Here is a 1,053,584-nt window from a genome sequence, read left to right on the forward strand (position 1 = left end):
GACTACGTTTAAACTGCTTTTTTAGGTCAGAATTGGATACAATTTATTCATGCCACATTGATTTAATCAAGTCTGTTCAGCGCAAGTTTGCTTAAAAGTACTTAGCCTTTAGACTTGATGGTAAATATCCTGTAAAGGGTTTTGACCACCGCCAACTATTATGCCGAGAAGAAGAATCTTTTTTGTTAATTTTTTATGTAGGTTAACTAATGATTCAATGCACGATCATATTTTTCTCTCTCGTAATTTTTTCTTGATACCTAAGCTTAATTCTAAATACCCACAAACCTTTTTCTTACCTCATTTATATGTAATGTGCGATATATCCAATACAGTTTCTCAGTTGTTCGACCTAAATGTTTCTCTAACAAATGTGATTGTTTCTCTCCTTGATATACAGGGTGTTTCAAAAGTCATGGTCGAAACTGAAAGGAGGGGTAGGGAAGGTTATTTGGAATCACAATAACCCCCTATGTTGTTATCCGATTTTTGATGGTTTAGAAGTTATAGCTGTTTTTCAGTTTTTCAATTTACTTCTGGCTTAAAAAATTATTTTTTTCTATGTCTGGGGCTTTATTTTTTAAATATATTTTTTTGTTTTTATTCCAACAAATGTCGAGTCTTTTTAATAAAAGTGTAGTGTATTTTTTTTTTGTTTCGCTGCAGAAAATCTTGTTTAATTTGTTTTTGGATTCTTCAAAAATGAATTTTAACAATTTAATGAAGCACTACACAGTACACAAAGACCTACAGGAATTTAAACCAATGTTTAAAAACTTCCTACTATTTCTAGTCTTTCAATAAAAATATTTACCTTATAGTGTTTATTACTTAGATCAATGTATGTTAAGAAAATTTTTAGAAAAATGAAACGTAAAAGAAATAAAATCATACCACATTTTTTGCTTGCATACCACAAATTTGGTACTATTTAAGTGCGCTTGACCTTCAAATTGGAATTCAGAATGCTATCAAGAGCCACAAACAAAAATGGTATTCTCACATGGACCATTTTAAATAGCCAAACCGACTATTGTTGGTATTTTCTGTATTGTTTTCTGTTTGTCTTTAGCTAACGTGTTAATCGATTTTTTTTCTGTTTTCTGACCTATTATACCATTAAAGTAATAATTAATCTGCATCGAGATGCCGGATCGGTATACCCCACGGGAATATGCTGAAATGCATTACATTTATGGATTGTGCGGTGGGAACGCTCGTCTTGCTGCAAGAGGGTATCGTGATCGTTATCCGGATCGTGAACGCTTTCCCGATCACAGAGTGTTCATACGAGTACATAACTCATATTTGCGGGGAGAAATACCTGGTGATGTACAACAAATAGACAGACCGCGGTTGGATGATGAAGAGGTGCTTGCTTTGATAGAGGCAGACCCTTCTACAAGTACGATACATCGCATGTTGCGGAGGAACAACCAGCATCCATACCACGTGCAACGAGTTCAAGCCCTCTTACCCCGTGACTACGCGCCTAGAGTAGCATTTTGCATAGAAATGCTTCGACGCTGTCTGCAAGACCCGGACTTTTTTGACTGCATTTTGTGGTCCGATGAGTCTTCATTTTAAAGATTTGGTATATTTAATATTCACAATCTTCACTATTGGGCTGTAGAAAATCCGAGAATAATAAGGCAAGATCGCTTCCAGTACCAATTTGATGTAAATTTGTGGGCAGGAATTCTCGGTGGTAGCCTGATTGGCCCTTTCGAGTTACCGGTTAGATTAAATGGAGAGAGCTACCTAGATTATTTAGAACACCAACTTTATGACCTTTTGGAAGATGTGCCTCTGGAATTACGGGCAAGAATGTGGCTGCAACACGACGGAGCGCCAGCGCAGCAAGTTGCCTGTTGGAAATAAAACCTTAAATAAACAGATAGTCGTGTAAAACTGAACTATTTAATAGATAGCATTTAGACTGCATATTGTATTCTCATATCGGAGAGATTAGATAAAAGTGTATATACATAGAGCGGTCTTACTTTGTGGTTTATTTGCTTATTTTGTTTGGCACTGTACGAATTGTTTTTAAACACGACATATCATCATGCAAACTTTATTTACTTCTATTAGTTATCACCATCACTAATTAAAATTACCAGAACTGTTGTGGTAATGACGCCCGTATTAAAACTACAGTTAGTGTGTAACTGTTTACCATACGAATACAAATACATATGTTGTGACAGAAATTGCTAAGAGGCTGTTATATTTGCCTCGATAAATACTAAAATTAAAAGTCTTTGCTTAAGATGAATTTCGTAGGTTTATCTGGTTGTATATACTTAAATACGAGACCAGTTAGGATGTGTGATTTTTTTAGTGAAACGAACCAAGAAACATTTTCCCGTTGAAAAATTCTAATAATAAAAAAGTGAATATAAATGCCCCTAAAGTCTCAAAAAAAATTACAAAATAGTTTCACTCTATAGTCTGACTTTTATTATAAGAAAAAAATAAAGAGTTTTGTGTCATATGCCTATATTCTAAAGAGGATTAAGTATTTGGTTGCTTATTACGATAATTATCATCCCAGAGGTCCTGATACCTCTCAACAGATCCGAAATTCTTTTTTCTCGTTTAATTGAGAATTTATGGAGTTAACTGCAAGCCAACTGAAATTACAACATTTTAAATGAAGATCAACTTCAAGCTGTGTAATAAACCATGATATTAAAGATATATGAAGAATATTTGCGAAAAAATTAATAATTAAATGCCAAACCGTCTTAAAGTGGTTTGAGAAACAAAGTACTCATTAGTATGGCGTAAGATTTATTATAAAAATACGAATTTCATTTTTCTGTCAATGATAGTGAAATATTGTACCACATTATTATTGTACCTACTTTATCATTGTGTTTATTATAAAATAAATTTAAACTACTTTACCTTTTTGATTTTTGTATATGTTTTGGAAAAAAAAATATATAGAAGGTGTACAAGTTTAATTTTCTCTTTCAGGTATATACTTCATTTAAAACACAACTTATATACAACAATAGAAGTAAAAATATACAAAAAACTTAACATAATTTTGTAGTATGCAATTTTCTAAAATTTATTCTTACAGAACAAAGGCTTATTGAGTGTTCCTGAAGAAGATAATTTGAATTGTGAGCATTGGGCAGCCAAGAGGGTTGTCATGCTCGTAAGTCTTTTGGTGAACCCTGTGAACAAATTTTAGAATGGCCAGTCTCACGAGCCCATAGTTCATCAACGACATGAAGCCTGTATTTAGTCCTCATAGTCCTCAAACTGCATCATACAATCCAGGGGCTGAAGGTTCCATAAGTGATGTTAAAAATACCAGGTGTTGATCTACATCTAGTTTCGCTTGAACTTTTGCATTCTTCGCGCAATATTAAGAAGAGATTTCACGATAGATGAGTGGATCCAGTGAAGGATCTTTGATCTTGATTAACGTTAGACCAAAAGACTTTAGGAATGACCAGTAAAACTTCTGAAGAAGTGAAATAATTTTTCCTCCTTTTTTAATGCTAGTTGAAAAAATGAACTTTCTAGTAAGAGCCGAAAAAGTAAATGAAGATGAAGCTATCGTCTGGGGCTGGATTCTCCCCACTTGAGATTCAAGTACGGAAACTTTTAATTATCGTCCTCATTAATTTCTTTATCATTGCGATTGATTGTTAGTTCCTTTTATAAAAATAATACTAATAAATCGTCTTTTGTTAATCATGCATATATGTTATGACAAGTCCCATGTGCTTCGCATTGGAGAAAATCCCAAATTTGTAACACCGAGTTTCAAGTGCACCCTTCTGCGCAAAATATATTTTAATACGATTTATCTTTAGGTTGTGTTCACTTGAGTAATCATTTGTAGATTTAAGATCCTTATTAAGAGATGCTTCAGCTTCTGCTGATTCATTGGGGTCAAAATAATGCAAAACCTGTTTATCGCATCTGCATAGGACTGTCAATGTGAATTTGTGATTACCTGAAATATGTCAAAAATATATATAAGAAACAAAACTGGTCCAATTATAGACCCTTATGGTATACCAGATATTACAGTCTCAGTAGAAGAAAAATTGTTAAGTACCTATATGCTAGGCAGACAACAGCGTGTTTAGTTTAAGCACACAGTAGCTACATTTACAATGCGCGGATCTGTTAGGTCCATGGATCAAATGATAGACTATTTTTATTCGGTACAGCCCTGTTTACAAGGATTGATTTTGAGGGTTCAATTAGTGCAGGATTATCTCTAGGATCAAAATGTCAGTTGAAAGGAGTTGGCTTGGCTTGCTGTATTAGTGGCTTTGCTGCTAGGTAATCGCCAGCTGGAAAAGAGTTTATCGGTTTAGACGCAGAATTATAGGACATAACCTCTAAATCTTTAAAAGTGTTATTGTTGTTTAAAAATAATGAAAATAAACTAATATTTTTTTAAGGCTTACGCTTGTCCTTCGCTTTTTCTTGTTCTTAATTTTTGTGTACAGAAATAAAAACTTCCTAAGCTAACATCCAATTAAATGTCAAACTTGTCATTTTGGTACTTCAAAATAGGTCCTAGGTGTTTATACCGCAAAAACATAAATTTAATCTACCCTGTTTAGGAAGCATCAAATTCAGTATCAAATTTCAGTGCGCTGCCATTTACACCGAAAAAATAGTCCTCATGACGTTATTTGGTCCAAGTATTAAATATTTGGTACACGCGTTGTAAACGTAGCTAGTAAATCATGGTCTATCAGATCAAAAGCCCTACAGTAGTCCAGGGAGACTAGTATAATCGCAATGTCTTTGTCTAATGCCCTTATTATGTTGCCAGTTCAAAAGAGCAGTAGTAGTACTATGACCAGACCTAAAGCCTGACTAATGAACTGGAAGTAAATTATTAAGATTTAGATAATTTCAAACTTGTGTGTGCACAGTTCTTTCGAGAATTTTAGATAGGACAGGCAAGCGTCTTATAGGATGAACTTCATTGATAGCAGTTACTTTCCTGGCCTTTGGAACAGGAAGAATAATGGAGTTTTTCTAGTCTTTAGTAAAATACCCGGCTTCAAAGTCAGAATTAACTATATGTGTCAAGTGAGGTAGGATAGCAGGAAGGCTAAGTTTTATCATAAAAAAGTGTTAAATTATCATGACCAGAAGCATTAGATTTAACGGAATAAATATTTTTTTGTACTGAACTGGAATCTATCATATTAAACTTAAAGTGTAAATTATCCTTAAGTTTATTTATATTATACAAAGCTATTATTTTTGCTAAATTATTGATGTTTCAAATACCTTCAAAAAGTAGTCATTTGCATGATTAGGACTAGTAGAATCAAGTGGAAATTCACTATTAGAAGTTTTTGAACTTTAATTTACATTCATATTCTTAAGTTTTCGTCAAAGCAACTGATTGTTTTGATGCTGTTCCAAAAAGTTTTAATAGCCCTTTTTTTCCTTCGAATAGAAGCAAGAGCAAAGTTTCGAGCCTGCTTATAAGCTTCGAGATGAGCTAATGATTTTGATTTTCTATGTTTTAAGTTTGCCTTGTCATATTTTTAATATGGCTTCTAGAGCTTGTGTGATCCAAGGTGCTCGTGGTTTATTTACGTGGACAGTTTTTATCGGTACACGTTTGTCAGATAATTTTGTTCGTTCTGTGACAGAAATTGTACTTTGTCATCTATATTTGGCATGTAGTATATAATATCCCAAAGTATTTGTAAAAGCTCCGTATTAAAAAAGTTTTCATTAAAATTTTTTTACCTGCGAGATATATAATTCTTTGGACACTTTTTAAATTTGGTACGCGTATATTACAAAATGCCAACTTATAGTAGCAGCAATTCTGCCAACATCCACAATAGCATCTGCATCACTAAAAAATATAGGATCTAGCAATGTTGATCCTCTGTCAGTGACCGTTATAGCCTCATCAATAGTTTAAGTGAAACCAAAAATATAAAAATCGGATATTGGATTACTGGTGTTAAAAAAAAATAATTTGTAAATCTCCCAGAACCGTAAAATAGTCGGAGGTTGATATTATTTCTGCTTAAATATTGTCAAGTGAATTTGCACAAACCCCAACATTATTCATATGATATATGACCCCAGCAATAATAGACACTGTTAATAATAATTTTCAGCCACATATTTTTAAAACCATCTATATCTGTAGCATTATTAAGATTTAAAATGTCCTTTAAATGAGATTTAATTAAAAATCCTGTCCCTCCATCTCAGCCTGTAGACCTACCTTTTTGAAAAAAATTGTAACTAGATATAAAAATCATATTTGACGAGACTTTTCCAGTCAGCCAAGTTTCAGTTGCACCGACAATATCATAATTATTCTCTATTATCAAATCTACAAATTTCTGAAATCCCGTAAATATTGACCTTAAGTTTAAAAGTGCTATTTTAAGTATGACATTTTTATTTCTATTATTATTATTCATATTGAGAGATATCTATATACAGTCAAATAAGTATTAAACCTTTTTATTACATAAGCTAATATTCTGAGTAAGAAAAGACATGCAAGACTTAGGCCTCTATGCCTAACATCTTAGTTTTTATACAATTTACAATTTTTTTTTCATTACACCTACATTTTTTATAAGAGTAATTTCCAGAACACTTTTTAGCAAATTTGTATTGTTATTACAATGTAAGGATTGTACTTACCATAGTGATTAAGGCCCTATACAATTAAAACATTGTAGGACGCTTATAATTTGTTATGTTCTGTTATACTTAAAGAAATATTGCTCTTATTTTTTTTTTCATCATCGTCAAACAAATAATTATGAAATTATAATCATGAGTCATGAGTCTTTGCTTATTGCTTTTTTCGGGGTAAGGCAATAAGAAAAAGGATCCTACCCAATACAAGGATACACGTATTATGACAGGTTGTATCAGAGTCGCTGGTATGCTAGGCGATTATGGAAAACATTGCATTTTCTTGAATGATCTAACTACCTTAAATTTTTCTATGGGCGCAGGATTGGCGCTTATACCAAAACTGACTCTCTAATTTTGTATTAGTTTTGTTTTGAGAAATTCGAAGGTTTTATTTACTAGGATATATTTTAAATCTTATAGATACGATAATGCTAACAATAATTTTTTAGTACCCTGTATTTAATTCAAAAGACAAAAATTGTTCTAAGATTGGTAATATTTGTCACAACTTACTACAATTTTTATCAATAACCTTATTGAATAAGCGTTTTCTTTAGCTATTGCAATGAAATAATACAACAGCGGTTTTTAGTAAATAAAATTTGATTTTACCACCTTACTTTGACTTCTTTCGCCATTTTAATTGGTCAAATTAGCCACGTCAAACAGTCAAATTAGTTACAACAGTTTCTGTTACTAAGCCAGAGGACGCTAGCGGATCTGTCAGAAGAATTTGTATCAAGATGCATGCAAATACCATTTCCATGTTCAGTTTTTATCAGCAATACAAGGTCGGCGCGAAAATTACTTTTATCACTACATGCATGTGTAGACACGTTAAATCTAGAACTTCACATATACGTAGATCCTAAAATCTAAAATCGTCTTTAAAATTGTATTTATAATTGGTCAGACGGTTGCCGGTTGCTAAACAGGGTATCCATTTAAAATTATGTACATGGGAATATTGGAAACGGTTAAAGAAATAAGGTGGACCCAACGAGAAAAAAGTTGCGCATTTAAGTGCCTATAAATAATCAATAATCTATTCATTTTGAAACTCACAATAAATGACACACATTTGACACTGACAATAAACTCTACTTTGATAGTTGTAACTAAAACAGCCAGAGGATTACCTACTACCATGAAATCTTAAATTTGTTTATTATTTATCTTGACTAACTATGAACATATTATATATATATATATGGCTGAAGAGTATTTCTAAAGTTACTTGATTGGGAAACTTTTTCCTCATTGGGATCACCTTGTATCTTTAACCCTTGTATATTTAATCATTGTAAACTGGACATCTTGTATACCATAATATTCTATGTATCTTCTGCTAAAATTCATATGCGGCATCTTGGTACCATATTTATGTGAACTTCTAAACTTAAAATCTGTCCAGGTAATGCAGTCTGTCTTCATATTAGGATATGCTATTAAATAACGCTTGAAAATAGAAATAAAATGTGAAACAAATCTTAGACCTTCACTTACACAGTTCACATTATATACAATCAAGAACAAAACAAAAAAGCTACTAGCTAGGTAAGGGTTTTTATTATTTTCCCCTTCTTATTAGCTTTCTCTAAAGCAGGCTACAGACGTTCATGTAGACTTGAGAAGTCTGCTTGTTCAAGTGCACTTGCACAAATCTTCTGCGACTCCACACCATACAAGCGTACTTAGACAGTTTTAGAAGTAAAAATGGACGAAACGACGCGCTAGAAAAGAATGAAAGATTAACAGCAACCCTAAGGTTTCTTGAGACGGGAAGATCCTATAAAGATATGAAATTTTCGACTATTATTTCTCCTCAGTCATTAAGTAAGATTATTCCTGAAACATGTCAAGCAATATTTGATGTCCTAAAGAAAGATTATTTAAAGATAAGAAAAATAATTATATTTTATGTAAACATAAGTTTTATTTCCTTTTAGATTTAAGTAGTAAACTTCTTAACAAATAAACTAGAATTCTAATAATAATACTTATCAACACCAAAGTACATTTTTTAAATTAAAGTAAATTTAAGCAGAAAAATTAGTTACATAAGACGCCAATGAAAGATTTGAGTCATCATTTCGATATTCATTGTCACAAACCGTTTCTGTGGGGTTAAGAAATGGAGTCGAAACTATCGTGCTTTCGTATCTCTTCTGTGGTAAAGAATATGAAGATTTTTGCTGTTGCAAGATCGGTATAGTCTGTGATACTACCGTGACAGCGTGTCCAGAAGTGAGCTGGCTTGTTTCAGCTAAAAATACAGCATCATTAATAAGTTTTTCGGCTAATAAACGTTGATTGTTATCTGGAATATCCCGCAATTTTAAAGATATATTTTTTCCAAACACATCATAACGGTCTTTTTTCGAAATTCGTTGATGGGATGATGGGTTGGTCTAGTTGTGATTGATTATTATCCACATTCTCTATATATTCCTGAGAATCAACATTTGGAGGATTTTCAGTAATTTCCTAAAAAACATTTTTTTATTATGCTGTAATTTTATTAATTTTTTTTTAGTTTCCTCAAACCGAAAGTGACTGGAAGAATATAGCCAACGACTTTGAAAAAACGTGGAATTTTCCGCACTGGCTTGGTGCCATAGATGGTAAGCATGTGGAGAATGTGCCACTAGCTGGTAGCGGTTCGTATTTTTACAATTACAAGAAAAAACACAGTATGGTCTTACTTGCTATTGCTGATGCTCAATATCGTCTAATAATGTTTGATTTTGGCACAAACGGAAGAATTTCTGATGAAGGGCTTCTCCAAAATAGCCAATTTTTTAGAAAATTATAGAATAATCTTTTAAATATTTCTAAAGAATCTTCAGTAGGAAATGAAAGATATCTTCCATACGTTTTTGTAGCAGATGATGCTTTTCCATTAAAAACTGACATGATGAAACCATTCAGACAAAGTGAGTTAACTAGCATTCAAAAAAAAATTTACAATTATCGGTTATCTAGAGCTCGGCGTATCATTGAAAATGTATTTGGAATATTAGCATCACGTTTTAGAATTGTTCATACAGCTATTAATTTAGCATGTGCACTGCATAACTTTTTGATATCAAATGTTGGTCCATCTTATGTGCGTGACGAAACTTTGGAATTTGGAAATTTAGCACCACTGGAAATAACGCGACAAGGACTTAGTTTAAATGCCAAAGAAATGAGAGAAAACTTCATGAATTATTTTGTAAATGAAGGGCATGTCCCCTGGCAAAGTAATTTTGTGAATTAAATGACTTTTAATATTAAATTATCATTTTGCTATATTAAAATACCTATCTGTTTTTTTTATTATAGTTCAACAACTAACTATTATGTTTTCAAAATAATTGTAACTTTTTGAAGATAATATGTAGCTTACTTTAAATAATAAAAAAAACAGATGAAAATACTTACATCTGTGTCATTATTTACATTTGAATATGATTTTCTAGGAGTGACTTGATCATCCAGGAAATCAAATAAAGAAAAATACCATAAGGTTGGAGTATAAAGTTCATCTGTCCCTGAATCTGAACGCTGCGAATCCTCAATTTTCTTTTTCTCCTTCCGAATATTTGAATTTCTGAGGTCCTTAATTTTTTTTACAACCGAATCACGGTTTGCTTCTTCATCAATTTCCATCAATTTGTTTATTAAGCTTTTATATGCAGCTTGCCTTTTGATTTTATTATGGTAGTCCTTTGATTTAATTTGCCAGAAACATGGAGATTCTCGATAAATAGAGATGAACTCCTCCAATACTTGACGCGTTCTTTTATTACTGGCCATTTTAATATAACTTCTTAACAAACAGCAAGCAAAACATAAACATAACAAAAACAAAAAACTTAACCCAACTTGAGCATGAAGGACATTTGTTCAAGTCCATGCCACTGGTCTGCTGCAAGTCTAAAAACTTGAGCAAGTCTATTCCTACATAGTACGTTCATGCAGACTTGTGCAAGTACACTTGCGCAAGCAGACTTGTCCAGTCTACATGAACGTCTGTAGCCCGTATAAGAATATTTTATAAATATCTCTCGATCTTACCGATCACGCTTAGTATATATAGATATACTGTCCATTCCTACTATCGTTACCAGGGCAACCCTAAAATTTGTTAAATCTATGACACTTATCAAACGAGTAACCTCAAACTAAAGATAAAATGACAACGTTAGATGATTTGCAAAGAATTAATGAATACGAACATTATTCGTATTTAAATCAGGCGTCAGGAGAATCCCTATTAAAGAAATATCGAATTCCCATTCAACATTTCGATTTTGGATATGTGGCTAATGCAAGAGATCCAAATGAATTGGAAAAAATGATTGAGGTTCTACGGTCTGGACAAGAAGGGTATTATCCAGATTTATTAAGGTTAGTTATTAATATTTTGTCAAGTGATTTTCTTATGTTTTTACTTTATCTTTGATATTAAAGCAAAAAATTTCTTGGACAACTTTTTAACAAAGAAAAATGAAAAATGTTCTGCCAGCGGCTGCTTTGATAATAAAAGAAGGTGAAAAAGAAAAGAATAAAGGTGGTGAATAGAAGTATACAGGTTGGAGAATCGATCTTTACGTATAGAGAGGTGCTTAAAGGCGAAATTCTCTGCAACGCCTACTCGCTGCTCGCTTACTAATGTCATACTGAAAAGTACAATGTTAGTAAGCTTCTGACTTTTATTAGGGTAACTGCAATAAAATTTGGCAAAATATTAGACAAAAGTTCACGTATTTCTAAAATATTTTTCTGATACATGCTTTACATAATTATATCAGTGTATAACCCACATAAGTCAACAATTTTCTCTCGCAACTCCTCTAAATTTGTTATCTTAAGATAACCCCAAAAGTAAAAGTCAATTGGGGACAAATCTGGGGATCTAGGAGGCCATTTAACATCGCCACAAATAAGACTGTTAGGAAAAGTACTTGTTAAAAATTCTTTTACCATAACTGCATTATAGACAGGAGAGCGGGCTTGTTGGAAATACACCGAAATGGCCCTATGGTTGCACAAAATACCAGGTCAAACATTAAATTTTTCAGGATGTACAGAATACAACTTCTGTGCTCATTTTCCCGGGACCAATATCAAACACCGTAAGGATTGTATTTCCTATATAACGGGAAAGAAGATCCATCTAAAAATAAAATATTTTGTGACAAAATTTAATTTTTATTTGCTTTTTTTATCATGCATTCACAAAATTCCATTCCTCGTCACTGATCTTTGAGAAATATCTCTTGAGCGTTGAATTTTTTAGAACATTTGTACCCCTATTTTTTCCAAATAATGGTAATACCATAAATCCACTTCTAGGGGACTACAAATCATTTCTTTTAGTCGTTCCTCCTCCTGGACCCTTTCAATAGAAGGTTCTTTGGTGTTGCATTGTTGGAATTGCCTCCATACCTTCAAAAAACCATTTAATAGTTTGAACTCTTTAGCAAGGAGTATAAACATTTACTGAGATAATAGCGAAAGTTAATAGCGCTTTAAAGTTGAACAGTTCAGCATGCACAACAATAATAATAATATCACATATATTAGTGTTATTCTGTAAAAAATTAAAAACATAAATATTTATCAAATCGAGGATGCCGCTCATCGACGAAAGGAAGCGGTGTTGCTATTATTTTGGACAATGCGTGATCTTCAACTCCCCAACCTGTATACGCTTTTTTATTATCAGACTAATAATTTCTATAACAGATATAGCAACCCAAAAATTTGTCTTAATTTTAAACATGGACGTTTTTAATTGACAATCGAATTTCTAACAGAACGTTTTCAGAAGAGTTCTGCTAATGATCGCAATTTTCTAAATTTTAAAGCTATTATTACAAGTTTAATTTCTTTGTCAAATCAGTGGCGTAACATTATAAATTTTAAAATTATCTTACGTTTCCTCAGGCGTAACTTCACCTCAAGATTGTTAGTACATAGGTGCACATAGGTGAAAATGACAAGGGCTCTCGTTGGCAATGGCAATCGGCCATACTAGACCATACGTTTTTATTCTTGTCTTTGTTACCCTTGTTATCTATTTTATGTCAGGTGATCGAACGTTTGTCATTCTGAAGATATATGTCAACTTTTTAAAGAGGCAAACAAACTTTATAAGTAAACGTGACGCCGAAGGGGATTGGAGGTAAGGAGACTGATTTCCGCGCTTCCCAAATGAGGTGATGCGCACGGAAAATTAAGCGATAACTGGGTTCGCAAAGTAGAAGAAGATCTTAGTAAGAAATGTACGGCCTGCATTTTTGGGTTTTTGAGTGTGATCCTATATGGCAGAAACCGGTATTGTATTTTCTCTTGTTTGTCTAAAATTACATGTTAAATAGCATTGGAAAGATAATAGTATTCCAGGTAAGTAGTGTCGTCGGCAAACAGTATAAGATTTAAATTCTGTGAAAAATTTGGCAAATAAGTGATATAAACCAAAAATAAGAAATAGCCTAGAATCAAACCCTGAGGTACACCATACTAGATAAGTTGCATATCTAAGAAGTTATTTTGGAAATTAACATATTGATGGTAATCATTTAATAGGAATTAATAAGGTCATTGCTCTTGGGATGAAACTTATAGTATGAGAGCTTGTTCAACACTATTTCAAAAGAAATACAATCTAAAGTCTTTATTAGATCTAAGAAGGTGTAATAAACTCTGTAAGACTATTTACTGCCAGTGAAGTAGATTACTTGTTTCTAAATCTAAACTGGTTATTACAAAACAAGCTGTCAGTTTTAAAGAAGATCTTTTAACAACGACACGTAATGTTTTTACATAAAGGAACTACTTTGGACACGTTTAAGGCAATATTTACTTCAGCACATCGAATAATTTTGGATAGTTGGTCTTCTACTGAATTAATAAAAAAATAGTTAAAAAATCTTTTAAAAATACGACGACTTGCATACACCCTATTTTCTAACCTTATAAAATCTTAACCTCATAAAGTTTTAACAGCAATATTTTATTTTTAGAGCAACTGAGGAACAACTTAAACGATTAAGACCAAATAGTAAATGTTTAAGAAAGGCTTGCAGAGTGCTAAAAAGGAATGAGCTTCAGAGAGATGAAGTGGAGCAACTGTCAAATGATCTACAAAAATGGACCGCCGATATATCGCGGACGAGTCGAGAGCTGGACGAAAGAAAAACGAATAAAATAAAGTAGGTTTTAGAGTATTTTCGCAAGTTTGCCTAACATAAAGAAAACCGCCTGTTTTATCACTGTATTTTTTTTTAAATTTATTGGTCAATGGACATTAGCTAAGTTTGCATTAAGCAAGGACGTGTATTATTAGTATTAACAAAATGGATAGACCTTGAATTGACAAAATGGATATAACCTTACAGAAAAGCTCAAACTGCGCGTAATGACTTTTCGGCATTTTTATTGAATCATAGCATTCACGTGGTTACAATAGTTCTGTAATTCTATTAGAAATCGCTATAATCGCTCTCTAATCTCAGTATTAGTATAGATATCAATGTTATAGTAACCAAAAAAAACATTACGATATATAAAATGATACTAATGTAACGTTTTCAGTGCTGTTTCAATGTAGGGTGCAGTAAATTCTCACATGACAAGTTAATTGATTTCTTATTCCTTCAAACATTATTCTGTTCTCGAACTCAAAGCTTTCCAGAGGATAATAGTTTAAATGAATTCCAGAATTGACAATCCAAAGACATCTTTTTTTTTCTTCACTCTTTCTTTTATTTAGGTACCTTGAATGTTAAAAGGAAGGAAAAACTTCTGTAGAAAATCTACTGGATATGATTTCATGGGTTAACTATTATGTTGTATCTGCGTTTACCTGAATTTGGCTTGACCCTAAAATACCCAAAAAGTTGGAGATTGACAAGGATTTTTAATAAATTATGTGGGTAACTGTTTTACCTGTTCTGTTCCTTGTAATGCTGAAGCTAGTATTTACATCTTATCTAGATTTATCGTGTTTTTATTGCAGTCATCCAGCATTATACAGTGTATGTCAGCCAAATGGAATAAATTAGCTAATAAATAGATGGGATAGAAAAAACGCTCGAACACGTCAATTGGTTTTTATAGTTGCGCATTGTTTTTCATACAAACTTTTTATACAGGGTCTATCAGATAACGGTGGTCAATACCAACTTGCTTAGTTTAAACATAGCACCCTGTATGTTAATTAATTTTTAGATTCCTCAGGTCATTTTAGACATATTTTGTATACAATGTCCTATACCTATCTTTGACAGTTTCGGAAATATTAAGTAAAATTCAAAAAATAACATTTAGAAAAAAAAATTATTTATGATTCTTCTTGCCCATTTAGGTCTTGGTAATAATAAAGCAAGCAAAAAATATTTCAGCATTCCTTTTTATTGATATAAGAAAAAAAAAACTAAAAATTGTTGTTTATTTTGGTTTAAAATGCCAGACTTAATGTTGACTCATGTTGCATGACAGAAGTAGTCGTCAGTGCTATAGTCGTTTAAATTTTATTAACTACAAGCCAGAAAAATGGTACATTTAACAGAAATGCATAAAATTACAATTCTACAGATGATTGGCTATGGAGATAATACACCGACGCAAATGGAAGTAGCTCGCTTATTTCACGAAAAATTTCTAAATTTGCCGCCTGCAAATTTGGGTTAAAACTCAAGGGAGAATTAGTAAAATAGAAAAGCAATTTCAGGAGCTGGGTCATGTTAGGCAGGTAAAAAAAGCAGCTGCCAATGCAATAAGTAAGAATACCAAATTGGCTGTTATACTTGAGTTTGAGGAACACCCACATACATCTACTCGGAAAACAGCCCCAGTACTCGATATTAGCTATTCATCAGTTATTAGAATATTAAAAGAAAACAAAATGCATCCCTATAAAATTATACCCACCCAGGAGCTCACGGAAGACGATTTTGACAGGAGAATGTATTTTTGTGAACAAATGATAGCAATGTTAGACAGCAATGTGATCCAATTAGAACATGTTATGTTTTCTGATGAGTGCAGCTTTACTCTTCACGGTCATGCCAATCGTCAAAATTGCCGCTATTGGTCCAGGGAAAATCCTCACTGGACGAGAGAAGACAATACTCAATACCCGGAAAAGGTTAACGCGTGGGCAGGAATTATTGAAGATCAGATAATAGGTCCATTTTTTATTGAGGGCAATTTGAATGGCGATAATTATTTAGAATTGCTTCAAAATAATGTAGTGCCAATGTTGGCCAACTTGTATCCTGATCCAGGAAACCCACAAGTTCCAGCGAATATGATATAGGTTCAACAAAATGGAGCACCACCCCACTACCAAATAAATGTACGGCAGTACCTCAACCAAATATTTCCAGATCGGTGGATAGGGAGGCGAGGATCGATGGAATGGCCAGCACGGTCTCCCGATCTGACGCCATTAGACTTTTTCTTATGGAGATATGTGAAAACTATTATATACAAAACTAAACCCACCGACTTAGCTGACTTACGAAGACGAATAACCCTGGCAATTAGATCGATCACACCTGAGATGTTGAGTAACGTTAGAAGAAATTTCTATTTACGGGTAGGGTGTTGCCAAGACGTTCGTGGCGAGCATTTTGAACATCTCCTACATTGACATTATTGTTTAGATTTGTATTAGTAGTGTATAAGTTAGTGTATAAGTTTTTGAATATATTCTAACAATTTTCGACAAATAAATAATTTTCTTTTCTAAATGTTATTTGTTGAATTTTACTTAATATTTCCGAAACAGTCAAAGATAGGTATAGGACATTGTATACACAATATGTCTAAAATGATCTGAGGAATCTAAAAATTAATTAACATACAGGGTATTATGTTTAAACTAAGCAAGTTGGTATTGACCACCATTATCTGATACTCTCTGTATAAAAAATTTTTATGAAAAAACATGCGCAACTATAAAAACTAATCGACGTGTTCGAGCGTTTTTTCCAACACGCTCCCGTCCATTTATTAGCTAATTTATTCCATTTGGCTGACACACACTGTATGATTGGAGTGTGTAAGACTTGGTTTAAAATGTCCAAAGTCTTCAGTCAAAATTTAGTTCGGCTTGCAGTTTTAGAATTGTTAGCTTTAATTTTCTACTATTACCCTAGAAACCTAACCATGAATCTTAGGAGCTCGATCACTTGATTTTGCGACATTTTTGTATATTTATTTATTCCTACAATAGATAAGATTTAATGCATCCTATTTATCACTATATTATTAAATAGTCTTCTTAGGGTACCTCTCTGCATATTCTAAATTATAATTAAGATGAGCGAACACACCTTCTAGTTTCAGCTATCTTTATTGATTTCCTTGCAGCATATGCATCTTGGTCTAAATGTACGATATTAAGGATCATTTCAGAATTTTAATTATTTTTTTCTAGTGCTCTTGTTAACCTATAAGGCATTAGTAAGGACTTTTATTTAATTTTCAGGAAGTTTAAGTCAGTTCAAGTTTCGAACCCCTGAATCAATTTCTTTTATGTTTTAGTATGTCGAATTAGTATGTTAATGGTGTTTCCTTACTTCAAAAAATTTTGCTACATCTATTGTTTCTTCTAGTCACATAATTTCTTCTTTGTGTTTTTTGTTTTTACTACTTAAAATATTTTTATATTTTAAGTATTAAATTTTGATAGAATATTTTTCATAAGTATTCAACACTATTTCTCTTGAGGCTAATTTAGGCCGAGCAAGTGAATAGGTTCAATAGAGTGGTTACTCTTTAATTAGACTGCTACTTGCCTTTTTAATAATAAAATTTACAAATTATTAATTTTGTAAAATATAGTGTACATTTTTGAAATATAATAATAATTAATATTAAAATACATTGTGTCGTAAAGCTGGTGCATCTGTTTGCATGGTACAGCCTATCGATTAATTACTCTTAACTGTGCAGACTTGTCCCCTGTAGCAGAAGGTTCTCACCGTGCACTTCATATGGCCACGATACACGTCACAGCTCATTTTCTCACCACATCTAATTACATCAAGAACGTTTACTGCGGACATTGAGAGTTCATTAGTTAGTTATTCGAGAGTTAAATTAGGTTTTCCTTTGAAAACCATTATGAATTACCTAAGATAATATTCTCTTAAGACTTATTAGGCTCTGTAGTTGCTTTAGATTACTTTGACTTTTAATTGGCTCCAATGCGAAATATTTTACACACCCTTCAAATGTGCTAATAAATATAATTTTTTCTGTTTCTCATTTTTATTAAATCATACGTATTAAAAATTGAGTTTTCGTTACGTTTCGAGAGAAAAATTATGAACTTTTATCTTCCTTTATGGACCAAAAAATGGAACGTCAATAAAGTTTCAAGCTGGGTAACTTAGTTTAAACATCACTCCTGGCATTCTCTGTTAGATTGGATTGTCATCTACAGTCAAAGTTCGAGTAACAAAACCCATTTAATTTTAGCATTACACGAATATCACTTCCGGCCTCCAGGTGATTTTTATTCAAGTGATGAAAATCGGCAATTTTTTAATTTCTCAAGCTGTAGCGACTTGGAATTTCGATGCAATTGCTCTGCAAGATGTGGTTGTAATCTTTATGAAATTTATATGGATGGATGGAGTTTTGTTATTTATTATTTAAATTATCATATCTTTAAAACGGTAAAAAAAGACAGATTTTATTGTTTGTAAATATACCTTCTTTATCACTGCATTCTACGAAAAAAATCTATTAGAATGTTATTTTACCTTTTTGATAAGTTAAAGGATAACAGGAGATACGAGGAGGGTTCTAGGGTTGCAAAATGGAATATTCATTAAAGGTATTAAAAAACAAATTTACATGAATTTCATCAACTGTTTTATCTTAGATGTGATGTCCAAATAAGGCAATGCGAACCCCAACCTGAACCCTTAAACCTGGTGAAAAACAAGGAAGAAAAACGAATTGCTTCGACTGATTACACCGCCTGGGATAAATACGATCCAGATACCGAACTATTAAAGGAAGAGTTGGAAGCAGAACGACTTAGAAAAGAAGCTGAAAAAGCCAGACAAGCTGCAAAAAAGATTAAGCAAGAAGCGGCTCGATATGCTTATGCTTGTACCAGCCAACAGCAGAATCAATTCGTTATGGGTGGGCTTAGTGGTGCCAACAAACGAAAACTTTCTAAATCGGTAATAGCGCAATTATTGCATTTCTTAGTGAAGTAAAGTAAACAAATTTCCTAGGTGTCTTTTAACGCTTATTCCACTGATGCCGAAGCGATGTTTATGTCTAACAGAGAACTTGATAAAGGCAGGGAGTTTTTCAGAAGCGGAGATTATGAGTTGGCCTTAAAACACTTCTCCCAAAGTATCTTGTGTAAAGCTAATGTTACCAACTTAAATAACCGAAGTTTAACATATTTGAAATTAAATAAATATGAAGAGGCTATACAAGATTGTGATCGAGTTTTAGCCATTGATAGGAAAAATTTGAAAGCGTTGCTAAGAAAAGGCCAAGCGCTAGAAGGTATATGTCTTTTGTTAAACTATTGTTAATTTAAAATATTTTAAATCACGTTGTAGGTCTTAAAATGTATGAAGACGCCCTGTGTTGCGCCGAAGAACTAATAGAAAAGGACCCGAACAATATTATGGGTCAAGAACTGGCCGAAAGAGTGCGCAAATTTTGCAGAAACATTTTGAAAAATACAAGAATGAAAATTATAGAAATAGAATAAAATAATATAGTCATGCGTGTGTAATGCAATAAAAATAGTTTTTAATCATTTGTTCGTGGCAAACACGACGCTTCTTTGTCTCGATTAAAAATAAATAAACAAGACCCCTTTTTTGAATTCTTTGTGTCTTATTTACTCCAGTCGACTTTGTCTCGTATAGTCATTTAAAAGAGTCACCACCCTGATTATTGCCTTATCAAAAGGACATAAATTCTTCTTGTGGTATAACATACGAGGGGAAAAAAGCTTGATAAGGCCTATCGAGTGTTATATGTCGAAACGCCCATATATTAAGCTCGGCGCACTTTTGAAATATCCATCCATTGTTTTGTCTGAAAGAGAAGTCACTGTTTTGAGAAGTGATCACTGACCCTTTTTGTTTGTAAATACCGTATAAGTGTATGCAACTAATTCCAGGGTTGTATGACAAATTTGTAATTTTCCTTTTTTTTTTGTAACTTTTAAGGATTTGTTAATTTTTTGTTATTCTGTTTTTATTGATTGTTGTTTATTGAATAAAGAGTTCATTTTTTCAGGTAGTTTAATTAGTTGATTTGTCATTTTAAGATTGTCAATAATAAAATAGTGGCTTAGTTAAGATATTTCGTGAATCCAGAGGCAAAAAACATAAGGAGAGTATTTGTTGACACGTGTTTCTGCTGAGCTGGCATTATATGGACCAACATACCATACTGTTGAAGTCGTCGATAACAACCACAAAAATGCCAATTTTTAGCACATCTATTTGACAGATACCAAGCAGTAATATTATTGATTATGATGGGTGTTTTGTCCTCACTATTACAAATAAATTTAATATTTAGCATATAGTAAATTAGAACGTTAGGTTCATATTTTATTGCCCTCATAATTTACATATATTAATTTAACTTAAATATTTCTTGCACTTAACGTTTCTTTATTGCTACATTTTCTGATACTTTTACTTGATACTTAAATTGAACTACCTACATTTTCTTCTCGACCTGCCTTTGTATTCCATTACCTATTTTTACTTCCTTCTTATCAGTCCTCTCCCGCATTGATTCTTATTCGAAAATATGCAAACAATATACTTTACATGTGCGAGAGAGATGCAAAGGCAGATTAAGAAAAAAACTCCGCCAAAAAACGTGTGCGTACAGTACGACTACGGACAAGAAGCGAATTAGCAGTGAAACTAAACGCACGTGTATATCACAAAGCTGCAAAACCTCTCTTACCTTCCCTTTGTGCCTTACTGGGTAAGTCGAGTATACATTTACATATATATATTCATTTACAAATTATTAATTTGATATACTTTCTATATTTACGATTAAAAATAATTTAACTATTACAATTTCACGTAATCTTGCTACAGGATGTTTCAGAACTATGGGATCAAACTTCTAGGGGTTGTTCAGTGCAACAGTAGAATCCATTTGAGTATAGGAACCCATGTCCGGAAATGTGTCACTATGCCACTACGGCCCTAAGACGCGTTTAAATTTAGAAGAAATATTAATTACCTAAATAGGATCTGATGCATTTATTTTTACCTTTTGTATATGATACCATCACAATAATTGTTCAAAATGTCTTCCTCCAACCTCAATACACCGATTTAAACGCCGCACATGATTTCGGCGGACTACACTAAAAATTTGATCCTCGTTTTGAATGATTTCAAATGCTGCTGTTATTCGTCCAATTAAGTCTCGTAAGCTCTAATTCTACTGGAGTTTCGTAGACTAAAGACTTTACATGTCCCCACAAGAAAAAATCGAGCGACATTAAATCGAGTGACCTAGGAGGCCAAGAAACTGCTCCACCTCTGGCAATCCAACGGTGCCCAAACCACTGAGCCAAATACTCGCGTACTTGTACAGCAAAGTGGACCGGCGCTCCATCATGCTGAAACCACATTTGCTGTCTAACGTTTAGTGGAACATTTTCAAGGAGTTCTGGGAGAACTTCCTCCAAGAAACGCAGATAAATAGGTCCTGTTAACCGTTCCGGTAGAAGGTATGGCCCAATTAAATAATCATCAACAATGCCTGCCCATACGTTGACAGACCAACGATTCTGATGTTTTCTTGGAAAAATTGCATAAGGATATTCTTCGTCCCAAACATGGCTATTCCTACTATTAAAAATACCGTATCTTGTGAAAGAGGCTTCATCGGTTTACAAATATCGTAAAAAATTTGGTTGTGCATTGATGTGATCCAGAAGCCATCGACAAAATTGAACTCTAGGATGATAATCGGCTGCAGTTATACCTTGAACCTTCTGGAAGTGGTAAAGCTGGAGTTGTGCTGGAGAGTGCTCGTGTAGTACCCGCCAGACAGAAGCGTTACTCGTATTCATATTCTTAGCGACGTCACGTGTGCTATTTGATGGTTCATCGGCAACTCGCTGAAGCACCCTGTATAGACGAAAGGATTCGGATCAGGGGATGACGGGGTGAGCGGGCTTAGCCTATAAAATTACATCCATCACGAAACAATGGGTAACCTAATAATGGTAAAGTGGGTCAGGATGTTTGTCAGAGATCTATTCTGGGACCACTTTTCTTCATATTGTATTGTATAGATGGCTCTCGAAGGATCTGTCAGAAAGTCATCTAAAGCTGCGTTCCATCGACGTTTTCGACTTGGTGTGTACGTGGCAATCAACTGTGTCGATCGACATGTCGGTTTGCTTTTGCTTGTCGGTAAACATGAAAGAGAAGTCGATCGAATATAGTGTGTCTGGACGTGTTTTTCGACGTTAGAAATTTGCCAAACTGAAACTGTAGTACTTAGTGACGTCTTGTCTTGTTGACATTGTAGCTCGTAGCTGTTTGTTTTCGTTGGACAAATGGAATGGGAACAAGATAAACTCATAACCTTTTATTGAGGCATACAAACTAAAAGGAAATCTATGATATTCTAAAATAAAAACTATAAGAACAGAAACTTGAGGCACGATTCTCTTATAAAAATTGCTAAAGAATTTAACATCGTGAAGCCAGCGGTAGAGCAAAAAATTAGAAATCTTCAGGCTCAATTTTCAAGAGAATTAAAAAAAAAAGGACAGCAAGAAGTCTGGCTCTTATATGGAAAATGAAAGTAAAAGATTTGCTCTTGAAAGAATGTAATTATTAATTATTACAAGACACAATACGCCCAGAGGGATGTTGGATACGTATACTTTAAGAACTAGGTATGTTTTTAGGTTTGAAAACGAATCTTTGCACACAAGCGAGACATATTGATAAACTGAGCCGAAGGTGAGGTCCACAAGTCGAGCAAGTGTGCAAAGAGATTTTCTAACGAGTTTTTATTTATTTTATTTATCGTGTACTACATATAAATAACAAAAAGGTGTATAGCATTTAGAAGAGTTTGGCGTGCACTGCACTTCTTCTGGGTATTTTCGGCAAATCTGCTAAGCCAGGATGATTACCATTTTCATTTCCTCAAGCTCCTGGAATAACGTCTCTTGAAACAGAGCAAAGAACATCCTGCTAATGTTATCTTACAGGCGGTTTGGGCTTCCAATAGCAATGATTTGCGGAGTATTCTATATACGTTAGATATTAAGCCAAACACATTTTCTGATATTCTTCGAGTGGGCATCGCATACCTCCACAACAATTTTGGAAATTGCCTTACATTAGTGGTATGAATCTCCAGTTGATAAAAATCATAACGTTACAGCAAGACGCTCCGTTATGGAAATGGCAGGTCTATAAATGCTGTCTTTTTTAACAATTTGTTGCCCTATTTTTTGTAATAAATATTCAAATTTACGTTCTGACACCCGAAAAAAAATCTAAAATCACCGTTACACCTGTATTCAAGGCTCAATATATTGACGTCATGTTTTTTTAAATCGTGTATCAAGTTTCTAGCGTTATATCTAATTTTACTTTGAAGACTTGGTCAAACCCAAAATCTTTTTTGGCGTGCAATTTTTCTTTTTCTATAATAATATATACCGAACAAGCAATTATATCGTCGTCTTTAACAGACATGTTGATATCGACTGATCGAAAAACATTTCTATCAAATCTAGTGTGGACAGATGTAATTTTGTCCTTTGTCGATCAACATTTCATTTGATCCACCGTATCATATGACTGCAGGTATAATGCAGCAGTTCTTGTTTTCTTAATTCCAAGCATCTGTTCTGAAATAAGGTGGATTTAAAATTGCGTCCTTGTTCTGAATGTAGCTCCAAAGATATACCAAATCTTTTATTAAGGCAACGGCGATAGTAGAAGCTTTCTGGTTTGGTCGAGGGTATGCGTCGAGAGTATGCGGCTACGATGTACTTATTCCCTTTTTCTGATTTTAATTAAATAGAACTTCTTTCAAAGGGACTTCCCACATTATACTGACATATCAAAATCTTCTGCTTTCTCTGTCGCCAATTACTTTCGGTATATACAACTCATTTCTTGCATCAATCCTTTACATCTGATTTGCTATTGACCACCCAGTAAAATCTTTTCCTTACTTTGGCCAAGGTCTTCGCTACTTCAAAATGTCCTCCTGACATTTAGGCAGAACAATTTGCCTTCTTTCATCTTTGCCCTCATGCTGAACTACGTTCCGCCGCAAAAGTCCATCTTCCAAAATTAGGGAGTTCCATTATGTTCAATATGTCTTGGCACTGGAAGAAAGTCTTCTTTCCTTCCCTTATTTAAGTAAGGATTATCTGGATATTGAAATCTTCTTAGTATCATCGATATTGGTGGGTCTTAAGATCTTAGCATCTTTCTCCTCTGGCGGCTCACAATGCTTGAAGTCTTCCGGACATGATCATCTTGCTACGGCTTGCTGAATACAGATTGATGATTTCCTCTTCGCATATTTTGCCACATTTTTGGCACTCCGGTCATAGCGGCTACATCCTCCAATCGCCTCCCCAATTATTCGCTTAAATTCGATTCTTCAAAGACACACTCTGATCCTTGTTCGTGTTCTTGGCAACTTCGAATTTAAGGGTGTTAGGGCATCTACTAGCTTATGTGGATACGCTAGAGGTAAGTAATGCCTCAATTCACCCTCGATGAGTCCATCCAGAAATTCTTTGGAGAATGGTAGCAGCATCTCCTTTCAGGGCCGACGTAAAGATAGTCGCCTTCTTTCTGGGTGACCAACCGTTTGCTTTTACAGTTGCTTCAAACTGATGCGGATGAATATTCCATGATGTAGTACCGTCAAGTTAAGGCGGTTTGAGACGCATCAGCCCAACAGATTCCGTATTTCCATAAACTTTATTCTGTTGGTGACAAAGTTGTGATTCAATTTTAACTTCCTCGATTCTGTCCTCCACCAATTAGAGCTTTTTAGTAACGAAGATTTTTCCAGAATATATTCTTTTAATTCCTTTTTAAAATTATATCAAAGTATTGTGTCAAAGTAACAGAAATCGATTAGCGTTTTTGTCAAACTTTCGTATCTGAGTTAAAGTATTACATAAAGTATTGTGCAAGTAGCAACATTGGAAGAAAAGAAGATTCTTGTAAAAAACGTACATCATAGAAAATCAGGGAATTTTCAGCCAGGCCAGTGTTGATTTTCCTAATGTCTAGAGATCTTTACCATTAGCACACTGCGTCGTACACCTCTACACACATCTCTGGTATAAAAACCTGTAGAATAGTGATTGTTGTTAGTTTATATTTGATAACGGTTGGAGATACTTCCCAATCAAAACGTCATGTGAAACGAATTTTTTGAAGAGAGATGTTAGACTATCTAAATTTTTCTTGTGTTTTTTAAGCATAGTTAAAAATCTGGCAGAATTGTCTCTTTTGTTTTCCCTAAGCTCAAAATTTAAATTGGCATTGTTTTCTAAAGTATTTTCTTCCAACCTGGCATAATCCTTTCTTAGTGTGGCAACATTTCTTAGCAATTCTCTTTTCCAGCTTTCTTCCATCTTTGCAGTATTTTCCAGCAATTTAGCTTTCATTTGACCAATATCGCTTGCACCAGTAAAAACGAAGTTGTCTGAGTCATTGCCTTCTTCAAGTAATGCGTTGTAAAGTCGCTCTTGCAAGTCCAATTTATTTCCCGTAACATCGCAGTCCGTTTCCTCCAGTTCTCTTTTCAGCTCAGTAACTTTTAAACCCATCTGCTTTGGCATTTTTACACACTTTAGTCCGATTTATTTCAGTTCACTATTATTTATTCTTCTCCAATGTCCACTTGACTGCTGTCCATTCCTACCTCACACAATGATGTAGCATTTTTACCCGTTCGTTTGGTTTGAATTAAAACACTCGATGCACAAAAATAGTCTACTGATTTTACACGCACACACCAAAACGATCACTTAAGACTGCTAGAAGTATTTATTTATACTGTAGTTTATTTACTACTATTTATGTCAGATTTAAAAGTCGCGCCAATATTCCGACTTGAACTTGCACTGGCCCTCTGGTGGTGCAGGCTCCTTATATACTCGGCAAACCACTATTCTGGAAGATTCGCTAACCTTCCACGCGTCTTTAGAGATGTCGTGCAGTGTACCCCAAATGATGAAGAACAGTTGCCAATATCATTACATTAATGATAAAGCCGGTTCAATACAATTTAGGAAAAACTGAGAGCTATCAATTCATATGTCAACGGAGGAACCAGAATCATATTAATAGGAGATCGATTATTTCCAGACTTTCCACAAACTATGCGTTGATCCAAAGACTTAGATATAGCTTGTTCACGTAGACAATTAAGCTGTATTATATATTATTACACAGTCAATGACAAATTATTGTTGTATTTTGTTTTGGTCATCTAACGAAACTTTGGCTGTCTTTAGGGCGCAAAAGGGCATAATTTGCTGCATTGGATTTTCACCCTCAACTAGTTATAGATTTATTTTTCTTAAAATTGTGGGTTTTGACTGCTCCATCAACGTCGCTCCAGCAAACACGTTTCCATTCATGCTTTGTCAAGTGTACATGCTGACGGGTAAATTCCAATCGGGCTAAGCGATTCTTTTTTGAAAGCAATGGTTTTTTTGCTAGCCTACGTGCAAATAGATTCTCTTCTACCAACCTTCGTCTCACAGTCGGAGTGTTGAGGACACATTACAAATCCCTAGAGCCTGTAATTCTATCTGAATTTGACGAGAAGTCATGAAAGGGTTATTCTGGCTAATTTGTTTTAATTTGCGTACAGCTCTAATGTCCATTTTTTTTTGGTCGACCAGATTTATTTTTTAGCTCTAATGATCCTGTCCTTTCATATCTTTTGATAATTGCCCAAACAGCTTTTCTTTTAACATCAAATCTACGAGCAATATCAATTTGACGATCACCCGCGCGATATGCATTAATAATGCGTTGTCTTAAATCAAGAGAGAGTCTAATTCCGCGTGGCATGTTGCACCTTGAGTTAAAGAGAAGCAATACTATACTAATTTTATTTTATAAATATCTAGACAAAAAAATAATTCCAAAATTGTTTTTGTCTATCTACTTTTGACTAGCTATATTTATATTGTTGCTTTATCTGATAGCAAGCAAATCATTTAACTGAACTTAAAGATACCAATAAATATTGGTATCTTTTTATAGACCGCCTTACAAATAACAATAATTTAAAATCTAGGGGACCTGTGGGTAAATCTTTAAACAATTATATGAAAATAATACTTTGTCTATCTACTTTTGGCCACTACTGTAAGTACCACCCTCTGGGTTTCCTAAATCCTAGTACATGCATAGGTATCACCAGAATAATCCTATTTATCCAATATTAAATAAAAAAAATTAATCCCAAACATCTGTGCAGAACAGGAACAACGAAACTTGACGAGAGATAAAAAAATGAGAAGACATCTGCGTCCCCTAAACTTGAACAACCGCCATCTCCACGTCGACATGTGAAGGGTGGTTGGGTGGGTGGTGGCCGAAAACCCATCAGGCTGCACCGGCATCCCAAAACGCAGATGCAACACCATCTAAGTATAAAGTGATTTTTACCTGACTATGGAACCAGGTGCGAATGTTCAAATGTATCAGGATAATAGAACGATGAAACTGAGTGCCATAATAAACATACAGAATGTTATACTTTTTTTAAGCCGTGCTACTTTTAGAAAATAAATAGTTTTATTTTATTCATTGTAGTGATTATTTTGCAATTTTCAACTTACATTAGTTAAAATTGTTCTGAAGTGTGTTATTGCAGATGTTATCAATATAATTAGAAAAATAAGTATATTTTGTTACGAGTTATTTTTGTAGTACTAAAGAAACTTTGTCTTATTGAGCTATCGAAATCCTTTGTGTTGTTTATTTTCTAAAAGCGTTATCTTCAATGTAACTTCAATAGGATACCAATTCATTACTTTTCAAGTTATTACTATTATCATACATACCATTACTTTCCTATATAATCTGGTTCCTTTTTGCAAAAACAGCAAGTCAGGTCTCCGTTGTACACACCAATTCAATCATTTAATGCCCTATAATTGTTCTCCTTTTTCCCTTTTTAACGTTTGAAGATCACTTTAGAGGTTTTTTTTGTTTATGGAAAATTACATAAAAACGTTGTCCCTGTTCAATTATCGCATTTTGGTTCAGTTACTTTGGTGCGCTATCTAGTATTTCCGGTACATATTTCTCTGCATGTTTATACTCTTTGATACCTCGAGTTCTGGTCCAATAAATCGAATAAAGATCCTCTTCTAGTAAGTCCATCCCCTTTTGTATTTCCTGTACACCGCTGTATCTTGGTACCCTCACAAGTTTTACATTGTTACGATTTTCCAGTTTCTTTAGCTCCAGTTGGCAGACCATGCCAGTTTTAAGGTAACCCTGGAGTTACCAAGTGCTGTCAGAACTCACTGGCTGTCAAATATTATTAGAATTTGCTTGTTATTGTACGCTCTCCTATTATTTTTAATCCCATAATTAAGTACTGCAAAAATTTCTGCTTGAAAAACCAATGCAAGATTCCCTAATGAATAAAATAATTCTTGTCTTAATTTTCCTCTAAAAATACCAACTCCCGGGCTGTTGAACCGGTCGGCGAACTACATGAGATCAGATTGGTCCTAGATTGGTGACATCCTACTCTCCTCTACTTCGTTACACACCTTCTAAATGTGAATCGAAGTTTTCTAATATTTTATCCTCATAGATTGTCCGGATTTTTTAATCTCCTGTCGAGGTGAATTGACTCTTAATCTATCGCACCCGCTCTAGTCCCAGTCTGAAAATAAAGTTGCGATTGGACCAGTAGGACCTCCATGGATGCTGTGGACGTAATTTTCATGGCCCCCGTTATAGCTGGACAAACAAATCTGTATTTTACTCAGTTTTTGTCTTGCTATAATTTGCAATATGTTTGACGACCACACCAAAGCTGCATACGTAATCGTAGGTAGTTATTACTCTAGTATATATCCATAATACCATAGTCGAGTAGGGTTTCTGGGTATTGTTAGTGGAATAATTCCTTCAGAGCCAGTAGATTTGTAAGGTGTAAATGTCCATTTCAGCTTGTGAAAGCCGAAATAATTCGGTCAGAAGATCTCTCCCAGTAAATGTACTCAGTGGGTGCCTTACCATTTGAGTTTATGGTGAATTCTGCAAAGTTCCTCTTAGTTTCCTTTAATATAACGTCGATTTAAATTAAGCTTTAAATTGGCAGAATGTTCTTCAAGAATTTTTGCAAAACAAATAAAATATTTATTTGAAGTGAGCGAGGAATTTCAGATGTTCGTCATATGCTTTCAAGTTTATTATTCGAACGAAAGCAATTTTTCTGAGTATAGATAATATTTTTGCTGGAAAACTCCTCAACCACATACTGGTTAGCAAAGTTAATACACGACAGGTTATGATTTTTCTTTATTATTTTTTTAAATGGCTACTGTATTGCTAATAAAAAATGTGTACACGCTGCTTTTTATCAAAATCTTTATATTGCATATTTGGCCATAAAGGTCAGTTCACATATTTTCTTAAAATTTTTGGCGACTGCGCTATATACTTTTGTTATGGATTATTGTATTTGAAATTTAAAACAAGCTGCAACTGAAGTTTTGCTTAGGAAAGAATCGATTTATCGAAGAATAGGTTAAAGGCTTAGCTTATCACATGATTAAGGAAACTTTGATAATTTGAGGATACCTAGAGAAGGTAGAAATCAATACCCAAGCTCTGTCAAGGCAAGTCCATGTCTTAATAATGGCTGCGATAAGACAAAAGCTCATAACAGCTCAGTTACAGCAAGCAGTTCGAATCTACATTTAATTGGATACGATTCGTTCAAGCCTTGCTAAAGATGACCTGAGTCCTCCAATTTTTGTCCGAGGACCCTCGTAGACTCCAAAACATCGTAGAACATCGTTCATATATACTAGAGAAAATATTAATTGGATCGATGAAGATTGAGAATGAGTTTTTTGAATTCAAGAGAGTCGCTTTTGGCTATAAAATTCAAATAAGATCCGTTATAATTAAGAAAAGAACTACTGACATAGACCTGATTATTATTGAGAATAAAAGATTAACTAGAAGAAATTTTTGAACAATATGTAATACTTCCTACATTGTCTAAAAATTTTAATAGGAGGATAATGTTCGAATATGTTGCTTGTATTAATTAAGATTATCTTCAATAATTGGACTAGAGACTATGGATTGATTAGCGAATAGTCGGGATCTCAGTCGAAGTGATTATAGATTATTTGCAAAAGCCGTCGTTTAAATATTCTAATTAATAAAATTATTTGTATGATTAGGTTTTAAATACATATAGCGGATAGCCAAGGATAAAGGTAACACTTCTTTGATTTTAAAACAAACCAAATGAAATTTGGTATGTGTACGTAAATTACACGTACGTATTCAAAGAGTGCGCTCTTCAATTATAATTTGTGGTTAAGTGAAAAATTGTCTTGATTTTCTATTTTTTTAAAACAACGCAAATTTTTTACTTCTTCATATACATAATGTAAAAAAATTTTGAGATGGACTTTTATGAATAAGCTAAAAATATTAAATTTGCAATAAGTAACCATGGAAAAGGGCGCATTTTATAAATAGCAGGCTAAAAGTCATGACATGTTTAAATTGACAAAACGTAAAAGTATGTAATTTCCCAATTAAAATTAAAAAATTAAAGCACCTAACTGAAAAACAAAAAATATCAGAAAGTAATTAAATAAATTCTTCCACTTCCGTTTTGAAAACATTACAGTTACTTAGGCCGGCGACATACTTGCGGCAAAGTCGCGCGGCGTGGTTGCGACGGTAAAGCCGCTAAATATGTAACACGTATATTGTTATGAGTAAAGTCATACTTGCGACTATGCCGCGGCTCGTCGCCAGTTGGTCGCAGTATGATGCGTCGATGCCGCGAGAAGCGACGTCGCCGCAAGTATAGAGTGCATACTTTTATACCGACGTGTTCATACTTGCGGCACTGCCGCGAAATTAAGACACAGACGGTTGGAAATTCAGTAGTAAGCAATGTTCGACACAGAGAGGTTCATTTCTTTAGTGGAAGCGAGACCATGATTGTGGAAGATATCGGATGCAAAATATCATACCAGAGATGAGAAAAAAAATGTTGGCAGAAGATTTGCATCGAAATGTTTCCTAACTGGGATTCTTTGGATGCAGCAGAAAAAACAGAGAAAGGTAAGTGAAAACATTTCAGTATTGAAGTGTCATGTTTTATTGGTAAAAATGTTATACAATAACTTAATATTAAATCATATGTTGCTGCCACTAAACAGCTCCTTCAGGTGTGATAAAATAATTCGCAAAGAAATCTCTAACAGCGTTAGCAGTTTGCCTATTTCCACCAGTACCCCTTACAGCAATATCATCTAAATTGCACGATAAAGAGTCTTCAAACTGATAACCATCGCGTCTTCTGACAAAATTATGAAGTACACATGCTGCTTTTATAATTTGTACAGCAAAATCTGGGTGAACAAAATAACATTGTGAAATACTCTCCATTTATTCGCCAGAATGCCAAAAGTACATTCAACGAATCTTCTAGCTCTGGTAAGTCTATAGTTGAAAATTCGTATTCTGTCATCTAAATTTCGTCTACAGTATGGTCGCAATAAATTTGTATGTAAACCAAAAGCTTCATCAGCAACAAAAACGAATGGTTGTGCGGGACCGTTGGAATTAGGTAATGACCGAGATTCTGGAATATCAAGTTCATTGCCATAGAGCCTTTTCCCCAATGTAGATCTTTTAAAAATATTACTATCTCCTTCTTTGCCATATGCACCAATATCTACAGCAACGAAGCAATAGTTTGCATCAGCAATGGCCATTAATACCACAGAGAAGAACTTTTTGTAGTTAAAATACTGGGAGCCACTGTGCTGCGGGGCCATTCAACGGATGTGTTTTCCATCCACGGCTCCAAGACAGTTCGGGAAGTTTGATCGGATATAAAAATCTTCTGCTATTGCTATCCATTTTTCCTTATTTGGCGCCTCCATTTCAATCGTCTGCAGTATATTCCACAATAATGTGCAAGTTTCTTTCACAATGGATGCTATGGTACTTCTGCCCATCCGAAAAGTAGTGTGTGAAAAAAGTGTAATCCAGTTGCCAAATACTTAAAAATTATGTGATTTAGTTAGGTGACATATTTAAAATATTGTTGTTGCAGGTAAGGAGTTACAAAAGAAGTGGAAAAACTTAAAATACCGATTTATCAAGGACATCAAGGTGCAAAAAGACGTTGCCAGTGGTTCAGCAGCATCAAAGAAAAGAAAATATATTTTCGCTGATATTATGCAGTCTCTCCTACCAGAACTAAAGGATCGAAGATAATATTTATTAACCATGGCTTGAATGTGTGGTTTTAAGATTGAGTTAGTCGTATTTTTATATTACAGCACCGACACTAACATCCCACAACATGTCATTCAGCAGAAAACTACTACGTATACCCCAAAATCACGCCATAAACAAACTTTTGAACAGCAACTCATAGGATTGTTGGAGCGTAATCAAGCACCAAGTACCCCACAAGAAGAAGATGAAGATTTGGCTTTTTTTAAATCCCTTTTACCAGCTGTTAGAAAATTTACTGACTATCAGAAAACTGAATTCCGTTTAGAAGTTCTTAACTCCATGCGAAAAATTCAATCAATAAGTTTACCTGTACCCCAAAATATTCACTTATATCCCCCTTCCTACTCCCAACCATTGCAACAGTAAACACAAATATCACCCAATCCTTCAATTGCTTCTTGGGTTTCCCAATCGTTGAATCTACCACGCTACACAAGTCAAGTCCCAATTCAGCCACCACAGCCCTCACTTGCTACATCCGTGTCAGCTTTATCTCCTACTGAATCACAGATGTCTCAATATAGTGACCTCCTAGATATATAACAACCTTCATGCACTTTTTTTAATTACCTTTTTTTGAAATAATAAAAAAATAAATGTTTCTTACCGTAAAGTTATTGTAAGTCTTTCTTCTACACTTATATGTTCACAGAACTTTGTTTTTGATTTTTGCAGGCTAACTCTTAGCAATTCATTTAATTCATCGAACGACTTCATCGATATTCTATAATAATTGAAAAATTTTTCTGAGTACTTCCTCAGTTCTCCATATAGACAATGAAATTGCCCTAAATTTATTCGCATCATATTTAATGGATACCCGAGTACCTTCGCGACTTTCTTCTTTTTTTTAATGCGTTTGGAATACACACTAACTCGACAGCAGTCAGCTTGTACGCCATTCTGAAAAATACTGAGAACAAAATGTTCCAATTATGGCAGCGTCTTTGCCGCTACATCGCCGCCGGAGAAAAAAGGTGTGAGGCGCCGCCGCTGCGTCCACGCCGCGCGACTTTGCCGCAAGTATGTCGCCGGCCTTAGTTTCAGTTTTCACAAGAGTGGTACTTAGCTTATCAAAACACAAGCATAATATGTTATTACTCCAAAACAAGAAAATGTATATTGGTGCGTTTTTTGAGTCCTATTTCCAATTTTCTATTTATGATGAAAACCACGACCTCTGAACTAGTTATATGATAATATCTTTAAGTACCTTTTGCATTGCCATTGTTTTTACGAAAATAGTGCATGAGAAACAGATAACTCTCGAACTTCCTTAACAAATGCCCAAGACATGAAGTGCTCGAAGTTTGAACTTTGTTTTGAAGGAGACTTTTGATATAGTTGGTAGTAACTATCCAGCGCATAATTTAATAGAGTTAAAGCAATATTTCCACAAAACGTAACTAGCGAATACGCAGTTAAACTTGACTTTACTTTGTATGCTCTAGTTTAACCCTGTCATTGTCTAAAATTGAACCAATTAGATTTTTTTAATCAGAAGGCATTCTCCAATCGATACGGAAATTATATCGCAAAATTTTATTAATTTCAAAACATTTCAACATAATCAAAACGATCTATTCACTCTAATTGTCCTATAAGTAACTAATTAATTTCAAGCCTTATTACATTAAACGAGTTAAGTTAAATGAGTTAAGATAAAAGTAATTTTTATTTATTGCGCAATCTTACTCATGAACATTTTTTTTTTAAATTGTGCAATAACTATAAAATTGTTTTTGATCTGCTCAACATATTGCAAAATGTGTCATAATAAACTTTTATTTAATAAACACTAGAAGAATTGCATGTGATGATGATAATCTATGGAGCTGGCAGATAAAACAATTTAAAAATTTCCCATGTCATTTCACTGATATTGTCTTATAATAATATGACTATTTTTACCATCATTCTTGCAAATGTTACTTTACCTATAATTTTTTATTATCTCCAAAATTATTAAATTTATCTTCAATTTATTTTCAAATTTTTGTGAAAAGGCGTCAGTTAGTAAATATTGTATTAAAGCTATATACAGGCCCGCGCAATAAATTCGCATCTCTCCATGGTCACCTTTATAATCACTTTTAAAATTTTAAAAATCCAAAAAGTTTCACAGGTAATCGCAAAACCAATTTTAAGAAAGTTAAATATTTATTTATTTTATTTTGAAGATTACTTATATTTATTTAAAAAGAACCAAATAAATTACTTAAAAACTTGCCAAATATGCCAAAATTCCGTCATTCATCGAAGAGTAGATCAAATATCTGCAGGCTGTCCATGACGTAATCGGTATACCCATCTCGTATCCCGTATTCATCAGTTCATTTGAACTGTGGAAAATTTAACACAATGTATATATAACATAATGAATGTTTCACGCAAAAAAATATATCTTATTTATTAAGTGGTTATCGGACAAGGTGCATAGCTCAGGGATATTTTATTTTCACTAGAATATCACTATTCCTTTGTCTTGACTTCTCAGGCATCATCCATGTAGTAAAGTGCTTTACAGAAAGCGCATTCTTTTAATGTTATCTTATCAAAGAGCTCATGATATAAAATTATTTAGCACAGCTCAAAATCTTGATTTACTGCATGTAGTAAGAAGAGATCTCTCAAATGAAGAAAAGCAAAGCAAGCTTGGCTCAACTTTTAGGGGAAAGGTGTACAAAACGACATAGTGGGGTAAAATGACATACTTATTATATGTAACTTGCTAACGTCGTAAGAATATACGCATGCGCTAAATTAGATCATAAATTATTTACCCAACAGGTTCCAACCACTTCAGTTTGTCTCGGCTCACTAACGGAGGTGTACGCTCGATATTTCTAAATTTGTGGTGCAAAAATATTTTTCGCGCTTTGTTTAATTTGGTTATAATACTAGACAACATTGCGCTAGGTAAGTTGTTTTATTTTAACTGATTATTTAAACTATTTTTTAACATTTAGTAATAAGAGATTTACAAGAGGAATAAGGCAAATATTAGAAAAAATATTTTTTTTTGTTTTCTCTAGTCGTGTAAAAAGACATAGTGCGTTGTCGGCTAAGTATGTCATTTTGCCCGACTTATAGAAATAATTTTTTTATTTGTTATTGCAGATTGTCATGCCCCGATTGTACGAAAGAAAGACAAATAGGTAGTCATGGAATACAGATTCGATGTTAAAAGCCATAGAAGCGGTCAATAATGGTGAAATGGGCTGGTTAAAGGCATCTAAGACTTACAGGGTACCACAAACAACCCTACGAAGACATGCTTTAAAAACAAATAAAACAATAAAGACAGGGGAAAAACGCCTCGGTAGATTTAAGCCTACTTTTCCACCAGAAGTAGAACGGCAGTTAGTTGAACATCTAAAACTTCTAGAGTCAAGATTTTTTGGACTCACAAGGAATGATGTGTTAAGCTTGGCCTACCAGTTAGCTTTTAAAAATGGCTTTCAACACAACTTTAACCGATAGCATTACGTAAGCCAGAGGCGACATCTGCTGCTAGAGCCCAGGCTTTCAACAAACCACAAGTTGCTCGTTTTTTTGAGATTCTGGGAAAGGTGATTAAAAAAGAAAATATCAACCCACTTAACATATATAACGTCGATGAATCAGCACTCTCTACTGTGCAAAAGCCTCAAAAAATATTTGCAACCGTAAGCAAGTAGGAGCCATAACCAGTGCCGAAAGGGGATCCCATGTAACCGTTGTTTGCTGCATGAGTTCCAATGATAATTTTATCCCACCAGCCTTAATATTTCCCAGAAGAAACATGAAGAACGAACTTACTGATAATGCTCCCCCAGGGACTCTGGCATTGCTCAGGAGTCTGGTTGGATGACTGGACCAGTATTTTTGCAATGGTTAAAACATTTTCAAAAGTTTACGAAGGCCTCATCAGACGAAAAGGTGCTTTTAATTGTTGATGGCCATTCCAGTCTGATTTTCTCCAAAGAACATGGTATTATTCTGCTCTGCTTGCCTCCTCACTGCACCCACCGACTGCAGCCCCTTGATGTTTCATTCTTCGGTCCCTTAAAAACCTATTTCGATCAAGCTATAACCAAGTGGCTTAAGGCACACCCAGGCAGAGTTGTAACGCAATTTCAAATAAGTGCCTTACTTACTGAAGCATATGGAAAAGCTGCCACTATTCAAAATGCAACGAACGGCTTTTCTAAAACCGGAATATGCCCACTAAATCCTGATGTATTTCCAGAATACATGTTTCAAGCAGCAGAGACAACAAATATTCCAGAATCTGAAGGTAATATAAATATAAAAAACACTCTAGCTGAAGAACCTTCCGCAGCACTATCGCTACAAGCTTCAAGCGGGATGGGCAATTTAAAGGACGTAACCAATCTTCAAAAAGTAATCCCCAGTACATCAGATCAACAAAATAAAAGTTTATTCTCCGTTACTGTTTCCGATCTGAGTCCCATCATCCTCAAGTACCCACAATGAAGACGAATGCGGAATTTGTGCTGCTTATTGGTCTGGTTATACTGGACCAGACTGGATTCTATGCAATGGTTGTTTTAAATGGATCTGTGGTATTTGTAACGAGGGATCCAAAGAAAAATATTATACCTGTGAGGCATGTGAAGATGATTAGTATTTATGTTATTTTGATTTAGTTCCTTTCTTTTACTGTGCCAAATATTAGAAAAATATTTTTTTGTTAGTTTTTAAGTGTTTTGTTTATTTTGTTTAGGAATATAGAAATTTTATTAAAAATATTGAAGGTTTTATTTAAAAACTAAAAAAAACAACCTAATTTGGTGCCAATGTAACCCCAAACACGGGGCTACTTTGGCACCCATCTTTTTAATTTTTTTTTCGAAAACGGTTTATTGTAAAAACCCTATTTTAAGGCAGGTTATAAGCGTTGATTGAATATTTGGGAAGATACGCAATCCTGTGTTAAAAAGTGTACCCGGTCGACTATCGGATTGCCGTTCAGTTTCGTGCACTGTGTGGTGCTGCCGCGAAGCGTCAAATCTAGGAACGATTTATTTTAGCTGCGTGGACTTGGCTTTTGGCTTCTTTGAATCAGGTTTTCAACGACGCTGGAATCTCCGGTTACGCGGAAAATTAATACAAAAATATATATAAAAAGCTATTTTTACAAAATTACCAACAAAGTTTAATACAAGTTATAATTCCAACAAACATTATGTTTCCTCCATTTTGTGTTCAAGAGGGTCAAGTTTTTAAATAAAAAGCCCGTTGCACTTAATTAACTAAAAACTAATATACAAAAAATATGTGGAACAAATTTTAAGATATAAGTAGGTTTCACGTAATTATTATAAAGCATAATTGACATAATTCATAAGACTTAATACCGATGGTAATGTAACTTCTTGATCAATAATTTTTGTAAAAAGTAACCCATTTTGTCATGTGATTCAATATCTGAAAAATTGTGCAGCGTAGTGAGATCTGTAAAGTAAGGGGTTGTGAGTGAGGATGTCAATAGAAATAGAAAATATGCCACATTTTAGTTTTAAGCGACACAGGAAAATTCTCAATTACCAGTTGTTACAACTATACTTAAAACTATAAAAAGATACCTAGTAACAAAAAAAAAAACATTTTGTTTAAAGACCCCGCATCACGGTTATACAGGACGTCAATAGAGGTGGTATAATTAGAGGAAAGTTGAGCAATATAGTGTCCTTTTATAATAAAATCTAAATACTTCCTAAATTTTGCAAAAAACTGAAATTTGGCAAAATCATTTTATTTTTTTACTGGTGTTATTTCAAAATATATGACAAAAGTATTTATTAAATGAATAAATTATTGTGACCACTTTTTCTCGCCTATACGATGACACCTTTAAATTTAAAATACGACGTTCTGTATTTAAAAAGCCATCATCAACTTTGTTTTTCTTTGTCGGCGCTATATTGACCAGCAGTTTAACGATGCGGGAATCTTTGGGCGCCCGGCCGTTTTGTTATTTTTTTAAGACAAGGGCGATGATGATAACAGCGCTTTTATTTATTTTGTTATTGCCGATATTTAAATGCGCTGTGATCTCGCATAAATAACTAGATAAATGTGGTGGTCAAGTAATGTATTGGAAGGTGCTAATCTCTTACAACTTAAATTTTATTAACAAATAATAAATTACTAACCAAAATCCTTTTTTGAGACAAAAATAAATAAATAAAAACAAAACAAAAATTCAATAAGCTTTTATTTATTAATTAGAAAATTAACAAAAATATTAAATAAAGGTGATGATATAGGTAGGGGTTTCACGTAAATATAAAGAGTAAATTAAATAATTAAAGATTTAATGTCTATATACGGTACTATAGTTTTTTAGAGTCAATAATTTTTTGCAAAAAGTAGCCCGTAATGTAATTTTTGACAATATGGGTTTGTGAAACCAGCCAATATCTCAAAAACTGTGTAGGGTAGTGAGATCTGTGAAGTACACTTTTTTTTGGACAAAAATATTGAAAAATATTTAGGTTTATGTGGATATCTGTAATTTTCGGTAATGCTCTTGTGGTTTTGCTTTCTTTATCTAATAAGTACGTTTTAACAACGTCTTGCCAAGATACAGAAATACCATTTATTCGAAATTCTAACTTTGGATTCATAAAATTATTTCTTAAGCTTTTTAGTAAGTGAAGAACATCAAATAAGGTAAACACATTAGAATTGTTAATGGTAATAATGGGATTTCTTCTGTTGCGCCTAAAATTTTAAACGCACTCCTATTGTTGGTGCCCTGATCACAAACTAGAGCGACTGGGAAAAGTTGTACATTTTGTATACCCCGAATAACATATGGTATTATTTGTGCCAGCATATTCTGTTTTATTGGCCCATTTGAAGTAAAATAGAAAAGCGGAACTTTCCAATTCTCAAACACCCCTCTAACAAAAAAAACTAACGCGGAATTGGCAACCTCGTTTTTTCGCCCAATAAATCCCAAATTCTCGTATCCTTCAATAAAATCATAATATTTATTATATTGTAACTTAGGCTCTAAATGAATTTCATCAAAAAGGACTACACATGCTCGTTCTCTTCTAGACATGGTTTCGACCTTTATTTTCAATTTTTTTGTCAAAACATTTTCCAGACCAGTTTTTAAATTTATAACTAGAAGCCATGACTGAATCGTACGAACCGATGGCAAAAAAAACAACAATTTTTCTCTTAAAAACTTGTAACATCCAGGCGACTTATAATAAAGAGAAAGTGCCAAATGTCGCTCATTGGTCGTCCAAACTTTTTTCCTCGTTGGAGATAACTGCATGTTAATTAGTGTTTTTACAGCTGTACTTTTTCCTTTAAGTAAATTTGCCAAAAAGTTTTTAGACACTAGATTTGCTTTCTTTTTAAGGCGTAAATAGTTATTTTTTTTAACTTTAAACTTTTTTTTTAATGAAGTTAACACTTAAAACTCTTGATTTTTTTTTAATATTAGATTTTGTGGAAGATGGGGTATCTGGATAATCTACAGTGAACTTTGGAACTGTCTGTGTGCTTTGAGGACTGGGACTGTGACGTACAAGTTTAACTTTTTCATGTTGGTCACCGACAATCTTCGTGAAGCCTCTTACGAGAATAAGTTTTTAATTGTTTATCTGAAATATAAAACAATTTATCCATCTTCTAAAACATTAAGGAGTTATTCAAAAAAATTAGCTATACAGTGCTTTCATTTCAAAACGAACCATCCTTAATAACTTCTCAGAAAAAAAACTTCCTAAAAAAACACGTGAATTTAGATATACAGGAGGACGTTTAATTTTATATTTTAACTAGGAATAAATTTCTTAAATGGAAGAAAGTTTATTAAGTTGTATCATTATATTACAACCAGCCAGTTAAAGCTAAATTTGTTCTATATCACTAAAAATAACAGGTGTAGAATTATTTTTGGACAATTTCTAAAGAATATTCAAATTCTTAAAAAAACACTAAAGTTTAAAAGAAAATTTTAACTTCCTTTATTTAGAAACATATGGTTTATGGTTGATCGTTCTCACATATGCTTACTCGTTGACATATGCTTGATCTATTCGAAGACTAGAATAGATCAAGTGTTACCAATTTTACCAATTTTTAAAGAAAATATATCTCCTTAAAATTCAAGTAATTCATTTCTTATTTAGATTTTATTGCAAACAAAAGCAAATTTGGAAAAATTTACCAAACACTTACCATTTTTTGGACTATGCTGCAAAATATCAACTTGAATATGCGTGCCAGGCAATACATTTATATCAATTGTATCTACAAATAAAAACTTTCTAGAGACTTGTATTATCCTATCTGGTATATTTAGAGACATTTAAGTACAAGTGCTCAAAATTGACCAGTGCATTCAGTTTTTTGTTTATTAAATATTAGGATTATTATAAATATATATATAATAATATTACGATTTTCGAAATACCGTCAAAAGCTGGTATCTAACAGAAAATTGAAAAGTAATCACCCAAAAGTAGTTTTCACTGTATTTTATTACTTAGATCTGTTATAAGTTACTTATTTTATTGGGTATTACGTCACTTATAGCAAAAATCAATTTAGAAAATACCATTAAAAATACATTACTTGTAATAATCAATATTTAACAACTGAAAAAGATTTTATTAAAGATATCTTAATATAAAATAATTATTTTAGTTTGTTAGTTTAATTAGAGTTTGATTATGCACGTATAAAATTGAATCAACCAATTTTTACGACAAATCTTATTTTACTATTTATTCCAGGTTTTTCTTATAAGATAAAAAGCATTGCTAAAAAATTTAACATAAGAATTAATGAACATAAATCTTACATAAATAAATATATACCTATAGATATAAATATAGACCCTATAAATAAAAAGTAATATCCTATAAAAAGCTTCTTTATCCCGCCCAAAAATGTTTGTGATACGTCTTTAACATCTTCTAGTTAGCAAATTAAGTGGCTTGTTAAATTTAAAATATTTGTTTGCTGTAGCACTTTTTTTGAAAAGCGAAGCTTTCTTAAACTTTTTATCCTAAAATGATGAGATCTATCGTCTCTTTACATTTGTGCATTAAAAGAATTATCCTGTCTATATGTAAGTAATATATAATAATAATTATAGTTATAATAATTGCAATACGGCAAAGTGCAAACACGAACCTGTGCAAAAACTCTCCCACACGACTCAGGGATGATCGGCTGATTACTAATGAGAAGCGACGGACGAAATTATTTTCGCGCATACTGGAGAGAATCGCCATCTATTTTTCACGCATATTTGTGGTCACGCTTTAGCCCATAAGGTTGCGTATCTTCCCAAATATTCAATCAACGTTATAAGTATGACCCGTATTATTACTCTTGATTTTTTCAAGTTGATTCGATTATAAATGCAGCGCCTAGAATCAAAAATGCCTCAAAACCTGCACAAAGTAGCCCCGTTTTACGGTACTTTTCATTGAATTGACAATCCAGGTATATTTATTAGGTTTTCGTGACTAGGTCTGATGTAGTAAGATTTCTTTCACACGTGTCAATGGCAGGAATTTCCACCTGTAAATATTGTGTTATATTTATAAAGGACGTCATTTTATTTAGGTTCACAGATGTATTCAATACCTTTGTCTGTTTTGAATGGATCGGTATATCATATGTATGAAGGCATAACTACAACGGTCTAATTTTTTACTAGTCATCCTAGTCCAGTATTTTTGTGCTTTGAAGCTGTTTCCGATTCCATCATTCTGATTGCAGTTGTAGTGATACTTTTTGCAGATTCTGTATGACTCTAAAGATACCACTGCTGACGGTACATGATGCTGAAGATTCTTTTTTAGTGTAGACTGGTCTGCCTGGTCAAACAACCTTTCTCCTTTGGATCTATTTGGATCCTTTGAAAATTCAAGTATTTTTACCAATAGAATCAAAGGGGATTAAAAGAGCGATTAATAAAGTTCAAAGAAATATTCAAAACTTTAGTAAAACCTATCAGAAGAATTTGATTAAACTTCTAAGAAACTTAAATTTAATCACCGGATAATAAATAAATAGAAAATCGGTATCGAGTATGCACTTGTAAAGTTTAATTAAAAAATTACTGAAGTGAGTCAAGTAGATGAAACAGAATCTCGAATAATATCGACGTGTAACTTTAATCTCAGATAAACCATATTTTTCTAAACCACTTCTTAAAAATGATAAAATAACGTTTAACGTTAATGATTAAATAATAATTGCATAAATAAAGATATGGATTAGCTTTAAGACCTTCTTTATTAGATTTTGATGAACCTTTTACTTTTGAGTCTCCGTTTTAATAATTCATAAATTAGACGTCTACTTTCATTATGGTGACGCCACATAAAGATGGGCTTGACTAAAACAGAATTACTGAGCATTTATTTAGCAGTGCATAGAAAATTATTATCTCTTTGTTATTAAAAAACTTTAAGAATTTGTATAATGACCAGTTTTTAAATAATTTTAACTATTTATTTATTTATTTTACGAAATAATGTCTACTTAAATACTTTAATGACTAATTTCTTAACCTAAAAATAAATGAAAATTTAATGAAAGATACCCGATTATTACACCATGTAACATAGTAATTAGGAAGATAATAAAGATGGAGTAATAAGGAAAAAAAAGTATAAATCTTCTACATACAAAAATAAAATATACAAAGATAAACAATGTTAAGTACATAATAATAGTCGGACAACCTTGTGTTTGCCTTTATGTCTTTGCTTAAGTACATTTTCAGATACATGAAAAAGATCGATCCTACTAGAGATTTTATTAGTATCCTTAATAACTCTAATGACCATCTGTCTTATTCGGTCTATATTCAGTCCTGTGTTGTTGAAGTTCAAAACACTTAATGACTTTTAAGTTTCTTGGAGGTTTCTAATTGATAAACGTAGAAAGAAGTTCAGAGTAGCCAATCGAGTCATTAAGAAATCTGTTAATCAAATGGACTTTCTCCTCAAAACCAAGAGATATAGTAATATTCAAATGACATTGAAGAACTTATTTCTTTAATTAATTCTATGAAATATTAAGTTTAAAGTATATACAGGGTGGTCCGATTTCGATGGTGGAAAATTAAATGGCCGACGGAGAACGAAAAAATAATAAGTTTGTTATTATAAAAAATATTCGAAAAATTATTCGTTAAAAAATTACAGGGTGTCAAAATTCTAATTAAAAAAACTTGTTTTTTAAAATTTTTCTTAAACCACTTTAGATATTTTAATGAAATTTGGCACGTTTAGACAGTTAATCAAGACGCATCTTTTTGTGCAAAAATTATTAATTTTATTTACCAGTGGCGTGTGTGCGGAACGATCTTAATACAATTTTAATTAATTTTAACTAAAAAAATGATGCGCCACTGTTTTTTTTTTTAATTACTTTTTTTTATGAAATCCTTGTTTAATTTAAAATAAAAAACTTCTCTTTACTTTTTGTCGCACGACACACCGTTTGCGAGTAAAAATGCTAATTTATAAAAACACATAAGAAGATAACACATTTAATTCGTTTAAAAACAATAACAAAATAAAAACAATTAATAATTAAAGAAGTTGTTCAAAATGCACCCCACCGACCTCAATACATTTTCTACACCGAGTTATTAAGCAGTTTATTGCAGCCAGTACCACAAAATTTTGATTTTACATGTCATTATATGTTTTCTGAATTCTCTGTTAAATACGGGATTAGCGTAAACTTTATCCTTAATGTTTCCCCAAACGTAAAAATCTAGTGGATTAAGATCCGGTGAACTGGGTGGCCAGGGTATTGCTCCAATACCATTTTGATCATTAAATATCATTCCTCCCTAGCCGGCCAATCCACCTTCGAGGGTAATTATTATTAAGCCAGTTTCTTACACCTATTCCAAAATGTGGGGGGACTCCATCCAATTGTATCCAACTTTCATGTCTCAAATTAATGGGTAAATCCTCAATGTAGTCCGGCAGACTATTATTTAAACACTCCAGAAATAGTTGTGAGTTTAGCCTTGGAGGTAGGAAATGCGGACCACAAACATTATCACGAATAACGCCCAACCAAACATTAACGGAAAATTCATTTTGAAACGATCTTGACCGAATTGCATGAGGCTTCTGTTGTGCCCAAACATGAATGTTATGAAAATTTATCACTCCGCGTCTTGTAAAACAAGACTCATCCGTCCAAAGTATCTTGTGTAAAAAGTCGGGATTTTTCTCTGTTGAATTTAAAAGCCACTGACAAAATCTTACTCTCTTTTCAGCATGACCAGGGTGTAAACCCTGAGTAGGTGATATGCATGCCTGTGGTCAGCATGTAAGGTTCGCAATATTTGAGATTTAGGAATTTGTAGTTGTTGAGCTGCCTTGCGAGAGCTCAGCCTTGGATTATTATCAAAAGTGCGCAGTACACGATTTTCATTGTTATTTCTCGGGTTTCGGCATATCTGGTTCATTATTACCACGTAGACCAAAGTTCCTAAAAGTTCCTTGATGTGTTCTAATGAACACGCGAGCATCTGGAATTCTTCTATTTGGATACCGTCTTCGATATTCACGAACTGCCACTTCCGCATTTCCATCACAAAATCCATAACAAAAATGAATATCAGCGTATTCATTACTTGAAAAACGCATTTTTCACAATACTTTTAACAACACTATTAACAATAGCAAAATTAATAAGTTAACCAACGCAATAATTTGACTTACTTAAATAATTAACTATCATAATAAAATACAAACAAACTTGCCGGCATTATTATATTCATTATTTATTTGAATTTCGGAATCCAGATTCTTGTTTTTTTTTTTAGAACCCAACAGAATAATTTGGCTTTTAATTAAATTTAGTATTTTCATATTTTTTGTTAATAAAAAAAAATCAGCATTTATAAAAATTTATTTTTTTACTCGCAAACAGTGTGTCGTACGACAAAAAGTAAAGAGATGTTTTTTATTTTAAATTAAACAAGGATTTCATAAAAAAAAGAAATTTAAAAAAAAACAGTGACGCATCATTTTTTTAATTAAAATTTATTAAATTTGTATGAAGATCGGCCCGCACACACGCCACTGATGAATAAAATTAATAATTTTTGCACAAAAAGATGCGTCTTGATTAACTGTCTAAACGTGCCAAATTTCATTAAAATATCTAAAGTGGTTTAAGAAATATAAAAAAAAATTTTAATAAATATAATTTTTTTAATTAGAATTTTGACACTCTGTAATTTTTTAACGAATCATTTTTCGAATATTATTTATAATAGCAAACTTAATATTTTTTCGTTCTCCGTCGGCCATTTAATTTTCCGCCATCGAAACCGGACCACCCTGTATAATATATAACTTATATTAGAGAAATCTTATTTGAACTGATTCAATTTTATTGATGTGAGTTGTCTACTAGAGAAACCAAACGATGGTGGAGATTCAAGATGTGTGCGGACCAAACAGGCATTTAATAACTTAGGGAGCACCTGGAGTTTTATTGATGTTCACCAAGATGCCATAGTGCATTATAAAAAGGAAATTATGTGGTTCTCTATTTTGCACAATTTAAGTACATTAATAACCCATTTATGTGGAACTGCATCAAAAGCTTATTGGTAGTCAATGATTGCAAACTACGGAGTCGATGATACGCTGTTCTTTACACCCCATGACATCTCGGGTACATCCTGTCTGTTGAACTGCTATGATGCTATTCTGCTCACAATGTCTGTAAATACGTTCTGTAATTTAAGATGTATAGTAGTTTATAGAGTATAGGTAAGCAATTAAGCATGTTATTGGCCGATATTTAGCCGGATCTTGAAAGTTTTAAAAGTCGTTGGACAAAAGGTGCCTTCTGTTAAAAATTGGGCATATTCTGAGGATTTATAAGCACGTCGTTTAGACGATGTTGATGTGTTGACCACAATTTCTTAATCCAGTAATTTTGGACGTGCTCTGGGCTTGGATATTTCCAGTTATGCAGCTTTTTTATGACGTTAGCCAGTTCTTCAACTGAAAATTGAATTATTATTATTAATATTATTACTATTATTATGATTAATTTTAATAATCTTCTTTTACAATTTAATAATATAGTATGACGCTAATATGACCACGTGATTATATCAGAAGCCTAAACATAAAAAATAACACTTGATATGAATCATCGTGACCAACGAACATTTTGTTGCCCAAAGGGTCACTTAATTCATTTTAAAAATGTCGATTAGTCATTCTCGAAAACGGGCATTCCACTGGTGACCATCTCGCAAATATTTAGAATCGTTTTATGAATGAGGTAGTAGACAAATATAACGATTAAAATCAGACTGCAGGGTTTCTTGATCCATTGTTGTTACATCGTCTGCTCTTGAATATTTTTAAATAATCCTATTAAGTGAAAGGGAATTTTATGATAATTTCTACCTGATCGTTCTTAATGACCGCAGCTAAGATTTTATTAGGTAGAAATTTAGTTTATACAAAACAATATTGTAAAATTTTCTCTTTGTGTCAATAAGAATCAGTCCCTTTTACAGATTGTCTTTTTATTGGTATCAATTGATATAAATAAAAAGGTCGTTTAGTTAGAAATTAGTTTATTGTATCTATTGTACTTCAGATAGATTTAAATAAATTTGCTTTATTTCCTTTCATTTGATCTGTTATCCCATGTTTTATTACTGAAGGTCTTAAAATAAAGGTGGCATTTCGTAGTAGTAACTAGTATAATTCTCATCTCATTTTGACCATTTAAATACCATTTGACCGATCGACCGACCGAATCGATTTTATTTTGAACTGGAAGTTTTTGAAAATGGTTAAGGATAAAAATCTATTTTTTTTTAAATATTTTCTGGGCAACTATATATGGTATTGACTACTATATAGAATCAACAAAACCGTTATTAATTTAATACAATAAATCTACAAAAAATATTCTAGATACCTCCTATGCTTGATGGACGATTATTTTGAATTTTATTTAAAAAAATATGTTTATAGAAAAAACACGCCTGGCCATTGCATGCAGAAAACATTACATATATACAAAAATACGTCAATAATGTCAATAATATTGAGCATTTATTATGGATTATATAACAATATATAAACCAATATATGTCATAAATTAAATTAAAAAATACGTGCGAACTACAGTGACACTTTATAACTGTATGACAATGTCGTCAATAAGCAGAATAATGGAGAAAGATTTTGTATCTATTAATAACAAATGCGCAGAAATACAACCTGATTTAAACCTTCCTGGTTTAAATAAAATAAAAGATTTTGTATTCCTGAAAATCTTGTTGATGTTGAAAGGGTAAATAAAAGCCTTTTAAATTCCATTTCTCAACTTTTTATTAAATAAGAAAGTTTGTTAGATCTATTTTAGGTTTCGTACTTAAGTCAACATACATTTTTTGAAATAATTAAATCATAACAGCTACTACATCTTATATTTTGCTGACAATTATTATTTATGTTAGCCTTGCAGTTTTGCATTCCTAGACTAACTCTAGATAATAATTTAATAAAGAGACCTAGAACGGTAAGATATCAATATTTAATAAAAAATTAAACAAAGTGAAAAAATTGTAATGTTGGGATTGCCTTTATTAAAAGGTTGTTCAACGTCCTATCTTCATCCTGTTGACCTATTTATCCCACTGATAAAAAATCTCCAAGAAATTGCTATAATAATATTAATCATTAAACTTTATTAATAATATTAACCTTATACCTTTAATAATGTGCCTAAAAATTAAAAAGTGATTTAATTATTAATTTTTGTGTTAATTTTTAAAGACCAAAAAAAATTTGCTCATAATAATTATCTACAAATCAAGAAATGAACTGCTGCTGAAATTCAAAACAAAATAGCGAAAGTAGTTCGTATATTTAAGGCAAGGGACCTCAAATTACCGCCCAATGTCTCTAGACTCACACAATATTTCACAGAAGGATGGGAATTGGGTATGGAGTCATATCATGCTTCTTTTTATAACCTTACTAAAGCATTTCATTATGTCTGTCATGGGATCATTATCCCGAAATTAAAACTATACCATCTGAATGTTAATGGTGTGAGACTAATTGAGTCATAGCTTCAGGATCGCAGTCAATATATTGGTTTTATGAACAAAAAACACCGAAAGATAAATTATGTTGTGACATAAGGTTCTGTCGTTCTGTCCATAGTCCTCTATTGTGCCTTATAGACATTAATGATCTTCCAAATGTTCAACATTTAATATATAATGATTTATATATTAAAAAATAAATGGTTTTGATATACAGCGTGATTCAAAATTGAGTGCAAAGATTGCAAGGACGCATTTACCAGCCGAAAATAAGAACTTTTTTTCATATAAACGTATGTTCTAACTTGCTTCGTTTTCTAAATACAGAGTGTAAAAGTGTTTTAATAAATCGATTTTTTTATCAATTATTCAAAATCCTTTCAGCCGATTTAAATAAAATTTGGTAGGCTCATTTGTCGTCATAAAGGCCCTCCTTTGGTGGGAATAAAATAAATGTATTAATTCCAGTGGCGTTTCAGGGGGCTACCTACTTCTAGAAAACGAAACAAGTTAGAACATACGTTTTTATGAAAAAAACTTCTTATTTTTGGCTGGTAAATACGCTCTTGAAATCTTTGCACTCAATTTTGGTTCATCCTGTATAATGATTTACTTTTCTATACTATGTTATAGATATCTCTAGCCATTGGACTTACATTTTGACCTGTATAAACATTTACTGTGTAATGCATTAACAAAGAACTATGTCGTACCAACAATCCTGAAAAGCACAAAGAATATTAGAAACCAAAACCAAGGTCACAAAAACTGTAATTCTGTCCTTGGATGAATTTTAGTATTTAAAAAAAATGGTAAAAGAGATGATCTTCATCTACTTAATGGCTCATTTGTGATGCTATGTAGATGGAATCTCATCTTCGAGCATCTAGTATGACACAACCTAAACCAGGACAATATAATTTTAAAAAAATATTGTGAAGCACGGAAAGTTAAATAATAAAAGCATAGGTTACTCGGGAATTCTAAAATTTAGGATTGTCTCAAACTAAACTTTTATTTTCCCCTGTTTTTATTTACTTTTCAGAGCAAGCTTTTTTTAAGTTTTTTTTTAAATTACCTACTATGGCTTGTCAGATCACATTTGTCATTGGTATTCACACTACTCCTACTCGAGAATCAAGGTAGAGTAGTTTAAGCAAGCAATGTTTCATAGTGGGTTCCTCAAAGCACTACTATTAAGCCCTTATTATATTTATTAAATGCCTCTTATTTCAGATCTTTTTAACGCGTAAGATGTTGCTTCACCCACCTTTATGCAGATGAAACCCAACTTATGTTTATCTTGAGAGATTATTTGTTAAAAAACTGCTAAATATGAACAACATTACAACTCAGATATATTTGTAATTTAATTTAGTTATATGCATTTCTCTGTATTTGAAATTTAAATGACCGAACTATTGCTTTAATCATTTTCGGTCTAGACAAGATTTACATAACTCCAAATTTACATAACAAAGTTCTATCTAAATTTTAAAGTATCGAAGAGTTGATTTCTTTCGAATTCTAAATAATCAATAACTAAGTATTGTTCCTGGTCATTTAATCCAAAGAAATTACCATAAAAAGATCATGTGTCACTAATTTATGTTGTCAAGCCCTAAACAACAGAAGTCAAGTGGATGTTCTGTACATGGATGTTCAGAAGGCTTTCGATCAAGTAGATATCACTATTTTATCGATAAAACTTTATTATCTGGGTTGCTCCGAAAATGTATTAAAATTATTTTCTTCGTACCTTCTAGCCCGAATGCAGTTTGTCGAAATCGACGGTTTTCGCTCCAAATTGTTTATCAATGACCTTGCACTGACTATTTTATGTCTTAAACTGCTTTTTGCAGACGGTTTAAAAATTTATAGAAAAATAGAAACCATATCTGATTGCCAACTGCTTCAATCTGAACTAAATAATATATGTGACTGGTGTCGGAATAACAGACTTTTTCTTAATGTGTCAAAGTGTTTTCAGGTAACTTTTTGTAGAAACAAAAATTTTATTCAGCACAATTATGAAATACAAAATTTTCCTTTGACTAGGTGTCTTGAAATTAAAGATTTGGGTGTTACTTTTGACCAAAATTTCAACATAAAAATCATATCCATAATACAGTTATAGCAGCATCCAGATCTCTGGGTTTTATAATTAGAAATTGTCGCAATTTTGATGAAGTTAGGATGGTGCAGTTCTTATATTGCTCATTAGTTCGCTTCAAGCTTGAGTACGCTTCAATTATATGGCATCCAGTATATCAGGTGGAGATTGATAAAATTGAGTCAATTCAGCGTAGATTTTTAAAATATTTAATGTACAAGACCGATGGTGTTTATCCAGCAAGCGGAATATGTAAAGATATAATGCTTGCACGTTTTAACATGAAAGCCTTAGCCGATCGCCGTGTGGTAGCGGCCGTGGTCTTTTTATATAAGTTAGTTAATTATAAAATCGACTCTAGCTCATTGTTAAATCAAATTTACTTTGTTGTTCCCAGATTTAACTCTAGAAACCCTCGAACATTTCAGTGTAATAGAGCAATAAATAACATTTTTAGAAGGTCGCCGATTTATTATATGCGTAACTTATTTAATACTCTTTGTCACTACAACTTGGACCTCTTTGTTGCTTCAATGTCTTTCTTGGTAAGATTTTTTAATCAATAATCTTAAATCTTTAATTTCTCTTAGAGATTTTGTAGGTAGGTAATGCTAATGTTTTCTAAAATTTTTATTAGCCTATAAGCCTCTTCCATAACTTTTCCTTTAGCTTAATATTATATTGTATTATTCCATTTTAAACCTTAAACCTGTTGTACAAAATTCTTTCTGTATTTCCTGTAAGTCGGTGACTGTTGGAAATAAAAGCCTTATTATTATTATTATTATTATAGATTTTTGCCTTGCGGCAATCACACTCCCGTTTTACGGGGAACATTCACTTATCCCAGATATCTAAGATTTCAAAAGGATTAAGCTCTGAGGGGACCCTTTCCAGGTTGTCGGGCCCTGGATGGTGTTCGGTCTTCTGTACCCATGAACTTTCTGACGACTCGTGCTGTCCCCAGAAGCACCGCTTTTTGCATGTTTTTGTAGTGGTGCTCACTTAGTCCCAGTTTGAGGTTCTCTACAAGGGTTTTTGGTATAAGTCCAGTTGACGAGATTATTATCGGAATTGTTTGAACATGCTCCATCTCCCATTGCTGTCTGATTTGCCCTTCAAGATCTCAATATTTGATGATCTTTTCGTTGTATTTTCCTTGGAGGTTATTGTTATTAGGTATAGCAACGTCAATCAGCGTGGTTCTCCTTAGTCGCTTATCCACCAGGATAAGATCTGGTTTATTGTTGACAGTTCGTTGGTCGGTGAGATCAGTTCGGTCCCAGTACAATTTATACTCGCCATTTTCAAGAACTGGCTCTGGAGTATAATTGTAATATGGAACTTTGTCCGTCCTCAAGAGGTTTAGTTTAACTGCAAGTTCTTGGTGCAGTATTTTTCCCACGCAGTCAAGTCGTGCCTTATACTCAGTTTGGGCAAACGTTTGACATCCTCCCGTTATGTGTTGGATGGATTCTGTCACTTGGCATCCATATCGACATTTGTCACTTTGCACTGAAGGATCCGAAATAATGCACTTCAAGTAGTTTCTAGTTGGAATAACTTGGTCTTGTATGGCCAAGAGGAAACCTTCCGTTTCGGGAAACAGTTGTCCTGAAGTTAACCAGTAGTTCGACGCGTTGGTGTCGACATGTCCCTGGCTATCCTCGTTGACGTGTCTCCCGTGCAGTGGTTTTTGTGCCCATGATCGATGTTTTTCTTCATCAGTGACGTGGTGACTTTCGATTTTGCGATTCTTCAGTTTCAGAGGTGTAGAGTCATCGACCTCGCATATAGCACGGTGCAGGGCGGACGATCTAGCCTTTTCATGAAAGAAATTTCTCAGAACTGAAATGTGTCGGTCTAACTGTTTGCCAATGTCTGCCAATCCTCTACCTCCCTGATGTCTTGGTAGCGTAGTTCTTTCTGTGGCACTTCAAGGGTAGTGTTTTTGAGCCTTAGTCAATAATGTTCGTGCCTTCCGTTGCAAGTTCTGGATGTCCGTCTTCCTCCATCCCACAATTCCAAAGGAATATGTTAGTGCTGTACAGGCATATGTATTCAACGCCTTAAATAGATTTTTACTGTTGAGGCTCGTTTTCACTATGTGCTTTACTCTTGTTATTATTATTATTATTATTATTATTATTATTATTATTATTATTATTATTATTATTAAATCTATTTTGTGTTTCTACATTATTTTACATTCTGTTACTAATCAAAAAACTTAGGAAAGAACGTATGCTAATTCATATTTTGTCTTACACGAGCACTTCCTAGAATAATAAACTTCTGCACAAAACCAACTCTTATTAGCAGGTACTTGCGAAATTCCAAAATAAACTATATCTCTCAAAATAAGTCATTAAAAAAAAACAGTTTAATCTAAATGTTCTAAATGAGAAAAAAATGTGATTGTTTAATTTTACGCCATGATTAGTAAGTCTCTTCAAACAGCGCGATGTTTTTAAAAATTTTGCAATATTCGTTATCTTACAGTTTTATAACACGTTATCTAACTGGGACTGCAGCACTCTTGCTATAAAACTTTTTAAAGTTTTTAATATCAATCATTATTTCATCACGTCTCATTAAGCAATATATTTCAATGTACTAATATTATTTCGACATTTTCCGAATATATTGTGATTTTGAACTTTGCATTTTAGCGGCGAGATAAAGCAAAAATGTATGGGTTGCTTTCGTGGAAACTGTTGCAATAGGTTGTTAATGCTTGCGTCAAAAATAGGAGGTATTTCGAAAAAGACATTGCAAATAAATCTTTCGCATTCAGTTGGATTCAATGAATTTGGAATAGCTTGTCAGTTGTTCGTATTCAAATAATATCTCAAATTGTTTGAAACAATGCGTTGCCATTAATCAAGCGAATTTGCGCAAGAAATCAATACACATACATATAGATTAGATAGATATCGAAACATAAGATAGGGACATTTCATAACATGTACACTGTAAAATTGTTTCCCTATTGCAACTCTTGCAACGCCTAAATAATAACCACGTAACGCAAAATCAAAAATTTGAAAAAATTCGAAACCGGTAAATTTCTAATGCGCGACCCGTTCCAATTTTGCAATTCGCCAGTATATGAGGACCATTGAAAAAAATTCACTGCTTGACAGAAAGTACCAGAGAACGGCGCGAGATTTTCGTGCTGGTGTATTATAATGGGTGCTGCTTTCTCCGGGGTTCAGTCACCGAAGAAATTGCATTATTTGTGACCTATTGCAAGTATGCCAGTCTAGAAAATATTGAATATAAATCATGGGTATTTCATTAAATGTTATTCGTATAGTGGAGTAACAAACTAGTGTATATTGTGGAGTAATAAACTATTGTTTCATTAAAATTCGGATAAACTTCTGCCTCTTTCACATTTACTACTTTGGGATGCACTATTCTTGACTCTTGACCTAGTGACAAACTTCCTTCCTGCTTAAAGGATAATCCACAGGGTGCAGACTTGGATCATGCTTTCCTTCCTTACACCACTTTTATCATGTCAAACTTTAAGGTACTAGAGAAGCTTGTAAACGTGAGAATTGCCGCACTTTTATGTCACAATCGGTTAAGTGTTGACCAATTTAGTTTTCATAACATTTTAGGTTTTTAGTGAATGTGTATCTATCTAGTCAGAAATGGCAAGAAAGCGGCAGATATTTCTCGAAACTTGGCCCTCAATGCTTCTTAAACTTTGAACTCCTATATTGTTAGGGTTGCAAAAGGATAAATTGTCCGCTCAGTTTATTTTACATTATAAAACCAAATAAATATCAAAAAAACAATGATCCCACTTAAGCAGTAGTAATTTCCAATCCCCAATAAGTTTTCTCGAACCAATGCACCATTCTTAAGCACCACTGCTTTTCAATTTGGCTTCATTCCCATTCTATTATGTGTAAAGGATCTAAACTTCCTTCAACTGCCTGATAATTCATTTATCGAATGATACAACGATTTTTTGGCTTCATAAATACCAAGGTCTATTATTTGTATTTAGGCAAAAGTAAGAGGTAGTCAAGATGATCATGAATTAGGAAGCAGAAAAAATAAGGATATTATTTTTCGACACGTATTTCTACTTACTGGCTTTCTCAATTTATTGAAAAAATAAATTCGATGAATTGAAGAAGCCAATATACAAAAACACGTACCGGCAAGTACTATCTTTATTTTTGCTTCCTGACTCACGGAATATCTTGACTAGACTATTATTCTTTTGCTACTATTAACTTTCAATAAATAGGAGTGAAATAAAAAGTTTTGGTTAGTGGTAAAACTGTCTCCCCTTCTGATGATTCTCTTAATTAATCTTTCCTTCTACATCTACAACTGTAAAAGGTGGTGCAATCAACATTGCAATTATACCTCAGTAGACCCATTCTGCACTTCTGTTGAAGGAGTAAAGGACTTCTTTCACAGTTCGTCATTCAACCCAGGGAATCAACAAGAACGATAACGTCGCTAAGGGACCTTCTGATCTTCTTCTAAGGTATAGATGGGATACGCCTAGAAAGCTGCTACTTATTACCAGTTACGACCAGTTACGATGCCTATTCTAAAACATAGTTTCCCTTTAGTCATTGTCTTCAGTTTGTTCGGGTCCTTGGACAATTTGCAGCCTCGAGTATCATCCTGCTGCTTTTTGAAAACTATCTGAGTGATATCTAAGAGTGATATTGGTATCCTTATTGGTGATACAAACTTTGATATTTCTAATGATCGTAACAATCAAGTTAATTTGTATTTATCAACATTGAACAAATATGGATTTCTGCCCTATATTAATTGTCTTACGAGAGTGACATCTTTGTCTGCTAGTTGTATTGATCATTTATTTGTGCGAAGGAAATTAAAAACAAATAAGTTAAATTTTAACTCATTTGTATTAAATTCTGACTTAACTGATCACTATCCAATCATACTAAATATAACAAACCAGACTAATGATACCATTAATAAAATAAATGAAATAAAACAAATAAAAATAGAGCAAATTGATGACATTAAATTCAGTGAGAAATTACAAATAGAAAATTGGCAATCAGTTCTAAATTCTAATGATTCACAAGAAGCCACTGACAGATTCTATAATATATTTATGAAATTTTACAGTGAATCATTATCCTCAAAAATAATCACTATACGAAGCTATAATAAGATAAAACCGTGGATTACAAATGGCATCATAGAGTCAATAAAAAAGAGGCAAACTTAAAAAAAAATGGTTAAAAAATAAAATAAATAATGTAATGGAAGATCAGTACTATCGTAAGACTTATCGTAACACCTGGAGTAAAATACTTATAAAATACAAGTATGACTATTACAATAACAAAATAAATGAAAACAAAAATAATAAAAAAATGTATAAGTTAGTATCTAAAGCTACAAATGAACAAACAAATAAAAAAAAAAGACAAGGTTTTGAAGGTAGACTTCTTGCTTTTTTTGGGGAAAACTGCATTATTTCAAAAAATCAGTTGTGATTTGTTGAAAAACTTAGTACTACAGATACAATATATAAGTTAGTATCAGAAATAACAACTAATACTAACATGGGTAAGAAAAGCATTACAATTTTCTTAGATTTAGCTAAGGCATTCGACACAGTGCTCCATACAAAACTACTCAACGAGTTAAAGAATTATGGAATTAGAGGCAACGTGTTTCAACTATTTGAATCATATCGTAATGACCGCAAACAAATGGTGAAAATTAGAGACACTTTCAGTGAGAAATGAGCATAAAAATTGGTGTTTCCCAAGGAACAGTTCTTGGTCCCATATTATTTATCTCCTATCTAAATTCCTTGGCAGATCTGGATGTTGATGCTGTTACAATATCCTATGCTGATGATACTGTTGTGCTTTTCTCGGGAAAGACTTGGGAGAATGTTAAAAAAAAGGCACAGAAGGGATTAATAAAAATAAAACACCATCATAAATTAACAATTAATTTAAACAAATCTAATTACATAGCTTTCTCTGCCTCTGCAGCAAATCGGCCTAGATATTCGTGTTTCTCGGTCCCAAATTTTGAAAGTGATATTAAGGAAGTAAATAATACAAAATATTTGGGTATAATAATTGACAAAAACTTGAAGTGGGAAAGTCATATAATCAAACTAAAAAATAATATCAAGAAATGAATATATAAATTTATACATTTTAAGAGAAATATTATCTTAAAAGTTATTGATACAATTAATTCCTATGTATAACTTAGTGGGGTGCCTGATAGTTTAGGTGCTAGAAAGGATGCTATTTTCCTCTTTTTTTCGTGAAATGCACCATCTCAAGTATTTTTGGATGGATATAGAATATTCCGCACATCATTTGATCATCGTTGATAATTTGAAGAGCGGCCTGCATTCGTTCGCAGGCCGTTTGTACAAAAAGTGCAAGGCTTATTTTTTAAGTAAACCTCACTCTAATGCCTTCTATAGAATTTGTGCATCAAAATCACTTAGAATAGGTGTAATTGATTCTTCCTTCTTCATATATCTACACTACTTGTGGTGTCTTAATCTGGCGTTACCAGAATACACTCTCATTAGGGCTATAAATTTATCTTGCTCAATCTCTAAATGAACGCTTTCGCATGGCTAAAACTTGTAATCTGTCTTAGGATTGTTCATTTTTTTTATACCGCTCTAAATGTTCATGTTTAGAAATCTAATTGCTGGTTACCTTTAGATCTGCCAACCACTTTACATGATTTTTAATGGCGTAAATATGCCATAATTATTAAAGAATATTTCCCAAGTTTCCAAGCTTCTTTGCTTTTTTACTCCGACATCTTCTCTGTAGGTAGAGATGCAGGGAATTAAACATCTCTCGGTGTGTTTATGAAGATACCCGTATTTATTATATAAACCTATCAGAAAACTTTTTTGTTCTAGCAACTTCGATAACCATAAGTTATCATAGACCTATGTGTATAAAGCCAGAGTATCTGTTTCGAATTTATTCTCCGGGGTTTACCACATATTCCAGTTTAGCATTTTATCCAGGTTGACCTTAAGTTATTTCGCTTCATTTAAGTTCACCTTAGAGTAGGGCCGGCCATGCCTTATTTTTCTTCTTCTGATGAACGATACAATTACTATTCAACATATGCTTGAACTTTTACGTCCAGTTGAATAATGGCAAGTAAGGTGATCTCCTAAGATCGCATTGATCCAGTCACAGATGTTTCGGTTGATCGCTCTTATTAGTGCAAATTCATAGAGAGAGTTTGATAGAGTATTGTCTCTCTTTTATACAGAGTAGTCGGTAATAAATGCACCAAAAAGATATTGTAGGCAAAACTCGTGAAAATATCGAGTTGAGCCAAATATGCCTTAGTAAAATGTTGCTCATAAGTAAGATACAGGGTGTTAAAATTCAATTTTGGAATCTGTTTTTTCTCTATAGCTCAAGATTTTTTTTGAGATATTGACATAAAAACTGGAGATCGGGGGTTTTTGGAGAGGAGAAATATGATTTTATTAAAATTTTTGACTCAAAATATAGAGGGCGCTAGTTACATCATATTCACATGCCATAACTTTCTGAATAGTACCGTTTTATTATTTTTTATTAAAATAGCTGAAGGAATCTTGATTTTTAAGAAAAAAAAAGGTGTTCTATATTTATTTCGGTTAACCAAAGCGTTTTCGAAATATTTGCATTTAAACATGGACATTGTTGAACACTTAAAAAATAATTTAATAGTCTTCTGTATAAACTAAATAGTTATCATAACCCTAAAAAAAAATCCAAAGGATTAAGGTCCGGGCTACGTGGAACGTGGAGGCCATGGAAATTTACTGCCACGACTAAACCATCTGTAAGGCAACTATTCATCTAAAAAATTGCGAACTGCAACTGAATAATGTGAGAATAGATCTCCATCGTGCATATAGATATACATGTCTTGTCGTTAATTTAAAGAAACATCGTCAAGTAGATTCGGCAAATCCTTTTCTAAAAACTGTAAATACTAGTTACTATTGCCAGTGCCTGCCCGACTGTTGAAATTTATTTGTATATAGATGCAAATCGTATCTCTTATTTCACTATTGGAATATGCATTATGCCTAGGCATTATCAATTACCTAAATTTATTCTATTTTTAGTTATCGTTTTAAGACCTATTTTTCAAATTAATAAGGGTTAAAACTAATGTCAATATGCCTGACATTAGTTTAATGATTTTTCAGTATCCATGACTATGTTAATCATTATCTGTAGTATCTGTGTTTAGTGTTTATGACTGGGCAATAGATCGTTTACATGCAAATATTTCAGAAAATTGATTGTTTTACCAAATTAAATGTAGTATATCGTTTTTCTTAAAAAAAACGTTATTTGACGAGTCTATCAATAAGAAATAATAAAACTGTACTAGTAAGAAAGTTATGGCATGAAACAGCGTGTGAATATGGTGAAACTGGCGCGCTCTTGACTTTATGTCAAAAAATATAATAATATATTTTTTGCTATACTCAGCCCTAAAAATCCCTGATTTCCCGTTTTTCTGTTAATATCTCAAAAACAACTTCAGGTATAAAGAAAAAAACAGATACGAAAATTAAGTTTTAACACCCTGTAATTATGAGCGTAATTTTACTAAGACATATTTGGTTCAACAACGATATTTTCACGAGTTTAACCTTGAATTGCTTTTTGGTGGATTCATTACCGACCACTCTGTATATTTACTAAGTGGTACAATGATTTATATGGAATAAGACCATTTTTTGTTCTTACTTATGACAATTTTTTCATTCAAATATATACCTTAACTTTTATATGCATCTACTTTTCTATTTGATTGACCGGTATGTAAAACATGATCAGATACACTTTTTACCGTACCATATTTGACATCCACCATATGTTCCTTAACCCTGATATTACTTGATCTTCTGGTTTGCCCTACGTATCACTTGCTTATCACAAAAGTTTAATTAAACACTTGATTATTAATCAATTCAGCTTTAAGCTTTGAACATTTGATTACTACAACGGTTTCTTGTTATTGTTGTTTTTCTACTTTATTTTGTTATTGATTTTTTTTAATCCAATTATTTTTCTTATTTGCTTTTTTTCAATAGGTATATACTAAATGTGTACTCGACAAGAATAAAGACCCTATATAACATTAACTGATAAAACCTATCATTAAACATTTACACATTAATTCTGATGGTTGGTGCCATTATTACCAAGATGAAGTTATACGCGTTTTACAATAATAACCATCCGACACGATGGCTGCCCTTGTATCCTTAAATACCCAACTTTATTTGGTGTGGTGCCCTTGCTCATACTCCGCATAATAAATCACAAGCAATTACTCTTATTAACTATCTTAAAAGCATAATTATACCATTACTTTCCGTACCCAACCGTATCTAATGGTAGTTAAAGGTGCCCACTGCCTTTTTGGTTCAATTTTTTTTTAACCAGCCGATGATTCAGTCAAGCAAAGTTTAAAATTAAATTAGTTTGGTCAATATAAGAAAATGTCGTAAGCAGTAAATTTAGAAAGAAAAGGCGGTTATGGCCGGTTAAAGATTTGATTTTTTTTCGGATGTCAGGAGTGGGTTATAAGCTCGATTTGGAAGATTTTATTTTTGTTTGTTCAAAGGAAATTGAAGTGGTTTGCTTTAAAAGATATCAGTATTGCTATCTACATAATGGTAGGCGTTATGAGGTAAATTAGAGAGAATTGGCAGATTTTTATGGGTTTTTATAAGGTAGTTGAGTTGTTAAGGTCGCTGTTGATTTTCTTATTTAGTTTACATTTTAAAGTTTAATTGTTTTAATAAAGACTTATACAAACGTTCATTTTTCTGCAAATATGACAGTAATCTATAAAACAACAGTCCTATATATAAGACTACGGACAGTTTTAATTTTTTGGGATATTAATATCTTAACACGAGCCTAGTTCTTTTTTTACAAGCCTGTACTAGGTGGATCTGTCAATCTCTCGAAATATTTTCTATTGAGCCAAATCCTTAGCGGCGCCATAGCTACGCGTTTTGTTATGCCTATTGTGGGTTTAGGACCCAATGAAAGTTCTCAGTCTAGCAATAGCGTCTGTCTTCTTCTTTTACCTGAACAAGCTATATATTACAGCCATCGTTTTTCAGTTCATCTAGGACCTTTGTATATTATAATACTATCTTAAGGTTCACCTTATCGTTAGTGACTCTACTAAGTTTTCTATATTTAACTGCTGTTAATAAAACCCAAGTAATATATAGTTTTATTTATCACAAAAAGTAATATGTAATAAATCAATATTCTTCTTAAAACATTGAAAGGCTAGAATTAACATTGCCGTGGAACTATGGGCAGTTTGTTTTCTTGCATCATATCTGATCCAATGATGTAAAATGTTTATGCAGTAATGGCAAAAAACACTTTATAATGTCATAAAAAATTGTCACTTATCATATAGGTAGATGCGATAAAGCTTTAGACAACAGTATTTTATCATGAAAACACAGAGCATATATTTTGATTTTGGAATCCATAGGTAGTCACTTCAATTCAGGTTATTTATGTGAAACATGTTCATATTTCCTGATTCAATAAAAAAATCTGATACAAGAATTTTGTACTCTTTGAATTCTGTTTTTAGTCTCTGCATCAAGGCAACAGGTGCACAATAACTAAATAGAGACAGGATCAAAGTGTCACATAACATTTTTTTTAATAGCAACAGGTAAGAAAGTCCGATGAGGATACAACATTTTTAATGCTCCATAGGTTCTCTGCATCTTAGGGTTCTCGAAATTGCATCTTCTGATCTAAAACTAAACCTAAATTCCTTGCATTGCTAGTAATTTTGATTTGTGCATCGTTAATAGTTCGTTATTAGCTGAATATTCCCTTCCATCAGCTCGCAATTTTTTTATTACCAAAGTACATTGCTACAGATTTTTTAAAGTTTAATGCTAAAAAATGCTCAGCAGATAAATTTGCAATAAAGTTAAGATCCTTATTAATAATTACTTCAACTGCACTTTCAGATTATCAAACAGAAAAAAGAAAAGTAAAACTGGGAGTCATCGGCATAAAAATGAGTAACACAGTAATGCACAAATGTTCATAACTGGCTAGTATAAACAGTAAATAATAGCAACCTCTAGTACCCCTGGTGAAACACGTCCAGGAAAAGACATGGTATTTCCAAGCTATAAACTTTGTGATCGTTCGGTTATATAATATTTAAAAAGTTTCAGAGATTTTGGAGATACACCACAAGATTTCAAAGTTGCTATTAAAGTTAAATGATCAAAAGTATCAAACGCTTTACAGAAGTCTAATAATACCAATATAGTGCAATTTCCATCATCAGTAGCTCGAAAAATGACATCAGTTTTATGTGCAAGCGCTGTAGTACTATATCCAGTTCGAAATTCTGACTGATTAGGTGGCAAAATATGATTGCCATTTAAATGTATATTCAGTTGTTCAGTCAGTTTTGAAATCCCACAAAGAATACTAATAGGTCTTAGATCAGAAAGTTCTTTTGGGTTTTTTTTTAGAGTTTGGTGTGACTTGAGCGTGTTTTTAAATTTTTGGAAATTGTGATGAAAGCAAAATAGTGTCGATAATATTTACAAGATGAGGAAGTATATAGGGTCAGCACATTTTAATGGGTGAGATACTTAAGTCATCAGAACAAGGAGATGTATTTTTTATCATCACAAGGGTTTCTTGTACCGAAAATAATTCCGTGACTGACTGCATGAAAGACTCTCATATTATAAATGAATATTTAAATATTCTTAGTGAATATGGCTATCTCTCGCTTATTAATAAGCTTACGCGAGTTCAAAGTCACCACAAAAGATAACATAAATAATATAGTTCCTGCGATAATAATCATTCAAAGAAATATTACTGATCACTATGATTTGTTAGTAAGCATTATAACTAATAAAAATATATCAATGAAGTTTGAACCCGAAGAGCAAATATTAAGAAAAGTGGATATTGAAAAAATAAATGGAAGAATGAACCTGGCACAATATTTATACTGGAACAAGTGTCGATGGATGCTTTGATATGTTTATATGGAAAATTCAGCAAATTGTGGCTGCATTTACGGAGATGAAATAAGTGAGGTGTCAAAAACTTAAAAATTGGACGACAGCAGATCTAATGAAATCAATTACAGAACAAGACTAAATGCATCAAAGCATACTTAAAAAGACAAACATTCATGGATTTCGATAAAAATATAATACTTAAATAAATTAAAGTGAATTAATAAAAGCGATTTCTCCCTATATATTAGAACCGATTAAGTTTATAACAAATAAAACTTTTGAAACTAGTAAAATACCTTCAAAGTTTAAAATTTCAAGAGTGAAACCGATATTTAAAAGTGGTGATAAAAGTAAAATGACAAACTATACACCCATAAGCTTAGTATCAATTTTTTCAGAAATATGACAGGCCTAATATATTTGTATTTTTTTTTTATATTTTTTTTATATTATTTTTGTTGAAATGGGGGGGGGTGTAAGTGTGACAAATGTCTTAACAAAACTTTTTCAAAAATTGTTAAAATTCAGTCCACGTTAAAAAATAAAGTTCCCAAGGCAAGAAGATACACTGAAGAATATAAAAAAATTGCACTTACTCTATATTTTTTGGGTCCAAAAAGTTATAGATTTTTAGAAAAAGTTTTTATTTTACCATCTAAATCTACTTTGGAGTTAATGAATAAACATTTTATTTGTAGGCCTGGATTGGAAAATAACCACATATTTCATTCTTTAAAACTGAAAGTAAAAACAATGTCTGAATTGGATAAATATTGTAATATTTGTATTGATGAGACATCTCTTAAATCCAATTTATGCTTTGATATTGGTAGGGATAAAATTATTGAATTAGAAGATACAGGAAGATGACTCCCAAGTAGCTCAAAATGTCGCTGTCATTATGGCTAGAGGTTTGTTTCATAACTGGAAACAACCAATAGCTTATTTTTTATAAATATGCAACTTAAGGCTCCGGATATTAAAATAATTCTAAATAAGTGTGTACATAAACTATCGGAAATTGGATTATATGTGAAAGGACTTGTTACAGATATGGGCTCAAATTTTATCCAGCTTGCTAATTTACTAAATGTTACACCAGAAAATCCAAACTTTACCACAGGTTATTTTAATCTTATATATTTTTTTGATACTCCTCATTTACAAAAAGCAACAAGAAATAATTTAATGCAAAATACATTTTTTTTTTAAAACAAACGAACATCCTGGGACCATATTGAAAAATTCTATATAGAAGATAAAAAGCAATCCTACAGATACGCGCCCAAGTTTAGTGATGCTCATATTTTTCCATCCCATTTTCAAAAAATGAAGGTCAAGCTAGCGGCTCAAGTGCTTAGTCGAACGGTAGCTTTTGGCATGTGAACTCAGATGACTTTGGGCATGTTGCCAGCTGAAGCTGCACCTACCATTGAAGTATTGGAAAAATTCGATAAATTATTTGATTTATTAAATTCAGTTAATGTTACTCATCCCAACCAGTACAAAATTACATTTAAAGGATTAGATTTTCAAATATCATATTTAAATGATGTGGATATTTTTAGAAAACTTGAAAATTTTTAACAAAGATGTAAGTATGTGAAACAAGATGTAACTTTAAAATGTAAATTTCGTACTTATCATATGATAACAATAAAGGCTGTACTAGCACTTTGGCAGCAACTTTCTAGTTTGGGCTTTAGCTATATTAAATCGAGAAGAATCAACCAGGATTGTTTAGAAAATTTTTTTGGCTGTACTAGACAACAACAAGGTAATTCCATAAATCCAACTCCAATAGAATTTGAAAGGGCTTTCAGAAAACTTTTTTGTCAGACTTTTTTGCATTCAAATCACATGAATTGTGCTGACGACTTAGGCATTCTCTTAGAGCATTTAAATAATAATAAACGTGCGACTTTGCAAAAAAAAATTACTCCAGAGCAAAAAATTAAAGCAATTACCCTGCAAGATTATGATTACAAAAAGGAAAACTTGCCAACGCAAAATGCATTTATTTACGTCTGTGGGTACTTAATTAATAAAACTCTAAAAATTCATAAAGGTGATATTTGTTTAAAATTTTCCAGTGATGCTAATGTTTTAGACAACAACTTATTTACTAGACTTAAACAGTACCAGAATGACAGTGACAGTGTTATCGAAAACATTGAAAGGGGTCTGAAGTCGCCAAATGAACAATTTATATGCCTAATATATAAATTGGAAAATGTTTTTGTTAAATTATTTCAAACAAATTGCAATAAAGAAGGCATTTCACAAAAATATTTCGAGATAATGAAAAGCATTAATTTTACTCACCCATGTGATAACTTTCCTTTCCAGTATTTAATAAAATTATTTATACGGCTTAAAATATTTTATACTTTAAAATTCGCCAACAGAGATTTATCATCTGCCAAAAAATCAGATAAAACTGAAAAAAAAGAAAATTAAAAATTTTGTTTCATCTTTAATGTTTTATTAAATACGATCATTAAATCTGTTAAATGAAATAAAAATGTACTCAAGAACCCTTACATTCTGTTTTATTTAAGCCTATTTCTATTTTGACATTATAAATGCATTATAATATCCCAGCGAAATTATAGTGCAGAACATCTATCCCTACAAAAAAAAAACTTAAAAATGCATTGGTGCGGCCAGTCCAAACCATCCTTTTCAAGGGCATCGAATATCGGGAGCTTATATCCGCGATCTTTCGCATATGGTATTTTGTAAATCTGTGTCAAAACTCTATGACAATCTTGACAATAAATCGCCAACAATATGTGTATTTATTGACATAGCTAAAGCGTTTAATATAGTAAACCTTTTATTGCAAAAACTATTTAACATAGGCATGCGTGGAACAGCCTTTAGGATTTTTCAAAATTTCTTATTGAAAAAAAAAACAGCAGGTGAAAATAAACGAAGAGAAGTAATCACTTGTGGAGTACCTCAAGGTACGTTGTTGGGGCCAATATTATTCTCAATCTACATCAACGATTTACGAAAAATGCCTTCAGAGGGATCGATTGTGGCTTTTGCGGATGACATAGTTGTACGGATACAATTTTTATCTTAAGTTAGAATTATGCTAAAAGCAAATCTATGCCATTTTCATTTACCGGAATTTAATCTAATTTAAGTACTTTTTAATAAAGTCTGTATAAACGTATATACTACTAATCATTTCAAGTACTTAATTATTTTAGATTGCCACTTAAAATGGGATTATCAGATTGATTGTTTAGTGTAAAAAATAAGGGGTTTAATGTATAAATTTAAGAGACTTAAGAAAATACTAAATCTCCGCAATTAGGGTGCTATATTGTGGTCTTGTTAAATCACAAATTAGTTATGGGAATATTGGTTGAGGTCGCTGCTCTAAAAGTAAACTAGTGAAATTAGAAATTATCCAACAGAGAAATTTAAAAAGTATACATAACAAATCATTTCAAGATTCAACTAGACTTCTTTACAAAGTGTTTAATATTCCCGATCCTCGTTCGGTATATAAATATATGTATATTTGTCTTTAAAAATATAAATCAGTATGAGGTAGTAAATCATTCTCACAATACAAGAATTAAACGAAACAATTTATTAAAACAAGTCCATAGACCAGAAACATTTCCAACAAAGCAGGCCCAAACTTTTCAAAGACCAATTGTTTAAGAAGTTTTACGAAAAAAAATTGGTACATGGGCTTTAGAAAATCAAAATATTTTTCACTCTAAGTTAAATAAAATTTAATTTAAAAAAATTGTATTGATGGCTACTTCGTTTTACCTATGCTTTTGGTTTTTTAGTTGTCGCTTTATGTATTTTAAATTTAGTTAGGATTTTTGCAAATGGTCATTGTTAAAAAAAAAATTTCTTACCTACTCCTGATCAGGAGAAATGTAGTATACGTAATAAATATTCAAAGTTTTTAGTTTAAAAAAATGCACTATAATTTTATTACTTAATATATTTGATTGATCTAGTGTTCTTCTGTTATGATCTATATAAGAATTTAAACTCACTTTTTATATTCCATGCATTTAAAGTCATTTATTTTTTTTTATTTCAGGCGTTTGAAATAATATTTTATGGGGACTAGACATATAGCATTTTTTTAAGTAAAAAAATGTTTTATTTATTTGTCTAGCATTTTTTTAAGTAAAAAAACAACAAATTAAACAAATTCTGACATTTAATGCGAGTTCATAAAAAAACCTACATTTTGCAATTGTTTCTGTACTCTAATATTTCTTTCTACAAATCAAAACCAAATAATAATTTACACGAAAAACAAAAAAAAATATTGTTACAATGTTATGCAACATTGTGATTATTTTTTCTAGGAAGTAACAAACTAAGGTTAGAAATGTATGTTAAACGGTATTCAAAGTATATGATATGTAAGAAGTCTAATATTGAACCTCATTGAGGGTCAACAAAAACCAAGTCATAAATTAAAAATTTTCCAATAATCGCATCACATGAGAGTTGCACTTGGGTGTAAACATTACTGAATTTAATACAGATGTAATGAAGTGAAAAAACTAAATTATAGAGAGTATAGGGATTTTTGCATTCCAAAAAGTTCTTATGTGCAAATTCTTATTTGATTCAGTCGGTAGGTATAAAAGATATAAGAACATATGATATCTAAGCAAACAGCGGCCCTTGTTTGCTTTCTTATCAGGGATGTCAGAGATAATAAGTGAAAATCTTTAATTATTACGTAGAGATGTACTGTTATTGTCTGGAAATGAAATGTTTAATTGGAAAATTTTAATTACTTTTGATAGTCATTTTAAGGTCTCTAGTAATGCTTTAAACATTTTTATTATTTCATATTTTATGGAAGATAAGTTTGGAATTTTTGTATATATATTAATAAATTTATTTCTTTTAAGAATAGTCCGATGTGACTGATTTGGATTGTTATATAGCTTTTTTCTTATGTATTTGTTAAACTAAAATGTAATTTCTCTAATTGAATTTTTCGAATATAAATGGTTGTTAAAAAATTACAAAATTGTATTAACATTTAATTTTTAAAAAATTCAGAGTCAAATTTTTTTTGAAACGCTCTATATAGTCGTAAAACATATAGCTGGATATCTTCCAATTTATTCATACCAGCAAAAGTATTTTCTCATTAGTACATAACACTATTTGGAACTACTTGTACATATTCTTTGTAGAGAATTTCAGCGATCTGTGAGGAAAAACTCTAGAAATAATGTCAGATTTCATGATTTTCAAATATTTCTTTCGTATATTCTTTAAAGTTAAATGTCCAGACCAAAAAGAAAGCAAAGTCAGTAGCAATAGACTGTATGATCACAAATGCATCGAAATAAATATAGAATTGGCATATTTGGAAGAGAATCAAAAAACGAAACCTTGGTAGAACAAACTGAACTAAGTTTTCTTACCGCCCAAATTCCCACAATTACCTAAAGTGAAGTTTTTACAGAATCTTATTTTATTTTAACAATGATTTTTAAGAAAAAATAGTATTATGTTGTCTCGTTACACACCAAGATGTGTTTTCCCTATAACTATAACTAACTAACCTATAACTACGTTTAAATCAGTATTAAAAAATCAATAAGACAACGATCCGAAAGACCAAGTTCATCTCATCCAAGGAGAATTGGCCAACCAGGGAGAAATTACGTTTCCAACTACATGGACTGAAAAGTAGTATTAGGATATCTTTAACTATATTAGTGAAATAAAATATGCCTTATTTGTCTTTACTTGTACTCTCTACCCCTAAATGATTTCTTCCTAGGTGATTTGAGGCTCGATTTGGAGATTGCATACTGGCAAATAAAATTATTGGGAAAAATACTGGATTGAAGCATTAACTGATAAAATTGATAAGAACATCAATTGACATGAGAAAAAGTGTGGCAACTTACGATTATGATTCAGACTCTTAAAAATGGTTTTTGGAATACCTTTAAAGAACAATATTTTCTTTTAGAAGTTACCACTCGTATGCTTCAGTAACCTGAGAGTGATTGAGACTTATTGGTAATAGTACTCAAAGTATTTTTACAATTCAAGTCAATTTAAAAGGGGCGAGTACCCAAATCCCACAAATTTTATAGTATGGAATGAAAGTCCTCGAACTAGAATTGCATGAGACATATTAGCTCCATGATAAATCAACATCAACGTCTCCCTAGATACGATTATTGCTAAGTTTCGGATCATATATGTTATCCTAAACAATTTTGAAGACAGTTTACATGGGCAACATGTAATGTCAATGAAATAATCATCTCAATTTTGGGCCAAGAACGTGACTAACTCTGCAAAAAGAAGATTTGGATTTATAAGAATTTATAAGAAGATTTGGTGTAATGTATAATGTTATTTATCTTGAAGTAGAGCTCAGGCTCTGTATCTTACATTATTTAGATTAAATTTATTAGAAAGAAACCAGTGCCATCTGCTGATTTAAAACAACATTTTGAATAGGGTCCGATGGATGATATTCAACTAAGTTAGTTGTATCATCGGCAAACGCAATGAAATTTGAACCCTGACTCTGTATGTTAGGTCATTTGTGTACAAGATTTGACAGTTTGAAGAAGGCATTGTAGAGACTTAAATGCTTTGCAGAAATCACAGAAGACCGCTATGGCTAGATTCAACCTTAAACCACGGACTTCCAGAAAGACAAACATTGCATTATCCGTGCCTAAACCCTCCCAAAAGCTAAACTGACATTAGATTAAGATGCTGTGCTTAGTGATAAAGCTCATCATTCTGTGCTTGACCAACATTTCTATGCTCTTAGACAGACATAGTAAAATTGAGATGGGTCTATAACTAGCAGAGTCGTTTGAATAGACGTTTTACAATAGATAGTTTGAGGTTATTCGGAAATGTAGCTGTTTCAAAAGAAATATTAATTACAAATGCAAGAGAGAAGAGAGCTTGATCTGGCAGACTTTGAAGAATCTTAGCAGACAATTCATCAATCCCATAAGTATGTTTATGCTTAACGAAATGAAGAATACTTTTAACCTCATATACATCTGTCTAAGTAAAGTAAAAGGAATCCTTAATAGAAATATGTTAAGTATAAGCTTAGGGGTCTAGGTTGGGAGTTTAGTTTATCTGGCAGTTTTTCTGCTGTTAAATACACAGAACTGAACTTGCATCAATTGGATATTGTTTAGTTTCCAATGAGTTATTTTGGAAAATTGTACCACATTTAAATATTGGCCCATAGAGGCTTAAAACATTTTGCAGTTGGCTTAAAATTCACGAAAGAATTTCTTGAATTTATTTAAATCAAAGTTTTGGTTTAAATGAAGACAATTAGAGCAGTTCAAAGTGTATTTCCAGAGAATTTCGAGTACTGATATGTCTGGAAAAGTACATAAACGATATATTTCGAATAAGATATCAGTAGAAGATTCAAGATCAATGAATCATCATTCATCGATGAATGAATCAACCAGAGTAACAATTAAATTAAAAAATAAGAAAACAAAGCAAAGAAAAATATTAAATTAATGAGGAAATTTCATTCGTTATTTTTTCTATTTTTTATTATTTTGATATTACTGCCAATAATTGCTTGATATATTTTTCAGTGTGCCTTAAATTCTCTGATTTGTTTGAATTAAACTATTGGTTCAAACGAAGTCAATCAGAGCACTCCAAATGGCATTTCCAGAGAATTTAGAATTCCAAATTATCTGGAAATCAACAAAAATGATTTTCATTCCAATGAAACAGATGCTGAATAGAGTTCATTAAAAATAATCCCATTTTCCTTGGGTTGATTGTGTACCATCTGGAATTTAAGCCCGTAGTAATCTTTCTTCGCCTCTCTTATAACTCAGCTATACATTTTTCTTATACACGTTATAGTAATTGTGGAAACATTTATTGAAAGACAATTTAGATTTATTGATGATGTTTTTAGGCCAACAGTAATCCATGTTTCTTTTGTTTTACCTTTAATTTTCTGAAGTGGGAAACTCTTATTAAAAATATTAAGACAAGATCAATGAAAAGATCGATAGAAACGAGAGAATTTTATCATTGTCTAATCTGTATTATTGACCAAGTTACAGAAATAATTAAAATTCGACTTACTATAAAATCTTCCAACTTATCACAAACCTGTTTTGAGTTTAATTTTATACAAATATAATATATTAGTTTTTGTGAGTAAGACGTAATTTTTATGGGTTGTGTAACAAGCATATGTAAGTTAAATGAGGCCAGGACGTTTTTTAAAAAACTCACTTTATGGGATCTATTAAATAATTAACATTAAAATCACCAGAAGCAATAATTAATCTACTACTAACTGGAAAGGAACCTAAAACTATTATTGGGTGGACGATAAATACATTTAATATAAATATGTAGAACACTTACAAAAATTACAGAAAACTTAAATCTACCCTCAATAATACGCATATAAAACTTTTTAATGTCAATTATGTTTTTACATAGTAGAATAATATTTTTTACCAAAATCATTGTACCACCGTGACTCCACTCCCTTCTGCAAGAAGAAGAAACGGGATTCCCTCCTTTAGTCTCTCAAAAAGACTTATGGAAAAAATATATTGAAAGACCTATATAACCTACTAATCCATACAAATCACTATAAGTGATCGGAGCTTTATCCTTGTTGATTTTTGAATATTGCTAAACTTTCGTATGCATCTAATTTTCTATTGTTATTAACTGGTTTAAGCAATTTTAAGTTGTGTAAGGGCAAAGGGACCAATCTTCTCCCGAAGATGCCAACATCGTTAGCGAAACAATGTGTCTAAAGTAAAATAAAGAGTTTTGGTTAATCATAAAACCTGCTCGTCATTGGAGTGTCACATCAGAGGTGCCAGCCATAGGACGACTTATATCACTCACTAGATATGATTTCATTAAAAGAGTAGGGTTGGGCTTCATTGACGAAAGATCTATGCTACTGCAACCTGTGGACATTTAACAACATATTGTAAAACCTACATACTGTGTTTCTTATCTAGGTCCGTGGCTTTAATTATGCTCCAAAGGTGTCATACTGGCTCCTGGATGTATCTGGCTTGTATGTGGTCTTTCAACCCTAAGTCTGCATAATTATTCGGTTAAGTGATGTATACATTCAGAGGTTTCTTCCTCTTAACAAAGACCTTGGCAGTCAGGTTAGTAAGTGTGACTTTAAAGGTTGTCAGGTGTTTATTTAGTTTGCAGTAGCCTGCAAGCAAACCGACCGTCTTTCTTACTATTCTGGTTTAAAAGGTCTGTGGTAAAATTGGGCGTGTAGGTTTTTATGTATGTGGAGCCTGCCTTTATCGTGATCTTTAAATCCACTAAGGTGTCCAACCTCAATGGCACAAAACAGGTCGGAGCCTATTTATTTTTGACTTGAACCTTTCCTTGATAGCTTGTTTGTCTCTTCATTTTCGTGGTGGCCTTGGACCCTGACTAGCCAGATAGAGTAGAAATATTCGAATGACTTCAACGTCTTTTTGAAAATCAATCAGTGTATTTCTTACAAGGTATTTAAATGCAGAAATTGGGTAAAAGACTAGGAGTGTGTTACTGGAAGCATCGCAACCTCCTTCGTGTCTGATACACCTTCCGGTATACATTAATCCCTAGGCATCTTGCGTGAGGATATTTACCTGAAAATGATGTTGCTGTCAAAGAAAAAATTATCGATTTTTCATTTAAATTTAACTGTGGTTGCGGTACATCCTGATTACTTTCAATTTCATATTAAATTATTACGAAGAAAACAACTTGTTTACTAATATTTCCGTGAATTCAACATCATTCCCACGAATGTTTACGCCAACTTACGATATATTCTAATATACTGAAACGTTACGTGCGGCTTGGCTGCTGATTCGATTTCTGATATAAACCTAATTGTTTCAATTTATAAACGCTCCTCATAGCGATGAGTTCAACAACATTCATGCAGCGCTGACAACTCGAAAATCAAAAATCCCATTCATTACTGAAAAAATATACAATAGAACAAAGAACGGACGCTTTCTTAAAAAAAAAAGCGTCGCGGCGCCCCCTAAGCGCCATCCTAATGAAGATGACGAGGAAGGTAGACGACGATAATATGCGATGTTGTCAGGTTTATTTGTATGGATTCCTTGTGTAAATACTATATTATTATACAAATTTATAAACTGTGTATGCGTTTGGTTTACACTATATTTCACAATATTGAACTCATCAAAAGATTTTTTGTACTTACTAGTAGATAATTATTTTACACCTTTATGTGAAATATAATCAAATTTAAACCAATAAAGTTTAAAAAACAATAACAGGGCTTAAGTAAAATTTGTTTTGAAAAGCTTTGTTACGTCTCCATACAAATGTAATTCTTTTTTTTGGCTTTGCACATAGTGCATTTAGACACCCTCTTATCTTTTGAATGCGTTTATATACAATTTTGAAATTTGGCACACATCATTAGCAATACCTAAATACTACTTTTTGGGCACTAGCTCATTCTGCAAAACTTCAAAATGGCGCCCTTGCAAACCTTCAAAATAGAAAGGGGAGTCATGCTATACATCGTTTGAAAGTTCCCACAGAATGTTTTATGCTTCTAGAATACCAAGTCATTACTTCTACCCATATAGCAGAGTAAAGTATTGGGATTGGGCATACAGTTAATCTTCGCCAAGAGTGAGGAAAATAACCTATTTCCAAGCATGCATTTACGAAATTTATATTCAATAGTTTTCATAGGTAAATAGCATAAGATATTGCTTTTACGAGATTTTAATTTATCATCTTTACAGCTAGGGCTATGTGATAATATGCAGCAATTTTTAAATTGATGATCTGAAGCTAGTTACTTAGAATCTTAATATTGAAATAATAAACTCAAATAATCCCCTCTTGAATGAGGACAGATATCCCCTTGCATTAAATGTTTCTTTGCCACGTCACAAAGGACATATGCCTACTAAATTCAGGGTACGGGACTTTAAGCCCATTAGAGGTTTTGTCCTCCTTGGTTCATTACTAGTCTTATTCATAAGATTAAGAGAAGAAAATACCTACATTCTCTTAAGACTAAAGGCAGGGCAAGTTTAGTCATTCTTAAGGAATTTAAAATATTACGACGATAAATTAAATGTCAAGCTAAAATAGATTCGGTACTTAAATTACAAAAAAAAATATAGAAAATAATATAAATATAAATAAGGCTTCTACCAATTTCCTGATTGTTCCTCTAAAGTTTCTATTTAATCTCTCTTTCAGATTAGAATGTTTTCCAGAGGCTAAAACTAGGTGTGGTGGTAGAAGAAATAATATAATTGACTATCGACCTATTAGTATATTAAATAGTGTGGGCAAGATTTTTGAAAGACATCTACATATAAGTCAATATTATTACACCTGTGTGAGAAGAGCTCAGAATTTCAGTATGATTTTCTTCCTGGCAGATACCCTGTTATAAATCTCTGCACTTTTTCTAAACACCTGTCACATCGGATTTTGAATAAGCAACAGCTTTTTATAATCTATAGTGATTATTCAACAAGGTTAACCCTGGCATTTTGGTGCAACAACTGGAGATATTAGTGCTTTACTTGTAGGTCATTAGTGCTAATGGCTTCATACTTATCAAATCAAAACCAAAGAGTTGTTTTTGAAAGTTGGTAATGCCTTGTCTGATGTATATTGCTACATCAGGAGTAACCCAGGGTAGTAACTTGCGGTACTTCCCCTTTTTCTGATTTTGTGTTCGGACAGTGATGTGGCATTACTTGAGGATGATGTGAGCTTGACTGGACTTTGGTCCTGGTTGTTAATTATGGAAAGAGTGTCGTTTCTTTTTCTCGAAATATCAATGTAATTGTTAGGGAAAAACTGGAAATAACTAAGGCCAAGAAAAGTCCAATCCTAGACTGTGTGAACTATATCTGTAATGTTGAACCACTGTTTACTCCCTTACTTCTACTAATAAGTTCTGAATGCCCGGATAGCACAGCAGTTTACATCTTATTTTATTACAATTTATTTTATTCAGTGGGTGTGTTAAATGCGACCTGAAACCATACGTTATATCTCTAATATTTTTTAAGGTACCATTTTTTAATAACATTAAGGTATTTTATTGTAATTAGTTTATTTGTTTTTAATTTTTATTTCTGATGATGCTTTTAGGAGCGAAATACTTCTAACCAACTTTTTGAATAAAACATTATTTTTTTGGACCGAGACTTTATGTAGTTTAGATTTTAGAATCTAGGTCTCTTTGAGAAAATGAACGACTTCTTTCAATTTAATTTACAGGAGTTACCATTTTTCCATTTGCCTTTGAAAATTTCATAGACTCCAAGATTTGTACAAATCTCTCCAAAATCGCTCATGCATTAAAACTGCTTTTGTTTCAGGTTTTGCGTCAGCTTTAGAGTATAAGTTTAACGTTGAGATTGGCAAAAAGCCTATCCAGAAATAAGATGAGTTCTGCTGTATATTGACCTTCTGGGTAATTTATTTTGGTCTCTGATGTCCAGAAATAACAATAATAAGAAATAAAATAATAATAATAATTTGCTACATTGTCCATGTAGGATCCTACTAATACTCACTAATTATTAACCTGGGTGCAGTTTTTAACCTTTACTTATGACATTATACTTAATCAAGACAGCAGTATATAGGGTGAATTTGCCTAACTCCGTTCACACCAATTTGTTAGCAACCAACATTGTTGGTTGCTAACAAAATCGGGTACAAAAAATAGCTAAGGATTACCTCTAAATCGTGTAATTAATTGTAATTAATTATTATATATATAAATAGACTTTATTTCACTAATTACTACCTGAAACTCTTACAGAATTTTACATTTTATTGCATTTTCGCCCCGGCTGGACATTTTTAAAATATTCTGAATTTCTATTAATAGGAGAGAAGGATTTAAGTATACGAGCAGCAAGTATGGCTTTAATGGTACCAACAGCAACTCTACAAGACAGAAACAGACAAAACAAAAGATGAAGAATCAAAAATAATTAAATGGTTGATAGATTTGTGTAAATGTAGCTTTCCTCAGAAGAATTTAGATCTTTTAGATACTGTACAAAACATTGTTACTGCTGACAAGACGCAAACTCCCTTCACAAATAATCGTCCAGGGGAAAAGTGGTATAAATATTTTTTAAAAGGACATCCAGAATAATCACTTCGCGAACCTTAAGGACGATCCAAAAGGAGAGCTGTAAGAACAGAACAATACATAAGAAATTTGCGGATTTAAGAGCATATTTGGAAGAAACAGATAACTTAGCTATATTATGTCTGATCCAGAGAGAATACTCAATGGTGACGAAAGTACCTTCAATTTATGCCCTAAAACAGGAAAATTTGTAGGTCCTAAAGGAGCCACACATATTCTGGAGATTAAGAGAGTATATTAAGCAAGCAAAATATGAAGTTTCTAGTATTTTTTTTCCATAAGTCGCATTTGACCATAAAATTCTGTGAGAGAAATGGTATTGTACAGTTTGCCCCCCCAATACTCTCCATATGATGTAGCTAGCAGAAGTAGCTGTCTTTAAGGCCTTAAAAAGTGAATGGAAAAAAGTTATTCGTCAATAGCTAAGTAAACCTGAAAACCATTCACTCGGTGGTTACCAAAACAACATTTTGCCCACTTCTTAAGACTGTGCTAGAAAAGCCTTCGTTGCCTTAATAAATCACAAAATGCTTTAAGAAATGTGTCCCATTTGACACTGACGCAGTGCACGAAATGTGTTTAAAATTATTTGGGATCACTGATAAATAATAAGTTTAAATAGGATCCAGTACAGAGGAAGAAATTAATGTGACCAAAAAAGAATTGTCGACCAAGTTCAAGATAGATTGGAAGAAAATTGTACCAATCAATAATATGGTGCTGTAACTGGAGTGTTTTAAAACTGTTCGAGGTTTTCGAGAAGAGATAGAGGAAAACGTAATCATGAACCGCCTGAGACTGATCCTGGAGTAAATAATGAAAATCTTGTCCATCATGATGTAGCAGTTTCCAATATAAAGAGTGAGAAAACTGTTAAATTTTTTTCAGCTACAAAAAGGGGTTTACAAGAGACTCTCAGGCCAACATAGATACCTTAATGCTTTTCTTTGAATAGTAAAAATGATGTTAAGCAGTCCCTTGGAGCACAAACCCCAAAATGGCAACCCATACCGGAAATGAGTGTCTAATAAGGCGAAATAAACTGAACGAGCAAACAACATTACACTTAAGGCCCAGAATAAAAGATTGTTCTTTTCAGCATTGAATACAAGCTGATTGCAGATGCACCACTCTTTTATTTTGTGAAGGTCCTCTACTATAAGAGATCTAACTATTTTTTAATATTTGTTATTCCACAGAATTGTAGTATCATCACAGTAAGGTGTGCTATCCCTGAAGAAAATCCAGAAGCAACCACCCTCTGGGTACGACCAGACAGGTATAACTTCAACCACCTCCATATTGACCCAAGGTTTAGGGTAATGTTGTATAAGAGTACGCAGGCTTATTTTTAATACATATCGCCATCTATTAAATTATCGATGCAGTGCTATTTGGAACATGACTGTTCCAAATAGCATACGACACTGGATACAAAAATAGAAATATACATTATCGACACACCTGTTTTAAAAATGGCCGAGAAGTGTTTGCATGGGTTGGCGATCTAATTATTGGTCCTTGATAATTAGTATTTTGTGAGGTACCTGCGAACGTTACAGGTTAGTACACGTTATTGTATGTTTTTTTTTAGAATATTTTTGTTGTTTGTGTAGCTAAAATTTAGCAAGAAGTAGCTTAATAATGAAGATATTAACCAAAATCTAAAATTTACAACATATGCACAAGAGTACGCAGTAAGCAATGTAAATGTATAGGAGTACGCAGTGCGTCCTCTTAGACTTTGCAGTGCGTACTCTTATAAGTAATAAAGTTCTAGTGAATATAACATATAAATCAACGTTTTTTTTTTCAGATTAACAAATTTGAAATATGAGCCGTTACAAAAAAAAAGTGAGTGCAAGCTAGTGTTCACCGAAGTCAATATGGAAGAGATTAGGCAAAAAATTGCAAATGGTTTTAGTAAAAGAAGTAGGTATAGGCAGGGAAATGAGAATAAATGAAGCAACACTAAAAAAACGGTTAAAAGCAGGAACGATCCCCACCTCCTTAAGATGATTCAAAAGTGATATACCTTTAGATATGGAGGCTGATTAAGCCCAACAAGTAAGGGACCTGGATTTTAGATTTTATGGGATTACCAAGAATGATTTTTAAATAGCGGCTTATAAGTTTGTTGAAGCTAACAAACTTCAGCACAGGTTCAGCAATATTAAAAAAATGGCAAGTGAATCGTAGGTAAAAGGGTAAGGTAAAAGGTATCCACAGTACCTAATAAATTACCCAAGGTTTTATCCAGCAAAGGCAAAAAACTGGTTGGAAAAGTAGGTAGTGCAGATCGAGAACAGCTCGTTACAGCGGTATGTTGTTTTAGTTTTACAGGGACATATATTCCTTCGGCTATGATATTTCTCAGAAAAAGGATGAAAGATGAGCTCTTTTTAAATGCACCTACTGGTACCTGCAAAATGATATCGGACTCTCGGTTTATAAACAAAAAATTATTTTGTCAGTGGTTGCGGCATGTCAAGAGCTACAGCAAACCTAGTGCCGAAAATCAAGTATTGTTGATCCTTGACATCCATTCCTTTTATGGTGATCTAGATGCAATAAACTTCTGCAAGGATAACTATATTGATTTACTCTCCCTACCATCTCATGCAAGCCACAGGATGCAACCACTGGATGTTGGTTTCTTTGGCCCATTAAAATCTGCTTACAGTAGAGAGTGTGATAAGTGGATGGTAAGTAACCCTGGAAAGGTAATAACGCAGTTGCCAGACTATTTAATCAAGCTTACATCAGCGTCGCCAATATTGAAAAATCAGAAAACTCATTCAGAGCTTCCGGAATATATCCCTTTAATCCGGATCACTGATCACCGATCATGATTTTGCCCCTTCCTGGGTGACAGATGCGCCCAATTATACAGAGAATGGCCAGCTCTATGATGAAGTTGTGGTGGAAATAGATGATCCCGAACCTTCCACGAGTATTCCGATACATGCAACACCTCCACCGTTGGATATTGCCAGCCTTAATATAGTCTGTAAAGACGGGGTATTTATATCAAAGAATTCGTCTACTTTTGAGGAAGAGGCTTTAAATCGGTCGATCCCAGCTTCAGAAATTTTACCTTTGCCGCAAATAAAAGGAAAACCAAATCGCTCTAGATCAAGATCACAGAAATACACTCTAGTACTCCATTCAAGGATGCACTTCAAAAACTTGCCGGAGTTAAGAAAGGAAAAGAAGAAAAACAAATTGAGGCAGCAGAGAGAAAACTAGTTGTTACTGGCTCAAAATCTCAGAAAACAAAAAAGGTAAAAAAGAATAAAGGTGTCGAAAAGAAAGAACGTTGCCCAGGATGTGGAATATTATACTCAGAATCTTTTGAAGATGATGACTGGATTATGTGTTCTTGGTGTAACAGTTAGTGGCATGAATCTTTGACCACATATGTAATGGGAGACTTTGTTTGTTTTAATTGTTCAGAGTGACGACTTTAAGCAGATACTACGTTTTTCATTTTCCTTTAAGGAAGATTTTTTAATTTTGTATTACTTTCAATAAACTTACCTTTTCTATATGAAATCTTTTCATTTTTTTAGTAAACAATCAAATATAACATGACGTGCAACCATATTTTAGAGCAAAATATAGAGCGTACTCTTACAAATGTTTGTGCATAAAAGCACGCATCTGAAGACTTCAAAAAATTTGAATATTTCCTTTTTGTCTTACAATGTATAGCATAACATGTTTAAAACATGTTGGACTGTGATTGCTATATATTATAAAATTTACACTTCGCCTAAAACTGAGAAATTATTTTAGAGTTTTCACTAAGTGCGTACTCTTATACAACATTACCCTACTAGGCAGAAGGTTACAATCTTCTAATAGTTTGGGAATACTATCACTCCTCAATAAAATATTAGTATCATCTGCTCATAAATCAAGAAATAAGAATCCAACCCCACTACCGGTTAATTATTATTTTCTTTACTACCTGACAAATTGGAACTTAGGTAGTCAAATACCTTATGTAGTCGAAATTACGGCAACATTGCCGGCGTCCCCAACCAAGTTTATCCGTCTACTACAGTAAACAGTTCGTCGACGATCTATCGGTGTTCAGAAGGACCATGCGACTCGCGGAGTGTGGCCGTTCTTTTTATTTATAGTCATCATCGTAAACATCTTTCAGTGTCCATGGCTGTGCTTTGTTGTTAGTTTTAAACATTTTGAAATCGCGCGCTCTTACAGTTCTACAGACTGCCGATTATTGTGATTTTAGTGGTAAATTGTGTTGCTCGGGAGACTCTTGCAACTTATAGGATAACTATTTTGGATTATTTTCGCGCCAGCGGCTCCGACCAAATAAGATTTCAAGGTGAGTGTGTTGTACGCAATGTCACCAATAATGAGTTCTTTTTTTGACCTTTTCAATAACGCAAAAATGCAATAATGTTGCAACTTTTTCGAAGGTTTTTTTTTCGACTTGTTGCCAAGGTGGTAGGTGTAAGTTTTCGGGTAATGGTAGGTAGCAGGTTTTTTTTTTGAAGGTTGACTTCTCCCTTTTTAATCTTACAAAAGGACGCTTTTATATGTATACAGGTATTGAGTATTATTCATACTATTAAGCCTGTAAAGCTACCTGTAATAATACTTAAAATTACTTTTTTATAATCTGTTTGAATAAGGGTTTACAGTACTTAGCTAGGGTTTGATTTATACCAATTTGATTGTCTAGGTACATTCTGTTTTTTGTCTACACCTATAATTCAAAGAGTCTTAAAATCATAAATGTTTCTCTAATTAGACATTCCTGTAATGATTTATAAAATATATTCCCAGAATCTAAAATCCTGGCTGAGATGGGTTGAGTTTGATGGAATTTAGGACACCTAACTCAAGATATTATGCACAGTGTTAAAAAAATATTGCATACATACATATACCAAAGTTTACAGAATAGATTTGCATATACCTAATAAGAGTGATATCATTCTGTGACATCACTGTGACATATGTGACATCACTTTTATACAAGGTTAATTGAAATGTAAAATAAGAATTATTCTTGTATACCAGGAATATTTGGAAAATACTTTTTTCAGACTATTACAAACTTACAATCTATAAATCTATATATACACATCATACCTACTATCCCAAACAAAATAAAAATATACAAATTATTATTACAAAATTAAAAAATACATTTATACCTAGTTCACTCAAAGATATACCCTTGACTCCATAAAACAATAATTAGACCCTTAAGCCCCATTGTGTAAGGTCCAAGGTTTTTAAGAGGTGATAAAGGGAACAGGGTCCACTTGAAAATGATTGTAAATGAAGCTTAATAATTAAATAAAGAATAGTTTTTTATTTGAGAAGTAGGTACCAAATAATAAATAAGGTAGTACCAAAATGCACACATCTATATTATTTTGCTCTCCAAGGTAAGGCAAAACTAGTGAAGAGAGATAGTTAAATAATATTGATTTATAAAAGTATATAAAATTAATAATAAAATAAAAGCATAATATAGAATACAAAATACAACTATTTCTTATAAACTCAAACACTGTTTAATACCTCTAAATTTAATTCTATTTCACTGTCACTATCATTGTCTAAATTTATTATTGAGGGCTGAACATTGTTATTTATAGACACATAACAATTTTCTAGGCTTAAAACATATTGTAGGTATGGGGTTTTCTCAATTGTGGATATATTATTTACCACACTTTTTATTAATTAATTCCACAACAGATGTATTTAATTTTGGGGAAGTATTATTTCTTTGAATATTTGATTTTACTTAATGCCATATATGTTCAATGGGATTAAAAACACAATAATATACGTAATACTCAATAATTTATTTTTATGTTATCACATATATAGTTTACATACATCAAAAAAGATAAAATAATAATAATTGAATAGAAACTACTTAAAAGGGTTCGTTAAAACAATTACAAACAATATTTTTCATGTAAGATACATACTAAAACAAAAGCACTAAAAACAAAAGGAACAAAATGATTAAGAATAATGGCACTTACAACATGTTAACAATCTGAATTAAGATACTCATCAAAAAAATAGATTGCATTGTTTATTAGATAATGCTACACCCTTTGCTTAAAATCTTTATTTGGTAAAACCCTAGTCATATTTGGTAATACATTAAAAAACTTAATAGCCCAGTACCCTGGACAAGGTAGACATAACACTGTACCATTGAGACTTGTTCACACACATCCTATATTTATTTTAAAAGCTGTTACTACTTCTTGAAGTTTTTCTTTTGTCTTTTTGAAATGTATGTTATTGTCCACCATGTAATTTAAAATTTTTGCTTTAGTACTATTAGAACAAGGTAGCTTGACTGCTTGACCACTATGGTAACTAGCCTTATCGTTAACAATCTAATAATACAGTTTGTTTATTTAAATTTGATTTAATTATATATATAAATATTTAGTACAAAAACAGCGATTGGATAATATGGATAAAAAACAGTGATTTTTCACAAGAATTTCGTCAAATTAATATTTGAGGTGTACTAATCAAGTTTGATACCTATGTAAAGACTTCCCTTTTCTCCACAAAGAAAATGCTAATCCTCTAATTTCAGGAGTTATGCATTTCGGCCAGTGTTCTTGCCATCATCAGACTCTAAAATATATTACAAACAGTTCAAAAACATATACGAAAATTTTTTTCTTGCAGGTGACATAAAAAATACAGATAAAATTATGAATTTGCTTTAGTACTATTAGAACAAGGTAACTTGACAACTTGACGACTGTAGTACCTAACTAGCCCTATCCATAACAATAACACTATTTTTCTGAATTTATTTAAGAAGCCGATATTCAAACCAACTTTCTAAAAGTTGTGAGTCAATGTCTTGGTGGTAATCCAGGGAAGAATCTGCTATATTTTTAGCTGAAAGTAGTACACAGTTTAAAACAAAGTCACTTTCTGAGCATGCATGTATTATTTTTATCCTTTTCCCTTTATTTGAGGGTGCATTGGTGTTATATTTTTTGAGTCACTCCATTTTTTTTGTGCTGTATCGTGATTGTCAAAACAATATAAATTATTGATTGATTATTATAAATTATTGAGAACCTTTCTGCTAGGCAATTCCCTTTAAATTAGTTTGCCTATCTCACAAAAAGATATTTTTAAGTATCACTGATACAGTAGCACATTGTTACCACAATACATTAACATTTTACCAAAGCTTCTATTTTAATTCCAATTTCGATAAAGATTGATTCATAGTAATCTGTGTGAAGCGAAGATGATGGCGAGCGCTCAGGTGTATTACAGTCCATTCAATGGCATGACGAATCCAGGGTTGTTATAAAATTCTCAATTACATTTTGCCATACTATTACATTTGGTGCTTGGATGATTGAAGATCGACAATGACTTTTGCTCTTTTATATTTGTAGGGTTTTCATGGTAAAATAGAATATAATTAAAATATGATAAGGACTAAAATAAGCTGAAAACTTTGCAGAATCATGAAAACCCTTAGCAGGTTTTTGATTACCTTATTGGTTTTAGGATTAGATTAAGTAGGTTGGATACATATTCTCTACTACATGTTCATGAACTGTATGGAAATTAACCTAAACTTGGATTGAGGGTAAACAGTTTAGTAGTACCAAAATTGATTAGTAGATGGAATGCCAAAAGTACAAAAAACAATAACAAGATAAAAACAGATTTTAATTGACTCTTTGTTGTTTATTAATCATTTACAAGTAAAATTCCATAAATATTGTCTGCAAATAATTACTCATAATTGTTATATATTGCGCAAAAATAAATAATATATTAGGAAAATTTAAGCAAAATATAACATTCCGAACAAAAGGTGACTCATCATTTCCTCTTTCTGTTTCAGGAACTCCATAACCCAAGTTGACTATTACCCATTATTTCCCGTCAGATTACCGTTCCATCACAGTAATCCCACGGATCAACATATCCGATAATAAACATATCACAGCCGCGTGTACCCTTATCACAATGTCGAATGTGCAGGACGCATCGGTATCAAGACTGCAGGACGTCGAGAAGTCAACGGGTAGTGATTCTGCGTCAGTTATCACGGCGGGACGCGGTGATATCGCGTCCTCACCGCTCGCCGACACTGTGATAAGGAGAATCCGAATCCCTAATAACTGTGATATGCGCGCCCCGCCGCGTACGCCAATTAATGACGTTAATAAAAACGGCGGTGGAGGTGGTCCACAACACGCGTCGTCTGTGATAACCGGGCAACACTGTGATAACGAGAACGTAGACAGTGCACTGATAGCGGATAAGTATCAGCTGTTTGAACAAGTCGTCGGTAGCTCTTTGTATCGTTGTGTCGATGTTAAAAGCAAGCAGGAGCTAGTTTGTAAGGTAAGTACCTACACGCTGAGTTGTAAGAATATTATTTATGCATAATTTGTTACTTATTACATTAATACTACAATTGTCAGTCTTGAGCCATGTGGTGAATGGGATGTCTGGCTAGTTCATTCTCATATCAAATTTTAAAAAATTAATAAAATTGACTGCTAGTTTTCATTTCTAAAGGAAAAAATTCAGTGTGGTAGAAGTGCAGAAACTGAAACAATTTTTGTGATATTTGGAACCTAAAGATTTGATCGACAATGGTGATAATAATCATCTTTTTAAAGATAAGATCCATTATTAATTGAATCCTATAAAGAGATTCTAAACTAACAATCAATATTTGAAAGAAAATACGGTTTGACCTTGCATTAGTGTTATTAGATAGGAAGTGACGTTCGGAGGCAATACGCGTATCCTCTCTGACGTATAATATTTGTATAGTACACAGTTCAATTTTCATCCTACTTGAATGACTATATTCTGTTGAATGAAACAAAAAACATTTAATATTGCATCATTTTTAATCATTATGTGTAAATAGTTTAAATGTTTCATCATACATAGAATAAAAAAGGATTTTTTTCTAGATATGACCTGACAAATTGCCATTAGGCTGTATATTGAATAATAAGGTTTATGGGGCCATTTGTCTGTCACACTATATTGATTCCATTGTTCATTGATATAAATTATCTCATAAAATTGTGGCGTCAATGGAATATTTTAAGTGAAAAATATTTAGACATTGTTTTATATTTTGTAATAATTGTAACTAAGGAAAACCCAAGTACACTTTTATTTCGAATAGATAACGGAATTCTCAGAGATTAAGATTACCATACAATCCAGTTTATCTCCCTTACATTCCCACATAATTTTAAAAATAATCAGCGTCACCTCTTTAAAAACACCCTTATGACCAGCCAATATTCCCAGAATATTTAATGACAAGCCTCAGATGATCGTGTGCTTATATTCTTCAAGACCGGACAGTCATGTTGTTTTTTAAATTTCTTATTGTTTCCTCCCTTGTGACATCACCTCTCTATATGTTGATTATCTCACAAGGAATGAACCTGTCTTTATTTTTTACGTGTCGCTACACACTTCATATTTCCATACCTGTATGTTGTCCCTTTAGTACAATACCTGTTTTCATCCCCTCTGCATTTAAGGGTGTAAATTGGGTGAATTCCTAAAGCCCCTATGATTAAGTTTTGAAGTCTGATTAATGCGGAGCGATTTATTCCTTTCTCAAGTGAATATATACCATTAATATAGGTGCCAAAATAAGTGAGAAAGTAATGGGCTAACTAACTCACGTTCACGTGTACACAATGCGCTTTTTCAAAGTACCCAACATAATATTAGACTAATAACCTTGATATTTTTAGATCGAGCGGGCCCCGCTATAGTATATTTGGCCTGCCCACAAAAAAATCGAACATTTCGCAATCACCGATTTAAATAAAACCCTAACCTTGATCCAAGGTTCTTTGACGTTCAAAATTCATGCAAATGTTAAAAATATTCGATTTTGTGGTCGAGCAGGAAAACCATGGTTGAATTTTTAAGTTTCTTTCTGGTATCCTAGTTCTAATATACGCAATCAGTGAAATTAAACCTTTAATTTGTATTTAAACGGACAACTTTGTACCTGTACATTCAACCATACTTTTTAGACCAAATTTCTGAAACTTTAGCATTACTGAATGAAGTCATCATCACATCACTGAGAGAGTTGTCATGTTTTTTTTCTTGATGATACTCTGGGTTTTATTTATTGATTTTGTTCCAGTTTTGTTACTAGTATTTTTTACATTAACGTCAAAACAATTAATTCATTACTGAGCTAATTACTTATTTCTTCCAGACACTTTAGGCCTTTGGCATTTCTTTCAAGCTTGTCAAGATTGTTTTTATTTCAGCTAATTGAAGTCGCCTACTAGGTGTACATTAACGTCGTTTAAATCTGAAACGTTAATTGCATTTTCATTCTAATCTCCCATGTTTAAGTATATGCAAAGCTTAGAAATAGTTTGAGCGCATGTACAAGATTCGAATTTGATGTTGATTTTCATTTGAATACGCTCCATAGACAAATTGTAGTATAGTTTTTTTCTAGCATTTGCAACAAAAACATAAACGATCACGTTTTTAATTTTTATATGTCAAACTTCAAAAGTTTATATGGTTGAAGTTTACAGATGTGGCTTTGCTCAAGTTTAGTTTCGACATTATAAGTTTTCGCTTCAAGTAATCTAACTTTAAGTGGTATGGGATGGAAGGCATTGCATTAAAGTTGTATTAGGTTATTTATTCGAGGCATTTAAAGTTTTTTTTTAAATTGTTATTTTAGTAAGTCTTTTCCAGAAAATTGAATTTATTTGCATATTGCATCAGAGAAAAATAAGACTTATTTAACCCTTAAGAAAAATGGTCTCTCATATCAAAAATGAACTTCTTATAAAAAGTTTGAAGTTTCGAACGAAAACTTCTACTGTCTGAGGAAAAGTATGAAATGACTTCACGTTGAAAGACTGAATAACTACTTGAAGATTAAATAAAATATTTTATGATGACCAGATGAATGTTTTTTTGGATTCTACAGATTTGGCTCAATTATAATTTGAGAAAGGATGTCTTAGAATGGCCGCTCTGATTGAGAAGCTCTGTGACCAAGAGTGTTGATAGTATAGAAATTCATAATTTGCAGTTTTTTGAACTACATTTGTTGAAAATATATTTCTGAATCGGGACTCTTGTATAGTATACCTGATTTAAATCTTATCAAATACATTTGGAGAGTCACTATAAAACTTGCCATGTCTGTATTTTATAATCTGAAATTTAGGGCCTGGCCAAGGCAAATAGTTGTGAACTTCAATGATTTTTACTATTACTAGGTTGTTTTGGGAGAACCAATCAGAATCAAATTGGTATGAATAATTTTTTCCAAACTGTACCCTGGGGCTAGTACATCAATGAATGAATGAGTTGTTTATAGACTATAATTTATAATTTAAATGAGTGCAAATCCTAAACTAATATATTTATAATTCCTTGATATTTATGCCAAAGTTTACAGAATATGCTATATGTATATATTCTGTAAACTTTGGTTATGCTGTGAGATTATTATGACTAAGTTGATTAAGATTTGTAAAGAATAGCTCAGAAGTCCATATTGACACTCTTTAATAAATATCTTTTTCATCATTTGGAAACGGACAGTTGAAGAGTGGAAACTACAAGAAAAATTTAATAAATTATTATTAATATTATGATGTGGCTTTTTTGCAATTTTCTTCCGTGTATATAGAATACACAGAGTCAATCATTATACATGCCCAGGTTGCTTCTTGAAGTAATTTTAAGACAAAAAGGTAAAATACATAGAGTGTCCCAACTCTATTTACACTCGATTTGTTCGCCCCTGTATATGATTTAAAAAAAAAAGATAAGTGTTGGTTTGAAAATACTAAAATTATTGACAGTATTGGTAAATGTACAGTGTGTCTCAAAAACAAAGTTTTCATTGTCAAGTAAGTTTTTTTTAAATGGAACGCCCTGCTGCATATTTTACCCAATTTTTATTCATTTAATTCTACATAAAGAATGTATAATACATTATACGTCAAATATTGATGGTTTTTGAGATAATTGCTTATTATGATGATATTATTTAATTCGTAATCAATCTACTATTAAAACAATTATAAAACTAGAATAGGTAATTTAAAAAAACTTATCGTAGATGTTCAAACTGCTGACCGTTATCGGTTTGACAGAGTTCCTACCTTTTTATTAACTTAGTGGTACAGGCGCTTCTTATTACTTCTTCCGAAATTGCTCTACAAGGACCTGTTTTTTAAATCCTCCAAATTTCTTAGGTCTTCAGTGTAAACTTGTCCCTTAAAATATCCCACAAGAAAAAATCTAGCGGTGTTAAGTCAGGTGGCCAGCCCGGTCACCCGCCATTTCCGATCCAGCACCTTCCAAATCTATTGTGAAGGAGAGGGACATTTTGATATAATAACATTTCATTAATTACCTTTTAAGGTAAGAAGTGCAATAACTACTTCAATAGGTAGGTGAGTTATTTTATTTACATAGATACTTATTTATTAACTATTTCAAAAACCATCAATATTTGACGTATAGCGTATTATAAATTTTTTATGTAGAATTAAATAAAGAGTAAAAATTAATTAAATAGAACATTAGTCAGACTCAGAATTAAGCTTAAAATGTACGGATTTTTTTTGTTCATGAATTCAAGTTCTCTATATATAAATTAATATTCCTGGTCTATAGAAAACATAACTACTTAAGAAAATCAACATTTTAAGATAATCCAGTATGTGAGTTAATAATCCCAAAAAATTAATATTTTGCCATCTTTTTCGCTTCATTCATAATAGAAATCGCGATTGATCATAATAAATTCATATTCCTTTTTGATAAGTAATATAACTGCATTAAAATAATTATTATTAGAAAATGTCTCACAAGTAGGCACCATTTAATTTTTTCATTTTTTATTTACAACGAAACCTGGATTGGTCATGCTGGTTCACAGTTATGGCCACCTGGGACACCGAATTTAAATCCTTTACACGTTTTTCTTTGAGGATATTTAAAGTACCTTGTTTATAAAACACAAAAGAATGAATCCAACGGATACAGGATTCATGTAATTAAATAAAATTTACACCGGAAATATTGATGTTAAGATGAGCTACTGCTTCCACTGAAGTCGATATTATAAAGCACTTTTGTTTCTAGTTCATTTTAAATCTGCATATTAATGCTTGCCTTATTACACTTTTACAGTTGTCACACATTGACTTGTAATCGGTTTTAAATATGCATACATTAAATCTCAGTAGAAGTAAATGGTTTTGTGAAAATTGGAATCTACCTAACTAACACCCTGTATAAAGTCGCAGTCTAGTGCAACTCATTCACATCTAATAAATACGATAATTGACAGATAATTACAGTGGGCTTTTAAAACGTACAACTTGTAAAACGTCGGTTGCATAATTATAATAGAAGCATTCAATTTTCCACTTATCAAGCATTTATATAAACAAAAGTTCCCATCGTGCAAAAGATTTAATAATAATTAACAAAGGTTTAGTCCCTGACATAGAATTGTTATAAATTGATATTTTATTTTTATTGAAACAAAATTGCCCAACGTTTAAATCGTGATGTAACGGCGTCAATTGTCAAGGTAACAACGTTTTTACACACCGGCTTAATACAAAAGAATTATTTGTTAAACAGTTATTGTAATTTGTAGGTAGGTATAACGTATAGTAGTGGCGTATGGGTACGTTATATTAAGGTTATCATTATGTATTTAATTTAGTAAAATGCCAGCGAAAATTCATTGCTATTATGCATGTAGGTTGAACCGTTTTTTAAGGTGATCAGATCGTGATCCTATAATATTATTTTAACATTATGCAATAAGATGCGTTGCAGTATCTCCCTAATGGGTCATATTTACGATTAGAACAGAAAGACTGCAATATCTTATTAATACACCTTAAAAGGCACGCTCAATTATAATTATAACGAGAGCTGAAAGACCAATCCTTATTCTTGATTTCGAAATGGAATCTTTCACAAACAGGTTGCAAAAAAATATAACCATACGATGCCGATTTCTTAACCACAGTTAAGCAAAGAATGACTTCATTTGTGAATAGGTGTCGTCGAGATTTTGAAGATTGGCTAGAACAGATTATGGATATAGATTGGCTGCATATTAATTCCGCCCAGCCTATGCAAAGTACTGATCTCGAGAATGTCAAGAATTATTTAAAACGTCTGAATAATTACGAATTATCAAGGTAGCAATGCATTATAGATCGTGCGCCCCGTTACATACGTTTTGTAATCCTAATTTACATCACGAAACATTTGCCATTTTGTACGCCCACGATTACGTCAGTAATTTGAGAGAAAAAACTAGAAATAAGAATGCTAAGTATCCGTTAAGTAAAGTGTTACTCAAGGTGCATTTTAGATTTGTTAACACAACCAAACAATTCGATTAAATTTATTTGTTCGCTTAAGGGAATTTTTCAGATCAGTTACTTGCTTGACCACAAATTTAGTGATTCTTTCTTTATTTAAAAAAAAATATATCAATTAGCCAGCAGCGTATTCTCAAAGTCGGCCAGTAATTGCATCAACCAAAAGCAAAATCGTCGAGTGTCATCGGCCTGGTGGCTGGGCACATTAATAATGTATAAAGATAAAATAAACCGAAAGATAAAATTTCTTCATTACTTTTATTGAGGAATAACAGTAACTTCTTAATCTCTTAAATTATATTTATATGTTTTAATCATATAAATTGGTAAAATGGCTATTATTAATGTATAATTCCAATTTGGCTAGATGACACATATATTGTGTTGTACTTTGCGATTGAAGAAACTGTTAAATGTCAAGAATTTGTTGAAGTGTATTGGATGTGATTAGAATATGGTGATTAATTCCCAGAGATTCTTCATCTTTACCCTCCAGATCCTTATCTGCTGATTCATTCAAATGTCACAAGTTCTTGGTCAATAATTTATTATTCAAATTGATTAAATTAATTTTCAGTAAAAGGAAGATCCTCGAACATGATCTCATCATCACTTATGATCACATCTGGTTAATTTTTTAGTCGCGGCTTATGGGAGTACATCTAAATTACAATTATTGCCGTTTTTTTCTGCGAAAGTAGAAGGCGTCAAAAATGAACTCATTTAAATGAGTGATTTTTCTTCCTTTCGAAGTCTCGCCATTCTAACGCGAATAGTTGCAATTTTCGTAAAGGAATTATGTAGTTGTTATTGTTAATTCGTGATGGTTAGTTTTCTTCTAATGAATTTTCCTTCAAATTACTCTTATTCGTTAAAAATCTTGTTACTATCTGTGTGGCTGGATGCTAACAAACAAATGAAAAATTTTTAGTTAACGTACGAGATCTTGGAACTGATAGATAGAAGGAGATTGTTTTAAAATAAAACAAGAGAATACATGAACATACTGAGAGAAATGAGAGCCAAAATCAGAACAGGCAGTGAAAACGAGAAACTGGAAAAGCATATGGAAATCGACGGATGTCACGTCAAACTAATCTGCACAAGAAGGTAAAGGAAATTGTGGAAACAGTTAATATAAGAATAACCTTTGCCGAGTTATAGTAAAGAAGTCGGAAATTAAGCATACTTGGGAAAAGCATCTTAAACAACTGTTTGATGACGTGAGAACGGTGTCGCTCAATAGTGATAAAACAGATGGTGCCCAAATCTTAGAGGTATGGGTATTAAATGCTAAAGATCTAAAGGCCTTGAGGCCCGATGGAACTCTTGCTGAAATTTTAAAGTTAGTCGAATCTAAATTGGCTTGCCAAAGTGTTCAATGCGATCTATGATACAGGTATCATACCTACAAAATGGGGCTGAAATCTGAATGTTACCCTTCCCAAAAAGCCTAATGCTAGGAAATGTAGAGAGATTCCAGAAGATAATTCACAGTATCTGAGATCCAATTTGGCTTTAGAATTCCTGTAGGGGCTAGAGAGGCCCTATTTTCGATCCAGGTTTTGTTCCAGCGATGCAGGGATGTCAATACATTGCAATGTATATGCATGTTTTGTAGATTATGAGAAAGCTTCTGATCAAGTACGGCACACGAAAATGATGGAAGTTCTCCAAAAAGCTGATCTGAACGGGAAGGACCTCAAAATCTTCAGAAATCTCTACTGGAATCAGATGGTTTGTGTCAGGGTAGACAGACAGACAACAAAAGACATATAAATGTTATGTGGTGTAAGGCAGGGATGCATACTATCTCCTGAATATTTCAATCTGTACCCGGAATATATCTTCAGAGAAGCCCTGCAAGATATTGAAGCTGGAATCCTGCTAAATGGAGAAATATTGAATAACATAAGGTATGCAGATAAGACCGTTATTTTTGCAGACAACCTAGCTTCCTTGCAACTTCTAATGGCCAGTATTACGTCATTCAGTCAAAAATATGGTTTGGAAATAAACACCAAAAAAACAAAGTTCATCAATCAGTAAAAACCAAAACATTGCGGTATTTTATTGATTGAACTCCTTTAGAAAAAGTCAACAAATACACATATTTAAGCAAGAACATAAATAACTAGGACCATTTGGTGGAGATCAGAGCACGTATTGAAAAAGCCCGAACAGCATTTGTCAGGCTAAAAAAAGTCTTTACCAGCTGTGGACTTACAGCTGTCAACGAAAATTCACCTATAGCGATGCTTTTCGATTCTTTTTTATGAGGTTGAATCGTAGACGCTTTCGAAGGCCTCCTTCAAAAAACTTAAGTCATTTGAAATGTCGCTATATACCGAAGAATCCAACGAATACCTTGGATACTGTCCCGAATACAGTTAAGACCCGAAAGCTAGAATCTCTTGGATATGTAATGCTTAATGAGAGCCGCTGTGTCCTTTTGCAAAGGATCCTCCAAAGCAAGAGTGGGTAGAAGGTTAGAAACGTAGTTCAACCAATCAATCACTCAACTATTCTGCGCTGCTGTTACCAAAATTCGAATAGCCAACATCTGGAACAGATAGGCATTCTAAGAACAAGATCGGTGTGTCTCTAAGACATCAAGTTTCCAGACTTTGTACCTTTGTACACATTGTTCTTAAGTCTCGGTATACCAAAGGTTCCTGCCAATAGGGAAAATTAACTGCTAATTCACCTGACTACACTTTTATTATATGTTGGTATATTTGCGTTTTAGCCCTACATTTAGAATCAATGTTTCTGTTACTGCTGTATTTCTCTTGTCAAAATCAGGTTTATATACTCAAGTGGATGTCAATGAAAGAAGACCGTAACCGGTCAGGGTCATTGATGTGTAGGCACTGCCATCAAAACCAACACTTATTTATTCGCATTTAACCCACACTGATAATATTAACTGATTGATTCAACATTCAGAATAGGATATGCTACAATAACGAAAATCTGCGTTAACAGTATAATAAATAAAATGTAAAAGTTCTTAGCTGTTATAATTATAATGATTTGCTGAAAATACGCATAAAAGTTAACAATCAAGTCGTAAATCTTCTGACCCCGTTTCAATTATTTATTCTCTTCCAGATCGTAAGCCGAGACAACTACTCCCTATTGTCTGCTCATTATCGGCTCGACTCGCAGCCCCTGGTTCAATCGCTGCACGAGGTGGTCGTGGGTCAAAGGTATTTGTACCTTGTTTTTCCCAATGCCCATGGTGACTTGCACTCGTACGTGAGGCAACGGAAGAGACTGCGCGAGTCCGAGGCAAAGAAGCTCTTCAGACAAATCTGCGAAACCGTTCAACTCTGCCACCAAAATGGGATCGTCCTTAGAGATCTGAAGCTTAGAAAGTTTGTTTTTGCCAACCAAGAACAGTAAGTACATGTTAAAGTTTGATCTGGGAATCAATTGAAATTAAGGTTCTACATAGATGCAGATGTTGCTTGAATAAAGGGAGACTGTTGCTGAGCCATTTTTTTCAGTGGTAATAATTAGCAAGTATTAAAGAAGTGAAAGAATCAAACCCAAGCAACACACGATAGTTGCATAAACGTTTGTTTTTGGTTTAGACCAGGTGTGCATTTTTGGTTGAACTTCAACTATAAATATCGGAAGTCTGTGTGATATACGTTGTGCAATGTAATATTATTTATGTTTGTTATTCACCATTAACAAAAAGATTTACTACATGTTAATAATATACAATTATTATTTCATAAAAAGTTAAAGGTGGTATATTGTTTATTAATAAAAGACGTTCACAAAATGCGTTTAATAATCAAATATTCTCACCATCAACAAAACGTTGAATATTTAGTTATAGAAAACCAATATAAAGTCTTTATTTCCATCATCAAATAATTGTTTATATGGAATTTATAATGAAGGTATCTATTTAAGCTTAAATTGTGGTATATTATACTGGGTATCCAGGAACTCTACCGACAAACTTTACAGGGTGATTCTTCAACAAAAAGAAAATTTTTTTTTTATATAAATGTATGTTCTAAAGGTCTTACTTAGATTATTATTACTAAAAAACAAAGTTTTTTTTAAATAAATTTACTATACCAATGTATTGTAAAAATACAAGAAAAAAATTAATTTTATTATTAACCAGTGGCTTCCATAAGGGGTTTATCGTAAATATTTTTTATTAAAAAAAAGTACACTACTGCATTTTTCTAAACTAAATTTTGTTTTTTAAATCTTTGTTTAATTTTGAGCAAATTTGTATTTTTCAGTTTTTTTTATTTGGTTAATTATAGTGTTTCAAACAAGTAAATGCATTTCCTACTTTTTTCTAGGTTTTCCTGTGTATGATATTCCATTACTACACTATAAGATATATATGTATGTGTATGAAGAGTATATCGTATGTGTGACATCGGGATCATTTCGTCAAATATTTGAGATGTAGTGATTGGGTTTAAAAATTAGATATGTGGATCCCGTATCAATTTTTTTAATGCTGAAATTTTCTCCCTTTTGTAAACAGAATTGTATATGATATACGTATATTCTACAGTTTAATAAATATACCTTGACCATATACGGTTGATTTAAAAAAAAAACATTGTTTGACAAAATAACACGCATAAATATCAGCTGGTTTCGTCGTTAATATCCAATATAATAACACAGTTTGTTTAGTATAATTTCTTATAATTATATACGTGTATATTAAAAATATTTAATACAAAACCAGTGCTATAAGATTAGATATTATGGACGAAAAACAGTGATTTTTCAAAAGAATTTCTTACTGGACAAATGTTTGGGGTGGGTGGGGGGATAAGGGTTGTTTTGATTAAAAACAGTGTTTTTGCAGTAAATATATATGCAATATTCAATTTAATAACAGTTTATTTAAATTTGATATAATTTTATATATAAATATCTAGTATAAAAACTGCGTTATTAAATTGGATAATATGGAGGAAAACAGTAATTTTTCAGAAGAATTTCATCAAAGTTTAAGGTGTAGTAATCGAGTTTAAAAACTAGATATGTCTAGATCCCGTGTCAATGTTTTTAAATACCGAAATTTTCTCCCTTTTGCTAACAGAATAGTATATGATTTACGTATATCCCACAGTTTAATAAATATACCTTGACCATATACGGTTGATAAATACCAAAACCCAAAATTTACTAAAAAATTGTTTAAAAAATATGTATTTAACGATAATAATATATGATGTGTTGCTTGGGAATGATGATGTTAACTAGACATTGTACAATCATGCTATTTATTTTTTTTCCGAAAAATTATTGGAAATATTATTAAAACGAGAGACATTTTATTGGAAGCCCTGTCAGCTGTTTCCACGCTGGTACTTTTGCAATCTTAATGAGCATAAAAATGTGAGGCAAACGTTTTCCGAAAATAAACTTTGGCCATTTCAAAATATCACGCGTATTTAGTAACAGATACACGCATTACAGAGATATATTACAAACGGTATTTAACCAATCTAGATCACAATTCGTCTGTAAATAAAACTGACTGTCTCTCTCTCTTACCCGCATGTACCTTTGCGTCATAGAAATTTCATTGGGGATGGCGAAATTATTCGGTTATTAAGCAAGTGCACTTCAGATTTAGGCTCATCTATCAGGTTTGAGAAATGCCGATTGCGTTTGACCGTATAACATCTTAAAGGTCTTGCAATTGGATTATTTAAATTTAGATTCTTGAACGTTTATCCTTTTAGCTTCGGTATGTAATTGCAGCTGGATTAAATAATATCTGATTAACTTAGTATCATATATGCTCATACGTAAAAATCACAAAATGAAATATATTACAGTAGGCTGGGTTGCTTCGAGCAATATTTATGCAAGACCCAAAACAAAGTAGAGAATTAAATAATTTGTGCAACTGTTTGATGCAACACTATATATATTTCAACACTACTACTGTCGAGAGGAATATTACCGTATGTTTACTTTACGTCACGCCATAAAGGTTTGAACGGCAATATGAATTACAAATTGATTTAAGAAATACATACAAATCATTCGTGATGAGTGAAATTATTTGATAAACAATTTTATATTGAAAGCAAGGTCTGCCTTAATGTGCTTTGGCTTTTATATACCGAGAGTGACAGACACAATTACACAAGACAAAACAGTGCAATAAAACTGAAATGTTAAATTAATAATAAGTGTTGACCTTTCAACCGATCGCCGAGTGGTTCGCGCAATCGAGAAAATCAATTGGGACCTATAAGAAGTGAATGATTACTATAGAAACAAATGGCGTTGCCTAATCTGAGTAATGCGGGAAAAGGGGCCTCGGACCGCGCCCTTCTTCGCGTGCCTTTTCTTTTAACACTTTATGGGTTCGTCTTATCACTTTGAACGATATTTGTTTGATTTAGTTCTATATTGTCGCAGTGTTTCAGTCTGTTTGACCTTTGGTCGGGCTATTTTTAGTAGATGATTTTAATAATGAAACTGCTAAGGCGGAAATTTGAGCTTCTATATCCATCGCATTGATTAAGAAATTTTCTTCCTGGTTAGTCACGTTATTTTAATGAAGACATTCGTAATTTGGCCAAAACTTTTATTTTTATGTCTTGGGACATGGAGGTGCCTTACACATTTTTTAATAAAACTTGGACCATTTATAATAATTTTTAACTATCATTTTATAATATCTGTATTTTGTTTTTAATTATTCAATTCGGTTATTTCTGAAAGGAAAAATTCCTCTGGTATGGGCAGAAATTTGAAACAGTATTTAGTATAACCATACCAGCATTTATATTAAGAGATATGATTAGATTATTGAAGAATATGATTGCACATTGTTGAAATTCTGTGTAAGGGATTCGTTTCGTATCACTTGTTAATCATTTGTCATCCAACACTGAATAAGACAAAATTTAGAAATTTCACTACAACTATAATATATATCTATTATTACAAATATATATCAATAATATATCTATTATTACAATTTTTTAAAATTATGAATCATAGTTTTATAGTTTGAATCGGCTTTGGAGAAAGATTATCGGCCAACAAAAAGCAATTTTATTATGTTAGTGTGGTTATTGTAATTTAAGTGTCTAAATTTGGTGTGTCTAATGTAATAACTTTGATTTTAAATATTATCCGGAAACTTTTGGAAAAACTCTTGCATTCTAAACAGATTTTTTCAGATACATGAAAAATATTTTCGTAATATTTCACATACTTCTAGTTTAACACTGGGTTTCGCAAATAATGTAAAATATAAAATGATAAGTATTTTAATAAAATTCCGAATTAAAGGTTAACTGATTGTTAACCGTTGATTTTAATATTTAATTCAAAAGTATAAAATAATAGGTATGCATAAAATTTCGTACGACTAACATAGTAAATAAAAATATGTATAACAAATATTTTACTTTGTTGGTTAAAAGTTATCTTTACTGGTTACTGACTGTTTTACTTTTACTTATTACTATACTTTATTAACTTAATGTGATTACTGATTACTATTAACCCTAGCATTCCACTACATTCATTAGCCAATTTATCAATGTTTAGGTGAAAAGGATAATAGGAACAGGACAACTAAGTCCTTTATGTGTAAGACCCTTTTTAATATTGTATAGATAAATTTATACTTTGACGACTCTATATCTACATAAATGTAGTCAAAGCCTAAATACAGTTTTCTCTTAATACAAAACTGAATTAAATTGTTGCTGCTGAAATAGTTTTTGAGAAATGTTTTTAGATTATGAGTATATCAAAGAAAAAAAGAAGATTTAAAAGATTTTGTGATATTATTAATATGCTAATAATGTGCTTTAGGAGATTTAGTCAGTACAGGCTCGAGAGCGTTATGGTTTAAATGCTTTATAACTTTTTTATTTTTGAATACAGTTTAAAATCATTCTGTTAAAATAGAGTATATACTTAGAGAACATTGTTAACCTAAACGTGAAAAATTACTTCTCGCAGGTGTCCCCCATTTTCTCCTTCACAAGTCGTGCTCTTTCCAACACATGCTGCATGATTTTTCTGCATGAATTTTATTGCGGATAATGTTTTTCAACTCAAGGATGCTCTCTGGCCTATTGGCGTATACTCTCTCTTTCAAATAGCCCCAAAGAAAAAAGTCTGGAGCAGTCAAATCCGGCGAACGCGGCGGCCAATTAAAAAATGGGTTCGCCAAAGATCTCCCGTAATAGAACCATTATGTCCCGTGCAGTATGGGGTGTGGCACCATCTTCTTAAAACCACATTTGAAGGTGGTTTCCTACAGCTGTACTCAAAAAATTGTTCAACATGTTATGGCAGTAAACAGTATTGATTGTTACAATGGTCAATGCTGCACCACACTTCAGATGCAGCATTGATGAGCTAGAAATATGGTCCAATGATCTTTTCGGTTTTTTTTTAAATGATTTTTTTGTTGTTGTTCTATTGTGTACTGTTCCATTTTCAAATCTCAAGCCTTTTTAGACAATTCTAAAATAAAAATAGAATTTTAAATCAAAAAATGTTATAAAGCACTTAAACCTTAACGCTTATTAGGCGCAACACTAAAATGGTTTGTCTTTTTCAGGGATTTTCTAACAGGTTATTAATACCCTCGAATAGTTTGGGATTTTGAGTTGGCCTTCCCAATTGCCCGATTTGAATCCAATATAGAAAGCCCCAAAAAAAACCAAATCAGGAAAAGAAACCAATCAAAAACCGAGAAAATGTTTTTAATAAAATTCTTAACATTTAATATCTATGTCTTTTATGTTTTTTTTTTACTTTTGTGGAAATATGCGTTTTCTATCTATTTTTCGTAAAATAATGAAAGTAAAGGTGTCAAAGTATTACTACTCAGAATTTAAAATGAGTAATCGCAGGCAATTATGGTGCAAAACTAAAATATGCCAAGTAGATGTCATTAAAACCAGTAGGAGCGAACTATACTTTTTGAATTATTAAATATTTTAAAGTTTGTTCTTGATACAATATGAAATATAAATATAAGAGAACCAATTTCTTTTCCTCAAGCATCCTCCATATATTAATTTAAATCTAGAAACCTCGTTTTCTAGATTTAAATTAATATATAGGCAAAACTACGTGAGAGAACATTTTCTTTGATTTGCATTCAAATTATATTTCTTTATTTGCCTACACCTACAGAAGATTCTTCTAAGAACCTTATCTTCCATTATATACATATATATAAGCCTACAATACAAGTAGTAGTAAACTTACAATGTTATGTAGTACATTGACAAAGAAACTCTTAAACACCCGGTACAGTCCGAACAAAATAATCCTCTTAAATGTGTACAAATCCTCCTAAAAAGCAGCTCCGACGGTAATTATTGCTATTCAGCGTTACCAAAGAGGATTTGGTAACCTGCTGGTGTCATTGTATTACCTTGTAAGTATGTAGCAAAATATCAATTTGTGCAACACACGAACATTTGCCAATGATTTTGATATTATTAATATAAATCAGGAATAATACTTACCAAAACTATTTGATTCCAACTAACTGTCAAATATTGTAAAAGTAATCTGATGATGTGGCGATCAAGTTCAAGCTCGTTAATCATAATGGGTGCTCAAATCTATTTTGACATACTGGGAATAATTTAAGATTTTGGATTGGCCTTCCCAATAGCCCGATTTAAATCCCATAGAGAACCAAATTAGAAAAAAAAAACATCAAAACCGTGAAGATGTATGGGTAGTTTTATACGAACAATGTATAGATTAAAATATAAGACCTAAAAATGTTTTCCTTCAAGGATCCTGTTTTGCAAAGTACTTAACCCACTCCCTTATTGGAAATTATTTTCTTATTTGATTTGCATTCAAATTATATTTCTTTATCCTGTCTACACCTTACATTATATATATAAGGCCACGATGCAAGTAGTAGAAAACTTTTCTTAAAACTTACAATGTTGTGTAATACATTGACAAAGAAATTCTTAAACACCCGGTACGGTCCGAACAAAATAATCCTCTTAAATGTGTACAAATCCTCCTGAAAAGCAGCTCGACGGTAATTATTGCTATTCAGCATTGCCAAAGAGGATTTGGTAACCTGCTGGTGTCATTGTATTACCTCGTATGTATGTAGCAAAATATCGATTTGAGCAACACACGGACGAAAATATGCTTTTGTTCGAAAGCGTTTTGTAACGCGAGTTGTGTTGTTTCACTTTTCGATTATTATAAAATATACACGAGCCCAGGTTTCGTTGTGAAACGAATGGAGATTTAATAGTTGTACCAGTGGCACCTTCCGCTCAGATTTTGTTGTTGCAATACAGTTCAGCTTAAAATACCTGTATTCAAAATCTACCTACGACCATATCAAATATAATATATCTTTAAAGTTCCGTTCATAATGGCATCATAGATAAAAGGTAGAAGCTAAAAGCCGGAACTCGAACTTATAGCGGAAGTTGCCAAAACAAAATCGATACCCCAGCTGTGCAAGGAGAACCGGGCAGTGAATGTAAAGTTGCCGTTGCGACGGAAGTTCGTACATCCTTTTTGTTATGTTAGATTTAATGGCCCCTAAAAATTGTTATTATTCGATTCGATTGTATCATCCGCTTCTTTTTTTTTGTTACACCGTTACACCGTGTTATAGAAAAGATTTTAGATTCCATTACAGACGCTTACACAAAAGAAGAACATTGGATACAAGTAAAATTAGGACACAAGAATGAACTTTTAAAGAGAATGTGATTTAAAGAAACGCAGTTTTCCACTTCTGCAAGAGATTTGAGAATTTTTTAAAATGTTCACGTAAGTCGACGAAAATATTCTCATAAATGTTTCATTTTGTAGAATATGGCATACACATATGTAAATTAAAATAAAAATCGGTCAAATTCTTTAAAGTATCATTTTCAAGCTTTTTAGTGTGTGTAAAATTTTTGTTCTGTGGAAATTATGGATTTCATTATTATGCACAGAAAATAAAATGTCACTCAACATCAAGAAGTGTAAGCTTATTCTCTGCTTATTCATCTACAGTGTACTAATTATGTTACAGATGATACTATAGAAAAAGAGAAAATCATTAAAGACCTGAAAGTGCCTGTTAACTCCAAACTGACCTTTACTTCCCATATTTCGGCTTGGGGTGGTAAGGTCTTGACTTCTTAAAGAGAAATAACTTTTCCAACATTAATTTTATTAAGCTGTTGAGTCTTAAAATATTTTACTAATTATTTATATAGCATTTAATCTCTATATTTATTTGGAATATTTATACCATGAGATGCAATTCTATGTCAATTAAATCTAGACTCCTCCTACAATTAACCTAAAGTCTTTATTTTGTATCCTTGTTGGCTAACCAACCCAAGGTAGCTGTATTACAAGTCGTTATGTTTAACGAGGTCTTAAAACAGGAACCATTATTAACTCGATTTTGGCAATGGGTGAGTTTTTAATATTGCACGAAAATTTAAGGGCGTATTCTTTGAGTCAAAATATTGGAAAAACTTCCAATAAGCCTATGTCCAAAATTGCTTATAAAATGCCAAAAATAATAAACAAACAGTTCACTTGGGAACTTTCATGTTGAACTTTTTGTTGTCGCAGAAAAACACATCTATGCATCGCTTCTACGTCACAAAGAATGCAAGAAAAAAGTAGATCATTGGTCAAAATTTAAATACACTCTACTTTCAAGTTTTTGTTATTAATATTGTTTCATTTTTGTAATCGTTTCCAGTATATAAAAGATTAGTTTTTTAAATGCTAATAGGCGACCCATACCTGTATTGAAGTTTACAGTAAGAGAGAAATCTGTGATATGCATTTTGTGTACGGTATTGTGAACGGTAATGCCTACGAAGCAAGGCGTATTTACGAAGAAAGATTCCTGACTCGTGCTATTTCACATAGACAAATGTGTATTGGCCTCCATATGCGACTTGGTGAAAATGGAAGTTTCAAAAAATAGACCGCTTACAATGAACGACTGCGTACAGTTGCAACTGTAATGGCGGAAGAGACAGTGTTAAACCAAATTGAGGAGGATCCTACAACAAGTACAACAAGGATTTCTACAACACTAAATATTAGTCAATCGGCAGTCTTCAGAATAGTGAACTCTTATATCCGTACCATTTACAGCGAGTGCAAGCACTTTTACCAGGTGATTTTCCTCAAAGACTCGCATTTAGTCATTGGCTACAACAAAAAATAGGAGAAAATCCTCAGTTTGTGGTAAGAATACTATTCACAGATGAAGCAAATTTCTGCAAAACGCAATTATGAATTTTCACAATAACCACATATGGGCATACGAATATCCGCATGGAATTATTGACCAGCAAGTCGCCACCAGCAACAATTTCCGGGTAATGTAACGATGGGAATTATTGAAGATAAGTTGATTGGTCCATTTTTTTGCCAGAACGATTAACTGGAGATGTTTATCGGCATTATTAGAAGAAATCCCTCTTGAGCCAAGATATCAAATGTATTTTATGCACGATGGTGCGCAGACAAAATTTAGGTTAATTGCTCGAGAACATTTAGATAGAGAATAACTATAATAATAAGGCTAGGCCGCGGAGGTCCAAAACCGTGACCTCCGTGATCTCCTAAACTCATTAGACTTTTTCCTCTGGGGTTGTCTAAGACAATTAGTTTATACTACTCCTATTGAAAATGTTGAGGAGTTAAGAAATAGAGCAGTGGCAAGTTGCGCAACAATTCGAAACACAGCAGGCATCTTTGAACGAGTGTAGCAATCAACGGTTGAAGTTGTAGGACAATACTTTCAACAACTTTTATAACCTTCACTTCTAGTTTGTGTTTTCGTCATTTTAGTCACTTTCCCATTTTATAAAAACCTTTGATTTTATAATTAATTGTATAAATAAAATGGTTGTTTTCATTGTTTTATTGAAAAACTCAAAATGTAATACGTGGCGCCCTCTATTGGTGACATCAAAAAGTTTAGCGATAACTAATTTTATATATTTATTCTCGTTTACTTTCAAATTATTTAAAAAAAAATGAAAATGAAATTAAAATTTCAACCCCCGGTATCTCCATAGGGAAGCATTTTTGGATAAGTTTTTTTCAATATTTTGACCCAAGGAATACGCCCTTAAATTTTTATGCAATATTAATTACTCACCCTGTATATGCAATATCCTTCGCCCATACATCCGCGCTTACCTAAATAAACTAAATATATTAAGAAAAAGGCGTTTAATGGAACAACTTTCCTAGCTTAAAATATATTAATCAGGTCCAATTTTCGAGACAATAATGAACAAGTTAACTTTTAACGATTTTTGTGACATTTGGCATATTAAAATTTACATAATGAAACGAGTATCCTGTTTTAAAAAATAATTAAATCTGTTTATATAATTCCATTCAAAAAATCACATTTCACAATACCGTCAGGTTTTGACCTTGTTAATGAAACAGTACGAGAAAACGCGTAATATCATAACCTTGTCTTTGTCGTAAACCATCCAGTACGTTATAATCAGTCAATATTTTGCTTTCTGGGAGGTAAACGGAGCAAAAAATTTAATTGGAAATCGTGTGTCAGCACTTGTTTTTATATACGAGTAACACTATCATACGCTTTGACCCCTGGTTTAACTTAAAAACGATAAGTTCTCTTCCAGACATCTAATTTTTTCAAGCAAGATTTACCATTACAAGAGCTGTAAATAGTCTCCTTTATGCATATTATTTTATTATCCCACTGATTTGATTGCATCATGTTTTGAAATATGAGAACAACAAACAAAGAGCAATGTAATTGATTATTATTATTTATATGTACATATGAAATACGACACTTTCGAGTTTAAAAAAATGCGAAAACCCCGCTGTAATAAAATAACCTCTGCTGACTAATTTTGGCACATGCCCATGGTATGAGTTAAAAAAAACGGAAGTTATCACTCGATCTATAAAAGGAAACCGAACGAGAACGCGTGCGGTTATAGAAAAAAAGCTTATTCAAAGCATGGGGTATAATATCCTATTTCTGAAGTGGACGACCTAAAAAAAATCCTTTATTTTTATAAAGGTTAAGTCGGAAAGGTATCCTGGCTTTTATCTTGCCAATCAGAATACCATTCAAAGAAAGGACTTTTGTTTGTTGATTTAATAGGGTCAACTTTTTTCATCGGAGGAGGGTCTCTCTGTCTGTAAAAATTGTGAAACGTTAAATAACAAGAAATGCTTTCAGTCAATATCGCGTAATGTATATACGGTATAATTAAAATCAGAAAAAAATCCACATTATCATATAGTCATATAGTATACAGACGTCTGGCGTGGCGCGCGAATGCCAAGGAATTACGCACATCCGCTCTGATGATGTATTATTATCGAATTACCATTACATTTTTAGCAGAAGTGTTTATCTTTAGTTGTTAACACGAGTCGAAGCTTATTTTTAGGTTGCGGTAAGGTCATAGGATTTTTTTTATGACTAATTTATGTTTTTCAATCAGCCAAAAAAACCAAATTTTGACAAAGTGAGCAGCCTGTTCTAAATGGACATTTCAGAATGGTCGAGAGGGCATATATAGGTCAGTTTTAGTAAAATTAAGTTTTGTTATCAATCTAAAAGAGGCAAAACTCGAAAATGTTTGATCCCTGTTGTAATTGTTTAACCTACTTTATTTTTAAATTTTGTGATACTTGTGGCAGCTTTCAGATTTTGAACAATATAGTTGGTCGTGAGTCTGGCATGAATTGTTTATATGAGATGCTTATCTTGTGGGAGCCATCCATTTTTGTCGGAGTGTATTCAAGTTTATTAAAAACTTATACTGGCAAAAGTTCGCTGTGAATAAAGGATTGAAAAAAATAAAACACTCAGTTAAACATAAAATAAACTTCGATCAGCTTCATTCATCACCAATAAACTCTTTCAAAAAAAAAAAAAAAAAACAAATAGTTTTACCATTCTGCTTCCACTTATTATGCGATAAATTTAAATATATAATATTACAACTCTCAAAGTATTTACTTATAGTACTCCTATGGGAATTCCACACCCAGGCCAGATCACACAAGTAGTCGGTAACAACAGGAATTATTCCCCACAACAGGCATTTGATTAACTGGTTTTATCAAGAGACTTAACTATAGTTAGTCTAAGCATTAGTTAGTGTCCACGTCGTAGAGACGTCTTAAAGAACGACGAAAGGAAACTTCATGTTACCTCAAAATATGGCCGACTTTCAGCTTTTTAGGAAGGGGTTTCACTCATCAGTCCTTCAGAAAAAAAACCAAGATGGTAGGTAATCGACCTTGCTAGGTTATAATTTCAGGAAAGGATTCCCACTCGTCATTAAAAATGATGCCAAACATAACCAAAATAAAACACTACCAAAGGATTTTATTCCCAAGTAAGGTAAAACAACGGCAACTAGACTGAGTCACTATAAATTGAAAAAAAAAACATACGTCGTTAACCCACTAAACGCAAAAAAGAAGATAGCACTGTCACTGTCTGGGAATATGACTTCAGTGTCAGATGATCAACTCGGTCTAGAGCCATCTCGTGACAAGAGTGGTATCTATTACCAAAACCCACAAGTCACGGAGAACACCTCTTCAGCTTTGTTGTGCTGTATGCTGGCAACCAGTAATACAGTAAGCATATAGAGAAGGATTTGTAGATTTGTGTTATTTGGCTATAATTTGTTTTGTAAACGCTACAATTGTTTGGTAGTTTGTAGACGGTCATCACATATGTAAACTTTTTTCAAGCCATACGAGTACAATCAATCGATTTTCTGACCCAAATACTTAGCAAAAATTCTTATGTTGAATGATTATGATTTAATCTTTGTCCTACAACCGTGTTATATTATAATCTTTAACCGTCCTCTGTAACCCTCCCCAGGTGACCTGCCCTAATGAAAGAAAACAGGGCTGCTCAGTTCAGGTTGTCAATTTCCTCTTATGGCAAGTAATTTATAAGGAGATCCCCTAGTTTCACTCAGCAGCCTCCTCGACCATACTGCAGCTGGGACACAGCAGGCTGGAAATCACATCTAAGAGATGTAGGTTCCTGTTAAGCTTACAGTGAACTGTTCACTGATTCCAAATCCCCTATCATGTGCCGATAATGCAGCCAGACTGCCTTTGCTTTCGTATGGGGTTGACAGCAGTTCCTTAGCTTGTCAGCATTGGCTGTTTCTGCTGTCGATGATTCCTGCCTCGCGAACTCTAGCGCTCACTCCTTTCCCTCTAATTCACTGTGTTCCAAAACCCAACTTAGCTGAAGTGCCTTGAATTTACCTAACCAAGATGTTCAGAGAATCCTTGCTCTCTTGCTCCAGTTCGGAACTGGTTCTGTATGCTTGGATGGTTTTGAAAGCTAACTGTATGAGAAAATTATACTGTCATTTTCTGTTCCTCTTTAACTTGTTTCTCTCTTTTGAGTAACTCTAGAATGGCGGACACTTCAGCGCTGTGTGAGCCATTCTGGAGCCAACTGTGTACCATATTCGCAAGTTCCTGCGAGGCTTAGCCAAAATGTTCGACTATTCTTTCCTTTTTAGTATATCAACATCCTATCCATAAATAACCTAGCCATAGTTGTTTGGTTTTGTATTCAGAGATGGGAATATGGGCAGTTTTCCACTAATTTAGCGATGGACGTATACCTTGTTTCTTTTGGCCAATGTTGCCATACTGATCTCTTTATTCTTACGTAGCAAACGCTCTCTTCAAAGAGATTTTCTAGGCAGTTCTAGGTAAAGTTACCTGCGGCTCCTGGAATTATCCTCATTGCATCTGTTATACCAAAACAGACCATCCTTTGCAGTCTAATCAGTTTTTTTTCATTATGCACCTTCTTAATCTTTCTCACCAACGATCCATATATTACTCTAGGTCTCATGATATGATGATAGGCCTTATACCCTGCCTACTATCCTTTGGAGTTCCCACAGAAGGGCAATTGCCATATTTACTACCTAATGAAGGTGCTTGATCCACGTCAGCTTGCTGTTCAGATAGACCCCCAAGTACTTGACCTTTTGCTTTAGTTTCAGGGGTTTCTGGTCCTTCAGAGAAATTACGTTCGAGATGTTATTTTTTCTGATGAGGCTACCTTTACGTTACACGGAACCGCTCTATCAAACTGATTTGCAGATATTGCGGAACCAATAATCCTCAGAGGACCCAAGAATACTACACACAGGGCCCTCAAAAAATTAATGTGTGTACAGGTACTGTGAAAAGTTGAGTCCTTGGACACTTTTTTTTCGAAGAAATATTAAACGGAGATCCCTACTTGGACTTTCTACAGTTTGAACTTATCCCTGCGTTGTTTTATTTCCTGATCCACAAGAGGTTGACATACCTAGTAACGAGATATAGTTTCAACAAGACAGGGTCACTTAGCAATCGCCGTTCGACAATTTCTTGATGCAACTTTCCCTACCAGATGGATTGGACGGAAGAGGACCGATTGGGTGGCCACCAAGATCACCGGATATAACCCCATTAGATTTTTTCTTATGGGGCTATTTCAAAATTTTCCAAAGTTTATGTGAATAGATCAAATAATGTTGATGATTTAAAGTAAATAATTCGACAAGAAATTAAACTAATCGATCCGCAATGTAAAATGTCATGATATACAGAGTGTTCCATTTAAAAAAATTATTGTTGACGCTATAGTTTCTACTTGAGGTACCCTGTATAGAACATTTTCATCCCAGAAAACCCGCAAGTGTCAATACTAATCGACGTGTTTGAAAAATAATTGAAGAATAAAACACCTGAATTTTAAATGAATTTGTTCCTTTTATCGTGAATGCGCTGTATAAGTCTATTAAAGAACTAGTTATCTAAGTTTCTTCGTATACCGCATGAGAGTTCATTATCTAGTAAAAAACCTACACTGAGTTAAGATTTGTAGCACACTTATTGCACCTGCTAGCACACTTTATGATTTTTTGTCTAATTGAGAAATTATTGTGTTGTGTATGGGTTTTATTTATAGCACTCGTTATAAGTGGGGTATTATGGTCTAAAATAGACCGTAAATGACCAGAACGGTTGTGCACTTGATGTTCGTTTTTCTACTGTTAGAAATAGGATCTAATTTTTTAGTGGTTTTGTTTATTTTGCTCAATTATCTCCTCTCATAAACAAAATCTGATTCATTACCGCCTTGGCGTTTTATTTATCGTATTTTTCTATTTGTATTATTGTTTGAACACAAATTTAGTTTTTGACGGTTTGTCACACCTTCAAATTCAGTTTTAAAGCTGTGTACCGTTCCTGCGTCACTGTAACTATATAATCCTATGGGGGAATAAAATGCACAGTCTTATGAACTCTCAATACAGATTCTATAACACGCTATATATGGCGTGTTAAATTTTATAACATTTAACAGACCTTCGTAAAAAAAACATATAAATTCGATAAATTATTTTAACCTCAAGTATTATTCTTTATGTAATTTTCCAAACATTGCCGCATCATGTAACCAAATTAGGTTAGGACGCCGCGTGTACCATATACGCGTCATGATTTTTTTATATATTAGAGTTTTCTTTTAGTAGGAAGTTTTATTAATTATAGGTGAAAAAAAAACTAAAACCAAAAAATGACTCGGACTACATGCCCTATAAAAACGTGCTAACGAGAGTTTAGCTCTTCTTTTCTACCTGTATTCTTATTTACATCAATAGGAAGTAAGAATTATACCGACCAAGGAAAAAGTTACTCCTAAACTCAACCAGAAAACCGCTTTGTACCTCGACGTAACCTTTTATTCAAATACACCAAGTGAAAACACCCCACTTCTAAAAACTATTACTATAAATTAAATGTTGACATTTATTAAGCAAATAAACAACCAAAACCGACTCAATGTCCTAACCTAAGGTCTATTTAATACCGCACACATTTGATTTTTAACGAATAATATATCACTATATCAAAATGTAACGGATATCATAAATATATCAAATTACTTGAGACCTTACTTATGTATACCCCTGGGTTCTAGAGCGTGCCATTTAGGTTTAAATATCATCTCGGTCCACCATGAAAAAAAAAAACGAACCACCGCCTAACCTTATAAGCCAACACTTTAATATAAAACACAAAAAAAAAACAAGGCCAAGAGTAACTAAATGCAACTTAAGTACGCAAGTGGGTTAAGGTTTCCGCAAGGTTCTATGAAAGCAATTACTCATTCACGTATCGAAGTGAGCTACGTGGATAGTCCGCAATATAAGAAGAAATAAGATGGAGATAGGTGATCTTGAAGTATTTTTTGACGTTCTATAACATTGTGCTTAATTTGGGTTCACAATATTTAGGGAATATGATGATATTAATAATAATGGCACCTAATAATTTTAATATTCATATTAATCTCGTATACAATAATAATAATAATAATAATAATCAATGTAACTGGACTCCTTACTGCCTTCGGTACATATAATTTAGAACGCATGATTTCCCAACCGGTGCGCCGCAAATACTCATATTTTCAAGTAAAAAAGCAATAAAGACGCGTGTTGCCAATATACGCCACACCTGTGTGCCCTACTTAAACCCAAGATTAATTAAATGCACCTTAACTATTTTCAACATCAAAAAACTTCCAACGTCGTATTTCAACCTGCCGCCGTAACAATTCGAACAAACGATCTTTATTTAATGCAACTCTTTCAGCGACCAGCACCGAAGCTCGTTATTATCTAGTTTATTATATGATATACTGGGTCCCGTTTGAAAGGTTTTGTATATAAGAAGTCGAATGGGTGAATAAATATTGCAGAGATCCAATTAAGTGCGAAAAAATTGTTTGTGTTTAAGGAGAGCTTCCTACTCACTTCAACTCCTTTGTGGTCTTATGACAATGATAGTCTTTTCGTAATTGAGCAATAAAACACTGTGTGTAACGCCTTTAGCAAAGAGTGTGGACTGATATTGTTACAGATCCATGACTTGGAGAACGTTCAGTACTCAAGGGTGACACCTGTGAAGCACAGTTGGCAGCATTTGAACGACATGTAACGCAGTAAAGTCGATCAATATTCATAGTTTGGACAACTGGATGTTATGAGTCTCGCACACTGATTGTCCTGTATTAGCCTTAGCCTAGCTGGTTTTGATTAAAGATTGTTGTTTTTACAGGCAAATTTATTGAGTAATGTACACCATCCTCAAAAGCTAAAAGTTGTTTATGTTGTCTCTCTACAAACGGCGTGGATCCAATTGAACTTCAAAAACCTAATCCTTTGTGATATGACAATGATGGTCTTTTTGTAATTGAGCAATAATTAAAAAACTATTTTGCCTTTTCAGCACTTAAGTGTGTAACCTCTTCAGCAAAGAGTGTGGACTGATGTCGTCAAAGCTTCAGAACATTTGGACACTATCCATAGCCAACTCAAGAGTAGAGTTTAGATCTCAACGTATTAGTCACCGTCTCTTACCATTTTTCTGAGAGCTAACAATTACACTTTGAAAACCATTTAAGGGAATTGAGTGTAAATCAAAAGTATCAAGTTCACTGTCTAAACATTTGATAATTTTAAGAAAAAAGATCAAAATGTGTTTCTCTAATAAATTGTTAATAATTGGAAATTATCTTTAAAGAACTTCTTCTGAGAAGAAGATCTAGAAATCACATCAAATGTATTTAGCTATTCTTTTTTGAATGCAAGCATTGACATTTGATGCTTGTACCTTGGAACAGAACGCCTCATCTCCAAGGCTAGTGAAACAGGACCTACGTGTGGTCAAATTTCTTCAGATATGCTGCTGTCTTCGAACTTAAATAAAATCCTTAAAGGGACGTTGAAATAATTAATGAGTTGTCCAAGATACTGAGTTATCCACATCTATTCCTCCACTGTACAAAAGTATCGGGTATCTTCTCACTCAATCATCAAGTCACTTCTTTCTAATTTCTGATGTTTCTTCTTCCACTGGATTGAGTGGTGTATAGGCATTGTCTTCCTGAGAAACTTCCTTGATCAATACATCATCAGATGGCAGAAACCTTTTCCGCATCTTCTTCTCTTGCCTAAGGCACAATCTCTTGATGTTAATATGTCCTCTTCTACATTCTTTGTGTGAAGCATATAATCTTCCTACTGACTAATTAGGGTGCAGTTTCCTAAATTTTGTAAAGATTTTTTAGATTAGCCTATCCAGCTCTTATAAATCCGTGACAGACCAGTCAACACTACCTAAAGAATGCATAAGTACTGGTATCGCCCATGCGTTCGCCGAAGCAATAGGGTTTCCTCCTGAGAGATTAGTGTTCGTCAATTTATTTATGTGCTTGTGATATTTGTCCTGGAATTCTCTGTTCAGCATTGCATGGTCTATCTTTTAATTTTGTGGTATCCCCAGGTGACGGTAAGTTTCTTCTGGTGGTAGTTGGCTTATATCAAGATGATGCGAAGGTGACGCCTCCACAACTCCCTTCCTGATAGTTATCCTTGCTCACTTGTCCAACCGAATTTCATTCCGATGTCCTGGCTGTAGTCCTTAAGGATTTCATCAGTTCAAAAATCTTGGCCCCTGTCTCACTTCCATATTAAGTAAATGAGATTTTTTTTTCTGTCGCTTGGTGTTTAATTCAAAGCCGTAATCTGTTCGGTTGAGGCAAGGCAACATCGAGTCCCTTTGAAAAATTTCCCTCTGTATGCTGATATTTCCAACAGCCTGGCCCTCCATCCACATACTGATTTTCCACGACGCCATAGGATGCTTAATGATTTCTCTTATTTTTGGGTCGATCTTGTATATTTCCAAAATTTTTATGAGGCAACCATGAGGTACTGAATCATAGGCCTTCGCATAATGTATGTAGCAAACGTTTAGACTTCGTTTTCTCCCTTGGACTTGCTTTAAAACCACTGCATCGATGGTAGGCTGTTGTTTACAAAAAAGAGAACCTCGTTCACATCATTTTTGTGGATACAATGGCTGTAGATCGTCGACAATTAGGTCTACAGTTTTTAGTGTCTGCTCTGTCATCCTTTTTGAAAAGCAGGTTTCCTTCGGAGAGATATTCTGGAATTGTCGTAGGATCTTCTAAACTCCTAGTGAAACAGTCAGCGAGATATTTGTGGGTGGATGGCAAATTCTTAATGGGACGGATTCCTAGTCTGGACCTAGCGTCTTACATTTCTGTGTTCTCTTTGTACACCCAGATACTGCTGTATCTCCCATCTCTTCAATTATTATCCAAACTTGTTGCAGTCTTGTTGAGTTCTCCTGATGTTCGTCTTTTATTCCTAGTCTGCGGATAAACCTTCACCTGCTAGATTTGAACTCGCTGTTTTGCTCTTTCCTTTTGGTAAGTTCGTTAAATTTTCTGATGCTCACTTACCTTTAATTTTTTGTGTGAGTTGATCCTTGTGGTCTTTCAGGTCTTCAAGGGTCAACTCTATCTAGCGTTCCTTGCTATAGGCTTAATGTTTTCTTTGAAGGATTTCCTTTTAGGTATATTATTATTATGATTTCTTTTTTCAGCTCACACTGATGTGGCGATCTTCTTTTTTGAATTCGATTCATTATTGTATGTTATACTATCGATTTATATAATTAAGCTTCAACAAAAGCATTGCATGATTCAAGGATATCCATAAAAATAGCGAATTTCTGCCTTATTACCAGTTTCTGCTTCATAAATTTTAGCAGTTTTATGACAAATTATTTTCTACTATTCCTATATTTATTACTTAACGGTTCTCCTTCCATAGAACTGGCAACAATTTATGTCTTTTCATATAACAAATCTATCAATCTCAGTTACTTAATCCATAGTTTTTCTTGATTAGTAAATACCTCTTCAACTGATTTACAGTTTACTAAAACCATTTTAAAAATACACTTTGCAACGCACTACTAAAGCACCCGAAGACAGTTGTAGGTAATTTATTTAAAGGTGCAGAATGGTGTCATAGGCGCGATTATTAGCAATTTTAATAAAACGATTTAAATCGGCTCAAGGGAACAACTCGAGACAATAATGCGAGGGTATTGATGACTAGCCGGTCTATTTTCTATAAATACCTCGAGGTGAGGTAGATCTGATATATGTCCACCCTTGGTAATTACATGTAATGTGTGTAAAGTGGAGGTGGTAAAGTAATTGGACCTGTAATAAGGGGCGATCATTTACGGGTAAAGGTGAAAGACTCTTCAAGCTTAAAATAGTTTCTGAAGTAATTCTCATCATAAAAGTCACGTTTAAGTATTAGCTATTATGATAATGATTATAAGGTGTCAAATTTAACGAGGATTGCTCGTATGTTTGCTTATTATAAATCATATTAAAATAAATAATTAGGGCTGTTTCGTGAGATGTGCTTGAGAAAATTTTCACTGTAAGCTCTTCATGATTTTTCGAGTTTTAAATATGGTTTTAAGTTCATGTCATTAAAATTGGTCAAAGTAATGCTCCTGAAAGTATATGCATAGCTCAAGGTGGAGGAACGTGAGACATGAAAGTAATTGAGAATACTTTTTGTGCTTGTACTAATTGATAGTGACTTCAAATAAAAATATAAGTATTTTAGTACCTGATTATGCGAATTATTCTATGGGCTTTTTGTGCTAGGGCTGTAGAATAAAAACGAGGTTATTAAACATTTACGACGAGTAATAAAGCGACGAGTTCGAGTTTTTTTGCTACAAAAAGGCTGTATTTTTAATGAATATATGCAGGCATTTACGCTCTTGCCTTATTTTTGATTAACATTTATTTATGACGTTCCGATAAATATTTAAATACTGTCGTAATATACGAGTAAGAAAGCTTAAAAGTAGTTTTTGATAAAGAAATGGCATTAGTTCGGAATAATTACCTGTGGCGCCATCTAACAGTCATGCCTTAAAACATGAATTAAGGTATTCTTTTGAGAAAGGTAGTAAGTAATTAGTCAAACAAAGTTAAGTAAAAAAAAATTACACTTAACTTTTTAAAAAAATTAGTAGTACAAGTATTGTATATAATATATGTGGATTCTAAAATTCTATCTTCTCTTAGCTGAAACCTTTACTCATGTAGACCTTTGCTTCTTTAACACTTGCATAATAATAGAATATAACATTTTACTACATTTCTTGTACAGTACCTTGTGAGTTGTTCCGATTCATAACACGTACTTGTGCATGTACATCACGTGCTGAATAATGCCCTTGGCTGCCCTCTTGAATTTATTATAAGAGTGGTATAATGAATTCAAGAGGAGATTAAAAGTTATAGACAATAGTCTCTAAATGACAAAATAAAACATCATTAAGAAGCTTTTCACTTTCTTGTACTCCCGATTATGTGAGTTTTTTTAAGATATTTAAAATCCCTCCAAAGCCTTGGACAATAATTATCTTATGCAAGGCTAAGGGCAAATTTATTAAGGACGTAATATAGTCAATGACCACAGGTCTGATAGAAGAAACAACTTTTTGTTTATAATAGTCTACTTATACAGGATGTCCCCTTTCAAAAGTCAAAAATGTTAGATTATATACAGGAGCCATAATAAAAGTAGTTTGAGATGGGACACCGATGGTTGGAAGAGCGCCAAAATACAAGGTGGTGAGGCAACTTTTTGAGAAATAGCAGAGGATTTGACCTGTCCAGGGACGGAGTGGCAGCACATGTATGTTAATTTTTTTATAAAAAAAAGATACGCCACTGTTTTTTGATAAAAAAAATGTTTTTCGAAATATTTTGTTCATTTTTAATAAAACAAATCCCTTGCATGTTTGCGTTCTGACACACCGTTTTCGTGCAAAAAAATAAAATCCATACAAGGATCTTTCAAAACTTTTTTGTCACAATGAAAATTTTAATATTAATACAATAAAAAATAAATAATTTAAATAAAAAAACAACTTAAAAAGAACGATTTATACAATGAAAAATAATTTAAACAATTTAACCTGTTGATCCAAGATGTACGCGAGCAAAGACCCCAAGATCGTTTTTAGAAAGTCTAGAGCCACCAGAACTGTAGGAACTAGGTCTTCTCTGTTGGTTACAGGTGTTGCTTAGATAAGCTGTTCCAAGGCGCCCTAGACAAAAAAGTCTAGAGGTGTCAGATCAGGTGACCTTGCTGGCCAAGGGACTGGACCACCAATCCACCTGTTGTAGTTCTGATCTAAGAAAGCCCTTACAGTACGAGCAAAATGCGAATCGTGCTGGAACCGTGAGTTCTCTCTAATCTCTATTATTCTGTTTGACAACATTATTTGCAATTGGGTATGGTATCTCGATCTTCTGCAAAAATTGACTTCCGATCTGATCTAAAAAAAGTGACTCCCATAGCGTAAAAATACGATAGTGTATGCACCGACACAAAACATAACAAAAACATGTACACACTTTATTATTATTATTATTATTATTATTTATTTTATGGAGATTATCATGAAAAACTGCCTAAAATTGTTGGGAAATTAAAAAAAAACTAATAAAATAAAGAACTCTGATATGGATTTTATTTTTTAGCACCAAAACGGTATGTCGGACCGCAAAAATGCAAGGGCTGTGTTTTGTTAGAAATAAACAAAATATTCGGAAAATGAATTTTTTTCACAAAAACAGTGGCGTACCTACCTGTTTTTTTTAATAAAAAAATTTACGTGCATATGCTGCTAGTCCGTCCCTGGACAAGTCAAATTACTTGCAAGTCCTCAAACAGTTGCCTTACCACCTATCATTTAAAACCTAAAAATTCATTAAATCGCTTAAAGCCTTTTTGATACAGTGACAAAAAAACAATTTTTTTGAAAAATTCCAACACCCTGTATTTTGGAAACGAGACACTTAGATACTGTAGCATTGTTGACTATTTGAAAGGGGACACCCTGTACACTCAGTTATATACGAAGCAGAAGAAAGAAAATATCGCTGGAGACGTATTTTTTTATAGCGAACTACACACTTAACATAAAAGGAACTACGTAAAATGCCTTACAAAGGATCGAGCGAATAAAAGGTTACACCCATAAATTGTACCTATAGATTCGCCCTCGGCCGTCTCCATAATGAAAACTTAGCTGGGCTACTGTAAGATTTATTTTGTGTCACATCTGCCATAAATTTCGTGTTGGTGTAAAAGGAAGCGTGACAGTTTCGGAATAAAGCAGGTAAAGACGCTTTCCGTGCGCTCGATATATGCCAGATTTAGGACGTAATAGATCGTTTCGTCAGTGGAGTAGTACGGAGAGAAATCCAAGTGTTTATTATTCGTTTTCCTTTGTTTATAAACTACTTATTACATGAACGGCACCTGCAGCTTTTTCAAAATAATTTCACCAGCAGGAAATCGTGATTTTATTGAGACATCAAATCTCTTCTATCGGAGAAAGTGAGAGTATAACGATAGAAAGAAGAAACGCTTAAATAATCGGTTTTGCGTAAAGCTAAAAAATAGCGACCAGGTGCATTGTACTGAGGCGGAAGGAAAGTGCGAAAAATGCACTTTACGGAATGTTACAGAAAACCTAAGAAACATATAATTAGTCAGGTGTTGTTCAGATCTGTAACCGGTTATCTAATTTTCGAATCATGATTCGACTTCTAGTCCATGATATTTATTATTTAGCAAATGATGGGAGTCTGAGTTATGCAAGCTATATGTACCAGCCTTCCAATGATATAATATAAAACTTAGTTTCCTTAGTATCTTTATGGTGCGCCACTGGTTAAATAGATACAATAATTTGACCGATATTTCAATAACATTATGCACCGCGCTCTTCCGTAATAGTGCAACGTACTTGGCAAACCTTCCGTCTTTCTCCAATGTGCAACAAAGATTGCATACACCGCATTCTGTAACTATTTATATTATGGGGATTATGCGCAACTATCTTAAGGAAGTTCAGAAATGTAGCCGCGGGGATTTCTATGTAGCTTTAGAAGAAATTCCGGTTTAAGGATCTTTTCAACGGCGAATTAAAACTTATTGAGAACAAGTTTCTTAGGTAACGGACTTGCTGAAACTTGTTCAAGAAAGTTTATTATATATATTGATTTTTAAAAGAAGCTTTTATCACAACAAACTGAGATATCTCATATCTTGATTATACTTCTCCAGGGGGTGTAGTATATAGAAATATATAATACAGATAAATCTAAACAGTATTTCCCAAGCAGTTTTCACCATCACCGCACAACGTTTAGCAAGTGACTTAGCAAGGCTAATAATGGTGCTTTTTAAACTTTATTATCTAAGTTCATTATCTATGATTAAAACGAGAATTTTCTGCCGGCGTGCTGGATAATTTTAATCGATAGTTAAAGTGATTTTAATCAATCGATTCTCCGTGCGTTGTTTTGAAACCAGTTCTTTGCCAGTTACTTGAAAAACAATTTACAGAGTGGAGTTCAGAGACCTGCTACTTAAACCGTGGAAGAGAATAATCGTGTCACTATGAAACACGTTAAATTGATCTTTAATGATTTGTCAAATCAGATACTTGATGCAGCTGAGAAACTCCACCATATTAGATCACACCAACACATCCCTATGAACATTCTTTGAAGAAAAGGAAAACCTGGATAAAGGAATACCCTCTCGAAGAAACAGTACAGATTGTAAATTTTGTTTGTAATTATATAAGACGTTTGGATCTTCGAAATTCAATCCGAAAACAAGCTTCAAATGACCTTCACGGGTAGCGTGTTATGCACACGGTTGAATGTCAAACACATATAGGTTGCACGAGCGCAAGTCTCGATCAATAAAATAAACTATGGAAATACGACACCGGGGAGTGACATAAATCTTGCTACTGAATGATAATTTACTGTCGACCATAAAACTTCATTTTCTAAATTAGTTTTAAGCAAACGCCGTCTACGTTACATTGCAATTACGGTAAACGATGCAATATCTTGAAAATTCTCGTCGATTTTACAATAAAAATTTACAAAACGCCCGATTGCATATAATTCAGGCGCTGTATTATTAAAGTAATTAGTCTCTGAACCTAACTGTTGCATATTTGGTATTTTATGCAATTCGCACTGTTTGATATAATAATCCGTTACCAAATAGAAATTGCATTGTTGTTATCGTCGCTATTTCATACATGATTTTCATCGTTAGTTTTAGATCATTCTTCCTGTTTTGGAAATTTACAGATTGCAAAAGAAAAGTATAATATTTTACATTTTCGCATATTATATGTAATAAATTCAGATTTTGAAACCTAAACGAGTTTGCTGCTGCGTTTCAAAATTTTCAGAGGCTTGCCGCTCGGTTTTGCAAAAATTTGTCTTGCAGGTGCAACATAATGTTATTGCGTGAGTCTGATGTTTATGTATAGTGACTTGTCGCGATGTCAGCGTTACGTTTTTCATAACACTCCTTATTTTATTGTATCTTTTAGATTCTTAGAAATTAACAATAAACATCCCTAGTAAATTCCTTAGTGTCCATTTATCAAGTTGGGTCGGGCCATATCACGAGGCTCAGAGGAGATGATAGAAGTTGATTAATAAAGAAGGTGAATAAGAAAAAGAATTAATGAAAAATTTATATGGTTTTGATAAAAAATTTAATAAAACCAGCACCCATTTAACAATTTTGAATTTTAATCAGTCTAAGGGTAATTTAGAAGTGATATCATACGTTTGTTAACAATAATTTCAACTTGAAGAACAGATCTTGGTCAGAACTTAGACTTGTAATATTATGAGGGCACATAACAGCCCGAGTTCTATTAATGGGATGAACTACAACAACCACAAGTACAATCCTAATAATTCTTAGGTATGTTCTTAAGAATCTGAAGTAGAACGACATTAGTATCTCTACAGGTTGAAATTTTGAAAAAGATCATAATATCCTCATAATATAAGCATTCTGTATCCGAAAATAAAGAGACGGAAAAAGGGAAATTTTCATCGCCAGCTTTGAAAAGTAAAGGAAAGTGTTTTGAAGGAGGAAAAGCTTCTTTTTCGAAAGAAGTATTGAGTAAAACGGTTTCTATTTCTTGTCCTTACTCTCGAAAGAGTATTGTATCATCATGTCTCATTTGCTTGGATCGTGGTTCTCCATCCTTCTCTGTCTTGCAAGAGAAGCTTCCTGCAGACCGTGACCAAAGATTTCTTTAATTTGATCGACCCAGCGCGTCCTCTTGGTCTTTCACCATTGATTTTTCCCTTCACAATAAGTTTTTTCAGTCCATTCGTTCTTCTTGGAATGTGTCCAAAATATGGTAGGTATGATTGGCTTATCCTGATTTATAGCCTTGTGGTGATTCTTAGTTTCTTAAGAATTGGCACGTTAGTACCGTGTTCTGTTTATGATATTCGCAGCATTCTTCTGTAGGCTCATATTTCAAAAGCATTTATTGTTCTTCGATTGGCCATTTTCAAAATCCAATTCTCAGAGGCATACGTGGCAATATGAAAGATCAAGGAATTTATTAATTTCAGTTTGTTGCGTTGAGATAGTGCAGAGTCTTTTCATATTTGAGTTAGTTTTATTGTTAGGTTACGTGCTATGGCCAGTATGCGCATTTCTCCATCACAGCCGCCTTTGTGATAAGTGATCGTAAACAGTTACATTTCTCAATCACTTCAGAACCATCTGTCTAACATTGTCAGGGGGTACGTTTAACGTAAAACCATGTTCACTGCTGATCCTAACGAACTTTCTCATGATTTCTGTAAGTTCTTCTTCCGAACGAGTTGTTAGTATTAAGGTGTCATCTGCATATCTGAGGTTAGTCATTCTTCTTCCTCCTATGGTTAATCCCTCTCGCCAACCTTGCAGAACTTTTCTCATTATATACTCACCGTATATATTCAAGAGTGTCGGTGACACAATACAGCCCTATATTACATCGCACTTTGGACTAGAAGACTTAAATAGGTTGACTTTCAACTTCCCGCAACTGTAAATTATCCACAAATTCTTGCATTCAATTCATATGCTTTTTTGATTATTTGTCTTACATTCAGGATTTGTTCCCTCTCCTGGCATTAATCCTGTCTGTTCATCGGGAATCTGTGGAAGTAGACAAGATTTTAAGCGGTTGTTTATGAAATGAAGTAGAATTTTACTTGCATTTGATATAAGCGCTATTGTTCTGCAGTCTGTAGGAGAGCCTTTCTTGTGTAGCTCCATGTACACTGATTCACACCATTCTTTTGGCCATGCCCCAGTTTGCCAGATTTTAACTCAAAGTTTGTAGATTGCCTCAACACTTGCCCATAGCATTTATTACTTCGGATTTGTAGCATTTTAGAAGACTTATTGCTTTTAAGATTGGGGGCTCTTTTTCTACCTCATTAATTTTTTGGTAAACCATGGTCTTTGGCTTTATTAGTAGAAATTGTAATTGTCTCTCCGTTGTCATTTTTTATTATTTGTGCCTGCGGCTTAAAGTCACCGAACAGATATTTGACTGTATCATCTAATTCGTGGCATCTGTTTGTATTTTACATGTTCTTTCAGTTCTTGGCATGCTCTTGAGAAGTGCTGGTTTTTGTTGTTTTTACAGCATTTTTGAATTTCTTTGCCAAGAGCCTTCTTATTCTCCGGGGTAATAGTTGTGTTAGTCGGTTCGTCTCCTCCAGCCATCTATTAAGGCTAGACTTTAAATGTTTGTAACCGCATGTCGCACCAAGTCGAGCGCAAGTATTCGTGACTAATGTTCGCCAACATGTTTTTATGAGAGTATCTGGTTTTTAAATGAAAGGTGGCCTGAAGGTGATGTCCATGTTAGTAGATCCCGAGGATGATTTTTGAATATTGTGTCTGACAACACCTGCAACATCCCAAATTTCGGGCACGCTTGTTCCCTGGAAGGATGAGGTAAAGTACCTAGGTGGATATTTTGACAAAAAGAACAACTTTTAGAAGCAGTAAAAACTTTCTTTGAGTATTAAATTATTGGACTAAAACCTGTTTTGCGTCTGAAGCTGCCTTACGCCTCAAAGATTTTCTGAAATACCACGAAGGCAAACATTAAAAAGCTTCAGGGGTGTTTCAGAATAAGTGTTTGAGGATGTTTACTAATGCACTCTTCTTTGTAAGGAATGTTGATGTGCACTCTGACTACAAACTTGATACTATTCAAGAGCATATAGTTCAAAAACATTCAAAGTTCAAGGAAAAAGTCTGAAGTGTGGACAACACCCTAATAGGAGAATTTCTCCTGAGACTAAGAGAAAACCGGCCATGAAAAGGCGTAATGTGATAGTAGCTACCGAATTCAATCAGAATAATTCAACTTATTTAGGTTGAATGGTCGACTTATTCAAGCTTTGTTTTCTTTGCGAGTAGTGGGTTTCGAGCTCAAGCTCTTAAATAACTGGGAACATTTCCCCGAAGCCTAATTACACTTTCTTATCACGAAATCAGTTAGAAATCCAGATGCTACAAAAAAAGAGTAGGAGCCAAATGACCGTAGCACAACGTTGCAACTGAAAAGACCCGCAAGAGCAATAATAGCTAATCTGGAAGAAACCAGTGTAACAAAGGAGATGGTCGTATTAATATCTGTGCAGAACTGGATAAGTCGTTCACCGCGTTGATTTTCGTCCTTTTTTGCCTTGAAATAGCCCGTTACAATTAGGATGTCCTTTGGTGATACCTTCGAAATTACTTCCTAGTTTTTTCTATTTTGCTTCCACTTCGTCTTCTGAGTGATCAGGTGATGACAGATATACCTGGACAATATGAAGTTTAACTGGTTTGGAGTTAAATGATCTCCTAATTCCTGAGGACCTTCTAACTGTATATATTTGGTGACTCTTGTTATCCAACCATACGACTCCATTTCTTCCAGTATCATTCGCTCTCATGCAGATAGTGTGATCAGCTGTGTTGAATGACCATTTCCATAATAAGCTTAGAACATTAAAAAAATAGAATCAGTAAACAACAACTTTGTTCGGCAACACCGCAAGCAAAAGCTCAGTGATGCGCGAAATGTCATCTTGTCAAACGGTTGTGTTTATATTCGGCATTTGTGAAGTTTGTGTTTTTTTCTTTAGTTTTTGGTTGAAAAAAGTTTTATATTTTTAAATGCAAATGTTTCTATTCATGGGCTATAAAGAATAAAAAACTTGAGTTTTGGCCATGGTTTTATTAACAGGACTGATTATTTTTTTGTTGTTTTGACAAAAAATGGCATATTAAAATGTTAAAAAATGTATTATTAAGAAATCTGTAATAATTATGAAATATTTAATTTCCATAAAATATTGTTTACATTTAAAGTTTATTCTATTTTTAATAAATATTTTTTGACGACGTCACTGGTAACGATTCTCTGTGTCGGTCAAATGCGATCCAGCGGCGTTGCGATGTTGTTGCCTTTTTCTCTACTATACGCTATTTACATTTATGTTAAATGAATGAAATTGAATATTGAGTATACTTCTTTATAGAGTATCTTATCATATTTTATTAAAGCGGAACAGTATTTGTCTGTCAGATTAAGTGACAATTTTTTATGTTTTTATAAAGTGTTTTTTTGTTATTTCTACCTAATTGCATCAGAGATGTTGCAAGCAAAGAAACTGCCTAAGTTTTCTCTACAGATCTCTATTTCCAGAACTTTCCGGTTTGGAGGTCTCGAACGTTCCAGTTCCTAGATGAATTTGATTTCTGAGATTACAGTGACTTCTTCTAGTACTGGATTGCTTGGTTGCTCACATCGTCAGGCAGTTTATCAATCGACAAATTTGGTAAACTAAGAAATACCTCCTCTCATTTACTCTTTGCCTATTAGTGCTGAATTTATTCGGCCATTGTCGTATACACTTACCTGCTTTAATAGTCTTACAGTAGATTGATCGACATCTGTTAAAGAAGTAATTGCCATTCAAAATTTCTCTGATACTGATGAATCATAATCACGCCCTACACACGCTCTAAACGTATCATATTGATTTATGGGTCATTTCAGCCCATTAACAAATACTCACCCAAACTACCGAATCGGATATTACGTAATCCAAATGAAAACTGAGATGATATATTCATATGCCATTCAAAAAAAAATTTTTTTCATAATCCGTTGACTCTGGGAGCCACAATAGTTTCACAAAAACCGATTTCAACACGATAACTGTATTTTACGAGACTACGCAAGAATCACAACGGGGCTGGGCATGTGTGAGTTCATTTTATTGCGTCACGATGGTTTTTTTCTTCTTTTGAATAATCGTTCTTTCGGCTACTTTCTTCGGCGCGGTGGCCGATGACCCAAGAAACCACCGGCAAAATGTAGACCATCTTTTTAAATCAATCAATACGGTTTAGATCCGGCCGGTTCGGTGTCAATTCATCGGTTTGGGTCAACGGGCTTTGCGCTGCAATTAGCGGAGAAATGGACACTCTTAAGTGCGTTCGAGTGAAACCAATTACTAAACGGATTAGCGACGGATTCACGAGCTGTTGGGTGCCGCCTAATGGTGCTTAATAAATGCAATTATTTTTAAATAGTAAACAATTTTAGAGAAAAGATCGGTGATTAAAAATGGGGTATTGCGAATCATATCTGATGGAAAAGGTACGTTTTCTTATGCTATAAAGCTGAATATATTTTACTACTAATTAATAGGTATGCAGTAGATATTTCCTAATAATTAAGCATGAGTAAAAATGCGGAATTCAACTTGCCGCAGAAAATGTTGTTTAATCAACAGCAATTGCCTATATTATGTACTAAGATAATTAAGAAATTTATTGAATAACAGTGCAATAGCCTTCGTAGTTGTGTATACTAAGGAAATATGCTATTACACATTGATTTTTAACTTAGAGGAGGCTATTTAATGTATCATAAAGGTATCATAAAATTTCCTAAAAGCCATCAAATTAGAAAACTCGTTTCAACTTCGCAAACTATCATAATTATTTTAACATGGCATTCTCGGTACGACATGGAAAAATTTGCATTTCTGATTGTTCGAACGCTGACGCGAAATTTCAAAACCGCCTTATAAATTATTAATTATTATATTATGGCCTGTTACGAATTATCTTAAATGGTTGTTGCGCTAAAAAATCGATTATTGCGTACACATTTCGTTTTGCGGATCATGTACGAGGTGCACGTCATTTAAAATAAAACAGTTTTGCAGCGCTTGAAATGTTTTTTAATAAAGTAGCTAATTTCCTTTAAAGACATCAAAAAGATCCTCGTAAGAGACTCTTATTATCATTGGTCATGGCAGGTGATGCTCCTAGTGGTCAGGTTGGACATCATAAATCAACGCGAACAAGATTAGCTTCCAACTCGTTAATTTTGAAGTGGTTTGTTAGCATAAACGAGTGACTTTACGGCTTTACGAAACATAATCAAAACGTAATAAATTAAACAAGCTTAGAGGCCCCGTTTGTAATTTGGTTGGTTCCCAAAATTGTTTTAGTGGACATCAATTTAGACTAATGTACAAGTTTCAGATATGATATATTATTTTCGTATATAAAGAAATTTCATTTAAGGTGGCTTTGGCTCTTGTGCTTGTGACGATAACATGTGTATTGATGTTGTTATTTGAGGCAGTCAAACAAGAAACATCATACGATCTAGCAAAACCTCTTTGTTATATAATGTTTTTATGTACTGATATGTGCTACTATTGCAATATAGGGAGTAGAAAAATGAAAAACAACGTATCGTATCTTTATTTGATATTTTTAATTAAATACGTGAATAAGTATGGATGATGTATATTGTATATTCAACGGATTGAGCAGGTTCAATCAGATTCTCTTTTCATCTTGGTCAACAATAGAATATAAATAAAAAAATAAATAAATAAAAGATTTTTTGACATATACTCAAACTGGTGGGAGTAACTTGTACCAATTTTTATCAGTGTGCTTCAGATTAATGTTAAGTCTTTTCTGTGTCTTTTTATTTCTTGTTTCTTTGTTCAAGCCTATTTCCCTTCAGTATCTCCTGATGATTAAATATCCCCTGTGTCAGAAACATGTCGGTATTTATAAATCAGAATTATGTTTAATAAACGAGTGGGAGACTGTAGATTTTCATTTTACCCTAATCTACGATTCGACTGCAAGTATGGCCTATTTCTTCAGAATTTACACAATGAGTTTGATCTGAAACTTACTACATTGGAAGTTCGTAGGAGTTATCATGAGAATTCACTCTTTTATGATATTCTACATTTCCAGAGTTCTTGTCCTGAACTTCTTGGCAATATTGGGTTACACACATCGTTTTTGCATTCCCTTCCTTAGTAAGTAAACTTGCAAACAGTTCAGTTGGAGTGCTTTACTGATTAAAATGTCTTAGAGTTAGAAAGTTAGGAAATGGTAGACTATGGGCTTCTGTGTGACGTATATTATATTTGTCTGACAAAGACATCATATTCCTATTAGCAAATCTACTTCCTATAGAACGCATGAACAAGTATCCAGTTGATGACTTAGATGTTAAAGCAGAATTCGGTTGTTTTGGAAATTAAGGTATGGAAAAATTAGTGATCTTTTTACTTTCATACATTTTGACATACGATTTGATTCCTTAGTGACAGCTGTCAAAAGTTTGACCCCAATCAATAATATGGTTGTAGTATATCATTTGAAAATTCATTGTAAGCAGTAGATGATTCTTGTAGGCAAATAGATTTTTTAGATAATTTTTTCTTTGTTTTTTTTTTAATACATTTTTCAATTTTCAGCGATCTAAAATTCGTTGATAGAATTAAGCCAAATTGCATTATTTATGTGTTTTTTTATACTTTGCATATGTATCTACTTACATGTTTTGACGAAAAATTGGTAATTACTTATTACTACTTAAAAACTATTGTTAAAACCATAAACGATATATGATAAATTCAGATCAATGAATTAAATTTTACGGTTAAAAAAAGTGGACACGCAAGAACCGTTTCGATTTTAAAACAAAAGGTGGGCCGAACTGTGACCATGTCACATCTTTAATTCATCAGCATACAAAGAAATATTGCAAATCCTTAAGTGATGCTGCCAATGACAACGCGAAGATGATAAATTAAAACAAAAAAAAAACTATGAAGCTTTCGGATTTTTTGGTTCATTTCTTGATCATTGTTGGCTCATCAGGTTTAGATGATAGCAATGGGAAATAAGTTCGATAAATTTCTTAATAAGTTTTTTTGTGTTATAATGAAACTCTAATTTTAGACTCAATACTTTTGATATTCACTGTATTTGTACATTTGTTCTTAACATTTCCTTCCTGAAACGCATCCCAAAAAGGGTAACAAAAAGGTAATATATTCCAAACATTACAGGTCAGTTAATTCTCATATAATATAAATACTCTTCTTAATCTATTCTAATCTATGGATAGATCATCAATCCCTTGTGAATCCTAACGTATTTTACACCCTTTTTGCTGATGACCACTATTTCTGTTACTCGCAGTACCCTTCAAGTTTCTCCGTTACGGTCCTTGGAGGCACAGGAGATGGCTGAAAGATGGTCTTTATCGAACAGGCTTACGATAAACAGGAAGAGAACAGAGAATGGTTTTTGCTCTTAGAAATGTTGATAGCTTTAAGGATCAAGTCCAAGATACCAAATTTCCTGGTGTGATCATTGATCATTGACCCCATAACATAATGAAATTTACACATTGAATTAGTAGCCTCAAAATTAAATAAAAACCTGTAACTTCTTCGCTGCCTTGCAGACAGTGTGTCCCAAAAAGTCCGTCTTATACACCAGAAACTAGGTGAATTGCAGTCATCCTCACTGCTCGGTAATGGTGATCTACGCCTGTAAAGCCGAACGAATCCACTGTTCCTTCCACTTCAATCTTCATTATTTTCCATTATATGTTTTCAATGGGAGTTATATCCGGTGAAGCTGCTGACCGTGGAATTGTTGTCAGTTGGTGTTCTTGGCATTCAAGCTTGAGTATAGGCAAAAGTATAGCATCTTGCATTATCTTGGTGAAAACTCAACCTCTCTGAATATAAAGCATTTTGAAGAAGAAAACCATTTAAAATATCAAAATGCTTTACACTATTAACAGTGCCATCAACTATACAGAGAGACGTAGCACCACGTTGAGATACCTATTGCTCAACAAACCATTATTTTAGTGGGAAATTTGGATCTTTGAACGGTAATAGTAATTTTCCCTTGAGAGGATTTTGAGATGGCTTGCACTAATCTGGAAACAATTCGCGTCAGTTATAAAAATATTGCTGAATACAAAAATCTCATCCATTATTCTCCAAGAGACCAACATACAAAATTTACGAAAACAAAGAAAAACACAAAGTCACGGTCTCACAACATATAATCACAGGCTACACGTGTTTCGCTCTAGTTAGAGCCTCATCAGGCCTAAAATTTAAAATATTACTTAAACAAAACTAAAAACTTACATAAATAAACAATAATTTTTAGGTTATAATTGTACAAAACAAAAAATTAAAAAGTGGAACGCAACAACATAGACTCAAGAATCGAACCTGGTACCACAAGGTTAGAACTATGCTAAACAACTTAAAATGTTAACCAATGTAAGCTGAAGAAAATGACTAAAAGAACAATGTTAAAAAATACTTAGCTAAATTAAATTAGGTTCAAAAGTAAACACGTCATTCACACACACGAGAACAGGACTCTTTGTAGCTTTTGTAATTTCCATTTTATCCAGAAAGTCAAGCTTCTTGCCTTTAGTTAGGGCATTCATGAAGCAGTTTCTGAAGTTATCTCCTTGAAAACGTTGTCAAAACTCCATTCTTTGTTGCTTTTGTAGAGGTGTTATTGCAGGGATCTTTTTTTATTGTTTCTTTAATATGTAGCCTTTTCAGTGCCATACGGACAATTTCTTAATACACATTTATTTTTCGTTGATATCCAAATCTGCTGGCCAATTTTCAAAAGGCAAGGCTCGGATTTTGTCGTCCTAAAGTCACTAAAGCGTCTAAATTGTTTACGCGGTCTTCCCGAAACTGGTCTATGTCTTACATCTGTACCAGTTTATCCTCTTAATTGTCTAATACACTGCACTTTTTCCGAGTTCAGTCAATTGCACTAGTTTTTTTATCGTTCCAAACACCTCTTCTATATAAATATTTTTCTTTTTTCTAATTGCGACATTATTTTAGAAAAGTCACGCCTGTTTACAATCAACAATATTTTATAGATACTGTTGTCATGCGATTTTATTCCTAGCCTATTGGCAAAAATCTACTTGACGCATTAATTAAAAAACGTAAAATGGAAATTAAAAGACGCAAAAATTTAAAAAATTCGGATACTTTCTAGACGGACTATATTAAAAAATATCTACTTTACAGTTTTCATACCCAACTTCCACATGCTGTATATCTAGGATTGACGTTTTTTTTTTTTTTTTTTTTTTAAGGAAATTAAGGAAAAAAAGGCGGTTCGTTTTGAAACGAAAGCACTGTATGTGGCTGTATCTGTGCCCGTAATTAGGTACTTTAGCTTATTTTATTATGTTTTTTTTTTGCTTTTTATTGTTCAATTTTTTTATTTTAGATATTGGGCAGTAAAACTAGGGTGATTTTGATTATTGTGACGTATGTACATTACTTCTGTGGTTTTGACATGAATACTTTTTTGAGAAAATATCAGTATCTTTCTATTTAAGATTCTACCTGTGGTAATGTGATTCCTTGGCAAATCCGGTTGATTTCTATTTCCAGGTGATTCCCTTGGATTTTGAAATATTCCCATAATATTATGACGTAGGTGATTCTTTGAAAAATATTTAATGACTAGTCATAGTAGGTGAATCCACTGTTCATTAAAACTTGAAGCATCAAAATTTCAAATGTTAACTTCTTCAATTGGACAACGTGTTCAATTGACCCTCATGATAACTGTGTGAAATATTTTAATATAGAAAAGCTACTTAATGTTCCTTTGTCATGCTCTAATACAGTATGCCTTTCCAAATTAGTAAAACAACTTATCTTGCCAGACAAGCAAAAAGATTATTATCTGCTTTCCTTTCCTGTCCCGATTTAGATTTCTTTTTTTTTCAGATTGCATCTGACGCTAATAATCGTTCTACCTTTCTTCCGATTTTATATAGACACGCTATACGCCCAACATCTGCTCCCAGTCAGATTTTTACCTGGGCCACACATAAAAGAAGTAAATATATATAGAATCCAAACCCCCGCACAACGATTTTCTTTTATTATATATTCTTTTGTACGTTCTTACCCGTACTACCACCGATCCTTAGTCCGTCCTTTTTGCACCTACATACGTACCAAACTGACATTTATACCCGAAAAAAAGTACCTATAATTTTCGATTCCCATCTCTTTCTTTTTCTTTTTGTTTTGAAGAAACGACGACCAGTCTTTTATGCCTTCAAGCTCTTCGTATGTTTTTTTTGCTCCTTTTGGCCAAGTGTTCAAAACATCTGCCACGCGACCTGGCCACATTATACCTGGTCCTACCAATAAGATTTTTTTTTAATTTTGATTTCTCTTTATTAGGAAAATTCTCTTTATTATAATAATTTATATTTATATTATATTATAATAATTTATATATAGTGATATTAATATAGTTTTTCTCAGAAAAATATGATCGTATTTCCTGTATTTGAGCTGCAAGACGTGATAGTTCTTTGTTGTTATAAAATTCTTTGTATACTGACTGATGAAGTGATTAAACTAAATTCCCTTGTTGATGACAAATGTTATTGGTGAAGTGTATATTTAACTAAATGAGTATTTAATAGTCACGCACGCAACAAAGTGTTTGTTTATAATATCTTAAGTATTATTAAATGTTTTTTAAGTCCCTTTGTTTGGTCAATATTTTATCTAGAACAATAGTTGGCAAAGAAAGTGCATTTTTTAATTTATAAAATTGCATTGTTTTGCGCCATGATTTGTTATTTTTTTCTAGGAGAAAGCATAACGCTTTTGTCGGAGAACGTTGAACTTGACAAATGAAAGTTTCTTCTATTTGCAGTATACTTTTTCTTTAGCAATTATTGCGCTTTTTAATATTGGGCTTTAATTAAGGTTATAATTAGATATTTAAATCCGACCCACTTGAAGACCAGATTTTTTATTCATGCGAGTTGTTTGCCTAGTGTTTCCATTAGCGCCAAGTATTTAATTGATAATTGCTGATTAAATGAGATAAATATACAACATAGTAATTAAAATTGTTCTCATTTTAACATGACACTTTTCTCAGGAATCAGGTATATATTATGAAAGTGAACCTGCAAAGGGTTATTTTCACTTTATGGTAATGACATAAAAATACTTCGTATCTGGAAACTATAAGTATATTGGCAACGTCGCATGTTTTACTTTAAAAGTATCCCGCTCTACTTCCGCTCACGTGCAGCATTCGTTTATGAAACGTATCGATGTTGCCGATGTGCCATTTACAGAATGATGGATTTTTAGACGTTTATTGTGATTTTTACATTTCAATACTTTTATCGTATACTAAAGTAAATTTGCAATTACATATGATGATAATGGTTTTATTATGTGCAGCTTTTTAAAATTTGCAATTTGTTCTTCGACTCTGAATCAAAATTTCTCACTCACATAACTGAAATATTTCTTTAAACAATTCGTCAGTGTAAACATATTTTACCGGAAATTTTTCAGTAAACATCAAAAAGGTTTTCTTCCGGACACTAAGTCCTTGTTGAATACTACTGTTGTGTCCTGTTTCGTAACTCTAAATGAATAAACCCACTTTAAAACACATTAAAACTAAATGAAAAAATATCAAGTATGCGTGACCGTATAGTATTTAAAGGTCACAGATCCGAAGCATGCATCATGTTGTTTATCAAAAAAGACAGTTCAACGTAACCTAGATCCGAAAGTAGTATCGCGAATCAACGCAGTCAACGAACTTTCGCACATTTCACCATTTCTTTTTTTTTCACGCGATATGGGAGGTTAAATTGTCATGTAGTATCACCTGCTCTGTTTACCTTAAAAACGGCACATCGTGCGCTTATAAGAATTTCGGAGAACATTTAGTTGAGCCGGAAAGTAAATAATGCATGTCGTTCATGAGATTTCGAATCGTTGTCAGTTTACACAGAATATAATACAAATAACTCAAGGAAGAAAATTCTATAGCTCATATATAGAAATATAGGATAGTTCCTTTCTTTAAGCGTTATCTCAAAAGAAATATCCGAAAAGTTGTTTGGTTCTCTTTTATTAGGTTTTTTTTTTCGTTAAATCAACACAAGTTCAAAAAGACCGCTCTTAATTTACTTCAAGTTGAAGGCAAGTTAAAGACAAAAAAGTAAAACGTAGCACCGAATATTGATTTGTACGCTTTTTCCAATTTTTGTAGTAGTACACAATTGGGTATATTTAACATTGGCAACATATCAGTTGTTTCATGTTTTAGGTTCCAAAAATGTTCCAGTTTTGGCCTATATCCGGGAAAAATATAAATATTTACAGGAGTGGCCATAATTATAGCAACTTTTTAAAAAATGCTAAGCTATATTACTTAAACTCGTTATTGAGTTTATAATATATGTTATGTATGCCCATCGGGCAATTTAAACGATCGTTTCTCATTAGTTTTTTTTGTCCAAGCGTTTATAATTAATTTTTATTAATGGGTCGTAGTAGTGCTATTTCCTTGGCTGTAAAATTGTTATTCGATGTTAAAAAGAAGGATATAAGCAAGTGTTTAAAGCAAATAGTTTAGTTTTATATATATCAATGGTTTCAGCATTTAAATTATAGCAAAAAATTTACTTCGATGATTAATCGATTAATATAGTTTTTTTTTTTGGTATGGTTAGTAAACGAGCTCCCTATGCCCGTATTTATGAAGTTCTTAACCAAATTGTCTTGTTTAATTTTGAATGTTGACGGCTTTAATTAACTGTCAAATTATTGATATAACCTATTCAAAAGAATCAAACTAATAACTATAGCGTTGCCAGATCTTAAACCAATTTCTTAGGTTTCATTCATCATCAAGTTTAAAAAGTTTTAAATTTAAATGACGAAACCTCAATGCCAGAATGATTTTGATTTTTCTTGCTATGCAATGCAGCTACTTCTAATTAGAAATTTACTCATTATTATAGCCATGCACGGAATAAAAAAATATACGTCTCATTAAAAAAGGTACGTTAAATCGATAAACACTAAACATTAAATGATATAACATATAATGAGCAGTCGTGCATAATGAAGGTTGCAGGTCAGAGAATCTATTGAGTTCCAAGTAATATTTCGTAGTAATACTTTATAGTAACCTGTGTCACCATCTCATAGTACTTTTATTAGGAAATTTGTTATAAATAGGATCTTAAAATTTTGTTTTCGGCTCTTATTAACCTGGTAGGTCGGCTTGGTTGGGTCAGATTGGAGACCTACCAGCCATTACACTTTTGAATTTTATATATCAAATATGAGATTGTTTCCGTTTTTAATTTACCAAAATATATAAACAGTTCGTGGGTGTTAAAATTCATTAATGATTTCAATATTTTTATATTAGTAATACGAACAGCAAATAAGCAACAAGCACCATATAGACTGTTTGATAGTAACCACCAACAAGCAAGAGACATATCAAAGGAATTACATTGACTTACGAGACGTGCCATCTACTAGCAATAATAACGAAGGTCCTACCATAATTAAATGTGAATTTTAACGTGCTATTAACTAACTGAAGAACTATATCCAAATATATAACTCTGTTATAATTCCAACAGGATGGCTAGAGTCTACGTCCATGCCCAATTCCAAAAAGCCGAATCCTCGTCAAAACAATGACTTTAGGTTTATTAGTCTAATGAGCAACGCTCTAAAGATCGTTCTTCGAATTGTCCACAATCGTAGAGATGTAATAGTTTGGATTCACTCGTGAAGCACTTTTAAGCCTACAAATTCTGGTTCAGAAATGCATGGACCTACAGAAGAACTTATACATAGGCTTTCTTGACTTCGAAAACTTCCTTGTCAACATGGGAGGAACAGAGATTCATATTGTCACATTAATAAATGCTTCTCAATGTTTTCTCAGAGGAGCTGTTTAAATATACACTAGAAAATATTTCAGATGGAATCAAAGTAAATGGAGAAACCGTCAACAGCATAAGATATGCTGATGATACGGTATTAATGGCCGACACAGACGTTGAGCTTCGGAATATTATTGGTAGCGTTTAAAGAGCATGCTCATACTATGGAATGAAGATTAAGAAGTCGAAGACCCGATCCATTGCAAATAGACAGCGAAGTCCTAGAAATGGTAAATTATTCTAAATTTTGGGGTTCCTGCGGGTTGAAAGAAACACAAACCCCAAAAACGAAATAAGGACTAGAATTGAACAAGCACCTCAAGGATTTATGCGATATAAGCGATCCTCTCTGATTCATACTTGGACCTGAGATAGGTGAGGTCTGGTCAATCCTGTTGTACACCGTTAAATCTTGGATATTGCACGCGGATATGCAGAATAGACTGGAGGTGTTTAAATTCTGGTGCAACAGACGAATGCTGAGGACACCTTGGCAGGGAGAATTGAAAACGATGAAGTACTTCAGAGAATAGGTAATAAGCGAGAGCTACTAAATATCAGAATATAAGGTCCCCAACTAATAATAATTAAAAGTTAGGAGGAAAAAAAGGGGTTTGGGAGGAAAGCAACTGTCCTGGATGCAAAAAATCAGAAATTGGACGGGCCTGAACTTCGAGCAAGTGATTAGAACGGCACAAGATAGACACGCATTTGCCAATGTGAAAGCAGAAGGATACAAACACTAAATACGAAATTCACTTATAAGTGAAAACCAGACTTTGACTTCGTTAATAACTTTTGACTTTAACTTAACCTTATGGGAATTTGGTCAAGTATGGCAACACTGCCAAATATCCTTATAACGGATTAACATATAAGAGAGTTTTCGCATTGCAGTGTTTTATAAATCTTGTCATCTAGTAGAGGGTGTTTTATTTTTTAATTTTTTTGGATAAAATATGATTTATCGTTCTATAGACCTTCTACTAACAAAATTTTCTTTTTGGAAAATCGTTGGGTCTTAAATTGCTCAAGCACTTCCGGGATGTATTAGAAAATTAGAAAAAAAGCAAAAAGAATAATTCCTTTTTGACAAATTAAAGCTAACCTGAAAAAAAATGGATCTTGCTACAACAATAAGTTCAAAAAGAAGATTAGTGGAATAATCAGCAAAAAAAAACCACTTCTATAGAAAAAGAATGAGACGGCGCGAATACATTTTGCTGAAGACCACGTCCAATGGACTGCAGATCATGGTCGTTTTTAGGGACGAATCGAAGTTTAATTTACTTCGAAGCGATGGGTCTTCTTATGTTCGACTTCTTGTGAATTTTAACAAAAAATAAATCAGTCTATACTGTGAAACATGATGGAGGTTCCATCTAATTAAAATTGTTGCAGCCAAATTATTTAATATTTTTAAAATTTGCTATATTTGATGTACCTACTACCCTGTATTCACGTTTTAATCAAAAGCCTGATGGAGAGAAACAGGAGGGGAGTAAATAATACATTTTTGACATCAGCGCGTGCTAAATTTGATAAAAGCAACAGGTGTAGGATGTAGGTTTATTTGGACTTTGTATCTTTACATCACCTAAGATTTAATATCTTATTCTAAAACACCCTGTATACTGAAGCAATGTATTGCATTGGGCAAATACACATGACATGTGTTAGGAATAATATAACCAAATCCAATACTCTTGTCCAACGGGAGATGTGTTTAAAGCAACCGCTTTTTTTTCAAGATTCTGCCATAGGCACAATTTCGTAGTATGTAATTAAAATTTCTCTTGCTTTAAGAGATCTAGGCACTTATATAGTGCCTATAGAAAATAGAACGAAGGTTTTTTTTTTATTTTAGTCACAAATATGAAGTTTCAAATTTCTGATGCATGAAATGCTGCAACCTAAAATGCTAATTAAAATTAGTAGGATTGTAGTAATTATGCATAAGATCCTGATATAATACCTAAAACCAATCATAAATATGATGCTGCAAAATAACCAAAGCAACTGTATTCTCAGTACATCACTTCAGTAAATTTAAAACACTCATTATTTATCAGTGCCTACAATCTGCCGTGACCACGCGAATTACGCATGTTTTTTTTTGGGGTCAATATATCTCGCACGCCCGGCCAAAAAGACTTTGTTTTGCCCAAGAACCTGTTCGACCAGATTTTTTTTACGTCTCTGATTTGGTTCCTCCATATAGTAATTTTAAAGTTGGGAAGCTCCTAATGGGCCCTGACCTTGTTTATGTAATTATTATCGTCTCGGTTCTTGTAATTTTAATATTATGGATATTCAATCCGTGAATATGATCCACATCCTCGTCAGCATTATGATTCGACTAAAGAAAAGTTAAAGTTTTGGAGTCTAAACCTGGATAACGTAAAAATCAGGTCTAAAGGTGCATGAACTTAATTTTAAATTATGATGGTCAAATGTGCACGTACGCATCAAGTGTTGCATAATATTTCTTAAACTTTATGGAGATATTTAAGGATTGCACAACATTTGTTAAGTATAACAATAATGATTAGGATTATACAGTAAAAATAATCATGATGCTGATAATTCAAAGATTTGATGGAATTTCATAAATCTGGGAAATACTCATTAATAGAGTGTGATAATACTAAATATCTTATCATTGTTAAAAAAACACCTACGTGAATAGTCAATCATTTAAATAATATAAAATAAATTTAATAGTGTAATTTAAATTGATCGATAATGCTTCTTCGTCATTTTCCACTGATGGTCACCAAGTGAACGACCTGTATACATTACACTGTAATGACTATCTATACTACTACAATCGGTATAAAGGATTACTAGAGTTTACCGTTACAGAAACAAAACGGGATGTTTTACCAGTGAAATTGTTGACGGCTCATTATAGAATACAGCAGAAAAAGTTGCAATATTCTTCAGTTGGCTTTTAATGCTCTAACCACCAGTTTTTCCAAACCGTCTTTATAATAACTTTTAAACATTCCATCCGTTTTATTCTTACTTGCATCCTGCAGATGTTCGAGAAATAAACGAAAAAATTGTTTACGTCAAAATTAACCAAGAATAAGTATGTATGTGTAAAGCGCAATTTCATAAACGTTTCCGTTATTAGGCGACCTCGCTTGACCCCGTGCGAATCCAAAATTTCTTCATACACCATAAAGGAGGTCAAGAGAGAAAGATTTAAGTATATTGAGTTCGTAAACAACTGCCAGAAAATTCCTGCATATTTACATTGAATTATATTTTTATATAATGTAATACATCAAGAACTATATCGATGATTCTTGGGAAGTTAGTGGTCACTAACCGGAAGTAGTTCCCACTTTCGCAAATACCGGATGAGTGGTGATTGATAGTGACAGTTGGTACCTAAGTATCTCCTATGGTTATCAAGTATAAACTAAAAACATCATTTTATAGCAATCTGCTTTATTTTTTTCATATGGTGCTATTAAAGTAATTCATGGCGTTCAGTTAAAACGCACACTTTTGTCCGTTGTTAAATTAAATTAAACTCATGATTAAGATCAATTGGGATTTTGGTTTTGCGGATGATGCCAATATAGTATACAGAAGTCTCCCTATCATCGTTCAAAGTTTTGTGCGTGGCTTACCAACTGTCATATAATTTCAAAATGATAGTCATCGAAGCGCCATATTTTTTCCACCACCATTTTGAAAGATGCAACTATGAAAAGTAACCAGAAATTCAATGATAAAATTAAGTGTTTCATAGCATTCGGTTGAAATTGTAATTTTTCTATTTTTAAATTAAATGAACTATGATTAATTAAAATTTAGATTATGCGGACGATTCCAATAGTTTGCAGAAGTCTTAGAAGAATGGTTGCCAAATGTTGGGTATATCTATACATGGTTGGCTGAAGATTGTTGGATTGTTTATTGACGATTTTATCTCAGTTTATGCGAGATGTAAGGTTCTTGGATATTCTTTCTTTTTTAGTGCTGCAGAGAATCTTGGCTTTGACCAATGATCATTGGATCCACTTGATTATACATATTCAGACCTGCCTTGAAATCCTCTATTTCCGATCCTCACCATTATCACCTATATAGAAATCTCTACAATGTTGCACAACTGTGCCTCTGATTGTGTTCTTAGATTTAAAAGTAGTGCTGATCTTCGATGTTTCTTTCATATATGTGATGGTAAATCCTAAACATTCTTGCGGTGTTTGTGGGTTTTTCACATTTCTCTTAACCCTCGCCTTTACGGTCGTTCACTCTTTATAGTAAATCACTGTTAATGCATTTTCATGTTAAGCATAAATGTGCTTCGTCATATTTTAAAGAAACCTGCTAGTAATGGTTACCATATGTTGGGAATATACTTGTTTGGCTAAAGACTCTTGGATTATGCAAGATGTAGGATCTTTCTAGGATTTTTCTCCTCTAAATTTGTTTTCTGCAGAGAATCTTGGCTTTCATGCTCCTTCGTGCTCACCAATATTACCTATATAGAACTCCACAATCGCAAGGAATCTGATGAGATGCAGTTTTTATTGCCTATCAGACATAGAAGCTATGCTGATCTTCTCCGATGTTCTCTTTATATATGGGAGTCCTGTAGATTCTTCAGGTATTTGTGGATTACACACATTTCTCTTAACAATCGCTCTTTGGTAGATGGTTCGACTCATAGTGAAGATACTGTCCAGTACAAGTAGCCTTTCTGTAGGCCGATATTCTTATCAGATAATGATTAATCATTGTCAATTCAATTGTGTCTAATAATAAAAAAAAATCAGACAGGTATGGTCAATTTTTATTAATTCCTTGCAGTTGGGATTTTTTTTTTAAACTGTTGAATGAACATGCTATATATATACAGGAAACTAGAAGTATTTTACATTGTTTTCATGTTGTTTTAAGGGAATTACAATGAATTGTTTTTTATTAAATCTATCATAAAACTCAAGCGAATTTCTTGCAAATCATTACTAAAGTAATTTGATAAATCTGTTCTACTTAATGATAATTAGAGTCTTCTTAAGATCCTAATTTAACCATTTGCTAACTTTCAGTTACACTCGAACGAACTATATATTACCGAAAAATGTTTGCATATTATTCTCGTCAAGTGAGACATTGAGCAAAGAACGTTTACGTGTTAATTCAACTTGATCAAGATGTATGTACTTTTGTGCCATAACAATTTAAGAAAATTATAATTTTAACCCAAATTTCCTGTTATCCGCAAAACCATCCAGTCAATGAACTTGCCTTTTCTAGGTCTTCATTTTCTCGCGTTTCTATTTTTCTGCTTAATATTAGTTTAAATAAAAATCGAAATTTTGGCCCAATTAATTGTACTTTCTATTTTGAATCAATATTTGCACGGAATGTAATGTGGTTATTAGGCTGTTTTGCAATAAACTTAAACGTTAGAAATTTACAATGTTTACTGTTACTCTTGGTGTCATTGGCCTTACACTACTTTCATTCTGTAACGGAATTTAATTTACTGTATTTCATTACTTTGGTAATAATAACTGAGATAATTTTTAAAGTTTATTATTTAGAACCTACCGTTAACTAAGTACTTGACTGCTTCGGCAACAAATTGTTAGAAACAATCATTACTCAATTACCAATAATTCAATATTAGTTCTATTATGTACCATATTACCAAAATGTACATAAGGACCATATCAAGTGCCTTATAAACGATTACAAAACGATAAACGATAAAACGCGGTGGCGTAACTGAACAATCTCGAGCGCTAGTTTCGTAGAAGTCGGAGAAAATTCAGGCGAAAAAATCGAAGGATTAGCAAATTGTGTGCTGTAAGGTTTTTTAAACAAATAAATGAACAAATATGTTATAAATAAATTGAGATAATTTAAATAGTTAGTCGCGATTAAGACATTTTGTTTGCTTACCACTGTTTCAGTCATTTCGTTTTTTTGTATCGGGATGTTATGTAATTATCTAAGTTATCACATTAGGATCGTCTTTTTAATACACGACCCAAATGCGACACTTTTTTTTAGAAATAAAATTAGAATATAAATGATAGAACTTACAGTTCTTTCAACTAATTAAGTTCTTATGGCTATAATTATAATGATTTTTTTTTGGTTAATTAGGCATACATCGACTAGGTTCACTGTTCTCACGAAAGCACCTAAAGCTCACTTAAATCTATTTCCACTCTGTCTGTGGATAAATAAGGAAGATTGGGAAGAAAAGAGGAACCATACCTAAATATATCTTATAACGTCTACTGATTACACATTTATGTAATTATTGGTGAGGACATGGTGGATTATGGATGGTGGATTATTAGTGAGGACAGAGATGGACACCGTTTGGTATTACACTAAAATCTGTGATTATAGCTTTTAAATGCAATAATTAAAAAAACTATAAGAAGTTGGCGCTTTACTCTATCAAAGGTCTTGGAGAAATCCATGCGGAGAGTACCAGCCTGATATCCATCCTCCAAAGCGTTCAATAGAGCAGTCTCATAAACCACCAGATTCGTGGACGTAGACCTCCCTTGAAAAAGCTATGTTGGTGAGATAATGTTGGAGATAATGTTAAAGTTTTATGTCATCAGCAAACAGCAGTATAAAGGAGGATAGTGAATCTATTAGGTCATTTATGAATAAACAAAGTAAAAGAGGTCCTAGAGGTGATCTCTGAGGGATATCAGAAGTTACTTTAGATAAAACACCATTTAACTCATGATTTATCTGCTGTTTTCTGTTAGATAAATAAGACTTCAAGAAAGCAAAGGTTCAGATATGCCATAGTGGGCAAGTTATTTAGTAGTATTTCATGACTGAGCCTTACTGAAGTCTGTGTAAATTGCATGTACCTTCGTGTCATTTATTAAACATGATAAAATTGACAAATACAAATAAATTAGTGTTTACGACCAGAAATTATTTTGTTAAAAAGCTTGGTCAAAATTTTTTCAATACAGTGTTCAAACAGTTTAGGTATATAGCTGATAAAATAGTAATTGGTCTGTAGTTTGTTGTTAGAAGTTAACCAAATCGGCAGATACTGGAAAAGAAGAAATAATAATAACGTTTATAAGTCACTCGAAAAGCAAAAAAAGTTCAAACAGAAGTACACAGACAGTGAATAACACTTATGTTATTTCAATGTAAATAAGGAAAATAAGAATATTATTCGTTACCCTTTAACAATATAATTTTGTACATAAAAATAAGTTTATATCTGCTAATCTAGTAATAATTGAAATGAGAAACCAATAGGCTATTAGGGGAGATTTTCAAAGGGTTTCTCCAAATTCTATTAGAATTAAAAATCGTATGCAAAAAAATAAACAGGAACATATACATACTAGGAATAAGATAGGAATGGGAAAAGGGAAGGCTCAACTGTAATATCTATTTTAAATTCTATCTTTGTATATAATATAAAACATTTAATTTTTTTAAATTTTATTATAAATTATTAATTTGCACATTAATATTCATAGTTATTTTTACATAGTGTTCGAAAGAGAAAATGTATTCGTTAAACAAATGCCGCTTAAATTTTTCTTTCGATGCTTTTATTGCTGGTTGAAAGATCATTTTTCTAACTAGATGTGGTGGAGTTTCCCATTTAAGCACCTTATAAAAAAAACAAACAGAATACAGCAATTGTTGACTTTCCATATTTAACCATTCTGTGTGCTTCAGTTACGAGATGTATGCCCTCTTCTTCTTATGCCAAATATAAGCCTAAGGCAAGAATTTGGAAGTTTCTGTATTCTATATGAATCATAATAATGAAGACAGGGCCCATGTTGGTAACACAGAAGTTTAGTGATAAATAGAAAGGGGGATCAGGCGATACATCGTTTGAACCCTCCCACTGAATGCAGCAAAATGGCATACTTTCAAAATCTTATTTTTCGCATTTATATTTATTTTTATTTTCAGGTGTAGTAAAGATCAAATTTTGATAGGGGGCCTTTACTTAAAACTTTGATCACTGATCTTTGAGATTATTGAAGACAATCCTCATGATTTTGAGTTGGAAACAGTTTTTCAACAAGATGGGGTATTGCCTCAGTTTAGCATAAATGTTAGAGAATATTTGACTAATACTGGTGGATTGGTCGTTGAGAGCCTACCGAATGGCCAGCCAGGTCGCGCGATCTTACACCTCTGGACTTTTTTATGCCAGCCAGAATCTATATTCGATCTACGGTAACGAATAATTCATGATTGTCGCAATATTGATGTTCCGATAAATTATTTTACTGTCTTGACGTTAATGGTGCACACTTTTAACATTTTTTGTAGTGAAATAGTTTTCTTTTCATTTCTGTGTTACCTAAAGTTTAATTATTTTAAATGGAATTAAAAATGCGAAAAATGGGATTTTGAAAGACTCATTTTAATACGAGTAGAAGTAACGACTTAATATTGTAGGACCATAAAACATTCAGTGGGAGCTTTCAAACGATGTATCGCATGATCCTTTTTTCCATTTAATTTTATATAGAAGTTTTGCAAAATGAGGTAGGGACCAAAAAGTAGTATTTAGTGTATTTGCTAAGGATGTGTGCCAAATTTCAAATTTTTATATAAACACATTTAAAAGATGCATTTATATAAAAATTATATAAATTTATTGCGTTTATATAAAAATTAAAGAGAGGGGGGACAATTAAGAGTTGCACTGTATAGCAAAATAGCTGTTCTTAAGATCTTGAACTGAGTTAGATATAACCAGATTAGAACCTCTTCTTCCAACGAGATAGAACCTCACCTTTTACTTCCTATTTCTATTTATCATTTCAATCCTTATCAAGGATTATCAAACCTTGTCTTTAGAAAGTGAATTTTAATACTTTTACCAGTTGTCGAGATTTTTTTCCCGTCTGAACTAGAAATAGATTCAGTCTAATAATATAAAAACGACTTTTGCAAACTACTTTCTTAGAATAAGTGCTAGACTTTCCTAAACTTCAGCAGTACAGTCCTGCTCTAGATCTCAAGTTGAAAGTCATGATATGACAATTCTTTACAAATCATGAAGTTGATTTCATCAAATACGAATCAATTCGAAGTGACTATATAATATATTATTCGAACAAGTATATTTTGAAATCACACTAGGCGATAATAATAAGCAACTAATAGAAAAAATGGGTGATCCGATGCAAAACCACAGGCAAAAAAAGCAATTTAATCCTCATCGTTATAGGAACAAAAGAACATACACCCAAAGACCACACAAAGAAATACATAGTAGACCATCCTAATAGTATCTCCTCATGCTCGCCCAGACCATTATCATTAGATTCGCGAACCCATAAACACGCGGAAGTGCCCCAGATCGCGAGCGCTCACACACACACCGAAGTCATCGACTGGCAGTGGAGCTTAGGTCTGGTCGGTTCGGCGGCCAAGGCTACCGCCGAAGACTTCCGCACTCGATGCCATACTACCACGACATCGTTTTCTTGTGCTTTACGCCCCGGGACCTTAACTAGCGAACCTTGGAGATGTCGGATTCACTATACCAGTATTATAGTATTTATCATGCGGCATACGTTCCTCCCATATACAATATCAGTTTAAGGCCGTGATGTTGTTTATGTATTCATTAGATGTTCGAGTCTCAACGACAATTTTTTTTTTATTAGTAGAGACGCTTTGACGATCGATAAACTGACCTTTTAGTTTGCCGACGTAATTGAATCATATTTCGATTTCATACATTGTTGACCCAGTTCGATACAACCTTGCCTTGAGACGAGAAAAATCTTCGATTTTAGACTGTGCAATTAAGTCTGAAATAAATATTGAGGACATCTTTATCAATGTTACGAGACGATCTTGTTTTTGTTTTCATGTTTTTGCTGCGCTTAATTGATAATGCATTAATTAAACTTAATGTTCTAGATGTGGCATGAGATTGCATTCCTTAAATCGAGCAGTATTTAAGATAATTGAAATAATAGACGGCTTGTTTTCTTTCTACGGAAGTAATATTCTGTGATTCGAAACAACATCATGTCTCCGTGGCACTCACGCTATCATAATCTATTACAACCCTCTTCTTTTTTATTACAGAAGCCATATTGAATTCTCCTCAATTTAATTCAATCAAAAAAGATCCTCTTTTGAGTTTTTATATGAAGTTTGCTCTACCTAGCTTCAACTTATTTTCTATTTTAGTATGATGGCTTTAGTAACACTATTGTACCTGCATGAGTAGACTTTAGTCTTATCGACTGAATGCTACAGTATTTGCCGTTACATTGAATGTTAATATCCGCTTCATTCTCCATTATAACGAGTGATTCTTGATTATTAGTTAATTTTTTTAAAAACCTTGATGTGGAGACGGTCTAAAGCTATCATTTTCTGTTATTTACTGGATGTTCTAAATTCAGATCTTCTATGTGCAATAGACCCACAAAGAGTTGCACAAATTTTTTTCATAAATCCATATTGATTATGATCTTAGTTAAGGCTGCTTCTTCACTTGCCTACACTATTGCAATTTTTGGTGTCCCAAGAATTAATTTTTCCGCTTTAAAGAAATCTAATAATGATTAATACTTAGAAGCATTTTTTCTCTATTACATATGATGATAGAGATGATGATAAATATGATATGAATTAAATGCTTTCCTATTTAATAGCATAGTGTCTACAGTATCAGCCAGTTGCAATTTTTAATAAAGTACCTTTATTTGTATGTCTTCTATCCTTAGCATTTGTTTAGAAGAATGATGGGACGTAAGTAAACTTATAGACAAAGAATATTCAATTTCAGCTTTTTTGATTGGCTAAGTTTTGTTTGCACAGTGGCAGCTTACAATTCTCCACTTGGTGCAGTTATATTAATTCCAGTTATATGATCAAACACTTGTTTTTAGCTTAGAACATTGAAAGGCTACAATTACTAAACAACCACTTTGTTTGAGTTCAACATGTGCACAGGGGCAAGGTTGGTGCCTGAATCTTCATAGGATTACATCTATATGCTCAGTTTAATAATGATGCCTTCATCGTATTTGTCATATTTTCACCGTGGATAATAAATTACTGAGACTGTATACTAGTTGTGCTAGTAGTCGCAGGTGTACTATGTCCCCAGAAGAAAAGCTAACCATACAAACAAATATTTATCCTCTTTTTCGTTTTTCTAACAAAAACTTTTTTATTTTATTTTTATCCTGGTGTAATAAATTCTGCGTGTCTACGCATTTAACATCAGGATCTTTCCCAATAGGCTTATGATAATAAAAAATTGCAACACTCATGTACTTAATACACATTCCGGTTATCGCCAGCCTATTTCGCAAAATTTTCGAAAAAAGCAACCTTGAAAAATATATAGATAATCGTCTAACTCAATTTACCTTAACTGAGACGTATGTATTAATTTTAATAACCTAGACATTGAAGGCGCTTCCTTGTTCGTACTTAATATTTTACCATTAAAGTGTTTATTTTAAAAGCATGATCAAAAGGTTCACGGAACGTTAAACATTGTTAAAAATGTCAGTGCTTTGATTGTGTTTAGCATATATACATCGTTAATTTTCTGGTGTAACGAATCGATTGCAAAAGCACGTGTATGTGTTTCAAAACGAAATTCTAAATATGGACCAGTCTGTTGAAAATCACATTAAAATCTGGCACCTACTTGAAATTGGCAAATCTCGATGCGTGGTACTGCGAATGAAAGAAATATGCAACATGTAGGCACTGAAAATGTATCGAACACCGTACAAATTATTATTGTATAATGACCTAGAAAATGCGTAGGTATATAAAGAGGGTAAAGAACACATAAAACAGAAAAGAGAGTTTTACAGCGTAACTATCAATCTGTAGAATTTATTTTGTTGACTTTTTAACAGATTTGCCTCACCTTATACGAGATAACAGTGTCAACAAGTTATTACATAAATACCAATACTTTTTAAACACAGCACCAAAAAAAAAATGGTGCAATGTTTATCGTAGTTATCTCGTGTTTGAATGTGGCAATAGCACCACATTTTATGTACTAATTTTTCCTAATTTTATTTCAGAACTCAGCTAAAATTAGAATCTTTCGAGGACGCCGTGGTGTTAGAGGAACCGGAATCCGACTGGCTTCATGACAAACGGGGATGCCCGGCATACGTTAGTCCGGAAATCCTTAAAACCGGACATTATTCCGGAAAGGGCGCTGATATGTGGTCGTTGGGTGTTATTTTGTATACCATGCTAGTTGGAAGGTAAGTTTTATTTTTTATTAAGCTAGCAAAGTTAGTTGAATCCAGAGTTGCAGGTGGTTGCATTAATATGAAGGTTTCGGGAATACATCTTTGCTCTTGATAGAATTATCCCATATAGCACAAAATAATCGAATTTATTTTGCCATCGAAGCTCTTTCACTTCATGACATAACCTCTATGACATCTATTTTCTTCTACGTTAAAATTGGTTGGAGTGCATGTACGAGGTCTGGCTATTAAATAACGAGACTGCGCCCCTAGAGTAGTGCGTTGGGTAGCTAGAAATATTCTCTATGCATGTACCAAAACACGTTTTCTTCACTATTGTATTATTTCTGTAGTAGCGGTTTGAAACAAACATATTTTTTTCTCGTGGCGAAAATCATGTGACGAAAAACACGAGCAACGTATCAATCTCAAATTACACTCGTTAAATTAAAAAAAGACTCTGACCGAGTGCTACAAATTGTTGTAAGAAGCCTATGGGGACAATTCTCCATCTTGTGCGCGTGTTTTTGAGTGGTGTAAGCACTTCATTGAGGACTGAGAAAGCACAGAAGATGACCAGCGACCATTCAAAAAATATTGCGGTTCTTGTCGAGTAAGCAAAAGAAAGAACTGGTTTCATTTATGGCAGAGCACCCGGAATTAAAGTCGGGCAAATTCATCCAAGACTTTTCAGCTAAAACTGCACCAGCCTTGTGGATAAAAGTAGCGGACAGATTACACAATCTCCTTAGAGAACAATAGCCTTGCTTAATCTATATAATTCAGTAAATTGAGCATCTGAATACATTTCAAATGTGTCAAGAAATAAAGAGTACATCCTATTCCTTCTATCTGCCAGAGGTTCAGTCTCTTCCAGTGCATCGACGACGTTTCTTTGCACAAGATTGTTTAATCTTGCAATAAAATACTTAACGAACTCGCACAAATTAAAAAAAAACAATGCTCGTTTAAAATCAAAACAAGACAAATGGCAAAATCAAATTGAAAATCGCACACGAACTTTGAAATTCGAATGGTATATACCCATTCGAGACACCGCATGCAAAAAAATTCGCATACGATGCGGTCGAAAATACTAATATCGATTTTTCGTGCGAAATCTTCTAATTTCGTATGCGAATCAAATTCGAATGGTTTCAAAAATACGGCCCCATAGATCGTCGAATGAGCATCCGGATGATTGCCGAGACTGTAAACGCCGTTAAAGAAACGGTTAAGCCATTTTACACGATGAATTACACATGACAAAAGTCTGCGAAGTTGGTGCAGAAAACCTGACCAAAAGCCCATGCGGCAACAGGTCTGCTCAGGTTTTCTTAAAAGGTTAGAAAAAGATCCCGAAATGAAAAACCATTCAGACTTGCGACGAAACGTGGATTTTTAAACACGATGTTCAAACAAAGCGGCAATCGATGCATTGGAAGACGTTCTGATTCGCCCAGAATCAAAAATGCAAGCATGTACAAATCAAAATTCAAAGCAATTTTGATCGTTTTTATCGATATTAACGATATCGTGATGACTAAATCTAGTAGAGTTCGTAAGAAACCGCCCGAATTGTGGATTTTGCACCAGGACAACGCACCTGCCGATAACCGCACTCCAGTGCTCGAACACGCACCGTACTCGCTAGATTTGGCACCGTGCGACTTTTTTTGTTTCCGAAGATAAAATCTGCTTTGAAAGGGACCCGATTTGAGTCAATGGAAGTAAAGCAAAAAACGGAAGATCTCCTAAAGGCCCTCACCAAACAAGATTTCCAGCACTGCTGCGATCAATGGAAAAAACGTATGGAAAGATGTGTGGTAAGGGGAGGGGAGTATATTAAAGGGAATCATTTGAATGTAAAATAATTTTTAAAATAAAACCATTTTTCATAACCAGTCTCGTTAATTAATAGCCTGACCTCGTATCACTTACTCAACTCTCTTCCTTTTAAATTACTATATTAAGTCTCTTTTGACATACTAGAAGATCAAATATAGCAGTCCAAAAAATCATCTGTTTATGCAAATGAATAAGACTAGGGTTCGTAATACAGGTCATTATCATTAAAAGAAATTTTAAATTTCTTAGTGGGCTATTGTAACAATTTCATGCCGAGAAAACTATTAACTAGAAGTAAATGGAACTGCCACACCTAAAAACTCCAAATGTGGCCTTAAACACTAAAACTTTCATAAAAGGTTAATGAAAGAGATCTTATATATCCAACGAGCCAAAGTAGCACTCATAATCCCACTAATATTCCAGAGTAATTCAAAATTACAGACACCACAATACTGTCATATCCATCTGCTCAGACAGCAGGGCTTCCTTTAAGGTCGAAAAACTGAGCTCCAAGCTCGTACTGGAGTGCATAAAGTTCTTGGAGGAATTGGAAAACGTGGGTTGCATGGTTCATCTTGCCTGGGTTCCTTTCCACTTGCTCCGCTGACTTCCTTGCTCGACTGAGATCTGCGAAATGGCCACAGGGTCCTGAACCTATAATCGGCATAGTCAAATGTGTAGCTGTCGCATCAATGAAGTGCCTGCTGGACAAGTGAATCTTCTAGAGATAGATGAAAGAACCTGCGATGAGACAGGCTAAGAGGCACATAGATGGGCTTTCTGCCTGTCTCACCAAACAACTACTGTCTTTAAAGGGATGCAAAAAAAGTGACAAGTCTTTTAACTGGACACTGACATTTAACACGCCTTCTCCACACCATAAGTATCGCGGACAAGCCGGAATGAATACGGTGTTGGAACGATGATGAAACTGCAGACGACGTTATCGGAGAGTGCCTAGCACTTACACGCGCTTGGTTCAAATATCTGGGTAATAATATAGCTCACCCAGCGACATTAAGGCTTTCAAACCAGAGTGACTTATTGGTTTGAAGTTGAACTCTTACAACAAATAAACAATGAACAAATAAATATTAGTGCGATCCCCATAAAAGTGGTAAAAGACCTTTAAGACAAAAGCACGACACAGGTCGAAAATGGGAATGTAAATCTCAAAAGAACCACTAAAACAGGGAGCATCACTGCTTTGCCTGTCACCCACCTTATTCAAGATGTACTTAGATCATGGAAAAGAAAATGCCGTATGGCCATTTGCGACTTACGCAACGCCTTGGGCATCCAATTAAACAATACCGCACTATATACCATATGCTTCGCAGATCTGGGAATCTAATATAGTAATATGGAAAGTGAGGCTTGGAAGTCAACATGACTAAAACAGAGAGTACATCTGTATTGACGGCCTACAGCAAGACCTGATAGTAGAGGATGGTCAGTGATAAAAAAAAATGGAAAAGTTATTCAAACCTGCGAAAGAAAATCACGAATGACTGAATACTGTACAGGGCAATCGAGGATGGAAAGCCACGGCTATGACAAATGGAATACTCTGGTACCAACATGTATCAACAACAAATAAGCAGAGAATATTTAACACGATAATAAAAAACTTACGGTAGTGAGGTTTGGCAGATTAAGGAAAGAAATGAAGGACAACTAAGAGCCACGGGAATGGACTACTGGAGGCGAGCAAATTAAGAATGTATAGAGTTACCAACGAAAGGATAAATCAAATTATGGGGGTTTCACATGCCATAGTAGACGATATAAAGAGTAAACAATTCAAGTGGTATGGCCACCTACAGAGGATGTCCGAAAAAAGGCTTGTCTAGCAGAGATTAGAGTGGACATCCCAGGGCTGATGAAAGCGTGGAAGACCAAGGAAAAGCTGAAAACAGTGAGATCAGGTTAAGGAAGCTGGGGACCAATATCAGTTGAGACTGGATGTCGGAAGACGTAGAAGAACCTAGTAAACCGAGGTTTGTATGTGTGTTAGCCTCTGGTAACCCTCGAACCATTAAAAGACTTATGTGCAAAACAGCCCCATTCGCTGCTTATTGCCTTACAATACAATTTCAGAGTAGGCCCAAGAGATATAAGAAAATCAGTAAATTTAGTCCAAACTGCAACAAACTGATGTTGAGTTTTCCTCTGTGATACATTACAAATCAACAGAAACCAGAACAGAAGAGTGAATGCTATTTTGGGGTTAAGGAGAGACAGGCTCTTAAATAATTTGTTACTTGCTTAATGAATCAATACCTTATCTTTCCTAGTTCCAAAACATTCAAATTATTAAGATTAATTAGGCACACTAATGAAGATATTAGGTCTACTACTCCTCTATAACATACATAGCTGCATTCACTCATGAAAGAATTTTAAATACCATTTACTTAATCTAAGGTTAGGTTTGTGATGTTTCTGTCAAATTTATTGAAAAATCTTAGACATTTCGCTCACAAACCTTGGATAGGGTCGTTTCATTTATCTCGTATCATTATCATTTTTATCGTAGTTTTAAGTTTCTTATTGCATCAAAATACATGAGGCGTTCATAATAGTCTTTCGATAACCAATCGTTTGGTCATATTCTATTCGCGTCAACTACGTTATACGTGCATACGTACGTACCACTGAACGCCGTTTGCATTTAAATGCGCTAAAACCGAACAAACAAAATTATTCCGATATTCATTAGCACTTCTTGTAAGCCTTGAACTTCTTTTTTCATTTAATAATGATAAATAACATATTTGTTTACAATTAATCGGCATTCTCTTAAGGCGTTATCGACGTCTGGTTCGCATTTACGTTGTTTATTTCATAGACTAAAACAATTTAAAAGAAAAAAAACAAGTTGTTTATGTCTTAGTTCAGACGTGCATCAATTACTTTTCAGCACCTGCCATGATCCAAAAGGTAAAGTCGAAAAACAAAAGGGAAAAAAACTCTTTTAAGGCAGCCCTCATGCCACGCTGGAGGCTACCGTCATTATATGAGGGCCAGGGCAGGTGCTGTTAAAATTAATGTGTATAAATATGTGTCGTGTAGCGATCTTGATTGAAACAGGGTTGTGTTTTGGTGCGGTGTTTATAAATGCGCTGCTCGAGATGGAGAGAGGAAAAAATTGCAATGTAGCAGGTGAATGATGAGGGCAGATGTATTTTGATCATTTCATAATTGTACTACTCACTATATTAAAAAGGAATACAATAAGCTTTTGTGATTACGAAAAAGCTTTCAATACAGTGGAACATTGCAGAATTACTCCAAGGCCTCGCGGATTGTAGAATCGTTGCACCAAACTTATCGAGCATATTTGCAAGGACGCTGTTATTAGACTACATGAAGATACTAGTGACTTCGAAATGAGGAGAGGTGCGCGGCAAGTTGATGTATGTTTAAGCGTACTAAGATCGAAAACTTTAGTATTAACATCAATGGCAAGAAGCTGAGCCATCTTGGTATCAATTGCAGGCAAATTCAATGAAGCAAAACAAGAACTAGCGTCCAAACAAGTTGGGCTCATGACAAATCTAGTAACCAGTGAAAATCTAAAAGTAAACGGCTTGAATATTGGAGCAAGTATGGTCCTACTGAGACTGAGGTGTAAAACTGAGCTATATCCTAAGATGTAATATTCCCATATGTCAAAAGAGAAGGGGCTATAACCAGTGTGTTCTGCCAGTGTTAACATTTGGAGCCGAAACACTGAGTCTAAAAAAGCAAATGGCAAACAATACAAGAGAAACATGAAAAGCACTATGTTGGGTCTCTCTCTCTGAGAGATAGGGTTCAGGATGCGGAGGTGACAAGAAGACGTGCAGTAACGGATGCTATATCGTAAAAATATCGAATCTCAAATAGAACTGGGTAGGCCACGTGGCTAGAACAAACGATGACAGATGGTCGGATGATCTAAGGCGCATTCAGACGAACTGGATACATGCAGCATGTGATAGAGGGAGATCGAAATATTTACGGCAGGCTTATGTCCAGCAGTGGACGACATACTATATATATCTGTTTCATGACGACTATATTAAAAGCTTGACAAAAATTTAAAGACATTCAAGGGGTCTAAAACAATTATGCTTAAGTTTGCATAAATGTAGCAGCTCTTCACCAGGTTCTTGTTGTACAGAGAGACTTTAATAACCTTTCAGTGTCACAATCATACTCACATTTTGATTTCTCTGTATAATAAAGGCCTGAAAGGAAACTTTAATATTATACTGCTTCAAATTATTTATTCATTCGCCTAAAAGGAAAAAACCTGAAATAAAATGAAAATAATTTTATCGAGCAGTGTATTTCAGCGACAGGTGCATATTGGGTTTGTGCCCTTATGGCCCGTCCATTCTGAATACTCCAAAAAGGGCAGAACGCACCACAAAATATTAATCTATTTAGCTTCTTAAAATTTTATGACGTTCGTTTTGAGTTGAATATTTAGAACGAAAACACATTTTCCTTTGTTTTCTATTTAACTTCCTTCATTCGATAAAAGTGATGTTTAACAACCCTAAACGAAACTTCTTAAATTCCATGCCTCTAACTCTCCGAAATCGATGTCCATCGAGAAATTGAACTTTTACAAGGGCAGGTGTTCGCCACGACTTTTCAAGGGTTTATCGAGTTTCTAAGAGGGTTGTATTTTTCACCGTTTCTAATCGGGCACTGGCTATCTGTAACATGTAAAGAAAAACAGGTGCAGGTTGAGCATTCCTTTGTTCAGGTATTTGACTTTAAAATTATGTATGAAGAATTTAAAGGGCCTTATTATTTAACTTTTATTGCCTGTGTAATATTGGTGATTTTATGGTAAATTTATTAGTTATGGTGCACCTGTGATTTTTCAACTACAAAAAATAATGATGAAAAAAACTTTTTGTATACGTATGCGCAGAGGTATAAAATTATGCAAATTAAATAATATTTAATGATTTATTACTTATATTCACACGGTCGTATTCCAAGGTAGAGATCCTACCGACTATAATAATAAAAAAAACAATATTCATATACATTTCTAATTCACACTTGATTCATGACCATAATTTATTGTCTATAGTCTCCTTGAATAGTTATAGTATAATTTCCTCTTCTTTATTTGCTTAATTTAATTCTTGACATATTAAGTTTGGATTCAGTCGAGTTTCTTTGTTTAAAATGTCTACGTGACCAAATTGGTGCTCATCTAAATTTGACAACCGCCGAGTCTCGCTGGCGCCTGACGTCAAATTATTTCCAAATCCGAAAAATATTTTGTAATTAGCAACCGGTATGTTATCTGAATAAACAAAAGATTTTATCTTTATACCCGGTTTATCATTTGATTCCCAAAATTCACGTTTTTGCGAAATCATCTTAAACGTTTCCTCTTAAATTTGCAATCAGTAATCTAATGGTATTTACTTTTTAATAGCATGTACACTTGAAAAACCCCAGTGAACCGTTAAAGATTAAGGAACCACATGACAACAACAACCCTCCAACCAACAGGTCACTTAAATAGCCGAGCAGGTGAACCGTGGTGAGATCCCACAAAAATAATATAAACACGCAACCGAAGTCGTTAAATAATTTAAAGGGGTTGCTTTGTGTAACATCTTCCACTTGCCATATGTTTCCGGTTTGGGTACTTCTTCGGCACCATCGAAAATTCCCTTTAAAAGTTCTGTTTCCATGCCCCATGGGTATTGTTTGTATGAAAACCATATGACTTCATGGTAGAGTACATTCAAATTATTTTTAGGGGGAATCACAGAGTAGAATAACTGCATTATTTTATGATTTGATAGGGGTAGTTTATTATTAACTTGTTGCGCATCTGTTGGGTTGTGTATAAAAACCATTGAATTGAGGGGTTTAGAACTTCATAATTGATAAATTATGGACTCATGTAATAATAAAGTTTATTTATGTATTAGAATAAAGGCAAGAGGACAGCAAATAGGTATATATGCGTTTAAAAGAGAAATATTAAGAAAAATCCTTGAAACTATAACACACTTAATATAAAACAATTAATCTATACAGGTTGGGGAATCGATCATTACGCATAGAGAGGTGCTTAAAGACGAAATTCGGCAATGCAACGCACGCATGCATTTCTTGCGCTCTGCTACTCGCCTGCTACGTTTCTATTTTTCAGTACGATATTAGTAAGGATTTGACTTTGATTGGGGTAACTGCAATTTAAACAGTTCAGGCATTTCTAAAAAAATTTCTGATGCATCAGTGTACAACCGACATAGAATGGTAATGCGTGATCTTCAATTCCCCAACCTGTATATCATTAGCAAGCTTGTCTGTGGGCAAAAAATTTTATTATTAGTTGAATACCGTTTAAAACAATAAGGTTTGGCAAGGCTGAGACGCTAGAAGGTTAGAAAAAGCCGAAATAGAGTAAATTTGAAGGAAAGAGGGTAAACTATTAAAGACTTTACTTAGGTCATATGTAAAAGATCTATTGAGTACTGTGGATTTACATCGAGGATTAATGATGCCATTGAATCGTAATACCATGGCGTAAATAAATCTCATGTATTTTTTTTATTAAGGATATAGTATTGTATAAAGCACATAGACTACCTACATATTTTGAAATGGACATAGAAATGTGTTGTCTTGTTTTTTTTTTTTTTTATTTTAATTCTTTGTTATAAGTCCTACATTTTTTTATTATATTTAAAAAAAAATCGCCATCGCCAACTTGTACAAGGCCTCTTTCAGTCCAATGTTTTACATCCATATGGCTCAAATCATCATTGGCTAGATTAAATAGTTTAATATTAGTATCACTCAAAAAAACTGAAAAAAATGTTATAGGAACAAAGGTCCAATTCCTTATAGATAATTAGACACTCCAGTCCAACCCCAGGATTAGATTCATAAGAGTTACATCGATTTCGGGAATAAACCATACTATAAATGAAGTTTCCTAAACTCGATAAAATGAGCTGTTAAAGAAATAATTTATATTTTTCCTAATATAGTGCACCATTAAACCCTAAAAAAAAAGTTATGTTTTAATACATAAAATGCCTAATGAAAAATCTCTTTTGTTACAGATACCCTTTCAACGACGCAGGCCACGCACACCTTTTTGCTCGAATTTCGAGTGGTTCCTATACGATTCCCGAATGCGTGTCGCCCAGGGCCCGTTGTCTGATCCGATCCTTACTCAGAAGAGAACCTTCTGAGCGGATCAGCTCGGAAGACATCCTGTATCACCCGTGGTTAGCGAAAGAAGACAAAGAATGGGTGTCGAGGCCCTGTGATCAAATGGTACCGGTCTCCAGTTTGTTCGATGACTAGATAAACTATTTATTTATATTGTGAAAATGGTATCAAATTAAGTCATTTTTTAAAGAATGCATTAGCTTTGGTTTAAAATTTTATCAACAAAGAGGCTATGGACATTTAAGAATTTTCTTGTCACTGACCAATGTTAATGCATTTCAAGAAAATGTACCGACATTCCTTTTTACGTTGGACAATACTGTGTCGAAAACTCTAAAAACGTTGATCGTTAATTAAATATAAAAACAAATCATTTTTAAGCAATTGATAGAGCTTTATAGAATTTATATTTCCAATAAAAATACACGTGCAATTTTTGACAGAGGATTGACAACTTTGATTGGAATAATGTGCAAAGTTTCGTGCTGTGCTGTAGATTGTAAGAGTTAAATTAAGATGCAAATACTAGGCCATATTAAGTTTGATATGCGTGATGTATATATTTTATAAATATGTAGCGGTAACTTTGTTAAAACTTCAGTTTTTACGACCTTTGTACCCCGAGCGTACCTAAATTTTTTTTAACCTGTCAAGTAGTTAGTTCCTGCCTTGTTTATTTATAAATCGATATGTATTGTACATAAAAGTTGATTATTACGATATAGCACTATGATGCCTTCTGATCTTTTTATAATGTAATGTATTTGTATTGAAATTATTTTTTAGGTAATATTGACTTAATGAAAATCATGGGAAGCATCACAGTGTAAAAGACTGATGTAAATTTTTTCTTTATTTATTATACTTCTTTTTTCTCTTTTAAATGTTAATGCTTGATTGTACATAAGATATATTAATTGAATTTTCCTTAGGCTTAGGTTGTTCTTTATTAATTTCTTTTTGTCGCAACTTTTTTGAGATTTTAGCTTTTAAGAGTTACAGATTTAACTAATTCTGTATTCATCAGTTTGTATGCAATGTATTTTATCAAATTTAATATAACTATAAAAAAAAGTCAAGTTCAAATTAAAAACCACTTGCAAAACAAGTGGTTTGTACTAAAACGTAATATATCAGGCAATTTAGACAGACCTTTATATAAGTACGTACAGGCTAACAAAAAATATTTCAATTTTTTCCCTTCCTATTGACTATTATTTAGTAATACATGGAAGAATGGGGAACTATCTTGTCATAATATAATTGTAAATATAGCTTACAGGGAATTTTTTTGTTAGAATCATTGGTACATTGCTCCAAAATCTTCTTTGCAATAAACTTTATTTAAATAAAAATTTATTGTTTTATTTATAGACTAGATCAACCCATCTTGCCGCGAAAGGATAGTAAAACCGATAATAGATTAACCAAAGGAAGAGAAAGTATAGTCAAAGTCTCACAGGATTAGGACTGATGATGCCCTTATGCGGCGAAACGCGTAACCCTTTAAATAGACGCTTGATTTGTGAGACTTTGAGTATACTTTCTCTTCCTTTGGTCATAGATCTAAGTCTCTTTGAGAATAATGGATGATTATTTTAGATAATAGATTGTTAAAATATGTAAATTCTTAAATCAAAAGTAGAGTACGCCTTAAAAATTTCGAAAAACCGAAAAGCGGTTGGACCTGATAACGATATACTTTTTAAAGGTCCTTGGCGATCGAATTTGACTAGCCTCACAAAAGTAATCAACAAAATCTATGAAAGAGGAGAAATCCCAAATAATTGGCTTAAATCAGCTTTATTCCCTTACCAAAAAAGAACAACCTTTTTAGTCTTAGAAATAGGTAGTCGGACTGACATTGTCTTTGTTTTACTTACAACACGACGTGTCGGTCGGTAAGTATCTCCGAGTGTAGTGTACTTATCAAGTGTAAACTAAAGCAATTTCCTATTCTACAGGCTTATATATGATTGATGGGATCAATGAGGCGTGAATTCTGATGATGCATGAAGAGAGTCTGCTAGAAGAGGTCTCCATATGTTGGGAGCATCCACACTGGGTTGGCTGAAGACGCCCTAGTTTTGCGTTATGTAGGCAGCTTCCAGAAATTTCCTTTTTCATCAGTGTGATTCCTTCCTTAGGATTTTTGTTTCACACCAGTGAATGTTAAGGCCATTTGTCCAAGCATGTTTAGCAATGCCTGATCTGGCTACTTCTCCAGTGGTCGTCCATTTGCGATGTTCCTTGGTCCTAGCTGCCAAAGGTCTTTTGGTTTCGCCAACATATATGAGTCCCCACACTCACAAGGGATCTGGTAGATTCAGTTTTTGGTGTCTGCTGTAGATTGTGGCTTTGTTTTGGAAACATAACTTCTTATTGTATTGCCAGAACTAAAGGCGGTTTTTAAATTAAACTTCTTAGCAATTCGTCGGATTTTCTCGGATGTACCTTTTATATAGGGGATTGCGAGAAGCCCAGTTGATTCATCCTCTTGCTTGGTTCTGGTTTCCTTCGCCATCGACCTTTGAATAGTTTTCTGGATAAGTTTTTTGAATTCTGCTGCAGATCTTTAGTAAGAAGAAGTGCTACTTCCGCCTTGAAGTCTGCGTCGTTATTGCAGATGGTTACAGCTCGGTTGTACAGAGACCTGATGTCAAAAAAGTATTGAGCCGAAGACTATAATTTGAACCCCAGCTTCTGGATGTAATTTCTTCAATCGAGTCCGTTCAGCTATCCAGCGCGGTCGCTCATGAACTAAGATATGAGGTTAGAAGCACTCTGGACTAGCTGAACAGGCAGAAAATTAATAAAAATATTGGAGAGAGCGCTGAAAGGTCTGAGGAAGGACAAAACAATTAAAATTCCACCAGCGGATAAGGGTACTGCGACAGTTAAAATGGACGTGAGACCAAAATCGAAGAGGTTCTACAGATAGGAAAATACAGGTTGTTATCAAAAGATCCGACGGCGACCATTGAAGGAAGAGTGCACAGAACACTAAAGAACTATTCCTTTTTCTTAACGGACGCCGTACGTACAAGACTTACCCCACATCACAGTAAGCCTCCACATCTTTATGGACTACCGAAGGTTCACAAGGAATTGATGCCACTGCGACCCATTACTAGCTCAAGGGATTCAGCAACGTCAGAACTTTCTAGGTTCCTTTTAGAAATAATCAAACCACTCCAAGGGAATACTGATTCATACGTTAAAAACTCCAGTCATTTTGAGGATCTACTTCGACCTATCAACATTGGACCAGAGGATAGAATGGTTAGCTTTGACGTGGAAAGTCTTTACACCAATGTCCCGATTGAAGATTTCCAGGCTAAACTGAGCAATGACACGTCACTTCCGTCTCGAACCAAGCTTCCGCTCGGAGGAGTGATGGAACTTTTGGAGGTCTGCCTACGTAATTCCTATTTTCAAGTGAAAGATAGGTTTTACGCTCAGGATGAGGGTCTGCCTATGGGATCATCGCTGTCTCCGGTGGTAGCCAACATATATATGGAATGGTTTTAGGAGCAGGCTATCAGCACCTCACGACAAAAGCCAAAGATGTGACTGCGATACGTTGATGATACATTTATCATCTGGGATAAAGGGAAAGACAAACTTCAGGGCTTCTTACACCACCTGAACAACATGGTGCCAAGTATCAAATTCTGCTGCTTCTTAGATGTTCTTGTCAGGAATACAAATGGCATTATAAGAACGTCTGTGTATCGAAAACCCACACATCTGGACAATACTTACACTTTGATTCCAATCACTCTGGTTCGACTAAAGTTGGAATCATCAGGTTTCTGTACAACCGAGCTGTAACCATCTGCAATAACAACACAGACTTCAAGGCGGAAGTAGCACTTCTTACTAAAGATGTGCAGCAGAATTCAAAAAACTCATGCAGAAAACTATCCAGAGGTCGATGCCGAAGGAAACCAGAACCAAGCAAGAGAATGAATCAACTGGGCTTCTCGCAATCCCCTATATAAAAGGTACATCATACGATTAATTAAAAATATATACTTCAACCAAACGGCAGTAGTATTGTTGAGGAAATCGAGATTCAAAAGAGAGTTCGCCAAACTGTCTTCTCACCTTAAACAGAAAACACATAGAAAGGGTACACAAATATAAATATCTCGGTGCAGTCCAGACGAAAAAATTAATATCAGAACCGAAATGGCTCGAAAGGGAATTTGTCAAATACTCCTCAATGTTAGCAAGACATATGTGGTCTGTGTTGTTCTATAAAGTGGAAACTTGGACCTTGAAAGTTCAAACGACCAAAAAACTTGAGGCGTTTAAGATTTTATAGACAGATGACCCTATAGACGCATCCTGAAAATACCTAGGACTGACAGAATCACCAACGCCGAAGTAGAAAGACGCATCGGAGACAAAAGAAAGCTGCTGACACTCATCAAAATAAGAAAAACGTCGTATATAGGATACATCTTGCGCAACGATAAATACTTACGGCTACAAAATATAATGCAGGTTAGAGTAGAGGGCAAGAAAGGTATCAGCACAAAGAAAAAATCATGGCAAGGGAATGGACAAGTCCCAGCGTGGAAGAACTGTTTATGATGCAAGAAACAGAGACGCATTTACAAACGCGGTCGCCTACCTTCAATAAGAAGACGGCATAAAAAGAAGATAAATATTTTCCTCTGTAGGTCGACCGGTTATTTTATAGGGAAATTGGTACTAACTATAGTAATTGATGTTAGACTTAGAGTTATGCCGCTTAAATAAGACTTACTTATGGGCTCTGATAGGTCAAAGAATCTCCGGTTCTCTGTAAAAGTTGGTCTCCCTTGTCATATCCGATAGCTTGGAAGTAAGATACAAGTCTAATGTTCGACTAAGGTGTATATTAAAGGTATTTTTGAGGAATGGCAAACAATTTGGAAATATTAAGATGAAACAAGCGCCGACTTACTAAAAATTATACAATACATGTTCTCAAACAATATTCGCAAGCCAATATTGGGAATCTTGGTAATTCATGACTCTAAACAAAAATTAAATGGAATTATCCTGTTGTTAGATTCATTGTCTTAAACAAATAATTAAATAACAAATTCATACGAAAAATGCTCGTCTCATCTGGCAGATGGCTCGAAAACTACTACTAACCAAGAGTGGGGAGGCTGATGGCATCGTTGATAGTATGGCCAAGGAAGGCGTCATAAAATCATCGAGCAGTTGGTTGCAATGGTCTTCACCGGTGGTACTGGTAAAGAAGAAAGATCCCTCGACCAAATACTGCCTAGATTACCGACAGCTTAATAACGTGACTAAAAAGGGAAGCTATCCTCTTCCTCGTAATGATGACATTTTGGATTCCTTGACGTTCTTTTCTACGCTAGACCTGAAAACTGGCAAGTTGAGTTTTCCCTGAAGAAAAGATTTTAGAAATACTGTCCTGGAAGACTTGATGACATTATTGTGGTAGGCGTAGGAGAGTCGTTTGAGGATCACATGAAAAACTTAGAAGTATTCCTAAGGCTACGAAGTTCTGGATTAAAGGTAAGGCCAAAGAAATGTCATCTTTTTCAAAGAGCTGTGCAGTATCTTGCTCACAGCTCTTTCTACTCACGTCGTTTCCAATTAAAGAGTAGCGGTTGACAAGGCAAAGGTCCAGATTGTCAAAGATTGGTCAGTTACCAAAGACCAGCATGAGCTACGCAGCTTCTTGAGATTATGCACTTACTACCGCGCACCCAATCCTGAGCTATTCTCTAACTGATGGAAAATTTATACTGGATACTGACACGCAAGATGAATAGAGAGAACACTGAGCACCGAGCTGTTAGAATCCATGGTAATGCAGATGCCCTATCAAGAAGATCCTGTCCAGAGGGTAAGTTTAGATTCCCCTGCTCAGTTGCTAAGAATAATCATCGTTGATGATACTTGGCAAAATGGAGACCTTATAAGAGACCAAGAGGAAGATCCCGATATTCAGATAGTCTGGTGTGTCAGGAGGAAATCTTGGAGTAACAAAGCCCTAGAAAAAGTAAGGGAAAAGTTTTACTGGGTCAATAGCAAGGCAGACGTAAGGGACTGGTGCAGGAAATGCATTGTATGTACGGTAGGTAACAGGCTGCAGAAAAATCAAAAGGCTTTATTGTGTCAGTACAACGTGGGAAGTCTCTTTGAAAGGATTGCTATTGAGGCTGCTGGTCCGTTTCCCGAATCAGTAGCAGGGCATAATTACATCATAGTCGTTATGCACTTCTTCAGCAAATGGGTTGACCCGTACTCTCTAGCAAACCAGGAGGCCTCCACTATCACCAAAGACTTAATTAAAGAATGAATCTGCTGATTGAGTGTACCTCTGGAGTTACGTTCAGATGAAAGATGAAATTTGAATCCAGCTTGTTCCAGAACATCTGTGAGATGCTTGAAATCAAGAAAACTAGGATTACTGCAATTTACAGCCGCAGTCAGATGGTAACGAATGAATATACCCATTAATCGTTATCTGGCCATAATAGTCTCTACCAAATAGACTGATATAGGTTTCTTTATTTATTCCTGCTCGCTTATCGGAAGAGAACTTTGTCTACCATGATTCGTCGATCGATTTGAAATTGAAACGATTTCCTCATTGATTTTTTCTTTACGCTATATATATTACTTTTTTCGTTTTACTTATTTCGTCGACAAAGTTTTGTTGCCCGCGAGGAAATGATGCTGCCGGGGAGGACTACGTCAGTGAGCTGCTTAGAAGAATGGATTCATTCAATAACATTCGCAATGTAAGCATACTAGCAACGCCGCGTCATTTCGGAATGACGCAAGTAGGCAAACCGCACGACATCTTTGGGGAGGTATGGAAGGTTAGCGAATCTTCCCGAATAGTGGTCTGCCGAGTATATAATGAGCCGGCATCACCGGGAGACCAGTTCAGTTTGGAACATTGGCGCGATATTTAAATCGGACACAAATAGTAGTAAATCAATATACTGTAAGTAAATAATTCTACTAGTCTTAAAAGATGGCTGAAACTTCTTTGGAATAAAAGAATAGTGGCGCATTACACGACCATGTATTTTATTTTGCTTTGCAACGTCAACCGCTCCAAATCATAAAATAATGGAGTAACATCATCAAATATTTTTTGTTACAAATATGTTGGGGATTTAAAAGTTGATAGTCAAAAAGTAAATAAACCTAATTACTTTTACAAATGAATAACTACAGTCAACGACTAATGAACATTAAAGTTGTAATTATATGCTTTTCAGGATCCATAAAGTAATAATATTGATTTATCTACTTCCGCTAAGGGCGAGCTTATGAAAATGGGACATATAGCTAATGGCTTTTATGGTGGCACCTATTCACTTTATTATTTATGTCCCTTTATCTTACTAATAGGAAAATAGTAGTAAAGTTAGTTGAGTTAGGAAATCATTTGCATACTAAGGCGATCTACAAGTGTTCAAGAATTCACCAAGTCGCAGGTGTAAATTGAAAACAGGAGTGGTCCCAATATACTACCTTGTGGCACTGTTTGATTAACAGACCGTTATTCTAAATAGGTTAAACCCAGATGCACTTCTTGGCGTATGTTACGTAATTAAGTAAACATGTAGAAAGCTTATAGCTGACATTACTATTATCAAAAGCTTGAAATGATGACAACGATGATGCTGATACATGTCATAATACTTTAATGGTTCCATGCTGGGTTTAAAATCTTGACAATAGTGCCAGCAATTAATTCATTAGGAATTGAAAATGATTAACTTTTCAAGTATTTGGAACAAATAAGCAATATGTTGATCATTCAATAACGGGGAAATGGGAATTTACGTCATAATGAAGCTTTATTCGTGATAAAGTAATATATAGCGTAAAGAAGAAATCCAACGATCCAAACGATCGTTTTAATTTCAAATGTCGTACCATACGCAAGATTAGATGAGTCCCGATGGGTTTAATTCCTCTACAAAATTTCCAACATTGCGGCATTGGTGGCTTCCGGTCAACCAAACTCAGATCGCATGGAAAAGCAATTTCTCTTCCTTTTACTACAACGAGGCATAGGACAGTATAGAGTAAAATCTTTCCTTCACTTTTCCCAGGGTCTTTGTTAATCCAAGGTGTTCTCCAAGTACATGGATTTCCTCTAGTAACTTCGAAATCCGATATTTAGGCACAACGATTGGCCTCTTTCCTCTTTGCCGTCGTGTCAACCATTTTCCGCTGCAAGAGTCATCTTCCAAAATTAGGGAGTTCCATTATGCCCAATATGACTTAAAATTGGCAGATACTTGGCAACTTCTTCCCTAGTTTGCTTTTTCCGTTCCTTTATCCAGGTTAAGATAAAGGAAAAATAAAGGGATTAGGTTGGTCTCTTATGAGATCTCCGTTTTTGCCAGGTATTTTTACTTTTTTTTCTTGGGCATCTTGGATTCAAGACTTCTATGCCCGTATTGCTAGGGTCAGTACCCAGTAGAAATTTTCCTTCAGGTAAGGGATAGTCCAGGTTACGTGCATTTGTCAAAGCTCTTTAATATGATCGAAAGTTTCTTGACAGTCTTGGGACCATTGGAATTTTCGTTCTCCTTCTGTCAGCCTGATCTTTGACCTTGTCTTTGACGGTCTGGAACTGGTTAATCCTTGACAGTTTTTACCTTTGCTTTGTCAACTGATTCAGTTCCTTGGTTGGAAACGATGTCACCCAGATATATACGGCACGGCCCTTCGAAACAGATGACATTTATTTGAGCTCAAACCAAAACCTCAAAGCTTCAGGAACACTTCTACATTCTTCTAGTGGTCCTCAAACGATTTTCCTACCACAATAATGCCATCAAGGTAAGCCAGACAAGTCTTCCAGAACAGTCCTCTTAAAATCTTTTTTATAAGACATTCAAAAGTGGCAAGAGCATTGCACAGTCCAAATGGCATCACGTTAAATTGTGATAATCCAGTACCCACCATGAACGCTGTCTTTTCCTGATCTCCAGAGGCTAATTCAACTTACCAGTATCCACTTGTCAGATCTAGCGTGGAAATGTCTTTGATTCAGCAAGGATATCCAAATTCACATCAATCCGAGGAAAAGTATACGTATAGGTGTTCGTTTTAGTAACATTAATTCGCTGCCGGTAATCTACGCAGAGTCACCAGGTCTTTTTTACCACAATCTGGTCTTCTTTACCAGTACCACCGGCGAAGACCATGGACTAAGGTTGGAGATAGAACCGTCTCCAATACCTTCCTTGGTTATTCTCTCAACAGTGTTATCAGGCCTCCTCTCTCTTGGCTAGTGGCAGTCTTCGAGCTGTCTGCCAGATGGGAAGAGCAGTTCCTGTATTGATTTTGACTGGACTATGTTGGTCCTCTCTTTCTTCTCAGAACATCAAAAACAAATCATCAAAACATCAAAAACATCTCGATATCTGTAGACCAAATGCTTTATCATCGGCTTTCTTTGGTCTGGTCTTAGACTCGAGTCTGACGACGATACCAGCTCTTCTAATTCTTTTGGAATGACTTCCCAGCTGGTTTCCACAGCCGCAACTTATCGAAGTATTGCTGAAACCTTAGAGGAGTGTCCTTATTCCGTGTCCTTTAATATCACAGGTTAATGATTGGCATTCATTACCTTCATAGGAATACTCCTTTCAGCGCGTACACGGGTCTTTCGGAGTGCCTCCAACCAACAGCCTCGTCATGTATTGCAGGTTCGAAGATGACATAGCATGGTCCCTTTCACCATCTGTGGTCTTGCTGTCAACGCAGCTCCAAAACGGTCTCGCTTTATTCCGGTATCAAAGTTTTTTCCGGAAGTAGGACTCGAACACTGTAATTCCTCTCCTGATGTAAATCAAATTCCTCATCGTCTATCTTCAGAGACCTGCTTTGCCCTATTTTTAACACTTCAATTTCCGGTTCTGGCGACTACGTTCTCCAATAGCTTCCCTAATCATCTACTTGACTGATTCCTTAAAGTCGTCACCCTTTGGAATCGTTTCTTCGTGTACTTGGTAGCCTCGAATTTAAGAGCCCGTGTTAGTGCATCTACTAGCTTAGGTGGATGTGCTAGTAGAAAGGGCTGCCTCATTTCACCGTCGCGAAATCCATCTAGGAATACATGAACTTCCATAATCCTTTCCTGAACTTCCGGATATGTCAGTCGAACCAAACGTGCAATATCAGCTTCACATTCTCGCAAGACTGCCATGACTTTTGCCACCAATTTTTCATCTGCGTATGGTAAACATATTCCAGGTGACTGGCCATAACGCATTTCCAAATGCCTTCTATTCTTTCTAGGATAGTGGAAGCATCTCTCTTCAAGGCCTACTTTAAGGCAGTCTCCTTCTTCCTGGATGACCAACAGTTTGCTTTCGCAGCCGCTTCACACGGGCGCTGATAAATATTGATGTAGTATCATCAAATTAAGGCGGTTTGAGGTGCATCAGCTCAACAGATTCCGTATTGCAACAAACGTCGTTCTTGTCATCCCCTGCTGAAGGTCTACAGGGCAGCTCATCAAAAGATTTGTGTTGCGATTCTGTTTTGATCTTCCTGGATCCCGTCCTCCATCAATGAAAGAATTCCTTCCGACTTTCTAAGATCTTTTCTTCCAACCTGGCATATATTTCTTAGTGTGGCACAGTTTTCTTCCAGTTTTGCAAAATTTTTTTGCACTTTTGCAGTAATTTCCAGCAAATCACCTATAACAGTGTGATCATTTAACTTCTTCTTTAAGTCTTAAAAGTACATTTATTTTTTATAATATTATAAAATACATTATTTATTATTGGTGGCCGCTCCACATCACTAGTTTTCCGTTGAAAAGCCATAATTAATTTAATTGAGGGTATACGAAACTCAAATTCTCTTCTCGGGATTCTTAGGTCTTTGTATTGCTTCTCCATATATCAAAAATCCACAGGCCAATTATCTAAGAAGCGAACTTTAATACTTTCGACTTCTGGTTTAGGATACCTCTTTATTTTCATTATAGCGTTGCATAATGTATTTAGCTTGAACTCGTTACCTACAATTTTACCATTATCTTATAAGAAAATCATGCAAATAATCACAGTAAGAAGAAAATTTGTGTAGTTCGAACGACGAGGCGCTTGGTCAACTTACTGCTAGAAATAATTATTTATCAGAGGAAACAAGAAGGAAAAAACGTAACAGGTTTTTACTATGTAGTATAAAAACCTGTTAGGGAAAAGAAAAACGTACTCCCGTAATAACTTATTGAATTAAAGATGATAATGAGTAAATTGCACGTGATTGGCATGTTTACCTGTGAATGAACGAAAAAACTCCTTTAAGGTTTTTTGTCACTTGTTGCACCCTTATTTAAAAAATATGTTAGTAAGATTATTATGAGTATAATACCAGATGAAAGATTTATAAAAGAAATGTTACTGACTGGATTATTAACTTGTACAAGTTTGCACATTTATTCATACTGCTTGTTTAATATAAATGTACACAGGTTGAAGCAGGTTTACACAAAATTAATAATCAAGCTTATTAATTGCCAAGTAGAGATTTTTTGAGCAAAACTCCAGATATCAGTATAAAAGACATCACGATCTCTAAATTAAATAAGACATTTATCTGAGAGAATTATCTTTGGTGGGTACGAAGCTTTTTACATTAACTAACATTTTTTTAGCTAGAACAAGCGTCATAGTTTTTCTTGCTCGACTATTAAGTCAAAACAAACCTTAGACTTCTTTAACGCAGCGTAAACCTATCGCTTATCATTATTATTCAACCATGGAGGATATTAACTTAAAAGGGCTGCCAGCTTGCTCAACCGGTTCGATACGGTGCCTTCGCCAATTACTTGTTTACATAAGCGTAGTAGCCATAGCCGGAGGTCTATTTTATACTACACGTTTTCTCATTAAAATATAAAGTATGAAATTATGTTAATGTACTATTGAAAAAACAATATTCCAGAGAAAGATTAATTAACACACTAAAAATTTGCGGGTAGATACTTCAATACGATCCCGGTAGAGAACAAACCTACTTCAACGTATGTGACCTTGCCCACGCGATCTTTGTTCTCCACCTCCCTTCCTGGGGTCAAAGCATGTCCATCATCTCCTGGATACTACCTCACCAAAATCCCTTCATTCCCGGAATAAAAGACAAAAGGCAATGAATACATAGAAAATGAGAACAAGTTATCACTGCAGAGTTAGAAAAAGAAATTGAAAATATTAAATGGGATATGCTGGGTCTTTGTAAGCCCCGACTGCAAAGTGAAACATGGACAATCTTGAAAACATATTATATACGAGAAGAACTCAGATATTTACTTTGCACATGGAGACGCAGACGTGGCGATCATGAATCATAAAGGGCTTAAACACATGATTACAACCTGGTGCCACAGTATAACAATAAACTTTTATTATTTATAACAATAAACGTTTATTGTTATACTGTGCTGGTGCAGTGACAGATCGAGTGTGACTTTTATTATTTATAACAATAAACGTTTATTGTTATACTGTGCTGGTGCAGTGACAGATCGAGTGTCACCGTCAAAATTAATAAGCGATGAAATGTGCAAACAATTCAAACCTACGCTGCAACAAACACAGTAGACGACCTTGAGGTAGAACAATTATACGAAGACATATCACTTGCAGGAAAACAGGAAACCAAAACTTGCAGTAATGGAAAACCTGAACGCGAAGATTGGGAAGAGCACACATCAGGAAGAGAAACACATTGGAAATTTTGAATTGCAATTTAGAAATAATAGAGGGTATATGTCAATTTTTGGACATGTCGCCGTTCACAATCAATTTGATACTGGTTGCGATCACAGGGCAGGAAGAGCAATTTAGGAAATTAGAGATTGGAGAGAAAGAAACTATTCAAAAAACCAAGATTTCCAATAGTAATAGAGATAACAAATATCATAAACATTAACAAGAGTTAGAAAACTGAACATGCTCCCCCGAAGATCTAAACAAACAACCGGGAGTATAATCCAAGTTTCAGTCAAAAAAAATCTGCTCGCGCAAGAGAAGATCAAGATAAAGAAAAAAGTTTATTAACCCTTGACTGACGTGGTGACATTTCGGGACACAAACCACAGTATAACAATAAATAATAAATTTTATTGTTATACTGTATAATAAATAAAGTTTATTGTTATACTGTGCACAAACCACGTTGTAGGGTCCCTGGGATTCTCAACAAGTTCTCCCTGGGGCAATTTTTTGACAACAGATTATGACAGTTAGCAACACTCTTTTATATTTTTTGTTATTTTAGGGTAAAAAGGGCTTTCCATAAAAAAACTTTAGAAGAAAATTAACTTTATTTTAGCATAAAACAAAAAGGGTATTCTATTTAATAAAAAACAATTTTTTTTTCTAAATGCGTAGGCAACCTTACGCCATGAAAATATTCGGTAACCAACTACTGTAGCTTTTCCTTTGTAGTATTACCTGCAAAATAAAAATACTTGGTTATTCAAAAGATATTTATACAAAAATCTGCAAGGATTATTTACCGTGATTTTTTTTTCATTTATCCACTTCCATCGACATCAACGAGGCAGTTTTGGCATATTTTCCCACAACATTGCAGGCAGATTGGCTTTTTGCATTTTGTGCATAAATAAAAAGTCTTCCTCGGTAATCTTGGGTTGCAACGTGAGCAGTATTTTCTTGCGTTTCAAGGTGAAACTTTTGGCTCTTCGTCGTTCAGTGGTTCAGCTGCAATTCCTAGTACTTTTTTGATACTTTCTCTCAAATGGCTTAGTAGACGAGGGTTGGCGGCTCTTTGATAAAGAAGAGGAACATATAGTTGTTTAGCCAGCAGTTTTATAAATTCAAGTCTTGATAACACCTACCTGTTTTTATGAGATTGATAAATTATATATGCATTCAATCCACTCATATCTACAACTCTATAGAATATCGCCATTGGCCATCGTCTTGTACGTCTGCTACATGAATACTTGGAACATTTTTCGTCCACGGCATCCACACCTGATTTCGTGTTGTTGTATTCATTTTTCTCCTGCAATCCTGTATCTGGGTCAACATTTTTAATGTGGTGCATGGATGAAAGGAGGACAATAGCTTTGCCCTTCTTCGGTACGATCGATAATAAAGTTATTGATTTGGTAAAGCCATAGAGACATGACCCTACTTTTCTTGTTCTGGAAGGAAGGAATTCTGGAGGTACTTTACGCTTATTTTTTTTTAGTGTACCAACGTACGTGAGTTTGGTTTTTAATAAAATATCCACTAGTTCAATTGAACTGTACCAGTTGTCGCCTGACATTCCTGTTGGTCCCAAAGATTGGTTTGCAAAGGCAAACAACAGCTCCTCTGAAGTGTCGCTACCTTTGCCACAATATATTTAGGTCTTGTACACATAATGACTTCTGGCATCAGCTAAGCATTGCACCTTCACTCCATATTTTTCAAGTTTACTGGATATGTCCATTTTAACGACAGTGACCTCTAAAACCCACAAGCATTTCATCTACCGTAACATTTCCACCCAAAATATAAGCAGCCTGTGAATTTTTGTTGAGTTTTTTCAACATTTCTGATATTGCAGCCGCTGAATCAACTTTCATTCGCTTCTTTCTTTCGTTGCGTGTATTAAATCAAATACATGGCAGAAGCACTTGAAACCTACGGGCTAAAAAAACCAGTCGAAATATTTCCCTTCCAGTTCTATCTGTGGCGAACATAGCTTCTATACTTTCGTTATTTGATTTAAATATAGATGTCAAGTGCAAGAGACCAAGGAATCAATTAATCTCAATTTCGTTGGTGTCTCTAAATTCAGTGCGATTCTCATTGGAAGCCTTCTGTCTGTACTCCTGTAATTTTAGGTTAGTGTAATGTACCATAACTTCTAACATGTCTTGGCTAAAAATTTTTTTCCAGGCGTCAATTAACTCTATGTTATTATCAGCGTCAAATATGCCACGCATAGAAGGGAGGTTTAGAATGTTGTGGCTGGGAGTGCGACGTTTCGTGTAAGTTCAACCGATGACTACTTAAAACGATTTTTCCCATAATCATTTTTTTTACATGTTCATCCCTTTCCTGATCTAAGTTCTCCTCTTCTATTTCGTCCACAACATTCTCGACTTCTGCAGATATATCGATTTCTTCCTCGGACATTTCACTTTCGGATTCATGTGCACTGAAAATATGTTCACCATCTTCGATACTATCTCCTTCCAGATCAGAAGAATCACTGCCCAATTCATCATACTACGCCTGAACAGTCTCTTCAAACTCGGGATCACCCGATTGCTCCGTTTCTAAAAAAAACCCACGAAAACTACGTTGTGAGGTCTCAAGGACTACCACGCGCTTGGTTCAAGAGTGACTGACAATTTTGTCGGGCTAACATGATTTTACTGAGACCATAGTGGGAAAGTACTAAAGAGCGCCCCGCGCTGGGATAAAAGACTAAAGATGAATACGTGTTAATATAGTTCTGGGAGTCCCTGGGACACCACAACGTCTGTTAAAGCAGCACTAATTATCTTTCATAATGGTGTGCAGCATAGCTGAAGGTATAGTCACTATTTTTATTTATGATTCCCAGGATAAATGTTTCTTAAAGACAGCTCAACGTTTGAACAAAAGGCATTCTGGTCAAACTCTCCAAACTCGCAACTCCAGCATAGAATTGTTTAATGCTGTGCTGTATCCAGAGAAGCATTTGGAAATGTACGTGAAGAATTTGAAAGTACCTAGGCTCGATTATTGTCTTCAAAATAGTGTTTTTATTACTTGTTTGCCTTGATAGAAAATAATTTTTTGAAATGTGGCTTTCTATGGTATCATTGGAAAGCATTTTTCAAGATGATGTATATCACTCGACCCCCCCTTTCTATCTAAGGTTTTAGGGATGTATCTCACCCTGTTTAATGTGTTGTAGATAATGGTGAGATAGATTCAGTTTTTCTTTTCTAATATATGGCAATTTAAAGTTTTTAAATTGTCACCCTGTATACTGCCATCAAAATGTGGAACGCTTTACCGCGAAAAGTAAAAAAGTTAAAATTTAACATTTAAAAAATTTCTATCGGGCTGGCAGTTTGAGCGGTAAAATGATTACAGAATGGCTATTAATATAAAATATGCTATAAAAGAAAATTACTTTTATATCCCTCGATGTTGGGATGTTGTTTATTCTGTCGGCTCTATTAGGTTTTTCCTGAGATGCTTTACAGTCACTTTTATAGTGGAGGGATTGTATTATTTATTAAATAGTTAAATACAGATAAATATAGGTGTTAGGTTAATTAGGGTCTTTTCGCATTTGGCCAGCATTTCTGTTAGCGGTTGTATAATCGAGAAAAGATCCTTTTTTGTCAATTTAAAATTTTGTTTTACTTATATTATTTGAGCCATTATCAAACTAGGGGCATATTCTCGAAATTTTTTTTTTTATATTTTAAATTAAAAACTTTTTAGGTTTATGAATAGCCAAGATGGTACTTGTCTTTTTTTATATGAAAGTCATGCTTAATTTTTTTATACATATATTGAAATTTTGGAAAAAAGAAAAAATAGGTGGTAAAGGAGTGAACAATCAAGCAATTTATTTAGAAAAAGGTACAAAACCGATTATGAGAAATAAACTGAAACTTCTATCAAACTTTGGAGATAATATTGATGAAAGCGTTTTAGTAAACCTGTACCTTTTTACCTCTTATGTCACATCTCGTGAATCTTTCAAAAGTTTATTGACTTCTGTATTTGGACTATAATTTGTTTTACATGTATTTACTTTTCTTGTGCCCTATTGTATCGTTGTTTATATTTTTCTACTTTTTTTGTTAGCTCGTTCACTTTTTCTTGCAATTCTCTGTTTTCTATTTTAAGCTTCTTTCGATTTTTTCGGGCTGTAGTTTTACCAGTTATATTTTGTCTACTTGGAGTAACCTGTTGACCAGCTACATTATGAACCAATTCTAACGGTCTTGGTTTTAATGAAGGAGTTGCGGGTGGAGTATTAACTGCTAATTCTTTTTGAAAATTTGCATTTTCCCTTTTTCTTAATCTTGTTCTTCTAACCCAGTCTTTCCAATCTTTGCGAGCGGTTTTTTTTCTCTATTACTTAATTGGGAAGTCGTTCTAATTTTTCCACATTCTTTTCTTTTTTGATATCATTCCTTTCTAACTTTTTGTTTATATTCTTCATACTTGCCCGCATCTGCTTTTATTCTTTTCTTCATTCGCTGCATGTTCACTCGAACTTGCTCTTTTCGCGTTTCAGCGGCTGCATCCACTGAAGGTCGCTTTGCTTTTGGCATACTAGTCTAAATTAAAGAAAAAAAAAGGGTTGCTATCTGTAAGTTAAGCATCTTTTTATCTAATCAAATTTTAACCTTGGTAGGCTTAAACTATAAACATTTAGTTAGTAAATACAAAATATGGTAACCTCCATGATCTCCTGTCACCACCGTTATCACCAGTTGATAACGGAGGTGACAAAAATCACAGTTCTTATAAAATAAAAGGATAATACATCAACAAATCAATTATTTCATTACTTACTTCAAAATAACTTCCTAAATGATTAAACAGAAAAAAAACGAATTGTATATTTAAAACTGACCAAAAATTTTTGATAATGCAAAATACACCAAAACCACGTGTTTGGTAGCGACTGCGCGATACAACCGCCTCAAACAATGACTTAAGCGGGCTTTACACGTGTAAAGTAGCCAAAACAGGTTACTAAATCAAGCAGCTAAATTTAGCTACTTGCAGCATGTAAACCACTGGATTTAGTACTTGCGCAAGTAGGCCATTTAGTAAAGTGAATAGAACACCGCTCTATTTACTTGCGCAAGTAAGCTCCCCCACTCTTTTTTTACAGCAACTAAATTTCAAATAAGCACGTGTACTGTGTAGACAGACTAGTTTAGCGAAGTGTATTACGAGTAGGTCGACCTGTTCGTAGGAGTTTACTGGGATTGTTTTGTGTGATTTTTTTTTTGGAACACGATGATGTCTCGTTGGAGTGAAGAGACAACATTAAAATTCGTACACGAGTATCGTGATAGACCATGTTTATGGGACACAAGGTCTGCGAATTATAAAAATAAACAAGCCCGTGATGCAGCATACAAAGAGATTGAGGAAACTATGGGAATCGAAGGGTTTGGAGCAGGAGAAATCGAAAATAAAATAAGGGCCTTAAGATCAACTTATTCACAAGAGAAAAGAAAGATAAAAGATTCTATGAAATCAGGAGCAGGATTTGCAGATATTTATGTCTCCAGTATAAAGTGGTTCAAGGAAATTGATGCGTTTCTACGTGTTTTGGAAGAAAATAAGAAACCTACCCAAAATAATTTTGGTAACGTAAGTATATTCACATTAAATACATATTGAAATAATTTTAAAAATCATTCTCTCCTGCCATGGTACAGCACCTTCACCCATAAAATACTGACACAGTTGATCTCTCATATTCCTTGCAGATTTTGCAGATGCTGATTGCTGTGTACTTTCTCCATTGGGGAAAATCTGACATCAAGATCTCTCCAAGAACCAAACCGCATTTGACCTCTGTCTAGGTCTTCATCTTAAGATCCACTCGGAGTGTAATTATTGCTTGAAGTAATCCTCAAATAGTTGTGTAATGCGCAACAAGTTTTGATAATTTTGTCAACAGTTTCTGGTAAACATGCTATGGGCTTTTCAAAAATGCGAAACCTACTAACCATAATCCCAAAACCATTCTCAACGATTCTTCTTGCACGTGAGAGGCGATAATTGAACACTTTTTGCTCTTTTGAAAGCACCACTTTTAAAAAAGGTTTCATCAAATATTCCTTCAGCGGGAATGCATCATCACCTACGATGAATTCGCCCACTGGTAATAAACCATTCTCTAGCGCTTGAGACAAAGAAGATTGTTGGAACACTCCCCGGTCTGACTGCCTTCCAGAGCATATAACGGAAACAATAATTATCGTCTACTGCAGCTAGCAACACAATGCTGTTAGTGCCTTTATAATTAAAAAATTCACAGTGTGCTGGTGCATGGATGGCAAAATGTTTTCGTCAATTGCACCGTAACAATTTGGAAAATTCCATCTTTGTCGAAATTCATTTTCAATTACTTTCCATTCTTCTGCAGACGCAGGAACCTAAAATGTACAGAATAAAAATATTACAATCGATAATAATAATAATAATAATAATAATAATAATAATAATAATAATAATAATAATAATAAATACATATTTTTTTTTATTTCAGGAATCAGAATGTGAGCAAGAAGTTGGTGAACACAGAAATAAAGAACAGGAAACATTGACCTTCAACGAAACGACTAACCCTGCAAAAAAACCTAGGTCATTATCAAAATTGAAGCAAGTGTCTTTAGTTGTTAAGGACCTTAAAAAAATTAGCGAAACAGTAACACAGGTGCCTGCCACAAATGTAAATGAATATGTAATTTTTGGTCAGAGTGTGGCTGCACAGCTGATGGCGCTGCAACCAATTTCAGCAATACAAGCACAAGAACAAATCCAGTCTATTCTTACCAAGTTTAAACTTCATGACTACTGTTCCATCTTACACCACTCCACCTCCACAATCTCCGAATGAATATGACAACACCACGAGTGATGGCTCAATACATTATGAATATAATGCCGCCGAAAATTATTCTCAAGCAGATATCATAATCCAAGCATTCACCAACATATAAGTTGCTCATATATTGTATGTACGTAAAAATATAACCATATTTAAGAATTTTAAAGAATGATTGTTTCCTTTTTTTAAGTCCACTTACCTTCATATATTCCTGAAGAGCTTCATAAATGGCATCGCATACCTCAGGTATAAAGTTGGGAATTGCAGGCCTTGACACACAAAATAATCTCTGCAAAGTTCTGTAACTGTTTCCTGTTGCTAAATAAGCCAATGTGATCTCTAATTTTATCCTGGGTGGAATAGCAGCCCTCATTATGGTATCACTTTTAGTAATTTTAGAGGAAATTTTATTTAGCAAATTGTCAAATCGTTCTTTGGTCATCCTCATACAATGTCTATATTCCAAAAGATCTTCATTAGCAAGTTCTCTCAGCAAAGTAGAAGCACCATGAGTTTCTCTTCGACCCAGCCAATTTCGTACCCAACAACGCTTTTCATGATTTTCGTTAATTTCGTCACTAATTATATCTGATATTTTACCACATATATCCAAAATACATTTCTTCACAAAACGAGAACTAAACCAAATTACTAAAATGTGTGTAAATAGAAATACATAATTTTTTAGTTACTTGCTTAAGCTACTTGATACGTGTAAATTCGGCTTTAGGCTACACTAAACAGAACTTGGTTTTACTTTCCATGTGTAAACGCCGACGGTAGCGGCATCTAGCAGATTTATTAAGAGGTTTTTCTGTTGATAATGGAGGTGACGGTTAAAGTAGGTACAAACATTTAAACAGTAAAATCGTGAAAATGTTTAAACATTTTAATTATTGATTGATATAAACATGAGTAGAAGTATATGATAATTGTGGTATATTTATTTTTTAATTGTTTTTTTTTCTGGATTTAGTGATTTATTACCATTAATTCTTAATTATAATTGAACTTTAAAAAAAAAATTATATTTAGTTCGCGAGAAATCGTTGGGGATAGCAAAGTTGCCCTTTTTTTGATAATGGCCTATTTACTGTATGATTTATATTGTAATATTTTGTTTTTTGGGAAAATAAGAATATTTAAATTTGAACTTGTGCTCTTAAAACTTCCCCGATTTCTGGCCCTTTCCATTTGTCGCTTACTGAAAATCGTTTGGAAATTAAGGAAAATCGAATACTGAATTTTTTTGCCACATTTTCGCCTTAATGTCGGTGATCTAAAATTGATAATACGATAAAAAAAGTGATGTTAATCCAATTTTTCGAAATTAAAAATTTGCGGCTCTTGTTCCGGTATCAGTTTCATGATGAAATTTGGAAGCCAAAAACAAGTGGCAGCATTCAAAATAGTGCAAATATCAAACAGCGTGGCCAAATTAGAGTTCTATAGCTCTAAAAAAAACGCCATTTATATTCTTAATTCTTAAATCAAAAATAAATATCGTCTTGTAGTCTTTATTGCATTTAAACATCATAACAATGTTATACTCTTATAGGGTCGATTGAATATTATCCGTTTCACATTCCTTTTTTATTCGCAGTGCGGGAATTATTTATTGTCAAAATATGATGACCGTTAACGAATTAACAAAACAAAAAAAAGTCGGTTTACGAAAACAAAAAAAAAACATAACAAACAATTAAACTGTTATAATTTGTACACAAAAAAAACAAATTTCTTAAATAGACTAAAGACCAACCAAAGAAAAATGTGGATCTATAAAAATATATTACTTTAGAACCTTTAATGGATACTTATTTTAATTACATAAACATAAAAAATATGTACACGATCACATCTAAATATTACTAGTGAAAACTTAGGGTTTGCTTGCTTTTTTCTGGTGTGTTGGTACGTACCCTCAATTTTAGGCCAGACAGCTCGTTTAAAAATAAAACACATTTTCCAAAATGACATATAAAACTTACCATTTAAATTGTCAAACTGACTTTAAAACAACCTCGTTTTTGTTGAAATGAGTCTACCCTTAACACACGCATACCGACAAAAATAACAATCTAGCCAATATGCATAAATAATTGCCTAAAATAACCACTACATGTATCACCATCTGATAAGGTCTCTATATTCATCGTTTACGGACACCCTCTTGATTGTTTCATACCCTAAAATTATACTAAAACTAAAGGTGGCCGATTGTACTAATCTGGCACTGAGGCCTTTGGTGAACATCCTAAAGCGTTCCTCGCGCCACAAGTCCCAGAATACGAGCCGCATCGACTCTATCCGTTGAACCTGTAGACGGGCTCTCACTATATCGAGAGGGTTCGTGATTATTGTTGTGGTAAAACCGCCCATCGTTCCGGCAATCGTTTGGATGAATAAGTGGGAAACCCAGGATGGGATTATTTTAAAGAGTTCATCTGTAAAAGAATATTAATTTATTTATTTCTTCATGATTAAAACCCATTTATTTTCTATTAAAAGAACACCCTAATATACAATATAAAGAAGTTAGCCGCTGTTGGGTACTAGGTCTGGAGCAAGTTATCTGGACTTCTAGAGGACCTTGTAAATTGAAAAATTATTTTTGCGAAAGCTTCCATCGAAAGGATATAATAAATATGAAGCCTGCAGTAACAAATGTTTTGGGTAAAAATTGCGATATTATTGAGACAAAAATGAGAAACCCACAAATTCAAATACATGGTTGTAAGAAAGGCTGCAGTGAAAAAGATATGGAGTCCACGATGAAAAAAACAAAATCCCTTTATATGAGATGAATATTTTAAAGTGACATACATTAGAGCCTTACAAACTAAAAGAGAAAAAATGGTGTATGCCAAATGTTTGCCTAGACTGATTCATATATTTATGGAAAAATAGTAAAATCCATATGGATTGGAAAAGATTACTGGTATTAAGAATAAAAGCTTACTAAAATATTAGAAGTGCCATTAATACAATCACAAATATGACTGTCCCAACAAGCTGGTCTGTTGTAACTGTTCTGGAGAACATGCCACTAAAGACTACAGATCTGAGTCAAGGACCTCAGTGTAATAGATGTATATGACTTTGTCTAGCTAAGGAAAGGTACAGCACGTGTTGTTCGGCTTGGTTGCGCAGTAAATTTGTTTACGCCGCTGCCAAAGCAACGGTATCGATCGCCCCGATTTGCATATAATCAGTGCCGTTGCGTTAATTCTTATATTTGTGTTCTGTGCCCTTAAATTCAATTAAATAAAATTAAAAAAGGCGCGCTACTGTCGCTAATCGAGCGTTATTAGGGGACAAAACGTGGCGCAGCTTTGAAACAGATGTACCTTTCCTTAGCTAGACAAACACTATATCCAACAAAAAATTGATGAAGAATGCCCTATATTCAAGTATCATTTGAACAGTGCAAAATCAAGAATTAACTATCGCTGTTCCTGCAAGTGACTTACTTGAGACTCTTCCTCAGTCAATGAATTCTTGCCTTAAAATTAGCCCAGATGTATTAATAAATAGGGTAAATATAGATAACATCGCCAATTCTTTGAAAGATATAAAAAAAGAGAAACGGTCATAGGTACTTGGTCATAGGTCTTGGACCTCCAGAAGGCATTCGTCACATTCGGCACACCCAATTCTCCTATCACGCTTAGAGGAAGAAAACAATGGTTAAGCATTTCAGGAGAAAACAGTAAACATCAAACGGTTGAAATCGGGGTGTCACAAGGAACCGTCCTCTCTACACTACTATTTAATGTGTATATAAACGGTATAATGTCAGTGGTGAAGGAAGCTGAAGTTTACTGCTTTGCTAATGATACGGTAATAATAGTCAGTGGTAAAATCTGGAAAGAAGCAACTTGATGTGCTGAGATTGCAATACAATAAAAGAATGCTTGGACTATAGCTTGCTTACACTAAATATTGATAAAACTAAATTTCTAACATTTTCTTTGTTGAATAAGAGCACACCGAATATACCGACACTTAAAATACACCAAGCAAATTGTAATTTTGGCCTCTTATGTAAATATAATGATAAAATTAAAAAGACAGAATGTATCAAATACCTAGGAGTTTACTTAGATGAAACTTTTTCTTGGAAAACACAAATATGTAACAGATAAAGTAAGAAAGCTTATTTTTAAATTTTATGAAGTGAGAAATATTTTATCATTGCAAACATTAAAATCAGTTTATTTTGCCTTAATTGAATCAATTTTAATATGGTTTGGTTGTCTTGGGAAGTGCCGGTAGCACTGTTTTATCTAAATTTAAAATAACACAGAAAGGGATAATTAAAATTATGATTTTTAAAAACAGAAGATACCTTACAGAACTTGTCTTCAAGGAAAGCGACATGCTTTCACTTGAACAACTTCATATTAAGGCAACTATAAGGTTAATGCTTAAATCATCATTTTATAAAAAACAAATTGATGATGGGCTAAATACCAGAATGGCTGCACAAAATCTTATAATCTTACAAAATCCTAAACATACCCTATGTCAGAAACACATATACTATGTAGGACCTAAGCTCTATAATAAGTCCATACTATAAGGTAAAAAAAGACATAAATAGGTGGATAATAGAAAATAAAATAGAAATTTCCTATCTCATTTAATTTACAATGATTTAGATTTTAGAATAATACTTAATATAAGTATAATTTTTTTTTGCCGGGAACATTGGTAATAAATAATAATATTGTTAAATGAGGAATGGATATATATACAAGGTGGTCCAGTTTAAATGTCATTAATTTTAATACGTGATAGAGAATTTAAAAAGAAATAGACTTTCATTATAAAATTTTTCTCAGAAATTACGAATAACAAAGATACAGGGTGTTAAAGTTAAGAATAATTATTTGTTTACTTATCATTAATATATATTATGTTTAAATATATTATGTAATAAGTAATGTTAGCCTGTAAGAGATTACTACACATAATTGTATTGTAATTTTCATAGTATAACAGCCAAGTTGTTAGTGATTATGTCAAAATAGGGTTTTGCGCCTAAATCAGGAATAAATCACCTTTTTATATTCATATATTTTTGTTTTTAAAAAACTTACTTAAATTTTAAATTGCATTTATGTTAGTGTCAAATGCATAGACTTCATCATTTCTTGTAAATCCCTGCCTGTAAGAAAATGTATGTCTAAATTATTACACTATAAGATATATACGTGTTTTCTTGACCATCATGCTATATTTATAGCATTTCTCTTTCTCTCTCTCTCTGTCTGTAGCTTTTACAACCCCGGGTAGGTCTTCACTGACTTTACGATTTGCCTCCATTAGTTGCAGTCCATCATATGCTGTTTTGCATATTAAAGGATATTTAAGGTTCATAAGTCTGCCGAAAGGTTATCCCTCCAGCTCAATTTGGGTCTTCTTTTAATGTGTCCGACTCGTCTTAGCTTTAACCGTTTTGACGAATATCTAGTTGAGTTTTGGTCTTTCACTGGCCCATATACAGGGTGTTTCACTTTTTTATAGCAGGACTTTTAACAGTATTTAGAAAAATTAATTTTAAGGTAGGTTTCTCATATAAATATTGATCGTCAAACTTTTTGTTTCTGAGATACAGGGCGTCAAAGTTTCCCAAAAAAAAAAGTTTTTATTTTTTAATATCCGAACTATCAAAGATATTGAAATCAAAATTGGTATAAACAATTCTAGGATGAAGGGTCATAATCGTAAATAATGTCATGTTTCTACGTTGGCCAGTGGCGGAGATATGACTAATTAATAATGTTAATGTGACTAAAAAAGTAGCACGCCACTGGATTAAGTCGATTAAACGATCATTTCTAAATAGTGCATTTAATTGTAAACAAAAATGCCCTCTTGATATTTTTTCGTATCTGACTCCGTTTTCTCCTCAAATTGGGTTGTAAAAATCACTTAAGATTTGAAGATAAATTTATTTCAACCGTCTAATAAATCGCAACATAGAACAATACCACAAATACTTATAACTTATTTATAACAAACAACAGATTACAAGAACACAACAAACAATTAACAAATTCAAAGAAGGTGTTCGAAATGTGAACCATTTTCTGCAATACATAATTCACATCGACGAATAACCGAACGTGAAATGTTATTTAAAAATGGTACTATTTCATTACAAGCAATCCTAATTCTATTTATAAGGTCATCCCTTGTTGGAACAGGTGTCGCATACACTCTTTCTTTTAAAAATCCCCATACTGAAAAGTCTAAGGGGTTTAAGTCTGGGGATCGTGGAGGCCACGCTACTGGCCCTCCACGACCCATCCACCTTTCTGGATAATGGGTATCCAACCAGTTTCGCACAATTCTCCCATAATGCGCAGGACAACCGTCAAGCTGGAACCAACTCCGTCTCCTTAAATTTAAAGGAATATCTTCCCACATATTCGCTCACAAAAAGACTGTATTTCATACGCAGATAGTATAGCTAAATATCTTAAAATAAAAAAGTTTCTCGCTTACTGAAAATAGCTATGCCGAAAATGTTGATATTAAATATTTTTCTAGTTTTACAAAAAAACTAAGTTTTTCACACTAACAAAAATACCGCAATTATTTTCGCTAACATTTTTTTTATTGAGGAAAAAAAAAGTAAGTTGATATCTTAATTAGTTCCCGAGATATCGCGAAGTATGTTTAAAAAAGTATTAAAAATCTTTTTGACAGATTTTTGACAAATTTCGCCATAAAAAATGTTGTCCCTGCTAAAAAATGTTGTAATTGCCGATTCCAGGTAGCCAGGGACTTACTCTATCATTTTGTAAAGACCACATGTGGTTGTACCTCCAAAAATTTTTTTTAAACATTTTTGCACCTTTTTCAGTGCACTAATTATTTTCTGTAGTGTAAAGTAACAGCGATTCCAGTGTATTCTCATGTTACTTTCCTCTGTCATGTTATTATTTGCTGTTATTATTCTCCCAAATATTGCTCCACTCGCTCGAAATAATGTGTATCTATGAATAGATTTTGCCCAATTTGATCTCGCCGACTGGTTCTCATCGTTGCCATATATTTAGTTTTAACTTACTAATTTTTAAACCGACTTCTTTTTTAACATTTTCTAGTTTAAAGAAATCTTCTTTTATGTCTATGGTTGTCTTTCCTATTATTTCTATATCGTCCGCAAAGGCTAGAATAAGTCGGAGCCTAGATCCCTGAATAGAACTGTACCAGTGTTTACTGTTCTGATGACTGTTTCCAATACTACGTTAAAGAGCAAGCGCGACAAGGCATCACCCTGTTTATGCGAAAAGACGTTGAATATGGAGATATTTGATATCATCGGATGTTAAAAACTTATTTCCAAGCATTCTACGAGATGATTGCTTTTAGTTAAAATATGCTCTTGGGGTAACCTGCCCGTTGTAGTTGAAAACTTACTTTAATTACTTTCTATTGTTTTGAACAAAACTTCTGTCAATTCTAACTAATTTTTTAAACTAAAAAGATGGCTAGTCATAAAGTCTTGTTTACCACCTTCTTTAAGTGAACTTTTTATGGACAAATTAACCTCAAAATTAAAATCTTTAATTTAATTTTAACAACGATAGATACGTCGATGACATTTGTATATTGTGCGCTGGAAATTATTTGAATTTGGATGAATTTTTTAACTTTGATAATGTCCTTCACCAAAAAAATCAATTTACTTTGGAAAACCTTTTTCTTGGCCCTTGGCAATATCTTAATCTTACAAACAATTGAAAAAGCAGAAGCCCTGAACAATTGTTTGTAGCCTCCCTAAATTTAAACAAAACAAAAGTAAAAAACTCCAAGTCAGGGTCTCATTAAACATAATATGTATATATAATTTCTTAAAAAGCTACACGTGTTTCACTCCTATCGGAGCATCATCAGGCCTAGACATACACCTACACAGATGACATTACAACAGTTGAGCTTACACAGCTAACTTATCAGGCAATGAGCAGGAAATTGGACAGCGCGAGTATGTAAATATGACTCTCGCGTAACCATTGCTGCTGCTACTGCCGGTGCCAAACATTCCCTTCGGTGGAGGTCTTTAGGATGAAAATTATTAGAATTTAAAAACTTTTTAACTTTGCTTGACTATAAAAACTTTCCAATACCCAAAACGCGAAGCGCTCGGTCCGCGACTATTTACGCATCTTCCTATTATTGCTCATGACAGCATGTAAATGTCGGCCTTTTAACATTCAGCGACTGCTACTCTCGCTGCCTTATCTAGATAATTGAAAGATGCCCTGGCAAATTTTCCACGGCTTTTATTTGCAATGGCAGCACGATTAATACATTTACATACTCCTATAGGCTACCTGGAAGTGGGTAGAAATATCAAAAATGGTACAGCTCTTGGACACGAAAGCTTATAGCACAGGGAAATATAAAAGATCTGGTTCAGTTGAGAATTATCTGATTTATTCAAATTTGCGCAGAGAATCAAAATATCATATTGACCTGTCTTATGCTAAATTCATCTCCAACAGAACACAAATCCAACTAATATCAAACAATTTTGGATACACATAAACTGTCTCAAGGTACTGACGCTGGTATTCCCGCCGTAATGTATCATGTTCAAGCATGCTGCTCAGATCATTCTGCAAGTACTATGGATGAGGTCATTAACATATGCCTATGCTATGCCAGCAGGCTCTTCGCTCATCACTTTACAGAGAAAGAGATTCAAGAACACTAGGAATTGTAAGTAAGAATCGACGAAATTCTACCTGTATTCTTAAAGGGCTGCCTAAAATCAGTTTCTCTACCAGTATGTAAGATATTCCAGGCAATAGTTAATGACACCGTTCTCCTTCTTGGTGGAAAAAATCTACACTCTTGCCAGTTTTTGGCAAAAATTGAGAAGGGCTGTCAGGTAAACTCTCTCTACAAAAGACTTCAATAATGTCAAGCAAGGTCTCCTCTTGAGAAAGCTATCCGCAACTGGCGTTGGTGGTTCTTTTTACCGCTGGATATATTTATGCGACCGCACTCAATTTATTTTTATTGGAGGAACGGTCTCTAGTGTGGTGAGAGTCAGTTCTGGTGTTCTCCAGGATTCGCACATTGGGCCTATACTGTTTTTACTCTTAATTAATGATGCTGTTGGTTGTTTTAAGCACAGTTGTTGCTTGCTGTGCGCATTTGACCTGAAATTCTTCAGTGCAGCTACTACAGACACAAACTTGCAGAGAGACTTTGGACTGTTTTATCACTTGGTGTGACAAGAACTACCTTACATTGAATGTCTCCAAGTGTAAGCACATGAGATTCTTTAAGTGTAATGATCATCTAAGTAACACTTACTTCATAAAAAACTCACTTGTGAAACTTGTGTGGATCAAATTAATGACTAGGGAGTCATCATTGACAAAGATCTCAACTTTAACCTGCACTTGGATAATATTAGATGCAACCACCTAGAATGCTGGGATTCATAAAAAGGTTTAAGTCTAATACAAGATCTTTAACATGCCTTCATAATGCCTTAGTAAGAAGCATTCTTGAATATTGTAGCGTTATTTGGTTAGGCCCAGTGTATGCCTGTAATATAGAAAGGATTGAGACAGTGGAGAGGAAAATTTACCATAATATCTGCTTTTCAAATATTCTTTCCCAGTCCAAGATATTGCATATGGGACTGTTATTATGTGGAATGCAGTCTTTGGAACAGTCTTTAACAACTCGTCAATAATCTAATATTTGCTATAATTGTCCGAAATACCATTACATTAAACCTTGTTGTTGCAGTAGTTGTGCTTTGATTAGGGATTTGTATTTGGTTGATTTAATTTGTAGTTTAGTGATTAGGAAAGGTTGGTTGGGCAATTAATTTTATGTTACAAAATATATTTGCATTTTCCACTATCTAGAAAATTCAGCAGTCTTTAATTTTATTGAACAAGTCCATTTTAGAAGTGAAGTGAATACTTAATAAGGAAAATACACTCTTAGAAGAAAGTCTTTTCTCCACAAAATAACATGCCAATCTCATTTTAACAGTGACTTATTTTAATGGGATAATTCATCATCATGGTAACACTTAAAAATATTTCGCTTATTAGAACATGATGAATCTAAAGGCCTTAATTTAAAATGTTTCTGCCACAATGTGTAACTACTAAGTTTTAAATTAAACTTTCTTTACTACTTTAATATACTTATGATAAAATGATTTCAGTACCATACATTTTTTTACTAAGTTAAAGGTGCCAATTTTGTGATTTTATTAAATCTTTTCACAAGTATTTACCTTGATAGAAATGGTAAAATCCCCACCATAGAGCTGAATTAGGAACATAAGCTGCCAAACTGGCCCAGTAGCCTCTATAAAAGCCACTGATACCATCCATCTTAAAAATTTGTCTGGTTAACTCCGCAGTTATAGCCACTTTACTTCTACCAGGAGATAAGTTTATTCCTAGAGGGTTAAATGCTACCTATAAATGCGAATTGTATTGACAGAATTCAACATGATGTGTACCACTTATACATTTTGTTTACTCTTTGTGACAGTTCCTATCATCATGAGGTGCTGACTTAAAACGTCAAAAGGTACAATAATAGTCTGCCCGACAAGAGATGCACAACCACCAGCAACCAGCGCTCTGAGCCTTGAATCTACATGTTTTTGTGCTAAGAGATGCCTAACGCCTTCATATGTTGAGATATAAAATACACCTGTAAAAATGTATAGTAATGTAGGATAGTATTTTTTTTTATAATTAAAATAACATAATCGGTTAGTGTAGGCTTTTCTTTATCTTTATATTCTAAAAGTATTTTTTCTTTCAAAATGATGATGTGATATATAATTTGCGCTCGTTAAAACAATATTTAAGGTTCTCAGAAAATTGATACTGCCGAACCGAATCTGTGGAAACTGGACTCAAAAACCCGTTTGATTTCTGTTAACGGTACGACGGCGATTAAAGGGGAATAATAAAAAAGCTGACTCAGTACTTAATACGTATTAAAAAATGAGGGCACAAAAAAAAGGCAGTCAGTCGAAGTCTTTGAAGAGTAAAAGTCGATCTAATCTGCCGGTTTAAGACGTAAAGTCGCGGGATCACCAAAAAAGACGGTTTTGGTGCCGTGCAAGAGCTTTATAATTATAACGGGAGAAGACGGCTCCCGGTTTTATAATTTTTAGTATTTTAAAGACGAATTAAGACGTAACTAAGACGGATTTTTAAATAAATCGAAGACGTAAATATAATAAGACGCTGTCGTGTAGTGTGAAGTTAATTAAGCGGGTTTTATGTAAAACAAGTTTTATCATCACACTTTATTATTCATGTTATTAACTCTACTTGATTCACTTATTTATTAAACTTTTTCTTTTGTTGTTCTGCCATCCAGACTTTTATTTCCTAAAAGAACCCAATAATATCTCTAGCGATAAAGAAAAAACCTACAGTAATCAATTAGAATTTATAATTAAATCAAAAATAATTACCACTAACTATTTGGACAGAGGATATCCAAAAACCTCTATAGAGCCCCGAAACACCCTCATGCCTATATATCTTTGCATAGGCATCTAGCATACCTAAAAAATTATTACAGTTGAAATTACATCATACAATAGCTTTTACACACAAGGCTTAGCAGTCATATGGTGATGGCACAATTGTTGTTTAAGTAAAAGAGTAAAAGAGTAATTTAAAATCAGCTCCTCAAACTGAAGTATTGCTTTAATTCTTCAGTCTGAGTTCAATTGAATTCAAGTCACAATATTTATAAATATAATTTCATTATGTTTCTCAGGAAGTCGATTTTAAGAAGTGAGTCTTTGGTATTGAGAATTGCTTTGGTATATAAAAGTTACCATAGGGTAACATATTAGTGGTCGTGTTAAGGAATTGTTTCTATGTACTGCCGAACAAAGACCTTCATTTATGTTGGCTAATACACAAATTGATATTAACTAAACAACCCCATTAAGGGTGATAAATTCTTGGACCTAGCCAAGGCTTTTGATACAGTGCAACATCAAAAATTGCTTGATGTGCTTGAACTGAATGGTATCAGAGGTCTTGCCTATGAAATATTTAAAGATTACTTCACAGGAAGAAAACAAAGACTACGGATGAACAATATATTTGTTGACACACTTATTATGAACTTATTATGACATTGCTTGAATCAATAATTAGAAGATTAGACAATAATTAGAATCAAAAATTACATATTGAGGATCATAGGAAGGATAGATTTTTTCCACTAAACTTATATTTTCACAACTCAATTTTAAATGTGCATCTACTTTATATTCATGCTACTGTCATGTTTTAGTATAAAAATCCTCAATTTAAAATACAAAAAAGACAAAAAAGAAATCTAAATGTATCACTTCAACATATAAACAGCAAGTCAAAGATTTCCAACTTATATAGGATCAAAAGTAATGAATATCCTTGTAACTTTAATTAGAAATATCAAAAACCATAAAATATTTTCAATTAAGATTAAACAGTTTTTAAAAATGTAGAATATTATTGTCACTGTTGTAGATGCAGCTATCATATCATATAGTTTGTATATAAATAATTTTGTTTTTTGTATAAGCAGCATATAAGTGATTTCTATTAATTAATAAGTTATATTTGTATAAATAGATATATAGAATAATTTTCTTGTACACCTGTCTTAGTACTAAATTGTAGTGACACATACAGGATGTAATTTTCCTAGATGCATGCTACTTTCCCTGTGTGTAATGTAACTTTATTTGACTACAATTATGTATGTACATTTGTAATGACAGAATTCTACGTAAATAAATAAAATTAATTTGCAGGGAGAAATACTATTTCATCTCTTCAATAAACAACATCATGCAGAACCAAATGATGTATGTAAATTTAATACAAGTATGATGCACACCTATACTAAACATTTATTAATAACACTATTTTTACAATTCAAACATAGAAATTATTTGCAAAGAGAAATAATATTTCATCTCTTTATTAAACCAGATCAAACATCGAATTGCATATGCAAATTTAATTTTCGCATGATATTTCAATGACTTAATATTAATCTAAAATCTAAGGCCTCTTTCTCGTATTATTTATTGTTTAAGTATATTGGAATAGGTGGTAGGTATTTAGTAGTTGCTCAGAGGTTTGCAATAAAATGTTATTGCAAATAAAAACCAGCTGTTCTGTAATTGTGATCAGGTAGTATGAAAATATAGTAATAACTAAAAAGTGGGAAAGAGATACACAGGTTGATAAAAAGGACTATGCAACTTTTTATTACTCTGTGCATTGCAAAAAGGTGGGTACATATCATCTAAAAGTTTTTTTTTTATATAAGCTTTAGTGTGCTATTCAAGATGATGGCATATCTTTTGTAAGTAATGCATGTAGATTTTAAGAAATAAGGCAAAAATACCCAATTCAAAATATATAGGGTGTATCACAATTAAGGATCCCCTTTTTCAATATTGTTGAATCCAGTTCTAAAAATTTGTTACTTCTTATATGTGAAAAAGTTATAAGGTATATTTATGTGCAAAATTTAAGAAGAATTAAAGATGTCAAAGAAAAGTGTGAAAAAAATTTAAATATCTTAAATTTTAAAAAATTTAATCATCTTACTATCAATGCATTTATCAGAGGAGTTTGACAGCCACAATATTACCTATTTCATACCCTTATTAAACTAATGAAGAGTAAAACCAATGCTTTGTGTAAAACCCATTCCCTGTTTTAGTAAAATATACTAATAAATATTGTACTCTGATAATAATTAGGATATTCTGGTCAATAGCGTAAATAATTACTTAAAAAAATACAGTCACAAAAATCTCAACTGAAACATGCATATTTTAATTATACAAAAAACAAAATAATACCTTTTGTTAGAGCATTTTGTCAATGTACACACTTTTTAAACTATACAGCTAAATACAAAATATATAATGCTTATATACTTTTAATTTTAAGATATAGATTTTATTTCAGTGATGTACATGATCATTACATAGGAAATAATAATATTTGCTTACTTAGTTCTAGAACAACCATTGAGTTGAGAAATCTTAGGATGCGGCATCACAGATATATCGTCGCCTTGCATACAAAGGGGCGTAACTCATAATTTGAATTTCGTCCGGAGGTTGACAAATTTGGTGTTTTCTAGCTGCTCTCAAAAGGGCGTAACTCAATATAATTTATTGCCTGCGTTATGCACGCAAACTGTTTAGGCGTATCTCATCAAGTCATTTTAAAACAGCAGACAAAAAGGCGCAAATTTTTTGAGCCCTTTCATGGTCAAAGTGAAGGGGACTCAGTCCATAGTACCATACGTACTGCCATTTTGTGTTCAGGAAATATATTTGCTCCATCTCAGTTGATTCCGATTTTTAGACTAGCTAGGGCTAAAAATCCCTATAATATAATTCCAATGAATTATTCCGATTTCATAGATTTTAAAGGCTTGTTGAAAGATTTAAGAGTTTTAAGCATACGCCAAGATGATGACAGAAACCAAATCAAGTGGACAGAAATCTTTGAAATTAAAGTTGAAAAGGAAAGTCCAGATAATATTTTTTTTAAAGTGTCTCACTGTGATGAACATTATAGAAGCCTCACATTGAAGAGAACAAACATAGATCATTTTTCCCTCGGAGAACTTAACAATGAACGACCAAAGATAACATGTCTAAAATATCAGAACCTAATTTCTTTGTGCAGTGGAGAAACTCCTGTAATTCGTGTAATTCGATCTCAGGAGCATGTGTCATTTTACAGATCTCTTCCACATGAATAAGTCCCTATTTTTATCTTTTTATGTTATAAACAGTTTAGTTTTTTTGTTAGAGTTTTTTACTTTTGGTTTATTATGATATATTTTTTAAGTTAAAAAATTAACAAAAATGTTTACTTATTCTTATAAAGCTGATAGTGTTAAGGGCGTTAAGGAACCTATGTTTATTTTCTTGCAATAAGAATTTTTTTTTAAGGCCAGGCCAGGATTTCCACTTTTCATTTCTTTGAAGTACTAGGTTAATTTGAAACTTAATAAATGTTTAATTTTTCGAATAAAAATTTGATTACCATGGGTTGTTGTTATTTTGCAAAGGGCATAACTTTTTTAAAACAATTCGATTACAGCACACAAAAAGGCGTATCTCAATCTTTTTTTGATTTTTGGAAAAACTGGAAAACTTATCTAAAATTGTTCTAATCATAGATGCCCACATGAGCACAAAATTTAAGCCGCAAATTCCAAACCGTTTTCTCACAGCTAGAGTTTCTCTTGAGCCAACATCTTAAAATGCTTTTCCTGTAAAATACAAATATTTCAGATACACCCCTATGTGTGCAAGGCAACGATATAATAATTCACCAAATGAAATAAAATAAGAAATTAACTATAATACATTCATCAAAAAACTAAAGCTTAAGCTTGCAAACAGAGCAGAATTGTATTAGAGTGCTACACAGAATGTAAATTAGGTTTAAAAACTGTGGTTGTTGTGAGTTATTATTGTTTTTACATAATTTTGTAATTTGTTTATTGACTAAAAATATTGGTTCAAATGAAAGGCTGGATATATACATATTATTACTTAATAAATAAAGTGTTTTCAAACAAATAATATCCACATTATTTATAAGAATGATTTGTTTCATTTTTAAACTAATTCAACATTATCATCATAACAAAAATGATCCATTTTGTCCATTTCAGAAAATGACAATAACTTTTTTGCAAATTTATTACATGATTAGGCTACACTAAATAAACATTGACCCTAAATAAAACAGCTAGTCAGTTAAAGTCAGATAAAGTTTAGCTACACTTTAAAGTGCTAAGATAAGATTTATTATACTTTCAAGGATTTAATCCTATGCAATGATGAAACACCATATGACTATTAAAATTTAGGAAGAGCAGAGGGGCTTACCACTATACATGTCATTGTGTTTTTGCACCTGTAACCGGGTCTTAATCAAAGTCAAAGGATACAAAGCACACCGAACACTAAACGAGCTAAGCATAGATAGGGGAAAGAATTTCGTCTTATCCATCATGTGCCATTCTATGGTCTTAATGAATTCCTGTCCATCTTGCACTTCCACTGGGATAAAATCCATTTTTGTTGTATGTTTGGGAGAAATTCTAATGGATAATGGGTCGACTTTTCATGATAAGTGTGAACCATAAAGTAGGGTTATGATTATTCCTTTTCTATTTAACCATCTTTAATATGAAATAACAAGTGAGAATTCTGGAAGAATATTAGTTTTTAGTTAAGTTAGAATAGCAATTAAGAGAGATCAAACCTGTTAGTGAGATTAAAATAACATAAAATTGAACTATAAACTTAACATTTTTTATATGTGCATATCCGAATAATTTGACAATGGCAGTTGAAGTAGTCATTGTTAAGATCAGCTGACTTCTGCTTCTTGCTGTAATTGTGGTGTTTGCTACTATAATTTATAATATTGTCCGGATGAGATTTACAAAAACAATCCATCAAGAGATGGCGCTTCATAGTGAAAACTGAATCTTGCAAGTACGAATAAAAAAATAAGCTAATAATGCCCGGTTCAGACGCAGCTAGAATTCCAGGGTCGAGTAATTTAGTACTTAGTATATTCTAGTTTTGTGGCGTAGTGTTTCAAGAAAAATATTTATAATGTAATAATGGCAAGGTAGTCAGAAGATTCCACTATTAGATTCAGTTATTCAAAATGTAACTCGTACACCTATGGTTTCTTATACATGCTGTACAAATACCTCGCCAAATATTTTTACGTATGGATATCTTTTTTTTTTTTTTTATGGTAAACACAAACACAAGAGGAAAGTCCTATGTCACTCTTGGAGTGGTGCTTGCGCGAAGATATTTGTAGGCGTTTATCTTGAAACGCTGTAGGTTGTATGCGTCGGGAAATATGTGAAGTGGAAGCCCGTTCCACAAAGAAGATGTTCTCCAGATAAATGAGTCCGATACAGCGACGTCCTTGGGGTAGGCAGGTGGACTCGATGTTGATGAGCCGCAACTGCTAGACGCGTCCTTCTTGCCGGAACAGCCTTGGGTGGAATCAGGCCTGCCAGCTCAGAGGAGCACTTACCGTGATAATAACGGTAGAATAAACAGAGATCAGCAACCTTTCTCCTGTGCTCCAGACTATCCAGACTCTTTGTCACTTCTGGTTTGTCAATAAGACGAATAGCTCTCTTCTGTATAGAATCCAGCAGGTTTAAACTATGCTTGGGTGCAGAGCTCCAGACATGCGAGCAATACTCAAGGGAAGGGGGCGCATTTGAGCCTTATAAAGAGTCAGCAGCTGTTCTGGTGTAAACAGTTTTTTCGTTTTGAAAAGCACTTCGAGTTTTTTGGAAGCCGCCCTAGCGACCTCGGCAACGTGGTCATGCCAAGACACACTGTTGGTGACCTCGACTCCTAGAAGATGTAAAGACGATTTCATTGGCAATGTTTTTCCTGCCATAACCAGCTCCGGGCCACCAAGGTTAGTCTTCATCGTAAATACTGCAGCCTGCGTTTTTTTAGCGTTAAAATTGACCAAATTGTTATCGCCCCACTCCAAGATTGCTCTAATATCGTTGTTGGTTGAAGCTACTTGTTGCTGCCTAAGATTCTGAGAACTTGCGGCTGTCGTTGGTTTGGCGGACTTAAATGTGGAAATAAGTGTGCTATCGTCCGCAAAGCTGTAGATTGGATTGACAGCGGTTCCTAGCAAATCGTTGATATATACCAAGAAAAGGGTGGGGGATAGAATGCATCCTTGAGGGACTCCAGCGTTAATGTTAAATTTGTCGGAGAGCTATACATCGACGGCTACTTGGATTGTTCGTTGTTCTGGAAAGAAAACTGTTGATCCAATTCAGTAATGAGTTTTCTATGCCGATTGAGGAGAGTTTGGTTAGTAGTCCCACATGCCACACTCCGCCAAATGCCTTGGAAATGTCAAGAGCGACTGAGCGGGACTCGCCGTGCTTCTCCATGGCCTCCGTCCACAAGTGCGTGACGTAGGCCAGAAGATCGCCGGTGGATCTAAGCTTTCGGAAGCCGTATTGATGATCGCTGATTAGTCCAGATGATTCCAGATGTCTTAACAGTTGTTGGTTGACTGCTTTCTCTATAATCTTCGATATTACTGAAACTAGTGCAATCGGGCGATAATTGGAGGGCATCGTCTTCTTACCCTTTTTGGGTACAGCTTGCACTCGAGCAGTTTTCCAGCTTGTTGAAAATTGGCCCTGCTTATACGAGCAATATGTATCTGCAATATGTATATTATATTAAATTTTTTAAGCCATAAGTTTGCCAAGAATGCATATAAGAAATATAAAAAAATATGTAATAAAAATATTTTTATGGTCAAAATGAAAGCGGTACACCAGATTTACTTTACCATAATATCTTCATCTATAGTGTTGAGTTCTTCATATTGAGTACAGCCAGGGCTTTAAAATCTCCTTTGTTATTTTTATTTGAGTTTAAATAATTTTTGTGATTCTTTTACCATATGGGGCATCATCGTGGACAAACAAGTGTTTCTGAGCGCAAATTAATTATAGAGCATTGGAACGATGGAAAATCAGTACGACAAATTTCTAAAATGGTTCATAAAAGACACTTTGCAGTACAAGAAGTTGTAGATCGTTATAAGAAAAAGCCCTCGAAAAATTTTCAATTTATACGACGAACGTTGGATTCTCACGCAAGTTGAGAAAATTCCCAAAATATCCGCACCCAAACTGGCAAAACAGATCGAAATGTATTTACACAAGACAGTTAACCCTCAAACAGTTAACACCTAAAAAAAAACAATATTCATAGCAGAGTGGCTCGAAGAAAACCTTGGATTAACAAAATAAATAAAGTCAAGAGGTTAAAGTTTGCTGAAGAACACAGAGAGAAAGATTTTTTATTTTGGAAAGACGTAATTTTTACAGATGAGAGTATGTTTTGTATTATTGCATCGGACAACAACGAGTGTGGAGAAAACCCAATAAATCTCTCAAAGAAAAAAATCTGCGTGCTACCGTAAAACATGGCAGTGGTTCCGTCATGGTCTCAGGATGTGTGTCTGCTGCAGGCCCAGAAAATCTAAATTTTATGGAATTTATTTAGACTTACCTAAGAAGAATTTAAAGACAAGTGCGCAAAAATTTGGTGTTGAAAACACTTTCAAATTCTAGCAAGACAACGAATCTAAGCATAAGGCACAAAAAGTTAAGATCTGGCTACTCTATGACTGTCCCAAAGTGCATTAAACTCCACCCCAAAGTCCAGATATTAATGTCATCGAAAAATTATGGTCGCATTTAAAAGTTGCTGTACGAAATAACGAAATCTCATACAAAGAAGGACTAAAAGCAGTGGTCAGGAGGAAACAGGAATGGTCTAAAATATCACCTGAATATTGTGAAAAATTAGTGCGGTCAATGCCAAATCATAAAGCCATAAAAAATAAGGGACTATAATGACTAATCATTTCTTTTATTTTCTTCTTAGAATATCATCACATAAAATGTATATATGTATTTATTTCTCTTTTCTGTAATCAACACACATATAAAAATACAAAATTTGAAAATTAAACGAGTTTACGAATTTTGTATAATGTATGTTTATTCATATACCACGAAACCGCATATTTTTTGTAACGGCTTTGTAGTTGTACAAATACAGTACAAATACAAGAAAATCGCTCGAAAAATCCCTCTAACTTGATGAAAACAAAGAGTTTTTCAGTTGGTTCCAAAATTGATTTCTCGAATAAACAAAGTAACAACATTATCGCTATTTACAACCAAAATAAACAAATACCAGGGACTGATAAGGCGACTCCGAGTGCAAGCGATAAGAAAGTTCAGCATATAGCGCGGCCTGCCAAAAACACGTAGGAAAATTATATTTTCATATGATATATGAAATGATGAGAGAATCAGGAAAATAGAGACGACCCACACAGTTTTTTTAAGTTCAAGAAATTGGTTTTGTGAATTTAACCTCCAAGTCGACGAAAAAAAAACAAAACGAGAAAGAAGAATCTAAATATGGAAAAAGGGACAGGTTCCTCGAAAACTCTTTGCTCGAATTAAAGCAGTTGAAAAGGCCTTGTTATAGAACTACCCCAGTGGACCAAGAGCAGCAACATAATAACATAACTGACCTTACCATGAAGATAATTATTTTAGAAACATTTTCAGCACTAGAGAAAATCTCTGAGGTGGCAAACAAAGATCCCAAATTTAAAGTTGAACAGCACTGTCTAAATACCGCAAGTTTTAACTTATATAAGCCACTTACTGTAATAATACACAAAAGGGGGGTATTAAAAAAAGAAAACTTGTCGCTAAAAATCTAATTTAAAAGCACTTTGGTGAAAATCCGGAAAATGACAAAAGGGTTCCAAATGTAAATAGCGAAAAATATGTAAATAAAAAAACATATGCTCATATTAGTACCTTTAGTAAAGTTACCAGTTATTCAGAAAACAGTCAGGGTGAAGAAGACAAGCAAAAATGGACGACACCAAAAAAACAGAATAAACATGATACTGTCAAAGAATCATGAACAACAGAATAGATAGTTTGTAACACCGGTACTTAACTTTTCATTAACAATTATAGACAGCCAATTTTATGTAGAAAAGTAGTTATTTATAGATATAAAATCGGTTTGATCAAAGTTATAAGAATATGTAACTGATGGTCTTACTATTTGGTATTTGCACCTCAAAAGCAGGATGATAAGGATCAGCCTAAACAGACCATTAAATTTGGTTGAATGAAAAGTTGTAAGCAAAAGTCAAAAATTATTCGGTGACCATTAGCCGTTGCGTCGAGCTGCATTAAACCTAAAAAAGTAAATATGTCACATAAAAGGTTTCTTTTATTGAACATTACTAGGAAACCATGTTATATTGGAAATTTTAAAGTCACCAACAACAAGAATACTACTAAAGTACTCGCACCCTTTGATAACAGAGTCAACATTTTTCGCATACACAGATAGAGTCACGGATGCACTGAGATTCCTTTAGTTTCGTTTTTAAACCTGTGAAATTCTGATTAAAGAACTGTAGACACTAAGATAAAGTTGGATCTAAGTGAAAATTCGTCACTCTACCCTGAGTGCACCTGAAACGAAATTCCTTAACGGCTATAACTGCGGTCCAGAGGTTCGGGTCGAGATTTTTTACCCCTATTCTAAAGGATACAAGATATTCATTCTTTTCCAATGTGACACATTTTACATCTGAGATGTGTAGTTGCTTCTCGACGTAATTATTTATTAGTATCTGCTGGTCAGTAGTGATGATTTTAGACAGGTCAAATGAAAAGAAAATACAAAAATATAAACAATAATTAGGTTGTACAAATATTCTTAAAACCTATACAAAGTTTTCAAAATAAGATACTTTTTATATCTAAGCCAAAAGATTATGGTAATTGGAATGAATTTCATGTGGAGAGGCAATTCATACATATAAAACATAAGCCTGTTGAAAGATGTTGCATTTTTATTTGGTTTTTACAATAAAAATCGTAAATTATCTATGAAATATTCATTCTGAATTATAATTGATACCCCGAGTCCTTGATCTGGCCCTAGGTGCGACCAACTGTAAACCAGCACTTCTACAATTCCTTACCTCATTCCTCTTGTCATTTTTATGTAATTATCAAGAAAGCTGTCAACCCAATAAAAATGTAAACAAAGTTTGTGAATTGAACTACACTGACCACACTTCCGCGTCATCCTTCACCCAGTCAACACGTGGTTATTCGTCCTTCCTATCCTTTAAATCCCTTTCCCAGACCCTTCCCTACCCCTTGCCGGTGGTAGCTGATCCTATTCACGCCGGTAACCAGGCCAGGCTGTATGATGCTGGATGCATCGTGGGGGGGGCAACATCGTGCATTGAAAAGTTCGATTGTGATTGATAATTTAATATAGTGATAGTGTCGATTCAGGGAACAGGATACATAGTACATACCTGACGGTTTTCCCAAATCTTCAAATCGTGCTGTCAAATTGCCTCGTAGCAGAGCCATCAATTGAACAAAGCAAGAACAACTACACTGACAATAATTATAAAATCGAGGCTGTTTGAAGTAGCTGCAAGTAAAGGATACATACTGAAGTCGAATGATCTTGAACGCTTAGTATTCAATGCAGAAATCCGAATCAGTTCAAGACGATACTTGTATTTAAAAAATATATTTTATTATTGAAAAAGTACAGGTTTAGAAATGAAAATTTAAAAACGAAAAGTATTTACCTGAACCGAAAATTTGGTAATTTTGCAATTATATTTGATTGAATAATTCAAGATTCGCTTATTAAAATTTTTTGAAACTTTGCACGAGGGTTTGCCAGATTGGTCTCTTCAAAAAGTTATCTTACATTTTTTCTGTAAAATGTACAGGGAAGCAAATAATTGACCCCCTTAAAATTTACATGGGATTTCCTATGTTTCACTCGGCGACGCACCACCCGATAAAAGGCAATGGGATACATCGGCGCAATGGGATAAATGACATATGTAAGATAGCTTTACTCATATTTATACGTAAGTATCAAACAAACAAACTCTTTTATTGGTGTTTTATACTGGTCAAATTAAATGAAAATACACAAAATATATTGTATAATATTAGTAGTAGATCTTGAAGTATCCTTATATCCTTTTATTAAAGTAAAAAAACACGGCGTTCAGCAACATGTCTCCAAATTAATATTACTTATGAACAACTGCTGAGAAACATTTAGAGTTAAGTTTCAAGTTTTTTTCTTAAGACTAGGTAATTAATTAGGATACTGCAGATCTATATGTTTTGGAATGAGAAATTATTGGCTTTTAGAGGTATTAATACTCAGTTGATTTGCAGTAAATCATCAAATGCCTTTCAAGAACAGCGGTATCTTCTAGAAAAAGTAATAAACTAAAAGATCGTTAATACAGATTAGGAGCAAGCAACGGTCCCAACACTGGTCCCTAGTAAATTTCAATTATTTTATGGAATGCCATATATGAATGCTTGAAAAAGTAAATTCGTAGTGTTTTAATTTTTTTTTGCAAGAATAGCAAAGGACGCACAATCGAATGCTTTACTCAGATCCGAAAAGGTGAAAGCTGTATATTTTCCTCTCATTAACCAACTTAATACATTTATTACTAGCCATTCTTGTATACACTTCTTAAACAAAATTGTTTACTGGTAAAAAGATTGTTATATTTGTAGATAGATTATATTTATAACCAGTAATCCTGGATGTTGAAGCTTTTACAAGTATTTTTGAGAAAAAAGGAACTATGAATACCGGCCGATATGTCACCACGATATGATATGTAAAATTTTGAACGTTTTAACAACGAACATTCGAACAAATTTAGACGTAAATTTATAATTTTTTCGAGATATATAATTTAAAACAAGTTGAATAGCTGCAAAAATCCCTAGTGTTTTTATTTTTAAATAAACTTAATATATCACTCAATTCAATGTATGTAATATCAGTGGAAGTAAATTCATGATCTGAAAAGCTGGTTTTTAGATGTAAACTTTATAAGCCAAGATTAAAGTGATTAGTGCAGTTTTCAGATGAAAATTAAGAGTGCAGCAATGTGTTTATTATTTATTTGAGATGAGTAAATGGGTTTTCCCTTTGACGGAATTTGAACCTTGGGTTAAAATCTTAATAATAGTTTAACACTATTCGCTAAATTTTAAAATGAAGTTAATTATTTTGCTTCCAAGGCTTCAAATTTTGCAATTCGGCCAAAAATATTGAGAATATCTTATAATAATAATAATAATAAGCCTTTATTTCCAACAGGCAACTTGCCCAATAACAGGAAACAGTTGCAAAACAATGAAAATTAATATCTTAAAATCTAAGTAATATCTTACCGCCTTTACAATTTCAAATTTAACTATAAGGAAAATTATCCGCAATTCATGAGTTTCTGAAGTGAGCTTAAGGCCCGGTTGTACAAGCAGTGGTTTAACTTAAGTTCTACTAAACTGCAGTTCTTCGTTGAACGTAGTTCAGAGGTTCGTGTGTTGTTCCAGTACAAGTTTAGTTAAACTAGGTTTTATTTAAAGTCTGGAATGGCCACATAAAAAAGAAGAAAAAGAAAAGAAGAACCTAACCTATTCATTAAAATTATTATTCATTTAAAATTATTTATTAATTTACTTTTTATTTATTTATTTACTTTGTTTTTTGTCTGTTGCCTATATAAGTATTTTTTGAACACAAAAAATACCGTAAATTTCGAAGTGTTGGTTGTTTAAAAGTGTTTTGTGCCGCCTTGCTGCTTGCCAAACCGTTTAGGTCTGCTTATTTGACATGGAAAAATTAGGGCAAGCAATTTCTCTGTGAGAGAAGAAAATGTTCTGATTAATTTAGTAAAGAAATACAAGGAAAGCATAGAATGTAAGAAAATGGATCACAACAATAATGAAATTAAAGCAGAGGCCTTGGAGAAAATTTGTCAGGAATTTAACAGTGTTCTCGGAGAGCCCCTTAAAACTGTTTGTATTTCTGAACTTAAACTTGTATTTCTAAAAAATAAGTATGAGAATATAAAAAAAGGGTTAGGCAAAAATTTATAGCAATCAACAAACAACTGAAAGCGAGAGTGATATCCATGAAATATTAGGGAGCCAACTTACAGGACTAATATCAAAATATGACATTGATAATACTGCAGGTATTTTTAACTTGTTTTAAATAATTTTCAATCTTAAATATTGTAAAATTTTTAGAATCAATTGTTATTCAGAGAGAAAGTAAAAATGCTGACGATATTCTGTCTAAAATCTAAAAGTATTTTTAAAGACTATAAATAGTGTAATTGAATTAATACAAATCATCATACTTGTCCGTAACCGATGAAATTTGTTCGGAAATTCTATCTACTATGAATCTTACAGCTTGCTTTTCCAACCTAAATCTAGCCTTAAATTCTTTATCATCCTAAATGTTCAAATGATCCAGTCTATCCCTGTACACCTGTGATGATCTAGGGTGTACAATTTTATTTACTAATTTCAGAAAATTTTCGTCATCCGTAATATCTTCCCAAATAGGATCCATTTTTATATTTATGGTTTGTAAACTAAATCTAGGGTACCTAGTAACTAATAAATTAGCACCTTACCAAACAGAATAATTATTTAAAGGTGGCTGTATTTACATAAATAAAAAATATCAAAATGATATACTAAATATTAATTTAATCTCAAAAATTTGCTCCAAATTGGACGTTCAAGATGAACCGCAGGTTATCGTTTGAACCAACATTGTACAACGAATTAATTCCGGTAAACCGAAGATCTTTATGAACTGTTGTTGAGCGTCCATTGTACAACCGGGCCTAAGACGTAAGAATTCTTTACGCCGCTAATAGTGTTTATCTCAATCGTTATAGATCCGTCATGTAAACGCAGCATTAAAATATATTGGAAGAAAGATGACGTTTCTGTCAAATTGGAATTTTTGTTGGAAGGATAGTGAAGTGAAAGCTGTCATGGGATGGGAATTTGATTCTGAACCACATCACAATATTTAATTTTTTTTTGCTAATTTGTTACCATAATTGTTCTGATTTTAAACATATTTAACTATTACTCTTTAATTTAAAACCTAAAGACATTGTTTGCCATTGTTGCTTTGCTTATGTACTGTGTCCAAGCTAAAAAAGGTATTGCCCTTGCCAAATGCTTTATATGTTTTCATTTTATAATCAAGTAAAAGCCTAGATTTCCCAACGATTTCTCTTATCCAGTGTCGTCAGCTTTATCCCTGATGTTGTTCAACTAGAAGAAAGCCCATAGCAGCCATACCTTATCAAAATGACGAGAAAAAAATGAATGATGCAGATAGCTTGGTCAGTAAACAACTTTACCTTATTTGGGAAAGGTTTAACTAACCCTGGTGGTGGATACTGGATGTCATGGCTTGTAGCATTAGTTGTGACCATATCCTAGGTACAATGTTAGCACTTTTAGTATTAACTAATTGAAAATATTCTGTAAATTAAAGTTTTTTCATCCTATTGTATCAGCTGATACATGATTCTGGGGAATCTCAACATATGGCTACTTACATAAATGAAAAAACAATTATTCTATTTAAGTATTTATTAAATTACACCCTTTTGTATTAATAAATTAATGGTATTAATTTAGCCAAGACATGATGAGTAAAATGTAAGCAATATAAATACTGTTAAACCATAGACTTTTATCTTCGTTTAAGTTAAGGTATGTCAATCAAAATCAAAAATACTTTATTTTTTTGTCAATTCAAAATTTACAATATAAATAGGATACAAAACCTGATTTAAATAATTTAGTTTTGTTATGTGCTAAATATGATCTGAGATATCCACATTTTTAATGATCTAGAAACAATTTATGAATTTTATGGGAAATTTCACAAAATGTTTCAAAAATTTTTTAGCAAGACTCAAGATTATTAGGAAACAATATCACAGTTTTCAGTCGTGATCATAGTTCACCTTGTTGCTAAAAAACTGTACAGTGATTGTCGTGGTATACTTAATAGTGAGCAACATGGTTTCATTCTACCAATACAAATCTTTTAATGTACATAAATTTTATTTTAAGCAATATGGAGCAAGGGTGCCAAGTTGACTCTGTTTATACTCACTTTTTCAAGGCCTTTAATAGAGTGGACCATAATTTCTTGGTTGCAAAGTTAAGGGCCTTGGGAATTAGCGGTAGGGTAGCTGATTGGTTAAATAGTTTTCTAACTGATAGAATGCAGAGTCAAATATGGTAGTTCGGTGTCTAGACCTATAATTGTTTCATCAGGGGTACCTCAAGGATCACACTGCGGTCCCCTTCTGTTCAATTTGTTCCTATTAGATTTACCTTAAAATATAAAAAACAGCTTGATACTAATGCTTGCAGATGATGTAAAGATATTTCAGCCTATTAGAACAATGACTGATGTTAAGCTTCTTCAGGAAAACATTGATAATTTTTATGGCTGGTGTCAAGCAAATCATATGGACCTTAACGTAAAAAAATGCCATCAAATATCATTTTCAAGAGTAAAAACTCCTATTTCCTACAATTATTCCATCAACCATACTAACTTAAAGGTTACCGATGAAATGAAGGATCTTGGTGTTGTATTGGACAGCAAATTATCATTTGATATTCATATATCGGGTATTATCTCTCGGGCTCATAGAATGTTAGGTTTCATCATACAGTTTAGTAAGGACTTTTCAATTTTTACGATAAAGAAACTATATTGCTCGCTAGTTAGAAGTGTTTTGGAGTATTGCTCACCTATCTGGAACCCTTGTTATGTAACACATGTAACTGCAATTGAGCAAGTGCAGAATAAGTTTCTTCATTATATTGGTGACAGGTGTGGTTATATCAGAGATGATTATAGTGAATTAAAATCTCTACATAATATTGATACTTTGGAAGGGAGGAGACTAAATCTTGAAATTCGTTTACTTCACAAGATTATTAATGGTGTAATTGATTGTCCAGATCTTTTAAATCTAGTATGTCTGAATGTACCTATAAGAAAGAATCGGCATACTAATGTTTTTTATGTTCCTTACCATTCTACAAATTATGGCAAAAATAACCCTATTACAAGAATGTTAAATAATGCAAACTCTATGCAACAATCTGTAGATTTGTTTGGAACCTCAGAGGCAAGATTTAGAGGATTTTTTTGTAAAATGGCAAGTCCGTAAATAAATAAATAAACCTGAAAACTATTGGATTAATGGATATTTTAATAGATACATTTGTTTTTGTTGATAATTCACTAATAAAGTGGAAGGCAATGTATAACAATATTAAGTGTTTATTATGGTATTCTTAACCATAAATACACATTAAAAACTATCAAATTTTGCTTTATTGCCATTATTATAAGCAAATTGTTGACAAAGCTAAGTAAAATAAAAATTTTAATGTAGATATAAAATGTAAACAATAATACTTATACTAGGAACAAAATAAAAAAAATTGAGAAAATATGAAACATTAATAACAGTCATGCATTAAAATAACTTAATGTAACCTAGTAACTAAACTAGTAACCTAGATGTAATAAAAATGTACATTTCAGATAAAAACAGAAACATTAAAAGAAGCATCTGCATAAAATGCCTCTAAGTTATAAAATCCCTTATTTACCAACAGGTCTTTGCTGCCTTCCCAAATTTTTTGTGCTCTTAAGTTGTCTTATATTAAATGGTTAAAAAGTTTTCTACCTTCAAATACAAATGAATTCTTAACAAGCCTAGAGTGCAGAATAGGCAACCTAAGTAAACAGACTTGGCAAGTCATATAGTGTCCCTCCAGCTCAATCTCCCTCCTTAAATATTCTATAAATAAGTGTTACTGTTTCCAAAATAAAGACACAGCACAAAGCTAAAATTTTACCTTAAACAAATAAAGCTCAACACCACTCACTAGCAGACCTTACCCAGCACAATTAGAGAACTGCTCTCTTCTGAAAAACAAACAAGATATTAAAAAGATACTGAGAGGATGGGGTACCATACCAACGGAGTGGCCCAATTAGGGCATAATAATATGTATTTTTAGCTATAGCAAAATCCAAATTATTTTCTATCACTCTAAGAGCCTAACAGCCAGACGAGACCTTACTGTATGCATGGGAAATGTGTTCCACAAATTTTAGTTTAGTTAAGTATTATCAATGGAAAAACCCAAAAATTTATTAAACTGTTGGATTGCAAGAAGAACAAAGTTATAAAATTTTTATTAATAGAATATTTAAATCTAATAATTTTAGTCTTGGAAACATTAAAACTTAACAATTTTTTTAAAACTTTATCTTAAATCTTATAATTTAAATATCTTAAATAATTGAAGGGTTGCTATGATCATTTGTTGAAGCCGCTAGGATATCTTTTCAATATTATTTTCCAAACTTCAATTTATCCAGATAGGTGGAAAGTTACCAAAATAATTCGTCTATACAAATCTGGGCTCTAGAGATGAAATTAAGCTAATTATTGCCCAATTACTATTATGAGCTCTATTTCTAAAGTCTTGGAACTGATTATCTTTGAGCACCTATTTAGTGAAATAACTGGTCGCATTACCTCAAGTCAATATGGGTTCTTCCCAAAAAATCAACTTCCACTAATCTTACCCATTCTGTCAATATGTCCATGAAGCTATTAATGGAAAATCCCAGGTTGACGTTATCTATACAGATATGGAGAAAGCATTTGATAGAGTCAGACAGTGTATAATCCTGAAACGTTTGTCAGACTTAGATGTATCTCCTATTACTTACATAATTCAGTCATATCTCACTCTCAGTTTGAATGAGCATGCTGAAATTAAAGGTTCCAAGTCATGTATCTTTAAAAGTACTTCTGGTGTTCCACAGGGGTCCAATCTTGGACCACTCTTATTTTTGGCTGCTGTCAATGGTCTGACTTGCAATATTAAAAATGCAAAGGGATTATTATTTGCCAAAGAGTTTAAGTGTTTCCGTCAGATTCAGTCACAGAATGATTGTCAGGCGTTGCAAGATTAATTTTGCGATATTGCGAGCTGGTGCGAATTAAATAGCTTTAGATTAAATGTCAGTAAGTGTGCTTGTATCTCATTCACCCTAAATAGTAATCTCCCAGACAGGTAGGACTGGTCTCCGAATGAATACTCCTGAAACTGTATTTGCTTAGCTTTCCCAGCAGTACTTCATGATTCACGCAGTCGACAAATCACAAAACACCAGTGCAGCAACATCACCGGATTTAACCTCATATCATAGAGCAGTCAAAGAAATGCGAAATTAGCTATTATTCATCTTGCCGAAATCCAAACTGCTCAATACTCTTAAAGACACATAATAAACAGTCAAATACATAATATGTAATTTAGAGTGTGATAATACACACACTAAATTGAATTGACATAAATAAAAAAAGGAAATAGAATATATTTTGAAATAAATGAAATAAATAAATATACAGGTTTTAGAGAAAATAGGGAAAATTCTATTATTTATAGTGTAGAGTTCAGCCCAAATCGTATTATAAGTGTAAACAGGAAAGTGGCATGCTTATGGAGGTAAAGTCTAGCTTCAGAAGGTATTCACACTTAGCTACCCAAGAGTACTATAATAAACTTAAATTGCATATTAAATTTAATTTATAAACAAGAAGTAAAAACAAAATCTATTTGTATTTGAATTATTTTTCATAAAATATAAGTAATAGGATATTTAGCCCCAATAAAATACAAGAACAAAAAAACAAAAGTAAAAACAAAAAACTAACTAAAATAAAAACAATGTATACAAAATAAAATTGTCTACAATAAACTAAAATAAATCAAATTTGCAAAACAACATTACTGGCTGATATTGTGACAAACGGTGTTATTAACCCAAAAAACCAATAATGTTAATCCTGTTAATGTATAAACATCCTATGTGGAATAACCCTTAACAAACAAAACTAAATTATGACAAGGCAATAGGAGGAAAACAACGAAAGCCATGGAAGAAAGAACTGTAAAAAAATACAAATAAACTGAACAATTATGGCAAGGCAATGGCAGGGAAAGAATAAAAGCCGTGAAGAAAAAAACTGCAAAAAATACTTTTAAATATTAAGTACTAACTTCCGAGCTGTCAAGTTAGCATGAACACCTCGCAAATTAAGTATTAACAATATAAATTAGAGACAATGCTAAAACTAATTCTCTCAAACAGGCAGTGTGTTGCTTTGTATATAAATACCTACTTCCATTTAAAAATATTTTCATATGTATAGTTTTTATATATTGGAATATTTACCAAAAACAAGCTGGTAATATTGGATCAAAAATTGTAGTTGCTCCAAAAGTAAGAAAGAAGCTGAGTATCAAAATTTACATTTATTATCACATTCTTGATGAAAATTTATTATTCTTTGATAATATTTAAGGATAAGTATGAATAAGCATGTACTAATAAATTTCCTAATATAAAAAAAGTGTTCATCATTGTTTGATAGGTATCATTTTCATTGAATTTTTATTAATCTATAAGAAAAATATGTTCTAGGGAATGTACTATTGTTGTTGTGTATATAAGAAACTCAATAGTAATGTGATAAATATGATAATTTGAGAGACAATATACTTATGTATTATTTATATCTTTGAAAATTCATATATAACATTCTTAACATTTAAGTGCTTTTAGACAGAAATCTTACCTATATTGATTGGCCTAGGATAACAGGAACACTCTATAACTTCGTTGCTTTTTTGAACAAAACTTTATATATTAAAATTGATTTAAAATTTGGTGTAAACTAACTTTAAATGGGATAGTCTGTATATTTTTACATATTTCAATAGACACTGATATTCTGAAAAATAATGATACCTCACTTATCTTCTTAGCACATAAAGTCAAACAAATCTGAATAAAAAGGTTAAAAATGTTAAATTTGGGTCAAACAACCACGGAAACATAATTTTAATTTTTTTTATATGATCTACACGAGTTTTCAAAATAAGTAGGTAAACATGAATTTTTGGGGTTTAATTTTTTTTTCCAAACGACCACTATGAGAAAAATCACTTTTTAGTCATATTTTTTTTTCTAAATATTTTGGTGTAACCTATCGCCAATAAATAATTTCAATGAAGGAAAATAACTAAATCAAGTATGAATAGTGAAATGTTGAAATGAGACATCTAATTTTATTATTTTTTCTAGTCTGTTATAAGAACAATTAATTTTAATATGCACTATCAATTCAATTTTATATGTTACAATTAAGTTAATGTACTATACCTATATATACCTTTTATGTACCGTATATCAATTACGAAGTATCAGGGTTCAAAAGCAACATAAACAAGTCACATGTCGATCTAAAAAATATATATTGTATTTTTTAGTGCTTGAACTCCTAACTTATAAAAGCACCAATAGGTCAAAATGTTTGTGACTAAAAACAGTACCTTATTATCTGTTTCTCTGCCAATTAAACGACCTTTCCACCGACTACTTGTTTATATGCAAATTCCCAGTTTTGATAACGAATTGAAAAACTCCTTCCTATCGGATGTTCGGGTTCTACGTAGTGCCACGCACCATGCGCCTCTTCCTCCCACTTTCTACGATAAATGAATTACGCATGAAAAAAATTGATATCTGGGTTTACTGGAGCCATTCAAGTAAACGATACTTTAACATTTAATGTCAAGGGAGTAAGTTTATATTTTAGAAAAAAATTTGGGAACCAATTTTTCAGTATAAGCGTTGCAAACTAATTATACATGAAGTATTTGCAAGCAACCAGAAGCAAGTTTCAGTGATAATTGCTCTAAATGCTTATCGCACTTTGTCATATATTATTTGTGTTTAAGATAAGTCTTGTGTTCAAAAGCACATTTTCAAGTTTACACTTAAAATTTGAAAAACATTTGTTTTAGTTACATTAAAGGACAAATATTTACAGTCACACCAAGTCTTGATTCTGCATATGAGTAAATGAGAACTCATGAAAATGTGCATCTGCATCATGCCATAGCAAAAGGGTATCATCATCAAAAGAGGTACACTGCCCATATCTTAAAATCGAGGGTAGGTCATTGATATAAAGAAGAAAAAGAAGTAAACCTAGAACAGATCCTTGTGATACCCATGCTAAAATTGTCAACTGATCAGATATGGAATCCTGAAATATAACTGAATGCCATGATCCTTACATATAACTGACACTTGATAGCCAACCTGAGAAGTACTAAGAACTTTATTAGCCTACAAATACTCTACTATCCTTTTCTTCATAAGTTTCCACAATTTTAGTTAAAGTAGGCAGTAAGGCGATAGGCCTATAGTTTGATAGAGTGTCTTCACCTTGCTTATGTACGGGAACCACAATGGCTCTCTTTAGAAGACTTAGAAAGTTACCGCTCAAGAAAGAATAATTATTAGAATTGGTACAGTAATACAGTGCCGAGATTGGAAGATTTAAAAACACTTATATAGAGATACCATAATAGAAATACCATCCCAGCCAGAAGAGTTTTTATTTTTTATTAAGTCAAATTATGCATAATTTCTTCAGCAGTAACGGTGATAAAAAAAATGTATTAGGCACAGACATATCTTGTAAATAAATTAAAGAGTTTATTGTAGTAGCTGGAGTAGTCTTAGCAAGATCAGCTGCAATTGAACAATAAAAAGAATTAATTATATTTGCATTTAATGCGAGTTGTTTGCTTTAGGATTTTTTTGACCTCTTAGGAAATTAACAATTTTCCAAGATTCTTTTTGCTTATTGGGAGCATTTTGTATCCTACTTTCATAATAATTAAATTTCGCCTGCCGGATTAATCTGCGGTAGGTGCTTCGGTAACTATTAAATAAATTCACAAAATGATTGTTATAAACTTGCGAATTGAGTGCAAACATCTCATATTTCTACCAGGTATCCGTATTCCTTTGGTGATCCAAGGATTTTTTTGAGTAGATCTTGAAGTTACAATAGGAAATACTCTTTCAAAGACGCTCATAAGAAGAGTATGAATGTTGGTCAATCTCCTAAGCAGATACTTAAATCAAGATCCTGGCATGCATTGGAAAGTGTAGTAAAATTATGCCTAGAGTACCTACAGTCGACCACGTCTTTTGCGTTTCTTGCATATTTCCTGCTTGAGGTAAAATTCAGAATGAATTGCCTGATGATCTGATAACTCAGCATCTATTACAGAACAAATGTTAATGGTTAAACCTATATTTCTTCTGTTAAGAGCAAAGTTTGTTGTATTACCCCTTAACGTCTCTGGTGAAACTTTATTACTCTTTTTAGATAATAATCCTTCAAATACACCCGTTCACTTAGAAAATGTAAAGAAATGTTATAATCATTTGCATGTATAAACCACTTCCCGAATTGTCAAACCCTTTAATCCGATTGAGGTCTAGGTCTTGAGGAGAAAATTAGCAAAAACTACTGTAGTATTTGTATAAGGGGCGTGTGAATAAAGGAAACTATTTGTGTCTTGGCAAAATTTCGAATTGTATATTTGGTTCATCTTCAGGGCTCTATAATAGAGAAAACAAAAAAAAAACGTTTAAAAACGCCTAATACAATTCTGAATTATGCATAGTCTATATATTCGCTCGTAATTAGAGTCAATGCACGTTTCAAGATCATGCACATAACAAAAATTATCGAAATTATTAAATAAATAAGGTTTACAGAATTGGGTTGGGTTACACCTTAATATGGACACATTAGCTACGTTTACAACGCCCGGATCTATTAGGTCCATGGATCAAATGATAGACTATTTTCATTTAGTACAGACCTGTTTACAAGGATTGATTTTGAGAGTTAAATTAGTCCAAGATTACCTCTAGGATCAAAATGTCAGTTAAAGTGAGTTTAGACGAAGAATTATAGGACATCACAAGGCTTAAGCTTGTCCTGTATTTTCTTGTTTATTTTTGTGTGCAAAAATAAAAACCTCGTAAGCTAACAATAAAATGTCAAACTTGTCATTTTGATACTTCAAAATAGATCCTAGGTGTTTACACCGAAAAAAAATAGTCCTCGTGACGTTATTTCATCCAAGCATTAAATATTTGGTACCCACGTTGTAAACGTAGCTAGTATAAAAACAAATACGAAAATACAAATATAAAATAAAGTTATTTTATAAATGATATTTTTAGTATTGATAACTTAACGCTTGTTTTCCCTATTATAGGAGGTATTGGATGAAGTCATTAGCTACGTTTACAACGCGTGTACCAAATAATTAATACTTGATTCAAATGACGTCACAAGGACTATTTTTTCGGTGTAGGGTAGAGTGCTCTAAGAGTGCGCGGTCAATAAGAGTACACACTCGTCGATTTTTAGAGCACGTCGTCGACAACAACAAGGTGTTAGTTCGTACTGATTAAGAGGAGTGTCTGCATGTTTCTTGTGCATTTTAAGCAAATAAACAGCGATAATAACGTTATTAGGTAAGTTTAAGGAATTTTATCTGTTTTGTTATTATATTTTGACGTTTTGGATATTGTACACAACTGTAGTTTTCAGGAATTTCGCGGTCAAATTTTGTCATGCTTACAATAAACCTTGAAGAATCGTATAAATCATACCGTTGTTTACAATTTCGAACCAAGATGGAGGCAGCACTGGCGCTTTTTAAAACATGCTCGTTTTGTAAGAGTGCGCAATCATTAATGTTGTAAGAGTACGCGCGCACTCTTACAAACCAGGTTTTTTGTTCTAACGGACTAAACGTATTTTTTCTTGTGTTTCAGCATGTCTGGCAGAAAACGAAGTTCTCAACGTGCTTTATGCTCACCGGCGGTTATGGAGGCAGCAAGACAAGGCAGCAAGATTGAAAATGGAGAAAGTAAAAGAAGCGTGGCAAACTCCTTAGGAATGGCGGAAAGCACGTTAAGAAAAAGGCTAAAAAGGACAACTGTAGCTACAAAACTGGGAAGATTCGACATTACCTTAACAGCAGAAATAGAAGAAGAGTTGTGTAATTATAAAAAAATTAAAACAATAGACAACATGTTTTACGGGTTAACTTCTAGAGCTCTAAGAAGTCTAGCATTTGAGTTCGCTGAAAAAAACAAATTAAAACATCGTTTTAATATAACTTCAAAAATGGCAGGCAAGGGCTGGCTGCGTGGATTTTTAAAACGGCACAAAGATGTTACATTAAGGCAACCCACCGCTACAAGCGTCTCCAGGGCTGTTGGGTTTAATAAACCACAGTGTGAGCGGTTTTATAAAAACCTCTCGGAGTTAATGAACAAATATACATTTCCGCCACATGCAATTTACAATATGGACAAATCGGGATTTTCAACTGTCCCAAACAAGCCTCCTAAAGTTTTCTCTACAAAAGGAAAAAGGTGTGTCAATAAAATATCAAGCGCAGAACGGGGAACCAATGTTACTGTTGTATGTGCAATGAGTGCTAGTGGACAATTTATTCCTCCCGCATTTATATATCCACGTAAAAGAATGAAGGCAGAACTTTTGGACGGAGCTCCGCCATCTTCAATTGGAATGGTATCTGATTAGTAGTTTCATCAATCAGGATTTGTTTGTTGATTATGCCACACATTTTCGAGATCATGCTAAGCCAACAAAGGAACAACCAGTACTAATGATAATGGATAACCACACTTCCCATTGTTCTATTGCAGCAGTTGATTTTTTTCGACAATATAACATTATCGCATTAACACTTCCTTCATAGTAGCCACCGTATGCAGCCACTTGACACGTTTTATTCCAACGAGTGTGAAAAATGGTTGACGAACCATCCAGGGTCTACCAAATTGCTTCAATATTTGCACCTGCATATTTTAAAGCTGCTACTTTAACGAATGCGATTGAAGGTTTTAAAGTGACAGGGATATGTCCCTTTAATGATGATATATTTACCGAAGCTGACTTCATGGCCACTTTAGTCACAGAACGAGAAAATTCTGCTACAGCTACAGTAGCTACGCAAGTAGAAGCGCCAAACATTCAGTTAGAAGTCGCTAATAACTCAACGTCTAAAATCAATATTCAACCTCGTCAAATCTCTGAATTAGCCTCTGAAAATGCTTCCAAAGTTCTTGACAGTCCAACTGTTGTTCTTGAGAGTTCCACTACTAAGAAAAATTCACCTCAGCCTACAGAGCTGGTTTCAAACACATCTGCAATCATTTCAACTTTGGAACAAACAGTTGCTGTAGCGCCAGAAACCAAAACATTTGATTTATCGAACACTCCTGGAACATCATCAACTCCCCATATAAGGACCAACTAATTGAAGAAAAAGAGCAAAAAAAACCGTAACCCATAGTCAAACTAGATATGGGCGATAACCTACCACCACCACAAGAGCTTTCGGAAGAGAGTTTAAAAAGAAAATGCGCTGTGAACCTCAGACAGGCAAAGAAGACACCGAAAAATGGAAAAGCTGTTTTGAAGAAGCCAAAATCACCGCCTCATAAGAAAATGTGGAGCTGTCCAGGGTGCAGCGAAACATTTAAAGAACCTGTTACAGAAGACTGGATTGAGTGCATATTGTGTGCTGAATGGTGGCATGAAAAATGCAGTGCCTACGAGGGTTCTAGATCTTATACATGTGACCTATGTTCATAAAATTGCGTGCGTACTCTTACAATACTAAATGCGTACTCTTAAAAAGCGGGTTTATAAGAGTGCGCAAAATCACTTTTTTTTTAAGTTTAATTTTTTCTGTTGAAGTACTGATGTTTAGTTTGCGAATTATAGCTTATTTTGTTGTTTAAGTATCAACAGTCATAAATAAAAAAATATATATTTTCAACGCAATTCGTTTGGATTTTTTACCTGATTAAACCTTAAGTGCGCACTCTTGAAGCACTCTACCCTAAATGGCAGCACACTAAAATTTGATACGCGAATTTGATGCTTTCCAGACAGGATAGATTAAAAATTTTTTTCTGTGTAAACACTAGGACCTATTAAGTACCAAAATGACAAGTTTGACATTTTATTGAATTTTAGCTCACCAGATTTTTATTTTTGTACGCAAAAATAAAGAAGGAGAGGAAGACAAGGACAAGCCTAAGCCTTAAAAAGAATTATTAGTTTATTTTTATTATTTTTAAACACAATAACACTTTTAAAGATTAAGAGGTTATGTCTATAATTTCTCGTCTAAACTGATAAATTCCCTTCAACTGAGATTTTGATCCTAGAGATAATCCTGCACCCTCAAAATGAATACTTGTAAACAGGGCGGTACTAAATAAAAATAACATTTGATCCATGTACCTAATAGATCCGCGAGTTGTAAACGTAGCTATTGGGAACAATGAGTACTGGATAAAATATTGATTTTTGTAGTTCTGTATACAGTTTAATTAAAAAAAAAATATTAAGTTGCTCCAATTTTGTTGTGATGAAAAATCTTTATTTTAGTTATATTTTACCTGTGTTTTAAACATATAAACCATAAAGTTGCTCTAATTTTGTCTGAAACTGTTTATATCTTCTACTTTATTACTGAAAAGGATTTTTAATTACAATGAAGTATTGAAATATTTTAATATTAAAAAAACAAATTCTGACCCACCTAACACAGTAAAAAAAAAATGTATTCAGCGGATTTGAACCCGGGACCTTTTTACATGCAAATCGGATACCAAAATACGTCAAGGATACTGACAAGCAATTTTAGAGCAGTTAATTGTATCATATTAATACAACTTGTTTTTTAATCGTTTTTTTTTAAACACGGATACAAACCCGCGTGAGTTGTTGAATATGACTGCTATATTAAGTATTTCGTTCAAAATATAATGAAAGTAGTCAAGTTTGATGTCAAATTCACTTTTTCACGTACAAATAATTGTAAGAGGTGCGATTAATTTTTTTTTTAAAATCAGTGTCTGATTTTAAATACATTTGTTCCATATTGTAGGCACTCAGTGTACTGCAGGCTATCCTAAAACAAAGAAGCCGTTTGTTTGTGTTGTTAGTAAACGCCTGACTTTCCTACGGTAAATAAGTGCGTACCTTTAAATTTTAAAGTGTAACCGGCAGTAATTTATTTACGGTCAATTTATAATTCCCCCATCTCCTACACCACGCGTTCGGCTACTACAGTAAACCAACCATGAACCAACAGAGAGCCAGTGTACATCCGCGCGAGAAACGCATCGTACGCGCGCCTTATTTTAAAATATTCCACTCGATTTAAGTTAAACCGAAAACGGACTTACGATCGCCTTTAGGAGCAACAAGGGACCCTTTTCGACCAACCCTGCGCTCCAACCGATTCAAATCGATCGTGGGGGATGATGTTTCCCTGTGGAGGAGATCCCCATGATTCACTGTTCTCGCGTCGCTTTTCAAAGCAGGACGTTTTTTGCATTGATTTTTCTTTTGAAAACGGCACTCGGAAGTGGTTTTTCTGAATTAAAGTGGTGAAACTGATAATAGACGAATAATATTTAAGAGTTTTTTCATCGTTTTATATCGTTGTTTTGAAAAAGAACATGCTTTTGCCAACGTCGAACGCGAACTGCCCAATAGGGTTTCAGAACGATATTTATAACGATGTAGTGGAAAAAAGTAAATTTTTAACGTTGAAATGCACTGGGAAGAAGAGCGTTAATCACCCGCCTAGGAGTAAAAGTGCTGATAGGAACAGGTTTAGGTTTTGCGCTTGTACTGGTCCTAGGAAAAGTAATAAAAAAAGTGCTAAGTGGTATGTCAAGGTAGGTTATCATATAAGAAAAGTGCATTCAATTATTGACACAAATATTTACACACTTTTTTTTGTTGACATTTTTACCTAAAGATGAGTTTCATGAATCAAATATTAAACTTTCTTTATCTCGAATTAAATCAGAAAAGATGTGAGATAAGTTCTTTAGTTTTTTATTGAAACAGATATACTTACCTACATTTTATAGATTCGACGTTTTATGAATTATAAGATCAAATTTGGGAATGCTTAAAAGACTTCAGCGAGTTTTTTTCATTTGATCATATTAAAATCAAAATTGTAGTAGGGTTTAATAGCTAGTTTTCGCCACTTTTATATGCCTCAAATTGAAAAAGTAGTACTAGTAATTTCTTTAAATAAAATTTTATTACGCATTTATTATATGAAAGATTATCTTAGAAATTGCATCTTATTATCCGTTTTCATATTTTTAAACATACTATTAGGAATTTCTAAGCTTACTTATGAAGGAATTTAATAGGACATTCTTAGATAAAAATATATATAAAAAAAATTATAATGTTTAGTTTCTCTTAACTAGAAAATAAGTGCAACAACGCATAACATTTCTTTTAAATGAAATCATTGACTATTTATATTTGAAAATAGAGATACCACGTCCAAAAATTTCAATATAAAAAATACTAATTTTGCCAATGCCCCTAAACTAATTTACGATAAAACGACACATACATTAAAAATCGATAATAGTCTAGAATCCCTTTTTATAAACACAACTTACTTATTAAACATAAAATACATATAAACTCAAAGTGATCTAAATTGCACAATGGATACAATAAAAAGTAAAACAAAATAATCATATTTTTGAAGGTAACGATTTATAAATAAATAAATCAAATAAATCAACAAATAATTATTAAATTAATAAATCACAAAAATATGCTGGGTTTTAAAATTCAATACGAAAAAAATATTGGTGTGAGAGGTAGAGCACTATTGATATTATTAATTGATTCGTATTCAATGTATTCGTTCAATCAAAAATTTTAAAAAAATGAAGGTGTTTTGAAAAAAAAGTTACGGGTGGTTTCTCGGGGATGAATTAGTTAGGGGTAGTTCGGAAAATATTTTTGAAATGAGCATCTTTAAAAATAAGGAAGTTCTATGCTGTTAAAAGCATTTTGGGACACCCTGGCAAAATGGGTAATTTTGGCCAAGTAGTACCGGTTATTTTTTTAAATCAAATTTCATTAGGGATTTATTTATGAAAGATCATTTTAGAATATGTTAAAAGTGAATTTAGGATTCGTAAATTTTGCTTTATCAGTTATTGTCGCAGATCTTGAAAAAGATTTGGTTTTAAGTTACAGTTTTTTTTTGTTGCTATTCTATTGTTTTACTGCTTAGTATCGTTCCTTCAGTTTTCCGAAATGTTTTCTTTATTTTTTAATAGCTAGTAGTAACACATCCATGCTTTAATATGGACTAATTACTATACAGGTTGGGGAATGATCATTACGCATATAGAACTGCTTAAAGGCGAAATGTGGCAATGCGCACACATGCATTTCGTGCGCTCTGCTACGTCGTTGGTTTTCAGTAAGACATTAGTAAGCGTCTGACTTTGATGGGAGTTACATTGTTACTTGCAATACAATTTTGCAAAATATTGCTCGGAGGGTTTTACACGGGCATTTCCAAAATATTTTACTGATGCAGGCTTTACAAACATTAGTGTTTAACCCACATAGAATCGTAATCTCAAAATATTTATTATACTGTGCCTAATGAAAAATTTAAACACTATATAAAAGCAAAATTAAATTCTCAATATAAACAAAAAATTCTTTAAATAAAAGGCTCAACAGACCTTAGACGAGTTAACCTTCATGAAAGCCATTTCGTGCTTGCAAAAGAATTCTGGTAAAATGGAATTGACACATTCGTTAATCTTCTTTCGCAACTCCTCTAAATGTGTTAGCCCACTAAATTCATTAAAAATTTCACATTAATTAAAAAGTGTTTGTAACAGGTCTCCTTAAGATAATCTCAAAAATAAAATAAATCTGGATAAATCTGGAGATCTAGGAGCCCATTGATTATTCACAAGCTCACTAATAAGACAGTCAGAAAAAATATTCGTTAATAACGAAAGGATTGTTTCTCATCGAAAGAAAGATTCGTCTGAAAATAGGAATCTGTCTTTTTTCAAATATAATCGAAACCAAATCCCTAAATTCTACTGCCGAATTACCCCCATCAAACCCTTTAATAATTTTAACTCTTTCAGAAGAAGTACAAAAAGCCATATAAAATTCAGAAAAGAATAATATCGTTTAACATTCAACAATGCATCGTGAAGCCACTCAAATGTGACTCAAATGTGGACCTATTACATATTATTGTTATTCTGTAAAAAATGAGCAAATATCTATCAGACGATTGGAGGCGTCCGCCATTATTGGATAATGCGCAATCTTTAATTCTCCAACTTCCTAAATAACGTTCCTACTATACAGCATGATATTCAGCTGAAATAATTATGAAAAAAAAACCTCTCCGGCCTGATGTTCTGAACAACCTTTCGTCATATAATTTTATCCAAATCGGTGTTAAAACTCACAATAATCACAGAAACTTCTAGTAAAAATCACAAAATAATGCAAAATTAATAATAATCTCTAAACCAAAAGACCATAAACTTTGATAACCATATTATTTAATTTATTTTTTTCGAGGATGCCCTTATCTTTCAAAGTCTATTTTGTGACTCTAATATCTATGCAGGAAGTGCTTTATTTTGTTGATTTAAATGTGAATCCCATCGTGTTTCTATTGACCTTTTATGTCTTAACTAACTGGCCACGTTATTGTCAATTACTATTTATATTTGTATTACGTTAGAAACTCTGAAACATCAAAGTACTGTATATTTGTTTATTTGGGCCACTTCTTTTCTTATCTCGTATAGTCGAAACTATTTTATGATACAGAGGAATGGTTTTAACCTTTTCTTATCTTTTATGATATTTACGACCATCCCCAATATTTCACAGACAGATAAGCCAAAACCAAAGTACTATTGGTTCTATACTAAAACCCCGGAAAATTAGAAGCTATTCTAATAAAGTAAACTGTACAATTTCTTGAATTATTGTACAATAATCTCATTAAGAAGTCATTCCAGCGCCATATAACCAGAAGTACCATTAATGTAAAAAGAAGTTTTTCCCCTCTAAAAGTACAGTTGCATTGCTTTTTATATGATACAAATATACGTATAATATTTCAAATGTGGATATGTATAAATTGAAAGAAAAAATGTAAAAATTTAATCATTTTTTTATATAAATCCAAAAACTGAGTTGTTACAGATTGTTGGATTCACTTTATCTTTTAGCGAAAGTTCGTAACTTCTGAAAATCGCTTTTCCGACATCGATTGTATGAAAACACTTATACAATTAAATTATTAAAGTAACCTGTATTATATCACATAACTTAATATAAAATGCCCCATCACGATTCACACGATACACACCTCTGTGAAACACAGATACACAGAGGCGTGTATCGTGATGCCCTTTATCTAGTATAGTCCTGAGATATTACCTAAGAAGCCCAAGGGAAACAGAACTTACTACGTCCCCGTTGTTGTTTCCGGGTAAGGCGAACGTGACGATAAAATGATTTTTTTTTAATTGTACCGAGCAGACAATATTTTTTACATTTTATTTCTAGTTAGTAAGATCCGGAGTAAGATCGATATTCACTGATTTGTTTACGTATTTCAATAGGGTTGCCGTAAAAAAATGTTATTAATTAATTTTTATTATTATATTTTTATATTAATTAATAATTTTTTTAATCCTGACCACAAGAACTCTACTCTTTAAGTACATAGGTAGGTTGATATTGATAATTGCGCTTTTCTGTTAACCACTTAAAATATTTATCAAATTAAAGACAATTTGATTGCGAACATATTAGTATAGGCCTGCGAAAATCTGTTTATGGAAAATGGTAGTAAGCCGTTGAGGTTTTTTATTTAACTATAGGTCGCAGTAAGCTAAGATATCGGACAAACATAGCAGCGATGCGATGTTGAACATTATTCAGGATCAGAACCGCCCGAAGTCTAATCATCGTAATAAGCTTCTTCATTGTCTCTTTCCTTTATTTGCAAAATATGGTCTATTTTGAAAGGTGTGTGATCTCCATTAACCTTTTAGCTTTAAATAACCATTTAGAAACCGACCATACACAATTTAACACATTTAAGATTAATTGCGTGAAGCCAAATTGAATTGATATACAATTGTGCGTACAATTTTTTGCTTCAGTAATTTCCCGCATGGTAGAATGGTATTTGACTCAAAGTTTCAGTATCTTCTTTTGCAGCGAAAATTCGATATCAGGCATCAGTGATGTGTAAGTTAAATGCTTAATGCCATAGATAGTGACAGTAAAGGATTGAACAGTGTCGACTTAATCAGTTAATGAAGCAAAACATTTTTGGTATAGCTCGTTTGAAAAAAAATGCATCAGATCTGAGTCTGATCCACGTCTTTGTGATAACATTCATAATCATTTTATTTTGTTTTTATTATACAATTCTCATAAGTTGTACAAGATTAACAGTGCTCTTCTCTTCAGTTAAAAAGTGTTTCTTGTTTTTGATTATTGTTGCTAAATAATCGTTCTCCTAGTAGCTAGTTAAACAGTATTGAAGACTCCTTATAACGATAATTTTAAACACTTTAAAAAATCCACACCAGAGATATTGAACGAATATCAAATTCCTATTGATTCTCTAATGCGTCCTCCTTTATCTCATCAAATAGTATGGGCAATGTTTCCCTGTCACACATCTAAAACAGCAGCTACGCATGTGCTTTCGTAGCCTCTCGATGCGCTGTCCATAGTTGTACGGCATGTTATTCTAGCCGTTCAATGTTCTAAGTTTCCAACAAGCAGTTATTTTAAGAGTGGAGATATGGAATGCGATGGCAGAACTAGGCATATCTAGAAAGTTGATAAGAATGACTAAAGCATGTGTGGAAAAATCCTAAAGTAGTGTCAGGATTGCAAGAGGTGTTTACACCGCCTTTTTTCTTAAAGAATGGTCCTAAATAGGGTGACGCCTAGTAGCCCCTGCTATTTAACATAGTTTAAGAGAAAGTCGTAGGAACAGCAAATACTGGTACACTTCTGTTCAGGGATCAAAGGCCCCCAGATATTCTGGCATTTGGGTTCTATATATATATATATATATATATAGTAGGATAGAAAACTATAAAACTATAGACATAAAATAATACATAAGACATAAAACATTAATATTAATTTCCTTAACTGTTTTGACTCATATAATCTTGTACAGATACTTAACGAACCAACTCGTATAACTCAAAATTCAAGCAACCTTATAGATCCAATTTTTTTCAGTGATACCACTTTAGTTACATCCTCTGGTACACTCTCTGCCGATACAATCTCTGAACACAGACTCGTTTTTGTTGACTTAAAACTAAAATCTAATAAGCCTTTATCAAAACTTGTTACGTATCGTTGTTTTAAAGATTTTGTTCTAAAGGATTTTTTGTCCGATCTCTACAATTTGCCTTGGATGGACATTGTTTATGAGAACGATGTAGACAAAAAATTACTTCTTTTTACTGATTTTTTAAAAACACTTTTTGATATTCATGCCCCCTTTAGGGAGCTCTCGCATGAAGGAGCGAGATAAAGCCTTACAAAAATTTAAGCGTACTAAAGAACCTCAAGATTGGAACCGGTACAAAGAACTGCGTAATTTTACAGTTTCTGTACAGAGATCCGAAAAAAAGGCCTATCTCAATTTTATTTCTAGTCAAAAAAACATGGTCAGCACTAAGATCGTTAAATGTCCTAAACTCAAATGATAGCAAGTTATCTCCTAATTTAACAGATCCAAACTTAATAAACCAGCATTTTTCTCAATTTTTTAACAACAGATCTAATGACTGTGATGAAACTATAGAATTTTACGAAAACAACAAATTCAGCGCATCGAAAAAATTTAAACTTTCCATGTGTTCTATAGAAGATGTTCATAAAATTATTCAAAACATGAAAACTAATGCTTGTGGCACAGATAAAATCACGTCATCTATGTTGAAATATTGCAGTCCATTTATTGATCCTTACATAACTAATATTATTAACAGTGGCATAGAACAAAATTATTTTCCTCAAAGTTGGAAAACTGCACCTTTACCAAAATCAAAAAAACCAGAGACATTTAATGACTTACGCATTATAGCAATTTTTTCTGCTATTTCGAAAGTAATGGAGAAAATTTTATACAGCCAGATGTACTCAAATTAAAATGATAATGGTATGATCTCAGAATTGCAAAACGGGTCTCGTAAGGGGTATTCCACATCCTCCGCCTTGGCTGTGGTAACTGATGATATAATAGAGGCACTGGATCATGGACTTGAATGTATTCTCATATTATTAGATTACTCCAAGGCATTTGACATTATAAATCATCGACTCTTGTTGGCAAAGCTAAGATATTACGGTTTTGACGTCGACTCACTGTCACTCATCGCATCATACTTCTCTAACAGGTCACAAAAAGTGTTTGTTAATGGTGTGTACTCGGAGTCTAGTGCCATACTATCAGGAGTACCTCAGGGCTATATCCTTGGTCTCCTTTTCTTTATTATTTATACGTCTGAACTTATAAGCTCTCCTTATGTCGGAAAGATACAAGCTTTTGCTGACGATACCCAGATGTACTATCACTTCTCTTCAAAGGACTTTATTACTTGTAACGAAACTATTAATCATGAACTAAACAACCTAAAAGATCTCTCTAAAAACACGGCCTTCAACTGAATCCATCAAAATCAAAACTTATGCTGTCTGGCAAAAGAAGTCAAAACGAATATTTAAAAAATAATATTAAAATCAAAATAGGTGACCAAATATTACCATTTTGTAATTCTGCTCGTAATCTGGGTGTTATACTTGATTGCCAGCTTATTTTTTCCGATCATCTTAAGCAACTTCTACAAAGGTCATATATATCGCTTAAACAACTATATTCCAATAGAAACCTTTTAAGTATCAAGCTAATGACAATGTTATGTGAAACTCTTGTACTTTCCCACTTTAACTATGCTGATTTTATTTATGGCCCTTATCTTCGTCAAGATGAACAATATCGTATTCAAAAGGTGCAGAATACATGCATTCGTCTAATTTTTAATTTAAGAAAATCAGATCACGTATCACATAAAATTAATGATTTGAACTGGTTGAATATGTTAAATCGTAGAACTCAACATTTGGGTGTTTTTATGCATGGTTTAATTACTAATTCAAAATACATATCTAAATCTCTAAAAAATAAATTTAAAACCAACTTGAGCATCCATAATATAAATACCAGAAATAAATGTAAATATATTATTCCTCGACATAATACAAGAACATACAAGAAGTCTTTTACTTACAATGCGATTAAAACCTGTAACTCCTTGCCAAACAATAATTTACTACTTCATAATTTAACCAAGTTTAAGTCAGGATTTAGGTTGTATTAATTTAGAGAACAGTTGAGCTCCTATTTTCTAACTCTTGATGATGGTTGTATACGATTGGGATTGGGGTTGTATACGGGTGGGAACAATAATTTCTTTATAATATTTCATCTTTGTATTATTTTTTTTATTATTATTATGTATGTTTACAGAAATTTATTTATTATTCATTAGGGTTAAGTTTGAGTAGCCATAGGCTAGACTTCGCCTTTTTTTTCATTTGTAATATTTGTCAATCTGTTGTCTTTTTTGAATAAAAAGACGATTATTATTATTATTATTACATAAAAGAAGATTTCTTTCAACTAGAAAATGCTACAAAAGAATCGGTTTAAAAATTAATGCGTCTAAATTAAATATAAGACGTAAGAACCGGTCAACGAGATCAAAATGTAAACATACCATTTTGAGCGAGTGGATTACTTTAAATATTTGGAAGCAACAATAACAGCAAATATTAATATGATAGAGGACATTAACATGAGAATACAAAGGAATCGCTGTTACTCTGCACTACAGAAAATAATGAAGTTCAAAATAGTTTCTCGAATGAAGTATGGGAATCTGGAAAATAGTATGAGAATAGAATTCAACCGGCATCAGATCACTTGGAAGACCCAGATTGCGCTGGAGGGATAACTTTTCGACAGACCTAGTAACCCTAAATATCGCCAATGTACAACCAAAGGAGGCCAAGAACTATGAGCAAAAAATCGCTTTACCAAGCGCCGTCTTTAAATGATGGTTTCTTCCTTGGAGGCGGTTTACAAAAAAAAAACTTTTGTTTTAAATTATCACATATGCTACGCCCCTGAAGTAACAACCCGGACTTTTGTAACACCCTTTATTTTTGATTAAATAATTCAGTATTGTAGCATTCTTTGCTCAAGTGGTCCATTTTACGACAGATTCCGCCAGGTAAAATTACTGAATTCATAAACTGGTTACAAGCTGATTTTTTACTTGTTCATTAATTTTATGCTTACTGGTGTCATTTGAATAAACGCAATTAGTTGACCATGTAAATTCTCCAAAAAAATTAAACATATACTTTGAGCTATTAATAAATAATTAAATGAAACTTTAATAGCTTATACAGTAGTGGAAACTTTTAATAACGTTCTTATTATTTAATAATAACTATTTGCATATGATAGCAGGACCAGTTGAGCCAAATTCAAAGCAAAGTACAAAATTCTTACTGCGAATCATGCACGAGGGAATATAATGGTCTGGGGATATTTTTCTTGATCTGGGACAGAAGTATTTAAATATAGGATAAAATGGAGCAAGTTCAATACAGAAAGATAATGGAAAATACAATGCTACCTTTGATGCTATGATTTTTCAATATGATAATATACCAAATCCAAGATCGTAAAAGCTTGTTGTCTTATAACTGTACTTAAATGGTCATTTTATTCTTCAGACTAAAATTCCATTCAGCATCTTTGGGACATCTTCATCAGCCATATTCGAAATCAACAATAACTATTTGATATCATTAAATCAGAGTAGTGGCAAATTACTCCGGAAACTCTTCAAAACTCTTACTGAACTCTAGATACCAAGCACTCAAGCAGTCTTAGATACGATTCGATAAAATACATACTCGTTGTCCTAAAAAATGTCTATTTTTGTTTCCTCTACCCTATTATACACATATTTTTGTAAATTATTAAAAAATTGCTCTCATCCACTCACAAAAACCATTTTAACAATAACACTATTAGAGAAATAAACTAAAACTAGTTGAAAAACTTTCAATTTTGTAAACATTATAAATATGTATGGGTAAAAAGGAAAAATCATCTTGTGAAACGGAATTCCTATGCAAATGGTTGAGATAGGTCGGTCGTTCGCTATTCCGCTCGCGCCTAAAGGTGTGTAAATATAAACTCGGAATTTATAAATGTTTGCCAACGTGTACCAGATAAATCTTCAAAAGGCTCGTTTATTGTCAGACCGACTATAACTTTGCATCGAATTCATAAAGTTGTAAATTTTCCAAATACCGTAAAAAAGAAAATCTATGTAGTAATATAAGTTTGAAATCGTAAACCCTGAACAGCAGTGACAATTTAGCAAACATCTGGGTTCAACAAATGCGAGTCTTTTATGGCCCCTGTGATGGTGTTTAGGTTAAGTTTATATCGGTTCTCTGTATATTTTTATAGGGCTCTTAACCACTCTTTTAGTGAGACACTTAAAACAAAAATGTATTTAATTTTTTAATGACCCTTTTACATGAAGTGACTGATGTGGCTTAAAAGTTTATTTTCCAGTAAATTTAATAAACAGAATAGAACTGAATGTAGAAAAAACTGCTAGTAAAGAAAGAAAGTGTTATTTCTATATTTTATTGCAATAATTAATATTCTACGTAATTTTGAATGAAATGAATATAAAAACCCCGGAGTTTATTTCATTATAGTCGGCCTTGAAAGTACCAAAGCGTTTATACAGTGTGCCCTTTTTAAAAAAATCGTAGCACATTTAGGATAATATTAAATAGTAAATGGACTATATTTTAAACATTTGTTAAAAAACGGTTAATCACATAAACTTGAAATTTTGCAGCTATGTACTTATAATTTGATACGCTCTTTAAAAATACGCAATACAAAATTAGGATTACTATTTAAAAAAATCGTCGATGACGTCATGTCTTATTTTTGAGACACACTGTCTAACTTTGTTTTCAACAAAAAAGAGCGCAACTAAAAATACTAAACGACGGGTTCTAGGATTTATACCACTTCTGAATTTATTCCAAGTTACAGACTCACACTGTAGTGAGGTGTATATAGATACGTTTTTCTAATTTAATTAATAATTCTATGCTAAGACATTTAGGTCACATGCTTATATGAAGTTTTTTGCTTAAAATAGATCTCGTCAAAAATCGTCTCCTTGAATAATGATGTTCAATTAGAAAACACCAGGATGTAGTGTCGCAATAGCATCTTTATAATTTGTCAATCATTTTAAAATTATGTGAACCGATAATTTATTTAACAATTTTAAAATTCTATGATATAGTAAATACCGTATTAATAATTAAACACTCACTGCCTTTACTTTGGTACTCTCCAACACAGCTTGTAAAATTAGATTCTTCTAGGTGTTCGACCGTGGGAATTTTCTGAATGATTGATTTGGATAATCATTTGTCTAAACTCACGTTGTCCTATAGACAGTATTAGATGTACGGTGAAAAACAATTTCAACATGCTCATTTTTAACGATAGAATTGAATCAGATTATAGTGAAGAAATGAAATTAACCGTTAGGAATGCTTTGCAGCAAGAGAACTTTTGAAAGATCTGAAGTCGTATAAGAAATAATATGCTATTGTAGTTTTCTACTACTGATCATATCATTTTACGCAAGTTTCTAAAATAATAATAAATCATTTAATGAACTGGCAACATTAACAAAAATATATAGTATTATATTAAAAACTGAACTATGCGAATCAAATTAATTTTTTCAAATAAAACCTAAGTCTCATCTTTCTCAAGGACTGCTAAACCAAAATATTTAAATCACAATTTAGGAACAACACACAAAAACTGTTGGCGCACACAAAAACATCTTTGGACCACAAAAACCTAACAAAGCATCAAAAGGATGAAATATGATATATGCTTATAAATCCATAAGTTTATTCCTTTACCTTCCTCTTTGGTAGGAAGAAAAGGAATAAAAATAAACAAAGGAAGAAGACAACATGGAAATGGCAAACTGGAAGAGCCAAAGGACTGGTTAACTGGTTCGGCTTATCATACTAGCAATAAGCAGAATTAGAATTAGCAAAGTTGCTGACATTTGCTAAAGAAAAAAACTGTATAGTCTAAATAAAGGTAGATGTCGAACATGTGAGAGAAGTATTGTCTAAGTTATGCTTATGGTATTAGGAAGTAAAAACATTTGTAGTACAAATTGGAGAATTACGTGGCAAAGAGACCCAAAATCCTCTGTTTTGTTTTGAAATAGCAGCAATAACAAGACCTACATATTAACGAAGAACAAAAAGCAGAATAAAACAAAAAATGCGTTGTATTTAAAACTGAACTAAGTGAATCGTATGAATTTCTTCGACTAAAGTCCAGGTCTTATCTTTCTCTAGGTCTGCTAAATTAAAATATTTAAAACTTAACTTAGGAACAACAAACAATGACTCTTGGCTCTCACAAAAACATCTTTGTACCACAAAAATCAAACACAATATATAAAGGATCTAAATCAATAAGTTATCATGAAGAATGCCGTCAAATTAAAAGTCAAGTATTAAAATTAGACACGTTTCAATTTTTTTTTTGGAAACAGTAATTTATTATAAATAGAAAAAACTCATCGTAGTATACCGGTGGCCGGTGGAATCCCTATCTTAGAAGATATTGCTGGTTATGTAGAAATACAGACAAATGAAGATGACGAAAGCGAGGAAGAAGATAACTTACCACGTCTACTCCCTGAGAAAAAAAAAGCAAAAATTAAAAAACCACAAAAACTTGAAACTAAATGGATCAAAACTGACTCTAAATATAATCTTCAAACAGCCGAACAGGATTTTTTACAAGCTGAGAATGATATGAAAGCTACATTGAAAGACTCCTCTGCGGTAAACATATTTGAACACTTTTTCGATAATGAAATTTACAGCATGATAAGGGAACAAACTACTAATTATGCAGTTACCCAAAAGAATCGACATGGATTTACAATATCAAAAGATGATATAAGGATTTTTATTGGTTTTTTGATATTTAGTGGCTATCATACTTTACCCTCTGAAAGAGATTACTGGTCCGATGAAGACGATTTGGGCCAATCAATCGTGAAAAATGCTATGAGTAGAAATGCCTACTTGGAAATAAAATCATGTATTCATTTTGTCGACAATACTAAAGCTAAAGACAACACAAATGATAAATATTTTAAAATACGACCATTATTTGAAAAAGTTAATAATAATTTTAAAAAATTCGGAATTTTTCAAGGAAATCTGTCAATTGATGAAATGATTGTTGAGGTATTATGGATGGCACTCGTTAAAACAATTCATTAGAGCCAAGCCAATCCGTTTTGGCTATAAACTATGGCAATGTGTGGGGAAGACGGATATTGCTTTTCTTTTTCACTTTATGCTGGAAAAGAAGAAAATCAACAAAAAGAGCCTTTGGGTACCAGGGTACTTGTAGAACTGCTATCAATTGTGGAAAATCCGAAAAGCTACTCCGTCTACTTCGATAATTTTTTTAGTAGTCATAGGCTATTTCACAAGCTAAAAGAATTTAAATTTAGAGCTACTGGTACGATAAGGGAAAATCGGACTGCCCAGTGCCCATTACAATCAACCAAGGAACTGGAAAAAATGCCTCGTGGATCATATGATTTTAGATTCGACATCAAAAATGAAATACTAATTGTTAAATGGAATGACAATAAGTGTGTTTCAATGGCCACTAATTTTGATCACGTAGAGCGAGTAGCCTCAGTTCCACGCTGGAATAGAAAGGAAAAAGCTCGCATGCCAGTTTCCCAACCTAGACTGATATACAACTACAATAAATACATGGGAGGAGTGGATCACCATGACTGGCTTTTGGAGAAGCATAGCATCGCCATCCGAGGCAAAAAGTGGTACTGGTGTTTATTCACAAGGATGATAGATATGGCAGTAATAAATTCGTTGCAGCTTTACCGAAGAATCAATGGGAAGAAATCAATAAATTTAAAATATTTTAGGCGCGAGATTGCAGTAACCTACCTCAAGCTTGGTCATGGACGAAGTATTATGAAAGGTAGACCCCTGAGCTTACCATCAACCTCCAAATCACGCGTACCTGATGAAGTTAGACTTGATGAAAAGGGTCATTTTTTGGAAAAGAGAACCAATCAAAGATGATGCCAATGTAACATTACGCTTTGCACCACTTGTTTTGTAAAATATCACCGCAAAAATTAGATATTGTACAATTTTACAGTAATAAAAAACATATTTTTTTATAAAAAAAAATCAATTATTTGCCCAGCGATCTATTTATAGATCATCTTTTTTTGAAAAAACTAAAAAACAAAAAAATTTCTTTAATTTTTTTTTGGCTAAAAATTATCCAAAATAACATGGCAAGACTATTTTTTCAACGATTTTCAAAAAAAAAATAATTTGGGCGTTAATGGGTTAATAGAGTGTATGACTACCCCTGTTGTTATTAACAACTCGACATCTGCTTCGCATGCTCCTTATTAAATTATCAATGTCGTTTTGCTCAATTTGTAGCCATTGCTCTTGCATACTGTTCAGCAACTCGAATTTCTTGTCTGGAACGCGATTTCGGTTTAAAACATACATTTTTCAATATGTCAAACGTGCTCGAAATCGTGCATTGTCGTGCAGAAGTACACAATTTTTAACAAATTCTGTAGCAACAATGGGTTCCAGAATTTGATTTCGATATTCGTTGGCCGTTAAAAACCCTTCAATGAGATTTGGATTATTCCGACCAAATCGAAACATCAGCCCCAACTATCAAAGTGCCGCCTTATCAACTTCTTAAATGGTTTACAACCGAGACGCGTTGTTACCGTTTAAGACGCGTTGAGATTGCTACCTGGAACGCACAAAGTATGTTTCAATCTGGTTAAACTTACAAAGCCATCAATGATATGAACACATTTTAGAGATGTGAAATGAGATCCCAAATTCTGGAAAATTCAAAATCGACATCCATCATATCTACCATGCTGGCAACGAAAAGGTCAATCACTAAAACGGCGTGGCACTCATAACAAATACACAAGTACAAAAAAAGGTGAAATCTTTTGCCCTGGTTTTTGATAGAGTAGCATTTGTACAGCTCGAAACCATATAATGTCAACATTATCCAGATATATGCACCAACGAGCGATCACTCAGGCGAAGTTGTTGAAGCCTTTTACGAACAACTAAGAAAGTCGTGGAGTTTTTTGTCTCGAACACTTTCTTTAATACGCCAGAGTGGATAGTCAGAAACCAAATTGACTTTCTATAAACGATACAGAAATTGCATTAATCGGCAAAAGCCTACCCTGGCCAGATATAAATTCGGATCATAATCCGCTAGTAGTAAATGTTCAGTTAACTCTAAAAAATGTACAGTAAAAGCAAACTGCCCTAAAGCAGATTTGACAGAGCTGAACAAACCAGAAACGCAAGCTGAGATCAGAAACGAACTAAATTGTGGACTTAACGAAGCAAAGTAAACGTTGTGGAGAATTCTGAAGCAGAGACTGTTTGGACCAATATCAAGGAAGCTTTCACAAACGCAAACCTATCAAAAAATAGCAAAATTATCTTTAGACAATACTAAAATCAAAAAGAAAGCTTGGAAAAAGTGATGACATTCTTAATTTAATGAAAGAGAGACGCTTGAAAAAAGCGTCCGAAAAATCTCGGACACCCTTGATTGAACCGTGAAATAAAGAATGTTCAAAATTAGAATGACCAAAGAAGATTATATAATATCAAATGACACTTTTAATATGCACAAGAAACTTAAGAACGCTGCTGTATACAAACCGGGCCAGACTGGCATTCTCTTGCACATTGAAGATTTGAAACAGTGATGTAGCTATATCAAGAATCTTTTTCACGATTAAAGATCGGACATTCCTCCACAATATGCACGCGAAAGGCTAGGCATAGCTAAGGAAGAAGTCCAATATGCAATCTCGTTGAAAAAGCATAGAAAAGCTTCAGGTCCAGATGGAATTTACTTGGAAGTCATTAAAATCTTAATAAATGAGAAGTCGCTAAAAGTGATAGTGAAGCTCTTTAAAATGTCTATGGTACTAGAAAGTATAAACCTTTGTATCACAAATTGCAGGATTGCAAGCAGCTTCACATCACAAAGAGACCCAAACTCCACTCTTTGATCTTATTTCATCAGATTGGGTTCAGCCTATTTATTAAAAGTAAGAATATTGGTAATTTAAATTTAAGATTTATGGGTGTGATCTTCATACAACTGCATTCTTTCGTCGATGTTTATCGTTCAAGTAGTCCGGCTTTACAATGAAAGTCCTGTTGGTGAAGAAAAAGTTCAATCTCTATAACAGTGTGTTTTTTAAGTTTTATATTTTTTATACTCTGCTCTATATGGGGGTGAGGATTCTTTGGATAAAGTCCCTTTGTCGGTGAAGCATTAGAAAATATAACTTGAATGAAATTCGACAAGTTAGAATTAATTAAAAACTGATATTGACTATTTTTGACTCAAAGTCATCTTTCATTAAATTCACGTCAATTCAAATCGCATCATTTACATAGGGGTGCATGCAAGTACATACATAATAGATAATCAATAAGCCGTCTATTCTATAACGTCAACGCAAGTAGGTAGTTAAATTGATTGTTCCACATTTGCGTTTTATTCTTTGTTATTTTAAAGACCAAAACAATGTTTCACATATTTCTTTCTATCCATGTAACGTACTTAAATTTGCACCTGGGCAACTCAAGTTACTCACGACCATTTGAGACTGGTATTTCTTAATCATTATAAAATATTTTATGGTTACAATTTAATAGTGAGTAATAATGGGAAAAACTTAATTTGTAGATGGTTATTGTTGTATTTTATTATGTATAGCAGGCTTATTTAACTTATTAAATCGATAGTGCGAAAATTCACTTATATTCATACTCTCAAAACGTCAAAATAACGAAAGGACATCCGTTATTACTGATAGATTAATATGAATATAATTAGTATTATGTAAATGAATTTCTCTGGGTGATAAAACAGTAAAAAGTGCATTGAAGTATAAATTGAAACCTGCATAACATCCTGGGTTGTTGGAACTATTGAAAGTAAAGTACCTAATTGCAAAATTTGCAATTAAATAAATAAATATAAAATGTGAGATTGGGACTATAACTTATATTATGATAAATTATTATATAATGACATATTTCAGGCCGTTTTAGTTATGTAAAAAAAGGTTTTTTAGTTTATATATAGTTTAAAGACAATTTTGGTTCAGGTAATTATATTTACGCAGTATTTAATAGGTTTTTTATCTTTTATTTGGCTTACTTTTATAAAAGATTATATAGTCTCTGTAAGAATTAATCTTTAATAAATAACGACTAAATATTAAAATACTTATATAAATTCAACATATACACATCAAAATGGACTAAAATATTTGTTTCCAAGATAATGTGTTTATTATTTGTTGGACATTCCTTTAAACATATAATAGCTCCCAGACCTATAAGAGTGGTTTATAAAAACCAAAAAATTCTGAAAAACCTTATCCCGAAGCATGCATTGTAAAATAATGGTCGGGTATAACGAGTTTTCTGGTCTGTCGTATTGAATGATATCACTACCAATTTATATTATATTTTTATGTATGTATAATATCTAGAATTCCATTAAATTTTAATGTAGTTATACATTTATCAGGCAGTTTCATTATTCTTTAATAACTATACTGTAACCGTGGTAATTTAATAGATTACACATTAACGCCGAATTCAAAAAGCTAATAAGTTATTGAAATTACTGTATTCTTTTTAGTGCTTCTTTTTATATACACATACTTTTCAATACTTTTAATTTAAACGTCTTAGTTTTTGAACAAATTCACATGATCGAGCATCACTTAACACTTATAACATCTATCTTACCATGCAGTTAATACAATGGTCAATAAAATATAATTTTTTAAACGTGACAACTACTTATGGCCTTTACTTATGCCATATTTCAATTTATTTAATTTATTCAATAAAAAAAAATTACAGGAAGGGCATTAAAGAAAGACACTTTTTATCATAAAGGTAAAGAAAAAATAAAAACTGCTGTATTTATAGCTAATTTTACGTGATGCTGTTCAGGTTGAAAAGTATTTTTAATTTACCCTATTAGCAGTTGGTTTATACAGCAATATAAGTTATATAATATATCTAGTTTTGAGCATATGTTCCTATATTTGATAATATATTAGGTTTGACAAAAAGTTTTCACCTCTACTGAAGCTTTTAAAAGGTTATCGACGGTTATCAAGTTACTTCAATTCAATTCAATATGTCTTTATTCAGGTAATAATAGAATCCACCATTATTACCTACAAAGGTGATGATTAGCTAAAGCTACTCTTAAACTCTTTCTAAAATAGTGACAAAGTATATAGTATGGCGAACATGCATTTGATATATTGGAGTAAGTTTTTCAAATAGATATATTGGTCTATTTTTAACAAAAAGTCAACCATTTAAAGGAATTAATAGGTCCAGAAACATGATTTGACTTCCTTAAATCAAAAATAAATCTACAGCAGTTATTCTGCACGTGCTGTAAGCGATATTGTCCCTGCTGATCTAAACATGGAAAATATACTGCCAAGCAATACTGGATAATTGAGAGAACAAATATTCAGTAAGTTTTTTCTAGTTTTCAAGTTTCAGATAGAGTTATTTGCATAAAGTATACGCATGCGTATATAACATTTTTGCAGAACTAAACTTAGATGTTCTCTAAATCTAAGGGAGCTGACTATTGTTAGGCCCAAAGCCTTCACGCTGTCAGAAAAAATAAATTTGAACATTGTTTGGCTTAATATCAGTTGTAGATACAATATTTTGACACGATTTTTTTACTTGAGAATTGTATTATTTTGGTTTTGTTTGATTACTAAATTATGTTCTTTTGCATATTCATATATTAGTTTAAGGTCATTTCTTACGTTATTCTGATGATGTTCCTTAGGATCACAAAAATGAATAAGTATCATCATAATAATGCGTATCATCTGCGTACTGATTAACGTCTGGCCCCAAACTTAAAATATTTGGTAGATCCGCGGTATAAAGTAAAAATATAGCATCTTTTATAGTAGAATATAAATTGATTTTTCATGTAGCTAACAAAAGATCTCTTATAAATATAAGTATTATATCCTTTAATAACATGAGAATGATAATGATAATACACCACTGTGTACTGAATACAATAGATGTGTATATTTTCAATATTTTTGAGCCCAACGAATTTAAAAAAAAGTTCATGGCGTTGGTGTGCTTAAACAATAAGGAATAGGATACATGAAAACAATCTACGTGCTAGCCGTCTTATTAGAGCTCCAATACTATCCTATAAAATCGCACAAGAAGATCAGAATTGGCAAGAACGTAAATGGACATGCATGCTTTTTACCGATGAATCAAGGTTCGGTCTACGTCCTGATTCAAGAAGGCCGAGGGTGTGGTGAACACCTGGCAACGCGTCTCATTTGCATTTAAGCAATGCAAATAAGACATTCACGTGATGCAAAATTAAAGAAGTTGACCAGGTACCAAGGTGGAATTTTAATGGTTTGGGCTGGAGTTTCGATAGGTTTTTGCACCAAACTGGTTCCTGTTGAAGGGTTTTTAACAGCAAACGAATATTGGGATAGAATACTAGAACCCGTTGTTCATCCATGTGCTACTGCTACTTGGTGAAAATGTTGTACTTATAGACGACAATGTACTCCTGCATTTTGCAAGAACCGCTACAAACTTTTTGAAGCAGTTCAATATTTAGATTTTGCCATCATCTGCGTAATCCCCAGACTTGAATCTTATCGAACACATTTGGGATATGTTGAACAGAACTGTTTCAAATCAATGAATAGTGTTCCAGACAAGGAAGGAGTTGCTAAACTATATGCAAGATCAATGGCTACAAATTGAGCAAAACGACATTGACAAGTTACTTAGAACCATGACAAATAAATGTCACGGGGGGTCATACATTCTATTAACAAGCACTTTTTGTTTTCTATAAACTATTTTTTAAATTTTGTTATTTCTAGATTTGGATATATTATTTTTTAAATTTTCATATATAATTAATCCCCCGATATGCTACGATGAATTTTTGGGTTTTTGATAAATCAATGTTCAGCAGTTTTTTCCAAAATTATTTCAGATGTGTTTCATTTCAATATTCAAGTTTTTATTTAATTGTCTTTTAATACCTTTGTCCCCTAACGTGTGTATTTTCCATCATAATATCAGTCGGATGCACTCAATCTGATAGAATCGATTAGTTTTTAATTGAGTTTCTGCTGTGAATTTGATTCAGGAACGCTCATTACGATCTCTAGAGATTGAAAAAAGATAAGTATTAAAGTAAAGAGGGTAGACAAGTATTTTCTATTGACTTCTCCTTCTGGTCTTCTACCGAAGGTGAAGATGAGGCGATGGTGAGGCGATGATTCTGGCGTCGCTTCACTGTGTTTAAGATCTCGGTCGTTGTATTTAGACGTAGCAAGACATCAGCATTCCGTACTCTATTAGTCCAGGAAATCCTGAGTATAAGACGATAAAACCGCATTTTAAAGGCTTCAATCTTTTTACAATTGCCGATCCAACAGTATCCATCCCTCTAGTCTACAAGGCAAGATAAGAAATATGTAGCATTTGGCTTGTCGTAGTCTTAAGTAATTAGATTCAGTTGTCTATACGCGAGAAGCTGTTTTATTTTGCCCAATGTCCCATTCAGTGTTTAAGTAACATGCGAGATATTCATAGTAATAAATCCTTTCTATTATTTCTCGGCCAACTGATATAGTGGTACATTTCCAATATTTTGCTTGCTGACTATCATAAACTTGGTCTCTAAATTTATTCTTCAAGCACTGGCATTACTAGCCTGGTTAACTCTTGTTAGTAACCATTGCAGATCCTCAGAAGAAGAACTGCTTAATGATACCGTATCATCAGCGTAGCAGAGATTATTTATTATTACATACCTCATTTACGTACATTTCTCTTTCAGACAGACCTTTGGACAAAACAGATTCAGAGTAGATTTTAAACAATAACGGGGAAAGGTCTGTCTGACTCCTCTCTGAATCTCTATCTTATCCAATACATAGTTCCCCACCTAAACAAAAGCCCGCTGATTCCATTATAAATCCGCGATAATTTTTAAGTCACGCTGATCCAGCCCGATGTTTTGAAGGTTTTGTATCATTTTACAATGTTGTACTTTATCAAAAGCCTTCATATAATCTATAAAACACATGTATACTATTCTATTCATATCTATGCATCTCTGAACTAGAAATTGTATGCGAAAAATAAAGAGAGCATCTCTTGTTCCAAGACCATTTCTGAATGATTTATTCGCTTGTGAATGACGTTCAGAAATAGTTTTAGTACATGACTGATAAGGCTTATAAGTACGATACTCTAAGCAGTCTTTGGCATCAGCTTTTTTTGGCAGCATGGTATTCCCTAAAATGTATATATATATAGTGTTGAACAAATCCATGGAAACCTTAGCGATACTTTCTTCTGCTAGTTTAGAAGTATCAACATAGTTATAGTCAGGGCCTGTATGGTTTTTTGACTAAACGGATGGCCTGTATAATTTTTTTATTTAAGATATTTGAACTATTACTCGTCTCTTCAAAACCATGTTGTTATCCTGAAATTGATGCTATGTGTATTTTTTTTTATATATTATGATAGTGTCTCTGACTCTCTGATTAACTTGCAATTTGGACGTTGTTCGTTCTTTCCAATGAAAAAAAGTCCTATTGACTGTTCTTAACAAAAAAAGATGTGCTTATCAGCTGTTAGATGTCATGATTTAAATTTCGAATTCCCATTTCAATGGTCCAGGATTTATCTATTTGTACGAATCTCTTAAAACAGGGATTGAATTTGAGCTCTTCAATCGAATGTATTTTAGATTCCAAAAATTATGTCGTTCGTGATGTCTACTGCTGATTATACCCTTTCTTTTATATCGACCGAAATATTCTTGTTTTCAATGGCAAATCCTCAATTAAATTTTTCAAACCTAGTAGAAATGGAATCAATCACATAACGAATCATTTATTATTTTTGTTTAAACACAAACGCCATCTTCTAGTTTCGTGAGGATCTTTGCGCACTCAAACATGAAAGTGATGTTGGCTATTTGATTTGAACATGATTGAAACACATTCAAATACGTAAGAAGTGATAATTGAAATGTATAATAATAACTCCTGCTCTAGTAAAATGATATTGTTTTGCCTATCAAGATTTATTTGGATTGCTTTATTTGATTTGACCCAATAAGAACAGTTGGAAAATAAAATGGTTAAAATCATTTTTTTACATCTTTAGCGTAATACATATATTTCGAATCAGTCAACAACTCTAGTTGATCGATTACTGTATTTTCGCAATGCCGTTTTAAGGTTTCCATGGACTTCTTCATAGATAACATGGATATCTGCAGTATGAGTGTCCAATGCATATCTTGATTTTTAAAGCACTATATTTTGAAAACAAATCTTCAAAACATGCAATTCACACTATTTATTCAGAGTGTTCAAAAAATATGCGGAGATATTTCAATGGGTAATTTCTTGTAAAAAAATATAAGAAGTTTCTATAAACATGGGTCCGGAAATGCACAGTTTTCAAGATACATGGTGATAATTTTTTTTTTAATATTATTAAAAAAAAAATATATTTGCTCGATTTTTTTTAATTTTGGCAGTAATTATAATATATTATATCGATCAGAGGCCTGCAATAAAATGGTATTTATTTTTTTTTTCGAAAACGAAGTCAGATACGAAAAAAATACAAGAGGCGAAAAAGTTGTATTTTTAAATGCTTAATCAAACAACAAATATTAAAGTTGAAAAAAAGGCAGTGGCGTACATTTTTTCACCAATAATATTTGCTAAGATGTCCCCGGGACGCCACTGGACCTTATAATTTTAATCTTATTAGGGCTAAATTAGCCTCTTAATACAACAAGTTTCAAAAGAATTAAGTAAATTTTTTTTAATTTAATAAAAAATTAATATTAAAAAAAAAATTATCACCATGTACAATGAAAACTGTGCTTTTCCGGACCCATTTTTATAGAATTTTTTTCTCATATTTTTTTGCAACGAATCACCCATTGAAATGTCTCCGTCTATTTTTCGAACACCCTATAAACTTTTCTTTTTATTGACGATTTTTACCGCTTATAAATATGTTTTCAAGTAAAATCGTAAATACCCTGTAGAGATTCACCTTGGTACACTTTAGTAAAAATCGTTCCATTTTTACTCTCCTGACAACTGAATGCTAGAATACCGTAATTCAAATAAAAATCGAAACGGAAGTTTAATGCATTCACGGTCAAGGTTGGCACAAATTGTTTATTTTTTATGAACCATGTTTTTTAAACGAATTTAGATACAATCATGGGATTCTAGCTGCTTAGCCAAGCGGATAATTTGCTGGAGATGAATCTGTTCAAAAGTATTGCATTACGATGCAGGCCATGTAAACTGTCATTAAAAATTCACTCATAAACATCAAATAAATCGAGTCTAAAAATATACCAGTAATGCAGAGTTATTTTGCAACTACTGCTTCTCTTTTATTACGTAATATATTACTAGCGGGAAAACAAACACTATCATTTCAGAGTTGTAATTTTGAGGAAAATAAACACTTCTGCGGTTTTGATGTGGAATCGGGTTCATTAAAACTGCAACTGATGATTTCAGGTTTTGATCTTTCCCGGAATGCTGGTTGGGCTCAAATTTTACTACTAAGAAGTGATATTATTCCTGGTTGACCTTAGATATGCATTTTGTTATTTTAGTTGCTACTTTAAAACGTATAACGTCGTAGTTCATTTTCATTCAGTGTTCAAAAAAAGCCAGCGTTAATCTCTTAAGTACATTTTGTTTTTTCTATTGCGGTTTTTTAGATTCAGATGTTTTTTAATATAAATTTCAGGTATCAATTGAAGTCTGTGATAATTTTTTTTAATGATAAGGTTTTGCCAAAAAAATCGCACCATGCCCCCTGTAGACACACTCCCTGGTAAAAGTATATAAACCAACATTATAAGAACATGTTATATGTAAAGAAAGATTCCCAATTATAAAGTGACACAAAAAAAGTTTATTTCTTCTATAAAAAACAGCAAATTTGATACATATTAAACAGTAAGAGAATTGTTTTAAATATTCATAAGAACAATTTCATATTTCCTCCTAAATTTATCTGCTCGAAGGTCAACAAATTCTGCAGATATTTTATTGTAGCACTGAACAGCATTGTAAGAAAACGATCGCTGAAACATCTCTCATGGACCGGCATGGTTAACTTATTTCTAGCTCTAACATTTACCACGTATACATTTGCTCTAAACAACAATCTATTCCTTATAGTCGCAGGTGCCTTTGGGCTGCTAATGATTTTTATCAAAAAAGTGGAGAAGTGAAGGATTCTACGATTGTCCGTTTTAAGCTAGTTAATTGTTTTAAAATATTGCGAAATATAATTATACTTACGTGATACAGGCATTTTGATTTTTTTTATGCGCATTTTACAATCATTATCTAAGCAAATTTGCGCTATTGCCTTGTTTGAGCACCATTGCCTCACATAGGCTGCGTTTAAGACTTAGATTAAGAATATCTCTATTACTATATAAGAGTTTTAAAGCTGCAAACGATTCTTGAACAATTTTTTTAACATGCTCCCTGAATCTCAACTTACTGTCCATCACAATGCCTACATTTTTGGTAGTTTCAACAACCGAAAGCTTAGAGCCCTCCACATGAACATTTATTACACTTTTAATATTAGTAGTTTTATTTGTATTTCCGAAAACCATTAAACAAGACTTCAATTATCGTTTTTTAGATAATTAATTTATTATATTTAAGTCATTGTTTATACCAATATCCGCTTCTTTAAGATTATCAGGTTTGAAAGTTGTATATATCTGCGTATCATCAGCAAACCCTTGCACCTTACAAACTTTTAAGGACTTAAGAATGTCTGCTGTATATACAAGGAAAAGCAGAGGTCCCAAGACAGAACCCTGGGGCAATCCAGACAAAATGTGAGCCTGATTAGAATAAGAATTATTTGTAAATATTGTTTGAAATCTATTATTCAAATAAGACTCAATTAACTGTATAGACTCCATAGAAAAGCCATAATATTTAAGCTTAGCTAGTAAAAGTGCATAATTTATTGTACCGAACGCCTTAGAGAAATCTAAAACCATCAGAACAGCAATCTGTTGCTTATCAATAGCGTCCATTATATCATCCAGTACGTTTAGTAGAGCTACAGAGGTACCAAAGTTCTCCCTAAAGCCACATTGCGTAGCCGGAATAATGTCATTAAAAAATCAAAATGTCAAAAAAATTACAAACCATCTGATGGTAAAGTACCTTTTCAAATATTTTTGAAAGTACTGGAAGTATACTTATAATGCGCAAGTCGTTATAATTTTCAACTAGCAACTTTTGATAAGGGTTTACTAATCGAAATTTTTCATTGATCGGGAAAATAGTGAGCTTCTATACAACAATCTATTATGTGTATTTATATATGTACTTATCAATAAAGGAGCTACAATACCTTAACAATTTTGGTGAAATCTGATCCACACCAGTCGCATTAGACTTAATACTATTTAAAATTCTACTTACATCTTCAGTTGCAAGATTAAATGTGAAATGCAGGTTATTATCAAATACACCATTATTATACCGCTGAATTTGTTCATCACAATTTTGAAAAAATTGAGGAAAAAAGATGTTAATTGATTTGGATCAGACAGGTGTTCCGGAATATTGGTATTATTTTTATCTCTACAAATGTTAAACTTTTTTAATGATGACCAAACCTGACGTTTATTTTTTTCGTTACACAACAGATTTAGGTGCTTCTTTTTTTCTCTTCTAATTATAGCCAGAGTATGATTTCTCAGAAATTTATAATTCTCCCAATCTTGTATATCCCTTGTTGCCTTGAATTTCCTTATGCCTCATTGCGTTGTTTTTGAAAAAGAAGTACCTCAGATGTAAGCCAAGGAGCTTTAGGTTTAGTAATTCTTGTTTTTTTAAAAGGAGCATGTTTATTAAAAAGTGTTCGAATTAAATTATTAAAAATTACTATTTTACTATCGATATTATTTTGATATAAAATGTTATCCCATGGTAGTAAATATAAATCCTGCAAAAAAAGTTGGTTATTAACATTTTTAAAGCACCTGTACTCAATTAGTTTAGGAACTATGGGTATCCTGTTTAAATTTAGCTCTCAGAAAACCCAGTTGTGATCTGAGATGTTGTCTGCGCAAATGACCCCTTTATTATGTATCAGAGACACATTAGACACAAATATGGCATCAAGAAGACTGCTGCAAGTAGCCGAGACTCCGGTTGGCTTTTACAGTTATTTGAGTGAGATTATAATTTTCAAATAATGATGTAAGGTGATTACTTAAATTTAAAAGATTAATATTAAAATCTTCTAAACAGAAAACTTCGTCAACACACCGGTATATAACAGAAATTATATTATCAAAATCAGAACTTAGGCTATTAAAATTAAGAGTATAATATGAAAGATGCTTAATAAGAATTTTAAACTTAATTTTTTATAAATAGTTGAGAATATTTTTACCATATGTCTAAGTATCAATAGTGCCATTTGATTGCATACATTTTGTAACTAAATAATGATTTGCTCTTTTGCTCATTCCAAACCAGTCACTCGTTACGTGATCATTTTGCTAGGTGATAATAATATTCGTTCTAAAGAATGAATGGTATATTGATTTAATGATGAATACAGAATTTACTCTAAAAAATCCACCAAGGGGATGAAAAAATGCAAGAATTATGTATAATGTTTCTGAAAAAGCAAGTACAACAGATAATGTAAATGTATTGACAAATTGTCGTTCTTAAGAATTTGGTCTTTTCAAAATCAAAAGTTTTTACACCTTTGTGGGATTGTACTAGCTGAAGAACTGAATATTCGTATTTTTTTTCTATCGTGGTTTTGTTAGATTTCAAGATTTTTTAAATATAAATTTCAGGTGTCAATTAAAGTTGGCTTTGTAAATACATTTTGTTTCGAAACGACAAGTTTGTGCCAAAAAATTGCAAAATTTCTCATGTAGATGCACTCACTAGAAAAGCTCTCTAATATACGAAAAACGCTTCATAAGCAATTTAACCTCGCTCGAAAGCAATGAAAATTAGCAAGTTATAGGCCAATCCAGGCCTATCCAAGAATTTATAATTAAAATACATTATTATAAATTAAAATAAATCAATATATTGCTCCCTGAAGTTTCACTAGTCTATTTTATAGATAGCTTAAGCACATTTTTAGCATATTGCAATGTAACAATGCTTCAATACCACTTTTTTAAATGTGGTAACTGAAAAATTATTTGCTTTTTGGTAATCTTGTTAATCTTCGTTGTAACGTATGAATGATGATGATGTTAAATTGATGATGAATACTGAATTATGGATAGTGAATTTACTCTGCAAAATCCAAGCGACGAAAAAATACTAGAAATACAGGCAGTTTTGCTGCTTTAAGAGCAATTACAACAGATCATGCAAATGTATCGGTAAGTGTCGTTTTTAAAAACTTTGCCTCTCCAAAATCTTAAATTGCTTTGCGGAATTGCACTAGCTGAAGAACTGATTTGACCATCATAAGCATCCTTTAATCAGGTATGAGCTATTTAAAAAGTGTCCTTATTACCTTACCATCAAAAAAGTTTACTGTTACCATCAAAATTATTATTTTTATAGCGAAGATAAAGCAGATTTTCGAAAACACTTTGTTTTTATCGACAGAAACTCACTCTCTGGTATGATATATGCTGGTATCATCAGACCTTATTTTTTGAAAATGGTGTTATAGTCAACGATACAAAATATTGAGTAATGATTTCTTGTAGCCACAAAGTTACAAGAAATGAATTTAAATGGCACGTTTTCCTAGATGCTGTCATATCTGACACTACTGATGAAACCATTGAAAAATGAATTAGACTTTTTTTTACAATTGATCTAGAGTTTAGTCCACTGAATTACGTTCGGAAACAAATAATTCTTAATGGGAAACTCTTTGCTGTTTCTTTTTCTGACATTGCTACAAGGTTCTAAGTTGCAGTGTTATTAAAAAAGAATATTGCTTGTGATAGTAAAACGATTATGAACAACTAAACGTTCGCTCATTATTTGTATATATGCTAGTTCTAATAATATCAGATCTCTTAGGTTTGGTTTCTACAACAGATATCTTCTTCTCTTTAGCAACATTTTTATCTTGTGTACTCCCAATAGTTTTAAAGTCACATTTTTCCCATAAAACTTTATTCAGTATTCTACTTTTATCTGTTTTATTGAACTTACTTTTGTTAGAAAAGAGGCTCAAAAAGAACTGTAGGCTTTATGGCCTGTCAAAGTTTTTAAGTCAAATATTTTTACTTTGGCCCTTCATAATACTGACAAAAAGAATAATTTAATAACTCACTCGGTAATGAGGCTGTTTCTTTGTAGCGTTAATGCTACTTCTTTAATTCAGAACTAAAGCATCTTGTATATTGAGTATTCTCTAAATTCGTCATTGATGAGCATATATCTTGTTAAAGGTCCTCAGATACAAACAATTTTTCCAGATGAGTTACCTCTGATGCAAAAGTCCATTGAAATTATAAAAAAACTGCAAAATATTAACGAAAATAAAGGGCAGCTCACTGATATGGGACAGGCTCATGATTTATAGAACTGACCATTTGGACTCAAACTTCCACATAGAAGCTCCTCAATGATTAACGAGACGATGCTCTCAACAAATATTTGCGAATTTTATTATAAATTCTACACAGGAGATATCGATAAATATCATATCTGAAACTTAAAGTGTTCATACCTTTCGCAATCTAACCTGATATAGCTCTACTAAAAAAGCATCATTAACTCTTATCCCTTAGCAGTGCTGCTATCGATTTAATTATGCACTTGTGTTTCTATTCTCTCGAATATGTGAGTAAAATTTTATTATGTAGAAGAAGAAGGAACCGCTGGAAGCTTTCTGGAAGCGTTACCCAAAAAACAGTCCTGAGTCAAGAAGAACATTAGCTTTAGTTCTCTGGTATTTAGATCAATAAATAAACTTTAGTTGCCTTAGAAATTTTTAGTGTTTTTTTCTATTAATATTTTGTATTTCATGTGTTTGCTATAGCGAAAATGCTGTGATTATTCAGTGTTACTTCTATATTGAGTTGTATTTTAGTTTTTACCTAAAAATAAAATTAATCATTTCCCTTATTTTTTTATTTACTTATCAATAGGGCGACTTTGTGTTGCCCGCATGACTCAAAGACGAGTCATCGTCACTCAAGAAGAAATGTTTCATTGTTAAAACCCTGTGAACCATAAATAAAAACATGGGACCTCTTCTTGGTCATTACCATTACCATCCTGCGAAGGACAGTTGTTATGTAGAATATATGTGATTAAATGGTCATTATATTTTGTTCTTGTTCAGTAATAACCAGTTGAATAATTTATTTAATCGTTATGTAATTTTGCTACCGAGTACCGTAATATAATTTTTTTTGTTAATATAGGTTTCAAATATTGCATTTAGGAACAAAGCAATTTTTTTTTGGGAATATTCTAATTTAATAATGATAATAAAATAATAATCTAATTTGTGCCTGTTTGCTTGGACGATTTCATTAGATTCCCTAGAGATTAAGAAATAAGCATTATTAGTATTATTATTATTCTTTGTTTTTGCATTATCTTTTTTTTGGGACTATATGACGGGTTTGGGTTATTACTGCTTTCTGCATATGTGTTAGTCGATAATCCGATGTCTTGAATGTTTTTGGAGAGCTTTTTCGATATTATCTTCTCCGCCGAAATTACCAGGGGAACTGTAGAGACTTTGTTCCACTGCCTGGTATGCTTCTTCTATAGCTAGGTTTTCATATTTAGTTCCGTTTCTATTTTGCTGAGGTTGTGAGCCAATTGCACTGCTATGTCAATAAGATCAGTTTTCCTGTTTTTGTCGATAATGACGATGTCCGATGACGATGACCGTCGTTATAAGTCGATCCCAGTATAGCACCATTGTGGGTGTTTCTAAAACTGCTTCTGGCTTCTATTATTTCACCATATTATTATGGTGGACAGATTTGAAGATGTTAATTTTTGAGAGCCAGTTGTTGATGAATAATTTTAGCAGCTTCATTATGGTAACCTAGATAGGTTTGTCTGCAAGTTGTCCGCAACCTGCAATGATGAGTTCTATTGACTCACCCACTGTATTACATTTTCTGAATCTTTCTATGACTTCAAGTTGAATGCGTCATTTCGCGTAATTATTGTTCTCATCTTGGAAGGCCATAAAGAAACCCTCTGTCTCCGGTTAGAGGTAACCAGCCCTAAGCCATGCCAATAATGACGGTTTGTCAACATTATCTGGTTGTAGAATCTTTAGAAACTTGCCATATAGAGCTTGCTGCCTCCATTCAACTCATTCTTGTTGAGCTAATTCTGGATCTCTGGATTCGAGGAGTCGCTGTCTCAGACTTTGGTTTCTCTTGGGTTCTGTATAACTCGTAGTTGCTCACCATTCCAAAACCACCTTTTTTACAAAATAGATAAAAAAAATGTTTGATGCATTAATGTGTAGATATCAAAGAAAAATTAGTCAGCATTTGGCGTGTCGTTCTGTGTAGCTCATATCGAATCATTTTAAAATCCCGAAATTGTAGATCAGGGTAAGTATAAGGTAAAATCCCAAAAATTTATCTACTGGTTGCAGATTGTCAATGTCCTGGTCTATTTGATTCTCCACTATACCTTTCTTGACATTTGCAATAACGCACTTATCAAATCGCATGTCGAGACGACATGTATATGTCATTGCTGAATATTTCAACGGTATTGACTAAAGATTATAGTCCGCTCTGACTCTCTCCGTAAAGTTTCAAATTATCAACATACAAGAGGTGCAATAACTTGTAGTTGCTACTTGTATTGAGCCTGTATCCAACATTTGTATTATTAAGGAGTGTAGATAGAAGGTTCAATGCTAGGTAGAATTACATCGGTGAAGACATCACCATTCATATTATCATTGAGAAGAATATTGGTTCTCCATGTGCCCATAAGGTAGCACCTCTCTCACTTTGGGACATTCCTATGTAGATTTCTAGAACGTTCATTAGACGTTTCTGAAGGACAGAATCAGGGGCCTTGCAATAATCAATGTAGCATACATTGAGAGAGATTGCTTTTTTTAGTTTGCGCTTGTTTTATAATAACCACTGCATCAATAGAAAGTTAGTGCTTACACCCAGCTCACCGTATATTAGGATCGCCATCCTTGAACAGCATATAAGTGTTCCCTCAAAAAGAAAATCAGAAATCTGTGTAGGATCATCTACCGCTTTTGTAAAACAATAAGCCACATTTGGAAAGCATACTGAAAGATTCTTGATCCGAAATGATGTAGTCGATCTGGACCTGGCGATTTCCAGTTGCTGGCCTTTCTGAGCTTGGTTTGACCATATAGAGCTCCAGTAGTCTTAAAAATCATTAAGGTTGGGTGGCGCTTGTAAAATTGTTTAATTTGAAGATTATTTTTCGAGGTTTCTGAAAAAATTGTTTCTGTCCTGTGTGACATCTCTGTTTTGTTATTTCCTCTTAGAGAGTTCATTATACCTTCAAGATCCTCTAGCCGATCCTCGATGTTGCCTAAAATGGCATTTTAGTTGAAGTACCTGAAGCTTATGGTGGTGTTATGATTCATTCAGGTTATGCCTGCTGATTGTTTTTCTTTTTTTTTGACAGTTATTAGATACTCATCAAATATATCTTCTTTTGCACGGACTTTGTTTATATCCTGATCTAAGCGTCTTTTTAAAGTCCTGGGTTTCGTATGTGTTGTTTGATCCTTGGGAAGTATGTTTTTTGTCAGTTGAGTTTGATGATGGTGACTTCAGAGCACTAAATCGACAGACTGATTTCTTTTAGAGTTCGAGGTTTATTTACATATATATATATATATTTATTATTATTATTTTTATTACTATTATTATTATTATTATTATTATCTTGAATTGGCTTGAGCTGAATAAACATTCTAAAATAAAATATTTTTTATTAACTTATATACTAATTTAATATTATAAATTAACCCAAGATAAGTCCTACCAAAAATGTAACCCGATATCGCACTTATCTAATGCATATGCATCGGTCTCTTTCAGTCTGTAATGTTGATAAGATTAACAAAACACAGCATAAAAGATGAACGGGTTCTTAAAATCGCTATTCTTATATGATAAGATTAATGAAAGAAGTCCTTTTAGTTAATACTGTTTGACCCTAAAATACCTACAATTATAAAATTAAAATTCTTCCCATAGATCAAGCTGCACTTATCGTAACAATACCATACACTCTAACTGTCTCTCATTGACAATTAGGCATTGTGTTCAATTGAGTTATATGGTCTTAATAAAGTAATTGTTTAATTATATGTTCTTGTGCGGTATATTTACGTGTTTCTTTATTGAAAAATTTATAAAATGTTCCTTTGTGGGAAATTGGCTTAAACATAGACGAAACCCTACCGATTAAAAATATTAATGTGTTTGTTTTTTTGTAGGTTTGGAGAGCAAAATAATTTTTTTAACCTGATTTCTTCTCGTCCATATACATCACGCGATTTGTTAAATTTCTCTTTGAAATGGTAAAGATTGACAATTTAGACGCGAAGAACATTCTTAATTACTTACGAGTTTTTTTTAATGGTTACACTTATATGGTAATAAAATGATAAATTTTTATCTTCGAGCTTATTGTTCGTAGAGAAACAGTTTTAAGTGAGAACCTAAGAATGAACTTGATTGAACCTGATAAGTGAGACATAAGATTTATATAAGACGTTCAAATTCAATTAAAATAAAATTTAATTATGTTTTTAGGATACTTGTTTTTGTATTGTTATTTTTGTTATATTCTCAGTCGTATTTTTGAAAGGTGATCTGTAACTTTTCAGGCCTATTAATTGATAACATAATTTACTTAACATAACAGCTTTAACATAATTATGTAACTAGGTATTAATTGTTTTGTTTATTAATTAACAAAAGGTAAAAATACATCAACAAGATAAGACACGTCAATAAAGTTGGACCACAGGTACTCTTCAAATAAGTAAAGGGCATTTTTAATTAGGTACTCCTTACTCCTAACACATTGAAGAACTGCACTCCATAGACGTGTCGTTACGGGATCTGTAAATCCTCTACCGCGTGACCAAGGAGCAACTGTTCCGGGTATAGTGAGTGAATATTAGCATGAATCGTAAATTTTTCAATGATTTAATGGTTGCAGACTTATTGGCATAAACCACAACCAGAAGTCTAAAGGCGTTAAATCGCAAGAGCGTGGAGGCCAATTCAGTTCACCAAATCGGGAAATGACACGACCAGAGTCAAACTTTCTCAAATTCTGCAAAATCGTCAATGTTTCACGGGCGGTATGATATGTGGCACCGTCCTGCTGAAACCACATGTCGTCAAGATCAATAGCTTCCAAATGAGGCACAAGAAAGTGTGTTACCATAGCCCGATAACGTTCGCTATTCACATTTACTGCATTACCTTCTTCGTTTTCAAAGAACAACGGTCCAATTATTCCTCCAGACCATAATGCACACCATACAGTGACACTTTATAGATGTATTGCTTTCTGATGGTCATTCGTGGATTTTCTAATCCATCGAGGTGAAAATGGGCCTCATCACTGAAAACAGGTTGCTCAAGAATCCAATTGGTTGATTTTTTCGCTGTTCATGGTCTGCTGGCAGAAGTTGTTGAGTCAGTTGGATTTTGTAGGTACGTAGCTGTCAGTAAATCCTTAGTGATCATTTTCTGAAGAGTACCTGTTGAAATGTCCAATTCTTGTGCTGGACTACGAATTGACGTCTCTGACTTTTCTGTCACACTCTCGCGAATTGCCGTCTTGTTTTGACCTTTACGAGCTCGTATCGTGTGTCTCACATCACTAACCAAACCACCACTTTCGAATTCTTTTACTTTTGATTACACTTTTCACAGTAGATGAATTAGGAACATTATTTCGACCGAACATTGGCCGCATTTTACGAATAGTGGCAATTAAACACTTACCATTTTAATAATAAGTTCTGACAATCAAGATTCGTTGTTCTACCGTGTAATGCTCCATGTTTACCATGTTAAGTCCCATCTGTCAACAGTGTCAACTCGATCTGTCACGTCATAATCATGTGACATTCTGACAGTCAAACATGGCGCGCAAGTATCCAAAATCTGCAAGCAGAAGGAATTCGCATTAGGAATAACTTCGACCAGAGTTCCCCAACATGCGACCGCCAGGCCAATCCCGAGTTTTACCAAGAACGGCAAGTTACAACTTCATCCAGAGTTTGTTCACCAGGAGTACATTCTCTAAGGGAAAAAAATTGATTTGGCCCATTTGATACCCCCAATTGATACCTCCCACTGTCTTAGGTTACTGCATGACTGATCAGCTGTAATATCCAGGCTAGATAGCCTGCTATCAGCAATCAAGGATGTTGTCATTAGCGTAAAGATAAAATACAGACTGGGAAGATCATTGGCATACACCAGAAAGAGAATGGGCCTGAGAACAGAAGTTTACTATGCTCGATACTATAGAAAGTTTTTGACAAATCGTAAAATGTTTCCTGAGATTGGAAACTGCACTCAAAACCCTCCAGAATCTTGTCACACAGGTCCCTGGCCGCTGTATCCGTTGAGTGTTCATGTCTAAATTTTTCTCAAAGTAATCTTCAATTTGACTTTTCAGTAATGTCTAAAAGACTTCACCAAAAATTAGGACTAAAAAAGTTGGCCGATAAGTCACTGCAAAAAAAAGCAAAGCCAGGAATACAATCACCTTACCTCTGTAAGGTCGATCGGAAGCATTTCAATGTGATCGGAGCATTCACTTTATTACCAAAAGTTTTAATGACTTTTCACATATCTTGAGACGGATTTCTAGGTTCATTTATAAATGTATTATATTTTTTTCAAATTTGTATTATTTTTTTCAAATTAATTTTCCTCCAACTCTGTGCGATAGTTCTGCACTAGCAGATTAGTTTTGTTTATTTTGTTTTTTCTTTGTGAAAACAAACACAAACAACCATGTCCATGCCAGGATTTGAATCTGAGACCACACGATCACATCGTGAACATTTGCCCACGGTGCCGCCGGGGTTGGCTCCCTTATGGTTATTTAAAAAGTAAAGTTTATAACCTCGAAATTTGTAACATCACTTTTCAGGTAAAATTTTTGCTGAAGTTAGCAAGAGGTGATTCACAGAAAATTTTTTAATGCCTAATTTGATATGATTTTTTTAAGAAAGTTATTAAAGGTAGTTCGTTTTGAAATGAAAGCACTGTATACGCATATTAAGAAAAGCAGTATGCCGTGTACCGAATGGGGATAACGCCTTATTTTAGAGACATCTTCTGGTAGTATAAAAACTAATATAATGTAGCGTTTTTACCCGTTTGTTAGGTGTGACGAATTAGAACACTCGATGACTAAGGGTCACCTGATTTGTTTTACACATACACAAAACACGATCATTAAAGATTGTTAGAAATATTTATTTAAACTGTATTTATTTACTACTCTTTATGTCGAAATTTGTAAAAATCGCACCAATATTCCGACTTGAACTGGCCTCCTGGCGGCGAGGGCTCCTTACATACCAGCTAGACCATGGTTTCAGATTCGCTAACCGGTGCGGTGACATCTCTGGAGACAAGTGAAAGTCTCCAGAGATGTCACCGCGATCATTCCGGAACGACGAAGAATAGTCGTGGCAGTTTGGGAATTGCTATGGGCTTCTCAGATCCTCGGCAAGCAATTCCTCCCTTAGAGAACACAAAGCGTCCCAAACATGCTTATAGATGGTTAGCTTCTGATGTGACGCCTGTTTGGTAACCAGGTTAAAAATCCTTCTACCAGTCTCTTCTTCAGTTATCTTGAGTGCTTGCCTTTCGAAAAATACAATGATGGGCAATGAATTCATCAAATGTCAGATCCGACTCTGATGGTTGGATTGGCCACAGCTGAGCGTCTTCGTGGTTTCCATAATAAGGAGCCAATCGGTTAAAGTGAACGATTTGACTCTCGGTGGCTTTATTATGCTGTAAAGAACATCGTTGTTGGCTTCGAGAACTTTGTAAAATGAACTGAGCGAAAATGGTCTCTTAGGGTCATAAAGTCAAACCAAGTCACCGTTGTTGTACCTCCCTTCCTATCACTGTTTGAGCCGAAGACTTATGCTTTCATGAATGGCCAATCAATAAGTAATAATAACGTTATACCAGTCTCTTTGGTCAAATACCAATTAATGATTCTATTCATTCGTTTCACCATGCCATCTGACTGCAGGTGGAATGCAGTAGTCCTCGTTTTCTTGATTCCAACACTAGGTAGGATAATTTCTGGTTAACCTATACCCTAAAAGGCGAAATGTATCCCTCATTTCTCTCAAAAAAAACATGCAACCACTTTGACGACCCTGTGCTATATTAACTGATTTTAATTTCAACTTAAATGGACCAACGTAGGATATCAATAAAGAATGTGAAAACAACAAGATTTCCAGATTTTCCACCAGCGAATTTTTTATTTTGGGGTTATTTAAAATTAAAAGCAAATTAAAAAAAAACTGAAAATTTAAAAAAATGCAATTAGATAAGAAAAGGAAAATTAGTCGAAAGACTATATAAGTGATAAAGAACCTAAAATTGCATAAAAATACTGTGTAGTAATCTTAGTTTTGGATATTTTATTAAATTTTTTTATATTGAATATATACAAAGTGTGCTTTTTTGACATTTCGTATATGTACTTATCGTAATCTTGTAAGAAGAATGTCAAGACAAAAGTTTGTTTTGTTTTTTTTTAAATACAAACCATATTAGTTTAAGCTTTGATTCTACTGATGAACTACATTACAATTCTATTAATAATGCTACTATAGAATCTATACTCAATACTCAATAATTTATTCATGTTATCACATATACAGTTGACATACATCAAAAAAGATAAAATAATATTAATTGAAAAGAAACTACTTAAAAGGGTTTGTTAAAACAGAGAAAAGAATAGAACTATACATATGATTGCAATTTATTGGCTCTACTGATTTGTACAAATGATGTGAGGCTCTCCTCGGATATAAAAAAAATTCCCAGGTGATCTGACAGAGAGACATCACCAACACTGGCTAGATATGAGGATTTGGGAATCTTCGTAAAGACATTATCCAAGGAATTGCTACCCCTGATGGCCACCTTAATTGACAAATCAAATCCAAAACTGATGGAGAAAAGGTCAACAATCGACGAGACTCCCTCCGGTCTAGGTTAAACTTTACATAAAAATCACCAGTGATACTGTATTTATCAGTAATAGTTAAAAAGTCTTCCGACCTAGCCAGGAAATTGTCAAAGTTACTAGCTAGAGATTGTTATAATTATGGTATATAAAGCTAATAAACTGAAAATCGTATCAAACTTAGGATAGATTTTCCGTTATATATTTATATATAATTTGTTTTTTGAGTCCAAGGACCAGTCCAAGATTAAAACGCTGGCCAGAACCCAGGACGCTTACCATATTTGTTATGCAGATCCTTAAATATTACTTTATTATTTAAGATAACTACAAGAAAATGGCACTTATATTCCAGGGATCTCAACGATTTATATTCATTAGTAGGCTACTTGCTCTTATTTTGATGATAATAATAATTAAATTCTAAATAATCAAAAATTCTTAGAAACTCTACTGTTTGTAATAAGTGAATAATGTTGCTACTAGTTTTTCATTTATGATTGAGAATAAGAAAATAATATTCAAACAATTTTAACCTCCAGTAAATTGACAATAATTAGCTCCTTAAATTGATAATAAGACACATAAATGGTTCTAGTATTTACATATTCTCTTCATTAAGTGTCTGAGAAATATAAGATACTTGATGCGGCGTCATGGATGCCGATGAATAATTTATTATAAGTATTAATTTAATACAGTTGACACGAAAATGTTAATAATTATTTAGACCAGGGATGTCAATTGATTAGTGGTTTAAACAACATATATGGTCTCTAAAAGACTATTATTTTAATAGAGCTGCCATTAAAATGATTACTGATGTGTCATCATTATAGGTTTAAGCAGCTAGTATCAGATCCGACTGACGCCTAATAAACAAAGCAAGCAGTAGAGAAAGAACTAGACTGTTCCAAAATACTTATACAGAAACAACAAACTGGGCACTGGTTTCTTCGGAACCATACCTTAGACCCACAAAACACTAAGAGCTGTGAAGAAATCAAGATCAAGGAATTTAAAAAGGAACCAATCTGGAAATTATCTTACTAGCTACTGGTCAATGGAAGGCAAACTATAAGACAGTGCGAAGTAAACGAACATATACATCAGATGGAATTGAAGCGTGATACAATCTCAAGATTCCAGAAAGCTTAAAGACTCTGGTTGGATTTGCCACAGCTAAGCGTCTTCGTGGTTTCTAGAATAAGGAGCCAATCGGTTAAAGTGAACGACTTGACTCTCGGCGGCTTTATTATGCTGTAAAGAACTTCGTTGTTGGCTTCGAGAACTTTGTAAAATGAACTGAGCGAAATTGGTCTCTTAGGGTCATAAAGTCAAACCAAGTCACCGTTGTTGTACCTCCCTTCCCATCACTGGTCGAGCCGAAGACTTTCCTGTGCTTTCATGGATGGCCAATCGATAAGTAATAATAAAGTCATCCCAGTCTTTTTGGTCAAATATCGAATAATGAATGATTCTATTCATTCGTTTCACCATGCCATCTGACTGCAGGTGGAATGCAGTAGTCCTCGTTTTCTTGATTCCAACACTAGTTTCGGCAGACACTAGGTAGGCTTTTTTGACATTTCGTATATGCACTGATCGTAATCTTGTAAGAAGAATGTCAAGACAAAAGTTTGTTTTGTTTTTTTTGAAATACAAACTATATTAGTTTATGCTTTGATTCTACTGATGAACTACATTACAATTCTATTAATAATGCTACTATAGAATGTATACTCAATACTCAATAATTTATTCATGTTATCACATATACAGTTGACATACATCAAAAAAGATAAAATAATATTAATTGAAAAGAAACTACTTAAAAGGGTTTGTTAAAACAGAGAAAAGAATAGAACTATACATATGATTGCAATTTATTGGGTTTACTGATCTGTACAAATGATGTGAGGCTCTCCTCGGATATAAAAAAAATTCCCAGGTGATCTGACAGAGAGACATCACCAACACTGGCTAGATATGAGGATTTGGGAATCTTTGTAAAGACATTATCCAAGGAATTGCTACCCCTGATGGCCACCTTAATTGACAAATCAAATCCAAAACTGATGGAGAAAAGGTCAACAATCGACGAGACTCCCTCCGGTCTAGGTTAAACTTTACATAAAAATCACCAGTGATACTGTATTTATCAGTAATAGTTAAAAAGTCTTCCGACCTAGCCAGGAAATTGTCAAAGTTACTAGCTAGAGATTGTTATAATTATGGTATATAAAGCTAATAAACTGAAAATCGTATCAAACTTAGGATAGATTTTCCGTTATATATTTATATATAATTTGTTTTTTGAGTCCAAGGACCAGTCCACGATTAAAACGCTGGCCAGAACCCAGGACGCTTACCATATTTGTTATGCAGATCTTTAAATATTACTTAATTATTTAAGATAACTACAAGAAAATGGCACATATATTCCAGGGATCTCAATGATTTATATTCATTCGTAGGCTTCTTGCTCTTCTTTTGATGATAATAATTAAATTCTAAATAATCAAAATTTCTTAGAAAGTCTACTGTTTGTAATAAGTGAATAATGTTGCTAGTTTTTTCATTCATAATTGAGAATAAAACTATTATATTAAAATAATTTCAACCTCCAGTAAATTGATAATAATTAGCTCCTTAAATTGATAATAAGACACATAAATGGTTCTAGTATTAACATATTCTCTTCATTAAGTGTCTGAGAAATATAAGATACTTGATGCGGCGTCATGGATGCCGATGAATAATTTATTATAAGTATTAATTTAATACAGTTGACACGAAAATGTTAATAATTATTTAGACCAGGGATGTCAATTGATTAGTGGTTTAAACAACATATATGGTCTCTAAAAGACTATTATTTTAATAGAGCTGCCATTAAAATGATTACTGATGTGTCATCATTATAGGTTTAAGCAGCTAGTATCAGATCCGACTGACGCCTAATAAACAAAGCAAGCAGTAGAGAAAAAACTAGACTGTTCCAAAATACTTATACAGAAACAACAAACTGGGCACTGGTTTCTTCGGAACCATACCTTAGACCCACAAAACACCAAGAGCTGTGAAGAAATCAAGATTAAGGAATTTGAAAAAGGAACCAATCTGGAAATTATCCTACTAGCTACTGGTCAATGGAAGGCAAACTATAAGACAGTGCGAAGTAAACAAACATATACATCAGATGGAATTGAAGCGAGATACAACCTCAAGATTCCATAAAGCTTAAAGATTATTTAGGCAATTTAGGAAAACGAGTAACGGGATAATAGTGAGGGAGATATTGCAAAGTACCAGTCCTAGTATCGACCCGAATTTATTCTTCGTCACTATTATCACTTGTACACACACACCGCTGAAACCGGTAGATTCAGAACAACAATGACAAGTAACTCATTGAACCAATCAGCTTAAAGTTGAGTTATTGGTTGTGTAGATAGCGGCAAAAATTCTATCCACAATTTTGACTCGAATTGTCAGTAGGGTAGGGTGGGGCTAGTTGAGTCGGATTTGGAAAAATGAAGAGTCATGTTGTTATTATTTAATATAAATAATTAAACATTCTAGGGATTATTGATGTATATATTTGTTTTTAAAAAGCAATTAATAAGTTTGACGAAATATTGTTTTATTTAGGTAAAAATGACTGCAATATGGCTGGGTACAGTTGACTCAACTTACCCCACATATGGGGCAACTTGAACCGACACATGGGGCCAGTTAAACCACACAAACTAAACTGGCATAATGGCTGGTTAAGTCAGTTTTCTGATGAAAAATTAAAATCTAATTTTAGAAGTACTCAAAAAATTTATTACCAAAACTAAATTAAACATTTTGGAAATTAAAAACTAATCGCTGTCGCAGTTTATACCCGGAGTGCACCTTAAATGAGCCCATTTTTTGAAATTGGAACCAACACTGTATCCATTCTTCACCCAGAACACTATCTGTAAATGCTGCTAGGCACATCAGACATTCATCATCTTCTTCAGACTCAGATGATGGCAATGGGGAAAAAGATTTCTTATTTATTTTATGCTGTTTTATGTTCTTGGAAAACTTGTTTTCTTTTTCTCGAGCAACGGCTCCTAGAGTCTTTCCATCGTCTGAATGTGAAGAAGTAATATGGGACCGTCGTTCTTTAGTTTTCAATAGTGTATTACCTGAGTTGGACACATCTGTTAAAATAGCTTTTTTAGCAGTTTCTTTCTTCTTGTTGTCTACTTTACCAGAACTTTTCATTTTCCTTTTTCTTTATTCTTCAGCAAGTGCTTCTTTTTCTGGCGTGTCTGTCAAAATCGCGCAGGCTTTCTTCTTTCTCTGGTTTTGTGTTTTTCTTGGTCCTGCCTTAGGCAAAGGCCGCAAGCTTTCAGGTGAAAAAACTCCAGTAGATGTAGATGGTATGGCGTTGTCATCAGGTGTTTCTGGAGCTATGGTTTGGGAAGTGCTGGCAGAAATGCTGTTATTTTCTGTCAATGGCGGCTGAGATATAGATTCGGGAACTCGACGATTAGTCACATATGATGGCGCGAAATCTGTATCAGAAAATATATCACCATTATAAGGATATATACCCGTTTTTGAAAATCCATTTATTATATTGGAACTTGTAGCTCCTAATGGCAAAGCTGTACAATTTTTGGTATTTCGTATATGTTGATTGTCTGTCCGGGGTTGTTACGAAGCCATACATCCTGGGCAGAAGCCAAATACTTCTTGAAAGGCCTGAAGACTGACACGTCCAGTGGCTGAAGTTTGTGGGTGCAGTGTGGTGGGAATGAGAGCATTACCACTTCGTTGTTCTTTGCATATTCTACGGTCTCAATAATTGATAAATGATTGTCCAGTAAAAGTAAAACAGGAGACTGTTTAGTAGGGCTTGTATATTTAACGAAATGCTTCATAAAATCATAAAATTCTAAATCAGTCACCCAACCACTTGCATTTCCTGCACCGATGCATTCAGGACCGTTTGAAATAAAATAGGGTTTTAATTTGACAAACATCGGTCGTATTGTATTCCCTATTGCTGATACGGCGGTTATTATAATTAACATTACGTTTATTGAACGAGGTTACTCTACCTAAGCTTGTTGGTTCTGATTTTCTTATTGAGAGCTGAGGATTTCTAGTTAAATAAGCCGTCAACCAGTCCTTTTCTGCCATTTTATTTATCTTCCAAGGTTCAGGAACGTTTAAGTTATATTTTGTTGCACATTCGAAGGCTAGGCCTCTAACATCAATTGGCGATAGACCATAAAAAAATGGGTGCCAATTTGAGCAAGTAATCTTTAAGAATTTCTTCTTGCTCTAAATAAAAAACTTGACGAGATGCAACATATCCCATTGTTACTTCGTCTGGTCCATCTCCACTCTTTAATTTTTTTATATATCGGCCCAGCGTCGTTAATTTTATACTTTTACCCTCATTTTCAACTGCTTTTGCTGCATTAAATAGCTACTCTTTTGTCGCCTCTCCACGTGCGGTCGTCCTCTTGTAAGTACGCATCTGAAAATAAAACAGGAATATAGCAAAAATATTATTTTATACACAAAATAAAACAAATACATGAAAGGGGGTTAGTTGAGCCATGTCTCAACTTGCCCCGTTAATTTTGGCTCAACTAACCCCACACACGTTTTTGGAACAATTGAACACATAATAAAAAATTTATTTAGAACTGTTATTTTTTAACTAAATATTATTAAAATAACACGGTTATGAACAAATATTGCACTTACTTTGAAGTCCACAACTTTAAAATAACGAAGTAGGACCAAAAACACATTCAATATCGATTTTTTACTTTCGCGTGCAAAAATAGAAAATTGACGATACCTGCGCCTTAACTGCTGGCGATCAACTAAATTCATGAGATAAACAAATAAGGCCGGTCTACGTAGCTTCGTGTTCACTCGGATTCCTTAAAAAGTGTTAGGTTTTTGTCATATGGTGCGTGGATCAACTAGCCCCGCCCTTACCTATTGCATTTTTAGGATTTATCTTTGAAATAACCTCAATACTGATCGCCCATTTTTGATGGAGATTATTACTGGACACCAGGACAATGATTCTAGATGTTAAATTGTTGTAGAAAGTTTCATGAAGTAGTAAAAAGGTTCAAATTACAGGCGTTTAGCAGAATAGGCTTATCGTTTATAACATTATACTAAAGGTTCCTTTCTGGGGTTCAACGTGGGAACAATTGCGTCATGAAATACAAAAATATTATTACTAGAGAAAATTCCTCCCCGAGACAAATCACTTCCTGATTTGTCTCGTAACTATCAATTAAAAAACGTGCTAGTTGCAGCGTTTTCCTTGCGCGTTCCAACTAAAAAAAAAACATTATAAAAACAATGAAATAATTCGCAACAGATTTGTGTCAATGGATATAATAACTATGTATCCCCCGCCACTTTTCGATAATAATACCTTACAGATAACAACCAATTTGTAAAATTATATCGGTGATGTTGCCGCTTTATTAAATATGATTCATTGCGGTGTAGGCACAAATTTCTTTAATAAATCCTGCAAGTATGTTTTGGAAATGCAAGAGGATGATGTTGTTGTGGAAAAGCGCCGGGCAACTTTTGTGTGTTATTGTGATGATATCGTAAGTTGGTGGTTTTTTCCTCGTTTAATTTTGTGTTAATCTGTGTAACTACATGAATGTCGGTTGACGAGTCGGATTTTGTAAGTTGACATTGGTAAATATAGTGTTTGCTCTGATTATCCGTTGAGTCACTGCTATAAACAATACAATGTGATAATATTCTTTCTGTATATATGTTTTTAATATTTGAATGTTTATTTTTCTTTGAACAGCTATCAATATGTGGTAATGAAGAAATTAGTTATCAACATTGCTTGTATAAATAAATATTAACAAATCAACAATTTAAATTGTTATCTGTAAGCCTGATAATAAGGCTTTTTATGTACAATTTTTAAATGAATTCAAAATTAAATTATATTATATTATTTAAACATATTCAATGGGAATTTGGTTTAAGCATACATAATATTAGCATTTATAAGTTTTATTATTATATGATTTTTGATAAGAATAATTTTACGTGCAGTTAGTAAATTAAGGTAGTGTAACAAAATATCTATACAAAACAAAAATGATTAATAAACTGCTAATTTTCCAAATAATTATTTTTGAGATTTAGATTTTTTGAAAAAGATATTCTCACATTACAGTTGGGAATAAGTATAGAACAAAGAAGCTATTTCCCCTAAAACCATCTGATTTTTTACAATAATCCAACAAATACAATATTTCATTTATAAAAATTCTTACTGGACTAATATTCAGACTTTCGATGCTTATTTTCAGCTATGCTTAGTGGCGTTTATTTATTATAATTTTTTACAGATAATATCAAATAATGCAATATCTTATACAACTGTGTTATTATATTATATACACACTTAGATTATAACACGTGATTTACTACACATACGTTCATACTAAACACATTGTGAAACATTTGTTTGCACTGTATTAGGTTTCTTACTATTTATTTCGATTTTAAACTCGCGCCAATTTTCAAACTTAACTGGCCTGCTAGCGGCGAGGGCTTCTTAACTATTAGGTCGATCATTATTCTGGAACATTCACCATATTTCTACATGTGTCCCTAGATGCCGCTCGCTCCATCCTTGTCGCACCTTCGTCTAGATATTTTGTTAATGCCGTAGAACAGCTGGTAGGGGAGACTGGGGTCAATTGAACCATTTTGTACAAATATTTTTTTTCTGGCTCGATAAATACTATAATATGATCAAAAAATAGGTAACATATAGCTGGGAACTGGACATACTTGACCTAGTAGTTAAATTTGACTATAGATAAGCGAAAAAAATATGCAAATAAAAATAAGTGGTGGAGCATAATGTTTCAAACGACCCCGATCAAGGGTCAATTGAAACACATTATGGGGATAGTTGTAACAAAAGCAGTATAGATTAAATAAAAAACACATTTCTTTTTTATTTCTTTTATTATTCAAAAAAGACTCAAAATCATATAGAAACTGTAAAAAATGCCTCATAACAACAACAAAAAAATAACAGAAGCTGATATTCTGCTTATGAGGAGGAACATTAAACAGAAACGTAGGAACATAAAATAAAACTTAGGAAAAAGTTTAAAAACAAAAAACAACAACTGGTGGTTCTTATAATATAGATGTGTAACACTTTCAATTTTTGGTCAGTCACTTTGGCAATTATGGCAAACATAATAGGTGATCTCTTGTGGTGTGCTTCATGCTCCATGCGACCACATTTTGCAGTTAGTACATCGGATCCACTGTTCACCTGGCTTACTTTTATTAAATGGTTCAACACACACCAAACAAAAACTTTCACTTTCGTCGTCGGTAGAATTTTCAAATGACTTTCTTGTTCTCACGGGTGCTTTTTTTGGGATTTTCTTTGGACCCTTCTTTTCGGTTTCCAGATTCCGTTTGACCTTTTGTGTTTTCTTATTAGCTTCTCTCTCTATTTCCTCCTTTTCCGGTGTATCGATGTACACGGTTGACTTTCTCTTTTTCTTTCCTCTTGCGTTTATTTTTCTTGGTGAAGCTTTTCTGAAAGGCCTAACGACTTCTGGTGAAAACGTGTTATTTTGGGTGTTTTCGGTAATTTTACAATTTTTTAGGCCCCGAGAAGTTGATGGCGTTGGGTTTTGAAACTCATCTTCTAAGGTTCGGTTGAAGGCAACCTATTGGTAACAGACGTAGATGAGGTAGGATTATCAAATGTATCTTCCAAAGTAGGATCTGTCAGATTCAGATTGTTGCCTGGATCTAAAGCAGGTGAAACTGAAGGTTCGATTGAAGGCAACCTATCTGTGACAAAAGATGGCGAGAAATCTGTCTCCGTAAAAATATCTCTGTTAAAAGGATATATCCCTGTACACTTAAATCCGGCTTGGATATTGCTTTGTGTAAGAGCTAAGGGCAATGATGTTGCGACAATTCCGGGTAAATCATATATAGACATCGGTTTACTAGGGTGACTACGAATCCAACCATCACAAGCAGAGTTTATTGCTTTCTTAAGAGGACCGAAAACTGTTCTATCGAGGGACTGACATTTATGCGAGCAGTGGGGTGGGAAAGAAAGAATTACTATTCCATGAGTTTTACAATAGTCTAATGCTTCTATACTAATATGGGATGAGTGGTTATCCAGTGTGAGTAGAACATTATGAGCTTGTGAAGAATTTGTGTGCCTGGTGGACCATCACGAATAAAATGATCCTGAAACCGCAGTCGAGGAAAAATAAACATGGGCGGAATCGAATTGCCTGGTGCGTTTATTGCCACCGTAACTGTTACGAGGTACCACGTTCTTGTGAGGTAATTAACAAATATACAATTTTATTTATTTTTTTCAATTTATTCAAACATTATATACACATACTGTTTTACAATAGAGGGGTCATGCCTAAGTTGATTTAACGACTTGTATGCAGTACTGTCCTCAAAAAAGTTGGAAAAAAAACTAGTTTGTTATACAACTATTCTTAAAAGTCTACAATATATATACAGATATACAAGGTGTCCCGCACCACCGCACCCAAACTCCGCCAGAGCACACCAGACCCAACCCCAAGCCAAACGAGCCCAAAAGCCGCAGCCCCACCCCCACCCGCCCCCGAGCTACAGGGCGTCGAAGCCTCAATCACCAATTTGTAATTGTTGTAAAACTTTACATGAAAAAAAAAATTATAAAAAATTTGGCAACGTTGTATGGTCATTAGGGGACACCCAATAAAAATGTCTTTAAACATGCAGAGTTGCCGCTTCTATGTAAAACTAGCAACGTCCCTCCTATTCCAAATAGAAATGTTGTATTTAATTACATTTTCGGATTCTACATAAAATTGCAAGAATTTTAATGCATCACATGGTATATTTCTTTTTTTTTTAATAATTGTTTTTTTTTTATTTTGAAACGCCCTGCAGCTCAAAGACATAAAAATAGAAGTACAACTTTAAGGGTTTTTGACTTAAAATTAAATGTAGTACATTGTCAGAAAATTTGAGCATAACGATTTAGGAAGAAAAAGGGCAGTTATTTAATTAAAACCCTAACACCCTGCAGCGCGGAAACAAATGAAAACGGTACCACAACCCCCAGGACCACCCGACCCAGAATCAAATCCAGCACGCCGCGACAAAACCCGAATACAACTAACCCGAATGCGTATAATTGCACCCACTTGTTTCATGCCTCTTTTTGCTACAATTCGATTTGGTTTCTGGACTGTTGTTACGCCAGTTTCGTCTACGTTGTAAATATCCTTTGCTTCAAATTTGTCTCGATCCAAAACTTTGGCAAGATTCCTAAAAAATACAGAAACATTTGCACAATTGAAGCTGGTTGCTTGTGGTGCTCTTATTGATAAGTCACGGTGTCTTGACATAAAACCGAAAAACCAGTCTTCTCCTGCCATGCCGTTTTTAATCCAAGTGTCCGGTTTATCTATATCATATTTAATGGTATAATTCTAACGCAAGTCTCCGAATATCTTTGGTTGACAGACCTTGATAAATGCAGCTTTTTTTATGTACTTTACCATTTCGGTTTCTTGAAGTTCATTAAAAACTTTATTTGCAGGTTTATAGCCCATTGTAACAGATGGTTGACCTTCAGTATTCCCCGCAGCTTCTTTCTTTCGCTTGTATCTCAACAAATTCACATGAGAGATACCAAATTGGTCGGCAGCTAACTTCCATTTTTGAGCTCTGCATATGCAGATTCATATAAAGATATATCTCGACTTGAACGATCAGTTTTCGGGACTCTTTTACGGGGCATCTGAAATGAAATAAACTAATTAATTTACTAGAGTAATGTCCTAACTAATGAAAGCTGACAAACAAACTAAACACACTACAGACTCGATTACAATTTATTTCATTTTAGAAATGAACGGTGAGGTCAGTTGAAACGTTACAAACGTCCCCGTTACAACTGACCCCAAACGCCTTTTTTAAATAAATGACACCATATTTACTACAAACAAAATGAACTAATGAAAACCGACAAACTAACCAAATACACATACAGACTCATTTACACATGCATAAGAAATATAACAAATACTTACTTTGGATACGTGAAAACACAACATCTCGCACTATAATAGGTACGTATACTTTGTTTAATGGCCCGCGGCGTACTGCCAGAAAATGGTTGTCGATATTATGGTCTATATTACGCGCGCAATTTGTTTCTATCTTGTAGCGGAAGAAAGTTTTGATTACTGTTTCAATTGACCCGTGTTACAATTGACCCCAGTCTCCCCTATATTAAGATCATTAGAATAACTAAGGTCATTCTTATATTAGGTAAACTAGATGTGACTTAATTTTTATTACTAGATTTTTAAACTTACTTTAAAAATGCTGTAAAATTCCGTTTGTCACCTGTCTTTTAAGACTGTCATATCGCTAGTGGTTTATTACCATTAGCCTAGTTATACATAAGGGATGCACTGGAGAATAGTAATGCAGTAGCCTGTATTTACTCTGATTTGTCCAAAGCATTTGACAGAGTTAACCAAAAATCTAATTAGAGTTAATATCATTTATCATTAGGTATATTGCGTAAAAATAATGTTTTCACGAAATAAAAAACAATCAAATATTTCACATAAAGGGTAAAAACGTATAGAGGGCCCAATGTAACGGCGGACAAAGATTATTTTCTACTTGCTGAAATCTGTATTAAAATGAGGGTTATTAAATTTTTTATTATAACGGTAAATTCGATTTTATTAAATTTTGTCGCTTAATGCGGAAAAAGTGAACAAATTGAGAGAAATACAATTTGTTGTTTGCCAAATAGTCCTATTAACTTTTTAGATATTCTTTTTATGCCTTTCTAGTTTATTTTAAATTTTTATACAATTTATATGCATAATTAAAAAAGCTACGCAAAACGTTATCATATGTTCCTATGATTGCTTGAAATATTCTGATTTTGTATTTTTGTCACATAATGATTGACCAACAAAATCATGTTTTAATATCCATTCTTATACATATTCACTAAATAAAAAAATAATTAAATAGTGCATAAAAGAGGTCAAAACTTTTAAGAGGTCTAATTAAAAAAAAACTGATTCCAAATCTGGATAACTGGATTTTAATTCCAGGGATTAAGTCATTTTAGGAATCTTACAGACTTTTAGAGACATTTTGTAATCCAACAAGAACTTGAAATAATTTTTCACGATATTCCAGGCTTTTGAAATCATATTCGTCTCCCAAGAATCTTTTCAGTGATAAATTGCATGCTTATATTGCTGGTTCCTAGCTGTCCCGGTTTTATTCTTACATAACTGAGTCAAATTTGTACATAAATTGTCAAAATTAAGGGATATTTGCCATCATCACCTTTTCTTTTTAGTATTTTTAATTATGCTATTGGCTCCTGTATACTGATGATTCGAAGTTCGTTATTTATTAAATTTAAAGACATTATCAGTTAATTAAGCGTTTTTACTGTTCGTTTAGGTGTGAATTAAAACACTTGATACATACAAATAATCAACTGATTTATTAAAAACTCATAACATAACACAATTATTACATACGTACACACTAAACACAATAACTTAAAACATTTATTTACACTGTATTTACTATTTATTTCGATTTAAAACTCGCTCCCTCCTAGCGGCTAGGGCTCTTTATATATTCAGTAGACCATTCTTCCAGAACATTCATTAACGTCCTACGTGTATCCCGAGATGTCGCGAGGTGTACCCACAGCTTGCTCTATCCTTATCGCACCTTCGGGTCTAGGCGACGACATGATACCTGAAAGAAATTAAAGAATACTTATTTAAATTATACTTCACCCATTTAGGGTCTTCATTAGTAGTTTAGGGTCACATTCCTGTTCTAATCAATTTAGAAACAGATTGGATAGTAGAGAGAGAGATGGCGAAATGCTAGTTCTAATACATGATAATACATATGGAATTCCTATATTGTTCTTAAGTCTTATAAGTAAATTACCTTTTATAACTAATAAATTTATTCTTCTACCCTTTATTTGTCATATTCCACCAAAAAAATATAACGGATGAATTAAACTTTTTTGGCTGATTAAAGGGATAAATTGTCGAACGGATAAGTCAATCCAACTTTTGCTGGTAAAGTGTTTTTTGTTCATCTATAGAATGGCATTTTCAAAAACCAAAATCCAGTCTAAATGAGTTTTTTAAAGAAAATATTACTTCAAAAGCTAACTATTCTCTATGAATATGTAAGAAAATCTGAAAGAATAACTACTTTATTGTCTCAAAAAGCCACCCCTAGTTTCCTCACGAAGATAAATCAGGATTTACAGAAACTGGAGTTAAAACACTTGAAATAAGTATTAAACTTGATAGATGTCATGAATATATTTTCTGCAAATGTCCTCCAATACTGCTTTGACCAGTTGGAAAATCACTTATAGAGAGTGTTCTTCAGTAAGCTATGAAACGAAATACTTTTTCTTGTATAAATGCACATAAATATAAAATCATAACCGTCGACTTTTTATCATAAACATGGTTTTATAGGTCTGTTACCCATTTTGGCATTTTTTCAATTTTGTGGCCAGCATGTCTGGTTCAAGTATTTGCTTTAAACGTCTTTGATCTATTTTTATATTCCTCGATCTTTGATTTATATCATGTCTTTGATCTATCTAGAATTTGTCCTAAAATCAATAACCTATTCTGGTTTATTTAAATAGCACAAAGCAAGACATTCGAAATATAATTGCAGTTCCTGATAAGCTTTTGCTTATTAAATTTAAAAGAAATTCTAAGGTTTATTTTTTTAAATAATTTTCCATATCACTGGCGGCAAACAATGCCAAGAATAATAAATAAAATGTCAATAAAAATGTTTTATATTTATTGAAAACTGTGTGTGCTATCTGGAAATTAAATATACTTAATATTTAGTTATTTTTAGCTTTCCATGGGACAGTATTAATAAATGGTTTGGTGAACATAATTAAAGCAGTTAATTTCTCTAACAGTACATATATATAACAAAAACTTAATTGGCCTTGGAAATATTTATGAAAATAGACTGAAAACAGTCGAATTAATGTTTAAAAACTAACATCCACCGTATTTGTAAAATTAATCTATTTTATGAAAGAAATCTGTTTTTTATTGTATTTTCTTGTTTTTTCTAGCAGCCCACATGGCGGCTTTGGGGCGAAGAGAAGGCAGATGGCGCTCTCTATACGGTTTATCTAAAGAAAGTAAGATATCATCGGCCGACAAGGAGCCTTTCTTCCTCACATTCGGTAAGTACTTCGTTGGACAATCTAAATATTTCTTAGACCATTACCATTTTGCAGGGTAATGGTTTTACTCATTTATAAGGATGGGTATTCTAAAAATCCATCTAACTAATCCAATCTGCCTTTTAATGCTCTTTTAAAATCAAATAATATACCTAGTTATGCACAGTTTGGCTTTTAATATACCACCCCTTTCAGTATACCAGACACAATATACGATTTTATCCAGGCACTTTATTCTTAGACCAATGGCAAGGCTTCCGATTTAGTTTTTTGTGACTTATCAAAAGCATTTCACCGTGTCAGTTGATATGATTCTGCTGAGGAAGCTACGATTCTACGGATTTACAGTATGGACTTGTTATGGTGCTCTTTCTATAACAAAGAGTGTTTGTAGATTCCCAATGCTCTCAATATGACGTTGTTGCTTAGGGATACCCCAAGGCTATTCTGGGCCCAATCTTGTTTTTACTGTACCTTGATGATATTTTGACACTATAGAGAGATTGGCACTTTTTAGTGATAATAACACTCTTCTTTGGTACAACCTAGATACCCAATCATTATAACACCTAAAGAAGATAAAGTTCTGCTTTCAAAAAACGAATGTTACAATAACTTATGCACTGAACTGCAGCATATCTCCCTTACTAATAAAGATAGAACCTTGCGATTTTCACGAGCAAATGCCACTTTTTCATCAAACATTTAGCTTTAAACAAAAAGGAGCTACCTTCTTTAGTTTCTGAGATACAAGGTAGAAATGAAAATTTTGCTGAGGAAGCTACAATTCTAGGGTTTTAGAGGTGTTGACTCGTTATGGTTCCCTTTCTATCTCAAAAGGCGTTGTCATAGAGTGTTTGTAGGTTGTACCAATGCTTTTAAAATAATTCTATTGCGTATGGAGCTCCTTAGGGCTGTCTTAAGCCAAATCTTGTTTCTACTGTATGTCAATGATGCTTTGACACTATAGGGGGATTTGCACTTTAAACCTAGACACGCAATTACTACACCTGAAGAAGATCCTCAAAGACCTGATTTGTAGCCAATCTCCTCTCAATATATGAAAGAAAAACTAGGAAGGAAGCTACAATTTTACGGTTTTAGAGGTGTGGAGTTGTTATGGATTTCTTTTTATTTTAAACCGCGTTGCCTATCATATTTATTATTAAAGATAAAATCTTGCAGTTTTCACCAGCATTTGTCACTTTTTCTTCAAACATTTAATGGTGTAAACAAAAATTAGGTTCCATCTTTAATATCTGAGACACTGCAAAAAAATTCTACTGAGAGAGCTGCAATTCTACAGATTTAGCGGTGTGGACTTGTTATGGTTCTATTTCTATCTCAGAGGGCATTTCCAAAGAGTGTTTGTAGGTTCCCAATACTCTTAATTTAACTCTATCTAACCAACTATATTGGAGAAAAATCTATTAAAAAAGGTGCATTCAGTATTTAAAAGCACTAAAAGTTAGGTACTAAGAATTACTAAAAGCACTTGAAATAATAACTACGTCCGTATGTCCCTTATTCCATAATTATTGAAGTAAAATTTTATGGTAGTCAACTGTATCGAATGCCTTAGCCAGATCTATATACACTATCAGGGCTTTACATGCCTGCTGGAGTTTCTCAGGGCTATCCTGGGCCCAATCTTGTTTCTATTGAATGTCAATGATTTTGCATATTTTTACATTATAGGGAGATTTGCACTTTTTACTTATAATATTTCTGTTTTTTGGCATGACCTAGACACCCAATCACTACAGTTCACTAAAGTTGAAGAAGATCCTGAAAGAACTCCCTTACTATTGAAATATTTTCTATATTAGAGTATTTTTATCAAACATTTAGTGCATCAAATAAAAATTGTGTACTTTCTTTCGTATCTGAGATACAAGGTAAAAATGAAAATTTCATATTTTTTATCGCAAGCCTCTGCGATGAGCACGTTCCGCAATACAGTACCTCGCATTCTTAGTTGGCCACTCTGTACTCTGTGTCTCATTTGGGTTTTAACTACAGCATATCTCCCTTACTACTAAAGATGTAACCTTGCAGTATTTTATATACCACATTTTCATAAAAAAATCACTGCAAACAAAAATGACCTACCGGTTACTAAAACTAATTTCTTTTAGGACTCAGATGATGAAATTTCCCATCTAGAATGGGAAACCGTACGGGTACGCTTCGTAAAAGCGGGCACATTAAAAAAATTGGTAGAGGCACTTTCTACTGACGACGGCGAACTGGAAACTACCTACATCAACGTATTTTTGGCGACTTATCGTAGTTTTTCCACCGCCAAAGAGGTTCTGAAACTGCTGTTGGAACGCTACGAAGAGCTCAGCGAGTCGTCTCAAAATGGCAGACCGGAGCAACATGACCAACACAAAAAGTGAGTTAGTGAAATCATTTTGGAAGCATTTATCATTTTGTGTGTTTCTTAGAACTCTTATATCTGCCCTCCACGTGTGGCTCGATAGTTACCCGGAAGATTTCAAGGACCCTCCGAATTATTCCGCCCTCAGGTTACTGCTCAATTTTACCGAAGATTATTTGCCAAATACAGAGCTGGATGCCAAAGTTCGTCATAGATTTGAGAGGTAAAAACAAGTCTTTTTTATTAAAGGATTAAACAATTAAGTCTTGTCATCATAGGAGGGTTTTTGTGAGACATTCAATTGAGAACTATGAATAATGAAAAATGTAGATAGATCTCGATAATGAATAATATCGAGATAAAATTGTAAGAAGTCTACTTATTTATTTTAGGTTTCTTTAGCATCTAGATTAAAGAGTGTAGCTCTTAAAAAAAACAATATATTGAAAATAGGAATAAAATTTTTTAATTAACCTTAAAATACACAAAGACCTCACCAAAACGGAATGTCAACTTGGTGTCTTATTTCAGATATCAGAGGGAGGCATATGTGGACCCCATATTAGCACCACCACCGGCGTTTGCCATGCGTAGCATAGCTTCAGCTGGATGGAGGAATTATAAGTTACCAGAAGTACCAGTCAGGCATTTTGCCGAACAACTTACCAGAATGGATGTGGTAAGTTGTATATATATTTGGTATTTAAATTACGAATTTCGCTTTACTACTAAAACTAGAAGTATTTCCCAATTAAAATAAGAATAACCTAATTAAATGGGAGCTTTCCTATTAAAAAATTATGCAGGAATAGACTGCTCTTTAGATAGGCTCAACGTAATCCAAAGGTTTAAAAATATGATTATGGGAGCAAATACACATCATAGGATTATATAGATAAAAGATGCTCAAGATCATCAAAATTGAGCACAATAAGTAGATTCAAGGCTTGTATAAGATTTTTCAGCTGTATGTCAGAAGATATTTTCAAATGATATTGTTGTCAAAATGCAACTAAAGCATAAACAATCTTTGAATCCTATTAAATCTACAAGTTTCTCTGTGTATTGGAATATATTCATCGATATGGTTTCACTTACCGAAAATGATTTCATAGTGTTACAAAGTTGCCTAACTACGGCCGTGTCTTGGCCGGATTATTCTAATTGATTTATATTCATTTATATTTGTACCTAAATAACATTCTGCTAAAATTCTAGAAATTAGTAAAAGAATCTTATTGGGGACCTTATTTGATGATGAAGTTGAAGTATATAGTTGTGATTTCAGTATGCTATATAATCAATATGTGATTAGAAATAGTAAGTGATTGTAAGTGAAGTAGTAGAATAAAAGTTTAGTGTTCATGTGTGCTAATTTATTCAACCCACGGGAAATCTATAACAACAGGATTAATATAAAATAAATATTAATATATAAATAAAATTAATTGACGTCTTATCTAGATAATCGTTTAGACGGCAAGGTTCTAGTCCCAATAGAAGTAGATCATTTTAAAATGAAAACTCCATATAATGCACTTTTGCTTTTTTTGCTCTTTTTAAATGACACCGAAATCGAGGCCTACATAAATACCCGCAATGGAATTAATAACCGACAGAATGAACATCTGTGGTCAGATGAAAATGCTCAAGCCACGTTTGAACGAAACTTTCAACATCGATTTAGTGTTAAAGTGTGGTGTGGAATGCTGAACGACCAGTTGTTTGGTCCTTTTGCATTAGATGAGCGTCTTACTGGAGAAGGATATTTACTCTTTTTGGAAGACCATTTAATACACATGTTTGATGATGTTCCGCTAATTGTTCGAATATATTTTTAATGCGATGGAGTCCCGCCTCATTTTAGTCGCCGAGTGCGTAATTTCTTAGACAATTGCTTTCCTGATCGTTGACCGTTGACCGAGGTCATCAGACTTAAATCCACTGAATTATTGCCTCTAAGGGTGGATGACGGCAAAGGCAATCTAATAAAAAATATAGTGCATGTAAAAAAACCTCGTGTCGGTATAAATCCATCACTACTACAACCCCTTAGTGGGAGTGGCATAATTTTTTCAAACGGGAAAAGGTGCGTTGTGATACATATTCGGAAAAAATACGAAATTTTCTTCAAAAGCGCACATCGAGAAATTAAATTTTATTGATTAGTACTTGGTAATTACGATTTCCCGAGTTCCTAGTTTTAAACATAACCGTTTGGCGTGTTGTACCAAGGGTATGTTCGTTCGTAGTCCGCAAACCCCTCGGAGGCGTGTGGTGGCATCATGTAGTAAATCCATCAACCGTTTACCTCCAGGATTCTCTTAGATATCTTGGGCGTGCTATATTGCAACTTGCAGGCTTTCTCCTATAAAATTTTTCATTTGGTCTACCCATCCCGACGGTGAACGTCTGCTCTTGGTCTTCATCTATTTAGTTTTCCTTCTATAGTCAACTTCTCCATTGTTTGTGAACTCCTGGCGATGTGTCCAAACTATTTTAAATAATGCTGGTTGACATAAAAGGATAGTCTGATTTTGATTCGCAGTTGTCTCAGACTTAATTCGTTAGTGCGATGTATTGTCCATGGATTTCGGAGCATTCTTCTATACCACTAGGTTCTAGAGCGTAAATTCTACGATGGTTTACAATTTTCATTGTCCACGTCTCTGCTCCATAAGTCGCTATGGGGAAAATGAGAGTTCGTGTAAGTCTGAGTTTGTTTTAATTGTGATGGAAGTGTCCTTCCAGATACGAGTGAGTTTCGTGCCATGGCTATACGCCTACAAATTTTAGTTTCGCAATCTCTGGTATTGGTGACGACAGATCCAAGTTCTTAGGGGGATGTTACTTATATATATATTTTATCATAGCAGTATTTGAAGCAAAATCCTTCTCAAGTCCCAAAACAAAGCATATGTGTAGTCTGTTTTACTAAAGGTATCTAAAATATAGAAACAGGATCTAGAAATGCCATTGTTGTGGTTGTTGCACTACTAAACCCAAGTTAATATAAGGCAACATTTGGTTCCTTTCAAAAAATTAACTATTCTGACACTTTTTTTACACCTTATTTGAAAGGGATTTTTGTAATAAGGGCTAAGAGAGAAATGACGCAGTATAGCAGTCGTAAGTAAGTTAAGATCCCTCTTTTTGAAAACAGTTTTTCAGTAGTTTCCCTAACACTCTGATTTATAACATTAATAAGAGAAATTGAGTGAAATTTTATTTACAAAATACAATAATACTTGTATAATACAAAGGAATTGCAGTTTGCATGTACAATTTACTGCCATACAAAGAAAAACAAGTATAAAGTATTCAAAAGCATTACGATTCCAAGCATTTACAGTAACACTAAATGTTGACTTTGAAATAGTTAAAAAAAAATGACTGATTTTTTACACATTTTATCTGTAAAAAAGTCTATGTTGAGGCATTAATAAGTGATTTTTATTTCTTAGATTGTTAGTTTATAAGCTTTGTAAGCATACTAAAAGTACATAAGCATACTTTTAGGTGCTTGTTGATTATATTAAGTGCTATAATCGTTTTGTATCTATGTTTCATAAGATAACATTTAATTGAAAGATATTGCTACTGCTGTGTCTTAAGAAGGATATATACCTAGTAATATCCCCTCCATAAGAGACAAGATTCCAAAATCTGTGTAGTCACCAATTTTTAGGCATAAATATTAATTTAAGTTCATAGACAATTACTTTGCTTGCCTAAATTAATTTGCTTACGCTTATTAGACTTATTCTTTAATATTTTGAATAAAATTATTAATTATTTGGATTTTCATTCAAAAGTACTTAGTATGTTATCCTCTGGAATCCCTATCTTATTAAATTTTATCGCTAATTTCACACTATCAATTGCGAAGTAAATAAAATTGACGCCAACCTAAGGCATTACTCCTAAATCTAAATTCTTTGTCTTCAAACATCTTATGCCCTATATTTTCATGTCAGAGGTTTTATAGTCCTCTTGTATCTCAAAATAGTTTTAGTCAACTGAAATATTTCAGTAAAATCCTGTATTATCAGTTGCTGCGGCTCTTTCGTTATCTCTGCTGCTTTCCTACTAATAGTTGTCTTTATTAGTTTGCTTGGATATCCATTTTGCTGCAAGTCTTGATGATGTTTTTTTACCCTGCTGATGTCAACATTGTTGTTACATATTGTGACTGTAGGCTGTAGGGTTTTAATAATTCTCACCTTTATTGAACCAGGATGAGTTGAGTTGTAGTTCTGTTTTGTAGTTATTCTCCTGTGTATGTTGATTTGCGATATGGTGATGTCGTTAAGCGTCCATCGTTGTTCTTTACAAAAACATCTAAGAAGGGCAGCGCTGACTCAGTTTCCAATTCCATCAATAATTTGATGCTTGGTCTAATGTTATTAATGTGCTCCAGAAAATTTGCAAGCTCTGTATTGCTTTTGTCCGAAATCATAAATGTGTCATTGGCATATCCAAGCCACACCAAGGTTTGGATTGAGCTGTCGTTCTTATAGCGTGATCCTCACACCACTCCATATATATGATGGCTACCACTGGAGATAACGACCATTAGAAGTTTTTAAACCTTTTTAAACCCCTATTTTCCTAACCGAAACTTCATGTTCAATTTAGAATAAAGATAAAGGAGTTCGAAAATTTGATTTTACTAATTTACAAAAGTCTACCACTTTCAAAAACAAATTGAAATATTACAGTTGTTCTTCCTTCAAATGAGGATTCTGTCTATCTTTTGGAGTCTTTTCTAAATTCTTATTGTTATTTTTTGGGTATTTTTGAACGCATAGCAATGTCTAAAATTTTTAAAAAACTTGGACGACTGAGCCTATAACTGTTAAAGTAAGTTGATTAATTCTTTTTATAAATAGGTTTAGTTTTAGCATAATCCAGTTAGTTCAGGTAAACTACAAACTTCTTTGAATTATTCTTGTCTGTATTAGTATATTTCTATTAATTCGTCTTTTGTCACTGGTTTCTGAAAGATTGACTAATAACCTTTAATTGAAATGGTAGATAATATATTTTTTTATAAAACTTCAACCAACTGCAGTTATAAAAATTGTTGTTCTAAGTAAATTACATTCAGAAAAAAAATGTGTTTATGTGCGATAACAGTAATAAAAATTCATTCTAACCATTGGATCACCCTTGCATTTAGTAATAACCATTATATTCCACCTTAGATAACATATAAGTAGATTACTTAGATTACGTAAAGCCTTAAAGATTCTTATTCAAATTTGCTTATCTCGAAATGAGGGTGCCCATACTTCCGCATAAAAACATACCTTTATATGAAGATAAGGCGACAAATGCTTATTAAAAATACTTACTATTACCATAGACGACATAAGTGGTTTTGTTTTTTTTTTTCTTTTTAAAGCGTAGCTCTAATTAATGCACAACTCGTATGCTAATGCTAATCCATATTTTCCTTACTTACATTTAAACACCTAAAATGATGCATTGTTTTTTAATTGGTAGATTTATCGTTCATTATTTAAACAGTAATTTCCGTACTTTGCGTGTTACCAATTTGCTGCACGCTATTTTAAATGATTCACCCGATATTTTGTTGCAACGCAATTGTCCTGTTAGCATTATATAATAATTTTTGTTAGTCGTCTATGTTTATATGCATTTTATTTGTATTGGTGAAAATTATTAGAGGAAGTCGAATTTTTTTTATTTAGGTTGTAAAGTTGGAAAGTGAAGGTTAAAGATTTATTTTTGGATTTAGGAACAGAAATTTTAAAAAGATGACGTTATTTCATTTATTTGTTGAAAATTCAAGTTTTGTAACTATGCCAGAATGTTTGATTTTATTATCTCATAGAGATTGACACTTATCATCTGAAGTAGTTTTTTTGACCTATATGCAACAAAAAAAAAATTAAACAAACTTTTAAAAATTAAACACTTAAAAGCTAACCTTTTTAATTAGAATCAATACAGATATAAAAGGCTGCAGGGTTAAGGACAATCAAGACCTTACCCTGAGAATTACTATATAAATGGTGTCAATAGTGCCGTCCTATTGCTTGCTGTTAAACTCACATTTATTTATATCCTTCATTTAAATTGTTTATTCTTTTTAAATTGTATTATTAGGTAATCAGATAATCAGTGCCGTGCCAGGCAACAAACAATGCAAGGCTAAATAACACCTGCTATTATCCAATAAGCTTAAAATAGGTAATTTAACATGTTGGTTATAAACGAACTTGCATTTAAGAGACTAAAAATAGGTCTTTGACCTATATTGTTTATATATTCTTATCTGGCAATAAAACGCACCTTGAGGGGTTTACCTTATCTTTTATTTAAGGTGATTTGTACCCCAATAAATCTCCCTTGATCCTTTTTTACTTAAAGGTTTATTTGTAACATTCTTTTTCAGGATTTATTTAAGAAACTAGTCCCACATCAATGTTTGGGAGCAGTTTGGTCGAGGAGGGATCGAAGCCGTTCCCATGAAGCTGCCACAGTATTAGCCACAGTTAACCAATTTAATGCAGTATCTTTTAGGTAATATTTTTGTATTATCCAACTCTATACTACTCTATTCTTTTTTATAATAAAGATTTTGCCTGAGTTTTAAAGTATCTGACATAAATTTGTTGTTGTGTAATTGTTTACCGTGCATCTTGTCGCTTTTTTTTTGTTATTATGTTATAACGTATTTAATTTTTGTCATAACGTATTTAACATATACAGGGTTCTGATTTTATAACGGATAAAGTCAATAAAAGGTGGTTTTTTTAATCCTCGGACCCATCGATTGATATCAAATGAAAATATACAGGTTGTCGCAAAAAAGTGTGACAGAAAAAATATATTTTTTTAAATAGTACCTTCTGTTGCTTTGGGGTTTTCGGATTTTCCGGAAAATTCTTCAACTGTTCATGAAATAGTTAAGTTCCAAATATTTATTAAAATTTATTTTATTAAAAGTCGCCATTAACAGCTCTGCAGTACCCCAGACGATCGATAAATTCTTTCTCTACATTTTCAGCTGTGTCCGAAGAAATATTCTTAATTATATTACAAATGTGATCTTTGAGGATAAAAAACATGTGTGGCTTAATTTTTGACATAACCCCAAAGATAATAGCCCAATAGATTAAGATCGAGTGACCTAGGTGGCCACTCTATTGATCCACGTCTGTCTCTCCCAACCGGTGGAGAGACAGACGTGGCTTGGTTTGGCATATCTGGGTTATTTTTATCAGGACACATCGCCAGTGTTGGAATCAAGTTGTCTATGAAAGAGTCATGCTAAAAATGTCCCCTCAATGTTTGTTCAAAGAAATATGATCCTATTACTCTGTTATTAATAATGTCCATACATTCACCTTTTTATAATTCTGAGAATAACTTTCCCTAAACCAGTGTGGCTTTTCAGGTACCCAGTATCTAAAATTATGTCTCTTTACTTGTCCACTCAATTAAATAAAAAGTTCTTTAATTGAGTTAAAGAAGTTAAGAAGAAATCAGAAGCTTCGTTTGAAAAGCATATTATCTGTTTCAGTAGTCTAGGGTTATTATCAGTTTTTTTTCGGTTATGGTCTGGCTTAACTCGTTTCTGCGGTCTGACTACTTGAGATTTTCGCGTAATGAAACCAGGATATCCGGTTTATTATCATTTAAGAATGGCTGTGCTTCCTTGTCTGCAAACCATATAGGAAAGCGGTAGAGCGCACAATATCGTCAAAGGGATGGAAAAACTACACATTAATACACTAGGAGTCAGTGAATTTCGACAAATGTAAAATTCGAAACCGGACAATCTACTACTCTGGAAATGCCACCAAGAAACACAGAAATGGAGTAGGCGTAAACGTTTCTCCATCCTTGAAAGAAGCAGTAAAAGCATACACTCCCTTCTCAGACATAATGTCACTCCTTAAGGCGAAAGCTATCCACTATCCACATCTAAATATCATACAAGTATATGCACCCACAGCAGGCAAAGATGATGAGGCTGTGAAAACATTTGACCAACAACTGGAAACCTTGATAAGGATGATGAAGTCGAATAAGGAGGATCATTTGATGTAGTGCCCTCATCAGTTCGTCTGAGTTTATTTCGGGGATTTCTTCTGATCCTACGTTTTGAATCACTCTTCTACTATATTGCGGATTATTTACCTTTGAGCTGTATAGTTCTTTATAGAAATTCTGAAGCAGCAATTATTTCCTCACGCCCATTCACCACAACACTATATTTGTCTTTTATTTTAGTTTTCCTCGACCTTCCACCAGACAGTTTGGAATTTCATACCAAAGAGTTTTGTGTTATAGTCTCGTAAATCCTTCCTGACATTTCGGTTAATTTCCTTGTTTATTTCTTTATAGAGCATAGATTCTCGATCTATTTTACTTCTTCTTTCTATTAACTTTTGTGTGTTGGGACTAATTTTACTGGTACTTCCCTTTTGTTTTGAACATATACTCTTAACGCTTGCTACTCGCAACGTGTATACTGGATGTAATTTTCTCGAGGATTTAATATGACTCATTTCTTTAGTATCTGCTGAAACTTAAAATATTAAGTGAGAGTATTTTCCAGAATCTTTAATCTAGGCACTGCTCTTGATCTTATTATAGAGATGCTTATTTAGTAACTCATTGTTTATCAATAATTCTGAGGTTTTAGAGTTCACCTTCAAACGCCTGTCCCTTAGATACAAGATGAGGCAAAAGTAATACCCCGATGTTGTTTTGCTGTAACTTTCTTAATGAAAAACTTAAAAAAAAAAAAGTCGGTCGATCTGGGCGGACAGTGAAAGTCACCAAAACGGGAGATCGTGACGTAGAGACGCCGTTGCACAGTCTTGTTGAAACCACATTTTCTCCAGTCACAATTCATCCAATTAAGGAAGGAAACATTTGATAATCATGGCTCTGGCTCTTGGAGGGTGATACACGAATTTCCACTGAGCAAAAAGATTGTTGCGGGGGTAAATGGTTACAATTTTTCCGAGTTCTTGCAGATTAAACCGATTCATGGTTTGTCGACTTGTATTTTGCGTGTGTTTACTTCACAATTGTCAAGACCGAAATGCCATTTGGCGCCATTTGCAAAAGTTATAGCGTTTAGTAGGATGATTACTTTTGCCCAACATGTTATTTATTATACCTACTGTACATACATGCATAGTCTAAACTATTAAACATTCTTGAATAAAACGAAGAAGATTCGCAGTCTCTCAATTTTAAACAAGACCGCAGGTGCTCTTAGACCTCTTTGTCTTTGCGTAACTGTTTGAACCTTTTTATGGCGAACGAAGTACGGATCACTGATATTTTCTATTTATTTAAAAAGAAATTAAAAAAAATATTTTTGAATTAATACACATTTTGTAACTGTTTTTAGAAAATAATTAATATTTACTTCAGAAAGCTATCTCTGTTAGCGTGGGCTTCACTCAAGCCTTGAAATGTTTTATATTGATTTTTCTTGTTCTTCTGGCCGACATACTTTGTATTAATAGAATTTTGTGTACATGACGGTCTCATTAAGTTTATTTGATGCTTGAAATGGCTTAGAATAGAAAAAAATAAATTGGTAAATTTTTTCAGAGTAATTTCATCAATATTAGTAGAACCTTCTTTAAGGACCCATGACAGGGCATTACTCATAATCGCCTGGATCGATATCGCTCAAGAACTGAGACTTATTAAAAATTTTAGTAGTTTGAAGGCTATTATTAGCGGACTTCAGAGTAATCCTATATACCGGTAAGTAAATCTTTAATAATAAATATAGCACGAAGTTCGAGTTATAACGTATAATTTTTCAGGCTACAAAAGACCTGGCAAACAATACCCAAAGAAAAAATAGAGTTGTTTGACGAACTGGCCCGAATTTTTAGTGAGGATAATAACCAATTGGCGCAAAGGGAACTTTTAATGAAAGAAGGAACCGCGAAGTTTGCAGGTAAGTTTATTTTTAATAAGTGTTTTAGAAAACCATTGACTCAATACATTTTGTAGATACAGTAGGCGAAAACGACAAACAACTACAAAAAATTATCCAAAAACAAAACCATCATACAGCCAATATTTCCTTCGGTACAATTCCATATTTGGGTACTTTTCTGACTGATCTCACAATGATAGACACAGCGATACCGGATACAATTGGGGGTGGACTTATCAATTTTGATAAAAGGAGGAAAGAGTTTGAAGTATTGGCACAAATTAAGCTTTTACAGGTAGGGGGATCTAACAAATAACATATAAAAGCTTTTATATTTGACCTTTTTTTAGGGTGCTGCAAATGCATATCATTTTATAGAGGATCCAGCTTTTGATAGGTGGTTTGACTCGATTTTAGTTCTCGATGATCGGGAGGCTTATCAACTTAGTTGTCAGATTGAACCGCCAATTAATGGGCATCAAAGAAAGGACAAGTAAGTACCACAACAATAATATAAAATAATATTATTAGAATTAGAACATACGTTCTGTGAGAGGCCGATTATACATATATTATACAAACTACAGAAAACATAAAATCCGGCCTTTTAACCATTTTTTTTTAAATTTAAAAAACGCCATCCACAAACGGTGTTTCTTAATAACTAACTTACTTAATAATTTAACGGAAGGCATTTCTAGACCAATCGAAATGTTCACCTCATGTATGTCATTCTAGAAAGAGAAATTTTACATGTAAAGAAAACAACATAAATTCAATTTATCGCGGTATGTAAAACCAGCTACACCGGCTATATACCTACAACGTAATGACTAGGAAATTAAGAGTACTGTAAAAAAGTATTTAAGGGGTAATTTTAGGTATATAACATATAGAGCAAAACCCTCAAGTATACTCCTCTGAGGTACATTTGCAATTACATCAAGACTGCCAGATACCATACCATCTAGAGAAACCTATTGTGTTCTATGCCTAGTCAAAATCCTCGCTTTAACAATTTATATAGACTCTCTAATTATATGGCTCCATCTATATACATAATGGATTACAGTATGAACCATAATAATAATAAATATTCAGCAGATAATACATTCATACATTATAACATTACAAAATAACAACTGCTTAATCGCTAAGAATACCCAATGCACAATGGTATTTTAAAAATACTGTGTGTGCATTTTCTGTCTATCCAAATTAATTAATTAAAATAAAAACAATCTTTAAGAAAATAATATATAAATAAAAGTGATTCAAAAAATAAAATAGAATTAAATTAAATTAGGGGAAAGAAAGGGAAAAAAACAGGAAGAAAAATAAACAGTATTATGTGTATCATACTAACCAAGTGACGTTATCATCTAATATCCAGTCGTGGATTCTACTTTTAATTTTGTTATAGGGTTTATTTCTTAGAGTTCTACGGGAAGTTGATTATAGATTTTTGCTGAGGTATATGTTAAAGTTTTTTGACATTTAGTTTTTGTGGTCTTTAAATAAGAATGTAACTATCTCAAAGCTTGTCTAGTTTTCTGTGGATTCTTACACAAAAGCCTAACCACTGCTTCCAAGTAAATTTGATTTACTTGCAACAATCTAGCTTCTCTAAATAAAATATTCGAGGAATACAATTTTGGTTTGTTAAACATTACCTTCAGAACATATTTTTGAGTAATCATAAGAGGTTTCAGGATGGTCTTACTTGTTCCGCCCCATGCTGTTATGCAATAGTTTATAATTGATTCAACCAGAGCTTGATAAATGGTCGTAAGGGTCTTTTTTTGCATAAATTGTCTTAATTGACGAAATTTATAAATAAGTTTCCGAACTCGAGTGGAAATATACTCAACATGGTGGTGCCACTTTAGATTTTCATCCAAAAAAACACCTAAATATTTAACCTTGGTCTGCCTTTTTATTTGCTGGGTGCAAGAACATATTATGCCACAGTCGTTTTCGTGTAATGTGATCTCTTTTAATGTTCTGGATGTTCTTTAATCTACAGAAAAGCATAAAAAGCTTGACTTTTCTGAGTTTAGTGTTAAATAATTTAAACCAAGCCAAGTTTTGATTTTTTTCATGGAAGACTCCGCAACAGTCTTTACATCTTTCCAAGACTTTTCCTTAATCATTATTGCGGTATCATCTGCAAAACACACATTACGACATTAGGTTAACTTTAACAGTAACTGCAACAACTCATTAACATATATAGAGAACAATACCGGTCCAAGGACAGTTCTCTGTGGCACACCATATTCTACCAACCTAGGCAAACTGACACATCCATTTATTTTGGTGCTTTGTGTTCCTTGGTTAATGTAACTTTCAAACAGGCTGTAAGGAATCCCTCGAATCCTAATATTTTCCAGTTTTTTTAGCAGAATATTATGTGTCACAGTGTCGAACGCTTTGCTGAGGTCCAGAAATATTGCTATGCACCTCTCGTCACAATCGAAACAATTTCATATCTGTTCTATATAATACAATTCACCGCATCTTCTGTACGTTTATTTTGTTTAAATCCAAATTGAAATAGTGACAAAAAATCATTTTTTTCTAAAAACTCGTTAAGTCTAAGTTTCATGCAATTGTCTATGATTTTTGAAAGATTGCTGGTTAAAGCTACGGGTCTATAATTACTAATAATTTTTTTATCTCCCGATTTTTGTAACGGGGTTACCGTGACATGTTTGAAAATTGAGGGAAAATATACATAAAAGGGAAGTTTCAAATACTACATTTACAAGATAGTAGAATTAGTTTAATAAGGTGTTTATGATACTTTTTTTCAAAAATAGTGCAGGTATTTCGGCATCTTCGGATGCTGCGTTAGTCTTAAGAGTGCTTATTAATTGAATTAATTCATTTTCCGTTATAGGTTTAAGATACATAGAGATAAGATACATTCCACTTGGATTATTTTTTGGGTTTAAGCTGGCCTGTCTTGGATTTTTAATTTCACCCGCCATAATTTTTCCAATTGTGCTGAAATAGGAATTAAAAGCATCTGCAATATTATCATCTCCCGTAATTTCACCACCGCAACTGTTGTCAATTACAGCTGCATATTCGCAGACCGATCTTGTTCTCTCGTTTGTTGCTTCTTTGATCACCTTCCAGACCTGTTTTATGTTATGTTTATTTTCCGCGAGTTTGTTAGAGAAATAATTATTTTTTGTAATGTTAATTAATCTTGACAAGATATTACGATAGTCTTTAAAGGTTTTATTAGTTTCATTAGTCTTAAGTATAGTATACACTTTTCTTTTTTAATTTGTCTCTCGTTCTAATAGATTTAATTATACCGTGAGTAATTCAGGGTTTTAATTTACGATCTTTACATTTAATATATGAGTTGCTGCTGGCGTTTTCGAAAATTATTTTAATTGATGTTACGAAATTAGTAGCACATTTATCAGAATCATTGGAATTAAATATTTGTTCTCACGTTTCATTCTCCAAAGCCCTTTCTACTTGATTATAGTCGATTTTTTTACACTTGTATTTTTACTACATATAGATTCTCTTTGTAATTTTATACTAAGTAAAATTGGGTAGTGATCTGATAAACCGCTATATATAACTTTGGAGCTCATGTTGGTCCACTCAGTCTTCTTGACAAAGAAATGGTCCAAGCATGAAGATATTTGTCCATTTCTTTCCCTCGTCGGTTTATCAATCATGGAGTTAAAACCATTCTGATGCATAATATTTAAATAATTCACCACATTTGTATCATGCAAATTCAAAATATTGAAGTTTATGTCTCCTACAAAAATTTGTAGTTTTTGACTCGTGATTTTTTCAGAATAGAGTGAGTTTAAGTCCTGCAAAAAGTCTTGTTAATCTGTTGAGGGTAGTCTATAAATACCAGTTAAACCTATAGTCGCTTTTGATTTGCTAATTAGTATTCTTAGAAATTTATTACTACCGACATTAATGATGCTATATTCTTGCATTAAATCGTTTTTGACGTATAGAATAAACCGAACGCTCTGATTTATTTGACTTTCATTGTAAATTATATTGTAACCATAAATGTTAAAGTTTTCTAAAGATTTTATTTTATTTGTTTCTGAAATTGCAATGACATCAAAGATCATGTTTCCCGTAGATAAAAATGTTAGCAAGTTATCAAAATTTTTGTTCAAGCTACATAGATTATGCTACACATGTATGAGTTTTAGATCACTTGGTAAGTATTCAACATTTACAAGACTCATTGGATTAATAACTGTTTATTTAATTTGGTAAAATTTTGGAATTAACTTTCTAATGTTCTTTGTTAATCTACTAATATTATTGCCACTTGATTTTTATCAATGATTACCTTAAGATGTTTAGTAAATGGTACCTCTTGTATTTCGTTTTCAAATCCAGTGACTTTAAGGTAATTAAAATTAGGTCAGTTTGCACCTTGATTGTGAAATCTGTTATTTGGAGATCGTTTTGACTTCCGAGCAAAATTTTAATTTTAGTTTATTTTATTTTTATATGTATTATTAACTACATCATTTTCGTGTAAGAGAATATTAACAAAATCGTAGAATGATCTGAATAATTATCATTAATAGGTAACCGAAAGTATTCCGGTCATCCTCCACTAAATTTATTTAAAAACCATGTGGATTACCACAATGTTTCGGACGTAGAACATCATCAGGAATACTATAAAAGAACCAAGAGAACTTATAAGATATAGATGAAAATTAGAACTTGTACGTCTAATGCCTCAGACAAGGTTAAATGGTTAAAACGAACAAAAATGACATCTACAATAATTATAAAATGCTTAATTAATTAACAAATAAATGGACGTTAAAGGCATAAAACTTACATGAAAATACATGCCAATAGGACAAAACATGGGTTTACTAAAACTTAAAACTACATAATTAAAATAATAGGCCCTATAATGGCTTGCTTTTGTTTTGTAAACAGGAACCGAGGACAAAAGAACAATATAATGACAGAAATTGCAAATATCCCTGATGATGAACATGTTTTATGTCCGAAACACGTTGGATTGATGGTTTTTAAATAAATTTAGTAGAGGATAACCGGAATACTTTCAGTTTTACTTTACTCTTTCTGGCAAAAATAACTGTGCCTCCGCCTCTAAAGTTACTTCTACAAAATTATGATGAAATTCATAGTTATTTAGATAAAAAGTGTTATTGGAATCATCAGTCATCCATGTTTCTGACATATAGAGGACATAAGGCTGTTCTTCCTCTAGGAGAACATTTAATTCCAGAACTTTCTTGGAAAGACTTTGTATATTTATGTGTAGAAGTGATATTTGTATATTATATTTTTGAGTACCCGGGGCAGCAAGTGCTATCCTGTTAAGCGATTTTAAACGTTCCACTTGCAAATGTACGTTCTAACATTAACACCGAAGACACTATCGAATATTAAAACTATTATTTTATGACGAGTTTTATGATCGGTTCAAAATATTAAATTTCCTAAATGAAAAATACAACAGCAATTAACATCACTAACCAAAATTGAAAAACGCGTAAAGCATCGAAGTCAGCAATGTGATAAACTTGCCTTTAAATGAACTTCATCTATGATACTTATAAAATGTTAATATTTTTAATTTTATTATTAATATTTTTATTATATTATTATTGAACTTCCTGCTAATTCACACTATAATAATAAATACATTTATAGAACCAGCAAAAGAACAAATCCAGGCCACCAAAAGAACGACTCAATAACAAGCACAAGCAGCAGTAATAGCTCCCAATTTTATTGTGATATTGACAGCATCACTAGTTCACCGCACAACAGCATCGACAGGAAGATGAGTCCCAGCCAAATGTCACATTCCAGCAGCAATTCGTCCCTCCCCAGTCTGGATATCAGCTTAAACAGTTCCCACTCGGGTAGTGCAACAAATCGCCTACAAGTGCCTTTATCCAATAACTCGGGAACGCTCAGTAACAGTTCACAAAAGAGCAGTCCGGACTTTTATATAATAAAGGTAATGATTGACTTCATAATAATTCTATTCCGGTTATAATTTTAATGTAATTCTTTAAATTGCAGGTCACCCTTGAAACCGATAACTCAGAAACGGAGGGGGTCGTTTTATATAAAAGTATTATGCTGAGCAATAATGAGAGGACCCCTCAAGTTATAAGGAATGCCATGTACAAATTAGGGTTGGAGGGCAACCCTGACCAGTATACACTTGCTCAAGTATTGCCTGAGAAAGGTGAGAAACAAATCAAAATTAATACATCTAGGGAATTTATAAAAAACTATGCCTTCAAAATTATAATTTTATTAAAACGGAAAACTACTTTTATAAGAGGTTATAATTTATTTTTATTAGAATAATGCTTTAATAAAAAATGCACGAAATGCATGCATGCGCCTTTAAGCACCTCTCTATGCATAATAATAGATTCCCCAACCTGTATATTATTTTTACTTACAAAATCAAAATAACTACAACTCATGAGAACCAGGAATTCACACAGTTGCGCCTAAATGCATGGGATAAACATTTCATGGATAATCTTTGCAGATGAAAATTTGAGTGGAATCTCAAACGCACAGCCAAATCCGTGAAGTGATGCAGCGATAATCATGTAACAATAATAAAACGGCAATTAATGGACGGATATTAATAACGGATATTAATTTTATGATTTCATTTACTTAATAATGATATTTTTGATTTTCTTGAATATATATAAGTAGCTTCGCAAATTCAAAAATCTACAAGCTGGTAATTGATCGTTTTGATAATTTATAATTTCTTTACTTAAATTGTTATACTAGAAATACCATTTTAATTTCATAAAAATAAGAAATATTATTCAATTTTTTTTTAAATATATTAACAAAAATCAGATATTTCTATTATTAAAGGTAAAACTTGAATCAAAGAGGTATCACTAAAATGATCAAGAAAGTAAGAAATGATTAAAGGTATCACTAGAAAATAAGAATAATATTATTCTTCTATTTTCTCCCGATTTAATTAGTTAATAACGACCCTTAATTAAGATTGATAGTTATTTCCTGTTCTAAAATGACTGACAATTTAAATTCTTTTTTGTTCTAGACATGGTTCTTCCAGCCAACGCCAACGTGTACTACGCAGTCAATACCGCACATAACCTCAACTTTATCCTTCGGTCGAAGAAATCTGAGGAGGCAAACAGTAAGGGTTTTAAAAAGTCTAAATCATAGCATACGCTAAGATGGGACAGTTTTTCAGAGCTTTGATTCTTATTGACTGAAGCAGACATTTCATATGTAGGTCTCTCTTGTGTCTCTCTTTTTTTCATGTATAATTAGAATAATCGTAGAAGCAACTGTCCCAGTAAAATAACAACTTTGTAGATATTATAGATTATTGTGTTTTTTTTTGTTTTAACAAATTGAATAACGTAACAACTGTGATATAAGTCAAGTTATATACTCTTTCATCACCTTTTTATATACCGTTTGATGTATAAATATTTTTTTAGTTATTTATTTTGTAGCTCAGATTTTTTTACCAGTTTTGATTACATAAACATTAGAGTTAGAGTAGTTTACGTTACATATTTGTGACACGGTTTTTAAGTGGAAGTTCTAAAGGATTTTATCAAATTTTTGATGGTGCTGAACTACAACTGCCTGTATAAAGTATATAAGTAGGTTTTTGTTTTAACTATCAGCTGTATTAGCTTTAACAAGTAGTGGATATTAAAAACTTTTCCTTTATAAACCACAAAAATCCCTGGTGTGAACTGAATTTATTGTTAAATTAAAAGCATATATTTTTTACTTATCTTTTACCCAGAGGCCACGGCTTATGGTTTTATTAGTCGCATTATGGAACTGCAAATTTTTATATAAATTTTTAAATGCTTCGTTTGTATAATCGTAACGCTATTTTTCAGTTTTTTAATCATGTATATTACTGGTAAATATGTAGATCTGATCACATGAGGTACTTATTTTATAGAAAATTATGTGTTTGTTTTTAGCATCCATAGATCTTGTACTTTATACCTATTATCTTGTATTTTTCTAATAAAAAATTGTTAACATTAATTTAAATTGCATTTTTCTTTCCTTAAACTTGAATCTATAGCTATTATAAGCTAACTATAGCTATTTATATACATCTATAGTCTATGTCTACATCTATATACAGTGTGTGTCACAGTCGATGGTATGTTTGACGTTTACGGGAATGTTTGGCAATCTAGGTAATTGCTAATGATCTAACGATGTAAAAGGTTTTTCGCGACACTGCTTTGTTGCTTATACCAAAACGTAGCATCATCTTTAATATTTTAAATGGAATATCATAATTTTACATTATGAATATTTGACAGTATATTAACAATAATTCATTCGCATATTTTTTCCATGAAAATAACTAAAAAATTATTCAATTAAAATTTTATGCAACTTGTTTCTTTTACTTATTGACCAAAAAACAGCACGAGCATGCAGTAGGATCATGTTTTCCAAAAAACAAACAAGGTATTGGCCACCCAAATCGGCAGTAAAAAAAGTAACAATATTGGCAGTTATGACCGGCAACATAACTTCCGATCGCATGGAAGAAGTTCTCTTCCCATCACTATTCGAGTTGGAGACTCTCCCGTGCTTTCATGAACCCGGCCGATCGATAAGCCAGCAGGAAAAAATGAAGAAAGTTATCCCCAGTCTCTTTGATGGCTAGAGACTAATTTGGGCAAATACCGATAGGGTACCTATGCATTTGTTCCACCATGCCATCTGACTTCGGTGCTTGTTTTCTTGATTCCAAGCGTTTTACAGATCTTCTAGAATCTGGTTTTTGTTAATCCAAGATGTCCGCCTGCCACATCGGAATGGATTTCCTCTAGCAACTCTGAAATCCGATTGGGAGAATACTTGGTAACTTCTTCCCAAGTTGCTTTCTTTCTTTCCTTTATCCAGGTTAGGATTATCTGTACCGTTTCTCTCCTCTACCCGCTAACAATCTTTGCAGTCGCTCTTAAGCCCATATTGCAAGCTACGGTGTCCAATACAAATTTTCCTTCAGGTAAGAGATAGTCCAGGATAGGTGCGTCAATCATCTATTAGGTGATTGAAAGCTGCCTGAAAGTCTTGAGACCATCGGAACTTCCGTTCTCCTTTTGTCAGCCTGGTAAATGGTTTTTTGATGTTGGAAAATCCCTTCACAAAGCGTCGGTAGTAAATGCCTAATCCAAGAAGCTACGTAGCTCATGCTTGTATTTGGAAAATGGCTAATCTTTAACGGTCTGGACCTTTGCCTTGTCAACCACAACTCCTTGACTGGAAACGACGGGACCGAGATACTGCATAGCACACTTTGAAATATATTACATTTTATAGGGCTCAACTTAAGTCCAGAGAACCTCGTTGCCTCAAGGACGCTTCTTCTAGATTTTTCATGTGGTCCTCTATTTTGCTACCGGAATAGTATCATCAAGGCAAGCCAGACAAATCTTCCAGAACACTCCTTTTAAAATCGTTTCCATCAGGCGTTCAAAAGTGGCAGGAGCGTTGCACAGTCTAAATGGCATCACGTTAAATTGTCATTATGTAGCACCCACCATAAAAGCCGTCCATCTTCAGGAGCCAACTTTTCCGCTTTTCATGGTTCAGCCAGGGTATCCAAAGTGTCATCAATTCGAAGAAAAGGATAGTTGACCTTCTTAGTCACGTTATTGAGCTGCTGGTAATCTACGCGGAATTTGGTCTAGCCGTCTTATATCTTTATCCGTGCCTCCGGTGAATACCACGGACTACTAGATGATTCTAAGAAACCTTTCTTGGACATCTCTCAACAATCTTATCAGCCTTCTCTCCCTTGACCAGTAATAGTCTTCGAACTGTCTGCTTGATGGGATGAGCATTTTTCGTATTGATTTTGTGCTGTTTGTTTCGAACGAGTGTGAAGTAGATTTAAGCTTTTCTTTACTTTTAAGTAAACTTAATTATTTTTAACTCAGACTATTCGTTAATGCATCATTAATTTCAAATTTTACTCCATTTTGCGCGGAATATGTACCACATTTTTCTCTAATTATCTGGGCACGATGTGCAAGGTGAAAACAAGTAAATTTTTGGTGTCGGTACTAGGTCAATTGTTACAATCGTTCAAACAATTTAATTAATTTTCGGTTTTAAACCATTGTGTGATGGTGGTGAGCCTGGACTGCAACTAAGGGGATCCCCGTTAAGAAGACCACAACAGTCTTATTCGGTAAGTGTCCATTTGAGTAGTATAGTACATTCGTTTTTTTACAATTTTCTTACTTGCGTTAGTAATTACTTCAAATACGGTCCACAACCTTTTCAATTTTCTATTTATGCGTTGACACTATTTATAAATATAAGCTTAGTGAACGAATATAAAAGGATTAGTTAAGTTCGGCTAAGGGCGAGTGGCAAAGTACCGGTACCGAGATATGGTGCTTTTTCCTTGACACCTCTCCTGTAACAATGGTAAGTCAGAGTTTTTATTTTTCTTCCATTGATGTATTTTATTCTTGAGAGTATAATTTCAAGAGGGTAACAACTTTTCGGTACCTAGGGGCCACAATGAACGGGGAAAACAGTTTATCCACGAAGTCGAAATAAATCCAATGCGGCTGTAGTTACAGGTATACGCTCTAAAAGAAGTTAATAACAGCAAAAATCTATCCTGAAGATCAAAATTTAATATACCATATATAAAATCATCCGACCAGTGGTCTTGTACAGGAGTGAGACTGGGACAAGAAAAAACGAACAAAAGCTGAAGTGTTTGGAATGAGAAATTATGCGCAAGATCTTTGGTCAGTGCACTGTCAGTTGTCTAGACTCTCGGGTGATCAAAATGACTTGGGAACAAAAACTCCGAAAGGGTGGAGATCTATGAGGAGACCGCGTATGAGAAGAACAGACCACATCATTGCAGACCTGATAAAATACGATCCAGAATTGATGCAAAATAGAAAGGGATGGAGAATGATCGTGCAGTTAATCAAGACCCACTAATGGTTGTAGAGCTACAAATGATGATGATTATGATAATCTATTTTAAGTTTTTACGTTCATTAAATTATCAGGAACTGGCTTCTCTTAAAATTGATTACAGTCCAATTCAACAATATTTTATCCAATCCTCTTTTTCTTTCCTCTAATTAAAACACACACACTTCAAAACTCACTATTTTTTGGTATTTGGTAGGCAAAAAATATACGTTTTAAACTCACAAACTGATACCTCGCTTTGACGCATGCGCATTTGTGCGGAGATTTAGATGCCAGGCCCGAGTCACAACGCGTACCGGACAGTCTCGGTTGATAGTTTCCGCTTATAAGTAATTCGTTTCATTTCAGCGCGCGTGTCAAAATTATGTATTATTAGACATCGTAATTAGCGAGTTATGTCAACTTTTCTAGCCGAAGTTCCACCTATGAATTAATTGGTGAAAATAACTTAACCGATGCCGTTTTAACATTTTAGGTGCTTCTGCTATAAATATTTTGCAATTTTGGATCATTCAATAACAGGTAAAAAATATTATAGGATATCTGAAACTTTTTTATATAACTTACCTGTGTCAAAATTGAGGATTAACTCCTTATCAAGCAGAAGGCAGTTCTTTGACGTTTGCTTTGCATTTAAAGTTTTGAATGGTATTGTTAGAAGTCCAAATGTGTGTACCTTGTTTTTTTCTTTGCCTGTATCCTTTTATTCAACACGAAGTCAGGCGCTTCTCCATATATCCTTTTGGAGAACATTTTATTTAATAAATATTAGAATAAATATTAGAATAGATCCTTTAAATAAATTTCAGCTAAGACAACTAACTATTTTGGGATAGTACCCTACCTACACTTTAGATTAAGCTTAGTGGTGTATAGTTTATAAGTATTATGGATATTAATATTAGGTACTACTGATTATTAATATGTACCTGAAATGATATATACGTTGACAAATAAATAAAATCTGGTTTTTTCTTATCACAACTATGTTGCCACCTTCTATTTATATTGTTTGTCAAGTTCTTTGACAGGTGACCAAGATAAATTATGCCTAGCAGCGACTATGCTAATCTAATTTAATCCAAATTTATAGTAATTGATTTTTATATTTTTGATGGCTATTTTGTTATTTTTATGTGAATACCTCAATGCTCAATAAATTTGCTTCATAAAATTAAATGTATTGAAGTGAATTGACATTCTGCTGCATTTGTTAATAAGAATATCGAAAATAGCAGGTGTAAAAACGAGACGATACTTCCACCCTAGTGATGAACGTAATTATCTATCATATAAAATGACTCATGTTTGAACTGGGTAACAATTCATCGATTTTCCATTGCTTAAGAATAATGCTATAACCGAACTTTTAATGTGCGCATTATGAATTGGTAAGTTCAAAGCAGACAATGTAAGTCTTTGGCATCATTGCATCAGAGATGTTGGAAGCAAACAAACTGCCCATCATAGTTCCACGGTAATGCTAATTCTAGCCTTTTAATGTTCTAAGTTTGTTGCCGTTGTCAATTCCGAGATAACAGTGCAACGACTTTTCTAGTTCCATTTTTGTAAATGATATTTATATATATATATATATATATATATATATATATATATATATATGTAAAAAAACATATATCTATATACATATTATATACAGGTTGAGGAATCGATCATAGATTTAGTGTGACATGTTTAAAGCAGCACAAATATGTTAAACATGATTTTTTCATGTTCCAGTTTCCTAATTTAAGAAACTGCAACCCTCACAAACAATAAAATAAATATTAACTCGTCGGAACGATCCCCCCACTTGTCACGACGCTAAATGGTGTGAAAGTGATCTCACTCTCAGGTAAACTAAGATTGACTATTTTGAAACCGCTTAAGGTCACAGCCGCTCTAACTTATGCTAAGTTTTTTATTTTTAAAGAATTATGTAATTTTCAGTGTCTGCATGCCAAATTTATAGCACAAAAAATTGCACATGTTACGGTTTCCAAGCGGGTGGCTCATCAAAAATAGTCCAGAAAGGTTTACGGCGTTTAATATGAAAATTTATCCGTTTTGTTTTCAGGAAGATATATTTACACTTAAATAAATAAATAATGTCTTTATTATACCAAAATGTACAAAGGCAATGTCTAGTCTAGGACTAATCCCGCTAAAAAATTAAGGTGTAGTCATATAGGGCACTATCCACCCCTATTTTTTCAAATGGGAAGGTCTATGTTGCAATAGCCCTTTCGCGTTTCATTTTTTTAATTAATTTATTAGAATACTATAGCTGAGCCGGACAAGTTTTATTGTGCATATAAATCTTGTTAAAAACTACAGATTATGCTAATAGGTACGGTAAAGGGACGGAGTTTATCTAGTTAGCAGAGTCATTTGTTATAAATTTATGAGCCTTATCTTTATATCTCCGTACCGTTGTACCATTATACCTATGAGCAGGTACTTTCGACCTTCATAAAGTATCTGTGGTAGTAGTTTGTGAAACCCTGGTGATAGTTATTTAAATGCGCCTTAATACCTACTCTTCTCAAGTTTGTCTTTACATGAGAGACCTTAGGTAAAAGATAAGGCGCAAGAAGAAAAAATATACTATCAATCTATATCTGTGACGTTTGTTTACAAAGGCTTAATTATTTCATTTGTAAAATCCATATTAAAAAATATAAAAAATGTAAATAAGTCATAATAAACTACCGTAATTTGTTTGATGAAATTTGCAATATTCTTGTATCATTTATGAGTACTTACGTTTAGGTAACGAAACTACTATGAATTAGTAATTTTAGTACAGTGCAACTAAGGATTTATTATTCTCTTAAATTTTGGTTAAATTGTTCTCCTAAAAATTGGTAAAATATTGTTCTGTGTTATATAGGTATGTTGTAAACATTCGTTTAAGGTACATCACACTATTAAACACGAAGAGAATCCAGATCAAAGACAAGGTTAAATTGGTAAATTTCTACGTGCGAATCAAGAAAGCCTCAGCTACTGGAGAACTTTCTTTCTTACGTCGCTTAATGTTTAGTAAATTATCAAGAATTTGGATTCTCACTCTTCAGTAGTTCAATTAAATTCATTTCAAATCAAGCATTTTTTCTCGCATCCAAAAAATTGTTAGTCAACAAACTATTAGTCCGTACAGTCCCAGCTGAACAGTTAAGATCGTTAGAGGCAAATTCAATGAAACAACCTTAAAATTCGGCCCTAAAATTTACCGTAATGACGGACTTGTCCATGAGAACTTCGTGTCTTTTCCCACCCAAAAAGAAAAATATTCCATAAATCAACCGAACCTAGGTTTAGGTTACAGTTTTGAAGGTTATCTCGGGATACAAATTAAATAGTACCAAATATATTGAACAAACTCATACCGAAAATGAAGCAGAAGCGAATAACTCTAACCAACAGAATAAGAATAATAGCAAATCAAACCATCTCAAATCAAAACAACAATAATCCAAAATTGCCAAACGAAAGATAAATCATATATTTGCTAACTTCTATATTCACTACTTCTATATATTTATACTTCTATATATTTGCTAACTATATTTGATAACTTCTCTACAATTTCAGCGTTTTAGGAATAATTGTCTCTAAAATAACTTTAATACTGGATCACCAGACATCAGTCGCAACTCGTTGAATTAGCTGGTATTCCCGACAATCCCGACTGCTCTTCAAACACGCATTCTCACATAAAAAATTACATTTGCCTCGTGAGTCGCTTATAACTTTTTATATTAACTGATACTTTGTTTCTTGGTTATCACATTCTATTGGTTCCTGTATTTCTTTATTGCCCATTTTTTTAGACCTTTGATTTGCGAGGCTATATATGTTATGTTTTCGATCGATAGCTCACCCTCATTTAAATGCTTACCGTCTTCATTTACTATACCTATTAAGGCAATTATTTTAAAATAATTATTAAAAAAAAAATGCTTTTTTAATGTGATCTGCTTTCAATTCACCCAAGCGCGAGCTACAGTATAAGTTGCCTCTTTTAAAATTAGATGTTTCCAAAATCCCACAATGTCACATTATCCCAACAATCGAAGCCTAAGATCTAAAGCCTCTTCACTGTTTTGAAAACACCTTAGTCGATTGGCTGGGCAGATGTTACATCCGGAGGAAAATTTGCTGCGAATGTGAATCTGCTGACTTCAGTTGCTCTACATTAGGTTGCGATGGCGCATTGTCCAGTACAGCCTTTGGTAGAAGATTATTTTCTTTTAGATAAGCTTTAACTTGGGGTATACATTTTTGGAAAAACCACTTTTTAAAAATTGCTTCAAGCCGCCTTTTGATTATAATAATTATTAACGAGCAGTGTTTTTGTTTTTTTGCCCTAGGATTTTTGGATTTTCCAATGAGGGCTAGCTTAAGCTTGTTGGTTCCTAAGGCATTAGCACAGCATAAAACTGTTAGAAAGTCTTTGTTAACTTTGAAAACCAAAAAAATTACTTTGAAGAACATTTTATACGTAACAAAAATATGTATGTAAAGCAAACCTATGTCTGACCCTGCAACAAGTGTTCTTCTCGGCATTGCTTTCCAATAAAGTGTAGTTTCGTTCCCATAATACACTTGCTCAGGTTTTATGTTGTGCTCCGTTCTAAGATTTTCGAAATCACAGCAAAATTCTAGCATAGCTACATCATCAGCACTTAATTTCTTCCCTTAAACGGCTTTTTTGCCCTGTTTACTTTAGCTACAAAGCATTGTAATTCAGCCTTTAGCCACAAAGCATTGTGTTATATGTTTTAGACATCACAGCAATAGTTTGTTATATTCAAATTGTTTTAATATTTGCTCAATAGTTAGAACATTGCCTTTACTCTTTTCTCTAGCATGTGGTGTTTTTCATCATTGTTTAAAGATGGCTAATATAATCCCATTATTTAAGGGATCATGCATGCTCCTCGAACTACAGACCAGTAGCGCTTCTGCCTACTCTTTCAAAGATAATACAAAACGTAGTTAAGAAACAAATTTTAAATATCGCACTAAAAAATAATATACCTTGAGTATATACCTTGAAAATTAATATACCTTGAAAATTACCAATTGAGTTTTGCTCTCTGGTTTTGAGTTCTGTGACTTTACGCAAACTTTCGATTGTGTTAGTCACAGAATATTGTTGCGTAAGTTGAATATCTATGATTTCAGGGGTAAAGCAGTGGAATGGTTCCGTTCATATTTGAGTGATAGAACTCAGTCTGTGTGTTTTGATGGTGCTTCCTGTACCCAGCAAACCTTGAATGATGATTTGCCATAGGGTTCGGGCTTGACCCAATTTTATTTTTGTTTTATGTTAACGATTTTATGAGTTTAAAGATTTCGGGGATGTTTACTTGTACGCGGATGATGCTTATATCCTGTGGAGTGATATGGATGTGCACTGCCAAACATTGTTAATATTTTAATAATGACCTGCCTCTAATTAAAACTTGGTGCGACTCAAATAAACTTTGTTTTAATGTCTCAAAAACCAATATTATCAGTAGGACCAGTGTACTTAGAAAACCAATTGTTAAACTACATCAGATATTAAATTCTTAGGCATTCAAATAGATAATAAACTAAAATTTCAACAACATATTGAACAACTGGGTAGAAAACTTGCATCAAACTGCCTTGCAATTAGGATAACCTCCAATGAGTTAGATAAAGGTAGAACTAAACAGGCATATTTTGCATTAATTGAATCTTTGTGTTGCAAAAAAGGGCAATTAGGTACATGAATAAACTCGAAGCTACAGATTCATGTAAGACTCTCTTTGTTGCGGACAAAATTTTAACATTGCCCTGCCTCTTTATACTTAAAACAGTATCTTTAATTCACAAGAAATATGGATGGTGGCAGCTTAAGTCAGGATTTGTCTTTTTACTCCACAAGGCAGACACATAGGCTGCCATTGCCCGTTCTTAGATCGGCCCGTGTCCATGACCGCTGTTGCGTATAATAGTCGTCAACTTTTTAACCATTTGCCTATCAAAATAAGACAGATTTCTCAGACTGATAGTTTTGAAAAAGAAGTCAGGAAATTGCTTGTTGTAAGATTATTAATATTGAAGAATTTTAATGATACCTTTTAATGTACTTAGTTCCTACTGGTATAAGTTTGATTGTGTTTTTTTTTTAGCTTTAGGTTTTATCAGCACTTTATTTTATTTCATTTTAATTTTGTTTTATACAGCTTTGTTCACAACAACAGATGTTTAGAACAATAAAACATATTTTGAATTTGAGTCGGTCGGCAGTGGATCTAAATATCAATTCAAAACATAAATGACGGATTCTCTCCCTGAGACAAATTTGGGGACTCCCCGAGACGAATGTTTGTATCGTGCATTCAAAGTTCATCCTGCTGCGCCGCCAACCTCTGGCCGTTGGCCACGGATAATCCGCGTACGGATAATCGGGGTTCTACTGTAATATAGAAATTTGGTACATTTGGAAAAATTACAGCAAATTCAAATCTGCTTTCAATAATATGCGCATCAGACTTTTTAATGTCAGTTATGTTATATATTGTAGAATAGTAATTTTTAGCCAAATCATGGTACACCATGACTCGACTCCTTGCTGTAATAAGAAAAACTCTAGTATAATTGTTAATGAAACATCAAGTCTAAGCCAGTGTTCAGTCAAAACAGCGTGAGAGCTGGTGTGTTGTAGGGAATCTAACGAGTAGCAATGGATCTTGTCCGAATACAAATGTAAAGGCTGATTCATTTAATGATTTTTATATCTCTATTGCTGCTAATGTGAGAAACTCTATGTTTCATCATCTTCAGGCACTGTTGACCCGTTACATTCTATGGATAACCCAATCTCCCAATCCTTTCTTCTGTTTCCCACTGATACAATGGGATGGGATGGTATTTCCATTAAAATTCTGCAAGCCCGCACTTTTTTCAGAAACCGTAAATCAAAGTTTTAATCTGGGTGTGTTTCCTAGTACTCTTAAATTGGCCAAGGTTGTACCTCTCTTAAAGGTGATACTGAATTTCCCTCCAACTATCGACCAATTTATCTCTTATCAACAATTTCAAAAATTGTCGAAAAACTCGTCAAGAGTCGGATGCTGAATTTTCTTAAGAGAAATCAAGTTTTATCAACATCACAATTTGGCTTTCAAAAGGATTTAAGTACTAACGATGCAATTTTTTCATTTCTAAGACAGCTTTATTTAAGCCTCAACGAGGGTAGTGTAGCGGCAGCCGTATTTTGTGATTTCACTAAGGCATTCGATTGTGTTGATCACGGAATTTTGTTGCGCAAACTGGAGGTTTTTGTGGTTTTCGTGGTGTTTCCTTGAGATTGCTTACATCCTTTCTCTCTGGTAGATCACAAAAGTTCAACCTATCACTGTAGGTGTGCCTCAAGGTTCTGTATTGGGACCTTTATTGTTCTTAATTTTTGTTAATGAGATTCCAAATCTGAAGATCTCTGGAAAATTTCTTATGTTTGCTGATGACACCACTGTCTCATGGAACAACACATCAAAGGAGGATCTACATCTAACTATCGGCTCGGAACTGAATATTCTTGGAGATTGGTGTAAAGCTAACTTGCTGGCACTCAATGTTTCTAAGACAATTATACTAACCTTTAAGTGTGAGTTGCCGGTCTCCACTTTGAATTCTGAACCTCTTGAGATTCAGGAAGTTTACAAGTTCTTGGGTATCTGGATTGATTTAAGATTAAAGTTCACGACGCACATCACTGAAATAGCAAAGAGGGTGGCTCGTGGTTGCTATGCTGTGAGGGTGGTAGCTTGTGAATTGGGTGCCAGAGACGTTTATTATGCCGACGTCTTATCTACGATATGGCATTTTCTTCTGGGGCTCCTGTGGCAAGACACTTTTTCAAATGCTTCTGATTCTCCAAAAACGAGTGGTGTGGGTTATGTGTGAGTTAAATCGTTTTCAATCTTGCAAACCATTTTTTCAGTTTTAAAAAATATTAACACTGCCATTCTCGTTTATTCTAGAAACCTGTTGTTTGATCCACTCTAAATTTAATTCACTCATAGCTGCTAATAATTTTACGAGAAGTCATATTGTATCCTTGCCTACACCTCACTCAACATTAACAAAGAATTCCTTAATTTATTCCAGGTTAAAAGTTTTTAACCATCTTCCCTCTTCAATTCGAAGAATTAAAGGCAAGAATAAATTTGTAGGGGAAGTAAAGCGCTTGGTGCTGGGGAAGGCTTACTATAGATTGTCAGAGTATCTAGAGGATAATTTTGAGTCTAAGTGAAATATCTGATATTTTTCCATTTTTAAATGTTAGTAATTGTAGGTCTGATGATGCCCTATTAAGGTGCTACATATGTCACCAGACAATTAAACATTGATAGCTTGAACTTGCTATATATTTTGAGATTTTGTTTGATTCTTTTCCTAAAACCTAAATAATATACTGGTCCCTCAATATCGATTCTAAAATTACTAGCCCATCACTAGCATAATCTGTCATGTGTCAAAACTAGAAGTCGGAAGCGACCAATCATCATGGATGATGTTCTCTCTTTATTTTTCTTACTCCATGGCTCTGTCGTTGGCGACAGATGTCAAACTGACACTTGACATTGACATGACGTGACAGCGCAGTATTATTAAAAACTGAGAACGGCGCAGCGCTGGTTTCCTTCGATAAGTTTCCTTTAGTTTCCTTGGCTTGCGGGCGGTGCAGTATTTAGTGATAAGCGATTTGTCATGCGTCACGTAAAACTATGTATATTTTAAGGGAAGGATCTGTGTTTACTAATATTAAAAGTTAAAATCTACCTGAAAAAAATAATTTTTTGTGATTTACTCTTCTGCCATCAACAAAACAAAGGGTAAGTGTATTTAACAGGTAATATATCTGTAAAGGCGGTTCAAAAATAAATAAATTACAACTTGACCTTGAGAAGGCAGGCTTTTTGTTGATCTTACACAGATACAGTTTATTTTTATAAATAATTGAAAGTCCTCTAAACCCGAATGCGCTTTCATGTCACTCAATAGTCCTTAATGATTGCACCCTTTGAGCTTCAAGGCTAGTGGTTAATACCCTTTCTTTTTCCCACTGTTTTTCCGGGAATTACCAGTTGTCTATAGGCTTTAGAATAATATGAAATATAACATATGAATAACTTTTTATAAAAACCTTTTTTACATACCTATAGCTTATCCACATTAAGTGTTAAAGAGTTATGTAAAAATCTTAATTTTTTTGTCGAGAAAAGTTCTTAAAATGAAAGTTTCAAAAAGCATTATAACTAAAAAACTTAATTTAAAAGATGTAATGTTATTTATACCGATGTTGTTTTTATTTAACAATAAAGGTTAGCTAAAAGAAAAATCATTAAAAAAAGTCTTTTATTAAGTTTTGATTGTTAAAAAGTATGATTTCTATAAGAATCTGTAATGTAAAAAAAAAATTTTATTCAGCATAGTATGTAACACCCTTAAACAGTCTTAAATTGCCATATATTTATAATAAATTTAATATCAGGTAGTGATCAGTATGGGCAGTATGCTTTAATTTTTATGCTTTCCCATTTCACTTACTGTGATGTTTTGTATGGCCCCTGCCTTTTGATAAGTGATATAAAAAGAATACAGTACATTCAAAATTGTTGTGTAAGGCTAATTAATGGAATGAGAAAATTTGATAGAGGTGTGAGTAGTGAGTTACGCTTGATGAGATGGCTAAATATGAGTGAAAGGAGGTTACTCTACATAGTCTTGTTCTCTTTAATAAAATTGTCTTTAAAAAATGTCCTAATTACCTTTATCAGAAAATTAAGTTTAGATATGATGCTCATGTTTTGGACTTAAGAAATAAGCATTTTATTACACCTCCTCTTCATAAAACTGTTTTATTTGAGAGGAGCTTTAGTTACTGTATTCATCTGCAATATAATAAAATTCCTCCTGAGTTAAAATATATTTCACCTTCTATATTTAAGCGAAAAATAAGCAGTTATATTACTGATCTCTGTTAGGCTAGAGTTTTGTTAAATATCTATTCTTTAACTTATTGTAAATTTCAAGTTCAGTTGTGCATATAGGCAGTTAGAACTTAATATTTTGTAACTATGCAATTATTTAAGATACATTTTGAAATTCTTTGTAACATCTAACCTCAAGCTGATTTGTATGGTTAAGCTAGGAAGTACGCTTCAACTTCGCCATTTAGAATTTACCAATTGTAAATTTTAATAAAGACATTATTTTTATTATTATTATTAGGCAAAACTCGAGAAACTTTTAAATATTAGGTTTTACTTGAATATACTGAGAGTAATGAAGTTCATCATACATAATGAAAATCAACAATATTTTTAGAGATTTTATTTTGGTAAAGAAATAAAGTATATAATGAAAACCAAAGAATTTATGTAAATAAACAAAATACTCTAGGCACAAAAGTAGAGAAACCAAATTTTTTTACTAAATATTTCAACATACTAATTCTAACTTATTTCTAACCTAATAAAATTAATAGTGGGTAGAGCATCCCTTATTGGCAATAACCTCACAACATCAGTTTGGCATGGATTCCAAAAGTTTCATAATGGTTTTTTCACTAATAGAATTCCAGGATTCTTGCAAAACTTTTATTAGATCATTTTTATTGCTTATTGCTAATTTGATGTTATCTTATATGCCAGTATAGTTCTTCTCAGAGGTTATCAATAGGGTTAAGATCAGGACTTTGTGCAGGAAAGTCCATAACCCAAATCTTTTTTGATAAAAACCATTCTTGAATTATCTTTTATTTATGTTTAGGATAGTTATCCTGCTAATATATCCGGGTCAATGGTAAATTATCATCAGCAAATGGTAGCATTACATTTGTTAGAATATCTAAATACACAAATCAATCCATAATATCCCCAATAACATGTAATACCATACCCAGAAAAGCAACCCAAATCATGCAGGATCCACCACATGATTTAAAGTAGACTTTGTATACTTTGGATCAAATCTTTTACCTTCTGGGCGATGTACCCATGATATTCCATTAGACCCAAATAAATTAAATTTACTGTCATCAGTAAAAAGAATGTTTTTCCAGTCATTGGTTGTCCAATGCAAGTATTATTTTTGCAAACTAAGCATGTTGCTTATGTCTACTTGTCATACACCAGTTTAGTCTGCATCAACTATTTTTGTATGAAGATCTGCTGACAAATATCTTCTGTGAGGCATATTTACCAAAAAAGCTATTAACAGATCTCACATAAAGCAAAATAAATACTAAATTTCATCAATTCTTGTAAGTTTCTCTATTTATGTCCAAACTAAAATATTTCGATTCATAATATAAAAAATAACAACTAATAAAAGGAATATGAAATGTGATGGAAAAAAAACGGAGAGAGAACTTAAGAGACAATATTTTTATGAAATATTAATTTAAATACTGAAAGTTTTTACAAAATAGGGAATTTTAAAAAGTTTCTCTACTTTTGGCCGATAGTATATAATAAGAGCCATATAAATAAAAGCTGTATAAATAAAATGTTAAGCCATGGGCCAGAATTGTGATTTTAGTCCAATAACAGGTGGTCATGTGCATGCTGAAACTGTTATTTTCAGAGGTAGCATACAATCGACTTAGATTGCATTTAAGCAAGGATACAAAATGTTGTGATCTAATGTTCTAAAAATGACCATTGGATCCTTTGAAAATCCTCAAAGGCAATAGGTATCATTTAATAGGATAGATTGAAGATAACATACATATAAACAGAATCGACAACTACCAACCTATCTCCATACTTTGCAATTTTTCCAAAACTTTTGAAACTATTGTTTATAACAGAATTCTTCCCCAAGTTCAATCACTACTCTCTATAGATCAGCACGGTTTTATTCCTAAAAGGTCGTGCATCACTAACCTCTGTAATGTGACTCATTTTATTTCTTCAGCCCTCGATAGAAAAAGTCAGGTTGATGTGGTGTATACTGATTTCAGTAAGGTTTTCGATCAGATAAATCATTGCATTCTGCTGGAAAAATTGAACAATCAATTCAACTTCTCAGAAAGGGTAATTTCGTTGCTTTCGTCATACCTTATTGACCGTCTACAGTTTGTTGAGGTGGAAGGTTGCAGATCTAATACCTTTGTTTCAACTTCTGGAGTCCCACAGGGATCCAACCTCGGCCCACTTCTTTTTATTTTTTATATTAATGATCTTATAGAACTGATTTCCTGCCTTAGACTAGCTTATGCTGATGATCTGAAAATATTTTGGTGTATCAATAGTATCTTGGACTGCTTGTTCTTACATAGTAACTTGGACCTAATTAGGGGGTGGTGCAGTAGAAATCAGTTATGTCTTAATATCTTGAAATGCTGTGTGATCTCCTTTCACCGAACCAAGAATCCTGTTTTGTTTAATTACAATATAGACAATCAAATCCTATGTATTAGTACTTCTATTAAAGATCTAGGGGTTGTATCCGACGATAGGCTCACATTTGTGCCACATATTGAACAGACAGTGTCCTCCTTGTTGAAACTTCTGGGTTTTGTCATTTGAAATAGCCGACTCTTTAACAACTCAAACTCAATAAAACTATTGTACTTTTCCTTTGTTAGATCAAGACTGGAATATGGTTCCTTGGTGTGGTGTCCTTTCTATGAATGTCATGTTGGCTACATCGAGAGTGTTCAGAGAAGAGTTTTAAAGTTTCTTATGTTTCATGAGGATGGAATATATCCTGTTAGGGGACATGATCATGATCTGGTGTTAGGTAGATTTAATCTGCAATCTCTGGCCATGAGGAGAACAATTCATTTTGTAACATTCTTATGGAGGTTGGTCAATAATCAAATAAATTTTCCTTCTCTCTTGAACGATATTCTATTTCATGTACCACGATTTGCTTCTAGAGCAAATATCACTTTTGCTTTAGATCGCGCCAGAACTAACATTAGGTTTCAGGATCCCGTATATCAAATGTGCAGAATTTTTAATTCAATATCATCAACCTGTGACATATTTGTATGCTCCATAAATGATCTAGTTTTGTCTCTGACAAACCAACAGTTACCATAATTCCTTTCCTCTTCCTTTTTTCCCTTGTCCCATGAATCCCTTTCTTTGTTCATTCTAATGTTAATTTACATCTCCTTTAATTTTGATATATACATGATGTTACTATAGTAATTTAAGTTTTCCTTATTTTTCTTTCTTTTTGTTATTTTTGTTATTTAATTTATATAGTAATTTAATACTTGTTTACACTTTCAAAACATTAATTGTAGATTTTCCTGTAACTGGGCTTTGCCTGTTGGAAATAAACTGCTAAATAAATAAATAACCAAAGTAATATATATTCAAAGGCAGTTGAAGAAAGCATTTTTGTGTTTCAGTTCTGGATTGTTAAGAAACAAAATTTAAAGCAACAGTCCCTGAATCCAGCTTTGAGGCACTCCTTGCACAATGTCCATTTCTCCTGAAAAATGTGACCTACCCTGCCTTAACACAGATTCATGTTTTACATTTGCTTTCTGTGCTCTAAATAAGAATTCTATAAATTTCTGCAGATGATCCTAAAACCATTGCACATGGTTGACATTTATACATTAAATGCTCTTAATTCAATGTATCAAAGGCCCTTGACAAGTCAAAATACAATCCCACTACCTGACACTTTTTGTATATATTCTCATAAATAAGGAATTAACAAGATCATGTTCTGTTAAGTGTTGAGCCTAACTGCCTAATTGTCTCTTGCTTAAAATATTATGTCTATTCAAAAAAATTAATAATATGATGTTTATAACCCTCTCGAAGACCTTTGACATTGATTGGAGAGTAAAGATACAGGTCTATAGGTGTTCCAGTTGCAATTCTGTCTTTCTTTTTTTTTGTGAATAGGAATAATTTTTTCCCCCTTTGAGACACCTGATAAAAAGCTTTACACAGACCAGTGGCTCATAAATTCTCTCAAAAAGAATCATAAAGTCAGATTTTTTGATTAATTGAACTCATTGTTTAAACCTGCTTCACCAAAGCACACACATCCTTTATTTTTCTATTTACTGCTGAATGTTAAGTCATAGTTAAAAGTTCATTGGCAAAATTGCTTTAAAATTTACATAAGTAATTCTGAGATTAATAAATATTCATTTATTTATTAAAGGAAACCATTTACATAATATTAAAATCAATATAAAACAAAATCACAGTAAGTAAAGTAAATCATTTAACACTGCGCTACAAATTACTTACAAGACTATGATTGAAAAAGGAACAATTTGCAAAATGCAAAATGTTGCAAATTGCAAAATGTTCTTATTGTTGGTGACTTTAACCTTTCTAATATTTCATGGTTACCTAGTGATGATCATTATGGCTTAACCCCAAATAATGTTACATCTGATAAAGAAAATCTTTTATGTGACACATTCACTTTTCTAGGTTTAATGCAGCTCAATGCAGTGGTTAATGATCATGGAACAATTCTTGAACTTTGCTTTACAACTTTTCATTCCACTTTAACAACTAAATGTAATGGTTTAGTCGGGTCAGATCCTTACCATCCTGCTCTTGAGCTGCAAGTACCCAATAGTAAGTCCAATTACCTGGAACTACCTATAACATATTTTTACAACTTTAATCAAGCAGATTTTGTGTCTATAAATAACTACTTTTCTACATACAACTGGATGTCAATAATTGTTAACGATAACTTAAATACCACTGTTGCAAACTTCTATTCTGTTGTTTATGATTGTTTGAATCTGTTTGTGCCAATAAAAAAACACTCTCCCAAGAAACATTATCCACCATGGTTTTCTAGAGAACTAAAAAGTCTAGTTATTCAGAAAAAAATAGCACATAGAAGGTACAGACAGTCAGGATCAAATACTGATTACTTAAGTTTTAGTGTTCTGCGCTCAGAATGCCGTTCATTATCTAGTGAATGCTACAGACATTACATTGAGAGAGCCGAAAATGCAATAGAGAACGATAGCAAGACCTTTTGGAAATTTGTAAGACTTCAGTCCAATCAAAGCGATTCTACCGTTCCAGATGAGATGTTCCTTCATGATCTCAGGGCCGATACTGGTATTTCTATTGCAAATCTCTTTGCCACCCACTTTTTATCTGTATTTAACAAGAATACTAACCCTTCTAATGCCTCTGACGGTCTCGATACCTCATGTAAATTTAACCATATCAACCACGTGTTCCTTAGTGCTACTACAATTGAAACAGCATTAGCTAAACTGGACAGCAGAAAGGGAGCGGGTCCCGATGGAATTCCAAACAGGCTTTTGAAAGAGTGCAGCCATTCCCTTTTCCTTCCACTTTTTCATATTTTCAATTTGTCCCTAACTTCTGGAACTTTTCCAGAGAACTGGAAGCTATCTCATGTATGTCCTATTTATAAATCTGGGAATAAGAGTGACATAACTAACTATCGTCCCATTAGTATCCTCTCTGCAATTCCTAAGCTGTTCGAGCACTGTGTAGAGGTGGTTCTATCTGGCACATTTCAGGAAATAATTGGAGATCAACAGCATGGATTCACCAGAGGTCGTTCTGTGGATACAAACTTGTTTGTTTTTAGCAACTATATCTTCAAATCTTTTGCCGACGGTAATGAAACACATGCGATATACACGGACTTTAGTAAAGCCTTCGATAAGGTCAACCATAATATTCTTATCTCTCATATTTCAGATCTCGGCATCAGCGGATCTCTTTTACTTTGGATCAATTCTTATCTGATGGATAGAGAGCAGCGTGTTAAAATTGGTGGTTTTTTGTCCAACCCATTTTTGACAACTTCAGGGGTCCCTCAGGGCTCCCATTTGGGACCATTGTTATTCAGTCTCTTTATCAATCACCTCGGCTCCCTACTGGAGTCTGAGTTTTTGCTCTTCGCTGATGATTTGAAAATTTTTCGGCGGATTTCCTCCTCTCAGGATCAGTTGGTGCTTCAGAGAGATATAAACAGAGTGTTTTCCTGGTGTAAGTCGAATGAAATGTCATTGAATGTTAAGAAATGTGGGTTTATGAGGTTTACTCGTTTAAGGGTCTCCCCTCCTTGTCAATATGTTATTGATGGTATCCCCTTGAAGGAGCTTGACTCAGTCAAGGATTTGGGTGTCTTTCTGGACCCGAGTCTTACTTTCTCCCACCACTTCGAAAATACTGTAAATAGAGCTAATAAACTGCTTGGTTTTATCAAAAGATCTTGCAAAGACTTTGCTAATGTGTCAGCATTGAAGACACTATATATTTGCCTGGTGAGATCTCTTCTCGAATTCTCCAATATTGTTTGGTCACCTCATTTTCTGATTCACATTGAGAGGCTTGAAAATATCCAGCACAAGTTTATCAGGTTTGCCAGATATACTCTTATGAAGTCAGGCCTGGATCTTACCTGTTCAGAGACCATGTCCTACCTGAGCATAAACTCCTTATCAAGTAGAAGGCAGTTCTTTGATGTTTGCTTTGCGTTTAAGGTTCTGAATGGTATTGTTAGAAGTCCGGAATGTCTGTGCCTTTTCTCTTTGCATGTATCTTCTTACACAACACGAGGTCAGGCGCTTCTCCATATTCCCTTTTGCAGAACATCCTATCTACTAAACAGTCCTATAAATAGAATAGCTTCTACAGTGAATAGATTTGCAAAAGATCTTGATTTTTTCAGTACATCTTTAAATAAATTTAAGTCGTCAGCTAGGGCAACTATCTTGGGATAGTGCCCTACTCCCACTCTTTGGATTAGGTTTAGCACAGTATTGTTTATTAGTATTATAGTTTTTACTTAAGACTACTGTTAATTATTAATAAGTACTTGAAATGTTATATACGTTGATAAATAAATAAATAAATAAATAAATAAAATTTGTTTTAGTTTTTGCTTAAAACTACTAAATTTAGAGTCAAATAGATTTATTTGTCCTAGCAAGCCATTAGCTCTCAGTAGTTGCTTCATTAGTAAGTGTGGTGACATGATATTACAATAGTTCAGACTGTTTGCTATTTCAAGAAGGAATTTCAAGTTTAAAAAGTGACAGCAACTGGGGACAATCTATAGCAGCATTTATTACTTTATGTAGAAAACATAAGTCTAAGTAAACATAGACCTGTGAATGAAATCAAACACCTTCATTGCCATATTTTTTACATGATTAATGTAGCTCAAATGATAATTTTGAGTCCATCCATATTTCCAAGTCTGAAGCTTTTATTTTCTGCCTCGAAAAATTAATTTTATGACATTTATGACATATATTAAGTGATATTATACCAATTAAAAAAATTATTGAACAACCTGTTGTCGAAGAGCAGGATCATTGAAAGACTCAACATTTCTAAATAGTTTGACATCATCTGCAAACATTAGAACACCAGAATTTTTAACATTTGTCACCAAATCAATTAAGAAGAGGCAAAACGAAACAGGGCCACAATGGGAACCTTGTGGTACCTCTGATAATAAACTTGAGTTCTCCTTCTCACAAACTCAGATATCCACTAAAGAAGGATAACTAAAGGATCTGGAATACCCAAGAGGACCCCACGATTGACCTAATCAAAAGGATTAGAAAAATCTGTATAGATCAAGTCAACCTGGGATCCCTCCTTCAAACTATTGCATATGAGATTAACATACAAAACCAATTTGACATCAGCAGATTTGCCCTTTATAAATCCAAATTGTTTCAGATTAAAAACAGTTCTAAAACTCCAGCTTAATCTCGTTCTAGCAAGATAATCAAGTAGTTTTGGTAATTGATTGGTTATGCACAGAGCCAAAGTGGTCATACCACTTTTATTCCAAAATTTAAAAATAGGTTTTAAAAAGCTTTTTTCCAAGGGACAGGAAAACAACCTGGACTAAGAGTAGAATTAAAAATAATCCATATTAGTCTTATTGGTAATTGTAGGCAAACAATGCATAAGAAAAAATGCTGGGAGTCCATCTGGTTTAGTACACATTTTATTGTTAAAGAAAGCAATAACATATAATTCTGCCACCTACAAAGATGCAGTATTTAAACTAATTGAATTTTCAAAATTAAAAAAAGGCTAATTTCTATAAGAATCTGGTACATGATGGTAATTAATATTTTTCTTTATTTTTTTACAATTCTGTATATGAATTACAAGATTCTCAATGAAAACCAGAACTGAGTGATTATAGAAATTCCAAATCAAATCAGATATTTATTAATACATTACACAGTATGTGTTTGTAAAATGTATGTTTAATGGCAACAAGAACAATCATACAAAGAAAATTTAAATTATGTTCCAATTACCAAATATAATGTAATTTTCTTGAAAAACATCTTAAGATTTTTTATATGGAGTGAAATAACATTAAACAACCAGACTCAATAGTAGTTAGGGCCCCATCTGATGCTAGAGAGCCTGTAAAAGTCTGTGATAAATGTTCCTAATATACCTAGTGTTAAAATGCTGTTTATCTGAATAAGTCCTCAATTGGGAGATATTAACAATATAAATTAAACACTGATAGGTATAGGTTCAAGGAAATGTAAGTATATGAAGGTCTCTGCAGTACTGTCTACAATTGCTGTACTCCAGGCCAACCAAGTTCCTGATAGATCTCTGTTGAAGCTTAAAGAGTTCCTGTGCATGTTTAAAATTGCCTAGCACATATATGCCAAAAAGTAATCATGGTACACAGACAAAATAGTGGACAGGATAGCCCTTAAGCATCTTATCATAAAAAGTATTCTGCTTAGTTTGCTTGATAGGTGACATACATGTTATTTCCATGTTAATTCTGTATAGTGAATTTTCCATTCCCTAAATGTGCCAAACATTTGGCTCAAAGAAAAAATCAAAATCCTTTAAACAATTCTTGATGTGTTACTACTGAATGATCAAGTCATTGTCAAAAGTTCATAAGCCAAATTACTTTATGATTTGCATAAGTAATACTAAGAATAATAAATTGTAATGATTAAAAACTGGGTGATCACAAATTTTAAGGCATGTCAATAGAAATTAAAATACATAAAAAAACTGGAAAAGTGTATATAAAAAAAAGAGATGCATTTAAAACACTCATTGTTGGAAATCAGAAGGTTTGATTCAATAAATAGTAAGAAGCAAATTGAGAATAGAAATTGATGAATCATAAGGCACTGTTTTGTAGCACATTCTTTTCTTAGCATACATTAATTGATGTTAAAAATAAATATAAAAGGAATGTCAGTTTCATATGCAATATGCATTTTAGCTCTGTTAATTTCATAATCTATTTTGCTGTTTCTTTTATCATCAAATGTGCCGCTGGCCGGGCCTTTTAATGGCTCCTTTGATAAAAAAAACTGCAAAATAGAATATTGGCCGAGGCAACTATAATTTTCAGTAGCAATACTTTGAGACAGTCAACAAAAAATAATAGATGGTTTTAAGGTATTTATTAATTAGCTGCGGGTGCATAAGTTATCGTTCAATCTTTCTAAGACTAATTATATAGTCTTTTCATAGACTGAAGTTAATAGACCTCTCACAATGACCAGATTATTAATTGATAAATTTCACAAATCAAATATCTTGGCATGGTAATTTATAAATACCTAAAATGAAGCGCTCATATTGGTTATGTTATAAGCATGATTGGGAATCTGCCACATTCATTTTTTCTTCTGAGCGATATATGTCAAAAAACTTTTACATACTGGTTTTAAAAATCTTGTAGAAGCTGTTTTTCATTATAGGATATTAGTATGGGGTGAATTATACGACATTTATTTGAAAATGCTTAATAAATCCAAAAATAATCTATACTAACCCTTGCAATCCAATTTTCTTTTTTCTGAAGAGATTAAAAATGTAAAGTATTTATATACAGGTTATATATATATCCATAAAAATCAAACTAAATCAAGATATGCCAATCATATGCATGAGATACATGGTAGTCCAGATCAACTAATTGATATACCATGAAATTGAATAAGTACCATGTCAACATACATTAAAATTTATTACTTGGTTTGGGCCTAAAATTTACAATATTTTACCAATGCAAATTAAGGAACTAACATTTTTAAACTTATTCAGTAGCACTCATTTAAATATCAGTATTATGTAAAAAACTTAAGAAATAATGCTAAATTATTGACTGTTCAAGTCATTTTAAAAGTATTTTTTATTGCATGCATATATTATTTCTATTTTGTGGTAGGAATGCAGGCTATATTGTATCCTTCTGTATTTCATATCATGTTATTTTTCAATGCAATCCTACTTCATCTATCATGAATAGGAATTGCAGTAAAATTCAAACTGATCATAACATCATACTTTCCCTTGTTATTGTCATAAAACTTGCATAGACTTAGTATATGTAAATCAAATCAATTTTACTCCTATTAAGTCTATAATAATTGAAGGCAACTATAATTTTCAGTAGAATTACTATGAGAGATAATCAACAAAAAGTAATAGTTGGTTTTAAGGTAATTATTAGCTCTGTATGTATAAATTACCATAAATTTTTTTTAACTGAGTGTAAATAGTACATACAGACATGCTATATTGTAATGAGGTGCAATAGTCAAGTCAATCACAGTGAACGGATCTCTAATTGCCCATTTACATTAAACCTACACTAATGTACACATGCTCACACATAATCACAAACATTTTGGACATAACTAAACTAATTTAATATAAAATTGTCTTAAAGAATAAAGTGGCTTTCCACCTAAAGTAATTTTAATTGGTTCCTGAAAATAGGTAGAGATGGTGCATGGTAGATTATTGAATACATTTATGACTTTGTTTAGGCATATTTATTTATTTATTTATTTATTACACTCTCACAAACACATTGGAAATGTAATTACATGTTAAGAGTGCTTACTACGCCAGTAAAGGCGAGAAAAAGAAAGACTACAACTAAAATATACTAACCAAACAAATTAACAATATAAAAAAAATATAAAAAACATACAAATACATATAGCAGGTTCTAAAATAAATATGTGCACTACTTATACTTTGAACTACCTAAAATCACAGATCTAATTTGTCCTACAGAACTATTAAAGAAATCTATATCACATTTTTGTATATATTCATTACATTGGTACTACATCATTCGATTTATAGGTGAACTACTTGGAGTTAAACATTGGAACAGCTTTTTATTTCTTATTCTTAAGTTTACTTTAGGAACCACAAAAGTTATGTTGTTAATTAAGGAACATTTCTTATACTTTAAATTGTTGACAATATTATATATTAATAGTGCATCATTTAAACTATGTCTAATACTTAATCTAACCATACTAAATTCAGTCACCATACTTTCATAAGAAATCATATAAGGACAGGTATTATGAGTTCTTAAGTATAGATACCTTAAAAACCTCTTTTGCACTTTTTCAATCATATCAATATGCACCAATGACTGTGGTGACCAGATGACAGAGGCATATTCCAAATGGGGTCTAACCAATGTTTTGTATAACATTATGATTGATTTTATTTGTTTAAAGTTTTTAGTGTTTCTAATTACAAATCCAAGAACTTTATATGCTTTATTGACAATAGCTTCATAGTGCTGGTTAAATTTAAAGTTTGACTGCATGTACACACCAAGGTCCCTACATTCACTTTTCCTGCTTAGTGACCAATTATCAATCATGTAATTAAACTTGGTACACTCCACTTTTCGTGTAAAAGTTAAAACATGACATTTACAGACATTCTATTGACCTTAAACCACTTAATCTAAATCACACTGAGTAAAAGACACTGAGTCTAAATCACTCTGCAACTCATCACAATCTTTAATAGATGATATATGCTTAAATAACTTAAAGTCATCTGCAAATATGACACACTCAGAACATTCTACAGAATCTGGCAAGTCATTAATAAAAATAACAAACAGTAATGGACCAAGGTTACTGCCCTGTGGCACTCCAGACACTGCCATGTACTGCACAGATAATTCTCTACCCATCTTAACCCGCTGAATTCTTTTCTTTAGATAGGAAGCTATAAATTTACATGCGAAAAACCGAATTTACCCAGTTTAGTGATCAGCAGACCATGATCAACCTTATCAAAAGCTTTTTCACAGTCTGTCATGATCACATCTAACTGCTCCTTATTGTCAATAGCTTTAGCTGTTGCCTCTGTCAGAAGTTCAAGATTGGTGACAGTCGAGATTCCCGGCAAGAAACCGTGCTGCTGTAGAGCAAATTTATTTATAAAGGTGTTCAAGATATCTTGGTATAGAATGTTTTCAAAAATTTTTGCAAGATAATTGAAAACACTAATTGGTCGATAATTGTTAACCAAACATGCATCTCCCGATTTAAATATTGGAGTTACTGTTGCATACTTCAGCATTTCAGGAAACGTATTTGTCATTAGACACAGATTAAAAATTGTTTTTAGTGGAACACACAAAATATCAGAACATCCCTTATAAATATAGGAAGGTATGTGATCGTTACCAGTGGCTTTTTTTGGCTTTAATTTTTTGATACTTTAATGTCGTCGTCAGATATAAAGGAAAACATAAAACTGCCGGAACATTCTTCAAATTTAGGCTCCTCAGACTGCCGGAAAACTGACTCAAAATATGCAGCTAATGTGTTAGCACTGTCTATATAACTAATAAAAAGTATAAATTATGTATTTGGCCCTTCATATACCTAGGATGATTTGCTATAAATTTTATTGTCCTTAAACATCATGCAAAATTAATTTGTATGCCTTCAAAATCCACAACCATACATATAATAGATTAATTTATTATAATAGAACTTTGTATTTATTTTATTCCTATGGGTCTATTCAGTATCAATGAGTCATGTCTTGAGATAATATGTCCTTTTCACACTTAAGTAGTTTGTTTGCTTTAGAGATAATATTTTCAAAATGGTAAGAAAAACTAAATTGAGGGTCTAAATAAACACCTCTCAATTGAACCTCTTTCAAGTATGTGTAGTTTCTGATCTGAAGGGAATTGAATATCATAAGAGATCTAAAGTTATTTAAAACTGAATTCCAAGGACTGAAACTTAATCGTTGAACTCCAGATAAATAAAGCCCAAACGAGGATAAGTACTAATTAATTCTTCTCATATGACCATACAAATTATTATTTTTCTGGTTCCTAAGATCTTGCAAATTTTGAATAGAAATACTTAAAATAGTCCTGTAACTTTTCTACATACCATTTGTAGTTTTTCTTAAATTCAGTGATAATCAAAATGATAAATCACATATGTCGGTGATATATCGGTGGTCTCTAATCTATGATAATTTAAATAAATATATCTAATACAACTAAATAATATATATATAATGTGCAAGGTTACTCTTTCCTAACATATGTAGATTTTTTAACTAATATTGAGTTGCTTGTTATTTACTCCTAAAAATATTTAAAAAAATTATTCACTTTTCAGGGATAATGGCTCTGTGGGCGAAGGCACAACAGCTGCCTCCAGATAGCATTCAACTTCAACAAATTCGAGGACTCTATGGAGATCATTTTCCGATTGAAGTCAGGCATTATTTGGCTCATTACATTGAGGAGAAATTCCTGTAAGTATTTATTTTATTTTTTTTTACTCTACCATCTAGTTATCAAAGCCATTGTGTTAATGTATACTTTTCTCATTATTAGGAGTACAGACATAGAAAATATTATGACTGATAACACCCTATTTGAACAATATGCTACAAACCTTGTAGATCAGTTCATTCAGGAAATTGAAACAAAAGCTGAGGAGATAAGAGAATCATCTGAATATTTCTTAACAAAACTGAAACTGGCCGAGGCTGCTAAAGTATTCAAAATGGGATACAGGTAATTATTGTTTTTTAAGAGTTAAATTACAATCTTAATAGTAACCTGATTACAGTTTCTTATTCAGAAACATTTTATTCAAAGTAGACACTTTTTACAGTTTCTGGAAAATCAGGTGTTTGACCTCTGCACATTGTAGTTATAAAGTTTATAATATTAATTTTCTAGGAATAAAAGTTATCAGTCAGTGAACACTTGATTTCTGCAAATTTGACAAAATAGTAGAATTTAAGCAACAATCATGCAAATTAGTTGGGTTTCAACTAAGAATTAAATAAAATTATCATACTAACCCAATAATTTTTGCTTTGCACTTTGTTTCTGTTTATTACTTATTGGAAATCGATCTTTTACACCTTATTATAAAGCCTCACATTAAAAAAGAATTTATTATTTATTTCAATGTTTTTTTGGGTGCTTCGGATGATAAATATACTGCCATTCGATAAGTTTGTATTGTATTTCAAGATAAAAAATATGATAAGATTGCAAAATTCAATTTTTAGTGAGTCCTCTTTGAATTAGATGGTATTACTTTATTACTTTAAAGGCTGATACTTTATTATTTAAGAATAATTGTGAGAAAAAATTCAAACTTATTTTGGTTAGTTTTTAAAACTTTTTGTTGATATCTTCTTAGGTTGTTTTCCAAATATTTGGCCTTTAAAAGAGTTTAAATTGTAACCATTTATCTTTTTGCACTGTTGCTGCATTAGTAGTGAAGACGAGGAAGGCAGATTTCAAAATATAGGTTAGGGCAAGAAACATAATAAAGTTTCTTAAGATTCTTTAGCATCAGGTTTTTTTTCATTTTTCTTGTAGTTCCCCAGGGTTCTATTTTGGGGCCGTTGCTTTTTTCATTGTATGTTGCAGATATGAAATCCTTCATAAAGTACTCAATGTTACAACAATATGCTGACGTTTCCCAGCTGTATACTTAATTTTCACGTGAAACTTTACCCATAATAGAAGAACAATTTAATAAGGATTTAGAAAATATAGATAACTTTTTCTGCGACCATTATTTGAAATTAAATTCGTCTAAATCATGTGTCATTTTTCTGGGTGGTGGAAAGAACGCCCTTAATGCAGCAACAACTTTAAATGCAAAAATTCGTAATGAGCAGCTACCAGTAGTACGAGAGGTCAAAAACTTAGGAGTATACCTTGATAGCGGTATTTCATTTCAAACACATATAAAGAATAAGCTCAAAATTGCATACATGCGCTTAAGAAAACTTTACGGCTTAAAAAATCATTTACCTCCTAAAACTAAATATTTTTTATGTAACACACTTGTTTTATCCTTATTTGATTATTGTGTGTATTGTGATTCATTCACTGAAGACTCCGCTTACTCAATACAAATACTTCAGAATTGTTGTATGCGTTTTTCTTACAAAATTCCATTTAGAAGTCATATTTCTCCTTATTTAAACAATAACCTAATTCTAGATATGAAAAATCGTAGAAAATATCACATCTATTTCTTCGTGTATAAAGTTATAAAAACTAGGGAGCCATTATATTTAGCTAACAATTTTACAAATTTTCTTCATGAGCATAACACTAGATTTATAAATTTATTTAGAATACCACAACATAGAACAGCAAATTTTCAAAAATCTTTTGTTTTTGTCTAGAACAGTAGAACAGCAAATTTTCAAAAATCTTTTGTTTTTGTCGTCTCTCAACTTTGGAATAGACTTCCGGTTAATTGCAAAAGTTTTCCGTTTACTGCATTTAAAAAATATATTCGTAATAAACTGCTTGATTCTCAAAAAAAAACAATACTTAATCTATAATAAAAATTAAAAGAGCTGAGCGGCTCGATTTTTTGTTGACGTCTACTTATTACTGTTATAAATATTAATTAATTTACCTTTCCTGCATATCCAGAACCCCCGCCTGCTTCGCCTTACTTAAATATGATACTCAACACATGCATGTCTCGATTAATTAAGAAAATCTTTTTTTTTTACTTTTAAGGTTTTTGAAGGGCTATGCCACACAGGTTCTATCTTATGATGAACCTGTGTAAACGGTTCTCTATAATCGAGGCATGGTCCTATTTATCATGTATTTGGTAGGTTGTACAACATATGTATATTATTATGCTACAATTTTGTATATGATTATTTATTTACCTTCATGATGAAAAAATTTGTTTTGAATTTGAATTTGCTTGTACTTGATCAACGTTATTGTTGATTTCATAATATAGGCGAACTTTTTCTAATTTTTCTTGTTTTCTGTTACCCCATTTACAAATTTAAAAAAACCTAATCTGATAGCGCATTAAGTTCCAATAATTAGTAATGATGTTGCAATACCCAATGAATTAATAATGATTAACGACGTTGCAGTCTGTTTTTTAGTTTTTCCAGTTACTATGTGGTAAAACAATGTAATCATGTTTTTAAAATGCAAATATATCGAAAATGGCTAAACCAAATGACAACTTAATATGAATTAAATTATATTTGATTTATGATGCTGGGGTTAGTAAAAAGCTGTCAGGAAATTAGGTAGTTTAATACAAAGGAAATGGGGATTGACAGTATAAATAATTGGGCTATTATAAATCCTAATTATTTGTACCAAAAAGTTAAATTCAAATTTGATGGACATGATCTAAATCTGCAACATAAATAACTCCACCGTGTCACAAAAATATTTGGATGATCGTTTAGTTGGTTTTTCGCTGTTATGACAAAGTCAGCCTTGCTCTTTTTATTTCTCATTTTCGTGGGAATATTCCTTTCCTGTTACCTAATATGTCTTTAATAGGTTTGTTTTTCTTTATGTACCTATCTAATATTCCTATACGAAATTTACTTGAACTTTTTGTAAAGCATTATCATTATTATTGCAAATGAAGACTAAGTCAATGTTGTAATGCAGTTTTGTGGAAAATATTATTTGCTTAAACAACAATTGCACTTACTATTCCTGTTTTAACATACTTCTTACACAAATGGCCATAATTGTCATCATTAATTACTTGATCACAAATAGCCTTGGATAACTAGGTAGCACCTTAGGTAAATATGTGTTTATATAGGGAAGGGGGAATATAACCTGTTCCGGTAAGTTGCTATTAAAAAGAATGTTTACCAAGCTAGTTTATTAATACATTTCTGGCTTCTTTATACAGTTTTACTATGAAAAAATAAGAAAATTACGTCACTGATTTTTTAAAGTTCAAAATATGAAATGTACCTATCTGTTAATGTTCTTTTTTGGTTCGATAAGGAAAATACCTAATTAAGTTTTTCTATTCATTATCATATTATAAGAGTACAGACCCTGTTCATTGTTATATGCTTTCAATTTAATTATCTAACTTACTCATTCAATAATCTTTGCCCATTATAGATACGGACGCGATAATATGTCATACCTCTATGGGTGGCTCTGTATTCTATTTGTTGGAATTTCCAAGGGAATTTCTTTTGTACATGCTTTATTTTAAAACCAGACAAAATAAATCGTTTTTTTTTATTATGCTTTTATTGACATTATTGTGGTTAGAGAATATATTATGTATGCACCACCTAAATAAGCTGATAGCATGTTAAGTTTAATGCAGCGAGTTGTTGTTATTATTCTTATCTATGTATTTTCATATTTTTTGCTTTTTTGACCTTTTGGAAATTCTTGGAAGGTTTATAAGCAACAAACACATGGAAGACGGTGAGATTCTTTTAATTATTATTTAAAACTTTCTCCGAATATATTAAATACTATAAATTAAAAATGAGCAAATATTTAGTTTGGTCCAATATTAAATTTGAATATATTTCATATTTATCAGATACATCGAGCTTCTGGTGACCTTCGACAAGCATAACGGAAGAGTCGATTCACTTAATAATTATGACTAATTATTGCGATTGATTTGAACTTTGGTGGGGAATAAAATTTGAATTACATATTTATGGCATGTTTCAATTAATTTAAAACAGTACGAAGAAATAAGTAATTATATAGTTTATTCCTTTTAATATTTTATGCAGTTGGTATTAGCATTGAAGTAAATCAGACGCAAGGAATTGATAAAAAGTGAGTGCTGTTTACTATTAAGTGTTGTATTGTATTTGTTAGTTGGGGTGTCATTTATTATCGGTTGTACAGTAGCGGATTCGAAAGATTTATTTAAAAAACTTGAAAAGTCAACTGATTTGTAAAATTTGACTGGAATCACTGATCTTGCCTATAGCACCTATTTAATTTTAGGGCTTTTGGGGGTCCTCAAAGGTGTTTAAAAGTCTATATATATTTTAAAATTTGCTATTATTTATTCTCATAAAAAAATTAGATCAAATACCTATGTTTTTGATATACTATGTAAAGTAAGTCATTCTAGTTAGCAGTTGATCATAAAAACAAACATTAAAAAAAACTGTAAGGACGAAAAGATTTCATTGCGTTTAGTTATATTGTTATAAGCCTGACCTATTCAGCCTTATAGTTTGGCACATCTGTTAACTGCCCCGTATTAACGAGCAGTGTTTACCTAATAATTCTCTAAATCGAATACCAAACATAATTTCGTATTTTTAGCCAAAATCCAATTCAGCTCGTTCACTTGGTACGTCAGCGTTTAGCTACGGAAATGAAATTTTTGCAGCAAGCAGGTGCCGATTTCATGGGCATGGGTACCGGTTTACTGTCAAACAACGCCGCCGAGGTATTGCACAAATTAGACGATTTACGGCGTAGGACGCAGGTAAAAACGAACATTACATTTTATTTGCTCCTAATATTCTAAAATAATTAATTCCAGTCCACTTCCGAAGATACAAGGCGGCTCGAGCAAGAACAAGAAGCATTTGCTTTACAGTATCATGAATGTACCAAAATAAGCGGTAAGTTTGCAACAAAATGAAGAACCTACTTTCTATTTAATTTGAATCCAGAATATCATATAAAAAAAGTTAATTAAGTCCTGGTTACAAGTTGCGAAAATTGTAAACGTGACTTAAAATTGTGGGAATATATGGTATTAAAAAGTATGTATATGTGAATTTTTCAGCTCATATTCAAACTTTAACAACTCAAGCTGGACAACAAGCTGAACACCAAAAAATACAGTATATAACCAGAAAACAGCAGCTCGAGCAAGACTTAAATACAAGAGTAAGCCTTACCTAAAGTGCGAATTAATCTTGTTTTACTATGATTATGTATTTAGGTTTCGTTACTGGTGGAATTAAGACTAAAAATCGCGGAAAAACTGAGGCAAACATATCAGCTTTTACAGCAACTACAGACCCAAATAATAGATGAGGAATTAATCAGGTGGAAACGCGATCAGCAGCTCTCTGGCAATGGTGTACCGTTCACTAGTAACCTGGATCAAATACAAGATTGGTAAGAGAAACTAATTTATATGATTTTATTGGTAGTTAAGTTTTCGTAATGTCGGCTTCTAATTCAGCTACGAGTTAATCTTTTGACAACTCTAAACAATTGTTTCTCGGGGTCCTTTTTCGTGGTATAATTGTTTGACATTCGATATATCGATGACAATCTTTGGAGAGAAATTTGGTTAAAAGCTCCTGCTTCTCTTCATCGACAGTAGATACATTTTAACGAAACTTTGTTCCATATCATCTTATGAGTTCATCTTCTTTTTAATGAAGATCATCATCAGACCATTGTTTTCACTATTTTCAAGAAAATATTGACTGAACGGCAGTCAATTTTCAAACACATCAATACTAATTCTTTATTAAAGATTTATTATAGATTAAATTAATGTAATAACGAAAAAGGCATGATAACATTTGCAAACTCACTTATTTAGTGTTTCTCTTTTCGTAATCAGAAACTAACAACGTACGCAATTAACTAGGTTAATATTTTAAGTAGAAACAACGTAATGTGTTTGAATATAGTTGGAGAAAAGGAGACAACTAATGAGAACCTGACGAGTTGATCACCTTTTCGAATTGGTTTCCGTAAGCATTATCAGCCTCCTTTTCGTAGACCATGTCACATATATTATTACATATTTGTACTTTACAGAAAATGTGAACACATTTGATGTATTAGGTCCTATAACTAACGTAAATAAAATGATAATTCACACTAACCACCAACCCGATTTCTACTTGATTTAATTTTACTCAAGTGTATTGACATTTTGGTATTAAAAGCTACAAGCTGATTAAAGGTTAACAATTAAGATTAAAAGATGATTTTCTTTTAATTGACGATTGTTTTCCCATGAAAAAAAATACAAGAAAAAATTGATCAATCTTTTTTTTTATTTTAATTTTAACAAAATATTTTTGTTATTGTATGAAAGGTAGTCTGCTCTAAGTTATTATTAATAGACTTAGAGCATCAGCATTTAAAAGCCATTCATCACCAAGTCGTCACTATTTGACTAGTTTAAAAACTTTTCGTTCATATTTTTCGTTAGGTATTTTTCATTCTTAAATTTGCCTTACTTGGTCCATTGGTCAATAATGTTTACCCCAGCGTTGAAAAGATTGTTATATTAAAATGGTAATAAATAAACCCTAGACATTTCCCGTAAGCTAACATCCTTTACCAGCATATTAGAATAAATGGAACCCTTAATAAACAATATCTGAATATATTTTTACTCTCACTAGAACGCAATACAGAGCAACAAATGTAAACCAGTAAATAACTGTTCTTGTATTTTGACAATAAATAATCTAATATCTCTGATATTTCAAAGACTAAACATTCTTGGAATAAGTAGCTTTATAGAACTCTTATTTTAAATGTGAAATAATAATTGAAAAAATATTGTTCAATAATTTGTATTGTTCGCATTCAACCATCCTGTAGTAATTAATTAAATGCATTAATATGTATGTTAATGCGTACGGTGTTAATACACCTATTAATATAGGCAATTTTCTCAAGGAAGCAAACAAATACTACCTGCCTTCGTTTAAAGTAATTACTAATTATGAATTTTTTACATAGAAGTTATTTATTTTTTTAACAGTTTGGTATAGCACATTATAATATATTAAATGTGTCTACAATTTTACTGAGAATCAAAATATGTATAACATATTCGATATTCTACACTAAAAAAGTTGATTATTACCCTGGAAAAATGGGTGCATGTATTAATATTCTGGTGTTCAAAAAATATAACGGTATATACAGTTAGGGATGTCCGAAAAACAAAATAAATCGATATTTTGAATCGATTCAAGATCGTACATATCAAGATCGATCCAGAAATAAATCGGCAACAAAAGATCGATCTCATTAAAAATCGATATTTGATTCTGATAATTGTTTATGTGCACTTTTTTTAAAATAACAATACATGTGTAATTATATAAAGTATATTAACCAAAACAAACAAAAAAAAGAAAATACAAATACAAAAAACATATAATATATAGTCATAACAAAAATAAACGTTATATTCCTAAAAACTATGATAATAATAGGTTATAGTATTAACACAGTAATAAAATATGCAAAAAAAATCACAAACAAAGTCAATTATTAATCTAATTTAGAGTCTTACCAGTAGGAACTATCTAAGGAATGAAGAAAGAGCAGTTGAGATAAATGTGTTCCACTTAACCTATTCCTAGTCTGAGTTAGAATATTTCCTGCTTGGGAAAAAACCCTTTCTGGTGGTATCGAAGACCCAACAATGGATATATATTTTTTTCCAAGACTAGCTAATTCACTCGAATTATGATTTAACCAAAAGCTAATTGGATTATTTTCCAATAGTATTGTTGGAAGGTTTAAATATGCTTTAAGGTCAACTGACATTTCATTTTGATTAGTTACTAAACAACTTTTTTCGGAAGTGACCAATTTTTTGTGATAAGACCCTATACTATCAGAGTTTTCGTTATTGGCAGGGACAGTAACCTGCTTTTGAGAATCCATCCAGGAATCCCCTTGTTGAAAAAGGTGTGGATAGACTTAAAATGCTGTTTTCTTCAATAGCACCAAAACGTTTCGAAAGCTCTGCTAGCACAGTTTGTTTTAACTTTTCAGTCTCTCAGGAGTTAGGAGGTCTAAATTTAAAATATTATTTTTTAAACAGTTTACAATTGAGATAATTTTGCTGCATGTTAAATATTTTTCTGCGCTAATTTCTTTGGATACCTGTTCAATAGGCTTTAAAATAAAAAGAAGTTCTCTACATACTTGTATTTCTGCAGCTGAACATATAGATGGAGATTTTGGATTTTTTAATAATATTGGTTTTAGAAATTCAGAGAGTTTTAAAAATCTCTCAATCATGTAGAAGGTGGAATTCCATCTGGTTGGAACCGACTGAATAGGTTTTAATTTTTTTTCAAAGTCTTGCGCTGCTCTTAGTTGATCTGCAGCAGATACACTTTGTTTTACATAAGTAACTATAGACTTTATTTTATCAATAATTTGTTTTATAGCAGGATCTTCTGTAATTTTTGTTGCAACTAAATTTACTATATGTGCAAAGCAGGGTAATTGTTTATTTTAACCAAAAGTATCAGTAACACATTTGGTAATATTCACCATTATTTCACATTATCAGTGATAATAGCACTTACTTTTGACAAGTCAATTTCCCACTCTAGACAAACAGATTGCAAACATTCGCTTAAATATTGTGCAGTATGATTAGAACTAAGTTCTTTTACACCAATACCAATAGACTTACTATTTTCTTTATCTAAATAATGAGCAGTGACTCCCAAGAAGCTAGTTGTTGACATAGTCTCGGTCCAAACATCGCATGTCATACATAGAAATTCCACATTTTTAAGTTCATTTTTAATTATATTGGACAAAGCAGTATACTTCTCTTCAAGCAGATTTGAAATTTTGTGTCTCCCATGCAAAAATTCCCCGCTTTCAATTCCTTTAAAATTGAAAGCGCCATCTATCGGTGGATAGTAAGATTAAAACTAAATTATGCACGGTAAGTTGGCGCTTCCTTTCCTTTATTTTTCCTATGACTATGTTTCTGTTATTTTTACTAATAAACTTGTAAGATAATTTAGGAACCGATCTTCGATTTTTTGAGAGAATTGAAAGACTAGATCGATTCTCGAAAAGATCGCCTGGAAAGAAATCGATCGATTTTAATCGATTTTTTTGGGGAATAGATCGATCTTTGAATAAAATCGATTTGGATCGTACATCCCTATACAGTAGTGGCCAAAAGTATATAGACAAAGTATTATTTTCATATAATTGTTTAAAGATTTACCCACAGGTCCCCTAGATTTTAAATTATTGTTATTTGTAAGGCGGTCTATAAAAAGATACCAATAAATTTCAGTTAAATATTTTGCTTGCTATCAGATAAAGCAACAATATAAATATAGCTGGTCAAAAGTAGATAGAAAAAAACAATTTTGTAATTATTTTTTTGTCTAGATATTTATAAAATAAACTTAGTATAGTATTGCTTCTCTTTAACTCAAGGTGCAACATGCCACGCGGAATTAGATTCTTTCTTGATTTAACATAACGCATTATTAATGCATATCGCGCGGGTGATCGTCAAATTGATATTGCTCGTAGATTTGATGTTAAAAGAAAAGCTGTTTGGGCAATTATCAAAAGATATGAAAGGACAGGATCATTAGAGCCAAAAAATAAATCTGGTCGACCAAAAAAAAAATGGACATTAGAGCTGTACGCAAATTAAAACAAATTAGCCAGAATAACCAGTATTTGATCCAGCTTTGTCTGATCATAATGCCATCCTGGCTCAGGTGCCATTCAGAAAAAGATACAAATCCAGAGGTTTGGGTAGAATTTACAGCACAAGGAACTTCCGGTCTTTTGATGCAGGATGTCGGTCTTTTAATTGGGACTCAATATTTTGTGAGCAGGATGCTCTTGCTTCATTTCACGCATCTCTTTCAAAGTTAGTTGATAGATACTTTCCCGTTCACCCATTAAAAAATCGATTTAGGGACCGGAAAAGATGGTTAACTCCTGGTATTCGCATTTCCGGTCGTAATCTTAGATTTTTTGGTATTTTAAAAAAGTTCTACCCAATAAATTATTTTGTATTGTCGCTATTCTCGAGATATCGAAAAGTTTACCGAAAAGTTATGTGTGAGGCGAAAAGACTCTATTACTCCAAACGTTTAAAATATCCCTCCAATGAGCAACGCGAAGCGTGGTCAATTGTTAATGAGGTTGTGTTCAAAAGTAATGGCTCTCAAGAAGTGCAGATTGATTCTGACATATTGAATAAGTACTTTTGTTCGGTTGCTGATATCCTCACAAAGGGTCTCTCTTCCACTTATGACCCTCTCAAATTTTTACCTACCACTAGTGGAAACTCATTTTACCTCAGCCCCACTACTCCCAGGGAGATTTTTTGCACTATAGGATCGATGAAAAAGAAAAGGGCATCTAGTGACGATGGTATTTCAGTAAATTTATTGGAAAAACTTCCTTTGAGTGCTATTCAGGCTCTTTCTGATGCTATTAATATTTCATTTCAGTCGGGCACATTTCCTCTTTGCCTAAAATTAGCAAAAATTTTGCCTCTTTATAAGGGTGGTGATCGTTCTAGTCCATCCAACTATAGACCGATTTCAATTTTGTCTACTTTATCTAAGTTAATTGAAAGACTTATGAAGGATCGTCTTTTAAGGTTTCTTCTGGGGGAAGGGGTTCTTCGAGATGAACAATTTGGTTTTCTATCAGGGAAAAGCACCTCTGACGCTATGTTTGATTTCTTGTCCAAACTTCTCCAGGTTGTTAATGGAAGAGAGGCGACTGCGGCGGTGTTCTGTGACTTGTCCAAAGCTTTTGATTGTGTGAGTCATAGGATACTGCTTCAGAAGCTTTCTGCTTATGGAGTTAGGGGTGTTGCACTGAAGTGGTTTGAGTGCTATTTGTCTGGTCGCGAGCAGTCTGTGTACCTTAATGGTGACTTTTCTGGTAGGGAGTCTGTGGATTGTGGCGTTCCACAGGGGTCAGTTCTTGGTCCCCTTCTATTTCTTGTATAGGTTAATGATCTTATTACTCTTAGCATATGTGGACATTTTACATTGTTTGCTGACGACACAACGGTTTTATGGTCGAATAAAGATCCCAAGCAGCTTGTCAGAGATGTTGCAGCCGATCTCCTGAAATTAAAGCAATGGTGTGATTCCAATCAACTTTGCTTAAATATGTCAAAGTCCCATATTATTGGTTTCAATTTTCAAGCTGAGAGTCTTGATTTTGGTGAGAACGCATTGGACATGGTAGACAATTCTGCATTTCTTGGTTAAGTCATTGATAAAGATTTAAAGTTTTCTGACCATATAATAAAGTTAAATAAAAAACTTGCTTCTGGCTGCTTCTCTGTTAGGGCAACCGTTCATGAACTGGGGAGAGATGTTGCTCGTGATGTGTACTTTGCTTTGTTCAAGTCGCATTTAAGGTATGCTCTTCCATTTTGGGGTGCATGTTCAAATTATCTGTTTCAGTCTGTTTTTGTGCTGCAAAAGAGGGCTGTCAGAAGTTTATTTAAGGCCCATTCTAGGATGCATTGTGGTAATCTTTTCAAAGAGAGCCGTATTTTGACCCTACCATCATTATTTATTTTGGAAACTGCATGTTTAATATTCAAAAATAAGAACAGTTTTCCAATCCGATATCACAGTTATCCTACCAGACAGATTAATAATATTCCCCTTCCTATTCCTCATTTTACATCTATCAAAGATTCATTTATATATCGCGGTTTAATGATTTATAATCACATTAGCGTGGAATTAAGAAGTGTTCAGTCTTTGCGCCAGTTTCGTTGTAAACTGAAGTCATATTTGCTTCTAAAAGCCTTTTATTCGATTGAAGACTTTTTTAAGGCCGAGGATGTTGTGTAGTAGATGCTAAGCTTTTAATCTGTTAATTTTAATTCTGAACATACCTTTATGTGTCCCTTTATCTCTGCTACCTTTGTCTACATGCATATATTTTGTTTTATAAAGATTTTGTTTGTAACATTTTTCTCTTGCATTTTTTTTTTTAGGCATTTTATATGTTGTATAAATTTTTTATATTTGTTTTGTAAAGTCTGATTTGATTGTATTTATGTTCTGAAGCTTTGTCAATAAAATTCGTGTACATGTACCAAATTTTCGACAATAAAGTACTTGAAAAAAAAAAACCCTTTCATGACTTCAGTTCGTCAAATTCAGATAGAATTACAGGCTCTAGGGATTTGTAATGTGTCCTCAAGGACTGTAAAACGAAGGTTGGTAGAAGAGAATCTATTTGCACGTAGGCCAGCAAAAAAACCATTGCTTTCAAAAAAGAATCGCTTAGCCCGATTGGAATTTGCCCGTCAGCATATACACTGGACAAAACATGAATGGAAACGTGTTTGCTGGAGCGACGAATCGAAGTTTAATTTGTTTAATTCCGAATTCAATATGTTAGACGTCCTTCTGGCCAGAGTTTGAATCCCAAGTACACAAAACCCACAGTTAAGCATGGAGGTGGATCAGTGATGGTTTGGGGTTGCTTCTCAGGTTATGGAATGGGCCCGTTACATCGCATAGAGGGCATAATGGACAGGTTTATGTACAGGGATATTCTCAGAGATGTTATGTTGCCCTATGTCGAAGACAATTTACCATTAAGATTCCAATTCCAGCAAGATAATGACCCGAAGCATTCCTCCAAAATTATGAAGCAATTTTTCGAAGAAGAAAAAATACCAGTTTTAAAATGGCCATCCCAGTCACCCGATCTTAATCCCATCGAAAATTTATGGGAAATTGTAGATCATGATATTAGGGATACAAACTATTCAAATAAAGGTGAATTATTCGAACGGTTGCAACAGAAATGGAAAAATATTGGTTTTAAACTCATAGAAAATCTTATTGAATCAATGCCACGTAGATGTCAGGCTGTAATAGACAATAATGGGTATTTTACAAAATACTAATATTGTATGTTTACATTACTGTATTTCTACATAAAGTAGTGTACAGGGTGTCCCATTTTGGGTACTTTTGTGGGGTATCTCCGTTATTTTTAATGTTAGCGTGATGCGGTTTTCGCGACAGTGTGCTACTTTTTCGTGAAAATAACGATGCCGTTAACAAAAATTCCAAAGCCCTCTTAATTTTTAAGATATAGGCCATTTTTGAAAATTTGACATTTTGGGACTCCCCTTTTATTTCGGTTATTCTTTAACTTATCGAATATTCTGAATATAGTTCTGAAACACCCTGTAGTAGCGTATTATATTAACCTTGTTATTTATATTGTTATTAATTTTTGTTAGCGGCTAAATTCGTTTTTGCTAAACAAAGAATATATGCCTATACAAAGTCTATGAATTCATTGTTGATATCTTTTGAATAATTATAAACTTGTTTGAAATAAATATTTTCATAATTTTCTTAAATGTAAGGTATTTTATCATATATTTTGTTATATGATCAAAGTGTAGTTGTTAACAAATTTGTTTTTAAATTTAGGTGCGAGAGCCTCGCAGAAATAATTTGGCTAAACAGACAGCAATTGAAAGAAGTAGAAAGGTTGAAAGGAAAGTTGGCTTTACAACCCCTGCAAGTTTCGGATATGTTGCCAAAAATATTGGATGATATCACTCAGCTTTTGTCTTCATTGGTTACTTCTACGTTTATCATAGAAAAACAGCCTCCTCAAGTCATGAAAACTAATACCAGGTATGGTAAATGTGTTTTTTTTATGTTTTTACGTGGATATTTTGAAATGCCAGTTTTACTGTAATTTAATCTTATTTATCACAAAAATTAAACACGGAGTTAAGAGTAAGAGTATTTTTCCACTAAACGATATTAATTTCAAAAAAGAATATAATATAATTTTACAAATCGCTCGAAACAATGGATATCCTATAAATGTTATTAAGAGTAAGAGTAAGACCGTGAGATGAAGATATTCGTAATAATTAATAATAAGATGTTTTTTAATTATTAAGGTTTTGCAAGAAAAATTACTTCGTTATATCTTTACATATGCTAGCTAAGATTTTACAGCGTAATACATATCGCTTTACATAGAGAATGATACCTAATCATCAAATATTATCTAATTTTACCCTATTTGATATCAAATATTGCCTAAATATGCAAATACTATTTTTAATAAGAAAAAAAATTGTTATAACTCTAAATTAAATTTAATAATTATGTGCATATTAGATATTTTGCCATTTCTTGATGCTTATTACGCTTCTTAGCAGTTGCTTATTTTGCTTTTTAAAAGTTTTCTAAAAAAGTAAAATTGTGAATATTTTATATTATTTATTATAGTATATTATTTGGAAAAAAGTTATCCAGTACACCAATAAGTGAGTGGTTCCATTCTGCAACTTGCCTTGTCGACAAGTTGAGTAAACTTTAAACAATTGAATAAATCATTACGATTATAGAGTTGATATAATCATTACGGTAGTAATTTTATCGTTTACTTAGATCCCTTTAAGTCCATTTCGACAAAATCTAATAAAATAAAATGGCCAAGACAAGTTTTGGCATGATTGCTTGGATCAGACAAGGACAGGTTCAGGCCTCTACACCGTACAAAAGAACTGTGTAACATTTTAAAGTTCTGTATCCTTGTTTGAAGTTTAGATTTTTGCTTGTAAGGAACTTTTTTGAGTTTAAGCAGGCTCTTTGTTCTATTCTACATCTAATCTCTTGTTCTGGATTCCTATTTTGGTTTAGCATACATTCCAGATATTTAAATTGCATCACTGGCTCAATATTTTCCTCATTGAGCTGAATTCTGATTTGTGAAATGTCAGTCTTACTTATGACCACAAACTTCGTTTTTTTAATATTATTTTCAGGGCTAATCTTATGCGTTTGCATTATCTGCGATTATTACAATATGATATATTGCTTAACCTTAAATACTTTAAAGATTATAATGCTTCCAGACTTTATTCTTGGTTATCTTCTATTTTACCTTCTACGTTAAACTTCAACAATCCTTTTTCTATAAAAAAATTATTTTGAATTAACTGAACATTTATTTCCTATCCAGATACCACCCCAATTCTGGCTTATCTCTTTTGATGTTACTAACTTGTTTCCGAGCATACCTCCGAGTGATTGCATTTCAATACTTAGAGAATTACTTTATACTAACACTAATTTACCCAGTCATTTCATTTTGGATTTGTGTTCTCTAGTCAATTGTGTGCTCCTTCAAAACTTTTTTCAATTTGACAATAATTTTTTCGAACAAAAAACTGGATTAGCAATGGGCTCTAATTTGTCACCTTTTTTAGCCGAACTGTTTATGTATAAACTAGAACAACAAATTTCGGAACACCATTTATTTAAAAAACATATAAAAACATGGGTTCGCTACGTAGATGACATTTTTTGATTTAATACTAATCTAATTTATACTAATTTAATACTAGACTACACTAATCACAATAAACATTTTGAATTTCAAATTTATCGTAAACCTACAGCCACAAATACTGTAATACCCTTTACCTCTAATCATCCCTTTGCCGCTTTTAATTGTTTTTTTCATAGATTGTTCAATATTCCACTAAACGATATTAATTTCAAAAAAGAATATAATATAATTTTACAAATCGCTCGAAACAATGGATATCCTATAAATGTTATTAAGAAGCTATACAACAAACATTTTTTCAAAAAACTTAATAAACCATTACTCATTAAACCCAACACCCTCGGATCTTATCGATCTATTACTTACTTTGGCAACGTCTCTTCTAGTGTCGCACAGTGTTTTAAGTCCAATGAATTTGTCACTAAACCTAATATTTGTTTTAAAACCAAAAACAGCTTGGCAAAATATTTAGTAAACACTAAAGATAAAATACCGATAACACACCGATTAGCCCTAGAAAATAACTTTTACCATTATTGTTTTTAACTCTTTCATCTTATAACATTTGTATTAATCAAAATTTAGAATCTTTTCTTTAACGCAACGCTAATATAGAATAGTGCCTTATAGTACCTTCTTTTAATATGTAGAAATCTGTATCGTCCTAAGTATAAATTTTATATTTTGAATCGTAGATGTCCTTATTGTACTATGTTTTTAATTTTAATTTTTTTATTTATTGTTTTTATTCCCGATAACGGGTAATTTTTGTGTTATTTGGTGAACGTATATGTTTTTTGTAATGTTCTGGTAAGTTCTAAATCTGTATTGTTATAGCGAATAAGCTCTTTTTTAAAACTGGCTTGAATTACCTGTATTTTATTTTAGTATCTGATGATGGCTGTTTGCACAGCCGAAATGCATAATACATTTACCTTAGTGACCTACATGCATTTTTCTTGGAGATAAAGACTTCCCATATTTGCAATCTTTATATACACGTTCTCCTACAAAATATGGACTTCTATTCAACTATTAAATACTTTAAATTAAATAAATAATTCTATTTATTCCAGGCAGTTAAAATTCTGTAAAAAAACACTTGAATATCTTTCGCTTTTTGGATTTCTACTTCTTGGCTTTCTTATTATCTTCTTTGAAATTTAATTATTATAAACAGTTTTATTGAAATTCATGAATATAAAAAAAATTTAGTCTCTGCAATCAAAGTTGTGGAAAAGTCTTGAATGTTCGTATTATTTCTCTTTTTCTTCTTAAAAAGCTTGTTATTATAAATAGTTTTATTCAAATGCATGAGATTTAAAAAAATATATTATTTAGTCAAAATTCAGGAAAACTCTAAAGTGATTTATCTTCTTTCCCTTTTTCTTCTTTTCAAAAATAATATGTCACAACTAATATCTAAACTCCCGAAATTTCCAGAGATAGTAAAAGCCTAAAAATTTTAAAATTTATATAATGAGAATATCAAATATTTGGAAACGCTAAAATTTTAATATTTAGTTTTTATAAACATAAATTTGAAAACACAAAAAAAAATTAAAACCAATTAATTTCAAATTATCTGAAATACCTAAAAATTTAAAAATTCCTCATTTCTTTATCCTTCTTTTTTTTTAATTTGATATATAAGAATTAAAAAGAAAACAAAGCCAAAGTTTTAAAAAATTTTGAAAACTCTTAGAAACGTTAAATAAAAAATCTAATTTTATCCTTTGCTTTTGACATTTTTTTAAATTTTAGCAAAAGTATAAAAAATAGGTAAAAATGTTAATTTAATTTTAAGCTTTTCTCTTTGAAATTAATTTTAAATTTATAAAATTCTAAGTTTAGATTGTTAAAACTTGAAAATTTCTGGGCTGTAACCTAATTGAATATTCAACTTCGATACCTCGAAAAATTCCAAAATTTATATTTATAAATACTCAAAAACCTCTTAACCATATCATTAACATAATTTTTTTAATGTTTTGCGAAGATACAATTGTTTCAACGTACTGAGTTCGATCTCTAAGGCAATTTTCAATTAACATTCTGGTACTATTCAAAAAGCCAATAGAGTTTAAAATGGCTAAAAGTAATTTAGAATACAGTATTGGCCATAATGGTTAGAACTTTTGAATTTTGTAAATATTAGTATTATTAGTATTATTATTAGTATTGTAAATGTATTTTAAATCACTATGCATCCTAAAAAATAGCATATCACTAAATAAACAAAATACCACAGAATATATTTATGGCTTATCTTTGTTTGGGCAATAAGAAATATTTTCATTTTATGTCCGGGTCAAAATGTTTGGAACTGTCTATTTAAACTTATAAATATGTATTTTGTGGCAGTTTTTGAATAGCCAGTGCTCAGGTCAGTTAAATTTATAACGATTAGCGATATATTTGTGTTAAGGTGGCAAAAGAAAAATGATATTCTAGCGATATTCGCCAAAGAATTATAGACTTTTACAAACAGGGTATTAAGCAGTGTAATATTTCTACAAGATTGAAAGTTCCAAGGAATCATTAAAGACACACAATATTTGGTCATACGATTCCAGGAAAGGCTCTGGAAGGCCTAAAGCTACTACTGCCCGGGTGGATAAGCAAATTTTAAATATTCATAACTACCCATTTTTTTCTCGGTCCAAAATATTGCAAATACTATATGAAAGTGAACCTTTCAATATCTCAGCAAGGACAGTACGAAGAAGACTATGTTTTAGTGACCAGACACTTGCAAAAAAACTCTTACTGCGGAACAAGAACGTAAAGCTACGCTTACAATTTGCCCTAGATCACCTTAACTGGATAGTGCAGGATTGTAAGAAGGTTCTGTTCAGCGAGGAATCCAAATATAATCTATTTTCTAGTGATGGAATAGTACAGGTACGGTGACCAAAGGGCCAAAGATTCAGTAAGAAGTATATTTGGTAGCGTGATGGTGTGGGGCTGCTTTTCTTGGCATGGGGCCTTTTCATCAGGTGGTAGGAAAAATGGACCGATTCATGTATCGAGATATCCTGTGGGATGTAATAGAGCCCTACACATTTCAATCAATGCCAGTTAATTTTGTGTTTCAACAGGACAACGATCCTAAGCACACTTCAAAATTGGTAAAGGCATGGTTGGAGCAAAAAATTACATTATTAAAGTGGCCAGCCCAAAGTCCGGATTTAAATCCGATTGAGAATTTATGGAAGCTTCTGAATCGAATAATTCGGTACTGGAGCAGTCAAAAATGCTGTTGAGTTATTTGAAAAACTTTTTGAAGGCTGGGCTACTATAAACAGGACAATAGTAGAACATTTAATTGAATCAATGTCTAGAAGAATGCAAGCAGTAGTTAATGCAAGAGGTTATCACACTAAATATTAATTCATATAATATTTAAGATAAGAAATTTAAGTTTTGTATATTTTTTAAGAATTAAAAGATTTTATTCCAAGTATTTTTGATTGAATTGAATATTTTTGATTCTAAAGCTCAGCTGCTAGTTGATTTATGCATATATTACCATTACTTATCTTTGGTCTGCACTGTGCAATAGTTTAGTTAATAAGATTTTACAATAAACCCAAACCAAAATATGTATAATATATAAATAAATCCGAAATATTTCAAATTTTTAAAAGTTCCAACCATTATGGCCAATACTGTATATTTGATTCTATTACATTTAAGATCATATTCTTTTCATTTCATTTAGATCCTATTTTCACATAAAAAATATTGGCATTTTTCAGACTATCCATGTAGATTAAATTGTGAAAAGTACCATACATACTAACATTTTCAATTTAATAGATTTCTATCAACTGTTCGCCTACTGGTAGGTGGGAAACTTAATGTTAATATGACTCCTCCCCAAGTCAAAGTGAGCATAATTTCTGAGACTCAGGCAAATCTCCTCCTGAAAAACGACAAGTTAGGAAAAAACAACGATTCGTCTGGGGAAATTCTCAACAGTACCGGTAAGAAGAATACTATAATAGAAAATCATCAAATGGTACAAATGTTATATATTTAGGTACCATGGAGTACCAACAAACGACGAGGCAGCTATCGGTCAGCTTCAGAAACATGCAGCTGAAAAAGATTAAAAGGGCGGAGAAAAAAGGGACGGAAAGCGTGATGGACGAGAAATTTTCGCTTTTGTTCCAGTCGCAATTCAGCGTGGGCGGTGGGGAACTTATGTTTCACGTGTGGACCTTAAGTTTACCGGTTGTTGTGATAGTTCATGGAAACCAAGAGCCGCACGCCTGGGCCACTGTTACGTGGGACAATGCATTTAGTGAGCCAGGAAGGTGTCCCTTCCAAGTTCCAGACAAGGTAAGAAGGTGTTTGACTATTAGGTCTTTTTGTGGTCAATGTTTCCACAATCCGAAGCAAGAACTACAGGAATTTAGTTTTAGTATACATTTAGTATACAGAGTGTGTACTTAAGTTGACAACGTATGGGAAACTTTTTTATTATTAGTTTTAGGAAAAAGAGTTATTCTTTATAAAAAGTTTTGCCTGGTCCAAAATGCAATAATCAAATATCAAATTTTATTCGTCCTATACGAGGTTTGTCAAAAAATGTGATTTTTGCTGAAGAGTAAAAATACCTTTATTTTTGACAATAACGAAAATTATTATAAAAAGAAGTTGTTGAGAAGTAAAAACTACACTCAAATATGCAATTATATCCTGCTACTTAAATTTTTTCTTTATTTACAATAACAATGCAAATGTAAGTGAAATTATACGTCTAGTCTAGGATGCATTGACCAACAAATGATTTGTTTATAGTAAGAAATGTTTGAAAGTGATAATTAACATAATATATAATAAACATAACGAAAAGCTGCAGAATTTTTTACTAATCGCCACCCAGAGAAAAATCTTCACTATGGAGCAATAAGAAAAATATTAACCAAATTAGAAACTTTTGGCTATATAAGTAATAAATTTATCAAGAAACGCCAACAGGTTGAAATGAATGATGACATGAAATTTGCAATAATGCTCTCAACAATCGAACATCTTAAAAAATCCTTGCGAGCAAGGGCAGCTTCCATATCATATCCTATCGTGTTCCTAACTTTTGAGCTCTTCACATTAACATCATTAGTAGATCTTAAAATGCTATATATTTTATTTGTCTTAAAGTTTATTAACCAGGGAAGAATGAATTATCAAATGGAAAATTATAATTACCTAACTAGATCTAATGGTTGTGCATTTCGACACCCTAGCTCCAAATAACTCCACATTTTTAAAACTTATTGACTATACACTGGAAATTAAAAATGTACATAATTTTAACATCTTTAAATACAAAACCAGGGAATAACTATTGGATAACATAGTAGCATTCAAAAAGGTGCGAAAAAGATAACAGTTTTAGAGTGAGAATGGGGAAAAATTAATATTTTAGGAACGGCTTTGCTTTTGCTTTTTGTTAGGTACCAGTGATGTGTCTTATTTGAGTATCTATATAAGTGAATTGGTTTATGACTAATCATGCTTAGGTTGTTTGTGCTTTTCTATATACTTTTCTTCTGATGTATTGAAATTTTTCTTTCTTTCAAAATAGCATTTTGTTATCTGATATTCATACGTTAAGACCAGGAGATCGTGATAGACGCTTTGACATCTGCTGTGATACTCAAGAAATGTTATGAGAAGACATTCATTTTTCGGATGAAGCAACATTTTCATCAAATGGAACAATCTCTTTACAAAATTGCCGTTGGTGGACTGATACGAATTCAAATTTTAACATTAAAAGTCGCGACCAGTATGCATTCAAAACAAATGTGTGGTGTGGAATTTACCGAAATAAAAAAATAGACCTTTTTTTTCCTGAATCTTTAAATGCGAACCGTTATTTGCTCTTTTTAGAAAATGAATTAAAATATTTTCTTGACAACCTTTCCCTGCTTCAACGTCAAAAAAATATGGTTTCAACAGGATGCTGCTGCATGCCATAGTAGGTTAGATGTAAGGCAATACCTTTAAAATTGTTTTAATGAAAGAGTTATACTTCGCTTTTCGGAAATTTTGTGGCCATCTCGCTCTCCAGATTTGACGCCACTCGATTTTTTATTACGAGTACATTTACAGATGTTACTCATTTGGAAAGAATTCAGAGTATTACTCCGGTTATGATTAGAAGAATATTAAAAAACTTTTGTGGTAGAACAATTACCTGTATTGAAAGAGAAGGCGGGTATATTAAGGCATTAGCGAGTGGAAGGAGCTAATAATGTTGGTTAAAATTATTTTAACAATTAATTATTATGAAATTATTCATTAAAGTTATAAGTGACTGTTTTCAATAATAATTAAGGGATTACTTCTTATTATTAGTTATTTTGTTTTGTAAAAATTTACTTATTAGTTTCTGAACAGAAAGGTTATCATGTTTGTAATAAATAAAAAATAAAAATGTTCGGTTTTCCTAGGTAATTTGAGAAAAATTTGTTAAAAATATGTTTTAAGTACCAGGATGTAATTGCATATTTGAACATCGTTTTTAGTTCTAACCAACTTCTCTTTATAACAATTTTTGCTATTGTCAAAAATAAAGGCACTTTACTCTTCAGCAATTGTTGATAAGCCTCATATACACGAATAAAACTTGATTCTTGTTTATTGCATTTTAAGTTTTGGACATAAGAAAACTTTTTATGAAGATTTTTTTTTTCGTAAAACTAATAATAGAAGAGTTTCCCATATGTTATCAACTTAAGTTGTCACACTGTATATTATATGGTTGCAGTTTCTATAAATGATGCTTAATGCACATTTTTTTCAACACAATTTCTATAAACTATACTTCTTAAATTAGCAGATATCCATTTTAATTAAATGTGATAAACAAACGACAATCCCGCGATTATTATACAACCGATTAATAATCCTTTAGACGCTACATAGTACTAGTTTTTATATTAGGAGATGTTGAGCTAGTAATTTCAACATGAATTGACAATTATGTTTCAAATGGCTTTTTGAAAAAACAAAAAATATGCAGAGCAGCAGACATTAAATTCCTGTGTAATCCTAATGCTAACGTAATATGAGGACAAAACCCTGGCCAAGCACATGAGCTCCCCTCCCAACCCTCAACAGCATAATATCAGTTTGTATCTTAAATTAACATACACAAACACTAATACGGCACACCATCCAGCCACTTGTTTAAATAATTAATCAATATAACAATAAATAAAAAAAAATAAAATAGTAAAGAATCGTCATAATACCTTTAATATATTCTGAGAATTTCCGTAGTGATAAAGATTTTGCTTTGTTATAATCCATAAAACTGAACGACTTTTGAAAATTTGTTAAACGATATAACGTCCTTAATATGACGAGCTTAATAAGGCTATTCTAACCCTGGATATAAATAGTTGAGCCAAATTAGGTGGCATTTTTGTTTTAAAAATTATTTAAGAGAAACGCATACAAGTATTTTGCAATTTTTGAATGGATTTGGACTGTTTATTATTTAAAGAACCATCGTAAATATTGTCACTATAATCAAGTCCATTTTTGGAAGTGGAGTAAATAGTTAATAAGGAAGATGCCTTTTTAAAAAGAAGTCTTTCTTCCACAAAATAAATCTCAATCTTGTTTTAGGAGTGATGAATTTTAATGGGATAACTCATTATCATCGGACTCAGCGCTTAGTTTTGCTGATTCAAAAAAAATCTCCAGACCAGAAACAATAATCAAAACAGAACAGCTTAAAATATGATTAAGTTCTAAAATAAGCTGGCATCATGCTAATAATATTACATACTTATTATATTTTGCAGTTGATCCCTTACTCCTGAAATTTGACTAACAGATAAAAAGTAACTGACATGCTTATATCCGTCACGACATGTAATATTTACTTAATGCAAACAAAAATAAAGAGAAAAAAAAACAACAAATATCTGCATCCATATAAGAGAAAATTAATTTAAGAGTAAATGCATTTTTGTTTAATTAAATGGTAAGTAGTAATAGTAATATAACTTTCTTGCAGTGGCGGCTTTTGGGGTAGAGCCACAGTGCCATGGCTCTACCTAATAAACGTTGAACATAAAAAAAATATAATTTATTTTTTAAATTTTCAAAAAAATATCTGTATATTAATATTTAATACCAATTATAAAATTAAAGACGAAAATCGAAATCGAAGACGTAGTTGTCGTGCCAGGCCTCGTGTATCGATGCGTGTTACATCGAATAATCACAGCAAATGTCCTTGAAACAATGTGGTAAATCTACGGCATATTAAATAATTTTGGGCCGGGCTCCAAACCAATAGAATCTTTTCTAGCAAAACGTGCCTGATATTGTTTGTTTTGATTATTCATCGGGCGTTCGCGGTTCCGTAGAGATCTTTTATTTTATTTGGCTGGCGTTTTCGGCTTTGTTGGTGTTTTTTATTTTTATTGAATATTAAAAACAATGAATAAAATTAGTTTTTTAAAAGCAAATCCATTTTCCACTTTATCATGGGAACAAAAAGTAGAAATAAAGGAGGACGACCGTTGCCCGATTTAAATATAGAAAAATTTTTTAAAGTTATTAAAAACAATGAAATTACTTATTTGTGTACCTTACTGTAAATATGGAAAACTGTATGTTGCCTGTGACCTGAAGTATTGACATTTCCACGTAGTTTTTGTAAGTTCATTTCCTTAAATTTCAAAATTTTTAAAATGTATATTTTTATCTACAAAAAAAAATAGAAAACTTATTGCGTTATAATTTTGATAAAAAATGTAATAATTTCGATCACTCGTTCGGTCATGATAAAATTAGATCAAGGTTTGGCCCTACCTCCCTGAACTGTCAGGAGCCGCCACTGCTTTCTTGTTCAAAAACTATCCTATAATTCTTTAGGACTTGACCCATCAGAACAATAAATTAATAATTTTTAGACTTTTTTAGTAAATAGAAAATATTAATAATTTAGATTTGCTTCATTATATAGATATGTATAAATCCTTAAAGTTTATTCAGAGTCACTGGACCTGTATTTCATGTAAATTCTCCGAGTAGAACGCAAGTTACTTATGATTGCATTTAATTTTTCCAGTGACGTAATATCGATTTTAATACCTTCGCTAATCACAGTATAGCATGCTTTCGGAAAATGGATTTTGCATTCTTTGAAAATGTTAAGGTTATCTGGAGTAAGCAGTTAAATAAGAAAACTTTCCGAATCTTTTAACCGCTTTTTGTTATCAAAAATATCATCTTGTAGCCATCGCCGACATTAGGCCTTTGTTTTGATCCAGATTGTTTTTTTTTGCATCTGATCTACAGTTTTTGCTTGGGATATGTTGTTCTTTAGCTCATCCAAAGACTTCAAGACAGAGGTCTTCAAGTTGGATTTAGTTGAAGTCAAATTTAGCCGGCAATTTGTTTCGTCTTTTAATTTGTATCGTTAGCTTTCTGCGCTGCATCTACCGTTTTCTTATGATCCTCAGGGTAATTTTCAGGACGTTTCATTTTTATTAGCATTAAACTAATCTTTTAAATACTTTTTATAGAATAATATAGAAATTAAGGATCGAAAGCAACACCGCTCTTATTTGCTGTACATGCGCGCATCGCTCAAATATCATGTAACTTACGTACTTTTTTATTGTATTAAGAAATTGAATGCATTACCAGGGTTCTATTGGGTTAGTGTGTTTTAGGTACATATTTTCAATGTTGATCTCCCACGACAATATAGAAAAATTGTATTTTAACCTCTGAATTATATCCGTCAAAATTTTTTTTTCTTTGGTGAGAACACAGCTAATACCTTCAATTTTCCAAATATCCCAAACTTCTCGCAAAAATATTTGTTGCATCGCGTTTATTTGTTTGTGGAATTTCGTTGAAAATCAATACGCACCATTACAGCTTTAAAGGGTCTGAATATTGAGTCAGTATTTCGGCTCCATATGTTACCACAGGCAGAACATACTGGTATAGACCGTCCATTTTGACATATGGGAATATCAGATCTTAAGATGTAGCTCAGTTTTCCACAAGCTGCCCAGGTCAGATCTATTCTCCCCTATTGAATTTCATGGCCTAGGTACCATACTTTCAAAATATTCAAGCCCCTTACTTTTAGATTTTTACTTGTGATTATATTTGTCATAAACTTTCTTGTTGCTCAATAAATTTGGTGTAACGATGACCGATTCTACAATACACGAGGGCTTGAAGCATACTACGATGGTCAACTGTTGACAAAAAAGCTTTGGGTCTACATGCTCGTGAACACATCATATCATTATTGAAAAAGGCCTATGGATCTCTAAGGAAAAATGAGTTGACAAAGGCAGTATCTGAATGCAAGAATAAAAAAAGTCTTGCGGGTAACTAGTGCAATCTTATTTTAGTTTTGCAGTCTGTCTTGGCGTGTTTATAGTCTCTGTTATTGGGCATGAACTGACTGAAGTGGGCTGGCTTAGTTTTATCCTCACATTGTCGAAAGGTCGGAAAAACGGAACTAGATGATTGGAATGCGGGCAAATTCCAACTCAAATAAAACCTGCCATATCCAAACCTGTAGAAAAATTATTTCTCTTAAAATATTCCAATATTAGTTACAATATAGCAGGTGCTATATATGCAAGCTGGAACAATCTGGTACCTAATGATTGCTTTGGCCTAAACATTTTGCTCTACAGGTTAGGTAAAATTTAAAAAACACTTTACAATAGCTGCATCTTTCAATTCAATATTCTATGAATTTTACCTGACATTTCTTCTTAAAGGTACCATGGGTAAAAATTAAAGAAACTCTCTCGATGAAATTTAAAAACGCGACTGGTCGCGGATTAAACGAAGATCACCTGCGGTTCCTCGCTGACAAGGTGTTCCGTGGCAATTACAATGAGCAGAGTCACCAGATGTTGTCCTGGGCGCAGTTTTGCAAGGAACCTTTGCCCGACCGGAATTTCACTTTTTGGGAGTGGTTCTTCGCGATTATGAAACTAACGAAGGAACATCTGAGGAATCCTTGGGTAGATGGGTAAGTAGCAGTTATTTGTCAAATTGTTTAGTTAACCGCTAAACTATATATTTTTTCTTATCAGTGCAATTATGGGTTTTGTAAAGAAGAAGACAGCAGAAGAGCTACTGTTAAATTGTCATGCTGGTACCTTCTTGCTACGATTTTCTGATAGTGAGCTTGGCGGTATTACTATTGCTTGGACGCAAGGTAAGTTTATTACAATATATTTTTTGTTCATGCATCAGGCCAGTTTCTATATTCTATATTGCAGATTCACAAGAGGTTTTAAGTATACAACCATTTACTGCGAAAGATTTGCCGGTTAGATCTCTCGCTGACAGGATTGCTGACATATCACATTTGGTCAAACTTTACCCCAACATCCCGAAAGCTGATGTTTTTGCAAAATATTATACACAATATCAAGGTAAGTTTATTTTCATACTTATAGTATCCAGGAAATACGTTTATAAGCATTTTTTCACAACCTTAATGGTAACATAAATAAATATAGCTAATATATTCTGTTTCAAATTCAGATATTTACCCGAGTCATTGTTTTAGGTCAAAAGACAATAAATTTAAATTGAGTTTAGGGCTTAGTGACTATTATTCTAATTATCTGTAGAAATCGCTGGTTATAAAATAAAACTCCAACGTTTTATTTTGAAATTGCTCACTTTTAGACTTACCATTTCTTGATGTAGTAATTCTTATAAAGCAGCTTATTATGTTTTTTTCTTTATTATTAAGATTTATATCGGCGATACGTTTTTGCTCTGTCCTGGGGATTGCTTGACGAAATTTAATATTATATTTTAATAATTACCGTATAATAATAAAATTCTCCAACATTGTTAATTCTGTACAAATAATTGTTGGATCCAGGCCAAAAACAAAAATTATTGACTTAAAGACAAACATGTATTTATAACTTGACAAGGTTTGGACCTCTATGAGGTCATCCTGGCACTATATTATTTAATTGTCTGTGTTAATTAGGAAGAGAAAATAAACCAATACATAAAAAAATCGCGATGTTATTGCATGTATATTGTCAGAAGTTATTGCCTTTTTTTATTATTTTCGCAGACAATAACCACTTATTGTATTGCTGATGTCTTACTTGGCAGACAGGAAAATATAGAAACCAGTGGTTTTAGGTGGAATACTTATCCTAGTGATTCGGGTTTTTTCGAATTTGCATGTCATGTGTATTTAATGATTTGCTCACCTTTATCCACCAGCAGTATAAATATTTGTATTCATCATATTCCCCTTGAATATGTAGACGTAGTTCGTAATTTAGTTCATCAATATCTTAATTTGAACTTATAAACGGTATCGTCTTAGTCTAGTTCTATTAAGATTAAACTTTTGTAACTATATATTTTTTTGTCTTAGTTTCTTTGAACGAAATAAATTTTAAGTAATGTATAAGGCATGCTGTAGAGTTATTTTTGGTCTAAACAGACGTTTGATGGCTAAGAATAGAACATCACTGGAGACTTCATTTGGGTGCTTTTTTGCATCAGATAATCAACTTTTCTTCCGGAAATACTCCAATTACAAAATTATTTTGTTCTTAATACACAGAAATGCGCCTCCATGAGCTTAAGATTGAGTAAAAATGATTATAGGCATGTGTATAAGATTGGTGGTTTACTAATGGTAATATTTGATGATGATTTTACCTTTGCAGATCATATTCGTACCGAAACTAAAGGTCTTGGGGTATGCTATAAGAACCACTAAGAATTTTAACCTAAGTGTTTGATAAGTTGTTTAAAAATTCCGTTTGGCCAAAGCTAGAATATGGCTCTAGATCTTTAGACCTATATTTAGATTGTATCTCTTTAGTAAATTGCATATATGCTTAAACAGCATACATATCAACTATGGTTCCTTGAAAAACACTGAGTATTTAAAAATAGTCTTGCAAATAACAAACAATGTAGTGAAAATATGCACATTCTTTGCACATTTATTGCATATTCTTCTAAAAAACTAAACTGTTTACAGCTCGTTTCCGATGAAATTTGAAACATTTAAAGGTGTTTAGTCTTCAAGAATTGATTTTGTGTAACATTGATAAATAATTTCGCTTGCTTATTGACGATTGTCACCGTTTCTTTGCTGATTTTTCAACATTCTTTAAAATGGCTAAAACAAAAGAGTTATCGGTAGAAACAAAAGGTATTATCATTGGACTTCATAAGGCTGGAAAGACTAACCGTCAAATTTCGACGGATTTGGGAATTCCAAGGCGGAATGTCGATTATAATGTTAGGAAATTCACCAGAGAAGGGACTATTAGCAACAAACCTCGATCGGGAAGGCCAAAGGCAACAAGTTCAAAGGAGGATTTAAATATTATAATTACAAGCAAACGCAATAGACGCCTTACCGCCTCTGAAATTACAGCAAAAATCAACAAGGAGCGTAAAAAAGCGGTCAGTATTTCGACAGTAAAACGGCGACTTTATAATACTGGTCTTAAAGGACGTTTAGCTGTATCAAAACTGCTACTGAAGGATGTTAATAAGAAGAAAAGACTTGAGTGGGCCCAATCACACAAAGAATGGACCATTGATGACTGGAAGAAAGTTCTCTGGAGTGATGAGTCGAAATTGGAGGTTTTTGGAACGAAGAGGCGAGTTTTTGTTCGCCGTTATGCCAATGAAAGGGTCGCTGAGAACTGTATGGTGGCCTCAGTTAAACACGGTGGTGGTTCGGTGATGGTGTGGGGTTGTTTCGGACGATCTGCAGTGGGCGATCTAATTAGAATAGAGGGAATTCTTCGAAAAGAGGGTTACAAAACAATTTTAAGTGGCAATGTACTTCCTTCTGATACTAATTGGAAAAAACTTCATCTTTCAACATGACAATGATCCCAAGCACACGTCGAAATTGTGCAAGCAATATTTAGGTCAATTACAAAAGCAACATCTTCTAAAAGTTATGGTATGGCCCTCACAATCACCGGACCTCAATCCTATCGAATTACTGTGGGATGAACTGGATAGACAAGTGCGAAAATCATGCCCCACATCAAAAGAAGACTTGTGGAGGATCATCCAAGAAGAGTGGCACAAGAAACTTTGGACAAATTAATTAGAAGACTACCGAAACTCTGTGAAGCTGTTATTAAAAATCGAGGCGGACATGTAGATAAATCCAAAATTTGATTTTCTTAAATTTAATTATTTGATAAATGTATTGTTTATATTCATTTTGTTATAAATAAACCGTTTCATAAGAATAAATGATGGGTTTATTATTTTGAGTTACAACTTTAAAACAGTCATATGTGGGCAAATACTTTTGAGCGGTAGTGTAGGTACTTGGTCAAGAAACAGTTTCTACCTGGATTTCCCTCGCATTAATAGTTTTAAGTCTTCTCCTATTTAGAAAATGTTTTTTCTATTGAATAAATATGCCTGATATTGATATTTACCAAACCTCTCACAATCAATTCAATACTAAGATTACTAATAGGCCTTATGAACATCAATCTGCAATGTTACTTTAGAATTACATATTTTTTTAATACTGACTTAAAAGCTTTTTAGTTACAGTGGCGTGCATTAAGAGTAGGGTAGGCACTAGGCAATAAGGTAGCATAATTTTTTAAAATGTACTGACCATTAGAAAATCGTCGAGAAGAACCGTTTTCTTGATGAAGTGGAAATCTTTATTATAATCTTTATGTGGTGGTAATCTTTATTTACACAAATTTATTTAAAAATGTCTGATTAATTGAGAAACAATCATTTTTTATAAAATGCATTGATAACATCATCATAAAAAGTCGACTTACGTTTTAGATCTAGCAAGAGTTCTTTCTCCAAGGAAATTATTGATAAACTGCTAAGCCGTTCTTGTCCTTGAGTATTACGTAAATACTTGTGGATGCGTTTTAATCCAGAGCTAGCGGTTATTGTTACGATTAATTTTGCTAATTTGATTATTTGAGGGAGCACTTCGTACATTTTTTTCCTGGCAAAAACGTATGACTTCATTAGCATTCATGCCTTTGAATTCTGATGAATTAAGCTCATTTTTCAATCTCTCAAAATCAAACTTTTGTCCGTATTTCAATTTTAAACCATTGAATATTTCATCTGTAAATTTATTTCTAAAAGTTTCGAAACAATCAGAATCCAAAAGACGGAAAAAATCTAATAGTCTAATTTCCCTGTAGCGATCATCAATTTCGCTTTTGATTTTGTCAACTATTTCTCTGAAAATTCGCGTGTAATGTGTTATAACATCATCCATATTTCTTCGAGGTTCGCCATAACCATTCGCACATTTACTATATATTTTTTCGAATTCTAGAAGAAATTTTCCAAAAATGCTTTGAAACTCTCAATTTTTTTAATACAATAGCCAATATCAGATAGTTTCGACTGTATTATATTATACAGTACATCCGTCTGAACAAATATTTGATTGAACATTTCCAAAAAATGATTGAATTCAAAATCTTCTAGTGTTAATAAATACATTCTAGCTGCCGAAAGATTCTCTCCATCTCAGTTTGATTGATTTTCAAGCATATCATTAAATAGGTGTTTCAAAATAAAAAGTTCACTGAAAATTCCGTTTACAGTTCTGGAATTATAGGCCCATGGAGTCTGTACTACACGTGGTAATTTTTAAGAACAAAATCGATTATAGAAATCAGAACGTTTGGTACTCGTGTGGAAAAATGTGCCCAAATTTTTAATTGTTCCCAAAAACTTTGTTTCCACTACCCTTTCGCAGCATTTCGACAAAACTAAATTTAAAATATGGGCACTGCACCATACGTATATCGCATCACGACAAATTTCCTGCACTTTTTGCTGAACCCCATTTTTACTAGACGATAAAACAACGGCTCCATCGTAACTTTGAGCTACTAGTTTATCAGTACATTTATGGTCATTCAAGGTATCCGTAATTATTTTGGTTAGCGCTTCTGCAGTTCGATTTTCACTTACGTCGATAAATCCCATAAACTATGTCATTTGAGTCTGTAAAATATCTAAAAATTACACAAAGTTGTTCTTTGCCGCTTATATCTGGTGTCTCATCAATCATAATAGCCACGACCTCTGTTTGGTTCAACTCATGTCGTATTTTTTCCTTGAGTACAAAAGCTATTGAAGAGATTAAATCGTTTTAAATTCGATTAGAAAATCCTGAAAAAACATTTCTTTTTTCACTTTCATTGCATGCATGTAAATGATCTTCAAGAATCCCATCATATTTAGCTAGAAGTTGTATGCATTCTACAAAGTTGCCCCTGTTGGACGATTCAGTATTTTCTGTATGTCCGCGGAATGGCAGTTCCTGCTTTCCCAAAAAGCAAGTTATGTCAATAAGTCTTCGCATTAGGTTACGATTTCTATCCACTTTAGAATTATGCCGCTCTATTTCTTCTTTAAATTGACGAGAAAGGCCCACTTCCATCCTATTTTGTCCAAAGTTATATAAAGAAAGGGCAGATTTTAGATAATTTTCGGATTGATCATGTTTTTTTGCAGCATTTGAGAAATTATTCAATAATTAAAATAGCTATTACAGTTTTTCTTTTGCTGAACCATTTTAAGTGAAGGGATAGGCCGCCCTGCCGCTATAATGTCGTGCTTGTGATCAAATGATCTGGAGCCAAACGGAATTGTTTTTAGCCGTTGTAAACAATTTTCACTGTCATCACATTCGCACTGCATGTTTATTTTCAAAGTAACCTGCACTTCAATCACTAATTACTTTTAACACTATTATAACACTAATCAGTTATTAATATTAACGTTTTTATAGGAAAACTGTGGTCATTTTATTATCAAAACAGTAAAAACACACTGTAAAATAGTAAAACTATATAAATAAACACCCCGGCACGAGCCGCGAACCGCCTTCGACCCGAAAACACGAAATACTGCCGGCATAATCGCCAATCGGGTATCGCTCTATCTCTTTTCAACACACACCTTAATTTCGTTCGCTTGTCGCGTACAAGCGCTATAATAGGTGCTGCCTTCGCATCTCCATATATTTTTCATATCAAGGCAATGTCCACCTTACGAAGCCCTCCATATGGGCCACCTACATGGGGAATAGCAAGTGCGCTTAAAAGCAAGATTGCACTATTTCGGATTACTGTATATGTTTGCGTTTGCTTTATAATGCAGATGAAAATGATATTTGATATTTTTGATAAAAGGAAGAAGTGAATATTATATTGCAATTTATTTCTCTAATTTTACATATATTACTAGGGTAGGCAATTCCTTTTTGCCTACATTGTTTGCACGCCACTGAGTTATGTATTATCACCTCTAAGTGTATATTCTTATATTATTGTATTTTTATATCGTTTTTAATGTACTGTTATATTTTAAGTTTTGTATCTGTTATTGGCAATCATTGCTGTTTATACTGTAACGAAATGTATAATTTAAATGTCGTAGACAATAGACTGTAATTATTTTGTTTTCTTCCTAGAAACATCTACAGGACCCGGTGGATACGTAAAACCAGTACTAGTGACACAGGTATTAGGGGTGGGACATAACAGCTTTAACACCCCACATCATAACTCGTTCATGAGTCCTGATCCGACAAGGGATACCCCTTCAGTCGCTAGCAGGTAAACATTTTTAAATTTTAATATAATTTATTTATCCGGTTAATTAATTAATCAATCTTTGAAGGACATAACGTAATGCAAACCAACCTTTAGTTTTCAGAGTGTGCTTGATCTTTAAGAAGCATCTTCGAAAATAATTGTCTACTTAACTAATGCTTTACAGGAATATGGTGATAAATGTTATTATTAAGACTTAAAGGTCATCTTTGAATTTTCGAAATTTTTTATATTTTATTATATTTATAACGGACTATTGTCCTGTAGCATTTTTTATACTTAATATTATGTCTATTTTATATTTACTTATTTATATTTTTTGATAAATGTATTCTACAAACGTATTAACTTGTAAAAGTGTTTAAATATCTACTAAATGTTGTTATCTATACGATAGAAATAAATGTTTACATGAGCAAAAATAACTCCGTAATAAAACTGTTTTGAAACATAATTTTGGGTCGCATTTTTTGAACAGTCGTTTTTTTAGATTCTTTTAGTCACTCAAATCTCATATATACATTTTTTTTTTTTTTAATTAACACAAATAACAAATGCACACGTTATATACAGGTTGTTCTATATTGTGTCTATTTGTTCAAATTTTTGATCAGTTAGTAGGCGTATTTCTAAGTTAAAAAAAATGCACATTTCTGAGTTAATAATTTATATCACGTAATTACAGGTAATGATACATTTAAATTCTATGAAAGTAAAGGTAATGCTGATGCAATTCTTAAGAGCAAATAAAAGTTTTAGTTTTATTTTCTGTCTTTGATTAAAGACTAATTTTTTAAACAGGCAAATTATAGGCCTGTTTGTATATTTAGGTCTAGTACCTCATTTTTTTTCTTTCAAATTTTACTTCTTGTTGCCTTTATTAGTTCTTATTTGCTTTTTAAATTTATAACTGTTTTTATCATTTCTTGTTTGAACCTAAAGTTACCGGGCAAACATTCTAATTTCAAACATACGACCTGTATTTAGAAAATACATAAAAATGAACTTATTATATGTGTTTATTCAAGAATTTGAATTGGAACATATATTCGTTCATGAAAGTTGAACAAATGTATATTATGTTAATTTTTTGCAAAACTATTTAAAGCGCCTCAGAATTACGCCTAATATTTTATCAGAAAACTTGAACATTTTATTACGGGACACCCTGTTTTAATTGGGTTTTAATTAATACAAACATTAGAAAATTTTACTATAAACTTAGGTCGGAATAATTGCATTGCTTTAGAACACAAATTATATTAGTTTCAAGTAATACCATGTACTCAACATGGGGTCTCGGAATCTATAAGAGATACGAAGATGGTTAAATTGAGAATTTTTCAGCTTAAGAATAAGCTGTTTAAAAATTCCTAATGATTCCGAAGATAATCGTAAAAAAAAAACGAAATTTTGAAAATTCGATTGTATTTTTTTCTCAGCTTATTTTTTATTCGACTTTAAAGTAATTTGCACTTTTCATTGCCGATTTTTTCGTGCTACATGATGGTGTTTTTATATTTTTAATACGACGTTTTATCTTTTGCCAACCATCATCAAATTTATTTTTTCTAACGGGCGCCATATTGGACTTTTGCATTTTTAAAATCTATGCAAAGTTCTATTTTTAATGATGATTATTACACGTAATTTAAAAAAGAGACAATATTTAAACTGTCAATAAATGTTACACGTTACAACTGCAAAATATACAGAAATACTAGAATTGCAATATTTTTAATGCTGTACACATATTACTTCAGGTTATTACACATTATTCGACTTATTATTTTCGAAACACCTTTAAATAGGACTAAATTAATCTCTACTCAAAAAAAACTCAACTCTATTAACACACGTTGGTAAATAAATAAATTTAGAAAAAAAATATTTATCTTAAAATAAAATTATATTAAGTGCTCAAATTGTTGTCCCTGTGTACCAAGACAAAATTTCCCCTTTCTTACGAATATTAAGCACCATGCGATTTATTTTTCGTCTACTTAATACATATGTTAACTTCCTAATAATATCAATCAATCAATCAATATATGCTTTATTGTCATAAAAGTAAATTTGTTGACAAAGCTGTAAAAAAGAAAAACATATACACAAACATGTAAAAAGGTTATTTACATGCTATGGTCCATCATCCTAAAGGCATTCTGCTTCTATGAATATGGTTTACCTATACCGGTAAAACCAACAACATCCCCATTCTTCAGAAAAAAATACTCCTCCAAGACTCTAAACCAAAACATACAAAGCTAATATAATGTCAGGAGTATCAATATGTATAACACAAACAGATATTATTCACTCCCGAAATATACAATTTTATTAAATGTAAAACTGAAAAAAAAATGAATCACAGAAATAAATTAGGCGAAATGATATGGTGTAAAAAATAAAAAGAATATACCTAAAGTCCTGCAAGAAAAAGGTAAAAATGACTAAAATCTATCCGACAAAAATTCGGTTATTTCATAATAGCCCTTTGCAACTAAGAGTTTTTTAACACGTTTTCTAAAAAGTTTTCAGCTACCGATACCTTTCAAATCTGCAGGAAGATGATTAAAGAGTTTTTTACCATGAAATATAAAAGTTCTTTTGATCAGTGAACTTGTAGGCATAGGCAAGAGCACATCATTAGCTCGTCGACTGCTATATTCATGCCTATTAGTTGTGTTCACATTTCTAAACTTCTTATGAACGAGGCAAACAGATTCCAATATAAATAAGGCAGGAAGGGTTAGGATTTTATGATTGATAAATAGCTGTTTGCAAGACTCTCTCATACTCACATTACACAGACGTCGGATCGTTCTCTTTTTCAAAACAAAAACACTATTAAATAAGTAATGTGTGCATGCACCCCAGAAACACAAACCATACCTTAAATGGGACTCAATTAAAGAAAAATAAACATTTCTCGCCATGTCAAAATCAACCTCTCCTGCGACCACTTTAAGAGCATAACAATTTGCTGATATTTTTCTACACAATTGCGTGATATGGCCTTAACCGCATCTCCTTAATATTTTGAAATTCCTCCCTCTCATAATCGATTTATAAGTTTTCCCTATAAAAATGTAGCTAAAACATTCAAATCGGGAGACCTTGCCGGCCATCTTACAGGACCATCATTTCCAAACCGCCTGTCACCAAACCAGACTGCATAGTAATTTTCTAAAGGAATTATGTTATCCAAATAGCCTTCAAAGTCTGATCTTAAAAACTGGTAATAAGAACCTCCGTTTTTATAAATAAGATAATTTTGTAGAGATTTTAAATAAGCAAAAATTCTATAGAGCGCCCATAAAAAAAAACAAAGTTAATAATGATTGGCAACAAACACGAAACGTCGTATTAAAAATCTAGAAACACCATTATGTAGCGCGAACAAAGTGACAAGCTAATTATTTTAAAATCGGATAAGAAATAAGCTCCATCGATTTTTCAAAATTTTGAATTTCTTTAAACGGCATATTATTAATCTCAAAACTTAATTGCCATAATTTAACCATCTTCGTATCTCTTATAGATTTCAAAATCCCCATGTTGAGGGTCGAATTTGAAACTCCCTGTATATCTTAATAAATATGCTTATTTCAATTATAAAAATAGAAAATAAGTATTTTTTACATAGGAACAGGTTCGAAAGAAAAAAATTGCATCATTTACAATAGCACTGAGAACAATTTTTCAAAATATTCCTATTTAACCACCTGTTTCCTGTTTTAATTTTAAAAATATACCCTTTCCAGTTCAATAATGAACAAATCTGGCTGATATATACAGATCAAACTTTTGTTTATTAATTATCACATTTAATAATATTCACATTTAGAGGAAAGTCGCCTAATATGGAGAGGTTTTTTTTTGAAAATAGTAAAAAGATTGCATGATATGTTCAAAATTGGAAAAATCTCGAAGTGATATTATTTTACGCCAGGACAGATGATATATGTACAAAAACACTCAAAATTAATTAAATTGGGGTAGTGATCCTCTTATGTAAAAATAATGCATCTCGAAATTACGAACCTAAATTGGGGAGGTCGAATTTTCATATACACACACCTTTGCAGAATCCAGTGATCGATTCAATGGGTTGCAAAGTGTGTTTAAAAAAATATGGATGTTGTTTTTAAGAAAATAACTTTAACATCTACTAAGATACATTTATTAAAAAACAACTGAATAAAGTTAATTAGAATAAAAGAATAAAGAAACTGGTCATCTGAATAAAGACCCTGCAGTAAATGCACTCGGCATCTTCATCTTCATCAGATATTGGGTCGTCTGCGGAGTCATCCATATATTGGGCTTCGCCTTCTTCATCAGATGATTCTCCTGAAGAGTCAACTTTTTTCCCCTTTTTAGGCTTACTTGGTTTTACAGGAGCTACAGCTTTCTTTTTTTTGAGCTTTGGGTTTTGTTTAGTGACTCTTCCAAATACGTTTTATATAGCGTCCCCGTAATATGTTCTGCTGATCCGGGACGGGCACTTTGTTTGCCTGGATTCAAGACTGGCACAGGGCTTATTTCGCTAGGAATAACAAACTTCTATTGTTTGCCTGTATTGCGGGACTGTCTAACTGATTTTGACCAGAACAAGACTTCTGACATTGTAGGCCGGATGGACCAGGTTTAGATATGTTCTTTGTAGAACTGGTTGACACCATTGGATGATTACCTAAATTCTCATCAGGAATGGGATCATTTTGTAGAGCTTCCATATGTGGATTTGGAACTGTTTGATCAACAATTGTGTTAAGAAACTCGTGTGATCCAAACTCATGGCGATTACAGGGAAACAAGCCCGCCTTTTCAAAACCTTTTGCACCGATTTCAGCAGTCGCCCCTTTTCGGTAAGCATTTCCAAAAAGCTGCCCAATCTTGGTAAACTGTTACCACTCCCCTATCAGCATGATTTCGAAGCCACATTTCGATTTCTTGTGCATAGTAAGTTTTAAATGGTGACATAGAAGAAAAATCTAGCGGCTGCATCTTGTGCGAACTGTGGGGAGGGAGGCACACTATGTAAACGTGATTACTGCGAGCTAGGTTAATCACCTCAATATTTCTGGTATGTGTAAAATGACCATCAAGTACCAGGACAGCTGGATCATCTGCTGTGGGCTCTACATGCTTTAAAAAATGTTTAAACCAATCGGTAAGTAATTCCGACTGGATCCATCCTGAAGGGTGACAGGCATAGATGGACCCTAGGGGTGTTCCGTCCATAAGTTCTTGCTTCATATTTTTACGCGGAAATATCACTAGTGGAGGAATGAAGTGACCCGCGGGGTTCATGCATGTAACTATAGTGATAAGTGAACCTCGTTCGGCAGCTTGCAAAGCACCTATTTGCTTTTTACCCCTCAACTCAAAACAACTTTTGTATGTTTGTGTTGAACCACAGTAATCCCCGTTTCATCGCAATTATACACACGTGATGGGGAATGCTTGATCTTTTCCATAATGGGTTCATAAATATCAAAGAACCTCGAAACAGCTTCGCGTGTAAACCCTTTTGCTCTTACGTAGGAAACGCCTTGGGGAGTTCGGACGGAAAGCTTTTTATGTCGTCTCATAAAATTTCGTAGCCATTTTTTACCAGCTTGCTCCTTTTCCTTTAGAGAATGGATTCTTTAAATTGTTCAGTTTTGCCAGCTGGTAAGCCATGCATCGCACATCTCTTCGCGAAAGGCCAAAATATTTTTCTTCCATTTCAAGGCAATATGCAACCAGTTCCTGTTCTAATTCTTGCGGTAAAATCGGATTTCTACCCATTTTGGTTTTAATTATCTCATCAGGAGAAGTGCCTTTATTTATAGCATAACGTTCTAAGGTTGTCTATGCAACATTGAAGACCCGAGATGCTTTATAGCTACCCATTTCTTTATTTCGCATAGCTTGTACCGCCGCCTTCATTTGAACAGGGTTCCATGTCTTTCGTTTTGGCATCTGCAAATAAAAAAAAGACATACTTAATTGCAATACATTACTAAATGGTTACTAATATGGGGAGCCCCAAATTCGGACTCCCTTAACTCCCCGTAATAGGAGTCCCAGTCCGCTAAGGTTTATAACCTCAAAAAATAAATACTAACTTTTTATTATTTAAAATAAACGTAAAGCATCAATATTTTATCTACAAAGCTTCATTCAATAAAAAAACAAATCCTTAATCACTTACCTTGCCGTACTTATTAATGAAAATCGATAACACGAATAAACTTTATAAATATTTACGTTCAGATAACGTGGGATCACGGGTATGGATACCGGTATGGAAACATTCTAAAATATAAACAAAAAAACTACTATGCATTCAATCATTCTTTTTTTATATTTAGTTGGTCACTCTTTCGCTTTATTTAATGATTGCTTTGCATCACCTTCCCATCGAACCTATAATATTCGACTGAAATTTTACTCTATTCTTCCCGCAGAACTAACCATAGATCAGGTTTTTTGATGTTTCTTCTTCTAAATTGATTTTCCAAGTACTGCCAAAGATTATCTATAGAGTTCAAATCGGGGAATTTTCCCCTTGAAATCGAATTTTTAACTAGTAGGGATGTGTGTTCAGGATCATTATCCTCTAGGAAAATCTATGACAATGGCAGATCCTCTTCACATGGCAAACAAGTTACTCTCCAATATATATCAACATACTTTCGAGCATTAGTGTTTGGGAAAATAAGTAGCGAAGCTGCCAGTGTGCCTCAAGGAGTACGTGAAAACTGGTTAACAACTGTCTGGCCTGAAATACGAAAAGGATATAAGGATGACGAAATATATAATACCGACGAGACAGGACTTTTTTATAAACTGACCCCAGATAAGACATTAAAATTCAAGAGTGAAACTTGTACTGGCGCAAAATTATCAAAGGAACGAATTACAGTCTTAGTTGCTACCAATATGACAGGATCGGATAAACGTAAACTTATTGTGATCGGCAAGTCGAGAAATCCACGATGTTTCGAACATATCAAGACATTACCTGTCGTGTACAAGTCCAACAAAAAGGCCTGGATGACTTCTGATTTATTTGTCAGGATTCTTCGTGAATGGGATGCAAAGTTGGTGAAGACCAAGAAAAAAATTTTACTTTTAGTAGACAACTGTCCCGCTCATCCGAAAGTTGATAATTTAAAATACATAAAACTCGAGTTTTTGCCAGCAAACACTACCTCTGTCCTGCAGCCAATCGACCAAGGGATTATTCGATCATTAAAAGTGCATTTTAAAAAGTTTCACTTAATGAAAATCATAGAAAATGCTGAACAAGGCAAAGAGTGTTGTATTAACCTTTTAGATGCAGTATCAATGATCGCTAAAGCATGGGATAGAGTTTCATCAAAAACAATTGCCAACTGTTTTAGACATGGAGGCTTCGTAGAAAGTGAGGATGTTAGAAATGATAGCTTTGATGAAGAAGATGACATTCCACTGGCTAAATTAATTAATGTTAATTTTGAAGAGGAAGATGAGGTTCCGCTAGCTGTAATAAAAAAGTCTGCTGCATTGTCAGATGATCAATGGACCGAGTTTTTACATGCAGAAAATAGTTTGGAAGTATGCGACAATCTAAGTGAAGAACAAATTGTAGACGACATCTCAGGACAAAGAGGAAAGCGAAGATGAGGGTTCAGAAGGGGAAGAATTTCAACTTCCATCTGCAGCAGAAGCTCTTCAAGCCACTAATACTATTAAAAAGTTTGTTTTTTATAACTATTCATCGGACGAAATATTGGTAAACCATGTTAATAATTTAGAGAAAAAAATTGAATTCATCTATTATGGTACTCGAACAAAGAAACAGAGTAAAATCACAGATTATTTCAAGTCTTAAAACTGGAGAAGGTGTAGGTACTACATACATACATATGTATCTGTTAAATGTTGTGAATTTGTAAATTAGTGGTTAATAAATTATTTTAAACAAATTGGATGGTGAATTTTATTTCTTATGGCTATCGTAAAGTCTATCTTCTATTAGTTTGCTAGAAAAAAAAAACAGGTCGCATATAACGAAAGTCGGATATAGCGACGTAATTTTCGTGGTCCCTTCACCGTCGCTATAAGCGACTTTCACTGTACACAGAATACACTCTTAGTGGTAGATGTAAGAAATTGTAAAAAATTAAATGTTTCCATACTTTTGTTCCCACTGTATGTAAAATTATAATTTTTTTTTATTTAACGCTGACGAAATGGATAATTATAAACAGTTTTAAAGCAACACAGTGGCTACATCTTTCATTCCGACTTAAATCCATAGTAACTTTTTTTAACGTTTGTATATTTTTTATGATACCATTTACTAACCCACCCTGAATAACCTCCCAAAATAAATATCCAAATACCAGTTTTTGTTGCATGCTGCAAAACAGACATAACCAGACATGATCTTTCATTTCTTATTTTTTGCTTTGCATTACATAAATTTGCAAACAGCCTATGCAATATCATTAACATTATTAAGGAGTCATGGTTGTCGTTAAACGGTTACAGTCTGTGTTGCAGTAACTCCTAATGCAACTAAAAACTAAAATTATTTATTTCGAGACGATTAAAGTCTGGTTATGTTCTGTTCGCAGCTACAACGGGTCAATCGCGACGACCGTGGGGGGCACTGCGCCCCTTGTGATGGATTACCTGGACACCTTAGACGACTCGAGCTACGCAATTGAAGAAAATTACCTACAAGAAATCATGGCACCGTACAGTAATAAGTGAACTTTTGTTAATATCTAAGGGGAATTTGTCGTTGTTGAGCTGTGTCGGATATCATTTTAAAGTAAACTGGTTATTTTGACATACTTTGACACGAGTATGTCGTCTGAGTAAATTATTTAAATATGGTTTGATGTAAATTTGAAAAGTAGGGCCAATATGAAAACGGCTTATTTGCAAACGTTTTAGATTAAAACTTGCTCAATACTCTATTAATTCATCATACTTGCAGGTAGGGTATATTTCTGTGTAACAAAGTGGAAGCTTTGGGCATTTAAATGTCCAGCAACTTAGAGGTTCAAATGCTTTAAAATTTTTATCTAATGCTATATAATTATCGCGAGAACTTAATTCATTTGCAAACGCATTATATCTAGGTTTTAAAACGTTTTTTGATATTTTTTTTATAATGTAAAGGTATTTTGTGGGGTTTCTGTCATAGTATTTATGAACGTTATCCCGTTTATATAATAATAACAAGATGGAATTATGTTGGTTTTTAGTTTATTTAAGCGGTAACGATTTCTTAGGCGATAATTTCTGCTTGCACTTAAATGGTGGTTTGATTCAGGTCAAAAATAAAACACTCTTAGGTAATAATAATAATAACGTTTATTAAAAAACAATATATACAATACATAGTAACCAATGCAATAAATAAAAATAATCATTTAGAAATATCACTGAAGTACACTAAGCACTTATGCGTGATTTGTGCTTATGTAATCGGGTAAATGTCAAATTTAGTTAATTATGTCCTTATTGAGTAAACGGACTATAGCGGATCTAGAAACATTTGTACAACAAAACAAAATTAAAAATTACAAAAAAATACTTATTACCTTTCAATACTGTTTTTTTTTTGTACAATTCTATTCCAGTTTGTTTTTTTTTATAAATTTCTAACATGAAAAATTTGAAGTGCTGGGATAGATAGATTTGAAGTCCTTCAAGATCTCGAAACGTCGATTTATATACAGTGGCGGCCAACTAATTAGAAACAGTGTGAATAAATTAATAAAAATCATAAATCTTTTTGTAAATAAAATTGTTTATGCTTAAATTTTTCGCTTATTGTCGTAACTAACATTTACCTTTAATATTACCATAAATTTAGTGGATTTGTCTTGACATATATACTTTTAAAAAAAAGTTAATTTTTTATACAAATATTGAATTGGACAACTAATTAGAAACCAAAGAATTATCAATTCAAAAAAACAAAATAAGAACTCTAAACCCTAAATAAATCAATATTTTGTAGCAAATCCCTTATTTTCAATGACAGCTCTACATCTCCTGGGCATTGACTCCACCAGATGTTGACATCTCGCTAGTGGTATCGATTTCCACGCCTGCTCTGCTTCTTCCGCCAGATCTTTAAGGTTTTTAATATTTTTATGTTCTAAAAGTTTTTTCAGGTCTCTCCAAAGATTCTCAATGGGATTGAGATCCGGATTACATGAGGGCTAATCAAGTACATCAACATGGTTATCGTCAAACCATTTTTTACAGACTTAGCCGTGTGCTTGGGATCATTGTCTTGTTGCAAAAACCAAGACACCGGCAAAGTTTTATCAGCAAACGACAACATGTGGTTATCCATAATATCTTTATATTTTTCTTGGTCAAGAATACTGTCAATTTTCACTAATGGACCAACACCACGCCACGAAAAACATACTCATAATTTTATATTTCCACCTCTATGTTTGACTGTGCTGGTTGTATACTTCGGATTATTTTCTGCACCCCTTGGTCTTCTCACAAATATTCTACCATCACTACCAATGCGATTTATTTTTGTCTGATCAGACCATAATACTTTTTTCCACTCTTTTGAGGTCCAATTAATATGGTCCTTAGCGAATTTTAATCTAGCCTGGCAATTTTTCTTCTTTAGCAGTGGTTTCTTGCGGGATACTCGTCCAAATAGGTCGGCCTCATTAAGTCGTCGTCTTATAGTTCGTGATGATATCGCGATAGCTGGAGAAAGTTCTTCTTTAATCTGGTTGGAGGTTAAAAATGGATTCATTTTAGCCATTCGAACAATAGTTTCATGAGTTCGTTGGCTGGTTTTTTTAGATCTTTTCTTGCGTGGAATATTTTCGTACGTTTTATGTTCTTTTATGTGTTTGAGTGCATAGAAAACCATTTTTTTTTAACATTTTAGGTGGTCAGCTATTTTACTATAAGTCCAACATCTTGCCCTTAGCGTAAAAATTATTTTACGCATTGACGGACCACAATTTTTTTTTCTACCCATTTTAAACTGTGGAAGACACAAAGAGAAGGCTTGTAGATACAAAAAACACAAATTGTTACCAGTACAAAGGTTTGAAATGAACTATACGCGCGTTTATTTTCGTCGTTTCTAAGTAGATGGCCAACTGTGTTATCTATAAATTTTGTTTATATTCTGCATTCCTTACAAATTTCTTAGTGGAATGTCTATAAATAAATTATATATTGCTGTTGTGGTGAACAATCAAAATTTTAGAACAAGTTGGTTTTAATTTATTTTAAAAGAACTGAAACATTGAATAAAGTATTTTTTTTAAATCGTTTCTAATTAGTTGGCCACCACTGTAAATGTATGTCTAAGAATCTTATTTTTTGGCTTGAATTCAACAACCAAAGTAAGTGCAATAATGCAATATTAATAGTAAGTGCCAATATCTATTAAGTTACCAAATGCTTTTTAGATTTTTAATAATTTATCCTTTTTGTCAACTATTTTAGATTGTTTGTTTCCAAAGCTATTAATACAAAGATACTGATTTTTGTGTAAATTATCAGTTCGTGGGTAAACTCTACCTGATAGATTTGCATTAAATTAAAAAGGCTTTAAAAGCTTTAGAAGACTACTGCCCATATGTAAAGGCAGCTTTTCAAAAATCTAATTTTTTCTCTTTTTTTAATTCCTTCTCAAAAATAAGTTGCAGATTTAATATGTAATAACACGACTGCTTTATTGAGAACTCAATTTGAATTTTCTAATATCCTAAATACCGGGTGGTGCGTCGCCAAGCGGAACATAGGAAATCCCATGTAAATTTTAAGGGAGTCAATTATTGGCTTCCCTGTACATTTTACAGAAAAAATGTAAGATAACTTTTTGTAGAGACCAATCTGGGAAGAGTTGGAAAGGCTTTCTTTTATTTCCATTTTTCGGCGTCTTCTGCTTTAGTGTCTTCTTGTCATTTCTCTTTTTTGTTTTAATTGTGTTTTCTTTTACTTCCTTTTTCTTGATACTTTCTTCAAGCGCAGTTTTGTATGGCGTGCTGGTCAAGACTGCACTTCCACAAGACTTTCTCTTTCTTGTGTTTTTCTTGCCTTGAATTTTTGGAAAGGTTGACATTCTTGTGGTGTCACTGAAAAAGATGAATTTATTTGTTCATCTCGTTTTGAGCTGGGCCCAGGCTCAGGATTCAAGTACGGATCGTTTGAATCACTAGCATCATTATCAGAAGCTATATTGGATATAATATCTGTCAATGGGTTATATAGATTGGAACCTTGTGCCACATCTTCTACAGTTTCATCAGTCTCACTAGGTATTTGATCGGTTACTTCAGCGGCCAAAAGTCAACATCTGAAAAAACCTCTGAGTCAAATGGAAATATGCCAGTTTTACGGAACCCGTTTATCCCATGTGATAGTATGCAAGCCTTTAAGTAGCCTTCGCAAAATATTTTACTTATTTGAAACACCATCACGGTTCTACCAGGATGATGGTTTAATCATTTTTCCAATGCTTGGTCTAAATAGACACTAAGGGGACCCATAACAGCAACATCCAACGGCTGCAGCTTGTGAGTACAGTGTGGAGGTAAACACAAGATAGATACAAAGTTTTCTCTGGCACTTAAAATAACATCGAGATTTCTTGTGTGCGATAAATGTCCATCTAATATAAGAAACACTGGCGCATACTTACTCGGCTTGACGAAAGATACGAAGTGAGTAAACCACTGCTTAAAAACTTCGGTACGCATCCAACCACTTTCATTACACGCAAAAATGGTACCCGGAGGAGCTCCATCTGTTAGTTCGGCCTTCATTCGCTTTCTACTAAAAATAAGCATCGGTGGGACAAAACTTCCAGCAGCTGATACACAAACCACCGCTGTTGTCGAAACCCCACGCTCCGCTGATGTTACCCTTGCCACTTGTTTGGAACCTTTTCGTGCCAATATTCTTCAGTTTCGCCCAGGAACAGTAGAAATCGAAGTCTCGTCTACGTTAAAAATTCGGTGAGACGCCTTATTATTTTTAGAGTAAATCTCTTTCAACAAATTGAAGAACTTTGTCACAACTGGTTTATTAAAGGCCTCGAGGAAATCTCTGAATGTCTTCTTCTAAAACCGCTTAACCAATCTTTACCAGCAGCTTTTTCTACATGAGAAAACTTGTGGGGAATTTTGTTCTTTTCAGCAAGTTGATAAGCTAGTTGTCGCAAATCACGAGTTGTGAGTCCATACATCCTGCTTTCAAAATCTAGGATATGAGTTACTAACTCTTGCTCTTGTTCCGGCGAAAATACAGGGTGGCAGCTCCCAAGTGACTTTGTCTCTAGCTTTGCTACCTTATTTTTGTCCATTACACGCCGTTTAAGCGACATTCTTGGTACGTTAAAGATTCGAGTAGCATCCTGTAACAATACGACGTAAAATGAGATTGTAAATAAAAATTAGGATTTACAACAATTTGGTAAGAACTAGGGGGTAAAATGATCCCCTTTTTAAAACGGGATCGTTTTGCCCCATGCTTAGAGGATCGTTTTACCCCAAAGTGACATGCAGTACCATTTGTTAAATGAAAATTAATTGACATATACGAATTGAAAACAAAAACCACAAATCAACTCAGCATCCCTTCCTCAACAAAACAACGTAAGAAGATGGATCAGTCACATTGTTAAAAAAATAAATTAAACAAAACATACCATATATAACATAACTTACCTGATATTATAAACGTAAAAAACACAAGTTCACGTAGCAATTGTTGGATTCGAACTGAATCGCAATTCCGATTGTGGTCTATTTATAACCTCTTCGCCTAGAATATTGTTGCCAATATTACGCTTATTTTGCATAAAATGGGAACTTTTAAATTGATGGATCATTTCAACCCGCAGGGATCATTTTACCCCCCTCAGTACTTTTTTCTAAAGTAGGGCATAATATAAATAGTTTGCTTGTAAGAGTGGCCAACACAGAAGAATTAAACTCAAAAAAATCATCGAAAGTAATTTTTTTAAATATATAAACACGATTTTAATAACATATATTTAATTTTAATTGAAATTCTTGATATATACATACATACAGTGTGCAAAAAGGTAGCAACATCATAATTTTCTGTTAAATAACCATCAACATTTGATTTATGACTAAGATTTGTATGTGATTTTTTTTATGCCCAACTGTGATTATTTAATATTAATTTTTTTGGACCCAGTAAATAAAATACAGAATTATTTTATATAAATTTATCAAACAGTGCATCAGTATTAGAGTACGTTTGATCTCTAATTTTGGTTTCAATGTAATGCCACAAGTTCTCTATTGGATTTAAATCTGGAGACTGTGATGGCCAAATCATTACATTGATTTAATCATCAGATAACCAACTTTTAACGTACTGAGAAGCATGCTTCGGATCATTATCATGTTGAAATATAGCTCTTAATGGCATTGTTTCATCCAGATACGACAGTAAATTAGCTTGCAAAATATCTTTGTGCATGAAACGATCCACTTTCAGAACTGTAACAAAATATCCATATATTCTTCTATAGAGAAAATATTATTTTGAAAACATTAGTTGTTGCTATATTTATGCAAAATAAAAACGCAAATAATAACTTAGGCACTAAATAGACGACAGCAAAGGTACGCTAAAAAGCTGCTTTTTGAAAAAACTTTTTAGTGCTTAAATACCAACTTTTTAGTTTTTATAAAATAACCCTATTTACTGGTTAAAAAGTTAACATTTTCGGACTTAAAGTAGTTCTTAGCGGTTAAAAAGTTGATTTTTAGAAATATATAAGATAATAAAATTTATTTTAAAATAAAACTGTTGTTACGTTAAATTAGTTTCATGAATTTAATCTCGGAAATGGTACGCATAATATTTTTTTTGCACCTCTGTGTTTTTTGAATTATTCAATTCAGAATAGTTAGACTATACCTTATTTAATATAAATAATGCAAATTTTGTCCCAAAAGTACCTAGAAGATAAGAAATTAAGCAAAGATCTAGTAAAAATATTACTTCAATGTAAGAGTTCTGCACAGAATCAATTATCACGTTTTTAGTATTTAGAAGTAATCATTCCTAGATGAATTCACAATATACAGTATCGGACAAAATTAAAGCAACTTTTGATTATTTTATTTAGAAAAGGCAAACTTTAATGAATTAAAGCCCCAACTATTTACGGAGAGAACACCTTTGAAAAGAAATACAAACACAATATTTAAAGTTTATTAATTATAGTCTTTGTAAATATATGAACTCATTTAAAAAAAACTTGGAGCAGTTTTTATATATTTACAAAATTAAGGTACAAATTCTTAATATAAAAAACTATAAAATATAAATTATACATTGTTTTCAATGATGGCTGCACAACGTCTGGACATGGTATTAATTAAATTATTGACAACATTATCATCAATCGCCTTCCATGCTTTTTCGAATTTGGTTGTCTACGATTTCCCACAAATTTTCTATCGGATTTAGATCCGGTGACTGAGGTGGCCACTTCAAAACTGTAATGTTGTTTTCCGTAAACCATTGCTTTACAATTTTGGCGGTATGTTTAGGATCTTTGTCACGTTGGAACACGAATTTTAACGGCATTTCTCATTCTGTATAGGGCAGCATAACATTTTCGAGGATGTTTCTATATTCGAATCGGTCCATTTTCCCGCAAATGGTCCCATACCATATGCAGAAAAGCAACCCCACACCATTATATGACGTCCTGCACGCTTTACTATCGGGTTAACATATTTAGGATGTAGTCTTTTGCTGCTTTCTGGTCGAGGTATCCACCTCACATCATCTCTACACGCTTAATAGTCTTAATATTATGTTTTTGGAAAAGTTGCTTCAATTTTGTCCGAAAAAATTATCAGCATATTTTGGAAGATTGAAAGTATTTATGAAGAAAAACGATTTGATAGTTAAACTAAAAATAAACACATTTGTCTGAACTTAACCGTTGCAAAAATGAAATATATTTTAATAAGGAATTTAAAATATGGGTCAACTAACAGGTTTTTAAAAGTTACTTCAATTTTGCCCGATGCTGTAGTTTTTTTGACACCAAATTTTTATTTTTACCTCTTTCACTGTTTTTTACCGGGTTATACATTTAACCGACTGCATTAACCATTTTTCATTTGGTCTTGAAAGACTTTTCGTAAATTTTTTTAGATCAGTTTTTTACAGAACTCTACTTCGTAGCCCCATTACTTAAATAACAAAGATTTTCATTAAAAAAATATATAATTAAGGTGTATCTATTTTTTCCCTACTTTTTGGAATATGTCAATTAGAACATTATAGCTAAAACATATTTATAATTTTTGCCAGTTGTAATTTTCAACAATCAATCGATTGAGTTCCTGGAGCACAATTGTTCCAAATTATTTTCTTTTTTAGCATTTTTCATGAACTACGATAGAAATAAGTACATATCAACAAATTAGATTACTTGTGCAATACTTCTAAAAAGCAATTTATTGTTGTTACAATTATTAAATAAATATTACTTACTATCCCCTACTTACAATCCCCCTTAGATATTAGCTCTTCCTAACCAAACTTAATATAATATAAATGTACACCTGAGGTAGTAAAAAGAGTCTTAACTTAAATGCGTTTAAGTTTTATTAAGTTAAGACTGAGGAGAGATGAAAACATATATTTTTTAACTTTTTTATAGAGAGTAACGTCAGTTGACTAATTATAAAGAGTTTAGCATAGTAAAGTTAATTTGGAAGAGTAGTGACAGCTGTTTCACTAGCTGGGAAGACAATTTTTGTGAGACCTAAATAAAATATTTTCTTGTAAGTCGATTGATTTGACGTACCATTAAAAAAAATTGCTGTTTTAAAATGTCTAAATTGTGATCTTGAAACCGTTGATCATAGATGCGATTATATTATATTTTTGTCAATTATACATAAATATTGTATTACAGTTTGATGTAAACGTGTTTGGAGATACTGATTCAACATGATTTTGGTGAATTTATTGACAATATTATTCGGGTGCATAGTCCGTAAGAATTTATTTTGAGATTGACGTGTTTAGTTGAATCAGTATTTATATAACAAAAACCAGCGTCCTTTAGAAGTACAGAACAGCTCTTTTGTGGCCATATTATATTTTAAATTCTTGTTACGCTAGCCGTTATCATGTTTTAACTTTTAGCTTCATAGTTGCGTCCAAGCATATATTTTTGCTGTTTTTACTAACACATTTGGGGTACACATCCCGTTTTATATTGATTTTTAAGTACAAAAATACATCTTTATTTTTTATCTTTCTTTGTCAAGTTTTAGCTTAAGACTTAGTGCAATGGACCTGTTGTAAATACATTTTTATCATTAAATGGTGCTTATTCCATATTAATATTTTATTATAATATTTTTAATATTTACAATATTTTTGTGATGTTTATAACTGCTGTGCGAGGTGGGTATTAAGAATCGTTGTGCTGGTATAACATTTAAGGTTAAAACTGACCATTAGTTTAGAAATACCGGTCTTGTTAGACAATCGATGTTATTGCCTTTAGTTGCGTCCATTTTATGGTTAGAGTTAATTGCACCCTCCATTTCTGCATGGTAAAAAATAAAGTTTAATGCCACAGTTATTTTAGGAGTTTTATTTTTACCGTGAAATCATTATGGTTTTTTATTATTCAGTTTTATCTAAATTCAGAATTATAGACTTCTGAATATATGCAGGATGAGGGAACCACCACTGGAAAATATATACTAAAAAGTATTGGATAAAATAATTAAATAATATTTATATTTATATATATTCTTTAGAGATGTAACCATACAGGGTATTTTATATACAGGGTGTCCCAAAAGTATGGACACACCCAAAAATCTTGGGAAATATGGGCGCTAGAAAAAATATTTAAATACAAAAGTTTTGGGGAATCAATCGGTGCATCTGATGGTGACCTTAAACTTGACCTTCAAGGTTATTTGAAGGTCAGCGATTTTTTTAAATAGGAACCTCTATTTTTGACACCGGATTCTGAAAGAGCGGAAAATTTTACGTCCGGTTATGTATTGAGCTATGAGGTTGAAGTAATCCCGAGAGGTCAGATAATGACTTCTTAAAATGGATGATTTCTCGCTATAATGATTTCTCGCGAGTTCAGTGGTAAAAGAAAACAAATAAAGGTCATACCCTAGGTAAGTCTTAACGAGGAACCCAACGGTGACCTTGGATTTGACGTTGAACCTCATTTTCAAGGTCATTTTCTTTTACCACTGAACTCGCGAGATTTTTAAGAAGTCATTATTTGATCTCTCGGGATTACTTTAACCTCGTACCTCAATACATACCCGGACGTAAAATTTTCCGCTCTTACAGAATCCGGTGTCAAAAATAGGGGTTCCCATTTAAAAAAAAATCGCTTTGACCTTCAAATAACCTTGAAGGTCAAGTTTAAGGTCACCATCAGATGCACCGATTGATTCCCCAAAATTTTTGGGTGTGTCCATACTTTTGGGACACCCTGTATATTGCCAGCGGCCTCCGGTCCAAAATAGTGGAATTAATAGCGTCTATATCATGTTGTTCTTATGACATTTTAATCTTTAGCAAAAGAATAGGTTTATTGAAATACTCCGTAAGACGGGAAGCAGAACAAGTAAAGATGCTTACTGCTGATACGTGTTTCTGCTTTTTGGTTTCTTCAGGGCAAGGTAACCACAGAATCAAATGAAAAAGTACGGAAAAAAAACAAGGGATCACGAAGAGAAGCAAACAACCAATTTGTGTAATCAGTTCGGGATCACACAGGTTAGGCTTCCTTAGTGTGGTTGCTGTATTTTTGCTCCAACACCGGAGTTAGCAGAGCTGATTACACAAATTGGTTGTTTGCTCCTGTTCGTGATCCCTTATTTTTTTTCCTTTACTTTTTCCTTTGGTTCTCTGGTTGCCCTGCTCTGAAGAACCCAAAAAGCAGAAACACGTGTCGGCAAGTACCATCTTTACTTGTTCTGCTTCCTGTCTTACAGAGTATCCCGATAAACCTATTCTTTTGCTATGTAACTCTTCGGGCTATCTTTAATTTTTTTAAATGTAAATCTTTGTTAAAAGTATCATCTGATGCTGAACTTATGTGTTATGGATTTAAGCTATTCTCTGGCAAAAAATCTAGTGGCCGAGGGGTTCTAATTTTTGGTTATAATAAGTTGTCCACCCACATGGTCCCAATAGTGGAGAATGGTGTCAAGCAGCTCTATGTCCTCTACCAAGTTGGTGACTACAAATTTATTGTTGGTGTTGTTTACATTCCACCACAGTCTACTATGGTTTTGTACAACTGTATTGTGAGACTTGAAACCATTGTGTGTCCAATGATAAATCTGGTGTTCGTCCTAATTAAATTGAACTGAATCATTTATTTGCTTGTTAACTGGTAGGATCAACGTCCCCCACAGATGGTGCAAAATCTGATTGCATACTGCAAAAAGAAAAACGTGCAGTTTATCCTGGGATGTGATGAAAACTCTCACCACACAGCCTGGGGAAGCAAGCACAAACATTAATTACAGAGGTGAGTCTCTCTTCAGTTATATACTTGGGAAGGGAATAACAATTCATAATACAGATTTAACTATTAGTTCAAATTATATCGGCGGCAAGGTCAGGAACTGGGTGGTGTCATCGGAGCCATCATGCTAGATCACAGACATACGGTTTGACATTGCTATCGGTAACAGACCAATAGTTGAGTACGTGAGATGTACTGACTGGGCCGGAAATAAATTGACCATACAGAGGAACTTAGTACCCTGTGATAAAACATGATCAGCTGAATTATACGGCTGATAAAGCTATTGTAACAGCATATTATGAAAACTGTCCACTGAAGGTGAAGCGGGATAAACGCGGCACACCTTGGTGGAACAACAATCATAACAAAATGCGGTCTGAAGTATAGGAAAACTCTTCAACCGTGCCAAAACTAGTAACAACTGGGAGCCATATCGTAAGGCGTTGACCGACTACAATAAGGCTAAGACGAATTCATGGAGAAGGTTCTGCGAGCACGTCAATGAAACGCCTCGCAGTGCAAGGATCTATAAAGTGCTATCAAGGGAACGTGAACAGGAGCTGGGGTCAATAAAACCCTCAGATGGCACTTTCACATAAACCAAACGAGACACGCTTTAAGTCCAAGCACAAACATACTTTCCCGGGTGCGAATTGCTTCATCACTTTGGAGAAAACGCTGGGCCAGAACCCCGGTGACTATCCAAAGAAAACTGGATTTTTACCAAAAACATAATTTCGCCTAGTGCGGTTAAAAATGCTATTAAATCATTTCAGCCCTTTAAATCACCAGGAGAGGGGACAGCACGTCTTCATGTTGTGCTGCACTTACTTTTACCCTAGCTGGTAGCACTACTTAGAGCCAATGTAACCTACAAACCCAAAATCTTCGCTCAGGCCAATAAGCCTGACATCTTTCCTTTTGAAGACCCTGGAGAAGGTCATTAATGACACATTAGAGATGTGGCGCTGGAGAAACGTTTGATCAATATCCACCAAAATGCCTACCAGACAGGTAAATCAGCAGACTTAGCTCTCAACAATCTTGTAACGAGCATCAGTAACTCGCTGAAACAAAAATAAGTGGTAGTGGCATAGACATAGAAGAGGCCTTCAACAACGCACTGCCACGCTCACTGTAAGAATCGACAGCAGCAAGAGGAGTCAGCTTTCTTATCTTCAACCTGATCAAAACCATGCTGACAACCAAGTGACAGAAGAATAACGACCACCTTACAGGGCGAACGTGTGCATTTTAGTGCCGCGAAAGGTTGCCCGCAGGGCGGTGTATGTATCTCCTCTCCTGTGGTCGCTCGTTGGCGATAATTCGACTGTGGGAGGTCGAAGTCCAAGCTTACGAAGATGATCTGGTGATCCTGTTAAAATGAGAAAGCAATCTCAACAGCACTAAAGAAGTACTGAACATCATTCTAAATGGTGCGATCCATTAATCCGCCTAAAATGGTAATAGTGCCATTCACCAGAAAAAGAAATATAGGCGAACTCAAACCGCCAATCCTGAAAGATAAAACCATCCAATTTGCCACGCAGGCGAAATATCTTTGGATAACCTTAGATAGAACGCTTAATTGAAGCTTTCATCTTGAGAAAACAATCAAGAAAGCAAAACTGCCCTATGGAACTTTTAATAATTTATGCGGAAATACCTGGGGAACGAACCCAAAACAGATGCAGTGATTATACACATAGGTTATCAGTCCTACGATATCTCACGGTTCTGTGATTTGGTGAAGCAGAGCAACACAACAACCTGCTGTCCAAAACAAAACTTAACAGCCTTCAAAGGGAAGCCTGCTTTCTCATTACGGGGTTGATCAGAACCACCCCGAGAGCCGCTATGGAAGTACTACTTGTATTGACCCCTCTGCACAAATTACAGGGGGAAGCCATAAGAACAACTTACAGGCTGCACCATGTCATAAAGGGCATCTCGGACATCTCAAACAAAGTCTAAATGAAATCAACTGAACTGGTTGAGAAGGACAGCACACTTGGTATGCCATAAGATCTAATGCCAAGAAAAACACTAAACACAAGTTCGTACTCGGTCAACATACCAGACCGAGCGAACTGGGATCAGATGGAACTAGAGAAAGCGAACATCCGCGTATATTCAGACGGCTCCAAAATCAATTTTGAAGTAGGTGCTCGAATATACTGCACTAACCCAAGGACAGAAACATCTATCTGCCTAGAGAAACACTCAATTTTTCAGACGGAAGTACATGCCATTAAAATCTGAGCAACAATGCTTAACCAAATGCAACTTGAAAACAGAATCTACAGTAACAGTCAGGCTCTAAAAGCGCTAAAATCCCCTACCTGCACATCTAGAGCAATATGAGCTGCAAAACAAACCAAACAAAATTAAACTAACATGGATTTCGGGACATGCTGGACCTACAGAAAATGAGGCGGCTGATAAGCTAGCCAAAAAAGGAATCCAACCTGATCCAGAAACAACATAATCCAATACGGCAAAACACACAATCTCAAACCTGGTGCACAACAAAACAAAGCGCTACTGGGAGGGATTACCAGGACATAACCATGCGAAGGCTTTCATACCGGACGTAATAAAGAAGGTAATAGATACCATAAGGGAACTTAACAGAAAGTACCTAAAAGCCCTAATCGGAATGTATACTGGCCACTGCAGATTGCGTCACCACATGAATAGGATTGGTTTGGCGAAAATGCCCAATGCAGACTATGCATTAAGGAGAGATTGCAGACATTAAGAATGCTTCTCCCAGTCAAATTATCGAACTCTTAAAGAGGGCGGACTTGATTGGGGAAGTATAAACACCTAGGAGTAAGCCACAATAGACCTAGGGTCGCAGTGGAGGGACACAAGACAAGGTGCCGCACTCACAACAAACCTATACCTTTACTGGTAGGATTGTTTGATAATGACATCTATGTACCTACTAGGATCTTCTACGAAATTTCATCTATATACATCTAGTTTTCCTAAATGGTTTTCACCAGATCTTAATAAGGTCGCTAGAGATTAAAAATCTGGTCATTTGCTATATGTTACTGAGCCCTCTCATGAAAACTATATAAATTTCTCTCGCTTTAGAACTAAATGTGAACATATTTCACAACTTTGTTATAATAATTATATTAGAGGCGTTGATGAATGTAGTAAAAAATATTACACAATCCTTTTACAAATTTATGAATGACAAACCTTCCATCCATAGTTTGTCCAACTCTTTTCACTAAGGAGACCAATCAGCTTTCTCTGGTCAAGACATCTCAAAATGGGTTCTTTCTTCAACTTTGTTAGCAATGCTTCTGCTGGTGTTAATTTTAATGTTAATGTTTTGTCTATCACTGATTTTTATGAAAATACAGTTCAATTGTCTAATAAACTAGGCAATTGAATTAGGCTAATAGGCAGTCTGAGCGGAATCGAATAAGAAACATTTTGACCAATTTTCAACTTATTCTGATGTAAGGGTTTTTTTATTAAATTTTTCTACGATGCGCAAAAAACGATTCACTAGACCGGGTTAGACGTCGGAAAACCCGCAACTACGCCGCCTTAAGACAAAGGCTTAAAAGGGGACGTAGTCCTGCTCATTTGCCGCTTATCCGACGTCTAATCCGCTCTCGTGATTGGTCACTTTTAGCATCTTAGAAAAGTACTTAAAAAAAACCATATTTTGTTTCCTAAACCGCCTTCTAAAGATAAGTGACGACCGTTTAAAGATGCCGCTGCTGAAGTGATTTATTGCTCATAATTCTTGAACTAACCCTCATGAGATTTGACAAACGGGAAAATAATTGCATTAGGCTCATAAACAGAAATGTTAAAATTGTCAGTGGCGTAGAGTGTAGAGGGGCACACCGTGCTTATTTTGTGTCTACAATTTTTCCTAAAAAAAGGTACAAAAAAAGTCACCTGATGAAATTGAAAAGAGTTAAACGTGTTCAAACACAAAAAATGATTGAATAGCACTGTCAAACTATGTTTTCTTAGGTTTTATGTCATTTCTGCGAAAATCGCTATGACCAATCTATGACCTATCATTAACTACTAATTGACCTATATATCAATCTTCTACCAACTAGGGTGGGCCGAAAAAACTTTTTTTTTATTGTAAAAAGCGCTATAGCAAAAAGGGTGCGTTTTTTTCTAAAAAAAAATAATAAACAAAAAATTTACGACAAAAAAAAATTCAGCCGGGCCCAGGGGCACTTCAAGGGGCTTTTTTTTAATATTATTTTTTTAAAGGGCGCCTCTAAGTAGGCCTCTATTTTGATGGGCGAAAGGATCAAACGCTTTCTATGGTGAATAACAAAAAAATTATTCAACAAGAAGAACACATTTAAATTATAAAAGAACCTGGTAATATATATTTCGCACATATATCTACAAAAGAAGCTTCTACTACAGTAAATATTAAAAATGAACTTTTAAAATGTTTAGAGAATTATCAGACGGATATAAGTTTTTTATCTGTAATCGGTTGCGATAGAACGAATGTAAATACAGGATGGAAGGGAGGCATTATTCGTCTTATGGGAACTCATATCGGAAGACCCCTTCAGTGGAGTATATGTCTTCTCCATACCAATGAATTGCCTTTACGTCATCTTCTTCAAAATTTAGATGGCGAAACCAAGGGACCTTACAGTTTTTCAGGGCCAGTGGGTTTGCTACTAAAAGACTGAGACTCTGCTACTAAAAGACCATTAAAGAAATTTAAAATTATAGACACAGAGCTTCCAGAACTAACAGCAGATATTCTAAGCACTGACCAACAATATTTGTATAATATTTGTTTTGCTATTAAACATGGACACTGTCCGGAAAGTCTGGCAAATAAAGATCCTGGAAAGTTGTCCCACGCTCGCTGGCTTACTACAGCCAACAGGAGACTGCGTTTATATGTAGCCACCGAAAACCCCCTATCAAACCTAGTTATTTTATCAGAATTTATTATGAAAGTATATGCCCCTGTTTGGTTTGATATTAAAACACAACCACTGATCTACAACGGAGCACATTTGTGGAAAGCCATTACTCTTTCCAGAACTTTTCCACCTAAAGTTACTAAAATAGTCGACAAAGTCTTTGCCGCCAATGTCTATTTTGCCCATTCTGAAAATTTGCTCTTAGCAATGCTAACAGACCCAAGGCCTCATATAAAGACATTGGCTGTGAGAAGAATAATAAAATGCAGAATGCATCCCAGCAATGAAGTGAGAGTCTTTAGGGTACCTTCGATCAACTTAGCCACTGAAGATTACATTGATTTAATAGACTGGCAAAAAACAGTAATTTCTGAACCACCCTTAACAGTTGCTCTTAAAAATGAAGATTTGGATAATTTATTAAAAGGTACATTTGTGCCAAACTTTGAGAAATTTCCATGTCCCACTCAGGCAGTAGAACGCTGCGTCAAACTGGTTACTGAGGCCTCCACTAAAGTATGTGGCGATGAGTCCAGAGACGGCTACGTTCGAATGAAATTAGAAGGTCGACAAATGTTACCAATTTTAGATAACAAGTCGCAATATTTTAAAAAACGTAACGTGACTTAAGTAAGATTAGAAATATATGGGTGGGAAGGTCCCCAATTGGGAGGAACTCCAGGTGCAGATACCTCCGCGTGGTGGGTTCTAGGTTGATTAGTATAGTTTTATAATTAAAATTATACTAATCAAGCAAAAGGCTACACGAGTGCACGTGCACAATCATACAAATATGTTGATTTATGGTATATATTTGATTTTTTTTAAAATGTCTTCGTTCATGGGGTGGGTTAAAATGCTTACTATTATCTTTAAATTTTTTCTGGGAATATAACAGATTAATTAAAAAAGATTTTAAGGTAGCGCCCCTAATTTTTTTGACAATTAAATGTTGAGCCCTAAAATAGCCCCTGGGCCCAGTTAATTTTTTTTTAATTCAAAAAATTTCCCTGCCTGTATGATAACCATAGGCACTTTTTCCAAACTAGCGTCTTTTAAAAAATCGGCTTTTTTCGGCCCACCATATCAACACAAAATCATATGGCAAGGGACTGAGTAAATGCATGTGTATTTGTTAACAGAATTAAAACGGGTTTAAGGAACATTGGACTTCAAAGTATCTCGAAATCTCGCAAAAAAAGATGTATTATTTGATTAATGATTTATTATTTTCATTCTTTTTCGTTTACTAAGTGTTTAGACTATTGATTGTTTATACTCAATTGCCACTCTAAAAAGATTTAAATTTAGCTTTGCAGTTCTAAGTTTTTTTTTAATTAAAAATTACTATCTCAAACTGAAACTTTATTTAAAACTGTACAAAATTACATAGAACTGGATAACGTATACATTATCTTAAAGAAATATTCTTATTTTCTACCCCTAAAGCAATTACAACATGCGGGGAAAATCTTTGAATGATTGTAGAACAAAAACACCATAACGATCCACAACTTGCCCAGATTAAATTAAAATTCAATACATACTCTATCACAGATAAATATAACGTACAACCGAAATCTGAATGTCAAAAAACTAAAGGAAATTCAAGTCATGTCAATCAGAACCGTAGCAACTTTTTTTCTTCTGTCCCTTTTCAAGGGTTTAGAAAAATAGTTTTTGGCATTATCTACGGTTGCATTGACATCAGATGTCACTCCAGTACTCGAGGAGCAACTAGTTGTTGCAACAGCAACTGATTGTTGTAAAACTTTTTCTCGCGGATCGCATTTCGTTAGCACTTTAATTGGCGTCGAAGTAAAAGCTTTAACATTTTTATCTAAACAATTAACGAAATTTGTCATCTGACTGGGACCTTTTGGCGAATCGCCTTTTTTTTCTTCATTAGAAAAGAAACTTTTATCGCTATTTGGACCTAGGTTCATGAGCTGTTGTAAATCAGAGTCAAACATATTCATCAACGTCGAGGATTCCTCAATGTGAATCGTTTTTATATGACTAAACGACTCGTCTTGTAAAGACAAATCGAAAGGTATCTTAAAGGGAGATTTAGAGTCGGTTTCCGTTTTTGGCAATGCGTCGGAACTCTTATTTAATATATCTTCGCTCATTTGTTGTATCTTAGTCAGGGAAGAAAGCTGGCTATCGGTTTTTTGTATGTTAATGTAAGTCTCCATGATCTGAGGTAATTCTTTACCTAGTTTGGCAACTTTGGTATTTGGTACGCCCTCGAGATCATTATCACCTTTTCGTTTTCCTGTTTCAATGTTTCCGAGCATATTTCCTGTTTTATCAATTTCTCCGACTTTTAACGGAGTTATTCTCTTCGGCGTTTTCACGGATGGTTTTTTTGTTCTAATACTTCGCCTTATGTTTGACACATCCGATTGATCTCCTTCTGTAAGTGACTTAATTGTCTCTAAATTGCCTTCACTGTTTTTATTATTAGGCGTATTTGGAGAGCTTTCCTCAGGTGTACTGATTGTTTTTTCCTCACTAGTCTTTATACCGGAATTGTCTTCAATAAAGGCTGTTTTTTCTACTCTAGGTTTCACTATGTCACTGTCGGCTTTTTTATTTGATTTAAGAGTGCTAACTTTATTATTCTCAGCTTTCTTTGAGGTTTTATTTTCTTTACTCTTTGTTGTTCGTTTACTTGCAACATTTTTCCTTTTTTTCTGAACCTTTTCAGGACTTTCATCAGAATTTTTGTGTTTATTAGGCTGAGCTCCAAAACTCATTTTGATTTTTATCTTTTTGCCTTTCTTTTCAGTTTTTTTTCGTTTAGATGCAACTGGTTTTATAGGTGTTGGTTCACTTGAATCAGTACTGCTTTCAGAATCACTCTGTGTACAGAGTGTTGCTTTTGCTTGGTTACATTTATTTGTATGATCTTCGATACTTTTTTGTGGAAACGGCATCGGTGGAATACTGAAATTTAAAAAAGTAAGCATCCTTGAGTAACTACAACGTAAATTTAACTAATAGAACTTACTGGCATGGGCTGTTAAAAAAAGCGAAATGCTTTTGAATTTGTTCTGGTGCAATTTTTTCGGTATTTAGTGACTGGGAATGTTCGGGCTCGGCACGTTGCACTTGTTGGAGCAGAACTTCATCTGCTGTTAGGTTCTTGATTTTTGATCGACTTTTTGTAGCTTTTAGTAATTTTTTAGTAATATTTCTTTTAACTTTTGCCGCCGGATGTTCTAGTTCTTTATTAGTTTTTGGAGCAAGTGGAGAACAAGAGGACCTGAAACAAAAAGATGTCAGAATGTAGTATTAAAATCGGCAATTTGCTAAAAATGTTTGCTAAAATGTTTAACCCTTTAATCTTCTACTGAAAAACATTTAAATATAACCGTTTGACGTAATCTAAAGTTGAAATGATAAGTTTACCCTCTTAACAGGCTAGCGTAATAAAATCCTTAAAACAAACATGCTATGAATGTACAAGTGCCTTAGAAAGAAAATGTCGGACTTGCATATAACGCGACATTTTGGGTTATCTTCAACCGGTGTACTATATTTAACAGCCGGTATTCTCTTTCTAAATCACCATTGTGTTCCACCCTCAAAAACTCAGATAGCGAGTGAATGAGTGAATTCCTTAATGAACATTTTTCGTATTATTATGCAGATATTCAAATGGATGATTTAGGAACTTTACTACACAGATAACATTCTCTATGAAGTGATTATACGCTATGCATAGCTGCATTGAAGGACTATACAAATCCCAAAGCTTATCGCCCTATTATCCTTTTGTTTGAAAAGCACAAAATGTGCGATATAAAAGGGTGAAATGCTAACGACTAACCCGCTTCATCCTAAACCTCTAAGGAGATCAACTACGGCTCAGCCCTACACTCAGTTTTAAAGGCGGGTGGAAAACTCTATGGACCACAAAGAGTTCACCTTGGGTGAATTATTGATATGAAGGGTGCGTTTGACAAAACAATGGAGTAAAACTAGAAGGAAATGCTTCGGAAGTAAAGTACCTAGCAACTAGAAAGATTTCCAAATCGGCGTATACCAAATCATCAAACATTTGCTGCTATTGAGAGACGCCTTCACGAAACCGGTAGTTTTGCTCCTGTAACTCAACTCAATTATGGACCGCACCATAAGATAAGGACTTCTTAGATGAAGAAACAAATTTTGGAAAGAATCCATGAAGATCCTACATTTAACATCAGACGCTTAGGTTTAGAAGTAGGAGCATCTAAGGATGTGGTTCAAAGAACAGTAGCTTTATCCATAGCACATCAAGACCCTTTGCCTACGGATTTTGAACAACATTTGGGCTTCTGTTAATTTATCAATGAAAACAGACAACAACATTTAAATTTTGCTAAGCAAATTTTCTTTACAAATGAAGCATGCTTTACGACAAGTGGTGTAACTAATTGTCATAATCAACATGTTTACGCTGATGAGAATACCAATGCCACTAAAGTAACTAATTTTGAACATGAGTTTAGGGTCAATGTATAGGCGGGAATCATTGGCCATTTTATAATCGGTCCTGTAATTTTACCTAACTGGTGTGAATTATTTAGAACATTTACAAAATACGCCGCTAGATTTATTAGAAGAATTTCCATTACAACTTCGGCAAGATATGTGGTTCATGCATGATAGTGCTCCACCGCATTTCACTTTAAATGTTCGGAATTATTTGCATCAACAATATCCAAATAAATGGATTGGAAGAAGAAATGACGCGCCTGTAAACTGGCCACGACGCTCACTGGACTTGACTCCATTAGATAATTTTTTGTAGGGGTCTTTAAAAACGATGGTGTACTCTAGAATAATTAATACAGAAGAAGAGTTATGGTAAAAGTAATGAAAAATGCAGCCAACATACTGAAGAACGATGGGGAGTTGATGTAAAGAGTACTGTTTAACTTTTTACGCCGTTAATATGTGTATTCATGTTGACAGAGGTCATTTTGAACAAATTGGTAAAAGTTTACAATAATTACAATTACTTTAAGTAAATTATTAATTCTCATTAAATTTTAAAAAAATCTTCCTGCAAACTACGTTAAAAGTAACAACACAAAAAATTTAATTCCAATTTTTTATTATTCCGGTGCGGCATCAAAGACTAAAACGCGAAATATCTTGGTAACGGTCAATTTCAGCGGGTTCTAACAAGAGCTAACTACATTTTTTACTAAAAAATGTTAGGGAAATTGATTCCTTTACAAAAACCAGACTTGCAAAAAAGTTATGGTCATTTTACAAAATTAACAGTTCAGTATGGAGCATCTTCTTTGAACCACAGTAAAAAAAGCCGATTTTTTGGAGTTTCTAAGGCTTATTTTGACCTCAGGAATATGTCCTAGGATATTGTACAGACCTTTTAGAGACACCCTCTATATGAGAACAAAATTATAACAAACGAACATTCAACAAATTTATATACTTTATTGATTCTGGAGTCGCTAAAAGAAAATCTTCTGGTCTGCCGTTTCCTGCCATTCCTCAACGATGATGGTTTGGTTTTCGTCACATTCACAGGAGTTTGGACTCTTGTCCCATTTGTGTAAAGTAAAGGCGCATCTGCCATGATGCGTTTTGATTCTATATTTGATGCTCCATTCATCTTCTATTACGTTTAGTGCGTTCTTGGTTGATGGTTCTCTAGATCTAGTTTGTGTACATATAAAGTTTGTGTTGATATAAACAGTGAAGGCGTACAAAAGGCAAGACAAGATAAATGGGGCTTCTCTCCAAAGTTATTTATGTGGATCTACGAAGCTATCATAAGACCTATGCTAACGTATGGCGCTATTGTCTAAGGCCATAAAGTGGATCAGGATTTTGTTGGAAAATAGAAAACATAACGGGTGCAATGAAAACCACACCAACCAGGGCTTTGGAAGTTAAGCTGTGTCTGACGCCCTGGACATATTGTATATCAAGGAGGTCGCAATACTACACACTACGCCTACTCACAATAATGCGCTTCCGCTTTGCTGCAATAAATTTAAATTTGGGGATAGGCCTGCAAAGAACTTGCCCACTTGAACTTGCAAGTTTGTTGCAAGAAGCAACAAACTTGCTTCCTCTACTGGAGGTTCAAGTTCACTTTGCTCGCAAATGTTTCAAGCCGTTCAACAAACTCTACACAATCAACATAAAGGGCATTGGTACCAATCGGATGTCGGGTATTGCTAATATCTATTCGGACGGTTCTTCTTCTTCACATGTCTTCCTAGGACGTCGGCGATCATCCTTATGATTTTTATGTTAATAGCAGCGGCACTTGCAGACAGCTTTGTCAAATTCACACCATCAGCCAGGACGTGCGTCTTCTTACTTGTCTTCTTCTTATTCTAACTTGCTTTTCTTGATGGTAAACAAAACTTCTATCTAGTTTATTCCCGAGACAGGCAAGCATCTCGGTGTTTCGGACTGTCTACGTATGATATTTATGATATTCATAGCAGGCGACTGTAGCATCACATCTCGAACGGTTCTATTCAGCTATACATTGCTTTTGTTAAAGTCCACACTTCCATTCAATAGTCTTCCATAGTAGAATTGGAAATAAGTAGCACCGTAGTAAACGAATACGTAGGGGTATTGACAAGTCTCGAGAAGCAAGAAAGTTGCTGCTTGCTAAATGTTGCTAAATGCTCTCCCCAGCCTGCTTGATGGAAGACCTTATTTCCGGCGTGCTATCCCACTTACTATTCAATAAGCATCCCAGATATCTGAAGCTGTAGATTTCTTGAATCTCTTGGTCGCCGATGCTCAGGTTTGCTTAAGACTCACCATTTTTTCTAATAACCATAGCTTTGGTTTTGCTCATAGCTAATCTGCGCCCTTTTTCTTTGCTGTTAGCAACAACCCTATTCAGTAATGCCTGCAACTCATCAGCACTTTCTGCCAGTAGAATTAGATCGTCTACATAATGCAAGTTATTTATCACATCCCCAGTGCTTCGTCCAATGCGACGGCGAACATTTGCTCAGAGGTAAAGAGTAATTGATAAAGGACACACCCTTGCTGAACGGGAACGTACTAGGTAGTCACATCCTTAACTTTGACATCAGCGATTTGGTTGTAATACAGATTTTTTTATAATGCGGACGACAGATTTTTTTATTTGTGAGGAAGGACCACTTTAAAAGACTATTTTAATATTTAACTAAAAAAACGATACAGGGGGATCAAAAACTAGCATTAAAAATTAAAGTGAAAAAATCATTAAAAGCCAATTTTTTTAAATGGAAACCCTTTATTTTTATAATTTTTTCATAAAGATAATTAAAAATAAGGTTAACTTTATATAAGGTTATCTAGTCCAAAAATTGATAGTTTTTGAAGTATTGGCAGTTTAAATTTGACCTAATATTAAAAGCCGTATAGTAACACGGCTCAAGGATTGTTGATTAGTTGATCATGATGGTTGTCATAGTAACCGCTGGAAGCGGCAGTAAGACAAAACAACTATACGGCTTTTAACATTAGGCCAAATTTAAACTGTCAATATTTCGGAAATTATCAATTTTTGGACTAGATAACCTTATATAAAGTTAACCTTATTTTTAATTATCTTTATGAAAAAATTATAAAAATAAGGGATTTCCATTTAAAAAAATTGACTTTTAATGATTTTTTCATTTTAATTTTTAGTGCTAGTTTTTTACCCCCCTATATCTTTTTTTAAGCCAAATATTAAAATAGTCTTTTAAAGTGGTCCTTCCTTTAAAATAAAAGCGAAACTAACCAATAAATAAAGGCTAGTAAAAGGGAGTAATCGGTAATTACGTTAGGGCTTATAAACATAGTTGTTCATATGAAATTAAAAATATCTCAAAAACGGTTAGCCTTAGGTATAGGACATTATACACAAAATATACCTAGAATTTCACGTGGAAGCCAAAAATATAAAAATATATAGGGTGTTCTATAAAAAATAACGAAGTTGACACCTACTTCCGGTATAACCGGAAACGTCACAACTGTCAAAATATTTTAGTTGTGTGGCCCCCATCGACTGTACCATGTTGCCAAATTTTCAAAATTTTTGAAAAATTAGTTTCTGAGATATCGATCGCGTCTATTCGTCGTGAGACGCCCTGTATATAAATACATACTTCCATTATATCAAGATCAAACCCTGGATTTAAATTGCTATCAATACAAGTGTATTGAATGCAATAAATTGAAACGATCAAATTTCATAAACAGGAAAAAACCACAACAAAACTTCATAACATAATCTATAAACACAGGATTTTAGGATGTCGTAGATTAAACTTAGAATATAAATACGTTTAATCCACGACATCCGTAGGAAAAACCGAAGGTACCGAAAAAAATGATCGGTCGTTTCGGTTGACATTTGCAATCAATTTTTCAGGAACCGCGTTTCATAACCAAATTAACCGAATCAAATTTCAGAAATTGTATAGTTATGGAACGGTAACCGGCACAACCGCAGAAACCAGTTAAGTTACGGAACTTACACTGACTGTCAGAGAGGTGTTCCTCGCATTTACAGTATAATTGATCATGTTTCATTTTGAGTAATTTTTAGCGTATGGCTTATTATGCTAATCAGAGTATTATGCTAATTGAGTACTTCCAAATAGACGTCGTCTGGTCTGTAATTTTGTTTCGTCTTATAATTTTTATATTTGCGAAACTCTATTAAATTATTAGGTATTATTGTAAAGAAGTAGTCTGGAATTTAATTTTAATGATTTTAACCTGTTCAAATTTTTTGTAGAGTTTTCTGTTTCCCTGATGATGGCCTACGGACGAAAACGCTAGGCAGATAGTATACTGCTGAATACGTTGTTTTTATTACTTTTGACTTTCCCAATAACTACCGTCAAGTCCTAAAGCCTCAAAGGCGGATTATCTCAATTGGATATTGCTCTACTAAGGTAATCCCATACATGATCAATAGGATTTATGTCGGGAGAGTTGGCCGGCCAGTACATTCTCTGGATATTGCCTTCCCATAATAGGTTTTCTACCCTTTGCCTGCGATGTGTGTCTGGCATTGTCGTCTTGAAAAATGTAATTATTTCCAAATTCGTTACGCAAAGATTGCTTCAACAATGTTATCAGCGTAGCCGTATATGGTACTTGTCACTGTTCCTTCTATGAGAATAAGTGGGCTACGGAGATCATACATACGGCGATACATTTTACCCCACCAAAACATTAATCCGCCTTGATAAGGAACAATTTCTCTGACAAAAGTAAGTCCTTCCATCTATAACTAATGATGGTGATCAGCGACATCTTGGTCTATTTTCAAGTGTAAGTTTAGGCACCCTTAAAGGCCTTCATGCCCTTAAATGTTACGAATAAAACCTTCTTCTTATGGTACTTGTCAAAACCACCCTACTTTATATATTACACAAAAATGACTTCAAACCGTTACCGCCATCGATCTTTCCTCTCTAATGTCTAGGTTGACCAGTGACCTCTCAGTTTTGGAAAAGGGCGCCGTATCAAAGTCCGTGGAATATTCAAGCGATGCTCAATCTAATGATTTGATAAATCTTGTTGATGTAAGCCCACTATCCTTGCCCGATCAAACTAGAAATCAGATTGCCTGGCATTGTACCAAAAATTTAATCGATATTTTGTCACTCGACATCAAATCAGAACTGCTACATTTTATAAATGCCTGCATATCGTCGACCAAAAAAATTTGTTTGCAACATATCCTATGCTAAGATAAGATGTTATTTATAAACTAAACATGACCACCTTAAATTAAACAGGTCAAAATTTAGCAAGAGAGGCCTCGACTTTTGGAGATGTATGTATATTATAAACGTAAGCGATTTCTCTAATAATTATACTCACAGTGGGCTTCCAAAAATATCAATCAACTTTTCCCTGGTGTTCTTTAAAGGATTAACGATGTCTTTTTCAGGAGTTCCAGGTATCTGATATTCCACATCTGCACTAGTTTTTTCACTCAACACTGATCCTGCTTGTTTCCGAGACAACTGTGCTTGTGCTATTTGGCATTCTGAAGATGCTTCGTCTTCCAGGCATCTCTCTAATTCTTCGGTATTTAATACATCTTTAGACTTATCTATGCTAAAAACAAAGCACATCATCATTAGAAATTATAAAATTATTTTTCTGTTTTTATTGTTCTAACCTTTTAAGGGTTTTCTGACCAGTGATTCCATAAACAGCCTCTTGAATATGTTCAATACATTCAATATCATGAGTACTATGAAGTTGTTTCACTTCCTCTTGTATAGCAGCTTGTGGTGGAGCACTGAAACAAATAAAAGATTATAAAAATGGTTTATATAATGTTTAAATCTTACCCAGGCTTGATTATTGAAATATCTATAATATTAATCTTAGGTACTTTATTAGCTTTGGATTCTATTGGTTCTTCAAGTGGCTCTTCATCATCAGATAAGTCAAAATCCTGTAGAAAACTATTGGAGTCTTTGTAAGTTATCTGTGCTTGATTGATCGGTGGTGATCTATATCTTAAACTGTCTTCTTCACTCGTTTGTTTTTCGTTATTTTCTACTATGCTATCACCATGAGGCGGATCGATAGTTACTAAACCTGGCAGAGGTTCGGTGTTGTCTTTAGAAATTTCACATAAATTATTATCTAATTCTTTTTGTTCACTTTCCTCTGATTTTGCTTCACTTATTTTCTTAGATCCATCATAAAATTCACTTTCTTCTTTGTTTTCCTGAGGATTTTCAATGGTAGATCTACGTCTCTTTTTATACGCGTCTAAACCTATCTTTTTCTTCTCTATTAATGGTTGGGTAGCGGTACCAGTGACAGGAATTGAAGTATTAGGTGGCGCTATATCTTCAAAAACAAAAATTTCCGTAGCTTTTTTCAAAAATTTCGCCATATTATTAACAGACTCGGCATCTTCTTTAGTAAACGGTTCTATACACTCTTTCATTTTGACGTGGATCTTTTCATTTTTAATTAACTCAAAAGCCAAACATTCTTTTTTCACCATTTGGGCTTTTGTAAAAATCTCTTCATACGATAGGTTTTCTTCATTTGTATTAGAATCTTTTTGAAGATCTTTCTGTTTATTTTCTACAGAAATATATTTGTCATATCTAGACTTGTTTTCTTGTTTATTGTTGGTCTCTTTAAGTCCGCGATTTTCATCACGGGTGGAGAGTAAATTCTTATCTTCATTGTTTCTTTCTTGTTTTACGTCAACAAGATTGCGATAATTATTTACACTCTTACCGCCTATGGTTTCCCACTTTAAATCAATAGATTCAGAATGTTTTATATTTTTCTTGGCAGGTTCTTTTTTATCTTTTGGTAATTTAGGTTTTCTTTTATTTTCACGTTTTTCTACTTTAGACTGAATTCGGGGAGATTCGTTGTCATCATCGTCTGTTAGTTCTCCGGATTCCGTATCACTTTTCAAATTAGTTCCAATTTTACTATCTTGTTCAAGTAGTTTCCGTTTTTCCGCTAAAAGCCTAAAAGAAATATATTTTCAAAATCAGTTGTATCTAAACAGTATTAGTACGAACCTCTCAAGAGCTTCTTCGTCCATTTTAGAAGTGCTTAGATTTTCTATCTCCAACATTGGTTCGTCACTCTTGTACCTGAAAGTATATTATGCCATAGATAGATAAAAATGAACACTAAAGAACCAAATAAAAGTTTAGTATACTACAGTGCCTATGTTTTAAATTATATTCTAATAATCAATCTTTCTATTAGAAAATTTAGACGTAATTCTACAGTTGAGGAGTGTTATTCCAAAAAAGGACATGTCCACAAAAGTTCAAAATACGTTTTATACTGATTTTTCTATCTTTTCTATCATTCCTATCGACTAACCCCTTCAAATCGTTTAAAAAAAATACATGTCCCCGTTAAATTCCCATATGAAGGTGTTGTGTTCGATCAAAACTAGACATGTCCGCCTCACATGAAAGTTAAATCTGTTTTATTCAAAATCGGACAAGTCCACTATTATTTCTTATGGGTAAACACCGATTTTATCCAAAATCAGGCATGTCCATTTTGTGCCCGCAAGGAGTAGTTTTCCTCAGTAATTTTCCTCAGTAGTTTTCCTCTTTGTGTTCTGTGATGACGATTCAATTACACCAACTTTTAATCGCAACGCATCTCGGTTTGAGAGTAGGGAGTGGGGGAACCTTGTAATCGTTGTATGCACATCTCGCTAGCGGTTTTTTACTTTTCTTTGGTTTTAGTTACGTAATTACGATCGACGAGTCTGGACAAGAGAAGAGGTATTATTGTCGTTTGATTACTATGTTTCGCTGTAGTTTTTAGCCGTGTGGCGTTTGTTTATCGGCGTTTTACAAAAAATTAAGTTTGTTATGGGCGTTTTGAAAAGTTTCGGTAGTTTGGATGTCAGAGTGGGAAATATTAATGTTGGCAGTAGAAAAAGGAAGCCTAAAGTTCCAAAAGTGGAATATTTGAGAGCAAGACAAAAGTTTTGCCAGACACTAAATAAAATATTACAAGATCAGAAACTATGTCATCTTCTGTCTGTTTGTCCGCCGAAAAGGAAGAGACCTAGGGATGGTGTAAACGAAGAAAAAAGAAAGGCCAAAAGTATGATTGCTTCTTATTTCTTTCGAATTCGACAAGGAGAGCAATTTTTTATGGTGCCCGTTTGTAGGCAGTTTTTTGCTTTAGCCTTTAGTGTTTCAAAGAACCGAATACAGACTTTAATAAAAACCGTACAAGACGGAAACGTTCCTAAAGAGAATCGGGGTGGTGACCGTTATGGCAACAAAAATTTGGACAAGAAGCAAAAAATTCGTGATTTTTTAAATAATTTGCCAGCCACTGAAAGCCATTACAACCGCAGTAAGTCCTGTCGTGTTTCTGTCTTGTGAACTAAACTTGAACAAGCTATGGAAAATGTTCAACGATAAACATACCAATTTCCATGTGACAAAATCAATGTTTAAAATAATTTTCTATTTTGGATTTAACATTGAGTTTTCGTCGCCGGCATCCGATGTCAGATATTGGCTATGTATGCTGGCAAAACAGTGAGAGAATTAGGTCTCAGAAGATTATTGAAGTGTAGGAAAACAGCAAACCAACAGGAAATTGGTTTCAGGAAATAGGTTTGATTAAAAAAAAAAAGCGTCCAGTTGCTGTATGTGGAAATACAGCAAGGGATGGATTTATAAGGGCACGAATTGCTTCTAGAGCTAGTTTGCCAGTATTCGAGTCAAAAAGTCAATACCTTCAAGTTTTTAATGAAAATTAATCACAAAAGTACAAATAAGGATGGGAGGGTGGTGGAACTCGATATGCAGCTACCTCCACGTGGTGAGTTCTGGGTTATTTCCATCAAAAATAACAGATTTTCGATAAAAATAAGCGAAGAGCTGCATCACGGCTATAAAAAATATTTCGTTAATTGTGCAAAAAGAAAAATTATTGACAGTCACGTTCTTCAAAAAAATAATTGTTATTTTAAACTGTACCGGGTGTACAACTAAGAGAGGTCGCCGGCCATATCTCAGTAACTAGTCATCCCACAGCATAGGGAAAAAAATATTTCTTATAAAAGCGGCAAAGAGAAATCGTTAGAAATTATTTATAAGTTCGTACGATGACCGCTAGGGGGCGCAATACAACATTGAAATAGGAAAAATTGGTTTTATTGAAAATATTCAAAGTGAATCCTAGAGAAGAATGATGCCATTTTAAAGCATGATAAATTCTAAACATTTTTTATTTCAAACTTTTTTTTCTAATCTGTCAAATAATAGGTGGGGAAAGGGTTGAATATTTATATCTAAAATTCGTGATAACTTTGAATTGGTCTAACGAATTTCAACGAGCTTACTTTTGTCTTCAAGAATAATTATCAGGCTTTTATGTGGTATAATTACTTAGCCGTTTTAGTTGTTTTGTTGAGCGCTAGAGGGCGGTTTGTGTTATTTTGGACTTTTTCAGCGATTTTCTGGCAAATATTAAAAACAACGATATAATTTTTTTACTTAAGCTAAAAGAGCATAAAAAAACATAAAAACTGGCGCAAACCGCAACTCGATATCTTATTTTATTCCAAAATTATAAATTAAAATGTTTTTGAACAATGAAATCTATCGCCGCGCTGACATTATTGCGTCACATAGTCAATAGTAAGCTTTGGAAACAAATAAATTTGATAAATATTTTCGGGGTCATGATAAAACGTTTATGATCGATGTCAAATGTAACGTCGAAGACAGATTTTGAAATCATTTAAGTTTTTAAAAATGCCAAACGTAGCTAGCAGTGTATTTGGAGTTAATGCAAAACGCACGCATTGCAGCCCGTATATAAATCCAAAGATACAGAACCTGACAGAAGACAATAATCATAGAGTCTTTACCGGTTTAGCTACTAGGCTCAGAAATACTGAAATTAATCGCGGCAATATTCATCGAAGACGAAGGCGAGGGCGCATAGAGGTAAACGTTATAAATATTTAGGCATATATTGAAATAAACCCTCAACTAAGCATCGGAAATATTCCTATTTAACACCTTAAAATTAATGAAGGATTTTTTTTTAAACTGAAATATAAAAACACATTTAAATAAATGTAACTGCTTTCAACTTACCCCTTGGCATGGTCGGTCAAATCAAAACTGCTCTCATTTCTCGCCCTATACGCTTCACGTAACATCTCACGACGGGTTTCTCTTTCTCTCAGGCGACTCTGTACCACTTTTCTATTAAATCCTGCCGAACTATCTCGGCCAACGGATTGTCGGTGAATACGTCCATTTTTAGCTGCCCTCTCTGAAAAACCCCTTCTATCTCTTTGCCTGTTCAGTCTACTTGGCCATTCTGGTGACCTATTTCTTGTACGTGTCTGTTGAAATCTTCTATTTCTATAATGATCGAAACCCCGATTTCTGGCACTGAAATTGTTTTCTTTGCTGTTACTCCTTCGATGTTTTACACGATCACAAGATTTAGACCTCGATCTTCTTTCATGCTGTCTAAAAACATATTTCTCTTTTCGATCCGCTCTATCCCTATTAGGTTCTCTAGGTGGGCTCCCTGGAGGAGTTCTTGGAGGTTTTTTGGTTCTAGGATGTTCACTACATTTAGGAGATAATCTGCCTTCCCTAGAACTGTGTTTACTTTCTTTTCTTCTGGCGTTTTCATTTATCTTTTGTCTTGATCTGTAACTATGAGTACCTTCATTTTCGGGAGAATTCGTTCCTCTACGGTCTCTGGAGTGAAGTCTATTCTTCCTACGACCATTTGTCGATTCACAGGTAGAAGACGAGCTCTCCGATCTTCGATCTTCTTTATGACGCGTTCCAGGTGAAGAGAGGGACCTGGTTCTTGATCTTTCTAGTTGATGAATAGAAGGACTTCTTGAAGCAGTTTTAGAGGTTTCTTTAGATTTGGTCCTAATATTGGTTTCTTTATAACTCTTGGGCTGCTCTGAATTCTTATGATCCCTTATTGGTGTTTTGTCTCTGGGATTTTTGTTATCTGTTGATTTACTTCTTGACCTTGAAACTTTTGATACCTGTTCTGATCTAGCCAATTTTGATGTATGGTCTTCATTTTTTCTTAGTTTTCCTTTTTCTCTACCAGGACTTTTTGATTCTGAAGAATGTGTTAATATTTTTTCATGTTTTGACCTACTTTTCGATCCATGTTCCTGTGTATTTATCTGACGGTTTTGGTTAAGCAGAGTAATCTTGTTTTTTTTATTGGTGCATGGATTTTTGTCACAATTCCTAGCATTTTTTTCGTTATCTAAGTATGGTCGTGTCAAAATGCTTTTTTGTGTGACATTATTATCATGACTTAAAAGTTTATCATCATTGTTAGTCTTCTTCTTTGGAATTTTATATTTCATGCAATCAAACCTTTGGAATTCCTCATTTGTAAGATTTCTATCTTCAATTCCTTCTTCAATAGGTTTGTGATTATTTTCTACTACCTCTTGAGACTTTATTTGTAAATCTACCTGGTTTAATGACTTAACTACTTTAAGTTCAAGAGATGCGTCTTTATTTATCACTCCTGTGTTTTCTGTTTCAGACCCCATGTTCACTTTTGGGACTTCTTTAATTATAGGTTCATCCTCAATAACTATTTCATTTGTGCTTTGTAGCTCATGTGTCATGCTTTCAATCTTGGATGATGTTTCATGTGATTGCTTTAATTTATCTTTTTTGAATATTATTTTTGTTGTATCTGAAGAGCTTTCAATTGAGGTTACATTATCACCTGTAGTTTTTAATCTGGAAACTCTTTCAGAATAAACTGTTGTTAAGTTTTGAGTGGTAGGGGATTGAATGGGTTTATTTGTGGTGCCTAAGTCAGTCTGTATATCTTGATGCTTTTTTAGGTTAGGTTTTGGTGATGCATGTGATATTTTTTTTCTTAGGTCTATTTTTCCTGAATCTGTCGGCAGGGTTGGCAGTGTGTTTACTTCTAAAAAATTGATACAACTTATTTAATAATGTCTATGAAACTGATAGGAAAAATTAGTTACATTAGAAAACATTATGTTTATGTATATGTGTGTGAATTCTATATACATAACCATTAAATTTTGTATGAGTTTCCCTTGTACATTCAGTCAAAAGGCATGAGTTTTTGCTTGAGCTAGAGGCTTTGAGCTAGTGAATATTTATATACATAGAAGATTTCCATAAGATAGGATCTGTACCATACTTAATATCTTCAACACTCTAAAGTCTAGAAAGCTCTAGAATAGATACTGTGTATAGTGAAACTGTAAACATTGCAAAAACCCATACAAGTCTTTTCTTCTTAATTGAATGTTAAAGTAGTGACACAGACTGTGGTCCCAAAACTATATAAACTCTAAATAAGACCTTTACATATTGCAAAAATTCCCTTCTAAGGTATGGAATATTCTCTTATGTGTATCAAAAATAGACCATAGTCATACAAAATCAGTTTATGTAACTTTTGAGTTCTAACAAAATTTTAAAATAACCGGCCCAGATATTCAAAACCACTAATTGAGCAATTTAAGACTAATCATATTTGGATTTATTTTGGTATTTTTAAAAAGCTTGCCTGTTATCTATACATTAAATCTATTATATTAAAGCAAAAAAATCCTTTGATGAAACATTTTTTAAGAAAAAAAAAATATATGTTAGATTTCCTATGCTCCTATTTACTTATATGGATATAAGTAAATAGGTATAATATGAATATTAAAAATATGCCATAGTATTGTAATAACTTTTATATTACTCTAAAGTATATTTTTGTAGCTACATTAAATAATTAAAATATAAAATAAATACTACTTAAATTTGTTTACCAAATTGTCTTTTCTGTCTAATTTGTGGAATGTTGATGTTTTGTCTAACAAATCATTGAACCTGTTCAGATGAATCAAACTAATAACTATAACTGTGCCAGATTGTTTCATTTCATTAGATATTAGTTTAGCACATAAAGCTTTTAGGTTAGACAATCTGTTTTTTTTTAACAACAGTTTATTTCAGAACTTAACAAAAGAACAGTTACAAAATAACTAGCATCGAGGCCTTACCAGTAATTTTTCATCCTAAACCTAAAAAAGACTGTAATTCATTTCTAACAAATCAGCATATAAAGCAAATTTTCCTTGAATATTAAGGTAGGTTAGGTCATTGATATACAGCAGAAACAGTATCGGTCCCAGGACCGAGCCCTGTGGAACAAGCTATTGAATCATATTCACAACCTGAAGATCCGACGTAAATGTGCTGCTTACGATTTTTTAAGTAAGAGATAAACCAAGAAGGCTTGAACTGTATGGCCCTTATGCTATACAGTTCAAGTTTTTGCATCTGAATCTTATGGATTACACAATCCAAAGCCTTCGATAAATCGCAAAAGTCTGCTGCGGAAACGCCACCACCATTAATCTGGCAGTTGGAAAATAAAGTTGTAGATGGAATCATCTGTACTTCATTTATCTTGAAAACTAAATTGCGACATACTGAGGATGTGGTTTAATCTTAGAAACGTCATCAAGCGAGATTTGACCAACAATTTGGATAAATCAGACTTTCCATTGTTATGGATAGGAATCACTTTCGCTAATTTTAAACAATTTGAAAATATATTCAATGTCCAAGGTGAGTTGATCGATTCTACCAGGGCCGACCAGGCTTCATCAGGTAAATAAATAGGTAGATAGCAATAATAATTAATAATTTGTCATTTTCTCCAATTACAATAAACCAGTTTCATAAAAAAATACAATTTTCTGCAATTTTTATTCCTGCTTCACAACTCTCCGACGATATTTGGAATTACCAAAAACAAGTTTTTTGGAAAAACAGTCTTAAATCGTTAATGATTTTGGATTTCATGCAAATCATTCACTAGGACGTGTATCTTGAATCGCTTTAGAGGCTTTTCTTCTTTCTTTCTTGAATTTAATTGATTTGAGCATCTTACAAAAGGAACTGTTTTATAGAAGCAATAAGAACATGTTTCCCAACTTAGTTTACTTCTATCTACTAGGGGAAATTTCAACAAATGTGGAAAACTTCCATTATCAATCTATTATTACTAAATATTGTTATTAAATACTATTATCTTCTATTATTACCAAAGCAAAATGGAATTGAAAATCTTTCAGAGCTAAGACCAATTTCTCTTTTACCCATCTTTGCCCAAAATGTTTGAATTAATAGTGTTGGATATGTTGCTTGAATTTGTAAATATGCAATGAAATTATACCCTTAGTACAGTCTGGTTTTCGGAAAAAATCATAGAAATCGAAGAAACAGCCACAGCCCTAACAAAAGTAGCTTCTGAGATATCAACCAATATGGACTCTTCTTGTGTTTCTTGCCTGGTACTGTTAGATTTAAGTAAGGCTTTTGACCTCATAAATCATGAAATGCTGTTGGCTAAAATAAGCTTCTTCGGTTATTCAGTGAGTGTTTGAAAATGATTCCAAAGTTATCTTTAACTGAGGACACAAATTGTGGAACTGGATGGAGCAAGATCTGAACCTGTTGTTACTGGTTATGGAGTTCCCCAGGGTACTCCTAATAATCCTCAGACCCTTATTATTTAGCATCTACACTAGAGATCTTCCAGAGCAGATTATTCAGAGATTTTGTTCCAAAAATCTTTATGAAGATGACACACAGCTATTATCCGAATTTGCTCCTCATAATGCAAGTCAATGTATGCAGCAAATTAATGAGGACTTAAACTCAATATTTAAATGGTCAAGACAGCATGGGATGATTTTGAGCACATACTAACTCATAGCTTTAATACAATAAAAAAACAATTTCTTCCATTTAATTTCACTACTTTGCATCTAAATAACAGCCCTCCTTGTTCAGCATCAGCAAAAAATCTTGGTGTCATTTTTGATGAGGTCCTAAACTTTTAGGTACATGTCAATAAAAAATTATCCTGCATGTATGCTTTACTTAAAAGTTTGTATCAATTTATATATTATTTGCCCAAAAATATCAAATTAATGCTTGTGGAGGCTCTTGTTTGGTCACAGCTAGATTACTGCAATGATTTTTACAATTACCTCACTCTTGAAATGAAGAACAAAATTCAGTTAGCTCAAAATGCCTCTATGAGATTTGTTTTCAACATCTAAAAATTTGATCATATAACACCAACATATGTTGACAATAAAATACTAAAATATGAAAAGAGAGCAGCTTTACATTTTGGTCAGTTTGTTTACAGAACTTACAAATCAAGGTGCCCTAAATATCTTTCAGATTATTTCACAGCAAGACAAGATTTACATAATCACAGCCTAAGAAACATTACAAAATTTCAAATACCAGCGCATAGAACTGAAGGTTTTAAAAACTCATTTGCCTATCAGGGTGTATTTTTGTTAAACTCTGAAGTATACAACTTAATAAGATCATGCTCACTTTTCACTTTTAAGAAGAAATACAAGGCAAATTTTAGGAAACGAGTTTATCATAAAGTAGTATATTGAAACTGCCCCCTAATACTGTATTTTTCAGCTAGCATGGAAGAACACATTTATGAATGTTACCTTTTATGTAATATTTTCTTGTTGCATAATAAATGTTTATTTATTTATTTATTTATTTATTTATGAAACCTAGGTATTTGTATTCCTCCACTCAGACAGATATTATTAGGTTTCATTTTGATGAAATCTGCTCCTGCTAAATACAGAATAAACAAATCATTTTTTACCTTGAGAGAGCTTTTTATATTAGTATGGGTTTGATTACTGTGTCTTGTGTGTATATTTTAAAATATTTGCTTTATATCAGACTCAGAATATTTTTTTTTGGAAATCATATTGACTTTTGTCAAAAAGTGAGTATGAAATTTACAATGCTAATCTGTATGCCTTAAAATCAAATGCTGACAGTATATCTTCTTTATTAATGCTATCATATCCTAGTTTAAGTTTTATTTCACTGTCAAGTATTTTATAGTAACCTGTGTTGTCATCTCACCTCATAAGCATCAGCCATACAGGAATTGGACATATTATAAGTAAAATTTTGTCAATTCTAATGAATAGGGTTGGAGTTGGATGGGAGTTGAAGTTAAGTTTGGATTGGGGTTGGAGACTCAAAGTCTTGCAGACAAAATTTACATATGTGTACTAAATGTGGGATCATTATCCTTCTTAATTTTATCGGAAAATGACCTGAAATTACCATTGATTTATGATAACTGTCAACTTTTTTTACATACCTCCTATCTGAATTTTGACAAGACCAAATATCTTTGTAGCAAATTGACTTATCAGAGAGATTTCACATTGGAATGTTGTCAATTTGTAGAAAATTTTTTAGTACAAAATATGATTCATCCAAAATATTTTTTATTTTAAAATCTTTACATTCTACCCTTTTCTACTAAAGATTTTTTTTTTCTGATAATTGTTGGATCTTAAATTGCTCGAACACTGTTTACAAGCTTTATTTTGTTTAAAAAAAAAACCGTCCTTACCATTTTCCTTCCTACTATGATCTGGCTTATTAAAATGCTGCCTATTCCTAAAACCAACAGGATTCCTTCTAAACAGAAGATTGTTTTTCTCTTCATTCAATTCTCTCACTCTTCTATCCCTTCTTTCTAACTCAGCCTTAGCAGTTTTGTAAACTTCTGATATCCTTCTTTCTAATAAATCCTTCTCTTGACTCAATTTCTTAATAGTCTCCTTCAATACTTCATTTTCTTTAAGTACTTCATAACTTGGGGCCGTTTGGTTGTCTATTTTTTCTGATCCCTACAATACAACTTTATAGAGACTTTTTTAGTTAATAAACACTTTGACAAATTTAAGAAGTGTCATTTTAAAAAGAGTGTTGACAACAAGCAATAATTGATTGACAGTTACATATATGAATATTTTATGTGTGGCTTCAAATGTTCATGTATATTGTTTGTTTATATGAATTATTTTCTAAATGAATGGATCATCAATTCACTCTTAGTCATATTAAATTGAGTTCGTGAATAAAAGATTGCTCGCTTGATCATCATTGTTGATACTTTTGAGGTATATTTGATCACCAAGCAACTTTTTGAAAGCTAGAATAAACAGTAGGAACTATACAAGTTTAGGCTTTAATGAATGTATTGCGAATTTTCATATAATTACACTATTCTGAAAGGTGTTAAAGTAAGTGATTTTGCTTACCTTATCATTATTTTCTGAGCCCTTGATGTTGGGTTCTAGTGCAAATACATCGCTATCGTCCACATCATCGTAAATGTAAGACAGCATTTTATCTTCCGGAATGGAACTGCAAAGAAAACTGCTCATTTTCTTCGAATTTTGTGAATTAATGTTAATAATAAAATAATTATTTGGAAACCAGGATAGATGCTAAACAAACTTGACATAACCTCACTTTTTGTGACTTTTGACAGCGAAAGTAGCGGGAGAACGAAACGACAGTTGGTCGAGCACAGCGGCGTATCTACTTGCTGGGGCTCAAATATGTTCCTTTCTTGTTGCCAGAAATATTTTCCAATATATTTGTACTAACACGCATTGTTTTATTATATTTAGTGCTGCTTTCCCAAAAAAAATTAAAAATATATTAAATATTGAAAAGTTGATGATACGACAAAATGCAGATACGCAAAAAAGATAATTAAAAATGGTGGAAAAAATAAGTTTTTTTTGGAAAGCACCTAACAATAGTCAAAGTCAAAAATGCTTTATTGTTTAATATAAACGTGTCATAAACAAAGCCACTTATAAGCTACACTTAACCGCTAGTGTTCGAAGTATGTATATAAAAAAAATAAAAATAAAATCTTAAACAAACTCTTATAACTAACAGACTTTCAATTTTATGTTAAAACTGAGATAAAAAAAACTCCATGAAAATCACAATTTCTTACAAGTAGGTCTAAAATGAGTTGCTATAGAACTTGTTAACAGCAGTTTCTTTAAATGGCGCTTAAATATTTTAGGAGAAGTTGCCTCTTCGATGTTTCCTGGTAGATGGTTGAAAATCTTTATTCCCTCATAGAAAATTGAGTTGTTGGTTAATGATGTTTGAATTGGGAGATGTAAATCTTTCTGATGCCGAGTAGGATATTTTGGACTGTCCTGAATCTCCGTTTATTCTTATAAATTATACATGCCATCGCTTGTATATAAAGGCAGAAGATTGTAAGTATACCTTCTTTTATAAATAATGGACGACAGGTATCTCCCGGATTAGCTCCATAGATATATCGCACGGTACATTTTTTAAGCGTACATAATGTCTGCACCTAAAAATCTCTAGCGTTTCCCCAAAAGCAGATCCCATAGCGAAGGTGAGACTCTATTAAAGCAAAGTAAACTGTTGTACCCAACCCAGCCAAGTTCGCGAGCACTCACCTTAACAGCAAAACTTCCCCAGGAAAGTCTTTGCGACCGCCACATGTCCCGGGACTTAAGTTTCCTATCAATAACCAGCCCTAGAAACCTCGCTTCATTTGTCACTTCACCGGTGATCACTTCACCAACAAAAACACTGTCGAGAACACACATGTCCTTTTCGAGCATCTCGAGCTGATTCTAATGAGTTAATTAGTTCGACGAAGCAGTGTCGACATGATTTTGGCTGATCTTATTAGGATGCCGCCTATGAAGGGGCTTCTCCATCCAGATGCGGAGTTTTTCCTGGTCCGTATGATGGTAGCTGCGCGCTTCCTCGCTCTTAAGTTGTAGAGGAGTGGAATCGTCTATTTGATTTATAGTGGCACTTCGAGGGTGGTGGTTGTGCGTTTTAGTAAGTAGGGTCCTCACTTTTCTTTGTAGCCTTTCTATGTCTGTCCTACTCCAATTAATTACCCTAAAAGAATAACTAAGAGCTGAACATGCGTAGGAGTTAAGTGCCTTAAACATATTTTTGCTGTTGAGATTGGTTCTCAAAACTTGTCTTACCCTTTTCACAAACTCGTTAGTCAGTTCGCATTTCATTGTTTGTTGTTCAATCGTTTGTGATTGTTTCATCCCCAAGTATTTGTAAATTTCGTGTTTGCCTATGGCCTCGATGGTCTGGACACTCTGCATCTGATATTCTCCTGGCTGAATTTTTCCTCGGATAATATTGAGAGTACGGCATTTATCTAGTCCAAATTGCATGCCGATGTCGTTGGAGAGCTCTTCTACTATATGCAGCATTTGGTTTAGTTGGTTCCTAGTTGCAGCCATTATTTTTAAATCATCCATATACAGTAAGTGATTTAACTTTGAAATCTCGGTGTTATTATCTCGGATGCTAAACCCATAGTTGGTAGAGTTAAGACGGTTCGAAAGAGGATTCATAGCAAGGCAGAACCATAATGGGCTCAGTGAGTCCCCTTGGAAGATTCCTATTCGAATTGGAATGTTGTTTGTACTTACTGCGCTTTTACCCTGTACTTCGAGCTGGAGCATTCGTGTGGTACTGAGTCGAAGGCTTTCTTATAGTCGACGTAGGCAGTAAAAATATTTCTCTTGTTGTGATATGCCTGGTTGTTGATGACAGAGTCGATAATAAGTTGTTCTTTACAGCCCATAGACCTTTTAGCGCATCCTTTTTGTTGTGCGGCTATGATGTTGTTTTCCTCACGCTGTGTTAAACATGAAGTGATAATTTTATACAAAGTAGGTAGGCACGTCACCGGTCGGTACTTAGACGGATCTTGTGTGTTGTTCTGGTCTTTAGGCAGTAGATAGGTTACTCCTTGCGTTAGGAACGCTGGCATTTCCTGTGGGTTAAGAATAACGTGGTTAATTAATTCTGAGAGTTTAGGATGCACACTCCGTAGTTTCTTTAGCCAAAAGTTATGAACTCCATCTGGGCCAGGTCATTTCCAATTATGCAGTTTTTGGATAATCTGGTTGACTTCCTCGATAGTAAATGGTCGATGTTCCATCGGGTTATATTTATTACTGTTTTGTTTCTCTTCAGTAACCCAGCTTGCGTTGATATTGCATGTTGTTTGAGTTGCAAGTTGTCTGGCCCAAAAATCTTGAATTTGCTCTTTCGTGGGGTATTGCTTATCTGGGTGATCTGATTTTGAATTTAGCTCTCTATAAAATTGTTTTTCGGCCTTTTCAAAACGAAGATTGTCACGTTTTCGGTTATTACTGGTCTTGTATCTTCGTAGGCGCCCTGAAAATAAGGAAAGTTTCTGTTTTAGAGTATCTAGGCATTGTTGAGCTGTATTATTTTCTGGTTCATGCCGATTGTGGTTATTGTTTCTCTGCAAAACTTTATCAACTTTCTGTTTTAGTCTATTTGTTCGTGTACCCCTCAGATATTCTGTTAGTTGGCCGATATCTTTTCGAAACCTCTGAATTTTTCGTTGAAGTCTGGTCTCCCATGGCGGTATCGGGAGCTCGGTTCTTGCAGAGTCATTGTGGATCCTTATCTTAATCTTCATGGTTTTAGCAACGGCAGTTGCTGCGCTAAAAACTAAAAGGTGAAGAGATTGCATGTTATTAATATTTAAAAGATAAGGTGGAAGAATTTTGGTGTTCCATAATTTGACCTAGTTTTTTTGAAGAGTTTACTTTTGGAAGTTTGGGTCTTATCAGTGGGTTGGTTCCCTCAAATTCTAGCATCGCATGTGCCATTTCTGCAGATAGTTCGTGATATAGCTCAGAATTGTCCTCTTGGGTGTTTTCGGTAGTGTTAAGTTCATGTGTGTTATTTAATACGTTTTCTATTACAGGTTGCTCCTCAGCTGGTTCATTGTTAGCGGGGTCTTGTTCGTTGTTAGTTTGCGCTTGTATTTCTTCTTTAATGGTATTGAGTCTTGTCTCTGGAATTAGGTGATTACGCATTATTACCCGATACTGGTCTGCTACTCTCTGTTCGGTAACTTGGAGATGTGGATAGATTTTCGTAAATTCGGCATGTAAAGGTTGTCTGTAGCCGATCATTTCTCGTCCCAGGTTGGTCACTTTATAAAAGCTGCGCATGACGGTTTCATTCATCGCAGATGTCCATTTCATGCGCTGTCTTTGTAGTCCCGCCTGGGTGAGCGCTGGCTGAATTTCCTGCGCAGCACCTTCAGCGAGGGGGGCTCGTGATGGTGTTGGGCCCTCCCGGTCGTTTTGTTGTTGAAGAGGAGGAGGTGTAGTTTCTTGAATGACAGGTTGCCGCCTCCTTAACTCCCTGCCACCGACGGTCCGCATACTGTCATGTCCAGCGCCGGCTCCAGACATGCCCTGGCGATCCCCAGGCAGCGACCTTTCTCCGAGGTATCTTCCGCTTCGTGTCTCCATTTCCATGGGTGTACCACCATTTAACCCTGGTGGTCCAAGTTGTTCTTTTAGTCGCCTTTTACGACAGGCAGAACGTACCAGGAGGCTATTCTACTCCGGCTCCCCACGGGAAATATTATTCTTATTATTATTATTATTATTATTATTATTATTATTATTATTATTATTATTATTATTATTATGCAACTTTTATATAGGTAATTTTTGGTATATCAACTCCTTTTGACGAGTCCTACAAGCAGTTGAAATAAATGACTCAACTTTGAAGACACCCTGTATATATTTCGACTCATATTAATAAAACGCTGCTCACATGCTACGCCACTGCGTTGCGCAAAAACCTGGCGCAGCTGCCAAACTTCCACCGCATACCTTTTCTTGATTTGATTGTTTCGTATTCGTTTCGAGTACCGGACGAGTTTGTGCGGTCACACCTTTCCGATTTTATTTACGAATTTTCGCGCATTTTCACACGAAAAACGCGGAAAAACTTTTTTCGAGTGTTTGAAACTATCGATATTGATATACAGGGTGTTCGGGTGTTGTGTGCCGGATCAAAAGTGACTTGTGAAGACTTATAAAGTGTACTTTACCTCGCAGAATAAATGGATTAGGTGCAAAACAACTTTTTTAGTGCTGAGAAACAACAGGTAAAAGCGCTTGTTTTTGTATTTTTTTATGTTTTTAAGCATCGAAGGAGGTTGTTTAAGGGTGGTTTGACGAATATAATCCAAGTTCTATCCTTCGAACTGGTGTTTTACAATAGTTTTATAATAAAAGGCCAGTTTTAAAACTTTAAACTTGAATAAAGAACCTGATTACCAGTAAGGTAAAAGAAGCCGTGTTTACACGGTAGAAATTGTTACACGCGGCTTTTAAATGTCCATCGCACGGGGTCACGCTAGGGAATTATTAATGCCACACTGTAAATTATTATTTAAGATTTTCCTCACACCTTTCAATAATATCGTTTTGTCCGTTGTACGGTGCATTAACACAAAAGACATTTCAAATGATGTCGCGTTCTTGGTATTTTAAATTACCTTTCTTGTAGGCCAAGCCTGCCTGAGTAGAATATTTAATTTTGGTATTTTATCAGGTGGATATTGAAACGAAATAGTTTTCCTCAATAAGGTCTAAATTAATATCTTATAGGCAATACTAAGATTTAAATTTTTCAAATAAGTCATAGACTTTAGGGACATGTTTGGCCTTGACCTTGAGTCCCTTGAATACAAAATTTTAACCTCCAGTTATTTAAAAAATACAAAATTATTGGGATTGTAAAGTGAATTCTACCATGTTAAAAAAATTAGTTGAAAAAACTTGTTAAAGGTCTTGTTTAACAACTTTCCTGAAAATTGTTGCTAAAATAATCCAAAAAGGCTTAAAATGTGTGTAATTTTACCAGCAACAATAGTCAGGAGCAAATTTTTATGAATTTTTATTAAAAAAAAAAAACAAATATATTTAACATTTAATCAGACCAGAAATTATGGGACAAGGCTCACAGAACACAAATATAGCCAATGCTTAAAATATATCTAATTCCAGGTTAACCTATCACAACCCAGCCCAACTATAAAAACTTCAGAAAAGTAACATTTCTCACATTGGGACAATTGTTTTTATATTGAAGATAAGGAAAAAAGTTGACTTTCTATATCAAAATATTAACTTACTATTTGATACCCATGCACCTTATAAAAACATAAGAATTAGTAAGAAAGCAGCACCTTGGTTAACCTACAGTCTTAGACTTATTTTAAATGAAAAAAAAAAAAGAGAGCCCTTACTAAATGTAAAAAAGATAAAAGTCCAGCTAACTGGACTTATTATAGAGTGCCAAAATTTTGCACTTGCCTCAATTAAAAGATCAAAAGTTGCTTATCTAGCAGAGCTTCAAAGTGATAAGTTGCTTTTTTTTAGTTTAATTTTGAAGCGATAAAAATGCCCAATACTTGTGAACTTGTGAGTGAAAGTACAAGAGGATCTATTAAAGGAGGTTTGATTCTTCATAATCTAAAAATAAGTTGGTAAGTAGTATGAGTACCTAACCAAATTATCAAAATTTTGTTGTTTATAAAAAAAAATTTCTTATCCAGAAAGTAAAAAAAAACCAACATAAATAGGCTTCAAGCATCAGGCTGTTAGAGGATGATAGCCTATTATACAGGGTGTTTGGCAGAGGGTTAGCGAAACTTGGTGGGCATATAGATAGGCTCAGATAGAAGATATTTTCTTAATAAACTTGTGTTCTAAAAGTCTTGGGTTTTTTTATACCATTGATTGTGTGTTATTTTCAGGATTATCAAAAAATTATACCTTTTGAAATCTTTAAATTTTTTCAGCATATTTTTCAGGTTTTTTTTACATTTGTATTTAGTCTGTAATGTATCCTGAATCTAAAAAAATCAATATCAAGTACAAATAATACCGAAATAATTCGGTTTGAGCTCAAAAAGTTAATACAAGCAGCAAAAAAAGTTATGAAACGTAACTTTAACTTGACGCAAAAAAAAAACTAAAATCTATCAAGATGTTCAGGTAGTTTTAAAAACATCTCCAGTTAATACTCTTTTCAATGATATACAATGTGTAACACAAAGCCGACTAACTTGCCACAATTCATGACTTTAAAGGAAAATAAAGTAAAAAAAAATATTTTTAAAATTTTATGTATTTATTTCAAAATTACAAATTTTGTTGAAACTGTGCTTCCCTGGCTCTTATCCACTACATCGCCGTCGCATTTCTACTGTCCTAAGGCGAAGTCGCATCTCTTCTCTGACCGTTAGAAACGCGGCATTGATTCTTTGAATTAAGTGGTCTAGATTGTCAATTTCCACCTCGTACACGAGTTCTTTCGCACATCCCCATACGTAAAAATCGAGGGGGGTCAAATCAGGGGACCGTGGAGGCCATGCGATGGGACCTGCTCTTCCGATCCACGAATTGGGAAAAGTATTGTTCAGAAATTCTCTAACAGCGACCCGATAGTGTGCACGACACCCGTCATTCTGGAAGACGATTCTTCATTAAATATGGGTATATCAGCCAATAATTGTGGGAGATCATTTTGTAAAAAATGTAAGTAATTGTCCCCGTTGAGGTTTCTCGGCAAGTAGTGGGGACTGATGAGGTGTCTCCCAATCACACCTGCCCAAACATTAACACTGAATCTTGTTTGGAAAGACTTGGCTCTGGTCAAATGCGGATTTACCTTTTTGTTTTCCCAATAATGTAAATTATGTTGGTTAAAGAGTATCACGATGCCAGTAAAAATTGCAGAATTAAGTTGTTGATGTAGTATGAAATTACCTTGCACTGGAGTGTAATGGAAAGGATGCCTTTCTTCTGCCTTGACAACTGGCCATGCTTTCCATGTAGAAATGTTCAGATCTGTAGCTACTTTCCTTGTACTAAGGAAGGTGGGATCCTCATCGAATGCGCGAATTACATTTTCATCTACAGCAACATCATACTGCCTCTGATTGATCCTCGGTTCTTGATAATTTAGATTGCCTGTTTCCCTTAATCGACGAAAAGTGTTAGCAAAAGTGTTGTGGTGGGGCACACGCCTGTTGGGGTATTGCTCCTCATAAATTCTTTGTGCTTCTCGCGTATTACTATTGGCTCTTCCATAAGCAAATACAATATCGGCGTATTCTTCGGTAGTGTATGCAGCCATTGTGGCGATAATGATACGAAAATAAGGAAAGTCACAAAAACAATATAAAAACTCAATTACCAGCAACAATAACAACAGTATTAACAACAACAACTACATACACGATACAATACTAAATTAACGACTTGGGTACGTAAGAAAGCTAAAAAGTTACACCACGACAAATGTCAAATGACAACAACAATATGTAGCACATTTTGTTGATTTTTTTAGATTCAGGATACATTACAGACTAAATACAAATGTAAAAAAAACGTGAAAAATATGCCGAAAAAATTTAAAGATGTCAAAGGGCATAATTTTTTGAAAATCCTGAAAATAACACAAAATCAATGGATATAAAAAAACCCAAGACTTTTAGAACACAAGTTTATTAAGAAAGTATCTTCTATCTGAGCCTATCTATATGTCCACCAAGTTTAGCTAACCCTCCGCCAAACACCCTGTATAGTGATGATAGCTCTTTTTTAGGGACAAGTACATATTATGATGCCTGAATTTATTGCAATTTAAGCATAAAAAAGCAATTAATTTTCTTATTAGGTTTGCCCTATTTTAATAATTATCTGTTTAATAGTTGTAAATTATAAAAATTTGTTAAGGTGGGTATTTACTATTTTTAAAGCAAAAGTCAGAAGATGCTAATGAATTTCTAAAGGATTTAAATTAGTGTAAAAACAAAATTAAAAACACCAGTCGCAAAAAAGTCTCAGTCTAACATTATAATAAAGATACACATGTTTTGAAATTATATTTTGGTCTCTTGGGGAAAATGGATCACATCTGTCATTAATTAAATGGGTGTAATTATTTGGGTTTGATCAATGAGACCAGGGGTATTGTATAAAGTTTTTTTGATATTTTTAGACAAAAATGCTGGTTTGAGTTGGGGGGAAAGAATGTGAATTGAATTCAATAAAGGATATTGCTAAGAGAATTGTATTAAAAATTTTGGAACCCTAGAGTCTGAAATAAGAGGTATGGTATTTGCTACATTTATTATATTATTCTAAAATTATAACACTTTTTTTAGATGTTGACAAGCAAATCCTAAATCTAACTAAAAACCAGTTGAAGTTATGATTGCCATTTATTTAGCTGAAGCACCAGAGCTTTTTAACATAAAAATATATAGGTGCTGATACTAGGTAAATCTCATCTGCCTTCATTATGACTCACTTATTAATTCACTGTTTTTACTATTTATTTGTACAGTGCATCTTCTGATTTAATTAGTAGTTTTTTTTTCTTTTTTAGATGCTCTTAAATACCAGCTCTAGGAAAAATAAAATAGAGAATAACAAAAAAATCTGACTGAACATTCTTTATTTTTTTACATTTAAATATTTATTGCTCTTAGTTTTTACCTGTGTAATTTAAAGCAGATTAAGCCACTAATTTTTCATCGGTAAAATTATATAGTTTTTTATATTTGTTTTGTTATTCTCCTCAATCCAGTGACACTTCAAAACCTTTTTAGAAGAAATAATAAACCATGGTATTTGTTACACAGTAGTTTGTTTCTCAATCCCTTTATGTGCAAATATAAACTGACATTTAGCTTCTTTTTTTTTATTCCTTTTGCATAGAGGGTGTCAATTTGACAACTTCTAATGCAAAAAATATTTCAGTTGGTAAAATCCAGTTTGGAATAACTGTCAGAGAGGTAAGTCGAACTCGAATTATAGTGTTTGTGCTGCCTGCAAGGTACTCCTACTTGTTTCTATATGGCATTTTACCAATCATATTTTTCTGTTGACAAACTTTTTTCCAAAAATACATTCAATTGTTTGTAAAATATAACAATTACTTTTCTTTCATTTATATAATGGACTGGACAAACCAGAACAATGGACTCTCAAAAACAATGGACTGTTTATAAAAATGGATGTACATAATCATATTGTTTTCTTAAAAATATTGGTTAATATTGTGATTTAACAGCAGTAACATCTTGCTTTATATATTTTTTTAATGTAAGTGGCTTCAAAGGTAAAAGTCACTTCAATCACTAAAATATAAACCAAGTTTTAAACAGGTGGCATTTCATTATTAAGAATTATACAATTTTAGGATAGGAAAATCTGTTTTATTATTGGAACTTGAGAAATAAAATATATTTCCTTACTTTTAATCTGTGATTGTCTATATTTAGAATGTCCTAAGTACCTTCCTAAATTAAATAAAAACAGTAAAAGTAAATGATGGGATATTGAAACTTTTATTAATTAGTGTCATCTTAAATTAGTGGCAACTAATGCATTGACCCTATTTACATAATAAAAAACACAAAATTGTTTAATAATTTTTAATAAAAAATCATATTATTTATTAGTTAATTATTTTCTAACTAATTACATTTAATACAATTAAAGTAATAAATATTACAACTAATTTGGCTAGTAGTTAAAGCTGCATACCATTCTTTAGAAACTTATACAAGAACACATTTTAAATTGTGAATTAAGAAAATAGTTATTTGAGAGGTTAGTATTGTCTCACTGTAATTATTGTAGTTTTTTGTGTGGTCTATTCTTGATGCAGCAAGTGAATACAGTTTACAAAAAGTACAAAATTCTTATATAAGGGAATTTTTTTTGCTTTCTGATCATGTTATTCTGAAGTTTTCTGTTTTAAAGTGGCCTAATCTAGGCAACTAATGCATTTTACTTGTTTTCTCCAAAAATAACTTGAGTAATCCAGAATATCTCAGAAAAAAGCTTGTCAAAACATATTCAAGCAAAATAGAAGATGAACTTTTGCTATTCCAGGACACCACACTTCCCTGTTTCAAAGACATCTTTTCAATAAGGTTTGTATTTTAGCTTGGTAGAGCTTAATTAACAGACATATGTATTTATTTGCTAGATTGAAAAAGTTTGTAATATTTTATACAGGTCAATATACTATTTAACAAACTTTTTTGTATTGTTTGCTTTATATTTTAGTATTGTTACCTGCTTATGTTTGCTTTATTTTATTAACCGTCTATTTTTTTATATTTATTTTGTAAATATTGTAGCTAAATGCTTCTTTTTCTACATCTTCTGGTAAATAAACAGGTATGCTACCCTTTGTAGAGGTAAAAATAAAAAGCCGTCATTAATTTTTTTATTTATTTTATTTAATGCAATTAAAAAACTGACACTGCTTTCATCATTAAATCTCAGGTACAGCAGCATTCACTCCGCAAGATGCTTTTAATATAAATATTTTTTAAATTAATGTTTGTTTAAGCCAGAGAAATGGTCCAGGATTCTGCTTTCTTTTTAATGGACCTTTTAGTTACTGTTAGGTCCATGTGTATTCATTGGAATTCCACTTATAAGTTCTTTAGTATACAAATCAACAGACTAAAATATTAAGTCAATTCAACCACCTACCACCTTCAAAAACAAAAAAAACAAATTTATAGGTTTATAATTGCCCAGGATGACTGGATCTGCTCTTTTATATAATAGTAAACTTTGGACATTTTAAATTCCTTGTGGAGAATCCCACATTTCAAAAAGTTGTTTATAATATGAATTTAGATAGAGTTAGCAAATTCCAGAGCACAATATTTTGATAGATTATATGAAACATCATCAAAACTGCAACTATATTTGTTTTTCATGGCCTGAATCATTCTTAGTATTTTATTTATTGTGCCTGGTGGTTTAAAAAAACTATTAAATGAAATTTAAGTAGAAAATTGTTTAAAATGCAGATTTTAAAATAATCAACAGCGAATTTTAATTTGTGTGTGAAAATTATACACCTGGGTTTACTCTTAAAAAAATCTAGTGTTGCATTTTCTGATATTTATTAGTAAACAACAAGAGCATTTTCTGTCATACACATGTTATGTGTCCATAGCTGGGATAAAACATTTTGTAACATTAACATCTGATCTTGCCTATGACTATTCACATTTTTGTAGGTGTTATTCAGGGGATTAAAAGTCAACTTTTGAAATAACATTCAAGCATATGATAAAATGATTATTTGAGAAACTCTTGGCTTTTGACTATTTGTGGTGAACCAATTAATTGTGATAATAGCAATTGACTACTGTTTGCACTTAGTGTTTAGGATAAAGGTATTCAACTGCAAACACACAAAATATTACCACATTCCATACTATCTATGAAAGGTACAGGTGATCAGGAGATTATAGTAGTGATTAAAGCACTTTTATTTGTGTATTCAGGTACCTGACTGGAAGACTGCAGATATGGAGTGCTTTTAAGAAGGGGATGTTTATATTTCTCTACCTGTGACTTGTCTACCTACCTATTTGTAAAAGGAATGTTACAGATTTAAAGGAAGTATTATAGTTTGATTGGTGCCTTTACTAAAATGTCTTTTTTATATATGGTATAAAGCCAAAAGGAAATTATTGGTTTGCTTTTTCAGGTTCTTTAGCCTTAACACAGTATTTCAGAAATAAAAGAATAAAATAATTTGTTAATTTTTTATAAAGTTGTCATCTGTTGGTCACCAAATATTGAAATGTGGGTTTTGATTGAACTAGTAAAAATGAATCGGAAGCATTAATAGGTTTCATTAGTGTGAGATACCATCAAAGTAATGGTCAATAAAAGTGGCAAAAAGAAATTGCCGGAAATCATTTTTTAAATTCCTAATTCTGCTTATTTGATATTGAGTTTGATATGGGAATACAAGAACAAAAGTGTTCTGAACCTTTGTATTTATTTTCTTATTTTTTGCTATAAAATGTTAAATTAGTTGAGGAGAGAAGGTGAGAAGTCTATTGATAATAGTATTTACAGTACGGATTTAGGATTTGATTAAGTTGGTGTCATTTAAGAAAAGAAAGCTTGCTTATTAAGAAGGAATACTGAATGACTACATCCAGTAGTACTACATCCATACTTGAAAAACTTCTCCTTCTTCAAATATGGAAATTAAAAACTCTGGAAATTTAAGTAGTAAAAAATTAGAGTGAATTGGCAATACACAATGTAAACAATTTTATTCAATATCTTCATTAGTTTTGGAGTTACAGAGAAATAATTATGAATTATTGAAAAAAGTCATTGTTTTCAAAGGTATGTGATAAAGGAGGTAATGGAAAATAAAAAATATGTCTACATTTGGTATAAGCACTCATGTAGTTTTTTTATTGTAAGGTACAAAATTCAAACTATTTATTCATGTTAAAATTACACAAAGCAATGTGCAATTGTAAATAAATAAAAATAAAATACAGTGATTACAAATTCCTAGTTGAACAAAATACCAAAGTACATATCGGCACTTAACATTTTAGAGTTTAAACAAAACATTGATGTCATAAAGACACTATAAACGCTGACAATAATTAAAATACTCTTCATTTCAATAAAATGCGTTTGAAATGAACATTTGATTTTTCATTTCCTTAAATTTATCTATCGATAACTCTTTAATTTCCATGTGTACAATATTAATAAACTTTATGGACCAGTAGCCTGGGCCATTCTGACACCTTTTCAGTTGCCAGAAAGCTAGCATTAGATTATCACTATAAGTTCTCCATTATTTACAGAGATGGCAAGGTAAGTATTTCTAGGTTCCTGAAAACTGCTTTGCAATCATCCCTGTACCCAGTCACCACCCAACAGACATGAGGGGTTTCACCACACATGTGGCATGACCCAAGCACAACAAGTAGAGCAAATGACAGGTGTGCGTGCAAAAAAAGAGGTTCTCAGTACCTAAATATGTATATATATCCAACTGCTTTTAGCTCAATAACAACCCAGAGAAACTCAGCATGACAAAATGATCATCCTTCAACATCCCTTAGCATAAAAACCCTTTCTCTCTGTCTTGTTTTTGTTTAACAGTAATCTGTTTGGGACACCAGACGAGGTGGTGTCAGTAGCAAAAAAGAATACCTATATTTTGACTTTTGATCTATGAATGATAAATCATTTTATATATGTTTAAGAAAAAGTAGTGGAACCAAGATAAATCCCTGGGGTATCCCAATTTTTACCTTCTGCTTGGACAATGTCAAACCACTACACTGCACAGCCTGGTACCTGTAAGTATGAACTTAGGAGTGGAACACTTCTATTGCTGAAGTTATATGCACCAAACTTTCACCCAAAGTTGACACAGTCAAAAGCTTTACTAAGATTACAAATGATTGACTATGATTTTTACATTAAAGCCATATATAGGGTGTTCCTTAAAGACGTGCTAATATTAAAGGGGGTGAAGGAACTTTTTTTCTTAAAATGAATCCATGAATCACCCCCTTAAATATTAGTACGTCTTTAAGGAACACCTTGTATGTCACGACTGCTTTTGTTTTTGAGTTAATATATCTTGCACCCCATTAAAGCTTTCATCAGAGAAAGAACGGTGGAATGTCGTATTTTTTTAGGTGTTCTTATGGATCAGTTACTGATCTTGATGGGATTGCACAATGGTATTTGAAATGTTATGCAAATTGTTTCGCAACAATATTGCATATTGTATTTTATATTGCATATAGTTACATCTATTTACATAGGTGTTATACTATATGACATATCGCCCAATAACTGTACATGCTCCCTCATAGCTTGCAGCTCCTGAGGTATCATTTTATTAGTGTATACTACCATATGGTACCTCACTACCCTTATTATGGACAACCCTGTATAGATTCCTTAGATTTTTCTGGATTTAAGAAAAGAATTTGAAACCATCAATAGAAAGATATAGAAAAATAATAAAATTAAAAAGCATAGGTTTAGAGAGGGTTGTTTTGCAGTGGTTTTTGTATGTGCTTAAAAGATAGAAAACAGGTATTAAAAATTAATGATGTTTTATCAAAACCATTAATAAATAAATAGGGCGTTCCACAGGGATGTGTTAAGACCATTGCTATTTATAATATATATTAATGATTTAATAGATTATGTTAAAGAATGCACAACTTATCTTTTTGCAGATGACTTTTTTTTATTTTCCTACATCAAACACACATGAGCTTTAGCTTAAATTAAATAATATATTAAAATCGGTCTATGAGAACAGCAAAGGAATATTTTTACAGACGCTGACCAGCAGATTTAAATATAAAAATAGGAGAACATTCGATAGAATGTGTAACAAAAATCAAATACTTAGGCATATGGATAGATCGGGACTTACATTCTAAAGGTCATGGCACTTGGGGTCCTTAAAATGATTTCATATAAAGTTTATTATTTTTCTAGATGTTCACCTTACTAAAGCTTGTGGACAAAAAAAGGTATTTACAATATACTTATCCTGCCTCACTTTAATTATTGCTCTAGTCCTGTATTATTTTTATTAAAACAAAATGAGTTGTTCCGACTTCAAAAGTTGCAAAATAGGGCATGCACATAATACTCGGTAAACTAAGGTTGACCATACAAGACATGTTATAGGCTTTAGAATGGTTACCAGTCAGAGAGCATCTTCTACTCAATATCAATCAATCAATCACATGCTTTATTGACAAAATTTTGTAGACAAAGCTAATAAAAAAAACATATAAGAACAAATCAAAACAAAAAAATAAAAATATAAAAAATAAATATACAAACAAAATAAATACATGCAAAACTGTACAAAAACAATGTACCTGGTCAATATACATCATGATGTATAAAATGTCAATAGAAATAGACACACTAGTCAATAAACAGTAAATTAATTAAATACAGAATGAAAGTGCAATTTATTTACTAAAAAAAAAAAACTCATACATTCTCAGGGGGGTTTGCAGATAAAGATCATGCACTGCGTTGCGAAGTGAAAAATTGTGAGACGCCCTACTTGGCATTTCTGACTTATGTTTGCGTACTAAGCAAATATGAATAAAGAGGGAAGAGTAAGTATCTTATATTTTTTAAAGATTTCTTGACAGTGAGCTTTGCTATTAAGTCCAAGCAGATACCGAATTGCTCTCTTTTGGAGTTTAAAGATGCGATCAAATTGAGTCACACCGCATGTGCCCCAGAATGGAAGGGCGTAACGTAGATGTGACTCAAAAAGGGCATAATAAACTGTTCTTAATGTTTAAAAACTTAATTCTCTGAAAACTGATCTTAAGGCAAAACATGCTGAACTTATTTTTTTATATAAGGCATCAATATGCAAGTCCCATTTTAGGGAGTAGTCCCAAGAACTTCACAGATTCAACGACGTCCAAACTGGTGTTGTTAAGTACAAAGGGTTGAATAGTAGTTTTATATGATAAGACTTTAGTTTTTCAGACATTTAGGCACAGAAGATTAGAATCGCACCACGATTTAATGGTAATTAAGTCATTAGAAATAGTAGTGCCCTAGCATCCGGATTGCTCCATGTAAAGCTAGTATCGTAAGCAAAAAGACAGATTTTGCCACTGATGTTAAGATTGGCCATGTCATTTATAAAGATCAGAAACAAAATAGGGCCTAGGACTGAACCTTGAGGTACCCCACATTCTATTGGTTTGCAAGAAGACTTCGTCGTATCAACCTTTACAAGCTGATTTCTGTAACTGAGATACGATTTAAACCACTCAAGGGGCGTTCCTCTGAATTTTATTTCATTTATTGTAGTTTGAAGCTCTGCTGATACAATGGGGCTAAAAAAGAAGCTGTGTAAATTTTCATTTGGGAGATATGAACGAGGATCGTGAGAAGGTGTTGTGGTAGCCATTAGATTTTTAGCTACATTAACAAAGTAGTGATTAAGGTCCTCAGGTGAAGTAGGGATAGTGCTAGATGAAGAAGTCTTATTTCTTAATTCATTTACAGTAGACCATGTTTCTTTGGCAACATTACTTGATTCGATTATCCTTTTATTATAATAAATATCTTTTGCAGCTTTTATAGTCTTATGGTACATTTTTCTATAAAGCTTGACATGGTTATGAAAAAATGCGCTGTCTGTAAATTTTTTCAGGTGTGATAATAAGCGCATGTTTTTTGCAGAAACACGTAAGCCTTTAGTGGTCCATGGCTTATGATGTTTAATTTTGATAGGTCTAAGAGGAAACGACTTATCTGCAATACTTGATAAAGACTTTATAAAACTAGAAAATTCACTATCAATATCGTCAGAAAGAAAATCCCAAGCAGCCGTTTGTCATAAGTTCTTGAATTATGAGAAATTATTTTTGCCAAAAACGGCCTAATTTACGTAACATATTTTTGTCTTTAGAATTTATGGAAAATTTAGATAATGCAGCTTCATGATCAGAAAATCCGGAATTAAAAACCGTACAATCAGGATTCAATACGAATTCAGGAGCAAAAGATGACACGACATAGTCGATGGTACTAGAACTATTTCTGGTTATTCTGGTAGGAGAGTTAATATGCATTACTATACCCATTGAGACGAAAATAGAGTGAAGAGATTCTTGAGCAGCACACACACTGGAAAAATCAATATTAAGGTGGCCACACAAAATTAATTTACCTTTTAAGGACAACGATTCTAACAAGCTTAGTAGTTTTTGAAGGAAAGTCTGTAAGTCAGCGTCAGGTGTTCTATATACACAAATAATATAGAGGTCGTATGTATTATGGTAAACTATGAAAAATTCAAATACTTTTTCTGATAAAAAGTTATGGAACTTAGTTACCGGTGAAAAATCGTTGTTTATAGACATAATCATAGTGCCCCCATGAGATAAATTAGTTCTATTAAATGTTGCTATTGTAGTGTAATTTTGAACAAAAACAGGTTCATCAATGTTTAGCCAGTGTTCGGTTATAGCAGCTATTTCTGGAAAATTTAGCTCTTCTAATAAAAGAAATAATTCATTAGTTTTGTGTCTTAAGGACTGAATTTTAAGAAGAATATGCTGACATTTGTCCATAAGATTAACAATGGTCATGCTCCACAGTATCTGTTGAGTAAAGTCACATTCTCTGTCGAAAGACATGATCATAACACGCGATCAAGAAATAATTTTTATATACTAAGAGTTTCCCAAGAAGGTGCTCAAAATGTATTATTTTTTAATAATCTAAATATACACAATAATATGTTGCTAATAGAAATTAAAACAATAGAAAGTATAAAGATTTTTAAAAGGGCTTGTAAAAATCATTTAATTGAAAATTTAGTATAATAAACCACTTATTTCTGGAAAATTTCTAATGTTGGTTTGTCTAACTTGTGTCTGGTTTTTGTTTGTATAATATACATATACAAACATGTTTGTGGTAATTGTATAGTGTATACGTGACAAAAAGTAAAATTCAATTTTTTAAAAATGTAATATGGTAATTATTAAGTAACCTCGTTGTATACCTTGTATTAGTTTTTTTTGACTAAATAAACGATATATAGAGAGATTGATTGTCCACATCCTCTTTAATAGGTTTTGTACATTTAAAAACACTAAAATTACCTACATTAACAGAAATATATTTAATATATAATTATTAGTCATTACTCCCAAGCCACTAGAGCTACCCGCAATACTGAACCCCAAGATATTTTTGAATGACCGTTTTCTTAGAATCTCTCTACCTCTTAGCTGGCAGAATTCTTTTGCAAGTCATTGCCGCGCGTGACGTCATATATAAAAAACCACCTTCATTAAAAACTCTCATATATAAATAATACATCCATAAATGTAGGTTTATAATTTTAATTCCAGGCATTAAATTTCAGCTTAACATTTATTGCGAATTGTGATGAATTAATATACCTCTTATACACATTGTGTGAGTAAACATTCCATTCTTAATAGGTGACTCATGCATGCGCTTTTGTATGTTGCATTTTCGCGCGAATGTGTGCAAGACACACCTATAGGGTGCCCCAAAAAGAATGCAGCAAGGCCTTTAATGTAGGTCTTTAGCATTGACCTAAAGCATCAGCAAGGATTAACCTATGTAGGTGAAATTATATGTGAAAGTAGTTGTGAAGAACATGATTCTAATCTAAGAAAATCAGCCCATCGCAAAAATTACCATTACTTTATTGACATTGATTGATCTGTGATCTTTCCTGACAAACTTAATCAATAGATCAATGGTGCATATGGTTCTAATTTAAAAAAGCAGCAGTATAGCTGAATTTATAAAGTATATACTTTTTGAGAAAAATTAGATGTAAAACCCTAAATATTAGATTTTAAAATGTTAACCCTGCTGATTGAAATAACTTCATACAATTTACAGCAAAAAAGTTATATATAGTTCTTTAATTTATTTATTTATACTCCTTTAAAACAAAAAATCAATTCGTAGTTACATTAAAAGAGTGCTTACTGTCAATATATCTAATCACTGTTACACCTATAGCTATGCCTCCAATTAAAATAAATAGCTAATTAAAGTAAAAGAATTAAAAAAGCAAAAAGAAGAAAGTAACAAATTAACCGTTAAGACTAGACGATTGAGCAAATAGAAATATTGAAATAACACAACAAACAATATTAAAAGACTAGAAGTTCCTTTCAAAAGTTAATTTAATTTCTTTGTTAGATGGATTAAAAAAGTCTATATCAAATTTTTTTATCACATTTTACACTCATCTAAATTTTTTTTATTGGCAAACAATCAGTTTTATTGGTGGAAAATAAGCCATATTTATTTATTCTTAAGTGTATCTTTGGAACATAAAGTATTATATTATTTATTAAAGAGCAGTATTTATACTTAATGTGATCCATAACATAATATATAAAAAGGGCTGAATGCAACTTTCTTCTATTACTCAGTCTCTGAACCTCAAAATGAGTCAAGTATTTTTATTATGAACATAGTATTATAGAATATTAGACATGGATAAACTTCTTAACGTAAAGGAATCTTAGGAATCTTTTTGGTAAGATTCTTGTAGAACTTTCTCTATTCTTGGATTCAGCTTGTGGAGCCCATATTCTAAGTGGGGTGTTACGAATGCATTAGGATGTTTCTCCTTTTTCGAAAAATTTTGAGTTTTGAATAATAAAGCCCAGACTTTTGTATGCTTTTCCAATAATGATCTGATAGTGCCCATTGAATTTTAAATTTTGTTGGAAATGTACATACCTCTAGATTTTTACACTTATTTTTAGTACCAATCACACAGCCAGTAATTTTATATTTGTCTTTTGAGTAATTGTAAGAGTGGTATTTAGAAGTATTGAGTACCATTTTATTATCTTCCAGCCATTGACGTACCGAGTTTAAGTCACACTGAAAAAAATTTATAGTCATACTAACTAAATATTTAGTAGCATTTAATAAATATTCTATTAAAATAGGCGCCAACCTAGATGTCTTGTTATTTTAAATAGAAAAATCTATAGTTAAAATCATTTAGTTAAAACAAATAGATTATTTAGTTAAAATTATATTGTGTTTAACTAAGAAGACATATTTATTTTTACTAATGGACTTATTACATTTCTTATTACCTGATGCAGTATATTTAGTTGTAGATTATTATTAGTAGAATTAACTAAAGCGATTTAGTTATACTTACTAAGCTGCTGACCGTGGTGACTAAGTGGCTTTAGTTATTTGAAATAAAGCCCTTAGTAACTTTAAATTAATATACAGGATGTCCCAAATTCGAGGCTCACCATTCTGTCAAAGCAAGGTCGGTTAAATTAGGCCAAATACGTGTAAACTAATGCTCAATGAACAGCGGTTTAGAAATTTGAAATATTCCAAATTTGCACTATGTCGGCTATGTTTTTTCGGGATATTTTAAATTTCTAAACGGCACTTAAACGTCAATTTACTCAATTTTGACTCGATTCAATCAACCTCTTGTGTCTAAGCATAGAGTTATTTAAAAACTTACTTAACAAAAAAATATTATTTAAAAAACTAAATCAATTTTGTTTTATTCTCTAAAAAGTTAATACTTTAATAGTACTATTTATGCACGGCCTTATCAAGACTTAGAAAATAATTAAAAAATATGTTTCATTCATTAATAATTAACTTAAATACTCTTTGGTAATATACATAAAGCCCTTAGACTTAAGGCTTAATAGGCAGTACTAACTAACATTTAAGTCAATTTTATTCTATAAAAATAACAGCATTTATGAAACCTAATAAATAACATGTTTACAATTTTTACACCTTAACTGTTTTGTTAAAAATAACAAATTAAAAAAAAACATCACAGAATAATAAAACCAATTAAATGTCCTTTGACTATTATTACTCTGGTTATTATTTATATTAAGCATCTAGTGAGATAATAGTGAAGGAGAAAAGTTTTATACTGTACCCCCTCATCAATACGGGATGACATAGCAACCCTGTAATAGGCTTAAACTTTATAATTTGTTTTTAAAATGTTTTTTGAAATTTTAAAAGATTTTATAAGCCTTAGTGATAGTTCCTTCGCAATTATTGAGCACTATTTTTGTAAAATAGAATATTTTTAAAATCATTTAAGCACGGTTTATGAACATCACAAAAAATCAATTAGGGCCGCACAATAAACAAGCTACTGCGTGAATAGATACAATTTTTAAAATTCATACCAAACATACTTAATGATAATTGCTGAAATGAAGATTGTAAATGAAATTATCAAGCATTTTTACTAATAGACAAGTGACAGTTGGTACGTCAAAATATTACTAAATTTCACATTCACTGGAACATTGAATTATTATTTTTTCCCTTTAGGTTTAAGAGGTATGGATGAATAGGAATCCAAAGTTACCCAATCAAGAATTATCCTTTGTTTACATACCAAATGTCACTTGTGTATCTAAAAAAACCGCAAATTTAAAGGAAAGACGCCTTTGAAAAGAACCAGCTATATAAAAATAATAATATGTAGGTTAATATTTATTAATATCATCCTTGAATCCTGGAACTTTTACTTTTCTTTCATTAATTATTGCCTTTTCCACTTTTGGCCATTCAGTATAAACACAGTCAATTTTTTGGCTAAATCTGTGATTAAAATCTAATTCAATCTAAAAAAAATTTTTCGGTTAGTATTATTATGAATAATAGGTGTGTATGTTAATAATCTATATATTAATAAATTATTAACATACAATCTGTATGTTAATTGTCATCCTAAGGTACACCCATACTTTGGACTACAACTTTTCATATATTATGACCTATGGCCTAAGTATTTTAAATATATAATGACTACATTTTATGTTATTCAACAGTCTGTAATACAGGGTGTCCCGAAATTACATCGCAATATTTTACCAGCCGCATCTTTGTCTAAAAATAAGACAAAAAGTCCATATATAGTATGGTTCAAAAGTGCATCGTTTTTAAGTTACAGGGTGTTTTATGAATCATGTTAAAAATTGTTTTTTTTTGAATACATCCGGAACGCCTAGTTGTAATCTTTTGAAATTTTCAACATTTACTATTGGTTGTGGCTGTGTTTGTTGACAATTATTTTATTTGTTAAATTTTGTTTAACGTTTTGTTGACATTTCACATTTTTTAAATTTGCTTTGGCAAAGTAAATTAGTTCTTTTTTATGATTAATTTTTCAAAAGTTATGGATAGATTTACAAAACAAGAGTTAGCTGACATGCATTTTGTTTATGGTTTGTGTAATGGCAGTTCTTTAGCGGCTGTCCGTGAGTATCGCCGAAGATTTCCCCTAAGACATGTTCCAGATCGTCAAGTTTTCATAAACACACCGAAATTTATGCAATAACGGAAGTTTTCAAAGAGCTCGTGGACAAGGCAGACCACAAGAAGATTATAATTTAGAAAATGTTTTAAATGTTTTTGAAGAAAATCCGGGGGCAAGTATAAGAAATGTGTCAAGAGTCACACATATCCCTCGCTCTAAAGTAAGTAATTAAAAAAATTACTTATTGTTACGATAGTAATTTAATTTTTATTAGATTGGAAGAGTGCTAAGATCCCAAGGGTTAGATCCGTTTCATTACCAGCGGGTCCAAGATTTAGAGCCAGACGATTTTCCGTTGAGGATCCAATTTTGTCAATGGGTAATTAATAATCCAAACTTAATTCCTTCCATTTTATGGACGGACGAAGCCACTTTCACAAGAAATGGTTCATTTAACATGCATAATATGCATTTTTGGGCAGATCAAAATCCAAGAGCCATAAGGCGTAGTAATTTTCAAAGAAGGTTTAATAGTTTACGGGGACCAACTTATTGGCTCGATACAATTACCCAATCGGCTAAATTCGGAGAATTATCTTCATATGCTGGAAAATAATCTCGTGGAGCTTCTGGAAGAAGTTCCTTTTATCTTACGCCAAAACATGATTTTTCAACAAGCCTGCTCATTTTGGTCGCAATGTGCGTGAGTGGATGAATAACCATTTTCCTGAACGTTGGATTGGTTGAGGTGGTCCTATAAATTAGCCTCCTCGATCTCCAGATCTAACTTCGTTAGATTATTATTTATGGGGACATTTAAATGAGTTGGTATATGCCGTGGAGATAAATACCCGTGAACAACTGATGCAAAGGATTAATTGGGCTGGTAATGAAATAAAGAGAAATCCATTTTTTGTTTTAAGGACTACTCGCGCAATAACGCGTAGGGCAAGATGGTGTTTGGTGTTTTTATGTTTTTTTTTTACGTAATAAATTAATTGTTCCTTTTTTTTACCTATTCAATTACATTAAAAAAAAACAATTGAACTCGAAAAACAATTTTTGATCTTAAATAAAGTATTTGTAGTGTCTTAGGTCATGTTTATCCCCAACGGATTTTTAAGATGCTTTTTAATTTTATTAACTGTTACCAAAATAACTTACGCGTTCTCTTTGCAAAACATTTACATCTAATTTTTTCGAAAACGGAAGCTCCTATCGAAATTAGACAAGAGCACCTTTTTATGTAAAAATGTTTGTTCTTTTCAATTCTAATACCAAAATTGTCACGGAGTTGCTAGAAAAAAAGTTTTAACAATTTAAACTTTACCGACCACTTATTTTACACGATCCTGTATACATTTTGGCAAAAATGGTTGCAATATCAGTTTTTAATAAAACCAATAGTAAATGTTGAAAATTTCAAAAGATTACAACTAGGCGTTCTGGATATATTAACAAAAAACCATCTTTAACATGATTCATAAAACACCCTGTAACTTAAAAACGATGCACTTTTGAACCATACTGTGTATATGGACTTTTTGTCTTATTTTTAGACAAAGATGCGGCTGGTAAAATATTGCGATGTAATTTCGGGACACCCTGTATACGACCTAAAATAAAAAGTAGGCTATTTGCCACTGCGAAAATGCATGCATTCTTAAATCACAACAAAACCACTAAAATTAGTGAGAAGAACGATATGATATACATCTTCTTATGGCAGTTAAAAAAACATTGTATGAAAATGCCCAATAAATAACGCAAGTTGTGAAAAATATATGGAAACTGGATTTATCCAATAGGGATGCATTTTGAATGATAGGAGCTAGTATCTTTACTATGCTGTACTTTGAAAGAAAAATGTTTTTCTTAAATAGGCCCTTTAACTTAAAAAAATTTTGAAAAGTCAAAAAAACCTTTAAAAAATAAACAAATATGAAAATTGTGCAACCCAACGTTGTCAACTTTATTTAATATTACTAATGAACTTGTTGTAATAAATAAAAATTTAATAAAATCTAATAAATAGTGCTACTAAAAAAATTAGTTACTTTAAATAAATATTCATATTCAAAAGAATTATTAGAAATAAATAAGCTTATATCAATTTTAAATAAGTCATTTAGTAAAATTTACTAAAAAACCTTCTTAAAACAACAAAAAGTAAAAAGTAAATAGATAACTTATTAAAAATAGATTTTTACTTTAGTAAAACCAAATTAAAAAAATTAACTACATTTTTTTACGTGTTTTAACAAGACGCAGTTGTTGTTTTTACTACATTTATTGCTAAAATAACTAGATTTTTATGGAAACGTACTAAGATTTTGGCTAATAAAGTACTTTAGTAACCTAATTTTCTCAGTGCATACTGCAGCTTTTGTGAATCTTGCAGTCATAATATTACCAGAAATAAAAACTTTGAAATATGCTGCTGATTTAAAATAATCAGCATATAACAAACTTTTTGCATACTTGACACATTTAGGTAAATCAATAATATCTAAATATATAGCAAAGAGAAGAGGGTCCAAATTACTTCTTTGTGGTACCTCTGATGTTGATAATAATAATAATAATAATAATAAAGTCTTTATTTTCACAATTTAAGTTTCTACTATCCTAAACATAATTGTACTATTGTGAAAAAGGCGAAGTCCCGATGTAGAAAACCTATACAAATAGGTTTATTTACCCTGCTCTACTTAACCGTAGATATCCATAGTACCTTAATTCAAGAGAAAAATCTTAAAAAACATAAATAAATGTATATTATCAATAAGGCATATATTTTAAAATAGCAAATAGAAAGGAGACAGATTTAAAAAGTTTGAAGTTTTATTATAGGCATATTTTTTTTACTCAACTTTCCTGCTGGAAATAATAACTAAAGATTTATGTTTAAAGATTCGTGGTTCCAAAATCTTGACACAATCGGGAATAGAGTTGTAAAGCTTTAAAATATTATAGGAAAAACTGCGTTCATAAATAGATTTTCGATGTAGAGGAGTTGTTATGAAACCTTTAAATCTAATATTTATATTATGTACATGCGATCTATAAATAATTTTATTGTAAAAATATATAGGTGTTATAAAATAATAACCTATTATCAAAAGATGCACAGTGCACTGTACGCCTGGTTTCCATTTTAAGCGGATTCCATAGATATACCGCAAACAGGAATTTTGCATTTCTTGTATACGTTTTTCTTGAATTTGTGTCAAGCAGTTTCCATAAACGACATCTCCATAGTCAAACACAGATAAATTTTAAAAAAAACATGTAAAACTTTTAGTCAAACTGTTCCCCACTTTAATTTGATTTAACTTATCAGAGAGATATGATTTTAGGAACACAAGCCGTTTTACTAAAGTTGAATTTGATGAGTTTTTTAATAAGTATTGTATGATCAATTTTGTCAAAGGCTTTGGTGCAGTCTGTCAAAATACCATCTAATTGAGTTTTGTTATTAACGGCCTCTACTGCAACGCTTGTAAAAACATATAGATTACCCACTGTAGACTTTCCAGGTAAAAATCCATGCTGCTCTGGACAGAAAATATCTCCAATGAAAAGCAAAACGTCATTATAAAGAAAATTTTCAAGAATTTAGAAATGGAGATGATGATAGATATTGGTCTGTAATTCTCTACATGAGTGACATATCCAGAGTTAAACACAGGAGTATTAACTGCATGTTTCAAATTATCTGGAATCATTACCTTTTCAAAAGATTGGTTGAAAACTAGACTAAGAGGCATTGCAAGAGCTCCTGCGCATCTTCTAAAAATGTATGCTGAAATATTGTCTTTACCAGTGGCCTTTTTGGGTTTTAGTTTTTTAATTCTCTGAAGAACATCTTTAACTATTTGCTTTGAAAAAGAACAAACTCCATTACAGTTATTAAGTGAATACAGGCTATTTGAGTTCTGAATAGAGCCAAAGTATTGCGCAAATGCACAACTGACAACCAGTTACATTTTCATTTTTATAATATACTTCTAATTGAATGTTACAGTATTTAACTAATTATTTAAGAATTAATAACAAACCAGAAGTTATTAGGTTATGTCTGCACATTTTTTCGATATTTTTATTTAAAATCCAAATGCTTCGTTACTAACCAATTTTACCTCTCGTCTCCTCAACAATTAGAAACTGTTTTAGTACATATGCATTTATTTGCATATTAAGATGATATTTACGTTTAATTTTTGCTATGAGCTCAGGAGTAGAGAAATTAGCATATCTGTTTGACGTTCTGGATATTTTTAATGAATGTTTTTTGGGTATTAATTGATTAATACAGATATATAGTTTTTCATAGAATAGCTGCATACACACATTTACATCAGCGCAGTCCTCCAACTCACTCCAGTCAGTGTTGTTTATGAGTCCATTTGCATAACCTACTAAAGCCCTCTTCAGATATGTTCTTATACCTTTATGTTTTGTAACTCATAATTTAATTGAACTGACTACGATAGATTATGCAATAAAAAGCACCCGACTATAGCTAGAACTACAATTCTACTAACAATACAAAATAACCAAAATGATAAATAGACAAACTGGCTTTTTTATCTTATTCGCGATAATTCACGATTGCGAATGAAGGAACGGTATTGAAAAGACAAGAAGCCAAATAAGTGTTGTTTTCCGTATATATACGCTTCACCATGTATAATAAATATGCGTGTGGTGCAGGCTTAGGTAGGTTTATTGCAATCGATTTTAATGGAAGTTTGGTTGTATGTTACTATAAGTTTTTCTGTGTATATTTAACCTTAATGCATGTCCATCTGGTGAATATTATTTCCTTCAAATAGACGTGGCCGTAAAAAATATATATTACAAACAGTCACACAATCTTGATTAAAGATAAATATAAATTCGCGTGATATGTCTGCGTTTTGAACGGTTGGGGAGCTGTTTTCAAAACGGACTTGAGAAATAGATATAAGGTACATGAAGTAGTTGTCCTAGAAGTAGTAGATTAGCCACACGAAATGGCATATTAAGCAACCGCTAATAACAGTGCTTGTTTTAGGCGCTGTAATGCATTATGTGACGGTGTAACTATGTGAAAATTGCTTTTTTAATTATTTGGTCACTATATATATAAAATCTAAAAACATAGGTTCCAATTTGTTTCACTAGTCGGGAGACCCCATCTTCTTGTTCATTTTATCGCTAAAATAAATTGGTGAAATAAAATTTTGATATTGTTAGTGGTTCTGGTTTTCTCAAAAAGTTAATTTACTTCAATTGTGAGATACACTAGTCGAGTGACTTTTGTTTAGTCCAAAAGTCTGGAAAATAAGAAATTATTAAAGAATATAAAAAACATCTTCATGGGGTTAGAAGATATAAATAATTACGTCAATCAGGTCTTGTTTTTAAAATGTTTGTCTGTCTATTAATGGTTCGTTACTTTCTGTTGTTTTTTCATAAGGTTTTCTTACAGTTTATGTATTGCTAATATTGTTTGGGTATTGTAATCAAAATATGTATACTTTAATAATTTGCTAAAGAGTTTGACATCCAGCAAATCAGGCCTACACTGACACCTCTCCAGTTTGCTATAGGGTGTAACTAGATCTAGAACCTTCCCCTACTGTTGTAATTATGTATGTTCTCATAAGTTTTGTATTAATCCCTCTTATTTTTTATATGCATATATATATATAAGGAAAAGTTAATATACTCCACTGTATAAAAACAACCCTGAAATCTTCTCTATAACTCAGACCTGACATGAACCTCATGGTTTTTCTCTGTAGCTCAAAAACGCGGGTCGAATATGATGAATCACCCTATTCTAAAATGGCATAGATCATTTTACTGTGGAAAATAACAAAATATGCAGTTCACAAGATTTTCTGAGTTAAACATCCCACTAGACCCCTCAAGGCAAAGAGTGAGAACTAAGTCCAGCACACAAGCTCGTAATCTGCGGTTCCTAAATCAACCTCGAATCCAGTTCTATACTAAGAATCCTAACAGATCCCATTGGTCACTAATAATTTGTCTCAATGAAAACACCATGTTCTGGGTCTTTTCTGCATTTAGAAGTAAGAGATTAGACAGGAACCACTCCCCCAAAGCTGCCATTAAATTTTCTCTACATTTGACACAGTCTCCCAACTCACTCTGTTCTATCATCAGCCAAGAGCACAAATTTGGCACCCTCAAATCATTCATGAAAATCAGAAATAGGATTGGACACAATATTGATCCCTTCGGTACCCCAATATTTAAGTGTCTCTGCACACAACACTCCATGCACCTTCAGTTTTTGGTATGACTGTCAGTTTTATACTATTTTCACTGAAATTATAGAATTTTAACTTTTCTAAAAAAAGAGAGTGTGTGACAATTAAAATCGTTGCTGAAGTCGCAGAACAGAGCGTTAAGGTACTTTAAGCCGTTAAATTAGCCCATCACCGCAACCACAAGGCCAAGAATCCCCATGCGTGTGCTCATCCCCATTCTGAAGCCAAAGTCACTGAATACACTGTTTTCGAAGTATTGAACAAGTTTTGACATGATCTTTTCAAATTTCAAAATTGGTCTGCAATTTGTAACTTGATCTATGTCTCCTTTCTTAAACACAGGTGTAGTAAGAGTTCTTTTTATGATACTTGGAAATGTAGCAAGTATCAAAGTGGGGAAGTGGCAGAAAATACTCAGGGATGCGGCCTGTTTCTTATCTCGTGAAAGGCGATTAGATCCCTTTATGCCCTCGTAGAAAATAGTCTTTTGCTTTAAGGTGGATGTAGAAATAGCCGGATGCAAATTGACGTGTTACATACTCTCGTTATTTCTATTCTCTGACATGAATCTGAGACGATATTTGTATGTGAGGGGTGAGGCTAGCACCTTACATTATAGAGATACTTGTGACTGTTAGAATTCTTTGCTGAATGAATAAAGGACAGACTCTACTCTTGCAATGCCAAGAGCAACTGGATAAGATAGCCACTGAGCTGATCCTTAGAAATAGTTTCAATACCGAAGACATGATTCAACTAGACCAAAATATACAGACCTATCAACTGCCGGACACCTTCACAGTGAAACAACCCGCAGATATCTTCTTGGTAAGCGTCATGATGTGTTATTTAAATTTTAGTTCCTGATCTATTATTAGGCTAAGACATTTGTCTGGCTGCTAGTAATGGATTGGATTGCTTCGACCTGTAATTTCTTTGATTTGAATCAAACCAGTTCTTTAATTCCTGCGGTCACTAAATTGGGAATGCAAGAATCTACTGATTAGATTCTGAAGAAAGTTGCAGTTTTCATCATTTGAGCTTGAAAAACAAATTAATAAGTAGATGCAAGATAGAAAGTTGACCATTTTGACGAACTTTTCTTTATGAATGATTAGGCTTTTAGGTTAATTATAAGTGAATCTATGTGATTAAATAGTACAAAACTATGATAGTATTATAATATTAAAACATCCTTACAGTGGTTTATTGGTAAAAATTAATAAAAGAATACATTTTGTAGCATTCAAATCAAAGTCAGCCACCTCAGTTTATTTTTACCTTCAACTGCTACAGATAGTCCTTAAAAATTTAACTTCAGCCAAATGAGGATGTATCAATTAAATGTATTCTAGCATAGCATTAAGCTTTACAATCCGATTTTTGTTAGACAGGCACACTTACGAAATATAAAAAACATATGAATAAATATAAATAAATAAATATGATTTATTTAGCAGCTTAAGACCGATCTAGACAAAATCCTATTAATAATAATAGTAGGACTGGTCCAAATTTTTTTAATGTGTATTGAGACTCTTACAAAAAGCGTTTTGCACATTTAACCCATTCAGGTAGAGAGTTTTACGACCGAATTCCAATATTAATTTATTTGGGATATACACTACAATGTCCAGTCCAACTACTGTATTTTAAATGTTTAAAAAAATTGAAAATTTTGTTTTGACATTATTTAAGTACAATATCAAAGCACTAACAATCGACGAAAAAAAAAACTCTACAATTGTTAAAAAAACTTCCTCAATATAATCTTTAAGGCATTTTGAGAATGGAAAAAGAAATCTGTATATATGTAAGTATTACTACACCTAAGCATTCTGCAAGTTGGTGAAAATTGTGAACTGTTGGTTTGCTCATGTTGTATACGGAAGAGGTATATTTGCCTAAGCCCAGATAAAACGCTGAACAAATATGTTGCACCAAATAAGGAGAATTAACCATACTATTTAATATTTTATGCAAATATATAATATTGCATAAAATATTAGTTATAAAATAATTTTTTTTTAAATGTAATTTGCATTCTTACAATTTATAATCGGAGTAATGAGGGCTCTTTAGAGAAGGATATGATTTAGTATTTTTCAAATACCTAGATTGTCTGTTAATAAATTCGAGCATTTGTACACATTTTGGAACAACGTAATTAACATCTTTATCCAATAACAATTTATTGTCAAGGATTACACCTACAGCGATTACAAGATTACAGCTTTCTCAATCTCTTTACGATTGAGTTTTTATTTCTATTTTTTGTATACAATTTATCTACATGTATTAGAATAGAAGTCTATTAGGTTTAAAATGATTATCAAGTCGTGTCAAATCTTTTCTTAGTAAGCAATCTTTTATGGATCCAACCAGTTTTAAAGATATTCAGATCATCTGCATAAAGAGCAAATTTACAAAGATGGAAACGTTGATAAAAATCGTTGATATAGATAGGGTCCAAGATCCTTGAGGAACTCCAGATGTTTTTCAAAATTTGTTGGAAATAGTTTCATTTATGTAAACATTACACCTGCGATTAGCTAAATATGAGCAACCCTTTTTAACATAAAAACACCCACACCCCTTTAAGATTAGTTTATTTAGCATTATGAAGTATTACATTATTAAACGCTATACTAAAATCACTATAAATAGCAACAATTTGAATACGATGATCGAGGTTAATGTAGGTACTCAGTATAAATTAACAAGTTAGTTTCAATAGACCGATTGGATATAACTCTATGTTGTTTCAAAATGATCTGCCTTCTAACTAGATTAAAAATGTATTCATATAATAGCTTGGCGAAAATATAAACTTTATTATTTTGGTGATACTAATTGCTTACTAAATTTGTTTGAACATTCTTAAAAATAGGCACAACGTGTGACAATTTTAATTATAGTAGTGATCAATACAATATATTTTTAACCAAAAAAGAAGGAACTCCATAAGTCGGATCCCTCCTTAAGTTTTAATTCACGAATACTCACACAAATCTGTAGAATCGTCAGGTAAACAAACTTCTCTATCCTACCATTGAAATATTAAAATTTGGTTTGATCGTAAATTATATTCATGCAGATCTTTCCAAGTTACAAGATATGATTTTAAATATGTTGGTACAACCAACGTATGCACAATTTTATAAATTAGAATGTTATTCGCTTATTGAATGTTTTCTTTCGATGTTAAGTCATTGTAAGACATTCAGCAGCTTCTAAATGGCAATATATCTATGACAATTTAACAAAATACGTACCGTAATGTGGGGCTACTTGCCCACCCCGGGGTAACTTGCACACCACGTGTATTTTTGTTTACTTTTTTTTTAGCTTATGTTATTTTGTGTTTTATTGCCGGCTTTCTGTTGTTACAGGTAAATAAAGTATAAAAATGGTTCGTACGTACAAAAAAACTCCGGGAGCAAGAAATTACCGGAATTACTCAGAGAAGAAAAATTACTGAAAGTAGAACGGACTACGTTAGGTCGAAGACTTCTTGGTGCACACTCGAAATCAGTTGGTCGTCCAAAGGTTTTAAGTGATCAAGAAGAGGCTCTCATTTTAAAGACATTGGGTGTTGTTGCAAATTGGGGATTTCCTCTCACAAAAGTTGATATTCGTGACGCAATAAAGAAATTCTTGGACAAAAAAGGAAAAAATGTTCGAATATTCAAAAATTCTCGTTGGTGACAAGCTGGCAAGCCACTTTTCGCCACAGGTGATAGAGTAATAACATCTACATAACTCCCTTCCCAGTCAATGCCACGCATTTAATGCAGGCCCTTGATGTGGCCGTATTTGCGCCTATGAAAAGAAAATAGAGAAAGATTTTCGATTAGTGGAGAAAGGAGTCGCGGTTCCAAGGCTGTATCCCGAAAGAACAATTTCCGAACCTACTGGACAGATTGTGGAAAGGGGTAAGTCAAAATGTAGCAGAGAATCTCAAATCAGGATTTAGAGCAACTGGTTTGCATCCTGCAAATCCCGACGAAGTTTTGAAGCGCATGCCTGGTGGACTAGAAGATGCAGACATCGAAAGAGTCTTAGACAACAGCTTGGTTGATTTGTTGAAAGAGCACCGTGGAACAGGGGTTGAGAAAAAACGCAAAAGGGGAAAAAAAGTCGAACTTGAAAGTGATGCGTCTCGCATTGTTACAGACCCTAAAATTTCTGAAAATCGTTTAACCGTTCCTGAGGAATTTCGAACTACAGCTGAAGAACCAGGACCCTCTTCATCTAGCGTTTTGCCATGCACTCAGCAACTCCCTACCAGCAAAAGCAAGAGAGAAAGAAAGACTAATAATTCCCAGTGTGGTATCTGCAAGATTAATTGGAAAGACTACAGAGGCGCAATAATTGATTGGATACAATGCACGAAGTGTCGAGCTTAGATTTGTGGACCCTGTAATAAAGACAGCAAAGACCCCTATTTTGAATGCGAATGGTGTGAGAATTCGGAAGACAATGAATCTCCAGTCGATGACAGTGATGCCGACAAGGACTTCCTAGTTGACAATAATAATTAGCCAATGTTTTGTTTTTGTTACACTTGTGATTTTTTCAAAGAATATGCCTTATTTTACCAAAGTTTTGCTAGATAAAGTTTGTTTATTTTTAAATAACTTCTTATTAATATTTCTAAGCATTTATAGGTACAGAATGTGTTTTTAAGTTTCATATATTTTGACAATATATTATTTTTTCTTTAAAAATATTGATTTTTAATTGGTTGTAACGATGGCCCTTGTTATAGGTTTTTTTCATATGATTAAGGGGTAACATGCACAGAATGTGCTTTAAAATGCAATTAATAAACATTTTTTCATGGATGTGCAAGTTGCCCCAACCATGGGGTAACTTGCACACCCCACAAACAATTTTTTTTTTGCGACCAATGGCTGCATTCTTCCAATTTTTATACCAGCCATGGGTAGCCCTTAAATAGGTCGGTACAATGTAATTTTTGCAAAGTTGTAAATACAATACAGTGCACGGGGGTACATTGGAAAATGTGCTGAAAACGTGTGCAAGTAGCCCCAGTTTACGGTATCTTATATATTCTGTATTTGTTGCCCTATTAATATCTTTGTATATCAATTTAATAATGAGTAGCAATAATAAAAATTAGGAAAGATAATACTGTTACAATACTATTTTAGTAAACATTTAGACACATGATAGAAAAATCCAATTTTCTTACACATAAAACCAACATGATTACTAAATGTTAATTGGGGATCTAACGTAACACTTAGGTACTTAATACTAAAAACAAAATCAATATTGCCTCCATTTATATTAATTTTATGTCCCAAACTACAAAACTTCTGACATAAAACTTTAGAACCAATTTTGTTTTTAAGCTACTTAATTTGACAAAGTCAGTCGTAAGATAATTGACGTTCTTTATTTAAGAAGGTAATAATTTGCCCAAAATCCGTACCAGAAATTGATAATACAGAGGTATTATTCGCAAATAAATTTACAAATGAATTGGCTAAACCTCTTTGTATATCATATCGACAAACAATAGGTCCCACACATTCCATGTGGCTCACTCCACACACTTTCGCTTGGAGATGAGAAATCATGTTTAACCTTAGTACAATGAAATCTATGTTTTAAAAGATCCTGTATCCAGACTCGGCTTTTACACCACACAAACAAAGTTGCTGTAAAAGTAGATCCCTGACAATAGTATCAAATTTACGTTTGTTTTAGGTCTACAAATGCACTTATTTTTTTATTGTTTTCACTAATATAACCCCTCCACTTAGCACACGCATATTGGGGTGCCGACTTACACGAGTGTCCTGAATCCCGATTGGCCCTGATATAAGATTTCATTATTTTCAAAGCAATCTTAATTGTCTCAGTCTCAAGTCTCTCAATATTTTGTCCACAACAGGTTTAGACACTTAGGTCGAAGGTGACCTATTTCACGAGGTTTAGACACTTTTGGAATAAGAACTATGATGGTTTTCTTTAAGTCGTCTGAAATTTTACTTGTAGTTAATGTTGTATTAATTAAATTTAAAAGTGGGAACCCTATGACACTAAAAAGGTTCTTTAGAAGTTTTATGCTAATAATTTCATCATCAGTACTCTTGTTTTTTAAGTCATACAGAGTTTTTTAAAATTGCATCAATTACAATAGGTGAAAATATGACAAACTTAATTTAAAAAATTATGCATTTTCTTTCACACTAATGGAGTATGTCCCTTTAAGCATTTTCTCCTTGCAATTATACAACTCATGACCGGGCATTTGGTAAAATCATTAACCTGTCATTGCCCGTAATTTCTGCTAACAAGAATCGGTGTCAATAAGCGGATATTTCTTCACTTTCGTGTGGCATAATGTCCATAAAATGCACTTAACGATCATACGTTTATTTTTCAAAGAATAAAAACACTGGTTCATGAGAACCCAGGAAAACGACCGACGTGTATTTATAATAATGCTGACTCGGTTATCTTATCTTAAATAAACGGTTTATGTAAGTGGTTCTCAGTTTTTGCAAAAATATTAGCCGCTGACGACGCAAAATCTTATTGCAAATATTTCGAATATTTAGACGAGAAGAAAAAACGATCTAAAAATTTAATTTACACAATGACAGATGTTCCATATGATTTATATTACTCATCGAGCCTGTCTTAATTAACGCCACTTATCACACAAAATCTCACACTGAAGTGACTAAAAATATCTTAATGAATTTTTGTTCATTCATAAATCTGTCAATAGCACAGTGTAATTATCTTTAAGAGGGTAATAAGTAAATGTTCTGCTATAAATTCCCGGCAGGTACAAACTAAAGATTAAATGACAGCCCTTTTGTCAATCAAACGCGAAGCAATAAAAATTCAATAGTTGGTGCTAGTTCGTGCCAACCTTTCCATTCAAAACGTATACCTATATATATAGGCAAGATATACAATGAGCGCTGATGAGTAAGGGAGGTTAAATTTAGAGCACATAACATAATTACGGAGTACAAAAATATAAAAATAAAACTAGTTAAATGAGTGGCAATGCCAAGCGTGTTTTTGCCAATTTACAGGCTCTTTAGTCAATTCCACGCGACGATTCATCAATAAAGTGAATTAGGGGACCGAAACGAATAAAGCCAGAGGCAAGGGGTCAGAGGCCTCCTGTGGACGGGGAGCCATCGCCAAGATTAATCATCGCTATAGACATGACATTATTTATAAAAGGTATACGTGACTTTTAGAGTTTGGGTCTATATGTAGCCCCTCTATTCCTTTTCTGGAGGTGTCCATACAGGGTAATGGCCAAGTATGTGGCTGCACTTTAAGGGGTGATTCTTTGAGTGATTTTAAGGCAAAGGTCCAACTTCTTCTAGGAGGTCGTCGATCATCAATTGTACAAATAACACTAAAACACTCTCTCAGGTTTTTTAGACAGAACGTGCGTCTTCTTCCTGGAGACCTTCTTCCTCGGATTTTGTCTTGCATGATATTCTGTAAGATACGGTACTTTTCCCCTTTCATAACACCTCCAAAATATTCCAACTTGCGTTTCTTGATGGTAAACATAGCAAGGACCTTAGTGTTTCGAATTTTTTTTTCCCATAAAATGCGTAGCAGGCGACACTAGCACCACTTCTCAAACGCATCTGTTCGGCTACACACACACAATAGGAAATACGTAGTACCGTAGTAAACGAATACTTAGGGGTATTTATTTATTTATTAACGGTATCTACCAATTTTACAAAAATAAAATAATACAAAAGATACTAATATTAATACCACTTAAGCTAGACAATACTAAGACATAAATCAATGTTACAAATTAATTTAAAGAAACCTATTAAAGTCACGAGCCACTAATTAATTTGAGAGAACTCCTAAAACTGCTAAATGAAACGTGCAAGTCAAGACTATACCTATGGAAAGAACGTTGCATTCTAGTTATAGCATTGTGCTGTCCATAAGAACTTCTATCAAAATATACATAGAAGAGTTTTTTCAGTCTAGTCAATTTTTGCGCCCGAAAATTCAGCCTATTTAAAAGATAATCAAAATCAGTCATGCCAGATATTAATTTAAAAATAAAACACAAGTCTGAATTATTACGCCTTAACTCAAGTGGGTCTAAAGAGAGAACTGATATGACCGACTTGTCATCAGTATGACCATTAGCTAATGGAATCTTAAGTTTAAAATAACAATTTCTTAAGAATTTGTTTGGACTTTCTCAATAGTTTCAATATGCGATTTATAAAATGGAGACCATACGGAACTAGCATACTCCCAACTAGAATGGACTCACGAATAGTACAGAACTTTATAGACAGAGCATGAGAAGTCTTGACTGCATCTAGTTATAAATCCCACATCTCTATACGCTTTCTGAACGAACTTTTCAGCATGAGACACAAATATCAACTTAGAATCGAAAATGACTCCGAGAGCCCTAACTTCCGCTACTCTTTTTAAAATAGTGGAACCTATACTATAGTCAAACAATGTAAGATTGCGAATTCTTCCAAAAGATATTGAATAACACTTCGGAACATTTGAATCTAAACCATTAAGGTTGCACCATTCACAGAGATTATGCATCATCCTGTAATAATTGACATTAAACATTAGAATCAAGAGACAAAAACAATTTTAAATCATCAGCGAATCATAAAAAATCACAATTTCTTACAAATAATCCTATATCATTAACAAAGATAGTAAAAAGCAACGGACCCACATGGGACCCCTGAGAAACGCCAGATGGCACAGAAAAGCTGCTAGATAAGAAGTCATTAAGCCTTATACATTGCGATCTACCCAGTAGATAGTCCCGTAGCCAACAACATTTGATCCAAAACCCAAAGCTTGGAGTTTTGCCAGTAGAAGCTCATGATTAACTCTGTTGAACGCCTTCGAAAAATCCGTATAAACAGCATCAACTTGTAAACCCTTACTAAAAGCATTAAACAGATAATCTTTATAACATATTACGTTAGTAACAGTGGAACGATCTTTTTGAAAACCATGTTGATTGTTAATAATAAGGCTTGCCATAACAATTGCTTGGTTACAAGTGCATCCAAAAGTTTAGGCAAGGTTGACTGTATAAAAATTCCCTAATAATTACTGACATCACTGGTATTACCAGGCTTAAATATGGACCAGTTTTTACCAGACTTAAATATAAAGACAGATTGAATAAAGTGCAAATAGGCTTCGACAGAGTACATAGACATTCACGAAGTAGCAAGCTGGGTATGCCATCCGGTCCCGCAGAAGTCTTGCGCTGTAAGCCAAGAATCTCGTCAAAAACCTCTACTAAAGATAACTACAATTTTGACATCGCCTGTGATCCACAAGCCCTGTCATGTAATATTCAGGTATTTGAAATGCTCTATCAGAATATACGTTTGACAAATATTTGACAAATAAATTAACAGTATCACCACCCTCATCACTAGTTTCATAATTAAAAAACATTTGTTTAGGAATAATATTTGACTTTTTAACATTGCTTACATGTTTCCAGAATAACCTAGGATTTAACAATAGATTATTCTCGGTACGAACAATATAGTCGCGGTCCGATACACTGACCGCTCAATACACTGCATGACTGCCAAAGCTCAGAAAAAACCAAGTAATCACTTTGCAATTGAGACCCCTTAAACTTCTTATGAGCAACCTTCTTACGTAAAACTAAGCCTCTTAACTCTCTTGAAAACCATACAGGAAAGCTACCAGTATTATAGGACTTAATAGGCGCAAAATAGCTGATTCCTTCATACAAAAGGTCATAAAACTTAGTTAGGGAAATATTTATATCAGAAGTGTTGTTTATAAAGGACGAGTCGACAGATGCACGGATATAGTTTAGAGACCTTGACATACCTATATGATACTGAAAAGACACATTCATACGGAGTGTGTCGAGAGCCAGTCACCGGCAATAAAAAATCATCCGCCAATCCGGAAGACCCATTAATATTAGAAAAACAAAGATCAAGAAATGTGCCTTCCGGATTTGGTAGCTGAAAGTAATTAAATACCTGTCCCAGCAGTGAAGCTGGTGCGACATATCAACACCCATCCGAAAAGGTAACTTTAAGATTTTAATTTTCATTAAACCAAGTGCAGCCAGGTAGGTTAAAGTCTCCTGCAATAGTAAATAAGTAATTCGGATAGGCCTCAAAGATCTTCAGTACTGTATCACAGAAAGCACTGTATTGACCCATATCAGATTTTGGCGGCAGGTAAACTACACCAAAAATAATATTCTTATATTGACCAGTCTCGAGAAATAAGGACCTTCTTTATGTTGCTTAATGCTGCCCCAGCCTTATTTCCTGGGTGATATCCCACTTTTTGTTTAATAAGAATTCCAGATATCCGCAGCTGGAGATTTGCTGCACTGTTATACTCTATTTCAGAAATGTATAGAGCAATAAAACCTCATTAGGTATGCAAAAGTGGTACCCGGTGATCCACCAATATTTTATGCCACTACCTTAGTTAGGTATTAGTTTCAATGTTAAATTCTTTCTTTTCGTCGAGTGCAGGTAGTGCCACCCGGTTTTGGGTCAATTTATGAGTTTTGCCCATTGTTATCCACTGATAAACATTGAAAACGATTCGCCAAAGGGGTGCAACTGGGATTTGTTTTTTTATGAGACTTAATATATCTTATATAATGTTACCTTATGATTTTTACCTGTCCCTCTTTTTGCATGCTACAACGAGTTAAAAGGTATCTCTTTAGAAATAAAGGCATTTAATCCATGAAAATTAAATTAAAAGTACCTATAGTAATAGCAGGTATAATACTTATTAATTATACTTATAATAAATATTATAAGTACCTACGCCTATGAACGACCACGAAATTTAGCCAAACAGGACGGAAATTCCCAGTTTATTACTCTATACATTTCTGAAACAGAGTATAGGTTTACTGGAGGCTCATTTTTTTTGCTAATATATTTGCCCTTTGAGCCCTCTTTCTTCGCTTCTAGCTACAACCCTATGTTATTGGATAGCCTGCAATTTCATCAAATCAATCAGCACTTACTTCCAATAGAACTGTATCATCCGCATAACGCAACGAAAATTCGCTCAGAGTATATATAGTAAAGAGTAGCGAAGAAGGACTTGTCTCACACCTCGCTGAATGGGAAAGTACTCATGTTCTTAACTTTGACAGTAGCGATTTGGTGACTCGGCATCGCAGCATTAAGACCTGTATGCCCAATAGAGCTAGGCTAGAAAGTCCAACAGTATAATCATATTAAATTGGTGAATATACATTGATATAATACATTGTCTGTTAAAGGCCAAATAGGTCTTAAAATTCGAGGGCTTAGTGTCAAACAACACTAAGTACAAAATTGAATTTTTCGACTTAAAGCTTGTTTGCACTCAAAAAAACGTACCGCATTATGTAACAAATAATCGTATCTCTGCAATCAGCCATGGTAAAATTAGGTAAAACTTTAACTAGATTTCTATGATTCTCTTTGAATACGCGTTAACAGAGTTAACGTTTTTTTTTAAAGCTTATTAATTAATATATTAATAACATTATATTTAATATATTATAATTTTTATATTATGTAATTAATTTATTATTAACTAACGTATAGCTTAATAATCAACATATTAAAGAAAAAACAATGTCACGGTTTCATAAGCCAAATTTTATTGGCTACACGTATTTCGCCTTGTATAGGCAGGGCATCATCAGGCCTTAGGACCTACACATACACTGTAAAATACAACAATAATATTGTTGTTGTAGCCAATAAAATTTGCTTATGAAACCGTGACATTGTTTTTTCTTTAATATGTTGATTATTAAGCTATTGAGCTATTTATTATTAATCTATTTATATGTTGAAAAAAATTTCTACACGAACTGATAATCAAGCATCAAGAAGGCAGAAGACCAGAATTTTCTATTTACTAAAAAATAAGGAGAAAATACGAGTTTGTCAGGGTTTCTTTCTGGCCACGTATAATATATCCTACAAAACATTCTTAAGAAGAGAAATGACCAAAACGTTGTAGATAAAGAGATAACGTGGTAAGCACAGTCCTGGTGTAAATTTGCCGGAAAATGCTCGGCTTTTTATTATCGATCACATGATTCCTTCACATTATACCAGAAAAGGCAGATCAAAAGAATACTTATCCGGAGATCTAAACCTCACACAAATGTACGAAATGTAAGTCGAAAGAAAAAAAGTCCTGAAAAGCTTTGGTTTTATCAAAATATCTTTCTTACCAACTGCGATATTGAACTGCACATTCCACGGAAAAATTTCTGCGATAATTGTTGCATTTATGAAAATTTCAGTGATCTTTTGCATGCCGAAGAATATGAAAAGCATTTAGAAAGAAAAGAGAATGCACGAAAGTTTTAGAATATCTTTAACCCTGGAATGCTACTTGGGGTACATTTGTACTCCATCATTAATCATATCTCAAGTTAAATGGAAGTGGGCGGGGGAACGAACGCCGACGTCTTATTAGTTTTAAGAGGCGGCAAGTCAGTTCACGACAATTCGCGACAATTGACATTGGCACACGGTTTTTTCTTTTCGAGATTTGTGATATTTGGGGTTAGCGCGTACCCCAGTGTAGCAGTTTAGGTTAAATATACTCTGTGATTATTTCGCTTCTCAACAGATTTTGGTAATTATTATTATATGAGTAAGTATCTTTTTTTTGAAAAATATTTCTAAAATATGTCTATAATACTTTGAAAATATTTTAGTTTTTTTTTAAGTTATTATATTTTTCTTTGATTTTTATTATAAGTTATAAGTTATTATTGATTTTCTTTGTTAGGTTGCACGAATAATGGCTGGGCAGAAAAAGTTCTTCGACCTAACAAAGCCTGAAGATGTCGGAGAAATTCATCGCATTGTCTATGAATCTGATTCAGACAGTTTTTCGGATGACAGCGAGGAGGAAGATGCCGTTATACCTGATTTTAGAGAGGAGCCAGAAGAGGATGAAATACGCGGCAATCAAATCAATCTTAATTCTTTTATTGCACCAGAACAGACTCAGAATACCTTTCCATCTGATACAGATTCGGAAGATGACAATATACCATTGGCAGAAATACAGGCGATCAACAGAGATATGGTGGAAATTTTACCAGTGCCTACCAAATTAAGGGGTAAAAATGGGTTTATGTGGTCAGGTAAGAAAGGCACAATTCATCGTACACCAAAACGAAATCTGGTTTTGCATTTACCTGGAAACAAAAACGAAGCAAAACATATAACATCGGGAACTGAAGCTTAAGATAAAATTACCCAATATACTAATAACGAGATCCAAGTTCAACGATTGAAATATTCAAATAAGAACGATGACCAAGATACTGATGCAGCTGTCATTACGCCAGTAGGTAAGAGACCCTCTTGGACTAAGGATACAAACAGCATTGAACTCCAAGCACTTTTCGGGCTATTTTATTATGCCGGTGTTATGAAAATGGCCGGAGTTTTGACCAAGGAACTATTTGATAAAGACACAGGAATTCCAATATTCCGTGCTACCATGCCCGAGGCACGTTTCAGATTTTTGATAAACTGTCTTCGCTTTGATGATAAGCAGTCCAGAGCTAAAAGAAAAGAAACTGATAAGCTTGCAGCTTTTCGAGAGGTATTTGAGAGGTCAATCGTTAAAATGAGAAACCTATATACCCCTTCAGAATATATTACAATTGATGAACAATCGGTTGGTTTTAGAGGGCTATGTCCTTTTAAAATGTACATCCCTTCAAAGCTCAATAAATACGGAATCAAAATTGTGTTGTCCTGTGATGGCAAAACAGCTTTTGCACTTGATGCTGAAATTTATATAGGAAAAGGTTCCACACCAACTGATGTTCCTGTAGCTCAGTATTACTGTAATAAGCTAACCAGTTCTGTCCAAGGAACAAGTAGGAACTTGATCATGGATAACTGGTTTACTTCTATTGAGACCGCGAAACATCTTTTGGAGAGGAAAATTACCATTGTTGGTACTGAGAGAAGAAATAAAAAAGAAATTCCTGAGTCGTTTTTTGAAACTCAAAGAAAGGAATCAAAATTCTGCCATGTTTTGCTACAGTGGACATCTGACACTGGTATCATACTGTCCACCCAAGAGTGCTAAAAAAGCAGTAATTATGCTTTCGACAATGCACGAAAAAGGTGATGAGCCATTTACGACCAAGTTACCAGAAATTATTCAATTTTATAATTCTACAAAAGGAGGAGTGGATACTTTAGACCAGTTGTGCCACACTTATTCTACTGGTAGAAAAACACGTCGCTGGCTGAATATAGATTAGGGTTTCTTAAAAACCTACCTATACCTGCTCGAGCAACGGCTACTGCATTGACGAGCCCTTCGATGACATAGGTCCAGTTCAATAAATTACACAGTTGTGATTTACGATTACATAAGGGTTTATTGTACCTTTTGGTTAGTAATAATTTACAGGTATAGACTAATGAACGATTTACAATGTTGAAGTTAGTTATTTAACAGGGTTTACAATATTAGTTGACGTTACCAGCCTTCCAGAATCACAAGACCAATAGCAGGAACTTAGCAGGAACCAGGAACGGCATTAGCACTAACGTCACCTTGGTTTGTGCAGCTATTGACAACCACTGTTGCACTCACAACGTTGCACTCACTTTCAGTTCAGTTTTCCACCTTTACGCACACTTATTCACTATAGACCTTTTTACATAACTTAAACTACTTTATCGTAACAATTAGGTATACATATATGAACTTTAGACAAATACTTAAACGGAAGAGAGTGAGAGAGAGAGGAATTGCTTGCGCCAACTTGCTCTTGACTAACTTATTTTCTCGGTACTTTAAGCTTTGTGAATTACTTCACTGGTGAAAGAAACCTTGTGTTTCGGGGGCGCGAGAGTAGGTACTTCTTTTTGCGGCGACGGAGTGAATACTGATTTTTTCTCGTGGGACTCGGGGTGAAATGTTGGGTAAAAATGTGGGATGCACGTGTGTCATGGGGCCAACACTTAAGTGAACTTGAGGAGAAAAATGGATTTTTAAGTGCACTTAAGCTAAACTGGTAACAAAGGCATTTCTTAAAAAGTAGGTAAAAACACATGTTGGGATTTGGGAGAAAGTTCAGGCAAAAATTATTTACTTGAGAAAAAAGGTATTATTCGTTTGACAACCATAAACTTCGATTCCATAAAATCATAAAATAAAATAAATTGTTAAAATTAACTTTTAACATACTCCCCCCTTTTGAAGGCTTTGCCTTCAACAAACATTATACATTATAACTTATAGACAAAACTTATCAAGAAATACTATGGTTAAACTAAGTTACTATCAGATTTGGGCAACGGGCATAATTTGGTTATATTTCTAGTAAATATTCCATTTTTAGTCCTAATTTTTACCAAGCGTATTTTACCATCTTTATTAGGTAAAGTGTCTACTACTCTGGCCAACGGCCAATCAAGAGGTTTGGTGTTCTCATCTTTAAGAAGAACAAGGTCATTTGTTTCAATATTGGGGACTTGGGACATCCATTTAGGCCTATTCTGAAGATTGTTGAGATACTCTTTGGTCCATCTAGTCCAAAAGAATTGTTGAATCTGACTTAACCTTTGCCAACGATCTAAGCGGTTTTCAGGAATTGACGAGACATTGGGCTCAGGGTACGAAACGAGAGGACTTCCAACTAAAAAATGTCCAGGGGTAAGACAAGTTAAGTCCAGTGGATCAGCTGATAGGGGAAGAAGTGGCCTGGAGTTTAAAATAGCCTCAATTTGTGCTAAAATAGTGGAAAAATCTTCAAAGGTTAAATTCTGGTTTCCAATTAATCTTCGTAAGTGATGTTTAGTACTTTTTATAGCTGCCTCCCAAAGACCACCCCAGTGAGGAGAGAAAGGAGGTATAAATTGCCACTGTATTTCATGGCATGAGAAAAATGCAGTCAATTGCTCTTGTGTCTGTTGTGACTTAAGCGTGTCATAAACTTCTTTAATTTGATTGCTGGCACCAGAGAAATTTGTACCATTGTCACTAAAAATTGTTGCCGGGCATCCACGTCTTGAAATAAAACGTTTAAAGCATGCTAAAAATGCTTGTGAAGAGAGACTTGATACTAGCTCCAAATGAACAGCTTTAGTGACCATGCATACAAATAAAGCGATATACGCCTTTTCAATTTTTGCGCGTCGAAGAGATGACGATTTAATAATAAATGGTCCTCCAAAATCGACACCTGTTGTTAAAAACGGTCTAGAAGGGACAACTCTGGATTTAGGGAGATCTGCCATAATTTGTTCTCCTGTTTTAAGCTTAAATTTATAGCATTGTAAACAGTTTATAGAGATCTTTTTTATTTCTCTTAATCCATTTAGCGGCCAGTATTTAAGACGAATATTTGACAATATCGTTTGAGGACCAGCATGTCCTAACCTAATGTGTTCTTTTTTCAGCAAGAGTCCAACAACATGGTTTTTTGAGGGCAATAAAATTGGAAATTTTTGATCAAATGATATGGGTGCTTGGGATAATCTGCCTCCAACCCTTATGAGATTGGAGGTATCGATAAAGGGGTTTAACCTAAGGACTTGCTTGTTTGAAATTTTTCTTTCTTCTGACTTTAGTTCACTGATTTCCTTTGAAAACGTTTGGTGTTGAACTTGCTTTACTATAAAAATTTCTGCAGCCTTTAATTCAGTTACAGCTAAAGCACCATAAAATTTTTTACCATTACCTTTACAATTATTTACAAATCTATGTATAAATGCAATAGTTCGTTGCAATCGCGAGAAGTTAGAAAACCGATTAAAAAGTGTTATCCAGAAATCTTCGGAGTTAACAAGCAAGACCGTTTTTGCTTTTCTTGCTTCTTCTTCAGTGGAGCAAGGTCCCTTTTCATACATTTTGAAATTTTCATTCCACCAAAGCGTAGAGGTGAGAATTTGGTATGCGGTAAATCCGCGAGAAAGATGATCAGCTGGATTATCCGCAGTTGGAATATGACGCCATTTGCAGTCTTGGGATAAAACCTGAATTTGAGAAATGCGGTTTGCTACAAACACATTGAAACGAGAAGGGTGGGCATTTAACCAAGCAAGTACAATCTCAGAGTCAGTCCAAAGATTAATGTTGTCAACTGAAAATCTTTCTTTTAATATGGAACACACACGAGTGACTAAATTGGAAAGTAAAAGTGCTCCACAGAGTTCCATGCGGGGAATTGTAATTTCTCTTATCGGGGCTACTCTACTTTTGGCAGTAATAAGTTGACAAGAGACATTTTTGTTAGGATAAAGGGCTCTTATATACACACACGCACCATATGCCTTTCTGCTGGCATCTGAAAATCCATGGATTTGAAGTGAACTGGGATTATTATTAGCTAGGAAAAAACGTGGAATTTTTAAACACATTAGTTGGGGAAGATCTTTAATAAAGGTGGTCCATTGGGTTAAAATGGGTTCTTTCAGGGGTTCATCCCAATTAATTTTTTCTTTCCAAATGTTTTGCATAATTAATTTAGCATTTACAACAATGGGAGCTATGAATCCTAAGGGGTCGTACATTTGCGCAATTTTAGATAAAACTATACGTTTAGTAATTATGCTTTCGGACCTAGTGTCAGGTAAAGAGATAAAAAACTCATCTGAGTCGGGATTCCAGCCTACACCAAGGACTTTATTTGAAATTCCCTCGGTTTCTATGGTGAAACTTTCTTGGGACCCATTATCACAAGTTTTAGACAAAAATAAATTGCTATTTGAACACCATTTATGTAAGTGAAAATTTCCAATCTTGCAAAGTTCCAACAGCTGCCTATGTAATTCTACCAAATTTTCATAGGTATCTTGCCCACAGAGAACATCGTCCACGTAACATTGAGATAAAATAGCTTGAGACGCAAGAGGATAATCGTCTTTATGAATAATGGCAAGTTCATTCAGGGTGCGTGTAGCCAAATAGGGGGCACAGTTCGTGCCATAAGTGACGGTGAGTAATTCAATGCATTGCATTGGCTGAGAGGGATGGTCGCGCCATAAAATATTTTGCAGGTAAGTTTGATTTGGGTTAACGCGCACCTGTCTATACATTTTTTCGATATCAGAAGTGAGAGCGAATTTAAAACTTCGAAACCTAAGTAAAATATCAAACAGTTCAGGTTGAACTGTATATCCTTTATGCATTACGTCATTGAGTGATAGCCCAGAAGACGTTTTCATAGATCCGTCAAACACTACACGAAGTTTAGTGCTTGTACTGTCCTCACGAATTACACAGTGGTGAGGCAGGAAGTATCGATTTTTGTGATTTTCAGTTTTAAGGGAAAGGGGAATAATTCGTGCATGATTGAGTGAGATATATTCACCGATAAATTTTTTGTATTCAAGAAAAAGGTCAGGAGATTTTTGAAAACGCTTTTCTAAGTGGTGAAACCTTTTCTTGGCTAATGAATATGACTCTCCTAGCGGATGTGACTCTTGGGGCCTTTTAAGGGGTAAGTCGACTTGAAAATGACCATCTTTAAATACCGTGGTATTTTGAAAATACTGTTCAACCATAGAATCTTCAGGGGATAGGGGTTTTTCGTGAGTGGGCGAAACATTTTCTAGTAACCAAAATTTCTCAATTAATGAGTCCAGTGAGCAATCTGAATTTAATGATTGCACTAAAAAGCAATTCTTAGAATTTGCCAAAGGGGTTTTGTGAACGAGAGCTTGGGAGGGGATTAATCCTGAAAGAATGTGGCCAAAGTAGGTACCTACCAACGTTAAAGAGTCCTTGTTAACCTTAGTGTATTCGCCTGAAAGAATGTGGTAGTATACATCTGCTCCCAACAATAAATCTATTGTAGAAGGCGTATCAAAGTAGGGGTCTGCAAGCGGTGTATTATTGGGAAGGTTCAACATAAATTTGTTGACTTTAAAGTGAGGGGATTTTTCTGTGATTTTGTCTAATACACAGCAGTTAACATTCAGGAAGTAATCGTGATTGTGACAGGAATGAATTCTCAGGGAAATTGCGTGATTAGAGTGCTTAATTTTGCCGCCAATACCAGAGATTTGTATTGGCTGCGTCTTAGGAGAGAGATCAAGTCTTTGAACCAGCGATCGGGTTACTATTGATATAGTACTCCCGGGATCTAATATTGCCTTTGCAATAATAAAATGACCATTCTTGTCGGGTATTTGAATCAATGAAGTACCTAATAAAACTTCATTATCTTCAGTGGCGAAAACTGACAAAGTCACAGGTTTATTAGCGTGAGGGCGATTCGAGTTAATTTCATTGCTTGTGCTTGGGATTTGTGGTTCTTGAGTCTGAGAGCTTTGGCTTGAACCTTGATTCCGAGAATGGGAGCTATTTATGAGAAGCGAATTTCTGTTAAAATTTTGAGATCGTTCATTTTGGGTTTGAGGATTTGGCCTCCAATGTGAATTTCTGCTTTGCAAGGGCTGTGCTGCATCATCCATTGGATGCAAAAGAGAATGGTGTTTCATATGACAAATCTGGCACCTCTGAGATGTACAGTTTTTTACTTGATGCCTTGAACCGAGACAATTAAAACATAGATTATTATGATTAACAAAATCCTGTTTCTGTTTTAAACTAAGATCTTTAAATTTAAAACAAGTATAAATTTTGTGATCAGGGTGCTCACAAAAAGGACACTTTTGTCCTGCAACAAAATGTGAGCGAGAGTTTTGAGGAGAGTTTTGAGGTATGACTTGGTTGCCTTGGCGTTGCCCACCATGAGCATAGTGTGAAATTTTTTTAACAAAGGGAGTGTTGTGTTGAGAAGAACGTCCATGGGAATAATTTCTAGTTGAAGGGCTTTCAGAGAGATCTTCTAACACCGAACAACGCTTTTCTAAAAAGCTTAGAAATTCTTCAAGCTTAGGGACCACATGTGAGGAAGAGCGCATTTGAGAACCTCTCTCGGATATATATGCCTTTCTTGTGCCAAAGTCTAATTTTTGAGAAAAAATATAAATTAAAATTAAATCCCAGTGGTCTACTGGAATGTTTTGATTTTTCAGTGAATCAAAATTCTGTTTTATGCAAACTATAAATTCCCTAAGTGTGTGTGAGGATACCTTATTTAGGATAGGAATGTCAACTAAATTTTTAATATGGGCAAAAATAATTGATAATTGATTATCATATCTTTGTCTAAGGGTATTTAGGACAATTTGGAGGTTGTCAGTGGTCAATTGTAAATTATCGACCAAATTTAGGGGTTCATCTCTTAAATAAGATTTTAAATAAATTAATCTTTGAATATCAGAGAGAGATTGATTATCTAGAATAAGGGTAGAGAAAAGTTGAAAAAAGGCATTCCATTTAGTGATGTCTCCGGTAAATGGAGGTATGCTAATTTGGGGCAAACTAACATTTGGGGAATGAGAGTGTTGGGGAACTATATGTCTTACTTGAGTTGGCGCTTGCGGGGAAAGTTCTAAAATTTTACGTTGCATTTTAGCAACACACGTTAAGTATTTGTCTTCTACATCATCCTTGTCTACTTTACTTATATCTAAAACTACAATTTGTTTTTCTACCTCTTCAAAATCTTTAAAAGCGTGGGTTAACATACTTTCACGTACCTGAATTTCTAAAAAGTCATGTATACTATCATTATTTTCTAAAAACCAATTAACAATTCGTGTTACTTTAGCCTTTAAATATCCGCGATTTTTAACCAACGCTTCTACTGATATTTCTATTCCTTCAGCCATTTTATTTTTTAGTTTTAGGCTTACAGAATAAACACAAAAAATTACGAGACAACCAGATGCTTATTTTTTGGGAATAGATTTTCTTTAAATTTAAACAATAATTGTTAAGAGAAAATAAACTAATTACCAATAAACAATTTAAAAGAAAAAGTAAAAAGTGAGTTGCTACTTATTTCCAAATAACAATTATAATAAGTAACAAGTGAAAATAACAAAATAACAAGGGACAAATAACTAAAAGGTTTGTTAGTAAGTAATTAACTAAAATACTGTTTACTCGAAGGACCACCGACACATATGTCGGAACCAATGATATACTTTTTACACAAGAAGTATGTTTTGTTTTTGCTTAGATGAATCGTAAAATCACAACTTGGGAAGATCCGGCTCGAAGGACCATGAATATAGATTAGGGTTTCTTAAAAACCTACCTATACCTGCTCGAGCAACGGCTACTGCATTGACGAGCCCTTCGATGACATAGGTCCAGTTCAATAAATTACACAGTTGTGATTTACGATTACATAAGGGTTTATTGTACCTTTTGGTTAGTAATAATTTACAGGTATAGACTAATGAACGATTTACAATGTTGAAGTTAGTTATTTAACAGGGTTTACAATATTAGTTGACGTTACCAGCCTTCCAGAATCACAAGACCAATAGCAGGAACTTAGCAGGAACCAGGAACGGCATTAGCACTAACGTCACCTTGGTTTGTGCAGCTATTGACAACCACTGTTGCACTCACAACGTTGCACTCACTTTCAGTTCAGTTTTCCACCTTTACGCACACTTATTCACTATAGACCTTTTTACATAACTTAAACTACTTTATCGTAACAATTAGGTATACATATATGAACTTTAGACAAATACTTAAACGGAAGAGAGTGAGAGAGAGAGGAATTGCTTGCGCCAACTTGCTCTTGACTAACTTATTTTCTCGGTACTTTAAGCTTTGTGAATTACTTCACTGGTGAAAGAAACCTTGTGTTTCGGGGGCGCGAGAGTAGGTACTTCTTTTTGCGGCGACGGAGTGAATACTGATTTTTTCTCGTGGGACTCGGGGTGAAATGTTGGGTAAAAATGTGGGATGCACGTGTGTCATGGGGCCAACACTTAAGTGAACTTGAGGAGAAAAATGGATTTTTAAGTGCACTTAAGCTAAACTGGTAACAAAGGCATTTCTTAAAAAGTAGGTAAAAACACATGTTGGGATTTGGGAGAAAGTTCAGGCAAAAATTATTTACTTGAGAAAAAAGGTATTATTCGTTTGACAACCATAAACTTCGATTCCATAAAATCATAAAATAAAATAAATTGTTAAAATTAACTTTTAACACTGGCCATTATATCTGTTCTATAATTTGTTGGATATTCTGGGATATAATTCAATGATTCTTTTGCGTGGCTCTAGTGAAGTGAATAAAGAAATTGTAAAGCACAGGAGAGAATACCTCAAGAAGCTTGCCCTTGACTTGGTCAGACCACACATGATGAGTCGTTTGGAAGCTCCAACTTTGAGGCACGAACTCCGTGAAACTATATGTAGGGTCCTCAAGATAACCACTTCAGAACAAGTACCTACTAGACTTACAACAACAGTGGGTAGGTGTGTGCTTTGTCCCAGAAGAGAGGATCGAAAATCGAGAGTAAGCTCTGCTGTATGCAAAAAGTTCGTGTGTTTGCAACATCAAAAAAAAATGCTCAGTGTGTGCTGCATGAATATTTTATTATGGATGTGCGTTAAAAGTGTTCTTAGAGACTCGGTTTAAGTTATTATTTTTCTATAAGTGAATAAATTTTTCGTTTTTCTAAAATACGACGTGTTTTATTTGGGGTACGGTTGTACCTCTGTGTAGCAGATGCAGAGTCGGAAATAAGTGTAGCATTCCAGGGTTAAGAATCGGGCACTTAATGAAATTAATTTTGAAGTGAATTTGATTGTGAAGCTGTGCGTTATTGTCCTCAACTAAGAGCCAAGGCAATATTTTACAAAAGTCGCTTTGCTGTATTTAACTTTTACAATAAACAAAGTTTCATGAAGGAAGCCAGAAAATTGCGTATGGCATGAAGAATTAGCAGATCGTAGGTCGTGGGAAGGTGCTTCATATCAGATGCTTTTGGAGGTCAGAACAGGAATGTGGCAGTTACTGCTATGTTTCTTTATGCCTCCATATTCTTGATATCCCAACAGGCGACCATTTATTTTTTAAGGCAGGCAAAAAACTTGAATTATGTGATCCGTCTGGATGGTATACAGTAATACTTATAATTCTGTTAATTTGAGGCAAGAAACCCATTAAAATGATCATTTTTACCAAAACCACCTTTCAAATGTAAAATCGCGATTATATTTTTTAGCGCAAAATATGAATTTAAAAAAAAAGTAAAATTGATTTTTTTGAATCATCACGTACCCTGTACAAAAATTGGATAATATTTACATATTCGATATTTTTACATTCTCAAACAATATTTCTAGGTCCATGGAATGATTGAATAGGTAACGCCTAATAATAAATCTTTGGTCTAGTTGACCCAAAAAAAACAAGAGTAAACATCACGCTCAAAGCTAAAAGATGAAATAAATCACCTATGAAAGTGTCAAGTTTTATGATTATTACACCCAAACAACCATTTCGAAGCCATTCACGAATATTTACCAAAAGCGAAGCAGTAAAAAACTCTGGCGGCATGGTGTTAATTGTTCGAGAACCGTTCGTTGAGCTCGCAATTTCACAATTAGCAACACAGTTAATTATTTCAGCTATTTAAAGAGTTAATTTTAGACGGTTTTAGTACTCTTAGTAAGCGTAATACGAATAGCCGTATTTTTTCTTTGTTTTTAACGTCCTCCTCTTAGGGAGTTCAACAATAAAAACATTTATGACAGTGCTTTGAACTATTTTTTTTTCAAAAAACCTTTTCAACCTTAAATCTGCATCATTAACCTTCTGCTCGAAGGTCAAAAAAAATACTCTTTTTTTTTAAAACAAAGATAATGACATATTATTGTGCAGGCCTATTGAGTGAGTATACGACATAATGGAGAGCTTTACCTTAAAGTGGGCTTTTGTATGGGCGACAGAAAGATTTGGTTTACTAAGCTTTATTGTTGGTACGTAAAGTTTATTTCGTACATCAAGCCTGGAGAATTTAAGAGTTTAAATAAAAGTAGAAAATCCGAGGTTTTCATACTAACATGTGTAAGGCTCAAGTTAAAAAAATAAAAGACAAAATTATATTATCGACAATAGAAAACGTTTACTTATTAAAACAACTAAACTCGGAGTGACCCGTTACAAAACTATATTTTTTAATACCAATTCTGGCCTTACATCCTCTCTTCAGTCGCCAGTTAACAAAAACATAAACAAATCCCGATTATTATGGCTATTTGATATTTTCTTTCATTCTAGCTGACAAAGCACTGACAAACGAGAACGTATTTCTCGATTTAGAATAAATGGTACATTTATAAAAAAATAAAAATTAGAAAGTGAATTGAAATATAAAGGTAAATTTGATAACAGCAATGGTGCTTTTAGACTATAGCAAGGCATTCGATATGCCATTCTTTGGGAAAGAAACTTATACATTTTGGCTTAAGTCGACCTTCTGTTCAACTTATTCAAAATTACTTCTAACGAGAGTCTTTTTTTCACAGTTAATAAATAATAATAATCAAACTTAATGAATTGTTATTCTGATCAATAAGCGGATGATCCTCAAATTCATTTTCGACATCAAATCGTTATCGACTCCTCCTTCTGATCTTTGGATTTAATTTACTTAAAAATCATTTTAAATAAGTATGTTATCAATTAATAGTTATACAGGCCTGAAAAATCTCTTGCTTTGGTGCCAAAATGCTCATGAATTATCTTGCAACAGAAATGCAAAGAGTTAATTTCAAGAGAGAACGACAATTATTATTCCCACTTGCTTCCGCTTAGAAGGGATATGCCGCACGTCACATCACTCATCTCAGCGTTCAATTTGGCTCCGGCTTTACTTAGTAGAGGAGGAATAAGAGAAACGCCATCTTTATCTTTTAACCTTGTGACTAGACTTGTTTTTGCACTTCCGGTAGTCCGGTATAGTCCCAAAGATATCCTGGCCACCAATGCTAATTAAACCATAGTTAGTTTTATCTAGTTTTTCTTCAAATATAATGGACTTGCTTAGTTTTGCTACAAAGCTAGAATATTTGGAATACCATATAGTGTTGTGAGCAATGGAACGTTTCCGTTTATTCTCGAAGAACGTTCGCGAACGTTCACGACTTTTTTCGTGACGTTTATTCTCAAGCGCACGAATGAGCATGAATCCCAACGTTCCCCAAAAATGTGAACGTTTCCATAGCGTTAAAGAGTCAAAGTATAAGCTCAAATATCGGCCAGCCAAACATCTCTACCAATTTAATGGAACCGAAATCAAAAAAAATAAACCTCACTTCCAAATCTGGGGCTGAAATTAATACCATTGAAGATGATTCTTCTGAGTCTGACGAGTCTGAATTTGATTTAACGGAAATTCTGAGTGATTTAAAATCAAGCGAGCGCGAAAAGAAAGAGGATAGTTCGGAGGAGAATTCCTAAATAGGTTGTTTCAAAGTTTAACTTAATAAATAGAACATAAATAAACATTTTTAATTTCAGATATTTTCCTAATATGTTTCCTTTGCATTTTTTTCATTTATGCTCGTATGTGCTGAAAATTCTGGTTCGTGCTCGTTCATGCTCGAGGAACGTTCTCGAAAAATAAATTTTCGAGCATTTTACAACACTAATACCATATATCAAATAGCGCAAAGCAAACATTTCGTGCTAGTTGTGGTCCTAATCCCCTCCCTAACAAGTCTAATAGTAAAACAGCCAGATAAGTTTCTTACTTAAGGCTAAAATATGGTCTTCAAAATTCAGCTCACCATCAATTAGCACGCCAAGAAACTCGATCAATAAAGTATCTGGAAGAGCATCTTGGTCCAACTTCAGCTCTGCAATATGACACTTAAATCCAACGATGTCATTTTTACTCAAGTTTAAGAAAAGGAGATTAGCTTTGAACTATTCTTTAATAAGTGAACAAAAATGGTGAGATTTTATGAGAGACAAGGTCATTAAGACCTTTATTTGAAGCTTCAAATGGGTAAATCTGAAAGCAAGGTATCATATGCACTTCTGTACTCTTACTTCAAAGTTTTATTATAAGAAAACTTTCACAATCTTTTTGACAAACTTATGTAGCACACAATAATTCACGGTCGATAAACACGTAACTGCGATAGCCTTGTCATTCCTAGCTAGACTGAAACTATCGTGTTAGTTCAGAGTTTACAGTTCGTATCATTAAGTTTTCTTTGCTAAAGTCTGTGTAGAACTTATCAACTTGACATTATAAGTGTGCTGCTTACCCTGATTGACGAGAAGTAACATCGGGTTTTGCGGGTTTGTTTTGATTATGAGAAAATAATGTATAAAATATTGTGTAATTAGAGTAGTAAGCACATGTTACTAGAGGCTTTAAGAAGAATGCATTTCTTTCAGTTCTGTGATTAAAAAAAACTAGTTCAGCCACAAACATAGTTTTGAAGCTATTCCAAGATCGCATTTTTGCAGAAAGCACTACATCAAATGCTAGGTCCTCAGTAGCTTGGAGACTGTTTTCCTATTCATTTAAATAATGATGAGATTTGCAAAAGTCTTACTCAAATAAGAGTATTTATTGAACATCTCATAATGGATTCACACTTTTTAAAATGTATGACGATATCCCTGTGTTAACGTATGGCGCGGAAACGTTAACGAAGAAGAATGCTCATAAAATACAGATGATGCAACGGAAAATGTAAAGAGTAGTGCTTCTTCTCCTTCGAGTTCCGTGGAAATTCTTAAGTAGGCGTCCGTCATATGCTTCTTTCAATTGTAGCTTTTTGGAGTTCTTAAAAACTACTAAATTATCTAATATTCTGCAACCACAAAAGCTTCCTTCTTTTTATATCTCTTTCGTCCTTCGATCTTGAATGATAAGGCTCTGGAATTTATCGCCATCTCCTCTCATAATAATATGTACTAAGTATGATATTTTTCTACCTTTTATTATTTCGAAAAGTTCACGATTTTCTATTTGTGGTCTTCGAAGAACTTCTTCATTTCTTGTGTGGTCTACCCATGATTCTCAGCATTCTTCTCAGACACCACATCTCGAATGCTTTAATTTATTTATGGAACTTGCTTTTAATGTCCAGGCCTTTACACCGTACAAAAAAACTGAACAAACGCAACACTTTAGAGTTCTGTATCTTACTTTGAAGTTAGATTTTTATTTGTGAGGAATTTTTTGAGTTTAAGAAAGGTTGCTCCTGATTGTTCTATTCTAGATCTAATGTCTTGTTCTGAGTCCCAATTTTTGTTCAACATACATGCCAGATACTTAAATTGCGTCACTTATTCAATATTCTTCTTATTTATTTATTATGATTGAATAACAGTCTTACTCACGACCATAAACTTCATTTTTTAATATTAATTTTCATGCCTAATCTTGTGCTTGTTTCATTTACGCGATTCAATAATTCCTGAAGATCGTTTGCATTATCCGCGATTAATACAGTATCATCTGCATATCTATAGTTGATATGTATCGCGTTCACTTTAATATCGATAGGTTTATCTAAAACCGACTAAAAACACTCTTTCCTAGTACAGATTAAACAACACCGGTGATAAAATCGCAGCCTTGTCTTACACCCTTTCTTATATCGAACTGTTCGGTTGTTGACAAGTTGTTCAATCATAAATTTCTGGTTCCAGTAATTTTTTAAAGTACCATAGGAGGTCATGTTTTACATTGTCGAAGGCCTTCTCATAATCAATGAAACATCCTTTCTTTGGTCCTGACAATTTTGTACCAAGGTTTGTATACTGAATATTGCTTCTTTTGTTCCGAAACCAATTTTAAACCCAAAACCCAAAGTAATGCTAGCAATCACATTTTCTGACAAAATTCGTAATCGAACTATCGAAACAGAACAGGAGAGACTATTCTATGTCTGAAATAGAATTCAGTCCCCATCTATGAAAAGGTCCTTGAAGTATGTGTTAAGGAGCAGCTACTTAAATACTGTGTTACTACAATCTAGTTTTTGTGAAAACCATTCGTGTGAACCCGTTGTTTTAAATATATGTGATGATTTTATTAAAGCCATTGATTCTGGTAATTTTTTGTTATTTGTGTCCTTAGATTTTTAAAGGGCGTTTGAAACTATAGATAGGAATATATTATTAGGTAAAATGGAGTGCCTAGGAATTGAGCATATAATGTCTTAAAATGATTCAGATCTTATTTATATAATGGGGTACAATAACGTGTCAAGTTTAACAATTCTATTTCTCAAACTGTAAGTGTGGATTTTGATGTTCTCCAAGGAACGGTTTTAGGCCCATTACTGTTTTTGCTATATCTCAATGAGTTGGTTAGTGGCCAGGTCATGTGAGATGGTAGCGACGAAAAAGACTGTAAAATGGCGACCAAGATCCGAAGCTTCTAGAAGAAGCACCCACAGGCTATAAAGATGACATAAAACGGATTGCAGGAAACTGGACTCAATTTACACAAAATCGAAATACGTGGCAAAGTTTGACAGAGGCTTATGCTTCTTGCTAAGTTAGTTGGATTTGGGGTCAAATAGAACTTAGGTTTTAGATTTTACACGGCCTAATATAGGTTGAAACGTCGGCAGTATTTGACCTCACATCCAACTCACTTAGCAAGAAGCAGTTAAAGATTTTTGGGTCACAAAAAAATAACAATTTGAGAGAGACTTTTGTTCAATAGTGGAGCAAAAGTATAAGCGCAATATGATGATGATTATTACGTATTAACGCTATCCTGTTTGCTTACTGTATAGGCTTCTAATAGCATGTAGTCGTACCATTTTGATCTCATTATTTACCATCAACACCAGATCGTCTCCAGATAAATAAAAGTGACTTCTTTCAAATCCTGACGAAATTCCATCTGCAAAATTTATAGGAATGCAGAACTAATCACTGGTTCATTCAGAGTGAGTTAGGAAGAACTTGATGAAACGCACGTTTGAAATCCATAAACGCGGCTACAACTTTTCATCTTTAAAGTCATAGTAAACTGCTCTTTTGTTCCTCTAATATGAAAACTTGTCGCCCACCCTATATAACGTACACATATCCCTAAACGTCTTTGTCGTATTATTTACACTTCTAATCAGGATGTCATGTCTGAAATGCGGGTTGATGCTCATATTCAACCCATTCATAGAGAGATTGAGAGGGTATTTTCGATTCTTCATACAGATTATGCCGACCCTGAGAATCAATTACCGCATTGTTTTAATTCAGTCTTACTCAGCGTCTTAGAGTGGTCTCGAGTTACCCTTTGACGGAAGGGATATTTAATTTGTTCCAATGATAGGGCTTAAATTGAAAAGAGAGTTTAGACTGATTGATATAGTAAAGTCTGATTTTTTTTACTTAATTCGAACATTAAATAAAATTTATTACATTTTTAATGAGAAAAGTTCAATTTGTGTGATTATGTGGAAGTGATTTTCAAGCTCATAGATTTCCAAATATTCTCATATGTAAAGAACCATTAGGTATGATTACTCAAAAAATTACTCTTATCATCTTATACTTGAACTAGTATTTTAAACTGTTAACAATTGAATGAGTCTAAATTACAAAATTAAATACCTACAATATTATCAAACCCCTCTCTTTAGAGACAATAAAATATAAACATAAAAAGTACTGCTTTTACAATATGATTCTTCAGTACTTAATGTTTACTTAGATGAACGCAGAGTATTCAACTCGATTTTCAAGGTTGATGGCAATGCGCATTCCGTCGTAGATTGTTTTGTAAATTTAAAACACCTGTTGTTCGTGGTGGGTACTATGTTCAACGTACATAACTCAGGTCATTTGGTAATCGAATCATCACAATGAACGTTAATATACAGTCATTATTTTGCTGATGTCGAAAATCATCATGTTAGGCGGCAAACCATCATATATTTATCTTGTACGTGTTTTCTTTCGTATTATACCTATTAAAATATAGGGCATAGGAAAGTATTTTAAGTCATTTTTTTCCCATAAAAGATTCGACACACTAATTTAGGTCAAGTGGAAGACGACCTCGGTGTACGCATTAAAACGTGTTGTCAAGTGGTGGAGAGATTAACAACACTGATATTTATTAGGGGTTTAACCTAAAGGAGGTTACAGATCGGTGAAATAGAGGCGTAGATGGGTATAATACAGACATTTGTAAAATATAAAATTGACATTATTGCTTACATCCATATTATTGTATTAAATCCTATTAATAATTAAAGTGGAGAATGTTCACAGAGTGCAGTAGGGTACTACGTAATTTTACTGCATAATAATCAAGGACAAAGTGCATTTCTAGACAAAGAATAAGGCAAGTGTATATATAATTATAACGTTTTTTTAATGTTAATTTGTGGTAATTTAGTAGCAAGAGCCTAAAAATCCATGCTAACTTTCTTCCTGTTTCATAATATGTTTTTATTGTCCATTTATTATCTTAGCTTTTGGGACCCGGGGTACTGGATTACACATTAGAATTATATGGAGAATGGCAACACCGATCAGTTTGAAATTAAAGAACGTTAGAAAATTGAATTTTTTGTATCCTTGCATTTTATTCTTCATAGCTGGACCTTAACTATCCATGCGTTTAAACTGAGCGTCGGATTTTTCGTCAGCATTTACCTACTTTATCACTCTTTAGTACAACTCAGCCTGTGAAACTTCTTGTGCTTACCTCTATTTACCCAGGTTTAGTGTTTAGTATGTCCTACCCAAATATTTGTTGCCTTCTGCGACACAGTGCTTTACAATTGCAAGTTATGTGTACAGTTTTTAATTTTTTTTTGCTGTGCGGTGTTAAGCTGCAGAGATTGATTTAGAAATCAATAATCTTAAGTGAGTGTATGTACCTCATAAAAATCGGTTGCAAAACGACGAAGTCCTCATATCGTTTTGCACTGACACCAAACAACGGTTAATAAATCCCATGAATAAATAAAACGGATTTGTGATTACACCCAACGAAGGACGCCGCTATTTTTATGCTTCTTTGATTTTGATGGTATCGCAAAGTCAGCAACCTGTCTATAATAAACGCAAATTTTTTCCCACGATGTTAAAAAACTTCCGCAATACTGGTGCATTAGTCTGTATTCTTAAAAGGTCTATTGTACTTGGGCAATATGCTAAATTTAGGGCGATCTTTCTATATAAAGAATATTTTTATGAACCGGCACGTAAGTTTAAATAAGCAAATATATAGTTACTTCAAACGAACCTGTTCAACACAGTGCCAGTTTAATAAACATCAGCACGTGTCTGTTTTAAATGGTTAATGTTGTTTATGAAGCAAATTCTTCAGTTAATGATGTTGGCAGATGGTAAAATGCAGCATTTGGTCGTTCTTTTATAAATTCTTAAGAATATATATATTAATAATATAATTAAGCTTTTAAGAAAAATGGGCATTATTTGCCCATGGTAATTTATATTTTTCTGATCATGGACACGTATTTTTTTAAATAAGATGAGGATACATCTAATGTTTTTATCTCTTGTACAGCTTTGATTTAAGGCTGTGCTTCTCGAGATATTTTAAGCAATGTATTTAGTCCTTTGCCCCTTTTGTGATTCTGTTCTTGAACTAATTTATTACAGGAATTCACTTCATTTATTATAACGGGTGGTCACATTTGATTTCTAACGAATGGCATTATTTTAAAGTGTTGAAATTTTTACAACCATTGTGTTTCTGCAGGTAAGCATTTGGATCTCTTAAAACAGGATTATCCAGTAGATGCGACTTTGAGAAGGCCATTGATAAGGTGAATTTTAAAGTTTCTAGCTAAATTAACCGCTTCTATTTGGTTGGAGGATTTTCTTATAGGCAGAACAGGATCACACTGTGCTAAACGGGACTAATTAAACGAGAAATTATATTATTTATCAATGATATTCGTGAATTACTGAATGATTTTACTATTCACTTACGAGTGCGATATCTTCCAAAGTATCAGCAGTAAAAAATGACGCATTGAAACTCCAACCTAAATTAGAATATCTGTATGTACTTTAATAAATTAGAGTATATATCTGCATGCTTCTTTTTAGCTTAAGAAAGATACTAATGATGCAATTTAATACCAGAGAACTTCACAAATAAATATTTATAAACATAGCCGGCCATTATTTTTTGCAATAAGTATCTCAAATTAACTTTTAAGTCTGCATATTGATTATCAATTAACATGGTTAAGTCATAACATGATCATCTTCTTAAGAATTGTCTTGTAATTTGTATTATCTAAATCTTGTTACTTTCGTCACGTCTAATATCGTAACTAAGCAGCAACTTCGTCGGATCAAAATCTAGCCAACTTTTCGAGGGTGACTTTTTCTTCGTATACCGTTTTTAATGCATTGGAGTATGTATCTGTTTGTCTCATTAAATTCGTGCTCTAATAAAAATCATATCCTAATTTTTCATCTTGAATAAAATTCATCACTACTTTCTGATCTAAGAATTTTTATCTTGACTTTCTAGTTTTCTACCATTGCCTTTGAAACAGCTGAAAAACTTATCTGTAGTTTTTAAAATATTAACATAGTCACAGTCTTTAGGTGGCAAGAGTCTTAATGCTAACAGCACCATGTATTTACATATACAGGGTGGTCCATTTAACTGGAGACATCACAATATTTCGAAAACTAAACATGTATCCAGAAAATGTTTTGTGTAAAGTTTGAATGGCTTCCAGGGGGCCATAAAATGACGTCATTGGTTTGATTGAGTGGACGTCTTCAAGGTCGAATAAAGGTCAACTTCCCTTTTTTGCATAGAAACCTATATTTTTTTTAATAGTATCTGATTTAGGGTTAAAAAATAAGTAACTTTCACTTTCTAACACTTTTTTACATGCGACCTCTCCTTTTCAAGATATTAATCGTTGATTCTTTTACGAATTTTTTTCCTTGACAATGACATTTGCCCTTATAGGTAGTATCTGATGATCTACAAAAGGAGTGAAAGTATCTTATGACAGAATTTTATTATCAACAGAATCGGAAACTTAAAAATAAAACGTCAGAAAATTATTTCAATAAATGTTCAAAGTGTTGACCTTCCACTTCTATACATTTTTCGACTCGCTTTCTAAACGATCGATGAACAGAGTGCAGCATCTGTGGAGTTATCTGCCCGCAAACCTCCGTGATTCGCAGCTTCATATTTTCGGGAGTCGTTGGTGGATCGCGATATACGATCTCCTTCAAATAACCCCATAGAAAAAAATCTAAGGCCGTCAAACCAGGTGACCGTGGCGGCCAGTGGACTGTTTCACCGCGACCTATCCAACGTCCATTGAAGTCACGATCCAACACTTATCGCGCAACGCGTGAATAATGTGCAGGACAACCATCATGCTGGTACCACATATTTAGTCTCACTTCAAAACACACATCTTCCAAAAATACTGGTAGAATCTCTAGCAAAATATTACGGTATTTTTGGCCTGTAAGGACATCATCAATAAAATAAGGTCCTATGACTTTGTAATTGATGATGCCACACCAGACATTCACAGACCATGGCCGCCGATGTTCTATCGCTGGAAACTACCTGGGATTTTCAACTGCTCAATAATGCATGTTATGACGACTAACTGCACCATAGTTTGTAAATGAAGCTTCATCGGTAAATGAGACGGGCATACAGAAATTGTTATTTTCATGCAACTAATTTTGGGCCCATTCACAAAACAACAGTCGATTTTGGAAATCATTCCCGTGAAGCTCTTGATGTAACGACAAGTGATACGGATGAAACTTATGGCGTTTCAAAATTCTCAGGACACTTGTTTTGGAGATTCCAGAAGCAGAAGAAATTGATCGTGAGCTGACTCCAGGATTATGGGCAACTGCAGCTAAGACGGCAATTTCATTATTTTGACTGGTAATGCTTCTCCTTCGTGATCCATTAATCGTTCTCACACTTCCATCTTCTAAAAGTGGTTCACTACACGATAAAATGATGCTCGCGATGGAAGTCGCCGTTGAGGATGTCGCATATGGTATACAGTTCAATGGCTCTATTAATATTGTGTTCAGATTTACCATAGACCATTTCAACTCTTTCATTTATTGTTAGGCATTCCATAGTCACTTAACAAAGTAGTCAAATACTTGATAACTGAACGAATGCTGTGAACCAAAATAATCTCTCATTTATGTACTTTATTCATCAGTATTTGTTTACAATCGCCTAAAACACCTGGGATAAACACGTGACATCTGTTCACTATAGAAAACTTGCATTGATCATTGATCAACAATGCCTTGTCATAACAATATTGAAGAATTGCTGAACCAAAGCTATTCCTGTTTCTAATGTTATTGTCAAGGAAAAAATTCGTAAAAGAATCAAGAATTTATATCTTGAAAAGGAGAGGTCGCATGTATAAAAGTGTCAGATAAAAGTTACTTACTTTTTAACGCTAAATCAGACACTATTAAAAAAAATAGAGGTTTCTATGCAAAAAAGTAAAGTTGACCTTCATTTGACTTTGAAGACGACCACTCAAGGTCAAACCAATGACTTCATTTTATGGCCCCCCGGAAACCATTTAAATTTGACATGAAACATTTTCTGGATACATGTTTAGTTTTCGAGATATTGCGATGTCTCAAGTTAAATGGACCACCCTGTATATTTCAAGTAGCCTTTATATGATAAGAAGCATTAAGTATTAGTGCTTTAAGCAATAAGAATTGAATGATTGGTGAACTTCCTTATACCCTTTAAGAGACAGTATTACAGTGCCGATTTTCAGGTTGTCTTTTACTAATAAACCTTTGGAACTAAGAAAAGTTAACTCTTTTAACCTGCTTGTTGAGTAATAGTTGTTATACCCTTTCTTATTTTACACTTTTGTTTATTTGTGGTTAGATATGCATTTTTTTGCGAAGCATTTATTGTAAGGTGTGGATGTTTTATCCTAGTCGTAATAAGTTACTGTTCTATAGTTTTTATTGACAAAACCCATGTCATGTAATTTCAACATTAAAGCTAATAAATTGATTTGACTGGTGAGTAAGTTTATATTGCAGCAAAGCCAGAGTACCTACTCAATACACTTTAAATGAAACTCATCTGACTTATCTTCCACTGTAAAGGACCTTGTTCTGCATGCTTCAACAATTTTCCTCAAAGGTATGAAATTGTTGGGTCTTGTAATACTAAATTGCAGCAGTCATTTTTCTCCTTACATAATAAAGTGCTTATATACATCCATGATCAGGTCTGATTTACATGAGTATACATATGTTTAATTCACTCACTTGATGAATTACACCTTAAATCTTCTTAATTTAGAAAAGGACGATTATTGATGATTGAATGATTGATATGTGTTTTGTATCAAATAAATGAGTGAAATATCTAATTATCGTCAAGTATTGTTTCCAATTAGTGTGCTTTTCCTAACAGACTTCCACCTCACCCAGTTTTCTATTCTACAAATTATAGAGTGCATTTTCCCATAGATATCATTCTTAGACTGTTAAATCGATTAAAATTTGGATGTTTGTAATCTAATTTTCAAATTTCATCTAGCGATGGTTTTTGATATTGTATGATGCACATGAAAACTGGATAGGTTTCTTACATGGCTTCTTCACTTATTTTATTGTTTGTTTCTTAAATCAGCTTAGAGAAAACTGATTTAAAACATCTAATTTTAGTTGTATTATAGGATTAGTATACTTTTTTAAAATGGCCAATGTAGGGTTTTTACTGTTCGTTTCGGTATAAATTAAAGCATTCGATACACAAAAATAGTGAACTGATTTATTACATACGAATATTTAAATATTAAGACTTCTAGAAACACTTACTTACCCCATATTTATTTCGATTTAAAAGTCGCATTAATACACAAACTTGAACTAGCCTCCTAGCGGCAAAAGTCCATATACAGGGTGTTACAAAATTCGGTGCAAATATTTTAAGAGCGTATTATTGGAGTTAGTTAGTTACTTACTTTTTTGTGTCCTAAAATGCGCCCCCTCAGAGCTACAGCCTGATGCGCAAATTACTTGCACAAAATCGAGTATTTGGAATTGTCACTACAATTATGCATCAGTTCTTCTGGAAATTTGCAGATGTCTCCGTTTTTTACGCTCTCTTTTTATTTTCCGTCCCAAAAATTATGTAAATCTAATTTTTGGGGAAGATTTAGGGGAGCTTACCCTTATGATGGCCCGTATCTTGTTTCCTATGAAGAATTAAAAAATCTAGCAACACCATCTAGTTAGACATAAAAAAATATAAAATTATTGTCTCCTGCATTTTTTCGATATAATTAAGCGTTTTCGAGAAAATCGCTCATAAACGAAAGGGAAGCATTATAAAATCCGATTAATCTATTATATTAGAAAAAACGAAGTGGGTTGTGACTGTTTTATTTTTTGTTAAATGTGTTCACACATTTTCAAATTTCTTATTGGAAGCAAAAGATATGGGGATATATCAAAAGGGTAAGCTCCCCTAAACTTCCCCAAAAATTAGATTTATATCATTTTTGGGAAGGAAAATGTCAAGAGGGCCCAAAACACTTAGGACTTTCCAGAAGATTTGACGTATAACTGTGGCCAGTATTCCAAATAATCGATTTTCTTCAAGCAATTTGCGTGGGCTGTAGCTCTAAAGGGGTGCATTTTAGGACACATGTTTATAGGAAAAAGGCCTATTTTAACTCCAATAATACGCTCTTAAAATATTTGCACCGAATTTTGTAACACCCTGTATATTAAGTAGGCGATTGTTCTGGAACATTCTCTAACTGTCTGCGTGTGTCCTGAGATATCGCAATAATTACCGAATGCTGGAGAATAGCAGTTTGAAGATTCGGTAGATTGTGTAATACATAAATAAAATTGGAAAAAATAAAATTGTTCCTCTAAAAAATTCAAATACAAGTGAAACTATTTAAAAAACTCGGAAACCTAAAATTCTCGGAGCATAAAATTAAACAGAGATAAAAAAGTGAGATAAATCAATGATTATTTAAAAAAAAAGGTGTAGAGCGCATAGGCGTTTATCAGAAGACAAAGGGGGTGAGGAGTTAAAAGAATCCTTAGTCACCATATTTCTTATCATATTTTTTCCCAACTGTTCGAAAAAATCAAAAGTCAAAATAAAAAGTCTACTAATTTATAACACCCCATATTTTAAATACTAATACAAATGTTAGTGTCCCATAAAAGAAATTCTAACTATTCCTATGTTCGTTTTTATCGTTACGGTTTAATAGTGAAAGGTACACGATACACCCCTATAAAACGCTCATTAGAACAGGTGCTTTCGGTTACGCTAGAGAGCATGAGAAAAATTTCGCCAAGACCTGGTTTACCTACCTCACGTCTAACCTTTTTAATTTTAATAATTATTTCACCTAAATTACTGTGTAATTTTACAAAGCAAATTGAGCAATTTATCGACGATTAAAAATTGCTCTATACACTTGGCTGAGCTAATTTAGCTAGTGTTTTCAGTTCCAAATGCCAGGAAGAAAACAAATTGAAGTTTATTATTAAATGAACATTCAAATAGGTATCATATTTTTGGTTAGTTACGATTATCTGTATGACATTATTTACACAGAAAGGTAATTCTTAACATACTTCTGCAACTCATTAGTATCACAGTTTGAAAACGTAACACCAATAGGTATTTTATTAAAAACGAAGGTTGCAAAGTACAGAGTAGCATTGTATGATTTACTGAATCTAACAAATTCAATTTTAAGGTTATTCCTTTTTCTAGTGAGGCTGTTGGTGTTGGTTCTCCGCGACTAGCCCTTAAGAACCCACATATTTGTCATGATGATTTTTGTTTTTCATGATAAGTGATCTAACTAGACTGCAATATCTATTATTCTAACCAGATTTCTCAATACAAAATCCGGATAAAGAAATTCTTTTAATAACATGCTTACATGAGTCAAATGACAAATTGGGATTAGGCAGTTCTTATTACTGCAGTATAGATGCGTTTATACCATCCACTTCTGCTGACTTACATTTTAAACCCTTAATGATCACATTAAATTTCTGGTCAGTTCAACCTCGACTTGTTGGTCACTATAGTTTAAATTGCATAAAATTGACTATATAAAGTGTTTTTTTTTTCTAAATATCATTCACTGTGCAATATACAGGGTGGTTCGAAGTTGTTTCCATTATTTTCGATACAGACTTGAGCTCGTCGAATCCATGAAGACGTACATGCACGGGCCAAACCAGGCTGTAGGCGAATTGCGTCACTGGCAGCGTTTATGCGATGTCGTAGCTCTTGCTCAGTATCAACTTCGTTTACATACACCATTGTTTTCATATGACCCCACAAATAAAAGTCTAATGGATTAAGGTCAGGCGAGCGAAGGGGCCACCCAACTGGACCATCACGGCCTGGGAAACACACAATCTAAATGTTGTCGCACTGGTCGTGAAAAATATGGTGGAGCACCATCATGAAGAAACCAGATGTTCTGCCTAACGTTGAGATTTACATTTTCAAGGAGCACTAGTAAATTGTTGCGCAAAAATTCTAAATACCGAGCACCAGTCAAACGATTTTCCAGAATAAAAGGTCCGATGAGCATCCCGTTCAGAATTCCAGCCCATACATTTACAGAAAAACGTTGTTGAAAGTATGTTCTCCGTGTAATATGCGATTTGCCAAAGCCCAGTAATGAGTGTTATGAAAGTTGAAAATTCCATTGCGCGTAAAATTTGCCTCATCTGTAACTAAAATGTTCATGGTAAAGTTTGGGCTTAACTGCTGGTGATGTAACAACCACTCACAAAAGTGTAGTCAAAGCGGCAAATCTCTTGGAAGTAGGGCTTGTACCCTCTGCACATGAAACGGGTACAGCAACTCGTGCCTTAAAATTTGCCAACTTGTTGATTGCGATATTCCAAATCGCGCTGCAATTGTCCTAGTACTAATTCCAGGTTGTTCTTCGATAATTTCTAAAATATCCTCCTCCAGATTTAGAATGTGCGTAGGTCTAATAGCTCCTCCATCTTGTCCAGGCCGCGGCCGCAAATTGCCAGTTTCTCTACCCCGCTGAATAACACGTAAGAAAGCCCCACGTCTCGGGTGATATCTTCGGGGAAATCTTTGGGCATACAGATCAGCTGCTGCCACTGCATTCTGATGCGTTTCTCCGTAAACCAAAACCATGTCGACAAGTTCTTCGTTTGTAAAAATGTGCGCCATTACATTTGACGCTTTTATTTTGTTCGTGTGAAAATAACGATCGAAAATGATCACAGCCACCTAAGTACAAACTAAGTACTGCTAAAGATTCCAAACAACAAATTCCAAACATTATGACTTGTTTACTATCAGTTATTAATAAACAAAATAAGTTCGTCTGATACACGTTCTGTTGACATTTGTTTAACTTTATTTCGGAAACCAAAAATATTTTACTACATTTTTTTCTCATTATTACTCATTATTGATCTTCATCTACCATTTCCCAAGTTTATGCGCATAGGTTGAAAATCACCCTGTGTAGTTTCGCACTATTCAATTTAATAGTCGCCACCCAAGATTCTCCCCTTGGTAGACCGTCACTAGACTCACAGGAGTTCATGGTAACAGAATAGGAAGATGAAGAACAAGAAGAAGAACATTTATTACATAAAAAAATCCCAAGGTTTATGGCAGTCAATTCGCTGGTTAATGAAACTTCACATAAGTTAGCTCGTTAATATAAATCAGTTTTTAAGGAGATGAAATTAACCTACAGTTTTTTTCGTTTTAAGCTGTAGTTGTTCACATTATATCTAACATGTATATAATCCGTTACTTATACAAAACTAAAATTATATTTGCATAACCTCTTATTTAGTATTTGTCTACTTTTATGCATCAATCGTTTCTAACAGATCCGAACTAATCCCTACTTTTTTTATATGTGTTTAAATGCTCTAAAACTCCCGCCACGTACAAGTTCTTATTGTTCCGTTATCGTCTCCACATAATGTGAACCTTTGATGAAAGACGACATCTGTCACTCCCCTGCGTAAGTCCCATTACAAACATCATTGATTACTCGGCTTGGGATCACGGAAGTCCCTAACTTAATTTGAAACTCGTTTCCATGTGAATCGAGTCCGCTGTATTATTTCTGACGTTTGTCGTTTATTTTTCTTTGAGGAATTCGAGGGTAGGTCATGTATAAGGGCGAAGGGTGCGCTCGTATAATGCATTTTTAGACGCATATATATTTGTAACCAGCCCTTATTTATATGGCTGGGAGGGTTCGTATATATTTTCAAATGTAGATTTTCAGAACTTGATTTACTCTGTTCCTGGCATTTATAGAAGATAATTTGCTTTTTTGGATTGGTATATTTTGGACCATTTTGCAGGTCAAAACTAATCTATATCAGACGAATATTTTCCTAGCTGGTTCTGTTCCAGCGGTTATTCCAAAGAAATAGTGCAAACAAGTAACGCTTTTGATTGTTTTTAATCGTCCTCAGAACCAAATGTACTCACAGGAATCATATAAACAAAATATGATTTAGGCTCTCAGCCACAACTCTTGGAAGCATATGGCCAACATGAAAAATTCTTCTGATGGTTGAATATAATTATGCTAGCTCTCAGTGGGGTTAAATGTTGTTTTTAATGCATTTTTTATTCTTCGTCTCAAACTATCGTTTGAACCTAGTGGAATTGCAGCATTCATACTGAGGCATTGTTGCTGCACTCTGGGTAACCTTATTCACGCATTATTTAATAAGCATTTCAAAACAATTTTGCATCTTCCCTATTTTCAAGTTAGGTCATGAGTGCAATATACAGAACTATAAGAGTGTTTGTAATAAGCTTAAAATGATACAAGCTGGAATGTTAGCAAGTGTATAGCATGTATACAGATTACTCTAAAGCATTTGATAAGATAAATCACCCGTTACTTTTAAGTTGCTTGGGGAGCTTTTTATTTGTTGGTCGATTGCATTTCGTTAAAATTAGATTTTTTTTTCTGTAGAGTTAAGGATCGAGTTTTCAAGGAGATAATTTTAAATATATTCTTTAAATACCCCTATTGGAAATTGTTTAACAGGCTCAGGCATTTAAAATTATTTACTAAATATAGAGGCTCTTCAATTTTTAAAACGTTATAAATAAAGGTGTACATATGGCATTTTCCAGGATTTTTCATGCATACAGCAGTTTTGGAGTTTTTGTATAGAGTAAGCAGTTGTTTCAGTCAAGGAATCAGAGTTATCGAGCAAAAAAAGAACTAGTGAATTACATAAATAATATTTAATATTAGATGGTAAATAGTTTTTTAGACCATATAGTTTTTTTAGGCGTATATATGCAATTTTAAGTTTGTCTTTGATATAAGTTTGAAATGTTTAACCACTGTCGAAATACACGCCTAAATTTTTAACCTCATTTCGAATCTGTGCACGAAAATTGGGAGAAACCTCAAAAGCACTTTTGCCACAACCCAGTATTATTGTATAAGATTTGGAGGGATTTAATTTTAAGCTGTAATCCTGTGAAAAGTTGTCAATACTTTTTAAATCCTGATTAAACTAAAATTGAGATCTAGGAAGGTTTTATCGTGAAAAATGTTGAGTGTTTTACATAAGATATCATGTCAGCAACATATAAAGAAAAGAGCAATGGGTCCAAAATGGAACCTTGCGGGACACCCGTAGCTACAATGTGGTAACTTGATTTTTCAGTGTAAAATTCCTTATTAAGCACTACGCAATAAGCTCTGCCAGCTAAATAAGACTTTAAAAAATTTACTGCGTCACCAGAAAATCCAAAATAATAAAGTTTTACTAATAGCATTTCGTGACTTATAGTATCGAAGGCTCTACTAAAATCTAACAACCCAAGACATGTTAGTCTTTTTTTTTCTTTATTTTTTCTGATTTCATTAAGAAGGTTAACCAAACTGGTAGAAGTAGTAAAGTTCTTTCTAAAACCTGCCTGGCATTCAGGAATTAAAGAATGTGATTTAATATATGCCCAAATTTGTTGGTGAGTAAAATTATCCAAGATTTTGGATACTAACGGCAGTATACTTATAGGCCTGAGGTCTTTGAATTCCTTTGGATTACTGATCTTTGCTAAGGGTTTTATAATTGCCTTTTTCCAGATTGAACCATGAAAATTTTGTAAAATGCAACTGTTCATAATATTAAGTAATGGCTTTAAACAAAAAGGATTAAACTGATTTCTATTATCATCTAAGCGTTTGATATTTGCAAATGACTTGAAGATATATTTTGGGTATATTAGATTCATTGAAGATTCCATTATATTATAGAAAGACTTAAACAAATTGCTGAAAGTTGAATGGTTTATTACTAAATACCTTAAAGTGTTCTGTTATAACCTTCTTCAAAGATAATAATATGTTTTTATATCATATTGACAATGTTAGACTGGCTAGATCATGTAATGTGAAAGATTTGGGAGCCATATTTGATCAGATGCTAAATGTTTATATAAATAATCGGTGTGCAAAAGCTCTTGAACGGTGTTTTATCCAGCGTAATAGCAAAGATTTTTGTCCTGAAACTTAATAGGAAAATATTGTATTTTGTTCGTTTCGGTATGAATTAAAATACTCAATACATTTATCACTCAATTATTACATACCTATATACAATAACCACACTGACTTTGATTTCCTACTCAGCGATTTAAGTGGCGCCAATACTCTAACTCTACGTGATTAGAAATAGTGACTTAAATCTGTATTGTTGTGACGAATTAATAATGAGCTACTTATTTTGTTGGGTATTACGTTATATTATACTAGAAATAATAAGTGATTGTAAGTGAAGTAGTAAATAAAAGTTCAGTGTTTAGTGTTTGAGTGTACTTATTTATTAAACCCACGGGACAGCCGTAACAATATATTAGATAAACCACTGTCCCAGAACATTCGCCAACTTTCCATGTGTGTCTCGAGATGTCACCAGGTGTGTTCGCCGGTCGCTCCATCCTTATCGCACCTTCGCCTTCTTTTAAGATCGGTACACTATGTTCATCCTTGTTGAGTGCATTGTTCGATAATAATGTCCCGAGTACAAAATCCGTTTTCCAAACATTCAACAAACAAAATACATTTTGGTACTTCTAACTTAACCTACGACTTAAAATGAATTTCAGTTGCATCCATATCTTATATTCGTATATAAATTAATCAATGGTTTGATTGATGCAGCTGAAGGTACAGTCTTGTACTTTCTTCAAATATGATTTCCATAGAACCAATGATGGTTTTTAAATACCTATATCCAGAATGCAAAGAATATTTAATTCGATATAAAAATTTAGACACAAATTACTCTAATCAAGACAGAAGTAATAAGGAACAGTAAAGGGCGAATCGATTTCTGTGACCTCGAGAAACCGGTCTCAGATAAACTGCATGGATAAACGAGTACGCTGGCCTGCGAAAAAGCGGCTGCGGACAAACCGTATGGATGTTGAGAGTCACTTTTATTTAAAATAAATTAGCATAACGTGCAATAATCAAATTCGTGTGATGGTACAAAATTGTTTAATTAATTATACAATAAAAGTCATGATGAAAGATCGTGATAAATGATTAACTAAATTCAAACACACCAAAAACTTAACTATCTGGAATGATTACAAACAAGTGCGCAATCTTGTGAACTCCACAAATGACAGAAAAAAAAGCTTTATCCACTATGCAAGACCCAACAATTGTTAAGGATTTATGGACTTGGGTAAAGAAAATTAACATTGTAAATAAACAAACAAATTCAATTCTACATGAAGAATTAAATAACGTAGAGCTTATAAATAAACATTTTATTGAATCTGTATCAAATCTTCAAGAAGACCAAGAACTCTTTATAATTCAAAGATAAATGTTAAAACTCATCTTTTTTTACTCCTGTCTCTAAAAATGAAATTCTTAAAATTAAAACCAATGTGCTGGGGTTGGATGGTGTCAATAAAGCAACACTTGAGTTATCACATCTTCCTTTTTTATTACCATTTGGCAATGACTGTTTAAATTTTTGTATTCTCAACTCTGATTTTCCTTCAATCTGGAAGCAAGCCACTGTCATTCCTATACCAAAGTTATCTAATCCGGATAATATAAAAAACTAAAGCCTGTAAGTATTCTCCCTACGCCTTGTAAGGTACTGGAAAAGGTTGTTGAAAATCAGATACAAGACCATGTTAAAAAATACTCTTTATTGCCAGTCCATCAATCCGGTTTCAGATCAGATCACAGCTGTGCAAAAATTGTTGAAACAAGTTAACAGTTTTGGCGCTTCTAGATTACTCCAAAGTTTTCAATACTTTGAATCATGAGTTGTTATCATCTGTCTTAGGAGTCATCTGTCTCTCTCATCTATCATCTGTCTTGGAGTTCTCTAAAGGTGCAAATGGCTTTATTTCCAATATGTTATGTAATAGCACACAAGCTGTATCCTTCGGTGGGATAACATCAGGGTTCATGCCTATTCAGTCAGGCGTTACCCAGGGCTCAATTCTAGGATCTTTGCTCTATTTCCTCTATGTTTCCCAGTTCCCTACTGCTTTCTTATCCAGCTGTTATCACAAGCTGTAGCCGTTATATATTTTTAATTATGATCTGAAAATGTCTCCGAAATATCGAAAAAACATTGCTTAAAACTGAATGCATCAAAATCAGGAATAATAGTATTTGGGCCAAAAAATCATATGGAGGAATTTGAGCGGTCGTACAAAAACGAAATATCATTAAACTCGGAACTGATTTCAATAAAATTGGAAACTTCGGACAAGAGATGGACCCGCAGTTGCGCTTTTTTTTTTTTTTTTAATTAACTTTAAATTATTTTAATTTAAAGTTAATTTACCAACATAGAAAATCTCTGCCGAAAAGACTTAAAGTACTACTTTGTAAAAGTTACGTTTTATCACAATTAAACTATTGCGATACAATCTATGGTCCTTGTTTAAAAAAGTCAGACATGTGTGGAATCCAGACGTTACAAAATTCCTCTTTAAGACTTATATAAAGAGTACGTAAATACGACCATATAAGTCATACTTTAAAATCCAATAATTGGCTTAATATGCATAACAGAAGGCGTTTACACTCTATGGTCTTATTTAAAGTAATTGATAAAAAGTTACCGATATACCTGTACAAGAAAATAAGCTTTAAGGTGGACGTAAACCAATTGAACCTTCGGTTGAAAGGTAGATTAAAAATGCCAAGACTATAGCCATCACTTTGAACGGTCATTTTCTTATCACTAGTATATGGAACAAACTACCACAGAATATTATAAAAATTTATCCTTCAATCAAGTCAAAAATTAATGATCTTTGTGCAGAACAAAACATATCCTATAGAGTTATTAGTTTCCAAAGTCTTTCTTTGTATGTAGCTACCTTTGTACTACTATGTACCTACATACTACCTATGTACCTACATACCTTTTATTATTTTTATTACGACCTTTGTTTTACATTCAAATTTTGATGATTGCTTTTTTTTTCTCTATAAGTTTTGAAAGTTTTTTTATAGTTGATAGTTTCTCTATAAACATTTGTTTCTCTGTAAGCAAATAACCTCAACATCTCCCAGTTGATTATTTTGTATATTTTTTTAACATTTATAATCAATATAAGGCTTTTATTATTATTATTAAACTCAATTAATCTAAACTAAATAACCAATAAAATAGCAAATAGCAGCAATGCGAACGAAGACGAGTAGCATGAGATCTCGTGCTAAAATATTGGATACTTTGGTACCTAATTGTAGTGTAGAATGGAAATACATATCGGGTGAATCCGGTTTTGAGCATTGGCATCTGAGTAAGAGTATTTGGTGATTTTTGCATTAATATATCTCTTAGAACGTTTAAAAGTGGATTTAATCTTCTGTGAACCAGGCTGTTTTAAACTAATTAGAATAGATTTAACCCCCGGAACGACCATGTTTTTTTAAAATATTATCCGTGTTTGGTTGGTACTTGTGTTCAACAAATTAAATGCGCCTTTGGTTCAACGTGTAAACATAAATTATCTTTATTTGCCCGAGATAAAACTAACGTGGAGGCGTTACAATCGTTGATTGATACCTCACGAATTCGTTGCCTACCGGACCAGAAAAAATGTTACAACGGAAACGTATAGTATACTTTCACTATTTACCGGCAAATGACGGTGATTTTTTTTTGTTTTCTTTGAACAGGTGATTGGGTTAGATTAAAATTAGTTTAATGCCGAGGATATTGCAAACGATTTTTTTTTTAATGTGGAAAGCGGAATTTCTGTGATTTATATAATTGCAGTTTGCTGATTATAAGAACGATCTTTATGGGATATTGGAAGCCACTAAATATAACATGTGGGTTAGATGAGAAGAAAGCTGCTTATTTACTTATTTTAAAAAAAATGCCGTGCTTGTAGTTTTTTTTTACGTTTCTTTTGGATTACAGGGTGAAAAACAAAGAAATAATTTATAGAAGAATTAAATTGATTTTTTTATTCAATATTTCCGTTCAAATTTGCACTGTATTGTATTTTCTCGGGTTTGCAGCCAAATTCGACCATCCGTACGGTATTACTATTCAATAATATTAAGACATTTAAAAATTTGTTGTAATCCAGTAAACAAATTATTTTTAATTGTAAAGTGTGTTTTTTTTTCATAAAATTATATGGACAAATTACACTTAAAAAACAGTAAACTCGAAATAATAGCCACCTAAATAATAAGCTAACATTAAAAATATACATTGTCATACGTCTCTACTCCATCGAAATATGTGTTATCGTTACAATTAAAAAAAGAATTGTACAAACCCAACATCTCACTCCGGTCCAACTCTCCCAACTCTATCAAGAACTTGAAATATTGACCTTACTTAACAAATAGATAATAATCTATATTTTGTAATATTAGGTTTTCTGATAATTTCTATCATCTATCAGGGATCTGTTTTGAGCTTTTTATTGTTCTTTATTTACACTTTTGACTTGCTAGTCATTGAACTTTTGTAATGTACAGGCCTTTGTAGACGATACACATCGGTTTTGATGATTATAAAGAAATTTAATATTATATTAATGAAGGGGGAAGAGGACACAATCTAATCCTAATAAATCAAAGGTAATGTTATATAATATAATTAGATATACCTCTAATTAAAGTTTTAATTAAGTACTGTGTATTGTTCATACCTCATAATCAATCGTATACTCGTTCATAATTTTTTACGTTTATATTTTTCAGGACGGGGATTATTATTGATCTAAGTAAGAAAACTTTATTCAAAAAGTCAGTTTTACTATACTAGATTTTACATTCGGACGAAGTCAATTTTCTTTAATATTTAATTTATTATCTAGATTTACAGAAACCAAACCATAAAATAAATTTTTTTTTACGATATCGAGTTAATTGAATATTAGCTTTATTTTAATTGAATATTTTTATTATTTCTTTATTTTAATTTGTATGTTTTGTTGCATACTCGTAAGTTCCTAAGCGTTGAACATTGGATAGTTTTGATGTGGTTTTTTGTTTTTTTATGTGTATATACATAAAATATCAACTTTTTATTTTTAATATACATAGCAAATTAGATTATTGTTGAAAATTAACCTCAGCATCGAATTTATTTACATTTATGTGTGTTTAATTTTAATTTGTGTTTTATAATGTACAAAAGGTATGAGTTATGGGATAATTTATTATTATTTATATTTTTTCTCTTTTTTTATTTCGTTGGGTTTTTTTTGTGTCTTTGCTAACTCTGTGTATTTATTAAAGAATGGAAAGAAAGGGAAAAAGAATGAAAGGAACTTATTTTTAATGAAACCAACAAAGGAAATTTATCTCTTTTTAGCCTTGATAAAGACGAAAAATATATCGTCGAAACGTCGGCCAATTAAAAGCTTGAGGTTTGATTTGTTATCCCTAATCCCGCGACCTACATTATCACGATTTATTTAGAATATGTTTTTATTTAATGATTTTTCGTTATTATTAAAATTAATTGTCGTGATTCAAAATCCACCTTTAAAATCGTCATAAATGATAACACTTTATCATTTCCAAAGATTCACAGAAGGGGAGAAATTAATACAAATATATTAAGAAACGAAAAGAAAGTCAAGCAAACTTATTATATATTATTTCTTGTAGGTTGATTGCGTAGTCCCGGACTATAAAATTTTATCATGAGATGCTTTCCCTTCAGTGAAGAACTATTTGGAATAAGAATGAATTTCCATTATGAACTGTTGCTCTCACAATCTCTAAGACCTTAATCCTATAGAAATACTTAATTGTGATTTTAAACTCGAAAATATCACTTTATGAATTTTCTTTCTTTCTTCCTATTCCTTAATTCTTTTGTGCCGTTTCACATATCTACAAACTTAGTTATCAAATTCTATCAAGAATATCTCTGGGTTTTTATTTTACTCAGTATTTTCTTTTCCACTGATTTCATTAGATGGGCTACATAGTTTTTTCGGTTAAAAGCTTCTCCTGATATTTAGTTTTTTATTTATGTTTTTTTTTTAATTATCATCCATGGATCATACATTCTTTAATATATATTTATTAAACTATTTTTCCGAGTTTTAGTCCTTTGTTCAAATCTGTTTAATATATGTGTCAAAATATATCTTCCTCGTTAAGTTAATAAATAAATAAAATATATTTTACAATTGAAGTTTTTACACTGAAAGTCGAGAATATTTTTATCAGTATATGGACACTCTTTGAGAATTTCAAATTACAGCTAATATTGCAATAATCAGAATCTAGATAACAAATTAAAAAACAATTTAGAAAAAAATTATATTATTACGTTAAAAATTACCTAAATAAATAGATTTTATACATATAAAACTTCCAGAATGAATATTGTTGCATGTTATTCTTCTTATAATTCATTATATATTAACATCCTTATTTTTGCTTTCTGATAAATAGTTTCAATTATAAAAACGGCCCCTAGACTTTAAAAGGAGTATATAGGTCCTTTGTGTATGTGAATTGGGTTGGTCTAAGGGTGGGTCGGTGTCCTTTCACTTTTTTAAATTGAATGTGGTTGTTTACTAACCCAACCTTATAATTCGATTAAAGGGTTAGAAATTATCCTTTGATCAAGGTAATCTGCCACTTTGTATAAACTGTTCATTTATAATAATAATAATAATGACTTTTATTTCCAACAAATACATAGATATCAAAATAGTAATAAATTTGTCATAGATTATAGCTACTCTACTGAACCATACATAGGAATCCTAAATATTAATTAATTATTAACTAATGTACAGTAAATACGTTATAATACATACATATCACATATTATAATACATATTTAGCCACATAATATATTATTCTACAGAGTCTCCACTGTTATATTACATCCATCAAAATCACTGGCAACCATTAACTCAGTCAGTAGGTACCTATATACCATCTAATTATTCTATATAATACAATAGCCGCTCTAATTATACAAATAGATTAATATGTCCCTTAATGCGTTTTTTAAAATAAACAGATGGCAAAAAATTTAGGTGTCGCGGAATTTTGTTATAAAGATTCGCTATGTTATAACTAAAAGATCTTTTAAAAGTAGTTGTCGTGTGAAATGGAATTGTAATGACACTTGTATTACGAAGATCTAAGCTATGTATTTCAGAGCGAAACTTTATTTTTCGATATAAATAATCAGGACATTTTCTCGCAATTATCTTCTGAAATAATACGACTGAGTGGAAAATACGTCTCTCATCCATTCTAAGCCATTGTAACTCCCTCAATTTAGCCGATAGCCTTCGCTCAAACTCATTTATGCAAAATATGTTAAACTCAATTTATTCTACCAAACCTTATGATCGGGGACGAGGCATAGCCTTTAAAGAAATACTTAATGACTCCATTTCCGCGTCCCAAAAATGCAATTCTAGAAAATGCATTGAAAGTGCATGCATGAAATGCGCATGCATACTACACAACCTGATTCGAGACTTTGATGGAAATTCTGATTTCGATTATGTTCATGTGGTCGAGAATGCTGCTTCTGCTTCGAGAAAGACAACGTAAATTTAAATGTAAGAAACAACAGGGCATCTAAACTTGCTACTGGAATTCATTCAAGGACTATTTTTGTAATAACTCTATTTAGATAAGTTATTACTGCCATTATTTTTTTAAATAACAAATCGAAATGAATTGTGGAATAAAAATATTTTATCATTAACTTGTTTATACCTGTATGTTATTATAATCTGACTAACTTTATACTTATTTGAAATACCCAAAATCTTAGCTACGTCGGCGCATGCAGACGATCCCTTAAATTTCTATTCTTGTACGATGTGAATTTTGTATTCCATAATGCTGGTCTTGCCTCTATTTCAGTTATTAACACCTCGGTTGTGTCATCACTCTCTGAAGTCATCTTAACAACAAACGCCCTGAAAACGCGGCAAAAACAATCCAGATTGTTTTTTAACAGACGCAATGCTCCCACTCTGAACAGACCTTTAGACGGCCGGAGGTAGTCGCTCATTGACGATTGCTATTATTTTGGATAATGCATCATCTTCAATTCCCCAACCTGTATATATCTTAGGGAATTTTACATACCTTTTGTAGCAACAACATGATAGTTTAAATAGAGTTTAATTAATCAATTATTTTATTTGTAATACTACTCTTACTATCAAGGTGGTAACTAATAAAGTCTTAATGATAATAACAAACAAATGACGTAATACAATTAATAGTGATTTTTCCAATATTTTATATTATTTTTTAGGGCCTCCAAATGATCGGCGGTACAGCCAGCGATCGCAGGGCCCTCGAACGGGAGGCCCTGCGGAACGTCATCAACCAATGGAACGCCAACCGTCTAGATTTGTTTGAACTCTCCGAGCCGAATGAAGTAAGTACTAAAACCTCATCATCTTTTAATACGTTAAATGCAATTTCAGTACCACCGGTCACTACACCGTCAATTTTATCCAATCATTTTTGTGACTCGTTCGCAGTGTCGTTAACAAATACTTATTTTCAAACGCCTACTCATATCCCGGCGACGTTATTATATGACGACGTTTCGGTTAAATGGAAGCACGCATGACTAACCTACGGGGTAGGTCCCCTGACCGGTACTATTGTGCGAGCGCATCGAACCATTCATGTCAAGACGGAAAAATACACTAAATTCAAATTATTTACTTCCTTTTGATTTTTTTTAATTCGCATTTTTGGGTTTGGTCGTGAATTTTAGTTTAGCGAATTTGGACAATTTTACGCACTATTTTAAAATACAGAGAAGAATAATGAATCATGATGATAAATTATTTAGGTCAATAAGCTATTAAAGCTTAAAAATATACCGTCAAACGGGGTGAATCAGGACGACTATAAGATATTTATGTTATATTTTTTTTATACAACTGCCGAACAAAGTTAAAATTTAGCAGAAATATGTAAGTATTCGATTATTTTTTAATTTCCATGGATTATAAAAAAAATAAATAAATATAGGGTGTCCCGATTGACCCTGTTTTGGGGCGGATCGGGACGCGCCGTTTTAGGCCATGTAAAATGCATGTCGCCCCGCGTATGAAGTGAATCGGGACCAAAAATTTAAAAAAAATATATTTTTCATATATTTTTAAGTATAAAAACAAAAAAAATACTATAGTAAAATACAAAAACAGTCTTTATTTTACAGTTTTCAGTTACAAACTTAAAAAACCACATTAAAAAAAATATTTTCAGAAATACTAATGATATTAGATGGCATAAGATTTTAACTTCAATTGTAAAGGAAATTTGCATCCTCCTCGTCGCAATTCGGTTGGTTTAGGTAGTTTTTTATTAATTTGTTCCGGCGTAATCATGCAAATATCTTCCACTGTTGGAAAAATAAAACAATTTTTTATTTTTCGGTTTGATCTGAGAAATTTAACTTCAAAACTTTTACCAAAGAGTCCCTTAATTTTCCCGATAAAATATTTTTCCACTTTATTTGTCTTAAACTTAACCTCGACAAAATCGTCAGTGGCAATGCTATTTTCCATTGGATGTTGTACATCAAAGCACTCGTCCAGCTCCATTGCTTCAGATTCTGTTTTATCTGACTCAAGTTCGAAAATGTCGTCCTCTTGAGAGTCTTGAGGCATTGTTGCCTTGCTTGTTGACGGTTGCGCTTCTAAAAAATCTGTGGTAGAAATGCTTTTGCCTGTAACTTTCTTTTTCCTTGCTACAGTAGGCTTACATGCATTCCTGCTTTCGTTAAGCACTTCTATCACAGATTCCGTCCAGTCATTAGGATCATCCTCTTCGAGGTTTCTTTCTGGTGGCAACCTTTTCAAAACTTGATTTTTATCGATGGGAATGATTCCCGTGCCACGAAAACCGCTTTTAATATTTCGTGTTAGAGTTGCTTATAGCTTGCCTTAGTAGGCTTGGACAAATACTCCTTCGGCAAAGAACCCTTGTATTGTTTTTTCCAACCTTCTAGAGTTGACCTCCAAGCCTTTTTCATCGGGCCAAAAACGGACACGTCAAGTGGCTGTGTTAAATGGGTTGAATTTGGCGACAAAAAAGAAAACCGAATATTATTTTCTTCGCATAATTCAATCACCCTATGCGGCAAATGACTACACAAAAAATTATCGCCAATGATTGGTGCCGGACACCTCTTCAAGAAAGGTAGAGCTATGGAAATGAACCAGTCTTCAAACAATGGCTGGTCGAACCATCAGCCACTTTTATTTCGTCCATACCGCGCACCTGGTGGCCCATTAGTCAACCAGGTATCGAATAGATGCTCGCTTTTATAAACAACAAATGGGGGTAATAGATGGCCATCACCACTTACTGCAAACATCACTGATGTCGATTGTTTTGTTGAATCGATGATCCGTTCTGGATGCCTTGTTTTTCTTTTTACGATGACCTTTTTCCGTCCGGGATCATCCACAAAGCATGTTTCATCATAATTAATGACGGACTCAGGTTCAACGTTTTGCAAGTTGATTTTGGAGATTATTGAAGTATTTATTTACTGTTTCCCGAGTCACGGCTGCACGAGACCGTTTAATATTCTTGCACAGTCTCTCAGTCAGAAGTTCTTTATGTCGGACACAAAACAAATTCGCCGAATCAACACCGGGCATATTATTTTTAAATTTTGCCACTCTTACCCCTTTTCTATCAAGATATCACTTTACAATGTATTGAATAGTAGTTTTCTCCATTGGGTATGCCCTCTCCCGCCAGTACTATTAAATGGACCAGTCTGGATTCCTCAGCTCCTGTCAAAATTGTTTGACCACCTTGTTTCTTTGGCTTCTGCTTCGCATGACGCTGTAATGCCGATTTTGGGATGTTATATAACTCCTTTGCGTCTCGAAGAGTTTTGAACTGCCTCAAAGCCTTTTCCAGTTGTTCTTGACTATAATTCTGATAGACCTTGGTCCCAGGCATTTTTTTGTATTTCCGGACCATTGTCCCGATTCACCCCTGAAAGCGAGTTTTTATGTTTAAAAATTAATAATAAATAAACTAGGCAAAATGATTTAACAAAAGTCCACTCAACATCTAGAAAATACCCACAGTTATACTATATTAACAACCCAATGCTCAAATCTCCCAATAAATACCTTTTCCAAATAAAGTTAGCAGCAGATTGAAAAAACGTTAAATTTCGCTCTAATATGTGGCAAACAGCTGTTGTGTCAATGTCAATGTCCCGATTGACCCCCGAATGTACAATGTCCCGATTGACCCCCTGGTCCCAATTCACCCCGTTTGACGGTATGTAAGATTACTGTGTTTCTAACTATGATTCAGCTTAAACACCATTTTAAGAAATTCTTCAAGAACATGTTTTGTTTTTTCGTGAAAGTTTGTTTAAACAAAAAAAAATAACAAGTTGATTGTACAAAATACATTCAAAAATTGTTGAAATTGTAAGGAGGATGCTTATAAGGCGAACATCATTTAGAAACTTTCATGAATCAAGAAAATATTAATTATTAATTAATAATTAATTAGTTTATCGATAAAGTAGCTGCAGTACATTAATATAACATAGTTTATCTCATCGGTATCAAGTGCGTTGTTTCCATATTATTTAAGATATTATGAACCTCTTCATTCATAGTTAAACTGAGTGATATTGTTATAATAAAATTAATAAATCTTTTATTGATTCAGTTCTTTCAGTTCTTGTATTGTGGATACTAAGTTTGTTCACAGTAGTGTAACATTAGTACGATAATTCTGTTGGGTAAAAGCAAAGATTCAAAAAATTTGCATCTGACTAACGACCTATAAGCATTTTTCCAGCACTTTTCAAATTATTTGAAATAATTTTATATACATAAGTAACTTTTTAACTGCGGTAACAAAAATATCCTATCTTGCCATCAATCGGGATCGGGACAGTCCTGACTAGTCTGGATGATGTTACTAGAAATATAGACAACAAGAAAATAATTGCCCTGGTTCTTTCTGACTTTTCAAAGGCGTGCGACACGATAAGTCATGATTTCTTAATGTCTAAGCTAAAATATTATTAAGGTAAAATGAAAATCCTGCAGTCTCCACTTATTTAATAAACATTCAGTTTTTTAAAATTCCCAACATGTTTCGGACACAGTGTGGTTCATCATCAGGGGATAAAAGGTTTAAAATTGGTATCAGATATACGCCCCAGGGTTTGATTTATTATTATTGTCTTTTTTAAAATTTTTTTTTGCTTCAAATAAAATAAAATTTTTAAAAAAGGGTTATTTGACATGAAATCAAACCCTGGGGCGTATATCTGATACCAATTTGAAACCTTTTATCCCCTGATGATGGACACCAGGGTGTCCGAAACATGTCGGGAATTTTAAAAAACTGAGTGTTTAATAAATAAGTGGAGAGAGACTGCAGGATTTTCATTTTATCTTAATCTACGACTCAACTGCAAGTATGGACTATTTCTTCACTATTAAAATAATATTGTTTGTGAAATGATGCTGTGGCACTTTTATGGTCCTATGGTAAAGGTCGTAGACAAAGAGTGACATTCAAAGACAACTTATCTCAAGGTTCTGTGTTGGGCCCTTTGATTTTTTCCATCTTTTTTGCATTTAATATGTTCTATATTTTCTCTAAATTACTTGCATATGTATATATTTATTTCTTACCTACTAATGCATTAACAGCACCAGAAGATTTAAATATTGACTTACAGATGATATATACTATCTCTCTTCAGCATAAATTAATGCTGAATTCAAATAAGTGTCACCTGATGCTCTTTGAAAATGGACCGCATAATAGAAAACCATCAAATTATTCAGAATTTTAAAGCAAATATTAATGGAAAGTTCTTAACGTCTATAGCTTTTTGTAAACATTTGGTTATAATACTAGATACTGAGATAAAGTTTACTGAATATCTAATACAATATGACCTAAAGCTTATTTTGCTTGAAAGTTACTTCATTACTAGGCATGCGCTTGATATTAGGACCATCATAATGGTTTGTGATTTTTTTTGTCCTTTCATTATTTATTATGGAGATGAAGTCTACTCTAATTATTTAAGATTTTTAGATAAAAGACACCTATATCTACAAATACAAATAAATCTACTTAAGGGAGTATGATCGTATATTCACTTGTATTTCACATCTTGATTGGCATCGTATATCGTTGTTTTTAAATCATCATCATTTAGATCTGACCAACATAATTTGCGTCTAAATATTATACGCGGTGAATATGTGATAATCTTTATTGTTTGAATTTATAGTGCAATTTTTTTATAAAACTTGCAAACTAAGGATTAAGTTGAAGAATAGCTGTCGTATATGTATCAGCTAAACTTAAAGCCCTTTTTTAATATTTAGTATATCCACTATATTTTTATATGATTTGAATTAATAAAAAAGTCAATTTATTGTTATAAATTATCTTTTCAAAGTTCATTACTTACAACGGATGCCAGGTTTTGTGAAAAAAAATATAAAAAAAGCATATTCGTTGGTCGATGTTGATGGAGCTGACGATAAAGAAAAATTAATTAAAAGTACTAAACGTGATCGACTAGTGACAAAAGTAAGATCCGTTCATCAAGAAATAGTGTACAGAAGGACTCCAATTCCAACTGACACACACTTATGCTGTGCAGTATTCCAGAAGATTCAATGAGGACGTAAGTCACCCAGTTATATAATATCAATTTTAAGCTTAAAAAAAACCTTAATTCGCCGTTAAATTTCTTAATTCTAACTTAACTATATAAACTACCAGTTCCAATCCAACAAATAGAAAAAGGTCGATAAGGTAAATAATTCTTATAATAGGCTTACATTCATTCTAATCCTTTGAGGAACATTTTAATCAATACAATTATTTTGTTCAATACCGACATCGCGGATTCAATTTCAAACGTTAATAACCCAATAAGTTTATCTAATAGCAATTAGAATCGTCTGTATGCCAGGATGTAATTGTTAATTTTGGTCAGATGTTATTGCTCTAAACAATGTATACTTCTCTGACAATATTACATCCTGTTTAACGTACACGGATACACAGCGGCATCAAAATATTGTATGTAGCAAATATGTAGTGGATCTGCCATAACTGGGGCGGTACGTGAAAATAAACCAAAGTTCAGAATGCTTAGGTATAGACTAAATAAATTTCAAAAAATAATTTCCTTTAGGTAGCTTTGTCAGGATTTTCCAAAAAAATCACGCTTATGAGATTTAGGAAGTGAGAAATGATTAAATGGGTAAAATAGAACTCAGCGCCAATAGACTGCCATATCACGTGGATTATAGAGCAAGGAACACTATTTGCCAAGCATATCAGAGTAGGCAGAAATTAATCTAAGAACAAAAAAACTAAGGACGTTCAAACTAAAACAGTCGATTTAATTTGGGTTTTTACTCCAATAACTCAATATCCTTATATGTTGCAATCCTTCAAGAGTTTAATCAGAAGAGTCTCTACATTTTAATCTTATTCATAACCTCCAATCTTTATAAATGACCTCGGCTATAATTCCTTTCATTGATTGCAGTCTTGTGCAATAATCCCAATCTTGTCTTGGTCTTGTTCAATGATGTCAATCTTGTGTGTCTAGGTCTCCATCTTTAACTACTGCGATGGTTGAAGAGCAAATAGGCGTCTCTGGCTATTTAGGTTTTTACGAGTAGGATCATGGTTAAAAGTCTATAAACTGCATCTCAGCTAATTTTAGGATATCAGGTCCTTAGTCTAGATTTTTCACAATGACCAATGGTAGGTATTGCGGAGTATTACATTGAACATCGATAGTACTTGATTTTAAACTGTGAGAGCATCGTTCAGGTTAAAAATGATTTGTTCTGTACTAAGTGTGTTTATTCATGTATATTAGAAAAGTGTATCTTGATTGAAAATGATTTGTCGACAGGACACAAAGATCACTTCATCAAATGGAGGCTCAAGTGCAGAAATTAACAGAACTATTTCTCACTAAAATAATTTTAAGAACATATTTTATTTTTTAGGAAGCTCTCATTTCAGTATTGAGAGCTTGTGAAGTCATTGAATGGAAATAAATATCCGGTTCGAGGAGGACCTAAATTACGTTTAATAAAATCCACTATCTTTGCTTATTTAAGATGAATTCAAAAGAGAACATTATTCAAACAATTGCGATTTCACAATTTACAGAGAGATATTGACTGAAACCGATTTGTAGCAGATATTAGTTTTTTATCTCTCTTAATGTAAGGTATATAGGACCAGTTGGATCAGATACAATATGACGATATTCTTATAAAAATATACTCTATATAAATCCCATTTGCTTCAAATTATGTGAAAACAAGATTAATCTGGAGAACTCAATATAGCCATCATTTTATTGGACTGAAACCTGTCCTTACGTTTGCAGATGTTTTGTCCCCTTGACATAACGTAGGTACTTACTTACATTCTTCGTAGACAAGCTGCTTTTTATTAAATAGTTCTGAAACCAAGCATGTGCAATCCCTCCGATTCATACACTATAGCCAGGAATATTGCATGATCGGCTGTGTCGAATGCCTGTTGAAGAACTAGAGATCCCAAGTCACATATATTGCCTTTGTCAATATTCATTTATATAATTTATATTAAATCCACGTCTCCCTGTCTTTAAGTTCCATCTCTTCGTCGGAGGTTGGATATCATCGTTTGATGTTAGTCCAAACCAATCTCTTAAATTTCTGAGCCCAGATGTTCCTCTTCCCTGGATTCTTTTCACTTTTATTTTCCCCTGGATTATGTTTTGTAATATCGCATAGTTAGGTTTCTTTATCACTTGTCCGAAATATTCAAGTTTTCTTTTTTTAGCGTGTTAACTACTTCCACCTCCTTTTGAATTCTTAAATGCAGTTCCATGTTCGTTCTTTCCATATTTTTCCAGGATATTTTTCCAGGATATTTTTAATATGCGACGATAGCACCACCTTTCAAAGGCATTAAGTTTATCCATTTCGGCCTTTTTAAGAGTCCAAGCCTCGGCTCCATAAAGAAGAGTCGAAAATACGTAGCACGTTAACATTCGTATTCTAAGTCTTAAATTGATTGAATTTTTGTAATTTGCCGAATGCTACTCTTGCTCTCTCTATTCGGGATCTTATTTCAATTGACTTATCCAACGTTTCCATTATCCAGCTACCCAGATATTTATTTTTCCTTACACTCTCTATAGGTGTATTGTCTATGATAAGGTTACCATGGATATTTTCTCGTTTAGTTATGACCGTAGGAATTACATGCATCATTTAATCTTTGTAAAAGTGTTTGGAGATCTTTGAGATTATCTGCTGATCATCAGCGAATCGCATATTGTACAAATTAAACAATAATGGAGAAAGCACACATCCCTGATGAACTTCCCGCAAAATTTTCACTTCTCCCGAGAGTCTGTCATCTACTCTAATTTTTGCTGTTTGTCTTCAGTAGAGGTTGGTAATAATTCTGATGTTCCGACTATCAATGTTGAGATCTGTAAGTATTTTAATAAGTTTATGATCTTGAACCTTATCGAAAGCTTTTTCAAAAAATCAATAAAGTGCACCTAAAGATCTTGATTCATGTCTAAAAATCTCTGTGCAAGAACATTTTTACCAAACAGAGCCTCTCTGGCTCCCATACCTTTTCTAAAACCCACCTAATAGTCACTTATTTCGGAGTCCACTTTAGCAAATATTCTATTGTATATTACTCTTTAAGAGTGTGGCTCATAAGTGCAATTGTTCGATGGTCAGAGCACTCTTGCATTGAGTTTTTTAAGGATCGTTACAAATGTCGACAACAACTAATCTTCTGGTCTAAATCCCTTTGCATATATTGTCCACGTCAGTGTCTCTGTATATAAAAGTGAGGCAAACCCGAAACAAAAGCGAATTAATAAAATCAAATATTAACGTATAAGGAAGATACATAGAAAAAGTTATCTGTATTGACTCAAGATCCGCCAAAAGGACTGCCGACTTCTACAAGGTGAAGTGCAACGACCTATAGCGGCCAAAGATTCTTCTACATGTGTGATGTGCGCGGTGTATAATGGGTTCTTTTTCAATCCTTTCACAGCTTAAAACTGAAAAGAAAAGACCGTGTTTATGGCGATGACAAGACTGTTATTGGGTAGTAAAAATTGTGCCTTACTCGATTTAACTCTTCGCTTATTTAAGCGTTTATTGGTTGGGTTGTGAAGTCGATCCCTCTTAAACTATTTATCATTGATGTGTGCGCATCTGCCGCTTTTGGGAAGAGCAAAAGTGTTAATTTAGAGACATGTGCCTCCGTCACGATTTCGTTTAACAGATATGATTGAACAAGAAACAGGTTACTAAAACCACAAAATCATATAATCATTTTATTTAGTGCATGCAAAATACTACGGGCTAATTTTAAATCATCCAAGCATCACGAATTGCAGCTATCTTCATGCCTGCGACGGTAGTTGATACTGGAGGAGCTGTACAAACATTTTTTGACAAAACCAATTGTTAATAACCGTTCTTTTGCTGGTGTTTTCTCAAGCAGCGTAACATTGCTAATAGTGGTTGAGACGGAGTAACTGACCATTGAATGAATTTACTTTCACTTTAACTATAACGGGAAAATAAACCAACTTATTAAATTATTATATTTAATTTGTCTCGTGGTTGGTCTCGCGAGGTTTTCTTTATGTTTACTTTATCGCTAGGGTGACCAAGATAATAATATGATGGAGAGTTGATTCTTGAGTGCTCTGATTGGTAACACAATAATCGATGAGCAGTTCGGATTTGTACCTATAGATCCACTGATTGATTCTAATTTGTTTGTGTATACTGAATATGTGTCGAGTGTTTTGGATGGGTAAGGTTCCATTTCATATACACTGACTTCTACAAAGCATTTAACAAAGAAAAATTCTCCTCGGGAAGCTTAAAATGGTTAGGGTGTAATTGACTGGCTATCTACAGTTTTCTACTATCTTTCGGGTAGAACTTAAATTGAAGGGTTAATGATTCTTTCTTATTCTAGATATTTAAAGTGTCTCAGGGATCCCATTTGGGCCACTCCTGTTTAATATTTTTATAAATGATATTACCTAATGTTGTTTTAAGTACTAAAGTTCCTACGATGACTTAAAGTTATTCTCCTTTATTTCATCTTTAAATAACTGAATATAATTGCTCCGATCTTTATAGGTTGGAGTTATGGTGTAGGAATCTGCAATGGACTGAAATGTTTCATATATCTTTCTCTCGTAGGAGAAATGGGATTCAACAAGAGTGTGGTATCAATTACTAAGCATTGTTTCGAGTGTCAGAAATTTGTGATCTTGGATTATGGAATCATCTCTCTCCTTCTCTAATTATGTTGATTTAATAGTGTCCAAAGCTTTATATATGCTTGATTTTCAAACATGAGACAAACTAATGATTTTAGTAATACATATTCATTAAGTTCTGATACTGAATCCTGGTCCATTCTCGAGAGAAGAGCTATTTTTCTGTGTAGAATCTCTATTACACTTGTTACCTGCACAAGATAGAACAAAAACAAACAACCTCAGAGACGGTTTCTTGGATGTTTGGCATTTAGAGTTAATATCCCTCCGATAGATGAGTATCATTATGATTACCACCTACTACAAGCAAGATTTTATATCCCTGCACTTATTACACTACAATTTTAATATTTTTCTCCCAATTAGTCAATTCTATATTTCTTTCCTATCCTTTTTGATTGACCTTTCTATTTCTGCAAATTATACCTGTTCTGATAAAACCAGCATAGTGCATGCTCGGCTCTTGACGTGAATAATTTATCTCTTATTAGTGGCTGTTAATTTTCGATTAATTTTTTATCCTATTGCTCCGTACTATAATTGATGATATCTCTATTTCATAATTAAAAAACAACGTTAATGCAAGTTGAGAACATTGATCCTCCAATACTTTTAAGAAGTACGTTCATGGTTCTTTTTTTAGATTTCCCTCTTATTTTAAAACAATCTCATTACTACTTAACCAAGTGCAACTTTATTGGTCAGCTGATGTTTGTGTGAATAACAAATGATTCAACATGTCTATATCACTAATCATCATTAATAAACGAAGCCTTCTTTAGATTCCTTTCGGAAAAATCTTAGCTTGTTTGTTCTGATCATGCTAGTAATGAGTAAGAGATACAAGAACAACTTCATTAAGTATCATGGCTGGTATCAAACTTTGAAGACAATCAGGTTATATTAAATAAATTTAGAGACAAGCAGAGAGTGACGAACTAGAAACACACTTAACTCAAAAAAGGTACTGGAGAGACACATTTTGCCGAATATTTTTACACAACAATAAAATAGCAACCATAACTTTGACACATCATTTGGTAGGGTTGAGTTTACATGCTGACTCGGTGTTATTTTAAAAGAGCCACTGATTACCCAAATGTGTTCCTTGCTTGTTTTCTCAAAAAATTCTCCTTATTGTAAGCTCTCTCGATTTTTCATTCCTCCTTATTACTTATTACTCCTCCTTATTTAAGTATTAGCTGCTAAATTCATATTACAAGAGGAATCTAGGTGATCAGGTTGGTGGTGGCATTTTGGAGGGAGATATATTGACTGAATACTGAACGTCCTACTTACAGGAACTGTACATTTAAAAAAGTCATTTGGAATTAAGGTGATGGTAGAGATTGGCGTATTAGCAGTTCAACAAATCGTGTATTGCAATTGAAACTGCATATTGGTTTTGACTAATATTAAAGACATTATGAACGTTGGCAACGTTGCACGTCGTGAGCGTGACGTAATGGAGAAGGAGTAGCACTGGAGCAGTCGAGATTTAGCAAGCAGACGCTTCAATACACACTTTGTTTTTTATCTATATTTAATTTTGTAATAATTGGATAATGCAAGTAAAATAAAGTCAGTGTTTTTATATATGAAGAACTACGTCTATTTTTCATTATATGCTGAGTTTCGACCATAGTTTTGATCCGGCTCGAAGGACCAAAACTATGGTCGGAACTTTCAATAGAATTTAAATATTTTTCCGCTCGTGTAAGGCTTCCTTTAAGAGATCCCCGTTTGTACTTTAAATCTCTTAATTCTGCCATAGTATACCGATCAAAGTAGGGTTATAAAAGGAAAAAGTAAGGAAAAAAACTCAAAGGAAATAATAATAATAATAATAATGGACTGTATGAATAAAAGGAACAGACTTACAGAGGATTCCCGATCTCAATTATAAACAGCACAGCAAGTCGGCGTAGAATCCATATATAACCTGTACGATCTGCCAACATTCGTTCCTGGTTGATTCTTCAAACTATCCGGCTCGAAGGACCAAAACTATGGTCGAATCTCAGCATATAATGAAAAATAGACGTGGTTCTTCATATATAAAAACACTGATTTTATTTTACTTGCATTATCCAATTAATACAAAATTAAATATATGTAGATAAAAAACAAAGTGTGTATTGAAGCGTCTGCTGCGTGGCTAAATCTCAACTGCTCCAGTGCTACTCCTTCTCCATTACGTCACGCTCACGACGTGCAACGTTGCCAACGTTCATAATGTCTTTAATATTAGCCAGGTTCAATTATAATAATTATTTAACGTCTGACATTGTACATGTTTCAATGATGGATACTTTTGCTCTTCCTTACTTTCTGATCTTAGTAAGGCTTTCGATTGCGTGTCTAATTGCATTTTTAAAAATAAACTAACTGCCTATAATTTTCATCTATTTAGCTGGTGTAAATTAATGTGTGACAAGAAGAGCCCAGTCAGGTGATTTAGAATGGTTCTTCTTAATAGGACATCAGAAAAATATTAGCATTGAGCATTGACAGTTCTGGGATATCTGTACTTAATTTTTCTAAATGATGATGAACATTGATCCAGATGTAAAATTTACTCTTTTCCGATGATAACACGATCTCGACCACTGGTACACCTGGAATTGAAACTGTGACAGAGTCAAAGAGATTGCCGGAGAGAGCTAAGCTTTGGTTTGCAGTTAATGCACTGAAGGAGAGTAAATCTTGTAATATGAAATGAAATCAAATACTTATTATTCTTAGCCCTAAAGCTTCTTCCTAAAATTAACAAATGGTATTATATATATCGGTACTTTTCACAAATAAACAGCAATTCTAGTTCAACTCTTATGCTAATATTATTGTTATTGCAACGGATAAGTTCATTATATTAACTAAATTTTCAAATTTTTGACTATTATAACTTTGATTTAAATATGACACTGCATTTTTAACATTCACTGGTAATGCATTCAAAAATCTTAAACCATCACCGAATATCCTGGCAAATTCTGTCACATGTGTCACGTGATCTTACATTATAGGAGTGCCTATCTGACCTCGGAACTAAAAACTCTTGCAAATATTCAGGTAATAATTTATGTTTAATTTTAAAAATGAAGAGGACAGTTGACATCTCTATGCTTTGCTCCAGTGAAAGCCATCCAAGTGTCTTCAGCATCAAATCAATAGGCGTATAACGTGTACATATCAATATAGTTCTCACAGCATTATTTTGAAGTACTTGAAGTCTTTGAATATCAACTTTTTTTACATGTTATCAATAATGAAATGCAATAATTAAAATGTGGATATATTATAGTATTATATACAAGAAGACGACTCTACTGACTAAGATTTTGAGATATTCTTCTGAAAAAACCTATCTCCTTTCCAATTTTTATACTAATATAGTCTACATCAAAACATCCAGTTCTAAGTTTATAGTAATAAAAATTTGTTCAACATTTTTTCCGTATATACAAATTAAAGTATCGTCTGCAAATAAACTCAGAAATGTATTATTTCAGTATTTATTTAGATCGTTGACATAGAGCACAAATAAAAAGGGCCCCAAAACACTGCCCTGTGGTACACCAATCTCACTCGCAATTGAATTTTTACACACATTATTAATTCGACTCACATGCGCCCGATCTTTCAGGTAGTCAGCAACCCAATCAAGTGTTCTGTTGGTAATTCCATAAGTCTGCCATTTCTGAATAAGTCTTCTATCAATGCTCTCGAAAGCTCGCTGTAAATCTATGAAAACGCTTAGCACAATGTTTCCGTCTTGAATGAAAAAACGCCAGTTGGAACAAACATAATGTAGTGCTGACTTGCGTCCAGATTGACCTTTAAATAAAAGTTTATTCGCCTCTAGAAATTGTCGCAACTGATAGCAAACCACAGTTTCCAGGATCTTGTCTATTACTGATAACAAATTAATCGGTCGATATTCAGGTGACTTGCTTGGTCTAAGAACTTTCGGAATAGGTATAATAAGACTGGTTTTAATTGGCTTTGGAACTTTTCCCATTGAGAAAGACACATTTATTAGTAGTGATGTAAAGGGTAATATTACCGAGTTAACATTACCGGTAATTTTGGTAATATTACGTAATATTACTGCAAGACCGGTAACATTGGTAATATCGGGGCTTTTTTTCACTCTATATACTCTCATTTATTCGCTATTCGCCCAGCTCTACTTGGCTTTACTGGCGCGAGGGGCAAGGACGAAAGACGATCGTGTCGTACGCAACAATTTAACTGAAGCTGAAAATTTAGTTGCGACGGAGTTGAGTTCATCTATGAAACTGCAAGGCGTCATCCAAAATATTCTTCAGAAGTAGGTCTTATTATGGAAGCACTTGCATAGTACAAAATTAGAGGTGGTAATATTTTTGCTAAGGAATTTGTTATTTCCAGCGAAAAATCTATGTCTAGGCATGTTTGATGGGCAGGAATTTGCTCCAGTTCTAAAATAAGTAGATTGGCTGTAGACATTTTAAATTTACCATCGTTAACAGCCGCAACCAAAAGAACGTTTAATACTTATGGATTTATTCATCGGCAAAGAAGAAACAGGCTTACCGTGGAAAGAGCCGGAAAACTAACCTATATATTGCCCATAATTATAATTTACTAAACGAAGATCATTCAAGAAGAGAAAAAGCTACTGAGGATTCTGAGGAAGAAATTGAAAAAGAAGATCTCGGTTTCGAAATTATAGACTTGACTGAATTAACCAAGGAGAAAGAAGAATCAGATGAAGAGGTTGGGGATGATGAGGATGATTTACCATTATCCACTCTATTACGTAGTTCATTCTGACTCGTTTTTTTTTGTGTTTCCTAATGTTTTTACAGTTTTGAATTAAAAAAACTAGTATTAGTTAAAAAACTGTTTTTTTTAATGATTTACCAATATTACCGTAATATTATCGGTAATATTACCGATTTTTAAATTACCGGTAATTTTACATCTATATTTATTAGGTGAAGCAAAGAGTATCCATATCCAAGAACACAAAAAGCCGTTTTCAGAAATTTGACATTACAAATATCATCAGCTGTTGATTTATTTTTGAGTTTCGTTACAATATCACGAAGTTGTTAAATGTTTATATTTTTAAACTTCGATAGGCCATTATCTACCTGATGTACTTCTTCAAATGTGGGTACTACATTAGGTACTTCCTTGGCAATATCACTGATGCTCTTTGAATAAAATAGATTAACATTTTTATGGACAAGCCAGTATCCTCAAATTCAATATTATCGCAAGATACCACATTTCTGTTCTTGCCGCCCACAACCTCCTTCAGTGTTCGTCACATTTGCTATCCCCTCTACACTGGTCAATTGTTTTTTCATAAAAATTTTTCCTTTCTTTTCTTAACACGAACATAAACATTCATTTTTTTCTTAAACATATCCCAGTCTGGATTTAATTGGGTTACTTTAAACTTCTTATAAGCTTCGTCTCTATCTCTTCGAGCTTGAAATACCAGCCTGTTAATCCATGGTTATTTTTGGCTGTAGTTTCTTTGGTATATGGTATGCTATAGGAAAATTCAACAAAAAAACAACCAAAATGGCGTTATTGTGGTTAAATTTTTGGGTTATTATCCTGACACGGCGTCTAGTTGAACGTGTATGAATTCTAGTAGTGCTCTTCTGCCTTTATCTTAATTATTCCAATAAACTGTTGGTGCTATCAGAGTGTTATTCTCTAAAGTCTTATAGAATCAATTTATGTCGCCTTTTTTTTTATGGAAAATACCATTTATAATTGTAAGCAATTTCTGGAAATGTGTATCAAAAAAATTTAATTGAAGACGAAATACGTAATTGTTATTAGCGGAATCATGAAATTTAGAGAGGATTGTAGGAATCTTTTTATTTTAACTTTGATTTTTCGGAAGGGTCTTACATCCTGAAAAATATATTTTCAGTTGTCTTCTTAAAGTCAATATCACCAATCAAAGATTTTCAGTCCAATGCTGCTCTCTCAGCTCCCATTGAATCAGTTGAAGAAAAGCTAAAAGTTTTAAAGAGTACTGTATGGATGTTGTTGTCAATCTTTGTATTTAGAATTTCGAATCCTTACATTTTGAAAATCTTATTTTCCTGTGATAAATTCTTAAATTAGGTCAAGATTACTAGGACGGCAGTGCTAGGCATATAACGAGTTTCCCGATCAAAAATAATTTTCATATTGATTTTTTGTCAAATATACATAGATAGGATTTTTCTTTTTAAACATTTTTCTTACCATGTACGATTGCAGATCATTCATAGTAATATGACCGATATGAGACGTACCTTGTATATGTAGAAGCCGTTAACTATAATTCAATATAAAAAAAATTATAAATGATCATTAATGGCAAAAAAACCAACAAGAAAGTAGGTGAAACGCGACGGTCGTCTGGTACATTTTTATTTATGTGAATTTCAAACGGTCGTCATATGTGTAACTGCTTTCACAAATTAAAAGAAGCCGTAGAGTTTGATACGTCCGAGGAATGGATTTATGACATGTACCGTTACTGCATTACAACATAATAATTATTATTATTACTTGTCGTGTGGCTAATTGGTTGTAACTGAGGACGATAAATGGGATATAAGAATTGTCTTATTGGACGTTTATTTTGCAGGTGTACATACTAGTGACGGGTCAATGTTGTAAAATATCCGAGTTTTTAATAAAATATATAACTGTCTTTAAGTGATCTAGATTGGACGTTAAAAAAATTGTGTGTCTTTTTATTTAATGCGTGTATATTATATATGTGTGTATTTCATGTTACTCACGCGTGTAAAAAAAGATTATATCTCGATATTTCCTGATTTACTTAGAAATACGATATGGCGGCACACCTGAACAGGTTTTTCTCGTACTTGTTGTATTCAATGGGTTCCGGTAAAATAGATCAGTTTACCAGTTACATTTGTATTTACTTTGCAGGATTTACTCGGAAATATTGGATGCAAAAAGTTCAATTTTTCCAATTAATGAAAGCAATTGGGATCAATAGAAACACCCATGCGAAAACGCACAAATTATGACTTTAAACAGCGACTATGACTTAAAATAGAGAAAAATCCCATACGACAAGGCGTCATAGAGTGATTTGTTCGTGAGGCACAGTACTTGTCAGCAATTAAAGTAACTATAATTCATTTGGAAATGACTCGCAACGATCTTTCCTTCTCTTCTCTCTGGTGGTGCATCGATTGAGTATGGATCTACTGATCAGAACTGATTCAGTCTGGCTTATGGATGATCAAAAGTTTCTTCAGGTATTATAGAGTATCTTGCTGCGGTTCAAAGATAAACATCTGCCTTTATCATAGATTTTTCAATAGTCTTATAATCGGGCCTAAAATTGACTTTCAAAGAAAAAAAGTCGGATTTTGGATTAACGATCTGAGTCCCTCGATTTGAATCCTATAGAGAATCTCTAGAAGGAAAACTAGAAAAAAAAAATTTATATTCGTTATCAGATGTCGCAGGATCCACACCACGTCATTAATTCTGGTGACCACATGAAATAGACCTTCCTAATTCTTGGAGAACTTCGTCGAGAACATTTGCAAACGCTTTCATCCGTTCTTTTTTTCGGGTTTCATCCTTATCAAGTCTTTCAGTAATGATGTCCAAAGGTAAACGAAACTCATCGCCGAAGACAAGTTTTGGCGAGATTTTTCTAATATATTCAGGGATATACCAATAGAAATGTTGTATACAGGTATCCCAGTTAGTTTGCTTAGAGTTTACTACAATTCTCCCATAGGTTTAAAAAGTGCAATTAAATCTTTCAACCATTCCATCAGACTGCTGTTATAGGGAGGTTGTACGGGTTTTATTAATCCTTGGCAACTAGCATATTTGTTGGAATACTTGTGACTCAAAGTTTTTTCTTTGGTCTGAATGTATCTTTCTGGGGACTCCAAGTCGGCATATCCAGTTCTGGAACAGCATTTTTGCTGCTGTGGCTGCTTCTTGGTTTGAAATGGAATAAACCTCAGGCCACTTACTAAAGTAATCCATAGCAAAACGATTATATCGAGCAGTCCGTTCAAAGAGTGCACCAATAAGATACTGCATAATTTTTCCTCTGGTTCGGGTTGTTACACCCTTGGTTGATGAGCATTGCTCATACTTTCGGCACCAGCGTTCAACATCTTCATGACTATTCAACCAGTAAAACCTTTCTTTCGCTTTTGCCATTGGCTTACTAAGTCCAGATTGTCCTCATCTCCATGGACAGCTTGAAGAATTTTTAGAATCAGTTTTCGAGGAAAGACTTGTCAGATACGTCTTTTCTAATCTCTCCCAGACTCTTTTTAACGATCCATATAGGATAACCAACGAATTTTATTGAGTCCAGTAAGAGCTTTTAGTTCTGGAGATTTGTCAGAAATATCTTTCCTTTGTGGCTTTCGAAATTTCTCGACACCAGTTCATGAATAAGGCCAAATATTGAATCATCACCCTGACTCTGGCTTATACTAGCTGCGTCCCCCACTCTTCAGGTTTATGCCAATACGATGATAAGTAAATCTCTGGCTGTCCTTTCAATTCCTATATAATTTCCAGCGGATGGAAAAATGATCCCGATTATTGGATTACGTTATGCTAAAGTCGCTATTGGCTTAACAACATCCTAGCAGCCAGTTTTTATGTCATATGAATGTTCAGTTCAGTATGTTCAGCGGTTTTAAATGGATGTATAAAGCAGCATATTGATGACTAGAACTGAATAGGTCCTTATGCACCGTCTACATAAACATAAGAGAAATGCGAGTCGCTATCTCAGGATATTACTATACCAGTTCATTCAAAGGTGGAGGTTAATGCGACAACTGGAGGAAAAGATTGAGAAACTGTGTTGATTGAGCCCATGGAAAACTGTCAAATATATGGTAAAGAAATTCTTCCAGCAAAGACGTTATCTACCCAGAAGAAATCCACTGTTTTGGTTGATTCGAATGGTTGCAATGGTAGGATCAACAAGTAGAGAATATTCGCGTATGCTCTGAAGTAGCCGCACTCATAAAAAATGCTGATTGAATTCGTCATTGAAGCAGATCTTTTCCTATATGCTTACAAAAACTTTAAATACTTACATACGTATTTAAATTTTCATAACGATATTAATTATCTATCACTAAGATATGATAATTGTCATGTTTTGTATGTACGATTTCATTTGAAAAAACGATCAACGTAATTATATTGCATCAAATATATATTATGTAGATCCTTTATATACCATTGTACAAACCCAGGACGAAGTACCAAAGATCCACATAAAACTCGTATGGAAGAACCTAAAGTTGCATTGGATATTAAAATTGTCTACTTGATCAATGTCCTTAGAGAGCAGCCGCTTCTATTAAAGGATAGAAATAAAATAGTAAAACTTGAATTCCTAAAATCTCAAATCCCATTGAGCCTAAAGACCTTAAGCCAATTAGCAACCTTTCAACATTATAGAAGGAGTTTTAGAAAAAAAAATCTGCAAGTTTATTGACTGGCACAGGATTCTACCATCTGCGCAGTCTGGTTTTCGTAACAATCATAGTTGCACAACTGCCCTATACATATAACCAAAGATAAGTGATGATGATGATTTTGAGGCCGACAGAGAGATTTTGAACAGATAGAGGAGATTTGACTGCGTTAGTATTACCTGACCATTAAAAGGGTTTTGATAAACTTAATCACATTTGAATCCTCAGAAATATAAGGTTTTAGTATTTGATGAAGCAAGAGAGTTAATGAAGCAAAATGTTTACATCACAATAGAACAATAAGCAATGGTAAGTCAACAGTAAAATGGGCAAAAAGTACGGGACCAAGAGGACCTGAGGACCCCTGAGTCACTCACTGCTAAACAGAAGCATATCGCAACTTATCTCATCAATACCCATACATTTGGATTTAATTTGCGAAAATGATTTATAAACGTCATACTCTGTAACGATTGATAATTTGAAGGTGTTATTCGATGAAGGTAACATAGTGTTTAATTTTTGTAATTCACGACTGAACCAGGGAGGAAATTTAGATGATTTATACTGTTATGCTTAACTGGAACATATATTTTAAGAGAGATAGTAGAGAATACTGTTGTAATGCTTGATGTGAACATGATGTTTTCAGAACATATTAATACGTGTATTAAAAAAGCATTTTTTAATCTGAAGTTAATGTTCCATCAAAGGCACCTTTTAAGTGTTTATCTTAAAAAAAAACTGTTGTGTGATCGCTTGATATTATCACAATTTACTTACTGTGATGCATTGTATAATTCATGCATTCTGGAACCAGACTCAAGGCACATAAACTAATATAAAATTTCTGTGTTCGTCTAATTAGGTGGTATGAGAAAGTATGACAGAAGTGTGGGTGTGAAATTTAAGGAAATCGGTTGGCTCAATATGAAAAAAAATTACAATTTGCATAATATGGTTACGTATTATAAGATATTATTAAATAAAAGACTAAGTTGCTTATATTAAAAAATTAAGTTCGGGCATGAACTAATTTTTTACACATAACAGTAATTTAAAATACTTTATATATATACACACTATTTAACGTTAACTCCCAAAAAAGCATAAAACTGTTATAATAACCAACACACACAAAATTTAAATTTTTTTCGAAAACGTGATTTCTAAAGCTTTTATTTTATTGGGAATTAAGTATAAATGCTCTACGAGATTTACGAAAAGAATCCTACTGAAAGTATCTTAATAGAACAAGGAATCTTTTTATATAATACAATAGCATTATAAATAAAACATTGTCAAAAGAGCATTGATAACTGGCCACAAGTTCTGAGGTTATGGTTGTGAATATACAAAGATAAGCAGGAGAACGGATAAGTAACATCGCAACAACACTAGCAACCATCGAATCTCATTTATTTTAATCTATGTATAATCTATGTAACATATATAACCAGGTATAAAACATATATAAAAAAGTAAATACAACATTTTGAAAATCTCTTTTTTTTGCACCTCGAGTGTTACAGACATTACTGCCACATCAAAGACTAAGTCATTTAGGGTATGTATAGGAAACCATTTAATCCGATTTCACTAAAACTGGGAACATCCTCCAAGCCAAAGCGCTTAATTAGATTTTAAGAGCGATGGTGTGACTCACATGTACTCACAGATTAATTATTGTATGAAGGAAAATCAATCTTTTATTAAATTCTATACTAGTCAATTGTATGCATTTTATTAAAATTATAAGTCAGTAATCTAGTAGAGTTATCAAAACAATATCCACTTTTCATGTGTGTACTATTTATTATAGTCAAATATCTTAGTTCGTATAGGTCTGCCACAAAAACTATTTAGAGTTTACTGTTATTGCAAAAAAGTACGAGTTTTTATGACATTTTCTGTATTATGTCATTTATTAGTGGAATACTATTATCAGGTTTCTTCTTCTTATCATCATCATCATCGCTTACAATTTATACATCTGTGACTAAAAAAAAAGTGCAAATCTAGTCTAAGCTTGCGCTTTAAAGACCAAGTTTTTTTAATTATCTTTAGAAAGTTATTGGATAATTTGTTTTTTTAGTAAAGAAGACCGACGTTCTTCTCTATAAAAATTGTTATTTTTTTATGACAAAAAACTGTTATTTTTCTGTTAAAAATTCGGTTGACATAACATGGTCATCAGTTGATTATTGTCCAACATCAAAATCTTTTTTTGTAGTAATTTAATGCTAATTTCTGCATCAACCGTGAATATCATCACTTTTTTTTGCTAGCAACTCAATCAATTCATCATCTGCTTCAAAAAATGCTTAAAAATTGTGTCTTTAATAACCTCCTGCCAAATCCGATGAGTAATCTTCAGTGAGCGTTAAGAATCTTTTTATTATCAATTGCTTCTAAAATCTTTCTATACCAACTCTTTAATTAATGTATTACTCTTTGTTTCATGTGCTGCAGCTTTGAACCGGTATTAGCAACAATAAATTTTCATCATTTTATATGTATCTCATTGGACTAATTTTTTAGCAAACAATTTTGATGCCATCCACGCTTTACCGTTTGCTCTTTGTTTAACTGGCAATATATTGTTCATAACATTTTGGCGTCACAACTTCCTGTCAAACCTGGACGTCAGGTTTCAGTATGTCAAAAGTCTTAAGAGCATTAATAATGTCACTTTTGTTATAATTCTAATGAGGATCAGGCAATATTGTAGTAAACCAGTTATTTACGATATTTAGATCGTCTGGTGCAAACTCACCAATAATTTTTACATGATTAATATAATTTTTATTCTTGAAACGTTCCAACTTCAAAAATATGTGAAGTTTGACACCCATTCACTTGCCTTTTCCTGAAAAAATTGGTCACTTAATGATGTATTTTCTTGTTTTTTTTTTGGTCAACCATTACACTATTACAGAAGGCTTTTATAGGCATTTCACAATTTTCTCAGCCTTTTACACTGTTTGAAACTGTTGATTTGGCAAATTTATTTCACCACAAATCTCTGTTTACCACAATTTAACAGAGCTGCTTGAAATCGGTTGTTCACAAAGATTTCCCCATTTTTCTTTAATTTAACATCTTTTGGTTAATTTTATATTCAGAACCGTTTTTGAGTGAAATAATCGACTATCGAAGAAATCCGTTAAGAACTTATCTGGGCTGTTATTGAGGAATGTCGGGACGCCTTAATAGTGTAGTAAAAAAACGGGGCAAAGTCGCTTCCTTCTCGATTTATTTTTTTACCTAGAACAAAACGATATATATGTCATTTTATTAGATAGGTCATTGTTTATTAGAAATTACAAAATATGACCTTTTATTACGGTCCCGATTTTTTTTATTTACAAAAAACTGGGAATACGTACTTTTTTTTAAATCGTGTTTTTTTATACATCCCCTCTTATATCTACTAAACTAATTGTGCTATTGACATGATTTTTTTTTATTTTAAAACACATACTTTAGCGCTTCTTCTCAAGTATAAACTAGTTGGTACTTTTTATTTTAATATGCTGAAATATCGATGACGTCAGAAATTATGCAGGCAAATTTTAACTAATCGAAAAAAAAATTGTGTTTTTGAGAATTTTATAGAACATGCTGCGAAGCAAATGTACACAAAAGATCAAAAAAGTTTTTAGTAGCAGAATCGTAATTGTCACTTTTATAGTTTTGACGCTACGATTTTTTAAAATGCGGCAAATATCAAGCGACCGTTATCGTTACATAATCACGTAACGACAGAAAATTTTGAAAATTAAGGATGATATTTTAACAGGAAAAATAAAGGTGAAATATCATAAGGATTGTAGGAAAATCTACACTTGCAGACATAATATTGACATGCTTTGCCAAAATGCCGAAGGCAGAAACATTCCCGGTTCATCAAAAACTAGGAGTACTATGGAAAACTCACTTATCGGCACCGAATTTATGTTTCGGAGGATCATATGTGCCGCTCGTTTCCAAGAAATGGATTTGCCAAACATTTTATCCTATGAACTTGCGCCTGTTCCGGCTTCTATGTTCCATGAAGATCGTGCAATGCGCAAATCAACAAAATCTGATCTTTTGATAAAGTTAGAATTATTTACTAATCCGTTATTCGTCTGCCCACCAATAGATTCATATGTTGTTGATGGCATGGTACTTATTCAAGAGTTAAAGTCATCTACATTTTCAACTTTTAACGATTTGGGGCACCTGCTATTAGCAAAAATTGTGAGTAATGGAAAAAACACGGTGCAAAAAAATTTACAGTGATTTTTGATACATACACTACTCATTTCCTAAAAAATGCTGAAAGGTCCAACTGTGGTGACTCAAATGTGCTTGAGTTTAAAGTGAGTGGTACGCGAAAAATTCCTAATTTTAACGAGTTTCTTAAATCATCTGCAAACAAAAGAGCGTTATTAGTTTATTTAAGCGACTACTTTCTTCAAAAGGATTCCAATTCATTAAATAGTCATGAAAAATTAGTAATAGCTGGAGAATTCGAAAATACAAAGCAAGCGTTTCAAATTACGTGCGATAGAGAACCCGAAAACCTGATCACTGAACAGCAGTCAAGAGGAAGCAGACACTAGAATCATTCTTCACGTTTTGTCAGAAACTTCACATAGCAAATCCATTTTAGTAAAATCGGTAGATACTGATGTGTTGCTATTACTCTTACACTTTTATAGTATAACACCAGAACTTGGAAAATGTAAATTGTTTATGGAGCTGGGATACAGCAAGCATAGACGCTTTGTTGCCATCCACGATATAGTTAAGAAACTTGGCCCTCTAGTAACCAAAAACCTATTAGCTATCCATTGCTTAACTGGTTGCAATAATACCAGTGCATTATATAAAATAGGCAAAAAAACCGCTTTTGATACGTTACACAAAAACATTGAGAGCCTTTCACAATTAGAAATGCTTCCAATATTATTCGAAGATGAAGCCATGGATGTTGCCAGTAAATTAATTTTTTTGCTGTATAAATACAAAGATGAAAATATTAAAAACTTAAACGAATTAAGATTCCACCTAACAACAACCTCAAACAAACCTGCTTCTGAACCGCCGACCGTAGCTGCTTTTGGACTACACCTAAAAAGATATTATATTTCGCACTTTAGCACTCTAAAAAGGTTATTAATATTTTTGTAGGTGTATTTACCAATTAAAAACATGGTATAACAGTTATTTACCAGATCCTGTATATGAAAATCCCGCCAAGTTTGGATGGGTGTTAAAAGAAGATGTGTGGGTACCGCAGTTCACTATTAAAGACCCAGTGCCAGTAGAACTAAGAAAACTTTTATCCATAAAATGTTCAGACAAAAATTGCAATAGTACTAGATGTGTTTGCATAAAACAGGGATTAAAATGTATGATATGGATTAAAGATTATGCAATAATAGTTTAAGTTTTAATGACGATATTTCAGAATCAGAAAACGAAGAAGCCTAATATAATAATATTATGATTTTTTTCATACTTTTCTTTTAATGTTTTTTTTCGTATAAAATGCTTAAAAACGTAGTGAGTATAAGTATATTAAGCAAGATAAACATCGCTTAATTGCTTTACCAGTTTCTGCAAGGCGCCGAGTTTAAATTCCGTGCGCTATAAAAAATCATAGCGCATAAACTACAAAAGTGACAAGAATGATTATGGTACCAATAACTTTCTTAATCATTTGTGCACATTTTCTTCGCAGCATGTTATATGAAATTCCCAAAAACAAAATTTTTTTTCGATTATTCAAAATTTGCCTGCATAATTTCTGAACTGCCAAGGTCATCCATGTTTTGGGCATATTTAAAATAAAAAATTCCAATCATTTTATACTTTGAAAAAAAAATCATGTCAATAACTCAATTAGTTAAGTAGATATTAGAGGGGATGTATAAAAAAACTTGATTTTTAAAAAAGGGATATTTTCACAGTTTTTTGAAAATTAAAAAAGTCGTAACCGCAAAAAAAGGTCATATTTTTTGGTTTCATGTGTAAAATCATATTCTTGAGAATACCCAATAGGTTTGATCTTCTTCTAAGCTCATAAAAAAATACGACACAATTTTACTCATTAATTACTTCCCTATAATGCCTTCTTAAGTAATAGAGCCTAAAATATTAATTTTGTTCTTTCATTGATTAACTTTTGGTTTCTATTTAAAATCTAATTTGTATTTTCAAAATCTTTTATTCTATAAATATGGGTTAGTTGTTTATACCTGAGAGTTTTATAAAATTAAATAGTTTTATTTATTAACACCTTTATTTAATTACATTTTGTTTTTATTCCTGGTATTCCGGTAATATACAGTAAGGGCATTTACTAAACATAAACACTAAACACTCGTAAGGCACAATAGCTACGAGCCCAATTACATCCTGCTTAGAAGGGTTATGTATACGTTTTAATTATCTTAATTTTCAGTAATTATGGGGTGCAAGACTTTTGCAAATAAGGAAATATATTGTGTGCCCACCTAGTTGTCCAATTTACAAATTAAAATATTTTGGACTTCAAATAACTGAAGTGAAAGGCCAAATGCGTTAAACTATGTACCGACAAAACATTAATGATGAAATTGCGATCTTTATAATTTGTTCACTTTTATTTTAATAAAACAATAAGTTTAAGTTTTTCCTGTGTTCTGAAGCAAGAGTAAAACATCAGGGCACTATTATATTTCTGGAGACGTGACCTTATTTATTTATTGTTAAAAAAAATCTTGTTGGATTTAAAGAACTCAGACAAGTCAGTCAGAGTGTGGTTATTCCTATAAATGAGTAGCCTGTCTGTAAAAAATATTAATTATATTTATATATTATTGATCTGTTCCAATAACTTACGTAATTAACATTATTTAACTGATAATAAAATTATGTTAATCATAAATAATTATTTACGATTACTTTTTTATAAACAATCCCATATGTTTTGTGTTTTATTTTCATAACGCTAAATTGACCTTAGCAAACATGCGATTTATAATATTATCGGATCGTGAACTTGAAAAAATGGGTATCAGTAACATGCAACCTTAAAGCAGCCTAAAAGTCAAACATCTTAATTAAAATGCATGAGCCAACGCCTGATAAAAGGAATATACAAGCAAAAAACCGTTAGTATACACAGTAAAACCGCCTTTTTCGTAAGAACACGGTGCTTAATGTTTATTTTAATAACTGACATTGGCCTAGTGATTTATTCAGTAGGTAAAAGTGATAAATCAACTCTCGAATTCATTCGCTATTGTTACCATATAGCGTGCAATATATTTAATTAGTGCCTACTTTTTATGGTTGCTTTAGTTTGGATTTAAATTAAATTAAGGCTATAAGAAGCGGAAACAAGTTGTATCCTGGTGCATTCACCAAAACGATACATTTCGACAAAGAAATAACGACTTTATTTGCAGGTATTAGCCGGTGTAGGGTAATTTTTTTTTAAATCAAAAATTTTCGAGTAATTTTTTATTTTTGTGGTGTTTTTATTGCAAAAAAAGCCTTAATGCATGTTTTATGGTAATGTGTAGTACATGATTTTTTTAAAAGTAAGTTTGTGTATGTGATCAGACATGTGTTAGTTATGATTCAGGCGGTATTCAAAAATATCTGATCGCTAAGTTTATGTCTAGTTGTAGAAAAGTCTGGAGGCTCATGAGACTTTGAGATATATTGCTGCATAAAATAAGCCTAATCTACTGGCAGCACTGTTGGCCACAATTAGAACATGCGATATCTATAAATTAATAACTAAATTTATCAGTTCAAAAAACAGTTAATATTTTGACTATTGGCAGTTATATCTTGCCATACATTTTTTAAATTGTTGCAAATGGCTTTAAAGGTAAAAACGGCAAGAAAGCCTAGAATGAAAAAAATATATATTGTAAGTAAGTTTGCGTTTTTCCACCAGATTTTTTTGTAAAGTCCCAGTACTGTTGTCATTATTTTGGACAGTGCGTAATATTGAGTTCGCCAACCTGTATATGGCCTATTCTCGTCAAATGTTAAGAAATGCATCTAAGGTCTGATAGAAAATAAAAGATAAAAGAGTTCTTTCATATTTATTTAAAAAATATTGCATTGTATACAATTGTACTTCAGCATTTTATTTTATTTTGTAAAAAACAGACAATTTAATAAGACGGATTTCACGGAGATAAACTTTAAATCATAGAAGTGAAAGAAAAACTTAAGAAATTAACTAAAATTTTTACGATTACGATCATAACCATAAAAAAACAAATTTTCGTATTTTTTATTTTAAAATATATGTTGCTTGAGACCTTGACAAATAGATTAAAAAAAATAAAAACATTAACAAAATTTACTCTAAATGAGTAGGAAAAATTAACCTAAATTTCCAAATAGTAGTTAAGTCAGCCCTAAAACAATCGGTACTGCTTTTTATGATCAATAGTTGGCATTGGGAGTATAAACACCTACATTCTTTGTAAATTAAAGAAATCATTTTTTACTGGATAATGAAATAATACTTCAAGGGCAGATATTGTAATCTTTTCATTTTCTTTTAAAGAAAATCAATTATCTTAGTTTCAAACTTCGTGTTAATTATTCGTCTACCATTAACTTTAATATTTTCTCTTAGAAAGCCTCTAGTTACATACCATTGCCACAAACAACTTTCAAAATTTTCTTCTATAAAAACTTCTATGTGAGAGTCATTGTTATCCTTCTTTAATTGCGTTCGGCATCTGTTCTTTTTATTAATTTATTTTTGTAATTTGAACATCATTAATTTGCTTAGTCAGTTCCTTAATACATGCGCTGTCCTTAATTCTTTATGCTTGTCGTTCTTCCTTAAGTGGTTAATTTTTATAAATTAAATAATTTTCGAAAATTTTTTCTCTTAAATTACCGCCACTTTTTTTCTCTCCACTATTTCCTTTGTTCGCCCTTTTAGTCATCTGACTTAGACTTTTTATTTTATGTTCTTTCAGCTTTTTATAATATCTTTCTCTTTATGTTTTTTCTCTTCTTCATATTTTAGTGATCACTCTATCTTGCTTCCAAAATTTTCGCAAATCTCGCCTTTGCCTTCTTGTTTGTTCTTTCTGATATTAATTTTTTTTTTACGTTAGTGAGGTCTAATTATGGAACAGCAATAAATCAATCATTAGAGGAAATTTTATAAATTTGTTCTAAAATTTAGTCTTGTGAATTTTAATATAGTACTACTTTGGTGTGTCTCGTTAACTCTTGTATCTAAGCGTCAACATTCTCAGAATCGTGAAAATCTTCATACCTTATTCGTATATCAGAAGTTGGTTCACCGGATGAACTATCTGAACTTAGGTCAAACAGCATTCTCCCTGCCATTTCAAATGTACTATAGAATGTACCAGTTTTGGAGGATCAGATCGGAGCTATTTTATCTGTTGTTCAATCGGGTATAGGAAGGATTTCAGCAGTTCAGCTGCTCTTCAAAAATTACTGACGATATTTTTATACAGGCGGCTATTTGCAACGAATCGCTAATCTTGGCTCTCATCGATTATTCCAAAGCCTTTGATAGAAAAATTACCATCTATTACTGATAATACTGAAATTTCTAGGGAGAGATCTATAAGCTTAATGGGATAGAATCCTTAAATCTTTTAAAGTAAGTTTTTTAAGATAGAGGATTCCAGCCCATTAGGCTTTACCGACTGGATACGGCCTGTAAAGTGTTCTCTAATTAGAGACCAAGTGACCAACACCTACAAATTTCAGTATTATCAGTAATAGATGGTGATTTTTTTATCAAAGTACCAGAAGGATCTATTCTTGATAAGTATTTAAAATCTTAAATACTCATCAGCTCATTTATATACTGATGATACCCACATATATTTCTAATTTCGTCCTGACAACATCTTGGAAGCTAGTGATAAGATGTTTTTCAACCTCAACTTACTCGCAAATGCTTTAAGTGACTACTGCTAAAGTTTAAACCATAGTAAATGTAAGCTTCTTCCTTTTAAAATTGAAAGAACTCGTCCATTATCTTAAAGAGATCTATGTAAGTAGTACGCAAGTAGAGAAAAAAATAAAAACCCTAAGTCTCGGTCTCAAAATATTTTTTATGCTGCGAAGGTTACTGCATGCTGTTTCGCTTAAAATAAAGCACCATCAGACCTTACAAACTAGTAGTAACTCTCACGAGATGACCTGCTTAGTACTCAAGTACTCAGTACTAAGCAGGTCATCTTCCTTTTGGTAGAATGCAGTCTAAGGACACCTTTGAGAAATTTATTCAGATTATGTGGCTACAAATCTTGGAATACTCTTGGATGTTTGATCAATGTATAAAGAAACCTGAAGCTACTTTACAGCCAGAGGCAGCTCCTTAAAAAAGATCTAAGGAAAGTTTTATGCGATAGTCTTGTGTTGTCTCATTTCACTTATAATGATGTTGTATATGGTCCTAGCAAGTGATTTAAGATGGATTCAGAATACTCAAAATTGTTGCGTAAGATTTATAAATGGAATGGGAAAATTTGATAGATCTGTGAGTAGACAAATGCGCGCAATGAAGTGGTTAAATACAACTGAGAGGAGGTTACTTTATAGTCTGGTCATTTTCAATAAAATTATCTTTAACAAATGTCCCGATTATATTTATTAGAAAATTTAGTTTAGGTATGATTTTTATTAGGTTTCTTTAAATTCACAAATAAAAAATTCAAGGGTTTTTTTTAAAAAGTGTTATTTTATAGGCCTATTATTATAACATTTCGTGAGAATTACCCATATCTATATTATCCTATAGGTACATTTTCTTTTTTATCCCTGCCGCCTTATAACTTTAACCTTACATATAAATGATCGAAAATTACGGCATGGTGATAACTAATAAAAATGTGCATGTTCATAGATTTAATATCGGAATTTGACACCTAGCATCTGGTATCCCTTAGGATAAAAATGTTTTATTGTTTATTATCTCATTTTCGATTAAAAATGTAATCTGCCTATGTTAAACTATTTCATTTTATACTTTTCTTAGCAAGTATTCAGGATCTGATGCCCCCATCTTATCAATTTAATAACAACTATTTTGGCACTATTTTTCAATTATGTAGAAATTTTAAGCCTCTTTTAAGTGCAATTTTTATTATATGTAAGCATTTATTCTGCAGTCTTAATCTAATCTTGATTACGTTTTAGGATCTCGAATTTCACGGCGTCATGCGTTTCTACTTTCAAGATTCCGGACAAAAGGTGGCGACCAAATGTATCAGGGTGGCCAGCGACGCCACCGTAGAAGACGTCATCGGTACCTTGGTGGAGAAATTTCGTCCAGACATGAGGATGCTCAGCGTGCCCAGTTACGCCCTCTATGAGTTACACGAGGGCTGTGCCGAACGAAAAATGTCCGGAGACGAGAAACCTTTATTGGTGCAACTCAATTGGCACGTGGACGACCGGGAGGGCAGGTTTTTGCTGAAGAATGTTGACGATAAAACGGTAAGTTTTGCAATTGAGTGATAGTACTGCTGATGTCCTCCTAAATCTAAAAAATAGTTAGTAAGTAGGTTCGGTACGAAAACTCCTTTTTTACAACTCAAAAAAGCCTTATTAAGTTTCTTTGTAGATACTTCTTTAATACGTCTCTACTACATTCAGGTCTCAATAAACGTTTCTACGAAAATGGATATCGGCCGTTAAAGTTTTCCAATGCGATGGTCGTGCCATTTTATTTTTGCTTTTTTTTCTCTATTATAGCTACATTTTATTGCATATACATTCTTTGTGTTTTTAGCTAGTTCCCGATAATCAAAATTAATATAGTCTTAAATTCCATGAGTAGATTCATAGTAATTATATTAATTTTAATTATTCAGGGTGTCAATTTCAGAACGCACGATCTTTTTCAAAAATAGCATATATTTGATCTTTATTTCTAGTACTTTTGGTGAAATCAAATAAAACCGTGAATAATTTAATAAAGTTTGCTCTCAAAATCCTCATTAACATTCTGACAAACTTAGCTCTTAAAAACGTAGGTCTTATTCTCCTATTCAGATTTTCCAAATGTCCAGGACTAGGGGTTGGTGATCGTGGTGGTACAACTCTATTGCTCTTCTTCGACTAATCCATCTTTTAGAAAATTTATTATTTTATCCACCAGAAAAGAAAGTAGTGTTGCGAAGCTGCCCTCTTGATTTTTATCATTTTTAAATATACAGTGCATTTTCGATGAAAGGGACAAATTAATTTAAAATGTAGGTGTCAATGCGCGTTTTTTGCAATAAAAATTTACGGTACAGGTACCTCGACTAGAAACTATAGCGTTTACATTATTTTTTTTTAAGGGAACAGCCTGTATATCATGACATTTTACAATTCCACCATATATTCTAAATACTTTTTGTAAATACCAAATTTATCGTAATATACTAATAAAACATACAACATTAAAAAATATTATTGCAAATGATGTTCCATTTATTGTCCATTCACTTCAACGGATTTTTGAAGTCAGTAAATAACTTCCAGTTGCACATTTTTAATCACTTGCGTATAGTCTAATTGTTCTAATTGTCGTTCTCTTGTCGAATTCTTTGTTTTAAATCATCGACATTATTTGGTCTATTCTATAACTTCAAATAGCCCCATAAGAAAAAATCCAATAGGGTTATATTCGGTGACCTTGGTGGCCACTCAAACTGTCCTCTTTGTCTAATTCATCTGTTAGGAAAAGTTGCATCAAGAAATTGTCGAACGGCGATGGTAAGGTGAGGAGGTGCTTCATTTTCTTGAAACCATATCTCATTAATGGATATGTCAGCCTCTTGTGGATGAGGGAATAAAACCGCTAAAGCAGGGAAAAGTTCAAATTGTAAAAAGTCCAAATAGCGCTCTTGTTGTGAACGCACCCGGTCTCCAAAATCAATCATCATGAGTATTTCAATTCGTTGGTTTTAGTTTTTACATTTTTCTTTTTTAAATGAACAAATTAACGTAGAATGTGTGCTTGTAATATGCTTATAAATAAAATATGTTAGTAGTTGTTACTCTCTTGTTCAAATCTTTTAAATCTCGAGGATATGTTTTATAAACATTCGATTGTAGTTGCCCTGTAAGAAGAGATTTAGAGGCTGGTGATTGTGATGGCTATTCTATTGCTCCTCTTCGGAATCTATCTGTCAAGAAATCTATCATCTAGCAACTAAAGAAAATAGTGTGGAGAAGCTCTTGCTTCTTGGAAAATCATATTACCAGTCGCATTAATTTGAGTGACCTTCCTTTTTTTTTCTAGATTGTTTGGACTTGACTTGATTTTTGGCTAATTTATTAACCTCGTGTTATTTGACTTATACTTACACTTTGTAGAAAATCATTGACGCTCAATTGCTTTTAAAATGCAATCCATGTTCCGAACGTAGAATGCATTTTTCTTCTTTTGCTTCTTCTTCTTCTTCTTCTTCTTCTTCTTCTTCTTCTTCTTCTTCTTCTTCTTCTTCTTCTTCTTTTTGTTCTTCATTCTCAGCAATTTTCTGTTGTCCACTCCTGGATGTAGGCCTCCTTCATGTTTAACCTGTTTCCTGCTTATGCGTGGTATCATCGAGCAATATCGTCTGTGGTCTTCGTGTCAATTTATTTAATTGGTTCTGTCGAGCCACATGCCTTATCCATTTCCACTTCAATTCAGCAATATGTGTTATTATCACCTATCCATACATGACTGTATGGATAGGTGAATTTCATTCATGATCAGATAATATCGTCGCATATAATGAAAATGTACTGGTCACAAACGTATCACCGTGCTGCAACAGATCTGTCAAAAAGTATGGGAAAGGGGAAAATGGCCAGAAAAATGGACGAAATCCGTATACATTCCTCTACACAAAAAAGGCCCAAAAAATAAATGCAGGAACTACAGAACCATCGCACATCATACGAGAAAGACTCAAGAGCTATCTCCTTCCTAATATATAATAGCCCCAGAACAAGCCGATTTTGTGACAGGTCGAGGAACAAGAGACCAAATCTTAAATGTGAGATAGATGGTTAAAAAGCTATTTGCATACAAAGTCCCGCCTATGATATGTTTCCTGTATTACAGCAAGACTTTCAATACAGTGCTCTTGAACAAGTTGCGGTACAATTTAAAACAAATGGGAGGAAGTTTCCGATCATCTGACCTACCATTAAATAGCAATATGATAACAACACAGTCCAAATAAGAATAGAAAACGAATTCTTAGGGAACTTTAAAGTGGGAAGGGCGTACGGCAGGGATGCATTCTCTCCCCTATAAAGTTGATCATTGGAGGAAAAAGATCTCTAACCTTCGGTACGCTGATGACACTATCGCAGTTGCTAATAATGAACAAGAAATGTATGATCTCTTACAAAAAATAGAACAAGTAAGCATGGAATGGGGATTGCTTAATATCTTAATAGATCCAAATGTCATCTGATGGCTATAGATCGCGCAGGAACGATTCCTCTAACCTTACAGCTAATCCAAGACATCGAAATAAAGGAATTATTTATCTAGACACGAAAATAAAAATTGAAGATGACTCAAAGCAGGAGATCAAAATAAGAATTGGGATGTCAAAGAAGGCTTTAGGCACTCGTCAAAATCTGGAACGGTCATCATATCGATTTATGAAATCCCTAGTTCTATTGCAAAGAATGGATCGAATCCTGGACCATAAATGCGGCGTGTCGAAAAAGAATTGAGTTGTTTGAAATAACATGTTACCGTAGAATCTTGAGAATACCCTGGACAGCGTACCGCACCAATGTATTCATTTTAAGAGAGCTTAAAATTCGCGGCAAGGAAATATTATTAATAACTTACATTTTTTGGCTATGGAAAGAGTACGAAAGGCATGGAAGCCTTATGAGCCAGAGGTAAGAGATCAAGAGGAAGGTCACCGGTGAGATACAGCAACACATAGATTAAATAAAAGATCTCACACAAATGTCGGCTTTACAAGTAATGCAAGAGGTGGAAGATAGAAAATCACTGTGCAGCTTCCGTCATTGAGTCATGACGTCCGACAACGGACAAAGATTAAAGAAAGACAGAGATATCGATGACTGGTTCGTTGTCGGATTTCTTCATTCCTTTTTCTATCCCTTAGACTGCTGCCAAGCATCGCTCTATGCATTACCCTTAGCTGGTTACTGGCAGTATACAAATGTCAAAAACTTTCCTCTTGAAATTTATGAATATTTCACCATTTTTAAATATTTGCTTGCTGCGTGTTTTTCCAAATAATATGATGTAGACAACCTCGCTGCGTTATTTACTTGTGTTTTTATATTGCCATATTTATTTCGGTTGCTTGAAGCTCTCGTAAGGTTGATCGTTTAGTGCCAGCTTGCATCGTGTCGGCTCCTTGCTTATAGTCAAAGATTTGGTTTTCGGTATCGAGGATGCTCATATTATATTTCTTTGCGGCCTGGTTAGAATAGCGTTCGCTGCATGTCCTTATTTTCTGATATAAGAACCGCATCGTCTGCATAGCACAAAATTTTGAATTCGGTTTTTCCCATTCTGTATCAGGTTGAAGACTATTGGACTCGAGATCTGCACTTCGTCTGTGGTGGAGGTGCCAGACTGTATTCTTGTTGTTGGTATTGAGTTATTGTTTGTTATTACCAGGATTATATTGTTGTTAACCCCTCGTTCTTGCTGGATTATTAGAACCTTCTTTAGTTGCACTCTATCAAATGGGTGAGTTAGGTCAACAAATTAAAGGAACGCAGATTTCTTAAATTCTATGGACTTCTTGATGATTTGTCGCAGTATGAATATATCGTTGTTTGTTGAACTAATATGCCTAAAACCTAGTTGTTCTTCGCTGATGCTGACTGTACTTGATAGATGTTGTGTTATTATTCTGGTAAGCAGCTTTATGGCCGTGTTAGACAGGCTTATGCCTTGTAGATAGGGATTATAATGCTAGATTTCCATGCCTGAGTTACTTCTCCAGTGAAAATATATACTGTGAAGGTGTAATAGTTCTATCACCAGCTTATCGCCTCCATATTTGAGCATTTCGTTTGTCATTTTGACTGGGGAGTAATTAATCATTGAGAATAATAACATCATTGCATGATAGTCTGATCAGCCAAAACTATCAACATTATAAGTTTTTAAAATATCAATCTGTCTAGGTCGGTTCTATGGGATCATTGGACTCAAACGCGAGCTTTAGACGGAAACTCTCGAAACGTGAGAAGAAACAATTAAAAAAACAGGAAAAACTATCGAGGATGAAGAGTGAAAATGGAGATCTTAACGGTGACGCTGATAATGTAACGGAAAAACTATACCATGGTAAGATGTTCGTATTACTCTAACGCAGCAACAGGGTCTTAACGTATATTTTCTTGTAGAATTACCAGAAACATCTTTTACAAGATCAATATCAAATCCGGAGGCTGTGATGAGGCGAAGAAGGCAACAAAAATTAGAGAAAAAATTGCAGCAGTTTAGGTCAAAGGATGGCGGCCCAGATACAGGTACATATATGCATTTTACATACAGTGCATCCCAAAGGTTATGTCTAAATTCGTTTAAAATTCAGGTGTGTTCGAAAAAAAAACGCTCGGACCCATCGATTTTTATTTCAAATTGCGCATTTTTGTACGTAAAGTTTGTATATACAGGGTTGCTCAAAAATAAATTACAACCATCAACTTTATTTTTTCAAATGCATCACCAGTCACACATCACCATTTTCAAAGCACCTTTTTTTATTTTAACTTTGAATTTTGCGTTGAATTCTACGTATGTTTTATGCATCATGTCCTATACCTAAAGTCAACAGTTATCGAAAAAAAGACGATTCATGTAACAAATGAAAAAAGAACAAAAATTAAGTTAAATGTTCAAAATGGTTGCCATTCACGGCTTGACAATATCCGAGGCGATCAATAAAGTCTCGTTGCACAGTTTCAATCATTTCCGGAGTTATGGCGCGCACTTCTCTGCAAATTCTCTCTTTCAAGTCGTCTAGATTATTTGGCCTATTAACTATTAACAAATACCTTCGACTTGAGGTATCCCCACAAAAAAAAGTCCATTGGTGTTACATCAGGCGACCTCGCAGGCCATTCGATGGGTCCTCTCCTTCCTATCCACCGATTGGGAAAGGTTTCATCCAAAAATTTACGCACAGTGGCACCATAGTGCGGAGGAGCGCCATCTTGCTGGAAAATTAGTTCTTCGTCAGGATAGTCTGGGTCCAATGGATTTGGAAATAAAGCTACTAATGCTGAAACTAATTCAAATTGGAGAAAATCTCGAGATACACTTGTCCCGTTAAAGTCTGGTCAAAAAAAAGGGACCTATTACTCTTCCGCGCACTATTCCACACCACACATTTAGTTTTTGAGAGTACTGGGTGTTTACCTCCATCATCCAATAGGGATTTTCTGTTGCCCAATATCGACAATTTTGTCTGTTTATACTACCATTCAAACAGAACGTGGCTTCATCGGAAAAAATTATATTTGTTACTAAATTATTATTTAGATTGCACATGTTTTGTAAGCGTTCACAAAACTCATTTCGCCTATCGAAATCGTCATCAAATAACTCTTGCACAGGAATAACTTTGTAGGAGTGATATTTGTGCTTTTTAACTATTCGGTGAACTATAGATTTCGCCATGTGTAAATTTGCCCCAATCTGCGACAGAGGAGTGCATGGATTTTCTTCCAAAGAAAGCAAAACGTCAGGTTGTTCATTTTCATCTCGAGCAGGACGACCAGATTTCGGCAGATCTCTAACATGACCGAATTCTCTAAATTTAACCTCTATTCTACTCACCACCTTTTGACATATCGGAGGACGATCAGAATGGATTTCATTGAATAATTGAGCAGCTTCTTTTTGAGTACGTGTTCCATCACCAAACCCAACCATGCACAGAATTTCTATTTTTTCTCGTTCCGTTAACTTTACCATTGTGAAAACCGCAACTTTGCTCGTACACTTCACACTTGACAATATCTGTTTGGCGTACAACTGTCATACAGTTTCTATGAAAATACACGGTTACCAGCCAACAATAAAAAAACACGAATGAATGGAATTTTGCTCTGTGTAAAAATTCTCAGAGATAGGGTGACTCGTAAGGTGAACTTCAATAATAATGTTTGGTCGTCTTTTTTTCGATAACTGTTGACTTAAGATATAGGACATGATGCATGAAACATACGTAGAATTCCACGCCAAATTCAAAAATGAAATAAAAAAAAGGTGCTTTCATTTGAAAAAATTAAGTTGATGGTCGTAATTTATTTTTGAGCAACCCTGTATATACAAACTTCACGTACAAAAATGCGCAACTTGAAATAAAAATCGACGGGTCAGAGCGTTTTTTTTCGAACACACCCCTGAATCTTAAATTAATTTAGATATAACTTTTGGGATGCACTGTATATATTTTATTATTAAAATCTAACAATTATTTTTTATATAGGTGGCACTTTAAAAATTTATGGAGAAGCTTTATGTAAAGACGTTCCTTATAAAACATTATTGTTATCGATACGGGACTGTGCAGCTACAGTAGTTAGGGAAATGTTAGACAAATATGGACTCACCAAAGGTAAGCTACCATTTAATTAACTATTAATATTAGTAATTAATGATCATTGCTCATTTCTAATTGATAAATGGTTTCAAATAGTCAGGTCACATTCAAATTAACGATATTAGGAATGATGTTTACATATCAAGAATATACCAACTTATTTTTAACGGTTTATTGATAATAATATATTGTTAAAGTATTGATTTTAATAACCTTTTCCATCATTGCATTTTTATTGAAAACCTGACAAGTGATTTATTATTAATCAAAAAATGAGGTCTTTTAAAAGTCAGGCCTTCAATTAAATTAAAGTTTATATATATTGGCCAAATAGTACTTTAAGAAAATTTCCAAAGAATAGTTTTGATACTAAAAGGTAATGGGGTGAAGCAGTCCTGGATTTACACTAGGGGCAGTCGGGGCAAGTGCTCAGGGCGGCAGAATTTTGAGGGGCGGCAAATCTCAAGAAAGAAAAAAAAATATTTTCAACGGTTATACTTATAAATTATCATAGGGAATGTTTACATGTCAAATATAAAAAGTAACATTTGCTTTTATTGTAAGTAATTGCGAAGATATCATCGAACAGTTCGCAACACAAAAAGTCAGACGCGTCTTTCGATGAAAACGACACGCTCATATACATCTTTAGATTTCTATAGCTGTCATATCGTTTTTCGAAACAGTTAATAATATTTTCATTGTCTACATGATCAAACAAGTCTGTAATTAAGAATCCGTCTCCATTTTGCAATTGTATTAAATGACAGAACATTTTACATGTTTCAATTCTTAATCAAAAGTATTTTTCTCCTGTTATTTTATATTTTTTGTCTTAACCTCCATTTGTGATAAAAAAAAGACGAAAGCAAATTATATTTAATTGGATACAAATTAATTTCTAAAATAAGGATTTTACTAGTATTTCAATATGATAGTTTTAGATAATACGCAATCTAATATTCAAATTGATCAGCAACAATTAACAAACCTCAGCATACGATTTTACCTACCCTAACTTCGCAAGCTAAAATCACCTCAAAAAAAGGGCGGCATTTTTCACAGTGCCCAGGGCGGCATTTTTTGTAAATCCGGGTCTGGGGTTAAGACATTCCTTATGATACTGTTTTTTTATGAAATGACACGAGAGGAACATTATCGACCCAGTATTTCAAGAGTTTTCAAGAGAGCAAGTTAAATTTATTTAACACCTAACTGATATTCCCTAAATAATTAACAAGGATATATTGTATCGATGGTCTACTGAACACATTTGTATTTTTAATGTACTTTCTGGTCAAAATAAGTTTGTGCATTATAAAAATCTTTGTTGTTCTATTCTTTCATTGGAATAAGTATTTTAGGATGACTGGCGCCATCTGACACTACTCGTGTGCAAGTACATCTACGTTCCAGATATATATTCTATTTGTGGAAAAGTAGTTTACTAATAGTTCCTGTTAATTGAATGTTATTTGTTATCAATAAGAACGAAACCTTCAAACTATCTATTTAAAATACATGAAATCTGGCCGTTCTTACCTGGAATGTGACTCTAAACATGCAGCAATTATTTAATATCTTATAATAGTGTTTTTTAATATTTTTGTAACATTTACAAACATTAATAGGGTCTTCATGCTTGCCACATGCATCAACTGATGCAGTTCAATAATGGGTGTAATAATGTAAAAATGTGCAAAACTAGCAATTACATATAGTCTCATGGGAGACGAAAGTTGAGACAAGGAACAACAGTCCCTAGGTGTTTGATTTTATGATCAAGAAAAGAAATCCGATAAGGATTCGTAGAACCACAATCACCTCTGCAATTGATTGTCTTATAATAGAAGCAGAACTAGATCCTATGAAATTCAAATGGCAAGGATATGTTGGATGTAAGACTATATCCGTGAAAGGCAATGGTGTACACGTTATTTTTAGAAACTTTGTACTTTAATTGTGCAAGTCACAAGTTTAGGTATTCCAAACCTGTCGACATGCTTAATCATAGTATCATAGTCGCTATTTGAAGTATATTGGTTTTAGTGAGCCTGCGTGTGCTCAAATATCGCTTTTATGCCTATGATACTTAACTATATGCATCGTTAAACCCCAACTCCCTGTTAAACCTCAAATCCTGACAAATCTTGTGCCATCCTTTTTTGCAATTAAACTTCCAGAAACCATGAAGCTATAAAACTTAAACTTGATGACAATTTAATCCTATTTAAGAAATCAGTAAGGAAACTAGGTGTCGTTGAAGATTGCAAGTTAAAATTTAAGAGGCTACTTACTCATTGTTTAAAGAAAGCGTATTAAATGCTTAAGCTAATTTACATGCTTTGCGACGCAGTAGTGCTCTCCCAATTTAATTTTGTTAATCATTTATATGAACTATTCATGTACAGCCTGGATATAAAATAGCTTAATATGACTGACCGACGTACCTTTCCATTCGATTGTATTTTTTATAAAATTATGAAAAATAAATGTCCTCCATACCTGTACGAGGAGATGAAATATAGAAGACATTATACATAATGTAAATATCCGTAGACTACATCTTCTTACTAAATCTTTTCACAGAAGTACGTCATTAAAAAAATCATTCGGTCACAAATAGCTTCTCTAAATAAACATAAAGTCATAGACATCTCTTTATCAGCACCTTATTTCAAGAAGAAAATTAAAGAAGTATTTTTACCAAAACTCCTTACAAATTTAAACTTCCTAATCGGTCATCTTCCTCTCCTCGTATCTTCTTTTCCTATGCTGTCTTTCTTCTGTCTTTTTTTACATTTCCTATCTTTTCTTTTTTATCAACCTTTCTATTATAAAATAATATTACTTCTTGTTAAATTATAATTTTTCTTACTTTATAGGTAGTAGAATATTAAAATTATTATTTTACCCGTAATGATTTATGCATTTTGCATTAATATTTTTTATTTAGTCTTAATAATAATAATAAAAATAATAATAATCGTCTTTTATTCAAACAAAAACAACAGATTGACAAATATAACAAATGAAAAAAAAGGCGAAGTCTAGCCTAAGGCTACTCAAACTTATCCCTAATAAATAAATAATAAATAAGTTTCGGTAATCATACATAATAATAATACGAAAAATAATATAAAAATAAAATATTATAAAGAAACAAGTGTTCCCACCAAAAAAATACTTATATCCTTCTTTATACCCAACACGGGGGAGATATAGAAGTCACAACCTGCACCAAAACAATACTGTACACAAACAAACACCCTTGTATGCAATCGTATACAACCATCATCAACCTCTGGAGCACACGATACTAGTGAGTTAAAAAATAGGAGCTCAACTGTTCTCTAAACAAATAACAACCTAAATCCTGACTTAAACTTAGTTAAACTATGAAGTAGTAAATTATTGTTTCGCAAGGAGTTACATGTTTTAATCGCATTATAAGTAAAAGACTTCTTGTATATTCTTGTATTATATCGAGGAATAACATATTTAAATTTATTTCTCGTATTTATATCATGAACGCTCAAATTGGTTTTAAATTTATTTTTTAGAGAATTAGATGTTTATTTTGAACTAGTAATCAAACAATGTTGAGTTCTACGATTTGACATATTTAACCAGTTCAAATCATTAATTTTACCCGATTTTCTTAAATTAAAAATTAGACGAATATACGTATTCTGCACCTTTTGAATACGATATTGTTTCGCTTGACGAAGACAAGGGCCATAAATAAAATCAGCATAAATAAAGTGGGAAAGTACAAGAGTTTCACATAACATTGCCATTAACTTGGTACTTAAAAGGTTTCTATTGGAATATAGTTGTTTAAGCGATATATATGACCTTTGTAGAAGTTGCTTAACATGATCGGGCAAATTAAGCTAACAATCAAGTATAACACTCAGATTATGAGCAGAATTACAAAATGGTAATATTTGGTCATCTATTTTGATTTTAATATTATTTTTTAAATATTCGTTTTGATTTATTTTGCCAAACAGCATAAGTTTTGATTTTGATGGATTCAGTTGAAAACCGAGTCTTTTAAAGAGAAGTGATAGTACATCTGGGTATCGTCAGCAAAAGCTTGTATCTTTCCGACATGAAGAGAGCTTATAAGTTCAGAGGTGTAAATAACAAAGAAAAGAGGACCAAGGATAGAGCCCTGAGCTACTATGGCACTAGACTCCGAGTACATACTATTAATAAACACTTTTTGTGACCTGTTAGAGAAGTATGATGCGATGAGTGACAGTGAGTCGACGTCAAAACCATCTTAGCTTTGCTAACAAGAGTCGATGATTTATAGTGTCAAATGCATTGGAGTAATCTAATAGTATAAGAATACTTTTAAGTCCATGATCCAGTGCCTCTATTATATCATCAGTTATCACAGTAATAAAAGTATATATTTTTTAATTATATTAGTATAATGTCCCTACATTAGTAATGTGTACTTTGTATAATAAATTCGAGGGGGCCATTGAGATGTTGCGTAATTTGATGTTTACTAAAAGCATGTTTTCACCTAATTTAACTGACTGTATCTTTTACCGTTTTCGAGATCCCGATGGTCACCCTCGAATTTGCACACCCTGTACACTTGAATCTCAGAATCACATCTAGCACACACAATTCTTCATTCTGTTATAAAATCATCAATAATAAAACCAATTTTTTAGTGGACACCTCACAGTTCTGTCTAGTGCAAGTGACACAGCAACCTGGTATTCCGGACACCGAATATGTACTTGACGACGATGAATGTCCTCTAAGTATACTAATGACAGCACCCAATACTGGTAAGTTATAATATTTTTATATTATTGAAAAGATTTGGTAATAATCCTTTTTTGACCGAAAGATTGGCGAATTAAACTCGGCTCACGTTTCGCGTGGAATAAGGTTTACAGATTGAATCGATCGTGAAAGTTTGTGTGTTTGGCATAAAGCGCATAGATGGCAGCAGATATTGAATTTAAAGAAAAGTCTTTTATATTTTTATCGTATGTTTAGAAATTAAGTGATATCCTATGAGTGCGGGTGTTCTCTACATAGTGAGCTAAGTTAAGATTAAGCTGTTTACTAAATTAAGCTGTACATTTTCGTAAACTTATTGTGAGAATATATTGATTGAATTGGTCTTAATGTTAACGTTTCGACCTTTCATGGTAATTTTCAGGACACATCATTTAATAAAAATAAATAAGGAACGAAGAATATATAGTAAATAGTATACAACTAACCAAAATGGACACTGATATACATTGTTTGCTATGAGCTTTGTTTACTATCAAAATAGTGCATGGTAAATTATAAAACTAGAATGGCATTTGTCGGTTTGTACTCTAAAAGAACATTTGGGGATCCATGATTTGTAAATAAAATATTAGATAAAATGATAACTTGCCTTCTAAATCCTTATCCTTTAGTTTGTAAATAGGTGATTATATGTAAACTGATTTAAAGGCAATCATTATTTGAAGCCAGTTATTTGAATGGTAAACTTTATCTTAATTTTTTTGCTGAGCGTCTTGGGCAATTAATAAGAAAGATTATGTTGAAAAAATGAAAAATGGAATATCAGCCTATTGCTTAAGATCTGATAGAGATTATTTAAACAACTCCTTTCCAGATTGTTAGCGGTCGTGGAGATACCTTGGCCAGCTAGAAGTCCGGATTTTAATTCACTAGATTTTTATACCGGTGAGAGTTAATACATGAACTTTATTAAACTCGTATTAGAATATATTAAAGTAAATGTAAGACACATCCGACATTTATTTATTGTTATACATTATTTAGAATACGTACATTACCTAAGGCTGAAAAAGAACACAATTTAAATATTATTAATCCTTCTTTCTGACCAAGCTACCTAAAATTATTGTTACTCTAGCAGCAGGTATCCATAGATCGTTATGGTTCCTAACATGATATAGCTCAATTTGTCAAAAATATGAATTCAGACTAGACACGGACCCAGAACTTATAAATGATTCGTCTTCTTTTGATGCCGTCTTCTCATTAAAGTTTGGCGATCATATTTCTGAATGCGTCCCTATCTCGTGCCACATGGAACAGTTCTTTAACATTAATTCCTGTCCACTCTCTTTCTACTACTAATTATTACTTCTTCATTCGTTATTCTATGTGTCCAGGATATCCTTAGCATACTTCTATATATCCAGATCTCGAACGATTCTAGCTTTTTGACAGTTTGGAGTTTTAAGGTTTCCACTTCATACAGTTTATTAACACCGATCACATGAACTTTTGCTAATTTGCAGGCTCATATTTCTATTTATGAAAATTGAAGATAAAGCAATAAATGTCTTCCGAGCTATTTCTATCCTGATCTTGATTTTTTTGCCTGGATCTAGTAGGTTGTTCCTAGATTGTTCTTCCACATTTGTATTTTTGTACCCGCTCTACTTGTTTTATCATTTGGTATGATAACAGGGTGAATATTAGGGTTTTTACTTATTACCATGAATTTCGTTTTTTTTTATGTTATAGTCCTACTTCTTCGCATGCTCGGTTAACTCTATAGTCTTGTTTCAAATAGGTAGAGAGTAATAAAACCTTATTAAAAAAACCTGTTTTTGGTCGGTATATAAGTTTTTTCACTTGTTATCCATCGGAAAAACACTGGAAATGGTACGACAAAGGCGTACAGGCAGGGTACTATAATATCTGTATCTCTTGGAATATCCCCAGTTTCATATAATCTATTTAGGTACTCAATAAGTCTGGTCAAGAATCTATCGTTCAATGCTTTGCACATTTCTATCGAAATGTTGTCAGGTCCTACAGCTTTGTTATTTTTTTATATTTTAAGCAAATATTTTAATTCCGATTTGAGAATACGTAAATGATTCTCTCTTGAATCCTCTTTTAGCCGTTAAAAAAAAACCTCCTTTCATAACTCAGCTGTCGAAATTTCTCCTAACACCATCTTGGCATCGGATTTACAACGTTAGTATCTGCAGCAGACGGCTCTATTATAAGTGCGGTTTACCCAAGATGTGTTCTAATATTAGAGTGAAAAAATAAATCTGTTCTGCTAATGTCGTAAGCCCTATTCAGGAGTTTCCTTAAAACATTTTTAGTTTTTTTTATTGTCATTTTTCTCCAGCCTCGGATTATTAAAAACGATTTTTTCAATTTGCTTCAATGTTTAAACATGAGTGAGCCCTACGGCTTAGAATTTAATGTTATTAAATAGACAATTTGACTTCCTAATGTTGAACCTGTTTTAGTAGCTGCGCTAAAGTTAAGGCAAATAAAACCCGTTTTAGCCTGTGATGGTTGACTAAATATATTATTTCTTAATGTACTTCCTCCTTTCATACAAACCAAACACGAATTGCACCTTCGGGTGTGACCTTTGACACTCAAAAAACCTAAACTACTAATGACAGCAGGTCATTGAGTTTATAATCCGCAGGAGTTAATCTCTAATGGAGTCCATTAGAGATTTATATTATAATCCGCAGTCCATATTATAATGGAGTCCATTATAAATTGGACCCTTTGGATGGAGTAGTAGCGATCCGTAACCTGAAGTTTTCCGAGTCTCAGAGGTCACACCCGATGGTGCAATTCGTGTTTGATTTATATGAAAGGGGAAAGTACTTTAGAATACGATTGCAGAAGTTATGTCCTAAATAATCTCTTAAATGTTAATAAATGTGATGGATCTGAGGCCCTTTTACCGATGACCTGATTCTAAAAAGGTTTCCCGGAAAATTAAGGGATTAAAGGATTTTACATTACTTATAGAAAAAAAAATTCAAGGTATCTCTCACTTAAAGAGGGATCTTTTCCGTCTGCTTTTGTAATTTAAAAATTTCATAAGGAAGGGAAAATGTGTTGGATGTTATGTTGATCATGAAAAGGGTGGTTACCTAATCATAACAAGCTAAGCTATTTAGTCCGCAATAGCTCTAAGGGTTACCTTTACAACGTGAAGTAACTTTTGATATTCCTGATTAACTCATTTAAGGGATTAAACTAATTTCGGCTTCGGACCTACCTATTTTTTTGACAGTCAAAATCGATAAATTTGGATTTATGTATAGGGTCATTATGTATGAAATTATTAAATATAGAGGCTTCATCAATGTATGGAACCGATTTGTTGTCTAATATTTTAACGTACATAAATTACGGAACTAGAATCATATTTCATAATAAACATGATAAATTTTGTATCCAGTCTCGATTCCACATAATGTGCAAAATATGAAATATCTGTATTACTTCGAAATAAAATAAATTGTAATTCGTCACTGATCTGTTTCCAATGATTTATCGTCCATTGGACGTCGTGTTCTTGACAGTGTAACTGAATTTTTTTTGTGGCTTTCATATAAAAAGACTGCTACCTAAATCTTTGTTAAAGTTGTTGTTAAATAATAGTTTCTGTCATCATTTAAGAATCAATTATTAATTTATCATAACCTAAACTAGTTGCAATAACCACTTGCTTCTCTATATCTTGGTACCTGGAATAATTAATTTTCTTATAGCCAACGAAACACACAGATCATATAGATTCTTCTAAGTGTGTTGCATAGTTATTGTGTTAATACATACAGTTAGATCTAATGATGCTTGCTTACAAAACATGTCATATTAATGTTACATCTTTTTAAATTTGACTTTTGGTTCTTTTGAGACCGACACAAGACCTCAGACTACTCTAAAGCTTTCATTAAAAAATATCGTCAGCACTTAATAGAGATCAGATTAGATTAGACCTTCTTTTTTGCACTCTCTTGACTTTTCTAGTCATTCTTTAGAGACTTCTGAAGAAGTCAATCTCACTCATGTTCATCACGTTCACCAGATCTTAATCCACTGGATTTTTACTTTTGAAAACCATGTATATTGCTTCTATTGAAAATTGAGATGAGTTGTATTAAAATGTATTGTTATGAATTACAGGACTCGGTAAAAGAAATTATAACCGACCAGGAGAAACTCATTCAAAAACAATACCAGCAGAATTAAAAAAAAAGACTCTACACTTTACACCCTCAGTGTTTACTCCCATCCGTTCTTTCAGCCAGATTGCAGCTTTTTTCTGTTGTTAAGAATCTGCAAAATGCAGATCCGATATTAATAAATCATGCGAATTACAGACGAGACCACATTTACTAGACCGGGCATATATTACATTTTCGAAACAGATATTTGTGGGAAATGAATGAATGCCTTTATTTAGTTGTTAACCGTCACTTCCAGACATGTTTAATATCTGTTTAATGCGTTGGGGAATAATTGAAAATCATATTATAGGTCCCAATAAACTACCTCCCAATTTAAATGGAGATTCGTATGTATTTTATGTAAGGTACAAGCAGAGTGTAATTATCATAACAAATAGTATCCTAAATTTTGGATTGACCATGGAGAGATCTCTGCTCTAACCGGCGTAGAGTCCGGATTTAAATTCCATGCAGTTGTTAATTTGGGAACGTTTAAAGTCAGTTGTAGTTCAAGAAAGATCCAAAATAACGTTGTAAATTATGTTTATCTTGTTTTGCTCAGAAATAAGGAGGATCTTCTTCTCAAGGAGAATCGTTGATAAAATACAATTTTTATGTTGATATGGTTTGATAACTGCTTAATTGCTAATTAAAAAAATATACATACATCTTTCTATAAGTTAGATAAAACAACTAAAAGTTATAAATCTTTAGAATTTTAAAGTTTTGATTTAGAGGTTTGCTGTAGAATGAAAATGAAATATTTTATTAATATTCAATCATGATCTACCGAATTAGTGTCAATTAAAGCTATAATATATTTTTTGTGTAGTGACATGTAGTACATGGAGTACATGATATGTTTTTCACTAGTTGATGTTATCTGCGTTTTCAATGAACTTTCTGACGATTCGAGATGTGGATAATAGCGTCGACTTCTGCATCAGCTTATAAATGCTTTTCTTAAGGTTGAGCAGTTTCATGTTTTCGATCACGCTCTTTGGTATTACTCCTGTTGTTGACACAATAATTGGAACTGTCCGCAGTTCTCTGATTTCCCATTGTCTTCGTATCTGGTGTTCTAGATCCCTGTACTTAACAATCTTTTCATTATGTTTTGCTCTTAGGTTGTTATTATTGGGAATAGCTACATCAATAAGAGTTGTCTTCCTAGAAATTTTATCGATCGGGATTAGGTCAGGCCTATTGTTATTTACTCGTTGGTCTGTGAGTCCAGTGCGATCCCTATATAATTTGTGTTGGTCATTTTTAAGAACTGGTTCCGGCATATAAGCTTGTATATATACTTTGGCTGCCGATAAGAGGTTTAGTTTTTCTGCCAGCTCTTGATGCAGTTACGTTCTTTATATTCCGTTGGTGCAAAAGTTTGACATCCACCGGTGTCATGCTGAATAGATTCCGTTATATCACATCCATACCTACATCTGTTACTTTGTAACGTCGGATCACCTTCAGCAAACTTTAAATAATTTCTTGTAGGTAATTCTTGATCTTGGATAGCCACAAGAAACCCTTTAGTTTCGGGGAAAATCTGTCCCGAAGTCAACCAGTAGTTCGACGCCCCTATGTCGATATGCTCTTGTTGAACCTTGTGAAAATGCCTTCCATGTAGTTATTTTCCCATCCAAGCTTGCGTCTTTTCTTGCTTGGTGCGATGATGTATGGGCAGCTCAAGTTCCTGTAGTTTAAGTGGTGTTGAGTCGTCTGCTCCACATACGAAACGATGATCATGTGGTGTTTCAGCCTTTCTTAATAAAAAGGAACGCAAGTTATTAATTTGCTGAGTTGGCTGCTTTTCTATGCCGGTCATTCCTCTTCCTCCCATATGTCAAGGAATCGTAGGCTGTTCTACGGCACTCCGCATATGATGCTTATTGGCTTTCGTTAGGAGTGTTCTAGCCTTTCTTTGCAAATTTTCGATGTCCATCTTACTCCATCCTATAATACCAAAAGAGTAGGTTAATGAACTGACTCCATATGTATTAATAGCTTTAAATAAGTTTTTGCTGTTGAGACTTGTTTTAGGAAGTCGTCGCATTCTTGTAGTGAACTTAGTAGTCAGCTCATTCTTTATAGTTCTATGGTCTATTCTTTGCGCCTGCTTTATTCCTAAATATTTTTAGGACTCTTCTTCGTGTATAGCATTAATTATCTGACCGTTTTCTGTTTGAGAGTCACCTGGTTGTAGTTTACCCTTAATAATGTTTACAGTTCGGTACCTATCCAGTCCAAAGTTCATTCCTATATTACTAGAGAATTTTTTCACTATTTTAAGCATCTGATCTAGTTGATTTCGTGTTGCTGCAAGAATTTTCGTGTTGCTCAAGAAGAAGTCATCCATATAACGTAGATGGTTTACTCTTGTTAGTTCTCTATTATCCTTTCTTAGGCCAAATCCGTACCTAATTGAATTGAGTTGGCTAGATAGCGGGTTCATGGTAAAGCAGAACCAACGTGGACTTAAGGAATCTCCCTGGAATATACCCCTACGAATAGAAATCATATTAGTTCCAATGCAGTTACCATTAGTTACCTGAAGTTTTATTGATGTTCGCCAAGATGCCATAGCGAATTCCAAAAAGGAGATTATGTGGTTATCTATTCTGTACAATTTAAGTACGTTAATAAGCCATTTATGTGGAACTGCATCAAAAGCTTTTCGGTAGTCAATGTATGCTGCGAAAAGGGTGTTCTTGTTGTTAAATGCGTGATTGCAAACTACGGAGTCGATAATTAGTGGTTCTTTGCACCCCATGGCACCTCTGGTACATCCTGTTTGTTGAGTCGTTATGATACTATTTTGGTCACAATGTCTGTAATGCAAGATGTAATTAGTTTATAGAGTGTGGGTAAGCATGTTATTGGCCGATATTTAGCCGGATCTTGAGTATTTTGGTAGTTCTTGGGCAAGAGGTAAGTGGTGTTAAAAATTTGGGCAAATTCTGAGGATTTATTTTTAAGCACGTCGTTTCGTGTTGACCACAATTTCTTAATCCAGTAAGTTAGGACGTGATCTGGGCCTTAAGCTTTCCAGTTATGTATAGTTTTTTTATGACGTTAGTCACTTCATCAACTGAAAATGGTAAAAATGCTATTGGATTATATACTTGGCTCTTTGCTCGTTCTTCAGTCAGCCATTCAGTGTCCAGGTTGCATTCACTAGGTATTGTTAATTAAGTGCCCCAAAAGTCCTCGATGTTTTCTTTAGTGGGGTAGATGCTAATGGCGGTGTTTATTGAAGAAGTGTCGTAAATTATCTTGTTTCCTTTTATTACTGGATTTATACCGTCTTAAGCGACCTGAAATTATTATTATTAATCATTTATAATGTTTAAACAATAGTGTTATGAATTATGTGCTAGCTGATGCTAAATGCTAATTAAAATTAATCTCCATAGTAAACCCACTTACTACGTATTATTTAAGGTTCATCAGAACTCGTTCCCGTATGTCTCTCATTAAAATATATGTACATAACCGACGATTAAAAGGCATATCTTTGTTGTCGTTCAGATTTAATTAATTACAGATAAATGTATGCATTAGACAAGTCGGGTACGCCTTCTAATTGATCCTTTTAGAAATTCAAATTTAATTATCTTGACACTTTTATTTATGCATCAGAAAGGATCAGAAGACAAAAATAGTATATCCAATTTAACTAATTACGCTAGTTTTATTAATATCAATTTCCAAATACAATTTAACGAATAAACTTCCGCATTTACGTTCCGGAAAGGTCAATTTGGCTCCTAGCAATAAGCCCTTTTTGCTTCGAAATAATTCGTTATATGTTCGAAAGGTTTTGATAAAATATGGTTGTTTCGTGCCCCGTCGAGTTCCGCCTTGTGATTAACTAGGGTCAGTAGCTTTTTATTGTTAGAAAACAAAATGGGAAATAAAGTTTACCATTGCTCAGTACATTAATAATTTAAGTTTCAGAAAAAGTTCTTTTGGAAAGTTGAAGCAAGCCAGTAAGTAACGAAAAATTGACACGATGATATAATTTATTTCTTTAAAGGTTTGCGGAACAAACTTATTTACTTCTTGCGGCTCGCCTAGGAAAGTCTCTAGTTATTTATCAGTCGAGTGTCTTGGTTCTTCTTCTTTGTTGCTTTTTCTTCTATGGTGCCTCGAAGCGGCCGCGTCGGGTTAAAAGCCGTTGTGCATGGTCTTGGTTTTTAATTACCGCGTTGCCAAGTTGTTCTTTAAAATAGCCACGCAAATTAAAATTTGATTTTTTATTATTTTTATGGTTAACATTGTTAACATCAACAATTATTTGGTATAAAATAATATCAAGCATTGATGTAGCCAATTTGTTTGCTGATCAATTAGTTTTACATAGATAGTGATTGTTCATCATTGAATTAAGTATTCCTTTCTAATCATACATTTTCTTAGAGATCAAGGGAAGTATTTGTTTAGTCAAGTATGTACACATCAAGTAACTTGAAAACCAACTTTTTCAATCTAACTATTTGATTTTTCCTAAAAAAATAGTACTTTTTTGTTAATAATCTAATTAACTGCCAAAAAGGAATAACACAATAAAAATCTATGTATATATTGATTTAATCCTTTATTTAAAAAACATCTAAAAACTCTAACTTAGTATAATATGAAGTAAAAATACGAAATATCCTGAATTCTGACAATAAAACAATAGAAAAACAACAAACATGAAAATGAATATTTAAAATAGATCTTTAATATCCTCATTTGCCATCCATGATTTGAGATACATAAGGCTTCTAACGGAGTTATCGCCTAATCGATTTCTTGTTTTGGTAAGAGTTAAGGCAGCTCTAGAAAACCGCCTTTCAACTGGAGCTGAAGAAGCTGGTCTTGCCAAAAAGTCTTCGACCATTGCGGCAAGGTTTGGAAAAATGCATTCGTGTGTCTTCTAAAATATCTTCAGTACTGTCAGCTCTTGGTTCAAAAATATATTTATCGATTTCGTAACGCCAGGCCATATCGTCGTCTGCATTATGGGCAGCTTTTCTATTAAACAAACTTAGTAGATCTATTTCAAACTTTGCGACACTACTATTTTTACTAGGGTTTAAAGATGCTGCTACTTGAAGTGATGGTTCAGAAATTTGCAGTCAGTCCTAAAATATGGTGCTTTAAAAATATCTGCAAAATGTTTAGTTGCTTCTATCTGCAACTCTTTTCCCCAACTTGTATTGGAGAATGTTTCCACTTTATCTCGGGGGTCTAAAATCAGGACAACACAGTACATCCAGTTAGTTCGTTCGTAATGTTTAATGATTTTGCCGTAATACTATTTATAATCTTTTCATCAATTTCATCTCTCTTCGATCAGGCTTATTGTCAAGTTCTATAGCCCACGATTCTAGTCTATCCAGCAACATATTAACGCCGATTATTACCATGGATAAAGTAGCATATGATTCACCTTCTAAAATTATGGAAATACTCTTAAAAACATTAAGGTACTGGCAAATTCGTTCAATTAAAGACCATTCTGTGTCGGTTGGCTTTAAAGTTTTTAAATTGTCTATATTATCGCAAAGGATGTTAAGTGCGTTTCTCATATTCAGACTCCATCTCAACATGTCGTATGTGGAGTTCCACCTTGTTATGACATCAAGTTTTGGCATAGTAAATTTCAGGTTGAAAGTGGTGCACAATTTGTCAAAATCTTCACGTAAATGTTCAGAGTTTTTAAATTTTTTAGCAAGGGAATGGATTTTTCTTACAGAAGCGGGCGGAACTTGGCAGTCAGAATCAAGGATTTTCATAAAATCTCTAGCTGCCAAGATATTTTTTGTATCGATTTCAGAAATATGCGTTTTAAAGTCTCTGATTAACGTAAAATGACTATTTGTATTGTCGATAGTAATACCTTGTACGCATTTTGTAACATCGTAGAATTGTAATATTTCGCTGGCTTCCCATATGCTGGCATAAAATCTAGAAGGATACAATGAAGTTTCCAATTTTTATCGATAAAATGGGCGGTAATACCATAGTACTCTTTCATATTAAAAGAAGACCATCCATCGATTGTAAACGAGATTTTTGAATTGCATGCTTTCAAAAATGACTTAATTGTTTGCTGCGCTGCTGCAAATGTTTTTAATGTCAAAGATTTCATTTGATTCCGACCAGGTAGAGTTGCCTTTGGATTTAGGAATTTGTACATTTTTCCATTTATAGCATCTTCAAAAAAGTTGAAAGGGAGATACTTCCGTGCTATATATTCCACAAGTAGTTTTTCAAATTTGTCTTGTTGGAAGTTTTCTGAACAACTAGTGGTCTGCAAAATAAACAAAACTGGAGTTAGTAAAATGCAGCGCAAGGTGCAAGAATGTTTACGTTATAATATCTCACTTTTAAATGAAAAAGTAAGTAAGTTTTTGAAATGCCCTGTATAAAAATGTATAGCATGTCCCACAATTTTAAATAGAATGTCTTAAAGTCAATATAGATTATTTTAATATACTCTGATGAGATTTATTGATGCAGGGTGTCCAAAAACTACTGCAGCGACTTCAAAACCAGAATTTTAAATGAGACATCATTACACAATTTTATCATCAAACAAAAATTATGTTATATAATAAAAAAGCGGTTCTAAAGTAGAAGTCGACAGTAGTTCTTATATTTAAAAAACTTTTAGAATTGTTATTAGAACGTTTTATTTAATATTTTGATATCTCGCCTATGTCGGTATTTATTAATGATTTATTAAACCTTTTGAATATAGAATAACTTTTAAAATCAAGGAACCTATAATAATAATAATAATAATAATAATAAACATTATAAAACTATAAGTGTGGCTTAAAATGTACTAATCCGGATTTAGAAAAAAAAAACTTCTTAAGGGGTTTTCGTAATCAAGGAGGCCAAATTATGTTTCTTTAAAGATTTTTCAAAAAGGGATAAAGTTGGAAAAAACAAATGAATGATTCTGGTACAGCACATACACCCTGTATAAATAAAATTTTAATATGTAATTTAATTTTTTTTAATGCCAAGAATCTTTCATATAATTATTTTTTTCTACACATTTTTTCTAATTATTATTTTAATTTTTTACCTTTTCAAGCGAATTTGTAATTGTGCTATGCCTATTCGAACTGGCAAAGGCTTCTGCCTCGGAATTAGGTGGGCTGGATCTACCAAAAATATTTTCGTAGACTGTAGTGTGTTTAGCTTTGTGAAGATGTTCCACAGTTTTTCATTTTTAAAACTGTATTTTTTACGACACATAGGGTACATTTGCCTTGTTTGTCAGTATTTTTCTTACTCTTAGGATCCTGCTCGTTTATGAAATAGCCCTTATGTTATTTTATTCGTTTTATTAGATACATTTTTATTAGCTTTAGCTCGTTTTGCCTTTGGTGGCGCCGACCCTGCACTTTGTTTTTCTGGTTCGCTGTCATCAGATTCTGACATTTTTTCATCTACGATATATTCTGAGCCGCTGCTTTGAAAAGGTTCAGACTTAACATTTCTTTTTCTTCAGACATAATAATTCTTTTGCGGTCGCTGTTTATCCTTGAACTGGAGCTGCTCTACTAATAGCACAAGCACGTCGTCATCGAGTGCCTGCTTGCTGTGTGAATCCCCTATTTTAACGTTTCAGATCACTATCAAATAATATCAAGTAGTTTGATTTTACTTGATATCAAGTCAAGTAGTTTAGTCCAAAAATCAAGTCAAGTCAAATCTCAAATTTTCAAAAGGTTGAGTTTTCAAGTCAAGTGAACTCTTTAAGAAAAAAATTCAAGATACTTGTCTATACAGGGTGCTAAAATCGTTTTTTCATCATGACTTTATTAACTTCCTAGATATATTTGTAAAATTTAACTGAGTATCAACAGACATTTTTTAATGTAGAATTTTTTTTTAAAGTTTAACTAGTGGCTTCCGTACAGGAACGAAGACTAAATATTTCTTAAAAAAACTATTTTTATAATCCCCATTCATTTTAGGGCAAATTTGATTTCTAGACTTTTTTCGTCCAATATGCAAAAAAAATAAAAACGTAAGTGCATGGTCAATTTATTGTTACAGCAAAAAAATAATTTTATTTATTTTATAAACCTATGTAAAAACATAAACATATGTATATACATTATTTTACCATGACAGTATGACAACTCTAATCCTAGAAGTCTAGCGGTACTTAATTATTAAATAGTTTTTAAAAACTTCATATAGTGTCTCCTAAATTTAGTTCTAAGGGTGACAACTTTCAACACTGTAGCTCAAAAGTTACGGAGTTTGAGACATTGTTTATTTGAACTTTTCTTCTTAAAATTACCAAAAGATTACCACCCGTAAGAATCCGCACGTTATTCTGTAATATCCTGTATAATACTTATGAATGAAAAAATAAATAGGTATATAAAGAACGCTATTAATAAAAGTAAATATACAGTGTGTCAATTTAAAAAGATATTTATATATTTTTGCCCTTGTATAAAATTTCCAAAAACACAGCAGCCCTTTGTATTGTAGCAGCCCCCTGGCGAGGGCGCACATAACCTCTAAAATCTTAAATAGGGGGGTCGAGTGATACCTCATTTTAAATGTCTTTTAATTGCCTTTTCAAAAATACGAGATAGTCGACCTTTTGATTGAGAGGCTTGCAAAATATCAAGCATACATGATAGATTTCCTCAACTAGTACTTGCGTGGTAATCAATACTTTAGTAACGATTGACAAATTAGTTAAAAAGTCACACGCAGTATCCAGAGACCATAAATATTTGAGCTGAGCTTCTTGGAAATTCTATTATAGGACCATTACTTATTGAAGAAAATCTAACCGGTGAACTCTCCCTTAATTTGTTAGAAGACACAATAGACCTCTTAATAACATCTAGCTTAGAAAATCGAACTGATGATAAAAATATGATTTTGCATAAGATGGTCCACCACACTATTTTCTTCCGGTTAGAGAGTGGTTAAATGATATCCTGGGAGAGATGGATTGGGAAGCAATTGAATGGCCAACACGATCACCCGATTTATTACCTTTAGATTTTTTTATGGGGTCATTTAAAATCAATTGTTTTTAAAACACAAAAGAAGAATCGCAGCTGCGTGTAGAGAAATCCAGACAGAAATTTTTAAAAATGTTAGAAAGGAGTTTAAGAGCAGACCTTATTACTGTTTGGAAAAGAATGGACAACATTTTGAACATTTTATGTTCTATTTCATTACAATGGTTATTACTTAAAAAAGTTATGTCCGCCCCTGCCGGAGGGCTGCTACAATTTGATTAAAAACTAACCTAAAAAAGATCTTCAAAAATAAATTTGACGTGTTTTTGGAAATTTTTAAATTTCATACAGAGGCAGAAATATAGATGGTGGTATCTTTTTTAATTGACACCCTGTATTTTTTTGAGCCTGCACCACTCATTTCTCATTTCAACACACATTTCTCAGACTGGGAACTGAAAACTTCTGTGTCTGCCTTCGGTACGAATCTATGTCTAGCCTCAATGATATGGTTGACGAAAGGAGAAGACGTGTTAGTAATAAACTAATTTATATTATTTTCAATTTGTTTGGTATGTAAAAAATTAGCATTTTCATTTATGGAGAAAAGTAACCCGCAATATTATCCACCTCAAGAATGAACTTCTACTTACAAATATGCTTGTCTGACCTACCTCAGTCCGTATCTATAGGAAACTCTATTTGGCTCGTATCATAACTGTTCCGAAGATGGTTTAACAACGATTGTATAAGAAACAACCTGGTAGGTAATTATATTTCTATAAGGAGCTAATTCTAAATCAAAAAGCTCTGAAAAGCATTATTCCAAGCCAGAAGAACATGGATTTGATTAGAAGTAAGTAACCACTATATTTCTCTTAACACCATTAATCGGAAACATAAGTTTCTTTATTTTTCACTTACTAATAGTAATAGTCTTCATAATAATAAACTCAAATGTCTTACTAACTATTTACACGTTTTTGTCACACGTGAAGGCGAAAAACTTCACTGACTTCAAACAAAAAACTTCAATTTTAAAAAATATAATCATAAGCCTGAATTTATTAATATGTCACAGAGATTTAAATAAATTCTACAATAGGTTTATCAACTTAAGTAAGATATTCTGAATTTGGGCCTTAAGTTTAACTTTTAGCATTATGACAGACTTTCATTGTCTGTCACTTTGGTAGACTGCAAAAGAATTCTAAAATCAACCCAAACTTGGTCAGAGTTGACATTACTTAAAACAAAACAATTAATAAATATTTAAACTCCAAAAAATCAAACTCACTGGATGACTTTGTGTGATGAATTGTAACATTAAATTAAATGCTTGTAAATGCAATATCCTAGCCAGGACTAGAAATCCAATGCAATTTGAATATCAAATAAATAATATGTCACTTATAGCAGCAGTTCATCATCGGGATTTGCGAGTCACTTTCGAGTTATTGGATTTTACAAAATAAGCCTACAATTACTGGGTTTTATCAAGACAACCGTTTGGTTACTTATTCATTCTATAGTATATCTCTATGTCGTTACTTTTAATACTTTATTTTTCCATTTATTGGCATATAAAACAGGAATTCTGCAAATTACGTGTTAAAACTATGAGCACTTTTAGAAAATATTTAATTTAGTTGCAATAGAAATCAGGCACCTTATTAAAGATATGGTGTTACTTTACAAAATTGTTGACTCTCTGGTGTATCACTTTTGAGCAGCACAACCATATACTCTTAATATTTACGCTTTTACGCGAGTTCATAGTGGAATATTCCAGAAGAAGTGGAAATTTCCAAGAGAGGATCAGACAGGAGCACCCCATCTGGTCAGCAGAAGTATAGGCAATAAACCGGGCAATAGATATGGAAGAAAAAGTAAACAAACAGAACTGAAAGACTGAATTACTAATATTGAGGGTGAAATTAAGGGTTTTAGAAAAGCCAAATGTTAAACTCGAATGGATCCCCAGTCATACTGGGATATCTGGGAATGGAACGGCAGATCAACTAGTAAACAAAACAAGAGCAATACCAAATGAGTCACTCAGTTGAACTCAGAAGTTTGCTACCGAACATCAAAGCAGCCATTTGCTAGCAATGGATAAATAACTTTCAAGAGCTGGGAAGAACGAGCAGAGTGAAATACACACAGGCTGTCAGCAAACCACTGAAGGAACCTTGCTTTAAGAATACTGGTTTACACAAAAAAAAAACAAATAACTACTATAAACCGCATAAGATTTAACCACTGCTCGTCTCCTGAAGACCTAGGGACACTCAGAGTAAGACAAAACAACCTAGGTAGCTGTGGCAAAATAGAATCCATCTAACACCTGCTTTTCGGCTGTATAGACTATACCAAAGGCAGATTCAAGACTTAACTTATAACGTATAAAATGTTTAATAACTTCCCTACTCTACAGTGGCTCATCCACGCATATATACCACAAGAATAATTAATTACATACATCCCCTTCACCCTCGAAAAAAAAATAGTAGGTACGTGAATTATGAAAAAAATCTTAAAAAAAAATTAAACCCAAATGTTTCAATATGTAAAAATTATCCAATATAGGTCTTTTATAAAACAATGATATTTCGTTATTCTGTTTACATTTTGAGGTAATTGGTGTGCCGCTGATTCAATTGAACATTTACAATAGCCTGCGCCTATTTGCATATAACAAAGGATGTTTGCCCCAATAAGCCGATTGTTTATCCACTTGGTGGCTTATACCCTACATTCATGCGGCGCTGGGGTAGGAAAGTTCTTAGATATTCTCTATAAAATCAATAAGGAAATTCAGATTAACAGGTAGATAAGTTTATTCTTTAAGAGTATATTTTAAGGGGTTTAAATAGTAAAACTTAATTTTGGTACCTGGTTTTCTTATAATCGTTGTGTGAGACTTTTAGATTATATATTGATTATTAAATAAGTAATTTAAATATTAATGAATAAAATGAACCTTTAAACAATGAACTAGAGGGTGTTTACGTAATTGATAAACCAATATTATGAACCGAGGAGGGTGGTTCACGGTATACAGGATAATTCACAAACGTAACATTGTTAGATACTAGCATTTTCGGGAGAGTATTAAAACTAAATAAAAATAGGGTTTTATTTTTTTACTGTGCAATAGATTCATAGTTTAGTTTGTTTGTTTTGTTTTGCAATTTACATTTATATTAAGGCGAAAAAAAATATCAGCAAGTCCTCGCACAGCGTACTAGCCCTTGGGGCATTATGTATTTATTACCGAACCAATGTTTATTAAATTTATTTGCATTTGTTGTGTTATATTGCATTTGAAAATAAACATTATTATTATTAAATACTAAAAGATGTAATAAAGCAAAAAATCCAATGAAGTAAGCATTAAAACACTAACTACACTATACAATTAACTATAAGGGATTGGACCTTTATCTCTGTTAAGATTGGTTTTCTGATTTTTGAATATTGTAAAGCTTTTATATGGATCTTATTTTCTATTGTTATTAACTGGTTTAAGTAATTTTAAATTATCTATTGCTACAAAGTATTTACAGTGCCAGTATTTACAAAAAATGTTCAGCCACACTTGACTTTTCAACTCTTTCATATTTCACATGAGCTATAAAAATAAAACTGTGGAAATTTATGATTAAATAAATTGAATTGAATTTCTACATAAAGAAGGAAAGTGTTCTTACTTTTATTCTTACTCTCTTTATTTATAGTATTCTTAATTCTCGCATCTCCTACGTGAAATGAAAATATAGGAGATTTGATTTGGGTTATGATAGGACTAGTCGCAATCACTGTTGTAAATAATAATTGTAGGAGGATTGCGAGGCTTTTCTGAAGTGTATTCCTAGGAAAAAATGTTTTTTTAGGCTCTTCTATCATATACAACTCTCTTGTTCTTAGTAATAATTTTGCTACCTATAATTTCTTGAATATATTCTATTTGCTTACGCGGCTTATCTTTGATTCTTAAAGCAGATTTATCGGTTACAGAGATTTCTGATCCTGATGGGATATTTATGGGGGTTTCTCTATTTTTGGTTTGTTTTTCATCTAAATGTTATTTAGTCCTAAATGAATAAATACATTTTTATTTTGTGAAGTGTACCAGGAACTAATTAATAAGGAAGTTTTAAATTCGGTGCCATTATCACAGGTCATCTGCATGGTAGCTTTTAAAAATAGATAAATTATCTAGATCTGTAAGTGCGTTGTAACTGGGTTCTAGGACGTAGGCTTGAGCGCAACGTGAGGAAACATCTATTACTGTTAAGAATTTTACGATGAAAATTTGGAAATTTTCGATATGGATAAATTTTAAAGATTCCCTAGGTGCGGGCGTCAATAAAAATTTAAATTTCGTAGGTAGCGGTCATATTTGACTTGTTGACATATATCACAATTATTTATGTATTGGCTGTTACTACTTAGAAGAAATGAGACCAACCATGTACCAAGAAATGCATGCTAACCATTTTATGTTAAAAAACGATTAAAAAATGATTAGAATCACTAGTTATGTATCTGAAAGTATTTGTTTTTTTCTATAGTGCATACTCTTAACATTAAGTTGGGAATGGGAACTCTGACTCCAGGACTAAACGGGACTGCGCTTTTTGAAAGGTCTTATTCTTACCAGATAACATCCTTGTATAATATTACTCCTGGTCCTTCGGTGCAAACCAGTATCTATGTTTACTTGTAACAATTTTAAAAACATCCTACCCAATAATTTAATATAAATAATATTACGCTAAATATTTTTTACATAATTTTTCTTCCTTTTCTCAGTAAGTATCTATTATTACAATGTATTCTTATATGATTTTAGTCTTAATAATAAATTAGTCTTTTGTTGCTTTCATTTTTTCAATTTTATTTTTCAACTATCTTTTTTTTCTCTTTTTTAACAAAACATCTTTTTGCCAGGTCTAGCAATGTAATGTACTAAACTTCTTTTGTTAACTTAAAATATGTATTAATTTTAATATTATTTAATATAATTAGTTAGGGTAGTTGCAAGGGTTGCGCGGAAGAACACTTTAGTGTTCACTCAGTATTATTAAATTGAAGTCTGCCTTTTTCTTCTATGTTTTGCCTTACATAAAGAGTATTATTATTATTGTTATTATTATTATTTTTATTATCAGATTTAATGTCAAACGGCAATCGCATTTCCCTCTGGGGAAGAGGAGATCGTTCACTTATCCCAGATATCTCAGATATCAGAAGCTTGAAGCTCTGATGGAGTCCTTTTCATGTTATCGGAGTCTGTTTTTTACCTTTATTAACAAATAATAAACTTAAACTAAAAGTACATAATACATTTAATATTTTAAAATAGGACCAAGCACTTAAAGTCTGTTCAAAGTTCATTCACGCCCAATATAAATAAAACTAAGTACTCTGGGATTAGTAATAGCTATTGCACTCCCGAGGGGGTATCAATGAAATTTGAACATCCTCTACTAATAAATTGGTCTATTTGAAGCGATATCTCATTCTCAGGAACAAAATCACTAAGGTTAGTAAGGAAGCATCTACGATGATATAAATGAGCTTTAATTTACCCAATCAAGCTAGTAGCGTCCCCTTGTCATATACCACCAAGCTACCACCTCTCCTTTTCTTTCTCTTTCTGGCTCGGAAGGTCGGGGACGGGCCGTATGCTGGCAGTACCTTTGCCAGAACCTTTAACTAGTTGATGTTATCTACGTTTCCAATGAACTTTCTGACGATTCGAGATGTGGATAATAGCGTCGACTTCTGCATGAGCTTATAGATACTTTTCCTAAGGTTGAGCAGTTTCATGTTTTCGATCAGGCTCTTCGGTATTACTGCTATTATGTTGACACAATAATTGGAACTGTCCGCACTTCTCTCTCAGCACTCATTTGCTATTGTCTTCATATCTGGTGTTCTAGATCCCTGTACTTGACAATCTTTTCATTATGTTTCGCTCTTAGGTTGTCTTTCCAAAAATTTTATCTATTAGTATTAGGCCAGGCCTGTTGTTACTTACTCGTTGGTATGTCAGTACAGTGCGACCCCCATTACAATTTGTGTTGCTCATTTTCAAGAACTGGTTCCGGCTTATAGTTATAATATCGTACCTTGGCTTCTGATAAGATGTTTTAATTTTCTGCGAGCTCTTGGCGCATTATCCTTGCAACTAGATCATGCCGTTCTTTATATTCCGTTGGTGCAAGAGTTTGACGTCCACCGGTGACATGCTGAATAGACTCCGTTGTCTCACATCCATACCTATATCTGTTCGAGTCACCTACAACTTTAGAAAATGTCTTGTTGGTATTACTTGATCTTACTCGACTTCTCAAAGATATTTGACAAGATTCATCTTATCTAGCTATTTTTTAGACTTAAAGGTTTTAGCTGTTTAATCCATGTATCTATGACGTTCCTGTGTGTCCCGTTGCGTCGAAACAAATGTTGGGATTTACGCTTTTAAGTTTTTGAGGCATCTCTGCTAGCCCAATTCTCGTTCCAGGGATCAAACTTTACAGGGTTTCCCAAATTCGAGGCTCACCATTGAGATCTCGTTAGCTAGAAGAGATACGAGGTCGGTTAAATTGAGGCAAAGTTGCGCAATTTGGTGCTCATTAAAACGCCTCCGAAGTTCCGAAGATATTTGAAAAAACCGAATATTAGCGATTTCATTTTTATTTTTTTACGACTCTGTTTGAATAGATGTAACAAAATAAATAACTCATTCTTATTGCTATTTTCGCTATATTACAAAATGGTGTCGTCAGATTTTCAAACCGACGTTTTGTATTTGAGCTGTCATCATCAAGTTTGTTTTTTTAAACACGGTCCTGAACTTTTTATTACGGATTTTAAGAGCCCCTTATGTTCTTAAACCAATGATGTATCGCACTTATTCAAAAATTATAAGTTAATGGATATTTACGTAAGGACTCATGCGTTAAAGAGAAAGACAAAAAATATATTTTTAATAGGATTAAAAATGTTTTCTTTACAATGCTAGTATATTTAGTTTTATTTTTCTCCCGAAGATGCTAGCATCGTTAGCGAAACACGTGTCGAGAGTAAAAATAAAGAGTTTTGGTTATAAAATTTTACAACGGTCAATAGAAAACCCAAGTGATTGTTGTAAGACCTCAGGGCCAACAATCATTTAATATATGGGTTGGTATGTAACACAATAAAATTATAGGCCTGTTTTTTTCTTGAAAGAAATCTAATTTCCGAATTTATTAATTGACTAGCATTTATTAAATATCAATTTAAGGATACCAATTTGGATTGGAAACCAAGGACCGTCTTTATCAAAATACTGGAGAAAAAATAAAAAATTCCAAGTCTCAGTCTCAAAACATCTTTTTATGTGTCAATCAGGTTACATGTTTCGCTAATAAAGCATCATAAGACCTTATAGCTAGATGAAGTACTGCTACAGTACTTAGCAGACTTGGAGTTTTTTTATTTTTTCTCTAGTTACGTAGGTCTCTTTGAGATAATGGGCGAGTTCTTTCAATTTATCCATATACGCCACAAAATCTTGAAGCTTTACGTCAAGACCTAACAAGGGAGATCAGGGCTATCCCCGCAAGAATTATTCAGCGTGCAATCCATAAAATTCACAGGCTGACACGAAAATGCATCCAAGCAGTCAAATTACTCTAATTATATTTGAATATTTTCTTTAATTGTGTTATTTTTAAACCTCTGTTTATGTTAGTGTTTAAGCGTTTTTTATTAATACTTTATTATAAAAAAAGGTGTTTGTTTTTAATCCCATTACATTTTTTGTCATTATTATAAAATTTTTGAATGAATGTTGGTTTAGCAACATAAGGGGCTCTTAAAATCCGTAATAAAAAATCCAGGGCCGTATTTTAAAAAACAAAATTGATGATGACAGCTGAAATACTGGTTTGAAAATCTGACGACACCATTTTGTAATATATAAAAAGCAGAAAGAGAATGAGTAATTTATTTTTTATATTTATTCAAATAGAGTCGTAAAAAAAATAAAAATGAAATCACGAATTTTCGGTTTTTTCCAAATAACTATTCGGAACTATTTAAAATTTCAAAAGGGTCCAATTTCAATTCCTTTTAGTGAGCACCAAATTGCGCAACTTTGCCTCAATTTAACCGACCTCGTATCTCTTCTAGTTCACGAGATCCCAATGGTGAGTACAATATCTGCAACGTAAAATCCTTGCCTAAAAGTCAGCTTAAGAACAGGTGTTACCTCAAAATTAACATTTTCAATCTCCATCAAGTCAAGCCTCTATCAAATTAATCCCGAAATCCATCCCCTGCTAAGCACCACTTTCCCTACTTATACCTGACCTAAGCCACCCTCGTTCCACCATAGATTGATGGGACTTATGATGCACCTGAATATTCGGATAACAGATAAACAAAAACAGATAGAACGGCAACGTTGCCGAGGGCGCATGCTTGAGCGCCCGCTGAGGGTTCGAGTTCAGCGTTCACAAAGCGCGGCGAAGAATCTCCTGCGATAGACACGAAATGCAGGAATTAAAATAACGAACGCACCGACGTCATAAACTTACGTACCACTTTACGGCATCGAAAAGCGCACTTACCAATTTTGCGCGAGGGAGTTGCTTCTTTTAAACACCCCGTATTTTTTTCGAGTTTTTTTTTAAGTTTTCAATTCTTTCACCGGTTCGGAGTTTTTGTTTGTTTTACCGGCTTAACGCGGAAGGGGGAGATGGAGCTGCCGGTATTTTTTAATTATTGTGAACTTAATTAGGTTAAAGGGGCAGGCGCGATGACGTAGATCCTTGGAGCATGTGAGAGAGATACAATGATGGACTGGGGAATAAGACGTATGTATTTTTTTATGTGTTGGTTTGTTTTTGCTCATTCGTGTGTTTTTGTGATTAAAAACTTTTAAGTTAATGTCTTCTTAATTTTAAACTTCGCATACCCAGACTGAATAACAAATGGTTTTGTTTTCTTGACACCTGAAACTCTAAAATTATCAATTATTCTTATGTTTTTGCACATTTGTAACTTTTACTGAAGTTGGCTAAAGCGACAAATAATAAATTTTCTCTTATTTATGGGATACATACTTAAAAAAAAATACATATCTGTACCCCAGAGCCAGATTATGTTAAGTCCAAAATGTGCATTTTTCAATAGAGTAATTTTATTCCAAATATTTTACAAAATTTTAAATTACAAAAAACCATTTTTTTAAATTTATTTTTTTATTAAATATTTAAATTTACTTTAAGGATAAGAATAAAGAGTAGAAAAGCGATTCTAGCATTTACCTATTGTTTTTGTGACTTAACACATAGTCTTCTTCGGATAATTTTAATTTTTTTTGGATTTAATTTATATTTTAAGTCCCAAAGAAGGGACTTAATATATTTTTAAAACGTGTTAGGTCCACTTATCGTTAATGCACAATTTATTCAAAAAAAAAACTACAAATATTTATTTAAATATTCAAATAATTGTAATTAAGAAAAGTTGGGTTACATACAAAAATTTTATAGTATTAGAAATATTTAGATTTTTATTCACTTTCTTAGTTTTTGCCATATTCTAAATTCTTATAATAATCATAGAATCTTTTTGGTACCCATTTTAAAAGTTTTTGCAAATGGTTGTACTTTTTGGCTGAAAGTGCGGTTTAGGCCCTGCCCTAATGGGGGCAATCAATATGGGCATGCAATTAGTTCGTCTGGTCCTTCTGTTAAAGTCAACTTCCATAAACTCTTTTTCAAAGTCTGCTTTATAGTAAAATCCCAGGGTTATCTTTTCTAGCTTGCATATGAACCGCATGCGATATTAAAAAGTCTTTTCCTAAGTTATCCTTTTTCTGCTGAATATATGGTGCCGTCGAGCTATTAAAAAGTTGCTTAAACTCCTTAAAGTCAGAGGTTTCCATCTTGACTAGTTTTTTTCTTTCACGCTCGATCACAGAATGAACATCAGCCTCCAAATGAGTGCGTCCACTCGCTAGAAACTTACGATTAATGGTATTTATGTTTGGTTTAATCTGAAGGATGTAAAAATATGACATAACCATTAAAATGTTTCTGTTTTGGCTGGGACAGTTATCGGACCAAATTGTTATCTCATCTGAAACATATGTCTCTACCCATTTTATTAAGCATGAAGCTACTTCATTTCCTCCGCGACCAGCTACGCTCTCATCCCACATCATGCAAAAACTTTTTTTATCTGTCACATCTTGTATTGTTAAGTTATATGTCCACAGCTTAAGAGAATAGAAGCTTTGGGATTTATGTAGATCTGGTGTTGGTAGACATATTTTCTGGAGATCAATCATTATAACTTTTGTTTCTCGTAAATTTTCCCTCGACTTTTTTATCTTCAGATTTAAGCTTATATCTATAGTTGGTATCTGCAATATGCTTATCATAGTCAGTTTGCGCGCTTTGACGTAATTTAAGAGATTCCGCTTCACGGATATTAAGCTGAAGCTCATCGCATAGGTCACATTGTCAGGACTCTTAAAGGAGTAGTTATATTCATAGTTAAATATCTCTGAATATAACCACTCCTTTGCAATGTTTTCGGCTCCAAGACCATTCTCTTAAAATTCTTCTAAATAAAGATTATACATCCTACTTATATTCAAATGATTGCCGAGATATTTCTTTTTTGTTTTTTGGCGGAAATAGTGTGACTCGTAAGCTGGAAATTTCGAAATATGGGCTCGAACAGCGTTTCGAACCTCCTCTGAGATTTTGCTGACAGGTAAGTGTTTTCTTCTTTTATCAGGTGTTACAATGCCTCCATCCTTTTTCTTTTTAATTGCAGTATCCACTGTTTGCTGAGAGATGCTCAGTGTATTTAAAAAAAAAACTTTTTGCAAACCTTTTCTTTTACTCCGCCTGTTTCAAAACTATAGTTATTAGTAAAATTTCTTTTTGCCCGTCTTTGACCAGTTCCCTACGTCTTTTTATTGGTATTTGAGAAACGTTGGATGCTATGTATTGCCTTCTTACATTTATTATTTTTGATGGGCTCCAGAAATACTTATGAATAATTTGGCGACGCTCCTGAGAAATTGTATTTCTACATAAGAGTTTGCAAGTATCACCACATGGTTCCTTAAGAGATTTCGATTTCATAATTGATTGCCACTGTCCGTTTTGCATTCTAATCATGAATACCGATTCCTTTTTGTTACATTTTTTTTTCCAAATTTTTGGATCTCGTCTTCTTTTTCGGGTTAGTATTTTAGCTTGTACTTCGCATTGATCTAGTTCAGCATTAGATGCACCTTCGTCTTTATCTTGCTCAGCTTCATCTTCTAATTCTGATGATGAATACTTAGGATCCGCCACATCGTCATCACTGTCAAAATCTAATAATTCTCGGTCTGGAGTTCTATGCGATTGATGCTCCTCGTTACATGTTTTTTTAATCTCCCTTCTGAATTATTCGAATCTGCGCTTAAACTAAATGCTGATTGCGATGGAAGTACACATCCTATTTGGGAATCCCCGTTTTCACGACTGGTGTTTTCTGACAAACAAAAACATACATTTATAATAAATAGGATGAAATTATTGGATTGATTGGATAAAATGTTATGAAATATTAGTCAAAATTATTTAAGCTAGATAGTTTATAAAATTTAAGTGCTTTACAAACTTACCAGGTGTTTCCATTTTATTGAATCCTATCTCTAAGTTCATTTGAAGGTTCTCTGGATATTCAGGTTTACACCCACTAGGAGGATCATCTTTTTTACCTTCGACAAATTCTGAAAAAATAATATTTCTTTTCTAAAATACCTATCACTTTTTTTTTAATTTAACACCATATGTTAAGTCCTAATTATTATGCTATTTAATAGGGGTAAACTATATTAAGTCTATTCTATGACTTAATTAATGCAAAAAAAAACTATTAATTGGGACAATACGTTATTTAGTTTGTTAAAATAATAGGTGCCTTCTATAGTAACAAGTATTTTTTACGTACCTGATTTTCTTATTCTGTTTAGACCTTGGTGATTTTCATCCTTTCCAGGTACTTCATCAGGTATCACCTTACCTAATATTTTAGCGGTCCTAGAAGACCACGGGGTCGTCGAAGTTGACGGTGTCGATGAGATAAAAAAATACCTTCCTCAAAAAATACACCCTTAAAACAGTTTTAATCAAACAATAATTTTTAGCACTCCCGAAAAAAATGTTTATTTACGGACTTAATACATTAGACTAAATACGAAATCCCAAGCCAAATAAGGTTAATGCGACTTAGCATTGTTTGGGTTTGTGCGCTATGAGGACTTAACATTTTTTTAAATTGGCTATTTACAGTAATTTTTAAGATATGTTAAATCTAAAAATATCAAAAGATGCGGGGCATAATGTTATTTGATATAACATATTAAGGTTGATTTTTGTTAATTTGGATTTAACATAGTCTGGCTCTGGGGTACAGATATGTGTTTTATTTAGCTGGTATTAATTATTTTAATCCTAAGGTCAAAAAAGTTAAATATATATTTAATGCTTTTTTAGCTCTAACCTAAAATGAAAATGAAAACTCTCTTTTTTACATTTTGTTTTAAATCCGATTTTTTTTATTTACTTTTTGTTCCGAACATTGCAAACCCATGTAAATTAAAAAAAAAAGTATAAACAAATAGAACGGGGTATTTTTGCATTTTTAATAAGCCATCTAGTATTACATTCAGAGAAGTTTCTATTAAGCAATAATTCTAAGATGAAAATCTGTGATAAATAATACTTCAAATAAACATTAATAATACAGAAACATGCTCTTGCAACAATAGAAACATCCCAGCACTGACCGTATTTTCCCACAGATGTACCAGAAATGTTTCTGGCAGCGACCATGCCATCTTTTTTAACATTTCTATGACATTCTATTTGAGATGTTTCTGCGGCATTTTTTTTCGACAGAATTTCCTATGTATGTTTCTAGTACGTGATATATTTATTGGGGACATATTATACCACAAATTTATCATCAAAACAATAGTAACATTCTTGTTTTAGATCTTGTTAAAATACAAATCAAGATCAAGTTAAATGATCAAAAACATATTTCATTCGTACTTTTATAATAAATATAAATATACAGTATGTTTTTTGTATTGCCACGAAATTTAGATGAAATCAAGTAAAAAAGTTCTGTATATACTGGACCACCCTCCAGTTTAAACGTCATTAATTTTAATACATGAAAGAGAATTTAAAAAGATATAGACTTTCATTATAACATTTTTCTCAGAAATGTTTAATAACAGAGATACAGGGTGTTAAAGTTAAGAATAATTATTTGTTTATTTATCATAACTTTTAAACTACCAGCTCAATTTTAATTAAATTTCGCATGCAGGTTATTGTAGTGAATTGTCAGTTACTGATATAACCAATTTTTAAAAAAATTGCCAGTTTTTAGATTCTTCCTTTGATTTGGAAAAAAAATTACTCCTGCAAAATTATGATGTAAGGCGCTGTTTTTAAAATATCTTAGTTTAATTATTCAGAACCGAAATGAAATAATGTCTTAAGGTAACTTTTGATCATCTTTTATATTCAGCCTTTATACAAATCCAAGCCCGATTCCTTTTTTTTTATAAATTTTTGCAACATTTTAGCAGGTATTTCTAAACAATTAAATTAAGATATTTTAAAAACAGTGCCTTAAATCGAAATTTTGCAGGAGTAACTTTTTTCCAAACTCAAGGGAGAATTTAACAGTTAACTTCTTATAAAAACATATTTTATCACCTCGCAGATTTGAGGCAACAAAGGACCAAAGCCCTCCGTATGTTAAGCCACTGGCAATTTTTTTAAAAATTGGCTTTATCAGTATTTCGCAATTTACTACAATAAGCTGCATGCGAAATTTAATTAAAATTGAGTGATAGTTTACGAGTTATGATAAATAAACAAATATTTATTCTTAACTTTAACACCCTGTATCTTTGTTATTAAACATTTCTGAGAAAAATTTTATAGTGAAAGTCCATTTCTTTTTAAATTCTTTATCACGTACTAAAATTAATGACGTTTAAACTGGACCACCCTGTATATAAAGTAACCAAAAGGCAATAAAATTCTTTAAATTATTACCCTTTTGAAATTTACTAAAAGGAAATATTAGGAACAAAACAAATGTAAATATAATAATCAAAACACAAAATATCATTTTAAAATTGACTATCCAATTATTGTTAATAATTAATTATTAAAGATTTGTTTACTGACATTCTGATTTGTGTCATTTTTCTATAATTTTTTCTGTGTTACTGAAGTCTTAGCAAGCCTTGTATTTTAAAGTCGGTTATCCTTTTGTTTGTTGAAATGCTCGATTTGGTATCTAAAATAAAAATTGAAAATTATTCAGTAAATTCATAATTTTTGAAAAAAAATTATAAGGAATAATATGGCGTTTTCCTTATAATTATTTCTATAAATAGATACTTACCAAATCTTTATAATGAAGTTTTCAAATTTCAGAAAGCAGGAATCTTAGTTAGGACAATTGCAAAATATTTAGGTTTTTTATTCAACTATTCATTCACTTTTTGAATTTCATTGAATTCCCATTGAGATTGGTATTATAATATAGCTACACTAGCATTGATTAGGCTACATTGTATATGTGTATCTAAAAAATAACAAATAAATTATTGACATGCAGTTAGTTTAGTTGCTCTATGATATAACATAAATAAAGACACTTAAAACAGAAAATACTAACCAACATTTTCCACATTGCCGGACTCTGTTAATAATGCCTTTAATCAAAAAGTGTCCCAAATTAAAATTTCAGGTCTACATTAGGAAGATAACTTTGCATATGGGAGGCATCATAACAGTAGCAGAGACCAAAGTTACCTTTTTTTAAATGGAATGGTATATTTTTTTATGCGTTTTCCGATTCTACACACAATTTTATGCTATACTTTTAAGTTCAACAGATTAAAAGATGCAATGGTTTAACAACATATCGGGAGTTATCAATTCACATTCTGCTTTAGTTGTCTTGTAATCCGTTAATATTTTCCGGCATTCTCGCATAATCTTTATTTTTTAAATGCCCCTCGAGAAAGTAGTCTAGGGGTTTAAGATCAGGGCTTTTTGCTGGCCATTCAACTTCACTTTTTCTGACAATCCAACGAAGTTGTATTTAAGAATCTTCTTCTATTAACTCGAAAATGAGGAGGGGCGCCATTAGATTCGTAGAGAGTAATTCGTTATGAGAATGGTCCAGAGGTAAACAACGTCATTTGCTACGCTGGCGCTACTTTTTTATTTTAAGTTTATTTCTTTTTATATTAATCTCCAGAATAAGGTGTTTTTAAGTAATATCTTAAGTTAATTTTTTTAGTTGTTGTTTCGTGTTATCTGGGAAGTCGCTGGCAAAATAAAAGAAATATAAAGTTAATAAATTGAACCTAAAGTGTAACATGTAAAGGCTTAGACAGGAATATATAAGATTGTTAACACAACACAATAATAAACATATTACAACACAAACTATTTAAACTTGCTGACCTTTCCCAAAATATATTTGCATCTTCAGGGCAACAGAAAAAAAGCTTAAGACAACAGAAATAAAAGTGTTTGTACAGTTGAAATTTAATAATAATTACTGATTATTTTTCTTGAACAACTGATTTTCCTAATTGTAGTACCACCAAAGTTAGACACACACACTTATAAACGAGAAAAAAGACAATAAATATAGCAAATAAAATCTAAAATAACAAAATAATAAATAGTTACATTGAATTAAACTCTTATAGATAGAAACTTAACATCAGAATGATACTTATCACATCAATTACTAATATAATTAAATTAAATTCTAAATTAAATTCCATAACTTTTAATGTCATCATTAGCGAGTATTATTTTTCCAACTTATCTAGGATTAAATATATCCAGTCCATTACATATATATTTTTAATAATTTATCCAGGTGACGTACTGACAGTAGTAGTTTTAAATGATGGTTTTAGTTTTTTTTGTAAAAGTAACACAGCAATAATTTTTGTTCTAATTTAAATACATCCTATTTTCAATGGGGTTCCTTTTTGTTGGGTATTACGTCATTTTAAATGATTATCAATTTAGAAATTAACTAATATACATTATAACCTTAATAATATAAACTTTAACCTTTAACGATACCTTTCATTATAATTTATTCATTCTAGTTCAATAATTTTTAAATACATAAATTTTCTTAAGGGCGGAAATAGATTTTTTTTATAAAGATAGGAGCTTTTATCTGAAAGAAAGCGAGAAGGTTTTTTTTCGACCTCTTTGCTCGTTTCTTTCTTTTAATATTCTACCTAATTTTTTTTTAATGAAAGAAAGAAAAACCAATTTATTTAATAAAAAAAATCCTACCTTTAACCAACGTTCCGGTAGTGAACTTTACTATCAACTTGGTTATCAAAGTAAAAAAAATAAAGTAAAAATTTAGTTTTAATAATTTTTCATTAAAAGGTTAAGTTTTTGGAAATAAATATCGTACTGCATTTTGCGGTTAAAAATAGCTCTTATATTAAATTTTCTTAGCCATTATTTTAATTTCATCAAAGACACCAGTAGGTATAAATGGTAAAATAAGATTTCATATACGCAAATTATTAAATTCGTTAAAGCAGTAAAATTTTTTTTTTTTTTTTTTAAATATTTTAATCGCATTTTCAGTTTCAGTTGTTACATTTTGATTTTTACAAGAATATTTGTTATAATCAAAATGTACGATTATGTAAATTTACGTAACTACTTTAAAACATCGTCCAAGTTAGGCTGCAGCTTTAGCTGAAGCAAGCCTGTGGACACAGTAACGTAATCTGGGAAATCATTAATAAACTAACCACCAATTAATAGTACTGAATATTATTACTTATTGCCTGAAATAAGTATTCAGGAAACATTAGGAATAAGTTAAATAAATAATGCACACTCGAATTCTTTGTGAAACTGAGCGTTTCTTCATGTATAACTAATTTAAATATTGGATCTAGTATATTTGGAAGACTAATATTTTACAATATAATTCTATAATATAATATCTAAGATCATATGAAAAATAATTAAATTTTGTAAATCCTCTCCTATTTTAAATTCATTTTTATAATAATGCAAGATGTCTTAATTGAAATTATATGATTATATCTTAATAATTATTAATTTCTTATTAAAGGTGTTCCCATGCCATATTAACCATTTTTCTTTACTTAAGTTTTACGATATCTATTAAGGTCAGTAAGCCAGTGTATTATTTTTGTAACAAACGAACATTTTATTTTCTGCTTACCAAATTATTATTATATACAGTATTGTGCAAAAAGATAGCAACATTGAACTTTCCTGTTATATATGTTTTAATATCTATTTTATAAATAAGGTTTATATATTATTTACAAGAATAGTTAGAGCCTTTTTTTATTTTCATATTATCATATTTTTTGTATCATAATAAATAAAACACCAAATTGTTTTATGCAAATTTATTATTCAAAAATATAGCAACAAAAAATAATTTTGATTCTAAAAAAAATATAACCCAACTAAATTAAAATCAATTCAATATTTCGTGTAGTATCCCTTCTCCTTTATAACATCTACACATCGTCTTGGCATGGACTCAATTCATTTCATAATATAGTCATTGTTCACTTCTTTCCAAGCCTTTTCCACTATTTCAAAGAGAATATTTGTATTAGAGCATGTTAGGTGCCTGATTTTGGTGTCAATGTAATTCCATAAATTCTTTATAGGGTTTAGGTCTGGCGATTGAGATGGCCAGACCATTACATTTATTTTTTCATCGGATAGCCACCTCTTAACAAATTGAGAAGCATGTTTTGGATCGTTGTCATGCTGAAATATGGCTGTTACTGGCATGACTTCATTCATATATGGCACTAAATGTGTTGGCAGAATGTCTTTGTACATAAAACGCTCCATTTTGCCCACTATTCTTACTATGGGTCCCATGCCACGAGCCGAGAAACATCCTCATACAAGAATATTTCCCCCTCCATGTTTAACTGTAGGGCAAATGTACTTTTTGTTTAATCTTTGTTCACTGGGGCGTCTGACGTACATCATTCCATCAGTCCTGAATAAATTATATTTAGATTCATCACTAAATACGACTTTCCTCCAATCAGCTACAGACCAGTGGACATGAGATTGGGCAAAGTGAAAGCGAGCCTTGACGTTCTTCTTTGAGAGTAACGGTTTTTTGGCGGGGCGACGAGCAGGTAAGTTGGCATCAAGTAATCTTCTCCTTACGGTACTGGAACTGAGGTTTACTCCTCCACCCTATTTTAATTTTGCCAAAATTTGGGAAGAAGACAAAAAAGGATTTTTTTTGAAAATTCGTAGCAGCTGCCTATCCATCCCCAAATTTGTTTTTCTGGGTCTACCAGGAATGGACGCCGGTGCAGCTGTTCCAGTAATGTGAAATTTTTTGCAAACTCTGGATACGATTGACCTGTGAAGCCGTAAACTTCTTGCAATGTCACTCTGCCTAACACCATTTTCGTAATGCTCCACAATAATTTTTCTTACATCACCAGAGACGGTTTTTGAGCGACCCATTTTAAGTTAATTCTGAGATTCAAAAATAACAACTTTACAGCAGGTAAATCGATATTTAACTGATAAAATAAATGCGAAACAAGAATGTTGCTATATTTATGCACATTGTCTAAATAAACAAACATGAAGTTCCTTACTCTGCATTGGCATTCTTATGATATCTCGGTATATTTATAAATAATACAGAGGCGTGTACTTAAAAGTAAAGAAATAATATGGAATAAATAAAGGAGCAAATAATATTTTTGAAAACATCGCTTGTTGCTATATTTATGCACGATACTGTAGGTACTCTCTATGGTGTTTAAACCTGGTGAGTCAGAAGACCATACTTTATTGAAAAATTTAAAATAATTCGATTGTATATTCTTTGTATACTTCTTCTGCAGATGTATCTTGCTGTAGTAGAATCAAATTTTAAAATCCTATTTTCAATTAATTTTTATAATAATATAATGAGTCTTAGTTAAAAATGATTTTATCTAAATAATTACTAATTTCTTATTAAATTTGTTCCGATTCACAATTTTATTTTATTTAAATTTTACTGTGTGATCAATGAATAATTCAGTAAGCCAGTCTGCTCTGTCCTCTCTATTTTTACACGAGTTGTATGTCCACTTATAGACCTTCATGTAATACGATTATTAGGATTTTACGAAACCCTAATGGTTTTTATATGTTACGACCCCAAATAATTGCGAACATTCGACCAAATATTTAGTTGGATTTTGGGAGAAAATGAGATAATTAGTCGGAGTTTTTCTACCAAAATATGGAGTCTGGTAATGTTAATGTTACACAAAAGATACAGAAAGAGTTAAAAAAATCATATAATTGGTCTACAAACTTTTTAACTCTAATAAAGGATTATAATATAGTCACGTTCACAAGAAAAAAATTAATTTTCAAATACAAAATTCAGCCGCCAAAACACTTTTATGCTTGCCATTTTATTTCTTATTTTTTATATTTGCAAAAGCATACTTCCATTTACGTTATATATCTATACATAAATTAATAACTAGAATATATAATAATTGAAGAAAAATTACAATAAAACGCATCACATATATCTTATATATTGTTTACCACACTTATTATTGTGACATTTTGAATTGATGTAAATTATTTTAGTTGAAAAAAAACAGCTGGAGCGGAAATATGTCTTGTTTCCTAACATTGCATGAAAAAAAAAGTATGCTCGTAAGGCTATAGTGTGTCATCTCGAACATTTCTATATATTTCAATATTTATTACAACGATCGCATATCGTCAAGGTTTTTTTGGATCCCAGTTTTAAAAGTACTGGATAGTAGCTTTGAAATTATTCATTGTTCAATTCACTTTGCTGATTTAACCATTTTCCTATCTTCAAGAATAAAGAAGTTAATAATAGTGCAGACTAAATGTCAGGTATTGTCTATATTCATGTTTTAAATGAAATATTTTACTTATGAAAACTAAATGAAAAATTTACTTTTAATGAAAACTAAAAATTCTAAGCTAATAACTATTATATTGTCCCCTTCACTTACAGCTTATGAATATTTTATATCCTTATTTCGGTAACAGCGCAAAGTTTAACCATAATATACCCCTTCATATTATATTTGACGGTTCTTTGTCCAGGTGATTGTCTGAATAAATGAAATTAACTTGCATTGTGGAAAATCACCAAACAGCTCATATTGAGTGATCATTTAGACCCGTGTATTAGATTATTCAAACTCAATTTTCCTGAATCTTTTCGTCAGTATTTTAGTAAGTTCTTACGCAGATTTAACGGCGCCATCAAATCATTCTTACGAACATCGTAAAAATTTGTAAAATCCTTGGACTGATTTTTAAAACGTTAATGTTGACTTGACGGCTAGTAATCTACTTGCATTTAACATTTAATTTTACACGTATTTTGGAGTATAGGCATGATAGAAATATCGATTCAAGATTTTGCTCAATTAATTTAAAATAGATTTATTTTGGCAATACTCATGTGCAGTATTTGGTAATTTATGTATTACCAATAATTGAGCCAGTAATTGAATAAGGAGATTCTTGAAATTCATGATTTAATATCATGCTGAAACAGTATTGTGTGGTGGCATACGCTATTGAACATAACACCATAAAAAAAGATGCTTTCTACTCTATGGGGTCCTAAATGATCAACTAGATCTTTTCTCAGAAATGATAATTAAAAAGAATGTCTGAAATCTTTAGACCAGGTTTGTATAAAGGTAGACAGAATTTTGTTGATCACTTGTCAAAGAATCCTCATGAACTTATCAAAGAACCTGACAAACAATGTAAATAGCAGACGATATCATAGTTGTGACAGGGAAAAGGTAGCTTTTTTCACAGGTGTCATAAATTATGTCTAGCGGCGAATATATCCTTGATTTCAAGTCTAGAGTTATTTATTGAATTAGACGATAATATCAGTTAATTATGAATAGATTAACATTGTAGCGTTTTTACTGTTAGGGATGAATTAAAATACTTGACACACAGAAATAGTCAACTAAATTATAACACACGTAGACACTAAACAACATGCCTAAATGCTACTAGAACTTTATTTATTTATACCACATTTACTGTACAACTACTATATTTATTTCCTACAATGCTACAATTTCCAAAGGTAGACCACCGCACCGTTCCGGAACATTCGCCAACTTTCTACATGTGTCCCGAGATGTCGCGAGGTGTGTCCGCCGCTCGCCTCATCCTTGTCGCACCTTCGGGTCTAGGCGATGGATGAAATGATTACCGAATGATGACAGCTGGTTTATTCGCGCTGTAAAGATCGTTTTACTATCGGGATTTTAAATAAAAATAGCTTTATGGCATCACCAAAAAAGCCTTTTTTCCAAGTACTTATAATAGAATAATAAAACATATCCTATTGTTAGAGTTTCTTAGGATGTTATTGAGAAGTAGTGGTTTTGAATAAACTTATATTATTTCAAAATTTGCATCTAACAGGATGTTTTCCCACGTAATAATTTTATGAGCAACCTGAGGGAACAGTACTGAGTAATACCTTTTCTTTATGTCTGGAGAATATTCATCCCTTTACGTCTTTCAAAATGAGTAATTGTAGCGCCATCTAAGAACCATCCTTTAAAGCAGAATTAAGGTCTCGGTATCGGGAAAGGTAAACCATTCCGATATATGCGAGTATGGTAACGTACTGAAACATATATCGATGGTGTGTTTCCATATGTAGCTATCTACAAAATGCTTTATATTTAGGAGACACATAATAATGTTTAATAGGCTGTATCAAATCAAATCTATAAAAAAACACATTTTAATAAAACTCATCTTTTTATATATATTTTTTTTATTTGAATAAAATAAAAAAAAAATTCTTATAATGACCCAGATTTTCGAAAAACATAAATAATAACTAATTTAAACAGGAAAAATGCAGATAGCTATATTTGGCACATAATACTTTCTCAAAGTTGTAGTGATGCGAAAAGCTATAAACTTAAAGAACTAATTCTAAACATAATGAAAGATAAAAATAATTATTAATAACATTATTGTAAGAAAAAGTCTTCGCCCTCAGGGTCATTTACATCTGGAACCACCGTTTCATCCTCATCAATGGTTTCGTCACTAGCAAACACTTACATCATCATCGGGACACTTCCAGAATTGCAAATTTCTTTTAAATAAAGCCCCACAAACAGCTTCTTGATGTCCTCGAGAAAAACGGGGTGAGGGGTCCCGTGTTACAGGTCTTTGCGAACTATCTTGTGGAGCGGCAACAGTACGTTAAAATAGATGACACTTTAAGTGACCCATGTACAGTGAGAATTGGGATTCCACAGGGGACCGTTCTGGGACCCCTGTTGTTTATTCTGTACATCAACTCACTTACAACTTTAAACATAAACGGTATAATTATTTCATACGCAGATGATACTGTTGTTGCTTTTGACGGAGATACGTGGGAGGAAGTAAAAAAATGTGCTCAAACTGGAATTATGCTTGTAAAAAAATGGCTTGATATATACAAATTAACATTAAATGTCCAAAAAACCAACTATATTGCATTCTCAAAGACTAAAATAAATCGACCATTGTTCACACACTTAGATATTCAAAATCTACCAGATAAAATACAGGAAGCATCAAATGTAAAGTATTTGGGAATTATCATTGATAGTAACATGAAATGGGACTTACATACTGCACATTTAACAAAAAAAATTAATTTCCTAGTCTACAAATTTTACACTATTAGAAATATTTTAGACAGAAATATGCTTATAATTATATACCAAAGTTTAGTGGAATCAATGCTAAGATATGGAATATTACTCTGGGGCAGTATGCATTACAATTCTTTAAATCCTCTTCAGATAATGCAGAATAAAATATTAAAAATAATCCTTAAAAAACCATTCTTATACCCTACTAAAGAAATTTATAATGAAACCTATATAAACATAAGAACTTTATTCTGTATTACTGTTTGTTGCTTCATACACAATCGTGAAAATATTAGATATCCAATAAACCATAACCAAAACACTAGATCTAATGAAGATAATCAACTAATTCTTCCTGTATGCTATAGTGAGTTCGGAAAGAGATCCATTAAATTTATAGGACCAAAACTGTACAATTTATTACCTAAACATATTAGAAACATCAAAAATAAAAAATTTTCAAAAATAGTGAAGGAATATATTGTAAACAATCTTAATAAGTTTAAGTCTGTTGTATCCTAATATTAGTAGATGCCTTCCCTTGTTAAATTGTTTAGGTACTTTATTACCTCACTGTTATTATTTTATAAATATACTTAGGAGCTCATATTAATGTATATATTTTTTCTTTAAATAAGTTGAACAGAAGAAAAATGTTTATTGTACACTGTTCATTTATTACTTTCCATACAGATGCTTGCATCTAGGGGAATATAACTGCATAATTTTGATATTGTAATAACTTATTATAACTGTGTAACTATAATATGATGTTATAAATAAATAAATAAAATAAAAATAAAAAAATAAAATGTTTCAGCTTTAATGCTGAAATTTTCCTCTTTTTCTCGTGTAAGGGTTTGAGACATTTTTCCATGGAAGCAACTGTCACTCGTCTTTCTCTGTGTGGAAGAATCATTATACTGCGAAAATCTTCATCAAAATCTGTTTTAATTTTCATTGTAAAAGGGAATGCCTTTTCATACCTAATCCACTTAATATGATGCCTTAACCACATTCCCATCTTGATCCTTGTTTCGGTTGATCATAATTAGCTTTGCCAGGGTTTTCCAGTCAACAAAAGCTATGTCTTTTTTTTGAAAAACTTCGTACTTAGGGTCATTTTTTTTGCATTCCGAGCAATTGTTACCCATTCATGCCGCAAATAAACTGGGACATTTTTGGATGCAATTTCAATTCTTGCGTGCATTGAATCGCATTTCATTTGGCTGTGTCCTGAAACCAGGAATTTTTGGTCAATGACCTCTATCGGTAAAACTTGTACGGCATAAATAAACATAGCGGCAACAAATTGATTTTTATTTTGGCCTCCACATGTGCCACTAAAGAGCCTTACATTTTGAATGGATGTAGAAAGACTTTTGAGGTGGTGGAATAAACAAGATGCTATTTCGCATGGGCCACGTGAACCATAACATTTTCCAGAATTATCTCCACAGTTAAAAAAAGGGAAATTGTATGTGGCTAACTTCGTCTTGTAAAAAAGAATGGGGTTAGTGGGATCTGTTGGCACATACAATACTTGTTGCAAATCAAAGTTGGCGGAATGTATTTCTTTATAGGATTTTCCTTTGCTGCATCCTTATCCAAATTTTGTTCCTGTCTGGCTCTTTCTTTATTTTTAATGTGATCTTCATAGTTTTGCAGCAAATTTACTTTGATTTCCGTGTTAGCAGATTCATACACTGTACATGTCGGACATTGATCCTTTCGAGGCTTATGGAATGATAGATTAAAATGATAATTAAAAATATGGCGATAGAATGACTCCTTTAAGCATTCCATATTTTCTTTGGCACAATCTTCTTGGAATAACCTGTGCATCTGCTTTAAGTTCAGTTTTTGATCCAAGTACATTTTTTTGAGTCTTTTCTGCAGTAATGAGAAGAGACTGTATTAGGAAATTTCTGAATATGTTGTTTTAAAAAATTTACTGCATCTTCTGATATTTTAGAGGTACCATAACCGCCTCTCTTATCTTTTTCTGTGGTGTTACTATTTGGGACACGTTTTTTAATGGCAAAACTCAGAAATCCCTTTTTAACACCAAGGGTATTAAGTAGCATTATTCTACATACATTCATTCTAGAATCCTTAATGCACAGATAAAATTTCATAGATTTGGATCTTCTTAAGTTGTTAGTGCCAGTAGTTCTTCTTTTACAATCGATAACCTCTACCAAGTTATTTAGGAAATCTCATTGCCTATCAACATTTGCAAGATTCAAAAATGATGTAAAAATATTAATCCTTTCTTCCTGGCTAATACGAGTTTTGCATTTAATCCTAAATTGGAAAAAAAAATATGATCTACGTTTAGTGTCATTCTTATTCCTACCTGCAAGAATTGTTGCATGGTTCACCTAAGAACCTATGCCTGGAACTTGATTTCCTTTTGAGTTTATATATGGAAACCCCGAATTCTTTTTGGTTCAACTGACGAATCTTTTGGTATTTGATTAGTATTTCTAAGTACTACGTGATTGTCTAAGCCACCATCATCTAAAAAAATTATAATTAACACCAAGAGTCATTACTGTTTTTATTAACTTACCTGATTGGTCACTGGGAAGATAGTCTGCATCTTTAATGGAGTCATCTGAACCAAAAGGTTCTTCGTCAAGTTCTGCTAAAAAATCATAAATAAGATTAATAATAGAATAAAATAATTAATGAAGAATAAAGAAAATTAAAGAATAATATTACTATTATTTATATAAATAATTCTCATATTATTACTGATTTTATTTACCGTTAACTGATTGGCTGGTGGATTCGGGTTCTTCAGCAGAGACTGTATTTGAATCAGAGTGGGCCGAACAAAATGGTGCCTGATTAAGATTTTCTAAAAAGACATTTTTATAATTAAAACTATATCTCTTAACAAAAATTTTAATTTCTTAGGAAAGGGTAGTTGTACTGTTGTACCTACTTATTGTAAAAATAATATTACTACGTTAATAATAATTGATATTGACAAACAAAACTCTAAAATCGCTTTAGCACCATCACACACACTCATAAAATAGATAGATTTACGATTGATTTTTACGCAAAAACCATCCACAGTTTTTTTTTACACGTTTTGTATTGCTATAAATAATTGATGAAATACTAAATAATTTACAGAAACAGCCATAAGTAGGTACTTCTGAGAATAACTTTAGATACGAACTTAAGCTATCCTAAAAGTTAATGAATTGTAATTGCAGAATTGGCAAACATAAATAAATACGGCCTTTTTTTATTTATTCACAACCAAAAATCGGTAAGAACCGTAGACCAATTTACTAAAGACAGTAATAAGATATTACAATACAATAAGTTAAAGATAGTAAAAAAACTTACCAGTACAATTTGTAAAAAACGAACGCAATGCTTATCAAAACACAACTGACCGCTTAAAAAAACTAATTAAAAAACGTAAATGAAGCGTTCTAAATCAGCTGAGCTGACATTTCCAAACAAGTAGCTAACTGCAAAGCGCGCCAAAATTTTACTTAAAATAATTATTTCCAAAACAGGCTATGTGATTTTGGAGAGATATGGAATTCACAAAAATATATTTTCACAGTTCCAAAAGTAGCTATGTGATTTTAAACATATTTGGACCTCATAAAATAATTTGAAGAATAGATAGACACTTTTCAAATTGCCAATTTTGGCGCCAAATTTAAATTTATCGATATAGCCTCTTTTGGAACTATTAGAAATCCTTATTTTCAACAAGGCTATGTAAATAGCTCAAAAATACAATTTTTGAAGATAGCCACATTTGGAACCAAACCATCGATATGTAAGAAATTTTAAAAAAATTGTTAGCCACGGTTTTCACCATAAAAATTGGTAATCAGTTTTATTAGCTCATGGATTCATCACATTACCACATTTTAAGGAATATATGGTACATTAACGTACAAGATGGGAAAGTCTAGTGTAGCTGCACTTAAATACCTTTCATAGGGATTAAAATTTCATATTTTTATTTTAATAAAAGTTTTACGTGAAATGCTTCCGTTCCATTAGGCTTTTTCTTTTTTAAATTTGATTTTGTTTTGTTAAGGTATTTTAAAAATTAGAACGTTTTACCAGAATCCGCTACTCGCCTCGCTTCCTCGATTTAAATTTATGAAGAACGAGGCAGAAAGTGTTTTATTAATTAAAGTAAAGTTTTCTAATGAGTTTTCCGAAGTTCCTTAAAGTTGTTGTTTAAACCCGAGTGTGCGCTTCTCTCACTAATTTGGTCATAAAAGCTTTTGTGAGAATTATTTACTTACCAATTAAAATTTCGAAAATTGGAACTGATATAACGAATCCTTTAAATGTAATAACTTTGTTCACTCAATGCATTTGAAATAATTATTTCGAGTGTTACCTTAAAACCTTTTTAGAGTTACGGTACAGTCATATTAGAAACAATAACGATTTTAATATAATTATATAAAGTACGTTTTTGATTTAATGTTAATTGCTTCACATATTGTTTTAAAAAATACGTTGAATTTTAAAAAGGTTGCAACAAAATATTCAATCAAACTATCAATTGCAACGACAGTGGTCATAAAGAACGTCCGAAGTATAATCCAAACGGCGTTTATTTATTGATCAATTTTAGAACGACTGCCATTATATCCCTCATTCCTATTTTATTTCCCTGAATTGTAAAATACCGCATTAAATCTATGAACAGAAGGAAAATATTTCTCATCGTCGTTACATTGAGGTCGATCATTGATTTTTATTCAATTTAATTGTAGGGCGACAATTATAAAGGGATGTTATTACAGTTTATACAAATTCTTATCACACTGTATTTTAGTGACCTGAAAAGGCCTTGTTGATGGATCCTTAAATCCGATGAATCAATACTTAGACTACAAAATTATGGGCCCGAAAAACATAGAAACTATTTAATAAAATTTCTCCGAAAATCAATATATAATTGACCAAGTTAGAACGTAAAAAATGACTTTTTGCGGTCCATATGTTTTTACGTCCTTGAATTATATCCACGGGGGTCAAGAGAAGAAAACAAAAGAATAAAAAGCTAAAAGAACCAGAACGGGTTTGCGCTAGAGACCTTTAAAACGGTACGACATGCTGATTTATGCGCGTGATTTTTACCAAAACCAGTCACGAGCGGCGCACAGCTGTGCATATGGTGGTGGTGGTACCCACTATATATATGAAAATGATTATGCCGCATATATGTTTGCCTTTTTACTCCTTCTCTATTGTCTTTTGGTTTGAGAAAGTTTTACATGGTATTGGCGTGGTGCTACTAGAAAACATTTAGTTACGTTACGGTTTAAGTTTATTTACAGGAAGGAAACTGGTTCTATATAATGTGTCGCAAATTTTTTACTATAGGGCGGTTCTTTCTGAAATATTTTAGTTTTCTGCATATAGAGAGAGCGTATTTGATTGGACAGCAAACAGTGCTCATTGTCAATTGCTTTATTAAGTAGGAGGATTCAATGAGTCCATTAATGAGTTTAAAAATTGCCAAATCTCACTGCAACATGGTTTTTGATGAGGGTTTATTAGAGGGTATAGAGCCCTAGCTGTGGTGCTTCATGATATGTCTGCTGTTGATCAGGGTCGCGCCTTCTTGAACCATTCACTACAATATATTCAAAATTAAAAGCAGACTGGCTTAGGCAGCCTTTGAAAAACTGAAGAATTTCACGCTGAAAAATAGAAAAATTCCAATACATCTCATAAGTCAACTATATAATCAAAGTGTCCTACCAGTAATGGACGTACGGTGCCCAAACATGGACCATGACGAAAAAATCTCTAGAATAACACAAGATGCGATGAAAAGTAGACCTCAGACGTGTAAAACAGGTTAAAGATGTTGGTGAGAAAAAAGAGTATTGCAGATGATGTGGCCAGAATACAGGAGGGACGATGGACAAAACCCAAATAGAGAGAAACATAATAATATGAAGGAGGCCTACGTCCAAAAAATGGAATACATAAGGCTTAGAGACAACTTGTCTGGAAGGGCTGTAGTCTGTGGAGCCTGTTTCAATAAAATCTGTAGCTCCTCAAGGATTCATTATTTTAGGTTTATTTATTTATGTGACATTTTAACCTTGCTTTCGAAGCCTTTCCTCTTAGGCCTGTCAAAATCAAACATCATAATCCCTAGTCTACTAGAGGCTTACGTTTATCTGCAAAGAACATGCGCTCATTATCACACTTTAGAAAATTCTTGGACAACTTCTTATTCCATAATTATGTGAGACTTTACAGAAAAACCACAAAATAATAAGGGCTGCCAAGGATATTTAGGTCGGAGGGAGACATGGTGTATTGTACATAAATTAAGAAATAAGGCTTCTTTGTCTAGTTCAATCCCTTGACAATTATTTTCTAAATATTGCAAAACTGAATACTCTAACTCCTACCCATGATCCACTTTTATACCTTCGTAATAAAAATACATACGGTTTCTTTTTTACGCCCATATTGCCCCAAGAAGAGCTTCGCAATGAGTGACATTAGCAACAAAACATAATCCATGACAGAGTAACCTGAAATTTTTTCAAATCAGCCAGAATGCGCCTTAAACCATCTCACGAATTTAATTAATATAATAATTAATTTCAAAATGGAGTTTTTCAAGCTGCTTGAAGACGGCAGTTATTATTCCGTTGCATAATAATAAACTATAATATACTCCACATCAATTTGGATTCTTGAGTAACCAATGCACTCTTTTTAGTAGAGTAAGCTCCTGTCTAAACACGGATCGCTCGACAGCAACAATTTTCTGTGATTGCTCTAAAGCTTTCGACTACGTAATTCATAATATCTTAATTAATAAGTTGCAGCGCTACGGATTTAGAGGAACACCTTTCGAATAGTTTAAATCATATCTTAATAACAGAAGTCTTGTAAGGGTTGATATGGCAACGTCTTCTTGTAAGCCGACAGAATGTGAGGTACCTCAAGGTTAAGTTCTAGGGCTAATTTTGTTTCTACTTTTCATAAATGACATGGCTAGTCTAGACATCAGCGATAAAATCTGTCTCTTTGCTGACGCTGCTCTTACCAGTTTTACTTGGAGCAACCCGGATATTAAGGCACTACATAGTTCCGTATTAAATGACCAGCCACCATTAGATCATTGCGGTCTCTTGTGTTGTTCGAGTTTTGTGTCGTTTCAATATTTTTTTTATTTATTGGTATATAGACTTGCAAATCGTCAGCATATTGTTGTAAAGTGGCATGTTTCACTACCTTATACATATCCGCAACATAGATTGAGAATAATAAAGGTGAAATGACTGAGCCCTGTGGCACCCCGCAAAAGATCGCCTGAAACTCTGAGTACCTCGTGATGCCCGCACCTCTGGGAATGGCCACTTGACACTCTCGACTGTTAAAATAATTTAAAAAAAATTGTACAGTGTTTAATGAGAGGCCAAAATAATGCAATTTCGCTAGTAACAAGTCCTGATTTACCGTATTAAAGGCCTTACTAAAGTCGAGTTGAGCCATGCAGGTGCCAGATTTCTGTTCCTCACTGGAGCGAACATCATTTAATATTTTTGTAAGGCAAGTACTTGTGCTGTACTGTACCCCAAGCGAAATCCTGACTGGCATTCTGGAAGAATTTTATGGACTTCTGCAAAATGACCAAGCTCAATGGAAATGTGTTTTTCAATTATTTTTGACATAGCATAATGTTTTATTTTGTTTCTGTTCGTTATTCAATGAGACTAAATAGTAGAACTTCCTCTTAAGAATTCTTTAAAAAATATAACAAATTAGTCTTCTTTATTCATGTTTCAAGGAAGCATGTATCCGCAATTTCAGAAAGCCCACCTCACAATTACTCAGTAAGATGGTCTGGTTTATTTAATATACATATATTATAATAACATCATGATTAGATTTAAAATGTAGAGTATCACTTGACAGTATGTAGATTTTTTGTTGGTTCAGTTCGTTAGAAAAAAAGGAAATGTTCAGGTTTATCTTTGGATAGAAATAGAAGTACATTTTGTACAGCAGTTTAAAGTGAGACCTGTAAACTATATTGGGTAAGTATTAGCACCTAGAAACATTGTCAAGCTATTTGATTTGCATGTAGTTCCTACATTGAAATATGAAATTATGCTTAAGAGATGAAAATTACGGGTATTGGACCGGACATGCCCCTTGTAGAGTGGTTCTTCTTTGGTGAAGAATATTTGACTGCTGAACAAATGCAAAGTGTCAATGATATAGTGTCTGGTTAGTTGGAGAAAATTGGATTTATATATACATATATTATTTTAAGGAGTTTAATAAATTACATTATACTACTAGAAATTACTTTACATTTTAAATCTAATCATGATTTTATTATGAGGCATATATTTCATAAGACACAGACTATAACACCACTTAGTACACTTTAACGAGGAGCATGATCTTTATTTTTCAACCCCACGGTCAGTTAAAGGTTCCATAATGTACATTGCAAAAAAATGCACAACCATCTCCATTTCGAAATCCTGGACTTTATTTCGATCTTTCTTTTCCCGCATTTTGCAAAGCTTTGAAATCACATTTGCTGAGCGATATGCCATAAACCGCTTTTTTATTTGTTAATGTTGGACGTTATAAATATTCTTTTATTAAAATCTTTGACACTTTCTCATTTATACTATGACTATGTAGTATAATTACATTTTATCCATTTTATCCACAATTTTGTATTTATTGTACAAAGATTTAGAAGTGTAACCATAGTGACATTTGACAACGCCATGAATATCAGCTCTTTTCCGTTATTCCGGAATCATAGCGGCAGCGCAAGCGGACACACCACACCGTACACCATCTCTGGAGACACATGGAAAGTTAGCGAATCTTCCGGAACAATGGTCTAGTTAGTATATAAGGAGCCCTCGCCGCTAGGAGGCGAGTTCAAGTCGGAATATTGGCGCGACATTTAAATCAACATAAATAGTATCTACTAAATAAATTAAGTAAAAATAAATATATCTAGTAGTATGTTAGCGTGTAATCAGTTGACTATTTAGGTGTATTCATATTACATATTTTTATGTATATTCTGTATTTTGTTTTTTGTTTGTTGGCATTTTGTGTGACTTTACTAGCTTTACTACATCTCATGTACTAGAAATTCTGCTACTTGAAAAAATCCCATGGAGCGTGCATTAGTATTAGAATTACTAATGCATTAGCATTAGTAATTCCTAACCATCAAGTTTACCATGATTTCTGTTTTATAACTGATAATGGTTTACGTAATTACTGTTTCTGGCAATAAAATAATGTATTGGGAAAGATCTGTGCGATAATCGTATTAAAGCACACTCATTACTCAAACATTTACGGAAATTGTTATTATATTTTAAGTTTCTCCCTCAAAAAGATGTTATCATATAATATGTAATAATATAATTGAATGTTACTGACCCCTATGACTACGGTCATTTCCATAAAGGTCACTTTGTAATTTCTTTACACAGGTTATTAAGATCTAATCAAATTTGACGATTGCCTAAAAGCAAATTAAGTTCATTCCACGTTAATTTTACAGTTCTTTTACACAATTTTTAGCAACTATTAAGGCAGGTTTTGTCATTTAAACCGATTAGCTATTTTTGTGATTCATTTTGATAATTTGTCTTTTTTCCTAAGAATTTATAGGGTTGAAACTTTATCATGTAAAGATGTTAATTCCTAACATTTCTAGTTCTAGCACTAATTTTTAATTACAATTACATTTGTATTTTCTTTGTTTATATTGATTTTTTTTTAAAATTTACCCAAGGGTTTTACTTATTCATTTTTAATAATTTGCACCATACTATCGGTCCATATTGGTCGGTTGGAAAATGATTTTGGATTGAGCACCTGAATTTTTATTATTACCTAGATCTGAGATGGAGCAACAGGAATCAAAGGTTAAAAGCCGCCTCTATATCGAGGTATTTAAGAACCATAAACTTAGAAACCCAAGTTAGAATATATAAAACGTGTGTAGGGTCAGTGATGACGTATGCAGTAGAAAGAAGAGCAGAAAATACAATAACTAAACACATGCTAAGAACAACAGAAATGCGAGTTCGAAGATACATAACGACTAAACTAAATAACACACTTTACTTTACGATAGGAAAAGATGCAAGGCAATTAGAGATATCTATAAGGTCCCAGATGTAAGATGGGCTAGAGCGAGACGAAAAGCCTGGAAAGACCATGTAGAGAGAATGACCTACAATCAACTGGCAAAAATCACCAAAAACCTAAAAGCTCTAGGCTCCCCGGAAGTCCACCAAAACCATACTGATGGTAAAAAAGCTGAACATCAGGCTCCCAGGACTGAGCAGCACAAGAAAGAACACACGAGTCCTAACGTGATCTCGATTACTACGAGATCTCAATAATAAAAATTTGTTTCATTGTATGGACAAACACTAAACTCAATTATCCTTTTAAAGCAGTTGTTCGCATAAGAAAAGTAATATTAAGATAATAATTTGTGATATTGGTAATAAATTAGAACATGCGAATAACCTTCAGAATACATTTGCAAAGTTATTTTCAATTGTTCCATCTGTTTGCTTTAGAAATGATGACATCCTAGTGACAGAACAAATTTTCTGTGATGCTGTAGATTTTGTGTTTTTACCTTTTATAAAAGTCCAAGATTATTGATAACAAACCCAAAAAGCATTGGGCCAAGATGTGAATCCTGGGTGGCCAAAAAGGGGTTAGATACATAACTCCCTATTTTAACTTGCTATTTATAATTGGTTAAATATGAATCAGTCTAGGACAACAAAGGATCGGAGAACTTAGGCAGACGAGAGGCAATTTTGGAATGATTTACTTTTCTTAAAGCTTGGCTGCAATCACTGTAAATCCTAAAGTGTATGTTTTGTCATTTTCAGGTGCATTATAAATAGAGACGAAAGTAAGAATAATTAAAAAAAAGCAGGATTTTTACGGATTTAAATCTTCCTAGTTTTTGAGTCCTCTCCTTAGTCATAATGGTTAAATTGCAGGTTTTCACACAACCAACCAAGGAACTAAAAGTGATTATCAACTTCCGGGTGTAACCCACTAGGAACTAAATTTAGTCACGATTTGTTGCATGGTATATTTTAATGTTTTCGGTATAGCTCATTTCATGCTCCATTATTCAAAATCAAGGAAATGCGGCAGAATTACGTAAAAAAGCGTTTAAGGTCTTACTCTTGTTTAACTACAGTGACGCCGATTAATCTATGTAAATTCTTTCTATTTCTATTCTTGATAAATTTTAATAAAACGGTCATAACCGAATCAACATATAAAGTGATTTTCTTCCCCGATACACTTCCGACAAGTATTATATCATGTCTCTTGGTCATAAATACAAGCGCTTTCGTAAATTATGGATATTGCAGCTGAATTACGAGGATATCGTTCCCTAAGTCCCTGGACACAATGAAATCATAAAATAAAGTGTAAGCTAGGGCAAGGCTACCGGGGACAATTTTTTGGGTGTTCAAAATAAATTTGTAACAGGTGAAAAACATTAGATTTAATTTAATTTTATTTATTTATCCATTAGAGTCAACAAGTAAGTACTTTGGCGCAAGTCAATAAATATAAATGGCAAATTATTCACGTCAAAAATTATTCAAAATTAAAAATGCAACAAAAAATTACACTCAACAAGGCCTAAAAAGATCAGGTTACAAGTCACCAAAGGTACTCCCTAATCTTGACCTCAAATGCAGCAAGGGCAAATTTTAATGTAATCTGCTGCATTCTCTATAACCCAGATTAGCAATCACTCTTATACATCTGCGTTGTAAGGCAAATATTTTGAACATACGGGCAGAGTTGACCCAATTAGATAAGCAGTACGTCATTACATAGTGGAAGTATCCAGAATATACACCTCTGAGTATGCAGACCGAAACTAAGATGTAAAAGTTTCATATTAGGTATACAGGGTGTTCCGTTGATCATGTTACAAACTTCTAGGGCAGATAGAAAACGTCAAAAGAAAAACAAAAGTTTATATAAACATGGGTCCGGAAAAGCTTCCTCAGGGAGCTAGAGCTCTTTGAAAATAACCTTTAAAAACTAGTTTTTTTTTAATAGCTCCGGAACTACTTTAGCTACCGCAACCAATTTTGGGAGGTAAATTATTGTTAGTACGTTTATTCTTTGGAAGCTACTAAATAAAAAAATATTTACCAGAGGCGTCAGAATCAGGGGGGGTATTTGGTAAATTTAGGCCCATATCTTTAAGACTTTAATTTCTGCCCGTTTGGGCATTAGATTATGATGTTCCTGTGCTTTTTACATAAAAAAGGTGCTCTTAGTAAAAGTCGGTAAATATCACCGTTTTTGTGGAAATTGACTAAAACCAAACTAAGATACAGCACCTGAATTAATTATTTTAATAATAATAATGCTATTATTAATAATAATTCATTGCCACTGTCAGTATTTTTTACATGATATTAATTCCCTTTTTATTACGGTTAAGTAATGGATCATTACACTTTTGCTGAATACGCCGATATGCTTTTAATTTATGGGGAAGTTCGATGTAATGGTAGAGCTGCTTCTCGACTATATGAAGAGCGGTTTCCCGGAAGGCGAATCCTAGCTCACACACTTTTTGAAAGGGTCAATCAACGGCTCAGGGAGACTGGCTGCGTTAAAATAAAACGCCAAGATAATGGCGCGCAAAGGAACATCCGAATTCCGGATTTTGAGGAAGAAGTGCTTCAGCGATTTGAAGATAACCCATCAGTAAGTACTCGAGCAGTAGCTGATGCGATGCATGTAAATCATGTTAGGGTATGGAACGTTGTTAATGAACAGCTTCTTCGGCCTTATCACCTGCAATGATATTTACCATTTACCGACTTTTACGAAGAGCACCTTTTTTATGTAAAAAGCATAGGAACATTATAATCTAATCTTAAGTCTTAAAGAAATGGGCCTAAATTTACCAAACACCCCCTGATTCTGAAGTCCCTGGTAAATATTTTTTTTATTTAGTAGGTTCAAAAGAATAAACGTACTAACAATAATTTACCTCCCAAAATTGGTTGCGGTAGTTAAAGTAGTTCCCGAGCTATTAAAAAAAAACTAGTTTTTAAAGGTTATTTTCAAAGAGCTCTAGCTCCCTGAGGAAGCTTTTCCCGGACCCATGTTTATATGAACTTTTGTTTTTCTTTGGACGCTTTCTATCTATCTGCCCTAGAAGTTTGTAACATGATCAACGGAACACCCTGTATACATATTGATAACTTAATTGAGAGTTACTCAACATGTGACCGCGAGGTCAATCTCGAATACAGAGCGATACCAAGAAAGCTACAGTTTCAGAATCTGTTGACCATAATTATTGCAATCTCTAGGGAAAAAACTTATTTTTTTTTGGTTTTATTCTCATTCATGCTTAATCGATTTGATACTGCCCACTCAGATACTACCACCAGCAATCAAGAAATATTGTGTCATCAACATAAAGATAAAATACAGACCCAGGATAACAACTGGGGAGATCATTAACGCATACTAAAAAGAAAATGCGGTATGTCATGTATTATTAACAGATTCTAGGATGTACCACTCTTAAATGAGCATATTGACTCCTGTTTTTTGAGTAGAACTGGAGCAAGGTAATACCTAACTGTGAAAGTGTTTTTAAAAAAGTATACTATGCTCAACACAATCGGAAGCGCTTGAGAAATCGTAAAATGTTGGAAAACGAAGTAAAAACCCTCTAAAGGGTCTGCGCAACTCTAATAGATGCATTTCAATAGAAAATAAATTAAATGGTGCTTTACTTATATCTTTTAAAGGGCACTAGAAGCGATATCGCTTTCACTGTTAGTTTGGAAAAATTGTTTTTCCTACTTTTTCTGCTCAAAAAAAAACTTATTGACATCTCTAAAGGTAACGCTTTATCCAATTTTAAAACATCGAAAGCTGACCTGAATTGTAATTTTACAGATCTTACAGAGGATGTTTTACATATTTTATACTTACCGTTTAGATCTCGGGACAGATAAAAATGAGTGAATGACGACAAAATGCAAAGACCTTTATTTATGCCATACAATTTACAAACACCTGAAAGGGTAATTTAAGCCTTCAATTAATTTATCAGTAATTTTGTCGTCTTAATAATTATTGGTTTTTTTATTTTTTAACAAATTTATCAATATCTAAAAATCATACTTATCTAATTATAAAATGTCATCTAAATATATTGGTTTCCCATCCGGTAGATGTCAAATTTTATTCTATTATTGTTCCCGATGACGAGAGTATCTAAAAATTGAAGTTTGTTTCGGTTTCTTTTTCTAAAAATAACTTAATAGTTGAAAAACAATTATTCAATCTACAAAGGTGTTTAGATTATATTTATTATTATCAACATTAGTATACAAATTTTTGGAAGAAAGTAATGCAAAGTTAAAGTTCTGTGATATGTCAATTAGATCTAGTTAGTTAGAGTGTTGGATTTAAACCCATTCGAATGATTTTCCAAAATATACCAGAAGTTAGTTTTTAGAAGAAAGGTTTTAATATGAAAATACTTGGAGACAAAGACGATACATCAAATGATAATAACATTGTATTATCATCTAAAATTATTTTTTTGATTGAAAAACCAATCTCATATTGGGTTATCAGACACTTAAACACCGAAGATATGATTATTATAGATATCCAATATACAATATGAGATTGGTAGATTGGAGAATTGTAAAACAATTTAATTTGAATTTTTTGGATAAAGGAAGAAGGTATTTATCAAAAAACATTTTTAATAATGGGTTTTTTAAAGTATTTTGTGTGTGGAATATTTATTAAAAGTACGGATAAATTTTTATTTGTTATTACGAAAATCCCACATCAAAGTTTACCGAGTTTCCTTTTTATATTTTATCATACCGTACATATTAATAATATAAATGCAATATCATGGAACCACAAAATCAAATTAAATTATTAAAAACGGATTTGTAAACAAAACACCATAAAGGTAAATAAATTTTTTATTCGATTAAAATGCAGCTTTAGGGATTCATTTCAATTTAATAGTGACTGACCAGTTTATTAAAAAATATAATTAATTTAGTATTTTTCAATTTGATAGCTTTTAAACAGTAATAAAATAAAAATGTAATAACATTTTTATTTATTGATGGGTTTTCACTATTGTCGGAAATGTTGGTTCTGAATCTCTAATCAGGCCATCTGGAAAAGATTTTATTAGAAATGCGAGGATGACACTGATTCCCTCATAGTCCAGTTAGCTATTCACATTTTGCAATGTGTTGATTTATGTTGGAAACAAATCCAAAAACCTTTTATTTGTATATGTTGTATGTAACGTTTTAATTCGACTAAGTCGCTTATACTCTAACCACCTGCATTTGCTTATGCAAGTTTAATAATTTGGGCGAAATCGCTTGCACTGTAACCGTAGCCTTAGGTTTACCTGATGTGCTGAAGTTCTTAGTTTAATTTTATTAAAGAGGTAGTGAGGGGTGCAATTTTTTAAGATTTTATAATAAAAAGAAACTGAATGTAGCTCTCTACGTGTTCCCATGGCTAACCATTTTACATCTTTAAGCTTATAAGTAATGCTGTTGCGTCTTGAGTTTTGAACAACTTAAATTCGACGTTTTGTTTCATTAACAAGGCATGGGCCATAAATTGAGTCACAAAAGTTAAAGTGATATAAGACTAAGGATTCGCATAATGTTTTTTTTGTTGTTTGATTTAAATAATGTCTGTGTAGATTAAGCATTTTTAGGGGTGAATAAGCTATTTTCAGTTTTGTAGTGATATGTTCTTTAAATCATAATGTATGATCTATAATTAGACCCAAGTTTTTTGCACTATCTTTAATTGTTATCTTTTCATTTCATATTTTTAACTGTAGATCATATTCGTTCTGTGAATATCACTGGCAAAGACAATTGCTACGTATTTGACTGGATTAAGTTTAAGCTGCATATTTGTCGATTTTTCGTACAAATACTGAAGGTCATTATTTCTTTTTAAATTGGCTTCCTCAGTACCAGGAACAGTGAAGCTGTAAATTAATTGGGTATCATCAGCATACATATGGTGATCACAGTATTGAAGACATTTGTAGATGTTACAAGTGTAAATAGAATATAAGAGAGGGCCCAGAATGCTTCCTTGAGGAACACCAGCTGTTATTTTTACACTACTTGAAACAGAGTCACCGATGCACAACTCTTTGAAACCTATCTGTTAAATATGATTTAATTAGCCTTAATGCTATGTCAGATACCTAATATACTGCAGTACTGCCAACAACAGTTCATGGTTTAAAGTGTTAAATCTAATGATTTAAATATTGAATCAGTGACCTCAGCAAGAGTTGTCTTACAATTCTGCCGACTTTTTCAGAGCCACTAGGTACTTGCTCCTCAAATCGTTGGCGAACATTGTTGACTACACAGGGGACGTCTAAAAACACCCCTTATATGTGAACCAATGCTAGTTTGCTAATTTATCTTGTACTGTAAGCTACTCAATAATTTAATTTATATTAGAGCATCAGGATTTAGGTAAAATATCTAATCCTACCCCAACCGTTTATTATTCAATATGACTAAGCCTGTAGAGAGCTCTTTGTTATTTATGACGGGCTTGCAAAGTAATTACCATTTCAAGTTAAGGGCTTGTGTGTCTTAGCATAGAAAATTATTGAGGCAATACCAAATGTCGCTTTAAATAAATATCGCAAGTAAATGTCAACTTCGTTAATTTATATGAAATACCCTATATATTTTTAAATTTAAGTAAAAATCTATAGACACTTTCTTCTATGTCAAAGTTTTCATGATTAAACTTGATTGATTTACTTCTTATAAAAGAGGATCGACCTTAGTAGTATTTGCATAATATTTGGCAAATATTGATACAAATATACACATATTTTAAAAATTACGAACTGCGATGAAGGCCGTGATTACTTTTAACGATTAAAAACAATAAATACGTCCTCAAGTCTATAGAAATGAAACCGAAATTTAACGAAAACCTCCGTCATAAAGATGTAGATAAAAGAGTTTGATAAAATTTACACTGTAACGTTTACTTAACTTTTTAGTTTAGTCAACTGATTTATTACACACATATGACATACTAAACACTCAATTAGACTGTATTTATTTCCTATTGTAATATATACAATTACAATAGGATTATATCACGCTTTAAAATTCGCGCCATCTTCAGATTTGAATTGGCCTCCTAGCGGCGACGGCTTTTTATATATTAGGTAGACCATTGTTCCAGAAGATTCGACAACTTTCCACATGTCTCCCGAGATGTCACGAGGTGTGCTCGCTCCGTCTTTGTTGCACCTTTAGTTCTAGAAGGTGGACGAGAAGGTTCCCGAATGCTACTTATCTATTTTAAATTAGTTGGTATACAAGATGGTTTAACAACTAAACGAAACCTCAACCTTTCACTTTACTCATTTAGTGTTTAGAGTTCTTTAAATTATCCTAAAGTAATCGACGAATCCGAGCATTTTTAAACGTGGCCTTTTTTCGTTTTTCGATTGCCGCACCCTGTATATTGAAAAAAAAAAGTTCGTCACTTATCCCCCTTTTTAATAATTAATCAATTCGTTCATTCAAAATATTAAATGCCTTCTTTTAACCTTGAAACAAAGCAACTGGTAGGTACCCCTTCCGTGGCGCCCCATATCCCATCATTAAAGGATCGCGTGAGAACCGCAACACTTGCCTATAATACATTATTCAGTTATTTTTTTTCGCAATAAACTCATATCTATTATTAGATTGCTTGTGAACAATCAAATGAGCCCTTATACGTTATTTAATAGGGCACTAGGTGAGGCATTTTTTATGCTATTAAGTATGGATTGTTTATGGATTGTTATATACACGTTGAGTCAATTTGTTTCTTGAGTGCCGAAATACTTTACATTGACATACAACATAAAATTATAATTATAAGGTGAAGAGAGAACGACAGAGCTTTACCAATTGCTCCTTTTCCTTGGCCACTGAGAATCATCTTCGTTTAACTTGCTTCAAACTCGAATAGTAGAGCGCAAAATTATTAAAAAGAGGTTTTTAGGAGGATTTTAAACAATACCTAAGTTAGCCAGATCTGTATAGTGATCAACAGCCATTTTAGGAATAGTGTTGTAAAAGAGGTTTTTTTCAGTCCTCTTTAAAATATTTTATTCTGTTTTTTATAGATAGGCCACCAACTGAAGAGAAATATTTGCATTCCATGATTTTCCAGTTTACTACGAAAATTATACGACTTTTTTGAAAAGCCAGTTTCTTTGCCACATATTCTTTTTTCTTCTTATGGGCTTATTTATCAACCGATTTAGAGAATAATCATATCAAATTATTGGGAAAAAGAAACCGCATTTCAAAAGTGGTTGTTCCCAATAATGTGCTATTTAAAAGCGTGTAAAAAATTTAAGTCATAAAATGTAACGAAAACAATTTTTCCGTGATTACTTGATTAAAAATTAAAACTTTCAACGCATTCATGGTACCTTATTTTAAAATTTAAAAAAGTAATTTTTTCTATGACTATAAAACAAAAAGTGGAAAATATAGTATTATTGTTTTTAGAATATTATTTTTTATCGAAATACGTAAAAATATACCAAGTGTCCCATTTAAAATAAGAAAGTTAGTGTCACTTCCTGTTAAACCGGAAGTGATGGAAAATAATAAAATATGTCAAAAGAAGCTCTATTGCTATACCAAATTTCAATAGTTTATCTTGAAAAGTAAAAAAGCTATTAAGTGTTCCCTTTTGTCTGTGTCACCCGGTATAATAAATATTTATTATATAATAAATATTTTATAACGACGTCACTGGTGGATCGAGCGGCGTTGCCATGTCATTACCATTTTCTTTAGAATACATTATCTACATTCATTTAACGTTGAATATCGCCTTTATTAAAGAGTGTCTTGTCATAGTAAATCAAAAAAATGATATTTTATTGAGAAGGGATAATAGTATTGTTTTCTGTCTGTCAAATTAAGTGACAAATTTTTTATGATATTATAAGGCGTTTTTTTGCAATTTCTGCATACGCATTTTGCATCATTGGATTAGAGAAGTTGCAAGCAAACAAATTGCCCATATTTCCACGATATGCTCAATCAATGTTCTAAAATCAACACGATCAAAATTTGACAGACATTTTTTATATATCTGTGTAGCCGAGTTTCCCCCAATTCTAGTAAGCTCTAAAATAGTTTTATCCATATTGTAACTACAAATCAGTTGGATGATTTAAGTTTGATACTACTTTCAATATTGACGCACAATTCATAGTTCTCCCATATTGTATCTCAATCATTGCATCAGTGCAGTGATTTTCAAAGACAACTTGACATCTATTTTGATCTTAAGAAAAATAAATTTCTAAGGGTATTGTTTTCAGCGCTTTTTCTAACTGTATTATTTATATCAAGATTCACTATTTCTCTATTTTTCTTTGGATACTTTTGCAGGCACACTAGGTCTTGCCAGTGGCTACTTGCTACTTGGTATGTTGGCTATAATGTTGCATTTTTGAAAATTTGCCTATTACATCACATGAAAAATAATGTCACTCAACATCTTCAGTAATTATTTAAATGTAAAAATAATGTCACATATAGATACACAGAACAAAGGAAAATCTTGAATAAGGGTCATTTCCTTTAATCTTTCTATAAATCTTCAACCATTATCCCAAAAATCCCAGTATAACAAAAAATGGGTATAAAATACTAGGTGGACATAAAGATATAAAATGAAGATATCAACGTTCTGGGTGATAAAGGCTTTTGCGTATAATAGGTTAGAGGGCATCGCAAATTAACCGACCGGAACAACAAAACTTTTTTGAGGATCGATGGCAGATTTGACGGACCTGAGGCAAGAAAAAGCCATTGCCAACGTGTAAGGGTGAAATGTTGCGACAAAAGTGATGCCCTGCCCAATAAAAATTTATTGACTGTAGGAATAAATGACCCAACGACGAGGAACGGATGGGTGATGTGTTTTTTTATGTGTTATTCATTTAGGTTTTGTTTGCGGTGGAAATTGATTTTTTTGTTCTGACCCATATACCAACTACCTATAATTACAGAGAGAGAGAGCGATAAAAGAAATCAACTCTGCAGGATCGTAATGTTCGTTTAAAATTCACAATTTTATTTACTGGGTCAAATAATTCAGTCGACAACAAGTGGATCTGAGGCCTATGCTAAAAGGTCCTGGATCGACATATTCTTCATTATCTCTGAACTTCTAAGACAAAACCTGCATATGATCCCATTTGGTTCAAGTAAATTTGAAATAAGCGAAAAATTGCTACTACAATTATCTTCTCGCCATGCCACCACCATGGAGCGGGTGACCAACTTCTTCATTTGAATTCCACTCTACTCATGCATCTCCAAACGCCATGTTGCTCTTTATCCTGTGCCTAGTCCATATATATATAGTATATACTGGGGTTGATGCCGCCTCCATACTGAGTCTGTCATTAACGGCATCATCATGTCCAGTTCTTTCTTCTACTAACTGATTAAGTGGTGTTTAGTTATCTGTTTAATATATCTAATATATCTATAATGTCCGTCTTCTCCAATACTGCAATCACTTCGCTCTCCGATCTGTCAAATAAAATCCAGTAAAGATGTAGGAGCGTTGAGTTGTTCGACTGACACATTTGAAACGACGAAATGTAGTCTTATGCGCATGACATTGCGCTATTTTTTAAGGCCCTCATAGTCGGAACATTAAGAAAAGTATGTTGCGGAAAATTTTAGATTAAGACCACATAGTTGAGGAATCATAAAGTTTGTGCAATCTGCAAAAAATACAGAATCCGTCCATCACTTTAGTTCTTACCGTTAAAGTTCATTGCAAGTGCTTTTTGTAGCGAGGTTCGATGAAGTTTCCGAAGCATATTTTTAAGGTCTTCTCCAATGACCACAAAATCGGCAAATCGTAGATGATTTGGATGCACTTCATCAAGTTTTTTGACATCCAAGGCAAGGATAAAAAGTTTTGGTGAGATGGTGTCTCCCTGCCTTATTCCTCTTTTGATTGGAATCTCGTCTCTTAAATTATCATATATTTTTACTACTCCTTTACTTTTACTAAATGAGCATGATGTGTCCTTTTTAATTGTTTTTTGTCTTTCTACATAAATATGGTTTTTAAATTGGTATTTTGTAATTTGAATATTTATATGTTTATATTATTATTCAAATTTACATTCAGTTTCTCAACAGAACTCGGTTTATAGTCTATCCCGGATGCACGCATCAAAAGGAATAGACTAGTTGTCGTCAGTATCATACATTGTCCTGTAGAAATTTTCTAACTATGTGGCAGGTGCTAAGCAGAACTGCCTTCTGGATGTCTATGAACCTATCTGGATGTCCCAGTACTACGTCAGGTCGATTGTTCGTCACCAGTCTGTCGGTGATAATTGCCTGATCGTAGTAAAGTTCAAATAAATTATTTTCAAGCACTTTGTTAGGCTGTTATTTATACTAGGTTACATAGATGTTAAGTAACCAGTATTTATTAGCCAACTTTTGGTGTATAATATTGCACACCTAGTTGCCCCGCTGCAGGTAGTCAACATTAGCGAAGTAAGTACAGTAAGCTGTTAAATGTTGATTGCTCTCAGATGTTTCGTTGCATTTTCTACACTTATCAGATTCAATGGACTTCTCTTTAATAATAAACTTGGTGTAGTTTCGTATGTTCACGACTTGATCTTGTATGGCCATTACGAATCCTTTTGTTTCAGGGAATAGTAAGTGCCCCATCCTTCAGCCACCTATTAGATGCTTCTTTGTCTATATGTGGCTGGTTCAAATAGTTGTAGTGTCGTCCATGAGAAAATTTTCAAGCTAAGGTTATTATTGGAGAGATTGAGGGGGGTATACGATTTGTCAGTTATTAGAGTGATCCTATGAACATCGGATTTTTGCTTCTTCCTGTTGAAGAACTCTCAATTTCATTAGCTGCCGAGAGTGCAAATCTATTAGGTCAGTCAGCGATAGTCCACCTTCAGTTCTAGGGAAAGTTCGTTGCAGTTTCTCAAGCTCGGTATTGGTCCACTTTAGAACTCCAAAGCTATAAATCAGGATAGGCACAACGTAAGTGTTTATTGCTGTAATGAGATTCCCTGCATTTAACTGTGTTCTTAGTACATATTTTAATCGTTGGAGGTACTGATCCTTGCTAATCGTTTTGCCTTGTTTGTCTTGAACCAATTTAGTTTGTTGAAATCCCAGATATTTGTAAAATTCTCCCTCGTTCATACCTTGGACTTTATCCCCATTTGGTAGCGCAACATCACCATTAGCGACTTTGCCCCTTTCAGTGTGCATGGCTTTACATTCTTTTATTTCAAATTCCATACGAATGCCGTTTGATATGGTGTAAGTCGTATCAGTTTAGTTGCCTATCGTTTGCACTGTAGAGCTTGATATCCATGTACCTAAGATATGAGATAGTCAGGTGGTTTTCTATTTTAACTCTCATGTTAAATTCCTTTCCTGTACTATCAAGCATCGTGGAGGTTTATTTTTATGATCCCCTATTCTAAGTTTATGATGACGGTTCTCCTTTGATATGATGTTATGACAGCATCTTTATTCTTATTTATTTGTGAAAAAATTAGCTTGAATCGCTTTTTGCCATGGTGCGGCACAAACGGGATAACTTTTTATCATCGTAACAGTACACAAAATACTCATATGAGAAATTTTTTCTTTTTCGATCAAAAACTAAAGACAAAACACCGAACTTCACAAATGCAAAATTATTATTATTTTTTTGGTTTGAAGATGTATTTTTTGCGCTTAGAATAGGATATATATATTTCTACTTTTTATTTTTAATCCAAAATCCAACGCAAATAAGTTAAATTTACATTATTATATGTGTTAATGTATAGCTGAAAATTTCCTCTTTTAAAAATGTGTGTAAACAGAGAATCGGTGAATATTTTTGTAAACAAAACACTCCCTTGCCCCTGAGCACATATTGAACTTAAATAAAGTTGTTTACTAATTCTAGACTTTCAATGTTCTAAGCATGATCATTAATTAATAATAGTTTTCCGCAAAATTCCCAAATTTGCATCATCAAGAAGAGTTTTTCTGCTTGTGTTTTGGTTTCTTTTTTTAAGGGTTGAAAATGATGTTGACTGTATTATGGGGGATTAGTATAGTCGGCTCGTTTTACCCTAACACATAACGGATTATCTCGGGGTATAAGTGGACCGGTTAAACGATGAGTTCCTTATCGCCGTATTATTCACTATTTATATTGAGTACCGGTTTGGACGACTGTTACCAGCGGTCTTAAAACATTTTTGGTTTTTATTGTAATATTAGCTATTATTTTAAAGGGTACTAATATTTTTAAAAAAATGCCTTTTTATACTTCAATAATTTGTTTTAATATTATTATTTATTAGTGTAACCTAATATTTATTATGATTTAATAAGGTAAAAAAGAGATAGAATTGGGTTAAAAAAGGATTGTAAATTCTGGGAAATGTACAAAACCCAAACATGGTGCCAAAAAAATAGATTATTAGAGGATTATGTACCTGACAGGTGATAACTTGCCTGCTTGGGCAAATAAATACTTTGTGGTCTATACTCACATTCTATTGCTTTTGGTATTTTGAAGTGATATCAATAGGCTATTAATTAAATTTGCTTTTGTGCTAAAAGTGATTTTAAAAGATTTTTTAAAAGAACAAAACTATTTTAAACAAGAAAAAAATTACATGGAGCCATTGACATCTGTTTTGGCAGTTAAGAAGCGGACATGGGATGTATGCCAGATCTCAAGAAGCACTTTACATAAGATTTGCAATATTGGCGAAGAAGAACTGGAGAAGCCAAATAAAAGACTCCGTTGGCATCCAAAGAGTCTGGACCTACCCCAAACAATTAAGAACGAAATTAGAACCATTATTTATAACATGTATAAAACTAAACAACACAGTGACGATGGCTGCCGTACTACAAATAATAAAGGACAAAGAACTTTGTGACATTAGTTTAACTAGTTTGGCAAAAGTGCTAAAGAGTTTGGAATTTCATTACAAAAAGACGAATAATCGGACAATACTGGGTGAACTTTCACATGTAGTGACAAAAAGATGGAATTTTCTAAGAAATCATCTAAAAAATAAAAACTCTGAAGATCCCAAACAATTTGTGTTTCTAGGCGAAATTTGGATTTTTGCCAAGGGGAACTTATCAAAATCATCATGGCAATATGGTAGCACGCAATGCTATCCCAGAAGCAGAGTTGTGGAAGAAGGTACATTATGCTATATGCAGGAAAAGATGAGGGCTTTATCTCCGACGCTAGTTTGATTTTCTCTTCGACGAAAAAAACAGACGACTACCACGGAAATATGGATGCCGATATTTTTGAACATTGGTTTGAAGAAAAACTCAAATGGTTGGAAAATCCTTCTATTATAGTCTTAGACAATGCCTTATACCATTCCAGAGTAGAAGAGAAATTTCCCACTAGCAGTTGGCAGAAAGAGGAAATAAAAACGTGGCCAGAAGAAAAAAATATTGCTGATGACGATATATTTTTAAAGGCTGGTTTGCTGCAGAGATGTAAAACGTATAGATATAATAAGAAGTACGTGATCGATGAGATGGCTCTTAAATATGGATATGAAGTCCTGCGATTACCGCCTTACCACTGCCAATATAATCCAATTGAGTTAAATTGGGGCATAGCAAACAATTATTATGATAAGCACGCTTCCAAAACAACCGACGAAGCCAGTGTCCTTAATTTATGGAAAGAATCCTTACATAAAATAAAGGAAGAACATAGAGACAATCTATAAATCACACAGAAAAAATAATAGCTAAAAACTATCAAACCGAGCAAGTGAGAGACGAGGTACGACCCCTAATTATACGCCCAGACGACTATTTAAGTAGTGATGAATCTAATTATTTTGCCACTAACATATCTTCAAAATCAGACTAGACTTAATTTAATAAATTTAATTTCAGACTAAACTTCCTTTAATGTTGTAATTTTTAATGTTATAATTTTTTAATGTTTATATTTTATAACGTTGTTTTAAAATAAATAAACTATGTATTTACTTACAATAAATAAGTTTCGAAAATACATAAAAAACATCAGTTACTATCACTTAATTAATCTCGATTATAATACTCGGCTATAACACTGTGATGTAAACTAACGGGCCTCTACGACCGGAGTTTTTTAAATGAGGAACACTTCAGCAAATGGTTTTGCCACTGCGTATCCAAAAGTTCATGGGCCGCTTGGATATGGTTGAGTTGTAGTATTGAAGAGCAGATATGGCATGGCTGTGGCACCGTCTATAGATTACAACTTGTAATCTATAGTTGTAATCTATAGACGGTGGCTGTGGTGAGGTTTCTTGAGTGTGGATTGCAGAAGGTTATGAAGGCGTATTTTAAATTCCTTTTTGCTTGTGTTCTATTTTATAGATCTGCAAGATTTCTAAATATGTGTCTGGTTTTTTAGTCATGGCATTAGTTAATTTTTCTGGCTCCATAATTATTATTATAGTATTGCCATAGATATACTAACCATGTCAATAACACGAACGAAATCCTTTAATTACAGTTGGAATATATACTTTTCCAATAAAATTAGCCCTTTTGCGTCCATTTGCTATTTCAGTTAATCTAACCTGAATTAATTAATTTTCAGCCCGACTGTCAATTCTTTCTTCCGCTTAATTAATTCCCCAATTCCGGGCTTAACCGGTCGTCGACGTGCCGTTTCGATATAAAATAGAGCGCGCATTTTTTTCGCCATGAATCCGACAACCGGCGGGCTGACATCATCAAGCCAAGCCGTTTCTACCCCCCTCCCGCCCCACGATCACTTAATCCAGATGAAAAAGAGTTTTTCCGCAAATCACCCCCGCGCTGCCCAGTTGAGTTAGGGGGGAAACCGTGTGACACACAGAAGGGCGGCTTGGCTAAAACTTAACTTAGTCGTGGTTTATGTTTTGTGCTAATGTGTCAGGAAGTCGGTCTTTTTTATTTTTCTTACTTCGCATAGGAAAAAGGGTTTTGTGGGGGAGTTTTATTGTGGTAAGGAAATTAGGTATGCTGATATTTAGGTTTTTTTTTGTAATACAATTAATAGATATAATAGGTTTGAAAAAAAGTGATTGATTAGGTAGCCCACTTACTGAAATGAACTGGGTAAAAAAAGAATCAATAAGTTGCGGTATTGTTTTATTTTGTCTGCTAAAATGTCCTTGACAGATAATTGCCCCAATGGGACCATAGTAATGATTTATAAGTTCATAAGTCCTTAATGCGAATATGTCTACCTTTTTTTTTCTAAAAACATGACATTACCTAATATTTTTATCGTATCGTCGTATTTTTTGCATAACATAATAAACACGTTTAGATAGGTGAATGCTTTACATGTTTTTAACATAAATATGTCCATCCTCAGGGGTTCTAAAAGGAAGTTATGTAATAGAAAAGAAATATACGGGTTGTGAAAGATTTAGACTAAATTTATATGTGACCGCCTAAGTTGCACATTATTTCACATACATTTTTTTATACAGGGTGGAACAAAAAAAAAAGATATGACGTCATCGGTCATTTTTTAAAATGGAATGCTATATTTTTTATTGCATTTATGAAATATAGGCGAAATTCCAAGCAAGTTTCTAATAACACACCTTATCTTAAAACTCAACCGTTTCCGAAATATTTACATTTAAATAACAAGAAAACGAATAAGTACCCTACGTCTATTTACAAATTATGGTAAAATCGAGGATAAAAATAATGTTATAAACACTGCCAATTGTTTCTATTTCCATGGTTGCACTTGTAAAGAATCTCCATTTTCGAACGTCACTGTCAGTTCGAAAATTAATAGTTTTTATTAGAATAAATTATGGCTAATTTAACGGAAACCCAACGAATTTAATTTTTGATGATGCTAGGGTACGGGGATCGAGTGCGCACGCAAAAAGAAGTAAGTGAACTGTTTAATGCCAAATACCCAAACCATCCTATTTCTCAGTCAACAGTTAGTAGAATAGAGCACAAATTCATAACTTCAGGTCATGTTAGGGATTTGCCAAGATCAGGTCGTCCAGAAATTTCTGAAGAAACAAAATTAAACGTTCTGCTCTCTGTCAAAGAAAATCCAAACAATGCAACTTCACAAATTTCAGTTGATAATAATATAGCTGAAACGTCAGTAGGCATCTTAAAAGCAAATGAATACCACCCTTATAAAATTAGACTATAATACACGAATTAAATGAGGACGATCCTGATCGAAGAAAACAATTTTGCGAGCAAATGATGAACATTTGCAATAATAACCGTCAGTTTGTGTTACGAGTTTTGTTTTCGGATGAAGCAACTTTTTGTTTAAACGGTGTCGTAAATCGGCAAAATTGTCGGTACTGGTCAGTGTCAAATTCACACTGAGCTCATAGACAGTACCGTAAATCTATTAATGTTTGGGCTGGTATCGTGGAACATAAAGTAATAGGGCCATACTTTTTCGAAGAAAACAGAACAACGCTATTTGAATTTTCTTCAAGAAGATCTTATTCCTGCCTTGGCTGCCCTATACCCAGACGAACAAGACCCTGTTGTCCCGACAGATAATTTGTGGTTTCAACAAGACGGCGCACCGCCACATTTCTTTCGAGATGTCCGTAATTACTTGGATACAGTGTTCCCAGGAAGATGGATAGGATCAAGAGGGCCAATAGAGTGGCCGGCCAGGTCACCAGACCTAAATCCCTGCGACTATTTTCTATGGGGGGTACCTGAAAAGTAAAGTTTATTGAGAAGCCAAACAACGTAGAAGATTTGAAAAATAGAATTAGATATATATCACCCGAAATAATTGATAGTGGTACCAAACTCATGGTATGGTTTACAAATCATACCATGAGTTTGTAAACCGTCTTGCATTCTTCCAAGAAGCAAATGGCGATCAGTTTGAACACTTGATACATTAATAAGAGTTTTCACAGTTTATAACATTTTATCTTCCATTTTATCTTAGTTTGTAAATAGACGTGCTTTCTTGTTGGTTACCGTAAAACGGAGTTACTTTGCACCATTTTTTTTTAGTTTTATTTTATTAGTTAGGATGTAACGTCACTCGAAAGAAGATCTGAACTTTTTATTATAAATATCAATTGAGCAGGTTGTAATATAACTCTGATTATAGCTATTTGTTATGTATATTGCCTAATCAAGAGAACAACCTAGTTTTATTAGTGGTGCAAAGTATACCCCAAAAAAGTCATACTTTGCACCAATTAAATGCGAAAAAATGTTCGTGGGCCAAGTTTTGTGAATTTAAATCTACCTACCTACATATATTTATGAAACAAGCATAAAAGTAAAGAAAATTGCTACAATTTAAATGAACAAACTTTATTATAACATTATAATAGTAAAAATACAACGTTTGAAACTAATCCCACCACAATTTGTCGCATTCTGGGATCAATCCTCGTTTGGACATTTTCTTGGGAGGGCTAAATGGCTCCAATTACGTTGTCCCACGAATACCATATTTCGTCACGCTATTCTGGCCATTTCCAAAACTTTATCGATCTGGCCATAGCATTGATCATCGCTCCATCGTTTTCTATTGCTTTTATCACTCCAGGAAAAACATGATCTTCATAGGAAAATAAAACGAACTCACCAACAATTTTTTTAACATCATCTAATCCAGAGTTTTTGACTTTTTCGATAATATTTGTTCCAAGAGAACCTGAGACGAGTTTTTCATTAAATTCGTTTTCTTCTTCCATCTCTTGCATCTCATTTATTTCATCATCTGAAGAATCCCTGCCTAGTGGAAAGTGGTCGTCCAAAACAATGTCCTCCTCTGAATCATCTACGATTTCTGGTTCAACAGCTTAAAGAGGTGTGGATGTAGATGTTCCAGTTAAATCTGTTAAACTAATTTCAGAATGGGCAATACTGTATCCTGCTTAAACCGTTATTTTCTTCTTCCTACGTAGCTTAAACTGTGTGGCTTCCTGTCTTTTATCTTCTAAATACTTAATGAAAGTGCTTTCGATATCCGACGAACTTGATTTATTTGTGTCGCTAGCAGTTGTCATATTAGATTGCTTAGTTGTTGTTAACCGCTCCAAGAGCGGTGTTACATCGCAAGGGACGATACCGCATTTCCTAAATCCCGACTTTAATATCTCAGCGCTATTCTTTTGAATTTTTTCCATTAATGATCGTAAAAGCATTGGAAAATGCTGTTTCTCAAGTACATTTGATCTACTCCATACATGAGTTTTATTGAGATAAAATGTCTCTCCAGGCTCTTTTCATAGGGGCAAATAATGCGACATCTACCGGTTGTGTAACGTGGGCGCTGTTCGGAGGCAAACATACAAAATCAATGTCGTGTCTTCGACATAAATCGAGGACTTCATCATTAATATGAGAAGACAAATTGTCTCCTAAAACGACCTTCTTTCCCTAAATTTTTTTAAGCCTGGGCAATAGGAGAGTGCTGAACCAATTTGCAAGTGTCTGTGATTCGAGCCAACCAGATGCAGTATTTGCATAACGCGTACCGGGGGGACCATTCTCAGTCCAGGTGTCCCACAAAATGCTTGGATTTATACACCACATATAGAGGTAGAAGCTCACCAGCTGCATTTCCACAAATCATAAGAGAAATGCTACTCTTTGAGGAATTACAAATTGGTTCGGGATACTTAACACCACGTTTAGTTAATATCTTTTTTTGACCGGGGTCATCGGTTAAGTTTGTCTCGTCATAATTAAAAATAGCATGCGGCTCTACACCAGTTAATGTTTGTTTTAGATTTTCTATGTATTCAGTCATTTGGTTTGCATTGAGTGCTGCTCTACTTCTTTTTATGTTCGAGGCTATCCTTGCAGTAAGGTCCTTATGACGAGTTAAAAATGATTTGACCTAATCGATACCTGGAGTATTATCCCTAAAACGAGTTATTTTTTTTCCTTTGCGATTTAAATAGCTCTTGATTATTTGTCGCAATTCCATTCCAGTAACAGGAAAACCAGAATCACTAAATGTTAAAGGATTCAGCGGCAACTCTTGTGCTCATGCCATCTTGTATTGCTGACAAACATGCCTTCAAATCTTCTTCTGAGTAGTCTGCATATTTGCGAGATCCCAGTTTCCTTTTGTAACGTCTGGGCATTTTCTGAAAACCATTTACCTATTTAACTTTTACTCTTGCGAATGAAAATAGTTTGGACAAGACAAGTAGGGGATACTTTGCACCACTTGCAAGTTGGTGCAAAGTGACAAGGATAGCAATAAAAAAAAAACATTGTTTACATGTACACTTATCACGTGGAATTGGGTATACTTTGCACCGCTCAAGTGGTGCAAAGTATACCCAATTCCACGTGATAAGTGTACATGTAAACAATGTTTTTTTTATTGCTATCCTTGTTTATACCCGTTATTTTAACAACTACAAATCGCAATCGGTTATAGTATAAGCCTTTAGACGTGTACTTACCAATTTTTGTACTCTGGGAATTTCTGCACAGTATGATTTTGCAAAGCCAGAAAATCATTGAATTTCTAGGTTAATATTCGGACGGTTGCTTATAAACAACTGGCGACAAGGAGGATATTCGCGCGCGTGTTGGTGACGTATTGCGATGTTGCCTGTGTGACATATTGCGATGTGTTCTAGAGGTAGTAGAAATATCTGAACAAAATTATGAGGAGGATTACAGAAAATATAATTTTACATGTTCGGTGCAAAGTTTCCCTGCTCAGTGCAAAGTAATCCCGTTTTACGTTAAATGTAAATATTTCTGAAACAGTTGAGTTTCGAGATAAGGTGTGTTATACGAAATTTGCTTGGAATTTCGCCTATATTTCATAAATGCAATAAAAAATATAGCATTCCATTAAAAAAATAAATTACCGATGACGTCATATCTTTTTTTTTGTTCCACCCTGTATATAAAAATATATGTGAAATAATGCGCAACTTAAAATAAAAATCGACGGGTCCGAGCATTTTCTCAAAAAATCATGTCTCTAATTTTTATCGAATTTATGCGAAACTTTAGGCGGTCACTGTATATTAAAAAGTTAGGTGAGTCTTACCAGAATTAGAGTCTAAACATGATTGATTCAATTAATATAATAATTCTTGAAAAAGGTATTGAAATTGCGATTAGCTTACTGATTTATTCCTTACGTACACGTCTTAGTGCATTGGCATGATAATATAAAACCTCACATATTTTTGTACCGTTTTGCATTTATTCTGTAATTGATGTTCACTGGCGGCTTAGTGAATTTAAACTCTACTTATGTTTTATTTAATAGCTTTAGCTAAAGGAAAATAATGAACATTGACTTTAACGCATATAAAACACTCGAACGAAATTTTATATTCACATATTTATATGAATTATTCTCTCTCATCACTAACTTCTTTTCACATAGCCGCATATTATGCCATCAAGTTCCCCCGCCACCTCAATCATAATTGATCGAAATATGGGGTTAACCTCGAGAATCAATAAATAGTTTATATAGGAGTAAGATGTTGTCTAGTCCCTTCGAAATCCCCTCGAATCTGCGGTTCTCCATTAGTTATTAATTCGGCCCCTCTAAATCCTTCAGAGCTGGCAATACTAGTAAAGTAGATCGCATCGATAAATCTGTCAATCAGAATAAAGGAATTAGGAGCAACAGCAAAGGGTTTACGGAACGTTATCCATAGTAATTTTGCTAAAACTCTTATTTATTTTTTCTATATCAAGAAGGTTTATGATCAGAACGTAGTACCTAATATATGGTAACTTTAAATGTATGTCACCATATTTTTGGACTCAGAACACTTAAAAACATTATACAGGCTGCGGCATAATTGTCTCCCTGTTTTTAAGGCTTAATAAAAGAAATGTTATTTAAAATACAAAGATTTTTATTTTTTTATTTTAAAAGTACAACTAAAACATTTTTGTCCTATGTGGTTTTGAAGAGAATATCTGGTAAGTGCCGTCCACCATTATTGAAGCACTGGTGCAAGCGACTTCTGAAGTTTCGCATAACTCTTGCAAGCATTTCTTGAGGTATTCTGCGAATTTCCAGGCTGATTGCATCCTTTAGTTGTCTAATGTTTGTTGTCGTTGGACGATGTTTGAAGACTTCAGCTTTTAGCTAACCCCACAGAAAGAAGTCGCAGGGCGTTAGGTCGGGCGAGCGTGCAGGCCAAGAAATATCGCCTCTCAGGGAGAGTAAACGTCCAGAGAACATTTCTCTCAATACTTGCATTGAAGCTCGAGATGTGTGAGCTGTTGCCCCATCTTGCTGAAACCAGGCATCTTGCACAAGCTGGGGCGAAAAAATTGTGAATCATCGCTATATAGCGTTCCGAATTGATAGTAACAGCGTGATTTTCTTCTTCAAAGAAGTAAGGGCCGATTATCCCGATTTCAGACATGGCGCACCAAACTATCACTTTCTCACTATGTAGAGGCTTCTTGTGTATCTCTCTCGGATTATCAGCGGCCCAATACCGAAATTTTGCTTGTTTACCCAGCCAGACAAGTAAAAATGTGCCTCGTCACTAAAAAAACTGCGCCCTGAGGTAAATTTTGAAGCCTAATTTCACATGCAGCACGTCGATTGTTCCAATCACGTTCTGATAATTCCTGTGCCAGAACCATCTTGTATGGATGAAAACGAAGATCCTTGTGAAGAATTCTTCGCACAGTGCGATCAGATAAACGAAGGGCAGCTGCGTGTCTCCGTGCAGAACGTCTAGGTGACCGTAAAAATGAGCGTCTCACAGTCTCGATGTTTTCGGGTGTCCGTGGCCGTTCACCTCCTTTTTTGATAACAGATCCAGTTTCTCTGAAGTTCTGAAGACAATTGATTTTCGGTCCGGGACTCCTTCATTTCGCGGAATTTGGAAGGTTAAAAATAGGGAGACAGTTATGCCGCACCGTGTATTTCGCTTTAGTACAATCACCCTTAACCTATGGACTTAGTGGATGGGGTTGGGATAAGAAACTGTCATACTCTGCGTTCTCTTGAAGTTGTCCAGAAATGGATAATCAAACTTATATATATGATAAAAATAAATTGTTTCCTTCCAATCAGATTTTTACTATTACTGGAATATTTGATTTGCAGAAATTGCTAATGAACTTGCATAAAGCATACTCCACCCCTTAAACCTTGCCTTCCTTTTAAATGAATGACATTGTTTTTATTTATAATGACGTTGGCCAGATTCTTTTTGATATTGACAACGACATTCGGTGTTCGGCAACAGCTGACAATGTTGCCGGAATTCAATTAATAGCTGCGGTTGTCGCGTAAGGCAAATGGTTGCCACAGGTTATTGGAACCTTCGTGATTAAAAATGTATGAGGAAGATTTTATTAATTTTTCAATAAGAGTTACGCGAATGTTATATAATCGGACTCGTGCAGCGCCCTTTGCTTTGCGGCATCATTCGGTAATACTTGCACAAAGTGGTAGTAAATTAAATTAAGTTCCACATGCCAATATAGGATAGGCCTATGATAGTGCATAGGTTTTATTTCGTGTAATTGTTAATTTAAAAATATATATTTCTTGTAATTACTATTAATTGATTAGAAAATGCTTCAAGAGTAATAATAAATTCAATTTTTAATTTAATTCTTCCATTAAACTTTCAAGGAAGAATAGCACTAAGGGGCTATTAGACTAGATATTAGATCCAATTTTAGCGCTTTAAATAAATTTGAATTATTTTATTAGGGTAATTTTACTTTTATTCCAGCACATTTTCTTGAACTATGCAATTTAAATTTTTTTAAACTAATCTCTATAGCAAAGTTTGTTCTCTACCGAGGTTAGGTTTATGTGGGTTGTGCCACATCTTGTTTTAATATGTAAATTTTTTGTAACAAAGTTGTAACTTCTCCTAACAATCTGCTCTCTCCAAAATCCGTCGAATTTACATAAAATCTCCAATTTGTCGGTGTAGACAAATAATGGCCGGACATAAAAGTCCTCGTTTACGTGAGCGACCGTAAAAAATACGGTAAATTTGTGACTGATATAGCCTGTAAAAATGACCAATCAAATTTATGATACATAAAAATAATAAAATAAAAACGTCATTAAGGATCCGCTCTTATTCGCAAACGACAAACCGGCACCGACCGTGATGTCTTCCTAAGTTTTAAGAATTTAATTGAATATCGATATTTCCTGACTAGATTAGTGTCTCGACCGTTGTTCTTGAGTCGTCTCTAGGAGGGTGTTTAACGTACCGTAAAATAGTTTTTTTAATTGTTTGGATATGTTAACGTAATTCAGGCCCTACATTCCGGTTTCTTGAGAATGAAAAATACTTCAAACATTGAAAGGCTAGAATTAGTATTGCCGTAGAACTATGGGCAGTTTGCTTGCTTGCAACGTCTCTGATGCAATGATGCCTAATGGTTATGTAGAAATTGCAAAAAAACACTAACAAAGTCAATAGTCAAAGTTAAATGAACGCAGATAACGTCCCTATATTAAAGAAAAGGTAACAACATCGCAACGCCGCTTGATCGCATTGTTCATTCCACCGACACAAGGAATCTTTACCAGTGACGTCGTTAAAAAATATTCAATAATTAAATATTTTATAATTATTATAGATTTTTTAATAAGTGTTTATTATTCTACATTTATGATAACCGTATCATGATGTTATGACAGTATCGGTATTTATTTGAAAAGATCGGCTTTTTTCTATGGTGTGGCACAAGTTTTTACCATCGTAACACTTCACAAAAACACTTAAATGAGGCCTTTTTCCCTTTTTCAACCAAAAACTAAAGAAAAAACACAAAACTTCACAAATGTCGAATTTAAACACAAACCCGTTTGACAAGATGACATCAGTTTTTGCTTGCGGTGTTGCCGTTCCAAATTTTTTAGAAGCGGTTTAAGAAATAAGACCTTTAATAATTATTTTTTGCTTTGAAGATGTTATTTTTGCACTTAGAATAAGATAAATTTACTTCTACTCTTTATTTTTAATTCAAAATCTAACACCAATAAGTTAAATTAACATTATTATATGCGTTGATATATACCTGAAAATTTCCTCTTTTGAAAATGTGTGTAAACTTGATAACAGAGAATCGATGAATATGTTTGTAAACAAAACACCCCCCCTGCCCCTGTGCACATGTTGAACTCAAACAAAGTTGTTGTTTACTAATTCTAGTCTTTCAATGTTCTAAGGAAAAATATGTTGTGTAGTGATGCTTTGTTAAACGAATTAACCGGATATGTCAACATAGAAATGATTTTTAACCCTTTTTATCTTAAGTTTTCCTTTTTCTTAGTTTTTTTGTTTAATTAAGTTGCCTAGTAATTCGAAAGATATATAAAAGGATACAAACAAAAACATATTATGCAAAAAGGATCAAGCTTACAAGAAATTGAAACGAAATATGACACCTGAAAATTTGTATAAGAACATTAAAAATGAAACTACAAGCGTCATAAACATAAAAATTAAAAAAGAGCTTTTTTTGAACACGTTATAAATACAAATAAGGCTGCACTTTTATGGAATTCGCTTTCGAAGTTTGATATATTGAATAAAAAATCTAAAGGAGACATTCCAAATATTCCTAACGAAATAAATAATTTTTTTTCTGTTTTCACAGCTGGAACAACCAGATTTGAACTTGACCTAATAAAAAAGTCCTCTCAGTTTTATCTTCCATGAAATCAAGTGCCGTAGGTCCGGATAGTCTAACTCTAAATAGTGAAATGTTAAATATATGCTCTCCCATTTTAAAGTTATTAGTTAATATACAGGTTGGGGTATCGATCGCTACGCATAGAGAGGTGCTTAAAGCCGAAATATGGTAATGGCATGCATTTCATGCGATCTGCTACTCGCGTGATACATCGTTGTTTTTCAGTACAACATTAGTACTTTGGTGGTGGTAACTGTATTACTTGCAATAAAATTTCTCAAAATATTACCAGAAAGTTCCGGCATTTCTATAATATTTTTCTGATGCAGACTTTACATACGTAAGTGTTCAACCCGCATACAGTATGTCCACCCTAATAAAATTTTTGTTTTCTAACCGTTTTTCAGAAAAAAATGTTTGATAGGGCTCGACAAACACGATTTGAAGTTTATTTATTAAACAGAAGGTGTTTTAAACAAAGAAATTAACGATACCTAATACAGAGAGATCTGACAAATGGGTCTAATTAGCGATTTTTATTAAAATGAATACTATTTTATTCGGACACACTGTACATTATAGGGGTAAAAAATGATGCTTTTGGTGATGCTGATTAATATTCGGTTGTAATTTTTTTTCTAAAAAATACCCCAATAAGTTTTTCTAAAGTTTAACCCCCTTTGAAACATATGCCCAAAAAGTGTTTGTCGAGCCCTATTAAACAATTTTTTTTTGAAAATCGGTTAAAAAATACAAATTTTATAGGGGTGTGGACACTTTAGGGTGAACACACTATAGAATCGTAATCTCAATATGTTTAATATGCGGTGTATTGCATTATGAAAATAAAAGGCCATAATTAAAGCCAGTTCGTACTTCCAAAAGAGTTTCTGTAAATAGATTTGCGTTTGTAAACAGCCTCCTTAAGATAACTCTTCAAATAAAAGTCTTTTGGGGACAAATCTGGAGAACTAGGAGGTCATTTATTTATTTTTTCGCCGGTTCCACTAATAAGCCTTCTTTTACCATAACCGCATTATGAGTAGGGCACCATTTTGTTCTAAATAGACCGATCTTAGGTCTAAATCAGGGAGGATTTGAATGGCAGGAAGAACTCGGTTTTGCAGGAACTCAAGATATTTTTAACCGTTAAAAAAATTACCCTATAATAGGCCATTTCAAAATGCCAGTCCAAGCGTTCAATTTTTCAGGATTTTCGAAATTGAAAACTGCTGTGCTCATTTTCGCGAAATCGAACAACGGAAGCATTGTGTATCCCATGTAATGGAAAAGAAGATTCATCTGAAAATGAAATATTGCGTAAAAAAATGTAATTTTCATTGATGTGTTATCTTCATTGCTCCAACCTGTATATAATTGTTGCATAACTACATATACGTTTCCAGTCTTTTCAAAAATTTCTGAGGTTTTTCGACTAATAAAAACTAAAAAAAAACTGATGGACTATAATGAATTAGGGCTTATTTTATTCAAAAACTAATTAAAAAAATTTTAGCTGCAGATTAATAGAATACTTAAATATAATATACAGCATTATTGGATGTCACTGATTCAATCATGGCAAGTCTGGATGCTGGAAGTTCTTGTGTTCTTATACTATTAGGTTATACAAAGGCGTTTGATAAGATAAATCATGAATTACCTTTTACAATTACTCTTTACAATAATATACTATATTGGACTTTCTCAAGATGCTGTTAAGCTAATTAGAATTAATGCATTTGATAGAGTTTAATATGTAGAAACTGATAAAGGCTGCTCGGACAAAGGTTTCCTTTACTGTGACTCCCTCCAGGATTCTGGATTTTCAGCGCTTCCCTTTATATCTATACTTGTTACATCACACATAAAATTTATCACTGTCTAGATTTTAGCTCTGCTGATGATAAACAGCTACATTTCACTAATGCATAAAATAATATAGCCCAAGCACAATTACACATTAACGAAGACGTAGACATTTAAGGTTTAATCTCACAAAAACTGGTACCAATTTTTGGGAAACATAAAACCGATATAGAAAACCAACTAAAACTAAATTTAAATAATTCACAATTAAGCTGTGTCCAAAAGTCCTGAGCTGTGTTCCAGAATCTAGAAGTTATACCTTAAACCCGATCTTTAAGGCGGTCCTAATACTGTGATTTTGAATTTCTATTCTTTTCCTTCTTTCATAGTAGCTTTAAAAGTATTATGTATCCTTTTTCAAGCCGTTCCACCTTTCTGTTAATTCAAGATAATGCTATTTTTGCATGAGAATTACGAATTTTCTTTGGTTGGTTATTTATTTTCGATAATGAGGTTCATAGTTAACCAATTGTGTTCTCTCTTGAACTATATAAAGCCAATAATGTTATCATTATCAGCTACTTTTGCACCAGTTCACAATTTATTCAGATTTTTCTTGTAAGAAGTAAAAGTCGCTTTAGTGCCTAATTTTGAACATGCTATCTGTCAACAGTGCAGTGTTAAAATTTAAATTGTCAAAACTGTTCATGAATTGCCGATCATTGATGCAAAACATTTCTCCCATAACTTTTTTGTTCTTATTTACAACCTCGCTGATATGATTTTTAATCAAGAGTTTTAATACTTTTCAGCGTGGAATAATTCTGAGTAGGGACAACCGTGACGTCACGAATCCGCTGATTGGCCTTTAATATATACCAATTATGACTAGGCTTTGGACTTTGTTACTCTTTCGGTTATACAGATGTCCAGAAGAAGCTTATGACGAAGATATTGAAATTGGTTTTGTTATAAACATAAAATTTTACTTAATTTTTTAGTCAAACAAAATCAAAAACAACATTAACTCTTTAATTGCTAATGACCAATTCATTTAAGCGACTGTTTGTTTAGATCATAATTTTTTTTAAATGGTGGGAGAATAATACGTTGCACTTACCTGTCAAAGTTGTCAATCAAAAGAGTAACGGCGGTTAGTATCGATGAATAATCATTCCACGGTTTTAGAGTCTCGAAAAACCAGATTATTTTAGTTTCATCTATTCACTTTCATTTCACTCACATAGTCTAACCTATATAGGTTAAAGGTAAAACAATTATTCATAATGACTTGGTGTTGTTTCATTGAGAAAAGTTAAATTAAATATGCCTCTGTCATTCTAAATCTAATTGCATTGCATTAATTCCGGGGACTTAAGTGTCACAAGTATGTTTTTATAGTAGCATCATCTTTATTGCTAATAAAGTTTAGTAGCCCATTAAAGCGTCATAGACCAAATTGCCTCTGGCAGACGCATGATTAATTACAAATGTATATATATTTGTATGTTGGATTTAATTAGCAGTTTTTGTATTCCATTTTCTGACATACAAGTTCTTCAAGAGTTAGCTCAAATGATCTTAGATTTATTTTTCTATCCTTCCGAGTTATTTGAGATCCAAAATGTATTTTTTTTTGAACGAATAGTATTAATTGTAAAATCAGAAAAAGGTGTCATTCATTTTTATCTAAAAATTACCTTTGAGGGAACAGAGATAAAGTTGGTGATGATCCTATTGAAACGTTTCGAGGTTTACCAGAAGACTCTATATTTGATGAGACTTTAGAAGTTCTTTAAGAGTTTCTTAGTCTTCTCTTTCTTGCCTTCAAATATGGCTCTCTGAAAAGAATATCATCTGAAGCAGCTTTCTTGATGATATGTAAACTGTTTCGACCAAACACTGTTGGATATAGAATCAAAAAGCGCATTTAGTCGATCAGTAGAATTAGAGTTAACGCGAAAACGATGGGGCTCTATCATTGGTGTGCTCCTATTGAAATCTTTCGAGCTTTACCGTAAAAATTCTATTTCTGATCAAACTTTTCAAGATCATCAGTAGTTTCATAGTTTTCTCTTCCTTTCCTTTTAAGCTTTCCTTCTAATAAAAGACCATGAGCAAAAGCTTCTATTTAATAAGTTGCAAACTGTTGCACTCTGTTTTAAATCAGAATCAGAAATCAGAAATATGGACCACCGAATATAGAGTGACAGGCAGAACAACGGGGCTGTACCATAGATGCTGGAAAGTGTTTTTTTAGAGGGGTTTCTTTATTTTCCGTTTCTTTTTCGTAAAACTCTTTAAGAGACTACTGGTCTCTTCAGAAAAAGGGCTCACCAGTCTGTAGTCTTTGTTTGTTTTGCCGCCCAAGGATTCTCCTGGCTTTCGCCGACGACATTGACGTCGTTGGAAACACAAAAAGAAGGAAATACGTGTATGTTGGTAAAAGAACGGTCAGAGATAAGATAGGATAGGATAAACAGCACTCATGATAACATAACAAGCACTCGAAGCTATTGCTTCACCTCTATATGGAGAGCAGCGTGTGCTTGGGTTCCAAGAGTGGGAGTTTAAATAAGTCGGAAAGTCGGTCGAATACTTTAGCGCCTGTACATCTTTTAGTCCTATTTGCGTAAAGTGAAGATATAAATGGGTCTAGAAATTTTAGTGGATAATCGAGTATTAATAGAGCTCTATATAAAGTTCTACTTGCCTTATTAGCCACACTTTGTGGGTTGTAATAATAATTGGTTGGAGTTGCATCCTCAATATTCATATATGGCCAGATATTTTTCAAAATCAAAGAGTGTAATGTGCAAAATCGTAAGAGTGAAGTATGAATAAGAAATCCGAGAAAAAAACATTTCGCAATTACTAATAAAATGGTGGTTTTACAGCATAATTAAATGAAGTTGACTTACTGCATCACCCAGCAACTTGTCCGAACTTGGCACTCAGGGGTTATTACTTTTTACAGATTTAAAAACGATACATACAAAATAAAGAAGTAATTTAAAAAAATAAATGGTACACATAGAAAATTTCTACGAAATCTCTAGAAGAGCTTTTTCGAACCTCGTTCATGCAAGAATGCTCCTAATATTACTATAATCTTACAACTCATAGAAATAATAAATAATAATATATTTTTTTTGTAAGTTTCCTAGACCACTACTGGCTTCTCTAGAAAAATATTTATCCACAGATTACGTTTATAAATAAGTATGAAGTGACATTCAAATAATATGCAAATTTCAATGTTACTAATTTAATCGCGCGTTTGCGAACGTAAATTAGATTTTTTAAGATAACGGCACGACGATTCAACGACATTTGTTTGATCTCTATCATCGGCGCCGTGGCTTAGTTGGTTAAAGCGCCTGTCTAGTAAACAGGAGATCGTGAGTTCGAATCTCGCCGGGGCCTACCTTTTTTTAAATTTATTTTAAGGTTTATTTCTCACAATATTTTAATGTAATCAGTTGCAAAATTCCTTTTCTTATTAATTTTGACCACAAGCCACAATCACTTTTTAATATAACTGTGTGACATCCAATGAGGGACCAAGTAAATCCTGTTTTATGGTTAAAAAATTAAAACATAATAAAAATACATTAAATCATTATTTAATTATACAGGGCGTTTGTTAACTACGTGGCCAAACTTCAAGAGCTGATTCTCTCTGAGTGATTTTAAGACGAAACGTTTATATAATATAGATCCGGTAATGTTTTTGCGGAAATCTTAACCAGCTTAGTCTTAGCAATTTTTTAAAAATTTGGCAGTATTATATTATGATAGAAGGGGTTTTATTTAGAACTAACTAAATTGAATTTATTACACAAAAAACTACCCAACTATATACCGCAAAATAGAATAACCTGTTTTTTTACCTGTTCACATATTCATGTTGCTTTATTAATGATTCAATTCAGTATTTAAAAATTGAATTTTAAGTAGTCGCATGAGTTCTTATAGACTATAAGTGATCAAACTGTTTGTGGAATGATTTCGACCCTCCTCATATTCTCATGTTATAGCTAAAACGCTGTAAATTTGTTCTATGTTTTTTCATATACAGGTTGGAGAATCGATCATTACGCATAGAGAGGTACTTAAAGGCGAAATATGGCAATGCGTACGCATGTGTTTCGTGCGCTTTGCTATTCGCCTCCTACGTCGTCCTTCGGGTGAAATGGAATTGGCACATTTAACAATTTTCTCTTGTAACTCTTCTAAATTTGTTGGCCTACTTAATTCGTCTTTGTAAATGGTCTCCTGAAATACATTTGGGGAAAAATCTGGAGATGTAGGCGTCATTTAATATCGCCAGTCTCACTACTAAAATGGTTAGGAAAAGTACTTGTTAATCTTTTTTTACCATAACCGTATTATGACCAGGACAGGCGTCTTGTTGAAAATAGACCGATCCCAGGTCTAAATCAAGGAAGAGTTGAATGGCAGGAAGAACAATAAAAAATTAGACCATTCCAAAAATTCAATTTTTGAGAATACTGTCTACGGATTTGAATAGAAAGCTTCTGTGCTTATTTTCTCAAGAGCAATATCGAGCAACGCTGGGATTGTTTCTCATATAATGGAGAAGAAAATTAATCTGAAAATAGAATTTTTCATAAGTTTCTTTTATTCATTTTATTTATGAATAGTTTCACAAAATTCCATTCTTCGATAATATCTCCAGTATTCGAAAATATCTCCTGAGTTTTGGGAATATTTGAAACATTTGTACATATGTTTTTTCCAAATACATATGTACAAATGTCCAACATTTCTACTTGATCATGTTGAATCCACTAGGGCAGTACAAACCGTTCTTGCTCCTGCACCCTTTCGATAGAAGGGTTGTGCACTTCAAAATTTGAAACCACTTTTTAAATTGTTTTTTTTGCAAGGAATCGGTCTATTCCAAATGTAATTAAAAACATTGTACTAATGCCGAATTGCCTCCATAAAACCCTTTAATAATTTAAACTCTTTCGAAAAGAGTATAAACAGCCATAATAAGTTGAGAAAAAATAATAGCGGTTTAAAACTCAACAGTGCATCGTGCTGGCACACAGCAAAATGAGGCATGCCGATATTATTGTGGTTATTCTGGAAAAAAAACTGCTCTACTATTAGACGGCCGCTCATCAACGATAGGAAGCGGTGTTGCTATTATTTTGGACAATACGTAATCTTCAATTCCCCAACCTGTATATAAGATCTTGCCATGGTAAGAGGTTAACGTTAGGATTCTCCAAAAAGGCTTTCGTATCGTCGTAGCGACATAGTGTGGAATCTGGCAGTACTCTTTAAAAATTTATTTTCCAACTTGAATGTGTTTATAGTACGCTGATCATGTAACCTTAAATAATTATTGCCCTTCTTACTAAGATGCCTTTTAAGAAGTACAAAATTCCACACAAATTTACAATTCTACGAATCACATCAGAATACCAACATGACTAATAAAATTCTGATCTAAGTAACTCGTTTCTTATACCAGCTAAAATGAACTTCCTACTTGTGGTGAATGGTTACAGATTTACTCTGGCTTTTCTATTCTATGCTTTATTTCAAAAAATTGGAGTGTAGCTATAATTTGACCTAAAAGTTACGATTTTGTCAGCTGGCATCCGCTAATTTCAGTAAATCATTTTAGCGTAAAAAAATAGTTTACCTTTATTTGTGCGCCACGTCAAAATTTTTAGACCGAAATCGAGGATTAAGAATGACAGTTTTGACAATTACCACTCCCAATTATTTGCCACTTTAAAAGTTGGATCTGTTATTTGTCATTATTGACTATAAGCCACGCCCAAAATTTTAAACAATGGGTAAAATAATTACCGTTTTGTAAATATGGCAGGTCGTCTTGGAAAAACCATTGAACGGATCCCAGGAGAACCTAATGCCACAACATGGCTTCCAAAGAGAATGGCGATAATGAATTTGACAACCATGACGTATGCCAACGGCATGAGTCTGTTGTTTTTACAACAATAAAAGAGTAGGCCGATAAAATCCCTCTCTGATTTTTCTATATTTAGCCCTCCGGCGGTGACGTAAGAAATTAATACATTACTGGTGACGTCGGTCTCCTAGACCGATATAGGGATATGCTCTTATCCGCCCCTTTAAATAGTGAATTATTATTTCTTAAATGTTTTAATAATAAAACAAAATGAAAAACCAAAATAAGTGTTTATTCCAAAACTCTAAACAAAAAAAGAACCTAACAAAATAATATTTTCTGGGCGTAAATATATATCTCCATTAATTATTAATCTAATATTAATAATACATAATATTAACCTAATAATAATAATATACGTATATTTTCTTTTAACCCCTATCTTCCAAGCATTGATGACAAATAATTTTGGCATGTTCTAAACATAGGAACTTTTTGCACACTTTGCAATAATATTTTGTTTTTCAATTTTTTTTTGATGTGCATATTTCACAACGTCCTGAACGTGTTGGTGAGGCATCTTTTATTTGGTTTTTCATTTAGAAGCTTATGGATTTGCTGTATTCTTTCTCGGATTTGACGCGGTATATACTGGTCATTTGATTTTTTGTTAGCTCAAAGGAAAGTTGAGTGAGAAATGTTCTTCTAATAAAAGTTTTATCCTGTTTCTGGTTGCATTTATAGATCACAAATGAATTAATTCCTGTTACATTGAGCAAAGCGTAGAACACAACCATAGGCCATCTTCTGGTATTACGTGCTACATTATAATTGGAAGATAATTGGTCGACCATATCAACTCCTATTTTCGTTTTATTATAATCTATGATTATCATGGGTTTTTGAGTTGTTTCATGAATTTCATCATCATCATGCATAAGACATTTTTCTTTGGTTTTGGCACATGGGACACCAAAGTACAATTTTTTCTAAATGCGAACATGCTTGATGGAATAGGACGATCTTGACCTAACTGAAATTGAATTGGTAGTGGTCTCTTGTTTTTACGGATTGTTCCCAAAAAAGTTAATTTGTGTTTTTCCAGTAATTTTTCACATAGTTCAACACTGGTGAACCAGTTATCAGTTGTAAGGTACCTACGAGTACCGCTAATGGGTTCAATGAGCCTATCTACTACATCAATTGCAGAGTTGCTCACAGTATATGGAGAATCCTTGGGTTGTTTGCCGAGGTAAACTTCCATATTGGCAGTATAGAACATTTTAGCATCAGCTAATGAAAGGATCTTAACTCCAAACTTAGCAGGTTTAGAAGAAGTATACTGCCTAAATGAACATTTCCCACGAAATCCTACCAACATTTCATCAATTGTTACATAATTAGAAACACTGAATTTTTTTTTACAATTTTCGTTTACTTGCTGAAATACTACACGAATTGGAGCCAGTTTATCAACAGCTTTTCTAGCATCTCTTGTATCATGATCATCAAATCTAAGATGTTTTAAAAGAAAAAGAAAACGTTGCTGTGACATCGTCAAGCGAAAAAGTTCTGGTGAATCCCCATTTGTACTAAAAATTTCGTCACAATTTAGTCTATTCATCTTTTTAACTCCTGCCAGGTACAACAAGCCTATCAATGCTTCAATTTCTAAGGTGTTGGTGGGCCTTGTATATGTTTTCCTAGAATCATTTTCCCGGGCAAAATTTTCAATGTGCTGTACATGTGACAATTGTTTCAATAACGGACTCATCAAAAAACTTCTTTCAGATTTCCAAAATATCAGTCAAGTTTCGAGTAGGCTGTTTCGGTCCTGGTAGTTGAGTTATAATATTTTTTGATTTTGAAATAGTTTTTATCAAAATCTATTACTGTATTATCCGAGGTACTAATTATAAATAAAATATGAGTTAAATTAAGAAAATATCAAGTTTTAAAACAATACCTGGAAAATTATTCACTTAAAAAAAAAAAGCACCAACTTCAGTGACGTCGGTCTCTGACACAAACGGACACCCGTACTACTATCAAGACACTTTTGTACTGCGCTAACACTTGGCTACAAGGTGGATGTCTAAATATGATGCATGTACTTAGACGGACGAAGCGCTCCGCCTTGCTTTGGCGCAGTAATATTGGTTTATCTTTGTCATCGGTCTCTCAGACCGTACGTCACCGCTCGAGGGTTAAAAAATTTGAGAAAAACCGTAATTTAACGTGAAATTATTGTTACAGCTATAGCAGTTAATCTGTACAAAAATAATTCCCCTGTCACTATAAGCCACGCGTAACTCCAGACGAGAATCATTAAGAAGTTAAGATGGGGTGAGGAAGGAAAGCTTGAATTATTTTTACTGCCTTCTCTAAGGCCTTTGACATAATTGACTTACAGTTTTTTAATGCGAAACTGCCCTTTGTTTCAGCAAATAACTAAGCAAATGATCAACAATGTTTATTTTGTGACAATTGACGCAAGTAAACAATCTAGTCCTAAATAGCCTGAGGGTGATGGTACATGACGGCTGTATCTGATCTGTACTTATTCTAATTATATATATCTAATTTTAGTTGTTTAACGCTAAGAATAAGGCGTTTAATGTAAGCAATTGCAATTCAAATGCCAGAGACAGTTTTTTACATATCTGTTGTTTCTATCTACTATTGTTTGATTGATCTAGTTGGAACCAAATGGCCATCAAATCTTAAATGCCTTTTTCATCTTTCGTTATTCTTGTCCTATAGAATAATTATCCTGTGTAAGATAGTTTAGATTCAATTTTCACAGAACTGTAGTTAGGCGAGTAGAGAAAATAGCTCCTCATTATTTGCAATTTTTTAAACTGAAAATTGAACTTTTCAATTGACCAATTAAACTCCACTATTCTGCTTTGCTTAAGTAATTATAAATTGGATGAAAACAGATTGAAAACAGGTTTACGCACTGCAGATCATTATGAAGGAAAACGTTTTCTTCTGAGATTGAGATTATTTTTACTGCCTTCTCCAAGTCTTCGACAGAGTAAATTTTAAGGTTTTAATTACCAAACTGCCCATTTTGTTTCAACGAACAACTAAGCAGGTGTACCAATGTGTTTTTTATAGGGATTTCTTGTGAGCATGATGTTCTTAATGCTAAGGAAGACTGTTCAATCTTGTGTCAATTGTCAAACAATCTGTTCGTATACAGCCCGAGGTTGGTGGGAATTCTGACGTTTGTTATTATGACTTGTAATATTTTTTTATTAAATACAACTTAATTCAGTATGGATTTCAATTTGTTGCATATACCTATAAATGAATACCATATAAAGAGTATTATAGAAATACTCTTGATATGCATACCTTTAATCAAAGAAGGGTCTAGGGCCTACTTTAGATTGCCATCATAATAAATGCGAATAATTTATTTAGGAAAAGTAAAAATGATAAAATTTTGAAACGACTTTTAAAATTCAAAAGAGCCCTAAAAATCAGAGAAATCGAATTAAAGATGTTAAATACAAAGAAAAAAACATTGATAAGGTATTTAAATAAGTGCTTACTTAACCAGGTGGTTCAATTTCAGCGTCACCCAGTACATTTCTTTCGATATTTAGATCAGCTCATAGCATTATGGATAAAGTTTATGCCTTCCCTTCAAGGATGTACATGGCTTACATGAATATTATCCGTTCTTATGTTAATAATATGTAAGATACGTTTTGAATATTTCCTCTAGAAGAAGTATTTTCTGCTTCAGTTTTATGATATGAATTCTATCTTACCGTCACACATAAGTTACTGTTTCAGAATAATTATTTTAAAATTTACGATTATTAAAAATTTACACAGGCTAAACTATAATTAAAAAAAAAAGTTTTTTGGCGAAAAGGCTTGGTTTTATAGCAGAAATAACATATTTGGAGATTTCTTTAAAAAACATTTTTTTTAGCGACTTCTGGCTTTTTCAGTTTTTTTTTTTAATTTTTCAAGAAACGGTACGTATTTCGGAAAAAAAATTTTTATGAAAAAATAGCTGAAACAGGGCAAGCAATAATAAACTTGCACCATAAAGGTCCGAAAAATTGAAGATATAAAATTATATTTTATTTAATAACTTTTTAGGGGTGGCACTTGAAGATTTCATACTTTCAACATTTTTGAAAAAAACTTAAAAAAAAACTCTTTAGTTAAGATGATAATTAAAATCAATTTTCTGCTAGAATTACTTCTATCCCGATGCCCCAGGGAATATGTTACTTTAGGACACACACCCTTTTTATAAACTTAACCGACTATCCCATATACGTGTTTCTCGTGTATTTGGGACCGAATCCTAAACAAATATTTTACCCTTGACGCAACGTTCCTGAACATGATTTGACGCCAAATAAATGGGATAAACTTACTTTCTGCCCCGGTTCTTGGAAGAGGTATATAGGCGGAGTTAATTAATCTGTCACGAGAGACCCTTTTGATCTTCCCGAAATTCGGGATTCCGCGAATTCCCCGGGTATATATTTTTGGGTACAGTGGAATATTACATACGTTAAGCAGGATAACTGCAGCGTAATGAGTTTTAAACTTATTAATTTAGGCAAATCTAAAATAATTCGCACAAAGCAAAAACACATTGCAGTTTTGTGTTTTAAAACAGATTTGCAAATAATTTTACAACCCGTCAATAAAGTTTTTTATAGTAGAGGCTTTTGAACTAATTCCATTTGAAGTTTCAGTACCTATAAATTATAAATTAACGCTGGATGTCGCATTTTGTGTAACTTTATCTCTTTTTATCCCCATCGGGACTATTATAGTATTCGATTTTGCTTTAAAAGCGATTTTTGCTTAATTAAATATCGTATGATTGATTTTGTTTTTTTGTGTTACTCGTATGTCCTTGTCCATTTTAGTAATTATTGGAAAATACTGGGAGAACTAGGGAAATTAAACAAAAAATAGGAAATATAGAGGTAAAAAAATCCTGTTAATCATGTCAGCTCTTTTGATTTTAATGATTTTTTTGTGGACATTGACGGTGATACTATTTGAAGCCTGTCTGGCATAGTCGCACCTAGCGCACCACCAAAGGCTGTTATATTAATTTTATGTATTTTAATAGATAAGGTTAAAAGGCTCTTTTAACAAAAATCTCTAAAATTTTTTTAAATGGCCCTTACAAGACTTCTTAATAAATGTTTATATACACGAATTATCCATTTTCATTAAAACTTAGCCGAACTGTCCTAATTTTTAAGAAAAATGTACACTTGCCTGATGAGTACATGTGTAATTTTCACTACTTTAGAAACAGTTAGGGGATTAATTTGAGTCACCTTGAAGAGCTCTTTAGACAGCAAACGTGGTTTGATAAAAGATCGATTTCTTCGATTGCTCCAAGGAACTTTTATCAAACAGAAATGCCTAGATTCCATCCATGCAAATCGTGTCAACTTTGTTGCCTTGAGAAATGCGTGCGAGCAGACAATCGATACCTGCAAAGAAAATATATAATGAGAGAGTGCAGAGCAAACTTCTCAATTGCCCAAATGGATCAAGATCGCTTTAGTATGTAGCAAAAGCATTTGGTCAAGGACCAGGGAAGATGATTTCATTGCAATGAGCGCAATGGAAAAGGCGGACTTGCTGTGTCAGTTGTTCGCATCAAACTCTACCGAAGACCCACAAGGCAAAACATTACCGACTTCACCAAGAAAGGCTTCTTCGATACCAGAGATAGTCTTCGGTCACAGAGATCTTGAAAAAGTACTCAAGGCTTGTGCTGACACCACCATTGTGCAAACTGTTTTCCCTTTCATACAAGTTTTTCAGACTCCAGGAAAGAGGTCTCTTCCCTGGAGACTGAAAACTTGCACGGATTCAATCCATACCTAAAAAAAGAAAAAAAAGTTGCCCACAAATTACCCTTCGATTGGTTTAGTTCCGGCAATTGCCAAAGTAATGGAGAAAATTGTCAACCAGCAAATTTTTAAATACCTGGAGTCTACCAATATCATTAGTGACCGTCAGTATAGTTTTCGAAAACACAGGTCTACTAGCGATCTGTTGGCCTATATCACGCATCTTTGGACCGAGGCTATCAAGAAATATAGTGAATAGCTCGGTATATTTCAAGAGAATTCAATAGGTGTGCTATGAAAACCTCGTAAACAAACTGTATTCTTATAGTCTGCCACCAACTCTCGTTACTTGGGTTGGAAGTTTCCTCGAGAACCGATCGATCCAGGTTTCAGCAGAGGTTTCGCATTAACGCTGTTGTTCCCCAGGGACTCATCTCTCTTTCTGATATATATCAACGACCTTCTTGACAAGACTTCTAACCGAATTTACTGCTTTGCTGATGACAGTACATTGGTATTTTCTTTCAAGTAGCCCAACCAAATGACTTCAGCCGACACCCAGTGCCATAGGCGTCGCTAATAACGTCCCGCTCCAAAATTAATGCCCTTAACATAATTTTGGAGCGGGATGAGTGAACAATTTGATTGAGTTTAATGCAGCTTAGACTGAGCTTGCCGAATTCACTCAGAAGGCTACATCTGCTGCCTCAAGCCTTATTATAGCCGGGTTTACTTTTTCGCAGTCTTTATCAGTTCGCTTGTTAGGTGTGGAGATTGGAAGCAATGTCTTGGGATGATGATGTAGCAGGAATAGTTAAAGTGGCTTCTCTGTCGAAGCCTATTTGCACTTTATTCAATCTGTCTTTAAAGTCGGGAGTATTTCCTTCTTTTTGGAAGAATTCGTATATTACGCCGTATATTTAAGTCTGGTAATACTAGTGATTATCGGGGAGTTTGTATACAGTCAATCTTGCCTAAACTTTTGGATGCACTTGTAACCAAGCTTATGTAAAAGCCTTATTATTAACAATCAACATGGTTTTCAAAAAGGTCTTTCCACTGTTACTAACTTAATATGTTATGAAGATTATCTGTTAAATGCTTTTGGTAAGGGTTCACAAGCTGTTGCTGTTTATACGGATTTTTCGAAGGCGTTCGACAGAGTTAATCATGCGCTTCTACTGGCAAAGTTCCAAGCTTTAAGTTTTGGATCAAATGTTATTTGTTGGCTAAGGAACTATCTGCTGGTAGATCGCAATGTCTACGGCTTAATAACTTCTCATCTAGCAGCTTTTCTGTGCCATCTGGCGTTCCTCATGGGTCACATGTGGGTCCGTTGCTTTTTACAATCTTTGTTAATGATATAGGATTATTTGTAAGAAATTGTAAATTTGTATTATTCGCTGATAATTTAAAATTGTTTTTGTCTATTGATTCTAATGTTCAATGTCAATTGTTACAGGATGACTTGCATAATCTCTATGAATGGTGCAACCTTAATGGTTTAGATTTAAATGTTCCGAAGTGTTATTCAATAACTTTTGGAAGAATTCGCAATCTTACATTGTTTGATCATAGTATAGGTTCCACTATTTTAAAAAGGGTAGCGGAAGTTAGGGATCTCGGAGTAATTTTCGATTCTAAGTTGAAATTTGTGAGTCATGCTGAAAAGTTAGTTCAGAAAGCGTATAGAAATTTAGGATTTATAACTAAATGCAGTCAAGACTTCTCATGCTCTGTCTATAAAGTTTTGTACTGTTCGTAAGTCCGTAAGTTTGGAGTATGCTAGTTCCGTATGGTCTCCATTTTACAAATCGCATATTGAAAATATTGAGAAAGTTGAGTATTGGTCATACTAATTACAAGTCGATCATGTCATTTCTCTCTTTAGACCCACTTGAGTTAAGGCGTAATAATTCAGACTTGTGTTTTATTTTTAAATTAATATCTGGCATGACTGATTGTGATTATCTTTTAAATAGGCTGAATTTTTGGGCGCAAACATTGACTAGACTGAAAAAACTCTTCTATGTAGATTTTGATAGTAGTTCTTATGGACAGCACCATCCTATAACTAGAATGCAACGTTCTTTCGATAGGTATAGTCTTGACTTGCACGTTTCTTTAAGCAGTTTTAGGAGTTCTCTTAAATTAATTAGTGACTCGTGACTTTAACAGCTTTCTTTAAATTAATTTGTAACATGATTTATGTCTTACTATTATCTAGCTTAAGTTGTATTAATATTAGTATCTTTTGTATTATTTTATTTTTGTAAAATTGGTGGATACCGTTAATAAATCAATAAAGAGCTCTCTTTAAAAAGAAAAGGCTGTATACACCTCAACAGCTTTTAACGCCTTACAAGTCTTCCATTTTTTGATTATTGCTCTCATTATGGAGCTCTGCATCCAAACATATTTTGCAGCTGCTTAATTCCATCCAGAAGAGAGCCATACGACTTATAGGAAATCCAGAAATAAATAGAAGCTTGGACGGTTTGGTGCATAAAAGGAAGATGGCGGACCTGACTATTTTATTGATACCATCACTGTAAATGCTCCTCCGAACTGGGCGATATCATTCCACCTAAAGCTATAATACCCCAAGGTCTACTCGACAGGCAGAGCGACTCATGAATAGTATTACAAGCCTGTGAAATCAATTCTCAAAGCACGTCTTTTCCGACCATTACAAGTTGAAAAACTCTAAGAAAAACATCCACAGACACCTTAGTAGCACTGGCGCTACTGGAGACACTCAAGTACTTGGGTCTAAAAGAGACAAATCAACGTTTTGTGACTTCTCCATGGCCTTTGATTGCGTTTTTCATGAAACCCTTATAGAAAAACTTTATTTCTAGAGTATCACCGCTTAGTCGCCAGTTGGTTCGAAGTTATCTTTATGGGAGAACGTAGGTTACTAGTTTTTAAGGAGATGTCTAAGACGAAAGTATTTCGGGGCTTCTTAATATTACTAGTGCTCTTTCGCATATATGAAATTGATATTACCTTTGCATTTCCTCAGGATATATACATACCAGTTTTTTAATTAATGAAAAAAATCAAGAAGCTTCAATTGACATAAAAAACGAATGCAGGGACGTCTTAAGTGATTGGTTTCTTGCTAACAAACTAAATCTCAACAGAGCTAAAGGAAATAATTTAATTCTCTTCACTAAGGCGTCATGCAATTTTACAAGCTCTCAATGAAGTAAAATTTTTGGCTGTAACATAAGAAACCCAAGTTGTTCTCTGAAAATCTCTGAAAAAATATTTGTAAAAAAATTTGAAAAAATGGCATACTCGAAAAATGAAAAATCCCAAACTTTGGAGGTCGATATCTCGTTTTCTATTTGCACTATTGGAAAAATTTCAACAGTTTTAACTTAATTTCGTTATTCTGAATTTATCGAAACCATTTGCAAGGCTGTAACTCTCATATTAGCCGAGATCTTGCATTTTCAGACCTCATTTTTGAGCTCAAAAACGAGGTCGAAAAATTCGTTTTGAAATGAAAGCACTGCGTAAATTTTATATTTGCTTAAAACCGCTGTTATGTAACCTTAGTAAACGACAAACAGTATGTATGTATAATTCAAATAACATTTCCCTATCCTATATAGTTGCTTTCCTATTTAGTGTTTGTATTTACTTTGAAGTTAGACCAAGGGCTGTAAATATGATATTAATTTGTTTGAGAAACTAAAATAATCACGATTAAATTTGAAAATTGGTGTTTTAATATTTTTTTTTGTTTTAGGTAAGTACGCTTCACTTGTAACTCTGTCATTGACTAAGAATGCCCTTCAAGGTAAGTAAACCCTTAAAATTTCCATGACGACCCGCCCCACGCGTATAAATATATCTAGTGAATATTCCATAACAGATCCATAAAACCCGATTATATGAAGTTTCCGTTCCCGTTTCTCATCGCATTTCCAGAAAGATCCGGTTCGAACCTGGAAAATGTGCCGGCTGTCGAAGATTTACAGTTATTTCAGGCCCTGGGAAACGGGAAATAAAATGGTAAAGGTATGGGCCGAAGGAAATTGTTTATTAAAACACCCTCCTTTTACTTGCGAAATTTATGGCCGGACGTTTTTCGCAGTATGACGTTAAGCAACCCAAGGGTAATTTTAGTAACGCTTTTAATTTCAATATTTAAGGCTCCATTGGCATTAAGTACTCATTATTCAATAATAAAACCCATAATCTCATTTTAGGAATATATAATTCTAAGCTTTAAAAGGGCTTTTTATTGCAAAACATCTTTATTGTAGGAGGTCAGAGCTTTTATTTCTCTAATAAATCATGAAATAAAGCAAATGAATTTGCATCAAGCTTCGAAAATTCCGTATCCCTTTACTACAAAGAATATTGAGAGAGAAAGAATGAGGAATATCAACTTGACGAGAAACTATAAGTTATCAGCTGAGAAACTATAAGTTATATGGGTCGTTCAATAAGTCTTAGAAAATCCAAGAGATGGTACTCGTAGCTTTGAAGAATAATGTTTCTTAGTTGGCAGCACTATTAACTAGAAAGCTGTCAAAGTTTCAGCTTCAGCCGTTAGGTAGTGTCATTTCTATTGTCGATTAAAGCTAACAACTTTGCTCGTTCATAACAATAAAGAAAAGTGTGAGTCGAGTTGTGGTTTACTATATTACTGACCAAAAGAAATCAAAGCTGAGTTGAATGCAGTTCATGGTACATTTGCTCCTATGTTTGCAACAGTTTACAATTGGATAAATGCGCTTAAACTTAGCTGTTTATCTATAAAAGATGAACATCGTTCGGGACACCCAGTTAAAGTGACTGCTCCGGAAAATATTCAAAAAATTTGCATATAATTTTAAGTCATGGCTAAATTAAAGGGTGCGAAATAGTTAATATTGAAAAAATGTCGGCAGTGGGTGCCACGTTTGTTGACAGAAGAGAATAAGCGCATTCGTGTAGTCGACTCTGAGGCTATCATGGCGCTTTTCCGTGAGAATCCTGATTGCTGAGTTTCTTCGGAGATACATATTTGTGGATAAAAGATGGATTCACTACTACTCTCCAGACATAGGGACATCCTCAATAGTGGATTTTCGATGTTGAACGGGCTCCGAAAAATGCGAAAACAGTTAAATCGACCGGTAAAGTGTAATGTTCACAGTCTTTTAGGACGGATGCAGCATAATTTTCATCGATTACTTGGAAAAACAAAAGATGATAACAGGAGCGTATTATGGCATCGTTATTGCATCAGTTGATCCAAAAATCAAAGGAAAGCGTTTACATTTGAAGAAAAAAAAATATTTTATGATGATAATGCCCACGTGCAATTTCAATGAGTGAAATTATTACAACATTCATCGTATTCACCAGATTGGGTCTCCAGTGACTTTTTTTAGTTTTCTAATTTATAAAAATGGCTGCCCGTACGACGATATACTTCAAATGAGCAGGTTATTGAGCAAACGAATGCCTATTTTGCAGGACTTCCAAAATCCTACTTTTTGGAAGATACGAATACAAATTTTACACACTAACAGTAGATATTAAACGATCCTCGTAGGTAACAGAAGTCAATGTTATAAAGGTAAAGTACTACATGACCTCTTCAGTACTGTACCCTACCAAGAGCAAGTTGTCTTGCACTGTCCAATTAAAAGGAACATCCTTCTTCTCCAATCCAATACTAAATCTTTCGATTAAGTTGTCGCTAGTCATCAATTGAAGTTAAAACAATATTTGACCACATGATTTCATTATCATTTAGAATTACCCTCTAAAAGATTAGGGTCTAATTTATATATAAATATTTCAACGAGACGAATGTGATGTATTATGCCTCGACAGCATAATAAACTCAGCTGCCGTAAAACGTTAAATTTCAATAGAGAAATGAACATGAAATTTGACTTGGCTACTCTGGCGTCTGTCTGAGAAACTATGAGCAACTATTAGAGATTCAAATACTACTTCTCCGATGAAATAATGAATCTTTTGCTGAACTGGTCGCTAGGATTCAAGTATTTGGAGCAGGTAATTTGTGAGTATCATCTTAAAATCGTCAAGACAGTCTTACTTGGAGTAGAACTGGCAAATTATTGTTTTGATTAACAGCTTGTGCTGTTAGAAATATATTTTTAAACCAATAATATTTTGTACATTTTGTTTGACATCATCACAATTCAAACATTTTTTGTCAACAGAATAAAACTGCTTTGTCGATAGTCTAAAAAAACTACAAACTACTAAGACAGATTAAATGGATTTAAGAAGACCTCTAGTATTATAATCCGAATCCTGACCTGTAAGAGGACCCTGAGTCAACTTTCCTTATGGCGTCTCCACTTTAGCTGAGCAACGTGAAAGAAAAATGAAGATAACCTTCCTCTTGGAAATGTAGTCATCATGGTTTATTCTTCTCGTTTTGGTCTCTTTTTCTATTTGTCAGCATCCTTGTCATAATCTCATCATCATCGTGATCTCCACTGTCCTCGTCGGGTTAGACATTTCCTTCGCCTCCATAGTGCTCGTCATCTTGACGTCGTATATCATCAATGCCCATGAAGCTGCTAAGGTGACGAGCACTGTGAATATGATAAAGAAAATGAAGACGAGGGTTGCTAAGAAAATGAAAAAAGATGGCAATGAAGGGCTTCATGGAGGTGCAACAGATAATCTGAGAGATAACAAGCACCATGAAGAGAAAGGAAATTGTCTAAGACGCCATAAGGAAAGTGGATCCCGCTTATCACTGACACAATTTAACTTCTTCTTCTTCTTCTTGGTAACACTACAATCCTTGCTGGGTCTTGGCTACGTTAACGATTTACCGCCAACGATCCCGGTCCATCATGACCACCTTCCACTCATATATCTGCACGATCTGTAAGTCTTAAAATGTGGTCCTTTATCTGAGTCTCTTCCTTGCTGGATTTCCTTTTCATACTATCTTGATCAGTCGTTAGGTGCTCTTTGTACAGGTCCTGGAGCTCTGCATTCGTCCTTATGCGATATTGCTCCGTGTTTGAATCCTTGATAGGACAAATATTCTTCTCAGGATTTTCCTTTCAGCCAGCTTTGCAAGAAGCCTCTTGCGTTTTGTAGGGGTCCAAGTCTCACAGCCAGAGCAGATGATCGGTTTGCTTACAGCCTGGTACCCTCAGTTTTGACACTATTGTTACTGTGTATTCGTGCTTTAAACTCTTCGTTGAAGTCCTTATCTGAGCGTATCGTGGCTCCAAGGTACTTAAACTATCTGACACATTCAAAGTTATAGGTGTTTATCGTTATATTCTGACCGATTCTGTCACTGGTTGGTTGTCGGGTAATGTGCATTTGGTTTTTTCCTGGTTGATGTTGAGGCCCATTTTCTTACATTTCTTTCCGATTTTCAGGAAGCTTTCCTTGACTATGACAGTGCTTCTTCCGGCCGCGTCAATGTCGTTCGCGAGGATCATTTGGAGCCCCTGGTTAGTAAATACTTTCGTCGTGTTGTTTGTCTTCTTGATAGCCATATTTAGACTATGTTAAAGAAAGTAGGAGCGTTAGCTAAAATTTCTCTGTTATATGGTCTTTTACTTTGACGCCACACCTCGTATCATTGATGAATAACTTCGTGAGAGTGATGATTTTTTGTGGTATACCTATATTTACCATGGCTATACAAACACTGTCGCATATAACGGTGTCGTAAGCTTGTCTAAAGTCCATGAACAGTGGATGCACGGCTTTATTGAATTTCCAGTGCTTCTCCAGTAATTGTTGGATTGTGAATATCTGGTCCACTGTTGACCTTATTGCTCTAAATCCACACTGATAGTCGCTAATTTGTTGTATAGCGATATAAAGAGTATCTTGTATGCTGCGTTCAATATCGATATACCCCTGTAGTTCATAGTGATACCTATTTCATGCAGTCTCCCTTTTTATGGATGTTGATAATAATTCTTATTTGGATATTTCGAGTATTAATTTATGTAGTCTTTATGGAGTTATGTTCCTCCATACTTTAGGCATTTCGCCGGTATTGTGTCACATCCAGGAGTTTTGTTATTTTTTAGTTTGTTAATTGCGTCTATTATTTACTTAACTACATTTAACTGTTAACCAAAAAGGTGTCGCAAGTGTCTCAATTACTACCTGATGCAGTTGTTTGCAATGAGAAGGCATAACCACTTTATTTTAAGTATGGATTATACTATTTTTTATAGTAGGTTTATACAAAACGTTTTAATTTACAAAAAATATTTCAATATAGGTGGTACTCACCAAAATATCTGCTATGCTTCATCTTGAAGACACAGGTGCTAATTAATACATAAATCATAATGTCCTTATTAGTTCTAAAATGAAACGGTTTCAGAAATTTTATTAAACTTTCTGTTTATTGCTGACTAAAATATATCAACAGATAAAAATGCGTCATAAAAGATTTACTATACAAAATACAAATATTATAAAGCTAATATAAAATCCTAATTACAAATTGGAAGGCAAAGACAATTACAGCTTATGAGTAATACTGCAATACTGCTTATTTCTTTATAAAACAAATAAATTGAGAAATTTTTACTAATACTTTTATACGGATTAAAGTAAGTGCTCTGGAGCTACTCAGCATTATTAAAAAATTGCATACTCAAGTTGTATATAAAAAAGAAATTAATATTCTCCTGTACTCCAACTCTGTAATGCGAACATATTAAATGTTATATTGTTTAATCTCTTTTTTTACTTCAAACTAACGACTTTTTTTCATTTAATTTTAATAAACTCCTTTACAATGTATATATTTTACATTTTTGGTACAACATACATATTTTTTTACACCACATTAATTATGAACATTGGGCATATATTGTTGGTAATGTAGGTATAAATAATTCGAATTAATAACGATGATGTTAGGTCTGATTTATTTAATGTTTCATTATTAGATTAAAAATGTAGAGCAATTTCTTGTAGTATAATATATTTATTAACCTTTAAATAAAATCATAATTTATTTCATTGGTAATTTGTTCATTGGAAATAGGAAATGTACCACAAATGCTGCATCCTGTTTTTTTTAATTGTGCTACAACTATTTTACTGATTTCGAAACCCAAAATCTTACCAGACAACTAATAAAATTTGCATCGTTAAAAGATAAACCGATTTATTTGTACTATTCTATATTTAAATTTTTACTCAGTTTTTGAAACAGTCATATAATTTTCATAATATTATCAATGGAATTGCTGCATTTTGAGACGTGTTATATTTAGGGAGACAATAATTTTTTATAAACTGACTTACAAATAAAACGAAATTTCTCGTCATATGATATAATCGGTATCAATCTTTCGGTGTAAAGCAGAAACTCATTATATATATTACCAAAACAATATTACATTATATAAGTTGTATTATAGTTGTCACATAAGCATCCCGATATCTGATTGGAACAAAATATATACTAAAGACGAGTGGTAGTGTGCATAAAAGAACTGGTATAACAAGTTCGCCGAGCATGACCTTTGACATTCGTATTTTTCTGGAGTTCTGAGTTTCTAGCGCCAGGAATGATATATCTTCGTCTCTGCAAACTTGTTAAAGCTTAAAGGCGCTTTGTTTTACTTTTCAGTGCTACGTCGACGTTCCAGAATTTTATTTTTTCCTTTCGTTGATTTTTCCGGACGGATTTAGGACGCGCGGAAAACTCTTTATTCCGTATATTCAAATTCGAATTAAGTGCTTAACCTGGTACATTAAATACAGAAAACGTTAGCATAAATTTAGTAGAATACCAAAAAGCTAACAACCAACTGGAAAATATTTAAAAAAATTGTAATCAATATTATATTTATTCCCCAATTTTACAAGGTCGAAGAAAATCAGAGACTTTCAGGTCAAATTAGGTTTTAATCCCTCATGGTAAAATAATACCCCATTTGCCGGGTATATTACGAAGTATTAATATTAGTTCCTCCTTATATGCGAAATATCCCGAAAAAGTCTTTTTTTTAATATACAGTAAATACTTTAGCCCTGTGATAACTTATTGCTGCAGTCACTACCATACAGCAAAATATGAAGCAAATATATTGCTTTTTTACACGAATGTCATGAATAGTTGGTCAATTTTTTCTGATTAGCTGATCTAGTGCAGTGTTCACATGGTTTTCGCATTATAGTTGATTCTGGTCCTTCTGGGTTGTTTATCTGGCTGTTCCAGAGGCACCCCTATCTTAAGTTGACTTTTTCTGTTCAAACAAGTTCGTCAGATAACTGCTTCAACATTGTAACAAACTTGTTACGATCCACTTGTTGGTAATTTCCAAAAAAAAATATTTGAATTTATTTCATACATATTGAGCATTGAAAAAAATACCACTAAAAAGACAGCGATAAGTATTTTTCGCACTAGCAGACAATTTATCTGTTGTATCTACTCGTCCTTTGGTTTTATTAGAGAATGTTATTATTTCCGGTTACTTCAAGTCCCTTGTCTCTTGGTCTATCTGTTTTTTCTTTCATGCCAAGTTATTTTGTCACTAAATCTTAAGCAACGCATTACGAACCTAAAACTTTTTATGCTCATTACCGTTCGAACATTTTTAACTCCTTCATCATCAGTACCCCAACGATCCTCCAAATTTTGTCTCCTTCAGAACCTGGCTAAATAAGTAAGTCCTAAAGAAACTTAAGTTCCATCAGATCTATCGTCCCATTCACGAGCATAGGATGGACCTTATACTATCAGTATATGTTGTTGTATGACCCATAATAATATCTAAAATTTCATCAGTAATAAGATAGGTTCAACATTTCATAGGCGTACGCGCATCTTTAGCTTCTCTGAAAACCCCTGATAGTTCTTTCAAAATATTATGGGGAATTTTTTTGTCTTTACTGTTTCTTTATCTTTTCCTATAAAATAAGTATATCTTCATCTTCTTCAGAGCAATACTCTGCATTTAATTGTTCTCTTTCTGAATCCTCTTGACGAGTTTCTGTTATATCTTCTGTTAGTTCATCTGTATCACTTTCTTATAAAAATAACCTTATAAAAGTAATCTTCTATCTATATAAAATATTATGGATTTCGCCCACATCCCAAACATTGTACCGCTTAATTTTTTTAAATTGGCCATGCCTAAGCGCTTTGAAGATCATAAACGGCCGCAATATATTAGAATGATACAATCAAATTTATCTTAATAGTGCAAACACGTCTCCTTTTTCTTCTGGTTACTAAGGCCTCTTGGGTTATATATTGTTTTGCTTTCAGGGCGTGGTGCTTGCCTTTGGGTCTAATCCAGCCCTCCTGCATGCCTACAAAAGTTGTCATGTTACCCGTTTTCTCAATTTACCGCATCACCTCTATCTCACTATCCGTGAAGTCGCAATTTTGTGTCTTTTTCGCTCTTCTTCAAAATCTCATGTCGTTTCTGGAAAGATGCTCTATCAGAGGTCGTGCTGCTTTTGCAGTGGTATCCTAAAGTATTGCTTGCATGTTTACTGGACCTCCCAATATCCTGGCTACTTCGGCATATACTTCTCTGTTTATTGGTCTCAGTTCTGGTAGCTTAGTACTAGGTGTCTCAAGTCTCCTGGTTCTTCACATGTAAATAAGGGGATGTCCGAGACCCCAATCCTATCTAGGTGTGCTGGTGTTGAACAATGGTTTGCCCTCAGCTGGTTTTTTCTCTGGAGAATTTGACTTCCCCAAATCATGCTCTCTATCCTGGTAAGTTCTGCGTAGATATGTTCCCATTTTTGCCATACGTATTCTTTAAGTTGTTTAAGTAGTTCAGTGTGATCCAGCTTCTTATTGAGCTATATGATCACGTGTTCTGCACTCCAGGGCTAGTTTATCTGTCCACTCGTTACCACTGATTCCAGAGTGGCTGAGGACCCACATGATATATACCTTTTTTCCTTACTGTCTTAGTTCATTGAGTTTTTTTCATGATGTAGTGTTGTCGTATTTGTTTCTGCGTTGATCCCAGTTTTTATGATACGTTGAATAGCACTCAATGAGTGCGAGATTTTGGGGGCTTTGTTGGTGACTCCTCTCAGGTCCACATTGATGGCTATATTTTCTGCTGTGCATATTGTTGTCCCGTTTAGACACCTTCCTCTGATTGCAATGTTCCTTGACTGATTGTATACTCCAATTCCAGTTTCTTTTGTTGTGGGGTTCAGGGATTCCTATCATGAAAAGTGCAAAGAGAATGAAAGTCCCTAACACACATTCTAATTGTAATGTTTCTATGCAAGATCCAAAAATGCGAATCTAGCAAAATACGGAAGTGATAAGAGCTGTGGGTATTAGAGCAGCGCAATAAAGTATTACGCATGGATCAATCTGATCAGTTTCACCCGACGCGACGGAAGGTTAAGCAACTTACGAGTTTGCCATCATTTTTATTTAGAAAAATGTATTTTTTTTCTACACTACTAGAAACTGCAATTATCGCATTCCAGGGTATCTGGTGGATATAATTTGGTTCTAACAGTCCTTCTGAGTGCATCACACATGTGTTTTATTGGATTGAGGTCTGGCGACCAAGCTGGCCGTCAATATCAGTCTCTTGAAAGAATCTCCTTACTATGCGGGCTGTGTGTGTTCGAGCTTTATCATGGATTAACATGATTTTACCAACAAATGAGGCAAAAGGGATAACATACTCTTACAAAATGTTTCAGCATTTAAAGTACCTTGTTGAAATGAGGTCAGTACGAGCATCTAAGTTTATTCCCTCCTAAACCACAAGCATCTAACTGATTAATATTGGTTTTTTGGAATGTGGTTTCAGATCTTCTATATACTCTTACTCGTCGATCATTTGTCGAGAGAATAAATTTTGACTCGTCAGAGTACAGCCCTTCAGTCATCAGCGGTCTAGTTGATGTGTTCTCTGGCAAATGCTACTCTGGCAGCACGATATTACCTGGGTAGCCGTAGACCAGTTGCTTTCTGCTCTTCTTTGTCTTAAATTATTTCCTCTCAGTCTGTTGCTAACTGTCTGATCACTAATCTGACGAGGTCGTTTCAGCGGATTTTGTAAGTTTCTAGCCTTTGTTATACGATTCTTAAAGGTTCTAAGTACACAAATCTTGACCTGTACATCTGGTGAATGCTAGAGTATATATAACACCATCTTAAGACCCTACTTACTCAAAATTGGCCAACATGAGAAATAGGTGCAATTCTTTTTTAATTAAATCCTTCATGGGAGAACGTAATAACAGTTTGCGCTTCAGCTTTCGTTAAATGATTCTTGTTGGCTGGTAGTGGCACTGGTTCATAGATTGGCTGGTGAGATACCAATTTTTTCAAAGAATATTTGTATTCGAAATGATTTTATGGCCTTGTTTGAAATTTACCAGATCATTCTCGTATAATATTTGCATTCTATACCTCTGATTTAAAATGTCTAAAACCAGCCTCATTCAAATATCGATATAAACAAAATTACTCACAAATTCATAAACCAAGTCTAAACTCCTAAGTACCATTTCCAACAGAATTTAACATTTTTATTCTAACACGTTGTTGTTGTTGTTTGGCACTACTACATTTACCAGAAGGACTGAGTTGACTTCCTTGTCTAACACCACAATATTTGATCGGTTATTCGTTACCTGTCTATCAGTAATAATGGACCGATCGTAGTATAATCTCAAGTTGTCATTCTCTAGTATCTTCTGTAGTTGAGATTTGTAGTACACTGTGTCGGTACGTATTCGTTAGCTAACTTTTGCTAAATGATATTACAAACCTGAAACCATATTAGCTAACACACTGCAGCCAGTTGTTACGTGCTGGATATTCTCAGAGGCTTAATGTCACTTTCTTCATTGTCGGTCTGGACGCTCGGATCTCTACAACTGAATTTTTTACAATTATTAGTATGGATTAACCGATCCTGGATAGCCATCATAAATCCATCGGTTTCTCAAGACATTTCCATTTGAGAGTTACTTATGAGATGCATCTTGATCAATATGTGGTTGGTGAGGATCATTATGATTCCTATCATGAGGTTTCATTCGAACCCATTTTTCTTCTCGTTGTCCGATACTATTTGAAAGTTTGGTTCTGACCTGATGTAGTCTGGACATTTCTGCTTTGGTGTAGAAAAATTCGCCCATTCTTGTAACTTGTCAAAAATGTAGATTGCTGATGTCGGTTAGCCCTCTTCCGCCTTGTTTTCTTGATAAAATTGTTCTAATGGTAGCAGACTTTGGATGCTGGATACACATTTTTCTCATCAGGGTTCTTATGAGTCTTTGCATAGCTTCTAATTCCGTGTAAGTCCACTTCAATATATCGTATGAATACGTAACCATGGGTGTGGCGTATGTGTTTATTGCTTGAATTAGATTACCGGCATCTAGTTCCAATTTTAGTAGCTCTTTTACTCTTCTTGCATATTGTTTCGCTATTCAGGTCTTTGTTTCTAATCTAAAAGTCTGGCTTGCTGAAAAAAGTTTCACTACTCTCCATGGCTTTTCTGATATCACCATTCGGCAGTACGATATCTCCGTCGACAACCTTCCCCGTATCGATGTTTGGTAATCTTTTAAATTTCTCCAATATAAACTCTATATGTCACTTTTCTGTCGCATTTGCTTTTAATTTCCAGCATACAATTTGATATCATCCCTATAGAGCAGGTGAGAAAGTGTGAAGGTTCCTGTTGCCTTTGATGATCTTGTAACATGTCAATGTTACGTTAGAATATTTTCAATATACAATAATCTCAATATTCCATTTTACTCATAAAATGGCAAAACTTTAAAATCGATAGTATCATTCCCTTGCTCGAAGTGTGCATAGACTATTTAATCTGCTATTTGTTATATGTTACTTGATATCTGCTGTCGTTATACGCTACCTTGATTTGAACTATTAAAATGTACAGAATCACTTCACATATTATAGCGGACTTAGAAAGACCTAGAGGGAGTAAAAAGGGGGCAAATCGAGTAGTACCAAATAGGTTCCAGAACCACAGGGAAAAGAAGCACAGGGTACCAATAAACTGTGTTATCTTTTTATTGAGCAAAATTTATTTACTTCCTCACTGCAACCAATGCATATCAATAGGGTGGACCATCCAAAAGCCCCACGTTGGGCGCCAATTTTATATGGTGTAACCAGAGGTTACATCATAATCTCATTAGTACTTACATACTTATTATTGAGTTGCAGGTATACGTTTGCTGATCACTGCTTGATTATTGTCGCAAGAAAATAATAATCAATCCAATGAGGGACATTATCAAATGCCTTCCTGTAGTCGACAAAGGCAGCGTAAATGATTCTTTTCTGCTTTCTATTATTATATTAACTAAATGCATGCCTCTATGTACAATTTGAAAATAATTGTCTCTGGTGATAATTCAAATAAACGATTTTAGCTTATGTCGTTTTTTAAAGCTATTTTTAACCCAATCGTATTTAAATTTAAATTGTAAATAATTCTTAGTTTTTTTCCACTGTAACCATATTAATAGAATAATTAATATGCGTCTGTAACTGAAGATAAATGAAACACGCGAATAACGTATATTTATAGTAGGTATAAGGAATATATTTTGCAGCGATGAACGTGAATATTTATTACAACAAACGCATCTTAATTGCCCCTTCGCAGTGCTGTAACATATTAATTAATGGTCACTTTATCAGGTAGCGCATTCTTTAAACCAATTATCAACCTAAATGCCACGAACAAAAATATAAATTAAATTGGTAAATATAGGAATAGATTATGAAAAGTCTGCATTGTGGTGATCCAAACTGATTTTTTATCAATCCATTAATATTCACTTCATGAACAAGATTATTTTTCTTCTTAAAAAAATAAAACGAATACCCTTGTAATAAAAGATTCAGAAATCACACCTGATTGGAGAAACTGTCATTACCGTAGATTTAATCTTTGAAGCTATGTCTTCTCCTAAAAAATTATAAGCAATATCACTTATAAGATTACTCACCTCTTCTTTATTATTAAATCTGTGGTACTCACGTAAGTCAGTTCTTCTCCAGATGTGGAATAGGCTATTTGACTATTGGAAGATTCGTAACATTTAATCTTTTTTTTAGCCTTGCTTGAAAGTATTGAACATCACGAAGATCACAATCATCAGTATAATTAGCAAATTCATATAAAATTATACAGCATACTATTTCAGGTTTCTTTTCCGTTATTACACACAATTCCATGGTTAAGCTTAAATTTATCTTAAATTTGCGCACAAATACTTGTTATTCTATTTTGATGAGTTTGTTATTTTGCTGCAAAAGAGTCATAGATGCTAATGACTCTCTTACCTTAAAGACTCTAAAGTCAATAAAGGATTTAATTACGAAATTCTCCTTTATAGCAAATTTGCTCAACATAATAGTGATTTGGAAAATACTAAATTGGTTTAGAAGCTCAGGTACACTGAGACATAGTTAATGTTGAAGGAAGTGAAACTCCAAGGGGTCATATATTTTTATTTATACCAAAAAAAACTTTAGGTTCTTCATATACGCATTCTAATAAGATTCACGAAAGGAGCAGAAAACATACCTAAGTTCTACATTATCTCAAGGAAAACAAAAGACATTTTTGATATAAAAAGTAATATTCAATGTTTTATTCACGTCTTGAAATCGGAAAGAAAATAAAAAAATATATAAAAAGTGGGTAGAGCGGTCTTGGTACGCAACTATTTTTTCAAAACTAGTTAAAATAAATGGTATTTTCCTATTTTTTTTTTAAATTTTATAAAGCGATTCTATTTATAACATTTAGGAACACAGTATCCCCATTTACTTTCAGACCGTATTAGATTCGCAATAAAAGGCAGTTAGATTTATTATTTTTGCCCAGCAAAATAAGAAAAATCCCCCCCGGGCCACTTTGGGATGGCAACGATAAAATGGTAAACTCGTGTTTTCTTTCTGTTTACGACAGAATTATTTCATATCAGGTTGTTTATATTGGTTTTCTTTTGTTTCGGGTTTCCATGGTTTTAAGTCCAGTTATTTCTTTTAGTTTGAGTAAAAATGATTTTGTTTTAAGAACAACTATTGGCATCACAACAAAAAATAAGAGGTTTATATAAATCCATTTTAAACTGCCGAGAATTCATAATATAAAATCCTAATATAACGTCATCCATAATTTCTAATGCTAATGGTGACTTTAGTTTCGTGTATCCAATAATCAGGATCCTTTTACCATTTGCTGTGGTGAAAGTCTGCAGTGAGCTTGATGTTCGGTTTTACGATGGTATGACTTGATCCTGTATCTACCACCATCTTACATTCACGGCCACATATTTTTCTAGTTCTACCAAGCGCTCTCCAGAACGTAGTATCGGATTTATTTATTTTATTTTATTTATATCGTAGGGCTTTTCTTGGGTCTATCAAAGGCTTGGGATATTGACTCCTCGTTACAGTTCCAACATCGGAATAATTTCTTATAATTTGCTTTTCGAAAATAACTCAAGCTTCTTCAGGTCTTCGAGGTCACTTTCCTTAGTTCTGATTTATCCTATTCGGGTCTGCGTTCTAGTTGTTTAAAAGCTGCCTATACAATGATGGAAGTGCTGCATTTTTGCATTCCAGGATAAGGATAAAGAGGGTCATACTTTACGAATTGCAACGGAATTCAGGAACACTTCTCTTTTGAAACACACTTACTCCAGTAAGTACACTTTTATGTTGAGAACACACCCTTTTGTTATTGACAACGTCAAAACTTCCATCTGACTCGCGTCGACTATCATTTAATTGTTCCCAAGGTAAATAGCGAAACTGATTGAATTGTCATGAAACACAGTTCCTTTTACCCATGAAAGAATTTTGAAAAGCTTAGAATTTTCTGCATTGTGAGTGTGTTCCTGACATAAAAGAGTATTAATAGTAAGAGTGTTCCAGAAGAGTGTGTTCCTGAATTCCGTTTTAATATCATTAACATGTTTACACGAGACTCACTGTTCACAAATATTTATTTTTCTATAGAAGTTGAAACGAGCAAAAATATTTACATTGAGTTTTCACTCTCGCAGATTGAAAGCATTTAAATCCTTGGATTAAACTCTTGGATTTAAATGCTTTCAATCTGCGAAATTTTCTTTGCACTTTTTTAATGGCAGACACATCATTAATATTCAACATTATAACAGGGGACCAGATTGGTGATGCATATTCCACATGAGAACCTGACAAGAGCAGAATAAAGAACTTTCATGGCTTAAGGGTCGCAAAAATCATGACATCACAGCAAATCCAAGCATTTACAGTGATTTAGGAGGTACTATAGAATTAATATGGGATACGAATGAAAGTTGAGTATCAAGGGTAGATCACGAATCTGTAACAGGAAACTCAAGAAAATGTTACTAAGTTCGTAGGGAAAATTAATAAGGTTTCTTTTAGTACCAAAGCCTTTTTTTTGATTGCAGGAAATGAGGATAATGACACATCATTCTAGTCACTGAATCCATCCTGCTTGTTATCTTTAGATTCGACCTCTTCATCTTTACTGCTGAAATTCAGTGTTGAGTGTCCAAATTTCTGATCTCGACAACTCAATAGCTTCAAGTTATAGTTAATATAAACAAGCCTTACTGAACGACTGGTCTTTTATCAGTGTTTGCTTTTATCAATGGGTGCTCAACAGTTTCACAGCCACATGCGCAATTATGAAACCAATTTTTCCCCAAGCTAACGAGCGTTTCATCGGATGGAGTCTATTTTATTGAGTCTATTTTATGGAGTTACATATAGGAGTAATATAATATTAAACCAATTAATTGATGCAATCCAAATAACTGGTTTAATAAATTGGTTTCGTCCTGCTTTGTATTTATGCGTCAATTTTTCGCTGTATACATCGAAGCTAGCAAATAGGTGGCGTTATAAGTATTGATAAACTTAATTTCAATCCACTGTCTTGAATTTTTCATAACAGATGCTTCTTCTACCCTCAAAAACGGACTTACTGACGTTTGAGAAGGAAACAGATCTGTTAACTTGTACAGCTTGTGTCTGACCTCCGACAAAGTCCGTTTTCGTTCTGAGCCCAAAACATATCTTGATTTTATCAGGAGTAATTCTCTCCGCATCAACATGATAGACTCCGTGAACCAATGTTTGTTAGCCTGAATGCTGCCATTGCAAGCCACTGTACTATCCTATTTGGTTTCTACAAGCATTTTCAGCTATTTACTATTGCCACATGGTTTTTCTTTCAATACTAAATCTGGCCCCTGTTTTAATTTAAAGAGCTTTGCTATTTGTTTATAGTGCAAACTGCCTTCATGAACTCCATAAGCAAATTTATCCCATAAGAAGCACATCCAGTACACTGAATACCTGGGTACCTTATTTTCATGAGGGGTAGGGTTTTCCTGAATCCCCAACATCTAAGGGAAGTGCAACACTTAATGTTACACCACTCAGAACCGCGTAACTGATTCTACTATTGACTTCAAAGGACCACAACCATAGGTTAAATTTTTTTTTATCCCAGGAAAGGTAAAAGTTACATTAAAACACACATAAGGGTTACTTCTCTACATCCCTTTAATATTGTAAAAAAAATCCGTTTTTTTACACAGCACTACTTCAAATACATAATACTTAACACTTATTTACCCAACACTTACATTTAAGGGTACAGCAAACTTCTAATACTAAAATTACTTCCACTTTTAACAACACTTGGAGTACAGAGAAAAACTGCTGGCAAAAAAGCCAATATTTAACTTTTACTATTTTTAGAAATTCCGGGAAATATGTTTTATTCAGAGATCGAGCGCATCGACAGTGTGAGAGATGTACAGCTACTAAAGACTTCCTTCGCGTCTGGAGCTGCTTATGTAATCGTTAAGCACGATTCGTACTTATTAGTGAATAGCGTATTTGGTGCAAATATTTAATTGTGACATTGACAGTGTTGTGGTTTTTACAACACCCGGGTTATCTCTCTTAATGGCGGTCACCTTGGCCAGTAGCAATATATGCAGTGGTGGCCAAAAAAATAAGACTGCCTGGTTTTATTGAATATTCCTAATAATATATTGTGCAACATAGCGAAAAAATAATAACGATTTCATATTTGTACAACATATGCCATCAGTGATAAAAAAATAAATCACACACGTTATTCTTTGCCAGTTTAATTTGTAATTATAAATAAATAATTTATTTCTTACACGTTTTATGGTGGACAAAAAAATAAGAGTATTTTTCGAAAATGGCCATAAAAAATTATAATTACAATGTACCGCAAAATAAACGACAGCATTAGATAAGTAAGTCAGTACTTGGTAGAATAACCATTGTTTTTGAGAACGGCTGCGCATCTTCGTGGCATCGAATCGATCAACTTTTGGCATGTTTCAACTGGGATGGAATACTAAGCTTCCTGAACTTCATTCCATAAATCTTGCTTATTTGTTGTTTTTTTTTACATGCTACTCGGTTTTTCAGTTCCTTCCAAAGGCTTTCAATAGGATTAAGGTCAGGCGATTATGATGGCCATTCCAGAACTAAAACCCTATTTTGTGTAAACCATTGTTTACCAGTCCGTGCCTGTATGTTTAGGGTCGTTAACTTGTTGACACACCCACCTTATAGGTATGTTTTTTTTCGGCATATGGTAGCCATGACTCTATCCAAGATATCCAAATAAATTTCTTTTGTCATGGTCTCTTTAATCCAAAATATGGGACCTACTCCATTAGGAAAAACAGCCCCACAGTTTGATATTTTCACCTCCATGTTTAACTGTGCCTATTGTGTTTCTAGGACTATATTCTTCACTCTTCCTCCTTCTAACAAATCATCTTCTATCTGATCTAAATAAGTTGATCTTCATCTCATCACTACAAAGAATGTTGCACCAATTTCTTTAAAAAATTTTATTAAAATTATTCTTAATAAATGCCAGTCTTTGTTTTATATTATTTTTGCTTAGAAATGGGACTTTTCTGGCTACTCGACCATATAATTTTTGGTCTTGCAAACGTCTTCTTATCGTCCTAGTGCTTATACTTAGGCTTAAGTTTCGTTTTATAGAGGTAGATGTGAAAAAAGGTTGTTTACTGACTTCGCGTACGATAAGCTTATCAGTCTTCAGTGTGGTTTTTCTTGGACGGCCTCGATTTTCAGGAACATTTTCCGTTTTATTTTGCGTTTTTAACAATAAAAAGTCATCAAATATATCACCTATACTTGTGTGAACCATGTAGTTAATACTCCAAAGATATCCAATTTTTGACCAACCATCGCTGATTATCAAAACTATACTTTCAGTATCAATTTGAGATTTTATTTGCCATCCAGATATGTGGCTGACATCTGTTTTATACTCGGAACATTAAATGTTGGTCGATATTTCGGTTAAAATCTTGATCAATTTCTCGCGGTCGATTGACCAGGCACAACACTAGCTCCATTCCATTTATGCCATACCACTCCATAAGACTATTCAGGTCAAATAGTAATTACCAACATCTATCAGTATCACTCACTGTCACAAAAAATTGAAATTCATCATCGAATAATAAAAAATTGCTATTTTGGAAGCATTTATGAATATCAGTGATAAATTAATTAAACATTAAAGGCCCCAAATGTGACCCCTGGTCAACACTCGACTTTGTCTTAAATATCGTAGATGTTCAACCTTGGACAACTGGGTTCGACCAGTTAAGTAGCTCTTCAACTACTGTAACACCGCTCTTTGAATTCGTAATTGCTCAAGCGTAATAATCAGAGCCTCACGGTTGACACCATCAAAGACCTTGAAAAAGTCTGTAAGTATGGAATAAACCTGATACCATTCTCCAAGACTCCAATATTGTAACTGCAGATCAACTAGCACGAAAACCAAACTGTTTATCCAATATATCCTTGTAATACAATGTGCCAAGGCAGTCACATATAAAGGTTTCAAAAAGGTTAGCTATAGCACTGAGAATGCTTATTGGCCTGTACTTTGTGACAGAATATCTATGCAGAACATTTCTTTCTCTACTATCTTTATTTTCTTCCATTTTTGCGAAAATTCAATAGAGAGTTACAGATAAAATAAGGGGGTTTGGCTAATATAAAATGCAGTTTTGTAGAAAACATGGTGAGTCTCCACCAAGGCTTGACCCCTCATGAATATTAATAGCATTTAGTTTCTTGAAGCTATCAGATATGCTACATTAATGGAGAATATATTATTATTATTCGCTTAGGAAAACATAACAATATTCCTTCTCAAAATGCAAGCGAGATATCATGAAGAATTTTGATATTTGATTTTAAAAGTAATGGCAATATGTGCTTATTTCCATTTATTTTCGAATTACCCATATTAAATCTAAAATAAATGCATCCAATACACTATATTGTATTGGAAACCAAGTATTTAAGTTTTTTATGAAACCAATATAATAACTGGTTAGTAATTATTAATGCACTTTATTATTTTACCGAGAATCCGTCCATATATTAACCTCAATAAGGTGGATAACCCCATTGTATTAGTACAGTAATGAATTATTTTTGGCTGCATGTAAATGGACGAATAATACATTAAAAACGTCCACTCCTTTTTTCTGTAATTGTCCCTTGTTCAAGTAACTTGAATTAAAACAGTTTTTTTTTATTAATGTAATTGACTTGTAAAAAACTGGTACGGAGAAAAATGTACAGAAATAGAAGATTTAGTAATAAAATACGATGATTATAACCTTCATAAAAAAATGAGGAGTTAGCTGGTTTAAAAGGATGGTAAAATAATCCCAGACACTGAAAGGATACTAGCAAGATGGAATGAGTTTATCCAAGAACTATTCGACGGCAGACAACAAGAAATAGTAGAAGACGACACAGAAAGAGAGTTGGGCCCAACAATAACAATAGGAGAAGTATTGCACCCAGTAAACATGAAAGCAAAATCGAATAAATCCTCAGGACCCGACGAAATTTAAGCAGAAATTACCAAACTAATCACAGAAGATCAAATGGGCATATTGGTGGAACTATTTTACACAATATACAATGCAGAAATCGACTTTCATTACATTACCATAAAAGGTTAACGCAATAGAACGTAGTGATCATCTAGTGACGTTCACGTGGCGTCACATTGTCAAAATATTTCTAAATATTATACATCATCAGAAAATATTTTAGGAAATCAGAACAAGATATTTGCGAAACCCAATTTGGATTCAGAAATGCAATGGGAACAAGAGAAACCTTGTTTGGCTTTAATGGGTCAACTCAAGTAATCAACCGATGTATATGTCTGTTTTCTTGACTACAACAAAGCATTTCATAAAGTTCGGCATAACCACTAAGATAATAGAAGAATAAATAATTTATATTACAATCCCACGGCTAATATCTGTTGTGGCTTGCGCTACTTCTACCCACTACTATGGTCGAAGACCACACGTCAATTACGGTCTTCAGGAGGTGACAGAAGACAGACAATCTCGCTCATCACGACACGCCAAGCGTGCAATCAGTTTATTTCATTATTTGTTATTTAAAGTAATATAACTATTTTAAAAACAGTTAAAAATAGTGTCATTATAATAATACAGTCCACTACACACGTACAATATCAAAGTAGATAATGAACTCTCAGAAGAAGTAATAATGCAACGTCGTATAAGGCAAGGATGTATACTAACGCTGCTATTATTTAATCTTTATTCAGAAGAAATCATTCAGATAGCACTGGAGGAAACAACATTGGGAGTAAATGATAACACTAACCTTTACTCACTTTCCATTATATCATTAACGATATACGGTATGCAGACGACACCATATTTATTTCCGAAACGATAAAAGATTTACAGAGCTTGGTTGATCAAATAGCGACGAGCAGCAAGCATCAAGTAGAGCCTTAAATATCAAAAAGATCAAATTGATGACAATTACAAAATCGGTTTAGCAACACGAAAACCTATGGATCGACGGTGAAAGTCAGTAAATACAAATACTTAGGAACCATGGTCATTGAAGGTTATGAGTTCACTGAGGAAATGAAATAAAAAATTGGACAAGAGAATAGTATGTGTGATCCACGGGAAGCATTTGAGATGGGGTCTTATAAGAATAAGTTGGTTCGACATGGTAACAAGTGACGAGGTACTAGGGAGAAAGAGAAATGGATAGAAAATATTGAACACAATTAAGATAAGGAGGCTGCAATATCTGGGCCACGTGATGAGAAAAGCAAAAGAGAAATATATATTCTTGCAGAATATTATGCAAGGAAAAAGAAGCAGAGAAGGAAGATGCATTTCCTGGTTAAATAACCTGAGAAAATGGTACAGCTGTAGTTCCGTTGAGATGTAGCATCATAACATTAAATACTCCTTTGTGAGTAATCTAATCAAGGAACATAATATGCCATATAAATATTAAGAAATAATAAAAACCTATTTCTTAGATAGGTATATTAACCGTAATGATATTGGAAAGATTCTAGTTAATAGAACAATAATCAATTTATAAGATGTAGGCAGATATGTAATCTGAGTTAACAGCAACAGCACTTGTATATAAGAAAGTTTCATTCAATAGATGATAGATTTCAGTATTTGTGTATAGGGTGTCCTAAATTCGAGGGTTGGTACCTTGGCAACTGTCAGTGATGCAAGTTCTTCCTCATTAACATGCCGTTTGAAAATGTGATAAATTTGATTATTTCCGGAGATATCCGCAAGAAATCAGATGCTGATGATTCGATGTTATGGTAATATAAAATTGATAAGACGTTTCGTCCTTCGACAACCATCATCAACTTTTTTCCTTCTCATGGACACCATATGGTACATGGTACACCAGAAGGACTATTTTAATGTGATATAATATGGCGCACTTACATCAACTTTAAATCAATATTATGTGGGCGAAAAAAGTACCTATGAAAAAGTGTTATATACCTAATAAAAAGCATAATTTTTATTTTTTTTTCGGATATCTTCGGAATTAAATTTTAAACTAAATTAAATTTTAATTAATTTAAATTAAATAATGAAACTTTACTCCAAACATTCTTCTCTGTAAAACCAATTCCGATTTTGAAACATGTCTGCAAAAGAAACCGAATCGGTCTAATCCACTTTTTATACTCTCGCTGCACTGATTGCCTTCTCGGTTTGCCTGTTAAATAAAAATAATAGAACAAGAGTGGAAAACAATTGTTTTCGTCTGAAACTTTTCAATTCAATAGGTTTTGTCTAGAACGGAGATCTCTAAACAATGAGAACGTTAAGAAAAAGTAGATCAATCTAGTATAGTGTGTAATTTCTTTATATTGTTTTTTTTATACTTTATTGCACTCGATATAAATTGCGCCCGTTAATGATTTTCATCTTCTATTTACGCGTCATTGTTCCCAAGGGATCAGCACGTTGTCCATTTGGGGGGTTTATACTCGGACAATTTTACCAGCTGCGTTTCGCATAAATTACACAAAATAATTCGACCTGTTAACGAGGCATTTCCACGTCAAGGGAGATAATTTTCATTCGAATTGAAGACCCGCAGTTTTCGTAATTATATTTTGGTAATGAATGGCCATTCGTGAAATAATCAACGATCCCTTTTGAAGTTCGTGTGTGATTTTGTGAGTAATGGGAACAGCGCAATTATATCTAGAAATACGAACTCTTTTTGAAAGGGTACGAAGATATTCGCCTTATTTAGTTCTTCTTTGGAAAATGTATAAGATTTTTACTTTTTTTACAGGATAGGAGTTAAATTCGGAAGAAACTATTAAGAAAACCACTAAAATATTATAGAAGGGACATTTCAATCATTCAAGGGTTGATTAGCAGACTGAGTTCTTTTTCATATCAGACCCTGTTGAACAATATCTGTACAGGGTCCAGCAAAATGATCTCCCACATTTTGATTTTTAATAAAAACGCCAATGTAAATGCTATTTATATTTTATTTTTATTAACTAAAAATATATGGTATGCCATTTTGTTTTTATTAAGTTTTGAAAATTACAGAGTCCAAGTGGCGACCATTTCTTTCATCACACACATCCGAAGCTGATTTCTGAAAGTTTCCATTACTCGAGCAATAATTTGAGGCGATATTCCTGTAATTCCTTGGCGTATTGCTGCTTTCAATTCGTCAATGGTTCGGGGATGATGTTGAAAAACCTTCTCTTTCAGGTAGCCCCAAAGGAAAATGTTGCATGGGGCAAGATCGGGTGAACGCGCAGACCACCCAACGCCTCCACGTAACGAGATTACGCGTCCTGGAAACATTTCCCTTAACAGGTCCATTGTCCTTCTTATCGTATGAGCTGTAGCCCCATCCTGTTGAAACCACACATCCGGATGTTCAAGTTCCCTAAGTTTTGGTTCCAAAAAATTACGTAGCATGTCGACATATCGATCAGCAGTTAGGTAACCGTTACCCCTCCTTCTTCAAAAAAATAGACCCCAAACACCAAAAGAACCAACAGCACACCAAACGGTAACGCGTTGGCTGTGAAGTGGCCTTTCATGGAACTGCCGCGGATTTTCTGGTGCCCAGTAGCGAAAATTCTGCTTGTTCACACAGCCAGACAAATGGAAATGAGCCTCGTCATTAAAAGCGCATTTTGTGGGACGTTTTGAAGAATATCATTGGAACATTCTCGGCGATTTTCCCAGTCCCATTCACTAAGTTCTTGCACGATCATCATTTTGTATGGGGGGAACTTCAGATCGGTGTGCAAAATTCTTCTCACAGAACGATCTGACAAACGCAAAGCAGAGGCATGTTTAACAGCTGAACGTCTAGGAGATCGTTCAACTGCTTCTCTTATAGCTGCAATGTTTTCAGGTGTCCGAACACTTCTGAGTCTACCAGTTGATTTTCTTTTTAAGACTGAACCTGTAGCTCTAAAATTTGAAACCCACAACAGTATTGTTTTGCGATCTGGAACTGGATTATATCTACCAAGCGCGAAGTGAGTACGAAAATTTCTTTGTGTCGTAATCACAGATTCGTTACTTTTGAAAAATGTTTCGATAACGAAGGCACGATGCTCGCCCGTCCAGTTCATGGCAACAGAAATGGCAAGGCGCGCGCAGCCAACCGGCTACGCTAAGCTGGCTCCCTCTTTAGTGATTCGGGCTCAGTGGCGGCGCAAAATGTGGGAGATCATTTTGCCGGACCCTGAATATTATATGAATATTGTATATGAAATTATATTCAAATATATTCTTAATGGCTAACTCTAGTTCGTCTGGTTACTCCCTATGTCAAACATTAGATCTAGTGTCTGCATTATTTTGTGACAGCTTTTAATTAAGTTTTCATGACCTGCTGATAGGAAAGTTGCGTAGATACAATCGTAATAAAATCAGCGTCCAGCTTTTATCAAGTTATCTTAGAGATATAGATAAAGGATAGTATCTGTATGCCTAATATTAAGCCTGTTAGCATTTTTGCTGACGATACTTGAATAGGTCCAGCAATTAAGTCGTGGTATCAACTTTAAATCAAACACTTCGTAGATTGATTCACAGCAAACCGACTTTTTTTGAATGTGACCAAGGCTGAAACAATGTTTTTTCGTTGATGAATAGGAAAATGTATGTGGCAGGTTCCTAGTGGTGCATTCTAAGGGTAGACTATCATATGTATCAAATTACATGAGTGGGAAAGTCAAAACCCATTTCGGCTACGTATTCTCTCTGAAAACATCTATCAGTCTAGTGTTTTACTTAGTTAATGCAATCCAGATTGGAAAACAGCCCTGGAGCGATGGGTGGTTTCAGTATCCAGATTATAGGTTGTATAAGTGATTTGTATAAGTTGTATAGGTTTTATTATTGCAATATTTGATGTTTTTTTTTTACAATATTTGATTATTGTATAAGCTGTATAGGTGATAGAGTTAGGGAGGAAAGGGCAAAATTCCTTATATTGAGATTACAAATAGGGGAAGTCTTTATCTCCAAGAAAAATGCATGTAGGTCACTTTGGTAGATGTATTATATATTTCGGCTGTTAAATTTTTTTTTTTTTTTTTTTTTTTTTTTTTCCCGATAACGGGTAATTTTTGTTTTATTTGGTGAACGTATATGTTTTTTGTAATGTTGTTCTGTATCTGATGATGGCTGTTTACACAGCCGAAATGCATAATACATTTACCTAAGTGACCTACATGCATTTTTCTTGGAGATAAAGACTTCCCCTATTTGTAATCTTTATATACGCATTCTCCTACAAAATATGGACTTCTATTCAACTATCCTTATATTGACCCTATTATCAGATTTCCCTTTTTTTTTGCTGACGATAGTAGCATAGGTCCAGCAATTGATGTCGTGGAATAAACCTCAAATCAAACACATTATAGTGCAGTAGATTGGTTCATAGCAAACCAGTTATTTTTAAATGTGACCAAGACTCAAATAATGTTTTTTCAATTAGACATTTTGTTGATGATTCTTGCTAAGTGAGTTGGATGTGGGGTCAAATAAAACTTAGGTTTTAGATTTTAATATGCCGATGTTTCGGCCTATAATAGGCTATACTCAGGGCTACAATGAATATAATTGGCGCTTATTAAAATTGTAAAATAATTAGTGTTTCTTTTCCTGAACTGTCTTTTTCTGAAATTTTTAAATTTTTAGATTTTAACAATTTTAAATCAAATACATGGTAGCTCAGTAGATTGGTTCACAGCAAACTGACTATGAATGAGATAATATATGTATCAGGGACCTAGTATGAAATATTACTATATAATATACCTATGTATGAAATATTCACAATTAGCCCAAACACTTTCGACTATTTTATCTATAAAAACATTTCTCGGTCTAGTCTGTTACAAGTTTAGAACTTTGAAGGGCTAAAAGTAGCATACTGTGAAACTATGGGCAGTTTGATTGCTTGCAACATCTCTGATGCAATTATGCCTAATGCTTATGTAGAAATTAAAAAAAAAAAACACTTTATATTGTCATAAAAATTTGTCACTTAATTTAACAGATACAAACCAATATTACCGTTCCTCCTCAATGAAATATTACATATACCTTTAAACAAACTATGATAAGATACTCTTTAATGAAGTCAATATTTAACGTTAAATGAATCTAGATAATGTATTTTAAATAAAAAGGTAATGACATGGCAACGCCGCCCGATTCCATTGTTGATGCCACCGACACAAGGAATCACTTCCAGTGCCGTCGTCAAAAAATATTTACATGATAAATATTTATTAATAATAGAGTGTACTTTAAATATTTTATATTACATCATATATACAGGGTGCTGATTTCTTCAAAGGGACAGTATTGCTATATCGGAAACTAATCTACCTAATGTCTTTATTGAAAATACATTATAACTATAGATAGGTGTACATAGATATTATTCATCATTCTTCTGCCCGGACAACAACACAACATGAAATAAGTCCTGTTAGTAAAACTATGGACAAAACTCCAGTTTTCTTTTTTTATAGTCTATTACTAGTTAAGTATTTCCAAAAACATATTTAGATTTAAAATTATATTCCTAATGCACTTAAGTATACTCGTATTTCACACGCACATTCACATTCAAGTTTTTATTTAGGCATATTTCTAAGATCCCCTATTCTACGTTTATGAAGACGGTTCCCCCATGATGTGATGTTAAGAAAGTATAGATATTTACGTACTACAAAGTTGTTGTTTACTGATCCTAGTCAACAGTCAGGATTGTTTACTTACTGTACAGGGAGGCCTGCCATTCTCCATAATGATGTGTTTCTTTGCAGATTCTGACATTAAGTTTATTGGTTATTTTAGTATGTCTGTTATTTGGGACTAGGGTAAACCAACAGTTAAGACTTAATACCAGCTTGCCAGCTGTTTGCGTCATTTTTTTTAAGATTTTGAAGAGGTTATCCCGAGGGTTGTCCATTCTTGTAGTGAACTTGTGAAATGAGGTAAATACATAAAAGGCATGCCCAAGATGATTTGTTGATATTTGATTTTAATTTAAATGTCTCTGCAAACATTTCTAAAGTGTTCCAGGGGTCTTTGTCTTTAAATGAATCGCATTTCATGACAATTTATTTAGTTTTAATTGTTTAGTCAGTTTTACCTTGGAAACAATCATACAACGCGAGTCGGGTTAGAATTTTTGACGTTGTCAATAAAAGTGTGTTCCTGACATAAAACAGTATTTCTGGAGTAAGTGTAGGAGTGTGTTTCTGAATTTCGTTACAATATATTACGGACAAAATTTAGTAGTAGGACAATACAGACCCTCCCCAAAATCAACTTTAATAACAATTAAGTTTTATTTAGTACATGTGCATTTCATCATCATCTAGCATTGACCCAATAAAATTTATAAAAAACATAATTTAATTCTATTTTGAAACCGAGAAATAGGAGGAATTTTAATTCTACATTAACATTACCTTATATTTAAATGAAAAAGAACAAAATGTTTTTAAAAACCCTCGTAGTTACTGGAGATTTGTTAATGATTACAGAAGGTTGGTTTATCTCCCTGAATGCATGTCTTGTGGCGGTAGAACGGCTGATGATGACGAATCATTGTCTGATTTACTTGCTGAGTTTTTCAGCTCTCACTATGTACAGTAATAATGCTCAGATACCTGATCAGGAAATTACAATAAAAGTTGATATTGCGATGTATTGAGGTTTTTGAGAAATTCTTAACTCTTCCGTTAGTCGGTAGTGGCGGTCCACATGGAATTCGATATTAGTAGTCTGGGTATATATTAGTAGGTGAGTTTCCAAATATCTGGAAAAAGAGCTATATTGTTTCAATTTTACAGAACGTATCGGCGATTACAGAAGGGTTGCAAAACAGTCTGCTAAATCAAAATTGTTAGATGCATTAGTTTGTGATCAAATTTGTCAAGAAGAGGTCTACGTCCACGAATCAGGTGGATATCAGATGAGGCGCTATTTTCATGGATTTCTCCAGAGCGTATGAGTAAATCACCGATCACCGATTTTTTTAGCTAAGTTAAAACAAATGGGCTTTAGTGAATTGTCTAGTGAATTGGGAAAGGGTTAAAATCGAGGAATTCATATAGACCATGATCAATGTATCTGGTGTCCCTCAAGGTGGACACTGCACCTCTCCTTTTTAATTTGTTTGTTAATGATATAAAGCAGTGGACTACATCTTACAAGTATCTGATGTTTGCAGATGACATGAAAATATACAAGGACATTATTTCTGAACCTTTCTTGCTTAATGTTGGTAAGTGATCTTATATTAGTTTTTTAAAAATGGTGAGAGCTGGAAATCTTGTTTAATACCAAAATAACTTTTTGGGATCATTCTAATGCAGTGATATCAAATGCAATGAAAATTCTTTTATTCTAAGGGCTTTGATTCTAAGAGGCGTTAATCATTTTCACTTTTATCTTTATTAATTTTATATACTGTTTTTTTGGCAAGATCTCAATTAAAATACGCATGTGTGGTTTGGTCTTCAGTCTATGCTGTACAACTTTTGAAATTTTAAATTTGGTAATTAGGATCAATATCTAAATATGTTACAGCCTTTATCTCTGTATCTCCGCCTTTATTGAGAAGAAGTGAAACATTTGAAGTTGGGTACCATGGATCAAATTATGAAATGCACAGTCCATGGAGATCATTAATACTTATGAGTCGATATTGATCTCTTGTTCCAATTGGAGGATCACTCAGCAAATTTAAAAGCAATGGTATGCATGTATTGGAGCAGGATGTAGGTTAGATTATAATATTATAATATTTTTTGTTATGTGAATTTTGTATTTTATATTTAATTGTATTTGTTATTTTCTACAAGTATTGAGATTGTTTATCTGACATTTTCTATGTGGTTGCGATACGTACCCGTTTGATGCTTAATAAATAAATAAAAAAATTAAATGTTTACACTATGATTTGATGGAGATGATTAACCGAAAGAGAGATGGCAGATTGAAGAGTACGAAAGAAACTAAAAGAGAAAGAAGGTATTAACTTGTTGCCTCTATTTACATGGATTTCTCCAGAGCGGTTAGTAAATCACCGACTTCTTTTAGCTAAGTTAAAACAAATGGGTTTTAGTGAATGGTCTTTGAAATGGTTGGGCAGCATGCTGATGAGTCCTTCAAGGTGGACACTGTACCTCTCCTTTTCAATTTGCTTATTAATGACATAGAGCAGTGGGTTACGTTTTGCAAGTGTCTGAAGTTTGTAGATGACATGAAAATATACAAAGATATTATTTCTGAATCTGATGTAGTATAAACTTTCTCTTTCTTAATGCCAGTAAATGTTCTTACATTAGTTTTTTTGAGAAACCAACGTAGGATTTAGAGTCTATTTTATAAACGGTCAGAGCTTAAAAATGTTAACTGGTAAAGGATCTGGGAATCTTGTTTGACACCTAAATCTTCGTGATTTATTCCAAGGTTAACGCGTGGATTTTAAAACTCTGGGTTTTATTATGAGGTTAATCCGTGATTTTTTACTTTCATGTTTAATAATTTTATACTGCTCTTTGGTAAGAATTCAATTTGAATACGCATCTGTCGTTTGGTCTTTTTCTATGCTGTATACATTGATAAGTTAGGACAAGTTCAGAGGAAATTCAATTTTAAATTTGGTAATCAATATCTAAATATGTTACAGCCTTTATCTCTTTATCTCCGTCTTTATTGAGAAGAAATGTAACATTTGAAGTTGGGTACCATGGACCAAATTATGGATAATGTCGATCATTAAGTCTTCTGAGTCATCTCTTGATCCACTCAACAAATTTAAAAACAATGTTATGCATGTATTGGAGCAGGTTATAGCTTAGATTATAATACTATAAGATTTGTTGTTATGTGAATTTTGTATTTTATATTTAATTGTATTTGCCATTTTCTACAAGTATTGAGACTGTTTATCAAAAATTTTCAATGTGGTTTTCCTGTTTGCTGATAAATAAATAAATAATAAATTTAAATTTTTATACTAGAATTTAATGGCGATGAGGAACCGAAAGAGAGATGGCAGATTAAAGAATACGAAAAAAAAAAAGATGGATTAAGGAATTAACTTGTTGCTTCTATTTAAAGCATGTCAAAAAAGTTTAACGCTATCAATTAATTGATTTCAATCATCTCTGTTTCCTATCCAGTGGCTCGGAAGTTCTTTATGTTATAACTCACACTTACCCTCTTCGTTCCATGGGCTGCGGTCTCCTCATCCAATAAGGTTTTTAATAAACAAATATAGCTGGTATGGATTTGCCAACATGAATATAATATAATTATGTTTATTGATGGATTCCTTATTAAACTAACCTTATTATTTCAACTGCCAATATTATTTCGGTCCGTGTAACATATAAAGGGACTTGAACATTCATGTGCCGATTGTCAATCGCTCCCACATGCATTTACATTTCAGATGCACTCACGTCCAGAATGCTATTAAACAGGTAAAGCACGAACTGGCATTATCCAGAATTTGATCAATAGCCTGAATGTAATTTATTATTCAATATCTTGAAATCTGTAATAAATCCTTTATTTCAAACGGTGACTAAGCGGTTTTTTTAGGACGGGGAAGTAAATAAGTAAAAAATCAACTCCTAAAAATAGACAAAGGCTGGTGCATAATACATTTACCACCACCCTAAAAGTCGATTACGGTTAGATAGTGGTCGGTGCAGAATACTAAAGTTGTGGACCTTATATCGGGGGGTCCCACTGCTATCACGCTACGGGGACTTTGAGACCGAACAAATTGCAGACATGTCCCGCCTTGACGCGTGTCAAAACAAAAAAAAAACTCGCTAAATAATACAGCTTGATAAAAGCACGACAGAAAGGGTTGCAACAAAAACTGGCACGAAATAGGCGCATCGCGGAATATTTTATGAAAGGAACAGACGATGCGCTTTAAGTGGTTAGTCAAAACATCGAGTTGAACTGAGATTAGGATTGGTTGCATTGTAGAAGCAGAAAGAGTTTCACTTTTTCTAAAAACAGTCAATATTTTTATTATCAGTTTTGCGTGTAATTAATTTGTCAACTTTAAGTGAAAAAATTATGCATTTTTATCAGAGTTTGAGTGAACTACTTTTCGATATATTTAACAAAAAAAATCACTATGTAATTTTTTTAATTCTTACTTTATTTTGTGCCAGATCTGGAGCTACCTAACTGTTAATACTTGTATGGTTTGGATAGATTGAGAATCGGATGAAACCGTAAAAATTGGTCACGGACCACGCTAACGTTGTTGCCATATGCTGCGTAAAGTAATACCACCCATGAAATCTTAACACTGATTAATTTAACTTGGTAAAACATGAATTCTTCTTCATTCACTATTATCCATTAATGCATTTTCCGATCACTCTTGACCATTTTTTTCGACCTCTGGTGGGGTGAATTAATTTTCCTGTGGTTCATATTCCTGTCTAATTTCGAAATTTTTACCTCTTATTGCCTAAACCCCTTTTACCCCCTTTTCCCTCGAGCAAATGGTACTTTTTAATCCTTAACACATGTCCCAGGATACGCTGATTTCCAACATTTTATCATGTTTAACAATTCAAGGTTCTTCGATAGATCTACATTTCAAGTACTTCCAGCCTATTCATTGTGCTTACCTTTAGGGTAAAAACACACGAGGCTGTTTGCAAGCGGTTTGCGCCGCGACGGCGGCCGGTGGACCGCCGCTCGACTTAAAACACACGCGACGGCTTTCGCAACTACGAACGGCACGAAAAATTACAAGATCAGTTTGATGTTGCCATGCTTTGCGTATGTTCACAGTTTTTTATTTATCGTGAGCAAAATGGACTCCGACAGTGAAGATGATTTTTTATTTTTGTTGGCGGCATCTAGCTGAAGACATAATTAAAGCCTGTTGTGTTCTTCATAATTTTGTAAGAGTCAGAGATGGAAACCATAGCGATGACATTGAAGCAGGAACAACGCAAGACGATTTGACAGTTGATTCATTTAGCAGAGGGAATCTAAGAGCATTAAATGGCCGAGATAAATTTGCAAATTATTTTGTTAATATTTATCCACTAGAGTGGCAAAACAAATCAATATAAACTATATGTATATTATATCATTGTTATTAAAATAAACGTACCTACTTATAGCATATAATATGTACATACTTATAATTTTTTTTTCCTCAACAGAAGCAGCTGCGCTTAGAAATTCTGTAGTAACTTCTTCCCATACCTGTTTTTTTTATTCTGTTTGAATAATTATCATCACGCATATCCCAAATCGCTGGCCTCAATTGAACCTCAGTAATTAATTTTTCTATGTTGAATTCCCTGGTTTCCATAATAAATGAACAATTTTCAACACTGCACAAAAAAAAAACGCACCAAAAAGCCCTAGGGTAAAAACACACGAGGCTGTTTGCAAGCGGTTTGCGCCGCGACGGTTGTCGCGCCGTGGTCGAGCTCGACGTCTCGTTTATGGGAGGGACTTGTGAGCTTTGAAACAGACGGCGCCGCCTAATTCCATAAAACGCGGCGTCCGACGCGCGTACCCTACGCGATACCATGGGCCGCCGGCACGCCGCTTGGTTTTTATTGCTTTAGCGGCACTACCGCGGCATATCATTTACTTATCTTATGTGTTGCAAACCACACGTAGGGTTTTTTGGTGCGTTTTTTTTTTGTGCAGTGTTGAAAATTGTTCATTTATTATGGAAACCAGGGAATTCAACATAGAAAAATTAATTACTGAGGTTCAGTTGAGTCCAGCGATTTGGGATATGCGTGATGATAATTATTCAAACAGAACAAAAAAAAACAGGCATGGGAAGAAGTTACTACAGAATTTCTAAGCGCAGCTGCTTCTGTTGAGGAAAAAAAAATTATAAGTATGTACATATTATATGCTATAAGTGGGTACGTTTATTTTAATAATAATGATATAATATACATATATAATATACATATAGTTTATATTGATTCGTTTTGCCACTCTAGTGGATAAATATTAACAAAATAATTTGCAAATTTATCTCGGCCATTTAATGCCCTTGGATTCCCTCTGCTAAATGAATCATCTGTCAAATTGTCATACGTTGTTCCTGCTTCAATGTTATCGCTACGGTTTCCATCTCTGACTCTTACAAAATTATGAAGAACACAACAGGCTTTAATTATGTCTTCAGCTAGATCGATCTGTACATTAATGGGTCTATGAAAAATGCCATTTATTAGCCAATATACCAAAAGCACATTCAATGTACCGTCGAGCTCTGGATAATCTATAATTAAAATTTTTTTTGTTGTAAGATAAGTTTGATTCACCATAAGGCCTCAGCAAATTTTCTAATAGAGGAAATGCTTCATCACCTACTATAACAAAAGGATAATCTGTAGTAGCATCTCCTTCGATCGGTGCCGCTGCAGGAATATGTAGTGTTCCGTTAACCATTTTTTCAAAAAGTGTAGAATTTTTAAAAATTCCAGAGTCACTAGATTTTCCGTACGAGCCCACATCAATGTATGTAAATAAATAATTACTATCACACATTGCAAATAGTACCATCGAAAAATAATTTTTATAATTATAAAACATAGAACCACTATTAGATGGCCGTATCAGTCTAATGTGTTTGCCATCAATCGCACCTATGCAGTTCGGAAAATTGGAATGTTTCTTGAATCCCTCAGCGATTTCCATCCACTTTTCGGCATTTAAAACTGGAAAAGCCATTTGTCTAACATGCGCCCATAGTGCTTTACAAACTTCTTGAACAATCAAACTTGCTGTAGATTTTCCAATTCTAAATGCATAGTGCAAATCCACAAATGAACAACCAGTTGTTAGGTACCTGAAAAAACATAAAATTTCGTTAATTTTTTAGGTCCTATGCTACAAAAAAAATGGAAAAATGTCAGGGACAGATATTCCAAACACCTTTCCGAAAGTAAAGGCAAATCCGGGCAAGGCCGGAAATGAAAAACCCCATATACGTTTGCCCAACAGCTCTCATTTTTGTCGGATGTGGTCCAAAGAAGAGCAACAGAGAGTTCGCTCGATGCAACACATGAATTGGCAGCCACAGACGATGAGACTGCAGCCACGCCTCAGGAAGCTACAGATGGAGATGCATCGATAGAGTCACCAGATCAACCAAATACAACCAGGCGGGAATCCCGAAAAAGGCAGCAGCAACAGCATCATGATGAAGGGCGCATTAAGAAGAAAAAAAATGATTCGGTAGAAACAGTTTTGTGTGAAGCTCTTCAAACACACACCGATGTTCAAAAAGGAAAACTGACGAAAGAAAAAGAAAGTGTGGATGATGACAAGCATTTTTTGTCGTCATTGTTGCCATTTTTTTTTTTAAAATCCAGTTGATAACAAGTTGTTGGTCAGAATGGCTTTATTAAATAGGCATGTTTGTCCACCTCCACACCAACATCATGCTACTACATTCTCCGAACCACCATCATGGTATACACATTCATTGCCTCCACAGAATTCACTACCACAACAACATCAACCAACTTCAACACCACACCTTCAGAATCAGCCAGGGCCTTCTGGGCTACAACGAGTTGCGCCACCCGTATCCCAATTCTCACCATATTCTCTTGATGGTTCAGAGCATATGAGTTTATAGGCATATATGTTTAATTTATTTTTTTTTGTTTGTGTTTAAATATATTATATCTATATCTAGTTAATTTTTAGGCGTTTTTTTAAGACTTCCATTGAGTTAATACTATTTCAAGTAGATGTAGAGTAGGTAACTAAATCCTCATTAGGCAGGCAAACGGGGTACAACCAATAATTTAATAAGGACAAAAATTGTAGAAATAAGTATAAATTCATCACCTACCTTAAAGTTATCAAAAGCTTTTCTTCCACTGATATGCTTTCTCTCATAGTAGTATTAGCTTTTGTACATGGCTCTTAGATCAATAAAAGTAACTCCTGATATGATTCCTTTGACATTCTGGTGAAATTTAAAAAATTTTCCGGATCTTCACAAATCTCCTTATAGATGGTATTGAAATATCCCTTCTTGTTTCTTTCCATAACTATGGGATGTATCCATAGCTTACGTTTCGTTCTATTTTTTTTTGGTTTTTTGCGTAATGCCAGTGCCGATGCCGCCAACAAAAACAAAAAATCATCTTCACTGTCATAGTCCATTTTGCTCACGATAAATAAAAAACTGTGAACTATACGCAAAGCTTGGCAACATCAAACTGATCTTGTAATTTTTCGTGCCGTTCGTAGTTGCGAAAGCCGTCGCGTGTGTTTTAAGTCGAGCGGCGATCCACCGGCCGCCGTCGCGGCGCAAACCGCTTGCAAACAGCCTCGTGTGTTTTTACCCTAAGGGTTTACCATGTCCATCCATACCATGTAACAGTACGGAATATACGTAAGATTTTATGAATCTTATTCTGATATTGAGGTCATAAGATTGAATTTGAAGGAATTTTATGAATGAGCTCACATAACCAAGTTCCCAGACAGTTTTTTACTCATTCTATGTTTTTACTATCAAATGGGAGCTTCGCATTCTGGAATTCATCTAATTTGCGGGTGTTTAGGACAGGAATTTTGATGTTAATTCCTATAAGTCGGCCGTGCATTCCAACTATGTCCCGAAGCCTTTGAAGGTCATTAATATTACCTGCTATGAGGACTGTATCATCTGCATACCGTATATTGTTAATCCTTATGCCATTTACTTTAATGCCTAATTATTGTCCTTTGAGCTTGTTGGAAGATGTTTTCAGACTAAATGTTTTTCTCCAAGGATTTTCTGTGTCTATATAACTACGGTATCAAATGTAACTGCAGCAGATTGGTTCCAGTATAAGGTTTAAGTCTCTTTAGCATTTAAACGAGTTTATGATGTTAGATTCCGTCAAATGCAGTTCTGAACCAACACTTGGGTTGCGACCAATGCTTCCCCTGTACCGAGACCTCTTCTAAATCCAAATTGCAAGAATCCAACAGTGCTTTCGCATTCTATGGAAATTGCGTAGCGAATGACCTTCAGAATAACTTTCGGAGCGTGACTCATCAATCTGTGATCTTCACATCTGGTTGCGTTGTTCTTTTTTGGGCATGAGGTAAAAAGAAATGTAAGACCATGTATGTAGTTGATGTAGTTGGGAATTTTCTTGTCTTGTAAAGTCTTATATAATACAAACGTTTAATAACATTTTCAGCAAAAGTTGTCCTTTATGACATGAATAGTAGGGAAAGATTTAAAATTATCAATAATATAAAAAGTCGTTCATTTAATTGGGATAGTATTAATTATGTAACTATTAGATTCGTTTGTCCTTTTATAATACCGTTTGTAACTCATATTAAAAACGAATATTTAAGGCAGTCGTATTTTCCCAAGGCTTCAAATTGTTTATTTATGTTAATATTAGGAGTTACACCCGCCATAACTATATACAAAGCCAAGCTAAAAGTAACGTTGGTAATAAAAACTACATTACACACTTAATTAAAACACAATAAATTCCAAAAATTGTGATTGACCCTGATTACCATTTTGAATATTAAATATGGCAGTGATCTTAGATTTATTGGAAGTATTTCAAAAATTCCAGTACCTATTTCTTGTTTGACATCTTTTCAGCATGTTATCAAGCATAACCTCATTTACCCTGTGTCTCGTAAGATACCCATGTATATTGATTTCAAATTGTAATATTGTTTTCATTTCTTTTATATATAGAATAATTTCTAATAAATTTTCTGGAATAATTTCTTTTTATGGCACCTCTCGCACGGATGGAAGAGTGAGTATGATGATGTCTTGTTCGTTTGTCCTGATGCCTTAATGCATTCCTACATAAGCATTGGGCATTATTGCATTAGAGAAGTTGCAAGTAAAGAAACTGCCCATAGTTCCACGGCAATGCTAATTCTAGCCTTTCAATGTTCTAAGGTGACATTTCGTCAAGCGGATAGTTTTGTGCCTGGGAGATTTTAACATCAATTTTTTAATTTTTTCTAATCCTATACTGGATACTTTCGAGTCTTATTGTCGGCAACAGCTTATAAATGATCCTACTAGAGTGACGGAGACCTTAAGCACTCTTATTGATCCTATGTTTATTAATAATTCTGACGTAGTAAAACAATTGGGAACGATATGTTCAAATACAATTTTTAACCATAATTTAGTATTTAGTATACATATGTTAATATGTCTCTTAATATTAAAAAAAGCACCTCCTCGAATATTCTCTCTTAGATTATTTAGAAATTTTAATCCGCGAGTGATACACACCGCAAGAAACAGAGGAGAAATAGAAAATGTTATTGCAAACATCCATTAATGCATACGCATTGGAAGAAGTAAAATAACAGAAAACTAAACAAATATTTGAATTATATTATAAAAATTATGCCTACAATTGTAAATGTGCATTGTCTGAATTGACCATCAATTTATTGAATAATTGCATTGAATTGTACTATAATACAACAAATATTATAACAATCGTCACGTAGTATTCGTATAGTGTCATAATTGTTTAGTTACGAGTAATAACGGTCACTGATTTATTAACGCGCGGAACATTCAGTAAATAACTTCAAACTTGCAACTCGGCAATGCTGGTTTCTGCTGTTATTGTAAGCGTGGTTTGCATTCAAACTGTTTCGGGCTATTATGTACCAATTAATCCAGCAAGTACAATTCAGTAAAATAAATATTAATGCCTTTAAAATGGTCAGTTTTAGGCACCACGACTATTACTGGCAAACAATCTTTACAATATGTAAATAGTATACATTACGTCGTCTTTGTACTTGAGTATCAGCAGATGGTAAATATCGGAACCAGATTGATTATATCATGATCAAAAATCGTTGAAAATCATCCATAAGGTTGTGTAAGAGGTTACTAGGCTCAGATTGCAGCTACGATCACCAATTCCTTATGTGCACGTTTCAACAATCTTTTAAAAAAAGGTCGGAGGACCATATATAAAACACTACCCAAGATCGCTGATACAGCATACTACCAGACCCAGATTAGACAAAATATAGCAGATGCAGTACTTCTGAATCCAGCTTTAATCCAGAAATTGTATGGCAATCATTTAGAAGATGTACTATAAATGCAATCGGTTACATTCAAAATGGACGAAACTTTATTTCATGATAATCATTCACCACAAACCCTTCATGTGATAGAATAACGAAGATCATTGAAACTTTCGAATCTACATGCAAAAGAGAAAAAAATTAAATATAATGCGTATACAAGGCAAATTCAAAGGTTCTGCCCAAGAGACAAAAATATTTACATCCATGAAATTTGTAAAAAATCTCATTTCAACTCTAATACTATCAGAGACTTGTTTCAGAAAATTAACCTTCTTACCCGAATTGAACAAAAAAATTGGACTGTTAGAGACTGTGAGAAAACTTGGCTGCTGATCTAGATCAGGTGATTGTTCTCTGGCATCGGTATTGTATGGATCTGTATGCAATGACTATCTTAAGAGTCGTGAAAATTTAACATTACTCAATTTAAACCGAATATTCTGCTTTCGGAGGTTCAAGGTGCCATAAACAATCTAAAATGTAATTGATACTATAACAGCCGAGGCACTAAGATCTTGAGAATAATACGTCAGTTATGTCAGTGAATATGGAGACCTGGTTTATGGCCAGATGACTGGAGATCATCAGTCTTTGTTCCACTTCATAAAAAAGGTGATACCTATAACTATGATAAATTATAGATTACTTGTTGTCCTATATTAGCCAAATTTTTCAGTATCTTCTTCAATTCTGTTTGCATCACTATTTTCTACGGCAGATATCTCAGAACAAGCTGGATTCGCATGGGTAAGAGGGAGCAAGTTCTGAATATCAGACAAATCAATGAGAAGTCGAGAGGGTTCTATGCTACTACTTATTTATTTTTGCCTAAATATTGGCGGCTCAAAATTGTCCAACTTAAAGGTTTATGGCCTAAAGATAAATTATAATAAAACCAAAATTATTATCATTGATAGAGAACAGCAGTTGTCCTGAAACTCGCACTATTGGACATTGTGTAGTTTTCAACAGTTTCGTCTATCTTGGAGCCCTAATAGGAAATACTGAGGGATCTGATGGTGAAATAAGACGGCGTATTCAGCTTTCTAGGTCAGCAATGACACAGTAAAATAAAATATGGAGGAATCGGTTTATAACAAAACAAACTGAAATCAATTTGGTGAGTACGTTGGTCATTTCGGTCTGTTTATATGCTTGAGAAACACGGACTGTCAAAGAAGTAGATCGTCATCAGATTAATACGTGTGAGATATGGACGTGGCGACGAATGTTGAGTGTCTTGGACCACATATAGAACAAATTATTCGGATCTACAAGAAATACGTCCGTCAAAACGTTTCTCCACTTCGTGTACTCTCGAATTCTTACATTTTTCGAACACATCAGAGTGATCATATAGAGGGGGTTAATTTATAGGGAAAACCTGAAGGAAACAGAAGGCATGACTGATCACCAAATCTACAAATAAAATGATTAGATGCTACTTTTCCACAAGTGGTTCACATGTTATGTGATTGATATAAATGGGAAGATGCAGTCAAGAGAGCCACTCAAAGCTTTGAATCTCATTAATATGGATCATACATCTGTAAAGATGTTATGATGAGGAAGAAAAAAAATACATTACGACCCAAAAGTCTAAATTGGTATGTTTCATATACCATGTCCTCTGTCTATCCTATTTGTCCTCTCATTTGTAAAAAGGTGGTGAGTGTAGTTGAAGCTAAATTTAGATATGTTAGAGATTGGCCTAAATCTGGAAAATAAGCAATTTGCCATATTGCTTTCCTTGGAAGTAAATTCATGTTGCAAGTTAATTCCAATTTACACATGCAGATATCTGTTGTTGGACTATTAGTTGAAAAGCACAAATATTAGACATTTATAGTTGAAAACGCTGCTGTTCATGCAAGATAAGGTGGTTTTCCTTCGTACTGCATGTACCCGCTGTGCGTACGTCTTTGAATGAAAATCGGTAGCTAGGAAGAAGAGGAGCGATTAAATGGCCTTCTGAGTATCCAGATCTAAATCCCATGAAATTATTTTGTTGGGCTATCTGAACTAGAGATATTGACTGTCGTAAGAATCCGAAGAAAAGTTCGTGACATTAGTAGCAAATAAATATTTTATTATTTGCTTCAAAACACTTAATTTGATTTACTGTTTTTTCGTAGTAAACCAGCTGTTGATATGCATAATCGGAATGTTGTCGATAACTGTTTATTATGGTGCTAATTTCCATTCCAACGTTATCTTGGTCGGTCTCCTTAAAATTATTTAAACTTCAATGAACGAGCACGCGACTCAGCTGTTAAACCTTAACATCTGTGTTTATTCGAGCGCAACTCTTTTATTGCATTTACCATTAGCTTAAGAAAAACGATCACGTGTCAGTGTCGGATAATAAAAAATTTCAATTTCCGCCATCCAGCGTTTGCGTCACTGCCGGATGATGACAACAAAAATGTTTTCATTCCGGCGAAGCTACTGTACGGTATTAAAGCTGCCTACTAGGGTAATAGTTTTAATAAAGCCTCGGAAAGTTAGATGATTTTGGGAAATGGGAATTATTTTGTTGAATTTTTTTCACGTAAAGGTGCTTCATGTAGTTCTAAAATTACATCTGTATGTCAGAGTTTTTATTACATTTCCTGAAATAAATCAAAAATAAACTTTTGATTGAAGCTAGATTTATCCCACGTAGCACGGGTTTTATCAGTGTTTTAAAGATGCAGAATCTAAAATGTTGCCATCTTGTCAATATAGTATTTTTATGTATGAATTTTCACCTGGTTGTATTCTTATTTATGTCTAATGTAGAAGATTATAATTAGCAAAAGCGCTACTTACGTGGGGGTGATTTTACGGCGCCTGTATATTCTTCATGGCTACATTACTTAAGAGTCAATTTTATTTCTATCTGTAAGCGATAATGTACGTTCATCAAACAATGTCTCTGGTTAACAGTTTACATCAATCATTCTCAAGATGTGGTTGATAGCTGGCTTCCGATCCCCTGCATTCATGCAATTTGCTGATGACTTTGATCTTGTTATTTTCTTCTGAATTTCAAATCAATTTGATGCTGTATGATTGTTGCATCCAAGTAGTTTATTATTCTTTTAGTGTTATTACCAATTTTATTAATATAATAACAATAAATATTTTTTATTTGCAAAAAACCTAAGTACAAAGCAACAAGTTACAAAAAAAAAATTAATGCAAATAAAAGGCCAACAAATTCAGAGTTCTGTAAAGCAGAATTTAGACCTTTTAATTCCCAATGACACATGACGCCCAATTTAATATAATAACTTACATTAACCTAAGTTAAATGTATAATCTATAGGATTCTTGAATCTCTTTAAATGAAACAAAAACTAACACACTAACCAAACTATAAAAAAATAAGAGAAAAAAATATTTAAAAATGTATCCAATAAGTAAAGAAAATAAAAAATTGACTTCCACTTTTAATCATCATTGCTGATTTAAAGCATATTCTATTAATAATAAATATTTATCAAATAAATATTTTTTAACGACGTCACTGGTAAAGATTACTTGTGTCGGTCAAATCAATAATGCGATCGAGCGGCGTTGCGATGTCGTTCTTTTTTTCTAATATACGTTATCTATATTCATTTAATTTTGAATGTTGACTTGTTTATAAAGTCTGTGTTTAATTTTATGAAAAAAAACTTTACATTTTATTAAAGAAAAATAGTATTGTTTTGCGCCTGTCAAAATAAGTGATAAATTTTTACGATATTGTGTGTTTTTTTGCCATTTCTACATAATCATTTGGCATCATTGCATCAAAAATGTTGCAAGCAAACAAACTGCCCATAGTTTCACGGCAATGCTAGTTCTAGCCTTTCAATGATCTAAGACGTTGTACAAAAAAGCTTGTTTAAAAAGCTGCGTTTTGTACCTAGGAATATTGTTAGTGTTCCTTCGTAAGTCTAAATGGTGAATATCAGTTCTAAAACTAATTTTGTTATACAAATATGGAAGGCTGTGATTTCTAGGAATTTCGAATTAAGATCGCTTGCGAATACCAAAGATAAGGCGTAGAGCTTTTGAAGTCTGCCCTTATCCTCATTATCCACGCACCAAACATATATTACATCAAAATAATTGCATTGGGAAAAAACTAATGAGGCATAGAGTAGCTTTTTAATATCTGGATCTAAAAATGTCTATGGAGACATATTAATTTAAGAGTATATATACACCTACATACACGTATAGTACAGTGTTGATCTTGGGTTTTTTATTTGTTTATATTAATGTGGATGTAATTTTTTTAAAAAAAAATTTATTATATTTGTGTTGTCCACGTACACTAATATAAATGTCCATTGTGTTTCTATGTGTTTTAATTTTATGATGTTGACAAATCTCGTTTTATAATTTCCTTGGCCTGATGATGTGACATGTGGAAGTCACAAAACTGGTAGCCAATAAATAGAAATTTTCTGGATAATTAAGACTTTTTTTTGACCCCTTCTTGTGCCCTAAAGAACTTCCAGAATATGGACAGGATTCTCCTTAATATATTTGTATTCTATTGATTAAGTATGGATTAAGCCAGCTCTCTATGATAGCAATAAGCCAGCAATCTAGAGTACAATAATCAATTAGCCAAATCTACATTTTACATAAGAAATTTTAAGTTATAAGGCATATAATGCTAAAATAAATAAAAAGTATAAATCCTATTTAAAACTACAAAGCATTTAAAGAATTGAAGAAAAGGTTTCTTACTGTTAATGTTCTAGTAACAATTATATATTATATTGTTCTAGTAGCAAATAAAAATAACAGTTTTACACAATTACGAATGACGGCAAAAAAAGATTAAAAGATTAATTAAAGTAAAACAGAAGGTTGCTGTTTAATTTGCATTCCGGAAGTCTTAATAATATTTATCATAGACTAAACTAATTTCCATATAATTTATCAATCTTCTTATTTATGTCCGGTATTTCTTCTGTTTACCTGATTTATAATCGAAATCATGGATTTACAAATATATTTTTTCTATGGCTTGAATTCTTTGAACGCTAGTATACAGATCGTGTTTTCGTTCGTTACTTATAGAGGCGAAATTTTGCAACACCACGCGCGTACGAGTGCCTGCGGCAGAGCACCGTAAACATCTTAGTAAACATCTGATTTTCGTGGGAGCTGCGTCGTTTGGCGACAAAATGTCCCAAAATATTCCAGGCAATTTTTAAAATATTTATTCTAATGCGGGTTTTACAGACATGACAATGTGTAAAACCCGCATAGAATTGTAATCTTAAAATGTTTAATATGCTGTGTTCTGCATAATGAAAATTAAAGCGTTATTCTAATAAAAAATAAAATATCAACTCTGATAAAAATATAATAAAAAATCAGAAATAAAACTCTAATAAACAAACTTATCATTTTTTAAATAAAAGGCTCAAATAAACCGCTTTCTTTCGCTAAACAAAAACTTAACCTCTCGTAAAAGCTATTTCGCACCTCAAGAGTTTCAGGTAAAATGAAATTGGCACCTTCGACAATTTTATTTCGCAACTCCTCTAAATTTGTTGGCCTACTAAATTCATGCCTGTAAATGGTCTGCTTAGGGTAACCCCACATATAAAAGTCATTTAGAGACAAATCTGGAGAACTAGGAGGCCATTTAATATCGCCAGTCCCACTAATAAGGCGGTTAGGAAAAGTATTTGTTAAAACTTTTTTTACCCTAGCCGCGTTATGAGCAGGACAGCCATCTTGCTGAAAATAAACCGATCCCAGGTCTACATCAGGTAGGATTTGAATGGCAGGAAGAATTTGGTTTTGCAGCAACTTAAGGTACTTTTGGGCATTTAAAGTGCCATCAATAAAAAATGGCCCTATAACATTGTCGCCCAAAATACCTGCCCAAACATTCAATTTCTGAGGATACTGGGTACAAAACTGAAAACTTCTGTGCTCGTTTTCCTGAGACCAATAACGAACAATGGAAGGATTGCGTTTGCCATGTAATGGAAAAGAAGATTCATCGGAAAACAAAATATTTGTTTTCATTTGCCTTTTCCATCATGGTTTCACAAAATTCCGTTCTTCGCCACTGGTCTTCAGGAGATATTTCCTGAGTTTTTGAATACCTGAAACATTTGTACCCATATTTTTTCCAGCTACGAGCAACAGTTTTATTGCTCATTCCCAGTTCCTCTCCAACACTTCTAGTGGACGACTTCTAGGTGTCGAATCATTCTAATCATTCTAGGGTACTGCAAACCGGTGTTGCCATTATTTTGGGTAATACGTAGCTCACGATAACACGATCTGTATAGGTGGTAGGCAATATCCAATTGCTAAAGACTTTCACCTGGACTTGTTTGGAATGTATTGCTTGCATGTTTTGAACTTAAATCGATCTTCGTAAAGGGGTTTTACTCGGGTTGGAACTACTGGGAAACTTCTTCTGTCACAGACAGCAAATGTCAGTTGTGTTGTTTTTCATTTTTCCATTAGTTTCTCTTTGCAGCGCTTTTGGTATAGCTACTTACTTTACGTATGCTTAGTTGTCATCAAACCTGTGACTTATTCTTGATTGTGATTATGGCGAGCATTCAAGGTCAGTGGACACACTCATAACTTGTATCTGTAAATCTGTTATGTTTTCTTTTACTTCTATGACCAGTTTTTCTTTATTTAGACATTCATTTTTGTTATTAATATTTTGCATGTATCATTGTCTATCTAATATTTCTCGTGTACTCCTTAATTCTCACGTCATATTTTTTTATCAGGATTTCCGTTTATCTCCTTTCTGCTTTATTATCTTTAGTCTTCATGTTATCGTTTTCTATTTTTCTGATGTCTTTCCTTCAAAAAAAATAGATAGAAAAAAATAGAGGATACTTTTCAGGCATTTTTCTAAACCAAAACTAGTATATTTTTCACGTTATATTCTATTGCTTAAAGGAATAAACATTATTTTCCTGTCGTCTTGTGTTTTTGTTATCTTTAGCATTGAACAGTTGAACTATGTTTTTATTAAAAACGATCCTATAATCCCAAATTTCATCATTAGAATAAAACAAGCAAATTTAACTACAATCATATTCCTTAACTGTGTCAGTTATTCCCTCGTGAATGCCTTTATGCCACAGTCGGGATTAATAAGAATCATACATAATAATTGCCTGAAACTTCTTCATTTACTGCTCATAACGTGCAATAACTTCTTGACGACAGCAAAACCGTGACATAAACGTGCCAATTATGAAACGAAAACGTTATCTAAAATACTCCGTATCGTTGTGGGAAAAAGAAAGACAAACTTCCAAAGTTACTTATCTATCGTGGCAAGTAGAGTTTGAGTTGATTCAAACCAAAGAGAGTGTAACACTTCTAATTATAGTTATCTAGAGAGTTGCGATAATAGGATTACGTCGTCCGTTATGCTTTCCTGACGCACTGGAAGAGAGCAACTTCAAGAAACTTCTCTGGCGGGGGATTCGATTAAGGCGAAGTTAGTTTTTGGGAAACGATAAAACTTTTCGAGTAGGTGCTGATGGCACATTTGGGATCGAAATAGATTGTCTTAGCTTTACAACTATCTGAAGATATATCTGGAAAAGTTTATGATACAGATTTGTTTTATTGGCGTTGACTCCAGTTCGTGTAAGCGAATGTATAAAAAGATATATAGTAATATACAGGGTGTCTCTAAAAGATCTGGACAAAATCCTAGCACATATTCCTGATGTCAAAATAGGGCGATTTAAAGCAACTTACCTTAAAGTTGCTGCGTTTCTTAGTTATAGGGTTAAATTTAAAAAATAAAAATCAATTTTATTTAAGTTTTTTAACATTTTAGGACATACCACTTTGAAAATGGGTCCCTAGGGGTTTTTTGGTTCGAGAAACTTGAGAATGGGCATCTTTTTGCCGATAGAGGACACTCCATACTGCACTGTTAATGGTGTATAATGGATATAACTTTTTTGCAAGTATGTTTTTTTTTGGTAAGGGAAACAATTTCGGGTAAAAAAAAGGTACTCTTGTTAGAACCCGCTAAAATTAACTGTTACGAAGATACTTCGTGTTTTAATAAAATCCAAATGAAACAATGCGTTTTTCGGACGAAAAAAGCATTGTAACAACATTATAAGTGTTATAATGAGAAATCGCTAGTGCGAAAAAAAATAAAGTGTTTTAGGCTTGTTAGTGAAAATTAAATTTCTAATTTGTTAAAATGGCTGAAAGATACAGTTTTGCAGAAATGATGGATTTGTTATTAGTTTTTGGGTAATATGAAGGAATGGCCGGGAAATTATTAGGGTATATGGGCAAAGATTTCCAAATCGGCGTATACCAAATCATCAAAAAGTTGCTGCTATTGAGAGACGCCTTCGCAAAGCCGGTAGTGTTACTCCTGTAACTGTCAATTATGGACGGCACCATGTACTAAGGACTCCTCACATGGAGGAACAAATTTTAGAAAGAATCCATGAAGATCCTATATTAAGCACCAGATGCTTAGGTTTAGAAGTAGGAGCCTCTAATAAGATGTAGTTCAAAGAAGGTTGAAAGAACACCAGCTTTATCCATACCACATTCAAAAGATATAAGATCTTTAGCCTACGGACTTTGAACAACGTTTGAGCTTCTTTAATTTGTCAATAAAAACGTATAAAAAAATTTAAATTTTGCTAAACAAATTTTGTTTACAGATGAAGTATGCTTTACGAAAAGTGGTGTAGCCAATTTTCATAATGAACATGTTTACGCTAATGATAATGCAATTAAAGTAACTCTTAATAATAATATTGATAATATTAAAGTAATTTAGAACATTTACAAAATACGCTGCCAGATTTATCAGAAGAATTGCCATTACAACTTCGGCAATATATGTGGTTCATGCATGACAATGCTCCACCGCAGTTCACTTTAAATGTTCAGAATCATTTGCATCAACAATATCCAAATAGATGGATTGGAAGACGCTCCTGTAAACTGGCCACTACGCTCACCGGACTTGACTCTAGGTTATTTTTTGTGAGAGTCTTTAAAAACGATGGTGTACTCTAGACCAATTAATACAGAAGAAGACTTATGGGCAAGGATTAAAAATGTAGCCATCATACTGAACGACGATGGGTTGATGCAAAGAGTACTTTTTACGCCATGTTAATGTGTGTATTCATTCATTCATAATACGGAGGTCATTTTAAACAATTTTTGAAAGTTTATAATATTTAAAATTACTTTAAATAAATTATTGTTTCTCATTACATTAAAAAATACAACACAAAAAATGTAATTCCAATTTTTTATTTTTCCGGTGCGGCATCAAAGACTAAAACACGAAATATCTTGGTAACGGATTATAAATTTGAAAACTATTTTACGTTCTATGCCGGCATTGTGTTATCGGAGGTAATTACACAAGTGCTTAAAAATGTTCGATAATTTTGCATAAAAGCGTAGTTTTCTAAAAACAACATGAGTTGATTTTCATATTTTCGCAAAATCCTCCTCCGTCACAGTCGGGCTATTTTACAAAATATGAAAATGACCGAATGGTGTTTTTCAAAGAATATACGCTTGAATGAAAAAATTATTTAAAAATTCTTACGCACGAGTGTAATTTAGGGAGAAAATTACTCAAATAACGATTAAAACAAATTTATATTAACAAATCTCTTATATAAACAAAAAAATTAATAATAATTATTAATTTTATGGATTCTATTCCAAAGGCCGACATATTTCATTCTTAAAAAAGAAATTGAATAATGAGATTGTCAAACTGACACAAGTTTTTAAACGTCAAGAATTTGTAATGTTTCTGTCAATCAACAATAAAAACTTAAGTGGTTTTCCATGGGGTTCTTTTTGATAGCTGGAGGGGTTGTTTTCGTTAGCTACAGGGGTTGTTTTCGCTGTAATCAAGCAAAAACAACGTATGTAGTTAATTGGATAAGTTTAATTTTCAACGAAATTTGTAGTACTTGAAAAGTCACTGTCTACACTACCTGGCAGATCGATTATGACTTAACAAGACAAGAGTCCCAAAATGCTCCACTTGGGAATACTTTAACTTTACTGAATCTGAGAAAATTAACCATCTATTCCTTTCTTGATATAGCTTTTGCAGCTTCCTGCAATAATGGATCCTGGAAAATAATAATTTTACTTTTAAACAAGGCCTGCAGATTTTTTGCAAAAACATGGTTCATTTCGTGAAACTTATCTGCACGCTCTACAAAATGATCATATACGTATCATATGTGTATCTACTTTTCCGAGTCGATGTAGATGTCCTGTAGGGTTCATCGCCTGTGAGCAGCCGCAGCCCTATTACCTTTTGCCATTTTTGTTCCTGGAGTGACCCAGTATGCTCTCACCCTTCCTGAGGGGCGGCCTGCCCCAAGAGTTCCAGCTTTGGCAGTTGTTGCCAGTAGTTTTTATGCTCAAGTTCCAACCAGTGTCTAATATCCCTTTTCCAGGTTTTATCGCTGAAACAGCATGAGTCTATTGCTGGCCCCCTTCATTGCATTGTGATATGATTATTTTTGGCCTGTTTTGCTTTGTGGCTAGCTCCGCGAGATCCTCCCAGCAGTTTTGTAAGGCGTTTGTTCCTGCATGGTCTCCTGTAATTATTGCGAAACTTCGGCCCCTGGGAGCCTCTTTTCTTATCAGTTGGACACAGGTCTGGATTTCTATTATGTTTGCCTGTAAGTCTGTTGTTTTCAGGCCCAGGTTCAGCGATATCCGATACAAGGTTCCACAGCAGCGCTGAGAGTACTTCTCCCTGCGCTATTCCCCTGCATACCTTGGTTTTGGTGCTGTTGAGACTCGCTGTAACCCCCCTATGATTTAGCATATGGTTGCCCCAACCGCCTATCATAGGATGTATACCTCGTACAGCTATGGCATGGTTGATTGAGTCATGACGCGTTGTCAAATGCTCCGTCAAGGTTTAAGAAGGAGGGCAATTTCTTTATTGTTCAAAGATTGCTCGACCCTCTGGGTTGTTTCGTGGTTCGCTGATTCTTAAGATTTACCTATTTGGTAAGTAAATTGGTGTCGATGTAGGTAAATTGATGTCGATGTCGATGATGGTATCCTCAAAGACACACAGTGCGTTCCAAAAAAGTGTAGTATCCAGGATGACCTAAATAAGTCCACTTGACATTGTGGTTAACAATTGGAAATATGTCTATTTTGTGCTGATAAAATTCACATGTCATTATCGAAACAGCTATCCTAAAAAGTAACTGTTTGGTGTGTTTGATGGAGTCATGGAATCATTAGTTCATATTTTTTCAAAAATGATGCTGCTCAAAACGTTAGAAATAATGCTAACCGCTGCAGAGCACTAACTTCTTTGCATCATATTTGATTTTTCCTAATGTGAATGCCCACTTGTTATAAAGAAAGTTGAACCATATACTCTATCTGAAATTGTGAATGGGACTTCTATGTATTCGAGTCCTTGAAGAATTATAAAATAAAACGTTAAAAGAACAGTAATGGCAAGACTAGAAATAGCTTGGGTGTAGTTATTTTCTATAATTGAGTGATGAGACCATGAAATGGTGATACCTGAGGAATGGAGAATTATGGTATTAAGAAGCGGAATTTCTAAAGGGTTAAAAGTAATAATTTGTTTAGGAGGTCAGTTTAATCCTAATTCGATTCTAGATGAAAGCCTACCATGGAAAAATGCTCAAAAAAAGCGAAGAAAAAAGATACTTCTGAGGTAATAAATAGGATTATTCCTCACCGTAAACCTAAAGTTACGTTTAAATTATGAAGGCCTTGGAATGTACCCCCTCGAGTTAGCGTACCCGTATCTGTGTACCCGTACAGCGTGTGCCAAAGTAATTTATTGAAAGAACCGTTCGGTGAACGAATAGTTTCACGTAATTGATCCCCAAGGTCTTGCGATTTAGCACCTCTCGATTTTTTTGAGGCAATGATGGATAATCCATGCCACTAAGCCATAGTCCTAAGAAGTTTTGAAAATCAAAAGATATCGTAGTTTAGGCTTGGTATTGGTAGTCTGGGCTTCAACATCTCATTAATACACTTATAGACATGTCGATTTTGCAAAAGTTTAAGAGCTTATAACAACTACCAGCTTCGAGCTACTACTTATACTCTCTAATCGAAATTTTCTTAGTAAACCGTTTAAATATTATAAAGTATTGATTTCGGAGCGTGACGATCTTCATGACCCAGTTATTAGCTCAATTAGTTCGAAGCCCTGTACAGCTAAGGCTGTCAGTTCAAATCCCACAATAAGTTACTTTTTAATTTTTTACATATTCACATTTTTAATTTTATAAATTTTAATAATAATAGGTAATTAATTTTCTGTTTTGGTGATTTTAAAGAATTTCTTGGGTTTTTTGGTCAAATAAATTAAGTTATTTATAGTTAGATGAGAGCCGTTCGTTTTTGATAACTCTGTATATACATAGTTAAACTGATGCAAAAAAAAAAAATTGAAACTTATTTCGCGGAACGAAATTCAGGGCCTTTCCAAGCTTTAGGACAGTCTACTAATAGTAAAAAACGACAACGTAATAGCATTCTAAACCGACAAATTTAACTATTTGCGTGCAAGGAAACGTCCTTTCCGCATGCAACTATAATGTGTGAAAGTGCCTTTTTCTTGGACAAAAATCTTCACTTTGCATACAAATCCGTCCTTTTAGACACAAATCCTCAATTTGCATAAGAAAAAGTTGAAGTATTTTTCTTCCGTTTACATTTACTCTTGGGTTATATTGCGGTGGGTATAAAGTAATATAATGTATATAAAAACTCCCCAGTTCGAGGCTCACCATTCGGATCTCCGAAACTGTAAAACTTACAAGGTCGGTTAAATTGGGATAATTAGTGTAATTTGATGCTAGATAAGGGGATATTTTTTGTCATTTTCGTTTTTTTTTCAGTATATCTTTATTAATAGGGAAAATTCAAAATAACTCTTTAAGAGTAGTTTTAAAAGACCCTTAACGTGGGGATATTATTTTTAAAATTCGACGTTTAATTTTTCTGGGTCTATCAACTTTTCTATTACGGAGCTGGATTTTTTATTACTTTTCTGCTGTGTGGCTGATAGGGTTGGTTGGTGAAAACTGCGCTGGAGATGTATAGTTTCGTTTGCTCTGTCTTTTGTTGTCGATAAGTTGGTATATTTGGCTTGACGTTAAACCACCAACATTTGTCTTGGTTCGTTCCTTGTCATGATAGTGGTTTGACTTAGAGTTATAACGAAAAGAATGATTGTTGTTTTGTGGAGTTTTAGTATTTTTTAAAGTTATATCCCGACACTGAGATTTCGTGTGGCCAAATATATGGGTCATATATTTCTTTAACAATGCTGTCTTCCACAGCAACCTTAAACGCCTTGTATGTGCCCCAATTTTTTATTTTATTTGCTATGAAACTTTTTTCAGGAAACTCGTTTTCAAGAAACGTTATCAGGTTTTCTTTAGAGCATGTTCTTGCATATTTTGATGCAAAGATTTATTGCATATTTTTTAAGGCATGTTCTGTGTTCGATCCAACGATTTTTTCAGTTGTGTTTGATACTGTTTTCAACATTTAAAAACTCCATTCGCTGTCGGTTAGTTGGTAAATTGCGTGAAATCGCTTCCCCCTCCCCCCGATTCTGATTTAAGGCGCCATCTATTCGATGTGCATGGAACCTTGATTAGTAGCAACCTTGATCGATCCTTGGCCATAGATTAATACTTCTTCGATAGGTAACCTCCATAAGCGCCAATAGAATGCATGAAATTTAAAATTTGATTGTGGCGTCAAATTCGAATTTCGCTCTACCATATCGTGCACTTAAAATTAGTAGGAAATGTGTGGTTCTTTTGGAAACTGCAGGACACAAATTCAAAATGTGGTAAACTAGGACTTTTTGTCCACATGAAACAAAGTCCTCCAATTTTTTCACTAAATATTATAAATTCAATAACGAATAAAAGGAGCAATAAGTAAAAATGTTAAAAGTAAAATTTAGAGGTATTACCATTTTCCATTCCCTATTAAATTTCATAGACTTGAAGATTTGTATAGAATCTCTCTAAAATTGCTCATGCATTGAAACTGCTAAAGATGTTCTTCTTTAGAGTAAGTTTTGACATTGAGACTAATAAAATGAAGAAATAAGATGAACTCTGTATGCTGTATATTGAGCTTTACTGGGTAATTTGTTTTGATCTGATGTCTAGAAATAAAAAGCAAAAACAGAAACTTTTGAGCTATTAATTATTTAAACTTAATTAAAAAAAGAAAATCCCACTTCTGGATAATCCTACATTTTCCATGTAGGATCCTACTGTATTACTAAAGACTTGTGTGTACTTTTTAACCTTTATTTTATTTATTTTTCAATGTATTACATGACAATCTATCGGCTTGATACATATTCTGTTTCGGCTGCTTCTCTATGTGATCAAAAGTGCTCAGTTCTAATCATGGTCTGAAGAGTGAAATTTTTAAACGGAATATCCTAATTTAACGTGCCTAATATAACATAAGCAGTTTCTCATTAATAATTGAGCTTAAAGCTTACCACCACTTGCTACGAAGACATTTTAATTTACCTTGTATTAAGCCTGGGACGATATTGATTAACTGAAGATATGACATCTGGTTTAAGGTCCCTTCTTGAATTGGGTATGAATGAATCAGGAATGAAATAATTTTGATACATAGACTTTTAAATAGAATTGTTTATTATTGAGAGCTTTATGGTTTCAAGGCTTAAGAATCTGAACATTAACATATTGGGCCTGTTCATAAAACTAGGAAATCTGTGTCCTTTGGTATCCACACAGCAGCTTTTTCTTGTCAGAATCCATTTCTACTTTTTTTCGTTTACATTTGCATTCGTCATTTTCACAAAAACATTTTTTGCAATACCTACTTATCGAAATGCAATGTCATCAATGTCTACATTCGATGCCAAGTTTATACTATTTATTTCTGAGTTTTTATACAATATTTACAATATAAATAACTGCTTGTTTCGGAATTTTTCTTTACGCCACATGTCTAACTACACTGAACTAAACACCTGCTAAAATTTCGTGCAAAATATGAGAACAAGTCAATTTTGTTAAGATTTAGTCGCTAAATTTGATTAATAAAAGTTAGTTTTTCGGTAGAAGTCAAAAAGGGAGCGTCTGTAAAATTATAGAATCTAAAAAGGTATGAAAAATGGCAGCATTTTATAGGACATAATATATGCAAGATCCTCATTATTTTTGACAAACAAAACACAGTCCAATATATACATTGGGACTAATGTTGTCATTCGTTATCCCAGTAGCAACTTCCCCAACATAAGCTTCTCAATCCAATCGTTGATCTACATTAATTCTCAAAAATTTAACCTTTTCAACAGATTAAATTCTGTTATTATTATATAATTGAAACTGAAATCAACATTCCCTTGATTTTCAAAGAGTACGCAGTACGCACTGAGGCTTGGATACATTTAAATGCAGGTTATTAGCCTGAAGGTATGCACCAATAGACTCAAGTACTGACTCAACTTTTTCTCTGAGTAGCTGAATGTTTTTGTGACTAAAGATGATAGTGATATCATCAGCATAAAGTATAGTAGTCTCCCCAACAACCTCATCCAGCTATTTTGTATACAGGGTGTTTCAGAACTATGGAATCAAACTTCTGGGGGTTGTTCAGTGCAACAGAAAAATCCATTTGAGTATAGGAACCCATGTCCGGAAATGCGTCACTACGCCACTACGGCCCTAAGAATCGTTAAAGTTTATAAAAAACAATAATTACCTAAACAGGATCTGCTGCATTTATTTTTACTTTTTGTACATGATACCATAACAACAATTGTTTAAAATCAACGCTTATCAATGTTAATTCTCAATGTCATGTTAAAAAATTTTACATTTATTGCTAATGGAAAACTTTACCAATCAAGAATTGGCGGATATGCATTTGACAAACGGAGCAACAAACTGCAATGCATGAGCAGCATCGCGGTTGTATCATGAACGTTATCCCGAACGACAGCATCGTCGCTGAGACAGGCATGTTTAAAACCAAGATGCATGATACTGGTGTTGCTCGAACCATAAGAACGGTCGAATTTGAAGAAGAGGTGCTTCAGCGAGTTGCCGATGAACCATCAAATAGCACACGTAACGTCGCTAAGAATATAAATACGAGTAACGCTTCTGTCTGGCGGGTACTGCACGAGCAACAACTCCATCCTTACCACTTCCAGAAAGTTTAAGGTATGACTGCAGCCGATTATCATCCTAGAGTTCAATTTTGTCGATGTCGATTTACATTTTTTACGATATGTTTAGTGGACCGATGAAGCCTCTTTCACTAGAAACGGTATTTTTAATAGTAGGAATAGCCATGTTTGGGACGAAGAAAATCCTTATGCAATTTTTCCAAGAAAACATCGGTGGTCTGTCAACGTATGGACAGGCATTGTTGATGATTATTTAATTGGGCCATACCTGCTACCGGAACGGTTAACAGGACCTATTTATCTGCGTTTCTTGGAGGAAGTTCTCCCAGAACTCCTTGAAAATGTTCCACTAAACGTTAGACAGCAAATGTGGTTTCAGCATGATGGAGCGCCGGCTTACTTTGCTGTATAAGTACGCGAGTATTGGGCTCAGAGGTTTGGGCACCGTTGGCGTTGGATCGCCAGAGGTGGAGCAGTTTCTTGGCCTCCTAGGTCACCCGATTTAACGTCGCTCGATTTTTTCTTGTGGAGACATGTAAAGTCTTTAGTCTACGAAACTCCAGTAGAATCAGAGCTAGACTTAATTGGACGAATAACAGCAGCATTTGAAATCATTCAAAACGAGGATCAAATTTTTAGTGTAGTCCGCCGAAATTATGTGCGGCGTTTAAATCGGTGTATTGAGGTTGGAGGAAGAAATTTTGAACAATTGTTGTGATGATATCATATACAAAAGGTAAAAATAAATGCATCAGACCCTATTTAGAAAATTAATATGTTTTCTAAATTTAAACGCGTCTTAGAGCAGTAGTGGCGTAGTGACACATTTTCGAACATGGGTTCCTATACTCAAATGGATTCTACTGTTGCACTGAACAACCCCTAGAAGTTTGATCCCATAGTTCTGAAATACCCTGTACAGAATATGCAACAAAGATCCCAGAATTGATCCCTGGGGAACAATCTTTGCTATATGTACATTTTCGGAAAATATTTTTTGACCTTGAAAATCTACTACCCACAACATTCTGCATCCTACCTTCCAAGTATGATTTTAACAAATCAAGTGCAACGCCCCTTATACCAAGCTTATCCAGTTTTTCATGGTCTACACTATCAAAAGCTTTAGAAAGGTCTAAGCACACACCTACAATTTCTTTCTTATCATTTACTGAGTTTAGTATTTCGATAATAGCTTGGTAAAAAGCGCGAATGGTCGGCTTACCCTTGACCACCGTATTATTTTCTAAAAACGAAACTAGCCTGTTATTTATAACACTTTCGAAAATTTTACTTATGTTAGGTAGTAATGAAACTATCGTCCTATAGTTCTGTTCAACATCTCTATTCCATTTATTATGAATGGGTTTGTTCAGTTGGTTCGCTGCTTAGAGTCGAGGCGGCACGTCATTGTTTGTGTCTTTGATTGTAAGAGGACTGCAAGTAGATTAAACACACATGTATACAACATAAAAAATTGTATTTTTGCAGAATAATGATTGGCTGTTTGTTAAATTTCAATTTTCCGTAAATGTCAGCAGATACTTCAAAGAAGGATCCTTTTTAAATAAACTTAAAAAAAAAAACAGTTTCTATGGTTATTAAACTAACGGAATCGGTTCCAGGACATTTCAACTTAAACCAGCGCTCAGTTCAACTGGCGGATTGTCTAACCCTATTCTTTCCAGCGTCGTCGTTGTCGCCACCCCTTCCACCGCCACGCGAAAATGTGCCTGTAGCGCTTGTTTTCAAAATCTAATATTTAGGGTTGTTATCAGCTTGATAGGCCACAGTTTAGTTTCAGACCGTAGCCGGTTAGTTGGAGCCGATAAATCTACGTGAGAATCGGCTCTACACGCCCACGTTTCACGGTGGATGTCGATTCATTCCTCTTCTTCTAGCGCTATGTAGCGAGCGCGTTATTTCGTAAAAAAGTGCGCGTCGTGTTGCCGCGGATTATGCCGAGCGTATAATTGTTCGTTTTTAACGGGCGGTTTTTTCGCTTTTGAGTTATTTTCTATGGTGTGTTGTTAGGGTTATATTTTTGACATTGATCTGTTGCTTTTAATAAATTTGATTTGATTTGAATATAATATATCGCAGTAAGTTAAAATGAAACATTGTGTATTTTATAAATTATTATAGGTGTAATGGAAAAATTATAGAGTATACTTTATTTTTTGTTATGTTTATTGTTCTGCTACCCTGACTTTATTAATATTGGCTTTACATTCTGAGTTTAATCCTTTTCTACAGAATAACAAGGAAAAAGTTTTTCAAAAAAATATGCCAATAAAAGACTAACAAGTTCAGAACTCTTCAGAAATCTGGTATTTAATATTGTGTTTTGAAATTTTCGAAAAATTTCAGAACACAATAAAAAATAAAATAAAAAAACCATAAAAAATAATTTAAATAAATTTAAAAATTGCAACTACGGATTCATTAATATTTATAAACCTATGATTCAAGTGTATTTATAGGGTTACTTGTAATGTATCACGTTCTCTTTAAGAGGGTTGCAAGGAAGATCATAGTTAAAAAATAGATATTAAAAATTTGGTTTTTTTCTTTAGAAAATTTTAAAATTTAAATTAAATAATAAAATTTTAATTACGAAAAATAGCAATAAACAAGAAAAGTCTTTAAACTTGGGACCCAAAACTCTACAAGATTAAATTTTTTATAATTTTTTCCCGTAAAAGAAGCTGAATATTTACAAAAAAAATACTTTTAATCTGCTTAATATTACATAGCAAAATATTATATGCGTACTACATCTTACTAACTATCCAATGAAACATAACAATTCCCACAAGTCCAAAAAAAGCAAATCTTTAAGAATAAAAAAAGTTTAGATTATCGAAATTTGTAACTACCTATTTGTATATAAATTTCACTTTTTGAATAAATATCTAGTTGGTGTTTGTTATATGAGCTTCTATTTCTGATTTTTTTTACATATTTAGTAATTTTAACCCTCTTCATCCTTAACATAAAATACCCTAAAGTATATCTATATAATTTTTGTGAGAAAAAATGTTCCAACGAATATATACTCGCCGGCACAAAATTCCGCCACCCTGAAATTTTTATCTGAGATTTTGCCATCAGTTTTTAGATACATTTGTTGTGATTTTTTAAAATCATTTTGTAAAGTAGCATTTTTCGATTAGGCTATATTATACAGGAGTAAAACAAACTGTTGTTTTTTCTCGTAATTTCAAAAGACCCTGTAGGAAAATTAAGGTGGATAATTCTGTTTACATACTGTTCCTTGTAATCTTTGATGTATTCTAAACATTTGCTTCATTTATTGGGAACCAATTTACAATAATGCATGATAATGCTAGACCTCACATTGCACATGTAGTGAGCGAATATCTAAATGAAGTTGGACTCCCAAGATTGGAATGGCCCGCATGTAGCCCGAATCTCAACCCAATAGAACATATTTGGGATCAACTTAAAAGGGCCGTTCGTCGTCGTCCTGTACAACCACAAACCTTGTAAGACTTACGACTAGCGCTGATCGAAGAATATGAGGCTATTCCTCAAGAAAGAATAAGGAACCTTATTCATTCGATGCCGCGAAGACTGCAAGCTGTTATTGCTGCGAGAGGAGGAAATACACGCTATTAAAATTGTTTTTTTTAATTAACTTTATGATATACCTAGTGTTTGTTTCTCCTAATAAAAATACGCTTCAAATCAGCGTTTTAATAAAAAATTTGCAGCTCGCAGCAGAAATGAAATAATGGAATGAATCAAAAATCGAAATGTTTAGAATACATCAAAGATTACAAGGAACAGTATGTAAACAGAATTATCCACCTTAATTTTCCTACAGGGTCTTTTGAAATTACGAGAAAAATTAACAGTTTGTTTTACTCCTGTATAATATAGCCTAATCGAAAAATGCTACTTTACAAAATGATTTTAAAAAATCACAACAAATATCTAAATACTGTATAATAATATAGTTTTTAGATGACTGTATAACAAGTATCTAAAAAATGGCAAAATCGTGAGAATCTGATAAAAAATAAAAAATTTATAAAACATCAAACTTGGCCAATATTTCAGGGTGGCGGAATTTTGTGCTGGCGAGTGTAGTATAGGGCTCTATAGGGTATTAAGGCTCTATAATTTTAAAATGCTTAATTTTTTTTCATTGATTGCTATTTTAAATTTTTCGAATAAAAAATAATAATAAATTATTGCTTAATATTAAAATTTCAGTTCAATATTCTCGTAAAAAATAACAAAATTAACACTACTATACAATAGTAAATACCACTTTTGACCCATATATTCTTAAATAATTTAATTGCTCCTTAAAGGGATCACCTAAGGAATTACCTAACCCTTTATATCACATGAGTTCTAAAAATGTGCCTGTTTATCCCAAAATATCGCTGTTGATGAACGATGAATGATGGTCATAACCATATCGTCACCAACCATAATCAACATTTTATACCTTTTTTTGAAAATGCCCATTACGTAAATTTTAAAAATTTCAAAGGCTTTTGAGTTTGTGTAATTCGAATTTTATTATCCCTCAAATAAATGCTTATTGTTTAAATTGCTTATATATATAATATTAAAGAATACAGAAATCTCATCGATTTTTCATTAACATACAAAATTGACGAAGACAATAAAAACACTCACACAACATTATTTGTGCCATCATCAGGCCTAAAATTACAAATATTAGTCTAAAAAATAATGAAATTTATACAAAAAACAACATCAAAAACCTTTTAAAAGTCATTTAACGTTCACACTATGTAAATAAACAAATATTTTTAGATTATAATTATAAACATAAAACAAATAATGAAACAGTAAAATTCAACAATACTCGTATAGACTTATCGAGAATAAAACCTATAGACCATTTAGACACTGATTTGTTTAAACTTTATTATTTATATCGATCTATATACACACACAACCAAATTTATTTGGAATTACTCAGTAATTTCGAGGATTACAAATTAATTAGAAAAGGAGTCATTGAGGAGCAAGGAGCAGTTTTTCCAAAACAAGTTAATTGAAAAAATAATTAAAATTACTACAATTTTCTTATTAATAGAACAAACAACAAAAAGTGTAGAATTCAATAGCAATAATTAATAAGTTTTTTAGAAATGTCAATAACATGAAATTTTTCTATTTAAATAATTTTAATAATCAGTATTGCCACCTCTAGTATCGATGCACGAATTCAACGAAGCATGCTGTCTATTAAGTTGTTAATGTCTTCTTGGTGAACATTTGTCCATTTCTCTAAAACGACCCGTATAAGTACTGTGTTCCCAGGATTATTTTGAGTGGATCTAATCTTTCTTTCAATTTTATCATATAAGTGCTCAATAGGATTAAAATCCAATGAGCTCTTTTGTATTTCGGGATAGGTTTGGCAGCACGGTGTCTAGCTTGTCTACCTCTAACTTTTAAAATGCGGATTCGCCGATCATCGGATTGTAGGCCGAATTCTGATTTCATCGAAAATAAGACATTTGTCCAATTTTCAAAGGTCAGTTGTTTTATTTTGCCTAAAAAGTTCTGGAACTCGTAACTCTATTCGGCTAAATAATTCCTGAGCACAAAGTCTTCTTCTGATGGTTTCGACAGAAACACTAAAAACTCTAGCCTGCAAAAGTTGCATTTTAAGCTCTGGATAAGAAGATGTTGCAGGATTCTTCTGGGAATTTCAGTTACAAAGCGATTCTTCTTCTTCTTCGGTCTATTCTTTAGTGTTGCCAGTTTCAGAAACCTTAAATAGGTTTTTGAACAACCCCTTGTGTAACCCCCACCGTCTTTGCGATCTGCCTTTCTCCTATACCTTGTTCTGCTAATAATTCTTATCTGGAATTACCACCCCATTTTATTTAAATGTGAGAAAATATAGAAATTATACATTCGTTGGGACTTTTAACGCAAGCGAACGCTAAAATCGACACTGCCAAGACAAATAAGTTTGGTTGTGTGTATATAAAGGTGAATGTACATGGCTATGTTCACTTATAACTTAAGAATTAGAATCGCGTGAAAATTTGCACAGTTACATTAGTTTGTACCCTCGGAAGGTTATAGGCATATAAACTTGCTATCAATTTTGCAATGCAATTAGATGTTCAACAAGAAAGTACAGCTGAAACTGCTCACGGGGCAATAAATAATTTCGCCTTTTACTAACAGAGAATGAGAATAATATATTTATATAAAATTAAATTATTAGATATGAAATTTGGCTGTTAAAAGAGTAGAAAAACCTAATCTTCCCATAGAACTGCAGACCTACCAGCCTACTACCAATACTGGGCAAAATACTAGAAAAAATAATTTTTTGTCGAAAAGAGCACACACCTTAACACTTATCGAATAATCCCACTAGAACAATTCAATTTTATCAAAGAAGACTTCGCACAACATGTGTGTACTATATAGATAATAACAGAACTTCATAGATGCCCTAAACCGAACCCAGGGCACCTTAATCCTAACTCTAGACATTTCAAAGGCTTTCGACAGAGTTTGGCACGATGGACTCCTTTTTAAATTCTCCACTTTTAATTTCCCCGTAAACCTAATTAAATAAATCCAACACTTTTTCCACAGCGTCAACAACATTTTTCGACATCATCGCAACATCATTTGATATCATCAACACGACACTTCTCAACATTATTTTTCGACATTACAAAAAGCACTTTACTATCCCATCTAGCCCTTTGCGCAGATGACACACTAATTTCTTTATCATCATGACGAAATAGCAGAATAAACGAAACCTCTGGTCTTCCGGAGTCCGCAAAAATCGCAAAAAGAAAAAAAATTAAAATTAAGACTAAAGAAATTCAAAATCAAAATTAAAAACCATTCAAAAAATAGATAAAATACAATAATAAAATAACAACAATAGTCCATAGAGCATCTCCAAACTCCCAAGAAAACATTAACTTGTCTATACGCACTGTTTAATAAAAAAAGCTTCCTATCAATCAAAGATTTCCTTATCAACGCACCACAAACGCGTATCAATGGAAAAAATAGAGCTACTTGAAGAGGAAAACTAAATTAAAAAATTCTTAAAAGAGAACATCAAAAATTTATTAATGCTTTTGCCTTCACCGTAAAAAGACAACAATTAAATATAAAAAGTTTCCACAAAGAGCATAAAGAGCATAAATATAAACAGGTTTCCATAAATTTTCGTAAGAGGAAAAGTAAAACAACAATCCAAAATAAATAAAATACATCAATAACAGCGCGAAATCCACAGGATAAATTCGCTACCTGTATCACCTACTCCAAGGCTGTCTTAACCTTCCTTTAACTGTCCTTCGCATCTCTCGCTCAAAAGTGAAGCTGATAGGCAATGCATTCTGTCGAGATCTACTTCCAAGAGGACTTAATTTTTTTAGGATATTGTTACAAGAAACCTGGATTTTGGGAAGCCATTCAAACGAAAATATTAGGTCGGAAAGATACAGCTGCCATTGAATTTGGAAACCCTGACTACATAACTCTTATTCTAAGAGTTATAAGTAAAATGAGAAAAATTAGCTTCCGATAAGCTTCCTAAGCAACGATCAGAATCAAACGCACACCCAGAAGGATAAAATTCCATATCAAGAAAGTTGCAGGGTCATAAACAAAATCCTAGATGAACGATAGGATTATAGGTGGTTCAAAGAGTAACTATACAGCCACAATATAAAAAATTGGTCCAAAGATAAGACCAATATCAAGAGACAAGCTCGCTTTGTTCTAGGCCGTTTTACTGAATCCAAGACAGTGTATAAGTTTTCATGCTGACAAACGCCCGTTTTATACATAATTGGAACAGTTAAAGAAATAAGACAGACATGAGTTGAATGAAGTTCTTAGTTATTTTATTTCTTTTTATAAAATTATTCGAGCCGAAAACTTGCGCTAATTATTTATTTATACATGTTGACTACCAATGGGAATATATTATGGTATTTTTATATTTTTATTTCTGGAAACAGCAGCTTGGCTTTAAATTAAATTACACCAAAAAGTTTTTAAGCGGCGTCCACTGCTAAAGAATTAATTTTGCTGGAACAATGGGAATGCTGGATGTGAACTCAATTAAAAAATGGGAGTAAATCGGTTGATTTTTAACCGGGAATATTAGTTGGTAAGCGAAGTTATTAAAAAGCTTGATTTAAAAAATTGACTAAAATGTCGAGCTGTTCTAAGAGCTATATCCTGGTCGCAGTTTAAAAATAAGTGAAGAATTATTATAAATTGAGTGTTTTCATACGTAATTGGATAAATCTCAATAGAAAAACACAATTCCGATAATGTGGGTATTAATCCACGTTAATTACTCGTATTTATTATTTTGTAAGTGTATAATATAGAATTTATGTCTAAAGAATCTTCACAAAAAAAAGCGTGGAAATGCCCTTCTACTGCAACTGCCAAGAGTCTTAAGGTATTATAAAATATTTATATGCCTACATTTTTTTGGTCTTGGGTTCCGAAATACCCATGAATTAACATGCAACATCATAGGTAAAGCCTTAAGTTGAAGAGAGAACGGCAATGCTTCATCGAATCCCCCAATAGCGACGCATTTCGGAAACATCAATATATTGCTTACCGCACCCAAGGCCTAAATTGACCAGTGCTGTATAGAGTTTTTTAAATCAGCAAAAAATAGTTTTCGATTTTTTTGAAAATAGTACTATGGCTTAATTATTTACCAGAGTCAAATCTACATATGTTCAAAACACATCCAGCTTTACAGTTTATTTTTTCCTTATCTGCAAGCTCACCACAACAAAAAATGCGACGTTTCATTGCTTTGAAGTATCGAAGCTTATAACACTTGTTCACACGTTTTAATCGTCTTCTCTGTGATTATGTCCCTTATGGTCCAATATATTATGTTCTCCTGCCAAATGGTATTAAACGACCAACGAAATATATGTGATGATCTCGCTTTCAATTGTTTGGTTAGATCTATATACGGAAAAACATATTTTTTTGAACTTAAACATGTTATCAATTAAGCCATGTTCGTCCACTGCTGGACAGCCTTACTTCATTGCTTCTGTATTCTTCTATTTTGTGCCTACTGTATCCAATTTGTCTGAATTCGATTAATATCATCGGATCTCTGAGGGTCAATCATAATGCCAGCATTGATCTTTCCATTGCACGCTGTTGCACTTTGATTTTCTGTACAATATTTTTTTATTAATATCAAAGTCAGCACCATAATTTAGCACATGCAGAAGACATTGATTGAGAACCTCTTACTTCAGAGAAATTGGTAAATGAAAGTTTAATATGTGCCTTAACTTCCCAAAGTGGCCCTAGTTCATCCTATTTGCCTAAGCAATAAGCAAGTTTGATTATCGCTATTTATACGGATTCCATTGCCAAGATACTTGTATAAGGTAGTTTCTTCTACTTGGATGTCATCGATGTATACTCCTTCATCGAGTATAATGTTAATCATTAGTTAGGTTTTGTTAGATTCATTTTTGGTCCAACCTTATGGGAAGCAGAGTTTATCTGTTGTAGCATGTTTAAGGCGATCTGATATTGGGACTTTGTCATCTGCAAATCTCAAAGATGTTAGGCTTTAACTGTTTAGGTTTAAACCTAGATTTTCCAAATTTACAGATTTAAAAACATACTTAAGCAGGTTCATAAACAGTGTCCTTCCGCCTACAGTCAGAGAGTGACTTTAACATATGATACTGGTTTTATAATGTAAAAGGCTTTTTCGTAGTCCACGAATATCAGGACAAGTGGTTTATTATATTCAATAGACTTTTTTATAAGATTATTTATGACTTAATACGCATTTGATAGGATAGGTATTTTACTTAATAGGACCTTAGGAATTGCTTTTTTTTCGCTAAAGCATATTTTCATTACGAAATAAAAACATATTATTTTATTAGAATATAACTGGATCACGAAGTAAAACGTAAAAATGAATTATATTCCTAGTAGGCAAATGGCACTTCTCGACAATACAATTAATTAATTTTTGTCAGGTATTTGCTTAATAACCAGTAATTTAATTAACCCCATAAGATTAAAGATTATGTCGCAGGAAAAATTAATCAGCAATCCCATTTGCGCTTTATTCGAGACTATCAAAGAATTTGAATTAATATTTTAGTATGGAAAACTATGGTAGAAGCTTCAGCCTTAGAGACTATAAATTTAATAACTTCATGACTTTTTAATTACGCTTTAGTACATAACTTTTAAATTTGTGTTGTTTATTTATTTACTTGTCCAGTTATTAGACCATTCATAATATAAGTAAACAAACTCCGGAAATGGAATTAATTAACCATATGATGTAAGAAGTCCTTAATTGGTAAAAGTTTTAATTGGGATGTTTCAAAGTTCTTACAATTTCCGCAGCAAAATATTTTATGAGACTATTACTTCTTATCTAAGCGTACTTAATTTTATTGAGGGTGGAGTTTTTTTCCCTTAAATTTTAGATAATTACAGAATTTTTCCTTAATTATTACCAATTACAATATGAAATATTGCCAATGAAAAAATAATTAGACGTTTTCCGTCCCTATGAAATATGTTGTAGGTAAATTATTAAATAATTAAATTAATTAATAGGTTTTCTTAGAAAAATAACCTGTACGAAAAGCATTGTTTTGTCAAACAATTGCGTGAATGCATAACTTAAATGTGCACGGTTATTTTTTTACTGTTGAAGTAGATAAAAGCCGGTCAACATATTTGTGCAGCCTTATATTAAAAGAAGGAAGGTAGGAGGCTCTTACAAATTCAGAAATGAATTCAAAGCAAATACTATATTATTCTGGCATAGTGCCAAAGTCAATTGTCAATGGAGAAAAGGGTGAAGAAAAAGGGATAATTTTTTTACGTTTCTATTTGTATAGAAGTGTTAAACTGTATGTGGTATACGCATTTAATATCCTATAATTTAATAATTTATAAAACCATTTTGAATGTTTCGTTTATAAGTTCTTGACTAAAAGTATGTCATACTCCTTAAATGTAGCAGTTTTATTGCGACCCAGAATTCAGGTTAAAACTTTCATGTAGTCGTTTGACAATTGGCACTGAAGATGGTCCAAGGGCCGAAACAAAACATGGTGAAATACACATTTTTTAGTCTGCTCTAAATAGGATAAATACTCTGAATACATAATTCGTCTTTCATTTCAATATTATTAGTTTCGGAAAGCGAGTATATCGCAGAATCGCCTGCAAATTTCTGACCTACTTTACTTAAGTGATTTTTCGCGAGACTCAGAATGCATCAAATGGATAAAAAAGGGACGGTTATATACATTATGAGTAAAAGTATCACTTTATAATAATTTTGGTATGTGCTGATTATCAGACAAACTTTGCTTTAATACCAAAAAGCACCCTCTTTGTATGTATTTTACCTGGAATATCATAGACGGTGATCTCGTAGTGAGGCTGGTCTTAAGTGATTCGTTACATTCATTATTCAAAATCAATATTATCAGGAAACAAATCCTAATAATACGACAATTATTGAAATATTGACACATAATACAATAAATTCGGTAATGTAACAAATAACAACATGAATCTCACTCACTGGTACAATATAAATCTATGAGTAGGTCGTAGATTAAATGCTTGAATAACTAACAATCTAATTCTAAATTCTGCCTGAAAGAATAGATTTTAAGTTATTTAAAGTCATGCGAAACAGACCAACATCAAACCGTAATTGAACATCATTGAACCAGTTGCATGCTCTATATGGTCTCTTTCTTGGCCATATTGGTGCCATTAGAGTTAAGATAAAATATTGCAGTTAGCAGAGACAATGAAGATTCTAATCTATTTAAAAACAGAGCAATTTCAGAAGTGGATGACCTATGTAATACACCGAGAAAACAACAGCAAATTCAAAGTTTTTTTCATTTAGAAGATCAATGAACCTTGTTATTGCTTGAAAACGATTAGTAGTTAAAAATTCGTATTAAAATTTTGATCAGATTAATTCATATACAGATTATTTCTCCTTCCTTAAGCCAATATTCTGCAATTAGTAACATGTTAGGATATGCAAAATGATCTATAAAAAGGTGAATTTCATTTGACTTATTTCTTAGAGACTGGACGTTTAAAAGAAGGAGGTAAAGCGTATTGATTTTAGAATCTGCTATGATCTTACTATAAACCGACAAAGGTGAAGGAAATTTGAACCTATTCAATACCAGAAGGGTCAATTAAGCTTCCTGTGATCTTTCATCCTCCTATCTCATCATACTATATGCAGATGACTAATTAGCTTTCAAGGGCAACTATACAATTGAAGTAATTAATAATGACGTTAATTTGTATATACTCAATAGAACTCACAAGAATTTACAACTATTTTCCGAATAGAACGAGAAGATGATATTTGCATCTCTTTTAATAGAAGTCTGAACCCAAGGCCTACTCAGCCTTTGTCCAGGAGCATAGCCAAGTCTTGGCGAAACTATGGTGCGTTCCAAGAAAAGATTTGTGACTTTTTTTATAGGTTCACAACCTCGTTTCTATATCTCTAGGAACTGATCCGTTGTAAAGCTGAGAAAAGTTGAAGAAGTATTAAACGAAATGAGTCAAGCCAAGAAGGAGGAAGAGTAAGGAGTCAACCTTAATAGAGGAAAGAGTTACTGGAGTGTAAAGTAGATTGCAGCACGTTTTTCTTCCAATATATTCTATCTCACCGGTGTTTTCTTGTATAGATGCAGGAAACAGCAAAATTCCAAGCTGATAAGAGATCTGAAGCATCACAAACTCCCACAGACAGCAGATTGATGAAGAGACAGTGAAATAAACCTTGAAAGCTATAACTTCTGACTGAATCTCCTCTCAGGATGTACACCATTCATCCAATCAATATATTTTTAGAATTTTCGTTGAACTGATTCGAGCCTATTGATATGCACGGCATAATTAGGAAACATAATAAAGATGCATACAGTACCAGTGACTTTACTAGGAAGTTGAACAAAATTATTCTGCTTGAAGTATTAGAAAATAGTTCTGTTAATTTTATAATGAAGCCTAGGGTCATTAAAGAAGATCTCATGATGGTATCTAAATGAACATTAAAATTAAACTTTTTATCATCACAGACCCCCAGCTTATGAACAGAATCACAATTTGGAGGTGTAGTATGATTTATTACGGAACCAAAGTCAATATGGTCTATAGGTTCAAGAACCTGATAACCCTGTTGCTACAATGTCAGGTGCTGACATCGAATCGGATTACAATTCAGGGCCACCATCTCGCTACGTCTGTCTAAAGCTGAAAGGAAAAATCAGAAGAGATTCGACATAAAAATTGCTGAAAAATGCGACATTCAGAATGAGTTCACACAATATTTAAATATTCAACTCCTAACTTTAGTCAATGTAGAGACTCGTGTCATCCGTGATTTACCTGTTAAAGGGTGTAACTTGACTGTGATGTCTGCAATCGCACCAGTTCATATAAATCAGGCACGGGGATTGCATTATCGAGTGTGACTTCTGAGACTTTAAGAAACTTTGGGTTACGGACCGCTACTAATGACGACCGATCATTGGCCTTGTAATTCACAGGTCCAATCTCTAATGGACATTAGTCAATGTAGTTAAAGGATGTTGGTATAACATAAAAAATTTGTTGAAACACTTTGAAATCTCGAAAAGTTTCTCCAAATATAAGAGCTAATGGAAGAACGAAGATTATGCAAAATTCAGAATTTCAATAATAAGTACCGAGACCTACAAAGAAGAATCACAAATGAAATTAGAGGAGCAAAGGAAAAATGGCTTACTGAACGATGTGAAGAAGCTGAACATCTCTGTCGTCTTAATGATACTTTCAACCTATACAAAAAAAATTAAACTTTTCAATGACAATGGATCAAACAACCCAACGACTTATAATGGAAGATATGACAGAGCCAAGTATATCAATAGGAGAAATCAAACACGCAGTGAAGCTTATGAAAAATAACAAAACCCCAGGTCCTGATAATATTTTTTCTGCGACGTTCCAATTTATTAACAGAACATAAAGATAATTTATAAATTCCTTTATATAACACGGGACATGTTTCAGACGGCTGATTTCGATGTACTTTTATAGCTTTACCAAAAAGTCATGCAAAAACATTTAAAGATTACCGGTTTATAAGTCTAATGAGCCATTTCTTGAAGCTTCTTCTGTGATTTTGCATACTCCATAAAAAACGCGAAGCAGCTAGCGACAGCAGTCAGTTTGGGTTCAAAAATGGTTTCAGTACAAGAGAAGCAATATTCAGTACCAAGTTGTCAGGACCAAAGAAAGTATGTTCTCATGTGTTTCATTGATTATGAGAAGGCATTCGACTAATGTCGTACCTGAAGGACCTGGGTCTTGATGATAAATACATTCCATTAATTAGCAATCTGTACTGGAAGCAAAAAGCAGATATTGGATTAAGCAACTTTTCTACAATCGAGCAGTTCGATTAAATAAAGGGAGTAAGACAAAACTGCGTTTTATCATCGATATTGTTCAATCTCTACTCGGAAAAAGCGTTTTTTGAGTCGGTTATAGATATCGTACTTAGAAGTATTATGTGAGGCGAAGGCTATGAATTCGTAGTAGAACATGGACGGAAATAAGTAGTTCTCAAAAACTTACGCCTACTCAAGAATTTGCATAACACTCGAAGAAGAAGAAAGTCAATCTCATCTTGGAGCAAAAAAATTGATATCTTTTTATATATCTGATGCTTCAGTGGGACTCTGTTAAGGTCACACCTTTTGTAAACCCTATCAAGATCTGCATGCAGTCATGACGATTTTTCACAAGACGAAAAACATTCATGTCATCAGCAAGCAGTAGAAACTTACTTTAAATACTTACAGCCAATGCCAGATTGCCCAGATTTTGAAGTTTTTCGGAAAGAATTCTATGGTCCAACCTATCGAAGGCTTAGCAAAATATGTGTAGAGTACATCAAGTTGATATTTTCATTTTGTCGCCTCATATGCGTTTCACAGAAATTATGTTAAATTAGTGACTGTTAATCTACACTGAAAAAACCATGCTGATGTTTCATTTGGTAAAACAGGTTGCTATAAATGCAAGGTGTAAAGGCCTTAGAAATGTTTGACAAAATGGAGATTGGGCGATAGTTTTTCACCATAACTCTTTCTCCTGACTTAAAGATAGGGCAAATTTTTGCTTGTTTCTGGAGGTTGGGAAAAGTGCTTGTGCGTAGTAACAAATTGAAAAGCCACTATTTTAATCACTATATCCGATTTTATTAAGCTTAAAAGAAACATAAGCAGAAAAAAGTGCTACTTCTTTTTTTTTTAGTTGCGCTTGATTTCTTGCCTAATGTTTTTTTAAAAATTATGTTCTAATCTTTTTTTATTTTGGCTTAGGAGGTTATTTGGTCCAAAGATATTTTTCAGGTATTCAACATAGTTTACAAGAGTTAATCAAATTTTTTTTATATTTTTTAACCTATTGTACTTCTTTGTTTTTAAAAGATTCCCTCAAGAAATTATTAGCCTGAAAGTCAAAGATAATTAGATACATTTCTGGTAGACGTATTAAAACAAGTGACAGCGATATTTTTCTTCCAGGATTTGTCAAGGTCCGGATTTATGGAATTCTTGTGCACGTTTCTTTTCTTCGCTCTATTGAATTGATACAGGTCGGCCCAACTCAGGTCTTGCGTGCGGACATAGCTTCTATTATAGTTTCTACTATTTCTTCATTACTTAATTGTTTCAACATTATTACGTATAGTACCAATCATCAGCAATTATCTCTTCTACCGTAACCTACCAGCTCGGTGTTATTCCTGCAATATATACGTTTTTTGTACGCTCAACTTCGAACTAAAGCACTTTTTTTAAGAAAATGCACTTTAAACTTGTTCGTTGTTTTTTTCTGTATAATAATTTAATTAATCTAGAACAAATACTAAGTGCCTGTTCCATTTTATGTTTTTTTATGCTCAAACATGTACAAAATAACTGGGTAATTTATAACAAATTCGTGTTCACTGTCTACTAAAGTATCAAAATAATCAATTTCTTGATAACACGTAACGGTCAGGCACGCAAGGCGTAACCTCCACCAAAATTGATGGAGTATCGAGAAAATGTATGTTAAAAAACCCCCATACATAACAAATATTTATTAGAATTGATTTTTCACGAAAGTACATGCCAAGTGATTTATAAAGGATAATTATTCACATGCCGAAGCATGAGGCAATCATTGTTTCAAATTCTACCTCAGTGCAATCGAAATGGTAAAACCATAATTGAATTAGTGTGCGTTAACATTGTCTAATCCAAGAAGTTAATTATCTAACCGTCGCTATTCAGTTCGTTCGAATTAGGAACATTTCGGTAATAAAACCTTTGTACTTCATCTCATTAAATTCGGAGCTTCTCGCGGTTCTCAATTAACCTCTTCATCTCACAGTTTTGCGTTGAAACAATGGGCTCCATGCAATTTTGATGTCGACATAAATGCCTGGCCAAATTGCCTATAAAGCCCATCCGTTTATATTCTAGTTCGTTCCACTTTATAGCCGCTAAATATCGTCAAACATCATATTCCAAACTTAATTATCCCGCTATATATAAACGTCATTGTGAGTGTTGACAGGCATGGTATCAGCCAACAGCTTTATAGTCATAGTGACATTAAATAAAACTCTTATGATCGATTTTTAACTTTTAAACATCATTTTATTTAAGGGTCGTAAACGATGCGATGATAGCAAATTTAGTATATTTTTATCAACAGTAAAAATTCCCTTTGTTCGAAATACTGAATGAAAATATAAAGGAACATAGCAATGTAAAATAATACCTGTCACTGCTTCTACCTACAAGCTATCTATTCTTAAGAATTTCTATTTAATGTCAGTATACATTTTAAATGAAACTTAAGTTGTGTTGCAGCAGTAAAGTTTCTATTTCAGTTTTCAGTTAATATTCATTCATATAACAAAATAATACTTGGGTATATGAGACACATTTATGTACGGAAATGAAGAGAAGCTATTCAACTTTAAACTTGAAAGAAAAGCACAATTTATGTACACTGAGAAAATAGGTAGAATTTAGATACAAGAGAATATTGTTTGAGACTATGGAAAGACGGTTTCCATTTAAAAAAAAATTTTGTTACAGTTTATTGGTAAAACGTACAATCAGATGAGAATATTATATTTTTTTTACAACAGAGTGCTCAACTGATTGGATTGGTTTAAGATAAAACTTAAAAAAGGGGTAGTGTTGCAACCCAGCAGAGAAGTTGGTAGAAGAATTCAAGGGTCACTCAAGGTGATAAATAGTCCCTTTTAATAGGTGATGGTTTTCCAAGGCGATTTACCCTAAAAAAATAGTCTATGTCATAAATACTTAGATCCATCTGATTCTTGTACACACACAGTGGAGGTAACATGTGTAAATTTGAATTAATTTAAGGTCCTTTAGTTCCAAAACTAAGCAATTATGACATATTGGCAAGCGTGCAGTAAACAATTCCACCCAGGTTCAGGGATTTGTTATAAGATTTTGTATCGATGTAATTGTATAATGTAAATTTATTTTTTTTATTACACTCTTAAAATAACTGTAAATCAGTAACATATATAGTTAAGATCTTTTAGTTGAGAGACCATGTGATTCAGGAATTTTCTTAAATAACAAGACTCTTAACAATTTGCCTTTGATTTATGAATGTAGCTCTATCACCCGGTATGGATATTATGGTTAAACTCCCATTCTTTGTCTAGTAGCTATTTGAGTCTAAAAAGTTTGTCAATAGTTGACCTTTAGTCCTAAGACGTCTTATGAATATGGGGTTTGCTTGGCGTCTTGCCATTTTGTTGGTATTGTCTCTTATTTCCATTTCAAATTAATTAATAGTTCTACAGAGAGGTCTGTGTGTAATATGTATTTTCGTTACTTTTCCTCGGGTTGTATGTTTAGCAGCTTTTCTATGTTTCAAACTGTTCATGTTCATTGATTATTATGTCTCCATTATCGCTTTTTAACATCGGGATCGACCTGAGTTGATATCCTATCTTTGACCTGCTCCTTTCGATCATTTTGTATTTTTGTCGTTTATGTTTTTGTTTCCTTTCTTTTTAGGAACTTTTTGCTTTTTCTGCTCTTTTTTATCGTTTGTTTAATACATTTCCACAAGACTTCAACCTTCATTATACAATTTTCATTCTCATCTGTTCTATCTTCGTATTTTTGTTGTTTTTCTGGAACAATTTGCCTTTGGTATCTAAAAACGTATAACATAACTAATCTCTTCAGGGCTGAGAGATTTATTTTAGAGTCAAACATGAGTAAAACTTCTTCTCTAGATGATAACTAATGAGCAGCTCCACATTCAATTAAAAAAAGGATAGATAATTGCTGGTCATTTAAAAAGCTATATAGATAAAAGTAAGAGAGACTTTAGTTTCTCTCTTCTCTTCCACTTGACTAGGTTTTAGGAGATTTTGTGAAAAGAAACGTTGAAAGTCATTTGAATTCTTAAATCGTTATGACTCCTGTGTACAACATAAGGTAAACACCATGGAGTATAAAGTTGCTTCCATAGTTTAATTTAGCAGCTCAATTGCTTCCATAGAGGTGTGTTTCTAATTCCTAATAAAAAGAATAATCAATTTGGATGCTTCTTCGAACATATATAGAAAATGTTAGATATATTTGAAAGGTAAATTCACTATTGTTAGCTATAGTTATCCTTCAAATAGTTAAACCAGATTTTCTTAATACAGCATAGTTCCATAAAATCTAGAATTCAACTTTCCAAAATCAAGATTCGCACCCAACATCAAGAATATCAATTTGAAAGAATAGGGAAGAATACGGTGGAAAAATGACGGCTGTACTTCTCTGTTTATCAATGAAAACAATGAATAAAAAAATCTTGAAAAAACTGAAAAGTTAATAAATCATTTAAATGAAATTAAGAATACTGAAGATAGAATCAACTGGAATCATTCTTTCAATTTTAGTAGTAGTGTCACTCCATTATCGTTTCATGAACATTTAACTTCAAAGTCTGTTCATAGTAAGCTTGAATGTCGGACTAATGAACCTAAAAAATCGTTGTGGCGTCCTCTGGCTTTTCCAATATTACTTTGTCACTAAAAAGTCCTGTGTTGTTGATATTCCTTGATATTTTAACTTTTGCTTTACTTCACTCACTTACTTCACTCTCTGACGGATGCTATGGTACTGTGTATTCTCGAAGACATCTATTCAGGTTGGATTTTCCTTTAATTCTGGTATAGGTTAATTTTTCGTCTTGCAGTGTCTTCTAAAAATATATATAAATCTATGTTTACGATGCTTTTTCCGTAACTATCATGTAAGATCCATCTTTTGTACGTTTTTTAGGTACTAAATTTAGACTAGCCAGGTCGGTGGGTTGGCTGTGATTGTGCTTCCGTGTGTATTCGAGGACCCACACACCCTTTTTTGTCATCAGGATCTATTAATTCTTATTCGGTTAATGTTCACAATTTTAAGGACTTCATCAATCCCTAAAGGTTCCCTAGAGGTCATAGCAGAATCAATTTCAATTGGTAACTCTTAAAAGCTAATACCATAAGTAGCCCAATCCATAAACTTCCAAGAAAATATCAGGCTCTTAGATCTCAGGCCTTTTATCATATGCTTTTTTAAAGGAATATGCCCTTAATGAGTAATTTTGAACCCACTAAGTAAAGAAACCAGGAAACCATCACGCGGTCAAAGTCTAGTTGTTACAGTCGATTTTAGTTGCTATGTCAGTCAAGTTTCGCCGAGATGTAATATTCTTACCACTAGGATACAGTCGAGTCACAAGTATCGTGGTCAAAATGAGAAGTTGCTGTGGAACCCATCAAGTCTTGCATTACTTTTGCAGGATATTGTTTCTGATTCCAAGTTTTGCACCTGTCTTCTTAAGATGTTCTTTAAAGGCTTAGCGTTCTGTCTAGTATGGCACCCAAACATTTTTGGTCCATATGGTAAATGAGAAGTCCGCCTTCAAAGTTGATTTTAAGTTGGTAGTTGGCTATCCTGTTGTTTAGATGGAAGCACGATACTTCGGTCTTTGTGGCACTGAACAATCTTCAGCCGCGAAAATATCTCCCAAGGGTAGCCAAGTCATTTGTTAGAATCTGCTCAGTTATCTCAAAATTCCCTGACTTGTAGCGAGCGCCCAGTCTTCCAAAAATCGCGAAGCCAAACTTTTGATGTATACCGCTAACAGGTCTATGAAAACACAAGATATTGTTGTTGCTTCTGAAAGCCAGTTTTCACATAGTAAGTTAGTGAGAGTACTTGGTCTGTGCAGCTACGATTCGGACGGAATCGTGCTTGTACCACAGGTATATTGTGCAGTATTCTTCGACTGGAAATTTGACCATTGTGCTTTAGGAATTTAGTATGGATGCCATCGTAACCAGGAGCTTTTCCAGTTTTCATTTTGGTCAGGAGCGCCCCCGTTACTTCTTCACAGGTGAAGGGGTTGGCATATTCTGATTCAAGGGCACAAGTGGACTTAAGATCTTTTTTAACTTTAATTATGTATACACGGTTTTGGGGTGCTCTTGACGTAGATCCTATGTTAGACGCCACTTGGTTGCTTGGGTGGTCTGGTGGGTTGCTACGTTCGAGCTTTTGCAGTAGCAGTCAGGCTTACCTGCGTGATTTTTGAAAGTCTAGATTTTCGACTGTTTTAGTCAATTTCTCGCGCCTAGCAGCATCAACGCTGTGGAGCAGTTCATCTGCAATTTTCTGCCTTCGATCTTCACAAAATTCATAGTCTCTCATTCTCCTCAGTCCGTCCAGGTTTATACTTTTTTCGGTACCCTCTAGGTATGGCTGCTTTTGCTGCTCTGATTATTGCTCTCATCAATATTTCGTAGTTTGCGCCCTTTAATGAAATTCATCCCAAGCATTTGTCGGTGTTCACTATGAGGTAAGGTAAGGTAAGGTTATGAGGTAAGTTAAAGGTAAAAGTTATAGAAATCCGTCAAAAGCCGCCGAAGAGTTATAGAAAGGCTTACTCGCCTACAAGGTCCAAGCTCCTCTGTAAATTGCTCGTTAGAAGAACCATTTATTAATTGTGTCATCTTTTGTTGCGCCTGTTTTTATTGCCAGGAGATTTAAAGATAATCTGAAGATTGTCTGTCGCCTCTTGTGTTAGTGCAGCACGTGGAGACGAAGTAACTTTACACTCCCTCACCCTGGTCTTTCTCCAGACTCTTGGTGACCAATTACACATTCGAGAGTTGTAGTATGCAGTCAAGTTAAGTTACTGTCGCTGAAATATAATGTGTGTGTCGTAGTCATGGTCGAATATGAAGTTGCTCAAGAGTTACCTCTATTCCCCATTACTCTTTAAACCCTTATATGGGACTCTCTCTACACTCTTGGTGGCCAAAGAGTTGTAACCAACCCAACCCAGTGTAAAACCTACCTTTGAGAGTGTAAATTTCTCTGGTTATAAATTCGGTCGTCTTGTGTTGATGCAATTGGTTAAAGTACCAACTAAATTAACCCATTGTATTTAGAGGATACGCACCATTGTTACTAGTTAGTAAGAAGTAAGTGAAGTGAACTGCTTAGAAGCAACGTGACTGTAAATTAAGTAAGTCTACATAAGATGGCAAAGGCAGCTCATAGTTTATATTTGCCAGACTCTAAAACAGTGCCTATCTTTGGAGCTAATAAATAGGTATGGTTTGTATTGTACAAGTTTGTTTCACTTATTACGCTAATTGGTTTAGCGTCATATAAGCAGTGGTCCTTCGATAAAGGTAAAAAAAGTAAATGAATACAGCCCACTTGTCCCCACTACATGGTTTTTGCTATTAATACTTGCTAAGTTGCTTCTTGTTTTTATCGGTTATAAAGTATCGGTTTTTCTAATTTTTCCTAGGTCTTTAAATATACAGGGTGATTGACGACTGATGGTACGTTAGCTGTATATGGGCAACGGAATGTTGCATTTTTCTGAAAATTTAGTAGCCATGGTAGTTGACAATGCTATATCGGTCTAAAATAGTTTTAACGTTAAAATATCTCTAGCGGTTTTCGAGAAAAAAAAATTGCGTGGTTTTTGGTAAAAACCAGAGAATAACTAATTGTTTATTTCTCAGCCATTTAAGTTCCTAAAAAGTTAAAATTTTAAACATCCCTTTAAGAGACGATCTTGATTAACTTCCCATAGCCTGATTTAATCAGCATTATACAGGGTCGTCGAAACTTAAAAGAATATCTTTCATTTAATAAAATGGCGAGAAGTCGATTTATCGAAATGAAATCCCTTAAATTTAATTTTTTATTCTAATAGACAGTTAAATTACCTTTAGATTAATACAACACAATCCTATACCTAAGTAGCCGCATTTTATAAATAAATACTTATTTTCGTAACATTTTAATAATTTTAAACAATTTTATTTTGTAAATTACTTAGCTATGAAAATGTCACAATGGTTTAATAAGTGACAGTAACATTTGTAGTGACAGTTTTAGTTATAGAATGACCATTATGTTTTATAATAAACTTAATATAAAAAAAGGATACATTATTATTAAATACTCAAATGAAGTTTTAATGGGACTATTTATTTTCCATGGACAATGTGCTCAAGTAATAGCAAGAACATGTAGTTCTTTAAAGCAAGTAAATAGCTCGCTGATATCGCTCTTCTTTACTGTTTACTGGTGTTGCGTACACCATTTTCTTTATATTACCCCACAAATAAAAATCAAGTGGTCTCAGATCTAGCGATCTCGCCGGCCAATGCCGTGGTCCCATACGCCTAAACCATCTTATCATCAAACATGTACAGTTCTCTTGTTACACCGTCTCCACAGTGAGGTGAGTTCAAACCAATAAATCATGCAATGGCAGATTTTCCAAAAAATGACTTACAACACTTCTTAAAATTTGGCAGAATTTAGTGGTTCATCATAAATTAAAAATTGTACTTCATTATCTTTTAAGGCAAAATACTCAACAATTATTATGTCTTCTATTGAAAATTCCCTCCTTAGAAAATTTTGCCTTGTCGGTCTAAATAATTTTTGTTAAAAAGTCAGCGTCTTCATCAATATGGATCAAAATGTTTGCATAGAATTCTACCCTCCTGTGATAGTCCTGTGATTTCAAAATTGGCTAATATTTTTTTAACTGAACAATAAGACAAACCTAATTCATCCTTAGCACTTCTAATTGAAGCTTGTGGATATGCAGTAAAATATGCCAATACATTCATAATATCATCCTATTCATTGGTAATTGGCTTTGTTTTTTTTACAACAAAATTATTTTGTAACCTTACAAACTTTCAACGATTAATTGATGGTAGATCTGGATACATTTCGTTAAATTTGCTCCAGGTTTTTGCTATTATTTGATCACATTGTCCATAGAAAAGAAATAGCCTCATCAAAACCTCATTTGAGTACTTAATATCTTCCATTTTAGACTTTTTAATTTAATTGTCCATCAAACAAACAGGCAAGGTTAGCTATTAAATGGTGATATTATCATCATTACCGCGATCAAGAAGAATGTCTTGATTAGAACGTGTATTGAACATTAACTGCTTCTAAAAAAACATTTATTTATTATTTTAGACTTTTCATTGGCAAATATTAGAGATTCTTTGGCATCTAATTGCCGCAAACTTTTCCGGTTTCTGCGTACCCCATTAAATTTAATATCAATTCTGGATCGACTGTGTACGTATACAACCTCAATTTAATGTCATACTGATATTAATTTCCTGCTCATAAATGTTCACCTTTAAAACATTTAGTAGAGATTTCTTCAAGGTTACTATAAATAATGGATGTATATCAGAAACATTTGTGGGGCTCCCACAATAAATAAATTAATACGGAAATGAGAAAGCAGGGCATGAAGGAAATAATAGTTATAGAATACAGTTTTTGTAACGCGCTTGAGGCACCCAAAAAGTTTTTAAATCCTGCTTTATTTAATAAGTTACCGTTTTTAAATAAAACACGGAATAAACGGTTTAAAAAAAGACTCCCACGGTACAAACACGCAACTAAATATATATTTGTTTTTTAATACGTTATACATGGCAAGCAATGAGAACTTATAGATTTACCGGATATGACTCGTATAATACACAATGTTTCATTTTACTAGTTTAATCCTCTCTTTCAATACAACAGAACCATGACAGCTTTAAAAAATCGAAAAACTTTCAAGAAATCCGTTAAAACCAAACTCATTCGCGTTATAAATAATTTCACGAACACCATATCGTATTTAGTTAAATTTAATAATTTCACTTTTGTGATAGATATAGTGACCATATTGCGATCATAGTTTAAGCAAAAACTTGAAAAAACATGCCGGACAACAAACTGTACAGTGGCAAAAATAATTGCAAAAAATTTCAATTAAGCAAAAGACATTTTCTAGAAGATCTTTTGAAGTAGCCGTAGATATTTCACGATGTTGAGCTGGAGATCGCTAAAGAGAGTAAGGAATGGCGATTACGAAGTGGTTCTTGGTATGTATGTATTTTTATTAAATTAAGTGATACTGTAGGTAATGATGTGATATACATAAAAGGAAATGTCGGTTTTTCTTGGTAAGTAAGATAAGCAACCTTGGATGCGTCAGATAAGCGTAATGATTATGATGGGATAACTTAATTTTTTTTAACTCATCGTATATAATCCTAAAAATTTATTAAATAATAAATAATATACACTCATCAGTATTAAAAACGCAGCACCTAATATTTTAAATATAATTTCTTTTTAAATATTTTGTGATGTGAAACTTACGCATAATAAAATGAACTTACACATAAATAAAATAATATGATTTAAATAATTTGTAACAACAATCATCTGTTTATTTGAAAAAAAAAACACGATTTAAAAAAATGTTTATTAATAAAAAATCCATATCTGGAAAGTCAAATAGTTTATAGTTTTAATAGTTAATATAGTTAATGTTAGTACACAATTGTGTTTACACAGGTCAAGTGTGAATAAAAAATACAAGGATAAACTTAGACGATACCTACAATTATTTGCAATAAAACTTCCTTTAAAATTAAGTATAAAAATCTAATACAACGAATTTGTTGTTAGTACATTTACACCATATTTTTTAAAATGCTCCCTCACAGAAATTGGAAGAGCATTAAGAAATTTTGGATCCTGAAAACTTTGACCATCCTGTGACCTTTTGAGACGACAGTTTGGTAACAGGTTTTTTCTTTGTCTGGTATCATACTGATGAAGATTTAAATAAAACACAATCATTCATGCTCTTATTCATATGCATCAGGCTCTGTAAAACATACATACTTGGCACAATTATCTGCAAGTTCACAAATGCATTCACACAGTCTTCCCTGTTGCCCATTCCAGAGACCATCCTGACTTTCTCTGGAGCTTGGCAATTCTTTTTGATTATGCAGAATGTCCCCATGCAAGAATAGCATATGTGAAACAGACCAAATTATGCTGCTCTTAGTGTGCTCAGAGACAAACAATTTTCCGGAAGCAGATTCCCCACTGAATCAATCTGCACATCCAAAAACAGCCTAGAATCAAGATGAACTCCCAGAAAGTTAACACCTGATGAAGAACTTTCACTGACCATGTCATTATCCCTTACAGAAAATACAACCTTGTTTGTTTTCTCAACATTCAAATGTAATCCATTGATTGCAAGCCAGTACTCAGCACTCTCCTGAACCTCGATAAAACCTCTATAGCATCCTCTGCAGTTTCGACACAGTAGACGAGATGGTTGTGTCATCAGCAAAAAGCGTGAACTTTACTGTTGATTCATAAGTTGGCAAATCATTACCGTACATTAGAAAAAGTATGGGCTCCAATACTGGACCTTGTGGCACCCCTATGGTGATCACACAGGGCTATGACTACAAACAACGTGAAGTGATTAATATCATTAAAAATTTAATTCCAGGTTATTTCATTAGATAGGTTTTAATTATCAAAATTAAGGACGACTACTAAAACCGTAACAAATATATTTTTGTCTTTGTCGTCCTTTTGTTGATTTTATTGGAAATAATTTTATTTCGATTTACTGGTATGATAACACCAGACTCCACACCAGTACAATTAGTCAAGAATACTTAATGATGTAGACGTTCTGGTCTTGGAGTGGCCAGCGTCAAGTGAACCCATGAATCGCCCACTCACCTCAGGTTACTTCATGACTGATCAACTGTAATATCCAGACTGGATAAACAACTTCTAAAACTCTTTTAGTTAAAAATCTTTAAATTTTGATGCTGATTTTGTTGCTGATATTTCTCATGTGTACTTGTGGGGTTAACACTGTTATGCTGGTCTTGTTGACCATTTTAAAGTGTATGAGCCTATTGATCCCGAAATAGAGAGTGAGTGCTTTACTACTCTGAGCCTACTTTAAGCTTACTTCACCTTTCTTAGTTTCCAGAGAAATTTCCTGTGAGAATCCAAAACTGTAAGATAAATCTTTTTCAAACATCAGTGATGATCTATAAATAATATAAGAATTATTGGTATGAAAGGAACTGAACTTTTGTGACCACCAAGTCTATCAGACTTTGATCTACGTCGTGTGGTGGGATGAAGAGATTAATCTCGGATGAAGATCAAATACCGAAACTAAGTACTAATTTTGCTGCTGTTATATGACTGGATCGATGTTTCATTTTTTGATGCTGATTTTGGTGCTGATGTTCTTCGTGTGTGTGTACTTATGGGGACAACACTGTTATGCTGGTCTTGTTGATCTTTTTAAAGTGTATATAAGCCTATTGATCCCGAAATAGATAATTAGCAGTGAGTGCGCTAATACTGCGTGCCTACGTTAAGCTCACTTAACCTTCCTTAGTTTCCAGAAAAGTTTCTTCTTAGAATTCAAGACTGTAAGGTAAATCTTCCTTAAACATCAGTGATGAGCTGTAAATAATATAAGGGTTATTGGTCTGAAAGGAGCTGAACATACCAGGCTTTGATCTATCATGATTGGATTTTTTTGGTTATTGAAGTTAATTGATATGCCCATGTTAAGCTCTCTTAGCGTGTTGAAAACCCAAGTTACCTCAGAGTCTATTGTGATCCCAAGACTGTTAATTATAAACGTAAGGTTCTGATTATCTTGTTTATCTTGAACTGCCTACATTAAAATTGCAGTAAATGATTAGTGGTAAGTTTTTCATTATTGATGTATTTTAAGCTCCTTCTAATAAGACAATCAACCCTCTTAAGTTTTAAGAGAATCTTCTTGTCCTTGGTCACAAGACCGTATAGTAGTATCACTGTTGATTTTCTTGTAGATCTGTCTATATTAATCTTGAACCAGATGATTAGCAGCATTTACTCCATCATAACATAAATTCTATTTTAAGCTTTATCTGCGTTCAGAAGACAATCATCCTTGGTTTTCATGAGAATTTGTATCTATCGTTAATGTGCCCATTTAAAAGAATTTTAAGTTTCTTCAAGATTCGTTGATCTAGAAGGAAGAATATGGCCAAACTGGTCTATAGAATCATGAAAAGATTGGTCTATGAAGAAGTAAGTATTTCATCATTTGTGTGTCTACGTTAAGCTTTCTCTAAGTTCAAAAGATTTCCAAAAACTTTAAGCCTTTACAAAGGGCTGGATAAATAAATAAATCGCTGGAAACTTCACACAGATTATTAAAAAGGATACCGTCATTTTAAAAATTTACTATGTAAGTAATATTTATCTCACTCTCAGGCAACATTTTACGATTTGTCAAGAGCTTTTTATTGTGTTGAGCATTATAAAATTCTGTATTGACAATTTAGTACAATTCAAGTATTACCTTGCACTAGTTCTACTTAACAAACAGAAATCAATATGTTTATATTGAGAGTGGAAGGTCCCAAAGCCATTTATTTTAGGCATATTCTATTTCTGTTGATTGTGAATCATCTTCCCAATTAATATCAGGTAGAAGGTCTGTGTTTTATCTTTATGCTGATGACACAATATGCTTGATTCCCTAATCCTTTGGATTTAAAGTCAGACAAGAAAATAAAATGCAATCTTAAGAAATTCCTAGAAGACTAAGTCTCATGTGGGCAGCTTTGGTCTTAATTCATTCTTAAATCTAATTGCACCCCCACAACCCTAAAGAGATACGTCTACGAGTCGTATATCCTGCTGCTCCTTACTTATGGTATTGAATTAACCCCCTTAACATGTAAAACTTTTAGTTACACAAGGAATAACTGAAAATATTATACTGGGAATTAGTTTATAAGATATAGTTCAAACTGAAGAAATCAGTGTAAGAACGAAACTAACAAATGCGAGCAAATGAGTAGCGCAGCTAAAATGGATTGTATTTCAATAACAAATTTTACTTGTTCTGTTGTGCTAAAATTCTATTTAAGTTCTCTACAAATCAATATCTCTACTCTATAGGGAAATATAGGGCTTATTACGCAGAACTAAAGTTTGCTAATCATGTTTCCAATTTTAAGCGAATCGTAATTAAGTTCTTACCCGACAAGTGCTATTATGATTTTAAATTAGGTCACCGTCATAATGAAGCTTATGGCATATTGCTTTATTTCTTCCGTGTATCCAGACATTTTAGATATCTGTTTTTGTATGCTGTTCTTTTCAACAATACAAGGTGTAGCTTAACCATTACTGGCGTTACTTTATTGAATGCATTTTGGTCCGTGATTTTTGTATTTGTTAACAAAACAAAATAATCTACATCAGAGCTTATACGTGTTAAAAAGTTCTTTAGTTATACATGATTAATCCAAAACAAAATAGAACTTGAAAAATGAGCTATTTTCAATATATTTGGTTACAACTTTGGTTGCAGGTCGTCGGTATAAATGGAACGAAATTGTTTTTAAGCAAAACTTTCACATTTGTCACTCTCTCTGTCTACGATATTTTCAGTATTCTATGGTACATCCACATTTCAAATACTTCTATCATTTTGATCTTGTTCAACGTCTACCCTTTCATTTCGTAGAAAAGCACCGATAGCACGTACGGTCACACAAGGTGAATTTTAATATTAAGGCTTAGATCTCGTCCGCAGAACAACTACTTCATTGTAGTAATGTGGCTTTAGGTTTTTCCACTCTGATCCTGACTTCTTCTGTAACTATTGGTATTTTCGTTGATACCAGTTCTTAGATAATTATTTTTTCTTAAACATTAAATTTGTTGACCATATACGTCAGGGAAGTTTTGTGGTGATTTAGATACCATCATTACTTTTGTTTTGCTGATGTGATAATCCGTATTCTTCAATGCTTTGGAAGATTCTGTTAATTAGTATCTGAAGATCTTCTGGAGTTTCTGCTATTACAGCCGGGGTCATCGGCCTATCGTCAGTTGTTTATTGGGATGCAATTTATTTGAATACTTATATCTTGCTCTGAAAGTGGCTTTGTTTATGATGTCTAACGAATATTGCTTGTCTTACGCCTTTCTTAATCTCGATTTCCTTGGTTGTCTCTTGCTTATAGAAATAATCTTGATGTCCCTTTGATTTAAGCTATTTTCTATCAGCAGTCTCATTAGATGATTGTGATGTACTTTATCGAACACTTTGTTATAGTCAGTGAAGCACATTTATATATTTTGGTGCTTATTTAAACAACTTTAGCATGTGACGTTAAGTGCAAATAGTCCTTCTTTTCTTCCGCTCCAAGATCCGAATTGGCCTAACTGATCTTATAGAGCTTCTTTAACGCTGATTAACTAAGATATAGTTTATGTGATATCCTAACTGTATTCTGATTATTGTAATGAGGATATATATGTGTACCGTATTCGTTTAGGTTTAGCTTCAACATTTCTTCTTCGTTTAGCTTCAACATTTTGTCTCCTTTGTCGTTTCTTGACCAACACTGGAGATGAAGCTGTAAAAGTTAAGTTCTGTCTGACGCTGGTGAAAAATTAATGACAGATTGCGTTATTATTTTTGAAACGACAACTATTACGCTACATCTTTGATGCTGAACTTCATTTCGTCGCTTTCAATTTGTTGATTGTCGAGAGTGCCGTGCTGAGAAGTTGCCTGTACTCAACTACCTTGTACCGCTGATGCATATTTCGATGTATAATCTTTGTATCTTGTCATGTCTTTGTGCATTTTTTTAAACTGATAGATAGTTCTGACGTTTCATGTTCTAACTAGGTTTTGACATTCGATATACCAATATTCATTATATTGTTGGTTGTATTTGTGGTACAGGGATTTCACCGGATGACGACCTGAGGGGCCATGTAGTCTTGAGATCTTAAAACATTGCAAGACTATCAATGTTCTAATCTTTAGATATACCACTCCTGTCGGTTCTTCATTTCTGTCCATGATTAGTACTAGAAATCATTTGGTTTTGCAGAGCCATGATAGTTGTATTAAAGATAACTTTAGGATCTTTAATGCAATGGTTTTTCCTTACCTTTGGATCATTCCTTGGATCATCCGCCTTTGAGACTGATTTCTTGATTTGAGTGCCCTTTCCATTTACCAGCTCAGTGAGCCAGTAAGTAAGGGATTGCTTATATCGGCAATCACTAGGTTCCTATGTGCGTTAACCATCAAAATTAATGTTGTTGTAGAAGGCCTACATGGACATGCAGATTCGGATTTTTCCTTCATCGAGAAAAAGCACTTTCGGTATTTCCTAATCTTTCTAGAGCTTTATTAGTCTTTTTTAGTTGGTTTGGTCCAAATTGATCCATGTTTCTCTAGTTTTACTTTCACATTATTATATCGTCAATGAGACTTAGGTAAGGACAAATTGGTCCGATGTACTCTAAAACGTCCTAAAAAGAAAAGTTATGCATTTTTATTTTTATTACAGTGTGGGTTAAGCCAAATTGGACAGAGTCATTGGTATGCAAAATTGGAGTTAAATTGGATAAGGGTACTCTAATTTAATGTAAAAACCTTTTACATATAGATCCAATGTTCTCTAAATAATCCTTAAATACCTTTAAGTTATACAATCATATTTTTTGAAGATTTTGATTTATTCCAAATTGGTTCAGGATTTTCTAATTTAACCTAAAATTTTTATAAGCAAAATATATTTTTAGGTTTTTCCAAGAAGTTGAGTAAGGTAATATAACATAATAGAAATATTTATTTCTATTATGGTGTGAGTTAAGCCAAATTGGACGAAATTCTTTAAGTTACTCTAAAATCCATTTAGGTAAAATACATAAGTTTAGATTTTGTTTAAGTTTAAATTTTGTTACCAGAACTTGGTCAGGACTAATTGGTTTAATGTATTCTAAATATTTGTCATATTTAATATAATTTAGTATAATTTTAAACTAAGTTATACATGTTTATCTTTATTAGAATCTTGGGTTATACTTTCTAGTTGTAACCCTAAAATGCATTATTTGGATGCTAAAAACAGACTTATTTTTTACACTTGGTACTTTTTTTTATGAGAATTATCCAGAATATAAGGTTTTGTGTATACAGTTTCTCTTTCTATTTATATCAACCCTTTTATGATTTTTATTTCTCTTGATTTTACGTGTGACATTCTGAAATAAAAATTATTTACTGGATTTCTACGTGAAGACCTCTAACAGAAGGTGTACAAGATCCACCTTGAGATTTGAAAAAAAAAAAAATGACCTGCGGACATGAATTGATATGATATGTTCAACTCTTTTTATTTTAGAACCCTCTGAAAATGATAAATTTGTATATTCACTTTATCCGACGAAAGTATCTCGTCTCGTTTAAAAGTTAAAAGGGGAGAAAAGACTTTTACGACCCCACCACATAAATTATATTCTGGATAAGAACGCGTAAAAGTTCGTAATTTAGTATTTTGCTGTTTTTATTTTTACTGTGGTATAATCCTTAACAGAGCCGTAAATCACGTAGTCTTTAACTTATTTATTTAGGAAATATCCGATTTTATTTATTTATTTTTTTAGTAGTCATTGTTACCTGAAGATTATTATGTAACTAAAAGTTTGTTGTCTGTTAATTGTCTTCATTTGGTAGTTCGAAATGAAGAAACTAAGCAAAAGAAATGACATATCGATTTTAGTTAAATATATTACCGTATATTTATATTATCAACAGTAGCTGAGTTTTGCTCATAATTTTTTTTAGAAATGCCATTTTTAAACATGAAAGTTGCAATGGATAATATAATCAGTGCTTGTAGTACTAGATTTCGCCAAGGCATTTGATACCATTAGACAGGCACTTCTATGTTCTTAATTGCGTAAATATGGATTTGATGAGGCCTTTGTTAACACTATTTGTTCTTATGGAAGATTTCAACCGATTTACTGTCTAAGTGATGACTTAGAGCTGATTCCTGTGTGAAATATATTTCCAGCAAGACGGCGCTCCTCCTCACTATGTTCTTCCCGTTCGGCAATGGCTAGACGACGAGTTTCCAGATAAATGGATAGGGCGAAGGAGGACTATAGAATGGCCTGCTAGATCTCCTGATATAACGCCGTTAGACTTTTTTCTATGGGGTCATTTGAAATCTATTGTGTTTACTTCCCAACCTGAAAGTTTGGATGAACTTCGTCAACGCATCATCGACAGCTGCCATGATATCCCACAACATGTTTTTGAAAATGTCCGTCAGGAATCTGAACATCGCCTATATCATTGTTTGGCCAAAAACGGGCAAAATTTTGAACACTTATTGAAATAAAAACTGATATTTTCATGTTTTTGTTTTTTATCTGAACAAATTAAGATAAACAAAGATTTTTCTGATTTTCTCGAAAACGAATCGACAGATTTAAAAAAATCAAACGTCAAAATAAAAGACTTCGAAAGACCTTTTAAACAAGCTATTACTCGATACCCCTTGCCATTTAAAATTTTTACGGGGATGACCCTGGGGGGCAGGGGGTGAAGTAATTTTAGGTTAGAAAGTTGTCCCCCTTGGCAAACCTTTTGACGTATTTCGGCGTTTTTTTTTTTAAACAGTGGTTTTCGATAAATCCGTGGTGGGAAGTTTTCAAATGAACACCCTGTACACATCCTAGGCATATATGTAATGCCGAGATATACAGATTGCCGTCAACATATATATATTTTCTTGATAGCCTTGACAAATATTGAATACAGAAGGTCCAAAATATGTGTTGTTGTTAAAAAGGTTTGCGATCTTGAATTCAGGATCAAGAAAATCTAGAGTCTTTCGTGGTGAAATTTTTAAATGAACTTACGCTGTTACAAAATAATCTTATATTTAAAAAAAACTTTAAATGCCTCATCATCGCGCTATGCCAGTATCTTTCGCAGACTACACTTTTACACTTAATGAAGTTAACACCTTTAATGCGTATATTATATCTCGAATATTTTTTTTAAGTTTTTTAGGCAAAACGTATATTATTGTTTATGAAATTGTTCGAATATTGATTTCCTAATGCTTACAACCTCGTAGGAGGAAAAGGAGCTAGTTTTACAACCAAATTAAAAACCGCTTGTAAATTTTTTGCGAACCATTTTTATGTAAAATATTTTGATGGTCAACAATGGACGCTATCAAATTTTGAGATTTTTTTTTTTTGCATAAATCCCTATTGTGCGGGATACAATCAGATTTTTTGATTATGATTTCCCATTTTAGACTTTTTTATATTAGATTCAGATCAGATTAAATTGGAGTGGTCCCAAATTCCTCTAAAAACTCGTCAAAAATTGATTAACTCTATGTCAGGCAGTAGATGCTAATGAAAATGTACAAAATGCTAAAACACTATTACACACTAGAGTAATGCGTTTTAATATTTTTTTTTTAGTTATTTTATATTTTAATTAACACCATAGTAAGTATTTTGCTTTTTCCTCGGATATTTTATTAGTTTGATCAACCAGGTACGCAAATTCATTCCACAAGATATAAATGTATAAAAATAATAATATAATACATAAGAAAAATAACGAGACACGATAGACATGTTTAAAAATTCGACTCAAAAGTAGCAGCCGATTTTTTTTACTCCTAATTAAGGTTCTTTGTAAAGCGAACAAGCATGTTTGCTAAATAATATAAGTACGGTAAAATCCATTAGTGAACAAAAACGTATTGTGATTATAATTGTGTGTTGTTTGAACCTAATTTAAAGACCGGAGGCACGCAACGCCCACCAAAATTTTTGAATTTTAAAGATTATACATGACCGAAAATGGATTGTGATATTTTGTATAGCAGCGTAGGTATTGAATTTTATACATCATTGGCAATATAAAACTAGCGCTTGTAATATCTGTTAAAAAAATGCTTGTCAATGGATTAAAGATCTTTAAGGAGTCATCTGTTTGACGTGTTAAAAGGAGAGAACATTGTAAAATAATTGAAGCTGGTTTTTTGAAAATGCATCTTGAAAAACTGATTTTACTCGTGGCGCGTATAATTAACTAAACAGAAAAAATCTAGCAAAGTTAATTAAACTATGAGTTTTTTCTCCTTCTACAGACATTTTTAATTTTTCTCGTACACTTAAATTTTTGGTGGACGTTATTGGGGTTAGGCTTTTCATACGCAGAAAGTGTATGGACAATTCATTCAGAGCGTTCACTATCGTCGGTTCTTGTGGGCCGTACATTTAATTCATGATTAATTAAGTTGACGGTGATGGGGCAGAGTCCAAATAATACTTCTGAATCCATTGCAGTGCTTGAACACTATTTTTTCCATCAAGTAACAATGATAAATTACACACGAAATTGCTTCGAATCCATCTGTTTACTTATAGCAATACTAGCCACTATGAGTGTATTGTCGTCAAATGTTTATAGGAGTTATTTGATGTAACACTTTCTGAAAATAATATGCTTTTTATTACAGTGGTACCTTAAGGTCTTATTGACTATGGTTTCCAAAGACAAGAGAGGAAAATGTAAACTGTTCGTTGAATAAAGTATTTTTTCGCCATCAAACAACCGTAACGTTAAATGACAAACTACTAAAATCTAATTTTATAGCTTTCAGTGTACCGAACATAGCGCAGCGCTCGGTATTGCAGCGACATTATAGATCATTTTTCTTCAAATAAAATCCTATTTACTCCCCAACCATCTGTTGCACGAGTGCTTTTCCACCGAAAATTTCGTTATACAAAGATTAAAGAGCGTTTGTTACGGAAAATATAACATCAAACCCACTTCAAGCTGCCTGGCAGCTTTCAAATACAGACTTCAAGGAAACTTTTGTGTGAAGGGTTTATCCTGCCAGTAAATCTTTTCTAATCATTCTAACTTTCCCAAAACTTCGTTTACAGAAAGGAAGTTTTCGGCGCTTAAGAGGCGCGGGCCCTTTTCTTGAGATTTTTATTTTTAAAGGTAAAATTTTTACCTTAATAACAGAGGGGAGTTCGGATGATTGATCAGATAGATTTTCCAGTTAATTTACCTTTTTTGATTTGATGCGAAAGTCAATCAGGGATCTGGACTTATCGGATAAATTTAATAAAACAGATATAAAGCAGTTTATATTGAGTTTTTTATGAGTGTTTAGGTCTTTAAATGGATATTTTAGAAGCATTGTTTTTTGAAATAATTAATGCATAAGCAGGCATGTTAGGAGATTAAGCGATTGAAGAATTGTTTATTGATCAAAATTTAAATGGTGAAATTTATCTGAATATGTTAGAAAATTTTATCAATTTCTTATTATTTAATGAAGCTGTTTAATATCAAGTTAATTGGATGGAAATTCCTCACTTGGTGAGGTCGTTTCTAATAAGAAAATTTTTTAACAAGATAGAGCTTCGACTCTCTATATTCTTCTAGTTCGGAAATTAATTTCCAGATGACTTTTGAAGTATTCAATAAATTGATATTAAAATGCAAAACTAGTTAAATAGAGGATCTGGATATAATGAGTAAAGAACAAAAAGTATATAGGAACGGAACTAATGAGTATAAGGAGCAGCTCTTCATTGACTCCACTATACTTAAAGATGTCAAGAAGAAGCGTCGACTCATCAGAAGGCTTGAGTATCTTTCTTGAGTTCTTCAAGTATACAAAATACTCCCTAAAGTGACCTACTTCCTTCAACACCTCATGCAGATCTGGAAGAAGGGTTATTCAACTATCATTGGTTATATATTGGAAAAGTGCAAGATCATAAATATAAAAAAAGGAAAGTTTTGACCCAGAGACGTACAATTAGGAGATGGGAGGCTGAGAGGAATAGAGAGTATGACTACAAACTAAAGGAAAACATCTTAAAAGAGTAAGTCTGACTTGACGTAAGAGTTAAAAGATTGTGCAGGACCTTGCAATCTAACCAGCAAGAACATGTTCAAAGCTCTCAAAACCATGGCTATTCCAGTTCTCACATACTCTTTTAGGGTGATTTCGTGCACTGACACGGACCTGGACAACATCATAAGGAAGACGAGAACCGAGATGACTACACCGTGTACACCAACCTAAGTCAATCACACTCAGAATGACACTTCCTCGTTATGAAGGGGATAGAGAACTTATAGATATCGATAACCTTCACAACAAACAGACCATGCTGTTAAAAACCTATTTCCATTGAGGTGTCACCCTTTGATCAAAGTGTGTACCTGGGAGACAAAAGATCCTATTTATTGCTACCTCCGGTCCGAGATCTTTAAACAATTTTTACTATAAAAGACTTGTCGCTAATTAACGATCCTTTTAATACAGTCGCTAACCCAATGTATATTCGAAGAGATAAATAAATAATTGGGGTCAATAACCTGTGTCTGTTACACAGGAATATTTCATTCAGCCAAGTTCTTTGCGAAACAATGTTTCCGTCCTCTGAGAAGGAGCAAAGTATCCCAAAATAATTTTACCGAATGTACTAAGGGATAGAAAAGTTTGGATATTCTACTAGCCTAGAGATATTAACCTCTGAAATACTACCAGTGTTTTCTTCACCGTCATAACCAGGTCGCTGCAATGATCCACCAGGACCTATGCTACAAAAGGTCGCAGAATTGCCTGAAGGTACCCTAGTACGTACACGTGCGTGTACGTACTCAAGTACGTGCTCAAGCCAGTTATTGATACCGACAAGTTCATGATCTACTATGACAGGTCTATCATTACCGAACGCTGCGTACCCTTTAATAAACCTGACATCATTAGGAGGAACATTGAAAAAAGAGCTTCCCACGTAATGGTGAATATACAACCACAGGAAAAAAAGCACTCACCGAACTTTTTGAGTACATTTTCCTGGGTGCGCTATAAAAGACAACATAACTGACAGTCAAATCAGTACGAGTACAGAACGACGTCAATATAAAGGAGTCGAGAGGACTGGGAAAAGCTGTCAAAAAAGTTTTGCCAGCTATGAAGATCAAATGAGCCATCAACTCATTTCAGCCCTACAAATCTGCTGGTCGAGATGGAATCATTCTAGCAATGATGCAAGATGGACCAAATGTATTAATAAATATACTGACTGAGATATTAAGGGCCAGTCTAGCTAACGGATATATTCCTATGAGATGGATGCCAGTACGGATTGCTTTTATACCCAAGCCCGGCAAAACTGACTATTCTCAAGCCAAATCTTTCAGACCGATAAATCTTATGTCATTTCCTCTGAAGAAACGAGAAAAACTGCTTGTCGGATACCTTAGGAACGGAGCGTTGGTTGAAAACCCTCTGTTGCAAGACCAATGTGCTTACACCGCTGGCGAATCTACAGAGCTGAAGTAAAAGGACAGTAAAACGCGAACTGCTGAATAAAACTCTGGAAGCCTCTGTAACTTTGAGTTAACTCTAACTGAGTTACACAGGGAGGTGTTCTGTCACCTATTCCGTGGTGCATGGTGATGGCTGCTACTAAAACTAAGGTAAAAAACCTTTAGAACTTTAGTATATGCAGATGATTTATAGACACTAGTCCAAGAAAAATTTAATGCAACGGTGAGAGAAAGAATGCAAACTACTCTGAAAATTGTAAAAAACTCTACAAAGAGGAAAGGTCTTAAGATCAGTTCCCTTAAATCCATAATTGTACTATTTACAAAAAGACGAAAGATTGAGAACCTTGAGCCACTATTCTTGCATGGCAAAAAAAAAATCCTATCTTGGAGAGTTAAAATAACTGGGTTATCTAGGACTTCAAGTTATGCTGAACCAACATCTTGACAAATTAACCAAGCGATCGAAATTAATTTTATTAACAACCAAACGCATGCATAGACAAACTTGGGAATTACAGCCCAAAATGGCACACTGGATTTATACCAGAGTACTGGTGTCATTTATAACTTATGCTGCACTAACGTAGGTGCCAAAAGTGTCCCTACAAGTAGGAGCAAGGCTGTTAAGCAAAATACAAAGGCTTGCAGTCTAGGTATAACAGGAATCGTGAAATCTACACCAACCACATCCATGGAAGCCCTTTTTAGCCAACGTTACACCTGGTGATTTAAGGAGGAGCAAAGCTGGGACTGGAGAAATACCAGTCAAGTTAACTTGACAGGACACCAAGGAATATGAGTAATCAGAAATAATTTCGAATCACATGATTCCAAAGTATTGCTACCGCACATCTTTCAAAGTTAAATATACAACAGAAAAAGAATGGAACAACAGCGACCGCAGACCAGACAGATCTTATTTGATACACAGATGGATCCAAGACCGACAAGAGCACAGGAGCTGGAATTTTTGGAGAAAAACCAAAGCATAACATTTCATGCTTAGCTTAGTTAGGCTTATATGGGCTCTGGCACATCTGAGGTGTATTCATATTATTATTATGAGGAAAAAAAGAAGCATTGCAGACATGGCGATACCTAACACCCACAACATCGTCACAATACCTGAAAGGAAGAGGTAGTACTCCGGGTTCGTAGACGAGATCAAGAAATTGCGCAACCTGGACAAAGTGACCATGGTACCAATTATCTTCTGGAGCAATGGAGTCATCCCGAAAAAGGATACACAGGACCTGGAGACATTGGGACTGCACAAGAATATCTTATACATTCTTTTAGAAAAAGTAGTCATCATGATGCCGATTAACTGATAACAATATCTACACATCATGATCAATGACCATCATGTGTGGTACATAGGTACTGTGGCAAATGAGTTTGTCTGACCAAAACCAAACCTACATTTCCAATTTTTTACAAAGACAATTGATCATGTTTTGTTAGAAAAGGGATATTAAACAATATTACAATGGCATGATACGAAATAATTTCTTTACATTTTACAAATATATTTAATTGAGTGAACTATGGAAATATTATAAGGATTGAAAGAATAATAGACTTGTGTATCATCCGCATATTGATGGGACCTTAAACGTTGCTGATATTGAGAAAAGTCTGCTGTATATATACAAAAGAGAAGAGGATCCAGCACACTGCCTTAAGAGACACCTTGATTAATTATTTTGACTTAAAAGTATAAGCCATTATATAGTGCAGATTATTTTCTATTAATTAGATATTTTGAATCCTAGAGCGGCACCTCCAAGACCATATTATTTTTAAGTAGGTCACAAAAGATTGATGTTCTATAGTGTCGAAATCTTTACTAAAATCTAGAAAAATAAGACAAGGGCAGTGAAGTAGTGCTGTATTCATACGAAATCTAGGCTGACCAAGTGAGTTGCTCAGCTGCAACATTCTTAAAAATTTTAGAGAGTACTGGTAGAAATTGTTCGAATATCGTTTGGTTTAGATGGATTTGACACTTGATGATCGTGACCACATAAGCACGTCAGGAATTGTGCCTGTAGTAAGAGAATGATTAGTTTGAAAGGTAGTGTGCCGTAGTAAAGAAGGTACCATAATAAAAAGCATCTTTAAGGAAACCTTATCCTGCTGAGATTTTTTTGGTATAAGATTTATTGACAAAACCAGTGTTATCATTCAAAATTTGCATAATTGACTTAACGATTAAAAATTGTTAAATTGGTCTGCAGTAATATCAGAATTGTTAAGTTCATCTTCGTTGGATGTGAGATTAAGGCATTTTATTGTACACCACATATTTTCTGGGTCTTTTTTTAATACCTACGGGAAGCTTTTTTTCTGCTTTTACCGCGATATTGACATAATGCCCAAGTGATTTATATTCGTAGTCATTTTTATTTATAGCGAGACAGAGCCTTGTTCCTTAGCATCATTATAAACTTAAGGTTTTCTATAAGCCAAAGACCTGAGTAAATTTTTAATTTAACTCTTTGATATGGAGCATGTATATCAAACAGTCGGTTTAATTCTTGGGTAAAAAAGCTCACAATTTCATAAGAAAATATACTCAGAATTAAAATTGAAATTAGTAGTCAAATTTTTAAACTGGGTCACTGTATTATCAATATACATATTGACAGCGAAGATTCAATTTCCAAGCATAGCGCTTTAAATTTTACCAGATTTCATTAGTAAATAGAATTAAGCCGAAGAACAAAGCTGAACGCTATAAGAGCTGACTTTACCCGGCCGTTCTAATTGCGTTGCCTAAAGTTGTCTGTAGTTAGGCATACGAAATAGAGTGTAAATTAGATGCGCCGAGATAGAGTCATTTTAGAAGATAATTTCCTCCTACAGGCAAAGTAAATTTGAAATTTTAGTCGAAAATTAATACTCGCTAACAGTTAAATATACACTCCACAAATAGAATCAGATTAAGCATATAAGTGTAAATTGACTTTTCACCCACGGGGATAATTCTTAAAAAATAATGCCGTAAGGAATGTAGAAAATGTATATAATGGTAGTTGTTCGACTACCATCCAACACCCAACCAATTTACATTTGGAATACTCAGGTGATGACGGGACGGCGTTGTCAAAACAATGCAATGGGACGGACCTCGAAAACCATTTGCTCAAGTAAACAATAACACCCACTACTGAAAAGTAAATGGTAAACATGGAATTTAATTTTTTTCTGGGTCATGTGAATACAAAAAGACTACTATAATTATTGTTAAAGCTCAGTTGTAAAACGGACCTTGTTACCAGAGAGGTAACATAAACTTTGGCGATGAAGTCAAAGTTCAGTGATGATAATAAAAATACTTGCTGAAATTTAATGGCTTAGCTATCAAAGGTATAGGTATCGCAAAGACCCACATACGACAGATAGTTAGATTAAGGTCAGCTAAAATATCATGGCATGTCCACAGGGATTTACCGCCTTTAGTAAATGATGGTCAAAATTTATAAATAAAAATGCAACTGAATTATTAAGTGGGTGTTTATAAACTTGAAATTAGAGGGCCATCAATGTGAACTTCAAAGTTAGTCAAAACAGTATTATAAGAACTGATCAATATCCATTGGCTTTTGTCCAAAGTTATTTCAGATTCAGCTTATTTCAGAAACTTGACCTATACTTAATTATGTTGCATCTATCTAAAATCATCATTTGAGGGTCATTCCAATATTTCTTTGGCATTTACGCTCTGCAGACCTTTATAGTCATTCCTACTATTTTCTTGCACATAACTGCTAAATATTAGAAAAATGTCATACATGTCAACAATGTAGCAGGACTTCGAGAGGATTAATTGCTCCAATAAAATTAATATTGGAATCGATAGGCTCAACTTGATTTGGCACAGAACGCCTTTATTGGTGCATTTGACGCGTATTAATGGAATTTGAAATTACTAAGGAGATATATCAAGGTCGATTATTCTATTAAATAACTATGGCTATTTGAAATCTTTTTCTGGGATGTTAAGAGATTTTAAAGATTATGAAGTGTACAGTAGAAAACTCTTCATTAAATATCTATTACAAACAATAGAATTGTGATCTTAGACATAGTAATTTCATTTTAATTTTTTGACTATTTAGTCGGCGTTACCTCTTGGTAATTCTGCTGTAAATTGAAGCTCAAGTCTATTGTGCTTATATTTTGCTTTCTCTCAGATCATTCAACAATAAAAGTTTAAATAACTGTAATAATAGTAACATCAAGAAAAAATAATGCACCGCGTGTTTTTGCGTAGATTCTATGGTAGATTTGAAGAACGAGCTACAAGGACAATTTACAATTTGACCCACAAGTTTAAGGAAACTGATATATACACCAAAGGAGATCGTGGGGAATACATTGTTGATAAGAGTGTGATCAAGGATGGAACTGTTATTAGTTGCACAAATGGTATCTTACCTAATTCACCACATAACGGATGTTAACAAAAAAATTGCAGTTACACACCGCGTGTTTTTGCGTAGATTCTATGGTAGATTTGAAGAACGAGCTACAAGGACAATTTACAATTTGACCCACAAGTTTAAGGAAACTGATATATATACCAAAGGAGATCGTGGGGAATACATTGTTGATAAGAGTGTGATCAAGGATGGAACTGTTATTAGTTGCACAAATGGTATCTTACCTAATTCACCACATAACGGATGTTAACAAAAAAATTGCAGTTACACCTATAAATTTTTGAAATAACACAGGAATTGAATTCTAGGGATCACCAACAGCATTTATCAAATGAATGAGAGAAGGTGAATTTTCCAATGAAAAACATATTTTAAGAATAAGGGTATAATCCCAAGGGTAGTGGAAAATTTTCCCCAACAGATGTCATACAACATGAGCGAGTTGATTGTGTAAAGATTTTCAGAAGTTTAATACCCAAGAAGATGCGAAAAACCAAGAAAAATAAAATATTTTATCATTTTTAATTATTTTTATTTGTCAAGTTTCTTAGTTCATAGGTCTCAATTATTAACTATGGATATTGTTCAGGAATCTTAGTTTTAGAAGTCAACTTGTGACCTTATGTGACTTTATGTATACCTAATATTGACAAGACTGTTAAATGCACGGTTTACGTCGAGCAATTTTTATAGTTGCCTCTGCCTAGAACTGTTAACTATGAGTTAAATAGTCACTGTCAAGTTTTAACAGAAATTAATTCATAAATATTCTATAGAGGCGAATGCAAAGCGAGTTATAATAAAATTAGCATAGAAGCATAATATAATATTGCCAACGTACCTATAATTTTTGAAATACTTTTTATGTTAATAATAGCTTTTATAGCGCCGCTAAAATGAGCTTATCTTCATGATTCTTGCATGTTCTTTATTGTTTATATTTTTTGGATATAAAAATATTAGTAGTCGTTCAGATAAGCAGTGTCTTTCAGAGTAGGCAATAAACGCAATTTTAAATTGTAAGACTGGCAAATACTGTGATCTAGTATTTTAACAGGATTTTATTTCAAAATTAATATTCTGTATTATTACCCCTTGCTCTTATAGTTACTCCGTAACGGCTTGGCATGCCTAAAATCAGATTCTAGAAATACTTTTCAGAAATACCATTTCGTTCTTTTGTAGTCGATTCAGTTATTCAGTGATTTTTCTTTGATTTAATCTTTTTCTAATAGTCCAAGGACATCCATGCATTAATATGAAATCATTATTAACAAATGGGATAAAAGGGAGAGCTCTCATCATATCTTTTAAGAAGTACCTTGTTATAAGATATGGAGATCAGTTTGCAGAGTAAAGATTATTCCTCCCTAAACCATAACATACGTCCTCCACCAAAAGCATATTTCTGACGAATATTGCATTCTTTACTCGGGTTCAAGGTCTTCTATGCACTGTAATGCCTCGATCATTTATCGAGATTGGATATTTTGACTTTGTTCAGTTGAGGTGTTTTCTGGTATACTCTAATGTTGTAGCAACACTGTTCATGGTTACCGGTGTATCACTTGCTGCTCTTCTTAATCTAAAATGATTCTTTCTGACCCACTTCCTAACTGGCTGATCACTAAATTTTATCTTTTCAACTCATTCTGAAGATACTAGCTCCTCCTGTTCTGAGGAGCAATGATTTCTAAAAGTTTATGTGCAGAGATCGATACCGTGCTGTAGGACGGCCTTAAGCTGAACGTCTGGAGCACAAGTGCTGTCCATACGCGTTATATAGGACTGAGATCTGGTGACCAATCCATTTAGTCAATATCTTGTAAAAACAATCTTACTATGCGCGATAGCCGAGTACTATCATGCATTTATATGAAATTATCACTAAAAAATGGGACAGAAAAGATACCTCTCACGATTTCCGTGTTGAAAGATCTGATGGAAATCAGTTCGAACAGTAAAGTTTATTCATCGCTAAATCTATTACTAAATCGCATTACTGATAAATGTTGCATTCTTACGCCTCGATCATTTTTCCAGAGTGTACATTTTGACTCATTGTGGTATTTTCTGGTAAATGCTAATCTTATAGCAACATCGTTGCCTGGTGAGCCTTGGATCAGCTGCTGCTCTTAATCTAAAATGATCTTTCTGACTCAATATCTAACTGTCTGATCGCTAATCAGTATTTGATGAGCTCCTATCAGCTCATTACTGAAGATTTGAGCTGGTGTTAACCGATTTCTGAAAAGTCATGTGCAGAAAATCATCCTGTGTTGTGAAACCACCTTGACCTTCTCAAGCCATAATATCTTCTGGATCAAAAGCATCTTACCGATCAATATTGCATTCTCTACTCAGAATCTAGGGTATCTATAGAATCCCTTAACCTCTCGTTCATCGTATCATTTATCAAGACTGTAATTTTTAAATCTGTTCAGTTGTGGTTCTCTGGTAAAGTCATAGAGCAACAGGTTTGCCTGGTGAGTCATAGGTCAGTTGCTACTCTTCTTGATCTAAATCTATTTGATCTATTTATGTTTCTGCCTGGTCAATCTCGAACAATTATTTATTGATCTCTTGTGAGCTCATTTCTGAAGATTCTAGCTGGTGTTATATGATTTTTGAAAGTTCATGTAGAGAAGTCGATGTTTTGTTGTAGGACGGACTTGACCTGGACCTCTGGAGAATGCCCTTGAGAGTGAGAGTTTCCTTGTATTGTCTTAAGATCCTGTTTATTGAAGTTTTGGTATGTAAAATGTGTGCAATTCTTTCTTGATTATGTCCTTCTTCCAACAAAGTGACAGCGGTTTCCGCTTCAGCTTCCGATACATGCGTTGCAAGCGTCTTGTAATCTATATTGTTATTTTTCCAACAATTACTCAAAAAATTTAATAGTGTACTAATCAGTGTGTGGTTTCATAAATGAATAGAATGAAAATGTATCGAATTTTGCAGTTAAAAGATTAAAAAAATATGTAAATACCGAGCAGCACATTGTTCCAGATAGGTTTCATTTAAAAAAAAGGTATTGTATTTTTGTTTGGAATTAATTAAAATTGTATAAAACAATTTACTGTTTTAATTAAATTATTCATATCTTTTTGCATCAAGTGTGCTAAATAATTTATTTAGTTTATTATTTTAAATAGACCTCTAATCTATCATTAGGTTTAAGATGCAATAATCTAACTTGTATAATATTTAATAAATACTTTGTTTTTAGTAGTAAATTATGGGTAAGACCTATGAAACCTATAAGGCTTAAAGATTTTCCTTTACTAACTTGAGCTTTTAATTTAATAAAATGTATTTGTATATTAATGATTTGACATTTTATTATAGTTTTGTCTACGTAGTGAAGAAAGATACGTTTAGTATATATTATTTCAAAGGGTCCTAGTAAAATAGCGAAAACGGTATTTTTGATGGTACTTAACTTAACATCATCACTACGCGTCTTTTGCTTAGATAATTACAAACATCAATTTCAATAGAATCTTCGGGTCCGTTTTTGTTAGAAGAATTGTCTTGTTTAGTCTTACGTCTACGAGCAGAGTTTTTGTGATACGTACCAGAGCTGGTCTTTAATTTTATTGATGTTTGGTCTTTTATAACGGTTTTCCTAAATTTAGGTAATACTTTATTACGTAACTTTGTTCTGATATAAGCGGGTTTAGAAAGTTTAAGTATATTATAATATATGGCATATAAATAAATGGCAATAGTATGCACATAGGTTATGCATAACTATTTAAAAAATAATAATTCAATACAATTTTATCAATAGTCTTTGTAATTTGTAAAATATTAATATAAATAAATGAGAATCATTTCCATTTAAGTTGTGCATTAATATAAATTTAATAACTCATCCTGCTGCTGAGCTATAATTCAACTCATAAGAAAAATATTTTAATTTTTTTCCAAAGCAGGTAAACTTTATTATTTCTAAAAAAAAATACAGATAAATAAATAAATGGAAGTCACATCCTTTTAAGTTATGCATTTTTTTAAATTTAACAAATTATATTCCAACTAAACTGCTAGGAAGAATTTTTTTATTATGTTTTTGCCTTTATTATCACTAACAGTGACAAAATACTCCCTCTTATAAACTTTTCTTTGAAGCTGAAGCTGCTTTGCTTGAAGGTTAAACACAATGACTTTTTAAAAAGTAACTTGACAGTATGCATTGATGAGCACTTTGACGGTTGATAGTTTTTAGAATTAGTAAATATTAGAATCAACGGCTTCACCCTCCAGAATGTCGATAGCTTCATATACCTGAAAACGGAAATAAACCATCAGCTGAACAACATTTAAGAGATTAATAGAAGAATAAAAATAGCCAGGGCAGATTTTTAAAAATGCGAAATATACTGTGTAATCCAAGTTTATTCAAAGTATATTGAGTTTAGACTAAGAACAGTAAAGTGCTATGTGTGGTTCCTGCTCTTATGAGGCATAGGCAGGGAATCAGGAAGAACTTCAGATATTGGACGACCTTAAACTGTTGATATACATGTAGGCGAATGCTCCGTATAGCCTGGGCTACGAAAACAACAAATGCAGAAGTTTTAATTAGAGTGAATACCCGTCCTCAGGTAACAAGTATAATGAAGGTAAGAAAAACAGCCTATCTGGGACATCTACTGCGGCACGAGGAGTTTGAACAATCATAAGTAATACTGGGAGTAATGCCAAGAAAAAACTGAAGCCAAACGAGGCATAGGGAGAAAGAAAAAGAGAGACTGGACAAACATAGATGGTAATACCCTGATCGATCGAGCTTAACATAGAGAAGAATTTGCCATAGTGGTCGTCAACAGAGATGGCACCTGAGAGGAGGATGGTTTAATTTGTCAACATTATACAGTCCATAGGACCTAGAATCTTTGCGACTTTTTCATTACTTAAATAATATTTTTTACTTTTTTCTTCGTTTCACAAATGTAGAAAAAGCTGATGTTTTTTCAACTAGTAAAACTTATATCTGCTAAAAAATATTGAGCTTATTTATTTATTTCATAGACGGGATCAACCCCATTACAAAAAAAAAATATTACAAAGTTCAATAGTTACACCTAACCATAACTTAAAATAGCTAAAATACAAATATTTTTTTACAGACAAACCAACATAAAATCAACAGAAGAGTTTACACAATCTCTCTAATTTGATTCCTAAAACTAGACAAGCCAATGCCCACAACTTCGATATCCTCATGGTTGATAATATTTAAGGTTCTTTCGATAGGGGAGTGAGTGGCATAGTTGGTACTGTGAAAAGGCAAAGCAAATAGTCGGTTTCGTCTCAAGAGTCTTGAGGGGACACTGAAGCTAATTCTACCGAGAAGGTCGGGGCATACAATCAGACCATTAAGAAACTTAAATACAAAGGTTAAATCACCACGAATACGTCTTTCTCTCAATATTGTCATAGCCAGCACTTCCCGTGCATCATCATAAACATGATCGTTCGGTATTTTCAAATTTAATTTAAATAGATCTTAAAAACTTATTCTGAATCCTTTCAAGGGTCAGACAGCAGATGTAATAGGGGGACCATATCATTGAGCCATACTCCAATAAAGAAACCACCAAAGACTTGTACACTCTCTTACAGGTCTCGACTGATAGCTCTCTACAGTTACGCAGAACAAAACCCAGAACCCTGGAGGACCTAACCACTATATTATTTATGTGTATATTTAAATTTAAATGAATCTAGCACTACCCAATCTAACCTGCTGAGTCCGGCCTAACAAGAAGCTTGTGAACCAGGCAATTATATGATTGGAGAAACCAAACACTCTAAGCTGCAAGATTCCGTGATTGACTATATTAAAAGCTTTGGAGAAGTCTGTATAAATCACATCCATCTGACATCCCCTCTCTAAGGCATCCAACAGATCCTGCTGATAGATCAACAAGTTAGTGATCGTAGATCTGCCCGAACTAAACCCATGCTGCTGATTGAGCAACAGCTCCTTGCAATAGAAATAAATTTGGTCGTAGATAAGACTGTCCAACAGTTTTGGAATGGCCGACTGGATGCAAACGCCCCTATAGTTGCCTATTTGATCATTATCATCTGATTTAAATATTGGTACCACAAAAATATGCTTCCATAATGACGGAAAGAGTGCTGAGCCAAGGGATTTCTGAAAAAGGAAGAATAGAGGGCGAGAAATAGTACAGACACATTTTTGTAAAAAATAGTTTGGTATCCCATCAGGACCTGAACTAACTTTGGCCTTTAATTTTAAAATTTTATCAAAAATCAAACCAACAGACAGTTGGGTATTAGGAATTGTCATATTTTCTCCCACCTGTTGACCCATATAATAATTGTTATTTTTATTTATATTAGTATTGTAGACAATTGAAAAAAACTGGGCAAAACCCTCCGCTATCTGTTCGCAACCAGAAAATTCATTATCACCATAATACATTGAATTTAAAATTTTATTTACTGCCTTCCTACTGTTGAGGTGATACCAAAAGCTTTTAGGGTCAGTACACAGTAATCGGTCTAAATTTGAAATATAATCACGGTAGCAAATATTCGTTAAAGTTTTGCACCTCGCCCTGAGATTAGAAAAAGTGACATAATCAGATTGATCACGAGTACTGATGTAATTCTTGTGAGCAATCTTCTTCTGTGTAACTAGATATTTAAGTTCACCCGAGAACCACTTGGGAAAATCAGATGTCTTATATCTTTTGAGAGGAACAAAAAGGGCTATTGCCATGTTTAAAATGTGATAGAATTAAGAGACAGCTATGTTAATATCAGTCGTGTTCAGTATTGTAGTCCAGTCAATTCCAGACAAGTAATTATTAATGCCATCATAATCTGCAAGCTTAAAATCATAATAAAATTCTACACATACTCTACATTTGGCTTGAATTCACCACACAAATCTAATTGAAAGTTGTACGCTTTGTGGTTTTGAGATTTATCAAAAAGGTAGTCGATTGCTTCTGTTACCACAAGATTACTTTTATTAACCACAAGATTACTTTCACAGGGGGGCTCTGTTAGCACTGTTCTGTTTGCTGACGACACAACTTACTATCAAAGTTATCACCCTTCAAATATCATTAATTTAGATCTCCAGACCCCGGAGAATAACCTCTTTCAATGGTTCTTGGCAAATCGTCTTTCTCTCAATAGTTCAAAGTCACAAACACTTAATTTTACTTTGCGGCACAATACATTGACTGAGCATCCTGCTTTTGGAAGCTGTTCAGATGAGGCTAAGTTTCTTGGTGTTCACCTTGATCCAGGATTGACTTGGGAACAACATATAGTCAAACTGTCTAGTAAACTGTCCAGTCTGTTATTCCTCTTTAGAAATCTAGCGGGAATTACTTCCTTGCAGGTCTTACTTACAGCATATCATAGTAGTTTTCACTCACAGCTAACTTATGCCATACTGACATGGGGTCATTCCTGCCATATAGATAAAGTATTTGGGCTGCAGAGAAAGTGTATTCGTATTGTGACTGGTCAGGGTTACCGAGATGACTGTAGGGAATCTTTTCGGAAGCTTAAAGTATTAACTTTTCCGTCCGTGTACATTATGCAGTGCCTGTTGCGTGTTCACCAAAATCTGGATCACTATAGAACCCACCTACATTTTCATAATTATGAAACTAGGAATTGTAATGAGCTAGTGCCTGAGTTTAGCCGGCTTGAGAGATCAAGAAATGGAACCAGATACTTTGCACCAAAATTTTATAATTGTCTTCCAACAAACATTAAATCTCTTAGCCTTCCGCAGTTTAAAAAACAAATAAAAATGCATCTTTTGAGGGGTGCATTCTACTCATTTGAGGAGTACTTCTCATCCCAATTTTAATTTTAATCTTATATGTTAATATTGTCTTAATAAGAATGTATGTTAAGTGTTTTAAGTTTAGTGCAAATATTGTGATTAGATGTTATATTTTATCTGCTTTTGGGCAAAACTTGTTAATTTGTATTTTATCTTTTATCCTTATTTGTAAGTAAGTGACTTGACTTGTAATAATGCATTGTATGTATATATTATTATTAATAAAAATACTACTACTACTACTACTATTAGTGAAGATCAGATCCAAATATACCAATCTATCATTAGGTATTGTTATTTTTTTTTTAAAATTTAAATAAGCATAAAACTGACCCAGAGTTAAACCTGGAAAGTTAGGACTGCACTCAACCACAGCGCCAAGATTGTCACTCCCCCATCGAGCATCTGGTACATTAAAATCACCGAAGACATAAAAATCGTAATTAGAATACTCCTGCCGGAGAATATCTATCGAGTGGCAATGGCTTTGATACAAACTGATTTCAGAATTAGGGCGAATATAAACCCCTCCAATAATAAGATTATTGTTACCCACTTTACATGATATAAACAATTGTTCCACAGAATCATATGCCAACTTAATCCTTTTAGAACTAATTCTATCACTTATATATATTAATACTCCCCCCCCTCGGTTCTTACTGCTAGTGATACGAGATAGTATCACAGCGGAACAGGTTAAATGATTTTACAGCCAACTCAGCATCAGAGAATCTATCAGAGAGCCAACTCTCCAGAAACACCAACACACTGTATTGAGAACATAAAACTAGTTTACGGAGTTCTTCAATCATAGTCCTCAAACCACCAACATTAAAACAAAATACTTGTAATGATTCCTAGGCACCTTTCGTCCAGCCGACAGTATATCCTTAACTATCCTGCTCTCGGAAAACACTATCTTAAGTGGCCGAACATAATTATCTCTTTGCTTTCCCAGTCTAATCACCTTGCCCATTTTGTCTTCAGCCGATTCTTTGTTTATAGATAACAGAAGTTCAGATACCTTTTGCTGATCATCTTGGATTCTGTCTTGAATTTTATTACAATTGGATTCAGGTACATTGTATACTATAATATTGTTAGCCCTCAGTGCTCTATCGTTGACTTCAGTTAAAACAGTATCCATACTAGGTGGCATATACGGAGAAGCTTCAGACAGCGGAGGATGCTGCTGAGTGATTGAAGATTTTACCGCAGCCAAATCAGTTTTCAGTTCATCAAACGAGCTTGCAAAGGACGTCTTAATGTCTTCGCTGAGAGTGTTCATCACAATTCATGTTCTCCAAAAATCCTGTCATGTTCTTGGTCTCAACCCTCACTGCCTTAATTTGTTGCTCCAAAGAGGTTATCCGTGCTTCCATCACGAATAAATTTTTGAGTTTAGGAGTACAATCTTTACATATATAAGGAATAGATCGACTTACAGCTGCAATTGCCCTGACTTCACTGGATCCAATTTTCGCAAAAGATTTGCATTTAATTACTTTGCACCAGTCACATGGATAACCAAAAACATCTCCTGGATTCTTGGGTGTATTTTTAAATGTGCATTGCTGGTCACAAACTGAACACGTACCAGACATAATTCAGTAGACAGCACTTAAAATCCCGATAAACTGCACACTAGGCCTTTTTAAGGTTAGATTTTAAAAACTTGTTTTTTTTTGGGGAAAAAAGCACCATCCGTGCAGGATAACACCAGGGAACACTCTGAAACGGCAACTCTAAGCTTTAGACGCAAAAAAACTAGTTATATCTAAAAAAAATCGAAATTTAATACAGGAAAATTTATTTTATTAATAAATTTATTTTATTAACAAACACGCCGATTGAGGTTAGGTTAGGTCTGGAACAACAATATTCAACTTATTAAGCAAAAGAACGTGTAATTTTTCTTTGTGGTTAATTATACATACAATATTTTGTCTAAGACAATTTTTTGCTATATTTTTTCAGTTTCCACTAATAGCAATTCCCACGGCGCCATATCTTTTACGATATAAGATTTCGAACACAAACTGTACTATTATTACTCAAAGCAAATTGGCAGGCAGTATTTTTATTTTCTTTTCTTTTTTTTTGCAGGTAAGTGAAGCAATCTATCTGCAGCGCACGTGCCATTCGGGCGAACCTCCATTTTAAAAATAATTGGAGAGGCTCCGAGTGTGAGAGCGCAGAAAAAGAAGAGAACTAAAAAGGTCGGTTTCTATATTTGTCCGCCGGAAATTGTGTGTATTGCGCCATTTATATTACGGAATTAGCCTTATAAACTCGTATACTCGGTTCTCTTGTATGTTTAAACGCTCGGCAGTGAGCTTTTACACATGTGTGCCTCAATTTATTTTATTAAATATGACAGAGAGAGATAAACAATATTAGTCAAGATTTCGCTCGATTGTTTACAACAAAGATGAGGAAATGGGGAAAATGAAAAATATACTATTGAGTTAATTTATGACGGAACTGGTTTACTACTATAAGAACTTTTATCTATAAACTAAAAAGTTCAGTATTAGAAGAAGGCGCCTTGAAAATAAATAATCCCTCAAGAGATTACAGAAAGACATTAAAATACTTTGGGAGTTAAAATACCAGCCCCAGACGCGGATCTCCTATATAATTCGGTCACTTTTATGGTCAACTTAGGAATGTTAAGCACACAAATGGTCTATTTCCGGTGGTTACTTTTAGGATTTTGTGGCACGCCTTTAACATAATTTTATTTTTAAGTTAACGTATCAATTTTCTATGTAGGTCAGTCAGTAACAACTTTAAAGATTTCAGCACATTTTCCGATCGTAACATTGTATCATCCCAAGGATAGAGCAAAATATAAACGGCTAAAGTTTTGTATCAATAAAACTTTTGCGAAGAATTTTATATAAGTTTTCGTAAAGTCTTCGAGATGTCTTTGATATCAAATTTTGCAATAAAATTGATATGTTTTAGATTGATTTATTTAACTAAAAATGTGTTTCTAAAATTTGTGAATGTCATTTATTGGTTTATTAACTTTCTATTCGTTTTCTTTTTCCGAAATCTGGTCTAACCTTTAATTTAACTTTAGAGTTTAAAACTTTAATGTAGTTTAGACCAGATTTAAAGAAGCTGGTCTATTTTTCGTTGGCCCTTAATACCTAAACTAAATGTTAAAGTTAAGTTTAGGAGGACCATCGTAGATAAAAATAGTAATTAATCAATTACAAAATATTTGTATTTTCCAGACAGTCGATGTATATTTTTAAATCCGGTTTTTCGGGTAATTTTTAGGTTTCACCATGCCTTACGATCTGTGAAAGGTGTGAACAAAGTTAAAGTTATATTTTCTATGATCGCTATGATGATTAATATAAATTGAGCTATAATTCTTAGCTTCGATCTATGCTTGTTTACAAGCCATGCTGCTCAGGTTTTAACTTGATGCTATATTTACTGATCTAGAGAAGGCCTTTGACAGAATAAGTAATGATACTACAGAAATTAGAGGCTTTGACTTCTTGAGTAACTCACTAAATTTTATTCATTCATGTCTTTCTTTTTTGAGAGTAGGTGCATCTTTTTCGGATTCTTACATAGCATCATCAAGTGTCCCTCAGGGTAGCAATATATCACTCCTTTTGGTCTAGATCCTTGTTAACGATTTGCCTATATGTATTAACGACTTAAATTGTCTCTTATTTGCTGATAACTTCAAGATTAGGGTGATCGTCTTTGAAAATAATCAATTTTTTTTCATCAGTCTTTGAATCTAATCAAAAGTTTGTGCAGTATTCACATATAATTAGTTAGGATTTAGTTGGATCTATTAGTGTTGCAACAACAGTTTGATTATGCTTATTTACAAGCCATGCTGTTCAGGCTGACAACAAACTTCAACTTGATGCTATATTTACTGATGTAGAGAAGGCCTTTGACAGAATTACTAATGATACTGCAGAAACTAAGAGGCTTTGACTTCTCGACTAACTCACTAAATTTTATTCACTTATGCCTTTCTTTTTTGAGAGTAGGTGCATCTTTCTCGAATTCTTACATAGCATCATCAAGTGTCCCTCAGGGTAGCAATATATCACTCCTTTTGGTCTAGATCTTTGTTAACGATTTGCCTATATGTATTAATGACTCAAATTGTCTCTTATTTGCTGATAACTTCAAGATTAGGGTGATCGTCTTTGAAAATAATCAATTTTTTTTTCATCAGTCTTTGAATCTAATCAAAAGTTTGTGCAGTATTCACATATAATTAGTTAGGATTTAGTTGGATCTATTAGTGTTGCAACAACAGTTTGATTATGCTTATTTACAAGCCATGCTGCTCAGGCTGACAACAAACTTCAACTTGATGCTATATTTACTGATGTAGAGAAGGCCTTTGACAGAATTACTAATGATACTGCAGAAACTAAGAGGCTTTGACTTCTCGACTAACTCACTAAATTTTATTCATTTATGCCTTTCTTTTTTGAGAGTAGGTGCGTCTTTTTCGGATTCTTACATAGCATCATCAAGTGTCCCTCAGGGTAGCAATATATCACTCCTTTTGGTCTAGATGTTTGTTAACGATTTGCCTATATGTATTAACGACTCAAATTGTCTCTTATTTGCTGATGACTTCAAGATTAGGGTGATCGTCTTTGAAAATAATCATTTTTTTTTCATCAGTCTTTGAATCTAATCAAAAGTTTGTGCAGTATTCACATATAATTAGTTAGTATTTACTTGGATCCAATATTGTTGCAACAACAGTTTGGATTATGCTTGTTTACAAGCCATGCTGCTCAGGCTGAAAACAAATTTCAACTTGATGCTATATTTACTGATGTAGAGAAGGCCTTTGTCAGAATTAGTAATGATACTGCAGAAACTAAGACGCTTTGACTTCTCGAGTAACTCATTAAATTTTATTCATTTATGCCTTTCTTTTTTAAGAGTAGGTGCATCTTTCTCGGATTTTTACATAGCATCTTTGTTAACGATTTGCTTATATGTATTAACGACTCAAATGGACTTCAAGATTAGGATGATCGTCTGTGAAGATGACAATTTAAAACTTTAGAATTACTTAAACTAATATGATTTAAACACAATACAAAACTAACTTGCAACTACGGATAACTATTTGGATCTTGGAGTCACACTGCAATCTAAGCAAAACTTTGTGCACTATTCACATATAATTAGTTAGGATTTACTTGGATCCATTATTGTTGCAACAACACTTTGGATTTAGACCTTGTGAACTAAGTTAAACTTCCTTACTAATACGGACTTCATATTGAATGCTTGAAGAAGGGTCTTTAGGTGGATACAGTATACACCGACTTCTCCAAGGCATTTCAGGCAGGCAGAGTGTCATTCAGTAGGTTGCTTCATAAGCTTAGCTGTTTGGGATTGATGGAACTTTATTGTTTTGGTTCTACTTATCCAATAGAAGGCTTATTGTTCGAATAGGCGGTTTCCTATTTAGGGTAATTTGAATCCCATCTGGTGTTCTTCAGGACTTACACCTTGGACCACTCGTTTTTAATGTGTCCATCTTAAGTACTGATCTGATCTGAATGATCTGAATCTAAACTGTGTTGTCAAATCAATCCAGGACTGTGAGAAATTACAAAATGTTATATACAATTCAATTAAAAGATTAACCAATACAGTATCGAAAGGGTCTCTGTTATCAGAGAACCTGGTGTTGTGCTGGATAAAAACCTCCAGTTTATTGTGCATTTGGATAATGTTGTTGGCCTTCCAGATATTTAGATTTATTAGAAGAAGCACCCAGGAATTTATGGATATTAAGTCCTTAAAAATCCTTTACTGTATCCTTGTGTGTCTTCAGGTATATGAAAGCCATGCATTAATATTGTTATTGTTTTGTTAAGTTTGGTTTATATATAATTAATATTATTTGTAGTTAATTTTGCACTTTTATGATACATTTCTTTTTTAACATATTTGATTGTAAATTTACACATTTTGTAACTGGCGCTGGCCATTTATTTAAAAAAATGAAGGGGAATAATAAGGTTGTTAGCAGTTGTCCTTTCTATAAACATTTTCAATATAATAAATATTAATTTATTGGGCGAGAATGAGTTCTAAAGAGTTAAATTTCATATTGGGGTAAATATGACCTACGAGTGGTTTACAGTGATCACTCTACAGATATTCGGTAGATTTTAAAATTAATTTTTCTCGAATGTTGCATACAGGATCTTTTTATTCCTCATTACGAAAAATAATTATTGACAAATGTTTTATTATTGCCTTTCTGAAATCAGTCAAATCTAGTAAAGGTATATAATATTACAGTATCAGTATAAATCCTCTTAACCGGTCACCTCGGGACTGCATACCTGGCCGGTTGTCGTTTTGGCCGGTTAATCCGAAGTGTACTTATATATTATATTATGTTGATTATCTATGTTATGTACATATGTATATGTATTGAAGAGAGTATTTAACATATATATGAACATAATAAATATAAAATAATAGAGAAATATTCTTTATATAGTTATGTATTTCATATTTACATACATGAAGGTGCTACATCAACAAATATTCATATGTATGTAAGTTTAATATGTAATTATTTTTTGAAAAAGTCTGTGATTTTTTTCTGTTTTTTAACCTTCAGTGAATTTCTGAATGCGATATCCCTCCATTTTCTAATCACCAAAACGTCTAATGCTGTTGACTCATGTTGCTGCTCAATGTATTTTAATGCAAGTCCCATTACATTTTTGGCTTATTCATGAGAAATCGTTTTTTCCTTTTCAATGTCACTACTCTTATCATATTCCTCTGGTTCTTTGGTTGCTAAATCTATGATTTCTTCATCATTCAAAAATTCATTGTCAAGGTGATCGTCACAACTTATCATCCAATTTTCCACATCTTCTGGTTGCAATGGTTCGTTACCCGTTAACTTTGTAGAGTGGATTTCCTTTCTTCTTCTTCAGTCCCTACAATATTCGAGATCGCAACTAGATTCTCAACATCTGGCCAAAGTTTTCTCCAAAATTTAATAAAGAGGGCATTTCTTGAAATGCTGTAGCTAACATATAGATAACGTCCTTGATATTGATCTTTTTGATGACTTCTAAAAGACCTTTGTCTTCACTCTCCGAGTGTTCACAAATTCAGAAACAAGTTTACGCCTGTATCGTCTTTTTAAGCTTTCGATCACTCCTTGGTCTATTGGTTGCACTAAGCTTGTCACATTAGGAGGAAGATAAACTAATTTTATGTCATCTACATCGCAGTCATGAGGATGGGTTGGAGCATCGTCTAACACTAGAACTGATTTGATAGGCAAGCTAACACTTTTTAAATGTTTTTTAACTCTTGGAACAAACTCTAAATTAAACCACTCTTTAAACAGGTCTGAATTAATCCACGCTGATTTTTATGACTTATAATAGACCGGAAGGGATGATGGATTCAAGTTTTTGAATGCCCGTGGTTTAGCAGACTTCCCAATAACGAAAAGAGGAATTTTATGAGTTCCCGCTGCATTCGAACAAACGGCTTGACTGCCTAGAAAAGTTTTTTCTGGTAACATTTTAATGTTTAGCCCGGTCTCGTCCATACTATAAACTTGTTCTGGAGATAATTCCTCTGTTTTAACCATCTCACCAAACTTAATCTTGAATTCTGTCGCACCTGAAGTATCAGCAGACAGTTTTTCTCCACTTACATGTGCGAAATGAATTCTGTGTAGCTTTTTCCATCGATTAAGCCAACTATTACTTGCCACAAATTTGCCTCCATTATTAATCTTCTGGTGGATAGTCAAGAGCTTTTTCTATTAAAATTGGGCCGCCAATCGGTGTACCTCTTCGACGTTCCTGAAGAAACCAGATCCACAAAGCTTTATCGACGACCTCGCAAATCGGTTTTTTTCTTGTACAACGGCTGCCCAGATTCTTATCATATTCCATTTTCGAAGAAAATTCCTCAATCGAATGCCTATCTCTTCGCCAGTCATTTACAGTGCTTTTTCCAACATTAAATTCTGCACAGATTTTGGCCACAGATTCACCATTATCAATCCGCTTTAACATTTTTAAACGTGTATCCATCGAAACCACAATTCTTTTGCGTTTTGCACTCATTTTTAAGCAATTAGTTATGTTTTGTACGTACCCACAGCAAGAACAAACCAAACTGATCAAAACGACAAAATAATCCTATCCAACATGGTTTATAGTTCAGTTCACAGGGATCTCTCCGTAATAACGGTGAAATCCCAGCCGAATCTTGGAATGAATTTCTTGGAAAATATTGCGTTGCGTTCGGCTGTTGTAAACAGGCCGGTTAATCCGTCGACCGGTTAATGCGAAGCCGGTTAAGAGGAATTATACTGTATTATCTACTATTTCCGGTTTGTTGCAAACAAAACAAGGACATATACAGAGATAAACGTTAGAATGCCCATAATTCCTAACTATCTTTTTTGTAAACCGCAACATTTTGCCCCTTTTATGTCTTATAATATGGATTAAACTACTATGCTGCCTCAAAGTAATTTAATTACAGAAATTGACTTAAAGCATCAGCCCAATTTTGCTTCATTATTAAGATAATAGACGAAAACTTTTCTCAAATATTTGAACGCAATTTAAAAAGCTTTTGAGTAATGGAACATGGAGAACCCGAATAAAGTTCCGTATTATAAAATTGGCGTATTGCGTTGCATATGTTCTGATAAAAGGTTAACATTTTCAGACAGAAAATTTAATATAGCTAGAAATTTGTGATTGGATTTGTTGTCAGGCGTATTTAAAGCGAGAAAGTTTCAGATAAAAGTTAATTAAATTAACGAAAAAAGCTGACATTTTGAATCCAAAATTAATTAATATTTTATTCAATTGTCAATCGGTTGAGAGAGCACCATGATGATGAAATACATATAATAGTTGTTAAATAATGACTCTTTAAAAGTTTAGAAGATCATGGGATAGAAAGCACTTGAAAAACGGCATCATAACTTTTATGGCCATACGGTCCGACCTTTTTATAAACAATAACTCAAACTATTATCAGGAAAAGATAAATCTGCCCTTAAATTTAAACCGGTTCATCTTCGTGACCGAGTCAAGTGTCTTCATTAGTTTTGTTGGCTCGATGGAATCAGTACTGAGCGCCGCGCCGTTTAGAGTGTTGCCTCTTTAAAAGGACTTTTTGTTTGTTTTTCACTTTTGAAAGGTTCTTGATTTATTGACCGATTAAAAAAAATGGTTTTGTGCGGGCTCAAGTGTCAACATTATTATGTGGAGGAGGAGTATTTTACTTTTCGTAAGTAGATATTTTAATTTTAAATCTTCTATTCCAGTAAAACATACACAAATTTAATTTTGAAACAGAGATTTTTAACAAAAACATGCAATTTTCTTGAACTCATATTATTGATTCGAACTGGCAACAGTGAAGTGGCTTGTAGAAAAGGTTGCATTGAATAATTTATTTCAATAAGAATTGTCGTATTGCCAATGCTAATTGCTATAAACGTTTCAAGTGAAAAAAGCACAAACTATATTAAAACTACACTAAATAAAATAAAAGCACACATTTTTACAAAAAATACAAGATTTAAAAAAATGTATATAATAAAATATTAAAAAATTAAGTCAAAGCTCAAAATGATCCTCTAAATACTCTGACAATCTATAGTAAACCTTACCCAGCACCAAGCGCTTTAATTCCCCTGCAAATTTATTCTTGCCTTTAATTTTTCGAATTGAAGAAGTAAGATGGTTAAAAAAAATTAAACTGGAATAAAATAAAGAATTCTTTGCTAATGTTGAGTGAAATATAGGCAAGGGTACAATATAAGAACTTCTTAGGGTTATTAGCGGCTATGACTGAACTAAATTTAGAGTGGAGCAAACAACAGGTTTCTAGTGACTGAATAAATGGTTTGCAAGATTGATAGCGATTTAACCATTCAAATACCCAAGAATTTGTGAACCTCCTGAATCTCAAGAGGTTCAGAATTCAAAATGGAGACCGGCAACTGACACTTTAAAGTTAGCCTTACACCAATCTCCAAGAATATTTAGATCCGAGCCGATAGTTAGATGTAAATCTTCTTTTGATGTGTTGTTCCACAAAACAGTGCTATCATCAGCAAACATAACAAAGTTTCCAGAGATCTTCAAATTTGGAAGGTCATTAACAAAAATTAAAAACAATAAAGGTCCCAATACAGATATAGGTTGAACTTTTGAAGTGCTATTTTGAAACACCACTGTCTGTGATCTATCAGGGAGATAGGATGTAAGCCATTTCAAGGAAACACGACGGAAACCATACAACTCCAGCTTGCGCAACAGAATTCCGTGATCAACGCAATCGAATGCCTTAATGAAATCACAAAATACGGCTGCCGCTACATATCCTCATTGAGGCTTAGATAAAGCTGTCTTAGAAATGAAAAATTGCGATCATCTGACGCATCAAGCATCCGACTTTTGACAAGTTTGTCGATAATTTTTGACATTGTTGATAAGAGAGAAATTGGTCAATAGTTAGAGGAAGATTTAGTATTACCCTTCTTAAAAAGAGGTACAACTTTGGCCAATTTAAGACTGTTAGGAAACACACCCAGATTAAAACTTTGATTTACGGTTTCTGAAAAAAACAGTCAAAGCAGTATCAGGAAGTGCTTGCAGAATTTTAATGGAAATACCATGTTATTCCGAGGAACTATTATTTTGAATCCTTTGCATTATACTTATTATTTCCGTTGTATCAGTAGGAAACAGAAAAAAGATTGCGAGATTGGGTTATCTATAAAATTTAACGGGTCAATTGACAGAACGGTTCAGATGATAGAACATAGAGTTTCTCACTTTAGCAGCAATAGAGTTTCAATCATTAAAATATCTCCTCTTGGTAAACTTAATGGTTCTTCTGTATACACATCTATAATTATTATAATATGCCATAAAAGTCAAGGAAGAAATAAAGTACTTTCTAAGCGTGTACACACATTTCATATTAAGAAAAGCCACTTTTAAACCTCGAGTAAACCAATCTTTACCAACACTTCTCTTGCGAAATCTGTGTGGGAGTGCTTCTTCAAAAGCATGAGTCAGAAACTGATTTAAAGGAACATGGTGTAGAAGAGCAGAATTCCATATAGTAACACTACAAATGCTGGCTAGCAAAGGTTCGAAAATTAGCCTTTGAAAAAATTTTTTTTAGTCCTTCGGTTGTTCCTGGGATGATGTTTTGAGACAATATTAAAATTAGCAATAACAGCCTCATAGTCCGAGAGACCTGGATTTACAATGTTGTGTCAATCCCTAAATCCAAAAAATTTGTACATACATAATCTAAGCATGTAATGCGAGTCGCTTTCGCCACATGCATAAGTAAATTAAAAGCTAACATTAGGTATTCAAGGCGACGTGTGTATCTTAAATGTACATCTTAAATGCCTTTGAGAAGTATTTTTTTAATGTATTTATAATTATTAAATATATTTTATTTTGAACACAAAATTTATATAGGGCTGAAAAAAATGGTGTAAAAAACTGACATAGTCTAGGTTTAATAGCTACTACTTAAATTATTATAAAAACTTACTTAAAAATACTGCTCATTAATAGTTGAATAAAACTATTATTATATAAAAATAATATTTTGTAGGAGAATATTTTGTGTATATATAGGTTACAAAATGGGGAAGAAAGAAAATGTGCATTTAAGTCATTTAGTTAAATGTATCATGCATTTTGGCTGTGCAAACATCTAGATACCAAAATAAAAGACAGGTAATTCAAGACAATTTTAAAAGGAGCTTATTCACTATAACAATACAGGTTTAGAACTCACCAGAACATCACAAAAAACATATACGCTCAACAAATAAAACTCAAAAAACTACCCGTTATCGGGAATAAAAACAACAATAAATAAAAGAATTAAAATTAAAAACATTGTACCATTCAAAATATAAAATTTAAACTTAGGACGATACAGATTCCTACATATTAAAATAAGGTACTATAAGGAACTATTGTGTATTACCGTTACGTTAACGGAAAATTTAAATTTTGATTAATACAAATGTTAAAAGATAAAAGAGATTTTCTAGGGCTAATTGAATAAAAAAAACGTAAACTGTCGAACTTAGTTTGCTATTTAATGGATGTGCAGTCTGGGGAGTTTATGGCCCTGTTTATTTCAAATACCTATAACAAGTCCAATTGTAACCCTTTCTCACAAACATGCAGAACCTCAGTGCTAGGTCCCGGATTAAAATTATGGCCAGACTCTTATATGTGGTTCGCAAAAGGAGAATTGGTATTGCTAATTAAAGTATTTTTATTTCGGGTGATAAGTCTTAAAAGTTCGTTGACTCTAACTTCAAATTTCCTTCCGCTTTGGCCGACATATTGGATATCACATAAGGGGTGCGAATAAGTGAACTTGTAAACTCCAGATGCATTATCGGTATTTTATCTTTAGTGTTTACTAAATGTTTTGCCAGTTTGTTTTCGTTTTTAGTGACAAATTCATTGGACTTAAAACCCTGTGTAACACTAGAAGAGACGTTGCCAAAGTAAGGAATAGATCGATAAGATCTAGGGTGTTGGGTTCACTGAGCAATGGTTCATTAAGTTTTTTAAAAAATTTTGTTACATAGCTTCTTAATAACATTTAAACGATATCCATTGTTTCGAGCGATTTTTAAAATTATATTATATTCTTTTTTGAAATTAATATCGTTTAGTGGAATATTAAACAATCTATGAAAAAAACAATTAAAAGCGGCAAATTTTTGGCGAAAGGGATGATTAAAGGTAAAGGGTATTACTGGATCTGTGGCTGTAGGCTTACGATATATTTGAAATTCAAAATGATTATTGTGATTAGTGATTAAAAGGTCTAAAAATGGTAAACTTTATTCTTTCTCTAACTCATAGGTAAACTGTATGTTGGGATGAACAGAATGAATGAAATCAACTAAGTTTTCTAGGTCGTCTTTGGTTCTATTAAAAATAGTAAAAATGTCGTCTACGTACCGATGTTTTTTTGTTTTTTAAATAAATGGTGTTCCGAAATTTGTTATTCTAGTTTATACATAAACAGTTCGGCTAAAAAAGGTGACAAATAGAGCCCATTGCCAATCTAGTTTTTTGTTCGAAAAAATTATTGTCAAATTGAAAAAATTTTAAAGGAGCACACGATTGGCTAGAGAACACAAATCCAAAATAAAATGATTGGGTAAATTAGTGTTAGTGTCAGTGTAAAGTAATTCTCTGAGTATTAAAATGCAATCACTCTGAGGTATGCTCGGAAACAAGTTAGTAACATCAAAAGAGATAAGCCGGGATTGGCGTGGTATCTGGATAGGAGCAAATGTTCAGTTCATTGAAAAGAATTTTTTATAGAAAAAGGATTGTTGAAGTTTAACGTAGAAGGTAAAATGTAAGATAACCAAGAAGAAAGTCTGGAAGCAGGAGAATTCATGTAGGCAACTACTGGACAAACAGGGTAGTTAGCTTTGTGTATTTTCGGTAGGTAGTAAAGGAGAGGAGTGGAGGGATTGATGGGAATGAGTTTTCTTTCGGAGATGGAAAAATAACTCTTTCCTTTGTACATGCATTTTTTCTTGGAGATAAAGACCCATTTTGTAATCTATACTCCTCATTAAGTTGCGAAGTTAAATATCTTTATTTTCATATTAAAACTTTGTAATGATAGGTCAAAGAGGTTTATCCGTATTTTATCATAAATTTTTGCTACATTATAAGAAAAAGAATCTCTGAAACATGAACAGTATTGCGAAAAATTTGTCTCTCTAATTATAAATATAACTTTAAAATGAAATTTGAACTATTATTAACATCGTAGTATTTAAAATTTGCACACAACAAATCATGGTTGATGAGGTCCAACGCTTTAGAGAAATCTAACAACCAGAATCTAAAGCCACATTGTCTATTTGGTACTATTTTATTAGATATACAATAATTAAACAACTGATTATAAAGATTTTTTTCAAACATTTGTAAAAACTTATTTATTACTTAAAGGAGTAAAATTTTTAGCTATTAGAAATATGCACAAATTTCTTCTCGTTTAAAAATAGAAATAATAGGATGTGTCTAATTTCCACCAGGCAATTAGATTATATGAGTTGCCTCTGGTTTTAAATGCCAAAAGAAAGGTAAAACAATTTTAGTATAAAGTGTACATAATATTTATTTATCAATGTTTTTCGATTTCGTGCTCTTAAATGTGCCACAGTAAAAAGAGCAATTGTCAGAACTATTCAAAAATTGTTTGCAAAAAAACGTTTATTAAACATTTGAAACACCTGAAACGTGAATATCAAAGTAATCATATTGCAGTCAAATTATAATATTGGCCTTGTCCTTATGGTAAAGTAAACGGAACGTAAGTGCTGTAAACCATCATCCTGCAGGTTTATTGCAGTAGTTCATGGGGTATATTAAATTATGCAGAAATAAATTTATTTATAATGAGTCCGCATCAGCTTACTAACCGCATTGCGTCAATTATGTGCGCTGGGTTAGCTACTGTTTTATTTATTCATCCTTAGCTTGTGCTAATAAAGAACTTTTTTCTTTGTGTCAACACACCTTGTTGGAAATGTAATTTTCTAAACTGCGTCGGAAAATGCTTGTCTTCGGGGTGAAAAATAGTCCGATGGCACCGGTTCGTTTTAGCATACCAATCAATTTTCATTAAATATACTGCAGTGAACGTGAAAATAGTTTTAGTGAAAAATAATAAATAACGATAAAACCAAAGTTGTTTGTTGTTTTCAAAGTACAGTCCTATTAATCATTAATGGTGTAAATTTTTGAAACGTTGTTCCGCTAAAAGGGTGCTGTTATTTTTTTCCATTTTTATTTTACCCTTAAAATAAGGACAAAAGGAATACAAATAAGATGCCCCAAAAGCCGAGAGTATAAGGTAAAAGGTTTATAACGACATCGCATATTCTCTTTATATAAAGTACATAAATGTTTATATATACTAAAAGTAGGTTTATTATGGCCTAATTTCATAGAATTATTGTAATATTTCGTGTTCCTGATATTAACATGTTTTTATTTTCCGCTTTTTTTATGTCGACTGAAAGATAACTTCAATATTTCACACGTTTTCCGTGTTTTTCTGTCCAATATTAGTGTAATTAGTGGAAAAGTTCTCCCTTTACTTGTGTTTGAAATATAATTTATTTATGCTATACATATACATATAATTCTTCTAATTATTTTTACTAATGCCTGTTTATTGAAATTTCTTAGTGTTATTTCTAGTAGTAAGAGCCTAAATTAGGCCTAGGAATTAAGTTATAATTAATTTATCAAGTCCAGTAGTGTCTTAGGGCACATATTATCTAAAATAATTAGGAATAAAAAATTTAAACAACAAAATATAGCTATCAATACGGCGAATGCTAAAATGTGTGAATTAGTAAATAGGATGTAAAAGAGAAAAAAAGTATTTTTATAGTTGTTTGTTTTTATAGTTGATGCTCATTTTTGGTCTCAAAAACGAGGTCGAAAAAATACTCGATTTCTTAGTTCTGCTCGGATTCCCTCATAATCCGGCATTTTTGTGATCTACTTAATGAGAACAATCCGCAGGTATAGTTAGTTCAAATTCGAAAAAAAAAAAATTCTGAAAAAAATCGAAAGGGGGGGTATACCCGAAAAATGAAAAGACCCAAACTTTGAAGGCCGATTTCTCGGCTTCTATGGGAGCTATCGGGAAAATTCCAACGGTTTTGTCTTAGTTTCGTCGTTCTGAATCCAACGAGACCATCGGCAAGGTCGTAGCTTCTATTATAGCCGAGATATGGCATTTTTGATACCCATTTTTGGCCTCAAAAACGAGGTCGAAAAAATACTCGATTTCTTAGTTCTGCTCGGATTCCCTTATAACCCGGTATTTTCGTGATCTACTTGATGAGAACAATCCGCTGATATAAGCTGCTTGATAGCTTTCTTAAATTTATTATTAAAGAGATTTTTAACATTGACTGGAAGCCCATTGTAAATAACTAGTCTTGGCGATAGATAGATATTTTTTATAGATTTTTCTAGCTTTTTAAAATTAGGTCTTATTAAATATGCTGATCTTGTGCTATAGTTGTGAAAATTTGAGTTTATATTAAAAAAAAATTGTTTTTATGTATATTTCTACTAGCTGATAGAGTATGTAGAGAGCCGGTAGCGTTAGTATTTTAAGTTTAATAAAGTAAGGTTTACAGTGGTCTCTGCAGCCAATATATACAGGGTGTTTCATTAATATTGCGAAAAAATTCAGGGGGAGTTTCCTTGCTTAAAAATAATAAAAAAATCCCTATAAACTTATGTCCGCAAATGCGTAATTTTTAAGATACAGGGTGTTAAAGTTTTATTTTTATTTGTGTTTTTTCTTAATAGTTTGGGTAGTTATGTAAATATTTGAACCAAAATTGGCATCTGGAGGTTTTTTGATGTGGTAAATTGAAATTTCGCATTTGTAGAGGGCGCTACATACACGGTTTTTTATACTTTAAAAGTGTCATATCTTTTTTATGGTTGCTTAAATTATTTTTTTTTAACAAAAAAGTAGATTTATCTATTATTTTTACGGCAAAAAGGTATCTTGGTCAAAGTCGCTACAAGCCACCGTTTTCGAGATATTTAGACTTAAAAAGAATTATAAATGAACAAATAATGAATTAAAAAAAATAAAAAACAATCAATGCATTTATTATGTTAAGTCACGTATATTTATGTATACGTGACTGTGTATATGTGTATGTGCTCAGTGCTTATATTTATGTGTAAGCACTGAGCACATCTTGGATTTTAGCGATCCAATTCCTGGAGTAACGTTTATTTTGGATACCGGCAATGTTGAAATTGGAGTGCTTCTTTCACAAAAATATGAAGATGGTGAGCAAGTGATAGCTTAATTCAGTAAAACGCTATCAAAGCTAGAAACGAACTATTATGTAAATTGACTAATGCTAGTAGTCACAGCTATTAATAAATATTTTCATAAATATTTGTATGCTCAATTATTCATTCTTGGGAATGATGCATACTTCTCTGAAATGGCTGCTTCGGTTCAAAACCCTAAAGGATAAATAGCAAAGTGTCTAGCAAGCTATAGCAATGCCTACAAAAATTTTATTTACAATAAAACATAGGAAAAGCGAGTATCGAAAGCTTTGGTTCGAATGGTAAACTTAAAATGATATGGCCTAAATAAAAGAAGGAACATTTAGCTATGCTCTGAAGTAGTGGCAGTAATAAAGAATGCTGATAGAATTCGTCATTCAAAAAGACCTTTTGCCAATTTGACCACCGAAAGTATTAAATTTGCTAAAGCGTCAAATTAACACTTGAGACAACCATGATGGCTTTACCAACACTAATCACCTTATGAGTTGTCGATATCTTCTGTTAGATTTGAAGATGTTCAAACATAGCAGATACATGAACTTTATAATTCTTAATCCGATCGTCAAGAAAATTAGAATTCCTGTACTTAATATATCATGAGATTATCATCTTTTTCAACACGTGATTGAATTTCATAAGAAATGTCAGCAGTTGGAAAGCCATTAGTGTGGGGAGAACTCGCTTCAACTGCAGCAAGTTTTTCTTTCAGCAATTTGATTTCTTTTTTAATCTATGTCATTTTTCTTGCAAGGGGAGGCACACTTTTGAAGGCAACTTTGCATACATTGCAAAAGTGATGTACTCTTGATTTAGAGGTTGATAGACCAGAACACTTTTCAGCCAGGTGAATTTGCTTCTACATCTATAACAATTGTTTCTCATCCAGATCCATACTATATGTACCACGGGTATGAGCCCTATAATAACCTCATGCTATAATCAACTAATGCCTTAAAAATACTTGGATATTTTGTAAAAATTATTATTAATTAGTGGAGAATGTTCATGAATCCATCTACAGGAACCAAGATTCATCTCCATTGCACTAAAAGGACTTATTTACCAAATGTTGTGTGGACTATAGGCGAATGAATAATGTAACCAATCCCACGCTAGCAGATGCATATATATTTTTTCAAAGCTGAATCTAAACAGTGTATATTGGCAGGTAAAAATACATGCTGAAGATAAGGAATCATGGACTGTAAAATGCTCCAGGCACCTTTAACAGGCTTACAGAAAATGTGTTACGAAGAATGACTTAAGAATCATACTTAATTTATCTGGATGATGTCGTTACGCTGGGAAAAACATTTGAAGGAAATATAACGAAAGTTTAGGAGGTTTTTGGCCACGATTTATGTGAAAAACAACAGAAGCTTTTTACATTTTACAGAAGACTTGTAAGAAATGTCGCTAACCTTGCAAAACATCTACATAAGCTCACGAAGGACAAAATGGTATTTAGTTGGTGAGCAGACTATGAAGAAGTGTTTCAAGGGCTAAAAAGAGTACTGGGACAAACTTTTATTTTTAATACCAGCAATGTTGGAATTGGAACGGTCCTTTAACAAAAATATGAAGATGTAGAGTAAGTGATGAAGGGCAATAGAAGAAGCTATTGAATACATTTATAAATATTTGTATTAGCAATGATTCTTTGTTAGGACTGACCATGCTTTGCCAGGAGAGCCGAAATGCCGATATCCAGAAGACCACATGTATTAAAACACGTCAATATTGCCTTGAACAGGAATTGAAAAAACAACCAGAGATATTCGCTTCTATCTAGAATACTAATAAGACAGCAAAGCAATAAACGTGACTTACAGTGAATATTACGTTTTTATGATACGAGACATGTAGTACGGACGTGAACTTTAAAACTTCAAAATCACGCTGGCAAAAATCCAGTTGGTTTATAGCCCCACACATTTAGAGGCAAATTCCTAGCTATATACGAGATTTTATTGACATGCATTTTTGATGTATGTATGTAGATTGAAGAGATCTAGTTTTGTGTTTGGTGGATATTGTTAAATGGATATAAGAAATTTATTTATTTATTTATGACAAAAATCTTGTCAAATAATATTTAAGAAGATCTTCTATGACACATATCTTCTAAGACACATATTTTTTACCCGTTACAATATTGCGTGTTGAGGGACAAGATAGACTTTTCGAAAGTTAATCTCTATTAAATCCACGTAGCTCATTTTCGAATAAAAATCGCTTTGTATGCATGAAACTGTTAAATATTAAATAGGTTAAGGCGAGAGCCATTTTTCCGATTCCGTAGTAAAATATTTATTGCGATCGATACTTAGTTAATATTGCTATTCCCTATACTGTAATTACTACAAAAAAACTTGTTTGTTGTAAAATGCTCTTTTATAAACCACTTTTATGATATTTATCGGGTGAATAAAAAAAGCCTTAAAAATTTAGTTTTATGCGGGATTAATTATTTTTCTGTTTTTTCTTGGAGGTTTCCATATTAAAAAATATAAAACTTCTCAAAGAACTCAATAATTTAATAAAAAATAGAACAACTCTATAATACTTTAAAATAAAAAGAGATAATTGATGAAATTCATTAAATTCTTTATCAAAAACACTTGCGAAGCTTTGTAAATGTATAAACTCTTAAATAGCCAGAAAGGCATATATAGGGCAACAGAGATAGATTTTATGGTTTAACCCAACCACCTGTAATCAATCGAAACTTAACCAGAAATACGATAGCGCGCAGAACATTAGTCGACGTAAGCTGTAAAAGGAATAAAATATATTTTATTTATATATCAAGATACTTCAGAAAATAAAAGCCAAAGGTAACGCCAAACCTAAAATATACTGTTCTACTAAGTCAGAAGCCGTTTTTTTTCATTTTCCATTTATTTTACGTTCAAGAGTAAAAAAGAGTAATGTATTGGACAATATTTGCCGCTAAAATCCTTTTCGCAATAGCAGCAGCTCGATGGGAAGTTTCTTTTCATCTTATCATTTTTCAATAACCAGATATTACATTTAGGTATTTTCAAATAACGAAAATATTTACTTTCGGTAGTAATAGAGAATTTTCAACATTTTCTCTGGGTATTATTTATTTTTCCGATGAAGATTGTAAAAAAGTGATTGTTTCGATAGAATTTTTGTTACAACTCCTTAACTTTTTAAAACGAGATTTTTTAGTGAAAAACTGCCATAATGGTAATTTTGTAGCAAAATATTTTTAAAACTATTTATTGGCAAAAGGAGTTACAGGAAAAAATAATACATGTGTATTATATACACTGTATAAATCCCTCAAATATTTAAGACAAACATCGAGCCTGAAGAGGCTAATTAAATGTGTAAAAACACTTTTACTAAATGTGTTTTTACACATTTAATAAGACTCGAGTTGACTAATATAACCGAAAAAGTCCTCATTACATATATGCAAGGAAATATTACGTCTTAAAGCTGATAAAGCGAAAACTATTATGTCATCATTAGGTCCAATGTAATTAGGAATATTTGAGGGTCTACAAAATTAAATTTCAAACATAATAATTTAATTTTGAAAACCTCCTTCTTACAAATAAGTCAAGAAATCACTATCTTGCATCCTCAAGTCGACCAATACACAACTATGAACCATCGAAACTGAATAGCAGCTAACATTTTCTCTGTTTAATATTGGTTTATAAGCTTCATTTCTTTTATACTAAAAATCCTCTGTCATTCCTGACCAGAAGTTTGAATAAAGACCTGCGGAATTTAGTAGAGGGGCTGCTACAAGTACATTTTTGCTTATTAAGTAGTTCAATACATTTGGGTTGGTCAAAATCACATCTGAATCAATTGACTAAAAAAATCACATGGTTTAAAATTAAAGCGAGCGTTTTAGAAAGCTACTTACAAAATAGTAGTCTGCCCATATGTTCCTGGCAAAGTTTAAAGAATTTTCCCTCATGTTCATCAGATGATTGAATCTTTGGTCTGTCCAATGAGCAACTCCATCCTCTTCTGAAGTACGTTTATTATTAAATTTTAAGGATTTTTAAGGAAACTTACCTGGATATTTCCTTTCGCTCTCTTTAAATTCAGTAAACACCGCATGATATTGATCTTCGATTGAGGTAATCCAAAATTTAAGGATTTCAATGCTGTTATCCGAGTTGTGGTCACTTCTTATCCTACAGATAGGACATGTTATTTAAATATATTGCAAATTTGTTAATGTAAGGGAAACTATCAGCTCAACTACTTTTTTGCTTCTAATATAATAGAGTAGTTGTTTAAATTATTATATTAATTCGGGTAATGCTCAATAGAACAAGAAGTTCCACAGGTTGCTCTGCTAATATCCAAGCAGAGTGATCAAAATGGTCTGGGATCAAAATCTTAAAGGGCAGAGATCTATAATGAGACTGCGTATGGGATGGAAAGACAATATTATTTAAAGTTTATTGGAAATTGGAAATGGAAAGAAAATTATGTTGCAGATCTGAGCGATGGGAATAGAATACGACCCTGAATTGATGTAAGACAGAGAAAGATGGAGAATGATCGTGCAGTCAGCCAAGACATACCGAGGATTGTAGAGCTACAAATGATGATTATGACCAAATAATCTGATGCCAACTCCAAATGAATGGCTTTGGTTGCGATACAGACAAATACATATATACAGAGTGTCTAAGATAAAATGATATAAATGGGGATTTTGGAAACAGTAAGAGATATAGTTTCAGTTAAATAGGGAAACATTTGTGCTGTTCCAAGCCCAATCAGATGCGATATTAAGATCCACGATATCTACAGGAGTTTTGAAAATATCGGGCTTAACTTAAAAATTAGGTTTGACGTTAACGATATTTTTCTAAGCATTTTAGATTTTTTTGCAACCATAGTTAACTTTGTTATTTATTATGAACGCCATATTGGATTTATACGTCATTAAATAGCACGCAGAAAGACCTCTTCAACCATGTATAACAACCCCATCCTGCTATTGAAAGAGGTCGTCCATATTCTCAAAGAGATCTTGATAAAAATAAATCAAAAGACAACAACACAAAGTCTCGGTCTCGAAAATTTTATTTTATTAGTCAAAGCGGTGACACGTGTTTCGCTCCTAAGAGCATCATCAGACACGGGCTTTATGACGCACTGAGTGTGTGTGTATAATTGACCTAGTCGGTCGTGTTTTAACCTTTTTAAGGTCTAATGAGCGAGACACGTGTCACCACTTTGACTAATAAAATTATTTTATTAAGAAATATTAATCAAATATTTTAAAATACGTTAGCAATTTCGTTTTTGTGATAAACTCTCTTTTCTCAACAATAAGTTTAAGATGGAGAGATTTGTAATGACCTTCCAAATACAATAAAATATTTTACATTAAATAGTCTTAAAAAGCATGTAAAATTAATACTCCTGCAGACTCAACTATATAATCTCGTAACTAACTAATATGTACATACATTTTTGTTTTTTTTCTTGTCTTTGGTTTTTTTTTCTTTGTTTTTTTAACAATAAAGGTACACACATTCGCTTTTTGACATAAAAAACATACAAGTAAACATTATTAAAAATTGTCTGGACTGTCCATCATCCGTTTCTCGTCATTCGTCGTTTCCTCCGTTTCCTCTCTTTCTAGCCTCAGGCTTATAATTAATTATTATCGAAAAATTATATTATAAATAAAAATATATTAAAACATTATTTACTTATATTGACTTATAGCGCATACTCGTGCAAATCTGTTGTTATTCTTTCTGTAATAATTTATGTATTTAGTTTGATGATCTTTTTTGTGGTTTTTTTTTAGTTTCCTTATTAATTAACTTTAGGTTGACGGGTTTTTATCCCACTTTTGGCTTCTTTTGCCACTGGCTAAAGAGTATCGGTCATTGAAAATCGCGGGACTGACCTTTTTGCCAAGAGACGATGTAATTTAAAATATTAAATATAATATCTTTATTTTGTTTTTAGCAATCTATTGACTCTTTATGGCAAATAAATTACTTTTGAATTTTAATTTACAAATAGGGAAAAAGTAGATTTATATGATTGCTTTATATTGTGCCGCAGAAATGCTGAACAAGCGAGGGCAATGTACAATGAGCACTTTTTAGAAAAACGACAACCAGGTTTAGTAACTTTTATTAGATTGCGTGATAATTTTTCACCATCAAACAAAATCTGGATTTATTATTTGGATAGGTATTTTAAATGGACATGTTTTATTTAACATTTTTATTGGCACCCTAACAGGACCAAGATACTTAGAATTTCTGCAAAAGCTCTCTGTGCGTTCAAAAGTTAGCGAGTTGGAACTATTTTTAGAATCGGTTAACTTTCCTAGTGTGTTAATTCTTGTTGAACACTGGTTTGACTGGTTGAGGTCGACGAGCCTATTGATATCTCTGGTTATGTACTAATTTCCAATATTTTCACGCAAGCAATATACACATGGTGGTACTCTTATTATGTTAGAGAAAGCTTTTTTAACTAAATTTGTGTTTATTACTATTGACAGATTTGATCATCTATTGATTTAAAAGGTGTGCGAGTTTTCTATTGTATTTAGCAGTAAGTTAAATTTGTATATTTTAGGATTGTATCGATCTCCATCTGGTAATTTAGATTTGTTTTTAGAAAAGCTGGAGATCCTCTTAAGTGAAATTTCGGTTAATGCGATGTTGATTCTGACTGGCGATCTTAATGTAAATTTTTTAGATAAATCTAATGGATTAAATCGAATGCTTTTTAATCTGTTTAACTCATTTAATTTTAAGATGCACGTGGATCAGCCAACCCGGATTTCAGCATTTTCTTCCTCACTGATAGATTACTTCTGTAAGAATTTTAACCAACACGAAAATCAGTGTAAAACAATAAATGCCGGTTTGTCTGACCATGAGACAATAGCTGGATTAGTAAAGCTTAATAGTGCAGCTAATGAGAATAAGTTTGGACGCGATAGATTTTATACTAATAAAAAACGAAATAGAAAACCTTGGTATACTAAGGGTTTACGAGTATCTGAGAAAAATATGCGCTCCCTTTTTTACATTAAGAAATACGCTATGAACAATGCAACATTTTTAAATTATTATAACAGATACCGCAAGATTTACAGAACTTTGTCCCATTTTCTCCCAGCAAGAAAAAAAAGTTCCCGGAGCCGAACTGCTAAGCTACATGAGGTACATTCTTTTCCATTTTTGAATGATGCTGCTGATGTAAACAACGAGTTAGAGTATCCCATCAAATATTTAGAAAAATACATTTCAGACGACTTTTACGAAGATATTGCACTTTACACAAACATGAGAGAAGTAAAGGATTAAGGTCGTTCTTTCGAGACTACTTCTGATGAAATAAAAATGTTTTTTGGAGTGTCGATATTAATGGGAATTTACGGACTTCCAAGAATTCGGATGTTTTGGTCCAGAGAAATGAGGGTTCCCATGATATCTGATAATATTACCAGAGACCGATACTTTGGTTTGCGCTGTCGTCTGAAACTTGTAGAGGATGACAAGATATCAAGGGAGCAAAGGAGTTTAGATAGGTTTTGGAAAGTAAGGCCAATGCTTGACAGAGTTTTGAAGGGATGTAGACAAAATAAACGCACTGAGGCGGCATTAATAGACGAACAGATGATACCATTCCATGGTAAAGTAATAATGCGACAATTTGTGCGTGGAAAACCTGAACCAGTAGGCATTAAGAATTTTGTAATGACAACACCAACTGGAATTCCTCTGAATTTTTACTTGTACGACGGAAAGGGCTCATCACTAGAGTCAGCGCTCACTCCTTTACCAGTGAAGCTTGATATACGAGCAGAATGGTACTCAAACTAACTGACACTTTACCAGCTGGTGTTTCAGTTTACACTGACAGAAATTTTATCTATTCCACTAATAGATGCATTATTGTCCAGAAAACTAACCCTAACAGAAACCATGATTCTAAATAGGCTTCCAAAAAACGCATTTTTAAAAGATAACGATTTAAAAAAATCAGGTAGAGGTTACCATGACCAGTTGGTAAGACAGGATTCCAACGTCAATTTAGTAAAGTGGTTTGATTCGAAACCTGTACACTTTGCTTCATCATCTACTGGCGTTGAGCCACTAGGAACATGTTCACGTTGGTCCAAAACCGAAAATAAATACATAACAATAAATCAGCCTGCAATAGTAAATGAATACAATTTAAAAATTGGAGGGGTGGATCTACTGGATAGAGTGATTGGAAAGTATCCTATATGCGTGCTCGAACAGACAAATGGACGATTCGAACCATTTATAACCAGAAAATAATATTGAGGAAGAAGAAGATGAATTACCAACTTCTCGCAAGCAAAGAAAAGTTGAGCCCGTACCAGACAAGAGAGACAAAAAAAAAGGAAATAAGCATTTACCTACTTTCATGAAGAACCAGTAAAAATCACGATCTAAATATCGAAAACCTGGCTGTGGAAAATTAACATTTGCAAAATGCACCAAATTGCAATATTTTTCTGTGTTGTAGCGGTGACAGAAATTGTTTTGAGTTATTTGATAACTAATAAAATATTTATAATATTATATTAGTTATGGAAAATTAATTAGTTCGACAAAAATTAATAAGTTCGACTTTTATTTGTATTGATATAATTCCAACGTATCATATACATATTTTTTTCCAAAAATATAAAAGAGTAAAACAAAAAAAATTGAAAATTGTTTTACTAACATACTACCTACAAGGATAATGCAATGTGTTTTTGTAAATTTCATGTAATAGACTCTTGAGTCTGAAAGAACAGATTTTTTAAAAACCTTATTTTTAGATTTAGCCCGATATTTTGAAAAGCCCTGTAGATATCGTGGATCCTAATATCGCATCTGATTGGGCTTGGAACAGCACAACTTTTTTCCCCATTTAACCGAAACGATATCATTTTATCTGGGGCACCCTATATAGGCATCATTACTTTTTGCTTCCCGATGCTAGTGTAAGTGTAATTTTAAAATAGCCGACATAATCTACTCAGGTGTGAGCATTTGTCTAAAAACATCCGTGAAATTGGACTATGACAGTAAGGTCGTAGTGGTTGGAGATTTGCTTTCCAGTGATTGTTACATTTAGATAAAACTCTACGAATAATACGCTTTGAGGCGACGATCTAAAAACGTGCTAAAATACATTATGAGGTTTGGATTCCAGTATGTGAGTATTTTCAATGAATGAACATAATTCCGTAAACAAACAACGGCTTGGAAATAAAAATAGGCATTTACGATCCAAACTAATTTGAAGGTATCTTAAACGACCACCGACTCGTAGAAACCCTCTTTCGTCAATAAAGGGCGTTAATTTTCAAAATTCTTACGAAACAGTAGTACCAGATTTAAGGACAGAAATTTGTTCAAAAGTCTTGAGTCTTTTGAAGTGGCATTATGATAAAGTTATACTCCAGTCAATATAAAGTGCGATCGTTTACAGTTATGGATGAAACGTAAAATGTAACAAAATTCGTTTTGATTTGCTAAATAAAGAATGAGTTTCAAGAAGAACATCCGAGAAATTGTTTTCAGGAACTATAACAAGCAATACCAACAGTTTGCGTTTTTCATCTAACAATTGAGGATTCACAGTATTTGTAAATACTGTGAATCAACGGTTTAACAGACATTTTAGTTCTTCCTAACATAAGCCATTAAATCTTTTGGAAGAAGACCACGCGATCCAGCGTCTGCTGAATTATGCAAGAAAAGAACAAAAACAAATTACGCAACACCGATTATCACTGATTCAAAAGTAAGATTTAAAAAAAAATACATTTAGTGTCTTAATATAAATAAATAAGTCTTGAACAACAAAAGCGATAGACAGGAACATTAACATATAAGCTGGAGCTGATTCAGTGCCAAGTAATTCAGAGATTAAGTGTATTAAAAACGTGAACTAATTGATTTTTAGCATCAAAGCCACCAGGGTATAAAAATATGTTTATATCATGGATATAAAGGCAAGATATTAAGAGCAAAACGTACTGCCCTATAAGATGACGACCAATGACGTTCTGTTGTATATGAGAGGGCTGCTTTGATGTGCTGCAAAACGTTCCTCGCTATTAAAATATTAATCGTATGTAGTAAGTAAGCGGGCATCTTGTCAGATCCAGAAAAGGCTATTTTCTCCTGTAATATATTTTTAAAATGAAGTTCTGAGGTAAAAGCTCTATAGGGGCACGCTATCTAAACTATTTAATTAGAATCATATAACAAATATTCGAATAAAATCTTTCTCTAAGACAAGATTCTTGAATAATACACAATATCAGACTTACAAAATTTTACACTTGTTAAACACCAGACCAAGCAAATCTTAAGAGATTTTCATCATTCTATGCAAATACCGAGATATTTACTTGTAAGTAGGTTAAGATGTCTCTAATTGTTAATTGTTTCATTGTCTGTAATTAGATGTTTGATTTCGTTCGTACGAAAGGCCCACTTATACATGCGGATCTTTTAATTAGTGAATACCTATTTTGTGTTTTGCTAATTAGAAAGTATTGTTGAAGGTATTTTATTTTATTATTTTCATTTTGTTGGTAGAAGGTTCAGTATATTTGTCTAGTCATTTTCTTGTATTAGAGCAAAATAGAGAGAATTTTTACGCTAGTAAAAAACAACATGTATTCACTCTCTTGAGTACATATTCAATCTTACAGCATTCAGCTACTTCCGTCTTTATACGCAAGGATTCAGACAATCAATAATCCCATTTGATTTAAACGAAAACACATGGTACATTATTGAACTCCCTAGGCCCAGTTTTCTCACTTCCATATACTTACGTCCAATATTTTAAAAAATGGTGTTATTTGAAATATTAGGCATTTGTTACTATTAATGCATATTTTTAGATAGCCATTTAACAACAGGAGTAAATTATATCGAAAATAAGAAAGGTCATGAAGACCGAATTAACCGATCAAATTACATCGTAAAAGATGAAGAAGAATGAAACTCTAATTATGCCATCGATCAGTTAACAGCAAAAGCTTAAAAAAAACAAAAATTCAAGTTCAGAAGAAACCAAATCCTGATCAACTAGAAAGAAGAAAACCTGCATAAAAGTTTATTATAAATTTAGTCTTTTAATAATTTCGATATCCCGTTTTTTCGGTTTGAAGTTTGGTTTTTCCATTCTTTTTTTGCCTTGAAGATTTACCAGGGCATAAAAACATCTGAATTTCTCCAACGTGAAATCTGACTTACACCTCAATATTCCCTATACAATATTTTTTCTTGACAGCAAATAAGTACTTACGATGGTCTTGATTTCTTCTAATTATTAAGAGAAGAGTTCTCTTGAGTAAGATTTTAGTTTTGAAAATATTTGTCAATTGGTGCTAAGTTGGTAAGAAATAATGGAATCTTAGAAAAATGGCTTTGAAATTCTAAAATACTGTCGTGATCCTCTTCTTCCTCCACTTCTTAAACTCCGTTTCTATAAATGATCATTTGGAGTTGTGATTGACGATGCATCAGTTGTGGGCTATCATGAAAGAATAGTGAGTGCCATAGTAGTGTCATAAGTGAGCTCCTATACATTTTTTGATATTCGGCATGCAAACCGTAAAACTTATAGAACAGTATCTATTTACAATACTTAATGGGTAGTGAATTGATCTATATAGTTACAATACTTTAATAACTAAGATTAAAGTCTATAATACAACATTCACGACGAGGTGGGCGATCTTGCAGCAAAGAAACCAATTTATAAGCATTCGCATAGTGTTCTTGAAAGTGGTAGATATTGGTAAAGTACCAAAACGTTATCAAGGATAAACTAACAACAACAACAACTAATCTACATGCTAATTGCTAACATATACATGAAGTGGTTCGTAATACAAATTGTAGCTTCGATATGTCATTGGTGGCACATCTATTATTTGGGACGAAAGCGATACAGAGCTAGCAAACTTTTTGGATGACATCAATAACATTAGGCCAAGCATTAGTTTAATGACAGAGTTAGAAACTTAGTCAGCGATGTATCCAGTGAGGGTAGAGTCAGTTTTAGAAGTTGATGCCACTGTGCTACTAATTTTTATGCCGACGACTCCTAGTTTTACTTTTCTTTCTCTCTTGATAATCTGGAGAATACCGTTGAAGTAACTAATAGGGATCCTAATGTGAGTGCACGGCTATCTGCTGAAGATTCTTTAACATTGAGTTAAAAAAAAATCAGTAGCCACGCTCTTTGGTGACTAAAAACAAATTGCGAACTCATGGAACAGATTGAGAAAGAAATGAGAAAGAAATTTAGGTTGAAGTTGAGATTTCTATACAATCTTGATTCTTAGTCCAGGAATTTAACAATTAAGAATCTTCAAATGAAGACAAACCAATTAAGAATCTGCGGATTAATTGAAAGTTTGGTAAATATAGGCCATATATAGTTGCTGAAAAAAGAAGAGAGGCTGATAGATATTGCAAGACCCCTAGAACACTAAAGCAAAAAACTGGGAAAATGTTCCATTTTGGTAGTATGAAATGTCAATATTCTAGTCATCTTAAGCGTCTGAGTTTGATATCAAGAAGGTTAAAAGATACCGAATTATTATTGGAATATCGTGGAATGCCTTTTATAATTTTTTCTGCACAAAAACTAGATTGGTTTTACTGAACGCCAATTATGTAATAAGATAGTTGTTGGTTAAAAGGTTTTTGAAGTACACATCGCCCAGGATGTACATACTGTGATACTAAATGGCGACTTACGAATAAAATTTATATATTCCTTCTCAGCGACCAAGTGGAGGGTCGGGGAATCGTTCGTACTCTCTTTAACTTAAGGCTTTGCCTTTGATTTTTTGTTGCATGTTAATACATCGGCACTCTATATGTACGATATATTTTTTTTAAATATACAACCTTGTTAGTCATAAATTCATTTATTATTCTATGTTAAGCGGCGATGAAAATCCTCGACTCGTTTAAAAGCAGCGTTGTTATTATTTTTACATTTTCTTCACTCAAGATGTAAATCCCTTAATCCCTCGCAAATTTCCACTCCGAGGACATTTGCGAATGGTATATCAAGGGCGCCGAATGCAAAACGACCCGCTAAGTCCCGACTACCTGCATTTATCACAACTTTACCGCGAAACGAGCCTCTAATTCTATGCGCTATAACCCAATAAAATATACATGTATACAAATAAATGTTATTCTGAAATTTATGAGTTTCCACCGAGCGAAAATTGGAACCTATGTACACTTTCCACATACAGCCGAAGCGGAAGCAGCAAGGCGTGACGTATTTGTTGAGGCATATCGAAACAATAAATTGCCGTATTCGGTAAAATGCGTCCTTTGTTTCTTACAGCATAGTGGCACAATGTGTACATTGTAATTCAGAGATGTAGAATTTTTTAGGTCAAATTCTCTTTTTCCCCAAAATTGGCACTTAGTTCAGGAAAGGAGATATATCGAGGAATATTGGAAATTGATGCCGGTGGAAATGATGATAATGATATCCATTAAAAAACTTACAGTGACATATTGTATTTAAATAAAGAAGTTCGCCCAAAGTGTGCTTGCTGAAAATAATGATATAATATGAGTACTTTAACTGACATTGACGTATACAAACTAACTTTTAAAAAACAGGAAATACATTCATAGCTAGTATAATTTATCTATTCTCTGGACCCATGTCCATTGAGTAAAATATGATACCGGTCCTTAATTTGACTTGTATTAATGGCACAAGACATAGCACTTACACTTATTACTGTAATTTATTATGTAATTTATCCTGATATATTCCTGTAATTTATAATTTGGCACGCCTGAAGAAAAATACAAATTACGACGCTATAGCGTAGAAAATATCAAAATCTGTATGGTTTAAAATGTGGTTTAACTTGCATTGAAATTATTAGCAGAATATATATTATAGACTATTTTTGGTGGAATATTTGACGGGAATTTTGTGAATTTTCTGCACTGGAGGCTCATTCTTTATCAACACTTATATTAATTTTTTGAGCAACCAGAAGTATCTGTTTAAATTTAACGTGGATTCGGATTCGTCTTGTTCTTCATTATTGGCAAAATGCAAATTTCTTAGGATCTGAAAATATCTGTCTCTTGAGATGTGTTTTCCAAAAACAGGAGAAAATAGCAAGAAATCCAAGGACCAATATTCCTTTACTTCTAATTTTTTATTTCTGGGCATTAGCATTGTAAGAGCAATAAAAGTAAAAAATTCATTTAAATTAAGTGCTTTCCAGTTTTTTTCTTTCTGTTGATCTGCATATCTATTGGTCTCTTGGATAACATATAGAGCAGTATCTTCAGTAAAAAGATTTTAAAAAAAATCTAATTCTGGCGAATTTTCGGTCAACGTCTGATTTTTTACTCCACTATTTACCATATCGAATTCATGAAGCTTGGGTTCAAAATTTAAATTGGTCCATTTCAATGTGATGTCGCTGTAGTCGGGCATATCAGAAATATTTTCCTGTTCTTGTAAATTCTGTTCATCATCTTCCTGCTGTTCACCAAGCTGGTCGTCTGCATCCCTTACCTCGTACTCCATGCTGTCATCACTCTCAGTTTCGCTTGGCAAGTATTCACTTCCACTGCCCATAAATGAATTATCGTCACTGTCCTTATCAGATAACTCACGTAACAAGTCTTTTATATTTTGCACTTCGGGTTTTTCTAACCCACAATAATTTTCCAAATCAGCGCCGCCATTTTCTTCCGCTCGGAATCTTTTCGATTTTGATGGACCTGGTTGCTGTTCGGACGACATTATAACCGCCTATGCACACTATAAAAACTCAATTAAACGCAAATAGTAATACCGAACAAACCACTACCGAAATAACAACAAACAAACCCTTATTTTGGCAATTGTCGCTCCTGGCTTTTATTGGGATCAATTTTCCAATGGCCTATCACCGTTTACCTGCATGGAAGCATTATTGGAATATAAGTGAAGACTTGGGACGTTTTTGAAATCGCTTTGAAGAAATTCTAAAATATCTTCATTGCAATGATAACAGTTTAATACCAAAGGATAACAAACTCTTAAACGATTTAAAGATTGCTATGAAACAACAAGGCGAATTAGTATAGATAAAAGCATGATACTTTTTAAAGGGCGAAGCTCATTAAAGTAGTATAATTCGATGAAGCCAGTCAAAAGAGGCTAAAAATTATGGTGCATTGCCGACCAAAATGCCTATGTTTCAACATTTGAAGTCTATCAAGGAAAAAAAATGAAGAACTCCAAGAAGAGAACAAAAAGTTTGGTCCCTGGCACCTGTGGCACCTTTCGAAATACAAGGAGTTGTTTTCCAGCAATGATAGAAAATAAAGAAATGAAACTATGATTATCGGACCTCTAACACCCAAGTCAGAGCTTTTAAGTGGCGAGACAATAAAATTGTCCACTTTGCATCTAATTTTCATGGTGCAAAGGAGGTCACTGTCAAAAGGACTCAAAAAGATGAAACACGATTAGATGTGAAATGCCCATCCATTGTAGGTGATTATAATTAGCACATGGGAGGAGTTGACAGGGCAGACCAGTTGAGAAGTACATATGTGGTATAATATAAAATGGTGGCACCAACTATTTTGGGAATTCTTGATATAGCATTTGTAAATGCCTATATAATTTACAACTTGATTTTTGAGAAAATTTCCACCCTTGTATTTAGAAGATCAATAAGTTTGGGGTTTATGACAATAAACACAGGTAGAGCTTTAAGCCCAGAAGATAATTAAAAGACGAAAATATAATTACAATGTACCTGATAATGCCCGTCTAGGAAATCGTGCATCCCATTGAGTGGTTTTTTTAAATAAAAGGGGTAGATGTGAAATGTGCGGTGCGCATGCTATACAATCAAGACCTTATAGCAAGTGTTCAACTTGTGGGGTATTTTTATGTTGTAATCAAACGAAAAACTGTTTTGCTGAGTATCAAGAATTAAATTAACTTTCAATTTGTTTATCCCTAACGGTACTTTAAAGTCCGTTTTTTATTTTTTTTTTTTCAAAAATGGAAATAAAAATTTCATTTTTACCTTACTAATAAATATAACGTCCAAAAAAATCCTTAAAATTTGCATTTTTTCGATATCTGGTCTCTAAAGGGTTAAGCAAGTTAATATTAGTGAAATACTTCTGGTGTACACACTCAAACGAAAGACTATAATATTTTTTATACGTTTAGTGCCGTTCAGAGGTATTTCAATTTAAATATATCTGAATGTCTTTGAAGATCTTTTACGGCGGACCTATAGCTAGAGTTCTGTCCAATTAACAGTTAACTCCGAGTTACGAAAATTTAAGGTTTATACACAATCAAAATTTTTCTTTTCATTTAATGCATTATTATGCACCAAACTGGCGATTCATAACTTAATTAGGTACAAAATACAAAATCCGTTGGTTCGTCCTGAAACGATTGATCAATCCTTTACAACGGATACGATATACCGCATGCACTTGACAAGCACTTCAATAGATTTGATTTATGTATATATACCGCGCCGGTTCACTTCTCTTTTTGTCGAACAGTGAACTGTATGAAAACTCGGATGTGGAAATGCAGATTTTCCGGACAAACTTTCGCTCTAGTTCCTACCTCAAACGACCTACAACTACTGTTGATTGGTCGAGCCTGAAAAACGTATATTTTCCATTTTATTTTTCATGCTATAAGCCTGGAAATAACGGAAGACCCGGTTGGCCAATAAGGTAATTTATCATTCGCCAACAATACAAGTTTAAAAAGCACTCCGCTTGTTAAAACGATCCATTTGAAAAATATCTTTTCAAAGATTTATTTATGTGTTTTAATAATTTCATTCCATCCGGGGTATCCACACACGTATTCAGACCAAAAAATCTATTTTTAATTTAAATGTTAGTAAACTTGAATCCCGAAACATTCAGTGCCGGAATTCAACGCGCTTCGTGTACGTGCCAAAATATGTTGTGGTGCTGAAATCTGTGTGTTATAATAATTAACCTTAAAATGAAAGGGATTGCTAGAAAAATAGGTCAGAATTTGATTAGTTCATTATGGGCAATTATTATGGTGCCAAAGAAACTTGTCGAAAACTTAATGCGCTAAAGCGTTTACGTTTTGTTTATATATTATAAAAATATTTAGAATGGTTAAGGGGATACCGCTAAAAGCAAAGTTGTTTGTTGTTTGTCAATTAGGGTTACGAAAATCATTTAACAGTACTACAGACCTTTTTGATATAATGACGTATAACCCTGCTAGACTTTAGTAAAGCCTTTGATACCATAGATCATAAATTACTACCTTAGAACATTGAGTGACTAGAATAACCATTCGGTGTTTTGGATTGAGCGCAACATCTACGCAGGGGACAGAGGAGATAATTTGTTGCTGAAGATGCTTAGTATTCCATGTTGCCACTGATTATTCAATTTTAACAGAATCAAATAAAGTGATATAATAAATTATTGTAATTAGCAGAAACTGAATTGCATTTTTTATTATGAAGCAAAAGAAATAGTGAAACTCGTTTAATAAGCAAATTTATTTTGTACCATATTTTTACTATTAATAATTAATATTTTTAATTTGGACTCTTTAAATCGCCAAATTTCCATACAGAACGGCAATGCTGTAAATCTCGAATGGAAATACTCTCTGGATAAAGGCATTTTGCAACTGCGTTAAGTGTCACTCGTATAGGTTATAATATAAAAGACTATTGAGTATTGGATACCAAAATGAAGCTTTTTTTTCAGAAAATAATAATAAAGATGTGTAACTAAGTATATTGTTATAATATGGCAAATTTTTCGCTTGTTCGAACGTAAATTAAACACGATCAAAATCGAGAACGCAGCATACAAATGTCGTTTGCTAGCAACCTATTTATAGTCCGCGCTCGCTGTTATTTCATCGATATAATGCCCGTATCTACTGGAATTTCCAAGGAATTTTAATATTGTTTTTGTCCAGATTTTAATAATTTATTTATTTATTTATTTACATCACTCCACAAATTTACATCTAATTATTGAAACAATAAAAAAAATAATAATGACTGTCGATACAAAAAAGAGCTTTTATATAAAAAAAGGTTTTAAATAGAAAAAATTATAGTTATATAAAAATAAAAAAACACTTGTGATTAAGAAAAGTGTATTTTTTAATAGCTGCAACACTATAGTTAAAAATATCACACACACTTATAGGTTATAATATAAAAGACTATTGAGTATTGGATACCAAAATGAAGCTTTTTTTTCAGAAAATAATAATAAAGATGTGTAACTAAGTATATTGTTATAAGATGGCAAATTTTTCGCTTATTCGAACGTAAATTAAACACGAATCAAAATCGAGAACGCAGCATACAAATGTCTTTTACTAGCAACCTATTTATAGTCCGCGCTCGCTGTTATTTCATCGATATAATGCCCGTATTTACTGGAATTTCCAAGGAATTTTAATATTGTTTTTGTCCAGATTTTAATAATTTATTTATTTATTTATTTACATCACTCCACAAATTTACATCCAATTATTGAAAAGACATTAAAAAAAAATTAATGACTGTCGATACAAAAAAAGAGCTCTATATATAAAAAAAAACGATTTTAAATAGAAAAAATTATAGTTATATAAAAATAAAAAAAACATTTGTGATTAAGAAAAGTGTATTTTTTAATAGCTGCAACACTATAGTTAAAAATATCACATTGATTTTGAACAAAATTATAACACATAAAATTGGAAAATTGGAAAAAAAAGATATACAAAGAACATTCAATGCCGGAAGTCAACGCGCTTCGTGTACGTCTCAAAAAATGTTGTGCTGAAATCTGTGTGTTATAATTAACCTTAAAATGAAAGGGATTGCTAGCAAAATAGGTCGGAATTTGATTAGTTCATTATGGGCAATTATTATGGTGCCAAAGAAACTTGTCGAAAACTTAATGCGCTAAAGCGTTTACGTTTTGTTTATATATTATAAAAATATTTAGAATTGTTAAGTGGATACCGCTAAAAGCAAATATGTTTGTTGTTTGTCAATCAGGGTTACGAAAATCATTTAACAGTACTACAGACCTTTTTTTTGATATAATGTCGTGTAACCCTGCTGGACTTTAGTAAAGCCTTTGATACCCTAAATCATAAATTACTGCCTTAGAACATTGAATACACTAGAATAACCATTAGGTGTTTTTGATTGAGCGCAACATCTACACATGGGGCAGAGGGGATAATTTGTTAATGAAGATGCTTAGTATCCATGTTGCCACTGATTATTCAATTTTAACAGAAGAAAATAAATTGTTAAAATAAATTATTGTAATTACCAGAAACTGAATTGCATTTTTATTATAAAGCAAAAAAAAGAGTGAGACTCGTTTAATAAGCAAATTTATTTTGTACTACATTTTTACTATTAATAATTAATATTTTTAATTTGGATTCTTTAAATCGACAAACTTCTCTGGATAAAGGTATTTTGCAACTGCGTTAAGTGTCACTGTTATAGGTTATCATATAAAAGACTATTGAGTATTTAATACCAAAATTAAGCTTTTTTTTCAGAAAGTAATAATACAGATGTGTAACTAAGTATATTGTTATGATCAGGCAAATTTTTCGCTTATTCGAACGAAAATCAGGCACGAATTAAAATCGAGAACGCAGCATATGTGGTTTGCTAGCAATAAGCGGGCGCGGACTATAAATAGGTTATAGCCCGCGCCCGCTGTTATTTCATCGATATACAGGCTTTATCTTTATCTCCTGGAATTTCCAAGGAATTTTAATATTTTTTTTGTCCAGATTGTAGTAGTTTATTTATTTATTTACATCACTTCACAGACGGACATCCAATTATTGAGTGTTAACGAAAAAGACAATAAAAAAAATATTAATGATATATCACAAAAACTGTCGATACAAAAAAAGGAGCTCTAAATATAAAAAAATAAATTGAATAGGAATAATTATAGTTATATAAAAATAAAAAAAGATTTGAGATTAAGAAAAGTATATTTTTTTAATAGCTGCAACACTACAAACTTGCTAACACTGCAACAAGTTAAAAATGTCGCATTGATTTTGAACAAAATTATATGTGTGGCACGCAGTGGTGAAAATGTATTAATATTTATTCTAGGTCTTGATAGATAAAACGTTTGTGGGTTTCTGGCTGATATGCGAGACAAATAAAAATTAAGCTGTTCTAACATTTCAGACAAATCAATCATGTTATTGACCAATTTATGTAATAAAAACTGAAAATCGGCAAACTTCCGCCTTTTCTCTACTGGGAGAAATGAAAATCCTTTCAACCGTTGTGTGTATGGAAAACCATTTTTGGGTACACTTCGTCGTACTTAAACCATACAAATTTCAAAAATCTTTTTTGGATATTATCAATATCATTTATATGGTTTTGGTAATGAGGTTCGAGTATAGATCTGACATAAGAAAAATATAAACGTTTTAAAATAAGAATACCTCTGAGATTCTGAGAGTTGCGTATTATAAAACCCAAGATTCTGCAGCTACGTTTGACAATATCTGATGTTATTGAAACGAAAGAGAACTGTCAAAAATTACCCCCAAGTATGTAAAAACTGTTGATCTGGATACGTTAACATTATTAATAGTATAATCGTAAAGAATTAGGGTTTTCTTTAAGCTGAAAGAGACAACATTACTTTTAGCTGCGTTTAAGATCAAGCTATTGTCTTTGCATCAAGTATTAAGTATGTCTAGGTTATTTTGAAGTAGAATGCAATCCATAATAATGTCAATTTTATAATAGAGTTTTGTATCGTTCGCATATAATAGACTTTTTACCGTAAGTTTATGAGATATTTTAATGATAAATGATATAAGGAAAGGCGGGGCCAAAATTGAGCCTTATGGGATTCCTGAAATGGCAACGATCTTTGCAGAACTTCGATCATAGCATTCTACGTGTTGAGGCCGTTGAGTTAAGTAAGATAAAATAATTAATTAAACCTGTAGAAAAGGTATAGACATTTTCCAGGTTGTTGATGGAATACCGTGATCAAGTCTATCAAAGGAAAAGTCGATATAGATTGTGAATTAGCATTTATTGGAATAAATTCCATATGAGAGAGTACATTTGTTGTTGTAGATCTATCTGTCACAAATTCATGCTGTCTAGTATTAATCACATTTTTCATTAAGGGATATAAAGCATAATGCAGTACTCGTTCGAAACATTTAGAAAAATTATTAATTATTGTTATAGGACGATAATTCTCAATAAAATTTTTATCATCTTTGTTGTGTACAGGAATAATTTTAGATATTTTTCCATTCTTGTTTTAACGGTAAATTAAAAAGAAGAGTCAATGGTTTAACAGAAGCATAAGCGCAGTCATTTACGAGAGACCCAGGAATTTTGTCGGGTCTAACGGTTGCTTTTGGCTTAATTGACTTAAGTGCCCGTAACACCTTGGCTTCCGTAAATCTAGTTAGAGTTACAGTATCTACATATATGTCCTGATCAATACACATGGTTTGTCGAGTATGTGTAGAAGAAACATATGAACTTTCAAAAAATTGTGCAAATGCATTTGCTATAATATAATGAATAACTAACACGGCTTATGGTGGTTATAAAACTCTACAAACTAAGGTTTTCTTTGTGAAAATAATTAAAAAATCGAATGTTAAAGAAATAAAAAGGGCTTCTAAAACTCTCAAAGTATTTTCTCTATAATATATAATAAATATTCTATGTAATGTAAACCTGAACAAACGAATGTTTTTTAGTCAAAAATTGTTGAGTTGTTAGATGTTAGAAAATATAAACGGCATAAAATATAACTCCCAAATATATATGGATAAAACTTTGTTTGGGAGTTATAGCCGTTTATATTTTTCATCATCTAAAAATTCAATAATTCTTTAATCAAAAAACCTTCGTTTGTAGAGGTTTGCAATCATTTCAAATTGGTTTAGATGTTTATTATATATTATAGAAAAAAGTTATCCAAATCTTTTGGCAGTATACCTTTTTAATTTCTTTAACGATTCATTTTTTGATTAATTTTCAAAAAAAAAATTGGTTTGTAGAGGTTTGTAACCACTAAAAATCTATTGAGCTATTCATTGATATCTGAAATATATCAACATTATAAAAACTCCTTGGGAATTAAAGGAGATACGGGCATTATCTCGATTAAATAACAGCGGGCGCGGACTAAAGGTATGTTGCTGGCAAACAACATATGCTGCGTTCTGGTTCTGTATATCCTCGCCGAAGGCTTGCAGCTAGAGTTACACTAGGCATTCAATGTTCTCTAGCTAAATGACAGTACTGGGATTTTAAAAAAATAATATTATATTTTCTAAATCTTATCTTAAAGGTCATCATCGCTGTCACTGCGTACAAGCATAACGGATTCAGATCTATAATACTGACATTTCTGCAGGTGTTCCACAGGGGTCTATATTGGAACCTATTGGAATACTACTATTTTTTAAATTTATGTCTCTGATATAGAGGACTACCTACAATATTCTAAATTGCAACAATACGTAGACGACTCTCAAGTGAATCTATATTTTGACATACCGGGCTTACAGCTCATAATAAAATTAACAGTGATTTAGAAAAGTTGACTTCGTTCGCTGAAGATCATTTAATCATATCACAATTTGACTTGATTGATTTGTGGTTAATGCTGGATATTTTCGTAGGGTCCATAATGTTCCACGTGCGCAGAAGGCCGGCAGACTGTGCGCCGCGCAAGCGCAAGAAAAAACCGCTTAGCGGGATGCGGGGGGAGCAAAGGGGAGACGTGCCTTTTCTTATGGAACTGGGACCGGATGGACAGGCGCCACATCCTGGCGATGCCAACAAGACCGTCAGGTTGACCAACGACGTAATGGAGGTATGTATAATCTTTAAGCGGTTTTAATTATATAATTTTTTTTATTCATCATCACCTATCTATCATTTCTCTTCTCTTAGTCCTTTACAATATTTAACTTAAATAAACTTTTTTTTTTTTAAATGTGAGACCCTATATCTATGTGTACATTGAAAGCTGCGCATGCCCAGTTTCACATCTTTCAACGTTACTGCTCTTCGTGACACGTACGCATACGGCTCTTCACGAACGATCCTAACGTTATACGCTTATAGTACAGTCAATATAGCATTTGAAAATGAAAAAGGTGATCTCATACTTTGGAAGTCGAAAGTGATTCATTAGAAAACCTCGATTTCAAAGATATGTATTCCCCTTCCTTCTGTTTTAATGAAACGCTAACAAGTTTTTTCATTCAATTTTCCGGCCAAATCTTCCGATTTCTATGACCTCGAGAACGTGGTCTCAGATAAACCGCATGGATGAGGGAGTATTTTGGCTTGCTAAAAGCTACTGCCGACAACTGCATGATTGTATCGTTGTGATTTAAATTGAAGAAGCAAAATGTACATTATTGTATTCGTTCAAAACCATTTAATTCAACCAATCTAATCTAAGTAATCTATTAGAATAGTAAAGAGCATATAAATAAAATAAAACATAAGCGCATTATTATCGTACAGTATTATTCTTGTACTTAAGAAGAGATGGCGTGCTAAAATATGAGATGCTATAGTACCTAATTGTAATGCGAACACAACAGAGTCGAAATACATATCGGGTCTGGCTTTTGGCATCTGGGTTAGACTAATTTGTGGTTAAATATTCAATTTCGAACAGACTAAGCTTGTTCCTTAGGACTAACTTTTACATCTCTAACTATTTACAAAATAATGTGCAAATATTAAAATTCGATCTCGCACCTAGGGTAGAATCTGCACATTGATTATAGGAAGGCTAGACACTCCTAGAAGACTTTTCCTAAGTTACCTCACATTTAAGTTACGGTATACCTGATTGGAGAGCTGAATTAGCTTGTAATTAATATTTGTATAACATTTGACAAGGTTGATTATCAAAATAATATATAGAAAACACTGTATACCAGAAAGAACAAGTTTAAATATTGAGGTAAGCGGTTAAAAATTAACTTTTAAAAGAGACATTTTATAATAGCTGTAAAAGAATTTCGGTTAAAAACAAATAGAATTAAAATAGATGAATTTATTAATCGAACATGTGCGTAGCTTGACAATGATGGTAGAGTGTATTAGATTCTAATATAATAGTATTAGGGGATTATCTGTTTTTCAAAGAGGTAGGCTTAGGATTAAAATCTAATTTTCGAACGTCCGTCTTCATTTTTCATTTAGTACGACGTTTTGGTTGGGAAGTATCTCCATCCGTTAACAAGTGTAAACTTTCAACAATATCTACTCTACTACCTTATATAATAATAATAATAATAATAAAAAGAAATAAAAAAAAATAAAGTCACAATCTCAAAAGTTATCCAAAAAATTAGAACAAATCACTATTAATATGATATAAAAACGCAATTATAAAAGTTTAACAAGATAATTACATATTCAACAAAATTAATTTAAATTAACTGCAATATACCTACTATCTATAACTTAAACACATGCGTCTTAATCCCAAGAGTAGTGATCCACCAAGATATCGACAATCACATGAACCGGAGAGAAATTTATATCACACATGTGACAGATCCGATTAAATATAGCCCATATTGTATATAGCGGCGATTTCAACAGGATGTTAGTATGAGGCCTTGGCAGAAAGAACGAGGATGTCTAGTATTAAGCCTAGACACCATGAAACGTACACCAGAAAGAAGTACAGGAGTATCAATGAATCCATTCAGTAACCCATACAGGAATTTTACAGAAAAGATCATTCTTCTGAGATGTAATGGATGTAGATTAAAGCGTTCCAATATTTGCCGATGATCAATCCCTCTAACTGGATATATGCCATCCTGCCTGAAGGCCAAAAACTTCAAATCTACGCTGAACAGATTCAAGGAGACCAACATGACTCTGACATAATGCAGCCAAACTCCAGTTTTGATCTCACAAAGCAACAGAAAAGTAGTCTTAGTGTAGATTCCAAAGTAAAACTCTGAGAACTTCTAGTTATAAACCCAAGCCTTCTCAGGGCTGACTTGACTATGTTGTTGAAGCGTAAAACGAATGTAAATTCAGAGTCCAAGGTGATACCAAGATCAGTAATTTGCTCTAATCTACTCAAAATAGTATCATAAAGTAATCAAAATTTAAGGGGTTTTTGATCTAGAGTAAGTGACCACACTACATTTAGCTGCACTCAAGCTTAACCTGTTAACAGCGCACCATACCTCCAATGTATTTAGGCAGTTCTGAAGAAAAACACTCTTCCAAACCATATAAATTTAAATATAGCTTCAAATCATCGGCAAAAGCCAGCCTATGATAAGTGAGTGACTCAATCAAGTCATTTAAAAAAAAAAAAAACTAAACAGGAGGGGACCCAGGTTTGAGCCCTGTGGCACACCCGACGTTACGTTAAAAAGTTTCGATTTAAAGCCCTCATATTCGATATATTGAGATCTACCAATCAAGTAGGAATGAAATAAATTAAATAATCTCCCTGAAAAACCATAGAGAGTTAATTTATGCAGCAAAATATAGTGATCTATCCGATCAAAGGCTTTTTGGGAGTCGGTATAAATAACATCGACTTGAGGATTAACATTAAATGATTCACAGATGTGGATAGACAGACAGGATAAGTTAGTAACACAAGATCGCCCGCAAAAAAATCCATGCTGGTCTACAGAGATGAGTTCTTTTGCGTGACTAAATAGCGACCGATTCAGGATAATTTCGAAATTTTTGAGAAGTTACAGAGTAATGAGATTGGCCTGTAGTTCACGATTTGATCAGCTTTTAAAAAATTTGTTTTGTTGGCAGTATTAAGTTGAAAATGTAGGTCAGCGTATCGATCAGCCAGGACACCAATGCAATGTTTAACGAAGAAGCTAGCTACACCGTCTGCACCAGATGTTAACTAATTTTTGAGTTTTTTACTAGCCAAAATAATCTGGGAAGCATTCACGTTGGAAATGTCAAAGTGGGGCACATTATCAGACGTCGACGAATGGTTAATGAAATTTGATTGTATAAATGCCTCACCAAAGAACAGTGCAAAAGCATCGACTATGTCTTGTGGGTCTTTAATTATCACGTCATCGGGTAGATTCATCATACCAGGAATCCTGGTGCCAGCCTTCTTAGAACCAATAAAATTCTAAAAGCTAGATTGATCCAAAGAAATATTCCTTTCGGTGTTTGATATATACAACTTATATTCGTTGCGTATTTGTAGTTTGATAAGGCGTCTAAGAGAATGGAATTTATTTTGAAAGAATGGAGAATTGTACATTTTAAAGTCCTTGCAAGCCTTTTCTTTCCTATAAATGTTCTTAATCAATTCTCGAGAATAATATTTGGAACTCTTCTTTTACGTTGCTGCTTAAGAGGAATGTGTTCAATATGTCATTCAATATGCTAAAGGTATGTAAAAGTGTTTGACATCTGGTCATGCGTGGAACGAATTAGATGAAACAGATGTTGGAAATATCATCACTGGCTCGGCTGAAGATTCCTTGGGTTGCGTAATGTCAGTTACTTCCAGGAATCTTTTCTTCTCTTTATGTACGGAATCGTTAGAAGTCCTGTAAAATCCTCCAGTTGCTGTGGCTTTTTCCTTGTTATTTCTGCTGCTTTCCTAATAGCTGTCTTTATTAGATGTTCGTTCCATTCTATGTCTTTGTTGATGTTTTATTTTTTTCTGCTGAGGTCAAAATGGGAATTACCTATTTTGGGTGATTTTTTTCCATTATGTGAATCTTGTCCTAATTTTTCCTTTACCAAACAGGAATGTAATTTTAACCAAATTTTGTCATATTTCAAATCAATTTTTTTACAGAGTACGTTTTTCACTTTTATCATTTCTCTTTTTCTCGCTACATCAAAGGGTTGATTGAATGATTAAAATTCACCAATATGCGAACATTTGCGGTATTAAAATAATAGTAAAGAACTATTAAAAAAAGAAATAATAAAATATATTAGAAAATTGGAGCGTAGCCTATAACTGCAAATAAGTTGCCTTGTGATATAAAAAATACAGTGTAACCTTTCAAAAGGACCATTCCAGAGAAAAACAAATTAAAAATGTAGTCTTAAGATGCAACATTTTAAAGATACGATCGAGCAGCTTACGATTTCAGAATATTACGCCATTACTCGGATCTAAAACAAAATAGGTTTTATGTTTATGAGGCTGATTTTGTTGCTAGCTTAAAACAGATTTTCTTTTTAGGTATTTTGTTCCTCATCTAAAGTTCATTTGCCAAATTGAAAGCAGTAGTTGCTTGTAATTAACTAAAAAAAAAATGTTTATCTAGAATGTTGACAAGGAATGACATCAGTCATTTCAAACATGATAGTTGTACTCGGAATTATTAGTATATTGTATAAGTGAGATAAACGATATATTTATCAGGAGGGCAGAATTTTGTTGAAATCAAGCGAGGGAGAACTGTGTCAATCTCTCGTTGATTGTCAGTACTGTCAAGTGTTCAAAATTAAAATACATACTTAGTACATAAATATATGCCATTAAATCGATTTCTATATTTTATTTAAAATTATATCTAACCGTTATATTTGAACAATTTCGGAAAGTAAGTCCTGGTAAGTTGTTCAACTCGTTTTCGGTAAAGTAGAAGTTGATACGGCATTGCTTCTACTTCATTATTGTGTTCAGATTGTAAGGGCGCTAGAGGCTTATTGGCTAGAATTAGAATTGCAATGGAACTATGGGCAGTTTGTTTGCTTGCAACATCTCTGATATGATATGAGATTATGTAGAAATGACAAAAAACACACTTAATAATATAAGAAAAATGTTTCACTTATTTTGACAGGCTCAAAACAAACTATTTCTCTTTAATAAAATATGAAGCATTTTTTTCATTACATATAGATACAGTGAGATGGATGTAGATAACGTCCCTATATTAGAGAAAAAGGCAACAACATCGCAACGCCGCTCGATCGCATTGTTGATTCCATCGACATAAGTAATCTTTACCAGTGACGTTGTAAAAAAATATTTATTATTAATAGATTATGCTTTAAATTATAAACAATATTACCGTTTATGAACTCTTTCCCCCGTTGTCCCTTGATATGATGTTATGACAGTATCGATATTTACTTGTGAAAAGATCGGCTTAAATCGCCTTTTTCCCATGGTGCGGCACAAACGGCACTAGTTTTTACTATCGTAACAGTTTACAAAATCATTATTATATGTGTTGATATTAAGCTGAAAATTTCCTCTTTTGAAAATGCGTGTAAACAACAGGGCCCCAATTCTCGAAAACCGGGGAGTAGAAATAATAGAAAGGGGGCGTGGCTCTATTAAAAACGCAAAATCCGTATTCTTAAACTTCGCTCTACTGAAAATCGATAGAAAGGTTGCTCCCTGGAGATCAAAATTTCTTCTACTGGTTTTTTGCGGGGAACGATTTAGGTATCACATATAACGCAAACGTATTAATTTCTCTTTGTATGTCATGTGTCATTTTGGTATATTTTATTTGGTTTTATTATTTTATGGGGTGGTGGTGTTTATGAATGTATATTATTTATTTTGTCTTTGATTGTGGTTATTTAAAGTAGTTCTTTTTTATCGTATTTCTGCTTTTCTAATTTGCTACCAAGATGAACTTAAATGCAATCTTCGTTTGGGATATTGTTGAGCAAAACCAAGAAGATGCTAATGAATATTGGAGAATTCCGAGAAATAATCTTTCACAAAGTGACCCCTTTTTATCATTATCATCAATCAGACAATCACAGTCTTAAAAGATGAAAAAAAGTTGAATAAAAACAAGAAAAAACACTAAACTAAATAAACAGCCTTAAACGAAAATGCTAAACAGCAAAAAAACCAGCAGCCCATAAAACTATCCCCATTACTAAAAACAAGCTCCCCCACAACCTAAAATGTCAAAAATACCCTTTTATAATTGGTTGGAATATTTGGCAACATCGCTACGCTTTCCCTTGAAATTTGGTCTCTCCTTTTCTGTTGAGAATAAAAATTTTAAGATGTGACGCGAGGGAGTAGAGATCAGTTACGGATCGATCCCCAGGGATGCTTTATTAATCGTTCTATTCTATCGCCGTTAAGAATTGGGCCCCAGAATCGATGAATATGTGTGTAAACAAAACACCCCCCTTGCCCCTGTGCACATGTTGAACTTAAACAAAGTTATTGTTTACTAATTCTAGCTTTTCAATGTTCTAGGCTTCTTCCAAAAACAGTGTGAGAGTCAGCTGGATCAAGGAGCAATTCTGCAATTTATCTAAGGAGCTATATTCATTCCAGTAGAGCGGAAGCGCATCATTGTGAGTAGGATGATCTCCTTGATATATGTCCAGAAGCGCCAGAGAGAGCATAAATTCCAAAGCCCTGATGTGGTTCTCATCGCTTCCGTTATTTTGACGCAAGCTATTTTTTGAGCATGGTTTGTTTCCGAGGAATTGTGACTTATTCCACTTTATGGCCCAGAAAATAGCGTCGTCTAAATACTCTAATAATCTAAGTCTAAATTTCTGTTCAGTAAATATCACACATTATTTTGTTTACGTCAAAACTAAAAATTTCATGATTCTTTGATTTCGGTAGCGGAATTTTGATTTCTGATCCGAACACCTCTGAAGACACTGATATCAGTGTATGTCTTTACCTAGTTTGCTTCTGATCATGCTTTGTTTAAAATAAAACATGTAAGTCTGTTTGTTTCAAATTTTACTTTACAAGACCGAAATTTCGTGTTTCATTTCATTTAATTTCAACCTCAAGTAGAGGCAAATCGTGACTATATGCTGACGTGGCATAATATTGTTGAGCTTTATAATAAGCTTTTATTTCTTATTTTAGAGAAATCCGAATAATTTTAGTTGAAAATACGTTTTCAGTCAACTGCTGTAAAACCGATTTAAAATTAGTTAAACTATCTTGTAAGTCGCCACAAATTTTTTTTACCAATATTTATATACATACTTTTAAATACTAAGTAATTTGTAATTTTTTAGCCCTAATTGCCCATTTACGGCTTCCTCCGAAATTTTTCCCTTTTAAATCTTCCTTCAATTCCATTTCCTTTATTAAAAAATATAACTCTTATCTATCCCCTCGACACCTTTCTCACCTAAATTGGTTTTAGAGGCCCATTCATATTTACTTGCCACGCAAACTTCGTTAAGTGGTTCATTAGAAAAGGAGCCATGTTTGCTAACCTTTGGGCCATTTTTCTTTGCTCTGTATTTTTTGACGTTTCTCCACCTCATTAAGAAAGGGTCGAGCAGGAAATATAAGGAAAAACGACTCGGTTTCAGGAAATGGAGTCTTGGTTAATTTTTTGACAGCTTTTATTGATATAAAAACCTCGAATGCGGCTTTTAGGAAATTAATGATGCTGCCACGAATTAAAGGCATAATTATTATGAGATATTGACTTGAAATTGTCGATTTTTTATTTTAATGGTTTACACTTTAGAAAAGGCCACTTTAGTGTATGATATTTCAAAATTATGAATAAATTGCCATTTATGTAGACCAAAATTGTTGATGCAATTTTTTTATTTTATAGTCAAAATTAATGACAAAATTTACGTAATTATCGTAAAGTTGTTGTAACGTAATTGTTTAAAGTGTAAAATTAAAGAAAATACGCGTGGAAAATTACTTAACCTCAAAGAACAACAATATTTTTAATGACAGAAAATTACCTACAATAAAAATATTTGAAGTATACGAAAGGCATTTAAGATGGTTTCAAGCATTACATACCAGGACTAGCCAATCTCTGGTAATATACTATAGTAGTGTAGCTAAAGAACCAACTCCCGTTTAGTAAATCACTAAATGTGAAATTACAATCGAAAATTAAATTTAAAAATTAACTTCTATTAACTAATAGTGGTTATTTTTGACACAAGTATACCTTGTTGTTAACCAAACTGGTAAATGGAATAACATTGACCACCTTACATGAAGCACCCTCCACCAATAATCGATTTTGCGGTATCTTTCATCATTAATTGGTGCTACAAATACATACTTTAAATATCGATTTTCAAAACGCTTTTGATATGATCCATCACTATATTTTATTGAATAAATTAAATCGCTGAGGCTTATTATAATTTGTTTCATTCGTACCTACTTGGTAGGTCGCAGCTTAGATCCAAATTTTTTAATGCTACCTTTGGTGTACCTTACCCCTTTTGTTTTTTAACGATTTGGTTAATTCACTTAACTGCCATAGACTGGCTTTTGTCGATGATTTAAGGCTATTCTTTGATAGAGACAGTATTAATGATTACTTTCTTCAGAATTTGTCTCGTAATTTGAGCGTCACACCAAAAGTTCCAACCATAGGACTTTCTCTTTATTTCCTCTGAACATCCTCCATCTTTGGTTATCAATGATGGTAGGACAAACTTGATGATGGTGTATGATGCGTTGATATTGTACGTGTCCTTGGATCGATCGACAATCATTTCTTTGATTTTGTTTTGTTGATTTTTAAACCATATTCTTTACTATAGTTCTCTAATTTGTTAAGTATACTTATCAGTTATTCTTCGTCTGCTGCAATAATTAAATTGTCATCCGAATACCTCTGGTTACAAATTTTTCTTCCTCTAATTGATATTCTACCTTTTCAATTGCCAAGGACTCTTCTCATGTGTATTCGTATTTTTTGTTGTAAAGGAGGGACGAGACTATGCATCCTTGCCTGACACCGGCCTCTATCTTAAAAGCTCTCGACACTGTTTGTCGTATTCTGCCTTGGCGTTATTGTGGTGGTCGAGCTTTTAATGAAAAATATAAGATGCTTGGAAACACCATTGCACCTATCACTTTCCACAGAAGTGACCAGTTCACAGAATCGAGTACAATTTAATTTTATGTTGTGTTATGTGCTTTTTCAATAATCTGTTCATCCAATATTTGCGGTAGTGGAAATGTGTTTAAACATTCATTTATCATGTAGAGTAATACTTTGCTTGCATGAGTAATGAGATGTAATAACAACTATTCTATAGTTATTACATTCGATTGGTCATCTTTTTTATGGATGGGGATGAATATAGATTCGCACCATTGTATTGTCCATTCGTCCGTTTCCCATGATCGAAAAATTTCAGTTCAATTTCTCTTTGTTGTGGTGTTACTGCTTGTTCTTTAGACGTTCTCGGAATAACTGACTTATATATATCTGCAGTATTGTCTCCATACTTCCGTTATTATAATTGGATCTACTATCTACTTTCTGTTTTTGTCCTTTATTATTTGTGTTCGTGATTTAAATTATCTGACTAGATATCATACTTTATCATACAGATCGCGATTGCTTTCCGTGCTGGGCGTGGTATTGTAGTTCCGTGCATATATTTTTTAAATTGTTGTTTTTGTCCCGTTTATATTCCTCTTTGATTCGTTTGTTTAAGATGTTTAATTACTTGACTTTTTTCTGTGTTTTCTTCTTTTTGGTGTGTCAGTTGTCTTCTTTGATCTATCTATTTTATTGCGTTCTTGGATATCCAGTATATTATTGACTGTGCAAGATATTAGTGCAGGTTTTATCCAGTTCTTCGTGAACAGTGTTGGGGTCTGTAGAGGTGTCAGGCCTTTAGTTTATAAAACCTACCTATATTTGACAAGTGTCTTTGTTGGAAAATTTTTATTCGGTATTTTTGGTTTCTGATGACTTATCGGTCATTTAAGAGGTATTAAGGCTAACACTAGTTTTTACTCTCATCCGCACAGAGCCCCTGGTTTCACCTTCAGGTTTCTTCTTCATATTTTCCTACTAGTTTCGATTAGAGAATAATCGATTTGATTGTGCTTTCGATCAGAACTTGTCCATATTGATAGTTTTCGTGGGTGGTACTTGAAGACCGTGTTATTTTCCTATTGACTACCAAATATAAGGCAGCATTAAGGACATTAAAAATACGTAGTTTACATAAATTCAATATTAGTCAAGTGATCCAATAATAACGATAATTTTATCTTCAAAAACGGCAAAAGGGGAAATGACAATATTCCGTTACAAACGAATATTTTCAATTCCCCTTTATAGACCTATCGATTTCAATTTCCCTTATTTCATGTTTCCAAGAAAAACTAATATTTATTTTTGATGATGGAAATAACAATTGGGATATAATTTATGTATGGTGCGGTAATGAGTGCCTTCGCTCGTTTTTTTAGAATAACGTGGCTCGTATGATTTAACGCGAGTCGAAAAAGAAATGGTGATTTATTAGCCACTTTTTCCGAGGTAGAAACAATTAGTAGGAAACAGAACGGAAGAAATTAGTAGGAAAAATATTTATTCAATTTTACCTGATTGCTAACGCCCTTATAAATACCCTTTAAGAACTCTGTCAAAAACTATATATCTTACATTAATATTCTTCATATTATATTTTTTCTTTCTGACTTTCCTAAACTGGGTCGAAATGAAAATACGGAGAATTTATAGAGAAGCTTGCTCGCGGCATTTGTCGTTCTACACTCCATTCCTGACTAACTTGACTCTCCCAGTTGCCAAATTGGAGAACACGAAAATGCTCTTCTGCGAAATTAGGTTTGAGCGTTTTTCCTCGGAAGTGCTGAAGCTGTTTGAATAATGATATAACGTGCTTCTTGTGATTTACATACAGAAAATATGGTTATAGAGCTTCAAATTAATAGGTATGTTCTAAGAGAAAACAGATTTAAATAATGTAAATTTTAAGGCTTACGAACTTCACAGTTTTAACAACTGGTAATGTAATCCAATCCGAACGTAACAAAAATAATCTTCCAATACTGTGATTTTTGTAAATAATACGCGTCAATCAATGTTGTTTTCGTCAAGGATTTAATACAACTGATTTACTCAATAATTTTAATTTACTCTTTAGAAAATCTAAGAGTAATTTTAGTGTCGTAGTATTTTAAATAATATACTTTTATAAAGCATAATTCCTCGCTAGGTATCTGGCAAACTTGGCAACTATATTTATCAAGTAAGTGAAAATTTTAATCGATAAACCATTCACCACTATATTCTCCATATCTGGCCCCAGATGACTTCTTTTATTTCCAAATTAAAAAAATAATTATAACAGCGAACATTAAATGAAGATGTTTTAGCTCACACAAATCCTTATTCTAAAACGTCTGTCAAAATCTAATGAACTAGCAAATTATGTTAAACACGATCAACGAACAATTACTGTATCTATTTAGGCTTGTCTCGATTTTGCAGACTGTCTGCTTTAGAATTATTAACATCATTACTTTGCCAAAGCATTTTTGATAAAGGTAAATCTTCCTTCAAATAACTTAACATTTTATCTGATGTTCGATTTAGTGATTTCCTTAAAACATTAAAAAACGATTGCATATGCAGTTGTTAGGGAAGCATATTTTTCATTTAATCCTAATAATTTTATGAAAAATATTGTTAATTATGAATACACATTGAATGGATAACTGAAATTATTAAATGCTTACTGTGAGATGGTTGAATTTACCTAACGCCTTGGTAAATAGCAAAGTATTCTTCCAGGCAGTTGAGTCTATTTCTTACTTTGCTCATTGTGAAATGATTGAATGCTCACTGTACGATTATTGAATTAATTTGTCTGCCTGGAAGTTACCAAAAGATTCTTCCAGGCAGTTAATTCTGTTTCTCCTTTTGCTCATTGTGAAATCATTGAATGCTTACTGTAAGATGATTGAATTCACTGAACTGCCCGAAAAAAATCAAAATATTCTCCCAGGCAGATGAGTTTATTTCTCTCTGTGCTCATTGTAAAATGATTGAACGCTCACTGCAAGATGATTGAATTCACTTGTTTGCCTGGAACTAATTAAAATATTCTTTCATGCAGTTAATTCTATTTATCTATTTGCTTATTGTGAAATGATTGAATGCTTACTGTGAGATTATTGAATTAATTTGACTGCCTGGAAGTAATCAAAATATTCTTCCAGGGAGTTGAGTCTATTTCTCTCTTTGTTGATTGTAAAATGATTGAAAGCTCACCGTGAGATGATTAAATTGATTTGACTTCCTGGAAGAAATCAAAATATTCTTCTAGACAGTTAAGTCTATTTATCTTTTTGCTCATTGAAAAATTATTGAATGCTCAGTATGAAATGATTAAAGTCATTTGACTTCCTGGAAGAAATCAAAATATTCTTCCAGGCAATTGAGTCTATTTCTCTTTTTGCTCATTATGAAATGATTGAATGCTTACTGTAAGATTATTAAATTTACTTGACTGCCTGGAAGTAATCAAAATATCCTTCCAGGCAGTTAAGACTATTTCTCACTTTGCTCATTGTAAAATGATTGAATGCTCACTGTTAGATGATTCAATTTACTCAACTTCCTGGAAGAAATCAAAATATTTTACCAGGCTGTTGAGTCTATTTTTTTTTATCTTATACTCCTATGGTTAACGCTTTGTTTCTTTGTTTTATGAAAAGTATCTATAATGTACAGGAAAAGGTTTAACTTTAAAAAATTTGATTCGGACTTCACACTTAATAACTAATTGGTCTGATATCGTTAATGTTGAATATGCTCAACTATTTAAAATAAAATCAGTATTTGATCACAAAACTAAATCAATTATCGAGGCATGAAATATCTCTACTCAAGTTGGTTCTGCATTAACTTGGCTCACATGCAGTAAATCTAAGTTGGAAACATCGACATCATTTTAATATCCCCTCAATAATTATATTGTTGCAGCCATTAATCGTTTTCATTCATTATGATTTTTTCTGCCTTAGTTTCATCAAACAGAATGAAATTCGTTATGCAGAATGCCTGCTGTAGACTAATTTTCTGATTTATTCATCATCCCATAGGATAAATCCATGAAGCTTTAGACTGGAAAATTATTATTTGAATAGTACTCTACATCGAACTTTAATTTTCTCGGCTCAATTTTCTAACTCGATAATATCTTCTCAACGAGATCCACACTTCACAATGTTAAACTTTAAAATGACAAATGAGTAAAAACAGGCACACCCTTACAAAATGTCATTAAAAAAACATTTGGAAACAGCTTAATTATACTTCTACGAATATTGCCTAAAGAGTAATTGAGCAAATTGCTTCAAACAAGGAAACTAAATAGTATCCAACTTTTTGTGCTTAGTATATAATTTAGTCTAGAATTTAATTTCTTTTCATTGTCTATAACTATTGAAGTTTTTATAATTATAATGGCAAGTTTTATTATGATATGGTTATTGGAGCAGAATCTACTTTGTTTAGTTATTTATTCAACAAAGGTATTAAAATTTAATAATAATAATAATAATAATAATAATAATAATAATAATAATAATTAGTGGCAAAGAATATAGCAAAAATAATAAAGAAGCAAAAAATACAAAAAGGTAACATTTAGACAATTTGAGTATTTTAGTAAGTACGGGAAAATGAGATCTGAGAAGATCTGAAATGATATTGGGATAAAAGTTGAACTCCCGGGTACGTGAAAAAAAAAAGAAATACATGAGAACCACTGGAATCGAATACTAATGCTATATGATATATGTTTAGACCTTTGTCGATCTCACTGACTTAAATCTAGCCACTGAGAAATCATTTGATGATGATATGGAAATTCATTAATAACCATTGTGAAACATGCGAAGAGAATGATGAATCATCCTTTTAGGTAATGATGAGTGTTCTGCAGCAGCTTACTGGCAACTATTCATTATTAAAGGATTGTACACACATCAAAATGGTCCAAGAGGCAAACGTATTAAATGTAAATTTGGACCTTTATTTGAAAAATATTAAAACTTAACACATCTGAATTAATTTTGAAAGCACTACTGAACAATTTATCAAAAACACAAAAATTCTTACATACAGTTCAGCAATTCTTCCCTTGTCTGGTTTACTATTCCTTGATTTACAACACGCCTTTTCAACATATTCCAAATATGCGCAGGGCATGGCAATAGCGGTTCTTGCAACTCGTGTTCGTACTTTATCGTGCACAAGTATATAATTTTCACCTAATTTTGTAGCATGTGGATGGGTTCCAGAATCTGATCCTGATATTGGTTTCTGTTAAAAAACCTTCAGTGGAAACCAGTCTGAAAATCTATCGAAACACCAGCCCAAACCATAAAATTACCGCATTACCAGGTCTGGTGCATTCACCACACCCTCAACCTTCTGGAATCAGGATGTAAACGCTTGACGTAAATGCCATTCTAATGTTCTTTGGCACATTCTAATCTCCTCGCGCGATTTTCACGGGCTAGTACTTGAGATCTAACTGTACAACTGACGTAAACGTTGTTTTCATGTAACTGATTATTATTTTTTCATTTATTGTTTGAGCAGTGACACTAACGCCATAAACATTTTTAAGCTCACTTGTTAGCTTGTTGGCAGTAATATTAGGTTTTCATACTGCCTCAAGGCGAATAAACTTGTCATTTATAAGTTATGTTGCTTTTATTGCACCAGTGTCACATCACCAATTCTCACTACATTGGCAATAAAAATTGTACTGAATACATTTTTTAGTTTACCGAATACGCCTTGAAGAAATTACATTATTATATATACAACAAGAATAACTTAACTAACTATGATGAATGTCTCTAGTACCCATTGGGTTATATGATATTATATATAGATTTCTTTGTAACGTTCTTCCTTAATTATGAAAACTAGAAATAGATGACTCCGTTGGTCAGATTAGTTTGAATGGCGGTTATTATAGTTTTTAGATCATTTTGTCTATTGTGTTATAACGGTGCTGTTCAGATGTTATTGTTTTAAACCTAAGTGTATTATTTGCTATCTTATGATGAGATTTATTCGTTTAATTTTAACTGTATCGTTCTATATGTGCTTTTGTTTTGACAAATCTCGTTTTTAACAATGTAAGTACGTTTTAAAATTTGTTTTTATTCAGTATTCTACCAATTTTTGATAAGCGTAGTATCTATGTAAATTTTGTCTTTTACTTTTAGTCCTCGACCTGATGATGCGATAAGATTGTAATCTCGAAACCGGTCGTCATAATAAAAAAGGAATTTCTGGTGAAATAAGACCTTTATTTTCTACCCTATTTGCTTGCAAATACCTATAAAATATATCCCAGAACATTCTCCAAACTATGATAAATGTGATTATGTTCAACTGAATGATCTTGTTATCTTGTTGATTTTTAATGCCGTATTCGTTAGTTTTTTCCAAAACCAGCCCTATGCGGATTTCTGAAATTACCCTTAAAAAATTTCAGACTTTATTATAATTCAGTCGTTCGAATCTTTTTAATGCAAAACACAAAGCCGTACAAAAAGAACCATGGATATACACTACGTACAACAGAAGTTAAGTTGATAAGAACAAATGAACCATTTCTCCGATGACGTCAAATTTACATATATATATGTCATAAGTGTGCCACTTGTTCCCTCGGGAGAAACAAAAAAAACTACTGGTTCCCATACGTACAACATAAAATTATATACACTACAAGGCCCTTGTGTGCTTTTAACAGGCGCGTTTTATCTAAATAGATTTTTAATTGAAATTTAGTGCAGTAAAGTGTGTGTGTGTGTGTGTGTGTGTGTGTGCATTGGACAAAGTAAATTTGTTTGTTAAAGATGGTTAGGACTGTTTGTGAATATTTAAAGGTATTGAAAGTAAGTTTATAGGAGTTTACAACACGTCTTATATTAATTACATTAACTTTGTAATTTGACATTTAATCTGCACAATAAGTTTAAAAATCCACCTTGATAATATCAATTTAATTTGTCTTAGAAATCTCTACTTTGTAAGAATATGACTTATTTACGGATATATAAAACACTTTAGTCATTGAGAGATCTGGAGAATATGCTGGGGACTCAAGCAGTTGGAATCGCAATTCAATTAATTTGATCATCGTTTTCATCTATATATTCTTATTTCCTCATTTTTTACTCTTTCTTTGAGAGTCAGTCCCAAAAGCGACCTTTTCATTCTTTTTTAGGCTACTCTGAGTTTTATTGGTGTGGCTGAGTTAAGGAGAGTATTTCGGCACCGTAAGTCATGACTAATGCACGCATTGGTCAAAAGTATTCTTTTTAGGTGGTTTGATATGTTGCTCTTGAATATGTCTGATGAGGTAATTCTTCTTTGCAGTTCAGTGGTTTGGTTATTTCTGACAATTTGGATTTCATGACCTAAGCATTTATATTTGTGGAGTAGTATTATTTCGTTACCATCGACCTTTAGTTTTTTACTTGGAATCAAATTTGTCATGAATTGCGTCTTTCCAAAGTTCATATTTAATCCAAATTCTTTATAAACGGCATCTAACTCAGTAATCATAGTTCTAAGCTCTCCCAAGTTATCTGTTATTAGAATTGTGTCTTCGGCAAATCGCTGGATTTATTGATATTAATTCATTTGGATTTATATTTATTTCCTGAAAATCATCTGATTTTGTAAATCTCCTTGGTATGAATATTTTTTCATGGTCTTAAAACAATTTTAATTATAATGATCATTAACAGAGCAAATATAATTTTTGTTTAACTAATTTCAATAAATATTTAACAGATTCCATTAAACATGCATTTTTTTAAATTCAACTCAATTTAGTTTATTTAGAAATTTAAACTGTTTCAAAAGCTACGAGTAGCATCACGAAAAAACACATTTAATGAAACTACTACTTGAGATTTCCTAACAGGGCGAAATATATCCGGGGGTACGTATACAAATCTTGTATGCTATTAAGTTCCTGCCAAAGCAAGCAGGTAATTAGTGTAAGTATTTAGAAACAAGAAGGGTTTTTGGGAGTAAGGCAGGTTGAAACAGATGCTGATTAAATATGCCGGATGCATAAAAATAGCGAAGGAAATTCTCCAGTGGTTTCGATACGCTCGCGATGGGTTAGCATACCCGTTTTACCCTCACAGTTTTCACTACCTATTTTATAAATGAGTAATGATGACTAATATGTTATTTTAACTGATATTGGTGTACGAGTTTACCCTTTACAACTAGTGTCATGTTTCTAAATGTATTGAATACACCTACTGTAGCAGCTTTGTTATGGCTCTACTAACGCCGAAGGATTTTTTAAAATTAAGTTCATTAACATTTGGCGCTGCACATGGCCTAATGGCCGAAAGCGTTTTGCTTGCATTGAAAAATATATCAATTGCTCTAAATACAAAAAATCACCTTTCATTTCTAAATTTCCAAGAAGAACACAGCCTTCTTCTATAATTAAATATTTGGAAGAAATAAAACGTTTCCACAGAAGGGACCTATAAGTCAAGGCACTGGAATGATGTGTTTAAGAGTGTTCTACGTTTAATACAAAAACACTGAGATAAAGATTCCTAGGAAAAAACCCAAAGAGTGTAAGAAGCAGCTTATCAATCATTGACACCACTATACTTAAAGAGCTTAAGAAGAAGCAAGGAGTTGCTACGTCGACTACCAGAAGGCGTATGACAGTGTACCACATGCTTGGTTGATTCCAGTTCTTCAAATGTACAAAATACACCCTAATGTGACCTCGTTCCTTTAACACCCCATGTAAACCTGAAGAACGATTAGCCAACGATCAACTTATGATTCCGCTACCCCTGAAATCAAGATTAACCGAGGCATTTTCCGAGAAGGTTCCCTAAGTCCTCTTTGGTTTTCATAAGACCAAAACCCACTGTCTAAGACATTAAATAGAACTGGAGTAGCATACACCCTAAAACATCAACCAGACATGCACAGCATATCTTATTAGAAGTACATACAAGAATCACTTCAAACAGGCAGATATTGGCTCCAATGATATCCTTATGAAGTTTAGACTGGACAAGTGCAAGATCATAGATATAGAAGAAGTAAAGGAAAACTTGGAGACGTACAAGAGAATGGGAGACATCTCATGAACCGACACGATAACATTACTCTACACTGCAAAAACAATCAGAATGACTTTTCTTTGCGATGAGGGAGTGTCATCTTAGAGGGCTTATAGGCATCAACAACCTTCACAACAAATTCTTTGACACAAGAACTTACTTCCAGCAGCGTAGTGAGGTGTCACTCCTCCACGTGCGTCTGACAGACAAGAGATTCATCAAGCAAGTGCAAAGAGGCAAACAATTGAAGAGATGTGCAGCAAGGAGGAGAAACATCGGAAATGGCGAGGAGCAGCAGTACGTGGACGATACCTTTATAAACTCCTTTGTCAACAATATTATTACCTTTATATATTATACCTTTGTCAACAATATTGCCTCAAACGCGTGGTTAAGGAAAGAAGAGCTGTGAATGAATGAAACAGAAGGCTTTGCTATATCCATTCAAGACCAGGTAATCAATATGAGGAACTACTTAAAGCTTTTTGTGAAAAACCCAATGATAGAAGATGTAAAAAGTGCAAAGGAAAATCAGAAGCAATCTAAAAATTTATAACAGTCAACATTTACAACAAGTGCTTAAGCCAGGCATTGATGAATGTAGTATACTATAATAGATACTACATTTATTTTAAAATATAACTAGAAGTTATATAAATTCATGAATTTCACGTCTAAAATATGCCGAGTGTAAGCTCAGTAAAAACATGGGAATTTACAATTTAAGGTTTACTGTTTCTGTCCCTGTTGCACACACCTCACTTTTTCATCTGCGCATCGTAAGGAGATTTTTAAGTCATGATCAGAAATAATGGGAGTGATTGGTTAATACTTAGACCCAATTTGTTAATCAAAGAAACACAAATTGCTTAAGGAATCAATTAATAATCATTAATTGATTCAACGAACTTTTCTCAGAATTTTAAACTGCTTGGGGGAAAACATAGACATGGCATACATTCAAAAATTAATTGGCTTCATGCATGGAAGGTATGCGAAAGTTATTAAGCAAAAGGGCTACGACACCACGTATTAGCTTTATATTACTTAGAATTTCCTTTGTTTTAGAAAATGTATGTAAAAGTTTTATTTGCTATACATTTTAAGTCTTGGAATTACATAAACTAAAATTAAATGCATAAAAATATAATTTAAAAAAAATCTAATTACTGATTAACTATGCGACTGATGACGTGAATAGTAGCGAGTACTAAAATAATATGTAAACATAATAAAAAATAGGTATAACAGATTCCGATAATACGAGATACGCTTGTCAACGCCCCCTCATACTTTTATATTCAGTAACCTCTGGCAGTCTGGAACGACATCCTGTTAGTAGCTGTTTGATTATTAAATAAGTCATTAAGATCAAAATTATTTTGGCAAATTCGGATTTATAGCTAATATTTATTCGGGATTAGCGAGCTGTTTTTTTTTCTGACTTTTAATTTGTGCTGTTTAATATTGTTTTTGGTTGAATGGCTGTAATTTTAAAGCACATCTTTTGCCGTACTGTACCCATTTAATTTGGCCTTGTTGACAGAAAGGGTAAGCAATTCAATACTCATATTTAATAAATATTAATAGTTAGAAAAAGTGAGATAAAAATCACTGCTTACATCATTGATCTAAAAACACTAGCTAATAACGCCTAAGATCCCATTTCCCGAATGGGAGCTTTAAAACGGATGACATATTACATTTTATACAATAATATCTCATATTTTTCTTACTAAAAGTACATAATTATAGTAACCTAATTAGCGGTTTTGAAACTTTCATCTAGAATCATAATATGTTGGTGATATGGTTGAATTCTGGAATTTCAATATTCTGCGTGAACTCTTACCCATACTAGTGTTAGTAAGAAACTCTCCAGCACTTTGGTTGATTCCGAACTTAAAAATGATGATGCAACTGATAAGGCAAGGCTCTATGAGGTACATACATTGGAATTCGAATTTAAACTGGATTAAGTATAAAACCTCTGAAACTTCGTTAATACAGCTGTGCGTCAGGATTAATTTAGCCCCGGAGGCATTTAAACATTCCACTATAGGATTGAGTCCCGTCGTTATTCTAATTGGTTGATTTCAATAAATCTCCATGCGGCCAAACAATGACCTGAGTACGGTGCCAAATCGTATAATGATCTTTAATGTCTCATTGCCAGATATCTGTGGTGTTTGATCTCTTATTTCTTCCTTTCTTGTCTATTTTTATCCACTTTGTTAATTAGGAGAGTTTTTTGGAGTTGACAGTTTTGCAGCTTCTTGTAGTACTTTCTACCTTATCTTCTTAAAATGTTTATTTAGTTGCCACAATTCATCTTTCATGGATGAATCATATCAATATATGACAAAACAACTGACTCCAATTTTTGAGGGCAGTCTCTCAAATTTTTGTAAGTATAAGTTGGATGTTATTTATACTGATTGTGCGAAGGATTCTGACATGGTGCAATAGAGGCTGCTCTGATTCAATTTATTTCCGTGGAAATGTCGCACTTTGTATCACTTTTTCTAAAATCATATCTGCTAAATTGAGTTCTTACAGGAAAGATTGCCAAATAGTTAAATTTTACTTTAGGAATATCGCAAGTACTTAAAAAGATTCACTTCTATTTATAGTGTTTTATTTTTATTTATACAGGGTGTCCCAAAATTAGTAGACGAAACGCAAACCCTGTATTTTTTGGTCAAAAATAACCTCACTTTTTCCTATAAACATATATCGGCAAACGCCCCCCAAGGGAGCTTTTTCACGGGTCGAAAAGTCTTCGATAGTTAAAAAGATATTAACAATTTGAATGCAAAATGACAACTAATCAATTACAACAAATGTTAATGTCATTATGCAGTGTGTCAATTTTTTCAAAGCCTGCTACTAAGTTTTCATAAAAATTGGTAGTGAAAATAATACTATGCAGCGTTATTTTTAAATGCGTTTTTCTCGAAAATGGTAACTCGTAGAGTTATTGACCAAGAGGTACTTTTTTACGTAAAAAGCTTCAAATTTTTAAAATTTAAAGAAAAAAAAACAAAAACTTTGCACACAATTTTTTTTTAGGTATTTTTTTAGGCTCACCCCCTAAATGATACGCACCTGACTAAATAATGAAAATTATGAAATGACAGCTAAATTCAGCATATCAAAATTGGGAGAATACCAAAATTTAAAATTTTTATATTTACCCGTTTCGAAAATAAGTGGAAAAAACCATCTTCAGGTGCCCCCTTTAAAAGGGGCGTAGCTCCCTTGGGGGGCGTTTGCCGATATATGTTTATAGAAAAAGTGAGGTTATTTTTGACCAAAGAAAACATGGTTCGCGTTTCGTCCACTAATTTTGGGACACCCTGTATATATACCCACATAGTATTAATATTTACAATGTAATGATTATTTTCTTTTAATAAATGTATCTAACTATTTCACTGGAGGAAGAATAGGCTGAGATCCACACTGTTTTCAAAATTTGTTCTAGTTTTCTTAAATGAAACATTATCATCAATCAGCCTATATTCGCTACTGGACATAAGCCTTTCTTGATTGCTTCTCCATTCTTTTATTTTGTTTGCCTCTTGTATCCATTTTGTGTCGATTTGTTTAATATCATCCGATCATCTAGTTGGTGGTCATCCACTCGCAATGAGTCCTACCCAATAACACTTTAAGATTGTTAGTCTTTTCCATAGGAGGAAAAAGAATTACTTAGAAGTCGGATCAGCAGAGAATATAGTCTTAAGTTAAACAAAAAGAAGACGAAAATTATAATAATAGATCGCAACCCGGCCAATGTTAGACAGACGAATTTTTTTGAAGTGATTGAGAAATTTTACTATTTAGGATCACTTATCTCAAACAAAAGCGATTGAGACGAGGAATTTAAGTGCAGAGTCTCAATATCTTCGCTACAAACTTAAATTATTAAACTCCTGCCTCTAAGAGCTGGACTTTAAAAATGGCCAATTGAAGAATAAAGATGCTTTTGAAATGTGGGCCTACAAGAGAATGATATCATATACAGAACATCGTATTAACGTGGTCAATTCTTATGAAACTAAAAATTAGCACAACCAGGATAACCCAATCATAACTACGGTATTTTGGACACATTTCAAGAAGAACGGTCTGAAGGAAGCTTCTTTTGAAGCTCAAGACGAAGAACGAAGGAGAACTAGGATCCGAGCAAATGAGACATGATATCACCATCTCGAGAGAGTAAAGAAACAAGAGAGATACTTTCTACTGCTTCACTCAATCTAGTACTTCGACGTAGCTTAGCTTTTGTTATGTGATTTCAGAGAGTCAGTCCCAGCATTGACCTTTCCATTGCACACTGTGCTACTATGGTTTTCTGAACATTTGCCCTTTTTGTTAATGTCAAAGTCTCGGAACTAATGGGTGTCCGAATAAGAGCGCACGTTTTAATTGGTAAATAACAGTCATAATTTATTTTAAACTGAGTGTTATTTGTATTTTAATGTAAAGCTAATACACTGCAATTAAACGTGAAAAATAATATCTGGCAAATGGCCGCCTCGACTTTCGTGACAGACTCTTATTCGTTTTGAGGAATTTTCAATTACATTTTCACATAATTGCGGCCCAATTTCGCTAATAATACGTCTAATTTCGTTTTTCAACTGTGGAATTGTTGTTGGGTTATTAGCGTATACGAGCGATTTTAAAAAACCCCAAAGAAAAAAGTCACCAGGCGTTAAATCGCATGATCTTGCGGGCCAGTTCTGGTCTCCATTCCGTGAAATGACACGACCGGGAAACTTTCTTTGCAACAATTGAATTGCTTCACGTGTAGTGTGACATGTCGCACTATCCTGTTGGTACCACATACCGCCCGTATCCATACCATCCAATTGAGGCCATAAAAACTCAGTGAGCATATTACGATAGCGTTCGCTGTTCACGGTAACTGCATTTTCAGCCTCGTCCTCTAAGAAGTACGGTCCAATTACTCCACCTGTCCAAAGTCCGCACCAAACATTGACTCTTAATGGATGCATTTTCTTCTCATGAATGACTAGGATTTTCTTCGCCCCAAATTCGGCAATTTTGTTTATTAACAAAGCCGTTAAGGTAAAAGTGTGCCTCATTGGTAAACAATTTTTTTTTCGAAAAATCGACATCCATTTGTTGTTTTTGTAATACCCAAGAAGAAAATGTACGGCGCGTCGCATGGTCCACGGGCTTTAATTATTGGGTCAATTCAATCTTATAGGCATGTAAATGAAGATCTTTTGTTAGAATTCGGTAGGTAGTGCTCTTCGAAATGTGCAACTGCTGTGCACGATGACGGATAGATGTTCCCGGACTCTCGCCAACACTTTCACGCACTGCGGCAATATTTTCAACAGAACGGCTAGTACGGTGACGCACTGGTGTTTTTACATCCACGACAGAACCATTTTGTTCAAATTTATTAATTAGTCTTTGGACGGTCGTGTGATTTGGTGCATCGTGTCGACCAAAAATGTGTTTTAACAATAATAATTCGTTGTTCGACCGTATATCGTTCCATGGCTACTAATCGCAAACTGTTTACATTATTCTTTTCAGTTTTTTTTTTGACATACTGCGATAAAAAAAGAATGCTGCGCAATGCAAAACGTGCGTTCCTATTGGGACACCCTATATAAGTTAGTACAGGCAAAAACATTGGTTGAACATGGTCTTTTTAGATAAATTCGTAAATCTTACTTTAATATGTGCATATAAGGCAAATAAGGCCTATATGATACAATAGTTTTTAATAACTACTGAAACATATATATATTTATAACTATTAATTAAAACAAATAATAAGTTATAAATATAAGACAAATAACCCATACAAGTTTTTAATAGCTACCAAAGTATATTATATGTATGCACATATAGAATAGAATAAATTGAAACATGAATACAAAACTCTTAGGAAAATAATAAATATAATATAATGTAAGATTGTTTAAAACAATTTTAATAAAATACTAAATAATTGTTTAAAATTGATAGTGTGCTGGTAGTAGTACAAAATACATAAAATCATATTTTTTTATTAAAACAAAAATATCATAAAAAAATATAATAACCCATACAAGCTTTTAATACCTCCCGAAATATTTATTTATAATAAATTAAAACATAAATACAAAACTCTTAAAAAAATAAATATAATTATAATGAAATAATAAATATAATAATATGAAAGTTGGTTTAGCACAAATTTAATAAAACACCAACAGAAATAAAACTCAAATAGCTAGATAAAAAAACTCGATAAAAACAGAATAAAAAATTTAATAAATTAATTTTATGAACTGGAGAGTTTTTTAAATTTTCTGGTCTTTGGTTCTGGTTTTTGGTTTTCATCTTTTGATTTGGACACATTTTGTTTTTCTTTTCTCTCTATAATTTTTTTTAGTTTGGCGGCATGGATTGTATTTTGGACTTTTCGGTAATTATTTAATAAAATGTTTGAAAACTTAAATACCGCATTTTTTACAAGATCTTATATAAGAATTCCACAGTCACATGTTATTTCAGGATTGATATCTGAATTGTCGAAAATAATTCCAACAGCAAGTTTGGTGAGGACGGCTCTCTGAGATGAGCATTTTAAATAATTTTCTTCATATCTGTCCGATATTAGAGATTTAAAGATGTTAAAAGTTATTATTAATACTTCCTAATGCCTTCCTACCGAGTGCATACCTAATCCCGGGCCGGGCGAGGAAGTCGAGTCGTTCGGGCAATAGACGTTCGACGTGACGTAGCTGCTGGAGAGTGGGATGATGTTTCTGGCTTTCTATATTACGGTGACTTCGGTAGAATGTTCATAGCATGGTCAAGGCGATCTCATATTAGGACGATGTTAATCTATAAACTTAAATGGATTAGGCTTTTACCGCTTATGTTTAACCCTAGGTTTCCAAATTTACAGATTTAAACATATACTAATGCAGGTTCGTAAACAGTTTTGGCAAAATAGTATCCTCTGCCGAACTCCTCTATTTATTTTGAATTTATTTGTTGTCTCCTGCACTTTTACGTTTGGTGTAACATTTTTATCTAAAAACTATTAGTAAGTTATATCGATGATCTATTTTACAATCGGATCAGGACAAATGGTTTATTGTATTCAATGGACTTTTCTATAAGATTCTTTAGGACTTGGAGATGATCGTTTGTGCCATACTTTGGTCAAAACCAAGCCTGTTCCCTTGGTAGATAAATGTTCAGTTTCGCTTTTAATATATTTCTAATAATTGGAGTAAATAGCTGTTTAAAATCTGTTTTTAATGTATTTGTTTTATGGCATCTACCATATTGTAGCGTTTTTTCCCATTTGTTAGGTGTGAATTAAAACAATTGAAAATAGTCAACTAATTTATTTCCAGACTTACACTACAAAACACGTTCACTTACGACTGACTAAATATTTATTTTCACCGTATTTATTTACAACTGTTTGTATCTGATTTAAATCTCTCGCTAATAGTCACAACTTTACTTCACTAAACTGACAATTATCGGCTATGCGGCTCCTTATATACTCGGCAGAACATTGTTCCGGAAGGTTCCCGCTTAACCTTCGAGATGTCGCCACGCTGGTGCAGTTCTTTACTTTTTTAGGTGTTCGTCAATGTCCTTTCGAAAAGTTCGCGTTATCGTTGGGGTACATTTCATGTTATTTGTCTTCCTCATCATCTTTATTTGTTTTTTTTAATGTTGATCTACCATCCTGCTGCCTATGAAAAAGTTGTTTAAGGCTGTTGCATCATGGACTGATAAAAATGAATGATATATATTAAGTGCCAAATCATAATTCCATGTAATATAATCCTAAATAAAAAAAGTATTGAATATTATTTTCTAAAAAATAAGAAATAAACAAAGCAATCAAGCTACCTCTTACCTATCTCCTATATTATAATAAATATTTTATTTGTAAATTTTTTCTTATTTACTTTTTATTGTTAATCAATTTTTTATTAATCTACTCAGCAACTGCCTTTCTGATTACTCGGAACTAGTTTTTTTAGGTGATTTTAGTGCAATTTATACTTTTCAAGGTTATATTTCGTTGTATCTATTCCAAACATGATATTAATTCATCGTTGTACAAGAATAAAATATTAATGTCGTGTGTGATTTTTACATAAATTTAATATGATTGCGATATTAATACCATTCATGGAATTCTATTACTGGAAATCTAGAACGAAAGAGTGAAATAAAAGATTTGGGATATCAATAAATCGTATATCAATATGCTCCTCAATATGGGCATATTGACACGTGGGATATTGCAATATTCAGAGAAATTCGCTTTTCAATTTAAACGAATAGGTCAGGTATGCATGACCTAAGGCTAGTTTATGTCACATAGTACTTTCCCTTATTAATAGTGAAAAACTCCTGTGAGATATTTATAGGCAGGCTTTTTCGGCTCTATAATTCATAATGCAAAAAGAGATTCCGTTAACAAACCTTTAAGTAGACTCAAATAGATATATTCAACACTAATCCAGGCTGTTTCAAATTATTAGTATATCGAGTATTAAATATTTTATTTAGCTTAAATGGGTTTAGTTTAATATTCCCTTTGTTTTTTTACCAATTTGGGGGTGATTCTCTAATGTACACGACAAACAAATATATAAATTAATGAGGAATTAATTGCTTTAGGTATTATATATGTATAGTTAAAATAATATTTAGTTTTTAGTCAGCCACTAGCTAATTTATTAAAGCTATCAAACTATAAATAATAATTCTGCTTATCAATTTGCACTTGAAAATATCCGCAGCATCAATGGTAACGTATGGTTAACGATATAATTAATTTGGCCGCCGGATAAATTTATTTTGATTTTATGAATACGAGTTTCGGGAAAATGGAAAAACAGATGCCCGATGTTTTCCAGTTTGTTGACGGTTTGCTTATTTAAAATTATTATGTGTGTATTTTAATTGCATATTAGTGGCTCGCGTAAATAGAATTGCATTTCATGATAAAATTCAAAAATGACACTACAAGTATTACATTAGGCCAGATCAAGTGTGGCCATCATTTTAAAAAAATGCTACAAATGAAATATTTCTAATTTGCTAATAATGGAATAAATAAAAACTTAGATTAAAAAGATTAAAATATACATTTCACGGGAAAATAGATTTAAGCAGATCCATCAATGTCAATTGAGAGTACATATTGCCTGTATTTCTACCTGAATTTATTTTTATGGTTTAGCAGCTTTTCCAGTTTACGGATAAAATATTGAAAGTTGTAAGTGATGTATGAACTTCGATTATATCAAAGGGTGCCTAGGATTTATTCTGGAATAATATAACACTAAATTATTATTATTTTCTTAATTCTAGGTCGGTTCTGCCAACGGTATCGCTCTTCAGCTGTATGGACCTCATATTCAACCGCGCCACTGCGTCATCACCAACACTGACGGCGTGACGTCGCTGACACCATGTCACGCTGATGCTCACACTTACGTCAACGGACAGAGGATACATCAGACCACCATACTGACTAATGGCAGCTTAGTTAAATTTGGGAATAGCAATACTTATAGGTAAGAAGAATGATAAATTACTTTTTCATCCTCTGTTAAAGTTGGCGAGCACTATTGCAAATCTTTTTCATTGTATTTCATTCTTTGCATTTGTATTGTCTTTCATTTCATTGCGTTCTTTGCATTTCTTGTTTGTTCAGTCTCTCATGTTTCTGAGCCAGGACTTTTTTTATCTCCCTATGCCTCGTTTACCTTCAATTTTTTCTTCCTGTATTACTTGTAGTTGTTCATAATCCTTGTGCCGTATTAGATATTCCAGGTAGGCTGTTTTTCTTATTTATGCAAAAATTGGTAAATTAGATCTTAAATAAATCAGGCATTGGAGTCTGTAGAAACTAGGAAAAGTTAGTGTCCTCGATCCCTAAAACTCTGGCGACAAAAATCACGATACCTAAAGCCACTTATAACACGTAAACATCTTCTTTGTAGTCTGAAGGTTTTACTTGCATGAAAGAAATGACCCCAGTTTAACAAATTTAGGTCATGTTAAATAAAAAGTACCCATGATTTGCTGTCATGATTATGGACAGGGATACAAATCTGGTGAGATTTCCGATAAGGTAAGACCAGAGTTCGAAGAAACTCCAAGAAATTTGACCTGCGAGTCACATTTTAGTGATGGTCCTTAATTTCTAAGGCTAAACTTCATATTTTGAATCTCGGTTTGTTAACCAAGAACCAGTCTGTTTTTCTATTTTGCGTTGTCTCCAATACAGTAGCCAAGGGGTTAGTGGAGTCAGCCGGATTATACTTTATGATGTTTGTTGTGTTTTCTGCAAAGAGTATCAAGTCTGGGTAATCCATAAAGTTGCTTAGGTCATTGATGTTTATTAAGAAGAGCAGTGGTCCCAATTTTGAGCCCTGTGGGATACCATACTGCATCTCTTCAATGCTGAAGCACTCGCTTAGTTCCAAAGTACAGGTCCAGACAGGTAAGATCAGAAAATGTCAGCTAAGATCTTCTGATCTCACCTGTCTGGCCGAAGCCAAGTTGAATTAGAGCAACATTTTGATCATCAAAATTGCAGGATCCCATCTTTTTAATTAAAATATCATACGATATAAAGTTGAGCGCTTTTGTGAGATCATATAAGGATTCATAGGCACAGGAGACTGAATCATGACCAGCCTCCAGACCAGCTGCTACAATTTCAACAAGAAGGTTTATTGCCAAGATCTTTTTTTAACTATACTGGATTTGTAAGAAAATTATATTTTCTTTAAATAAATGAGTTATTTGTTCTTTTAGGATGGATTCATATATTCTAGATAGAATGAGCAATATGGAAATGGAGTGTTTTTTTAAGTGCTTTGAATAAAATGCTCTGAGCTATGCTGAGATTAATAAGCTTTGTGAGAGGATGACTTATCACATGCTTCAATGTTTTGACAAATTATGTTGATATGTATATGAAAAGAATCTTTACTAGTGCTATTCCTAAGGCTGGGCATTTTTTGTTGAACCACATTGAAAGTTGTTTTATGTAAGCCAAAGTAACATCTTCAGCAATTTTTGTAAAGAAGTGATGATCATTCATACATATCATATGCATGCCTCTTTGCTTCCTGAATTTTAGTTTGATATTTAAACTTGAAGTTTCACTGCTTGCTGAATGAGTGAAGTCCGTGCAGGCCTGAGCCCATTTCTTTAGATCGTCAATTAACTACTCTCACTGAAGTTATACAATCTAGTCTTTAAAGAAAAAATGACTTAACAGCATCAGTTAGTGTGTCCACAAACTTCTAAAACCTGACATCAATATCAGTATAAGACTTACCGAAAAAATCCTTAACCTCAATCTAGTTATAGAGCCTGAAAAGGCTCCCCTGAGTAACTGGCCTATAAATGGACCTTTTAGGGTCTTTCTTGGCTTTACAGTTTGTCTTAAAAGAAAAGATTAGACCCTTGGGGTGAGACAAAAATTGAACCACAAAAAGTTTGCATAAGGATTCGTGTGGCTGCAAAAATATTATTCTAAATATTATTGGTAAAAATATTATCAATAACCGCTTTCCCCCTAGTTGCGAAATTGACCGACTTATGGAGGTCAAAAGATTGCAAGAGGAAAAAAAGTTGCCGAGAATTACTGTCATTGTTATAAATCCTAACATTAAAATCAGCTGTTATGATTGTCTCAAGGGATAGATCAAGCTTGTCAAGAGCCTCAGGCAAAAGCTGGAGAAACGCATCGAAATTGCTCAGAGGAGAACTATACAGTAATTCACTGGGTTAACGACTGCATCAGGCACCAGTTATTTCACATGTAATCTCTTCAGAAAATTGATCAATATTGAGGCTTTTAAAAGCACTGCCATTTTTTATGTATAATGTATACACACCTCCATGACCATGTGTTGATCAGCAAAAACCAGAGCAGCACTAAAACCATGTATCCAAACTCAAAAGTTCAAGCTCATTTAATCAATGCTCAGAAAATCAGCATCATTCTTTCCAATGACTTCAGTAATAAGATATCTCAACTTCAGATATCTTATTACGTAGACTTTGTATATTAATATGAGTCTTGTAAGTGATTGCATCTTGCGTTCCGGCGTTGAAGGTTCCGAAAGGTTTACTCTAACATCAACTGACCATAGATTTACGTCCATAATCTTGTCCTTGATTCCATTGAAGAATTTAACTTGCCTTGACTTGGTTACCATTTCTTCACAGGTACATATGTTATTCTTCTTGAGAAACTCGAGGATGTGTCCTGATATAAAGAACTAGTCGAGCTTTTTTGCAGCCTCTAAGATAATGGCCTCTTTGTTAGACCCAATAATTAAATCTGGCTTAATTTAACCTCGGTGCAAGGCAAACCAGCAGGTCTTCAGAAGTTTCTGCGGCAAAGTCTTTATTTAAGACAGTTCCAACAAAAATTTCAGGTTTTTCAGGTTGTTGGGTGTATTTACTACCATTGTGGACAAACTTTTATGGAACTTTTGTCGGCTTATACAAAATACTCAATAACTGAGGGCGGGTATTCATTCTAATTAAAACTTATGCATTTGTTGTTCTGGCGGACCAGGCTATATGAAGCATTCGCCTGTAGTTATATTTATTCTGCAGTTCTCTTCTCTCCATGAAGGAGACAAGTTTTTAGTTCTGTTACCTATTTTTTGCTCTATTTCTTTAGTTAGTTTTAGCACCATTCGCTTGCTCTGCGTATTTTTATAGAATCTACGATATTTTCATTCAGCTTGTCAATATCCACATGCAATGCTGGCTCTCGTGACTCCATCTTAATCAGTTTGAAGATATTCGCTGGTTTTTTAAGAGAATCTATGTTTACAATGACATATCCCCTTTCATACCCATACAGAGACAGTCAAATCACTGCTGCTCATCATTGCAAAATACTTATTCTGGGTGTCCCAAAAGTATATGCTTGCTACTTGTTACGACTATTGCCTTGAAGATTGTACTTTTGAATAAGTATTAATTTCATGCATAATTGCTACTGTCACTACTTAGAAAATGATAAATATTCAATGTGTTTAAATTTTACATACAAATGTTTGCGTTTGACCAAAAATTCACATCTATCAGAAAAATCTACTTTATTTAATTCAATCTCATACGGTGAAACATTTTATGATGAGAAAAATGAACATCCTTTTTCAAATAATTTATACTTAATATACACAATTTACGTTATTTAATATTACGTTATTATATTACGGGAGTATCTTAATCGTAAAGTGGTCACAAATGATCGTTTTCAGCATCAGTTTTCAGTCAATCTATGGGCAAATTAATTGGACCATTCGATTTATTAGGAAGACTTAACTACAACACAATGTAGCTCCTTCGCATTCTGCCTGTATCGTCAGGCAACATCTCGATACTACTCTTAATACAATCGATGGATAGGAAGGGGAGCAACCATCCAATGACCGCCGCGCTCACCAGATCTGAACCCCATAGACTTTTTTCTATGGCGATATATAATAAAAGAGCCTTCTGGCGCATAAAAAGTAAATTCATCCGCCGTTTACATTTTGAACATTTATCGTAATATTTAGCAGCAATAAAATGCTTTTTTTTTATATTATTTAGAATAAGTTGTGGGGTAAGTGATTTTCTTCGAAAACCGATTAGCTAAATAAAGATGCCAATAAAAAAGACTTGTCTCACTAATCTGAAATTATTTCACCGTATGACAATGTTTATTAAATAAGTAACATTTAACGCTTTACTTATGTGTGCAACGAACACAAATTGGACTGCCTAATTTAAATATTTGTTGACAAGTTGACCTTGCACTTGCATTTTATATGCATTGATTATTATGCCCATACACGTTTTTTTTTAACTTTCGAACAAAGAATCTTTAAAAATTATTAAATTAAGACATTCTATCATTGAACCTTAAAAAAAGACAAATAAATAACAATAAATATCGGTGTAATAGCGTCTTATTACAATTATATAATAACTAAATATTCTTTCTTCGATATTTCAGGCTACGAATAAGATATCTAGATACGGTTTTCACTGGCCTATTTAGCTATCGTTTCACTACATTTTTATGAAAAAAAGTCATATTATTGAATTACCACCCACCACTTATTTTACTAGATACGTCACAAAGTGTTAAACAAAAATTACTCGAGTAGAGTTTTTTAAAAAGCATATATTTTTTCGTAACATTTACTGGGTAGATTTCAGTGAAAAATCACTTAAAAAGTTTAATATGGCGATTTCGCCCCCTTGGAAATCTGCAAATATTTGCCACGGTATTCTTTTGGCCACTTTAGTCATAATTTTTTTTACCGCAGGTCTCTACGACGAATAGTTTCCAAAATACAGCACTTTGCATTCTTATCTGGCCACTCTGTACATGATGCATTAAGCGTTTTTTGTAAAAATCAGGAAAACTGTAATACGGCACTGACAACGTCCACTTTTGGGACCCCCTGTATTAGACAAAATGTTATTTCCATGTAAATGTGTCAAAAAAGCGAATAGATAAATAATCATTTGAATGAATTAATATGTTTTTTAACTTACTTCAAAGTTTTCCTTATGTTCTCCAGGACTAACACATTCCTTCATATTTTTATTACTCTTTACTGTGGCAAGATCAATTCTATTTATAAACAGTATAAGAATTCTTTATTCATTTTGTGGAACGCATGCAACTTTGGATTTTCTGATGTTATCTGGAGCTGCCACAAAGAATAATGCTTTATATTTATTTTTAAATAAAGGTCGCAGAATCATCTTTTTCTGCATTTATATTTACGATATTATCTAAATTCTTGGTTACTCCTTGAAATTTAATTGAATTAATTTAAACAGTTCTGATGAACTCACACAGTCCCCCTAACAGTATCTATTGGCTTCTTTGTATGGTTCGCTTTGAATATCCAAACAGTAATCTGTCTAAGTACTGTTTTGAATCTTTCCGTTATTTTGGTGCAGATTCTACCGTGATTTCTTGATACATAACGGTAAAACTTACAATGCCTAAATCTAGTTCTGGATCTATAAGATCTTTCTTATAGCCTGAATGTGCTAATTTCCCAACCTCTTTAATCATATATGAGAGACTACGTGGGTAATTCTCAATATACACTCGCCGGCACAAAATTCCGCCACCCTGAAATATTGGCCAAGTTTGATGTTTTATAAATTTTTTATTTTTTATCAGATTCTCACGATTTTGCCATCAGTTTTTAGATACATTTGTTGTGATTTTTTAAAATCATTTTGCAAAGTAGCATTTTTCGATTAAGCTATATTATACAGGAGTAAAACAAACTGTTGTTTTTTTCTCGTAATTTCAAAAGACCCTGTAGGAAAATTTACGTGGATAATTCTGTTTACATACTGTTTCTTGTATTCTAAACATTTCGTTTTTTGATTCATTCCATTATCTCATTTCTGCTGCGAGCTGCAATTTTTTTTTTATTAGAAGAAGCAAACACTAGGTATATCATAAAGTTAATTAAAAAAAAAAATTAATAGCGTTTATTTCCTCCTCTCGCAGCAATAACAGCTTGCAGTCTTCGCGGCATCGAATGACTAAGGTTCCTTATTCTTTCTTGAGGAATAGCCTCATATTCTTCGATCAGCGCTAGTCGTAAGTCTTGCAAGGTTTGTGGTTGTACAGGACGACGACGAACGGCCCTTTTAAGTTGATCCCAAAGATGTTCTATTGGGTCGAGATCCGGGTATATGCGGGCCATTCCAATCTTGGGATTCCAACTTCATCCAGATATTCGCTCACTACATGTGCAACGTGAGGTCTAGCATTATCATGCATTAATGTAAATTGGTTCCCAATAAATGGAGCAAATGGGACAACAACTTCTTGAAGGATTTCCTCAATGTAACGGTGGGCGGTTAGAGCTCCATTTTTAATAAATACAAGATTGGTGCGTGCTTCGGTAAAAATACCCGCCCAAATCATGACTGAACCGTCACGATATGAGATTTGTTCTGAAATGGTGCAGTCAGCATATCTTTCATTTCTACGTCTGTATACCCGCTCACGACCATCCGGCTTCCTTAAACAAATCCTGGATTCATCTGTGAATAGTACGTTTGCCCACTGTTCTAGAGTCCACTCAAAATGCGATCTTGCAAACCTCAGTCGGTGTTGTCGATGCCGAGGAAGTAATTGTGGACATCTTGCTGGCCTTCGTGAATAAAGTCCAGCTTCAGCTAATCTTCTACGTATCGTTCTTTCACTTACACTTACTCCATGAAGTATTCGCAAGTCATTTTTTAGACACACAGCAGTAGATCTTCGATCTCTTAAAGAGCTAATGGTGACAAAGTGATCATCAGCTGCAGTGGTCATTCTCCTTCTGCCAGAGCCTTGTCGTCTAGTAAAAATTCCCATCTGTAAATACCTATTCCAGGCATCTCGAACTGTAGACCGCGGATATCTCAGAGTACGGGCGACATAACTTTTGCTACGGCCATCCTCTATTTAGGCAACAATTCTACCCACGTCTGCTGGAGTTAATACCATATTGACACACAACAAATTATAATAGTGACACTGTCAAACTTTATATCATAATAATTGCGTCCTTAGCCAACGTCGATAATTTTTAACCGAAAACTTGACATTAATTATCTAAAAATAAGCTTCAAATCAGCGTTTTAATAAAAAATTTGCAGCTCGCAGCAGAAATGAGATAATGGAATGAATCAAAAATCGAAATGTTTAGAATACATCAAAGATTACAAGGAACAGTATGTAAACAGAATTATCCACCTTAATTTTCCTACAGAGTCTTTTGAAATTACGAGAAAAAATAACAGTTTGTTTTACTCCTGTATAATATAGCCTAATCGAAAAATGCTACTTTACAAAATGATTGAACATCAAACTTGGCCAATATTTCAGGGTGGCGGAATTTTGTGCCGGCGAGTATAGTTCTAGATATTTATGTACTTTTTTGTAAATTAAATATATGGTATACTTTATGTTGTGTATCTGTTTTTTTCCAGATTCGTAGACCCGACTCAAGAAGATAGGACAAGACATCCGCTGGGCAGCATAGATAACCAGTCAAGAATATACGAAAGGTGAGAAAGGCAATTAAAAATTGACTATTGCAATATGTGTTTGTTGTTTCTTTTTATTTGCAATGCCAGCTTTATTTTTTTCAAATTTTATTTAGCCGTTCACCTCGTGCTTTAAGTCCAACGCAAGCGTCAGGTTCTAGGGAAAATATAGAGACCACTTTCGATATTGACGGCAATGTAGAGACGGTATCTACACATAGCGGTGCTAGGGAAGATAATAGGTCTCAAGGTTCCGATAGTAGGTCAGAGAATAGGTATTTTTTTTGTTTTTTCTTTTTTTTTTTTAGTTTATCGCTTAGCGCTTTGTTTTTTGTGCTAAACATTTTAAAGAATCAAAATAAGTGAAAATATTTTTCTGTACAGGTTTATCATATTTGCTACTACGTATCTATACGGGTTATAATAATATATAATGAGTATTTAAAAAAGAAGAAGCTTTTAAAACAAAAGTTCATTGGCTTCTGGAAAATGCAAGTGCGCATCATATAATTAAAAACACTATAGCAAGTTGTTTTAATGGAATACTCTCTATATTTGTGGCTAACAAGAAAAATGTTTTTATTTTGATTTAATTTACAAAAATATATAGAAGAGCAACGTTTATTCAGGCCTTTTTAAATAATTTTATTAAATACTTTATCTTTTAAATACTGCTAGTATTTTCTATTATAATTACATTTTAAGTCTTAATTATCACGTATTTGAATTTTTTATAGGGTGTTATCCATGGATTACATAAATGACATTTTTAATGAGTATATATATATATACCGGGTGACACACAAGAAAGGGAACACTAATTAATAACTTTGTTACTTTTTAAGATAAATAAATGAAATTTGATATATCGATAGAATAGTTATAAGAGCACTTTTTGACATATTCTATTATTTTCCATTACTTCCGGTTTAGCTGGAAATGACACTAACTTTCTTATTTTAAATGGGACACTTGGTATAATATTTTATATTTCGATAGAAAATAATATTCTAAAAACAATGATACTCTATTTTTGCTACTTTTTGTTTATCTTGAAAAGTAAAAAAGTGTTTCCTTTTTTTTGTGTCATTCGGTATATTTTAAAAATACAACTTAATAAACGGCCAGCCAATAGCACTGATTTAAACCTTCAAGTTATTTTTCTGTGGGGATATATTTTAACAATAAACTGTATTATGATATATTTCAAAATCTTGCAAATTAAAATAGGGGTGTTTTTTATCCGTTTTTTGTAACATGATCAGTTAAATTGAACGCTACCTTTTCTTCATCCCTCACTAACCCTCTTATTGTATAAAATAAAAAATTCTTTATCCATAGGTTAAGCGGCATGGATAGGTATCCCAGGGGGCAAGATCCAATCTTGCCGGCTGTTTTGGAATTCCCAGAAGACCCACAAGAGCAATTTCTGGCGCGAGTTATAACACATTTAGACGTCACGACGCCGACGTTTAGGTTGGCCCCGGCCTACACATTATATTTATGTGCCAGGTATGGAAATGACAATGATGTTTTTTTTTCGCATTTTTACATACTAAAATTAGCATTAGAATTTTTTTCTGAATTACTTATTATATTCTATTATACTTAATGTTTGTCTAAGTTTTATGTCATTTGAGTCCAGATAAAACGTGGAACCACTTTTTATCTGGACTTAACATGATGACATGAGTATAGGAAAAAGTGCATTTTAGAAGAAAAAAAATTGACCATCCGTTGGAGTGTCAATGTTCTATATTCTGAGCCATTTTTTACAACCGACTAAAAATTTAGAAAAGAAAATAAAAGACGTCTTAAAAATGAATATATTTGTAACTGTAAAGCGAAAATCAAATACCAAATACTCTCTGTCATTTTAATGGAGTGCGTTTACATTTTCATCAAAATTGTTTTATTATTTAATTGCAATATGTAAAATAAAAGCATAATTTTTATGGGTTTCAAGGGTGTATTATTTATTACACAGGGTGTTTTCAAAGTTGAGTCGCTTATTTTAACTGCTTGTAGGACTTGTCAAAAAGAGTTGATATACCAAATATCTTTTTTATTATGCCACTTTTATATGGGTGATACAACTTTTATAAACTGTGGTAGAAGATTATTGATTTTTCAGTAAACCGGGTTTAAGCTCGAGTGAGATCTGTACATATTTCTTTAGGATCTTTTTGATTAGATGTTAGCATCAGATAGATACTGATCAAGCTGAGATAAGACAAGTGTGCAGCTTTATTGTACATTTTTAAATGAGTTATTTTTGTACTTACAGAATCAATTAAAAATAGCGAAATAAGTTGTAAATAAACAAAAAAATGTTTTTTTTTAAATAACATAGATATATTATCTAACATTCCTGTGAACAAGACATAGTTACTGGAAGCATTAAATAAATTATACTTATTCTAAAAATGATTTGTCACGGGAATAAGAGATGTATAGAACTATTTACTCTGGTGAAAATTTTCCTGATCCAAAGTTTTCGAGAAAAAAATGTTAAATCCCAAAAATACACGTTTACTTATTTTGGATACTGGTGTGAACAGAGCAGATACAAACAGATATAAAATTCTATTTCTATGGTTACTGGACGCAAGTTTCAAATTTTTAACTTATTCTTTCCACTATTTCTAAGTTAAAAATATGATAATTTTTTATTTCAAAAAAATCACACAAAGTGGGGCACCTTCCTTTTTAGAATATCATTTTCTCGAAATATGTAAAAACATAAATTTCAAATTAAATTTTAGGTAATCTTCCACTAAACACGAAAAATATTTGATTACGTCAAACGTTAACATAAATTGCCTAAATACTAAAGTCCAATTATTTTGCTTATAAATCAAAGGAGGTATAAAATGTTCCCTTTATCTTGGGCCACTTGGTATCTAAGTCGTTGTCTCAATAAACAGGAAGTGATATACTATGTGCATTAAATAAAATTAAGAAGTGCAACTAAGTTCTCAATTCTAATACTATTTAAAAAATCATTAATGGTATCATATATCACATGTAATGCGAAGAGAGTGCGTATACAGGTTGGAGAATTGCAGATTCTGTGACTGACAGGCACGGTTGATTTTAATGCGCTTTTATTTTTTTTCTCAACTTATTATGACTGTTTATATTCCTTTTGAAAGAGTTCAAATTATTAACTTGTTTTATGGAGACAATTCTACAATACAATGTAGCGATTTGTTTTTAACTACATTTAAAAATAGACCGATTTCTAACAAAAAAAACAATTTCAAATCTGATTTTTAATTTTGAGAAATTGTCCTCAAGATTGTCTTAAATGACATAACACTAAAGTGGAAAAACCTTCTCTCCTGGGGGTCCGGGAGCAAGAAGGACTGGAAGAAATGGTTTGTAGTGCTCTTGAACTGGATTAGGTATGGACCATAAAACTATTACCAGCAGTTAAATTATTCTATTTTCAGATTAATCTTCGTTTCCATTATATGAAAAACACAATTTTTCCGTTGTTCGATATTGCTCTCGGGGAAAATAAACACAGAAGTTTTCAATTCCGTACCCAGTTTCCTCAAAAACTGAATGTTTGTGTTTTGAGCTGGTATTTTGAAAGATCATATGATAAGGCCGTTTTTTATTGATGATACGTTAAACGCCCAAAAATACTGTGAGTTCCTGCAAAACCAGGTTCTTCATGCCATTCAAACCCTCCCTGATTTAGAGCTGAGATCGGTCTATTTTCAACAAGACAAGCTGTTCTACTTATAATGTAAAGTTTAATTTTATTTTTGGATAGTGTTTTAATTTTTCTACTTTATCAGAGTTTATATTTTATTTTTATTAGAATAACGCTTTAATCTTCATTATGCAATACACAGGATAATAAACATTTGAAATAAACAAAAATGCCTCAACGTCATACTGAAATAATGAAAAATAACATCATAGCAGGCGAGTAGCAGATCAATCAAAATGCATGCGTGCGCGTTGCTATATTTCGCCTTTAAGAACCTCTCCCTGCTTAATGATCGATTCGCCAACCTGTATACCAATAAAAATTTTCTCCTTTTTGTTAAAATCGTCGAAAGCTAGAAACAGGAATAATCAAAAAAATCACATTTCCTCACCAGGAAGCTTATTTTCTCGTAAGACCATAGATAAAACATTACCCCCGATATAAAAAAATAACCACTTAAAAAAAACGGATATTATCCGTTTAAAATATCATTATGAAAATATAACAACCAGCTCACGTTTGCCTTTATAAACGAACGCAAATAAAATGACAAAGGATACTTCCCCCGTAAACGTGAAGCATCATATGTCGTCATTCAAGCTATATACCACTGATGTCACTGAGGATATTGAGGCAAAAATATTAGCGGCACTTCTTGAAGAATTTATGGGGATTTGGAAATTTAAAATCTTATGGTATAAGGATGTTCAATTGTCATCAATTTCACCCATATTACATGTTAAAAACCGTGAAATATTTTCGTCTTTGTCTAGCAAAACATATTCAATTTTAATACAAACTTTTCATGAATGTATTGTGTTATTTATTAATCGGTAATATGGGGAGTAGACACATGTGTGCTGTACACAAGCTAATTGGCCCATATTTTGTTGAACAAATGTCAACAAATGTCTCCTGAAGTATTAGATTGGAATCACACTAATCATTAAATGAGGCGAGCCCATTTGGTTGCGGGCTATGTCTCCTGATTTAGCAGCTCTTCTTTTATTTTATGGCGCAATTTAAAATTAATGATTGCAGAACTATCAGTAGATACCCTTATGCGATGTCATTCATCATTTCTGAAGCAAATTAATAAATTGACGATCGCCATTTTAAATTATTTGTTAAAATAGTATTTTAAGTTTTTTAGAGTATTTAGAGCTGTCTATGTAACATTTTTGTTAACACTTTTTCTGGAAACCTCTAAGAAAAATATGCCTTAAGGTTTACTTTACGTTCACCTACCCATGTTTTTTTTCTTTCCAAGATGTTCAAAAGGTAAAATGTTGATTATTACCAAACTTTAAAAATTCCAGATATCGTGCATCGACTCATTACAGACCCGAACTGACCCCGACAGAACGTGCCCATAAATTGACGCTACTGCTACAACACGCCGCCGTGTTAATACGTCACACTGTACAGGACCGAAGTACGGAGGGTACATCTCAGGCCTTCTGGCTGGCCAATGCGAGCGAGTTACTGCATTTTCTTAAAAGTGACAGGCACGTCAGCGCGTTTTCGTTACAGGCGCAGGACACTCTGGCTGACGCCGTTCAGTTAGCATTTAAGGTAAGACCTAAACTCGTAGCTAAAAATCATTATTTCTATCAAATATTATAAACCACATATACATGGTGTTTACTAAACATGCTGCAAAAATTTAAGTGATTATTCCTTGGACTATTTTAAGAATATTTTGTCCTTTTATAATTCTTGATAGGACGCTTTGTTTCTAAAACATAGAGCCAAAAAGAATTTTGAAAATTATTTATTACTATGTAATGTTTCTGAATCTACAGGAACTATTCAAAATGACTACCCTCGCTCGGATCTAAAAATCCAATCTTTTCCTCATCGGCTCCCGAACTCTTTCAAAAACACCAGGATCGTTTCTGATTCCGTTACCGCAAACTCCATCGACTGAAGCGCATTTCAGGATTACAGTATTCCTTTCGTGTATTGATTTCCTCAGTTGAAAATTTGACAAAACGATTTCTCGAAAACGAAGTTGTTTTACCGATCTTCCAACTTCTCCTTGAAGGATTTGCTGATGTAAGTGAAGCAGTTGAGCTAGACAATTTAGCGTCATACTTCGAAGATAAGATGTCATTAACGGCAGTGAAGGTAGAATATACGCAAAATATCGTCAATTGAAAAATTAGCCGAGGTTTTAAAACTGTTGGAATATTGCGAAGGAAGTTATAGAAAGGACACTTCTTATTATTATTTTAGCCACTTTGCTTGTGACAACTGCTAGCATAAAAAGATCATTTTCTACCATGGAAAGAATCATAACTGTACCTAGAAGATTAAGTTCACTCGCTATGATCTCCATTCATCGAGATAGTGCTCTCGATTCTGACCACGTCTTAGACAGTTATTGAAAATAAAAATTTTATATTAACCTGTGCAGCACATCATATTTATACAGACAAAAATAAATTGAAATAACTTCAGAGGTTTATTTATACATTCAATTTTTTCTCACATTTATTTCCAATATTATGAACCTATATAAAGACCTATCATTTTTAGGCTTTGTGTAAGTTGTAAATGGATATTTTTTTTTGAATAAATGATCCCTTTCCTTTATATGTTATCGATGTTATTATTGGCTTCACGTAGATTCCATTTACATGAGAGTGATTCTTTTCTTTAAACTGTCGAAAAACATTTCTCCCGATTCCCAAAAGTTCAAATTGGCTTGTCTCGGAAGAATTCCCGCACAAATGGCTTTTCAAAGTTTCGGCGATAATACGCAAAGAGCCGTGTTAGATATACGTCAGACTACACAAGCTTAAATTTAAATTGTAATTTTAACCTTTTACCTTTTCGTTTCGTAAGTATATATCAAAGTCGAACAAATTATCAAGAGGACCCTCTTTCATAAGACAAAAGGCCTCATTTGATGCTATTCGATTACCAAATTTTATTAAAGCGGTCCTATTACACCGTAATGGAACACTTTAACCACTAGAGCGTTTTAGAGGTTCTCTATTGATGAGAGCTTATTGTTAGAGTTAATAGCTTGAAAAAAAGACACATTGTTGTACCATTGTTTAGTAGTACAGAAGTAATGGTTATTATAAGTTGAAGTACCTTCTAAGGGCTGTTGTTTTTTTAGGTGAATATTTTCAAAATGCATACTTGGAACTTTTAGAATTTTGATACTTAAATTTGTGTTTTGTGATGTAGGTAATGAGTTTAATATTTCAACCAGAAACCAGTTAAAAAACTTTATTTTTTATGTATAAATTGTCTGCTATCATTCGTTTATTCCATGACGTAGTGTGATGCTATGGCAATGATACCAAAAAAAAGTAGAATAAAAAATTAACTGAATAATAGGAGTTAGAGACAAACTCCTTGTGCTCTTGTGGGAGGTTTGATAATGTTTATTACATCTTATGTAACTGTAACATAAATTGTACGTATTCTGAACAATTAATAAACGATATTGGAAGTTACTGGTTATGCATAAACAAATAGCTTTTATAAATTAAAATCAACAACTCGGTCGTTTGATGCTTTTCCCAATATTCAAATTTGGTACAATTTTATCAACATTAATACCATAGGTGAAGACGTAATCAGAAGATATTTTGTGGTTTAATTTGGCTTCCTTTATTTCCCAATTTCTAATCTAAAAGGAAATATCTTGCCGTGTATCCTGCTACGCCTTGATTAAATTAAGAACGAAAGGTCGCGCTTTGTGAAGTTAGATAAAGCCTAGTTTGTTGTTTTCTAAAGTAATTGATATAATATGCAATTGGTATAAATTTAGTTGCTTCGTTTAATACTGTTTACACACATGTTGGTAACTTTTTTATTAATTTTAACGTAATACCATTTTTACGAAGCTGTTTTAATAAAAATTAACATTCGTAGTTATATCTTTATATATTAAAAATTTAATTATCGAAATCAGGAATCAATGATAAATTAATAACAATAAATATTTTCAAAATAACAACAGCTACTATTGATAAGTTCACTTAGCAAGATTTCTAAAATCCATACATGAGAACCTAAAAACTAAAAATATACAGGTTGGCGAATTGAAGATTACGCATTGTACAAAATAACACCGCTCTTGTCGATGAGTGGCCGCCTCCGGTCATCTAATGGTTATTTTCTGTTTATTATGTTTTACAGAATAAAAATGATAATATCGGCATGTCTCATTTTGCTGTGTGAAAGAGTTTAAATTATTAAATAGTGGAAATTCGATAGTACAATGTCTTAAGCGTCTTAAAAATCTGTATATAATAAGTAATTCTAAAAACTCTATAATAATTTCTAACAAATTAAATAATCCTAGAGAAATAAATATTTTTTTATGCAATATTCAGGTTTTGAAACAATGGAAAACAAAGAGCTTATATCCTTCTACCAACAAGATAAAAAAACTAAAAAGAAAAAACATTTGTAATTTTTTTTCTTTTTTGCATTGATGCTGGTGAGGTGAGGTGGCAATAATATTCTTTAAAATCTTTAGCATTTAGCACGGATTTGATTAATTCTCAGATGTTATTAATCCGTTGTCCGAAAATTCTGACATATGTTACGACTCTCGTTAATATATGTTTACTAGAAGGCGTTTTCCCTACAGCCTGGAAAATAGCAAAAATTACAACCTTTGCCAAAAATAACCTCGCTAACAAAATATAACGACTTAAGACATGCGAGCATTTTGCCATATCTCTCCAAAGTTTAAAAAAGTGATAAATATACAAATTAGGGCACACTTAGATGCCTTTAAAATTTTACCAGAAAATCAATCGAGATATAGACCAGGGTATGGCTGCGCTTCTGCCGTTGCTAGCATCACGTACGTTATCTTGAGAGAGAAGGATGCTGAAAAATCTACTGCTTTGGTCCTTCTAGCTTACTCTGAGCTTATCAATCATAAGTTTTTACTTATCTTTCTGCAAAAAATCAGTACGTAGCAATCTGAATAGAATATAATTAAGAGTAAGGTTCCACAGGAATACACTTTATTTCCTATTCTTTTTTAATTTACACATGTAATATTACTAGAGCTCTATAATAGTTCTAAATCAGATCAGTATGCTGATGACATACAAATTAGATAGGGTAAAAGGAGGAGAGATGGACCACATTTAAAAAAATTAAACGTGCTTTTTTAATAAAAAAAAATAACAAAATTGGAAAAAATATATATAACATAACATAGCATTAGGTATTAAAAATATTAATTCAAGGCACTAAAAAATATACATAATGACAGGTATGCCATTGGTCCATCTATACTGCTCTGTGGAGATAAGATGGACCACTAGGGGTAGGATAGACGGACCATGCTATACTTTCTTTTTTTTGGTGGCTACAGTCTTTCCACATTCATTGCAAAGGTTAACGAAGCCAGAACAAGTTTCATGTAACCAACGTTTACAAATGATACATTGCAGCCATTCGTTTTTTTAGACGTTTGGTTATAGTCCTCCTTGCAACCGATACATTCATTTTCTAAATTACTAAAGTTTTCTTCGCCACTCAAACTGTCATCAAGAGTAACGTCATCTTTAGACACTGAAGATTCACTCACCTTTCTCTTACTTTTTAATTTTCTTACAGGTTTTACGTTTTTGAGTTGTGCTTCTTTCTTATTTTTTATAAATTCCTTAGCTGTTATCTCTCCGAATATTTTTTCACGAACTCTTTTCACTGCTGCAGATGAAACAGGTACAGGCGTTACTTCATCAAGAGCCTTTCCGGGAGTTATATCTTCATCAGGTACTGATGACTTGTTAGGGTTGATGGGTAAGGCTTTTAGATTTTGAATTCCGGAGGGGCCTGGTTGAGGAGACTCAGCTCTAACTGATAAGTTTTCCGTCTGGACCATCTGTAATGTTTCTGTTTCAGGACTTTCAGAGGGTGTCTGTGTTAAAAAAGCATATTCCGGGATAATTAACGGATTAAATGGATAAATCCCAGTGAATTTAAATGCAGAGGAGGATTTAAATGAAGACGATTAAGGACCCTGTTTGGGTGATTTTAAACTTTAAAACGGCATTCAGCGTAGAAGTTGCTTTTAAGAGATTTAAAGAAGGCGCGATCAAGAGGCTGCAGGTAGTAAGTGGTATGCGATGGTAAATAAAACAAAATTATATTATCATTTTGCTCAGCAAATTCTAGTAGGTCCAGGTTGGTCGTATGGGACGTGTGGCCATCTACTATTAGTAAAGTTTTACCCGAGGGCTTTCTTGGTAGAAAATGTGTTCGTAACCATTCTAAAAAAATCTCGCTATTAACGTAAGCAGATTTTTTCAACATTCTAATTTTAGAACCCGGTGGCATACCTTCATGCCAGTCTTCTTTTTTATTTTTTCCTTTGAAAATACAAAATGGGGGGATAAAAGTGCCTTCTGCGCTACAACATGCTATGACACTAATTGTCTCACCCTTTTCTCCAGAACTTACGCTTGGAACACATTTTAATCCTTTTTCGGCTAGTACCTGACCAGCCCTAGTGTTCAGCTGTAATCCTTCGTCTGTATTGATCTCTGTAGATCCGAAAAGTAATTATTAACGGTTTCTCTTGACATTCCCAAAGCTGGCGCAATTGAGGTGTTCTCGGATTTTCTGATTGAAATTTTAGGTCTTCGCTTTAAAAACAGTTCTAACCATTTTTGGCCAGCTTTACCTAAAAAAGACGATAATAAATTAGCAGTGTGGCTAAATTTATTTGGAATTCCAATCGTTCAGCTAAATTAAACGTCATGATTCTTACATGACTATTTTTGTTTCGACGTTCGAGCCCAAAGAACAATCTGGCCCCAGACGATTACAGCTATCGATGTTATTTGCTTTTAATCTGCGCTTAAAAGTTGTTTTTGGAATCCTAAATGCTTTCGCGGCTTCGTTAATGCCCATACCGCCATTCTTCACAGCATTAACTGCATCACCTAATGCTCTAGCCGTACAAGAACCTCTTTTAGGTGCGTTTTGTTTTCGGATATATTTATTGGGCATAATCCTAAAACAAAATAGGCTGGTCCAACTCTCCTCCACTTAAGTAGGCCATCTATCCTCAAATAGGAGGATAGATGGACCAGTGTCTAGCTACTAAAATATGCCGATTAGAGCTACGATTGGTGCTCTCTAGTACACCTTGTATATGGTATCTAAACACTAATCCAACAAAAATCGGTTAAACTTACCTGATTAAAAAAAAATAAGATTCTCAAAACTGATATTTAATTTTTGCACGTGATGATTTTAACTATTGATTTCAGGATGAATTTAACGATTCACAAGAATGTTGTGCAAGTTTCACTCTCTGTGCTAAAAATTTAGGTCTTATGGTCGACGCAGAACTAAGGTTTAGGGAACATGTTAATCTTACCATTAAAAAAGTCTATTTTTCATTATAACCATCGGCATCTACTACAGTGAAACAAAATTTCGAATTAACAAACCTATTGGTTCTTAGGTTTTTCATTTACTGTGATCTAGTATATGGTTCTTGTCTGACCCAAAACGAAGAAAACAGGATCTGAAAAATTCAAAAATCATGTCAAAGATATATTTATGGATTAAAATAGAAAGACACAAAAGAAGCGCAGAGGAGTGCAATTAAATTTTTTCCATAAAATAATCAAGAGGCCTCCATATTTAATAATCGGAATCCAATATACTGATGATATACACAGTCTAAATCTCAGATTTTTATGGTTAATAACGAAGACTTTTATATAGGGTCTATCGCTTGTACAACTATATTCCCGACTACTTAAGATTTAAAAGGAAAATAAAGATATCTTAAATCATAACCTTCAATCAATTAATGAGCTATAATACATTTTAGTGTAACGCCTGGATGTTAAGGTTAGGTTTTTGATGCTCAACTTTTTTGTAGGGCAAAAAGCGCTTACTTTTGTATATTTTTTTAAGTATTTATTTTTTGGGTGCTGGACCTGAACAATTTTATTGTTTTCTGACTACTAAGTACTAGTATTAGTTAAGAGTTTTTCTTGATTAGCACATAAAAATCACATTTTTAATTCAACTAACTTACATCCATATTTCCATTTGGACGTCGAATCCTCCCAAAAATGAAGTTATAGATAAAGCAGGGAAAGAATCAACGACAGATGGTAGGATTCTTGACTTAGAGTTAAACCAATAAAAATTATCATTTGACTGGCAATTATTATACAACGCATCAAAAAAAGTAGTGAAATAATTTAATAAGAAAACATTTATTTATTTTATTTTTATTTATTTATTCATTCATAAAATAATACATCTCAAACCAAATATATATTATACACAATGGAGCATAGCTCTGTGTGTGTATAAGGGTATCTAATTACTTTAATATATATCTATTTTTTACAATATATCAAATTTTAATAACCTTTATACTTTTTATCAGTTTTTCGCAAAATGTATCACTTTGATAATTATAATATAATAGAACTATCAATAGATATGTGTATATATTAACAATAACATTATTGACAATCAACCAATTGGTTAATTTATTTTTTATTTTTTTATAAATAGAAATTTTTCGTTCATTTTGTAACATATTAAAAATCATTGGCACTGTATATAAATGGCTTCTTTGACATTTTGTAAGTGTTGCATTTGGGAATACTGCCATGTATACCTGCCACGTTGAGAGTCCATGATTATTAAAGTTTAGATATATTTTTGTTTTTGAGATAAACCTAACTATAGACTTAATATAAATCCTCACATGGTTTTTTGAAGAATATAATAAAAAATTCATTAGTATCATCACTCATTTTAGGTCTTTCCATGCTTTATACCTGGTTCATATGAACAAAATAGGAATTAAAATACTGGTAATTGTGATTGTGGGGATACAGGCGACCTCGCACACCTTTTCTTAAAATGTTCACAAATTTTGAAGAATTAACAAAGTATGTTCAGTTTCCAATAAGTTTTAAATACTTAATATCAGCCAATGATATTTCCGTTTATAAAACAATGTATCAGTTCGCAATAGACGTAAAGCTATCACTTTAGAATTTTCAAGGAACCAATATTACCTACTGAATAGTTTTAGATCATAGCTTAATTTAGTTTTAAATTATTTAAAAAATTGTAATTAAAAAAAATATATGAAAAAGAAAAAAAGAGATAAGAAAAAAATTAATTACAAAAATAAAATTAGCTAAATAGGTTATATTAATATATCTTAAAAAAGAGAGATTTTTAAATTTAACCCAGTGCCAAAAAGCTTACTCCAACTGCTACTACTTCTATAACCAGATCTAGTACTTAATGGTCTAACTAACAGTATATAATATTTGTTTATGAATATGTGCGTAAATTGATTCCCACATTATTTTCTCCAGAACCTTTGATATCCTAGATAAATCTTCAATATATTTTTTAATGTAGTGGCTCGGATTGTTGTTAAAAATTCAGAGATTGGAGGGACACAAAGTCAATAATCTCAAATTATGTTTATTTTTAAAAACGAATACACGTGTTTCACCCTAAGGCATCGTCAGATCTAAAAGAAAGAAGGCAACCCTATTACAAAAACAACAATGCATAGACATAAATTACAATGTTAAGATATGACTTATCGATAAAGCTATTAGATAAACACCCAAACATTTAAGTTGAAACAAAAATAAATACATAAAAAGTAAAAAATAAATAATGCTGATGTTCACATTAAATCCGGTGTCAAAACTAAATAAAATAACAAGCAGAATGAGGTTAAGTTGAACGGGAGAACGGAAATAAAGTAAAAAATAAAATAAAAAATAAAAATTGAAATATGACTTGGTCGAGAAATGAACCAGCGACCATCGGGTTCGTAGGCAAGCGCTAAACTTACGTGCTATCCAGGTCGTGATGAATATTGTTAAAAATTAAATGCGGTTCGAAGGTAAAAACATCATTCACACAAGACAGTAGACTCCTTTTTGCCCTTGTGATCTCCATCTTCTCTAATAAGTGAAGCTTCTTTCCTGCGGGGCACTCATGAAGGATTTTTACATTTTCCGGGATGGAAGGATAGTGTTTTGAGGACAATAAATGACTTGCAAAAGCCGATTTCGTCTCGGTGATTTCGGTATCTTTGTGTTTATTATATTCTCTCAAGTGTTCCTGCACTCTCGTTTTTATTTTCCTGCCAGACTGACTTATGTAAACGGCATTACAGTCCCCGCAGTTAAGGGATTGATACATATTGACTTTGTGTCGCTCCAATCTCTGAATTTTTATTATTAGGAGGTCTTTTTGAGAAAAATCGACTATTTTTTTTTAAATCGGATTGTTGTTATATCTGGACTCCATCTAACAATATGTATATTAATGCTACCGAAAGACTACAACAGAAGTTTCTTTATACATTATCGCAGTTTATATGTTGCAACGCATAACCCATAATATCAATTACCTAATTAAACCTGAAAGACTATTGACATCATACTTCTGCAGATTGAACATATTTCTAGAGCTAACAATGCTTTATAATCTTCTTCACTCGAATTTTCATAGCCCTAACTTGACAAACTTACAAATATGATTTGATTGGTGCTTTTGGGAGGTCTGTACAGGTCGATAGTGTGTATACAGACTTCTTGAAGGCCTTTGATAGGGTTGGTCATGAACATCTGGTTCGGAAATGTGGGGCTATGGGCCTTGGTAGGACTTTGGTCGAATTTTGTCACAGTTTTTTTGACTGGTCGCACACAGTTGGTCAGGATGAGTAATTATATTTCTAATGGTATTGAAGTATCTTCAGGCGTGGCTCAAGATTCGCATATTGGACCGGTCTTTTTTAACTTGTTCATAAGAGATTTGAGTGATGTAATTGTTCATTCAAAACATCTTGCTTTTGCTGATGATTTTAAACTATATAAAGCCATTGAGTCATATTTTGATGCTACTTCAATTGGATTAAAATAGTGTTGCTGAGTGGTGTAATAGCAGTAGTCTGGAACTGAATGTAAAGAAGTGTGTATGTATTTCGTTTGGTCGTTCTTATAAAATTATTAATTATCAATACACAATCAACAATAACGAACTCAAGTCAATATCAAAGAAGGATCAACTCTGCTATGTTTCGTTTACCCTTTCATTCGGCCAACTATGGGTTTTTTCTCCACTGACTAGGACTTTGCGTTTCTTTAATGAAAATAGTTTGGATACATGTTCCGGCGGCTTACGATCATTCAAATCAAAAATAAATAATCTTACACTTTAACCTACGTTACTTGGATAATGTTAAGTTTTTAGCCCTGTTGATGATTGTTTTTTTAGAGGTTTTATCTTGGTATATTTTCTTTTTGTAATTCTAGTATTGTATTTATATATTTATATTGTTATATTATCTATTTTGTAAACTGGCTCTGCCGTATATTGAAATAAATAAATAAATAAACTTTTCCGTTTTACCAGGCCGAACTGAACATTTGACTAGATCTACTAGATTTGCATAATAATTATTATGCACAATGTGGTTTGTTTGACAATCAGAGAGTTTTTAAGGATATGTTAGTCCCTTTACCTATCCTTATTCGTTAATAAATGAATGAGTAAAAATCATATTGTGACATCATTTTGTTGGTGTAGTTCGTACAAAGTTTTGCTGAATATTTTAGTGTTAAGAAATGTTGAAATCCTCTAATTTTATTAATATTATATATAAATGTTATTATACTAAACTTATTTGTAGAAGACTTTTCAAAATGTTGCTTAAAGGCATCCAAAGAATATTAACATATGTATTTTTATATATTTCCAGAATCTGGTCGCCTGCCTCACGGATGAACTTAACTCAGGAATGGCTTATTTAATGTCAGTAACGGGCGACGATCATCCTAGAGAAGCAATAAACATTTTAAGTGGAGCCATGAACCTTTTAAGAAAATGTAGGGTCAATGCTGCTCTTACAATACAGGTAGGATATCCAGAAAAGGTCATGAGCGTTTCATTAAATTTCAATATTTTTTTTGTCATAGCTTTTTTCCCAATTATTCCACTGGATATCAGCGAAGGCAATAACTAACGTCATCTCGAACAGCAACCTGTGTACGAGGAATTTTGGTAATAAGCTCGGAAATCGACTGAGAAACCTGCAGGCCTGGGCAGAATCCCAGGGATTAGAGCTCGCCGCGGAATGTCATTTAGCTAAGATCGTACAGTGCGCTCATTTGTTGCAAGCGAACAAGTACACTCCCGAGGATTTGGCCAATTTAAGTGCGGCTTGCTTCAAGCTTAACTCCATGCAGCTCGGAGCTTTACTTATGCAATATAAACGTAAGTCGATTTAGACTGTACTAGTTTTAATATAAAAACAAAGCTGATCTATTATATTATCTTTTTAATAATTATCTCCCCAGACGGCACAAATGCGTGCATATGCCCAGAATCTCTAATTGACATATTCATATATGCCAGGAATATCTTTTTATTTTCTGTAATATTTGCTAGGCATATCTAATTATTTAGACAATTTGAACAGTGTTAATGTGAATATCTCACAAAATAAACTACTCAAAATGAATATAGAGACATGTATTTAAAATTCAATACGTCAGCTGAGAAATTGATTGAAGTTTGCAAATCCAGTAGTAGCTCTTTGATTTTTGGCACAGTATTCATTTTTTATTTCATTTCATAATTTTAGGGTGGTGCGTTTATTTTGCTTCCGAATGTAGTTAATTCTATGTACCTATGCTACTAAAATGTACTTACTTTTTCATTTAAAAACTGCATTGATTTAAAGGCAAACCATTTTGAGTGATACGTGTCTTTTGTAGCCATTCCCGAACGCACCGACCCTTCACGTTTGATTTCACGGCGATACGAACTTAACAAGCTCTCCATTTTCTTTTTTACTTTACTTTCTTCACATTTAAATTCTGCTCCAATAGTTTTCCATATATCTGTTTTCTTCTTTGACATTTTATATTGCTTATGAGAAGGGTCCCACAATATTGGATGTTGTCTATAGTACTCAATTAAGGCTTAATTCTTCAATCCACTCCATTTTTCCCGTCCACCAGAAAATTAAAAACAAACGCGAATCTTCTCTCATCGAAGGCAGACAAACGACTAAAAACCGAGAACGAAAGAAAGAACCAAATCATATTTCCCTTTGATGTACCGCTCAAAGACCGAACGCAATCGAACGCCAACGTCGCCGTTGGAAGCGGTTGGAAACCGTTGGCTTACGTTGGCTCGCCCCGTACACACCAATCCGAACACCTCCCAATCTGTAACCACATGTGCCTTGGCCTGCGTTGGTTTAGGTTGGAAATCTGGTCTGTACGCGGCTTACGGCCTCAGGGCTGTACTCCGGTACATGCAAAACATGTGTATCTTTACTACTGATCTGAATACATGTTAAAAACTGAGACTTGGTGTTTTCCTTTTTGTTTATATAATTAATTAAATCCTCTACAAATTCATAAGCATCTTTTGACAATTTTTAGCCCTAATTATTAATATAGAGTAAACTTAATAAGAAACTTATTGAAGAGTTCTATGCTCAAATGCCAATAAAATCGGGCCTCTTAAATATGTAATTGTCCCTAGAAAAAATTTATCATCACTGCTTACTGGGTGTTATCCTCTAATAGCAACAATTAATCTTGGTATGTTCTTTATTTTCCGAACAAAAAACTTTTGCATTTACCACGTTTACACGCAACCGTTAATGCGCTTTAACGAAATGCGAATTAAGATAAAACACATGTGTTACTGTGTTGACACCTTTAAACTGTTTTAGTCTACGTTTATCTACGTTAAAACATCTTCTTAAAACCGTTGTGTAAACACATGCCAAAGCGTTTTTGCTCTAATTCGCATAAGCCGTTAATTCGCATTAGTGTTACGTGTAAACTTAGTAATTGTTATAAACAAAGTGCCTAAAAAAAATGAGGTTAGATATTCATACTACTTACCAATTTGTATTTAGATTATGAAGACCAAACCGCCTTTAATCAATAGATGTTGTACATATTTCACTTATAAATATCGGGGATTTTTATTCCTTCTAAACATTCATAAGAATGAGATATATAGGGATAGATACACACTTTAATAGATTTTGATGTACTGAATCAAAAACGTGTATTTTTTTGTGGGTAATTCCCATGTGTTAAATAAAACATGGTAATAAACTATGAACAAAGTCTTAAATAATACAAATTTAAGTATCGGATACGTATTACATTGGTTTTAAATGTTTAGTGTATTATGATAGTACTCTATCAATACTTATTATGAATTTATGCGTATTTTTAAGATAAAATAGCAGTGACAGGAAAAGAGAGCATGTTTTTAGCACCACAAAGATTGAGTTAGAGACAGGGAACCAACAATAGATCGGAATCGATGCAACCAGGTTTTATCATAGTTGTATATACAATTTAAAGTTTTTTGATAAAACATATAATACACCTCATAATACTTACATTATGAATAAATCTTAATATCTTCAATTTGGAAAAAAATCAATTATATTACCGGTTTCTAAACAGTCAAATCTCTCTGGCGTATCACAGTTTCGACCCATCAGTTTCTGTGCACTCTGTCCAAAATTCTAGAAAGAATTGTATATGACCAACTTAGTCAAAATTTATCTGATTCAGTGGTTATACCTTCTACTCAGCCAGGCTTTCGTACTGGTTATAGCACAACTACTGCTTTACTCGGTGTGACAGATGATTTACTTAAGGCTTTCCATGAAGGCGATACCCTTTTAAAAAAACTGTGCTAATATGGTCTGGATAATGATGCGATTGCCTTTATAAGAAGCTATCTGGGTGACAGAAATCAGCAAGTAGTACACGGAGGTACGAATTCTTCGTCGATAAATAATGCTAGACGCGTGCCTTAGTGGACCTTTATTATTCTTAGTATATACTTCTGATTTTCTTGAAGTCGAATCGTCGCAAATATTGTTTATTGGACTGCACTTACTGACATCTGTAAAACAACTGGAAAAAGACTGGAAAAAGTATCTTTAAATTTGAGCTAACTGTGCATCTTCTTACATTTGAAATTGTTTATATATGCATTTAATTTAAATTTAATATTTATATTTTATCAAGCCTCAAATATATTATACTTTTGTATGGTGGCCTGTACTGTTCACTGTTCATTGTATTATAATGTTAAACTTGGTTTTTTTTATCAATTATTAGGTTGAATAGCTATGCTAGACCTCGCCACCATTAAATAGTAGTTTTTATAAATGTTTATGATAATAAAACAACGTTTATTATTAATATTATTACATGAAAATTCAATATTCTCAGCATATCTGTTAAATAGATGATCCGATCTTTGGCATATTCATGCGATATTGCAATATATTTCGTCAAATTAGATATAGATGGCATATCACACGTATATTGGGTGCCGTCTGGGTCATTAATAAATCGATAAAATTTTAAATAAAATCTTTTTAGCTGAGCCTGGTGAAAAGTTGGCTTCACCTTCGCTTCTAGAACAGGCTGCTAAAGCTGCCGAGAGTGTGGCTGATGAATTGGCAAGAGCCGAGGGCAGGGAGGTGACGCTTTATGAAGATCCTACGCCTCCACTTCAGCTTCTCTTACCGGATGATGGTTTTAGCTGCGATGTTGTACAAGGGGTTCCACCCGGTAAGTTTAAAGTTTTCGCCAAACTTCTTATTAAAGTTAAAGAGTAAAAATTAAAGTTATAGAGTATATCCAATAACATATTCAGTCTTACCAATGCATTGCAAAATGAGTATTTTTTTTATTCGGAGTTGAATAGTTTAAAGTTCCTAACTCCTAATTAAGTCCATTTACTGTCCTTGTCCCACTAATAAGGTTTTCGTTTTGTGGGTAGTCGTTTATTTGTGGAACCTTCTTATTTTTAATTTATCTTCTTATCTTAATTTCAATTCGATCGATTAGTCTAAATATTTATTATCGAATTATTTGCTTTAAACCATCAACATTATTTGGTTCATTCACATAAACTTTAAACTTTAAATAGCCCTATAAGAAGAAATCTAATAGGGTTATACCCGGAAATAAAACAACTAAACTGGAGATAAGTTTAAACTGTAGAAAGTATAAGTAGCGCTCTATGATTAATGTTTGATCGTGTTTGATCGAAAAAAAAAGGTCCAAAAATTCGATTTTTCACAATACCTGTCTACACACAAGTTATTTATATAAACGTCCAAGGTGCACAGCAAACTGAAAAATGTTAAATCTTTTTATTAAAACTATAAGAGCAAATTGGCTACCTAGTATATTGTATGCAATAAATAGTAAGGCAATTAGCCGACCCCGGTAGCATCGTGGGCAAAGTGTTCACGATGCAATCGTGTGGTCTCGGGTTTGAATCCCGGCATGGGCATGGTTGTTTGTGTTTGTCTTATAAGAACAAAACACTTGTGGTTCGGAACCCACGTTAAACTGTAGGTCCATAAACAACAAGATTGGGCGGCCGTCGAAATACGTCCATTGTATTTGAGGAAGAAGAAGATGAAGTAAGGTAATTAATAATTTTCGCCCTTTGAACTTAATAGTCATCATGTTAATTAAACCGCTTGATACACAAAAATACCACTGATTTATTACCTACTCATTATTACAGACACACACTAAACACAATGACTTAAGACTACTAGAAACATTTATTTACGATGTATTTTCTTCCTACAATTTATTTCGATTTATGAATCACGCCAATATTCAAACTGATTTCCTAGAGCGAGGCCCCTTATAGACCAATGTCGCACAACATTTGTCAACTTTTTATGTGTGTCCCAAAATGTCGCAGGGTACCTACCGCTCGCTCTATCCTTGTCACACTTTAGGGTCTAGGCAACGCATAATTCTTGAATGCTGATTCGACATAGGTGCCTTCTTTTTCATAATTAAGAAAAATCTAAATTAGAAGAAGACAAATGAATAAAACGTGTCTAAATGTCAGAACGTGAATGCACGAATCACAACTGTTCGAATTAGAGGAAGAAATATCCTATATCAAATGGGTTGTGATAGGAAAGTGTGAATTGAAAAGAGCAGAAAAATGTTTCATGCTGGATTAGAGTCACACATTTGATCATATTGGATCAGCAATTGAAAGTCAATGCGGCATGGGTTTGTTGGTCAACAAAGCCTCATCATCCAATATCGTAGTTTTCAATTATGAATTTGCTCTACAAGCTCTATAATAATAAAAAATTTCTGAATACTGCAAAATCAAAATTATACAACAGTGTTATGCCCCAACATCAAGTCACAACGACAATGAAATAGAACAATTTTATGATATCATTGGAGAAATGATTAGCAAAGGCATAAGACCAGGGACACTATCTCCAAAATTATTCACCTTGGTTCTAGAAGATGCTTTCAAGCAACTAAATTGGCAGCACAGAGGTATTTCAATAAATAGGAAGAGTTTGAACCATCTGAGGTATGCGGATGATGTTTTGATATCGGACACACGCTGAAAAATAGAAAAATCCCTATACATCTAAGAAGTCGACCATAGAGCCAATGTGTCATATCAGTAATGACGCCTAAACATGGATTATCACAAAAAAATTGCTAAAAACACTTAGAATAACAGTGATGGAAAGACAAATGCTTGGACTGTCACTACTCGATAGAAGGCGAAATCAATACATTAAGATAGCTGACCTTAAATGGTATTTTGCAGGTCATGTGGCCAGAATACATGAGGGATAATAGGCAAAAAACTTGTTACAATGGAGGCTTTACCAGAGCGATGACCGCCAATGCACTGGACAGTCTATATCAAACTCACGGCAGGTTTGTCACGGATAAGGAAAGCACAAAACCGAAATAGATGGAAACATGAAGAAGGCCTAAGTCGAAAAATGGAGTACATAAGATTTAGAGAGAGGTCAAGTATAATAAAGACCTATAAATTGACAAAATATTAAATTAGCCCTTAAAATTATTTGCTATCGGGCCCCCCTAAAGAGCTTTTTTGGTAATTTGTATTTTTCACAAAAGTCTTAAGGAGAAACATTTGGTATATCATTACCAAGAACTGTGCCATATTCAAACCGAAACCCCTTAATAACAATAAGAGATTTCAAAATTCATTTTAGACTAATTTTGTTATATAAACTCTTATTATCTCTATGCACCGCTAGATACCTTTAATCTTAATATAATGACGTCAAGCGCTCAGGCCTTTTCTTCAAGACGTACTCGATAAGCACCCTGAGTTACCCCGGATCTCACCTTTAAGAGAGCCACTCTGACAATTTCTGTTCTAGACATATGACATATATACAACCATGGCAGTATTTGAATTTAGATTAAACAGTGGTCTTCAAATATTACTAAAATATTTTCATTATTCTAGGCCTTGCTGATTTCCTTCACCCTCTCCAAGCAGCCGGCTTATGCAGGTTGGCCTCTCAACCCACCAGTTCCGGCCATTGGACGGTGTACATGAATGCTCCAAGACCTCCTAGTGCTATGAGCACAACGCAACCAGAGGTATAATTCACTTAACCAACCGATTATTCTCTTCTAGATCCGGTCAAAATCGGTTATTTTCTAGGTTCAAGTAATCCGTCTTCACAAAGCCGGCGGCGGTATGGGTCTTTCCATAGTAGCCGCCAAAGGGGCGGGACAAGAACGCCTCGGGATCTACATTAAATCGGTGGTGCCGGGTGGTGCGGCGGATCGTGACGGTAGACTGGCAGCAGGTGATCAGCTTTTGACCGTAGATGGTCAGTCGCTTCTTGGAATTACTCAGGAGAAAGCAGCTGAGTTTCTAGTGAGAACAGGCAGCGTCGTGACGTTAGAAGTTGCCAAAGGTGGTGCCGTTTACCATGGTTTGGCTACTTTGCTCCAGCAACCCAGTCCGACGCCACATAGAGGTAAGTTTGTTCTCTATGTAAATATTCGGGGTCGTGTCTTATAATATGTATTCGTTTGAAGGTTTAAAATATTTTGCAAAACTGTAGTGATTAAAATTTGTCAATATATTATGTCATGAAGGAATAAGCAATTCATGAAAATGTCTATATTTACCAGTTATATATTTGATAAAGTCTGCACTCTGCATGGAGCTGGGTAAAAGGGAAGATATGTGATGCGAAGCTCTAATATATGTATTACCCAGATGTAGGAATCTTTTAATAATTTTTATATAAGATGGTGCAAGAAAATACTGAGAAACTGATTTTTTTTGTGAGACACCTTGTATATTTTATTGAACTAAAACTTCTTTAGGCACGCTTGAGTGGGGGAGTAAGCTAGAGAAAGCGTTCCGAAAAGTGTGAGGGCGAGGCGAACGGTAGTTGAGAAGAGATAGAAAGAGAGAGAGTAAAAGTCTAGGAGCAAGAGAGATCCGTGCGCGCGCACATTTTCTTTCTCTCTTAGTCAGTGCATGGCATATATATATATATATACAGTGCTTTTCTTTAATGTCCACCCTCCCCCTTTTTATTTTTTGAACGGATCAATTCAAAATATTGAAAGCTGAGATAATGTAATTGATGAATTAATACTATGTTTTAAAGTAAAATTGACAGATGAAAATTTCAAGATGGCTGCTGAACGCCATCTTGGAAAAAAAATAAATGGAAAGGGTGGTCTTGTGGCACATCATTTTGAAGCTCCTGATGAGTACTTTATAACCCTAAAATATAAATACAATACTTTACCTACTACAAAATGGTGGTACATTTAATAATTACCTGAATACCAGAACACTGACATGATTCAAAATTTCTGTAAATAATTGACAAATAAAAGACGTTTATTATTATTTTTATTTATATCTCTACAAATAATTGTTATTCTGTGCCGTATCCACAGCGACAGCGATAATTTCGATAAAAGTTTGGTTTGAATTTTTTTTTTGTTGACAGTGACAATAATATCATTGTGTAGTTAAAATATTCTCATTTAGCTTTCGGTTTTAGTGGTAGTAGTTGAAAATAGTCAATTCTTGTCCATTGGAAGAAAAAATTACGATGCGACGCGTAACTTTCACGAAACCAAAAGGATTTTCAACGATCATTTCCCGAATCGTCCTATTTGTAGAAAATATTTATGGAAACTCGTATCTAAATTTGCAACTACTGGTAGTGTAAACAACAAAAAGCCCCCAGGAGGTCCGTCCATTTCGGAAGAAAAGCAAGTTTAAATAATTGGTGAGATGATTAGTTAATCCCCAACAATCAACTTAGTCCGTCGCGAATGAACATGAGCTTTGTCCTTGTGCTGTATGAAGACTTTTGAAGAATTAAGTATCATCTGTACAAAATCCAAATGGTACACAATTTAACTGAAGCGAAACTATGACGAAAACCATTGCACGGCAGCCTATACCTAACTCCATAATATTTGTTTTAGTAAAGAATGTAAATTTTTCCTCAGCTGTAATTTTCATAGACGAAATTGTCGTTATTGGAGTGACACTAATTCTCACATCACGGGGAACTGTATTTGGATATCCTGGAAAATACTATTGACCCTCTTAATCATCGAAATTGTCGAAACGAATCCTAATGAATTCGTTATGGATATTGTATTCCAGCAAGATGGAGCTTCACCATACTACTCTAGACAAGTTCGGAATAAAAAAATATAATATAAATAAAAAATAGATTTTTAGATGGCAATTTTCCCGGTCGTTGGATCATCGAGGATCTGTGGAATAGCCAGCTCGCTCGCCAGATTTGTCACCTCTAGACTTTTTTTATGGGGCTATTTGAAGCAAAAGGTGTACAAAACTGAACCTGCTTCAGTATTGGATTTATGACGAATATTATGAATATTTGTAGAAATATCGATGTTAGTGTATTTGAAAATGTGCGGTTCGAAATTTCGGACTAACCGTTCTTGTGCCAAGAAGTTCAAGGCAACCATTTTCAGCATCTTCTCAATTGAACTCAATGTATTTATTCGATATATCAAGTTAAATGTTAATGTATTCAGGTAATTATTAAATGTACCTCCATTTTGTAGTAGGTAAAGATATTGAATTTATATTCTATAGGGTTATAAAGTACTTGTCAGGAGCTTCAAAATGATATGCCGCAAGACCACTTTTTCCATTAATTTTTTTTTCCACCAAGATGGCGCCCGGCAGCCATCTTGAAATTTTCATTTGTCAATTTTGCTTTAAAACATAGTATTCATTCATCAATTGCATTACCTCAAGTTCAGTATTTTGAATTGATCTAAAAATAAAGAGGGGGGTGACATTTAAGAAAAGCACTGTATATTTCAGTCAGTAGTTCGTTAGCGAGTTTGCTAGCGTTACGCGAACGGTGATTTTTTGATTATTTCGTAATTTCATTCCGTTCTTAACAATTTTATAAATTAATTCAATTTGTTAACTACTCTAACTTTAAAGTTAATAAAATTATAAATTCATTTTAAAGATTATATTTTCGGTTGAATAATAAGAAATTAAGGCAGGAAGTGATACAGACTCTGAATATGAAAGCGGTGCTCCAGGACCATCCACAAAGAAGAAACTACGTACGGAAATTGTGCATAAATATACATATGAATGGAGCTAAAGAAGTTTTACTTCAGTCATGTGTCTTCAAGCACATCCCTTTTTTATTAACTTTTCCGACTTTATTATTTTACAAACGCGGTAAAAAAAAATTAGTTAATTAACTAAAATTATGTCTAATTAATTAAAGGACTTGTGTGAAGTACGATTATATAAAAACTTTGAATTTAGCCTGTTTTTATTGGCGTAACTTTAAACATTACGCAGATGTTGAACAAAAGAGTCATATGATTATTCTCGCCCAGCACCCTTTGCTTTGCGGTATCATTCGGTACTACTTACACACTTAAAATTTGTCAACAATTTGACAATACATTATATAGAAGTATAATCATGGGGGAATAATAAAGACTACTTACAGTTTTAAAGTGAAGGATAAATCTTCAACTTTAGGATATTATTCTGAAAATAAAACGAAAGATCAAACACATTATTCCAGAATATTTATGTTTTTGATAAGTGATGAGTCCGTTAATAATGAATTATCTCATCGAAATGCATAACTCTTAAAACAAGGTTGGCATTTATTTTGCGGAGAAAAGACTTCCTTTAATAAAGCATCGTCTAACCACTTATCACCTCTTATAGTATTAACCATTTCCTCCACTTCTAAAATGGACGTCTTCAATAAACCGAATTAAATCATGTTCAAACAAAAGTTTTTATTTAACTTAAAAAAAATCCAATATGTCCAAACTGTCTACCACCAACGTGAATACGCGGCATTTCTTTAAAAATGACCCTTTTATCAACCTTGCAATCCTGGCAACGGTGATTTCTTGGGCTACGTCATTTCTTCGCTGACGTAATTCAACAATATGATTTATTGGTCTCGCATAAACTTTTTTTTATGACACCTCAGTAAAAAAAAATCTAGGAGGTTCAAATCTGGCGGCCTGGGAGGCCATAACATTGGACCAAGTTGACCGATTCATCTGATGAAGTACGTTTGGTCTGTATATTGACAAACTTGAAGGACATAATGTGCTGGGCAGTCATCAATTTGAAACCACATTATTCAGTCTTCTAATAGAAGTGGTATTTCGTTTTGACAGAAATGTAAATAAGCCTGCCAGATTAGATTTTATAATAATTGCACATCCGTTCAAGATACCAGTCCACATAGTTGTTTTGAACCAGTACTTTTCTTATTGAGTGAGGTGCGGATCTTCCAATGCATAAGAATGTAAATTATGGATGTTCATAAAGCCATCTTTTTTAAACATACTCTTATCCGACTACAGTACATTAAATAAAAGCATTCTGTGCCAAAACTGTAGGCTTGGCTAATAGTCCCGAGGCAGCAAGTTTTGGTGATATTGAGATCGCCTAGTGATCTCGTTTACGTTCGATAACGAAATATTACCTAAAAAGTTTTGTCAATTTTTTCAATAAAAAAAGCTATACACATTGTTTCATACACATCGGGCATTGTACACAATTTCGGTTTTCTTATATTCCAATTAATTTATTAACAAAAACCTAACCTTTCCATTCTATCAGTGAACTGCGCCATTTGCCGTCGACCGTTCTGTAAGAAATATAGGTCATATGGAAAGTATTAAATTCCATTTTAATTAAGTTGCCAGGCCAAAGTACTTATTAGGGCACTCGTATTTATTATTTAAAAGCTTAGTTATATTCACTACTTAGTACATAACCTTATTGTCAACAGAATGTATATGATGCTTTTAAAGAGCTTAATTTTTTTACTGCTAAAAAACTTTAAATAATCTGCAGTTTCACGGCATTTTAAATTTGAACGCCTTTATACATAGATTATTTCGTAGGTTGATGTTTAATGTTTGAAGAACTATCGAAGCACTGTCAAAGGCAAGGCAAAGTAGTCATTTGCATTTTATAAATTATGTTTTATGGAGAGCAACAAAGCTTTGAAGCCTTTATCATAATAGTAAACAGTTTTGTAGGAGGGAATCCTCCGGGCAAAATATTTCAAAAGCACAGACATTTTCTTGTCTTTCACTTGCAAATTTTTACTTTTCTTAGAATTAACTAGTGCTAACTGTAAAGATTTAGAAAATTAAGCGAAATTCTATTAAAATTTAATCCGACGTTAAGGAACTAGCATCAATAACTGAAACTTACTAGAAATTGTAGGACAACGCCCGAACGTCGAGTTACATTTTTTACGTAACTTCATCACATTTGCATATGAATTGACTTCTCCTAAATTCCTTAAAAAATCAAAGTTTAATATAATGATATTCGATATAGCAGACATGAAATAAGAAATTTATATTTGAATTGTGTTTTTAGTAAAATCTAATTTTCGAACTTTTTTAGTCTGTATTTTAAATTTAGCACGACGTTTCAAGCGTAAACTAACAACATCAACTAATATAAATTAATAAAATCATTATTTCCTATAAGAAAACGTATTGTCTGTCAGTGAATTTTTTTTATTGGTAAATCCGCTAGGCGGTATTGGTCTGTTGTTGTTTGATTGATATTGATCACAAGCTAATGTAGCAAGTAGGTGGTGCAGTTGTTATGAATGAAATTTAACGAATATCTAATAATGCAGATTTAAAAATTAGGGTAACTATACAATTATAAATAAAGACAAAAGAAGATTTACAGATATGAAAGCCAAAGAAAAAAATAATAACAAGATATGATCACTTATGACTAGCTTTTGATGAAACATAAAAAAGTACAAGTCATCAGTTATATACTGGAGGTGAAGCGCATTAGTGTCCTGACAGTAGAAGTCTCCAGGTGTTAGAAATATCAATGCTGGCCTGGCTGAAGATTTCTTGGATTTTTGAGTTCTGTCCAATATATGTTGTAGCCATTTTACCAAGCGTGTTCGGTTCTTCCTGATCTGGAAACCTCTCCTGTTGGGGTCAATTTTCGATGTTCTTTTGTCCTGATTTCTGTATTCAGTAGGCATTAGTCTTCCGATGCTAAACCTCCTATGGTTGTCTTCGAAGGAAAGACACTCTTGATGTAGATTTTTCTAGCAATTCTCCTAATTTTCTCCAAATTTTCTCCAAATTTCCTTTGATGCACGGATTCTTTTAAAATCTTGTTGGATCTTCCAGTTGCTGTGGTTATTTTTTTTCTGAAAGGCGACCTTTCCATGGGCTGTCAATTGGACATAAACCTAAATAACTTACAAATTTTAATCTGGATTGCTTAACACCTAAAATTATAATTCTAAATCATCTTTTTCTTAATCAAACCACATGAACTTCATAATTTCTTCTTCAGTAATTCTCAAGAAATATTATTTTGAATCAGTATAGATTAGCTAGAAGAAGAACATCCCTTGTGCTATCCATTGGACTTGGAATAACTTACAAGCTCTTGTCTAGCTTGCTTTGCAGCTAAAATAAGACTTCTAAAGCATCCTTTCCTCAATTAAATGACATTAATTTAATGATTTCTTCTTCAGAAATTCTTGAAATATATTAATTTCAATCAGAGTAGGTTGACTAAAAGAAGAACTTCGTTTGGGCTGTCGGTTGGAGCTGAATAACTGTTTTTTCCCGTTACATTAGGTTAACATTGTTAATGCATATTGTGGATGCTCTCCTATTCAGGGTTTTAATGATTCCCACCTTTGATTGAAATTGTAGTATAGTATTGTCTGGTGTGTGTGCTGCTTTACTATAAACTGCTGTTTTTAGGTATCCATTGTTGTTCTTTACAAGAACATTTAAGTGCTAACTCACTTTCCAATTTCAAGATGAACCTGATGCTTTGCCTAACGTTATTTATGTGCTCCCGAAAATTTGCTTTGTCCGAAATGATAAATGTATAATATATCAAAGACACATTTTGGGTTTGAATTGAGCTGTACTTACAGGGTGTTACAGAATAAGATGCTGATCTTTAAGGGTGCTAATACTAAGAAGAAAAGTTCAAATAATGCTATGTCCTAAACCCCTTAACGTTTGAGCTACAGTGAGGAAAAAAATGGTTTCTTCATCATAAATTTATTAACTTCGTAGATATGTTTATGAAATTTTGCACACATCCTCGAAGTATCAACAGCCATTTTTTGATGTAGGTGGCGTCCCTACAGGAACGAAGACTAAATATTTAAAAAAAAATAATATGTACGCCACTGCTTTTCACTTGCATGGTCAATTTATTAGTAAAAAAAATAAAATAAATGTATTTATTTTATAAACATATATAAAAACATAAACATGTGTACATTATTTTAGCATTACAGTATAACAACTCTAATTCTAAAAGTCTAGCTGTACTTTAATATTAAAATAGTTTAAAAATATTTCATACAGGGTCTCCTAAATTTGGTTCTAAGGGTGACAACTTTCAAGAGACTGTAGCTCATAAGTTAAAGAGTTTAGGACGTAGCCTTATTTGAAATGTTCTTCTTAAAATTACCTAGGGATTAATACCCTTAAGGATCCGCATGTTATTCTGTAACAGCCTGTAGTAAGCTCCTCTGAAAGTAGGAGTTACCATGACAAACCTCCAAAAGGTCCATCAATCCACTTTATAACAGTTGGAGATAGTTCTGAATCAAAACGCTTAATATAAAATAAATTCAATGGAAGTTCGAAAATTAGATTTTACTACTTTACCACTTTCAAAAACAAAATGACAATTTTTGCGTGACATAAATTTTTTATTTCAAAGTAGATAATCTGAACTCAGATAAGTTTTATGTTCTTATATTTTCATTCAAAATTTGGAGTTTGGTCCTGGTTTTATGAGCAAAATTTTTTTTCTTTTTTTTGTTAAAATATCTTTCGGATTCCTCAATGTATAAAAAAAATATTTTAAGTGTTTTGCCGGTTCACTGCCTTGCCAACATGGCTTTCCTTAAATTAAAATAAGCTATTTTAGTCCTATGATTGTAATCTTTGGTGTGACACTCAAATTACGAGACAGTTTTACCACTTACCAAAACTCTATTTTACTCTCAACACGTGTTTCGCTAACGATGTTAGCATCTTCGGGAGAAAATCAAAACTCGTTTAGTCTTCTCTAAGTTTTATTCTTATTTTATTTAAATAGTACAGCGTTTTTACTGTTAAGGTGTGAATTAAATACTCGATTGCACAAAAATAGTCAACTAATTTATTTACACTATTAAACACGATCACTTACGACTACTAGAAATATATATTTACAATTATTTATGTCCGATTTAAATATCCCGCCAATATTCGAAACTGAACTTTGACTCAACTGCCTCCCAACGGCGACGCGGCTCCTTATATACTCGGCTCACCATGATTCCGGAAGATTCGCGCACCTTCCACGCGTCTCCAGAGACGTCGTCATTCCGGAATGACGTTATCCTTGATAGTTTTCTGGCAATTAATAAAATAAATATTACACATTTTTAACAGTTTTCCTCGCATATTGGAAACAAATGAAAATTTGGTAACTATGTAAACGCAACTTTATTGAACTCAAAAATGCGCAAGTTTTTTCCAATTTCACCGATATTGTCCCTTAGTAGGAGAGCCAGCGACACTCGACCCTACGTCATCGGGAATTGTAATATGAATAATAACAGTGCATAGCTTGGACACGGGCGAGTATGGAACACCCTTGTCGACCGGGCAAATCATGTGGCAATTAGTGTAATTAATTAATGAAAAATACGAAAATCTTGATTCGTAACGAATTTAGGAATGAAATAAATAAGTACATGACATTATAGGGGACAGGTGGTGGCACTTTAAGGAAATATATGTGTGCCGCCCCCTCCCTTGTGCCGAACCCCTGTTGACCGAGCGCAAAGGGGTTGCTTGTAACCATTGTGCTTACATCATCAAGAATTTTGACAATTTTTTTTTTAAATTGAAGCTTAGAATGTGCACATCAAGAATAATTATGTGTGCCATGGAAATTCGTGTGCCCAATGCGATGTTGACCGGTTTTTATCGGTCGACTTCAGCCCTATAGCCCCAAGATCATTGTAATTCAATTAACTCATTGAATTCACACTTTTGCGATTAATTGCAAAGTATTTCTGCCATTTAAATTGTATGTACATGGAAGCATGGAATGTTTCCACTTTTAAATGATTGATTTTTGTCAATTTGTTATATATTTATCTTTTTTTAAATCTCCGTTACGATCGCTTCTCATCTTCTCATTGAAAAACAATTATCCTCGATCCCCCATTATCATAAACTTTTCGGAAATATTAACTTGTACTTAAAAGTGAAATTTGCATAATTTGCAATAGAAATGCCGACAATTGATAATTTTTAGCTAATTTCTATAAATAGCAATATTTTAGAAATGCAAGTAACTGACGTATTATTTGAATATGTTGCAGAGGGAGTGTTTTCAATTGAAACTTAAGATTTGTCAAAAAGTTATTTTATCAACACACATACAAATGAGGACATATTGACGAAACTTACTGTACGAGTACAAGCGTGATACATTTATTACTGAAAAAATTTATACAATATAAAACTGTTGCGTTCTGTAATTAATACAATTTGCGCATTACGAAACAAACAAGCTAATGGCTACCGGGACATGTACTTATGAATACGCATCATCAGAATCGTCACTTTCTTCGTTACAAACGGCCTCATTGTCAAAGTCAATGTCATCATCATCATTTTCTTCTTCTCTCTCTGTGGTAGCGACCAAAATATCTTCCACAGATAATGGTGTAGGTTCACCTTCGAACCAACGTGGACGTAACTTACCATTATTCGCTTCCCACCCATTTTCCGTTGGATTGAAAAGAGAACATTGTCGCAACGTACGTCGTTCTTAAAATTTTTTGATATAAAGATTTGTAACAGGGTGGAATGAGGCTCGAATCAAAACCTTTCATTTCTTTCATGAATTTCTCACTGTCACGTTTCGATGCTTACATCTTATTAAACATTTCAAATCTTGCTTTATCAACGCTATTCACTTGTTTGATATTGTACATAAAGCAGGTAAACTCTTCAATTTTCGTCAAAACGTTTTTGTTTTTTACAACGTCGGGATGGTCTAGCAAGCCAAACGCCTCTGAAAACGCGTTAACTTTTAGCAGCAATTAGAAAGGTCCCACTTTTCCTTTCCGGAAAAAAGCTGAGGTGTAATCGCAGCCTGTAAATGCATGAAATGCAGGAAGAGCTTTGCATACTTTCACACCTAACACCTCTGCTAGTTGTGTACAGTTGACGCAATCACTATTTTTATTCGACACACTTGACATGAAAATAGTTTTGTTGGTCAGTTTGTGCATGTTCCCTAGTAGAATGATTAAAATATCTGTGTCTGTTGCCTTGACCATTACAGTACAATCTGATTCCAGTTGAGCGATGTGATAAATTATTCTAGTATCTGGTTCTTCGTGAAAGCATGTGAACGATTTTTCTTCGCAATAAATCACGGGATTGCCAGCAGCATGAAATGAGAAACAACGCTCCTCTACGGTTAAAAATACTTTTTTTCCATTAAAATAAGGGGCCAATGTTTGCGTTTTCAAATTTTTCGACTGGAAATCAACGAAAGTTCTTTGAATTTTTTTTTTGCTTCTTTGAATTTTCTCAATGACTTTCATCGAAAAATAATTTTCTTTGCTAAAACTCGTACAATTCCACGAATGAAATAAATTTATTTATTTAAAAGTACTTTTATTCATTAAAAACACTTTTTCAATAAAGTAGATTTATTGAAGAACACTGCAATTGAATAAATAACATGTATTGAATTCACTTAATTTTTTGGTAAGGTAATGTTCAGGAATTACATTTTTCAATTTTCTCAATAAATTTTATCAAATAATAATTTTGTTTGCTGAAACTCATAAAATTTTGTGAATGAAATTGTAATTTACTGACAAGTACTTTCACTCATTACAATAAATTTTCCCATTAACTTGATGTCTTGGAGAAAGTTTATTGAACTTCATTCAATTCACCGTTCTTTAAAAATCCTACGAAAATTTTTCAGGATTTTAAGCTTCGATATGCATCGCGAGTGACATTTGATCAATGCACATACACAATTGAATCCGTTCGCGATTTACAACTCTGACTTCAGTGAATGATAAGAATATGTGACTTCAATTTTCGATAAATTGATCACTCATGCTTTATTAACGTCATTAGAAAAAATACTACAAAATTTCAGAAAAGAATTCAAGATTCACTGTTTTACTTCCAATGAAATTACTGCAGTAATCATCAATGAAATATAGTTTCATACAACCTGTAGATGGTATGAACATTTATGTACTTATAACCTGTTTCTCCCCGCAAAAAGTTATGAATTCTTCTTTCCATCTACTTTTGATGACACAAGCCTTTTGGTAGCACTCTCTGTGATATCCATCATTTTCCCTTGATTTCGGAAAATTGTAGACATTCGTATTTACATTTTTTTTACGTTACGACAACTTTCAAATGAAATATCCGTGAATGGTATGACATTCGTGGATTTTCCTCAAATAAAACACTTCATGGCTCGAAGGAAATGTTTTATTTCCGACTGCCAACGATAAACAATTTCTTCTTCTGTACCTTGCGCCTGCTTGAGCCAAACTGTGTCTCCGCTCTAGCAGCTGCTGGCTTGGGCACCCAATTCGACACGCTCATTATACACGGATAGGGTGGACACAAATTCTATAGAATCCTGTTCTAGGAATGTACAATGTCCTGAAGAAAAAACGGGCAAAGTTTCCGTTTTCTGCTATGTACAGTACCCAAAATAAGTCGTAAAGATCTTGGTATTGGGCTGAAGTCGACCGATAAAAACCGGTCAACATCGCATTTGGCACACGAATTTCCACGCCACACATAATTATTCTTGATGTGCACATTCTAAGCTTCAATTTTTAAAAAAAATTGTCAAAATTCTTGATGATGTAGGCGCAATAATTACAAGCAACTTCTTTGCGCTCGGTCCACAGGGGTTCGGCACAAGGGAGGGGGCGGCACACATATATTTCCTTAAAGTGCCACCTGTCCCCTTCAATATCATGTACTTATTTATTTCATTCCTAAATACGTTAGGAATCAAGATTTTCATATTTTTCATTAATTAATTACACTAATTGGCACAGGATTTGCCCGGTCGACAAGGGTGTTCCATACTCGCCCGTGTCCAAGCTATGCACTGTTATTATTCATAACACAATTCCCGATGACGTAGGGTCGAGTGTCGCTGGCTCTTAGACTACCTCTTGGGCGCGCCCTGTATATTAACAAATGGCACTATTAATAAATATAAAATATGTGTCACTTGTTATGCTTGAATATTTTTCACTGTCTTGTTCAAAACATCAACCTACCAAATATAAAAATTATATATGAGTATTATATAAGCTGATATAAAAACTTATACTCAATCTCAAGAGATTTTTATTAGAACTATGCATTATATACATTTAACCTGCAAGTACCGCTCTATATACTTACTAATATTAATGTATCGCTAACGCTAGTCTTTTTCCTTTAATTTACACGCAGCCCACGTTCAGGATTACAATTACTTCGACCAATACCATTACTACAATCATCGAAGCCCGTTCGGGTCCAACGAATCCCTTTATTCCAACTCTAGCAGACAAATTTACACACCTCCGGTATACAAACCGAAGAACAACGTGTTTTTTAATTCCGACGATAGCTTATTTAAAAGTGAACGGCGCAAATTTGTCATACCGAGGATCGAAATTCAAAGTGACGAGCCAGTTTTTAACTTGCAAGTGACCGATTTTAGCGATCCCAGTCCGAAAAATGTTACATTAACTTACGACGAGACCGGCTGTAACATGAAATTAAAGAAAATCGAGGAGTATGTTACGCCAAAAACTAAAGCACGGGAATTCGCCCAAAGCAAGAGTTTTTCGATCGACGTTAATAAAACTTCAGTGGATATAGATAGCATAAGAGAAACTGATAAATTTTTAAGTATTGCTACAAAAAAATTATCTCGTCAGAAAGCGACGTCTTCTTCTATGATAGATTTGTCAAGCTCCACATCGTCTATAAATAGTTGTATTTATGAGTCGAACTTGGACTTAAGCCAAATAGATCCAGACACTCCACTTAAACACTGGAAAAGTCCCTTTGAAATTCGACATGCTAAAGATCTTGAGAAAGACAATAAGGCAACCAGTGAACCTAATTTAAATAGGAAGAAATACACTATTAGCAGCAGAAGTAAAAGTGTTAGCGAAGAAAACATAAACGACAAATTGACCGAGTACGAGCGCCTTGAAATTTTAAAATTATTACACGATTGGAGTATAAATGGATCTGAGTCTAAAATTGAATACAATATGAACCTCACTAAGGCACGTAGCACTGATAATATCGACAGCATCGCCAGAGATGATGATGAACCAAGTAATTTAAAGAAAATCCTAGAAAAATCTTGCTCAGAACCAGATTTGTCGCCGAAGACCACTCAAAAACCAAAAGTTACTATAGAAAAGTACAACTCGGAGTCCAAAATAGAAAGTACCATAATTGATGATGATTTTTTACACAAATGCCAATATAAAAATTGCATTTTTAACATAGATAACGCACCAAATAAAGGGACCATTTACGAGACGACTGCCACTATTAAGCTCAAAAGTATTTTAAAAAACAGCAAAGAAAAACTCGAAGAAAATATTAACTATAGCAGTGACTCTTTAAAAGAAAATGCCCAACATAATGGTAATTTGCCGATTCGCAAGCCTAAAATTCAAAACAATACCAGACGTAATAGTGAGATTATTGAAACTAATAAACCTCTGAACACTGAGTTGATACGCTGTGATAGTTTGGAGCGTTTAACGCAGATGCGAAGACCTAAAAAATTTCCCGAATCATATGTAGTAACGAGAAAAGGAAGTTTTCGTAGTCAAAGACTGAAAAACAACGAAAGACCTAAAAGTCCCAAAGTTATTGTTTTAAAAAAGAAGTGCATGCCTAAAACCTGGAAGAGTTGTTCGGATATAAAACCAAAAAAACCTGTTAAAAAATGTTGTAAATATGCTAAGAAGAGCTGCCCAGTCTTGAAAAGTTCCACAGATTCACCCAAAAGGGCTCGAAAAGTGAAAAGTTGTGTCTGTATTAGTGAAGAAAACATCTTGGAAAGCATTTCAGATGAGCAAGCAGCATGTTCTGAAACAGTAGCGCTTCAGGGAGATATTCAGTCATCAAAAGCAGCTCAAAAAGTATGTTTTCAAGAGCATCATCAGGAAATAGGGAATAGCTGTGAAACTGATGAATTTAATGAGTTTCAAAACAGCTTCGAATCACTGTGCTGCAACTCAGATTATCAAGTGGCACCAATGCGTCCGCAGCGTCCAGGTTTTGCCAAACAGTATTCTTTGAGTAACCTAAATAACCGCCAATTTAACTACAATCAAAAGACTCCGTTAAAGACTTTACAGCGACAAAGTACGTTACCCGGAACATCTGCGTACTGTGTAAATTGTCAGCAGACCAATGAGGACCCGTTTTTGGATATTCGATATGGCGGGCATCTACAGCAGCAGCACCCTTCTGCTAGGTTAGAAGTTGGTTTTACTCCCACTTCCTCCTATGGCTCTGCTTATCTTGTCCATCGTAAGATTACGATACTGTCTTGCGCACTGTTTTATTTCTGTATATATAATCATACGTCTTGAGAGCTTGCAATGTTAAAGTATGATAAGTTTATGATTTTGTATTTTTATCCATAGTGTATGTTTACTTATTATATAGATTATCGTTGATTGATTGGATAAATGAATAATATACTTTGAGTATCCGAAGAAGCAAAGGTGTTGTTCTTGTATTATTAGCATGAATTCGTGAACTGAAAGTCAACTTTACATCACGATTGAACATATACATCCTCCGTGCTTCTTCAAGATATCCAGTTTCAATCTAGATGCTCTTCACTCTTTTCATAAAGTCATCCTTGCATATAGATTATCAACCAGCACTTTTTGTTGGCCTCCATTTGTGAAAATTTTTGATTCATCCCTCTTCCACGTTTCCAGGGACGTGCTCAAACCAGCGCTATTTCAAATATTCGAATAATGATTCTTTATTTTGGAACCTGATTTCTCAGGCTCAGATCTTTTATGGTCGTTATAGTAGAATACTCTCTATGAATCTCTTTTTCAAGATTTTCGTCAGCAGATCATACATACATTTAAGAATAAGTCTGTTGGTGATTTCCTTTTTCACTAATATCACCATCTACAGATATTTTTTCTTTTTTTTAGCTGCCATCTTCGTTGCGAAGGTTGGCAATCATCAATGCTATGCGCACTCTTAAGACAGCAGATCAAGCTACACAACAGTTTTGTTCCAGTCACACAGATCCTTCGACCACGACTGGCGTCTTCTTCCGATACTTCTTCTTCTTCTTCTTCTTCCTTGCATCACTTTAGCACTTCAATATTTGTTATTCTTTCTCCCTAGCTATTTTTTTGTATTCTCCGGTAAGTCTAGTGTTCGAAAGCTTCTAGTCTTCTTATATCTTCTTTCTTCAGGTTCTATACCTTCGTGCCATAAAGCAGCACAGACAGCACATTGATATATCGTGTTTAAAACATTTATTTCATTTTCATAACCGCTGATTTGGCCATTTCTATTCTCATTCTTACTTCCTGGGAGCAGCCGTTGTATTTGTTGAAAATAGGTCGAGGTATCTGTATTTTTCTACCTGTTATACTGGTTGATTGTGTATGTAGATTTGACCGACATTGCTTGTACGTTTGCTATCAACATGGATTTAGTTTTTTCACGTTGTCAGTCTATATTCTTCACATTTTTTCATTTACTTTGGTCACTAGTATTTGTGAATCTTAGAGTGTGCCTGCTATTAGTTCTGTATCATCAGCATACCTCAAGATCTTAAAGGGTATTCCGTTTATGTTAACGGTTGTTTCATTGCTTAATGAAGTGTTCGTGATTTCCTCCGGTGACAGAATACATCCTTGTCTAACTCTTTTTTCTCTTTTCTGTATTGTGTCCTTCTACCCTTAACATTGCTTTTTTATTGTAATATAAATTAGCAATAATTCTGATGTCCTTTCTGTCTAATTTTTTTGATTTTAAAAGTCTGATCAGATGGTCGTGTTTTAGCCTGTCGAAAGCCTTGTTGTAGTCTATGAAGAAGATCCTGATTTATATCCATGAATCGTTGTGTGAGTGCATTTAAAGCATGTAATACTTCCCTTGTGTCAAAAACTAAACTGAATCTTGCTGATATGTTCTTCCAATTTCTTATAGATTGCCATTTTTAGAAATGCTTACAACGTATGGCTCATGCGACTTACAGTGCAATAATCTATCTGCACATTGTTTCGCATTGGCACTTTTGGAATGATTATAACAGTTAATATGAGCCTGCTTTCAGTCAAGTCTGCTTTCCTCTTATTCATCGATCCATTCTTCGTTTTATCTGTTATCCTTAAAAAGTTCTTCTATGTCTCTTTTTCATGTCTTTAGTTTTTCCTCTATTTCGATGCTTGTTTTTGTATGCTAGTGGTTTGTTTTTTGTATGTTCCTGTTGGTTCCCCAGGACTTAATCTAATTCTTGAATCGATGTGGTTGTCAAGAAGTTCCACTCACGTTTTTTGTTTCCTTTCTTTTGATTCAAAGAGTATCCAGAATTTTGTTATTTATTATTTGTTTGGTCTAACTTTCTCACTGATAACTTTAAGGTAAGAATACTCGATTACCTAGATGTGTAGAAAAATATAAACTCGTTATACTTTATTATTGCTTGCTCTCTTACGATATTTTATTATTTTTTGGCTTTCGTTCTTAAGTAACCAAATATTGTTTCCATACACCTTAGAGCGAATCTGAGGAGACTATTTGTTTGCTTGAGATTGTATTGCTTAGTTTTAAGTTGCCATATTATACCATCTATTACTCCGCTTCTCGTGCATAGGCTAATCATTATTATATTTGATTAAATTTGTTTTTTATATTTTAGTTATAAGCACTGTTTTCTTTAGATATATTTAGAAATTAATGCTTAAAAAGTGATTTAAGTCATGAATCAGTTTTGGTACCACATAACTAATTCTGCATTATATCACTTTACATAGTAAGTATTCCAGCTTAAAAGTTATTAACTTCAGGGGGTAATTATGAAACAAATAAACAAGGTTTCGATAAAAAACTGTTTTGTTAATTGATAATAATTCAAAGTACTGAAATGATTCGTTACATATCCTATATTTAAAAACGTTTGAACTGTGACTCATTACCTCTAAAAGCTAATAACATTTAACTTGAATCAGCTTGTATTCAAAAACAAATGCCTACTAGTATCTGACAAACTGTTTTCTTGTATATAGGCCCCAGACGAATGTCTGAACGCGATTTACCATCCAGAGTCGACTCGGAACGCACCATCCCTTCTTCTAAATCTGTTCCTGCTCTTCACCAGATCCATTCACCCACTCAGGAGCAACCGAGGGCCGCAGGAAGCCAGCCTAATAACTTCTTAGCTGACGGGTATGTAGGTCTTAAATTTACGATTTTAGTTTGTTAAGTTAAATGTATGTTAGGTACAGTAGGACCTCGTCCAATAACAGTATTAACACAAACAACGTGCCAAGCGGAAGCCAGAACGGCCAAATAGGGCCCGCCGCTTTAAGAAGTCGTTCTACGCATAACCTAAATCAGCAACAAGATGGTGGATTTTATCAAAATTTGAGCGTGTATAGGAACAAAGTTCCTAGCCCTCAACAACTTGGTGATCGGTACGATTTATTTTTTTTAATTACATTTTCATATTCCATTAACAAAAATTGCGTTTTTAGAACATCAGCCCTTCGTTCCTCCCAAAACTCTCTACAGTCATCTATTACTTCTCCGCCTAACTCACAGCGGCCTTCTTCGGCCTATTATCCAACGAATCAGGCACAACCTAACTTTAATCGGCCTAACTTACATCAGTCTATACCGAACCTGAAAAGTCCGCCCTCTATGCAAAGGTTACAAGAGGATAATGGTCGGCTTACTGGCAGTTATCCTAATGTCGGAGCAACAGGGCAGCAACAGTATTATACAGTAAGTGATTTTAATAAATACAAGTGTTTAGTATATTTTTATTTGCATAAATTTTTTAAATGTACTTGAGCAAACAAAGTTTTAACATATTTAAAATTCATGCACCATGCCGTAAAAATTTAATGTAGAATTAAAAAAAAAGACACTAAAAACAGAATAAACAGACCTAAAAACATTCACTAGACATAGCTAATCTAAAGACGCGAGTAGTTTTATTTTTTTAATAAATTAAAATTTTTCTGTGGTATTGTTGAAGGGAATTTATTATAAAAAAAACACTCGCATATATCGGACCACGCTCTTAAAGAAAGCCTATGCGCTGCACTAAATAAGCTTGACGCTCTTGTATTATGCTCATGAAAAGGTAACAGGTTGCTAAATGATGAAAGGTTTTTAAAAAGGAACAAAATACATTTTAAAATATATATAAGAGGTTCGGCAGTCAAACGGAAATAATTCGAAAATCATTTTGTTGTCAAAGATATATTTTTTTATTATTTTTTTGCTATGTATATAATAATAATAATAAATGACTTTATTAGTACCAAACAAGGCTATGTAGGCGTAGGCGTGAAGTTTAGCCATAAGCTATTCTACTTAACCTAAAATGCAAAAAAATATATATAAACTTAGAAACTGTACTGATGAACGAAAAAAAAGAAGACATTCAAAAGCCAATATACAGTGCATCCCAAAAGTTATGTCTAAATTCATTTAAAATTCAGGGGTGTGATCGAAAAAAAAACGCTCGGACCCGTCGATTTTTATTTCAAGTTGCGCATTTTTGTACGTGAAGTTTGTATATACAGGATTGCTTAAAAATAAATTACGACCATCAACTTAATTTTTTCAAATGAAAGCACCTTTCTTTATTTCATTTTTGAATTTCGCGTGGAATTCTACGTAGGTATGTTTCATGCATCATGTCCTATATCTAAAGTCAACAGTTATCGAAAAAAAGACGATTCAGTTAACAAATAAAAAAAGAACAAAAATTAAGTTAAATGTTCAAAATGGTTGCCATTCACGGCTTGACAATATCCAAGGCGATCAATAAAGTCTCGTTGCACATTTTCAATCATTTCCAGAGTTATGGCGCGCACTTTTCTGCAAATTCTCTCTTTTAAGTCGTCTAGATTATTTGGCCTATTAACAAATACCTTCGACTTGAGGTATCCCCACAAAAAAAGTCCATTGGTGTTAGGTCAGGCGACCTAGCAGGCCATTCGATGGGTCCTCTCCATCCTATCCACCGATTGGGAAAGGTTTCATCCAAAAATGTACGCATAGTGGCAGCATAGTGCGGAGGAGCGCCATCTTGCTGGAAAATTAGTTCTTCGTCAGGATAGTCTGGGTCTAATGGATTTGGAAATAAAGCTAGTAATGCTGGAACTAATTCAAATTGGAGAAAATCGAGATACACTTGTCCCGTTAAAGTCTGTTCAAAGAAAAAGGGACCTATTACTCTTTCCACACCATACATTTAGTTTTTGAGGGTACTGGGTGTTAACCTCCATCATCTAATGCGGATTTTCTGTTGCCCAATATCGACAATTTTGTCTATTCACACTACCATTCAAACAGAACGTGGCTTCATCGGAAAAAATAATATTTGTTACTAAATTATTATTTAGATTGCACATGTTTTGTAAGCGTTTACAAAACTCATTTCGCCTATCGAAATCGTCATCAAATAACTCTTGCACAGGAGTAACTTTGTAGGGGTGATATTTGTGCTTTTTAACTATTCGGTGAACTATAGATTTCGCCATGTGTAAATTTGCCCCAATCTGCAACAGAGGAGTGCATGGATTTTCTTCCAAAGAAAGGAAAACTTCAAGTTGTTTATTTTCATCTCGAGCAGGACGACCAAATTTCGGCAGATCTCTAACATGACCGAATTCTCTAAATTTAGCCTCTATTCTACTCAACACCTTTTGACATATCGGAGGACGATCAGGATGGATTTCATTGAATAATTGAGCAGCTTCTCTTTGAGTACGGGTTCTATCATCAAACCCAACTATGCACAGAATTTCTATTTTTTCTCGTTCCGTTAACTTTACCATACCAAGTAAACATACAACAAAAAAGTTTTAGCTAAAGTATTATCTCAATTAAGCGTTTACAGGTATTAAAAAAAAATACGATTCCAATATTTAATACCCAATTAAGTTTACAGTACGATTCTAAATTAATAAACACCAGTGACTCACCTAGATGACTTAACACCTGTATGTGTAGTACTGCTAATTAATAAATGAACAAAAAACTATAATAAATATAAATCAATTATCAAAGACATAATACCTATTAAACCCAAGTTACCTAAAACTAATTTCTATAAACACCAGGCTTGAAATTTCATACACAATTAATCTTATAGTATTAGAAATAATAGTTCTACATATAAATATTTAAAACTTTCAAAATTTTCAAAAATATACGACCGAGACTTTTTCTTAAAAGTATTAATTTTTTTGCAATTTCTAATTTCAAGGGGAATAAGATTATTTATTTTGGGTTCAAAATAATTAAATTTGCATTGGTTTACTTTTAGATAATTCTATAAAATGATTGGTTTTATTCCTTGTTTGATACTTCTACATATTTTTTTAATTCTTTATTTTTATATACAAAAATACTTACTTCTAATAATGTATAAAGACCGTACATCAAAAATATTTTTTAAAATACAACAATCTTGTAGGGTATATATTATTTTTTCATAAATGACTTAATTTTTCTGTACAACATTTAATGGACTTAGTATATTCTCATACATACCTCCCCATCCAACAATGCCATATCTAGCAAGGATTCCACAAGAGTTTATTCACAGATAATAATAGGTTTTTATTTAAGATATTTCTTAAGACAGAATTTTTGTCAATTATTTCTTTTAAATTTGATCTTCCAATTTCAGATGTCTATCTATATTAATTCCTTCAAGTGTTTTAGGAACCTCTTTAATTTCTTGGTTTGAATGTTCAATTTTTATGCTGTTAAAATCAGGACGGTTTGCTTTATAAGAATGCCACGTAATTTGTTTTCTTTAGATTTTAAGTTAATTTGAAAGTATTTAACCAATTTTGCACCACTATTAGTCCATCTATTACGCTTTGTTTTACTTCATTCCAAGTTTTTGCCGAAAACATTAAAGCCGTGTCGTCTACATATGATTGAGCCATTTTTGAATTTCAAGTTATTTAGGGTATTGTATATGTTAAAACAATATTGAGCCCAACACTGTGCTTTGCGGTACACTAATTCTATTATTTAATTAACCTGTCTCCTATTTCCTATTCTCCTATGCCATTAAAAACTCATTATAATGATTTGACACGTGTTTAATATTTTTAAATCCATTTGAATCACTGTTTAGTATTGGTGGAACATTGTTGGTTTTTTCAACATCATTGTTGGTCGCTTTTGATACTAATTTATAAACCTTTTTCAGGTCATAACTTGCTTCATTAACTTTATTTTTATAATAGTCTGTTAACAAGTTATAATAAGTTATTTTTATAGTTATTCAAGTTTTATGTTTATTATATATAATAACATAATCATACAAACCAGAAAAGAAATAGAAAGAAACACTACCAGTTTACCCGTATATTTAAGTGATTGTTGAGATAAAATTATCTGAATTTTTTACGAAATCCACTTTCTATCAAAAGCTTTATACTTGCAGAACATCTTGTTGTAAATAATGCTAGCATTGTACGAAAAACTAAATCTGAAATATGTTAAATAATACCGAGGAATGCTTAGTCTATCCAAATATCTTATATTGACGTTATGTACTTCATCTCTACGTACCAATATAAACTTGCAGCAGGTATTTTGAAATTTTTGCTGTCTATAAGTCGTATAACGTAATAATACTCATGGTTTTTCCTTCCTATGTATTTTTATACCTGTTTCAAATATAATATAAAAAACATCAAGTCTCCTTTTATATTCCTGTACTTCTGATAGAATTTCCAAAGAGGAAAGCATCCTGAAAAACAGTTTGTATAATACTTGAAAAAAGTTTCCATTGCTCATCAATTTTCGTTTGGTGACATTGATATAAGATACTCCAATCAGCATTTAAAAGTAAAGATTAAAAAAGGTCCTTATTATGGATGGATTTATCTCAAAACTTGGGTATTAAATGCTTTTGAAGAGAACATGTCAAGATTAGTGTAAATATTGTCAATGCAAGACACTTGACACCATATATGACTTATTGTTACCATATATGCGAATGTATTCAGTTATAAAGAGTACTATTAAATTACCTTAAAAATGAATATAAAATACCTCTCTACGTCGCCTCCCTTAACAAGTTTAAATTAAAATCACTCGGTACCACAAGTGCTGGTGAATTTTCTCTTCTATAAATTGCGAATATAGTTTTTGTTTCCATTTATGACCTCCGCTCCTGCACATTAAAATAGGTACTTCTCAGACAAAAAATATAGGCAAAGACAAAATGCAAGATGGTGTAAGTGTGCACTATTAAGCGATCCTGTTTCTGTCGAACTTGCTGCGAGCCAACTTGGAGTTTTATGATTTAACGGTTTTTAATAAAAAACTTCAAAAAAAGGAGAAGAAAAAACTGATGCCAAGGAATCGATAACTACATATCCGTGATTAACGGTTCGCATATTTTATCGAGAAGACAGTTTCTCACGAAAATAGGAAGGAAGCTGTGGGAGAGAACATGTTCTTTACCTGTAACCAAATAATAACTGAGAACTTCTCTCAGAAAATCATATTTTCTTAAGTTACAGGCATTACATCCAATATACAAAATCCAATTACAGAAAATTAAAGTAAATATTTAGTAAAACATTTATATAAATTATATCAACCTAACTCACCCTAGCAGGAACAAAACAAAAAAATTATATCAAATATTACCACAATCAATAATGGATATAGCACTATTATTTAACATGAGATTCGAGAAATACACGTTACGCCGAAGTCTATAAGCACACTATTCAACTTAATAGTCTAAGATTTTCATTTCGATCAGCAAAGCAGTCCAATTGAGTACTGCTTTGCAAGTTTGCTTATCCTAGTGAAAAAGGAATTATTTTTATAATTAATTTCTTGGGAAAGAATATAAAAAGCATATGTTAGAAAGGAGAAGAATTCTAAAAACATAAAATATCATAAAAGACTACGAGTTTCTAATGTAGTAAGTTTTGGATTGGACTCAAATTCATAGTAAATTATAGAAGTGGAATCTATCCCTTAAAAGTAATGTACGTTTGGAACTTGTGTTAACGCGGCTCAATTAATTGAATATAGTTGTTATACTGGGGGCACTATATACATGATCCGTATTCAATATGAAGACGAACTAAGGTGCAGTTGAGAATAGACGCAACTTCAATAATATCGTCATTAATGGAATAATGTATACGATTTGCACGATTGAAAATTACATAGTCTGACAATCTGCCTACGATCTGTTAAGTTATAATCGGTACGTCGTTGTCTGATCCAGACAAGGAAAATAAATTATATTACAATAATTCATTATTGGAAGAACTAAAGACTTCCCTACTTTTTTCTTTCTTACTATATAATAAATAAATACGATAATTACACCAAAATAAATGCAATTCCTAAAAGATTATTATTTTCTCACAACGGGCAATATGAGTGGTAATTAATACTACGTAATAATTATTCTATATTTTCTCAATAAAGGCATGGACAAGCTCTAGAAAAAGATGCAGGGATTAAAGACAATTCTCTTTTTTAGCAACACATACCTCAATCACAACAAACCCAGCAGCCGTACCACAGGCAACCTGGACCACCTGGAACATATCCTGGCCCCAACGAAGATACCAGGGACCCAATAAATCGTTCACAATACAACTCTTCTTACCCCAACCCGAATCAATCGTATCCCTCGCCCACTCAAAGCAGTACCCCCAATTATTCACAAAACAACAGTTACCCCGCCACTGCTGCGAACAACGGGGCGGTAAATATGCAGCAGCACCATCCAAATATAAATCCCAGTAACGGCCAGAAATATGATGAAAGATTGGAAAATCGAGTTGACCAAAGAGGTACGTTATAACTAATATTTTTTTATTTGGGTATTGTTCTATATATTTTAATATTTAGGTTACGGAACTTCCAATGCAGGCCTGTTACGAGAAGACGTTTTCAGGCAGTCTCAAGGTGCTCGACATGACGAAATGATGCGCTATCCTAGCACTAACAATGTTAGGATATCGGAAGCTCAAATACAAAACAGCAGAGGAAGTGAAGACCTAAATCGGTAATGATCTGTTAAAAATTACCATAAGACTTAATATTTTTTGAAATTTAGGAAAAAATTACGATATTGATAAATTTTGACAGCTAATTAAAAGAAAACATAATGGAACATAAAAATATAACTAAATTATCATTTTATTTAACGATATTTGCAGTGCCATTCAGACTGGTGAATTTCTTATTGTTTGCTAATGGCATTAAAATCTATAAAGTTTTGAAGTCCCCGTTTGCTGATTAACTTTTGCAGGAGGATGTAATATTGTCTCGTGGTCAGCAGATTAGTTGGTAAATTGTACTTTTTTATCTGCAAATTATTTACTTTTTATTGGTTCAATCTGGACTTGTTCGATCTAAACTAAAACTGTACTAGATTTGACTATCAAAACGTTGGTTCAGGCTCGAATTTTTGATCCAATGAATTAATTTTTACAAAAAACTAAGGCAGGTTATTCGAAAGGAGAAAGGAGCTTAAGGATCGATATATTTTATTTAAAAAGTGAAAAGTATTACAATGATTATGTATTTTTTTCTTTTGCAGACATCAAGAGATAAGAAATTCCAAGAGCGAGGACATGCTAAAACATCATAACCAGGGAGACATGATGCGATACCCCAGTAGCGGAAATATCAGAGCACATGATATAAACCAACCTCTAAGGCCTGGTCAGGAGCATATGCTTCAACATCGTTTGAGTAATGAGGAAAGATTAATGAGAGGACAGGCGAAATTAGCGGAGATGGGAGAAGAGGTAAGTGTCAACTGATTTAGGTGTCGGTTAATGTATATCTTAGGGTTTAATCAAAATATTGTTTTTTTTTGCATCAGGGTTACTTCCCTTATCCATTTTGTTTTCTGCTTTATTGTTATTTGTTAGTTTCGCGTTATTTCTTTAGCAAAAAGGAACAGTTAGTCATCAGGAGCCGTATTTTTGAAACCATGCGAGAATCTTCGAATGCGAACAAAGTCGAGCGGCAAAATTCGCACACGAATTAAAAAGTGCATTTTTGAACAGCATTCGAAATTTCATTCGCATAAGAACATGAAATGTAGTGGCAACGTAGTAAAGTCAAGTGCTATTGGAGGCCATGTCAAAGGGGATGAAGATGATAAAAATTTTTTAACCTAACCTGAAATTTAAGTTTAAAAACATCAGGGAATTTTGAGGTTTTTTTGTGTTTTTCAAATTGACTTTTTTTAAGTTGGATTCAAAAAATAAAAAATATTGCGGTTTTGCGTCGAGTGAGTAAAAGAAAGAATTATTTTTATTTAAGGCAGAGCATCCGGAATTAAAGTCGGACAAATTCACCCAAGATTTTTCATCTAAAACTGCATAAGCCTTGTGGACAAAAGTAGCAGACAGATTACATAGTCGCCCTGGAGCACATCAATTCCATCGTAACAGGCTTGCTTAATCTATATAATTTAATAAATTGAGCATCTAAATACATTTCAAATGGGTCAAGAAATGAGGAGTACATCCTATTCTTTCGTTCTGCCAGAGTTTCAGTCTCTTCCAGTGCATCGACGACGTTTTTTTGCACAAAATTGATTATTCTTGCCATTTGATTATCGTTGTTTTTTTTTCAATAAACAGCCAAAAAACACTAAGAAAATACTTAACGAACTCGCATAAATTTAAAAAAAAAACAAAGCTAGTTTAAAATCAAAATGAGGCAAGTGGCAGAATCCAATTGAAAATCGCACACGAACTTTGAAATTCGAATGGTATATACTCACTCGAGACACCGCATGCGAAAATGTTCGCATACGATGCGCTGGAAAATACGAATATCGATATTTCGTGCAAAATCTTCTAATAAACGCGAATCAAATTCGAATAGTTTCAAAAATACGGCCCCAGACATACACAATACAGGATAAAACTCTTCTCGCTTCCGGGCACCTGAGAAGCGTTTCACACAGGAAATACCTCGGACGGATCTAGGAAAAAATTTGTGTCTAGTCAAAAGCCAAGGCTGTGAGACTATAGTTTGATTTTGCTTCACGACTTCCGTCTTTGGAAAAGAGTGATTCAAAATATTGTTTTAAAATAGCCAGTGCTACGTGAAACACGAAAAAAGGAGAGCACGTTATATTATTTAACCAAACTCTACATTGTCATGAATTTAGAATGTATGATTTTTTTGGGTTATTATTTTTCTAAAAGGGAGTTTCCACAAAACTGGCTCAAAATATTCTTTAAGAATTCGATTAAATATTTCAATAACTTACTTGAAGTTTATTGAAGTTCCACTATATTTACGTAAAAGTGAAATAAAAATCTGTAGATATTGCGTGTAATGTGTATATTATCTGCCGAACTAATAGCTGAACGCTTTCAGCGTGAATTATTAGTGATAGCGATTATCAGTGCATTCTAAAAGATAACGGATAAAATAAAATTTTAGGTATTTAAAAAAATAGGTGACAGTCAAACTAATAAATACGTTTAAAAATCCCTTGAGATAAGTCTCGCAGCACAACAATCGTAGGATATGCTATACAAACACATGTATAAACGTTTAAAATTTAAAATACACTGGGCAGCAAAAATATTCTAACTTAATAAGAGTATTAACAAAACAAAGATTAAATTCGGAAAGAAAATAAGAAAAAAACAGGAACATTCGAAAAATATTAACTTTACAGTATAAAATACATTGAAAAACTGGTGTTTCTTCCTCTATCTTGAATAACAGCACGACAGCAATTATTTCTACTTAAAATGACGGACCTCATCTCGTTTTGATCTAAATCATTTCATATTTGGACAATATCTCCAGTAAGCGCATTGAAAGAGTGAGGATGTTTAAGAAGTTCTTGAAAAAGATGGTAGATCATGTCCTGAACATTCACAGTTAGGTTTAGATCAGGACTGTTTGTTGGTCAATCCATAGTCTTAATTCCATGGACCTCATTAAAATAATTTTACACAATCTGAGCAAGGCCGAAATGGTATCACGTGTTCTTCAGGATCTCCCTTATGTACCTATCTACTGTTAAACCGCCATTAGTAATGACCACCAAGATTCCTGCCCAAAACATAACTGACTCTCTCCCAAATAAACCTGATTTATAGAGATATTTGAGTTATAGAGACAAAATCTGATTTCATCTGAAGAAACAACCCTTTCTCAGTCTTCATCAGTTCAATCGATGTCTCTAGTAAAATTTGACTTTGCTTTATAAAGCTCTGGGGTTAAAGCTGATCCTCGCGTTGCGATTCTCGGTCTCAAATCTGATTTAGCTAGGCGTCGACGAACAGTATCAATTGAAATTCTGAGACCATTTGCTTCCTCCACATTACAGAGAAAGTGATTCAACAACCCCTAGGAACTTTGAATGTATGTGAGAGTGCTGGACTCGAAGGAATTCTACCTGTATTTTTAAAGGGCTGCCTAACTTCACTTTCTCTGCCACTATGTAGGATATTCCAAGGAACATGGAATATCAACACTCTTTCCAGTTTTTAAATCGGGTAACAGGTCTGATGTAGCGAACTACAGGGGAATCTCTCTTCTTTCTAATATATCAAAAGTAGTAGAATCAATACTTACAGAAGATTCCTTTATGATACTCTCTATTTAATATAATATATCTGTCATGATTAAAAATATCACATTGTTAATAATTTAATTACAGGTACGAAGACGTCAACAGCAACAACAGCAACATTCCCAAAACCGCCCTATGAATCAAATGACTACAGGAAATTATTATCAACCCCCACAGCAGCAATACTATAACAGCCAAATGGCGCAATCGATGCAAAATCTCTCCATAAATTCCACATATCAAAACCATCAACCACCGCACGCCGGACCGCCCGGCGGATTTAACCAGAACTATCCCTCGGGATACCAGACTACTCCTCCCGGTTCGTCAAATTATTATTCCGCCCATGGCCCGGCTTCTCCCGGATATAGACCGCAAAATACTTTACAAAAACCGACTAAGAAACCGGAATCTCCTCCCGCACCACCTCCGACGAGTACGCACCCATTGTACGGAGCGCCGCCTCCATCTGATTCTTCCGCTACGTATACCGCGTCGAATCAAGACCCACCCAAAATGGCGCTTTACCCCATTTCACCTCCTGCTACTAGCAAGCCCCCGAGGGACCCTTGGGCAAGAGAAGAACAGGAGAGACAACAAGGTAAGATTTAGAAAGAAATAAGATAAAATATGAATATAGACTAGAATTTGTTTTTGTTCTAGAAGCTCGAAGAGAGGCAGCGCGGCAGTGGCAAGAACAACAAATTAGAGAACTACTCTCGTTGCCCTATAGGACGCCGCAACAGGAAGAACAGCTCAGAGTGTTGCAGCTTGAACGGGAATTTCAGAGAAGAGCTCAAGAAGCTGCTGGGGAGGACGATGATGAGACTGAAAAGGTAGGTAAAAAATCACTATCATAATTTTTAATCGAATCGAGAAGTTAATATTTATTTTATTCAATATATCATGGCTATTATGAATATATTTTGCTGACATATTTGTTGACTCAAGCATTTCTTCATAGAATTTAAGAGCACAATTACCGCATTTTTACAATTCAAACATCAATAATTCAGTCGAATAATTCGGAATCTACAAATTATCGTGATACCAAACCTTATCCAAACTTATAACAACAACATAATATTAAGTATAAAAATAATTTGGGTTTGCGTTAAAAAAAAATTTTTTTTGCTATATTTTTGAATTCCGAAATTTTTGTCGTTCTTTCTTTTTTACTGTGTTTATCCCTTATCATTAAAGTCAATCCTCTTTATTCAAAAATCAAATTAAATAATGGAATCCTCTATCTAGAAAAAATATGATTTCTTGCGGCAAACGTTAGATTTTTACATTGAATCTAAAAAATTAATAACCTATAGGATGTTCCATTTAATTTAACAAAGTTGACATTTACTTCTGGTGTAACCAGATATGCTAAAACTATCTAATAAAATATTTTAATTGTATTTTTTCCACTGATTTGCCAAATTCTGAATATAATCCATATAACCCGTTTGCGTTAAAACATTCTGCCACCCAATCTAGCCATAGCCCCAAATTTTGGACAATCAAAATCGATGTGGCTACTTTGAGTTGCATAATGTTATTGTATGCGCTACATCAGGGGTCAGAATGTCGAGATTGTGGAGGCTTGAGGATGCACTTGTCCGTCAGAAGTGCTTGGTTGCGTTGCGTGTTGTGCTGATTTCCCGCTTATTGTTTTTTGTTTTGGTAACATTTATGCAAAGACATTTTTATTTAAGATTGATATTTATTCATGATGGATACGAAAAAACTACCTTTAATGTTTGAGTATTCAAATGTAAGCGAAAATACTTTTCGTGCAAACTTGCTATACGAGAAGTACAAGAGTTTATTTTAAAAATAAACTCTTAAAACAAAAATAAATCTTGCTTTCTGATTGAGAACTGGCTTATACCTACATCCTACATATCGAAGGTCTAACGTCATAGGGGGGCGTATGCGCCAAAAAGTAAATTTTACAGGAGAAATGAAAAACATTTAATTAATTTATCATAAAAGTTTAAAATACCCCTAAAGGGTACATTTTTATCTTTTTTGAATAATTAAACATTTACGATAAATTAATTAAACGTTTTTCATCTCTCCTGTAAAATTTACTTTTTGGCGGATACGCCCCTCTGACTGAGTTAGACCCTTGATATTATTTAGTTTTATTACAACTTACGAGTAGGTATAATAATAAAATTAATACAAAATCTAATTTCCTCGAAAAAAAGTTTTTTCTAAAAATAAGTACCTATTTAGTTTTCAAAAACTGCATAGTGTTTTTTATTAGAAAATTGTTGAGAAGCAAGAAGAGTTTCAATTAAAGGGGATAATTATAAATTATTCAGAAAACGCATTTGCTCTCATAGTAGTAACTAAAATTATGCAAAGAGCACATAATTTGCCATTCGCCAAAGATATAGTATTTGTTGACAGTACATCATCATGCGATTCACTAAATCATTGCTTAACGTTTTTACTGACACCTTGTCAAATTGGTGCAGTTCCTTTGGCAATAATTATAACCTCGGAACAGTCAGCAAGTGATTATCAAGCAGGATTTGAACTGCTAAAGAACTCGGTGCCAAATTCATTTTGAGGGCAAGGTTTTCCAAAAATTTTTTATGACTGATGACTCCAATTCTAAAAGATGGGCCTTAAAATCTGTGTGGCCGAATTCCAAAACTTTGCTTTGTCAGTTCCATATGTTACAAGCGGTATGGCGCTGGCTGTGAGAGAAAAAACATGGTATTCCAGCAAATCATCGAAAAGAGTTTTATCAAAACTTTCATAATATTTTAGTAGCGTCTACAGAAGATAGAGCTAACGAGGAATTTAACTTGGCAATTTTAAATTCTGCTTCATTGCCAAAATGGCAAAAATATTTAACGGATAACTGGAACAGGCGGACAGATTAGGGTTTAGCCTATAGAGACGCCTGAACCCACGGACATCAAACTAAATTACAGCGAGATAAGTGTTAGGTTATTTAAAGATATCGTGCTTTCAAGAAATAAGGCATATAATGGAGTGTCCCTAGTGGATTTTTGTTGCACAGCAATGGAAGACTACTATCTGCGAAGACTAAGAAATTATATTTATCAGAGAGATGCGACATGTAGGTTGCTTTTAAAAAGGTATGCTGGGAAAATTAAATACTTGCAGAAACAGGCCATTTCCTAGTTATCTAATACCCTATATTCTGTCCCGAGTGAAAATCCGGATAAAAAGTATGACGTTGATATTTCAAACGGAGTTTGCAGCTGAGAAGTTGGACGGCTAGGCTCTTTTTGTAAACACCAGGCTGGAGTTCTGCATTATTTTCAAAAAACATCTTTAAATACTCCAAGTTTTAATGTCGAATCAAGGTTTTTAATGGCTCAGCTAGCTTTTGGAGAGAATGTCCAATTAAAGGATTTTTATATGCCATTTACATCTACAAATCAAAACATGACTGAACGAGTGGGTGAAGCTGACGAAAATTTGGCTACTGATGTAAACTTAAATAATGGTTTAATATCGGAAAATAATATTAATAATCACCAAACATTAACTGACCTTCAGCAAGAGGAGAACATTAGTGAGGATCAGTTTACCTCACTTATTATTTTAATGAAGGAAAATCATGTAAAATTTGGTACCACTGCCCAAAGTGCAACCAAATTTATGTCACGACTGAGCTAAATTAAAACAAAAAATGCTTGGGAAACTTTTTTAAATACAGCTGGAAGCTGCAGCCCACTTAAAGTTAAAAGGAGATCAGCTATTAATGTGCAACCTACTGCTGTTGCTTGACGAAGACCAGGATTATGTTATGGAAACAACTATATAATGAGTCCATTCTTCCGGTACTTTCCTCCATGAGTCCATTCTTCGGATACTCCTCTAAATATACCATTAAACATTTGTAATAAAAGTAATTTAACGCTCCTGTGCAGCTTAGAAAACAGAGAATATTTAATCTTTGCCTGACGCTAAATTATTGAAGGATTTGATTACGTTTAGTAGCTCCTTTATATCGAAATCTCTCGTTAATTCTAGTTCCTCATTATCATTTAACTCAAAAATCTGATTTTTGATGAGTTGTAGGGCTATCCTATCATATCTTCTTTCGCTTTACATAATTAGTTTATATTAAGTAGTTTTAGTCGTTCTCGTGACATCATAAGAAACTTTTTAACATTTATTCTTTTAAAGGCAGGCGACGTTTTCATTAGCTATTTACTCACGTAGGGACTTTTTGAGCGATTTGATCTGCCCAGTCTATCATTTCGGCATGCGAGTTAATGGGTCTTAGATAGAGCAGGTCGTGACACACTTTTTATTTACTACACAAACACGTAAATATCTAATACGCAAAGAAATTTTGACTCAATTTTTTGAACTAAACAAAGAACGGTCGTGTTTATGGATCGTTGCTCTGTATATAGGTACCTAATGTCTATTTAAACGGTATCTAAGAGATGCATTGTATAGCGCTTTTGATACCTAGGAAAACTTAACGGGTAAAATCACAATTCGATAGTATCTTATTTCTTCAATTTGATTAAGGTGACATGTTTTGCCTTACAAAGGCACCATCAGTAAATAAATAAATAAATTATTAATAATATACTAGCAACATTACAGCAAAACCACTAGCAAAATCAGTTCATATATATAAATGTTAAAGTTGGTAAAAAGCATATTGATGTCTCTGAATATTTAAGAAATTTAGCAGCTACTGGGTACTAAAGGGACAAATTTTGTAGATAAGATTAGGTTTTAAAACAAAATAATCATTCACACAAGTGAGTCTCTGTTAATTTTCAGATTTTCTAAAATGTCGAATTTATGTTAATCGTGAATAATTTCAACTTGTTAACGTGTAATCAGATGATTTCTATAATCAAGCAATTAACAATAAGTAACTAAATAAAATTATTTAAATCTAGTAATTTGTTTTATGCCTGGATGATTCTCGGATTAGCTTTCAACAAAGCTGCAAAACTAACTTTTGCACCCGACATTAAATATATTTTGACGAGCGGTAAACTAGTAAAATGTAAATTAAAAATACATATATATTTTTCAATACAAACAATATACAGGTTGGAGAATCGATCGTTACACGTAGAGAGGGGCTTAAAGGCGAAATATGGCAATGCGCACGCATGCATTTCGTGCGCTCTGCTAGTCGCCTGCTATACGTCGTTGTTTTTCAGTACGGCGTTAGTACAAGTGTCTACGTAACAACTTTTCCGATGGAGCGCACTGTTTCGCCCCATCGGCGTCTCCTGATCGCCCCGTCGCCCCGTCGATTCATTTAAATATGTACTTGCACTTTATATTATTATCCTGTATTGATTTTATTTAGATATTAGGTTTTTGAAGCCGAACGGAATGGTTGTTTTGATTTTGATAGATTTAATTATACTGGTGACACGTTATTGAGTTATTTTACGGATATACCTGGTAGTAATGAAATATGTTTTGTTTTAATACTACATGCCTACCTTATAAGGGGTTTCAATTTTTTTTAAAGTCTAGTCGGACCCGTCGATTTTTGTTTCGAGAGTGAGTTGGAATGATTGTTGAGTAAACCAAACAGAAAACGAAAGTTGATCCAAAAAAAATCCTAAATAACATAAAAATTCCTATTATATTGCCTGTTGCTTACGTTGATTCTATATACCTATAGATAGCTGAACAAGATTTTTTCCAGGCATGAATTGTGCAGCGGCCTTAAGAGCGTAATCCAATTCAGCCAAGAAAATTTCAAAAATAGTACAGAAGGGTTCAAAGTAGTACAGAAGGGGTGACGTTTAGTACGATCGATTATCAATCAACGATATCGATTAGCAATCACTCAACGATATTAGAATTTAGCCGGTAAAAACTGCGTTGAAAGCCTTTTCTGGATAGATGAGATCTAAGAAACTAGTGCTTTTTTAATATTATTTTTTTATAAAATTGTTAGTTAATGGATTAATCTAGACATCTGTAGAATCAATTTTTTGAAATTTAAATTCTAAACAGCTAAAATATAGCGTTGAAAATTACCTTAATTTTCTGTATGTTTAAGCATTGTTTTTTATATGATTTTAGGCTTAATTCAAAAAAATAAAACTACAGAAGTCTAGTTTTGTCCTTTCTGAACAAATATTTTAAAACCCCATATCAAAAAAACCTTTTAGATTCTTAGATCTCATCTATCCAGAAAAGCCCTTTTTTGGCCAATTTTCGCAGGCGTATGAAGCCTCTTTTTTTGGGCGACTCTCTGTTTGTAAGGTTGGCGCATCAGCTATAATTTTTTTTGGCGAATGTGCACCTCACGTTATTTTAATAAATTGTTAAAAGTTGATCGAGAGGTCATAATTTTATTTAGAAATACTACCTACATATTTAATATATCAATACCAAAAGTAGATTATTATATTTTATTTTCTGGTTTTTGGCTTGTCTTTTAATTAGCATTTTATTACTTCTATCACTGCACAATTTCACCTGGCCGAATGAAACCTTTAAAACGAGGTATTTTATTAAATTTGTCTTTATTCTAATTTAAAATCATAAAGCTATCTCCTCCCTCATTAAGGTACCTACCTAGGGGTTGCTGGTTGCCGATGCCGGGTTAATTCCATAAGGTTGGTGAATATAATAATATTGTATTGTCATAAGACAAGAACCCAATGTTTGTGTAAAATTTTGTTACAGTCGGTTAAGTAGAAGTAGTTCAAAAGTCAAAAAGTTAGTGCAATATTTGAAACAATCAAAATGTACATATATTTTAGATACGGGCCAAAGATGAATAAAACTGTTAAAAAACAGATTTTATTAATACTAATATACCTAAAATAACTCAATTAACGTGTCACCAGTAAATCTATCTAAATCAAAACAACCATTTTAGCTTTCAGCCTCGAAAAACGTTTTATTTATTATACAGGTAATACAATTTCAGCGATGGCTTGACGGGGCCACGGGGCGATAAGGCGACGGGGCAATACCAGTGCGCTCTATCTGAAAAGTTGTTACGTAGACTCTTGTGGCGTTAGTAAGCGTCTGATATTGAAGATGGTAACTGTATTACTTGCAATAAAATTATCATAACCGAGTTATGAGCAGGACAGCCGCCTTGTTGAAAATAGACCAATCCCAGGTATAGATCAGGGAGGATTTAAATAGCAGGAAGAACTAGAGGTATTTTTGGACGTTTAAAATACTACCAATCAAAAATGGCCTTATAATCGCCCAAAGATACAAATTTTTTGAGGAACGAAATTGAAAACTTCTGTGCTTATTTTCCCGAGACCAATATCGAACAACAAAAGGGATGTAATATGGAAAAGAAGATTCATCTGAAAATTGAATATTTCGTACAAAATGTTCATTTTGCTTTTCCCATCATTTCACAAAATTCCATTCTTCGCCATTGGTCTTCGGGAAATATCTCCGAGGAGTTTTGGAATATTTGAAACATTTGTACCTTTTGTTTTTTCCAAATACTGGTAGCATATACAGCTTCTCTCCAACACTGCTACATTATCGTGTTGAATCCACTTCTAGGGCACTATCAATCATTTCTTCTACAAGGTTCTTGCACTTTAGTGTGGCATTTATGATAATCTTGATGACAAAAAAATTTCTCAAAACTCGAAACCACATTTAAAATTGACTTTTTTCGCAAAAAAGTTGAAGATGTTGCCACTATTTTGAACAATGCGTAATCTTCAAATCCCTAACCCTTATAGGTATAGCTTCTACAAGGGTACCAGTTCAGTAAAATAGAGTTTATGCAAGCAGCTGCAATAGGACTAAATAAAATATTTGTAATTCTTAAGATTATAAATTCATAAGTCTAATAATTCTGAGTTACATTGAAAAATTACTATGTTTAAAATTTTTACAAGCAAGGCTTCAATGGATGACAAATACCTCTCGTTCTCTCCTTGTACCTCTTACTCTTACCAACAAGTGGCTTTTCTACCCAAGTCGTAGTCAATATGTTAACTTGAACGGAGCCAAATCATATCCTTACAATGTAGTTTCTGCTGTGCTTCCAGGATCATGTGTCTTTAGACCCTTAGTCTTTAAATATTTTATTAATGATATTGGTGATAAACTTAACTATGACTTCCTACTATATATGTAGATGATGTTAAGCTATATTTATGAATGAATAAATATAATGATTGTAAGAAGTTACAGTGCAATATTTATTCTGTAAATAAATCTTAAAAATTCTGTAAATATATTTCTTTCACAAATCATGACTATGGCAAATATGAACATAGTGTCAAGTTTTCTTTCTTCCTGGTTTAAAAAGATTTTTCTTTAAAAAAAAATAAATAAATATAATTTACTATTAATAATACTTTAGGAGTCTCCAACGCCTCATATGCCTCAACCAGTCTCCAGTCAAACAGTTATAAGTACCGTGCCTTCAACAACCGTGTCGAGCAGACAGGAACCATCGCAGATACCCCCCACTTCAATACTTAAGCCGGGTGGTGCAAATACTCAGCCACCGGCACCCGCGATGACCAATAACGTGCCTGCTAGAGAAAACCAGTTGATCAATCGTCCACCCTCACCCGTGGATCATATTGCTGCTCCGCCACCTCCGGAAAGGTAACACAAGGAACTATTACGATCAAAAGAGATATTAAAAGCTTTAAACTTTTTTAGAGGATCCAGTTTTGCGGTCATGTCGATGCGTGCCAAAGACGGAGCGGGAAAGAGGGTTTCTTTTGAACCGGTTTCTACTCAAAACACTAGTCCGCATTCGCCACAAGCTCCCAATAGCTTATCTGTAAAGGAAAATGTCAGGGAGGATCCAAATGTAAGTATAGTACACTTAAATCGTTTTTTCTGTTAACAGTTACGGAAAGATTAAACTTTAAAAGTAAATGTGACACAGATTGAAAATATGGACTATTTAAATTTTATTTTGTGTTAATGACCAAAAATATCTCAAAATTCTTAATTTTTATTGCGATTCTTTTTTGTGCAGATAGTAAATTTTGTTTTTTTTTTGATAATTTTTGTTCTCCGATAACTATACCAATGTGAGTTGCAAAGAACGATAAGGCCAAAGATCGAAATTGTAATTTTTTTTTGGGCCAGTTTAGCCAATTACATTCTTTTATATATTTATTAATAACTCAATTTTTAACTTAAAACTACACTTACAAATGCCCAAGCCAAGTCTGGGCCTCGAATCCACACAACTTCTAGGCGGGTATATACTCACCGCGCTATCGGGGTCAGCATTTGCTAAAAGTGAATGGCTTAAAAACGAGCTTAGGTGAAAATAAAATGAGTTAAATAGAAGACATGATAGTCTTACACTTCACAAAAAACTAAAGAGATCGCTGGTAAATATTGAAGACGAAACCCTAATATAATCTATCAAGATGGTAAAAGTATTTTGGAAAATAGTGACAAAATGGAGATGCGAGAGAGGTACATAAGAACAATTTTTAATCGGGGCCTTTTATCAGAGAGGAAATAGAATATACATAATGATAAAAATAATAAAAAAGTGGGTCCAAATAAAAGTTCTTTCGCACTGCTTAAACTTATGGTCGAACGCGGTATTGGCGCTTTGCATGGCCTATTCAATAAGATTTCCGATACTGGCACGTATCCTGAACAATGGGTACACACCCGATTTATAATACGATTACACAATCGTATTATAAATAATGCTTGAGTTTTCATACCCTGACCAAAGAAAAACAACACAAGAACATGTAAAGATCATGTGTGTAGCGTTGTTAACGTTTGTTAAGGTGTGAATTAAAATACTCTATGCCTAAAAATAGTTAACTGATTTATTTACACACTTACACTATTAAAGACGATCACTTAAGACTAAATGAAAATAACACGGGATATTGACGTGACATTTAAATATCACGCCAATATTCCGAACCGAACGACAGACCATGGTTCCGGAAGATTCGCTAATTTTCCATGTATCTCCAGAGATGTCGTGGCCACTAGCGCCATTTTGGAATGACAAAGAATGCTGATATTTTCGAAATTTCGTTTCACTGTCCCCTCCTTATATTTATTGCATCCCGAAATGATTCCAAAGATTGGTTGGTTGTCGATATCGGCAGAAAGTCCCCCTCGAACGATATTGGAGACGATAACAGCATACCAGAACTTGCAAGACTTCTTCGAACATACTGCGAATCATCCTCCAGTCTAGTTACCTTCCAGACATTTTATCTCACTATTCGCTGGTACGTCAACTGATTTAATTTTTTTTACACTGTTGAATAGAAATTTTAATGTTGCTTACAATGATGTGTCACACGATGACGGTTTTTTTTTATAAAGAAGGTATTAAGGGTGGTTTGTTTTCAGATGAAATCACTGTACTGTGTATACTGTGACGCCTATTTGGTGACCAGGTAGGTCTTTCTGCCAGTCTTATCTTGAGTCTGGTTTTAGACGCAGCTCTTGAATTTTTCAGAACTTTGATGGCGGTTTTTAGCACTTTCTATGGCTCATCCCAGAATATTTGAAGTTTTGGTGATAGACCTTTCCATGTCTTAGGGTCATAGAGCCAAACCAAGTCATCGTTGTTGTACTTCTTTGGCGTTGACATCATATGCATCCTTCAGCCGATCGTTGACATCTTGAATGAAAATGCGCATTTGACTATAAATGATATCCATTTTCCTAAACAGCTCAAACGCTAAAGTAGTCCATCACGACCAGGATGTAGTTATTCCCTTCTCTGTCAATAGCAATACTTTCAAAGGAACATTTCGCAATCAAAGGGACTGACGCATCAAAGCCTTCTGCTTTCTCTGGGGTGTGCCTCGCTATTCAACCAGTAAAATCTTTCCCTCACTTTTCCCAGGGTCTTTACTCGAGGATGTCCTCCAAACACACCGGCATGCTCTAGAAACTCCGAAATCCGACATTTAGGCACAACGATTTACCTTCTTTCCTCTTTACCGTCATGGTCTACTATTTTCCACCGCAAGAGTCCATCTTTCAGAATTAGAGAGTTCCATTGTACCCAATATGACTTGACATTGGCAAAATACTTGGCAATTTCCTCCCAAGTTGGTTTTTTCCCTTCCTTTATCCACCTTAGGACAATTTGGATATCGGGATGCGCTAGTAGTAAGTACTGCCTCATTTCACCATCATGGAGTTCATCCAGGAATACTTAAACTGCCAAATAATTCATTATCCTTTCCTGGATATCTGGATATGCCAGTCGAACCAAACATACAATATTGGCTTCAAATTCTTGTAAGGATTCTTCCAACTTCTGTGTTCTAGGTGTGACTAGCCACAACGCATCTCCAAATGTTTCCACAGATGGTCGTAGACTTTTTGCTCTTCGGGAGACATTTTCTAGGATGACATCTTTGGGAGATATTCATTGCAGCATCTCCTCTCAGGGTCAACGTAAGGGCAGTCGCCTTCTCCTTTGGTGACCAACCGTTTGCTTTTGCAGCTCCTTCAAACTGATGCTGATAAATATTTTATGATGATAATAAATATTTCTCTTCAAATTGAGGTGCATCAGCCCAACGGTTTTCATATTGGCACAAACGTCGTTCTTGTGGTCCACTGCTGGAAGTCAGGGCACCTCATCGAAAGTGTTGACGTCCAATGTTGCGATTCTGTTTTGAACTTCCTGGATCCTGTCCTCCATTGATGAAAGAATTTCTTCTTTTAATTAGTTAGTCTTTTTAATCGTATTATGGACAAAAACTTAAGCTCGTTCACCCTTGACGCCTCTTGACAATTGTATATCCTTAGGCATAATACTTACACGTGTTTCGTGAATAGTATAAAGATTTGAATCTTCCAAAATACCAACCAAAAATGCCTCGCTGGCTTCTTGCAAAGCCATCACAGCGGAACTAGCAGATTGGTCTTAAAGTCCTATGCTGATTTCATGAACCAGACATTGGAATAGTAGTTTTCTAATCAACAGTTCGTTACTTTTTTAGTAACGACGAATTTTTCTCAGAGCTACGGTTCCCGGCCTGTGATATAACGATGAGGTTTTTTAACACCTCCGGTGGTTGGAGCACTTTTGCGGGTGGCCTTGATTGCTAATTGCTTTATTGGTGCCTTTCAACCAGTCGATCCACCACTTTTAACATTTTCTTCCAACCCGGCAGAATTCTCTTTTAGCCTCTCCCCAAGCTGTCTTTAAATTAGTTTTATTTTCCAAAATTTTTTGTTCCAACCTAGTATCATTCTCCCTTAATGTGGCACGGCACAGTTTTCTTCCAGTTTTGCAGAATTTTTCCCACTTCACAATTTTTCAAATAAGCTCGATTGAAATGAACATACAATGGTATGAAGGTAATCGTAAGACTTTATGCCTGTATTTATTAGCCATGTTACCTACAATATATTTTTTTTTGGTTCGTTAGAAGTTTGGGTTTTAACAATGTATTATTAAATTTAGTTTGATTATTGATTAACATTCTTGAATGGAAGACTTATTCCATGAAGAATTGGGTGTTTTTGCTAACAGCATGCTGTGATATGTGATGCTCAGCACCCTCAATGAATCCATGTTCATTACCAGCATGAAGTTCCATGTTCATTATTTTCAGGTTCTCGTTCAAAATAACTGATTAGGGAACCTACAGGTTCTTTGCATCGGCTATTTAAATGCTTCGGCATTTTCACAGAAAATCAAAAGTCTGCTTCAAAAAATTAAATGTATAAAGGATTTTTTTTTAGAAAAACAGTTAATAATGATCAAAATCACAAAAAGAATAAAAATATTTACGAAAATTGCAATGAACGCATGAACAATGAACGCAGCGTCGCGAGATACGACGCAATTTGACCAACCTGACGATAATAAAATTCAAATTAAATGAATTTGTGCAAGGTTGGTCGAAGAAAAAATTCCCTGTAATTAAACGTGTTGAAAAACATCAATATGTGTTTAGCTTAATTATTAAAACGAATATATCTAAAGAACTAATAAAAAGAGGCCAATTTTATTATATCTGGGTATGTTTTCATAACATAAGTATTTTTTAATACATAAGTAGTACCCAAATAAAATAATTAACTGTATTTGGTGTTTCCTTTATCAAATCATCATCATTTTCCCGTTCTCCCAGTTCGTCAATGGCTGTGGCAGAGATCTTTAAATTATTGTAAAACACCATGAAAAATAGATAAAACGTATGAAAAAGTTCAATAAGAATAGTGACTGTTTCATTTCTCGCTAATTCCGCTTTTTGAAACTGTAGCTCTTGTTATGCCTCCAGGTTCTCTTTTTCTTCGTCTCTACTAATTTTAAGTTTAATATTTAATTGTTAGCATTGAAAACATTTCTAAATACGTGATTGCTGACAGGAGACGCTTACTATTTTTTATACAGATTGCACAATATCTGTATATTTAAATAGGGAGCCAAATATTTTCTGCCAGTTTTCGCTCTGGAATAATGGGATTTAAAAACAGGAAATTTTTCCATCAATTCCTTAACTTCTTGAACCTTTGGATCAGTCGTTTTTCTAGCATATAGATGACTTCCTCGTTGATTTATTGGAGGAATTCTCTATGACTTTTTAAGCAGAACTCTTGATAATCTGCTATCCGAAATCTACAAAATCTGCTTACAAAACTCTTTGCAAACTTTCACGTAAAACTTCCATTTTCATTTGGTAATTTATAAACTCTCGTCATACTTCGCCTGCTCTGTTAATTTTCCGTGTATACCCTATTTTTTTGTACATCCACTGGTGCAATTATATATGATGATTGCAAGTCTAAATTTGGCAAATTATAAAAATGTTCAACTTTAATTTTTTCAGGGCAGTTATTAATGCATTTACAAATAGGATCATGAACCACTTTTGCAGGAATATTTTGCGTCCTTACATTACTACAATCATTTCCTGATGCTGTTATCAATTTCCGAGTATTCGATTTCCAAATTTTCTCCATTCGTATCCGTTTTTTGCCTTTTAGATCAGAAATATCCGATATAGTATCTAAAATAAACAAATGTGCCTAGTATTGTAACTTTCGCCGTCTAAACCTAATCTCACCTAACCTAAATTGTTACTTTAAGCAGAAGTGGGCATTTAAAAAAATAATAATGTACTTATATGTACACTTGTAATTTACGTAATAAAATGAAGCTTACTTTGACTCTGCATAGCTTAAACACTTATTTTTTGACACAAAAATACTAGTTTTAATTTCACGATAACAAGCACGTTTTAACCTAAACGCACGTAAATAAATGATAATCTTAACATAATAGTGGCCTAACCCACGATGTAAAATATTGAAGTAGAACTTGTGGCGACATCCCCACATACAAACTGTTATATCGCTTAGGCCATTTTTTTTCGAATCTTTGGGTATTCGAGAATTATTTTCTATGTTTATCTAAATTTCGATTTTTTGTGGATTAGGCCACTTTAATTCTTGACGCCTCGTATATAGTTGATAATAAACACACAAAAATGGTATTGTCATAAAAAATTTTAAACAATTATTTAGAAAAATAGTTGAAATATTTTGCTTGGCAACAAAAAATGCTAATAAAATACCTATTTTGTTTAGAATGCAAATTTCCTGGTTCTTATTTAACATTTTTATATCTAGAGATAATTATTGTGAATATTTTAAAAACGACTAAAGGTAGCTAATATGTTTACATAATAAAAAATGTCTTGTTTATTAATTCTTCATTAAATCCCTAAAAAATATATAGGGTGTTCCATTTGAAAAATTCGAGAAATGAAACTTTAAAATTCGTAAAATTTGAATGATAACTACGACAGAAAGAAACCATTTAAGTCAAAGGAACCCTTCATTTTTTAAAAATCCGAATTTAACCTAATAATGACATATCTGAGGTCAAGATGAAAATAAATGATGTAGTAATTTTTTAATATATAATAAGAAAAATGTATTGGGGTCAAACTGCGCATGACAAAATAACCATATTTAGCACATAATATACTAAGTAGCCTAAGGTGGTTCCAAAAATGGATTAAAAACAATGGCACTTTATTTTTGAAAAATGCCGCTTATATCGCCACACTTTTTTGAAGCACTCAGACACTGAGATTTCGTGTGGCCAAATATTTGGGTCATATATTTCTTTAATAATGCTTTCTTCTACAGCAACCTTAAACCGCCTTGTAGGTGCCTCAATTTTTAAAACTTTTATGAAACATTTTTCAGGAAACTCGTTTTCAAGAAACGTTATCAGGTTTTCTTTACAGCATGTTCTTGCATATTTTGATGCAAAGATTTATTGCATAATTTTTAAGGCATGTTCGGTATTCGATCCAATGATTTTTTTCGGTTGGTATTTGATCCTGTTTTCAACATTTAAAAACTCCATTAGCTGTCGCTTAGTTGGTAAATTGCGCTTCCCCCCCCCCCCCTCCCGATTCTGATTTAAGGCGCCATCTACTCGATGTGCATGGAACCTTGATTAGTAGCAACCTTGATCGATCCTTGGTCATAGATTAATACTTCTCAGATAGGTAACCTCCATAAGCGCCAATAGAACGCTGAAATTTAAAATTTGATTATGGCGCCAAATTCGAATTTCGCTCTACCATACCGTGCATTTAAAATTAGTGGGAAATGTGTGGTTCTTTTGGAAATTACAGTACGCAAATTGAACAAATTGGTAAACTAGGACTTTTTTGTCTCCACATTAAACAAAGTCCTCCATTTTTTCACTAAATATAAATTAAATAACGAATGAAAGAAGCAATAAGTAAAAATGTTAAAAGTAAAATTTAGAGATAAATTTCGTAGACTCCAAGATTTGTATAGAATCTCTCTAAAATTGTCATGCATTGAAACTTCTAAAGCTGTTCTTGTTTAGAGTAAGTTTTGACATTGAGACTAGTAAAATGAAGAAATAAGATGAACTCTGCTGTATATTGAGCTTTACTGGGTAATTTGTTTTGATCTCTGATGTCTAGAAATAGAAAGCAAAAACAGAAACTTTTGAGCTATTAATTATTTAAACTTAATTAAAAAAAGAAAATCCCACTTCTGGATAATCCTACATTTTCCATGTAGGATCCTACTGTATTACTAAAGACTTGTGTGCACTTTTTAATCTTTATTTTATTTATTTTTCAATGTATTACATGACAATATGTCAGCTTGATACATATTCTGTTTCGGCTGCTTCTTTATGTGATCAAAAGTGCTGAGCTCTTTATAGTCATGGTCTGAAAAAAGAAATGTTTAAAAATGGAATGCCTTATACATCTTTAACTTAAATAAAGAGATATTATTTTATTGATTTCAAATATATCATATAAGATGGCCACACAACAGTGGCGTCAGTCAAGACAAGTCAGTAAGAGACACAATACTAAATTAAGTGTAATATGTAATGCAAATATGAGTCAATCGCGCAAATAAATCAATCTTGTTAAGATTTAGTCGCTAAATTTGATCAATAAAAGTTAGTTTTTCGGTAGAAGTAAAAAAGAAAGCGTCTGTAAAATTATAGAAGCTAAAAAGGTATGAAAAATGGCCGCATTTTATATGACATAATAGACGCTTGACAGTCCGTGCAGCCTCGAGGTGGTAGGTAGTTTTGCTTTCTTTCCGCCATCGTATATTTTACGCGCTATCACGTCCGAAAAAAAATGTTAAGAGGTTAGCAAATGTTAACCTTTTTTTTAGGCTTTATGGAAGACCGACGCACTGTTGCAGGACTCTGTATAATACTTATACGCAATATCTTAAGCAGAGAAAAAAAAATTGTTTATTTTTAATTGTTAATTTTAGCTACTATTCAAGTATTAAAAATTAAAAGTTAGCAATAGCAGTGCAATTTCAGTCACTTTATTTCTATTTTTTGTGACGCTATCTAATTGCATTGGTAATAGATTTTAAATGTGACACGATACATTTAATTTACGATTTTCAGAGCTTCATACGTCAAGCTGAATCTATGTTGGCATCGCCCACTACCCCAACAGACGCTAGCTCTAACGTAGCCTCCGCCACCCCGGGCGTAATCGGAGCTCAAGAGGTTTACAGAGATCCGAGGGCGCGACGACTCGCCGAACAAGAGAAGAAAAAGAACCAAAACGACTGCACCCCAGTGCCGGAGAAGCTCAGTTTCAAAGAGAAAATGAAGATGTTCGCGATGGAGACCGGCGAACAGGAAACGCCGAAAGACAAAAGTAAAATTAGCAGGGCCCAGAGGGATATTGATAACCTCGGCGGCGCGCCCAGTTCGGGGATGGTCCATTAGAGGCTTTAGGGTATTACGCGTTAGAGTATTCTGTTATTTATTTTTTTTTATGTTAAGAAAAGATTTATTTTCTATTGCTGATCTATACATATATCGGACGCAGAAATCATTAAGGTATTTTTATAATTTCTTTGACAATATGTTAGACGGGGTCTTACTCAGTTAATGTTAGTAATGATAGAGGAGAAACTACAATTAAGGGCCACAAATTTATTGGTATGACTAATTTATTTATGAGAGTACGGTATTTTTGTTTTGTAGCTAGGCAAAGGGTAATTATTTAACTTCTTCCAAATTAATGTTTTTAAAACAAAAATACATTACAGTGGTAATGATTATGGTGATTGAAATATGGGCTACTAAAAAAATATCTACAATAATGAACCTTTTCGTTTAATTTAATTTTTACAAAAATTTGAGACATAGTCATCTCTGTCAGCACCTGCACGGTCGACATTAAACATTGAATCCAGAGTTCACCTCTGCGGTCTTCGGAAAATATTATTTTTGCAAAATAGGCATTCCGGATCTGGTTTTTTTGTCCAAGTAAGGCATCGACATCTAAGTCGTCATCATTTTCAGACTCTATTTTTTTCTGTAATTCTGGGACAAAAGATCTTCTGCTAAAGTGATGTCGGTGAAAAAATTATTAGTGGTTATATTTCGTCCACTACGATACCAGTGGATTGCTAAAGTTTTAACAACTCGTGGTCCTTGATTCTTTTCTACTATTCCATTTATTTTTTCCTAAATACACTTCAAAATTGCAGCAATAAAAATGTTCAGCATTACAAAGGGTCCATACTTGCCCGCTTTTCTTGGTATGTATACTTTGAATGAGCAACGACCCCGGAAAGTTACCAATGGCTCATCAATAGTTCCAAAAGCTAAAGGATTGTAAGATTTCCTGCAATTCTCAGCAAATATCTCAGTGATCTCACGAATCGGAGCAAGTTTATCCTCGTTTCTTCTCTTAGCCCTTGTAGATAGATCAGTAAAATAAATGTCAGTGAACCTATTTCTGGACATAGTAGCCTGATAAATAGGCCTGGTGAATGCATTGTTTGTAGTCGACCATAAACTACGTCAACTTTCTCTTGATTCTCGAAATCTACCAGTAAGAATAAGGATTTCAAGGAAAGCGAGAAATTCTGTAGTGTCTACGCCAATCCATGATACCATCTTGACTTCATAACTTTCATTATAGGTGTTTATAAAGTCTTTAGCTTTTTTGTTTGTGTATTTTATAATAATATCTAATAAATCATTAGAAAAGAACAGCTTAAAACAGTCAATGATAGAATTTATATCTTTGCTTTTTTGTGAGACCTTTATTTACTTGCAAGATATTGCATGTGCTACATTTTCCTGTTTTATGTGCAACAGTATACCAAGTGCGATTATCAACATCGTACGACTGTTTATTGCTCACTGTTTCGTCTTCTAATGGATCAGGTAAATGTATTTGTTCTTCTTCTAACTCTAAATGAAACATTTCCGTCATGTATCTCAGGCTCTTCATCCGAGGTATCCTCATCATATGACAAATCACTAAATGCCTGTTTCAAAGGTATTTCGGTTTCGCACTCGTCATCTGAAGAATGCATCAATATTTCGTAGAGTTCCTTCCTCCTATTTTTAGACAACATGGCACTTTACTATTTATTATTGAAAAGTAAAATAACCCTCTCACAGTAAGGCTCGACAGTAAACTGAACAACAAAGCAATAAATTGGAAATATACGCTCTGATCTTGTTTAGATCTGTAAAAAAAGGAGTCTTCAGAGCACATACCTATTTATCCCAAAACCGGGTCGTCGGTGGCCCATCCATCATTTTTTGAAGAAAAAATTAGTTTTTTCTTAAATTTTTACTAAATAAAGCATTGTTATGATAAAATTTGAGAATTCATGGACGCTCACTGAAAAAAAATCAGGGAAGCAAAAGATATTTCAGGATTTTTAGGTTTCGGGTTATCTAACAACCATATTCGGTACGGCGAGGATTAAACAAAAAAAAGATAATAAGAAAGCAACAGCATGGTACTATCCTCATAATGGGATGTTCAATATTCAATAGGAACGAGACCTATGATAGGTGATTATGTCGAAAATGCATCGAAATTATATTTTGGCTTTACGACAAGGATATGATGACTATGGACTAATTTTCAAATAGCAAGTAAACACTGGTTAACAGAGTTTCTTAAGCAAAATTGGTATTAGTCTATATGTGAACCAGGTTCCGCGTCGTTTCTATTGGGAGAATTCTTTTTTTGCATTCCAAATGAACCGGGCTCTGCGTGGTCTGAACTGGGTAGCTCTACATTTAACTGAGATATTGTCTTTAAAAGTGTTGTTGCCCTTTCTGGAACAGAAACAGAAAAGTTATTCAGGGCATTACCTAATTCACTCTCAGCAGGACAGTGTTCTATTTTTGTTCCTATTTTGGCAGCAAGAAATTCGGCTTTTTAGGTAGGCGTTTTCAAAAAGTTCACCAATATCATATCGGGATAACTGAGGGTGATTGATGAATCCACTGTCTTATCTCCTCACTATGGTACCCTTTTAATGCATCCATGAATGTTGTGTCAAGGTGTTTGTGGACGGAATGAGAAGGTAATGACCATATCTCTAGATGATTTTGTCCTACCAATTCGACGACGTCTAAATATCGCGTATGACTATTATGTTCATCTAAAACCAGAAGAACAGGTGAATATACAGACGGTTTTACTGTATCGATGAAATGTCTGAACCACTGGGACGTGGTCTGAACCCTTTCGCTAGAATTAACTACCGTTATTGTGCCTGGAGAGGTTCCTTTCATTAGTTCCATACTCATATTTTTCCCGAGGAAAAATAAACATTGGTTCGAAATCCTCCTGCACTCATGCAGGCTATCAAAGTTATTTGTTCTTACCCCTTTCTAGAGACGTTAAAGATGCAATTTGTCTTTTACCTTTACCACCTACTACATTAGTCAAATCGGTTTCATGCACGTTGAAGACACGATTAGTAAGAAAGTCGGACGCATTTTGCAGAAGCGTAAAAAAATTATCAACGCTCTCTTTGTTAAACCCTTTCCCACGATCGAAAGATAAAAAACTACAAGTTTGGTCAAAAGTCTCGAACTTATACGAAGATTAAAATAAAAAACAGCAACTTTAAGACGTACACACCACGGCTAGATTACGGATAGTATGTGTGCATGTCCTAAAGTTCTATTTTAGAAACTGTTAATCAGGTCTGATTATGCCTTTAGGGGCAAAACCAGTATCTTGATCTTAATATAAATTTAAGGTTTTCGACCAAACTTGTAGTTTTTTGTTATAACTCTCTTTACGAAAAAATGGACGACTACTTTCAACGATCTATGTTCCAGGTTTTTAACCAACAGGGAATTCTGATGCCTTTTCAAAGATCTAACCAATCTCTTCCCGTTCTTTGTGTATTTCCAGAAGGATTACTTATATCGTTTTGCTCTGCTCACTGAAACGCCATAAGCTTCAAATTATTGCTTTATTGCCATAAGCTTCATATTGCAGGTTAAACCATAAAACTTAGCACCAACATTTCTTTCAACTGGACCCAAAAGTGTCAGTTCAATTTCAACAGCTTGCTCTACACTCAAATGATCCAATTGGGCTCATCGTTGCACCGTTGTCCTTGGTATACGAAAGGTTTTTGATGCCCATAGTTTTCTCCCTTCTGCTTAAACAGCTTAAACATAACTTTTTTCTCATCTTTATCCCATGTCTTTTGTTTTCTGTAGATCAAATTGGTGGTTATCATAAGTTTTGTTAACAATATATACAGTATAATCAGCCTAATGAAAGAAATTTCATAATAAATAAATAGCGATATTTTCGAAAAAACGATCAGATACTTTGATTTATATTTTTACTTGCCTATTTTTTTGAATAAAAAAAATATACAGAGTATGTCATGTAACAGTGGTCAATATAATTTTTTTAATTTTAAATGTGACACTGTAAGATCATATTATTATTATACATTATCCTATAATTTTCCCAATTTTCAACTGTTTTAGAGATATTAAGTGTTTTCCGATTTATTGCAAAAATTAACATTAAAAACAAAAATAATTATTCGATTACATAAATTCTTTACAACTATTAATTAAACAACAAAGAAACATAAATGATAATAGTTTGTGAGACAGTAACTTGGTTGTTTTATGTTGTACGTGGTCTCTTTGAGAAAATGGATGAAGCCTTTTTGTTGATACATGATAATGTATGTTCAATATGTTCGCCACGAGAGCCCTGACAACATCCTAATTTTAAATTGAAATTTGTTCTTACTTTTTTCCCAACCCTTATTTCGTCTTTTTAAATTAGCTCAGTCGAGGGGTGTAATTTCGTAAGTAATATTTTTGATGCGCATTCCTATAAAAAGAAGTCTAATGATGTCAGATCAGGGGATCCTGCTGGCCATTCCATCGGTTTCCTTCTCGCTATCCACCGATTTGGAAGTATTTGTTTGAGGTACTGCCGGACGTTGATTGGTTGGTCTATCTTGATGAAACCTTACGATATTAGCTGGAATTCCTGGGTTTGCCGGATCACTATATAAGTTTGTCAAAGTTGGCACGACAATATGTTATTTTGGCGCAGTGTTAAATAATTATCACCATTCAAATTGCCATCGATGGACAAGGGACCTATCATATGATCTCCAAGAATTCCGGCACAAACATTGACCTTTTTCAGGGTGTTGGATCACTCTCATCCGGTGAGGATTTTCTTTAGACCAATAGCAGCAATTTTGTCCATGGTCCAATTTTGATCATGAAGTATCAAGGTGCACCTATCAGAAAACAAAACATGCGCTGATTGGATCTCATTGCTATCTAACTTTGCTCTTATTTGTTCACAAAAATCCATCCTATAAAAATTGTCTTTCATGAGATCCTGAATTTGTATCAATTTATAGGGATGCATTTTATTTGCTTTCAATATTCGAAGAATCGATGAATGGCTAACATCGAACGTTGGCGCTGCTTTTCGACCAGATAATGTGGATTTTCTTCGAACTAGCATAATATCTAATTTGGTGTCATCACTTATTGAATTCGCAGATGCTTTTTAACGTGCCTTACATGTCCAACCTCCCGAAACTGAGTTTCTCTTTATTGATTTTCTATGAGCGAGCAACTTGCATTTTTGTTCATGTGTAATTTCCATAATTCCAATCATCTGTAGAAATATTAAAATTTGTGCATTTCTGTTATATGAACCATTCTTCTGATAAGCAGTTAACGAAATTCAAACGAGTATGACATAGAGTTGATGATGATTGTTATATGAATATACTATGGCTGACAAACAATAATTTCCAAGGTATATTAATCCAAAGTAAAGAACACAGTTTTATTAATTTAATTTTTTTTAACTTCATGTCAGTAAGAAGGTATGTTGAAATAGTTTATGTATACTTTCCCGTTATCAGAACTGAAATCGGAAAGAACGAATTTTTGCAATAAATTTAAAGGAAAAAATTTAATATGTCTGAAACAGTTGAAAATTTGTTTAGGATATATATTTATGAAACATGTCAAGAAAGTGGTGTCGCAATCAAAACACAAATATGAGCCTGCTCATATTACAAACCTAAAACCAACCCATATTTTATATGGGTTACACAAGTATTTTATAGGCTATATTTTAAGAAAGTTGAAGAAATAACGAACCTGGAAAATAGTAAGCGCTTGCGCATGGTAAAATGTTGCTACCTTAACTGACAGATGGCAGAAGGGGTATCGGAAGTACCACTCTAGCCCATATTCCAAGCCTGGCCCATAATTGTACCTTCTCCTCTAAATAAAACATTTCTTCTTGAAATTTTTACACTTAATTCATAATGTGTCTTGTTGGGTAATAAATTGATAAATGTGATATTGCCACGTCAACAGAAAATAATTTGTTATTGAGACTCATGAGAGGAACGAAAACATATCTCGTAAAACAAAATAGGTTAATGACTTTAAAAGAAAAGGTATTCTTTGCACTATATTTTCGATATGAAATAGAAGGGTTTTACTGTTTAGAACAGGGTTTAACATTTACGGCAGCTGCCATAAGATTTTTAAGAAGGGAACATAAATAAATATAGAACCTTTTTATATGAATTTAAGGGACCTAATAAAACAAGTTTAGAGCAGCTTTAGAAGCTCGTTTACATTATTGTTATTAAGAATTTGCATATATAAAATATGAATTGATACGCTGTAGTTGGACCAAATAATTAGAAGTATATTTATAACGAATTCGATTTTCTTCGTAAAATTTGTATATTCTACCGTCCATGCTTAAGACCACATGATAAAACTGTTATTTAGCTGAATTCTTTCCAATAATATTTAATTGCTTTTGATAAAAAGGTTTGTGTTAATTTGGAATTGGTCATGTTTGCCGGTACATGTAACATTGTTTTAATAGAACCACTTAATGAAATATACTAAACGTTTATTATAGTTAAAAGTAATAAATTTTATATGATATTTAACAAGTGTGTTAAATATCATATAAAATATATAACACACAGTGGTGTGGCACAGCAACCAAGAAATTGGCTCTCATTTGTTAGGATTTTGATTTTTTTTTTAAATTAATTTAAGTATTTACAACTTATTTTTTATAAACCGTATATATTTTTTTAAGCATTAAAATTCTCTTTTCATAGAGTAAAGCGGGGAAATATGGCAACATAAATGTCAATCGCTCATATTCTGACCTCCAATACGAACACTGAACCTTAGAGCGTACCCATGTAGGTTTGCGACGTGAAAACTCTCGTTGCCATATTCTCGTCGTCAGAAAGAGTATAATCATAAATGTCCAATGATACGGTATTGCCATATTACCCGCACCCATGGGTAATATGGCATCTAGCTCAGGGTAATATGCCAACATGTTTTCGTTTTGTACAAATTAGGAATTAGGAGTTTTTTTTAATAAAAAATGCTAATGATCCCAAACACATAAATTTATTTCTAATGAAAGAAGTCAAATATAAAACATATTAATATAATTCCTAGTGGCTACTAGTAGATATCCTCTAATTTAACTGTTTCTTTACGCAAATTCGGATAATGGCGTACATTCTTCGCAAAATCTGTCAGATCTCGTACATATCTCATGGATCCATTTCATACATGTCACGCACTGAAGCCAGTCGCATTTGGGACCTTTTTTGTCGTAAAATGATCCATGACATTGTGCGCAAAATTCTGATTCATCAATATCGACTTCGGATTCGTCGCTTTCCTGCGTTACTACTTCTGTTTCGGTATCTAACGAAGAAGGGCTTGGTAGTTCTTTGGTATCTCGGTTTTCTTCGTTTTCTTAATATTTTGTATTTTTTTCCGTTCTTCTTTTTGTTTTAATTTTCTGTTCTTTGCTTCTTTCTTTGCCCGTTTTGCAGAAATTGTTTCTGGTGAAGTTAGTATCTCGACATGTTGTTTCCGTTAATAGCCACTTGGTCCTGGTTCGACGCGTGGAACCGGTAAAATTGCTTCAAAGGGATTCGTATCTTCAGGTTCCTCAACTGCAGTGACATGACCTGGTCTGGGATCATTCTCCTCCTCACTGGAAATCTCTTCTGGGTTAAGACTATCTTCAACCGATGGTTCGTCGTTGACCATAAAAGCATAATCGGGAATTTTTTCGGGATTAAAAGGGTAAATCCCACAGGTTCTAAAACCGGAAGCCCCGTTTTGAATTGTGGCAGCCTTACACCAGGCAATATTTAATAGTTGGGCAAATTGCAATCGGCTTAGTTTTCGACCAGGTTTGTTATGTACCCAGTTTTGACAAGTTTGAGCCCAATAAGCTTTCAAGGGCTTAAAGAACGAGCGATCAAGCGGTTGGAGCCAATGAGTGGTGTGGCTGGGCAAACAAAACAGGATCACGTCATTCGCTACAGCAAAATCTAAGAGTTCGACATTGGAACAGTGCGAGGAATGTCCATCCATAATTAATAGAACCTTACCGGTACCTTTCCGCGGAATAAAAAAATCTTTAAACCACTGGAAGAAAATTTCAGATGTGACATAAGCTGACTTTTCGCCCATAACAACCTTGCCGCCAGGTGGTAGGCCATCTTCGAATTCCCGTTTTGTATTTTTGCCCTTAAATATGCAGCAGGGTGGGAAAAAAGTTCCATCTGCGTTTACACAGGTTATAACGGAAATAGTTTCTCCTTTTTCAGCGCTTGTGATACAATTTACCAGTTTAGCGCCTTCTGTTACCACAACTTTGCCTGGATTGTTATTCAATTGCAATCCTGTTTCATCGAGATTAAAAATTTTTTGTGGGGTATTCAATAAATTATTTTCTCTAAGAACGTTTCCCAGTAATTCAAAATATTGTGTACATTCTTGTTTTGTCATGCCCTTGACCCTGGCAGTAGACATACCTTGAGCCTTACGAACGGGGTACAGGGTGTGTTCTCATAAAGGCTAAAAACCAGTCTTGTCCTGCCATTTTTCGTTCAGTATTGAATTTATCTGGAATATTTTGTTGGGCCACAAAAGAATAAGCAAGCTTTCTTATATCATGAGCAGTTAAAGCAAAGCCGTGAAATGCCATGTTTTGTATATATTTAGCTAAACTTGCTTCTTGTTCCATAGTAAGTGAGCCTTTGCGACCTAATGCAATCTTATCCAAATATCCGGAACGCATTCTTCTCATTAAGGTTCTAACTGGAACATTATAAGTACGACTCATTTTCCGAACCGACCCTTTGCCTGCACGAATATCACTTACTGCATTTCAAAGATCTACTTCTGATCATTGGGCCCTTCTATTTTTCCGAATATAAGAACGTTGCATTTTGTTTATCTGGAGTGATAAAAAAAATACGAATCACCATGAGCTATACCTATTAAAAAAGTACTTGGGGTAATATGCCGCACTTGCATTTTCATGAGGCATATTACCCCACGGTGCAACACCAACGTTTCAACTGAAAAGCAAAAACCCGGTGTAAATACAGTCAGCGGCGAAGGGAAAAATCCAAAAACTATTTAACTAACTTTAAAATCAACTTTAGGGTTAAAGTTTTGTTTATAGATTCTTCGATACTATTAGACTCTATTTAAGTAAAAGAAAATATCCTGAATTTTACCCGAAATTCAGAAAATGGAAATAAAAATGAATTTAGTGGATTTTGAAACCAACTATTGAATTTGGTGGATTTTAATCGTAAATAAAATGGACTTAGTGTAGTTTGTCACGAAACAAAGTTATAATAGAAAATTAAACCAAAGAAAATGTAACAGATATAACAAAAAGAAATATAAGACTACTTAAAGACACTTTAAAACAACAGTTCCATGTTGTCTAAATATATCCAGGTATTTTATAGGTTAGAACCTATAAAACGCAGATAGTAGACTGTCTATTCAATATTTCTAATGGATTTCTCAATATCACCAAATACCCGGTCCGGAGGAATATACGAGTGTCCAACAACAGGAAAGACAAGCTCTAGTTCTTTTATAGGTGCAGTACTCAACCATTTAAAACACATTGCCAACATGATGCTGTTCTTATTTTGTCCTCCGCATCCATCAGCGATAAGACGAACTTTTTCAATACCATCAAAATTACTATGGTTTAAAGTATAAAAAACAGCAGATGCAATTTCATTCGCTCCTTTGCGATGTTTATCCTCAGTCCATGCAAAAATCCGAACATTTTCTGGAGTAAGTGAAGAATAAGAGTCTCCTGTGACTGTTGTGAAGTTATACATATACAGTTGTCTACTGTAGTATACACTCTGATCTGGAATTTTGGGCAGAGTTAAATTCTTTTGACAATCAAAACTTATTATTAGCAACCCTTCTTTTTTTTCTCTCAATTTTGCAAAAAAAGCTTTTGCTCTCAGTTTGTGAATTCGAAGTTCAATCATTATCTTGTTTTTCTCACTCGCATCTTTTTCCTCTTTTAGCTTTTCTCCGAGCTCCAAACATTTTGAACATACATCAGTACGTGGAGATCCAAACCCTATGTTAAAATGGGTATTAAAAATTGATCGGAAATAACTTCTACTGTGGTAGTGTGATGGCGTAACCGCCAGAGTGAGCTATGAGCGAACTGAGGCATATTACCCGATGCGGCATATTCCCCCGCTTTACTCTATGCAATATCACAAGTTGACATTTAATTGACAAGTGACAGTTAAAGGGATTTTAATGTAAATTATCTAGATGGCATTGGACACCGCGTTAGCTATTGTTTTAGCTTGTTAAGTTTGTCGGTAGTTATAACTTGTGACTATGCGTGTAATTAATTGCCATTTTTTGTTGTCAATAACCATTAACTCTTTATTTAAATGTAATTTTTTTTGCAAATAATATTTTTTATTTTTTTAGATATTTGAAGAACTAAGATAGAAAGTGACACATTTTATTAAATATACGTAAAATGCATTTAGTTGTAGGGGAGACCGGGTTCATTTTTATTGTAGCAAAAACTTTTAGTCTTATAATTTTCGTATTTTCCTACTATATTCTACAAACCTTTATAAATATTATAAGATACTTAATTTATTATTTACTATAGTGTTATTTTAAAAGTATAAAAATAAAGCAGGTATGATTTTGGTACAATTTACCCCACCTTTGGGGTGAAACTTTTAACAACTACTCTAATTCTTAATAGAAATATAGTTATTTCATAATGTGGTTCTATTATTTTTAATATAAATTTATAAAAGAATAAACAAATTAGTTTATTGCTAATAACTTTTTTTTAAACGACTATTGTCCGATTCTCTATACTTGATCTAGAAACGTAGTGGCTTACGATTTAGTGATTTAAACCTATATTATACTGTTAAAAATTGCCTATTTCTACTTAATAATTAACAAATGTATAGAAAGTACTGTTAAAATGTATGACTACATAAATACCACTTAAAGTATTAACGAAAATTACTTATTGGGGTGATCAAAATAAACGCTTTATACATATCAGTATTTTGACCATCCCTATATTGTATCTTTAGTGGACATGATTTAATAAGGGAATTATTGTTCCCTTTTTACTGAAAGCAATACTTTTTTGCACGTAAGGACCAACATACTTCTTTATATAATAATGTATAAATGAATAGAAGTATTTTATATAATATGCAAAAATACGCCAAAATATTGCACTTTATAGAGTTTGCAGCTGATCACTTCTGGGATTTAGATAAAGATCTTTTTTCATGTTATATAAAATATTATCTAGCTTTGCTATGTAAAAAAAAAAACAAATTATATACTATAGTTATATTATACACACAAATCTATAGATACTATATTTTAAGACCTATTTAAAGCATTCCTTAAAAATTTCGATTTGTTTTTTTTTCTGTAAATTTATCCCCAAACTACTGCAATTTTTTAAAATTATAATAGCCTACATTATTTACATAAGCAATATGTATTTAAGTCACAGTTTAATAAAAAATGTACATAAGCATATTAAAAATGTATATTGTACTAAAAGTAGTTAAATGCTGATTTATGATCTTGTTTATGATTTATGATAGTTATATTAAGCAAAATTATGATCTGTTAAATTATGTAATAATATCTATTTCTTTTAAATAAAATTAAGAATATAGAAATATATGCTGTTTTTCATTTAAGGATCAATTCCACTGTACCTCTTCCAAATATTTGTTGCCTTTTGCGGCACAAGGCCTCGCAATTGCAAATGACATGTCCGACTGTTTCCGGTTCCTTTTCGCACAATCGGCAGTTAAGGTCTCCATTATACCCTTTAATTTTGTTCAGGTTTTCCTTAACGGCCATGTGATCCGTTCTGATACCTATAAATGTTCTGAGTTTGTTCCTCCCAAATGTAAGGAGGTCTCTAGTCATTTTTTCGTCTATTTTAAAGTTCATAAATATGTTTTCTCTCTTCAGGTGTCGCATTTCTGTCCAGTGAGCTTGATGTTTGCTTTTCACTTAGTCCCTGACCTCACTGCGGAGTGTGCTTCTTGGCACTCCCAGTGCAGGTTCTGGTCCGATGTAAGGTGCCGTAGAGCCTTTTCTTGCAAGTTTATCGGCATTTTCTTTCATTTCCTGGAATATCCGTATGTCCCGGAACACATGTAAGCCTAACTGAGTTGCGGTCTCGCTAAGGCTTTCAGTTCCATGAGGCATTCCCAAGGAATAGGCCCTTAGGGCGGCTTGGCTATCTGTTGTTATTAGGATCTGCTTGTTAGTGTATGCTCTCCTATTGTTTTTCCATCCTAGCACATTCTAGTATCGCAAATATTTCTGTTTGAAAAACTGTGACATGTCGTCTGGATGGGACGTTTCATGCTTAGGATTTCCTCCAAATATTCCAGCTCCCGTTCCCTTGTCGGTTTTGGATCCATCTGTGTACCAAATAAGATTTCCGTCTGATCTGCGGTTACTGTCATTCCATTCTTTTCTTGCTGGATATTCAACTTTGAATGGTGGAAATCATTTCTGATTTAATTGCTTCACAGATTCCTGATATGCTTTGGTGTTCTGTCAAGTTAACTTGACTATTATTTCCCATTTGCTCCTGTCCCAGCTTTACTTCTCCTTGAATCACCAGATGTAATGGTGGGAGGTTAAAAAGGGCTTCCATGGATGCGGTTGGTGTAGATTTGATGGCTCCTGTTATGCCTAGACATGCGAGCCTTTGTATTTTGCTTAGCTTAAGCCTTGCTCCTACTTTTACAGGGTTTTTGGCCACCACATTGGTGCAGCATAAGTTATAGTGGGCACTAGAAAGGCTTATAGACAGGTATATAACAGAGGAGATTCTAATAGAATCGCCACTACATAGGAATCAGCATGCCTACATGAAAGGTAAGTCGATGGAAACGGCACTTCAGTCTGTAGCGAGCAATACTGAAAAAGCCATAGAGAACAAGGAAATAGCACTTGCTCTTTTCTTTAATGTGGAAGGAGCATTTGATAAGGCAAAAACAGATAATATCTGCCAAGCTCTCCTGACCAGGGGCACTCCGGCTCATCTTGTCAGGTGGGTCAAAATGGCGCTGGAAGACCGGAAGATCAGTGCTACACTGGGAGACTGTCGTGTCGAGGCCAGGGTGAAGGGCGGCTGCATGCAAGGCAGTTGCCTTTCGCCGCACCTTTGGTGCCTGGTAATGGACAGTCTCCTCAGGAAGCTAGAACTTGAAGGATTCTATGCACAGGCATATGCGGACGACGGACTAGTAATGGTCACGGGTAAATTCGTGAACACAGGCTGTGAGCGAATGCAAGTCGCGTGCAGGATAGTGGAACAGTGGTGTCGGGAGACAGGGCTGTCGGTCAACCGTGAAAAGACCGAGCTCATTCTCTTTACTAGGAGGCGGAATTTGACAGGCTTTAAAGCTCCCATTATGTATCAGACTCACCTAACTTTAAGGCAGCAGGTCAAATACTTCATTTTAGACACCAAGCTCACGTTTAAGACTCACGTAGAGCAGGCAGTAAATAAGGCAACGGCCCTAATATCGCAATTACGGCGAACAATAGGTACAAGATGGGGTCTAAAACCCCACGTTGTCCAGTGGCTTTATACCGCAGTCATACGACCGAGGATCTCGTACGGATCCGTGGTATGGTGGACAGCCGTATTGAACGCCCAAAAGCTGACCAGACTGCAAAGACTGGTCTGCTTGGGAATTACTGGAGCTATGAGAACAACACCTGCGGCACCACTAAATATTCTTCTTGGGCTACCGGACCTCCCAGTCTGGATTGAGAGGGAGGCCATGGATGAAAAGCACCAATTCAGACGGAGCTGGAGTGTACAGGATGGAAACGAACACAGGGAAATCCTTCCCGCTAGGGAAACACACCACAGTTTTCCAAACGGAGGTATTTGCTATACTCGAAGTAGCGAACAAACGAGAGGCATTGGAAGGTGATGGGGGGATTTGCATCTACTCCGATATTCAAGCTGCCCTTAAGGCGATTCAGAAACCCAGGGCCAGCTTAGCCAACGCTAGTCCAGAAATGCAGAGACACATTGGAAAGGCTGACTGCACACAGGGGAGTGAGACTGAGGTGGGTCCCAGAACACCAAGGTGTCGAGGGCAATGAGCGGTCCAACGAACTGGCAAGACAGGGTTCCGTTAACGCCTTCGTAGGCCCCGAACCTTGTCTCGGTCTTAGCAAGAAACAAATCTCTCAGGCACTTAATAATTGGGCCTGGGAAAAAACAAGGAAGAATTGGAGAAGGACAGAAGGATGTAGACAGGCCAAGGAAATGATACCAGACCATGACGGCTCTAAAGCAAGGCGACTGCTAACAAAGACCCGGCAAAGTATCAAAGACTTGGTGGGAATCCTGACCGGGCACAACAGTCTAAACAGGCATCTACACCTTCTTGGTATAAGAGAAAGCCCACTCTGTCCGAATTGCGGTACAGGGGAGGAAATTTCATACCACATACTAGGTATCTGTAATAGGTGGAGTCGCCTGAGAAGGAAAATTTTCGGAGCAACGACACTCCAACGGGAAGATCTTAAAGATCTGGACAGGGACAACGTGCAAGCCTTTATTAAAAGGACTCAGTGAAGACCGCGCATTAGGAGTGGAGGCGTAGGGGTGGGTGATTCTGGGGTTGGCGAAAAGGACTGTTCAGGCCTACTTGCCGAGCTCTAGCTTCCCCACCCTTACTACTATAGTGGCCACTACTACTCTAGTGTAGATTCAGTGTGCCATTTTGAGCTGTAACCCTCATGTTTGCCCATGCATGTGTTTGGTTGTCAATAAAATTCATTCCGATCGATTGGTTACTTTGTCGAGATGTTGGTTCCAGCTTAATTTGGAGTCCAAGATAACCCCCAGATATTTTATCTCTCCCACCATAGGAATTTCTATACCATGCAAGAATAATGGCCCAAAGTCCTGAATCTTTTGCCTTTTGGTAAATGGACCTTAAGCCCTTTCCTCTCTGTTTAGTTTTTCACGATGTTCAGAGCAGTTTGCATTCTTTCTCTCACCGTTGTATTAAATTTTCCTTGGACTAGTAGCACCAAGTCCTAAAGTTCTAAAGCTTTTTTTCCTTAGTTTTAATAGCAGCCCGTTCATCATCATCCACCACAGGATAGGCGACAGGCCTCCCTGTGGACATCCCCGACTTACAAAGGCTTCTGAGTCGTTTCATTGACCAGTTCGCATCTTACTGAGCTGCTTAGAAGCAAGCAGTCTATCCACCTGCATGTTCTCGCATCTATTCCAAGTTCTCTTGCGGTCCTTGTAATAGACTCGGATAGTGTATGTCAAAAGCTCCTTCGACGTCCAGGAAGGCAGCTAATAACACCTCTTTGGTTTCCAGAGTCTTCTCTGTCATAGTTACGAGCCTATGCAGCGCCATCTTTGTAGATTTGTTTACGGTGTAGGCACATTGGCCTTGGAGGAGAGGTTTTTCAACCAGTGCTATACCCTAATGTGTCTGTCGAGCAGTTTTTCTAGTGTCTTCAGAAGAAAAGACATAAAACTTATCGGTCTGAAAGATTAGGCTTGAGAATAGTCATTTTTTCATCTAAAGGGCATTTCATCTGAAAAGGTTATATCCATAAGCTAGACTGGCGCTTAAGATCACAATCAGTTTATTTATTAATACTTCTGGCCCTTCTTGCATCATTGTTGGAATAATTTCATTTGGGCCAGCAGATTTATAGGGCTCAAATGAGTTGATGGCCCATTTGATCTTCTCATATGTCACAAATTTTTGGCAGCTTCCCAGTACTCTCGACGTGCTTTATTTTGACGTCGTTCTGTATTGTCCTGACTGCTAGTTATGGTGTCTTTTATAGTGCATCCAGGAAAATGTACCCGAAAAAGTTCGGTCAGGGTTTCTTTTTCTGTGGTTTTATACTCACGTCATCGCCAGTACGTAGGGAGCTAATCGTGCAGCCTTGCGCCTTAGCAAGAACCTTTTGGAGTCTAGCACAGTATGGAACGCTTTCCCGCACTACTTCCTCCAAGAGTCGCTTTTTGCCTGCCTTAGCCGCTTATTGTAGTCAGTTAGAGATGTCCTTAGGGTTTCTCATCTTCCACTCTATTTGACTTTGTTAAATTCTTTTCAGACAGAACAGTCCTCCTCATCTTTTCAAGGTCTTTGTTCCACCACACGTGTTTCCTGGATGCAACCATTTTGATTTCTGGGCGTAGCAGTTAATGATTGTGTCAGTCAGTTTCTCCACGTATTCATTTAGTTTGTGTCACTTATCTTTACACTAACCCGCTTTAGCTCGCGATCTTAAAGTTACCCCAATCGGTTCTTTTCGGATTTCGATAAGTTGTTATTTCTCGGTCAACATCCGTAATTTAAATGTATCTATGATCCGAGCAACTCTCCTCCATGGATAGGTGCTAGTTTTTAATAGAATTATTTATGTAATTTGTACATATAGTTCAGTCTATAACCTCACTTCTTTGTCCTGTTTATTGATTTGATCCTGATCTTCAATCCCAATGCTTGTTTTAGAGTCGTACAAACGATCACTAAGTATGTCATCAAGGACTTCAACAATGGGTTCCTACCACGTGTTCACAGCTTTTAGACATTTAGCTCTGGCTGTCCATATCGTTCTAGATAAATTTTTTTATTCCATAGCGTTTTCAATATCCACTAATCTAGATCCGAGGCGTTCTGCTCTTTTTGTGCTAGAACTAAAAAATACGTACACATCCCCCAATATCTTAACTGTATCTGCCATAATTGGACTTGCTGAGCAGCTATGCTCAACGGCAGTATTTGTGCAGCGTGCTTGGCAGGGGATATGTGGAACATAATAACCTACATTTTCGGATATTTTTTGTTGAGCCCCTTTACGGACACTGCAGAAGCAAAGTCATAGGATTGAAATGCCTGATTGAAGCGCTTTAACCTGTTAACCTTTAACCTGTGCTTTTTTGGGCTACCCATGCTATCGACAGTGCGTACAAGTACAGATAGAATCTCCAATTGTTGCTTGCATCTGGTGTATGGTCAGCCATAACTGTGTAGAACGATGTGGCGTTTATCTCTTCAATAACTTTATTTTTAACATAATCAGATAGCAAACTTATCAGTTCATTTTAGGAAAAGATTAAAACTGCTTTAACTTTTCAGTTTTAATATTTTCGTGAAAATAGCTGCAAGCTTCCCGAAATGTATCAGGCAGACCAATGACGGAAAAAGAAAGAAAAGGACGGGACCGAACCACGTAGCATAATGTTATGTTGAAGCTGATTTGATTGGGTTTATAAGGAAAGAAAGGGTAAGTGTCTAAGTGTATCCAGAAGGATACGGTATACGGTATCTCTTCTGCCGGAAAGGATACGGAAAGCAGAAGCCTTAAAAAATACATTACTAAGCAGTAATAGAAATTTAGTTGGGATAATCCGCATAATTAGTTACGCTAGTTGGGACAAAATTTGAATTTTTGAGCTACCTAAATTTTAATTTTAAATTAATAATAAAAAAAATAAAATTCAAGCTTATTTTTCCTAACTGTAAAGTTATTAATTAAATTCAGTAAAACACTTATAGCTGGGATAATCCGAATAGTTAGTTAAGTTAGTTGGGAGAAATTTGTATTCTTGCCCCAACTAAGTATTATTTTTAAATTAATAAATTTCCTTTCATAAAATTCAAGCTTGTTTGTCCCAACTGTAGAATTATTAATAAGTACATTACTATGCAGTATAATAGACCTTTAGTTGGGATATTTAGGATAATTTATAGTTAGGTTAGTTGGGACAAATTTGTATTTTGGTCCCAACTAAACTTTTTATAAACTTCAGGCTTGTTTATAAAAAGGAAGGCTCAATCCCCTCAACGACCCCCAGTGTTCGTCATTGAAGGTTCCGACGCGTCTAAACTAAAAAGCACAGGAATAGCCTCGAATTCTGTGCTAAAAAATAATCAATCAATTTGTAATATACGAGCATTTTTATTGACTTGTGGTGAAGGCGCAAATTTTTCGAAGTTCACGTAAAGGCCTCTAGATAGCGACGCTGGGCTCGAAAAACAGTATTCAGAGAGAGTTTAACACGCACGATTCAAGCCGGTTGAGCACGTTGCGAAACGGCACCCCTTCTATAATATAATATATTATGCCAATGCAATGGAAGCAGTGTTGCCGTTGTTAAATATTGAAATGTACCCAAAAAATTTGCAAAAATGTATCGAAATGTACCAATTTGAAATGTTGGATATTATCATGGATATAAATATATGGGTGACCAGCCTCACTCACCTTACATAATATAGTTCCATAAACCATGCATAATTTAAGAACCAAGCCGACAAAGGATCTTGTCTAGTTGTTATAAAACGGACGTGAAGAAGGTTGTGTGTTTTCTTGATACCGAGGAGTTTCACTGTTTGACTAGGGATCCTACAACATAATTTTTCAGTCAACGTTCAGTCAAACGTTTTAACGAAAAGCATCCAGGCAAAAATGTAAGCCCGGAGTATATTTGCCGACTAGTAGCGAAATTTGGAGAATCTGGTTCTGACGTGAATAAAAGGAGAAATCATCCGAGATTAGTCGACGAAACATCGCAAATTCAAATTCGGGATCAGTTTGCAATGAATTGAACTTTATCAATTCGTCAAGTAGCTGTAGCAACTGGATTATCACGTTATTCAATAAGAAAGGTACCTAAATGTCATAAGTTTTATCCCTATAAACAGCAGATACTGCAAAACCTGGGTGACGACCCGGATAGAAGAATCTATGTACTGTTCTGTTCTTGTTCACTTGATGGGCTACGAGGCAATTGCCACAATTTGGAGATTCGGGAAAACCGTCGGGTGTGTACTCTGTTCCCCGAATTTTTCACAATATTAAATCATCAATTACAATTTGAAATTTTTCAATGCACGATGTCGCCTCCCCCACGATGCATCCGATGCACGATGCATCCAAGGACGAGCAACCACGTGTTGATAGGGTGAAGGATGACGCGGAAGTGGGATCGAAACTTTCATAAAGTTTAATTCTGAAATGCACGTTGTACTGGATAGGAAGAGGTCTAGAAAAGGACGAGAACAACGACGTGTTGATTGGGTGGAGGATGACGCGGAAGTGAACCTAGAAGAATCTAGTTTTGTGAAATAATAAAGAATAGTGACAGAACCTCGACTAGTTAAAAATATTTGCTTCAGTGATACATTTCAAGTATACCTTTTATTTAAATGGGCATATTAATAAGCGAAAACTGTTGTTGCTCCAATGACGAGAACCCACACGTATTTAGAGAAGGGCATACCCAGTACCCCATGAAAATTAATGTTTGATCTGGTATATTGGGAGATGGCATTATCGGTCCAATATTTATACCAGGAAATTTAAATGGCGACATGTATGCTGAAATGCTACAGAGGTCTATTAAACCACTAATAGTGCGGGAATTAGAAAGTCTTAGGGACGTACACGGAAATTTATTTTTAGAAGAACGCTTACTACAGGTCCAATAGGATGGAGCCTCCGCAATATGTAGTTCCCGTTAAGCAACGGTTGGATGATGATTATCCTAACCAGTGGATTGGAAGCAGAGCTTCTAGATCCCCGGACCTAACACCTCTTGACTTGTTTTTCCCAAGTAGAATCTGTGGTTTTAAAACGCAATCTGAGTCACTAAAGCAACTTCAGCATAGAATAATTCAGGAACGCCGTGCTATATCCAGAAAAACATTTGTGAATATTACGTGAAGAATTTAAAAGTAGGCTTTATGATTGTTTTCAAAACAGCGGAAACCATTTTCCACATATAATTAAATAATATTAAAAATTTCAAAATAGTGTTCTTATTTATTGTTTTTCTTGATAACCAGAGAAAAATTTCGTGAAATGTAGCTTTCTATAGAATCATTGCAAATAATTTTTTCGGCAGTTTTAAGATAATATTATAGTTTTAGTTCCTCCCTTGTTTTATAGAAACCGTTTTCAGCGTTTTTTTATTCAGTTTTTCGTTCCTATATTGTCAACCAAATTAATTACACTCAGTATAAAACAAATAATTTCCACCACGAAATCTAGGGAGATCATCAGTTATTCGATAACTACTTCGTGTTGATCCTCTACCCTCAGGTAGGAACCGGTTAGACCATAAGCCGCTAGTCTCCGCCTAGGGGTGGAATACCCTTGTAAGGGAGTAACTCTGCCCTTTGGGGGAACCGACAAATTACCTGCAAGTTACCCAGTCAGTCTCCTTACCTGAGGGGAGAGTTGGCTCGGATAGCTAGGTTCCGGGAAATCCCGGGGCATAGTTATCCAAAGGATTATATTATTAAAATCGTTGTACCTGAATGATTTGGAATTATTTTATTTATTTCCTAAATCCTTGACTATGATTCTACAGGGTGTCTCGGTTCATGTGGGAAATCTCTCGGTTCCAGGTAGAACATCGAAAAATAATACCGAACGTTCCTATAAAAAAAATTCCTACAGGCCTTCTTTACGAAGATACAGCCTCCTAAAGGACGCTGCTGGAAATTGGTTTTTCATAAATTACTTTTAAACTACCCGGTAGAATTTAATAAAAATTTTAGGTGATGAACACTATTAGAGACCTCTTAAAATGACATCCTTAAAATACATTTACTTTGTTTACTTTACCAGGGGCGGACTAGGTTGTACACTTTAATGCGTATATTTTTAACACCCTGTATGTTAAAGCCTAAAAAAATAAATTTGGATACCTTGAACCCTAGGCTAAAAAAAAGGTACTCTTGTTCATTATCGATAAAATGAACCGTTTTGGAGAAAAAAAAAAAACGAGCCAATGTTTTTTTTTTTTTTTTTTTTTTTAAATGAGATAGAAGTACGCTAGTTATTTAAAGAACAGAGAAATTTCGATGTAAGTCATTTAATTTAAAATAATACATGTTCCTAATAATAGAGTTGTGTCCTAAAAAATACTTTCACAAAATAATTTTTAAAAAACCTATGATGAGTGTATGTTTTTAAATTAGAAAAAACAACTTACAAAAAAATGCCAAAAACCAAATATGTAAACAAAAGTTTAATTATTCAATACGAGCAATAAACAATTAATTATTAAAAACTTCATAAGTAGGTTCGACGTGGGCTCCGTGAACTCAACACATTCGCGGGCGCGACGAATCGAGGACTGCTGCACTCGCCACAATAACCCAAGATTCTTTTTTATATTATCACAATGAAATGTAATTCTTTAGAGCAGTTCTTCCCGAGTATCCACTGGGGTGGAATACACCAAGGTTTTGAGGTGACTCCATAGATAAAAATCTAATGGCGTTAGATCGGGAGACCGAGGAGCTCAAGCAACAGATCTTCCTCTACCTATCCAACGGTTTTCAAAAGTATTATTTAAGTGGTGTCTTAAGCAAGGCTAAAATGGGGTGAGGCTCCATCATGCATAAAATACATATCTCGGCGGGTTGCAAGGGGCAAATCTTCTAATAAATCTGGAAGATTGTTCTGGAGGAACTCCAAATAAAGTTCTCCGTTTAAACGTGGTGGCAGTTCAAATGGCCCAATCAAAAAATTGCCAATAATTCCTGCCCAGATATTTATTGATTGGAATTGATGTTGATGATGAGAAATAATAGTATCACGGGGATTTTCATCAGCCCATACATGGGAGTTATGTAAGTTTTCAATTCCATTTTTGGTAAACCCTGCTTCATCCGTAAAAAGAATCGTGCTGATAAAGTTAGGGTTATTTCGCTGCTGATCTAACAGCCAGTTTGCGAAGTGTATTCTAGGAGCAAAATCTCTGGGCAGTAGTTCATGCACTTTTTGTATGGGTACAACAGTTGTTCTTGAAGTACCATATGTACAATTGTTTTGGACGAATGAAGCTGAGCGGATAATTTCCGAGTACTTGTTGTAGGAATGTCAGCTACAGCGTCTAAAATATTTTCTTCCAATTGCATTGTACGCGCTGTTCTCCTCCGACCACCATTATTCTTTTTTTTTTCAAAACATCCTCTAATTGCAGAAATTTCATAGTATTGAAATGAAATGAAATATATCTTTATTAAGTAGGTACATCTAATATACATAAAAACAAAACTATACTAAATAAGTAACTTAACTAGGTAACAACAACAAAAAAAATAAATAAAAAATAATAATAAGCACAATTTCACCCTCTTGAAAGAAAAACAAACAAATAAATGAATTTCCACCAACCACATTAGTTTATTGCCCTAATTCGCCAATTTTCAAATTAATTTATATTATTCAAACTAATTTATATTATTCATATAATTCTTTAGAACAGTTTTAAACCGATCAAGAGATTGTGATTCCTTTATTTCTCGAGGAAGACTATTATATTTTTGAAAATCCTTAAAAAACAAAGAATTCATGGTACTTCTAAAATTTGCTATTGGAATAAAAATATCATCACTATTTCTTGTAGGGTAATCATGGACATTTCTATTAAAAGTTATGAACTGTTTGAAATAAGCTGGCGCTAAATTATTTACAATCCTATATATAAAAATCATAGAAAGAAAGCAAAACCTTCTCTCAACAGAAAACCAATTTAGAGTGTTGAGCATAAAGTATATTGGTGTAAGGCGGTGTGCATTTAATATCACCCTCATGCCCCGACTCTGAAGTTTCTGAAGTCTGTTAGTCTGGTTTATATTAAATAAATACTGCACTGAGGCACAAAAGTCAAAATGTGGTTGAATGATAGTATTACAAACCAGTAATTGGCGCCATTAGCCCTCCCAAGAAAATGTCCAAACGAGGATTCTACATTGTCCCAGAATGCAACAGATTGTAGTGGGATTAGTTTCAAACGTTTTATTTTTACTATTATAATGTTATAATAAAGTTTGTTCATTTAATATATATTTGATAAATATATGTAGGTAGGTAGATTTAAATTGACAAAACTTGGCCCACGAACATTTTTTCGCATTTAATTGGTGCAAAGTATGACTTTTTTGGGGTATACTATGCACCACTAATAAAACTAGGTTGTTCTCTTGATTAGGCAATATACGTAACAAATAGCTATAATCAGAGTTATATTATAACCTGCTCAATTGATATTTATAATAAAAAGTTCAGATCTTCTTTCGAGTGACGTTACATCCTAACTAATAAAATAAAACTAAAGAAAAATGGTGCAAAGTAACCCCGTTTTACGGTATTTATTTGTTTTGTATTTTTTTTCCAGATACTTTGATCCTTGCACCAGTTTCTCACAAATAACAAATTTTCGAAATTTGCTAAATAAACAAGTGTTAATCCATATTTTCCATGAAAATTCACAATTAGATTTGCAACCCAGAATTTTTGCCCAATTCGATAGGTTTTATAACAAAATAACATTGACATTTTAGCTTGTAAATTAAAAAGTTTAGAAATTGCAATTGGATAAGATAAGATCCAAAATAAACAAAACAAAGCAAACTAACCTGACTTTGTTCGGATTTGCATGTGGCGCTATCCTTTAAAAACTGCTTGAACTTTTTAAATACAGTTTTATTCGAAAAAATCAGTAAAGCAAGGAAATCACAAAGAAAACACACAGATTCTGGCATATATTCCGCACAGATTCACTATTTTGTTTTGTGATATTCGATCTGATATTCTTAAAATTTAATAAACTGTAAATAAAATACCAGCGGTAAAACCGGCAACGACGTGAAAACCCCGACCAAGATGCAAGCCAGCCTGAACAGCTGACGAGGGAAACCAATAATCACAAAATATAAATTATCCCACGTTGGAACCGAGCAAAAGCACGGGTGGCTCGGGTGAATTTTTTTGAGCATTTATTTAACGTTTGAACGTTGCATTTTAGTTTCGTGTCTCGTGAGTTCGCAGTAAAGTGTCGGTTGGTTAATATCGAATTTTAGACTGTACTTTTTAGTGTTTATAGAACGTTTCAAACTAAAGAACAATGAATAAAATAAGCAATTTGCTGGTAAAACCTTTTTCTACGTACTCGTTGGAGGAAAAAATTCAAATAAAAAAACTGGGACGGCCTCTGCCCGATTTAGACATTGTAAAAGAGCAAAAGGCTTCTACATCTAGCTCTTCAAAGTTTAAAGGTCGTACAAGAAAATTTAACCGTAATTTATATTATAAAAATAACTGGATTTGTGGATGTGATCAAAAAAATGCATTATTTTGTTTCATATGTGTTTTGTTTGGGGGTGATTCTTCTTCATGGACCAAACGTGGTGTCACTGATTTAGTACATATTTGTGAGAAATTAAAAAGTCATGAAAATAGCAAGGTACATATAAATAACATTTTTAGTTATTCTATGCTCGGAAAATCAAATATAATGACTAAGTTAAGTTCGGCTTATAGACAAAATATTATTATGCACAACAAACAGGTGGATAAAAACAGATATATTTTGAACATTATTATAAACTGTGTCAGATTTTGTGGGGCGTTAGAATTAGTCTTGCGAGGTCACGATGAGTCGGAAGAATCCACAAATAAAGGAGTTTTTCGCGAATTAATAAATTTTAGTTCTCAATTAGATGAAGATTTAAAAGATCATTTTGACAAAGCCAGAGTGTTTAAAGGGAGTTCTAAGACTATTCAAAATGAACTATTAGATTGTATGCTGGGTGTTTACCATGAAGAAGTGGCTAGAGAAATTAAAAAAACAAATTATCTTGCTGTAATTGCTGATGAAACTACAGATGTCGCAAGCAACTCTCAATTAGTAATTATTTTACGATATATTGTCTCCAATAAACCAGTGGAAAGATTCTGGAAATTTCTAAATCCCCCTGGACAAAGCGCGATTTCAATAGGAAATTCTATTTTAAATGAAATTGATCCTTTAATCAGTGACACGCCCCATAAGTTAATAGCACTAAGTTATGATGGTGCGTCAGTAATGAGCGGTAGTGTAAATGAAGTACAAAAAATAATTAACGATAAATATTTATTTGCAAACTTTGTACATTGCTATGCACATCAAATGAACCTTATAATGAGCAACGCGGCTTCAGTTAATGCCTCTGTACGGATCTTTTTTGCTCATTTAACAGGGATTTGTTCCTTTTTTAGTACATCACCTGAAAGAACAAAAGTATTCGATGAGATAGCTCATAAACGATTACCACGATCATCACCAACTAGATGGAATTTTCAATCGCTTGGAGTTAATACAGTTTATGAATACCGGAATGAGCTGATAAGAGTTATGGAAATTTTAGAGAACGACAAAAATATTAAATTAAATTCAACTATTGAGCAAGCCGGTGCCTACAAACTTAGATTGACGGATAGAGATTTTATATTTTGGCTGACAGTGTTTAATAAAATCATGCCACATGTTAACATAATTTTTAAGCAACTGCAGATGATTAATACTGACCCGTTCAAAGCTAAACAAGATCTGCAAAGCCTTGAAAATGCAATGCAAAAAATTCGTGATGAAATGGATGAAGTTATTGGCACTGTAGACTCGGAGCTTGTAGAAACCGATGAATCTATTCCTCTGAAAAGGCGACGTTATTATTGTTCCGATATATCTGTTTCAATTAATAAAAAAGTAGAAGCCTTGCAAGTTTGTGATTCCATTTTGCAACAGATTAGGGACCGATTTACTTTTACAGGGCATCTAGCAGCTACCGCATTATTTACAAAAGAAAATTTTATTGAGTATCAAAAAACGTTTCCAGACAAATTCCTTTCTGAAACAGTAAAAGCTTATCCGTTCTTAGAGAACCCCCGTCTAAAAACAGAGTTGCAAGTACTCTATGAACGAGAAGAAATTCAAGCAATTTCTGAAGCCATTCCTCTTTTATCGTTAGTTTCGCAAGAAGAAATGAAGCCCGCTTTTCAAGAAACTATTAAGCTGCTGGAAGTCTTGGTTACCACACCCATGTCAACATCTGAAGATGAAAGATGCTTTCCCACGTTGAATAAGATAAAAACTTTTTTACGTAATTCGATGAGAGAAGAAAGATTAAGTGCGTTGGGGATGTTATCAGCGGAAAAAGTGTTTCTCAATAACATTGAAGACTTTAATAAACGGGTTATTGACCGTTTCGCTAGTAAAGCAGAACGAAGATTAGATTTTAAATATCTTTCATCAGTGAATCTCTAAATTTATCTTCATTTTACATTTAACTTTTATAGTGCAGGAAATTACTGATCGAAACTAATTCTACGAAAGTTTTAGAGTAGGTATTCTTTTATTTTTCAAGAACAGTACCATAAAACCTAGGTGCCTATGTATGTTTAGGTTAAAAGATTCTTTTTAGTCTTGTTCTCGCAGTTTATTATGACACAATATCGTTATCATGGCCTTTTAAATATTTTTATACTTTCTTTAAATATATTTATACTTATTGTATGACAAATACTGATTTAGTTCGTCCGTTTCGTCCCCTCTACTTTTTCTTCTTGAATGGGCTATATCGTTGTGGGGAGCCCACAAATCAAATGCTTGATCAGATTCTTCATCTCCTTTATCTGAAAGATTGGAAGATGACGATTCATTTTTCTTTTGAACTGAAATAGATATTTCATGCTTCAAATATCCAAACATTTGCCAAAGCAATTGGGTCTTAAAAATGAATGAATCGGTTATTTGAGAAACCCCGAAAAATACAATTTTGGGAAAACTGGATATAACCTCCTACAAGAAGTTACAATAAATTTAAAGTTGTTTCAATACTAATTTAATGAAGAATTTAGTGTTAAAAATTAAAGACAACATGATAGCACACCAAAAAAAATATTTTTTAGCTCAAAAAAAATTTTGAAATTTGGAAACATACGGGGTTTCTTAAATGAATGCCAATTTTCAGAGTATTAAGGTTAAGGTAAACTAGTATAATAAATACAGCCTAAAAAATTTCATGATTAAATCATGTATTTATTACTACGTAATCTACAGAGTATCCCACCAAGTCAATTCCCCATAAAAGTTTTGTATTTCTTCATGTTGAGGTATGTACTGCATCAAGCTCCTAACGTCATTCAGTTTGGTCACATTGATAGGAACAAGGCCATTATAAAGTGTCTCTTGGGGCAAACTAATCCTCGTTGATGCCAATAATTTCAATGAAAATGAATAAGATTTCAATCCATCAATGAAATCTCAAACTACAACGACTCCGTCTTCACAATATTCAAATTGATTGAATTTAGAGATAGTGAACGATTGCTTTAGTTCTTTGAGTAATTTTCTTTGATATGACTCATTAGAGAGCACATTCTTCTTAAAGAACTTTGGCCACCATTTTTGAAAAGTTAAGACCTCATGAGTTTGTAAACTCATGAGGTCAGTTTAACAGATAATTGAACAGGAATTTGCAATTAATGACACATATTCCTTCATTGTGTAGATTCGATCAGTTCGTCTAATTTTCCGTTTAACGACACTAAAGTCTCTGTCACATGGCAAGAAAGAGTGACCTCTGACAGGAAAATATTGAAACATTCGTTAAAACCTACCAGTTGATTGCAAAGCCATCATCAGTCGAACAACAGCGTGGTTTTTATTCTGGCCCCAGGCTCCGTCTGAGAATACATGCAATTCTTTAACAGATGGGTTAATTTCTGTCTTAATATAATCCAGCAACATGGAACATACTTCATCGGGTCTTTTTTTTGCCTCTCCTTCATGATAGATATAAAATCTAGAAGTATCATTGCGCAACTCATGAATATTAAAAACATCTACTGTTAGCTGTCGTAAATAAAATGATTCCTGTACTGGAATTACAGGAAGTTGCAAATTTTGCATAAAGTCCATGCAAATACCCAGAACAGTTTGATCTTCTGAAAATTTTTTCTGAATCTCTGAAATTTTGGAATAAAATTTTTTTGCACGGCGATTATGCACCATCTTTTTAGCAATCGCTACCCGTTTAGCATTTTCGTTTAAGGTAGGACTCTAATTTTAACTGACAGCTCCTCGCAAGTACAGCATGTGTCGACTTGCGGTTGTTGAAATTGTAAATCAAAATTTTCATTGAATATTTTCATATAAAATTTGTATTTGACCCTATTTTTTTAATCTGGGTACTTTTCTATAAAAAGATTTCACATAATTTTAACATTTAAACAAGGATTAAAGTAAAGCACTGCACGGGTGGTATAATGCGCAATTTTTGTAGGAAATGAGGAAATATGTTCGTGGATTTTTGCACAATTTCTCCAGGCATTACATTTCCAGGAGTGTTTTTGCCTCTCTTATCTTTGGGAGCATTGCTAGCAGCCGAAAGTTTACATATTCTTCGAATTCTATCATCGGTAACACCACAGGCACTAAGAAATGCTTTTTTACAAACATTGATTCTAGTTCGGGAACATTTACCAAATACCTAAAAAAATGTTTTGTCGGATTACCTTTTAGTATTATCTCATAAATTAGGTATCTAAATGATGAATTTCTCTGAGGTGCTTCTTTATTTCTTTTGCCACGTCGTCTTTTTATATCAAAGATATCTATGTTGTTTTGCAGTAAAATATCTTGCTCGTCCTTGTTTTGCAATGACATTATTCCATTGTACACGATTTCAGCATCTTGCATTGTAAGCAAGTTCAGTATACATTTTTTTTTGCAGCTATAACAAAAACATTATTGCTGTAGAACATAAAACAAAAAAAAACATATTAATACATACTTGCACGGATATAAATGGGAAGTCGGTTGAACTACATGGGCCCTATAGTTTGTGTATTCCTCATTTTTCACTCTCGATTGCTTTATTTTTTCACACTGGTACTCTACTTGTTTCACACCCTACCTTCTTTTTTTCGGATTCGTTGCAACACTTTCGTCGATATCACTACCACTAGACATTTTATTCAATAGATTTTTTAAAAGGTAAAGTGATTATAAGTTTATAAAAAATAATAAACGCAAGCCGGCCTGTTTACTTTTATAATACTGACCACTGCTTGACGTTTTCGATAGAAGCAACTGCGTAGGTGGGGATATCGCGCGCGCATTCATTTGAGACTAACTTGAGAGTAACACCATAACTCCTGCACTTAAGGGGTTTCTCAAATGAATAGCAGAAGTCCATATTTATTTGGAACTAGGGTTGGCTGATCCAACAAATTTTGCGGATCAGTTCCTAATCGATCGAGCGAAAACAAATACCTGTTCCATGGATCAGTTCCAAGTTTGAGTCCGAACTGAATCTAAATATGCATATACCTACTACGGGATTATACACTAATGGCTACGATTATAAACTAATGGATATACTGATATACTATTCATAAATCCAATATGCGTTCAAGAGTTATTTAGCAATCGTACTAAAATGATCGATATACTTATTAGTCTTATAAAAATACACAAATAAGTACGTGGGAAAAAACACAAAATATTAAGCCTCATATAATGATTTTTTTTTAAATATCCTATAGATGTTGTTTTCAAAATATCGAAAAACACAGTTAATAATTACGCACTTTTATTTTTGATATTCATAGAATACTTCTTTCCGTTTTTCCTGCCTTTTTATTAAAATTAATTTAAATTAATTTTATTAGAATGAATACTAATTCTTTAAAATATTTAGTTTGTGTTTCATGTAATTATAATTTAAAACAACATTACAATGAAATAAAAGAAAGATCAAAGTTTCTAGTCACATTTAAGATCTAAAATAAGGCAAAAAAAAATCGGACTAGGAAAACAGAAAAAAAAACGATTCCAGTTCATCCGTCTATCATTTTGATAGTTCTCTCACGCATATAACCTGCACCACCCGGACCACAGATGTAAATAGTACAGATGTAAATAGAGTGTACAAATGTAAATAGCTCCGCACTAGTGCGCCCACAGATGTGGCCGGTCTCGGAATACAATAATAACCTAAACACCACAGACGCCACGTTCCATCGATCAGTTTCTTTCGCTAGACCGTATTAATAATAGTTCTCAAACCAGTCCGGACTCGAACTTGGACTTATCATATGTTTTCTAGTGGATCAGTTGCTCCATGGTTTCAACTGTAAAGATCAGTAAGATCAAAGATCAGTTCCGCGGAATCAGTTCCAGTATTGGCTAGCCATCCCTATTTGGAACGTTAGTTATATGGAAACAAGCGGGGTTTCTCTGTGAATCGATGCGTCTAGACCCTCAAGTTATAATAATACTAAAATGTCATTTTCGCCAAAATATGGACTTACGGGGTTTCTCAAACGACCGATTCGAATGTTTTTAAACCTAGGATCTAAAATTGTAGATGCTGCGAGCAAAAAACATTTTTCTGTTGACCCAAATCTTTTTTCAAATTTTTCCAATTTCTTGGTAATATTGGAGTTTGTTCGATATATTTGATATTGTGATTCCAAAAATTAACTTCTTCAAGTTCAACAGCATTCAACATATTTGGAGTATTCACATTGAATAAAATATTATTTCCAATAAGAGAAGCTAGCTTCAAAAGTCTTTCGAGCATATAATGCATGAGCATATAATGTTGATCTGGTTCTAACATCTAAAAATGGTTTAAAAAAAAACCTTCCAGAACACCTTTATCTTTCTGAACTTTTCGAAGTTCATTACTTGCATGAATACTCCATTTGAACCAAAAAACAATTGTCCAAACTTTTTTAATAAGTTCAACTATACTCTATTTCAGAAGTGTATAGAGCAATAAACTGGGGAATTCCGTTCTGTTTGGCTACATTTCGTGGTAGTTCATAGGCGCAGGTACTTATAATATTTATGAATTTAATTTTCACGGATTAAATGCCTTTATTTTGAAAGAGATTAAATACTAAATAAATACTTTTAATCCTTTTGTATAGGTACCTATCTTTTAACGCTTTGTAACATGCAAAAATGGGGTCAGGTAATATATACAGACTATAAATACTTTTAAATCATATTTTAAACGTTAGTAGTCACTGCTACGCTGTAGTGTAATCACAATATTATTATCCCAATATTTAAAAAATGGAGGTATTCAGTCCAACGAAAAGATGTACTAAAAATTCTCCACTATCGCTGAGTGAAAAAGTTATTATTTTAAATGTACATGATTGCATAAAACACGATTACCCTAGTTTTACTGTGCAAGAAATTGTTGAAAAATGTTCTCGAATGAGTGGAATTGGAAAGTCCACCATTTTCAAATTGTTGCGGGAAAGAAAAGTAGCAGGTCAAGTGGAATCTCCCAAGCAAAAGCCAGGACGACCTACAAAAGTCCTTGATGAAAATGCTAAATGTATAATTCGAAGAAAAGTTCACTCTTTTTATTTTAAAAAGGAAATACCCACCCTAGACAAAATTTTAATGGAGCTTGGCCGAGATGACAGTATTCCGTTGATAAGTAGAAAACTTTTATGGAAAACTTTAAAAAATATGGATTTTGCCTGGGAAAAGCATAACCGCAAAGCACTTTTACTGGAGAGCGACGAAATTGTTTGTTGGAGACGACAATACTTGAGAAGTATCAAGCAGTACCGCAGGGAGCAAAAGAAAGTTTTTTATCTTGATGAGACGTGGATTAACGAAGGTTATATAGTCCAAAAAATGTGGCAAGACAAAAATATAACCAGTGCTCGCCAAGCTTTCATAGAAGGCCTATCTACGGGTATTAAAGTACCTTCGGGAAAAGGAAAAAGACTTATAATCACACATATTGGAAGCGAAGAGGGATTTTTAAAAGAAGGTCTGCTAACCTTTGAGTCGACTCGCACAGGAGATTACCATGAAGACATGAACTCAGATGTTTTCGAGGACTATTTTGGTGAAATGATAAAATTTCTTCCGGCTAATTCGGTGGTGGTTATGGATAACGCAAGCTATCATTCACGGCGAATAGAGAAGACGCCAACTTCAAGTTGGAGAAAGCAAGAAATTATCGATTGGCTGACTGCAAAAGGTATTGCGTTTGAAGCAAATTTGATAAAAAAAGAACTGCTGGCAATAGCAAACTTACACAAAACTCGTTTCATGAAATACGCCGTGGAAGATATAGCCGAAAAATATAATATAACTGTACTGCGCTTACCGCCATATCATTGCGAACTAAATCCTATAGAACTGATATGGGCGCAGGTAAAAGGATTTGTAGCAAGACAAAACACGACTTTTAAAATGAAAGATGTTAAGCTACTGTTTGATCAAGCCATTACGGAAGCGACACCAGAGAATTGGCGAAAAGCAGTCCAGCATGTAATTAAGCAAGAGGACAAAATGTGGGATCTTGACAACCTCATCGATCAGACAGTCGATCCTTTAATTATAATGTCAAGAGGTGATGACAGTTCGTCAGATGACGAAGAAGACTACAATCTATTATAATTTAAAATTGTTATACACTGTTCAAAAAGTGCCAGATCCAAAAGTGACATTTTCAACTGTTTTACTCTACATATTATGTTCAATAAATTTGTGAAAAAAATATATTATTCCATTTAAACAAAAGTAACTTTCTAAAATAAAATAGCATTTAAGTACATTAATTATAAGGTAAAAAACAAGTCCCAGTTGCACGCCTTTGGCGAACCGTTTTCAATGTTTATCAGTGGGTAACAATGGGCAAAACTCATAAATTGACCCAAAACCGGGTGGCACTACCTGCAATCAACGAAAAGAAAGAATTTTACATTGAAACTAATACCCAACTAAGGTAGTGGCATAAAATATTGGTGGATCACCAGGTACCACTTTTGCATACCTAATGAGGTTTTATTGCTCTACACACTTCTGAAATAGAGTATAATTTTTCAGTATTTTTAATTGAATGTTTATATACAATTTTAACTTAATGAGCAAAATGTTTACTTTGTAAATTCATTTTATCTGCTATAAAATGAATGGTTACACCCATAAAGCTTTTTATTTGCATATCAGCTGTCCATATATCTGATGTAGAAGAGAAGTATTTTAAGTTTTGTATTATATTTTTAAAACTGCCTGAAAGACGACATCGATGTTATCGCACATCCCTAAAGCGCAGTCACTCCGTCATTACCATTACATAATATAAACATAACCTATTATTTGGCATTAATTAACAAAAAAAAAATAAAACTAAGATAGTAAAAAACTTACAATTATAAAGAAATTTTGTTGAAATCAAACCACACCGAACCGATATGTTAATACCCAAATACTTACGTTTATCAATCAAAACAACAGCCCTTCCCAACTTATCATACTCGACAATTCGGACATTTATCACAAAATCAAAAGAAGAAACCGTTTGCAAGAAAGCTGTCGATGAAGCCGAAAAAGTAGTCGGCTATCCCACGTCCTTCTTGAGTCTGAGGTGGTTGCTTAATGATGAAGTTGCAAATGTGGCCAATCACATAAGGAAACTGATTGGAACTGACCATCCATTACTGGCAACAGCAAGGTAAAAATCTGAGTTAATTACAAGAAAAAAAATACTAATGCCCATCTGTGACTCACAGGCTTATTTCGTTTCTATAATATTTATTTATATACCAAACATTGTCTAAGGAAATTCCTAATAATAAGACAACTTATGCCTGACGGACCAAGAAGTAATTATACAAAAGAGACAAAACAAACTTAAAAATATATACTTTAGATAACTTAGCTTAACAAAATATAAAAACTAAACAGTCTATAAAAATTGAGATGATTCAAAAACAACTAAAATCCCAAGCTCACGACTCCGGAGCAAAACTTCGGATGCTTATAAGGTCATAATCATTGGAGTAATTTTGTTTTTAAATATTGTTATAGTGCTACTAAACTGGTCAATATCATTATTGCTGTATAAAATATTAAACCATGAGCAAGCTAGATATACAGGTCCATTTGTTGCTAAGTTAGAAGGTCTATTTTCTAAATAAAAGCGAAGGTAACAAAAAAAGCTTAGGTCCCTTAAAGGATGAGGTGCATCAATTTTATAGTTGCATAGTTTAAGTAAAAAAGCATATACACCTACAACTACAGGGCACATATTTGAGTCTGTCTATAAGGACATTATAGTTGAGGAACCACACCATTGCTACATAAAATAATTTAGACTTAATTAGCCTACTATCCAAACATTTAAATTTTTTTGTTGACCTGATTATGAAACCACAACTGTTCAAGAAAGATTAACAACTTCATCAATATATTGGTTAAATATGAATTTTTTGTCAGTTATGACTCGTAGAGCCCTGATAGAGTTGACATGTTGTAGGAGAGTATCATATATTTACTTATAATTGTACTTTATTTCATTGTGAATACTTAGGATTAACATACATTAGCAATTTTTAATATTCAGAGGTAGTTTATTTATTGTATGGCAGTGTCTTAAAGCAACAAGATCTCTTTGCAATAGAACACAATCCTCATTAGTTTTTATGATGTGAAATATTTTTAAGTCATCTGCAAATAAAAGACACTCATAAAGACACAGACATAACAGTATAATACATAGTAGTGATATAATTGACAAATATAGAAAAGATCAAAGATTGCTTCCTTGAGGGGCACCTCTAGGTGTTGGTTTTGCTGGGACATCAACATTCAACAAACTGGGAATAATCTTTTAGATAAGAGACAAAGAGCTGTATAAGGCCATGATGAAAGCCCATAGATATAATTTTTTGAATGATATGGCCATGGTCCAATCTATCAAGGATCTTTGAAAAATGCATATACATGATCCAATTATTTCCCATGTCCCATATATTTGTATATGCTTTGTGCTGTCAATTGACAAATTCTAGAATCTCAGAAAACTACATATGTCAGAACCATCTTGAAGCTGTGTTAGTCTTGGCATGAGAATGTATAATATATTATTAGAATTGAAGTGAGAAAAAGAATCTTCATTGGCTATTTTCGATTAGACCTTTGAAAAAGGCTATTTTTGCAGCATCCCCAAATGTTCATCCCTCTTTAACTTCATGAATATTTGAATGGGAATAAATGGATATTTGAAAGATAAGATATTTGAAAATAAACTTAAATTTATGATATGGATTTTTGTAAAAAAACTTCAGTTATGTGTTGGTATCACACTCTTACTTTTGCTGCATTACCAAGTTTTTATGGATATATGATGCATATGGATAATGAAATATGAATGAAGAATTTTAAGTCTCTATATCTCTATTTCGATTGATATAGTTTTCTAATTAGAATTGCATAGTTCTTACTTGCAAGTATTTTGTTGAAATGCAATGTGATTATTTGAAGAAAGGTGCCAATTAATATGCTTCAAATGTTCATACAGATGGCAGTATGTTTGAATTAATAATATTATGATAAGGACTAGAAAAATGCTTAATAATGATTATATATGTCAAAAAATGGTTTTAAACCTCAACCAGCTTCATTCCAAAATATTAAAATTTTCCTCTTTTGATCTTCAGAGCGTGAACTAACATCCATTAAATAACATTATTAGTTAAGAAGCACTTCATTTTATTTACTTTGTTGTATATAACAGTTTTCTTGATTAATTTTTAGAAGTGATATTGAGCATTTTCCAAAACTTTGATGTCGACATATTCTCTGAGGTTGTTAAAACATGTTCCCTTTATGTTTGGTATGGTAATTGCTTAGCAATATTATCACCTTAAATGTGAAAGAGTTTAAAATACAATTTTTTAAAATCCAGTTCACAAAGCCTGACTGTTTTTATTAAGTCTCCATAATAATTACCAATTTTTTATTTTGGGATAGGTAATTCATTAATTCTGGATTATTCCAAGGTGTATTTTGAGTTAGTAGGAGATTTTGATTCTTAATTTCCTCATCATAAGTTCCTTGCGTCTAATTCTTCATTGAACTTACCTTGTTTACATCTAATGGCAGCCACACGCATACAGTTTCTCCTTAAGGCAAAACTGTGCAGTTTGGTCTTAAGGCTTGCCTTCAAATGCGGATGCCCAACACACACGGACTGAAATTTTACGTCAGTTCATTTCGGCAACTATGGCATCTACCGACGATGATGCTCTGGCGTTAATTGGTTGGCTTATGGTGAAAAAGTGGGCCAAAACTCGTGAAAAAAGCATAATCAAGGAAGTGTCTGGGCAAAAGGATGGCTAATGAAGAGAAACAAATACTCCCATATAAATCTCCTTTCCGAGTTAAAGGTTTGTCATAAAGATTGGCACAATTATTTGAGAATGGACGAGCAAAGCTATTTAAATTTATTATCATTGGTTACCCCTTTGATTAAAAAAAAAGATACAGTAATGCGACGAGCCATTTCCCCCCATGAAAGGTTTACAGCGACCTTGAGGTTTTTGGCTACTGGCAGAACGTACGAAGACCTCAAGTATTCAACGATAATTTCTCCTTAGGCACTTGGTTACATAATACCAGAAACGTGCAGAGCTATATATCAAGCCCGCCACAGGGATTTCTTAAAGGTAAGAAAGAACAATATATTACATATTATGAAGCTTTCATTTGTCAACATTAAACTTATTTAATAGCTATGTTTTTTTTACAATCGTTACAATTATTAATGTTCTCCGCAAAATTCGAGAAAAATGATCCTACGCTTTGATGGTCTTCTGATAAATTATTATTTATGCCTGATGATTGACGATGGTTATTTTGTACACGTCCTAGGTCGGGGCTGAGCGAACTCGAATAACTTAACGGACTTTCTTGACATACTGATAAGGGTTGCAGATTAGTGTCTGGATGATAGTAGCAGTCAAATTGACGTCGAATTGGCATATTTGTAGCCTCATCAACAAGTTTATGCGTCCTAGTTAACTGACCCATTTCGGCTTGAAACAAAGTATCATCCACTATTTTTTCAGCTATGAGCATTTGCTATTTTAGAAGCCCTTGTAATTTTATAGCAATGGCCTTTGCAATAACGTGAAACCGGTCTTCTTCAAGTCGTGGCCTTTTGAAGTGATCTTTTACTGATTGCAATACCTCATTTTCCAAAACTTGTTGTTGTGATGTTTGAATCCTTCCTTTCATTTGTAACTGAGAGCGAGGTGTCGGTGCAGAACTTCCTGCGACTGGTTCAGATGATGTTTCTTCATAATTAGCAGAAGTACTTTGGGTTTGCACTGTTTTGGAATGATTCGCTTCGCGATAATTCCTTCCTAAAACAATTAAGGAAACACGTTTAACAATCGTACACTGTTTTTCGTGAGTTTAATGGAAACACGCATGCATATCTCCTCAATTATTGGGACCTTAAACAATTGCCGTTATTTTTGTCTCAAAAGGTGCCACCTCGCAATTATCTTAACCAACGTATGGTTAACATATTATAATGATAATATTGTTCCATACATTATTATAGTTTGTTTTTATTATTTCAGTTCCCTCAGACTGAAGAAGAGTGGAAAAATATTGCAAATGATTTCGAAATAAAATGGAATTTTCCACACTGCGTTGGAGCTATGGATGGGAAACATATAACTATTATACCGCCTGCTGGCAGCGGCTCCGAATTCTATAAATACAAAGGAAGGATTTCAGATGGCGGTGTTTTGAAGAATACCAAATTTTTCGAAAAACTTTCCAATAATCGTCTTCCTATACCTCCAGCAGGTACAATTAGGAACTCAAATATAACTACGCCATATGTGTTTATAGCGGAAGATGCTTTTCCTTTGAGAAAAGATATGATGAAATCTTTTAGGCAAGCTGACCTTATTTCACGGGCTCGGAGAATATATAACTATCGCTTGTCGCGAGCGAGACGCATTGTCGAAATTTATTTGGAATTTTGGTTGCAAGATTCCGAATATTTCACAGGGCAATCAATGTGAAACCCAAAAACATTGAAGATGTGGTAATGGCCTGCTGTGTCCTGCATAATTATTTAACGAAAACTCGACCCAGCTGTTATGCCCCTTCGGAATGTTTCGACAGCGAAACTGCACATGAAGGTACAACTACTTCAGGATATGAGGCAAATAATGTATATGTATATGGCTTAAACCTAAACAATCCAGGAGACATGGCTCGTGCGGCAAAAAAAGTGAGAGAAGATTTTATGAACTATTTTGCTAATGAAGGCCAAGTACCGTGGCAACTTAATTTCATTTAAAACTCTATAGGCATGTGCTGTGTGTTATTTAGTTAGATGCAATAAATAATTGCATTGTGGTGTATAAAGTAGGGTGATGTACACAATATCGAAATACCTACTTACCTATAAGTATTCTATCGAAAGACATATGGATTTTTTTGATAGAATGTAGGTATATAAGTATTTCGATATTGTGAACATCACACCTTAAAGTCAGTAATTAGCGTAATATATGATTCTCAAAATATGACCCTGATTTATGAACCCTTTTTTTGAAAAACTTACCTGGGTGTTAATATCATCGTTGATATCATCATTATCGCTGTCTAAATTTGAGCGGTTAGTTCGAGCAATATCTTGATCACCTAGTAAACTAAATAAAAATACAATTTAGTAAGCATTTAACCAGAGAAACTATGTCGGTCGGTAGCGAGCTAAATAATAGTAATACTAATGCAGAAAAAGCTTACCTTAACATCCGAAAGTACCACAGCTTCGGCTTGTATACGTCGTCACTTGACGCTCCTGACTTCAAAGAGTCTTTAAGTTTTTTATTTTTCTTTCTATAGGCACTTCTCAGGTTATTTATTTTTTTGATCACAGCATCTTTTGTAGCATTCGGCTCAATTTTTTTAAATTTCTCTGCATATCCCGCTTTTTTTTATTTCTGTCGTATTCCTTGCACTTTGTTTGCCAAAGATTCGCTTTCATATATTTTAATAAAATCTTCTACAAATTGACGGCTCATAGTTTTGTAATCACGCACGGTATTAATCTAGCAAAAACTAATCATATACTGATAAATTACCCTACGATACAACCACACATGCCGAGTTTGGCCTGTTCAGACAAGTCTGCGCAGTTATTCACGATGGTTTTTCGATCAGGATTTTGTGGACTGTACAGTCCGTCGGCAGCCTCAAGGTTTTCACCACAAACGTTGAGGAAAAGCCTTGAGTTTGGCTTGAACTGCGCAGTCCAAACCTTGAGGAAAAACTGTATGTGTGTGGCTGCATTAAGTCATTTCTTTGGTTTAACTCTTAACTGTAAAGCAAATGCCTTTTCCACATCAGACTGAACTTAACTGTTTTGTTTGGTTTTTATTTGTAATGGCTAATGGTATTATTTTGAAGTGCCTTTATGGGAACGTTGGATGATAAACATTCCTTAATGTATTCATTATGTGTTCTTTTAAAAAATGCAGAACATGCGAAAGATAGTTATTAGAGAGATTTAAAGAATGTGTTTTAGTGAAGTGGTAAAGCTATTTTCCTTTAGTGAAGAACATAAACATCAATTTTCACGTATATTTAGTTTAATAACTTGTGCATATTTATTTATACAACTGGCCACATAGACACTGGCGAAATCATAGTGAAATAATAATTTTTGCAACATTTAAGAATTAAATTATTTTGGCAACTTTCCATTGCGTAGTAACCGTAAAGTTAACACTATTGTAGTGCAGTTCAACATTCTGTTTTAACGGAAATGCCCCTATAGATAGATGAGGGTTAAGCACTACCAGTATTCTATTTTCCGTAACAGTTAATCCTATCCTGAGAATTCTCAGCACTGATAAATAAGAAGACTATTCTTTTTGGTTTTTGACTGTAAATTATTGATGACAGCCGAATTCTAATCACAGTATAAAAAATTACACTAAATAGCAGTAAAGAACAGGCAGAAAAAAACATACTATAAAAACACGTTAAATTTGCTACTTCTCTTCCTTTTTTCAATTCCCTTTTTACGAATGCACATTTTTTATTTTCATTGTACTGTTCCTTAAACGATCGATATTTTGGTTAATTAAAACTTTTTGATCATTTTACTCTTTTTATATCTTAAATTGTTATTGATATAATAATCTTATTCTAGACATCATATTCATATTAGTTGCAATATATATGATCTAACTGATGGATTCCTTTCCAGAAATTTAATATTAGGAGGTCAAACACCATCATGGGGTCTAATAGTCTTATTAATGTCAAAAGCCGGAGGACTCGGTAAAGATTTTTCAGATATGGATAAGGATGTCACTGCAGGTAATAATTATGTTAAAGGCTTGCTCAGTCCACCATTATTGAAGTATTTTTTACATCATTTCTAGGAATTTTACATAGCCAAAGAGTACTTGCCGAAGTTACAGAAATGGTCAGAACCAGCAACATATTGCACAATAGCATATTAAATATTTACACGAAGGACTTACAAGAGTTCTCAGATCTAAACTTTGGAAACACCCTCAGTTTATTAACTGGGGACTATTTACTCAGTAATAGCTTCAAAGAATTAGCAGGCCTGAGGAACCAAGAAGTTAACGAATTAGTCTCTATGTCTCTAAGAGATATGGTGGAAGCTGAATTTATTGAACCTAGAGATAGGCAAGGCAGACCCTTACCTGCCAAACCATTAGAAGTTAAAAATGAAGTTGACATTCCATGTGAATATGGATCGGCCCCTTTTAAGATCAAAGAAGTCCTTGGCAATGCAAAAGCTGAGTGGACTTTAAGAAACTTACTCAGTGAGTACCAGCTTACAATTATATCCTTAATTTTTGTATTTATATTATACAGAGTGTTATATGTTTTTTTGATATCCTCTCTAAAAATAAAAGAAATAAAAAAATTGCTATACGAAAATAATCGTTAAATATATATAATGTAAAATATATAAAACACCATCCAAAGTAACTAGACATTTTGGTACTATTGTAAAATGCAGATTTTAAAAAGTGATTCATTTTAAACTATGTGAAAAAAGGAAAAATTTTACAGTAGGGTTTTTGTAAATTTTGTAATAGAGATGGTGATTACTAACAATCAAACTTTTTAAAATTAGTGAATACAGTGAACTCCGGTTATAACGTACCCTCTAGGGTGAATAAAATTAGTAGTTATAACTAACTATCTAAGGTAGTGGCATAAAATATTGGTGGATCACCAGGTACCACTTTTGCATACCTAATGAGGTTTTATTGCTCTACACACTTCTGAAATAGAGTATAGAGGCTTGTAAAATTATATCATCAGATCCGTAATCAGTATATTGTAAGAAATTCGTAACAGTTTTAATTGCACAAAGTGCTTCACAATAACTTGGAATGGGTTCGTTCACTGGTCCATCATCATCGCCCCTTTCGTTATCGGAACTTAAATCATTCGTTGAACAGTTTGATTCTATAACTTCGGCAATAATATCGCAATCCGTTAAGGTCTCCGTTGCTACCAGATTATTGTCGATGGTCGTAAAATTATCTAGTTCAGGAAGATATTTTTCTACAGTACGTCTTGGCAGTGATTTTGCAACCAATAACTTAGCGGAATATCCCAGTCATCATCATCATCATCAACACTTTTATATTTCTCGTACCACTGATTCAGAGGCAAGTCATCATCTGAATCAAACTCCTCGATCGATTTCACTAGACCACCATGTCGAAAGCAGTTTTGAATCGTTTTTTGTGAAACCTCATTCCAAGATTTCGCAATTATTTTTATCGAGTCTAGAATTGTTAGATTGAACGTTTCCTCACTATCCAATGCTTGAATTAGGCGATACATAAAATATCTACGATAATAGGTTTTCAGGCATTTTATTAGGCCTCGATCCATTGGTTATATGACAGAAGTGCAATTGGGAGGCAAAAATTCTAATCTGATATTTGTCAGATCTACATTCTTTGGATGAGCTGCACAATTGTCCACTAGAAGCAATATTTTTCTTTTTTGACGTCTTAGTTTTTCATACCACTCTTTCAAATAATTAATAAAAATGTCTGAAGTCATCCATGCGCGTCTATTCGATTTATAAATAACAGGCAGGTTTTTAATATTTTTCATGCACTTCGGTCGTTTGTATTTACCAATGACAAGAAGTTTAAATTTTTTACTACCTGTCGTATCTGCACAAACCCAAACGGTGTATCTTAGCTTTGATTGTTTGCCTCCCACACACTTTTCTCCTCTAAATTTTAGTGTACGGTCTGGAGTCATCTTGTAAAATAGTCCGGTCTCATCCCCATTAAAAATATCTTCATAGCTGTAATTTTGTGCAATACCTGGCCATTTCTCGGTTAACCAGTTCACCACAGCTTCCCTGCTAACATCTCCTGCTTCACCGGACACTTTGCCGACATTGATGTTGTGACGAACTTTAAAACGCTCGAGCCAACCCGTAGAGCACTTAAAATCTCCACCGTGTAATCCCTTAAATAAATCTTCCGCTTTTGCTTTTAAAAGTGGTCCACTTATAGGAATATTTTCGGTTCTTCTCACCTCAAACCATCGAATAAGAGCTTGATCCACATCTGGGCGTACGGGATTCCTAATTTTCTTAATTCTTTGCGATTTATTTTCACTTTCTTGCTTGATTTTTTCACGATTGCTCCAAATTGTAGAAACTGTTGTTTTTGCCATATTTTTCCTTCTCGCATTTTCCGATTTGTTAATGCCACTTTCAATACTTTTAATGATGTCTATTTTTTCTTTCAAATTTATAGCTCTGCGCTTATCCGTCATTTAACCAAAAAAACTACTAAAACTCGCACTCGCACAATAACACGCAATGTTCAATCTAAAACTACCGGTCATCTCATTTTGCATGTTCTATAAAAATTCTCAGAGTCGAGAACTGTAAATCCCCGGCGGCCTCGGTGCCGGGAAAATTACTCTGCTTATAACGTACCTTTGTACGTTACAACCCGAAAATTACTGTCAATCGGGCAAAAATATTGAACGTTATAGCCGGAGTTAAAATTTTAGTACGTTATATCCAGTAAAATGACAAGACTATTTGGGCGGGTTCCGAATTATAAGTACGTAATAACCGGAAGTACGTTACATCCCATGTACGTTATGGACGGAGTACACTGTATAGAGAAACTTATTTATCTACTCCTCCCTAATACAGCCATACTGGCACGCAATAATAAAATTATATAAAATAGTTTTGAAACAAATTTGTCACATTTTCTGAGCATCCCGTTATTCTCATTGTAACAATAATTCGTAAAATTATAAATTGTATAATTTATCCTCAAATATTTATAAAGCATTAATTTTTGCAGTCAGTATTCTTTTTTAGGCAATAAATTGATAGTTTTACATCAAGTAGGTATTGAATTATCAGTGGATAATTGGGGATTGAAATGAAACGACACGCGGTTCAGATAAGATCGTGACAACTACTACTTTATTTTTAATACTGACAGTTTATATTACAAGCGGTTAGGCAACACGACATGCTGAATACGGCACTTTACTCAAGCTACCAGTAGATGGTGTTAATAGGTTTAGATATCTAATATTAACACTCCCACTTATCTAAACCAATTAATCACAACTTAATCTAAGTTCACTGTAAACATCTAACAACCTAAGCCTAATTCTGTCGTAAACCTAGCATGCTTTACAGAACATAATGCTTTTGTTAAGACATCCGCCAGCATTTCATCCGTAGATAATTAATTTAACTCTACAAAACCATTTGCAATTAATTCTCGGACAAAATGGTAACGAACGTCTATATGTTTAGAACGCTTGTGACATATAGGGTTCAAAGCTAATTTTTGTGCACTTTGGTTATCATTAAATACACTTATGCACAAAAACTTATCGAGAATTTCAGATAACAAATTCCTAAAAAATACAGCTTCTTTAGAAGCTTCTGTAATAGCCATATACTCGGCTTCAGTACTACTTAATGCCACCGTTTTTTGCTTGTTACACTCCCATGAAATAGCCCCACCAGGCAACATAAACACAAATCCTGTATATGACCGCCTATCTATTTCATTACTTGCAAAATCTGCATCAACATATCCCTTTAAGTCATAATTGCTATCTCTTTTATAAGCTAAACAATATCCCTTGGTCCCCTGCAAATACCTAAGTAACCTCTTAGCACACTTCCAATGTTGTTCGGTATAGCAATTATTGAACTGACTCAAAAAATTGACAGCAAATGTAATATCTGGCCTTGTTAATACTGAAATATACATAAGACTACCCAAGAGATGTTGATAAGGCAGTTCCTTTTGACAAACACTAGGATCTGGCTTATCAAAGCAAAGTCCCTTTTCCATGGGTGTATTTACTGGCTTACAATCGCCCATATTAAACCTATCTAGAACCTGATTTATATACTGTTCTTGGTCTAATAAGATTTCACTTTTGTCATCATTTATTCTAACCCTCATGCCTAAACATTGTTTAACCTGGCCTAAATCCTTGATTTTAAATTTTCTAGATAAATGACCCCTGACAAAATTGATTTCATCTTTACAGTTAGAAAATAAAAAAAAATCATCAACGTATACCGCAATGATTGTAATGAAATTACCTATACGTTTTATAAATAAACATGACTCATTATCACATTTTTTATACTCTAAACCTACAAGTACAAGTTCAACTTCTTTATACCATACACGAGCAGATTGTTTCAAGCCATAAATAGCACGATTTAATTTTAACACACTCTTTTCATTTGTGCTGATTTTACTATCAAAACACTCTGGTATTTCCATGAAAACCTCTTCTTCCAGTTTGCCATTTAAAAAGGCTGTGACAACATCCAAATGGATTATTTCAAACTGAAATTGCACAGACAGTGCTAGTAACAACCTTAAAGTTGAATGTTTTACTACTGGGGAGAAGGTTTCATCGAAATCTATACCCTGTTTTTGACTAAATCCCTTGGCAACTAATCTAGCTCTGTAAGTCACATTATCATTATCATTACTATACTTAGTTTTAAAGACCCACTTACACTTCACTGGTGTATGTCCCTCCGGTATGTCCACAATGTCCCATGCGCAGTTCTCACTAAAGCTGTCCATTTCCCTGGTCATAGCTTGTAACCACTTGCTGCGGTTAGGACTGGAAAGAGCCTCCTGGACCGTCACTGGATCTCCCACTGGAACTGAACTCTCTGGCCTCCCTGTAAAGTAGCTGACAAAGTCATCCCATGTCCTTGCCTTTCTGCGCCTTTCAGATTTCCGAACAGCCTCCTCCGCAGCAGGAACATCCTGATCTGGGGTGTAGCTCGGATCACTCTCATCACATACCTCGTCCTCAGTCTCCCACTCAGACAGCACAGGTGTTTCAAGTGTAGAGCTGGTCTCCTCCTGAATCTGGATACGAGCACCATTCAAATTCTTTTCCATGATATGGACATCTCGGCTTGTACATATTTGCCTTGTAGTAGGGTTATACAACCTATAGCCCTTTGTAGTATCAGAAAATCCCACCAATACCAGCTTCTCTGATTTTCTGTCCCACTTCACCCTCTTTTCCTTAGGAATATGTGTCATGGCTGTACTGCCAAACACTCTGACATGACTTAGGTTGGGTTTCTTACTATAAAACATTTCATAAGGCGTTTTAGGTAAGTTACTTACCATAGATCTGTTTCTAAGATAGCAGGCTGTGTTGACAGCCTCTGCCCAAAAATTCTTTTGAAGATCAGCCTCGTAAAGAAGACACCTAGCCTTCTCAACCAATGTCCTGTTTAGTCGCTCGGAGAGCCCATTCTGCTGGGGTGTGTACGGGTTTGTGGTTTGGTGTACTATTCCTTGCCTCTTCAGATACCTCTGGAATTCACCACCAATGTATTCGCCACCATTGTCGGTACGCAACACCTTCACCTTCCGGTCCAGCTGTTTCTCAACTAAACATTGAAACTCCAACTTCTCGAAGGTTTCATCCTTCGTCTTAAGAAAATACACAAACGACATACGGGTATGATCATCCTGCATGGTCAAGAAATACCTCGAGCCTCCTATAGATGGTGTCTCCATCGGCCCCGCCAAATCACTGTGGATGACATCTAGCGCCCCTGTAGCTCTGGTACCTTTATGGCTAAAAGGTTGTCTGGACTGCTTACCCTCGCAGCACACCACACAGTTCTGCCTGTCAATCTCCACCCGACCAGGATAATCAATGCCATCAACTAGACCTTCCTTCATCTTGTTTAAAAAGGTTGAATTTATATGTCTGAGCCTCCTATGCCAAATTTCACCACTGGTGACTTGTCCAGCAAAACCATCTCCTGGATATGTAGTGTCTAGTTTGTAAACCCCATTACTTAAAAATGCTTTAGCCACAAGAACATTCCTACTGTTGAAAATCCTGCAACAATCCTGCCCAAAATCAACATGATTGCCCCTTGCTATTAACTGGCTGACTGAAATTAAGTTTGTTGTTAATTCAGGTACATACTGAACATCTTTTACCTCAATTTCAACAGTATTACTGCACACATTTGTGTAAATATTCACATCACCACAGCTGTGCACCGGCAGCTTCGTACTGTTAGCCACAACAATTTCTTTCAGGAATGGAGCTCTTGTATTCTCAAGCCAATCTTGCCTACACGTAAGGTGTACACTAGCACCTGAATCTAAGTACCATTCTATGTTGTTATACTGGGCACTCAAAAACACAACATTGAACGCACTTTTAATTTGATTTGGACTGTCCTTTTTCGTTTTTTGAGCAACTTGTGGGCATTTCGACATGTAATGTCCCGCTTTTTTGCACCGGTAACAGATTACTTCACTTAAATCCCGTTTTTTAACAGAATTTGTGCTTTCACAACTTTCCTTGGGTTTATTTTTGTTTTTATTTACATTCTGTTGACGTTTGTGAAACCCAGCGCTCCCTATAAAAGCACCAGCTGACGAGGAAGTCGCGAATATGCTGCCATCTGGCTGCATATCGAGCAACTTTGTCTTAATGGCATCGACGGTAATATCGATCCCGCTATGCTCCAGCGCCATCACCATCGGAGCGAAATGTTCAGGCAACCCTGCCAACATTAAACTGCCTATTAGCTCGGAATCCAACTTGAGCCCCGTACGACCAAGTTTCTGGGACGTTTCGATAACTTGGTTCACGTATTCTTCCATGGAGCTACAGTTTTCCAATCGCAACGAAATTAAACTTCGAAGAAGTCCAATCTTTCTCGTAAAGCCCTTGTTTTCATAGAGATCTTTTATTTTATCCCACACATCTTTTGCTGTAGTCGCCTCTTTAACATGGACGTATAAAGAAGGATCAATGGACAAAACAATCTTGGCCTTGCACTTAGCCACTTGCACGGAATCGGTCTCGGTTCCAGCTATGCAATTACTTAGGCTTTCTAAAACTAGGAAATTTTCCATCGCGAAGCACCATTCTTCGTAGTTTTCGCGGCCATGAAGCTTCGAAATTGACGACAAATAGTTGTTTGCTGCCATCTTGAAAACTGCGACACTGCAAAACCGCGGTGAACAAGACCCGGCGCGACGCTTTTCCGGCACAACTATACTGTTTTTCGACCAAAACTAGCCGTTTTCTGCATGAAAACTGAACAAACTCGCGTAACTTCGTTATTTTATCGCCCTGGGCCCATAACCTATTGAATTATCAGTGGATAATTGGGGATTGAAATGAAACGACACGCGGTTCAGATAAGATCGTGACAACTACTACTTTATTTTTAATACTGACAGTTTATATTACAAGCGGTTAGGCAACACGACATGCTGAATACGGCACTTTACTCAAGCTACCAGTAGATGGTGTTAATAGGTTTAGATATCTAATATTAACAGTAGGAACATTTGATCCATGCGTTTACTTTTTTTTTTAATTGTCTTTAGAATTAGATTGCACTTTATAATATCAAATTGGATAATTTATTAACTGGAAATTTTATATACCATTTATATTATTTACACTTGTAATCCTGGGCGAACAACTCTAAAAACTCCAACTTGCTGTTACATCTAGGTTAATTTTCCTATTAAATCTCTCCTAAGGGCTCCTTCATTAGGAGATATTTTCATTAGGAAGTACTAGATTTTGTATTTTAGGCAGTGGAAGCTTATTAGCGAAAAGTTGTCAAGCAGCCTTAAAACTAGCAAATCACCCAGAAGATTTCCAAAAGTTGGGATATTTGTTTGGAAGAAATACTGCACTAGCTTGGCAAGCCCATTACGAGTTACAGCATTTTTACCAACAAAAAGCTGGTCCATTCAGTCTAGTATCAGGTGAACATCCAAAACTTGTTTCACATATATAATTCTTTTAACATATTATTTCTTTTAGCCCCTGTAATGTTCCACTTGCAACACGATCCTAGCTTTTATGAGGAAATCCTAAAGGGTTCTAAAAATGTAATGGATTGTGACTTCATAAAAATTCAAAAAGTAGTAAGAAACGGCCCTGGAATTCAAATGACTGAAGATATGAAGCAGGAATTCGTTGAGAAGTGTATAGATGTGTTGGATAATTTTAGGAATACTGACGCCAAAGTAGCTTTGACCAATATTTTGAGGATTATGTAAAAATTGTTTGGTGGGGTGATCAAAGAAACCAAAGAGCAACGGCATTTGGATAAATGCGTTGGATTCGTTTGTTCCTAAGCCAGTATAGGATAAATCAAACTGTGATGTGTCTTTATAAATAAAAGTTTCAAAGGTGTTTTCGTATATTTATTGTTCTATTGTAAAATTGTCAACGATCAAATTGAGGACTGTGCAAAATTTAGAGAAATGGATAAACAGGTTCTTCTATCTTATTTTATCTTGTTTTTATCGTTTTTAATTTTAATATTTATAGGTATTAAAGTTAGGTAGGATATTAAAAAGAAGAAACGAGCTCAGAGATTAATAGATTAAACCTCAGCTCCTAGGTATGTATAAAAAAAATCTACTATACCTCAAGTAAATTATTGTATTTAAAACTTATTGAACTTTAATTAAATTAAGTATATCGAAAGGTATCATTAAAGATTTGACTTCTTTTAAATACGTGAAAATAAGATTTTCTTTTCAATTTTTGAGCGTGTGAGATAGTATTTTCTAAATTGATTTTTGCTATAAGTGATGTAATACCCAATAAAATAAGTAACTCATTGTTCTTATGAGTTTCATAGGAGTTTCAGCTGCCTCTGATAAAAGTGCCTTTACTGGGGTTGATTTCATATATCCTGAGGCCGTTTTTAGTGCTTGATACTGTGTTTTGTCTATTTTGTTCTAGTTTGCCTTTGTTGTTTTATATATGCATATTGTTCCATATTCCAAGTGATTTCTGACAAGTGTCTTGTATAGCAATATTTTGTGGGTTTGCTCCCCACCATATTCTAGTTAAATTCTTCATCACATTGATGCCTCTTTGTGCTTTGGCTATGCAGTTGTCTATGCATGTTGTCCATTTCATATTGCCGTCAAGAGTGATGCCTAAGTATTTGTAATCTGTTACCCAGTCTATTTCTCATTAGTTTAGTTGGAATTTGGCCGATAGGTTTGTGTATCTTCTTTTAGTGAAAATCATTGCTTTCGTTTTCTGTGGTGTTCCTCTATTGTCCTATTTAACTTTGATTGCAGCTGCCTTAACGTTGTGTTTATATTATGTCTTTGATTAATATTCCTGTATCGTCCACGAATTGCAGCAGGGTATTGTTGTTTTGATTAAGTGATCTAACTTTCTAAGGTAGGTGTTGAGCATCGAGCTTTATGGTGCACTTTGCGGAATTCCTTGACTAGTTTATCTTGGCCTTACTAATTCTCCCGTTGCTGGGTCGTTTATGTACAGTGCTTTCATTTCATAACGATCCACCCTTAATAACTTTCTTAAAAAAAAAAAACGTCAAATTAGATATACAGGGGGACGTTTAATTATGCATTTACTGAAGTTCTGTCAATCACCTCCAGCTAACCTCACTTTAATATGTCAAATGGGAACCACCATCGTGTGATACATCATAGTAAGCAGCGTAAAATTCTCTATTCAACGGTACCAAAAAAAATGAAATCGGTAAATGTGTAAGCAAATAGTTAGGGAAAATGTCTAGAAATAATGAATATTTTATTTACGCCAAACTTTGGTATTTTAAATGAATACTTTTAGTGTGGTACCTACATCATTTTGAAATTCTTACATTTTTCAAAAAAAAAATACAAGCAATTTGGAAGTTAAAATGTGTGGTAACAAACAGTACATTTAGTTCAAGCAAATTATTTATTTTTTTAAGTAAAGAATGTGTACCGTTATTTGCGAGAAAAAAGAGTGTTTCAAATTTTTTGCAAAAATCTTTGCAGTCTTATAAGTTTGTATGTGTATTTATTTCACTTATATTTTTTCTGAAACCTACCTAATAGGTACAAAAAAAACACTGCAATACCTTACATTTTTAAGGCGTTTAAAAAGCAGGCGATTTATTATTGTTAAAACTGTCAGTTTGACGCGTGCAATTTTTCAATTTTAGTTAAAACAGTGAGTTAATAAAATGGTGTATACGCTAGCCGAAAGAATAGAAATAATTTTCCTTTATGGGGCTCAAGATCGGTGTGCTCGCAGAACCGCGAGAGCATTTAATGAAAGGTATCAAGATAAAAACGTGAGCCATAAATACGTATTAGAATTGATACGAAAATTTCAAGAGACGGGATCGATTTGCAATAAGAAAAAATATGAAAATAGAGTTGTCGATGAAGCATGCCAAGTTGAAGTACTAGGACAATTTGCTATGGATCCAACTTTGTCTATACCAAAGGCCGCAAAACTAACAAATATTTCCACTGGTTCCGTACATAAAGTTTAAAAAAAAAATAAGTTCTTTCCTTATAAAATTCATATTCTTCATGAACTCGGAGAAGATGATTTTGATAGGAGAATTCAATTTTGTGAAGTGATGTGCCAGCGAATTGACGACGATCCCCATTTATTGAAGAACATTTGCTTCAGTGACGAATCGACCTTTTTTTTAAATGGCTTGGTGAACAGACATAACTGTAGATACTGGGATAATGAAAATCCGCATGTTTTTCGGGAAGGCCATACCCAATATCCCCAAAAAATTAATGTTTGGGCAGGAATTTATGGGAATGAAATAATCGGGCCATTTTTTTTGAAAGAAAATTTGACTGGCGAAATTTATTTAAACCTTTTAGAAAATGCAATATACCCTTCCATCATCCGATCTATGGAAAATCAAGTAGATCAACATGGTGCTATATTATTGAATGAAAATAATATACATTTTCAGCAGGATGGAGCTCCCGCGCACTACACTTTGGTAGTTCGAGAGTGGCTTGATGAAAATTTTCGAGAAAAGTGGATTGGCAGACGTGGTGCAATCGAATAGCCTGCGCGGTCTCCGGACCTAACCCCACTAGACTTTTTTCTTTGGGGCTACTTAAAAAGCAAAGTTTATAAAACCCCACCTGAGAGTATTGAGAATTTAAAAAATAGAATATTTCAAGAATGCAGAGAAATTAGCGGGCAGACCCTTGCCAATGTTCGTAAGGAGTTTGAAAATAGGCTTTTTTATTGTCTTGCTAATAACGGTGCGCATTTTGAACATTTAATAAAATAAATTTGTTTTTCTACCCTACCGATTTACACTTTAATTGCTTCTTGGTCAATCAATTTTATTTTTTTTACAACCATTGATAGCATAATGAATGCCCTTTAAAATAATGTATCACACCATGGGGTAGCCATTTGACATACCAAAGTTTGGCGTAAATAAAATATTCATTATTTCTAGACATTTTCGCTAACTATTTGCTTACACATTTACCAATTTCATTTTTTTTGGTACCGTTGAATAGAGAATTTTAGGCTCCTTACTATGATGTATCACACGATGGGGGTTTCCAATTGACATATTAAAGTGAGGTTAGCTGGAGGTGAGGAGGTGATTGAGAGAACTTCAGTAAATGCATAATTAAACGTCCCCCTGTATATCTAATTTGACGTGTTATTATTACTATTACAAGTCACGTTTGGTGTCTTTGATAATGTGCACCGGATTTAGTTTTAAATCACTTATTAATACACTTTGCTTATTGTGTTTACCATCCTATGTTTAGAAAACCAGATTTTCCAATAAAAAGTGGTGTTTTATGGGTAAATTGGTCAATTTCCAAAAAAAAGGATTAGTTTCTAGCCAAAAAATCAAAGTTTCGAATTATATTTAATTCATTTTAAGGTTTAAATTAAAATAGCACATATCACAGGGATAAAAAGGTAGATATCATACATGAAGGCCGGTTACGTACAGGAGGCAATACAATTAAAACATAACAGAATATATTATTTAAATAAACCGGTAGACTAGAGAATTCTGTACTGAATGAACGTGGGCTAGACAAATAGTTTTCTTCAGAAATTGACCAAGTCACCCACAAACCCTTTGGTCACTAATTCGCAAGAATAACCTTGTATAATGAATCAAAATAAACCTACAGACTTACTTCAACCTCTTTGATTGTACTTCCTTCAATTCTGAACTCATTCTGATTCACATTAAAAATAATTATAGTTAGCTAGTCTTTTATTGGACATTATATTAACACTATGTACACATACATACATAAAACTCAACGTAAACAATCGCCAAGATTTATATTATTATGTACATAGAAATATAATAATGTTCCAACGTTTTCAATCCGTGTGCAGATTTTGCATACGATTAAATGACCGCTATGCAACGAATCAAGCCGAACATATTTAGCCTTTATCTATTACCTATTTAGAAAAATCACTTTTTCTTAAATAGTAATAAAATCCTTAAATGTCTCTTTACAGCACAACTCTTTCTTGAGGTTTTTTTCTAGCGAGGAAAAGACTAATGGTCCATTTGTCTGCTGTCCTCCAAATGAATAAATAATGATAATGATTTTTTTTTATTCATTTATTCGTTTGTTAACAATAAATAATCTAAGTAGCAACTATTAAAAAGGCAATTATATTGTAGTTATTAATAGGTTTCTCGGTGTTACTAAGGGGTTAATTGAAAGCTAGAAATGCATAAACTAAAGGTTGTTTAAAAAACATTAATCTATTAGAAAATTTAATAAAAACATATAAAATACAATATATCCCATGACCAAAGTGGTAACATAATAGACTGAACGGATTGTAATGCTTCTTATCACAGTATCTTTCAAATAAAGGTACAACAATGTTACTTTTCTTATTCTATGGACTAGCATACATTTCATAAATAGATTCACAATTTTATAAAAAGTACTTGTTACTTACAAAATTTGTGTAAATATTCTTTAAAAAAATATATAAATACATTATAACTTCACAAATCTCCAAGATTGTTAACACGTTGAGTGCCGCAATGTTGCTAAAAAGTCTAACCCATCTGGCCACTTTTTAATTTTGCGATATTTAGTTCAAAATAGTTTATGTATTAATAATTAGGTACACATTTCGAGTTTTAAAAAAATTAGTTAAAAAAAAACATATTTTTTAGTGTGAGTCAACATATGTTTCACGCGGCCTATGAGTAAAAAGTTGTCAGTTTTGGCCACGTGAGACATCCGCGTTTCACGCAACAAGATCATGTGTAGTAGGGCCAGTCCTATTGGCAAACTAGTGTGCGAGGGCAGTGGGGTGCAATGAATGCGTGACTGACCGGGATTGTTTGAGCCTGTCTGTTACCATTCGAATAATTTGAATTAGTTGGTTTCGGGTCGTTGCTTGATTAGGTGCGTTTATTGCGAGTATAAAAAATACGCTACTAGAAGGATCAAGCGCTGTTGCAACAACTCATGGATGAGTATCTCTCTGATGATTGTCAAGATTTCAGTGATGGTTCCTCTGATAACTACATGCCATCATCAAGCTATTATGATTCAACTGATTCTGAGCCACCAAATAAAAAAATAAAAACTAGGATATATGAAAGGTATATAGTTATTTGAAAATTTTAAGACATAATTTAGACTGATATTTTTTATTAGGCCTAGCATCAAGAAATGTCAACCCTCAACATCACATGACCAATTATTGCCAAATTCAGGTGTGACGGATCAACCCTCAATATCCTATGACCAATTGACCAACTCTAAATGTCTCGGAGACAATAGAGGAAGTTATAAAAAATTATATGGTAGATGTTGATAACGAAGACGATGATTCTGCGAATTTGGATATGACCTGGTCTCCTATGACAGGTACCAATATAAAAAAGTTTGTCGTTTACAATTTTTCAGTATATTATTGGATGATGAAATTTTTCAGTTAATGGCTACAGAAACACATAGGTACGCCGCTCAAAAACTAACAGATCCACAGCTTGAAGTAAACTAGACTAAGAAAGTGGAAAGAAACTAATCCCGAGGAATTAAAAAAAATTTATAGGAATTTTACTTTGGATAGGTCTAGTGCGAATGCCTCACTTACATTCTTATTGGTCGAAAAAATTTACTATAACAAAATTAAAAACATAATGTCCCGCAACAGATTTCAACTTTTACTTGCAATGTGGCACTTTCATGATAATAAGGATTTTTCTGATACGAGTAAACTTCGAAAACTCGCTCCATTGTTAAATTTATTAAAGTCGAAATACCAATCAGTAGTTGTTCCAGAAAAAAACATATGTATCGATGAGACATAGGTACCATTTATCGTTTCGCCAGTACATTAAGAACAAGCGGCACAAATTTGGTGTAAAATTGTTTAAATTGTGTACTAAAGGTGGCTACACATACAATCTAAGTGTTTATTGTGGCAAGGAGAATAATAATAATGAACCTGTACCGACTCGTGTAGTAAACAATTTACTTGCTGACCTATTAGGCAAAGGGTATACACTATATACCGATAACTATTATACTAGCATCAGCCTGACGCACACTTCTTGCGCAAAATACTCATTTAGTCGGAACACTTAGGAAAAACCGAAAACTGAATCTAAAAGTGGTCGTTGATGAAAAAATAAATCAGGGTGATATTATAGCCAGGGAAAGTAACACGGGGGTGGTAATATCTAAATGGAAGGATAAAAGAGATGTCCTCATGTTGAGCACTAAACATACCGACGAAGTTGTTACAGTAAAACGGCGAAATAAAGAAGGTGTAAAGCCCTTAGTTGTGATGGATTATAACAATTCAAAGGCATTCATCGATTTGTCGGACCAACTAAAAGCTTATAATTCTTCACTTAGGAGAGGTATCAAGTGGTACCGTAAACTGGCGATAGAAATGGTATTAGGAACTTACACAAAATAAAATTAGTATCACTACTTTCAAAGAGATTTTGTGTGAAGAACTTCTAGACATAAATTGTGTTGACAATGAACCAGCGCCAAACAGGAATGAACAGAAACATGTGCTAACGGAGTGCCGAAGACGATGCATTGAATGCTATTGTAAATTATCCGAAGAGTTCGGTAGAAAACAGGCCCAAATGAAAGCCAAAAATACAAAATTTTTCTGTGAAATTTGTAAAAAACATTACTGTATTTCGTGCTTCTTTGAGGTACATGAATGCACTAAAAATAATTGATTTTTTGTGTAAAATTAGTTGAAAACATATTTTTGTTTATTTTGTTTTGTTTCAGAATGTATTTTGTTTTATTTTAATTTTAATTAGTTATTTAGTTTAACGGTTTGTAGAATTTCAAACTCACTTTTTTTTTGTTGATTTTGTATTTGTAATAAAAAAACGTAAAAACATGTTAAATTATTTACACTCTAAAATTCAATTAGAATACGTACATAATAACAGGCCAAAGTCATTTGCTGTACCCATAGGCCATATAGATTCGTTGCCTATGTATTTCTTATGGAGATGAGAATCAAGAGCTGTTGTACAAGGCTCGACAGTTAATTCGACGTGTGCAACACATACGTTTCACGTGGCCCCAGAAAAAATTAAAAAATTTAGTGTGAAACATATGTTACTTCTCATGGCACTCAACGTGTTAAAATAACCACTTTACCTGTTTTCCTACGATTCTTGTACAGCAGCAATTATATTAGCCAACGCAGTTCTCGCGTCAGATGCTGGAAGTTCGTTTAAAACCTTAAGAGCCGCCTGTGAATGTTCCTTCTGTAGGTTTTTAGTAAGTTCCAGACCTGGACCCTGTAGAACCTATTGAAAAATAATTCAACCTTTATTATACGAATGATAATATGAAAAAAATGCTCACCTCTTTTCTCAATAAATCATAATCAATATCATCCACATTTTCAGTTCCTCTTTCAATATGTTCGTAAAGTTCTGGCTTGTGCTGTAAGGTGAACATTAAGGGAGCACAAACAAGACAAAAAGCGCCACCAGAACCTAAAAATTAATATTGCAAAAAAAAAAAACGTTTTCTGAAAAAGGATATTCATTACCTGGTTGAAATGGTTCTCTATCCAAACAAGCTTGCCATGCTAAGGCCAAATGTTTTCCAAATAGATAACCTTTTTCTTGTAAATCTTCTGAATGCCCTGCTAACTTCAATGTACCTTGGCAAGACTTACCAAGAAGTGAACCTTAAAAATTAATTCTGTGAACATTTAACAGGATAAACAAAACAACTAGAGACCTCACCTGCATTTAAGACATTTCTTAAAGTCCATTCAGCCTGTGCGTTGCCTAAAGCTTCACTAACAACCAGAGGTTCCAAATTATTTTCAGTGAACTGTTTGTATTCCACTTGAGTCGCCTTTGGTTTGGCTGGTAGTGGATTGTTCTGCTTGTCCCTCGGTCCCACAAATTCTGCTTCCGCTAAGTCTCTTACAGCTGAACTCATTAGTTCTACCAGGTCTTGATTACGAAGATTAGCCAGTTCTATACAGCTACAAATCATTAGAATGACAGCAGATCGAATAGAGGTGCTGTAACATGTTTACCTGTTGCTTAACAAGTAGTCACCACTTAACAAAGCAATTTTATTTCCAAACATCATGTCTCCACTGACATCTATGTTGTTTGGAGGTTGTAAGTTAACTAAACCTTTGTGGACCAAGTGGCTTATCCTGATCATTTCTGTTACTTCTGCCAGTGCTCTTTGACTATGCAATACTCCTGAAACGTTTCAAAGTTGTACGCTATAGGCTTTGAAAATATTTAAAGAAATTTTTTACCGGCTGCTTTGTCTTGTTCCATATCAGGAATGTCTTCTGTATGTCCAGCTGCCTTTGAAATTAGTAAAACAATTAGGCCCCAAGCTTGCATGTTGTTTTTGCCATTGTAGATCAAACCTCTACAAATTGAAAGGAAAAGTACGAGGTTTGTCCGGAAAGTACGTATATAATATTCGTGGCGTCGTATCTACGCGTATAGGGGAGGGGCGGGCCGGCGTTTTCCTCTCTCTATACCATCCACTATACGCTCAGTTCGAGCCAGAGCGCTCTGCGAGTTATAGCGAATTTAAGTTTAGACGTTTAAAGTAACCCTTTTTCTACCTGCCGTCGGCATGGAGCTTTCTCTGATTGAGGAACAGCGAATTAACATCAAGTTTCTTGCAAAGCTTGGCAAGAATGGTCGTGAAATTTTCGAGTGCTTGAAAAAAGTTTACGGAGACAATTCTCTAAAGGAACCAACTGTCAACAAGTGGTTGAAAAGGTTTCGGGAAGGCCGAGAAGACGTGAAAGATGACCAACGGTCAGGACGCCCCCTCCACATCGACTTCTGAGGAAAACGTTGAACGAATTCGTGGTTGTGTCCTTAATGACCGTCGATTGACAGTTAGGATGATAGCTGAGAAACTGTCAATACCAAAAACAATCGTCCACGAAATCCTGACAGGAACACTTGAAATGAAAAAATTGTGTGCAGAAATCGTTCCGAAAATCTGGACTCCAAATCAGAAAACAAGGAGGGTTGGTTGTTGTCAGGATTGAATGGAGGCAGACAACAGGGGCGAGTTTCTTGATAGGGTCATCACTGGAGATGAATCAAGGTTCTACGAATTCGACGTGGAGCTGAAATCTCAGAGCAAGGAGTGGAAGCAAGCAGGAGATCCGAGAACAAAAAAGTCGCGAAAATCAAGGTCCAATGTGAAAACAATGTTGATTGTTTTCTTTGATTCTCGGGGCATTGTTCACCAGGAATTTGTTCGTCCCGGCCAGACAGTGAACGGGAATTTCTACGTTGAAGTTTTGCCTCGTCTCAGAGCTTGTGTGGCTCGAGTTCGGCCGGATTTGGCTCAACGGGGCAAGTGGATCCTTCATCACGACAACGCGCCTGCACATACATCTCTCGTTGTGCGTGAGTTTTTGGCTAGGAGCTCAATCATTATGACAGAACACCCGTCTTATTCACCCGCTAAATCGGGTAACTTTTTTCTGTTCCCCAAATGCAAAATAGTGCTTCGGGGGCGGCACTCGGGTGATGTGGAAGCCATCAAGTCCGAAACGACACGGCAATTGAAGAGCGTAACACCTGAAGACTTCCAGCGATCATACCAACAGTGGAAACGGCGTTGGCAAAAGTGCATCTTGTCTCAGGGGGAGTACTTTGAAGGAGACCATATTGAAATTTCTGAATAATTGTAAAATAAAAATATTATTCCACTTTTAAACGTATTTTCCGGACAAACCTCGTATGTTATTTGCAAACATACTTGCAATAAACAAAACTTCAAGGTAAGGGCTCACAAGTATGTAATTGAAGGCTAAAATGGAAATAGTGGTCAACAATAGGGCATAAGTCTATTTACTATAAGACTGCACAGAAATCTAACTTTAATGCCTACAAAAACAGTCACTGGTTTCAGGAGCAGGTATAGAGCTGTATAAATCGCTGCAAAGAAAGATGCTCATAATCAATATATTGAGAACTCAATCAATAAGGAATCAGCTATGTCTCAAAAGAGTAACTCGCCTAAAACTACCCATAGAGAGAAGTCTCTAAAATTAAATGCTAAAGGCAACAGCTACTTTGCCACCGTGGCTCAGGACATTAATAATAATAATAAATAATAAAAAAAATCAAAATATACAAAGTTACAATTAAACAGGTAAATGAAACAAACAAGACACTGAAGCAACATAGACGCCGCTTGTTAGTGTTTTGGTAGTCGTATCCAGTTTTAAGAGTCTATTTAGGGTTATAAAGTAAAATCCAGGTTCACGACACAATCAGAATTAAGTCACTAATCGATTCCTTTACACAAAACTATTTTTACTATTACCTAAATAAGCTATGTACCTACCATGTAAGTACCTACTCTTATTTTTTTAAATACCCATGATCTTTAGAAAAAAACATGAATATCTTTTCTGCTTATTTGGAATATCTACATTTCTAATTTATATCGGAATGTTTTCTCATAAACATCTTTTAAGTCATTAGACAACGCATTAAAGAATCTTGGCGCCAATTAGTTTTTGGACTCTTTTGGCATGAGCATGAAAATAATTAAAACTATAAGAAAGTTGATACTCTATCTTCTTCTTATTATTTTAAGACAGTGTCTTGTTTTTTCAAAGTTGTGACTCCGATGTCCAGCTTTCGTACCCACGTTTTATTTTAGGTCTTCCTGGTGGTCTGCGATTGATTGGTTTCTCTTTTTTTGCGATTTTAGCTGGTCGATTGTCACGCATTCTGTCGACATGATCTCTCCATCCTCTTCTTGTTCTGGATCATGCTAAACATCTTGCATGTCACATTGGGATCTGATGTTGCTGCTTCTCACTCTGTCCCTCAAGAGTCTTTCCCACAATTGACCTTAGCGTCTTCATTTCCGTTGTTCTGAGCAGTTGCTTAGTAGCGGCTATTTCTGCTCGTGCTTCTGTAGCGTAGGTCATAATAGGTTGTACACATGTCTTGTATATTGGCGTCTTGCTTCCGATACTCATAAATTTATTCCTCCATATTATATCTCGAAGGTATCCTGATACCCTAGCTGCCGCCATTGTTTGTGTTCAAACTTTTTCTTTCAGGTTTCTATTACTTCTGATATTAACATCTAGGTATTTAAAGGACATAATCAGTTCTACGCTTTCATTGTAACTTGCAGCCTCTCGGTTCTCTTGATATTGACAGAGTCTTCGCTTTCTGGACAAAAATCACCATGTTCAATTCCTTTGCGACTGTGTCGAACCTATAAAATAATCTTTACAAATTCTCCTCATCTTCCGATATTAACACCGCGTCGTCAGCAAAGCAATTTATTCTAAATTTGTTCGTACCCATTTTATATCCATTCTTTTCCCGTAGGTTTTACTTCTTTGATGATCTTATCCGTTAGGACATAAATAGTATTGGGCTAAGACTGTCCCCTTGTCTGATTCCTGTTGAGACGGGCATCTTATTGGAAAGTTTGTTGTTTGCTTTTGTAAAGGTGCTATTTCGTATGTTCATTTTTCTGATATTTTTAATTGTTTTGGGATTCAAATTCTGTCTTAATCTGTCCTTTAATAATTTTAAGACATCGCTAAGTCTTACCCTATCGAATGCTTTTGTTAAGTCGATAAACCACGTAAAGGCAGGTTTGTTATACTCGATTGATTTTTCGACTATTTGTCTTAAGATGAATATTGCATCTGTGGTGGATCTATTTTGTGGAACCCCTGTTGTTCTTCACTGATGCCAGTCTGTAGAATTTCTTCGGCTAGAATTTTTGTGAATAGCTTTCAAGGTGCGTTTAACAGACTAATGCCTCTATAATTTTATGAATCCATCTTTTCTCCTTTTTTTAAAAATTGGGATCTTTATACTCTGTATGCACCCTTCTGGCACCTTGGATATATACAGGATGTCACAAAATTCAGTGCAAATATTTTTAGAGCATATTGTTGCAGTCAAAAGAAGACTTTTTCTTTTTCCTATAAACATCTATCCTAAAATGCTCCTCCTCAGAGCTACAACCCGCGCTAATTGATTAAAGAAACTCAAATATTTGGAAGATTGACTACAGTTATATGTAAAATCTTTTGAAAATTTGCAACTCGTTTTCTTTTTAGTGCTTTTGACAATTTCCGTCTCAAACACTGATGTAAACCTAGATTCAGGAGGGCTTACCCTCTTATGATAGCCCATATCTCATGGTTTCCAATAGGAATGTAGAAAATCTAGAACACCATATAGTTAGCAAGGAAAAGTCCTCAAAAAACGGATACTTGCAAATTTTAAGGAGATTTGACACATAACTGTAGTCACGGTTTCAAATAATCAATATTTTGTTAAATTAAATTTGTGTTTCGTCCAATAATTCGTCGCCTCCATATTTGATCAGTTCATTATTCATATTATCCAAACCGCGCTCTTCGATTTTTCAGCTCGGACACTTTTGGTTTAATTCCTTCTATTTGTATCCTTTGATTTTTATCTGCGTTGTTTTTGGTGTTATCGTTTTCAGGTTCTAGTCCTATCGTATCTTTTATGTGTATGATACTCTATCCTTTAACAAAATTAATCAACCAAGCAATTGGTTGGACCAGTCTTCAAAAACAAGGAAAGACAGATTCAATTATAGGCCAATATCATACTTGCCTGTTAATTCTAGAATTGTTGAGCGACAGACTTTGAAAATAGACATTTGTGACCACTTGAAAGATATAAAACTTATTCTTTCGGTGTAATAGAACTACAGTGCTGCCACTAAATCATCTTGTACGTCAGGTCATTGAGGGTTTTGAACTGGATAGGGACATCTTTGCATCATGTCTGGACCTGATCAAAGCATTTGACTGTGTCTCTCACAGTAGTCTGCTCTGAAAACATGTTTCTTATGGTTTCCACTCGGATAGTGTTCTACTGACGGATTCTTACCTTTCTAAAAGGAGGCAACATGTATCCTAGAACCAACAAAACCTCAAGAGGCATTGGTACACCTGGGTGTACTCCAGGGCTCTGTCCTCTTTCTCATTTATGCAAATGATTTGGTAAACTTTCAAAGAGGTAATAATATTATACTGTCTACTGATGATGATTGACCACCATTTACACAACATATTAAAATTTTAAAGATTCCAACAGTCAGATGTGAAGAGATGGCTTTTGACAAATAAACTTTGACTTAATACAGCAAAAACTCAATCTATTAACTTCAGCCTCCGAAAAGAAGCACAGTCCCATCTAAATATTGCCAAATGCCGACAGAGTGTCTGTTTCTGGGGTGTTCACCTTGATATTTCCTTGCTTTGGGACCAACATGTCTCAGAGCTAAGTGAAAAGTTGTCAAAATAAATTTATCTTATTCAGAGTTTGTCATTTTGTTTTAAAATCCCTATTTACAGCTTATCATATTTCGTTATTTAGTTATTTCGCCTCAAAAATTACCAAGGCCATTCTGGAATGAGGACATTCTACCCATTCCCACAAGATCTTTGGCTTACAGAGGACATATTTCAGAATTCTGCAAAGTCTGGCATACAGGGATGATTTCCGTCAGATTTTTGTTCAGTTAGGGTTAGTGCCATTGCCTTGTCTTTTCATACTAGAGTTTGCCCTGTCGTTTCATACCAAGTTAGGACTCTAACAGTGCTAACTTGGCTCCAGAGTTCTTGAGACCTGCTAAAGCCACAATGGAACCAACTACTATGGTATAAAACTTTAAAAACCCCCAAGTGTTAGGACTCTCAGCTACACCAGTTTCAAAGAAAGAATTAAAACCTTCTAAAAAATAAATATTTTTATAACTTTGAAGAATTTGTAAATAATGATATCTTCCTGTGTCCTATAACATCTTTTATGTCTTATACTTTTTCAATTTAATTCAAACCAACCAATTTTCTCTTCAGTTGGATATGAACTTCCAAGTGATCAATAACAAAATAATTAAATTTATCAGAAATATATAAATATATTATCCAACTGTATCAACTACAAATTTCTTAATAAAATAAGTAAATAATGGATACATATATTGTTAGATATAAAACAAAATTTAAAAGACCTTACTTACTTACTTTGCAGTTTTTAACAATGGATGATTAGATCCGACAAGTTTTCTTAAGTGCAAAGCTACATTAGCAATTTCGTCACTAAGCAACCACCTCAAATTTAAAAAAGACGTTGGATATCCAACTATTTTCTCAGCCTCAGTGACAGCCCTGTTCCAATCTGGCTTCTTTTCTTGAGCTAACTTAGCAAATTGTATTTCAGATGATGATAAGTACCTGAAACAGATAGACAAAAGTATAATTATGTTTTTTTTTCTCATGAATCACCCTAACAATAAGAAAACAGATAAAATCATAATATAAAAACACAAATTTCATTGAATGTTCAATGCAAAGGAACATTGAAAGTGGCATTATGTCTAAGCCTCTGATATGAAACAATAAATGTTGTACAACTTGAAGAAACAGGCAATCAATATCACCATGTACAAGTTTGAGGATGAATATTGCACCACAGACTTCCTTACAACTGACAGGTATCATCAAATACAAATGACTCTCAATGAAAACGTAGTCATGGTCAACAATGGCAATATGAGGCCTATAAGCACAATGTCTCAAAAATATATGTCAAACCCTTTCAAGTGTGTTAATATGAATTTGGTGCTGAGAGAACCATACCTACTACAGAACAGTATTCTACGATTAATCTAACCATGGAACAATAAATGAGCCTGGTTGCCTCAACTGATTCTTTCTAATAACAAAACCATTTATTGTATACAATTGGTATCGATTCGATTAAATTTGCAGGTGATGATGATCTAACAATATTTATTGATATTTAGACCCAGCCATTCAACTAGTGGCAAACATTTGCTGTTTTTGAAACAAGTTGAAATGTCATTGATAAAAACATTGAAAAGGAAAGGAGAGGTATGTCCACTCTGAGGAACACCTGAGGTGAGTGTAATTAGGTCAGAGAGCACTTTATGATCAACCCAAACAAATGCTTTAAAAAAGTCACTATAGGATATGGCATTTACTTATTTACACGTTTTCATTAGGAGCAAGAGATCAGATTGATAAAATAAGAAATGTGTTGCAGCGGATCTTCTATGGCAAAAACCATGCTGAGAATTGGATAAAAAACCTCTGCAGAGCCAGGATAACAATACAGGATGGGATAATAATACTTTATTTCCATGGAAAACTAGAAGTCTCTAGAGAGCTATTAAATAGTATAAATAGGGGCAGTACAATGGGATACACATATTGTACTGACTAATTGATTAACAAATGTTATAAAAAACACCACAAATGTGCAGTATGTTATAATAATTATTTGCTGAATTAAAACCATAGTTGGGTTTAATTAAAATGGGAGTTTACATAAATGAATATAATATGCAGTGAACAAGAGAAGTTTACATCTGGAAACTCTGCTTCAACCAATAAGTTAATTTATCAAAAGGGTCTAACGGAGGGGTCTGACAGCCCCTGTTAGATGGATTTCTCTCAGGGTTTGGTGTGCTGATTATTCATTTGCAATCTACATATATTTATGCCTCTTATGTTCCACATGGGCTTCATTGTGCTACCTTAATTTCTTATCTATATTCATGAATGATATTGCCACCTGTTTGAAAAGTAATTTTTTGTTGTTTGCACGTTATATAGACTTATACAGTTTCACATTTTGACCAGGTTTGATTGCAGATGAATATTAAATGCTGAAGTGTTTTTAAATATGAAAAAATTTAATTAAAAAGAATCGAGGCGTTGCTTCATGTTATAATTCAGAGGGTAAAAACTTTCAGTATTATAATGCAGATCTTGGTATATTTAGTCTGATGAGCTAATTAACTTAAGGGCTTGGTTTTGTACAGTATATAAGTGCAAAGAGTTTTCAGTAGACTCTTAAAAGACTACTTCACTTGTTCTTTTGCTTTAAGATGAATCAATGATTAGGTCTCTTAATTATGTGAGCAGTTGCTTGACTGATGATGGGATACAAACTGAAGATGATGTTTTGAGATTCTTCAAACTTAAAAAAAGGCGCCTAATATAGTCATAATTTGTTTGAAACTCTTTAGCGTAATAGTAATTCTGGCCTGTTTCTGGGAAATCTTTCAAAGCATTATTATATATGCATTACTTTATCTAACTTTAAGCATCAAATTCATGAAATAATTTAATGAGATATATCTACCCTTATAGAATAGATCATTTGCTGATTAAGCTATATTATTTTGTTAATATTTTCAATTAGTGTTTTATTAATATATTATGAATTGTTAGTTACTGTGGTCTGTGGATGTAATTTAAATGATATAGATACATAATTTTGAATGATATGAATAAGTATATGAAAATATATAATTGATAATAGTATAGGAAATCTAAATCTATCTTGCTTGAGTAGAACAAGGCTTACACAAACAAATTTATTGTCATTAACAAAAATTAAACACAAAGGTCCCAATACAGAACCTTGAGAGAGAGAGACACCTGCAGGTTTCAGATTCTTTTACTACTATAATTTTTATTTTATTTATTTCTGTTACTCTCAGAATTCAACATATTATAGACAAGCCTAGGACAATAGTTTCTACAGAATAAAGTCAACTAAATTTAAAATACTACTAATACATTGTATTGGTTAAAAAATACACTAAAAATCTAAAAATAATACAAATAGAAGTTAAAATCCCAAATACAGCTCTGTTAAAAGGAAAGCACCTCACTTCTCATTAGAATGTAATACTCTACAAAAAAGTATAGGGTATAGTCACACAAGAGGCTACATATCATTGTTTTGAATTTCTTTTTAAATTAAGTTCCTTATATCTAGGTGGTAAAGCATTATACAGTTTTATTCCTCATTCACTCTATTTCGGCTCAAACTACATTGACTTAACACCAAGTGTTGTTTAACTCCTGTATTGTGGGAGTGCACACCTGCGGCTACAAGATATCTATTGATTTTAGGTAGATAATTAGAGAGTACAATGTCATGATTTAAATATATTTAAAATAAGGTTTACAAGACATATTGGGTTTAATATTAACCGTTGGTCATATTGGGGATTTTTAAACTCTAAAAACTTTTTCAATACTTGTCTTTGCTGCTCTACTCCATACTAACCAAAGAAACCACATTGTTGATCTAAATAAATCATAGTATGGTGTGACAGCTGCATGTTTATTACCAGTTAATCTAATTTTCTTTATAGCATATATATTGTAACATAACCTACAGCACAATTTATCAATATGATCACACCACAAGAGATTAGTGTCGATGTGAATACAGAAGTCATATAGCACGCTATTATTTAAATTGACTAGGTGAGAATATTATTGAATATTAAACCATATTTACAATAATCCACTTGTCTATATAGATATCAAATCAAAGTATTTATTAGATTACCTGTTGTTTTTGCCATTATTTACAGTCATTAATCCCGCTACATATCTAGATTGCCGCAAGACTTGTCCTGAAAGGCCCTGTGCACAAAAAACTTTGGATAGAGACATTTTCTTGGTTCCACAATTATAATTTATTGAAAGAAACTGTGTTAAAGAACGTCGAATATTCGAAAACCGAAAGCTATCAGTATTGCAGGTGAAAGTTGACCCCAATTTTTGTGTTTTAAATTGATATTCCAAGTCTGCACCGAGAGTCCTCTGTTGTTGATATTCATGTTTTGTTCAATTATCTTAAGAGCATTAGTCACCCGCTCATTACTGTTATTTCAGTAATTCCTTTATTTTAAAAGATATTTAACTGCGGTTTTGAGTAAAGTTATTTAAATTTCCTAAAGAACACCGCTACAGAACGTTTTTTTTATTTTTTTATTTTTTTTAGTTTTTAATTCTGCAATAATGAAAAAAAGTCGAAAATTCGTCTATAGCGGGAACATAAAATCATTATTATAAAATTAAGCCAAATGGTAAAATATAAAATTTTAATTAATAAAAGCGTAATATCAATAACCGAAAAATTGAAAAAACAGCTTTAAATTTCCCAATACCTGCGGCTTTTGCTGGCAGCTGGCAACGCAGCGCCGTGCGCCGCTTGTCTGGCTGGTGACGAGAGTCGTCCACCGAACGGGGGAGCTATTCGATATTATATCAATTTCGGTAATTGCATGCTACTGTTTTTCCGCTGTAATTTCTATACCTATGATTTTGTGCTTTTTGGGGTAGTTGTGTTTCGTGTTATTATTGTTTTTTCTTTTGTCTTTGCGTTTTTTATTCTTATCTATTTTATTGTGTATTAGTTAACCATTTTTATTGGCGGTTTAAAAAATTTTAATAATAAACAATGGGTAAACGAAAGGAGGGTAAAAAAGATGTGTATTATATTAATAAAAAATCTTTAAAACAGAGAATGAAACAAGCCCGATCTAATAAAATAAATAATTTAAGGTAAGTATAAAACAGTTTTAACCTAAATAAAGGTTTATTATTTACTTAGGTTTATTAAAACTTTTTAATCTTACTTTATTTTAGAACTGCATCTGAAACTTTTAAAAATACTGTTTCTGTTAAAAATACTGTTTCTGTCGACTATCTAGAAGAAAAGGCTCGCGAGGAATCCAGGTTAGTATAGGATTTTTTATAAGCATTTAGAGAAGTGCCTTTTTTAACTTTTTAATGTTTTTAAGGTAACTTTTTTGAGTATTTAGAATTTACAACAACATTATCCTGAAAAATACAACATATTCCATAGAAAAATAACTTTCATTTATTACAGTAATGATTTCATTTATTACCCTCGTGTGGTTATAATTATCAAGATTCTCAGCAACAAATATCGCCAACAATTTTGAATAATTATAGTGAGTTAAATGTTGAAGATTCTATGAGGTATGTATATATTACATGTTATTTTTTAATTATAATCTAAACGTATTACATTTTAGTATAGAAAATGATAATAAACTTGAAAATGGTGCTAAAAGTCAAAGCCAACAAGAAAATAATTTAGAATCGGCGAAAAAAAGAAAAAAGTGGTAAATAATTTAATACATTATTTATTAAAAATAATTATATGAAATTAATTAATTTTTTAGCAATGAATTTGAGATAGCAGGTAGGCGGATATTTGACGTTGAATATTTATTTAAACAATTTTTAAATGGGGAACGGCATAAACCGTTTGACTGCACTCTTGTGGATATGGAATTGATTAAAGAAAAGAGAAACGGATTATATAGTGAATTTACACTAAAATGTAAAATGTGTAACGTCACTAAAGTAATTTCAAATGAAGAAAATAAATTTCAACAACTTGAACTAAATTCTTCAGTGGTTTTAAGCACCATATCTACCGGACTAGGCTATTCACAAATTAATGAAGTAGCCGCTTCCATGAATATGCCATTTATGTCTTATAAAACGATTAGCAGCCACCATGAGAAAGTGGGTCATTTGATTAGGGAATCCGCATGGAAGAGTATGGAAGAAGCTGCCGCTGAAGAAGCTAGAATCGCAACCATTGAAGGCGAAGTGGATAAAGATGGAATTCCATGTATTACCGTAGTGACCGATGGGGCTTGGGCAAAGAGATCCTACAATGTCAATTATGATTCTTCATCTGGAGTGGTAATACTAATAATAATAATATCAAAATCGAAAATAAGTATTTTCTTTTAACTGTTGACTAAAAACATTACATAAATGATTAATGTTTTAATTTGTAATTTTTAGGCATGTATAGTTGGCTATAAAACAGGGAAGTTGTTATTTCTGGGAATAAGAAATAAATTTTGTTCGTTATGTTCCTGGTACGAAAATAAAAAAAAAGACGTTCCAATACATAAATGTCATAAGAACTGGAACGGCACATCTACATCGATGGAAGCTGACATAGTATTGGAGGGCTTTAAAAGAAGCATGGAGCTTTACAATTTAAAATTTACAAAAATGATTGGTGATGGAGATTCCTCGGTCCACCGAAAATTATTGCAATCAAAGCCTTATGGTAATATGTTGGTGCAAAAGGTGGAGTGCAGGAATCATTTGTTGCGAAATTTTGCCAAGAAAATTCGAGAAATATGTAGTATGTATATTTTATATTTTAATACCAGTATAAAGGGTGTCCCACTTAAAATGATATACATGGGGAAATCGGAAACCGTCAAAGATACAAGGTGGATCAAATGGGGAAAAAGTTACGCATTTTTGAGCTTAACAGTATGCTATTTAAAAATTTGCTTTGAATTAAATATGCAAAAATCCAATATAGCGTCCATAAGAAAAAAAAAGTTGATGATGGTCGGCAAAAGACGAAACGTCGTACTAAAAATCTAAAAATACCTTCATGTAGCACGTAAAAAGTTACTCTGAAAATTGCTTTTTAAAGTTTTAAAAAAATCGGATAAAAAATAAGCTTAGAAAAAAATAAAATCGATTTTTTCAAATATCGGATTTTCCGATTATCTTCGGAACCACTCGGAGCTTTTAAAATTTTTAAATGGCATATTGTTACAAATGACATATGACATATGACAATGACATATGTTTACAAAAATGCGCAACTTTTTTCTCATTTGATCCACCCTGTATCTTTGACGGTCTCCGATATCCCCATGTATATCATTTTAAATGAAACACCCTGTATTTTATTACACATACATATAAGCCATACAGGGTGTCAGGTTTGTACAAACTTCTAGAAGTGATAAATCATGTAAAAATAAACTTTTTTTTAAATAAACATAATATGTCCGGAAGCGGTTTGTTTTCAAGATACAGGGTGTTAAACTTTGTAAAAAAAATTTTTTTTTTCATATTTGTATCTAAGAAATGCGTTTATTGATTTAAATGAAAATTAAATTTAATTTAAATAAAATGATATTGGCAAATTTTAAACTTACACTATTAAACTCATACTATTAAACTTATACAATTATATAATGTGTATCTATTGTTTTCTACTTTCTTTCTTTTTAATTTGCAGATAAAAAACGAAGTAATTCTAAAAATGTACCTGTACCATTGGCGTTAAGAAAAGAGGTTTTGAACAGATTTTTAAGATTAAGAAGTGCGATAACAAAAGCCACCACTCACAGAATCGCAGAAGACACCACGATGGACCAAAAAATTAAATTGCTAAGGGGTGACATCTCTAATGCCCCAAGTCATGTATTTGGGGAACACGCCAGATGTAAAGAAATTAATTATTTCAAGTGTGATAATCCAAATTACACAAATTTAGTGCCAAGTATGCAGACTTGTGGAATTTATGAAGACATCTTAGTAGCTTTGCAAAGAATTATAGATAATGCAAGCAGCCTAATCCTCAATATGGACAATAACCTCGCTGAGCATTATAACAGTATTGTTAGCAAATTTGTTGGTGGCAAGCGTATAAATTTTTGCAAACGAGGTTCATATGAAGCTCGCTGTGAGGCAGCTGCATTGTCATTTAATTCTGGTGGTAGCTATTATGAAATCCTTCATAAAACCGCAATAGGCACAAGCCCTCGTTCCTTTACTAAGCGGTATATTCAGAGATGTAAAAAGATAAGGCTGTTTTATCAAACTAAAAGACTGCAAAAAACATTAATTTCAAAAAAAAAAAATAAGAAAAGAAAACAAACTCTTCCTGATAAGGATTATTGTCCTGACGCCCATTACATTTCTTTAGAAATAAACAGTGACGTTTTTATCTCGAGGAAAAAAGAAATCTTAAAAGATATGAAAAAAAGTCCAGAGGAAATAAAACATATTGAAAATTCTACAATTGGCCAGGCTTCTAATCCAAAATGGATACAAGAAAGATCACAGCGGATTACTGCCTCAAATTTTGGCAAAATATGTAAAATGCGGGCAAAAACCTCGCCATGTGGTGCAATAAAAACGATGCTGTATGGAAATTTTAGCGGCAATAATGCTACAAGATATGGAAGTGAAAGCGAGGCCCGAGCAATTTTAGAATTTGAAAATGAATTTAATTTAAAAGTGTCTCGATGTGGAATTTTTATAGGTGAACAAGAATATTATTTGGCAGCGAGCCCTGATGGTTGCATTAATGAACATGATTTGGTAGAAGTTAAATGCCCATTTAGCATTACCAACATGACTCCAACCGAAGCAATATTATCAAAAAAGATCACATTCGCTACATTGGAAAATAACCACCTACATTTGAAAAAAAACCACAATTATTACTACCAAGTTCAGGGGCAGTTAGCTATAGCTAACAAGCAATCATGCTATTTTATTATTTGGAGCCCTCTTGGCATGTTAGTTGAACAGGTGAGAGTTTTAATTGAAAACATAAATTAATTCTTTATAGTATTCTGTATTTTTTTAGATTGGCCGTGACGAACAATTTTGGGAGGAACAAATGTTACCAAAATTAAAAGCCTTCTACTTCAATTTTTTATTACCAGAAATAGTTGACCCGCTTTATCCAAAAGGGCTGCCTATCAGAACTTAAAATTCTTCCGTTGGCGAAAAACCTGTCAACTGAATCGATGCAGAAGCTTATTAATTTTTTTTTTATTTATTTCCTAATATGTAAAAACCTTAATAAATATGTATATACGTTTTTTATATGTTTATATTTTTTTGTTAATATACGTTTCGTTCGTTTCTTTTTTTTTTAATTTATTGCAGTATTTTCCCATAATTTCTAAATTGGGCGTAGCACGAATCTGGTAAAAATAAAGTGCAAAAATAAAATAAACTTACAGCATATCAAAGTGTATTCAAGATGATTTTTAACTGTCAATATCTCAAACACAATAATTAAAGCTAATATTTATAGATAATAGATAACTTATAGGTTATTATGTGTAATAAATAGTAATATTTTATCATTTTATTATTTGATTTGAAAAACCTATTTTAACATAATGCAGAATAAAATTGCGCTTGTGTCTTGTGTTTTGGTGCAATTTTTTTACAAAGTTTATTGAAAATCTGTATAAGCCTAAAGATTTTTTTTTAGATTAAAATCACAAAAGCGTATCCAATAAATGCTTTACTAATTGCGCAAAAACTTCTTATGAAGCAGAAATAGAATAAACTTAAAAAAAAAATAAAGCGCTTTTCTGGACGTCGACCACGACACCGCTCAAAAATTCACAACGCAATGCAGCCCGGATCGCTGCGGATCGATGGGAAAGCAAGTGACGACGCGACGGTACCGTGTTGTCAGATGTTTGCCGGACGGGCTAAACGACTAAAAGCGGATTCTCAGTTGGTCGCGCCGGGAATAGCGCTCTTAAACGTAGTATATACGTATATACTTGGCCGTTTAACAAAGTCCAAGGTGATTTATTTTATTTATTATAATTTTATATATTAAAAATCTTCTCACCTCTTATTATTAATGATTATTCTAACCTCACTTTTGAAATCGATAAAATATATAATATATACTATAATATAGAAAAAAAAATTGCTGAAAAACACTTTTCATACAGTATTTATGGCCTTTCAGCACCAATTCCATCATGCGTTAAATTGTTATGTACCTTTGCAATTAAACAATTTATTTTTCAATTACAAGGGTAAAAAAAGGTAAACAAACAAATTTGACGCTTGCGTACATGAATATTAACGGATAGTATGGTTATATGGTGGTTTTCATACGTTTAGTTCTGATGACCCCGGTGGAATCGTTAATTACAATTAATTCATGCTTAATTTTTTTGGTCAATTTGGACTTTAAAACTTTATGGAATGGAATATTTATGGTAGAAAATATTAAGGAAAAAGGAATAAGTATGGTAGAAATCAGTATGTCACCAAATTTTCATAATTTTTTTTATGACTTACTTTTCGCACAATCGATCACTGCCATTCCTAGCTTCTTTATCAAACTAAATAGAGTTTATAGGAATCTAGTTAAGACGTGAATTTATTTTACTTACTATATTTTATGTGATTTTTGTCGATCATCAAAAATGAATAAAAAATGCAACGATAATCTATGGGAATGTTAAGGGCTGAAATGTAAAGATCCCCAGTAACAATTTAGGTTCTAAAAAGGTTATAAATAACTTCTAGAACCTGTTTAAGAAAAATTATTGATTATGCCATTAAGCACAAACAACGTTATTTATTAGCCCGCATAACCTCCTGTAGTAAAAAAAGACCCAGCCCTAAAGAGGTTGTCGTTGCCAATAGGCCCTGGTCAATTTGAAACCAGATCGCATATCACAAAACCTATATACGAGTAGTTAATAGAAATAACCTTTATCGAACCCGAAGATGCCTAAAAGTAACCTGTGTAGAACCTGAAATCTTTAACGCCTACCTGTTTACAACCCTTTAGCAAAGTCCTTTTAGACTTTTAGGTGGTTATATAGTTTGGCCTGTTCGCCGGCTTTTGGCATTTCAGATACATATTGAAGTATTCAAATTTTGCCATTTAGTTTTAAATATGATGCAGCCAGGGTAAAAATAAGACAACGTCAAAATAAAAAGCAATGGCGACATTTTCAGTATGACTTTATTTTAGAAAAAAATATATTCTACTGGAATAGATGACCGATTTTCATTGCACACACCAGTTTCTTGAAAAAGTTGGGTGTAATTTAACTATAAAACACGCGCGCCTTTGATATCTTAAAAATTAAACATTATTCAGTGCCAATAAAAAAAAACAAAAAATTAATATATTTTTATTTCTGAGATGCTTTAGTGATAATATGTACTTAAATGCTCCAGTGTCTTTATATATTATCTAAATTGTTTACATATTACATTATTTTTGCCTGCATTTGGATAGCTTATAAAAATGGAAGAATTAAATTTTTTCTTCAAAATAGACGCCTAGCAGGGTATGCTTTTAAGCTGCTATAATAACTTAAGTAGTATCAAAAGCTATGTCGTAGGACAAAAGGCTTAAAAAATGCCAGTGGGTTTTAAAAAAAGCTAAAACAGGGCTAACTAGCATCTTCCAGGACTTATAGGCCACTTTTAATAACCAATTAGCTCGCGAAGTCTAGGCGAATTTCAATAAATGGCTTTTAGGCATTTAGTAGGATCTATTGGCATTATTTATTACTACGCGGGATTTCTTGAGTCTTCATTATTGCAATTCAGTTTGCGTTTGGTTTTGGTGGTTCCAGTTACTGTGAAAATAAAAGTGTGTTTTTTCATCGTTCAAATTACATACAGGGCTGTATTTAGGTACATAAAAAGGTAAGTTCATTTTAGTTCATATAATAAAGATAGGCAAAGCGATTTTGATAAAGATAAATACAGATTGTTCAAGTTTAGAGGTTATGAGTACCAAATCATTTTTCTCTTAACACACCCATGCAATATTTTAATTCAAAGTATATTAGCACCACAAAAAAATTGAAGAAATATAATTATTGTAAGATTGTATATATTTCCAATAAATTAATACGATGTGAATCCCCGAAAATCAACACTGTCAGATGTTATTTGCTGCCAACAATCGACGACAACCAACCTAATGCGAGGCGATCCGGTGTTGCCATGTCTTGTTGCTAAACCTCTGTATTTTTATTTAAAATTTTTAATTTTAAACAAAAATAATATAATACAGAGTTTTTTATTTAAATTAAGATTAAGATTTTAATTAGATTAAGATTAAATTAAGATCTTTAATGGCAACGTGTCTAATGTTATATTTCAGTGCCCAATCTTTTAAATCTTGACTAAAATCAAATTTCTTAAAGTCATCAATTTCATCATCTTCATTCCAATCCATCGATGAACTTGGTTGTTCTGAAGCCAGTTTTTCTGTTAATTCTAGAGGATCAGGTTCAATGCCAAGACCGCCATCAGTTAAATTACGAGAATTATCTTCTTCCGGTGTATCTATTGCAAACTAATTTTTTTTTTACGTTATAATCTACCAAAATTGTCAATATTTTATTTGTCATATTTACTGACCAGTTGTAATTCGTTGGAAATTTCGCTTCACTTTTCTTTTAAAATTACCACTTACAATTTTATGCCAAAACATCCTTGTATTCTAAGAATAAATGACGTAGGATTTAATAGTCGACGTCTGCAAACTGTGTTTTATTGTGACTAGTTGGTTTAACCTTATCCCATAAAGTTATCTTATTATCCATATGACTTTTAGCAAGTCCTATATTTTCCGGAATAGGCCGTATAAGTGCCAAATAGTTAGGCAATTGATTCAAGATCATATGGTTCTGAATAGGTAATTTTAATGCTAAAATCGTTCTATATTGGAATTTTGATTGCCAAATTAATGCTGAAATATAACCTCTCCAAAACCTTATTATCTCAAAACCATCAAGCCCTCGTTTATGGCCATAACAACGTTATTGTTGACACTTGACTAGAACTAATTAGATTTTTAATTTACCTAAGGTTCCTAGTTCCTATTAGCACAAAATTTAACCTAAATAGTTCCATCAAGCAAGCCAATGACTATTGCAGAACCTTGGTGCGGCTAAAAGGCAACTTTAAAAAGCAACTGCTTGAGAAAATGTTACTTGGGTAAGGACGATCTGTGAGAATCTTTAAGTTTTATAGTTCTAAGAGGTTTTTCGGAGATAACAAAATAAACAGAAATAGCACTTACTAGTACTTATGCGGGTAAAAAAGGTCACTTCGGAGAAAATTATAATGTGTGGGAATGTTGGTATTTACAAGTTCTCAAAAACATAGGCGATGACAGATGTTTACCAGGATTCTTTTAAGAGATATTTCTAATATGATCATTTTTAAAATTTAGTTCGGCGGTAATTTTACTCGAAAACAGTCGCGGAACAGTGCCCAGTTGTTCTCCCGTAACTTTTCTCTAGTGTTGTGGTTAGTGCCTTTATTGAACTATCAAACCTGTCAAGTTACAAAGGTGAGAGTTTTCACTGAGCATTGTTTTACTTTATGTTTTTTTCATTGTTTTAATCATTATCAGTATAAGGAAAGTAATATTTAAATGAGCATCCCTCCGTGCTAGGTGTAGTGCCCTGATACCTTGGTACGTAAAACAACGCTAGCTAGTGTAAGTAGGTGTGTGGCACTAGTGCCACAGTCTAACTAGTTGAAATCTATATACTTTGCTAGTGCAACCCAGAGTATTGTGGCACCTGGGATTATTTTGTAGACTGTGTAATTGGCTTGTGTAATTGTTTTGTGGAATGCTTGCTAGCACTTTCCCATCAACTCGATTTCTAATGCTGGACATCAGGTTTTGTTCTGCCTGGATTGGAGACTCTTTAACAAGGTTTACTGATGTCTATAATTTGAAGAATGTTAGTATTATTGATAGTTTTATGGTATTGTGTACAGGTGCTATAAACCTGAAATGGCCTTGTGTAAACGTATTTTACTTTTATTTAACAATCACAATAACTAGGGTAAAATATTTGCTCACAGGTATCTTTTACTTTTTAGGTATGTAGTATCATATCATCTCATATCAATGATCTCGAATCCCGACGTAAGCAATACATCTATCATTCTGTCTTCTTACACGTTCCAAATATACATCACAAGTTACTATAAGTGCATTATCGTTTTGCTACTGTTTAAGAGCTTACTGTTTACAAGTTCATTCTTGTAATACATCCTGACAAGATGTGGTACATATATTAAAATCAAATTAAAGTAACTGGAAGTAATATAATACGCCCTCTCAAGAATTTAGGCCCTGACACTAGAATTGTGACGCTTATTGTTAACCATTACTTAACAACACTGGCCAATGTACATGATGTCCCAAATTTGAGGATCTCGGAAACTGCTAAAGGTACAAGATCGGTTAAATTGGAGCAAAGTTGCATAATGATATTTTGATTGTAAGACATCTATTCTTTTATTTAATATAATAATGCCTCTATAGATCTATTATTATTATCGAACCTAAAACCAACAATATTCATTAGTTAAAAAGTCTTGAAAGTGATTAGTTGATTCCTGTTTTATTTTGTGAAAAACTTTGTGTTTTCCTAAAAGCCATTAATTGGGTGAGTGTTCCTCACAGAGTATACCTTACTGGTTTATTATATCACTTGTTACGTTTATTTACTGGTTTTATTAATTTATTTATTGGAAATCTGCTTTGAACTTAATTTGTAATGAACTTTTAAAGTACATGGAAGTAAAACAAACGTTTATTTACAATTAAAGAATCTAGTATAATATTTTACGAATTTAATTGTAGATGTTTGTTCTGTTATTTGGGTACTGTCGCGAGTCCATCCCTTCAGTACTCAAGGCCTGAAATTATTTGAAAACAGTGTTGCGTGTCTGTCCCTTCAATGTTTAGTAATTATTTGCGACGAGATATCTTATCCCTGATACCTATTGCACGTTCTAAATAATTACTGCTAATCATCGGAGTAGACACTTCGCACGTCCATTCCTTAGTGTCATTGCTCGACTCGATGCTACTAGTAGCTTAGTTTGTGAGATTGAAAGATGGATAGATACATTGTCTAACAACCAAACATCTTGTTCTCCAAAATAAGAACTATTTAAATAATAATATCGTAAAATATTGTTGATGTTTTGTGCAGATTGATATTTTACCTAATTTCTATGTCATTAACCTTCTGGCTTTTAGGTTATACTCAGGTTACTTTTCTTTCATTGCAGATGTAAATCAACGAAAGTGTCACCTGGATTGACGGCCTAAGCGTTAAAATATTGATCTTTTTATTTATCTACTAGTTTTAATTTGTTTATTGTTAACAGGTGTGTTACATTGATTTAACTATCAAAATTTAAAATAAACATGTTATTTTATACACTTTAAACATTTAATATTATTTAAAAACATTACAATCTTGAAGGAGAAATCCGGAATAGACCGAAAATTTAAAAAAAAAATTATTCATAACTAACTAATTAAAAACTGTTAAAAAATTAGTTTAGCATATTTTTAAAAACTAATGTAATAAAAATTTTTATATGTTACTTGCACCAACACAAGGAAGATACTAAGAAATACATGTAAATTAAGGCTCCCTTAAAATATGTTAGCAAGTGGCCGTTAATATAACAAAAAGATCTGAAAAGTTACCAAAAAAACAAATTTGCAAAAGTGATGTTGTTCGAAAATACAAATAGGTTCATCTATGTTTAACCAATGTTCGGTAATGGCGATAATTTCAGGAAATTTAAGTTCTTCTAATAGAAGGAATAAGTTGTTGGTTTTGCGTCTTAAGGACTGAATAGTTAAAAAAAAAACACTGAGCTGGCTATCTTCCGGCTTTACAGAGATTACTTAAAAATTTTTGTTTCTAGATGGAGAGCAACTAGAAAAATAATTTGATTGACTTTCCCGAATTTTTTGAATCCTTACCAGTTTTTCAGATGAAAAAAAGGACCTAAAGGCTGAAAGGTCATCATCAACGAATAAGAACAAAATGTCGTACCTCATTATCTCAAACAGTATTAGGGGTTTTAAAAAGTTGAGAGAGTTGATGTTACTTTCGCTAAAAGCGAAAGTACTGACTAATTGCTTTGTATATTAAATGTATGTCAACACTACCAAATATATGTATTTTTTTCTTGGCTACTAATATTGTTGATATTATAATTAACTTGGATTTTCCTAAGACAAACATTTTTAAGGGTTTACCAATCTATAAAATGTGCAGCTTTAAAAAGTGCCGCAAAAATATTAAAAATAGTAAGGATCAAAAATTTTTTTTTTATACATATTAATGCATTTTAAAATATTGATATTTTAAACCTAGACAAAGGGGCGTCAAGTGCCCTTTGACCTTTAACCCCATTGGATACCATCAACATTAAACCGGCTTAAATTTAATATGTTAGTAAACCGCCGTATAAACGGAGCAATTGATAAGCTGTCTCTAATAATTTTTCTTTACAACATCGTTTTCTGTGGTTGCTTTATCTCTCATTCACCTACGAAGCAACTACGACTTAAAAAGGAAGCAACTAACGGACGTGCAACCAAAACTAAACTGGCGACAGCCCGAATTATCTTTTAGCCAAGTCGCATTTAAATTCAGAAAGGCGACGTTGTTGTCAGTGGATTGTGTGAACGTTGTGTACCGGTCTCTGAATAAAAAACGAGTTCATTTGCCGGCTTTATTTTGTGAAATAATACCCTTAACGAGAACCAGTTTTTTTGTGGAAAAGTATTTATATTGACTTGTGATTACTTTTTTGGGTTACTCTCTTGTAGTACATTAAATATTAACAGTTTATCAATTGTTCAGTTGGGGACCAGACTTTACATTTAGGGTGATTTGTTGTCTATACCAAATTTTTGGGTAAGATCTTTATTTTCCTAATACATTTAGACACTAATAATATATTATTACTTTGATTGGTTATATCTCTTTCAGCTAGTAACATAATTAAAACGTTCGTAGTTATCATAAAAATAGCATTTTGTTCTCTCTCTAATAATAAACGTATTAATGATGTTATGATACTAATGCTTCCTCTTCACGTTATTTTATTTGTATGTTGCGCAACTGCGAACGTGTGGATGAAGATCAATATTGTGGGGCGCCAACCCATTTCCCTAAATTTGACCCTGGATTTTGGGTCATCCATAAATAATGGCAAAACGCGTGGGAGAGAATTCGCCGATCGACGTGTTAGGCACACAATATGCACATAAAATTTATCTCTGGGAATTATTATGTAGATCTTAATAAATCTCTCCCTATACCTAGTATTTTATTAACTTTTGCAATTATAATAAATATTGGCCCAGCTATATGAAGCTACTACAGTGGTTGGCAGTTATACAGGTTGGAGAATCAATCATTACGCATCGTGCTTAAAGTCGAAATATGGCAGCGCGCACGCGTGCATTTCGTGCGCTCTGCTACTGTTTAGCGCCACCTGTGGTTGGTCCTGTAACTACTACATTCGGCGGGAAATTTGAATTGCTCATTGTTTCTTAGTTACGGTCAAGTTTTTAACCTCACCTATTTATTCCATCAATGTATCTTTTGATATAAAACTCTTTGTCACAGCAGTCAGAGATTCATGTATTCATGGCTTTTTTTGGAGCAAACCTCTTTCATACTTCATAGCTTGTAAAAAAATAAAAGGATTTAAAATAATTAAATACATTCTTTTATCTACATAGTTTTTTAAGGAAATGATTGTTTTAAGTATAAAGAATATTTATATAACAAAATAAATATAAAAAAAATAATACTATAAACTATACTTACACTAATAATAGAAATACTTAATTTTATTGTTGTACAAAAAATGAAAAACTGTTATAAAATTAGTTTAGCATATTTTTCAGATTTAATGTAATAAACATTTTTATATGGTTACTTGCACCAACATAAAAAAGACACCTTGTCTGTAAGAAATACAAGTTAATGGTTATTTAAATATAATAAATAGAATCGATCGTTACGCATAGTGCTTAAAGTCGAAATATGGCAATGCATTTTGTGCGCTCTGCTACCGTTTACCGCCGCCTGTGGTTGGGCCGTTAACTGCTACATTCGGCGGGACATTTGAATTGCTCATTGTTTTTTAGTTGTGGTCAAGTTTTTAAGCTACCTATTTATTTTATTTATTAAGATAGATCGATGGAATAAATGGCCTTAAATAAACAATAAATGCTTTGTCCAATAGAGTCTAAAAGGGTGAGAGATTCATATATTGATAACTTGTGAATTTGGAACAGATCCCTTGCATAGGTATATCTTGTAGAAAAATAAAAGGATTTAAAATAATTAAATACATTCTTTTATTTACGTAGTTTTTTAAGGAAATGATTCGTTTTTAGTATAAGGAATATTTATATAACAAAATAAATAAAAAAAATTAATACTATACTTATACTAATAAACATTTTTATATGTTACTTGCAAGAACACAAGGAAGACACTAAGAAATAGCAAGTGGCCCTTAATATAACAAAAAGTTACTAAAAATACAAATTTGCAAGAGTGATGTTATGGAAAGTGTTGGCAGTGGATTTCTTGGTAATTTAGATGTTAAAAAAATATATAATGTTGATAATCTTTAAGTCATAATCGAGGTCATAATTATGTTGTTTTATATTGTGAGAGGCAGTTTGCACTTTATTAGATAAAATTCTATATATTATTATAGGCATGCCAACATTTTTAACTCTCTACCAAACACTAAAACTATATTTATGAGTTTTTTTTTTATGATTTTTTTAAGAATTTTCTTCGATGTCTAATATAAACCCCATTCTTGAAATTGATAGTGTGTTGACCTATTTAAATTATCTTTAAGATTTTCAATATAGATATTTAAAAATTATTAAAACAAATTAAACTGTTTATATAAAGTATTTTAGGCTGTTTATAGTATATCAATATACTAATATTTAACTATTTGCATCTCAGGTTTTGGACATAGAAGAGTGTTAAAGTTTTAACATTATATACAATCTTTCATAAATTTATAGGGTATTTCATACAAAAAAAAAAAGTTAGGTCTGTAATTCTTTATGGAATATCCTGCATCAATTTGTTTTTAGTGTCCTTAATACACAGGGATTAGTTACGTCGAGCTGTTTGCTCAAGAACAATGTTGTGGAGCAAAATGACAAATTTATTACTCTGTCTGGACAAACATGTTTTAAGCTACGCTAACGCTCAAAAGTATTTGCCCACATATGACTGTTTTAAAGTTATAACTAAAAATAATAAACCCATCACTTATTCTTATGAAACGGTTTATTTATAACAAAATGAATATAAACAATACATTTTTCAATTAATTAAATTTAAGAATTTCATCTGCATGTCCGCCTCAATTTTTAATAACAGCTTCACATAGTTTTGGTAGTCTTCTAATTAATTTCTCCAAAGTTTCCTAAGGTATCTTGTACCACTCTTCTTGGATGATCCTCCACAAGTCTTCTTTTGATGTGGGGCATGATTTTCGCACTTGTCTATCCAGTTTATCCCACAGTAATTCGATAGGATTAGAGAATCCTATGATGAGAATGAGGTCCGGTGATTGTAGGGGCCATACCATAACTTTCAGAAGATGTTCCCTTTGTAATTGACCTAAATATTGCTTGCACAATTTCGACGTGTGCTTGGGGTCATTGTGATGTTGAAAGATGAAGTTTTCCCCAATTATTCGAGTACCAGAAGGAAGTACACTGTCACTTACAATTGTTTTGTAACCCTCTTTTCGAAGAATGCCCTCTATTCTAATTAGATCGCCCACTGCAGATCCTCCGAAACAACCCCACCCCATCACCAAAACTCCACCGTATTTAACTAAGGCCACCGTACGCGAACAAAAACTCGCCTCTTTGTTCCAAAAACCTTGAATTTCAACTCGTCACTCCAGAGAACTTTCTTCTAGTCATCAATGGTCCATTCTTTGTGTGATTGTTTTAAGACCAGCATTATAAAGTCGCCGTGTTACTGTTACCGCTTTTTTACGCTCCTTGTTGATTTTTGCTGTGATTTCAGGGGCGGTAAGGCGTCTATTGCGTTTGCTTGTAATTATAATATTTAAATCCTCCTTTGAACTTGTCGCCTTTCGAGGAGATCGAGGGCTAATAGTCCCTTCTCTGGTGAATTTCCTAACATTATAATCGATAGTCCGCCTTGGAATTCCCAAAATCCGTCGAATTTGACGGTTAGTCTTTCCAGCCTTATGAAGTCCAATGATAATAACTTTTGTTTTTACCGATAACTCTTTTGTTTTAACCATTTTAAAGAATGTTGAAAAACCAGCAAAGAAACGGTGACAATCGTCAATAAGCAAGCGATATTATTTACCAATGTTACACAAAATCAATTCTTGAAGACTAAACACCTTTAAATAATTCAAATTTCATCGGAAACAGCTTTTTAGAAGAAGTGCATATTTTCACTACATTGTTATTTGCAAGACTATTACTTTACTATAGACTACAGACTTTACTAAGACTATAGACTTTACTACTTGGCCAGAGTCTCTTTGTTTTTTATACCTACCAGTAAAAAAAAGAGTTGGTATTGCATTAAGTTTAAGTCCTCTGTGTATCCCTGACACAATACAGCTTTTCTAAAAGTGTCTCTCACAAATCTTACATGATTTATGTATATGATCCTTACTAAGATTAATTTTACATTGTCAATTTTTTCTTCTACTTTCCATGTCATTTCAACCTGGCACACAACACTTGTTGATGTATTTAGGCATTGTTTATATAACTAAATTAATAAAGAAGCGGAATAAAAGAAAGCAATTACTGCCTCTTGAACTGCAATGCAAAACAAAAATATATAACAATATAAGAGTTGAGGAAGATTAATTCACAGAACAGGGAAGAGGAAAACAGCCAAAAGTCAATTATCGTTTAACAATAACAGCAATGTGAGCAAGAACTACAGGTAGTTCCAGTCTCCTTGGTACTTTTTGAAATTAGTTATTGTTAATTTTTGGGTACGCACATTTAGCATACAGACCTATCTCCTTGAGTCTGTTTTTCTGTTTGCCCCACTTGCCGCTTGAAAATAGTCGATCAAGCGACATAGATGTCGCCACTATTCCTAAAAACTTTTCGGTTACTTCAGCTAAAGAAGGATGCACTACAAAATTCTATTTTCACCAAAGTATAGAGTTTTCTGTAAATGATGTGACTAGACTTCTAAGGTAGAGATTCTGATAGATTCAATGTGTCTTGCTTTGCCTTCTTATTTTCTCTGACCATTTTCTCGTGCGCTCCCCATAGATCAAGATCAAATGATATGTATGCAACTTTTGAAACTATAAGAAGTTATGTTATTCTGTAAAAAATAAAACAAATACCTATATCAGGCGACTGAAAGTGGTCGCTCATCGACGAGAGAAAGCCTTGTTATCATTATTCTAGACAATGCGTAATCTTCAATGCCCCAACCTGTATATCGGCGGGTTGGGGAATTGAAGATTACATATATTATTAAAGCTGACATAAATTGCGCATCTTTTTCTTAGTAGGTCATTCACTTAGTTTCGTGCATCAACAAAAGTTTTTTAATTTTGAGATGGTGTTTTTGTTTTAGAAAATGAATTCTCAATGAACGCTAAGAAATATTCTCAAGAGAGTTTAACTTTAACTTAGCTGTTAATCAAAGGAGAAAGTTGAAAATCTTGGAAAGGTCCTATCCTATATTGACATGGGGAAATGAACAATAATATTATGCTCAAGTTTCAGAAGAGTATACTCAAGCATGGTTTAACGATTTGGCAAAGTATCTTGAGGAACATAATGTTAGTGATGTACTTCATAATCTTAAACGTATCTTTAACGCAGACGAAACTTGATTCTCTCTTTGTGATTGTCCAGAAATTAGGAAAGTTCTTGCTATTACAGGCCAAAACACTTACATAGATAAGAAAGGAAGTGAGAAAGAAAACGACACAATGTTATAGTAATTTTATCAGCAGACACTAGTATTTTTAATTTTCCCGTATGTGAACCCTCTAAAAGCTGATGTTGAATCTACGCCTCTTGAGTCTTGATTGGATTTTAGGGAGATCAGACTAGTGAAAACTGAGTATCACTAAAGTGAACTTCGCCACTTTCTTCTATGTTTTGCCTTGCAGATACTGTAATTCTATGATTTTGTTGAAAGAAATAAAGAGTTGATTATTTGTTCCAGATTTTGGATTAATTTTTAATTTTATTCTATATACTTTCATTAAAGATGTGGTCTTACTGGTCTTTCAGGAATGGAAAATACTTTTTCGCGTTCACCAGGCTTTGGGAGTCCTATATATATTTTTCTTTGGTATCCATAGAGCAAATATTTAATTTTTTTAACGAAATTTACCATTTAACAAATACTATTTTTCTCTAAACTAATGACAGTCAACAAATTGCTGCTCTATATCGTCCAACCATCTATTTTATAGATCATAACTAAACCAGGTGATGGCTATTATGATATTAACCTTTTGGAAATACACCAAATCAATGCAAGTTTATTAATAAATTTGTATCATCGAATTTTGGCAAACGACCCAGTACCTATTAAAATCACGGTTTACATTTTTAAGCTATACAATATACAAGGCCAATATTCGTAAAATAAATATTTATTTTCAGCTATTTCAATCAACTATTTTTTGATGTATTGTAGATTTTTCAATTTAAAAAAATACGTAAATTAATAGAACTACAAATTAAACAATGTATTATTATAGCGGATGATACACTTATATAGGATACAAAGCAATCAAAAACGGTTGGTAATTACTAGGTAAGGTTCGTTTTTTTACTCAGTGGTGCATGGGTAATGGAAGACTTTAAGAGGCTATATTGTTATCTTATGATATTTGCTATTATTGTTTGTAATATTTGTAAATATAAATACATATTGAATATACAGTACATAAGCGCCCGGACTGTTCCGCTCAGATCAAAGAAAATCGTTGACGACTATATTTAGTTATTCTTATACTGAACTAGGATTCCCGCACAAAAAATCCACGAAGTAACATGTATTTCCAATGATGGAAAAACACGGAATCTGATAGATCATGTAATGGAAAACATGAGACACATCATAGATGCAAAGAGCCAGAGGGGCGGATGCAGGAACAGATAACTCATGTGGGTAAAGGTACGTTCAGGGACTAAAGAACCATAAAAAGACGAGAAATATCGGCACTTTTTGGTGCTGATGTAAAAAGCAGAAAAACTGAATCACGATGAAACATTCAGACACGAATACCAAGAAGAACTAGAACACAACTAGAGAAGATTGTCACAAAAGAGGCATCGGCTGCAGAGGAGCACTGGAATCAGAACATCATTAGTCAACACTGCAGAAGGAGTCTTAAAAGAGAAAACAAACAACAGAAGAAGAAAACATAGGGATGACGAAGAATACAAAAAGGCTCTAGACACCAAAAACAAAGCCAGAATAGAAATGCTGCAGTGTCCAAATAATAAAAACATCCAAAGATTCAACGACCTCAGAGCGGATTTAAGAAGTATGAAAAGAAGGAAAAAAGAAAAGCTTGCAATAAAGAATGTAGAGAGGGAGGCAGGATGAATAAACAGCTGAAACTTTTTCAAACAAGAAAAAAGTATAAGGAAAGGTTACACACAGAAGCCCAATATCTTAAGAAAGGAAAATAACGATCTCGTAACTGACATAAAAGAAGTAATGCAAGCCTGGAAACAATTTTTCGAAAACCTGTTGCAATAATTAGACGTAGATGCAGTAATTAGAAACACGAAGAAGGTTTACCAAAGAGCGGAGGTGTATATATCAGAACCCACACTAGAGGAGACAAGAATAAGGACCCGGGTGAGGATTCCATAACGACGGAGTGCATAAACTATGGAGAACATGCGAATGGAAAACGGCTGAAGATCTAGGACAATCATACTAAGCATTTTGTCATTAAGCTACTTAGTACGATTTACAGATGTGAATCGCATAGCATCTGAGGAGAGTTTCATCTGTTTTGGCTTAGAACTGGATTGTGAACATTCAAGATTCTTTTGCCTATGTCTAATTGTGTAGATACTGCCATACTACTGAAAAATATATATGGAAAACGAAAACCCTACTAAAGGAGTGAAATTAGGACATCATCATTCGCATTAATAAGAAAGGAGACCGACTGGTCTGTACAATACTGCTTAATATAACATACAAGGTGCTGCCAAATTTACTAAGAGCATATCCTCATATGCAGAAGACAAATTAGAGAACTACCAAGGCGGATTCTGACCTAAGAGAACAACAGCAGATCAAATATTCACCATAATACAGCATTTAGAGAAAAGCTGGTCATTTAACAGAGAAGTCAACTGTTTGTAGATTTCGCCAGGCAGACGACAGCATCACTAGGGAGAGTATGTGGCAAGCGTAAGAAGGCTTAGGGATACCAGAAAAGATCATGAAGTTAACCAAGATATGCTTAGAAAGCCAAAGTTAAAATCGCTATCAAGAATAGCTTAAAACAGGGCAATAGCCTGTCATTATTGCTCTTTAACACAGTGCTGCACGTGGCTATCAAAGAAACTAATATTGGTCTGAAAATATGTGTAAAATAAGAGCCTAGAAATGATCTTGGCATATGTCGACGATATCGACATGAAAAGAAACAGTACGTCTAAAACAAAAAAAAATGTTCATGAACATAGAGGAGATCATGAAGTTAAGCATCAAGATCAACGAGGACGAGACCAAATATATGCATATCAGAGGGAGAGCAGGAGGGAACGGAATAGGACAGAACATAACCGCGTATGCCTATACAATTTCGAATGCGTGAACTAATTTCAGTACCTAGAAGTTGTAACATCGGATATTAGTATTGGAATAAAAGCAAGAATAAAAAAGGGTAATAAGTGTTTTTTTGTCCTACAAGACCTCTTTTAACTCCCGACTGATATCTTAGAACTCTAAAATACGGATCTATTAGGCAGTAATCAAGTTCATTATTATGTAGCTGTTATGCTTTATTTATTAGTATCATGCTTTAAACGAAAGATGTTTGCGGAAATTGGGCAGTACAGTAGATGATTCGGTCAATATCGCATAAGAACCAATGAGGAGCTCACGAGCATGTACACCCAGTGGGAAAGAGACCTTTAGGAAGACCAAGGCTCAGATGGAGGATCAATATATGAGAGGATGTAAAATGTTAAAAATCTTGATACTGAAAGAAGTTTCTCTTGGACAGGGATAGGTGGAGACGAGCATGAAGCTAAGAGAAGGGTTGTGACGAGAAGAAAAAGAAGAACTACAGTTAGTTGGAAATAAAATAAAAAATAAGCAATGTCCCATTAAGGAATTGTTTTGCATTTTCAATGTTTTTAAACGTAATTTATTAATTGGTGCAAATATTGGACAAGCTCTTATATAATATCATGTGTTTTATTAAATAATTATTGTCAATTTTTGCGCCGCAGATAAACATTTCAAAGATTTCGTAAGAAAATACTTGAACTTTGGAATTGAACTTGAATTGTACATTTTTTGTTAAGTTTATCAATGAACCATATAAATATTAGGATAAATAATTATTAATGTGTAGGTCAAGAAACTATTAAGAGATAATATCTACTAATCATGTAGGTATATTGCACTGAATATAAGATTTTCCCCTTATAATTTTAGAAACCATTTATATATACTTTTTTACTTCAATTATATAACGAGATATTAGTGCTAATTCTCAGACAATCTTATTCAGTTATAATAATCAGTCATACATTCAAGGTATAAAGTAAATAATCTTTAATTAAAGTCGATCTAGGCGCCACAATATCTAATCTTTGGACCCCTAGTAGTAATCCATTTCAATGAAAAACATTTCGTTCCTAGACTTTTTATATAGACTCGGAGATAGTGATCGATTTGTAGAAATGAAATACTTTCATTACTTATTTGGAGATTCAACGTTTTAACCAATAGGTGGTTAACTTGAAACCTCGTAATATCTGGAAAACAGTACGATTTTTTAATGAAATTCCATCAATAATTGCTGAATTGGTTTTTAAAATTTCATTATTTTTATGAATTTTGTCATAACTTTCATGAGTAACAGTAAAAAAGAGTGTCGAACAATTCATGTAATTACGTAATAATAAAATTACTTAAAAGTATTATATATATTAATATGCAGAGTGTACAAATAGAATACAAAGTATGAAACAAACATGAATTTAATAACCGGCTCCTTGACTATTATTTTATGCTCTTAGCAGTTATTAGACTTGTTTTGCTAAGTGCCTTTGATCTGAGCTCGTACAAAGTTTAAGTATATTATACGCATTTTATTTATTAAGGACGTTCTATGGATTTACAGTAGTGCGATACTGAATAATGTAAATATTTTTTTAGCACAACGCGTTGCAGTATTTCTTAAAATAACTACAATAAAAAATTAGTTTTATTAGTAATAATTAAAAATTTATCGTCGTCATTAATTTAAATTTATTAATAACACAATGTTGCGAAATACCCCCAACGATCTCAACTGAAAAAATTCCACACGAAGATTATGAGAGCTAATTGAGTTCATTTTTTATCAATTTGATAATAAAAATTGACGTCAGTAATTTTAAGATCCAGTACAAGAATAATTTTTTATTTGTCGTATCAAACTAGATATTATCATTTAAAGTATTGATAGTATACCATTTTGTCAACAACCCATGGCTGATGTATCAAATGTTGAAAAAACATGGAACAGGAGTTCACAAAACATCTTTTAAAGGGAGTAGTGACGCTCGATTTTCCATTTATAATACATAAAATTCTTAAAAAATCGCTGAGCTATCTATACAAGCAGCGTCAATTATTAGCAATACCTTATCCACTTTATTTAGTACCAAAATATTAGGCCTATTATTCGTCACCATTCAATCAGTAATATAGGCTCATATGAATAAAACATAAGCACATGCTTTTGCTTAAGTTTTTTGAGGTAAACACATTTCGCTGCAACAAAAAAAGACGAAAGTAGAGTAAAAGCATGTGCTTCACTTTATTAAGGTAGTCAGAGTTAGCCAAATACGGGCACCCAGATGTTATGTGTTGAATAGTTTCGATATTCCGATGGCATTAATTACATTTGTCCGTTGTAGCATTTGCATTTTTGGTAATTATTTGCTCTAATGACTTGGTCCTGAATAGCTGACATAAAATCCTCAGTGTTCTCCGTTATTTATCAGATGCCTCTTATCTATATGTGGTTGGTTAAGTTCGTTATAATGTCTTCCATGAAGTGCTCTTTGGGACCATTGTTCTTGTTTCTGTGCCTCAGAGAGAATTTATAAATTCACGGCACGACTTTGCAGGTTCAAAGGCAAGTAATTTCCATCAGATATTAGGATAAGTAAGTGAAGTTCAGACGATTGCGCCTTTCTGACAATGAATTCTCTTAGTTTAGTAACCTGGTTTGCATGCAGATTGTCGATATCGATCAATCTGCGTCCACCTTCTCTCTTTGGCAATGTCAGTTTAACAGTTAAAGATCGTGGATGATGATTGTTGGACTGGGGAAGCATTTATTCTCATTTATTTCAGTACAAAATATGCACCTAAGTAACTTAATACTTGTGTATGCCTATATATAAATATAATATTAAAGAAATCTGTTAATCTTTCGCATGTTTGGATTCCAGCTCTTTCTTAAAGTGCTTTAAATGAATAATTTAAGTAGTCAAAAACTACACTACATATACATAAACTTACATATATATATAACTGCAATCAACGCCACTTGATACTAACAATATTAATAATAATAATAATAATAATAATAATAAAAGGACAAGATATAAAGAAGTCAATATAAGGTAGAAAAGAGAAACAATCCAGAAATTAGTTGGTAATCTGCACTATAACCTATTATTTTTTGAGTAATAAAATTACCCTAATAATGACCTAAAACTATTAAAATTTTCATGAATATAATTCTTGACCTTCCAATTGAAGACTTTCTGATTTGTTATATTCTTAATATCAGAGGGGATTAAGTTATAAAATTTTACTGCCCAGTATTTCTCGAAGAACGTAAAATTTTTGTATTAGGTTTCGGACTTTTCCACAAAGATAATAAATATGATCATCCCATTTTAAGAATTGGTCGATTATAATTCCAAGATATTTTGTTTTGTTTGTTTCTGTGATGACTTCGTTTCTTGTAGTGTTGAAAATAATACTAGTAAAAAGTGGTCTGCTGTTATTACATAGAAAAAACCTATATAATTTGTTTTTTCCTTATTAATCGTGAGCTTCTGGGTACATAACCAATCTCTTACCTGCCCATAGCATAGTCCCTGTTGTCCTTTGGATCCCCTGTAGTTCCGTATTTATCCATTTGAGACTTGCGAAAGAATATGTCGGAATAAACATTAAAAAAATTAACTCGTTGTTTATATTGTTCAGTAACTCTTAACTTCGCCTGTTTCCATAAATAGTTGAGTTCTCGACCATTCGAGAACTCCAATGTGACGAAAGCCCAAATTCTTGTCAGTGTCACCTCGCTCTATTGCTCGAATATTTCCATTGGGAAGCTCAGTGTCACCATTAATTATTTTTCCTCTTTCGATGTTTAGGATTTTACATTTCTCAAGACCAAAATCTACATGGATATCGCTCGAAAAAGTGTTGGTGATTTAAAGAAGGTGATTAATCTGTTTCTTGCTTTCTGTATATAACTATATCGTCCATATATAAGAGATAGAAAATTTTGTAACTGATATTTCATCTACTCGAAAGAGAAGATTTAAAGCAAGGCAGAACCAGAGCAGACTGAGGAGGTCTTCCTCAAAAATTCCTTATTGTATACTAATCTGATCTGTTCTAACGGTTTAGCTCTAAACATTCACATCAAGTGAAGTACGCCAATGAGTCAGTCATTTACAGGAACGGAATGAGCATCGGATATATATTGCATAACTGTAATGCATAAATAAGTCAAGAGTGGGGAATACTATGAAACACCTTTTTGTAATTTAAAAAGGTAGTAAATATGTTTCGTTGTTCTGTCTAAGCCTGCCTCAAAATTACAGAATCGATAATAAGTTTTTCTTTACACTCCTAAGACTGCCAAAATGTTATAGTCATCAACATGTCAGTATATGCGGTTAGTAAGGCACCACGTTAAGTTTTTATAAATAGTAGGTAGACATGTTATTGGTCTTTACGATTCATTCATTGGTCTTTACGGGTCATCTGTTTGTTCTGATTTGGGTAACAAGTTTGACCAAGAGTAAGAAATGTACATCCAGACAAAAATATTAACGACAAGTATGTAGCCTAAGTTGATAGGAAAATTTGAAGAACCTGGATGTGTGTTTAATATTTATCGTAATCGCCATTGAGAAAATAGATTTTTCAGTTTTGGGACAAGTAGCAGTTGACAACACCCAAAGCACTCGTGGACTGGCTATTTCTTCAGAAGTTACACGCTCAACAATACCAAAAATTAAGACAATATATTTCACGCGTACAAGATAAAATTTGTCCATGAGCTTCATGAAGACGATTTTGATAGAAGGTTGGCGTTTTACGAATTACGTATAATCATTTCCTAACGTATAATCAACAACGCAAATCTGTTACCTATTTAATTAACGTACACTCATCCTAAAAACAAATCTCGGATAAGTGTACGTTTTATTTACATGATGCTGTAAATAGATATAACTGTCGATATTGGAGTGACTCGAATCCCCATTTGTTTCGAGAGGTATAGTAGCAATATCCTGAAAAAAATCATGTGTGGGCAGGCGGAAATCGGATTGTAGAACCTTTATTTATTCCTGGAAACTTAACGGGCGAGACATTCGTGGTTATGTTAGAAAATACAAATGAATCGTATTAAGTGGTCTCATTTTCTAAATAAGTAGATCGGCAGCCGAGGCCCCATTGAATGGCCACCGAGATCTCCGGACTTAGTCCTTTAGATTACTTTCTTTGGGATCATTTGAAAAGTAAAGTTTTTAGTACCAAGCCAAATTCCACTTAAGATCTTCGGGAGCGGATTACGGCTGAATGTAGACAAATAATTCAAGAGATGCTGGAAAATGTGAGGAATAGATGTGAATGGATGTTTTAATTTTTTGTATAATAAAGTTAGTTACATAGTTACTAATAGCTACTAAAAACATAAAATGAATGAAAGATTGAAGAAATGTTGCAAGGTAATTATGATGGATATAGATACATCGTCTTTCGCCAATGACACCCCTGGACAGAAGTAAAAGTAGAACGTAATTTATGTAGAATAAAAGATTGGTTTGACAAAATGTCATTAATCACCAACATAGAAAAAATTAAATATATAGCTTTTACTTGATCTAAAAACCCGGCCCAGATTTTCAAACTTAAATATGGAACATCACCTAATTAATAGGTAGGTATATATAGATAATTTGTTAAAGTGGGATATTTATTTTGACAAGGTAATTAAGAAGCTGAGATCAATAATATTTAGGTTTAAACAAATAAAATTGCTATATTGTTCGCTATTACTGTATTCATACATTCAATATGAAATGCTAGGCTGGGGAGATGCCTATGAAACACATTTTAACCAGTTAGAAATAATGCAAAAGTTGTATTTTAAAATAATCTTTATTCAAAAAAAATCACTTACCCTAGTCATTATTTATATTGATTTAAAGTATTAACAATTCCGCATAAAAAGGAGCGAATTAAAAAATGTCGCACAAAATTATAACACGACACATAAAAAAACTAATAGAATGAAAACTGCTAAAAAAATCCTAAAAATTGAGCAACGAAAACTTACATAGCAATTATTAGAGCAAGACCGAAGGACGAAGAAACGCTACGCGCTCGCGCACTAGTTCCCTTAGTAGATCTTCTTTTCCATAGTTAGGCAATGTCGCAAGACTGTAAATGTGCTCTAACTGTTTATTCATTTAATAATTTGTTTTTTTTTTACTTAGTTGTATTTTCAGCAATTATTGAATAAACTATTTTTGAATTTGATCAAGCGAATTTTTGGGGCCTTACATTTGTCGTATTCCAATCGAGATTCGAAATACAGTACACATAGAGGTTTTAAAGAAAATACTATTATAAAAAAGGATACTTTCATTAACAAAATAAACTTGTTACAATATTAATATGTAGTAGCAAAATGTAAGCACAATCAAAATTTAATAAATATCGAAAGCCACAGCTGATCAAGTAAAGATCTTTTTTCCTTCTGGATCACCGCCTTTTACGGTCTTTATAACGCACCTCCACATAAATAGGTTCCGTAGAAGCTATAGAAGTCCTTCTATTTTCAACTATTGTGCTGTAAACAACTGCAATATGATGTACCAACTGCTTCCCTTTATTAGTGCCTGCTCAGCTGTACGCCCGCTCTTCCTATTGAGGTTTGGTGTTTAATCTTGAGACAACTGGATCAGAAGTCTTTACTATCAGCGGTAAGAGCTAATTTGTTTCACTTAATTGCTCAGGAGGATCCTGTTTTACGGAAGACGGTCAAACAAGGGATCAGGCAGGAACAACAAGAAATTCTTTGTATTCTAACGAAACCTGGTAAAAGTGCAGCTGTGACTAGAAAAGAACATGCCCAACTATATGGAACTAATAGTCAGAAGAAGATCTCAGTTTGTAAGCATATCTTCCAAGATGTTCTGAAGAAAAATAGAGTACAGAGTAGAGAACATCAATAGGAAAAGTGCTAAAAACTAGTAGTAAGACACATAGATTTAAGCCCTATAGATTGTAAATGCTAATCTTTTAAGATATAAAGTAAAGAAAAATATATTTTTAAGAAAAAGTATTTTTTTACTCCAATAAGATATTCATAGACTGTCGATATTCAAGGGAAGGAAGGAAAACTTGATATATCTTAATTCTTGTAAATAAATAGAAGTAGAATCATAGATATTGTTGCTTGTACGCGAATAAGGTGGCAAATTCAAGGTTTTGTCAAAATTCGATGTGAAGTCATACAATCAATAATAAATGTTCCAACCAGGATATAATTAAATCCATATTTGGTAGCATGAGTAGCGTATCCAGAGACTGAGGTCCTGGGGGGGCAAATCAGTTATTGGCCTAATAAGAATTTGGAAGAGTAGAAAAAGTAAATTATGTACAAATTTTTGTGGGCGTCACGCCCATAATTTTTTGTTTGCTACCAAATCGTTACCAAACATTAAATAAACTTATCAGAAAATTAAAATTAGGTACTTTATCGCGTTGAGAAATGTACCTACAATAAATACGCAAATTACACCAATATTTTGTAAAGGATAAAACAATAAACCATAAAGAAAAAAATATATTCAGATATTTATGAAACATTATAACTAAATATTTAAACAAAGTTCAAATATATATATACATATATTTTTTAGACATTTAACTCATTTAGGTTTTTGTAAAAAAGATTTATGTTATATAAATAAAAACAGAAAATAGAAATTGTAATATATCAAGTAAATAAAATATTAATAAGCCGCAACAAGCATATTAAAATAGATTAATACATTTTAAGCAGACAACAAATAAATGGAAGTGAGAAGTGAGCATATGTACGTGTAAATTTTTTAAATAATAATGTCAATTATTTTTTTGTCTTTTTGTCAATCCTTCGGTGTTATTGATACAGTTGGATATACGTATAAAAGTGTCAATCCATTGTATTACGTGAATAAGATTGTAACAACTTCAAAGTGGAAAATTGCCTCTCTGGCGTTGCCGTGCTTACAGGTAATGTGCAAAAAAATTGTAATAAATGTTTGGATAAACGGGTTTTTCGCAAATTTCCAAGGCAGCTAAAGCCGATTTAGGAAAGTCTTCTGGAGTAAAATTTTGAAACTGTCGGTATCAAAGTTTAAATTTCGCAGACGTTATTGAAGAACTAGAGAACTAAGAAATGTATACTTCTACCAGGTTTCTTTTATAATTTGTTAGGGAGAATATATTTTGTGCTGAAACTCTACAGTTACTGTACTGTAATGATTAAAATATTGTGAAGCGAAGGAAAATAAAAATGATGGATAGCTTAGGAGGAAATTCTTATCCTTACCTTAACCCAGTGCGATCCAAATAGTGCAAATACAGATATTTTTCAACGATCTAAGGCTAAATACCAAATACAGTTATTAATATTCGATTTTTGTATTGTAATAAATTACGACAATATTGCACGCTTTATAATATTTTTTTTAAATATTGATTAAAAAATTGTGAAGCTAACAGTTCCGCCTCCTTGATCTCTTGCAATTGCTCTCTTTGCCCCCCCTGGATACGCCACTGGGTAGCACTTTATAAAAACATACCTATATAAAATATGAAAAAGCAATAATCATTGCAGGTATTTTAAATTATTGAATACATCTCTTCCCTTTAAAAATATCCGGTCTTTAATTTTAGTTTTGAAAGTTTTCTGATTTTCGTTCTATACGCTTTAAGTGCTCAGGTTGTTGACTATGCTGAGGTATTCTGTCTTGTGTGGATATTTTGGCAAATTCTTTAATTTTTAATATCTTTAAGCATTTCAAGACAGTATAACTATCACAGATAAGGTCATTCGTTGGATACCGTTTTTTTTTTTAATAATTTTTAGACCCCTCCCTAACCTACAATACTATTTGATTAATGACTATTTGAACTAAGGAGAAATACAAAATTTTTAGTTTAATAAAATTTATATAGTCTTTAAGGTAAACGAATTTTGGAAGGAGTCTCCTGATTTTCTGAACTAATTCGTTAATATGTAGGTCTCATTTTGCTAAATTGTCAATTTTAATTTCAAGGCATTTGATAGATGACGCTTCTAGAATTTCATGATTCTCCAGTATTAAATTTCCAAGTTTTTGGAGAATACCCTTATCAATTATGTCAATTTAAGAGTTTAATGATTATTTGTCGGACAAACTTCTGAAGGAATATTTTTATTATTCCCTTTGTATATATATGTTTAAACATAGTTACAGTTTTAAGTATTTATACTTGTGTAATGGGTTTTAAAATTATTTTCTAATATCTCATTTTTATTTGGAAAATTTCAGAAAAAAGAAAATTTATTTTGAATTCTAAAAAGTGTTACTATCGGCTTTAGCAGATTTTATGAACACCAGGTTGAGTTCAATCAGGTTCACTTTGTGGCTATTTTTATCATTTCACAAACATGACATGTCTGTTCAACTGCTCATATGTCATGAATGAAAAATAAAGTATTTTAAGAATGGATACATAAAAAGGATCTTGGGAATTTTTCTATTACATAACAATCATTAAATATTTATGTATTCAACAAAACTCGGTTACGCACGTTTAAAATATTTTAATTGATTTTTGATTTACCATATCGACGATATATTGTTATCAAATAAACATTTAGAACCGTTTATCGTCTTTTTTACTTACGCCAACCAGGATTTCATAACATATTCATTCTGTGTCAATGCAGCGTTGTCAAAAAACTCGATTAAATATTGTTTTATATACAAGCTAACATTCGTTTATCATGTGATAAGCGCGTGATATGGAAAAGTTGCAATCTTATGCCTTCGAACTTAATAAACTGCATGGGTAAACAGTACGTAATATCACACAAGTTTAAGAAAAACCGAAAGATGAACATAAAAGTCTGAATAAGTGGATTTTGTAGCTGTGTTGAAGGTATATGAATTTATTATGTCGGCATATAGTAATAATTCTCATGCTAATATATTTTCGTTATTTAAAAAAAACAGTTGGCATGACTTCAAACTATAAGCTCAAATAGAATAATAGAATAAGAGTATTCCTTAAATGAATTTTTCAGTGAATATTAAAAAGGATCCATCTTTTATTCAAAAATTTAAAATGATTTATTATTCATCGACGAAATAAAAACAATAGGAATTACAGCTATTTATATGACTAGTTAAGGAGCCAATTAAAGTTTGTTATGAACTTAGCAGATTGTACCAAAGTTGAATAATTAAAAGTATAATTAGATTGGCACAATTATGTATCGTGTTTGAGAATATGTAACTTGGATGATGATCTTGTGCTTATTTGTATATACAAAATCGACGAAAGCACCATCACCCAGATCGGAAAACAGTCAAGTAGATCCTCATTCAGGCTCCAATATCCTAGGTTTCAGAAATCTAGACTAGGGGTACAAGATCTATGATTCTACTTTTATTTATTTACAACAGCTCGGAAGTTTTCTTGTTAAAAAAAGAGAGATCTTCGCTATTCGTTCTTTCAACTTTAGGTCCCAAATATAGTTCGTATCTTATTGGAATAAAAAAAAGTCTTGTTTCTTAAAAATATATTTTTATTTATTCTATATCTTAAGAGTTTACATTTACAATCTATAGGGTTTAAATCTATGTGTCTTACTACTCGTCTTTATTACTTTTCCTATTGATGTTACTCTCTTTTCCTTCAGAACATCTTGGAAGATATGTAAAGTCCTACGAACTGAGACCTTCTTCTGAACATTACTTGCAAACAGTTGAGCATGTTCTTCTCTAGTCACAACTGCACTTTTACCAGGTTTTGTTAGAATGCAAAGAATTTCTTCTTGTTCCTGTCTGACCGCTTGTTTGACGGTCTTCCGTAAAACAGGATCCCCTTGAGCAATTAAGTTAAAAAAATTAGAACTTCTTACCACTGATAGTAAAGACTTCTGATCCAGTTGTCTCAAAATTAAACACCAAACCTCAATAGGAAGAGCGGGCAGAACAGCTGAGCACGCACTAATAAAGGGAAGCAGTTGGTACATCATATTGGAGTTGTTGACAGCACAATAGTTGAAAATAGAATGACTTCTAGAGCCTCTACGGGATCTATTTATATGGAGGTGTGTTAAATAGACCGTAAAGTGTGGTGATCCAGAAAGAAAAAAGATCTTTGCTTGCTCAGCTGTAGCTTTCGATAAGTAAACATCACCTTCAGTGCTAGAGAAACTTCTCAGATGCATATAGTGCTAAAGTACTCCTAAGGTAGAGTCAGTAGGCACAGGGAGAAAATGCCAAGAAGATAGCTAAAGATAGCCTTATTATTTTTTGTCAGAAAGGCATTTCTGGAATAATCATACTAAATAACTGAGAGGATGTGGAAGGAGATGTTGGCTTTCTTAACAAATATAGTTGCTGCCTTTATTTGATTACTCCTATATATTGAATTATTGTGGTGCCGCTTATATATTCATTCCTAAATTATCATTCAACATGGCATGGCAAACCACTCATTGGTTTACGTTGGCTATGTTTGGATACATCGAAAGGTGACTCATTTGTCCTCTCCTCGTCGAAGACTACAAGACCATTCAGGAAATACACTATTTAATAAGTTGTTTATGAACAAGTGGGCAGTGTCCATAAATGGTTTCATGATATGATACATGGACCAGAAAACAGTCAAGGGGATACTCATTTAGGCTCCGATATTCTAGGTTTCAAACATTTTTACTAGGGATACGATATCTATAATTCAACTTCTATTTATTTACAAGAGTTCAAATATATGAAGTTTTCTTGTTAAAAAAAGAGAGATCTTCACTATTCGTTCTTTCAACCTTAAGTTTCAAATATAGTTAGATATGAATAATACTATTTACTCATGTGCCTTTTCAATAATATCGACAGTCTAAGGATATCTTATCGAAATAAAAAAAATTGTCATGTTTGTTAAAAAATATATTTTTCTTTAATGTGTATCATAAGAGTTTACATTTACAATCTATATGGCTTAAATCTAAGCCTCTTACTACTAGTTTTTATTACTTTGCCTATTGATGGTACTCTCTTTTCCTTCTGGACATCTAGGAAGATATGTAAATTCTTGCGAACTGAGACCTTCTTCTGACCATTAGTTTCAAATATTTGGGCACCTTCTTCTCTAGTCACAGCTACATTTTTACCAGGTTTTGTTAGAATGCAAAGAATTTCTTCTTGTTCCTGTCTGACCGCTTGTTTGACGGTCTTCCGTAAAACAGGATCCCCTTGAGCAATTAGGTTGAAAAAATTAGAACTTCTTACCGCTGATAGTAAGGACTTTTGATCCAGTTGTCTCAAAACTAAACACCAAACCTCAATAGGAAGAGAAGGCAGAACAGCTGAACACGCACTAATAAAGGGAAGCAGTTGGTACATCATATTGGAGTTGTTGACGGCACAATAGTTAAAATAGAATGACTTCTAGAGCCTCTACGGGATCTATTTATATGGAGGTGTGATAAGTAGACCATAAAGTGCGGTCATCCAGAAAGAAGAAAGATCTTTGCTCGCTCAGCTGTAGCTTTCGATAAATTTATAGATTTTACTTAGAAGATGTGGAAGCAGATATTGGCTTTCTTAACAAATATGGTTGCTGCTTTTATTTGATTACTCCTATATATTAAATTATTATGGTGCCGCTTATACATTCACTCCTAAATTATCATCAACATAATGGCATGGCAAACCACTCATTGGCTCACGTTGGCTATGTTTGGATACATCGAAAGGTGACTTATTTGTCCTTTCCTCGTCGAAGACTATAAGACCATTCAGGAAATACACTATTTAATAAGTTGTATATGAACAAGTGGACAGTGTCCATAATTGGTTTCATGATATGATACATGGACCAGAAAAGAGTCAAGCAGATACACATTTAGGCTAGGTTTTAAACATTTTGACTAGGGGTACGATATCTATAATTCAACTTCTATTTATTTACAATAGTTCAAATATATCAAGTTTTCTTGTTAAAAAAAGAGAGATCTTCACTATTCATTCTTTCAACCTTTAGTTCTAAAGATAGTTGGATATGAACAGTACTATTTACTAATTTGTCTTCTCATGAATATCAACAGTCTAAGGATATCTTATCGGAATAAAAAAAAGTCTTGTTTCTTAAAAATATATTTTTATTTATTCTATATCTGAAGAGTTTACATTTACAATCTATATGGCTTAAATCTATGTGTCTTAGGTCTATTCGTCTTTATTACTTTTCCTATTGATGTTACTCTCTTTTCCTTCGTAACATCTTGGAACATATGTAAATTCTTACGAACTGAGACCTTCTTCTGAACATTGCTTCCAAATAGTTGGGCATGTTCTTCTCTAGTCACGACTGCACTTTTACCAGGTTTCGTTAGAATGCAAAGAATTTCTTTTTGTTCCTGCCTGATCGCTTGTTTCTGATCCCCCTGAGCAATTAAGTGAAAAAAATTAGAACTTCTTACCGCTGATAGTAAAGACTTCTGATCCAGTTGTCTCAAAATTAAAATCCAAACCTCAATAGGAAGAGCGGGCAGCCCAGCTGAGCACGCACTAATAAAGGGAAGCAGTTGGTACATCCTATTGGAGTTGTTGACAGCACAATAGTTGAAAATAGAATGACTTCTAGAGCATGTACGGGATCTATTTATATGGAGGTGTGTTAAATAGACCGTAAAGTGTGGTGATCCAGAAAGAAAAAAGATCTTTCCTTGATCAATTGTAGCTTTCGATAAGTAAACATCACTTTTAATACTAAAGATCTTCTCAGATTCGTACAATGCTAAAGTACTCCGTGGTAGAATCAGTATGCACAGGGAGAAGATGCCAAGAAGATAGCTAAAGATAACCTTATTATTATTTATCAAAAAGAGATTGCTGGAATAAGCATACTGAATAAGTAAAATGGTGTGAAAGTTCCTTGTCAAATATAGATGCAGCCTTTAATTGAATACTCAAGCAAGTAATCTGGTGTCGGTTATATAGTCACTCCTAAATCCTTTCAATAGGATTATGATATAAAAATGAAAATTACAACGTGAGCCAATGTTTTTCATTGGGTAGTTTGCCATACCGCGTGGATGGAGTACAAATGACATTGGATATATCGCATGCCAATGCTAAAGTTGATCTGGTTGGTACATCCCTTTGATGTGTAAGGGGAAAACCTCCTTCAAAGCCATTGTGTGTCAATATGGCATGGCACACCAGTCAATGGTTTACGTTGGCTTTGTTGTTTGGATACATATAAAGGTAAATCATTTATGCTCTCCCCGTTGAAGACTGCAAGACCATCCAGAAAATACACTATTTAATAAGTGTTCATAATTGGTTCCATGATATAATATTCCATGGAACAATGTCGGCTGCCTCGTAAATCTTACTGGTACCATAGTATGTACTGGCGTACTCTAAAATGGATTTTACTACACCACAGTAGATGGCAACAAATTATACTAGAACTTCCCTAAGGAGAAGCGTTTATAACTTATCATTCGGCGGGAAGAGGAGTAGGACATATTTCAATTGAGTTGTAAGGATAAGAGTTGAAGAAAGCCAAAGAACCAAGATCGGGCAATCAAAGATATCTATAGCTACGAGTGGATCAAACTTACTGGTCTTGAAAGGATAAACCTTATGAACTTGACAAACTTCTGCTTAACATTTTAAATCCTATTAACATTTATCTGACAGTTGAATTATTATATTAGCAAGCATAGATTTAAATGCAGGACTACTACTGAAATCTACATGATTTCTTTACAAATCCAACATTCAGTTTACCTTGGATATAATATAATCAAAGTGATGAGAAAAACGAAGCTGTAGACACCAAGATCCTTTACCAAGTCAACATGCTTTAAAGCTGCGTTTTTAATGGAGTATTTAGGGTACAGGCTCCTCTTTCTACTGAATCTCATGAAGCAACATTTATTAATGTTAGGACATTTAACTGGTACCAAGAAAAGGATTATCAAGATCATTTTAGCGAATTTGAATATCTAGAGAAAAGCAGACTTGCCTATACAGTTTTAAATCATCAGCAAATAAGAAACATTTTGACTTTAGAAGAAAAACAAGATCCTTTATAAATAGAATAAACAGGAGATGTGAACCTTGTGGAACTCCTCAAGAAGCCCTAAACTCACCACACATTTAACTTGCTGCTCACGGTTGATTAAATATAATTTAATCCAAGGTATCAAGGCACCAGTAAAGCCAAGCTTTGAAAGTTAATGAATCGAAATAAAATGGTTAAACTTGTCAAAGGCTTTACTTAAATCGGTATAAATAGTATGTACCTCATAATCTTCATGTAATGAACTAAAAATAATGTTAGTAAATATGAAAAGATTGGTATCGACTGAACGAACGACCAGTTGATCAACTAAAATCTTTTGAAAAACCTTCTTCAGAACAGCCTCGACACATTGCTCAAAAAGCTTGGGAATAGAAGATAAGATGCTTAAGGGTCGGTAATTAGACATCGTTTTTATTCACCGATTTAAATAATGGACAAACGTTGGACAGCTTACAGTTTTCAGGAAAAAAACCTTTATTTAATGAATCACTAAATATTTTGTACAAAGAGAGAATGGCAGCACCTTTTTAACACCCTTGAGAATTTCATCTTACCTAAAATTATCTAAATGGTGTCAAATGATGTATATTTTATTATAATATTATATATTATATTATAATTATATTTACATACTATATTCTAGCGCAGTATGCGTATGAGATTAGAAAATAGCATGCTTCCAATTGCTTATTTAGGCATAGTTATCATAAAGTTATATATACATTATTTTCTTTTAGCTTCTTCTTAATAAATTTTATTTTTTTTGAATAAATATATCTTCTCCTTTTTCAAATAGTAGGATGAGTTCGTTGAATTTTCATTATGGATTCAATACTTCAATATGATATAAAGGGTGTCCCATAAATAATTGTAAATATTTTAACAGCAGATTCCTTTTGAAAAAATAACGAGATTAAGTAAAACTTTCCTAGTCCGAATGTCAAACACAACTAAGAAACAGGGTGATAAACGTAATGTAATTTTTTTGAATTTTGGTCATAAATTTACCATTTATTGTTCGGTTTTAATAAAATTTGGAATATGGTTTTCTTTTTTTATGGCAAAACTTTTTTTTTTTAAATTATGTTATAGACTGTCCACAGCATCATTTTGATTTTTTTTTAAATTTCGTAACTTCCAGTAAATGATCGACATGATCCATTTGTCTCAATATATTTTAAAATTAATTAAAAATAAAACAACTAATTTTATGTCCCTCCATATTGAAAAATCCAATGGCTTAAAGTCTGGACTTCGTGCTGGCCAAGGTCTTCGCAATAAGTAACGATAAATAACAATAACTAACAGAACTAACAATAAGAATGCAACAAAAGGTTATTATTATTATTATTATTATTATTATTATTATTATTATTATTATTTTTATTATAATTCATTTTGTCAGGCAGGCACAGCCTAACAAATATTTTAAATAGTAATCAAATAAACTCTAAGTCACAGGTATTTATTTTATTAAATTAAAGTCGGAGGCTTACACGTGTTTCGCCCATACTAGGCAACATCAGTTCCACTTGTGTATTTACTAATAAAAAGACCGAAAAAAGCAGCAGAGAACAACACTACATGATACAAGTCAAGGGTAGAAATTAAGTTAAAATTGGTAAAATCAGACGGATACTAGTTACTACATATTAAAATTATATAAACAAACAAATGAGGTTAGGTTTTAAATTCAAATTTGGCGACTTATTGTGGAGTCACCGTGTTCGTTGCGCTGTTGTGACTGTTGTTTCCGTCCGTCATTTTCTTTTTGGACGTTTGATCCCTAACGGCAACTGTAGGCTTTTATGTACATGATATGGGCAAATAAGATTATCCCTGTACATCATACTACAAAAATCTTTTTAGAAATTTAATTGTTGCCAGATGTGTATATGAACTACGGCAAATTATTATAATGGTACTTGTTTACACCGTACACATTATCCAAAATAGCGTGTTATCTGCTCATCTAAAACAGTTTCCGAGCCGCTCATAAGTGTGTTATGTAAATATATTATGTGTCGATTAAAGGTCTTATTACAACTTGCGCAGCTCGTACCGTGATTGTTGATATTTTATTGATATGAATGAATTATTGCGAAATCATAATTTCGTATTCGTTTTTTTATCACGGGCGACGCGCAACTTTGGTTAGTTTGCTGTGGTCCGGGGATCTTGTTGGGAAGCTACAACATTCAAGCCCTAGTAGTCATTTAAGTGCACCTGTGACAAGTTTCTTTTGAGAGTTGCAAAAATTATAGGGTATGTCAGTAATAATATGTTTTTTTTTTATTAAGTTTAAAATAACTTTTATTTTTTTAAATTTTCTTAAACAAAACGGCTGTGTTTAAAAATTCTTTCATCCATATGTGACGCTGGAGCTGGAACTAAATAAATGTGTGTATATTCATAATTATTTTATATGTGTTACATATATCAAATAAGTCGAAGCAAAAATTGTAATTCGACACCGTAGAGGCCCCACTTTACTTATCTAATTTATTACCATCGGCCTCTCTCTTAAATTTGAATGACGATGGATATTTTTTTTTGGCTTTTCTTGTCTTAGTTAGATTTTTAGGGACTTTAAATAGTTAGTTCCTTTAGAACCGTTTTCAATAGAAGATAAAACAATCTGCGTGTTTTATTTCGTACCCATCCTATTATATTTTTAATAATATGTATAAAGGGTGCCAATTTCTCGGAAATCGTATAAAGTCGTTAAAGTTACATAATTTGATTACTAAAATGCCGTTCAAAAAATTTTTATTTTTTAACTTTTCGGATTTTAAGCGGCATTTAGATGAGCCTCGAATTACGCCACTTTAAGCGCAGTAGATGCTTTGAAAAGATGTTTGCATGAAATTGTTTAATAATAAAATCTTTTTTAACGTAGATGTCGATAAAACGTAAATTTTTTTGAACAGCAGTATTAGTTCCACCAAACTTGGCACAGATTCCAATAATTACCAAGTTACATTTTATAGCCAATTGCAAACTTTGAAGCAATTTAAAGCAATTTTCATTATGGATGCTACAATTTCCAATATTTCTGGAGAAATCCGAAACAAAAAACGATAATTAAAAAAAAACGTAGTAATGAATGTTAACAAAATCGTCTCAGGTATTTAAAGGCATAGAGCAAAATAAATTGCACTTTTTTATGACCATTGTTTCGACCTTACATGATAGTAATTTAAAATGAATGATTTATGACGACGTTTTGCTAAGATAAATTAAAGAGTCTTGGAAACATCCCTCAAAAAACGATAATCCATCTCACTTTTGTTGTTTCATTTGCACTCGCCGTTTTCACAAAAAAAGTTTATTGCAATACCTACTAATGTCGACTACTAATGTCGCCAATGTCTATTTTTACTATTTATTTCTCAGGTGTTACACAATAATTATTACAATATAATCATAGAGTACCCAATACGCTATCAAAAAAAGATTTAATGGGTCAATTATGTAAGACAATATATTAGAGATTAAGTATAATATATTTAGTCCTATTTTGAGAATTGAATGCTCGATACTAACAATGTTTATTTCACTGTTATCAACAAATTAACAAGGGTAGGGGTAGAATTTAAGTCAATTGTAAAGTAGGTTTATAATTTATTGTCTTAAAAGGGATCCTGATACAATTTGTTTTTGTGCTGCTTTAGCACAACACTGTCCATGGTATGTATTTTGCTTTTTACATTTTACATTTTGAGGATATGATACAAAAATTACAATTTATCAAATTTATAAATTAATTATTTATAGACATAAGAACTATATTTCTCAAAAATATGCCCTAAAAATTTTACGTTTACTACCTACTTTTTTGTACAGAGGGACCCCAAAAATGTTAGGGGTGTGGTAATATATAAAAACTAACCCTGTAATTAAAATATTCTTTATGGAGAGTATGATATTAAAAATTAGTTGACACTGATGTATACCCTAAATTCTAGATGTCATCGGTCCTTTTTCTTAAATATTCAAAGAGAATCCCTGGATCTTACTCCCATCTTATCGAGGTCCTCCTTGAGTAGTGACCTGGTAGAATGGAAGTTGTTTCACTTATTGTGCTTTTGGTACTTCCTAGCAGCAAAGCACTGATGATACCTTTAGTCAGACCTAGTAAAAAGTGGTATAGCATAATTATGTTCATTCTGAACATTATATTGAGATTGCTGGATTATGATAGCAGGTAATAAAGTCAATGTATCTTCCCAAGGTACTTGTGCCTCAAACAGTACTGGGGCATTTTGAATAATACTTGGGCCAGCAATTGGGAAAGCACACTTTCTTAAATGAGTATGTATAGTACTCGTAAATGAAATATCATCAAAATGGTCTTGACATAAATAACACCTTGTTGAGGTTGGGCTTAAACCAAGTATTTTAAACCATTCGGACCTCCTAATAATGTCACTTTCAGGAAATTTAAAGAAAATTTTATTTTTGTATGAATCTTCAATAGGACAATAGTATGTATTAGAACAAGTGGGTGCCTTGCATTTAAAAATTAATTTTCCTGGTGATGACATTATTAGGGCAGTTTTAAAATGGTAAACAACAATTTTAGGTGACCTACAACATGGTGAAAACTATTTGATAAAAAAAATTGCACTTACCCCATCCTAGGGATCTGAAACCACACAATAAAACAACAAAAAAGCTTCTACCTATATGATGAAATTACACTTTAATGACTTTAAGCTACATTTTTAACTATTTTTTGTTGAGAAAAAAACAAAAGAACACATCCAATGGACGCTCAAATAAAAAGGAATAAGCAATGGCGACGATCGATGATGCGAAGGTGGGTGATGGCAAGGAACGAAAGAAAATCGATAATCTAATGACAATTATGATAGAAGTTGGCCCTCGATGCCGTCTAACCGAACTAAATTTCTTAGGTTAAGTTTTAAAACTTGATGATCAGTTTAGGCTACCTTTCAAACATTCTTTTAATATTCATTTCTCTATGAATATAATTGACTGCTTTTTTAGAAATTTCCATTCAAGTTAAAAAAAAAGAGTCTGAAAAATTATAATAGAAGCTAAGAAGCCAGTATGAATTTTATGTGACATATTATTAGATACTTAATAGTCAATGGAGTCTCGAGGTGGTAGTTTCGCTATCTTACCGACATCTATATGTCGAGGACTACAAACTTTTCGGTGTTCTTTCGCCCGAAAAACAATTAAACGAGTAGCAGAGCGCACGAAATGCATACGCGCGCGTTGCCAAAGTGCGTCTTTAAACACCTCTCTCTGCGTAGTGATCGATTCTCCAACCTGTATACCTATAGTGTATACTATATTCTAGTAATAGTCTAATTAGTAATACCTATTAATAGTAATTTCAATTTTTTTCTTGCAGTAAATAGATGGCAGCTCCGTGGCAGGCCCCCGGTGCTCAAGGCCTGTACGACCCTGGGTTCGAGAAGGAGGCCTGCGGCGTCGGTTTCGTCGTTGCGATCGATGGGCGTCGCGACAAAAAGATCGTGCGCGACGCACAGCGTCTCGCCGTGTCTATGAACCATCGGGGCGCGTGCGCGTGCGACAACGACACTGGCGACGGAGCAGGAGTACTTACCGCTATACCACATGATTTTTATACTGCTAAACTTAAGTAAGTACCTAAACAAATTTTTGATGCAGGGTGGTCCAGATCGTAATTGGGGTGTTGTCTTCAATGTCTTCGCAGATTTTATGAAACTTTACAGTTTAAAGTTTAAACAGATGTACTTGTGTACAACTGTAAGGACGAATAGGCGTAAGATACCAACAAATACCTATATTACCCGAAAGCGAATAAATGAAATTTGTTTGCGAAAAAGTTGTGAAATCAGTTGTGTCAGATGGAAAGAGAAAAGAACTGTGCGGCTGTTATTGACTATTATTATTAGAATATCTTATTGTTAAAAAAAAATTCCTAAAATTGTTTGAGATTATCGGAAATTTATGGGCTACATATTAAATGAACTTTCATAAACAGAAGCATCATTGCCAAGTCTAAATGGCAATGGCACAATCAAGAATTCGTATTGGCCATCTAGAGTTACAGAAGCTTTTTTGTCAATACTATTCCGACTAACAGTTATTTGGTAAAAACCTGAAGCCATGTCAAGAAACGAAAAATAAAAAGCACAATTAATGCGATTAATTTAATTACTTATTAATGGTAATTAATACGTGTCTTGAATACTATTTCGAATGAGCTCACCAAAGTCGTAGCATATTCTATCAGAGCTGTCTTTCTTTTTCGCCTATATAATAGAACTCGCATAAGAACAGTTGTATCGAAAAATATTGGTTTATAATAATTCTGTAACCTTTTTCGCACCCTCAACTGGTGCCAAGCAAACATATTCCTATTAGAATTACTTAAATCTGTATCGATTTGTTCAATATTAGTCTCATACTCTTTGGAAGTCAAGATACAATTTTCACAGATTATAATTGAAACTTTTTTGCTAAAAAAACATAAATGTTTTGACTTATTAAATTTCTCCCAATAAAACATCAAAGAAAATGCCAGGCACAATACATAAAACAAGTTCAAGAAAAATACCTTACATTTCAACCATTGTTTGTAAATTACACAATATAGTATTATCACCTAAATCCTTTAAAGACAACATACAGCCTTGTATATATTTTCCGTTTTAAAAAATTGAAATAATATGTTTAATGAAGGAACAGTCAGAACTTGAATCAAACAGAAAATGTACAATGTTGTCATTTTTTTGTTTTCATTTGGCTTTGCGGCAATACCTGCACCTCTACCAAATTGACCTGCCTTTAGTAGAAGATTATTTTCCTTTATCAGGACAACTGGTTGGAGTATGCCCTGGTTTTCACAAGAAAAACACAACAGGCTTTACGTTTTTGCCATCGTGCCGTTTATTGACAAATGCATCATTCATTCGACACTGATAAATCTTATGTCCAATTTTGCCACAGGCACTACACTTGCTCACAAATGGTTGACATACTTTATGCTCAATCTGCTAGCGGTGTTAGCATGTAAATCAGGTTACCATCTATCAGACAAGATTCAACCAAATCTTATTTTATTAGTTTTTATTGTACCAGGTGAAATATGGTTTAGGGTAATAGAAACAACTGCATTAAAAGATAAAACAAAATGTTTATTTCAATTATGTATATTAATCTGTCTAATAATCAAACAAAACTTGTCATTATGAATTCAATTTCGATCTTATATCATGAAATCAATTTTGCACTTGCCTTTTTTCACATATCTTTCTATAATTTTTTAAATGTCGTAATGAACCAGTTTTCTCACTCATAGTTGTTTTTAACCATGTTTTTTAACCGATGCAGGATTGAACAAGTTCAGTCTCGAGTAGCATTACTTACTGGTAGCTAGAATTTGCAGTAGCATTTTGATAAGAGGAAAAGCCGTCTCGTTGCACTACAGATTTTGATGTGGATTTTACGTTGGATATGATATGAGTTTTTTGACCGACCTTGCGACCAACCATCGTACTCTCCTAATAAATGAAAAATACTTTTTTTTTAGAAAATGTAAATTTTGTTCCTCAAGAAACTTTACCAGCGTCTCTTTTTCAACAGTAAATTCAGATTAAAAACGTCCAATGTTTGTAAAATGTAAAAATCTAATTATTTTGCGAAATTTGTAATTTTTGCATACAATTTTGAAATATGACTTTCCAAATTCTCCCTATAATTTCGAAGAACGTTAAGAATGCATTCCAAAGCTTCAGTAGCACTATTCAAATCGATAGAAATAGCCTGTAACAGAAGGCTCAATAGCCGCCTTACCGCCAGAACATAGCTCAAACAGTTCATTATTTAAATGATCAGTCATTAATTAAACGACAGTTCATTTAAATAATGAACTGTTAGTCACAAATTATTTTCATTTAATAAACGAACTTCCGATGTCGTTTTTGTATCTTATTACAAATCTTAAATCATTCACAATATTTATAATATAGTCTTCAGTCAAACGCCATGTTTTTCCGATCAACGTGTTTCATAAAGCCCAGTTAAAGATTCAGTGAGGACCTTTCTAAAAACCTAATGACGTTTGGCTGAAGAACCTCCTTTGGCTGAAGTTCCTACAGTTTCCTATCAACAGATCTTTAATTTCTTCTCTAGAACAAATTATCAGTTAGGGCTGGGGGCAGGCTTATATCTGCTTCTGTTCACTTCCAGATGCATTCAAAGAATGATTTATTTAAATTTTCTTGAAACAATTTCTATCACTATTGCCTCTTCTATAATAAGACCTCAGATAGTGCGCATGCCCTCTTTCTGTGAATTTTCCATAGATCCGAAAAATGCATATAACTTGTTTATAATAACCAGGAGGGATTGGTATTAAAGAAGTATTTAGAAACTTACTAATTATAATTAATTATTATAATCTCTTTTCACGAAAATTCTTATTCTGCTGCCATTTTTTATATAAGGATTATGCTGGTTTGGTTTAATGGCATTTCCTCATAATGATCAGCACATTTAAACTTTACTTTATTTACTGCCATAATATTTAGAACTATATATACAAACAGATAATTAATATACCCACCAAAATTGAAATATATAATAAAACTATTTTTATAACTGATACAAGAGAGGTCGTTTGCATTTGGAATCGCAGGAAAACGAAAATACATTGTGTTCGAACATGCCGCTATAAATACCCAAAAACCTAATTATATCTCGTTTGATTTTGCAATATTTTCGTAATCCAATATGATATTAGATAATCCACGTAATAATGGGAGATTAGCATTTAACGCAGCAATTTTCGCACGGTCCGAAAAAAGGTATTTTAAGATCATACTTGAACATTTATTATTGTTTTATTGAACATAATCATCGTTTTATTTTCATTTAAAAAAATAATTACTTTTTATTTACAAATTCTCTTGAGATTATCCGGTTAATAAGTGGATTTTTAAGAGCTACTACTGATATTTAATAAAAAAACAATACGTGAACTTCATTGAGTTGGTATAAATAGGCCTCCTATTCATTGAAATTTTGATGTTTTCACTTGAAAAACAACTTATACATTATGCGTAGAAGATAAACATGTAGATAATTAAAAAAATTGTCATGCCATTCTGATGTTTTTGTAATATAACCTTTTTAAATATAATTATATCTATAAGTAGTGCATTGTTTGCCGTATATTTACTGTTTTTAATTTTATATATATCTAGATACATTATACATTACGAGATATATATATTTCACATTTTTAATCATAGAGAGAACAATGACAATAATTATATAGAAATATATGAAGCACAAATCAGAATCAACGACAAAAGAGGTTAAAGAAGTTTGCACCTGTCTTAAAAATAGAAATGCACCAGGACCAAGAAATATTCTCGCTAAAATGGTCATATATGGTTCAGATAAACTCTTAGATCACCTGCTGCAATGCTTCAAAACTACATTAATACTGGCCAAATAACAGAAGAATGGAAACTTGACACCAATATATAAAATAGGAAAACAGTGATAATTATAGGGGTATTGCAGTGACGGGCTCGATCAGCAAGATCTATGGTACAGTTTTAAAGAACAGGAACAGAATAAAACGAGAATATGCCGACTACGAAGCCAAAAAACAAGCAGGGTTTCGAGCGGTAAGATCAACAACTGATCATCTATGGAACACAATTGCTGGATAAGATGTCAGCTCTCAACAAGGAGGTACATTTAGTATTTGCCGACTTGAAGAAACCATACGACAGCGTGCCACTGGTGAAGTTGTGGGAAGCTCTAATAAAAATGAACTGTCAGATTAAAATCAAAGTCGCAAATAACATCTCGACGGGATTTGCTCCAAATAACAGAGTTAAACAGGAGTGCTGCTTTTCACCAACCTCTCTAACAAAATTTAGGCAGCCAAATGCCAAACGACTGGCTGCTGTCGGCATTCATCCCACTTCCCAAAAAGGCGAAGGCAACTAAATACTCCAACCATAAAATAGTCAGCTTGATGAGTCTCATTCTAAAAGCTTTCCTTAATATCGTACAAGCATGCATATTTAGAAGGACTTGGCACCTTATTCTCCACACAGGTTCTGATTCAATGAGCACGGGACTTCAATAGAGTCTTTGCATGCTTTACAAGTAACCCTAAACTCATCTCAATCCTACGAAAGTGAAGAATCATCGATAGAGATACAGCTATAATATTAAAGCTGTACTTGCCATAGGTATAACAAAAAGCCATTGTTCGAGTCAAAAACTAAACCTCAGAAGATGTTCACATAAGGAGAGGAGTGTGTCAAGGTTGTATACTGTCGTCTCTTCGATTCAACGTGTCCTTATAAAACATAGCCGATATAGTTATAATAAACGGAGAAATAATAAATAACCTGCTGATGACACCTTATGTGGTAATATCACCCAAGAACCATTATCAATACATCAATCGTTCCATTTTGCCCAAGTAAACCGAGACCATCCCAGCTCATTTTCTATGTAACTATCGTATCATAGCTTTGCAGTGCCTTTTAGTTTGTTTAAGGCTTGGAAGATCGTAATACTGTCGGACCACTTATATGTTTTGGCATTATATTGGACAATTTCTATCCAATCAATAATATCGATAGATTTAGGGTCAAAATCAGGTATAATTGTCGATATTTTTGAAGTTAAACTTGTTTCTGTGGATGGCTGTTCAAAATATTGACGTAAGGGTGTATAACTTACAGTTTTTCGGCTGGTATGTACCTTTTTGTGTTTCTTTTCGTGCACTTTTCTCTTATGCTTTCTATCACTTGAACTACTACACACTGAACTAGTAGACGACGATGAAGACCGATCTCGTCTCGACCGTTTTTTGCCCATTTTATTAAAGTTCTTGGTCACTTGCCCGAACAAAACACCGGCTCAATGTTTATTCATCCTACTTCTGATGTAGACCGTCGTAGGTCGAGGTGCTATTATTTAAATAAAACACCCCTTTCAATAAAACACGAAATATATTTTAAAATCGACTGTTTCTAACAAAGATTAGAAGGGAACTGCCTTTATACTTTTTTAAAGATCATTTTACAAAAACTATAGAACAAAGAAATCACTGTATTATACCAAAAATAAAAGAAGTGCTGAATATTTAATACGCTGGACCCTCAGCCGAGTTTACATTATCGGCATTGAGATAAAGAAAATAATTACTGTGGCGGTCTCTTAATCGTCGGAGTCGGAAATATTGATGTATTGATAATGGTTCTTGGGTGATATGACCACACTTATAGCAGATACTGCTGAAGGACTTCGGAGTTATAGTAGTCCAGTTCAGAGATCTATTAGAATCTTTGATGTGTCGCAGATGCCGTATGTCGTATTTATTGTCGCATGATATACATGTTTAAATGGCAAAATTTTATATAGCTTATCTATGAAATCACTATTTATACTATTTTTTATTTTTCTTTCGAAAATGTCAATTTTTAGGAAGAAAATAATATCAAAAAATTTACCGCAGACTAAAGTCCAAACATCTTACATAATATTTTAAACACTTCCAGCACCCACAGACTTCTCACCTCTTTTTAGCCAGTCTATTAAACACAGATAAAACACCCGCGTTGTAGCGATTCTTACTTCAGGCTGTGCAAGTGATTGTGTATCTCTCTCAATCCCACTGATTTTGAGGATTACGGTTTTACCCTTTTGTGTCAAAAAGTAAATCTTAAATGCTTTAATCCACAGAATAAATGGGCCTAAGTAATTTGTACCACCTACTCTCTCATCACTTATTATAAACACCCCACTGATGGCGGTAAAAGCTAAACTTATTAAATTAAAATTTTTGGTTAAAATGATTTTACGTGCTTAAATCTTATCTTTAAATTAAATATTATTTGGCTATCAACTATTCTGAATTTTTAGCTTCATAAAACCAATCCCGAATAATAAAATTTTAAATACAAATAATTTTTAAGGCCGAACCTGTGCAATTTTTCACGCTTGAGTGGCTGGGTCAGACGTCTAACAAAATAGTACGCGGGCGTCTGAAGTCAAATTTTAAGAACCAAATGTATAAATTTAAAAAAAATATGTTTAAAACATTTATTTATTTGATGGATTCACTAAATATCGCTTAGAATATTACTTTATGACCCTTTCCACATAAAATTTTGCGATTTAAACATGCATGCCATGTGACAATACAAGCAACACCGGCACACGGACTATTCGCGGCACATTAAAGATTCTAATAGATCTCTGAACTGGACTTTACTTATTCTGTTTAAAAGAGAAACTGGAAGAAGACAAACATATTAATTATCAATAAAAACGTCATCGGCAACCTACAGTTTACCGCTAACAATTCCTAATAGCATAGCACTTATATTGGTCGAAACAGTTACATATTAACTTAATTCTACTTATTAATTTAATTTTAATCTATTTTGATATGATCAATCATAAATATTACTTTGCGACATTGTTAACATATTAACAATTTCCTAATAATCTTTTACAGGCATAGATCTCAAATAAATTTACAAAACAGTTCTTTAATGTCCAATATATATAGATTCTTTATATGTACAGTAAATAATAGGATCCCTCCACATTTCCTAAAATTAGACACACTTTCCTTTTTTTGAGATACCCCCTAACCTATTTATCTTTTACCTACCGTTCTATAACAAAAGATAAAAAATTTGGCACTTTCCATTATTAATCAATATAGTACAGATTAACCAGATCCAAACCAAAAACGTAGTATATACTGTATACACTTTGCTCAAGCTGGATGACCTATGACATTCTATACCTTATGGATCAAAGACGTACGTGTAAAAATAAAGAGGAGAAGGAATACAAGAGGATACACTGTGGAAGAAGATGCAGAGTAAGACGAGCAAATGCAGAGCGGGATACTAAGGAATGTAATGAGATTGAAAACTACGAGGCAAAACATGACTTGTTTAATTTACATAAAAAAACTAAACCATGTTAGCAGAAATAGTCGACTATAAGACCAAAATAAGAGATCTAGGTCAACAATTTGATAGTTGGAAAGGATATACTGGGAATCTTTTTGACGATGAAAGTTCTGGATGTGATATGATTGATGCTATATCAAGATCACCAATTACTCGAAACGAGGTAGAAAGAGAAATAAAACTCTAGGACCTGATCAAGTGAGCACTGAATTTTGAAACTTTTTAGCGGTGAAGGAATAACAGCCCTCGCAAAACTTTTTAAGTTCGTCTACGAGATTGGAATAATATCATCGGATTGGCTGAAATCAATATTTGTCTTAAGGAATTGATATGAACGGTCAGATACGCCGATGATACACTCATTGTCACTGATTACGAAGAGGATCTACAAAACCTAATAAATAAGATAACCGACACTTAACAAAACATATGATTATTAGCAAAGAACCTAATATTGGGGATGGTATCATGGCCAATGGAACAAAGCTGGAGGCAGTTCATAGACTAATGTATCTCGGTAGCAACATCAATGATCAATGGGACTCAACTGTGGAGATCAAAACGAGAATAGAGAAAGCTTGAGCGGCCTTTGTGAAGGTGAAAACAGTGTTAACCAGTAACAACTTGACTCTGAACTTGCAAATGAAGATGTATGCTACTAAAGAGATCTTTCCAATGCTCTTGTACGGCATGGAAGCATGGATACTCCTCGAGATAATGCTTATATATGTAGGATAGTATTTTTTTATAATTAAAATAACATAATCAGTTAGTATAACCTTTTCTTTATCTTTATATTCTAAAAGTATTTTTTCTTTCAAAATGATGACTTGATATATAATTTGCGCTCGTTAAAACAATATTTAAGGTTCTCAGAAAATTGATGCTGCCGAACCGAATCTGTGGAAACTGCTGACTCAAAAACCCGTTTGATTTCTGTTAACGGTACGACGGCGATTAAAGGGGAATAATAAAAAAGCTGTCTCAGTACTTAATACGTATTAAAAAATGAGGACTAGAAAAACAGGCAGTCAGTCGAAGTCTTTGAAGAGTAAAAGTCGATCTAATCTGCCGGTTTAAGACGTAAAGTCGCGGGGATCACCAAAAAAGACGGTTTTGGTGCCGTGCAAGAGCTTTATAATTATAACGGGAGAAGACGGCTCCCGGTTTTATAATTTTGAGTATTTTAAAGACGAATTAAGACGTAACTAAGACGGATTTTTAAAATAAATCGAAGACGTAAATATAATAAGACGCTGTCGTGTAGTGTGAAGTTAATTAAGCGGGTTTTATGTAAAACAAGTTTTATCATCACACTTTATTATTCATGTTATTAACTCTACTTGATTCACTTATTTATTAAACTCTTTCTTTTGTTGTTCTGCCATCCAGACTTTTATTTCCTAAAAGAACCCAATAATATCTCTAGCGATAAAGAAAAAACCTACATATATATAGATAGAATTAGTAACAACATAGTTCTCAATCCCATAGATAAAGATTTAGAAGTAGTAAAAATTATCAAACTGGATAGTAATTCAAACTATATCTGGAGAAGTATGAGAGCTTGGATCTTATTGTAGAGGAAAAAAGAGGCAAGCGTAGTCCAGGAAGAAGGAGAACAACGTGGTTAAAGAATTTGACATAATAGTATAAGAAATCTACAGTTCAACTTTTTCAAGGAGCTGTCAATAAAACAAGATCGCCAACATGGTAGACAACATGATGGCCAATGATCGTTGACCAGTCATGATACAAGAAGAAGAGAAGAATCAGTTCGAACGAATATCATTCGAAGACCACATTTATCTAGGGTAATAAGATTCCTACCAAAAGCACCACCAAAGCCCGTCGAAGTTTGCACGAAAAAGAAACCGTTACTGCTGACTGAGTCACTATAAAAAAATTAGTTGGAAGACCTAGAATAACTCTAGTAAGACAATGTATTTAAGCTTGTATTTAATTCTAATTGGCGGAGCACCTCTACGGATCATTTACGGTAACAACCCTGAAAATAAGGTTAATTTACATGTCTTATTTATAACATGTTGACTGAAATAGGCTAAGAATTTAAATTACATGGAGAACAAACTAGAGATTAAAACTTTACTAACACAAGACTAGATTATAACTTAAAAATAAGGAGGTCCAAAGAGTTTAAGACTTTGCCATAAATGTTCTTATTGAAAACTTAGTACGAAAAACTCAAAAAGGCAAACAGATCATCGAAAACTTGCAGGCAAATTTAAGAAACTAGAGTCCAAGAAAACAAAGTCATCAAACATTTTTTGCCCAGTTGGTCGGAGTAAAGATTCCTCTATTAGATTAAGATCTCCCTTTAAGACTAGATTCAGTACAGCACTTGCAAAAACTGGTTTCACTAGGAATGTATAGTTTATTTCTAGTTAGGAACATTTTTAAAGGCTACGTTTTCTCCTAAGCATTGGTTCCGTATGAACTGTGAGCTTATAAAGATAAGTTTATTATATTGTAACGATATTGAAAACACTGAGAAACCAGCTGATTCTCACAAGTGATGCATCGCACGACGTCTCGAAGTTTAGCGAGAATCTTCCGGAACGGCGTTCTGCCTAGTATACAGGGTGGTCCAGTTTAAACGACATTAATTTTAATACGTGATAGAGAATTTAAAAAGAAATAGACTTTCATTATAAAATTTTTCTCAGAAATGTTTAATAACAAAGATACAGGGTGTTAAAGTTAAGAATAATTATTTGTTTATTTATCATTACTTTTAAACTACCAGCTTAATTTTAATTAAATTTCGCATGCAGGTTGAGGTGAATTATCAATTACTGATGAAGCAAATTTTTAAAAAAATTGCCAGTGGCGTAACATACGGAGGGACTTGGTCCTTTTTTGCCTCAAAACTGCGAGGTGATAAGATATTTTTTTATAAAAAGTCAGCTGTTAGATTCTTCAATTAATTTAGAAAAAAAAGTTACTCTTTAAAAATTATGATTTAAGCCATTGTTTTTAAAATATCTTAATTTAATTGTTTAGAAATACCTGCTAAAATGTTGCAAAAATTAATAAAAAGCAAATCGGGCTTGGATTTGTAAAAAAGTTGAATATAAAAGATGATCAAAAGTTACCTGAAGTCATTATTTAATTTGACAGGTTTAATTTAAGATTCAAGCATAATTTTCTTTTTTTTTCAACGTTTTTGCAGCATTTTAACTGACGTTTCTGTGCAATTAAACTAAGATATTTTAGAAACAGTGCCTTAAATCAAAATTTTGCAGCAGTAACTTTTTTTTCCAAATTAAATGGAGAATCTAACAGTTGACTTGTTATAAAAAAATATTTTATCACCTCGCAGATTTAAGGCAAAAAAGATCAAGTCCCTCCATATATTACGCCACTGGCATTTTTTTAAAATTGGCTTTATAAGTAATTGACAATTCACTACAATAATCTGCATGCGAAATTTAATTTATTTAACAAACAAATAAATATTCTTTTAACACCCTATATCTTTGTTATTAAACATTTATGAAAAAAAATTATAACAAAAGTCTATTTGTTTTAAAATTCATTATCACGTATTAAAATTAATGACGTTTAAACTGGACCACCCTGTATAAAGAGCCGCATCGCCGATTGTAGATAGTTGTCAGTTCAGTGAAGTAAAGTTCGTCATATTGGCGCGAAATTTAAATAGCTGTAAATAAATATAGTAAAAATAAAAATCTATAGTAGTCGTGCGTGATCGTGTTTTCGTAGTGAAGTGTGTAAATAAATTAGTTGACTATTTTCGATTGTTTTAATTTACACCTAACGAACGAGAATATGTTACAAATTATATTCTCTGAAGTGCACACCTGCCATTATTAAAAAGAGGGTTGCAATTGGACATAGTTATGCATAACGCGACCAAGCGCCAAATTCGTTTTTTTTTGGTATTATTGTGTCATCTGACGGCTAAATACCATGTTTATCTACGAAAAAAATCTCGAGCGTTAGAAATCTATAGTTAAAGATATATTTTAAATTAAACTAAGCGCCAAACGGTTGATAAAACTAGTTGAATTTTGTATAAATGCCACGAAATGCATAGGTCAATTAAACGCCATGATACTGGGCGCTTGGCTTAGTAATGTATATAGCAGTTAAGTTCGGTCACGTGATCTGGCACCGAAAAATAAGTAATATATCACGTGATATTTGTCAAATTTTGATCATTTTTCTCGCAGATGCATTACCGAACTTTGCTAGGAAATATCAACAGACGTTTCTTGAGTGATTTAATTTAAATTTTCAAAAAATCCTGACTGCTATTTTACTAAATCGCGCATATGAAATAAATTTAGAGATAAGTAGATACCAAACTATCTAGTGCTACTATGAAATGGGGCAGTAATAAAACTTTTTAGATAATCGTTAGTTGTTACAAAGAAACTCTAGTTTTATTTGAAGTTTTTCAAGGTATACTATAGCTATGCAGTTGTAATTTGCTTAGCTTATTATGTTAGTAAATAAAATGGTTTAGTTTTCTGTAATTTTGTTGTTTCTTTTACTTTAAAAGAAAAAGTGCTTTTACAGGATTTTCTAAAAGATCTGTAAGGGTTTTAAATACGTCACTTTTCATTTTAAGTCGGTGTTTCTAACAAAATTTTCAGCAGTTCATAAACTACCTTAATGAAAAATAGGGCTGTCAGTCGAAATATATAGTCTAAAAAGAAAATACATTGCATAAACGCGCTTATGCGACAAGTTTGGCGTGTGGTTCAATTTTGTAAAATAAAAAACCTAATAATAAGTAAAAAAGCATAACCAGACTAGGTGACATTTTTTATCATAACTTCTAAAATGTATAATTTTTTGCTAAAAGATTTGTATTAGATTTTATCGATTTTTAAGGGCATTCGAAACTTAGTTGTGTTTTCCCACAATTGTCATTCTGGCGCTTGGTCGCGTTATGCATAACTACGTCCAATTGCAAGTCGCATGATTTCTTGAGTCTTTGAGTTATTCCTTGTCCTAATAATGTGGTACTGGTTTTCCAAGACGAACTCATAAAAACCGATTTTTTTGTGCATATATACAGGAAGTCGTCAAAGATAAAAAAGCCAATAAAGTAGTTTTTCAAATATAAATGAAGACCAAATATTTTGTTTGCATAAGGAGAATGTGCTCAAGCGAGTAAACTATATAAGAAAATTAGCTAAAGCATTATAATTGATCTGTGAGACTGCAATACCTAATATCAAACTTTTCAAGAGAAACATGGATGACTCTCAAAGCATATCATTCATTGGGTATTATCTAGGGCCTTAGTGAAAACATGACAATTAAGGCAATATTTAAGTGTTTCTGATCCTAATCCTAATATTTTTTTTGAAAATCCAATTTAGATTTTTATATTTTACTTAAATTACACGCATAAAACAGACAGATATTTCAAATAACATTTTTTTGTCTATACTCCACTAGACTAGATAGCTAAAAATACTCACCCAGAAATGTATTTTCGGTACGTCGCGGGACTTAATTTTTTTTTGTAAATCCAGACATACCGTCATATATTATTGTTGTCACGTCTCGGCAATATACGCTGTCTATAAAAATACAGTTTGATAATATGGTAAAATTACCGCCTATATTTAGCATAATTTTTTTTTGATGCAGTATTAACTTGTTTTCAGAGACGAACAAAATGTCCAGTTGCCACCGTTCGGACATTACGGTACAGGCCTCTTCTTTCTGGACAAATTGCACCACCAGGAGTCAGAGAATAAGTTTGGAGCCTTGGCAGAGGTATAAATTGCTTTAATTTTTTAATTTACCACAACTTAAATAAATCACCTTTTAGGAATTGGACTTGTCTGTGCTGGCTTGGCGTACCGTACCAACCAACAATTCCGCCATAGGGGCAGTTGCTAAAAGCTCCGAACCTTTTATGAGACAGGTAATATCTGTTGTAATAATTCGTACGCGAAAATAAAATATCTGAAGCAATTTGACCTGAGAAAAACAAAGTCGCATTCCACAAGGTTTAAAAAATACGCTCAGGCATAATGTTATCTATAATGGTCCGGCTCACAATACGTTATTGTAAAAAAAAGTAATTAGATTGCAATTTATGTCGTGAACAATGGTTCAAGTCACGTAACACTTGTTTTTAAATGCTATATAGGGGAAGTTATCGCTCGATACATTTTGCTGATTGGGTCTCTGTTATTTGAGTAATCTTGAGTTAATTGACCTTTTTATTCATCATTATTATCAGTTAGGTGAAGCCTATGTTTTATTTGATTTTAAACCGGAGTAGGGGTTCAGTTATACCTCAATGAAAATGTTATTTAATTTATTATACAGTATGTGTCAGCCAAATGGAATAAATTAGCTAATAAATAGCGTGTTGGAAAAAACGCTCGAACACGTCGATTGGTTTTTATAGTTGCGCATTTTTTTTCATAAAAACTGTTTATGCAGGGAGTATCAGATAACGGTGGCCAATACCAACTAGCTTAGTTTAAACATAACACCCTGTATGTTAATTAATTTTTAGATTCCTCAGATCATTTTAAACATATTTTGTATACAATGTCATATACCTATCTTTGACTGTTTCGGAAAAAGTAAAATTCAAAAAATAACATTTAGAAAAGAAAATTATTTATTAGCCGAAAATTGTTACTGAAACATATTCAAAAACTTATACATAATACAAATCTAAACAATAATGTCAATGTAGGAGATGTTCAAAATGCTCGCCACGAACGTCTTGGCAACATCCTACCCGTAAATAGAAATTTCTTCTAACGTTACTCAACATCTCAGGTGTGATCGATCTAATTGCCAGGGTTATTCGTCTTCGTAAGTCAGTCAAGTCAGTGGGTTTAGTTTTGTATACAATAGTTTTAACATATCCCCATAAGAAAAAGTCTAATGGCGTCAGATCGGGAGACCGTGCTGGTCATTCCATCGATCCTCGCCTCCCTATCCACCGATCTGGAAATATTTGGTTGAGGTACTGCCGGACATTTATTTGGTAGTAGGGTGGTGCTCCATCTTGTTGAACCCATATCATATTCGCTGGAACTTGTGGGTTTCCTGGATCAGGATACAAGTTGGCCAACGTTGGCACTACATTATTTTGAAGCAATTCTAAATAATTATCGCCATTCAAATTGCCCTGAATAGAAAAGGGACCTATGATCTGATCTTTAATAATTCCTGCCCACACGTTAACCTTTTCAGGGTATTGAGTCTTCTGGGTATTGAGTCTTCTCTCGTCCAGCGAGGATTTTCCCTGGACCAATAGCGACAATTTTGACGATTGGCATGATCTTGAAGATCAGAAAACATAACATGTTCTAATTGGATCACATTGCCATCATTTGTTCACAAAAATACATTCTCCTGTCAAAATCGTCTTCCGTGAGTTCCTGGGTGGGTATAATTTTATAGGGATGCATTTTTTTTTCTTTTAATATTCTAATAACTGATGAATAGCTAATATCGAGTACTGGGGCTGCTTTCCGAGTAGATGTATGTGGATGTTCCTCAAACTCAAGCATAACAGCCAATTTGGTATCCTCACTTATTGCATTGGCAGCTGCTTTTTTTACCTGCCTAACATGGCCCAGTTTGGGGAATTGCTTTTCTATTTTACTAATTCTCTTTAAATTAATTTTTTTTGTTGCTTTCTTTACCTTTAAACGAGCATCCTTTTTCTTTTTGTGCACCTTGTTTCAGCTCTTAACTTCTTTATAAGGTAAGGATGTTATAATTTTACTCTTTTCCGTTGTTTTCTCTCTATTTGCAATTCTTTTTTGATCGCAGGTGGGAACTGAGAAATTTGTTTCAAGGCTTTAAGAACTTTTCGGGAATCTGTAAAAGCCTTTGAATCTGACATAGAAAAATCTGATGTTGCTTAAAGGTATTAATTCGAGGTAAAATATGTTCTGTTTTCTGCTAACTCTTTAGTGTTTAAATCTGTCCTGCAGGAAGGTATGGGATGAACTGCAGCCGCCACTCTGATTTGAGTAATCGTTGTGCCATTTTCATGGGATGTTTTGCTTTCTTGAGGCCTGTAGTTAAAGAATTAGACCTACAGACATGGGGGAACTTCTGTATCCATAATTTTCTAGTGTTGGTTTCAATTAAACTATTTCCTAGTGTAAATTCTTGGGAGACAAGTAGGAGGTGAAGTAAACCAGGATGTTGTCTCATCCAAGAAGCATTATAAGTATTTAAAATGGCTTCATAGGTTCTGTCCAAAGACTGAATCTTGTGCTGTTGTACGTGGTGGATGCCTAAGATGTGAATATTATTTTCCTATGCAAATAGAATAACCTGATCTTTAACCGTTTGACCTAAATCAATAAAATCGGATTTGTTGTGCTTGGATTAGTGTACTTTGCAAAATGCTTTAACAAATTGGTTCTTGTAGCCTCCAAACATCAATCATCGATCATCCATTCTCCTTTGCTTGAATATTAAAAAATGAGGAATGAATAAATAGGCTTGTTTGATACTTGTTTCTTGCCTAATTGTGCTAGAACTTTTTGTTTCTTTTAACGCATGATACACCAGTTTCATCTGCATTAACAACAGAAGAAAACGAAGACTTATATCTGTTTAAAAGAAACTCCAACTTATCATAAAACAAACCGACTTGAGTTTTATTGACTCCAAGGTCTCTGGCCAAACTTGTTGTCTCTAGTAACCGTTATAATATACCAGCATGCCCATTTAGGAAGTGATAGTAGATTCCTTTCCAGCTGTTTTTTTCGTGTTGAATCTATTTTTAATGTTCACAATGCCAGATCAGAAACTAGCCTAAGAAGTTCTTTCTTTGTCAATAGCAATAATTTGCTCTACAAATCTTTGGCATGCTTGACTGAGCTACTTTGATTTTGTTTTTACTTTCAAACTTAAGCGAAGTTGAGCGATTCGAACACCTAGGGTACTTTCTGGAACATTAAACCTGGCTTGTTTTGAAAATAATTTTATTACTTCGATATCTACTACATCAGTTATTACATTGAATATTTATTAGCGGGTTATTGGTTATAATAAAATATGATAAAATCAAGCTAGATTTCATTGTCACTTTTAGCAAGTAAATATAAATTCCAGTATTATAAAATACAAAAAAAACAACCATAAGTCTTGAATTATAATAATGTATTTAAACCGCGTTTTCAATGCTGCTTTTCTTTTACTAGTGATCAAATTTCATTTTACCCAGTATGTATCATCTGGCAAGTCATAACTCGACCCACGTTGTCAATTAATTATGTCGTCTATGAAACACTAGTCTATCTTAATCTTTTTGAAAAAATTTAACACCACGTTTTGAAATATTCCTATCTTATGGAATAACAACGAAAATAATCTAAATGATTTTTGGGCTTACCTCAACAACATTTTACCTACAGTCAAACTCACAAGAGATGGAGATGAGTTGTTCGCAAATGTTTGAAGCTTTATAAGATCAAACTTTAAATGTTATGGCATCCCGAATACTATGGTTTATATGGTATATTAATTTTCCTGTGTAACGTACCTTATAGTCTTTAACCATCTGCTCCTCTGTCCGAAATGCATATATTTGTAAAAGCTTTTAGAGCTACCTTGGACCAAACGAAAACATATTTTTTCTTTAACGTTTTACATAAAAATATTGCTTTTGACATAAAAAAAACACATTATTATCTATTTTTTTCTTAGTATCTTTTAAGACTCATAATAATAATAATAAGCTTTATTTCCAACAGGTTACAAGTACCCAGTTACAGGAAAATCAATTAAATATATAAATGTACAAAAGTACAAATGCATGAATTTTATTAGATCCATGCAACTAAACTATAAAAGAATTGCTGTATAAAAAAAAATAGTGAATTTGAGAAAATAATAAAAAATCAACACTAATTAAGGATAAGAATCAAGAATTAACCAAAATCAAAAGAGCAGAAAAAAAATGAGTAAATAAATGTATTCAAACTAAGAACTAAATAACCTATAGCCTCCCCCACCGGCCATACGCAAAATAAGTCCCAGATTGTCATGGTGTATATCACAAGATCAGCAATAGTGTTGACACATAAAGTGAATAGGAGGACTCTGGTACAGAATGTTGGACCTGGCTGTGTTCAAGTTAGAAACTGGACACTGTCTAGATCATGGGCGTGGTATATGAAAGCAAACCGTTTGCAAAAGGGATGCGCAGTCAATTTTATGGTTAAGTAAATTAATGCATTTTTCTCCTCTTCGCAAGTGACCGTTCAGTATATCTAGAGAGCAGCAGGTTATGGTCAAAACTCCTTGGAGGATAGACTCGCCGTTGGACTGATTCCAATAGGTGAATGTGCTGGTTTTAAATAGGAGACCAAATGAGGGAGCTGTATACAAACTTTTACAAAGTCGTTCTGCAGGTCCTGCACTTAAATGTGTCCAGTAAGTCCACTCGTATGCATCCTAAATTAAATATCGGACGTCTGGGGTTACCCGCCATCCGAGTCTACCCTACCTTCCCCTAATTTGAGTACAGAAAACATACAGCTGTGAATCGGAAAAATTTAATTCTTCATATGTATAGGCCAAATTATTAATTAATTAGTTGGGTATACACCTTTACATCTGTTAAAAGTGAATCCTACTTCACTCAATTCACAACTATGAAATACTTATTACCCCTACATTATTTATTAACACAGATTTTCTTTATTTAGGTTTTTGTGGCTCCAAAAGCTGCATTAGAAAATGCTTCAGATGAAGATCTTGACCGCAAATTATTTGTACTGAGAAAACGGGCCAGCCATACCATCCCCGCCCCAGCCAAGCGGTTCTACATTTGCTCGTTGAGTCGAAGAACTATTGTGTACAAAGGTATCAAAACAATCAATAGCATATCAAATTAATCATTTTGTTACATTACAAGTATGTGTGATAAGTAAATACCGGTTGGGCAAATAGAGATCTTGGGTGTAGTAAAATCAATTTATTAAGTTACAACAAGAAATCAAATAGAAAACGATGAGTACTTGTACTAATTAGAGTTGTATCGAAATTAATCAAAGAGAAGATCAAGTGGCAAGAGAGAACTGCCGACAGCTGTGTTGCTTAGTATCATAAGGAGAATTATCGCATGTAAATATATAAACAAAATTATGTCGTCATCAAATTTCATATTTGTTTCGCTATCTCTTATCTCATATCTCCAACTTGGTTCTGGTAGAGTTTGGCTAATGCCATATTTCTTAGCATTTTATCACTCGGCTTAAAATTCAAACAGCTTCCATCTAAATGGATTTTCTGAAAATATAACATGTGCCCATATAATGTACGGGTTAAAATACGATTTCTTGACTTAGTTTTTATTAGATTGGCTTTTGATAATTGCCTTTTACAATTAGCACTGGCAATGCGACAGTGAGAGCACACTTAAATTACATATAATCTTTTACCTGACTAAATTTAAATCACGAGACTGTTGTACTACTAACCAAAACTCTTTATTTTTAAAACTGTTTTAATCTTCTCCTGAAGATGCTAGCATCATTAGCGAAACATGTGTCGAGAGTAAAATAAAGAGATTTGGTTAGTGGTAAATCTATCGTGTGAGTATTACACCAAAGGTTCCAACCAAAGGACTACCTGACTAAGTTTATAAAAAAAACTCATTAATTTCGATGGATTCTGGCAAATCATTGAAAATACGCATTTTTTTTTCCATTGGTCACATGAGTTCTTCACTGATGGGTCAGAAACTTGTGGTAAAGTTTCATTAATGGTAAAAGAGTATTTTGATAAAATATTTTTAATTAAGACGGAATGTTTACTTAAGACTGGATCTTCAAAATTGTATCGTTTCCTAATTTCTGTACATGCAGTAAATAAAAAATTAGCGTTCAAAAATATGAATCTTAGTTGACTGTTCTAAAGAATCGAACGTTCTGAAAAACTCCAATATCCAAATACAAGTTTGTAATGGAAACAAAGAGTGTCATATCAGTTGGATCTTTGTCAATGTTCGTTCTGTTTATATATATTGGCGCTATAGAAATCGATAGCAAATCTTTGTAACACATAACCATCCTATGGAAATGTGAAATTACTATTTTTTAATAAAAATTTAGGCCACAAATTTTGGGACAATTTTTAAAACAATATTTCCTCGCTGGCGATTTCTTCTCGAACTTGAAGTAAAAAATAATTTTAATGGCTCTCCATATTCTAAGATCCGCTTAACAGCTTGTAGTAACGAGAGCCAACGAGTTTGTGCTCATCCAACAATCTTACAAAAGTTCTGAAATTCTTTAAACATTACATGTAATTTTGCACTGTTTAAAAAAAACCGTAAATGTTTCTGGCTAAATATTCACACCTTCGTAGTAAGTTCTTACAAGCCTGAAGGAACTCGTCCATTATCTCAAAGACCTACGTCACTAGAGAAAAAATAAAAAACTCCAATCTTAAGGTCTTAAAACATTTTTTTATGTGTCACGAAGGTTACATATTTCGCTAATAAAGCATCATCAGACCTTATAGCTAATTACATTTAGCATGTCATCTAGCATACATACATACTGCTAATTACATTTAGCAGGTCATTTCAAATAGAAACGTATCATCCATTTTTCTCTAAGAGACCAAACGAAAACCAAACAAAGGTAGGAACACAAAGTCACGGTCTCATCAAATCCATATATCCTGTGTGATCCGTACGTGACCTACACAGATAACATTACAACTAGGCCTGATGATGCTCCGATAGGAGCCAAACACGTGTATCTTTTAAAAAATTATATGGATTTGATGAGGTCATTTCAGTCATTCTTGACACATAAAAAGATGTTTTGAAACCGAGACTTGGATTTTTCATTTTTTCTCTCTTACAAGCCTCACTTAAACATACTCGTACATAGATGTAAATACGCATTTTTGAAACATGAATCCTGGAATGTCATTGGATAATTTAGTCGCCACGGAGTTTTTACTATCAAACATGATATTAATCGTCCCATGCAAGGCCTAGTATATTTTTCGGATGATTTTCATTCGTTGATAAGAGTTTTATAATTTCCTCATATGTTTAATCACAATTTATCTGAATAAATTAAATAAGTTTGCTATCTTCTTTTTAGGGCAGTTGACTTCTGATCAACTGTGGACCTACTTTCCTGACCTAATGGACCCATTATATGACACTTACTTAGCTTTGGTGCATACCAGATTCAGTACCAATACGTTCCCAAGCTGGGAAAGAGCCCATCCTTTAAGGTACAAACAAGTTTTTGCCATTATGAATGAAACTAAGTGATTTTTTTTAGAATGCTTGCTCATAATGGTGAAATAAACACCCTTAGAGGAAACGTTAACTGTATGAAAGCCAGAGAAGGCGTAATGAAAAATGAGCTATTTGGTGACAAGTTGAAGCAGCTGTATCCGGTTGTTGAGCCCAACCTCTCCGACAGTGGTTCAGCGGATTGCGTTTTAGAATTTTTGGTGCATGCTGGCCAAAGGAAATTGCCGGAGGTACGTATTAGAGTACGATCCGCGAAAAATGTTTCTATTTCATTCAATTCAAAAGGTTTTTGAAATGGAGGATAAGGACTAGTAAGAAAAAAACTTCTCACAAAATTCTTTTATTTTTATGGTTCTCTGGTTGCTAAAAAAATTAAAACAGGAACGGAATTTACTTATAAAAAATATAAAATATCCACAAATAAAAAAAAACGTTTACTTTAAACACAATTAAGAGAAATTAACCGCTATAAATTTAATTAAGATGGTTCTAAATATGACTACAAGGAAGCATGGAAGTTCATAAATAAACTATAGAAGTACAAAATTAACGTTAAAAGTAATATAGTAAAAAATTAAGATATAATCTATAAATGTAATAAAATTTTAAGTTTACAGTTCAAATTTATTTTAGAGCGATAACATTTAAAAAATAAGCTTTTTTTTAATTATAAAAAAAATTGTTGAGTGATTCACAATTGTGGGTCTTGGGATTGAATAAATAAAAGCAAAATTGTGAAAATTGTGTTAATTACTCTTCATATCGTGTGGATTAAAATAAAACTGTCTTTACTTTTGTTTAGGTAAAGAAACCGCATCATCGCACTTGTACATTGAATTCCTGAGCGACTTCCGCCTTCTAACCTACATTTTACCGAATTCTTTATTCCTTTGTTGTGTGACCAATGTTCGAAACTGTCAAATCGTTTATCTGCGCATGGAAGATTAATAGGCACTTTTTTCTTTCATTTCCCTAATTAATGTTTTCATCCTTTAAATGTTCTTTTCTTTCCTCTAAAACATACTTTTTGGATCCTGCAACCAAATACTCTCAAGACTAAGCCTGAACTCTGGAAGATCCATAATTTCATTGCTGCGAAATTTTTTATTTCTGCATTCTCCTCGCTATTCCATCCAGCTGTTGCCGAGTCAAATAAGTGAAAAATGGGGTTGACTGTCCAATTAGGGGTTCAAAAAAAAGAACGATAGTACTCCATTTTTTAGCACCTCTCCATTTACTATTTAATTGTTTCGAAATGCATATATTTGTAAAAGCTTCGTTCTTCGTATTTGACAACAGCTTTGGCATGTTCGTTTTTTTTTCTATTTTATTCCATGTTTTTACTTCGGTTTCAGGCTCTCTTCTAAAAGCTGTGAAGATTATCAATACATATTTTTTGTATTTCCACTTTGAGATGCAAAGTTTATCATCCATTTGTTTATCATAAATGCCATTTCTGACTGACATGATTTAAGATATTAACTCATTAATAACTGTTGAAAAAAGTTGTCAAAATACAAATAACTTCTATTCTGATAAAGTCTCTACTCGCCGCAAGACCACTGATGCTCCCAATCCCAGCTCTCTGTTTTTTAATAATGTAAAGGGAACTACATAAAGTCTCGGTCTCAAAGTATTTATAAATTCTAACAATAGACTACACGTGTTTCGCTCATATTAAGAGCATCATCAGACCTAAAAATTAAAAACAAAGAAACTAAATACAATAACAACCTTAAAGTTAGATAAAATTGGTGCCTTATCAAATCGACTACAAACAGTACATGCTTTACGGTCACATTATACACACACACTAAATAAAATAAATTCTTAGGAATAGGATACGCCACAAGTTTGTAAAAAACCAAAACAACTAAATTAAAATTGATGAAGTACAAAAATATTAAATTATTGTCCTAAGTGAGATTCGAACCTACTGCTAGTCTCGAAAAACAAAACACGTCAGTTAAGCAGTGTAAAATACTACGCTACCAGGTCCAGGAGATATTTTTAGTAGAAGTGGAGTATGTCAGGCAATATTGTTAAAAATGAGTCCCGGTTCAAAATTAAAAACGTCGTTAACACAGTCTAGGATTGGGCTTTTCTTGACTTTGGTGATTTCTAATTTTTCCAGAAGGTCCAGTTTTTTAATGGCGTGATATTCCCTAGTAGATTTCGAAATCCATGACCAGTCCATTTGATGTCATAACCACAAAACTGTTAACGCCTACAGGTTTTGGCTTGTTCTTTACAAATTGCCTACTAGACAACTATCCAAGGAAGGAATAATTTACTCCTCTATTGAAAGAGCTGCTCTCTCTTAATGGCCTTACATCGATTTCCGACAAGATCAATTACAGGTTGTATTTTTCACAACCTGTTCTTTCTTTCGTCATCTTCTGGCACACAAAAATTATCTAAAACATGTAAATTTACACTTATCATGTAAAACCTTTGTCGCAACATTATGCCCTTACTCAGCGGGAATTTAAATTTTGCATTTCAATACATATGAATTCGTGGAAGTTGAATACATTCCGTCAAATCATTCTTTCTTTCTTTTTTTTATTTGTTAAGGAATGAAGGTATTGTCTTTTGCATTTTTCTGCAAGAAATATTAAGTAGGGTAAGATGTAGGTGAATTAAAAAAAAATATCATTTAAATATTTTGCAAAATATTCGTTGAATTTTTATATTGGATTCATTGTAAATTCTTTTTACGCAGAAATCTTTGCTCGAAATCTTTGCTTGTTTCAATTGAAACTTTTGAAAATGTGTGAGGGGTAGATTATCATAAGAATCTGAAGAACTAGCAGATTCATTGGGACTTTGGGTCGGAGCCTCTTCAGGGAAATCTGACCCTTCCTATTCTTCTTCGGACCTCATCCACCTTTGATCGGCCCAGATCAATTAATTAAATAAAATTAATAATATAAACTATATTTTAATAAACTTATAATATAACGTATATTAATGTTAATTAATAATGCGAATATAGTGACTAATTGAAACAAATACAGGTCAACAAATTTTTGGAAAATTATTACAAAATCATTCTAAAAGAATATACGTTAAAGCAATATATATTTATATTGTAGTTTTAGCCGAAACATCGATGTTATTTTTCAGCAGATTTCTGTATTTTTTTTTAAATTGTCCCCCACCTAATTATATTCCTATTTAAAAAAAAACATATTTATAGGCTGTGATGACAATGGTCCCAGAAGCATGGCAAAACGATCCAACAATGCCCGAAGAGAAGAGAAACTACTACCATTGGGCCGCATGCACCATGGAACCTTGGGACGGTCCAGCCTTAATTTCCTTTACAGACGGAAGATATATTGGTGCTATTTTGGATAGAAATGGCCTTAGGCCTTCTAGATTTTATATTACTAAAGATAACGTCATGGTTATGGCTAGCGAGGTAAGTTTGAATTGAACTTAGTAAGAGAGTACTAAAATGATAAAACGTTTAGGCATTATTATTTGTTAATTTTCAACAGCATTACAAACAATAAATTCATTTAATGCATAAATAGCGATAAAACGTGAAGATTTATTATATTTATTAAAGTTAATGTGTATGACATTTTTGTAAAATTATCAAAACATATTCTGATCGTAAAATAATATAATTAAAAAGGTTAGGAGTCTTGTAAGTTAGACTCACTGACAATTAATAAAAGTTACGAACATTATCAAGAATCTTCGAATCTAGCCCTTTGTATTTGTTTATACAAGTCACATAAATAAACCTAATTAAAACGAGAAAACCATTAAAGCCAACGTTAGAGTGTAGGTCTAAAGGAGGACCAATTTAACGTTACCTATTAAGCATCTAAATCAAGATGAAAATACTCATACCGGCTAAGTTCCTAAGTAGTTAAAAACGACATTTCTAAAGGCTCAATATTAATTAAATAGTAGTTACATTACATAATATATTTTAAAGAATAATATGTATGAAGAAAAAATAATAGGTAATGTAACTAGTAAATATACTTATGGTAGCGAACAAAAGTTTAAAAACATTTTATTTTTTTTTACTTCTTCTTTTGATAGGACTATGTCCTCTTTTTCCTACTTTTTATTCGATGTCCAAAAGCCTGAAACATTTAAGACATATGTGTGAAAGATGTAAAAAAATTACTTGAAACTGCTTCGAGGTTAGATAAACGTCAAATACATCGCAGTTAGTTCCTAGCCGAGAGCCATTTATACATTTTAAGGAATATACATGTAATAATCAACTAGGTGCCGCCACTGATAATTATAGATTATAGTACATATAGAATCTTATAAATAAAATTATTTGGTCAAGATTTAGGAAATATTTAAAGGAATTAATTATTTAAGGAATAATTTTTTTGGTACACTCTGGAAACAAAATAATAGTGGATTTTTAAATAGATATCAAATTATTTTTAATGTACATAGAAAACACATATAGTATAATTTTCTTAAAGATGTATTGAAAAAAGTATGGGAAATTAATATTAAAACTTCTAGAGATTTTTATCAATTTTCTATGGCCAAAAATGCTTTCAATTTTGCATTAAAATGAACCTTTGGTTTACTAAAAAAAGATGCTTGCACCCAAGAGATCTTTATTTTTTTTTTGTTATTATTTTTAACAATTATATTATGCTTTCGAAAGATGTAGTATCATATTATAATTTAAAAACAATTTATTTAAATTTTAGCCCTTAACATCGTTAGAGCCTTAAACATAGGATCGCAATATCACTAAAAAAAGCTTCTTCGCAATCTACTATTAAGACTGTCTTACTGCAATAAATTTAATAATAACCAAAAATACTAAATTATTTAATTAATAAAAAAAAATACCTACTTGTAATTTTATAATGTTTTAGGTTGGGGTTTATGATGTAGACCCAGCAAACGTTATTTTGAAGAGTCGCTTAAAACCTGGAAGAATGCTGTTGGTGGACACAGAGGAAAAATCGGTTATTCAAGATGTCGAGTTAAAACGTACTATTGCTCAGTCTAGGCCTCATGCCGAGTGGCTTAAAGAACAGGTATGAATATTCCTTTAAGAAGAATTTAAAAAAATAAATAAATTTATCTTTATATTTATTTAAACTAATGTTAATTTTTCTTTCAACTTTCTTCTGGGTACTTTAGATGGTGAGTTTTTGTGTGTAGTTCGCTATTGCTTTGGTTTTTTTTGTTATTTATTAACCCAGTGTGAATATTGCATTTGATATAATAATAAACTATTTAAGAATATATGTGCGAATAAAGTTTCTATTTAAGGTAATCACGCTTAGTTAGAAAAGAAAAATTATTGTATTTCGAAAACTATAGTTTTTTTCTTTTATACTAATGATTAATCGTGTTGGATTTTCTTTTCCAATTTCTACAATTTATTATACGTTTTGTCATTTGAAATTTGCGTCTATATAGGGTGTCTTAAACTTTGTATGCCACTATTATTATCTCGGATACTATTGAATATTTGAAGACGGCTAAATTAGGTAAGTTTTCCATTTGGATATTTCGAAAAATGATTTTAGAAATATACATATAGCTTAAATTTGTATCTTTTCTATTTTTCTATAATATAAGCGCATTACATTTAAAGTATAAAATGGTATCTTCACAATAACTCTATTCGTTCGTCCACAATTTGTAGAATATCTCAGAATAGTTGCCGAGCCAGGTTAGTACAGTCAAACTGTGTATTGAAAAACTAAAATATTGCCCGGTGTGCATTTTTTTGATAGTCAATGTATATATAGTTTATAGTTTTGGTAGGTACATTAACCCTGTATCTACCCCATTCATTATCTAAGTATATAAAATACACACAAAAGAAAAAAAATTAAAACTTAATTAAACTAATATATCCAAAGTGTTTATCCCAATCAAAAAATGTACTATGAAATATCTAATACCCAGATAAGTTTACAATATTCCAAACTAATAAATAACAGCGACTTACCTAGATGACTGTATGTGTAGTACTGTTATCCAATAAACAATAAATAAAATAAAATCACAAGAAATATCACAATTTCCAATAAAAATTAATCAAATTTAAATTAAATACCTAATAATATAACCAATTTATATAAAATTAATTTCTAAAACCACCAGACTTTGAATTTGCATACCTACATTAACACTTGCAAACTTAAACTTTCAAAAATATATAATAAACATTTTTTCTTAAAAATATCAATTTTTTGACAATTTTTAATTCCAAGGGGAATAAGATTATTTATTTTGGGTGCAAAATTATTAACAAATCTGAAATTTGCATTAGTATTACTTTTAGGTAATTCTATAAAATTATTGGTTTTATTTCTTGTTTTATACTTATGTATTACATATTTTTTCAATTCACAATTTTATACACCAAAATACTTATCTCCAAGATATATAAAGACTGTACATCAAAAATAGTCTTAGAGTATAACAACCTCGTAGGGTAAAGCTTATTTTTTCTATAAATTGCTTTAAGTCAATAATTTTGTACATTATTCAACGAAGTCCATATACTCTTATATATACCACCCCATACAACAATACCATATTTTAATAAGGATTAATAAGTTATTTTTCTGATATATGATGTTAGTTTTTCTACCTGATTTTCTCATTTCAGATGTCTATCTATTTATTAAGTATTTTATTTAGACTTAAAGTTAATTTAAAAGTAACCAATTTTGTACCACAATTTTGTTCTACAGCTTTTTACCCACCCTTACGACTTTGACTCCTTGAAGTAAAATGCAGCCCTGATTTTCCTGAAAATTTTAAACATAAGATCAAAGCTGTAGGTTTTACGATATAGTACCAAGCCACAAGTAATCTCGAAAAATCGTCCCCTAAAAAAACCCACCCCTAGGATGCCAAAAATTGATTTTTACACGTACTTCAGATTTAGTATCTCCAACACCTATATAATCAATTGACAAAACATCAGCCTTCGTCCAATTTTTTTCTTTTTTGGGCCGACAATTTGACTGTACAGTAATTTTAGGACTTCTCTTTTTAAACTTATTTATAAATAATATAGAAATAAATAAAATATAATAATATTAATAAAATATATTATAGAATAAATAGCAGCTGGGACTATATCTTCAAAATGACCTGAATAAAATTAACACTTGGTGTGAAACTAATAAATGCCCGCTTAATGCAGCTAAATGTGAAGTGGTCCAGTAAATAATGCCTTAAATCCCAGATCTAACATCGCAGGCTAATATTTCACTCTACTTTGTCATTTCTTACACATATTATCCAGCCATTTAAGCGAATATATAGAATGTTAGACCCTCGTACTTTTCACTTATTACATCGATACTAGAATATGCCTCCCAACATTGGTCACCTTTTCATCAAATTTACATTTAGAACCTCGAAAATTTGCAACATAAATTTTTAAAATATCAGTGGTTTAAGTGCGACAGATTGTGTCCCGAGGTTGGTTTTCCATATCGATAGCTCCTGGACGGAATCTCTAATAAATCACTTAATTATTACCTAGACCTAAATCTGCTGATGCTCAGTGCTTGTAGAAGTTGATAAAAAAGTTGTCCATTCATCGAACTTATTAGAATTTTTAAATTTTAATCATACTCGAATGTCGGCGAGAGACCCATTAGCCTTTTATTTATCAAGAGCTAAAACAAACATTTATAAGTTTCCCCTTAAAGTCAGTATGACTTATTTAACTTTAGATTATCTCGATGGGTAGTAACTATGTTTAAATATTTTTTTATTATTTTTTATTGCATATTTGAAAAGTATTGTTTAATTTCTTTTAAGAATTCGGTAACCATCATCAGGAATTTTACTTTGGTGCAGACCTGACTTTTTTCAAATAGCTTAAGTTAATTATTATTAGTCTGGTATCTAATCTTTTTTTATATAAAATAAATGGAAAAAAATAATATTTTTTTTAATAAACTCTTAAAAACAAACAAACAAACTTCTAACATAACGATGACAAAACTATTGCATACATTTAAATTTTTATTAAAATATATTTTAAAATGTGTTATGGCACCCTGTAATTCAGAAACCAATAAAGATTTTGATATATTGTTAGAAGAGTTAAGACACCCTGTATAATACAAGAAAACCATCTTCGTTAGATACGTATAAGTAAATCAAATAAGTGCTTGCTTATTAAAATTTTATTGTTTTGCCCCTTTTGGGCCATTTTTTCTAAAATAGCACCTTGTATGTATGTTAGTGCTACCACTGCTCTTAGTAGTAGATAACCATAATTATTTAACAGATTTCGATGGAAGAATTACGAAAAGCTCATCTGGATGCGGGCCATCCAGTCAAGCCAAAATATGAACCTAGCGGACTTAGTGATAAACGTCTTCCCCTGTACGGATACTCTACGGAAACTATTCATATTTTATTGCTACCAATGATTAACAACAAGTAAGTAATTAATTTTTGTGTTGAAATATTGTTTTTTGTTTCTTGTATTTACGTTACCCCATGAATCATATTGTATTCCTGTTTCTCTTGACTGTAGAAGTAGAAGGAATACTAAAATATAGAGACAATAGGAACTAAAGTATCGTATTAAATTGGTTAAGAATTAATAAATAACTTAAGAGAACAATCATAAAAAAGAAATATACAAATGTGTTTTTTTAGTAAAGGAATTTTATAGAGGAAAGTTGGGATTTATTATATAAAAAAAGACGTTTAAATGAAACAGGCTGAGAGATCTAAACTTCGAAAATTTGGTATATCAAGAAACTACTACATTGCAGGTAAAACCAATTGTAATCGTAACGATAGATTTGCTTTTAAACACAAAATTCAATTTGCAATGGCGTTCTTTATTTTAGGATCGGTTTCTTCATAGATCAAATTGTTATTCCATTTATAACGTCGTGGCCAATATATCCGTTTTCCAGTCAACTTCACTTTGTATTCCCGATAGGCTATAGGAATTTACTATAATGGTAGCTATTTATTAAAATGGAAAGCTTCTAGATTTCTGTCATTGCTATTAAATTTCCGCCTAAAAATGTCAAAACGATCTTTTATATAATTTAAAATAAATATAAGCCTGTGCTTAATTTTTAAGTAAGGGCAACTCTTTCCTCTTTTTCAAGGTACTGTTCTTTCTAGGGACTTAATTGAATTAATTTTTAATTTCCATTAGCAGCGGTCACATAGAAAATGTTAAATGGCAACTACAGCGTTTGCTTTTTCAATGTTTACAGACCGATGGAGCGAAAGAGAAGTGTTCTTTTAGATTATAAACCAAAAATAGTAAACAAAAGCTATGTTTTTGACTGAACATAAAGTGTAATGAATTTTTAAAATATTTTTTTATCTATCGTATATAGTGGTTAAGGTTTTCATAATGATTAGTACAGAGATCCCGGAAATACAACAAATTAAAAAAAAAAATGTTAAATAAATACTATTTTTGAGGTATGAGGGAGAAAGGGTAATGTTTTCAAAAACTACCTGTTTGGAACCAAGGAGTTAAAATTGATGCTTCATACTCTTAGTGAAATAAAACGGTACTGTGCCATATTATTTTGTATTTAGATTAATGATCTACTTGCCTACAGATAGATCAATTTCGTCTTGTGCGGACGACACCATAATTATTTACGAAGCTGACCCATGGTACTTTCAAATGGTTTGGTAATAAGTTATTTATAATAAATTACGAAAAACTATTGTGGGCTTTTAATATAAACTTATCGGATTATAAACTTACTATTATACATTTTAATAACGTGAATTTTTATATATATGCAACACTCAATGTATCTATTTGGAGGTTATTTTGGAAAGTCATTTAAAGGTTTTCATATTGACTATGCAGAAAATAACATGAATATTTTATTTGTTCTAAAAACCTAATTTAGTCCGTAATAAGCTATGGAAATATTGAATTTTCTTATAAGATTAACCCCAGAATGTATAATATCCCAAGTAAAATAAGGAAAATAAATTATTTCTGTAATGTTACAAAAAAAAATCCGGCAATTGATCTAAGAGAAGTCAGTATTAAACTAATTAATGCAGATAGTAAATTAATGTTTTGTTATTGTTTAAACAGTTATCTAATGGTCTAGTTTGTTGATAATTTACATATATACTACTGTATGTAACTTGTGTTTTGATTTGTTTTTTAATATAATATTAAATATGAAGTTGACCATAGTTATTGTTTTTTGTTTTTTTATTTATATACGTTTTTGTATAAAAACTTGTCTTTATTGTTTCTAATTTCCTTTGTGTTTTTGATTTAATACAAAATGTTAGTGTAATAGAATAAGATATTTTCAAAATAAATTTGCTCGTCAAGACGGCTTTCTGTACCTTTACTTAAGCTACTGACTTACGTACTCAGTATGTAAGTATACTCTGAAGCGTTTTAGATATAATTCACGTCAAAAAATGTATATGGGTTTGTACAATTTAACTTTAATAAATTTTATTGAAACAAAATTTAATTTTTATTTTTTTAAATAAATCTGTATAAGTTAAATTATACAGATCAATGTCATTTTTTTACGTATGTTATATATTGTTATATTTTATTGAAAAACAATTTAAGTTTTAAAAAAATTGACAAATGTCAACAGATTTTTCAATAAAATATATTTATGAGATTATAAGTGGAATCAATTCAATTTCAAATAATTTATTTGCCAAATTAAAAATTATAATTTTACTTGAACTAATGTATAAATATAATTTAGGCAGAAGGGATAAAGAAAATCTGTCAATATTAGCCAAATCCTCCACAAATGGTTTCCCTAATTGACGAATTAAATTATATTTTACCGTATACATACGTGTAAAATCAAATTACAAAAAAGTATATAAAATATACATGTGTAGTGCCATACCAGATGTGGGCACTTGTCTCATAAACCATATTCCATGTTTTCTCTTTTAAGACTATAAGAGTCCCAAAATTTAAAAAAAAAATATTTTTTTAGAAACTCAATTATAAGGAAAACAAAATAGTTTTCCACAGAAGAATCAAAAGAACCACTCTAACTAAACCCACTCTATATATTTTCGCAATTCTAATTTGGTAAATCATTTTACAATCAATAGTAGACTAACACATATAGATAAATAGATTTAAAATATAGACATATTTCTTCCGAAAAATAGTGACATTTAATTTACATATTATTTAAACAACTAGTTCGAAATATATTATCGAAAAAGCAATAAAAGGCATGAAATCGCAAAGCAGGCTTTACGTACAACTTTCTATTACTCTTTACAATTGACACTGTATAAAAAACTGCAAACAGATGTAATATAGAATGTGCTTTTAATATTGTCACTTTTTTTATTTATAGGAAAGAAGCATTGGGCAGCATGGGCAACGACGCTCCCCTAGCCTGCTTGTCCAACTTTGCGCCTCTACTTTATGAATATTTTAAACAGCTTTTCGCCCAAGTAACGAATCCACCTATCGATCCGTTCCGTGAAAAAGTCGTCATGTCTCTACAATGTCCAATCGGACCAGAGGCTAACATCTTGGAACCTAGTGCAAAACAAGTAAGAAAAAAACAAATTCTAAAACACACAAAACTATATTTATGTGTCTTTATTAAATTTTGCTAAATTAAATCTAAATCTAAATTATCAACACAATGGAAAGATGCGTGTAATAAGAAGCCAATATGTCATTGATATTGCTCTGTTAAGCCTAAAAATAAATAATATGACAATTCTTCTTGATTCCATTGCCTTTAAAAATAAATTACATCATATGGTAATACGATTGTCGAGTTTTACCCAAAAAATATTTCGAATATTAAATATACAGAAATATTATTAGCATTTATTCAGTATATCAATTTTTATTTATCTGCATACTTTTACATAAATTACAAATAGAGTAATGGTTACATAAGCCTAAAGGCGGTTTCTCTCACCAAATTATGCACAAAGTTCCTTTAAATATGGAAAATATTAATTTACCATTTAGTTTAATATAGGAGTGGCCAAGCTCCTCGTTAGTCCTAACCATTTTTCAAAATATAAAATGTTTTAAGAGCCGCAATTAAATACGCACTTAGAAAGTATTCAAAAAAGTAGTAATCAACATTGAAACACGTGTAATCCTTTGACTTTAATTTAATCAATTTGAGACCTGTGACTTGGAGTTTGTTTTCATTACTATTTAATGTAAGCCGGTCTCTTTGAGAAAAGATGGACTATTTCTTGCAATCCTTAACTTGGATTAAAATTAAATTGATTACAACGTTGCGCCTAATCTTAATAGCACAAAAATTAAAAGGGCATCGGGTGTATGTATTGAGAGCCATAAATAATCCTCAAAGAACCTCATGTGGCTCGTGAGGCGAAGGTTGGTGCCCCCTGGTCTAATATTTTATTAACTTCTTATCAGTATCATATAAAAATATATTAATACCTTTCCATGCTCTAAACCAAGTATGCTCATTATATTATTATTAGTATTATCTCCTCCTTATTCTGTCTTTTCTCCACAGGTTCACAGGCTGTGGCTGAAAAACCCCGTAATTTCAATAGCCGACTTATACGTTTTCAAAAACGTTTCGCATAGAAACTGGTCGTCACGCGTCATCGATATTACCTTCCCCGCAGAATCGGGTGTCGAAGGTTTCCTCAAAAAACTACAAGAGATTTGCGAAGAAGCCGACGAAGCCGCGAAAGATAACCAAATCGTCATTTTATCGGACAGATTAGCCGGCAAGGACCGAGTGCCCGTTAGCAGTTTGCTGGCATTGGGCGCGACCCATCATCATCTTATCGAAACCAGACGTAGGATGAAAGTGGCTTTGATAGTGGAAAGCGCTGAAGCCAGAGAGGTAATTAGGATAAATCTTGTTTGATTATTTAGAAACATTAAAGCTTTAAAAGAAATCCAGTTCCGTTTTCCTTCGCCCAAAGCCGACAAAGTTCGATGGCCTTAAAAGGTCAAAATCTAGTGCCCTTTCTATGCTTTATCTCTTAAATTACAGGTGCACCACATCTGTGTATTGCTCGGTTATGGTGCTGACGCTATCTGTCCTTATTTAGCACTAGAACTGGCGTCAAGCCTCCGTGATCAGGGCATCTTGGATACCAACCTTACTGACGAGGTTATTTACCAAAACTACGCACAGGCCATGCAGACTGGTATCAGTAAAGTGATGGCAAAAATGGGAATTTCCACGTTACAGTCTTACAAGGGAGCACAGATTTTCGAAGCGGTTGGTCTAGCTGAAGATGTTATTGATAAATGCTTTAAAGGAACACCATCAAGAATTGGTATGTATAAGGTTTAAATATAAGTTAGGAAGTTAATGTCCCTCTCAGATGATCTTATTTAGCACAGGTCAGGAACCGTGAAGAAAAACTACTTTTATTCGAAAAAGATGCCGATTCTTTTTAAATAAAAATCAATAGCTTTACAAGTAAAACCCTAACTCACTAAAAAATTATCTATCACATGTTAAATATTATTCCAGGAGGAGTAAACCTAGAACTTCTAGCAGCAGAAGCTTTTAATCGCCACAGGAACGCTTACCAAGTAGGGTGCGATGCTCTGGTTTTGCGTGACGCTGGTAAATATCATTGGCGTGCCGGCGGGGAGAAGCATTTGAACGAACCGGCCAGCATTGCCTCTCTTCAAGAATCGGCCGCTAGCAAAAATAGGAATTCTTACAACAAATATGTGGAGTCGACAATGCAGTCTGTGAAAGACTGTATGCTTAGAGGGAGGTTTGACCTGAGGTGCTTGGATCAGCCGCTGCCTTTAGAAGAAATCGAACCGGCCTCTGAGATTGTAAAGCGGTTTGCCACTGGCGCTATGAGTTTTGGATCGATCAGTTTGGAAAGCCATCAAACTCTAGCTATAGCTATGAACAAGGTATGATTCGAATTTATATAGGTATATAATATGTTATTGGAAGCTGTAGTATATCACAGTTGCAGTTTATTGAAATGCACACAACCAAACTTATATGGAAACACCCAGTAATTTCGAGAAATAGAATTAAATCATCGAGGATTACAAAGTAAGCAAAAAAAACAATGTCACGGTCTCATAAGCAAATTTTATTGGCTACACGTGTTTCGCCCTGTATAAGCAGGGCATCATCAGGCCTAAAAACAATTAAAAGGGGTGTTTAATATACAACCATTTGTACTTTTTATAGTGCCGGATGAGCTGAGCTTGACTAGCATTTTCAAACATAAAATCCTCATCCATTTTTTCCAAGAGACTACACAAAATATAAATAAACAAAAAACAATATCACAAGTTAATCACAAAATATTTGTTGTGAAAATGTATATTTAACAAAAAATAATAGTGTAATTTTAATTATCAGTATTGCAACCTCTAGCATCGATGCGAGCACGAATGTTAATTTCTTCTTGGGGAAATTTGCCCATTCCTATAAAACCGACCGTATAAGGTGTTCTGTGTTGCCAGGATTATTTTGACGAGTTCTAATCTTTCTTTTGATCTGATCCCATATGTGCTCTATAAGATTAAGATCCGGTGAGCAAGAAGGCCACTCCACAACTTCCAACTCTGCAACCCCTTCATCTTCTAAGATTTAAAAAAATCGCTAAAACCAGGTCTCCAGAGCCTAACTACAGACTGCAAATTTATATACATACCCTTGACCTGTTAGGGTTTGTTGAACGGGATTTAAAAGAGTTCTTTCACCATTCATAATTCCATTCCACGTTACATTACTCTACCTCATAAAATGCGAATTTGCCGGTCATTGGATCGTAGGTCGATTCTGGTTTTATCTGAAAATAAGACATTGGTCCAATATTTAATAATCCAATTTTATTAGTCCAAACACCAATGGTCAGTTTCATTTTGCCTTGAATGTTTTGGAACTCTTAACTGTCTTCTGCTAAGTAATTGCAATAATTAAATGTACAATTTCTTGTGCTATGCCTTCTTCTGGACCGATAACCCCACGTACGGAATTTGTATTTAAATGCGCGAAAATAAAGAAATTATAAATTTAATGCGACTCGCAAGCGAAACAGTAAAATTGACACTGCCAGGACAAATATTAATTATTTTGGTTATCTACCTTATGTTCTTGTTAGTAAAACACATGTGCTTCTTCATTGCTTGTAACAAAAAAACTGAAACAAATATTTCATATTAATGCTGGGTGATTTCATATAAGTTTGGTTGTGTGTAGTTTAGGATTAACACTTTAACTGCCGTGGAACATAAATGTGGTGTCTCACGTTACTTTCTATAATAGCTGCGTGACATATGTGTGGTGTCTCAGAGGTAATTGGGTACTATAGCCGTGTGAGCCTTGATTGGCGTCTCAGACTTATATAATTGATATGGAACTGAAAGAGCGCGGCCTGTAACTGTCTGACACTAGTTTTGGTTTTTAAATTTAAGACTCGAAAATGGATCTTCACGGTTTCAAAAACAAGTCATTCATAAAAATGTATAGAAAATAAAAAAAAATTGACTAAAATACAGCATAAAAGCAAGAAAGCTAAAAATATACGAAATACATCTAAATTCAAACATTTAAAAATTATTTGGTACAGTTATCTACCTGAAAAAAGCATCCAGATTCTCTTAAAAGCTTTTGATAACAAATGACGCATCGACGTCTGTTACCAACATCTTCCAAGGAATGTTGACGTCTTAGAAAGTTGAAAGGCTTTCAATGTTCTAAGGTTGACGCTCTTCCAAAGCAACATTTTGCCTGGGTTGCTCAATATCAAGACCTAAGAGACTGTTTACGATCTCCTGCTTGATTTTTGTGATTTGAGCTTTCCTGAGCTTGTTGTTAACAATTTGCTTAGGATTCATTTTTCAATTTGATCGAAGAGTGCCAACTAAGTGAGTCTTCCTGGCAAGTAGAGCATGTGCCAAAACCACACTTGTATAATAATTATCTGTAAAAATAATACGTCCTTTTTTAAGTAAGTCATTTGCAAGAATGAGTACTACTTTTTGTGATGAAGATTTGCCCTCTACCCGATCTTACCCACAATAAATCAACATACTGTAAGTATATCCCTTTTCGATGCACAGCTTATAAAGTTTTATTTATTTTAACTTGTGTTTTATATAGAACTTGTGCTTTCGGAGGAAAAAGGAAGCTTAATACGAATGCTACGTTTGACTCTGATTCACTAAATGACAGACTCAGGCAGGTGGAAGTGAGACGCAACATTTGTTGCACACGGCCATTGATTTAAGTTTTATGTATTGAGGCCGCGTGACCATTTGAAGAGTCTCATAAAAAAATTCTCTAAATACATTTTTTTTGTAAAACAAAATATTAATGAGTGTTCTAGAATACCACAATTAACTTTTGAAAGAAAAAAAAAAGTTGGCCGGAGAGACTGATTTTTTTTCAGCATTACAGCAGTCAACGTGTTAAGATCCGGTGAGCAAGAAGGCCACTCCAAAACTGTATGAATTATTTCAGGTCAAAATTAATAAAATTTATCCTAATAAAAACTAAAAACGTTAAGATTAGCATATTAAGGTCTCTATGAGAATATGAACGAATCAGTTCGTCAACTTCAATCGAACCACTTTTTTACTAAAGAAAGGCTTCTTTCTGCAGTTTCTTGGCCTTTTCCCATGAAATAAAATCATATAAAATGGCGTTATTATCCGCAAAGGATTACACCTTTCCAAATCCACAACTTAGCTTTGCGGTCACCTATATACACATACATATTACCTACATATTTTTTAATAATTTTCACTAAATCTCCTGGACAAATCGGTCCATATCTTAAAAGCGAATAAAAAATCTTTAAGGAAGTTTGAAGGTCCATTGTACAGAACACTTAAGCGCCCACTACTGTCCAGCTTTGAAGACTCTAATTTGGGAAATTTCCGTGAAAAATTGGAGGCGACTCTACAGTCACCAATTTTAATAATTTTTACTAGACCGCATGTCCACATCTCAAAAACGAGTCAAAATAATGTTTAAAGTACAGGACACTTAGGCGCTCACTGCTATCTAATTTTTAAAACTCCACTTTCCGTGAAAAATTAGGAGCGACTTTACAGTCATCCTTCATATCTTTTACAATTATTACTAGAACTCCTGAACAAATCGGCCCATATCCTAAAAACGAATTAAGAATGTTTAAGAACGCTTTACTGTCCACTATATAGGATACTTAGGTGTCCAAACGTTTTATGCGCCTTTCAAAAATTTCCGTCAAAAATTGGGAGCGACTTTTCAGTCATGTTACATATCCTCTCATAGTCTCAAAAACGAGTCAAAAAACTTTAAACAATTTCAGATATCGAAAAAAAAACAAAAAATCAAATTTAAAAAATAGTATATTTATTATAAAATATTTTATAACGAATATACTGTACTATGACGCCATCCAGCAGTCAGGCGCTACAATATGAATTAAGGAATATAGGATACATGAACTATAGGATGTGCAGAAATGAAAATTCTAAATTCAGTATCATTGCCTTGCTTAATGTCTCCTCCTATATTCTATATATTCCTATATTCTATTATATCCTAATATTTTGGTAAAAATTGTAACTAAATCCTAATCACATTTTTACCTCAAAAATATGAGAATTTTATAATTTATTCCCAAAAATGTATGTCTAATAAATAAAAATCTATTGTCTATAACTTAGAGGTTTGTTTGGAAACTATTGAGAAAGAAATGGTTTTGAACTTCAATTAAAAAAGGTTTTGAATATTTTAAATATACCATGACAAAATTTTCCAAAATGTTAAACATTTACTAGGAAAATCAGAAAAAAATATTTTCCAAGCAAACATATAATTTAATTTAATTTAAGGTGCTTCTTTCGGCTCATATCTGAATAGGACTGTCAGAGCAACCAAAAAATCTTTACCTAATAAGAGCCGATAATACTTTAAGTGCTAATAATTATTTAGTTCACATATGATTTCCTTAATATAAGGAGCATGTGAAGCGGTTTTTATTTTATAATCGATGAACTGTCCTTTTTTTCATGCTTCTTTTTTCATAAAATGTATTATTTTTTCTTCTTTTGACAAATAAACGATTTTTATTTGTATTTATATTTGTATTTAAACCCAAAGGAACCCATATAGAATTATCATAAAAATCTAATAGCCAGACAAAACACAAAACTTAAAAAGACAAAGTCTTACAAAACGATCCTATTTTAACTAAAGCCAAAAAAGGAAATTGCATATGACAAAATCTACCTGTTATGAAAAAGTCCATGAACTTCTCAATTCAGATGATTTTCAGGTCTAACTCAATTTCTAGATATGTCTATCATATTAAACAGCTTTTAAAAATTTGTGTCTTAAGATTTGAACAGTTTTTTTTGTACAGCCGTATAAACTTAACACCATAAAACTAACCTATTAACCTATTAAAAATCATAATATACACTATCGCTCGTATGTAGAGCAACTTTTTAAAAACAATAAATAAACATATTTACTGCCAAAATATTTAGAACTTCAGACATAAATAAGATTTAGCATTTAACAAATACCATGATCGGAATGTTTTTGTTAAATTTGTGAGACCATAGGCTTTAATGATAATTTTGTTGGTTTTTAAGCAGTCCATATATAGAGCAACTAAATTTTATTTGAAATCCTGTTCAGTTCCGCTTGTACTCTTCAGATAATCTGTGGTGAATTTAATAATTTAAAGACTTAAAGTGCCAAGGAGTGTACATTTGTCACTGCAAATAAAGGAAAAGATTATGGAGAAAATAAGAAATGGAGAAAAGCAATCTAAAATAGCAAATTACTTAAATTTAAATAAATCCATAATATCCAGAACTGTTTCTTATTTTAATTGAAGGGGTACTTTGGAAGGAGTTGGCCAAAAAGTGGCAGGAACAGAAAAACTGATGGTGTGGTGGATAGAAATATAAAGAGATTGGTTGTGCAAGATCCCTTTGTTAGCGCTTCTCGAGTTAAGCAGCAGTTAGGACTTGTTTCAATATCGGTAAGCACTGTAAAACGAAGACTTAAGGAAGCTGGTTTACATGGCAGAAAGTCCGCAAAGAAGCCGATTATCTGAAAGAAAAACAGAGAGTCTTAACTTCGATTCGCAAGACAGCATCTTAACTGGACTTACCAAAAATGGAAAACAGTAGTATTTTTAGAAAGTCAAATTAAACTATTTAGATCCGATGGTATTTGCTGGTGTTAGGAGACCGGTGAATAAAAGATTTACCCTAAGTATATGCGACCCACCGTAAAACACGGTGGTGGTGACATTATGGTTTGGGGTTGCTTTGACGGATTTGGTATGGGTCCATTGGTGATCACTTTGTATACCAAAACATATTGGAAAGTCATATGCTACCATGGGCAAAAGACAACATGTGCTTAAGATGGGTTTTCAGCATGCCAACCACCCAAAACACATATCAAAATTAGTTAAAAATTGAATAAGTGTTAATAAACTTGATGTTATGCATTTTCCAGCCCAAAGCCCAGATCTCAATCCCATTACGAATTTGTGGGATGAAATTGATAGGAGAATTCATAAAAAAATCTATCAAATGTGACGAATTGCATCAGGAAATTCAAAATATCTGGAAAGCAATTTTTCAGGACTATATTGATGGACTATTAAAATTAATGAAAAAAAAAGGTGTGAAGCAGTTATTAGATATAAAGGATATGCTACCAGATACTAAATAAAATGTTGGTTTATTTAAAAGAAATAATTTAAATTTTAAGTTGCTCTACTTTTGACCCATAGAATTTAGATTTGTTTTAGTTTTTATATATACAGGGTATTGGAAATAAAAATTGTTATATAAATAAAGTTGTTTTACATAAACAGTAAGCAGACTTATTTTCGAAAAGGAGATAAAAAAAGAAAAAACTTGAATTTTTAAAAAGTTGCTCTATATATGAGCGATAATGTAAATGTATTAATGATGTATGATATAAATTGATTAATGTTGATATTTTCTCCCTGTATGTAACTTGATTTTACGCTACAGAAGTTTTTTTACGTTACAGGTGGGTGGAAAAAGTAACACCGGTGAAGGCGGTGAAGATCCAGAACGCTACCTGGATCCGGAAAAACGGTCTTCCATCAAGCAAGTGGCCTCTGGACGTTTTGGCGTTACCTCCTCATACTTGGCCCACGCGGACGACTTACAAATTAAAATGGCCCAAGGCGCCAAACCCGGAGAAGGCGGAGAACTTCCAGGCTACAAAGTCACTCCAGACATCGCCAAAACCCGTCACTCCGTTCCTGGAGTAGGACTCATTTCGCCTCCACCTCACCACGATATTTATTCAATCGAAGACCTGGCCGAGCTGATTTACGATTTAAAGTGCGCGAATCCGAAAGCTCGAATTTCCGTCAAGCTGGTATCAGAAGTCGGAGTAGGAGTGGTCGCCAGTGGCGTTGCTAAAGGGAAAGCTGAGCATATTGTTGTTTCTGGTCATGACGGTGGTACCGGTGCCAGTTCTTGGACCGGAATCAAGCATGCCGGTCTGCCTTGGGAGTTGGGTATAGCCGAGACCCATCAAGTATTGGTCTTGAATAATTTACGATCCAGAATAGTTCTGCAGGCCGATGGACAAATCCGTACGGGTTTTGATGTCGTAGTCGCGGCCCTTTTGGGAGCGGACGAAATTGGTATGAGCACAGCCCCGTTAATTGTGATGGGCTGTACCATGATGAGAAAATGTCACTTAAACACTTGCCCTGTGGGTATTGCGACCCAAGACCCTGTTCTTCGTAAAAAGTTCACCGGACAACCAGAGCATGTCATTAACTATCTGTTTATGCTTGCCGAAGAAATTAGAGAATACATGGCCAAACTTGGCGTTAGAACTTACCAAGAGCTTGTCGGCAGAACTGATTTACTTAAAGTGGTTGAAACGGGAACCCCTAAAGCCAAATATTTGAATCTTAACTTAGTGCTTCAAAATGCTTTACATATGCGCCCCGGGGTTAACATCGTAGGTGGCTCAGAAAGTCAAGATTTCCAGCTGGAACATCGATTGGATAATCAACTCATTGACGTTGCCAAACCGGTTATCGAAGGGACCCAAGATACTGCGGAAATAGAAATGAGGATTTCCAATGAAGACAGAGCTTTTACAAGTACATTAAGTTACCACATTTCTTGTAAATATAATGAAGACGGATTACCAGATGGAAAGTCTATTAATATTAAGCTGACGGGGTCCGCGGGTCAGAGCTTCGGAGCTTTCCTCGCAAAAGGAGTTAACGTAACTTTAGAGGGAGACGCCAACGATTATGTGGGTAAAGGTTTATCAGGTGGAACTATTGTCATATATCCCCCTAAAACGTCACCATTTGAATCACACCTTAACGTTATTGTCGGTAATGTATGCCTCTATGGAGCTACTTCTGGCAGAGCCTACTTTAGAGGCATTGCCTCCGAAAGATTTGCTGTAAGGAACTCTGGAGCAACAGCTGTAGTGGAGGGCGTAGGCGATCATGGTTGTGAATACATGACAGGCGGCACGATTCTGATTCTTGGACTTACTGGTAGAAACTTTGCGGCTGGTATGTCTGGCGGTATTGCTTACGTATGGGATGTCGATGGCAAGTTTTCCACAAAATGCAATATGGAAATGGTCGAATTGTGCAAGTTAGAGGATCGCGATGATGTCGTATTGGTTAAACAACTGTTGAAAGAGTTCGAAGAGCTTACGGGCAGTGTTATAGCGAGTGAACTGATAAAAGACTTTGATTCGAAGGTGAAGGAGTTCGTTAAGGTGTTCCCGTATGAATATCAACGTGCACTCAAGCAAAAGGCTAGCATTGAGCAGGTATTGTTATTTATTTGTTATTTTAAAATAACTAACGAAATTCCTAGACAAAAAATTATGAAATAGTTAGGAATGAGGTATACAGTGTGTGTCAGCCAAATGGAATAAATTAGCTGATAAATAGACGGAAGCGTGTTGGAAAAAACGCTCGAACACGTCTATTGGTTTTTAAAGTTGCGCATTTTTTTTCATAAAAACTTTTTATACAGGGAGTATCAGATAACGGTGGCCAATACCAACTTGCTTAGTTTAAACATCACACCATGTATGTTAATTAATTTTTAGATTCCTCAGATCATTTTAGACATATTTTGTATACAATGTCCTATACCTTATCTTTGACTGTTTCGGAAATATTAAGTCAAATTCAAAAAATTACATTTAGTAAAGAAAATTATTTCAACATATTCAAAAACTTATACATAATACAAATCTAAACAATAATGTCAATATAGGAGATGTTCAAAATGCTCGCCACGTCTTGGCAACACCCTACCCATAAATAGAAATTTCTTATAACGTTACTCAACATCTCAGGTGTGATTGATCTAATTGCCAGGGATATTCGTCTTCGTAAGTCAGCTAAGTCAGTGGGTTTAGTTTTGTATACAATAGTTTTCACATATTCCCATAAGAAAAAGTCTAATGGCGTCAGATCGGGAGACCGTGCTGGCCATTCCATCGATCCTCGCCTCCCTATCCATCGATCCATCGAAAATATTTGGTTGAGGTACTGCCGGACATTTATTTGGTAGTAGGGTGGTGCTCCATCTTGTTAAACCCATATCATATTTGCTGGAACTTGTGGGTTTCCTGGATCAGGATACAAGTTGGCCAACGTTGGCACTACATTATTTTGAAGCAATTCTAAATAATTATCGCCATTCAAATTGCCCTGAATAAAAAAGGGACCTATGATCTGATCTTCAATAATTCCTGCCCACACGTTAACCTTTTCAGGGTATTGAGTATTGTCTTCTCTCGTCCAGCGAGGATTTTCTCTGGACCAATAGCGGCAATTTTGACGATTGGCATGACCGTGAAGGTGCGCTCATCAGAAAACATAACATGTTCTAATTGGATCACATTGCTGTCTAACATTGCCATCATTTGAAAACATCTTGTCGAACTTGCATTGTCTTATTTATTTAATGTAACACGACGTTTCGGTTGGTAAGTATCTCCAACCGTTATCAAGTGTAAACTTGAGTGTAAAACGGTTGGAGATACTTACCAACCGAAACGTCGTGTTACATTAAATAAATAAGACAATGCAAGTTCCACAAGATGTTTTCACTGTACCATTGTCTACCACCTTCAAAAAACACATTGCCATCATTTGTTCACAAAAATACATTCTCCTGTCAAAATGGTCTTCCGTGAGCTCCTGGGTGGGTATAATGTTATAGGGATGGATTTTGTTTTCTTAACTATAAAAACCAATCGACGTGTTCGAGCGATTTTTTCAACACGCTCCCATCTATTTATTAGCAAATTTATTCCATTTGGCTGACACACACTGTATATTTGTTGTTTAGTATTTTTCTTGCCAAGTCAAGACAATACAAACAAAAAACCTTTTTTATAAGAGAGCCCAATAGTGGTTTTATAAAAGGCAAAAACACAAAATCTACAGCATCACAGAAGCATTTAATAAAACGACAAAGGTTACATGTTTCGCTCGACTAGAGCATCATCAGATGTTATTAAGAATATAATAATTAAGATGATGTAACCCAAAGAATGAAGAATTTTCCTTTCTTCGGGTTATATCTTCTTAATTATTATAGGTCTGATGATGCTCTAGTCGAGCGAAACAAGTGACCTTTGTCATTTCAGTAAATGTTTCTGTGATGCTGTAGATTTTGTGTTTTTGCCTTTTATAGTCGTATATGACCAGCATCTTTGGGAAAATGGATGAATTTTTCGAGTCCAATAGTTGTTGCTAATGAAGTACGTGGCTAAACTTTAAGTGATATTAAAATAAAAAGCATGAATAAGAATGGGTTCGCTATAAGTAAACTAAATAATAAATAGTTCTTTATTTCACCCACTAACAGTATATTTTTTTATTTGGAAGCAAAAAGTTTACATACATTTTACCTACCAAAAATAAACAAATCATTAGTCCTTTTGTTAAAAAGTTTTGATTTGATAAAAAATATATCAAAATTAAGACTAATTAATTATTAAACGTTTTGCATCTACAAGGATTTTTTTAAAATTAATCGATGGAACGCATATTGTTATTTGCCTAAGAAGAACAATACATCATATAAAAAAAAAGATCATATAAAGAGTTATAGCACGGTGGCAATAAATATTTAAGAATATTTAAGAATACTTAAAAAAATATATATAAATAGTATTTTAAAACTGCAGAAGGCGTAAACACATGTAACAGATAAAAGATATTCATTAGTTTGTCTGATTTAAGAGAAGAAATGTTTTTAACTTAAAAATATTAAAACTTTGACAACTGATTCAAAAAAGAAATTGATTTAAAAGCAAAAGATTTTTGAAAAAAGTGACTTCTAAATTTAGAAAGATTGTACAAGGATTTATGCGTGATATTAACACTGTCAAGTGTTGACTTTGTAACAACATTTTTTTAATTAGAATAAATATTTATTAATAGAAAAAATTATTTCCCATTCTTAGCCAGCGAAGTAGACCCAATTTATGAGATATGTGGTCGCGCCTGTTTAGATCAAAAAGAAATCTGTAATATGCATTTTGAATTACTTGAACTTTATTTCGTTCAGGGAAACTAAGGCAAGGAAAATATATAAAGTCATATTAGTTGAATCTTGATAGGACTAGAGGCTTAGACAATACCTTTCTTAAGTTTAAATTAAGATATTGACGACTAAAATATAACAATGTTAAGGTATAAAATGCTTTATTCGCATATTCAGCAACGTGACGGTCAAATTTTAGTTTTGATCGAATTTGAGACCCAAATTGCGATCGACGTTTATATACTCGTTTTTCATATTACGTTTTTGAAAAAATCGACCTTGCTCTTACTTGCAAATAACATCACATTATATTTAGTAGTTTTTGGACCGTAATGGTATGGTTCTATGGCTGCTGAATCAGAGACTAGAGAATTTATTTAATAACTTGCGTTTATTATGCACAGTTGCAATTGAAAACGGCGAAACAATATAAACTCTCTCTTACAGCCTCTGTAACACACTATAATTATACTATTATTATACTAACAGCAGAGGCTTGTGCAGCGGTACACACTCCGAAGGCACAAGGCCGCATTTAAATGATTTTATGAATTTAATTGACATATTAAAAAAAAATATTTATTTTTGTTTATTTTTGTATTATTTTAACTATATTATTAAATGTACGGAACAGTTTTAGACTTAAATTTTTTAAACTTAACTCATTATTTTCTGGTGATAAATAACAAATTTCTGCAACTTCTTTAGTAGCCACTTTACTGGCTTCAATGAAAGTATTAGGGATGAAAAATACAATTTTGTATTATGAGAATAAGCAACAATTTTGCAGTGTTTTGAAGAGGTTACTAAATGTGACGTGGTCCCAAAATCTAACCCTGCGGAACTCAGATAAAATAATTAGCTTTTCGGAACAATTACCTTTATTTTTATAGATTTAAGTTCATATTTCTTCTAAATACGTGAACAAGTCTATTTTCTTCTTCTTTTTTATAATTGAGGGTATGATATAGCAATTTTTAAATTGATTTTTACTGAAATAGTGCTGTGTGTTAGGATTTTTTATGATGTATATTTTCGATTAACGTATTTCCAACATGATGGTGTTACAGCATAATTTGGTGTGGATATAAGGGAACATCTAGAAAATCGATTTCCAAATCATTCAATTGGGCGAGTTGGGCTGGTTCCTTGGCCGCCCAGATCCCCTAACTTAAACCCAGTAGACTATTTTTGGTTGGGTTATTTAAAAGAAAAGGTTTATAGTGTTCTAATAGAAAACAGACAGCAATTAATTAATGCGTTTGCTATTAATATTCTTGCGTTGAAGTAAAACTTAACAGATTTATTAGAAATTCCATTTTAAATTTGCATGCATTTTGAAAATTTACTATAGCAAATTTTTTATGTTTTTTACTCATATTGTATCAATATTGTTTATTTTAATCATAACACTAAAATTTCTAAAAAAGTATCATGGTAAAAAAAATGTCAGTCCAAGTCTGATAAAATGAAACCACTTTTTTGTATTTTAACGATTTAATTTATTGCAAAGATCACTTGTTTGTATTTAAAACATATTTTTACATTCATATATAAAAAGTATATACAATTTGAATGAAATGAAAAAAAAATGCATGACACTCGATTTATATTTTTTGTTCAACAATTTGTGCAGCGTACCAAATTATTTTTTTATCTGATTTTGTTCATAATTTATTGTAATTTTATAAACAGTTTAAACAAATTCCAAGATCAAATCTACATGGTGTTTTTTGATAAGAGAAATAAATATTTAAATGTTCTACTCGAATTGAATTTTGTAGACACTTTCAGCGTTAGTTGTCAAAATGTAAAAATAACAAACTATTGACGAAGCTACAGGGGCTTTTTATTTATGCAAAAATAAAAAACCACCCTGTATACTCACAATAAATTTGTATCGACCAATTTAAGCGCTCAATTCTTGATCGGTCACTGGATCGCCTTGTATCGATATAAAAATAAATTCTGTGAAGTAGTGTGAAATTAAATATCTCTTAATACTTAATAAATTTTCGCTGAATAGAGTGCCAAGAAATTCCCAATTTCCCCCTGTTCAAATCGGAATGATAGAAGTCTTTCTAAGTAGGTCTGGAAGATGTCCACGTTCAATGGAGGAATGTCCACGTTTTAAAGGATATTATAAGATTGTAAGCTGAATCTAGCAAATTTAGAAACATTTTAATTAAAATATCACCCAACCAAGGATATTATTGTTTTTTATAGGCATAATTGACAGGGGTAAAGTAAAATGTTTTAAGTACAGAAGTATTACTAATCAAATTAATAAGATCTTTAGAAGCTATGGAAATGCCATTAAAAAGGTTATTGCTATCTGAGCAGTAACAACAGTTAATTTTACTAGAACCTAAAGAAGTTGTATGGGTTGCTCAGAATTGGAGCCCTTGCAATTACTAACGATTCTCCAAATCTCTTGCTGGTTATTTGGGGCTAACTTAATGCGATTATTATAAAAAACGTTGTTTAGCAGCTTTGATAGTATTAATTAATAAAAATGAAAGTGTAGCATATACAAAAGTTCAATTTAAAAAATTAAAAACAGTGCTTCTAATAATCGAAGAAAAACGGATATATGAGACATAAAAAGTACACAGAGCCTTGTTAGTTATTATACTTAATTCTAAAACTAGTCACCTATATAGTAAACCACACTAACCAGCAGCACTCTATTTTTTTAATTATTAAGTAAAAGTTCTTCTAAAAACTAGTAGGTATATGAGTATATAGATCTAAAGAATCACCTCTTATTATTTGGCCACGAGGGTACTTAACCCCTGTATAATTCGTTGCGGTTTTTTTTTGTAAATTTAATCAGATACCTCTCGCGACGTCACGAAAATCAAACTTTAATATTCCGGTAATTTTGCATCTTAAACACGAAATATGTTTGGACAAAATTAAAGGATGTCTATTTAAAAAAAAAACGCAAGTTATATTTTAATATTTACTTATAAAAATTATTAAATAATCGCATACAAAATTAAATTTTACATTGCAAACTTATTAAAGCAGACAAAATGATATTTACAGTTAAATAGTTTTAATGGTCTTTAAAAACTAAATAATGCTTTAGAATTAATGTTTCTGTCGAATAAATCCATTCTTATTATTGATTTTAGTCATATTTCAACATCTCATGAAAACTTCTTCATTTCTCTAAGGTAACACCTCAAACCATCGCTCAATCAAACGAGCCGAAGATCCTGGACATTGAAGACGCTGCCGGTGACTCCCATGAACCGAAGAAAGCAGAACGAGCATTGGACAAAGTTCGTGGCTTCATGAAATATCCCCGAGAAACGGGAGTTTACCGTCCCGCAGAAAAACGTATGAAAGACTGGGACGAGATCTACAACTTCCAACACGTTAGAAAAGGATTGAGAGTACAAGCGGCTCGATGTATGGAATGTGGTGTACCCTTCTGCCAATCTAACTCGCACGGTTGTCCGTTAGGAAATATAATTCCAAAGTGGAATCTTTTGGTCTTCCAAAATCAATGGCGCCAAGCTTTGCATCAGCTGCTGCAAACGAATAATTTCCCAGAGTTTACTGGGAGAGTTTGTCCGGCACCTTGTGAGGCTGCTTGTGTCCTGGGCATCTCGGAACCTAGTGTTACTATTAAGAATATCGAGTGTTCGATAATTGATCACGCGTGGGAAAATGGGTGGATCGTTCCTCAAATACCCCCTGCCAGGAGTGACAAAAGGGTGGTTGTAGTTGGATCGGGACCCGCTGGAATGGCTTGCGCCCATCAGTTGAACAAAGCTGGGCATAATGTGACTGTTTTTGAAAGAAATGATAGGTATAGGTAATTAAAATAAAATCAAATTTATTATTAAAATATATATGTTATTTAGAATTGGTGGTTTGTTGCAATATGGAATCCCAACTATGAAGCTGAGCAAACAAGTAGTCCAAAGGAGAGTCGATCTTTTGGCTGCGGAAGGAATCGTTTTTAAGACCAATGTGAATGTTGGCAAAGACATTTCTGCTAAAGAATTAAGTGAAGAATATGATGCTGTTGTCTTATGTACAGGTGCTACTTGGCCTAGAGATTTACCCTTGCCAGGTAAGTCTATTCATAATCAAACTTTTAGTCCATCACAGATTCGCACGAATGACTCAGTTAGTAAATTTGATGATTAAAAAAAATGATTTCATATTTCATGTAACAGTGAAAATAATAAAAAATTAATAGTATCTTCTAATATATCTAACTCAACTTTTTCTTCTCCTTTTTTCCCTAAGATCCATATTTTTCATTATTTATCATTATGCTTTGCGGATGTTACTCCAAACCATTGTTGTAGGTTCGTCAGTCAAGAGTTGAAGAGGACGGCGTCCCGGTGCCCTCCTTCCAAATACTTTGCCTTTCATTGTAAGTTATTTTTTCATCATTGTCTCATGCGCCGCAGGACTTGACGTTGGTTGCATGTTCCACCCAACATATCTTCAATATTCTCGTGTAAATTCAGATCTCGAATGCTTTTCGTTCAGACGTCGACTCCGTACAGCAGCACTGGGAGAACACAGCATCTTAATTTTCGCTTCTGGGTGTCTAAACTCAGATCACCGCAGCACAGTAAGCGTCTCATCCTGATAAATGTGGACCGTGCAATTTCGAATTGAGATCTGATCTCCTTAGCGTCGTTCCATTGTGACTTAAGGATGATTTCGAAATACACGAATCTTTCGATTTCTTTACTCCCTGCCAGTAGTACCCCTGGGTCCGAATTGGTGCGGCTGATCGTCATGAATTTGGATTCCTAATGTTCAAGTCTAGGCCGTACTTTCGCTCGCTTTTTTCACACGGACCAGTAATAACTGTAGGTCTCCTAGGCGGGTTGCCAGCCAGTTGTTGATATATTTCCCATTTATTTGGATTCTCAAGTTCGCAAGGCTTCAGCGAAGATTTCTTCAAAGCGTTATGTTAAAGAGAGCTGCAAGAATACATAGCCCTGTCTCACTCCTCGCATGATCTTAACCAGGTCGGTCTGTTGATCTTGAACAAATTTAACAAATTGATAATTATTTGAATGTCCTTATCATCTATACCTATTTTATGCAGCTGATCAACTTTCTATGTTGACAACAGTCAAACGCTTTGGTGTAGTCAAGGAAACAAATGTAGTTAGCACAAGTAACATCAAGATGAGAAGACAAATTGCAGAATCCAAAGTGGATTTCTCCAATGTTTTCTTCACCTTTTTTGTAAATACTAGCGTATATACAGTGCGAACGTAAAGGTTGGAATAAATTCATTTAAAATTCAGGGGTATGTTAAAAAAAAAAACGCTCGGACAGGTCGATTTTTATTTTTAACTGCGGGTTTTCTTACTATAATTTTATGTATACAGGGTGGCCCAAAAATAAGTTACGGTCATCAACGTCATTTTTTTAAACGTAAACACCTATTTTTTATTTTAGATTTAGGTTCTACATCAAATTCTAAGTACATTTCATGTACCATGTCCTATACCTAAACTCGACCGTTGACGATTGAACACAATAAAAGGCTATTTTTGGAAGAGTTATTTATATCAAGCAACCTATCAGTTATTGTTTGGTTATTTACATTTGTGGTTGGTGTTTTTGATTGTTAACTTGTCACAATTTGTTGACATCAAATAATTTTGAGTGAATTTAGTTTGATTTAGATGCCTAAGCAAAGTTTTGCTTGTGTTAAGTTTATCAAAAGATAAAGTTAAAATTTCAAAAAATGGTACGTCTTAGTGAGCGAGAGCGAATAGAGATTTTGATGATGATTGGTTATGGAAACAGGATGCGCACTCAGATGGAAGTCTGTGAAATTTATCATGCCAAGTATCCTGATAGGCCACGTATATCTCAAAGTACTGTCAGTAAAATAGAACAGAAATATCGGGATTTGGGTCATGTCAGGGATAATTATACGAAAGGTCGGTCAAGTATATCAGAAGAGAAGCAACTAAATATTTTGCTGGCAGTTGAAGAAGATTGCCATAAAACGACTCGCAATATTGCGTTAGAAAATCAGATATCCCAGACATCCGTCGTTAAGTATTTAGGTATAAATAAATGGCACCCTTACAAAGTTCAATTGGTTCATGAACTAAATGAAGATGACCCAGATAGGCGTTTAGAATTTTGTGAGAGACTTATGGACTTGTGCCATGCTAATCCACAATTTTCAAAAAAAAATTGTATTTTCTGATGAGGCAACGTTTTGTCTTCATGGTAGTGTAAACCGGCAAAACTGCCGATATTGGGCTACTGAAAATCTGCACTGGATGATGGAGTGCCACAGCCAAGTCCCTCAAAAAGTAAATGTTTGGGCGGGGGTGATTGAAAACAGGGTTATAGGGCCTTTTTTCTTTGAAGGATACTTGAATGGTGAGAGGTATTTAGAGTTTTTAGAAAATGACTTGGTTCTATGCCTTGCCACTTTATACCCCAATCTAGAAGACCCGGATATATTAGATAATTCCTTATGGTATCAGCAAGATGGAGCTCCAGCCCATTACACTCGTCCCGTGCGCCAGTACCTGGATACCGTTTTCCCTGGACGTTGGATTGGTCGGAGGGGTGCAATTGAATGGCCGGCCAGATCGCCGGATCTGACTCCTTTAGATTTTTTTTTGTGGGGGTATCTTAAGTCCAAAGTTTATGTTAATCGGCCAAACAACATTGAAGACTTAAAAATTAGAATAACGGAAGAAATAAGATTGATAGAACCTTCTGTTATCGATAACGTTTTACAAGAATTTCAGCATCGACTGGGATATTGCCAAGAGGTTCGTGGCAGCCATTTTCAACATTTAATAAATTAATTAAAATATTTTTATGTATTCTTGCTTGATATAAATAACTCTTCCAAAAATAGCCTTTCGTCAACGGTCGAGTTTAGGTATAGGACATGGTACATGAAATGTACTTAGAATTTGATGTAGAACCTAAATCTAAAATAAAAAATAGGTGTTTACATTTAAAAAAATTACGTTGATGACCGTAACTTATTTTTGGGCCACCCTGTATACATAAAATTATAGTAAGAAAACCCGCAGTTAAAAATAAAAATCGACCTGTCCGAGCGTTTTTTTTTTGAACATACCCCTGAATTTTAAATGAATTTATTCCAACCTTTACGTTCGCACTGTATATTCAGAAACATCTTGAGTGCATGACTTAGATAGTCAGGGACTCCTCGTACGTCTTTGCCGATGGTTTTTCATTAGCGCTACGAACCTTGATAGCAGCCAGTCCTCTGGAATGTGACCCGAATGGTATCGAATAGTTCAGTTAACCAAACCTTTGTGCTATATTCACCATGCACCTACATAATTTCAGCTGGTATTTTATCCGGAACTGTGGCTTTGCCATTCTTAGACTGCTCTAGTTCTTTTTTTACCTCGCTTTCTACTATTGTCGGGCCATGCAATTTATTTATGGACCTCGGGGGTCCCGGAAAAGTTCTACGATGTACATCTTCTTCAGGAGGAATATAGGTTTCTACTTGCATTGACCAGTAGCTTCTCGGATCTTACGGTGGATGGTTCTATTTAGGTTCACCCTTGATGAGTTTCTTGAGATTTACGTGGCTCACTTACTAGATTGTGGTCCGATGAGACGTAAATTCGTCAAACGTAATCTTAAGCTTTTTTGAGATTTTGAGTCTTGGAAATTGGTTAAAACCAGAGTCATCAAATATCTGCAATATTTCGCATCTATAGCTATAAGAAGATACTGGTTTATCCACACGTTCATTGCTATTTCACAACGGTGTGAAAATGAAAAAAATTCAGTAAACGACAAATTTACAGCTACTTGTTTGTCATATGAATATAAGTAGTCCGCCAAAGCATTTTAACGAATTTCTAATACTTTTACAGTAAAGTCGCTTTAGTCATGATTTGTTAATTTTTTAGAAACCCGCCAAATTCGAACAAAAAAATTTCATATTGAAGGATACAATTTTTACTACATTAATGGTAATTTTAACCACAATGATGGAACTCTAGTTTATGTGCGCAATGATTTGGAAGTATATACTTACGTCACCCAAAAACACGAGGTGACTTTTATGGCTATCCTGTTTTGGAAACATTAATGGAAATATAAATTAATTGCTACTTATAGACCTCCCTCCAGAAATGCCAATATTTTTATCAATGACTTAAATTAAATACTCTCTGAAAGTAATAGTCAAATCGATATATTGGTAGGTGATATAAATATTAACATATTGGATAATCAGGCTTATAATGTGCAGGAGTATTTCAATATTACAGCTAGTCATGGTATTTTCCCTTTGATTAATATGCCTATACAAGTTGCGCTGGATACAGCCACCGCGATTGACCGATATTATTTATTTATTAATTAAATATATAAATAATAACTCCTATACATTACATCCTTTCATGCTTAAAGCAACAAATTCGGACCATTACACCAGCCTTCTTTACTTAACATCACACACAAACATCGTTCAAGTAAAGCAAAGTTTAAAACTACATGAAATTCTAAACTCTACTGGTTTGCTGGTAAATATCCAGAACGAAGGATGGCAAGATATACATCAAGAATAAAATATAGAGTATCGCTAAAAAATTTTTATTATGAAATTAGAATTCTATATAATTCCAAATACACACGTGAAAAATATACCAATAAACGAAACTAAAAAAGGAAGGAAAGATTGGATAACACAAAAAAATTTATATTTAATTAAACAGCGCGATAGTCAAAGAATATTTATAACTAAAAGCCCTCAAAATGTTCTGGCCAAAAAAGCATACAAAACTTTAAGAAACAGAAATGACACTTTAAAAAAGAACAAAAAGCAACTATTATAAATATAAAATTTTTGAATACAAAAATTTTATTAAAAAACTCGGCAAATAAAGCAACAAATGAAAGTAAAAGCAAATCCGCAATAGTATCAAGATATAGCAAACATATTTAATGACTTTTTTTACAATGAATATAAATTTTTCCATTCAAAATAAAGTTGTCAACTCAAGATTCCTAAGACCAGTTACAGATAAGGAAATTAAAGAAATATGACAAAATTAAAACTAGAGTTCTTAAATTAATTATACAATATATCACAACTCCTAACATATAAATAAAATATTTATTTAATTTCCTCTCTTGAAAAACGATCTTTGAAAAAACGAATGCTGTACCTATATACAAACGGAAGGCATTTTAAAAAACATAAGATTATTTCTGAGATGCAATTCGGTTTTAAAAAAGGTGTTTTGACAGTGGACGCCATGCACACATTGATAAGCTTTATTCAATCAGCACTGAATAGTAATCGGAGGCCTCTTGCTATATTTTTGGATTTAGCAAAGGCTTTTGATACGGTTCCATACGACAAGCTACTGGAAAGGTTGGAAGGATACGGTGTTAAGGGACTAGCTAAGGAATTAATGACCGATTATCTTGCTGACAGACGACAAAGTGTAATGATAAATAACAATCTTAGCCAAGAAAAACCGTTACAGATAGGTATTCTCATAGGATATGGGTGCAATCTCATAGGATACGAGTGCACTTATGAAGTTCTAAAAACTTTAAAAAATTGGTTTATAAAAGTAATTCACAGTAAGCCTAAAATGTTTCATTAAGATGTAATGACTGTAATGCCATTTACATAGGGCAATCGGGAAGAAAAATTTCCACCAGAATAAAGGAACATACAAGTTTGGTGGACAGGTACAGGGATACTGACATGATTGAAACTAAATCGGCGTTTGCGAATCATTTATTGGCCTCCTCACATGGTTTTTTTTAAACTCAGGGAGCGGATATTTTGCATGAGTGCTCAAAAGGCAAAAAACTGGACTTGTTGGAAAAAATGGAAATAACTAAAGCTAAGAAGAGCCCTGTCCTTGTGTGTGCGAACGATATTTTCACGTTTGAACCTCACCTCATTTATAACAACCACTCTCAAAGAATTTAAAAAAGTCTTTTCCTTTTCGATTGTATATATTTTTGGTTTTTATTGTTAAGATTGTTTACTTATATTCACACTTAGTAATATAGTTCGGATTGTTCCCCATGTTTGATTATGTTACTTGGTGGCCTTTGGGTTAGACGCGCGCCTATAGATCTAAAGGTTGTTGGATCGTTCCCTACTGGTGACATTTTACATATTTACTTTTTATTTTTTAAGCATACATTTTTATCTATGGTAGGAATTGTTAACTTAACCTAGCATTTCTTTTGTTGTTAGTTGTAATGTGATCTGTGTAGGTCTAGGTAATGAGTTTTATCATAATTTATAAGCGTTCTTTTTGTGAAAAATATCTTAATGTATTTTTTAGGCCTGATGATGCTCCGATAGGAGCGAAACACGTGTAGCTTTTGAAAAAATTACATCGATTTGATGAGACCGTGACTTTGTGTTCTTACCTTTGTTTTGTTTTTATTTGGTCTCTTGGAGAAAAATGGATGACACGTTTCTACCTAAAATGTTTGTCCCATGGCAGAGTTAATTTTTAGTCACTTCGCGACTGGATTCTAATTCACTATACATTCTAAATATAGAATACATTCATAAAATGAGTTTTAGCGAACCCATAAAGCATATTTATCCCATCATATCTAGCAGTTACTTAATTGCATCACAAAGAAGCCTACAAACACTACTTTTTATAAAATTTGTCGACTATGTTGTACATTTTACTCCCGCATAAAAGAAATAAAAAGTACACATAATAAAAATAAATGTAAGAAAAAGACAGTCATTTACTTGCATGGAACTATAAATACTTTTAAAGCTCTATTAAAATAAACTTGTTGGATAGGACCGTGTAGTTAACACTTGTTTTCAAATCTAATATTATGGCTCGAAAGCCTAAAGGAATAAAGAAACTTATTTTTAAAATACCTTATTGGATTGCACAGACTCATACAAACGGACTCAAACAAACTCATAGTGAGCTTACGTGCGTTATGTTATATTTAGAAAATCTGTATTTACTTAAGTAAATCATTTAACGTATTTCTACTTCTATTGCTACTTTATTTATCTGTAAAAATGTCTACTTAGGTCGTCAACTCAACGGAATTCACTTTGCGATGGAATTCCTGGAGAGTTGGCAAAAGAAGCAACTGGGCGCCAACCACGACGGTCCCCACGCCAAGGATAAGCACGTGATCATCATCGGAGGTGGAGACACGGGGTGCGATTGTATCGCCACGTCTCTTCGTCAAGGCGCAGCATCCATCACCACTTTTGAGATCTTACCAGAGCCCGGTCCTAAAAGATCATCCGATAATCCTTGGCCGCAGTGGCCTAGAATTTTCAGGGTCGACTATGGGCATGAAGAGGTCAAGGTTAGGTTCGGTTCCGATCCCAGGGTCTTTAGCATTATGACTCAAGAGTTTTTGGATGACGGAAATGGACACATTAGTGGTAAGTTGAAATGAGTGTCACAAGTACATGTTATGAGCCTCACGTGTTTCATTTTATTCGCTGGGGAGGATTGAAAGCAACACTACTTTAAACAGGCATGTTGCCCAATATTTTCTCTCTTCTGACATATGCTCTGAAATTTTCGCAATTTTTAATAGTGATGAGAAGAAGAACCACACTATTTAAATAATCGAATTATCAGGTTATGAGTGATTTTAATAAAATAATTATAAATCACATATATTCATAACAGTTTTTGTGGAGGCATTTACAATATTGCTATCTGAATTCCTGTCATTTATCATTGGTTATTCTAATAATAATTGGCATCATAGAGTCCCACAATTGAAATGCTAGCTACTTGTGAGTGATCACAAATAAGACGATTTAATTAAAAGTAAATATTTGTTTTTATAACGACTTTATATTTACTAAAATCTTAGAACATTGAAAGACTAGAATCAGTGAACAACAACTTTGTTCGAGTTCAACATGTGCTTAGGGGCAAGGGTGTGTTTTGTTTCCAAAAATATTTAGCGATTCTCTGTTGTCAAGTTTACACATATTTCCAAAAGAGGGAAGTTTCAGCTATACTATATTAACACATGATATATTAACAATATGAATTTTTTGTATTGGATTTTGGATTGAAAATAAACCGTAGAAGTAGATATAACCTATTCTAAGAGTAACATCTTTAAACCAACTAAACATTATTAAGATTCTTATTCCTAAGGCTTTCTTTCAACAGTAAGAGGTTGAACTACTTGCTTTATTGATTCTTGTTTTAATACCGTATGTTTTTCATTACTGTTACTATTACATTTTTTATTTGCTGTTACACTTTGAAATAGAATTTCAGGGGGTAGTCTGTAAATGTCTGTTGAGAATTTTTAAGTTTATTTACCACATTTTCAGCGGTGGAACAAAAGTAGTTATTAAAACTATTTGCATCGAGTTTTTAATTTGAGGTAAAGGTATAATTTTTTGTTTTGTTATTGATAATTTTATTTTTTTTATATACCCGAAAAATGACAAACTTTGAAGGTCGATTTCTCGGCTTCTATGGGAGCTATCGGAAAAATTCCAACGGTTTTGTTTTATAGTCTAGACAAATTTCTGGAATATTTAAGTTTTAGAAGCATTTCGTATTACTTTTTGGCAAAGAGTGTTTTTTTACTAATTTGACCCCGCTGAATCCAAAAATGCCGGTTGCCAAAGCGAAATCGCAACCGGAAGTGAGATATGCAACATGGCGTCCGAAATGGCCTTAAAACCGGTTTTTTTGTCGCTAAAACTCCCTTGTTTGAGGTTGGGACGCGACCAAAGTGTTTTTTTAATATGTTTTCAGACATAAGGAATGCAAAAACATAATATATTTATACACAAAATATATTTTCTTAAAAGTACATTACAAGCGGTTAAAATTGCACTTTTTGGCTTTTAGCAAACTGTGCAAGTATACTAGAACTAATGTTAACATTTAAAAAAATAATTATTTGTGTAAAAAAACTGTTTTTATTTGTTAAAAAAAAAGACTTAAGAAATATTTATTGTGTGTCTCCAGAGTTTATGCAAGAACGTTTACAAGGAGTGCACAGTTTGAGGCTAGACTCATTCGCCCTTCGGCAACTGCAATTTTTTGTATTGCAATGTCCTTTACAATGACAAACTATTATTTCCTGACTTTTATGGATATAAAATCTTGTATGTGCATTCTTTTACCTTATACAGTTTGACGACAAATTTCTCGATGTTTTTAAGGACGTCCTCCTCTAGTGGCCACTATCCAAGGCGTCCCAGAAGCTCGCAATTTGTCCCACAAAAAGCCTGCCATGCTCCAACTTTTGTAATAGACGCCAACTTTGACGTGGAATCGCAGCCCGTTATTGCGTGGAAAGCAAGAAGATGTGAAACTTGCTCCGGCATAAGCTTCCTGCATATAGCATGTACAGGAATGTACTTAGTATCACGTGCAGTACCACTCATTACCGACAAATGCGAGCACTTCGTATAAAAGAAAGGCTTTCCTTATTATTGTTTGCGTCTGTTGCCTTCCAGCTCTCTTTGGCTTGTTGTAGACCAAGCAGACAAGAACTGTGATATTTTCCTTCGGCGGCAATTAAGTCATTTACTGCACTTACTCGTACATGAAGCTTGTAATCAAAATTAGACAATTCCATAAACTTTTTATTTATATTTTTTTGCATGATTAGTTTCCATTTTTCCTTTGGTTTTTCCTTTTGACATATCAGGCATTTCTCCCAATCTGTTTTTCTTGTTTGAGATCGAGTAGAAAATTTGCTCTGTTTATTATTATTGTCGTCTTGTACATTCTTAATTTTGTCAGCAGAAGTAAAGATTGCATAACAGCTCTTATGATATTGCCACTGTTGTCAATGTTAATTAGTTTTATGATGCGCATTATTGCTGGACTAAATTGCATGTCAAATGCACTTTCTCGTTGTTTAGCACATGACAGCAACTGTGTCTTTCTGCTGTCTCCAAGCCTTCACAAAGTTTTTTTGGGAATATTCTTTTGGCAAATTAAACAGAGCCCAACGTTAACTTCGTCTGTCTCGTCACCCATAGCCTGAATAAAAGACAGAATAGTTATGACAAGAAACTGCATTACCAAAAGGAGTAATTATTAACAATTGGGAAACACGTAGTATTCGTGTACGGCAGAGGTTTTACCGAAGTAGCATTGATCATGAAAAAAAGATTAAGGCAACGATTTAAAAAAAAAATTGCTGTGGAAATTAAAAAAGAATTTGGCAGATTATACTTATTTGGCCGATATATAATAATATACTAGTCTAGATTTAGCTATATCTTTAGTGGCACGTTGTGTATTTTCAAGTTCAAATATATATAAATATAATATAATAAATTCGTTTTCGATAATAAATTTAATTTCTTATTTTATAGGCTTTGATTTATTATCTTTTTCTCTTATTATATTGAGATTTTAAATTTGTGCTACAGATTCCCATCCCATCGAATGGTCATATTGAACTTACCCTTTAAAAGCACAATTCCCTGGTATTCACAAAAAAACACTACACCTAAGCGGATTCACAATAGTTTTATTTTAATTTCGATAACACAGCACAACAGTCACAAGATATCCAGACGGTTTAATGCACACTAAAGGTATGCGAACAGACAGAAAGGCCGCAGCTCGACGAGCGCGCAGTAATTTCACACGTTGCAGTGCTACCAACCTGCGATGGTGAAAACTAATAAGGTTTATAAATACATGTAGAAACGTTCTGGAGATACCTTGGTTCACAATAAATAAATGTACGATAGACAACACACACAAAAAATAAATACCAAAAAGAAGAGAAAAAAATAAGAGGAAAAATTTTTTATTAAAAATATGTTTTTATGTGAACTAAGTTTATTCTGTGTTTTTAAATTACTCATGTTATGTCTGGAAACATAAATTTCCTTCACTTCCGGTTACGATTTCGCTTTGGCAACCGGCATTTTCGGATTCAGCGGGGTCAAATTTGTATAAAAACACTGTTTGTCAAAAAGTAATACGAAATGCTTCTAAAACTTTAACAGGGGCCTTTTTTAAATTTTTTGACTAGACTATTAGTTAAAAATTCCAACGGTTTTTGTCTTATTTTCGTCGTTCTGAATCCAACGAGTCCATCCGTAAGGTCGTAGCTTCTATGATAGCCGAGATATGGCATTTTTGATACCCATTTTTGGCCTCAAAAACGAGGTCGAAAAAATACTCGATTTCTTCTGCTCGGATTCCCTTATAACCCGGTGTTTTCGTAATCTACTTGATGAGAACAATCCGCTGGTATAGTTAGTTTGAATTCGAAAAAAAAATTCTGAAATAATTGAAAGGGTGGGGGTAAAATATAACTTTTATAAGCTTCCTTATAGCTTGTTGAGTGTTACTAGATTTTTGCAGAAATAATAATTTTCTGTTTTTCTTTTATATTCAGACATCTCTCATTTCGAGCAGTTTTTGTCTAGTTTTTTTTTAATTAAAAAACCTAAAAAAATTATAAATTTTTAAAGCTTTACCATACCAACAACCCCCAACGAAACCAAAGTCTAGCTCACCTGGTGCCAACCAGTGCTCATTCAGACATAAACAATCTGCTGAAACCTCACTAAGAAGTACCTTAAAATACAATAAAAAAGGAGTTACGTATAGATTGAACATTATAATGAATTATTTGTTGTACAGTGTTTTGGAGATACTTTTTCCTGCACTGAATTTGTTTCTATTTCACCATGGAAGTAGCGCTAGATGCAAGGTGAATTAAATAATGGTAATACATGCAGTTCCCAGTCGACCACCCGGCATACAAAACCTGTGATGATAATCGAAATGAAAAATGTAGAACCCAAAATTTAATTGTACTTCTTTTATAGTGTTTCTCAAAAAAATAATGCAACATAAGCAAGCTAAATTTATAGTGATATTATCCATATTTTATTTTTTGGACTGCCTGCATTTTCCTTTTGTTGTTCAACCTCTATTCTGCCAATTTCTATTCTACTTTTCGTTCATAGCAGGTGTATCGCATTTTTTTTTCTAGGTGTTAAAACGGTAAACGTAGAATGGACTAAAGATGATACTGGTAGGTGGCAGATGAACACAGTTCCAGGAACAGAGAAGGTGTTCAAAGCTGATTTGGTTCTACTTGCTATGGGCTTCTTAGGTCCAGAGAGAGCTATCGGTGATCAATTAGAGCTCGAACTAGACCCAAGATCTAATTTCAACACAAACAATTACAAGACGAGCGTTAACAATGTATTTGCCGCTGGAGATTGTCGAAGAGGTATTTTCCAGCACCCTTTTTTTTGTTGCAATAACGTTAACGTATTTAAATTTTGTTTTAAGGTCAATCTTTAGTGGTCTGGGCTATTTCAGAAGGACGTCAAGCAGCTAGAGCGGTCGACGAGTATCTTAACGAAGGAATTTCAAACCTGCCAGGTCCTGGAGGAATAATACAGCCACGTTTACCAGTACCCTGTCCTGTGTAGACTTTCTTTTTTTTTATGAGAAAACAAGATTGCCGTTTTATTTTATTTTTCGGTAGAAGTTAGAAGGATGGTTAAAATCACGTAGGAGACGTCAGTAAAAAGATAATAATATTACTGCCGTGATTTTACCATCTTCAAGAGTTAGTTATGCAACTATTAGTAATTAAAAGAGAGGGAAGAAATTTATGATCTGACCAAGTCAGAATAACTAATATTAATAATTATCGTTGTTCTTCAAGAAGCTTATAAATGTGATTAAAAATTATAGTGAACCGTTGCATGCTTTTTATAATTAGGTATCATAAAGCATAGTTGTGGTATCGGACATTATTCCTTTGCATAAAACACTAAAAACCAACTTTACAGTACAAAATATATGGCATATATTATTTTTCTACATGTAAAAGCAACGATGTAAAATAACCACAACGATTTTGTTTAGGTTTAACTCTAAGAGTTTTTTGTGAATAGTTTTTGTCATTGTGGGTAGGTTATTGCGATGAACTACTCGATTGAGGAGTATCTGTGAAAAATCGGTAAAATGTTGGGAAAATGGCAAAAAAATGCCCAATCTCTTGGCCTTTACAGTTTAATAAAAATAAATAAAAAAAATTAATATATTTGATTGATATAGCATATTTAAGTTTGTGTATATAGAATGTAGTTTTAATATAGTGATTTTGTTGCAAAATCCAACCTAATATGAAAAAAGTAAAAATTTTAATAAAATTTTTACGAAAAAATATTTCAAAACTATAAAGTCAAGGAATCGAAGGCAAAACGGCACTTTAAAAGAAACTGAGGAATTTTTTCTCGGTGGAAATAAATCTTTATTTGGAGAAAAAGCATAATAATATTATATCTGAGTATTACCGTTTCTAAAATGACTGGAATGAGCCATTTTGCATTTTTCGAATGTTGGTAATGAATAAATTAATTTTTCATAACATACCTGCAAGTTATCTAGGGCAGTGTCTAGGTTGACGGTGTAAAATTATACCTGATGCCAAATAAGCATCATGACTTTTCGGCAACATCCAATTCTTTTATTGAAATTTTCCATTACATCTTAACACATTTCTTGAGTTATGTCACGAATTATTCGTCTCATTTCTTCTCATTCATCTTCAATTGTTCAATGGTTTGGAGGTTGTTTTCGTAAGCTCTGCTTTTTATATAGCCCCACAAAAAATTAATCCAGTGACGTCAAATCGCATGATCTTGCTGGCTAATATACGTCCCCATTCCTTGAAATAATCCTCCCTCCAAACCGTGTACGCAATAAGTTCAATGTGTCGTCTCGTGCTGTATGACATGTCGCACCACCTTGTTAGAACCACATGATCTCTAAATTCATGTCCAATTCATTCCATAAAAAACCAATCACCGTTTGGTATGGTATTGCTCCCCATTTACTGTAGCATCTTGTTGGTCTTCATTTTGAAAAGGATATGGTCCAATTATACCCCCAACCCCAAAAACCGCACCAAACTGTGACACGTTGAGCATGCATTTTCTTTTCGTTGACTTGCCTAGGATTTTCATTGCACCAGGTGTGACAGTTTTGTTATATGAGCCGTTCAGCGGAAAAGTGGTCTAACTCCCTTAAAGTAGAAATTTAGAAAATTGATATTTTGTATCTGGATAAATTAAAAAATCACAGTAACATATTCTTTACTTTTATGTATATATTTATAATAACCCTGTACTAGAATTTCATATGGTAAACATTTTTACTGATTGCGCCCATTAATTACATTTTTGCCGCCCAATTTCATTCTTCCAGTAAGTTTTTTTCAAAAACAGAGCGGAAAAGTGGTATAGCTTGGAGAGTTATATCACTTTTCCTCGTAAAAGTTTAAACCAAACTTCACAAAACTGATGAACCAAAGAAAAATAATAGCTGTAGTATGTTTACTATGATATCTATTACTGATAAAAGTGTTCAAAAAAATATAGAGCTTGAAGAGCAAAACATTACTACTACTAAACTTACAGTAAGGAGAGTAAGAACAAGTTATTAAACAAATTAATCTTTATCAGAATCGGACAATGGACCACTGTCAACAGCATCTTCTTTTGTCAGTAAGTCCAGGAAGAACTGATGCTGAATCGGGGGAATCCACTGAAGAAGTTCTATCATATCTTTTTTCTTAGCTACAGTAACTGATCTAGGAGTATCATACAGTGGTTGTAAGCTTGCAGAAGAAAAGGAAGTACGGGGTCTTCCCTTGGCTGATTTTTTTAGATCCAAACTACTAAACTCCACATGTTTCCTTATACAAGAGTTCGTAAGGAATGCTGTCAAACTGTAGCCACTGGACTTGCAACCACTTGAAAGGGACTTTATTATTGTTTGTTTTTCTTTTTGTGACTGACTGTTTAAAATTCTTAGTCGAAAAAAATTATTTTGTTGCATTTCGTACAATTGAAATTTGGATTTTCTTGCATTGCGAATTACTCGAATCCAGTCATCTTTACTGTAGATTGAGGCCGGCTTGGCTGCCCTTTCGATATGCCCAAAATCTCTATCGTTAAGTAAATAGGAGTGACCAGACACCATAAACTTGTGATCAATCTTACTAACGTTATTATTAGGACTCTGAACTATAGGCAATGATATGGTCAATATTGGCACAGTGAAGTTCGATGTGTTTCATGAGGCATGACCCGATTTCCTGAGAACCCCTAGAGGCCACTGTTTCATCCCAGATGTACATAAATGCTTGGCCAGTTAAAGTGTGATGAATACCCAAGTTATAAACGTACATATTACGCTTATAGTATGCATTTAATGTAGAAAGTTTGGGGAAAGCTAACGCTTTTTGAAGATCGAAGGTCAAAACAATAGTAGAGTCTAAAACGTCTCTTGACGTTTCTCTATCTTCCTTTAAAGCACTTCTTGCCCGTTCGGCTTTTCTCAGATGCAGCTTGCTCAGTCTCTAGTTCGTTCTTCTGAGGTCCGTCGGGTAAAATGGATGTTTTAATTTTGTACTTGTCACACCTTGCACAAGTGTCCTTCCTAGGGCTATGGAACGACAGGTTGAATTCCTTATTGAATACGTCCCTATAGATATGTTCTTTAATAATTTGCTCCTAAGGTAAACCTTTTTCATCGCAGTATTGTATATACAAATTATATGATTTTCGAATGTTGAGATCAGGGCTTAAGAATTTCCTGTTTGGGTTATGAGCCCTGGTATAGTGACTTTCAAATCGCGGGAAAAGCCCAATATGTTCCCTCACAACATTAAGTGCTTCTTCAGATGTTTTGTGCACACATTCCTTTTTCCCACGAAGATCTTCTTCTGGTATATTACCTATTTCTTCCTTTTTTAGAAGTCTTTGAAATCTCCCGTTTGAGATAATAAACGCATCCAAAAAGTACTTTTTACAAACTACGATACTTTCTGTTTTATTAATTAAAATGTATTTGTAAGTAACAGACTTAGGCCCCTTTGATGTATCAGCCAGCTCATTAGGACGGCGTTGTTTCACAGGAACTCTTTGGACAAGTCCAGAAACATAAGGATTTTGTCGAGAAAAACTCCAAAAACGAGAAAACATGCCGTTTCTTTCCTCCTCGCTAAAAAAGTTATTGCAACGCTTTACACAGCCACACGTGCTGTGCGTACGTTCAAAACCCTTTGCAGGAATTATCGTGCCTTTACCAGTAACATACTGCTTGCCGCTGTTCCTCAATATTTTTGCCTTGGTTTTCTTATGATGGTTATCATGTCGCACACGTTTTTCCCCCTTTGTACACCATTTTCGTCACTATCTATACGGTTTTCAGGAATATCGTTTAAATCACTCATTTGTTCCGTAAACAAAACCACGTTTTTCAACAAACTAAAGAAATAATAAAACTTTGATGCTAATAACCACAAAGTACACACTACGTACCATAACACTAAAAAAACCTGACTAAACAAAAAAAAGCGAGTTTAATAGGACCTGGCGCGACATCGGGACAGCGTGGTGCCTTGACTTATACCACTATTCCAGCAAACGAATCCATTATGTTGAGAGGAATAACGTTAGGAAGCTCTTATCTTAGCTAAGTTAAAATTTTGACTTATACCAGTTTTCGACTGAATATATTAGACCAGGAGAAACATAATTAATGGTATAACTCAAAAATTAAAAAAATACTGATATATAACACTTTTCCTCTGAGCGGCTCATATGTAAAGTCCAAGTGAAAATAAGCCTCGTCACTAAAAATGATTTTATTGCAAAAATTATTGTCCGCTCTTCTGCTCTCTAGGATCCAATTGAAAAAACTGGCGTTGTTTATGATCGGCTGGTTTTAGATCCTGTGTAAGTTAAATCTTTTAAGAATGTACTCCTAAATCTTTTTTCAAAGCTCTCCAGGTTGAAGCTCTGCTAATGACAAAACTTTACGAACGCCTTTCAACAAAAACTGAATGTTCAACCTCTTTTCACGAATAGCTTGAATATTTTCAACCGAACGAGATAAACATGCCCGATCCTTATGAAAATATTGTTTAATAATGTAAACACATTGTTCGATTGTATAGCACTCCATTGCTAAAATTGTACTGAATTATCCAAAGAAGTAGAACCCAATAACATAAACAAAGTTTGAGATAAGAATCGTAGCAAATAAAAACATTCGAAACCTCTTAGTTGAATGTTACGAATGTTAGTTGAAGTTTACAATGTAGCAGGTGAAATATGTTAAGCATAAAGAAATAGTAAATGTTAACAAAATGGAGACCTAGAGGCGCACCTACTATTATAAACTCGATTAAAATACACATTATTCGCAGTTTTCGCACCCAAAAACAACCTCACTCTCTGTATCGTCTACACCACTGAATCCAATCCTCGGGATTCAGAATAAAAATATTGGCAGTATAACCACAGCACATCTTCCTTCTTATCAGATGATATATGAATCGAATAAACAAAAGGGATTTTTCTTTTTGACATGGACTAATAATAATTTTTTTACCTCTTTTTCGTGTAGCTCTCTTAATTTGTTTTACTTTTGGTATGGACAAAATGAATTCAGGTGACTAGTAATTTGGGCCAGTGAGACCTCTTCCTCAAAATCATCGCTCTCATTATTTGGAAGTAAATTTGGGATTAAACTTTTTGATTATTAACCAAATAGAAATTTAACCCAGTAGAGAACAACATGGCTGGGAATCGATATTAGCGGAAAGCAAACTTGGCGGACGATCATCAACAGTTCCTGCTGATGCCACTGAGTCCTGTTTATTAGAATCTTTCAACGCGTTTTGAACTGTTAATTTACATTGAGCAATTTATGTCAGAGCTTCATTAAAATCGTCGCTCGCATTTCGAACTAAATATGATAGTGATCGTTGAGGAAGGGATTTAGAGCCACCTGTGACATTCTGGGATTGTAAACATATTGAACCATCAGATAATCGATCATTGTATAAGCTGCTAAAAAGTGCGTTTCCGTAAAAACGTCACGGTCTCATCAAATAAAAATGTTTGCTTGCAAAACAAATATGATTCACAAAAAGAAAATTTGGTTTATTTGTACAGGGCTCGCAAAAACTTCAAAAACGTGATTTTTTTCCCGAATAAAGTACCATTATTTTTTTGTTTTAAAGCAAAATGTCATAGAAAAATGTATTTAGAATAACACTTTCACTAAAATAATGTTATTTTAAAATTTTAAAGGCAGTCAACATTTTGGGAAAACAAGAAATATTGAATATGGAGAGGGAGCGTTTGAAGAGTAAATTATTAGATTTTATTCTTATTTGTTGCTATTTCAAGCTTCAGTAATATTATTTTATTTGTAAAATTAAAAATTTATATTTTCGAAAATCATGTTTTTGCTGTTTTTGTAAACCCTGTACAAAAAAATCAAAATTTTTTCTTTGTGAATCGTATTTATTTTACAAGCAAAATTTTTTTATCAAGAATGACTTCTTGCCGAGAAATGAAATTTTTGGTTCATTTGTGCTCTTTTAACCCTATCCGCCGAGGATAGTCTGTATATTCTCTTGTTACGTTTAAAAATCTATAAATGTCATTTAAAATTTAAAGGTTAATGTCTGCCGTGTGATTTAGCATTTGGGATATTTTCTGTGATAAAGAGTAATGCGAGAATATACGAGAGTTTTGTTTACGTTTTTTAGTAATTGCCCCTTTCTGAGTTGAGGGTCTTCCCGACTGAACTCTCTTGGCTCCAGAAGTAAGGCCTGGTCTTTTTTTACGCCTGCTAATTGATCCAGGTTGCACTCCTATATTTGCGGAATATCGCGTTTTTCTAACCCCATTCAATTTTATAATTGAATTTGTTAAATCAACAGATCTATTTTCTTTAGCCTTTTTTGTAAGCCTTATGAAATTTAAATTTAGCTGTTCAATAGCGGACAAATGTTTCTTTTCAATAACTTCGCCATCTTCCGTTTGCGTAATGGTTATTGAAGATATCTCATGATGACTTTCTTCTTTATTGCTGTTATTATTTTTGATATCACATTCTTTAGAGCTAGCATCCATATTTTCAAAGAAATCTTCAGAAATGTCATATCCGAGACTTAGCTTAGCAAGTGTTTTTTTATCATTTGTAGTTAATAACGGAGCATTTTTAAAAACTATATCGCATTTTTCTTGAACAGCACAAAGGTGTTTACAAAACTTACCGCTAGAGCCATATCGCATAGAGACAGTCGCACACTGCTAAATCGATATCCACGGTGTATATTAAAAATTAGTCTGCATTACTACTTACTGAATACATGTATTCATTAATTTTTTCTACATTCATATTTTGAATTTTGCCACAAAATTTCATGTACAGGAAATTATTTTTTGTTGATCGATTATTGGCAAATAATAAGATGTGTATTTTATGGTATGACTCAAAAACATTGACTATAAAATCAACTAAGACACACATATTAAATGCTTTGCATCATTTTAAAACGATGTCTTTAAATCTGCGTATTGAAGATTCTACGATGTGTTGTTCCCCCTCGTCATCACATTTTTTCTAAAACACAAACACCATTCTTCCTTTCGTAGCCAAAATTTGTTTAGATAAGTTTTTAGGTCATATTTCTGAACGATACTGTCATTCATAAATTCATTAAAATAGTCATTGGCCTCTTCAACTGTTAAAGCGTACATGATATGTTGAAACAACTTCATTACATAGCTTCGGTTTTCTTTCAGAATGTTATTGTGGCTATCCCACAACCAACGCCAGAAAGTCTGGCAAACATGAAAAATGCAAAGAAATAAAATAGGTCTTTCATTTTCCGACGTAGAAAATACAGATAATAGAGCATTTTTTCCGCTGCGCTATCGTCCGTCATAAATACTTGTGGATAAGGGGAACTACCAAAAGAGTCTTCTGGAAGAGTTTCTTTTAATAAATTGAATGCTAGGGAATAATTTGCTTCGGTTTGTGCAGTGTGTAAGATGCAAGCCAATGGTATAGCCCCAATTTTTGAAGCACTAAACATAAATGTAACGCACGTATTAGTCTGGTCGCAGGAACCACTAGAGTCTACGAATACTACTTCACTGGAAAACCATTCTTTATGCGCACGTAGCATTATTGGAGTTAAAATGACAACAATAAGTGGATTTTCTCTAATTGCTATTTTAGCTATTCCACTTTCCCTATATTGGATAGACTTCTTTTGTAAAACGTTTAACACACTTAGCTCGTCAGGTCCTCCAAAATTAGTGGATTGATTCAGAGTATTACGATTTGGGTGATGTGCTGAATCGCAGTAAACAATGGCATTCAAGCATACGCGTATTTGCTAAGCCATTCTTCACTGCCTTTCGGAGCACAGTTGCTCTGTATAATAGTAAAGAATGGTAATACGCGTCCTGGGACCCACCTCAGTCTCACTTCCCTGTGTGCTGCAAGCCTTTCCAATGCTTCTCTGCATTCCTGGACTAGCGCAGTAAGACTGAATTATATTTGGTATCATTAAAATAGTTCACACTTTTAAATCATTCGGTATAACTGCCTTTTTGAATCCAGCCATTTTCATGACGCATGGTAAAAGATCTTCTGGGTTATTTATTATTCTTCTGGGACTCCAGAATTATCTGGTTTTATTAGTTTTAATGCAAACCCAAACATGGGAGGCTCCAAAACAGAAAACAGTCGTAACCAGTTGGTTCCTTTTGTTGAGGTTAATAGACTGACTGGTCTCTTTCCTTTTTTGTCTATGACTTTTGGCATACTTTTAGGAACAGTCGTTACACCTGTTTCATCTACATTAAAGAGTCTTTCGGGTGTGAGCTGGTATTTATTTATATAGTTTTCAATAAGCAAAGCAAAAAACTGTTCTTCTGCCGTTAAAGTGATTAAAGTTCTGTTTTCCGTAGACTCAGAATTTCTAACCAACAATTTTTTTCAACCATTTTAGTTACATTCTTTAGTATAATCCAAGGTAAGAAAGCACTTCTGTTAAGCCTCAGCCAACTACGTCTTTAGCAGAAAGTAGTTGCGTGAGGACATACCCACAGAAGAGAATGCGTAGAACCTTATTTGATGCGCATAAAAAGGATCACTTACTGGTGTCAAACTTGTTGGAAGAGCAAAAGAAAAAGGTGATGGAGTGAGCAGAAGAAAAAGGTGAGAAAAAGATGTTTTTCGCAAACTCATAAAAGGCACACGCTCTCTTCTTGTGGACGTGATACTCAAGCATAAGACGTTTCCTCCTTTTGGTTTTAGTTTCTGTTTTATATTGTTCTTTTATCCTGTTACATTTTACACAAACATCATAAGCTGGTGATAAGAACCGAATGTTGGATTCAATAACAAAAAACATTGTGCTGACAGTTACTAAAATGTCGCAAAAGAGATCAGCATCACTATTCAATTAAAGGAGGCAGATATTAATCGAGTACCTGTGACACAACTTTAAGTATAACACACCTTTCAGATTTGTTGATATTGCGTTTTGATTGTAAAGCAACAATCGTTTCCGGATGCCTTGATTTCCCTCTACAATAGTTATATCACTTATGTAAATTTTGCTATAGCAGAAACTGCACAAATAAACAAAAATAAACCGTAAAACAACAAGCGAAGAAACTGTCGGCTCTTCAAAAACTGGAAATCGAATCATACTGGATACCAATATCTGCATAATATTAACCACTGAGCCAAGCGACAGCCTTGCATATTTGATCGAACCACGTGTTCTGTCGTAACGGGCTTACTGATTATCCTATTTATTGGATATAGCCGGGTTGCATTTTTCCGTTTTCTAATGGTTTGCTCTAGAAGAATCAAATCTGACGTTACGTTAATATTTTCAAAGTTGCAGATTTCTTGTAGTCGTTTTTTGAAGCTAAGTCATATAAATATTTGATTATTCTCACGTCATGGCCGACATAATTAACACGTTTAATAGTAAGTGTAGATTTATAAGTGCTGTACAGGAGGACAAATATGAAATATTATTGCGAATCTAAGTATATTGTCCAGAGTCATGATCTGGCAGTGTAATTTTTAGAAACAAGGATGTCGAATAAAAGTTCATCCAACTTCAGTTGCACGTCGTGCAGAAAGAGCACTACATCATACAAGCAGGTAAATAAACCAAAGTTGAACAAATTCGTAAAAAAGTAACCAAAAAAATCGTTAATTACAAATATGCTAAAAAATACTAAAACTTGTTTGACCTTTAATGAATAGTACATACAAAATAGAGAATAAAACTTCTTAACTGTAAGTGTCTTTTTATTAGTTTACAGCTTAACGAAATACAGGTAGGTGCTTAATAATAAAACATAGGCATGTTTAAATGACACGAAAAATTATTATTATTAAAGTTCGCTTACTTAATATTGCAACGTCAGATATGATTTAGCAAATGATTAACGTACTATGTAGCGTAAGCCATTTAGGGAACGGAAAATTGCAGCCGAGTTTGCTATAAAATCGTGAAAATGGCCGCTTTTGCTCCAAAACCTTTTAAAATGTGATTTTAACATGGATATAATTAGTTTTGAATCGAATCGCTTTGATAGTCCATAAAACTGGTGCTAAATAGAAAAAATCAGATATAGCCGGTTTCGCACAGATACTCCTCAACTATACTGCTACATACTGTTCGATTCTTTAAAATTGCTTCAGAAAACATATCTTTGTTGACCTCATTTTAATAGTTTATCAATGTACCTATTAGAAATAACGGATAGGGCATATCACTTCCACTCTAAAACTTTCCAAATATATATGCTTTTTGCACTTATACAGGGTGTACTAACATTAACGAATCATTTATTCAATTATGATCCATTAGTTGGAGGACATCCTTTATATTATTTTAGGTTCCGATTTTATTTTATCCACAGCAAATTATAGAACGTACACCTAAATAAAAGTATAGCCTTAGTTACAAGAAGACAATAACTCGTTGAAATGTGATGTGAAAATAATTACTTAGATAGGTCGCCAAAGTTTAAAATTTCAAAAAAATCCTAAAATATTATAAATAGAGTATCAAATGTTTACAAAATGTAGTTATGTGTATGTAATATACATAAGAAGCGCCTATTTTTGCTTTTCTTTTGGATGTTTTTTCATAATCAACATAGTTCGAACCTAATTATATGTTGTGATGGTCTGATTTTCAATGAGTATTCCTCTTTGTTAAAACCATAGATTTTTATGGTTATTTTTCTACAGGCTGTTTATTGTTTGTTTATTTTATAAAGTTTTTGGTTTAACCGTAGCTTATATCTTTATACATGTAAAGTTAATGATAATATAGCAACAAATATCCGGATAGAAAGCAGGTTTTTTCCTTTATGTTTATATTTTTGCCTATATGAAAGGTGCACAATAAATGTTTTGATGAAATACATTGTTCCAAAGCAACTAATATAAAAAATATACTGTAGCCGTTCGAAACATAGTCAATATTAATAAATAGATGTTGTTACTGCATTGGGCTCTGACTTATTTTTATCGTTGTTATCGGAATAAGCAAAATCTAACTAGTATATGAATAACTAATCTGTAGAGACTGACTGATGGGACAGGCGAGTTAAATGTAGACAACAGGAAAATAACATTTCTTTTTTAACTTATTTATTTAACAGCAGAGGTTACAACTTACAAATTAACTTTAACAGGCATTATGCTGAAGTTTTATAAAATGGTTTTTTGGGAAAGATGAATAGGCAGATTGTTAGCGTGTTCCTACTCTTAGCGAACTCCTACTTTCACAGAAATGAGACTGGGGATGCAGGAAAATTTAGATGAAGATTTGAGTCTGTGGGTGAAGCATAGTAGCTGGTATCTCCTAGAAATGGGTGGCATCTTAAACTATTTGCCGTAGATTTATTACCCAATTAAGGCCAAAATTACGAGAACTTTTGATTACTTCCTACCTTATCCTAATAGTTCTAAAGGAATTGATGCTACTCTTCCCAGAATTTGGTGTAGGCTTGGTATCCAATGACGGCCAAAATGACGAGAATTTACATTAGTTTCTTTCTGCATTAGCCTAGCGGTCCTAAAGGAATCAATGCTAGTACTCCCAGAAGGAAGTTGGCGTAGACTTGATACCGAATTAAAGTCAAAATTATGAGAATTTCAATTGGTTTCTTCATGCCTTATCCTAGTGGTCCTAAAAGCATCGATTTTTGTTAACGCACAACCATAAAGGTATAATAATAAAATGTAATAGTGGACTGTATTTTTAGTAAATGATATGGTTCAAAGGAATTGTACGTAACATACACACATGGTTTTAAATGTTTGAAGTAAAGGGCACTTACCAATGGTCTTCTGTCTTCACTGTAGATAGGGACGTTCTTTATATAACTACCAACTTCATAAGCCTTGCTCTCACAACTGAATACAAATTAAAAAGTCCTTATTTTAGGTTTCGTAAAATTCTTGGACTCGGCACTCACGTCCTGTTTGCTAGTCAATCGTCTCTGCTTCTCCTTGCCGGTAAAGTGCCCAGAATATACCAAATGTGTGCAGGACATGCACGATTAATAGATTATAACAATTATGATTTAGCGGCGCGCTAACAATTTTAGTACTCCCAGAATTTGGCGTAGACTTAGTAGCCAATGAAGGTCAAAATTACGAGAATTTCCACTACTTTCTTCCTGCCTTATTATCCTAGTGATCCTAAAGGCATCGGTTCTAATACTTCCAGAATTTAGCATGGACTTGGTAGGTACCCAATAAAAGCCAAAATGACGAGAATGTCCAGTGATTTCATCTTGCCTCATCCTAGTGGTCCTAAAGGAATCGATGCTAGTACTTCCAGAATTAGGCGTAGACTTAGTAGCCATTGAAGGCAAAAATAAGAGAATTATCATTAGTTTCATCCTGCCTTATCCTAGTGGTCCTAAAGGCATTGATTCTAGTACTTCCAGAATTTGGCATGGACTTGGTACCCAATGAAGGCCAAAATGTCGAGAATGTCCATTGATTTCTTCCTGTCTTAACCTAGTGGTTCTAAAGGAACCGATGTTTGTATTTCCAGAATGAGGCGTAGACTTGGTAGCCAATGAAGGCCAACATTACGAGAATTTGTATTGGTTTCTTCCCGCCTTAACCTAGTAGTCTTAAAGGAATTGATGCTAGTACTCCCAGTATTTGGCGTAGAGTTGGTAGCCAATGAAGGTCAAAATTACGAGAATTATCATTAGTTTCCTAGTGATCCTAAAGGCATCGATTACCTAGTGGTCTAATTCTAATACTCCCGGAATTTGGCATGGACTTGGTACGCAATAAAAGCCAAAATAACGAGAATGTCCAGTGATTTCATCTTGCCCTATCCTAGTGGTCCTAAAGGAATCGATGCTAGTACTCCCAGTATTTGACGTAGACTTGGTTGCCAATGAAGGCCAAAATTAAGAGACTTATTATTAGATTCTTCCCGCCTTAACCTAGTGGTCTTAAAGGAATTGATGCTAGTACTCCCAGTATTTGGCGTAGAGTTGGTAGCCAATAAAGGTCAAAATTACGATAATTATCATTAGTTACTTCCTGTCTTATCCTAGTGGTCCTAAAGGCATCGATTGCCCAGTGGTCTTATTCTAACACTTCCAGAATTTGGCATGGACTTGGTACCCAATAAAAGCCAAAATGACGAAAATGTCCAGTGATTTGATCTTGCTTTATTCTAGTGGTCCTAAAGGAATCGATACAAGTACTTTCAGAATTAGGCGTAGACTTGGTAGCCATTGAAGGCCAAAATTAAGAGAATTATCATTAGTTTCTTCCTGCCTTATCCTAGTAGTCCTAAAGGCATCGATTCTAGCACTTCCAGATTTTGGCATGGAGTTGGCACCCAATGAACGCCAAAATGACGATAATGTCCATCGATTCCTTCCTGCCTTAGCCTACTAGTAGTCCTAAAGGAATGAATGCTAGTACTCCTAAAATTAGGCGTAGACTTGGTAGCCAATGAAGACCAAAATTACGAGCATTTCCATTAGTTTCTGCCTGCCTTAGCCTAGTGGTCCTAAAGTAATTGATGCTAGTACTTCCAGAACTTGTCGTAGACTTGGTATCTAATAAATGCCAAAATTACGAGGATTTGCATTGGTTTCTTCCTGCTCTATTCCCAGGAACCTATTCTAAATGCTCTTAGTGTTGTCCAGTTTCTAAACTGGGGATGCAGGAAAATTTAGATGACGATTTGAGGCTGTGGGTGAAGCATAGTGGTTGGTATCTCCTGGAAATTTGGGTGGCATCTTAAACTATTTGCCGTAGACTTATCACCCAATTAAGGCCGAAATGACGAGAATATCCATTGATTTCTTTCCGCTTTGATCTAGTGGTCTTGAAGGAATCTATTCTAGTACTCCCAGTATTTGGCGTAAACTTGGTAGCCATTGAAGGCCAAATTAAGATAATTATCATTAGTTTCTTCCTACCTTATCTTAGTGATCCTAAAGTTTATCCTACTTCCTGCCTTAGCCTAGTGGTCCTATAAAGTAATTGATGCTAGTACTTCCAGAACTTGGCGTAGACTTGGTATCTAATAAAGGCCAAAATTACGAGGATTTCCATTGGTTTCTTCCTGCTTTATTCCCAGGAACCTATTCTAAATGCTCTTAGTGTTGTCCAGTTTCCTGAGGACGTGTGTTTTGAAGGTTGCTTCTAAAAGTCGGTTCTTCGTGCTTGAACTGTTAAAACAGGCTTGAGCGATAGTTGTTCGGGAAATCTTAAAATTGTAGCTCTACTAACCGTGAAATTAAAACGAATACTGCCAAATGTGCTGATTCTACTAAAATTAGACTAGGAAGCACACAAAGAAATGATGTTACATATAATTTAAATGCTTTAAATGAACTAGTAGTTTTAGAAAAATGTAATTTTTTTAAACTTCCGGTTAATTATGAATAAATAAGATTTCTTGAATATCACCCCCAGCGACCAAAAGTTACCCCAGAGGCCAAAAGATCAAAAAACAAATCTTATAATTTAAAAACTACACATAGCGACAATGTATTAATAAATTTTCACTTTCTCTCTCCTCGATCTGTCTACCGGCCAGGTGTCACATGAAAAATCATTTTTCCATCATTTTCAAATATATTAAGATCATACTAAGAAATCGATTAAGTGGCAGCAGGCTTGAATGTTTCATGCTTATGTCCTATATAAAGATGCCTGCTTAATAAAATCAACGAAAAGTTAAATAGGCCGCTTGACCCGAAATTTTTATCATGGTCTCACAGAACCAATTCGTCCCTGAGGGTCTGAGATAATGGTACTAAGTTGCTAACTATTAATTGTGTGGTCATGTGGTATTTATTTTTACTAACGCTTTCTGCACTATCGGCTACGCAGAAGTCTTAAATCATGTTCATGAAATCTGGTTCGCAACCCTCCAATTTTTAATGTGGGTAGCTTTTAGACAGTGTGAAAGAAATCAAACCAGTGGGAATGGAACAGGCTTAACACGATAATATTTTTTGAATCTCACACGTAATATTGTAATTTATATTTGTTCCTTATTATCCCTAGCTAGTCTTAGACTAAGTTACACGAGTCCCATTTGAATCTATAATTGGGGAAAAGCATAAATCCTTGACCTTGAGACCGGTTTTAAAGGTTTAGGTGGCTAAACGTTTCTTATAAGAAACAAACACGCAAAACTCCCATATGTTAATACACAAAATATTACGAAAAATGTGTCATGGTCATACCTCTCAATAATTTTTATTAACCCGGGAATTGTTGAAGTTGCGAACACTGCTTTCGACAAATAATAGACCGAGGTAACTTACCGACCTAAAAAGCCGTGAACGGTTTTTCAAGGTCGTAGCCACGAGGACCGGAAGTTGGAAATGTAGCAAAACAGGTTACATAAAAAGACCTTAGAACAATGTGATGGTACTACATCATGAAATATTTATCAGCATCAGTTTTAAGCGGCTGTAAAAGCAAAAGGCCTTGAGTTGAGTTGCTCCTCCGTAGCAGGAAGTCTACGACTATCTAGTGAGGCATTTGGAGATGCGTTATGGTCAGTCACATCGTACAGTCTATAACACGCAGTTGAAAAATCGGTGCCAGAAGTCAGATGAATCCTTGCAATAATTTGAAGCTGATATTGTACGTTTGCTTCGAGTAATATTAATGTGTCCAGAAAAGGATTATGGAATTGACAGTTCAAGTATTCCTGTCTGAACTGTGCGATGGTAAAATAGGGCAGGCCTTACTACTAGTATATGCACTAACACCGGCCCTTGAATTCGAAACTGGCAATAACACAAACAAGGTCCTGGAATAACTTTCCAGTGATTCTTAGAGGCTCAAAAGATCTTGAGCATCTGTCGAGAGGATCATTAAGGAGGTTAATAAAGGACGTAGTCGCCAGGACCTTAAGTTGCAATGCTGGAAATATGGCAAAGCAAGTCACGTAAGAAGACACTGTCCAGGAGGCGCTAATTCGACTTCCGCCAATCTGAAAAAAACTAAGGAAGATCGATGCAAAGATGCGATCATCGATCTGTATTAAGTAAACCGCAGTAAATACTGCTCAGGTTTCCTTGCTGTAACACCATGCCAAGATGATGGCCGATATGATGCTTCTTTGTTAAGAACCACCAATATTGACGATATTTGTCAAAATGAGGATGTTATAAAAGACCAATGGGAAGATCCCAGTATCCAGACACTCCTAAACAGGATAAAGGTAAAGTAGAAGCCAACTTGGGAAGAAGTTGCAAAGAATTCTCCCAACGTCAAGTCTTACTGGGCACAATGGGACTCCCTAATTTTGGTAGACGAACTGTTGCTGCGGAAAATAGTTGATCACGATGATAAACAGGAAAGAGGGTAGATCGTTGTGCCTACATATTGGATGTTGGAGTTAAAAAACTATGCCGGTATGTTAGGAGGGCATGGGGTAGCAAAGACCTTGGTAAAAATGAGGGAAATATTTTACCAATTCATTAGCAGAGCAGGCATAAGGGGACTACTGGCAAGTAATGCGCCGCAGAGAAAAGAAGAAGGCTTTGATGCGCCAGTACAACGTGGGAAATCTTTTAAAGGATTGTTATTGACGTTGCCAGCATATTTCCTGGATTAGAAGCAGTGAATAAGTACATCGTCTTCCTTATGGACTACTTCAGCAAGTGGATTAATGCATACCTTTTACCAAACCAGGAAGGCTCTACTGTCCCCAACACTTTAGTAAAAAGATCTGCAGATTTGGTGTACCTTTTGAGCTACATTCGAATCAAGGGCGAAATTTTGACTTCAACTTGTTCCATCTTTCAGACGCTTGAAATCAAGATACCGAGGACTACTGCATTACATCCGCAGTCAGATAGAATATTAGAATGCCCTCTAGCCATCAAAGAGACTGGGATAGCTTTCCTCATTTGTTCCTGCTGGTCATGAAAGCACAGGAGAGTCTCCGGCTCGAATAGTAATGGGAAGAGAACTTAGTGAGCAACGAGTACAGCAGTGAACTGCGTAGAAGAATAAATGTCATTCATAGTCAAATTGGATTGTCATCATTCAAAGTGGATTTGGCTTTACGACCCTAAGAGACAAAAGGGTCTGTCACCGAAGCTTCAAATGTCCTGGGATGGGTCATACAAAGTTCAGGAAGTCATCAACGATGTCCTTTACAGGATACAACAGTCGCAGAGGGGTAAAGTTCGAGTTATTCACTGTATCTGACTGGTTCGTTTGTATGAAAGCCACAAAGACGCTGAAGTGCATAAAATCCCATCAGAGTCAGATTTGACATTGGATAAATTCAAGGCCCATCATTTTAATGGTGTGAAGTGGAGAAAGACCTCTTCACTCCTCCAGCTCAGCATTGGGTCATTGTGTCTAAAATAAGGCTAAGGATTTGCAAATGTTTGAAGGGATAGCCGAAGGTTCATAACTGATAAAGAGTAGGTAGGAAGATTTTCTATCTGGTTACCAAAGAGGCGTCTCGTCAGAAGCCAACCTGTAAGGATGTCTGGCACCCTTGGTGTTCTTTAAAGGAGTAGTTGCTTGACGAGAGTTTGAGAAGCCCGGCAATTCCCAAGCTCGGATGTGAATTCGATAACTTGCAGCATATTAGACGTGGTATTCAGGTTTACAGGCGGGAAAGTTTTGGTGTGTTGTTATGCCCCTCGTTCCCCAGAAAAAAACGTGATGATTACTTCTACAAAAGCTCCTATTGCAAGAGACGGACCTTTTGCTAATATTGACATTTACCATCTTTGGAATCATTTCGGGACTAAATGATCTTAGGAAAGAGGCAGTGTAACGATATTAATACCGCGATTATACGAGCTATTCTCCGGCCTTTAGGAATAATCTCAAAAAACGTAAAAAGTTGGAGAACGTTCCGGAATCCGTGATTTCGTGATCTATCTAATATATAAGGAGCCCTCGCCGTGGACCCAGAATAATACCGAGCTCACTGACACTGGTTTACTGTTTGTGGCAAAAATGTGATGCGAAAAGGTATAAAAAGTATGTGTTAAAATGTTTATTACGCAAGCGCATAATAGAATATAAATTATGTTAAATTAAAGAGATTGGGGAAAAAATTGTAAGTTCTCTAATATATAGCCGTGTGGCATTGTTCCATCCAACCTGGTTCCAATCTCAGTATCAGTGAAAACTCAGTTAAAAACTATATAATTCACAGCCTTAAGAATACCTTTCCACTTCTATAGGCTATCCAATTACATGTAGTAATTTTTTAAAGTATCGCATTTTCAATTTTACGTACGTAATTTAGGGTTTACCGAGATTTATAATTGTTTCCTGCATTTTTAATTGGTAAGCTTTTAAAGGTCAAAGCAATTGTAAGCTTAGATTAATGGAATTCGAAATACGGACGACGTCCTGTCTTAGTGGATCTTTGATTGATTTTAGTTACTGATTTGTTAAAAAATGGCTAACATATATTTACTTTTAACTTACAATAAGATATTTATAAACGTTTTAACAATTGATTAATATTTTTGGACTTAATCAATCATAAAAAATGTTTCTTTTAATTTCTTCCCCTAGCACTTACCTTATCCTAAATAACCTCGCTATTCCACTAAAAATGATCGACCAAGCCGTATCTCAGCAACGCGATTCTTGTACACAAACTTGTTCAATGTGACTTGACGTTTCGCAGTGCAGTTTTTAATAAGTGTCAATTTTTATCGACAAAAATACTAAAGGGTCCTTTTGAATAGCGAACCCATATTGATGCCTTTTGTTAGAACATGTTTATAATAACAAAAAGTGAATAATGACCTCAGTCAGTTGCGCCAGCAGTGCGTCGAACGTTACTGGCCTTAATAAATCTACTCCAAAAAATCAGGGAACCGAAAATAGGTAAGTGTTTAATAATATATGTGCATAAAAGGTTTATTTTGTACACTACCTGTTATATGTACTAAAAAAATTTGGGTCAGCGCAAAATGGATATAACTATGTCTATAATGGCTCCAACGATTTGAATATTAAGGTAAATTCATAAACGCAGTTCAGTTAGGTTTAGTTCAAGTGAATAGGAATATAACTCGTGTCTTGTAGTAAGTAAAGTTTTTAAGACTCTATTGTCGATTAGTTCAAAACGAATTTTAATAAAATTACTTTTTAATAGGAAGATTTGGAGCAAATTCACATCCTAACATCAGAAAACCAGAAAAATTTCAACATTTCAAAAATAGCTCTAAATAAGTCAACTAATATCGTTTGACGACCATATTTTCTTGCGCTTACGCTAATTAACTTATATTGTTCCTTTATCACGTCATTTTATATCGACGTATTCAGAGGGTCAATGTAATTGTCACATTTAATATACATCATCAATTACCGTCAAATCAGGTAGGGGCCTGGTAAATTTCTTTCTTGGTGTCGACATACCCATGGAGCAACATGCAACAAAAATTGATAGACAAAACGTAAAGTTAACCAGAGAACAACACTTGACTGCGATGAGAGGAAAAAAGCAGTACGTCGTTATACTTGTTCTGCTTATGTCCATCTTACTCGGTGGACGTTTAGACTGTAGATCTAGACCATAAGTCCGTATACCGTATCTCCGACTTTAGTGTGTACTAAGGTGGAAATGCTAAAGAATAATAAAAAAAAATCTTTTCATTCAATTTGTTCTAACCTTCCAAACTGGTGAGTGGGCACTGGGTTTAGGCTGCTAAAACAGGTTCAAACATTCATCTAAGGATGCATATGATGTCAATTCCAAAGACCAGGAGTACAGTAACCGGGATATTCTTTGACTTTACGACCGTAAAAGACTAAAGAGCCTGTCACCGAAATTTCAAATTTGCATAATTTTCTAAAATTTAAAAGTTCTGGAAGTCATCAGCGATGTTGTTTATCCTGTTAAGCCGCCGAGGGGTAAAGCAAGTCAATCACTTTAACCAACTGGCTCCTTATTATTGAAACTACGAAGACGCTGAGCTGTGGTAAATCCAACCAGAGCTAGATTTGACATTCCACCTGAAACCTGTTTACAACAAAGTTTTCCGCAAAAAGTTCAGAAAAATTCTAGAACTGCCTCTGTATAAGGTTGAAAATTTTTCTAGCCGGTTATCAAAGAAGCCATTCGTCAGAAGCCTCTGTGTTCCCTAAATGAGGATTTGCTAGGTCAGGAACTGAGAAGACTGGCAATTCCCAAACTGGCATGTGGAGTTGATAACTTGGACTGAAGAATGATTCAAAGCATATTAGAAGTGGCCTTCAGGTTTACAGGCGTGCAAGTATTCTGACTTACACTAGCTCCTTACTTTTTCTGTCCTCACTCGGTAGACCATACGTCCATGTACGATGTCTCCTACTTCAATGTGTACTAAGGTGAAGATTTTCAGCTTTCATTTGAATTGGGTTTTTTGACCCACGCCTCACTGTAAAGTGAGATTAGGGGTTCTCAGTGTTTGGGCGTAATCTACTTTTCCCACGATGTAGCCGGCCTGGTTACCAGCGTGAATGGGAGCACTAAACCATTAACTAGGGCTGGAAAAGTCTGAGAACGGGTTTGGAAAAAAAAGGAAACAACAAAGAAAAACCACGTATTGACTGGGTGCACGGTAACACGTGTAAGTCCGACTTACACTTGTTATCGCAAGATATCCGCATCTATTTCCGCACACAAGATGTGCTGTGCGTTGGTCGGTTTTGTAGTAAATTTTTTCTTAAAAAACACTTTATTTAATTATCTAAAAAAAGTTTCAAAAAAATTGAACGTTAAAAAATTAAAATTTAATGACTGAACTAATTTATTTTAGGTGTACACACTAAATACGATCACTTCCTTTATTACACTGGTTTCTTGCAACTGCGTGCTATGGCACTTTTGGCTCCTATACTTCTTTTCTCTGTAGCATCTGGGTGCTGAGGTTGGATTAAAGGATTTCTAACTTATTTGAAGATAGGAAAGAGTAATTAGGATTCGGGGAAAGGTTGTCAATTATCTTTGGGCGGAGCCACAGCCCGAGCCCCACTCCTCGCAGAGAAAACAAAGCTTGAGTGAGTCGGGCGGAGGACTTTGGTTTCAACTTAGATACTAAAAGAACTGTTTTAGTGATTATATTTGAATTCGGCGGCTACTATCACATTACGCTTTTCCATTGCCGGTTTTCCCTTGGTCTCAGGAGAAATTCTCCTTAAATTAGGGTGTTGTCCACACTTCTGACTTTTTCCTTGAACTTCGAATGTTTTTTAACTATGTATTCTTGAATAGTATCCAGTTTGCAGTCAGAGTGCAGATCAACATTCCTTACGAAGAACACCTGGAGCTTTCTGATGTTCGTCTTCGTGGTATTCCAGAAAATGTTTGAGGCGTAAAGCAGTTAAGGACGTAGAACCTATTTGTAGACGATTAATTTATTACCCAAAGAGTAAATACTGCTCCTGCAGAGAAAGAAGCAGAGCGCTTGAATGGTTCCATTGCATGAATTAATTTGTTTTATGATGTGTGTTTTGAAGTTATTCTTTTTGTCAAAATATACTCCTAGGTACTTTACCTCATCTTTCCAGGGGACCAGCGTGCCCGAAATTGCCAAATTTGGGATGTTGCGGTCATGCTTTTTTGTTATTAGAATGGCCTCTGTTTTCTCACTATTTATTTTGATTTTCCAGTTGTTTGCCCACTTTATAATTTTATCTAGATGACTCTGTATGTACGCTGATATCTGGACTAAATTTTTACAGCTCGCAAAGACACAAGTGTCGTCCGCGAATAATGCGACTCGCGAATAGTGTGTGCTCTTTGAAATCTCCGCTTAGTATATGTTAAATAAAATTGGTGCGAGCGGGAAGCCTTGGGGAACTCCCGCTCTCATGCTGTTATAGGAGGTGATAGTTCCATTTATTTTAACAGTAAATTCCCTGTCTTTCAGGGAATTTTTAATAGGGACACCCTAAATTTCTGCAAATTATAGATTAAACCGTCATGCCACACTCTATCGAAGGCCTTCTCGATCTCTTCGCATTAAAAGAATCCAACAGACTCTCTTGTATCCGTGCAAGCTAAAACTCAGTTGATAATCCTCTTGTAAATCTGCATTGCTCTTCCGGGATTATTTTGAGGTCATCTAGCTCCTCCCATAATCTGCTTAGTACCGTCTTTTCAAATATTTTTTCCCAGTGATGGCAGCAGACTAATGGGTCTGTAACTTTCCGATTTTTTTATGTTTTTACCCTGTTTAGGTATTACTACCACAATTGCTTTTTTCCATTCTACCGGAAAACAGCACAGGCTAATACATACATAAATGATTTTCATGTCCAAGAGTGTATTGTCAGGTAGTGTTTCCAGCATTTTGTTGTTTATTTCATCATGGCCTAGTGCTTTCCTATTCATTTGGTCTTTAATTACGTCTCTTATTTCTTTTAGGCTTATACTTTTGTAGTTTGGTAATGCGTTTAGCGGTAGGTTTTCGGAATTATCTGGTAAATCGTTTAGGTCAAATTGTTCCGCTAATGATCTGTTAAAAGTTTCCGCATTCTGCGATCCCAGAAGACCGTATTGGTTTTCTATGGGCGGGAACTCTGTTTTTGTACTCCCTCTCAGTATTTTTGAAACCTTCCAGAATTTTGATTTGTCTTCATCGCCATCGTTAAGTTCTTCTAAAAAATTGCCCTCTCTTTCATTTCTAAAGTCGAAGACTTCGTTTTTTATTCTTTTCGTAAGATTATTCGCAATTCTTTTTGCTTCTGGGTCTTTTTGCAGTCTAGCCTGTTTATTTAGTGTGTTTCTTGTTCTTATTAACCTTTTAATTCTCATTGGGAAGACTATGGAGTGGTTGTTTGGCATTTTAGTGGTTGCGAAATTAAACGATTCTTGAATTGCATTTGTTAAATGTTTTATTGAATCTATTTCCTAGAATAATTTTCTGCAAGTATATTTTTAAACATTTCCCAGTTGGTGATAAGTTTTCAGGATAGGGATCTTGCATAGTGGTTTGAGCTACAGTGATTAGGATATAATCAGAGGAACTAAGGGAGTCCTTATTTTCAACCACAATGTTATGGCTTAAGTTTTTTGTAACAGATCTATCTAGAATATCAGGAGTGGTATGGTGATAGTGTGTAGGGTCTTTTGGTGCTACTACCTGCTCTGCATCCCCAGCTTCTATTGTTTGCATTCCAATCCCCCGCCGTTATGGTGAGGGTGTCTTCTCTAAAGAAAGTGTCTAATGTTTCTCTTGTTATGTATTGAGATGGTGGCTTATATACTGAGATGATGAGAACCTTTTTGTTTCCTAAGAATACTTTAATTGCTGTGTTTTCTATTGCCGGGTCTGTATTACGTTGCGGCACTTCTTGGTGGGTAATGTTTCTTTTTACTAGTGTTGCCGTGCCCCCGCCCACTACGCTTGGCCTGTCGTTTCTATAAATTTTGTAGTTCTGTATTTTGAGTTTAGTGTGCGGTCTTAAGAAGGTTTCTTGAATTAGCGCTAGGTCAATGTCATTATTGTTTAAGAACTTATAAAGTTCGATGCGTTTTGGGTAAAGCGACTGCGCGTTCCAACTGACAATATTCAGGCATTTGGTCGAACCCCCAGTCTACGAGTTTGCACCTAGGAGCAATTTTATCGCTGGATTACTATTTAAGACGTTAAGCTTATTAGGTTACCGATTTTTTGATTCAGTTCGTTTTCGGGGAGACTCAATAAATATATAAATGGGTTATTCCCCGCGCTATCAATGTTTGGTGACGTAGCCACCCTGCTCTGAATACGATCACTTACGACTACTAGAAATATTTATTTACTACTATTTATATCGATTTAAAAGTCGCGCCAATATTGCAACTTGAACTGGCCACCTGGCGGTAAGGGCTTAGAACTAGCTAGACCTTGGTTCCGGAAGATTCGCTAACCTTCCACGTGTCTCCAGAGATGTTGTGCGATAGGCTCATTTGCGTCACGGCGACAATTCCTCAATGAGGAAGAACAGCTGATACATTCGCAGCGTTGTCAATATCATTACAATATAATGGGTATCCTCTGTAATATTGTACATATATTACCAACATTTTTTAAAATAGTTTGAAAGTTAAATAATATAGAAAAATGTCCAAGAAGAACTAAAAACTTCATAGTTTTTACTTTGGTCTTGGCTGGCAAAAAGGTAGGCAGAACTGAGAAACTATTCTTCTTCCTCAATTACAATGGACTCGCGTCATATTTCGACGGCCGCCCAATTTTGTTGTTTATTATGGACCTACAGTTTAATATGGGTTCCGAACCACAAATGCTTTGTTTTTATAAGACAAACAACCATGCCCATGCCAGGATTCGAACCCAAGACCACACAATCGCACCGCGATCACCTTGCCCACGGTGCTACTAAGGTCGGCAACTGAGAAACTATTAAACCTTTTCTTTGAGTAATACCTTCATTAAGCACCTAAAAAGACATAAAAAGATTGACAAGTCAACCCTAAACCAAAAATTGCTCTGGTCAAACCAATCCTAACTTTGAATTAGTTTTTACCTAGTATTATTCTATACAGGGTGATTTAAAATTGAGTGAAAAGATTTTGAGGGCGTATTTACCAGCCAAAAATAAGAACTTTTTTTCATATAAACGTATGTCCTAACTTGCTTTGTTTTTTAGATACAGAGTGTACACGTTTTTTAATAAAATCGGTTTTTTATCAATTATTCAAAATCCTTTCAGCCGATTTAAATAAAATTTGGTAGGCTTATTTGTCCTCATAAAGGCCCTGCTTTGGTGGGAATAAAATAAATTTATTAATTCCAGTGGCGTTTTAGGGGGCTACCTACTTGATACTTATAGGTAAAATTATGGTAGGCCACCGCTTTTTTGACAATTTAATTTTTTTTGGATTAAGCGGTCAATAATTTAACTTTCTTGCCTCTTGAGCCTTACTCGTATCTCGCTTTGTTTTCAGGAAAAAAATCAAAATCTGTGCCTGGACCCGGATTAAAACAAATAATAAATTTGCATCGATTATTGAAATTCATTTAATTTCTTTTCGAAATTTAACTTAGCCTAGGTAACAAATACATCAAAAGCAGATTTTCATAACAAAAACAATTTTTTTTTATTAAAAAAACTTCTTATTTTTGGCTGGTAAATACGCCCTTGAAATCTTTGTACTCAATTTTGATTCACCGTGTATAATGTCCTCCATAATAATGTAAAATTGCAAAAATATCCTAAATTACTAAAATATCCTCCCATAGGGTTAACACAGAGGGGACATAAATTTGTCTTAACAGTTTTAGAATGTACATTTTTACCTTAAGAGACCCAACAAGAGGAGAAAATATCATAGGCCTATAAAGAAACTCTAACGATCACCAATTTCTGTTAACTTGATTAACTGAATTTCTTCATATTTTGTTAATTTCACTGGCAATGATTATAAGTTTTCTAAACAGAAGCAAGTCATGTAATACCAGCTGCACCTCGAACTCGAGCTGCTTCTTCAAAAGGCGGAAACCGATGAACCCGCTGGCTTATACCATGCGTCCCACCCACCATAAAACGAACCCAGTGAAGCAACGCGTGATGTCGGCGAAGCTATTGAAGCTGAGACAGCTTCAAAGCCAGTTAAACGACGCCAATTATCATTTGGCCGAGGTAAGCAGGGAGAATCAAACATTGAAAACTTTACAAAAAAGACAAGACAAGGCTTTGTCGAAGTATGAAGATACAAACGCCGATTTGCCCAGGTTAATACATTCGCACGAAGAAGAGATCCGAGTGCTTACAGAGAAGAACAGAGCGTTGAAAAGGTCTGTGAAGGAGTTGACGGACCAGCTTAGGCTGCGCGAGGAAGAGCTAAGTAAAGCAAGAGAGCAGCTGAGTCACTTGGAGAGGTTAAATAGAGATAAACACCTGACAGAACGGGAGAAGTTAATGGAGAAATTGGAAGATTATAAAATTAAGCTAATTAAGAGTGAAGATCAAGTTTCAGTCTTGAATAGGAAACTGATGCTGGAAACTAAAACATCTAAGCAGAGGTTAAATGCTGAAATTGTCAAGTGTAAGCAAGCGCAAAGGGAGCTGTTAAGTGCATTTGAAGAGATTGATAGGCTAACTGCTATGTTAGAGGTAAGTAGTCTAAATTATAAGATGAATATTTCAAAAATATTTCATTTCAGACCAGAGAAAACACTGTGAGACCGAGAAACCCTAAATTCATGCCGGAATCGATTTCAATGGCAACCCTAAAAAATTTCCCGCCAGCACGCAGAAATTTCAGCAGCGAAAAATTGAATTCGGTCCAAAATCCGGTGTCAGAAGTTAAGTTGCAGCCTATTAAAGGGAATAATTTAAAAAAGGGTGAAAACCGGAGGCAACAAAATGGATTTAGGGCTCCGATGGAAAATATCAAACAAAGGTAAAGGCACCGTCTATAGATTACAATAAAAGTTGTAATCTATAGACGGTGGTAAAGGCAGAACATTTTGTTTGAATCTTGGATCGTAATTAGGCTATGAATTTTCTATCATAGCCTGAGAATAGTGTTTTTTTTAATTGAAACCTTGAATGAATTATTATTAAAATCATTAGCTGGGCCCACAGTCGTTTCATAAAAAAACTTTTTAACCAATATGAACTCTTATCGTTATCGTGTCTCTTAATCTCTTATGCAATCCCTAACCAGAAATTAAACAACGCTTCACAACAACCAGGCGAAAATCCCATACATATACCTACTGAATGGTCAACTTGGGTATACCGCAATTCACTACTCACCCTAATCTAAATTCCAAAGAACAAATCTTTTAAACGTTTTTCTTTGAAGAGGGAGATAATCACTTGTTGTTCAAACTAATAATTTGGGAGCCAGTAATATTCCTAAAAACTCTATTTTCTTGGGGTTATTAACATCCTCAAGAAATGGCCTTTGCTATTTTCAGATTTGTGTCAATTCAATATTGCATAAGAGATCTTGGGAGTATCTGCATAAAATGTTACCCTATCGTACCATACAGTTACTGTACAGGGTGGCCCAAATTCGACACTCATCATTGAAATCTTGGAAACCCTAAGAGATACAAAGTCGGCTAAATCATGGCAAAGTTGCTAAATTTAATAGTTAACAAAATGCCGTTTTAAAATTTAATAAATTTCGAATAGTTCTTCTGAAGATGTCCGGAAAAAACCGAAATAATAAAGTAAATAACAAAGTGTTATTTACTTTATTATACGAATTTAAATACCGTCATAAAAAAATAAAAAAGATTTTTCCAGATTTCGGTTTTTTTCCGGATATCCTCGGAACTATTGGAAATTTTTAAAATTTTAAAACTGCATTTTGTTAAGTATGAAATTTAGCAACTTTGTCATAATTTAACCCACCTTGTATCTCTTACGGTTTCCGAGATTCCAATGATGAGGGTCGAATTTGGGCCACCCTGTTAATATATAAATGGTTCAAGCAGATAATTTCTTAATAGAACCAAGAGTCCCATGGTAAAGCTCTGGGTTACCCTATGCTTATAGTTGATGCAATCGGCATCACACGTGACTTCCAAGATCCTTTAGTGGATCCACTAAATGTCTACCGTAAAACCTCTTCTCACATACAGAGCTATAGTTTGGTGGCCAATAGAGGCTAGGCCAGTGGCTAAATAGAAAACAACATTTGAATGTAAGTGGACAAACTTCAGCAACTCGCATGCTTAAATATTGCAGTGTGCGAACGACCTTGTTAACTTGTTTTACTCCTTGATCTTATGATAGAATTGGAGGCCACGAGGACTGCGTACAAAGTACATGTCTTTGGCGAACTGCGAGCTTTTAAAACAGAATCGCAACATTGGACGTAAACACTTTCAGCAATCACTCAGGACCTTCAGCAGTCTACAACAAGAACTAAGTTCGTGCCAATACGGAATGTGTTGGGCTGATGCACCTTAAACCGCCTCAATTTGATGGTACTACATGATGGAATATTTATCAGCGTCAGTTTGGAGCCGCTATAAAAGCAAACGGTTGATCATCCAGGTAGAAGACGACTGCTCTTACGTTGGTCTTGAGAGGAGATGCTGCTGCAATCACATCTAACGCATGTCTACCGTATGCAACTGAAAAATCGATGTCAGAAGAGTCCTTGCAAGAATTTGAAGCTGACATTGCACGTTTGCTTTTACTGGCATATCCAAATATCCCACAAAGAATCATGGAACGTTTGGCAGTTCTAGCCTTCCTGGATGGACTTTGTGATGGTGAAATGAGACAATACTTACTACTAGTACATGCACCTAAGCTATTAGATGAACATGGGCTTTTAAATTTGAAGGACGAACGAGGGTCAGGCTCGTGACTTTGAGGATCAATTGAGGAGCTTTATAGAGACCAGAAGTTGGAGTACCGTAAATGTTGCAATGCAGGTAAATGCATAGGAAGACACTGTTTAGAAGGTTAATAAAGTTTTACTCCTGTCAGACTAACGAAGGTCGACTTGTATCAAGAAGACCCTGTCTTCTTGATACAAGTCGATCGGAGGATCGTCTACGGAGGATTCCAAGCATTGTCAACCGCCAGAGGAGAAATGGTCAGTTATTAAGAACCATCATTCTCTATATGATACTGGGCAAAATGGAGATCTTATGAGAGACCAAGAGGAAACTCCCGATATCCAGATAGTCCTAACCTAGATGAAAGAGGGGAAGAAAGCAACTTGGGAAGAAGTTGCCAAGAATTCTCCCAATGCCAAGTTCTACGGGCAAAATGTAACTCCCTAATTTTGGAAGAGAGACTCTTGAGGCGAGAAATAGTTGTCCACGATGGCAAAGAGGAAAGAAGGCAAATCATTGTGTCTAAATGTCGGATTTCGGAGTTGCTAGAGAAAATCTATGCCGGTGTGTCAGTAGGACACCTTTGAGTAGCAAAGACCCTGGAAAAAGTGAGGGAGAGATTTTACTGTGTCAATAGCAAGGCAGACGTAAAGGACTGGTGCAGGAAATGCGTTGTATGTGCGGCAAGTAATAGGCCGCAAAGAAAGCAGGAGGCAGAATGCGTCAGTACAACGTAAGAGAAGTCCCTTGGAAAGAGTTGCAATTGACGTTACTGATCAGTTTCCCGAACAGGGAATAAGTACATCGTGGTCGTGATAGACTAGTTCAGCAAATGGATTAAGACATACCCTCTACTAAACCAGGAAGCCTCTACTGTCGCTGACGCTTTAATAAAAGAGTGGATCTGCCGATTTGGTGTTGGTGGTTTGGTGTGCCAGCTTGTTTCAGAACATCTGTAAGACCCTTGAAATCAAGAAAACGAGGACTACTGCATTACACCCACAGTCAGATGGCATGGTGGAACGAATGAATAAAATCATTAATCAGTATTTGGCCAAAATAGTCTCTAGCCACTAAAGAAGTACAACAAAGGTGACTCGGTTTAACTTTACGACCCTAAGAGACGAAAGGGTCTGTCACTGAAACTTCAAACATCTTTGGATTGGCTTTACAGAATAGAAAAGCCGCCAAGGAGAAAACTCGAGTCTTAACCGACTGGCTCATCATTCTACTGGCCGAAAGAGTCGAAACATGTTTACATCTACTTATTTTAATATTCGATGATAAGTTCAACTCCTTTAACCACTCCTTTAATTTTACTTTGAACAAAAATCCTATAAAAACCAGGAGGCAGAAAAGTCTAGTTCAGAGATTTATTTATTGTCGCATGATATACATGTTTAAATTTGTGTGTTAACTGTGAGACAGTTGTAGGGTACAGCCTGTCTAAATAACTGGCCACTCGGGTAACGCTGCTAACGAAGACGCGGGAAAGGTAAGATAGTCTTACTAGACTCGAATTCTTGGACTCACGATCGGCATAGCAACATGTGTAAACTTTCGCGTCGTGAAAAAGTCTGCTCCATAGTAGACCTTTTCTGAAATAGACGAAAACCGTTGACCCAAGACAGCCACGTCATCAGCCGGGAGTCGCAACCTCAAAAAATAAGAATGCTCTCCACATTATAAAAACATCCTGACAATCTCTAAATAACCAATTTCACGAATGTGTACCCAAAGTTTTAGCGAAGAAGACTTCACCATTATCAAAACAAAATTGAAATTATTTTTGTTTCATTAAAATATTTAAATTTACCGATATTTTTTTGTCTAGACTGTCAGGAATACCAGTTCCAACCACCCAAGATCCAAGCATACATTCGAACCTAAGTTCAGCAACATCGGTCGAAAGTAGAGACACTAGCGGCACCGGCAGCTTCAAAAGTAGACCCACCAGCTCGCTAAAACTAGAAAAGTTACCGGCAATGACCGACAATCAAACCACAAAACAAAAAATGAGAGACGGAGAAAAGGCGCTTGTCAATGGGATGGAGGGAGAGCGAAAGGTTAGTGGTGAAGACTTTTCTGACGACGAACAGTACCTTTGCGAGAGAGATATGATAGTTAGGTATGACAGCGATAAAAAGGACCATGCACAACCAGAAAATGAAAGGTAATGTTAATATGTATAATCCCACTTGAACATGTTTTAGTAAGTTTATTTAGGTCTAATTCACTGGAAAACTCTTATAATAATAAGGGAGCATCCTTGGAAAACTATTCAGAGGATGAGGATCTAGCAGACCTAATACAGAAAATGAAAAAAGGTAAAGAAGAAGAGGATAAACTATTGCAAAAACTACAAGGCCGAAAGAGAAAAGGAAGCGATCAAAGCAGTACCTCTGAGAGTCTAAAGAAAGCTGAGGAAGACATCGAACAGATGGCCGAGACTTTAGATTCTGCTATACAAAAAGTTGCACAAACGTCTCAGCAGGAATTTGATAAGAATTTAAGTAAGTTGAGCTTTAGTTTAAGTAAATATTGTTACAACCTTATTGTTTCAGGTAATGTCTGCTCCGAAGTGCTGTCTAATGTAAAAAGCTGCAGTCAAGTTATCGAGGCGCACAAAGATAGCCTACGGCATTCGAAACAAGATACCGATGTACTATTGGAAACATTTTTAAAAATAGAGAAAAACGAAAGTAAATTGAAAAAGTCGTTTTTTAACGGGGAAGACGATATGGAGTTTGTTAAGGAAATTCTAAATGAAGAACGCAAATTCCAAGCACAACAAAAGGTATCAATTTAACGGTTAAGATAGTCACAGATCTTATAATCCCTGTATATTTTTTAGGTTCATAATTCAACAAAAGATGACGTTCTAGAAAAAAAATCTATGGTGAACATTGAGAGCAAAAGAAAACTTTTGGCAACACTTCGTGCTATCGACAACGGCGATAGCGTTGAAAGTATTGAAGAGCCGAAACAAGGAAATGTAATTAAAGAGATATTCGGAGGTCACTGAGATTCAAAGTTGATAGTGTATTTTTATTGTATAGATGTTATTTTTCATATATATATTGTTTATAATATTTATTATATTTATACGGAAATAAAGAGGGATATTTGTTAAACAATTTTTGTAATTTTTATATTAAGTACCGGGTGTCCCACTGAGAATATGCCTCGGCTGTATCTTGGGATAGCAGGAGTATTAGTCGATGACCTATGAAAAAAACACTATTTTGAGGTTTATAGAATGGCTGCTAGAGGATGCAACTTCTATGGTGAACAAGAAAATCGGATTTAAAAAAATGGGAATATCATAGGCGTTCCAGAATCTCTTTTAAAATTATTTTTATTACATACAGGGGGTTTCAAAGTGCAGGAATTATCAAAGTTAGGTTTTTTTTTTAATGGAACGCCCTGTATATTATTTGATTTTTACATTCTACATCGTAAATAAAGGTAGACTTAATTAAGGTTTACCCAGCCTAAACTTTAAAGTTTTCGAAATATTTTTTGAAAATACTGAGACAATTTTAATGATAAATTATATAATATGTGTTTTATCTTTTTCTTACCATATTTGCACTGAGGAGCACTAAATTATTAAATATTACATTTCATTTGTAAAAAAGTTACTATTTTATACAGGACGTTCAAAAATTAGGTTTAAATTATTACAGTTTTGACAAGGCAATAAGTTGCTTAATTTAAATGGAATACCCTGTATTTTATATCACTAATAAATGTGACAATGGATTCTTGTTCGATATTAATAAGCTCTTCCTATAGCTAAACCGTCCTTAGGAAAGCATGGTACAAAAATTAACGTCCCTCCAATAGATGTAGAAGTGAAGTATAGCGGGTTAAGGACAGAAATCAAACCTCAAGATTTGAAATTAGCCGACGTTTCGACGTTTATTTACGTCTTTTTCAAGTCTGATACAATAGTAGGCAAAGATATAATTGGTACAAAATTCTGTTAATCACCGAACCGATACTCAGGGCTGAAGTACACAATATAATCACATCTTAAAGCTGTATAAATCCAAACTGTTAAGTACTTAACTTTTTAACGAGCCCAGGTAATATTAAACCTATTTTACAGACATAAAAAGAATGTGTATCATTTCTGCTTTATAGCAACAAATTCTGCGTACAGTTACTGCTAAACACTGACTTAGAAGGTGCCATTATTTACTATAATTACTATACGTACTACTTATTTATTGTGAATCAATCTGTGACATAAGCCAATTTTAGTTTATTTATGCTGGGTGTTTTTTTTCTTTTTTGGTTTTACTTAGTGGTTGTGCTGCGTATTTTAATGTATAACGATTGTATCTGTGGTTTATGTATGATGGAGATGTCACTAGGTTTTAGTTGTTACGTAAACCTCTAATGTAAATTTGGTAAGTCGTATTAATTTTAACTTTTATACTTTAGTCTCCGTTTATTTGTGCTTTTGTTTGGGTGGTTTCTTAACTATTGTATTAATAACTATTGCTTTCACCATTTTGTACCAATTGTATCTTTTTCAGCCTTGAAAAAGACGTAAATAAACATCGAAACGTCGGCTAATTTCAAATCTTGAGGTTTGACTTCTGTCTTTAACCCGCTATACTTCACTTCTACGTCCTTAGGAAAACTACATTTTCTAAAATACATATTAATTAAACATGCTATTTATTTAATTCTTTCTGAACTTTGAAATACTCTGTATGCCATGAAAATAATTTTAAAGGAAATTCTGGAACGCCTCTGATAATCCCAATTTGTTTTGTTTTTTTTTACCCTGTAGTTTATCCATAAAATTCCGTGTCATATGTCGTGAATAACCCTGTATATCGATCAACAAATCAGCCTCATTATTATTTCCTGATGTGAATTTGGTTTTTTATTAACTAGGAAAAAATAGGGTAAATGATGGTAATGGCGGTGCCCGCCTCTTAAAAGTTGTGTTTTTTATAAATAAATACATATAAATAATATAATATACTTGAATAAAGCATACATCCAGTGATGTTTTTTCATGAGAAATTGAAATATTCCAAAGATACCGGAGTTTTACCGACTAAAACCACCTCCAGAGAGCATCAACTACTAGGGTCATTAGCTTTGACGGGTAAGTAGTTATATTTGTTAGTCCATCTTAACAGATAGGTTGAATTATAACTGGTTAGTATGATATAATTTGAAATTTTTTCAAAAAGGCCTAGGTTCTTTAAGAAATCTAACAACCTCTTTCTATTTAGGTTGTCTTCTATTCTATAAGTTACTCTAAAGTTTTGACGCGAATCTGCATATAAGTGGCATTCGCAGATAATTTGAAGAATTATAAGCTGCCTTTCATATTAGGTACATGAAGATACTATATCTCCTCTAAGTAGATGTTGAAGTGCAGTATGCCCCGATCGCACTCTGAACCACTTTGCAGAGATATTCAAATTTTACTCATCAGATTTTACTTATCAAAAGTTTCTGCTAGTTTTCCAGAACTTTTTCCTTTAGTATGTTTAAAAATTCTTTTTGTTTGCATGGAAAGTTTCGCCCTTTAGTTGACAAGTCTTTGCCGAAGTATAGGCGACACTACCGTAGTTCAACCTAGATAGAACAAGGGCTTTATACAACATTAGTACATTTTGTATTATTTATATTTGTACACTTTGTCCGGATTTATCGAAAACCACTGTTAAAAAAAAAGAATATAAACTAAATAATGAAACCTAAATACGTCAAAAGGTTTGTCAAGGGGGACAATCTTCTAACCTAAAATTACTTAACCCTCTGCCCCCCAGGGTCATCCCCTTAAAAATTTTAAACGGCAAAGAGTATCGAGTAATAGCTTGTTTAAAAGGTCTTTCGAAGTCTTTTATTTTGACGTTTGATTTTTTTAAATCGGTCTATTCGTTTTCGAGAAAATTAGAAAAATCTTTGTTTATCTTAATTTGTTCAGATAGAAAACATGATAATATCAGTTTTTATTTCAATAAGTGTTCAAAATGTTGCCCGTTAGGCTTTGCCAAATCTACAATTCGTTTATAAACTAAAACGGAAACTACCAACATAAACAGCAATTCCGAAGATTAGACGTGGAAAAAACTAAATAGCAACCTGATTTTTTTCCCGCATTCTTTTCATCAACACAGATATCCTGGGCGAACTGTAGTTATTGTTATACCTGCCTAGTTATTTATAGTTGCTAAGGAAAATAAAGAATTTATTTTGCCGTCAATTTTATTTGTGACAGTCTAGGAATAGTGTTTACACACTAGCCGAAATAGTGGAAATTGTTCTAATTTATGATGCCCAAAATCAATGTGCTCGGCAAACTGCCGTCACGTTTAACGCCAAACATCCGGAGAAGATAACTTCGCATAGGTATGTTTTGGACCTTGTTACTAAGTTTACTGAAACTGGATCTGTTGCAAATAAAAAACGTGATCATCGGCGAATTTTGGAATTTTGCAAAATTGTGTCTGCTAAAAGTGTCTGTTTTGGCCCCGCGATGAAATATGTTGTGTCTGCATTATGTGTCCGTTTTGGCCTGGTTTAGTCAAGTTTAATTGGAAGGCCAGGACAGACATCCGTGTCTGTTCATAGAATATTATGGTGGTCCGATAAGGTAGATATTAAAAATGTGAATGGCGCTTAATGTTTTTATGATATGTTGGAAAATACCATCAATCCGCTTATCGATGAATCCATTGAAAACCAAATCGATGATGATGGAAACCCTATACTTGATGAGGCTGAAATATACTTCCAGCAAGACGATTCCCGTTCGGCAATGGCTAGACGACGAGTTTCCACATAAATGGATAGGGCGAAGGGAGCCTATAGAATGGCCTGCTAGATCTCCTGATATAACGCCGTTAGACCTTTTTCTATGGGGTCATTTGAAATCTATTGTGTTTACTCCCCAACCTGAAAGTTTGGATGAACTTCGTCAACGCATCATCAACAGCTGCCATGATATCCCACAACATGTTTTTGAAAATGTCCGTCAGGAATTTGAACATC

The 1,053,584-nt window shown here is 33.3% G+C and overlaps 13 protein-coding genes, 3 long non-coding RNA genes, 1 other non-coding gene and 1 pseudogene across 39 annotated transcripts; 10 read left to right on the forward strand and 8 right to left on the reverse strand.

Moving 5' to 3' along the window:
- The first annotated feature begins 10,820 nt into the window (after positions 1-10,820).
- Positions 10,821-19,546, forward strand: LOC126745597 (sperm-associated antigen 1). Its single transcript, XM_050453531.1, has 5 exons — positions 10,821-11,076; positions 13,698-13,886; positions 18,575-18,881; positions 18,936-19,218; positions 19,275-19,546. Exons 1-5 carry the CDS (start codon positions 10,862-10,864, stop codon positions 19,427-19,429), a joined length of 1,149 nt encoding a protein of 382 aa, XP_050309488.1. The 5' UTR covers positions 10,821-10,861; the 3' UTR covers positions 19,430-19,546.
- Positions 19,547-79,862: 60,316 nt separating this feature from the next.
- Positions 79,863-155,979, forward strand: LOC126745450 (tribbles homolog 2). The gene is made up of 5 exons (XM_050453298.1): positions 79,863-80,140; positions 83,690-84,195; positions 93,360-93,649; positions 145,385-145,573; positions 154,513-155,979. Exons 2-5 carry the CDS (start codon positions 83,815-83,817, stop codon positions 154,757-154,759), a joined length of 1,107 nt encoding a protein of 368 aa, XP_050309255.1. The 5' UTR covers positions 79,863-80,140; positions 83,690-83,814; the 3' UTR covers positions 154,760-155,979.
- A 12,002-nt stretch (positions 155,980-167,981) lies between these two features.
- Positions 167,982-169,735, reverse strand: LOC126745917 (uncharacterized). Its single transcript, XR_007663753.1, has 3 exons — positions 168,516-169,735; positions 168,174-168,443; positions 167,982-168,108 (listed from the first exon to the last, which is right to left on the reverse strand). It is a non-coding gene; the product is annotated as an uncharacterized LOC126745917 (long non-coding RNA).
- Positions 169,736-175,959: 6,224 nt separating this feature from the next.
- Positions 175,960-190,753, reverse strand: LOC126745808 (solute carrier family 25 member 44). The gene is made up of 6 exons (XM_050453817.1): positions 190,606-190,753; positions 190,227-190,550; positions 185,760-185,852; positions 184,794-184,981; positions 184,554-184,740; positions 175,960-176,709 (listed from the first exon to the last, which is right to left on the reverse strand). The coding sequence occupies exons 2-6, from the start codon at positions 190,414-190,416 to the stop codon at positions 176,390-176,392; spliced, it is 978 nt and encodes a 325-aa protein (XP_050309774.1). The 5' UTR covers positions 190,417-190,550; positions 190,606-190,753; the 3' UTR covers positions 175,960-176,389.
- A 9,072-nt stretch (positions 190,754-199,825) lies between these two features.
- LOC126745487 (ral guanine nucleotide dissociation stimulator-like 1) lies at positions 199,826-285,257 on the forward strand. Of its 7 annotated transcripts, none has more exons than XM_050453354.1 (14): positions 199,826-200,022; positions 200,107-200,208; positions 264,718-264,831; positions 266,970-267,229; positions 267,282-267,437; positions 267,746-267,893; positions 273,639-273,766; positions 276,824-276,982; positions 277,045-277,181; positions 277,238-277,458; positions 277,514-277,656; positions 282,873-283,185; positions 283,251-283,419; positions 284,278-285,257. In XM_050453354.1, the coding sequence occupies exons 2-14, from the start codon at positions 200,188-200,190 to the stop codon at positions 284,403-284,405; spliced, it is 2,097 nt and encodes a 698-aa protein (XP_050309311.1). In that variant the 5' UTR covers positions 199,826-200,022; positions 200,107-200,187; the 3' UTR covers positions 284,406-285,257. The 7 variants fall into 7 exon arrangements, with proteins under 7 accessions (XP_050309311.1, XP_050309313.1, XP_050309306.1 ...); XM_050453356.1 differs by having other exon boundaries at positions 264,721-264,831; XM_050453349.1 differs by lacking the exons at positions 199,826-200,022; positions 200,107-200,208 and adding an exon at positions 213,018-213,608.
- LOC126745490 (uncharacterized) lies at positions 263,128-289,151 on the reverse strand. Its single transcript, XR_007663568.1, has 2 exons — positions 288,771-289,151; positions 263,128-263,336 (listed from the first exon to the last, which is right to left on the reverse strand). It is a non-coding gene; the product is annotated as an uncharacterized LOC126745490 (long non-coding RNA).
- A 7,700-nt stretch (positions 289,152-296,851) lies between these two features.
- LOC126746020 (signal transducer and activator of transcription 5B) lies at positions 296,852-362,756 on the forward strand. Of its 4 annotated transcripts, none has more exons than XM_050454107.1 (15): positions 296,852-297,082; positions 311,686-311,824; positions 311,907-312,089; positions 316,656-316,821; positions 316,879-316,960; positions 317,128-317,231; positions 317,287-317,465; positions 325,553-325,762; positions 331,260-331,426; positions 331,483-331,784; positions 338,228-338,484; positions 338,549-338,673; positions 338,738-338,893; positions 344,962-345,106; positions 353,722-362,756. In XM_050454107.1, exons 2-15 carry the CDS (start codon positions 311,691-311,693, stop codon positions 353,858-353,860), a joined length of 2,349 nt encoding a protein of 782 aa, XP_050310064.1. In that variant the 5' UTR covers positions 296,852-297,082; positions 311,686-311,690; the 3' UTR covers positions 353,861-362,756. The 4 variants fall into 4 exon arrangements, with proteins under 4 accessions (XP_050310064.1, XP_050310066.1, XP_050310065.1 ...); XM_050454109.1 differs by lacking the exon at positions 353,722-362,756 and adding an exon at positions 345,171-345,557; XM_050454108.1 differs by lacking the exon at positions 353,722-362,756 and adding an exon at positions 345,200-345,557.
- An 8,233-nt stretch (positions 362,757-370,989) lies between these two features.
- Positions 370,990-391,556, reverse strand: LOC126745771 (serine/arginine repetitive matrix protein 2-like). The gene is made up of 9 exons (XM_050453760.1): positions 391,338-391,556; positions 390,644-390,923; positions 384,271-386,113; positions 381,196-381,270; positions 379,987-381,141; positions 379,812-379,934; positions 379,508-379,747; positions 372,654-372,908; positions 370,990-372,589 (listed from the first exon to the last, which is right to left on the reverse strand). Exons 1-9 carry the CDS (start codon positions 391,461-391,463, stop codon positions 371,245-371,247), a joined length of 5,442 nt encoding a protein of 1,813 aa, XP_050309717.1. The 5' UTR covers positions 391,464-391,556; the 3' UTR covers positions 370,990-371,244.
- A 4,246-nt stretch (positions 391,557-395,802) lies between these two features.
- Positions 395,803-860,905, forward strand: LOC126745805 (afadin). Of its 7 annotated transcripts, none has more exons than XM_050453809.1 (29): positions 395,803-396,070; positions 470,713-470,838; positions 501,510-501,809; positions 506,487-506,649; positions 506,709-506,834; positions 508,802-508,930; positions 513,613-513,732; positions 746,556-746,749; positions 774,191-774,396; positions 781,868-781,945; positions 782,041-782,199; positions 783,266-783,436; positions 786,968-787,223; positions 797,416-797,571; positions 797,633-797,930; positions 801,092-801,283; positions 804,006-804,142; positions 804,207-804,528; positions 821,461-821,620; positions 821,674-821,868; positions 821,929-822,178; positions 827,949-828,264; positions 828,323-828,479; positions 829,017-829,227; positions 832,122-832,635; positions 832,698-832,870; positions 840,370-840,620; positions 840,678-840,831; positions 848,929-860,905. In XM_050453809.1, the coding sequence occupies exons 2-29, from the start codon at positions 470,722-470,724 to the stop codon at positions 849,256-849,258; spliced, it is 5,835 nt and encodes a 1,944-aa protein (XP_050309766.1). In that variant the 5' UTR covers positions 395,803-396,070; positions 470,713-470,721; the 3' UTR covers positions 849,259-860,905. The 7 variants fall into 7 exon arrangements, with proteins under 7 accessions (XP_050309766.1, XP_050309767.1, XP_050309768.1 ...); XM_050453810.1 differs by having other exon boundaries at positions 832,701-832,870; XM_050453811.1 differs by having other exon boundaries at positions 821,680-821,868.
- Positions 590,881-590,954, forward strand: Trnat-agu (transfer RNA threonine (anticodon AGU)). Its single transcript has one exon. It is a non-coding gene; the product is annotated as a tRNA-Thr (tRNA).
- On the reverse strand, positions 727,252-727,946 carry LOC126745807 (uncharacterized). The gene is made up of 4 exons (XR_007663686.1): positions 727,824-727,946; positions 727,669-727,775; positions 727,346-727,614; positions 727,252-727,291 (listed from the first exon to the last, which is right to left on the reverse strand). It is a non-coding gene; the product is annotated as an uncharacterized LOC126745807 (long non-coding RNA).
- LOC126745754 (histone H3, embryonic-like) lies at positions 843,653-844,557 on the reverse strand (annotated as a pseudogene).
- A 21,277-nt stretch (positions 860,906-882,182) lies between the features above and the next one.
- LOC126745760 (all trans-polyprenyl-diphosphate synthase PDSS2-like) lies at positions 882,183-897,700 on the forward strand. Its single transcript, XM_050453745.1, has 5 exons — positions 882,183-882,593; positions 889,164-889,276; positions 889,342-889,755; positions 897,091-897,267; positions 897,326-897,700. Exons 1-5 carry the CDS (start codon positions 882,334-882,336, stop codon positions 897,562-897,564), a joined length of 1,203 nt encoding a protein of 400 aa, XP_050309702.1. The 5' UTR covers positions 882,183-882,333; the 3' UTR covers positions 897,565-897,700.
- On the reverse strand, positions 890,427-892,035 carry LOC126745761 (tigger transposable element-derived protein 4-like). The gene has a single exon (XM_050453746.1). It carries the CDS (start codon positions 891,749-891,751, stop codon positions 890,849-890,851), a length of 903 nt encoding a protein of 300 aa, XP_050309703.1. The 5' UTR covers positions 891,752-892,035; the 3' UTR covers positions 890,427-890,848.
- Positions 897,701-902,050: 4,350 nt separating the features above from the next.
- Positions 902,051-921,174, reverse strand: LOC126745674 (all trans-polyprenyl-diphosphate synthase PDSS2). Of its 2 annotated transcripts, XM_050453633.1 has the most exons (9): positions 921,156-921,174; positions 915,249-915,325; positions 911,879-912,088; positions 906,107-906,225; positions 905,873-906,047; positions 905,571-905,818; positions 905,372-905,512; positions 905,182-905,315; positions 902,051-905,123 (listed from the first exon to the last, which is right to left on the reverse strand). In XM_050453633.1, the coding sequence occupies exons 2-9, from the start codon at positions 915,275-915,277 to the stop codon at positions 904,980-904,982; spliced, it is 1,200 nt and encodes a 399-aa protein (XP_050309590.1). In that variant the 5' UTR covers positions 915,278-915,325; positions 921,156-921,174; the 3' UTR covers positions 902,051-904,979. The 2 variants fall into 2 exon arrangements, with proteins under 2 accessions (XP_050309590.1, XP_050309589.1); XM_050453632.1 differs by lacking the exon at positions 921,156-921,174 and having other exon boundaries at positions 915,249-915,531.
- Positions 915,858-920,380, forward strand: LOC126745672 (uncharacterized). 5 transcript variants are annotated; one of them, XM_050453627.1, is made up of 8 exons: positions 915,858-916,249; positions 916,334-916,423; positions 916,578-916,690; positions 916,747-916,836; positions 916,897-917,428; positions 917,534-917,885; positions 918,786-920,086; positions 920,145-920,380. In XM_050453627.1, exons 3-8 carry the CDS (start codon positions 916,686-916,688, stop codon positions 920,268-920,270), a joined length of 2,406 nt encoding a protein of 801 aa, XP_050309584.1. In that variant the 5' UTR covers positions 915,858-916,249; positions 916,334-916,423; positions 916,578-916,685; the 3' UTR covers positions 920,271-920,380. The 5 variants fall into 5 exon arrangements, with proteins under 5 accessions (XP_050309584.1, XP_050309587.1, XP_050309585.1 ...); XM_050453630.1 differs by having other exon boundaries at positions 916,752-916,836; XM_050453628.1 differs by having other exon boundaries at positions 915,858-916,423; positions 916,489-916,690.
- A 6,594-nt stretch (positions 921,175-927,768) lies between the features above and the next one.
- Positions 927,769-1,028,865, forward strand: LOC126745911 (uncharacterized). 2 transcript variants are annotated; one of them, XM_050453958.1, is made up of 20 exons: positions 927,769-928,044; positions 956,426-956,677; positions 969,698-969,809; positions 969,865-969,960; positions 974,738-974,894; positions 977,153-977,288; positions 977,339-977,543; positions 980,516-980,740; positions 982,191-982,355; positions 985,592-985,746; positions 988,665-988,866; positions 989,826-990,164; positions 990,318-990,606; positions 990,807-991,207; positions 997,332-999,125; positions 1,005,049-1,005,689; positions 1,005,745-1,005,956; positions 1,012,929-1,013,294; positions 1,017,869-1,018,111; positions 1,018,174-1,028,865. In XM_050453958.1, the coding sequence occupies exons 2-20, from the start codon at positions 956,433-956,435 to the stop codon at positions 1,018,314-1,018,316; spliced, it is 6,126 nt and encodes a 2,041-aa protein (XP_050309915.1). In that variant the 5' UTR covers positions 927,769-928,044; positions 956,426-956,432; the 3' UTR covers positions 1,018,317-1,028,865. The 2 variants fall into 2 exon arrangements, with proteins under 2 accessions (XP_050309915.1, XP_050309916.1); XM_050453959.1 differs by lacking the exon at positions 927,769-928,044 and adding an exon at positions 953,162-953,304.
- Positions 1,028,866-1,036,899: 8,034 nt separating this feature from the next.
- Positions 1,036,900-1,049,692, forward strand: LOC126745912 (CAP-Gly domain-containing linker protein 1). Of its 2 annotated transcripts, XM_050453961.1 has the most exons (8): positions 1,036,900-1,037,136; positions 1,043,685-1,043,886; positions 1,043,950-1,044,360; positions 1,044,411-1,044,649; positions 1,048,390-1,048,728; positions 1,048,782-1,049,068; positions 1,049,120-1,049,352; positions 1,049,410-1,049,692. In XM_050453961.1, the coding sequence occupies exons 1-8, from the start codon at positions 1,037,051-1,037,053 to the stop codon at positions 1,049,578-1,049,580; spliced, it is 1,968 nt and encodes a 655-aa protein (XP_050309918.1). In that variant the 5' UTR covers positions 1,036,900-1,037,050; the 3' UTR covers positions 1,049,581-1,049,692. The 2 variants fall into 2 exon arrangements, with proteins under 2 accessions (XP_050309918.1, XP_050309917.1); XM_050453960.1 differs by having other exon boundaries at positions 1,043,685-1,044,360.
- Positions 1,049,693-1,053,584: the final 3,892 nt, after the last annotated feature.

This window comes from Anthonomus grandis, chromosome 16, assembly GCF_022605725.1.
Source record: "Anthonomus grandis grandis chromosome 16, icAntGran1.3, whole genome shotgun sequence".
NCBI classification, from domain to species: Eukaryota; Metazoa; Arthropoda; class Insecta; order Coleoptera; family Curculionidae; genus Anthonomus; species Anthonomus grandis.

What these genes read in the sequence shown, in the direction of transcription:
- LOC126745597 (XM_050453531.1), top strand. Translation starts at nt 10,862, where the DNA reads ATGACAACGTTAGATGATTTGCAAAGAATTAATGAATACGAACATTAT. An exon ending in TATTATCCAGATTTATTAAG is followed by an intron (nt 11,077 to 13,697) that starts GTTAGTTATTAA and finishes TTTTATTTTTAG; the next exon opens with AGCAACTGAGGAACAACTTA. An exon ending in AAAAGGCCAAGCGCTAGAAG is followed by an intron (nt 19,219 to 19,274) that starts GTATATGTCTTT and finishes ATCACGTTGTAG; the next exon opens with GTCTTAAAATGTATGAAGAC.
- LOC126745450 (XM_050453298.1), top strand. Translation starts at nt 83,815, where the DNA reads ATGTCGAATGTGCAGGACGCATCGGTATCAAGACTGCAGGACGTCGAG. An exon ending in AGCAGGAGCTAGTTTGTAAG is followed by an intron (nt 84,196 to 93,359) that starts GTAAGTACCTAC and finishes ATTCTCTTCCAG; the next exon opens with ATCGTAAGCCGAGACAACTA. An exon ending in TATACCATGCTAGTTGGAAG is followed by an intron (nt 145,574 to 154,512) that starts GTAAGTTTTATT and finishes CTTTTGTTACAG; the next exon opens with ATACCCTTTCAACGACGCAG.
- LOC126745808 (XM_050453817.1), bottom strand. Translation starts at nt 190,416, where the DNA reads ATGGATTTTATCCCAGTGGAAGTGCAAGATGGACAGGAATTCATTAAG. An exon ending in TCACAAAGAGTAAACAAAAT is followed by an intron (nt 184,741 to 184,793) that starts GTATAAGTGGTA and finishes TCGCATTTATAG; the next exon opens with GTAGCATTTAACCCTCTAGG. An exon ending in ATTTTACCATTTCTATCAAG is followed by an intron (nt 176,710 to 184,553) that starts GTAAATACTTGT and finishes ATTCTTTTACAG; the next exon opens with ATGAACTCTTTAAAATAATC.
- LOC126745487 (XM_050453349.1), top strand. Translation starts at nt 213,387, where the DNA reads ATGCTTTTGCCAACGTCGAACGCGAACTGCCCAATAGGGTTTCAGAAC. An exon ending in CACAAATTAAGCTTTTACAG is followed by an intron (nt 277,459 to 277,513) that starts GTAGGGGGATCT and finishes ACCTTTTTTTAG; the next exon opens with GGTGCTGCAAATGCATATCA. An exon ending in TCAAGTATTGCCTGAGAAAG is followed by an intron (nt 283,420 to 284,277) that starts GTGAGAAACAAA and finishes TTTTTGTTCTAG; the next exon opens with ACATGGTTCTTCCAGCCAAC.
- LOC126746020 (XM_050454107.1), top strand. Translation starts at nt 311,691, where the DNA reads ATGGCTCTGTGGGCGAAGGCACAACAGCTGCCTCCAGATAGCATTCAA. An exon ending in TGAATGTACCAAAATAAGCG is followed by an intron (nt 316,961 to 317,127) that starts GTAAGTTTGCAA and finishes TGAATTTTTCAG; the next exon opens with CTCATATTCAAACTTTAACA. An exon ending in CCTTCCAAGTTCCAGACAAG is followed by an intron (nt 331,785 to 338,227) that starts GTAAGAAGGTGT and finishes TTCTTCTTAAAG; the next exon opens with GTACCATGGGTAAAAATTAA.
- LOC126745771 (XM_050453760.1), bottom strand. Translation starts at nt 391,463, where the DNA reads ATGAGCAGTTTTCTTTGCAGTTCCATTCCGGAAGATAAAATGCTGTCT. An exon ending in TCATAGTAGGAAGGAAAATG is followed by an intron (nt 386,114 to 390,643) that starts GTAAGGACGGTT and finishes TCAATTTTTTAG; the next exon opens with AAGTAAACACACTGCCAACC. An exon ending in GATATTTTTGGAAGCCCACT is followed by an intron (nt 372,909 to 379,507) that starts GTGAGTATAATT and finishes TTTTTGTTTCAG; the next exon opens with GTCCTCTTGTTCTCCACTTG.
- LOC126745805 (XM_050453809.1), top strand. Translation starts at nt 470,722, where the DNA reads ATGATCGGCGGTACAGCCAGCGATCGCAGGGCCCTCGAACGGGAGGCC. An exon ending in CAGTCAAGAATATACGAAAG is followed by an intron (nt 781,946 to 782,040) that starts GTGAGAAAGGCA and finishes AATTTTATTTAG; the next exon opens with CCGTTCACCTCGTGCTTTAA. An exon ending in TGAGCACAACGCAACCAGAG is followed by an intron (nt 804,143 to 804,206) that starts GTATAATTCACT and finishes GTTATTTTCTAG; the next exon opens with GTTCAAGTAATCCGTCTTCA.
- LOC126745760 (XM_050453745.1), top strand. Translation starts at nt 882,334, where the DNA reads ATGTTAATACCCAAATACTTACGTTTATCAATCAAAACAACAGCCCTT. An exon ending in CCATTACTGGCAACAGCAAG is followed by an intron (nt 882,594 to 889,163) that starts GTAAAAATCTGA and finishes ATTCCTTTCCAG; the next exon opens with AAATTTAATATTAGGAGGTC. An exon ending in GACTTTAAGAAACTTACTCA is followed by an intron (nt 889,756 to 897,090) that starts GTGAGTACCAGC and finishes TTTGTATTTTAG; the next exon opens with GCAGTGGAAGCTTATTAGCG.
- LOC126745761 (XM_050453746.1), bottom strand. Translation starts at nt 891,751, where the DNA reads ATGACGGATAAGCGCAGAGCTATAAATTTGAAAGAAAAAATAGACATC.
- LOC126745674 (XM_050453632.1), bottom strand. Translation starts at nt 915,355, where the DNA reads ATGTCTCTATCCAAAGTTTTTTGTGCACAGGGCCTTTCAGGACAAGTC. An exon ending in AAGAAATGTCTTAAATGCAG is followed by an intron (nt 905,513 to 905,570) that starts GTGAGGTCTCTA and finishes TTAATTTTTAAG; the next exon opens with GTTCACTTCTTGGTAAGTCT. An exon ending in TAGAGAACCATTTCAACCAG is followed by an intron (nt 905,316 to 905,371) that starts GTAATGAATATC and finishes ATTAATTTTTAG; the next exon opens with GTTCTGGTGGCGCTTTTTGT.
- LOC126745672 (XM_050453628.1), top strand. An exon ending in GCGAAAAAAAGAAAAAAGTG is followed by an intron (nt 916,837 to 916,896) that starts GTAAATAATTTA and finishes TTAATTTTTTAG; the next exon opens with CAATGAATTTGAGATAGCAG. An exon ending in TTGGCATGTTAGTTGAACAG is followed by an intron (nt 920,087 to 920,144) that starts GTGAGAGTTTTA and finishes GTATTTTTTTAG; the next exon opens with ATTGGCCGTGACGAACAATT.
- LOC126745911 (XM_050453958.1), top strand. Translation starts at nt 956,433, where the DNA reads ATGGCAGCTCCGTGGCAGGCCCCCGGTGCTCAAGGCCTGTACGACCCT. An exon ending in AGTTTGGAGCCTTGGCAGAG is followed by an intron (nt 969,810 to 969,864) that starts GTATAAATTGCT and finishes ATCACCTTTTAG; the next exon opens with GAATTGGACTTGTCTGTGCT. An exon ending in CGGAAATGGACACATTAGTG is followed by an intron (nt 1,013,295 to 1,017,868) that starts GTAAGTTGAAAT and finishes TTTTTTTTCTAG; the next exon opens with GTGTTAAAACGGTAAACGTA.
- LOC126745912 (XM_050453960.1), top strand. Translation starts at nt 1,037,051, where the DNA reads ATGACCTCAGTCAGTTGCGCCAGCAGTGCGTCGAACGTTACTGGCCTT. An exon ending in AATCAGGGAACCGAAAATAG is followed by an intron (nt 1,037,137 to 1,043,684) that starts GTAAGTGTTTAA and finishes TTTTCTAAACAG; the next exon opens with AAGCAAGTCATGTAATACCA. An exon ending in GCACAACCAGAAAATGAAAG is followed by an intron (nt 1,048,729 to 1,048,781) that starts GTAATGTTAATA and finishes AAGTTTATTTAG; the next exon opens with GTCTAATTCACTGGAAAACT.